The sequence below is a fragment of the Staurois parvus genome, unplaced genomic scaffold, assembly GCF_062004578.1.
Source record: "Staurois parvus isolate SC_StPar_1 unplaced genomic scaffold, SC_StPar_1.0 ptg000518l, whole genome shotgun sequence".
Classification (NCBI taxonomy): domain Eukaryota; kingdom Metazoa; phylum Chordata; class Amphibia; order Anura; family Ranidae; genus Staurois; species Staurois parvus.
Genome location: NW_028318314.1, coordinates 307,308 through 1,303,129, shown reverse-complemented (window position 1 = coordinate 1,303,129; position 995,822 = coordinate 307,308). Strand labels below are relative to the sequence as shown.

The window sequence follows — 995,822 nt, the reverse complement described above, 5'->3', positions numbered from 1 at the left end:
AGAGATCAGGATCAAGCCGGGTCAGCAACGAAGCAGGAACACAGGATACAGGTACAGAGGCTCATGGGAAAACATACACCAAGGCCCAGAGCACAGGCCTGGTCATGCCTTATATACACCTTTCTACAATCAGCCCCAGGTTTGGCTGATTGTGAGCTTCTGGCTGGTTAAGAGCACCCGCTGGTCAGCTCTGGTACTGCAGCCCACACGGCAGGCGAGTCCCACCACCAGTGCTGAGTCCATTCCTGACACTCTCGCTCTCTTCTTCTTCCTCTCCCCCCCTCTCTCTCTCTCTCTTCTTTTTCCTCCTCTTCCCTCCCCCCCCCTCTCTCTCTCTCTCGCTCTCTTCTTTTTCCTCCTCTTCCCCCCTCTCTCTCTCGCTCTCTTCTTCCTCTCCCCCCTCTCTCCCTTCCCCCCTCTATTCTCTCTCTCCCTCATTGGTGTCAGTGGGAGGAATAGTGCCCCATCGTTGTCAGTGGGTGGAGCCTAAATAGGAAGGGGGTGGGGTTTACAGATGAAGGGGTGGGACAAATTTAGATGCAGGGGGGTGCCCGATTTTAGTCTTGCCTAGGGCAGCACAAAACCAAAATACACCACTGCTCGCACCCATAACACTTTTTTTTTTGCTACCTATATAAGATGCACAAATCTTCCTAGTTAGAGTGCACCTATGCAAGTATGTCCCAAATAACAAACCAAGAGCACCCTATTGCACCACAAGACAATGTTATGTAACAACAAAGAGGTAGTGTTCAATATGCAGCTAGCTATTATCTTTATACAATCTTCTTAACTGTAATCATTTGGGCCTTCAATTTGTGTTGACTGGCCCTTTAACCGAAAAACGACATATATTTGCCAATGCAAGATATTCATTAGTGCTGCAAAGGAAAACCGCTATGGTGCACAATATGGCGCCAGAGCGGCTGTCATACAGGAAATAAATCATCACGTTTGCAGAAGGACGTTTGCGCACACGTGGTAGTGGGGGGTGTTAGGAGAGTGGATAGTGACAAAATTGGCTGATTTCTGTGAGAATACCTGAGCACATCTTGATATGGCAAGATCACTATGCCCTACAAAGGAACTGCTGCTCATCTGCAAAGTGTGGTCATTGCAACAATGTTCTAAGCATGTGGGGGGGGGGGGGGTGATGTGATAGTTTGATTCTTTTTTTTGGTTTAACCACTTCAAGTCTGGATACTTTTACCCCCTTCCTGTCCAGGCCAATTTTCAGCTTTCAGTGCTATCACACTACGAATGACAATTGCGCGGACATGCAACACTGTACCAATATAAATTATTTAGCATTTTTTTGAAACAGATAAAGCTTTATTTTGGTGGTATTTATTCACCACTGGGATTTTTACTTTTTTTTGCTATGTAAATGAAAGTCCAAAACGTTTGAAAAAAAGTTTTTTTCTTGAATCTAGCAAATAAATATTCCATCATAAATCTTGGCCAAAATTTATTCCGTTATCTTTTTAGTAAAAAAAATAACCCAGATTAGTTTATAACCAAAAATAATTTGTAAACTTTTTTTACATTTTTTTTTTTTTTTTACATACTGTCACCCTAGCAGTACAGTGCCACCATGGTGACACTGCACAACTTGTGGGGGTGATGAAGACTTTTTTTTTTTTTTTTTTTTTTACACTGATTGCTTTTACACACTTAAAGGCTGTAAAAGCAATCATTTCTCCTTCTCTCTGGCTGCATTCTTGCAGCCATTGAGAACTACTGTGTGAGCTGTGATTGTCACATGGTACAAGGCTGTTGTGAATAGTCCGGAGGACACAGCGGGCACCGGATCGTGGTGCTGCATGCTCCCAGGGAGTGCGCACAAGCAGGGGGCGGGGAGGCTGTTTATAAACGGCCACCTGACCCTGCACTGCCATTGTCCGGCCGTTTATATACAACAGCTGGACGGGAGGTGGTTAACAGGTAATGTGCAGCTTTTGGGTTGCTAGCAGCATGTCACTTAGCGCACATGTGCATACACACACTACTTCCAGTTTATCTGCACATTAGCTCACAGGTATTGATGGGTCACAGATATTAACCATCCCAGCAGCTAGGCCTTCATGTTTAAACTTTGCATATATGTACATATATACAGAGTACAGTGTGTTAATGTACAGTGCGTTAATGTACAATGTGTTAGAGTGTACAGTGCACTAGAGTACAATGTGTGTGTATAGTGCATTAGTGTTAGTGTAAAATGTGTTTAGGCCATAAGAAATGCACTCACATTTAGTAGGTGCATAACCACATCAGGTATGATGAACATCCAGTAATGTACTTCTTTAGGCACAGGATGGCAGTATCATCCCCAGCAGCATACACAGTGTGGTGATGTTTTGGAGCCTGGACTGGTCTATGTTGCTGGAATGATACTGCCATTTTGTGCATTACTGGATGTTCATCATACCCGGTGCGGTTATGCACCTACTAAATGAGTGCATTTCTTATGGTTTATTGTGCAATAAAAGTTTTTAAAAGATATACATCACTATGTTGAGCTTTTGTTTGAGTTACGGCTGACCCTTAGGCAGTTATGTGGAGGAGGCATCCTGCGAGATATTATTCAGCAAGTTGATTTTCACAGTACATACGTTTGGGACCAAAAGTGCAGTTAGACCAAAACATTGTAAATTGTAAGGTCACACTGCTGGAGGTAAGCAGATTTATGGTGGAGGATAGTTTGCACTGGAATCCTGTGACAGTTGCACACAGTAGTCGTTATCTCAAGGAGGGCCCAGAGAAGAACACTGAATTGACTGGACTTTGGTTTATATAATTATTTTTTGGGGGTCACTATCTCTGTTCTTTTGAGTTCACTGTCCTGTGTTCTTGTGTTTTTTTGGCCAAAAATCACAGGGGGGGACGACCTATGCGAGAACATCCTTTGGGAGATGACTTCCCATTGGCGACCCTTGTAGCAAACACCCTGCTGTGTCAACTGATTTGCTTGTTGCCTTGCAACAGTATTAGATGGCAACTTTGAGGGATCTCCCTCACGTGGACACAGATGTTAAGCACATACCCTCCTGAGGATTTCTCCCCCTTCCTGACCAGGCCATTTATTGCGTTAAAGCTCTGCATTACTTTAACTGACAATTGCGCAGTCATGCAATGCTGCACCCAAATGAAATTTACATCCCCTTTATCCAACAAATTGAGCTTTCTTTTGGAGTTATTTGCTCACCTGTAGCTTTTTTAACTTCTTGCTCCAGATAAAAAACCTCTGTCACCTTTGGGGAAAAAGCTGTATTTTTTGCTATTAAACATGTCAATTTCTGTAGTGCAAAATGTATTCTGCTCAATGTCTTTGCTCCCAAAAATCCCAATACGTGTAAATTAATTGGTTGACATGAAAGTTATAGCCAGTGTCATTCAAAGTCCAAAATTTAAATGAATAAAACAATGTCCAAACTCCAAATTGGTATTTCTTTAAAGATGTTTGAGCTGGCTCCCGAAAGTTGGAAAATACCAAAAAAAAAAAACAACAAAACTCACAATAGTGCATTATCTTAATGACAATATTCCATATCACTCTAAGTTTAGTGCAAAAAAAATTGTGCAAAACCAAAATAAACCAACACTGTGCAAAATCAGTGATGTGCTCCACTCTGTGCTAAACACAACTCCAGTGATGTGTCACCTCTACTGAAATCAGCAAGTATACCCTTACCAGAAATCATAGGAAAAAACGCCTTGTGTATCAATAGAAGGTATCATCTTCTCTGCGTCCGACGTCACTTCCTTTGACGCGTTTCGTCACATCCGGGACTCGGTCATAAAGGATAGTCAAAGGAAGTGACGTCGGACGCAGAGCAGGAACCGGAAGTGGTACGGCGGCCATCTTAGATCTTGGAAACCGCAGAGTAATCCACCTGGAAGCTGTCTGGTAATCCCTGGAACAGAGAACATATCTACCACGCTCGTTTTTATGGCTTTTGATGTAAGCAGATTGATTAAAAGGTATTGTTCAAGTTACCATACGGTGTCACACTATTGCTTTTTACCTATATATGGTTTGGAGGAATCTGTATGAGGTCTGGGCAAGGCTCATGTGGGACCATGAGGGGAAGGTAATCCAAGTGGAAAGCTTCAGGAGTAGAGGAGAGGAGAAGAAGCGTTTCTGATACCTTCTATTGATACACAAGGCGTTTTTTTTCCTATGATTTCTGGTAAGGGTATACTTGCTGATTTTAGTAGAGGTGACACATCACTGGAGTTGTGTTTAGCACAGAGTGGAGCACATCACTGATTTTGCACAGTGTTGGTTTGTTTTGGTTTTGCACAATTTTTTTTTGCACTAAACTTAGAGTGATATAGAATATTGTCATTAAGATGCACTATTGTGAGTTTTTTTTGGGTTTTTTTTAGGTATTTTCCAACTTTCGGGAGCCAGCTCAAACATCTTTAACCACTTGCCTACCAGGCACTTATACCCCCTTATTTACCAGGCCAATTTTCATCTTTCAGCGCTGCCGCACTTTGACAATTGCGCGGTCATGCAACATTGTACCCATATGAAATTTTGATCATTTTTTTTTCTCACAAATAGAGCTTTCTTTTGGTGGTATTTAATCGCCACTGGGCGCTTTACTTTTTGCGCTATAAATAAAAAAAGTGCAAAAAATTTGAAAAAAAAAAAGTTTCTTTGTTTCTATTATAAAATTTTTCAAACAGGTAATTTTTCTCCTTCACTGATGTGCGTTGATGAGGCAGCACTGATAGGCAGCACTAAAGGGCACTGATAGGCAGTACTAATGAGGTGGCACGGATAGGCGGCATTGATAGGCAGCACTAATGAGGTGGCACGGATAGGCGGCACTAATATGCAGCACTGATAGGCGGCACTGATAGGTGACACTGATGCTGGGCACTGACTGGTGGCACTGACTGGCACAACCGCTGGGCACTGACTGGCACAACCGCTGGGCGGCACTGGTGGGCACAGATTATCAGGGCACTGATCATCAGTGCCCTGATGATCGGTGCCGATCCTCGCTCTGACAACTGCCGGTTCTCGGCAGTACTTTCCTCACGATCTGACAGCGTGAGGAAAGTGCAGCCGAGAACCGGCACTTGCATTTCCCTGTGATCAGCGTGTCATTGGACACCGCTGATCACGTGGTAAAAGGCCGCTGTGATTGGCCTTTTACCACATCACGTGATCAGCTGTGTCCGTAGGACACAGCGATCACGGAGATCGCCGGGTGCGCACCCCTGGGGCGCGCAGGAGAGCGCGTTCTGGGAGGACGTCATATGACATCCACTCAGAACTGGCCGGCCGCAGTGCAGCCGTCATTCGGCTATCTGCGGTCGGCAACTAGTTAAAGAAATACCAAGTTGGAGTTTGGACATTGTTTTATTCATTTAAATTTTGGACTTTGAATGACACTGGATATTAATTTTATTATATTTGTGGAAATGACTTTATTTATTCTTTTCTTATTTTTATAATTTAACACATTTTGCGTGTATATTTGTATTTTTTGGAGATTTATTTTTTAAAGATTTGATTGCCACTAAGTATAGGGTGGGGAGTTTAGAGGGTGGGGACCCATTCATATTGTTGAATTATTTATCACTTTCAAGGGTGAAAGTTTCTTTGTGAATATTGGGATAGTTTGATAGATTTATTTGGCACCGTATTTAATGCGTATATATGAAAGTTCTAGCGTCTACAAATGGCATAATATATACTGTTTTTATTGTTTTTTATTTTTACTAGTAATGGCAGTGAACATTGACTTACAGTGGGTCTGCGGCGGGCATTCTGCCACTGGGGGGAACTAACTTGGTGTCCCCGACATCCCTAGTGATACCAATACAGTTATCAGTGCTAAAAAAAAAAGCACTATCACTGTGCTAATGGCACTGGGCAGGAAGGGTGATCAAAGGGTTAACTGTGTGCTGTTTTATTCTGTGCTGTGTCTGTGTGCTTCACTGTAAGCACACTGCTTTGGATGGCTGAGCTGGGCACATCCATCCAAAGCAATGTGCACGAGCTGACAGGAGAACTGTTTTGTTTACATGCAGTTCTCCTCCCCATCGGAGATGCTCATGAATCAGCAGGTGCTGGCGAGTAATCACCGGTCGGGACCTGGGGATTGACAGCTGAGGCCACAAAAGGCAGCTCGGCCAAGGTGGGCTCACCCCTTTGCATAACCGTGCCTGTAGCAAGATATCTGCTATAGGGCGGGCACAAAGCGGTGCTTGCCATTTTAGCCAGTGTGTAGTCAACATGACGACAAGTTGTCCTGGCCACTCAAACATTACATGAATAAATGTGATGGCTTTGGGCAAGAGAGTGGAGAGGGAGTAGAACAGCTGGACAGTTTTGGCTAATGTCTGTGCCACCTGTAAGTTTATTGAGAAAAAAGAACCTCTGCTATGTATCTAACTGTTTTTTTATTTTTCTTTCAGCCGATTAACAACTGGAATACAAGGCAGATGGAGACCCTGGGAGGCCTGTTGTGATTAGCTGTCTGGCGTCACAGGTGGGTTTTGAAAAGTGATCTTAACAATTGTTCCAAAATAAAAAAATAAACATGTAAGACTTACCTGCTTTGCATAGTAGTTTGCCACAGAGCAGCTCAGATCCTTTATTTTTTTGCTCCTCTGCCAGCATTTCTTTGCCCCTATCTCCTGTCCAGTACTCCCAGAAAAAGCACCTTGTTCTGGTGTGAGTCCAAGAAGACTGGCTCATGAGCTACGGAGCCCAGAGAGTGAAGCCCATCATGGAATCAGGATGGGGCTCAACTTGAAGTAAGCATTAGTGTGCCTGGGGGAGGGAGGACCTTGTGCCTTTCCAAACACAGTAATTGCTCCAAGAATGTTTACTTCAACTCCTGAAATGGTAAAAAAAAAAGATACTCCAGCTAGCCTGCACTGAGAAGTGATTGCCATGATGACATGTCAATGATTCTTTGCTCTCATTTTACGGGAGTGGTACTGCTTGCAGTTCAAGCTGGGAGAAAGCCACCTTCATGTCCTCCACTAGCCTTCATTGGTTGCCAGTGGATATTTTGTGGCACCAGGCAGGAACTGGCACCAAAGACCTGCATAAACACCCTGCCATGCCAGAGGTGGTTTGGAGGCAGCACAGCAACTTGACCATCCCTTTCCTCTATGCTGCTTTTGAGGGTGCATAATTGCTTCTCATTCTTGAACAAACTTGCAACGGATATCGTAGTCCCCATATTTTCTAGATATGTTTGAGCCATGTGCTAACAAACAGCAGAGCCTGTTTTTGTTTTGCCAAACAATTGGCAGCTGGCAGGCATATGTTTACATCAGGCCATGTATTTGCCTTTTTGTTTTGTCAAATAAAGACTATTTTTTGGTTACTTAAGACAGTGTCATATCCTCTTGATTCTATTTCCTAGACTTAAGATGGCCATATAATATGCAATCTGATGAAAAGTCAGTGCAATTTCCTCAACATGTAGCTAAAGTCTGTAATAGGAGGACCTACCAGAACAATGCATTCTTTTAGAGTAGGCCAGGCCCATATAGTACATAATGGAGGTTTGCTATGAAGGAACGTTCACGTTTGGATACCTGAGCACATGTGGTTTTGGTCTAAAGATTTCTGACCATTGCAACGTATTGACTAATGCAGCTCAACATAGATCAGGCATAAATAAAAGTGTACCTTGACCATAGAATAGCCACTGGGAGGTCCTATCTGGGCACACAGATCTGGCCTACGCATAATTGAGTACATTTTGGAAAATGAGAATTCAGGATTATTTATAATACTAAGGGGTTAGTTCATGCTTGCTTCAGGGGAGACATTACATTAGTAATGTTTCTGTTGAAAAAATGTGTCCGATTCCTAGTTACATTGAGGTACATAGCAGAGGTTCAAGGTATTCCATAGAAGTTATTGTTTTTCCTAACTACACAGGTGGCACAGACACAAACATACACCCAGGGCCATTGTTGGGTATCACGGGGCCCCGTACAGCCTACCTGACAGGCCCCCCACCACCAGATAAAATATCAAAATTATATTTATGGTAAAAATTACACTAATGTGAGTTAACCGCTTGCCGCCCTGCCACTGTGTATATACGTGTGCAGGGCGGCAGTGGAGCGCAAAACCACGTTTAAAAACGGGTTCCGCGCTCCCGACACTTTCGCCGGTAGGGGGCGCGCGCGCTCCCGCCGACCCGTGGGTGATCCGATTCGATCCAGGAGGGATCAATCATTAGATTTCAGCCAGTGATTTCTGGCTGAAATCGGATGATCGGTCCCTGTCCTATCCTGTCCTGTGTTGATATTTACACAGGGCAGGATATGATGTCATTCTTCTCTGCCTGGACACATTCCGTTCCAGACAGAGAAGAAGAGACATTTAAACGTGAGTAAAACAGCACACTGACAGTTAGAACACAGTCTAGGACACATTTAACCCCCTGATTGCCCCCCCCCCAGTTAACCCTTCACTGCCCTGTCACCAGTGTCACTGATCAGTGAAGCGATTTTTATTGATCACTGTATCAGTGTCGCTGGCGACTTCCAATAGTGCTAGCGCCCCTCCCAGATAGCGCCAGTTTGCCCCCCAGTACACCAATAAAGCCATTTAACCCCTTAATTCCCCCCCACCCCCACAGTTAACCCCTTAACTGCCCTGTCACCAGTGTCACTGATCAGTGAAGCGATTTTTACTGATCACTGTATCAGTGTCGCTGGCGACTTCCGATAGTGTTAGCGCCCCTCCCATATAGCGCCAGATTGCCCACTAATACACCAGTAGTCCCGTCTAACCCCTTGATTGCCCCCCCCCCCCCCCCTGAGTTGACCCCTTCACTGCCCTCTCACCAGTGTCACTGATCAGTGAACCAATTTTTACTGATCACTGTATCAGTGTCGCAGGCGACTTCCGTTAGTGTTAGCGCCCCTCCCAGATAGCGCCAGATTGCCCGCTAATACACCAGTAGTCCCGTCTAACCCCTTGATCGCGCCCCCCCCCCTGAGTTGACCCCTTCACTGCCCTGTCACCAGTGTCACTGATCAGTGAACCAATTTTTACTGATCACTGTATCAGTGTCGCTGGCGACTTCCAATAGTGTTAGCGCCCCTCCCAGATAGCGCCAGTTTACCCGCCAGTACATCAGTAATCCCATTTAACCCCTTGATCGCCCCCCCCCCCCAGTTAACCCCTTCACTGCCCTGTCACCAGTGTCATTGATTACAGTGAACAGATTTTTACTGATCACTGTATTGGTACTGGTGACTTCCGATAGTTTTAGCGCCCCTCCCAGATAGCACCAGTTTGCCCGCTAGTACACAAATAATCACATTTGACCCCTTGATTGCCAGGAACACGCTTACTTGCACGCTAAACCTTCATTGCTAGTATAGTGTCTGATTGGATCAATATCTTTGATCAGATCAGCGCTATACCAGCATTCACATTACTTTAGTATCCCCAAAAACGCAGTGTTAGCGGGATCAGCCCCAACACCTGCCAGCACCTGCGTTTAGCCCCTACGCCCCCCCCTTCTCCCCCGGCAAGTGCAGTGTCAGTAGATAACTGTCAATTGATACATATTACACACAAAACCGCAGTGTTCACAGAATCAGGCCTGATATCTGTTAGCACTTGTCGGTAAATTTTTTGTAGCGGTTCAAGCAGTCCCTGACAGCCAGGCGCTCTTTTTCCCGTGAGTCGCACTAGGTACCTGTAAATTTAGTGGCCAAAATGTCTAAGCAAAGGTACACTAGTGAAGAGGCCTATAGGATTCTGAGCATGTCAAGTGAGAGCGAAGGGGAAAACTCACTGGCAGAACCAGGCTCAGAATACGAACCTATAGACAGCAGCGGCACCCTGACAGCTAGCTCAGACGACGAGGAAGTGGTCCCTGCTAAGGTCAGGCGTACCCGATCCCATTCACAGGCTGCTGAGGTGGTACAAATGCATGATGACTCTCATATGCAGCAGAGTGCCAGTACTAGTGCCGCAGTATCTTTTGGTGAACTGGCGAGCACCAGCGGCCTAGTACGTCCTGGTCGTAGGCATACCAGCACTGCAGTATCACTTGGTGACGTGGCGAGTCCCATAAGTGCAGTACAAGCTGGTGCGGTGGCGAGCACAAGTAGTGTCCCGCGGCCACCAAGAATTCGCAGACAGGCCCGTAGAGCCCCTAGTGTCCTTCCGGATGTGCTTGCAAATCCCGATTGGCAGCCCACAAATTCTGCAGCACCCGTACTTCCCCCATTCACTGCCCAACCCGGAATTCAGGTGGAAACAGCAAATTTAAATACTCCCCTTAATTTTTTTGAGCTGTTTTTCACAGAAGATCTTTATGCATTGATTGTGGATCAAAGCAATTTATATGCACGCCAATTTATCGCCGCCAACCCAAATTCAAACCTTGCCAGACCATTCGCATGGAAACCCATTACGGTTTCCGAATTTAAAGTTTTTTTGGGCCTAACCCTCAACATGGGCATTAATGATAAAAATCAATTGCGGTTGTATTGGTCCACCGACCCTCTTGTTCACATGTCCGTGTTCTCTGCTGCCATGGCCAGGCATAGATATGAGACGATAAGGCGTTTTATGCACTTCTACGACAACTCACTCAGTCGTCCTCGGTGACCCTGAATTTGACCGGCTCCACAAAATTCGGCCCCTCGTAAATCACTTTAACCAAAAATTTGCAGATGTGTATACTCCCCAGAAAAACATCTGCATCGATGAGTCCCTCATTCAATATTCTGGCCGCCTTGTAATCAAACCATATCTCCCCAGCAAGCGTGCCAGATATGGGATCAAGATGTATAAGACCTGTGAGAGGGCAACAGGCTATACATGTAAGTTTCGGATTTACGAGGGAAAAGATAGTTACTTGGAGCCCCCCGGATGCCCAGACTACATGGGGAGCAGTGGCAAGATAGTTTGGGACTTGACGTCATCCTATTTCCATATGGGGTACCACTTATACGTGGACAATTTTTATTCAAGCGTGCCACTATTTAGACATTTGTTCAATTTGGGAATTTGCACATGTGGCACTGTGCGATCTAATCGCCGAGGCTTCCCCCAACGGCTTGTAAATACCCGTCTTAAAAAGGGGGAAAAAGCCTGCTTGAGAAATGAAGAATTGCTCGCAGTGAAGTGGAAGGACAAACGGGATGTTTACCTCCTGTCTTCCATTCACGCAGATACGACCGTCCAAATTACCACGGCAGCTGGTGTTGTTGAGAAGCCCCTCTGTGTCCACGATTATAACCTTAACATGGGAGGGGTGGACTTCAATGACCAGATGATGCAGCCGTATTTAGTTTCCCGAAAATCCAAACGCTGGTACATAAAAGTGTCAGTTTATTTATTTCAATTGGCTCTATATAATGCTTTTGTTCTCTATAAAGCAACTGGACATAGTGGATCATACCTAAATTTCCAGTTAGAGAACATCAGGGCCCTTTTGTATCCAGAAGGTGCTGCGCCCCAAATCCCTCTCCCAGATGCAGTTAGCCGTCTGCATGAGAGACATTTTCTCGATACCATTCCTGGTACCCCAACCCAAAGAAGACCCCAAAAAAGATGTAGTGTCTGCAGCAAACGTGGAATTAGGCGTGACAGCCGCTATTGTCCCTCCTGTCCTGGCCAACCTGGCCTCTGCATCAAGCCCTGCTTCCGCCTCTACCATACACTAGTGAACTATTAGTATAGGGTACAGCACGGCACAGATCAGGGCACATTTACACAGGGTCTCAAAAGATGTTAGGTAGTCAGGAAACTGGCTATCGCATTTGGAGAGACCCTACCAGCTGTTTAAATGTTTGAAGTTTGGAAAAAAAAAGTTAAAAAAATAAAAAAAATAAATAAAAGTACAAATACCCCCCAAAAAAATAAAAAAATATAAAAACCAAAAATAGTTATAGTTTTTTTTGTTGTTGTCATTTTTGTGATTGTTCGACTTTCACTGGTTTATTGTTTTATTGTTAACCATTTCTGTTTGCAGGAATGCTTTCAGCTGCAGCGTTGACCTGTTTATTCTGACAGCAACAGGAACTTGCTCTCAGAATAGACATAAGTCAGCGTGGGCAGCGCTGTTGGATGAGATTTTTCATCCGCAGTTATAAAAAACAGAATATATGCCAAAGCATGGGGGCCTGGGGTGGCCAGTGGGTGGATGGCCCCTATGCTTCGGCATATATATTTTATATTTGTTGGCACATTTCATATGTGCCCACCATTAGAAGTGGGTGGATTGAGGGAGGTTTCTAATGGTGGGCATACCACCACACACTTTTCCTTATAAAGTTGTTTTATTGAGTTTATGTTTTATTGTTAACCATTGTTGATTTCTTTGCAGGAACGTCAAACTGCAGCACTGACCTGTTTATTATGACAGCAACAGGGTCTTGCTTTCAGAATAGACATAAGTAGGTGTGTGCAGTGCTGTCGGATGAGATTTTTCATCCGCAGTTAAAAAAAAAAGAATGTATGCCAAAGCATGGGGGCCTGGGGTGGCCAGTGGGTGGATGGCCCCCATGCTTCGGCATATATATTTTATATTTGTTGGCACATTTCATATGTGCCCACCATTAGAAGTGGGTGGATTGAGGGAGGTTTCTAATGGTGGGCATACCACACACTTTTTCTGGCAGAGATTTCTTCTCTTTTTTTTTCATTCAGCCCACAGGCTGCATAAAGAAAAAAAGAACATAGCATATACACCCAACAAGGACCAGTGACGTATTGGTACATCACTGGACTTTGAATGGTTATACCAGGGTGATGCCTGCAGCTGCAGGCATCATCCTGGTTTTATTTTTTTCAGCCGGCAATGGGCTTTCATGTAAAAGCATTCCTAGTGGTTAATTAGCTGCAGAATTGCCTTTACAAGCAGCGGGAGAAAATGGCCCCCCCTCCCTGAGATGGCATTAAAAGTGATTAAAAAATAAATAAATTAAAGGGACAGTGTAAAAATAATTAAATAAATCAGAAAAAAAGAAAAAAAAAAAAAGAAAAAAAAAAAGGACCCTCGCCCATCCGCGCACGCGCACACTTGCGGTCGTGAGCGTTGACCCTTTCCCAGTATGGAAACAGCGATTGCACCATGCATGTGAGGTATCGCCACGACCGTCAGAACAAGGGCAGTAATTATAGCTCTAGACCTCCTCTGTAAATCTAAAATGGTAGCTTGTAAAGGCTTTTAAAGCGTTGCCTATAGATATTAAAAATGTATGCAGTTTGTCGCCATTGCACAGGGCATGCGTAATTTTAAAGCATGTCATGTTTGGTATCTATTTACTCAGCATAGCATCATCTTTTATATCATACCAAATAATTGGCCAATATATTGTAATTTTGTGCATTAAAATTAAAAAAGTGTATATTTTTCAAAAAAATTGCGTTTGAAAAATCACTGTGTAAGTAATATGTGAGATAAAAAATTGCACCACCCACCATTTTATTTACTAGGGTGTCTGCTCTAAGAAAATATATAATGTTTGGGGGTTCACTTTAATTTCCTAGCAAAAATACAGATTTTTTTAATGTGAACAAAAAGTGTCAGAAAAGGCTTGGTCTTCAGGTGGTTAGAAGAGTGAGTGATGTGTGGCATAAACCTCTAATGCTGGGCATAAAATGCCCCCACCCCTCAAAATGACCCCTTTTTGGAAAGTAGACACCCCAAACTATTTGCTGAGAGGCATGTTGAATCAATAGAAGAATTTATTTTTTTACCACAAGTTTTTGGAAAATGAAGAAAGAAAATAAAAATATATTTTTTCTTTTCTTTTTTATATTTCAAAACCTTGTGAGAAAAAATTAGATCTGCAAAATACTTACCATGCCTCTTTTTAAATTCCTTGGAGTGTCTACTTTCCAAAAAGGGGTCATTTGGGGGGGTTTGGTGCTATCCTGGCATGTCAGGGCCTCCAAAACTGTGATAGGTAGTGGGGAAGTAAAATGAAGAAGTTACTCACTTTCAGGCTTTCAAAGTGCTCATTGGATTTCAGGCTCCTGTATGTGGCTAGGCTCCCAAAAAGTGTCACATGTGTGGTATCCTCATACTCGGTAGAAGTAGCAGAATGTATTTTGGGGTATAATTCCACATATACCCATGGCTTGTGCAAGAAATAAATCATTTAAATGACAATTTTGTGTAAAAAAAAAAAAAACAAAAAAAAAGTTTGTCATTTTCCAGAAACTTGTGGAAAAAAAATAAATCTTCCATGGACACAATATGTCTCTCAGCAGATAGCTTAGGGTGTCTGCTTTCCAAAAAGGGGTCATTTGGGGGTGTTTGTTCTATCCTGGTATTTTAGCACCTCAAGAGATGTGATGGGCGGTCAGAAAGTAAAAGCTGTGTAAATTTCAAATTATCTATACCATAGTTTGTAGACGCTATAACGTTCACACAAAGCAATCCATATACACTTATTGGGATTTTTTTTACCAAAAACATGTAGCAGAATACATTTTGGCTGAAATTTATGACTAACTTTGAGTTTACGATATATTTTTTATAGCTGAAAGTAGAAAAAATTGTTTTTTTTCAAAATTTTCGTGTTTTTTTTTGTTTATAGCGCAGAAAATAAAAAGCGCACAGGTGATCAAATACCACCAAAAGAAAGCTCCATTTGTGTGAAGAAAAGGACATAAATTTTGTTTGGGTACAGCATCGCATGACCGCGCAATTATCATTTGAATTAGTGCAGCGCCAAACAGCAAAAAAAGGCCTGGTCATTAAGGGGGGTAAATCCTCTGGGGCTCAAGTGGTTAATAAATCAAACTATTTGTAATTGAGGTCTTGGGGCTCATTTATGTGGGTGCTGTAGAATGTGAATCAGTGGTTTGTTTTTGTGTCTGTCACTGCTTGGAGCAGTCTGCAGGCAACCAATGTTACACTATGGAAATGCTGCAGGTACTAATTTGACAGGTATATAGGTGCAGGTGTACAGCCCAGAACTCAGACAGTGAGCATTCAGGGCCACTTCCCCACACCTGTCCCATGAAAACCTGTGTTCATACAGCTGATGTGTCCCCATAGTGTAACAGGTGGCTCCAGCCACATGAACAACCCACTCATTCCTGCTGTACAGGCCAGAGGACCTGTGTGAATGTGTGGCATTTTTTACTTTTTTTTGTTCTGCAGCCCATTAATTTCAATGGGCTGCCTAATGTGTGGGTACGTGCAAAAATACTGCAGGCATACTCTTCTTCAATTACCGTATTTTTTGCTCCATAAGATGCACCTGACTATAAAATGCACCTAGGTTTTAGAGGAGAAAAACAAGAAAAAAAATATTCTGAACCAATCGACTGCAGACAGTACAGGAGATGACCAGAGACTGCAGACAGTACAGGAGATGACCAGAGACTGCAGACAGTACAGGAGATGACCAGAGACTGCAGACAGTACAGGAGATGACCAGAGACTGCAGACAGTACAGGAGATGACCAGAGACTGCAGACAGTACAGGAGATGACCAGAGACTGCAGACAGTACAGGAGATGACCCAGAGACTGCAGACAGTACAGGAGATGACCCAGAGACTGCAGACACAGTACAGGGGATGACCCAGAGACTGCGGACCTTTAGCGCGGGAGGGGGAGGGGGCACCTGAATTTGACAGGTACCTGCACCCACTTCCGTGGAGTTGTCCTCCCTTTACTGTGGGCACCCCTCTGTGACAGCTGGGTGCCCACTGTGCATGCGCAAGAAGCTCTGCACTTTGTGAATGGCCCGGCGTCTTCTGGGACCTGTCATGTGTCCCACAAGACGCCTGACCATTCACAAAGAGCAGTGCTTCTCGCGCATGTGCAGTGGGCACCCGGCTGTCACAGATGCCGGCGCGGGAAGACTGTGCAGCGCTGGACCAAGGAACAGGTAAGGTTCTGCATCCGAGAACAGCTGAGCGGCCGGCCTGGTATTCTGACATGGTGGATGCGGAAATACCGGACCGGCCGCTTTATATTCGCTCCATAAGACACACTGACATTTTCCCCCCTTTTTTGGGGGGAAAAAAGTGCATCTTATGGAGCAAAAAATACGGTATCTAGGGATATGTGCATTCCAGTGCGTTTTACCGCGTTCCAGTACAGTTCTGTGCAGAAACAATGCAGCCTGTTCTACTTTTTTTTTTCTGCACCCAGAATGCACTGGAAATGCAAGCACTGATGTGGACTTTGACATTGGCAACCATATAACCTTCTGTGCATTTTGGATGCAGAAAAAAAAAGCCAATGAAATGCATGTAGTGTGAACTGACCCTAAAGGTTATTATAGGTAAGGGAATGGGACTGACCAGGAATTGTGAATTCAATCAGACTAGTGATGAGATACAATTAGGAACCTTATAATAATGCTAGATTTGAGCTGTAGCTGTTAGGAAATGAGACACATTAACAAGATCAGTAAATAAATAGTTAAATAAAAAGAGTTGGACAGTGATACATAGATTTGCAGATGGAACAGGTGATGAAAGTGGGGAGGGGGTCAAGTTGTATAAGGAGAGAGGTTTGTAGCAGTGAACAGAAAGGGATCAACAGGCTGGGGGAGAGGAAAGAAGCAAAGTTGCAATCAAATATAAACAGACGGAAAATCGAACATTTCAGACTTGTCGAAGAACAGGATGCAGGTAACATCCACAACACTGAGCCGCTGTGTGATAGAACGACAGGAGGCTAAGAATGGAATTTAGCCGATGTCGATGGGCTTATCTGCATACACCAGTCTGCTCCTCTACTCCCTCTCCACTTTCTAGTCAGTAGCCAAAACCTTAACTGATTGATCAATATTCCTGGCACTGACAGAACACTGGAAATGGACCTCCATATTTTGGGCCTTCACAATAGTCTGTAATGACAAGGAGCTTACAATCTAAAGCCAGAAATGCAGACATATACTAGGCCTAATTAACCTAACAGCATGTCTTTGAAGTGTTGGTAGAAACACACCCAAACAGAGAAAGCATGCAAACTCCAGACAGGTGCAGCCATGACTGGGATTAGAACCCATGACCCAAGTGCTGCAAGCCCTGAGTGCTAACCACTAAGCCACTGTAACAGACAGAGTTTGAGCTGGAATGTAGAATAGTAACATGATTTAAAAGAATGATATATAATTAGATTGGGAAATTAGAACTAGAAATTCAAATTATTTGAGATATAAGTTTGAAAATGTTTGATGTTCGAAAATCGGATGTATGACTTTATAACATTCATTAGGAAGTGCATTAGTTGGCTAATCATTTTTTGAAGAAAAAAAAAAAGAAAATTAATAGAGGCAACAATAATAGCAGCAACCCCCCCTCCCCCCCCCAAAAAATAAAAAGCCATTCAAACAAGCATGCCTACAAGTATTCTCATCTGGCACACAAATGCAAAGGGGACAAAGCCTGTGCTTGTGCGCCACCTAGTGACCATATCCAGCATTGCTCCTATAAATGTGTCTGCTGTTTCCGTATTTACGAAGAGATAGGTGTTTTTAAATCTGTTAGATATTTTTCTGACCACTGAAAGGTCTTAATTGATTGAATTGAGTCTGGCTGAATGTTCAGCGTCTGCTGTCAGACACTATTCATAGTAAATCAGGGCCTAGGTGTCTTTGACAGACTTCACAAGAGACCGTACAGAGTTACATCTTTTCTCATTGACGGCCAACATATGTCAATGGAGATTATAGCCTTGGATACACCAGGCTTTCCTGCGGTTCAGTAACAATGATCCCGAAGGAGAACGTTGGGTCTCAAGCAAGGAGGTGCAGACAACCTCCCAGATGGGACTTCCTTCAAGAGTCTGCTTCTATGCCCTGGCAATGGAAGAAGAGAGGACAACAAACTACTTCCAGGACCTGTGTGAGTAGAAGCATATTTCCTAGTCTCCATATCATAATCAAAAAAATGCAGGAAGCTATGAGACCGTTTCAGCCCTAATAATTTTGGAAACCGGTCTGTAAGTGATCTTAGTTTTGGATAGAGTAGAGAGTTATAAGAACACCAGTTGTTATTGCTGCATGTGCCCCCATTCACCCTCTCTAATTCTTTTCATCATTATCATCAAAAGTGAAAGCAAGAAAAAAATCCAAATTTTGGGTTGACACCAGAATAATATGGAAAATATACAATTCAGGACAATAGTTCTGGTAATCCTGGTGATTCCCCTAGATTCCCTCACTTTGGAGGGATTTCCTCACTCCCTGTTTTGGCCTTGGAAAAAGTGATGGGATATCTCCCCTATGGGACACAGATGGCAAAAAAACTTGACAGGGGTTATAACCCTCCCTTACTCTATCCAAAATAAAAAAAAAAAAGTTTTGCCTTTTAATTGTACTTTAAAGTCAAAGCTAATGGTAAGCAGGGACCAACATGCCTGCGTGACATATAAACGTTTTTGTCATTCTAATATATTTGAGGTTCTTATAGTCAGTATACACAATAAAGGAGTGCTGGGCACCTTCAAATCAATGGCGTGTGAAAGTGACGACATGTTTCACGTTGAAAGCAGAAGTGATGTAACGTTCTTTTGCTTCTGCTGTGTGATGAGACACCTAGATGACAAGTGGGAAGCCTCACTTTCATCATTCACTGTGTCTGCTGCTATTAATACGGAGTGATTGCAGAGCTCAGTCTAACTTTTCACGGGATTCAGCCTTCACGGGACTGGGATTGAGCTCTGCAGTCACTCTTACAGCAGTTGTTTTCTTCTGGGTTACAATCTTGCGCAATGTCTTTTTGTCTTTCGGTCAGTTGACCATGTTGGTCACGTTTATGCTTATCAGATGACTTTTTCCCATCAACTGTATATGCTGTCATAACTATTGATACTGTACCTCGCAACACTGCAAATAACACGGCACCTTCAGTCACACAGGCATCAGCTAAGTGGGCACCAACAATTTGCCCTGTTTGAAGCTCAGTAAGCGCTGACATGATTCTGTATTACTAGCAACACACACAGTAAATGACAAAAGTGAGCCTTCCCACCTGTTGGCTAGGTGTCGCATCACACAGCGAAAGCAAAAGAATGTTACATTACTTCTGCAGTCAACGTGAAACATGTTATCACTTTTATATCTGCATTATGTAATGTTTCCATTTTTTTGTCTAACCCTGTATATACTGATGCTTTCAAATCTTGGTGGTAGAGCCCAACTGAGGATCACATGGACTTGGTCAGGATCCATGGAGATTCCAGTGTCTGAAATGATGCATCAAATGAAGGAGACTTGAGTTTGGTGGAAAATGCATGTAGAGAGTTTAGCACAGACAGAATTCCCCTGAAGCTTGGATAGGGCAATGTGAATGCGTCTGAGGATGAGATGAGGATATTGTCCAAGTAAATTACTATGAACCTGCCAAAATATTGCTGGAAAGCATCCTTGACAAATTTATGTCCATTCTATTATGTCCAGTTTGAAGAAGACTCAAACACTTTGGATACAGCTAAACAGTTCTGTGATCAATGGCAAATGATACTTATTGGGAATAAATATCTTGTTGAAGCCTCTGTAATCTATCCAGGGACATAAAGTACCATCTTCTATCTAGGCCAAGAATAATCCTGTGCCTGCAGGGGAAGAATATGGGCAAACTAAACCATTGCTAAGATTCACTTCAATGTAATCCCTTATAACTTGATTTTTAGGCTTGGTTGGGGCTAGATTCAGCCTTAGGGTGGAGAAATATCAGGTTTGAGAATGAAGGCAAGTCCTGTGATTAGGAACAATAGTGGCTTCCTCACAGGGTCATCTTTATAGTCAGAATAATAGGCTGAATGAGAAAAAGGACTTCAAGAGGTGAAGAGGGAATGTTGCTGCAGACAAGTCTGAAGCAGAGCTCAGACCATGATTAGAGAAGGAGTGCCCAGGCAATTTGAGGTTTGTGATGTAGCCATGGGTAGCCCAGAATTGGAAATAAGATAAGGTAAAAGGAAACCTTTTCTTAATGCAAGACCCCAACTCTTTGTGAGAGATCTGGGGTTCAAAGAGTAATTAGCTGAACAAAGGATGCAAACCACCCCTGAGAACTTGCAGCATGCAACTACACTTTGCAAAGTGAACAGTCTATTTGGCTTTAGTAAATCGACCCCTTTGCACACTTGTTTTGATGCACCTGGAATGTATTTAGAGTACTTAAACTGGAAGGTCAGTTTGGGTTTTAATATATCTGCTAGCCACATTAAATCACCACCCTAATATGCCAAAGCATATCTATTGCCAATTCTCACTTGCTAAAAAAAATTAAAACCATTACCATGGGACACCAGCATCGCTCTAGTCATTGTAAGGAAGACATATTATGAATGAAGGAGAAGTGGTAGCATGGTATTATTGTTAAAGTGCATCTGTTGCCTTTAGGAGAGTACCGTATATACTCGAGTATAAGCCGACCCGAATATAAGCCGAGGTACCTAATTTTACCACAAAAAACTGGGAAAAACTATTGACTCGAGTATAAGCCGAGAGTGGGAAGAATAGTGCCCCATCATTGGTGTCAGTGGGAGGAATAGTGCCCCATCATTGGTGTCAGTGGGAGGAATAGTGCCCCATCATTGGTGTCAGTGGGAGGAATAGTGCCCCATCATTGGTGTCAGTGGGAGGAATAGTGCCCCATCATTGGTGTCAGTGGGAGGAATAATGCCCCATCATTGGTATCAGTGACACCAATGATGGGGCATTATTCCTCCCACTGACACTTGCTGACCCCTGTTCCAGTATGGTGCTGCTGCAGCCAGCATATGTGGTTGCAGCAGCACCTAAGCACGGCACACTTACCTGCATCTCCTTCACTCGATTTTCGCGGGGCCGCTCAGCTCCGCCTCCTCGCCGGTGATTGGCCGCCTGTGTGCCTTTCCTGAGCTACAGTTCTGGCGGCCAATCACCGGTGAGAAGGCGGAGCCGCGCGAACATCCAGTGGACGAACCGAATGAAGGAGCAGCCGCGCTTCCTGGACCGGATCGTCGTGGGACCGGAGCCAGGTAAGAGACAGCAGCCCCCTGCAGACATTGACTCGAGTATAAGCCGAGGGGGCCATTTTTCAGCACAAAAAATGTGCTGAAAAACTCGGCTTATACTCGAGTATATACGGTATATTGCCTTTTGGAATATTCACAGGATTTTCCATACATATTTCCAATAACATTTTATCATTTTTTTCCCTATCATTTGGATTCATTTTTTTTTCACATCAATTGGAGACTTTTTTTAATAACATTTTTTGTTTTCCACAGTATTTTCTCTATTTATTTTGACTTATATTTATTGGACATTTTATATATTTTTGGGGGATTTTTATTTCACAGTATTTATAATTAAATGATAATTCACTGGTTACAACGTTTTGATATTTTATGCACATGTCTAATGATCAAGAAGAATTTAATCACCAGGTTTATTAATCTTATTATTTATATATAATAATCAGGTTAATACAATATTAGAGTGCGGCACCCTAATACTATAATCTTTGTCCCTTAACTGCACATATATATGAGGATGTGAAAGGGAGCCTACGATCTATTAATATTTTAATATAGAATACAAACTCCAGTGGCTCACAAGTGACTCTATATCCATATATTCTAGAAGCCTATAATTCAGCTTTAATGTTTTAATAATTCTGTGTTCCCAAACCTGGTATAGAGTTTAGGTTTAATTTCTGGAATATAAAAAATATGATAAAAATGACTAAATTAACTACCCTAGAAAAATAAAAATAATAGTAGCCACAATCCTACTTACACATGGCCAGTTTCATGAGCTACTACAAAGGCTGAGGAGAACCCATCTTCATGATTAAGTGTACAGCTTCGTACTGGATGACACATTCCTGTCACTGGAGCATAGCCTAAAGAAAAAAATAAATATACATTCAATTTCAATTAAGAAAATTTAGACCATGTCAATTTTTTTTCCTCTAAAGAATCAGTATTATTTTTAACAATATAATATCCACAAAATGAAAACAAAGTTACTATCCAGCTCACGATATAGGAAGTAGTAGTTAGCTATATTCAACAGGATATGTTCTTGTTATGTTAACCACTTAAGTCACTGAAGTGAATGCAGTGTCATTCAAACCTTTAGCCATGCTAAACTTGTGAAAAAGTCATTGTCATGTTAACTTGTGCCCTCATCAACCCTGCTTAATCTAATTTTAATATTATGCTACCAATTTATGTGAACCTTTTTCTCTCTGTATGCATCGCAATGTTATCATCTAACGGTGAACAAAGCTTTTCTAAAGAAACACATAGGTTAACTTTGACCTTTTTCTATTCTGCTGAAGTATATACAAGTCACACTAACAAGAATAATTATATCAGACATGTTGATTATATTTTGTGGTAAATATATGGAGGTGAGCAAAATATATGGAGGTGAGCAACATGTTGTAAAATTTGCATTACAAACTACAGGAAAAAAGCTTTATTTTCTCATTTTTGTTACAATTTATTTCCTATAAAAACCAAGGAAAATATAAATTATCTGAACTGGCTACCAAATTAAATATTTACACAGTTGTTCTGAGATCATGAGTGGTCCATAAGAGGTACCAGGGACCTCTGCTTTCAATCTCTGTATTGTGAAAAGAATGAAGAAGAAAAATAGAAAAAAGAAAAGGGTAAAAAAAAAAAAGTGTAAACAAGGAGGGTATACTCAAAAGGTGCCTAAGGAACTGTGATATAGCGGCTCCACGGACCCCAGGTTCTGTCATATTTCCCAGTATTGTTATGAAACATGCAGGTGAGTCTACCATTGACCATAATCCAGTTTAGTTTAACCTTGACATAATCAAGCGAAACCACCGATTGTTTCCACCATTGTTTCTATAGTGATTCTTTCCACCAAAAGAATAAAGGAGATCAGCTTCACTGCTTTTTTAGGGACCGCTTCAGGGAATTTCTGAAAAAGCACCACTTCCAGAGATCTGCGGATATTCACATCCATCACCGAATAAATGAAATTAAACATCTGTATCCATAATCTAGTGACCACAGGACATTCCCAATTGTTTACAACACTGAAAACAGTGGGGTGACTTAGACGGATGCATTTTCATGACTCGTGTGGGAACCAAATACCAACGTAAAGCCGTTTTTCTAATTCGCTTCTATCAACGTCATTAATAGATATTTTGGATAAAGCATAGGCTTTATCCTGCCATTCAGATAAATCAAATGTTACACTGAATTATCATTCCCATTGGGTCATAAAAGGTAGTTTAGATATCGGTTCAGTAATCGGTAAGAGACGCGTACACCGCAGACACCCTGGCCTTTGGAGCATTGCGTGATTGGCAAGATAATTCAAAGGGAGTCAACGTGAAAAAGTAAGTTAGTAATTTAAGTTTTGATCTAATGAATTGGAGAAATTTGAAGGTATAATCAAATTACCTAAGTAGCATCTGTAAATTATCCGAAAAATATGTTAAGGAATATAATTGGTCCCCATTCAAATAATAACTAATTTGCAGTAATCCCTTATTAATCTACCAGTTGAATTGAATGGGTGTTAACCCTGGGGGAAACTCAAGATTGCAAAAGATAGGAGCCAGTGGTGTGTGTGGTGAAGATAGGGGAACCCGATGACATACTCTATCCCAGACAGCTAATGAATGTGACAGTGTAGGGCATAAAATAGGAAGGTGTAGCCTATTAGGAAGCCCTGGTAATGACATAATGGCCATAGGACAGCAAGAGAGAGGTTCAATACAAACCCAGAGATGGGTAGACCCCTTGGCCGTAATATGTGCAAGTTGAGCAATTTTGGCCACTTGGTAATAAGCCTGTAGGTTGGGAAGGCCAATCCCACCTTGAAGGTTCGAGGCATACGGTGTCAATTTATTCATGTGGGCTCTTCTATTTCCCCAAATAAAGCGAAGAATGTCAGCTTGCAGACACTGTAGATCACCTTTTGGGACTGCTATTGGAAGGGTCCTAAAATAATAAAGAATCCTGGGTAGGCAGGTCATTTCAATAGAATTAACCCTGCCAAACCATGACAAAAAGTAATCAGCCCAACAGCGGAGGTCCTCCTTAAGTCAACTAAATAGAGGGGGATAATTGGCCTTATAGAGAGTATGAACAGAAGACATTAAATTAACCCCTAAATACAGAAGAGAATGTTGAGCCCATTGAAAATTATAGGTATCCACAAGGAATGTGTCACTGTCGGGGATAAAGAAACATTAAGTGCAGTCGTTTTTTGGGAGTTCAGTGAGAGCCCAGAAAGCTGAGAGAATTGTTGTAGTAAAGACATTAGATTATAAATTATATATTATAGATTAGATTATATACAGAACATCATCAGCAAAAAGGGCATATTTGAGCTCCTGTTGGCCACATTAAATACCATAAATGTAAGGATGTGAACGGATTGCACTGCTAGAGGTTCAATTGCTAGAGAAAACAGTAGGGGGGAAAGGGGGAAACCCTGTCTAGTGCCTCTTCGAATAGGGAAATAAGAAGACGTATAGCCCCTACTACTGACTTGAGCAGAGGAAGAACTATATAAGACTTTTACCAGAAAAAGAAACTGGGCCAAACCCCATGGTTTCTAAAGTGGTAAATAAGTAGTCCCAATTTAGGCTATCGAAGGCCTCTAAATCGAAGGCCTGTAAATCAAGAGAAAGAAGTAAAAGATCCCTAGACAGAGGGGCATCCCAATTAGATTTAGCTGCTGAGATGAGAGCTATAGAGCGGCTGATCTGGTCTAAGGTTTGGTGCCCAGCGATGAAACCAGATTTATCATTATGGATTTACTGACCCAAAAAAGTGTTAAGACGCAAGGCTAAAAGTTTAGTGAGAATTTTAAGATAACAGCTCATCAACGATATAGGACGATAATTCAAGACATCAGTCGATAACAGTAATATACGCTCTATTTTCACCTAAAGGGAGTACCCCTCCGACTCGTAGGGCATTAAAATAGAGAGTCATGTGGGACCAGAAGATCTGAAAATGTTTTCCAATAATTGTTTGGAAGTCTATCGGGGCCCGGCGAATTATTGGAAGATAGAGTCTGAATGACCTTCTGTACTTTTGTACATGAAAAGGGTTGCTCCATATGGTCCCTATGGGATTCTTCAATCAAGGCAAAGTGCCCAGAAAGTCTTGAATGGAATAGGAAGAAGTACCCTGGGGGGGGGAGGGGGTACTATATAAATTAGTATAAAAGAAATGAAAATTCCTCAAGGACCTTTAGGGGGTCCTGAGAAAGATGACTGCCCAACAGCATGATTTTGGGAAGGGCAGAATGGGAATGTCTAGGGTTTAGTTTATGCACCAATAGGGAACCAGGTATGTCCCACAGCTAAAGAATTTATGGTTAGTCCAGCGTAATTGTTTCTCAGCTTGAGTGATAAGACAAAGATTGAGCTCCAGACGAGCTTGTTCTAATTCTTGTAACAAATCAGGATTTGGGGAATTTTTGTGTCTGAGCCAGTGTCTCATATGCCTCAGTTTTAGTGGAGATTGTTTCATTTTGGGCTTTTTTTAATCTAGAGGACAATTGGATCAAAAAAACCCTGATGGAGGCTTTGTGTGCAGCCCACGTAATTGTCGAGTAAGTGTCCCCTGCTTTAATATCAAAATATGTTTTCAGGCGAGTAGTAATATCTAGGTAATAACATTCAATACTAAGAAGAGTCATTTAAATCGCCAGTGTAGTTTAGTCAATCTGGCCATTAGATTGAGAAATGTCAGCATCATAGGGTCATGATCCGACCAGGGCGTAGGAAACGTAATTTAGGTAAGAGTCTTGAGAGGAGAAACACATGGTTAATACAGGAGTATTGATAGGCACTAGAAAAATGGGAATAATCTCAAGAAGTAGGATTGGCCTCCCACCAGGCATCAACCAGATCGTGATCATAAAGTATCCATGCAAATTTAAGGCTTTGTTTAGGAGGAGTACAGCATGGGACTTGTCCAAAACATGATCTAAGGCCAAATTAGAGTCCCCAGCCAGGATAACATCCCCCTCCAGTTCATGAGCTAGAGAGTGGAGTAAGTAGCAAAAGAATTATAAACACTCCACAGCGCAAATAAATGATAAATTAAATTTCTCTAAATAAAAGTCCCAAAAAAATTTTTAAAGTCCACACAAAAAATGTGTTTGTTTTTTTTCCCAAAATTATGAATTGTGCTCAATCCCAAAAAAAAAACATGCTCCACAATTCTTTAAACAAATGTGCTCACCTCATCTGTGATTAATGCTCTTATCCCCACTCACCAGATGGAATGGACTCTTTGCTGATATGGCAAAAAGTGTCAAACAAGCTTAAAGTGACTGGGCATGTCCTCACAGATGCCTCTATACTCAATAACCTCCAGCTAGGACTCCCACAATTGCATGACAATGGAAAACAAAAACAACAAATAGTGCAATTTTGTAAAAAATCTTTAATTTAAAAAAAGGCTGCCTTATATGCACTCACATGTTTAAAATATACTCGGGCTTTCATAATAGGCACAAAGGCTCATATTATAAGGCTTATTCCGTTTGTAGAAGTGGACTGGCAAGGATAGATCAAAAATCCCCTCCAAACAGGAAAACACTCTGGAATGCCGCAACCAGCGTGCGTTCCACTCACCGGAAGTAACGTAACCATGCACCCACCAGAACCGGAAATACGTCAACGTGTTTCACCCTCCTCCAGGTCTTTATCCAAGACATCATTTTCCAGCTCCCAGTGAGGAAGAACTGAGGGTACTCAATTTGGGACTTAAATTTGCACCAAACAACTGGATAAGATAGAAACTTACGTGGATGTACAGAAATTTATCAGAAAACTTAATGTGAAGAAGTTTTGGGAAAAAAATGGGCCTTATGATAATCAGGAAGCAGGGATATATATATATACATACAGATTTGAGGAATCATTCAGTATTCAATCCTAAAAATAATTTTTGTGTGGACACGTTTAAAAAAAAAATGGTGGAAAGTGATTTAGAGGTTTTCACCATCCCTCGTAGTAGAAAAGATATTTTGAATGGTCTGGATATATTGGAAAAGAACAAAACTATTGTAATTAGGCCAGTGGATAAGGGAGGGGGGTTGTTATTTTAAATAAAAAGGATTATGATGAGGAATTGGAAAGATTGGTGAGTGATCAAAGTACCTATGAGATTTTAAAGGGGAATCCCACTGTTAAATATAAGGTAAAATTGAGAACTTATTAATAGGGGGGAAAAGGAGAGTATTTTGAATAAGAGAGAGTAGATACCTTATTCCTAAAGCTCCTATTACCCCAGTGATGTATCAGTTACCTAAGATACATAAAAGTCTTGTAAAACCACCGGGGAGACCGATAGTAAGCAGGGTTGATTCCCTGTTTGCGAGAATAAGAGAATACTTGGATAAGTTCTTGCAACCATTGGTTTAGAAGTCACCAGCCTATTTAAAAGATAGTGGCAATCTGATTAATATATTGAGGGGGATAAGGGTGGGGGGTACCTGCATTATGGCAAGTATAGATATCAACTCGCTGTACACAAATATTAGGCAGGAAGATGCATTAGAAGACGTAAGGTGGTCCCTACAGAACACCACAGGAATGAAAGTTAAGCAGAAAGAGAATTTTTGCTGGAAAGTTTAGACTTGGCAATGAGTCAAAATTAATATTTTTTTTGGCATAAGGGGCACTATTATAGGCAAAAGACAGGAGTAGCCATGGGAGCTAAGTACGCACCCACAGTGGCTAATCTCTTCATGAATAAATGGGAGCATGAATCTATTTATATGAATAAAAAGCCTGAGCTTATATTGTATAAAAGATTCATTGATGATATCTGCATTATCTGGGATGGTACAAGGGAATTTCTGACCAGTTTTATTAAAAATATGGGAATGAATTATTATTATACAGGATTTATATAGCGCCAACAGTTTGCTCAGCACTTTACAATATAAAGGGAGACAGTACAGCAACAATACAGTTCAATACAAGAGGGATAGGAGGGTCCTGCTCCTTGGAGCTTACAATCTAGGAGATTAAATTGAATAAATACAATATAACTTTTTCAGAGAGTGTGAGTACAGACTCAATCAATTTTCTTAGTCTCACCATTTTTAGGAAAGATGATAGGCTGTATACGCATCATATTTCAAGGAAGTGGATAAGAATGGATACATTCCGATGCATAGCTGTCACTATTATGGTTGGCTCAAGGCTATACCTAAGTGCCAGTTTATACGGATTAAATGCAACTGTGATTTGGAGAAAGACTTTTTGGAACAAACTGATATTTTGATAAAAAGGTTTGAGGAAAAAGGATATAAAAGCAAGGAGTTGTTGAATACTAGGGATATAGTGATGGATATGGATAGGGAAGATCTTTTGAGGGAAAAAGTTAGAGAAAGAGGGAAATTTGATTTGGCATTTGTGACGGACGGTAGGCAGGACAGAACACACAAGGCGGATGGCAAACACACAAAGCTTTATTGAGACAAATGAGTCACTCAGTGAGGGGATTGCAGGGAGTGGGACAGTGCCCAGTATGGAAATAGCAAGGAGAGGGCCCAAAATACTTGTAATCCAGCCCCGGTGGGCAAAGTTAAAGTCTCTACAGCAGTTTGTAATCCAAGAGGCAGTTCATAAGCAGTCAGAAAACACAAGGGAAGCATACACTCACGCAGTGCTGATGTGGTAGTCTCAGGCAGAGCTGATGTGGCAGTCTCAGGCAGAGCTGGCAGCGTTAGCGGCAGGGCTGATGTAGCTTCTGGGGTCCCCCTGACTCCTGGCTTAGGCAGAGTCTGGCCACAGGCGTCCCGTCACAGCTGGGATTCCCCTCAGTGGCTGCACAGCAGAATGGCACACCAGGAGAGACCAGCACTGACCTCTTAAACCCCCTGAGCCGGAGGAGAGGTGGAGGGGGGTCATTAGCAGGATAACAATGGAGGGACTGTCTTAATTGAGTTTAGGGACATTTTGGATGACAATGGAGAGAATGGACAGAAATGGAAATACAGTAATTGAATTTGTAGCTCTAAACAGGGTAACAGTGGGTAGAATACATTAATACAAAAGTAAGGCACTAATTAGTGGGGAGGATATTATAATTGGGCAAAAGACTGGTTGGACAGGATGCACACAATTCACTTTGTAGCTGTAAACAGGGTAACAGTGAGGAGAATACATTAATACAAAGTAATGCACTAATTAGGGATGTAGGACATCTGGGCAAAACACAATAATTGGATTTGGGACCTTTTGTGGAGGGGGCGTGTTAATTACAGCTAGGGGCCTTTGGCACACAGGCATAGAATACTAATTGGAGGATGCTCTTCCTATGGCCAGGAGGGATTAATAAAGGAATTAATAACTGGGACTGGCAGAGACCCATATCGTGACAGCATTCATTTCAGGTTTTTCAAAACCGCATAAATTGGTTGAGAGTATTTTTAGAGACCACTGGCCAATATTACTACAAAATGAGGTTTTGGGGAGGCTTCTACCGAGGCACCCTACATTCATTTATAGGAGACCACCAAATTTTAGGAATAAACTTGTGAGAAATGTCCCATACCCACCATCCAAGAAAATTACTTTTTTTGGATCAGGTGGGATTTTTCAAATGTGGGAGGTGTATGGCTTGTAAAGTGATGAAGGGTGACAGGAATAGGAAAATCTTACAATTTCAGTCACTGGCTAAAGGGGAATTATATAACATTAAGAAATTTGTTTCATGTGATAGTCGTCATGTTACGTATTTGTTGGAATGTCCCTGTCCCCTTCAATACATGGGAAGAACAACTAGAAAATTATCTGTAAGACTGGGTGAGCATATTAGAAACATCAAAAAAGGTTTCAGGCATCATAGTTTGTCCTACCATTTTAGGAAGTGCCACAATAGGGATCCATCTTTGCTCAGGTTCTGTGGGATTGACAAAGTTGAGCCTCGTTGGCGTGGTGGCAATATGACTAGGTCGATTTCACAGAATGAGACAAGATGGATCCTAAAACTAAATACTTTAACCCCAAAGGGGTTGAATGCAGATGTTGATTTGAATTGTTTCTTGTCCAATTGGTAGTGTCTAGTAGATATGAATTCCTTGATTGTTGTTTATTGTAGATTTTTGGGTTTTTCCTTTTCAAATTATATATATATATATATATATATATATATATATATATATAATTTTTTTTTTTTTATTTATTTTATATATTTTTTTAGGTTTTTTTATTTGTTTTGTTTTTTATTATTTTTATTTCTATTTTTGTTATTTTTGTTATATTTGGTTTAAATTTATATTCTTTGTATTAGATGAAATAATATGGAGTTTTTATTTAAATAGAGAGGTAATTAAGTGTTTGTAATATCATTATGGATATGTATATATTGTATATTGTAATTGGGAAGTGGATTGGAGGGATGAGGTGTTAAAGGGTTAATGAGATGGATTTGGCTTAATGGAGAAAGGGGAGGAGTAGTGGAGAGGTATAAAAGATGCTGGGAACCAGAAAATTATGTCTTGGATAATGCCATGGAGGAGGGCGAAACACATCGACGCATTTCCGATTCTGGTGGGTGTGTGGTGACGTCACTTCCGGTGAGTGGAATGCACGCTGGCTTGCGGCGTTCCAGAGTGTTTTCCTGTTTGGAGGGGATTATCGATCTATCCTTGCCAGTCCACTTCTACAAATGGAATAAGTCTTATAATATGAGCCTTTGTGCCTATTCTGAAAGCCTGAGTATATTTTAAACATGTGAGTGCATATAAGGCAGTCTTTTTTAAATTAAAGATTTTTTACAGTATTGCACTATTTGTTGTTTTTTTGTTTTGTTTTACATTGTCATCCAATCGTGGGACTCGTCTCTGGAGGTTATTGAGTATAGAGGCATCTGGGAGGACATGCCCAGTCACTTTAAGCTTGTTTGACTCTATTTGCCATATCAGCAAAAAATCCATTCCATCTGGTGAGTGGGGATAAGAGCATTAAACACAGATGGTGTGAGCACATTTGTTTGAAGAATTGTGGAGCAGGTTTTTTTTTGGATTGAGCACAAATTCATAATTTTGGAAAAAAAAAATGTTTGTGTGGATTTTATTTAGAGAAATTTAAATTTATTTATAATTTATTTGCGCTGTGGAGTGTTTTGTTGGATTGATTTTTAGAACAGCAGCATTTAAATTTCTTAAGTTTACACAAAGCTTTTTTCGGTGGCGCAAGTTTATACTTATTAAGTAGCAAAAGAAAGCTGCTTGATTTGCATACGGGGCATAGTAAACTAGAAAAGTAACCAAATTTAGGAGACTAAATGTCCTTTCACTAATGGCTACTGCCCTTCACTATCTCCAATTACTTTTGCCTCGGTAAAAGATAGCCGTCTGGATATGCAGAGTGCTACCCCCTTTTTTAATTTGAGCATTAGCAAAAAAAAACTAAATCCTTGTAAAGAAAACGGAGGAGTAAAAGAGGAAGGAAAATGCATTTCTTGCAGGGCTACAATATCAGCCCCTAGGGTCTAAAGCTTTAATGCATTTTGAAGGTAATCCCAACCCTTGCACAGTGTGGGAAAGCAGTCAGATGGTGTTTTGTCATCCTGGACATGGAAAATGAGAGTTCATGATAGACACACAGAATCGCCCACCAACCAGACAAATCCGATGTCTTGGAAAGCCAACCAGAGCCCCGAGCAACCCTCAAAAGAAAGCAAAAAAGAAAGCATGAGTGAAAGAAAAAGACAGAAAAGAACAAAGGATATGCAGGCCTAGAACAGCCCAGCATCCAATAATACCACACAAAAATGTACACAAACAGTTTCATAGTCCAGAACCTGAGTTCTGGAGGTAAAGGAGTCTTAACCAAAACAAAGTGTTGAAAAGAGTCCTTTGATCAGGGAGAGCACATAGACCCCTCCCGGCACTAACATTTACCCATAGAAAATGGAGGGGAGGGGCCCCCAGGCAATCTTAAGAAAAAATATCAAACATAGCATATACTGTAAACCTTGTACCAAAACTCTAGAGACTGACATGAGTCAGGGTATCATCCCTGGGTCCATGCGGTACGGTGTGAAAAAAGAACTAAGTCCACCTTGGTTATAGAGCTCATGGTAAAACAGAGAAAAAAAGAAGCAAACAAGTGCAGTGGCTAATGTCCCAGGATGGAGACCACTGAGAAGCCACTAGCTAAGGAAAAAAAACCATTGGTTGCAAAAGGCAAGTTCTCATGTCACTCGGCGAGACTTTTCAGGTTTCTTCGCTGGAAAAGGTGACCAAAGAAGTGAAAGCAGAGGAGGACCGCTGGATCTGGCTCAATGCTGATATAAAGGACTGTGGGAGAGGAAGTCCAATTTCAACAGGACCTTTACATCCTCCAAAAATGTGGAGAAGGAGTAAGATTTGCCATTGAAGGTGAATTGCAGCTGAAAGGGATAGTTCCATCTGTAACAGATCTTTGGACCAGAGGAGCAAGCAGGGGTTTAAAATCTCTTCTTTTCTAGATGGTAGCTTGAGAGATATCTGCAAAAATCTTGATGTTATAGCCATCAATTTCGGGATACTCCCTGGCATATCGCATGATCGCCTCTTTCACCTTGAAGTGAGGTTTCACAATAACATCCCTAGTAGGTCCATCTGGTTTCAAAGGGACCAGGGCTGTATGAATGCGGTCTACTTCCAAATGGATTTAATCAATATCTGGTATCGCAGACTGCATTAAATAGTACGTAATAAATGAGACATCTTTCACCGTTTCAGGAAGGCCTCTGATACTGAAATTGCAGCACCTGGCCCTATTTTCCAGATCACAATTTTAGAATATGCTTCCTCTAAATCAGTGGTTCTAAACCTTCCTAATGCCGTGACCCTTTAATACAGTTCCTCATGTTGTGATGACCCCCAACCATAAAATTATTTTCGTTGCTACTTCATAACTGTAATTTTGCAGTGGGAGGAGTAGTGCCACATCATTGGTGTCAGTGAGAAGAGTAGTGCCACATCACTGATGTTAGTGGGAGGAATAGTGTCCCATCGTTGGTATCAGTGGGAGGAATAGTGTCCCATCATTGGTATCAGTGGGAGGAATAGTGCCCCATCATTGATGTCAGTGGGGGGGGGGGGAATAGTGCCCCATCATTGATACTAGTGTGGGGGGGAATTGTGCCCCATCATTGGTGTCAGTGGGGGGGATAGTGCCCCATCGTTGGTGTCAGTGGGGGGAGGAATAGTACCCCATTGTTGGTGTCAGTGGGGGGGGAGGAAATAGTGCCCCATCATTGGTGTCAGTGGGAGGAATAGTGCCCCATTATTGGTATTAGTGACACCAATGATGGGGCACTATTCCTCCCACTGACACTAATGATACCTTGCTGACTCCTGCTCCAGCCTGGGCTCGCTCCCTCCCTCTCCCATCTACAGCCAGCATACCTGGCTGCAGCAGCACCATCTGCACGCTACAGACACTTACCTGTCAGCTTTCTTCCTTCTCCAGCCGCTCCCTCGCTTGATCTTCTTTGATCTTCGCGCTGCTGCTTGGCTCCTCCTCCTCGCTGGTGATTGGCCGCCTGTGTGCCTCTCCTGAGCTACAGTTCCGGCTGCCAATCACTGGCGAGGAGGCGGAGCTGTTGAGTGATCCCAGGGATGTAGCCAGATGACAGGGGCGGCATGTCATCCTGCACACACATCGCAGTCCAGGGAAATGTAGACGTATCTGCATGTGGGCGGACCCGCCTGGAGACTGATAGAGGAGTGGTGTCTGGGTTCCTAAGAACAACGGAAATATGTGTTTTCCAATGGTCTTAGGAGACCCTGTGAAAGGGTTGTTCAACCCCCAAAGGGGTCGCGACCCACAGGTTGAGAACCGTTGCTCTAAATGATCTTGAAGCTCCGTAATCACATTGGCATTTTGGACTACACGATGGACAGTGTCATCCACCTTAGATTCAAGGCCGTGGCTTAGCTCTTTAAAATCTTGCTTCAGCTCAGAGGTCAATTTAGTTGTGGCGCTCCCACAGGAGCTCCCACAGTAGTAAATCAGCAAAACAGGCAATAAGGACGGAATCTGCCGAGTATTGTGGAGGAGCAGGTTGAGAGGCCGGAGAAGGGACAGGGCTGTCCAGGTCAGGATCCTGGCTGCTGGTTTGGCTGAGAAATATTTCTGTAATTTCCCTGTCTAAAGCAGAAGAGTCATGAGAGTCATGGCCTGGTGAGAAGGCCGATGCCTGGGATAGAGAATTTGTCGGGCTAGGAATTGGGCAGGAAGGGGTTTGTAGCTCACTCACAGCCAAAGAGGTGGCAGAATGAGGTCCAGGGCCTGTGGCTTTTGTCTTGTTCCTCTGCGGCGGGGGTTTCTCTCTGTCAGTACCCACAGAGGCCGGCACTAGGCATCATCTTGCTGCTTCCTCCCATGATTCAGGCTGCAGGAGCCACCTGGGGCATTCCCTGGGGGGCTTGAAGGCCAACAATCTGGTCACCTGGGTAGGGGCTATTGGTCCCAGGAGAGGGAGCAGCGAGTCGTGGCCTGGGGGCCTTTAAAGATAGTTAGTGTAAACTGTAACACAGAACCCCAGCGCACAAAGACTCTTTCAGTATAGAAAATTTGCTGCTATGCACCAGTTTAATACACCAACATACAAAAAATATAAATAAATAAACAGCGCAATCAATCGGCGTATATATTTTTTGTGGACTCTAACATAATATTTTTTGGCACTTTATTTCAATTTATTATTTTGACTACAATTTTATTTGTAACATGTACTGAATGAGTTGTTTGATTTGCGCTGTTTATTTATTTATATTTTTTTAAAGATAGTTAGTAGAGCTGGGGGTGTGGAGGCGGGCAGTGAGACATCCACTCCAGCCGCTCACGTATGCGCACTGGATAAGCATTTTTAATAGCAATGCGATTGAGACCCATATAATTAATACAGGGTCTCGGTTCTTAACAAGAAAAAAAAACAGCACCGGAGAAGAGGATTTACGGATGAACCCCCAAGATAGTGAATCCGTAATATACTCCTCAATAGCCTTATCCTCCAAGACAGGAGGAGGAATGGTACCAGGTTGAAGATCAATTGTGCAGTCATAAGGCTGATGTGGCTGCAACATACCAGCCTGATCTTTGTAAAAGACATCAGAGAATTCCTGGTACTCCTCTGGCAAAGAAGAGATTGAAGACGTGAACAAGACTCTACTCACTTTCTGAAAACAAGCATTCGTGCATTGTGGCGACCATGACAGTACCTCAGCTCTATGCCAATCAAATGAAGGATTGTGCTTCTGTAACCAAGGATAACCAATGACAACAGGGTAATGAGGGGAGGAAATTACTTTGAATTGGATTATCTCATTGTGAAGAGCCCCTACACAGCCATGGTTAACGGAGCGATTCATGGGTCACATGGGCAGGCTGTAGAGGTCTCCCATCAATATCCGCAATGGCAAGTGGGAGGCATGAGGATGCAGCGGTATCAAGTGCTTCAACACGAAGGCACTGTCACAATCGCGGTGTCAGACCCCAGACCTTCTTACCAAACTCGTGACCGAAGGACAAGCCAATCTAAAACCGCGATGTGACTTGCGTAATAATGCCACACCCAGCTGCACTCTGCACAATGATTTTCCAGCTAATGGACCACAGATCAATGTACCGGCAGCCTGAGCGATTGTTACTGTGTCAGGTTAATTACGCGATTAACCCTTCACACTGCCACCACCTCTTTTTTGTCAGAGAGAGGAAACTCGGCAATCTCAGCTCAAACACTATGATTGAAATAATCATCTGTATAAAACGGTCATAACACAGGCCAGTTATACAGAGGGTTAAACAAATACAGTAGCGTCTCTTTAGAGGCAGGAATTCGTAAATTGCAATAAAGCGCTATAGAAACAGTTCAACACTTTCAGAAGGAAAGATTTATTACTAAAAGGTCAAACGGGTGCAATAAAAATATTTACAGAAAAAGATAAGATAGATAGCTATATATATAACATACAGAGACCAACAGCACAGCAAAGAGATATCAGAGAGAGGTGAAAGGGTTAAGGTACTTGCCAAAGTCCTGGGTTAGCAGATCCAAGTTTCAGAGCAAAAGGCAGGGGTCTTCGCAGGTGGTATTGATGTTAAAATGGGAGACGTCTTCAACCTACACTCTTAGGCCTGACAGCCTATTTTGTGGTTCCCAGCAGGGGGTGTTTCTGAAATCTGTCCATCTGCACAAGGGACATTCCACCCGCGGGTAGATTATTATGCAGACAGGTCTGAGGATTAATTGGATATGAATTATGAAAGTGTGCACTGAACGGTTCACGAGTTCTATTTTTCTGCTTTCCTGTGTGTCCGAGACAAGGCGAGTGACCCATCAAAATGTTCACCTGCTCATCGTTCATCTGACGATATGTCCGGTTATTATATAAGCCTCTCATATTCCAAGATATGAGACATAGGGGAGAAATGGATTTTGAGAAATGTTATCTGATTCTGTCACCTACGCTGAGTTAGGTTTATTCGCTCAGAATCTTTTTCAGCTCTTGGGAAAGCTGGCCTTATCTCTTCCGAGGTGTGAAATGGCACAGGTTCTCAGACAGCTAGGCCCCGTCTCCCTGGGGGGCCTTTATAGCTCCTATGACCCTCCTGTGACATTTTTTAACACACACATACACTGCCACTGTGACACTCAGAGTGATGGGGAATGAGGGAATAACATGGCTACTCTTACAAAATGGTGGACTGCGTCAGTCTCTGGTGCGCACGTTTGCGACAGGCACTGCAGCCCCAAAATTGATTAGTGCTTGAACATCGATGGAAAACTCAGACCAGGAAAGGGGAACTAGAGGCTTATCTCTAAGGATAGCTGGGGACACAAAGATGCCACCCAAGGTCTGTCCCCTACAGGCATTTCCAGGATGGATTGGACAAGACTTCAATATGTTACCTGCTTGGCCACAGTAAATGCACAATCTCTCCCTAAAGGCTCCCTCTTCGGCAGAAAGAAAAAAGGAGAGGCCCCCTAGCACTGGGACTTTAAGGGCTTAGAAAGTACTGGAAATATTAAAGTACAAAGTATAAATTTTATTGTCAAAAAAGGTGATAACACAGACATACAATACATATTAGAGTCATAATAAAGCATCACAATCAGAAAATGAAATTACATGATAAGGATACCCAATATGACTGTGTTTGATTGGTCATAAAAGATACAAACTGGTATCATCATTGATGTAATAAAGCTGCAGAGATACTAATCTAATTGTTCCAATGCATTTCAGAGTGATTCCACTCCTCCCACAGGGAAAAGAGAAGAACTCTGCATATGGGTGACATCATCTACAAGATTAAACATATTTGTTTGCAACATGTCTCATATCCATAACAATATATAATACCTTGTAATCTGTAGATATACTTGAAACGCTTTGGAACAATTAGATTAGTATCTCTCCAGCTTTATCGCATCAATGATGATACCAATTTGTATCTTTTATGACCAGTCAAACACAGTCATATATTGGGTATCCTTATGTAATTTCATTTTCTGATTGTGATACTTTATGACTCTGTATGATGTATTGTATGTATTTGTGTTATCACCTTTTTTGACAATAAAATGTATATATTTTTTTAATACTTCCAGTATTTTCTAAGCCCTTAAAGTCCCAGTGTTAGGGGGTCTCTCCTTTTTTCAATTGTTGTCTTGGTGATGTTGGCTTATAGTCAGGAATTTTTCCCTTCTTTTCTCTTTGGCAGAGGGACATGTGAAGCCCAGCTGCATGGGCTCTACGTCACTGGAGGACTAGGGCCCAGGAGGCATAGGAGGTAAGAGAGGCATGGGTGGGAATGCAAAGCTTGGAGCCAAATGTACAGGAGGCTTCTGCAAGCACACCTTAAAGGAAGGTCTTTGTCGGAGTCTGGTATCAATGAGAATGGCAAACGAGATCAAACGATTCTTAGGTATATCTCGAGCTGCAATCTCATCATTAATATTATCAGAGAGGCCATGGGAAAAAGCAGCCACAAGAGCCTCATTGTCCCAACAAAACCTCAGCTGCCAGAGTATGCAATTCAACCATAGCATAGACCGCAACAGTTCTCATAATCTGTATAATGGACATAAGGCTCTTGGCAGCAGAGGTGGAGAAAGTGGGAATATCAAAATACCTTTTTAAAGGAGGCAACAAACTCTGGATAATTCTGGACAAGTTTTTGTGTCTCCCAAAGAGGGTTTCCCCAAGACAAGGCTTTGTCAGAAAGCAAAAAATAAATGAAGTCTACTTTGCTTCTGCCTGTAGGAAATGCCTGGGGCAGCATCTCAAAATATATTCCAACCTGGTTCAGAAACCCGCTGCAGTGAGCTGGATCCCCTCCAAACCGCTGGGGAAGCAGGGAAGAGCCAGTCGTATCACTTATAGTGATAGTATCAGAGGTGGCTGCCTGAACCAAGATAGGAGCAGCAGCAGGGATGGCTTGCAACAGTGGTTGTACTGGAGCAGTCAGGGTAGGAAGATCCAGATGAGCAGTTTGGATTAGGAGCATTTGTAATGCTATTGCATGATCCAAGCGGTGGTGCTGCTCGTCCAAGTTGGAAAAAAGTACTGCGACTAGGTGGATTGCCGGCATCTTCTCAATTCATAGCCCTTGCATAATGTCAGGAACCATGAACCAGGCGGAGACAGAAAGTACAGTTAAAATCACACCTTTAATGAAATAGCAAATATAACATAGATCAGAAACATAGTCAAAACAGAAACCAGGTTTTGGATGCCAGAGCAGTTATTAGATGAGCCAGAGTCTGGAAACCAGAAGTCAGCACAGTCAGGAGCCAAAAATCAGGAAAAGGAATTAGAAGAGAAGTCAGCCAGACCAAGTTGTACACAGGAACACAGGCAGGAACACACTGGAGATCATAGACCACACAAAGGCAAGGAGGAAATGAGCTAAGCTGCTAAAATAGCAAAAAGGGCTAGCTGTAGGCTGGACGAATAAGGAAGGTAATGATATCAGGTGAGTCCCTTATGGAGATGAGTAGCTCGTAATTAACCGACAGCTGAGCAGCTTCTGGGTACTGAAAGAAAAGAGCTGCTCATTAAGTAGCAGGAACCCAGCCCTGACAGTAACTTGCACTCAATTAGGTGTGTCACAGTGGCTGAGAGTTTTCTCAGAGTCTATGAGCAGAAAAGCATCACATTTTGGGCTAGCTCTACAACTACAAATGCTAAAAGGTATAACATATGGAACCAAAACATTGGCAAAGTTAAAAAAGCAAAAACAAAAAACATTCTGGAACATAAGGGGGTTTAGGAAAAAAGGCATGGGGACTGAAGTCGATAAAGACATGTTGCAGCTTTTCCATAACATTTCTTCTGTTCTAATGAGTCTTCTAACAATTCACACTTTAGATTTATATCCATATATGTAGCACATTCACCTTGATTCAATTATCATAGAATGTATCAAGGCAGATATTCATTGCCCAAGAAAAGGATGGAAGGTGTGAAATGTGTGGACCCCCTCTTGTTTTAAATACTTAATGCTATAACATGATGCCAGAAGTCTGCATTGGTGTTAGTCATTTGATTAAAGTGGTTGGGTGCATCTTGTCAAATTGCTTAGGTAGAGATGCAAAAAACAGTGTTATATGTGGAAGACACATGGGGGTTGCTTTACTTAAACTGGAGAGTGCAAAATCTGGTGCAGCTCTGCATAGAAAACAATCAGATACCAATTTGTTTGTTTTTTGTCAAAGCTTAACTGATCAAGTGAAATTAGTAGCTGATTGGCTACCATGCCCAGCTACACCAGATTTTGCACTCACCAGTTTTAGTAAATCAACCCCAAGTTGTCAAAGGCACCATCCCTGCTCGGGACTTTCCTTTTACTATGTCCATTTGGCCTGAGGTACGTAAAAAAATCTGAAAGCTACTTCGGTGGTTTTGAAGACCAACTCTATCAACTCCTCATTGTGGTGTGTCCTGACCCTATGGAAATCAACAACACTTCCCACAGTTCGGATGTGGTTCACCAGAGTTAACAAAATTTTTAAGGTAGAGGAACTGACAGCCATTCTGAAGAGAGGTTTTGTAACACCTGGCTGCCCTAGACAGCCTTCACTTGCTCCTCCACATACAGTACTAGGCTCTTTGATATCAACTGACAAACTACAATTTTGCTGACACATAAGGGATCTAGGCAGTACACCTGTGCCACTCTCAGATGATATTAGTGTGCTTTAATGATCCTTGTCCTCGGACTCAGTGGGGGCATTGTCTCTACCCTTCCCAGTTCTCCTTTTCAATTCTTCCTCCTACTCCATTCTGCTTTTTGTTTTCCTTTTTTACTTGAACTTTATCCCCCAGCCACTCCATTATGTGATAGTTCCCACGCCACTTTTATTCACAAAATATACACTTGAGTTATTTTTCCTTGTTGTTTGCAAAACGTCATGCATTTCTTGTTCTAGTAGGGTATTTCTTTCATCAACCAGGTTCATTTTCTTAGGCTGGCCTTGCTCCTACCAAGTTGGCATGCCTGATTTAAGTGAATATGTTTATGTCTATGTTTTTGTTATGTTACCAATTTAAATTTTTGAAAGTCTGTAAATTTTTCTGTGAATGAACATGACTTGTCAGGCTTAAATATATAATTTATGTATATATTTATTGTTTGAAACTGTCCTTATCTGTGGAATTTGCTCTACTATGCTGGGCCATTTGCTTGTTCAGAGGTTGCTTTGTCTACCTGATGTACAGATTTCTGCATTCCTCACTACACTACATTCTATACACCAACTTGGTATATGCAGTGCAGTGAGGAACACAAATACCTGTAAATTGGTGCAACAAAACAGATGTTCCTATCAGAAAGATACAGTATGTTATCAGTTCCTGTCCTTGCAACATAATTTTTACTGGGAAAGGAGCTGAAGGAGATTTACCCAATGGGAGCATGAAAAGTACTGAAAAATACTGGAAAGCATATACTGCACCAGTGATGGCAAACTAGCCTGAAACAGCTGTAGGCAGTTTGGAATAAATTACTCTATAGCACATGTGTCAAACACAAGGCCCAGGTGCCGAATAAGTCCTGCCAAGCCATTTCATGTGGCCCTTGCACCTCTTCTGCAGCTGCAGCACCACCCTTGTCTCAATACCCACCTTGTCTCAGCAGCTAGCAGCATAACAGAGGAGAACAGAACTCCTCCTCAAAATCCTGCCCTTCTCTGTGCAGCCACGGAGAGGCTGGTCTATGCCCCTCCTCCCATCTCAGCAGTCAGCAACAGAATGGAGGACAGACATTCTCCTATAGATCCCGTGCCTCTCTGTGCACACGCAGCACCACGTCATCTCCACCTCCCCTGGTCTCAGCTTGCAACAGACTCTGGAAGCTGACTCCAGCCTTCCTTTGGTCCTCCTCCAGACCCTGCACTTTCTGCTTCTCAGCTCCGCCCCTAGCTTCTTCCCGGCAGAAGCACAAGGTAAGGGGGGTGCACTGTGAAGTAAGGAAGGGTGGGAGACTCTTAAAATCTGTTTTAAGGAGGGGGGTGCTCTGGACATCTAGTCTTACAGATACAACTGGCCCATGATGTGGCCCATTATGAAATTGAGTTTGACACACCTACTCTAAAGCATTATATATTTATACTAAACACCAGTGGTTCTGGGTGTACATTTGACAAAAAAAATGAATTGCATGTTTCACCCACTTTTCTACAATAGGAAATAAATCCTCATTCTATGTTGAAGTGGTTGTAAACCTCAGACATGAAATATGAAAGCATATCCCTTTGTAGTGTGTCCTTGTCTCAATTCGGGCCTTAATTTACTAAAGGGCATAGACGGTGTCTAGGCGCACGCCCGTAGACAACAGTCTAATTTTCAATGAAATCCGTCTACTTTTAGATGGCAAAGACATTTACTAAAGAAAGCATCTAACAAATAGACACTAAAGCGAATTTACTAATTTACATAATAAAAGAATCTGTCTACAAAAGCAGACGTCCTAGAAGCACGTCTAATGAATCAAAATATCGCTGTAGAAACATGTCCAAATTGACATTTACTTTCCCAAATATCTGAACTTCACTTTAAAGAATATATTCCTTTTTTAGAAAAAAATTTCAGTGGGTAAAAAATAGTTTTTTTAGGAAATTCATGATAGTCAAGAACTAGACGCCTTTCCAATGTCTATGCACTGATAGAAATGCACATGTGCAAAACACAATTTGGTTTATTTGATATTGCTGGTTTGCATTTTGCCCCTTTTGGGAAGGGTTTGTCAAGCCAAGAGCTGAAGTTCCAAAGAAAAAGAGAGTAAGAGAGTGTGTGAGTGAGGGGTGGGGAGTGCCCTTTGGGCTAAGTCACACAATGGGCACAATTCACTAAGTATGCAGTAGGATCCCGCACAGCATTTTTAAGAAAAAAAAGGTTTGAATTCTCTAAAAAACGCTACTAAAATACCACATGAGTTTGATAAAATTCAAGTCACGTGGCCTTTTAGTATTGAAAAGCATGCTGTCATGTTGCAGCTGTCAGTGGAGTTCCCCGAAAGTACCACTGAAAGAAAGCTCAATTAGTGTGAAAAAAAGGACTCAAATTTCATTTGGGTGCAGCGTTGCATGACCGCGCAATTGTCACTTAAAGTAACGCAGCGCTGTAATGCATAAAATGGCCTGCTCAGGAATGGGGGTAAATCCTCAGGAGAGTAAGTGGTTAAATATTTATTTCCTTAGGTGAATTTACATTAAGGTCTTTTTTATTCGGGATTTACTGAGTGTTTTTGTTATTTTCGGTAAGTACTGCATACTAGCAATAGTGATTTGACATTTTCATTATCGCATGTGAGATGTGGTCATGTGACTGACTTAACTCATACGGTAAGCTTTAGTGAATTGTGCCTATAGTTCCAATAAATTTTGCCATGGGGTTCCCCTTCATATCCCTGTTCATTTTTCTGTTGTATGCTGCACGGGTATACTTGTTGTACTGTTGCTTTATTTCTGGGCATGCTAATTGACTCTGATTTGTGGGGCCTGTATACCAGAACTGATGCATATAGCCAAGGGTTAACACAGGTGGAAAGAGTATTTGTGCCTGCTAATCAGGTGCAATCACTTTCGCAAACCAAATTAATGATGACTGTGACCTTCAATGGGCATGGGGCCTTGTTTGGTGTGCTCCAAATCCAACCTATGTTATATAAAGGGCTGCAGTAGCCAGGGTGGCTTGACCTGATAATAGCCCAGGTTATTTTCAGCAGGTCCTGTGGTGGTTTTGGGGGGGGGAAGAGATATTGTGCCTAATTGCCCAAGACCCCACTAAGGCTGTGGTTTGATGTGGGCTGTAAATGGTTTGCATTTTGTCCCTCTAAAGTGTGTTTTGGTGTGTATTATTCTATTATGATTGTGTGTTTATGGTTTGGGAGCATCTGTTGATACTTGCCTTGTTTGTAATACTAACAAATGTAATTGCTCTGCTCTTACAACTCCTAACTTGGATAGAATTTGCTTGCTTATCTAGACTGAAATGCAGCTTTATGCCAAACAATCAGAAATGTATGTGTGTTAAATTTGGGGAGGTGGAAGGTGTTGGTTGGGATATTTGCACTTTATTATGCGGTTTTATTTATTTTGATCTCGGGACTGTTTTGTGGATAGATAATCCTGCATCTAACCAACTGATGGTGTGTGCTAAGTTTATGGCCCTGAAAATGTTGCCCGATTCATTTGACCCATTTGTTTGCTGCTGTACCCTGTTAGAGTACTGTTTATTATAAGGTGTGATCTTTTAGATTGTAAGCGCTTATGAGCAGGACCGTTCTATTTTAGCAACATAAATCCTGCTGGGTTTTTTCCCTCAGAAATTGAATGTACCTACTTGTTGCTGCTGTCAAAACAAATGTTGACTATGTATTGCATCAATAAATGTTTGGACTGTGTATTGTTTGAATTTTTTGTTGCATGTTCTAGTTGAATGTATTCACACCCACACCACTTTTGTTACCTATACAATAGTATGCACAAATATTCCTTGTTAGAGTGCACATAAACAAGTATTTGCAAAATACCTAACCAAAAGCACCCTATTGCACCACAAGTCTAAATGTTATGTACCAATGAATGCAGCTGATAGATAGGTAGTGTTCAATGTGCAGCTAGGCATTATTCTGAAACAATCCTCTTAACAGTAATAATGTGGAATTTAAATGTTTCGCCTTTGGCCCTGTACCACAAAAGAACATATATTCACCAATGCCATATCGGCAATCGCTCATACAGGGAAAAGCGCTATGGCGCACAACAATGCCCCAGAGCGACTGCCAGACCGGAAATACAACATCACGTTTGCGGAAGGACATTCACGGAACCCGGAAGTGGTAGTGGGAAGTGTGAATGGATATTTTTGCAGGGAAGATATGGCAAGATCTCTCTTCTCCACAGAAAAGCTGCTGCTCATTTACAAAGTAAGTGTGGCCATTGAAGTACTGTTCCTAGCATGTGGGGGTGATATGATAGGTAGATGCTATGTTTTTTTTTTTTTTTTTTTTTTTTTAACAGGCCAGTGTTCAGATTTGTGGGGGGCTAGCTGCACGTCAATAAGCGCACATCTGCATAATACATTATTTCCTGTTTATCTACACATTGGCTCTCTGTTTTTGATGGGTCACAGATCTTAAGCATCCCAGCCCCTTGGCCTTCATGTTTAGACTTGGCATATATGTGTGCATAATGTATGCATATGTGCCAAGAGCACTTTTTCTGTGTGCTCCTGGCACATTTCCCAGGGCCTCAGCCAAAGCTCCCAAGCATTTCTGGCAATTTGGTGTTTTCTGATCATGTGACTGCTGTGACAGGCAATCACAGTGGGCACATGACACAAAACCCTGCCTCCCAGCATCCGAAACCCCTTAAAGGGCCCAGATGTGCCAAAGGGTTGGAAACTTCTGGCAGTTGTACATGCTCATTTAAATACAATGTGGATGTTATGTGTGTATATATCTTCATTTGGTAAAGCGCAGCACACACTGATGGTGTTCCACAAATCATGGAGATTACTTAAGTCCCCAAAAAATATTTTTATAATATATATATATATATATATATATATATATATACACGCATGTTGTCCTGCCATAGGCCATGTACCGTGCCTGCCTAGCACATGTATGCACCAACATGTAAATATGTCATGGTGTAATACAGGGGTCCTCTAAATATGGTCTGCCTGTTGGATTCTGTCTGCAAAAGTTATTTCCCCAGGCCTTCCAAAAAAATATAATCAAAATGTGCTACGGGAAATAGCTAGGCTGCTTGCAGGCTCCTCGGCAGGGAGGAGCCAGTGAGCAGCAGCTTGGTGAGGAATCACCATGTTAACTGAATTCTATGGAGCCAGAGGAGCAACCGGAGATGAGGAGAGCACACCACAGTGTCCAGTGAGTTACAGAGTACAGTGTGTTACAAAGTACAGTGCGTTAGTGTCTAGTGCATGTTAGAGTACAGTGTGTTACAGAATACAATGCGCTACAGTGTACAGTGCATTAAAGTAACGTGCATTACAGAGTACAGTGTGTTACAGAATACAGTGCGTTAGTGTACAGTGTGTTAGAGTACAGGGTGTTACCCTGTACAGTGCATTACAGAGTACAGTGTTATATAGTACAGTATGTTAGAGTACAGTGTTACAGTGTACAGTGCATTGCAGAGTACAGTGCATTACACTGTACAGTGAGTTACAGTCTACAGTGCATTACAAAGTACAGTGTTACAGTGTCCAGTGTGTTAGAGTACAGTGCGTTACAGTGTATAGTGCATTACAGAGTACAGTGAGTTACAGGGTACAGTGCGTTAGAGTGTCCAGTGTGTTACCCAGTGCGTTAGAGTACAGTGCATTTGAAATATTGTTTGGCGTTTTCCAGTTTTCGGCCATTCAAAATAAGATATGTGTAGTGGCATAGGAATTTGTTCTTGTGTATTTAAAACTCTAGTCTGGCCCCCAACAGTGTGAAGGTCAGTGAATGGGTCCCTGTTGTATAAATTTGCGGACCACTGGTGTTATATGTCAAAACCACACTAATATTTACTACGAATGACTGTTGATGAAAATGGTACAATTTGAGACAACCGCTTGCCGATAAGCACTGTCATGTGTTGTCATGCTGAAAGAAGCCAACAATTAATGCAAGAAATGTTGTTTTTTTCATTGCTCATCTCTAACTTGACAATGGTGGAACCCTCTAATGTCCTTTTATTCTTAATAAAGGGAAATCTTACCACAATAATAGTCTCTACAATAAGTTCAAGAACAATAGAAGAGTTAAAATAATCAGTAACAGGGATGTTTGAAACCCCTCAGATAGATATTTGCAGTGAAAATTACCTGCAGGTGCAAAAAAGTCACATCAGAAGAATACCGAAAACATTAGAAATTCAGTGTAACAAGCAGAACCAAACAACAGCCAAAGTCCAATAGTGGTGGTAACCTCCAAATAATTTAGGAATTTGGAGGAAAGAGTGAGCCAAACATGACAAACTGTCAATAAAATGGAAAATATATTTAATTATAAAGAAATAAATCACTTAGTAATTTAAAAAATGACTCCACCTCAACGACTCAAGCTAAGTAGGAAGAGATGGCCATACACTATACAATTTTCTTTAGAAAATTGCTTTAGATTTACCAAAAACCATATAATATGAGGTCAAACCTAAACAACACTTTCAATTGTATCCAATTAGGCAAGCCCTTGCACTACACAGTTGAAGGTAAATCTAAAGAAAATTGGACAGAAAATTGTATGGTGTATGGCCAGCCATACCATGTTTTCTGGTGTTGCTGGAATTCGTTAAGGTGGCTAATTGATTGCCCCCAGGCATGCTGTATATCTATATGCACAGATGTTAGTACACACTAAAATGTGAGGGTTTGAAGTTTGTTCTATTAGCTCCCACAAGCAGGTCATACAGGGGCTAACAATCTGAGCGCTTTTTGAATAATGGTTTGAGCCATAATCCATAAATTGAGGAGCAGGGATCACAGAAGTGCATTGTTACCTGTGGATTAGAGCTGTAGGATTGGAGAAGCAGATAGCCACAGGATAAGACCCCTAGAAGGGGAAAGCGCACTGGGACCTCTGAACAGGTCAGAGTTTAAAGTGAGAGCATTCCCTGCTTGCTGGTGGATCCCAATGTGATTTTGCGAAGCTGGTGCTCGCTGTGGACACATATGAAGCTTTATACTTTTCTTTTTTTAAGGGGCTTTCCTGACATTTTCATATTTTTGCACCACTCTTTTTCACCACTAATGACTTTTTCTTTGGGAGGTTGATGCCACTCTTGCACTTAGTATGTTTTTGTTAGTTTAGACTGTTAGCCAGAATTTTGAATATTTCTGTTAATATTATTATTATACAGTATTTATAAAGCGCCAATAGTTCACTCAGCGCTGTACATTACAAAGGGGGACAGAACATGTGACAGAACAATACCAATACAATGCAAAACATGAGGGGATTGAGGGCCCTGCTCTTTCGAGCTTACAATCTAGGAATATTATGCTGTGCAGTATTGCATTAGGCATACATCGGGATTATAAATACCAACAGGAGAGGTTCCCACCATCCTTGTAATTTTTCATTTTTTATATTTTTTTTTTTTTTTGCTAATTTTTTGGAAAAGTATTAAATGTGAACTGACATATTGTAGAGAATGGTATTGTGAGTCTCTTAAACGTTATTCAGCCTATTATACATTAGATGGTTCCACCATTATTGTACAGTCATTCCTGAGTATAGTAGTGTGAATGTTTTGTTTACAAATTTGTCACAGTGTATGCTGGGGCTAAGGGGTTGCTGGATGTCTTCTGGGTTGCACAGCATGCCCCTAGAGACTGCTGTGTCACCAGTACACAGTGGATCGTAGCTGTTGGTAACGTTCCGCATTCTGTTCTCTCTCTCTCTCTCTCATTATGTAGATATATATATATAATGTTTTGGCTTGCCCTTTGTGACAAATATCCCCAGCTTGGCGTGGCATATTTTGAATGTTTGTATGTTTGGTTACACAAACATCTCAAAGTGTATTCCTTTCCCTATTTCTTTCCCTATTTTTTGCAATCCACAGATCCTCCTCCTCTGTAAGTATGATGGCAGCTGATCAAACTTCGCCAAGCAAACCATCCTACGGCACATCAGGGCTAAACTGTGGCAGCGATTTAGACATAGCACAACAGTGCTGAAGATTGCACTGTTGGAGCTATATCAAAAGGCGGAAAGCCAAGTTTTTTTAAAAAGTGACACGCTGAATCCCTAGTAAGTCAAGATGGCAAAAAAATCCTCTGAAAGTTTTTTGTACTGTGAAAAACGCTTTGCTACATGCATTCCTAATTTGTTATGCAATAATGTTGTCTTTGTTGACTTGTTCTAGCCAATGCTGATGGGCGCCAGGCTATGATTTGCTTGGTGAAGAATTCACGGAGAAGGACTGCTCTTCTTCATTATCCTCCACAGGGGGTGCATCTCCCACACCGGCTGCAACTTGTGGAAGGTAAGCACAAGCTCTGGATGCTTGGACCTCCTTCATGATCTTACCATTGTTGGCATCTCACCACTGATCTATAGTAACTGTCAATCGTACATTAATGCCACATTGTGTGCAAATTGCATAGTAACCATTTGCTAATCATTAATAGAGCTGTCTTTGGTGTCATTTGATTCCTAATGGCTGTTTTTTGGGATAATAGATTTAGGCATACAAACATTATGGCTTGGATGCTCAAAAACATCTCCCATCAAAATCTCAGTCATAATTAGAGATGAGCAAATCGAACATGACGAAGTGGAATTCGTTCCGAAGATTTGGAAAAATTTGATTCGCGACGAATCCGAAGATTAGCAAACTTCGGATGCACGAATCGAATTTTCCCAAAAATGGTGGCGACATGTGTGGCGACAGGAGAAAATGGACAGAGAAGATGGGGCGGGGATCTCTGGGAAGGCGCGCAGACAAGGCGCGCTGACCCATAATGCATTCATGAGTCATGAATCATGACATGTGATCGCATTAGCCAATCAGCAGCCAGCCAGCACTGTGTAATGGTGGAGCTATAAATCGCGGCCATCTTAGAATTCTCCATTAGCCTCCGGTCATTCAAGAGAGACAGACCTGTCTGTATTAAGGGACAGAGTTAGGGCCACAGAGACTTTAGGGCCACAGAATCGTTACTCAGGGACGCAGAATTGTTACTCAGGGCCACAGCTATCAAAGAATCAAATTTAAAGTGACATACACCCTTTTTTTTTTTTTTGGTGGCTGTCGTGCACAGTTGGTGCTGCAGTTTGCCGATTGTGCAAAATAAACTGACTTTCTGCTTCACAACCATTATTGTACGTTCAAAGAGTTAGATCCATTTACACGCCAGGTGGCGGTAATATTTTTTGGGTGATTAGTGCATTCCAGTGACATAAACGTACAGTTTCCAGCCAACGGCAAGCTGCAATTGACCGATTGTGCTAAATAAACTGACTTTCTGCTTCACAACCACTATTGTACGTTCAAAGAGTTAAATCCGGTTTTATTTTTGGGGTGCTTATTGAATTAAAGAGTATGTCAGACAACACACAGAGGAGTGGCAGAGGAGGCAATGTTTCTGGAGCGAGCAGACGTGGCAGCAGAGGAAGGGGTCGAGGCAGCACTAGTCGCAGCCAGAGGCCAGTGCTCCCAGTATCATCCAGCGGTCGTGTCTCCACCGACAACCCTGCCGTCATCGATTGGTTGACTCGGTCGTCTTCCTCTTCCCAGGTCACCTCTGACACCTACAGCCAACAGTCGGTGGGTACGTCAGACACAACCGTTAGTTGGCATGGCCCGGGAGCAAGCCCACTGAAATCACGTGTCCTCGACCTGCCCCTGTCCTTTGGTGTTCCCTCACCAAGCGAAGTATCGCATGCTGTGGGCTCAGCCCCACTGTACAGTGAGGAAGAGCTAACAGAGGGCGGTCAGGAACGGGGGGAGACATCCGCCTCTTCAGCAGCCAGGCGAAGAAGTACTGGCGAGGAGAGTGGCTCGGTAGCCGGTCTAGAGACAGGTCTGTCTCCTGACCCACACGCAGCCGAGGGGGCTAGTAGTGACGCGGAGACCCTAATTGATGATGATGAGGCTGATCGCACTTGGCAGCCTCGTCGTCATCAGGCTATTGCTTCCGCATCATCAGGAGAAGAGGGTGCCAGCTTGCCAGCGAGCAAAACAGTTGGTGGGTTGCCCAGGAGGCAGCAGGGTCGCAGCAGTGTCAGGAGGAAGTAGCAGTCAGCCAGTGAGGAGTAGTGGGGGCAAAGTTTCCTACTCGGCGGTGTGGCAATTTTTCGTCACGCCGCCCGAGGAAGTAAACGTAGCCGTATGTCGACTATGTGGCCAGAAAGTCAAGCGTGGCCAGGGGGCCAATGTTGGGACTACAGCGTTGCGTCAGCATATGCAGCGTCACCATTCGGTGGCCTGGGAAAACCGTGATAAAGATACGGCGGTTCTGCCTGCCCCAGCCCCCGCTCCATCACCCGCTCCGTTACTTGCTCCGTCACCCGACGTCAATCGCCCTCTATCAGCCAGTCAAGGCTCCAACACCTCTGCTGAGGGGAGTTGTCGCTCGTTGGCATCTTCCGCTCGTTCAGATGCTCCTTCTCCTGCTACTCCTCTTCACGGATTCAGTCAGCAGTCTTTCTTGGAATCCGTTTCCAAGAGACAACAGTTTGCGAGCACGCACCCGACGGTGCAGAAGCTGAACGTCCTCCTGTCCAAGTTGCTGGTGCTGCAGTCCCTCCCTTTCCAAGTGGTGGACTCGGCACCTTTCCGAGAAATGATGGCTTGTGCCGAGCCGCGGTGGAGAGTGCCAAGCCGGCATTTCTTTGCCAAAAAGGCAGTGCCAGCCCTGCATTCACATGTAGAAGAGATGGTGGGCCAGTCTTTGAGCATGTCGGTCTCTGCCAAAGTGCACGGCAGCGCCGACGTGTGGAGCTGTAACTACGGTCAGGGACAGTACATGTCATTTACGGCCCACTGGGTGAACGTGGTGCCGGCACAGCCGCACCAGCAACTTGGACAGGTCACGCCGCTTTTGCCTCCACGTTTGCACGTCCTTGGTCCAGCAAAGATGTCTGCCTCTACCACCTCTTCTTCCGCCGTGTCCTCAGCCGCCACCCCCGTGCCAAGTCCCATTACCCGACCGGCATATCACATGTGCAGGGCGCAACGGTGTCACGCTGTGCTGCACCTGGTATGCCTTGGCGAACGTAGTCACACAGGGGAGGAACTTCTGAGTGTAATGAACAGAGAAATCGACAGATGGCTGTCTCCGCGCAAACTGAAAATCGGAACCATGTTGACCGACAACGGAAAGAACATGGTGTCTGCTCTGCGTCAAGGAAGGTTGTGCCATGCGCCATGCATGGCTCACGTGTTCAATCTGGTTGTCAAGCGGTTCCTAAAATCCACCATCCCACTGCAAGACATCCTTAAAATGTCACGTAAACTTTGCATGCATTTCAGCCATTCCTACACCGCAAAGCACACCCTCCTTGAGCTGCAGCGGCAGAACGGAATTCCACAGCATCGCCTGATCTGCGACGTTGCAACAAGGTGGAATTCAACCCTACACATGTTAGACCGCCTTTACGAACAGCGAAAGGCCATCACCGATTTCCTGATGTTACAAGCGGATAAAGGTACTCCCCTGTGTAACTTAGATGTCAGCCATTGGCAGCTCATGCGTGACACCTGCGGCTTGCTCAGGCCCTTTGAGGAGGCCACGCTATTCGTGAGTCGGCAGGACTATGGGACGAACGACGTCATTCCTCTGTTGCACGTCCTGGAACAAATGCTGTTAACAATGGCTGGTCAGGGTGCGGTAGACGTGGCACACAGATCTCAACGCCACATGACCCCTGTGGGGGCAGGACAGGAAGAAGAGGAGGAGGTAGAGGAGGACATTGGTGCTCAGGAATTATTGAGTGAAATGGGTGGTTTTTCCACTCAGCGGACAGGAGTGGAGGAGCAGGAGCATCTGGTAGAGGAGGAGGAGGAGACAGAGGACCCAGACGCACCGTGGCAGTATGCTGTGGAGATGGAGGCAGGGAGTCCCTCGCATTCCTTGGCACAAATGGCCCATAGCATGCTCGGTTGCTTGCGTAGCGACAGCCGAATAATAACCATCAGACAGAGGGATGACTTTTGGCTGTCCACCTTGTTGGACCCTCGCTACCGTTCAAAAATGGTGGCCTTTTTCACACCTGCTGAGAGGGAGGCCAAAATAAAGTACTATAAAAACCACCTATGTAGTCATGCAGTATATAGCCCTATCGGCCACTTTCTGGCATCCAGTTGCTGTAGCCCCCATCACCACACTGTGCCACGGGCCCCTGTACTGCCTTCTCATACTGCTGCCAGATCCATCGTCTGCCATGTGCGTCTTTGTCGTCTGCTCACGCTGCTGGGTTCCAGTTTTAAACCTAGGCCTGTGTATGTCTTCCGAATACTGCTGCCTCCACCGCCACCCTGCGCCATGTGCCACTTTCAGGTCTCCTTACACTGTTGGTGGGTTCCATTTTGTGATAGGGTGCTGTATGGCCTTCCATTGCTGCTGCCTCCACCGCCACCCTGCGCCATGTGCCTCTGTCGTCTGCTCACGCTGCTGACGGCTTCCGCTTTTTAACCGTGGCCTGTGTTTGGCTTCCGAATACTGCTGCATCCACCGCCACCCTGCGCCATGTGTCTCTGTCGTCTGCTCACGCTGCTGACGGCTTCCGCTTTTTAACCTAGGCCTGTGTATGGCCTTCAATTGAACCTGCTTCTGCTCCGCCACTCTGCCATTGGACTCTTGATAGTCGTCTCCCCACGCTGCTGCTGGGGGGACTTTTTAACATAGGCCTCTGTATGGCCTTCAATTTTAGCTGCTTACGCTCCGCCACTCTGCCATGGGCCCCTGTACCGCCTCCTCATGCTGCTGCCAGGCCCGTAATCTGCCATGGGCCCCCGTACCGCCTCCTCATGCTGCTGCCAGGTCCAGAGTGTGTCATGGGTCCCTGTACGGCCTCCCATTGCTGCTGTCTCCATCGCCACACTCTGCCATGTGTCACTTTCAGGTCTCCTCACACTGCTGGTGGGTTCCATTTTGTCATAGGGTGCTGTATGGCCTCCCATTGCTGCTGCCTCCACCGCCACACTGTGGCTCCACACTCTGGTTTTGGCCCCGTGACTGCCCAAATGAGTGAAGTGTGCGATGATTCTAAGATCGACGGCACTCATCTGCATGTCATACTGACTGACAGTATTATTTCTCTTCCCCAGCAGACTCCAAGGGCATTTAAATTAAAGGTACAGTGTTCTGCACTAGTATAAAGGCTCTCTGAAGCCTAGAAACACCCTTTTTATAAGTTAAATTCGCAGCGAATATATTCGGCACGAAGCGAATTTAATCGGCGAATTCGGCGAATCAGCCGAACCGAATTTTTGAATAATTCGCTCATCTCTAGTCATAATATTTCTTTAGAAAAATTGTCATAATTGTACTTGTTTTGAAACATTAAATTACAATGTGCTTGCCTGTTTTCAGTGTTCCTTGTTGAACTTGGCTTTCTCAAATTGGTTGGTGTTGTTCTTTCTTGTCGTTTGTGTAATACCAGCCATGTCACCTGCGGGGGGAGGAGGAGGAGGAGCCCCAGATGCCTCCCCAACACCAGGAGGCCTCCTCACCTCAAGCCCACTCTAAGTGCCTTGAATGTACTTGCCTGTTCTGTGTTCCTAGTTGTACTTGGCTTTCTTAAAGGGGTTGGTGGTGTTCTTTCTTGCGATTTTTGTAGTACCAGCCATGTTGTCTGCGGGGGGGGAGGAGGAGGAGCCCCAGATGCTTCCCCAACACCAGAAGGCTCCCTCTGCTCCAACCCACTGTAAGTTTCTGGAATGTGATTGCCTGTTCTCTGTGTGTATTCTGGATCTGGGATTTCTTTAACGTGTTTGTTGTGTTCTTTCTTGTTTGTGTAGCTCCAGCCATGTTGGAAGAGGGTGAGCTGGAAACAGAGGAAAGGGAGAACATCTCTCCCCCTCAAACCCACTGTAAGTACCTTCAATGTGTTTGGGGATATTTCTCTCTGTAGGCGACATCAAGGTTGACGTGTAGGATTTGGGGGGAAGGCAGAGCTGCTCCCATCAGGACCAATGTTAGGCTTTCCATTGCTGCTATGCTTTTCTTTCCTTCCACCATGGGTGGAAGGAGCAAAGGTCACTTTCTTCACACAGTAATTGCTGTGATTGTCTGCCTTTACGTTTTTAGATTCTGGCAGTTAGAGGTGTGGGAAGCATTCGGGGCTGGTATAATACCCTGTTTTTAGTCCTCATCGCTATATCAGCTGCAAGTAACTGTATTAGTAAAAAGCAGACATGCTGGTTGTACCTAAGACACATCCTCATTTACCTTCTGTACAAGCATGCTGACCACAGCAGTAGTGTAATTTGGCTGATTACTATTGGTTGGCCCATACTTTCTTAGATAAGTCAGCCTTGTTTCGGTTGCCACTACTGAGACTTACCTAGGTGGATGAAGCATTGTTCCAATGCTTCATCTGTCCCCCTTAGGCTGTAAGGGTGCAAACTCTGCAATCACATGTCTGCTGTCAGCTCAACCCCCCCAAAACTCACTGCAGTCCTGGGCTGTGGAGGGGGAGGGAGCAGCAGGCTCAAACTCTTTGTTCTTCCCTGCAAGGCTGAGCTAGGTGCTGCTACAAAGTCTGGAGTGGATCCCAACTTTGAAATCGGGATCTTGACCCAGCCTGGCCATGCTGTGTGACGTCAAGCGTCAGTGGACTTTAGTCAGCTGTCCCCTGAAAATGGGTCACAGGAGTACCGAACGTTTGTACATTGCTAGACTTTTTTGGTGTTGGTCTTGGGAGGGTGCATGTTATCAGCACAGGGCCAATCAGCAGGGGCAGAATTTTCACATCCTGCTAGAGCAGAAAGAAAACTCCTCCAACAAACTTTAATCAGTGCTTTGCTGAAGTCACAAGACTGTTCTAACTGCTGATGAGAAAAGGTATTAAGCAGTTTTTATGGACTAAAATAATTGCATTGCCATGTTCTGTGTACTGTGGGAAACCAGATAGAGTGAATGCAGGGCCGGGGTTTAGTAACAATTTAAGCCTGATATTCATAGATTAAAGGAGAAGTCCAGGCAAAGATCTTTTGGCTGTACTTCTCCTGTGGATTACAGTAGATCCCGAAAGTGAGCTGGAAACAGTTTGTTCGGTACTCCTGTGACCCATTTTCAGGGGACAGCTGACTGAAGTCCACTGACGGCTGACGTCACACAGCATGGGCAGGCTGGGTCAAGATCCCAATTTCAAAGTCTGGATTCACTGTAATCCACAGGAGAGCACTGGTTAAAGTTTGTTGGAGGAGTTTTCTTTCTGCTCTAGGAGGATGTGAAACCTCTGCCCCGCTGTCTGGACAGTGCTGATTGGCCCTGTGCTGATCACATGTACCCTCCCAAGACCAACACCAAAAAAAGTCTAGCAATGCACACCAAACTAAGCATGTAAATGTGACTAGGGATTCAATCTGTATCAGGTGATTATTTCAACAAGAGGAGGAGCAGAGAAGACAGGATCAAACACCTTTTTACACAATGTAGAGGATTAACCCCTGAGGTTACACAGCGAGTATAACAAGGATGCTTTACTGCATATACAGACCGATTTGACTATTGTGGGTTTAGTAACAGTTTAAGTACCATTACTTGCTTCCTCATCACATGTGGTCAAGCAGTTTTGGGAATACAGCTTACAATGTGGATCCTAGTGTAGTGGCTAGGCAGTTATTAGCTCAAATGTGTGTAAGGCTGTACACATCCATCCAGAAAAATACACTCCCCATTGGAGGAGGAGTAACATGAAAAGACATATTTCTGGTAGAAAAACACGCTGGATTTTTGACCTTAAGGGTCTTGGAGTGAATGGGATATTAATTATTTTATTAATAATAATTAAGTTGTGAAAATTATTTTTATTTATTGTGTATATTGATTTGAATGCTGAGTTATTTCCCATATTGTATATAGTTATATTACCCAATATGTTTCATGAGTTAATTTTAGTTAAATTTTTATTTGTATCATTTATGTTTTGGTATATTTTTAATATTAATACTTTGCATCATTTAATTATTTTTAATGTTTTTAGTACATTTCTGATGTACACTGTATACATGTATTTGAGTTTTTGTGGTAACGCAGTTCACCTCTTTTAATTTATGTTCAGTGAATTTGTTTATTTTACACATTTGTAGAGTCCTGGTGTATCCACAAGATGGCGATATCAGTAATTGATTCACATCAGGTGTTTCGCTAGCATGCTAAATTGTTCCAGAGCTCCTCTTTCCTATAAATATGGCTGATGTCATATGACTGTTCTCCAATCCCAGAGGATGCCATTTTTGGAGAAACGTGGGTTGGGCGCAGCTTTCTGTGATGTCACCTTGTTCTGATCTGTGGTCTGATACCGCGGGAATTTTAAATGTTTACACTGCTTTTTATGGACCTTATCTATGTAAGTGCAATATTTTAATACATTTTTTGCTGGTTTATCGGGTCGCACTATGAAGTTTTCTTCTTCTGTTTTAAACCTTTCCTAGCTGTCTGATGTGATGGATTCGTTCAAGTGAACCTGCAGTTGTCCATCTCCTATTCATCTCCTTGATATGGCTAACTAGGGTGTCAGTGTGGGATATGAACACCATCTGCTGATTTGATCTCTTGATTGGAGATCAAAGTGTCTGGTAAGAGGCTGATTTTTTTCTTTTGTGTCAAGCATTTGTGGACACCTAGGCACTTTCCATTGGAGGATATCTTTAGCAGTCTTTAAAAGTCCCAAACTCCAATAACACAGTGCTGTGTTATTGGAGTTTGGGACTCTTAATTATTTAGTATATGAATGTGGACTTCTATCTTTTCAATTCATTTATGCACATTTCTTATGCAGCAGTGATTATTTGATTTATTGTTTATGAATTTTTAGTGTACAGCGCACTGATTTTTTTTATATGTACACATCCATACCTTTCGGAGACAAGGTGCTGATCTCTAACACACAGGTCAGTATTTGGTTGGCCTGAGGAGGATGCCAAGCAGTCTTTTTTTGGGCCTTACTGCTGCTAATGCATGAAGGCAAGAAACTTCTACCTTTGGGCCAAATCTACAATGTACTACCGATGCAGGATATGTGCCCCATAAATACACTAGCAGAAGCGAGGGAGAGCCTATCTCAGAGGAGCTTCCCAGTTATTAGTGTTTGGCAAGCGTTGTATGTCTTACTATACAATGGTTAAGGCCTTTCCCTTGTGTCAACCTTTGAAGAGGTTACAGCTGAGGGGATAGTGCCTGTTGACACCACAACCCCTTACAATATCCAACATAAAGATTGGACTTTGTTCATTTTCAGGAACGCACCCTCTTCTATTTGGATGGTCAGGAGCCAGAATTTCACATTTTTTTACTTTATTTGAACTCCTTGGCTCCCTAGGGTTACACACTATCCAAGCTTCTCTGGAGTTAGTCTGCTCTTTGTGCTTCAGGTATCAGAGAATTTCAGGCTTGGGTTCCACATTGTGTGTGTGTTGCTAGTAAACTCTTAAATTTACAAAGCCTGGAATTAGACTGACAACTGGAGCTTCTTTGCTTGTATTTTTGTCAAGATTTCTGGCATTCCAAAAGGGCCTGGATGTCCTCCAGAGACTCCAGCAGACAATGGATGTCAGAGGAGTCCTCGGAGGAGGGGGAAGTTTCCTCCGATTCCCCTGAGCCCCAGTTTTGCCAGGTATGTCACATTTGTGTGAATTTAAACCACTTTACAGTATTTGGTATTGGACAGTCTATGTGTCTGGGGGTCACATGGTGTGTGGTGGGGAAAGGCTGGGATGGCTCACCAAAGACTTGTTTGAGCAGATTTTGAATAAAAAAACAAAGGTCAAAATGCCACCTTGCAGTGTGCATATGTTTACACTCAAGGGGGCATTTGTGTTTTTGCGTAGGGGAGATGAATACTGTATGGACTGAGCCCTTCTGCAGCTAGACTGGCAGAGGCTTATACCTTATGACATCTTCTTGTGAAGCCTCATATCTGCTACAGACCTGTGGTCTTTGCTTTGGGGTGCTTTAAGTCACTATTCTGTAGGCCCGAGGAAGGAAAGTGGGAATGTGGCTGCAAGAGCTGGCCAATTAGTGTTTATACTCTTACTGCAGTGGAGGCGTAGCTAAGCGTGTGTGTGTGTGTGTGTGTGTGTGTGTGTGCCAATTCCTCTTGTCAAGAGCAAGGCTCTCAAACATTGTAATGCTGGCACCACACCACAGCAATGACAAGGAGCAGTCTTCCTTGGCAATCGGCTGTGACATTTGGGTTGGCCCTAAGGTGATGTGAAAACATTGTCAATGGACAGCCAGAGAGTATGTAAGCATTGTAGAATATGAGCTGCTTGCTGTAGTGTGGGTGCCAACAAGTGCCCAAATGAATTTGACCTTAAGCCCTTCTGGTTCCGGTCATCTAGTTTAGTAACCCAAACCAAAAGAGCACTTTGCTATGTTGGCTACGGCTAACTACTTTGGGCCTGTACTACATGACTGTTTAACGTCCATTTGTTTCTTGAATGTCCGGGCTCGCATCTTTACTTGTTTGTTTTTTTTTTTTTTACTCTTCACATAGTTTTACCTCAGGATGCCCAGGCTGCTCTGGGGGAGCTCCAACCCCTTCTGGATCCATAGGCCAGGATCCCTCAAGGTCAGTTTCTCAACTGTTTTCACATATGCACATGTAAGGTATGGAGAAGGCTTCACCTCCCCCTTGTCTAGATTGGTTGGTCTCATCCTGTGTTTAGGATGGCCCCCCCAAAGAACTAAAACATTCACACTAAACACCACATCAGTCAGATATGGGCTCAATCTTCTGCATAGGCATACATTAAAGTGTTTTTACAATTAAGAAAGGACAACAAAGAATATAACACAATAGTGAGCACTAACCTGACACTCTAGTGAGCAATAACATGCTTCCCAAGTAACAAGTGTTTGTTCCACTCTGATCTCTCCTCTCACAGCCATCCTAAAGACTCACTCCTAAAAGATGCAGCTGACACCTCGGCTTCCTGGGAGATGGTCCTCCTCCCTTCAAAGACACACCTAGTTCTTCACACTGTCAGCTCTATAGGAATTCTGTAACTGTGTGGAGGGAGTTGGGCCACTTGCCTCCTACTTGGGCCATAAAATCAGCCCAGGCAAGAAATGTAAGTTCTGGTTGCCAATTATAAGGTGACAACAGCACAAGAGTGCTTTCGGGACAAATGGACAAATGTAGACAAGTAATGCATGTTGTTGTTGGTTTTGGAAGCAAGTGTGTCTCCTTTTTTTACTACCTCTAATAAATTTTGTTTGGCTTTTTCTACCATGTTCAACGATCCAGGCATCCATGGCCTCATGGGCTGGATGTGCTGCTGCATTCAGGCCCTGGAGCAAGCCCTGGGGGGTAGACTCGGCAGAGGACCAGCTTGGGCTTGTAGCCTACTTTAGGCACCAGTTTTGTTTTTTTTCATCAGTTTTAAGGTGTTTTTATTTTATATTTTTGTAAAAAAATGTTATATTTAACTTTGACAGTGCATTGTGTTGTGGCCTTCTTAAGCTTTTGCAGATAGGCAATCTTCATTGCATTTGCAGCTGATCTGCATGTCCCTAAAGCACTGCAGTACTCTGCTAGCTCCAGCTGCAGTGGCCAATCTTGCTTACCTTGAATTTTTGGCAATGTCCAAACTAAGTCTTTTCTGGCAAGTACAGCTTTATCAAAAATATATATCCCAGCGCCAAAAAAAAGAAAAAACTATATGATTATGCAGCTGTGCACAAGTGAAAACACCAATAATAAACAACACAAAAACAGCGCAAAATCTAAAATTAAAATAACACAAATGAACCCTAAATTAATAAGTGTCCGTGAAAAAATATATAATATATAGAAGCCCTTATTCCCATCAAAACCAATAAAAAAAATCAAAAAAATCAAAAATATTCCAAATGTGCTTCCATCTATCCACCACGTGAGAAATAATGTTGACCGCACTCACCAGATGGAGGTGAGTAGTGAGCCTTTATAGGATATAAGGGATCCTATAACCCCTCCAAAGGAACTCAAATCTCCTTCTTCACCCTGCTATGGTATAGCAATCGTCTCCACTCTATTTCTCCATGGATTCCTCAATAGTGTGCAGAGAAAAAAACTACATAGTGTAATACTGCCACTCCATATAGAATATAAAGATAGAATAAGGCCACTCACATGTTTAAATAAAATTAAAAGCCTTGTTTAATAGCCTCAATGGCTTCAAGATAACCAATTTCCAGAATGTAGATATAGGGATCTCACGCTTGTATAGTCACTGCAGAGGATGAACAGCCTTCCCCCTCCAAGATGGCCGCTTGAACCGCATAAGCCGGCGTGCGTTCCAAACACCGGAAGTGACGTTAACCAGAATGCCGGCAGACCGGAAGTGCGTCAGCACATTTCACCCCACCCACAGGGCATTCTCAAGACACCGCCTTCAGTCTCCAGCCGACATTTATACAGCTCAGGGAGAGCTCACATCCATCTCCTATGCAAATATCTGTATGTACCTCCCACTGTCACCCCTGGTCAATAAACCATTCAAATCGCTGCTGCTAGTACCCGCCCACTACCCTTACCTCATCCTCTGTGAACTAAACGTGAGATTCCTTCACAGTTTATATACAAACAATGACCCACAATTTGGACAATATAACAAAAATCAAAACATATATATAAATCGCATTAGTTAAAAATAACATTTATCATATTAAAACTAATCAAAAAAAATCTTTAATACAATATGAAAATCTAAATAAAATTGCAAATAATAACAAATAAATAATTTTAATGAAAATACAAAATAAAATAAAAAAAATAAATATATAAAATAATAATGAAAAATAAAATAAAAAATAAAAATAAAATTAAAATTAAAATATTAATAAAATATATTAATGAAAATAATATAAATAATAAAATATAAATAATATAAAAGACACTTATTAATTTAGGGTTTATTTGTGTTATTTTAATTTTAGATTTTGCGCTGTTTTTGTGTTAAGTACAGCTTTATGACTGTAGCAGATGATTGCATGTTTTCGAGAGGTAAACAAGCTACTTCAATGCTAAGCTATGATACATAAATATTGAAGTTGTCTGCTTGCTTTCTGCAGCTACTCCCAACCTTTGTTGGCTTCCTCTTGGGAAATGCCACATCAGTTTACACAACACTCCATTCATGTTACATTGTTTACGTTTGTAGTAGCTCTTCATTCCATCCAGGGACTTCTACATAGCTTGGTGGAGTGTAGTTGTGCAAACTGCCAAAAGGGGGGTGCAACCAAGTAGACAATGTGTGGGTAGATCCTGTGGTTCAACTCTATCAAGATGTTTCCCATCACATCATCTCTAGTTTGGACTGGCATAACACAGAAGCCACATGACTTGAAAGCTTCTCTTGGAAGGACTACCAGTTATAGATGAGACCAGTTACATGCAATGTCCCGTAGAAAATAAGGAGCCCTAATGGGCAAATTGTCTATCTGCTCCTCACATACCACTTGTATCCAACGTGTTGCTCATTCACATGTCAGTGTTTTGGCAACAGGAGGTGGGGAAGGAGGGTGCAATGGAATGAAGTGAGGAACAAGTGTCCACTGGGGACATAAATTCCATAGGCACACATGTCTAGAATCATGCAGCTAAAGACCCTATGGTCCCCAACAAATCTAGGGGCAAGATGTTACCCGGTGTGTGAAGCAAACTTAGTCTTGGTCAAATTAGTCAAGCATAATGATATGCCAAACAGAAGACCTTTTTCTTATTCTTCCAAATTGTATGTGTATGTAGCATTCCTTTGCAGGCTTACCGTTTTTAAGTTCTGGCCTGGTTTAGCACCTGGTGCCCTGGCTATTTACACACTTCTTTTAGAGTGTGTTAATGAAGTAGCACAGAGAACATATTTGGACAGCAGTGTCAGTCTCTGGGGAGGCAAGTGTTCGATGTACTACTCTTTTAAAAAATAAGCATCCAAAAGTCAAAGCTAGCCAACACATAGAAAACAAGCTGCAATTTTGTGTTTTCCCATATTTGGGAAAGTTAGCTCACAAAGTCCACTGATAATTCTAAGCTCCCTTGGGACAGCCAAATGGTTGGCATATAATGGCCACCTTCTTCTACATGTGCAAGAGAACTTGCTTGATGGGGACCAGCTAAAACTATTTGCAGGACAGACCACCAGGGGAAAACAGCAGAAAGGCCAAAGAGTCTAACCACTAATGCCTTTGGAGGGGTCACCTTTTAGTTTGCTTTCTAAAGTGCTGTTTTTTAGTGTTCGTGATTTGGAGTTATTTTTAGCAACATTTTTGACAATTCAAAAGACATGTTTAGCCACTTTCCAAATAATGTTTATTAAAAAAAAATAACATAACAAAATCAAAAACAAAATTAATGGGGGGCAGGAGGAGGCTGCTGCTGCAGAGGGGGGGGGGGTGAGGGTTGGGGAGAGTGGGGAGGTACAGTGTGTGGAGGGGCTTGGAAAAAGTGGTGAGGATAGAGGGCTGGTGGAGGGGTTGAACAGGGGGTGAAGGAAAGGCAGGAACAGAAGACAGGGAGAATGTGGGGAGGGGCATGTGAGGGCTTAGGAGAGTGGGCAGAATGTGGAAGGTAAGGGTGGAAATAGGATTGAGAGGAGGGGCGTGTAGAAACAAGGGTAGGGGTTGGGAAAGTGGGGATGTGGTCAAGGGGTAAAGTGGAGTGTGATGAAGGTGCAGAAGAGGGATCCATGGGGAAGGAGGAATACTGGCCAGGCAGGAACTGAGTTAACGTCTAAATGGGTGACTCCTCATTTGGGATATCATCTTTAACATCTCTTACTGGACGTTCAGGCAACTCAGGTGGAGGCGAAGGCATCTCGTGAACATTTGGAGTGTATGAACTTCCCTGCACCACAAAAAATAATGAATGCATGACATTTCCAAAATACATATGCAACATGCGTTTTTTACATGCCCACGAAATTACATAAATTCACATACCCCATCATCAGATGCAGATTCTTCTCTAACTCCAGCTGGGGCATCCAGGGGGAAAAGATGATCTGCAAATATAGTTCAAGCTGATAATTGTATACTAGTTAGGCTGTATGTATGATCTGACATTTTTCACCAAGGTTTGAGGGATTGCTCATTGGTATGTTTTTCACTCCAGTTTGTCCAGACAAATAGGACACTGGCAGCCACAGCCCATGAGACTGTTAGGGAGTAGAAAGAGGCATGGTAAGGGGCAAGAGCAGGGGCCACAAGAATTAGTGGCCACCTTTCCTGCCAAACAGATGTTAGTATGGCTACATTATGCCCATAAGCTATTGAAGCCATTTTGACCATGGGTTTCAAACATCAAAGCAAAAGATATATCATTTTTTGTCATTAAGGCAACATTCCAAATAGGATTCAATAGGTTAAAAAAGGTTCGCCCGGGGCAAAAAATGTGTCGAATACAAAATTAATGTTCCCCAAAATATTTCCAAAGCTAGACAAATGCATGTAAATGCACCCTAAATTGGTGATATAACTGATGATATGAAGCAATAAAGAGCAATGCATCCAAAACTCTTTTACTCACTTTTAAACCGAAGGTCTCCTGCAAACTCAAAGTGAAAAAGAAAATAAGTAACTCATGGGGCATTCTCAAAAGTTACTTGATCTTGTGTCCGAAAGGATTAAACAGCCTTTCCAGACAATTTGAAGCTGTTCGAGCTATAAAGGGTGTGCCAACTCAATATTTAACCCTACAGACTAAGACTGGGATGCCATTTCAAGTTCATGTGTGTGGAAAAGCAATCAATAGTGTTGGCAATGTAGTGTATTTGTCAATGACCAATAGATTAGTCTTTATTATGCCTTTTTGGCTTTAGGCTGCTTAAATCCAGAGATTCTAGGTGGATAGGTCTGGCAAAGGAATAGATATTCCTGATAGTCATGTGATGTGCCAAACTCAAGCAGTATCATTATTGGCCCCGTGTTTTCATGAGATGCCAAAATCATTAGGCTAATTTTATTTTTTTTTGGGGGGGGTCACTTTAAAATGATTTGCCCCTGGGGATTTCTTTTTCTGGACTTTGAAACTTGACGTCTTTGTGTTATTTTATTTGGGATCTGGCTTGGTTTTTGGGTGCCGTCACTTTGAACTTGACAATTGGGTGAGTATCTACATCTCTTGATGTTTAGCCTCAAGTTTGACTATGATCAAGTCCCAGATCACAGGATGAAACAAGTCCGGACAGGGGGTTCACTAGACGTCATTACTGCCGGCAGTGTCAGTGCAGCTATTTTAAACACTACTCCATGCATCCTTAAGGGGGCAATAAACTCATTGAATGTAAACAAGAATGAGCTCTTTGGGGGTTTAATTTTAAAAAGGATTTGGCTGGAGACCTGCGGGCTTAAAATTATACTTACTGATTACAAGTGAATTGGAGGAATGTTGCCAGTTCTGACACCCGTAGTGTTTGACCTTCCCTTTGTGTGGCTCAAGCCTTGAGGTGAGCGGCACGATTGGGAGGTGATGGTTCACTGTAGTGGAGCACATCATTTCTTTTATATTGAGCACGCATGATATATGCATGTTACTAAACACCAAACACATTGGATATACTTGGACTTTCAGAGTTGAGCATTTTGATGTTTGTCATATTAGTTTCATGTGTACAGTATGTGTTTAAAAGTGTTGAATGTTTTTGTGTCTGGGAGCAGTTCTGAAGTTGTGAGTGCGATTCTGATTTGGACCGCTCGGAAGATGTCAGCTAGTTAGTGATGTTTGGAACGTTATTTATCTTATCAGTTAGTTCCCTAATTCGGTTTGGTGTAGTTACATGCTTTTTTTGGTCTTGGGAAACTTTGGGCCCAGAAAATTTGGCTTGGAATATATACATTTCTGTGTGGCGATAGTTTTTAACACTGATTTCTCTGGGGGTTTGATCACAATACAGTGAGGAGCCCCAAAGAAATAGAGTTTTTGAGATATATTTGTGTTCAGCCAGAATTTAGCATTGGTTTGTTCAGGATTCCTAAAAGGATGGCTCATTGATGGCTCAATGGCTCATCCTGAGTGATTATGAATGTTCTAGAAAAGCATATTAACAATACATACCAAGATCTTCCTCCAGGCCTGACTGCAGTGCAGGGAGCCGCCCCTCCCCCTGCTGATGTTGCGCTGTGAATAGGACATTGACATGTGAGATGATATTTGATGTTCTAGCAGCATATTCAACATTACGGGGTGCGTTTCTAATGAGTGCTTACCAGCAAGGAACATCTCTTGTTCATCAGCATACGCGTGACTGGCTGGCAGGGGCTGCTGCTCCCTTGGGATGGACTACAACTCAAGACAAAATGAATAACAAATGTAAAGCGACACTATTTCATGCACTTTCCTTTAAACAAATTTATAACACATCTTTGAAGAAACAATATGGAAATGTGTAGTGTACTTACTACTCAATCATCAGTAACTCCACGAGTTGTCACTCCCAATATGATGATTGGCAGAAATGCCCGTTGTTCCCGAGTCAGGATTGTCAAGGTTCTGGCGCATCCTGCTGCCCACTGCATTTATTTCCTCCTACAGCTGGTCCTTTTCGGCCTGACTGCTGCAGGAGGACCTGGGCCCCGAGATCCTGTCGGCTCTCTCAACATAAGCAACCACCAGGGCCCAGGTCTCATCACGGGAGAAGGGCGGAAACCTGGGCCGGGGCCGGGACCTTATGCCTCCCCTAGATGTCCCTTTTCCTGGCCTCAAAGGGGAGGCAGCAGCCCCAGGTGAGGTCCTCACCTTAGCTTCCACCTCTTCTCTGAAGGAAGCCTGGCCCCTTCTGCCACCAGCTGGTGACTCCCTCATCCCAGCCCACCATGCCCCCCTGACCCTAGTGGCCCTCTGGGCCCCAGTAGCCCCCCTGGAACACTGGCCCTCTTGGCCCGGGGGGGGGGGGCTGGTGTAGAGCAAATTCTGCCAAGGGAAAAAAGACAGAACAGCAAAGGTCAGTTGTCTGGGCTCCAAAGCCAGCCACACTTGCCAAAATAAAGAACTGGCCCTCTTGGCCCAAGGGGGTGGGGGCGGCAATGTCAAGTCTGCCAAGGGAAAGACAGAAGGGCAAAGGTCAGTTGTCTGGGCTCCAATGACAGCACATGCCCTGGTGCAGGGCCACACCTACCAAAATAAAGACCTGGTCCTCTTGGCCCGGGGTGGGGGGACAAAGTCTTCACAAATCTACCAAGGGGAAAAGGACATAAGGGCAAATGTCAGGTCTATGTCATCCATAGAAAGCCCAGGGCCTGCTGGAGGGGGACCCTGAAGCCAAGTAAAAAATGCTGAAACAACCAACATAGGAGGTGGAACATTAACAGGTCTAGAGGAAGAAATACTATGTTTGGCCAGACAAACAACACATTAGAACATACGTAAATGGTTTTTGGTCTACTGGCACATTACAGGTGCTGTAGGCAGCTGAAAATTAGCTAAATTAAAAACACACATACAAGAAATAGTATGGGCCAATTAAGTAGAGAAGGATACATTTGTCTACAGGTAATAGTGTTGTATAGCACATTATTTATTGTTTGTAGCTAAGAATGTGAGACATATATTCTCTAACAACATTGTAAGCTTACCTCTAGTTGGTCTGCATAGGTGCTCTGAGAGAACGATGGATTGCCATGTGCGTCCTATTTATAGTGAATTTGCCATTGGAGTACGTAAGTACGCAATTGCAGGGTGGGTATATATATGTGTGAGTGTACTCTCAGTGCCGTGGGTGAAGATGGTGGATGAGGAAGGTTTGTTTTGTGCATTGGCAGTGTTCTTACAAGCATTTTGTGAGGCGGCTGAAGAGGAAAATGCGGCAACTGCTGCTGCTCCTGCTCTTGTTGCTCGCTTTCGCCAGCCACGGCTCTTTGAGGAACGTGCATATCTGGAAAATATGCGGGACTCTGATATCTGTTGCAGGTTTCATTTAGGACGAGCTGCAATTGTGCACCTCTATGAGCTCATGGATGGTCAAGTTGCTGATGACCCTGGTTATTTTGGATTGCTATATTGTCCTGTTGCTAACCAAGGTGCACATACATTGCTTCACAAACTGTGGCTCCCAGCTGAGTCCAACAATTAAACCTCCCACATCTCTTTCCCCGTTAAGCCAGTCGCTGGGCAGATCATTGTAATACATTTTCTCTCTCCTTTTATGCAGTGGAGAACAGAGGGAATGTGATCACATACTGAAGTTCAAACCGTACATTATTTCTAAGGTTGGTTTCTACCTAGACACAATTGATTTCCTTTGCCTTTCTATATTTTACACTGACCAGCTTTTTTACAATGTGAATGTCAAAGCACTGTAGGGCATAAAGTCAGTGCTGTAATAAATGGACCTTATTTATCTTTTTCTCCATTATCGGCTGATGTGGTGCATATATGCGTCCTCTTGTATTTGTTTTAGGGCCTAGAGTCCACACCTATGTGGCCTTATGTCAACACTTAGCTGGGTTGAGAGGGTGATCCCAGCACAGTCCTCAGTGGGCCAGGGAAAGGGCTGGATGTACACGTGCAAAGGTTAGCTTTATGATCATGTGATTTCTGTGACAGCCAAGCACAGTGGGCAAGTAACCACAGGGCCTGGCCCTATGTCAAATTTGGTAACATGCATGCAACATTATAGTTCATGTGGAGCCAGAAACACAATACTGCACCAATAAGCCAGCCGGCTGGCATTTGGCCACCCTCAAACTTCTCGTATACGCCCAACTTCTGAATTATGAAGGCAACATGGCATGACCCTGGAAAACCCATCCGAACACTCATGATACACTGCCTGGCGTCACAGACAACTTGGATGTTTAGGGAGTGGTACAGGTTGCGGTTTTCGGTAGTCCACTTCATCTCTTCTGGGGGTTCTGATTGCCATGTGTGTGCAATCTATGGCCCCCAGGATTCACACCTTCATGTCATTCCACTCGTCTTCATTTTGTGGCCAATGAATAAATTGGGGCACCAGGTCAAGAATGGCATCTAGGACCTGCATAAACACCCTGGACACAGTTAGTTGACTAATCCCAACAATAAGCCCAGAGGTGGTTTGTAAGCTGCCCCGACCCAAAATAACCAGCGTGGGGTTCCCCCTAAAATCCATACCAGACCCTTGTCCGAGCATGCAGCCTGGTAGGTCAGGAAAGGGGGGGGGGACGAGCGAGCACCCCCCCCTCCTGAACCATACCAGGCCACATGCCTTCAACATGGGGGGGTGCTTTGGGGACAAGGGCCTCTTCCCCACAACTCTGGTCGGTGGTTGTGGGGGTCTGCGGGTGGGGGGCTTATCAGAATCTGGAAGCCCTCTTTAACAAGGGGGCCCCCAGATCCCGCCCCCCCCCACATGAATGAGTCTGCGGTACATGCATGGTACTGCTACTAATTCACAAAAAAAGCAAAAGTGTAGTGTAAAAAAAAAAAAAACAGTACAGGGTCTTTGACAAGTCCTTTAATAAAACAATGTCCCCCGAAGTAGATCCAACGTCAATCATGGCGACCCTACCCCAAAGCACCCCCCCATGTTGAGGGCATGTGGCCTGGTATGGTTCAGGAGGGGGGGGACGAGCGAGCGACCTGCCGGGCTGCATGCTCGGATAAGGGTCTGGTATGGATTTTAGGGGGAACTCCATGCCATTGTTTTTTAAATTTTGGCATGGAGCTACCCCTTAATATCCATACCAGACCCGAAGGGCTTAGTATGGATGGGAGGGGGGACCCCACACAGTTTTTTTTATTACTTATTTCATTGACGGAAATTATTTAAAATTCAGCTTTCAGCAGGCCAGAGACGGGTCAAAAACCGGCCGTTTAAATTAAAAAAAAAAAAAACAAACGAAAAATCGGTTGTTCAATCGGCCGACGTTACCACCAACGGTAAAAAAAATTTTCGGCCCGTCTCTGGCCGGCAAATATAATAGCGAATTAGTTACATCTGTCCCTGCAGAGAGCTGCGCAATTACATTTGACATTAAAAAGTATAGAGGTTACAACATTGTATCTATTTGTATCCGAATAAAAACATCTATATCCGAAATGGATACAAATAGATACATTTTTGTAACCTCTATACTTTTTAATGTCAAATATAATAGCGCAGCTCTGCAGGGACAGAATTAATTACTAATAAATAAAAAAAACTGCGTGGGGTCCCCCCTCCCATCCATACCAAGCCCTTCAGGGCTGGTATGGATATTAAGGGGTAGCTCCACGCCGAAATTAAAGAAAAAAACAGCCCCCCGCCTGCAGACCCCCACAACCACCGGCCAGGGTTGTGGGGAAGAGGCCCTTGTCCCCCCCCCCCCCATGTTGAGGGCATGTGGCCTGGTATGGTTCAGGAGGGGGGCGCTCGCTCGCCCCCTTTCCTGACCTGCCGGGCTGCATGCTCGGATAAGGGTCTGGTATGGATTTTAGGGGGAACCCCACGCTGTTTTTTTCTCTTCCCCCCCCCCCCCCCCTTTCCTGACCTGCTTTTGTGCTTTTTGTTGGCAATTTCACCATATTTTCTGTAGATTTACCAATGAGTTATTGAATTTTCAATTGTGTTTTGCACTGTGGTTTCTATTGTAGTCTATATATATGAAATCGCTACAAAATGCTGAAAAAGGTAGACAAGAACGACTTTTGAAATTGTGCTGCAGCAAATTGCTTACGTTAAGACACTCACATCCACATTCATTAGATCCGCTATCAGGTACAATTTCAATTCCCAAATCGCACCTGAAATCGTGCACCCTGGATGTGACTTGGCATGCGATTTGCATGACGTGACTTGCAAATCGTATGCCAAGTCGCACCCTATTGTCTGCATGGGTGCATTTCCGACAATGACTTCTAAAGTAGTACATGTACTACTTTTGTGGAGATTTGCATAGATATCTGTGTCAGATGTCTTGCAAATCACAAGGAAAACAGCATCTTCACTGTACGTTGCACAATTTCTAAATCGGCTTTGATGTGACCTGGGTGTAAGGCCTTTTTATGTTTGATTTCCTGAGTGTTTTTCCGATTTATGGGAAATGCCGCATACTAGCAAAAGTGAATTGACATTTTCAGTATTGCATGCGAGATGTGGTCATGTGACTGCCTTAACTCATGCGATAATCTGGAGTGAATTGTGCCCATAGGGCCAATAAATATTGCCAATAGGGTTCCCTTTTACATCCCTGTTCAATGTTCTGTTGTATGCTGCACAGGTACACTTCACTGTGGCTTTCTTTCTGACTCTGATTTGTGGGGCCTGTATACCAAGGGTTACCGCAAGTGGGAAGAGAATTAATCAGGTGCAAACACTTTCTCTGATCAAATGAATGACAGTGGTGGGTGTGGCCTACCTTATATAAAGAGATGCAGTAGTGGCTTATTTTTCCTTGTACAGGCCACATTATTTTCTGCAAGTCCTTGGCTGTGGTGGTTTGGGGGAGGATGAGATATTGTGGTGAATTGCCCCAGGCCACACTGTGTTTTGATGTGGGCTGTAAATGTTTTGCATGTTCTTCCTTCTAAGGTGTGTTTGTGTGTTATTGTACAATGATTGTGTGTTTATTATCTTTGCATTGCAATCCTAACACATGTCAATTGCTCTGCTCTTCCAAGTTTGCTTTATTTAGAATGAAATTCAGTTTTGAGAAATGTATGTGTGGGGGATTTGGGGAGGTGGGAGGTGTTATTTTGGCACGTATGCATTTTTATATTGATATTTTGATCTGCAGCTTGTTTTGTGGATAAGACGAAGTGATTCATATTAATAATTTGTTTCCTGCTGTAACCTGTGAAAGCGCAGTTCATTAGAAGTATAGTCTTTTAGATTGTAAGCTCTTATGAGCAGGACCGTTCTATTTTAGCAACATCAATCCTGCTTTTTTTTTTTTTATTTTCACCAAGATATCGAATGTACCTACTTGTTGTTGCTGTCCAAATAAATGTGGAATGTGTATTTGATCAATAAACATTTGGACTATGTATTTTTTGGGGGGATTATTTCATGTTTTAGTTGAATGTAGCACAGTGGCTAAATGGTTAGCACTTCCACCTGGCAGTACTAGGGTCGTTGGTTCGAATCCCAACCATGGCACCTCCTGCCTGGAGTTTGCATGTTCTCCCTGTGCCTGTTTCCTCCCACACTCTAAAGACATGCTGGTAGGTTAATTGGCTCCTGTCAAAATTGGCCCTGGTATATGTATGAATGTAAGTCAGGGACCTTAGATAGTATGCCCCTTGAGGGTTAGGGACTGATGTGAATTTACCACATATATATGTAAAGCGCTGCGTAGATTGACAGCGCTATATAAGTATCTGAAGTAAATAAGTGTACTAGCACCCCTAACACTTACTTTTTTGCTAGCTATATAATATGCCCAAATCTTCCTTGTTAGTGTCAGGGTCCGCCGCAGCATCGCGCACGACGCATGCGCGGTCTTGTCAGCTCGCGCCGGGATGCGGGCACTGCGCTGTAATGAATTGCCACAAGGTCTCTTCCTGTACCTGTGTTCCTGTGCCTGTACCATTAGTGACCCGGATTGCCCTGACTACGCTGCCTTCTCCTGATATTGACCCCCGGCTTGTTTTGACCTCTCTGCGGACTGACCTTCCCTTACTGACCCTGCGTGTGACCTGACTATCCTTTGCCTGCCGTTTCTGTACCTCGCTGCCCCCTCGGTGACAACTGGCTAGTTTGACCACGATCTGTCCATCCATCCATCCATCCATCCATCCTGCCGGCCTCCTCACATCTGGCTCTCCTCCTGTATCCATCCCCGGAGGTTCCCTCTGCCACGGGTGGGATTGCTCGGAGGTCGTGACCTGGTCCTGGTCTACTTCAAGTCCATCCCCACCATCAGGGGCCCTGGTGAACACGCAGACTGGGACTTAGACTCCACGCTCTGGGTAATCCTGCCTAGTGGGCTGCCAGAGGCACCACCAGGCAGATTCGTAACAGTACCTTGCGGCCACGAAAGAGCCAGGAAGAGGACCGGCTTCCCTAGAGGATATTTCCCAGCACCTAGCAGCGCTAACCCAGGCCGTCCAGACATTGCACGACCGCTACAACCATTTAGAGAATCGTATGGAGACGCTAGTCACACCTGCACCCCTACCCAGGGTCCTGTTGCTGCGGCACCTTCCGGGGAGTCGCCAGCAACCCCAGCTTCTGGAGCAGTAGCCGCACCCCCTACTCCTGAACCCCGTGTGCCCCTGCCGGAATGCTTCCGTGGGGACCGGAGTCGCTTCAGGGCCTTCCGGAATGCATGCACCCTATTTTTTGACCTACAGCCCCGCACTTTCACCACCGAGACCGTCAAGGTGGGATTTATAGTCTCTCTACTTCAGAATGAGCCCCAGGATTGGGCTCATCGTCTTATGGAGAATCTCGACTCCCGTCTTGAATCCGTGACAGGATTCTTTGACGCCATGGTTATATTATGACGATCCGCAGCGAGTTGCTTCCGCAGAGATGGCCCTGTACTCTCTGCGGCAAGGTCGATGGGCAGCCGAGGAGTATGCGTCCGAATTCAGACGTTGGATGGGGGATACAAGATGGAACGATGTCTGTCTGAGGCCCTAAAGGACGAGTTAGCACGGGTAGGCCTTCCTGACTCGTTAGAAAAATTGAGCGAGTTGGCCATCCAGATTGACCGCAGGCTAAGAGAGCGCCGGTTTGAGAGGAGCTGCCAGGGTCAAAGGGCAGCATGGACTCCACCAAGGGGAGCAGCTCCAGCCCCGTTGAGCGGTACTCGGAGCTCGGAACCTGGGGACACCTCGGAACCCATGCAACTAGTGACGGCCGGGCCAGTCCCATCGGCTGAACGCCAGAGGAGACAGGTACAGAATCTGTCTCTATTGTGGAGAAGCTGGTCATCTGGTACGCACCTGTCCGGCAAAAATGAGTAAGTCCGCTTCCAGTTTTTCTTCTTTATCAGCAGAGAGGGTTAATCAGTCTAGTTACCTGGCTATACCTGTGTCTTTACAGCTCCCCGGAAGAACTGTGTCGGTGACAGCAATCATTGATTCGGGAGCATGTAGTTGCTTTGTGGATCTCACTTTTGCCCATCGGCAAAAAATCCCTCTCCAAACCAAAGAAATGGGGCTTAACATTTTTCTAGCAGACGGGTCCAGCATTAAATCAGGGGTGGTAGATCAGGAGACACCCCCTATTTACACCATAGTAGATGACCATCACCGAGAATTTCTCCTTCTGGACGCCACTGCGTCCCCCCTTTTCCCAGTCATCCTGGGGCTCCCTTGGTTGAAGGCCCATAACCCCCAGATTGATTGGGAGAAGGGAACAGTTCAGTTTCAGTTCCCATACTGTCAAAAACATTGCCACGTTTCAGGGCCCGTGGCTCCCCAACTTCTCCTATGCATGGATGGAGACACAGACCTGACTCAGACTATTCCCCCGGCCTACCACGACTTCCTGGACGTGTTTAGCAAACGAGGGGCAGACGTTCTCCCACCACACCGATCGTATGACTGTCCTATAGACCTCCTGCCGGGGTCCGAGATTTCATTCGGCCGTATTTTCCCGTTGTCTGAGCTAGAGTCAGGGGTACTAAGGGAATATATTGATGAAAATCTCCGGAAGGGATTTATTCGCCCTTCCACATCCCCAGCCGGGGCCAGGTTGTTCTTTGTTGAAAAGAAAGACAAGTCGTTGCGGCCCTGCATTGATTACCGTGATTTGCATAGGATCACGATAAAGAATCGCTATCCGTTACCCTTGGTCCCCGAACTCCTCCAGAGATTAAAGACCGCGGTGATTTTTACTAAGTTGGACTTGCGGGGGGCCTACAATTTGGTTCGAATCAGGGAAGGTGACGAATGGAAGACGGCTTTTCGTACACGATTCGGTCACTTCGAATATTTAGTTGTGCCTTTTGGGCTCTGCAACGCCCCGGCCACCTTCCAGCACTTTATTAATGATGTCTTTCATGACTTCCTCAATGTTTTTGTGGTCGTCTATTTGGACGATATCTTACATTTTCTCCCCCTCACTCGAGGTTCATCGGGATCATGTGGTGAGGGTGTTGGAACGCTTACACCAACATGGGCTGTATGCTAAGGCTGACAAATGCTGTTTCGAACAGCATAGTATCACTTTCCTGGGTCTGGTCATCTCTCCCGCGGGGGTCACGATGGACCCTCAGAAGGTCACGGCAATTTTAGATTGGCTGATACCCGCAGATAAGAAGGGTGTACAGCGTTTTATTGGGTTTTCAAATTTCTACAGAAAGTTTATCAGAAACTTCTCTGGTCTGGTCTCCCCAATCACGCAATTGACTAAACAGGGGACCCGCTTTAAGTGGACTCCTGAAGCACAAACTGCCTTTGAAACTCTCAAGGGACTATTCACCTCTGCTCCTATTCTCAGCCACCCTGATTCATCTCTACCATATGTCTTGGAAGTGGATGCCTCCAAAAACGCGGTAGGATCAGTTCTGTCCCAAAGGAAAGGTACCAAGGAGCTCCTGCATCCTGTAGCGTTCTTTTCTAGGAAATTGACACCGGCAGAACGAAATTACGACATTGGTGATCGGGAGCTCCTGGCTATAAAGACCGCTCTAGAAGAATGGAGGTATCTGCTAGAAGGAGCCACACATCCAATCCTCATATTTACCGATCACAAAAACCTCGAGTACCTGAGAACAGCAAGACGACTGAGACTTCGCCAGGCGAGATGGGCACTCTTCTTTTCTCGATTTTCATTTCATATCACTTACCGACCCGGCTCTAAAAACACGAAACCAGACGCCCTATCTCGGATGTTTGAAGACCCCGAAGTCACTCCTAAACCAGACACTATCTTACCCTCGGGAAATGTTCTCATTCTTCAGACGGAGTTGCGCTCCAAGCTTCTTGACGCATCCGTGGGAATGCCAACTCCGCCTGGGACGGTCCTCCAGAGCCACGAGGGGTTGTTTTGGAAGGAAGGACGGATCGTAGTACCAGAAGGAATCCAGAAGGAATCTGGCCCTGGGCCACTGCCATGACCACCCAATGGCGGGCCATTTCGGAATCACGAAAACTCTGGAGCTGCTGCAGCGCTCGTTTTGGTGGCCCAACATGATCAAGGACTGCGAGCTCTACGTCCAGACTTGTGCTACCTGCCAAAGAAATAAACCCTCCAGAAACAAGGCTTGGGGATTGTTGCGCCCTTTGCCAATACCCAATCGAGCCTGGCAAAGGATCGCCATGGACTTTATTGTCGAACTCCCACCATCTCAAGGCTACACAGCAATATTCGTGATCGTGGATCGCTTTTCTAAGATGGCCCACTTCGTACCTCTGAAAAATACGCCATCAGCACCAGAAACAGCACAGATCTTTATCAAAGAAGTGGTAAGGTTACATGGAGTTCCCGAAGATATTGTGTCTGATCATGGAGTCCAGTTCACGTCAAAATTTTGGAAGGCCTTGTGTGAAGCATTGGGAATCAAACTATCTCTCTCGTCCGCTTACCATCCCCAGACAAATGGTCAGACGGAAAGAACCAACCAAACATTGGAGCAGTACCTGAGATGTTACACATCCTACCTACAGGACGACTGGCTGACGCTGTTACCAACGGCAGAATTTGCATATAACAACTCGAACCACTCAGCTACGGGGCAATCCCCGTTTTTTGCCAAGTACGGATTTCATCCTACTTTTCTTCCCGATCTGATGCCCGAAAGTTCTGTACCTGCATCGCAAGATACTTTTAATTTTTTTTTTCTGTCAATAATAAGGCACTTCAGGAGGCCATTGCAAAGGCCCAGGATGATAACAAAAGGGCTTTTGATAAGAAGAGAAGGGGGGAGCTTTTACTACAACCTGGAGATCAGGTTTGGCTGGCAACAACCAACCTGAAGATGCTGTGTCCATCAAGGAAGTTGGACCCAAAGTTTATTGGCCCGTTTCGGATCAAGCGAGTAGTCAACAAGGTGGCTTATGAACTCAAGCTTCCGGAGACCTTCAGGATCCACCCGGTGTTCCATGTGTCACTTCTGAAACCAGCCAGGCCAGATCCCTTCCCGGATAGAGAATCCAGACCTCCAGAGGCAGTCGCCATTGGCGAGCAAGAGGAGTTCGAAGTAGAAGCGATCCTAAATTGCCAAAAGAGGGGGGGGCCAGACGCAGTTTCTGATTAAATGGAAAGGTTATGGCCCTAAGGAGAACTCATGGGAACCCGCTCAAAATGTTCACGCTCCCAGGCTCATCCGGGAGTTTTGTCGTGCCCACCCGCGGTGGAGAAATCAGTGGGGCTCCTGGAGGGTGCCCATAAGGGGGGGGCAATGTCTGGGTCCGCAGCAGCATCGCGCCCGACGCATGCGCGGTCTTGTCAGCTCGCGCCTGGATACGGGCACTAGGTCCCGGCCGGCCGCGGCTGAGGGAGACTCGCGCATGCGCAGTAGGCGCCGTGAGTCCCTGCTGGGCGGCCAATGACAGTGCAAGGCGCGGTATTTAAAGATGCCCTGCGCTGTAATGAATTGCCGCAAGGTCTCTTCCTGTACCTGTGTGCCTGTACCATTAGTGACCCGGATTGCCCTGACTACGCTGCCTTCTCCTGATATTGACCCGGATTGCCCTGACTACGCTGCCTTCTCCTGATATGGACCCCCGGCTTGTTTTGACCTCTCTGCGGACTGACCTTCCCTTACTGACCCTGCGTGTGACCTGGCTATCCTTTGCCTGTCGTTTCTGTACCTCGCTGCCCCCTCGGTGACAACTGGCTAGTTTGACCACGATCCGTCCATCCATCCCTCCATCCATCCATCCATCCTGCCTGGGCCTGCCGGCCTCCTCACATCTGGCTCTCCTCCTGTATCCATCCCCGGAGGTTCCCTCTGCCACGGGTGGGATTGCTCGGAAGTCGTGACCTGGTCCTGGTCTGCTTCAAGTCCATCCCCACCATCAGGGGCCCTGGTGAACACGCAGACCGGGACTTAGACTCCACGCTCTGGGTAATCCTGCCTAGTGGGCTGCCAGAGGCACCACCAGGCGGATTCGTAACAGTTAGAGTGCACATATGCAAATATGTCCAAACTAACAAACCAAAAGCTCCCTATTGCACCAAGACCATGTTACGTACCCATGAATAGGTCGTGTTCAATGTCTAGCTAGCTATTCTTTTTCTACAATCCTCTTAACAGTAATAAATTAGGCCCCCAATTTATATTGACTTTGGGCCTTTACCGGCAAATATATATTTGCCAATGTCATATACACAGTAGCGCTGCAAGCATACATTCACCAATGCCAAATCCACAATAGAACTGCAAACACATATTTGCGAATGTTATATACACAATGGAGCCGCATGTAAAATTGCTATGGTGCACAAATAAACGCCAAGATGGCTGTTGGAGGAAGCGCTAGAGCAGCTGTCATACCGGAAATACGTCATGATGTTGGCGGAAGGACGTTTGCACACACCCGGAAGTGGTAGTGGGTAGTGTTAGTGGAGAGATCGCTGTTCTCCACCAAGGAGCTGATCCTCATTTGCAGGGGAAACATTACTAATAATTGTATTTTCAATTGAAAACATGTCCAATTCCTAGATTATTGAGGTACATAGCAGAGGTTCAAGGTTCTTCCTATACAGGTGGCACAGACACAAGCATACACCCAGGGCCACTGTTAGATATCACGGGGCCCCGTACAGCATACCTGACAGCCCCACAGAGAAAACATCCAAATTATAATAATGGTAAAAATACACTAAAAACATTATTAATTGACATAATCCCAACCATATTCCTGTGAAATCTAAATGATAAAACTGTATTGAGTTCATAAATAAAGCTGTGTGTAATTGAGGTCTTGGGGCTCATTCACGTGGATGCTGTGGCCTGTAGAGTGGGAATCAGTGGTTTGTTTTTGTGGCTATCGCCGTTTTCAGGCAACCTATGTTACACAATGGAAATGCTGCAGGTCATAATTTGACAAGCATATGGGTGCAGGTGTACAGCCCTGAACACAGACAGTGAGCATTCAGGGCCACTTCCCCACGCCTGCACACCTGTCAGATTAAAACCTGTGTTCATACAGCTGCTGTGTCCCCATAGTGTAACAGGTGGCTCCAGCCACATGAACAACCCCCTCATTCATGCTGTACAGGACAGAGGACCTGTGTGAATGTGGCATTTTTTACTTTTTTTTTCCTCAGCTCATTAATTTCAATGGGCTGCCTAACGTGTGGGAACATGCAAAAATACTGCAGGCATGTTATTGTAAAAGTGTGTTGCACCTAACCGCACAGTAGTGTGGTGCCATGCGTTTTGGTGACTGTGAATGCATCTGTATTTACTAGACATATGGAGGTGCAATTAGGTTTTCATCATGGTACCTGCGCACATCTGCAGAGGACATTGCATTTCTTTGCTGTGCTGGACAATGCATGCTCTTGCATGCGTTTCTGCACCACAAATGCTGTGAACAAGTCCTAAGGGCCAGTTCACACTATAGAAACAGTCTAGATGTGTTCCAGATGCGTTTTTGCATGCACTTTTTTGATGCATGTTTAGCGTGTTCCAGAGCATTTTGGATGCGTTTTTTTGTGTGTTCCAGTGCATTTTGGATGTGTTTTTGGTGTGTTCCAGTGCAGTTTGGATGTGTTTTTGACGTGTTCCAGTGCATTTTTTTATGAATTCCAGTTAATTTTTTTCCCCTTTCTTTTTCTAAAACCTAATCAGGGACATGTGCGTTCCAGGGCGTTTTACTGTGTTCCAGTACAGTTCTATGCATAAATAATGCAGCTTGTTTGACTGATGAGAACTATGACATTGACAACCATATAACCTTCTTTCTGTGCATTTTGGAAACTGAAACACATGTGAACTGGCCCTAAAGGTTATTATAGGTCAGGGAACAGGACTGACCAGGAATTGTGAATTCAGACTAGTGGTGAGATACAATCAGGAATCATATAATAATGCGAGATCTGAACTGTAGGTGATAGGAAATGAGACACATTAACAAGATCAATAAATAAATAGTTAAATAAAAAGAGTGGGGCGGGGATACATAGATTTGCAGATGGAACAGGTGATGACATGGGGGGGGGGGGTAGGGGGTCAAGTTGTATAAGGAGAGAGGTTTAAGAGCTCGTTCACACTTGACTTTATTTCAAACTCTTGCCAAACGCCCCTATAGTGTTTGACAGGCGTTTGGGAATCACATTTAACGCTCCTCAAATGCTCCCCAAACGCCCTATGTGTGGTTTGGAGGCATGTGATAAGCATTTACCAAGCGTTAAAACTGCACCACAAATACCTGTAATAAAGTTAAATGGTATTGACGCTCCAGAAATGCCTCACAACCACACCGCAAACGTCTGCCAGGCATTTGAGGAGCGGCACCATAGACTTGAATGGGAGGCTTCAACTCCTCCTGACTCGACATGAGGCGCCAGTTTTGCCGTGATGCAATGCTAACGCTTCAGTGTGAACAGCACTGTGTGCTGCCATGTGCAGAATTTTCATAGGGGTTTGAGAAGTGTAAAAACCGCTTCCCAAACGCCTGTCTGATGCCTGCTCACAAAGCTAGTGTGAACGCAGCCTTAGAGAAGATAAAGTAGTAATGAAATATAAACAGAAGGAAAATTGAAAATTTCAAACTTGTCAGAAGAACAGGACGCAGGTAAGATTCATTCCCTTTCCACTTTCTAGTCAGTAGCCAAAATCTTAATTAATTGATCTATATTCCTGGCACTGACAGAACCCTGGAAATTGATCTCCATGTTTTGGGCATTCACAAATGTCAAGGAGCTTACAATCTAATGCAGGCCATACATGGGTCAAAAATCGGCCGGAAAAAAAAAAACGTCCAATTTTTGCACCGTTAGTGGGTTAATTGTTTGGCCATTTTTTGGGGTTTTGGCACATTTTTTTTTTTCTATTGGTAAAGTTTAGGAGAAGGAGAAGGAGAATTATTCCAGTCTGCTATTATATTTTACATGAAAAGTCTTGCAGTTGCAACAATGTATCTATTTGTATCCAAATAAAAATATCTGTATCCAAAATGGATACAGTGTTGCAACCGCAATACTTTTCTTGTAAAAATATATGCCGGCCATAGATGGGACGAAAATCGACCGATTTTTTTTTTGCTATTGGTGGTAACGTCAGCCGATTGAACCACCGTTTTTTTTTTTTTTGTTTTTTTTTTTGTTTTTTTTTTAAATAGCTGTTTTTTCACATATACTAGGCCCAATTAACCTAACAGCATGTCTTTGGAGTGTTGGCAGAAACACACCCGTGCAGAGAAAGCGTGCAAACTGAGATGCAGCCATGACTGGGATGTAGACCTCATGACCCACGTGCTGTAAGTTCTGAGTTCTAACCACTAAGCCACTATAGGAGACAGCGTTTGAGCTACAATGTAGAATAGTTATATTGTTTAAAAATAATGATAAAGCGAGCACTGGTAAAATTATATAGACTACTAAAATGGTATTGCACAAGATAAATATAGGTATAGATATGAAGGTAGCAGCTAGCACTCAGGGTATTGGTAACAGTCCCAGAATAGAAATATGTTAAAGTAATAGTGCAGCGCTATAAATGCATAAATCATCAATGCATGTAAAATAAAAAAAGTGCAAATAATTGCAATAATGATGTAAACTGGTAAATGGTGCTAAAAAATGTTCATATAATAATTCCTGAATAATGGAATGTCATTTGTGTGAGTACCAACTCAGAGTGCCTATGAATGGCACGTGTGGTTTATCTGTGACGGACAGTAGTGCATGGACTCGTGACACCCTTGGGACAGGTGTACACTCACCAGAAGAAAAGTGTTAATGTGCATGGGTTATACACAACACACATCTGGGGGTGCAGCGGTATGCTGGCAGCTATGGGTTAGCCATCCAACTCCATCCATCCATCAGGGTGGGTGCCAAAATGGTCCTGGGGAGGAATTAGCTCAGCCACTGGAGCCAGAAAGGTGCTTAATAGTGTAGTACTTTATTATAATGGTCACGAATAACAATTTAAAATATCTACGTGGAGTAATAAAAATAACAGCAAAGTGAGTACCAAGATGGCAGACTCTCCACAATGGCGGCGGCGTGACTTCAACAATAGGGATCCACCCAATGCATTTTGTGTACCAACATGTCCTATTGGTGTGCCCCTGAGGGCGTGTTGTTACACGAAATGCATTGAGTGGAGCCCTATTGCTCACGCCACCGCCATTGAGGAGTGTCCGCCATACTGTCCATCACAGATAAACCATCTGCACTACTGTCTGTCACGGATAAAGCACACGTGCCATTCATAGGCACTCTCTGAGTTGGTACTCTCACGCGAATGACATTCCATTATTCAGGAATAATTATATGAACTTTTTTTAGCACCATTTACCAGTTTACATCATTATTGCAATTATTTGCACTTTTTTGATTTTACATGCGTTTATGATTGATAACATGCATTTATAGCGCTACACCATTACTTTAACATAGAATAGTTCCATGATTAAAGAGAAGGAAGATATATCATTATATTGGGAAATTAGAACTAGACATTCTCAATTATTTGAGATACAAGTGTGAAAATGTTTGACATTTGAAAATAGAATGTATGACATTCATTAGGAAATGCATTAGTTGTCCGATCATTTTGGAGAAACAACAACCCAAAAAAAAAAAATATAGGTGTACTTTTACTTTAAATTATAAGTATTCTCATATGCAAACACAAAAACACCAGCGGGACAAAGCCCGTGGTTGTGCGCCACCTAGTGAACATATCCGGTATTGCACCTAAGAATGTGCCAGACGCGATTCCACATTTACTAACAGGAAAGAGTCTACAAAGTAGATGCTTTTCAATGAGTTTGCTAGACGCCTTTCAGAAGACTGACAGGTCTTGATTGATTTAATTGAGTCTGTCTGAATGTTCAGTGTCTGCTGGTAGACTCAATTCTTAGTAAATCAGGGCCATGTGTCAGCTGCAGAATGTATCGATATGTGTGTGTGTGTCTGTGTGTCTCTCTATATGTCTAAGGCACTTCTTATATATTTTTTAAAAAAGCCAACCCACTAAACCGTTATTTCCTAATTCAGTGTGAGCTAAATATGTAAGAGCCTTATTTGTAAATATTTTATACTTGTAATTCTTAGTGTCCATATTTGTAAATATTATATACTTGTAATTCTTAGTGTGACGTTATCTACAGAACACTTAGTCGACAGAAATACATGATACTGTTACATGATCTTCACATACATTAGCTTCACATAACTTCAGAAAGGACAATGATCACATAAATGCATAAATACAACCAACAATAATTGATACTATACTTATCACACACTATTCCTAACTAATCAGATAACTATATGCAATATTTATCTAACTACATATTATGGATTAGACATGATTTTCTTTTAGAAAATACATTTTTTCTTTTTGCTCTTACTGCATACCAGTGATCTATTCTTGAGTTAGAAGCCTATGACCTACTGACCTCATAGTCAAGAATACCATGGTTCATCTTGAACACCTGTTTTTCAAAGCCTTTCAGACACGCAAGGTTAAAATTACACTAGATCAACGACTTTCCAAAGTTAAAGGTGGAGGAGGAGTTGGAGATTGCATATACCAGCATATCCACATGGGTAAAGGGAAAGGAGCACTTTTGACCTAACTGTTCGGGCACACTGCCAAGTGGTGCATTGTGGAGTTTTAAGGTGCAAGTGGAGTTGGAGATTGACATACCATTATACCGCCCGGGTTAAAGGGAAAGGCGATGTTTGACCTGACAGTTCGGGTCAAACCATAAGGTGAGCGCATAAGTGTGTCGGAGGTGGTTATAACACTGGGGGTCACACGAATGCACTGGATGGTTATATACAGAGAAGCGATTGCACATGAGCACGTGGAGCACAGAGCCTTAAAGGGACGGTTCACTAATTATTGCTTTGTCTTATTGGGACACTGATAATATTTAAACACACAGTAGACAAAATTTAGAAAACGCATGATCAATATGGGCATCAATATGAAATAGTGTGTTTATGGTTTATATAAGGTGATACGTTGGAAGCATAGAATATGCACTTTATGTTATTGTAGCATTGTCACATAGCAAGGTTTATGTACATAATATTAATATTTGTTTACACAATATTGCGCTGCATATTTTATATATAAAAGTAGCAAGGCCAACTCAAATGCAGCAGTGAGCAGTAGTAAATTTTAATCTACCGAGTGTTGGAACTATACTGCAAGAGTGCATTTATGGTGGTGCTAGATTTATGCTAGTCTTAGATTGACTGGGTATGCATTGTTCATAATAAAAGGCGGATGGCAGCAGAAGGGGCAGGAAACAAAGGGGGCTTGCAGAATAAATATTATGGGAGGCGCAGTCCTTTGAGATGTTCTTATGCTGGCTATCGTTTGGGGCCCTTTAGGGCATCAGTGCACTCAACGGCTTTTAAAATGAAATCCAGAGACACCCTACTGGCCACACCAATATATTAATGGGTTAGGATAGGGCAGAGTAAGAGTACAGATCTGCAGTTGGGCCAATCCTCAAAAACCCAATCAGCTTAATCAATAATTGGGAAAGGCTTTCTAGGAATAGCCTTTTCTTGTTGGGACGAGCAGCACTAGGTGTATCTATACAGAGACTAGTTTGCACTGCTTCAACCAGTCACTATGTGGCAGAAGTTGAAAAAGTAACTTCATGAAATTCTGGCAGTGAGAAATGTTAGTATCCCCCTTGCTTTCTGCACATAGATGTGCACATGGCAGATCAGGTTGTAATTTCTGAAGACAATTAGGGGGAAAAGAGGCAGAAAAATGTTTATGGGTATTAGCACTTGCCAATTCCAGAAATTGGGATAGACATAGTGACAGAAAATTCTTCTTTAGCCAGCCAGGTTGCATGTTGCGAGATTTAGGGGCTGGAGCATTGTCAGTGTTAAACCCTGCTCTAGAGCAAGAGAACAGGTATTAACCCTAGAGGAACTTTAGTATGATTGGGCCTGCAGCAGAATCCTCGCTGTTTGTCTCATATAGACCTGCAATCTGCCATTGCTAAGTGAGGATCTTAAACTGTGTGGTTCTCACAGATTGGATGATAACTGAGGGAGTTCAGTCTGTTCAATAAAATAAATTTCAATAACCCAAGCACTAACAGAGTTCCTGTAGCTGTGTCTCTGAGGTATTAGGCAAATGGAGAGATGGCAAGTTTGCATCATCAGCAGAAATGGTGGCTGGAAGTTCTCAGTTAGGAGACTTATGAACATTACATCACTAGCCAGAGAGAAACTTCCAGTATTGAGGTGGAAGAAAAGACCACCATTTTTTAATAGATAAACACTATAATAATGTTACCCGAAAGGTTAAGTAAGTCTAACCAAAGCCGGACAAAAACCACTCAAATCACCACATAGCCTGTGCCCTCAAAACTGCTTGTGTGCTTAGCACTGCAGTGAATCTTGTATGGTAAAAGAATATAGGGCACAATTCACTAGCGGTATCTTACCGCATCTGAGTATGTGGTAGGATACCGCACAGCATTTTTTAAAAAAAAGTTTGCATTCACTAAAAAAACACTACTAAAATACCGCATGAGTTATTATATCTAGTAGTGAAAAGCATGCTTTAATGTGTCAGCCATCAGCGGGGTTCCCCACTGACAGCTGAATGTAAAAGAGAGAATTGCTAGCAATTAAAACAATTATTTAAAAAGGTGTGGGGTCCCCCCCTCCATCCATACCAAGCCCTTCAGCTCTGGTATGGATTTTGAGGGGAAACACCCCCCCCCCCGCCAAAATGTATTTAAAAAAATGGCTGCTATATGCAATCTCCAACTCCTCCTCCAAATCCATACCAGACCCTTATCCAAGCATGCAGCCTGGCAGGTCAGGAAAGGGGGGGGAATGAGCCCCCCCCTCCTGAACCATGCTAGGCCACATGCTCTCAACATGGGGGGGGGGTGCTTTGGAGCAGGGGAGCCCCCCAAAGCACCTTGTCCCCACGTTGATGGGGACAAGGGTCTCTTCCCCACAACTGGTGGTTGTGGGGGTCTGCGGGTGGGGGGCTTATCAGAATCTGGAATCCCCCAGATCCCCCCCCATGTGAATGAGTATGGGTTACATTGTACCGCTACCCATTCACAAAAAAAAAACTGTAGTGTGAAAAATGATGATGAGACAGTCTTTGACAAGTCTTTTATTAAAAGAAGGAAAATAAAAGATTGTCCCCCGAAGTAGATCCAACGCCAATCACGATGCCCGGCGTAACCCGAAAAAAAAAAGGCTCCGCTCTCGACACTGGCTCCCACAGTCTGACTGCTCTGCTGGCTTGACAGTTCTTAAATATGTAAGGGGTCACATGCATGATGTCAATGCCCCCGCCCCTTGTGACATCATCACTGGAGCATGCTGGGTCTCATATGTCACTTTTTTTAATTTTGGCGTGGGGGTTCCCCTCAAAACCCATACCAGACCCGAAGGGCTTGTTATGGATGAAGGGGGGGACCCCACATCATTTTGTAATCTAATTTTTAATTGACGCCAATTTTTTTTTTTTGATGACTCAGATTGTTAAGGACTCCGCGACCTCCCATTCCTTAACAGACATCCTGACAGATACAGTATATACCGAATGCCTGGACCACTACTTAATTACCAAATGCATTTAATTATTTATTTCCTTTTGTGAGTTGATTTTAAGGTCTTTTTATGTGGTATTTACCGAGTGTTTTGCTATTTTCAGTAAATACTGCATACTAGCAATAGTGAATTGAAATTTTCAGGATTGCATGCGATACTGTATGTGGACATGTGACTGACTCACATAAGCTTTAGTGGATTGTGCCCACAGTGTAGTATCTACTACATATATGGAAAATAAACAAACAAGGCATGTGTGGCCAGGAACTGGTATACAGAGAAAACCTGCAGTACCTTATCCATGTAACTTTCTAGGTCTAGGCTTCGCCCATCATAGTGTGCATACCCCTGAAAGGGGTATCCAAGGTCTGGGTGCCATAAGGAGTATAGCACCCTGCAGCTAACTCATTCATTGCACCAGATACCAAAGTGAGCGCCTAACACGCTGTGTTACAACTGTGTACATCGAGGGTAATCGATGGGGAAACTAGTGAACCCTAAGGCAATATGCAGTCAGATCTTGATAGAGGTGTCAGTAAAAAAAGGAAAAACTGCTTGCATTACCCGGCCTGCTAAGTATCCACTGCAGCTTTAGTTACGTGATGCTTATAATGTGATCTCATGCTACTAGGGTTGGAACTTGTACGACTTTGTTGAATACTGATAATAACTCCTATTATTCTATGACATGCTGTAGCTATGCTGCTTAATGATTAATGTTTACACAGTACTTATTTGCACCTCTGAGGCTGTGACCCTGTTGCATCCTTTTCCCCCTCTTTTTTGCCACATTTATTCTGTGACCTTTTTCTTCGTACAAATTTTCTCTAAAATATTTGAACAAGAAGGAAAAACTGTGCAGGGTTATATGGGCACACTGATAGGCCGTTTCCAGCAAAGCTTTTGCCAATGTCAAATCACCTGCAGATAGTGGTATATAACCCATGGTCTTAGAATCAAGTTCATGTCCTGTACAGTACAATTAAGATAAAATAATTTTGATACCTTAGATTTAATTTGCAGTGACTGCTCATCCCGGTTTCATGTGTGTCTGTATTTCCTAAGGGCAGGTAACAAAATGTATGGAAATGGTTAAATATGTTCCTTGAATTTTTAACAGCAAGGCTCCTGTTAGGAATCATTGTTTCTCAAGCTGAGAAGAGTGGATGGGTCAGCAAGACTGACAACAGAACTACAGGTACGCTGCGCATCGGCACAGTGTCTTGTAACTCATGATTACAAGCTATGGGTTGCATACTGACCATAAAAGCATGGATCTACTTCCATGCTTAGCATGGGTATAACTATTCAGAAAGGAAAGGAAGGCAGCATGAGCAAGTAATTGCTGTTAAAATTACATTTTGATAAAAAAAATACAGTACTGGTAAAAGACTTACTATTGTAACAGGAACGCACTAATAAAATACGGGAAAGAAGTGTTAATACACTTTAATTACTCAGTACTTGTAAGTATAGGAGCATGTGACCCTTTCTCTCTCCTCCTTCAATGAAGCTTCCTCCAGCACTGCAGCCAATCACAGCAACCAGCACCTGAGAACTTCCAGCCTGTGTTTCGCCTCTACGCCTCTGTCTCTCAGTTCAGTCACCATTGCTGCAGCACCTGAACAGCCAAACCGCATCAACGTCATGTCCTGCCTAGCAGCCAGTATCATTGGTGGCGTCTTCTCTGCACCTACTACCACCTTTTCACTTTATTGGAGATCAAAAGGCCTGAGACTTTCCAAATCAATTTAACATGCAGTATTTACCTGGCTTATGTTGTGCCCCTGCTGTTTGAGGATGCTTTGGCAGGTGCAGCTGCTCCCTGGGAAGACTTGATTCCGTTAGTAACAGCATTCTTAGCTCTGTTCAGAAAAGTCTTCAACTAACCTGCTTGAGCCATCTCCACAGCAAGTGCCCTTCTTCAGCTCCATCAAGGTACCCTTACAGTGGGGCAATTTGCCATTCAATTTTGAATACTTAAAGTTGAGATCTCCTAGAACAACAAAGCTTTCACATCTACCTTCTAGCAGGCCTAGCAGAACGTATAAAAGATGAACTGGCAGGTTGTCATACCAACCTGGATCTAGTCTCTCTGGCTATCCAGATTGACATCCGCTTCCAAGAGCATACCCAATAGAGGCTTTATCAGCACAAACCCTACATGTCCTTATTTGGCATCAAATTTCCACGGACCTTTAAAACCTCCTAAGACCACCATCCTCCCTGATTGAGAGAAACCTATGCAATTGGGTCTCTCAGGGCTTCCCTTACAGGAAAAAAACAGAAGCCTATCTCATGGTCAGCCTACCTGAGAGCGATGTTGGAATACATTGTGGAAAACTTCCAAAAAGGTGCTTTTTCATAAATCCTCCCCACCTTCCAGGGCAAGGTTCTTCTTTGTTGAGAAAAAGGATAACTTTTTGTGCTCTACTGTGGCCTGAACGCCATTATGTAAAACTGCTACCCTTTACTATTCATTACAGAATTGTTCGACCAACTCCAGGGGGCCCAGATTTTAACAAAGCTAGATCTGCATGACCCCTAAAATCTCACTTGCATTTTCTTTAGTAGGTGCCTGATGGAAAACCGCATTTAACACCAGGGATGTCCACAATGAATATCTAGTGATGCTCTTTGGCCTCTGTAACACCTCAGCTGTTTCTTTGTGAATGCGACTTTCTTTGTCTGTGTTTATGACTGAATATCATACTCATTTTTTTTCAGATCCAGTTTGTATAATAATATAACATATACAGTACAATTGCTACACAAGCCATATTGTAATTGAAAGATAGTAAAAATGTAGCTTTCCTTTTCTGAATCTGAAGTGCTGTAATTTTCTGTAAAATGCAATGTGATATGGCAATCTGGAGGAGTTCTGTACACAGATATATGGAACACCCACCAAAAATGTAATTTCCTGCTTGGATCACTGATTTTCCCAGAAGTCTGCACTAAGCCATCAGTGAGATTTTAAGCATTCTTTGTAACAAAAATTTTGGTGAGATAGTCTCAAAGTGAAATCATGTCTAAAAGGGATTCAGACCCTGCCAGTTTCCTCATTAGAACCCTGCACGTGCAGCAGCTAATTGATAATTAAGTCACTCTCTGTTCATAGTCATTTTGCACATGGACACAGACAAACAGCGATTTCTCCAGAATAACAAACGGTAAGAATCTGCAACATTTTTTTTTAAATCCTTACAATATAAATATAGACTCAGAGTTTAATGTTTTTTTTTCTCAATGAAAGTGGAGTTACTCTTTCAGTGTCTTCAGGATAATGGACTTTACTCTAAGGCAGAAAAAGTGCCTTTTTGAACCCCTCCAAGTACCCTTTATGTTCTACATCGTTTCCAAGGATGGACTTTTCATGGATTCACAAAGTGTGACAGCCATCACTAACTGGCCTTTGATCAGTGGCCTTAGGGCTACGCAGTGCTTTACAAACTATTACCATCGGTTAATTATTCTGTCCTGCTCGACCCAGTTACAGATTTGACTCAAAAGAATGTAGACTCCAAGAATCTGACTCCTAAAACTGAGATCTGAGTTTCATCACTTATGCAAGCCTTCTTCAGCTCTGCTCTCTTGAGGATGAATTTAAGCTTTACCTTTTTCCATTGATGTGAATGCTTCCTCTGCAGGTGTTGGGGCCATTCCCTTCCAGTCTCCCAGAGAAGCCAGGCATCCCTGTGCCTTTTTCTCCATAAAATGCCCCCCTAATGGTATACTCACTTCTATCATGTCTGGTTTGTGAGGTCCAATTCACCTTGTGATTCTAAAGTTGCCTCTGCAGATCTCTGAAATTCCCCTTACAGTTCTCCTCTGCCTATCACCCACACTCCAGTGGGCAAAACAAAAGAGCCAATCAGTCTCTATAATACATTTGATGTTGTAAGCCCATCAAGACGACTCTGTTTGCTCATAACTATCACCAGAATGCCAGCACACTGGTGTCACCATTCTTCATCATTCACAGCAAACACCCACGCATACCTTTGCAACTCCTTTGACTCCAGAAGTTCCTGCTCTGGATTCCATGCAAAAGAATATGAAGAACTTCTGTAAGCAGCCGCTAAGCACAAAAAGATTTGCTGATCAGCATCGGTAAAAGGTTCCTTGAATGCAACCCAGTGGTAAAGTTGGGTTGGTGATTACTAATATCTGCCTTAAGGTACCATGTATGAAATTTGATCCTTGTTACATGGGCCTTATATTGTCATTGCAAGTAAATACTGTTTGCTACAAACTTTGCTTACCTCCACACCTGTAGATTTCACCCTGAACAAATTTTCTCTTTCTTCATCTTTTGGCTACCCCTCCTGCCAGCCCATCCCAAAAATAAGAGGTCCACCAGATCCTGGATTCCAGGACTTCTTCTGTGTGACCCTCTATAACTTAATAACACTGGAAGGGCTTCAGTCCCAAAGAAAGGTCTTGTGTTCCAGGTTATTTTGTCTCTGTTCCCTACCTAATAAGGAGGTCTAATTTCCATTTTCCATGGAAATCTTGACCTTGGCAAGTTGGGAGGACCGTAAAAAAAGGAGAAAAGATTCACCTGTTCCACACTCCAGAGCAGGGTCTTTCCTCTGTGTGCAGCTGCCGGCATTCTACTGCCCTCTGGTGCTACAGCAAGAGTGATTCCAGCCTTGTGTTCCCAGTGTATCCTAGCCTTTGTTCAGTCATGTGATCCCAGTAAACTCCAGTCTTTACCTTGTGCCTGTGACCCTGAACCTGTTCCTACAATCTTCATGTTTTGCAACCTTTATACTGCTCCCTGGGACTCCATGCACTCTTTCCAACATCCAATCTCCCTCTGCACTCCTGTCAGGCATCTGCTCCTCTGCAACAGTCAATTTCCCTGTGAGTTCCTGCCAGCATTTCATTACCAGCACCTGGGCACTCTCAGCCTGTGCTTTGTCTCTGTGCCTAAAAGAAAAAAATCACACTGCCTTTCAAAAAGCATGCCATTTATTTAATTAAACAAAAAAATTCGATTTAGAGTTAGCTAACAGTTGATGTCAAAGTTTTAAGATCACAAACACAAGCATAAAACAGAGATGTCCTCTAACTATAATGTGCAATAATTACTTCCAGAATGTGTTAGTAGACGTTTATTAATTGTTATGCATTGCAGGAGCACAATACCAAAATAGAATCAATTACATCCAGTGAGAGGTTGTTCGGGTAATATGCAATTGTTAAGTAAGGAATTCACTAAGTTTGCTTTTCAAGTAAATCAATTTTGAGGATCAAAAAAGATAGCAGTAGGTCACCATGGAAACTAAAAATGCTCCCTAGCAACCACATCAGGTCTCTTCACCCACCTTTATCCTGCACTATTGCCCAGCTGTCCAAGAAAACACTGGGAAATATTAGAAATGGTAATTAATACAGTATTGTATAAGCAATGTTCAGGAGGAAAACATTGTATAGACTATATATAAATCTATAAAGACCTTAATAAAACAAAGTATTGCTGGACAATCCTATAATTATATATATGCCTTTTTTACATATTTTACTGTGATACCTGTTCATGAAGCTTCATTTGAGTTTATGAAAACAAAATGCCAATGCTGTCAACAGCAAGTAAGCCACAAACTGCTTTTAGCTTAGGACAAGTCTCTGTAGTATTTTTTTCAGCTACTGAATTACTAGACTAGATGTTTTTTTACCTGCCTTGCTGGTGCTTGTGCAGATGAATACATAGGAAGTACAGAGACTGTAAATTAAATTGCAGTGCAAGAAGCCTCATGCTGCTGATTTCAGGTCTTGGCTTTTGCTTCTGAAGACAGGTTAAAATCATAATATATGTACATAATATTAGCGTTGGTTTTCAAAACCTTAGTATATCACTTCATTACAGGTACGTGCATAATAGAAATCCTGAGGGTTTATTATTTTGGGGCTTAGATAGAATCCACCTATCGTGGAGAGGTTACAATATTGTGAGGGAGCTCACTAAGTGAGAAACAAAGTGGATTTATCAGCTCCAAACTTTGAATCCACTAGGCCTTAATGTGGAAGCTGATATCAATTGCTTTATCAGTAATGTGTACTTGGATAAATATTTTAATTATTCTGTGAGGTATAGTGGCAAAGGATATCATTATGAAGTTTCAAGTAATAAGTCACAGCTGATCACCGGGTAAATAGGAAATGCTGGTTATCGGCAGTCCCCTCACGCTGAGGAGAGGAGAGCGGCATTTTGCAGGGGGACATCTACACTGATCATCAGGGCACTGATCATCATCAGTGTCCTGGTGATCAGTGTAGCCCCATCAGTATAGCCAATAGTGCCCATCTGCGCTGGCAATCAGTGCCCATCAGTTAATCAGTGCCGCCTATCAGTGCCCATCAGTGCTGCCCATCATCAGTGCCACCTATCAGTGCAGTCTCATCAGTGCCCATCAGTGGCTCCTCATCAGTGCAGCCTATCAGTGTCCATCAGTAAAGGAGAAAAAATACTTATTGACAAAACTGTATAACAGAAACTTTTTTTTTTTTTTTTTTTAGGTCTTTTTTAGTTTCTTTAGCAAAAAATAAAAACCCCAGTGGTGATCAAATACCACCAAAAAAAATCTCTTTGTCTAAAAAAAAATATAAACTTTTAGTTTGGGTACAGTGTTGCATGACCGTGCAATTGTCATTGTCGAGTATGACAGCACTGAAAGCTGAAACTTGGTCTGGGCAGGAAGGGGGTAAAAGAGCCCGACAGGCAAGTGGTTAAAAAAAGTCAGGTGATGAAACGTGTCAAACTACACAACGATTGTTATCACAGGCATCCACCTCACATCCCTCGCCGGAAGTGACGAGGAGGATCGGGTAAGACGCTGTCTATACGATATACCATTACCTTTTGAGGATATTGTGGATGTTGGACATACTTGTAATTTTACTACGTGAATTCATTACTGTTTTTATTACAAATGTTTTTTAGCGTTATCATGCTGTGGGCTCTCTTTATTTCCTTTCCTTGTGATGAAGGTATTAATTTAGAGGATGTGCTACGATTCCATCAGCCTCTAATGGCCAAGGAGCTAAGTGATTGAGGAGCCTTATTACTTTTGACACTCACCACAAGTACGATTGTCTATCAAGTTAAGATGGGCCACAACAACTGGAGAGTGCCAATTAATTGGGGGAGGTTTTTCTCTGGAGCACGTGGTGACACTTTAGTGAAGTTATTTTTTGGTACATGTGGAAGTAATTTTATTTAATCATGTGGTGATTCAGTGGCTCAGAAGGACTTTTTATCTAACTATATATTTTAGATTGTAAGCTCGAAAGAGCAGGGCCCTCAATCCCCTCATGTTTTGCATTGTATTGGTATTGTTCTGTCACATGTTCTGTCCCCCTTTGTAATGTACAGCGCTGAGCGAACTATTGGCGCTTTATAAATACTGTATAATAATAATAGATATAATTTTTTTGGTGGACTTATATGAAGCATTTTGTTTGATGAATTGGACTTTCACTGATGAAATGTATTGATTTTTTATTTATTTATATGTTATAGCACATGTATTTTATTGCATATTATTTTATGCCACTTTAGTATTTTTTTTCTGCAGCACTGCTTTCACTAGTTAAGTTAAAGATTAAAATCATTATATTGACCTATACAGTGAGGGACAGAAGTATTTGAATACCCTGCGGTTTTGCAAGTTCTCCCACTTAGAAATCATGGAGTGGTCTGAAATTCACATTGTAGGTGCATTCCCACTCAGAGACAGAATTTAAAAAACAAATTCAGGAAATCACATTGTATGATTTTTAAAGAATGTATTTGTCTTGCACTGCTGAACATAAGTATTTGAACACCTGAGAAAATGAGTGTTAATATTTGGTACGGAAGCCTTTGTTTGCAATTACAGAGGTCAAACGTTTTCTGTAGTTATTGACCAGGTTTGTACACACTGCAACAGGGATTTTGACCCACTCCTCCACACAGATCTCCTCTAGATCTGTCAGGTTTCGGGGCTGTTGCTGAGCAACATGGAGTTTCAGCTCCCTCCAAAGATGTTCTATTGGATTTAGGTCTGGAGACTGGCTAGGCCACTCCAGAACCTTGATATGCTTCTTACGGAGCCACTCCTTGGTTATCCTGGCTGTGTGCTTTGGGTCGTTGTCATGTTGGAAGACCCAGCCACGACCCATCTTCAATGCTCTGACTGAGGGAAGGAGGTTGTTGCTCAAAACCTCACAATAAATGGCCCCATTCATCCTCTCCTTAATACAGTGCAGTCGTCCTGTCCCCTTCGCAGAAAAGCACCCCCAAAGCATGATGTTACCACCCCCATGCTTCACAGTAGGGATGGTGTTCTTGGGATGCAACTCATCCTTTTTCCTCCAAACACGACGCGTGAAGTTTAGACCAAAAAGTTCTACTTTGGTCTCATCTGACCACATGACTTTCTCCCATGCCTCCTCTGGATCATCCAGATGGTCATTGGCAAACTTCAGATGGGCCTGGACATGTGATGACTTGAGAAGGGGAACCTTCCGTGTAATGCATGATTTGAAATCATGACGGCATAGTGTTATACCGACAATGACCTTTGAAACTGTGGTCCCAGCTCTCTTCATGTCATTGACCAGCTCCTCCCTTGTAGTTCTGTACTGATTTCTCACCTTTCTTATCAGTGATACCCCATGAGGTGAGATCTTGCATGGAGCCCCAGTCCGAGGGAGACTGACAGTCATCTTTAGCATCTTCCATTTTCTAACAATTGCTCCAACAGTTGATCTATTTTCACCAAGCTGCTTGGCAATTGCCCCGTAGCCCTTTCCAGCCTTGTGGAGGTCCACAATTTTGTCTCTGGTGTCTTTTGACAGCTCTTTGGTCTTGCCCATGGTAGTAGTTGATGTCTGACTGACTGTGGGGTGGACAGGTGTCTTTAAAGAGTTTCTTAGGTGTTCAAATACTTACAGTCAGAATTGTGTTGATGTCCCAATATTTATGCACCTAACATTCTTGGCTCTATACACCACCACAATGGATTTGAAATGAAACAAACAAGATGTGCTTTAACTGTAGACTGTCTGCTTTAATTTGAGGGTATTTACATCCAAATCAGGTGAACGGTGTAGGAATTACAACAGTTTGCATATGTGCCTCCCACTTTTTAAGGGACCAAAAGTAATGGGACAATTGGCTTCTCAGCTATTCCATGGCCAGGTGTGTGTTATTCCCTCATTATCCCAATTACAATGAGCAGATAAAAGGTCCAGAGTTCATTTCAAGTGTGCTGTTTGCATTTGGAATCTGTTGCTGTCAACTCTCAAGATGAGATCCAAAGAGTTGTCACTATCAGTGAAGCAAGCCATCATTAGGCTGAAAAAACAAAACAAACCCATCCGAGAGATAGCAAAAACATTAGCCGTGGCCAAAAGAACTGTTTGGAACATTCTTAAAAAGAAGGAACGCACCGGTGAGCTCAGCAACACCAAAAGACCCAGAAGACCACGGAAAACAACTGTGGTGGATGATCAAAGAATTCTTTCCTTGGTGAAGAAAACACCCTTCACAACAGTTGGCCAGATCAAGAACACTCTCCAGGAGGTAGGTGTATGTGTGTCAAAGTCAGCAATCAAGAGAAGACTTCACCAGAGTGAATACAGAGGGTTCACCACAAGATGGAAACCATTGGTGAGCCTCAAAAACAGGAAGGCCAGATTAGAGTTTTCCAAACGACATCTAAAAAAGCCTTCACAGTTCTGGAACAACATCCTATAGACAGATGAGACCAAGATCAACTTGTACCAGAGTGATGGGAAGAGAAGAGTATGGAGAAGGAAAGGAACTGCTCATGATCCTAAGCATACCACCTCATTAGTGAAGCATGGTGGTGGTAGTGTCATGGCGTGGGCATGTATGGCTGCCAATGGAACTGGTTCTCTTGTATTTATTGATGATGTGACTGCTGACAAAAGCAGCAGGATGAGATCTGAAGTGTTTCAGGCAATATTATCTGCTCATATTCAGCCAAATGCTTCACAACTCATTGGACTCCGCTTCACAGTGCAGATGGACAATGACCCAAAACATACTGCAAAAGCAACCAAAGAGTTTTTTAAGGGAAAGAAGTGTAATGTTATGCAACGGCCAAGTCAATCACCTGACCTGAATCCGATTGAGCATGCATTTCACTTGCTGAAGACAAAACTGAAGGGAAAATGCCCCAAGAACAAGCAGGAACTGAAGACCGTTGCAGTAGAGGCCTGGCAGAGCATCACCAGGGATGAAACCCAGCGTCTGGTGATGTCTATGCGTTCCAGACTTCAGGCTGTAATTGACTGCAAAGAATTTGCAACCAAGTATTAAAAAGTGAAAGTTTGATTTATGATTATTATTCTGTCCCATTACTTTTGGTCCCTTAAAAAGTGGGAGGCACATATGCAAACTGTTGTAATTCCTACACCGTTCACCTGATTTGGATGTAAATACCCTCAAATTAAAGCTGACAGTCTTCAGTTAAAGCACATCTTGTTTGTTTCATTTCAAATCCATTGTGGTGGTGTAAAGAGCCAAAAATGTTAGAATTGTGTCGATGTCCCAATATTTATGGACCTGACTGTATGTTCAGCAGTGCAAGACAAATAAATTATTTCAAAATCATACAATGTGACTTCCTGAATTTTTTTTTTAATTCTGTCTCTGAGTGGGAATGCACCTAGAATGTGAATTTCAGACCCCTCCATGATTTCTAAGTGTTCAAATACTTCTGTTCCTCACTGTATGTCTCTAAGGTAAGAACTGTTCTTATATAGGGGATGATTTACTAAAGCTGGTGGAGAGTGCAAAATCTGGTGCAGCTCTGCATAGAAACCAATCAGCTGATTGGCTACCATACACACCTGCACCAGATTTTACACTCTCCAGTTTTAGTAAATCAACCCCATTGTGTGTAAAACACATGTGGTATTAATGCAGTATTACCCCCCCCCCCCCCCCAAAAAAAAAAAAAATTGCAGCTCAACATTTCTTGAAAGTGGTGGGTGCATTCGTTTTCTTTTTTATAAGGATTTTTTTCTTTATCTGTGTAGTGCCACCCCATAAGGAGCTGCTTGGTAATTTTGGGTCTTCTGTTCTATGTCTCAACTCCAAGAGCAACCTAAGCCCCTCTGACACACCTGCTTAAATAAAATCACTGCAAGAACAAGTGTAAAATACCTTTTACCTGGCGGTGGGGTATTACCGGTAAACACACTTAATCTATTTAAATTGAGTAGCATAAATGGCAGTTGGAACAGGATTGGACACACAGCAGGTAAGTTACTGCACAGTCTGGTAAAAAAATTGAAAACTATACCCAAGTAATAGAAGGAAAGTATACAGTATACACTATATTGCCAAAAGTATTAGGACACCCCTCCAAATCATTGAACTCAGGTGTCCAATCACCTCCAAAAATTATTAACTAAGGGACAATACCAAAAACAGTGTACTAACGTAGCCTTATTTTCTCCACATTTTGGACACCTATGGTTGAGTCATAACCTTGAATTGGTAAATATGCTCGATGCATTATTTTATATTGAGTCTCTCGCCATACTTCATTTACTATGATTGTGCAAACCCTTTGGTATCCCTGAAGTGTTTTAAATGTTATGTTGTCCACCTGAAAGTACTGAGACCATTTTCGGATATTAGATCTACCTAGATCAAAAGTTCTATGCCTAGTCAAGTATGGATAAATGACAGATATAGATAAATCTGCGGTTTCTACTAGAGGAGGTAAACATGTCCCGTACAGAATGTGATATAATACTCTTCCAGAATGAAGACATTTGCATAAAATACCTCAATTTAATATCAGTCCCTGTGCTCCCAAAAACCACCTTCCCTTTTTCATGTGCACTCTGCAATGCCCGCTCTGTCTGTAATGAGCTCACCTCTGTCCATGACCTTTTTGTCTCACGCTCCCTTAACCTACTAGCAATTACAGCAGCACTTTCCTATGGAGGCCTTCTCTGGACCCACTCACCCAGACCCAGTGGTCAGAAAGGAGGTAGGGTTGGTTTGCTTCTATCCCCACTGAGCACCTTTCAAGTCCTCCCTAAGCCTCCCTCTCTATCCTTCTCTTCTTTTGAGACTCACTGCATTCGGCTGTTTTCTCCCATTTCTCTTATGCAAACATAAAATTGTAGAGGACATAGAAACTTTTTGCTTACTTGCTTCCCATGCCAGTCTGTCTGCTAGCCTGCAATCTTGATAGACTGAAGCGAATAAAGTAGCATGCTGACTGTGCTTGCTTGACTGTCCGTCTATCTGCTGTTATCTGCTTGCAATTTGTTATCTGCTTGAAACTGTAAATTGCACACCGGCAGCTTTGCACAGCTACAATATGCTTGCTAATAGAACCTGTCAGCCTGCATGTGATTGTATATCCACCTATGTCTGTCTGTATCTTTGCATGTGTCAGATTGAAATTTTATACCACCTGCTGATGGCTTCTGTAGCTCTAAAATGTTATATCTTGCTTGTCGCCCACTTTCACCTAAGTTTGTCAGCTTGCTAAATTAAAGTAATTAAACCAGTTTGAAGTTAAATATAGCTTGTCTCAATGGTAATGCTGCGATTTAAAAAATTATCAGCCATCTAAATTTGTCAGTTTGAAGCCATCAAAAAACTATTTAAAAAATTAGTCAAAAGCAGTCTGTTAATTGAAGTCAACAACATAAATAGCAGCGGGATATTATAGGTGTAATGGATAAATACATGAAAAATCACATACGAACATCTGCTCTAACTCCAGACAGACACGGGCACAAAAAGCTGTGTCACATGCCACAGCCAGATATCAATCTTCAATCCATGGATGAGGAAACTGAGCCCTCTTTGAGCTACACAAGAATAGTAACAACTGTGGCAAAATTCCTTAAACCTACAACCAGGAGGCAGTAAGTAAAGCGGTGGCTAAGGGTATACAGGTCCTGAAGCAAGACTTGGTAGACCAGGCACAGTGACTGACAGAGGTGGAGGACCGTATAGATACCTTGGAATCTGAAGCAGCAAAATAACTAAAAGATATGGAAGATGCCACTATTCAAATGAAGGCAATGAAGGATAAAATCGAGGATTTAGAAAATCGATCCAGAAGAAACAACTTGCGAATAATAGGACTGCCAAAATCATATAAAGATAGTATAATAGTAGGGGGTTCAGTGAGCGCTAACTAATACAGCAGCTGATACACTAAAAAGGAAAACCATAAAACCTTAAAAATGACAAAACATAACAGTGCAGCGCTAAAAAATGATATAAACGTATGGCTGCACCAGTATTTATGGTGCAAAGTTCCTTAGATCTTGGCAAACGGTATAGGCCACATACGATGTGTATGACCTTCCCAATAGAGATGCAGTAAAGGCGTGTACCACACACGCCTTCACTTCACTATATAAACGCACAATATAAATGCACAATAAAATGATAGTCCAATGAAAGTTTAGTGATCAAAAAAGCCACAGATGAGTTGAGAAAGGCTTGATAAGATCCCCGTGATAAATATAGTCCGGCGTTATGCAGAAAAATTAGTAAATTGCGCACTCACCGGAAGCACAATTTAATTGCGCATTTGTGTCATATACACCAAAGGTCACTCCAGTTGTGGATGGAAAGAAGCTCGGATCGAATGACTCCGTGATGGGGGGTGCCACATCTGGGGGTCCCATGTAGTAGACCTGGCTCCAAGCAGGATCAGCTGAATGTTACTCTGGGCCCTGGGATAATCACCTTGTGGTCCTGGGCCCTGGGATAATCACCTTGTGGTCCTGAGGAGTTAAGTGCTCGATATAGAGCAGAAAGGAGTACCCATAGTGTAGTATTTAGGTCAAATATTAGATGAATTTATTGAAAATTAGAACAGGAAACACTTAATATGAGTATCGTAGTAAAATCAACCCTTGTGCACAAAGGATGTGATAAATTACACAATGACCAGCTGGTATAGATGGGTGGCCGCCAGACCTCCTTGATCCGGCGGCTTGACGTCACGGCTAGCAGGGGCTCCTCCTTGACGCACGTTTCGTATCACACGTACATCATCAGAAGGGATAAGAGCCATAGCTGCCGGACGTCACAGAAGCTATATATATATAGTGTTATATGTGCCTGAATTAAAAGCAATTGGGCGCCATTTTGCCGGGGTCCGGCGCATACTGCACATGCGCGGGCGTCCGGGCGCCATTTTCTTGTGGCCAAAGTCATGTATATGTCCACCGTGCATGCGCAACCGCGGTGGAACATAATAAACAGGGGTGTATGGTGAACGGATGTAGGGGAGCTTACCTCCTCCTCCTACATGCTATGTTTGCAAGTTATACCTCCTGGATGATGGGGAGAAGCGCCGATCACTACGGACCGGCGCCATATTGCCGTAGGTCGGTGCGTGAGTGCGCATGCGTGAACAGAAACATCGGACCAGCGCCATATTGCCGTGGGTCGGTGCACGAGTGCGCATGCGCGAACAGAATCGCCATATTTGTGTGGTCTGATTTAGATGGTACACATTCACTGTGCATGCATGGGCGCAGGAACAGAAAAAATATAAGGACCCGTTGGAAATGTACTCTAGGTCTGTAAGACATCTCACTCACCTAGGGAAAAGCCATGGTTCGTATATTATGAAAATTATACATCATTCTTAGTTAAGAGTCCTATATGGTTCCTCAATATGCCCATTTATGGTGTATGCCCTTATGTGCAAAAAAATGATCACCCTTAAATGAATGAGTGGGCCACTGTTTATGTGGATAAATTTAAAATTAAAATTATATACATTATCTAAAAACATTATGATTAAACAATATTTTTACATATATAAAAAAATATATATATATTACAGATAACCACGAAGAACCACATAAATCCAAAGGAATTCTCTGATAGTGAATACATACATGTGTGTATGTATGTGTGTGTGTGTGTGTGTGTGTGTGTGTGTGTATATATATGTGTATATATATGTGTATATATATATATATATGTGTGTGTGTGTGTGTGTGTGTGTGTGTATATACACATAAGGGGAAATTCGTCATAAGCTATCAACATGTAAGACACATAATAAAATTGGTTGCTAGTTCACTGTTGGGGCAGTTACATAGGCTCTAAATTGCCAATCTGTGTTATTTAGATACAATAAAAATTATTGGCTAAATATTCCGAAAAACGCATCAGTTACAATGCTATTCAGAAAAACGCATCAGTCACAGTGCTATTCAAAAAACGCACCAGTCACAATGTTTTTAAGGACTATCGGAGACTGGATGCTGATTGCTCAATGCTATCAGAGATCAAATACACTGACTGGATAACAATACAGTACAATGCATGTCCCCATTGAATTCGATTCAATACAATAACATACCCCAAATATATAAAAGGTGTAATAAACCATACAATAATCGTTGGTAAAAATAATAATAAATAATAATAAATATAAAATAAAAAGTTGCTGCTTAGACCATATTAGAAAATTGCTACATGAACCATGTTGAAAATAAATTAATAAACTATCATGATCACTGAGGTAGTCTTGATTTGATTATAATCTATAATGTTATAGTAAATCTTTAATGTAAACTGAAAAACAGACTTAGGCAATAAGGCCAAATGAAGAAGTTAAACCACAGGTGCTAGCTGTTGTCTATGTAGCAATTTATATCCACTTCTGCATCATGGCCAAGAGGGGATAGAGTTCTCATCTCATATATCCACCTCGTCTCCATTTGGGAGACTTGTCTAAGTTTGTTTGTACCCCGCCAGTGACTATGCACTACATCGATCCCTGAAAACTTCAGAGAGGTGGGGTCTCGGTTATGGTGGTATCTAAAATGTCTGGACAGTGGATGTTCTTTCCGGCCCTTTTTAATACTGTTAACATGCTCCCTGAATCTGTCTCTTAGCCTCCTGGTAGTACGACCAATATATTGCCGCTTACATGGGCACTCCAAAAGGTATACCGCATAGCGACTATGACAGGTGATGAACGTAGAGATGTCATATGTTTTACGAGTTGTAGTAGAGGTAAAAGATTCGATCTTCTTTTTGCGTATGCCATTTAATTTGCATATAACGCACTTGTTACATGGATAAAAACCCGTCATATTACCAAAGAATGTAGTTCTGGATGGAGGATCTATGACATTTGGTGAAATTTTATCTCTTAATGTTGGAGCCTTCCTAAAGACTATTTCAGGCTTGTCTGGTAATGCTTTGGCTAAGATTGGATCAGCCTTCAGAATGTCCCAATTTTTCTTAATGATCTTACTAACCTGTTTATATTGAATAGAAAAGGATGTCACAAAGGGACAGAATTTATCGTTCTTACGCGGGGCGGAGGTGGTTAACCTCGTATCCCTATTCATATCTGCCACACGAGCTATCTCGGTATCCAATACTGCAGTGTCATATCCTTTTTCTATAAATCTTTCCTTTTAGGATAGTGGCTTTCTGATGGTAAGTATCAATGTCTGTGCATATTCTCCTTACCCTCATGAACTGGCCCTTAGGAATATTGGCCAGCCATGAGGGATGATGGCAGCTGTCCACCGGGATGTAACTGTTTCTATCCGTACTCTTCAAAAAGGCTTCTGATATTACAGAACCTCCATTGTTGATCAGTGTTACATCTAAAAAGTCAATTTTAGTGGTGCTGTAATTAAAGGTGAGTTGGATGTTGAGGTTATTATTATTTAGAGACCCAAAAAAATTAATTAGTGTCTGTTCTTCTCCTTGCCAAAGGAGGAGGATATCATCGATGTATCTTTTATAAAATAGAAGTTCTGGCCAATCACGGGAGTATATGATATCTTCCTCCCACCTGGCCATAAATAAGTTGGCCAGGCTGGGAGCAAACTTCGCTCCCATTGCTACGCCTCTTTTTTGCAGATAGAACCTATTATTAAACCAAAAATAATTGGTATGCATGGCAAAATCAAGTAATTCTAGGATATATGACTTCAGTTTCCTAGAGATGTTAGTAGTGGTGTTAATATTCAACTGCGGACCTGCCACCTCCGTGGTTAATGTTACTGTACAAAGAGGCTACGTCCGCAGTTACCAAAAAGGTCGTACGCCTGGAATCCCATGCAAGTTACTTAATTTCATTTAAAACCTGCTTTGTATCCTTCAGATAGGAAGGAGTGGTTGTAACTAAAGGCTGTAGATGATGATCTATGAATTGACCAATCCTGGAACACAAAGATCCTATTCCACTTATAATCGGTCTCCCCGGTGGATGCACGGGGTTCTTGTGTACCTTAGGAAGACAATATATAACCGGGAGTCTCAGGGCCTTTGGAGATAAAAAATCTCTTTCCTTTGTAATAATAATATTATTCTCAAAACCTTTATTTATCAGTTGTTTCAGAGACCGCTTGTATGTGGCAAGTGGGTCTTTAGGTAGTAGCTGATAAGTTTCTTTATCGTCCAGTATTCTTTGGACTTCTTTTATGTAGTCTGTCTTTTTGAGTAAAACTACCCCTCCACCCTTATCAGCGGGTCTTATGACTAGATCTTTCTTTTCAAGTAGAGATTTTAGTCCCATATCTACGCCCATTTGATTATACGGGCGCTTTATTTTAATGGATTCTATATCTCTGAGTACCATTTCTTTAAAGGTATTAATATGTGACTGGGTTTGAGGAGGAGGGTTGAAGAGGGAAGCATTCCTTAAGTGGAATGCTGGTGGTTGGGTACTTCTTTGATCAGTAGCTAATGGTTTATTGAGAAATTGTTTAATTGCCAATCTCCTAGTAAACTTATGTACTGTATATCTATATTCATCTGAAACTTGTTTAGCATGTCCTTAGGAGCATATTTCAAACCTTTATTTAGAATCTTAAGTTCTTGTTGGGATAAGGTAGTGCCACTTAAATTGAAGATCCCCTTATCTGTTATAATTTCCTTTTTTTGGGATCTATTGATCCTCTTCCCTCCTCTGCTTCCTCTGTGTGGATGCTTCTTTTCCGTGTGGTTCCTTCCCCTAAAAAACGAGACTGTTGGAGTGATTCAGACTGAGTGTTATGCGCTGAATAGTCATCATAACTATCATGTCTGTTTCTTCCTTGATAATACGGGGGGTTATATGGAGGCCTATCATAATTGACATTATGGGGGGTTCCCCAGTCTCTCCTAGGTGTGTGATAATATGGTTTATACACATCATGATTGTAATTATAGTTAGGGATACGGCCACTTGACTGATAGTTATTCAAATTTTGAGATCCTTTGTTGGATTTCTTGTTGGGACCTCTTTTTTTGTTCTTATTTTTTTTTGTAGTGGATGCCACCTCATATCCCTCTGTCCTATATTATTCATATCGCTGTCGAGAGCCTGATATGATGTTCAAAACGATTATACACTGGGATAGGTACTCTTTCATATTGCTCTGGTTTTCTTGGAGATCCGTAATCATACTGTCTCTCTGATGGATCATTAGGTACATGTCTATTACGTGCACCACTAGGTTGCTTTCTAGGGGCCGTATTAGCACTAGGGATGGTATTATTAAGGTCATTTTTAGAGGTTTGCCATTTAAAAATACACTTCTCTTGATAATCCTTAGTCTCTAAAGTATTTTTTCTTTTTTTTTGATTTTTTGATCCCTTTCTATCCCGTCTAAATCATTTTTAAGTTTGTTAGATTCATTAATGTATTCCTCTGTGTTTTTATATGGTATCAGTTTCTCTCTGATCTTATTAATTTCTTTGTCTAAATGTATAAGTTTTTTCTTCTTTCTGACAATAAGAAATTTTAAAAGATCTAATCCCATATTGTTAAAGAACTGGAGCCATTCAGACTCGCTATTAATATCATCAATTTCCGGGGATACATCCCATCTCAGAAATCTAGGGACCATATTTTCTTTGATGTACTTCTCCAAAAAGGAGATATCCCATAATGTTCTTATCTCGGATGAAGTGATGTTTTGAAGGTGTAAAAAGAGACCTTTCAGGTCATCTATACTATCATCAATTGAGAATACAATCAATTGAGATGTTTGCTGAGTACTCGGTGGAAGTAATGAGAAAGGGAAAAGCCTTTCAACAGATTTATGCAATGCTCTTCCAGAAGAGGATTTGTTTTACATTGGCGTATCCAGCTATACTTGGATTACAGGCCAAGTATATCAGCAAACAACATGTGTTTATTAACCCAGAGGAAGCTCATCAATTTTTGGATAATACCAAAACTCTAGACTCTAGAAGCCAACTGTACATAAATGCAGAGGTGCTAAAGTCTGTGGGATTCAAGAGAATCATCAAAATATCGATATATTGCCTGGGTTGAAGCCTAACTCTTCTGAAGAAAGATTTAATATGAGTAGTAATTTTTTTATCTCATTTGAGGACTGCTTAAAGATGTAATTTGGTGTTCTAACTCATTTTGTGATATTATGCGTGAAACTAGGTATATAGCAAAATACAATATATCGATACATATACCCTGTATGGAAAAATATAAGATAAGTAAAGTAGTTACAATTTCATTATTTCATTTTTTTTCTTTAATTTTTCTTTCAAAGCCCCTAAGCTGTTTGGAGCAATAGGCAAAATTTGTGGTCCACAACACAGGATCCTTTTTGGATCTACTTTTATATAGTAGAAGATTGTAAAATGTTTAAAGGCAGCAGTGGCCTTGTTACAAGAGACACATCTGCCAATTACAAATTTTCATACAATGCAGAAATTTTGGGTTGGTGAGGTCACAGGTACCCCTTCAGTGGGTAGAAGAGCAGGCTCCTCCTAAATAAATCATTAAATTACTGTTCTTTCAAAAAGACATGATGATGAAGGAAGAAGGCTCCATATTAATTTACATATTTCTGGTAAAAAAAACCTATCTGTTTATAACTTACATTTTCCAAACTCTGCTTCCCAAACCTTTTTTCAGGAAATTGCTTCATGAATTATGCAAGATGAATTTAAAGATAAAATCATAGCAGGAGACTTCAACTCGATTGTGGATAAGAGGGAAGATAGGAAACCTCTTAATGAAGTATGGGGCAAATTTAGAAATGAGATCTTAAAGCCTACTCTATTACAAGATATGACAGAGAGACTAGATATTATAGATATATGGAGAATTAGGAATCCAAAAAGAGAATATATACACATTTTTCTCATCATCTTACTTTTACAAGGATAGATTATATAATTGTAACTCTGCCTATGTAATCATATATGTATATCATGGATGCGGAAATACAACCTATAGCTATATCCGATCATTCCCCAAAAGTGGTAAACGTACAACATTATATACCAAAAGGAGATGTCATGCTTTGGAGGTTCCCATCCCATTTGTCTCAGGATAAACATTTTCAACAGATGTTGAGAGAGACTTGGGAGGAATATGAAGCAAATAATGCTGAACATAGAACCAATTTGAAGTTATTTTGGAAAACAGGTAAAGCATACATGAAAGGCAAGATTATATCCTATGTTACAGCTTTAAAGAAAAAAGTTAGAGCCCACTATAATGAGACGAGCAATTTACTATGCAGAGCTCAAATTAAATCATCTTGCTCTCCATCAAAACAATCTAGTGAGGAATAATTAAAGGCGAAACAACAATTTGATTATTGGGCATCACAAGTGGAGTTAAATTGTGAAGCCTATATGAGATTAAAATTCCATAAACATGGTAATAAAGCAGGAAGGTTATTGGCATATCTAACTAGGGGAAAACAATCTTCTACACATATCAATGCTTTAACCACTAGGGGACCGCCCGCAGTACATATACTGCTACAAGACGGCCCATGTACGCAGGATCACGTATATAAACGTGATCCTGCATTTTGGGGTAGGGGGCACGCACGAAGCAAGCGACTGCCCTACCCGCAGCACTGATCATGGCCGCGGGTGTCAATCACCGGGTCCCAGCCGGTGATTGCCGGCAAACATCGACAGGGAGGAAGGCAGCATTGTTTTCAATGGAGCTCTCCTCCCTGTCAGCTTTCAGCACACTGTTCCGGGATCACTGATCACAGCCTTCCGAAACAGTGTGTAACAGAGAGGTAAACACCCCCGCCCCCTAGTAAAACACTCCCCTCACACAGTTAACCCTTTGATTGTCTCCAAAGGTTAAACCCTTCCTTCCCAATGCCATTAGTACAGTGTCAGTGTTTTTTTTTTTTTTTTTTGCACTGATCACTGTATTGGTGTCACTAGGGATGTCAGTTCCCCCCCATGTCAGAATGCCTGCCACAGTCCCGCCATAAGTCGCTGATCGCCGCCATAAGTCGCTGATTGCCACCATAAGTCGCTGATCACCACTATTATTGGTATAAAAAAAATGCAGTATCTATACCGCCATTTGTAAACGCTATAACATTCACGTAAACCAATTAATTTACACGTATTGGGATTTTTTTTTTAGCAAAGACATGTTGCAGAATACATTTTGGCTGAAATTTATGATGAAATTAGATTTTTACATTCTTTTACTGGACATGTTTTATAGCAAAAAATCCAAAATATTGTTTTTTTCTCAAAATTGTCGATCTTTTTTTTATAGCACAAAAAAAAAAAAACCGCACAGGCGATCAAATACCACCAAAAGAAAGCTCAATTCGTGGTGAAAAGAGAATATAAATTTCATTTTGGTGCAGCGCTGCATGACCGCGCAATTGTCAGTTAAAGTAAAGCAGCGGCGTCACACAAACTGCTTCTGTAACTGCTTCCTGACCGCCCTATAGCAGAAATACTGCTACAGGGCGGCACAGGTGCGCAAAATCAAATATATATACGTGATTCGCGCTCCCATGGTTTTCACGCCCCTCCCAGATGGCATCAGATTGCCCGTCAGTACACCAGTCATCACATTTAACCCCTTGATTGCCAGGAACAGGCTCATACACAATAAACCTCCATTGTTAGTATAGTGTATAAACGGATCAATATCTTTGATCAGATCAGCACTATACCAGCGTTCACATTAGTATAGCGTCCCCAAAAATGCAGTGTTAGCGGGATCAGCCCCGGCATCTGCCAGCACCTGCGTTTAGCCCCTACGCTTACCCCCCCTTCTTCCCCAGCAAGTGCAGTGTCAGTAGGTCACTGTCACTTGTTACATTGCACACAAAAGCGCAGTGTTCGCAGAATCAGACCTGATCTCTGTTAGCACTTGTCGGTAAATTTTGATGACTCTCATATGCAGCAGAGTGCCAGTACTAGTGCCGTGCTACCTTTTGGTGAACTGGCGAGCACCAGTGGTCTAGTACATCCTGGTATTTCACATACCTCTTAGATTGTAAGCTACAGCCTTCCTAGCCCTCTTGTATTGAACTGTATTGTTGCTGAATTGTCTCCCGTTATATTGTAAAGTGCCGAACAAACTGTTGGCGCTGTATAAATCCTGTATAATAATAATACCTTCACTGCAGTATGACTTGGCGATGTGGCGAGTACCATAAGTGCAGTACAAGCTGGTGCGGTGGTGAGCATAAGTATTGTCCCGCAACCACCAAGAATTCGCACACAGGCCCGTAGAAATGGTGATGAGGATACAAGAGGAGTCGCCACGCTGCCCGGAGGACAGTGTCTGACTGCCCTGCAACCTATAGAGCAATGGAGGAGGTCAGTGACAGCTCTAGCCTCTAGCCAGGCCACACAAATTCTGGGGGGGGTGGGGTCACTGATGTAATGGGTGGGGGAGTGAATACACTATTCTACTAAATTTCACCCTAATATCAGTAACATCATCACCAGAGTCCCCCCCCCCCACATCAGAGTTGCCGGTGTTCCCCCTTAAACAAGTGTCCCCAGAGTTCCCCTTTATATCAGAGTCTGCAGAATTACCCCTTACTGTGCGAGGGGGAACTCTGCAGACCCTGATGTAAAGCGGAACTCTGCAGACCCTGATGTAAGTGGGAAGCTCTAGTGATCAGAGACCACTTTATATCAGAGTTCCCCTTTACACCAAAGTGCAGCATTCCCCCTTACATTATGATCCACAGTGTTGCCTTTTACATCAGGGTCCACAGAGTTCCCCTTTGCACTATAAGGGGGAATCCTGCAGACTCTGATATACGAGGGAACTTTATGCTGGGTTATATTGACCTGACCTTCATGAAAATGGATAATTTAGTTTTTTTACTTTTCTTATAGCTTAAACACAATGTTATTATCACTAGCTACATGTTTATAGCTTAAATACTGATATTGCACTGTTTTGCACTTAAAAGTGGCCATTTTATATACTTTTTGAAAGTGGCAGTAAAATATGTGGCTCTGTCAGTAGATTTCATTTTTCTCTGTAAAAAAGAAATAAATAATTGGTGCGGTTTGTAAATTTTGGGTCCCTGCCAGTAGATTTTACTTTGGGGGGGTTGGCAACACTGGTTATGTCTATCCAATCAAATATTGGCAAGTGCAGGTGCCAATATGGCTTGTCATCAAACAGAATTCATCACTTTTCAGATTATATCAACTACTGCAACTTCAACTGTTGAAGACATTTTTTCACTTCCTGAAATTTGGACCTGTGCTTTTGAACGCCTTGTGAAAAGTCCAGAAAGAACAAAACTTTATTCCCATTATAAGAAATATCCTTAATTTCTCCGGTCTTACAAAGGATGGCCTTTTTATCTTGGTAGTTGAAGATTTTGATGTGAAAAGAGTGAGGCGGATTGCCAGGTGAGAATCCTATGTGATTTCTACCAAAAAGTTGGGACAGGTGTTCCCGGTCAATTATATTTAAGAGCCAAGTCTCTGTAAAAATTATTGGAGCCTTCCCCTCCACTTTTTCCAGTAGGCCTACAACTCTTGTTATGCCTCAGTCTATTCTCCAGGTCTTCAAAAAGCTGATGCTAATTTACTCAAAAATGGAGTACAGAACTATTGTCAGCTTTTAGTGGTTGAACTACACTATATTGCCAAAAGTATTGGGACGCCTGCCTTTAAATGCACATGAACTTTAATGGAATCCCAGTCTTAGTCCATATGGTGTTCTATTGGGTTGAGGTAAGGACATGTCTTTATGTACCTTGCTTTGTACACTGGTGAGCAGTCATGTTGGAACAGGATGGGAGCATGAAATTGACCAAAATGTATTAGTATGCTGATGCCTTAAGCGTTCCCTTCACTGGAACTAAGGGGCCAAGCCCAACTCCTGAAAAACAGCCCCACACCATAATCCCCCCTCCACCAAACTATACAATTGGCACAATACAGTCAAGCAAATACCATTCTCCTGGTAACTGCCAAACCCAGACACGTCGGATTGCCAGACAGAGAAGCATGATTAGTCACTACAGAGAACAGGTCTCCACTGCTCTAGACTGCAGTGGCGGAGTGCTTTACACCACTGCACCGCTTTCAATTGCACTTTGTGATGTAACGCTTGGATGCAGCTGCTTGGCCATGGAAACCCATTCCATGAAGCTCTCTATGCACTGTTGTGCTAATCTGAAGATCACATGAAGTTTGGAGGTCTTTAGCTATTGACTCGGCAGACAGTTGGCGACTTCTGTGCACTTTACGCTTCAGTATGCTATGGCCCCGCTCTGTCATTTTACGTGGCCTACCATTTCGTTGCTGAGTTGCTGTTGTTCCCAGTTGCTTCCACTTTGTTACAATACCACTAACAGTTGACCGTGAAATATTTAGTAGCAAGGAAATTTCATGGATGGACTTATTGCACAGGTGGCATCCTATTATGGTACCACGCTTGAATTCACTGAGCTCCTGAGAGCGACCCATTCTTTCACAAATGTTTGTAGAAGCAGTCTGCATGCCCAGACGTTTGATTTTCAGAGGTTTGATTTGGAGAGGTGTCCCAGTACTTTTGGCAATATAGTGTATATCTTCCAGGTCACTGACACGGTTTTCTAATACTGTAGTACGCTCATGGACCTTCTGAACACCGTGGCGTGATAAAGAAATATCTTCTCCAATACCCTGTGCCTTCGTTCTTAACTCATATAAGGAAGAAATACATTGTTGCACTAAATGAAAGACATCTATGAGGGTAGGTTCAGGTTGATATTTCTGAATAGTGCAATCGTCAAGAAGTAAAGTGGAGGAACAACCACTGGCCCTGCTTGAAGGCAACTGGTCAATCCTTTGCCTCCTTGCTGTATGCCAAGGATCCCCCTGGTTGTGATGAATGCTGTTCCAGGGTAACAACCTCATTTGCCTGCGCATCCAGGTGCACAGGGAGAATTTCAGAATGACACTCTATGGGTTATCTGCTGAATCTTTGTAATATTCTTCCCCACTTTCTCCCCTATCTTCTCTTTACCTTTATGCTTATTAGTGGAACTCAACACAGGTGAAGCACTATTAATGGAATCATATGGATCTTGCTCCATACCTGCACCCTCCTTGTGCTGGGTCATAGTCCCAGGGCCTGATGAAGTCACGTGACTCGTGACGTAACACATAGGACGGAAGCGTGGTGACATAATTTCCGGCAGAGACAGCAGCCACCATCTTGGTACACCTCAGTGTAATTCACTTGTCTGTGATTACAGTTTTTATGCTTGATGATGTCTGTGGACCCTTGTTCTTATGTGAGTAGGCATTTTGTCGTTTTTCATCTTAATAAATGTTCTTGCCTTACTACACTATGGGAAGTTTTCTGGTTTGATTTTTCCATGTGGGGGTCATCCGAGTAGTGTTTGTTTACTACTGCGTTATACTTATGAGTGGTCACTACTCCTCCCAAAAGGATTGCCCTGATCATCGCTGAAGGGACATACAGGGATTACATCAGCCGAGTGTTTTTAAGCCTTATGACCACTTGCAGGTCGCGGCCTGGAGGTGAGCGTGCATGCTAGCTGGTGGAGGAGTGATCGTCGCAGTGGTCACTGGATGTGTCACAATGTTTTGAAGATACACAGATTTTGTTGGGACTGTGCACTTTATTGGATTGTTTTTTTCACATCATTATTAATTATTTGTGATTTATATATGGTTCACTTTTATATCACTATATATTTTCACCTATGGTATTAGTCATCTGAATCACTTATTGGGTCACGTTTATGTTATGCAATTCAGATAATTTATTTTCATTCACTTTTTTATGTTTATTTATTAATTTATCATCCTTTGAATGATTCCATTTCTATTTATGTGTTTGTTTTTTTGGGTAGCAGAGCACCATTGTTTTTTTTTTACTTGTTTGTTGTTGTTATTATAGTTAGGTGTTTGCAGTCAGTCAGTTTCTTTGGTGAGTTATTGGAAGCGCAGGAGGATTATACTTATCATTTATAAACAATATAATATAGTATGAGCAAATAAGGCAGGTTATGTAGGTTTATTATAAACTGCTACCCATAACCGATTACAAGCAGCAATCAGCAAGCTTATGCTTGTGTATCAAATGTCTCCCGGTCACCGAGCAGTCAAAGGTCAACTTGACCATTAAGTATCCATCATATGGAAAGTTCTGGGTTCCAAGGGCCAGGTGCTTGAGATGTCTATCATAAAAGTCTCGGTAAAGCAGAGGTACCTGTGTCCCTGTGTTTAAAAGGGCCTTCCTCTTGGATTGGCACGATGGGAGAAGGTCTCACTATTTGCAATTTTGAGGAGAATGGATTGGTTGCTCAGAAACCCTCTGCGAGGGTTTGGGTTCCCACTGTAGTTTCTTCACGTCTTTGACTTTGGTGCTAACTGCTGTAAGTGGGCACCTGGCTGGCTCCCTCACCGGGCCCTCTGAAGTTTCCCGCTGATTTCTAGCACTGGCTTTTGGACTTGGGTGGACTCATGCGGTTGCGTCAGTAGTGACCCTGTTAGAAGCTTTCCTTAACCTAATATCTAATATCTTCTTATTAACAGTACTAACATATATATGAATGAGTTGGATCTTAATAGAATAATTGAGTTATTATATTTCTATTTGTTCTAGATTGGGAAAAGTACATTAAATAGACTTTACATAGTCTGTGTATACATATATGAACATATATCTTGGTTTTCTCTACATTCAAGCAACATGGAAGTAATTAGCCATCGCTCACCCCATCCTCCCCCATCTATGTAAGAGATTATGTTTCACTAACTAGAGAATTGTAAAAATCTATTTCATACATGTTGGGTTTACAAGATTTATACTGTAATATTTCTTGATTACGATATTTATATATGAGAACTCTTATTAAGATTACTTTTAGGAGAATATATATGTGTGTGTGTGTGTGTGTGTGTGTGTGTGTGTGTGTTATACATCTAATTTACTCTGATTGATGGAATGTCTAGACCTTCTAAAGTTATATTCAGACTCCAAGGGGAGGAGAAGTAGACTGGAGGTTTTGTTCTAATACATCTGTTGGTGTCAATTATCTTTGTAGAACTACAAGTATACAAGCCCATTTTTAGGAAAAGGCGGGGGCTGAAGCTGCTAAAAAGAGCAGAACAAAGACAGAGAAACACACTTTGTTAGAAGCCTTGACACACATACACGCGCCGCTTTACACAACACACTATTACATAATTACATACAATATCTTAAGAATTTTACTATAATTTTTTGGACATTATCTAAACCTTTTGTATTCTAATATTTTATTTCTAATGTTATGCAACATTATTATTAAATCATCTTTTTGAGTTTATTCCAGAGTTAGAAGGACTTTCTATTTTAAACAATTCTCATCAATACAAGTTAAACAAAATATCGAGACAATACGATATTTTACAGTGGCGAGCCACCAGTTCGATTCATTTCCAAACATCGATAATTTTTTACTTTTTTCCTCTTCTACCTTGATGAGAGGGAAGATGTTTGCAAGTCAGCAAAATATGAAGTCAAGCTTTCAGGAGAAGTAAAAGTCTTCAGCAGATGAATCGTCGGCATAATCGAGAATCTAAATGCAGAATTGGTGAGAATTGTCGCAATTGCAAGAAAACGCTGTTCCTTGGTGATGTAATTTTCCGCCAAGAGAGAAAAGACGCGTTACGTGAAGAAAGACCTTCTTAATCGGTAAGTAATGGATTTTCTTGTTCAAACATTTTATTAGTTTTGAAACAAAGGGGTGAAGACATTGACATTTGACAATAGAAATTATGTTGGCTGCAAAGCATAGGAGAAAATATATACAATACAAATGTCTATAAAGGAAGGGGGAGAGAGAGTCAAACTAACAATGCAACAAAACTTATCTTATGCTAAAATATTTTCTGTATACCATGAGACATAACAATGTCAAAGAGAGACTTGTTCAATGAGAAAAGAGACTCCCCCGTACTATGTGGGAAGTTAGGGAGGAACCTGGGGAGGTCAGGAGAGGGGGGGGTGGGGGAATGGGGGGGGGTAGGGATGGCTCCATGACTAGTTAGGAGGGATATAAATAATTTGTGGGACCGGTTAGAAGTGGTACCAGTACTGCGCAAGATTTTTTAATTTGAATATCATGGAAGAAGGAGGGATTCGTCAAAGTTTTGCGGAAGGAAACTCTCAACCCAGGGAGTCCAGATATTCAAAAACTTAGGAATTGTATTGAGAACTGTGGCTTCAACCTTAGCGTGTATCATAGCCTGCGTTACTCTAGTTCTAACAGCGGCAATGCTTAAGACGGGGGTTTTCCAAGATTTTGCTATGACCTGCTTGGCTGCCGTGGTAACCTGCATGATGAGTTTGAATTGTGACATAGTCACATTGGGAGGGCGTAGATTGAGAAGAGCCGTTATCGGGGTGGGTTGGAGCGCATTTGCACTAAGTCTGGATATCATAGTGAAGACATCCTTCCAGAAGGTTTTGACTACCGGACAATCCCACCAGATGTGATAGTATGTTCCGGGGTCTACACAGCCTCTGAAGCAGTTGGAGTAGTGAGGGGTAAATTTTGCAATTCTTGATGGAGTCATGTACCAGCGAGTCAGAACTTTTATAGTTAGTTTCCAAAGCTACAACATTCTGTGAGGATAATTTTGTCTTGGCCCATATGTGTTCCCAGTCGGATTGATCAAGCTGCCTGTTCAGGTCTGTTTCACACTTATGGGTATATGAAGGGGAAGATGTGGAGGCCGGGGCTGTGAGGAGGGAGTATAGGCTAGAAATGAGGCCGCGCCTATGAGGATCTTTATAGCAAGCTCGCTCAAAGGAAGTCATTAGTTTGGTGTTAGTTTGGTTGGGTATTTTAGTGTAGGGGGCCGTAGAAGTGTTGTAGTTGTAAGTATCTGAATATTTCGGAGGCTGGGAGGCTATGTGCCTCCTCCAGTGAGGCAAAGGATTTGAATTTGTTCCTCAGTAGAAAGTGGTGGGTACTGAGTAGGTTAGCAGAGGTCCATGGTTTGAAAGAGAGAAAGGTGACGACCATGCCAGGGGAAAGGCTGGATTATTGAGATGTGAGAGTAGGGGATTATGTAAAGACTGGAGAAGGTAGCGAGTCTTAAATCTGTCCCATAGTGATAAAAAGTGAGACGTGATGGGGGTTATCGAGCGGCGATCACTTGGTCTAAGCCAGAGTAAGTTTGTCATAGAGAGGGGATCACAATCTATAGATTCAAGCACAACCCATTGGGGTATTTCATAGGTCGCATGGTATTTTGGCAGTTGAGCCAAGTACGCCGCCTGATAATATTTAACAATATCGGGAAGGCCAAGACCTCCGTTGAGTTTGGAGCAGAAGAGGGTGGAACGAGGTATGCGGGGGCGGACAGTGCCCCATATATAGGAAGAAATGCGACGCTGTAAAACACAAAGATAGTGAGCAGGTACAGGGATTGGGAGAACTCTGAATAGATACAAAATTTTTGGGAGTATATGGCCTGTCGAGTTGGGATAAATCCCACCTAATCATTATGAATTAAGGAACCTATACACAGGTTAAGATGCGTGGAAAGGATTTTGGCAAGTAGTTTAATATCAATATTGAGGAGGGAGATCGGCCTATAATTGGACAATTGCGTATCGTCCGAATTGGGTTTTGGGATCATGGAGATGGTAGCGTGTACTGATTCCGGGTCGAAGGTATGGCCCGATAATATGGCATTGAAAGCATTGGTGAGGGTGGGCGTTAGAAGATGGGCAAATTTTTTGTAATATGTGGCGGAGAAACCATCCGGTCCCGGGCGTTTTCTAAGTTTTAGGTTTTTAATTGCGTTTAGGGTTTCGGTTGGGGCAATGGGTTGTTCTAAGGCCGCTAATTGGTGCTCAGAAAGAGCCGGGAAAGAAATAGGGGCCAGGAGAGCATCCGCCTGGGTGGGGTCAAAGGGAGTGGAGGGAGAGTAGAGTTGTGAAAGGTGCCTGTGGAAAGTTTGTAGGATGCGTTCCGGATTACTAGTAAGGTTGCCAGAAGAGGTGCGTATTCGAATGGGCCTAATTGTCTGATCGAGCCTACGAAGCGAAAGAGCTAGAAAGGTACAGGGTTTATTTGCTTTTGTGTAATATTTGTGTTGGGATCTACGAAGTGAGAGCTCTGCTTGGTCCGTGAGAAATAGATCAAGAGCCAATCGGGCTCGCTCAAGAGCTTCACGGTTGGCTGATAAAGGGGTTGTTTGGAAGGCTTGATGGAATTGGTTATATGTGCGCTCGAGAGAGAGACGTCTTTGTTGTTTTGCTTTATTTAAATAGGATGCTTTACTAATGCAGAATCCCCGCAAGACCGGTCTATGTGCTTCCCAGAGGAGGAGAGGAGAAATATCGGGTGTTTGGTTTAGTGAAAGATAATCTTTGAGAGCAACCTCAATTTCTAGACAATGAATCGGATTTGTTAGCAGATTGTCATTAATGATCCAGGAGGGGTCAGAAGGGGATGGGGCTAGGGAGATCATGGAAGTAAATACGGCGCTATGATCAGACCAGGGAATCTGAAGTATTTCAGAGCCCAGGAGCCGGGAAGAGGAGCCAATAGTTATGAAAATGTGATCTATCCTGGAGAAGGACTTATGAGGGTGTGAATAAAAAGTGTATTGACGCTTAGTTGGGTTAAGTTCCCTCCAGGTATCTATCATGGAGTGAAGTTGTAGTACGGCTTGGAAAGATTGCTTGGAGGTAGGGAGAGGGGGGGATTGGGGAGATTTGTCAAGAAAGGGGTATAAAGTGCAGTTAGAGTCTCCCCAGACAAACAAAGTACCTCGCGCATGGTGTTCTATTACCGATAGTAGATGGAATAGGAATGGTAAAGGGCCTTGATTCGGGGCGTAATATGTCGCTATGGTAACATCCACGTCTAGGAGTTGCCCTGTTAACAGGAGGTAATGACCCTCAGGATCCTTGACTTCATGATATACTGTAAAGGGTGTTGTACGGTGGAAGGCGATGAGTACTCCTCTGTGCTTTGTTACAGCTGAGGCTGTGTAAACCTGCGGGTAACGGGGGCCAAAAAACTTGGGGGTGGAGTTAGAAGTGTAATGTGTTTCCTGTAGGCAAACAACATGGGCTCTAAGTGACGCAAAAGAGCGAAAAGCTTTGTTGTGCTTCTGTGGGGCGTTGAGGCCCTGAACGTTCAGGGTCAGGATATTAAATGGGCCCATAAGGAAAGTGTATGTTGTATCAGAGGATAAAGTGTTGTTAGCCATGAGTGAGACTGGTAGCCACTATGTAAGGTTGTCCTAATGCGAAAGAAACTGGGTAAGGTCATGGAGCCATTTAAAGGGAAAAGTAGGGGGAAATGAATAGGGAAAAATATCAGGGGGAGGTGGGGTGGGCCATACTAGGCCCGAGAAGCGGTCCCCGAGGCAACCTAAAGTCAGGTTGGCTCGGGGAGCTGTGGTAGTCCAAGCGCTATTAAATAAGCAATAGCGCAGGGCCTAAAGGGGAGTGCACAGATACGCGGACCGTGCGGATGTCAGAGGTTTTGTTAAGAAAAAGAAAGGGAATACATAGTAAGAAGATCCCGGAAAAGAGTGGGCAAATCAGTACTCAAACAACTGAAGAGGTCCTGAGCTCTGGCGACTATGAGCTTGAAACTGACCAACGGGGATGAGGAGCTGTAGCATCCAATGCCGCCAAAGCTGAGGCCCCTGCAAACAATCTAAGACCCGACTGAGGGGTAACGGTATCAACATTAGCACACATTGAGCAACATGCTCTAAAGAATACATGAGAAACAAAGAAATATATTGGCCTGCCCTTATGGGGAAAGCCCAAATAAGGGTGTTTTCCAAAAGCAGAAGTGAACATTATGAAGAAAAGGAACTAGGGGGCTAATCAAGCCCCTATGATCAACGGGAGGTTACACAATGCCTGCCGCTAAGCGTGAGGCAGGGAAGGTGGATATCATAGGCGGTAACCTTGCCGCTGATCAAATGAAGGCCAGTCCACTTGATCACTTGTGTGGTAAGAAGAGAAGTGAAGGACGCGGTTCAGTCCATGGTGTCTTGTGGAGGTGTGCCCGGTGAGGTGAAGCGCCCACGTTTGTGGACACTGAGTTGACCGCCAGCTGAGCGTGGAGGATAGGGTTTCTGTGGTGAGCAGGATGTAGATCTGCGTTTGGTACCCTCCGGCTGGTTCGAGGGGGAGTGTAGCTGAAGGTTCCGCAGGACGTCCAGTAGATCGTCAGGGGTTTTGCAAGAGTAGTCCCGGGATTGGTATCTGAAGCGTACTGCGAAGGGGAAGCTCCATTTATACGGTATCGCATGATGCTGAAGCGCTTGCAGATGTGGTTTCATAGCTCTACGTTTAGCGATGGTTGTTGGGCAAAGATCTTGGAATAATTGGTATATGTGGCCTTGGAACCGTAGGGAGTCTGTGTTGCGGGCTGCCTGCAGGAGTTGCTCCTTAGTACAGAAAAAGTGTAGCTTGGCTATGATATCGCGTGGCGGGCCCTCAGAGCGTCGTGGGGCTAATGCCCTATGGACCCTGTCCATTTCTAATCTGTCAATTGGAATGGCTGGGGCGAGCTCCTGGAACAGCGCCGTTATAGTAGACCGGACATCGACGATCGACTCTGGAAGGCCACGGATGCGCAGGTTTGAGTGCCTTGCTCGATTCTCGAAGTCTTCTAAGCGCGCTAACAATGTAGCGTTTTCATCACGCAAGAGATCAAGATCGTCAGCATGTGTCTGAAGTGAGGCGTCAAGATCGTCTACTTTTTTTTTCCAGGTCCGCCGTGCGTTGTCCCAGTTCGCGAATTTCTCTGGACAGCGTAGCGGTGATACTGTCTGAGGTTTGTTTCAGGGCTTTATGCAGCATCTTCTCAAAACGCACCAGAAGATCAGGGGTTGTAAGGTCAGGATTCATGGTGTGTGTGTGGGGGCGTCTACATCTACATCGGACTCACCCCCAGATGCGTTGGGATGGCTTGGCTGTTCGTCCCTCAGCACTGCGTAGGATCCTGTAGCCTGCTTGCTACTGTGTGATGCAATTGCGGCCATTTTGGATGAGGCTTTTGCCAGTGCCTCCTTTATGGGCTTCTGCTGTGGTGGCGGGGTGCCCCCTTCACCACGTTGCTGTCAGGTGAGAGTGCCGTTCAGAACGGAGCCCCCCTCAATCTGGTAATGACAGTGGGTGAGCTAAGATGCAGACCTGCGGGAAGTGGGCGTGTACCAGTGCGGCCTGCGAGGGAGACGGAGCTGCGGCTCCTTATAGCTGTATCCCCGACCGCTGGCCTGCAATCGAGCCGGATTGGATCTGGGGGGTGTCACAGTGGAGGTATGTACCTCTCCAGGTGCCGTGCCGGCCGGGATCTGTGGGCGGATTACCTCTGCAACCCGACGGGGGGGGGCGGAGCTCTATCTCTCAATGTCCGTCCCGCCGGCCGCGCATGCGCACTCTCAAGTAATGGATTTTATTGATGAATTATCTAGAGAGAGTAAATTAGAATTCAAGAATCTGTCTAAATTTGTTAGATGATGAACTTTGGCGGTACATGTATAATGAGTGCTTACAGGCTAATATTAAGATAGAAAAAGTTTACCTTTAAGAAATTGAGCAAACAAGTTAGAAATGTAATGAAGTTAATGTTTTTAACGCTGTTATTTTTGATGTTCCTAAGAATGCTGCTTGTCTAATGCAAGATAAGTGTATGTTCTAATTGCCAGATTTTGAGTGAGGAAATAGATGATCTGCAAAGTGCAATTCAAACAAGACATTCAGCTTTCTGAACTACAGAATGATGTGAAAAGAATTTGTGTTGTAAATAAGGAAGAGAGCGAGCATGTCTTACAGTGTACAGACATGCATGATACTATTGAATCCAATTGTACAAACTGTGAAACTTTTTGTAACTATATTGAACATCTTGAGCAAGAAATTGAATCTCAAAATGTTGCAATATCAAGAAACACGCAAATAGCTGTGGTGTCTAAACTAAACAATCAGAAGAAGGAAAGTTTAATTGTTCAAAATGGAGAACAGAGAGAGACCATGTGCTTAGCCACACCCAATTATGGTGATGGCCACTTCCATTGTCGAAATTAGGATCAGGACCAAATCGAGATTCTTCTTCCTTACCGTTGGAATATGTTGCTCCAATTTTATTGGATGAAAGTGGAAGGCCCAAATCACCGTTAATTGATTCTTCCATGTACAGTAATGTTGGAAGCATTTGTACAGCAACTGCTGACATGTCTTCAGATCATAAATGGCCACATACAGGAAACAATCTTGAATTGGAACAATTGGTTAGATCACATAAAGATCTTTGGAGTCAAAGCAAAAATGATGCAGGTTTGCTTAAAGATTTTGAAGTTGACATTGAAGGTAGAGACCCTAAGCCTCAACCTCAATACAAATTGCCATTAGAATCAATTAATCCAATTTCTTCCATTATACAGCAGTTTTTACAGCAAGGAATTTTAAAGAAAGTACAATCAGTGGTGAATAATTGTATTTGGCCTATCAAAGCTGATAATTCATATTCTTTATCGGTTGATTTCAGGACATTGAACAAATGTATCACAAACAACAAATTTATTGTTCCTGATTGTAACAATTTCACATCTGGATGCCAAGGCCAAAATATTCTCTGTACTTGAAATTGCCAATAGCCATTTGTCAGTACCATTAGCTAAGAGTTGTCAATATAAACTTGCTTTTAGTTTCAACAAAGAAACGTATATATTCACGAGGCTAGTCCCAGGCTTGGATGTGAGTGATGGAATTGTTCATGAGTATTTGGGAAAAATATTATCTAAATTCTCTAGGCCAGAATGTATTGTCCAGCAAGTAGGCACACTTCTCTTGTCTACACAAAATATAACTGAACATATCACTCTTTTGTCTGAAATATTTACATTGTTACAAACAGCAGGATTGAAATTGAATACAGAGAAAGTTCAGTTGATGAAAAGACAGGTGGAATTCCTTCATATGCAAATTAGTCATGGACAGAGACAGTTATTGCAAGAAAAAGTTAGAACTATTTCTGCTTATCCAATTCCAACAAATCACAAGGCTTTGCATCAGTTTTTGAGTGAAGTAAATCATTGTAAAGATTTTATACCCAATTTTGCAGGAAAGTCTAGATCATTATTTGATCATTTGAGACAAAAAGATGGTGTATTTAATCAATTGGATCAAACAGAGAAAAAAGCCTTTAAACTGTTGAAAAGAGATCTGCAGAATGCTACTACATTAAATACTGTGAGTTTTGTAGTAAAATTCCTTTTGTATTAGAAACCAATGTTTCCAATAATGCAATCTCAGCAACTTTGTCACAATTAAAAGAAGGTAATCAGAAAATAATAGGTTTCTTCTCAAGAACTTTGACAAATAAGGAGAAAAACTTTGATGCACATATGAAAAAATTCTTAAGTGTTTTCTTTGCAGTCAAGGTAACTGAAAACATTGTGAGATCTAGTAAGATCATATTACAGATACCTGATTCATCACTGAAACTCCTAGAGGAAGATGGTTCAACAGAAAATGATCATGAAAATTATCCTATATGGTACAAAACACTGTCATCCAAACACATTCAGATAGATGTAACAAAAAGACATTTTCAGGAAAACATACCAACACATATTTGTACAGCTGTAGGTGAGAAGTTTGTACCTCATGTTTTCAACATAAGAAGTGAGAAGTTTTGAACCAGTATGTATTACTAAAGATCACTCTTACACTGCACGAAGTCGACACAAAGAACAGTTACGCATATTTCCAATTTTATAGAGATAAGAACAAAGGCATAGTTCTTTGTCATCTCTGAGTTTATACAAAACCTTTATTTGTTTTTTAAAACAAGGTTTCTGAATCATGACCAATAATGGAGATGTAGCGTCCTGTTATATTTATTTTGGTTGTAGTGACTTTTGGTGGACTATTTATTAAGAAATGATATTATCCCAAAATTGGGAATCCCTGGCTGACTGTTATGGGTTAGCATTCTTGGTTGAAATTCAAATGACCTTCTAGGAAGTTACAAAAACCAGTGAGTGGAAGAAACTTGTTTAAAAGACAATGAGATAAACACTACTATTTGAATTTCTACAGGTGGGCCAACACACCTAAACCAAAAGGACAATGGTGGGATCTGATTTTGGGTTAGTCTAAGACTTTGCAGATGAATGTCTTCTAAACAAGTACCATTGTCTATGGGAAGCTAGGAAACTTCATCTGCAGGAAACTTAATTATAGAGTCAAACACCACTATTTGGACTTCTGCAGGTGAACATATACAAGGTCTGGAAGTGACAATAGGGGAACCAAACCTGATTGTCTGAAAGCTCACAAAAAACCTTGGAAAGTGTGATGAACAAACCATCTCCTTGAAATGTGACAATATGCTATTGAACTAAGGTTTTAACTCCAGGCCAGTCTATTTACCTTAATTACTCAACAATGGATAAGGTTCTCCATCACATTTCCATGAACTGTATCTTAACTGACCCAGATTTTACCTTGGGCTGAATGTACAAAGAAAAATGTGGTTTATATCAATAAGATCTTATAAAGGGTATGTTTCCACACACCAAAATATATTCAACAAAGTTGGGTATTGCATACCACTCAATTAAGTGTGAAATGATGAAGAATAAGATGATTTGTGAATTGGTGTCAATTGTACATTTCCAAAGAAATCAGCTATCTCAAAACAGTTTAAATATCAGAAAAATGAGAAACCAAATTTATGTATATCTTTCTAGGGTCCTTATCCAAGAATTAGTAGTGAAATTAACTATACTTGAATAAGACATATATATTTAATACCTAAAGACATTTTGGTTTCAATCAAAGCATGAGTCATTAAAACACAAATTTCTTTGGATGCCTGACTGTCCCCAGTGGACAGGTGAGAAATATCTCTAAGTACGCACACTTCTCGACTGGCCAATCAACAAGCCTGTTGGGAGGGTCCCTTGAAACAAAGGATTGTATGGTATAAAAATGCCATACACCTCACACTTAGACATTTAAAAATCTGAAAACAATCTTCTAAACTTCAAGACTTCTTCACTTCTAAACTTCTTCTATGATACTTCTGATCTAGACTTTTATCAACACGTCTATGACTATACTGAACTACTTCTTCTGATCTACTTTCCTTATATAATATCTGAACTCTACTCTAAATACTACAATCAAGACTGCACTATCTCTCACTTGCTACCTGCGGCCATTTTGCTGAAGGAGTCCAGCTGCCATTTTGTCTTGAGGACCATTTGAAGGACCAACTGCATCCCACTGGGGAGGCCTCAAAATCAAGGTTCTAGGAGTGGTGATACTGCTAGGATATTGTATTTTATTTGATATTTCCAATTTTCCAAAGACTTATAGCATTTGTATTGTGTGTTTAGGAATATTAAGATTATATACATAATTATCGCTAAAAATTGCTTGATTTGATATTGAAATTATATATTGCATATTAACTGATTTGTAGTTTTGTTGTAGTGCAATTTATCAGAGATACTTTTCTTTTTTCTCTATGGCCACGAGAAATTAGAAATAATTTCTGAAGCACTATAAGGTTACAACTTATACCTAAATTTGATTTTTCCTCTATTTACTATTATCTATAATCATATATTGTTGGATCATATAGAGATTAGCCTGTCATATTTTTGATTGTATGTACAAGTATACATAAATAAATGTATTTATTTATTTATCAAAAAGGCAATTTTTGTGTATATGGTACGAAATCATACTGGCTAAAAGGACTCAAGGTATATTATTAAGTGGTGATCAAATTATTAAGGTGTCCAAATTACTGGTTCATTAAATATTTGCTGTATTTTAACGGCTGGAGGCACTGCGATATTTTGTTTAAGGGAGAGGACACCGCCCTACATATTTAGAATAAATTATTACATAAACCACCATATGGTTTATTTCAGGTACTTATATAGCGCCGTCAATTTACACAGAGCTTTTTACATATATATATATATATATATATATATATATATATATATATATATATATATATATATATATATATATATATATATATATATATATATATATATATATATATGACTGCATTGTGCCAAGAGTAAAGCTTGGTGGAGGGGGGGGGGTTATGGTGTGGGGTTGTTTTTTAGGGTTTGAGCTTGGCCCCATAGTTCCAGTGAAGGGAACTCTTAAAGTGTCGGCATACCAAGACATTTTGGACAATTTCATGCTCCCAACTTTGTGCGAACAGTTTGGGGATGGCCCCTTCCTGTTCCAACATGACTGCACACCAGTGCACAAAGCAAAGTCCATAAAGACATGGATGAGCAAGTTTAGGGTGGAGGAACATGATTGGCCTGCACAGAGTCCTGCCCTCAACACGATAGAACACCTTTGGAAATAATTGAAGCAGAGACTGTGAGCCAGGCCTTCTCATTCAACATTAGTACCTTATCTCACAAATGCGATTCTGGAAGAATGGTCAAACACTCAGTAGGTGTGTGTGGTAGATGTCAAACCCGATCAAGAGAATTCCTGTTCTTATGCCCAAGTAGAGTGTAGGAGAGGAATCCCTACCTGTTTCTAAGAGGCCAATTTACAGTTGACCAACAATGTCAAAGCTTGCTTAATTTATTAATGTATTATTTATTTCAGGTACTTATATAGCGCCGTCAATTTACGCAGCTCTTTACATATATATATTGTACATTCACATCAGTCCCTAACCCTCAAGGGGTGTACAATCTAAGGTCCCTAACTCACAGTCATACATACACATACTAGGGCCAATTTAGACAGTAGCCAATTCTCCTACCAACATGACTTTGGAGTGTGAGAGGAAACCAGAGGACCTAGAGGAAACCCGCACAGGGAGAACATGCAAACTCCAGGCAGGTGGTGCCGTGGTTGGGATTTGAATCAGCGACCCTAGTACTGCCAGGCAGAAGTGCCCACATTCTAAAATAGAACACTACCAGTCAATAAGAAATGTTTTAATCAAAATATGTCTTCCATGTCATGACTAGAAAAGTTTGTGATATGTAATATTAACAGATAAATGTAAGAGGATTAATCAATGTAAAATTAGTAATGCCAAAATAATGATACTGCATTTCTGTTACAGGAAATGACCTAAGAGTAACTGTTAAAAGAAGAAAACTCAAATATTTCTAAACCTTTCAGATGATAATACATTTTCCAAGAAGGAAATTTATTCTGGAAGAAGCTTTGCAACAAGAATTTCACTCATCATAGTTTTTGTTGTCCTTTTATGTTCAATAAAGCTAGAAGAATACAAGACATCTCAAGGCATCTCATAGAGGAAGAACTTATAAAACAATTGAAGTTTGACTACTGATGAAATAATTCATTCAGATATATTGTTTTTTTTGTGTGTACATTTTATTTTGACATGATATGTTTACTATATCAAGATGAGATCAGTTTTTCACATGAACATTTGCAATCACACACTATGTACTTTCAGAAGTGAAAGGGTTAAACCTTTGTTACAACAGAGTCACTCTATTTAGTCAGAACATCTGTTGTTAATTAAGCTAGAGATACGTTTTTCTAAGGTACATATAAAAAAACAGACAGCTTTACATTGTTATATGTATGTTTTTAAAAAATAATTAGATATACATGTATGGATTGAAGTTAGAGAACATATGTTATGTTTAAATGTTGATGATTATAGAACTATGTGCTACGCACATTTTGAAGGGAAAATATGAAACATCTATTTTTTAAGTGACATACATACTTTAAAGTATTGTACTATAATGTTACAGTTATACATTTATTAAGGGGATGAATTGTTTGGGGAAAGGAAAATAATAAGGGTAAAAATATTTTTATGTGATACATAACAAAAGGTTTATCAAATAATTTGTTTTCCCACTATAGAATCAAATTAAAGATATGTACAGATCAATTATCTTAAGATCCAAAAACGCATGAATGGATACGAAAGTGACGAGAGTGTGTATAAATGAATTAAGATAAGGAAAATTATTTAGATTTGATAAAATTGATCATTTTGAGAGGGAAATGTTAGAAGCTTTCCTTAACCTAATATCTAATATCTTCTTATTAACAGTACTAACATATATATAAATGAGTTGGATCTTAATAGAATAATTGAGTTATTATATTTCTATTTGTTCTAGATTGGGAAAAGTACATTAAATAGACTTTACATAGTCTGTGTATACATATATGAACATATATCTTGGTTTTCTCTACATTCAAGCAACATGGTAGTAATTAGCCATCCCTCCCCCCATCCTCCCCCATCTATGTAAGAGATTATGTTTCACTAACTAGAGAATTGTAAAATCTATTTCATACATGTTAGGTTTACAAGATTTATACTGTAATATTTCTTGATTACGATATTTATATATGAGATAACTCTTATTAAGATTACTTTTAGGAGAATATATATATATATATGTATGTGTTATACATCTAATTTACTCTGATTGATGGAATGTCTAGACCTTCTAAAGTTACATTCAGACTCCAAGGGGAGGAGAAGTAGACTGGAGGTTTTGTTCTAATACATCTGTTTGTGTCAATTATCTTTGTAGAACTACAAGTATACCAGCCCATTTTTAGGAAAAGGTCGGGGCTGAAGCTGCTAAAAAGAGCAGAACAAAGACAGAGAAACACACTTTGTTTAGAAGCCTTGACACACATACACATGCAGCTTTACACAACACACGATTACATAATTACATACAATATCTTGAGAATTTACTATAACTTTTTGGACATTATCTAAACCTTTTGTATTCTAATATTTTATTTCTAATTTTATGCAAAATTATTAATGTTAAATCATCTTTTTGAGTTTATTCAAGCGTTAGAAGGACTTTCTATTTTAAACAATTCAGATCAATACAAGTTAAACAAAATATCGAGACAATACGATATTTTACAGACCCACTCCTCCGTAATTGCAGCAAACCCCTTGATTCACTAGCTTCTCGACCTGAACATCCTAAGGATTTGGGGACTGTTTGGACTCTTGAGACTTTCTCGCCAGGCAAGACAGTGATCACCTCAGTCAGTAGAGTCATCATATCCATCAATTGTTACACCTGGGCCTTCAAAAGCTCTATCTCTGGGTTGCCATCATCCACACTTGCCAAACTAACCCCAAAATCAGGCTCTGATTTTTTACTCTTCTTTTTTGCTTTCCAGCATGACCTCCTTCTGGCATACTCTATATAAATTAAGGATACTTTAAGATTCTGCTGTCTCCCTGAGTTTTCAGCTGGATCGTAATATGGTCTAGGGCAGTGTTTTTCAACCTTCTTTGTGCAAAGGCACACTTTTTTCATGAAAAAAATCACGAGGCACACCACCATTAGAAAATGTTAAAAAAATTTACCTCTGTGCCTATATTGACTATATATAAAGTAATTCTCTTGAATAGGAATCAAACACAAAGAAATTATTTTATAATTACTTTATTATGAAATAATAAAGTATTTTATAATTGTTCATATCTCTGTTTACTTACTCAGTGCGAAACCTGGGCCTGTTTGGCTGAACACAAAGCTGATATTCTGGCAGGAATCGAAGAAAGACACACACGTAGCTCTTCGTCAACAGCTCTCAGTCTCTCTCTGTCTTTAGTTTTTATAGCAATCAGGCTTGAAAAGCTCATCTCACACAGATATGTAGTGGAAAATGGGAGCAATGTCAAAATAGCTTTGTTTGCCAGAACGGGGAACTCCTTGGCAGTATCCAACCAAAAACTGTCCAAAGGTAGATCAGCAAATCTTAGCTTGAAACCACGATTTTGTCTCAGTTCAGTTAGTTCCTCCTGCTCCTGTAAAGTCATGTCCTTTCCACCAACTGATGCTGAGCTATAAGGGTCCCTAACCCAGTCAAGGCATTCAGTGGCGACTGAAGAGAAATAAAATGACAACTTCTCCTCGAGAGTTTTTAAATGTTTAACGATGATCTCACCCAGTGCAGCAGTGTGAACACCTTGCCATTGCTTGGTGAGTGTGAACATTTCAAGATTGCCACTTTCCACGTGTTGATGCCAGAGTTGCACCTTTGAACGGAATCCATTTATTTTATCTGTACTTGTAAGCAGATTTTCATTTCGGCCTTGCATTCGTGTGTTCAGCTCATTCAGATGATGAAAAATATCTGCCAGGTATGCCAGCCTTGCACACCACTCATCACTTGCAAGCAGCTTTGCATAATCTGACCTCTCATTTGTCAGAAACACTTTAAGTACCTCCCGCAGCTCATACACACAAACCAAGACCTTGCCACGCGACAACCACCGGACCTCCGTATGAAACAGCAAGGTTTTATGCTTCGCTCCCATCTCCTCACACAAAGCTGCAAACATGCGACTTTTCACGGGTCGTGACTTTACAAAGTGTACCATGCGCACAACATCATCCAACACAGGAACTAGGTCTGCTGGTAAAGTCTTCGCTTATCGGCCTTTTGGCTAAGATCAAGTGTAGTATCGACCTTGCCTTTAGGGGTGTCCCGGCTTCCAGCTAGGACGTTGAGAAACACTTGTATCTATCCAAGCCATTTGGTCTGTGTGGGGTACCCTCTTCTCGGCCTTGTAGGATCGTCGATTAAATTCGGCTTCACCTACTTGCTGCTATTGGGTTTGAGGCTTAGCCCCCACACAGAACGAGTTTGTGATCTTCCCCCCCCTTGTTCACTCTGCGTTACTACCTCCGGGCAGTAGACGCTCAATAGCCTTTTCAAAAGCTAAGCAAGCGAGAGTGAAGCCGCCGAGGAAGAAGAAGGAGAAGGAACCCGACCAAGATCTCTGGGAAGCCCTCCTGAGAACTCCTCTGCGCCAAGATGGGGAAGAAACAGACCGTGAAGAAGCCACAGAACGCCGCTCCCGCCAAGACCCCGGGAGAAGCCCCCTCCGCCTCCACCTCCACCCCAGACCGCTCCGGCCCTGCAGACGGTCTCCCTCCCTTGGAGCCCTGGATGAAGCAGACAGTCGTGCTGCGGCTGAAAGAGGTGGAAGGCAGAATCCCGGACATGACCCCGGAAGTCTTTGGCAAGAAAATGATCCTTGAACACGGATTCAGCAAGGCAGAGACCCTGTCGGTGCAGTCCTTTGTGAAAGGTTTGTTCCTTGTCACATTTGTCTCCCTACAGGTGTGCAGAAGGTACTGGGAGGCAGTGACCCAACTCCCTCTTCCGAAAGTTCGCTGCGAACTCTCCCATTCAAAGGGACGAAAGAAGGATCACGGTGTCCATGAGGAACCCTCACGTCCCTGGCAGAGACATCGCCACCTACCTCCAAAGGTTTTGTGTCGTGTTGAAGGACCCAGTCCGGATACTAGACACCAACGGCTTCTGGACTGGTAAGTGGGCTGTGTTTTGCAGGCTACTAAGAGATCGTCCCGCTGGAGATCTCCAACACCTGCAACAATGCTTCTCCCTGGGATCGTCACCAGGACTCCTACACTACCCAGACCTACCCCAGTCATGCCGCAGGTGCGGCCAGCCGGGGCACGAGGGTAAGGAATGCAGTGTGCTTTCTTGTAGGTTCTGTAGGTCTGCAGGTCACGAGACCAAGGATTGCCCAAGGTCCAGAACCTGCAACCTCTGTGGACAGTCAGAGCACGTCTACAGAGACTGCCCAGAAAGAAGCAGGACGTACGCCGGGGCCCTGAGCAAGGGCCCGGCCACCAAACCAGCGCCACAGAAGCCCCCAAAGGACCCGGGTAAGAGGAAACCCCCCCAGGCCCCAGGTGCCCCTGCCCCTGGTCCCCCTGCCCCAGGTCCCCCTGCCCCTGGTCCCCCTGCCCCTGGTCCCCCTGCCCCAGGTCCCCCTGCCCCTGGTCCCCCTGCCCCAGGTCCCCCTGCCCCTGCCCCTGACCCCCCCGCCCCTGCCCCAGGTCCCCCTGGTCCCCTCACCCCTGGGCCCCCTGCCCCTGGTCCCCCTGCCCCGGGCCCAGTTCCACCTCCCCCTGACCTGTCCTCACAGGAGGACTTCCCGCCCCTTCCCCCTGTCACCCCTGTCAGCAACTCTGCGACGGGATACAGGAAGCGGAAGAAGGAGCAGGCTAGCCCGGCGGCAGAGGACCCCTCCTCTGCCACCAAGCGGCCTGCCGTCCTCCAGAATGTCGCAGGTCCCGACCCCGTGGGGGAAGACCTCGACACGCTGGAGGAAGAAGAGGTGGAAGAAGAGATGGCTCTGACCCAGTTGGACCCAGATCTCTCCACCGACTTCGATGAGGTCCTCAACGAGGTCCTCAATCAGATTGGTCTGGGCCAGGACACTTGTCAGGCTGCAGAAGTCACAGAGGTCGCCCCCCCTCTCCAGGGGAGGTAAGCACAGCCCCTGCCGACTAACCCCTTCATCTCTTTCCCATGATGGCTGAGATCTCTATCTTTTCCATTAATGTGAGGAGCATCAAGGATGCGTCTAGGAGGCAGACTGTGCTGACCTTTCTCTCCACTCAGCAGAGTGATGTGTACATGCTTCAGGAGTGCGCACTTCCCCCTCTGAGGAGGTACACTCATTTGTCCTCCCAGTGGACCCACGGTCCCTCCTACTGGTCTGGGTTGGCGATTGCAAGTCCGCAGGGGTTGCGGTTCTTATCAGGGGAGGACGTTTCACTGTTGACTCCGTCCATGAGCTCGTCTGTGGCCGCCTTCTGGTCATAGACGGTTCGTGGGCGGGGGAGCCCGTTAGGCTCATCAACGTGTACGCCCCCCCGGATAAGAACGCGCGGCTGGAACTTTTCCAAACCCTGCGGACGCAACTCGCCACAACGAGAACAGTAGTAATCGGCGGTGATTTCAACTGTCCGATAGAGGAGGATGGACGCAGCTCCAGCATGTACGCAAAACTCGACACCACCTCGAAGCTGCTCCGGGAGATGATTGCAGAGGCTTCCCTGCGAGACGCAGTGGGATCCGTGGGGCGCGGTTCCGTGAACTACTCATGGAGCCGCCCCGATGGATCCGTGCGCTCTAGGATTGACTTTGTGCTCACCTCCAGGGCAGTCAGGCACCGCGGGTCCTCCATGATTCCCTGATTTTTCTCTGACCACAGGGCCATTCACTTTCAAGGCGATCTGGGAGAGGGCTTTGCCCCGGGCCCAGGCTCCTGGAAACTGAATTGCACCCTGCTGGACGATGAGGAACTGCTAGAGGAGCTCAGGGAAACCTACGGTGCCTGGCGAGAGGAGAAGTCTTTCTTTCCCAAGGTTAGCGACTGGTGGGAGTTCGTGAAAGTCAAGCTGCGCAGCTTCTTTCAGGCCAGGGGACGCCAGCAAGTGTGTGCCAGGAGGAAGGAACTCAGGAGGCTGCAGCGTCAGCTGCAGTCCCTGCAGGACCTTCATCACTGTGGCTGGGACGTGAGGCAAGACCTGGAGGACACCAAGAAGTGCTTGAAAAAGCACTTTGAGGAAGAATCCAGGCACATTGTCTTCCGTTCCAAGGTGGAGCATCTCGAGAAAGGTGAGAAGTGTAACTCTTTCTTTTTCAGGAAACTCCACTCAGGACACACACCCCTGTCTGAGCTGCGTGACAAGACCGGAACACTCCAGAAGGGGAAGGAGGCCGTGATGGAAGTGGTCAGCGACTACTACTCCGACCTCTACTCCCCCAAAGAAACAAACTCGGAAGCGGCCGACAGGTTCTTGTCGGGTATCTCTAACGCTATTGATCCTGCAGGTTTGTCGGCCACCAACGCCCCCTTGACGTTGGAGGAACTGCACTCTGCCGCTAAATCCTTTAGGCAAGGCAGGACCCCGGGCTGCGACGGTCTCCCAGCGGAGCTCTATGTAGCGCTGTGGGACCTCGTGGGCCCGGACCTGCTCGAGCTGTACGAGGAGATGGTGGTGGAGGGCAAGATGCCTCCTTCGTTGAGGGAGGGGATGATCACGATCCTGTACAAGCGTAAGGGGGAGAGATGTGATTTGAAAAATTGGCGTCCCATCTCTCTCCTGAACGTGGACTACAAGATCCTCGCCAAAGTCATGGCGAACAGGCTGAAGGCTGTCATCGGACAGATCATCAACCCGGATCAGACTTGTGGCATTCCTGGCCGCAGGATTGCGGACAGCCTAGCGCTTGTCCGGGACACGGTCCAATACATCAAGGACCGCCGTGTGCACGCGGCCCTGGTCAGTCTTGATCAGGAAAAGGCCTTTGACCGTGTCTCCCATGGGTTTATGTGCAGAGCCCTGCGCAGGTTTGGTCTCGGGGAAATGTTTTGTTCATATGTTGACATCATGTATAACGACATTTGTAGTTCCGTGCAGGTGAACGGCTGGAAGACTGACCCCTTCCCGGGTCCTCTCCGGGGTCAGACAAGGCTGTCCTCTCTCACCTCTGCTTTTTGTTTGCTGTATAGAGCTCTTCGCCGAATGCATCAGACGGAATCCAGAGATCGGGGGAATCACCGCACCGGGACCAGACAGACGGGAAGTGAAGTGCTCGCTCTACATGGACGACGTGACGGTGTTCTGTGCCAACCAGCGCTCCATCGACCTGCTCGTCCAGACCTGCGAGGACTTCGGCCAAGCTTCGGGGGCAAAGGTCAACTGCGGGAAGTCGGAAGTCATGCTCTTCGGAAAGTGGTTCCTGCCTTCTTCTGCATCCATGCCCTTTGGCATCAAGACAGACTTCATGAAGGTTTTGGGAGTTTGGTTTGGTGCCGAGGGCGCAGCCCTGAAGTCTTGGGAGGAGAGACTGGCCAAGATGCGCCAAAAGTTTGGACTCTGGAGCCTCAGAGACCTCACCATCGAAGGGAAGACACTGGTACTCCGCAGCGAGATTCTCCCTGTGTTGCAGTACCTCGCCCAGGCCTGGCCCCCTCGGGTCAACACCTGCAAGGCCATCACCAGGGCGGTGTTTCACTTCATCTGGGGCTCCAAGATGGACAGAGTGAAGTGGGCAGTCATGTTCAAGGAACCCCTCAAGGGCGGTAAGGGCGTGCCCGACATCGCCACCCAGCTGAGGGTGTTCTTTGCTTGCAACTGCATCCGCAGAACTTTGCCAAGACGGATTATGGACTCTGGCGGGAACGCAATGTCTCGCTTCTTCCTGTTGCCTCTCTGGAGGTCCCTGGGGTGGGACACTTGGGATAGTTCCATCCCCTACAACTGGGACACTCCTTGGTACTACTTGGATACTTTCAAGTTCATCAGGGAGCAAGGGCTACAGGGAGTCAAGCCTGACTTGTGGAAGCCAAAGACTATCTACAAGCTCATCCGAGCCAGCGACATTTTGGAGTCGGTTCCAGGCCTGCCTTCGGACACCTGCAAGGTGGTCTGGAGGAATGTTTCTTCAAACATCCTCACCAACAGGCACAAAGACCTGGCATGGATGGCTATCCAGGGGGGACTGCCTCTCAGGACATTTATGCATGCCAGGAACCTGAGCAGATACAGACACTGCCCCTTCTGCATCATCCATGAGGAAACGTCTTACCACGTTTTCTGGGAGTGCTCATTTGCTCAGGCCCTGTTGGGGGCCCTGGAACCTGAACTCAAGGACTTTGTGCCACAGACAGCCATCACTCACTTTGGGGTGCTGAATGGACTGTTCTGTGGAACCTTTTCTCTGGAGGACATTGACAGCGCCTGGCGGGTGCTGTGCTGTTTTAAGGACGCTTTATGGTGCGCCAGAAAGCGCCTCACCCTCCAGCGGGAGAGGATGTCCATTGAGGACTGCCGCAGACTGACCCTCAGTCTGCTCAGAGACTATTCCTTGATGGACTTTAAGGAGGAAGAGGACGTCTGAAGATTTCCCCCTTCCCCCTACTCCCCCTTGCGTGTCTTTGTCCCTTCAATAAAGCTTCGGGCCTGTGTTTCCCCCTTCCCCCCCCTCCCCCCCCCCCTTCCCCCCCCCCCTTCCCCCCCCCCTTCCCCCCCCCCCCTTCCCCCCCCCACACACCCGATGCCTATTGTTGATCGTGTTTTTCAGTTATCGTTATAGTGCATGACATAGTGACTAGGAAATGTATATTGTATTAGGATGCTACAGTTTTTGGGGTAAGCGGCGTCATGCATGATGTGGTGGTCCGGGGGATTCATCCTCCGTGCACCTCACGTCAGGCATCATACCGCTGAGCGAATGTATTTATTTGCCTGACTGTATTTATCGTATGCTTGGAACTGTATTGCTATGTGGTGCGCTGCGTCGCAGTACAGGGTGAGATGTACCCCGATTACACGTAACATGTTGTTTTTGATGCTTCTGCAATAAAAAGTCTTGGCTACGAGGGCCTCACGGTGTAAAAAACAATGCGTAACAATCACATCTGGATTTCTTTCCTTCACTCTGCTTACAAAGCCTTTGGTGCGCCCGACCATGGCTGCAGCTCCATCGGTGCAGACACTTGTGCAGTTTTCCCACTTAAGTCTTCCTTGTTCAAGGTATTCTGATGTGACCCGAAAAATTTCTTCTCCTGTTGTTTTTTCTGGCAATGCCTTGCAAAAAAAGAAGTTTTCTCTAATTGCATCACCATCCACAAAACGCACATTGGCCAAGAGTTGAGCATGTCCACTGATATCAGTAGACTCGTCAAGTTGCAATGCAAATTTCTCACTGATACGGATCTTTTCCAAAACCACACTTTCTATGTCTGCAGACATGTCATTAATACGTCTGGAAATTGTGTTGTCTGAGAGAGGGACTTTGTCTATTTCCTTAGCTGCTTCAGGTCCGAGCATCTCCTCTACAATAGCTTTTCAGGCGGGAAGTATTAATGTCTCTGCCACAGTGTGCGACTTTTTTGACTTGGCTATAAGTTCAGCAACTTGATAGCTAGCTTTAAGAGCTCTTTCATTTACCTTTGTGGTTTTTCTCATGAAAGTTGCCTGTTTCTCTGTGTTTTCACGTAGGTGAACAAAAAAGTCTGCATTCTTGTTTTGAAGCGAAGGGTGTTTCGTTTGGAGATGGCGTTTAAGTTTACTTGGGACCATAGCACTGTTAGATAGCTTTTCACCACACACCACACACAGTGGAGTTGGTTTCTTTGCATCTCCGGTGAAAGTAAATCCAAATGAAATATAGCTTTCGCTATATTGCCTTGTGCCAGAGAATTTCCTTGAGCTAACCATCTTTGCTTTCTTTTGATCCCCACTCATACTTGGGCTCTTATCTGGCTCCGAATTTTGTTCAGAGTCCAGTTCTTTCCTTTTCAAAAATTTGTCCATCACTGCAGTATCTGTTCCTGTCTCACTGTCACTCAGTACTTACTGCGCTTGTCTCCTCCAGATAGCCGCTGTCCGTCACACTCAGCACTCCATCCAGATCCATCAGTCAGCGCTCTTCTGCTCCTGTCTCCTCCAGATCCATCACTCAGCGCTCTTCTGTGCTGCGTCCGCGATAATCCTCCAGAGTCCAGATCCTTCGGTGCTCTTCTGCGCATCGGCGATCTACTGCGATGTCTTCTCCTGTCAGTGTAACAGTGACACCGGAGCTATTTATAGTCCGTAACATGTGCTTCGGCTCACAAATAGACCAATCATTAGATTCTAATGATTGGTCTATTTGTGAGCCGAGGCCACATGTTACGGATGAAATTGGAATTTTTCCCACGGCACACCAGACAATATCTCACGGCACACTAGTTGAAAAACGCTGGTCTAGGGATTGAACTACCCTCAAAATCTATTGTGTCCAGACCTCATCCACTGACCCAGGATTTAGGCCCTTTTTCAGTAATATCTGATGAATTATCTTGTGTAGACACCTCATATAGTCAGTTAGCTTCTCTCCTTTGTTTTGATATGTACAGTATGCTCAAACTAGTACACAAAATCAGAGGCCTTCTCTGTTTGCCCGAACACGTCTTGTAGAATACTCAAGTAGTCATAAACTGTACAGTCCTGTTTGTGAAGTTTCAAGCTGCGAATTACTTCAGAGACAGGCCCCGTTAAGCTCTCAGTGATATTCTGCTTTTTTCTGGGCCTGGGGAATGTCCCATTTATCTAAAGCTTGCATGGTTTGCTCCAGGCACTCCTCCAAACTGTCTTCCCCAGCAGACACTGGCTGCTTTACAGAAAAGACTTCCAGTTTTTGATATCTGGACCCAGTGTATGTGGGCTTACTCTTTTGGCACCTTTCCATGAAATCTCCCAAAGCACAAAGGAATTCTGGCCCAATCATGGCTGTAGGAGCCAGTAGGGTGGCTTCGTCTGCTGGGGCGGGTTGTTTTGAACTTTCTGGACTTTCATGTCCAGTACGTTAGTATGGGCAGCACTGTGGCTAAATGGTTAGCACTTCCACCTGGCAGCACTAGGGTTGTTGGTTCGAATCCCAACCACCTGCCGGGAGTTTGCATGTTCTCCCTGTGTCTGTGTGGGTTTCCTCCGGGTACTCCGGTTTTCTCCCACACTCCAAAGACATGCGGTTAGGTTAATTGGATCCTGTCTAAATTGTCCCTGGTGTGTGTATGTATGAATGTGAGTTAGGGACCTTAGATTGTACACCCCTTAAGGGTTAGGGACTGATGTGAATGTACAATATATATATGTAAAGAGCTGCGTAAATTGACCGCACTATATAAGTACCTGAAATAAATAATACATTAATAAATTAAGCAAGCTTTGACATTGTTGGTCAACTGTAAATTGGCCTCTTAGAAACAGGTAGGGATTCCTCTCCTACACTCTACTTGGGCATAAGAACAGGAATTCTCTTGATCGGGTTTGACATCTACCACACACACCTACTGAGTGTTTGACCATTCTTCCAGAATCGCATTTGTGAGATAAGGTACTAATGTTGAATGAGAAGGCCTGGCTCACAGTCTCTGCTTCAATTATTTCCAAAGGTGTTCTATCGTGTTGAGGGCAGGACTCTGTGCAGGCCAATCATGTTCCTCCACCCTAAACTTGCTCATCCATGTCTTTATGGACTTTGCTTTGTGCACTGGTGTGCAGTCATGTTGGAACAGGAAGGGGCCATCCCCAAACTGTTCGCACAAAGTTGGGAGCATGAAAGTGTCCAAAATGTCTTGGTATGCCGACACTTTAAGAGTTCCCTTCACTGGAACTATAAGGCCAAGCTCAAACCCTAAAAAACAAGCCCACACCATAACCCCCCCCCCTCTACCAAGCTTTACTCTTGGCACAATGCAGTCAGGCAAGTACCATTCTCCTGGCAACCCGCCAAACCCAGACATCGGATTGCCAGACAGAGAAGTATGATTCATCACTCCAGAGAATGCGTGTCCACTGCTCTAGAGAATACAGTGGCGGTATTCTCTATCTTAAAAATAGAATAGAATAAGAAAAATTGCAAAAATGTACATATATGGGGGCACGTACATGGTCTAGAAGGGGGCTCAACTGTTAGCAATAAAGCAGTTGACATCAACTTCTATGTTGTGTTCGGACACAACATAGAAGTTGGGGGTGCAAAGTATTAAGTTCAAACACCCATTTGGTCTCTGCTTGTGAGACAGCCCTTGTTTTATTTATGCCCCTTCAATGAGGGGTGACGATATCGATTCCCACAAATTTAAGGGAAGATGGATCCTTATTGTGGTATAATCGATAGTGGTTCGATTAGGAATTATCTCTAAAACCTTTTTTAATATTAGACACGTGTTCACGTAGACGGTCGCATAACCTTCTTGTTGTACGGCCCACATATTGTAGCAGATATACAACATATCTGCTGTGACAGGAAATTAAATATTTTATATTATCGGATCGGACAGTGATAAATGAGTTAAATGTGTCAATCTTGCATTTTCTGGTATTATTGCACTTACATATGATGCACCTGTTGCATGGGTGGAATCCCTTAAGGTCAGTAAAAAGAGAAATATTTTTGGGAGGGTCCACTACATTAGATGCAAGTCGGTGTCTAACAGCCATGGCTATACGGAAAATGATTTCCGGTTTTTCAGGTAGGATTTTGGATAACACAGGGTCTGCTTTCAAGATGTCCCAGTTCTTATTAATAATTCTACTGATACATTTATGTTGTATTGAATAAGTTGTAATAAAGGGGCAGATTTTGGCCTGTCTCAGTTTTGGTTTGTTCAACAACATTTCATTCCTGTCCAGACTGGCAACAGTATGAATCGTGTTTTCTAAAATAGTTTCATTATACCCCTTTTCCATAAACCTGTTCTTTAAAATCTTAGCTTGTAAATGATAGGTGTTCACATCCGAACAATTGCATCTGATCCTCATAAATTGGCCTTTTGGTATATTCGCCACCAGGTGGGATGGTGGCAGCTGTCAATAGGGATGTAACTGTTGTGGTCAGTGGTTTTAAAAAATGACTTTGTAACAATCTTTCCATTAAAATTTATAAGGGTTAGGTCCAAAAAGTTAATTTCGAGCTTACTGTAGGAATATGTGAGGCTGATATTATGTTTATTGTTGTTCAGGGTACTGAAGAAGTTGATGAGTGATTCCTCTTCCTCATTCCATAAGAGGAAGATGTCATCTATGTACTTCTTATATATCAACAATTCAGGCCAATCTCTTGCGTAAATGAGATCTTCTTCCCAACGAGACATAAATAAATTCGCTAGACTGGGGGCAAACTTAGCCCCCATTGCAACTCCCTTGATTTGTAAATAGTAGGCCTTATTAAACCAGAAGTAGTTGTTGTGCATTGCAAATTCCAACAGGTTCAAAATAAAGTTTTTCTGTGCTACAGGTAAAGTACTGTTGTGTGTTAAATAAAAGTCAGCTGCTTCCATGCCGTCTAGGTGGTCGAAATTGGTATATAGGGAGGCAACATCTGCCGTCACCAGAAATGTATTAGAAGATATGGTGACTTTGCTGACTTCATTTAATACCTGTTTAGTGTCACGCAGGTAGGAAGGCGTTTGTAAAACTAGTGGTTGAAGTAAAAAATCGATGTATTCACCAATTTTGGAGCATAAGGACCCAATTCCACTTATGATGGGTCTTCCTGGGGGTTTTATGGGGTCTTTATGTATCTTCAGGAGAATATATAGGACTGGGAGTTTAGGTGCAGTTGGACATAAAAATGCCTTCTCTTTTTTATTTAGAATTTTATTGTCATAGCCCTGATTGATGATACTTTTAAGTGAACGTTTAAAACCTAACAGAGGATCTTTAGGTAATAAAGCATAAGTAGTTCTGTCACTTAAAATATTGTTCTGCTATATACTCGGTTTTGTCAAGGACAACCACTCCTCCACCTTTGTTGGCTGGTCTAATGACGAGGTCTTTCCTTTCCACTAATAATTTCATAGCCTTAAGGTTTCCTGATCCGTCATACGGTCGTTTTATTGGTATGTTCCCCAATTCCTTAAGGACCTTATCCTTAAATAAATTCACGTAGGAGTGAGTTTGTGGAGGGGGATTGTAGGTGGACGCATTGCGCAGATTGGAGTGTATAAACCTGTCAGAGGTAGTATTATTGGTGATGGGGCAAAGTATCTCTTGAGTGATAACGGTCTTGCAAATTTATGCACATCTATATATGCTTCAAACCTATTCAGTCTATTAGCAGGGGCATATTTTAATCCTTTATCAAGTAGACATAGTTCGTCCTTAGTCACATCCGCTATACTAAGATTGAAGATCCCTTAACCAACTATATTTTTCTTGTTTTGGTTGTGTCTATTGCCTATATTGTCATCATGAAGATCACGGAGGGGTTCATACATATTACAGGTAGGTACATCGTATTGTCGATTATAGTTATTAAATGACTTAGTATTCGGTTTATCCCCATAAACATTATAGTTAACAAAGGATGATCTAGGTCTAGGTCTTGATGTTGGAGGTTTTGGATTGGGGATGGGTGGAGCAGAAGATGTTTCCTTGCATTTCTGCCAGTTAAATACCACTTGGTCCGAGTAATCTTTATGATCCCTGTGGTATTTTTTCTTTTTCTTCATTCTTTGTTCTTTTTCTACCCCCTCCATGTGTAATTTCAATTTATCGGATTCAGTCTTGTAAATATCATTACCCTTAAATGGTGTTAATTTGTCTTGTACTAGGTTAATTTCCTTATCAAGGTACGCAAGTTTTTTCTTTTTGCGTATAATTAAAAACTTAAGTAGATCAATTCCAGCGTTATTAAAGAATTGATACCACTCAAGGTGGCTGATGGTGTCCTCTGAGTCAGAAGTCCCAGCGAAGTGACCTGGGAACCATCTGTTCCTTGATGTAATTGTCTAGGAATGAGATGTCCAATAATGTTTTAATCTCTACTGTGGTCAAATTCTTCAGGTGTAAAAAAAGACCTTTAAGGTCGTCCGTGTCATTGTCAAGTGTAAAAAAAATACTCGGAAATGATGGTCCTGGATAGTCTGAGGTCAAATACAGTGGGGCAAAAAAGTATTTAGTCAGCCACCAATTGTGCAAGTTCTCCCACTTAAAAAGATGAGAGAGGCCTGTAATTGGCATCATAGGTAGACCTCAACTATGAGAGACAAAATGAGAAAAAAAATCCAGACAATCACATTGGCTGATTTGGAAAGAATTTATTTGCAAATTATGGTGGAAAATAAGTTGTTGGTCAATATCAAAAGTTCATCTCAATACTTTGTTATATATCCTTTGTTGGCAATGACAGAGGTCAAACATTTCCTGTAAGTTTTCACAAGGTTGGCACACACTGTTGCTCGTATGTTGGCCCATTCCTCCATGCAGATCTCCTCTAGAGCAGTGATGTTTTGGGGCTGTTGTTGGGCAACACGGACTTTCAACTTCCTCCAAAGGTTTTCTATGGGGTTGAGATCTGGAGACTGGCTTGGCCACTCCAGGACCTTGAAATGCTTCTTACGAAGCCACTCCTTCGTTGCCCGGGCGGTATGTTTGGGATCATTGTCATGTTGGAAGACCCAGCCACGTTTCATCTTCAATGCCCTTGCTGATGGAAGGAGGTTTGCACTCAAAATCTCACGATACATGGCCCCATTCATTCTGTCCTGTACATGGATCAGTCGTCCTGGTCCCTTTGCGGAGAAACAGCCCCAAAGCATGATGTTGCCACCCCCATGCATCACAGTAGGTATGGCGTTCTTTGGATGCAACTCAGCATTCTCTCTCCTCCAAACACGACGAGTTGTGTTTCTACCAAACAGTTCTATTTTGGTTTCATCTGACCTTATGACATTCTCCCAATTCTTTTCTGGATCATCCAACTGCTCTCTAGCAAACTTCAGACGGGCCCGGACATGTAGTGGCTTAAGCAGGGGGACACGTCTGGCACTGCAGGATCTGAGTCCCTGGCGGCGTAGTGTGTTACTGATGGTAGCCCTTGTTACGTTAGTCCCAGCTCTCTGCAGGTCATTAACTAGGTCCCCCCGTGTGGTCCTGGGATTTTTGCTCACCGTCTTGTGATCATTTTGACCCCACGGGGTGAGATCTTGTGTGGAGCCCCAGATTGAGGGAGATTATCAGTGGTCTTGTATGTCTTCCATTTTCTAATTATTGCTCCCACAGTTGATTTGTTCACACCAAGCTGCTTGCCTATTGCAGATTCAGTCTTCCCAGCCTGGTGCATATCTCCCATAATAACCATAAATAAAGGATAGTAAAATGAATAATATAAGACAATAAAAGAGCAGCTACCAACTGAACGTAACAGTAATTACCAATTCAGCAACAACTACTCTAGACAGCCTTTTTTAGGGGAAGGCAGAGAACGCAAACTAAGAGACACTGCAGGGGAAAGAGAGGGGGAAGGAGAGCGAATAGACACAACCAAAAAAAGAAAGATATAGTTGGTCAAGGGATCTTCAATCTAAGTAAAGCGGATCTGACTAAGGACGAACTACGTCTACTTGATAAAGGATTCAAATATGCCACTGCTATAAGACTAAATAAGTTTGAAGCATATATAGATGTGCATAAAGTTGCAAGACAGTTATCGCTCAAGAGATACTTTGTAAAAATACGGTATATTTTTAGACAGCATGGAAGCAGCTGACTTTTATTTAACACACAACAGTACTTCACCTGTAGCACAGAAAAACTTTATTTCGAACCTGTTGGAATTTGCAATGCACAACAACTACTTCTGGTTTAATAAGGCCTACTATTTACAAATCAAGGGAGATGCAATGGGGGCTAAGTTTGCCCCCAGTCTAGCGAATTTATTTATGTCTTGTTGGGAAGAAGATCTCATTTACGCAAGAGATTGGCCTGAATTGTTGATGTATAAGAGGTACATAGATGACATCTTCCTCTTATGAAATGGGGAAGAGGAATCACTCATCAACTGCTTCAGTACCCTGAACAACAATAAACATAATATCAGCCTCACATATTCCTACAGTAAGTTCGAAATTAACTGTTTGGACCTAACCCTTATAAATTTTAATGGAAAAATTGTTACAAAGTCATTTTTTAAAGCCACTGACCACAACAGTTACATCCCTATTGACAGCTGCCACCATCCCACCTGGTGGCGAATATACCAAAAGGCCAATTTATGAGGATCAGATGCAATTGTTCGGATGTGAACACCTATCATTTACAAGCTAAGATTTTAAAGAACAGGTTTATGGAAAAGGGGTATAATGAAGCTATTTTAGAAAACACGATCCATACTGTTGCCAGTCTGGACAGGAATGAAATGTTGTTGAACAAACCAAACTAAGAAAGGCCAAAATCTGCCCCTTTATTGCAACTTATTCGATACAACATAAATGTAGCAGTAGAATTATTAATAAGAACTGGGACATCTTGAAAGCAGACCCTGTGTTATCCACAATCCTACCTGAAAAACCAGAAATCATTTTCCGTAAAGCCATGGCTGTTAGACACCGACTTGCACCTAATGTAGTGGACCCTCCCAAAAATATTTCTCTTTTTACTGACCTTAGGGGATTCCACCCATGCAATAAGTGCATTATATGTAAGTGCAATAATACCAGAAAATGCAAGATTGACACATTTAACTCATTTGTCACTGGCAGATCCTATATTATATAAAACATTTAATTTCCTGTCACAGCAGATATGTTGTATACCTGCTACAATGCCCCTGCCAGAAACAATATGTGGGCCGTACAACAAGAAAATTACACGACCATCTACGTGAACACGTGTCTAATATTAAAAAAGGTTTTAGAGAACATTCCTTATCGAACCACTATCGACTATACCATAATAAGGATCCATCTTCCCTTAAATTTGTGGGAATCGATATCGTCACCCCTCATTGAAGGGACATAAATAAAACAAGGGCTGTCTCACAAGCAGAGACCAAATGGGTGTTTGAACTTAATACTTTGCACCCCCAACTTCTATGTTGTGTCCGAACACAACATAGAAGTTGATGTCAACTGCTTTATTGCTAACAGTTGAGCCCCCTTCTAGACCATGTACGTACCCCCATATATACACATTATTTTCTGAGCTTTTATTTGTTTATTTCTATTTTTATGTGATTCATTCCTATCCTAGTCTATTTTTTATTTATATATATTTTTATATATTTTATGTATTATTTATTACTCTTGCAGTCTCTACGGGTGTAACCAAGATTTAATCATATAAGAATATAAAAATGAATCTTAAATTAAAAATTCATAAATAATTCTATTCTATTTTTAAGATATACAATTTTATATTTTTCACAATTCTTTGATTTTTTTATATATTTATCTTCCACATCCTACGTTTCTACCCTTCTTAAATTGCTGACATTTGCCTAAAAGCATCTTTTTGACTTTTTATATACAGTGAGGAACAGAAGTATTTGAACACCCTGCGATTTTGCAAGTTCTCCCACTTAGAAATCATGGAGGGGTCTGAAATTCACATTGTAGGTGCATTCCCACTCTGAGAGACAGAATTAAAAAAAACATTCAGGAAATCACATTGTATGATTTTTAAAGAATTTATTTGTCTTGCACTGCTGAACATAAGTATTTGAACACCTAAGAAACAGCAAGAATTAATTGGGTTACTTGTGAGCCACTAGGATAATATGCTAAATATTAATATAAAAGCTAGCAGGCTCCTAATCACATCCTCATTTGTGTGAACTAGAATATAATATGGTAAATAGTGCCGCGCTTTTACAAAGAATAATTGGTTGATCTATGACAATTGTGATATAACTCTGAAAAGAAAACTGAATGAAAGAAAAAAATGTTTTTTAAAAATAATATAAAGAATACAATGGTATTTAACTAAAATAATAAAATGTCCAAACTTAGAGTGTCCCAAACTTAAATAATGAATAATCAAATATATCTGTGAAACATATAAATGTGAAAAGTCCAAATGAATGTCCCAAATAAAACTTGTCTTGGATGTTGTTATTATTTTGCGCTCACCTCCTTGTTAGCCTATTACTAGGCTAACACAGCTGTATAGTAAAAAGGTGTTGGTGGGATCTTTGATATGAATGTAGTAATGCTGGGATCCTTTTATGGCTCCTCTATAAGTGGCTGGATGGCTCCTGATGGAAACTGGCAGTCTCTGTCTCCTTGCACTGTTGGTGGATATATTTCCTTCTCCCTTAATTCCTCGTTAGCATAGTGGAAATATTTTCTTCTCCCTTAATTCCTCGTTCGTATAGTGGAAAACAGAAAAATATATAGCGCTTTATCATTTTAAAAAAACATAAATTTATGGTTTCATATCCCCCGGAAGAAGCCACGTGACCCTGTGGCACGTGACCCTCCCCAACGCGTTGGGGAGGGGCATTGACGTCACCACAGCAACCAGACTTCTGACACGGCGATTGCAGGCAGTGAGCGCAGACACTCGGAGGGAGCAGGTCATACCCGGACTGAGCGGTTATACTCAGTAATGCTTGTTGATTTTAACTGAATGTGAGTGCATAAAGGAGAGCAATAAATTTATGGTTTTATAAAACGATAAAGCACTATATATTTTTCTGTTTTCCACTATACTAACGAGGAATTAAGGGAGAAGGAAATATATCCACCAACAGTGCAAGGAGGCAGAGACTGCCAGTTTCCATCAGGAGCCATCCAGCCACTTATAGAGGAGCCTTAAAAGGATCCCAGCATTACTACATTCATATCAAAGATCCCGCCAACACCTTATTACTATACAGCTGTGTTAGCCTAGTAATAGGCTAACAAGGAGGTGAGCGCATAATGATAACAACATCCAAGACAAGTTTTATTTGGGACATTCGTTTGGACTTTTCATATTTATATGTTTCACAGATATATTTGATTATTCATTATTTAAGTTTGGGACACTCTAAGTTTGGGACACTCTAAGTTTGGACATTTTATTATTTTAGTTAAATACCATTGTATTCTTTATATTATTTAAAAAAATGTTTTTTTTTTTCTTTCATTCAATTTTCTTTTCAGAGTTATATCACAATTGTCATAGATCAACCAATTATTCTTTGTAAAAGCGTGGCACCATTTACCATATTATAAGAAACAGCAAGAATTCTGGCTCTCAAAGACCTGTTACTGTGCTTTTAAAAATTCCACCTTTCTCCACTCAATAATCTAACTTAGTAGCACCTGTCTGAGCTCTTTAAAGCTCTGAACCTGAACCCCATAGAGAATCTATGGGGCATTACCAAGAGAAAGATGAGAGACATGAGACCGAACAATGCAGAAGAGCTGAAGGCCGCTATTGAAGCATCCTGGTCTTCCATAACATCTCAGCAGTGCCACAGGCTGATAGTTTCCATGCCACGCCGCATTGAGGCAGTAATTGCTGCAAAAGGTGCCCAAACCAAGTACTAAGTACATATGCATGCTTATACTTTTCAGAGATCCGATATTGTTCTATGTACAATCCTTGTTTTATTGATTGCATGTAATATTCTAATTTTCTGAGATTGTGGATTTGGGGTTTTCATGAGTTGTAAGCCATAATCATCACAATTATAACAAATCACGGCTTGAACTATCTTGCTTTGCATGTAATGAATCTATCGCATATATTAGTTTCACCTTTTAGGTTGCATTACTGAAATAAATTAACTTTTGCACGATATTCTAATTTTTCGAGTCTCACCTGTACATCTATAAAATCCATCTTTCTCCAAAAAAGTAACCTTTTTCCTAGGAGTGTCCGGTACATTAAGAACAATCACGTTCCTTAGGCACAGAGTTCTTTTATATAAATCTGGGCCTTGATGGAAACACCTCTTTTAATGTTTGGTCCCTTGTGAGAATAGGCCAAAATTTTTAATGTCTTTCCCCACTTTCCTTTACTGTAAATTGAACCCATAGCTACCTCTTTGACTTGGCTATAGAAACCCCATTTATAGCAGAAATAATTACTTGACATGGTCATATCTAATGTTTCTAATATAAATTGGACTTGGGGTTTTTATAAATCAAATAGGCTTTACAAAGCCCACTTGGTCGCTGATAAAGCATCAGTTTGTTTGATGTTGGTGTAACGTCACTCAATGTCCATTGTCACCAAATAACTTTAGTGACCAAGAGGAACATTTTTTATGATATTAATCCAATCCTTACTATCTTTTAAAAAGGCCTTCTCTTTACTAGCTAATGATTGCAGATACAGATCAACATATTGACCCAGTCTAGAGTATATGGAATCAATGACGCTAATAATAGGTCAGCCCGGAGGGTTCAGTTGGTTTTATGGATTTTAGGTATTTGATATATAACTGGTAACCTGGGTGTATTAATTTTTTTTAAACTTGGCTTCCTTTTTATCCAATATCCTTCTCTTAGCTCCTTTCTTATCCAGACCTTCTAACTGTTTTTTTTTAAGATTGCTAGTGGGATCTACTAATAACGTTTTGGATGGAGTTGTGTCATTCGCTATTTCTCTGTAATTCATTATCATACATTTCTTTAGTAAGAATGACTAGCCCTCCACCTTTATCAGCCGGTCTGACCACGCCTTTCCTGCTTTCCAAAGCTTTTATACCTTTTTTAATAGCTTTAACTTTCATTTTCCTAAAAATGGGAATCTTTTTGATCTCTCCTTGCACCATACCTGATCTCTGTTAGCACTTGTCGGTAAATTTTGAGGACTCTCATATGCAGCAGAGTGCCAGTACTAGTGCTGCGCTACCTTTTGGTGAACTGGCGACACCAGCGGTCTAGTACATCCTGGTCTTTCACATACCTCTTAGATTGTAAGCTCCCAGGATCAAGCCCTCCTAACCCTCTTGTATTGAACTGTATTGTTGCTGTATTTTCTCCCGTTATATTATAAAGGACTGCGCAAACTGTTGGCGCTATATAAATCCTGTATAATAATAATAATACCAGCACTGCAGTATGACTTGGCGACGTGGCGAGTCCCATAAGTGTAGTACAAGCTGGTGCAGTGGCGAGCACAAGTATTGTTCGGATTTAAGAGGGAAAAGATAGTCATGTGGAGCCCCCCAGATGCCCAGACTACATGGGGAGCAGTGGCAAGATAGTTTGGGACTTGGTGTCATCCTTCTCCATATGTGGTACCACTTATACGTGGACAATTTTTATTCAAGCGTGCCACTATTTAGACATTTGTACAATGGTGGGCATACCATACACTTTTTCTGGCAGAGATTTCTTCTCTTTTTTTCTTTTTTTCATAAGGTTTATTAATAAACTCAGAGCATACAATAAGTACAGGTAATACAAGGTATCAGTCGAAAATACAATAGGAGGTAATGCACATACAGCGAACAAAAGGATACATAGCAATACATAGGCAAAGAATCAGACGTAAGTCATCCCAGGGGAAAGAAAACAGGGGAAAAATGAGAACTTGCGAGCGTAGGAACATTAAAGGCATATCTGGTCTCAAGCCCTTATTCAGCATATTGGAATCACAGCACTGGCAGGGTCAATAATATATAACCTCAGTTACCGAGCAACAGCAAAGAGCAGGGCCAGTGAGTCAAAGGTATGCGTTGGAAATGTATACAGTAGGTGTGGAGGGGGGGGGGGGGTACAAGGGCTTGTAGGATACGGCCTTGTACTTTTGGTGAAACTGAGGTAACCCACTACAGGTTGCCAGCACGTGGGCAAAGGGTTCTGGAAAGGAGATATGTAAAAGTAAAACATATGCGCAGCTGGATTGCAGGTAGGGTATAGGGCTCCTATGAGTAGAGAAGTGTACCAAAATAGAAAGGGGAGAATGAAAGCTAAACTCTGAGTAAGGAAGCAGGGAAATGGGGATTAAGAATTCAAGAATAAGCATGAAAAAGAAGGGAAGAGAGGAAAAATAAAAAAAAGGGGGGGTAGGTAGATGGGGGATTGGGGAAGGGTTGGACGGGGAGGAGGTGTAGAGGAGTAGGAGGATAGGTAAGTCACCTTTACTCTAGACTCCCAGGAGATGAGAGATACGCACAATCCTGGCAGAGAAGCGAGCTGGGGACAGTTGCAGGCGTATCAGGGTGCCAAGCGTAGCTTGCTTCAAGACAAAGGACCTCAATCACAACCTTGAAAAAAAGAGAGCCAATATATCACCAGAAACACTACGGGTATCAGAGAGATTCAGAATCAATCAGCAAGGCCCATGAAAGAACGATATTCAGGGGTCATTCGGAAGTGAAACCAACAGGACCACGTATGAGAAAATTTAGTAGGGTTATCCAGAGAAGAAGCAATCAGCTCTTCCATTTCAGCAATTCTGTTCAAGCGTATGAACCAATCTCGCACTGTGGGGGGGTGAACAGACCCCCAGAGAACCAGTAAGCAGAGTTTAGCCACGTTAAGCATATGCATAGCCAGAGATTTGAAATATAGACGTTTGGGAAGCGGAGTGTGGTGGAGGAGGAGTTGGGCCGGAGAGAACTCAATATCAAGAGTAGACACCAAAGAAGTAATCCGATGTACCTCCTGCCAAAAGGGCTGAACCATAGGGCAGTCCCACCAGATATGAAGAAAAGATCCAACAGGAGCCCCACATCTCCAACAAATATGGGGCCGGATGGATTAAAATGATGGATTCTAGAAGGTGTATTGTACCAACGTGTCGCCAACTTGTAACCGTTTTCTTGTGCCAAAACATTCAAGGAGCACTTATGAGAAAAGGTAAAGATTTGGTCCCAATCAGAGGAAGAAAAGTCAATGTTCAAGTATCTTTTCCAAGCTTTACAGGTGGGAAGTGAATCAGAGGTTCTGTCACCAAGAAGAAGCAGATAGGTAAATTATACTAAATGCCTCCGTGGTTCAGCCTTTGAACAGAGTGACTCAAAGGAGGTGAGAGGGCGGACGCATTTTTGGCGATATGCAGGAGAGAGAAGAAAATGTCTGATTTGAAGATAGGCCCAAAAGGGAAAGGTGAGATCACCCATAGTACTTGCCAGGGAAGAACGATGTCAGCTGACCTTTGTGCAAAAAATGGTTCGCTAAAACTTGACTGTGTGGCCAATGTGCTGATGGAAAGGACTTATGAATATTGGGAGGGAAGTCCGGATTGAGGCGAAGAGAAGTTAGTGGGTTGGGGGCATCCGAAATGGAGGCCGATTTACAGGCTAAGCGAAAGGTTTTAAGGGAAGGACCGATTATTGGATGTAGGAGGAGGTCTTGAGGAATGTGTTTGGTCAGAAGCCATGGGATCGATGCCAAGGGGGATGTGGAACAAGAGTGTTCCAGCTGGACCCATGCTTTGGTGGTAAGGTGAATATTCCAATCGATTATCCTAGTAAGATGGCAGGCCCGATGGTAGAGTTGCAGGTCAGGTAGTCCAATCCCCCCTTTGGATTTGGGGAGCACAAGTTGGGAGAAGGAAATACGTGGCCGTTTATGATTGCAGAGAAAAAGAGAGCACATTCTTCTGCATGAAACGAAAAAGGCGGGTGGTAAATGGATAGGTAAGGTTTGAAATAGATAGAAGAGGCGTGGGAGGATATTCATTTTTAGTATAGCAGCCCTACCAAACCAGGAGAAGCATGGGCAATGCCACCTAGTTAGGTCTGCTCGGATGGCACCAAGGGTTGGAAGAAAGTTTTTGACATAAAGATCAGAGAGGTTACTCGTAAGCTGTATTCACAGATAGGTAAGGGAGTCCCTTTCCCATTGAAACGGGAACTCTGACTGACAAAAGGAAACCAGGTCTGGAAGAAGAGTAATGTTTAAGGCATAGGACTTGGAATGATTAATTTTGAGGTTCGAGATATATTGAAAAAAGGAAAAATCCTTAAGTAGGTTGGGCAAGGTGATCCAGGGCTCCGTCAAAAACAAAAGAATGTCGTCTGCGTAGGCAGCAAGTTTGTATTCCTTGTTCACCACGGAAATACCCCTGATATCTGGGTTTAAGCGGAGTTTGCGTAACAATGGTTCTAGTGATATCACAAAAAGAAGCGGGGATAGGGGGCAACCTTAGCGCGTACCATTCCCAAGAGGAAATGGATGAGATAAATGCCCATTCACACAGACCTGAGCCGTTGTACCAGAATACAGTGCCATAATGAAATTGAGCATGGTGTCCCCTAAACCAATCACCTGTAGGGATGCCTTTAAGTAATCCCAGGACACCGTATCAAAAGCCTTCTCGGCCTCTAGGGAAGAAATAAATCCTGGACTGCTAGAATCGTGAAGCCGGTGGAGAAGGTTAAGAGCCTTGATGGTGTTATCTCTTGCTTCCCTTCCCGGGATGAAGCCCACTTGGTCAAGGTCAATCAGGGAGGGTAACAAGGGAAGGAGATGATTGGCTAGGATCTTTGCGTAGATTTTGTTGTCTACGTTCAAAAGAGAGATGGGCCTATAATTGGTAACCAAAGTGACATCTTTACCTTCTTTGGGGATGACAGTGATATGAGCTTCCAGGAGGCGATGATGTTGCGTGGGGGGTGAAGAGAAAGTGTTGAAGGCAGAGAGGAAGGGTCCACTCAAAATATCTAGAAACTCCTTGTAATATGCCACAGAAAGAGCATCAGGGCCTGGGCTTTTACCAGGTTTCATTTGCTGGGCGGCTCGGGAGAGTTCTTCCGCCATGATATGATGTTCCAAATCCTGAACAGTATCATCAGGTACAGTGGAAGGACTATAGAGGCGAAGAAAGTCAGAGATTTGGGTGTCTCTAGGCTTATTGGCCTCAGAAGGGTGACGTTCTGGAGGAAGATTGTATAATGTTTTGTAGTATTTCCGCATTTGAGGTGGCCAAAGAGCCATCTGAGCCCCTAATCTTGTGAACCGTTAAACTCAACTTTTTTGTCTGGAGGGATCTGGCTAAGAATCTCCCGCTTTTGTTAGCAAATTCATAAAAAAGTTTGTGCGACAAAATGAATCTGCGCTTAGCTGCCTTGCCTAGTTCATTTAAGAGCTGTGTGTGGGTGTCCATAAGATCAGATAAAGTTGAGGTGGCCTGATTATGTTTGTGCACTTTTCCAGGAATTTAATGCGATCTAAGAGTTGTTGTAAGCAAGTCTGTCTCTCTTTTTTACGTTTTGTGGCCATAGCTATTAGGACTCCTCGAATGACGCATTAATGTGCCTCCCATTGAGTTAACAAAGAGGTATCTGGAGTTTGATTGTTCGAAAAGTAGTCCGTTAATTAGGAGCGAACTTCTGCTTCATTGGCCGAGTCAGAAAGAAGAGAGGCATCCAAACGCCATATCTTAGAACAGGAATGTTTCTCCGGAAATCGTAATGTCATAGTTATAGGGTGATCGCCAAGAGTCGTCAAGTTGCAGATCTTGAAGTTGAGTGTGAATCTGTCTAATGGATTTATATGGCAAGAAAAAGCTTCCCGAGGAAGAGTCCAATATAGGGCATAGGGGAACGTTAAGATCACCTCCCAAGATTAGGATACCCGTCTGGAAGGAGGAGAGTGAAGAGGTAATGGAGCGGAAAAAGGATACCTGTCTAGTGTTGGGTGCGTAAAGATTTCCTAAAGTGATGGGCCTATTGGCAAAATTACCTTTTAGAAACAGGAATCCACCATCCGGAAGTGAGATAACCAGAGGGAGGTGCTTTGCAATCAAAATGGAAACGCCTTTAGATTTAGCATGAGGGTTAGGAGCATGATAAACTGTTGGGAAACGGGAGTTAGTGAGCTTGGGTATGGCATCGCGATGGAAGTGCATTTCCTGAAGAAAAACAATATCCGCTCTCTGTTTAAAAAGGCGCAAAAGCAGGAGAGAGCGCTTTTCAGGAGTATTCAGACCCTTCACATTAATAGACAGAACTTTCAGCGAACGATGTCCTGACAGGGAGTTGAGAGAAGGCATGACCGGGAGAGTAAAGGGAACCTAAAGGGATGGGAAAGGGGGTATGGGGAAGAGAGAGAAGAGAGGAAAGAAAGAAAAAAAAAAGAGGGGAAGGGGGGGAGAGGGGAAGGAAATGACATGAAAAGGAAAAGGGAAATGAGGGGAGAAGAGAGAGAGAGAGAGAGAGAGATAACTGGCAGTGGGGGTAGACCAGCTGACCCACCAAGATACGGGAAGGAGGAAAGAAGAACAAGAAAAAAAGGGATAGGAGGGAAATAGCAGAAAGAGGAACAAGGAATGAAAGGAGATGAGAGGCAGAGGACAAGGGAGTAAAGACGGCCGGAAAAAGTTCAGCGAGAGCTCTCAAAGCTCACTGTGTGGGAAACGCGGAGGACTTAGATCCAAAAAGAAAGAGTCCGTCGGGCCATGGACCTTAAAGAATGCAAGAATCGGGGAGGGAGGGTGAGCACAATTCGTGTGAATGAAGATATAGATGGGGGCACAACCGCCATCATCCGACATAATGGGTGAGGTAAGACGCAGCAACAAGCTTAGGGATGTCAGAAGGAAAATGTAATAAATGTCATGAGGGCAAGGAAACCGAATATATATCATTAGGGCGTATAGTGGTGGAAGCATTGTATGTAGGGAAATGAGAAAATGCACATCTAAGTGGAATGCAGTCGTGGCATGATCCTAAAGTTATGGGCAGAGTTGTGGTATCGTAGGTGTGCCGTGGTAGGGCTAGTCCATGCTGAAAATAAAACATCAGTGAAAGCCAGATGGAAAACCTGCATATCATTAAGATGAAAAGCAAATCGTATCATAATCTGTTTATGGCAAAAACAATGCAACATCACAGAAACAGCAGGGCAACCATTCAAAAAAAAAAAAAAAAAGCAACCATCAAAGGAAACCTTTGGGAAAAATGAGACATAGTGCACCATTTCTTTTTGGAACCCTAAGGTATCTCTTATTTGTCCTAACTCTTTTCTTACCGACTCCCTCTCAAAAACTCAAACCATACATCTCCCACCCCGCTCCCGCAGGACTCCACAACATTCTATAAATCAAGTAGCACCTCGTGTCTAAAAAGAAAAAAATAGCGGTAGCTAGGCAAGGGAAGAGGGGGGAGGACGGGACTGGGGGGGAGCTCAGCAGAAACTCCGAATGATGGTTTCAAAACCTGTAAGCAGTAAATGTGGTTTAGATGGGTGTTATGACATGAGGTGAAGGAGGGGGCCGGACCCCGCAGGGAACAACACCTGGAGAGTGTAACGAGGTGATACTTGATTTCCAACAGATATGTAAAATAATAAAAGTATGGAAATGACACCCCTCCTCCCCCCAACCCAGTCTCCCCCCACCATCCCACACCACCCCTGGAAAAGGTATAAAGGCAAGCTGGAGTATGAAACCTCTCACAGTAAACTCTAATGAAGAACAGTAGGGATCATGGTCAGGGAAATACAGACAATATGTAATGGAGGGCATGGAATTCACCTCTGACCACTGCAAGATCATCAAAAGACCCCTGGGAGGCCATACAACCAAACAGGGGCCAGGCATAGAGTGTCTGGAGATCCATACTCTCCAGAGACTCTATGCAGTGGACAAATCAGCATATACATTACAAACAGGGCTAGAGAAAGACTGTAGGATCATCCCCCAGGCTTCCATCAGAGGCAGTGAAAATGCAGCAATAAAAAGGCCATTGACATGGAGGGTGCCTGCGAAGGTACATCAGAACTGGCGGTCCATTGAAGAAGCTGAGACGGAGAGGGAAAAGGTCTTCATGATCGATGAGGCGAATTTGGTAACATCTGCAGGGGCATCAAAAGACCTGGACCAGGGCGGATGGGTTAGAGAGCAGAAAATGAAAGGGTGAAGGTGTCCAGTTAAGGGGCCAAATAGGACCTGAGGTGCTACCGGCATGGTCCTGGAGTCGGATGGGAGGGATCCGGTAAGATCATAATCTGGATAAGTATTGCTGATGAGAGAAAGTCAGGGAAAAGATCGAAGATAGGCCTTTAGGCATCATGGCAGGGTCTGAGATGTGCAGGAGAGGCCGTTGGGCTGTTGTTGGTGGTGGAGCCTCTGGCAGGAAGTCTCGGAGGAGTGGAAGGGACCGATCGGTGGCGGCGGAGATGGGGGCCTTGCCAATCTATGTCACTTGGTACTCGACCAGATTCAGTAGCATTTGGAAGATGCAAAGATCTGTACCAATCTGGAAGCTCAACTAGAGGAATGTCCAGTGCGGAACAGAAGTTGGGGAGATCCTCTGGAACTCGCAGGTAGGCTGTGCACCCCTGAGCTTGAGCGGAGAGACACAATGGAAATCGCCACCTGTATGGTATGTTATGAGAGCGAAGTGTGTCCAGCAGGGGGCAAAGTTCTCGCCTTTGTTGCATGGTTATGGAAGAGAGGTCCTGGAACAGGTGTATCTCATTACCCTGAAATAAAAGGCGTCTTCTTTCTCTGGCCCTTCTGAGAATGTCTTCTTTGATTGGAAAGCTGACCAAGCAACACACCACATCTCTTGGGGGGTCAGAATTTCTGCCTCTGGAGCGAAGCGCTCTGTGTGCACGTTCCAGATCAATGGGTTCAGTAGGTGGACGGCCCAGCAGATCATTGAAGATCGCAATTACTGTTTTGGGGATGTCGCTCGGCTCCACAGATTCAGGCAAGCCACGCAATCTGATATTATGTCTGCGACCTCTATTATCCAGATCTTCAATCTGTCTATAAAAATCACGGATATGAGATGTGTGCGATACTGACAACTGCTGTATCTCCACTATGGCATCAGCATTAGATCTGCGTGTGAATTCCACCTCCTCTATTCTTGTACTTAACAAATGGAGGTCTTCCCTTAGGTCACTGAGGGCTGTGGTAAAAGTAGCTTTAATATCAGCTGCAACTGCCTGCAGATCTCTTAAAGAAAGTGTATGAGTGTCTGAAGAGAGATCATGCTGTGGGACAGATTCTATGCCAGCCCCAGTGTCTGTGCTATGAGCACATGTTGTTGTAGTGGAGGGAGGAGGGGGGGGGAGGGGGATGCTGCATGTGGTCTGTCCCTCTGCTGACAGCTGAACAGCTCCTGAATATATCTGGATTGCAGGGGGTTATGTGCCCGCGGGAACAGGAGCTGGTGACCTTCCGGTCCGCCTTCCCCGTCATGCAGCCATCTTGGATCTCGGCAGACCACGCCCCCCTTCTCTTTTTTTCATTCAGTCCACGGGCTGCATACAAAAAAAAAAAACATAGCATATACAGTAATACCTCGGTTTACGAATGCCTCTGTTAACGTAATTTTCGGTTTATTAATGAAATTCCATTGAAAATAATGCCTCGGTTTACAAATGTTTTACTAATTTTTTTCACAATACTAAGTGTATGCCAGTGCTGATTTTTAAATGCAACTGCCATCTTTTTTTTTCTTCAGTATAGCTCACAACATTAGCTGTCAGTTTCCCACAGCTAAAGGATACTTTGTATCTTTTAAGAAACTGAAAAGATACATTGTATCTTTTAAGAAACTAAAAGTAAACATTGTATCTTTTAACTTGTGGAAATAAACTAAAAGAAACTTTCTCTCTTTCAGCTGGAGGGGGAAAGAACTGCTGAATTTCTGAACTACTGTATAGTGAAAAGAAAAAAAAAAAGGGTAATTACATTTAAAAACTGGCACCTGACAGCTGAGTGAATTACCTGCAATTAAAATTTTTTTTTACATTGCAATATTAACACATGGTTGTCACTAATAAAATACTCCATGAGTTAATAAAATAACTCATGCGGTATTTTAATAGCTTTTATTGTTTTTTTGACCTTCTGAACGGATTAATTGGTTTTCAATGCATTCCTATGGGAAAAAGTGTTTCAGCTTATAAATTTTTTGCTATATGAAATGTCCTGCAGAACGAATTAAATTCGTAAACCGAGGTACTGGTACATCACTGGATTTTGAATGGTTATACCAGGATGATGCCTACAGCTGCAGGCATCATCTTGGTATCGTTTTTTTCAGCCGGCGATCGGCTTTCATGTACAAGCAATCCTAGTGGCTAATTAGCTGCAGGATTGCTTTTACAAGCAGCAGAAGAAAATGCCCCCCCTCCCCCACTGCCTTCCACGGCCTTCTCGGGCAGTCCTGTGCCATTGGGGCAACCTGAGAATGCAGCCAGTGTTTCTGCTAGCTGACCATAGAGCTGATTGGAGAACAGAACGGTGCCAATCATCTCTATAGCCTAAGAAATCGGAAGCTATGAGCATTTCATCACTTCAATTTCACAGGATATAAACAGCACCATTTGTAAATTGGGAAAGCATCTGATCACACTGATCTTGGTTTGATTAGATAATTTAAGGGCAGATGAGATATCTAGGGTCTGATAGAACCCAGATTTCTGAAAAAAAGAATATATGACAATGCCCATTGAAGATATTTGCATTCCCTGTGACAGCATTAAAAGTGATCAAAAAAATAATAATGAAGGGACAGTGTAAAAATAATAAAAAAATCAAAATAACTTAAAAAAAAAAGTACCCTGCCCCCCTGCACATGTGCATCTGCGTTCATGAACATTGACCCTGTGCCAGTATGGAAACAATGGTTGCCCCCTGCATGTGGGGTATCGCCACGAACGTCAGATCAAGGGCAGTAATTCTAACACTAGACCTCCTCTGTAAATCTAAAATGGTAGCTTGTAAAGGCTTTTAAAACATTGCCTATGGATATTAAAAACGTATGCAGTTTGTCGCCATTGAACGGGGCATGCGCAGTTTTAAAGCATGTCATGTTTGGTATCTATTTACTTGGCATACCATCATCTTTTAAATTTTATCAAATAATTGGCCAATATTTTGTGTTTTTGTGCATTAAAAGTAAAAAAAGTGTATTTTTAAAAAAAAATTGCGTTTGAAAAATTGCTGCGCGAGTACTATGTGACATAAAAAATTGCAGCACCCACTATTTTATTCACTAGGGTGCTTGCTTTAAAAAAATATAATGTTTGGAGTTTAAATTAATTCCTAGCAAAAAATACAGATTTTTTTTCATGCAAAGAAAAAGTGTCAGAAAAGGCTTAGTCTTCAGGTGGTTAGAAGAGTGAGTGATGTGTGACATACACTTCTAATGCTGGGCATAAAATGCACCCACCCACCAAAACGACCGCTTTTTGGAAAGTAGACACCCCAAACTATTTGCTGAGAGGCATGTTGAATCAATAGAAGAATTTACAGTATTTTTTTACCACAAATTTTTGAAAAATGATAAAAATGTTTTCTTTTTTTACACAAAATTGTCACTTAAATGATTTATTGGTCACACATGCCATGGGTATATGTGGGATTACTCCCCAAAATACATTCTGCTACTTCTCCCAAGTATGGGGGTACCACATGTGAGAGAAGTTTTGGCAGTCTAGCCAAGTACAGGACCCCAAAATCCAATAAACACCATCAGGCTTTTAAAGGGCTTTATTTCCTCATTACGCTTCTTGACTACCTATCACAGTTTCGGAGGCCCTGAAATGCCAGGATAGCACCAACCCCCCCCCCCAAATTACCACTTTTTTGGAAAGTAGACACCCCAAGGAATTTGATCAGAAGCTTAGTGAGTATTTTGCAGATCTCATTTGTTGCCAAGTTTTTGAAAATTGAAGAAAAAAACATTTTTTTCTATTCTTTTTTATATTTCAAAACCTTGTGAGAAAAAATGAGATATGCAAAATACTCAACATGCCTCTTTTTAAATTCCTTGGGGTGTCTACTTTCCAAAAAGGAGTAATGGGGGGTTGGTGCTATTCTGGCATTTCTGGGCCTCCGAAACTGTGATAGATAGTGAGGAAGTGAAATGAGGGAGTGGCACACCTTCAGGCTTTCAAAGTCATCATTGGATTTCAGGCTCCTGTATGTGGCTAGGCTCATATTAAGCACAGCAGATGTATCATCACTCTACACGAATATAGACCATGAAGGAGCAATTAAAGCGGCAAACTGGGCTCTAACAAAATATTCTACTTTACATAAAAAACAACAAAAATTCCTTCTGAAATGCTTAATATTTAGTTTGAACCATAACTATTTCTGGTACCAGAATAAATATTATTTGCAAATAAAGGGAGTAGCTATGGGCGCTCATTTTGCCCCTAGCATAGCCAACTTATATATGGCGCAACGGGAGGAGGAAGCAATATTCCATAATCAAAGGAAAGAGCTGGTATTATATCATAGATTTATAGATGGCCTAGTCATAATCTGGAATGGAGATGAAATATCATTATCCAATTTCTATGAAGATTTAACCACTTGCCTACCAGGCACTTATACCCCCTTCCTTACCAGGCCAATTTTCAGCTTTCAGCGCTGCCGCACTTTGATTGACAATTGCGCGGTCATGCAACATTGTACCCATATGAAATTTTGATCATTTTTTTCTCACAAATAGAGCTTTCTTTTGGTGGTATTTAATCGCCACTGGGCGCTTTACTTTTTGCGCTATAAATTAAAAAATGTGCAAAAAATTTTAAAAAAAAAAAAAAGTTTATTTGTTTCTTTTATAAAATTTTTCAAACAGGTATTTTTTCTCCTTCACTGATTTGCGTTGATGAGGCGGCACTGATGGGCACTGATAGGCGGCACTGATGGGCACTGATAGGCAGCACTAAAGGGCACTGATAGGCAGTACTAATGAGGTGGCACGGATAGGCGGCACTGATAGACAGCACTAATTAGGGGTCACGGATAGGCGGCACTGATATGCAGCACTGATAGGCGGCACTGATAGGTGACACTGATGATGGGTACTGATAGACGGCACTGACTGGCATCACTTCTGGGCACTGACTGGTGGCACTGACTGGCACAACCCCTGGGCACTGACTGGTGGCACTGACTGGCAGCACTGCTGGGCTGCATTGGTGGGTGGCACTGGTGGGCACAGGTGGGTGGCACTGGTGGGCACAGGTGGGTGGGCACAGGTGGGTGGCACTGCTGGGCACATGTAGGTGGCACTTCTGGGCACAGGTAGGTGGCACTGCAGAGTGGCACAGGTGGGGGCACTGCTGGGCACAGGTGGGGGCACTGCTGGGAACGGGTGGGCGGGGCTAGTGGGCGCACTGCTGGGCGGAACTTGCGGGTGTCACTGCTGGGCACCGATCATCAGGGCACTGATCATCAGTGCCCTGATGATCGGTGCCGATCCCCGCTCTGACAACTGCCGGTTCTCGGCAGTACTTTCCTCACGATCTGACAGCGTGAGGAAAGTGCAGCCGAGAACCGGCACTTGCATTTCCCTGTGATCAGCGTGTCATTGGACACCGCTGATCACGTGGTAAAAGGCCGGTGGGATCGGTCTTTCACCACATCACGTGATCAGCTGTGTCCGTAGGACACAGCGATCACGGAGATCGCCGGGTGCGCGCCCCCTGGGGCGCGCAGGAGAGCGCGTTCTGGGAGGACGTCATATGACGTCCACTCAGAACTGGCCGGCCGCGGTGAAGCCGTCATTCGGCTATGCGCGGTCGGCAAGAGGTTAAATACCAACAATCAGAACATAACATTAAGTTGGAATATTAACCACTTGAGCCCCAGAGGATTTACCCCCCTTAATGACCAGGCCTTTTTTTGCTGTTTGGCGCTGCCCTAATTCAAATGATAATGTGCGCTTTTTATTTTGTGCGCTATAAACAAAAAAACCACGAAAATTTTGAAAAAAACCAATATTTTCTACTTTCAGCTATAAAAAATATATCGTAAACTCAAAGTTAGTCATAAATTTAAGCCAAAATGTATTCTGCTACATGTTTTTGGTAAAAAAAATCCCGTGCATTAGCGGGCAAACTGGCGCTATCTAGGAGGGGCGCTAACAGTGAAACTAATACAGTGATCAGTAAAAATCTGTTCACTGTAATCAATGACACTGGTGACAGGGCAGTGAAGGGGTTAACTGGGGGGGGGGAGGGGGGCGATCAAGGGGTTAAATGGGATTTCTGGTGCACTTGCGGGCAAATGGCGCTATCTGGGAGGGGCGCTAACACTATCGGAAGTCGCCAGCGACACTGATACAGTGATCAGTAAAAATCTGTTCACTGTTTCATGCTACACCGGTCTTCAGGACGGACTGTGAGAGGAGCCTAGTGGGAGCCTAGCTCCGCGGGCCGGATTAAAAGGTCCGCTGGGCCGTATACGGCCCGCGGGCCGTAGTTTGCCCATTGCTGGTATAGATACTGTAATTTATGCCTTTTTTTGCTATACAGCGCTGCACTAATTCAAATGATAATTGCGCGGTCATGCAATGCTGTACCCAAACAAAATTTACGTCCTTTTTTTCACACAAATAGAGCTTTCTTTTGGTGGTATTTGATCACCTGTGCGCTTTTTATTTTTTGCGCTATAAACAAAAAAACCACAAAATGTTTGAAAAAAACCCAATATTTTCTACTTTCAGCTATAAAAAATATATCGTAAACTCAAAGTTAGTCATAAATTTAGGCCAAAATGTATTCTGCTACATATTTTTGGTAAAAAAAATCCCAATAAGTGTATATTGATTGCTTTGTGTGAAAGTTATAGCGTCTACAAACTATGGTATAGATACTGTAATTTATGCCTTTTTTTTGCTATACAGCGCTGCACTAACTCAAATGATAATTGCGCGGTCATGCAATGCTTTACCCAAATGGAAATTACGTCCTTTTTTTCACACAAATAGAGCTTTCTTTTGGTGGTATTTGATCACCTGTGCGCTTTTTATTTTTTGCGCTATAAACAAAAAAAACACGAAAATTTTGAAAAAAAATAATATTTTCTACTTTCAGCTATAAAAAATATATCGTAAACTCAAAGTTAGTCATAAATTTAAGCCAAAATGTATTCTGCTACATGTTTTTGGTAAAAAAAATCCCATGCATTAGCGGGCAAACTGGCGCTATCTAGGAGGGGCGCTAACAGTGAAACTAATACAGTGATCAGTAAAAATCTGTTCACTGTAATCAATGACACTGGTGACAGGGCAGTGAAGGGGTTAACTGGGGGGGGGGAGGGGGCGATCAAGGGGTTAAATGGGATTTCTGGTGCACTAGCGGGCAAATGGCGCTATCTGGGAGGGGCGCTAACACTATCGGAAGTCGCCAGCGACACTGATACAGTGATCAGTAAAAATCTGTTCACTGATCAATGACACTGGTGACAGGGCAGTGAAGGGGTCAACTCAGGGGGGGACGATCAAGGGGTTAGACAGGATTATTGGTGTATTAGCGGGCAATCTGGCGCTATCTGGGAGGGGCGCTAACACTATCGGAAGTCGCCGGCGACACTGATACAGTGATCAGTACAAATCGGTTCACTGATCAGTGACATTGGTGACAGGGCAGTGAAGGGGTTAACTGGGGGGGGCGATCAAGGGGTTAAACAGGATTACTGGTGTACTGGCGGGCAAACTGGCGCTATCTGGGAGGGGAGCTAACTCTATCGGAAGTCGCCAGCGACACTGATACAGTGATCAGTAAAAATTGGTTCACTGATCAGTGACACTGGTGACAGGGCAGTGAAGGGGTTAACTGGGGGGGGGATCAAGGGGTTAAACGGGATTACTGGTGTACTGGCGGGCAAACTGGCGCTATCTGGAAGGGGCGCTAACTCTATCGGAAGTCGCCAGCGACACTGATACAGTGATCAGTAAAAATTGGTTCAATGATCAGTGACACTGGTGACAGGGCAGTGAAGGGGTTAACTGGGGGGGGGGGGGCGATCAGGGGGTTAAATGTGTCCTAGAGTGTTCTAACTTTAGTGTAGTGCTTGTGTACTCACTTTTTGGATGTCTTCTTCCCTGTCTGGAACGGAATGTGTCCAGGCAGAGAAGAATGACATCATATCCTGCCCTGTGTATATGTCAACACAGGACAGGATAGGACAGGGACCGATCATGTGATTTCAGCCAGAAATTACTGGCTGAAATCTAATGATTGATCCCTCCTGGATCAAATCGTGTCGCCCGCGGGTCGGGGGGAGCGCGCGCGTGCGCCCCCTGCCGGCGAAAGTGTCGGGAGCGCGGAACCTGTTTTAAAACGTGGTTTTGCGCTCCACTGCCGCCCTGCACACGTATATACACAGTGGCAGGGCGGCAAGCGGTTAATACCAAGGAGGTACATTTTTTGAACATTTGGCTAATTAAGAACGGATCAAACATATATACAAAAAATTATTTTAAAAAGACAGACAGAAATGCATACATACCAACTAATAGCTGTCACCACAAGCCATGGATAAAAAACATACCAAGAGGGCAATTTATGCGCCTTAAACGGAATTGCACCAACTTAGTAGATTACCAAGAACAAAGTGATATCTTGGTTAAAAGATTTGTAGATAAAGGGTACAAGAGAGAGGTAATAGAATTAGAAAGGAAGCAAATAGAGGTATTAGATAGAAAACATCTTTTGAAAAATGAAGACTAACATTGAACACAATAGTTTAGCTATGGTTATGCCATACAATAAACAACATAGAGACATACAGAAAATAATCAGGAAACATTGGGATATATTAAAAATGGATAAGGATTTGAAAAATATAATTGCAGACAAACCCAGATTCATATATCAGAAAGCCCCCAATATTCGTGATAAAGTAGTAAAAAATATATTAAATCCACCCAATACTAATAACCATTTGATCTTTTTTCAAGGAATAGGATTTTATAAATGTGGCAGATGTTATAGCTGTGTTAGAACTGCAAAGAACCCAAAACATAGACAGGAATTTACCAATCCCATTAACAGTAAAATGTATAAGATCAAACAATTTATATCATGCGATACGAAAGGAGTGATCTATGCTTTAAAATGCCCTTGTAATAAAATTTATATTGGTAGAACAAAAAGAACATTAAAAAAACATATAAAAGAACATGTATATAACATCAATAAAGGATATAAATATCACAACGTACCATTACATTTTCGTAAATATCATAAACAACAAGCGGATGGATTGGAGTTTTGGGGGATTGAAAGGCATAACAGGTAGAGATGAGCGAAGTATTCAAAAATTCGATTCGGCGAATTCGAGGAATAAATTTGATTCGATGCGAATATATTCGCTGCTAATTTAACCTATAAAAAGGGTGTTTCTAGGCTTCAGAGAGCCTTTATATTAGTGCAGAACACTGTACCTTTAATTTAAATGCCCTTGGAGTCTGCTGGGGAAGAGAAATAATACTGTCAGTCAGTATGACATGCAGATGAGTGCCGTCGATCTTAGAATCACCGCACACTTCACTCATTTGGGCAGTCACGGGGCCAAAACCAGAGTGTGGAGCCACAGTGTGGCGGTGGAGGCAGCAGCAATGGGAGGCCATACAGCACCCTATGACAAAATGGAACCCACCAGCAGTGTGAGGAGACCTGAAAGTGGCACATGGCAGAGTGTGGCGATGGAGACAGCAGCAATGGGAGGCCGTACAGGGACCCATGAGACACTCTGGACCTGGCAGCAGCATGAGGAGGCGGTACGGGGGCCCATGGCAGATTACGGGCCTGGCAGCAGCAATGGGAGGCCCGTAATCTGCCAGCACCCTTTGACAAAATGGAACACACCAGCAGTGTGAGGAGACCTGAAAGTGGCACATGGCAGAGTGTGGCGATGGAGACAGCAGCAATGGGAGGCCGTACAGGGACCCATGAGACACTCTGGACCTGGCAGCAGCATGAGGAGGCGGTACGGGGGCCCATGGCAGATTACGGGCCTGGCAGCAGCAATGGGAGGCCCGTAATCTGCCAGCACCCTATGACAAAATGGAACCCACCAGCAGTGTGAGGAGACCTGAAAGTGGCACATGGCAGAGTGTGGCGATGGAGACAGCAGCAATGGGAGGCCGTACAGGGACCCATGAGAGACTCTGGACCTGGCAGCAGCATGAGGAGGCGGTATGGGGGCCCATGGCAGATTACGGGCCTGGCAGCAGCAATGGGAGGCCCGTAATCTGCCAGCACCCTATGACAAAATGGAACACACCAGCAGTGTGAGGAGACCTGAAAGTGGCACATGGCAGAGTGTGGCGATGGAGACAGCAGCAATGGAAGGCCGTACAGGGACCCATGACAGATTACGGGCCTGGCAGCAGCATGAGGAGGCGGTACAGGGGCCCATGACAGATTACGGGCCTGGCAGCAGCAATGGGAGGCCCGTAATCTGCCAGCACCCTATGACAAAAAATGGAACCCACCAGCAGTGTGAGGAGACCTGAAAGTGGCACATGGCAGAGTGTGTGGCGATGGAGACAGCAGCAATGGGAGGCCGTACAGGGACCCATGAGAGACTCTGGACCTGGCAGCAGCATGAGGAGGCGGTATGGGGGCCCATGGCAGATTACGGGCCTGGCAGCAGCAATGGGAGGCCCGTAATCTGCCAGCACCCTATGACAAAATGGAACCCACCAGCAGTGTGAGGAGACCTGAAAGTGGCACATGGCAGAGTTAACATGTTTGGGGCATGATTCATGGCGGATTTAGTCAGTTGTGTCAGGAACTGGTGGTTTGAAATCCAGACTAATCCACGCCTGATTCATTTTCACAAACGTGAGTCTCTCCACACTTTGGGTGGACAGTCGTGTCCTCCGCGGAGTTACAATACCTCCTGCCGCACTAAACACGCGCTCCGATGCCACGCTACTGGCCGGGCATGACAGCCTTTCAAGGGCAAATTCAGCTAGTTGGGGCCAAAGGTCAAGTTTCGTTGCCCAGTAGTCAAGGGGATTGTCTACCTCGGTTGGCAGGGTGCTGTCCAAGTAGGCCCAAGCCTGTTGTTTGAGGTCCTGCTCCAGGTCCACCTGATGCTGCTGCTGCTGCTGCGGCTGGTTAGTAGTTTCCTCACTGCGCTGGTGAAGAAAGCTACTCATCATCGACTGCAGACTGAGGCAGCCGCTGCTGGTGGAGCTGCCACTGCTCCTACCACCCCACCCCTCCCCTGCTGCCATGGCAGCGGAACGCGAGCGCACAGGGCCCACAGTGTCTGAGGATGGACGTTGGCGCAGAAAGGCAGAGACCAACTGACTACATAGGTGGTTTTTATAGTACGTTATTTTGGCCTCCCTCTCAGCAGGTGTGAAAAAGGCCACCATTTTTGAACGGTAGCGAGGGTCCAACAAGGTGGACAGCCAAAAGTCACCCCTCTGTCTGATGGTTATTATTCGGCTGTCGCTACGCAAGCAACCGAGCATGCTATGGGCCATTTGTGCCAAGGAATGCGAGGGACTCCCTGCCTCCATCTCCACAGCATACTGCCACGGTGCGTCTGGGTCCTCTGTCTCCTCCTCCTCCTCCTCTACCAGATGCTCCTGCTCCTCCACTCCTGTCCGCTGAGTGGAAAAACCACCCATTTCACTCAATAATTCCTGAGCACCAATGTCCTCCTCTACCTCCTCCTCTTCTTCCTGTCCTGCCCCCACAGGGGTCATGTGGCGTTGAGATCTGTGCGCCACGTCTACCGCACCCTGACCAGCCATTGTTAACAGCATTTGTTCCAGGACGTGCAACAGAGGAATGACGTCGTTCATCCCATAGTCCTGCCAACTCACGAATAGCGTGGCCTCCTCAAAGGGCCTGAGCAAGCGGCAGGTGTCACGCATGAGCTGCCAATGGCTGACATCGAAGTTACACAGGGGAGTACCTTTATCCGCTTGTAACATCAGGAAATCGGTGATGGCCTTTCGCTGTTCGTAAAGGCGGTCTAACATGTGTAGGGTTGAATTCCACCTTGTTGCAACGTCGCAGATCAGGCGATGCTGTGGAATTCCGTTCTGCCGCTGCAGCTCAAGGAGGGTGTGCTTTGCGGTGTAGGAATGGCTGAAATGCATGCAAAGTTTACGTGACATTTTAAGGATGTCTTGCAGTGGGATGGTGGATTTTAGGAACCGCTTGACAACCAGATTGAACACGTGAGCCATGCATGGCGCATGGCACAACCTTCCTTGACGCAGAGCAGACACCATGTTCTTTCCGTTGTTGGTCAACATGGTTCCGATTTTCAGTTTGCGCGGAGACAGCCATCTGTCGATTTCTCTGTTCATTACACTCAGAAGTTCCTCCCCTGTGTGACTACGTTCGCCAAGGCATACCAGGTGCAGCACAGCGTGACACCGTTGCGCCCTGCACATGTGATATGCCGGTCGGGTAATGGGACTTGGCACGGGGGTGGCGGCTGAGGACACGGCGGAAGAAGAGGTGGTAGAGGCGGACATCTTTGCCGGACCAAGGACGTGCAAACGTGGAGGCAAAAGCGGCGTGACCTGTCCAAGTTGCTGGTGCGGCTGTGACGGCACCACGTTCACCCAGTGGGCCGTAAATGACATGTACTGTCCCTGACCGTAGTTACAGCTCCACACGTCGGCGCTGCCGTGCACTTTGGCAGAGACCGACATGCTCAAAGACTGGCCCACCATCTCTTCTACATGTGAATGCAGGGCTGGCACTGCCTTTTTGGCGAAGAAATGCCGTCTTGGCACTCTCCACCGCGGCGCGGCACAAGCCATCATTTCTCGGAAAGGTGCTGAGTCCACCACTTGGAAAGGGAGGGACTGCAGCACCAGCAACTTGGACAGGAGGACGTTCAGCTTCTGCACCGTCGGGTGCATGCTCGCAAACTGTTGTCTCTTGGAAACGGATTCCAAGAAAGACTGCTGACGGAATCCGTGAAGAGGAGTAGCAGGAGAAGGAGCATCTGAACGAGCGGAAGATGCCAACGAGCGACAACTCCCCTCAGCAGAGGTGTTGGAGCCTTGACTGGCTGATAGAGGGCGACTGACGTCGGGTGACGGAGCAAGTAACGGAGCGGGTGATGGAGCGGGGGCTGGGGCAGGCAGAACCGCCGTATCTTTATCACGGTTTTCCCAGGCCACCGAATGGCGACGCTGCATATGCTGACGCAACGCTGTAGTCCCAACATGGGCCCCCTGGCCACGCTTGACTTTCTGGCCACATGATCGACATACGGCTACGTTTACTTCCTCGGGCGGCTTGACGAAAAATTGCCACACCGCCGAGTAGGAAACTTTGCCCCCGCTACTGGCTGACTGCTACTTCCTCCGTGCACACCAGCACCACTACTGGCCGTGGTGGTAGGCTGCAGTGGAGCTGGTGCTCTACTTCGTGGCCGTTTGCCTCCACTGACACTGCTGCGACCCTGCTGCCTCCTGGGCAACCCACCGACTGTTTTGCTCGCTGCCAAGCTGCCACCCTCTTCTCCTGATGATGCGGAAGCAATAGCCTGATGACGACGAGGCTGCCAAGTGCGATCAGCCTCATCATCATCAATTAGGGTCTCCGCCTCACTACTAGCCCCCTCGGCTGCGTGTGGGTCAGGAGACAGACCTGTCTCTAGACCGGCTACCGAGCCACTCTCCTCGCCAGTACTTCTTCGCCTGGCTGCTGAAGAGGCGGATGTCTCCCCCCGTTCCTGACCGCCCTCTGTTAGCTCTTCCTCACTGTACAGTGGGGCTGAGCCCACAGCATGCGATACTTCGCTTGGTGAGGGAACACCAAAGGACAGGGGCAGGTAGAGGACACGTGATTTCAGTGGGCTTGCTCCCGGGCCATGCCAACTGTTGTGTCTGACGTACCCACCGACCATTGGCTGTAGGTGTCAGAGGTGACCTGGGAAGAGGAAGACGACCGAGCCAACCAATCGATGACGGCAGGGTTGTCGGTGGAGACACGACCGCTGGATGACACCGGGAGCACTGGCCTCTGGCTGCGACTAGTGCTGCCTCGACCCCTTCCTCTGCTGCCACGTCTGCTCGCTCCTAAAACATGGCCTCCTCTGACACTCCTCTGCGTGTTGTCTGACATACTCTTTAATTCAACGATTCTGTGTCCCTGAGTAACAATTCTGTGTCCCTCAGTAACAATTCTGTGTCTGTCCCTGAGTAACAATTCTGTGTCCCCGAGTAACAATTCTGTGTCCCCGAGTAACAATTCTGTGTCCCCGAGTAACAATTCTGTGTCCCTCAGTAACAATTCTGTGTCCCTCAGTAACAATTCTGTGTCCCTCAGTAACAATTCTGTGTCCCTCAGTAACAATTCTGTGTCCCTGAGTAACAAATCTGTGTCCCTCAGTAACAATTCTGTGTCCCTCAGTAACAATTCTGTGTCCCTCAGTAACAATTCTGTGTCCCTGAGTAACAATTCTGTGTCCCTGAGAAACAATTCTGTGTCCCTGAGTAACAATTCGGTGTCCCTGAGTAACAATTCGGTGTCCCTGAGTAACAATTCGGTGTCCCTGAGTAACAATTCGGTGTCCCTCAGTAACAATTCGGTGTCCCTCAGTAACAATTCGGTGTCCCTCAGTAACAATTCGGTGTCTGTCCCTCAGTAACAATTCTGTGTCCCTCAGTAACAATTCTGTGTCCCTCAGTAACAATTCTGTGTCCCTCAGTAACAATTCTGTGTCCCTCAGTAACAATTCTGTGTCCCTCAGTAACAATTCTGTGTCTGTCCCTCAGTAACAATTCTGTGTCCCTGAGTAACAATTCTGTGTCCCTCAGTAACAATTCTGTGTCCCTCAGTAACAATTCTGTGTCCCTGAGAAACAATTCTGTGTCCCTCAGTAACAATTCTGTGTCCCTCAGTAACAATTCTGTGTCTGTCCCTGAGTAACAATTCTGTGTCCCCGAGTAACAATTCTGTGTCCCCGAGTAACAATTCTGTGTCCCCGAGTAACAATTCTGTGTCTGTCCCTCAGTAACAATTCTGTGTCTGTCCCTCAGTAACAATTCTGTGTCCCTCAGTAACAATTCTGTGTCCCTCAGTAACAATTATGTGTCCCTCAGTAACAATTCTGTGTCCCTCAGTAACAATTCTGTGTCCCTGAGAAACAATTCTGTGTCCCTCAGTAACAATTCTGTGTCCCTCAGTAACAATTCTGTGTCCCTCAGTAACAATTCTGTGTCTGTCCCTGAGTAACAATTCTGTGTCCCTGAGTAACAATTCTGTGTCCCTCAGTAACAATTCTGTGTCTCTCAGTAACAATTCTGTGTCCCTCAGTAACAATTCTGTGTCCCTGAGTAACAATTCTGTGTCCCTGAGTAACAATTCTGTGTCCCTCAGTAACAATTCTGTGTCCCTCAGTAACAATTCTGTGTCCCTCAGTAACAATTCTGTGTCCCTCAGTAACAATTCTGTGTCCCTCAGTAACAATTCTGTGTCCCTCAGTAACAATTCTGTGTCCCTCAGTAACAATTCTGTGTCTGTCCCTGAGTAACAATTCTGTGTCCCTGAGTAACAATTCTGTGTCCCTGAGTAACAATTCTGTGTCTGTCCCTGAGTAACAATTCGGTGTCCCTGAGTAACAATTCGGTGTCCCTGAGTAACAATTCGGTGTCCCTGAGTAACAATTCGGTGTCCCTGAGTAACAATTCGGTGTCCCTGAGTAACAATTCGGTGTCCCTCAGTAACAATTCGGTGTCCCTCAGTAACAATTCTGTGTCTGTCCCTCAGTAACAATTCTGTGTCCCTGAGTAACAATTCTGTGTCCCTCAGTAACAATTCTGTGTCCCTCAGTAACAATTCTGTGTCCCTCAGTAACAATTCGGTGTCCCTCAGTAACAATTCTGTGTCCCTCAGTAACAATTCTGTGTCCCTCAGTAACAATTCTTTGTCCCTGAGTAACAATTCTTTGTCCCTGAGTAACAATTCTGTGTCTGTCCCTGAGTAACAATTCTGTGTCCCTGAGTAACAATTCTGTGTCCCTCAGTAACAATTCTGTGTCCCTCAGTAACAATTCTGTGTCCCTCAGTAACAATTCTGTGTCTGTCCCTGAGTAACAATTCTGTGTCTGTCCCTGAGTAACAATTCTGTGTCCCTCAGTAACAATTATGTGTCCCTCAGTAACAATTATGTGTCCCTCAGTAACAATTCTGTGTCCCTCAGTAACAATTCTGTGTCCCTCAGTAACAATTCTGTGTCCCTCAGTAACAATTCTGTGTCTGTCCCTGAGTAACAATTCTGTGTCTGTCCCTGAGTAACAATTCTGTGTCTGTCCCTGAGTAACAATTCTGTGTCTGTCCCTAAGTAACAATTCTGTGTCTGTCCCTGAGTAACAATTCTGTGTCTGTCCCTCAGTAACAATTCTGTGTCTGTCCCTCAGTAACAATTCTGTGTCCCTCAGTAACAATTCTGTGTCCCTCAGTAACAATTCTGTGTCCCTAAGTAACAATTCTGTGTCTGTCCCTCAGTAACAATTCTGTGTCTGTCCCTGAGTAACAATTCTGTGTCTGTCCCTGAGTAACAATTCTGTGTCCCTAACTAACGGTTCTGTGTCCCTAAGTAACGATTGTGTGTCCCTAAGTAACGGTTCTGTGTCCCTAAGTAACGGTTCTGTGTCCCTAAGTAACGATTCTGTGGCCCTAAAGTCTCTGTGGCCCTAACTCTGTCCCTCAATACAGACAGGTCTGTCTCTCTTGAAAGACTGGAGGCTAATGGAGAATTCTAAAATGGCCGCAATTTATAGCTCGACCATTACACAGTGCTGGCTGGCTGGCTGCTGATTGGCTAATGCGATCACATGTCATGAATGAATGCATTATGGGTCAGCGTGCCTTGTCTGCGCGTCTTCCCAGAGATCCCCCGCTCCGTCGCCGCACATGTCGCCGCCATTTTTGGAAAAATTTCGATTCGCGCATCTTAAGTCTGCTAATTTTCGGATTCGGCGCGAATCGAAATTTTCCTAATATTCGAAACTTATTCCACTTCGGCAAGTTCGATTCGCTCATCTCTAATAACAGGCATTGGAGAGGAGATAACCTTATTAGAGAAATTAGTAAAAAGGAATCACGTTGGATTTATGAGATGGATTGTTTAGTACCAAAAGGTCTAAACAAAGAATTTGATCTGTCGTGCTTCATCAGTGATCACTAATTTGTTATATCTATTCTATATTCTTATTCTTATTGAATATATGCATCACAAAAATTGTAGAAGTTGGGCATATTTCTTTATATAAACGCATGTTGTGCACAAAATAATAGGGTTATACATGCGTTTATAGATGAATGCACATTTCAGAATTTATGCATCACAAAAATTGTAGCAGTTGGGTACATCTCTTTAAATTGACGCATGTTAAGTACAAAATAATAGGGTTACACATGCGGTTATAGATGAATGCATGTTATATATTAATATTAAAATTAAAAATAATTAGGGGTTTAGATTCTACAACTACAATTGATATATATACATTTACATTTTATAGGAGCAGTCTAATATAGGGGGATGTAATAGCAATATTTTATAAAAACATTTTTAAAATATACATTTTTTTCCTTTTGATTTAATGGCATTTGTGTTAAATTGCATGGTGTAATGAAATATGACATTTGTTAATTAACAGGAGAATTACGTAATAATTATGATAAGAGTTTAATTTTTAATTTATAATGTTATATTTTACAATTTATATTTCATATTTTTAAAAAAACTTTTTTAACCACTGGCAGGCAAAACCACGTTTTAAAATGTGTGTTTTGTAAACAAATAGGGGGCGCGCACGAGGCGCGCCACCGCCCTATCTGTCCCGCCGATCACCACCGCAGATGTGAGTCGCCTGGTCACAGCCGGTCCTTAATGGCTATCTCCCGGCGATCGGCGGCAAACAGTGACAGACAGCACAGCTGCAGTAGCTGTGCTGTCTGTCACTTCCCTGTCAGCTCGAGGATGAGCTGATCGAGAAAGAACAGTTTCTCTTTCTCGATCAGCCTTGTCCCGTCCAGTACACACCCCCGCCCCCTAGTAAAACACTCCCCGCACTCCTATAACCCTTCCCTGCAAAAACCATTCCTCCCCATTGCCATTAGTACAGTGTCAGTGTTTTTTTTTTTTTGCACTGATCACTGTATTAGTGTTTTTGGGGATGTCAGTGACCCCAAGTCAGTACCCCCAATGTCAGAATGTCTGCCGCAGTCCCGCCATAAGTCGCTGGTCGCTGCCATAAGTCCCTGATCGCCGCCATAATTCGCTGATTGCCGCCATTATTAGTAAAAAAAAAACCCTAAAAATCCCAGTATCTTTCCCGCCATTTGTAAACGCTATAACTTTCACGTAAACCAATTAATTTACACGTATTGGGTTTTTTTTTTTAGAAAAGACATGTCGCAGAATGCATTTTGTCAGAAATTTATGACTAAATTAGATTTTTGCATTTTTTTTTACTGGACATGTTTTATAGCAAAAAGTCCAAAATATTGTTTTTTTTTTCCTCAAAATTGTCAGCTTTTTTTTTTATAGCGCAAAAAATAAAAACCGCACAGGCAATCAAATACCACCAAAAGAAAGCTCAATTTGTATGGAAAAAAAAGGATGTAAATTTCATTTACGTATCGTATTGCATGACCGTGCAATTGTCTGTTAAACTAGCGCAGCGCTGTATAGCAGAAAAATGGCGTAAATTGCAGTATTTATACCATAGTTTGTAGACGCTATAACTTCCACACAAAGCAATCAATATACACTTATTGGGATTTTGTTTACCAAAAACATGTAGCAGAGTACATTTTGGCCTAAATTTATAACCAACTTTGAGTTTACTATATATTTTTTATAGCTGAAAGTAAAAAATATTGTTTTTCTTCAAAATTTTTGGCCTTTTTTAGTTTATAGCTAGAGATGAGCGAATTATTAAAAAATTCGATTCGACTGATTCGGCGAATTCGTGAAAAAATTTCGATTCGAGTCGCATATATTCGCTGCGAATTTAACTTATAAAAGGGTGTTTCTAGGCTTCAGAGAGCCTTTATATTAGTGCAGAACACTGTACCTTTAATTTAAATGCCCTTGGAGTCTGTTGGAGAAGAGAAATAATACTGACAGTCAGTATGACATGCAGATGAGTGCCGTCGATCTTAGAATCACCGCACACTTCACTCATTTGGGCAGTCACGGGGCCAAAACCAGAGTGTGGAGCCACAGTGTGGCGGTGGAGGCAGCAGCAATGGGAGGCCATACAGCACCCTATGACAAAAATGGAAACCACCAGCAGTGTGAGGAGACCTGAAAGTGGCACATGGCAGAGTGTGGCGATGGAGACAGCAGCAATGGGAGGCCGTACAGGGACCCATGAGAGACTCTGGACCTGGCAGCAGCATGAGGAGGCGGTATGGGGCCCATGGCAGATTAGGGGCCTGGCAGCAGCTATGGGAGGCCCGTAATCTGCCAGCACCCTATGACAAAAAATGGAACACACCAGCAGTGTGAGGAGACCTGAAAGTGGCACATGGCAGAGTGTGGCGATGGAGACAGCAGCAATGGGAGGCCGTACAGGGACCCATGAGAGACTCTGGACCTGGCAGCAGCATGAGGAGGCGGTATAGGGGGCCCATGGCAGATTAGGGGCCTGGCAGCAGCTATAGGAGGCCCGTAATCTGCCAGCACCCTATGACAAAAAATGGAACACACCAGCAGTGTGAGGAGACCTGAAAGTGGCACATGTTTGGGGCATGATTCATGGCGGATTTAGTCAGTTGTGTCAGGAACTGGTGGTTTGAAATCCAGACTAATCCACGCCTGATTCATTTTCACAAACGTGAGTCTCTCCACACTTTGGGTGGACAGTCGTGTCCTCCGCGGAGTTACAATACCTCCTGCCGCACTAAACACGCGCTCCGATGCCACGCTACTGGCCGGGCATGACAGCCTTTCAAGGGCAAATTCAGCTAGTTGGGGCCAAAGGTCAAGTTTCGTTGCCCAGTAGTCAAGGGGATTGTCTACCTCGGTTGGCAGGGTGGTGTCCAAGTAGGCCCAAGCCTGTTGTTTGAGGTCCTGCTCCAGGTCCACCTGATGCTGCTGCTGCTGCGGCTGGTTAGTAGTTTCCTCACTGCGCTGGTGAAGAAAGCTACTCATCATCGACTGCAGACTGAGGCAGCCGCTGCTGGTGGAGCTGCCACTGCTCCTACCACCCCACCCCTCCCCTGCTGCCATGGCAGCGGAACGCGAGCGCACAGGGCCCACAGTGTCTGAGGATGGACGTTGGCGCAGAAAGGCAGAGACCAACTGACTACATAGGTGGTTTTTATAGTACGTTATTTTGGCCTCCCTCTCAGCAGGTGTGAAAAAGGCCACCATTTTTGAACGGTAGCAAGGGTCCAACAAGGTGGACAGCCAAAAGTCATCCCTCTGTCTGATGGTTATTATTCGGCTGTCGCTACGCAAGCAACCGAGCATGCTATGGGCCATTTGTGCCAAGGAATGCGAGGGACTCCCTGCCTCCATCTCCACAGCATACTGCCACGGTGCGTCTGGGTCCTCTGTCTCCTCCTCCTCCTCCTCTACCAGATGCTCCTGCTCCTTCACTCCTGTCCGCTGAGTGGAAAAACCACCCATTTCACTCAATAATTCCTGAGCACCAATGTCCTCCTTTGCCCCCGATACTCCTCACTGGCTGACTGCTGCTTCCTCCGTGCACACCGGCACCACTACTGGCCGTGGTGGTAGGCTGCAGTGGAGCTGGTGCTCTACTCCGTGGCCGTTTGCCTCCACTGACACTGCTGCGACCCTGCTGCCTCCTGGGCAACCCACCGACTGTTTTGCTCGCTGCCAAGCTGCCACCCTCTTCTCCTGATGATGCGGAAGCAATAGCCTGATGACGACGAGGCTGCCAAGTGCGATCAGCCTCATCATCATCAGTTAGGGTCTCCGCCTCACTACTAGCCCCCTCGGCTGCGTGTGGGTCAGGAGACAGACCTGTCTCTAGACCGGCTACTGAGCCACTCTCCTCGCCACTACTTCTTCGCCTGGCTGCTGAAGAGGCGGATGTCTCCCCCCGTTCCTGACCGCCCTCTGTTAGCTCTTCCTCACTGTACAGTGGGGCTGAGCCCACAGCATACGATACTTCGCTTGGTGAGGGAACACCAAAGGACAGGGGCAGGTCGAGGACACGTGATTTCAGTGGGCTTGCTCCCGGGCCATGCCAACTAACGGTTGTGTCTGACGTACCCACCGACCGTTGGCTGTAGGTGTCAGAGGTGACCTGGGAAGAGGAAGACGACCGAGCCAACCAATCGATGACGGCAGGGTTGTCGGTGGAGACACGACCGCTGGATGACACCGGGAGCACTGGCCTCTGGCTGCGACTAGTGCTGCCTCGACCCCTTCCTCTGCTGCCACGTCTGCTCGCTCCTAAAACATTGCCTCCTCTGCCACTCCTATGCATGTTGTCTGACATACTCTTTAATTAAACGATTCTGTGTCCCTGAGTAACAATTCTGTATCTGTCCCTGAGTAACAATTCTGTGTCCCTGAGTAACAATTATGTGTCCCTCAGTAACAATTCTGTGTCCCTCAGTAACAATTCTGTGTCCCTCAGTAACAATTCTATGTCCCTGAGTAACAATTCTGTGTCCCTCAGTAACAATTCTGTGTCCCTCAGTAACAATTCTGTGTCCCTCAGTAACAATTCTGTGTCTGTCCCTGAGTAACAATTCTGTGTCTGTCCCTGAGTAACAATTCTGTGTCTGTCCCTGAGTAACAATTCTGTGTCTGTCCCTGAGTAACAATTCTGTGTCCCTCAGTAACAATTCTGTGTCCCTCAGTAACAATTCTGTGTCCCTCAGTAACAATTCTGTGTCTGTCCCTGAGTAACAATTCTGTGTCCCTCAGTAACAATTCTGTGTCCCTCAGTAACAATTCTGTGTCCCTCAGTAACAATTCTGTGTCTGTCGCTGAGTAACAATTCTGTGTCCCTCAGTAACAATTCTGTGTCCCTCAGTAACAATTCTGTGTCTGTCCCTGAGTAACAATTCTGTGTCCCTCAGTAACAATTCTGTGTCCCTCAGTAACAATTCTGTGTCTGTCCCTCAGTAACAGTTCTGTGTCTGTCCCTGAGTAACAATTCTGTGTCTGTCCCTGAGTAACAATTCTGTGTCCCTCAGTAACAATTCTGTGTCCCTCAGTAACAATTCTGTGTCTGTCCCTCAGTAACAATTCTGTGTCCCTGAGTAACAATTCTGTGTCCCTCAGTAACAATTCTGTGTCCCTGAGTAACAATTCTGTGTCCCTGAGTAACAATTCTGTGTCCCTGAGAAACAATTCTGTGTCCCTGAGAAACAATTCTGTGTCCCTCAGTAACAATTCTGTGTCCCTCAGTAACAATTCTGTGTCTCTCAGTAACAATTCTGTGTCTGTCCCTGAGTAACAATTCTGTGTCCCTCAGTAACAATTCTGTGTCCCTCAGTAACAATTCTGTGTCCCTCAGTAACAATTCTGTGTCTGTCCCTGAGTAACAATTCTGTGTCTGTCCCTGAGTAACAATTCTGTGTCTGTCCCTGAGTAACAATTCTGTGTCTGTCCCTGAGTAACAATTGTGTTTCCCTCAGTAACAATTGTGTTTCCCTCAGTAACAATTCTGTGTCCCTGAGTAACAATTCTGTGTCCCTGAGTAACAATTCTGTGTCCCTGAGTAACAATTCTGTGTCCTTCAGTAACAATTCTGTGTCCCTCAGTAACAATTCTGTGTCCCTCAGTAACAATTCTGTGTCTGTCCCTGAGTAACAATTCTGTGTCCCTAAGTAACGTTTCTGTGGCCCTAAGTAACGGTTCTGTGGCCCTCAGTAACAGATCTGTGGCCCTCAGTAACAGATCTGTGTCCCTCAGTAACAATTCTGTGTCTGTCCCTAAGTAACAATTCTGTGGCACTAAGTAATGTTTCTGTGTCCCTAAGTAAAGTTTCTGTGGCCCTAAGTAACGATTCTGTGGCCCTAAGTAACGTTTCTGTAGCCCTAAGTAACGTTTCTGTGGCCCTAAGTAACGTTTCTGTGGCCCTAAGTAACGGTTCTGTGTCCCTCAGTAACAATTCTGTATCCCTCAGTAACAATTCTGTGTCTGTCCCTGAGTAACAATTCTGTGTCCCTAAGTAACAATTCTGTGTCTGTCCCTAAGTAACAATTCTGTTGCACTAAGTAACGTTTCTGTGGCCCTAAGTAAAGTTTCTGTGGCCCTAAGTAACGATTCTGTGGCCCTAAGTAACGTTTCTGTAGCCCTAAGTAACGTTTCTGTGGCCCTAAGTAACAGTTCTGTGGCCCTCAGTAACAATTCTGTGTCCCTCAGTAACAATTCTGTGTCTGTCCCTAAGTAACGTTTCTGTGGCCCTAAGTAACGTTTCTGTGGCCCTAAGTAACGTTTCTGTGGCCCTAAGTAACGATTCTGTGTCCCTCAGTAACAATTCTGTGTCTGTCCCTAAGTAACAATTCTGTGTCTGTCCCTGAGTAACAATTCTGTGTCTTTAAGTAACGTTTCTGTGGCCCTAAGTAACAGTTCTGTGGCCCTAAGTAACAGTTCTGTGTCCCTAAGTAACAATTCTGTGTCTGTCCCTAAGTAACAATTCTGTGTCCCTAAGTAACGTTTCTGTGGCCCTAAGTAACATTTCTGTGGCCCTAAGTAACGATTCTGTGGCCCTAAGTGACAGTTCTGTGGCCCTCAGTAACAATTCTGTGTCCCTCAGTAATAATTCTGTGTCTGTCCCTAAGTAACAATTCTGTGGCCCTAAGTAACGTTTCTGTGGCCCTAAGTAACAGTTCTGTGGCCCTCAGTAACAATTCTGTGTCCCTCAGTAACAATTCTGTGTCTGTCCCTAAGTAACAATTCTGTGGCCCTAAGTAACGTTTCTGTGGCCCTAAGTAACGATTCTGTGTCCCTCAGTAACAATTCTGTGTCTGTCCCTAAGTAACAATTCTGTGTCTGTCCCTAAGTAACAATTCTGTGTCTGTCCCTAAGTAACAATTCTGTGTCTGTCCCTGAGTAACAATTCTGTGTCCCTAAGTAACGTTTCTGTGGCCCTAAGTAACAGTTCTGTGGCCCTCAGTAACAATTCTGTGTCCCTCAGTAACAATTCTGTGTCCCTCAGTAACAATTCTGTGTCTGTCCCTAAGTAACAATTCTGTGGCCCTAAGTAACGTTTCTGTGGCCCTAAGTAACAGTTCTGTGGCCCTCAGTAACAATTCTGTGGCCCTCAGTAACAATTCTGTGTCTGTCACTAAGTAACAATTCTGTGGCCCTAAGTAATGTTTCTGTGGCCCTAAGTAACAATTCTGTGGCCCTAAGTAACGTTTCTGTGGCCCTAAGTAACATTTCTGTGGCCCTAAGTAACGATTCTGTGGCCCTAAGTAACGTTTCTGTGGCCCTAAGTAATGTTTCTGTGGCCCTAAGTAACGTTTCTGTGGCCCTAAGTAACATTTCTGTGTCCCTAAGTAACGTTTCTGTGTCCCTAAGTAAAGTTTCTGTGGCCCTAAGTAACGTTTCTGTGTCCCTAAGTAACGTTTCTGTGGCCTTAAGTAACGTTTCTGTGTCCCTAACTAACGTTTCTATGTCCCTAACTCTCTCCCTGAATACAGCCAGGTCTGCCTCTGTTGAATGACTGGAGGCAAATGGAGAATTCTAAAATGGCCCCCATTTATAGCTCGACCATTACACAGTGCTGGCTGGCTGTCTGGCTGCTGATTGGCTAATGCGATCACATGTCATGAATGAATGCATTATGGGTCAGCGCGCCTTGTCTGCGCGCCTTCCCAGACATCCCCGCACCATCGCCGCACATGTCGCCGCCATTTTAGGAAAAATTTCGATTCGCGCATCCGAAGTCTGCTTATTTTCGGATTCGGCGCAAAATTTTTCTAATATTCGAAGCGAATTCCACTTCGCCTACTTCGATTCGCTCATCTCTATTTATAGCGTGAAAAATAAAAAGCGCACAGGTGATCAAATACCACCGAAAGAAAGCTCTATTTGTGTGAAAAAAAGGACGTAAATTTTGTTTGGGTGCAGCATTGCATGACCGCGCAATTATCAGTTGAATTAGTGCAGCGCCGAGTAGCAAAAAGAGGCCTGGTCATTATGGGGGGTAAATCCTCTGGAGGTCAAGTGGTTAATGTTATAAATTCATAGATTTCCTCATGGGTGAGCATTGCACAACCTGCCGTACAAACCGCAGGATACTGTGACACTGTTTATATGTACAATGTAACAATAAGAAGTGAAATAGCAACATATAACGTTATAACAACAGCTGAAAGTTCAGTGACAAGTTCATTATAACTTCAAAAAGATAGTGGAATTAATTAAGACCACTAGAAAATGGTGCTGTATCAGTATATAAAGGAGCCTAAGAAGGGTGTTCGTCTTACTATATCCCCCAGACGAAGCTACGAGTCCCTGTAGCGATACGCATTGGGGAGGGGCAGTGATATCTCCAAGTATCCGGCTTCCAGACATGGCGAGTACTGACAGTGTGTGCAAGCACACTGAAGAGTCTGATTATACAGTGGTATTTACACAAAAGCGCTAACTGTTTTTAATCATGTGAATGCATTATGGGCACATAATAAATTACAATTTTTTATCAAAGATAAGACACTATGTACTTTCTCTTTTCTCTCTGGCTACTATGAGGATTTATAGAAAACTGGATAGAGGAGACTGAGAAGAGAGTGATCTGCACGGCTATACGATCAACATTACATCGCATTACAGAGGATCAGATTGCAGCATATATCCAGCTTTAGGCTGATTAGAAGGAGAGTGTATTGCCTTTTGGAATACTCACAGGACTTTTCATATATAATTCCAATAACATTTTATTATTTTTTCACTATCATTTGGATATACTTTTTCATATTAATAATAATTTTTTTTTCTTTCACATTATTTGGAGACTTTTCTAACACATTTTGTTTTTCACAGTATTTCCTTTATTCATTTTGATTTAAATTTATTGGACACATTGTAAAAAATTATTTTTGGATTTTTTTCATAGTATTTATAATTAAATGATTACCGTATATACTCGAGTATAAGCCGACCCGAATATAAGCCGAGGTACCTAATTTTACCACAAAAAACTGGGAAAAACTATTCACTCGAGTATAAGCCGAGGGTGGGAAATGAGGCACCTACTAGTCAATGTAAAAAATAAAGATAGAGAATAGTTGGTGTCATTGGTGTCCGTGGGAGGAATAGTGCCCCATCATTGGTGTCAGTGGGAGGAATAGTGCCCCATCATTGGTGTCAGAGCAACGAATCGTGCCCCATCATTGGTGTCAGTGGCAGGAATAGCACCCCATCATTGGTGTCCGTGGGAGGAATAGCGCCCCATCATTGGTGTCAGTGGGAGGAATCGTGCCCCATCATTGGTGTCAGTGGGAGGAATAGGGCCCCATCATTGGTGTCAGTGGGAGGAATAGCGCCCCATCATTGGTGTCAGTGGGAGGAATAGCGCCCCATCATTGGTGTCAGTGGGAGGAATAGTGTCCCAACATTGGTGTCAGTGGGAGGAATAGTACTCCGTCAGTGGGGAGAGGAATAGTGCCCCATCGTTGGTGTCAGTGGGAGGAATAGTGCCCCATCATTGGTGTCAGTGGGAGGAATAATGCCCCATCATTAGTATCAGTGACACCAATGATGGGGCACTATTCCTCCCACTGACACCAATGACACTTGCTGACTCCTGTTCTAGTATGGTACTGCTGCAGCCAGCATATGTGGTTGTAGCAGCACCTCTGCACTGCACACTTACCCTCACTCGATTTTCGCGGGACCGCTCGGCTCCGCCTCCTCGCCCGTGATTGGCCGCCTATGTGCCTTTCCTGAGCTACAGTTCTGGCAGACAATCACCGGTGAGGAGGTGGAGCCGAGCGGCAGGAGTGAAGGAGTGGCCGGAGTGACTGAAGGAGCAGCGCTTCCTAGATGGATCGTCTTGGGAGCCAGGTAAGAGACTGCAGCCCTCTGCCAACCCCTGTACTTGGTGACTCGAGTATAAGCCGAGGGGGCCGTTTTTCAGCACAAAAAATGTGCTGAAAAACTCGGCTTATACTCGAGTATATACGGTATTCACTGGTTATCACATTTTGATATTTTATGCACTTGTCTAATAATGACCATGAAGAATTCAATCACCAGGTTTATTAATTTTATTATTTATATATAATAATCAGGTTTATACAATATTAGAGCGCGGCACCCTAATACTATAAGAAAAAAGGAGAAAAGAACCAAACAAAGAGGGTGCCAGGATGTAAGGGAGAAGAAAAAAAAAGTATGAAACAAGGCAGGCCTAAAGGGAAAAGTAAACAGAGAACACATATTATTATTTGTGACCACCTCACATTCAAGTCTATACAGTAGTATTGTTTGACAGGGATATCTCAGTCCATCGGGACCATTTTGTTTCAAATTTCCCTATTGACTGATGAGTAACTGCTAAAGCCCTCTCACATACATAATGGGGTTTATTTACTAAAGCTGGAGAGTCCAAAATCAGACTCCCTTCTGCATAGAAACCAATCAGCTTCTAACCTCAGCTTGTTCAATGAAGCTTTGGCAATGAAACCTGGAAGCTGATTGGTTTCTATGCAGAAGGGAGTCTGATTTTGGACTCTCCAGCTTTAGTAAATAAACCCCAATGTGTCTGTACTCTATGGCCCTGATTTACTAAGAATTGAGTCTACCAGCAGACTCTGAACATTCAGGCAGACTCAATTAAATCAATTAAGACCTGTCAGTCTTCTGAGAGGCGTTTAGCAATCTCATTGAAAAGGGTCTACTTTTCTGTTAGTAAATGTGGAATCCTGTCTGGCACATTTTTAGGTGCAATACCGGATATGTTCACTAGGTGGAGCACAAGTGCGGGCTTTGGCGTTTTTATGTTTGCATAGGAGAATACTTAGAATGTAAAATAAAAAGCACATCTATATTATAATTTTTTTTTTTGCTGTTTCTCCAAAATGATCAGACAACTAATGCATTTACTAATGAATGTCATACATTCTATTTTCAAATATTAAACATTTTCACACTTATATCTCAAATAATTTGGAATGTCTAGTTCTAAGTTCCCAATATAATGATATAGCTTCCTTCTCTTTAATCATGTAACTATTCTATGTTAAAGTCATAATACAGTGCTATAAATGCATGTGTGACAATAATGAACGCATGTAAAATCCAAAAAGTGCAAATAATTGCAATAATGATGTAAAATGGTAAATGGTGCTAAAATATGTTCAGATAATCATTCCTGAATAATGGAATGTCCTCCTGCATGGAGTTTGCATGTTCTCCCTGTGCTTGCTTGGGTTTCCTCCGAGTACTCCAGTTTCCTCCCACTCTCCAAAGACATGCTGGTAGGTGAATTGATTCCTGTCCAAATTGGCCCTAGTATGTGTATGTATGAATGTGAGTTAGGGACCTTAGATTGTACGCCCTTTGAGGGTTAGGGACCGATGTGAATGTACAATATATGTGTAAAGCACTGCGTAAATTGACAGCGCTATATGAGTACCTGAAATAAATAAATTATTGCACTTTTTGGATTTTACATGCGTTTATGATTGATAACATGCATTTATAGCGCTGCACTATTACTTAATATATTTCTATTCTGGGACTGTTGCCAATACCCTGAGTGCTAGCTGCTACCTTCATATCTATACCTAGATTTATATTTATCTTGTGTAATACCATTTTAGTAGTCTATATAATTTGACCAGCGCTCGCTTTATCATTTTTAAACAATGTAACTATTCTACATTGGAGCTCAAACTCTGTCTCCCACGGTGGCTTAGTGGTTAGAACTTGGAACTTACAGCACTAGGGTCATGGGTTCTAATCCCAGCCATGGCTGCATCCCAGTTTGCATGCTTTCCCTTTATGGATGTGTTTCTGCCAACACTCCAAAGACATGCTGCTAGGTTAATTGGGCCTAGTACATGGCTGAGTTTCCACCCTTAGATTATAAGCTCCTTGACATTTATGAATGTTAAAAAAATGGGTTGTTTCAGTGTCAGGAATATTGATCAATCAATTAAGATTTTGCCTAATGACTAGAAAGTGGAAAGAGGGTATGCGTCCTGTTCTTCTGAGAAGTTGGAAATGTGCAAGTTTCATGCTGTGTATATTTCATTGTAACTTTTTTTATCTTCTTTTAAACCTGTCTCCTTATACAACTTGACCCCCTCCCCCACCCCATCATCACCTGTCCCATATGCAAAGCTATGGATCACGTCCCACTCTTTTTAACTATTTATTTACTGATCAAGTGAATATGTCTCATTTTCTATGAGCTACAGCTCAGATCTCACATTATTATACGATTGCTGATTGTATATTACCACTAGTCTGATTGAATTCACACTTCCTGGTCCGTCCCGTTCCCTTACCTCTAATAACCTTTAGGGCCAGTTCACACTACAAGTGTTTCAGTTGCTTTTTCGGCATCACAAACACACAGAAAAAAGGTTATATGGTTGTCAATGTCATAATTCACATCAGCACTTGCATTTTCAGCATTGCAGGTGCTGTAAACAAAGTTGACCACGCTGCATTGTTTCTGCACAGAACTGTACTGGAACGCGTTGAAATGCCCTTGAATGTACTAAAACGCACATGTCCCTAATTAAATTGAATAAAAAGAAAGTAGAAAAAACTAACTGGAAGGGATACAAAAATGCAATGCAACATGTCCAAAACGCATCCAAAATGTACTGGAACACACTAAACATGCATGCCAAAAGGGCATGCAAAAATGAATCAGGAACACATCTAGACTGTTTCTATAGTGTGAACTTGCCCTTAGGACTTGTTCACACCATTGGTGGTGCAGAAACGCATGCAAGAACACACATTTTCCAGCACAGCAAAGAAATGCAATGCCCTTTGCAGATGTGCATGGTTAGGTGCAACACACTTTTAAAATAATATGCCTGCAGTATTTTTGCAAGTTCCCACATGTTAGGCAGCCCATTGAAATTAATGAGCTGAGGAAAAAAAAAAGTAAAAAATTCCCCATTCACACAGGTCCTCTGGCCTGTACAGCATGAATGAGGGGGTTGTTCATGTGGCTGGAGCCACCTGTTACACTATGGGACACAGCAGCTGTATGAACACAGGTTTTAATCTGACAGGTGTGAAGGCATGGGGAAGTGGCCCTGAATGCTTACTGTCTGTGTTCAGGGCTGTACACCTGCACCCATATGCTTGTCAAATTATGACCTGCAGCATTTCCATAGTGTAACATAGCTTGCCTGCAAACGGCGATAGCCACAAAAGCAAACCACTGAATCCCACTCTACAGGCCACAGCACCCATGAGCCCCAAAACCTCAATTACACCTCAATTACACACACAGCTTTATTTATGAACGCAGTACAGTTTTATCATTTAGATTTCACAGGAATATGGTTGGGATTATGTCCATTAATAATGTTTTTAGTGTATTTTTACCATAAATATAATTTGGATATTTTCTCTGGTGGTGGGGGGCTGTCAGGTATGCTGTACGGGGCTCCATGATATCTAACAGTGGCCCTGGTTGTATGCTTGTGTCTGTGCCACCTGTATAGTTAGGAAGAACCTTGAACCTCTGCTATGTACCTCAATGGATCTAGGAATTGGACATGTTTTCAACTGAAAATACAATTATTAGTAATGTTTCCCTGGCAAATGAGGATCAGCTCCTCGGTGGAGAACAGCGATCACGCCATGTCCAGATGTGGTTTGGAATTCGACAAAAGAACAATTCACAAAACTAAAAAATAGACTTGCAAATTACCACTAAACTCTCCTAACTACACTCCCATCCACTCACACTCCCCACTTCCGGGTGTGTGCAAACGTCCTTCCGCAAACATCATGGCGTATTTCCGGTACGACAGATGCTCTAGTGCCTCCTCCAACAGCCGTCTTGGCGTTTATTTGTGCACCATAGCAATTTTACATATGACATTCGCAAAAATATATGTTTGCAGTTCTATTATGGATTTGGCATTGGTGAATGTATGCTTGCAGCTCTACGGTGTATATGACATTGGCAACTATATATTTGCCAGTAAAGGCCCAAAGTCAACATAAATTGGGGGCCCAATTTATTACTGGTAAGAGGATTGTAGAAAAAGATTAGCTAGCTGCAAATTGAACACGACTTATTCATTGGTACATAACATGGTCTTGTGGTGCAATAGAGGGCTTTTGGTTTGTTATTTTGGACATACTTGCATATGTGCGCTCTAACAATGAAGATTTGGGCATATTATATAGCTAGCAAAAATACGTGTTAGGGGTGCTAGTACTTTTCAGATACTTACAGTGGGGATCGAAAGTTTGGGCACCCCAGCTAAAAATTTGTATTAATGTGCATAAAGAAGCCAAGGAAAGATGGAAAAATCTCCAAAAGGCATCAAATTACAGATTAGACATTCTTATAATATGTCAACAAAAGATAGATTTTATTTCCATCATTTACACTTTCAAAATAACAGAAAAGAAAAAATGGCGTCTGCAAAAGTTTGGGCACCCTGCAGAATTAATATCTTGTACTGCCCCCTTTGGCAAGTATCACAGCTTGTAACGCTTTTTGTAGCCAGCCAAGAGTCTTTCAATTCTTGTTTGAGGTATCTTTGCCCATTCTTCCTTACAAAAGTCTTCCAGTTCTTTGAGATTTCTGGGCTGTCTGTCACGCACTGCTCTTTTTTTCTATCCATAGATTTTCAATTATGTTGAGGTCAGGAGATTGTGAAGGCCATGGCAAAACCTTCAGTTTACGCCTCTTGATGTAATCCCCCGTGGATTTCGAGGTGTGTTTAGGATCATTATCCATTTGTAGAAGCCATCCTCTCATTAACTTCAGCTTTTTCACAGATGGCATCAAGTTACCATCCAAAATTTGCTGAAATTTTATTGAATCAATTTTTACTTCTACTCGTGAGATGTTCCCTGTGCCACTGGCTGAAACACAACCCCAAAGCATGATTGATCCAACCCCATGCTTAACAGTTGGACAGAGGTTCTTTTCATTAAATTCTGTGCCCCTTCTTCTAAAAACGTACCTTTGCTCATTCCGGCCAAAAAGTTCAATTTTAACCTCATTGGTCCACAGAACTTGTTTCCAAAATGCATCAGATTTGTCTGTGTGTTCATTTGCAAAGTTCAAACGATGATTCATGTGGTGAGGACATAGAAGAGGTTTTCTTCTGATGACTCTTCCATGAAGACCATATTTGTACAAGTATCTCTTTATAGTGGAATAGTGTACCACAACTCCAGTGTCTGCCAGATCTTTCTGGAGGGATCATGCAGTCAAACGTGGGTTTTGAATTGTTTTTCTCACAATCCTGCGAGCTGTTCTGTCTGATATTTTTCTTGGTCTTCCAGATCTTGTTTTAACTTTCCTGATGACTGCCATTTCTTAATTACATTCCGAACAGAGGATATTGACATCTGAAAATGCTTTGCTATCTTCTTATAGCCTTCTCCAGCTTTGTGAGCATCAACTATTTTCAGTTTCAGTTTTCTAGACAACTGCTTAGAAGAACCCATGGTGCTGATTGTTGGGGCAAGGTCAGATGAGTCTGGGCATTTAAAACCTTTGAGATTGACATCACCTGGTCTTCCCAGACGATGATTGAGAACAATCCATGACACTGGCAGGTCTCAGCTTGGCAAAGGGGGCAGTGCATGCTATAAATTCTGCAGGGTGCCCAAACTTTTGCAGACGCCATTTTTTTGTTTTCTGTTATTTTGAAAGTGTAAATGATGGAAATGAAATCTAACTTTTGTTGACATATTATAAGAATGTCTAATCTGTAATTTGATGCCTTTTGGAGATTTTTCCATCTTGCCTTGGCTTCTTTATGCACATTAATACAAATTTTTAGCTGGGGTGCCCAAACTTTCGATCCCCACTGTATATAGCGATGTCAATTTATGCAGCGCTTTACATATAGATGTGGTAAATTCACATCAGTCCCTAACCCTCAAGGGGCATACTAAGGACCCTAACTTACATTCATACATATACTAGGGCCAATTTTGACAGGATCCAATTAACCTACCAGCATGACTTTAGAGTGTGGGAGGAAACCGGAGTACCTGGAGGAAACAGCAACAGGGAGAACATGCAAACTCCAGGCAGGAGGTGCCATGGCTGGGATTCAAACCAACGACCCTAGTACTTCCAGGTGGAAGTGCTAACCATTTAGCCACTGTGCTACATTCAACTAGAACATGAAATAATCCCCCAAAAAGTCCAAATGTTTATTGATCAAATACACATTCCACAATTATTTGGACAGCAACAAAAAAGTAACTACATTCAATATCTTGGTGAAAACAAAAAAGCAGTATTGATGTTGCTAAAATAGAACGGTCCTGCTCATAAGAGCTTACAATCTAAAAGATTATACTTCTAATGAACTGTGCTTTCACAGGTTACAGCAGGAAACAAATGGTTAATATGAATCAAAAAATACATACGTGCCAAAATAAAAACACCTCCCACCTCCCCAAATCCCCCACACATACATTTCTCACCATGTTTGTCTGAAAACTGCATTTCATTCTAAATAAAGCAAACTTGGAAGAGCAGAGCAGTTGACGTGTTAGGATTACAATGCAAAGATAATAAACACACAATCATTGTACAATAACACACAAACACACCTTAGAAGGAAGACCATGCAAAACATTTACAGCCCACATCAAAACACAGCATGAGTGTGGCCTGGGGCAATTCACCACAATATGTCTTCCTCCCCCCAAACCACCACAGAGAAGGACTTGCAGAAAATAATGTGCCTGTACAAGGCAAAAAATCAGCCACTACTGCATCTCTTTATATAAGGTAGGCCACACCCACCACTGTCATTCATTTGGTCAGAGAAAGTGTTTGCACCTGATTAATTCTGTTCCCACCTGCATTAACCCTTGGTATGCAGGCCCCACAAATCAGAGTCAGAAAGAGAGCCACAGTGAAGTGTACCTGTGCAGCATACAACAGAACATTGAACAGGGATGTAAAAGAGAACCCTATTGGCAATATTTCTTGGCCCTATGGGCACAATTCACTCCAGATTATCGCATGAGTTAAGGCAGTCACATGACCACATCTCGCATGCAATACTGAAAATGTCAATTCACTTTTGCTAGTATGCGGCATTTCCCATAAATCGGAAAAACACTCAGGAAATCAAACATAAAAATGCCTTACACCCAGGTCACATCAAAGCCGATTTAGAAATTAGAAATACAGTGAAGATGCTGATTTCCTTACGATTTGCAAGAAATCTGACACATATATCTATGCAAATCGTCACAAAAGTAGTACATGTACTACTTTAGAAATCAGTGTCGGAAACGCACCCATGTGACTGCTCTAATAGCAGACAATAGGGTGCGACTTGGCATACGATTTGAAAGTCGCATGCCATGCAAATCGCATGCCAAGTCGCATCCAGGGTGCACGATTTCAGGTGCGATTTGGGAATTGAAATTGTACCTGATATCTGATCTAATGAATGTGGATGTGAGTGTCTTAACGTAAGCGATTTGCTGCAGCACAATTTCAAAAGTAGTTCTTGTCTAACTTTTTCAGCATTTTGGAGCGATTTCACATATAGACTACAATAGAAATCGCAATGCAAAACACAATTGAAAACGCAATAACTGATTGGTAAATCTACAGAAAACACGGTGAAATTGCCAACAAAAAGCACAATTTTAAATCACATCTAGTGTGAACCAAGCAGGCAATTCAACAAAGGAAATAAATCTTTGAAGGCATGCAGCATCTGCATGCTCGGATAGGGGTCTGTTATGGATTTGGGGGGGAACTCCATGCCATTATTTTATTTTATTTTTTTTTTAATCCTTTTCTCTCTCTCGCTTACCCTTCTCATGGTTTGACAAACTTTCCCAAAGTAGTCCAGGCCCTTATCTCATCCCATCCTTTGACATTCACATAAGGTACAACTTTAAAGGTGTTTGAACAGACAAGGTCTCATTCTAATTCACATTCTAGGGATCATTTAGACAGAAAGCAAAGATGCTGCCACCAGTACATGTATGCTAGGGTACAAATCGTCTGATTTTCGGGCCGTTAGTGGGTTAATTGGTTGGACGTTTTTTGAGATTTTGGCACTTTTTTTTTTTTTAACGGTAAATCTGGATACTAATCGGCCGATTTTAGGGCCGTTAGTGGGTTAATTGGTCAGCCATTTTTTGGGATTTTGCCACTTTTTGGCACGATTTTGCAGTTCGGCCGATTTTAGCGGCAATGAACGGCAAATCGGCCGATATTTTTACCCACAGAAAATCTGCACATGAGCCAAGACCTGCAAGAAAAAGAAGAAAAAGAAGAAGAAAATGAAAAAGAAGAATAAAAAGAGAATAAAAACGAAAAATCGGTTGTTCAATCGGCCGACGTTACCACCAACGGTAAAAAAAATCATCCGATTTTTGGCCCGTCTACGGCCGGCAAATATAATAGCGAAATATAATAGCAGAGAGCTGCGCTGTTATATTTGACATTAAAAAGTATAGAGGTTGCAACATTGTATTCATTTGTATCCGAATAAAAACATCTATATCCGAAATGGATAAAAATAGATACAATGTTGCATCCTCTATACTTTTTAATGTCAAATATAATAGCCGAGCTCTCTGCAGGGACAGAAGTAATGTTTCAGCTGTCATCGGGGTTCCCCACTGACAGCTGGATTTTAAATCATTTCCGTGAATTAAATAAACAATTAAAAAAACAGCGTGGGGTCCCCCCTCCCATCCATACCAAGCCCTTCAGGTCTGGTATGGATATTAAGGGGTAACTCCACGCCGAAATAAAAAAAAAAGCATGGAGTCCCCCCCCAAAATCCATACCAGACCCTTATCTGAACATGCAGCCCTGCAGGTCAGGAAAGGGGGGGAGACGAGCGAGCGCCCCACCCCCTCCTGAACCATACCAGGCCACATGCCCTCAACATGGGGGGGTGCTTCGGGGCAGGGGGGCTCCCCCCCAAAGCACCTTGTCCCCATGTTGATGGGGACAAGGGCCTCTTCCCCACAACCATGGCCGGTGGTTGTGGGGGTCTGCGGGTGGGGGGCTTATCAGAATCTGGAAGCCCCCTTTAACAAGGGGGCCCCCAGATCCCGCCCCCCCTACGTGAATAAGTCTGCGGTACCGCTACTAATTCACAAAAAAAGCAAAAGTGTAGTGTAAAAAACCACAGTACAGGGTCATTGACAAGTCCTTTAATAAAACAATGTCCCCCAAAGTAGATCCAATGTCAATCACGATGTCACGGCGCCACAAAAAAAAAAAAGGAAAACCGTTCCACACTCGACGAGGTTCAACAGCCTTATGCAGCCAGTCTCCCTGACATTTCTTATATAGGTAAGGGGCGGGGCCAGCCGTGGACATCATCTGTGTGTTCCCGCTCCATGTAACATCATTGATGTCACATGGGGCGGGATCACATGCTTGATGTCCAACGCTGGTACCGCAGACACATTCACGTGGGGGGTGCGGGATCTGGGGGCCCCCTTGTTAAAGGGTGCTTCCAGATTCTGATAACCCCCCTGCTCGCAGACCCCCACAACCACCGGCCAGGGTTGTGGGAAAGAGGCTCTTGTCTTGTCTTCGCAGGGAGCCCCCCTGCCCCAAAGCACCCCCCATGTTGAGGGCATGTGGCCTGGTATGATTCAGGAGGGGGGGTGCTCGCTCTTCCCCCTCCCCTTTCCTGACCTGCCGGGCTGCATGCACGGATAAGGGTCTGGTATGGATTTTGGGGGGGACTCAGCGCTGTTTATTTAATTTCGGCGTGGAGTTACCCTTTAACATCCATACCAGACCCAAAGGGCTTGGTATGGATATGAGGGTGGACCCCAAGCCATTTTTTTAAAAAAAAATTTATAATTCCCAGCATTACTTTTACATTCAGCTGTCAGTGGGGAACTCCGCCCACAGCTGAAACATGAACGCTGCATTGGTTTTCACGACTAAAATGCCGCATGAGTTGATAAAATAACTCATGCGGGATTTTAGGAGCGACAACCATGTGTTAATGTTTCAGCTGTCAGCGGGGTTCCCCACTGACAGCTGAATGTAAAATAATTTCCTTTATTAAATAAATAATAAAAAAAACAGTGTGGGGTCCCCCCTCCCATCCATACCAAGCCCTTCGGGTCTGATATGGATATTAAGGGGTAACTCCACGTCGAACCATACAAGGCCACATGCACCCCCCCCCAAAGCACCTTGTCCCCATGTTGATGAGGACAAGGGTCTGCGAGCGGGGGGCTTATCAGAATCTGGAAGCCCTCTTTAACAAGGGGGCCCCCCAGATCCCGTCCCCCTCTACGTGAATGAGTCTGCGGTACTCCAACCCCCTCCTGAACCATACCAGGCCACATGCCCTCAACATGGGGGGGTGCTTTGGGGCAGGGGGGCTCCCCCCCAAAGCACCTTGTCCCCATGTTGATGGGGACAAGGGCCTCTTCCCCACAACCATGGCCGGTGGTTGTGGGGGTCTGCGGGTGGGGGGCTTATCAGAATCTGGAAGCCCCCTTTAACAAGGGGGCCCCCAGATCCCGCCCCCCCTACGTGAATAAGTCTGCGGTACCGCTACTAATTCACAAAAAAAAGCAAAAGTGTAGTGTAAAAAAAAAACACAGTACAGGGTCTTTGGGTCTTTGACAAGTCCTTTAAAAAAAACAATGTCCCCCGAAGTAGATCCAACATCAATCACGGCGACCCGAAAAAAGAAAAGAAAAGCCGGGGACATCATCCAAGTGACCCTGCCCGAGTGACCCAGCCCCATGTGACATGGGGTGGGGTCACTCAGGTGATGTCCCCAGCTGGCTCCGCCCCTTACCTATATAAGAACTGTCAGAGAGAGATTCACTGCATAAGGCAGCTAGCCTCTGTCTAGAGCGGAGCTTTTTTTTTTTCTTTTTTCGGGTCGCCGTGATTGATGTTGGATCTACTTCGGGGGACATTGCTTTATTAAAGGACTTGTCACAGACCCTGTACTGTGTTTTTTTTTTGTGAATTAGTAGTGGTACCATGTACCGCAGACTCATTCACATGGGGGGCGGGATCTAGGATCTGGGGGCCCCTTGTTAAAGGGGGCTTCCAAATTCCATCAACATGGGGACAAGGTGCTTTGGGGGGGGAGCCCCCCTGCCCCAAAGCACCCCCCCATGTTGAGGGCATGTGGCCTGGTATGGTTCAGGAGGGGGGGCGCTCACTCGCCCCCCCCCCTTTCCTGACCTGCCGGGCTGCATGCTCGGATAAGGGTCTGGTATGGATATTGTGGGGGACTCCATGCTGTTTTTTTTTTAAACTTTGGCATGGAGTTACCCCTTAATATCCATACCAGACCTGAAGGGCTTGGTATGGATGAGAGGGGGGACCCCACGCTGTTTTTTTTGTTTTTTTTATTGCAGACGTTTATTTTTACATTCAGCTGTCAAAATAAATATTATCTATACCTTCGAAATAAGTAAAATTATTACAGAAATAATTATAAAGGATAAGAAACAAAAATAGAATCAGTAGAACTAAGGAAATCAAATTAGAATACATAAAGATATGCCTAGTGCTGTTTGTTAAACATAGTAGATGTGACCGAGTGCCGGCTGTCAGTGGACTCCACACAGAGATTTACTATTTAACAGCGGCTAAAAAGCAAGCGCCCAGAGAGGACGTCTAAAATGTGTTCTGCACATGCGCATTTATATTGGCCAAATAAGCTGCATGAGCGTCTAGTTTTTTACTGTGTCGACTTGCTTAAACAAAAACTTTTTAACACATTTAAATTTTTTTTTAAATGGCAGATATTGTTTAAAGTGAAGTCCTGATATTTGGCAAAGCAAATTTCAAAGTGAACATGTTTCTGCAGTGATTTTTCATGGTGTTAGACGTGCCTCTTAGCAAGTCTGCTTTTTGAGTCCGATTCCTAATCTGTGTCTCGTTAGTAAATTCGATTTGGCGTCTACTTGTTGACGCTTCTCTTTAGTAAATCTCTTAGCAGGGTAAAAGTAGACGGTCGCTAGTAAAAATTAGATGTTCGCCCACGGAAATGCGCCTAGGCACAATAGTAAATCAGGGTCTATGTGTCACTTCTGGAATAGAAGGAATAATTGTTGATTTCCATTTAGTGGTATTAGCCAGTCCAGCGGCAATAAGGATATGACCTATTATGGTTCTATGCTTGCTTGGGAAAAGGTTCAAAGTGATGTTAAGTAAGGCTAAACCCGGTGTTGGAGTAGATATTGTGCCTGACACCCCTGAAATAAGAGCAAAGATTTCTTGCCAAAACGTCTGTAGGCAAGGACACTTCCACATGATATGAAGAATGTTCCCTTTGCTGCCACAATTCTTCCAACACAGTGGAGATACATTGGGATACATTTTAGATAATTTGTATGGGGTAAGGTAGCCTCGATGCAATAGCTTCAGGGAACAATCCCAGTGGTTGGTACAATTAGTGATACTCAAATTGCTGCTCATGTCATTCTCCCACTCATCTTGTGTGAAGGAACTTTGTAGATGCCTTTCCTACTTTCCCGCACAACTTAGCATGGCTAGGTCATTGTCATAATGTAGAAATTTATAGAACCAGGAGATTCCATTTTTCAGTCTAATGGGATTAGTAATAGTATGCCATAGCTTAGAGTCTATGTCCAGCCAAGTCTTTGGGCCGGTCCCGAGAAATCCTTTAATCTGCAGGAAAGGGTATAATCCTTTACTTGGGACAGAATTTCCTATATCGGTAAAAGTGTTGTAACCAAGGTCCCTTAAAGGTTTAGTATTGAGATTTGGAATGAGGTGTTCGTATGTAGAGAGTGGGATATTAATTTGAAGTTTGGGGGATGAATTAGATAATGTATTTAGACCTGTTATCCAGGCTTCCAATGTTGCAGTGATGGATAGAAGGAAGGTAGTTAACCGAGGTAACCGATCTAGCCAGAAGAAGTGCCCGTAGATCTTTATTAGGGACTACATTCTGTTCTATTTGTACCCATAATTTGTCTAAAGGGGCAAACCATGCCGGAAGTTGGTCTAGGATTGTTGCATAATAATACATAGAGATTACTGGAAGACCTATTCCTCCTTTGAACTTATGTTTGGTAAGGGACATAAACGGAATACGTGGTTTCTTCCCTTTCCAAATGAATCTTTTTATAGCCACCTCTAATTTATGGAAATAGGTCCGAGGGATGAGAATCAGGATTGTTCTAAAGTAATACAATATTTTGGGGAATATCAACATCTTGAATGCCGCTATTCTACCTATCCACGAAATTTCAAATTTGTCAATTCTTTGCATCTCCAAGATAGTGGACTGATACAATTTTTTAAAATTATTTTTAAAGGTATGCGATGATGGAGCTGAAATGCAGATACCAAGATAGTCCAATTTCTTATTGGTCCAATGATAGGGAAATGTGTCCTTAAGGAAGCTCAGAGGACCTTTCCCTATGGCAATTGGGAGGACGCAAGATTTTGTGATATTAAGTTTGTGGTAAGATACTTCACTAAAGGACTGCAGGGAGGTTGAAATTTGTGTGAGGGAGTTCACTGGGTCAGTGACAGTTAAGATTACATCGTCCGCGAACAGACCAATTTTGTGAGAAGTGGACGCTACCTGGATGCCCGAGATCCATGGGTTGTTTCTAATCTCGGTCGCTAAGGGTTCCATCACCAACGAGAAGATGATGGGGGATAGAGGGCAACCCTGTCTTGTACCATCAGTGATATTAAAGGGAGCGGACAGGGCATTGGATGAGAATACCTGAGCCGAGGGAACCGTATATAATGCCATGATGGCGGATTTTATGAAGCCATTAATACCAAATTTAGTTAGAGTAGCATCTAGGTATTGCCAATGGACTCTGTCAAATGCCTTCTCAGCGTCTAGTGCCAAGAACACCGCCTGAAGCACCCTTGACTCAACCAAACGCATCAGGTTAAGAATCCTATGAGTCCCATCTGCAGCCTGTTGGCCTTTTACAAAACCCACTTGGTCAGCTTCGATGAGGAGAGGAGTAATATTTAATAATCGAGTCGCTAAGATTTTGGCATATATTTAAATTTTTGTATTTAGCAGGGAAATTGGGCTGAAATTTTGAGGGCAGTCGGGAGTTTTCCCTGGTTTGGGTAGAGTGACGATAATAGCCCTTAACATTTCAGGTGGAAATGTGGATGTAGACACTGCTTCATCGTAAGTTCTTTTAAGATGAGGTACTAAAATAGATTGGAATTCCTTGTAATATTCTGCAGTAAAGCCATCAGCCCCGGGGGACTTCCCTTTAGGCAAGGCTTTGATAGCCGCACTTATCTCGTTTTCCATGGGTTGATTGAGCCCTTCAAATTTTTGCTGTGTTAATTTAGGCAGTGGTAGATTATTTAAGAATTTATGGATCAGCTCAGTGGTAGGCTGAGGAGTATTTTTCGCTCCATAAGACGCACTTTTTTCCCCCCAAAAAAGGGGGGAAAATGTCAGTGCGTCTTATGGAGCGAATATAAAGTGGCCGGTCCGGTATTTCTGCCGCCACCATGTCAGAATACCGGGCCGGCCGCTCAGCTGTTCTCTCCTGCAGGGCCTTACCTGTTCCTCGCTCCAGCGCTGCACAGTCTTCCCGCGCTGGCTTCTGTGACAGCCGGGTGCCCACTGCGCATGTGCTGCGCTTTGTGAATGATCTGGTGTCTTCTGGGACACATGACAGGTCCCAGAAGGCGCCGGGCCATTCACAAAGTGCAGCGCTTCTCGAGCATGCGCAGGGGGCACCCAGCTGTCACAGAAGCCGGCCCGGGAAGAAGGAAGGAAGGACAACTCAGCGGAAGTGGGAGCGGGTACCTGTCAAATTCAGGTACCCGCTCCCCCTCCCTCCCCAAAGGTCAGCAGTCTCTGGTCATTCCCTGCACTGTCTGCAGTCTCTTGTTATTCCCTGCACTGTCTGCAGTCTCTGGTCATTCCCTGCACTGTCTGCAGTCTCTGGTCATTCCCTGCACTGTCTGCAGTCTCTGGTCATTCCCTGCACTGTCCGCAGTCTCTGGTCATTCCCTGCACTGTCCGCAGTCTCTGGTCATCTCCTGTACTGTGTCCGCAGTCTCTGGTCATCTCCTGTACTGTGTCCGCAGTCTCTGGTCATCTCCTGCACTGTGTCCGCAGTCTCTGGTCATCCCCTGCACTGTGTCCGCAGTCTCTGGTCATCCCCTGCACTGTGTCCGCAGTCTCTGGTCATCCCTTGCACTGTGTCCGCAGTCTCTGGTCATCCCCTGCACTGTGTCCGCAGTCACTGGCCATCTCCTGCACTGTGTCCGCAGTCTCTGGTCACCCCCTGCACTGTGTCCGCAGTCTCAGGTCACCCCCTGCACTGTGTCCGCAGTCTCTGGTCACCTCCTGCACTGTGTCCGCAGTCTCTGGTCATCTCCTGCACTGTGTCCGCAGTCTCTGGTCATCTCCTGTACTGTGTCCGCAGTCTCTGGTCATCTCCTGTACTGTGTCTGCAGTCTCTGGTCATTCCCTGCACTGTCTGCAGTCTCTGGTCATTCCCTGCACTGTGTCTGCAGTCTCTCGCTTGTGAGGCCAGTTTCAAAAGCAAACCTCTACAAAATGCTTTATGAGCACACCAAGTACTAAACACATTTATAGTAGGAGAGGAATTTGTGACGATCATGGCATCAGACCCCAGCCCTTCTCACCAAACTCGTGACCGAAGGACTAGCCAATCTAAAACCGCGATGTCACGTACGTAACAATGACATGCCCAGCTGCACCCTGCAAGATTTTCCAGCTAATTGGACCACAATCAATGTACCGGCAGATTGTTGACCCAGATTGTTACTGGGTCAGGTTAATTACGCAATTAACCCTTCACACTGCCACCACCTCCTTTTTGTACAGAGAAAGAGGAAACTCAGCAATAACACCAGGATGGTTGAAATAATCGTCTGTATACCACTGTCACCGCAGACAGGTTATACAGAGGGTTAAACACACATAGTAGCGCTCTTCAGCGGCAGGAATTCGTAAGTTGCATTAAAGAGCTTTAGAAACAGTTCAACACTTTCAGAAAGTAAGATTTATTACTAAAAGGTCAAAAGGGTGCAATAAAAATATTTACAGAAAAAAAATGTAGCCAATAAATATATAAATATACAGAGAGCAATAACACAGCAAAGAGATAACAGAAAGGAATTTAGAGGGTTAAAGTACTTGCCAGTCCGCCTTGGGTTAAGCAGCTTCAAGTGTCATAAGTTAAAAGGATTTCTTGTCTCTACTGCTAGTTTCGATGTTAAACGCAGGAGACTCTTCTCTTCTCTCACACACACACTCCAAGCATAACAGCCTTTTTCTAGCAAATCCCAGCAGGGTGTCTCCTTGGAGTAGTAACCAATGGTCTCCTTTTGGGGAGGGGTGTTGGGTGGAGACCTAAGTTACAACCAGAATCTCTAGCTTATATTTTGGCTCATAACTTTTTCTAGGTACATTTGCCGGTCTGGGCACTAGTATATTAATACTCAGCCGCATCTGCGAAATGGTTAGAGATGAAACATGAAATATGCACTTGAATGGTTCAGGAGATATGCTTTCCTGCTTTTCTATGTATGCCAGTTAAGGAGTGTGACATATCAAACGGTTTGTCTTATCGTGACCAACCTGAAGATATGCCTGGTTTTTATGTAAGTCTCTCATATTCCAAGATATGAGACATGGGGGAAAATGGATTTTGAATGTGGTATCTAGTTTATTACTCCTTTGGAATGTCTTTGAACTCAGGGAAAGGCTTGGGTTATACTTTTACGATATGCCAGATTGCACAGTTTCTTAGACAGCCAGGCACCCAGCTCCCTTGGGGGTTTTATAGCTCGGAGCTTCCTGCTGTGCTTTGGCTGCCTGTGACCTCTGCCAACACACACTGACCACATGTCACTGTGGATGAAAAGAGAGGGAGGGGAGATGATGGGACAACATGGAGAATTCTTAACAAACTGGAGGGCCGCTTCCGACTCTGTGTGCACGATTGCATGGGAGGGGACTGCAATTCCCCTCCTGACGTAACCGCCTCCTGCCGCGGGTCTGCCTGACCAGGGCACAGAGCCACTGTGCCCAGAGGTTCACCTTGGGGTGATATGGGGTGAAAAGGAAGCTGTTCTCCCTAGCAACACTGCTGTGCCAACCAAGTGAGTTGTCATGGGTGAGCACCAGTCGGCTGTGACTATCCGGATATCGTGGCAACTGCCGGGGTGCCCACCTGTTCACAAAACACTTCTGTCCAGGGGTGTCATCTGCTAACATATGGAGATGTAGCTTCTTGTCGATGTAGAGAGTGAGATTTGTATAGTAATAATAGAGAGCGCTCTAGAAAAAGTAGCAGCTAGAACACTAAAAGGAAATCACAATAACCTTAAAGAAACAATCGGTAAATTAAGGGCAGCGCTGAGAAAGGATAAATGAATGAATAAATAATGTGAATAAATCAAAGTTCGTTCAGAATGATTTGTTTACTCGATGGCCTCTAGTAAATGACACCACTGGAAATTTCCACAACAGCACGTATGTCTAAGAGCTTGTGACAGGAAACAAATGGCAGAAGTGCGCACTCACCGACTGCGCATAGGAAATGTGCATAAATGTAACCGCCAGATGGAGTGTAAACAGCAGACAGATGATGAGTTTCCCTCAGAAGAATGGTCATCAAGCTTGGGTGAAGTGTAACTCTGCTGGATCCAGAGGTCTCCCAATAAAAACTTCAGGTATTTATTGAATAAACATGATAAAAACACAGGGTGCAGGTACAGAGGCTAGGGGAGGTTAGCCTCCCCTCTGACAATGTGCTTTAGCACGAAAGGCCTCAGGAGGAGCTAACAGCGTGTGACGTCAACGCCGCCGGGACCACGAGGAGGCCCGGCGGCCTTCTTGCTTAAGGGTCAGTACTGCAGTACTCTGCTTTAATATTTGGCACTTTGTATCTGTACCTGCACCCTGTGTTTTTATCATGTTTATTCAATAAATACCTGAAGTTACTACACTATTGGTACCCCCTTTTTTTGGCTCCTATTGGAGGAGCTATTAAACCCACAGTACATCCAGTATCCAGAGGAGGGAGCCCTGTATCCAGGCTGAATATCCACACATCCCTAAAGGAGACCTCTGGATCCAGCAGAGTTACACTTCACTCAAGCTTGATGACCATTCATCTGAGGGAAACCCACCATCTGCCTGCTGTTTACACTCCATGGTGTTACATTTATGCGCATTTCCTATGTGCAGTCGGTGAGTGTGCACTTCTGCCATTTCTTTCCTGTCACAAGCTCTTAGACATACGTGCTGTTGTGGAAATTTCCAGTTGTGTCATTTACTAGAGGCCATCGAGTGAACGAATTATTCTGAACGAACTTTGATTTATTCACATTATTTATTTATTCATTTATCCTTTCTCAGCGCTGCACTTTATTTACCGATAGAGAGTGAGATTTCCCTCTCCTATCTCCTTTCTCTGGCCCAGGACTACATCTGACCAGAAGGAAGTGGCGCCTGTGGATACCGAAACCGGGCAGGCGAATTGTGGAACTCGCCTCCCAGATGTGTCCACAGGTACCTTCATCCAAGAACAGTCCTCTTTACCTGCTAGAATCCAGTACACCAGTTTCGCCAGTTTCCAGTCTGCTAGGTCAGTCACAGGTCCAGCTGAGCCATGATAGCTGCACCCAGGCGTCTTACCGTAGCCAGCTGCACCCAAAACTGACGTAACCTGCTTTTTGGCCTGGGGAGTAGGCCAGGCCATAACTGCCTCAGTGTCCCCATTCCCAGACCTCTGGGGGTCTCTTCCTACCGGTGGTTCCCAAAGCTGAACCACTGACATGCCCCTCTGACAGTTACCATTCTCGACTGTCAGATTAGGCACTGACAGTTTGTTCCTGCTTAGTGACAGGGGCCCAAGTTGCTCTTCCCAGACAGGGCCAAACACCGCAAGGCCACTAAAGTGTGCAACTGCACACAGTTCCACTCCACATTGTAGGTCATTTCCATTCTCAATCCAAACTAGCTTCCCCGTGAATTCAGGCAAGCCACATGGGGTGGTGAAGGCTGACTCGTCCTGAGCCTCCTGGGTTAGAGATGGTGGCCCATACCCTCTGCTCAGGTCCATGATGGATAGACAGCGGGCATCTTCCAGATGCTTCATTACCTCATGGCTCCTGGGCAGGGGGTGGACCACACCCACAGGGCTGGCGCTCGGTTTTGTTTGGGGATCAAGACTACAGGGGTTGCCCAGACTCTAGCTGACCCCTGGATTCCCGATGGGGCTATTCCCTCTGTCTCTTTGGCCCATTCAGTCTGCACCTCCTGTGAGATGAGGTGGGCCGAAGACATGAGGGAAGGATACACCCTGCCGTCCAACTCATGAACAGCACAGTGAGCTCTCCCTGGGTTTCCCTGAACCCAGACACCATCCCTCATAGGCATTGCCAGCAGCTCCTGTACCTGAATGGAAAGGAAAGGTGATTGGAGCTGAAGGCCGCAGCCCCCTCTCTGAGATCCAATGATTGGGGTAGGGGATCTACAGTCAGGTCCATAAATATTGGGACATCCACACAATTCTAATATTTTTGGCTCTATACACCACCGCAATGGATTTGAAATGAAACCCCTTTTAGTTACACTTATGATAGAATTACTGTCACAAAATTATAGCCATTTTAATTTGGATATATATATATTTATTATTATACAGGATTTATATAGCGCCGACAGTTTGCTCAGCGTTTTACAATATAATGGGAGACTATATACAGTCAGGTCCATAAATATTGGGACGTTGACACAATTCTAATATTTTTGGCTTTATACACCACCACAATGGATTTGAAATGAAACAAACAAGATGTGCTTTAACGGCAGACTGTCAGCTTTAATTTGAGGGTATTTACATCCAAATCAGGTGAACAGTGTGTGAATTACAACAGTTTGCATATGTGCCTCCCACTTGTTAAGGGACCAAAAATAATGGGACAGAATAATGATCATAAATCAAACTTTCACTTTTTAATACTTGGTTGCAAATCCTTTGCAGTCAATTACAGCCTGAAGTCTGGAACGCATAGACATCACCAGACGCTGGGTTTCATCCCTGGTGATGCTCTGCCAGGCCTCTACTGCAACTATCTTCAGTTCCTGCTTTGTTCTTGGAGCATTTTCCCTTCAGTTTTGTCTTCAGCAAGTGAAATGCATGCTCAATCAGATTCAGGTCAGGTGATTGACTTGGCCATTGCATAACATTCCACTTCTTTCCCTTATAAAAACTCTTTGGTTGCTTTTGCAGTATGCTTTGGGTCATTGTCCATCTGCACTGCGAAGCAGCGTCCAATGAGTTCTGAAGCATTTGGCTGAATATGAGCAGATAATATTGCCCGAAACACTTCAGAATTCATCCTGCTGCTTTTGTCAGCAGTCACATCATCAATAAATACAAGAGAACCAGTTCCATTGGCAGCCATACATGCCCACGCCATGACACTACCACCACCATGCTTCACTGATGAGGTGGTATGCTTAGGATCATGAGCAGTTCCTTTCCTTCTCCATACTCTTCTCTTCCCATCACTCTGGTACAAGTTGATCTTGGTCTCATCTGTCCATAGGATGTTGTTCCAGAACTGTAAAGGCTATTTTAGATGTTGTTTGGCAAACTCTAATCTGGCCTTCCTGTTTTTGAGCTCACCAATGGTTTACATCTTGTGGTGAACCCTCTGTATTCACTCTGGTGAAGTCTTCTCTTGATTGTTGACTTTGACACACATGCACCTACCTCCTGGAGAGTGTTCTTGATCTGGCCAACTGTTGTGAAGGGTGTTTTCTTCACCAGGGAAAGAATTCTTTGGTCATCCACCACAGTTGTTTTCCGTGGTCTTCCGGGTCTTTTGGTGTGGCTGAGCTCACCAGTGCGTTCCTTCTTTTTAAGAATGTTCCAAACAGTTGTTTTGGCCACGCCTAATGTTTTTGCTATCTCTCTGATGGGTTTGTTTTGTTTTTTTCAGCCTAATGATGGCTTGCTTCACTGATAGTGACAGCTCTTTGGATCTCATCTTGAGAGTTGACAGCAACAGATTCCTAATGCAAATAGCACACTTGAAATGAACTCTGGACCTTTTATCTGCTCATTGTAATTGGGATAATGAGGGAATAACACACACCTGGCCATGGAACAGCTGAGAAGCCAATTGTCCCATTACTTTTTGTCCCTTAACAAGTGGGAGGCACATATGCAAACTGTTGTAATTCCTACACCGTTCACCTGATTTGGATGTAAATACCCTCAAATTAAAGCTGACAGTCTGCAGTTAAAGCACATCTTGTTTGTTTCATTTCAAATCCATTGTGGTGGTGTATAAAGCCAAAAATATTAGAATTGTGTCAACGTCCCAATATTTATGGACCTGACTGTAAGCCAGCAATAGTTGAAGGTGGTTTCCTTCCTGGCTTCAGATTCTCTCCACCCACCGGGACAGGTCAGTTCAGATGACATGCTTTCAGTCTCCAAGCCACCTGCTGGTAGACCATTCATTCCATCATCCCAAGCCAGTGTTTACCTTTCTCAGCAGGGAAGCTCACAGCTAGCTGGCTGCTGAAGCCCATGTGGTGATTGCTTTTCAGTGCTGCCTTACAAGTGGAACTACAAGTCCCAGGTGGCTGTCCAGTACCATGCAAGGACAATGGCTGGGCGCTTATCAAGGTAGAATCCTCTGTGCCTGGGCAAGGAACAGGCCTATCCAGACCATCTCTTTGCTCAGCCCCCAGAGATTGTACCTCTGCCCCCTTTACAGTACTGTGGTTGACCCCCAACAATGAAAATGCATCATGTTTATCATCATGACCATCATCATCATCATTAGCATTACCACCATTATCATCAATGTTATTGACATTATCAATATCAGCGTCATCATTATCATCATTATCAACAGTTACGTTTGTACCATCAATGACACATGAGTTCGTTACCTCCCCAGGCAAAGGTATTTCTTCTCGTTCTCCAGCTAATGGAGAATCTTGCAACCCCACTCCCTTCCCAGCCCCCTCCCTCTGTCCATCCACAGGTTGCCCAGACATTACCCCAACAACTGCACACAGTACCTTGGCATGTCCAGAGAGTTCCAGGGGGGCCTCCCGGGTATTCTCGGCAGGGGCATAATAGGACACAAGAGTACCCAAATCGGCACTCAACAAAACAGGTGTGGGAATTTCATCCGAGACACCCACCTCCCTCATCCCCCTTCCTGCACCCCAATCGATGAATACCTTTGCACAGGGTATGCGTGATTGGGTCCCCCCAACTCCTGTGAGGGTAAAGAACTTTCCTGGGATGAGGTTCCTTTACTCAATCACCTATGGGCGGATCAAGGTGACTTCTGCCCCGGTGTCGCGGAAACCAGTTACAGACCAGTTGCCCACAGTGACTTGCTGCAAGTTGGCGGGGTTACCCGCATCTTCCTACTGACAAACAGCATGGAAGAAGATTTACTGGCCGGCTGGCCAAGTGATGTCATCTGCTTCTGCTCAGGACACTGCGTCCTGAGATGTCCGTTTTTCCCACAGGTGAAACATCGGCGGTTGTCAGGCAGGGATGGCTTGGCTCCAAGTACTGCAGGTGTTGGGTGCGGGGGAGCTTGACTCACCAGCGTAGGGGGGGTTGCTATGGGCGATTTCCCTCCTTTCCAGCCATTTGGAGGAGCCTTGCGAGGGTCAGACACCCGTGTATGAATGTAGGTGTCTGCCAAATCAGCTGCAGCTTTAGTAGATGCTGGCTCTCTCTCTGTCTGACGTCTGCTGGGCAGATATGCAGGAGCTGATCTCGTATCATGAGATCCTCTAAAGACTCATAGGAGTCAGCTTTCAGTCCTTTAGTCCACTGCTGGAATGTGGTGCGTAAGCAACTCGCCACATCCGTGTAAGAGTCCCCAGGTCCGTTTGCAAGGACCTAAACCGCTTGCGGTACACTTCCGGGGTCATCTGTTACTTTCGGACAATGGCATCTTTTAACGCTTCATAATCGTCGTCCTGCCCCTCTGGCAATTCAACAAATGCATCCAGGGCCTTGCCTCATAGCCTTGGTATCAGGTACCGAGCCCATTGAGCTTGGGGCAGATGGTACTGATGGCACGTTTTTTCAAATGACAGTAAATACATGTCAATGTCACTATCTTTTTTCATCACTGGAAACTTGGCTGCTGTGCCCATGGCCAGAGAGGTGTCCCTATGCTCAAAGAACCTGAGGTTCTGACTCTGTCACTGCTGCTGAAGTCTCGCCATCTCCAGTTCGTGCCAGCGATCAGCTTCCCTCTGCACTGCCTCTCGGTCAGCCTGGCGTTCCGCTCTGTCCGCCGCTGCTTGGCGTTCCGCAGCCTCTCTGTCAGATGCTGCTTGGCGTTTCGAGGCTGCTCTGTCAGCCGCTCTCTCAGCCTGGCGGTCAAGGAACTGCAAGTATGCCATAGGATCTGTCTCCATGATGCGTTTCAGGGCTTCCTGCATCTGAGGAGAGTCTCTGCTGGTTACAGGCATTCTGGTGCTGGCCTGCTCAGGCGGTGGTGTGATGATAACATTCGGTGATCCTCCAGTGTCAGTCTCTGTATGCCCATCTTGCGAGGCCATCTCTGAGCCACTGGGATCGGAGATAGCGGGAACCCCTGCATGGTCAAGTTCCCCCGAGTTCTGATCTGCTCAGATATCATTGCGACCGATGTCCATTCCTCGTGAGGTACATTCCACACTCAAATCACTTTTGCTCATTTTCTTGTATTCTGCGTCACCAGGCATAATTGCAAGCAAAGATAGAATAGAAAGTAGAAAAAGGAAGGAGCTGTTGCTATATGTCTCTATATATATATATATATATATATATATATATATATATATATATATATATATATACACACACACAGTATATAAAAAATATGCACCGCTTGTTTCTAAGGACTGTTTCCACAAAGGTTACAATCCTTCAGTGCAGAGCTAATTCCTAACAATGCACTGAAGCTCTAATGCAACTGTCCCACCACGTACGCTGCCAGTCAGTATGTGACGATCGCGGCGTCAGATCCCAGCCCTTCTCACTAAACTTGTGACCGCAGGACTAGCCAATCTAAAACCGTGTTGTCACGTGCGTAACAATGCCACGCCCAGCTGCACCCTGCAAACAGATTTTCCAGCTAATTGGACCACAATCCATGTACCGACAGCCTGGGAGCGATTGTTACTGGGTCAGGTTAATTATGCAATTAACCCTTCACACTGCCAACCTCCTTTTTGCACAGAGAAAGAGGAAACTCGGCAATATCAGCAATAACACTAGGATGGTTGAAATAATCGTCTGTATACCACTGTCACCGCAGACAGGTTAAACAGAGGGTTAAACACACATAGTAGCGCTCTTCAGCGGCAGGAATTCGTAAGTTGCATTAAAGAGCTTTAGAAACAGTTCAACACTTTCAGAAAGTAAGATTTATTACTAAAAGGTCAAAAGGGTGCAATAAAAATATTTACAGAAAAAAAATGTAGCCAATAAATATATAAATATACAGAGAGCAATAACACAGCAAAGAGATAACAGAAAGGAATTTAGAGGGTTAAAGTACTTGCCAGTCCGCCTTGGGTTAAGCAGCTTCAAGTGTCATAAGTTAAAAGGATTTCTTGTCTCTGCTGCTAGTTTCGATGTTAAACGCAGGAGACTCTTCTCTTCTCTCACACACATACTCCAAGCATAACAGCCTTTTTCTAGCAAATCCCAGCAGGGTGTCTCCTTGGAGTAGTAACCAATGGTCTCCTTTTGGGGAGGGGTGTTGGGTGGAGACCTAAGTTACAACCAGAATCTCTAGCTTATATTTTGGCTCATAACTTTTTCTAGGTACATTTGCCGGTCTGGGCACTAGTATATTAATACTCAGCCGCATCTGCAAAATGGTTAGAGATGAAACATGAAATATGCACTTGAATGGTTCAGGAGATATGCTTTCCTGCTTTTCTATGTATGCCAGTTAAGGAGTGTGACATATCAAATGGTTTGTCTTATCGTGACCAATGTGAAGATATGCCTGGTTTTATGTAAGTCTCTCATATTCCAAGATATGAGACATAGGGGGAAAATGGATTTTGAATGTGGTATCTAGTTTATTACTCCTCTGGAATGTCTTTGAACTCAGGGAAAGGCTTGGGTTATACTTTTACGATATGCCAGATTGCACAGTTTCTTAGACAGCCAGGCACCCAGCTCCCTTGGGGGTTTTATAGCTCGGAGCTTCCTGCTGTGCTTTGGCTGCCTGTGACCTCTGCCAACACACACTGACCACATGTCACTGTGGATGAACAGAGAGGGAGGAGAGATGATGGGACAACATGGAGAATTCTTAACAAAATGGAGGGCCTCGTCTGGCTCTGTGTGCATGATTGCTACAGAATTAATATCAAAATATTCTTGTAAGGCTGCAGTAAGAGTGGAACGATAAGCAAGATTATAATACATATATATGTCATTACGCCATAAAAACACCGGGGAAAATTTTAATGACTCCTCAATGCATAGTGAAATAGGTGCATGATCTGACCGCGTCATAGGGTGGATTTCGGCCTTGGAGACATTTTGTAGTAGTTGAATATCCGTCAAGAAAAGGTATATTCTTGAGTAATATTTGTGTGGTGCAGAGTAATGCGTATAGTCTCTTTCAGATGCATGTAGACATCTCCAGGGATCATACAGATTGGCTTCAGAAAGCACAGTAGCTAAAGAGTGTCTCAAGCTGCGAGAGGGATGTGAAACATCTAAGGAGTTATTTATAATAGTATTGAAGTCTCCACAGAATAAAAGGAAGCCCTTCTAGATTTTAGCCACTTTTTTCCGTAGACAGTTGAGAAAGTGGATCTGGTGCACATTGGGAGCATAGAGGTTGACTATTGTGTAGGTGATATTATTCATTTCGCACACAATGATCAGGTATCTACCTTTGATATCAGACACTTGGGCTAACAGCGGGAATGCGACAGAATTGCTAACTGCTATAAGAACACCACATTTTTATCAGGGCCGTTGGACATAAAAATATGTGGAAACAAATGGTGTGAGCAGAGTGGCGCTTTAGTGAATGCAAAAAAGTTTCCTGGACACAAACCACATCTCCAGCCAACCGTTGTGCTTCTTTCCACATAGAGTGGTGTTTAAACGGGCTATTAAGGCCATGGGCGTTCATGGAAATTATTTTCAAGACCATGGACATTTTAGAGAAAATGATGAAAGGTTGCCCTCATGTGGTGTAAATAGGAAATGCATAGAAGCGTAGAAAAACCAAATGGGTAAGCTTACACGGACCAAAGTATTCCAGCGAAATGAAAAAGTTGTCTTCCACTCAGAGTGAAGGGAAGTCAATGTATGGTTATCCCATAACTTGCTGGTCAGGGTACTCTGTGAAAACAGGGATAGGAAAAGGGAGAGAAAGACTAGTAAAAAGGCAAAAATAACATTTAGCGTGAAACTTTGTGTGAAATTAATCACTATGATGGGTAGGGGGTTCAGAGCCGAGAAACTCAGCTCATTAAATTTCAGTCCAAGTGCACAGCGGGTATGCAACAAATAATTAGGAGGCATGGAGAAGTAGCGTGTCATCCTGCTACTTGTTCCCAGTCAGGGATTATTTTCCTGGGTGAAGCCTTAGATGGCGCCGGTGTTTCATCTGTTGGTAGGAGGCCCCATTTTTTGGCAAACTGGAATCCCTCTTCTTCAGAGTTGACCGTGATCACACGGTTATCTTTATTGATAAGCAATTTGGTAGGGAAACCCCACTGATACTTGATGTCGTTGTTGTGTAGCAGTTTCGTGAAGGAGAGCAATTTTTTGCGGGCTAATAAGGTATGTTGTGAAAGATCGGCGAATAAAGATATTCCAGTGCAGGGGGCAGGAAGTGGAGTATTTTTCCGAGCAAATAGCATTAATTCCTCCTTGACGTGATAAAAGTGAATTCTTGCTATTGTATCTCTAGGAATGTGATCAGGGAGAAATTAGGGTTTTGGCAGTCTATGGGCCCTATCTAACACTACTTCCCTATTCGGAGTGTGTGGTAGCAGTGCAGAGATCATTTGTTGGATATATTTGCGGAGTTCCGCAGCAGGTATATTTTCGCCAATGCACCTGAATTTCACATTGTTCCTGCGGGAGTGGTCCTTCAGATCCGCTAATTTACCTTTAACTGCTAGCCTACAGGGCACTTATACCCCTTTCCTGCCCAGGCCAATTTCCAGGTTTCAGCGCAGTCGCACTTTGAATGACAATTGCGCAGTCATGCAACACTGTACCCATATAAAATTCTTATACAGTTGCAAGAAAAAGTATGTGAACCCCTTGGGATTACGTGGAGTTTTGCATGAATTGGGCATAAAATGTGCTCTGAACGTCATCTAAGTCACAACAATATAAGAACACAGTCTGCTGAACATAATACTACACAAACATTAGATGTTGCCATGGTTTAATTGCACATAACATGTAAACATTCACAGTGCAGGGAGGAAAAAGTATGTGAGTCCCTAGCTTAATGACTTCTCCCAGAGCTAATTGGAGCCAGGAGTGAGCCAACCTTGACTCCAATCAGTGTGATGATAATGGATGTGTTGCTGACAGTTGTCCTGCCCATAAAAAACACACACCTGTTTTGGGTTTACTGGTTTCAAGAAGCACTGTCTGATGTGAACAATGCCTCGCAGAAAAGAGCTCTCAGAAAACCTACGATCAGGAATTGTTGACTTGCATGAAGCTGGAAAGGGTTACAAAAGTATCTCTAAAAGCCTTGATGTTCATGTGTCCACGGTAAGACAGACTGTCTACAAATGGAGAAAGGTTAGCACTGTTGCTACTCTCCCTAGGCGTGGTCGTCCTGTAAAAATGACTGCAAGAGCACAGCGCAGAATGCTGCATGAGGTAAAGAAGAATCCCAGAGTGTCAGCTAAAGACCTACAGAAATCTCTGGCACATGCTAACATTTTTGTTGACACATCTACAATAAGGAAAACATTAAACAAGAATGGAGTACATGGGAGGACACCAGGGAGGAAGCCATTGCTGTCTAAAAAGAATATTGCAGCACGTTTGAAGTTTGCAAAAGAGCACCTGGATATTCCACAGCACTACTGGCAAAATATACTGTGGACAGATGAAACCAAGATTGAGTTGTTTGGGAAGAACACACAACACCATGTGTGGAGAAAAAAAGGCACAGCACAACAACATCAAACCTCATCCCCACTGTAAAACATGGCAGAGGGAGCATCATGGTTTGGGGCTGCTTTGCTGCCTCAGGGCCTGGACGGATTGTTGTCATTGATGGGAAAATTAATTCCAGAGTTTATCAAGACATTTTGCAGGAAAACGTACGACCATCTGTCCGCCAACTGAAGCTCCGCAGAGGATGGGTGATGCAACAGGACAATGACCCAAAGCATACAAGTAATTCAACAAAACAATGGCTGCAACAGCACAGAATACGCCTTCTAGAGTGGCCCAGTCAGAGTCCTGACCTCAACCCGATTGAAATGCTGTGGCATGACCTTAAGAGAGCGATTCACACCAGACATCCCAAGAATATTGCTACACTGAAACAGTTTTGTGAAGAGGAGTGGTCCAAAATTACTCCAGGTCATTGTGCAGGTCTGATCTGCAACTACAGGAAACGTTTGGTTGAGGTTATTGCTGCCAAAGGAGGGTCAACCAGTTATTAAGTCCAAAGGTTCACATACTTTTTCCTCCCTGCACTGTGAATGTTTACATGTTATGTGCAATTAAACCACGGCAACGTCTAATGTTTGTGTAGTATTATGTTCAGCAGACTGTGTTCTTCTATTGTTGTGACTTAGATGACATTCAGAGCACATTTTATGCCCAATTCATGCAAAACTCCACGTAATCCCAAGGGGTTCACATACTTTTTCTTGCAACTGTAATTTTTTTGTGACAAATAGAGCTTTATTTTGGTGGTATTTAATCACCTCTGGGTTTTTTATTTTTTCTTAAACAAACCAAAAATCACTGAAAATGTTGAAATAAAAATGTTATTTCTTAGTTTTTGTTATAAAATTTTGTAAATAAGTGATTTTTCTCCTTCTCTGATGTGCGCTAATGAGGCTGCACTGATGGGCGCTGATAGGCTGCACTGATAGACACTGATAGGTGGCACTGATGGGCACTGATGAGGAGGCACTGGTAGGTGGCACTGATGGGCATTGACAGGCATCACTGATGGGCACTGAAAGGCAGCACTGATACATGACACTGATAGGCAGCACTGACTGGCACTAATAGGCAGCACTGACTGGCACTGATAGGCAGCACTGACTGGCAGTGTTAGGCAGCACTGATTGGCACTGATAGGCGGCACTGACAGGCACTGATAGGTGGCACTGCTGCACACTGATAGGCAGCACTGACTGGCACTAATAGGTGGCACTGATTGGCAGCAGTGATAGGTGGCACTGATTGGCATTGATAGGCGGCACTGACTGGCACTGATGGGTGACACTGAAAGGCAGCTCAGATGGGCACTGATATGTGGCATTGATGTGCACTGGTAGGCACTGATATGTGGCACTGATGGGCACTGGCACGAGGCACTGATGAGCACTGACATAAGGCACTGATGGACACTGTCAGGTGGCACTGCTGGGGCTACACTGATCATCAGTGCCCTGATGATCAGTGTACATGTCCCCTCTGCGGAAAGCCGATTACCGGCTCTCCTCTCCTCTCGAGCTGTCAGCGTGACAACTCAAGTGGAGAGAAATGCCGATAACTGGCATTTCCCTGTTTACATGTGATCAGCTGTGATTGGACACAGCTGATCACATGACCGAGCCAACATTTTTGGCTGTTTCCGTGATCGGTGATCCGCTGTGTCCGCGGGACACAGCGCACCACCGATCGCCGCGCTGCGCGCTCCCTGAGCCGCGCATGCGCAGTGAGAATGGGAGGACGTCATATGATGTCCTCCCAGAACAAGAGAACCACCTTGCGCCCATCATATTACTATATGATGGGCGGGAGGTGGTTAAAACTCTCACATCTTCTTCTGCCTCATTATGTGCTTCAACTAATTCATTGTGAGCTTTAGCAAATTACCCCATTTTAGTTTCCACATGTGAGACTCGCTCCCCTAAACACTCAACATCCTTATTAACTTGCGCCACAAAGCCCATCATATCTTTATGCAGGGAGCCTTTGAGGATAATCAACATATCTTTCATCACTGCTGCAGTAAGGGGTAAGGACTCTGCGGGGTAATCCTCCAGATGTTCAATAAAGTCACTGGTAGTATGTGACAATGAATCTGTGTGTAGCTGCTCGCTCAGGGAATGCACATCTGCAGAGCAGTGTTGTCTGTGCTTCTGTGGGCTGTTTGAAGGAGATGACAGTGTAGAGCCTGCAGCCATTGCTGGGCTGGATGTGTGCAGGGGAGAGCTGTGACCATCTCCCCTCACATGTCCCTGTAGCTCGGGAGAGGGACAGCGATCAGCACCATGTAGGGGGGAGGGGCCACCCGCCGGAGTGAAAAACTCTGTTAATTTGTGGGACCCCTCCTTATTCTTTTGTTTCCCCATGCAGCCTTCTATGTGCCCCCCTCACTCAGAGGGCTTACTGTTACATTGGCAGGTTTACCAGCTGCTCCCTGTCGCTTCTGTGCCCCGCGGATTTCGGTGGCTCCCGGAGCTCTCTCACAGAGCAGCCGTCTCCATCCGCTGCCGGCCACGCCCCCCAATTTTTTTAATATCATGTCAAAGTAGCAATATACGTAGGTTTAATAAGTTTACCATACTGCATGCTCTTTGCTCTTAATGAAAATAGAGAAAAATGGTTGAAAGGATTTGGCTAATGAACCTTTGAGAAGTTTTTGTCTTTCAGATGTTGGAGACATGTGACTGGAAATGCTCATTTGCAAGTGAAGAACAGGAAAGCTATGTTGTGTTGATACCAACTTACATTAATTACAAAGACTTTAAACTAATGGACTTATGAAGCAATGGACTTTACATTGGGTTTTTTTTCTCTACCATAATTTTTTTTTCTCCTTAATTTAATTCCGGATCTTTGTCTTAAAATCAGAGAGAGGCATTTAAACCTGATAATCATTTTAAAACCTGTATATCCTGTACCATCTGTATACATGTAACTCCTGAGGTGAGATGCTACAAAATAGCTTTGCATAACTTGTCTGAGTATTTGCACACTGATGCTCAGACAGGGCAGAATAAATTGAGAATATATTACTTTGGGAGGCCTTCCTTAAAATTATAAGAGGGGTGAGTAAAAGTTATCACTCCAGTCAGATTATTGAATAACAGGGATATTTTAGAGGCTGGAGAAGAGAGATGTAACCGGTTTCAATTTTCCATTTTGAAGCATTCAATACCTCAAATCACAATGCGACCCTCCAAGTTGATTATATGTCCACTATTTATGAATCAGTTCTGCATCAAGAAATGATTCAAGTGGTGGAATATGTAGTATATTGTGTGTATATATATATATATATATATATATATATATATATATATAATGTGGTGTATTCTCAATTTATTGACCAAGCCAGAATATGACCGAGCTAGATGTATTTTACACAACAAAAGCAGCCAAGTTTCAAAGTAGGTAATTTGAAAATTTGCAAGGGTGATAAAATGCAGATAGCTCAATCAGACTTGAAAGGAGTTGGCCAACAGAGGTATTAAGTATGGTAAATAGCATTCTTCAAAGGGTAACTTGTTTATCTAATTAATAGTAAAAGAATTCAGTTTAGGAAATATCTAGATAACTTTACTTCAGCTGTCCAAGCACAAAAGGCATTACCTGTCACCCAGAAGATCAAAGGGGCTCCTAAAAGTGGCCAATCAGAGTGCTTGCCATTGTACTGAATGGGAAAAATGTGTATATTAAGGAAGCTTATTTTTGGTTAAGTGTGACAGGACACAGGAAGGTTCTCTGAAGGGTTCCAATGATTGCATGAATATTCCAAGTATCCTGTCATCTGCCTTGTCTGTACCTCCATTGGGAGAGGAGCTTTTTCCTGTCATTAATATGGGAGCACAGGTATAGATAATAACTCACATTATTGCATGCATATTCTAGATCGGACATATGCTGGATGGTGTAGTATCTCTATGCTTGATGGGACTTTGAGGGATGTTGTGCATTGTAATATCTACACGTATTCAGCTGGATTTCTGTCATCTGTAACAAATATCTTTATCTGAATAAATGCATCTCTCTGGAAAAGAACTGTTAGTTGCTGCAGGAAAAGTACATATATACAGTAAATACACCCTGGTCAATCGGAGAAGGGCTGGAGGAGCTCCATGTTTGATATGAAGTATCTTTTCACACACAAACAAATGATAAGTCAACACTTTTAGGCAAGGTGCTTTGTTGATGAGGACAAGGACCTCTTCACCACAACCCTGGGCTGTGGTTGTGGGGGTCTGCGGGAGGGTGACTTATCAAAATTTGGAAGCCCCCAAATCCCACCCCCCCCATTTAAATGAGTATGGGGTACATACAGTAATACCTCTACTCATTCACAACAAAAGTGAGTAAAAACAGTGTTATTGACAAGTCCTTTATTAAAAACAAAACAAAATGAAAAAAAAAACAGCAGGTGAACTCACCCCCTTGTGACCAGGGCATGCTGTGTCGATGACAATGATGAGGGGACAGGGTCACATTGTGAAGTCAATGGGTGGCTCCACCCCTTAGTCTATCTAACCACTTGCCTACCGGGAACTTTTACCCCCTTCCTGCCTAGGCCAATTTCAGCTTTCTAAAATTTTGCAAACAGCTAATTTTTCTCCTTCACTGATGTGCATTGATGAGGCTGTACTGATAGGTGGCACTGATAGGCTGCACTGAAGAAGTGGCACTGATTGGCATTGATGAGGAGGCACTGATGATGCTGGCAATCAGTGCTGCATATCAGTGCAAAATTAGTTCAATTAGTGAGGTCATTCAGTCTGTGAAAAAACAGGTGTCAAACAGGTGGCTCTTATTTAAGGACGAAGGCAGCAAATGTTGTACATGCTGGGTATAGTGCATTTCTCTCTAAAATGGTTCGTTCCAGACATTGTTCAGAAGAACAGCGTACTTTGATTAAAAAGTTGTTTGGAGATGGGAAAACATATAAAGAAGTAAAGAAACTGAGAGACTGCTCAGCTAAAATGATCTCAAATGCTTTAAAATGGCAACCAAAACCAGAAAGACGTGGAAAACGGAAAACTACCATTTGAATGGATTGAAGAATAGCCAAAATGGCAAAGACCCAGCCAGTGATTAACTTCAAGGTTGATCAAAGAAGGTCTAAAGTTACCTGTGAGTACTGTAACAATTAGAAGACACCTATGTGAAGCCAAGCTATCGACAAGAAGCCCCCACTAAATCGCACTGTTGAAAAACGACATATGCTGAAGAAGTTACAATTTTCCAAAGAACACATTGACTGGCCTAAAGAGAAATGGCGCAACATTTTGTGGACTGATGAAAGCAAGATTGTTCTTTCTGAGTCTAGGGGTCACAGGCAGTTGTCAGGCGAGCCCCAAACACTGAATTCAAGCCACAGTACACTGTGAAGACAGTGAAGCATGGTGACACAGGCATCATGACATGGCAATGTTTCTCATACTATGGTGTTGGGCCTTTTTATCACATACCATGGAACATGGATCAGATTGAATACATCAAAATACTTGAAGAGTACATGTTGTCTTATTCTGAAGAGAAAATGCCCTTGAAATGGGTGTTTCAACAAGATAAACAATCCCAAACACACCAGTAAACAAGCAGCATCTTGGTTCCAGACCAACAAGTTTAATGTTGTGGAGTGGCCAGCCCAATCCTCAGACCTTATTCCAATAGAAATCTTGTGGGTTGACATAAAAAATGCTGTTTCTGAGGTAAAACGAAGAAATACAGAGGAATTGTGGAATGCAGTGCCATTGTTCTAGGCTGGAATACTTGTTCACAGGTTCCAGGGTTCCAGGTCAACTCCATGCAACACAGATGTGAAGCAGTCCTCAGTGGTTATGCAACTAAATATTAGTTCAGTGATTCATAGGAAAGCTACATTTTCAAACATTTTTCAGTTTATACAGTAAATGTTTGAGTTTGTAAAGAAAAATGCAGACACTACTTTTTTGAACAGCCTAAAATTCCCTTTTCTTCACATCCTGTAAAGTAATAACACATTTTAAACATTTTTCGTCATGTTTTGATTTGGAATAGACTGTGCAGTGTTCCCAATACATTTGTGTGTATGGAAATAAAAGCTATTAGAGGATTTTGAGCTTTACTTTTTTTATACACACTGTTATTATTTTGAACACAACTGTATTCCTCATCAACAGGCTCTGGAGAAAAGGTAGGGAAGGAGTATGTTTCACCCATGTCAGATGCAGAGCGTTCTGTCTCCTCCTGGCCCATCTGTAAAGAGCAGCTGTGTGCAGGCAGGCTGAGCGGGGATGTAGCTGCCATGTTTTCTGGTATGGGAGTCGGCTCCTCCACCACTGGGGAGGTGGTAGGCAGTTGTTTCTGCTCGCTTTTCACCATGCAGAATGTTCCCCAGGGTATAGAGAGCCTTAGGGAATCGGATGGAAGCAATGTGGTCGCCTGTATCACTTGGAACCGGCTGCCCCACTGCAGAGCTTTGGATTCAAGCATTCTCCATTCCCAGCTCCACGCATGAGCCCAATAAAACCCCTTTTAGTTACACTTATGATAGAATTACTGGCACAAAATTATAGCCATTTTAATTTGGATATATATATATTTATTATTATACAGGATTTATATAGCGCCGACAGTTTGCTCAGCGTTTTACAATATAATGGGAGACTATATACAGTCAGGTCCATAAATATTGGGACGTTGACACAATTCTAATATTTTTGGCTTTATACACCACCACAATGGATTTGAAATGAAACAAACAAGATGTGCTTTAACTGCAGACTGTCAGCTTTAATTTGAGGGTATTTACATCCAAATCAGGTGAACGGTGTAGGAATTACAACAGTTTGCATATGTGCCTCCCACTTGTTAAGGGACAAAAAGTAATGGGACAATTGGCTTCTCAGCTGTTCCATGGCCAGGTGTGTGTTATTCCCTCATTATCCCAATTATAATGAGCAGATAAAAGGTCCAGAGTTCATTTCAAGTGTGCTATTTGCATTAGGAATCTGTTGCTGTCAACTCTCAAGATGAGATCCAAAGAGCTGTCACTATCAGTGAAGCAAGCCATCATTAGGCTGAAAAAAACAAAACAAACCCATCAGAGAGATAGCAAAAACATTAGGCGTGGCCAAAACAACTGTTTGGAACATTCTTAAAAAGAAGGAACGCACTGGTGAGCTTAGCCACACCAAAAGACCCGGAAGACCACGGAAAACAACTGTGGTGGATGACCGAAGAATTCTTTCCCTGGTGAAGAAAACACCCTTCACAACAGTTGGCCAGATCAAGAACACTCTCCAGGAGGTAGGTGCATGTGTGTCAAAGTCAACAATCAAGAGAAGACTTCACCAGAGTGAATACAGAGGGTTCACCACAAGATGTAAACCATTGGTGAGCTCAAAAACAGGAAGGCCAGATTAGAGTTTGCCAAACAACATCTAAAATAGCCTTTACAGTTCTGGAACAACATCCTATGGACAGATGAGACCAAGATCAACTTGTACCAGAGTGATGGGAAGAGAAGAGTATGGAGAAGGAAAGGAACTGCTCATGATCCTAAGCATACCACCTCATCAGTGAAGCATGGTGGTGGTAGTGTCATGGCGTGGGCATGTATGGCTGCCAGTGGAACTGGTTCTCTTGTATTTATTGATGATGTGACTGCTGACAAAAGCAGCAGGATGAATTCTGAAGTGTTTCGGGCAATATTATCTGCTCATATTCAGCCAAATGCTTCAGAACTCATTGGACGCTGCTTCGCAGTGCAGATGGACAATGACCCAAAGCATACTGCAAAAGCAACCAAAGAGTTTTTATAAGGGAAAGAAGTGGAATGTTATGCAATGGCCAAGTCAATCACCTGACCTGAATCTGATTGAGCATGCATTTCACTTGCTGAAGACAAAACTGAAGGGAAAATGCTCCAAGAACAAAGCAGGAACTGAAGATAGTTGCAGTAGAGGCCTGGCAGAGCATCACCAGGGATGAAACCCAGCGTCTGGTGATGTCTATGCGTTCCAGACTTCAGGCTGTAATTGACTGCAAAGGATTTGCAACCAAGTATTAAAAAGTGAAAGTTTGATTTATGATCATTATTCTGTCCCATTATTTTTGGTCCCTTAACAAGTGGGAGGCACATATGCAAACTGTTGTAATTCACACACCGTTCACCTGATTTAGATGTAAATACCCTCAAATTAAAGCTGACAGTCTGCAGTTAAAGCACATCTTGTTCCTTTCATTTCAAATCCATTGCGGTGGTGTATAGAGCCAAAAATATTAGAATTGTGTGGATGTCCCAATATTTATGGACCTGACTGTGTATATATATATATATATATATATATATATATATATATATATATCTCCTAGATTGTAAGCTCGAAAGAGCAGGGCCCTCAATCCCCTCATGTTTTGCATTGTATTGGTATTGTTCTGTCACATGTTCTGTCCCCCTTTGTAATGTACAGCGCTGAGCGAACTATTGGCGCTTTATAAATACTGTATAATAATAATATATACACATACACACACACACACTATATTGCCAAAAGTATTGAGACACCCCTCCAAATCATTGGATTCAGGTGTTCCAATCACCTCAATGGTCACAGGTATAAAAAATCAAGCACTTAGGCAAGCAGACTGCTTCTACAAAGATTTGTGAAACAATGGGTCGCTCTCAGAAGCTCAGTGAATTCGAGCATGGCACCATGATAGGTTGAAACCTGTGCAATAAGTCCATCCATGAAATTTCCTTGCTGCTAAATATTCCACTGACAGCTGTTAGTGGTATTATAACAACGTGGAAGCAACTGGGAACAACAGCAACTCAGCCACCAAGTGGTAGGCCACGTAAAGTGAAAGAGCAGGGTCGGTGTATGCTGAAGCGCACAGTGCGCAGAAATCGGCAACTGTCTGCCGAGTCAATAGCTAAAGACCTCCAAACTTCGTGTGGCCTTCAAATTAGCACAACAATGTGTAGAGAGCTTCATGCAATGGGTTTCCATGGCCGGGCAGCTGCATCCAAGCCTTACATCACCAAGTGCAATGCAAAGCATCGGATGAAGTGGCATAAAGCATGCTGTCACTGGACAGGGCCGGTGATAGACTATTTTTTGCCCTAGGCAAGACCAGCTATTTGCACCCCCCCAAAAAAAGATAAATAAAAAAAATTTCAAACGGTAGAAAATATGAAATCAACAAAACATGAAATTGCTAAATTTCTTTTCATTTGCAAAAACAACTGCCATAATATGCCACCAGCACCAATGTTAAAGACAAAATCAGTGTCACGGAAGGACTGTACCTGTGGATGGCAGGGTGACAGTTGCAGTGAGTGGAGGATGATGGCTCCACACTCTGACAGATCCCAGGTTTTAATTCCCCAGGCAATGGGGGGAGATAAAATGCAGTGATAGCAGGCAGCCCAGCCCAGCCCACACACACACACACACACACACACACACACACACACACACACAGAACACCTGAATTGAGTGATCCCACACAGTGGGATCAAATCCAACACAACAAACCACCAACACAACACAGATCAGCAGGCCCATCAGGCAGTAGAAGAGCAGGCTTTGGGATTGTGATGTGATGTCATCACTCACTGACATATTGTACATGTGATGGATGGCCGCGTCACACTCACATAGACACGAGACATCAGACATTACTTTCCTCTGCAGGCACAGCTTTGCCTCCGCTGTTGAATGGGAAGAGAAAGGCTAAACCTCCACAGTGATCAGCAGCCACCAGCTGGCTTGTAGTAAAGGATTGAGTCTGAGAGGAACACTGGAAGGAGCGGCAGCTCAGCTGCTACACTGGCCCCAGGCCAGGGGCGGACTGACCATTCAAACACTCGGGCACTGCCCGAGGGCCCAGGGTCAGTAGGGGGCCCCATGAAATGCCCCTGGTACCTTTTTATAGGCTTTTTTTGAGTGCGGGCAAGGACATAGGGGCCCCATGATACCCTATTGCCCGGGGGCCCCATGAGTTGTCAGTCCGCCCCAGACACTGGGCATCTTCCACTTCTTCCTCCCCTCTGCCACCCCTCCTCTCAGCTGCAGGATCATTCATGATGTCTCAGCATCACATACAGAAAGAGTGCTGGCCTGTGCTGTGCCCAGGCGCTAATAGGTGGCAGTGCGCCCTAGGCGGCTGCCTAGTTTGCCTAGTGGAAGCACCGGCCCTGCCACTGCACTCTAGAGCAATGGATACTTGTTCTCTAGAGTGACAAATCACACTTCTCAGTATGGCAATCAGATGGACGGGCCTGGGTTTGGCGGTTGCCAGGAGAACGGTACTTGCCTGACTGCATTGTGTCAAGTGTGAAGATTGGTGTACGGGGGATTATGGTGTAGGGTTGTTTTTCAGGGGTTTGGCTTGTTCCAGTGAAGGGAACTCTTGAGGCGTCAGCATACCAGGTTATTTTGTAGTATAGTGTTCCATAGAAAATGTTGATTCTGAAAGGAAAGTTTCTCTAACAAATCAGTTGGGGTGTACTCATTTATGATGAGTACTGTATATATAATTCAGAGATGAGAAAGAAGGTATCTTTTTACAGGCAATATTTTTAAAGCTGATCTCCACGTTTCTTGCCACTTTAAATAGTTTGTTTGGACCAAACTGGTAACTATTTCTTTCACTAACTGCTGTAATTGGCCTTAAGCACTGTATGAACTGTATGTAGCTTTAGCTGTGATACAGACTTCCTGTCTCACACCCAGGACAAAATAGAGTCAGTCTGAGCATTGCTCAGCCATTCATTGCAAGCTTTGTATTCCGTGGGTGAATGCAGGGCTTCTTTTGATTGGGTGGGTTGGAGATCATGATGCCATCAGCCTGCCTCTCCGGGAAAGCTCTGTATTCATGCATGCTTGAATTACATTGGCTTGAAACCTGGCTCCATTTGCAGCAAAGTAAAGCAATTATCTTAATCATAAGGTACAGGACACGGGCAATTTGTTTGTGCGCCATGGGTTGTGGGCTGGTGCCTGCAGGTGCTTAGGCAGTGGCAGGCTTTTGAGGATGCACCCCCCCCCCATAATCCTATCCCACTCTGAGTCCTCTATTTGTTGCTAGTATATGTAGGTGATGGACCTCTTCTTCTCCCAAAGAAACAAGTTTCACTAGTTTATGCATTTTCTTAATTTAATCTTCTGATTCTTCAATCAACCCTCACAGTCTTCTACTGTCTACTAAGAAGTGTATCAAGATAAAATTGGGGGTACATTGTTGGCCAGCACATCAGAGGAAAAGGACTCGGGGGTACTTATTTCAGTTGATTGCAACATGAGCAAACAGTGTGGCCAGGAAGTGGGGAAAGCAAATAAAATTCTAGGATGCATTACTAGAGGGTCGCCAGCAGGAGGAAGGAGGTCCTGATTCCCCTGGATGTTTAGTTAGACCTCATTTAGAATATTGTGTCCAGTTCTGGAGACCTCACTTACAAAAAGATATTGATGAGATAGAACGAGTCCAGAGACAGGTAACAAAAATGGTGAAAGGTCTGAGGAATAAAACATATCAAGAGCGACTTTAGGAACTTAATATGTTCAGTCTAGAGGAAAGAAGGGAAAAGGGAGACATGATTGAAACCTTTAAATACATCAAAGGGGTGAATAAGATTCAGGAGGACAGTATTTTCAACATGAAACCAAAATCAAGAAAACTGGAACATGACCTTAAACTAACTAGAGGAAAGTTCAAAACTAATCTCAGAAAGTAATATTTTACTGAAAGAGCAGTTGATGCTTCAAATAAACTTCTAGCAGAGGTAGTGAGCCAGTCAACAGTAAACAGCTTCAAACATGCTTGGGACAAGCATAGAACTATACTCAAAGAAATTAACCCCCCCCCCCACCAAAAAAAACAAAAAAACAGGCAGACTCCATAGGCCACTCAGCCTTTTTCTGCTGTCACTTTTCTATACACACACACACTCTATATACTATGTATTATGTATACAAAAATATTAAAATATATAATTATACACCATGAGGAATATTTTACCTGCCTTGTGATTTGTAATTTTTCTCTTTGATTAGTGTTGCAGACAGCACAGCCGGAAGGATGACACAATGGCCCTGATTTCCTAAGAATCTAGTCTACCAGCAGACGCTGAACATTCAGGCAGACTCAATTCAATCACTTAAGGGACCTGTCATTCTTCAGAAAAGAGTCTAGCAAGCTGATTGGAAAAGAGTCTACTTTCTAGGCACAATCCCCTTAGTAAATACACAATCCGGTTAGACACATTTCTAGGAGCAATGCTGGATCAACGCTGGTCACTAGGTGGCGCACAAGCATGGGCTTTGTCCCGTTAGTGTTTTTATGTGCTAATATAATGATCTATCTTCATTCTCTTTATTCATGTAACTATTCTACATTCCAGCTCAAACTCTGCTACAGTGGCTTAGTGGTTAGTACTCAGAATTTATAGCACTTGGGTCATGGGTTCCAATCCCAGTCATGGCTACACCTGTCTGGAATTTGCATGCTTTCTCTGTACAGGTGTGTTTCTGCCAACACTACAAAGACATGCTGTTAGGTTAATTGGGCCTAGTATATGTCTGAGTTTCTGGCCTTAGATTGTAAGCTCCTTGACATTACAGACTATTGTGAATGGACAAAATATGGAGGTCAGTGTCCAGGGTTCTGTCAGTGCCAGGAATATTGATCAATCAATTAAGATTTTGGTTACTGACTAGAAAGTGGAAAGGGAGTGAATCTTATCTGCATCCTGTTCTTGTGACAAGTTTGAAACTTTCAATTTTCCTTCTGTTTATATTTCATTACAACTCTGTTTCTCTTCTCTTAGGCTACGTTTACACTAGCTTTGTCAGTAGGCATCAGACAGGCATCTGGGAAGCGTTTTTAACGCTTCTCAAATGCCTATGAAAATTCTGCACATGGCAGCACACTGTGCTGTTCACACTGAAGTGTTAGCTTTGCATCGCGGCAAAACTGGCACCTCATGTCAAGTCAGGAGGAGCTGAAGCCTCCCATTCAAGTCTACGGTGCCGCTCCTCAAATGCCTGGCGGTGCGGTTGAGAAGCGGTTGAGTGGCGGTTGCGAGGCGGTTGCGAGGCGGTTGCAGAGCGTTAATACCATTTAACTTCATTGTAGGCGTTTGTGTTGCGGTTTTAACGCTTGGCAAATGCCTATCAAACGCCTCAAAACCACACATAGGGCGTTTGGGGAGTGTTAAAAACGCTTCCTAAAGACCTGTGAGATGCTATAGGGGCGTTTGGCAAGAGTTAGAAATAAAGTCAAGTGTGAACGAGCCCTTAAACCTCTCTCCTTATACAACTTGATCCCCACCCCCCTTATATCACCTGTTCCATCTGCAAATCTATATATTACCGCCCCACACTTTTATTTTTACTATTTATTTACTGATCAAGTTAATGTGTTTCATTTCCTATCACCTACAGCTCAGATAGCATTATTATAAGATTCCTAATCACCACTAGTCTGATTGAATTCACAATTCCTGGTTAGTCCCGTTCCCTTACCTATAATAACCTTTAGGGCCAGTTCACACTACATGTGTTTCAGTTGTTTTTTCTGCATCCAAAACGCACAAAAAGGTTATATGGTTGTCAATGTCATAGTTCACATCAGCCCTTGCAGTTCCAGTGCGTTGCAGGTGCTGCCAAAAAAGTCGAACAGGCTGCATTGTTTATGCATAGAACTGTACTGGAGCGCGGTAAAATGCCCTGCAATGCACTAAAACGCACACGTTCCTAATTAAATTGAAGAAAAAGAGGAGAAAAAATTTACTGGAATGCATAAAAAATGCACTGGAACAAGTCAAAAACGCATCCAAAATGCACTGGAACGCGCTAAACATCAAAAAAGTGCATGCAAAAACGTATCTGGAACACATCTAGACTGTATTTCTATAGTGTGAACTGGCCTTTAAGGACTTGTTCACACCATTTCTGCTGCAGAAACGCATGCAAGAGCAAGCATTTTCCTGCACAGCAAAGAAATGCAATGCCCTTTGCAGATGTGCGCAGGTACCATGATGCAAACTTAATTGCACCTCCACGTTTCTAGTAAACACAGACGAATTCACAGCCACCAAAACGCATGGCACCACACTACTGCGTGGTTACATGCAACACATTAAAATAATATGCCTGCAGTATTTTTTGCATGTTCCCACATGTTAGGCAGCCAACTGAAATTAATGAGCTGAGGAAAAAAAAGTAAAAAATGCCACATTCACACAGGTCCTCTGTCCTGTAAAGCATGAATGAGTGGGTTGTTCATGGGGATGGAGCCACCTGCTACACTATGGGGACACAGCAGCTGTATGAACACAGGTTTTAATCTGACAGGTGTGAAGGCGTGGGGAAGTGGCCCTGAATGCTCACTGTCTGTGTTCAGGGCTGTACACCTGCACCCATATGCTTGTCAATTTATGACAGCATTTCCATAGTGTAACATAGGTTGCCTGCAAATGGCGACAGCCACAAAAACAAACCACTGATTTGCACTCTACGGGCCACAGCACCCATATGAATGAGCCCCAAGACCTCAGTTACGCACACAGCTTTATTTATTAACTCAGTACAGTTTTATAATTTAGATTTAACAGAAATTTGGTTGGAATTGTGTCCATTAATAATGTTTTTAGTGTATTTTTACCATAAATATAATTTGGATATTTTCTCTGGTGGTGGGGTCCTGTCAGGTAGGCTGTACGGGGCTCCGTGATATCTAACAGTGGCCCTGGGTGTATGCTTGTGTCTGTGCCACCTGTATAGTTAGGAAGAACAATAACTTCTTCTATGGAATACCTTGAACCTCTGCTATGTACCTCAATGTATCTAGGAATCGGACATGTTTTCAACTGAAAATACAACAAATATTAGTAATGTTTCCCCTGCAAATGAGGATCAGCTCCTCGGTCAAGAACAGCGATCTCGCCATGTCCAGATGTGGTCTGGAATTCCACAAAAGAACGATTCACAAAGACAAAAAATAGATTTGCAAATTACCACTAAACTCTCCTAACTACATTCCATCCACTAACACTTCCCACTACCACTTTCGGGTGCGCACGAACATCCTTACGCAAACGTGATGACGTATTTCCGGTATGACAGCTGCTCTAGCGCCTTCTCCAACAGCCGTCTTGGCGTTTATTTGTGCACCATAGCAATTTTCCACATGGCTCCATTGTGTATATGACATTCGTGAATATATGTTTGCAGCTCTATTGTGTATTTGGCATTGGCCAGTAAAGGCCCAAAGTCAACATAAATTGGGGGCCTAATTTATTACTGTTAAGAGGATTGTAGAAAAAGAATAGCTAGCTACACATTGAACACGACCTATTCATTGCTTCATAACATCGTCTTGTGGTACAATAGGGGGCTTTTGGTTTGTTAGTTTGGACATAGTTGCACATATGCACTCTAACAAGCTAGATTTGGGCATTATAGAGCTCGCAAAATATAAGTGTTAGCGGTGCTACTATGTTGAAATTGAACATGAAATAACCCTCCCAAAAAATTCATAGTCCAAACATTTATTGATCAAATACATATTCCACATTTATTTTCAGTAAATAAATTCAAACCTGGGATGGCATCATATAATAAAAGAATAAAATACCAATTTAAAGAGTCCACCAGTGCTTTCCAGAATCCCACGCAGCTGAACAGACCACAAACACACCCTGGTTTACTGGGTTAAAAAATTCAAAAGGATGTCCAGAACTTCAGGAACAATTATAAAAGGTGAGTGTTATCCTGCAGATGACTTTCCAAGTCTCTTATCAGATTTAAAATCCACTTATGCCAAATGGGTCAAACCTTTGCTTCACAAATATCTGTGAATATACCAACATCAATTCACCTCCAGTGATAAAGTGCTCCACCCACCACTTGCGCATCCTCTTACCAAATATTCAAATTAAAACCTAATATCATTCCATAGGTCAACAGATCAACATCTGTTGATGGATTGTAAATCTGGTAAGAGGCCTGTAAAGTCATCTGCAGGATAACACTTACCTTTTATAATTGTTCCTGAAGTGCTGAATATTCTCTTTAATTTGTTTTATAAAATACCAATTGCAGATATTTGAACTTACATAGTTTAGTGTTGCACCTCCAGCTTTTTCAGTGCTCACCCAGTTCTGCATTACACCTCACTCCACAATGTCGAGCCAGGCTTTTGCCATGGCTCGACTGTTAACCACCAGTCAGTTAACCACCAGTCATTTAATCATGCACTTCATTTAGCAACAGGGCCTGCAATTAGCTGTTTACACCCGCCGTTCCGTAAAGCAGAATAGAGATTCTGATCAGGTCCGCCTGCCCTTTTATTAGATCAGAACGTTGGTGTGAAAGGGGCCTTAATATCACTTAGTATGCAGTTTTCCCCCTCTCATTATGACTTCTACACATGCAGGACATCTGCTTACCACAATGTCTCTTTGTACTGTGTTTATTTGCAAATATTTCACTGGACAGAGAAAATCTTTCTCTGTATTTAGGCAGTTACCCAGATAAGAGTGTTATTTACAGAAAAAACGATCTTAAAAATACATGCAACATACATAATTGCTACAACCTGCTATGAGTATCTAAACCTGTATAGCCTCCTGGTCCTAAACTGGGGCTACCATGTAAATCTAGTTTTTGGCTGGGCTGTAGTTGGCTCAGACTAATTATACATTTTCTTATCTGGCATTCCCCTAATCTTGGTTTGGGTTGTGCACTTCTTACTCTCACCAGTAGGTGTCACTGGTACCACAGTCTATAGTGTGAGATTGCGCAACTAAACTGAGTTATGAATATTGGTATTTCTTCCAGACAGCCCAGTAGGAGGTTCTATGGCCACTGTTGCATTCTGGAAGAGGGTATATATATTTGGGGTGGGCCAGGTGCGCGCTCTCTTGCCTCAGGCTGAGGCCTGAGGAACTGCTGCTGGCGAGAACTCGGTGTTATGCCCAGAAGCCTGTCTGGGGCCTACCTGCTTTAACCCCTTCATGCCGGCCGCACGCAAGAGGTTCTGACACTGAAGCTGGGCTATATTCTGAAATCCAAGGAGTCTGCAAGTGATCTGTGTGGCATTTGAAACCCCTAACCTTCCACTCCCACTCCTTTTCAAGTTCAATAAAGCTTTGAAAAAAAATCTAAAGTGACTGGCGCCCAATTTATGTTCAAATCTCCCCTCTCTAGCCATGGACTCAGCCCAGGGGTAAATGCTAGCTCACTCCCTGCCCTTTGGAGGTGCTATCCAGAAGGACCAGGGGGGTGCTACACCTGCTTAAACATTGAAAGATCTAACCTTGACAACAAATCAGGACTTCTTGCAATTCGTGTTCTCATTGTCCTTAGGTTTAATGTCTTATATTTAGTGAGACACTTACTGAAAGTTCGTTCACATGGGTGGATGAGGGGTGGTAAAAATAGGCAGTTGAGCTGCTGCTTTACTACACCTCAACCTCCCCTCTTAGGCTGCAACAGGAGCTGGATGTGGTTGTGCACATGCCTTACTCGATGCTTTGCCACAGCAAAGAGTATACCACAGGTATCATTCAACATGCAATATTTCTGCCAAACGTGACCTATTCAAGTTTATAGGGACAGGCAGGCCTGGACTGAGACAAAAAATAGGCCTGGGCATGTTAGACTGAGCAGCCAATTTTTCCAGGAACTGGGAGTGGGGATGGACGTTCGCGGGGGGTGGTTGGTGATGATATTCACAAAGTCGGTGCTCGGCACTGTAATGTAAAGGGGCACTGTAATGATTACAGTTCATTCCTCCTAATATCACTGTGCCCCTTTATTACACTGCCATCACAGCCCCCCATCAAAGTGTCCCTTGCAGTCATCCCCCCTCCCTTTTCTCTATAATCACAGTGCCCCCTTTTACTCTCTGTCTCCCCTGCACAGTCCTTCCTTTGGCAGCCTGTGTGTCCTCTCCAGGGTCTCCTTCCCCATCGACGATGTCATCCTATCAGCAGGGTAGGGGGCAGGATGAGCTGCAGATCCAGGTCATATTAACAAGCGGGTGATTACTTGCTTGTTAATATGAAAAGACTCCGGCTCTTTGTGCAGATCTCGGACTCCTCCAACCCCCTGCTCTGCTAATAGGATGACATTGTTGGCGGGGCAGGAGAGCTGTGAGAGGAGACACAGGCATGGCCACATAGCAACCCCCTCTCTCAAGCACTCTGTATATTAGATCTTTTTAAGTTAGTCACTCTCTTTTTATATATGGGATTCCTCTCTTTATATCAGAACTCTCTTTCTATTTCTCTCTGTCCTATTTCTCTTCTTTTTTTTTATTCCATAAAGTTTTTTAGGGAAATACAAAAACATAACATACCATTGGTACAAGAAAGTAGAAGAGAAGGGGAAGGGGAGGGCAGGCCAAAAAAAAAAAGGCAGATACCATGAGTTATACACAAAGAAAGGTGACTATAAGTAATTTGCATAGACAATCATTTCAGGTCATACAGAATATTAATAGGATTGGTTGTGGGCGGTTAAGAAGTAACAAACAACCACAACAAACAGGTAAACGTATAATACTTGAGCAACATAATAAGGCTTCTGAGAGTTTCAAAACCAATAAATTCATATTTCTCTTCTATTTCTCTCTCATCAATTTTTCTCTCCTATCTCTCTCTCCCATCTCTCTCTGCTTCTATCTCTCCCTCTCTCTCTAGTATTTCTGTTTCTCTCTGTAGTAGATCTCTCTCTCTTCTATCTCTCTCTGATCTCAATTTCTCTCTGTATAGTAGTTCTCTCTCTCACACACTCTCCAGGCTCTCTCTGTCCTCTACCTCTTCTGGCTCTCCACCGTTCACATGTAGTCACTCTGCAGCCAATGGCCGGGCATGGTGTGGCCCCTGAATGCTCCTCCCTGAGTGTCAGTCCAGGTCTCGCCTCTTCCTCGCTTCTTCCACTCTGTGTGCAATCTGTGGTTGGATTGGCTGGGGGGCTCTGTGCAGATCTCCAGCTCCTCTTGCAGCGGAATGGAGACACAGGCACAGACGAATAGCTGGAGGTGAGCAGCAATCGTTGTCTGTGTTAGCCCTGTCCAGACCGCGGTTGCCACTTACCTCCCGCTGTGCGGCCTTGGTCACCAACATGCCAGAGACTGGTACTGGTCCATGGGCCCGGGGGTTAGGCACGGCGGCCCCGGCCTTCCGGGCAAATGCCCAGTGTGCCTCATGGCCAGTCAGGGCCTGGGGACAGGCCACAACCATCACATATATCATAGGCTCGTGAGTGCATTCCCATTCAAAATCCTTGCTTGGCTACCCAAAAAACCCCCAAAAAACAGGTATTTTGGAGGTGGCAGTATCGACTCCTGAAGACGTCTAGGCTTCTTGTTGCACCTTTGCAGATGTTTCTGTACTGCTCTCTGAAAAAATACCCTTAAATGGCATGTGTTTGTATCTTCAAAACAGAAACAGGTAGAAATATGTAATTCAGTTTGCAAAAATCATTGCAAAGCATGCAGTTGCAAGAAAAAGTATGTGAACCCCTTGGGAGTACGTGGAGTTTTGCATGAATTGGGCATAAAATGTGCTCTGAACGTCATCTAAGTCACAACAATAGAAGAACACAGTCTGCTGAACATAATACTACACAAACATTAGATGTTGCCATGGTTTTCTTGCACATAACAGTGCAGGGAGGAAAAAGTATGTGAGGCCCTAGCTTAATGACTTCTCCCAGAGCTAATTGGAGCCAGGAGTGAGCCAACCTTGACTCCAATCAGTGTGATGATATTGGATGTGTTGCTGACAGCTGTCCTGCCCTTAAAAAACACACACCTGTTTTGGGTTTACTGGTTTCAAGAAGCACTGTCTGATGTGAACCATGGCTCGCAGAAAAGAGCTCTCAGAAGACCTACGATCAAGAATTGTTGACTTGCATGAAGCTGGAAAGGGTTACAAAAGTATCTCCAAAAGCCTTGATGTTCATGTGTCCACGGTAAGACAGACTGTCTACAAATGGAGAAAGTTTAGCACTGTTGCTACTCTCCCTAGGCGTTGTCGTCCTGTAAAAATGACTGCAAGAGCACAGTGCAGAATGCTGCATGAGGTAAAGAAGAATCCCAGAGTGTCAGCTAAAGACCTACAGAAATCTCTGGCACATGCTAACATTTTTGTTGACACATCTACAATAAGGAAAACATTAAACAAGAATGGAGTACATGGGAGAACACCACGGAGGAAGCCATTGCTGTCCAAAAAGAATATTGCAGCACATTTGAAGTTTGCAAAAGAGCACCTGGATGTTCCACAGCACTACTGGCAAAATATACTGTGGACAGATGAAACCAAGATTGAGTTGTTTGGGAAGAACACACAACACTATGTGTGGAGAAAAAAATGCACAGCACACCAAAATCAAAACCTCATCCCCACTGTAAAACATGGCAGAGGGAGCATCATGGTTTGGGGCTGCTTTGCTGCCTCAGGGCCTGGACGGATTGTTGTCATTGATGGGAAAATGAATTCCAGAGCTTATCAAGACATTTTGCAGGAAAACGTATGACCATCTGTCCGCCAACTGAAGCGCCGCAGAGGATGGGTGATGCAACAGGACAATGACCCAAAGCATACAAGTAATTCAACAAAACAATGGCTGCAACAGCACAGAATACGCCTTCTGGAGTGGCCCAGTCAGAGTCCTGACCTCAACCCGATTGAAATGCTGTGGCATGACCTTAAGAGAGTGATTCACACCAGACATCCCAAGAATATTGCTACACTGAAACAGTTTTGTGAAGAGGAGTGGTCCAAAATTACTCCAGATCGTTGTGCAGGTCTAATCTGCAACTACAGGAAACGTTTGAGGTTATTGCTGCCAAAGGAGGGTCAACCAGTTATTAAGTCCAAAGGTTCACATACTTTTTCCTCCCTGCACTGTGAATGTTTACATGTTATGTGCAATTAAACCATGGCAACATCTAATGTTTGTGTAGTATTATGTTCAGCAGACTGTGTTCTTCCATTGTTGTGACTTAGATGACGTTCAGAGCACATTTTATGCCCAATTCATGCAAAACTCCACATAATCCCAAGGGGTTCACATACTTTTTCTTGCAACTGTATAATTGAACTACAGAGGGTTTTTTTTAACAATATTGGAGTCTGACTTAAAAAAAAAAAAGAAGAAGCATTAAGTAGTTAGTAACATACTGGACTACAGTGTTGAAGGCCTTTTGTAGTTTATCCAAGCCACTTATTTTTCTCTCATGAGTGTCAGGAAAACATACACCTGTGTACTTTACATATTCTCAATAAATAATATAGAACCATGCGATTGTCAGTAATAACTAGTTTTGGTGTAGTTTAATAGAGCACACTGACCTTGCATTCCAGAAGGTCCAAAATCCTGTCTTGTGAGAAATATTGCATGATCGTGATATTCAGCATGGTCAGAATCAGGTTTCTGTTGCAGATATGCCCATCGACACACATTTTCCAAGCTTTGCGAAGGGTTCCCAATTTCAATTAAACTAGAAGACTATGGAAAGAAAAAAACGACAGTTAGACTTACCGGTAACGGTGTTTCTAGGAACCTTCCGGGATAGCACATCTGAGAGAGATGCGGAGCTCCTTCCTGCCAGAAACACAATCAATTCACAGCTGTTATAAGTCCCAACCCTTCCCCTTGCCCCTTATTTTGTAATAAACTCCCGAAACCGGTCCACAAGGGGAATAATTCCACATAGGTACTTACCACCTACTACTTTCTATAATTTTTCCTCCCCCTTTAACAGGGTGGAAAGTAGGCCTGCCACCCTGGAAGGTTCCTAGAAACACCGTTACCGATAACTCTAACCATTCTTTTTCTCCTATCACCCTCCAAGACGGCACACCTGAGAGCATAATCAAGTAACCACAGGTCTACCTTAAGGTGGAACCACAGCATGTAGCATCTTCCGGCCTTGTTGTGACAGCACTTCAATCTGGTAATGCTTCAAGAAGCTGTCTTGACTGGACCAAGTAGCTGCACTGCAAATGGCCCTGGTTGAATAAGCCTTTGCTGGTGCAGGAATGCCTGAACGCTCATAAACTAGGACAATAGTTTGCCTAATCCACCTGGAGACCTAAGCTTTTGAAGTTTGGAGTCCCTTCCTTGGTCTAGAATATAGGATCAATAGATGGTTGGATCTCCTAAACTCTTTGGCCCTTTTCAAATTCTTTAAGTGAGTCCAAACAGTGAAATTTGTTTTCTTTTGTGTTATTAGGATTATCACAGAAGGATGGCAAGGTTAATTCCTGTGTCCTATTAAACAGGGAAGCTACCTTTGGTAGATACATTGGGTCTGGCCTGAGGGTGACCTGTTGGCAGGATCAACAAAAAGGGTTCATTAATTAGCAAACTTTGTAGGTCTTCTACTCTTCTGGCCATGGTGATAGTCATCAAAAAGGACAATTTTAAAGTCAGAGACTTGAAGAGAACCTCCTCTATAGGTTCAATTTGGTGCTTAGATAAGGCCTCCAGCACCCTGGTCAGATCTCACGGCAGAAACTTTCTTTTGTGAACGGGGCAATGCTCTCCCTGGCCATCAAAAACTTCTTAACCAAAGGTTATTTTGCTAATTTAGCATTAAGAAAAAAACTGAAAGCGCTGCAATTTTCACTCAAAGGGTGCTGACCACCACCCATTTTTCTACACTATCCTGGAGAAATTCTAGGATTATTTGAACAGAGGAAGAAGTTACCTGTTTCTGTTTACACAATGTACAAAATGTTTTCCGTACTTTTGAGTAAATCTTCCTAGTCACGGGTTTTCTGCTTAGGAGGAGAATGTCTACTACTCTATCAGAACAGCTCTTTCCCTTGAGGATCTGGCGCTCACTATTATTATTATTATACAGGATTTATATAGCGCCAACAGTTTGCTCAGCGCTTTACAATATAAAAGGAGACAATACAGTTCAATAGAAGAGGGATAAGAGGGCCCTGCTCCTTGGAGCTTACAATCTGAAAGATCTCCGGCCTGGGGTGCACCACCAGACCCTGTAAGAGAAGATCCAGCAAGATCAGAAGTTTACAAGGAGGTGTCACCGACAGGGTTTTCAGGGTCGCAAACCACACCCTCCTCCTTGGTGGTATTTGGAGGAGGTGGCCGGGTGGCTCACTGAGTTTCTGTAGGACTCGTGGGATTAGTGCCAGAGGGGGAAAAGTATATGCCAGCTTGAACTGCCAGATCTGGGTCAAGGCATCCAGGCCTTCTGACTCTCTCGATATCGAGAATTACCTCCTTACCTTCCTGTTCTTGCCATTGGCAAATAGGTCTATTTCTGGGCTGCCAAATTGTTGAACCAGAGCCTGGATTACCTTTGGGTTCAACTCCCTCTCCCTCTGCCTGATTGGCTAGCGACTGAGGAAGTCCACCTTCTGCTTGTTTGTCCCTTTTATGTGAACTACCGCTATTGGGAAAACCTTCCCTTCGGCCCAGTGCAGGATCTCCTTGGAAAAGGAGAATAAAGATGTCTGGATCTGGTTCCTCCTTGATGATTCAGATATGCCACAGTGGTGGCATTGTTGCAGCTGACCTGAACCACCGTGCTGAGATACTGGTCTCAAAGGCCTTCAGTGCTTTGCCTACCACCAATATTACTATGTCCCAGGGAACTTGTGCTTTGGCTTTCCTAGGCGAGCTATCCAACCCCAGTTGCTTGCATCTGTGATGACTTTCAGGGGGTCCCACTGGGCCCAGGGCTTGCCATCTTGTAGATTGCTGGAGATAATCCACCACTCTAGGGAGGATTTTACCTGTGGAGAGAGGACTATCTTTTAGTCCAGGGATTTTTTCTTGTCCCAGCAGGAAAGAAACAAGAACTGAAGGTCTCTTGAATGGAGCTGCGCCCACACAGTGGTCGGAATGCTTTCATTAATTGACAAATTTTGTAGGTCTCCTACTCTTCTGGCCGTGGTGATAGCCAACAAAAAGGACAATTTTAAATTCAGAAACTTGAAGAGAACCTCCTCTATAGGTTCAAATGGGTGCTTCGATAAGGCCTCTAGCACCCTGGTCAGATCCCACAGCGGAAACCTCTCTTTTGTGACTGGGGCAATGCTCTCCCTGGCCATCAAAAACTTCTTATCTAAAGGTTCTTTTGCTAATCTGGCATCAAAAAAAACTGAAAGCGCTGCAATTTTCACTCAAAGGGTGCTGACCGCCACCCATTTTTCTACACTATCTTAGAGAAACTCCAGGATTATTTGAACAGAGGAAGAAGTTACCCGATTCTGTTTACACAATGTACAAAAGGTTTTCCATACTTTTGAATAAATTTTCCTAGTCACAGGTTTTCTTCTTAGGAGGAGGATGTCTATTACTTTATCAGAACAGCTCTTTCTCTTGAGGATTTGGCACTCACTAACTAGGCCATCAACTAAAAGATCTCCAGCCTAGGGTGCACCACCAGACCCTGTAAGAGAAGATCCAGCAATATCGGAAGTTTCCAAGGAGGTGTCACCGACAGTGTTTTCAGAGTCGCAAACCATGCCCTCCTCCATGGTGGTATCTGGAGGAGGTGGCCGGGCGACTCAATGAGTTTTTGTAGGACTCGTGGGATTAGTGCCAGAGGGGGAAAAGCATATGCCAGCTTGAACTGCCAGATCTGGGTCAAGGCATCCAGGCCATCTGACTCTCTCCCCCTCTCTCGAAATATCGAGAAGTACCTCCTCACTTTCCTGTTCTTGCCATTGGCAAATATGTCTACCAAATTCTGGGCTGCCAAATTGTTGAACCAGAGCCTGGATTACCTTTGGGAACAACTCCCTCTCCCCCTGCTTGATTGGCTAGTGACTGAGGAAGTCAGGTTGTTTGTCCCTTTTATGTGGACTGCCGCTATTGAGAGAACCTTCCCTTCGGCCCAGCGCAGGATCTCCTTGGAGAAGGAGAATCAAGTAGAAGTCTGGATCTGGTTCTTTCTTGATGATTCAGGTATGCCACAGTGGTGGAGTTGTTGCAGCTGACCTGAACCACCCTGCTGAGATACTGGTTTCAAAGGCTTTCAATGCTTTGCCTACCACCAATATGACCATGTCCTAGGGACCTTGTGCTTTGGCTTTCCCTAGGTGGTCCCACTGGGTCTAGGGCCTGCCATCTTGTAGATTGTTGGGAATTATCCACCGCTCTAGGGAGGATTTTACCTGTGGAGAGAGGACTATCTTTTTGCCCAGGGATTCTCTTTTCCCAGCAGGAAAGAAACAAGAACCGAAGGTCTCTTGAATGGAGCTGTGCCCACTAAATGGTCGGAATGCTTGCTGACAACAGTTCCAGTACCCTTAGAGCTTCCCTTCCGAAGCATGAGGGTGCTTTTATCAGACTTTTCACCAACATATTAATTTTCTCCACTTTGTCCCTTGGTAGGAAGAGTTTTTGTACTCTTGTGTCTACCTAGAAAGGTTTTAACCTGCTCTGGCTCCAGCGAGAAATTTTCTGTACTCACTATCCAGCGCAGCAACTCCAGGGCGGTATTTACCTTCCCCATATCTGCCTTCACCTGAGTAGCAGAGGGACCAAAAATTAGTAAATCGTTTAAATAGGGAATCAGAGTTATGCCCTGGAGGGGCAGGAAGGCCAGCTAGATATTTTGTAAATATTCTTGGACTGGCCACTAGCCCAAAGGGAAGGGCCCTGAATTGCCACTGGAAATTTTCTTTCCATTACTTTCGCAAACCTTAGGTATGCCTGATGTTCTGGGTGGACTGGAGCATGCTTGAGGTCCAGTGTTATCATAATTTTTACTTGCAGAAGGTTCTTGCGCACTGAGTGTATCTCATACTATCTGCATAGAAAACCTCTTGTACTCCAGGAACTTGTTCAGATTCCTGAGATTTATAATTAGGCGGTATTTCCCTGGGGGTTTTCCTGAGGGTTTGCGAACAACAAATATGTGGGAGAACGAGTTAAGGTGATCATCTTTGGGAGCCTTGATGTGAACTCCAGGTGGTAGCCTTCTTGTACTAAATGACAGATGTATGTGCTGTCTGATATTCTCTCCCATTGGGAGAGAAAGTGTGACAGGCAGCCCCCTACCCTGATCCTGGTGTCATTTTGTTTCTCTGGCACTGGCGCCTGGTGAGGAAAACCAAAGCAAATTCCTCCTTTGTTTTCCTCTACCCCATTTGCCTGCCCCACTTCTTACTGGGTCCCTTTTTGTCTCTCTGTTAGTTCTTCCCTGAGAAGCCATGAAAAAAACTCTTGGTTTACTTTTTGATGTAAGGTCACCCTCCCACGCTTTAACCCAAATAGCTCTTCTAGCTAAGTTTTAGCGGAGGCTTTAACAGACTCAACTGCGGAATCTGCTAGGTATGAAACTGCCTTCCCTACGATAGAAAGGGAGTCTAGTACCTTTTCTGACTTTGTTCCCTGAGACAGGTTTTTGGTAAGCCTTTAACCCAGAAATCTGAATTTCTGGCAACACAGCTGCTGCCAAAGAGGGGCCTGTAGCAGAGGTGTTAGCCATGCTTTTTGTTTTTTAAGGAGGGACCTATGATCCATCAAATCCCTTATACTCCCTGAATCCTCAAAGGAGAGGTAAGACCTTTCAGTAACTTGAGACATCCTTATTAGGAAGCTTGAAGAATTTTTCCTTATCCTCATCCTTAAAGAGGAACCTTCTTTTTCACGTTTTTGGTATGACTAGTCTTTTTTCAGGCTCTTTCCATTCCTGTAGGATTAGGTCCTTTAAAGATTGGTGAAAAGGGAACACCCTAGAGTGTGCCTTGACCAGACCCCTGTACATTTTGTCCTGTGCTGAAGCTTCTTTGGAAGTCTCCGAGACCTCTTCTGTGGTGTAAAATGCCTGCAGGAGCCCTTACAGATCTTCCAGGACAAAAAGATGCCTGCCTGGCTTAACCTCCTCACTTCCCTCGCTGCCCAGGTCCACATCTATCTCTTCTCCAAAGCTGTGGTCTAACTTAACCTGGCTTCCTATCTTTCCTCTTTCCTCCTCCCCCCTAGCCTTGGAGGCAGTGTCTGAGGATGGGAGAAATACACTCGGCCCTTCTCTAGAATTAAGACTGTGAGGACTGGCCTTCTTTAAGGGAAAGCTCTGGTCTCTGCGGTCGTGCCATAGAAGTACGGAATGACTGGATTGAAGTCACTATCTCCACTTGCAAAAAAAAATCTTTCATCAAGCCTGAGACCTCTTTTCCTGCCAGCTTGTTGATACATCTATAACAAAAAGATTTATAGTAGGACCTAGGTCATTTCTCCCCACAATAACCACACTTTTTAGAGGAGCTAGACCCAGTAGAGGCAGGAGGTGGTTTATCAGGGGCCTCCTGGGTTTGGCTTGGGGGATCTGTAAGAGACAAGAGGGAAACCAAACAGTCACTCTTCCTGTCCCCCTAACTGCTGGCTGAACACATAGTTGGGGGGGCGTTGGGGTACCTACCCGGTCCCTTTAAGCTGACTACCTGGGCAATCTGGGTCCCTTGCATCCCCCTGGCCCTTCCCCACCAAGAAAGGCACTCACCCAGTCCTGGCGTGGACTTCCTCCTTCTCCATGAGGTGGCTGGCATGGTCTCCTGCTGCAGTCACCAAAGTTGCTGGTCTGGGCAGCCAACCGATCACACTGCCTGCTTTCTCCCACACTGAGCCTTCGGTCCTGCCCACTTCCAGTCAAGCGGCCAGGAAATCCTGCTTCTGCCAAAGCGAAGCTTGGAGCGCTCCAGCGAGGAACCTGAGCAGTCACCCAACAGGAGAAAGGAAAAGAAAGCGCAGCAGTCTATGGCATACTGCAGCAGTGGTTCACAATCCCCTGTGACTAGAATGCTGGTGCCAAATCAGAGGTGGCCTGTGAGAAGGACAGAGCCTTCAAGTTAGTTCAGCCCTCCCTGGCCTCCCTATGCCTGCTTCACAGGGGTACCATTCGACCTTTCCCAGTCTTCTGGACACAAGGAAATGACAAACGTTCCATTGCAGGGAGAAACATAATCAATACTGTGGGCAAGTTGAAGGGTGGGAACTTATAACAGCTGTGAATTGATTGTGTTGCTGGCAGGGAGGAGCTTCTCATCTGTCTCAGGTGTGCCATACTGGAATCTGATAGGAGAAAAAGAACTTCTGATGTGAAAAAATAATAGTTATTAGAGTTTATAACCTAATTTCGACATTAACTTAAAGGGTAACTCCACATTCATGGGAAAAAATTAGCAAATAAAAGAAAATATACCGTATACAATTGCAACACATGTCATATTGTAATTGAATGCAGCACTGTAATTTTCTGTAAAATGCAGTGCAATATGGGTACTGGCTAATGTCTCCCATACAGATTCACTCTGCACATGAACACAGGCAAACTGCTTTTCCTTCAAAATAACAAAAGGTAGGAATCTGCAGCAAAGTTTTTTTAAAACCCTTGTAATGTACATTGATCACCTAGAGGGGAATATTTTTTTTCTCAACAAAAATGGATTTAATCTTTAAAGCTGATCTCCTGGCAGATATGAAACACAAATCTGTTATGTATTCATAAATCATGGTACAATATATTTTTAATCGGTTAAGGACCGCCCACAGTACATTTACTGCTACAGGGCGGCCCCTGTGCACAGGATCACGTATACATACGTGATTTTGCATTTCTGGGTAGGGGGCGCGCCCCCGATCGCGAACCTGGGTGTCAATTACCAGGTCCCGGCCAGTGATTACCCGCAGGCGCCCGGTGATTACTGACGATCACCAATAGGGAGGAGGGCTGCATTGTTTACCAACAGCCCTCCTCCCTGTCAGCTTGGGCACACTGCTCTGGATGGCGGAGCAGAACCATCCAGAGCAGTGTGCTTACGGTGAAACACTCCCATCACAGTTAACCCTTTGATTGCCTCTTATGTTAACCCATTCCTGCCCATTAGTACAGTGTCAGTGCTTTTTTTTAGCACTGATCACTGAATTGGTGTCACTGGGGATGTCAGTGACACCAAGTCTATTCTCCCCAGTGTCAGAATGCCCGCCGCAGTTCCGCTATAAGTCGCTGATCGCCGCCATTATTAGTATAAAAAAAAAAATCCAGTATCTATACCGCCATTTGTAAATGCTATAACTTTCACATAAACCAATTAATTTACATGTATTGGGATTTTTTTTTTAGCAAAGACATGTTGCAGAAAACATTTTGGCCTAAATTTATGATGACATTTGACTTTTAAATTTTTTTACTGGACATATGTTATAGCAAAAAGTCCAAAATATTGTATTTTATCTCATAATTGTCTGTCTTTTTTTTTATAGCGCAAAAAATAAAAACTGGAAAGGCAATCAAATACCACCGAAAGAAAGCTCAATTTGTGGGATAAAGAGGACGTAAATTTCATTTGGGTGCAGTGCTGCATGAGCGCGCAATTGTCAGTTAAAGTAACGCACCCCCATAACGCAAACCACTTCTTTAACTGCTTCCTGACTGCCCTATAGCGGAAATACTGCTACAGGGCGGCACGGGTGCACAAAATCACACACACATATATATATATATATATATATATATATATATATATATATACGTGATTGGCGCTCCCGTGGTTTTTACTCCCCTCCCAGATAGTGTCAGATTGCCAGTCAGTACACCAGTCATCACATTTAACCCCTTGATTGCCAGGAACACGCACATACACAATAAACCTCCATTGCTAGTATAGTGTCTGAACGAATCATTAATGTTGGGCATAAAATGCCCCCACTCCCCAAAATGACCTCTTTTTGGAAAATAGACAACCCAAACTATTTGCTGAGAGGCATGTTGAGTCAATAGAAGAATTTATTTTTTTACCACAAGTTTTTGAAAAATGACAACAAAATATATATATATACAGTCATGGCCGAAATTGTTGGCACCCTTGATATTTTTCCTGAAAATCAAGTATTTCACACAAAAAAGGTATTGCATTAACACATGTTTTGCTATACACATGTTTATTCCCTTTGTATGTATTGGAACAAATATAAAACAGAGGCAGAAAAGCAAATATGACATAATGTCACACAAAACCCCAAAAATGGGCTGGACAAAAGTATTGGCACCCTTAACTTAATATTTGGTTGCACACCCTTTGGAAAACATAACTGAAATCAGTCGCTTCCTATAACCATCAATAAGCTTCTGACACCTCTCACCCGGAATTTTGGACCACTCTTCCTTTGCAAACAGCTCCAGGTCTCTCTTATTGGAAGGACACCTTTTCCCAACAGCAATTTTAAGATCTCTCCACAGGTGTTCAATGGGATTTAGATCTGGGCTCATTGCTGGCCACTTCAGAACTCTCCAGCGCTTCTTTGCCATCCATTTCTGAGTGCTTTTTGACGTATGTTTGGGGTCATTGTCCTGCTGGAAGACCCAGGATCTTGGACGCAAACCCAGCTTTCTGACACTGGGCCCTACAGTGCGACCCAAAATCCTTTGGTAATCCTCAGATTTCATGATGCCTTGCACACAGTCAAGGCACCCAGTGCCAGAGGCAGCAAAACAACCCCAAAACATCATTGAACCTCCACCATATTTTACCGTAGGTACTGTGTTTTGTTCTTTGTAGGCCTCATTCCGTTTTCGGTAAACAGTAGAATGATGTGCTTTACCGAAAAGCTCTATCTTGGTCTCATCTGTCCACAAGACGTTTTCCCAGAAGGCTTTTGGCTTACTCAAGTACATTTTGGCAAACTGTAGTCTTGCTTTTTTATGTCTCTGTGTCAGCAGTGGGGTCCTCCTGGGTCTCCTGCCATAGCGTTTCATTTCATTTAAATGTCGACGGATAGTTCGCGCTGACACTGATGCTCCCTGAGCCTGCAGGACAGCTTGAATGTCTTTGGAACATGTTTGGGGCTGCTTATCCACCATCCGGACTATTCTGCGTTGCAATCTTTCATCAATTTTCCTCATCCGTCCACGACCAGGGAGATTAGCTACAGTGCCATGGGTTGCAAACTTCTTGATAATGTTGCGCACTGTGGACAAAGGCAAATCTAGTTCTCTGGAGATGGACTTGTAACCTTGAGATTGTTGATATTTTGCCACAATTTTGGTTCTCAGGTCCTCAGACAGTTCTCGTCTCCTCTTTCTGTTGTCCATGCTTAGTGTGGCACAGACAGACACACAATGCAAAGGTTAAGTGAACGTCTCTCCTTTTTATCTGCTTTCAGGTGTGATTTCTATATTGCCCACACCTGTTACTTGCCCCAGGTGAGTTTACAGGAGCATCACATGCTTGTAACATTCTTATTTATCCGCAGTTGTGAAAGGGTGCCAATACTTTTGTCCAGCCCATTTTTGGAGGTTTGTGTGACATTATGTCGAATTTGCTTTCTTTCCTCCCTTTTTTTGTTTTGTCCCAATACACACAAAGGGAATAAACATGTGTATAGCAAAACATGTGTTAATGCAATACGTTTCGTGAGAAATACATGATTTCCTGGAGAAATATCAAGGGTGCCAACAATTTCGGCCATGACTGTATATATTTTTTTTTTATTTTTTTTTACACAAAATTGTCACTTAAATGATTTATTGCTTACACATGCCATGGGTATATGTGGCGTTACTCTCCAAAATACATTCTGCTACTTCTCCCAAGTATGGGGGTACCACATTACCACATGTGAGAGACTATTTGGCAGTCTAGCCAAGTACAGGTCCCCAAAATCCAGTAAGCACCTTCAGGCTTTTAAAAGGCTTTAGTTCCTCATTACACTTCCTGACTACCTATCACTGTTTCGGAGGCCCTGTAATGCCAGGATAGCACCAAACCCCCCAAAATGACCCCTTTTTTTGGAAAGTAGACACCCCAAGGAATTTGATAAGAAGCATGGTATTTTGCAAATCTCGTTTGTTGGCACAAGTTTTTGGAAAATGAAAAAAGAAAACAAAAACATTTTTTCTTTTCTTTTTTTATATTTTAAAACCTTGTGAGAAAAAATAAGATCTGCAAAATAGTCACCATGCCTCTTTTTAAATTCCTTGGAGTATCTACGTTCCAAAAAGGGGTCATTTGGGGGGGTTTGGTGCTATCCTGGCATTTTAGGGCCTCCAAAACTGTGATAGGTAGTGTGGAAGTGAAATGAGGAAGTTATGCACCTTCAGGATTTCAAAGTGGTCATTGGATTTCAGGCTCCTGTATGTGGCTAGGCTCCCAAAAAGTCTCACACATGTGGTATCCCCATACTCGGTAGAAGTAGCAGAATGTATTTTGGGTGTAATTCCACATATACCCATGGCTTGTGTGAGAAATATATAATTTACATGACATATATTTTACATGACAACTTTTTCCAAAAAAAATAAATCTTCCATGGACTAATATCTCAATAAAGATAGATGAGGGTGTTGCTTTCCAAAAAGGGGTCATTTGGGGGTGTTTGTACTGTCCTGGTATTTTAGCACCTCAAGAAATGTGATAGGCAGTCAGAAAGTAAAAGCTGTGTAAATTCCATTATCTATACCATAGTTTGTAGATGCTATAACTTTCACACAAAGCAATCAATATACACTTATTGGGATTTTTTTTAACCAAAAACATGTAGCAGAATACACTTTGGCCTAAATTTATGACAAAATGTGAGTTTTTTGGATATTTTTTTATGACAGAAATGAGAAAATATCGTTTTTATTCAACATTTTTTTTTCCAAAAATGTTTTTTATAGCGCCAAAAATAAAAAGTGCACAGGTGATCAAATGCCACCGTGTGTAAAAAAGGACGTAAATTTAATTTATGTACTGTTTTGCATGACCGCGCAATTGTCAGTTAAACTAGTGCAACGCTGTATAGCAAAAAATGGCATACATTTCAGTATCTATACCATAGTTTGTAGACGCTTTAACTTTCACACAAAGCAATCAATATATACTTATTGGGATTTTTTATTTGTAATTAACATTTTTATTGTAAATTGTGGTGCTGCACTAGTAAACTATATGTGAACCCCAATACTTAATATACAATAAATAGGTGAACAATATCCCCTTAAAATCAATAATAGATAACTAAGTCAATTAACACATAAACCTTACAACCTCTCTACCCCCTAATCCACAAATATACACAATATTAATAAACATATATTAAATGCAGTGAAACTGAGTAAACTCCTGAACGACAACACCAGTGGAAAAATATAGTGACATAAACGCATGTAAACTTTACATGCACTGGATAAACTGGTGTGAAAGAAATAATAGTGATCCCACTGGGGGATAAAGACAAAGTGAATCAGTGAAACCACTCCTTGTGGTAAACCTACGAAAAAAGAAAGAGAAATCAAATGAATAAATGCATGTATAAGCTCAAAATAACTTGTGAAAGAAAACAATACCAGTGATCTCAATATGGGATAAATAAAGTGAATCCATGAAACCACAAATGTGGTAATTAAGAAAGAAAGAAAAAATCAGTCTCAACGCCTGTAAATCACTAACAATCACTATATACACAATAGTGACCCCCTACTGGGGATGGGTGAACACCACAAAAAAAAAAAAAAATAGGCTAAATGCCTATAGATGTGATACTAACCCCAAATGGGGGTTCTAAATAAGTGTGAAAATAAGTGACTTCAAACATCCCGTTGGAGTAGGTGATCTGGTAACATTGAGGGAGATTGTGCTTTGAGCCGAGTTACGAGCATGCGGTGTGGTTTATTAGAGAATTCGTAAAATTTCTGTTTGACCCACAGAAGGGACTGTGAACATCCTTACTGAGTTTTCACACGTATAAATATACATGAAGTTTTGAAAAAACACAGAAAGAGAGAAAAAAAAGAAAAAGAGGTTCATCGGTGATAAGAACATTTACATGTTCACGTTACATGTTACAGGTAAAAAAAAGAAGAAAAAAAAAAACATACATACAATGTCAATAAAGCAACAGTGGAAAAATAATCAAATCAGTACATTTTGCACAAGTTGAGCAGAGATTTAGGCATCCCATGGGTTCCATACAGTTTCAAATATGGTTACAGAGCTGGCATGGAGAGCGTTTAAGTATTCCATTTTTCTAATGTCTGTAATAATCTTAAATAGTGTCGGTAGTGAGGGGGGTGTGGAAGAGAGCCAGCACATCGGAATGCTTCTCCTGGCCGCCATCAGAACATGCAAGGAGAGTTTCCTGGACAGTTTGGGGAGGCTTGGGAAGGGTAGGCCCAATAGAAAGTAAAGGGGTTCAAAAGGAAGGTCGGTATGTAGCAGCGAATGTAGCAGGGACCGTACATCCCCCCAAAAGGGAATGATGGACCTACATTCCCAAAAAATATGATAAAGGAATCCAGATTCCCTCCCACATCGCCAGCAGGCAGGAGAAGCACTCAGGTTACAGGCATGGAGTACATCAGGTGTTCTGTACCAAAACATCATGATTTTATACAAATTTTCCTTATAGACTACGCATATGTAAGATCTGGATGCGTTTTCCCATATCTTTCTCCACTGCACCAAATCAATGTCACAGCTGAGAGATTGGGACCATTTGCGCATATAGTGTTGGGTGTCATTGGATAAGGGATAAGTGTCCATAAGGAGCTTTTATGTAGTGGAGATTATGCACCTTTGATGTGGGCCCTGTATACATAGACACTCAAAGGGAGTAGGCTTCTCACGGGTCAAAGAGGGTGACAAGGTAGAAAGGAAATGGCGTATATAAAAATAGACATAAAAATGCTGGGGAGGTAGATGGGCTTTTTTCTGGATAACAGAGAAGGGTTTAAGTACCGGAGTCACCGGGTGGACCAGATGGCGCAGTTGGAAGAGATCGGCTGAAGCCCAAGGGAGCATGCGGGACATGTCCAGACTGTCCGGAAGGATGGGATTAAAAAGAACATTGGTCAAGGGAGAGCAATCAGAGGCCAGTGCAAATTTAACCTTGCATCTCTTCCAAATAGACAAGGAGAATTGCATAGGTCCAAGCAAGAGGTGTCGATAAGAAGTGATATCCACCACTGATGTAGACCAGAGAAGGGAGCATAGGTGAATCGGAGTTAGTTGTAGGGATTCAAACTTGGACCATATGTTGGGAGGGCATCAAGTGGACCAGGAGATTAGAAATCTGAGGTGGGTAGCATAATAATAGGTCACAATATCCAGAGCACCTATGCCTCCCCTAGAACGCAAGGAGAGAAGTACGGTGCTTGCGATTCTATGTTGTTTATCATGCCAGATGAAGCCTAAAAGGGATTTCTGAATGGAGTGTAGCTTGGACATAGGGATGGGAACGGGAAGAGTCACGAATAGATATAAGAGTTTTGGCAGTATGTTAATTTTTATCACATTGATACGGCCAAGGAAGGAAATAGGTAGGGTGTCCCAAAATTTTAGAGATCAGGAAATGGCAATGAATAAGGGAGGGAAGTTAGCCTCGTATATGGAGTGGTATGAAGAAGTGAGGTTGGTACCCAAATACTTTAAAGAGTGAGTACACCAATGATATGGGTAAAATGATTGGAGAAAGGACAGTGCATCGGGTGGGATGTGTAAAGGGAGTGCTTCAGTTTTGGATGCATTGACTTTATAACCCGACAAGGCCCCAAATAATTGTAAAGTTTTATGGAGAACTGGTAGGGAGGTGAGAGGGTTTGTTAACGTAAGGAGGATATCGTCTGCAAATAGGGACAATTTGTATTCATGCTCATGAGAATGTATCCCATGTATATCAGGATTGGACCGAATGGCGATAGCCAGCGGTTCCAGGCAGAGGATAAACAGTAGGGAGGAAAGAGGGCAACCATGCCCTGTACCATTTGACATTTGAAAGGAGGGTAAGAGGAACGAGGCTAATCTGACCTGTGAAGAAGGTGAAGAATAAAAAAACCTTCAAGGCAGCCACAAATGGACCCCGGAAGCCAAACTTCTCCAAGACCATAAACATGTAGGGCCAGCTAAGGTGATCAAAAGCTTTCTGAGCATCCAAGCTCAGTAATATAGCAGGAGTCGAAGATCGGTTAACCAAATCAATCAAGTCAACGGACCTCCTGGTGTTGTCCGTGGCACAAAGCCCACCTGATCCCTATGTATGAGCTTGGAGATGAATCTGGACAACCTGTTGGCCAAGATCTTAGTAAATATTTTATAATCGGAAATTAATAGAGCAATGGGGCGATAGTTAGCTGGGATAGAATGGTCTTTATCAGGCTTGGGAATTACAGAAATATATGCACGTGACGCCCTTTAAGAGATCCTGGAATTGGGAGATAAGATGAGGAGCCAAAGTGCCTATAAAGGTTTTAAAGTAGGAATAGGGTAGTCCGTCGGGTCCCAGAGATTTGTGGGACGGGAGTTTTTTGATTGTCTCGAATAATTCCTCGGATGAAATGTCTGCATTAAGGGTCAAGAGGTCAGGGGGTGATAACATCGGGAGAGATAGGGAGCCAAAAAACGTCAAAAGACGTCTTTTGCAGGGGGGGGGGGGGGTGAAGGTCTGGGGTCAAGCAGTTGTAAAGGTTATCATAGTATGTTCCAAAGATTGAGGCCATTATGTGAGGGCCGTAGGTAGGGTCACCATCCGGTTGGAGTAGGTGATCTGGTAACGTTGAGGGAGATTGTTCTTTGAGACAATTTACGAGCATGCGGTGAGGTTTATTAGAGAATTTGTAAAATTTCTGTTTGACCCACAGAAGGGACTGTGAAGATCTACGCAAATCAAGGGCTTGTTACACTAGGAAGCCCAGTAATAGGGATTTTTTTTTGTTTTACCAAAAACATGCAGCAGAATACATTTTGGCCTACATTTATGACTAACTGTGAGTTTACCATATTTTTTTTTTTTATATTCGAAAGTAAAAAATATGTCTTTTTTTGTTTATAGCGTGAAAAATAAAAAGCACACAGGTGATCAAATACCACTGAAAGAAAGCTCTATTTAGTTTTGGTACAGCATTGCATGACCGTGCAATTATCAGTTGAAATAGTGCAGTGCCGAATAGCAAAAAGAGGTCTGGTCATTAAGGGGGGTAAATCCTCAGGATGGCAAGTGGTTAAGTGCAACTGGCATAAGTACCTGAATTTGGCTTGGTTTTAGCCTCGTACACTATGCCCAATAGTACACACACTAGGAAAAGTTGAGACTGCACTAAAAACCATCCAAGAATGCTGAGATACACATAAGGTCATGAATAATCAGACAATAAGACATAGGTAAAGAAGGCCAGTGAACACATAGTAATAATATCTTGCAATAGCAAAATACTTAGGATCCATTGACATCTTCAAGATGCATTAACACACACATTGCTACAAAGCACAATATTAGCAGTATCAGTGCATCAATGAAAGTCTAAAAACAAGTCTATAAATAAAGGTACATTTTAAAAATGAATCAATGTATATGAAACAATACCAATTGCTGTGTTTACCACACCACATCCCAGTGTAATGCACCACTCAGAACTGAAATGATGAATTCTGACACCCAGTAATGTGAGAAGAACTTCTCAAAGATTGCTCCACTCATCAGAACATCATGACTTTGCATAAGAAAAGGTCATTAACCCGTAAGAAACATTTTCAAAAAAGCCACTCATAGCTGTTTTCCAGATGTAGCAGGTGGGTTCAGTTATAAATTATACAATATATGTCAATGCACTTTGCACAGTTGACGCATGTTTCCATCAATTTCTATGAAAAGCATGTGACCCTTAAACTGGAAAGTGTGAATGCAGCCTTAATGATCTTTACTCTGAATGATGGTTGCACTTTTTTTTTTAACGGAGTTTTACTGAAAAATAAATAGTAGCATTGTTACAATACAAAAAAAGGCCCCATAATTACCCAGAGAATAAGTAGGATGATCTCCACAGTAGTGTCTGAGATACATCGGTCATATGGCTGACCAAGCAAAAAATTTAACTATAAAAAACAAAACCAGAAAAAGGAAAAGAAAAAAAATTAGCAAAACAGCGCAGAAGTATCCTTTGTATAAGAAACTAGACTGGCATTACCTAAAGGAATTTGGTAATATACAAAGTCCATTCACCTGTATGGAAAACAAAACAAAGGTGATCGGTCAGGGCAGAGGTCTGAGAGAGAAAGGGAAGCAGATGTTCCCATAGACAAAATGTATTACAGCAACAAATAATGTATTAATATTATTACAGTGTTAAATGGGATCAGAAGTCAAAGATAGTAATGAGTCACTAGTAGCTTGAGTATCAAGCCATTGATTCCAAATCTTATAGACCTTTTTGGGACATTCCCTGGCTTCATAAGTCAATTTATAGAGGTAGATTCTGATTAATGAGTTCCATTAATGTAAGACTTCAGTATGTGTCCAGTGGAGCATGATTGTCTTCCTAGCATAGTAGAATGAAAGGAGAAGAAAATGTTTAGTAATCGCAGAGACCTTGAGATCTTCGAAGATCCCACAGAGGCACCACTTAGGACAACAGACATTAGGGAGGTCAAAAGTGTCACCAATGAATGCTGTCACCTGTGACCAGAAGGGATGGATCTTGCTACAGCCTCAAACCATGTGCAGAAAATCACCTATTTCACAATCACACTTATGACAGGTAGGAGTGAGTCTTTTGTGCATTTTAAACAACCAAGCAGGGATGTAGTACACCCTATGTAGGTAACATAGCTGAATTAGTTTATCCCTAGCAGAATTCACAGTGGCCAAGTGCGAATTAAACAGTTCCTGCAGTTTTCGGAGGTAAGATCTATGATATCCCTTAACCACTTGTTCTGCATAGTAGAGAGAGAGGCGTCATACCCATCCATGAGTAAAGAGTAATAAGTAGAAACTAGCCTGATATGATCAAGATTTAGATGGGCTCGGGAGGGGGGGGGGGGGGGTGGCCAGCTTTGCATGCAGTAGGATGCGTGCTCGGTGAGCTCCGCTCTGCATCCTGTCATTTATCCTGATTGGCACCTCGTTCTCCGGCGACAACAGCATCTTGGGTCGTGTGGTGTGGTGTGCTTCGACCCCCTGCTGTCACTTGGTGCCCCGATTATTCTGATCCGAGATGGCTAAAAGGGATAAAGAAATTCGGGCCTTGCCTGAGTCGGTTGAGCAAGATGGCGGTACCCCGATCCGTGCATCTGTAAGCCGTGTACCGGGGTGGGCTCCCCAGGATACGGTGAAGTCACGAACGAGGAAAGCAACCCCAACACCAGCTTTTGCCACAACAGAATTTTACTTAGATGTGGCAAATAAACACAACCACAAATGCTGGGAACATACAATAAATTTACATACACCCAGCCCAAAGGCTGAGATCCTTGTGCTGCACAGCACGGTGCCTTCTGATGGATGAAGGTAGAAAGTGAAGTAATTTACCTACTGGCGGGCACAAGAAAGCTGCCACACCTTACCTGTTATTACCCTAAAAGAGCAAGAATCAGTGTATGGGTGTATGGTATGGGCTAGCCTGCGGTGCAGCACAACAGCTTACAATCTTACACAAATCTACATTATTCCCTCTCCCATAACTGGTCCTGTAGCACGTGCCTGATTATTCCTTCTAAGCAAAACGCCAGTCTGGCTTGAGTTTGTAGGATTTTATCAGTTCTCCAATGTGAAATGTCACTTTAAGTTGTGGAGTCCTTCCAAAATCAGTAACAACACTTGCGGCCTGACACAAACAGAGACCCTAACTAATTATCGTCCTGAACTCAGTCTCTGGGCGCCAACACTGAAATGAGGTGCGTGCACGATATTACCGACCCGGGTCTGCTTTGCATCTGCTGGTGACTCTGAACAGACCAAATGTTGCTTAGTTCCTCTGCTCTCATCAGCCGTCCTGGCAGCAATCTCTGGTTAGTGAGGGACGCTTTCACACCTGGATGTCATTGGATTCTCAGCTCACACGGCCCCTGCATTCAGCATCGTCCAAAACATGGCTGCAGTCTCCTCTTCCTGTTCACTAAAAAACCCCAACTCTGTGTGAAAACCCCACCTCTTCATGAATATACAAATATCTATGCAGTATGAGCCTGTGTTAGAAAAACAGTGACATCTTGTGGCTAAACCGCAGAAAATCAGTCAAAACATCAATTTACTCCACACCATAATTTACTGCACACAAACAGTGTTCAAACAATGAGAGCTGTTTCCCCATCTCACACATCCAAGCAGAGGGAGGCTGCTCAAAAGTTATTTGCCAGGCCGCTCACCAGAGAAACTTCCCAGAAACAATTTTTGGACTTCGCTACTGATTTGGACTTGGACTGTGCAGGCTGTACTCAGATCCCTCTTGCACTGGCAGACCAAGAGATCCCATCCTGCAGTCCCGCAGTGAATATCCCACCACCCCAGCCTCATGGGACACAGCCTGCTGTTTCCATTGAAGATCATCCTGAACCCACCCTTAGACAGATTCTCTCCGCAGTCACCTCATCTGTAGTGATTGTTACCGGGGAGGTGAAGGGGATGAGGATAGAATTGACCCTGGTGCGTCAACATATGCAGAAACTGTGGGATCACACTGTGGCCTTGGAAGGGAGAGTGAGTACCCTGGAAGATGATTGGCAACCATTACATAGTGACGTGAGATATGTGCAATCGATCGCTTCTACTAATCCCTCTAGATTGGAAGATTTGGAAAATCGGTTATGCTGCAACAATGTGCGCACAGTGGGTATCCTGGAGCACGCTGAGGGTAAAAATCCTGTAGCCTTTATTGAAGCCTGGCTGACCTCTACTTTTGGTAGTGGTACATTCTCGCCCATGTCTGCAGTAGAACGTGCACACGTCCCAGCACATGCTCCTCCGGTCAGCGCCCCTCGTCAGCCCTTTTTGTTCAGACTCCTCAACTATTGGGACAGAGATACCATTCTCTCCAGGGCCAGAAGCAAGGGTAACCTGTCAGTTGATAATGTTCAAGTATCCTTATTTCCAGATTTTTACGTGGAAGTTCAAAAGCAATGCGCAAAATTCCTGGATGTCAAGAAACATCTTTGGCATTGGGCCTTCAATATACCATACTATATCCAGCTAAACTTTGCGTGCTTGCAGATGATGCTTCTCACTTCTTTGATAGTCCTAATGCAGCCTTGCAGTGGCTGAATGGAGTGGAACATTGCCTAGCAAACTCTCCTGGAACTTGACCTTGGGGACCTGGTTGATCCTTAGCGCCTTAAACTCAGCTTAGCAGAACTGCGGAGTATTGCTCTCACATTTCCTACCTTTTTGTATCTGAATTTTTTTTCCCGCTTAAGTTGGGGCTTCTCCCCTCTTATGCTTTCCTTACATTTACCGGTTGTGTGCTTGTCCACGAGACATTGTGTAATCCCCAACCTGTTTTAGGTCCTAAGGGGAACTTTTGGCCTCCTGCCAGTGTCTTCAGTTAATATTATTATGGCTCTGTTGACCTACATGTTGGTAATAATTTCAGTATTGTCCCTTGCTATGTTTATGATTCACCTGGGATGTTTGTATTTAGTGGAGTGCATGTTGCTGGGTCTGTCTTCCCTGCTTCCTGCGGCTCTCCTCCTGGTCACCCTGTCCCATGTGATGTGGGTGCCTCCTACTGCCTATCTGTTCATTGCTCCCCTCAGGGGGCGTTATATCTGTCCACAACTGAGTTGTTCTTCCTATTTTTTCCATATGTACTATGTCTGTCTCCCATAAAGAATTAATGTTTTTATCCTGGAATGTAAGGAGCCTGGGTGATAAAACCAAACAGGGTGCTGTCTTCCATGTACTCAAACAATTAAAACCATCTGTAGCATGTTTGCAGGAAACCCATTTCAAATCTGACACTGTCGGTACCCTCCGCTCTTGTTTATTTCCCATACAATATCATTCCTCACACTCCACATTTTCTAGAGGTGTGTGTATCCTCATCTCTAACTCTGTTCAATTTGTTCATGTGCAGGAGTGGCTTGATGCGGAGGCCAGGTATATTTTCCTACTGTGTACTTTTGAATGGGTTTTGCTGCATTGTGGCTGCGGTATACATCCCTCTGCCCTATGCTTCAGAGGTCATTAAATGCCTATCTCAATTTATGGCCAATCATCCTGATGTTCCCATATTGGTGTTGGGTGATTATAACAATTGCTTACTCCCTAGTTTGAATAGATTGCCCTTGGGAGGTAGAGGCAGACAATTATCCTCTCAGCCTACCCCATTTGCTAATTTATTGGTGGAATTGGGCCTCCAGGATGAGTGGCGGTTGAAGTATCTGACAGAAAAATGTTATTCATGTTTCTCTGTTACTCATGATGGGCTTTCACGCATAGATTTGGGCCCTGGGAACTCAATTATCCTGCCATATGTGTTTGATGCTGCGTATGAACCCAGGGCTCTGTCTGACCATGCCCATTTCTGGGTCAAACTACAGGTGCGTTATACCTCCTCGTCTGCTGTGGAAGGTGAACCCATTTTGGTTGAAGGTGTTTTCGAAGTCCGAGTTGATTCCAGGGGAATTATCAGACTTTCTGCAGTGGAATGGATGCCTGTCCCGCCATGAATGGCTTCCTGAGGGGCTTGATTATCCAGGCAATTTCAGCAGTTAAGCGTAGATCCAGGGAGTAGGAGGAGAAGGTATGGTTAGATAATCAACAGTGGGAGGTTCAGATCATCAAAGATCCAAGCCCCTGTAACTGCACCTCCTGAAAAGAGGCCCAGGCACTTTATGAATCAGTGCATACCCAAGTGGCTGATAAGAAGCAATATATTTTGCAACAAAAATATTTTGCGGAGGGGGAAAGTACAGGGCACCTTTTTGCTCTCTTGGCGAAGTCACAACAAGGGGTGTCCACTATAGACAAGATTGAGGATGCTGATGGAGTGACTTGCAGGAGTCATGCTGAAATCTTGAGAGTATTCCATAATTTTTATGATGATCTGTATGCTTCTAAATCTGTAGCCATCCATTCTGAGCTTTTGCAGTTTTTAGACACCTGCTCTTTTCCCGTTTTATCAGAGACTGATCAGAGAGAACTGGAGATGCCAATCACTGTCGAGGAGCTATCTGAAGCTTTGGCAGGCATCCCAGTAATAAATCTCCGGTTTCAGATGGATTGCCATTCGAAATTTATAATAGATATGGTGTGCAACTCCTCCCGCATTGCTCAATGCCCTGAATGCCGCCATGGATGGAAATGGTTTGCCCCCCTCCATGAATGCACTATAATAAATAGTACTATTGAAGCCTGGAAAAGATCGCTTAAAACCTGACTCCTACCAACCTATTTACCTTCTGAATATGGATGGTAAATTGTTGGCCTGGGTTCTAGCTACTAGACTGGCGCGGATTATTGGTAATATCGTACATAAAGATCAGTCGGGGTTTATTCCTTCTAGAGCAACGGCTACTAATATTCGCAGACTTTTTTTGAATTTGCTAATTCTGGGGGAGGGCAATTTTATCTTTGGATGCGGCCAAGGCATTTGATAGTGTGGAATGGCCTTATCTATGGGAAGTATTGTCTAGATTCGGCTTTGGTTCCAAGTTCATCAGTTGTGTGTGTCTTCTCTATGCGGCCCCTAGGGCCCGAATCTGGGTTAACGGGGATTTGTCTGATTCATTCAGGCTACAGAGGGGGATGAGGCAGGGCTGCCTTCTCTTGTCCCTTTTGTTCACTTTAGCGTTAGAACCTTTGGCAATTTTGGCGCGACAATATCAGGACATCGTTGGTTTTACATGGGGTGTTCTCTCAGAAAATATATCCCTTTATGTGGATGACACACTGTTATATTTGGGCGATACTCCCGCATCCTTAGATGCTGTTATGTTCCTTTTCGAACGTTTTGGTAGATTTTTCGGCTTTGAAATTAAATGGCATAAATCAGTGTTGATGCCCATGGATCCTGTAGATCTCCCCGCCATCTGTGCACAACACATCCAAGTAGTGTCTACATTTATGTATTTGGAGGCGGTAGTCTCTCCTGATCCTAAGCAGTATATTTCTCTTAATCTTTTGCCTCTACTCCCTTAGTAGAAATTGGGTATAACAGTTGTGGCAAACTCCGTCTGTTGGTGGTGGGTAGAGTCAATTTAATTAAAATGATTTGGGCCCCAGAACTTCTTTATATCTTTCATAATTCTCCCATATGGATTCCTAAGAAATGGTTTAATTGCATAGAGACACAGTTTAGGAGTCTTATTTGTAAAAAAAACGGGCAGCTAGGATAAAATGGTCCATGTTGCAATATGGCAAGGAGTCGGGGGTGCTGGCAGTTCCTGATCCTTGACTTTATTTTCTGTCAGCCCAGGTGCAGCAATTGGTTGGCTGGGATTCGCCTGATAATACTGATCCCATTATAAGTTTGATTTCCCTTTCTGATTCCACCATTTCGGCACTTTCTCATCTTGAGATGGCTCTACCGATCCTTCCATGCACGGTTCCAACCGCAGACCTCTTGAGGCGCATCTGGAGTACAGTAAAAGCATTCTTTCATATTACCGGCTTTCTTTCCTGTACTCCCTTGTGGAACAATCTGCAATATATATAACTGGCTAAACTGGAGGGTTTTCACGATTGGAGGAATCGAGGCCTGAAATTTGTATCATAGCTGTATTCAGGGGGAATCCTAAAGTCCTTTTCACAACTGCAAATGGAATTTAAATTTACACATACGCATTTTTATCAATATTTTCAGCTACACCATGCGGTAAAGGCTCAGTCTTCGCTTTCTAATCTCACTTTGACAGACTCAGTTTTTCTTAAGGATGTAGTTCAGGCAACCCATAAGAAGGGCATGTTTGCTCTTGTATACTCCCAGCTGTTGTCCACAGGACAGGATCAAGCTAGTCTCCAGGGTAGAGTGCAGTGGCCCTGGGATATTGGAGAATTTGATGGAGATGTCTGGGATGCTGCCCTGGAATCTGTTCGGGTGATTTCTCTTTCTCCATCTCATAAATTGTCTCAATTGTTAATACTCCATTGAGCGTATAGGACCCCTGTGCAACTGTACTGGTGGGGCAGGCGTGATTCACCCGATTGTCCGAGGTGTAGGGTCCAACAGGGCGATTTCATTCATGTGCTCTGGCTCTGCCCCAAGTTACATACAGTGGGGCAAAAAAGTATTTAGTCAGCCACCAATTGTGCAAGTTCTCTCACTTAAAAAGATGAGAGAGACCTGTAATTGGCATCATAGGTAGACCTCAACTATGAGAGACAAAATGAGAAAAAAAATCCAGACAATCACATTGGCTGATTTGGAAAGAATTTATTTGCAGATTATGGTGGAAAATAAGTATTTGGTCAATATCAAAAGTTCATCTCAATACTTTGTTATATATACTTTGTTGGCAATGACAGAGGTCAAATGTTTCCTGTAAGTCTTCACAAGGTTGGCACACACTGTTGCTGGTATGTTGGCCCATTCCTCCATGCAGATCTCCTCTAGAGCAGTGATGTTTTGGGGCAGTCGCTGGGCAACACGGACTTTCAACTCCCTCTAAAGGTTTTCTATGGGGTTGAGATCTGGAGACTGGCTAGGCCACTCCAGGACCTTGAATTGCTTCTTACGAAGCCACTCCTTCGTTGCCCAGGCAGTATGTTTGGGATCATTGTCATGTTGGAAGACCCAGCCACGTTTCATCTTCAATGTCCTTGCTGATGGAAGGAGGTTTGCACTCAAAATCTCACGATACATGGCCCCATTCATTCTGTCCTGTACATGGATCAGTCGTCCTTGTCCCTTTGCGGAGAAACAGCCCAAAAGCATGATGTTGCCTCCCCCATGCTTCACAGTAGGTATGGTGTTCTTTGGATGCAACTCAGCATTCTCTCTCCTCCAAACACGACGAGTTCTATTTTGGTTTCATCTGACCATATGACATTCTCCCAATCCTCTTCTGGATCATCCAAATGCTCTCTAGCAAACTTCAGACGGGCCCGGACATGTACTGGCTTAAGCAGGGGGACACGTCTGGCACTGCTGGATCTGAGTCCCTGGCGGCGTAGTGTGTTACTGATGGTAGCCTTTGTTACGTTGGTCCCAGCTCTCTGCAGGTCATTCACTAGGTCCCCCCGTGTAGTCCTGGGATTTTTTCTCACCGTTCTTGTGATCATTTTGACCCCACGGGGTGAGATCTTGCGTGGAGCCCCAGATCGAGGGAGATTATCAGTGGTCTTGTATGTCTTCCATTTTCTAATTATTGCTCCCACAGTTGATTTGTTCACACCAAGCTGCTTGCCTATTGCAGATTCAGTCTTCCCAGCCTGGTGCAGGTCTACAATTTTGTTTCTGGTGTCCTTCGACAGCTCTTTCGTCTTCACCATAGTGGAGTTTGGAGTGTGACTGTTTGAGGTTGTGGACAGGTGTCTTTTATACTGATAACAAGTTCAAACAGGTGCCATTGATACAGGTAATGAGTGCAGGACAGAGGAGCCTCTTAAAGAAGAAGGTACAGGTCTGTGAGAGCCAGAAATCTTGCTTGTTTGTAGGTGACCAAATACTTATTTTCCACCATAATTTGCAAATAAATTCTTTCCAAATCAGCCAATGTGATTGTCTGGATTTTTTTTCTCATTTTGTCTCTCATAGTTGAGGTCTACCTATGATGTCAATTAAAGGCCTCTCTCATCTTTTTAAGTGGGAGAACTTGCACAATTGGTGGCTGACTAAAAACTTTTTTGCCCCACTGTAGATATTGGTGTGAGGTTCTCCAATTTATTTCTTTAGTTTCGCAATATACTGTTCCCCAGGATCCCTTGCAATGTCTGCTGGGGGCACTGGACTAAGAACTGTTTCAACCAGGAGTGTATATTATGGTATTTAGACTTTTATATCTGGCTAGGAAATTGATAGCAAGGCACTCGTTATCGTCGGCTCCCCCGACTAGTAAGCAATGGATAGACTATGTTAATTTATTACTCCCGTGGGAAAAACTCACATACCAACATCGTAATGCTTATCGTAAATTCCAGCAGATATGACAGGGTTGGCTGGATACACCTGGGCTCGCCCCTCCACAACTGATAGCGGCCGACTTTTGCAGGTGTGACATTTTATATCAGGTGTGTGGCTCCACTCTTCCCCTTAGGGGAGATCATGTGCATCCCCCATTTTCTCTGATGAGATGTCTTGTTTGAACCAGATTTTGTTGCTGATGTGGTTTTTTTTTAGTATTTGAAGGCATGTTTTGGGCTTTGTTCCTTTCCCCCATTTATGTTTACATCTGGCCGGGAAAGAATAAAAGGTACAATGGAAAAAGAAGGTACTGTCAAGAAGGCTTTGGATCCTTGTGGTCTCAGTTTTGTTTGATTACTATTTCTGTTATTCTGTCCATTACGGGATCTGCGTATCCACATTGTTCTATTTATGTGTAATCCTGTTGATGTAGTAATATCATTGTGGATTCTGTAAGTACTGTTCCATTTTTTTAGATTTAGAAGGGCTCATTCAAGTTTTGAGGTACTAAGACAGATATTGTGAAGACCAAATTGGGCCTCCACTGCATGTTTAAGCTGTATGTAGCAGAATGACTATTGTGAAAGAATGTGCAACTCTGCATAATTGTGCAAAAGATTTGAGCAAGCCCCCTTCATACAGTTGATGTAAATAAAGCAATCCACGTCTTGCCCACAGTAGAATTATTCATAGTGTACAGCCCCTTAAATCTACCTACATTCCTGTGATATCTATAGTGTATGGCCCATTAAGAATCCTTGTTCTTTTGGGATCCGGGCCTCGAAATATGTACTGGGATTTACAGTATGTATGGTTACAGCTACCTATGGCATCTATGTTGCATGACTCCTGTGGGAACTCGCTTCAAAATGGTAGAGCTTTTCTTGTTAAAGCACACAGCAACTCGCTTCTTTAAGGGCTTTTTTGCCCACTTTTATTTAAAAGAAAAAAGTTCCATAAACAAAAATGCTTCCCACGCAGGGGTATCCACCATCAAGCAAATTAAACAGTATTCAGCCTCCTGGCTTCTACGCAGTTTTAAGTCTGTCTCCTGCAGACTCCTCCCAAAACATGGCTCTCGCACACAGCTGGCCACTAGCACACAGCTAGTCTGGCTTCCACCTGACTCCAAGGCAGAGACCTCCCGTCTGCCAGGGTGGAGCCCTCCTGACTCCTGTCTGCCGGGGTGGAGCCCAGAACCATGGTTAGGCCTCTACAAAAAGGCCTGCACACACCTGTGCAATCAGTGTCCTGGCCATTCCCAAAACCTGGTCCCAGGATTGGAGATTTCATCCCTCCCAGATCTCTTTGAAATCTCCAGGCTCCAGATCCCAAAACAGACTTAATGAATAAATGAGGAAACCGAAAAGTCAGTTTCCTCTGCAATACATCAACTCTCTGGAGCCCCTCAACCTGCCTGGTTGAGAATCCAGGGTTTTCAGCTTGATTTTGACCATGGCTGGACACCGCCCTGCCACACCCCTTATACCTACCCACATTCTTTTGGCATTTGGACCTTTAACTGCCTCCCGCCCACCGTATTAGGAAATGATAGATGGGTGGTAGCTCTCTTGTTCTGGGAGGATGTCCAATGATGTCCTTCCACTCTCACTGCACATGTGCGCCCCCAGAAGCACACGGCGATTGGTGGTGCGCTTTGTCCCTAAGACACAGTGGATTACCGATCACAGTAAAGAGCCGATGACATAGGCTCTTTACCATGTGATCATACCTGATCACATGTAAACAGGAAATGCCGGTTATCAGCAGTCCTCTCCTCACGTTGACAGCTGATAAACAGCAATCCACACAGGGGACATCTACACTGATAATCAGGGCACTGATCAATCATCAGTGCCCTGATTATCAGTGCTTCCCCATCAGTGCCTATCAGTGCTGCCCTTCAGTGCCCATCAGTGATGCCTCTCAGTGTCCATCAATTCCCCCTAGCAGTGCTTCCCTCATAAGTGCAGTCTATTAGTACACATCAGTCAGCCTCAATCAATGACGCCTATCAGTGCCACATATCCGTGCCCATCAGTGATGCCTGTCAGTGACCATCTGTGCCACCTGTCAGTGCAGCCTCATCAGCGCACATCAGTGAAGGAGAAAACTTACTTATTTACAAAATGTTATAACAGGAACTAAGAAAAAACTTTTTTCTCTCAAATTTTCAGTCTTTTTGCATTTGTTTAGCAAAAAATAAAAAACCGAGTGGTGATTAAATACCACCAAAAGAAAGTTCTATATGTCTCAAAAAAAATTACAAAAATTTTGTTTGGGTACAGTTTTGCATAACCATGCAATTGTTATTCAAAGTGTGACAGCATTGAAAGCTGAAAAGTGACCTGGGCAGAAAGGGGGTGCAAGTGCCCAGTAGGCAAGTGGTTAAATTATTACCAGAATTTATGTGTGGCTAATTGCCTAGTGTATGGCCCTTCTAATCTGCAGCTGGATTTAGGTATGATTATATAGCCCCCTTTTTTTAGTCAATCTTGTTTTATGTATTTTTATGTAAACCCAGTATGGACGTTTAGTACTGTATATAAGTAATAGGCATGTGGGAAGAATGGGGTTAATAAGTATATGTATGTGTTTTCCTAGTAGTAGTATTTTTATATAGCACTCATTTGTAATACTTGCCTTTGATTGCAATTTTTATATATACTTGTAATTTTGGGGATTTTATTTATTTATTTTTTTCATGGCACTCCATGAAAATGGCATCCGTGCAAAAGACTATCTATAATAACACCTGTTTGATCTTCTTTAAAATGGTGGTCCTATTTGTTGTTACTTGGTTTCTATGACGATAATCATAGTAGCTGGCATATAAAGCATCATGGACACACCAGCCCCTTATCCCCTGATAAAGCTTCATGATCAGATGATGCAACACTGTTTGAAGGAGCCGGTGACATCACACCATGAGCTGAAAATATACGTTTGGCCATTTTGTTGGAGGTTTACCTTGATGTAATGCCTGTAACCTGCTTCACACCAGGATATGTGCACAATTTAAGTTTAGTACCGTATCTGCAATTTGAATAAAAAAATACTATATTTTATACAGAGAGAATTATATATCCTTTTCTATTTCTGAATTTGATTGCGGTGAATGGAGGCGGATTGAGGAACATCTGGATGCTGGAGACAACAGTTATTGCATAGGAGACCCCACTTAAAGGGGAAAGCGCATGAGACCTAATATTCATTGGGCCAGAATATAAGGTGAAAGCATTATAGTGTTGGTGAAGGGATATTTATTTATTTATTTCAGGTACTTATATAGCGCTGTCAATTTACACAGCGCTTTACATATATATTGTACATTCACATCAGTCCCTAACCCTCAAGGGGCATACAATCTAAGGTCCCTAACTCACATTCATACATACACATACTAGGGACAGGAATCAATTCACCTACCAGCATGTCTTTGGAGTGTGGGAGGAAACCGGAGTACCCGGAGGAAACCCACGCAGGCACAGGGAGAACATGCAAACTCTATGCAGGAGGTGCCATGGTCAGGCATCGAACCCATGACCCATTTACTGCAAGGCAGACATGCAAACCATTAAGCCACTGTGCAGCCCATATATGCACAAATGATGAAAGAATGCTGAGAGAAATAATTATACAATAAAAACTCAATTTGGAAGCAACATCATGAACATTCACGTTTTGAAATTATGTTTAATAAGAATACAGTACACGGACACATTGGACTATTGTTTAATTTCTGTTTCAATCTTTTTATTAAGATTTTAAATAGTAATACAGTACAGAACAGGACAGTACAGAATAACTCATGTACCACATTGAACTTTCTACATAGTCAAAATGTATACAATGACGGCAATAACAAAAAACAACACAAGAAAGATTATAAAAAGCAGGGGTTCAGCCAGGAAAGAGAGTCCATGTGTAAGTATGAGGAACTGCATCAAAGTGACCAATTATAAAGAGTCCCATGTAACACTATATAAACCTTTATGTTCCAGAAGGGACTTTAACCAAAAAGGGACCTTGATTTTGATCAACATTGCATGCTCAGCAGGGAGGTTGAGCAGGACTACGCCCACCGACCCTACTAACTGGGCAAATGAAAACAGTTATGATATATAATTAACCATAGCCAATACATGAACCATTACTGTACTAAGCAGCAGACCTGCATGTCTGTCAGGAGGTTCTCAAAAAATAGGAAGATTCAAGTGTATCAACCTCAGTCTTTTGAAGGATGTATCACATATAAAATCTAAACTAGAATCTTTAACCTTAAGCAAAAGGTCCGACAAGGGGACCAAAATTGCGACTAAATAATTAAGGCAGACAAAACAAGGGAAAGGAGAGAAAAGAAGAATAGGAGCAGAAAAGAGAACAGTAGAAGACTGAGGACATGCCCGTCCAGGAAAACTGCCAGATCTCCAATACGATGTTGTCCGATATCTGCAGATAAGAAAGATAAGAAAGCCAGGGGTTCCATGTTTTTTCAAACAGGGGTTGTTTGTCCTGCAGGACAATGACAATTTTTTCATGTAACATGATCCAAGTTAGATTCCATTTCATTAAGGTTAAGTCAATCACAGGGCTTTTCCAAGCTGTAGAGATGGCTATTTTGGCCACCAGAAATATGTAGTCTATTGGATCTCGGGATATTGTCCATGGATTCATTGAGCAGTGCGATCTGAGGATCTTCAGTGATGTTAACCATAGTACCTGTATAGAATAAAGGATGAATCCATATCCAAAAATGCCGGACCTAGAGGCAGGTTCACCACGTATGAAGACTGGAGCCAACCTGGCCACAGCCCCTAAAGCAGCAGGGTGCGGAACCCGGGTATATTTTAGAGCACTAAATGACATCTTGCGAGCACCTGGTTCCCTTCTTCAATCAGGGAAACATTCATAATTCCCTTATGTATGCGCGTAGTTCAAGTCCGCCAGTCCTCTACATCAGGGTAATGCCCAAATCCCGCTCCCAAACAGTTTGATAGGGGAGTTTTGATGATGGGGAGACAAAATATTTATATAGCATTGAGATGCAACCCCTCTGGAGGGTCAATTGAATATCTGTTTTTGAACTGTGTTCGGACTGTAAGGTTGGAGCTTTTCTTTTGCAGAGAACATAGGAAATGGTGTATTTGTTGTAAGTGAAAGCTCTCAGAGGGGGGCATCTCAAAATCCTGTACATAATGAGGAGAGATATACTGACCTACGGTCAAGAAAATGTCCTATACGATAAAGACCCTTGTTCATTCACCAACAGAAGTGAACAGGTGACATAGCCGGAGGAAATTGAGCATTATTAAAAAGGGGTGGTATGGGAGTGTTGGGATAATCTGAGGGGCCACTGTCTGCAAGTCAACTCCCATAAGCCAATGGAATGGAAAAGAGTTATACACAAAATGGCCCTTTGATATTTGAGGGGAGCCAAAGCACCAAGTCTATTGGAATGGGGAGCAAGCTTGGGCCTCTATAGATAACCAATCTATAGTGTTTGTGATGGAATTGAGATAATTGTGTGAGTTAAGCTGCAATGTAGAATATCTGAAAAACTAGGACCTCTAGGCCACCCAGATATTTAGAAGTATACATTGTAGTCTGAGCCAGTCTACTGCCCTTGGCGCCCCAGATAAAATTAAAGATTTTTGTTTGGAACTGTCTTAAGGCCTCCATGGGAACTGAAATAGGTAGGGTTCTTAAAAATTATACTATCGTGGGCAATACCGTCAACTTCACAGATGCGATTCTGCCCATCCAAGACAAGGTTGCATCTGACCAGGTCCTCACATCCTCCAATAACTTATTGAAGAGCACTGAGTAATTTGCTTTATAGAGCGATGAAATCTGGGGAGTCAATTTAACCCCAAGGTAGAGAAGTGAAACAGTTTGCCACATGAATGGGTACTGAGCCTGAAGGCTTTTTTGCACTGCACTCGGTAGGTTGACATTCATGGCCTCCGATTTGGACCAATTGACCAGTAAGCCCAAAATCCGACCAAATTGGTCCAATAAGGAAAATAAGTATGGTAAGGTGGTATGTGGGGAGGTGACAAACAATAGCAGATCGTCTGCGAAAAGTGCACATTCATGGGTTAGATCGCCACTCGTGTTCCCTAATATGTTAGAGTCCTGACGGATAGAGAAAGCGGGCACCCCTGACAGGTGCTAGAGGAAATAGTGAATGGTATCGATTTATGGCCTCGCAGAGATATTTGCGTTGTAGGATTGCTATAGAGAAAGTGAAGCGAGGCAATAAATTTGGGACCAAAGTTCCATCGTTCCAGCGCTTGGAAGAGGTAGGACCACGAGAGGGAATCGAATGCCTTTCGTATGTCTAGGGTTAAAAGCATCTCACGTCTTGTACCTTCACCATCCCATAAGGAGTACAATATTGAAATGAGCTCTATTGCTCGGCGCAGGTGCCTTACCCACCGAGTCCTGTTTGAGAATGGACAGGACTTTGTCGATTGTAATAGCCTTTTCCTTGAGTTCCCTATGTTCTGTCAGCAATCCTGTGGGCTGGACGTGTTTGCATTCGTGTATAAATCCTGGAAGAAGCAGAAAATTCATGCAAGACAAGTTTGGGGTTTTGCGTGAAGGAGCCATCTTCTCTCCTGATCTTGGGGATATGAGGATCGGGGCGCCTAGGTGCCAATTCACCAGAAATTTACCAGGCTTGTCAGCTTTGGAATAAAATTTAGCCTGAAACCATCAAAGGTTCTTTTCAGCCCTTGTGGTGAGACAAACATTTAGTTCTAACCAGGCGGCTCCCATCTGGCCGAGTAGGTCAGCCTGAGGGTTCTTTTTATGATCCTCAATTAAGTCATGCAGGGTCTTTTCTTTTTCTTTAAGAGTTGATTCATAGAACTTTTTTATCTGGTGACTATTTGAATCAGGGTTGTTTAATATCTTTCACTGATTAAATATTGCATATGTCACGATAGAATTTTTTACATTTTTTAGTTTATATTCTTTGTTTTGTAAAATTATCCCAAAAATTTAAAATTGTGATTTAGTGTAAATTGAATGTAAACTGAAATGAATTTCACCTGTGTAGAATGCATATTGGGATCCTTACTCAAAGAAAAAAAAAACTGAACCCCTTGGACACCAAACTGATTCTGAATGAACGTATATAAGGAAGAAACATCCAAGGAGACTCATTTGTAGCCCAGCTGCCACAAATAGCTGAATAGGATCTGCAAAATGTGGCCAGAGTCCCTAACATAGGAGGGCAACCTCCATCTGGTGCAGAAAATAATCAATGTAGCAGCCCAAGTTGCTGGTAAGACTAACAATACCAACTGCAATGGGCCTACCTGGAGGACTGATGCTGTCTTTATGGATTTTGGGTATATGGTACAAAAAGGGGTCATGGAAAAAGCCCGATACAAAAACTGCCATTCTTGTTTAGTGATGATCCAGGGTAACTTTCAACAATATTTTATAGGATACAATAGGATCCCTAATAATTTTTCCTATTTCTTCTGGTCACTTAATAATATTCTGATGTATATGGTCCTCAAGTATGTATACTGTAACTAGACCCCCACCTTTATCCGCTTGCCTAATTATGACGCGAGACTTGAGACCTTGTGTCACCTCCTTCTCTATTTTTTGGCCCTGCTTACAAATCCTAGTGATTTCAGAATAAACCACTTTATAAAACATGAAATTACCTTTGGCCCAATGGCGGTAAAAAACATACTAAGGTCTGAAAGGATGTATGACTCGCTCATGTCTGTCTCTAATAATTCAATCAAATGGGAAAAAAGAGATTTAATAGGGAATCTCCTTCAAAGTCTGACCTCAAGCTTTCCAAAATATCACACGTGGGTGACCTTCCTCTACCTGCTTGGAGGAAAACCCACTCACTGATTTCATAGCATAATATTAATTCACTGTGTGACTTCTTATGAACCTATTCAAATCAACAAATGGTTCATATTGATTCAGGAGGGAAGGAGTGGCAAAGTTAAGACCCATATTGAGTTTGGCCTCTGTAATAGATTCACCCAACAGGTTGAAAATTTTAATAGTAAACGGTTCTACTGTCAGAGCTGACTTCTTACCTCTTCTTCTTCTTCTTCCTCTTCTGATCTTTCTTCTCTTTCTTTCTTGTTGTGGCTCCTATTCTATCCCTCTAAAGCAAAGGTCCTCAAACTACAGCCCGCGGGCCACATACGGCCTACCAAAGACATTTGCCCGGCCCGCCAAAGAAAAAAAAACAAAAAACAGTGGTGACCGGTACATCAAGGATTCAATCAGTACAAGTAATGCCCATGCACATGGAATGAGGCTCATGCGTTTCCAGGGCAGAACCCTCTTCCTCAGAGAAGCTCCAGTACTCGCTTGCGCTCGAGCAAGTAGAGTTGCCTGGCAGACAGCTCCATCTGCTTCCTGTTAGGCTGTAGTTGTTTTATTTGTGCTGTAGCTACTGGTGTGTGTGCCAGCAGGAACATTCAGATTGGGGTGGTTTGTGCCTCAGGTGGCTTACTGGTGTGCAGTCAGCATAAGAATTGATAGAGGGCTCCTTGGCAGTCCATGTGGATTTAATATACCATCTCCATGTTGTCATGTCTTTCATTGAAAGTAAAGCCGATTATCTTTTCCAAGACTCAGGTTTATCGCTACTGACACTATTCATTTATTCATAATATCAATATAAGTACAAGTGAGTGCTAAAGAGCCAATAAAAATCAGCTAGCACAAGAAATGAACCCCTTCATCCACAAAAAATGAACATAAAAAAGTGCAGCGTTGAGTGATCAATTAGGAATAAAGCAAAATATAAACATAATGTGTGCTCATGGGTAATATACAGTCAGGTCCATAAATATTGGGACATCGACACAATTCTAAAATATTTGGCTCTATACACCACCACAATTGATTTGAAATAAATTAACAAGGTGTGCTTTAACTGCAGACAGTCAGCTTTAATTTGAGGGTATTTACATCCAAATCAGGTGAATGGTGTAGAAATTACAACAGTTTGCATATGTGCCTCCCACTTAAGGAACCAAAAGTAATGGGACAGAATAATAATCAGAAATCAAACTTTCACTTTTTAATACTTGGTTGCAAATCCTTTGCAGTCAATTACAGCCTGAAGTCTGGAACGCATAGACATCACCAGACGCTGGGTTTCATCCCTGGTGATGCTCTGACAAGCCTCTACTGCAAATATCTTCAGTTCCTGCTTGTTCTTGGGGCATTTTCCCCTTCAGTTTTGTCTTCAGCAAGTGAAATGCATGCTTAATCGGATTCAGATCAAGTGATTGGCTTGGCCATTGCATAACATTCCACTTCTTTCTTATAAAAAACTCTTTGGTTGCTTTTCCAGTATGCTTTGGGTCATTGTCCATCTGCACTGTGAAGTGGCGTCCAATGAGTTCTGAAGCATTTGGCTGAATATGAGCAGATAATATTGCCCGAAACACTTCAGAATTCATCCTGCTGCTTTTGTCAGCAGTCACATCATCAATAAATACAAGAGAACCAGTTCCATTGGCAGCCATACATGCCCACGCCATGACACTACCACCACCATGCTTCACTGATGAGGTGGTATGTTTAAGATCATGAGCAGTTCCTTTCCTTCTCCATACTCTTCTCTTCCCATCACTCTGGTACAAGTTGATCTTGGTCTCATCTGTCCATAGGCTGTTGTTCCAGAACTGTGAAGGCTTTTTTAGATGTCGTTTGGCAAACTGTAATCTGGCCTTCCTGTTTTTGAGGCTCACCAATGGTTTATATCTTGTGGTGAACCCTCTGTATTCACTCTGGTGAAGTCTTCTCTTGATTGTTGACTTTGACACACATACACCTACCTCCTGGAGAGTGTTCTTGATCTGGCCAACTGTTGTGAAGGGTGTTTTCTTCACCAGGGAAAGAATTCTTTGGTCATCCACCACAGTTGGTTTCCGTGGTCTTCCGGGTCTTTTGGTGTTGCTGAGCTCACCGGTGCGTTCCTTCTTTTTAAGAATGTTCCAAACAGTTGTTTTGGCCACACCTAATGTTTTTGCTATCTCTCTGATGGGTTTGTTTTGTTTTTTCAGCCTAATGATGGCTTGCTTCACTGATAGTGACAGCTCTTTGGATCTCATCTTAAGAGTTGACAGCAACAGATTCCAAATGCAAATAGCACACTTGAAATGAACTCTGGACCTTTTATCTGCTCATTGAAATTGGGATAATAAGGGAATAACACACACCTGGCCATGGAACAGCTGAGAAGCTATTGTCCCATTACTTTTGGTCTATGCGTTCCAGACTTCAGGCTGTAATTGACTGCAAAGGATTTGCAACCAAGTATTAAAAAGTGAAAGTTTGATTTCTGATTATTATTCTGTCCCATTACTTTTGGTTCCTTAACTGGGAGGCACATATGCAAACTGTTGTAATTCCTACACCGTTCACCTGATTTGGATGTAAATACCCTCAAATTAAAGCTGACAGTCTGCAATTAAAGCACATCTTGTTTGTTTCATTTCAAATCCATTGTGGTGGTTTATAGAGCCAAAAATGTTAGAATTGTGACGATGTCCCAATATTTATGGACCTGACTGTATATAACATCTATATATGTGAAAGTCCCAAGTGAAACAGAAAAATCTTCAGTGATACAGTGTGATGACCAGTAATCCAAACAAATGTGCCATACATGAGGGCAAAAAAAAAAAGACATCCGTGACAGTCCTCCACCACTATGCACTCACCAGAAATAAAATAAGATCAGACTAAGCAGAGAAATTCCTCCAGGCAATGTCTTTAGCCTCAGCTGTAGGAATTTCTTATGGTGTATCAGAAGTGGAACGTAACAATCTCTGAACAGAGAGATCTTTCCAAGCAAAAAACAGCTCCTCCACTCTAGAAATCTCATTTAATGTACCAGTAGTGGATCCCAGAAAGAAGAGAAGTAAAACGGTGAGAAGAATAACCAGAAGGAGGCTCTTCTCTCTCCTCCAGAGGATGGACTTCAGTGTCTTGTATGGAGATGTCTCTGGACTCCTTTATTCATGTTTCAGTGAAAATTGTTGGACTCCCCCACACATCTTCACTCTCAGGGTGACCAGGAATGTGAATCTCTCCAGCAGCCACACACACACACCGCAGTTTCATCCCAAACTCATTCCTCCTCCTCCTGGCTCGGTATAGATTAATTTATTCATGTATGCATATTTATCATTATTATTTATATTTATTATTTATCATTTATCTTTAATATTTTATCTTTCTACAATGATTTGTTGGCATATGTGTGCTGTTATCGGCTGCACCTCGTCTCTTCCCCCAGCTATGACCAGTGGGAGGCTTCATTAAGCTTGTTCTCCATTTGATATGTGCTATATATTCACTTAGCTCAGTGTGCCTGTGTTATTTCTGTTGAAGAGGGTTCTGCCCTGGAAACACTTAAATCTCACTCCAGGTGCATGGGCATCACTTGTACTGGTTGGACCATCGATGTGCTTGTCTACACTGGAGTGAATTCAATTAATTTTATTTCAATTAAAAGGGCTTTAAGTTAATGCACGAGGCTGGTGTACCCTCTTTTTGTGTGCTTTGTTTCAGTTCCTAAGGATCTCCCCAATCTGAAGAGGGCAGCAAAGAGTTCATCACCAGACTACTGATGGATTATCTGATCTGAAAAAGACAGTGGAAGATTTGCCCTTCATTTCTGTGACTGTCTCTATGTATGCAAGACTAGAGGGCAGGTTCTCCTGTAGCACTGATGGTTATTTCTGTCCTTTTCATGAATAGTTACTAATTTCAGGACTGTAGAAACATGAGAGTCTGACAATGAAGAAATGTACTTTTCAAACAAACAACCAGTTTATAACTGGGAAAAATAAAGTCTATAACTTCAGCACAGCAAAAAGACAACACTCATATAGTTGTTCGTATTGTCTCTGTTTATAAACAGGAAGGGATATTTGACAAGAGCAAACTTTCTGGCAGATTTTCTAAAAGAAACTCACAAACTGAGAGGTCAAGTGGAAGTTAACTTAATATTTTTTTTTTTAATATTCCATAAGACAAAACAGTTTTACCTTCAGGACAAGATTGGAATTAAGAACATTAAAATATTAAAACACTTTTCAACTTATGCATATATAGGACATCCTATATATATAAAGGAATTAATGATGATGATAAGAAATATAGTATCATGTATATGTATTATTGTCGTACTTAAAATAGGAAATTGTAATGTTTTATTGATTCAGAAGTAAGATAGAAAATTATGAAATGTAATATTATGCAGATATCCTTAAATGATTGATAGTAATTCATTAAAAAAAATATTTCTAGATAAACTCACACATCTTTAGCAAATGCCACATGATTAAAATGAAAACACATTAAAGAATATTATCATATATAATATTACACACACACCGAGGACTGTACTTATACATCCTACTGTAAGGATAACATATTTATCCCGGGGAATAAAATTATTATATCCCATATAAGATTGAATTGAATAGATCCAAATATTATTTCCAGAAGACCTAACATAGGAATTCCTATTCTTAGAGTGTCATCTGGTGGGCAGGTACAGTCAATGCTTAAACAAACATTCAATAATCTATAGGAGTACAGTCGTGCTCAAAAGTTAGCTTACCCTAGCAGAGATCATAACATTTTGGCATTGATATTGAAAATATGACTGATCATGCCAAAAAGCTGTGTCAATTTTTTCATTTGAATCCATCTATTATCACATAGTTGTGTGGCTGCTTTTTGAATCATAACAATAGCAGCAATCACCCAAATGTCTGATCAAAAGTTTACATACCCTGGAATGTTTGGCCTTGGTACAGACACACAAGCTAACACACACAGGTTAAAATGGCAATTAAGGTTAGGTTCCAACATCTGTGGATTTGAAATTGCAATTAGAGTCTGTGTATAAATAACCAATAAGTTTGTTAGCTCTCATGTGGATGCTCTAAGCAGTCTAGATATTGAATCATGGGGATCAGTAAATAACTGTCAAAAGACCTGCATAACAAGGTAAATTAACTTTATAAAGATGGAAAAGTATATAAAAAGATATCCAACGTGTTAAATATGCCAATCAGTGCTGTTCAATCACTTATTAAGAAGTGGAACATTTGGGGATCTCTTGATACCAAACCAAGGTCAGGTAGACCAAGAAAGACTGCAGCCACAACTGACAGAAGAATTGTTTGGGATACAAAAAAAAAACCCCACAGGTAACCTCAGGAGAAATGCATGCTGATCTGGAAAAAGACTGTATTTTGTTTCATGGAGCACAATATGATGTACTTGAACAAAAATGAGCTACATGGTCGAGATACCAGAAAGAAGCCTTTACTGTGCCAATGCTACAAAAAAGCACGGTTACAATATGCCTGACAACACCTTGACATGCCTCACACCATGGTGGTGGCTCACTGATGTTTTGGGGTTGTGTAAGCTCTAAAAGCATGGTGAATCTTGTGAAAATTGATGGCAAGATGAATGAAGCATGTTAACAGAAAATACTGGCAGACAATTTGCATTCTGCACAAAAGCTGCTCATGGGACACTCTTGGACATTCCAGCATGACAATGACCTTAGGCACAAGGCCAAGTTGACCCTCCAGTAGTTACAGTAGAAAGAGTTGAAGGTTCTGGACTGGGCATCACAGTCTCCTGATCTTATTTTCATCGAGCCACTTTGGGGAGATCTCAAACATGCAAATTATGCAAGACGACCAAAGACTTTGAACTGGAGGCATTTTGCCAAGATGATTGGGGGCAGCAATACCACTTTCAAGAATTTGAGGCCTCATTGACAACTATTACAAAAGACTGCACACTGTCATTGGTGCTAACAGGGGCAATACACAGTATTAATTATATTACATATTAAGGTATGTCGATTTTTGAACAGGGGTCATTTCATTTGTTTACATTTTGTTTTATGATTGTGCCATTCTGTTATGACCTACAGCTGAATATGAATCCCATAAGAAATAAAAGAAATGTATTTTGCCTGCTCACTCATGTTTTCTTTAACCAGTTGCCCTCCGCCTTATAGCAGCTGGTCAAAATCATGTAAATACTGTATACGTGATTTTGCAGTTCTGCTGCTATTGGCTCCTGAGGATGTCAATCACTGGGTCCCGGACAGCGATTTTCGGCCAGGACTTGGTGATCATCAGCAAAGCTGAGAGGGGAGAGACCTGCGTGTAAACAAAACAGATCTCTCTCCTGTCAGCATGGACGTGCTGTTTTCTATCTCTCTGCACAGCAAAGATATAGAAATTAGCAGGTCTGCTTAGTAAAACACAACACAGTACACAATAAAATCACTCCCTAACACACAGTTAACCCTTTGATCGCCCCATCCCTTCCTGCCCAGTGTCATTAGTACAGTGTCATTGCTTTTGTTAGCACTGATCACTGTATTAGTGTCACTGGAGAGGTCAGTGGCAGTTAGTCAGTTCCCCCCAGTGACAGATTGCCCGCCGAAGTCCCACAGTCCAACTATAAGTTGCTGATCGCCGCCATTACTAGTATAGAATTTTTTTTTTAAATTCCAGTATATATACCGCCATTTGTAGAGGCTATAACTTTCACATAAACCAATTAATATACACTTATTGGGATTTTTTTTAGCAAAGACATGTAGCAGACTACATTTTGGCCTAAATGTATGACAACATCTATTTTTTTTGGATATGTTTTATAGCAAAAAGTAAAAAAAATAGTTTTTTTTTCAAAATTGGCAGTCTTCTTTTGTTTATAAAGCAAACAATTAAAAACACAGAAGTGATCAAATACCACCAAAAGAAATCTCTATTTGTGGGAAACAAATTACATAAATTTAATTGCATGGCCGCACAATTTTCAGTCAAAGTAACGCAGTGTCGTATCACACAAAATGGTAAAATTTCTGGAGGGCAGGTGGTTAAAAATAGTACTGCATATTACTATTTCTCCAAGGGTATAACTTTTGAGCACAACTGTACCTTCCAATAAGATAATATTTTGAACTATGCCCTTTAGGCTAGTTTTAAGATAAGGGAATTTTGGAAATAAAAAATGTAAATTTTAGAGAGGATAGGAATCACACTCCAACCTATTTTCTTCTCTTTAATTTTTTTCTGTGTCTGTGCTCACCTCTGACCACCCTCCCCCCACCCAAAAAAAAAAAATCCCCCCCCGAACACCTCCGGGGGCATTGAAAGTGACCTTTAGCCCTGGTTCACACTGATGAGGTGTGGAATTCATGGTGCTTTCTGTGTGAATTCCACATCAGAATCGTACCCCCGGTGTGTATGTTAAGCTAACAACACCCCGAAAGCAGTCTGCAAAATGCACTGAAATGTGCAGAATTGGATCACATAGGTGTGAATACCCATGCGATCTGATTCTGGTGCGGACAAAAAAAGGGTCCTGCACATTTTTGGTTTGGGTGCGGTGCAATTAGAGCCATACATTTTGTATGGCTCCAATCGCACTGCACACAAATCGCATGTGATTTTTACAGGAATACGGTGCGGTTCCTGTGCGAATCATATGTGATACACCAAACTGCATATATGTGAACACAGGCTTAATTTCTACCTGTGTAAATAAAAACATTTTTTTATCTCTACAAACCATATGTCAATATCACACTACTTGTAACTCTCTAACAATTACACTTTTAATCCCTTAGCTCCATTCTGTTGCTCCTAAAAAAAGAAAAAAGAAAACCAAACCCCTGTGTCTGTCCAATCATACTCATGTACTCTTTAATTTATTCTACCAGTGACTATCTAGCTCTTTACTGGGCCTTTAAAGACTGCTAATTATTTTCCAACAAAGAGGCGGCTGTGTTTGATGTCTCAAAAAAGTGAGCTACCCCTTGTGCCACAACTCTCAGTCGTGCAGGGTACAACATAGCATATTGAACATTTAACTGCCACAGGTGCCTCTTGATATCGACAAATTTCACTCTCTTTCTCTAACTGCACCAAGAAATCTGGAAAAAATTTGATTTTTACAGCATTATACATTATGTCCTTCATCTCTCTTACTTTCCTCAATATTATATCTCTGTCCTTAAAACAGAAAAGTATCATGAGCACTGATTTTGAAGTCTCTCCTACTAATAAAGCTCTCGAGGGGACCCTATGTGCTTTCAATTGCAAACCAGGGGGAGAGTCCTTTTCCAAAAATATCCTGTATCCATTTTTCCAGAAATTCTCTCATGTTGTTCCCTTCACTGCATTCTGGCAAGCCTACTATCCGGATGTTGTTTCTCCACCAGAGGTTCTCCAGGTCCTCCGATTTGCCACTTTGCCTATCTACTTGACCATTCAACAGTTCCATCTGTTGTTTCATAGGTATTGACACATCCTCCACCTCGCTAACTCTACTCTCTAACTCCGTAGTGCGCTTCTGTACTTTTTGCAGGTTATGTTTAAACAATAACTCCTCTTTAATGCATTTCAGCTGGTCAGTCATTTCAGACAAAGTAGCTTTGCACCCATTCACTGCCTCCAATACTTCTCTTAATGATGGTTCCTCCATCACTGAGACTTCCAAAATAAACTGATCCAGTATTCCTATTGTAGTTAGAATGCAGGGCACTGATGCCAATTTAGGGGAGCCACCAGACAACTTAGGTCCTCTAGATCAGTGGTGGGCAACCTTTTTTTTCAACTGAGCCAAATCTCGCCAAAACCACGATTGAAATTTATTTTGAGAGCCACATTTTAAAACTGAAAATACATCTCCCATATAGTAATTCATCCCCCATATAGTAATTCATCCCCCATAGAGTAATTCATCCCCCATATAGTAATTCATCCCCCATAGTAATTCATCCCCCATATAGCAATTCATCCCCCATATAGCAATTCATCCCCCATAGCAATTCATCCCCCATATAGTAATTCATCCCCATAGTAATTCATCCCCCATATAGTAATTCATCCCCCATAGTAATTCATCCCCCATATAGTAATTCATCCCCCATAGTAATTCATCCCCCCATAGTAATTCATCCCCCATAGTAATTCATCCCCCATAGTAATTCATCCCCCATATAGTAATTCATCCCCCCCATAGTAATTCATCCCCCATATAGTAATTCATCCCCCATAGTAATTCATCCCCCATATAGTAATTCATCCCCCATACAGTAATTCATCCCCCATAGTAATTCATCCCCCCCATAGTAATTCATCTCCCAAATAGTAATTCATCCCCCATATACTAAGTCCCCCCCCATATAGTAAGTCCCCCATATAGTAAGTCCCCCCCATATAGTAATTCATCCCCCATATAGTAAGTCCCCCCTGTGTCAATTCACTTACCTTTGCTCCGCGCGTTCCTCTCGCCTTGCTTCCCGCGCCGTTCTGGTCTTCAGGGCGGACTGTGAGAGGAGAGGAGTTTGTCACGCTGCCCCGCCTACATCCTGGCTGCCCCGCCTACATCCTGACAGCTGCAGAGTCCTGACTTTTGGGGCGGCCGCCCGAGAGGAGGGAGGGGAGGGGAGGTGAGGGGGCGGCCGCCCGGCACACGCCTGTCCGAGAGGAGGGAGGGGAGGGAGAGGAGGGAGGGGAGGGAGGGGAGCGGGCGCCCGGCACACAGAAGAGCCGCATTTAAGCTTGTAAAGAGCCGCATGTGGCTCGCGAGCCGCGGCTTGCCGACCACTGCTCTAGATAATGTTAATGGTGAAGCTAGACTTAGCTTGTTGCACATTTCCAGTTTTGTGCGCAAATGATTCTAATTTCATTGCCACTTCTTTACCTTTATCTTTTACTGTGCATTGTGCTTGTGTACCACAAGCCTCCTGAGCCACTGACAATTCTCCCTTTTTCCTTGTCATTTTTCCTGCTTATGCACAGTTTAAGACGGTATACTGCTTCTCTTTTAACACTGCATAGTCCACCCTTCTGTCAGGGATCGAGGAGCCAGACACACAAGGAGGTGCAATTAAAGGTAGGTTTATTATACAAAACCAAGACAGAGTCTATGCAAGTCCAACAGCAACAGCGGATGACTTGGTAGAACAGTAGCCAGGAAGGATGGTCGCCAGAGCCGGGGTCAGAAGCCAGGAAGGATGATCGCCAGAGCCGGGGTCAGAAGCCAGGAAGGATGATCGCCACAGCCGGGGTCAGAAGCCAGGAAGGATGGTCGCCAGAGCTGGGGTCAGCAGCCAGGAAGGAGTCTTGTCAAAGCCGAGTCGGTATCCAGGAGAGCAATGAGAAACTAAACAGGAGCTTGCTGCTGTGCAACAGACAGGACACGAATGCAATGGACAGCTACAAACAGCAGACTTATATGTGATAAGCCGCCACCTCCTGGGGGAGGAGCCGCAGGGGGCTGAAAGCATAAAGGATCCCACAATGCTTTGCAGACACCTAAGATGGATGCCAGCACATGGAGCAGCACAAGCCCTGAGGAAAGGTAGGACCTTGACAGTACCTCCTCTTCAGGGGCCCCTCCCCCTCCGCGGCTCAACATAAGGTTTCTGGGGAAAGCGGGCGTGAAAAGCACGGAGGAGGGCAGGAGCATGAACATCCGCAGAAGGAACCCAGGAACGCTCCTCGGGACCATAACCACGCCAATGGACCAGAAACTGCACCCGACCACAGACCAACCGAGAGTCCATGATGCGGCTCACCTCATACTCCTCATGACCGTCAACCAGGATAGGACGAGGCCGAGGCAGAGAGGCAGTAAAGCGATTACAGACCAGAGGCTTCAACAGGGATACGTGGAAGACATTGGAGATACGCATCCCAGGAGGAAGAGCAAGGGCATAGGCAACCGGGTTCACCCTGCAGAGGATGCGGAAAGGACCAACAAAACGGGGAGCCAGTTTTGGTGCGGGCACCCGAAGATTGAGGTTACAAGTGCACAACCACACCCGATCTCTGACCTGGTATGAAGGAGCGGGCAACCGTCTACGATCAGCCTGGAGCTTCTTGCGCTGAGCTGAGTCCTTCAAGGACCTCTGGATCTGCCCCCACGAGGAACGCAGGGCAGCAAGATGGTTATCCACAGCTGGAATGTCCTGTGGCGAAAACAACTCAGGCAATACAGCGGGTTGGAACCCATAGTTGGCCATGAAGGGAGACATCCCGGAGGAGGAGTTGACAGCCGAGTTCCTCGCAATCTCTGCCCATGGCAGAAGATCGATCCAATTGTCTTGATGGGCTGAGATATAGCAGCAAAGGAATTGTTCCAGGGCCTGGTTGGAACGCTCCGCAGCTCCATTGGACTGCGGGTGGTAGGCCGAAGAGAAGGAGAGCTTGATACCCAACTGGGAGCAGAAGGCGCGCCAGAACCTGGACACAAACTGTCTCCCACGGTCTGAGACAATCACCTTAGGTAACCCATGTAAGCAAAAGATCTCCCTTGCGAAAACCGTAGCCAGTTCTTGCGCAGTTGGCAATTTCTTGAATTCAACACAATGGCACATCTTGGAGAAACGATCAATGACCATAAGAATGACCGTATGGCCTCGAGACGCAGGGAGGCCAATAAAATCCATGCCCAGGTGTGACCAGGGATGCTCCCCATTGGGAATGGGTTGCAGAAGGCCCAATGGAAGATGCCGAGGAGATTTATTCTGGGCACAGACGGAACATGCAGCTACATATCAGGCGATGTCGGAACGGAGAGATGGCCACCAGAATAAATGAGAAATGACCCAGGACAACTGGTTCCTCCCTGGATGACCAGCGGTCTTGGAATTATGGTAGGTACGCAGCAAGCGGGTGCGCAATCCCTCAGGTACTAGCCGGTCTCTCAGAGGGAGCATCAGTTTGAACCGCCAAAATCTGCTCTCCAAGGGGAGAAGTCAGGCTGGTACGAATGGCAGCCAGGATCTGATCCGAAGGTATGACCGAGGTCGGCTCAGAGTCCTCCCTAGACAGCTCAGAGTATTGCCGCGACTAGGCATCATCCCTGACATTCTTGGAGCCAGGCAAATAGGAGACCACATAGTTAAAACGCGACAAGAACAGAGCCCATCTGGCCTGACGGGGCGTCAACCTCTTAGCTTCCGAGAGATACGTCAGGTTCCTGTGGTCAGTGAGAATGAGGACCGGAACCGCAGAACCCTCGAGTAGGTGCCTCCATTCCTTGAGAGCCTGAATAATGGCCAACAACTCCCTGTCTCCAATCTGGTAGTTGCATTCTGCGGAGGAAAGCTTCCTGGAGTAGAACCCACAGGAAAGTAGGGCTCCATTGGGCGACCGACGCTGAGACAGGAGGACGCCTACTCCCGTCTCAGATGCATCAACTTCGAGGACAAAAGGCAACCCAAGATTGGAATGAGACAGTATCGGAGCCGAAGCAAAGGCGGATTTCAGAGCTTCAAAAGCTAAGATGGCCTCGGATGACCACTCGTGGGGATTACTGCCCTTCTTGGTCAGATCTGAGAGAGGCTTGGCCAGCGTGGAGAAGTTCCTGATAAACTTCCGATAATAATTGGCGAATCCCAAAAAGTGCTGAATGGACCGAAGACCACTGGGACGAGGCCACTGCAGAACTGCCGAAACCTTCTGAGGTCCATGGAAAATCCCACAGCGGAAATGATGTAGCCCAAAAAGGCAACCTGGGATCGGTGAAATTCACACTTCTTGAGCTTACAGAAAAGCTCGTTCTCACGTAACCGTTGCAGCACCCGCTTAACATCCTGGATATGAGACTCCATAGACGCAGAGTAAACCAGGATGTTGTCCAAGTAAACCACCACGCACTGCTGCAACAAGTCACGAAAGACATCATTAATGAACTCCTGAAAGACCACGGGCGCGTTACACAACCCGAAGGGCATAACCAGGGATTCATAGTGGCCGGTTCTGGTGTTGAACGCGGTCTTCCACTCTTCGCCCTCCTTGATCCGTACGAGGTTGTACGCAGCCCTAAGGTCGAGTTTAGTAAAGATCGTTGCTCCCTTGAGGCGGTCGAACAACTCGGTAATCAACGGAATTGGGTAAGCATTCTTAATCGTGATTCGATTGAGACCCCTAAAATCAATGCAAGGCCTCAATTCACCGCCCTTCTTTTTCACGAAGAAAAAGCCAGCTCCTGCTGGAGAAGTAGACTTGCGAATGTGCCCCTGGGAAAGCAAATCCGCAACGTACTCCTCCATGGCCTGATTCTTCGCAACCGAAAGAGGATACACCCTGCCACGCGGAGGAGTGGCACCGGGTTATAAGGTTATGGCACAATCGTATGGATGATGAGGAGGCAGAGCACCGGCGCGCACCTTGTCAAACACGTCCAGGTGCTCCCCATAGTCAGTAGGCAACACAGAGTCCGAGGAGGCACACAACACCTTAACAGGTCCACTTATGCAACCGGCCCCACACTGTGGAGACCATGAGAGAATCTCGGCCGACCGCCAATCAAAGGTCAGATTGTGCTTCTGAAGCCAGGGATATCCCAAAACCACAGAGTAGTAAGGGGAAGAACTTACCTGGAAACAGGCCAACTCCCTGTGAACAGCCCCAATAGCTACTTCAACCGGCAGGGTCTCGTGGATAACCTGCGGCGGTTGCAGGGGCCTGCCATCTATCACCTCAAGGACCAATGGAGTAACTCGAGCCTGCAGAGGAATGGAGTACTGGGCAGCAAACGAACTGTCCATAAACAACCCGCCAGCACCAGAGTCTACCAATGCCTGGGCCGTCACCGAGCTCAAGAGAGGATAACGGTGATTAGCGGTTTATCTTTGCAGGAAACCGGGGACGAGGAAACTCCACCCAAGATCTGCCCCCAACAGGATCTCAGGTGCGATGGTTTCCCGGACGGACCGGACAGGACTGCCAAAAATGCCCACCGAGACCACAGTACAGGCAGCGACCCTCCCAACGCTGAGAGGCCCGCTCCCCCTCAGAAAGGCAAGCAAACCCCAGCTGCATGGTCTCACTGCCAGACAAGCCATCCCCAGGAGGCATGGGAGGAGAGGGAGGAACGGGTAGGACAGAAAACGTAGGCGCCAATCGGTTAGGAGGCCTTTGCAGACGCTCCTTGAGTGAAGGCCTCTCCCTGAGCCTGGTGTCAATCAGGATTAGGAAGGAAATGAGTGCTTCGAGCTCCACAGGCAGTTCTTTGGCTGCAATCTCGTCCTTCAACGCATCTGAGAGACCATGAGAGAAAGCAGCCACCAGAGCCTCATTGTTCCAACCCACCTCTGCCGCCAGGGTACAAAATTCTATGGCGTACTCGGCAACGGTTTGTGAACCCTGATGCATGGACATGAGCAGCTTAGCAGCAGAGGCGGAGCGAGCAGGCACATCAAATACCGTACGGAAGGAGGCAACAAAACCGGCAAACTCGTGAATCACAGGATTATCGTTCTCCCATAAGGGATTTGCCCAGGCCAAGGCCTTGTCCGAGAGCAGCGAGATTAGGAAGCCCACCTTTGACCTCTCCATAGGAAAAGCGTGAGGTATCAATTGAAAATATATGCCCACTTGGTTTTAAGGAAACCCCGACACTGACTCGGCTCACCCCCAAAGCGCTGTGGAAGGGGGGCTGAACCAGTCATACCTCTGGGCACCACAGGTGCGGCAGCAGATGCGGAGGTAGGCGCAACAACCGGAGCAACAGCGGGAGCGACCACAGGAGTGACAACCAGCCTAATAGCACCAGGAGTAAGGTGCTCTGTGCGTGCAAGCAGCGTCTGCAACACCTGAGCGAACTGAACCAACAAGAGATCCTGCTGATCAAGTCTGGCAACCAACATAGGCAGTGAGGGCGTACCTGCACCGTCAGGATTCATGGCATTCGTGTAGTGTCAGGGAGCGAGGAGCCAGACACACAAGGAGGTGCAATTAAAGGTAGGTTTATTATACAGAACCAAGACAGAGTCTATGCAAGTCCAATGGCAACAGCGGATGACTTGGTAGAACAGTAGCTAGGAAGGATGGTCGCCAGAGCCGGGGTCAGAAGCCAGGAAGGATGATCGCCAGAGCCGGGGTCAGAAGCCAGGAAGGATGATCGCCAGAGCCGGGGTCAGAAGCCAGGAAGGATGATCGCCACAGCCGGGGTCAGAAGCCAGGAAGGATGGTCGCCACAGCCGGGGTCAGAAGCCAGGAAGGATGGTCGCCAGAGTCGGGGTCAGAAGCCAGGAAGGAGTCTTGCCAAAGCCAAGTCGGTATCCAGGAGAGCAATGAGAAACTAAACAGGAGCTTGCTGCTGTGCAACAGACAGGACACGAATGCAATGGACAGCTACAAACAGCAGACTTATATGTGATAAGCCGCCACCTCCTGGGGGAGGAGCCACAGGGGCTGAAAGCATAAAGGATCCCACAATGCTTTGCAGACACCTAAGATGGATGCAAGCACATGGAGCAGCACAAGCCCTGAGGAAAGGTAGGACCTTGATACCTTCCAAATAAATCAACATCACCTCTCCACTGATCTTCAGTCTATCCACTAGTCTATCTCCTCTCCACTTCCTCCACCTCTACCGGCGCACCGATCTCTCACCTCCTCCCAGCTGAAGTGGTAGGGTCCCAGGAAAGCCGAGGTAAGTCCATTCGTGGGATCCACAGGGTTGGTCTGGGGCCGACCTCGCCACCAGACTGTCAGGGAATGGGAAGATCGCTGCGGCGATTGAATCCGCACATGCGTAGAGTCCTGACAAAACATACAGGCAGGCGGGCACTAGGACCCAGGCGCGCCTGTCACCAATGACGGCGCTGGGCAAGCATTAGGACCCAGGAGCGCCTGTCAGGAGTCGGGCGGGCTATTTAAACCCAGCTCTTGCAATGCTCAAGTGCCGTATGGTCTTTCCTGAGAGTTTAATTTGCTGCTGATCCTGCCATATCCTGATCTGCTGACTTCTCCTGCTCTGACCCCTGGCTTGCCTGACCATTCTCCTGCCTTCTCCTGCACTTTTGATCTCCTGTTGCCAAACCTGGACCGTGATCCGTTTATTCTTCTGCCTGCTGTTTTGTACCGACCTGCTCTGCTGTTACCGACCCGGCCTGTCTGACCTCGCTTACTCTACCTCCTCACATCAGACTCTCACCTGCTGCGTACCACCGACAGGTGCCTCTACCACAGCTGGTTGCACCCAGGGGTCGCGACCTGGTCTCGGCTTGCTCCAAGTCCATCCCCACCATCAGGGGCTCTGGTGAACAAGCAGGTCGGAACTTAGATTCCGCGCCCTGGGGAATTCTGGTCTGTGGAACGCTAGAGGCTACCACCGGCTTGTCCCTAACAGAACCATACGGCCATGACGGAGTCTGGAGGAGGACCCTCTCCCTGGGAAGAGATGTGCCACCATCTGTCTGCCCTTACCCAAGCTGTCAAGACGCTGGAAGAGGGTTATAAACACTTGGAGGGACGCGTCCAGGCCCTAGCCGCTCCTACTGTTACGGCGTCAGACCCGGTCGGTTCAGAGCCTATGCAACTTGGGTTAATGCGGCCATCTCTCACGGCTGAGGAACGCCACAGACGAAGAGTGAATAATCTATGCTTATACTTCGAAGCAGCGGGTCACATGGTGCGTTCCTGTCCTGAGAAGCTCTGTAAGTACTCTACCATTTTTTCTATGTCTCCAACCTGTGTAGATGATCCTACTCATGTAGTCGTGCCCATCTCGTTCCAGCTCCCAGGAAGAAGTTGCTTTGTGGACCTTAACTTTGCAGCTCAGCAACGAATTCCGTTATTGTCCAAAGAACGAGGGTTGAATATTTTTCTGGCTGATGGTTCACAAATTAAATCAGGGTTGGTAGATCGAGAGACCCCTCCTTTGTGCACCACAGTAGCAGGCCACCACCAGGAACTCCTCCGCTTGGACGCTATTGCGTCCCCTCTATTTCCAGTGATTTTGGGGCTCCCATGGTTACGGGCTCATGATCCCCAAATTAACTGGAAGACTGGATCTGTTCAATTTCACTCACTATACTGCCAGGAGCATTGTCTCCTAAAGTCATCACCAGGGCCCCCAAGCTTGTTGTGTGTGAATACAGATATAGATCTAGCACAGACTGTGCCCTCCGCATACCATCATTTCTTTGACGTGTTCAGCCCGCGAGGTGCAGAGATTCTCCCTCCGCACCGGGCCTATGACTGCCCTATTGACCTGCTCCTGGGATCCGAGATTCCCTTCGGCTGAATCTTCCCGCTGTCTGAATGAGAGTTGGGCGCCCTAAAAGAATACATTGATGACAGTCTGCAGAAGGGATTTATTCGCCCCTCCACTTCACAAGCCGGGGCGGGAATCTTTTCCTGACCCAGTAACAATCGATTCAGGCTGCTGGCATTTCGATCGGTACCCATTAGTGGGAAAATCGTTGTGCAGGGTGCAGCTGGGTGTGGCATTGTTGTGGCATCGCGGTTTGGAGCGGCCAGTCCTTTGGTCACGAGTTTGGTGAGAAGGTCTGAGGTCTGATGCCGCGATCGTGACATATTGGTGGCAGCGATCGTGGGATCGTCACATATTAGTGACAGCGATCCTGCGCCCGTGACATATTGTTGGCAGCGTACGTGGGATAATTGAATTAAGAGCTTCAGTGCAGTGTTAAAAATTCGCTCTGCACTGAAGGATTGTAACCTCTGTGGAAATGGTCCTTAGAAACAAGCGGTGCATATTTTATATATATATATATATATATATATATATACACACAGTGGGGCAAAAAAGTATTTAGTCAGCCACTAATTGTGCAAGTTCTCCCACTTAAAAAGATGAGAGAGGCCTTTAATTGACATCATAGGTAGACCTCAACTATGAGAGACAAAATGAGAAAAAAATCCAGACAATCACATTGGCTGATTTGGAAAGAATTTATTTGCAAATTATGGTGGAAAATAAGTATTTGGTCACCTACAAACAAGCAAGTTTTCTGGCTCTCACAGACCTGTACCTTCTTCTTTAAGAGGCTCCTCTGTCCTGCACTCATTACCTGTATCAATGGCACCTGTTTGAACTTGTTATCAGTATAAAAGACACCTGTCCACAAAGAGCTGTCGAAGGACACCAGAAACAAAATTGTAGACCTGCACCAGGCTGGGAAGACTGAATCTGCAATAGGCAAGTAGCTTGGTGTGAACAAATCAACTGTGGGAGCAATAATTAGAAAATGGAAGACATACAAGACCACTGATAATCTCCCTCGATCTGGGGCTCCACGCAAGATCTCACCCCGTGGGGTCAAAATGATCACAAGAACGGTGAGAAAAAATCCCAGGACTACACGGGGGACCTAGTGAATGACCTGCAGAGAGCTGGGACCAACGTAACAAAGGCTACCATCAGTAATACACTACGCCGCCAGGGACTCAGATCCTGCAGTGCCAGACGTGTCCCCCTGCTTAAGCCAGTACATGTCCGGGCCCGTCTGAAGTTTGCTAGAGAGCATTTGGATGATCCAGAAGAGGATTGGGAGAATGTCATATGGTCAGATGAAACCAAAAGAGAACTCGTCGTGTTTGGAGGAGAGAGAATGCTGAGTTGCATCCAAAGAACACCATACCTACTGTGAAGCATGGGGGTGGCAACATCATGCTTTTGGGCTGTTTCTCCGCAAAGGGACAAGGACGACTGATCCATGTACAGGACAGAATGAATGGGGCCATGTATCGTGAGATTTTGAGTGCAAACCTCCTTCCATCAGCAAGGACATTGAAGATGAAACGTGGCTGGGTCTTCCAACATGACAATGATCCCAAACATACTGCCTGGGCAACGAAGGAGTGGCTTCGTAAGAAGCAATTCAAGGTCCTGGAGTGGCCTAGCCAGTCTCCAGATCTCAACCCCATAGAAAACCTTTAGAGGGAGTTGAAAGTCCGTGTTGCCCAGCGACTGCCCCAAAACATCACTGCTCTAGAGGAGATCTGCATGGAGGAATGGGCCAACATACCAGCAACAGTGTGTGCCAACCTTGTGAAGACTTACAGGAAACATTTGACCTCTGTCATTGCCAACAAAGTATACAGTTGCAAGAAAAAGTATGTGAACCCCTTGGGATTACGTGGAGTTTTGCATGAATTGGGTACAAAATGTGCTCTGAACATCATCTAAGTAACAACAATAGAAGAACACAGTCTGCTGAACATAATACTACACAAACATTAGATGTTGCCATGGTTTAATTGCACATAACATGTAAACATTCACAGTGCAGGGAGGAAAAAGTATGTGAACCTTTGGACTTAATAACTGGTTGACCCTCCTTTGGCAGCAATAACCTCAACCAAACGTTTCCTGTAGTTGCAGATCAGACCTGCACAACGATCTGGAGTAATTTTGGACCACTCCTCTTCACAAAACTGTTTCAGTGTAGCAATATTCTTGGGATGTCTGGTGTGAATCGCTCTCTTAAGGTCATGCCACAGCATTTCAATCGGGTTGAGGTCAGGACTCTGACTGGGCCACTCCAGAAGGCGTATTCTGTGCTGTTGCAGCCATTGTTTTGTTGAATTACTTGTATGCTTTGGGTCATTGTCCTGTTGCATCACCCATGCTCTGCGGAGCTTCAGTTGGCGGACAGATGGTCGTACGTTTTCCTGCAAAATGTCTTGATAAACTCTGGAATTCATTTTCCCATCAATGACAACAATCCGTCCAGGCCCAAGATGCTCCCTCCGCTATGTTTTACAGTGGGGATGAGGTTTTGATGTTGGTGTGCTGTGCCTTTTTTTCTCCACACATAGTGTTGTGTGTTCTTCCCAAACAACTCAATCTTGGTTTCATCTGTCCACAGTATATTTTGCCAGTAGTGCTGTGGAACATCCAGGTGCTCTTTTGCAAACTTCAAACGTGCTGCAAAATTCTTTTTGGACAGCAATGGCTTCCTCCGTGGTGTCCTCCCATGTACTCCATTCTTGTTTAATGTTTTCCTTATTGTAGATGTGTCAACAAAAATGTTAGCATGTGCCAGAGATTTCTGTAGGTCTTTAGCTGACACTCTGGGATTCTTCTTTACCTCATGCAGCATTCTGCGCTGTGCTCTTGCAGTCATTTTTACAGGACAACCACGCCTAGGGAGAGTAGCAACAGTGCTAAACTTTCTCCATTTGTAGACAGTCTGTCTTACCGTGGACACATGAACATCAAGGCTTTTGGAGATACTTTTGTAACCCTTTCCAGCTTCATGCAAGTCAACAATTCTTGATCGTAGGTCTTCTGAGAGCTCTTTTCTGCGAGCCATGGTTCACATCAGACAGTGCTTCTTGAAACCAGTAAACCCAAAACAGGTGTGTGTTTTTTAAGGGCAGGACAGCTGTCAGCAACACATCCAATATCATCACACTGATTGGAGTCAAGGTTGGCTCACTCCTGGCTCCAATTAGCTCTGGGAGAAGTCATTAAGCTAGGGCCTCACATACTTTTTCCTCCCTGCACTGTGAATGTTTACATGTTATGTGCAATTAAACTATGGCAACATCTAATGTTTGTGTAGTATTATGTTCAGCAGACTGTGTTCTTCTATTGTTGTGACTTAGATGACGTTCAGAGCACATTTTATGCCCAATTCATGCAAAACTCCACATAATCCCAAGGGGTTCACATACTTTTTCTTGCAACTGTATATAACAAAGTATTGAGATGAACTTTTGATATTGACCAAATACTTATTTTCCACCATAATCTGCAAATAAATTCTTTCCAAATCAGCCAATGTGATTGTCTGGATTTTTTTTTCTCATTTTGTCTCTCATAGTTGAGGTCTACATATGATGCCAATTACAGGTCTCTCTCATCTTTTTAAGTGAGAGAACTTGCACAATTGGTGGCTGACTAAATACCTTTTTGCCCCACTGTATATATATATATATATATATATATATATATATATATATATATATATATATATATAGAGAGAGAGAGAGAGAGAGAGAGAGAGAGAGAGAGAGAGAGAGAGAGAGAGAGAGACATATAGCAACAGCTCCTTCCTTTTTCTATTTTCTATTCTATCTTTGCTTGCAATTATGCCTGGTGTAGCAGAATATGAGAACATGAGCAAAAGGTGATTTGAAGGCAGAATGTACCTCACGAGGATTGGACGTCGGTCGCAAAAATCGTGAAGATTTGATTTGGGACCTATTGGAGGATGATATCCGAGCAGAGCAGAACTCGGGAGAACTTGACCCTGATGAGGTTCCCGCTACATCCAATCCCAGTGGCTCAGAGACGGCCTCGCAGGATAGGCATACAGAGACTGACACTGGAGGATCACCAAATGTTGTCATCACACCACCGCCTGAGCGGGCCAGCACTGGAGCGCCTATAACCAGCAGAGTCTCTCCTCAGATGCAGGAAGCCCTGAAACGCATCAAGGAGACAGATCTTGAGGCATACCTGCGATTCATGGAACGCCTGGCTGACAGAGAAGCAGCGGAACGCCAAGCAGCAGCTGACAGAGAGGTGGAGGAATGCCAAACAGTGGCGGAGAGAGAGGAATGGCAAGCAGCGGCGGAGAGAGAGGAACGCTGAGCTGAAAGAGCGGCTGAGAGAGAGGCGGTGCAGAGGGAAGCTGATCGTCGTCATGAGCTGGAGATGGCGAGGCTCCAGCCACAGCGACCGGGTCATGACCTCTGTCCCTAGATCTCAGGGACGCCACTCTGGCCATGGGCACAGCCAAGTTCCCAGTGATGGAAAAAGATAGTGACATTGACACGTACTTACTGTCATTTGAAAAAACGTGCCATCAGTACCATGTGCCCCAAACACAATGTGCTCGGTACCTGGCACCAGGGCTACGAGACAAGGCCCTGGATGCGTTTGTTGAAATTCCAGAGGGGCAGGACGACAATTATGAAGTTTTAAAAGAAGCCAACATCCGGAAGTACCAGATGACCCCGGAAGTATACCGCAAGCGGTTCAGGTCCATGCAAAAGGGACCTGGGGACTCTTACACGGATGTGGTGAGTCGCTTATGCACCACATTCCGACAATGGACTAAAGGACTGAAAGCTGACTCCTACAAGTCTTTGGAAGATCTCATGATCAGCTCCTAGATATCTGCCCGGCAGACGTCAGACAGTTTGTCTTAGAAAGAGAACCAGCCTCTGCTAAAGCTGCTGCCGATTTGGCAGATACCTTTGTTCACACGCGGGTGTCTGACCCTCGCAAAGCTCCTTCAAATGGCTGAAAAGGAGGGAAATTGCCCATAGCAACCCCTCCTACGCCGGTGAGTCAAGATCCCCCTCAACCAACACCTGCAGCACCTGGGGCCAAGCCATTCCTGCCTAACAACCGCAGATGTTTTACTTGTGGGAAAGCCGGACATCTCAGGATGCAATGTCCTGAGCAGAAGCAGATGACATCATCTGGCCAGCCGGCCAGCAACTCTTCTTCAGTGTTGTTTGTCCACAGGAAGATGCGGGTAACCCCCGCCAACTTGCAGCTAGTCACTGTGGGCAACCGGTCTGTAACTGGTTTCCGGGACACCGGAGCAGAAGTCACCTTGATCTGGCCAGAGGTGATTAAGCCAAGGAACCTCATCCCAGGAAAGTTCCTTACCCTCACAGGAGTTGGGGGGACCCGTTCACACATACCCTGTGCAAAGGTATTCATCGATCGGGGTGCGGGAAGGAGGATGAGGGAGGTGGGGGTCTCGGAGGAAATTCCCACACCTGTTTTGTTGGGTGCTGATTTGGGTACTGTTGTTTCTTATTATGCCCCTGCCGAGAATACCCGGAAGGTTCCCCTGGAACTATCTGGACATGCCAAGGGACTGTGTGCAGATGTTGGGGTAATGTCTGGGCCACCTGCGGATGGACAGAGGGAGGGGGCTGGGAATGGAGTGGGGTGCAAGATTCTTCATTAGCTGGAGAAGGAGAAGAAATCCCCTTGTCTGGGGAGGTATCGAACTCATGTGTCATGGACATTAGAAACGTACCTGTTGATGACGATGAAGCTGATATTGATGTCAATCACGCAAATGATGATGTTGGTAATGCGAATGATGATGATGGTCATGAAGATAAAAATGATGTATTTTCATTGTTGGGGGTCACCCACAGTGCTGTGAAGGGGGCAAAGGTACAATCTCCGGGGGCTGAGCAAAGGGATGGTCTGAGTAGGCCTGTTCCTTGCCCAGGCCCAGAGGATTCTACCTTGATAAGTGTCCAGGCGTTGTCCTTGCAGGGTACTGGACAGCCGGCTGGGACTTGTAGTTCCACATGTAAGGCAGCACTGGAAAGCAATTCACACACGGACCTCAGAAGCCAGATAGCTGTGAGCTTCCCTGCTGAGAAAGGTAAACAAATGCCTGACAGGGAGACTGAAAGCATGTCATATGATATGACCTGTCCTGGTGTGTCACCAGGCAGACAAACACGTGTCCTAGGCAGTGACAGCACACCTGGATTGGAAGTGCGAGGGGCCTTATTGGAATTGATCAGCGGGTCTCCGAGAGGGGGCTGCGGCATTCAGCTCCAATCACCTCTCCTTTCCAGTGATGTACAGGAGTTGCTGGCAGGGCCTATGAGAGATTGTGTCAGAGTTCAGGAAAACCCGGCGAGAGCTCACCGTGCTGTTCATGAGTGGGACGGCAGGGTGTATCTTTCCCCCATGCCTTCAGCCAACCTCATCTCACAGGAGGTGCAGACTGAATGGCCAAAGAGACAGAGGGAATGGTGCTGTCAGGAATCCAGGGGGCAGCTAGAGTCTGGACATCCCCGGTAGTCTCGGTCCCCAAACAGGATCAGATGACCAGACTTTATGAGGACCTTTGGAAACTGAGCGCCAGCCCTGTGGTTGTGGCCTACCCCATGCCCAGGAGCCATGAGGTAATAAAGCATCCGGAAGGGGTCCGCTGTCTAACCATCATGGACCTGAGCAGAGGGTCTGGGTCACCATTTCTAACCCAGGAGGCTCAGGACGAGTCAGCCTTCACCACCCCTTGTGGCTTGCCTGAATTTTCGGGAAAGCTACTTGGGGTTGAGAGCGCACCAACCACCTCCCCAGGGGTCAGGAATGGCCTACAATGTGGAATGGAACGGGGTGCAGTTGCCCACTTTAGGGGCCTAGTGGTGCTCGGCCCTGTCTGGGAAGAGCAACTTGGGCCCCTGTCACTAGTCAGGAGCGAACTGCCCGTGCCTAGTCTGACAGTTGAAAATGGTAACTGTCAGAGGGGCATGTCAGTGGTTCAGCTTTGGGAACCACCGGTAGGAAGAGACCCCCAGAGGTCTGGGAATGGGGAGACTGAGGCAGTTATGGCCTGGCCGACTCCCCAGGTCAAGAAGCAGGTTTCGTCAGTCTTGGATGCAGCTGGCTACGGTAAGACGCCTGGGTGCAACTACCATGGCTCAGCTGGACCCGTGACTGACCTAGCAGACAGGAAACTGACGGAACTGGTGTCTTGGATGTTAGCAGGTAAAGAGGACTGGTCATCTTGGACGAAGGTACCTGTGGACCCATTTGGGCAGCAATTTTCAGAACTCGCCTGTCCGGTTCCGGGGCACACAGGCGTCACTACCTTCGGGAACAGATGTAGTCCTGGTTCAGAGGATGGAGATGAGAGAGAGAAAGCTCATTCTCTACCTCGACAAAAAGCTTCATCTCAATATGTTAGCAGCTAACAGCCCTGAGCCGAAGTGCTTTGTGAATGGGTGGGCACCCCAGCAGTTGCCACAATGTCCGGATAGTCACAGCCGAGTGGTGCTTCCCCGTGACCACTCACTTGATCGGCACAACGGAAGGAACCTGGTTCTCCCGCAGTGCAATGGCACCCTGTCAACCCAAGGTGAACCTCTGGGCAGAGGTCGGTTGCGTCAGGAGGGAAATTGTAGTCCCCTCCCATGCAACCACCTGAGGGGGGAGGTGTCACAATCATGCACACATAGAGGGGTGCGGTCCTTCATTTTGCTCCTAAACCTTTGCATTTTGATATTTTTCTCAAACTCCAAATCAGGCTCCCTATTCCGATTTCTATGGCATCCTTTTCCCAAATAAGGCAATAAGCTTGCTGTTGTAAGAAGATACCAATTGATTTTTGGGTAGAAAAGAAATTGTTAGCTCTTGTGTGAGCAGTTAGACAAGTGAGGACGTTGGCTGTGTACCATTGAGCTGACCGAGAGTCTTGTTGATCCTGAGTCTAAAGCTGGGATCCACCCCAGAGTCTGGAGTGGCACCTGGCTCAGCCCCTCAGCGAGCCACTGAGAGCTACTGTTGGTTTAAATCTCCGTATAACCGGCCTGTGTCAATGACTGGGTTATGCGGATGATTATTTCAATTATTATAGTGTTATAGCGATATTGCGAGTTTCCTCTTTCTCTGAACCAAAAGGAGGTGGTGGCCTCAGCCTGGCGTTCCATGAACCTTAGGTATGCCTTGAAATCTGTCTCCTTGATGCGTTCCAGGGCTTCCTGCATCTGAGGAGAGACTCTGCTGGTTACAGGCGCTCCAGTGCTGGCCCACTCAGGCGGTGGTGTGATGACAACATTCGGTGATCCTCCAGTGTCAGTCTATGTATGCCTATCCTGCGAGGCCGTCTTTGAGCCACTGGGATCGGATGTAGTGGGAACCCCGTCATGGTCAAGTTCTCCCGAGTTCTGCTCTGCTCGGATATCATCCTCCAATAGGTCCTGAATAAAATCTTCACGATTTTTGCGATCGACGTCCAATCCTCGTGAGGTACCTTTTTTTTTGATCTCTGGAACTCACATCATACAGACGACTATAATATTTTTGGAACTTATTAGTGATATCGGTGGTAAAATATACCATTTCTCCTTTATCATCCTTAATTTTTTCTATAACATTTTCTGAGTTCTTTTCCTTTAATTTCCTCATCAGTTATTTTCCAGGTCTGTTCTCCCACCGATATCTTTCTTTTGAGACCCTTTTAACTACCCTTCTCGACTCCTGTTCTATAAGATCTTTTAGTTCTTCCCTTTTAATGATTAACTTCTGATACACGTCTGTACCTGTCTTCTTTTTATGCAACCATTCTAATTTATAGAGCTCTTCAGTCACTACCTTTATTTTTTTCTCTTCTTCTTTCTTTTTTTCTGCTCCCATCGAGATCAGTATTTCTCTATTATAAGCTTTATGTGCCTCCTAGACTGTGGCTGCTGATACTTCCTCCATCTCATTAAGCTCAAAAAATTGCCCTATCTCCCATCTTAATCTTTTTTTCTAGTTCGGGGTCTTGAATAAGCATCTCATTTAATCTCCAGCATGGTATTTTATCTTGGTCCTCACCCACCCGAAACCTCATTGTGATGGGAGCATGATCTGAGATGGACATAACCTCTATATTGGCGCTAACCGACGACTCCAATGGTCTATGTTCGATCATTATGTAGTCCAGTCTTGAATATGATCCATGTACGGGAGAGAAAAAGGTATAGTCTTTTTCTCTTGGAAGTTTAACTCTCCAAGTATCAATATTACATATTGCTTCGAATATATCTTCACATTTGTATCGTGAGTTAAATGTGTCTCTTGAAAAAACACTATATCTATGGAGTGTTGATTAATTTCCCTAAGTATCTTATGTCTTTTAGTGAGGGAGTTCAACCCTTTCACATTATACAGTTGCAAGAAAAAGTATGTGAACCCCTTGGGATTACGTGGAGTTTTGCATGAATTGGGCATAAAATTGCTCTGAACGTCATCTAAGTCACAACAATAGAAGAACACAGTCTGCTGAACATAATACTACACAAACATTAGATGTTGCCATGGTTTAATTGCACATAACATGTAAACATTCACAGTGCAGGGAGGAAAAAGTATGTGAGGCCCTAGCTTAATGACTTCTCCCAGAGCTAATTGGAGCCAGGAGTGAGCCAACCTTGACTCCAATCAGTGTGATGATATTGGATGTGTTGCTGACAGCTGTCCTGCCCTTAAAAAACACACACCTGTTTTGGGTTTACTGGTTTCAAGAAGCACTGTCTGATGTGAACCATGCCTCGCAGAAAAGAGCTCTCAGAAGATCTACGATCAAGAATTGTTGACTTGCATGAAGCTGGAAAGGGTTACAAAAGTATCTCCAAAAGCCTTGATGTTCATGTGTCCACGGTAAGACAGACTGTCTACAAATGGAGAAAGTTTAGCACTGTTGCTACTCTCCCTAGGCGTGGTCGTCCTGTAAAAATGACTGCAAGAGCACAGCGCAGAATGCTGTATGAGGTAAAGAAGAATCCTAGAGTGTCAGCTAAAGACCTACAGAAATCTCTGGCACATGCTAACATTTTTGTTGACACATCTACAATAAGGAAAACATTAAACAAGAATGGAGTACATGGGAGGACACCACGGAGGAAGCCATTGCTGTCCAAAAAGAATATTGCAGCATGTTTGAAGTTTGCAAAAGAGCACCTGGATGTTCCACAGCACTACTGGGAAAATATACTGTGGACAGATGAAACCAAGACTGAGTTGTTTGGGAAGAACACACAACACTATGTGTGGAGAAAAAAAGGCACAGCACACCAACATCACAACCTCGTCCCCACTGTAAAACATGGCGGAGGGAGCATCATGGTTTGGGGCTGCTTTGCTGCCTCAGGGCTTGGACGGATTGTTGTCATTGATGGGAAAATGAATTCCAGAGTTTATCAAGACATTTTGCAGGAAAACGTATGACCATCTGTCCGCCAACTGAAGCTCCGCAGAGGATGGGTGATGCAACAGGACAATGACTCAAAGCATACAAGTAATTCAACAAAACAATGGCTGCAACAGCACAGAATACGCCTTCTGGAGTGGCCCAGTCAGAGTCCTGACCTCAACCCAATTGAAATGCTGTGACCTTAAGAGAGCAATTCACACCAGACATCCCAAGAATATTGCTACACTGAAACAGTTTTGTGAAGAGGAGTGGTCCAAATTTACTCCAGATCGTTGTGCAGGTCTGATCTGCAACTACAGGAAACGTTTGGTTGAGGTTATTGCTGCCAAAGGAGGGTCAACCAGTTATTAAGTCCAAAGGTTCACATACTTTTTCCTCCCTGCACTGTGAATGTTTACATGTTATGTGCAATTAAACCATGGCAACATCTAATGTTTGTGTAGTATTATGTTCAGCAGACTGTGTTCTTCTATTGTTGTGACTTAGATGACGTTCAGAGCACATTTTATGCCCAATTCATGCAAAACTCCACGTAATCCCAAGGGGTTCACATACTTTTTCTTGCAACTGTAAGTCATAAACTTCATGACATTCATTTTAGCGATTATTTTCCTGCCCTACTAGAATTACTTTCACCAAGAAAAAAAACAGATACAGACAATTTGGAGTGTGGCCTTTCTCACTTCTTCCTCTTCTACTATTCCCCCTTTCTCTCCCTCTTCCCCTCTATTTACCTACCCACCCCTCCAATTCTCCTGGCCTATATTGTGCCTTGGAATCTGACATGGGGACTCCCCACTGGCGATTCCTATTTTGGGGTGAAACTCAAAACACATATGCCAGCCCCTCTCCTGGAGGGATGTCATTCCTAGGTTGGAGCTGGCAGCATGCTTGACCTTCGGACCCCACACCCACTCCACAATCTCCACATCCCCTCCATCTCCTCCCCCGTTGACTCAATCTCAGTGGAAAGAGAGGTGGGGAATATGGGAATCATGACCCGGCCGAGGAGAACCGGGGGGAAAAAAGACAGAAAAAAAAAGTATTTCCACTCTTCTCCTGGGCCCTCCCATGCCATGTCCCCCTACTTCTTCTTCCTAGATACCTGTTGCCAATCCTCCTGAGCCCTGCCCTCCCCTCTCTCTAGACCTCTCTGACCATCCTTCAAGGTCCATTTTTTGTAAGTCTAATTTCTCACAAAAGTCAATAAATTCTTCTGGAAATCTCAGCCACGCCGATCTTCTATCTTTCCACACAATTAGACATGCAGGAAAGCCCCAGTTGTATCAAACTTTTTTCTCTTTCATAGCAGTGGTTTCAAGGATCTCTTTCTATCCAGTGTCTCTGGGGAGATGTCCGCAAAGATATGCAGGGTTGTTTCACCACATTTTATTTCAGTGCAGTCCTGCAACCCTTTCCATATTCGTTCCCTATCTCCAAAATGGTGGAACTGGACAATCACATCTCTGGGGCTTTCTGCCGATATTCCTTTTGGCCGTGTAATCCTATGCCCTCTCTCAATTTTCAATTTCTCTGTCACTGGTTTTCCCATAATTGCATTACAGATTCTCTTCATTTTCTCCTGTAGATCTTCTTTCTATTCCGTTTCTTCTGGTAGACCTCTAATCCTTAAGTTGTTTCTTCTATTGCGGTTCTTCTGATCTTCTACCATGAATTATAACTTTCGCTGTTCTTTCCACATCTCCTCCACCTGCAATTCAAATTTGTTAATTTGTTGTGCGTATCCCTACATTTTCCCCTCAGCTTCTTCAATTCGGGTTAATATCTGACCCAAATCAGTGCAATGTGTCCCGATCTCATTTTTCATGGACATCTCTAATTTCGTGAACATTTCCGCCAACTAATTTTTTAGAAGTGATTGTGACATAAGTCCTTGCTGTTCCATATTTCCTTGTTCTCCTGCACTTTCTCTATTTATAGGTTCTTTACACTGGTTCTCTTCCAATATCCCAATTGAAAGTCTGGATTGGTCTCCGTCATATTTTTTTGATCTTCCATAATGATTTTCCCGAGTTTGAGTCTCAGGGCTTTTTTCCTGTGGGGGCATGTACTTTCTTAGGGTGCTAGTATTTACGCTTGGTTGGGGGTTTTTGGATCCCCCCTTTAGTCCATCTACTCTTCATTTCTGGAACGTTACAATTCCTTTTCCTCTATTCCTGTATATCAGAAATGCTGACCCCAGGACAGCCCTCTTTTCCTTCTGCTAATAGTCCCAGAATGTCCCTTTATGCTTTATAAAGAGAGATGGACCCTCTGACCCCCAAGACCACCGGGGCCCTCCAATAGTTTTCTTCTCTTTCTACACAGTGGTCATTACATGTACCAATTTACTGCAAAGATGACAGTTCTTAAAAGAGTTTTAACCGAAACCTGCAGCGATTCACCCTCCACTTGCGTACCATGTCTGCGCTGCTGTTCCGTCCCTGCTTGCTCCTTCTTCCAATCTGCTCTCCTAGCCAGGGTTCCTCAACCTGAGAATCCACCATGGAGGGTCCCCCCTGAGTCAGAGGTCTTGGGGATTCTGGGGATAGCTCGCAAGATAGAAAAACTATGTTGTATTGTGGTACTGGCGAGCTGTATAGTTCTCCCTCTATATGACCCGCCAGCTCTTTTCCCTCCAGTTACTCCCCCATTGCTTCCGGGTTCTTTGACCCCCAGCGCACAGGCACTGCCGGGCCACAGGACCGCTCCAGTATCTGGCCCTCAGTCCCCACGCGGGCTCCCACTGGCTCAGTCCTCAGTCCCACGAAACAGGCCACGGACATCATCTGGGGACCTCCACTGCACTGGCCGCCAGCGAAGTGACCAGCCACCAGACCTCCAGACCACTCAGCTTCCCAGCCACTCCACGCAAGGGCCCAGGTAGGCTCTGGCTCCAGGGCATATGGAACTCAGGCGGGCATCCGGAGCTCAGCCGCTATGCTGCCTCACAGCGCCATAGTTCAGCTCCTCCCCCCAGAAATAAAGGCTTTTAAACAGTTGATTGTATGTTCTAGTTGAATGTATTCACACCCACACCATTTTTTTTTACCTACATAATAGTATGCACAAATATTTAAAGTGCACATATGCAAGTATTTGCAAAATACCCAACCAAAAGCACTCTATTGCACCACAAGATTGAATGTTATGTAACAATGAATGCAGCCGATGGATAAGTAGTGTTCAATGTGCCGCTAGCCATTATTTTGAAACAATCCTCCTAACAGTAATAATTTGGGACTTGAATGTGTTTTGCTTTTGGCCTTGTGCCACAAAAGAACATATTTTCGCCAATGTTATATCGGAAATCACGCATACAGGGAAAACCGCTATGGTGTACAACAAAGCGACAGAGCGACTGCCAGACCGGAAATACATCATCACGTCTGCGGAAGGATGTTCGCATGTACCCAGAAATGGTAGTGGGAGCTAGGACGACAGATTTCCTAGAAAGAGGAGCTGCTGCTCATTTGCAAAGTAAGTGTGGCCATTGCTCTAAAGTTCATAGCATGTGGGGGTGATGTGATAGGTAGATGCTATGTTGTTTTATTTTTTACAGGCCAATGTGTAGATTTGCGGGGGCTAGCTGTACTTCACTTAGCGCACATGTGCATACAAACGTTACGTCCTGTTTATCTTCACATTAGCTCTCTGGTATTTATCGATCACAGATCTTAAACATCCCAGCACCTCGGCCTTCATGTTTAGACTTGGCATATATGTGTGTATAATGTACACATATGTGCCAAGAACACTTTTTCTGTGTGCTCCAGGCGCATTTCCCAGCAAATTGGCATTTTCTGATCATGTGACTGCTGTGACAGCCAATCACTGTGGGCATGTGATAGATGTGATAGATGTTTTACTCCAGTGTGTTAGAGTACAGTGCATTACAGAGTACAGTGTGTTACAGAGTACAATGTGTTAGAGAGTACAGTGCGTTACAGTGTCCAGTGTGTTACAGAGTACAGTTCATTACACTGTACAGTGTGTTAGAGTACATTGTGTTACAGTACAGTGTTACAGAGTACAGTGCGTTACACTGTACAATGTGTTACAGTAGTGTTACAGAGTACAGTGTGTTACAGAGTACAGTGTGTTACAGTGTTCAGTGAGTTACAGAGTACAGTGCGTTACAGTGTAGTGTGTTATACTGCATTCACACCTGAGTGTTTTGTAGCTCGAAGCTCAGGGAAAAAAAATCAATATTATTCTATGGAGATGGTTCACATTTCCACTCCAAGTCGCCTGAAGCAGAACACCTGAAGCTCCAAAAAGTTTTGGAGCTACCTTTGTAGCTCAGATTGGGCAGATTTGCACATTTTTGGCAAGTTATTATTCCCACAACCTAGCAACAAATTATGTAATATTGCGTTAATGTTTCCCCACTGACAGCTGAATGTAAAAGAAATAATTGCCAACAATTAAAAAAAAAAAAAAAAAACGGTTTGGGGTCCCTCCTCCCATCCATACCAAGCCCTTCGGGCCTGGTTTGGATTTTGAGGGGTACCCCCACGCAAAAAAAAAATGGTGTGCCCTCCCTCCCCCCCCCCCAAAATGCATACCAGACCCTTGTCCGAGCATGCAGGCTGGCAGGTCAGGAACAGAAGACGAGACGAGCGAGCACCCCCCCCCCACCTCCTGAACCATACCAGGCCACATGCCCTCAACATGGGGGGATGCTTTGGAGTGGGGGGCTCACTTCCCCAAAGCACCTTATCTTCATGTTGACGGGGACAAGGGCCTCTTCCCCACAACCCTGGGCGGCAGTGGGTATCGTGATTGACATTGGATCTACTTCGGGGGACACTTACTTTCCTTCTTTTAATAAAGGACTACAGTTTTTTTTGTGAATGGGTAGTGGTACCATGTACCCCATACTCATTCACATGGGGGGGGATCTGAGGGTCCCCTTGCTAAAGGGGGACTTTCAGATTCCAATAAGCCCCACGCCCACAGATCCCCACAACCACAGCCCAGGGTTGTGGGGAAGAGGCCCTTATCCCCATCAACATGGGTACAAGGTGCATTGGGGGGAGAAGCCCCCCCCTGCCCCACAGCACCCCCCATGTTGAGGGCATGTGGCCTGGTATGGTTCAGGAGGGGGACACTGCATTACAGAGTACAGTGCATTACAGTGTTCAGTGCGTTACAGAGTGCAGTGCATTACAGTGCCCAGTGCGTTACAGTGTACAGTGCGTTACAGTGTACAGTGCGTTACAGTGTACAGTGTTACACTGTACAGTGCATTTGAAATATTGTATGGTGTTTTTCAGTTTTGGGCCATTCAAAATAAGATATGTGTGATGTGCATAGGAATTTGTTCTTATGTATTTCAAACTCTAGTCTGGTCCCCAACAGTGTGAAGGTCAGTGAACTGGCCCCTGTTGTATAAATTTGCAGATCCCTGGTGTAATATGTCAGCTATGAATGACTGTGGAACATTAACCACTAGAGGATTTACCCACCTTAATGACCAGGCCTCTTTTCGCTACTCGGCGCTGCAATAATTTACGTACTTATTTAGTTTACGTCCTTTTTTTCACACAAATAGAGCTTTCTTTTGGTGGTATGTGATCACCTGTGCGCTTTTTATTTTTCGCGCTATAAACAAAAAAAGACCGAACATTTTGAAGAAAAACAATACTTTTTACTTTCAGCTATAAAAAATATAAATTTAGGCCAAAATGTATTCTGGTACGTGCTTTTGGTAAAAAAAATCCCAATAAGTGTATATTGATTGCTTTGTGTGAAAGTTATAGCGTCTACAAAATATGGTATACATACTGCAATTTACGCCATTTTTTTGCTATACAGCACTGCAGTAGTTTAACTGACAAGTGCGCGTTAATGCAATACGGTACATAAATGAAATTTATGTCCTTTTTTCACACAAATAGAGCTTTCTTTTGGTGGTATTTGATCACCTGTGCACTTTTTATTTGGTGCTATAAACAAAAAAATTGTGAGAAAAAAATTTGTTTTTGAAAAAAAAACATTTTCTCATTTCTGTCATAAAAAATATCCAAAAAAACTAAAATTTTGTCATAAATTTAGGCCAAAATGTATTTTGCTACATGTTTTTGGTTAAAAAAATCCCAATAAGTGTATATTGATTGCTTTGTGTGAAAGTTATAGAGTCTACAAACTATGGGATAGATAATGGAATTTACACAGCTTTTACTTTCTGACTGCCCATCACATTTCTTGAGGTGCTAAAATACCAGGATAGTACAAACATCCCCAAATGACCCCTTTTTGGAAAGTAGACACCCTAAGCTATCTGCTGAGAGGCATATTGAGTCCATAGAAGATTTATTTTTTTTCCACACGTTTCTGGAAAATTACAAAAACTTTTTTTTTTTTTTTTTTTACACAAAGTTGTCATTTAAATGATATATTTCTCACACAAGCCATGGGTATATGTGGAATTACACCCCAAAATACATTCTGCTACTTCTACCGAGTATAAGGATACCACATGTGTGCGATTTTTTGGGAGCCTAGCCACATACAGGAGCCTGAAATCCAATGACCACTTTGAAAGCTTGAAGGTGCATAACTTCCTCATTTCACTTCCTCACTACCTATCACAGTTTCAAAAGCCCCGAAATGCCAGTATAGCACCAAACCCCCCCAAATTAACTCTTTTTGGAAAGTAGACACCCCAAGGAATTTAAAAAGAGGCATGGTGAGTATTTTGCAAATCTCATTTTTTTCTCACAAAGTTTTGAAATATAAAAAAAGAAAAGATCTTCGATTTTTAAAAACTTGTGGCAACAAACGAGATCTGCAAAATACTCACCATCCTTCTTATCAAATTCCTTGGGGTGTCTACTTTCCAAAAAGGGTCATTTGGGGGGATTTGGTGCTATCCTGGCATTTCAGGGCTTCCGAAACTGTGATAGGTAGTCAGGAAGTGTAATGAGGAAATAAAGCCCTTTAAAAGCCTGAAGGTGCTTACTGGATTTTGGGGTCACTTAATAAATTCTTCTATTCATTCAACATGCCTCTCAGCAAATAGTTTGGGGGTGTCTACTTTCCAAAAAGGGGTCTTTTTGGGGGTGGGGGCATTTTATGCCCAGCATTAGAAGTTTATGCCACACATCACTCACTCTACTAACCACCTGAAGACCACGCCTTTTCTGACACTTTTTGTTCACATGAAAATAATCAGTATTTTTTGCTAGGAAATCAATTTAAACCCCAAACATTATATTTTTTTTAAAGCAAACACCCTAGTGAATAAAATGGTGGGTGGTGCAATTTTTTATGTCACATAGTACTCGTGCAGTGATTTTTCAAACGCAATTTTAAAAAAAAACATAAAATATTGGCCAATTATTTGGTAAAATATAAAAGATGACGGTATGCCGAGTAAATAGATACCAAACATGACATGCTTTAAAACTGTGCATGCCCCGTGCAATGGTGACAAACTGCATACATTTTTAATATTGATAGGCAACGCTTTAAAAGCCTTTACAAGCTACCATTTTAGATTTACAGAGGAGGTCCAGTGTTAGAATTACTGCCCTTGCTCTGACGTTCGTGGCGATACCTCACATGTATGGTGCAACCACTCTTTCCATACTGGCACAGGGTCAACACTGAGAAACACAGATGCGCGAGGATACTTTTTTTATTTTTTTAAGTTATTTTGATTTTATTTTTTATTTTTATACTGTCCCCTTCATTTTTTTTTTTATCACTTTTAATGCTATCACAGGGAATGCAAATATCCCCTATAACTTCAATGGGCATTGTCATATATTCTTTTTTCAGAAATCTGGGTTCTATTAGACTCTAGATATCTCCTCTGGGCTTTCATTATCTAATCAAACCAAGATCGGTGTGATCAGATGCTTTCCCAATTTACAAATGGCGTTGTTTATATCCTGTGAACCTGAAGTGGTGAAATGCTAGTAGCTTCCGATTTCTTAGGATATAAAGATGATTGGCACCATTCTGGTCTCCAACCAGCTCTAAGGTCAGCTGGCAGAAACACCGGCTGCATTCTCAGGTTGCCCCGATGGCACGGAACTGCCCGAGAAGGCTGTGGAAGGCAGTGGGGGAGGGGACAAGGGACTCTTCCCCACAACCCTGGGCGGCAGTGGGTATCGTCTCCCGCTGCTTGTAAAAGCAATCCTGCAGCTAATTAGCCACTAGAATTGCTTTTACATGAAAGCAGATCGCCGGCTAAAAAAAACAATACCAGGATGATGCCTGCAGCTGTAGGCATCATCCTGGTATAACCATTCACAGTCCAGTGATGTACCAGTAACTCGGTTTACGAATTTAATTCGTTCTGCACGACATTTCGAATAGCAAAAAATTCGGAAACCGAAATACTGTTTCCCATAGAAATGCATTGAAAACCAATTAATCCATTAAAGGTCAGAAAAACAGTAAACGCTACTAAAATACCACATGAGTTATTTTTTTAACTCATGCGGTATTTTAGAAGTGACAACCATGTGTTAATGTTTCAGCTGTCAGCAGGGTTCCCCACTGACAGCACAATGTAAAAGAAATGCTGGTAATTAAAAAAAAAAATTTGGTATTATTATTATTATACAGAATTTATACAGCGCCAACAGTTTGCTCAGCGCTTTACAATATAACGGGAGACAATACAGCAACAATACAGTTCAATACAAGAGGGTTAGGAGGGCCTGATCCTGGGAGCTTACAATCTAAGAGGTATGTCATAGACCAGGATGTACTAGACCGCTGGTGCTCGCCAGTTCACCAAAAGGTAGCATGGCACTAGTACTGGCACTCTGTTGCATATGAGAGTCATCAAAATTTATCGGCAAGTGCTAACAGAGATCAGGCCTGATTCTGCCAACACTGCGGTTTTTTGTACAATGTATCAAGTGACAGTGACGTACTGACTGCACTTGCCGGGTGGAGAAGGGGGGGGTAAGCGTAGGGGCTAAAACGCAGGTGCTGGCAGGTGCGCTGGCTGATCCCGCTAACGCTGCATTTTTGGGGACGCTATACTAATGTGAACGCTGGTATAGTGCTGATCTGATCAAAGATATTGATCTGTTCAGACACTATACTAGCAATGGAGGTTTGTGTATGAGCGTGTTCCTGGCAATCGAGGGGTTAAATGTGATGACTGGTGTACTGATGAGCAATCTGACGCTATCTGGGAGGGGCGTGAAAACCACAGGAGCGTGAATCACGTATATATATGTGATTCTGCGCACCTGTGCCGCCCTGTAGCAGAATTTCTGCTATAGGGCGGTCAGGAAGCGGTTACATAAGCGGTTTGTGTTATGGCGCTGTGTCATTTAACTGAGAATTGCGCAGTCATGCAACGCTGCACAAACATGAAATTTACATTCTTTTTTCCCCATGAATTGGGCTTTCTTTTGGTGGTATTTGTTCACCTGTGCGTTTTTGTTTTGCGCTATAAAAAAAAAAACCTACAATTTTGAGGAAAAAAACAATATTTTGGACTTTTTGCTATAAAACATGTCCAGTAAAAAAATTTAAAAATCAAATTTTGTCAAATTTCAGCCAAAATGTCTGCTAAAAAAAATCCCAATACGTGTAAATTAATACTAATAGTGGCGATCAGCGATTTATGGTGGCAATCAGTGACTTATGGCGGCGATCAGCGACTTATGGCGGGACTGCGGCAGACATTCTGACACTGGGGGGAAACTTACTTGGGTTCATCGACATCCCCAGTGACACCAATATAGTGATCAGTGCAAAAAAAAAACACTGACACTGTAATAATTGCACTGGGGAGGAAGGGGTTAACTTTTTTTAGGCTATCAAAGGGTTAACTGTGTGAGGGGAGTGTTTTACTAGTGGGCTGGGGATGTGTACTTCACTGTTGCATGCTGTCCCGGAAAGCTAAGCTCTGGTCTCCGGAACAGTGAGCTGGGAACTGACAGGTCAGCAGAGCTGCATTGAAAACAATGCAGCTGTGCTCTGTGTCAGTGATTGCCGGCAATCGCCGGGACCAGACGGGTAATCATCGGCCAGGATCCGGTGATTGACACCCGTGGCCGCGATCTGTGCTGCAGGCAGGGCCTTGCATGTGTCCCCTAGCATGTAAACAAGGATCACATTTATATACGTGATCCTGCCTACAGGGGCCGCTTTGCCGCAGTATATATATTGTGGGCGGTCCCCTAGTGGTTAACAGGTCTAGAGGAAGAAATAGAATGTTTGGCCAGACAAACAACACATTAGAACTTAAGTAAATGGTTTTTGTCTACTGGCACACTACAGGTGCTGTAGGCATCTGAAAATTAGCTAAATTAAAAACACACATACAAGAAACAGGATGGGCCAATTAAGTACAGTAGAGAAGGATACATTTGTCTACAAGTAATAGTGTTGTATAGCACATTATTTACTGTTTGTAGCTAAGAATGTGAGACATGTATTCTCTAACAACATTGTAAGCTTACCTCTAGTGAAGTTTGTCCACATAGTTGCTCTGAGAGAACGTTAGATTGCCATGTGCGTCCTATTTATAGTAAATTCACCATTGGCATCCGTACATGAGCAATTCCTGGGTGGGTATATATATGCGCGAGTACACTCGCAGTCCTCGTGGGTGAAGATGTGAATGAGGATGAAGTATTGTACATGGCGCTTACGGTGTTTATTCAAGCATTTTGTGAGGCAGCTGAACAGGAAGATGCGGCATATCACCAAGCTGCTGCTACTCCTGCTCCTTTTGCCCACTTACGCCAGCCACAACTTTTTGGAGAATGTGCATATCTAGAAAATATGCAGGACTGTGATATCCGTTACAGGTTTAGTTTAGAAAAACCTGCAATTGTGCACCTCTATGAGCTCACAGTGGAAAATATTGCTCCCACCACAGGGCACAGTCATGCTATACCTGGGATGGTCAAGTTGCTGACAACCCTGTATATCTTGGGTCAGGGCAGCTTCCAAACCACCTCTGGACTTATTGTTGGGATAAGTTAACCAACTGTGTCCAAGGTGTTTATGCATGTCCTAGATGCCATTCTTGACCTGGTGCCCCAATTTAATCACTGGCTACAAAATGAAGACTAGTGGAATGACATGAAGGTGGCTTTTTACCAGCGTGGACAAATACCACAATGTTCCATGCATGCTACCAAAGTTGACATAGGGCCAGGCCCTGCAGTTACGTGCCCACTGTTCTTGGCTGTCACAGTAACAACATGATCATAAAGCTAACCTTTGCACATGTACATCCAGCCCTTTCCCTATCCCACTGAGGACTGTGCTGGGAGCACCCTCTTAGCCCAGCAAAACGTTGACATAAGGCCACATAAATGTGGACTCTAGGCCCTAAAATAAATACGCATATATGCACTGTATCAGCAGATAATGGATAAAAGAGATAAGTAAGCTCCGTTTATTACAACACTGACTTAATGCCCTAAAGTGCTTTGACATTCACATTGTACAAAAGCTGGTCAGTGTAAAATATAGAAGGGTAAAGGAAATCAATTGTGTCTAGGTAGAAACCAACCTTAGAAATAATGTATGGTTTGAACTTCGATACGTGATCACATTCTCTCTGTTCTCCGCTGCATAGGCAGAGAAAATGGATTACAATAATCTTCCCAGTGACTGGCTTAGTGTGGAAAGAGATGTGGGAGGTTTAATTGTTGGCCTCAGCTGCAAGCCACAGTTTATAAAGCAATGTATGTGCACCCTGGTTAGCAACAAGCCCACATAGCAATCCTCTTCTGTGCCCCCAGCCTGTCTGATTTTTCCACCCTAACTGTAGAGGCTGACTATAGCCAGCTATAAGCATGGTGAACAGCAAGCTGTCAAGGCTTGGAACCCTCCATACCAGAAGTGCATAATAGTAATTAAGATGTTATTCCCCTGTCACCACTGAGTTAGGGGATGCATGAATGAGCCAATTTCCGTGTCTGGCAACCCTGGTGTCAGAGATGAAAATTGTGTAACATCTGGCCTGGTTTAGCACCACAAATAGACACACATATAACCATACTAGTGCAATAACATGACCACATTTTTTATTTTTTTCACAGGGGATGCTGGATATCCACAGCCTGATGGCTCCAATCAGGTACCCACAGAGTCTGGCTGAACAGAATTATAATCGAGCTCTGGCACACAGCCGATCCGTAGTGGAGACCATTATTGGGCTCCTAAAATCCAGTTTTTTGTGTTTGGCAAGGCCTGGGGGTGAGTTACTATACTCTCCTCAGAAGTCTTCCAGGATCATCCTCGCCTGTTGCCTCCTACACAACATCTGCCTGGTGATCCCCAGAAGGCGGAATACAGAGGAAGGGGTGGCCACTCCAACTGACCTGATCACCCGCTATTTTTCTAACATAGGTAGAAATGAATTTTGTTGTACTTGAAATCAATCGGGGCCTTGTTTTGGTCTTGGCCAATAGTTATCTTTAAATAAGTACTGTCTTGTCAGTCCCTAGAATTAGCTAGTATATCTGAGCTTGGACAATATTAATGTTAGTAACAGACTACAATATTACCAAGAATAATCAACACAAGGATCCACAAATCCAGGTCTTATTTATTGACAGAGAAAGTAACAGACTTTATGACAGGACAAACTCGCATAACATCTAATCTTTGAGCTCTGATTTCTATATGCTGTAAATTAAAGTGGATTTCCAGTTGATTTTTAAAAAAAAAATCCCAGCGGGGTCCTCACCACGGCTGGATTGACCAGCCATCTTCTCTCCCTGGCGCCGGCATCTTCAGTGTGGGCACCCGACTGGGACAGCTTGTGGCTTCCCAGCCAGGTGCCCACTGCACATGCACAAGTAGCCCTGCGCTCTGTGAATGGGACCTGTTTTGTGTCCCAGAAGACTACGGGGAGGGAGGGAGGACAACTTCCTCTTCCGATCACCTTAGGCGATCACAGCAGAAGAGGGAGTGGGTACCTGTCAAATTCGGGGACCCACTCCCCAAAGGTACCAATCCTTAATGAGGAGTGGGGGACATGCGCTAAAGCGGAACTTCCCCTTTTGGGTGGAGCTCCGCTTTAAGTATCTATGGATAAAAAAGGGTAAGAGGGGCCGTGGCTGCCAATGACATTTATACCATACAAAAGCACCACCCATTCAATGCTCGGGAACCGGCCCATGTTGTTCCCTGACCAGGAGTTAGCATTTGTAAATTAGAAGGGGGCATCATTTCAAAACCCCAGGAAGTACTGTGCTACCCTGAACCCTCCAGGAATTAGGTCATTGGCTCCACCAGGGGGCCTGCTATGTTGCCATGAATCCTCTTGCCCCTGGGCAGCATCACAGCCGACATCTGCCCCCCTTTTGATGTCAGGAAATCAGCCACTTTACAAATCACACCACTAGGAGGTCTGGGCTCTGCAGAAATTGTATGTACAGATAGTGACGCGGACATCCATCTTGCTAAAGATCCTCCATCTTGTGTCATTCTCACTCCAAATCAGCTCCCCCCTCCCTTTCTGTTCAATGACACGTGGTCTGGTGTGTGCTGAGTTCAGGAGTGCACAGGGCACAGCTGGATACCCTTGATGGTTGTAAACCCAATTAGCTGATGCCAGGGTGTCTGTCCCACTCTTGCTCTGAAGCTGATCGTAAGGCTATAAACCTGTTAGTCACTGGACTTCAAAAGCATTTCGGGATAGCAGTAAAACATATATCTCATTTGGAGACCACTTTTTTTATACACTTTCATAACTTCTCGTAAGAAATACATACAAGAATACAAAGCATATATTCAGAGAGGTCATTTTAATACAAGTCACCCAATACCTTACACCCCTAGATTACATCTACTCGAGAGCAGAAAGCGATATCTCCCAAGCAGATATGTCATATCTGGTATCTGGACGTTCAGAATATCTTTCTGCATATTATCCTACCAGCGGATAGGATGCTACATGTACCTATGGAAGGTTATTGACTATGATATAAACTGCGAGGGATTTGGTCATAGCCTGAGTTCCCTGCCTAAACACCCTTCCCCAAATGAGGCGATTGGTTCTCTGCTTTAAGGAGACACCCTGCTGGGGAACTACAAAATAGGCTGTCATGCCTGGAGAGAAAGATGAAGAGATCTCCCTTTTAACATCAGGAACCAACTTTGGGAGAAAAGGCACCCTTTTGTTCGGACACTTGAACGCTGCTTAAACCAGGATTTCTGTAAGTATTCTACCTCTCCAAACGTCTTTATCTCTCTGTTGTGTTATTGCTCTCTGTATTTATATATATATATTGACTACATCTTTTTCTGTAAATATTTTTATTGCACCATTTTGACCTTTTTAGTAATAAATCCTGTTTTCTGAAAAGTGTTGAACTGTTTCTAAAGCTCTTTAATGCAAACTAAAAATCCCTGTCTCTGAAGAGTGCTACTGTGTGTTTTAAACTTCTGCATACATCTGCCTGAGGTGACAGTGTGTATACAGATGCTTATTCAAACATCATAGTGTTACTGCTAAGATTGGCGAGTTTCCTCCTCTGTACACAAAGGTGGTGGTGGCAGTGTGAAGGGTTAATTGCGTAATTAACCTGACCCAGTAACAATCGCTCTCAGGCTGCGGCACATAGATTGTGGTCCAGTGAGCTGAAAAATCTTTGTGCAGGATGCAGCTGAGTGTGGCATTGTTACACACGTGACAGCGTGGTTTTAGATTGGCTAGTCCTTCGGTCACGAGTTGGAGAGAAGGGCTGGGGGTCTGACGCTGCGCCCGTCACAGGCTCCTGCTCTTCTACCTCCATAAATCACAGGGGGGGACCTATGTGATAACATCCTTTGGAAAATTTACTTTCCATTGGCGAGCCCTTGTAGCAAACACCCTGCTGTGTCAATGGATTTCCTTGTTGTCTTGCAACAGTACTAGATGGCAACTTTGAGGGCTCTCCCTCACATGGACACAGATGTTAACCGTTTGCCCTCCTAAGGACCCCCCCCCCCCTTCTTGACCAGGTCATTTATTGTGTAAAGCGCTGCGTTACTTTAACTCACAATTTCACGGTCATGCAATGCTGCACCCAAATTAAATTGACATCTTTTATCCAACAAATTGAGCTTTCTTTCGGTGTTATTTGATTGCCAGTGAGTTTTTGTTATTTGTTGTGCTAGATGAAAAAAAAGACCAACAATTTAGAGAAAAAAGCTATATTTTTACTTTTTGCTATTAACCACTTCAGTACCGGGCACTTTTACCCCCTTCCTGTCCAGGCCAATTTTAAGGTTTCAGTGCTTTCACACTTTGAATGACAATTGTGTGGTCATGCAACACTGTACCCAAACTAAAATTTTATAATTCTGTTCACACAACTACAGCTTTCTTTTGGTGGTATTTAATCACCACTGGGGTTTTTATTTTTTGCTAAACAAAAAAAGACCGAAAAATTTGAAAAAAAAACGTTTTCTTTGTTTCTGTTATAAACGTTTGCAAATAAATAATTGTTTTTCATAAATTTAGGCCAAGATGTATTCTGCTACATTTCTTTGGTGAAAATAACCAAAATCAGTATTTATTATTTAGTCTGTAGGAAAGTTATAGAGTTCAAAAAGTATAGGATATATCTGAAAATTGATCAATCCTGAAGTACTGACAGCCAATCTAATTTCTTGAGGACCAAAAATGTCAGAACAGTACAGATATCCACCAAATGACCCCTTTTGGCAAAGCAGACAGTCCATAAGATGCATGGCAAGTTTTTGAAGTTTTTTTGTCATAATTTTTCAGAAAATGAAGAAATTGAAAAAATTATTTTACAAACTGTCACCAGTGCAGTACAGCATCAGCATATAACTGGTGTGGCGGTGATCAGGGACACTGGTGACTGTACAAAAAAAAAAAATTATAATTAAAATTTAAATGTAATTTATTGTAAATTTTTATTAACCGCCTCCCCCATGCCATATAGTACTATGACAAGCGCAAGGCGGTTCTCTCGTCTCGTTCTGGGAGGACATCATATGATGTCGTCCCATTCTAACCAAGCATGCGCGGCTCCGGGAGCGCGCAGCGCGGCGATCAGTGGCGCGCTGTGTCCCTCGGACACAGCGGATCACCGATCAACGGAAAGAGCCGAAGATATCGGCTCGGTCATGTGATCAGCTGTGTCCAATCACAGCTGATCGCATGTAAATAGGGAAATGCCGGTTATCTGCATTTCTCTCCTCACGAGCTGTCACGCTGACAGCTCAAGAGGAGAGCCGGTAATCGGCATTCCTCGGAGGGGACATATACACTGATCATCAGGGCACTGATGATCGGTGTGCCCTGATGATCTGTGTAGCCCCTGTCAGTGTCCATCAGTGCCAGCTGTCAGTGCTCATCCATGCCACCTGCCAGTGCCCTCTCAGGCTGCGGCACATAGATTGTGGTCCAGTGAGCTGGAAAATCTTTGTGCAGGGTGCAATTGAGCGTGGCATTGTTACGCACGTGACAGCGCGGGTTTTAGATTGGCTAGTCCTTCGGTCACAAGTTGGTGAGAAGGCCTGGGGTCTGACGCCGCTCCCGTCACATATTGGCTGGCAGCGTACGTGGGATAATTTTCAGTAGAGCATTCAGTGCAGTGTTAGGAATTAGCTCTGCACTGAAGGATTGTAACCTTTGTGGAAACAGTCCTTAGAGACCAGCGGTGCATATTTTATATATATTGTGACAGTAGGCAGGTGAGATCACCTGGTTGCGTCCTGGATGGACGATACATTTGTCCAAGGTTCAGACTTTATGGGGATTTGTTCCACTAGAGGGAAGTGCTGAGTCCTTCAGCACTGAGGTAATGAGCCCAGCTGAAGGTAGTGAGCTCATTAAGGCTGGTATAAAACTTCCCAGCTTGCTTAGGGAGTTGCTCCAACCTGGAACCAGATCTATGACTGAACTGACTGGGGAGCAAACATCTTATCTGTGTGCAGGGAGACAAAAGCCTGTGTGGCTAGCCTCCAACTAATAGCAACTAGGTATAGCATCAGGCTGTACCTAGTGGGTGAGAGAGAGAGACTTCCTTTTTCATGGAATGCCAGGCTGAGAGAGACTGCGGAACGCCAGGCAGCGGCTGAGAGAGAAGCTGCGGAACGCCAGAGGGAAGCTGATCGTTGGCACGATCTGGAGATGGCTAGGCTCCAGGAGCAGCAACAGGCTCAGAACCTCGCTAGAGCACAGGGATGCCTCTCTGGCCGTAGGCACAGCAGCCAAGTTTTCAGTTATAGAAAAAGATAGTGACATTGACATGTATTTACTGTCATTTGAAAAAACTTGCCATCCGTACCATCTGCCCCAAGCACAATGGGCTCAGTACCTGACACTAGGGCTACGAGGCAAGGCCCTGGATGCGTTTGTCGAATTGCCAGAGGAGCAGGATGACAATTATGAATATTTAAAAGAAGCCATCATCCGGAAGTACCAGCTGACCCCGGAAGTGTACCGCAAGCAGTTTAGGTCCTTGCAAAAGGGACCTGGGGACTCTTGCACAGATGTGGTAAGTCGCTTATGCACCACATTCCGGCAGTGGGCCAGAGGACTGAAAGCTGACTCCTACGAGTCCCTGGAGGATCTCATGATACGAGATCAATTACTTCATCTCTGCCCTGCAGACGTCAGACAGTTTGTATTGGAGAGAGAACCCGCATCTGCCAAAGCTGCAGCAGACCTGGCCGACACCTATGTCCACACGCCGGTGTCTGATCATAGCAAGGCTCCTCCGAATGGCTGGAAAGGAGGGAAATCCCCCATAGCAACCCCTCCTATGCCGGTGAGTCAAGCTTCCTATCACTCAACACCTGCAGTACTTGGGGCCAAGCCATTCCTGCCTGACAACCGCAGCTGGTATACCTGTGGGAAACCCAGACATCTCAGGACGCAGTGTCCTGAGCAGAAGAAGATGGCATCACCTGGCCAGCCGGCCAGCAACTCTTCTTCAGTGCTGTTTGTCCGCAGGAAGACTCGGGTAACCCCCGCCAACTTGCAGCCAGTCACTGTGGGCAACCGGTCTGTAACTGGTTTCCGTGACACCGGGGCAGAAGTCACCTTGATCTGACCAGAGGTGATTGAGCGAAGGAATCTCATCCCAGGAAAGTTTCTTACCCTCACTGGTGTTGGGAGAACCCGTTCACGCATACCCTGTGCTAAGGTATTCATTGATTGTGGTGCGGGAAGGGGGATGAGGGAGGTGGGGGTCTTGGATGAAATTCCCACACCTGTTCTGTTGGGTGCCGATTTGGGTACTCTTATTTCCTATTATGCCCCTGCCAAGAACACCCTGGAGGCCCCCCTGGAACTCTCTGGACATGCCGAGGTACTGTGTGCATATGTTGGGTTAATATCTGGGCAACCTTTGGATGGACAGAGGGAGGGGGCTGGGAATAGAGTGGGATTACAGGATTCTCCATCGCCTGGAGAAGGAGAGGAAATCCCCTTGCATCGGGAGGTAAGGAACTCCTGTGTCACTGATGGTACAAACGTAAATGTTGATGATGATGATAATGATGACGATACTGATAATAAAGTGCAGCGCTAAAGTAATAGAAGACTAATGAATACAGTCTTAGGTAGACAAGCTCCTTAATAGATAAAAGGAGTGCTGGTGTGACAGTTCTGTTATGAAATCCAATGCGGTATCCAGTGAAAGAATGGTAAGATTGCCTACTAACCAGAAGCGCAATCAATATGCGCATATAGGAATCCAAGACCAGCTGGAAGTCTGATGTGGGAACAGCCAGGTGGAATGTTGATGTCCTCCAGGGGGTCCCTCAATCAAATAATGGGTACTGGTCTGGTCTATCACCTCTCTCCTCTGGTACGAATGGGACGTCTAGGGTCCTGTACTGGGGTTAGATGCTCAGAGCCAAGCGACAAATGTATGGATACCCATAGTATAGTATGTTAAGTATTTATTTAGTGTTAAAACTAGAGATGAGCGAATCGAAGTAGCCGAAGTGGAATTCGAGTCGAATATCGGAAAAATTTCGATTTTCGAAATTTCGCGCCGAATCCGAAAAATAGCCTACTTCGGACGCGCGAATCGAAATTTTTCCGAAAATGGCGGCGTACATGTGCGGCGACGGAGCGGGGATGTCTGGGAAGGCGCGCAGACAAGGTGCGCTGACCCATAATGCATTCCTCAATGACATGTGATCGCATCAGCCAATCAGCAGCCAGCCAGCCAGCACTGTGTAATGGTCGAGCTATAAATAGCGGCCATTTTGGAATTCTTCATTTGCCTGCAGTCATTGAACAGAGGCAGACCGCTCTGTATTAGGGACAGAGTTAGGGCCACAGAAACGATACTTGGGGACAGAGAAACGTTACTTAGGGACAGAGAACCATTACTCAGGGACACAGAATTGTTAGTGAGGGCCACAGAATCGTTACTTAGGGACAAAGAAACGCTAGTTAGGGCCACAGAATTCTTACTCAGGGACAGACAGAATTGTTACTGAGTGCCAGAGAATTGTTACTTAGGGCCACAGAAACGTTATTAGGGCCACAGAATTGTTACTCAGGGACAGACAGAATTGTTACTGAGTGCCAGAGAATTGTTACTTAGGGCCACAGAAACTTTAGTTAGGGCCACAGAATTGTTACTCAGGGACAGACACAGAATTGTTACTGAGGGCCACAGAACTGTTACTTAGGGCCACAGAAACTTTAGTTAGGGCCACAGAATTGTTACTCAGGGACAGACACAGAATTGTTACTGAGGGCCACAGAACTGTTACTTAGGGCCACAGAATTGTTACTCGCACAGACACAGAATTGTTACTCAGGGACACAGAATTGTTACTGAGGGCCACAGAACTGTTACTTAGGGCCACAGAATTGTTACTCGCACAGACACAGAATTGTTACACAGGGACACAGAATTGTTACTGAGGGCCACAGAACCGTTACTTAGGGCCACAGAATTGTTACTGAGGGCCACAGAATTGTTACTGAGGGCCACAGAACTGTTACTTAGGGCCACAGAATTGTTACTCGCACAGACACAGAATTGTTACTCAGGGACACAGAACTGTTACTGAGGGCCACAGAACTGTTACTTAGGGCCACAGAATTGTTACTCGCACAGACACAGAATTGTTACACAGGGACACAGAATTGTTACTGAGGGCCACAGAACCATTACTTAGGGCCACAGAATTGTTACTGAGGGCCACAGAACTGTTACTTAGGGCCACAGAATTGTTACTCGCACAGACACAGAATTGTTACTCAGGGCCACAGAACTGTTACTGAGGGCCACAGAACTGTTACTTAGGGCCACAGAATTGTTACTCGCACAGACACAGAATTGTTACTCAGGGACACAGAACTGTTACTGAGGGCCACAGAACCGTTACTTAGGGCCACAGAATTGTTACTCGCACATACACAGAATTGTTACACAGGGACACAGAATTGTTACTGAGGGCCACAGAACCGTTACTTAGGGCCACAGAATTGTTACTCAGGGACACAGAATTGTTACTGAGGGCCACAGAACTGTTACTTAGGGCCACAGAATTGTTACTCGCACAGACACAGAATTGTTACTCAGGGACACAGAACTGTTACTTAGGGCCACAGAATTGTTACTCGCACAGACACAGAATTGGTACACAGGGACACAGAATTGTTACTGAGGGCCACAGAACCGTTACTTAGGGCCACAGAATTGTTACTGAGGGCCACAGAACTGTTACTTAGGGCCACAGAATTGTTACTCGCACAGACACAGAATTGTTACTCAGGGACACAGAACTGTTACTGAGGGCCACAGAACTGTTACTTAGGGCCACAGAATTGTTACTCGCACAGACACAGAATTGTTACTCAGGGACACAGAACTGTTACTGAGGGCCACAGAACTGTTACTTAGGGCCACAGAATTGTTACTCGCACAGACACAGAATTGTTACACAGGGACACAGAATTGTTACTGAGGGCCACAGAACCGTTACTTAGGGCCACAGAATTGTTACTCAGGGACACAGAATTGTTACTGAGGGCCACAGAACTGTTACTTAGGGTCACAGAATTGTTACTCGCACAGACACAGAATTGTTACTCAGGGACACAGAACTGTTACTCAGGGCCACAGAACTGTTACTGAGGGCCACAGAATTGTTACTCGCACAGACACAGAATTGTTACACAGGGACACAGAATTGTTACTGAGGGCCACAGAACCGTTACTTAGGGCCACAGAATTGTTACTGAGGGCCACAGAACTGTTACTTAGGGCCACAGAATTGTTACTCACACAGACACAGAATTGTTACTCAGGGACACAGAACTGTTACTGAGGGCCACAGAACTGTTACTTAGGGCCACAGAATTGTTACTGAGGGCCACAGAATTGTTACTGAGGGCCACAGAACTGTTACTGAGGGCCACAGAACCGTTACTTAGGGCCACAGAATTGTTACTCAGGGACACAGAATCGTTTAATTAAAGAGTATGTCAGACAACATGCAGAGGAGTGGCAGAGGAGGCAATGTTTTAGGAGCGAGCAGACGTGGCAGCAGAGGAAGGGGTCGAGGCAGCACTATTCGCAGCCAGAGGCTAGTGCTCCCGGTGTCATCCAGTACAGTGAGGAAGAGCTAACAGAGGGCGGTCAGGAACGGGGGGAGACATCCGCCTCTTCAGCAGCCAGGCGAAGAAGTAGTGGCGAGGAGAGTGGCTCGGTAGCCGGTGTAGAGACAGGTCTGTCTCCTGACCCACACGCAGCCGAGGGGGCTAGTAGTGAGGCGGAGACCCTAATTGATGATGATGAGGCTGATCGCACTTGGCAGCCTCGTCGTCATCAGGCTATTACTTCCGCATCATCAGGAGAAGAGGGTGGCAGCTTGGCAGCGAGCAAAACAGTCGGTGGGTTGTCTCCATCGCCACACTCTGCCATGTGCCACTTTCAGGTCTCCTCACACACTGCTGGTGTGTTGAATTTTTTGACATAGGGTGCTGGCAGATTACGGGCCTCCCATAGCTGCTGCCAGGCCCCTAATCTGCCATGGGCCCCTATACCGCCTCCTCATGCTGCTGCCAGGTCCACAGTCTCTCATGCCATGTGCCACTTTCAGGTCTCCTCACACTGCTGGTGTGTTGAATTTTTTGACATAGGGTGCTGGCAGATTACGGGCCTCCCATAGCTGCTGCCAGGCCCCTAATCTGCCATGGGCCCCTATATACCGCCTCCTCATGCTGCTGCCAGGTCCAGAGTCTGTCATGGGTCCCTGTACGGCCTCCCATTGCTGCTGTCTCCATCGCCACACTCTGCCATGTGCCACTTTCAGGTCTCCTCACACACTGCTGGTGTGTTGAATTTTTTGACATAGGGTGCTGGCAGATTACGGGCCTCCCATAGCTGCTGCCAGGCCCCTAATCTGCCATGGGCCCCTATACCTCCTCCTCATGCTGCTGCCAGTTCCACAGTCTCTCATGCCATGTGCCACTTTCAGGTCTCCTCACACTGCTGGTGTGTTGAATTTTTTGACATAGGGTGCTGGCAGATTACGGGCCTCCCATAGCTGCTGCCAGGCCCCTAATCTGCCATGGGCCCCTATATACCGCCTCCTCATGCTGCTGCCAGGTCCAGAATCTCTCATGGGTCCCTGTACGGCCTCCCATTGCTGCTGTCTCCATCGCCACACTCTGCCATGTGCCACTTTCAGGTCTCCTCACACACTGCTGGTGTGTTGAATTTTTTGACATAGGGTGCTGGCAGATTACGGGCCTCCTATAGCTGCTGCCAGGCCCCTAATCTGCCATAGGCCCCTATATACCGCCTCCTCATGCTGCTGCCAGGTCCAGAGTCTCTCATGGGTCCCTGTACGGCCTCCCATTGCTGCTGTCTCCATCGCCACACTCTGCCATGGGCCACTTTCAGGTCTCCTCACACTGCTGGTGTGTAGAATTTTTTGACATAGGGTGCTGGCAGATTACGGGCCTCCTATAGCTGCTGCCAGGCCCCTAATCTGCCATAGGCCCCTATATACCGCCTCCTCATGCTGCTGCCAGGTCCAGAGTCTCTCATGGGTTCCTGTACGGCCTCCCATTGCTGCTGTCTCCATCGCCACACTCTGCCATGTGCCACTTTCAGGTCTCCTCACACTGCTGGTGTGTAGAATTTTTTGACATAGGGTGCTGGCAGATTACGGGCCTCCTATAGCTGCTGCCAGGCCCCTAATCTGCCATGGGCCCCTATATACCGCCTCCTCATGCTGCTGCCAGGTCCAGAGTCTCTCATGGGTCCCTGTACGGCCTCCCATTGCTGCTGTCTCCATCGCCACACTCTGCCATGTGCCACTTTCAGGTCTCCTCACACTGCTGGTGTGTAGAATTTTTTGACATAGGGTGCTGGCAGATTACGGGCCTCCTATAGCTGCTGCCAGGCCCCTAATCTGCCATGGGCCCCTATATACCGCCTCCTCATGCTGCTGCCAAGTCCAGAGTCTCTCATGGGTCCCTGTACGGCCTCCCATTGCTGCTGCCAGGAGGCAGCAGGGTCGCAGCAGTGTCAGTGGAGGCAAACGGCCACGGAGTAGAGCACCAGCTCCACTGCAGCCTACCACCACGGCCAGTAGTGGTGCCGGTGTGCACGGAGGAAGTAGCAGTCAGCCAGTGAGGAGTAGCGGAGGCAAAGTTTCCTACTCTGCGGTGTGGCAATTTTTCGTCAAGCCGCCCGAGGAAGTAAACGTAGCCGTATGTCGACTATGTGGCCAGAAAGTCAAGCGTGGCCAGGGGGCCCATGTTGGGACTACAGCGTTGCGTCAGCATATGCAGCGTCGCCATTTGGTGGCCTGGGAAAACCGTGATAAAGATACGGCGGTTCTGCCTGCCCCAGCCCAGGGTTCCATTTTGTCATAGGGTGCTGGCAGATTACAGGCCTCCCATAGGTGCCGCCAGGCCCCAAATCGGCCATGGGCCCCCGTACCGCTTGGTCACGCTGCTGCTGAGCCCACAGTGTGACCTGGGTCCCTGTACGGCCTCCCATTGCTTCCACTCTGCCATGTGCCACTTTGAAATCTCCTCACACTCCTGCGGTTGTCCATTTTGTCATAGGTTGCTGGCAGATTACAGGCCTTCCATAGGTGCCACCAGGCCCCAAATCGGCCATGGGCCCCCGTACCGCCTGGTCACGCTGCTGCTGAGCCCGCAGTGTGACCTGGGTCCCTGTACCGCCTCCCATTGCTCCCACTCTGCCATGTGCCACTTTGAGGTCTCCTCACACTGCTGGTGTGTTCAATTTTTTGACATAGGGTGCTGGCAGATTACGGGCCTCCCATTGCTGCTGCCAGGCACGTAATCTGCCATGGGCCCCCGTACCGACTCCTCATGCTGTGACGTTGCAACAAGGTGGAATTCAACACTACATATGTTAGACCGCCTTTACGAACAGCGAAAGGCCATCACAGATTTCCTGATGTTAAAAGCGGATAAAGGTACTCCCTGTGTAACTTAGATGTCAGCCATTGGCAGCTCATGCGTGACACCTGCGCTTGCTCAGGCCCTTTGAGGAGGCCACGCTATTCGTGAGTCGGCAGGACTATGGGATGAACGAGGTCAAATCGGCCATGGGCCCCCGTACCGCCTGTTCACGCTGATGCTGGTCCCACAGTGTGACCTGGGTCCCTGTACCGCCTCCCATTGCTCCCACTCTGCCATGTGCCACTTTGAGGTCTCCTCACACTCCTGCGGTTTTCCATTTTGTCATAGGTTGCTGGCAGGTTACAGGCCTCCCATAGGTGCTGCCAGGCCCCAAATCTGCCATGGGCCCCCGTACCGCCTGGTCACGCTGCTGCTGGGCCCACAGTGTGACCTGGGTCCCTGTACCGCCTCCCATTGCTCCCACTCTGCCATGTGCCACTTTCAGGTCTCCTCACACTCCTGCTGGTTTCCATTTTGTCATAGGTTGCTGTATGGCCTCCCATTGCTGCTGCCTCCACCGCCACACTGTGGCTCCAAACACTGGTTTTGGCCCCGTGACTGGCCAAATGAGTGAAGTGTGCGGTGATTCTAAGATCGACGGCACTCATCTGCATGTCATACTGAGTGACAGTATTATTTCTCTTCCCCAGCAGACTCCAAGGGCATTTAAATTAAAGGTACAGTGTTCTGCACTAATATTAAGTCTCTCTGAAGCCTAGAAACACCCTTTTTTAAGTTAAATTCACAGCGAATTTATTCGACTCGAATCGAATATTGTCCACGAATTCGCCGAATCAGTTGAATCGAATTTTTCATTTCTTCGCTCATCTCTAGTTAAAACATGTGGTATACATACATAAATATATCAAGGCACAGGGTGACTGTGGGTATAGGTAGAAGCGCAGTATAAACCGCTGAATACACTGATCAATATATAAGAGAATGGGTGCCGCCGGACCGCCTTGATCCGGCGGCATGACGTCAAGGCGTGCAAAGGCTCCTCCTAGGAGCTCCCACTACAGGATTGAGGGACCCCTTGGTGTTCCATTCGTATCAGTCAAGAATCCAGAAGTCCACAGGGTCTGGGCATCACCAGTAGTCTCAGTCCCCAAACAGGATCAGATGACCAAGCTTTGTGAGGACCTTGGAAAACTGAGCTTTAGGGGCCTTGCAGTGTTCGGCCCTGTCTGGGAAGAGCAACTTGGACCCCTGTCACCAGTCAGGAACAAACTGCCCGTGCCTAGTCTGACAGTCAAAAATGTTAACTGTCAGAGGGGCATATCAGTGGTTCAGCACTGTGAACCACCAGTAGGAAGAGACCCCCAGAGGTCTGGAAATGGGGAGACTGAGGCAATTATGGCCTGGCCTACTCCCCTGGCCAAAAAGCAGGTTACATCAGTCTTGGGTACAGTTGGCTATGGTAAGACGCCTGGGTGCAACTATCATGGCTCAGCTGAACCTGTGACTGACCTAGCAGACAAGAAACTAATGGAAATGGTGTCCTTGATGCTAGCATGTAAAGAGGACTGTTCAACCTGGACGAAGGTACCTGTAGGCACACCTGGGAGGCGAGTTCCCGAATTCGCCTGTCCGGTTCCGATGTCCACAGGCGCCCCTACCAGGTCAGAGGTAGTCCTGGGCCAGAGGAATGAGACTGGAGAGAGAAATCTCATTCTCTACATCTTAAGCTACATCTTAGTATGTTAGCATATGACCCCCCCGAACAGAAGTGTTTTGTGATCAGGTGGGCCCCACGGCAGTTGCCGCGAGATCCGGGTAGTCACAGCAGACTGGTGCTCACCACTCACAACGCACTTTGTTTGCACAACAGTGTCGCTAGGGAGAACAGCACCCTTCTCAGAAGGAACCGGGTTCTCCAGCAGTGCAGTTGTACCAGATCACCCCAAGGTGATCGTCTGGGCCTAACGGATCTGTGTCCTGAGCAGCCAAACCAGCAGCAGGTGTCGGTCGCTTCAGGAGGAAAATTGCAGTTCCCTCCCATGCAACCACCTGAGGGGGGAGGTGTAGCAATTGTATGTACAGATATGGACGTGGACATCCATTTTGCTCAAGATCCACCATCTTGTGTCATTCTCACTCCAAATCAGTCCCCCTCCCTTTTTGTTGAATGGCATGTGGTCTGTGTGTGTGCTGAGTTTAGTAGTGCACAGGGCACAGCTGGATACACTTCATCTTCATGGTTGTAAACCCAATTAGCTGGTTCCAGGGTGTCTGTCAGCCTCTTGCTCTAGCCAGATCGTAAAGCTATAAACTCGTCAGTCACTGAACTTCAAAAGCATTCCGAAATACCAGTAAAACATACATCCCACTTGGAACCACTTTTTCATACAATCTCATAACTCCCGGCAGGAAAAAGGAACAATAGAACAAAGCATATATTCAGATAGGTCAGTTTAATGCGAGTCATCTTATACCTTACATCCCTAGATTACGTCTAACCAAGAGCAGAAAGCGATATCTCTTTAACCGTCACAGGCAGATATGTCATATCTGGTGTCTGGACATTCAGCAGATGATTCTGCATATTATTCTACCAGTGGATAGGATGCTACATGTACCTATGGAAGCTTATTGACCATGATATAAACTGGGAGGGATTTGGGTCACAGCCTGGGTCTCCGCCTAAACCTCCTCCCCAAATGAGGCGATTGGCCCTTGGCTTCAGTAGACATCCCCTGCTGGGGGACTAGAAAATAGTCTGTCAGGCCTGGAGACGTAAGATGAAGAGATTCTCCCTTTTTAACATCAGGAACTAACTTTGGGAGAAATGGTACCCTTTTGTTCAGGACACTTGAATCTGCTTAAACCAAGGACTCTGGCAAGTATTCTACCTCTCTAAACTTTTTTCTGTTATCCCTGTTGTGTTATTGCTCTCTGTATTTCTATATATATATTGGCTACATCTTTTTCTGTAAATATTTTTATTGCACCATTTTGACCTTTTTAGCAATAAATCCTATTTTCTGAAAAGTGTTGAACTGTTTCTAAAGCTCTTTAATGCAAACTAAGAATCCCTGTCTTTGAAGAGCGATACTGTGTGTTTTAAACTTCTGCATACATCTGCCTGCGGTGACAGTGTGTATACAGACGCTTATTCAAACATCATAGTGTTACTATTAAGATTTGAGTTTCCTCCTTCTCTGTACAAAAAGGTGGTGGTGAAAGTTTGAAGGGTTAATTGCGTAATTAACCTGACCCAGTAACAATCGCTCTCAGGCTGCGGCACATAGATTGTGGTCCAGTGAGCTGGAAAATCTTTGTGCAGGGTGCAGCTGAGCATGGCATTGTTACGCAAGTGGCAGCGCTGTTTTAGATTGGCTAGTCCTTCGGTCACAAGTTGGTGAGAAGGCCTGGGCTCTAACGCCGTGCCTGTCACACAGGGGTCTTGTACCAATACATCTTTTCTCTTTTTTTTTTTATTTTCTATTTCATATTGCACTATGACCAAAGTAGTATAATGTTACCATAGTGACATTGTACTACTTTGGGGAAGTGATCAGTATTTTTTTTTTTTACACAATTTTCTTTGCTTATAGAAAATTATTTCTTAGCTATAAGCAAGCATTTAACTGAATGAAATCGATTCATTCAGGTTTTTTTGTTGTGATTAGCTGTGACTGGCCATAGCTAATCACATGACACCGATGGGCTGTGATTGGACCATCCATTGAAGCCATCCATTGTATACAACTGTCTTGTGACCTGCTGTGATTGTTCACAGCAGGTCACATGGTACTGGCAACGGGGCCGGTACACAGATCTGTCATCGGCCATGTCCGAGGTACACAGCCGGTGACAGATCTCGTCACAGCATGTGATCAAAGTATGATCCGGGAAGGACATCATATAGTGCCCTCCCGGAGGGGCGAAGTGTTCTCCCGGAGGGGCGAAGTGTTCGCCCGGCCGTCATTTGACTATAGGCTGTGCGGCAAGTGGTTAAACATGTCCATGCCCAAAGTTTAAAAAATCTAATTTCATCATAAATGTAGAGCAAAATGTATTCTGCTACATGTCTTGGCTCCAACAAATCGCAATACGTGTAAATTAAATGGTTGACGTAAACGTTTTAGCATCTACAAATGGCGGAATAGATACTGTAGTTTTATTTTTACTAGTAAAGGCAGTGATCAGCCACTTCTAGCGGGACTGGGGTCCTGCGGTGGGCATTCTGCCACTGGGCATAACTGACTTTGTGTCCCTGCCTTCCCCAGTGACACCAATACAGTAATCCGTGCTAAAAAAAGCACTGATGCTGTACTAAAGGCTGGGCAGGAAGGGGTTAACATGTGGGGCGATCAAAGGGTTAACTGTGTGCTGTTTTACGCTGTGCTGTGTCTGTGTGCTTCACTGTAAGCACACTGCTTTGGATGGCTGTGCTGGGCACAGCCATCCAAAGCAGTGTGCACAAGCTGAGTAGGAGGAGAACTGTATTGTTTACATACAGTTCTCCTCCCTGTCGGAGATGCTGGTGAATCAGCGGGCACCGGTGAGTAATCACCAGCCAGGAACCAGTGATTGACAGCCGAGGCCACGAATGGTGGCACGGGTAGGGCGTGCGCACCCATGCCGCCCTGTAGCAGGATATCTGCTAAAGTGCTGGTCGAAAGCGGTGGTTGCCATTTTAGCCAGTGTGTAGTCAACATGACAACAAGTTGTCCAGCCATTCAAACATTACATGACTAACTGCAGTGGCTTTGTGCAAGAGAGTGGAGAGGGAGTAGAACAGCTGGCCAGTTTTAGCTGTTGTCTGTGCCACCCGTAGATTTATGCAGAAAAAAGAACCTCTGCTATGTATCTGTGTTCATTTTTCTTTCAGCCGATTAACATCTGGGGTGGAAGACATGGCATGGACCCTGGGAAGCCTGTTGTGATTAGCTGTCTGACGTCACAGGTGGGTTTTGAAAAGTGATCTTAACAATTGTTTCAAAATAAAATAATAAACATACAAAACGTACCTGCTCTGCGCAGTAGTTTGCCACAGAGCAGCCCAGATCCTTCATTTCATTGCTCCCCCACCAGCATTCCTTGGCAACCTCTCTCCTGTCCAGTGCCCCCAGAACAAGTACCTTTTTCTGGTGTGAGCCCAAGAACACTCACTCATGAGCCACTGTACCCAGAGAGCAGAGCTTTTCAAGCCCATAAGGGAATCAGGATGGGGCTCAAGCAGGGGCGGACTGACAACTCATGGGGCCCCAGGGCAATAAGAGATAATGGGGCCCCCTGTGTCTCCACCTACACTCAAGCCCCACCCACACAACGCCACACCTACATATTGCAGCTCAGCTGCATAGAAAGGGCATTAAAAACGAATTTAAAAAATAAAACAATGATGTGGGGTCCCCCCTCCATTCATACCAAGTCCTTTGGGTCTGGTATGGGTTTTGATTGCAACCCCCACTCCAAAATTAAAAAAAAAAAATGGTGTGGTGTTCCCACCCAAAATCCTTACCATACCCTTATCCAAGCATGCTGCCCGGCAGGGCCTCGCTTGTCCCCCCCCCTCCTGAACCATACCAGGCCATGTGCCCTCAACATGGGGAGGTGCTTTGGGGCGGGGGGCTCTCCCCCAATGCACCTTGTCCCCATGTTGATGAGGTCAAGGGCCTCTTCCCCACAACCCTGGCCTGTGGTTGTGGGGGTCTTTGGGCAGGGGGGCTTATTGGATTCTGGAAGCCCCCTTTAGCAAGGTGGCCCCCAGATCCCAGCCCCCACCATATGAGTATGGGGTACATGGTACCGCTACTCATTCACAAAAAAAAAGTGTAGTGTGAAAAAAGACAGGAGACAGTCTTTGACAAGTCCTTTATTAAAAGAAGAAAAATAAAAGAGTGTCCCCTGAATTAGATCCAACATCAATCACTTTGCGTGCTGCTACCTGAAAAAAAAAAAAAAAAAAAAAACAAAGACTCCGCTCCCGATGCTGGCTAACAGTCATCTGACTGTTCCACTTGCTTGACAGATCTTAAATATGTAAGGGACAGGGCCACCCGGGGAGATCACGTGTGACCCCGTCTCTTGTGGCATCATCAACCGGGGCATGCTGGGTCATTGATGTCACAAGGAGGTAGGGCCACACACGTGATGTCACTGGGTGGACCCACCCCTTACAGATTTAAGAACTGTCAAGCCACCTCAGAAGCAGACGGCTGGGAAGCCATCGTTGGGAGTGGAGTGTATTTTTATTTTTAATCCTTTTTTCGAGGCAGCAGCGGACATCATGATTGACATTGGATCTACTGCGGGGGACGTTCTTTTAGTTTTTCTTTTAAAAAGGCTCACTGGGAACAATTCACTTACAATACCACATAGCATTTAAAAAAAAAACATTTGAATTCACCAAATAACGCTACTAAAATACTGCATGAGTTATTATATCAAGCCATGAGGTATTTTAGTAGTTAAAACCATGAGGTAATGTTTCAGCTGTCAGTGGGGTTCCCCACTGACAGCTGAATGTAAAAGACAGAATTGCCGGCAATTCAAAAACTAATTGAAAAAACAGCGTTGGGGCCCCCCCCCTCCATCCATACCAAGCCCTTCTGGTCTGGTGTGGATTTTGAGGGGAATCCCCACGCCAAAATTAAAAAGAAAATGGCATGGGGGTCCCCCCCAAAATCCATACCAGACCCTTATCCAAGCATTCAGCCCGGCAGGTCACGAAAGTGGGGGGACGAGTCAGCACCCCCCCTCCTGAACCATACCAGGCCACATGCCCTCAACATGGGGGGTGGTGCTTTGGAGCAGGCTAGTTGGAATTTCAAGGCCTGCACTAAGCCACTGTAACAGACAGAGTTTGAGCTGGAATGTAGAATAGTAACACGATTAAAGAGAATGAAGATATATAATTAGATTGGGAAATTAGAACTAGACATTAAAATTATTTGGGATATAAGTTTGAAAATGTTTGACATTTGAAAATAGTATGTATGACTTTGCAACATTCATTAGGAAATGCATTAGTTGGGCAATCATTTTTGGAGAAAAAAAAAGGCAAGAAAGTTAATAGAGGCAACAACAATAGCAGCAAACACACAAAAAATATAAACAGCTATTAAAACAAGCATACCTGTGAGTTTTCTCATATGGCATACAACTAAACGTGAACGGGACAAAGCTCGTGCTTGTGCGCCACCTAGGCATCATATCTGGCAGTGCTCCTACAATTGCGTCTACTCTGGTCAGAAATTTATAAAAAGAATTCAGTCTACCCGAAAGACGTTTTTCCTTTGACCACTGAAAGGTCTTGATTGATTTAATTGGGTCTGGCTGAATGTTCAGCGTCTGCTGTTGGACATTATTCTTAGTAAATCAGGGCCAAAGTGTTCTCCAAAAATGAGTTTGACATGGGATGCTCAAAAAGCTCTCAGCATCGCATTTATCTGCAAAAGAACAAACCATTCTGAGAAATGCCTCTGCAAATCCCATTAGCAGACCTAGATAACTTTAGAGCACAGATTGCGAAGTTGAAGAGGATGGGAGTTATACTGGAATCCAGAATTCCCAATGCTTCTCCCACTTTAGTGGTGAAGAAGAAAAATGGATCAGTGACAATGTACATTGACTACTGCACCCTTAGAAAAAGAAAAGTCCCAGACAGTACATCACTCCTCAAGATCTGCAATGTCTATAGGGCCCAAATGGTTCAGAGTGTTGGACCTGAGAAGCAGATACCATCAGATCCCCATGCACCCTGACAAACGGAAGAAAATCTTTTTCATCTGCCCAGTGGGGTTCTTGAGTTTAATTGGATGCCACAAAAGCTTACAGGAGCCTCTGCAACATTCAAGCATTTTATGGAGTGTACTGTTGGCGACATGAAGTACTGCTGTACCTGGATGACTTAATCATCTTTGGACAAATTTTAAAAGAGCACAAGGAGCATTTGGAGAAGGTTTTGAAGTGACTCTGAGAAAAAAGTTGAAATTGTCTCTTGGGAGATGCCAGATCTATCAGCCATTGGTAACTTACCTTGGGCATGTTGTTTCCACTGAGGGAGTGGCAACTAACCCCAAGAAGTTGGAAACCATCACCACCTGGCCCAGACCCTGAAATGTGAATGAGCTGAGATTATTTTTGTGGTTATTTCCCACCCCTCACTGAGCTCCTGTGGGCTGAAGAAGATGAAGAAAAGCAAGAGTCCTCAGAAATAGATAATCAAGTAAATGGGCCAAGAAAGTCTTGAATGTTCATAGAGGGAGAATGGTCTGATCAATATGACTAGGCTTTTCTTCAGTTGAAATAGAGTTTGATCAATTGCCTATGCAGACTCAGCCAAACCTTATGAACTACACGTTGATGCCAGCAGAGGAGGACTGGGTGGTGTGTTGTATCAAGAAAATGACAGACATCTGAGACCTGTCACTTACAAGAGCCAAATCCTTACCCCTTCTAAGAGAAGCTATCCTACCCACAAATTGAAATTTTTAGCTTTGAAGTGGCCTGTCATGGACAAGTTGAGAGAATACAGGGCAGAATTTGACAACAACAGATAACAACCTGCTTACATATGTTGTTACCACTGCAAAACTGGACACCATGGAACATCTATGGTTGGCGTCAATATCTTGGTTCTGTTTCAGTTTGAAATAATGCCCTGGATTCGTGAATAGAGATGCTGATGCTCAGTTGAGAAGACCGTATGACTCAGAGACTCCAAAGGAAGGGTGGACTCCATGTTTGTGAAAGTGAACAGAGTACAGAGCCAGAGGGGCAACACTGGTGAAAGCCATTGGAGACACCTATGCTGGCATACTAAAGCTCCACTTTCAAGTAAGGGATGAGGGTCTGCCTTTGGCAATTCAGCTACAACTCACAGAGGCTATGTGGACATGTTCCAGAAGAACCTAAAGACAGCCTATTAGAAAGCTTGAGAAGCTTCTGATACCAGAGGCCAGTGGAACAAGAGGGGTTATAATTTGAGACTTTGAGTACATGACTTACAGCTAGATGACAAGGCATTGCTAATCTGGGTCCTCCTAGAAAGCGTAAGTTACTTGATTGGTGGAATTCTTATCAATATATCACCTGCAAGTGACTGCCTGGCCTTTCTGTATACCAAATCCACCCTGAAGGGAGGACCAGGCCTCTAAAGACTTGACATCAAAACCATTTACTTCCCCTAAGTGAAGCTGTCCGGGTACCAGCAAAAACACCCAGATTGTCTTCTTCCAGGCAAGTTCCAATCATTAGGTCTCAACTACGACCACCTGCTGAAGCAGATCAAGTAAATGACAGTGATGATGACTTAGACAAGAACTGGTTGTGACCTTCTGATTCTGCTGATGCCACTCCATCCATTTCTGCTACAGGGGGCAGTTCCAGGCCAGAAGACCCAGAGTTTGTGCCATAGATTCAAGCAGTAGAGGAACTGGTGGACTCAGAAGAAGGAACCTCTGCAGAATTCCTTGAATAGGTAACAAGAGCTGTCTTCAACATCTTCTTCAGTATCCCACGGGCAGGAAAAAAACACTTATTTTAGAGCTGCCAGAGCCTGAAGATTCTACCCAGAACTCTCTGAAACCAGGGAACAGTGGGTCAAGAGAATGGTACAACCCTCAGGGAGACTTACATATGACTCACAGGGCAACAGTTCAGAAGAGACAATGCTAACTGTACACCGGTCCTCTGTGACTTCAGTGCTACTCATAATGGTACCAGAGGAGAGGGCCACTTGATTCACTCCTGACAAACCTTGGTGGCAGCCTTCATTACCTGCTGTGTTTGTTAAGAAATGTGATAAAAATCAGTTTAATTTCTAGGTAACTTGTTTATTAACTTGCACTTAGTTCCTTGTTGCCCTTCACTCCTTAGGGGACCTTTCATTGGTGGGGGGAGCAAGCGGGGGAGGAGGGAATATAAGTAACCTGGACTGTAGCTGATAACTTCAATGGAACTTCTTTTTTTGATACTGCTCTATTCTTCTGAAGTGAGGACAGTGTTATCCATCTACAGTGTAGTCAGGGGTAAAACTGAATATTCATTAATGCATCAGCCATCTTTAAAGAGACCAATTTGCAATGCTCGTGAATTGTCTCCAATGCAAAGGGTAGCCAATTTGACTAGGTCTAATTTAATCCTAGAAAACAGTGATTGGCTGATGCAACAAAGCAAGGGGAGGGGACAGGCAGCTGAGAGAGAACACCACAAGGTTGGAGTACAGGGGGACACAGGCTGATGTGGAAAGGATACAGACAGCTGCTCCTTAAGATGTGAACTTGCACGGTAGAAGGACAGGGAATATAAGGACCTGTGCTGCTCCCAAATACAATAAGTACTGGGATCTGTGCTGCACCTGTTTGCTGCAGGGGCTGCCTTTGCTGATCTGGACTGAGCTGCTGTGAGCCAGGAGCCAGTGTGCAGGGTTGCTGAGAGACAGGCTGCTGCTGAGAGCAAGGACAGAGACACTAGCTGCTTGGACACATGCTGTAATCTATTGCTGCCAACAGGGACTGAGCTGTGCTGTTGTGGGACTACAAAACCCAGCAGTCCTATTGTGCCTGGAACTGTGTGCAGATAGCTGAGATCTATTATTATTATTATTATTATACAGTGTTTATATAGCGCCAAAGGGTTTGCTCAGCGCTGTACATTAGCGAGGGGGATAGAACATGAGACAGTACAGTACAATACAATACACGAGGGGTTCGAGGGCCCTGCTCTTTCGAGCTTAGAATCTAGGAGGGAGGGGATAGTGGTACAGGAGGAAGTGGCTATGGGGGATGGAGTGGTAGGAGGAGTGGAGGAGATCGGTTGTTAGGTGAGGGTGGGGTAGGCTTCCCTGAAGAGATGGGTTTTCAGGGTGTGCCTGAAGGTGAGGAGGGTAGGTGACAGTCTGATGGATTGGGGTAGGGAGTTCCAGAGGATGGGGGAAGTCCTAGAGAAGTCCTGCAGTCGGGCGTGGGAGGAGGAGACCAGGGAGCTAGAGAGTAGGTGGTTTTGTGAGGTGCGTAAGGCACGGTAGGGTGGTATTTGGGTATCAGGTCAGTGAGGTAGTTTGGGGCAGCATTGTGAATGGCTTTGTATGTCAGAGTTAGTAATTTGAATTTAATGCGTTGGGCAAACGGGAGCCAGTGAAGGGATTGGCAGATGTGGAGCGGTTGGTGAGGTGAATGAGTCTAGCCGCTGAGTTCAGGATAGACTGGAGTGGGGATAGCATTTGTTTGGGTAGGCCAATGAGAAGGGAGTTGCAGTAGTCCAGGCGTGAGATAATGAGGGAGTGTACGAGTTGTTTAGTAGTATCTGGGGTGAGGAACGTACGTATCTTGGAGATGTTGCGGAGGTGGAGCCTGCATGACTTTGATAGTGATTGGACATGAGGTTTGAAGGAAAGGTTTGAGTCCAGGGTGACACCCAGGACTTTGGTGTGTGGGGTGGGATTGATGGTGGCGTTGCTAGTCGTGATGGAGAGGATGGGGGGGGCGCAGGCTGGGGGGAAAACTAGGAGCTCGGTTTTGGACAGGTTTAACTTGAGGAAATGAAGCGACATCCAGTCTGATATGTCATTCAGGAGGTGGGCGATGCAGGCGGAGAGAGAGGGGGTGAGGTGAGGGGTGGAGAGGTAAATTTGTCTGTCGTCGGCATAGAGGTGATAGTTAAAGCTGTGGAAGTGTATCAGTTTGCCAAGGGAGGAGGTTCAGATGGAGAAGAGGAGGGGTCCGAGGACAGAGCCTTGGGGGACTCCAACAGAGAGGGGGAGAGAGGGGGAGGTGGCAGCGTTTTAGGTAACGCTGAAGGAGCGTTGGGATAGGTAGGAGGAGAGCCAGGAGAAAGCAGCGTCCCTGATGCCAAAGGAGTGCAGTTTAGTAGGGAGGAGGGGGTGGTCGACGGTGTTGAAAGCCGCGGAGAGGTCGAGGAGCAGGAGGACTGAGTAGTGGCCATTAGCTTTGGCGGTTAGCAGGTCGTTAGTGATTTTAAGTAGGGCAGTTTCGGTGGAGTGTAGGGTCGGAAGCCAGACTGTAGTGGATCAAGGAGGTTATCAGTGAGGTGGGCGCTTAGGCGATTGAAGGCTATGCGCTCAAGCAGCTTGGAAGTGAATGGCAGCAGGGAGATGGGTCTAAGGTAGTTTAGGTCAGTGGGGTCAAGGGAGGGTTTTTTGAGTATGGGGGTGATGTGTGTGTGCTTTAGGGGGAGGGGAATGCGCCAGTAGAGAGGGAAAGATTGAAGATGTGGGTGAGGGAGCAAATGATGGAGGAGGGGGGTGACCGGAGGAGTTGTGAGGGGATAGGGTCCAGGGGGCAAGTGGTGACGCGGGCTTCAGTGAAGACCTTAGTGACCTCCTCAGTGGTAGCAGGGCTGAAGGAGCAGAGTGTTGGGGAGGTTATAGTGTGCGGGGCGTTAGGTATAATGGGGGGCAGTGCGGTTGCGAGGTCAGAGGAGGGGAGAGTTGAGGGGGTGATGGAGGGAGGGAGGCTAGTTGGAGAGGTAGATTGCGAATTGACAATGTCCTTACGGATTGCGTCAATCTTGTTTTGGAAATGGTTTGCAATCTCGTGGGCGGTGAGTGAGGTACTGAGTGGAGGTGGGGGGGAGATAGCAGGGATTTGAAAGTGGAGAAGAGCAGGCGAGGACAGGTGGAGAGGGTGTTGATGAGGGTTACAAAATATGCTTGCTTGGCGGCGTGGAGGAAGGTGGTGTAGGTGAGGAAGGTGGATTTGTAGAGAGAGAACGCTCGAGGGGATCTGGTTTTGCGCCATAATCTATGCACAAAGGCCCTCACCAGAGACTTGCTGTTGGAGACTCCTGAGCTGCTGTTCTAAATGTGAGATATAGAAACAAACTGCAGCTGAAATGCAGTGAATGACTGTGGCTGCAATCTAATGGGAGGCTCATGGTTCCAGACCTGCTGACTTCAGGGAAGAGCTTCAATACACTGTGTTGCAGGATGTACAAACAAACCAGGCAGGCTGCTGAGGAGAAAAGGGAGATGGGCTTTGGGCAAGCAGGTGTGTGAGACTTCTAGTAACTTAAAAAAGTATTCATACCCCTTGAAATTTTCCACATTTTGTCATGTTACAACCAAAAATATATATGTGTTTTATTGAGATTTTATGTATAGACCAACACAAAGTGGCACATAATTGTGAAGTGCATGGAAAATTATAAATGGCTTTAAACATTTTTTACAAATAAATATCTGAAAAGTGTGGCATTCATTTGTATTCAGCCCCCTTTATTCTGATACTCCTAACTAAAATCTAGTGGAACCAATTGCCTTCAGAAGTTACCTAATTCGTAAATAGAGTACACCTGTGTGTATTGTAATTTCATCTCAGTATAATACAGCTGTTTTGTGAAGCCCTCAGAGGTTAGAGAACATTAGTGAACAAACAGCATCATGAAGGCCAAGGAACACACCAGATAGGTCATGGTAGAATTGTGGAGAAGTTTAAGACAGGGTTAGGTTATAAAAAAATATCCCAAGCTTTGAACATCTCAAGTATGGCACAACTGCAAACCTTCCAAGACATGGTCGTCCACCTGAACTGACAGGCCTGATGACAAGGAGAGCATTAAATAGAGAAGCAGCCAAGAAGCTCATGGTAACTCTGGAGGAGCTGCAGAGATCCATAGCTGAAGTGGACAACTATTAGTCGTGCACTCCACAGATCTGGCCTTTATGGAAGAGTGGAAGCCATTGTTGAAAGAAAGCCATAATAGGTTGCTCCATATCTTTCCCTTTCTCGGAGGTATGCAAAGAGGAGTATTGTTAAAGCTTGCCTTAGTTATTCTCATTTCTTTTGTATACAAGCCTGTCCTTTATTGTTGTATATATTGTTATTTCTGTCTGTCCCCCTGTTTTTCTATTGCTGCTTTCACTTTCACCTGTTTGGCGACCCTACCTTTCTAGGCAGAGTCCGGTCTACTTGAGGAAGATGCCTTCGGCCTCACCTCTCTCTTATTTTTTACCTCTCCCTATAGAGAAAGAAAAGAGAGTTTTCTTTTACTCTGTTTCTTTTCTTCCCGACCTGCTCCCCATTTTGCTTCTTCTCCCTCCATCCTTAGTCTCTCTGATCCCACCTAATCTCAGTATACTTTGGCTTTAGCTATCTCGAAGTGTAGGGCAGATTTTTCAATAATGCCCTCACAAACGACTCTACCTTACAAAAGGTAACTAAACCCCCCTTCAAACTACTCTCATGGAATGTGGCCCTACCATTTCTGAGAAAAGATCAAGAATGTTGAGGCATCTTTGGAGAAGAGTATATGTGGCACTCCTTTAAGAAATTCATTTTCAAACAGGTAGGGCCCAAAAACATACTGATTTTTATTACATTTATGTCTATTATGGCACATCCCCGTACTCTAAATCCAGGGAGTTGAGCAATGTGATTTCCCATGGTGCCAATTGGGTTTTCAAAGATTCATTCTCAGATACTCAGGGTCGCTACCTGTTTGCAAAAAAGAGATGTTGGAGGGCTCTCTTGTCACCTGGGCTAATATTTATGCTCCTAATTCTAATCAAATTACCTTTATGTAAACATGCCTATACAATCTCTATTCCTTTACGGAAGGGTTACTTATTTTGGGGGGGAACTAAATGTGGCTTTGGGCCCCCTATTAAATTTCTCTGGTACGGCATCACATCTTTCCTATTCCTTCTTATGCCAATCCTCCAGGCCGTCCAGTTGTTGGACATCTGGTGGATCCTACATAATAATGACAGGGACTAGACATTTTACTCTGCTGCCCATCAATCCTATTCTGGGATTGACTACTTTCTGATCAAACAATTGGACCTATTATGGAATCATTTGGCCTCCATCGATTCCTGTACCCTTTCAGTAAGTGCCCCTGTGATTATTGAAATCACCTGACATGCAAAGAATTTGGCAGGCTGAATGAGTCTTTCTTTCATGATGATGGAAATGAAATCAGTTGTATCGTCAGAACTGTCCTCATATCTCCTTCTCAACCAACAATCAGTACAATCACTGTTGACACTCTGGGAGGCTCACACTTGCTTTATCAGAGGTGTCCTCATTGCCCAAGGCTGTAGAATTAAGAGACTTAAATGAAAAAAAAAGATTTCAAAACTTCTTTCCAAGATCCATGATCTAGAACAGGCACAAGAAAAAAAAAATATGGCTTCTACAACTTTTTCAGATCTCCAGATCCTTAGGCCCTGATTTACTAAGCGTGGGCCTTGTACCGTTGGCGTTTTCCTGTTTGCATAAGAGAATACTTAGAATGTAACATAAAAAGTACAACTATACTATATATTTTTTTATTTTTTTTTTTTGCTTTTTCTCCAAAATGATCAGACAACTAATGCATTTACTAATAAATGTCATACATTCTATTTTCAAATGTTAAACATTTTCACACTTATATCTCAAATAATTTGGAATGTCTAGTTCTAAGTTCCCAATATAATGATATAGCTTCCTGCTCTTTAATCATGTAACTATTCTATGTTAAGGTATTAATGCGCATGGATTATACACATCACACATCTGGGGGTGCAGCAGTATGCTGGCAGCTATGGGTTAGTCATCCAGCTCCATCCATCCATCCATCAGGGTGGGTGCCAAAATGGTAAGGGGAGGAATTAGCTCAACCACAGGAGCCAGAAAGGTGCTTAATAGTGTAATACACACGTCCCAAGGGTGGTTTACCTTTCACGAGTTCATGCACTACTGTTCGTCACGGATAAACCACACGTGCCATTCATAGGCACTCTGAGTTGGTACTCTGACACGAAGGACATTCCATTATTCAGGAATGATTATATGAACTTTTTTTAGCACCATTTACCAGTTTACATCATCATTAATGGGCAGCACAGTGGCTTAATGGTTAGCACATCTGCCTTGCAGTAAATGGGTCATGGGTTCGATTTCTGACCATGGTATCTCCTGCATGGAGTTTGCATGTTCTCCCTGTGCTTGCATTGGTTTCCTCCGAGTACTCCAGTTTCCTCCCACACTCCAAAGACATGCTGGTAGGTGTATTGATTCCTGTCCAAATTGGCCGTAGTGTATGAATGTGAGTTAGGGACCTTAGATTGTACACCCCTTGAGGGTTAGGGACTGATTTGAATGTGCAATATATGTGCAAAGCACTGCATAAATTGACTGCACTATAAAAGTACCTAAAATAAATAAATTATTGCACTGTTTGGATCTTACATGCGTTGATGATTGATAACATGCATTTATAGCACTGCACTATTATTTTAACATATTTCTATTCTGGGACTGTCGCCAATACCCTGACTGCTAGCTGCTACCTTCATATCTATACCTATATTGATCTTGTGTAATACCATTTTAGTAGTCTATATAATTTGACCAGCACTCGCTTTATCATTATTTTTAAACAATATAACTATTCTACATTGCAGCTCAAACTCTGTCTCCTACAGTGGCTTAGTGGTTAGAACTCAGAATTTACAGCACATGGGTCATGAGTTATAATCCCAGTCATGGCTGCATCTCAGTTTGCATGCTTTCTCTGCACGGGTGTGTTTCTGCCAACACTCCAAAGACATGCTGTTAGGTTAATTGGGCATAGTAAAAAACATCCATTTTTAAAAAACAAACAAAAAAAACAGTCGTTCAATCGGCCGACGTTACCTATGGCCGGCATTTTTACTTTTGTCCATTGCAGAGAGCTCCGCTATTATATTTTACATGAAAAGTATTGCGGTTGCAACATTGTATCCATTTCGGATAAAGATGTTTTTATTCGGATACAAATAGATACATTGTTGCAACCGCAAGACTTTTCATGTAAAATATAATAGCGGACTGGAATTCTTTTTCTTCTTCCCAACTTTACAAATAGAAAAAAAAATGTGCCCAAACCCCGATTAAACGGCCAACCAATTAACCCACTAACGGTGCAAAAATTGGCCATTTTTTTTCGGACGATTTTCTACCCATCTATGGCCTGCATTAGATTGTATTGACATTTGTGAATGCCGTAAATATGGAGATCAATTTCCAGGGTTCTGTCAGTGCCAGGAATATAGATCAATTAATTAAGATTTTGGCTACTGACTAGAAAGTGGAAAGGGAGTGAATCTTACCTGTGTCCTTTTCTTCTGAGAAGTTTAAAATTTTCAATTTTCCTTCTGTTTATATTTCATCACAACTTTATTTTCTCTAAGGCTGCATTCACACTAGCTTTGTCAGCAGGCATCAGACAGGCATTTGAGAAGCGTTTTTTTACGCTTCTCAAACGCCTATGAAAATTCTGCACATGACAGCACACAGCGCTGTTCACACTGAAGCGTTAGCATTGCATCACGGCAAAACTGGCGCCTCCTGTCGAGTCAGCCTCCCATTCAAATCTATGGTGCCGCTCCTCAAATGCCTGGCAGACGTTTGCGGTGTGGTTGCGAGGCGTTTTCGGAGCGTCAATACCATTTAACTTTATTACAGGCATTTGTGGGCAATTTTAACGCTTGGTAAATGCTTATCACATGCCTCAAAACCGCACATAGGGCGTTTGGTGAGCATTTGAGGAGTGTAAAAAACACTTCCCAAACACCTGTCAAACGCTATAGGGGCGTTTGGCAAGAGTTAGAAATAAAGTCAAGTGTGAACGAGCTCTTAAACCTCTCTCCTTATACAACTTGACCCCCTACCCCACCCCCCATGTCATCACCTGTTCCATCTGCAAATCTATGTATCCCCGCCCCACTCTTTTTATTTAACTATTTATTTATTGATCTTGTTAATGTGTCTCATTTCCTATCACCTACAGCTCAGAACTAGCATTATTATATGATTCCTGATTGTATCTCAGCACTAGTCTGATTGAATTCACAATTCCTGGTCAGTCCCGTTCCCTGACCTATAATAACCTTTAGGGCCAATTCACACTACATGTGTTTCAGTTGCTTTTTTTGCATCCAAAACGCACAGAAAGAAGGTTATATGGTTGTCAATGTCATAGTTCACATCAGCGCTTGCAGTTCCAGTGTGTTGCAGGAGCTGCCAAAAAAGTCAAACAGGCTGCATTGTTTATGCATAGAACTGTACTGGAACGTGGTAAAACACAATGGAACGCACTAAAATGCACATGTCCCTACTTAAATTTTAGAAAAAGAGAGGGGAAAAAAATTAACTGCAATGCATAAAAAAATGCACTGGAACACGTCAAAAACGCATCCAAACTGCACTGTAATACACCAAAAATACATCCAAAATGCACTGGAACACGCTAAACATGCATCTTTTTTGCAAAAACGCATCTGGAACACATCTAGACTGTTTCTATAGTGTGAACTGGCCCTTAGGACTTGTTCACACCATTTGTGGTGCAGAAACGCATGCAAGAGCATGCATTGTCCAGCACAGCAAAGAAATGCAATGCCCTCTGCAGATGTGCGCAGGTACCATGATGAAAACATAATTGCACCTCCACATGTCTAGTAAACACAGATGCATTCACAGCCACCAAAACGCATGGCACCACACTGCTGTGCGGTTAGGTGCAACACACTTTTACAATAACATGCCTGCAGTATTTTTGCATGTTCCCACATGTTAGGCAGCCCATTGAAATTAATGAGCTGAGGAAAAAAAAAGTAAAAAATGCCCATTCACACAGGTCCTCTGGCCTGCACAGCATGAATGAGGGGGTTGTTCATGTGGCTGGAGCCACCTGTTACACTATGGGGACACAGCAGCTATATGAACACAGGTTGTCATCTGACAGGTGTGAAGGCGTGGGGAAGTGACCCTGAATGCTCACTGTCTGTGTTCAGGGCTGTACACCTGCACCCATATGCTTGTCAAATTATAACCTGCAGCATTTCCATTGTGTAACATAGGTTGCTTGCAAACGGCGAAAGCCACAAAAACAAACCACTGATTCCCACGCTACAGGCCACAGCACCCATGTGAATGAGCCCCAAGACCCCAATTACACACAGCTTTATGTACTCCGTACAGTTTTATAACTTAGATTTCACAGGAATATGGTTGAGATTATGTCAATTAATAATGTGTTTAGTGTATTTTTACCATAAATATAATTTGGATATTTTCTCTGGCGGTGGGGGGCTGTCAGGTATGCTGTACGGGGCCCCGTGATATCTAACACTGGCCCAGGGTGTATGCTTGTGTCTGTGCCACCTGTATAGTTAGGAAGAACCTTGAACCTCTGCTATGTACCTCAATGGATCTAGGAATTGGACATGTTTTCTACTGAAAATACAATTATTAGTAATGTTTCCCCGGCAAATGAGGATCAGCTCCTTGGTGGAGAACAGCGATCTCGCCATGTCCAGATGTGGTCTGGAATTCCACAAAAGAACAATTCACAAAACTAAAAAATAGACTTGCAAATTACCACTAAACTCTCTCAACTATACTCCCATCCACTAACACTGCCCACTACCACTTCCGGGTGTGTGCAAACGTCCTTCCGCCAACGTCATGACGTATTTCCGGTATGACAGCTGCTCTAGCGCCTCCAACAGCCGTCTTGGCGTTTATTTGTGCACCATAGCAATTTTACATGCGGCTCCATTGTGTATATAACATTCGCAAATATGTTTGCAGTTCTATTGTGGATTTGGCATTGGTGAATGTATGCTTGCAGCTCTACTGTGTATATGACATTGGCAAATATATACTTGCCAGTAAAGGCCCAAAGTCAACAAATTGGGGGCCCAATTTATTACTGTTAATAGGATTGTAGAAAAAGAATAGCTAGCTGGACATTGAACACGACCTATTCATTGGTATATAACATGGTCTTGGTGCAATAGGGGCTTTTGGTTTGTTAGTCTGGACATAATTGCATATGTGCGCTCTAACAAGGAAGATTTGGGCATATTATATAGCTAGCAAAAATAAGTGTTAGGGGTGCTAGTACATTTATTTCAGATACTTACATAGCGCTGTCAATCAACACAGTGCTTTACATATATATGTGATAAATTAACCTCAGTCCCTAACCCTCAAGGGGCGTACTAAGGGCCCTAACTTACATTCATACATATACTAGGGCCAATTTTGACAGGATCCAATTAACCTACCAGCATGTCTTTAGAGTGTGGGAGGAAACCAGAGTTCCTGGAGGAAACACAGGCACAGGGAGAACATGCAAATTCCAGGAGGTGCCATGGTTGGGATTGGAGCCAACAACCCTAGTACTGCCAGGTGGAAGTGCTAACCATTTAGCCACTGTGCTACATTCAACTAGAACATGAAATAATCCCCCAAAAATACATAGTCCAAATGTTTATTGATCAAATACACATTCCACATTTGGACAGCAACAACAAGTAAGTAGATTCAATATCTTGGTGAAAAAAAAAAAAAGCAGGATTGATGTTGCTAAAATAGAACGGTCCTGCTCATAAGAGCTTACAATCTAAAAGACTATACTTCTAATGAACTGTGCTTTGACAGGTTGCAGCAGGAAACAAACGGTTAATATAAATCACTTAGGCTTAGCCACAAAACAAGCTGAAGATCAAAATATCAATATAAAAATGCATACATGCCAAAATAACACCTCCCACCTCCCCAAATCCCCCACACATACATTTCTCATCATGTTTGTCTGAAAACTGCATTTCATTCTAAATAAAGCAAACTTGGAAGAGCAGAGCAATGGACATGTGTTAGGATTACAATGCAAAGATAATAAACACTATCATTGTACAATAACACACAAACACACCTTAGAAGGAAGAACATGCAAAACATTTATAGCCCACATCAAAACACAGCGCGAGTGTGACCTGGGGCAATTCACCACAATATCTCTTCCTCCCCAAACCACCACAGACAAGGACTTGCAGAAATAATGTGGCCTGTACAAGACAAAAAATCAGCAACTACTGCATCTCTTTATATAAGGTAGGCCACACCCACCACTGTCATTCATTTGGTCAGAGAAAGTGTTTGCACCTGATTAATTCTCTTCCCACCTGTGTTAACCCTTGGTATACAAATCAGAGTCAGAAAGAGAGCCACAGTGAAGTGTACCTGTGCAGCATACAACAGAACATTGAACAGGGATGTAAAAGCCCTATTGGCAATATTTCTTGGCCCTATGGGCACAATTCACTCCAGATTATCGCATGAGTTAAGGCAGTCACATGACTACATCTCGCATGCAATACTGAAAATGATTTCCTTACGATTTGCAAGACATCTGACACAGATATCTATGCAAATCACCACAAAAGTAGTACATGTACTACTTTAGAAATCAGTGTTGGAAACACACCCATGTGACTGCTCTAACAGCAGACAATAGGGTGTGACTTGGCATACGATTTGCAAGTCGCATGTCATGCAAATCGTATGCCAAGTCGCATCCAGGGTGCACGATTTCAGGTGTGATTGGGAATTGAAATTGTACCTGATAGCACAGGCTTGTCCAAAGTCCGGCCCGCGGGCCATTTACGGCCCGGGGGTCGGTTTAATACGACCCTCCAACAGCCCTCCCTGCTCTGTGTAATGTGGCCCTCCCACGGCCCTCCCTTCTATGGCAGACAGTCTTCTGCTTGAGAGCAGAGGGCAGTGCGAATGCCTGACTGCGGCGCATTCTCCCTGGTCTGTGTAAATGCGGCTGTCGCACGGCCCTCCCTTCTGTGGCAGACAGTCTTCTGCTTGAGAGCAGTGCGCATGCGTGACTGCGCCGCGCTGGGAGCGACAGAGGGCGGTGACATCAGGGCCGGGCTTCCAGCGTGAAGTATGATTCTCTTCCCCTCCTGGCTGCCGAGCAGAGACTTCAGCTCCAGCTACCTTTTTCACCCTTCACATTAGTGCAGGTAAGTTTTTTTTTAATTTATTTTCAATACATTGTGAAAACTCAGCTGTCAGTTGATCCTAATGTTATGAAATGAAAAGTATGTCGTTTGCAATTAACTTGGCATAAAATAATTTATTTGCATTTAATTGTAATGGTTCAAAGAATGTTCGGAAAAATGTTCGGCCCTCCACCATGTTCACTTCATCCAATCTGGCCCTCTTTGAAAAAAGTTTGGACACCCCTGTGATAGCGGATCTAATGAATGTGGATGTGAGTGTCTTAATGTAAGCGATTTGCTGCAGCACAATTTCAAACGTCGTTCTTGTATTTTGTAGCGATGTCATATATAGACTACAATAGAAACCGCAGTGCAAAACACAATTGAAAATTCAATAACTCATTGGTAAATCTACAGAAAATATGGTGAAATTGCCAACAAAAAGCACAATTTTAAATCGCATCTAGTGTGAACCAAGCAGGAAATTCAACAAAGGAAATAAATCTTTGAAGGCATGCGGTATCTGCATGCTTGGATAAGGGTCTGTTATGAATTTGGGGGGTGACTCCATGCCATTATTTTATTAATTTTTTTTTAATCCTTTTCTCTCTCGCTCACTCTTCTCATGGTTTGACAAACTTTCCCAAAAGGGGGTGGAGTGCAAACCAGCATTATCAAATCAATCATTAGTCCAGGCCCTTATCTCATCCCATCGTTTGACATTCACATAAGGTACCACTTTAAAGGTGTTTGAACAGACAAGGCCTCATTCTAATTCATTTAGACAGAAAGCAAAGATGCTGCCACCAGCACATGTATGTTAGGGTAAACACACGGAGATCATCCAAATTCATTGCCATGGTTGGGATTCAAACCAACAACCCTAGCGTTGTGAGGCAGCAGTGCTAACCACTAATCCACAGAGCTGTTGAACACTAACCATGCCTGTATTTCTGTGGTGTGAATCAATCCTAGGACCCTGGGCAAGGTCAGTGTAACTAGCCAGATATCTCCAATGTGATACAAATGTTGTGCTATGTTGCCAATTCTGATGTATGTTGGTTCTATGTATCCCAATACAAAGGATTGCAATACTAATACAGGCGTACCTCGGTTTACCAACGCCTCGGTTAACGGAATTTTTGGTTTACGAATGAAAATCCATGGAAAATAATGCCTCGGTTTCCACAATTGTTAATAATTTTTTTCGCAATACAAAGTGTATGTGAGCGCTGATTTTCAAATGCAAATGCCAGCCTTTTTTTTTTCTTTACTATAGTTTACAAGCTTAGAAGTCACTTTCCCCGAAGTTACAGAAAACTTTGTATCTTTTAATAAACTCAAAGTAAAAACATTGTTTCCTTTAGAGATATAAATTCCAAGAAAACTTTCTCTTTTAGCTGGGGGAAGTGACAGGTGAATTTCTGAGCTATAGTGAAGAAAAAAAAGGGAGAAATACATTTAAAAACCAGCACCATAATAAATAAAAAACAGCGTGGGGTCCCCCCTGCCATCCACACCAAGCCCTTTGGGTCTGGTATGTATCTTAAGGGGTAACTCCACACCAAAATGTAAACAAAAACCTGCGTGGGGTCCCCCCTCCCATCCACACCAAGCCCTTCGGGTATGGTATGTATCTTAAGGGGTAACTCCACACCAAAATGTAAACAAAAAACGGCATGGGGTCCCCCCTCCCATCCACACCAAGCCTTTCGGGTCTGGTATGGATATTAAGGGGTAACTCCTCGCCGAAATTAAATAAAAAACAGCGTGGGGTTCCCCCCAAAATCCATACCAGACCCTTATCCGAGCATGCAGCTCGGCAGGTCAGGAAAAGGGGGACGAGAGAGCGTCCCCCCCTCCTGAACCATACTAGGCCACATGCCCTCAACATGGGTGCTTTGGTACAGGGGGGGCTCCCCCCCAAAGCACTTTGTCCCCATGTTGATGGGGACAAGGGCCTTTTCCGTTAGTGGGATAATTGGTCGGCCGTTTTTCAGGATTTCGGCACATTTTGTTTATCGGTAAATTTGGAAAAAAATCGTCTGATTTTGCCAATCGGCCAATTTCGCGGCAATGATCGGCAAAATCGGACGATTTTTTTCCAAATTTACCGATAAAAAAATGTGCCAAAATCCCAAAAACCAGCCGACCAATTAACCCAATAACAGCTCGAAAATCAGCCAATTTTTTTTTCGGCTTAAAAATCAGCCGAATTTAGATCCATCTATGGCCTGCTTTAGATGGGTCTAAAATAGGCCGATTTTTGGCCTGAAAAAAAAAATCGGCCGATTTTTGGGCTGTTAGTGGGTTAATTGGTCAGCCGTTTTTTGGGAGTTTGGCACATTTTTTTTTATCGGTGAATGTGGATAAAAATCGGTCAATTTTGCAGATCGCCTGATTTTCACGGCTATGATCGGCAAATCGGCCGATCTTTTACTGATAAAAAAATCTGCGCATAAGCCGTGACCTTCAAAAAAAGAAGAAAAAGAAGAGAAAAAGAAGAAAAATGCAGGCCATAGACGGGGCAAAAAACGGCCATTTTTATTTAAAAAAATGAAAAATCAGTTGTTCAATCGGCTGACGTTAACACCAACGGGAAAAAAAATTGGCCGATTTTCTCCTGTCTATGGCTGGCAAATATAATAGCGAAGTAATTACTTCTGTCCCTGCAGAGAGCTGCACTATTATATTTGACATTAAAAAGTATAGAGGTTGCAACATTGTATCTATTTGTATCCGAATAAAATATCTATATCCGAAATGGATACAGATAGATACAATGTTGTAACCTCTATACTTTTTAATGTCAAATGTAATAGAGCAGCTCCCTGCAGGGACAGAAGTAATTACTATTAATAATATAGGTCCCCATCAACATGGGGACAAGGTGATTTTGGGGGGAGCCCCCCTGCCCCAAAGCAACCCCCCATGTTGAGGGCATCTGGCCTGGTATGGTTCAGGAGGGGGAAGGGGCTTGCTCGTCCCCCCCTTTCCTGACCTGCCGGGCTGCATGCTCGGATAAGGGTCTGGTATGGATTTTGGGGGGGACTCCACGCTGTTTTTTATTTAATTTCGGCGTGGAGTTCCCCCTTAACATCCATACCAGACCCAAAGGGCTTGGTATGGATGCGAGGGGGGACCCCAAGCTGTTTTTTCTTTTTTTTTTATAATTCTCAGCAATACTTTTACATTCAGCTGTCAGTGGGGAACTCCGCCGACAGCTGAAACATGAACGCTGCATTGGTTTTCACTACTAAAACAACGCATGAGTTGATAAAATAACTCAAGCGGGATTTTAGAAGCGACAACCATGTGTTAATGTTTAAGCTGTCAGCGGGATTCCCCACTGACAGCTGAATGTAAAATAATTTCCTTTATTAAATAAATAATAAAAAGAACAGCGTGGGGTCCCCCCTCCCATCCATACCAAGCCCTTCGGGTCTGGTATGGATATTAAGGGGTAACCCCACACCGAAATTTTAAAAAAAACAGCGTGGAGTCCCCCCCAAAATCCATACCAGACCCTTATCCGAGCATGCAGCCCGGCAGGTCAGGAAAGGGGGGGGGGACGAGCGAGCGCACAACCCCACCACCACTGGCCAGGGTTGTGGGGAAGAGGCCCTTGTCCCCATCAACATGGGGACAAGGTGCTTTGGAGGGGGAGTGCCCCCTGCCCCAAAGCATCCCCCCCATGTTGAAGGCATTTGGCCTGGTATGGTTTGGGGGGCGGCGCTCGCTCGTCTCCCCCCCTTTCCTGACCTGCCGGGCTGCATGCTCGGATAAGGGTCTGGTATGGATATTGGGGGGGGACTCCACGCTGTTTTTTTTTTAAATTTCGGCGTGGAGTTCCCCCTTAATATCCATGCCAGACCTGAAGAGCTTGGTATGGATGAGAGGCGGGACCCCACACTGTTTTTTTTTTTTTTTTTATTGCGGACCTTTATTTTTACATTCAGCTGTCAAAATAAATATTATCTAGACCTTCGAAATAAGTAAAATCATTACAGAAATAATTATAAAGGATAAGAAAAAAAAAATAGAATCACTAGAACTAAGGAAATCAAAGTAGAATACATAAAGATATGCCTAGTGCTGTTTGTTAAACACAGTAGACACGACCGAGTGCCGGCTGTCAGAGGAATCCAGCCAGAGATTTACCGTATTTTTCGCTCCATAAGACGCACCTGACCATAAGACACACCTAGGTTTTAGAGGCAGAAAACAGGAAAAAAAAATTCTGAACTAATGGACTGCAGACATAGTACAGGGATGACCAGAGACTGCGGACATAGTACAGGAGATGACCAGTGACTGCGGACAGTACAGGGATGACCAGTGACTGCGGACATAGTACATGGATGACCAGAGACTGCGGACATAGTACATGGATGACCAGAGACTGCAGACAGTACAGGAGATGACTGATGACCTTTGGGGAGGGAGGGGGAGCGGGTACCTGAATTTGACAGGTACCCGCTCTTACTTCTGCAGAGTTGTTCTTTCATCTTACCTGTTCCTCTATCCAGCCGTGCTCTGTCTACCCTGCTTCTGTAGTGTGGGCGCTCGGTGGATAGCCGGATGCCCAGTGCGCATGCGCGAGAAGCGCTGCGCTTTGTGATTGGTCCGGCGGCTTCTGGGATCTGTCATGTGTCCCAGGTACCGCATTGCCATTCACAAAGAGTACGGCTTCTTGCGCATGCGCACTTGGGACCCGGCTGTCACGCACACTACAGCAGCCGGGAAGACAGCGCGCCGCTGGATAGAGGAACAGGTAAGGTCCCACTGAAGAGCTGAGCGGCTGACCGACCCGGTATTCTGACATGGCGGCGGTGAAAATACCGTACCGGTCGCTCTATATTCGCTCCATAAGACGCACTGACATTTTCCCCCCTTTTTTGGGGGGAAAAAAGTGCTTCTTATGGAGCGAAAAATACGGTACTATTGAACAGTGGCTAAAAAGCAAGCGCCCACAGAGGACGTCTAAAATGTGTTCTGCACATGCGCATTTATATCAGCCAAATAAGCTGCACGAGCATCTAGTTTTTCACTGAGTTGACTTGCTTAAAAAAAACAACACGTTTTAATTTTTTTTTGAAATGGCAGATATTGTTTAAAGTGAAGTCCTGATATTTGGCAAAACAAATTTCAAAGTGAACATGTTTCTGCAGTGATTTTTCATGGTGTTAGACATACCTCTTACCAAGTCTGCTTTTTGAGTCTGATTCCTGATCTGTGTCTCATTAGTAAATTCGACTGGGCGTCTACTTGTTGACACTGCTCAATAGTAAATCTCTTAGCGGGGTAAAAGTAGACGGTCGCTAGTAAAAATTAGACGTTCGCCCACGGAAATGCGCCTAGGCTCAATAGTAAATCAGGGCCTTAGGGACAGACTTGAAGAATTACTCTCCTACAAAATAAAAGCCCACCACACCAGACTCCAGTGGCGTTTTTCCGAATAGCAGAAAAAGTCATGCAACATTCTGGTGAGAGTCCTTAGGGAATCTGCAATCTTTTATTTCAGGCATAGATTCAGGTGAAGAGAAGATTTGTACTCATCACAAGAAATAGCCAGGAGCTTTAATGTCATTCTTTGAAGTTCTTTAAAACTCTTCCCCTTCTACTTTTTTGACAGGTAATACAGATAGGCTGGAAAAAATCCATTACTATCTCCTGAAAGTTGGCCTTCCTCACCTGACTTTAGGGGAGGACCACACTCTATGTTAGAAGCTTTCCTTAACCTAATACCTAATATCTTCTTATTAACAGTACTAACATAAGTATGAATGAGTTGGATCTTAATAGAATAATTGAGTTATTATATTTATATTTGTTCTAGATTGGGAAAAGTAAGGAATTAGACTTCATAGTCTGTGAACATATATCTTGGGTTTTTCCTTTACATTCAAGCCACATATGAGAGTAATTAGCTATACCTTCCCCCATCCTCCCCCATCTATGTAAGAGATAAAGTTACACTCAGACTTTGAGAGAAGCAATTATCTTAGTAGAACTACAAGAGAATACCAACCCACTTTTAGGTTGGTGGGGGCTGGATTGCTCTTAAGAGCAGAACAAAGTTTTGAGTCTCTCTCACTTTATAGCAGCCTTGATGCGACAGACATACACACACGCATACACACACATATACAATCTTATCATCAAGAACTTAACTATATTTTTTGGACATTATTTAAACATTCTGTATGCCAATATTTTATTTCTAATTTTATGCAACGTTATTATTAAATCATCTTTTTGAGTTTTTACAAGAAGTGGAAGGACTTTCTATTTGAACATTTCTCATCAATACAAGTTAAGAAAATATCGAGACAATACGATATTTTACACTCTAGATAAACCAATTTCAACTAAAGAGCTAGAGAGGGTACTGAAAGATTCCAAGCTACATAAGGTCCCTGGCCCTGATAGCCTTACTCTATTATACTATAAAACTTTCCCCCATATGCTTAATGGACCTTTGTCACTGCTTTTAACTCAATCTAAAATGACCACCACCTGCACCCAGACTCTCTAAAAGCTACTATTACAGTTCTTCCTAAGGAAGGAAAAGACCCGATGCAATATGCAAGTTATTACCCAATCTTGCTCATGAATGTAAACCTTAAACTGCTGACAAAAATACTAGCAAATAGGTTACTTCCAATGGTCCACAGAATAATACACAATGACCAGGTAGGCATTATACCCAACAGAGATGCCAAGGATAATACGACTAGAACTCTTAACATTATCCATATGGCCCATACATCTGCTACCTCCACCATTCTCAGCCAACACTGAGAAAGCATTTAACCGTATTTACTGGATTTTTATGAAAGCAGTGATGCGACATCTTAATATGGATGGTGGATGGAGAGGCTGGTTAGAGGAATTATACTCACATCCCTTGGCATAGATAAAAAATAACAATGTCTATTCCAACTATATTAAACTCCAAAATGGGACAAGACAAAGATGTTCTTTATTCCTACTCATCTACAAAATTACACTGGAGCCCCTACTGTGCTATATCAGGGCCAACCCCAATATAGCTAGTATGCCCCAGGTTCTGAGGAACACAAGGTTGCTGGTTATGCTAATAATCTTTTATTCTTCATTACGAGACTGGTGACCACACTCCCAAATCAGGATCTATGGGGAACTTTTGAATTTCAAAATAAATCTCAATGTACGTCAACGTCATATTCTACAGGGTATCAAATCACACTTTCCCTTGCGTTGGACCCCACATTACATATCTGAGAATTCACCTGACTAGTTACATCAATGACATTTATCACTATCTGTTTCTGCTAGTCCACCACTTCCTATTTTGTTTTTGTGTGATATTTCAACTTAAATAAAGAATTTACAAAAATAAATACCAGGAAGTGCACTGTATTTTTCAAAAAGAATTTAGAACAAAAGGTACATTATGACTTAAATACAATTAACATTTCAAGTGGTTGCCTATAATAACATAGCACATTTTCACATTCTGACTTCAGATTACTTTCAGTGATCAAGCTCAAATGTTTGTGTTAACCTGCATTACAGGAGTTACTATATACAGTACTTCACAGCAATTTGCTCTTTTGGATCTCCTTTATGTAAATCAGTGTTGCCAAGTAAACCAAATTATAATGTTGAGTGGTAGACATTTTGCATATATACTGAAATAAATGTAAAATAATTTAGTTGCAAATGTATACATTTAATCATATGAAATCCTTGCTTTTTTCCAGTTTACTTACTTTGCTGTGGCTCAGCATTATTATTCTCACAAGCACAACATTAATATGGGCCCCCAGTGACTCATCATGGTAGATTTCATTCACCTATGAAACAACGTAAATTGAGATTAAAGAAAAGGTTCTGATGAAAACATATTTAGGCAAACGTTCTGATTGTTTCTTCATTTTTTTTATATTGTGTAATATTTGTCCAATTCCGTTCCGTATTTGTTTACACTGAAACACATGTTGAAAGGCATCAGTCACTCTATCACCAGTTTTAGCAACCTATTGCACTACACTGCACCAAGCATTATACTTAACCTTATATGTACTTGGGAGTGTCATTAAGAATAAAATGCAATGTACATACAGTATATACTGTAGTGCTGTATTCAGAATTATCACTGTTATCAATCCTCTTGTAAACAACAGCCATCACTATATTGTTGCATCAATATCACTTAAAAAATATATATGAACATGCAAAGTCCAAAGTCTGAAAAAGTAATTTGCTCCTTTTGCTTAGTGCCCTTCACTCTTTCCAACATGCAAAAATAATTCTTGCATTACCACTTGTCCTCTGGAAGGTTTATTTGCCTTAATGACCAGGCCATTTTTTGAGCACTGTGCTATTTTAATTGGAAATTGCACGGTCATGCAGCACAGTACCCAAACAAAATGTATGTCCTTTTTCCACACAAATAGAGCTTTCCTTTGGTGGTATTTGATCAACACTGTTTTTTTTATTTTTTGTGATATAAATGAAAAAAAAAAATAGAAATACAATATTTTTTACTTTCAGTTATAAAAAATATCCAATAAACTCAAAGTTAGTCATACATTTAGGCCAAAATGTTTTCTGTTACATGTCTTTGGTAAAAAAAAAAAAAATCATAATACCTGTATATTAATTGGTTTGTGTGAAAGTTATAGCGCCTACAAACTATGGTATATATGTATATTGGAACTTATGCAGCTTTTACCTTTCAACTGCCTATCACATTTCTTGAGGTGCTAAAATGCCAGGGCAGTATAAAAAAAACCCCCAAATGACACTTTTTTGGAAAGCAGACACCCCAAGGAATTTGCTAAGAGGCATGTTGAGTTCATGGAAGATTTTATTTTTTGCCACAAATTTTTGGAAAATTACAATTTTTTTTAAAGTTATCAATTAAATGATATATTGCTCACGCATAACACCCCAAAACACATTCTGCTACCTCTGAGTATGGGGATACCACATGTGATAGACACTTTGGCAGTCTAGCTACATACAAGCCCCACAAATCCATTGACCACCTTCAGGCTTTCAAAGGGCATATTTCCTCATGTCAATTCCTCACTACCTATCACTGTTTCAGAGGCCCTAAAATGCCAGGATAGTACAAACATCCCCCCAAATGACCCCTTTTTTGGAAAGTAGATACCCCAAGGAATCTGATAAGTGGCATGGTGAATATTTTGCAGATATAATTGCAGATATCTTGTCACAGGGTTTTCCAAAAATGTACGGCAACAAATGAGGTCTGCAAAATACTCACCATGCCCCTTAGCAAATACCTTGGAGTGTCTACTTTACAAAAAGGGGTCATTTGGGAGGGTGCTTCTACTATCCTGGAATTTCAGGGCCAGCATTAGAAGCTTCTGCCACACATCACTCACTCTTCTAACCACTTGAAGACCAAGCCTTTTCTGATACTTTTTGTTTACACAGCAATTCACATAGCAATAACATGATCACCAGGTCCCGATTACTGAGATTCCACTGGACATACCGGTAGTGGGGGGGAGAGGGTTGTGTACCCCCCGTGTTGGAACAGCATCAGCAACATATCGGGTACAACACTAGTGCTGAAGCTGCCACCCATTTGTAGTACTGTGAGGGACCGCCGAGCGGCACCACTAGCACTCCACTGGTCAGGCGTGCCCAGAGCGCGGAGTCTAAGCCCCAGGGTACTTGTTCACCAGGGCCCCTGATGGTGGGGATGGACTTGTAGTACCCCGAGACCAGGTCGCCTCTACTGAGCACACCTGTCAGTGGTAGTGGTGTTCGCCAGGGGCTCCAACCAGGGAGAGCCAGATGTGAGGAGGTCGGGTGACCCCGATGGGATGGATGGATGGATGGCTGAGCAAGTGCGTAGTCAGACAGGCCGAGTCGGTATTGTAGAGGACGGTAAGGTACAAGGGAGCAGGCAGAGAATCGTCGGGTCACACGCCAGGTCAGCAGCAGGAGGTCAGATCTAATAAGGGGCATCCAGGGAGAGAGGTCAGGCAAGCAAGGGTCTGGGCAGGAGAAATCAGCAAGGTCAAAGGCAATCCGGGTCAAAAACTTACTAGGCACAGGTACAGGAACACAGGAAGCAGGTAAGACCAGAAGGCAACGAAATGACAGCTCAGGGACCTTTAAATATCCCGCCCTGCGCTGCCATTGGTGCCCAGCGGGCGGCCGCGGCTTCTACTGCGCATGCGCGAGCTCGAACGCCGCGGCCGGCCCGGACCTAGTGCCCGTGTACTAGGTGGAGCAGTGCGCCTGCGCCGGGACCATCGCGGCAGGGATCGAGGAGATCCCTGACAAGTACATTGCAGGCGGTCGGATAGAAGGAAAGTGGTTAATGTGACCCCTTTTTTACTCTTCCACCTCCTGTGCATCACCTACACCAGTTGTGCTCTCACCTGGTATATTTAACCCCATATAATGCAAGGTCAATATTGCAGGTATTCAGCTCCAGCTCACTATATCAGCTCTGCATGATGGCGTCTTCCAATAGGCTCCGCCCCTATATATTTCGTTGCTGGGACATGTATCCTGACTGGATGACATTTTATTGAAGCTATTTCAGTTATTTTCAGTGCTATTTTGTTGAAGCACAACTACTACCTCAATTCTAATCAGTGCCAGATATACCAGTGAATTTAGATGTCATTTTTATTGAAGCACAATTACTATCTCCATAAACCCCTAAATTATGCTCCACTATTTTCTCATGACTATTGTTCTATATGCAAACTCCATTATGCCACAAAACAATTAGGCTGAAAACCATACAACTACTAAAATAAATATAATTTAAACCATGATAATCAAATTTATATGTTTTAAAGTATCACCTGTAAAATATTTTTTATTGACAAATAAATACTAATCATTCATGGAAACTAAACTCGTACTTGTGCGCAAAGGAAAATGTGCATGTACAGTGAAGGAAATAAATATTTGATCACCTGCTGATTTTGAATGTTTGCCCACTCACAAAGAAATGGTCTAAAAATCGAATGGTAGGTATATTGTAACACGGAGAGTCAGAATAGGAACAAAAAATTCAAAAGAAATGCATGTCTAACAAATTATGCACTGATTTGCATGTTCATGAGGGAAATAAGTATTTGATCCTCTATCATTCAGCAGGATTCCTGGCTACCAAGTGTCTTTCATACAGGTAACAAGCTTAGATTAGAAGCAGTCTCTTAAAGTGAATGCTGCTAATCTCATTTTTTACCTGTATAAAAGACACCTGTCCACAGGAGCAATCAAACCATCAGATTCCAAATTTTCCACAATGGCAAAGACCAAAGAGCTGTCCAAGGATGTCAGGGACAAGATTGTAGACCTACACAAGGCTGGATTGGGCTACAAAACTATCTCCAAGCAGCTTGGTGAGAAAGAGACAATAGTTGGTGCAATCATTCGCAAATGGAAGAAAAACAAAACAACTGTCAGTCTCCCTAGCTCTGGTGCATGCAAGATCTCACCTCATGGAGTGTCAGTGATCATGAGAACAGTGAGGAATCATCCCAGAACTACACATGAGGATCTTGTCAATGATCTCCAGGCAGCTGGGACCACAAGAAAACAATTGGTAGCACACTATGCCGACAAGGATTGAAATCCTGCAGTGCCCGCAAGGTCCCTCTGCTCAAGAAAGCACATTTCCAGGCCCGTCTGAAGTTTGCCACTGAACATCTGAATGATGCAGGGGAGGACTGGTTGAAAGTGTTGTTGTCAGATGAGACCAAAATCAAGCTCTTTGGCATCAACTCAACTCGCCGTGTTTGGAGGAGGAGGAATGCTGCCTATGACTCCAAGAACACCATCCCAACTGTCAAACATGGTGGGGGAAACATTCTGCTTTGGGGGTGTTTTTCTGCTAAGGGGACAGAACAACTGCACCGCATCAAAGGTACGATGGACGGGCAATATACCTTCAAATCTTGGGTGAGAACCTTCTTCCCTCAGCCAGGGCATTGAAAATGGAGGGTCGTGGATGGGTGTTCCAGCATGACAATGACCCAAAATACACGGTCAAGGCAACAAAGGAGTGGCACTAGAAGAAGCACATTAAGGTCCTGGAGTGGCCTAGCCAGTCTCCAGACCTTAATCCGATTGAAAATCTGTGGAGGGAGCTAAAAGTTTGAGTTGCCAAATGTCAGCCACCAAACCTTAATGACTTGGAGAAGATCGGCCAAGAGGAGTGGGCCAAAATCCCTCCTGAGATGTGTGCAAACCTGGTGGCCAACTGCAAGAAATGTCTGATCTCTGTGATTGCCAACAAGGGATTTGCCACCAAGTACTAAGCCATGTTTTGTGAAGGGGACCAAATACTTATTTCCCTTATTTCTGGGTGAGTGAGTCTGAATGTGTATTTTTTCCAAAACATTTGCGTATGAAAAAAGTGATGCGCAAATAACGTGTGTCATGAACAATTGCAATACCCACCATTTTATTCTCCAGGGTCTCTGCTTAAAAAATATATAATGTTTGGGGCCTATAAGTAATTTCCTAGCAAAACAGTTGATATTTACATGTAGGAGAGAAGTTTCAGAATTGGCTTGGACAGCTAGGGGTTAAATATCTGTTTTATCATACATATGAAACTAAAACCCAATCACTCGCCCTACTGTTACCATGTATACATTTAATCATTTATAACATTAAATGAAATTGATGCTTTGTCTCTTTGATTGTTACTGGGGGGCTTGCACTCTTGGCTCGGGAATATTTGAGAGGTCAGCTGCTGATACAGCAATCAAGCCCCAAACCAGCAGCAGTCCATAGATCAATCTTCACCTTCACCAAAGTTTCAGTGACACTGTGTATCCCAGTGCCAAATATCCAGCTACACAGCTGTCCTCAGTGGCCAGAGGCATAGAGACATCTGCACTGATTGTAATCCACAACTTCCCGCCAACGCTACCACAGTCTTCTGTGTATTAGCCACTCTAACTTACTGCTAATCCAAAGCCTGCTTATTCCACCTTCTTGCACTGGAGTCCTATCTTCAATAGGGATTGGTGGGATCGATAGAACAGTGTGCCCAGCCTTTACTCTGTTCTTTTTCATACATGGACACTTCTAACAGACATGGGTGTCTATATCTATAACATCTATAACATCTATATTCCAAGTGTTAAAGAGCCCCAAACAATTGCCAGCAGAAGATACAGTCTCAAACAAAAACTGAATTTTCCCTATAGATATCTATAACCCACCCAGAAGTGCCTCTCCTCTACATGCAGAGAACTACTACCTTCCTTCCGAATACTGCACCAGTGGCTGGGTGGTGCCTGACTGTATTGGTGACAGGTCTTCCTTCCACAGCCAGTGCTGCATCTCTAGAAAGCACCGATTTAATCCATACTGCTTCACCCAGTGATTTATTATCTGTTTTAACCTGCCTATTGTCAATTGGTATTTACTCTGCTTATTTTCTAATATCTTACAGTGTATTGCAACAAGTTGATTGTTTGTATAATTAACCTGAACTACTCTGAAGTACTCAATACAACAGCGTTTATCGAAATTCATATTATGTGCCGGGTACTGTTGGTGACAAGGTTACTGAACAGTGTTTGCCAAATTATTATTATTATACAGGACTGATATAGCGCCAACAGTTTGCACAGTGCTTTACAAGCTAAAGTGACACATTACAGATAAAATACAATAAAACACAAGAGGGTTAGGAGGACCCTGCTCTTAAGAGCTTACGTACACTCTGTGTACCTCTTGCTCCTAAGAGCAAGAGGTACACAAGTTTATAACTGTGGGGGATGAGATGATAAAACGTTAAAGGTTCAGTTAGTTTGATGGGAACAAAGGAATTCCGATCAGCTGCGCTCTAAACAATCCACTTTATTGAAACAAGATAAAACCAATGCAGACAGTGGAAATACAGTGGGGGACTGGCAGGTTAAAACCGGTAATGAATAAGCACTGTCTTTAACGTGAAACACACTTGCCTGCCAGTCCCCCACTGTATTTCCACTGTCTGTATTGGTTTTATCTTGATTCAATAAAGTGTTTGGAGTGCAGCCAATCGGATGGCCCTTGTTCTCATCTATGCAGCACACGAGCTGGGCTAGCACCTACAGGAGGAGTTGTGCTTGGAGATTGGGAGTCTCTCTACCTTGAGCAGCGGTAAACATATATGTTCAGTTAGTTGGAGTTGTGATAGACTTTCCTGAAGAGATGAGTTTTCAGGAATCACCTACAAGATGGCTTGAGTAGGAGACAACCGGACTGTTTGAGTTAGAGAGTTCCAGAGGATGGGAGAGGCATTGGATAATGCCTGGAGACAATCATGGGAGGGGGAGACAAGAGAGCTTGAGAGTAGGAGGTGTTAAGAGGATCAGAGAGGACAGTTTGGGTGATATTTGGAGACAAGATTGGTGATGTAGCTCAGGGTAGAGTTGTAGATGGCTTTGTATGTTGTTAGTATTTTTAGAATTTAATTTCCTGGGAAATGGGAGGACAGTGGAGAGATTAGCAGAGAGGGGTGTCAGACAATGAGCAGTTGGTAAGGCAGATGAGTCTGGCAGCAGCATTCATGATAGATTGACGAGGGGATAACCCATGGAGATGTAGACCTATGAGAAGGGAGTTGCACTAGCCAAGGCAAGAGATAACCAGTGAGTAAATGAATAGCTTGGTGGTTTCATTAGTTAAAAAGGGGCACATTTTAGAAATGTTGTGTACTTGAAGTCTACAAGCTTTTGACAGTGATTGGATTTGGGGCTGAAAAGACAGGTCAGTGTATAGCATTATACCTGGAAACCCTGACAACCTAGCATCATACCTAGTAACCCTAGTATGAAAGGAGGTACTGATAGTTGTATTATTGATCTTGATGGAAAAGCCATGAAGAAGGGCATTGGCAAGGGGGGGGGGGGGGGGGATTTTACCAGCTCAGTTTTTGAAAGATTTAGTTTGAGTAAGTGGTGCAATATCCATGTTGATAAGTCAGTTAGTAAGTTAGTAATATGAGAGGAGACTGAATGAGTAGAGAGATAGATTTGGTTGTCATTGGTGTAGAGATGGTATTGGAAGCTGTGGGAGGCTTTCAAGTGACCATGGGAGGATGTGTAGCTAGAGAAGAGGTCCAAGAACAAAAACTTAGGGGACCCCTACAGAAAGAGGAAGTGTAGAATAGGAGACAGAATTATAGGTGACAGTGAAAGAGAGCCATGATAGGAAGAGAACCAGTAAAGAGCAGAATCTTATAAGCCAAGGGAATGGAGTTTATTGTGAAGGATCGGGTGGTCAACAGCTTCAAAAGTCAAAGAGAGAGCATATTAGTTGTGAGGGAACTGGACACAGGGGACAAATTCGTATGGAGAGCAACTGAGAAAAGTTTGGTAACCTCTTCAGTATCCAGTTCAAAACGGTAAAGTGTTCAATGTATTGTTAGACAGGGTATGTAAAGTGGGAAAGATATCTGTACAGTGGAGATATCCTCATGAACTCATCAATCAATCTTGTTTTTGAAGTGATTGGCAATCTTATCACAGTGAGTAAGTTAGTGGGTAGAGGGAGTGGGGGACAAAGCAGAGACTTAAAATTAGAGAAAAGCCAAGGAGGACTGGGTGACAGGGTATGCTTGTTTAGCAGCATAGAGGCAGGAGCTGTAATTTAGGAGGGCAAATTTGTATAAGGTGAAGTCATGCAAGGATTTTATTTTACACCAGTTGTACGGCTATGTCTCTTGAGATTTCTGGTGTCATCAGTTTGCCAAGGTTGTAATGGTAGGGGTCTTATTCTGCGTGTAGTTAGAGGAGAAAGTGCACCCAGTGAGGATGAGAGTGAACTGTAGTAGATAGAATGACCAGGTTAGGATAGGACAGGAGTGGGATTTTGTCATAGAGATGGTCCGTAACTGAATAGAGAAGAGATGGGTTAAAGTAGTAAAGGTTTAGACAAGTAATTGCTGCTTAGAAGGATAGGTGGTTGAAGACAAGGATACTGTGAAACCGACAAGGTTGTGATCAGACAGCAAGAAAGGGAGTATTGGTGAGGTTGTCAGAAGTGCAGAGGTCAAGAGTATTATCATTGGAGTGAGTGTAAGTGTGTGTCCATAGTGTTAGGTCAAAAGATGAGGTAAAGTTGAGAAGTTGAGATGTAGCTGGGATATTAACATTAACAGGAATGTTAAATTCACCAAGAATGACAGTGGGTATTTCAGAGAAGAGAAAGTAGGGTAACCAGGCATCAAAAAAGTATGATACTGATCTAGGAGGCCATGAAATCACTGCAATCCTCAGAGAAATTGAAGAAAACAGATGAATGCAGTGGGTCTTTAAAGAGGACAGGGATAGAGAGTGAGGGGTGGGAAGGACTTAAAAGGTGCTTAGAAGGAATCCAATGCCACCTCCTTTCCATTCACTGAATCTGGGTGAGTGAGTCAAATTTATGTCTGAACCTAGAGTGTCAGAAAGGTTGAGGTGTTTGCAAGGTCAGGGCAGTTTCAAAGGACCTTTTTGTGATATACCAAAAATTATGATAATAGAACACATTAAAAACATAAAAATTCAAAAAATTCATAAAGATTCAAATCAGATCATAAAGTGTCCAATAAAAGTCCCAAAAGTGTCCAAAAAAAGGTCCAAAATTTCAAACTTTCATCCAATAAGAAGGATTGACTCCTATTTGATCCGGTGAAAAACCTCAAAATAAAGAAATAAATCCTCTAGTGTATTACCTTTTATACAAAAAGAATAATTATTTAGTGCAAATCACAAACCACTCCAAAAAAAAGTGCCAAAAAAATAAAATAAATAAATAAATATAAAAGTAATTCCTTATATGTGCACATATAACACAAACTATAAAACTGTGAACACTGTGAACACTGCAACACTATCTCTGTATTTTAATGTAAGTTGCTATTAAATTTTCCCATGCTTTGAAGATCAGTCTTTTTTTTGTTCAAACAATTTTATTAACAATACATCAGAATGGAACAAACAGAGAGACATTGCTAATGTACGCTGGACATTGAAGTGGCAATAAGACATAAAAAGAAAAAATGAATGAGGGTCACAGTACAAATGTCTATACATTACTAGTGGAAACAGGTAGGTAAAAGTTGACAACAAAAGACATTATTGTTCCAGCCAATCAAAGTAATGTCTCCCAAATGCATTAAAGAAATAGGGGGAAGTTTGAAGGGGGGTCAGACAGGGGTGGAAGGGGGGGAAGGGGAAGAGGAACAGCAACAATGACTCAATGAGCGTTCAACAAGTTTACAACAGCCCCTACGTGCTACGTACAAAGGGCTATTAACAATATCCTTAGCGCATAGTACACAAATCAGGGGAGAAGGAGTGATTCGTCAAAGTTAGGCGGGAGGAAGCGCTCTACCCAGGGGCTCCATATGCGCAAGAATTTAGGAATCGTGTCAAGAATTGTGGCTTCCACCTTTGCATGTATCATGGCTTGTGTTATTCTGGTTTTGACGGCCGCGACACTTAGGGTGGGGGATTTCCAAGATTTTGCTATAACCTGCTTCGCCATCGTCGTAACTTACATGATGAGCTTAAATTGCGAATTGGAGATGCCAGGGGGGCAGTGATTGAGTAGGGCTGTTCTTGGGTCGGGTTGTAGGGTGATAGTGCTAAGTGTAGATATCATGGTGAAATTTTCATCCCAAAAGATTCGGGCTATTGGGCATTCCCACCACATATGGTAATGTGTTCCTGGGTCTGTACAGCCTCTAAAACAGTTGGGCGAGTAATTAGGGGTAAATTTTGCGATTCTCGCCGGGACCAAGTACCAGCGGGTTAAGACTTTATAATTCGTTTCCAATGCTACAATGTTCTGTGAGGATGATTTCGTGTTGGCCCAAATGTGGTCCCATTCAGACAGGTTGAATTCCTTACTCAAATCCACTTCCCACTTATGGGTATATAGAGGGGGGGACGTGGTAATCGAAGTAGTGAAAAGTGAATATAAGCAGGAGATAAGCCCACGTCTATGAGGGTCTTTGCAGCACGCTCGTTCAAAGAGAGACATGGCATCTGGCTGATTGGTTATTGTAGCGTAGGGGGCGTAAAAGTGTTGTAGCTGCAAGTATCGGAATATCTCGGAGGCTGGGAGGCTATGCGTTTCTCGCAGCGAGGCAAAGGATTTAAACTTATTCCTCTGTAGGAAATGATGTGTACGGAGTAAATTAGCAGAGGACCAGGCTTTGAATAAAAGGGGTGTCTGCCAGGCCGGGGGAAAAGCTGGGTTTTGCAGGAACGAGAGCATAGGATTATGTAGTGATTGGAGGAGATAACAGATTTTCAGTTTGTCCCATAAGGATAGAAAGTGAGAAGTGATGGGGTTGGTTATAGAGCGGCGGTCTATTGGCCTCAACCAGATTAAGTTAGCTGTAGATAAGGGGTCACATTCTATCGATTCAAGAGCAACCCATTGAGGGATTTCAAAAGTTGCATGATATTTAGGTAACTGGGCTAAATGCACTGCTTGATAATATTTGCTGATATCGGGTAGGCCTAGACCTCCACTGAGCTTAGGGCAATAGAGGGTGGAGAGAGGTATACGAGGACGAGTATTGCCCCAAACATAGGAAAAGATGCGACGCTGCAGTGTGCGGAGGTAATGAGAGGGGACTGGGACTGGGAGGACTCTAAACAAATATAGAATTTTTGGGAGGATTGACATCTTGATAACTGCTATTCTGCCTAGCCATGCGAGGGGAAGGGAAGACCATTTGGTCAGAAGGGCAGAAAGGTGGTTTAGCATCGGAAGATAGTTGGCTGCATAAAGGTCTGATAGCTTAGGAGTCAGTTTGATTCCCAAGAAAGGGATATGACATTGTGACCATGGGAATGGTAAAATCTGCTTCAAGTGTGTCAACTCTATATGGGGGAGAGAAATGTTGAGTGCTGTTGATTTATTGGGGTTTATTATTAGACCCGAGAGCGCGCCAAACCTCTCAAGAAGCCGGAGTAAGGAAGGAGAGGAAGTCAATGGAGATGTGAGAAAGAGCAAGACGTCATCCGCAAAGAGACATAATTTATGATGCGTGCCCCCTATTTTGAGTCCCCTAATATCGGGGTTAGCTCTGATTAAGAGGGCCAGGGGCTCTATAGCCAGGGCAAAGAGCAGGGGGGACAGGGGACAGCCCTGTCTCGTGCCTCTGGAAATCGGGAACTGAGCTGACCTGTGCCCCAGATAGCCAATTCTGGCCGAAGGTTCTCGATACAACGAGAAGATCCAGGTTAAGAAATGCCAAAACCCCAACAATGCAAAATATAGTTGAGGTATGGCCATGTATCGAATGCTTTCCGGATATCTAGGGAGAGGAAACAGGTAGGAATATTAAGAGACCTTGCTAAGTTTGCTAAGAGAGATGCACGCCTGATGTTATCTCCCGCTTGTCTAGTTGGGATAAAGCCCACTTGGTCGTTAAGAATTAGAGAGCCAATACACAAGTTAAGACGTGAAGAGAGGATTTTTGCTAACAGTTTGATATCAATGTTAAGGAGAGAGATTGGCCTATAATTGGACCACTGCGTGACATCAGAATTCGGCTTTGGGATCATTGAAATGTTCGCTTGCACTGTTTCATGGTTGAAGGTTTGGCCAGATAGTAAAGTGTTAAAAACATTAGTAAGGATGGGTGTGAGGAGATGAGCAAATTTCCTATAATAAGTGGCTGAGAAGCCATCCGGTCCTGGGCGTTTCCATAACTTTAAATTTTTAATAGCGTCTAAGGTTTCAGCAGGGGAGATGGGTTGCTCAAGCGCTGCTAACTGGCACTCTGAGAGTTTCGGGAAGGAAATGGAAGTTAGAAGGGTATCAGCTTGTGCGGGGTCAAAAGGTGTGGAAGAAGAGTAAAGCTGTGATAAGTGTTTATGGAAAGTCTGTAGAATGTGTTCTGGGTTACTAGTGAGGCTGCCAGAGGAGGTGCGAATCCGAATAGGTTTAGTGAGCTGGTCGAGCCTACGAAGTGAGAGGGCCAGGAATGTATTGGGTTTATTCGCCCTAGTATAATATTTATGTCTAGATCTACGAAGTGAGAGTTCCGCTTGATCTGTGAGAAAGATCTAGAGCCAATCTAGATCGCTCTAAGGCTTCACGATTGGCAGGCGTAGGAGCCGCCTGAAAGGTTTGATGGGAACGATCATAGGTTTGCTTCAGTAGAAGACGTTGTTGCCTTTTGGTTTTATTTAAGAAGGATGCTTTGCTAATGCACAACCCTCGCAATACTGGTTTATGCTCTTCCCATAACAGGAGAGGGGATATATCAGGCGACTGGTTAAGAGTGAAATAGTCTTTTAGGGCTGCTTCGATTTCTAAACAGTGAGCTGGGTTTGCAAGCAGGTTATCATTAATGATCCAAGAGGATTCAGTGGGGGATGGGGCTAACAAGGCCATAGCCGTGAATACGGCGCAATGGTCAGACCAAGGGATTGGAATTATTTCAGAGGTCAGAAGCCGAGGGGAAGAGGCGGTAGTAATGAAAATATGGTCTATCCTGGAGAATGACTGGTGGGGATGAGAATAGAAAGTGCATTGGCGTTTAGTCGGGTTGAGTTCCCGCCATGTGTCTATCAAAGGATGACGTTGTAGTATGTCTTGGAAGGTTTGTTTAGAGGCAGGGACAGGGGATGGTTGAGGAGATTTGTTGAGAAAGGGATATATTACACTGTTAGAGTCTCCGCTAACAATTAAAGTTCCGCGCTTATGGTGGTCTATAACCAAGAGTATATGGGAGAGGAATGGTAAGGGGTCTTGGTTTGGGGCATAGTATGCAACAATGGTAACATCTAAATCTAGGAGTTGCCCTATTAACAGGAGGTAACGACCCTCCGGGTCTTTGATCTCGGTGCATAGCGTGAAAGGTGTTGTGCGGTGGAAGGCAATCAGTACCCCCCAGCGTTTGGTGGCGGCAGAGGCTGTATAGACCTGAGGATATCGAGGACCAAAAAACTTAGGAGTGGAGTTGGGAGTGAAGTGCGTTTCCTGTAGACAGACCACGTGAGCTTTAAGTGTAGCAAAGGTTCGGAAAGCCTTATTCCATTTCTGTGGAATATTGAGACCCTGTACATTCAGGGTGAGGATATTTAACGAGCCCATGGATAAAGTGCATAGTGGTTTGAATAGCATGGCACTCCCATTCGGGATGTAGCCTGACGATTACTGCAGGGGATGAGAGTAATATGGAGTGTGTTGGAAGGAAGGAGGAGGGGTACGGTATGAGTAAGGTAACAGGGGAGAAGGGGTGTAGAAGGCCATTAGTGGCCTAAAAGGTGGGTTCCCAAGGACACCCTGAATCAGGGTGGGCCAGGGAGCAATAGTAGCCCAAGTGTTATTAAATAACCAATAACACAGGGGCTAGGGTGGAGTGTGCAGGTACACGGACCGCGAGGATGACAGCAATGTGATTGATAAATGGTGGCGAGGTCCCGGAAGAAAAAAAACAAAAAAAACAGGTACATAAAAAGAACATTCGAGAGAATCATGGATCCTAGACTCAGACGGCACTAGTAGTGCTGGTGAGACAACATCGGAGTAAGGGTGTGGCATCCCATGTCGCCACAGCCCAGGCTCCTAAATATTACCAAAATGTAGCCCAGGAGGGGGGGTGTACAACAATCCCCAGGTAGTGGGTCAACCAAAATTTAACAGGTAGAGGGAGAAAGGATAACAATGGTATTAACCGCCATGATCATCAAACGAGTACACCGTACGGTGTGTGTGGTAAAAAAAGGGGAAAAAGGAAGAATAAACGTGGAACTTTGTTCAGTCCATGGTGTCTTGTGAAGATAGGCCTGGAGACGAAAAACACCCCCGCTTGTGGAAATTGAGTTGACTATCAGTTGCACGTGCGGGGAAGGACTTGTGGACCTCCGCTTGGCGCTTTCCGAAGGCATCGCTGGGGGATGTAGTTGCAGGATCCGTAGGGTGTCTAAAAGGTCCTCTGGAGTCTTGCAGGTGTAATCTCGGGACTGGTGTCGGAATCGCACTGCAAAAGGGAAGCTCCACCTATATTGTATAGCGTGTTGTTCAAGTACTTGTAGGTGGGGTTTCATAGCCCTGCGCTTGGAGATAGTTGTGGGGCATAGATCTTGGAATAATTGGTATGTATGACCTTGGAACTGTAGAGATTCTGCGTTACGGGCAGCTTGTTGGGAGTTGCTCCTTGGTACGGAAAAAGTGGAGCTTGGCTATAATATCGAGTGGCGGACCATCTGCGCGTCGTGGTGCTAATGCCCTGTGAACTCTATCCAATTCTAATCTGTCGATTGGGATAGCTGGGGCAAGCTCTTGGAACAGAGCTGTTATCGTTGATTGGACATCATCGATCGTTTCTGGAAGGCCACGGATACGTAGGTTTGAGCGCCGTGCTCGGTTTTCCAAGCCCTCCAGTCGTGTTAATAATGTTGCGTTTTCATCACGCAGGAGATCAAGGTCATCCGTATGCGTCTGAAGCGAGGCATCAAGACCGTCTACCCTCTGTTCTAGGTCTGCAGTGCGTTGTCCTAGTTCACGGATTTCCCTAGATAGCGTGGCAGTGATGCAGTCTGAGGTTTGCTTCAAAGCTTTGTGTAGCATTTTTTCAAAGCGTGATAATAGGTCAGGGGGCATAAGGTCGGGCGTCAGGGCTTGTGCAGGGACATCTGTTTCATTGTCAGACTTACCCTCAGACGTGCAGGGATGGCTGGGCTGCGGATCCTGCAGGGCTGCATATGCCCCTGCTGCTTGCTTGCTTCCACGTGTTGGGGCGGTGGCCATCTTTGTGGAGGCCTTTGCCAGGGCCTCTTTAATAGTTTTGGTTGATGGGGGGACCTGGTGCCGGGGTGTCCCTTTGACCATTGTGCTGCTTGTCAGGGAGGGGGGGACTGTTATACTGATCTCAGCCCCCCCTGCTCTCTTTCTCCTCAGCCTCAGTGAGCTGTATGCGGGCCTGTGCACAGCTCACAGCAGGGACCGAGTCCCCTGTCGGATTTCTCCGACCTGATGCAGAGGATCCGCCGTAGACCAGGGCGGATCAGACCCCGGGATGGTTGCCTTGGGGATCGGATCCCCTTAGAGTATATTGCGGGCCGGGACCCGCTGCTTCATGGTGCCGTCACCCGACGGGGGAACGGAGCCTCAACGGGACATGTCCGTCCCGCCGGCCGCGCATGCGCACTCTCTCGCTTTGAAGATCAGTTTTAAGACCCTTCTTGTCTTTCTGAGGACCTTGGAAAATTATCTTGCAAGAGAGAATGGAGGATTATAATCCATAGTATTGATAAGCTGACTAATACTTACAGAGGGTAATAGTATTTAGTACTATTGGGTGCTGGTCCACAGTGTGCACATAGTGTTGATTTTTAGATATATTTTTTATCTTTATTTATTGCACACTGATCACCTTATTTCCCTGAGGAATTTAATATACTTTATATGTAATATCTGATTATCTACAGTCAGGTCCATAAATTTTTGGCTCTATACACCACCACAATGGATTTGAAATGAAACGAACAAGATGTGCTTTAATTGCAGACTGTCAGCTTTAATTTGAGGGTATTTACATCCAAATCAGGTGAACGGTGTAGGAATTACAACAGTTTGCATATGTGCCTCCCACTTGTTAAGGGACAAAAAGTAATGGGACAATTGGTTTCTCAGGTGTTCCATGGCCAGGTGTGTGTTATTCCCTCATTATCCCTCATTGCTGTCAACTCTCAAGATGAGATCCAAAGAGCTGTCGCTATCAGTGAAGCAAGCCATCATTAGGCTGAAAAAACTAAACAAACCCATCAGAGAGATAGCAAAAACATTAGGAGTGGCCAAAACAACTGTTTGGAACATTCTTAAAAAGAAGGAACGCACCGGTGAGCTCAGCAACACCAAAAGACCCGGAAGACCACGGAAAACAACTGTGGTGGATGACCGAAGAATTCTTTCACTGGAGAAGAAAACACCCTTCACAACAGTTGGCCAGATCAAGAACACTCTCCAGGAGGTAGGTGTATGTTTGTCAAAGTCAACAATCAAGAGAAGACTTCACCAGAGTGAATACAGAGGTTTCACCACAAGATGTAAACCATTGGTGAGCCTCAAAAAAAGGAAGGCCAGATTTGAGTTTGCCAAATGACATCTAAAAAAGCCTTCACAGTTCTGGAACAACAACCTATGGACAGAGACCAAGATCAACTTGTACCAGAGTGATGGGAATAGAAGAGTATGGAGAAGGAAAGGAACTGCTCATGATCCTAAGCATACCACCTCATCAGTGAAGCATGGTGGTGGTAGTGTCATGACGTGGGCATGTATGGCTGCCAATGGAACTGGTTCTCTTGTATTTATTGATGATGTGACTGCTTACAAAAGCAGCAAGATGAATTCTGAAGTGTTTCGGGCAATATCTGCTCATATTCAGCCAAATGCTTCAGAACTCATTGGACGCCGCTTCACAGTGCAGATGGACAATGACCCAAAGCATACTGGAAAAGCAACCAAATAGTTTTTTAAGGGAAAGAAGTGGAATGTTATGCAATGGCCAAGTCAATCACCTGACCTGAATCCGATTGAGCATACATTTCACTTTCTAAAGACAAAACTGAAGGGAAAATGCCCAAGAACAAGCAGGAACTGAAGATATTTGCAGTAGAGGCCTGGCAGAGCACCACCAGGGATGAAACCCAGCGTCTGGTGATGTCTATGCGTTCCAGACTTCAGGCTGTAATTGACTGCAAAGGATTTGCAACCAAGTATTAAAAAGTGAAAGTTTGATTTCTGATTATTATTCTGTCCCATTACTTTTGGTCCCTTAACAAGTGGGAGGCACATATGCAAACTGTTGTAATTCCTACTTCACTTGATTTGGATGTAAATACCCTCAAATTAAAGCTGACAGTCTGCAGTTAAAGCACATCTTGTTCGTTTCATTTCAAATCCATTGTGGTGGTGTATAGAGCCAAAAATGTTAGAATTGTGTCAATGTCCCAATATTTATGGACCTGACTGTATATCAATTGGATATACAAGCCATAATATTAGTTCCAAGTAAAGGACATTCTATGGTGGTTATTTCCACCGCAGATGCGCATACGCGATCATTTGCGCATATTTATTTGAATAAGAATTGGATTTTTTTCTGCCCCTTGGGTGAAATAACAGCATACTGCTGTTTTTAAATCATCGGGTTAACAGTTTTGTCATTATTCTGTTTTCCCTTACACTGGTGATCATTGTCTGCTCTCATTGTCTGATGTGATGGTGACGCGGTGATGCGTGCGCATCGTTACCTACTCCAGAGCTGAATATCCACAACAAAATGGCACTTGGAATTCATGCACTCGCAGAGACATGTACGAGTGCAGACGTCGTCCGTTCTGCGCATGCACACAATAGCCGCGAAATTGGCGGGCGCGATTATCCACGCGCCATTTCCACACTATAAAAAAGGAACAATAGACATCAGGCATTGATAGCATACCCCCTATGAATATGTGCGCTTAGCACGAAACACGTCAGGGAGGAGCTACAACGATGTGACGTCACGCTGCCGGGACCCTGCGGTGGTCCGGCAGCCACCTTGCTTAATCACTGGTCAGTGTTTTTTCTTCATTTATTTTGCCTCTTATCTGTACCTGTGATTGGATTAAAGTTTTTGAAGCAGTATCATGCTATCCTCCTCACCTCCTTTCTTGGACTCCTCATGAGTCCAAACATCCACAGTATTCTTCAGTAAGGAGAGAGTGTAGCTGCTGTTACCCAGGAGCCATCCAGGGAGGAATCCATATCAGATGGCAGAGGCCCGGTTAAGACACCCCAGCTGATCTTCTGAGAGATTATCTTCTCAAAATGCGCTTTAACTTTGCGCATCTGGTGAGTGCGCAATTTATTATTTAATATCACCAGAAGATTTGGGAAATATATCACCCTTGCATTAGATACCTCATCACCAGACTTCACGTCTGACCATTTTTTTGGACTTTTATTGTTGCATTTTGAACCCTCATGTATGGTATTTTTACTAGACTATTTGAATATTGATATTACACTATTTGAATATATTAGAACTGCACCTTTCATTATATTTAGTTTCAAAGGACAAGTATCATTCAACAGCCCTTATGGGGGTAGTGCTACATTTGGGGGTTCATCTGGGATGTCCTCAACTTCCAACCCTATTAAGCCAGATCACGAGCAAAGAAGTGAAGATACCATGTACTGTTAGAATAGAGAAGAAAGCACCTGCTTGCTTCTAGGGAGAGAGTGTCTGAGGACTTGGTAAAGAATGGCTCAGCTTCTGCCAGTCATGAATATCAAAAACTCAGTCTCTTCTCCAGGCAGATTCCAATGCCAACCAGGGAAGAATAGTTTGAAGCTTGGATGGATCAGGTGACACAAGCTGTGGAAGAATGTAACGTCCCAGAGTCAGTAAAGAGACAGACTCAGTGAGAGCCTTAGAGGCTCAGCAGCTGAAGTGACCCTTTGAGTCTGAGAAGGAGAAAGCGGGATTGTGTGGCTACAGTATGGACTATATCAAAGCCTTGTATGAGGTATTCAGGCGGGCAAAGAAGCTTTTGGATTTGCTAAGCAATGTCACCAATGTAGAGGTGGAAGACTGAGTATATTACCCGAGTAGACAGGATCCTGCAGCAGATTATCCTAAAGGAAGGGATAGATCCTAAGGACGTTGATAAAACCCGACTGGAGTGAGTCTTGCAGGGTGCCTGCCTGAATAATCCCACTGTACTGAAACTACTACTTAGTGTGCCTTGAACCGGACTGACTTACCCTGAGTTAGCAAAGGAAGCACGAGAGTAAGAAAAATCAAGAGCAAGCAGAGTTGGCAAAGCCTGTATTAAAGAAAGAGAAAGCCTCTATCCATTCGGCACAGCTGCGTAAATACTTCTCTGATGAAGACAGTGTGATGGAGACAGAAGACGACAAATATCCAAGCCCTAATATCACAGACTGTCAGTGGCCAACGCAGACAGAGTTGTCGTTCGTAGGTTTTGCAAACCCAAAGTCAAATATACCAAACTTTGCTAACAGTAGTGGGAACACAAGTAGATCTGCAGAAGTCAAAATCCATGCCCAGGGTGGTCCAAGTCCTCAGCACATAGGGAAAGATGTTTCAACTGTAGAGAAATCAGCCACTTCATGGCTAGATGTCCCAACAAGAGATTGAATTGGAACTAATGACTGAAATATTTGGAGCCCTACAGAAACTCTTCTTCGGGAAGAAGGGGGGAAACTTCAAGGAGCCTCAGTGAGTGATCTAGGTGGGAGCAGAAGACAAAGCCTCCCGCAACTCTTTAAACTACCAAGCCATTGCCCAGCTCAAAAGAATTAGAGTCAGGAAGAAGGCCATAGAGAGTCAATGTACCACCTCTTTCCCAAGCAGTCGCCAAGTCCTCAAAACAACTCTGAAGACAAATCAAAGTTCCAGCAGCCAAATCCAAGTCAAAGAGTTACCTGACAAACTTGTAGGCCAATCACCAATAGTTTCAATTTACGTAGAATGCATCTATGCCATACTTATTGGACACTGGGGTACTAGTGATACTGCTGTACAGAGACTTTTATGATAAGCATCTGAAACACATACCTTTACACAAGCTGGAAAATCCTAAAACGTTGGAGCATTGGCACCCAAATGTTCCAATATGATATATCCCAATCAGGATGACTTTTATCCCTTCTGTAGCTGGGAGGACAGAAACATTTGACAATTTAGCAGTTGTGTGTTCCCACCTACCAGGAGCAAAACAAAAGACCCTATTATTTGGGACCAATGCTGATCTAGTGAGAAGATTGCTTACCGTTAAGGGGATACACTTAATTTACACCAAGTCTTTCAATGAGTAGTCCAGGAAATGAGAGCTCCGACAGAAACAGTGTGACAGCTGTGGAGACTGGATGTCAGAGAGAGAATATGACAGCCTGGAGAAATAGCCTGCATGAGAACTACCATTAAGGTGCCTTGGGACCAGCCAGGACCCTTTGGTGTCCTCAGAAAAGATTCTCCGGGAGAGGAAATGGGTGGGGTTGATCCCAGAAGTAGTGTCGACCAAGGCCTTGTCACCAAACAGCAGGTAAGTTCCAGTCAGCATTTGAAACAATACAGACTCCCTGGTCAGATTGAAGCCTTATATGTTTTTTGGGAGAATGAGTGCGGCTACCCTAGTGGCATCAACTGATCTAGTGGGGAAAGCAGCAAAGACTCAGAAGAGAAGACCTCTCCACAGTACATCTCATTACCACCCAAATGAGAGAGCAGAGTCAAAGAACAGTTGTTGACAGGGCGCATGCGCATGGCTGAGCATGGGGGCAGTGTAAGAGTTCAGCTTCACCACAATCCAGCTAAAACTTGCTGATCCCAGTGCAGCAGGGGACCCATCGGCTCACAACCTGCCCACCCTGCCTCCCCACCTGGTCAACACCCCACAGATGGCGAAGGGGAAGCTTTAAGGAGCCACGGCACTGCCGCCAAAGGATGACACACAGGCGGCTGGCCAAAGCAATATGTCAGCCACAATCCTGCTCTCTGCATCTCCACCAAAAGCAATCCAGAAGCATCTCTAGCAATCTGAGGCACATGAGGATCTGGGTGAGTCCTGTCATACCCTGACATGCTGCCAACCCCCTGTAAGGGAGAAACCGATCCAACCAGGGCAGCCCACAGGCCTCACCAGAGATCCTTTCAGCCCAACCACCAGTGGTACAACAGATATATTCTGAAGACCCTATCATTCTAGCCAGATTTTCGGCATTGCTTGAGCAGGGCCTAGAGAAAGCAACCAAGAAAATAATAACTGAGCTGAAGCAAGAATTTAGGGATTTTGGAGATTAGATCCATGCCATTGAGACCAAGTTGGACATTACAGTTAGTAGGACCAACCAAAACACTGATCACATTTGTGACCTTCAGAACCAGCTAGCAGCAAAAATTAACGACCTAGAAAATAGGTCTCGCAGGTATAATTTCAGGATCCGAGGTCTCCCTGAATCTGTGACGGATGCCGCTACTGACCTACTTACTATGCTGTTACCTGATATACCTGAGCACAAATTGGAAATTCACCAAGCTTCTAGAGCTTTAGCAGCCCCCGCCCTAATGGCCCGCCAAGGGACATATTTGTAAAGCTGCACTTTTACAAAGTAAAGTAGAGCTTTCTGCAAACGGAAAGGGAGGCCTTTTCTATTCAACTGTTGGGCCATGACGTTCAAATCTTTGCAGACATCTCTTCAGGTACTGCCCAGAAGAGACATTCCTTTACTGTAAACCTCTGCTACTGCCTTTACAGAATAAAGGAATCAAATACCACTGGTTCTTTCCCTTTCACCTGAATTTCTCTTATCAAGGCACATCCTACTACTCCACGTTTTCTGAGGAACAGTCTATACTCAAACATCTGGGCTTCATCTCCACTTCATCTACAGCAGCTCCAAGATCCCACACTTTATCTTAATCTTGCAGGCAGAGAGGAGGCAGAGAGTGTTCCCCCCGTGGGAGATCTGACTCCCCGTCGGACACAAGGGTAGCTGTTGCACTGTTGTACGTACGTTTTGCATACTGCTACATTATCTGATTTTCATGGAAAGTATTTTAGAGGCCTACAGGATGAATCTGTGTTTTGTTTATTAGCACATTCAGCTCAGGCCATTCCGGCAAGTCCTGTGCCCTATTCTGACTCCATCTCTACTGAATAATAGATTTTCGGTGGATATGGACTCTGGCCATATTTTTGGCCCTGCTGAGGGTCTTTGTGTCTAAACTTAAGTGGCAAAATTTTTGCCAATATCTGATGTACTTTCTTTTCAGTGAAACATTTTCTACTAATTTTGTTAGGTTCTTTTTCTCTTCTTTCAGGTGCTCTACTGTCTTCTTATTTTTGGTCTTTCACTTCTTGTTTCCTTCACCTTTCTTCTTTTTCTTATCTCTCCTCACAGCCCATCCACAGGTGTCCTGGTGTTGTTCAGGAGTGCTCCAACTGAGGGATTAGCTTTCACACATCCTTGATCATGGCTACTGCATCTACATTAAGGCCAATCACTATCCTAACTTACAACACCCAGGGTTAAAAATCGCCAGTCAAATGGCAATAGGGTTTTACAGTACTTTTACAGACAGCCATACTGTAGTTTTCCTACAGGAGACTCACTTTTCCACTTCATACAATCCCAATTTCCTACATAAACATTACCCCTTATTTTTCTTGGCCAACGCCACGGACAAGACAAGGGGAGCGGCTTTGTAGATTTCGAAATGTTTTTTTTACCCCAACAAAAATCCTTTTTTTTGTGTTTTTTTTGGACCCAGAAGGTAGATATCTGTTAGCGAAGGGGGACTTGGAGGGAACCCTGGTGACATTCTTAACTTATCACACACAAAATAAGGACCAAGTATGCTTTTTCAAACTGTATCCCCACATTTTGAAGGTATATTATTGAGAGGAGGCTCGAAGACTGGAAACTCTGTGGTCTGATCATTCACCAGTCTTGGTGAGCATCTCTATCTTCCACAGCTCTACTGCTTCTTATGCTTGGCACTTTAATGAATCTCATCTTAGCAACCCTGCAACTTGTTTAGATATAGAGCTGAAGGAGTACTTTACAATGAATGATCTGACCTAGACATCTATGTGTAACTGGGCAGCTTATAAAGCCATGGTACATGTTAAACTGATTCAGACTGTGGATAGATATAAGAAGCACCATGAATCAGTAATTAAACAGAATGAGGTGGACTTATATAATTTAGTTATAGAGCATAAATACAACCCTCTGCTGGACCTAAGAGAACAGATTTAGGCAGCTCAGTTGGTAATAAACATATGCCTTACTACCAAGGCTGAGAAACATGTGCAATGGACTCGGGCTAAGTTTTATTCATAAGTGGATAAGCCTGGTAAATTGCTAACTACCAAATTAGCTCCTAGGCAACCTTCTCCTCACCTTCTTAAGATCAGGAAACCTGATGGCTCCTTTCCGCAAAATCCTCAATTGGTTCTGCAAGAATTCTCAAGCTTTTCCAAAATTTATATCAAAACACAAGGTACAAACCAACACGGCTTTGACTGATTTACTGCCTCCCTCCCCATACCTATCCTCGCAATGGCTCATAGGGACTTTATGGAAAAAGATATCATGGTCAAAGAGGTAATGTAAGCTATTAAACAAGCCCCGGTGGGCTAGGCGCCTGGTCCGGAAGGGTTTATGGCCCTCTATTATAAAAAAAAATTGACAACCTTTTTGCCCCCCACTTTGACATTATATTTTAATGTGATTCAGCAATGAGGACACATAGACTCGGATTCCAATAGACCATACATTACTTTACTTCCAAAACCCCAATAGGATCCTAGCGAGGTAACCAATTACAGATCAATATCACTCATCAATATTGATTAGAGATGAGCAAATCGAAGTAGGCGAAGTGGAATTCGTTTCGAATATTAGGAAAATTTCGATTCGCGTCGAATCCGAAAATAAGCAGACTTCGGATGCGCATCGAAAACGAATCGAAATTTTTCCTAAAATGGCGGCGACATGTGCGGCGACGGGGCGGGGATGTCTGGGAAGGCGCGCAGACAAGGCGCGCTGAAGCATAATGCATTCATTCATGACATGTGATCGCATTAGCCAATCAGCAGCCAGCCAGCCAGCACAGTGTAATGGTCGAGCTATAAATGGCGGCCATTTTAGAATTCTCCATTTGCCTCCAGTCATTCAACAGAGGTAGACCTGGCTGTATGCAGGGAGAGAGTTAAGGACAGAGAAACGTTACTTAGGGACACAGAAACGTTACTTAGGGCCACAGAATCGTTAGTTAGGGCCACAGAAACGTTACTTAGGGACACAGAATTGTTACTCAGGGACAGACAGAATTGTTACTGAGGGATACAGAATTGTTACTGAGGGCCACAGAATCGTTACTTAGGGCCACAGAAACGTTACTTAGGGCCACAGAATTGTTAGTGAGGGACACAGATTTGTTACTGAGGGCCACAGAATCGTTACTTAGGGCCACAGAATTGTTACTTAGGGACAGACACAGAATTGTTACTGAGGGACACAGATTTGTTACTGAGGGCCACAGAAACGTTACTTAGGGCCACAGAAACGTTACTTAGGGCCACAGAAACGTTACTTAGGGCCACAGAAACGTTACTTAGGGCCACAGAAACGTTACTCAGGGACAGACAGAATTGTTACTGAGGGACACAGAATTGTTACTCAGGGACACAGAATTGTTACTCAGGGACAGACACAGAATTGTTACTGAGGGACACAGAATTGTTACTGAGGGCCACAGTACTGTTACTTAGGGCCACAGAAACGTTACTCAGGGACACAGAATTGTTACTCAGGGACAGACACAGAATTGTTACTGAGGGACACAGAATTGTTACTGAGGGCCACAGAAACGTTACTCAGGGACACAGAATTGTTAATCAGGGACAGACACAGAATTGTTACTCAGGGACAAACACAGAATTGTTACTCAGGGACACAGAATTGTTACTGAGGGACACAGAATTGTTACTGAGGGACACAGAATTGTTACTGAGGGATACAGAATTGTTACTGAGGGACACAGAAACGTTACTTAGGGCCACAGAAACGTTACTTAGGGCCACAGAAACGTTACTTAGGGCCACAGAATTGTTACTCAGGGACAGACACAGAATTCTTACTCAGGGACAGACACAGAATTGTTACTGAGGGACACAGATTTGTTACTGAGGGCCACAGAAACGTTACTTAGGGCCACAGAAACGTTACTTAGGGCCACAGAAACGTTACTTAGGGCCACAGAAACGTTACTTAGGGCCACAGAAACGTTACTCAGGGACAGACAGAATTGTTACTGAGGGACACAGAATTGTTACTCAGGGACACAGAATTGTTACTCAGGGACAGACACAGAATTGTTACTGAGGGACACAGAATTGTTACTGAGGGCCACAGTACTGTTACTTAGGGCCACAGAAACGTTACTCAGGGACACAGAATTGTTACTCAGGGACAGACACAGAATTGTTACTGAGGGACACAGAATTGTTACTGAGGGCCACAGAAACGTTACTCAGGGACACAGAATTGTTAATCAGGGACAGACACAGAATTGTTACTCAGGGACAAACACAGAATTGTTACTCAGGGACACAGAATTGTTACTGAGGGACACAGAATTGTTACTGAGGGACACAGAATTGTTACTGAGGGATACAGAATTGTTACTGAGGGACACAGAAACGTTACTTAGGGCCACAGAAACGTTACTTAGGGCCACAGAAACGTTACTTAGGGCCACAGAATTGTTACTCAGGGACAGACACAGAATTCTTACTCAGGGACAGACACAGAATTGTTACTGAGGGACACAGAATTGTTACTGAGGGACACAGAATTGTTACTGAGGGCCACAGAACTGTTACTGAGGGCCACAGAAACGTTACTCAGGGACACAGAATTGTTACTCAGGGACAGACACAGAATTGTTACTCAGGGACACAGAATCGTTGAATTAAAGAGTATGTCAGACAACATGCAGAGGAGTGGCAGAGGAGGCAATGTTTTAGGAGCGAGCAGACGTGGCAGCAGAGGAAGGGGTCGAGGCAGCACTATTCGCAGCCAGAGGCCAGTGCTCCCGGTGTCATCCAGTACAGTGAGGAAGAGCTAACAGAGGGCGGTCAGGGGGAGACATCCGCCTCTTCAGCAGCCAGGCGAAGAAGTAGTGGCGAGGAGAGTGGCTCGGTAGCCGGTCTAGAGACAGGTCTGTCTCCTGACCCACACGCAGCCGAGGGGGCTAGTAGTGAGGCGGAGACCCTAATTGATGATGATGAGGCTGATCGCACTTGGCAGCCTCGTCGTCATCAGGCTATTGCTTCCGCATCATCATGAGAAGAGGGTGGCAGCTTGGCAGCGAGCAAAACAGTCGGTGGGTTGTCTCCATCGCCACACTCTGCCATGTGCCACTTTCAGGTCTCCTCACACACTGCTGGTGTGTACCATTTTTTGTCATAGGGTGCTGGCAGATTACGGGCCTCCCATAGCTGCTGCCAGGCCCCTAATCTGCCATGGGCCCCTATACCGCCTCCTCATGCTGCTGCCAGGTCCAGAGTCTCTCATGGGTCCCTGTACGGCCTCCCATTGCTGCTGTCTCCATCGCCACACTCTGCCATGTGCCACTTTCAGGTCTCCTCACACACTGCTGGTGTGTTCCATTTTTTGACATAGGGTGCTGGCAGATTACGGGCCTCCCATAGCTGCTGCCAGGCCCCTAATCTGCCATGGGCCCCTGTACCGCCTCCTCATGCTGCTGCCAGGTCCACAGTGTCTCATGCCATGTGCCACTTTCAGGTCTCCTCACACTGCTGGTGTGTTCCATTTTTTGTCATAGGGTGCTGGCAGATTACGGGCCTCCCATAGCTGCTGCCAGGCCCCTAATCAGCCATGGGCCCCTATACCGCCTCCTCATGCTGCTGCGAAGTCCAGAGTCTCTCATGGGTCCCTGTACGGCCTCCCATTGCTGCTGTCTCCATCGCCACACTCTGCCATGTGCCACTTTCAGGTCTCCTCACACACTGCTGGTGTGTTCCATTTTTTGACATAGGGTGCTGGCAGATTACGGGCCTCCCATAGCTGCTGCCAGGCCCCTAATCTGCCATGGGCCCCTATACCGCCTCCTCATGCTGCTGCCAGGTCCAGAGTCTCTCATGGGTCCCTGTACGGCCTCCCATTGCTGCTGTCTCCATCGCCACACTCTGCCATGTGCCACTTTCAGGTCTCCTCACACACTGCTGGTGTGTTCCATTTTTTGACATAGGGTGCTGGCAGATTATGGGCCTCCCATAGCTGCTGCCAGGCCCCTAATCTGCCATGGGCCCCTATAGCGCCTCCTCATGCTGCTGCCAGGTCCAGAGTGTCTCATGGGTCCCTGTACGGCCTCCCATTGCTGCTGTCTCCATCGCCACACTCTGCCATGTGCCACTTTCAGGTCTCCTCACACACTGCTGGTGTGTTCAATTTTTTTGACATAGGGTGCTGGCAGATTACGGGCCTCCCATAGCTGCTGCCAGGCCCCTAATCTGCCATGGGCCCCTATACCACCTCCTCATGCTGCTGCCAGGTCCAGGCGAACGTAGTCACACAGGGGAGGAACTTCTCAGTGTAATGAACAGAGAAATCGACAGATGGCTGTCTCCGCGCAAACTGAAAATCGGAACCATATTGACCGACAACGGAAAGAACATGGTGTCTGCTCTGCGTCAAGGAAGGTTGTGCCATGCGCCATGCATGGCTCACGTGTTCAATCTGGTTGTCAAGCGGTTCCTAAAATCCACCATCCCACTGCAGGACATCCTTAAAATGTCACGTAAACCTTGCATGCATTTCAGCCATTCCTACACCGCAAAGCACACCCTCCTTGAGCTGCAGCGGCAGAACGGAATTCCACAGCATCGCCTGATCTGCGACGTTGCAACAAGGTGGAATTCAACCCTACACATGGTAGACCGCCTTTACGAACAGCGAAAGGCCATCACCGATTTCATGATGTTACAAGCGGATAAAAGGTACTCCCCTGTGTAACTTCGATGTCAGCCATTGGCAGCTCATGCGTGACACCTGCCGCTTGCTCAGGCCCTTTGAGGAGGCCACGCTATTCGTGAGTCGGCAGGACTATGGGATGAACGACGTCATTCCTCTGTTGCACGTCCTGGAACAAATGCTGTTAACAATGGCTGGTCAGGGTGCGGTAGACGTGGCGCACAGATCTCAACGCCACATGACCCCTGTGGGGGCAGGACAGGAAGAAGAGGAGGAGGTAGAGGAGGACATTTGTGCTCAGGAATTATTGAGTGAAATGGGTGGTTTTTCCACTCAGCGGACAGGAGTGGAGGAGCAGGAGCATCTGGTAGAGGAGGAGGAGACAGAGGACCCAGACGCACCGTGGCAGTATGCTGTGGAGATGGAGGCAGGGAGTCCCTCGCATTCCTTGGCACAAATGGCCCATAGCATGCTCGGTTGCTTGCGTAGCGACAGCCGAATAATAACCATCAGACAGAGGGATGACTTTTGGCTGTCCACCTTGATGGACCCTCGCTACCGTTCAAAAATGGTGGCCTTTTTCACACCTGCTGAGAGGGAGGCCAAAATAACGTACTATAAAAACCACCTATGTAGTCTGCTGGTCTCTGCCTTTCTGCGCCAATGTCCATCCTCAGACACTGTGGGCCCTGTACGCTCGCGTTCCGCTGCCATGGCAGCAGGGGAGGGGTGGGGTGGTAGGAGCAGTGGCAGCTCCACCAGCAGCGGCTGCCTCAGTCTGCAGTCGATGATGAGTAGCTTTCTTCACCAGCGCAGTGAGGAAACTACTAACCAGCCGCAGCAGCAGCAGCATCAGGTGGACCTGGAGCAGGACCTCAAACAACAGGCTTAGGCCTACTTGGACAGCACCCTGCCAACCGAGGTAGACAATCCCCTTGACTACTGGGCAACGAAACTTGACCTTTGGCCCCAACTAGCTGAATTTGCCCTTGAAAGGCTGTCATGCCCGGCCAGTAGCGTGGCATCGGAGCGCGTGTTTAGTGCGGCAGGAGGTATTGCAACTCCGCGGAGGACACGACTGTCCACCCAAAGTGTGGAGAGACTCACGTTTGTGAAAATGAATCAGGCGTGGATTAGTCTGGATTTCAAACCACCAGTTCCTGACACAACTGAATAAATCCGCCATGAATCATGCCCCAAACATGTGCCACTTTAAGGTCTCCTCACCCTGCTGGTGTGTTCCATTTTTTGTCATAGGGTGCTGGCAGATTACGGGCCTCCCATAGCTGCTGCCAGGCCCCTAATCTGCCATGGGCCCCTGTACCGCCTCCTCATGCTGCTGCCAGGTCCACAGTGTCTCATGCCATGTGCCACTTTCAGGTCTCCTCACACTGCTGGTGTGTTCCATTTTTTGTCATAGGGTGCTGGCAGATTATGGGCCTCCCATTGCTGCTGCCAGGCCCGTAATCTGCCATGGGCCCCTGTACCACCTCCTCATGCTGCTGCCAGGTCCAGAGTCTCTCATGGGTCCCTGTACGGCCTCCCATTGCTGCTGTCTCCATCGCCACACTCTGCCATGTGCCACTTTCAGGTCTCCTCACACACTGCTGGTGTGTTCCATTTTTTGTCATAGGGTGCTGGCAGATTACAGGCCTCCCATAGCTGCTGCCAGGCCCCTAATCTGCCATGGGCCCCTGTACCGCCTCCTCATGCTGCTGCCAGGTCCACAGTGTCTCATGCCATGTGCCACTTTCAGGTCTCCTCACACTGCTGGTGTGTTCCATTTTTTGTCATAGGGTGCTGGCAGATTACGGGCCTCACATTGCTGCTGCCAGGCCCCTAATCTGCCATGGGCCCCTGTACCGCCTCCTCATGCTGCTGCCAGGTCCACAGTGTCTCATGCCATGTGCCACTTTCAGGTCTCCTCACACTGCTGGTGTGTTCCATTTTTTGTCATAGGGTGCTGGCAGATTATGGGCCTCCCATTGCTGCTGCCAGGCCCGTAATCTGCCATGGGCCCCTGTACCACCTCCTCATGCTGCTGCCAGGTCCAGAGTCTCTCATGGGTCCCTGTACGGCCTCCCATTGCTGTTGTCTCCATCGCCACACTCTGCCATGTGCCACTTTCATGTCTCCTTACACTGCTGGTGTGTTCCATTTTTTGTCATAGGGTGCTGGCAGATTACGGGCCTCCCATTGCTGCTGCCAGGCCCGTAATCTGCCATGGGCCCCTGTACCGCCTCTTCATGCTGCTGCCAGGTCCAGAGTGTGTCATGGGTCCCTGTACGACCTCCCATTGCTGCTGCCAGGAGGCAGCAGGGTCGCAGCAGTGTCAGTGGAGGCAAACGGCCACGGAGTAGAGCACCAGCTCCACTGCAGCCTACCACCACGGCCAGTAGTGGTGCCGGTGTGCACGGAGGAAGTAGCAGTCAGCCAGTGAGGAGTAGCGGGGGCAAAGTTTCCTACTCGGCGGTGTGGCAATTTTTCGTCAAGCCGCCCGAGGAAGTAAACGTAGCCGTATGTCGACTATGTGGCCAGAAAGTCAAGCGTGGCCAGGGGGCCCATGTTGGGACTACAGCGTTGCGTCAGCATATGCAGCGTCGCCATTCGGTGGCCTGGGAAAACCGTGATAAAGATACGGCGGTTCTGCCTGCCCCAGCCCAGGGTTCCATTTTGTCATAGGGTGCTGGCAGATTACGGGTCTCCCACTGCTGCTGCCAGGCCTTAATCTGCCATGGGCCCCTGTACCACCTCCTCATGCTGCTGCCAGGTCCACAGTGTCTCATGGGTCCCTGAACCGCCTCCCATTGCTGCTGTCTCCATCGCCACACTCTGCCATGTGCCACTTTCAGGTCTCCTCACACACTGCTGGTGTGTTCCATTTTTTGTCATAGGGTGCTGGCAGATTACGGGCCTCCCATTGCTGCTGCCAGGCCCGTAATCTGCCATGGGCCCCAGTACCGCCTCCTCATGCTGCTGCCAGGTCCACAGTCTCTCATGGGTCCCTGTACGGCCTCCCATTGCTGCTGTCTCCATCGCCACACTCTGCCATGTGCCACTTTCAGGTCTCCTCACACTGCTGGTGTGTTCCATTTTTTGTCATAGGGTGCTGGCAGATTACGGGCCTCCCATAGCTGCTGCCAGGCCCCTAATCTGCCATGGGCCCCTGTACCGCCTCCTCATGCTGCTGCCAGGTCCACAGTGTCTCATGGGTCCCTGTACGGCCTCCCATTGCTGCTGTCTCCATCGCCACACTCTGCCATGTGCCACTTTCAGGTCTCCTCACACACTGCTGGTGTGTTCCATTTTTTGTCATAGGGTGCTGGCAGATTACGGGCCTCCCATTGCTGCTGCCAGGCCCGTAATCTGCCATGGGCCCCTGTACCGCCTCCTCATGCTGCTGCCAGGTCCAGATTCTCTCATGGGTCCCTGTACTGCCTCCCATTGCTGCTGTCTCCATCGCCACACTCTGCCATTTGCCACTTTCAGGTCTCCTCACACACTGCTGGTGTGTTCCATTTTTTGTCATAGGGTGCTGGCAGATTACGGGCCTCCCATAGCTGCTGCCAGGCCCCTAATCTGCCATGGGCCCCTGTACCGCCTCCTCATGCTGCTGCCAGGTCCACAGTGTCTCATGCCATGTGCCACTTTCAGGTCTCCTCACACTGCTGGTGTGTTCTATTTTTTGTCATAGGGTGCTGGCAGATTACGGGCCTCCCATTGCTGCTGCCAGGCCCGTAATCTGCCATGGGCCCCAGTACCGCCTCCTCATGCTGCTGCCAGGTCCACAGTCTCTCATGGGTCCCTGTACGGCCTCCCATTGCTGCTGTCTCCATCGCCACACTCTGCCATGTGCCACTTTCAGGTCTCCTCACACACTGCTGGTGTGTTCCATTTTTTGTCATAGGGTGCTGGCAGATTACGGGCCTCCCATAGCTGCTGCCAGGCCCCTAATCTGCCATGGGCCCCAGTACCGCCTCCTCATGCTGCTGCCAGGTCCACAGTCTCTCATGGGTCCCTGTACGGCCTCCCATTGCTGCTGTCTCCATCGCCACACTCTGCCATGTGCCACTTTCAGGTCTCCTCACACTGCTGGTGTGTTCCATTTTTTGTCATAGGGTGCTGGCAGATTACGGGCCTCCCATAGCTGCTGCCAGGCCCCTTATCTGCCATGGGCCCCTGTACCGCCTCCTCATGCTGCTGCCAGGTCCAGAGTCTCTCATGGGTCCCTGTACGGCCTCCCATTGCTGCTGCCAGGCCCGTAATCTGCCATGGGCCCCTGTACCGCCTCCTCATGCTGCTGCCAGGTCCAGATTCTCTCATGGGTCCCTGTACTGCCTCCCATTGCTGCTGTCTCCATCGCCACACTCTGCCATTTGCCACTTTCAGGTCTCCTCACACACTGCTGGTGTGTTCCATTTTTTGTCATAGGGTGCTGGCAGATTACGGGCCTCCCATAGCTGCTGCCAGGCCCCTAATCTGCCATGGGCCCCTGTACCGCCTCCTCATGCTGCTGCCAGGTCCACAGTGTCTCATGCCATGTGCCACTTTCAGGTCTCCTCACACTGCTGGTGTGTTCTATTTTTTGTCATAGGGTGCTGGCAGATTACGGGCCTCCCATTGCTGCTGCCAGGCCCGTAATCTGCCATGGGCCCCTGTACCGCCTCCTCATGCTGCTGCCAGGTCCAGAGTCTCTCATGGGTCCCTGTACGGCCTCCCATTGCTGCTGTCTCCATCGCCACACTCTGCCATGTGCCACTTTCAGGTCTCCTCACACACTGCTGGTGTGTTCCATTTTTTGTCATAGGGTGCTGGCAGATTACGGGCCTCCCATAGCTGCTGCCAGGCCCCTAATCTGCCATGGGCCCCAGTACCGCCTCCTCATGCTGCTGCCAGGTCCAGAGTCTCTCATGGGTCCCTGTACGGCCTCCCATTGCTGCTGTCTCCATCGCCACACTCTGCCATTTGCCACTTTCAGGTCTCCTCACACACTGCTGGTGTGTTCCATTTTTTGTCATAGGGTGCTGGCAGATTACGGGCCTCCCATTGCTGCTGCCAGGCCCGTAATCTGCCATGGGCCCCCGTACCGACTCCTCATGCTGCTGCCAGGCCCTTAATCTGTCATGGGCCCCTGTTGTCGCTTGTTGGCATATTCCGCTCGTTCAGATGCTCCTTCTCCTGCTACTCCTCTTCACGGATTCCGTCAGCAGTCTTTCTTGGAATCCGTTTCCAAGAGACAACAGTTTGCGAGCACGCACCCGACGGTGCAGAAGCTGAACGTCCTCCTGTCCAAGTTGCTGCTGCCAGGCTCGTAATCTGTCATGCGCCCCTGTACCGCCTCCTCATGCTGCTGCCAGGTCCAGAGTGTGTCATGGGCCCCCGTACCGACTCCTCATGCTGCTGCCAGGCCCGTAATCTGTCATGGGCCCCTGTACCGCCTCCTCATGCTGCTGCCAGGTCCAGAGTGTGTCATGGGTCCCTCTACGGCCTCCCATTGCTGCTGCCAGGCCCGTAATCTGCCATGGGCCCCCGTACCAACTCCTCATGCTGCTGCCAGGCCCGTAATCTGTCATGGGCCCCTGTACCGCCTCCTCATGCTGCTGCCAGGTCCAGAGTGTGTCATGGGTCCCTGTACGGCCTCCCATTGCTGCTGTCTCCATCGCCACACTCTGCCATGTGCCACTTTCAGGTCTCCTCACACTGCTGGTGGTTTCCATTTTTGTCAGAGGGTGCTGTATGGCCTCCCATTGCTGCTGCCTCCACCGCCACACTGTGGCTCCACACTCTGGTTTTGGCCCCGTGACTGCCCAAATGAGTGAAGTGTGCGGTGATTCTAAGATCGACGGCACTCATCTGCATGTCATACTGACTGTCAGTATTATTTCTCTTCCCCAGCAGAGTCCAAGGGCATTTAAATTAAAGGTACAGTGTTCTGCACTAATATAAAGGCTCTCTGAAGCCTAGAAACACCCTTTTATAAGTTAAATTCGCAGCGAATATATTCGACTCGAATCAAAATTTTTCCACGAATTCGCCGAATCAGTCGAATCGAATTTTTGAATACTTCGCTCATCTCTAATATTGATCAATTATTCACAAAAATGTATGCTAATCTCTTATTATCCTTCATAGGTTGCTACATTCATTCAGATCAGGTGGGCTTTCCCCAGCATAGACAGGCGGCCGGTCAAGTGCCCCGTGCAATCAATTTGATCACTCTTCACTCATCTAGGGACAGGAAGGGGAATAGACAGGGGATGTTTCTATCAGACATACAGAAAGCGTTCAAAAAATTTTTATTTTTGTTCCAAAATTTTTGGCTTCTCTTCACTCTTTAAATAGCACACCTTCTGCTCAAATTATGTTGAGAGGCCTTAGATCTAACTCATTCACAACTGTGTCAGGTACCAGACAGGTCTCTCCGATTTCCCCTCTCTTATTTGTAATAGCTGTTGGGATCGTCCCCATAAATGTGTACTTTTCACAGAGAATTTAATGCTCTTCGTTGCCCTCACTCGACATTACCAAATCTGCTTCGACTATTGATGCGTTTCAGGAAGAGTTCAGGGTTGGCGGTTAACTGGGAGAAGTCAGAAGCCATGAACGTTAGTTTCACAGACTCTGCAGTCTCAGTACTCCTTTTCCTAGCAACAGTGTTGTTATATTATTTAGGTGCTAGGCTTATCCCTTACATATATATGCTTTACAAGACTAATTACCTGGAGCTTTTTAATCAACTACTTGCGGATGCACAGATATGGACTGATGCGTCTTTATTCTGGATGGGGAGAATTGTGTCGGTGAAAATGACAGTTCTACCCAAATTGCTGTATTATTTTTTAACTCTTCCAATTTCTGTGCCCTTAGAGAAAATTGTAAAAATTTCAAGCAAAAATTTTCAAATTCATCTGGGGAGCCAAGGTTAGTCAAGTAGCTTGAGCTTTGTTGTATGCTCCCAAGGAATAGGGAGGCCTGGGAGTTCCAGATTTCCACAAATATTATAGACTGGTGCAATTAACCCAGCTGTCAATTGCACTCTTCATATTATCAGCCAGTCTGGGTGTCTTTAGAGGCCCAAGTCTGCACCCCTCTACTCAGACAACTGGTACTTTGGATTCCTTCCAAACATAGCAAAGCCCTTAAACCCAACACTTTCTCATTTCCTAACCCTATGGGATTCTTCCTCTAGGAGTTGACCCGTTTACTCCCTCTACATCCCGGTCACCCCTCTCTGTCCCCCGAGCTTACAATCTCACCAGTTTCGATGATGGATGACAAGGGATTATACCGGACAGGACAGTTTTTTTGTTCATAAGGGAATATGTCCTTCCTCATACGTTGTACAATATCAAGATATGACACTTTCTGAAAGTTTTCATCTACAACAAATTCTACATTACATACACCCTCTTCAAAAACTGAGCGCTGACCTTGCAACACAAAAGGTGTTTTAGAACAGATGTTTGCAGGCTACACTGCAACAAGGATGAATTTCGAAGCTGTACAAAATAGTTGTTGCCCCATCCTCCAAACTGTCATACCGATTGGCATGGAATAAAAACCTTAACATAGAACCGATGATGTGAACTGGCGATCCTGGAACACCTATATCGATAAGGGTATTATGAATGTAACACTGGTTGAGGCAGGCTTTAAAGTGCTGCTAAACCCACAACAGTAAAATCAGTCTGTATATGCAGTAAAGCATGCTTGTTATACTTATTGTGGAACCTAAGGCGTTAACTCACCAAATTTTTTAAATTAAAAAAATAAATGAAATACTCAAAACCCTCTGGGTCTGCCTTCCAACCAGAGAGGGATCTGGTGAAATATGCAGACCCCCAGGACAGACTGAAGATTATTATCATTTGTTGATTGACGAGATAATCCAAATGGCAATGAAGGGGGAGGTTTTGATTATGGGTGACTTAAACATGCCTGACATTAACTGGAATTCTCAAACTGCTATTACAAGCTCCTGCAGGGATGTAATGGAAGCCCTGAATGGGCTTTTTCTAAAACAGTTAGTAAAAAGTCCAACCCAAGGTGATCATACTGTCTATTGTTGAGGTGGGAGAAAATTTGGGTTCTAGTGATCATCAATGTCTTTGGTTTGATAGTAGTATGTATTTATTTATTTCAGGTGCTTATATAGCACCGTCCATTTACGCAGCGATTTTCATATATATTGTACATTCACATCAGTCCCTAACCCTCAAGGGGTGTACAATCTAAGGTCCCTAACTCACATTCATACATACATATACTAGGGCCAATTTAGACAGGATACAATTAACCTACCAGCATGTCTTTGGAGTGTGGGAGGAAACCAGAGTACCTGCAGAAAACCCACGCAAGCATAGGGAGAACATGCAAACTCCAGGCAGGAGGTGCCGTGGCTGGGATTTGAACCAACGACCCTAGTACTGCCAGATGGAAGTGCTAACCATTTAGCCACTGTGCAAAATAAGAACTGAAAAATCATATACAGAAACAAAAGTTTTAGATTTTAACCAATTCAATACCGGGCAATTTTACACCTTCCTGCCCAGGCCAGTTTTCAGGTATCAGCGCTCTCACACTTGGAATGACAATTGCGCGGTCATGCAACATTGTACCCAAACTAAAATGTTATCATTTTCTTCACACAACTAGAGATTTCTTTTGGTGGTATTTAATCACTGCTGGGGTTTTTATTTTTTGCTAAATTAACAAAAAAAGTCCAAAAATTTTGAAAAAAACAAATTTTTTCTTTGTTTCTGTTATAAAAGTTTGCAAATAAATAATTGTTCTTCATAAATTTAGGCCAAGATGTATTCTACTACATGTCTTTGGTGAAAATAACCCAAATTAGGATGTATTTTTTAGTTTGTAGGAAAGTTATAGAGTTCACAAACTATGGTTTGTGAATATTGATCAATCCTGAAGTACTGACGGCCAATCTAATTTCTTGAGATCCAAGAATGTCAGAACAGTACAGATATCCCCCAAATGACCCCTTTTTGCAGAGTAGACAGCCCGACGTACTTCATAAGAGGCGTGGCGAGTTTTTTGAAGTTGCATTTTTTTGTCATAATTTTTCGGAAAATGAAAAAATGCAAAAAATTATTTTCACTATATTTTTTTTTTTTTACACACTGTCACCAGTGCAGTACAGCATCTTCATATAACTGGCATGGCGGTGATCAGGGACACTGACTGGTGACAGTATGAAAAAAAAATATATATATTTTTTAATTTTTTTAATTATTTTAAATTTTTTATCACATTTGTTTTCTTTTTTTAAGATTTTTTTTTCATATTTCACTATGTCCAAAGTAGTACAATGTTACCATAGTAACATTGTACTACTTTGGGGAAGTGATCAGTATTTTTTTATTTTTTTTTTTTTACACAATTTGCTTATAGCAAAGAATTACTTTGCAAGCATTTACCTGAATGACATCGATTAATTCAGGGTTTTGTTTTTTTTTGTGCTTAGCTGTGATTTGGCCACAGCTAATCACATGACATGTGCATGTGATTAGCTGTGACCATTCACAGCTAGACACTAGTATACAATGGATGGCATGAATGAAGCCATCCATTGTATACAAATGTCATGTGACCTGCTGTGATTGGTCACAGCAGGTCACATGGTACTGGCAACGGGACCGATACTCAGATCTGTCATCGGCCATGTCCGAGGTACACGGCCGGTGACAGATTGCGCCGCTGCGCGGCTCTGCAAGCGCGAAAAGTATGCATGTGCGGGAGGACGCCATATGGCGTCCACCCGGAACGCTGATGACATTTGCCGGCCGCCATTCGGCCATAGGGTGGGCGGCAAATGGTTAAAAAGACAAACTTTGCTGAAATGGGTGACTTTCTAAAAAAGTTTAAAGGTTGGAGTACAAAGACAGGAGTAAGTAATCAGTGGGCAAGGATACCACCTGGAAGCAACTAGATTGTATGTCAGGCAGGTTAGTAAGAATAAATGGAAGAAAAAAACAATATGGTTCACTAAAGAGAAGTAGGATAGTAAAGGAAAAAAAATCAGCATATAGGAGATCCAAGGAAACAGGAGGTATAGCTGACAGAGTATGAGAATAGACAAAAGGAGGCCAAACACATTATCAGTGCCTCCCCCTTCTCAAGTTAACTCCGCAGTAGGTCTTTTTAGAGAACAAGTATTAAGGGATTTAAACAATCTTCCTGTTAGAAAATACTATGCTGACCACTCTACCAAAATTGCTATGAGTTCTCTTCTTGAGAAGAATGACTTGGTAATTCGCCCGGCGGATAAAGGTGGAGGTGTAGTGATTTTAGATAAGCAATATTATGTTGACGAGGTTTATAAAATTTTGAATGATTCTACTACCTATCTGCCTTTGAAAAATAATCCCTTTTTGAAATATAAAAAGTCTCTTAAAAATATTATCAGTTTAGGATTTGATAAAAAACTAATTAACCTGAAAGAAAAAGATTTTTTGTGTCCCAAAGCGCCTAGATTACCTATCTTGTACATTCTGCCAAAGGTGCATAAGGATGCTCTAAACCCTCCGGGTAGGCCAATTGTAAGTGGGATTAATTCCCTTTGCTCCAAGATAGGAGCTTACATAGACCATTACCTTCAGCCCTTGGTTGCCCTTACACCATCCTATTTAAAGGACACCAAGCAAGTATGAAATGCTATACAAGATATTACTGTTAATCCCACTACCTACTTGGTCACTGCGGATGTAGAAGCCCTATATAGTAGTATAAGCCATCAAGAAGGTTTACAGGCAGCCAATTACTATTTAAAACATCATAGCTCTTTATCTGCATTCCACGTGGGTTTTATTCTTGAATTACTGGATTTTGCGATGAAAAAGAATTACATGTGGTTTGAAGGTAACTTTTACCTGCAGATTAAGGGCGTGGCTATGGGGGCTAAGTTCGCCCCCAGCCTTGCCAACCTCTTCATGTCATACTGGGAGGAGGAGGTTATATATGCTAGAGAGTGGCCTGAATTATCCTTCTATAAGAGGTACATTGATGATGTGCTATTGTTATGGAATGGGAGCGAGCAATCTCTCATTAACTTTTTTGGAACACTTAAATACAACAGTAATATTAATTTCACGTATACTTATAGTATGGTGGAAATTAATTTTCTTGATTTAGTTCTTATGAATATTGGTGGTAAGATTGTTACCAAATCTTACTTTAAACCTTCCGATCGTAACAGTTACATACCTCTGGACAGCTGCCACCATCCCAACTGGCTTTCTAACATTCCTAAAAGTCAGTTTCAGAGGATTAGAAGGAACTGTACCGATCTAGGTGATTATCATATACAAGCCTCTATCCTAAAAGAGAGGTTTATTGAAAAAGGCTACAACATATTATATCTCCCAATGTGATTAACCCCCCTGCTAAGCTCCTGTCTTTATTTAACTACAAAGGTTTCTACCCGTGCAATAAGTGCATAGCTTGTACAGTAGATGGCATTAGGAAAAAGAAAATTACTACTTTTTGTTCCAGTTTCAATAACAGCACATATAATATAGACAAGTTTATATGCTGTAATAGCAAGCACGTAGTCTATCTTCTCGTAGTCTATGTCCCTGCTCCAAGCAATATGTGGGCCGTACTACGAGAAGGTTACGCGATCGGCTCAGGGAGCATATAAACAATATCACTGTTCAACAGGTAAAAAGTTTTGGGCATAAAATTAGCTAATCTTACATAATTTTGGGGTGCTGAAAACGAAAATGACCCTAAAAAATGTTGATTGGCTCTAGTTTCCATGATATATTCACTCATCTAATGACGTAAGCCATTCAAAATTATGATGCAACTTCAGCTGCATATTGCGCAATTGATACTGGTGACCAATAGAAAATTGCATGTATACTGAGATGATGCAATATTAGCCTTTTAATTGCATCACTTCACTGCATAAAAGCTGCAGTATCTGTAGCTGATTGTAGTTCGACAGCGTCTTTACATTTCGTTTTATGCTTATATAGGCTACTCAGTAATGCCTCGAACTTGTGTGAATAAAGCAGATAATTTCTGCTATATCTGCGGTGAAATAACTTTTATCTCACAAAAAAGGAGGATAACAGGAATGATTAAGAAAGCCTACAATTTGTATTTTGGCTGCAAGATAGGAGACCAGGACAAGAGCTGGGCACCACATATATGCTGCAATTCTTGTGGGACGGCACTGGAGCAATGGTTGAATGGAAAAAAGGCATCTATGCCTTTCGCTGTGCCAATGATTTGGAGAGAGCCAACAGATCATGTTAGTAATTGTTACTTTTGTATGGTGCCTCCAATTGTAAAAGGGCTAAATAAGAAGAAAAAGTTATCTGTGCACTATCCAAATATTCCATCGGCAATACGTCCAGTTCCTCATGGAGAGGGGCTACCAATTCCTAAAGCACCAGAATCCTTCGTGGTTGAGTCAAGTGAGGAAGAACCTGAAGCGTGTAGTCACGTGCAGTTGTAAGAGATAGCCCTTTCCTCGAATACAAGAGAAAAGCCAAGAGAAGCAAAACCGACACAAACTGAAGACAAAACTAGTGAGAATCCTAAGTATTAAAATGATTCAACTTAGCTTATGGCTATAATTTTTCTTGGTAATCCTATGCAATATATTATGCCATTTAGGCTTTGTTATGTAGTCAATATCACTTGCTTTATATTTGTGGAAAGACATCTATCTATATAATTATTGTGCATTATGTAGTCATTACGCCTATAGTAGAAAACTTTCCATTTACAGAAAAACTAGAGCCAATTGACAAATTTCATTGTTATATTTGAACTCAGAATGTGAAATTCATTAAGAAATGGATCCTTTTGTTTCCAAAACTGGCAAAAAATAAAAATTTGTTGAACAGTGTATTAGGAAGGGCTTTAAAGACCATTCTCTCTCATTACATTTTAGACGCCATCATGGGAGAGATCCCTCTCTTTTGAGGTTTATTGGAATTGATACTATTGTTCCACATTAGAGAGGTACATATAAAATCTGGGCTGTTTCACAGTTAGAAACTAGATACATTTGTCAATTAGAAACCTTATATCCACGGGGCCTTAACGTCGATCTCGACGTAAATTGCTTTACAGATAACAGCTGAAATTAACAGTTTCCCGCACCTTTTTTTGTTTATTTTTTTTGTATTTTGAGTCATCTTTGAGCTAATTTGAAATTTTTGGTGTCTTTATTATTTTTTCATTATTATTATTTGTTTATTATCCAATTCTTTTATATATATATATATATATATATATATATATATATATATGTATTCATTTTACTTATTTTTAATTTGACAGTTATGTTGTTTTTAAATAAGTACTATATGGACTATGTTTGTAGTTATACATATTCTTAAGATCATGTTTTAGTATTTTTCCTCTTCATGATTTCTTGTATGACCCTTTTGATATAGAGGGATCTGCTCAATTTTAATTATGTATTGCCTGCCGTTTTTCTGAGAATAATTATGATGGACGTGCAGATCCCTTTGAGCCACGACAAAATGGCGCTTGGCTATCGCACATGCGCCCTTTTGTCTAATTAGCTCCGACTTACACGTCATGGCGCCCACCGGTTCTTTCTCTGAAGATGTGCTTGGCACGTAACGCGTAAGGAGGAGCCTACGCATGCCTTGACGTCACGCCGTCGGAGCATCGTGGAGCTCCGGCGGCTACTACATCTGACAGGACGGTTAGTCCTGTCTGTTTTTTCGTATGCTACTTTTTGCCATTATACTGGATGCATCCTGCCTACCTTATTCAATACTTTTTAATAAATACTTTTTAACTATACTTCACTATGGGCATTTTTTCTTGATCCCTTGTGGGGAGCATCTTTTCTCTCAGATATCGTTGGTGTACAGTGGAGGAGCAGTGGTTTCTTTGGTGGAGCCGTGATCACTTTCTGCCATCTAGTGGATTTCTTCTGCCTAGCTTTGTATCATCGTGTGGACCTTCATTGATCAAGGGAATATATCTACCCTCCCCATGCTGATGACTACTTTATGAACTCCATCCTTACTACACTGCACTATTTATGTGCACTTCTGGTCAGTGTGCATTGTTACCCTAGGTCACCATAATTGGGACTTTTTATGATTGCTTTTTATTGTGTCACATTTAATTTTTAGCGCTGTACTTTTATTTTATTTACATTATCAGTGCTGCCAAAGCACAAAAAGAGGAGGAAATTGCTAAATCTATTAGGAAAGGAGATAAAACCTTTTTTTAGGTACGCTAGTGATAGAAAGAAAAAATACAATAAGATCACTAAAATGAAAACTTTTTGAAGAAAAACGATATTTTTTACTTTCAGCTATAAAAAATATATAGGAAACTCAAAGTTAGTTATAAATTTAGGACAAAATGTATTCTGCTACATGTTTTTGGTAAAAAAAATCCCATAAAGTGTATATTGATTGCTTTGTGTGAAAGTTATAGTGTCCACAAACTATGGTATAGATACTGCAATTTACGCCATTTGTTTGCTATACAGCGCTGAGCTAGTTTAATTGACAATTGCGCGGTCATGCAATACGGTACATAAATGAAATTTATGTCCTTTTTTTCACACAAATAGAGCTTCCTTTCGGTGGTATTTGATCGCCTGTGCATTTTTTATTTTTTGCGCTATAAAAAAAAAGGCTGACAATTTTGAGAAACAAAAACAATATTTTGGACTTTTTGCTATAAAACATATCCAGTAAAAAAAAATTAAAAAATCAAATTTCGTCATAAATTTCGGCCAAAATGCATTCTACGACATGTCTTTCCTAAAAAAAAACCCAATACGTGTAAATTAATTGGTTTATGTGAAAGTTATAGCGTTTACAAATGGCAGGAAAGATACTGGGATTTTTAATTTTTTTTTTATACTAATAATGGCGGCAATCAGCAACTTATGGCGATCAGTAACTTATGGCAGCGATCAGCGACTTATGGCGGGACTGCGGCTGACATTCTGACACTGGGGGGGGGTGACTTGGGGTCACTGACATTCCCAGTGGCACCAATACAGTGATCAGTGCAAAAAAAAACACTGACACTGTACTAATGGCACTGGGGAGGAAGGGGTTAATTTTTTATTTACTGAAAGGGTTAACTGTGTGAGGGGAGTGTTTTACTAGGGGGCGGAGGGTGTACTGCACGGGGGACACGCTGATCGGGAGAGATAAACTCTTCTCTCCGGCTCAGCTACTGCAGCCCTGCCCTCTGTCAGTGATTGCCGCTAATCGGCGGCACACAGCCGGGAACGAACGGCTGTGACCCGGCGACTGACTTCTGCGGCCGTGACAGGTAGTGCGGTGGCGCGCCTCGCTCGCGACCCCTACCTGTTTTGCAAACACACGTTTTAAAACGTGGTTTTGCCCAGCCGTGCCGCCCTGCCGCCGTATTTCTACAGTGGCTGGGCGGCATGTGGTTAAGGGAGACCTGGATGTAGCAAACCACTTAAACAATTACTTTTGTTCAGTGTTCTCAGAAATAAATTATACTAACAATAATACATTGGGAAATCATATTGGTTCTAGCAATGATGGTTCATTTTTTAGGATTTCCGGAGACAGAGATAGCAGAGGAACTGGCTCGGTTAAAGCTTAATAAAGCAATGGGCACTGACGGCATTCATCCCAGAGTTCTAGGAGAACTTTGAGGTATAATTGTTGGACCATTAACTGATATTTTTTAATCAATCTCTTCTAAGAAGAGAAGATCCCTATGACTGGCGGACAGCTAATATTGTACCTATCCACAAGAAAGGCAGCAAGGTAGAAGCTGGCAATTTTCAGGCCAGTGAGTTTAACATTGGTTGTAGTCAAAGTAATAATATCACTCCTGAAAAGAAGGATCATTGATCACTTAAAAACACAAAACTTGTTGGATCCAAAGCAGCATGGCTTTACTGAGGGCAGATCATGTCAGACTAATCTGATTGGATTTTTTTTACTATATTACCAATGTTTTAGACCAGGGTGGAGCTGTGGACATAGCATATCTTGATTTCAGCAAGGCATTTGATAAAGTTCCACATAATGATCTAATACAAAAGTTGTACAAGCTAAGTCTTAGCCCTTGGTTGGTTCAGTGGATATGCAGCTGGCTAATTCAGTGGATATGCTGCTGGCTAAAGGATAGATACCAGAGTGTGGTGGTAAATGGAGTTCACTCAGAAAAGAGACCAGTCACTAGTGGTGTACCACAAGGCTCTGTAATAGGTCCTGTTCTATTTAATGTATATGTAAGTGATATACCTAAAGGTTTCTTGGGTAAGGTATGTCTTTTTGCTAATCACACAAAGGTGTGCAATAGGGGTGATATCCCTGGAGGTGTATGTAGCATGGAACATGATTTGGCATTGCTGGAAGGTTGTTAAAAAAATGTGGAAATTGCAGTTCAATGTTTATAAATGTAAAATAATGCACCTAGGGAAAATGAATCCCTTGAGGGACTACAACATTGGGGGTGAGGAAAAGGACTTGGGGCACTTATTTCAGATGATTGAAAAATGAGCAAACAGTGTGGCCAGGCAGCTGGGAAAGTAAAAAGAGTTCTAGGATGCATCAACAGAGGGGTCACCAGCAGGAGGAAGGATATCCTAATTCCCTTATATAGATCTTTAGTTAGACCTCCAGTCCTGGAGACCTCACCTACAAAAAGATATTTATAAGATAGAACGAGTCCAGAGACCGGTAACAAAAATGGTGAAAGGCCTGGGGGATAAAACATATCAAGAGCGACTTTAGGAACTTAACATGCACAGTCTGGAGGAAAGAAGGGAAAGGGGAGACATGATTGAAACCTTAAAATACACCAAGGGGGTGAATAAGGTTCAGGAGGGTAGTATTTTCAACAGAAAACCAAAATCAAGAACACAGGGACATGGCCTTATACTAACTGGAGGAAAGATCAAAATTAATCTCAGAAAGTATTATTTTACTTAAAGAGTAGTTAATGCTTGGAATAAACTTCCAGCAGATGTAGTGAGCCAGTCAACAGTAAGTAGCGTCAAACATGCTTGGGACAAGCATAGATCTATACTCAGACAAAAAAAGTTAACAAGAAAAACCAAGAAAAATAAACCCCCCCCCTAAACCCCCCTCCCCCCCAAAAAAAACAGACTTAATGGACCCTTCGCTCTTTTTCTGCTGTCACTTTTCTATTGTGTAAAAAGGCTGTTTGATCCTGTCTTCTCTGATCCTGTCTTTTCTCCGCCTTCAAGCTTAACCAGTGCTCAGCTGATCACTGATAGAAGTCAAAAGATTGCTCTAACTGCTGATGTGAAACAGTATTTACTAAAATAATTGAACTTCCGTGTTCTGAATACTGTGGGAGACCAGATATAGTGAATACAGGGTCGTGGGTTTAGTAACACTTTAAAGTTTACTATAGATGGTATCTAGAGCTAGAAAGCCTCTCAAGAATGTTTCCGGGCATCTCATCCTCTTGCTTTCAGGGTTGCTGGAAGGTGGGACAGTCTCAAATATCTGATAGACATGCCATAAGGTTAGAGAATTCTGGGTGCGTGTCCATTCCTTGATATATTCGGTTACACTGGTCAACATTATTAAAGATGGTCTGATTGCATTACTGAAAATGCCAGTGGATAACATCCTGAGACATACACAGACTCTAATTTACTTCATGTTTTAGCAGCCAAGTTAGCCATTGCAATGGCTTGGAAAAGACCAGTGGTGGACTAGGCTCTGCTGAAGCACAAGTTGACCTGGATCATGCTCAATGAAAAGATTGTGAGCATTTTAAGGGATAAACAAGCACTTCTTGACAAGGTCTGGAAGCCCTGGCTTTCTTATTTTTAGGTAAAGGGTGTTCAATGGCGTTTGGCTACGTGGTCGGTAGAGGGCTTGTGAGCGAACAAGACTCTTTCCTTTTCTTCTTTACTTTAACTCATCTTGGGCTTGATTTCATGATTAGTTCTTATGTGAAATTTACTTGTGAGCCACTGAAGGATGCAAAAATCTGTGTATATATAAACAATATGTCGCAGGCGTCCTTGCTTACCCTCACGTGGTGTGCGTCAGTAAGATAGCAATAAAAGTATTGGGTGCCGCGCTCTATTTATTGTTTTAAAATTATTATTTAAACCAATGTGTGTTAATCTCTCTTAATTATCACCGTGAATAAACATTTGTGCACCTTGTGCCAATAAAATAAATAATAAAACAAAATAATTGTAAATAAAAATAATAATGGTGATTACAAAATAAAAAATAATAAATAAAAAACCAAACTATAACTTTAAATTGAAGATAAATAGTTCCATATGCACTGAGATTATATCAAATTCCTTATAAGTTCAGCAGAAGAATGAATGCAGTATACTCTCCTTTATAATGGCATATACTGTATAGCTGCAATGGTTAACAATAGAAGCTGCACTGTGAATCACTGTGGTAAACGAGGTCTCTCCTTCCCCAGCACTCTCCTTAATCCAGTTCTCCTCCCATGGATCATAAGGAAATAAAAAGAGGCACATAGAGTCTTATCCGGGATAAAAGACTTTAATGTGCGCTAGTAATACACTCACATGAAATTAGAATGAAATGCGCTTTTCATATATATAACCGCGAGTAGCGGTGAAACCAGCCTTGTTGGTGTGCCTGCGCACACTGTCAATACTCGCCGTGTCTGAATGCGGATGCAATGATTGCAAGTATCAATGAAATACATTGGTATTAGCAATCATAATGAGTTAAAAAGAAAAAAAAATTCGGATCACTTGCCCAGAGTAGTTCAATGTTACTATGGTAACATTGTATTGCTTTGGTCACAGTGTGTTGAAAAAAAAATAGTAAAAAAAGAAAAAAAGCATGTAATAAAAAAAAAAAATAATAATTATTATTATTATTACTATACAGGATTTATATAGCGCCAACAGTTTGCTCAGCACTTTACATTATAGTGGGAGACAATACAGTAACAATACAGTTCAATACAAGAGGGATTTAAGGGCCCTGGTCCTTGGAGCCTACAATCTAGGAGGGAGGGGTGAATGGTACAGTAGGTAGTCACTGCGGGGGATGGAGTGGTTGGAAGAGTGGAGGATTCCAGAAATTAGCAGAGGGCGGGATAGACTTCCCTGAAGAGAAAGGTTTTCAGTGATCGGCGAAAGGCAAGTAGAGTAGGTGATAGTCTGATAGATTGGGGTCTGATAGATTGGGGTAGGGAGTTCCAGAGGATGGGTGACGCCCTGGAGAAGTCTTGGAGACGGGCATGGGAGGAGATAAGGGAGCTAGAGAGTAAGAGGTCTTGCGAGGAGCGGAGTGCACGGTTTGGGTGATATTTAGAGATAAGTTAGGTTATGTAAATTGGGGCAGTGTTGTGGATGGCTTTATATGTCATTGTTAGAGTAATAGAGTAAATAGAGTAAAACTCTGTTAGAGTAACAGAGTTAGAGTAAATAATAGAAACATTTAAAAAAAAAATACAAATGGAATTATTTTAATTTTTTTTACATACTGTCATCAGTCAGTGGCTCTGATCACTGCCACACCAGTTATATAATAACATTGTACTGGACCGGTGACAATATGTAAAAAAAAAAAAAAGTTTAACATTTCTACATTTTCCAAAAAATTATAACAAAAAATTACAACCTCCAAAAAACTCACCATGCCTCTTACTAAATACCTTGACCTGTCTATTTTCCAAAAATGGGTGATTTGGGGAGTATTTGTACTGTCCTGGTGTTTTTGGGCCTTAAGAAATGAGATGAGCTGTCAGTACATCAGGATTGATCAATTGTCAAATATATATACCTGGTTTGTGGACTCTATAACTTTCCTACAGACTAAATAATATACACTAATTTGGGGTATTTTCACCAAAGAAATGTAGCAGAATACATTTTTACCTAAATTTATGAAGAAATGTTATTTATATGCAAAATTTTATAACAAAAACAAAGAAAAATGTGGGTTTTTTTTTTCAAAAGTTTCAGGGTTTTTTTGTTTTATTTAGCAAAAAATAAAAAACTCTGTGGTGATTAAATACCCACAAAAGAAAGCTTTATTTGTGTGAAAAAAATGATAAAAATTTCATATGGGTACAGTGTTGCATGACTGCGCAATTGTTATTCAAAGTGCGACAACGCTGAAAGCTGAAAATTGGCCTGGGCAGGAAGGGGGTAAAAGTGCCCAGTATTGAAGTGGTTAAAATCAAATGTTACTAGCAAAAGACAATTTTCGAACAACATTCGTCCATTGACAGAGGGAGCAGGAAGCCTTTGGAAACTGGATGCTAGGAAAAAAGATATTACAATCTGGAGAAATAGCCTGAATGTGAGCCACCGTTTAAATGTCTTGGGATCAGCCAGGGCCCTTTGTAGTCCTCCAAGCTGATTCTTGGGGAGAGGAGGCCGGGGTGGAGTTGTCCCAGTAGTGTCAACTAAGGCTCTGTCACTCCAGGAGAGTTCCAGTAAGCCTCTAAAATAACACTGACTCCATAGTCAGATTTAAGCCTTGAATGGTAATTGGGCAAATGACCCTAGTGACACCAGCTGATTTAGTGGGGGGAGCAGCTGGTGAAGTCTCAGAAGAGAAGTCCTGTCCTCAACACCCTCCATTGTTGCTTAGTGGAAAAAAGGGGTCGAAGAGCATCTGGCGAGATAGAGGGAAATATTCTCAAAAAATTACGTTGATGTTGGATGTGCTAAGAGTGCGCAGCATTGGATCTTGCTGCAGGAACACAAACCCCTTGGAGAAAGAGTTAGATATACAGTATACCCCTGAGTGACTTAGAAGATCTCTGTTGACAGCTAGCTGAGTTGGAGAAGTCTGGAAACATCCATGAATATAGGTGCCCTTATGCTTCCCCTATAGTGGTTGTGAGAAAGAAGAAAGGGTCCCTTTGAATGTACATTGATTACAGAACACTGAACCAAAGGACAATACCTGATCAATACACCATTTCTCACTTAAAGGACGGTCTCCATTGCCTATTTGGGGCAAAATTGTTCAAGTGTCTTAGATTTCAAAACTGGATACTATCAGATCCCAATGCACCATGATGAAAGAGAAAAGAGCATTCATCTGTCCCCTGGGTTTTTTTGAGTTTAAAAGAATGCCTCAAGGGCTGTCAGGCAGCACCTGCCACTTTCCAGAGACTAATGGGGTGTACAGTGGGAGACATGAACTTGATACAAATGTTGGTGTATCTAGCTGGCTGCTTTGTCTAGGTTTCATTTCAGCCTGAAGTACCTGCAAGAAGGAAATTGAGACGCAGATGCCCTATCAAGTAGACCTCATATTTCAAATGCTCCCCCAAGACACTGGACTCAATTAACACCAGAGGGGTACAGGCAATATGTTATGGGATTAAGCATTACCATAGAGGGGCAGCCGGGGCAGAAGCTGTCAATGGTTCCATAATCTGCTGGGACCTGTCACGTGGGAGGGAGGACAACTTCCACTTCCGTTCGTCTAGGTGAGGGCAGTGGAAGTGGAATTGGGAGCGGGTACATGTCAAAATTGGATACCAGCTCCCCTCCCCCCCATTCCCCAAAGGTACCAATCTTTAATGGGGAGCGGGGGATGAGGCCTTAAAGTGAAACTTCCCCTTTTGGGTGGAGCTCTGGAGAGATCAAAGTGAAATCCCACTCAGTAACCTGATCTTGAAGGTCCTAACTAAACAGGACCCTAACCTAAATACAGAACAGAATAAAGAATGGAAACGGTTGCAGCTATGGGACAAAATAATTTATCAAAATGGCCAAGAGACAACACTGATAGCTCTGCATGATGACCACAGACATCTAGGACCAGAGAGAACTTTTAAATTAGTCAAAGATCGGTTCTACTGGCCTTCTATAAGGGCTGAAGTGCAGTGTTACTACCATTCTTGTTTCTGGTGCATCCAGAGAAAGACCTTACCAAGCAGAGCAGCCCCAATGGGCCATCTTCAGAGTCAAAGGCCAATGGAGTTTGTGTGCATTGACTTTCTGTGTCTGGAACCACAATCAAGTGGGCAAGAAAATGTTCTGGTCATGATCGACCACTTCACTCTGTAAGCCCACACTTTCCCAACCAAAGACCAGTAAGCTATCATAGTGGCCTAGTGGCCAAGTGTTTTTGAACTATGGTTTGCTGCAGTGAATACATGTGGACCTAGGAACAGACTTTGAAAGTAAACTCATCCAGAGACTATGTTAGCTACTAGGCATTCAGAAGTCCAGGACCACCCCACTCACAGGGAGACCCCCAGCCAGAACAGTTCAACTGCACTCTACTAAATACACTATATTGGGACACCCCTCCAAATCATTGCATTCATGTGCCCCAATCACCTCCATAGCCACAGGTGTATAAAATCAAGCACCTAGGCATGCAGACTGCTTCTAAAAACATTTGTGAAAGAATGGGTCGCTCTCAGGAGAATTTAAGCGTGGTACCGTGATAGGCCTCAAATATATTAAAGGAATAAAGCGAGCGCTAAATTGTGATAGCAGCAAATGCACTGAGGTAAAAATCCCAAATCCTTCAAATAAAATATACAAAATAAAAAGTGCAGCGCTAAAAAATTTAAATTCATGAATATCTATAAAGTTTTATATCTTTTATATCTATAAAGTTTTTTAAACTGATAATGATAATGCCCAATAAATGATAATTTAGTTAAGAGTTCATAAAAACCTCTGGGCAAAACGCACCGTAATTATACCTGCGTTTATGTCATAAAATAAGCTTTGATAAGCATATAAACAAACACAGTTCATCAAACAGGTCTCCTGATGACACTAATACTCCCAATGGACTTGATATTCTCAGGTGGTGCAGGAAATTAATAAAATGCACACTCACTGGATGTGCTTAGAATAAGCACGTTGTATCATATATTTTTTTTATAGTAAATGGCATTTTCCAGCTGCCTCTGGCCTTCTTGTATGTATTTGTTTGTATCCATCACAACAACTGCTCCCCCTTTATGCTCCCCCTTTATCCGCTGGTTTGATGGTGATGGCCTGATTATTACGCAAATCATGTATAGCCCTTCGCTCTAGTGGTGAAAGATTGTACAGCATTTTCTTTTGCTGGGTGGATATCAGGGATGTAGCTCGCAATCTGAAGCTATCAATATAGGTGTCCAGTTTGGGGTTGCGTCCTTGTGGAGGTGTGAAGCAGCTGTTCTTTTTCTTTGTGTAGCACTCCATTGTCCTAGGATTCCTTTCATTATTGTGGAAATATTCTTTGAGCCTTAGTGTCAGGAATGGACTCAGCACTGGTGGTGGGACTCACCTGCCGTGTGGGCTGCAGTACCAGGGCTGGCCAGTGGGTGCTCTCAGCAACCAGAAGCTCACTCCTGCAATCAGCCATCACCTGAAGCTGATTGCAGGAAGTGTATTTAAGGAATGGCCAGACCTGCAGTCAGGGCCTTGGTGTATGTTTCCCATGAGCCCCCTGCACCTTGTATCCTGTGTTCCTGTTCTTCTGACTATCTGATTTGTTGATGACGCTGCCTGATCCTGACCTCTGCTGACTTCTCCTGCTTGATCCCTGGCTTGCCTGACCATCCTTCTGCCTGATCCTCTGTACCGCGCTGCCCGTGAGTTACTGAACCCGGCTTGTGACCCTGACTATTCTCTGCCTGCTCCTTCGGTACCTCGCTGCCGGCACATTGCTGACCTGGCCTGCCTGACTATGCCTTACGCTACCCAGACGATCCATCCATCCTGCACGGATCCAGCCATCCCTACTCACACCTTCTGCCTCTTCACATCAGGCTTCCTACCTGCATATACCTCTGGCGGATCCCTGACATTACACCAAGGCCAGTCCTGACCAGAAGTGGCTGCACAGGGAAGCCATCTTGGCTTATTGTTGTGAAGGATGCATCCTGAGGAGGTTATATACTTTTGTCTGCTAGTCTTTTATGACAGAGATTATGCCTATCAGACTCTGAAGGAGTATACCAGGGATCAACTGCTAGAATGCATACGGATTGCTCATTTTCTAGTGGATCAGGGCACAGAGTTCTCTGAGGTGCAGCCATTGATTCAGGTTTGTGCAGAGTGGGCTTCATCTGGTGCCCCTGAGGGAAGGGATGACTTTTTGCCGCCATTTAGTGCAGACCAGGTAGAGTCCCTGGTATGGTTATCAGAGGATGATGTGGATTGCTTCTTGGAGCATTATTCTGCATGTTCACAACAGGTGCTTATGGATTGTATAAACGCAGTGCAGTCTTTGACCAGACGGGCTTTGTGTAAGCTGAGCTTTGTTAAGCCGGTACTGCAGACATGGTCGGATTTGTTACATCTAGCCTCAGTCAGCTTGCAACAACCCAGTCCTGCTTCTAACCATTACTCTGCTCAAAGCTCTCTTCCTCCAGTTCCCACAGCACCCCCAGTGACAGCCCAGTATACCCTACTAGCTACCACATGTCAGTCCCCTGCTCCCACTCGCTGAACCTATCCTGCCTTTTACCCTGTAGAGAAGCCCTGTGTAGCAACTGCTCCCTCCTTTGTTCCATCCTCCGTCTCTTCCCTGTCTTCAGCTGCTCCATCCGTTTACAGACCTGCATTTACTTACAGTGATCCAGTAACTAAACCCAAGAAGAAGCGAAAATTCTTTCCAACCAGTACCATCCTACCAGTATCCAAACCGGTCAGCCTGCTGTCTGAGGACCTGCCTTCTGTTGTCCAGCCTGATGCCCTGATGCCTGATGACCCGATCCGGCCTGATGACCCGATCCGGCCTGATGACCCGATCCAGCCTGATGACCCGATCCAGCCTGATGACCCGATCCAGCCTGATGACCCGATCCAGCCTGATGACCCGATCCAGCCTGATGACCCGATCCAGCCTGATGACCCGATCCAGCCTGATGACCCGATCCAGCCTGATGACCCGATCCAGCCTGATGACCCGGTGTTTGTGATCGGTGCCCGCTGTCAAGCTTGGTGACCCGGTGCCCGCGGTTCTGCCAGATGACTCGGTGTTCGCTGTCGTGCCAGATGACTCGGTGCCCGCTGTCGAGCTTGGTGACCCGGTGCCTGCGCTTCTGCTAGATGGCTCGGTGCCCACTGACGTGCTCAATGACTCCGTGCACGCTGACGTGCCCGGTGGCTCCGTGCCCACTGTCGTGCCAGATGACTTGGTGCCCGCTGTCGTGCCAGATGACTCGGTGCCCGCTGTCGAGCTTGGTGACCCAGTGCCCGCGGTTCTGCTAGATGGCTTGGTGCCCGCTGATGTGCCCGATGACTTGATGCCCGCTGACTTACCCGGTGGCTCGGTGCCCGCTGACTTTCCCGATGACTCGGTGCCCGCTGTCGTGCCAGATGACTCGGTGCCCGCTGTCGTGCCAGATGACTCGGTGCCCGCTGTCGTGCCAGATGACTCGGTGCCCGCTGTCGTGCCAGATGACTCGGTGCCCGCTGTCGTGCCTCTGCCCGCTGCCCAGCCTGACGTGCCTCTGCCCGCTGCCCAGCCTGACGTGCCTCTGCCCGCTGCCCAGCCTGACGTGCCTCTGCCCGCTGTACAGCCCGATGTGCCTCTGTCCGCTGCGCAGCCTGATGTGCCAGCCCCTGATGTCCAGCTAAACTGCCCAATAACTGATTCCCAGCCTGCTCCTGGAAATCCTGTGTCCAGCGACCTGCCTTCCTGGGTTCCCCTACATAAAGAGAAGTCTGCCAGCAGGAAACCCAGCCAGCCGGTTGACCCCGGCAGTAAGATATCCAGCCAGCTACCTGACCCGGGCGGTGGAACATTTTGCCCACTAAGGACTGTTTGGAGCGCCTGAGGCCGCTCCTTGAAGGGAGGGTACTGTCAGGAATGGACTTGGCACTGGTGGTGGGACTCACCTGCCGTGTGGGCTGCAGTACCAGGGCTGGCCAGCGGGTGCTCTCAGCAACCAGAAGCTCACTCCTGCAATCAGCCATCACCTGAAGCTGATTGCAGGAAGTGTATTTAAGGAATGGCCAGACCTGCAGTCAGGGCCTTGGTGTATGTTTCCCATGAGCCCCCTGTACCGTGTATCCTGTTCTTCTGACCATCTGATTTGTTGCCGACCCTGCCTGATCCTGACCTCTGCTGACTTCTCCTGCTTGATCCCTGGTTTGCCTGACCATCCTTCGGCCTGATCCTCTGTACCGCGCTGCCCGTGAGTTACTGAACCCGGCTTGTGACCCTGACTATTCTCTGCCTGCTCCTTCGCTACCTCGCTGCCCGCACGTTGCTGACCTGGCCTGCCTGACTACGCCTTACGCTACCCAGACGATCCATCCATCCTGCACGGATCCAGCCATCCCTGCTCACACCTTCTGCCTCTTCACATCAGGCTTCCTACCTGCATATACCTCTGGCGGATCCCTCTACCACGAGCAGGTGTACTCAGGGGCCGCAACCTGGTTCCTGTCTGCTCCAAGTCCATCCCCACCATCAGGGGCCCTGGTGAATAAGCAGACTGGGACTTAGACTCCGCGCCCTGGGGAATCCTGTCCTGAGGACTGCTAGGGGTATCACCAGATGGTCGTTAACAGAACCATATGGCCGGCCTGACCCTTCTGCCTCTCCAGCCCTGACTGCGCCTGTGTTCCTGCACATACTAAGATTAGTGGAAGGTTGGTTTATTTACTGAGCGTTGTATATTTGGGTAGCTAATAATAAATTATATTATTATATCATTCCTGAAGCCTGTTACTTCCCTGTGTCAGTCCACACATTTCTGGTCATACCCGGATCCCTGACACTTAGTCTCCTGAAGAAATCCTCCATATCTGACAATAATTGTAAATGATCCAATTTGGTGGTTGGGCAGAATGTAAGGCCTTTGGAGAGGATGGTTAATTCTGGTTCAGAAACTTTATGATTTGACAAATTGATGATTCCAAGTTCCTCTGTTATATCCACATTTTCAGTCAGGTCAGCATTTACACAAGGGATCCCTTGGGATTCCAGATTAGATTCCAGGTCACTGATGGTAAGAGGTATAGATGTTGGGTTGCTTTTATGTTTAGGTTGTTTTCAAAAGGTCTGCTCTTGGTGCAGCTTCTGAAATTTTTTTTGTTCGTCTTTGTAAAGTTTCCAATTCATTCTTGATTTGGTTAATGTTGGTAGGGTCCAATGATGTTAGGGTTTCAAACAAAGACTGCTCTTGTATCCTGATAGTTACCCTTTTTCCATACAGCTTGTGAATGAGATGATTCCTTAATCTCTCGCTGGTGCGTCTGCAAAGTCCTTCTGCTTAAGGAGAGTTGATTGTATTTATGCAAGGATTTTTAATCCGGATGCCTTGTGGTATGAGATTCCTCTTTTTGCATCTTGAGAGAAAGAAAATATCACTGTTGATCTGTGTTTCCTTTGTGATTAGGTTGGTTAACTGCTTCTTTATGTGGCTATATGCAGTATCTTCCATTTTGCTTGAGGTGATTGTAGCCATATTAGTGCATTTGCGACAGAAACAATTGAGTACTGTCCGTGATACTTTTTTTATTTGCACTAACATACAATTTTGAGGACAAGCTTTCGGGGTATGTCCCCTTCTTCAAAGTCCAAGCAGTACTACTACAAATCACAAAGTTTAAGCAGAATGCTAGAAGGGATGAAAAAAAAAGGCTACAGATAAGATACAGCAAAAGGAAAGGGGGAGGGGGGGATACTACACTCACACAGAGGGAGTCAAGCTAGCTAATAGTCATAAAGCTGTAGGATAAGCTTTTTTTTTTTTTTTTTTTTTTTCATCCCTTCTAACATTCTGCTTAAACTTTGTGATTTGTAATAGTACTGCTTGGACTTTGAAGAAGGGGACATACCCCGAAAGCTTGTCCTCGAAATTGTAGGTTAGTGCAAATAAAAAAAGTATCACTGACAGTACTCAATTGTTTCTAGAAGAATTTAAAACCTATATATAAAAACCTTAAAGAGGAAAATCCAGTGCCAACAACGAGACTTGAAGACTATGAGAACAGAGCTAGACACTCCAATCTGCACAACAGGGGGATCCCTGAATCCGTCACAGATCTGCAAGCCATCATGTTGGCCCTATTTCAAGAACTACAACCCACCATTCCAATTGAATGCTTGGAACTGGAGAGGGTCCATAGAGCCTTAACACCCAAAAAACAGACAGCCCTCCCCAAGACATAATAGTCAAATTTCATTATTACCGCATTAAAGAACAGCTTCTGAATGTGGCTTGGGGGAAAGATACACTAAACTTCCAGGGTCACAACTAACAACTCTTTGCGGACCTGTCCCAACTAACTATCACCAAAAGAAGAGCTATGAAACCTCAGCTTCAGGTCCTTCAATGCCATCAAATTATCTACCAATGGGGATTTCCCTTTTCTGTGCGGTTCACACATTGTGGCTCTAAATACGTCTTTTGCTCTGTTGAGGAGCTGCAAAGCACTCTACAGGCTCTCCAACTAGCGGATCAATTTCCATGCTCTGAGGGCATGCAGCGCAGTTCTGTCTCCAGCTCACCACACAAGCCTACAGTTTCCCCAGGGAGTGCAGTCGACAAGGTCTCTACAAGCGGGGGCAATTCAACTCCCCTGCTGTCAGGAATGGACTTGCCAGTAATGGTGGGACCCACCTGCCTTGTGGGCTGCAGTACCAGGGCTGGCCAGCGGGTGCTCCCGGCAATCAGAGACTCAACCCTGCAGCCAGCCAAACACCTGAAGTTGATCATGCAGGTGTATTTAAGGGATGGCCAGACCTGCAGTCTCTGCCTTGGTGTGTGTTTTTCCTGGGCCCTGTATCTTGTTCCTGCATCCCTGTTCCTGTATCTGTCTGATTTGTTGCTGACCCTGCCTGATCCGGACCTCTGCTGACTTCTCCTGTTTTATCCCTGGCTTGTGACCCCGACCATTCTCTGCCTGACCCCCTGTACCTACCTGCCCGATTGTTATTGACCCGGCCTGCCTGACGACGCTTGCATTTTATGTACTGTTATCTGTGGGTGGTTTGGTTTGGTTCGTTTGCACTGTGTTATGTTTTAGTATTGCACTGCGTTTGTTTGTATTGTTAGTCTTTAATAAATTATATTGTTTATAACTTATCTGAAGCCTGCGTTTCCCTCCGTAGGTCACATACCTCTGGTCACACCCCGGAGCCCTGACATTACACCAAGGCCAATCCTGACCAGAAGTGGCTGCACAGGGAAGCCATCTTGGCTTGTTGCTGGGAAGGATGGATCTGGATGAGGTTGTGTATTTATCTCTGCTAGTGTTTGATGACAGAGAATATGCTTATCAGACTCTGAGGGAGTATACCGGGGATGAACTGCTAGAATGTATACGGATCGCTCATCGCCTAGTAGATCAGGGCACAGAGTTCTCTGAGGTGCAGCCATTGATTCAGGTTTGTGCTGAGTTGGTTTCATCTGGTACCCCCGAATGCAGGGATGAATTTTTGCCCCCATTTAGTGCCGACCAGGTATGGTCCCTGGTATGGTTATTAGAGGATGATGTGGATTACTTTCTGGAGTGTTATTCTGCATGTTCACCACAGGTACTAAGAGATTGTATAAACGCAGTGCAGTCATTGACCAGACAGGCTTTGTGTAAACTGAGCTTTGTTCAACCCATACTGCAGACATGGTCAGACTTGTTGCACCCAGCCTCAGTCAGCTTACAACATCATTCCTCCGCTCAAGGCACTCTTCCTGCATCCCCGACAGCACCCCCAGTGACTGCCCAGTATACTCTAACTACCACATACCAGTCCTCTGCTCCCACTTGCTGCACCTATCCTTTCTTTAACCCTGTAAAGAAGTCCTCTGTAGCAACTGCTCCCTCCTCTGTTCCATCTTCCAGCTCTTCTCTGTCCTCAGCTGCTCCATTTGTTTGCAGACCTGCGTTTACTTGCAGTGCTCCAGTAGTTAAAACCAGAAAAAAGCGAAAATTCTTTCCAACCAGTACCATCCTGCCAGTATCCAAACCGGTGAGCCTGCCGTCTGAGAACCTGCCTTCCGTGGTTCAGCCTGGTGCCCCGGCACCCGCACTTCAGCCTGATGTCTCTACCCAGCCTGATGTCTGTACCCAGCCTGATGAACTGATCCAGCCTGATGATCCTATCACGCCTGATGACCTAGTGCCCGCTGTCGAGCCAGACGATCCGGTACCTGATGACCTGGTGCCCACTGTCATGCCTGGTGACCCGAGGCCCGCTGTCATGCCAGACGATCCAATGCCTGATGACCCAGTGCCCGCGGTCATACCTGGTGACCCGATGCCCGCTGTCGAGCCAGACGATCCAATGCCTGGTGACCCGATGCCCGCTGTCATGCCTGGTGACCCGATGCCCGCTGTCGAGCCAGACGATCCAGCGCCAGATGACCCGGTGCCCGCTGTCATGCCTGGTGACCCGATGCCCGCTGTCGAGCCAGACGATCCAGCGCCAGATGACCCGGTGCCCGCTGTCGATCCAGACGATCCGGTACCTGATGACCCAGTGCCTGCTGTCATGCCTGGTGACCCGATGCCCGCTGTCGAGCCAGACGATCCAGCGCCAGATGGCCTGGTGCCCGCCGCCCCACCTGGGGGCCCGATGCCTGTCGCTCCGCCTGGGGGCCCGGCGCCCGCTGCTCCACCTGGTGGCCCGGTGCCTGCTGCTCCGCCTGGTGATCCGGTGTCCAGCTCGATGTGCCTCTGCCCGGAGTCCTGCCCGGAGTCCAGCTCGATGTGCCTCTGCCCGGAGTCCTGCCTTGAGTCCTGCCCGATGTGCCGCTGCCCGGAGTCCAGCCCGGTGTGCCGCTGCCCGGAGTCCTGCCCGGTGTGCCGCTGCCCGGAGTCCTGCCCGGTGTGCCGCTGCCCGGAGTCCTGCCCGGTGTGCCAGTCTTTGATATCCCGCCAGTTACCAGACCCGGGCGGTGGAACATTTTGCCCAGTTAGGACTGTTTGGAGCGTCCTGAGGCCGCTCCTTGAGGGGGGGGTACTGTCAGGAATGGACTTGACAGTAATGGTGGGACCCACCTGCCTTGTGGGCTGGAGTACCAGGGCTGGCCAGCGGGTGCTCCTGGCAATCAGAGACTCAACCCTGCAGCCAGCCAAACACCTGAAGTTGATCATGCAGGTGTATTTAAGGGATGGCCAGACCTGCAGTCTCTGCCTCGGTGTGTGTTTTTCCTGGGCCCTGTATCTTGTTCCTGCATCCCTGTTCCTGTTCCTGTCCCGGTCTCTGTCTGATTCGTTGCTGACCCTGCCTGATCCAGACCTCTGCTGACTTCTCCTGTTTTATCCCTGGCTTGTGACCCCGACCATTCTCTGCCTGACCCCCTGTACCTACCTGCCCGATTGTTATTGACCCGGCCTGGCTGACGACGCTTGCATTATATGTACTGTTATCTGTGGGTGGTTTGGTTTGGTTCGTTTGCACTGTGTTATGTTTTAGTATTGCACTGCGTTTGTTTGTATTGTTAGTCTTTAATAAATTATATTGTTTATAACTTATCTGAAGCCTGCGTTTCCCTGCGTCAGTCACATACCTCTGGTCACACCCCGGAGCCCTGACACCTGCCCAGCACCAGAAGACTCAATGGATTGACGCCCAGACCACAAACCCACAGGGACTCTGTTTTCTCGCTAATGGGAGACAACACAACACCTGCTGATCTAATACACCACGTCCTGTCAATGGACTCCTTGCTCCCGCAAGTATACCATATATGACTTACGTAATAGTTAGTGATGCTTGCTTGATGACCTGTAATCTACAAAATGCATTGCCCACCTTTGTGGGCTGATAACCATGATGTTGATGGGTTTCAAGTAATATTTTCCACAGACTACAAAGTTTTGTCTGAAAATTGTATGTCTTTTTTCTGTTTTATTTGCCCATCAGTTCCTGCTCTTTCAGGTATTATATCAAAATGCATATCTGATTGGGTTTTGTTTATCGATGTTTACAACTGACTGTTGGTGGTTCTCACCTTGAGTTTAGAGGGTTTACCAGACTCTGCTGCCCCAATCCCCTTAAATTTCTATCCATGTCCCCTCCCTTACTCTAACCTACCTCCCTTTCTGGGATCCTTCCCTATATTTTCCTCAGAAGCAGCAGAGTCAGGAACCCATTCTTGGGCTCTCGAAGCTTGGTTTTATAGGAAACATAACAGATGATCCTTGTGTCCTCAATCTGCTGCTCTTGGCTGTCCACGTCAACAAGTGTATTCCTGATAGTAGCCTCTCTGCCTTTGGTGGGATACTAGGTCTCCCCCCAATTGGTCCCCATAGGTGGTTATACATTACATTTTTCATATTGTATTATTGTTATTTCTCTGCACTTTTCCTCTTTCTAGTCTACTACCTCTCTCTGTCCCTTAAGCTTGACAATTTTTCTCCCTCGGGATGCTGAGACTCAATTGTCAACCCTACTATTGTTCATATTTATGCCCTTGCAACCTACACCATGGCCCCCCTAAACATTCTTTCCCTGAATGTACAGGGACTTAATATTCTGAACAAATGAACTAAGGCCTTCTGTTCCTTTGCTGCCACGAAAGGACATGTGCTCTGCCTACAGGAAACACATTTCTCCACAAAAGCCACTGCCAAATTTTTTAGCTCGCAATACGCCCAGGTCTTTATGGCCTCCGCCTCCATCAGGAAATAAGGCATTCTTATCGCTTTCCACCAAACCACAGTTTTCATTCTCTTAACTGAACTTAAGGACCCGGAGGAATGATACATTATCCTTACGGGCCAGCTCATGGATTCTGCAGTAATGATAGTCTCATACTATGCACCCAACAAGCAGCCTACATCTTTTCTCTCTCACCTCCTACAAGTGGTCACTTCCCACAAGTTTGGCACTCTTATATTATGTGGGGACTCAAACTAAGTCCCCTTTCCATTCCTAGACAAATCCCCTCCCTCCCCATCTACCAGTCCTACAAAACTGTCTTTCAACCAACTCCTAGCTAAACATAATTTAGTCAACTTTTGGCATGAAATGAAACCAGCCAAAAAACGCTACACCTATTACTCTCACCCACACAACATTTCCGTGGATCGATCACATCTTTCTAATGACAGGTATAGTCCCAGAAATGTCCCCTATCCCCAAGGTACAAGATTGCACTCGGTGCCTCAACGAATCTATGTTGAAGATCCCATCTCACCGTTTGGATATTGAACTTGCGCTCAAAGACTACATAGCACATAATACCTCTCCTGACATCTCCCCACTTACCCTGAGGGAAGCATATAAACCCGTCATTCGTGGGGTATTTATTTGCCAAACAGCATACTTTAAACACGACCAAAAAGTCCTATGCCACAAACTGTAATCCAACTTTAATATCTGCTATGCTGCATTCCAAGCCACCCCCACTCCAACCACAAAACTACAACTGGAGAAAGCTAGGCTGGAATTTGACCTATTCTTTACTGAATTGGATGATAAAACCATTCAGCGGAGTTGGCATGCCTATTATATGAAAGCTAATAAACGGACACCCCATTAGCCCGTACACTTAACTCACTTAATAAACCTAGCAAGCCAATACGACTTATAGCTTCCAGGGACACCTATACCAGTAACCCAGTCAAAATACTCCACCAGTTCTTTTCCCACTTAACCGGTCTATATAAGCCAGACTGCAAATTAAATACTACTCTGGCTGAGGAATTTTAATCACATATCACTCTGCCGACACTGACCCGAGACTAACATAATCAATTAGATGGCCCAGTCAATGTAGAGGAGGTTGTAGCGGTTATTAAAATCTTAAAGCTGAATAAACATCCAGGGCCTGATGGATATTCAGAAATTTACGGTATTACAAGTCTTTTTCAGAAATCCTAGCTCCCATCCTGACTAAAGCCTTCAATACTTTGTTAGAAGACACTCCTTCAGATCAGAGCTCTTGACCGCTATCATTTGCATGTTACCGAAACCCCACTCCAACGACTCTTCTTGGAAAAATTATCGATCAACTCTCTACTGAATTGGAACATTAAACGTCTGGCCAGAATCCTTGCCGCTAGATTAAATGTGGTAATCAGCAGGCTCATCCACTGTGATCAGGTAGGGTTCATCCCCATTTGTCAGGCCAAAGACAACATTCGCCGAGCAGTGTTGCTTGCCCATGCAGATAAGTCACGCTGGATTCCTTTTTGTTTTCTCTCCCTAGACATAAGGAAAGCATTTGATACCGTATCCTGGTCCTATTTACATTTCACCGTACAGAAATGGGGATTTGGTCCCCACTTTATGCGGTGCCTCTCTGCTCTCTATGACACCCCTAAGGCATATGTGAAATATGACAGCTATAAGTCAGATATATTTGACATTAAGAGTGGCACACGACAGAGCTGCCCTCTCTCCCCCCTACTGGTCACACTACTAATATTTGCCCAGCGAGTGAGAACGGACTCTGCCATTACAGGTATCGAAATAGGTGTCAAAATATGTCTCTTTGCGGATGATATCCTTCTATTCCTCTCGTCCCCACATGCGTCCACTTATAACCTCTTGGCCACACTAAACCAGTTCGCATCTATCTTTGGTCTGTCCACCCTCAAAAATCTACCACATTAAACATCTTCTTATCAGAGATGGAACTCCCTCACTACTGAAGCAAGTATCTGATCTATTAGTGAAATGGTCCTCCCTCCCTCCCTCTCTTGTGGCTAGGTAAAATAAATGTCATTAAGATTACTATACTGCCTAAATTCCTGTACCTGTTTAGGGTATTACCAATACCAGTTCCTGCATACTTGTGAATAATATGGAGGACAGTTGCAACATTTGTCTGGGGAAACATTAAACCTAGGATTCCCAAGGCTACATTATACCTTTCCAAATTGCGTGGAGGTTTTAGCCTTCCTAATTTCTCCTCGTACTACCACACGGCCCATCTGGCCTAATTACCTAAATACCATGCGGTCCGTGAAACACCTCTATAGGTAGCTCTTGAACCAGTCGACTGTGACCCCCTATCTGTCGCCATCCTTTTGTGATTACACCTGGTGGATCACGCTAATATTTATAACCCTGTCACAAAACACTATCTGTCAATATGGGACAAACTAAAGACCACATATGGCCTACAGTCCCTACACAACCACCTCCTTTTGTTCCTTAAAAATCCGACCTTCCACCCAGCGTGGGAAAGTTCGGCATAGTTTTGCATGTAAAATGAAAGTGGCCTCATCCGTTTTTATAAACTCTGTACTGTGACGAGGCTTCACTTTTTCCCCGACCTTATGCGAGACATTTGGACTCCCTCAGTCAGAACTATTCTGATACTTGCAGATTAAACATTTTTACACACCTAACTCACTCAATCACCTCTTCAAAGGTGTCTGCAATCGAGACCCCATGACAGAGGTCTCATTTCTGTACTCTACAATCATACTAGCCACATCTGACGAGGGCACCCCTTCATATGTTCCTAAGTGGGAGAAAGGCTTAGGCCCCACCTTTGACACCGCAGAATGGTCTGAAATTTGTTCTGCGACCAAAGCCTCTTCACCCAACCTGGTTGCGGTTGAAACCAATTATAAGGTTCTTACCAGATGGTATCTAGTACAGGATAGGATTGCGAAATTCACGCCTGATCACTCTGCTCTTTGTTTTCGTGGCTGTTCAGGACTATGTATGCATTTACATATCTGGTGGGACTGTCTAGTGGTCAGACTCTATGGGAAGAATATTTTTGCACTTGCAAAACTGAGCTGAGCTGTTTAAGCTACCTCTTCAGCCAGACCCATCACTTGCTCTCCTTAACCTGAAACCTATGTTAATGACGCGCAAACAATTTAAACTCATGATCACGCTACTGACAGCTGCGAAACAAACGATAGCTAAGGCATGGAAATCTCCCTCAAATGTGACAAAAAACAGAATGAACCGCTTTTTAATACATGGGAGGATCAGATTGTCAAATTTGAAAGTACCTGCAAACCTTGGATTAAACTCGGCTTACCTCTTGGGTTTAACGAAGCAGTACTACAGCCATGGTAACTATTCACCCCTTACATACTTGACATTTCACAAGGTAATGGTGGCAGCATCCTTGGGACACCCTCCCTTTTCTTTATTCTCCTCCTCTCATTCTGAGAACCTCTTAACTCACCCTACAAGGGTAAGCCTACACGTCTTTGAGGAATTATCACGGTGCTCTTTACCTTTTGACCCATTCCCTCATAGTCTCCTTTTGGGTTACATCCTGTAAAGTTTGGCTAGCGGAACAAAATGAGCATGATGTGTTAGCTGGTTAACCTTGCTTGATACTTACAGTCTGTAACTCTTCCTCATCCACATAATCAGTAATTCACACACATTGTCCCTATGCCTTTATCACCTGTTGTACGATCATAATATCCTTGAGTTACAGAATATTCTCTTTTGTATCTAACCTTGGTTATGAACACTCCTGTTAAGTGGAGGACGCGTGTATTTGTCTTCCTACTCTAATTTTTTTTTTATCTCTCTTTAATGTTTTTTTTTTCTTTTTCTTCCTTCCTTGACCTGATTTGTACCTTGTCTTCTTTTTTTGGCCTGATTTGTACTTTATTCTTTGTTAATTGTTATTTGTTAACGGAATAAACAATTTAAACAAGAATTAGAGTGGAGACTGCAAGCCAGGCCTTCTCGTCCAACATCATTGCCTGACCCCACAAATGCGCTTCTGGAAGAATGGTCAAACATCCCCATAGATCCACTCCTAAACCTTGTGGAATGCCATCCCATGCCATCCCAGAAGAGCTGAGCTGTTGTAGTAATAAAAGGGGGGGGGACTCAATATTGAACCCTACGGACTAAGACTGGGATGCCATTAAAGTACATGTGCGTGTAAAGGCAGGTGTCCCAATAATTTTGGCAATATAGTGTATGTTGGGGAAATTACCCTTTGAAAAGAAGCAGCAATGGAGACGCCATATCACTGCTGTAGTCCACACTCTGAACAGTATGATTCCACTGGGTATTCACGCTTACAAGCTGATGTATGGGAGAGAAGCTCGTCTGCCCATTGACCTAGAGTTCACAATTTCTACTGACAAAATATCATTAACCTCCCATAAAGGGTTAATCAACAGATTGTGGAAGAATCTAAAGTCTGAATATGAAAAGGTTAGAGAATTTTTTTTGTTCAGAGCAACAAAAAGAACTTTGATCTTAAAATGAAACTGCGAGACCTCCAGCCAGGGATTCGAGGGCTGCTAATAAACTTGGAGGGGCTAAGGAAACAAGTTAGATAAACTGTTGTTCCATACATTGTCTGCAAACAGTGATACCAGTGATAACCGTACATTATCTGCAAACAGTTTCTTGGGTTGCCATTTTACCAGATTCGCCCTGAAGGAGAGACTGGTCCATTAAAGATGTGGCATAAGAATCACTTACTGCCCATCTCTGAGGCTACCCGAGTGCCATTACCCAAGCCAACCGGCCAGCATGGCCCCAGACTACACTAATCCTGGCCACATCAGGGTGATACTCAAGTCATGGAAGAAGACAAGAGTGATGAAGAAGAGAGTAGCATTTGCCTGATTGTGGCCCCATCCTCAAGAGGGTGACAGTGTTCCTTTGGTAAGTAAACAAACAGGATGGGAGATGTCAGTACTGAGAGACTCGACATCATCAACAACAAAAGCAAAAGGGGGGGTAGCCAGGTGTAGAGGCTACTAAATAATGGAGAGGAAGGTACATCTTTAGAATGCACAACAGACTGATCATTCCTTCCCTAATGCTCAAACATGCACATTACATTACTCTAGAAGCAGCTCGCCTTTCCGGAGTCCAGCCCCAGCAGCAGTCCACAGATCAATCTGCACCATCACCAGAGGTTCAATGACACTGCATATTCCAGTGCCGGATACCCAGCTACACAGCTGTCCTCAGCAGCCAGAGGCATAGAGAAATCCGCACTGATCGCAATACGCGGCTTCCCGCCTATGCAGTCCACTGTGCATTTGCCATTCCAACCTGATTATCCAAAGGCTACTCATTCCACTTTCTTGGACTGGATTTCTATCTTCAGTCAATATTTACCATAATTGCAGATTACTCGGCAATACCTGATAAGTCTCCTGGTCATTCAACAAATTACTAATTTCCTGTTTATATTGATCTATAGACAAAACCACAATCCCATCCCTGCCTTTAAAGACAATATTTCTCTCTTTCATTTGTTTAATACCATTTCTAATATATTCCAGATCTTTTATGTTTTTATCTGCTTCCCACCTGGCCTATGACGGCCAGGTGGAACCCTGTTATCTTTGGTGGGCATCATATGATGCAGTCCCAGTATCGCACCACAGGCTGCACTGCGGCATGATCTGTCACCCGCTTTGTCCACCTGACACAGCAAATGACAGATTAGTTTACTGGGCCACTCCCCATACCATGTGATTGCTGTGACCAGTCACAAGAGATCACATGTAAATTGTACACAATGAATGGCTTCCATTCATAGCCATTCATTATGTACCATTGTGTTGATCTTGGCGATTGATCAGAGTGAACACCATACAGACAGGGCCAATTGCATCCCATTTGTAGTCCAAATGAATGAAAAGTAATCACTGTTCAAGGCAAGTCTCCACCTGTAAACCCCCCCCCCCCCCACTGCACACTAGCAGGTGATGGCCCTGTTCGTTGCAGACATTACAGCAGAGAAGAGAAATACGGTTGCCTGCACATCCGATAAAATCACATTTCTTTGGACATATTCAAAATAGACACTCCACAGTGTACAAGAGAGGGAACATAGCATTCCAGCTAACCATGTGCTTAACTGTGGCCAATCACAGCTAATCACAACAGTACACACAGAAGCATTCATAAAAATTGGTTGCTTATAACATTGAGTATCAAGCAATCAGTGTGTAAAAAAAAAAATCTTGATCACCTCTTCAGATTAGTACAGTGTTACTGTGGTGACACTGACTTACTCTGCTGACAGGATGTAAAAAAAAAAATTGTAATTTATTTTCTTTTTCTTACATACTGTCACCAGTCACTGTCCCTGATCACCGCACTTTACTGAACTGGTGACAGGATATAAAAAAAAATGTGGGGAAGAAAAAAAACTGTTCTCAATTTCTTCATTTTACAAAACATTGTGACAGCAGCAGGGGCTGCAGCATCAGTAACCCTGAATATGGGTGTAACATGTTAGGAAAGGTGAATTTACCCTTTAACCTGTACTTGTATGACTAAGATGAACAGGAATGAGTAAAATATAAAAGTAATGTGGGAGAAGAGTTGAGAAAAATTTAATTTTTAGAACCTTGAAATCACTAAGTATAATACAGAGATTTTAACTAAAACATATTTTAAGAGCATGGACTGTAATGCTTATATACCCTAGGATAGCGGTCACTACAAACCATGCTTGGCCAGCATCCCAAAGGGACAACTTATGCCAAGGCTTGAAAAAGCTGCTTGCCCGCTCGCCAAATGCGAGGAGAAATTTCTCTGTGGCGAGCGCCGAGTGGCTGCGAGCGGCGAGCACAGATGAAAAAGCATGGAGCAACTGCACATGCACTCCAAGCTTCATTGTGAAGCCGAGTTCCGGTTTACAACTTCGGGTTTCCGCGGCATCGCCATTACAGTGGCAGCGCCGCTGAGGGGAAACATGCAGGAGAGGTCAGCTCTCCTGCGCTGAGAGGAGACACCCTCTCCACCACTGCGGGGGACTCGAGGCCCGCTCTCCACCACAGTGGGGAACACGAGGCCTGCTCTCAACTACCTTGGGGGACACGAGGCCCGCACTACACCTCCTTGGGGGACACGAGGCCAACTCTCCACCACCTTGGGGGAAACGAGGTCCGCTCTACACCACCTTGAAGGACACAAGGCCCGCTCTACAGTGCCATGGGGGACACGAGGAGAGGCCCACTCTACACCGGCGTGGGAGACACGTGAAGGAGATACCCACCAACAGTGCACATAACTACACCCGCCAGCTTAAGGTAAATTACATTTTTTTGTGCTGCGCTCTGGGATCGCCATTGGTCCTTCACAATTGTAATGCGTGGACAGACCCACCAAGCAAGCAGCTGTGCTCCACCCTGCTCCTGAAAGGCAGCCCAGCCAGCAGACACACCGATCCAGCAGAGGAGCCTTCAATCAGGCCAGCCTTTAATCTGAACTCACTTTAATCTGAACTCACTTTAATCTGAACTGCCTTTAAACTGAAGTGACTGCCGTTGAGTTTAACTGCCTTTCATCTAAACTCCCTTTGATCTGAACTGCTGTTGAGCTGAACTGCCTTGTTTAATCTGAACTGCCGTTGAGCTGAACTGCCTTGTTTAATCTGAACTGCCGTTGAGCTGAACTGCCGTTGAGCTGAAATGCCATTGAGCTGAACTGCGTTAATCTGAACTGCCTTTGATCTGAACTGCCTTTGATCTGAACTGCCTTGTTAATCTGAACTACTGTTGAGCTGAACTGCCGTTAATCTGAACTACTGTTGAGCTGAACTGCCGTTAATCTGAACTGCCTTGTTTAATCTGGACTGCCTTGTTTAATCTGAACTGCCTTGATTAATCTGAACTGCCATTGAGCTGAACTGCCATTGAGCTGAACTGCCATTGAGCTGAACTGCCATTGAGCTGAACTGCCATTGAGCTGAACTGCCTTTGAGCTGAACTGCCTTTGAGCTGAACTGCCTTTGAGCTGAACTGCCTTTGAGCTGAACTGCCGTTGAGCTGAACTGCCGTTGAGCTGAACTGCCGTTGAGCTGAACTGCCGTTGAGCTGAACTGCCGTTGAGCTGAACTGCCTTGTTTAATCTGAACTGCCGTTAAACTGAACTGCCTTGTTTGATCTGAACTGCCTTTGATCTGAACTGCCTTTGATCTGAACTGCCTTTGATCTGAACTGCCTTTGATCTGAACTGCCTTTGATCTGAACTGCCTTTGATCTGAACTGCCGTTGAGCTGAACTGCCGTTAATGTGAACTGCCTTTGATCTGAACTGCCGTTGAGCTGAACTGCCTTGTTTAAGCTGAACTGCCGTTGAGCTGAACTGCCGTTAATTTGACCTGCCACTCAGATGAACTGCCGTTAATCTTCCTTCAAGCAGACCAGCCTTTTAAGCAGGTCATCAATCAGACCAGCCAGCAGACCAAACTTTAATCAGGCCATCAATCAGATCAGCCATCAATCAGAACAGCCATCAATCAGAACAGCCATCAATCAAGCCAGGCAGCAGACCAGCGTTTAATAGGCTCAGCCAGCAGAAAGGCCTATAGGCAGCCAAGACCGGCCTTGACAGTGCAACTAGCATGATCACATGTCATGGAGGATCTTCCTCAGCCTGAGTCATCTGTGGCAGCCCAGACGTAATACAAAAAAGTGGCCCTAATTTCCAGTATTCAACCCATATCTCATGCCTGTGAGTTTTTCCAAATTTTTTTTTTGGTCTCCTTGTTTACACTGCAACATGAAACAGAGCAAATTATCATTTTTTTTACAGCAAAAGATTATCCTACTATTGTGGAGTCCCACTCAAACCCTATCAAAAAAGAGAATGAATCAATAGCTAATTCAGTTGCTAGTTGTAGTTTGCCACAAACTTCCAGTGCCATAACAACTCAAAAGACAAATGATGATGATGATGCTGGAAAGACCGTGAAAAAATGAAGTTTTAGTACACATTGGCTGGATCAGTTTTCATGGCTTGCTTACAGTTACATGTAAAGTTTGCAGTCAGTTCCCCCAAATTTCAGATGAAAAATGGGCAAATGGCAGAAAAGCTCCATTTAAAAGGGAAACTTTTGTATGGCATGACAAATGTAATAAACACAAAGAGAATGTCAGAGCCTGCGTTTGAACCTGGGCCTTCTGCGGTGAGAGGCAATGTTTCTTCTTGCTGAGCCACCTGGAATGATGGACAGCTTCCTTGACAATTCTTTGGATGCTCCTGCCTTGGCCCTGTTTGTCTTGAACCTTGAACCCCTTGCTCCTTGTCAGGGAGCGAGGAGCCACACACACAAGGAGGTGCAATTAAAGGAAGGTTTATTATACAAAAACAAGACAGTCTGTGCAAGTTCAACAGCAACAGGGGATGACTTGGTAGAACAGTAGGCAGGAAGGATGGTCGCCAGAGCTGGGGTCAGAAGCCAGGAAGGATGATCGCCAGAGCTGGATTCAGAAGCCAGGAAGGATGGTCGCCAGAGCCGGGGTCAGAAGCCAGGAAGGATGGTCGCCAGAGCTGGATTCAGAAGCCAGGAAGGATGATCGCCAGAGCCGGGGTCAGAAGCCAGGAAGGATGGTCGCCAGAGCCGGGGTCAGAAGCCAGGAAGGATGGTCGCCAGAGCCGGGGTCAGAAGCCAGGAAGGAGTCTTGCCAAAGCCGAGTCGGTATCCAGGAGAGCAATGAGAAACTAAACAGGAGCTTGCTGCTCTGCGACAGGATACGAATGCAATGGACAGCTACAAACAGCAGACTTATATGTGATAAGCCGCCGCCTCCTGGGGGAGGAGCCGCAGGGGACTGAAAGCATAAAGGATCCCACAATGCTTTGCAGACACCTAAGATGGATGCCAGCACATGGAGCAGCACAAGCCCTGAGGAAAGGTAGGACCTTGAAAGTACCTCCTCCTCAAGGGCCCCTCCCCCTCCGCGGCTCAACATAAGGCTTCTGGGGAAAGCGGGCGTGAAAAGCGCAGAGGTGGGCAGGAGCATGAACATCCATGGAAGGAACCCAGGAACGCTCCTCGGGACGATAACCACGCCAATGGACCAGGAACTGCACCCGACCGCGGACCAACCGAGAGTCCAGGATGCGGCTCACTTCATACTCCTCATGACCGTCAACCCGGATAGGACGAGGCCGAGGCCGAGAGGCAGTAAAGCGATTACAGACCAGAGGCTTCAACAGGGATACGTGGAAGACATTGGAGATACGCATCCCAGGAGGAAGAGCAAGGGCATAGGCAACCGGGTTCACCCTGCGGAGGATGCGGAAAGGGCCAACAAAATGGGGAGCCAGTTTCAGTGCGGGCACCCAAAGATTGAGGTTACAAGTGGACAACCACACCCGATCTCTGACCTGGTATGAAGGAGTGGGCAACCGTCTACGATCAACCTGGAGCTTCTGGCGCTGAGCTGAGTCCTTCAAGGACCTCTGAATCTGCCCCCACGAGGAACGCAGGGCAGCAAGATGGTTATCCACAGCCGAAGTGTCCTGTGGCAAGAACAACTCAGGCAATACAGCGGGTTGGAACCCATAGTTGGCCATGAAGGGAGACATCCCAGAGGAGCAGTTGACAACCGAGTTCCTCGCAAACTCTGACCATGGCAGGAGATCGACCCAATTGTCTTGATGGTCTGAGATATAGCAGCAAAGGAATTGTTCCAGGGCCTGGTTGGAACGCTCCGCAGCCCCATTGGACTGCGGGTGGTAGGCCGAAGAGAAGGAGAGCTTGATACCCAACTGGGAGCAGAAGGTGAGCCAGAACCTGGACACAAACTGGCTCCCACGGTCCGAGACAATCACCTTAGGTAACCCATGCAAGCGAAAGATCTCCCTGGCGAAAACCGTAGCCAGTTCTTGTGCAGTCAGCAATTTCTTGAACGCAACACAATGGCACATCTTGGAGAAACGATCAATGGCCATAAGAATGACCGTATGGGATGCAGGGAGGTCTACAATAAAATCCATGCCCAGGTGTGACCAGGGACGCTCCCCATTGGGAATGGGTTGCAGAAGGCCCAATGGAAGATGCCGAGGAGATTTATTCTGGGCACAGACAGAACATGCCGCTACATATGAGGCGATGTCGGAACGGAGAGATGGCCACCAGAATAAACAAGAAACGACCCAGGACAACTGGTTCCTCCCTGGATGACCGACGGTCTTGGAATTATGGTAGGTACGCAGCAAACAGGTGCGCAATCCCTCAGGTATGAAACATCTACCAGCCGGTCTCTCAGAGGGAGCATCAGTTTGAGCCGCCAAAATCTGCTCCCCAAGGGGAGAAGTCAGGCTGGTACGAATGGCAGCCAGGATCTGATCCGGAGGTATGACCGAGATCGGCTCAGAGTCCTCCCTACACAGCTCAGAGTGTTGCCGTGACAAGGCATCATCCCTGACATTCTTGGAGCCAGGCAAATAGGAGACCACATAGTTAAAACGCGACAAGAACAGAGCCTATCTGGCCTGACGGGGCGTCAACCTCTTAGCTTCCGAGAGATACGTCAGGTTCTTGTGGTCAGTGAGAATGAGGACCGGAACCGCAGAACCCTCGAGCAGGTGCCTCCATTCCTTGAGAGCCTGAATAATGGCCAACAACTCCCTGTCTCCAATCTGGTAGTTGCATTCTGCGGAGGAAAGCTTCCTGGAGTAGAACTGACAGGGAAGTAGGGGTCCATCGGGCGACCGACACCAATACAGGAGGGCGCCTACTCCCGTCTCAGATGCATCAACCTCGAGGACAAAGGCAACCCAGGATTGGAATGAGACAGTATCGGAGCCGAAGCGAAGGCGGATTTCAGAGCTTCAAAAGCTAAGATGGCCTCGGATGACCACTCGTGGGGATTACTGCCCTTCTTGGTCAGATCTGAGAGAGGCTTGGCCAGCGTGGAGAAGTTCCTGATAAACTTCCGATAATAGTTGGCGAATCCCAAAAAGCGCTGAATGGACCGAAGACCACTGGGACGAGGCCACTACAGAACCGCCGAAACCTTCTGAGGGTCCATGGAAAATCCGACAGCGGAAATGATGTAGCCCAAAAAGGCAACCTGGGATCGGTGAAATTCACACTTCGAGCTTACAGAAAAGCTCGTTCTCACGTAACCGTTGCAGCACCCACTTAACATCCTGGATATGAGACTCCATACACGCAGAGTAAACCAGGATGTCGTCCAAGTAAATCACCATGCACTGCTGCAACAAGTCACAAAAGACATCATTAATGAACTCCTGAAAGACCACAGGCGCGTTACACAACCCGAGGGGCATAACCAGGAAATCATAATGGCCGGTTCTGGTGTTGAACGCGGTCTTCCACTCGTCGCCCTCCTTGATCTGTATGAGGTTGTACGCAGCCCTAAGGTCGAGTTTAGTAAAGACCGTTGCTCCCTTGAGGCGGTCAAACAACTCGGTAATCAACTGAATTGGGTAAGCATTCTTAATCGTGATTCGATTGAGACCCCTAAAATCAATGCAAGGCCTCAATTCACCGCCCTTCTTTTTCACGAAGAAAAAGCCAGCTCCTGCTGGAGAAGTAGACTTGCGAATGTGCCCCCGGGAAAGCTCTTCCGCAACGTACTCCTCCATGGCCTGATTCTACACAACCGAAAGAGGATACACCCTGCCACGCGGAGGAGTGGCACCGGGTTGTAAGGTTATGGCACAATCGTATGGGCGATGAGGAGGCAGAGCACCGGCACGCAGCTTGTCAAACACGTCCAGGTACTCCCCATAGTCAATAGGCAACACAGAGTCCGAGGAGGCACACAACACCTTAACAGGTCCACGGATGCAACCGGCCCCACACTGTGGAGACCACGAGAGAATCTCGGCCGACCGCCAATCAAAGGTCGGATTGTGCTTCTAAAGCCAGGGATATCCCAAAACCACGGAGTAGTGCGGGGAAGAAATTACCTGGAAACAGGCCAACTCCCTGTGAAGAGCGCTAATAGCTACTTCAACCGGCAGGGTCTCGTGGGTAACCTGCGGCGGTTGCAGGGGCCTGCCATCTATCGCCTTGAGGACCAATGGAGTAACTCAAGCCTGCAGAGGAATGGAGTACTGGGCAGCAAACGAACTGTCCATAAACAACCCGCCAGCACCAGAGTCTACCAATGCCTGGGCCGTCACCGAGCCTTCCGCCCAAGAGAGGACAACAGTGATTAGCGGTTTATCTTTGCGGGAAACCGGGGACGAGGAAACACCACCCAAGATCTGCCCCCGACAGGATCTCAGGTATGAGCGTTTCCTGGACAGACTGGACAGGACTGCCGAAAATGCCCACCGAGACCACAGTACAGGCAGCAACCCTCCCGACGCCGAGACCCTCCCTCGGAAAGGCAAGCAAACCCCAGCTGCATGGGCTCACCGCCAGACAAGCCATCCCCCAGGAGGCGTCGGAGGAGAGGGAGGAACGGGTGGGACAGAAAACGTAGGCGCCAATCGGTTAGGAGGCCTCTGCAGATGCTCCTTAAGGGAAGGCCTCTCCGAGCCTGCTGTCAATCAGGATTAGGAAGGAAATGAGCGCTTCGAGCTCCACAGGCAGTTCTGTGGCTGCAATCTCGTCCTTCAACGCATCTGAGAGACCATGAGAGAAAGCAGCCACCAGAGCCCCATTGTTCCAACCCACCTCTGCCGCCAGGGTACGAAATTCTATGGCGTACGTGAACCCTGATGCATGGACATGAGCAGCTTAGCAGCAGAGGCGGAGCGAGCAGGCACATCAAATACCATACGGAAGGAGGCAACAAAACCGGCAAACTCGTGAATCATAAGGGATTTGCCCAGGCCAATGCCTTGTCCGAGAGCAGCGAGATTAGGAAGCCCACCTTTGACCTCTCCGTAGGAAAAGCATGGGGTATCAATTCAAAATATATGCCCACTTGGTTAAGGAAACCCTGACACTGACTCGGCTCACCCCCAAAGCGCTGTGGAAGGGGGGCTGAACCAGTCATACCTCTGGGCACCGCAGGTGCGGCAGCAGATGCGGAAGTAGGCGCAACAACCGGAGCAACAGCGGGAGTGACCACAGGAGTGACAACCGGCCTAATAGCACCAGGAGTAAGGTGCGCTGTGAGTGCAAGCAGCGTTTGCAATGCCTGAGCAAACTGATCCAACAAGAGATCCTGCTGATCAAGTCTGGCAACCAACATTGGGAGCGAGGGCGTACCTGCACCGTCAGGATTCATGGCATTCGTGTAGTGTCAGGGAGCGAGGAGCCAGACACACAAGGAGGTGCAATTAAAGGTAGGTTTATTATACAAAAACAAGACAGAGTCTATGCAAGTCCAACAGCAACAGCGGATGACTTGGTAGAACAGTAGCCAGGAAGGATGGTCGCCAGAGCCGGGGTCAGAAGCCAGGAAGGATGGTTGCCAGAGCCGGGGTCAGAAGCCAGGAAGGATGGTCGCCATAGCCGGGGTCAGAAGCAAGGAAGGAGTCTTGCCAAAGCTGAGTCGGTATCCAGGAGAGCAATAAGAAACTAAACAGGAGCTTGCTGCTGTGCAACAGACAGGACACGAATGCAATGGACAGCTACAAACAGCAGACTTATATGTGATAAGCTGCCAGCTCCTGGGGGAGGAGCCGCAGGGGGCTGAAAGCATAAAGGATCCCACAATGCTTTGCAGACACCTAAGATGGATGCCAGCACATGGAGCAGCACAAGCCCTGAGGAAAGGTAGGACCTTGACACTCCTCCCATGAACTTTCTGATAAAAGCCATGCCTCTGCATTTCCTCTTTGCCAGATTATTGTGCCTTCACCAGCCAATATCCCACTTGCCGCTCCTGCTGCCGGCTATACTTTCGTTACCGACCTTTGGCTTGTTCCTGGACTACGATTCTGCCTCATCCTCATCTACTAACGTTTGTGACCGACCCTTGGCTTGTTGACTGACTCCACTTCTGCTTGATCCTTTACTTGTTCGATCTGCTACTGGTTTCCGGCTTGCTTATTCCCTGGTGAGGTGATCCTGAGATCTGCGACCTGGTATCAACAAGCAGCCAAATCCATCTCCACCATTAGGAGCTCTGGTGAAAGCCGGTTGGTGCTTAGACCCCACACCTCAGGTGAGCCTGCGTCCTTTCCCAGGGTGACCTGCCTGTGTACCTATCCTGCTAGCTTCAGGTAAGCCTTAACACTGCTATAGCAACTGGTCTCTGAACCTGACCCAGACCGTGACAGAGAATATTGATAAGGCAAAGGCTAGAGACAACCCTGAAGAAAGACCTTTAGCTATATGTATCAGAAAAATGGACGCAGAAATGTTTAAGCACATGACACACACGTTTAACTTTGCTTATTATGTAACTAAATGTGAAAAGCCATTTCTAGATTTCCCTGATTTATTAACCACTTCCAGTCTGGACACTTTTACCCCCTTCCTGACCAGGGCAATGTTCAGCTTTCAGCGCTATCACACTTTGAATGACAATTGCGCGGTCATGCATATGAATTTTGTACCATTTTTTTGAGACAGATAAAACTTTATTTTGGTGGTATTTATTCACCGCTGGGATTTAAATTTTTTTTGCTATGTAAATGAAAATGTCCAAAAATGTTGGAAATAAATAATATTTCATCATAAATCTTGGCCAAAATGTATTCCGTTATCTTTTTAGTAAAAAAAAAATAAAAAAATAAAAGATAAAGCTTTATTTTGGTGGTATTTATTCACCACTGGGATTTTTATTTTTTTTTGCTATGTAATGAAAAAGTCCAAATATTTTGAACAAAAGTGTTTTTTTTTTATAAAATTTTGCAAATAAATAATATTTCATCATACATCTTTGCCAAAATGTATTCCGTTATCTTTTTAGCAAAAAAACAAAAAAAAAACAAATTAGTTTATAACCAAAAATTATAATTTTTAAACATTTTTTTATACATTTTTATTTTTTTTTTTATATTATTATTTTTTATTTATTTATTTTTTACATACTGTCACCCTAGCAGTACAGTGTCACCATGGTGACACTGTACTACTTGTGGGGGATGATGAAGATTTTTTTTTTTTTTTTTTACTGATTGCTTTTATACCCATATAGGATGTAAAAGCAATCATTTCTCTTTCTCTCTGTGTGCATTCCTGCACTCATTGAGAAATACTGAGTGAGCTGTGATTGGTCACAGCTTGTCACATAATACAAGGCTGTTGTGAATAGCCTTGTACCATGTGACCTCTGTGATCATTCACAGATTTCACACATAGTAAGCAATGATGTCACAAGTGACATCTTGCTTACTACTTTGCATGTGATCACTGATTGGCCAATCAGTGATCACATGATCGGGACCTCGTACAGAGGTCCCGTCCGACGATCGGTGTTTCACTGTGTCCGGAGGACACAGCGGGCACCGGATCGCGGTGCTGCGCGCTCCCAGGGAGCGCGCACAAGCAGGGTGCGGGGAGGCCGTTCATAAACGGCCACCTGACCCTGTACTGCCACGTCCGGCCGTTTATATACGTTTATAAACGGCCGGTCGGGAAGTGGTTAATGCCACACTTCTTTAAGGTCTCTGCTGGAGATAAAAAATACATGTTTACAGTAACTATTATTCTATGTTTTTTTGGCATCAAAATAAGCACTTTTTCTTATGCTATACTTCTGTAAACTAAACTTCCATCTTTTAAAAGAGACTTTAGTTACCAAAGTCTCTTTTTAAAGATGCAGGAGATATACAAAATGTTTACTACAGGTTTAAAGCTGTAAAACTTGATATTTTGATTGCACCCTATTGCTATTAAGCTATTGCTGTTATGTTCAACCGCTTGCCTACAGGGCACTTATACCCCCTTCCTGCCCAGGCCAATTTCCATCTCTCAGCGCTGTCACACTTTGAATGACAATTGCGCAGTCATGCAACACTGTACCCAAATGAAATTTTTATCATTTTTTTGTGACAGAGCTTTCTTTTGATGGTATTTAATCACCTCTGAGTTTTTTATTTTTTCTTAAACAAACCAAAAACCACAAAAAATTTTGAAAAATTTTTTTTTCTCAGTTTTTGTTATAAAATTTTGTAAATAAGTGATTTTTCTCCTTCACTGATGTGCGCGAATGAGGATGTAGTGATGGGCACTGATGAGGAGCCACTGATGGGCATTGACAGGCATCACTGATGGGCACTGATAGATGGCACTGACTGGCACTGATAGGCGGCACTGACTGGCACTACTGATAGGTGGCAGTGATTGGCATTGATAGGTGGCACTGATGGGTGACACTGAAGGGCAGCTCAGATGGGCACTGATATGTGGCACTGATGGGCACTGGCACGTGGCACTGTTCAGCACTGACAGCTGGCACTGATGGACACTGACAGGTGGCACTTCTGGGGCCACACTGATCATCAGGGCACACTGATCATCAGTGCCCTGATGATCAGTGTACATGTCCCCTCCGCAGAATGCCGATTACCGGCTCTCCTCTCCTCTCGAGCTGTTAGCGTGACAGCTCGAGAGGAGAGAAATGCCGATAACTGGCATTTCCGTGTTTACATGTGATCAGCTGTGATTGGACACAGCTGATCACATGACCGAGCCGACATCTTCGGCTCTTTCCGTGGATCGGTGATCCGCTGTGTCCAAGGGACACAGAGCACCGCCGATCGCCATGCTGCGCGCTCCCTGAACCGCACATGCACGATGAAAATGGAAGGACATCAAAAGACGGCTTCTCAGAACGAGAGAACCACCTTGCGCCTGTCATTGGACTATATGGCGGGCGGGAGGTGGTTAAATTGACAAAATAAAGCTATGTTATAATTGCAGTTTTTTATATTTTAGACTCTTTGTTCTAAAGAAAAATGTCATTTCATAAGCTTTAAGGGGGCGTGGTTGTAAGCAGGGCTGAGGTGGGGTTGGGGGATGGGTCGGGGGTGGGGTTGGAGGCAGACCTGGGTAAGGTTGGGTGGGGCAACTGGTGGAGAGTAAGGTTTGTGTCTGGCTTACTATACTCAAAATTTTAAACCCTGCTCTATAGGATATCCAGAGGGACGTTACACAAGTCTTGGTCCTGCTTTAAAAAGAAAATCATAGCAAATCTTGAAGTGAACCTGGTTTACTACTGCTTTTTGTCATCGAAAAAATGATTTTTTTGGTGTTCTTTTTTTCTTTCTTCATGGAATAGATTGCAATCCACACAAAGCCATTGACGGGTATTTTGCATCAGAAAAAGGGTATTACACAAGTCTTGGTCCTGCTGTACAACACAGATCATGGCTGCTCTATGTTGAAATGTTATGCCATGTTTTTGGCATCTAAATAAGCACTTTTTTTTTTTTCCTTAATGCACTACTTCTCTAAGCTCTCTCTTAATAAGATGCTGGAGATAAAAAATGCAAAATGTTTACTATTGTTTTATGCAATGTTTTTTGGCCATCAAGAGGCACTTTTTTCTTTTTTTCTTAATGCCACACTCTAAGGTCTCTGCTGGAGATAAAAAATACATGTTTACAGTAACTATTATTCCATGTTGTTTGGCATCAAAATAAGCACTTTTTCTAATGCTATACTTCTGTAAACTAAACTTACATCTTTTAAAAGCGACTTTAGTTCCTAAAATCTCTTTTTAAAGATGCAGGAGATAAACCCAAAAAAATGCAAAATGTTCACTACAGGTTTAAAGCTGTAAAACTTGATATTTTGATTGCACCCTATTGCTATTAAGCTATTGCTGTTATGTTTAAATTGACACAATAAAGCTATGTAATATTTGCAGTTTTTTATATTGTGGACTCTTTATTCTAAAGAAAAATGTAATTTCATAAGCTTTAAGGGGTTGGGTTGGGGTTGGGGGCAGACCTGGGCAAGGTTGGGTGGGGCAACTGGTGGAGAGTAAGGTTTGTGCCTGGCTAGTAGGTTTGGACTTGAAATTTTAACCCCTGACTTATGCTCACTAAGAGAAATTGCACAAAGTAAGGGATTTTTGATCAACAGGAAGAACAATTGAGCAACATATTTACCAAAAAAGAGGTATGATGCAGATTTTCTTGAGCAGGAAATAGCAAAAGTATGAGGAATAGAAGGCAAGATTTGATTCAAAGACAAGCTCACCCCTGGGAATATGTTATAAGTTCTACCCATCTTTAGGGGAAGCATGTTACATGTTCCCGCTCCTGCAGCCATTCCCCGATCCCCACACTCCTCCATGTACCTACTGTCACTATTTGAAAGGAGTTCTAAGAATGAATGTACTACAAGTACTGACAGGCTTTGCAGCTGTCGGTTTGTTTTTCTCAATGAACTATCAGTGCGCTGTTGGGCGCTCTAGGTATTTCATTGATGCTTTCTGTCAGTGTGTAACTACCTGCTCATATGAGATATGAGCAGACAGCTTATACTGACAGTTTGAAAGAGACCTAGTAAAAAAAGATAATAATAAATACACTTTTTTTTACCTGCAAAAAGATTTTAATTTATTTATTTTTTTGTAACAGTTGAACTTGTACTTTAAGGATAGAAATAGGGCTGTTGATGTGAAGGATTTTGACAGTAGCGTTACATTATAATGCTCAGTATAAAAACATTGAAGGCATAATAAAGAAACACCGATATACAGTAAAGATCTATTATTCCAGAAAAACAGAAGTTTGTGTATAAAACAGCCTCCACCCTAAGAGACAGGTTAGTCAGAAATGTATTAGATCCTCCAGTCCAGAGGCTGATGATGTTGTTTTGACATAAAAGGATTCCATGTATGCGGTTGTTATTATAGTTGCCTTAGAGTTAAAGTGGAAGGAAAGGCTTAGATTCAATTTACTCCCCACAATCAGTTAAACCAGGGGTGTCCAACCTGCGGTCCAAGACCGCTATGAATGCATCCCAACACAAAATCAGAAATTTACATAAAAATTGTGGGGTTTTTTTTGTAAAAATATGTTTACACTTAGTGAACACATGCGGCCAAAGAAAAATTGGTCTCTTTACTGGACTTTTATAAGTTGTATCAGTTGGGGTTGATGTAGGGGGTGGAAGGGTAAGTCAGGATTATCAAGTAGGAAGATGGGTTACTGTAGTCAGAGTGGTACAAGCTAACAAAAGTAAGGCCAGCCCTGGGTTTCAGCACCCAAACAGATTTGCCAAGTTAGGTGAAGATGGCAAACTCAGAGGTGGCAGCCCTGGTTGTCATTGCTATCCCTAAGAGCTGGAAGAGCAGCCCATATAGTAAGGGTGGTGATGGTAGTACAGATAGGCCTACACAGTTGGTGGTATTAGGGGATTCTATAATCAGAAGGACTGATGGAACAATTTTGTCACCAGGATCACCTCAAGAGAAGTGCTTTTAAAAAAATATAAAAATTAAGAAACCCTATCATTTGTTACAAGGAATATAAAAGAATAGGTAAAGAAATCAAGTCCGAAAAAATGCAAAACAAACGATTGATTGCAAAAGAGAGACAAATCCAAATAAATTCTTCAGATATATAATAGTAAACTGGTCAGGCTGGAGCATATAGGTCCTTTGTAAAATAATCTGGAGTGGGTGACTGGAGAAAAAGAGAAGGCAAATTTATTGCATACCCTCTTCAGCTCTGTGTATATAAAGGAGCATGGGGAGCTCATGTCCATAATGGAGATGATATTGACAAGGCCCAAGTTATCAACAATGGCTCAAAATTAATATGATCCAGAAATATTTAGACAGAATAAAGGTGAATTAGGCATGTGGACCAGCTGGCTTACACCCACATTTCCTAAAAAATGGAGCTCTGTCATTTCAAAGACATTGTTTGTAATTTTTAAGGACTTTTTAATGACTGGCATAGTACCAGTGGATTGGTATAAGGCAGGTGTGGGCAACTGTGGCCCTCCAACTGTTGTAGAACTACAAGTCCCATGAGGCATTGCAAAACTGACAGTTACAAGCATGACTCCCGAAGGCAGAGGCATGATGGGACTTGTAGTTCACCAACAGCTGGAGGGCCACAGCTGCCCACCCCTGGTGTAAGGCCTATATTTAAAAAGGGGTAAAAATATTTACAAAGTAATTACAGACCTGTTTAACTTCTATAGTCAGGAAGATACTGCAGAATTTAATAAAAGACCACATAGATGTTTTTTTCTTCCTAGCAAAAACTCATTTTAAGCAAAAGTCAGCATGGATTCATGAAAGTGAAGTTGTGTGACAAATCTGATTGTAGCAATCGTGCACACGGAGATGGACGCAGTCATCCATCTTGTTAAGAATCTTCCATTTTGTATCATTTCTACTCCCAATCAGCTTTCCTCATCCCCTCTCCCTCTCTGTTGAGTGACATGTGGTCTGTTTGATGCAGATCACAGGCAGCAAACTCATTGGGAGGGCGTCATGGTTATAAATCCCACAACTAGCTGGTGCCCCTCTGTCTGCGAGACTCTTGCTGGAGAAGGGGTTGTAAGGCCCTCACTGAGCTTTAAAAGACATTCCAGGGAGTCATAAAACAGACTTACATTTTAAAACCCAGTTTACCATATAATTTTATATCTCCAAATAGGAAATAATTACACAAACATGGAGCACATATTCGGATGGCTCACTTTAAGATTAGTCACCTGATATATTACACCCCTAGCTGGCATATACAGGAAAGCAGAAAATTATCTCGTTAACCATTCAAGCAGGAATGTCATATTTCATATCTAACCGTTCAGCAGATGATTCTGGGTATTAATTTACTCGTGGATAGAATGTTATATGTACCTAGGAAAAGTCATTGGCCATAGTATAATTTGGGAAGGCTTTGGTCATAGCCTGAGCTGCCCCCCTACACAACCCCCTCCCCAAATGAGGCGATTGGTTCTCTGCTTCAGGGAGACACCCTGCTGAGTTCCTAGATGAAGGCTGTGATGCTTGAAGGTAAGCTGGGCTGAGCTGAGAAAAGTTGAAGAATCTCCATTTTTAACATCAGAACTAACTTTGGGAGATAAGACCCTTTTGGCTCTGAAACCTGATCTGCTTAACCCAAGGCTGACGGCAAGTACTTTATCCCTCTAAACTTCTTTCTGTTATCTCTTTGCTGTGCTGTTTTCTGTATATTTTTATATAAATATATATATATATATATATATATATATATATATATATATATATAGGCTACATCTTTTCTGTAAATATTTTTATTGCACTCTTACTTTTTTGAAGTGTTGAACTGTTTCTAAATGCAAACTAAGCACCCCTGCCTCTGAAGAGCGCTAGTGTGTGTGTGTGCGTTTTAAACTTCGGTATATCGCTGCCTGAGGTGACAGTGGTATACCGACGCTTATGCAAACATCATAGTGTTATTGCTGATATTGCCGCGTTTCCTCTTTCTCTGTACAAAAAAGGAAGTGGTGGCAGTGTGAAGGGTGTGACAGTGTGGCGATCTGTCACCCTGGATTCTCAACAAGGCAGGTTGAGGGGCTCCAGGATAAAGGTTTGATACGGAGGAAAGCGGCTTTTCACTTTCCTCCTTTGTTTGTAAGGTCTGTTTTGGGATCTGGAGCCTGGAGATTTCAAAGAGATCTGGGAGGGATGAAATCTCCAATCCTGGGACCAGGTTTTGGGATAGGCCAGGAGACGGATTGCACAGGTGTGTGCAGGCCTTTAGAGAGAGTCAGGACCAGGGTTCTGGGCTCCACCCCGGCAGCTAGGAGTCAGCAGGGCTCCACCCCGGCAGATAGGAGTCAGGAGGGCTCCACTTGGAAGACAGGGGGTCACTGCCTGGAAGTCAGGTGGGCTTCACCTAGGAGAGGTGGAAGCCAAAAGCAGCAAGGGGCTGCTAGAGACTAGCTGTGTGCTAGAGGCCAGCGGTGTGCTAGTGGCCATAATTCTTGAAGAAGTCTGCAGGAGACAGACATCAAGCTGAGTGTAAGCCAGGAGGCTGAATCATTGTTTTGTTTGGTGGATACCCCTGTGTGGGAAAACTTCTGTTTTGAACTTTCGTTTAAATAAAAGTGGGCAAAAAGGCCCTTTAAAGAAAGCAAGTAGCTGTGTGCATTTAAAAGCTCTACCACTTTGAAGCGAGTTCCCACAAGGGTTACTTACGTAATTAACCTGACCCAGTAACAATCGCTCCCAAGCTGCCGGCACACAGGTTGTGGTCCATTAGCTGGAAAATCTTTGTGCAGGGTGCAGTTGGGCGTGGCATTGTTACGCACGTGACGGCGCGGTTTTAGATTGGCTAGTCCTTTGGTCATGAGTTTGGTGAGAAGGGCTGGGGTGACGCCGCGATCGTCACGCTGATTCCTTTTTTATGAGGAGGTGAGCAAAACCTTGTGCAGAGCCACCTGGACATAGTGTACTTGGATTTTGCAAAAGTGTTTGACACAGTTCTCCACACACGGCTAATATGTAAAGTCTTCAGGCTTGGAATATTCCATTTGTAAATGGATAAAAGACCATGTTCAGAGAGTAGCTCTGAATGATCTAGGGTTGTTAGTGGTGTCCCCAAAGTTCAGTGTTGGAACCCTTACTTATATTTATGCATGATATAGATTAAAAGTACAATTTCACTCTTTGCAGATGACACCAAGCTATGCAGTAGAATAATGTCCTTACAGGAGGTCTATAATATACAAGCCGGCCTCAATACACTAATTAATTGGGGATTGATGTGACAATAGAGGTTTACTGTTGATAAATGTAAAGTAATGCAGTTGGGGGCTACAAAATATGCAGTCATACATACTCGGGCGGGAATACAAATCGGGTAATCAATGGTGGAGAAGGAACTGGGTGTTCTGGTAGATCATAAGCCTAATAATGGCATACAATGCCACGTTGTGGATTCCAAAGCGAGCAAAATCTTTTCTTGTATTAAGAGAGGGAAAGAGATCATTTTCACCATGTACAAATCATTAGTATTACCTTATCTGGAATATGTAATTTTAGTTTTAGGTACCAGTTAACAAAAATGGTTTTGGGAAACTGGAGAAAGTGCAGAGAAGAGCAACCAAACTGATAACAAGCATGGAGGAGCTCCATATGAATAACAATTAGCTGAACTGACTTTTTTTCTCTCTTGAGAAGAGATTAAGGGGGGGGGATATGATCAACATACAGTAAGTGGTCCATATAGTGAACTCAGTGTTGAGTTGTTCACTTTAAGGCCTTCACAGAGGACAAAGGGGAACTCTTTATGGCTGGAGGAAGGGAGATTTAATCTCCAAATACAGAAAGGCTTCTTCACAGTAAGAGCTGTGAAAATATGGAATAGGCTCCTTCAAGAGCTTGTTTTGTCCAGCTCAGTAGATTACTTTAAAAAAGGCTTGGATTAATTCCTAAATGCACATAATGTAACTGGATACCAATATTTATATGTAAAGTTAATCTAGGGAATATCCAATTGTCTCTTGGGGGAAGGACGTTTTTCCCCCACTGGAGCAAACTGAATCATGCTTTATTGGGTTTTTTGCCTTCCTCAGGATCAACTGTAGGAATAATTTAGTGTATATGAATGTTTTCTATTTGTATGTGTGGTTGTTTTTATTTTTTGTTGGTTGAACTGTAGCTGTCTTTTTTAAACCAGATGTAACTAAGTATCTTCCCAAAGAAAAATATCCCACTCTTCACAATCAAGCCTTATTCATGTCATCAGTTTTCGGCAGCACCTATATTTCTGGGCATTTAACTTTAAAATATCCGACAAGCACCTTGAGAATTAATTGAGAAGTTCAATAACTACATCTATTGAACCAGATATTGATGTGTTTGTTTATCAAAAACAGTGTCAAATATATCACTAGTTTGTTGATGACATCGTTAACGTGTGATCTGCCTGAACTTTTCCGCTCATCAGCTATCCTTGTTAGTGTATTTTATGTGTGGCCCAAGATAATTCTTCCAGTGTGGCCCAGGAAAGTCAAAAGGTTGGACACTCCTGCGTTAAACAATATAAGTCCACTGTTATGTGTAAAATTTTTAAATGTGTGTTTGTACCTTTTTTTTTTTTTATTATTATAATTCATTGCCGTCACGACTGCAATGCCTCTTGGTTCACACAGCAAGGGCATCTGGTGGGCATGTCTTCTTCTTCCTGTTCTTCCACTTTGAGCACATCATAGATGGGGTAGAATGGTGGTGGCGCTGGATGAGACCTGGGTGTAGCGAGGCAGGGCAACGGCGGGGCCAGCTGTGATGTGTTGAGGACTGAGCAGGGCTGTGTTACTTGCACAGAAACCGACAACAGTACAGGAAGTACATGTGAGTACCCACCTTGGCCTGCACAAGCACACTGTTGTCAGTGAAGCACAGGGAAATTGCTGAATGTCCAGAGTATTAGAGTATTCTTTTTAATCAGAAATTCAGCAATTACAATAATGCATAATATAAAAGTATTATATATTTTACATAGAAATAAGGGTAATTCTTAATTTTTAACTGGAATTCCACTAACACTAGAAGACAACCATTCAGGTCATATAATACTGGTAAATAATATGAGATAAGGGATTTTATATCATGGTCCACTGAAGGGGTTGTGCATTGAAGTGCCCTTGTAGGCTGCAATATGTTGGGCAGACCAAGAGGACCATTCAGTACCATATAAAGGAGTATGTATGCAATATTATTGATTTAAAAAATCATCATGTTTCTAAGCACTTAAGATCAAAGTGATCTTCAGTTTGGGGGCACAGAGAGGTATTAGAAAAATTGGAGGGGGAGTAACAAAATTAGGGAACTTAGCAAAAAAGAATCATGGTGTATACTGTATATATAAATTAAAACTCTAGCCCCAAATGGATTAAACAAATATTTTGACTCAGAGGCCCTGATTTACTAAGAATTGAGTCTACCAGCAGATGCTGAACATTCATGCAGACTCCATTCAATCAATCAAGACCTGTCAGTCTTCTGAAAGGCGTCTAGCAAACTCTATGAAAAGCGTCTACTTGTAGACTCTTTCCTGTTAGTAAATGTGGAATCGTGTCTGGCACATTTTTAGGTGCAAATATGTTCGTTTGTTGGCGTTTTTCTGTTTGCATATGAGAATACCTATAATTTAAAGTAAAAGTACACCTATATATATATATATTTTTTTTTTTTTGGTTGCTGTTTCTCCAAAATGATCAGACAACTAATGCATTTCCTAATGAATGTCATACATTCTATTTTCAAATGTCAAACATTTTCACACTTATATCTCAAATAATTGGGAATGTCTAGTTCTATTTTCCCAATATAATGATATATCTTCCTTCTCTTTAATCATGTAACTATTCTATGTTAAAGTAATGGTGCAGTGCTATAAATGCATGTTATCAATCATAAACACATGTAAAATCAAAAACGTGCAAATAAGTACCACACGTGCCATTCATATGCATTCTCTGAGTTGGTACTCTCACACGAAGGACATTCCATTATTCGGGAATGATTATATGAACTTTTTTAGCACCATTTACCAGTTTACATAATTATTGCACTTATTTGCACTTTTTTTATTTTACATGTGTTTATGATTGATAACATGCATTTATAGCGCTACACTATTACTGTAACATATTTCTATTCTGGGACTGTTGCCAATACCCTGAGTGCTAGCTGCTACCTTCATATCTATACCTAGATTTATATTTATCTTGTGTAATACCATTTTAGTAGTCTATATAATTTTACCAGCACACGCTTTATCATTATTTTTTAAACAATGTAACTATTCTACATTGCAGCTCAAACTCTGTTTCCCTCAGTGGCTTAGTGGTTAGAACTCAGAACTTATAGCACTTGGGTCATGGGTTCTAATCCCAGTCATGACTGCACCTGTCTGCATCCCAGTTTGCATGCTTTCTCTGCACGGGTGTGTTTCTGCCAACACTCCAAAGACATGCTGTTAGGTTAATTGGGCCTAGTATATGTCTGAGCTTCTGGTCTTATGCAGGCCATAGATGGGTCAAACGAACGAAAAATCAATCGTTCAATAAAAAAATTGGCAGATTTTCGTCCCTTCTATGGCCGGCATTTTTACTTCTGTCCCTTGCAGAGAGCTCAGCTATTATATTTTACATGAAAAGTCTTGTGGTTGCAACAATGTATCCATTTGTATCCATTTCGGATATGGATGGTTTTATTCGGATTCAAATAGATACATTGTTGCAACCGCAAGACTTTTCATGTAAAATATAATAGCGGACTGGAATTATTCTTCTTCTTTTTCTTCTTCTTGCAGGACTCGGCTCATGCGCATATTTTTATCGGTAAAATGATCGGCCGATTTGCCCATGATTGCCGGGAAAATCAGACGATAGTCAAAATCGTCCACGTCCTGTTCTTCTGACAAGTTTGAAACTTTCAATTTTCCTTCTGTTTATATTTCATTACAACTTTATCTTCTCTAAGGCTACGTTCACACTAGCTTTGTCAGCAGGCGTCAGACAGGCGTTTGGGAAGTGTTTTTTACGCTTCTCAAATGCCTATGAAAATTCTGCACATGGCAGCACACAGCGCTGTTCACACTGAAGCGTTGGCATTGAGTCATGGCAAAACTGGCACCTCGTGTGGAGTCAGGAAGAGTTGAAGCCTCCTATTCAAGTCTATAGCGCCGCTCCTCAAATGCCTGGCAGACATTTGCGGGTGTGGTTGCAAGGCATTTTCGGAGCGTAATACCATTTAACTTCATTACAGGCATTTGTGGTGCAGTTTTAACGCTTGGTAAATGCTTATCACATGCCTCAAAACCGCACATAGGGCGTTTCGGGAGCATTTGAGGAGCATTAAAAACGCTTCCCAAACACCTGTCAAACACTATAGGGGCATTTGGCAAGAGTTTGAAATAAAGCCAAGTGTGAACGAGCGCTTAAACCTCTCTCCTTATACAACTTGACCCCCTCCCCCACCATCACCTGTTCCATCTGCCAATCTATGTATCCCCACCGCACTCTTTTTATTTAACTATTGATTTACTGATCAAGTTAATGTGTCTCATTTCCTATCACCTCCAGCTCAGATCTCGCATTATTATACGATTCCTGATTGTATCTCACCACTAATCTGATTGATTCACAATTCCTGGTCAGTCCCGTTCCCTGACCTATAATAACCTTTAGGGCCAGTTCACACTACATGTGTTTCAGTTGCTTTTTTTGCATCCAAAACGCACAGAAAGAAGGTTATATGGTTGTCAATGTCATAGTTCACATCAGCGCTTGCAGTTCCAGTGCGTTGCAGGTGCTGCCAAAAAAGTCAAACAGGCTGCATTGTTTATGCATAGAACTGTAATGGAACGCACTAAAACGCACATTTCCCTAATTAAATTTAAGAAAAAGAGAGGGGAAAAAAATTAAACTGGAATGCATAAAAAAATGCACTGGAACACGCCAAAAACGCATCCAAAATGCACTGGAACACGCTAAACATGCATCAAAAAAGTGCATGCAAAAACATCTGGAACAGATCTAGACTGTTTCTATAGTGTGAACTGGCCCTTAGGACTTGTTCACACCATTTGTGGTGCAGAAACGCATGTTTTTTCCAGCACAGCAAAGAAATGCAATGCCCTAATTGCACCTCCACATGTCTAGTAAACACAGAGGCATTCACAGCCACCAAAACGCATGGCACCACACTACTGTGCAGTTAGGTGTAACACACTTTTAAAATAATATGCCTGCAGTATTTTTGCATGTTCCCACACATTAGGCAGCCCATTGAAATTAATGAGCTGAGGAAAAAAAAAAGTAAAAAATTCCCCATTCACACAAGTCCTCTGGCCTGTACAGCATGAATGAGGGGTTGTTCATGTGGCTGGAGACACTGTTACACTATGGGGACACAGCAGCTATATGAACACAGGTTTTAATATGTGACACAATAGAAATGCTGCAGGTCATAATTTGACAAGCAAATGGGTGCAGGTGTAGGCGTGGGGAAGTGGCCCTGAATGCTCACTGTCTGTGTTCAGGGCTGTACACCTGCACCCATATGCTTGTCAAATTATGACCTGCAGCATTTCTATTGTGTAACACAGGTTACCTGCAAACGGCGATAGCCACAAAAACAAACCACTGTTTCCCCACTCTACAGGCCACAGCACCCATGTGAATGAGCCCCAAGACCTCAATTACACCTCCAATTACACACACAGCTTTATTTATGAACTCAGTACAGTTTTAGTATTTAGATTTCACAGAATTTGGTTGGGATTATGTCCATTAATAATGTTTTTAGTGTATTTTTACCATAAATATAATTTGGATATTTTATCTGGTGGTGGGGGGCTGTCAGGTATGCTGTACGGGGCCCCATGATATCTAACAGTGGCCCTGGGTGTATGCTTGTGTCTGTGCCACCTGTATAGTGAGGAAGAACCTTGAACCTCTGCTATGTACCGCAATGGATCTAGGAATTGGACATGTTTTCAACTGAAAATACAATTATTAGTAATGTTTCCCCAGCAAATAAGGATCAGCTCCTCGGTGGAGAACAGCGATCTCGCCATGTCCAGATGTGGTCTGGAATTCCACAAAAAAAAATTCACAAAACTAAAAAAATAGACCACTAAACCCTCCTAACTACACTCCCATCCACTAATACTCCCCACTATCACTTCCGGGTGTGTGCAAACGTCCTTCCCCAAATGTTGACAGGATCCAAGTAACCTACCAGCATGTCTTTAGAGTGTAGGAAGAAACCGGAGTACCCGGAGGAAAACCACACAGGCACAGGGAGAACATGCAAACTCCAGGCAGGAGGTGCCGTGGCTGGGATTTGAACCAACAACCCTAGTACTGCCAGGCGGAAGTACTAACCATTTAGCCACTGTGCTACATTCAACTAGAACATGAAAATCCCCCCCCCCAAAATAAATAGTCGAAATGTTTATTGATCAAATACACATTCCACATTTATTTGGACAGCAACAAGTAGGTACATTCAATTTCTTGGGGGGAAAAAAAAAAAAAGCAAGATTGATGTTGCCAAAATAGAATGGTCCTGCTCATAAGAGCTTACAATCTAAGAGATTATACTTCTAATGAACTGTGCTTTCACAGGTTATAGCAGGAAACAAACAGTTAATATAAATCACATATTAGGCTTATCTATCCACAAAGCAGGCTGCAGATCGAAATATCAATATAAAAATACATACATGCCAAAATAAAAACACCTCCCACCTCCCCAAATCCCCCACACATACATTTCTCACCATGTTTGTCTGAAAACTGCATTTCAGTCTAAATAAAGCAAACTTGGAAGAGCAGAGCAATGGACATGTGTAAGGATTACAATGCAAAGGTAATAAACACAATCATTGTACAATAACACACAAACACCTTAGATGGAAGAACATGCAAAACATTTACAGCCCACATCAAAACACAGCGCGAGTGTGGCCTGGGGCAATTCACCGCAATATCTCTTCCTCCCCAAGCCACCACAGACAAGTACTTGCAGAAATAATGTGCCTATACCAGGCAAAAATCAGCCCCAACTGCATCTCTATATATAAGGTAGGCCACACCCACCACTGTCATTCATTTGGTCAGAGAAAGTGTTTGCACCTGATGAATCCTCTTCCCACCTGCGTTAACCCTTGGTATACAGGCCCCACAAATCAGGGTCAGAAAGAAAGCCACAGTGAGCTGTACCTGTACAGCATACAACAGAACATTGAACAGGGATGTGAAAAGGAACCCTATTGGTAATATTTCTTGGCCCTATGGGCACAATTCACTCCAGATTATCGCATGAGTTAAGGCAGTCACATGACCACATCTCGCATGCAATACTGAAAATGTCAATTCACTTTTGCTAGTATGCGGCATTTCCCATAAATCGGAAAAACACTCAGGAAATCAAACATAAAAAGGCCTTACACCCCGGTCATATCAAAGCCGATTTAGAAATTGTGCGACGTACAGTGAAGATGCAGATTTCCTTGTGATTTGCAAGACATCTGACACAGATATCTATGCAAATTGCCACAAAAGTAGTACATGTACTACTTTAGAAATCAGTGTCGGAAACGTACCCATGTGACTGCTCTAATAGCAGACAATAGGGTGCGACTTGGCATACGATTTGCAAGTCGCCTGTCATGCAAATCACATGCCAAGTCGCACTGAATGTGACCGCTATTAGAGCGTTCATATTTGTGTGGTTCAAACTTGGTTGGAGCCGCAACAATTTCTAAAGTAATGAATACACTACTTTTCATGCGTTTTGCAGAGAGATCTGTGTCAGATGTCTTGCAAATCGCACTTTAAATCAGAATGTCCCTCGAATTTGAAATCATGTGACTTCACTGTAAGTCACATGATGTGACTGTAGTGTAAATAACACCACTTAGAAATCTGCTTTAATGTGACCGGGGTAGCCCCCAGTAACATTGTTTGCGATTTGGTATGCAATCGGCATGACAGGCGACTTGCAAATCGTAGACCAAGTTGCACCCTATTGTCCACTGTAGGCTCTGTTCACATCCAATTGGATTGTGAATTCGTGCAACTTCACTGTAAGTTGGGCAATTGCCACATCGGATTAGATGTGACAGTGGTGTTAGCCCCCAGTAACATTGTGTGCAATTTGCCATGCAAATGGCAAGTTGCTGGCCATGCCAATCGCATGACAAGTCGCATCCAGGGTGTGCAATTTCAGGTGCGATTTGTGAATTGGCATCGTACTTGATATAGGATATAATGAATGTGAATGCGAGTGTATTAACATACGCGATTTGTTTGTTGAACTTACGATTTCAAAGGTAGTTCTTGTCGAACTTTTGGGCCATTTAGTAGCAATTTCACATCTAGACTCCAATACAAATTACAATGCTAAACACAATTGAAATCACAACTAGTTTGAAAATCTCTAGAAAACACGGTGAAATTGGCAACTTAAAGCGCAATTTTTAATTGCATATAGTGTGAACGAAGCAGGTAAATCAACAAAGGAAATAAATCTTTGAAGGCCTGCGGTACCTGCCTGCTCGGATAACCGTCTGCTGTGCATTTGGGGGAAAAATCCACGCCAGTATTTGTAACAATTTTGATGTGTGGATTCCCCACCCAAGCCTTTTCTCTCTCTCTCACTCTTCTATATGTCTCTCTTTATCACTCTTCAGTATGTATCTCTCGCTCTTCTCTCTCTCACTCTTCTGTATGTCTCTCTTTATCACTCTTCAGTATGTATCTCTTGCTCACTCTTCTCTCTCTCAGCTCTTTGCTTGACAAATCCTTCACAAAAGGGGGTGGAGTGTAAACCAGCATTATCAAATCTATTAGTAGTCCAGGCCCTTATCTCATCCCATTGTATGACATTCACATTAGGTGCAGCTTTGAAGGTGTTTCAACAGACAAGGCCTCATTCTAGGGATCATTTAGACAGAAAGCAAAGATGTTGCCAGAACATCTATTTGAAGACAGCCACACACAGAGATCATGCTACTTTCTTGCCGTGGTTGGGATTCAAACCGACAACCCTAGAGCTGTGAGGCAGCTCTAATTCACAGAGCTGCAATGCTAATCTGCCTGTATTTCTGTGCTGTGAATCAACCCTAAGTCCCTGGGCAAGGTCAGTGTAACTGGCCAGATATCTCCAATGTGACACAAATGTTGTGGTATGTTGCCAATTCCGATGTATGTTGGTTCTATGTATCCCAATACAAAGGATTGCAATACTAATACATGCGTACCTCGGTTTACCAACGCCTCGGGGAACGCCATATTTGGTGTACAAATGCCAAACCATTAAAATTAATTGGTCGGTTTACAAATGTTCGAATAATTTGGTTCACAATACGAAGTGTATGTCGGTGCTGATTTTTCATTGCTAATGGCGTGCCTTTTTTTGTCCTTCACTATAGTTCACAAGCTTAGCTGTCACTTTCCCCGAAGTTACAGAACAATTTCTTCATTTTAACTAAAAGTCAACCTTGTTACCTTTAAGGAAATAAACTCAAACAAAACTTACTCTTTGAGCCAGGGAAAGTGACAGCTGGATTTCTGAGCCATAGTGAAGACCAAAAAAGCCAGAATTACATTTAAAAACCAGCACCATTATAAAAAAAAAAACAGCGTGAGGTCCTCCCTCCCATTCATACCAAGCCATTCGGGTCTGGTATGGATATTAAGAGGTAACTCCACGCCAAAATAAAAAAAAAAAAACAGCATGGGTTTCCCCCCAAATTTCATACCAGACCCTTATCCAAGCATGCAGCCCGGCAGGTCAGGAAAGGGGGGGGACGAGCGAGCACCCCCCGATCCATACCAGACCACATGCCCTGAACATGGGGGGGTGCTTTGGGGCAGGGGGGCTCCCCCCCAAGCACCTTGTCCCCATGTTGATGGGGACAAGGGCCTCTTTCCCACAACCCTGGCCGGTGGTTGTGGGGGTCTGCGGGTGGGGGGCTTATCAGAATCTGGATGCCCCCTTTAACAAGGGGGCCCCCAGATAAAGGGGGCAGCTGGTGAGCCTCCGTCAGGAGCTTAACTTTTTTTTTTTTTTTCCGGCTCACTGGCGCCTGACACCGTGATTGACGTTGGATCTACTTCAGGGGACATTGTTTTATTAAAGGACTTGTCAAAGACCGTGTCCTGTGGTTTTTTACACTACACTTTGTTTTTTTGTGAATTAGTAGCGGGACCATGTACCGCATACTCATTCACGTAGGGGGGGCTGGGATCTGGGGGCCTTCCAGATTCTGATAAGCCCCCTGCCCAACATGGGGACAAGGTGCTTTGGGGGGAGCCCCCCTGCCCCAAAGCACCCCCCCATGTTGAGGGCATGTGGCCTGGTATGGTTCAGGAAGGGGGGGCGCTCGCTCCTCCCCCCCCCCCCCCCCGTTTCCTGACCTGCTGGGCTGCATGCTCAGATAAGGGTCTGGTATGGATTTTTGGGGGAACCCCACACTGTGTTTTTTTTATTTCGGCGTGGAGTTACCCCTTAATATATATACCAGACCCGAAGGGTTTGGTATGGATGGGAGGAGGGACCCCATGCAGTTTTGTTTTTTTTTTTTTTTGCAGACCTTTATTTTTACATTCAGCTGTCAAAATAAATATTATCTAGACCTTCAAATTAAGTAAAATCATTACAGAAATAATTATAAAGGATAAGAAAAGAAAATAGAATCAATAGAACTAAGGAAATCAACTTAAAATACATAAAGATATGCCTACTGCTGTTTGTTAAACGCAGTAGACTCGATCGAGTGCCATCTGTCAGTGGATTCCACACAGAGATTTACTATTGAACAGAATCTAAAAAGAAAGCGCCCACAGAAGACATCTAAAATGTGTTCTGCACATGCTCAGTTATATCCGGCCATAGACACTGGAAAAGAGTCTAGTTCTTCACTATGACAACTTGCATTAAAAAAACAATTTTTTACACATTTTAAAAATTTTTAGAAATGTCAGATATTGTTTAAAGTGAAGTCCTGATATTTGGCAAAGCAAATTTCAATGTGAACATGTCTCTGCAGTGATTTTTCATGATGTTAGACATGCTTCTTAGCAAGTCTGCTTTTTGAATCTGATTCCTTGGCTGTGTCTCGTTAGTAAATTCAATTTGGAGTCTACTTGTTGACGCTTCTCTTTAGTAAATGTCTTTGCAGTCTAAAAGTAGACGGTCGCTATTAAAAAGTAGATGTAAGCCCACAGAAATGTGTCTAGGCACAATAGTAAATTCGGGCCAAAGTGTTTTATCAGATATGATTAGTGTATTAAATGGGTGCTATGTTGATTGAGCATTAGGGGTATTTCGGTTTTAGTTTGGTACATACTGTATGATAATTACAACATAAACAATAAATAAAAAAAGGAGAATGAGAGAAATCAAGTTTAAATTACACCAAATAGGAGGCTCATCTGGTGGCATGGCTGCACTCTGTCCAGCAAGATGTGAGCAGTGTCAGTCATGCAGCCGGATGGACCACTAATATATATATATATATATATATATATATATATACACACACATATATATATATATATATATATATATATATATATACACAAAACAATAAGGATAAGAAGCATATTCACCAGATAAACAGGCCAGCCCAGGGGACAGAACCAGCTAAAGACTGCAGTTCAAATGTATACAGAGCGATGCCTTCCGCTCTGCTGGATCTCCCATCACGCATGCACGAGGCGCTCAGATATGGCAAAATGACTCTGGTGCTATCACACGAATGCACATCGGTGGCCTTCTTGGAGAACAAAAGTGTCTTCAGAGGCTGAAAAGAGGAAGGCACAACCCAGGGGACAGCAGAGATCACATCACAAAAATGGTAATTACAAGTGGCGCCACCACAGAACCCCCTCAGTGCCATAACCGCATTTAAAAAGATAGATGACTCCTTTAGTGCGGCAGTTAAAAGAAAGTTGCTGTTTACATTTCTCATCATTAGCAAGCTCAAACTTACTATCAATGTTAATGTATTCACAGAAATTACAACTGCCACATCTGAAGGTGCCAGTGATTCTAACAGATCCTGTTTATTGGCACCCTGATAATGACTGTGCACCAATCTGTCCTGCAAAGAGGAAGCCCGGCATACTGGGAACTAATTTCCACATGATGCATCACCCCTACTGATGACGTATGTGGATACGAAACGCATCTAGGAGGAGCCCTTGTACGCCGTGACGTCACGCCGCCGGATCGTGGAGATCCGGCGGCCATCATAACAAACCAGCTGGTTAGTACTATTGATCATCCGAAAAAGTTTGAGCAGCCCCACTTGCTGCTAATGTCTACATAAGAGCAGATCTCCATGCCATATTAGCCCACTTAATGTATACATCCTTACTGGGACAGTTTTCATGCTCTGGTGTTTGGTTTCTATATTTTTACCAATAAATGACCATTTAACCTGCTACACTATGGGTGTTTTTGTCTTTTGCTCTATACTGAGCAATTGAACCTCATCCCAGGACCCCAGGTGACCTGTCCAGTACTAGGAAGGGACGCCTTTGACCAGACCCCTCTGAGTGACATCCCTAAACCCATACACAGTGGAGATTCTACACCAGGCTGTACCCAGAAGGACACCTCTACATCTGACCAATGCGCATTAAGATTGCGCTTCCGGTGAGTGCGCATTCTTACCATTTTTGTCGCCCTTCACCGGATTACGATTTGCTCAGACTGGAATATTATAGCTGCTACATCTGCTACCAGTATTGTTTTGGACTTGTCATCGCTGGACAGTTTGCCATTTTATTGCTACCTGTTACACCCATAATGTGGATACACCGTTTATTTAAATACTGGCAGTTCCAGTTATCATAGGACTTTAATTGCCATTCAGGTTGTTTACTTTAGCTCTGCACTGTGTTTCTTCTATCGTTTCTGGAAAGGTCTGTGGTTCCTTTTTGGTGCTATAGCTGCTAACCGTAAGCGCTCGCTAAGTCTTTTCCTTTACACCTGTGATAATTAGATTGGCAGGTGAGACCAATTTAAGGAAAAACTACTAAATGAGGGTGTTCCACATTATTAAGCAGAGCACCATTTTCAAGCAATATGGGGAAGAAAAAGGATCTCTCTGCTGCCGAAAAGATTGAAATAGTTCAATGCCTTGGACGAGGTATGAAAACATTAGACATTTCACGAAAACGTAAGCGTGATCATCGCACTATTAAGAGATTTGTGGCTGATTCAGAGCACAGAAGGGTTTGTGCAGATAAAGGCACATTGAGGAAGATTTCTGCCAGATCCATGCATCGGAACAAGAGAGCAGCTGCTAAAATACCATGACATAGCAGCAAACCGATATCTGAAGCTGCTGGTGCCTCTGGTGTCCCACGGACATCAAGGTGTAGAGTCTTCCAGAGTCTTGCAACTGTGCATAAACCTTCTATTCAGCCACCACTAACCAATGCTCACAAGCAGAAACAGCTGCATTGGGCAGAAAAATACATGAAGACTAATTTTCAAACAGTCCTGTTCACTGATGAGTGCCATGCAACCCTGGATGGTCCAGATGGATGGAGTAATGGATGGTTGGTGGATGGCCACCCTGTTCCAACAAGGCTGCGACGTCAGCAAGGCGGTGGTGGAGTCATGTTTTGGGCCGGAATCATGGGAACAGAGCTGGTCGGCCCCTTTAGGGTCCCTGAAGGTGTAAAGATGACCTCTGCAAAGTATGTGGAGTTTATGACTGACCACTTTCTTCCCTGGTACAGAAGGAAGAACTATGCTTTCCGTAATAAAATCATCTTCATGTATGACAATGCACCATCTCATGCTGCAAAGAATACCTCTGCATCAATGGCTGCTATGGGGATAAAAGGAGAGAAAGTCATGGTGTGGCCTCAATCCTATTGAGAACCTTTGGAGCATCCTCAAGCAAAAGGTCTATGAGGGTGGGAGGCAGTACACATCCAAACAGCAGCTCTGGGAGGCTATTCTGACATCTTGCAAACAAATTCAAGCAGAAACTGTCCAAAAACTCACAAGTTCAAAGGATGCAAGACTTGTGAAGCTGCTAACAAATAAGGGGTCCTATGTTAAAATGTAATGTGACCTGTTAAAATGTTTAAAAAGTTTGATTGAAATAGCTTTTGATTTCAGTAAATATGCTGAGGTGATTGTAGCCGTATTAGTGCATTTGCGACAGAAACAATTGAGTACTGTCCGTGATACTTCTTTTATTTGCACTAACATACAATTTTGAGGACAAGCTTTCGGGGTATGTCCCCTTCTTCAAGGTCCAAGCAGTACTATACAAATCACAAAGTTTTAGCAGAATGTTAGAAGAGATAAAAAAAAAAAAAAGAGGCTAGAGATAAGACACAGCAAAAGTAAAGGGGGGGGGGGGGGAGACAACACTCGCACAGAGGGAGTCAAGCTTGAGCTGATAGTCATAAAACTGTTGGATAATGATTGAGGAATCCCATGTCCAAATTAAGGCCGTTATCTCTTGTGTCAAATAGAATTATCATTCTTAGTTCAAAAGTTTTTCTTTCCTGAATGGATTTGAAATTTCTTTTTAAGAACTAAAATATTGAGGTCTCCCATTGTGTGGTCTGGTTGTGCGAAATGGTGTCCCACAGGTGTGCAGAAGTCATCTTCTTTATGTTCCTTGATGGTATGTCTGTGCAAATTCATCCTTGTTTACAACTTCTGTCCTGTTTCGCCAACATAAGATCCTTTGCTGCATTTTCTGCACTGGATAAGGTACACAACATTACTGGAGGTGCAGCTGTATGATCCGGAAATATTGAAGATCCCTTTTGAGTGTCTGACACTTTTTGATGGATTGATTTGGTTGCACAGTTTGCAGCGTTTTTTTATTGCAGGGTTTGCTTCCATTATTTGTGACATCTTGATTAGAAGGAAGTTTCCTACTGATTACCGTATTTTTCGCTCCATAAGACGCACTTTTTTCCCCCCAAAAAAGGGGGGAAAATGTCAGTGCGTCTTATGGAGCGAATATAAAGCGGCCGGTCCGGTATTTCTGCCACCACCATGTCAGAATACCGGGCCGGCCGCTCAGCTGTTCTCTCCTGCAGGGCCTTACCTGTTCCTCGCTCCAGCGCTGCACAGTCTTCCCGCACTGGCTTCTGTGACAGCCGGGTGCCCACTGCGCATGTGCTGTGCTTTGTGAATGATCCGCTGTCTTCTGGGACACATGACAGGTCCCAGAAGGCGCCGGGCCATTCACAAAGCGCCGGGCCATTCACAAAGCGCAGCGCTTCTCGTGCATGCGCAGTGGGCACCCGGCTGTCACAGAAGCCGGCCCGGGAAGAAGGAAGGAAGGACAACTCTGCGGAAGTGGGAGCGGGTACCTGTCAAATTCAGGTACCCGCTCCCCCTCCCTCCCCAAAGGTCAGCAGTCTCTGGTCATTCCCTGCACTGTCTGCAGTCTCTGGTCATCCCCTGCACTGTCTGCAGTCTCTGGTCATTCCCTGCACTGACTGCAGTCTCTGGTCATTCCCTGCACTGTCTGCAGTCTCTGGTCATTCCCTGCACTGTGTCCGCAGTCTCTGGTCATCCCCTGCACTGTGTCCGCAGTCTCTGGTCATCCCCTGCACTGTGTCCGCAGTCTCTGGTCATCCCCTGCACTGTGTCCGCAGTCTCTGGTCATCCCCTGCACTGTGTCCGCAGTCTCTGGTCATCCCCTGCACTGTGTCCGCAGTCTCTGGTCATCCCCTGCACTGTGTCCGCAGTCTCTGGTCATCCCCTGCACTGTGTCCGCAGTCTCTGGTCATCCCCTGCACTGTGTCCGCAGTCTCTGGTCATCCCCTGCACTGTGTCCGCAGTCTCTGGTCATCCCCTGCACTGTGTCCGCAGTCTCTGGTCATCCCCTGCACTGTGTCCGCAGTTTCTGGTCATCCCCTGCACTGTGTCCGCAGTCTCTGGTCATCTCCTGCACTGTGTCCACAGTCTCTGGTCATCTCCTGCACTGTGTCCGCAGTCTCTGGTCATCTCCTGCACTGTGTCCGCAGTCTCTGGTCATCTCCTGCACTGTGTCCGCAGTCTCTGGTCATCTCCTGCACTGTGTCCGCAGTCTCTGGTCATCTCCTGCACTGTGTCCGCAGTCTCTGGTCATCTCCTGCACTGTGTCCGCAGTCTCTGGTCATCTCCTGCACTGTGTCCGCAGTCTCTGGTCATCTCCTGCACTGTGTCCGCAGTCTTTGGTCATCCCCTGTACTGTGTCTGTAGTCCATTGGTTCAGAATATTTTTTTTTCTTGTTTTTCCCCTCTAAAACCTAGGTGCGTCTTATGGTCAGGTGCGTCTTATGGAGCGAAAAATACGGTAGTTTATTTCTGAGGTTGTGGGGTTGTCTGAAGGCCAGTATTGGGGGTTGCTGGAATATTTCTTTCAGAGTTCCATCCTCTGTTTTTTTTTTTTTTTCTCTTATCCCTTCTAGTGCTGGGTTGTATGTGGTTACTAGAGGTACATGGTTGTTTGTGTTTTTTTCTTTGTACTGAAGTAGATTTTATAGTAGAAAATGCCATCTACTATAAAAAACTGGATTACGATCTGACCCAGGACTTTACAAAGCAATTAAAAGGTCTCATTAAAACCCTTCCAGCCCACCTACATTCAGAACTTATAAATGTGATTCCGGATCATCCAGAAATCGGGGACTTCTACATGCTGCCCAAAATCCACAAGCCAGGATATCCAGGCAGACCCATCATAACAGGTATGAATACACTCACCGAACAAATCTCAGGCTTTGTAGAAAAAGTTTTAAAACCGTTAGTCAAGAATACTGCTAGTTTCCTGCAAGACACAACTGACTTTCTGAACAAGATCAACAACATACAGCAATTACCATCTAATACACTTCTAGTGACTATGGATGTAGTATCCCTGTAGAGTAATATCCCTCACAAGGATGGATTAGCTGCATGTCACACATCCTTATCATCCTCACCAAACAAGAAATACACTGCTGAGGATGTTACACAGCTCATTGAATTCATACTTACACACAACTACTTTGCCTTCAATAAAGACATCTATCTTCAATGTATGGGTACTGCGATGGGAAGTAAAATTGCACCCCAATATGCCAATTTATTTATGGCTGACCTGGAGGAAAAATTCCTGAACAGCATGGAACAAAAACCATACAGATACTATCACTATATTGATGATATTTTCATCATATGGACAGAAGGTGAAGAAAACCTAAAACAATTTTACTCATTGATCAACACTTTTTATCCATCCATCAAACTAAAAATGGAATACTCAGACACACACATCAACGTCCTAGACACCACAGTATACATCAGGGATGATACGCTTCACACCTCAATATACAGGAAACCCACTGACAGATGCAACTACCACCACAGTTCTAGCTTCCACCCCCAACACACAAAACGTGCAGTCATACACAGTCAGGCCATTAGATACCACCGAATATGTTCTGACCCAAGAGACAGAGATAAACATCTCGGGACACAAGCACACGCCTTCCATAAGAAAGGTTACAAGGACAAAACTATCAACACCAGCATAAACATAGCCTTGAGAACCTGAAGAGAAAATCTACTTCAGTACAAAGAGGAAAAAACAAACAACCGCGTACCTTTAGTAACCACATACAACCCAGCACTAGAAGGAATAAGAAAAATAATCAAAGATTTACAACCCATCATAACAGAGGATGGAACTCTGAAAGAAATATTCCAGCAACCCCCAATACTGGCCTTCAGACAACCCCCCAACCTCAGAAATAAACTAATCAGTAGGAAACTTCCTTCTGATCAAGATGTCACAAATAATGGAAGCAAACCCTGCAATAAAAAACGCTGCAAACTGTGCAACCAAATCAATCCATCAAAAAGTGTCAGACACTCAAAAGGGATCTTTAGTATTTCCAGATCATACAGCTGCACCTCCAATAATGTTGTGTACCTTATCCAGTGCAGAAAATGCAGCAAAGGATCTTATGTTGGCGAAACAGGACAGAAGTTGCAAACAAGGATGAATTTGCACAGACATACCATCAAGGAACATAAAGAAGATGACTTCTGCACACCTGTGGGACACCATTTCGCACAACCAGACCACACAATGGGAGACCTCAATATTTTAGTTCTTAAAGGAAATTTCAAATCCATTCAGGAAAAACTTTTGAACTAAGAATGATAATTCTATTTGACACAAGAGATAACGGCCTTAATTTGGACATGGGATTCCTCAATCATTATCCAACAGTTTTTTATGACTATCAGCTCAAGCTTGACTCCCTCTGTGTGAGTGTTTTCTCCCTCCCCCCCCTTTGCTTTTGCTGTGTCTTATCTCTAGCCTCTTTTTTTTTTTTCATCTCTTCTAACATTCTGCTAAAAGTTTGTGATTTGTATAGTACTGCTTGGAGCTTGAAGAAGGAGACACACCCCGAAAGTTTGTCCTCAAAATTGTATGTTAGTGCAAATAAAGTATCACGGACAGTAGTAAATATGCTGCAAACACAACAAATGGCAATTTTCAGTTCTTTACAACCTATAAAGTGTTTTAAAACTTACTGTGCGTAATAATTTGGAACAGTGCATTGTAAGTTTTTTATGTTTAAAAAAAAAATACTGTTATCATTAGGAGGTTTGTTCAATAAAATTTGAATTGTACTCTTAATAGTTGATAACATGAGAATTATGCTGACTGTTATTTACATTATTTAGGTAAATGAGAAAAATATATGTATAATGTATAATAATTTGGAACAGGGTGTAAATCCTGTATAATAATACCAACACTGCATTAGGACTTGGTGATGTGGCGAGTCCCATAAGTCCAGTACAAGCCAGTGTGGTGGTGAGCACAAGTATTGTCCCGTAGCCACCAAGAATTTGCACACAGGCCCATAGAGCTAGTATCTTGCAAATCCCGATTGACAGCCCACAAATTCTGCAGCACCTGTACTTCCAACATTCACTGCCCAACCCGGACTTCAGGTGGAAATAGCAAATTTAACTACTCCCCTTGATTTGTGGAGCTGTTTTTCACGGAATATCTGTATGCGTTGATTGTGGATCAAAGCAATTTATATAATATTTATATAATTGCGAGACCATTTGCATGGAAACTCATTACGGTTTCCGAATTTACATTTTTTTTTTTTTTTGGGCCTATCCCTCAACATGGGCATTACTAAAAAAAATGAATTGCGGTTGTATTGGTCCACAGACCCGATTCATCATATGCCGTATTCTTTGCAGCCATGGCAAGGCATTGATATGAGAGTATAATGTGTTTTTATGCATTTCAACGACAATACACTCTGTCGTCCTCGGGGTAACCCTGAATTTGACCGGCTCCACAAAATTCAGCCCCTCGAAAATCACCTTAACCAAAAATTTTCAGATGTCTATACTCCCCAGCAAAAAATCTGCGTTGATGAGTCCCTCATTAATTTTTCTGGCTGCCTTGCATTCAAACAATTTCTCCCCTGCAAGCGTGCCAGATATGGGGTCAAGATGTAGAAGACCTGTGAGAGGGCAACAGGCTATACTTATTACTTATTACTTAAGTTTCGGATTTACGAGGGAAAAGATAGTCACGTGGAGCCGACCGGATGCCCAGACTACATGGGGAGTAGTGACAAGATAGTTTAGGACTTGGTGTCATCCTTTTTCCATATGGGGTACCACTTATACGTGGACAATTTTTATTCAAAGCGTTGCACTATGTAGACATTTGTTCAATCTTGGAACTGGTACATGTGGCAAAGCGTGACCTAATGTGTGCCCACCATTAAAAGTGGGTGGATGCAGGGCGGTATATTCTAATGGTGGGCATACCACACACTTTTTCTGGCAGAGATTTCTTCTCTTTTTTTCATTCAGCCCACAGGCTACATACAAAAAAAAAAAAGAACATAGTGTATATATACCCAACAAGGATAAGCGATGTACTGGTACATCACTGGACTATGAATGGTTATACCAGGATGATGCCTACAGCTGCAGGCATCATCCTGGTATTTTTTTCAGCCGGCAATCGGCTTTCATATAAAAGCAATCCTAGTGGCTAATTAGCTGCAGGATTGCTTTTACAAGCAGCGGGAGATGGTGCCCCCCCTCCCCCACTGCCTTCCACAGCCTTCTCGGGCAGTCCCGTGCCATCGGGGGAACCTGAGAATGCAGCCGGTGTTTCAGCCAGCTGACCATAGAGCTGATTGGAGACCAGAATGTTGCCAATCATCTCTATAGCCTAAGAAATCAGAAGCTACGAGCATTTCATCACTTCAGTTTCGCAGCATATAAACAGCACTAATTGTAGATTGGGAAAGCATCTGATCACACCCATTTTGGTTTGATTAGATAATGTAAGGGAAGAGGAGATATATAAAGTCTGATAGACCCCAGATTTCTGAAAAAAAAATATATGACAATGCCGATTGAAGTTATAGAGGATATTTGCATTCCCTGTTATAGCATTAAAAGTGATCAAAAAAAAAAAAGAAAAAAGAAAGGCACAGTGAAAAAAATAATAAAAAAAATCTAAATAAATTAAAAAAAACTCGCCCCTCCCATGCACACACCTGTGTGCACAAGCATTGACCCTGTGCTGGTATGTAAACAGCGGTTGTGCCATACATGTGAGGTATCATCGTGAACTTCAGATCAAGGGCAGTAATTCTAACACTAGACCTCCTCTGCAAATCTAAAATGGTAGCTTTTAAAGCGTTGCCTGTGGATATTAAAAATGTATGCAGTTTGTCACCATTGCACGGAACGGAGCATGCACAGTTTTAAAGCATGTCATGTTTGGTATCTATTTACTCGGCATACCATCTTTTATATTTTAACAAATAATTGGCCAATATATTGTGCTTTTGTGCATTAAAAGAAAAGTGTATTTTTTAAAGAAAATTTTCTTTTGAAAAATCGCTGCGTGAGTACTATGTGCCATAAAAAATTGTAGTACCCACTTTTTTATTCACTAGGGTGTCTGCTTTAAAAAAATATATAATGTTTGGGGGTTTAAATTAATTTCCTAGCAAAAAATACTGATTTTTTTTTTCATGTGAAGAAAAAGGCCCTGATACTTGAGAAGGACTTGAGTCTACCAGCAGACTCTGACCATTCAGGCAGACTCAATTAAATCAATCAAGACCTGTCAGTCTTCTGAAAGGCGTCTAGCAATCTCATTGACGAACTTCTACTTTACTATTAGTAAATGTGAAATCGCGTCTGGCACATTTTTAGGTGCAATTCCGGATATGTTCGCTAGATGACGAACAAGCGCGGGCTTTTTACCATTGGTGTTTTTCTCTTAGCAAAATACTTAGAATGTAACATAATTAGTACACCTATATTATTATTTTTTTTTTTTTTTTTGCTGCTTGTCCAAAATGATCAGACAACTAATGCATTTACTAATCATTATATTTGGGAAATATCATTATATTTCCCAAATATAATGATATATCTTTATTCTCTTTAATCACGTAACTATTCTATGTTAAAGTCAAGTGCAGCGCTATAAATGCATGTGATCAATAATGAACGCATGTAAAAACCAAAAAGAGCAAATAATTGCAATAATGATGTAAAATGGTAAATGGTGCTAAAATAAGTTCATATAATCATTCCTGAATAATGGAATGTCCTTCGTGTGAGAGTACCAGCTCACAGAGTGCCTATTATTGGCACGTGTGGTTTCTCCTTGACGGACAGTAGTGCATGAACTCGTGAAAGATAAGCCACCCTTGGGACTGGTCTACACTCACCAGAACAAAAGTATTAATGCGCATGGGTTATACACATCACACATCTGGGGGTGCAGCAGTATGCTGGCAGCTATGGGTTAGTCATCCAGCTCCAGCCATCCAGTCATCCATCAGGGTGGGTGCCCAAATGGTCCTGGGGAGGAATTAGTTCAGCCACAGGAGCCAGAAAGGTGCTTAATAGAGTAGTACACTGTCACAAGGGTGGATGACCTTTGACGAGTTCATGCACTACTGTTCGTGGTTATATTTAACTTGTGTAATACCATTTTAGTAGTCTATATAATTTGACCAGCGCTCGCTTTATCATTTTTAAACAATGTAACTATTCTACATTGTAGCTCGAACTGTGTCTCCCACAGTGGTTTAGTGGTTAGAGCTCAGAATTTACAGCACTTGGATCATGGGTTCTAATCCCAGTCATAGCAGCATCCCAGTTTGCATGCTTTCCCTGTATGGATGTGTTTCTGCCAACACTCAAAAGACATGCTGTTAGGTTCATTGGACCTAGTTACATGGCTGAGTTTCTGCCCTTAGATTATAAGCTCCTTGACATTTATGAACGTTAAAAAAATGGAGATCAATTTTCTGGGTTGTGTCAGTGCCAGGAATATTGATCAATCAATTATGATTTTACCTAATGACTAGAAAGTGGATGAATGTTACCTGCGTCCTGTTCTTCTGCCAATTAGGAAATGTGCACGTTTCATGCTGTGCATATTTCATTGTGACTTTTTTCTCTTCTTTTAAATCTGTCTCCTTATACAACTTGACCCCCTCCTCCACCCCATCATCACCTGTCCCATATGCAAATCTATGGATCACCGCCCCACTCTTTTTAACTATTTACTGATCAAGAGAATGTGTCTCATTTTCTATCAGCTGCAGCTCAGATCTCACATTATTATACGATTGCTGATTGTATATCACCACTAGTCTGATTGAATTCACAATCCCTGGTCAGTCCCGTTCCCTTACCTCTAATAATCTTTAGGACCAGTTCACACTACATGTGTTTCAGTTGCTTTTTCAGCATCACAAACGCACAGAAAGAAGGTTATATGGTTGTCAATATCATAGTTCACATCAGTGCATTGCAGGCGCTGTAAACAAAGTTGACCACGCTGCATTGTTTCTGCACAGAACTGTACTGGAACACATTGAAATGTCCTTGAATGTACTAAAACACACATGTCCCTAATTAAATTGAATAAAAAGAAAGTAGAAAAAACTAACTGGAAGGGATACAAAAATGCAATGCAATGTGTCTAAAACGCATCCAAAATGTACTGGAACACACTAAACATGCATGCCAAAAGGGCATGCAAAAACGCATCAGGAACACATCTAGACTGTTTCTATAGTGTGAACTGGCCCTTAGGACTTGTTCACACCATTGGTGGTGCAGAAACGCATGCAAGAACACACATTTTCCAGCACAGCAAAGATTTGCAGATGTGCGCGGTTAGGTGCAACACACTTTTAACATATTATGCCTGCAGTATTTTTGCATGTTCCCACACGTTAGGCAGCCCATTGAAATTAATGAGCTGAGAAAAAAAAAAGTAAAAAATGCCCATTCACACAGGTCCTCTGGCCTGCACAGCATGAATGAGGGGGTTGTTCATGTGGCTGGAGCCACCTGTTACACTATGGGGACACAGCAGCTATATGAACACAGGTTTTAATCTGACAGGTGTGAAGGCGTGGGGAAGTGGCCCTGAATGCTCACTGTCTGTGTTCAGGGCTGTACACCTGCACCCATATGCTTGTCAAATTATGACCTGCAGCAATTCCATAGTGTAACATAGGTTGCCTGCAAACGGCGATAGCCACAAAAACAAACCACTGATTTCCACTCTACAGGCCACAGCACCCATGAGCCCCAAAACCTCAATTACACACACAGCTTTATTTATGAACGCAGTACAGTTTTATCATTTAGATTTCACAGGAATATGGTTGGGATTATGTCCATTCATAATGGTTTAGTTAGGAAGAACCTTGAACCTCTACTATGTACCTCAATGGATCTAGGAATTGGACATGTTTTCAGCTGAAAATACAACAATTATTAGTAATGTTTCCCCGGCAAATGAGGATCAGCTCCTCGGTGGAGAACAGCGATCTCACCATGTCCAGATGTGGTTTGGAATTCCACAAAAGAACAATTCACAAAACTAAAAAATAGACTTGCAAATTACCACTAAACTCTCCTAACTACACTCCCATCCACTCACACTCTCCACTTCCACTTTCGGGTGTGTGCAAACATCCTTCCGCCAACATCATGACGCATTTCCGGTATGACAGCTGCTCTTGCGCCTCCTCCAACAGCCATCTTGGCATTTATTTGTGCACCATAGCAATTTTACATGCGGCTTCATTGTGTATATGACATTCGCAATGATATGTTTGCAGTTCTATTGTAGATTTGGCATTGGTGAATGAATGCTTGCAGCTATACTGTGTATATGACATTGGCGAATACATATTTGCCAGTAAAGGCTCAAAGTCAACATAAATTGGGGGCCCAATTTATTACTGTTAAGAGGATTGTAGAAAAAGAATAGCTAGCTGCCCATTGAACACGACCTATTCATTGGTACATAACATGGTCTTGTGGTGCAATAGGGGGCTTTTGGTTTGTTATTTTGGGCATACTTGCACATGTGCACTCTAACAAGGAAGATTTGGGCATATTATATAGCTAGCAAAAATAAGTGTTAGGGGTGCCAGTACATTTCAGATACTTATATAGCGCTGTCAATTTACGCAGCGCTTTACATATAGATGTGGTAAATTCACATCAGTCCCTTACCCTCAAGGGGCGTACTAAGAGCCCTAACTTACATTCATACATATACTAGAGCCAATTTTGACAGGATCCAATTAACCTACTAGCATGTCTTTAGAGTGTGGGAGGAAACCAGAGTACCCAGAGGAAACACAGGCACAGGGAGAACATGCAAACTCCAGGCAGGAGGTGCCGTGGCTGGAATTCGAACCAACGACCCTAGTACTGCCAGGTGGAAGTGCTAACCATTTAGCCACTGTGCAACATTCAACTAGAACATGAAATAATCCCCCCAAAAAATACATAGTACAAATGTTTATTGATCAAATACACATTCCACATTTATTTGGACAGCAACAAAAAGCTACATTCAATATCTTGGTGTGAAAAAAAAAAAAAAAGCAGGATTGATGTTGCTAAAATAGAACGATCCTGCTCATAAGAGCTTACAATCTAAAAGATTATACTTATAATTAACTGTGCTTTCACAGGTTACAGCAGGAAACAAACGGTTAATATGAAACACTTGGGCTTATTCACAAAAGCTGCAGATCGAAATATCAATATAAAAATACATACGTGCCAAAATAAAAACACCTCCCCAAATCCCCCACACATACATTTCTCACCATGTTTGTCTGAAAACTGCATTTCATTCTAAATAAAGCAAACTTGGAAGAGCAGAGCAATGGGCATGTGTTAGGATTACAATGCAAAGATAATAAACACAATCATTGTACAACACACAAACACACCTTAGAAGGAAGAACATGCAAAACATTGACAGCCCACATCAAAACACAGCGTGAGTGTGGCCTGGGGCAATTCACCACAGTATCTCTTCCTCCCCAAACTACCACAGACAAGGACTTGCAGAAATAATGTGCCTGTACAAGGCAAAAAATCAGCCACTACTGCATCTCTTTAAATAATGTAGGCCACACCCACCACTGTCATTCATTTGGTCAGAGAAAGCGTTAGCACCTGATTAATTCTCTTCCCACCTGCGCTAACCCTTGGTATACAGGCCCCACAAATCAGAGTCAGAAAGAAAGCCACAGTGACGTGTACCTGTGCAGCATACAACAGAACATTGAACAGGGATGTGAAAGGGAACCCTATTGGCAATATTTATTGGCCCTATGGGCACAATTCACTCCAGATTATCGCATGAGTTAAGGCAGTCACATGACCACATCTCGCATGCAATACTGAAAACGTCAATTCACTTTTGCTAGTATGCAGCATTTTCCATAAGTCGTAAAAACACTCAGGAAATCAAACATAAAAAGGCCTTACACCACGGTCACATCAAAGCCGATTTATAAATTGTGCGACGTACAGTGAAGATGCTGATTTCCTTACGATTTGCAAGACATCTAAAACAGATATCTATACAAATCGTCACAAAAGTAGTACATGTCGGAAACGCACCCATGTGACTGCTCTAATAGCAGACAATAGGGTGCGACTTGGCATACGATTTGCAAGTCGCATGTCATGCAAATCGCATGCCAAGTCGCATCCAGGGTGCACAATTTCAGGTGCGATTTGGGAATTGAAATTGTACCTGATATCCGATCTAATGAATGTGGATGTGGATGTCTTAACGTAAGCGATTTGCTGCAGCACAATTTCAAAAGTAGTTCCCGTCTAACTTTTTCAGCATTTTGTAGCGATTTCACATATAGACTACAATAGAAATCGCAATGCAAAACACAATTGAAAATGCAATAACTCATTGGTAAATCTACAGAAAACACGGTGAAATTGCCAACAAAAAGCACAATTTTAAATCACATCTTGTGTGAACCAAGCAGGCAATTCAACAAAGTAAATAAATCTTTGAAGGCATGCGGTATCTGCATGCTCAGATAAGGGTCTTTTATGGATTTGGGGGGGGACTCCATGCCATTATTTATTTATTTTTTTTAATCCTTTTCTTTCTCTCGTTAACTCTTCTCATGGTTTAACAAACTTTCCCAAAAGGAGGTGGAATGCAAACCAGCATTATCCAATCAATCATTAGTCCAGGCCCTTATCTCATCCCATCCTTTGACATTCACATAAGGTGCTACTTTAAAGGTGTTTGAACAGACAAGGCCTCATTCTAATTCACATTCTAGGGATCATTTAAACAGAAAGCAAAGATGCTGCCACCAGCACATGTATGTTAGGGTAGTCACACGGAGATCATGCAAATTCATTGCTGTGGTTGGGATTCAAACCAACAACCCTAGCGTTGTGAGGCAGTAGTGCTAACCACTAATCCACAGAGCTGTTGAACACTAATCCTTCCTGTATTTCTGTGGTGTGAATCAATCCTAAATCCCTGGGCAAGGTCAGTGTAACTAGCCAGATATCTCAAATGTGACACAAATGTTGTGCTATGTTGCCAATTCTGATGTATGTTGGTTCTATGTATCTCAATACAAAGGATTGCAATACTAATACAGGCGTACCTCAGTTTACCAATGTCTCGGTTAACGTAATTTTCGGTTTATGAATGAAAATCCATTGAAAATAATGCCTCAGTTTACACAATTGTTAATAATTTTTTTCACAATACAAAGTGTATGTCAGCACTGATTTTCAAATGCAAATGCCAGCCTTTTTTTTTCTTCACTATAGTTCACAAGCTTAGAAGTCACTTTCCCCGAAGTTACAGAAAACTTTGTATCTTTTAATAAACTCAAAGTAAACATTGTTTCCTTTAGGGATATAAATTCCAAGAAAACTTTCTCTTTGAGCTGGGGGAAGTGACAGGTGAATTTCTGAGCTACAGTGAAGAAAAAAAAAGGGAAAATTACATTTAAAAACCAGCACCATAATAAATAAAAAATGGCGTGGGGTCCCCCCTCCCATCCACACCAAGCCCTTCGGGTCTGGTATAGATATTAAGGGGTAACCCCACGCCGAAATTAAATAAAAAACAGCTTGGGGTTCCCCCCAAAATCCATACCAGACCCTTATCCGAGCTTGCAGCCCGGCAGTTCAGGAAAGGGGGGGGATGAGCGAGCGCCCCCCCTCCTGAACCATATCAGGCCAGATGCCCTCAACATGGGGGGGTGCTTTGGGGCAGGACGGGCTCCCCCCCAAAGCACCTTGTCCCCATGTTAATGGGGACAAGGGCCTCTTCTGTTAGTGGGATAATTGGTCGGACGTTTTATGGGATTTTGGCACATTTTGTTTATCAGTAAAGTTGGAAAAAATTTTTTCCAACTTTACTGATAAAAAAAATGTGCCAAAATCCCGAAAAATGTGCCAAAATCCCGAAAAATGGCCGACCACTTTAACCCACTAACGGCCCGAAAATTGTTTGATTTTTTTTTCGCCAGAAAAATCGGCCAATTTTAAAACCATCTATGGCCTGTTTTAGGTGGGTCTAAAATCGCCCGAAAAAAAAAAATCGGCTGATTTTTGGGCCGTTAGTGGGTCAGCCATTTTTTGGGATTTTGCCACTTTTTTTAATCGGTAAATTTGGATAAAAATCGGCTGATTTTGCAGATCGGCCGATTTTAGCGGCAATGATCGGCAAATTGGCTGATCTTTTTACAGATAAAAAATCTGCGCATGAGTCATGACCTGCAAGAAGAAAAAGAAGAAAATGAAACAGAATAAAAAAAAGAATAAGAAAAAGAAGAAAAAGAAAAATGCAGGCCATAGATGGGGCGAAAACTGGCAGTTTTTAAAAAAAAAAAAAAAGAAAGAAAAATCGGTTGTTCAATGGGCCGACCTTGCCACCAACGGTAAAGAAAATTGTCCGATTTTCGCCCTGTCTACGGCCGGCAAATATAATAGCGAAGTAAATACTTCTGTCCCTGCAGAGAGCTGCGCTATTATATTTGACATTAAAAAGTATAAAGGTTGCAACATTGTATCTATATGTATCTGAATAAAAACATCTATATCCGAAATGAATACAAATAGATACAAAGTTGCAGTCTCTATACTTTTTAATGTCAAATATAATAGCGGAGCTCTCTGCAGGGACAGAAGGAATGTTTCAGCTGTCATCGGAGTTTCCCACCGACAGCTGAATTTTAAATTTCTTTCCGTGAATTAAATAAATAATAAAAAAAACAGCGTGGGGTCCCCCCTCCCATCCATACCAAGCCCTTCAGGTCTGGTTTGGATGTTAAGGGGTAACTCCACACCGAAAATTAAAAAAAAAACAACGTGGAGTACCCCCTAATATCCATACCAGACCCTTATCCGAGCATGCAGCCCGGCAGGTCAGGAAAGGGGGGGGGGATGAGCGAGCGCCCCCCCTCCTGAACCATACCAGGCCACATGCCCTCAACATGGGGGGGTGCTTTGGGGCAAAGGGGGGCTCCCCCCCAAAGCACCTTGTCCTAATGTCGATGGGGACAAGGGCCTCTTCCCCACAACCCTGGCCGGTGGTTGTGGGGGTCTGCGGGCGGGGGGCTTATCAGAATCTGGAAGCCCCCTTTACCAAAGGGGCCCCCAGATCCCGCCCCCCCCAACGTGAATGAGTCTGCGGTACATGGTCCCGCTTCTCATTCACAAAAAAACAAAGTGTTGTGTAAAAAAAAAACACAGTACAGGGTCTTTGACAAGTCCTTTAATAAAACAATGTCCCCCGAAGTAGATCCAACGTCAATCACGGCGGCGGCGGCGATCCAAAAAAAGAAAAAAAAAGTTCCTGTCCCCTCGGAGGCTTGCAGCCTTATGAAGAAAATCTCGCTGACAGCTCTTAAATAGGTTAGGGGCGGGGCCAGCCGGGGACATCATCTGAGTGACCCCGCCCCATGTCACATGCTTGCTGTCCCTGGCTGGCCCCGCCCCTTACCTATATAAGAACTGTCAGACTGTCTCCTGCATAAAGCTGGTTAGCCTCAGTGGAGAGACAGGGTGACAGTTCTTAAATAGGTAAGGGGCAGGGCCAGCCAGGGACATCATCAATGATGTCACATGGGGCGGGGTCACTCAGATGATGTACTCCACGCTGTTTTTTTTTTTAATTTCGGAGTGGAGTTCTCCCTTAATATCCATACCAGACCTTAAGGGCTTGGTATGGATGAGAGGGGGGACCCACGCTGTTTTTTTGGTTTTTTTTTTATTGCGGACCTTTATTTTTACATTCAGCTGTCAAAATAAATATTATCTAGACCTTCGAAATAAGTAAAATCATTACATAAACAATTATAAAGGATAAGAAACAAAAATAGAATCATTAAAACTAAGGAAATCAAATTAGAATACATAAAGATATGCTTAGTGCTGTTTGTTAAACACAGTAGACGTGACCGAGTGCCGGCTGTCAGAGGACTCCACACTGAGATTTACTATTGAGCAGTGGCTAAAAAGCAAGCGCCCACAGAGGACATCTAAAATGTGTTCTGCACATGCGCATTTGTATCAGCCAAATAAACTGAAATAAAAGTTTTTCACTGTGTCGTTTTGCTTAAAAAAAATAATTTTTTAACACATTTAAATTTTTTTTTTGAAATGGTAGATATTGTTTAAAGTGAAGTCCTGATATTTGGCAAAGCAAATTTCAAAGTGAACATGTTTCTGCAGTGATTTTTCATGGTGTTAGACATACCTCTTACCAAGTCTGCTTTGTGAGTCTGATTCCTGGTGTGTGTCTGGTTAGTAAATTCGATTGGGCGTCACTTGTTGACGCTGCTCAATAGTAAATCTCTTAGTAGATGGTCACTCATAAAAATTAGACGTTCGCCCACGGAAACGCACCTAGGCACAATAGTAAATCAGGGTCAAAGTGTCAGAAAAGGCTTGATCTTCAGGTAGTTAGAAGAGTGAGTGATGTGTGGCATAAACTTCTAATGCTGGGCATAAAACTCCCCCAATCCCCAAAATGACCCCTTTTTGGAAAGTAGACACCCCAAGCTATTTGCTGAGAGGCATGTTGAATCAATAGAATAATTTATTGTTTTACCACAAGTTTTTGGAAAATTACAAAAATTTTTTTTTTTGTTACACAAAATTGTCACTTAAATTATTTATTGCTCACACGTGCCATGGGCATATGTGGAATTACTCCCCAAAATACATTCTGCTACTTCTCCCGAGTATGGGGGTACCACATATGAGAGATGTTTTGGCAGTCTAGACATGTACAGGACCCCAAAATCCAATAAGCACCTTCAGGCTTTTAAAGGGCTTTATTTCCTTATTACACTTCCTGACTACCTATCACAGTTTCGGAGGCCCTGAAATGCTAGGATAGCACCTAACCCCCCCCCCCCCCAAATTACCCCTTTTTGGAAAGCAGACACCCTAAGGAATTTTATAAGAAGCATGGTAAGTATTTTGCAGATCTCATTTGTTGCCACAAGTTGGAATTTGGAAAATGAAGAAAAAAAACAAAAACATTTTTTTTATATTTCAAAACCTTGTGAGAAAAAATGAGACCTGCTAAATACCATGCCTCTTTTTAAATTCCTTGGGGTGTCTACTTTCCAGAAAGGGGTCAATTGGGGGGGGGGTTGGTGCTATCCTGGAATGTGTGGGCCTTTGAAACTGTGATAGGTATTGAGGAAGTGAAATGAGGAGTTACGCACCTTATGGCTTTCAAAGTGGTCATTGGATTTCAGGCTCCTGTATGTGGCTACGCTCCCAAAAAGTCTCACACATGTGGTATCCCCATACTCGGTAGAAGTAGCAGAATGTAATTCGGGATGTAATTCCACATATACCCATAGCTTGTGTGAGAAATAAATCATTTCAAAGACAAGTTTGTGTAAGAAAAAAAAAAGTTTTTGTCATTTTCCAGAAACTTGTGGAAAAAATAAAAAATCTTCCATGGACTCAATATACCTCTCAGCAGATATCTTAGGATGTCTACTTTACAAAAAGGGGTCATTTGAGGGGGTTTGTACTATCCTGGTATTTTAGCACCTCAAGAAATGTGATGAGCAGTCAGAAAGTAAAAGCTGTGTAAATTCCTTTATCTATACCATAGTTTGTAGATGCTATAACTTTCACACAAAGCAATAAATAAACACTTACTTTTTTAACCAAAAACATGTAGGAGAATACATTTTGGCCTAAATTTATGACGAAATTTTATTTTTTTTGGATATTTTTTATGACCAAAATAAGAAAATATTGTTTTTTTCAAAAATGTTTTTTTGTTTATAGCGCCAAAAATAAAAAGTGCACAGGTGATCAAATACCACCAAAAGAAAGCTCTCTTTGTGTAAAAAAAAAAAAGGACATAAATTTCATTTATGTACCGTATTGCATGACCACGCAATTATCCGTTAAACTAGCGCAGCAAAGTATAGCAAAAACACCATAGTTTGTAGACGCTATAACTTTCACACAAAGCAATCAATATACACTTATTGGGATTTTTTTTACCAAAATCATGTAGCAGAATACATTTTGGCCTAAATTTATAACTAACTTTGAGTTTACTATATATTTTTTATAGCTGAAAGTAAAATATATTGTTTTTCTTCAAAATGTTTGGTCTTTTTTTGTTTATAGCGTGAAAAATAAAAAGCACACAGGTGATCAAATACCACCAAAAGAAAGCTCTATTTGTGTGAAAAAAGGATGTAAATTTTGTTTGGGTACAGCATTGCATGACTGTGCAATTATCAGTTGAATTAGTGCAGCGCCGAGTAGCAAAAAGAGGCCTGGTCATTGAGAGGGGGGTAAAACCTCAGGAGTGCAAGTGGTTAAAATAAGAAGACCTATGTATTCCCTACTCAATGCTTAGTCCTTCTGTTCATATACCTGTAAGCATATACCCTGTTTCCCCTAAAATAAGACATACCCTGATAATAAGACCTAGTTCTATTTTTGGGAATTGCTAAAGTATAAGACCTACCCCGAAAATAAGACCTAGTTGTGATCAGGGCTTTTTTTCTGCCACCTCCGGCACTGGCCTTGTGCACACCCATATCTACTGTCTCTTTATAAACACAGAAGCGTGGCTGAAGAGACAGCGCCATCTGCTCCCACAGAACCTCCATACCTCTGTACTCACTGTGGAACAGGGAAGGAACAGATATCTGCGGGTGCAGTATGCAGTGTGTTTAGGGGCGGGGCATCTCCTCCTGCAGCCTAATGCATGGAAGCCGATGCCCCAGGGCTGATCCCCGGCCAGTGGGGAAGAGGCAGAGATGTAAGTAAGTGCGCTTGGTACACTGTGTGGGAAGATAGGACCTGAAACAGGAGTTACTATAGAGAGGGGCCGGCTGCTGACAGCTGTGTTTTGCAAAGCTAGCTAACCATATGAGGGCAGTGGAGGGGGATGTGCAAAGGTGAGCTGCAGTCAGGTGTTGCAGAGGTAAATTGAGTAAGGTGAGTTGCCGACAGGGTGCATAGGTGAGCTGCAGCTGGGGGGTGCAGAGGTGAGCCGAGTTGCAACCCACCTTTGCACCCCCCAATCACAGTTCAGCTCTGCACCCCCTGGCTACAGCTCACCTCTGCATTCCCCATCTGCAACTCACCCCTGTACCCTGTCTGTGGCTCATATCTGCACCCTGTCTGAAAATCACCTGCAACACCTGACTGCAGCTCACAACTGTCATCAACCGGCCCTCTCCATAGTAACCCTCCTCCACAACTGCCTGCAGCTCACCTCTGCGCTCACCTCTATCAGTGCTCAGCGTTCTAAAGAGTAACAGTGCCTAAATGTGACATATGTGGGTGGGATGCCACAGAACCCACTAAAAGCCAAGAAGGTGACTGAAAAGATAGTACTAGCTGTGGCAGCATAAGAAACAATGTTCAGTCTCTGCATAAGTAACAACTAAAAATTCCATAGAACAATAACAAGGACGGTCTCACTATCTGATACAGCAAGAAGAACATGTCCCAGTGTAGTAAAGATGAGCAAAGCTAGACCAGGTCAGGTGGAGCACTTTAATGATGCCTTACCTGGAGAAAAACTCTAAATCCTCTAAATACTGGCCTTACATGTAGCAGATTCCTGTGAAACCGAAACACAGATGGGGTTAAATATACTCACAGTATGACAAGGCTTTGTTTCCACCAATCAGCAAGGAATCCCCAGACAATACTACCTAACCTTACATGTGATGGTTCTGTGATAGCTATGTCCATTTTTCCTATAGGCAGGGCATTATAACTCAATGGTTTAGAAATTCTAATAATTTCTGCGTCCCTCAATAGATGAAGAAAATATGGTTTTGCCTTCAGTGTTGTTCAGTGCATAATTACTAGCATTATATATTACAGGTAACATTGATTTCTATGTTATACACTGAAATAGAAGCAGTAGGCCAAGTTCTTCCATATTTATGGATCACACCTAAATTTTAATTATTTTGATGCTGGAAAACCATATTTTTATAAAAAATAGACATCTACGTCCAAAAATGCCTAATATATGTTTTAAGAAAGGACTACATGCTCAGAAAACCGAGCAAATAAAGCATGATTTTAAAAATGGATTTCCATTGCTTAGACATGCATCCAAATATTGCAGTATCCTTGGTAAATCAAATATAGAGATAACCCAAATAAACAGACCAAAAATTATTTGTATTTAAAATGGTCACATAACAAATCCACACAGTAATGCTAGAAAAATATTATAAATTGCAATGTAATGTAAAACATAATCCTGTTACTACATTTACGTTTTCCATTCAAGATATATGTGTAAAAGAATCCAAATTAAAAGGTATGCGCTAATAACAAACTTATACAAAAGTGTATATCATCATCCAAAAAACATTAGTGTTTTAAATAAATTATAGTGTCCAAACATAAATTAGTGTCCAAAAAAATATATATATCTTCAGTGACTTGAACCAATTGTGAGAAATCCACCACCAAAGGAGATTAAATGAACTCACCAGAGCTAATGGCTGGTCAGATTATAAACCAGCAACAACGCTTGTGCTCTGGGAGCAATGAACCCGATGTCCAAATAGATATGGTGATGTTTCAGATACTTCCAGATAATAATAATCACAGCCAAACAACTTTGCAGCCCAAGCTCTTATGATGAACTTCTCCACTCTTTCTCATACCTCCATGAGAGCATGCAGTACACTCAGGGACAAAAAAGAGAACATAATGGTGCAATACGTTTTTTTCATTTATCTCTTTAATAAAAAAGGTATAAGGAAACTCACAAACAAGGTGTCCAACAGACACCAGCTTCAATCGCAAAAAAGGGTTGAGATACAGTTAATGCTCACCGCAGATCTCTCCCATACAGCACAGACCAGCAAGGCTCTCTAACGTCCACATCAAGTAAGCTACGCCCAACCGGTTTCGTCACACCGACGTCATCAAGGGGCGGTACAGATGGGAACGTCAGACAGCTCTTATAAATACCACCCTTCATCTACATAGTTTTAACACCCAGCCAATCACTGCGTTCCTAGTCTCCTTAATCACGCCGGCTAGAACAGGTGTTTCCCAATTTAATTATACATATACACTCTATTATATAAACAAAAAAGCTAAATATATATACCCTGCAGGTTTGAATCAGCACAATACCGTTCTCCTTCAAAATCACCCACAAAAAAATATATAAATATAAAAACAAATATATGCAGAAAAGTAATATATACCATCCTGTTCATGGCTCTTCAAACCACAGAAAAACCCTTAAAGGGCCATGCACAGAACTTAAAGCACAACTCTTCTCATACACAAAAAAATTTAAAAAAAAAATAAAAAATTTTATAAAAATATAAACCAAATTAAAATAAACTATATATAACGATCACTACATGTGATCAATATTTTAAAATATTTATCTTAAAAATTAGTCAAAAAACAATTTAAATCAATATCTATGTTTAAACCTCTTGGTACTAAAGACTCCAATTCATATATCCAAAAAGTCTCCTTTTTTGATATTTCTTTAATCAGATCTGAACCCCTCCAATGACTTTTTACTCTCTCAATTCCATAAAATGTCGCTAAACTCGGATCACTATTGTGTCTTAATTTAAAATGTCTTGAAACACTATGTTTGTCAAACCCTCTCTTTATATTGTTCAAATGTTCATTTATCCTAGTCTTCAACTGTCTCCCTGTTCTTCCAACGTACTGAAAATGACACGGGCATTCCAAAACCTTGCTGGTCTGTGCTGTATGGGAGAGATCTGCGGTGAGCGTTAACTGTATCTCAACCCTTTTTTTGCGATTGAAGCTGGTGTCTGTTGGACACCTTGTTTGTGAGTTTCCTTACACCTTTTTTATTAAAGAGATAAATGAAAAAAAACGTATTGCACCATTATGTTCTCTTTTTTGTCCCTGAGTGTACTGCATGCTCTCATGGAGGTATGAGAAAGAGTGGAGAAGTTCATCATAAGAGCTTGGGCTGCAAAGTTGTTTGGCTGTGATTATTATTATCTGGAAGTATCTGAAACATCACCATATCTATTTGGACATCGGGTTCATTGCTCCCAGAGCACAAGCGCTGTTGCTGGTTTATAATCTGACCAGCCATTAGCTCTGGTGAGTTCATTTAATCTCCTTTGGTGGTGGATTTCTCACAATTGGTTCAAGTCACTGAAGATATATATATTTTTTTGGACACTAATTTATGTTTGGACACTATAATTTATTTAAAACACTAATGTTTTTTGGATGATGATATACACTTTTGTATAAGTTTGTTATTAGCGCATACCTTTTAATTTGGATTATTGTTGCCAAAATTTATTTTGGGTGGGATATGCTGCTGACACTTTGGTGTTTTTTGTAAGTGGCGCTTTTTTCTTTTTTAATTTGGTATATGTGTAAAAGAAGACTGAATACTTTGCTTTTGACCACTTTACTAATTGGCATCTCTTTCATGAGAAATTTTCATGTGAAGTCTGCAGGGAAACTGACACTTTTGGCATACGGGCAGAACAGTGGCTGAGTGGTTAGCACTTCTGCCTAGCAACAAAAGGGTCAACAGTTCGAATTCCAACCACAGCACTACCTGTCTTGAGTTTGCATGTTCTCACTGTGTCTGCGTGGGTTTCCTCTGAGTTTCCTTCTATAGACATGCTAAAAGGTAAATTGGCCCTAGTATGTGTATGAAGTGCTGAGTAAATTGATGGAGGAAAGCAGAAGGAACCACAGAAAGCTTAGGGAGACAAAGGGGATCTACACTCTTTCACTTCAGACCTTACATGAAGTTTTTTTAGAATGGGATCGGCGGCATGGGCAACAGTTAAGGTAAGAATTCACAGTTGTCTTTTACAAGTGTGCCTTGTCTAGAAATCTTTAGTATAGTGAAAGGATTACTGTAAACAAAAACTCAGTTACGCAAACACTTATGGATTTCTATGATCACCAAAAATAGCGAGGGAAAATCTCTGCAACAGGGACATGGATTTTAATAAAAGCTTGACAGTGTTTTTGACAACTTCTACATGCAATATTCATTACTTTTTATAAGATATTTTTTCCCTTTTCAGCTCCTAGATTGTAAGCTCTAACGAGCAGGATGCTCTGTTTCCTCTTGTACCAAATTGTATTGTAACTGTAATGTCTACCTTCATTTTGTAAAGCACTGTGCAAACTGTTGGTGCATTATAATAATAATAATAATTAAAAAAAAGTCTAGAAAGTAAATTAAAAGTAAAGTAAATAAATAAACCACTCACAATATTTAAAAGAGTCAAAAGATATTTCTGTACATATTCTTTTCCATGAAACTGTACAACTGAGTCATCTACTCCAAGCAGAACTTCAATGTTGTAATCATTATCACTTGCATATCTACGACTTCGCTTCCGTGTGCTGATGTGACTTTCAAGACTGTGAAGCATGTTTTCAAGGACGTTTGAGTTAAACGGACTAGTTTCTGAAAAATAAAATGTTACGTTCACAAAGCTGGGCTACAATAAATGCATAGTACTTAAAATTACACACATTTTAAAAATGTATTTCAACAGCAGTTGCCCATGAACAAAAGATGACCGTCACCCAAGACAGCTGTCTTTAGCTGGAGTCTGAACCCAGTGATGATCAAATACTTACAGTTGAGGCGGCTGCCCACAACCAATCTAAGCTGTAACAACAGTTGGACAAGCTAGAAAGCTATTGTTTATTGTAAAATAGATAGTACTAGCAGAATCTGCCTATGCTGCTCTCCAAAACCCCTCTACATAGAAATCAGTTTAATGAGGCTTAAAGGAATTTTAAAATGGCTAGATTACAGAACACACCAATTTCAGTGTAGATGAACACCATCAGATCGGCAGACTGCTTTGATTAGAAACAGACATTAGTGCTTTTGAAGTGTTTTTGATGCTTTTGTGATGGTTTTTTCAAGCTTTAATGAAGCTTGGCAAATGCCATGTGTGTGTTGGTTTTCTATTTGTTTTAAAAGGGGAAGTGATGTAAAATGGGAAGTAATGATAAGGAAGTTGCCAGATTTGAGGCGTGGTTAGGTGTTTTGGTATCTCGTGCTTTAGTTATTGTTTAGTTTGGTGTTATTGGTGGCTGAGGAGTACTCCCTCTCATCAGTTTCCTGGCTTATTAGTACCCCTGCTCTGCAGATATCCAGCTCATCAGTTTCATGGCTCAGTAGATCTCCTGCTCAGTGGTTCCCCGGCTCAGCAGTACCCCTGGTTTAGTATATGCCCCACTCTGCAGTTACCTGGCTCAGTAGCAGCCCCACCCAGTACTACATTGTCCCCCACACCAGTCAGTTTAACCCTCATTGCTTTGTAGCATCCAACCCACTCATAAGTACATTCCATCCTCCTACTAAATAATAACACCCCCTGGCCACTCCCCCACTCAGCAGTAACCTCCCCTGCCCAGACTACCTTCCCCCCTCTCTGCTGATCCTCTATTCTGCTGAAACTCCGCTCTTCTAATAACCTTCTGATCCTCCTTTCTGTTGATCTCCTGTTCTGCTGATCTGATCTCCCACTCTGCTGATTCTCAGACACTTAGTTCCCTTCTCGGTCCTCACTCTGGTCCCCGCTTGCTTTCCTGCTATATCATTCCCACACTGTACATTATGTGTGATACCTGCTGACCTCCTGCTTCAGTTCTCACTCACCTTTTTCCTACTCTACACTAAACACCACAGCCTGGATAGGAACACAAACCACAGCAAACACTGAATAAGTGACCCTCAATAGCCTATTTTATTGCAGTTGCCGCTGATGGGCAGTAAACCCCGTGGTTGAGCCACATTTTTACCGGCCCTCAACCACTTCCCCTATTGCTGCTGAAGCAGCGTCCAGGGGTGGACACATGCCAGGCACACATTGCTTTGCTTCGCAGCCGTGGAAGGAATTATACCCCTTGTGCATTCAAGTGAATGGGCTGCATTGCAACTGCCCCAAGACTGAGCATTTGTGGCATGGTTGTCTGGTAATTAGGGTGTTAAAACAGGTATTGAGGAGGCAATACTGTACAACACCTCCTCATCATCTGTTTATTACTTTCAGAAAAGTAATCCAAAAGTGTATCATGCTTCAGACAGCAAAGCAAGTCTAAACAAGACCTCTATGGGGACTTTGAAATGCTGCAAAGTAACAAGGGGTATAATTTCAAAAGCAAACTCAACAGTGTGTACAGGACTCTAGGGTAACCATTTTACTTAGTGAGAGGCACTTTGGCATTCAGAGTGCTTTATAAAGCATGTCAAATGTCACATTTTAGGGGCATAATTTACCAATGGCAGCATGAAGCAGCATTCTCAGTGTACTCTGCACCCTGTGAGCAATCTATTGCTGAATTGGCCCTTCCTAATTGCTTCACTCACTTCTGAAAAATAGCAAGAGGTAGCCTGGATCCTCAATATTACTGGCCTACACAACTTTATCCAAATATCTAACTAAAAACTGGGCACACAGACCACATGGCTCTTCCAGTATGGGGCTGACCCGTCTTCCCACAACAGAACACTGCATGTGAGAACCTTAGAGTAGCTGGGTGTCCCCCACACCATGCACCACATACACCCAGTGTATGTTGGGATTTTTTTGGGCATTTCGCCACAAAATCTTCTAAGGCTGCTATGAATTTTGGCCCAATCATGGCTACGGGCAATGATAAGATGAATGTATCAGATATGAGCCCAGAGAACTGGCGTGCTGGAGGGGGCGGAGCCTGACTATGGCGGCTGAGGAGAGCTCGATGTAGGAGCTCTTGAATGAGTCTCCTCTGTCCGACCCCCCCCCCCCCAGGCCCCCAACCCCCTTTTGATGTGCGGAGGCCCAGCAGGCTGAGACCTACCTATGCCTAAACGGGCACCCTTGGACGAGTGGTGGCCCGCAGGAGGGGGGATCCGGGAGTCGGAGACCAGCGGGTGTGCAGCCCTACGGTGACAGCGTGCCTGGTTGCCGGGAGATGAGGAGGCGCGACTGGAACACATGGCCGGCCGCTGTGCATCTCTGGGAGGCGAGGAAGCCGGCCGGCGTCTGACAGGGAGAGGGAGAGACGCTGATCTGCTTGCCGGCCAGCTACCCCGGAGTCCTGCTGGAGTGCTGCAGAGAGAGAGGAGAGAGACAGTGTGGCCCGAAGAGAGAGAGCAGAGGAAAACCCTGGGGAGTCCCCATGAGAGGAGAAGAAGAAAAGCTGACCTGTTGGATGGACTGAAGGAGGGAGCCTGGAGCCGTCTCACAAGAAGAAAAGTGCAAGGAGGGTGAGTGAGCCTGGCTGTGGCTTTACATATAAATCCTGTATTAAGTTGGTGGGGAAAGCAGAGTGCGAGAGAAAAGGGGGGACCCCCAGACAAATAAGGAGAAGAAGATCGGTGAAGGAAAAAGCTAAAGGAAAAGTGAATAGACAGGGCTGGGACTTGTATATCAATAGCTGTCTCTTTCTAACCACGAGTCTATAGAGGAAAATAAAAGCCACAGAATAAATGAAAAATAAAAGTGTAAAAGGAAGTGGGCTTAATGGGACCCAAACTGGCACAATTAAAAAGTACACGTCCCAGGGAAACGTGACCCCAGAAAGGCCCAAGAGTAGGAATGAAAAAGGAGAAATAGACCTTTGTCTGCAAAGTAGCCCTACACAGTCATTGGGCCTGGATATCAGTAGTCAACAAATATCAGAAAAAATAGAGTTGGAAAAAGATCTACAAATACCAAACAAAAAAGAGATGGCAGAAATGTTTAAAGAATTGGAGAGAACAATAAAGCAAGAAATGGTAAATATTCGGAATGATTTGGGGCAGCTGCTGATAAGAGTGGAAGCAACAGAGCAGAAAGTTAAAAATCAGACCCAAGTTATTTCAGAATTAGAAAAGAAGATAATCAATATGGGGAAAGTTCAGGAAAAATTTCTGTATAAGGCGGAGATACAAGAGAACAGAGAAAGGAGGAGAAATATCAGGATACGAGGGGTCCCAGAAAGCCCAAAAGGAGAAATATTGTATGAGGTGGTTTGCAAAATACTAAACTCTATAATGGAAAATTCTGATATGGAAAGGACTAAAATAGAAGGAATTTCTAGAAAAGGGAAACTCCATGGGAATCTTGGGAAGGAAAGGCCAAGAGATATACTGGTTAAATCATTGGTTGGGAAGAAGAACTTTGGGAAATCAGATTTAAAAGAAAAGGGGACTGGCAGTTTGTGGGGGGGGGAGGTGGGGGGGGGGTGGAGAGAAAGGGAGAGAGCCCTTTTTTTTTTTTTCTCTCCTCTTCCTCTTCTTCCCTCACCCTTCTGGCCTACCTCCTTTTTTGAGATGTCTTTGTAGAAAGTGGGGGTCAGTGGGGGGCCTGGATAGAGGGGAAGTCGTCCATGGGAGGAGTATAGCCCTAAGGATTAAATCAAAGGTGGATTTTATCTCCACAAATGATTATTAGGCAAATTGAAGGCCTAAAAAGAGGGGGAGGAAGAGAGGGGCTGAGCGGATCACTGGGAGAGGGGGGGAGGGATAAGGTTAGAAAAAAAGAGTAGTGGGATAATAACACTCTACGGGATAAGAGAAACAAGAAAGAGGAAGAGAAGGAGGAAGAAGGAGTTAAGAGGAGTAGGGTAAGATGGAAGAAATCCAATTTATAACTTATAACGTAGAGGGGATATGTTGCCCTGGGAAGAGATTCAGGTTATTTAAAGAACTACAATACAGAACATCTTCGGTGGTATTTTTGCAAGAAACACACTTAGAAATGGAGTCAAAGGTTAGGTTGAAGACCTATAGATATTTCCCGACATGGTATTATGCGGACTCACCAATCAAAAGAGCAAAAGGAGTTGCTATAGGTTTTGCAAAGAATATAAGGTTCGAGGTGGAGAAGAGAATAACAGATCCGGAGGGAAGGTTTTTATTTTTGAGAGGTAAACTACAGGGAATTGAGTGTACAATAGCCAACATATATTGTCCAAATAAGAAGCCGGAGACATTTTTGAGAGAAGTATTGAAGAGATTAATGGACTTCAAAAAGGAGGTGTATGATAGTAGCTGGAGACTTTAATATCTTTATGGACCCGCGGATGGATACTACTTCCTGTGTGAGGAGGGAGGAGAGCAGGTCCTTAAGATTATTAAAGAAACTGATGCATGAGTGTCAATTAGTGGATATATGGAGAATTAGGAATATGAAGGATAGAGATTATACTTTTTTTCACATGTACATGAGACTTATTCCAGATTGGATTACATATTGGTAGAACATCGATTTATAGAGTTTGTAGTAGAAGTAAAAATTGGAGGAAGTACTCTGTCAGATCATGCCCCTGTTGCAATGAAGTCAAGATGGGGCAGAGAGGAGAGGTTATGTCTGGCGGAAGAATGAATCACTCCTCATGGATGAAGAGATCGGTCAAAAAATCGAGAGGGAAATTAACTGGTTTTTTGAAGAGAATGAAACAGAGGATGTGTCGGTTGTAACAGTATGGGAAGCCCATAAAGCCTACATTAGAGGTCTACTCATTGCAATAGGGGCAAAAAAGAAAGGAGAGAAAAGATTAATAGATTGTTAAATGAAATATATGAGCTTGAACAGGCTCATAAAAAGGGAAAGATCTAAGGAGATAATGCAGAAAATAATAAAGAAGAAAGAAGAACTAGAGAAAGTAATGGAGGAGGAAAAAATAAGAGTCTTTAACAAAGTAATAAGTGAAAGGTATAAATGGGGAGATAGGCCAAGAAAGTATTTAATGAGAACTCTAAGAAAAAAGAAAAATAGGAATTATATAGAGAAAATAAGAAATCCCAAGGGGGGATTTGCACACTCAACCAAGGACATTGCTAGAGTATTTAAAGATTACTATAATGAGTTATACAATATCATACCTCAGGATATGTTAAATAAAATGGAAACAGTAAATAGAGAAAAAAGGACATACCTAAAGGAGGCAGGCCTACTGAAATTAAGTGAAATACAACTGATTTCTCTAGAAGCAGAAATTACTTTAGAGGAAATAAAAATAGCGCTAAAAGGCATGGCGGTGGGGAAAAGCCCAGATCCAAACGGGTATACGGTAAAATATTATAAAAAATATAAAGAGCTACTAATACCCAAGCTGAAGACATATATGAACACTCTGGGAAATGGGATGGAGATAAGGGGAGAATCCTTACAGGCTAATATAGTTGTAATTCAGAAGGAAGATAAAGACCCCTCGCAATGTGCGAGTTATAGACCAATAGCGCTGTTGAATGTAGATACTAAACTATACGCAAAGGTTTTGGCAAATACACTGAAAGATCTGATGCCAGAGTGGATACATGGAGATCAGGTGGGGTTTGTCCCAGGGAAAGAGGGTAGAGATAACGGTTTGAGATTACTGTTGCTTATACAGGAAGGTAAAAAAAGGAAAACCCCAATGATACTGATGTCGATTGATGCTGAGAAAGCATTTGATAGAGGGAGTTGGGGTTTTATGATGGACACCTTGGAAGTGTTGGGGATGGGAGATAGAATGAGAAAGTGGATTGGAGGGCTATACAGAGGGCCTACCACCACCATAATGGTAAATGAAGGAAGATTGGAGCACTTCAAGATGTCAAATGGTACAAGACAGGGATGTCCATTATCCCCACTGCTATATGTTTTATCATTGGAGCCTTTATTGTCCACGATTAGGAAGAACATAGATATAAAAGGAATAAGGATAGGTGATAGAGAACATAACGTAGCGGCTTATGCGGTTCTATGTTGGAAATCCCAGAACGTCACTTCCCAATTTAATGAAAATATTGAAAGAATATGGGGAACTATCAAATCTAAAAATTAACCCGACAAAGACCGAAATCTTAAATATAAACCTTAAAAATAGTGAAAAAGAAAAAATACAAGATGAATTTCCTTTTGTTTGGAGAGATAAAGAATTAAAATACCTGGGAATAAAACTATCAGCCTCAATTAAGAACCTCTATAAAGCTAATTATATTTCATTACTAAATGAGATTAAGGAGGAGTTAAAGAGAGTGGGAACTGGAAACCTATCGTGGATGGGTCGCATAAACCTGATAAATATGGTAATTGTGCCCAAAGTATTATATAAATTTCAAATGATCCCAATCAAACTTCCAGAGGCATATTTTAAAGAACTTAAAAAAATGATAATAAAATACATATGGAGAAACAAAAAGCCTAGAATGCGCTATGAAACGCTGATTAGAAGTAAAGAAAGAGGGGGATTGGATGTACCAGACTTTAAGAGATACTATAAAGCGGTGATAATTTTCGATTGGACTCATAATCCTGAGAAAAGCTGGGTCAAAATTGAAAATACACTGAGTGGAACAAATTTAAGTAAGATTATATGGGTACCTGCACAATATAGGGGATTAGAGGATAGCACAAGCACGTACAGTTGTGACCAAAATTATTCAACCCCCACTGAAATTGAGTGTTTTGGCCAGTTTGACATTGCTTTTGATCATTCAGTCATCTTGCTTACATTTACATTAAAGAGGCACTTGTAGGTCAGACAAATATAACATAACAGTTATAATGAAATAACCACAAATGTCTTTTCTGTGCTCACAGCATTATCAGTTTTATTCAACCCCCAAGTGACATTCAATCTTAGTACTTAGTACAGCATCCTTTTACAGTTATAACAGCTTTTAAACGTGAAGCATAGCTTGACACAAGTGTCTTGCAGCGATCTACGGGTATCTTCGCCCATTCTTCATGGGCAAAGGCCTCCAGTTCAGTCACATTCTTAGGCTTGCGCACTGCAACTGCTTTCTTTAAGTCCCACCAGAGGTTCTCAATCGGATTTAAGTCTGGTGACTGCGATGGCCACTCCAAAATGTTCCAGCCTTTCCTCTGCAACCATGCTCTAGTGGACTTGGAGGTATGCTTGGGATCATTGTCCTGTTGAAAGGTCCAACGTCTCCCAAGCCTCAGGTGTGTGACGGACTGCATCACGTTTCCATCCAATATCTCCTGGTACTGAAGAGAATTCATGGTACCTTGCACACGCTGAAGCTTCCCTGTACCTGCAGAAGCAAAACAGCCCCAAAGCATGATTGACCCTCCACCATGCTTCACAGTAGGCAAGGTGTTCTTTTCATCATAGGCCTTGTTCTTCCTCCTCCAAACATAGCGTTGATCCATGGGCCCAAACAGTTCTAATTTTGTTTCATCAGTCCACAGAACACTATCCCACAACTTTTGTGGTTTGTCCACATGGCTTTTGGCATACTGCAGTCGACTCTTCTTATTCTTTGGAGACAGCAAGGGGGTACGCCTGGGAGTTCTGGCACGGAGGCCTTCATTACGCAGTGTGCGTCTTATTGTCTGGGCTGAAACTTCTGTACCCACATCTGACAAATCTTTTCTCAGTTCCTCAGCAGTCACACGGGGACTTCTCTCCACTCTACGCTTCAGGTAGCGCACAGCAGTCGAAGTCAGCATCTTCTTTCTGCCACGACCAGGTAGCGTTTCAACAGTGCCCTTTGCCTTGAATTTGCGAATGATGCTTCCTAAGGTGTCTCTTGGTATGTTTAACATCTTTGCAATCTTCTTATAGCCATTGCCCTTCCTGTGAAGAGAAATCACCTCTTCTCTTGTCTTCCTGGACCATTCTCTTGCCTTCACCATGTTTGTAACCACACCAGTAAATGTCTAGAAGGAGCTGAGTATCACAGTCATTTTAAAGCTGCCTAATTGGTGCTTATTATGCTTGATTGCTGCTCGGTGACATCCACAGGTGTTTTCAATACCTGATGGAAAGCACCTGTATGAACCTCTGTTCTTCAGAGTGGTAGTCTTTAAGGGGTTGAATAATTGTGGCAATGAAGAAACCACATAAGAACCATTTACTACTGTATTACATAAACAATTGATGTCATTTTAGTTGCATTTGGGTAGTTACAACGTCCTTGTAGGATTTGATTCTGAATACAATTCCAAATGTACACTATAGTCCCTAAACCCCTTTACAGCATTGGGGGTTGAATAATTTTGGTCACAACTGTATACTTTTAACGTTTTAAGAGTGTGGGAATTGTTACATAGACAAAAGGGATGGGTTTTTAATTCACAATTAATCCCACTAAGGAACATAAAATATTTTATCCCTGGAAAGGAAAGTATCGCAGGGAAATGGATTATAAAACAAGAGGCGCAAGTGAGAGATATAATGGTAGGGGAAGAATTTGGATCATATAAATAGATGGAAGAAAAAAAGGGAGAAGTTGTCAATAAGATGGATAGATTACGATATTACCGATTGAAACACTTTTTCGAGAGCATCCCAAAGCCTATAAGAACTAGAAAAGAGTGGAATCCATTTGAGAGAATATTGGAGACACGGGGAAACGGAAGACACGGAATTGCAAAAATACACAAGATATTAATGGAATTAGACACCGACACAAAACTAATATACATACAGAAATGGGCAAGAGACATGGGAAGAGAAATAGATGAGGAGGAGCAAAGGAAAATGCTTAGATTAATTCACGAAAACATTAGTATGAGGGAAGTAGAAATAAATTATAAGTGTTTGATCAGATGGCACATCACACCTAATGTAGAGCATAAATTGAATGGGGAAATCTCACGGTTATGTTGGAGAGGATGTGGAGAGGTGGGCATGTAGTATCATATATGGTGGGAGTGTTCAAGAATACAGGTGTTTTGGGGGAAAATAGTTTATTTAATAAGGAACATCACTAAAATTAACATAGGATAAGACCCAGAGTTATGTCTTCTCCATATCACAGAATTCCCAGTGAAATCGGGGATATGGCATTATTTGACCGCGAAGAGCTTGATACCTAGGTTTTGGAAAAAAAAAAAAAGGAGGTGCCAACTGAGGAGGATTGGATGAGATGAACAAATCAGATCTATGGGACAGAAAAATTGTATTACATGCATATAGATAAGATGGAGGTGTACAATACAAAATGGAAAAAATGGGAAGAGTATAGAGAAAAAGTGAAATATATGAAGATATAATACCCCTAGAAATGGATTTAGAAATAATAGAAATGTATGGTGTAAAGGAGAAGAGAGAAAACGTAGAGTGGAAAAGGAAGGGGAGGCGGGAGGGGAGTGGGAGATTGAGGTGTGGGGGGAGGGGAAGGAGGGAGGGTGGAGGGGAGTGATTTAAATAAATTATGCAAATTGGAAGATAGTGTTTGAATATTATTTTAATAGAAATGTCAATGTGATTTGTATTTGAACTGATAAATTAATAAATATTTATAATAACAAAAAAAAAAAAAAAAAGATATGAGCCCAAGTCAAGTAGCCCCACCAGAAGAAGCTACCTTATCATTGCCTGTAGCCATGATTGGGCCAAAATTCATAGCAGCCTTATGAGATTTTGTGGCAAAATGCCCAAAAAATCCCAACATACACTGGGGTCACGTATCAAAAACTAAGAGCCTTCTTGGAAAACCAAGAGCATGAAACCTGGTTGGACATGCCATGCAGGCCCTGGAAGAGTGGGATGTGCCAGAAGCCCATCAGATTATCACCTACTCTCCTCCCTTTTAGGCGCACCCTGAAAACCCACCTCTTCAGGGAAACCTACCCCACCCCCTGCTAACTTGCCAACCTCCTTCACTCTTCCTACCACCCCATCCCCCACAGCTATCTCCTCCTGTGCCACCATCCCCTCCCTCCTAGATTGTAAGCTCGAAAGAGCAGGGCCCTTGATCCCCTCATGTTTTGCATTGTATTGTTGTTGTTCTGTCACATGTTCTGTCCCCTTTGTAATGTACAGCGCTGAGCGAACTATTGGCGCTTTATAAATACTGTATAATAATAATAATAATAATAATAAATGAAACAGCATACCAATGAGAATTTGAGAGGAGCTACTGTGGAAGCTATCATAAACCTCAAGTTCAGTCACCTGCACCGCCTAGGATTACCTTGCTATGTTGGGGTATAGCGTTTGCCCATCTGCAGAGGAGTGGGACATTACCAACGTGATTGCCCAAGCCCGCCAAAGTCTGAACGCCATCAGCAGGAAACTTCACAGGGCGCCGGTGAAGGAGCCACAGAGGTACCCATCTACAGCAGTTAGCTCCAAAGTCAAAGATTCAAGGAAAACACAGTGAAAGCACAAACCCTCGCAGAGAGGTCTTAATGTTGTTTCTGAGCAACCAGTCCAGGCCTGCTCTCCTCGACCTTAGGTAACCAGCCTTAGAAAATCAGTTCACACCAACCCTCTGGGGCCCAATCAAGACACAAACAAAACCAGAAGCCTCTCAAGAAGGGGGTATGAATACAGACAACAGGACAGACTACCCCCACTATTCCTTGTAAATTCCCTGACAAACTAGCGGGACCTTCTCCCATCATGCCAATCCAGGTGGAGGGCTTTTCTGGATGCTGGGGCACAAGTGACTTGCTATACCAAGACTTTTATGACAGACACCTTAAAGATGGCTTATTGGTCAGGTTTACCTTTGACCACTCTGTGGCTCGGAAATCAGATATATTTGATACACTAGCTGTTGTATGCCCTCACTGTGATGGCTATTTTGGGCCTATAATAATTTTCACCTTCTTGGGCCTACAATAATTTTTAATATTATTGTGAACTTCTGATAGGGGTCTCAATTCCTGTAACTTATTTACCATCTGTTGTATCACCTCAACACCCCCCCCCCCCCCGTGAAGGTTTCCTGTAGAAGTTTATGACAGTAGGGAAATCCTGGCTGCATAAGTCCTGAAGTTGTCATTTCTAACACCTCCTAGGGAGTTTCCTGTGTTTCAAAGGAGGTATGCTTCACTGGACAATGGCCTATCCTAAATTCCATCTGATGAACTACAGTTGGCCAATGTTTTTCACAAATCACAGAGCCCCCTTTGAACAGAAATACTGGAACCTATTGAAGGGTGGGACTACCTGGAAGGGAGGGGGGAGGGGGTATAAAGGTCTGCCTCTGTGTCCCTTCTGCCCTTTTTCCCCGGAGCTTAGTCCTCAAAACATCAGGATGTTTGTAATGCATCACCCGTGCTCTGTCTTTTTCCTGTAACTATTTCTTTCTTTTAGTCTTTCTTTGTATTGGTAACATTCTGTATTCACATTGTAATATTAATACTTTTAAAGTTATACAGGCTACTATTTATTTTGTCATAATTGATTAGTAGTCAGCTTCTTTGCTGTGTAAATAAATTAGATCTTTATTTTTGCACAGTTGTTTTTCCTTTGCTATTGACATTATTGGTAATAGCCACATGAGGACTGGCTAAATTCATGTATAGACAAAAGGTTGTAGTCACTTATTACATTTATAATCTTCGATCGAACCAAGTAAATATGTGTGGTGGCAAAACAGCCAAAACAAATGGTGCCCCTTGGTGAGGAAGTCTGAATGTTTAGGTAAATGTTACTTCTTGTGTGGAATAGATAACTATTTACATCTTTCTTTGTTTTCATGTCTATCTTCCATTTCTGTCTGAAATACCTAGACTAGTAGGCTTTATCGAATGTCATTTTTACCTTTTGTCTTTACTAATATTTTGATGAGACTGGTTATGAACAGTATAATTGAAATAAAATTGTACTGAGAGTGTATGAGAAAACATCCTACCTGCTGGGTTGCGCCTATTGCAGCAGGGTGTGAGTGTGAATGAAAGGGATCTGACTGAACCCTTAAGGGGCAGTGAAAAAAACGTAGGATCCGTGCTTGGAGCATATGGCTGTTAAGAGTCAATGAGTAGGGAGGCAGGGAATGTTTTTAATATGGAATCTAAAGAGAAATCATTCCAAACAACACCTGAAAGTATGAAGGAACAGTCACAAAAGTCTAAACCCCAGATTTGTGGTAATGATGAACAGGGGGACAATGAGCAATCGTCAGCACTGGGGCCTTATGCAGTTACCCAGTCCTTGCCAGTGGAATTCTCAAGCACTGATATGGACTGTTATCAGCAGTTGATGAAAAGGGAGAGCCACAAGATAAGGCCAAAAGACTATGAGGAACAGGAAAAGAATGAGGAAAACAGAGAAGTTAGTCAGGGAAAGGCCAGACTGGAGTTAGAAGAAGATACAAAATCAAAGCCTAGTGGGAAAAGTTATAGTAAGCGTGTGGGAAAGACTCCACTGATCTTTGCTGCCTGTTGGATGGCTAAGGAATATGAACATCTGAAGTTGCAAAACAAATCACTAAAGGAAGCTCCTGAAATATCAAAAAGTGACCCGAGTAGTTAAAAAATTTCAATTCTGATGCTAGCCACCAACAGCTAACAAGAGATAAAGGATTACAGGAGGAAATTGATCAGTTATTAGAAAGATTGAAGAACGCAGAAAGTGAATTGAATCAATTTTCTGTCGACTGTCAGAAGCGGCTTGCTCATTTTCCTGTTAGAGTAGATGATAAAAAGACTGGTTTAAGTATTTGTGAACTCAGTGGGAAATCATCCGCCCCTCCTGTATGTGACAATATCTGTAAATCTCTGGGTGGTAAGAGCGATTGTATAGCTGCCCCTTCATCTTGTAGGCAGCCAGAAAAAGTTTCTAATCAGGTGTCAGTCACCAAATATTCTCAGTCTAAAACAAAGCCTCTAGATAATAGATGCCCTACCACCTTAGATAAGATCAAATGTTATGCATGTGGAATATTTGGCCACATTGCACGATTTTGTCGATCCGCTTTTGCTGGAGAGGTAGTGAAACAAAATCCATATAGGACAATGAACATGGCCGAGGTGTAATAAGTATGAACGGCCTAGATTCCAGCATATGAAGGGAGAGAATGCATCTATACAGGCTGAGAATAAACAACTGAAACAGGAGGAATCATTAAAGGAATCTCAAACTTCCAAAATAGTCCAGGTTATTGGAGAAGACATGCTGGTATTAATGGTATCTAGAGTTTGTCTTTAAGATAACAAATTGTAAGAGTGTGTTTATGGAATCTATGTTGTGTTGTCTGAAGGTAACTGTAATGTTTGTCTAGAGCAGTGGTTCTCAACCTTTCTAACGCCGCGACCCCTTAATACAGTTCCTCATGTTGTGGTGACCCCCAACCATAAAATTATTTTCGTTGCTACTTCATAACTGTAATTTTGCAGTAGGAGGAATAGTGCCACGTCATTGGTGTCAGTGGGAGGAATAGTGCCCCATCATTGGTATCAGTGGGAGGAATAGTGCCCCGTCATTGGTGTCAGTGGGAGGAATAGTGCCCCGTCATTGGTGTCAGTGGGAGGAATAGTGCCCCGTCATTGGTGTCAGTGGGAGGAATAGCGCCCCCTTCATTGGTGTCAGTGGGAGGAATAGCGCCCCCTTCATTGGTGTCAGTGGGAGGAATAGCGCCCCGTCATTGGTGTCAGTGGGAGGAATAGCGCCCCGTCATTGGTGTCAGTGGGAGGAATAGTGCCCCGTCATTGGTGTCAGTGGGAGGAATAGTGCCCCGTCATTGGTGTCAGTGGGAGGAATAGTGCCCCGTCATTGGTGTCAGTGGGAGGAATAGTGCCCCCTTCATTGGTGTCAGTGGGAGGACTAGTGCCCCGTCATTGGTATCAGTGGGAGGAATAGTGCCCCGTCATTGGTATCAGTGGGAGGAATAGTGCCCCGTCATTGGTGTCAGTGGGAGGAATAGTGCCCCCTTCATTGGTGTCAGTGGGAGGAATAGTGCCCCCTTCATTGGTGTCAGTGGGAGGAATAGTGCCCCGTCATTGGTGTCAGTGGGAGGAATAGTGCCCCGTCATTGGTGTCAGTGGGAGGAATAGTGCCCCGTCATTGGTGTCAGTGGGAGGAATAGTGCCCCGTCATTAGTGTCAGTGGGAGGAATAGTGCCGCGTCATTGGTGTCAGTGGGAGGAATAGTGCCCCGTCATTGGTATCAGTGGTAGGAATAGTGCCCCGTCATTGGTATCAGTGGTAGGAATAGTGCCCCGTCATTGGTGTCAGTGGGAGGAATAGTGCCCCGTCATTGGTATCAGTGGGAGGAATAGTGCCCCATCATTGATGTCAGTGGGAGGAGGAATAGTGCCCCATCATTGATGTCAGTGGGAGGAGGAATAGTGCCCCATCATTGGTATCAGTGGGAGGAGGAATAGTGCCCCATCATTGGTATCAGTGGCAGGAGGAATGGTGCCCCATCATTGGTATCAATGGGAGGAATAGTGCCCCATCATTGGTGTCAGTGTGAGGAATAGTGTCCCATCATTGGTGTCAGTGGGAGGAATAGTGCCCGATCATTGGTATCAGTGGGAGGAATAGTGCCTCATCATTGGTATCAGTGGGAGGAATAGTGCCCCATCATAGGTGTCAGTGGGAGGAGGAATAGTGCCCCGTCATAGGTGTCAGTGGGAGGAGGAATAGTGCCCCGTCATTGGTGTCAGTGGGGGGGGGAATAGTGCCCCGTCATAGGTGTCAGTGGGGGGAATAGTGCCCCGTCATTGGTATCAGTGGTAGGAATAGTGCCCCGTCATTGGTGTCAGTGGGAGGAATAGTGCCCCGTCATTGGTGTCAGTGGGAGGAATAGTGCCCCGTCATTGGTGTCAGTGGGAGAAATAGTGCCCCGTCATTGGTGTCAGTGGGAGGAATAGTGCCTCGTCATTGGTATCAGTGGGAGGAATAGTGCCTCATCATTGGTATCAGTGGGAGGAATAGTGCCTCATCATTGGTATCAGTGGGAGGAATAGTGCCTCATCATCGGTATCAGTGGGAGGAATAGTGCCTCATCATCGGTATCAGTGGGAGGAATAGTGCCCCATCATAGGTGTCAGTGGGAGGAAGAATAGTGCCCCATCATAGGTGTCAGTGGGGGGAATAGTGCCCCATCATTGGTGTCAGTGGGGGGAAGAGTGCCCCATCATTGGTATCAGTGGGTGGAGGAATAGTGCCCCATCCTTGGTGTCAGTGGGGGAGGAATAGTGCCCCATCCTTGGTGTCAGTGGGGGGAGGAATAGTGCCCCATCATAGGTGTCAGTGGGGGGAGGAATAGTGCCCCATCATTGGTGTCAGTGGGGGGAGGAATAGTGCCCCATCATTGGTGTCAGTGGGGGGAGGAATAGTGCCCCATCCTTGGTGTCAGTGGGGGGAGGAATAGTGCCCCATCCTTAGTGTCAGTGGGGGGAGGAATAGTGCCCCATCCTTGGTGTCAGTGGGGGGAGGAATAGTGCCCCATCCTTGGTGTCAGTGGGGGGAGGAATAGTGCCCCATCCTTGGTGTCAGTGGGGGGAGGAATTGTGCCCCATCCTTGGTGTCAGTGGGGGGAGGAATTGTGCCCCATCGTTGGTGTCAGTGGGGGGAGGAATCGTGCCCCATCCTTGGTGTCAGTGGGGGGAGGAATCGTGCCCCATCCTTGGTGTCAGTGGGGGGAGGAATCGTGCCCCATCCTTGGCGTCAGTGGGGGAGGAATAGTGCATCATTGTTGGTGTCAGTGGGGGGAGGAATAGTGCCCCATCGTTGGTGTCAGTGGGAGGAATAGTGCCCCATCATTGGTGTCAGTGGGAGGAATAGTGCCCCATCATTGGTGTCAGTGGGAGGAATAGTGCCCCATCATTGGTATTAGTGACACCAATGATGGGCCACTATTCCCACTGACACCAGTGATACTTACCTTGCAGACCCCTGCTCCAGCCTGGGCTCGCTCGCTCCCTCCCTCTCCCATGGTACCGACACTTACCTGTCAGCTGTCTTCCTTCTCCGGCCGCTCTCCTCCTCTTTACTCGCTCGATCTTCTCGGTGCCGCTCGGCCCCTCCTCTCCAAGCTCCACCTCCTTGCCGGTGACGAAGTCTGCGGTGATTGGCGGACGAAATGCGGCAACGTAATGACGTCACTACGCTCGGCATCTTCATAGGGTGCGGCGCCCACGAGGTGGGAAGGAACGGCGGTGTCACAGCTCCTTGCTAGGAAGGCACGAGGCCCTCTGAAAACCAGCATAAGGCTACTATTACAGCGGTTCGCAAACGGCAATCCCCTATGGGAATATACCTTCCACCGGTGGCAAGTTATTTTAGCTCACTGCTGTTTAGATTCATAGAGCATATATGGAGTTAAGAGGGTATGTCATATGGGCCTAATTTACCCTGCATTTTTGGGGAATTTTTTGGAAATCCTCTTCAGAGGATAATGTATATACATATATACGCTATCCTACTTAGGCATTGTATGCTGTGACAAAGCTATATCCTATTTAAACCGCTTCATCTTTCTCAGATTGAGTAATTTTTGGAAACCCTTTATTGGGTATATAGACTCAGGTACTCACGGCCTGCTACATACATAATATATGTGTTTGGAATTCACGCATTGTGACTACCTGGCTTCCCACCCCCATATGCACCTTTGAACAAGCATCAAGGACCTGATCCTATTTCAAGTCGACGGGAGTCTTCTTGATCTTTATTGATGGTAATATACCTATATTTTGTCTCTGTTTTCAGGGTTTTACTTGATGCCTGTGATCTATACAATAATCTTTATATATATCCCCAGAATCATTTGGTACTGTGGACTTTGTTTCACTTGGGGTGGTTACCCAGGAAGTCCCCACATTTGAGAAGCGGGTATGACAGCCTTACAACTGAGAAGGTAATGAAAGTGTCCACTGACTACTGTATAGGGAGGTTTGGTGTGGCTTAGGTGCGATTCAGCTCCCATATCTTCATATATATCTATTTTTATTTTTATGTTCCAGTTTCTACACACCAGGAGGCTACTCTACACATCCTGGCTCATATTGAGAACATATCTGCAGAATATATGGTTCATTCTAATACAAGTTGGAGATTTATGGAAACCTAGGATCAAGCCACACCATTACCCTATATTGCCTTATATGGTACTCTACTTGCCAAAATGACCCTGAAATGAAGACGCTAAGTGTTTTTAAAAATGATTTTATCTGTTTGACATGTTCACCGTGCTCATGTTTAACCTCCTTATGATCTATGTGATCAAATAAAATATTGTTTGTAATTTTTGTACCCATATTACTCCGCGTGGATCATTCAGTAACCTCCTTTTTCTAGGTAGGGGTGCTCTGGTCACACTACTATATTGTTTAGTACGAAAAGTAATAGCTGCGGGAGAATGGTCTGATGGAGCTGGCTGAGGTATAGTTTTTAGGTGGAGGCAGATGAGGTTCCCCTAAATAAATTAATTTTCTAGGATTACCTAGTGGTGAACAGGGTAGGACATACTGGGGAGGGGAGTTCCAGAGGTTCTGGAGCAGTCCTGATGATGAGCATGGGAGGAGGTAACAAGGGAGCTGGAGATCAGGATGTCTTAGGAGGAGTGGAGTGGTCGACTTAGGTGTTATCTTTGGATCAAAGTCGATTAATCCAAGTAACACACACATTAGAGAAATGCTAAGATATGCTGGTGAGTTTTTTCGGGTACAGCTTTCCTAAACATCTTACTCCACCCTCTTCATCTGATTTGTGTAACCCTGTTGCTCTTCCTGATGCAATTAATAATGTGCATCACCATCAGGAAAATGAACACAAAAACTTATTAGAAGGTGTACCTCAATGAGGTATCTCCTATTGAGAAACAGAGAGGCCATTAATTCAGAAACTGCTCTCTGAAGAACCTGATCCGACCCAGACAAACCCAAAAGAAATTTGCACATTCAAGAGAGGACTCTAAAACAACATAAAGTTAAAGAAAAAGGAAACGCGTGATGTTCTGTTTCTTTTTTCCCCCTTTTAATTTTTTTTTTGGTTTGGTTTGTTTTAGGGAAAAGCCTCTAAATTGGAGTAATAAAATGCAGTCAGGTTTATCTAAAGTCTAAAAGTTTTTTTCAATTTCTTTTTACTCTCCATTTTTGTGTACCTGACCTGCAAATATACTGTTGATTACTAGTATGGTGGAGGACTTGTGTATTGTCAAGTAACTGCTGCAATTTTTGCAATATTTTTGTGTTTTAATGCAGTTACCAACAGTTTTCCAAGGCAACTATATATATATATATATATATATATATATATATATATATATATACACACACACACACACATGCTTCGCTGGACATTGGCCTATCCTAAATTCCATCTGATGAACTACAGTTGGCCAAAGTTTTTCACAAATCACAGAGCCCCCTTTGATCAGAAATACTGGAACCTATTGAAGGGTGGGACTACCTGGAAAGGAGGGGGTATAAAGGTCTGCCTCTGTGTCCCTTCTGCCCTTTTTCCCCGGAGCCCAGACCTCAAAACATCAGGATGTCTGTAATGTATCACCCGTGCTCTGTCTTTTTCCTGTAACTATTTCTTTCTTTTAGTCTTTCTTTGTATTGGTAACATTCTGTATTCACATTGTAATATTAATACTTTTAAAGTTATACAGGCTACTATTTATTTTGTCATAACTGATTAGTAGTCAGCTTCTTTGCTGTGCAAATAAATTAGATCTTTATTTTTGCACAGTTGTTTTTCCTTTGCTATTGACATTATTGGTAATAGCCACATGAGGATTGGCTAAATTCATGTATAGACAAAAGGTTGTAATCACTTATTAAGTGTTCTTGCATAGCAAGGAACACTTATTGTTATCTCACAAGTATATTCTTATTCTTATTAAGTGTTCTTGCATAGCAAGGAACACTTATTGTTATCTCACATATATATTCTTATTAAGTGTTCTTGCATAGCAAGGAACACTTATTGTTATCTCACATATATATTCTTATTCTTATTCTTATTATAGCCATATTTGCCACGCTAACTCCTCCCACAGTTTTTACACTACAAATACAAGTAATATATCAAAACGTGCGGATTGTTCCCGATCGGATTGCTATTACTTTGTGGAACGTTTCGCCAAATCGTTCAAGAAATATCGCGGTTTTTGCGGCGAAATTTTCCCATAGGAATGCATTGAGCAGCACAGCACAGCTAGAGTGTGTAAAGGAAAAATCAGAAAAATCAGAACATGATTTGTAAACTGCCATCACTCTTTCATTTTCAAGCCCACCTACACATATCTTATATCAAAACGTTCAGCTAACCCTGCTGTCACTAAAAATGTTCACAGCTAAGCCATATTCCTGATAGTTTTCAGAATATGACCATTTGTTTGGACCTCATCCCTCCCATTGACTTTCATTGAAACTCCACTTTAGACCCAAGAAATTTTAAGGGACGTTTTTAAACTGCGACTGTGCCTTCATTTTTTATCTTTCAGAGACATACTATACATCAAAATTTAGGTCTGTTTCTTGTGATTGTCACAATATAAACCTTTTCACGGTAGCATTTATACTTTTAAAACTACAAGCGTTTGAAAATGGCAATCGCCAGTGAACTTGGCAAGTTTAAATAGCCTGTTTAGAGCAGAGCACCTCACACACCTGTGACTGACTGAGGTAACAGGTGCAACCAAAGGTCACTCAGGGGGCAGCTGAGTCACATTAGAGTGAGAAAGCTACAGTGTGAAAGGAAAAATCAGAAGATGATTTGTAAACTGCCATAACTATGTCATTTTCAAGCCCACTTACACATATCTTATATCAAAACGTTCAGCTAACCCTGCTGTCACTAAAAATGTTCACGGCTAGGACATACTCCTGATAGTTTTCAGAATATGACCATTTGTTTGCACCTCACCCCTCCCATTGACTTTCATTGAAACTTCACTCACAGCCACCTGAAATGTTAAGGGACGTTTTTAAACTGCGACTGTGCCTTCATTTTTAATATTGCAGAGACATACTATACATCAAAATTTAGGTCTGTTTCTTGTGATTGTCACAGTATAAACCTTTTCACGGTAGCATTTATACTTTTAAAACTACAAGCGTTTGAAGATGGCAATCGCCAGTGAATTTGGCAAGTTTGAGCAGTGTGTTTAGAGCAGAGCTTCTCACACACCTGTGACTGACTGAGTCACAGGTGCACCAAAGGTCACTCAGGGGGCAGCTGAGTCACATTAGAGTGAGAAGTGAGAAAGCTGCAGTGTGGAAGGAAAAATCAGAACATGATTTGTAAACTGCCATCACTCTTTCATTTTCAAGCCCACCTACACATATCTTATATCAAAACGTTCAGCTAACCCTGCTGTCACTAAAAATGTTCACGAATGCCAGTAGTGTACCGCGCTCCAATATATTCTACCTTATGTGATATAATGAATTCATAAGTGTACCACCGATAATCAAATAATTACATCAATTAATTATACTTAAATATATGATTTGTGTAAATATATAAAATAAATTAATTTATCAATGTGAAAAAACAAAAACTATGAATGAAAAATATAAATAAAAAATAAAAAATATTTGCAGTGGGAATGACAGTTCCTTCTGTATAAATGAGATGGTGTTATTATTCAGTCTGGATAAAAATAAAATAAAATTAAAATTAAAATAAAAATATAAAATAAAATTAAAATAAAAATAAAATTAAAAATTAAAATTAAAATAAAAATAAAATGAAAAATAAAATAAAAATTAAATTAAAATTAAAATAAATAAAAAATATTTGCAGTGGGAATGACAGTTCCTTCTGTATAAATGAGATGGTATTATTATTCAGTCTGGATAAAAATAAAAATAAAAATAAAATTAAAAATAAAAATTAAAATAAAAATAAAATTAAAATTAAAAAAAATAAATAAATAAAAATAAAATTAACATAAAATTAAAATAAAAATAAAATTAAAATAACATAAAATAAAAATAAAAATAAAATTAAAATAAAAATAAAAATAAAATTAAAAATAAAATAAAATTAAAATAAAAATTAAAATAAAATTAAAATAAAAATAAAAATAAAATTAAAATAAAAATTAAAATAAAATTAAAATAAAAATAAAAATAAAATAACATAAAATTAAAATAAAAATAAAATTAAAATAACATAAAATAAAAATAAAATTAAAATAAAATAAAAATAAAATAAAAATAATATTAAAATTAACATAAAATTAAAATTAAAATTAAAATTAAATTAAAAATAAAATAAAATTAAAAAAAAAAAATTAAAATAAAAATAAAATTAAAATTAAAATAAAAATAAAATTAAACATAGACATAAACATAAACATAAAATTAAAATAAATAATTGATATCCCGGATAAGACACTATGTTTCTTTTCCCTTCTCTGTATGTTCCATATATGGAGGACTAAGCCAAGCAGCCAGTGGAGAAAGTCTCACTGAGAAGGCTGTGCTGAGGAGAGAGGAGAGAGGAGAGAGAGGTTCACACAGTGGACACAGACTCATCACACTATCCAGACTGAATAATAACACCATCTCATTTATACAGAAGGAACTGTCATTCCCACTGCAAATATTTTTTATTTATAGTTTTCATTCATAGTTTTTGTTTTTTCATATTGATAAATTAATTTATTTTATATATTTACACAAATCATATATTTAAGTATAATTAATTGATGTAATTATTTGATTATCGGTGGTACACTTATGAATTCATTATATCACATAAGGTAGAATATATTGGAGCGCGGTACACTACTGGCATTTATGATTAATATTTATACACCTAGAGAGGGTGCGATTAGTACCTGGCGATCTAATATTTAATTAATACTAATTTTAGCACGCAATTAATTAATTAATTCGTAATATTTTATTATTTATATATTTTTCACATATATTTTTTTATAATTTTTTATGTATGATATCAATTAACAATAGAGTTTATATATAGAAAGAAAACTCCTAGTGGCTCACAAGTAACTATCCAACTTTTTATAAAAATGTTCACGGCTAGGACATACCCCTGATAGTTTTCACAATATGACCATTTGTTTGCACCTCACCCCTCCCACTGACTTTCATTGAAACTCCACTCTAGATACCTGACATTTTAAGGGATGTTTTTAAACTGCGACTGTGCCTTCATTTTTAATATTGCAGAGACATACTATATATCAAAATTTAGGTCTGTTTCTTGTGATTGTCACAATATAAACCTTTTCATGGTAGCATTTATACTTTTAAAACTACAAGCGTTTGAAGATGGCAATCGCCAGTGAAGATGGCAAGTTTAAAAAGCCTGTTTAGAACAGGCATGCTGACATTCCTCTCAGAGTGAGTTGTCATAGCAACCCAGCTGTCTCAGCACAGTGAGCCTACTCCGCCCACTCCAGGTGCAGCAACCAAAGGTCACTCAAGAGGCAGATGACTCACCAGGCTGGACTGTGAGCTTCAAAATACAAGCTGAAATGCATTTCTCACTATCAGGCTTGCAATGTGCCCTGCTTACATTTCATCAATCATTTGGTAAAGGTTGCGGCAAGAACACTTTACACAATTTCCCCAGAAATTGTAGATTGTCTAGTTCTTATTAAGTGTTCTTGCATAGCAAGGAACACTTATTGTTATCTCACATATATATTCTTATTCTTATTCCGTTTCTTATTATAGCCATATTTGCCACGCTAACTCCTCCCACAGTTTTTACACTACAAATACAAGTAATATATCAAAACGTGCGGATTGTTCCCGATCGGATTGCTATTACTTTGTGGAACGTTTCGCCGAATCGTTCAAGAAATATCGCGGTTTTTGCGGCAAAATTTTCCCATAGGAATGCATTGAGCAGCAGAGCACAGCTAGAGTGTGTAAAGGAAAAATCAGAAAAATCAGAACATGATTTGTAAACTGCCATCACTCTTTCATTTTCAAGCCCACCTACACATATCTTATATCAAAACGTTCAGCTAACCCTGCTGTCACTAAACATGTTCACAGCTAAGCCATATTCCTGATAGTTTTCAGAACATGACCATTTGTTTGGACCTCATCCCTCCCATTGACTTTCATTGAAACTCCACTTTAGACACAAGACATTTTAAGGGACGTTTTTAAACTGCGACTGTGCCTTCATTTTTTATCTTTCAGAGACATACTATACATCAAAATTTAGGTCTGTTTCTTGTGATTGTCACAGTATAAACCTTTTCACGGTAGCATTTATACTTTTAAAACTACAAGCGTTTGAAAATGGCAATCGCCAGTGAACTTGGCAAGTTTAAATAGCCTGTTTAGAGCAGAGCTGTCACACACCTGTGACTGACTGAGGTAACAGGTGCAAGCAAAGGTCACTCAGGGGGCAGCTGAGTCACATTAGAGTGAGAAAGCTACAGTGTGAAAGGAAAAATCAGAACATGATTTGTAAACTGCCATAACTATGTCATTTTCAAGCCCACCTACACATATCTTATATCAAAACGTTCAGCTAACCCTGCTGTCACTAAAAATGTTCACGGCTAGGACATACTCCTGATAGTTTTCAGAATATGACCATTTGTTTGCAAATAACCCCTCCCATTGACTTTCATTGAAACTCCACTCTAGACACCAGAAATTTTAAGGAACGTTTTTAAACTGCGACTGTCCCTACCTTTTCGCAGTAGCATTTATACTTTTAAAACTACAAGCGTTTGAAGATGGCAATCGCTAGTGAAGATGGCAAGTTTAAAAAGCCTGTTTAGAACAGGCATGCTGACATTCCTCTCAGAGTGAGTTGTCATAGCAACCCAGCTGTCTCAGCACAGTGAACCTACTTCGCCCACTCCAGGTGCAGCAACCAAAGGTCACTCAAGAGGCAGATGAGTCACCAGGCTGGACTGTGAGCTTCAAAATACAAGCTGAAATGCATTTCTCACTATCAGGCTTGCAATGTGCACTGCTTACATTTCATCAATCATTTGGTAAAGGTTGCGGCAAGAACACTTTACACAATTTCACCAGAAATTGTAGATTTTCTAGTTAAGTGTTCTTGCATAGCAAGGAACACTTATTGTTATCTCACATATATATTCTTATTAAGTGTTCTTGCATAGCAAGGAACACTTATTGTTATCTCACATATATATTCTTATTAAGTGTTCTTGCATAGCAAGGAACACTTATTGTTATCTCACAAGTATATTCTTATTCTTATTCTTATTCTTATAGCCAAATTTGCCACGCTAACTCCTCCCACAGTTTTTACACTACAAAGACAAGTAATATATCAAAACGTGCGGATTGTTCCCGATCGGATTGCTATTACTTTGTGGAACGTTTCGCCGAATCATTCAAGAAATATCGCGGTTTTTGTGGCGAAATTTTCCCATAGGAATGAATGGTGCATCTAGAGTGGCAGCAGAGCACAGCTAGAGTGTGCAAAGGAAAAATCAGAACATGATTTGTAAACTGCCATCACTCTGCCATTTTCAAGCCCACCTACACATATCTTATATCAAAACGTTCAGCTAACCCTGCTGTCACTAAAAATGTTCACGGCTAGGACATACTCCTGATAGTTTTCAGAATATGACCATTTGTTTGGACCTCACACCTCCCATTGACTTTCATTGAAATTCCACTTTAGACACAAGAAATTTTAAGGGACGTTTTTAAACTGCGACTGTGCCTTCATTTTTTATCTTTCAGAGACATACTATACATCAAAATTTAGGTCTGTTTCTTGTGATTGTCACAATATAAGCCTTTTCATGGTAGCATTTATACTTTTAAAACTACAAGCGTTTGAAAATGGCAATCGCCAGTGAACTTGGCAAGTTTAAACAGCCTGTTTAGAGCAGACCTTCTCACACACCTGTGACTGACTGAGGTAACAGGTGCAAGCAAAGGTCACTCAGGGGGCAGCTGAGTCACATTAGAGTGATAAAGCTGCAGTGTGAAAGGAAAAATCAGAACATGATTTGTAAACTGCCATAACTATGTCATTTTCAAGCCCACCTACACATATCTTATATCAAAACGTTCAGCTAACCCTGCTGTCACTAAAAATGTTCACAGCTAAGACATACTACTGATAGTTTTCAGAATATGACCATGTGTTTTCACCTCACCCCTCCCATTGACTTTCATTGAAACTCCACTCTAGATACCTGACATTTTAAGGGACGTTTTTAAACTGCGACTGTGCCTTCATTTTTAATATTGCAGAGATATACTATATATCAAAATTTAGGTCTTTTTCTTGTGATTGTCACAATATAAACCTTTTCACGGTAGCATTTATACTTTTAAAACTACAAGCGTTTGAAAATGGCAATCGCCAGTGAACTTGGCAAGTTTAAACAGCCTGTTTAGAGCAGAGCTTCTCACACACCTGTGACTGACTGAGGTAACAGGTGCAAGCAAAGGTCACTCAGGGGGCAGCTGAGTCACATTAGAGTGAGAAGTGAGAAAGCTGCAGTGTGAAAGGAAAAATCAGAACATGATTTGTAAACTGCCATCACTGTGTCATTTTCAAGCCCACCTACACATATCTTATATCAAAACGTTCAGCTAACCCTGCTGTCACTAAAAATGTTCACGAATGCCAGTAGTGTACCGCGCTCCAATATATTCTACCTTATGTGATATAATGAATTCATAAGTGTACCACCGATAATCAAATAATTACATCAATTAATTATACTTAAATATATGATTTGTGTAAATATATAAAATAAATTAATTTATCAATGTAAAAAAACAAAAACTATGAATGAAAAATATAAATAAAAAATAAAAAATATTTGCAGTGGGAATGACAGTTCCTTCTGTATAAATGAGATGGTAATATTATTCAGTCTGGATAAAAATAAAAATAAAATAAAAATTAAAATAAAAATAAAATAAAATTAAAATTAAAATAAAATTAAAAATAAAAATAAAATTAAAAAAAAAATTAAATAAAAATAAAATTAACATAAAATTAAAATAAAAATAAAATTAAAATAACATAAAATAAAAATAAAAATAAAATTAAAAATAAAATTAAAATAAAATAAAATAAAAATAAAAATAAAAATAAAATTAAAAATAAAATAAAATTAAAATAAAAATAAAAATAAAATTAAAATAAAATAAAATTAAAATAAAATAAAAATAAAATTAAAATTAAAAATAAAATAAAATAAAAATTGAAATTAAAATTAAAATAAAAAAAAAATTAAAATAAAAATAAAAATAAATAATTGATATCCCGGATAAGACACTATGTTTCTTTTCTTTAATATTTAATTAATACTAATTTTAGCACGCAATTGAACTTGGCAAGTTTAAAAAGCCTGTTTAGAACAGGCATGCTGACATTCCTCTCAGAGTGAGTTGTCATAGCAACCCAGCTGTCTCAGCACAGTGAGCCTACTCCGCCCTCTCCAGGTGCAGCAACCAAAGGTCACTCAAGAGGCAGATGACTCACCAGGCTGGACTGTGAGCTTCAAAATACAAGCTGAAATGCATTTCTCACTATCAGGCTTGCAATGTGCACTGCTTACATTTCATCAATCATTTGGTAAAGGTTGCGGCAAGAACACTTTACACAATTTCCCCAGAAATTGTAGATTGTCTAGTTCTTATTTTTATTCCGTTTCTTATTATAGCCATATTTGCCACGCTAACTCCTCCCACAGTTTTTACACTACAAAGACAAGTAATATATCAAAACGTGCGGATTGTTCCCGATCGGATTGCTATTACTTTGTGGAACGTTTCGCCGAATCGTTCACGAAATATCGCGGTTTTTGTGGCGACATTTTCCCATAGGAATGCATTGAGCAACTAGAGTGAGAAGTGACAAATCTAGAGTGTAGAAGGAAAAATCAGAACATGATTTGTAAACTGCCATCACTCTGCCATTTTCAAGCCCACCTACACATATCTTATATCGAAACGTTCAGCTAACCCTGCTGTCACTAAAAATGTTCACGGCTAGGACATATTCCTGATAGTTTTCAGAATATGACCATTTGTTTGGACCTCATCCCTCCCATTGACTTTCATTGAAACTCCACTTTAGACACAAGAAATTTTAAGGGACGTTTTTAAACTGCGACTGTGCCTTCATTTTTTATCTTTCAGAGACATACTATACATCAAAATTTAGGTCTGTTTCTTGTGATTGTCACAATATAAACCTTTTCACGGTAGCATTTATACTTTTAAAACTACAAGCGTTTGAAAATGGCAATCGCCAGTGAACTTGGCAAGTTTAAATAGCCTGTTTAGAGCAGAGCACCTCACACACCTGTGACTGACTGAGGTAACAGGTGCAACCAAAGGTCACTCAGGGGGCAGCTGAGTCACATTAGAGTGAGAAAGCTGCAGTGTGAAAGGAAAAATCAGAACATGATTTGTAAACTGCCATAACTATGTCATTTTCAAGCCCACCTACACATATCTTATATCAAAACGTTCAGCTAACCCTGCTGTCACTAAAAATGTTCACGGCTAGGACATACTCCTGATAGTTTTCAGAATATGACCATTTGTTTGCACATCATCCCTCCCATTGACTTTCATTGAAACTTCACTCACAGCCACCTGAAATGTTAAGGGACGTTTTTAAACTGCGACTGTGCCTTCATTTTTAATATTGCAGAGACATACTATACATCAAAATTTAGGTCTGTTTCTTGTGATTGTCACAGTATAAACCTTTTCACGGTAGCATTTATACTTTTAAAACTACAAGCGTTTGAAGATGGCAATCGCCAGTGAATTTGGCAAGTTTGAGCACTGTGTTTAGAGCAGAGCTTGTCACACACCTGTGACTGACTGAGGTAACAGGTGCAACCAAAGGTCACTCAGGGGGCAGCTGAGTCACATTAGAGTGAGAAGTGAGAAAGCTGCAGTGTGGAAGGAAAAATCAGAACATGATTTGTAAACTGCCATCACTCTTTCATTTTCAAGCCCACCTACACATATCTTATATCAAAACGTTCAGCTAACCCTGCTGTCACTAAAAATGTTCACGAATGCCAGTAGTGTACCGCGCTCCAATATATTCTACCTTATGTGATATAATGAATTCATAAGTGTACCACCGATAATCAAATAATTACATCAATTAATTATACTTAAATATATGATTTGTGTAAATATATAAAATAAATTAATTTATCAATGTGAAAAAACAAAAACTATGAATGAAAAATATAAATAAAAAATAAAAAATATTTGCAGTGGGAATGACAGTTCCTTCTGTATAAATGAGATGGTGTTATTATTCAGTCTGGATAAAAATAAAATAAAATTAAAATTAAAATAAAAAAATAAAATTAAATTAAAAAAAAAATAAAATTAAAAATTAAAATTAAAATAAAAATAAAATATAAAATAAAAATTAAATTAAAATTAAAATTAAAATAAATAAAAAATATTTGCAGTGGGAATGACAGTTCCTTCTGTATAAATGAGATGGTATTGTTATTCAGTCTGGATAAAAATAAAAATAAAATAAAAATTAAATTAAAATAAAATAAAAATTAAATTAAAATAAAAATAAAATTAAAATAAAAAAAAAAATAAAATAAAAATAAAATTAACATAAAATTAAAAAAAAATAAAATTAAAATAACATAAAATAAAAATAAAAATAAAATTAAAATAAAAATAAAAATAAAATTAAAAATAAAATAAAATTAAAATAAAATAAAAATAAAATTAAAATTAACATAAAATTAAAATAAAAATAAAAATAAAATAAAAATAAATAATTGATATCCCGGATAAGACACTATGTTTCTTTTCTTTAATATTTAATTAATACTAATTTTAGCACGCAATTGAACTTGGCAAGTTTAAAAAGCCTGTTTAGAACAGGCATGCTGACATTCCTCTCAGAGTGAGTTGTCATAGCAACCCAGCTGTCTCAGCACAGTGAGCCTACTCCGCCCTCTCCAGGTGCAGCAACCAAAGGTCACTCAAGAGGCAGATGACTCAGGAGGCTGGACTGTGAGCTTCAAAATACAAGCTGAAATGCATTTCTCACTATCAGGCTTGCAATGTGCACTGCTTACATTTCATCAATCATTTGGTAAAGGTTGCGGCAAGAACACTTTACACAATTTCCCCAGAAATTATAGATTGTCTAGTTAAGTGTTCTTGCATAGCAAGGAACACTTATTGTTATCTCACAAATATATTCTTATTAAGTGTTCTTGCATAGCAAGGAACACTTATTGTTATCTCACATATATATTCTTATTCTTATTCCGTTTCTTATTATAGCCATATTTGCCACGCTAACTCCTCCCACAGTTTTTACACTACAAATACAAGTAATATATCAAAACGTGCGGATTGTTCCCGATCGGATTGCTATTACTTTGTGGAACGTTTCGCCAAATCGTTCAAGAAATATCGCGGTTTTTGCGGCGAAATTTTCCCATAGGAATGCATTGAGCAGCAGAGCACAGCTAGAGTGTGTAAAGGAAAAATCAGAAAAATCAGAACATGATTTGTAAACTGCCATCACTCTTTCATTTTCAAGCCCACCTACACATATCTTATATCAAAACGTTCAGCTAACCCTGCTGTCACTAAACATGTTCACAGCTAAGCCATATTCCTGATAGTTTTCAGAATATGACCATTTGTTTGGACCTCATCCCTCCCATTGACTTTCATTGAAACTCCACTTTAGACACAAGACATTTTAAGGGACGTTTTTAAACTGCGACTGTGCCTTCATTTTTTATCTTTCAGAGACATACTATACATCAAAATTTAGGTCTGTTTCTTGTGATTGTCACAGTATAAACCTTTTCACGGTAGCATTTATACTTTTAAAACTACAAGCGTTTGAAAATGGCAATCGCCAGTGAACTTGGCAAGTTTAAATAGCCTGTTTAGAGCAGAGCTGTCACACACCTGTGACTGACTGAGGTAACAGGTGCAAGCAAAGGTCACTCAGGGGGCAGCTGAGTCACATTAGAGTGAGAAAGCTGCAGTGTGAAAGGAAAAATCAGAACATGATTTGTAAACTGCCATAACTATGTCATTTTCAAGCCCACCTACACATATCTTATATCAAAACGTTCAGCTAACCCTGCTGTCACTAAAAATGTTCACAGCTAGGACATACTCCTGATAGTTTTCAGAATATGACCATTTGTTTGCAAATAACCCCTCCCATTGACTTTCATTGAAACTTCACTCACAGCCACCTGAAATGTTAAGGGACGTTTTTAAACTGCGACTGTGCCTTCATTTTTAATATTGCAGAGACATACTATACATCAAAATTTAGGTCTGTTTCTTGTGATTGTCACAGTATAAACCTTTTCACGGTAGCATTTATACTTTTAAAACTACAAGCGTTTGAAGATGGCAATCGCCAGTGAATTTGGCAAGTTTGAGCACTGTGTTTAGAGCAGAGCTTGTCACACACCTGTGACTGACTGAGTCACAGGTGCACCAAAGGTCACTCAGGGGGCAGCTGAGTCACATTAGAGTGAGAAGTGAGAAAGCTGCAGTGTGGAAGGAAAAATCAGAACATGATTTGTAAACTGCCATCAATCTGTCATTTTCAAGCCCACCTACACATACAGTCATGGCCGAAATTGTTGGCACCCTTGATATTTCTCCAGGAAATCATGTATTTCTCACGAAACGTATTGCATTAACACATGTTTTGCTATACACATGTTTATTCCCTTTGTGTGTATTGGGACAAAACAAAAAAAGGGAGGAAAGAAAGCAAATTCGACATAATGTCACACAAACCTCCAAAAATGGGCTGGACAAAAGTATTGGCACCCTTTCACAACTGCGGATAAATAAGAATGTTACAAGCATGTGATGCTCCTGTAAACTCACCTGGGGCAAGTAACAGGTGTGGGCAATATAGAAATCACACCTGAAAGCAGATAAAAAGGAGAGACGTTCACTTAACCTTTGCATTGTGTGTCTGTCTGTGCCACACTAAGCATGGACAACAGAAAGAGGAGACGAGAACTGTCTGAGGACCTGAGAACCAAAATTGTGGCAAAATATCAACAATCTCAAGGTTACAAGTCCATCTCCAGAGAACTAGATTTGCCTTTGTCCACAGTGCGCAACATTATCAAGAAGTTTGCAACCCATGGCACTGTAGCTAATCTCCCTGGTCGTGGACGGATGAGGAAAATTGATGAAAGATTGCAACGCAGAATAGTCCGGATGGTGGATAAGCAGCCCCAAACATGTTCCAAAGACATTCAAGCTGTCCTGCAGGCTCAGGGAGCATCAGTGTCAGCGCGAACTATCCGTCGACATTTAAATGAAATGAAACGCTATGGCAGGAGACCCAGGAGGACCCCACTGCTGACACAGAGACATAAAAAAGCAAGACTACAGTTTGCCAAAATGTACTTGAGTAAGCCAAAAGCCTTCTGGGAAAACGTCTTGTGGACAGATGAGACCAAGATAGAGCTTTTCGGTAAAGCACATCATTCTACTGTTTACCGAAAACGGAATGAGGCCTACAAAGAACAAAACACAGTACCTACGGTAAAATATGGTGGAGGTTCAATGATGTTTTGGGGTTGTTTTGCTGCCTCTGGCACTGGGTGCCTTGACTGTGTGCAAGGCATCATGAAATCTGAGGATTACCAAAGGATTTTGGGTCGCACTGTAGGGCCCAGTGTCAGAAAGCTGGGTTTGCGTCCAAGATCCTGGGTCTTCCAGCAGGACAATGACCCCAAACATACGTCAAAAAGCACTCAGAAATGGATGGCAAAGAAGCGCTGGAGAGTTCTGAAGTGGCCAGCAATGAGCCCAGATCTAAATCCCATTGAACACCTGTGGAGAGATCTTAAAATTGCTGTTGGGAAAAGGTGTCCTTCCAATAAGAGAGACCTGGAGCTGTTTGCAAAGGAAGAGTGGTCCAAAATTCCGGGTGAGAGGTGTCAGAAGCTTATTGATGGTTATAGGAAGCGACTGATTTCAGTTATGTTTTCCAAAGGGTGTGCAACCAAATATTAAGTTAAGGGTGCCAATACTTTTGTCCAGCCCATTTTTGGGGTTTTGTGTGACATTATGTCATATTTGCTTTTCTGCCTCTGTTTTATATTTGTTCCAATACATACAAAGGGAATAAACATGTGTATAGCAAAACATGTGTTAATGCAATACCTTTTTTGTGTGAAATACTTGATTTTCAGGAAAAATATCAAGGGTGCCAACAATTTCGGCCATGACTGTATCTTATATAAAAACGTTCAGCTAACCCTGCTGTCACTAAAAATGTTCACGGCTAGGACATACTCCTGATAGTTTTCAGAATATGACCATGTGTTTGCACCTCACCCCTCCCATTGACTTTCATTGAAACTCCACTCTAGATACCTGACATTTTAAGGGACGTTTTTAAACTGCGACTGTGCCTTCATTTTTAATATTGTAGAGACATACTATATATCAAAATTTAGGTCTTTTTCTTGTGATTGTCACAATATAAACCTTTTCACGGTAGCATTTATACTTTTAAAACTACAAGCGTTTGAAGATGGCAATCGCCAGTGAACTTGGCAAGTTTAAACAGCCTGTTTAGAGCAGAGCTGTCACACACCTGTGACTGACTGAGGTAACAGGTGCAAGCAAAGGTCACTCAGGGGGCAGCTGAGTCACATTAGAGTGAGAAAGCTATACAGTGTGAAAGGAAAAATCAGAACATGATTTGTAAACTGCCATCACTATGTCATTTTCAAGCCCACCTACACATATCTTATATCAAAACGTTCAGCTAACCCTGCTGTCACTAAAAATGTTCACGGATGCCAGTAGTGTACCGCGCTCCAATATATTCTACCTTATGTGATATAATGAATTCATAAGTGTACCACCGATAATCAAATAATTACATCAATTAATTATACTTAAATATATGCTTTGTGTAAATATATAAAATAAATTAATTTATCAATGTGAAAAAACAAAAACTATGAATGAAAAATATAGATAAAAAATAAAAAATATTTGCAGTGGGAATGACAGTTCCTTCTGTATAAATGAGATGGTGTTATTATTCAGTCTGGATAAAAAAAAATAAATAAAATGAAAATAAAATTAAAATAAAAATAAAATAAAAATAAATAAAAATAAAAGTAAAAATAAAAATAAAAAAAATGAAAATGAAAATAAAAAAGAATATAAAAATAAAATAAAAATAAAAATTAAAATTAAAATAAAATAAAAATAAAAAAAATAAAAATAAAAGTAAAAATAAAAATAAAAAAAAAATAAAATGAAAATGAAAATAAAAAAGAAAAGAAAAATAAAATAAAAATAAAAATTAAAAATAAAATAAAATAAAAAAAATAAAAATAAAATTACAATAAAAAAAAATAAACATAAACATAAAAATTAAAATTAAAATTAAAATAAACATAAAAATAAAATTAAAATTAAAATAAACATAAACAAAAAATAAACATAAAATAAAAATAAAATTAAAATTAAAATAAAATGAAAATGAAAAAGAAAATAAATATAAAAATAAAAATAATAAAAATAAAAATAAAAATGAAAATAAAAATAAAATTAAAAATAAATAATTGATATCCCAGATAAGACACTATGTTTCTTTTCTTTAATATTTAATTAATACTAATTTTAGCACGCAATTAATTAATTAATTCGTAATTAATTTGTAATATTTTATTATTTATATATTTTTCACATATTTTTTTATAATTTTTTATGTATGAAATCAATTAACAATAGAGTTTATATATAGAAAGAAAACTCCTAGTGGCTCACAAGTAACTATCCAACTTTTTATAAAAATGTTCACGGCTAGGACATACTCCTGATAGTTTTCACAATATGACCATTTGTTTGCACCTCACCCCTCCCATTGACTTTCATTGAAACTCCACTCTAGACACCAGAAATTTTAAGGAACGTTTTTAAACTGCGACTGTGCCTTCATTTTTTATCTTTCAGAGGCATACTATACATCAAATATTTAGGTCTGTTTCTTGTGATTGTCACAATATAAACCTTTTCACGGTAGCATTTATACTTTTAAAACTACAAGCGTTTGAAGATGGCAATCGCCAGTGAAGATGGCAAGTTTAAAAAGCCTGTTTAGAACAGCCATGCTGACATTCCTCTCAGAGTGAGTTGTCATAGCAACCCAGCTGTCTCAGCACAGTGAGCCTACTCCGCCCACTCCAGGTGCAGCAACCAAAGGTCACTCAAGAGGCAGATGACTCACCAGGCTGGACTGTGAGCTTCAAAATACAAGCTGAAATGCATTTCTCACTATCAGGCTTGCAATGTGCACTGCTTACATTTCATCAATCATTTGGTAAAGGTTGCGGCAAGAACACTTTACACAATTTCCCCAGAAATTGTAGATTGTCTAGTTCTTATTTTTATTCCGTTTCTTATTATAGCCATATTTGCCACGCTAACTCCTCCCACAGTTTTTACACTACAAAGACAAGTAATATATCAAAACGTGCGGATTGTTCCCGATCGGATTGCTATTACTTTGTGGAACGTTTCGCCAAATCGTTCACGAAATATCGCGGTTTTTGTGGTGACATTTTCCCATAGGAATGCATTGAGCAACTAGAGTGAGAAGTGACAAATCTAGAGTGTAGAAGGAAAAATCAGAACATGATTTGTAAACTGCCATCACTCGTTCATTTTCAAGCCCACCTACACATATCTTATATCAAAACGTTCAGCTAACCCTGCTGTCACTAAAAATATTCACGGCTAGGACATACTCCTGATAGTTTTCACAATATGACCATTTGTTTGGACCTCACCCCTCCCATTGACTTTCATTGAAACTCCACTTTAGACACAAGAAATTTTAAGGGACGTTTTTAAACTGCGACTGTGCCTTCATTTTTAATATTGCAGAGACATACTATATACCAAAATTTAGGTCTGTTTCTTGTGATTGTCACAGTATAAACCTTTTCACGGTAGCATTTATACTTTTAAAACTACAAGCGTTTGAAAATGGCAATCGCCAGTGAACTTGGCAAGTTTAAATAGCCTGTTTAGAGCAGAGCTTGTCACACACCTGTGACTGACTGAGGTAACAGGTGCAAGCAAAGGTCACTCAGGGGGCAGCTGAGTCACATTAGAGTGAGAAAGCTACAGTGTGAAAGGAAAAATCAGAACATGATTTGTAAACTGCCATAACTATGTCATTTTCAAGCCCACCTACACATATCTTATATCAAAACGTTCAGCTAACCCTGCTGTCACTAAAAATGTTCACGGCTAGGACATACTCTTGATAGTTTTCAGAATATGACCATTTGTTTGCACCTCAACCCTCCCATTGACTTTCATTGAAATTCCACTCTAGATACCTGACATTTTAAGGGACGTTTTTAAACTGCGACTGTGCCTTCATTTTTAATATTGCAGAGACATACTATATATCAAAATTTAGGTCTGTTTCTTGTGATTGTCACAATATAAACCTTTTCACGGTAGCATTTATACTTTTAAAACTACAAGCGTTTGAAGATGGCAATCGCCAGTGATGTCAGCAACTTGGAGCAGTTTGTTTATAACCATGACTCTGCCCTTGGTGTGGAGGGAGTTGCCATAGGAACCCAGCTGTGTGAGCAGGAAGCAGAGAGACAAAAGCTAACCTGCCCACTCCAGTGTGTGGAGGCCAGAACACCACACAATTTCCACAGAAATTGTGAAGACGCCAGTGAAGTGAGCAATTTTAAGCAGTTTGTTTTTACCGCTCTTCTCTGCCATATTTGAAATCTAATTTTGAATTCGGGACAGTTTTCCCGGCTTCTGGTTAAAGGTTGGGAAATAAGTTTTCTATAGTAGAGAGTATTTGAGGTGTTTCAACTAGCTACATTTCTGAAAAGAAATTAGAGCTGTGTGAATATCATCATGCCATCTAAAGGAAAGAGATCTAAAGCTGCAAAGATACGCTGGGCTAAACTTAACCTTTCAGACCCATGCTTTCGGGATCTGGAGCCCCACAGCAGCATAGTGGAAATGGAGGTTTGTGACATTCTGGATCCAGAACCCCACAGCAGCATAGTGGAAATGGAGGTTTGTGACATTCTGGATCCAGAGCCCCACAGCAGCATAGTGGAAATGGAGGTTTGTGACAGTGAATGTGCCCTCGAGGTATATAGTGAACCTGTGGTGTCATTCCCATGTTCAACTCAGTGTCAAGTTCAAGAGCACAGTGACAGTGTGATGGGCACTTCTGAAAACCATGGCATGCAAGAACCATGTGTACCAAGTGAGATATCTGTGCAGGCATCATTTCATCAGGGTCATCATGGCTATGGAAGGTTAAGGAACAAACAGTGTACATGCATGGCTCTGACATTTTTGGCATACCACAGTGAGCTTAATGATGTGAGGAAGGATGATCTTGATCAAATACTGAAGAAGGGCAATAGCTTGTATGGCACAACAATAAAACAGCTAAAAAGAAGAAATGTCTATCAGCACCAACACTTGACAATGGAAGAAGTGCCCCTCAGAGTCAACACTGACAAATATGAGTATAATGTTGTTAAATCTACAGTGTTATCGGGATGTGTGAGAGCCACGGTCGACAGTGACAACCAAGGTTGGTTTGTTGACCTCTCAACAAGACTTCAGTGCCTCAATGCAGATGTTACACATGCACTTTTTATAGTAACGCCATTTTGTATTGCATTGTTCAGAGACAAGTCTGGGAGATATGGACTGTTTGATTCTCATAGTCGAAATAAAGATGGACTTCCTGCCACTGGAAAAGGAAAAGCTGTTATGATCACTTTTACACATTTGAGTGATATGGGAGCAAGGATTTATAAGTTGTATGAATTGCTCCTTACAGACACCAGAGGCCCTATTGATGGACTGCAGTATGACTTCATGCCAGTCTCATTTCATTGTGCAAGACGTCTGGCAGATGGTTTGCTGTCCCCACCGGTGCAATCTGACAAACCACATAATGGAAAGCATGTGGAGAACAAAGTTACACAGATGACCAAAGATGCAACACACACTGGATTCCCAGCCAACAAGCATTCTACATGGTCACTTGATGCAAAATCCTCACAGGGCATATGGAAGGACAGTAAGGCATTTTCCAAATTAAATGTACAGCAGCGACAAAAACTGAACACAAGACACAGAAATGAAAGAAGGCGTGATTTCAAGGCTACAAAGATGTCTGTCACCAATAAGAAGAGGACTTACATCATCAGCCGATACAGAGCAGATGCTGATTTCAAGTTGAAACAGAAGGAATACATCACCAGAAAATATGCAACAGATGCATGTTTCAAGTTAAAGAAGAAGCAATACACAACCAGCAAATATGCGACAGATGCCAATTTTAACTTGAAGAAGAAGCAATACATCACCAGAAAATATGCAACAGATGCATGTTTCAAGCTAAAGCAGAAGCAATACACAACCAGCAAATATGCGACAGATGCCAATTTTAACTTGAAGAAGAAGCAATACATCACCAGAAAATATGCAACAGATGCATGTTTCAAGTTAAAGCAGAAGCAATACACAACCAGCAAATATGCGACAGATGCCAATTTTAACTTGAAGAAGAAGCAATACATCACCAGAAAATATGCAACAGATGCATGTTTCAAGTTAAAGCAGAAGCAATACACAACCAGCAAATATGCGACAGATGCCAATTTTACCTTGAAGAAGAAGCAATACATCACCAGAAAATATCATAATGATCCTGCTTTCAGAAAACATCACTTGCAACAGTGCATTAGTTACATGAAAATGAAGCGTCACACTCAAGCAGATTTTCACATAATCCATAAGATGCAATGTGCCTTCAAAATAAGAATGAAATACAGACGATGGACTCGTGTCATGCAGGAATGCTGTCAACCAGTGGACAACAGCCTAATGCAGACAGTTATATCCACTTTCCATAAATGCATTAAAGCTGGGCCAACTTTTGTGTGCACGATGTGTCATCGTACCCTTTTCCCTAACCAAGTGAAACATTGCATTCACAGCAATTACAAGAAGAATCTACATATTGTTGCTGCCTGTTTGACAGGGAAATATGTCCATGTGTGCAACAATCACTGTCAAGGCCCTGAACAATGCACCATACCAGATGAAAGGACCAAAGAATGGATTTGTCACAACTGTGATTCACATTTAAAAGCAGGACACAAATCATCCATCGCTGTGGCTAACAACATGGAGCTGGCGCCCATTCCCCCAGAACTCTGCGATTTGAATGTGCTGGAAAGACAACTTTTGGCCAAAATACTGCCATTTGCCAAGATCATCACACTTCCCAAAGGTCGACAGGCAGCTATACACGGCGCTGTAGTGTGTGTGCCATCCGAGGTGGAAACCACGGTCAATACTCTACCAAGATCACACAGCACATCCCAGTTACACAGAGTGAAGCTGAAAAGACGTCTGACTTACAAAGGCCACCAGCTGTTTCACAATGTCAACATGAGAAATGTAGTAGTAGGTCTGTCAAAACTCATTGACACACACCCCGACTAAAGGGACATTTCAATCAGAGTGGATGAGCCAATCGCTGATGATGATGCTGATAATGATGATGGGATGCAACTCGACAGTTGTGATGAAACTGAAATGATGGAGATACTTGAATGCATCGAAAATTGTGATCCATCAGAGGTACAGTCTGCAGGTTTACCGGCTGCTTCTGAGCAACAGGAAGGCCATAACCAACAACCTCCCAATGCAGAGGATGAGAAGGGTGCACTAAGACCTGGAATTGGACTAGACAGTTGTTTACAGCCATCTGACCTTGGAGAGGAAGCACTGACACATGGTGATGGAATATTCAGCATTGCACCTGCACAAGGAAACACACCTGTCAGCTTCTTTAAAGTTCCAAGGCTTGAGGCAATGGCTTTCCCTGTTCAGTTCCCTACTGGACAGAATACATTGGACCAGGCAAGACAAGTCAAACTGTCCCCGAGCATGTATTTCAATGCAAGGCTTTTTTGTGTTGATACTCGTTTTGCAAGAGACACAAGCTACCTCTTCTTTGCGCAGTTTGTCACAGAGACACACATGGCCAAAAGCAGCATGTCCATCCAGTTAAGAAAAGGAAAACCAAATACCAGGGATGGACGGAAAATATCCAACAAGTTGCTACAGGACAAGCGTGAGGTTGAGAGGTTGGTGCGAAACCGAGATGCCACTAGGTTCATGCAACCACTGAGAGGGAGTCCAGCTTACTGGGATAAAAATCTGAAGAATTTGCTAGCCATGGTCAGACAATTGGGTAAGCCAACTTTTTTTCTTACCTTCTCTGCTGCAGAATTCAGATGGCCAGAGGTAATAACGGCAATAAAGGCGCAACAGGGTCAAAAGGTGGATTTTGCAGAGCTAGACTGGGCTGAAAAGTGTGACATTCTTCGAGGAAACCCAGTGACCACCATGCGCATGTTTGACAAACGGGTTGATGCTCTGATGCGAGAGCTGCTGTTGGGTCCTGCACAGCCAATCGGTAAAGTTATCGACTACTTTTACCGGGTTGAATTTCAGGCGAGAGGGAGCCCTCATATACATTGTCTCTGTTGGGTAGCAGGAGCTCCTATATTTGGACAACACAGTGATGACAAGGTGTGTGCCTTTATAGATCATAACATCTCATGCCAGCTGCCTGATGAAGGCAAACAGGCCTTACTTCACAGATTTGTAACAGAACTTCAAATGCACAGCAGATCTCATTCAAAATCGTGCAAGAAAGGTAACAGAGTATGCAGATTTGGATTTCCAAAGCCACCGGTTAGAAAAACCAGGATAACTTATCCGATGCCAGAAGAACAAGGAGATTGTGCAATGAAACCACAAGCAGCCAAAAACAAACTGAAACCAGTCTGGGATTTGCTTAATAACCCGAAAGTGCAGCTTGAAGACATGTCACAGCTACTGGCACAGTGTGATATGACTTTCAATCAGTACAACTCCTACATTGAGGCATTGACCTCCTCAAGCGTTATTCTAATGAAGCGTGATGTCAAGGACTGCTGGGTGAACAACTACAATCCACATTTGCTGATGGCCTGGAATGCCAACATGGACATCCAGTACATTCTTGATGAGTATGGTTGCATCATGTACATGTTGTCCTACATATCCAAACCAGAACGCGAGCTTAGTGACTATCTCAAAACAATAGTCAAAGAAATGAGCCCAGAAACAGAGACAGAAAGAGAAGAAATGAAAGAAGTTCTTCAGGCTTATTCAAAACACAGAGAGGTCAGCGCCCAGGAGTCTGTGGCCCGTACGTGCAGCCTGAAAATGAAGTCTTGCTCACGTGAGGTTGTTTTTCTGCCAACTGCTGACAACACACTGAAAATGAGTCTCCCGCTCAGTGCGTTGCAGAACAAACCAGCCGATTCTCTTAATGTGTGGATGACGAGTTTTGTCGACAAATACAGAGCCAGACCCGAAACACCAGAGTTTGAGTCCATGTGTCTGGCAGACTTTGCATCCCATTACAGGGTTGTCTATGGCAAGCAAAAGGAAGATGGCAAGCAAAAGGAAGACGGCAAGCGTGTCAGCCTATTGAATGAAATGGGAATGATTCAAAAACGCACGAGAGGGAATCCTGCAATCATCAGGTACGCACGCTTCTCAGAGAAGAAGGACCCCGAGAACTACTACGGCAGACTGCTTAAACTCTACCTCCCCCACCGATCAGAGTCATCACTGAAAACTGTAAGGTTCCCAACATACCAGGAGTTTTACCAAGGCGCCTGTGTAAGCTTACCAGGAGAAGAAGCAATCCGAGCAGTGTCTGCAATTGTTACCAGCAACCAAAAGAAGTTCGAACAACACAACAAAATTGTGGAACAAGTCTTGGATGACTTTGTAAAAAACGGCCCTGTTGAAGATGCTTGGAACACCTTTGCCCCAGAAGCCGAGTTGGATAGGTTGGAATGTATAGAGGAACACAAAGAAGGGGAGCCACTTCATGAGAATGAACAAGATGATGTTCCGGAGTATACACGTCACAAACAAACAGGTGGAATTTCGCTTACTGTGAAGGCCCCACAAATGTGCCCTGATTTCCTTAGGAAAATGTACAGAAACCTTAACCGGACGCAAGCTCAGACATTCTACTCAGTTTGTGACTGGTGCACTAACCGTGTGCGTGGCCTAAATCCTGACCCATTCTATTACTTTGTCACTGGTGGCGCAGGGACAGGCAAATCACACCTGATAAAATGCATCTATGCTGAGGCAACAAAGATACTCAGTAAACTTCCCAGACTACGTGAGGAAGCAGACATATCCATGCCCAGCGTTTTACTAACTGCATTTACAGGAACAGCAGCTTTCAACATTTCAGGCAACACTTTACATTCTCTGCTGAAGTTGCCAAGAAGCTTGAAGCCACCCTACCAAGGACTTGGAAATCTCATAGATGAAGTGAGGGCACAGCTGTCAAATGCGGAGATCATTGTTATTGATGAGGTGTCAATGATTTCAAAGCCCCTGTTTGCCTACATCAACTGGAGATTGCAGCAAATCAAAGGCAGTAAGAAACCTTTTGGTGGTATGTCAGTACTAGCAGTAGGAGACTTTTACCAGGTCCCCCCACTGGGAAAAAGTAAGCCACTCTGCGTGTTTGAGGAAAATAACTATGACGTCTGGAAAGACTACTTTCAGATGATCACGCTGACAGAAATCATGCGACAGAAGGATGACATTTCATTTGCTGAGCTTTTGAATAGAATCAGAGTGAAGCAGACGACTGGCACCTTAAGCAATGATGACAAAGCTCTGCTTGCTCAGGCTTTGACAGATCCCACCCACTGCCCTAATGATGTGCTGCACATCTTTGCCACCAACAAAGAGGTTCACAAACATAATGCCGCAACTGTGTCTGTTCTCCATTCAAACGTCACCAACATATATGCCGATGATTACAAAAAAGACCCTAAAACAGGTGTGATGCAGAGGCAAGATCAACCCTTCAAAGGACACAAAGACAATCTGATTGACACACTGCAAGCAGCTGAAGGTGCCCGTATCATGATCACAAGAAACATTGATGTTGAAGATGGGCTTGTTAACGGGACATTTGGCAAGATTGCAAGAATAGTCATCCAGACTGAGAATGGTGCTACTACGGTAAACAAGCTTGGCCTTGTGCTGGACAATCCAAATGCAGGACAGAGATACCGTAACAAGTTGTCTGGTGATGCTGACAACTTGGTGTACTTGGAAAGGGTAGAGGAAAACCTGAGACAGAAAGGAGTTGTTCGCAGGCAGTTCCCCCTGAAGTTGGCTTTTGCATGTACGATTCATAAGTGTCAGGGGATGTCGATACAGTCGGCAGTGGTCTCATTGAAACGGGTCTTCCAACCGGGAATGGCCTATGTTGCTCTGAGTAGAACGACTACACTGCAAGGACTGCACATAACCGACTTTGATGAGAAGAAGATCTTTGCTGATCCTGAAATCACAGCCTCCCTGGACTCAATGAAGAATGCATCACTGGAAAGTGTTATGCCCCTCTTAAATTTTCTACAGACAACAGACAAACAGCAAACATTAACAATTATCCATCACAACACGGAAGGATTACCAGCTCACATTGAAGATATCAAATCTCACCACGAGTTGATACTTGGAGATGTTTTATGTTTTACTGAAACTCATCTCTCAGGCTCTTCTGTTGCTAAAAGTCTCCAGCTGGAGGGCTACAACCTGTTCAAACGCAACAGACACCTCTCGTACACAAACGTTCCTGACATTGCAAGTAAAAGTGGTGGAGGTGTCGCCATGTATGTCAGAAACCATTTCAAGGCCTTTGAAAAGCAGTATCATCACAATGTGACTGACTTGGAGTTCTTGGTTGTCAAACTGGAGTCCCCTGTACAAGCTTTGATCGCCACTGTTTACAGGCCACCGGATTACAGTATTGGTCAATTCCTTACTAACCTGCTGGGACTCTTGGAATCTTTGGAAAGAATGGATTGCCAACTTATAGTACTCTGTGGAGATTTCAATGAAGATTTTCTGTCCAGAGCAAAGAAGCCAATATCTGACCTTCTTCACTCAAGAGGATATACCCAACTGGTCTGGGCAGCCACCACAGAAAAAAACACACTGTTGGATCACATTTAAATCTCCAGGGTGCAGCACTGTCTCCAGTCAGGAGTACTGCACAGTTATTACAGCTATCATGATCCTGTGTATTGTGTTTTGAGCAGTGGTTGTGAACATGCTTAGAGCCTGCATAAACGGGGCATGAGCGTTGCATGGAAACAGTGGTTGTGAATACTGATTATTAGAGATGAGCGAATCGAACCAGGCGAACCGGAATTCGAGTCGAATTTCAGGAAATATTCGATTCGCGTCGAATCCGAAATTTTGCCTACTTCGGGTGCGCGAATCGAATATTTCCCGATCAGCCGGCAAAAGTGTCCCTGCAGTGAGCTCCGCTATTTCTGACAGTTCTCTGACAGAAGGAACACATGTTTAGCGGTTGAAACATTGTATCTATTAGTTTCCATTTAGGATACAGATGTTTCAACCGCTGTACATGTGAAGAAGCTGTCAGAGAACTGTCAGAAATAGAGGAACTCTGCACATACACTTTTTGCCGGCTTGGAATTATTCTTATTTTCATCCTACTTCTTCTTCTTCTTCATCCTCATCCTCATCCTCTTCTTCTTCTGAGGATGAGGATGAAGAAGAAGAAGTAGGATGAAAATAAGAATAATTCCAAGCCGGCAAAAAGTGTATGTGCAGAGTTCCTCTATTCTGCAGATACACTTAGAGGAGCTCTGCACATACACTTTTTGCCGGCTTGGAATTAATCTTATTTTCATCCTACTTCTTCTTCTTCTTCTTCATCCTCATCCTCAGAAGAAGAAGAGGATGAGGATGAAGAAGAAGAAGAAGAAGTAGGATGAAAATAAGAATAATTCCAAGCCAGCAAAAAGTGTATGTGCAGAGTTCCTCTATTCTGCAGATACACTTAGAGGAGCTCTGCACATACACTTTTTGCCGGCTTGGAATTAATCTTATTTTCATCCTACTTCTTCTTCTTCATCCTCATCCTCATCCTCAGAAGAAGAAGAAGAGGATGAGGATGAAGAAGAAGAAGAAGAAGAAGAAGAAGAAGTAGGATGAAAATAAGAATAATTCCAAGCCGGCAAAAAGTGTATGTGCAGAGTTCCTCTATTCTGCAGATACACTTAGAGGAGCTCTGCACATACACTTTTTGCCGGCTTGGAATTAATCTTATTTTCATCCTACTTCTTCTTCTTCTTCATCCTCATCCTCATCCTCAGAAGAAGAAGAGGATGAGGATGAGGATGAAGAAGAAGAAGTAGGATGAAAATAAGAATAATTCCAAGCCGGCAAAAAGTGTATGTGCAGAGCTCCTCTAAGTGTATCTGCAGAGCTCCTCTAAGTGTATCTGCAGAATAGAGGAACTCTGCACATACACTTTTTGCCGGAAACCGCTGTATGGAGTGAATGTCTCAGAACTGTCAGAAATAGACTATTTCTGACAGTTCTGGGACATTCCTTCCATACAGCGGTTGAAACATTGTATCTATTTGTTTCCATAAATGGATCCATTTATGGAAACAAATAGATACAATGTTTCAACCGCTGTATGGAGTGAGTGTCCCAGAACTGTTAGAAATAGTCTATTTCTGACAGTTCTATGACATTCCCTCCATACAGCGGTTGAAACCGCTGTATGGAGTGAATGTCCCAGAACTGTCAGAAATAATCTATTTCTGACAGTTCTGGGACATTCACTCCATACAGCGGTTTCAAGCGCTGTATGGAGGGAATGTCATAGAACTGTCAGAAATAGACTATTTATGACAATTCTGGGACATTCCTTCCATACAGCGGTTGAAACATTGTATCTATTTGTTTCCATAAATGGATCCATTTATGGAAACAAATAGATACAATGTTTCAACCGCTGTATAGAGTGAGTGTCCCAGAACTGTTAGAAATAGTCTATTTCAGACAGTTCTATGACATTCCCTCCATACAGCAGTTGAAACCGCTGTATGGAGTGAATGTCCCATAACTGTCAGAAATAGACTATTTCTGACAGTTCTGGGACATTCACTCCATACAGCGGTTTCAAACGCTGTATGGAGGGAATGTCATAGAACTGTCAGAAATAGACTATTTATGACAGTTCTGGGACATTCCTTCCATACAGCGGTTGAAACATTGTATCTATTTGTTTCCATAAATGACATTCTGCAAATACACTTAGAGGAGCGCTGCAGATACACTTTTTGCCGGCTTGGAATTAATCTTATTTTCATCCTACTTCTTCTTCTTCTTCTTCATCCTCATCCTCATAAGAAGAAGAGGATGAGGATGAAGAAGAAGTAGGATGAAAAGAAGAATAATTCCAAGCCGGCAAAAAGTGTATCTGCAGCGCTCCTCTAAGTGTATCTGCAGAATGTCATTTATGGAAAAAAATAGATACAATGTTTCAACCGCTGTATGGAGTGAGTGTCCCAGAACTGTTAGAAATAGTCTATTTCTGACAGTTCTATGACATTCCCTCCATACAGCGGTTGAAACCGCTGTATGGAGTGAATGTCCCAGAACTGTCAGAAATAGACAGAAACTGTCACAGAACTGTCCTTCTCATCCTTCTCCTTCTTCTCATCCTTCTTCTCATCCTTCTCCTTCTTCTCATCCTTCTCCTTCTCATCCTTCTTCTCATCCTTCTCCTTCTCCTTCTTCTCATCCTTCTCCTTCTCATCCTTCTTCTCATCCATCTTCTCATCCATCTCCTTCTTCTCATCCTTCTCCTTCTTCTCATCCTTCTCCTTCTCCTTCTTCTCATCCTTCTCCTTCTCCATCTTCTCATCCTTCTCCTTCTTCTCATCCTTCTTCTTCTGCTTCTCCTTCTTCTCATCCTTCTCCTTCTTCTCATCCTTCTCCTTCTTCTCATCCTTCTCCTTCTTCTCATCCTTCTCCTTCTTCTCATCCTTCTCCTTCTTCTCATCCTTCTCCTTCTCCTTCTTCTCATCCTTCTCCTTCTCCATCTTCTCATCCTTCTCCTTCTTCTCATCCTTCTCCTTCTCCTTCTTCTCATCCTTCTCCTTCTCCTTCTTCTCATCCTTCTCCTTCTTCTTATCCTTCTCCTTCTTCTCATCCTTCTCCTTCTCTTTCTTCTCATCCTTCTCCCTCTTCTCATCCTTCTCCCTCTTCTCATCCTTCTCCCTCTTCTCATCCTTCTCCTTCTCATCCTTCTCCTTCTTCTCATCCTTCTCCTTCTTCTCATCCTTCTTCTCATCCTTCTCCTTCTCATCCTTCTCCTTCTTCTCATCCTTCTCCTTCTTCTCATCCTTCTCCTTCTCCTTCTTCTCATCCTTCTCCTTCTTCTCATCCTTCTCCTTCTCCATCTTCTCATCCTTCTCCTTCTTCTCATCCTTCTGCTTCTCCTTCTCCTTCTTCTCATCCTTCTCCTTCTTCTCATCCTTCTTCTTCTCATCCTTCTCCTTCTCCTTCTTCTCATCCTTCTCCTTCTCCTTCTCCTTCTTCTCATCCTTCTCCTTCTCCTTCTTCTCATCCTTCTCCTTCTCCTTCTTCTCATCCTACTCCTTCTCCTTCTTCTCATCCTTCTCCTTCTTATCCTTCTCCTTCTTCTCATCCTTCTCCTTCTCTTTCTTCTCATCCTTCTCCCTCTTCTCATCCTTCTCCTTCTCATCCTTCTCCTTCTTCTCATCCTTCTCCTTCTTCTCATCCTTCTTCTCATCCTTCTCCTTCTCATCCTTCTCCTTCTCCTTCTTCTCATCCTTCTCCTTCTTCTCATCCTTCTCCTTCTCCTTCTTCTCATCCTTCTCCTTCTCCTTCTTCTCATCCTTCTCCTTCTTCTCATCCTTCTCCTTCTTCTCATCCTTCTCCTTCTTCTCATCCTTCTCCTTCTTCTCATCCTTCTCCTTCAACTTCCTCATCTCCAAGGGCATTTAAATTAAAGGTACAGTGTTCTGCACTAATTTAAAGGCTCTCTGAAGCCTAGAAACCCTTTTTATAAGTCATCTTCGTAGCGGATAAATTCGCATCGAATCGAATTTCATACTGGAATTCGCCGAATCAGCCGAATCGAATTTTTCAATACTTCGCTCATCTCTACTGATTATCATCAAACTGTCATGGAAATTTTGTATTTACAGGTTGAACTTTAAATGTGTCATATATGAGTGTTATTCATAAGTCTCTCGTGTGGCTTAATTAAAGCTCTGAAGGCTGCAATTGGGCCATGCGCATGTACAATGTATGTATTACAGTACTCAGCTCGGTAATGGATGAGATGGCAGATCTGCGCTTATAGACCGGCGTGTATACCACCACGGCATTCGATGCGAATGCCGCCGGCGGTAGGCCGCGGGCCTGTATCCACATATCAGCAGCATAGTACCACATGGACTTCATAACGCAAGGCGCCAAGCGGTGTGAACTCTGTGTGTAGGCTCATGTATATCTTACAACCCATTACCGACCTGAAACTGTATCTGGATGGATGTGTTTTAATAAAGATCGTATCGGGCCCATCCAGGTACAGACTGGTGTTTCTAGGGAATGCTTGTACAGAGAATTTACATACCAATATGTCAGAGCCTGGGATCAAACCTGGTCCTTCTGCAGTGAGAGGCAATGTCTCTTCTCACTGAGCTATCTGGAATGCTGGACAGCTCCCTTGACAATTCTTGGATAATCCTGCCTTGTGCCTTGAAAACTCTTGAACCTTGAACTCCTTGCTCCTCCCATGAACTTCCTTATAAAAGCCATGTCCATGCACTTCCTCCTTGCCAGATTATTGTGCCTTTCCAGCCAATATCCCGCTACTGTTCCTGCTGCTGTCTACGCCTCCGCTACTGATCTTTGGCTTGTTCCTGACCACGATTTCGTCTCATCCTAACGTACTACGATTGATCTGCTACCATTTGTGACCGACCCTTGGCTTGTGACCGACTCTGCTTTCGTCTGATCCCTAACCTGTTGTTCCGCTATTGGTTCCCAGTCTGCTCATTCCCTGGTGGGGTGATCCTGAGATCTGCGACCTGGTATTAACACGCAGCCCAATCCATCTCCACCATTAGGAGCTCTGGTGAATACCGGTTAATACTTAGACCCCGCACCTCAGGTGAGCCTGCGTCATTCCCAGGGGGATCCGCTGGTGTACCTATCCTGCTGGTTCCAGGTAAGCCTTTTACTGCTATAGCAACTGGTCTCTGAACCTGACCTTACACCGTGACACAATAGGAGCTAGTAGGACAGGAAGTATGCTCTCCATAGAGGGCTCATGGGGGGAAGGGGAGGAAGTCTGCTGACCTCAGAGGGCTCATGAGGGTGGACCAGTGATAGATAATAGGAAAGGCTATGCTCCAATCGGAATGTACATCCTGTCTATAGGCACTCCCCATTGCATTGTTCTGTGGGAGGGGATTGACCTTATTCATGTGGGGGGGCGTGTGTCTGCTTGTAAATAAAAATCCGAGGCTGGAGTTGGACCCGGCTCTTGGTGCATTCGAACAGCAACCTGAGAGTGTCACCTGATCATTCTTGGGTAACGGAGCTCCATTCCCCACATTTCAACAGAGCTAACCCAGTTGGATGGACAGGAATCGTGAAGTTTAGCTGCAGCCGTGGTAAGCGAGATTCGCACAGCTTTATGGGGGATTTCTGCGCATCCAACTGCGAGTACTCACGGTAAGGAGAAATTTGTTAAAAGCGAATTTCAAAGACAGTTTGGCGAGCCAGTGGATACTAACGCGAATTCTGCGATAGCTAACCGAGCACGAGGGGGGAATGAGCCATCATGAACTAGCAAAAAGTATGCCGGCACATTTCAGGTCTCTCTGCCATTAAGAGGATCGCTTTTTGCACGTTCGTGTGGCTGATTTTGCTCTCTGTTAGCTAACGTGATTTCCACTTAGCAAGGACCTAGTTGTCCTAAAATCTTGATTTGTGGGTGAAAGACAAGGGTTTTTCTCTGCTGAGAGCAGCAGAGGGGTGAGTTTGGTTGGCTGGATTTGGTCAAGTTTAAAAATCTTTCAACCAAAAATTAAACGGGTATATGTTTTAGTGGGTAAAAGTTGTTGCATAGTTTAGGTAAGTATTTGCGGGTTGTAGGTACTGGGGTGATTGCTCTACCCCCTCCACGTGAGGTAATTATTACAGTGCTGAAAGGTTTAGGTTAATTGTTAACTGTTGTAAGATCTTTGTGTGTGTATATAGTCTGTGCAATGTTTTGTCAGTACTACTGCTCCCAGCAAGCATGCAGCAGGGGGTCCTTTCTGTTACATGTGCATGTTAGTGTGATATGTTGGTGTTTTATGTCTGTTCTGTGATTGTGCCAAATTGTGTTGTATGTGTACTGTATATTGTTGTGTAATTGTCCAGTGTATGTTCTGTCCAAAAGTCTGTTTTATGTAAGAGGTTAGAGGCAATTTTGAGGCTAGTGTCTGCTGCCATGTGCTTCTCTGTGGGGGGGCCACTTTAGTTTCTGCCATGTGCTTCTCTGTGGGGGGCCATTTTCTTGACTAACCACATGTGCTACTTTGTTTGGTAACCAGTTGTGACTGCCATGCGGCTTCTCCACCATTCCTTTTTCCAAGTTTCGCTTTGAGTTTCAATGATCTCTATGCAATGTGTATGCAGCTTTCTATATGCATTTGACCCATATTGTGTTTTTAATCCACATTTTTTACAGTTTCATTTGTTTGCTTTTAGCTTTAAATTTGCGTATTGCCGGCCAATTTAAAGTGTGTTAAGCGAGTTTTTCCCTCACGTGTTCCACATTTAGTGAGCGCGTTGAAGTCTGGGTTTTTGCACATAGATTTCTTGTATAGTGATTATGTTTTTCTTGTGTTTTTCTTGTTAAAAGTAGTTCCTTATTGTAAAGCGGGTTTGTTTTAAAGCTGCTGCGTTGCGTGTTTCGCGTCCAGCAGACTTTTTGTGTAAACGCTTTTAGGCGGTTGCAGCGAAGATCGCAGGTGTAGTGCAGATCATTTAGCAGCGCTGGTAGGAGCGATTTTCGCGTCTGCAATGGGTTATTTTTGGTGCAGTTTTACGGTTTACCTCTGTGTAATTGTTTTACTGCGAAACGTACCGTGTTTTCCATAAGGTTCCACTTTGTCCTTTTTTTACGGTTTTTCTAGTTGAAAAGGGGTTTTTCTGTGTGTATTAGAGAAGTTTTTTCTTTACACGATCTTTCCTAAAGGTCAGTTAGCAGGTTTCCGGGCAACCAGTGACCCCTAAGTAACATCCAAGAACCCCTCCTTTTGGTTTGACTTGTGTTAGCTACTGTGTGCAGGGAGAGAAAAGCCACTTTCATCATTGTGCGGTGTGGCCTGCCAAACACAGTGGGTGATGAGAACCACATAAATTGCGCTGTGCGAGTGGGCGGTCCAGGGAAGTGTAACGCTTAGCCTGGTTACCACAAACACTTCGGGTGGTCAGGATCACATAAATTGCACTGTGGGAGTGGGAGGTGTGCTCTCAGTCTGACCGCCACTTGATGCGCTTCGGGTGATCGATAAGATTCACATAAATTACGCTGTGCTGGGAAAGTGGTGGAATCAGGCCTCTCGGTAGGATCCCACCGAGTGCTTCAGGGGGTAAACAGGTACCCGGACGCGGGATATATACCAGTGACTAGTCACAATGGGCAGTAGTCAGTCCATGAAGAGAGAGGGGGAACCAGCCTTCTTCAGGGTAAGGACAGCTGCACAACTGATGAAGGTGAGTTTGGGGGGGAAGTCTACAGAACCCCTCAAAAGGTGGAATAAATGGTCGAAGGGTACCAGATGGGAAATTCCCCGGGAAGGTACATTTGACGCATGGAGGTGGGAAACATTCATCTCTGAATTTGGACCACGGATGCAGGCGTCAGAACTAGAGATCGCACAGCTATGGCTTCACAGGTCAATCCGATTAGGGAAGCAGGGCATACATAAACTGGTGTCTGTCCGGAAGAACCAGGTGATGTATACCTGGCCTCCAGAGGGAATAAAACAGGAGGATCCAGTGTCAGAGGTGGAGGAAGCTCTTTCAGGGCTGACTCTACTAAGGCAGGCAGGATCAGGGTCTGCTGGGGTTCCCAAACAACCAACAGTGGCTGAGATAAGTATAACTGCACCTGTCTCTTCTGCTAGTGACATCACTCTTGGCGTTCCTTTCGTGTCTTCTATATCTATGCCTCAGCCTCTGCCTCTACCTCTCCCTTCTCCCTGCTTCACCCCAGCTCCTTCTGTTTCCAACTACGAAGTCTTCTCAACAACCGATTTGCAGACTATCTGCGAATTAAGGGGAATAGACACCCGGTTATTGCAGGGTGCTCTATAACCACTCATGAGGAGATGACTTCAGGGGGCAAAGAGTTTTGTGCACAGCTAAAGGCAAAGCTTCCAGAAATGTATGGTGCTACCTCTACTACGGACATGATGAAACTCACCCAGGGTCCTAATAAGGAAAGCGCCTGCTTCTGGCGCCGTCTCAAGCAGACAGCACTGGATGCGGATCTGGAAGGTGGACCTGATGCTCCAACTGAAGGGGTAAAGGTGACCGCGACGCACATTCTGTTGTGGGCCAAATTTTTGGAAGGCATCGATACCAAAATTCGGGAAAGGCTGGTTCTAGCCCGACCCGAATATAATGAGATGTCTATCCCTGCTATCCTTTCCACTCTTGCGGCAATAGAGAAGGAAATGGATAGGAGAAAACAGGACAAGGCCAAAGTTCTTATGTCCCAGACCCCACATGAAAAACCAAGGGATCTGGGTCACAGGAAGGATAGGCCCCCACCTAGGTGCTTCCAGTGCCACCAAACGGGGCACATAAGGAGGAGCTGTCCCTAATTACCTAAAGGTCGGTGGCAGTTCATTCCTGATGAGTCCTCCGCCCCTGTGACCACCATGGTAAGTAACTCCTATGAATCCTCATAGGAAGTTGACAAATCGGTGTCGGCCCCGGTCCATCTTTTTCTAGAGGAATTAAAACATCCCCTCCCTTGCCTCACCGACACCAGTGCAGCAAGAATGGTCTTGTAAAAACAGGACATCCAAGGCAAGGTACCCCTCTCAGGGGAAAGCCCTCCTAACCCCTACTAACCTCAATATCAAACGATGCACTATTCTTAACCCAGCTTCTCTTCTTCCTGTATTGGAAGATGAGAAGGGGGGGGAGGACAGCAATGACAGTGTTGTTAGTTGGGTTGCAAAATTCAGCACTAACACCTCTTCTGCTAACATGTCTTCTTTGTCCACTACTAACCTCTCTTCCAAAGGACACAACTGCATTTCTTTGGTGGAACTGGAGTCAGCGGCGATCAGCCCGGTGAAGGAAATGCCACTACCGGAAGCGAAAAATCTTTTTGTCGATGGGTCCAGGTACTACACCCAAGACGGTAAGCCACACACTGGTTGCTCTTTGAAAGCACATATGTCAGCTCAGGAAGCTGAGCTGTGGGCACTGGCCAGGGCATGTGAGTTGCGTGGCCCGTTACATGTACCATGGCGAAGAAAATCCTGTCTGAGGTTGTGTGCCGCTGTGGTCTACCTGAAACCATCGAGTCCGATAGGGGGGTCACACTTCACTGAGCAGATCTTTACAGAGGTATGTAAAGCCCTTCACATCAACCATGGGCTACACACCCCGTATCACCCCGAGAGTAGCGGTAAGGTTGAACGTCTCAACGGAATCCTTAAAAACAGGATCTCCAAATCATAGCCAATACCCAAAAACCTTGGCCTGAGTGTCTCCCCATTGCCCTCTATTCCATCTATAATGCCCCTTGGCTGTCACCCTGCGAGGTGTTGTTTGGGGGACCTCCCAAAACAGGGTTGTACTTTCCTCAACAGTTGTCATCTTCGCATTCACAGCTTACAGGTTACGTGCAATCTCTGCAATGGGAGCTGCAGAAGATACACCACCGGGTTCGTAAATCGCTCCCGGATCCAAATGCATTAACAGGTGTTCTTTCTATTGAGCTAGGTGATTGGGTCGTCCTAAAGAAACATCAAAGAACCGGACTCGAGCCACGGATCACCGGACCATACCAAGTCCAGCTGACGACACCTACCTCACTCAAGCTCGAGGGACGAGACAACTGGGTGCACGCAAGCCACTGCAAGAAGCTTTACAGCTACACCAGAGAATGAGGGGTGTCATTTTCCTTTTTCTTTTTGTTTGTATGTCTTACATGTGTGTGAACGGAGGAAAAGACGGCAGATACCCCAACCTTTTATTTAAAATGCATCTGCGTTTAGCCAGAACCGCCAACAAAACCAACTGTTGGGTATGCTCTAAGCCCCCACCCAGTCATCACATGTCCGCAATGGCCGCTGTTCATGCCCTATATGACATCCGTGTTGGCATGAAAAAGCAAGGGACCCCTGGTCAGCCCCCACGTAGACATTTGTCGGTAGAACTTAATGACACATTTTTAGCAGGTAACACCAGTTTCAGTACCAACATTAGCTCTAGCTCCTGTAGGGCCCTTGTCAGTCCATTATGGGTAACTGGACAGCTAGGCAGCACTCAGGTGTGGTTTAACATCAGCTTTGGCACAGGTAACAAGTTTGTTGGGACTATCACCTGTGAGGGAGGACAAGGTCCAGGCCCATATGGACAAAGTTAGTGAACTACAGGGAAAAGCTAGAGCTATAGCTAGTGAGGGTTGGAATCCATTCAAGGGTTTGGGAGGATTGGGAGATTTCCTGTTCTCCATCGGATTTTGGTTGAAGGAAGTGGGAGTGTATGTCCTGATGCTTCTCTTTTTCCTCTGCCTTTTATATGCCGCGGTGAGATGTTCCTGTTGCCTCATCGACCGTGTAAACCAAGCTCGGGCAGACGACCACATCTCCATGCCTGCTCCTGGGATCCCACTCCAACCACTGATCGGAGGAAGGCCTCACCAACCAACCACCTTCTCTGCAGATTACGTCCTGGCTTCCCTCTAATTTATCTCCCTGAAGACCACATTCTCCAAGACCTCCAAGCAAGCTTCAAGCCTCATCATGGTTTGTGTCTGCGATTTGGAAAACTGTCTGGGTCGAGACCAGCCTTGTGTGGCCCCGTCTGCAGGGGCAATTTGAGAATCTGCTGCTGGATCTCCCCAGACCACCGTGGGATCACAAGCCTTATTCATACCACAAGTCTGTTTGTGGTTTTTGCAAGAGCCTTCCTGTAGTGAAGGTTCCAACGCTCTTGAGGATCATCGCTTCAATCAAGACTGTTTGCGTCGAGTCTGCGTCGGGTCTTGTTGTTTCAGGTACCCCGTGGAGCTTTATTCTCAGGGACAACTACAGGAACTCTGGTCTAAGACCAACTCTTTGAGGTTTTGAGACTACACCCATCAAGCTGAAGAAGATCAAGAAGGAACACGAGGAGAATATGATAAAACAGGAGGGAATGTCATGGAAATTTTGTATTTACAGGTTGAACTTTAAATGTGTCATATATGAGTGTTATTCATATGTGTCTCGTGTGGCTTAATTAAAGCTCTGAAGGCTGCAATTGGGCCGTGCGCATGTACAATGTATGTATTACAGTACTCAGCTCGGTAATGGATGAGATGGCAGATCTGCGCTTATAGACCGGCGTGTATACCACCACGGCATTCGATGCGAATGCCGCCGGCGGTAGGCCGCGGGCCTGTATCCACATATCAGCAGCATAGTACCACATGGACTTCATAACGCAAGGCGCCAAGCGGTGTGAACTCCGCGTGTAGGCTCATGTATATCTTACAACCCATTACCGACCTGAAACTGTATCTGGATGGATGTGTTTTAATAAAGATCGTATCGGGCCCATCCAGGTACAGACTGGTGTTTCTAGGGAATGCTTGTACAGAGAATGTACATACCAATAGGAGCTAGTAGGACAGGAAGTATGCTCTCCATAGAGGGCTCATGGGGGGAAGGGGAGGAAGTCTGCTGACCTCAGAGGGCTCATAAGGGAGGACCAGTGATAGATAATAGGAAAGGCTATGCTCCAATCGAAATGTACATCCTGTGTATAGGCACTCCCCATTGCATTGTTCTGTGGGAGGGGATTGACCTTATTCATGTGGGGGGGCGTGTGTCTGCTTGTAAATAAAAATCTGAGGCTGGAGTTGGACCCTTCTCTTGGTGCATTCGAACAGCAACCTGAGAGTGTCGCCTGATCATTCTTGGGTAACGGAGCTCCATTCCCCACATCTCAACAGAGCTAACCCAGTTGGATGGGCAGGAATCGTGTAGTTTAGCTGCAGCCGTGGTAAGCGAGATTCGCACAGCTTTATGGGGGATTTTTGTGCATCCAACTGCGAGTACTCACGGTAAGGAGAAATTTGTTAAAAGCAAATTTCCAAGACAAAACAGATAGCACACCTTCACCTCCATTCTACGTCAAGATGCTGAGACCCCCCAAATGCATGTGGTCATACCTTCATCTGCTAGACTTGATAATGCTGTTAATGTTTTTATAAACGTATGTTTTAATGTAACTGTGAAGCACTTTGGGCAACAAAATTGCAATTGAATTTGCTATATAAATAATTAAAAGTTGAAATGCATTACTCACTCTATCAAGCTTGTCATGTGCACTTTTTAAATTTGATCAATCAATGGGTAATGTAATGTTTACTATCTTTACTCACTCCAAACACTCCATAAAGTTACTCTACCCAGTCCAACCTTTTTACACTTACTCCAGACACTCCAACAACACAACAGTTACTCCGCCCACTCCACCCAGTTATTCCGCCCACTCCACCCAGTTACTCCGCCCACTCCACCCAGTTACTCCGCCCACTCCAATTGTAGACTACTGGTGGAGGCAAGAACACTTTACACAATTTCACCAGAAATTGTAGATTTTCTAGTTCTTATTAAGTGTTCTTGCATAGCAAGGAACACTTATTGTTATCTCACATATATATTCTTATTCTTATTAAGTGTTCTTGCATAGCAAGGAACACTTATTGTTATCTCACATATATATTCTTATTCTTATTCCGTTTCTTATTATAGCCATATTTGCCACGCTAACTCCTCCCACATATTCCTGATAGTTTTCAGAATATGACCATTTGTTTGGACCTCATCCCTCCCATTGACTTTCATTGAAACTCCACTTTAGACACAAGACATTTTAAGGGACGTTTTTAAACTGCGACTGTGCCTTCATTTTTTATCTTTCAGAGACATACTATACATCAAAATTTAGGTCTGTTTCTTGTGATTGTCACAGTATAAACCTTTTCACGGTAGCATTTATACTTTTAAAACTACAAGCGTTTGAAAATGGCAATCGCCAGTGAACTTGGCAAGTTTAAATAGCCTGTTTAGAGCAGAGCTGTCACACACCTGTGACTGACTGAGGTAACAGGTGCAAGCAAAGGTCACTCAGGGGGCAGCTGAGTCACATTAGAGTGAGAAAGCTACAGTGTGAAAGGAAAAATCAGAACATGATTTGTAAACTGCCATAACTATGTCATTTTCAAGCCCACCTACACATATCTTATATCAAAACGTTCAGCTAACCCTGCTGTCACTAAAAATGTTCACGGCTAGGACATACTCCTGATAGTTTTCAGAATATGACCATTTGTTTGCAAATAACCCCTCCCATTGACTTTCATTGAAACTTCACTCACAGCCACCTGAAATGTTAAGGGACGTTTTTAAACTGCGACTGTGCCTTCATTTTTAATATTGCAGAGACATACTATACATCAAAATTTAGGTCTGTTTCTTGTGATTGTCACAGTATAAACCTTTTCACGGTAGCATTTATACTTTTAAAACTACAAGCGTTTGAAGATGGCAATCGCCAGTGAATTTGGCAAGTTTGAGCACTGTGTTTAGAGCAGAGCTTGTCACACACCTGTGACTGACTGAGGCAACAGGTGCACCAAAGGTCACTCAGGGGGCAGCTGAGTCACATTAGAGTGAGAAGTGAGAAAGCTGCAGTGTGGAAGGAAAAATCAGAACATAATTTGTAAACTGCCATCACTCTTTCATTTTCAAGCCCACCTACACATATCTTATATCAAAACGTTCAGCTAACCCTGCTGTCACTAAAAATGTTCACGAATGCCAGTAGTGTACCGCGCTCCAATATATTCTACCTTATGTGATATAATGAATTCATAAGTGTACCACCGATAATCAAATAATTACATCAATTAATTATACTTAAATATATGATTTGTGTAAATATATAAAATAAATTAATTTATCAATGTGAAAAAACAAAAACTATGAATGAAAAATATAAATAAAAAATAAAAAATATTTGCAGTGGGAATGACAGTTCCTTCTGTATAAATGAGATGGTGTTATTATTCAGTCTGGATAAAAATAAAATAAAATTAAAATTAAAAAAATAAAATAAAATAAAATTAAAATAAAAATAAAATTAAAATTAAAATTAAAATAAATAAAAAATATTTGCAGTGGGAATGACAGTTCCTTCTGTATAAATGAGATGGTATTATTATTCAGTCTGGATAAAAATAAAAATTAAATTAAAATTAAATTAAAATTAAAATAAAATTAAAAATAAAATAAAAATAAAAATTAAAATAAAAATAAAATTAAATTAAAAAAAAAATTAAAATAAAAATAAAATTAACATAAAAATAAAATTTAAAAAAAAATAAAAATAAAATTAAAATTAACATAAAATTAAAATAAAAATAAAAATTAAATTAAAAATAAAATTAAATTAAAATTAAAATAAAATTAAAATTAACATAAAATTAAAATAAAAATAAAATTAAAATAAAATAAAAATAAAATTAAAATTAACATAAAATAAAAATAAAAATAAAATTAAAAATAAAATAAAATAAAAATTAAAATTAAAATAAAAAAAAAAATTAAAATAAAAATAAAAATAAATAATTGATATCCCGGATAAGACACTATGTTTCTTTTCTTTAATATTTAATTAATACTAATTTTAGCACGCAATTGAACTTGGCAAGTTTAAAAAGCCTGTTTAGAACAGGCATGCTGACATTCCTCTCAGAGTGAGTTGTCATAGCAACCCAGCTGTCTCAGCACAGTTAGCCTACTCCGCCCTCTCCAGGTGCAGCAACCAAAGGTCACTCAAGAGGCAGATGACTCACGAGGCTGGACTGTGAGCTTCAAAATACAAGCTGAAATGCATTTCTCACTATAAGGCTTGCAATGTGCACTGCTTACATTTCATCAATCATTTGGTAAAGGTTGCGGCAAGAACACTTTACACAATTTCCCCAGAAATTGTAGATTGTCTAGTTAAGTGTTCTTGCATAGCAAGGAACACTTATTGTTATCTCACAAATATATTCTTATTAAGTGTTCTTGCATAGCAAGGAACACTTATTGTTATCTCACAAATATATTCTTATTCTTATTCTTATTTTTATTCTTATTATTATAGCCAAATTTGCCACGCTAACTCCTCCCACAGTTTTTACACTACAAAGACAAGTAATATATCAAAACGTGCGGATTGTTCCCGATCGGATTGCTATTACTTTGTGGAACGTTTCGCCAAATCGTTCAAGAAATATCGCGGTTTTTGTGGCGAAATTTTCCCATAGGAATGAATGGTGCATGTAGAGTGGCAGCAGTGCACAGCTAGAGTGTGCAAAGGAAAAATCAGAACATGATTTGTAAACTGCCATCACTCTGCCATTTTCAAGCCCACCTACACATATCTTATATCAAAACGTTCAGCTAACCCTGCTGTCACTAAAAATGTTCACGGCTAGGACATACTCCTGATAGTTTTCAGAATATGACCATTTGTTTGCACATCACCCCTCCCATTGACTTTCATTGAAACTCCACTCTAGACACCAGACATTTTAAGGGACATTTTTAAACTGCGACTGTGCCTTCATTTGTTATCTTTCAGAGACATACTATACATCAAACTGTAGGTCTTTTTCTTGTGATTGTCACAATATAAACCTTTTCACGGTAGCATTTATACTTTTAAAACTACAAGCGTTTGAAGATGGCAATCGCCAGTGAATTTGGCAAGTTTAAACAGCCTGTTTAGAGCACAGCTCCTCACACACCTGTGACTGACTGAGGTAACAGGTGCAAGCAAAGGTCACTCAGAGGGCAGCTGAGTCACATTAGAGTGAGAAAGCTGCAGTGTGAAAGGAAAAATCAGAACATGATTTGTAAACTGCCATAACTATGTCATTTTCAAGCCCACCTACACATATCTTATATCAAAACGTTCAGCTAACCCTGCTGTCACTAAAAATGTTCACGGCTAGGACATACTCCTGATAGTTTTCAGAATATGACCATGTGTTTGCACCTCACTCCTCCCATTGACTTTCATTGAAACTCCACTTTAGACACAAGAAATTTTAAGGGACGTTTTTAAACTGCGACTGTGCCTTCATTTTTAATATTGCAGAGACATACTATATATCAAAATTTAGGTCTGTTTCTTGTGATTGTCACAATATAAGCCTTTTCACGGTAGCATTTATACTTTTAAAACTACAACCGTTTGAAGATGGCAATCGCCAGTGATGTCAGCAACTTGGAGCAGTTTGTTTATAACCATGACTCTGCCCTTGGTGTGGAGGGAGTTGCCATAGGAACCCAGCTGTGTGAGCAGGAAGCAGAGAGACAAAAGCTAACCTGCCCACTCCAGTGTGTGGAGGCCAGAACACCACACAATTTCCACAGAAATTGTGAAGACACCAGTGAAGTAAGCAATTTGAAGCAGTTTGTTTTTAACCGCTCTTCTCTGCCATATTTGAAATCTAATTCTTATTCTTATTATAGCCATATTTGCCACGCTAACTCCTCCCACAGTTTTTACACTACAAAGACAAGTAATATATCAAAACGTGCGCATTGATCCCGATCGGATTGCTATTACTTTGTAGAACGTTTCGCCGAATCGTTCAAGAAATATCGCGGTTTTTGCGGCGAAATTTTCCCATAGGAATGCATTGAGCAGCACAGCACAGCTAGAGTGTGCAAAGGAAAAATCAGAAAAATCAGAACATGATTTGTAAACTGCCATCACTCTGCCATTTTCAAGCCCACCTACACATATCTTATATCAAAACGTTCAGCTAACCCTGCTGTCACTAAAAATGTTCACGAATGCCAGTAGTGTACCGCGCTCCAATATATTCTACCTTATGTGATATAATGAATTCATAAGTGTACCACCGATAATCAAATAATTACATCAATTAATTATACTTAAATATATGATTTGTGTAAATATATAAAATAAATTAATTTATCAATGTGAAAAAACAAAAACTATGAATGAAAAATATAAATAAAAAATAAAAAATATTTGCAGTGGGAATGACAGTTCCTTCTGTATAAATGAGATGGTGTTATTATTCAGTCTGGATAAAAATAAAAATAAAATAAAATTAAAATAAAAATAAAATTAAAAATTAAAATAAAATTAAAAATAAAAATAAAATTAAAAATAAAAATAAAATTAAAATTAACATAAAATTAAAATAAAAATAAAATTAAAATAAAATTAAAATTAAATAAAAATTAAAATAAATAAAAAATATTTGCAGTGGGAATGACAGTTCCTTCTGTATAAATGAGATGGTATTATTATTCAGTCTGGATAAAAAAAAAAAATAAAATAAAAATTTAATTAAAATAAAAAAAAAATAAAATTAAAATTAAAATAAAATTAAAAATAAAATAAAAATAAAAATTAAAATAAAAATAAAATAAAAATTAAAAAAAAATTAAAATCAAAATAAAATTAACATAAAATTAAAATAAAAATAAAATTAAAATAAAAATTAAAATAAAATTAAATTAACATAAAATTAAAATAAAAATAAAAATAAAAATAAAATTAAAATTAACATAAAATTAAAATAAAAATAAAATTAAAATAAAATTAAAATTAAAATAAAAATAAATATAAAATTAAAATAAAAATAAATATAAAATTAAAATAAAATAAAAATAAAATTAAAAATAAAATAAAATAATAAAAATTAAAATTAAAATAAAATTAAAATAAAAAAAAATAAAAATAAAAAAAAAAATAAATAATTGATATCCTGGATAAGACACTATGTTTCTTTTCTTTAATATTTAATTAATACTAATTTTAGCACGCAATTGAACTTGGCAAGTTTAAAAAGCCTGTTTAGAACAGGCATGCTGACATTCCTCTCAGAGTGAGTTGTCATAGCAACCCAGCTGTCTCAGCACAGTGAGCCTACTCCGCCCTCTCCAGGTGCAGCAACCAAAGGTCACTCAAGAGGCAGATGACTCACCAGGCTGGACTGTGAGCTTCAAAATACAAGCTGAAATGCATTTCTCACTATCAGGCTTGCAATGTGCACTGCTTACATTTCATCAATCATTTGGTAAAGGTTGCGGCAAGAACACTTTACACAATTTCCCCAGAAATTGTAGATTGTCTAGTTAAGTGTTCTTGCATAGCAAGGAACACTTATTGTTATCTCACAAATATATTCTTATTCTTATTTAAGTGTTCTTGCATAGCAAGGAACACTTATTGTTATCTCACATATATATTCTTATTCTTATTCTTATTCTTATTATAGCCATATTTGCCACGCTAACTCCTCCCACAGTTTTTACACTACAAAGACAAGTAATATATCAAAACGTGCGCATTGATCCCGATCGGATTGCTATTACTTTGTGGAACGTTTCGCCAAATCGTTCAAGAAATATCGCGGTTTTTGCGGCGAAATTTTCCCATAGGAATGCATTGAGCAACACAGCACAGCTAGAGTGTGCAAAGGAAAAATCAGAAAAATCAGAACATGATTTGTAAACTGCCATCACTCTGCCATTTTCAAGCCCACCTACACATATCTTATATCAAAACGTTCAGCTAACCCTGCTGTCACTAAAAATGTTCACGGCTAGGACATACTCCTGATAGTTTTCAGAATATGACCATTTGTTTGCACATCACCCCTCCCATTGACTTTCATTGAAACTCCACTCTAGACACCAGACATTTTAAGGGACGTTTTTAAACTGCGACTGTGCCTTCATTTTTAATATTGCAGAGACATACTATACATCAAAATTTAGGTCTTTTTCTTGTGATTGTCGCAATATAAACCTTTTCACGGTAGCATTTATACTTTTAAAACTACAAGCGTTTGAAAATGGCAATCGCCAGTGAACTTGGCAAGTTTAAACAGCCTGTTTAGAGCAGAATTTGTCACACACCTGTGACTGACTGAGGTAACAGGTGCAAGCAAAGGTCACTCAGGGGGCAGCTGAGTCACATTAGAGTGAGAAAGCTGCAATGTGAAAGGAAAAATCAGAACATGATTTGTAAACTGCCATAACTATGTCATTATCAAGCCCACCTACACATATCTTATATCAAAACGTTCAGCTAACCCTGCTGTCACTAAAAATGTTCACGAATGCCAGTAGTGTACCGCGCTCCAATATATTCTACCTTATGTGATATAATGAATTCATAAGTGTACCACCGATAATCAAATAATTACATCAATTAATTATACTTAAATATATGATTTGTGTAAATATATAAAATAAATTAATTTATCAATGTGAAAAAACAAAAACTATGAATGAAAAATATAAATAAAAAATAAAAAATATTTGCAGTGGGAATGACAGTTCCTTCTGTATAAATGAGATGGTATTATTATTCAGTCTGGATAAAAATAAAATAAAAATTAAATTAAAATAAAAAAAAAATAAAATTAAAAATAAAATAAAATTAAAATTAAAATAAAAATAAAATTAAAATTAACATAAAATTAAAATAAAATTAAAATAAAAATAAAAATAAAATAAAAATAAAAATAAAAATAAAATTAAAAAAAAAATAAATAAAAATAAAATAAAAATAAAATTAAAATAAATTTAAAATAAAATTAAAAATAAAATATAAAATAAAATATAAAATAAAATAAAAATTAAAATTAAAATTAAAATAAAAATAAAATTAAAATAAAATAAAATAAAATAAAAATTAAAATTAAAATAAAAATAAAAATAAATAATTGATATCCCGGAGAAGACACTATGTTTCTTTTCTTTAATATTTAATTAATACTAATTTTAGCACGCAATTGAACTTGGCAAGTTTAAAAAGCCTGTTTAGAACAGACATGCTGACATTCCTCTCAGAGTGAGTTGTCATAGCAACCCAGCTGTCTCAGCACAGTGAGCCTACTCCGCCCTCTCCAGGTGCAGCAACCAAAGGTCACTCAAGAGGCAGATGACTCACGAGGCTGGACTGTGAGCTTCAAAATACAAGCTGAAATGCATTTCTCACTATCAGGCTTGCAATGTGCACTGCTTACATTTCATCAATCATTTGGTAAAGGTTGCGGCAAGAACACTTTACACAATTTCCCCAGAAATTGTAGATTGTCTAGTTTTATTCTTATTCTTATTATTATAGCCAAATTTGCCACGCTAACTCCTCCCACAGTTTTTACACTACAAAGACAAGTAATATATCAAAACGTGCGGATTGTTCCCGATCGGATTGCTATTACTTTGTGGAACGTTTCGCCGAATCGTTCAAGAAATATCGCGGTTTTTGCGGCAAAATTTTCCCATAGGAATGAATGGTGCATCTAGAGTGGCAGCAGAGCACAGCTAGAGTGTGCAAAGGAAAAATCAGAACATGATTTGTAAACTGCCATCACTATGTCATTTTCAAGCCCACCTACACATATCTTATATCAAAACGTTCAGCTAACCCTGCTGTCACTAAAAATGTTCACGGCTAGGACATACTCCTGATAGTTTTCACAATATGACCATTTGTTTGGACCTCACCCCTCCCATTGACTTTCATTGAAACTCCACTTTAGACACAAGAAATTTTAAGGGACGTTTTTAAACTGCGACTGTGCCTTCATTTTTAATATTGCAGAGACATACTATATATCAAAATTTAGGTCTTTTTCTTGTGATTGTCACAATATAAACCTTTTCACGGTAGCATGTATACTTTTAAAACTACAAGCGTTTGAAGATGGCAATCGCCAGTGAACTTGGCAAGTTTAAACAGCCTGTTTTCAGCAGAGCTTCTCACACACCTGTGACTGACTGAGGTAACAGGTGCAAGCAAAGGTCACTCAGGGGGCAGCTGAGTCACATTAGAGTGAGAAATCTACAGTGTGAAAGGAAAAATCAGAACATGATTTGTAAACTGCCATAACTATGTCATTTTCAAGCCCACCTACACATATCTTATATCAAAACGTTCAGCTAACCCTGCTGTCACTAAAAATGTTCACGGCTAGGACATACTCCTGATAGTTTTCAGAATATGACCATTTGTTTGCACCTCACTCCTCCCATTGACTTTCATTGAAACTCCACTTTAGACACAAGAAATTTTAAGGGACGTTTTTAAACTGCGACTGTGCCTTCATTTTTAATATTGCAGAGACATACTATACATCAAAATTTAGGTCTGTTTCTTGTGATTGTCACAATATAAGCCTTTTCACGGTAGCATTTATACTTTTAAATCTACAAGCGTTTGAAGATGGCAATCGCCAGTGATGTCAGCAACTTGGAGCAGTTTGTTTATAACCATGACTCTGCCCTTGGTGTGGAGGGAGTTGCCATAGGAACCCAGCTGTGTGAGCAGGAAGCAGAGAGACAAAAGCTAACCTGCCCACTCCAGTTGTGTGGAGGCCAGAACACCACACAATTTCCACAGAAATTGTGAAGACGCCAGTGAAGTAAGCAATTTGAAGCAGTTTGTTTTTAACCGCTCTTCTCTGCCATATTTGAAATCTAATTCTTATTCTTATTATAGCCATATTTGCCACGCTAACTCCTCCCACAGTTTTTACACTACAAAGACAAGTAATATATCAAAACGTGCGCATTGATCCCGATCGGATTGCTATTACTTTGTAGAACGTTTCGCCGAATCGTTCAAGAAATATCGCGGTTTTTGCGGCGAAATTTTCCCATAGGAATGCATTGAGCAGCACAGCACAGCTAGAGTGTGCAAAGGAAAAATCAGAAAAATCAGAACATGATTTGTAAACTGCCATCACTCTGCCATTTTCAAGCCCACCTACACATATCTTATATCAAAACGTTCAGCTAACCCTGCTGTCACTAAAAATGTTCACGAATACCAGTAGTGTACCGCGCTCCAATATATTCTACCTTATGTGATATAATGAATTCATAGGTGTACCACCGATAATCAAATAATTACATCAATTAATTATACTTAAATATATGATTTGTGTAAATATATAAAATAAATTAATTTATCAATGTGAAAAAACAAAAACTATGAATGAAAAATATAAATAAAAAATAAAAAATATTTGCAGTGGGAATGACAGTTCCTTCTGTATAAATGAGATGGTGTTATTATTCAGTCTGGATAAAAATAAAAATAAAATAAAATTAAAATAAAAATAAAATTAAAAATTAAAATTAAAACAAAATAAAAATTAAAAATAAAATTAATATTAAATAAAAATTAAAATAAATAAAAAATATTTGCAGTGGGAATGACAGTTCCTTCTGTATAAATGAGATGGTATTATTATTCAGTCTGGATAAAAATAAAAATAAAATAAAAATTTAATTAAACTAAAAAAAAAATAAAATTTAAATTAAAATAAAATTAAAAATAAAATAAAAATAAAAATTAAAATAAAAATAAAATTAAAATTAAAAAAAAATTAAAATAAATAAAAAATATTTGCAGTGGGAATGACAGTTCCTTCTGTATAAATGAGATGGTATTATTATTCAGTCTGGATAAAAATAAAAATAAAATAAAAATTTAATTAAAATAAAAAAAAATAAAATTAAAATAAAATTAAAAATAAAATAAAAATAAAAATTAAAATAAAAATAAAATTAAAATAAAAATTAACATAAAATTAAAATTAACATAAAATTAAAATAAAAATAAAATTAAAATTAAAATAAAAATAAAATTAAAATTAAAATAAAAATAAAAATAAAATTAAAAATAAAAATAAAAATTAAAATAAAATTAAAAATAAAATAAAATTAAAATTAAAATTAAAATAAAAATAAAATTAACATAAAATTAAAATAAAAATAAAATTAAAATAAAATTAAAATTAAAATAAAATTAAAATTAAAATAAACATAAAATTAAAATTAAAATAAAATAAAAATTAAAATAAAATTAAAAATAAAATAAAATAAAATAATAAAAATTAAAATAAAATTAAAATAAAAAAAAAATTAAAATAAAAATAAAAATAAATAATTGATATCCCGGATAAGACACTATGTTTCTTTTCTTTAATATTTAATTAATACTAATTTTAGCACGCAATTGAACTTGGCAAGTTTAAAAAGCCTGTTTAGAACACACATGCTGACATTCCTCTCAGAGTGAGTTGTCATAGCAACCCAGCTGTCTCAGCACAGTGAGCCTACTCCGCCCTCTCCAGGTGCAGCAACCAAAGGTCACTCAAGAGGCAGATGACTCACCAGGCTGGACTGTGAGCTTCAAAATACAAGCTGAAATGCATTTCTCACTATCAGGCTTGCAATGTGCACTGCTTACATTTCATCAATCATTTGGTAAAGGTTGCGGCAAGAACACTTTACACAATTTCCCCAGAAATTGTAGATTGTCTAGTTAAGTGTTCTTGCATAGCAAGGAACACTTATTGTTATCTCACAAGTATATTCTTATTCTTATTCTTATTCTTATTATTATAGCCAAATTTGCCACGCTAACTCCTCCCACAGTTTTTACACTACAAAGACAAGTAATATATCAAAACGTGCGCATTGTTCCCGATCGGATTGCTATTACTTTGTGGAACGTTTCGCCGAATCGTTCAAGAAATATCGCGGTTATTGTGGCGAAATTTTCCCATAGGAATGAATGGTGCATCTAGAGTGGGAGCAGAGCACAGCTAGAGTGTGCAAAGGAAAAATCAGAACATGATTTGTAAACTGCCATCACTCTGCCATTTTCAAGCCCACCTACACATATCTTATATCAAAACGTTCAGCTAACCCTGCTGTCACTAAAAATGTTCACGGCTAGGACATACTCCTGATAGTTTTCAGAATATGACCATTTGTTTGCACATCACCCCTCCCATTGACTTTCATTGAAACTCCACTCTAGACACCAGACATTTTAAGGGACGTATTTAAACTGCGACTGTGCCTTCATTTGTTATCTTTCAGAGACATACTATACATCAAACTGTAGGTCTTTTTCTTGTGATTGTCACAATATAAACCTTTTCACGGTAGCATTTATACTTTTAAAACTACAAGCGTTTGAAGATGGCAATCGCCAGTGAATTTGGCAAGTTTAAATAGCCTGTTTAGAGCACAGCTCCTCACACACCTGTGACTGACTGAGGTAACAGGTGCAACCAAAGGTCACTCAGGGGGCAGCTGAGTCACATTAGAGTGAGAAAGCTGCAATGTGAAAGGAAAATCAGAACATGATTTGTAAACTGCCATCACTCTGTCATTTTCAAGCCCACCTACACATATCTTATATCAAAACGTTCAGCTAACCCTGCTGTCACTAAAAATGTTCACGGCTAGGACATACTCCTGATAGTTTTCAGAATATGACCATTTGTTTGCACCTCACTCCTCCCATTGACTTTCATTGAAACTCCACTTTAGACACAAGAAATTTTAAGGGACGTTTTTAAACTGCGACTGTGCCTTCATTTTTAATATTGCAGAGACATACTATATATCAAAATTTAGGTCTGTTTCTTGTGATTGTCACAATATAAGCCTTTTCACGGTAGCATTTATACTTTTAAAACTACAACCGTTTGAAGATGGCAATCGCCAGTGATGTCAGCAACTTGGAGCAGTTTGTTTATAACCATGACTCTGCCCTTGGTGTGGAGGGAGTTGCCATAGGAACCCAGCTGTGTGAGCAGGAAGCAGAGAGACAAAAGCTAACCTGCCCACTCCAGTTGTGTGGAGGCCAGAACACCACACAATTTCCACAGAAATTGTGAAGACGCCAGTGAAGTGAGCAATTTGAAGCAGTTTGTTTTTAACCGCTCTTCTCTGCCATATTTGAAATCTAATTCTTATTCTTATTATAGCCATATTTGCAGTGGGAATGACAGTTCCTTCTGTATAAATGAGATGGTATTATTATTCAGACTGGATAAAAATAAAAATAAAATAAAAATTTAATTAAAATAAAAAAAAAATAAAATTAAAATTAAAATAAAATTAAAAATAAAATAAAAATTAAAATTAAAATAAAAATAAAATTAAAATTAAAAAAAAATTAAAATAAAAATAAAATTAACATAAAATTAAAATAAAAATAAAATTAAAATAAAAATAAAAAAAAACATAAAATTAAAATAAAATAAAAATAAAATTAAAAATAAAATAAAATAATAAAAATTAAAATAAAATTAAAATAAAAAAAAAATTAAAATAAAAATAAATAATTGATATCCCGGATAAGACACTATGTTTCTTTTCTTTAATATTTAATTAATACTAATTTTAGCACGCAATTGAACTTGGCAAGTTTAAAAAGCCTGTTTAGAACACACATGCTGACATTCCTCTCAGAGTGAGTTGTCATAGCAACCCAGCTGTCTCAGCACAGTGAGCCTACTCCGCCCTCTCCAGGTGCAGCAACCAAAGGTCACTCAAGAGGCAGATGACTCACCAGGCTGGACTGTGAGCTTCAAAATACAAGCTGAAATGCATTTCTCACTATCAGGCTTGCAATGTGCACTGCTTACATTTCATCAATCATTTGGTAAAGGTTGCAGCAAGAACACTTTACACAATTTCCCCAGAAATTGTAGATTGTCTAGTTAAGTGTTCTTGCATAGCAAGGAACACTTATTGTTATCTCACAAATATATTCTTATTCTTATTTTTATTCTTATTCTTATTATTATAGCCAAATTTGCCACGCTAACTCCTCCCACAGTTTTTACACTACAAAGACAAGTAATATATCAAAACGTGCGGATTGTTCCCGTTCGGATTGCTATTACTTTGTGGAACGTTTCGCCGAATCGTTCAAGAAATATCGCGGTTTTTGCGGCAAAATTTTCCCATAGGAATGAATGGTGCATCTAGAGTGGCAGCAGAGCACAGCTAGAGTGTGCAAAGGAAAAATCAGAACATGATTTGTAAACTGCCATCACTATGTCATTTTCAAGCCCACCTACACATATCTTATATCAAAACGTTCAGCTAACCCTGCTGTCACTAAAAATGTTCACGGCTAGGACATACTCCTGATAGTTTTCACAATATGACCATTTGTTTGGACCTCACCCCTCCCATTGACTTTCATTGAAACTCCACTTTAGACACAAGAAATTTTAAGGGACGTTTTTAAACTGCGACTGTGCCTTCATTTTTAATATTGCAGAGACATACTATATATCAAAATTTAAGTCTTTTTCTTGTGATTGTCACAATATAAACCTTTTCACGGTAGCATGTATACTTTTAAAACTACAAGTGTTTGAAAATGGCAATCGCCAGTGAACTTGGCAAGTTTAAACAGCCTGTTTTCAGCAGAGCTTCTCACACACCTGTGACTGACTGAGGTAACAGGTGCAAGCAAAGGTCACTCAGGGGGCAGCTGAGTCACATTAGAGTGAGAAATCTACAGTGTGAAAGGAAAAATCAGAACATGATTTGTAAACTGCCATAACTATGTCATTTTCAAGCCCACCTACACATATCTTATATCAAAACGTTCAGCTAACCCTGCTGTCACTAAAAATGTTCACGGCTAGGACATACTCCTGATAGTTTTCAGAATATGACCATTTGTTTGCACCTCACTCCTCCCATTGACTTTCATTGAAACTCCACTTTAGACACAAGAAATTTTAAGGGACGTTTTTAAACTGCGACTGTGCCTTCATTTTTAATATTGCAGAGACATACTATACATCAAAATTTAGGTCTGTTTCTTGTGATTGTCACAATATAAGCCTTTTCACGGTAGCATTTATACTTTTAAATCTACAAGCGTTTGAAGATGGCAATCGCCAGTGATGTCAGCAACTTGGAGCAGTTTGTTTATAACCATGACTCTGCCCTTGGTGTGGAGGGAGTTGCCATAGGAACCCAGCTGTGTGAGCAGGAAGCAGAGAGACAAAAGCTAACCTGCCCACTCCAGTTGTGTGGAGGCCAGAACACCACACAATTTCCACAGAAATTGTGAAGACGCCAGTGAAGTGAGCAATTTGAAGCAGTTTGTTTTTAACCGCTCTTCTCTGCCATATTTGAAATCTAATTCTTATTCTTATTATAGCCATATTTGCCACGCTAACTCCTCCCACAGTTTTTACACTACAAAGACAAGTAATATATCAAAACGTGCGCATTGATCCCGATCGGATTGCTATTACTTTGTAGAACGTTTCGCCGAATCGTTCAAGAAATATCGCGGTTTTTGCGGCGAAATTTTCCCATAGGAATGCATTGAGCAGCACAGCACAGCTAGAGTGTGCAAAGGAAAAATCAGAAAAATCAGAACATGATTTGTAAACTGCCATCACTCTGCCATTTTCAAGCCCACCTACACATATCTTATATCAAAACGTTCAGCTAACCCTGCTGTCACTAAAAATGTTCACGAATACCAGTAGTGTACCGCGCTCCAATATATTCTACCTTATGTGATATAATGAATTCATAAGTGTACCACCGATAATCAAATAATTACATCAATTAATTATACTTAAATATATGATTTGTGTAAATATATAAAATAAATTAATTTATCAATGTGAAAAAACAAAAACTATGAATGAAAAATATAAATAAAAAATAAAAAATATTTGCAGTGGGAATGACAGTTCCTTCTGTATAAATGAGATGGTGTTATTATTCAGTCTGGATAAAAATAAAAATAAAATAAAATTAAAATAAAAATAAAATTAAAAATTAAAATTAAAACAAAATAAAAATTAAAAATAAAATAAATATTAAATAAAAATTAAAATAAATAAAAAATATTTGCAGTGGGAATGACAGTTCCTTCTGTATAAATGAGATGGTATTATTATTCAGTCTGGATAAAAATAAAAATAAAATAAAAATTTAATTAAAATAAAAAAAAAATAAAATTTAAATTAAAATAAAATTAAAAATAAAATAAAAATAAAAATTAAAATAAAAATAAAATTAAAAAAAAATTAAAATAAATAAAAAATATTTGCAGTGGGAATGACAGTTCCTTCTGTATAAATGAGATGGTATTATTATTCAGTCTGGATAAAAATAAAAATAAAATAAAAATTTAATTAAAATAAAAAAAAATAAAATTAAAATTAAAATAAAATTAAAAATAAAATAAAAATAAAAATTAAAATAAAAATAAAATTAAAATAAAAATTAACATAAAATTAAAATTAACATAAAATTAAAATAAAAATAAAATTAAAATTAAAATAAAAATAAAATTAAAAATAAAAATTAAAATAAAATTAAAAATAAAATAAAATTAAAATTAAAATAAAAATAAAATTAAAATTAACATAAAATTAAAATAAAAATAAAATTAAAATAAAATTAAAATTAAAATAAAATTAAAATTAAAATAAAATTAAAATTAAAATTAAAATAAACATAAAATTAAAATTAAAATAAAATAAAAATAAAAATAAAATTAAAAATAAAATAAAATAAAATAAAATAATAAAAATTAAAATTAAAATAAAATTAAAATAAAAAAAAAATTAAAATAAAAATAAAAATAAATAATTGATATCCCGGATAAGACACTATGTTTCTTTTCTTTAATATTTAATTAATACTAATTTTAGCACACAATTGAACTTGGCAAGTTTAAAAAGCCTGTTTAGAACACACATGCTGACATTCCTCTCAGAGTGAGTTGTCATAGCAACCCAGCTGTCTCAGCACAGTGAGCCTACTCCGCCCTCTCCAGGTGCAGCAACCAAAGGTCACTCAAGAGGCAGATGACTCACCAGGCTGGACTGTGAGCTTCAAAATACAAGCTGAAATGCATTTCTCACTATCAGGCTTGCAATGTGCACTGCTTACATTTCATCAATCATTTGGTAAAGGTTGCGGCAAGAACACTTTACACAATTTCCCCAGAAATTGTAGATTGTCTAGTTTTTATTCTTATTATTATAGACAAATTTGCCACGCTAACTCCTCCCACAGTTTTTACACTACAAAGACAAGTAATATATCAAAACGTGCGGATTGTTCCCGATCGGATTGCTATTACTTTGTGGAACGTTTCGCCGAATCGTTCAAGAAATATCGCGGTTTTTGCGGCGAAATTTTCCCATAGGAATGAATGGTGCATCTAGAGTGGCAGCAGAGCACAGCTAGAGTGTGCAAAGGAAAAATCAGAACATGATTTGTAAACTGCCATCACTCTGCCATTTTCAAGCCCACCTACACATATCTTATATCAAAACGTTCAGCTAACCCTGCTGTCACTAAAAATGTTCACGGCTAGGACATACTCCTGATAGTTTTCAGAATATGACCATTTGTTTGCACATCACCCCTCCCATTGACTTTCATTGAAACTCCACTCTAGACACCAGACATTTTAAGGGACGTTTTTAAACTGCGACTGTGCCTTCATTTGTTATCTTTCAGAGACATACTATACATCAAACTGTAGGTCTTTTTCTTGTGATTGTCACAATATAAACCTTTTCACGGTAGCATTTATACTTTTAAAACTACAAGCGTTTGAAGATGGCAATCGCCAGTGAATTTGGCAAGTTTAAATAGCCTGTTTAGAGCACAGCTCCTCACACACCTGTGACTGACTGAGGTAACAGGTGCAAGCAAAGGTCACTCAGGGGGCAGCTGAGTCACATTAGAGTGAGAAAGCTGCAATGTGGAAGGAAAAATCAGAACATGATTTGTAAACTGCCATAACTATGTCATTTTCAAGCCCACCTACACATATCTTATATCAAAACGTTCAGCTAACCCTGCTGTCACTAAAAATGTTCACGGCTAGGACATACTCCTGATAGTTTTCAGAATATGACCATTTGTTTGCACCTCACTCCTCCCATTGACTTTCATTGAAACTCCACTTTAGACACAAGAAATTTTAAGGGACGTTTTTAAACTGCGACTGTGCCTTCATTTTTAATATTGCAGAGACATACTATATATCAAAATTTAGGTCTGTTTCTTGTGATTGTCACAATATAAGCCTTTTCACGGTAGCATTTATACTTTTAAAACTACAACCGTTTGAAGATGGCAATCGCCAGTGATGTCAGCAACTTGGAGCAGTTTGTTTATAACCATGACTCTGCCCTTGGTGTGGAGGGAGTTGCCATAGGAACCCAGCTGTGTGAGCAGGAAGCAGAGAGACAAAAGCTAACCTGCCCACTCCAGTTGTGTGGAGGCCAGAACACCACACAATTTCCACAGAAATTGTGAAGACGCCAGTGAAGTGAGCAATTTGAAGCAGTTTGTTTTTAACCGCTCTTCTCTGCCATATTTGAAATCTAATTCTTTTTCTTATTATAGCCATATTTGCCACGCTAACTCCTCCCACAGTTTTTACACTACAAAGACAAGTAATATATCAAAACGTGCGCATTGATCCCGATCGGATTGCTATTACTTTGTAGAACGTTTCGCCGAATCGTTCAAGAAATATCGCGGTTTTTGCGGCGAAATTTTCCCATAGGAATGCATTGAGCAGCACAGCACAGCTAGAGTGTGCAAAGGAAAAATCAGAAAAATCAGAACATGATTTGTAAACTGCCATCACTCTTTCATTTTCAAGCCCACCTACACATATCTTATATCAAAACGTTCAGCTAACCCTGCTGTCACTAAAAATGTTCACGAATGCCAGTAGTGTACCGCGCTCCAATATATTCTACCTTATGTGATATAATGAATTCATAAGTGTACAAATAATTACATCAATTAATTATACTTAAATATATGATTTGTGTAAATATATAAAATAAATTAATTTATCAATGTGAAAAAACAAAAACTATGAATGAAAAATATAAATAAAAAATAAAAAATATTTGCAGTGGGAATGACAGTTCCTTCTGTATAAATGAGATGGTGTTATTATTCAGTCTGGATAAAAATAAAAATAAAATAAAATTAAAATAAAAATAAAATTAAAAATTAAAATTAAAACAAAATAAAAATTAAAAATAAAATAAAAATTAAATAAAAATTAAAATAAATAAAAAATATTTGCAGTGGGAATGACAGTTCCTTCTGTATAAATGAGATGGTATTCTTATTCAGTCTGGATAAAAATAAAATAAAAATTTAATTAAAATAAAAAAAAAAAAATTAAAATTAAAATAAAATTAAAAATAAAATAAAAATAAAAATTAAAATAAAATTAAATTTAAAAAAAAATTAAAATTATATTAAATTAACATAAAATTAAAATAAAAATAAAATTAAAATTAAAATAAAAATAAAATTAAAAATAAAAATAAAATTAAAAATAAAATAAAATTAAAATAAAAATAAAATTAAAATTAACATAAAATTAAAATAAAAATAAAATTAAAATTAAAATAAAAATATAATTAAAAATAAAAATATAATTAAAAATAAAAATAAAATTAAAAATAAAATAAAAAAAAATAAAATTAAAATTAACATAAAATTAAAATAAAAATAAAATTAAAATAAAATTAAAATTAAAATTAAAATAAACATAAAATTAAAATAAAATAAAAATAAAAATAAAATTAAAAATAAAATAATAAAAATTAAAATTAAAATAAAATTAAAATAAAAAAAAAATTAAAATAAAAATAAATAATTGATTTCCCGGATAAGACACTATGTTTCTTTTCTTTAATATTTAATTAATACTAATTTTAGCACGCAATTGAACTTGGCAAGTTTAAAAAGCCTGTTTAGAACACACATGCTGACATTCCTCTCAGAGTGAGTTGTCATAGCAACCCAGCTGTCTCAGCACAGTGAGCCTACTCCGCCCTCTCCAGGTGCAGCAACCAAAGGTCACTCAAGAGGCAGATGACTCACGAGGCTGGACTGTGAGCTTCAAAATACAAGCTGAAATGCATTTCTCACTATCAGGCTTGCAATGTGCCCTGCTTACATTTCATCAATCATTTGGTAAAGGTTGCGGCAAGAACACTTTACACAATTTCCCCAGAAATTGTAGATTGTCTAGTTCTTATTCTTATTTTTATTCTTATTATTATAGCCAAATTTGCCACGCTAACTCCTCCCACAGTTTTTACACTACAAAGACAAGTAATATATCAAAACGTGCGGATTGTTCCCGATCGGATTGCTATTACTTTGTGGAACGTTTCACCGAATCGTTCAAGAAATATCGCGGTTTTTGCGGCGAAATTTTCCCATAGGAATGAATGGTGCATCTAGAGTGGCAGCAGAGCACAGCTAGAGTGTGCAAAGGAAAAATCAGAACATGATTTGTAAACTGCCATCACTCTGCCATTTTCAAGCCCACCTACACATATCTTATATCAAAACGTTCAGCTAACCCTGCTGTCACTAAAAATGTTCACGGCTAGGACATACTCCTGATAGTTTTCAGAATATGACCATTTGTTTGCACATCACCCCTCCCATTGACTTTCATTGAAACTCCACTCTAGACACCAGACATTTTAAGGGACGTTTTTAAACTGCGACTGTGCCTTCATTTGTTATCTTTCAGAGACATACTATACATCAAACTGTAGGTCTTTTTCTTGTGATTGTCACAATATAAACCTTTTCACGGTAGCATTTATACTTTTAAAACTACAAGCGTTTGAAGATGGCAATCGCCAGTGAATTTGGCAAGTTTAAATAGCCTGTTTAGAGCACAGCTCCTCACACACCTGTGACTGACTGAGGTAACAGGTGCAAGCAAAGGTCACTCAGGGGGCAGCTGAGTCACATTAGAGTGAGAAAGCTGCAATGTGGAAGGAAAAATCAGAACATGATTTGTAAACTGCCATCACTCTGCCATTTTCAAGCCCACCTACACATATCTTATATCAAAACGTTCAGCTAACCCTGCTGTCACTAAAAATGTTCACGGCTAGGACATACTCCTGATAGTTTTCAGAATATGACCATTTGTTTGCACCTCACTCCTCCCATTGACTTTCATTGAAACTCCACTTTAGACACAAGAAATTTTAAGGGACGTTTTTAAACTGCGACTGTGCCTTCATTTTTAATATTGCAGAGACATACTATATATCAAAATTTAGGTCTGTTTCTTGTGATTGTCACAATATAAGCCTTTTCACGGTAGCATTTATACTTTTAAAACTACAACCGTTTGAAGATGGCAATCGCCAGTGATGTCAGCAACTTGGAGCAGTTTGTTTATAACCATGACTCTGCCCTTGGTGTGGAGGGAGTTGCCATAGGAACCCAGCTGTGTGAGCAGGAAGCAGAGAGACAAAAGCTAACCTGCCCACTCCAGTTGTGTGGAGGCCAGAACACCACACAATTTCCACAGAAATTGTGAAGACGCCAGTGAAGTGAGCAATTTGAAGCAGTTTGTTTTTAACCGCTCTTCTCTGCCATATTTGAAATCTAATTCTTATTCTTATTATAGCCATATTTGCAGTGGGAATGACAGTTCCTTCTGTATAAATGAGATGGTATTATTATTCAGTCTGGATAAAAATAAAAATAAAATAAAAATTTAATTAAAATAAAAAAAAATAAAATTAAAATTAAAATAAAATTAAAAATAAAATAAAAATAAAAATTAAAATAAAAATAAAATTAAAATTAAAAAAAAATTAAAATAAAAATAAAATTAACATAAAATTAAAATAAAAATAAAATTAAAATAAAAATAAAAAAAAACATAAAATTAAAATTAAAATAAAATAAAAATAAAATTAAAAATAAAATAAAATAAAATAAAATAATAAAAATTAAAATTAAAATAAAATTAAAATAAAAAAAAAATTAAAATAAAAATAAATAATTGATATCCCGGATAAGACACTATGTTTCTTTTCTTTAATATTTAATTAATACTAATTTTAGCACGCAATTGAACTTGGCAAGTTTAAAAAGCCTGTTTAGAACACACATGCTGACATTCCTCTCAGAGTGAGTTGTCATAGCAACCCAGCTGTCTCAGCACAGTGAGCCTACTCCGCCCTCTCCAGGTGCAGCAACCAAAGGTCACTCAAGAGGCAGATGACTCACCAGGCTGGACTGTGAGCTTCAAAATACAAGCTGAAATGCATTTCTCACTATCAGGCTTGCAATGTGCACTGCTTACATTTCATCAATCATTTGGTAAAGGTTGCGGCAAGAACACTTTACACAATTTCCCCAGAAATTGTAGATTGTCTAGTTCTTATTCTTATTATTATAGCCACATTTGCCACGCTAACTCCTCCCACAGTTTTTACACTACAAAGACAAGTAATATATCAAAACGTGCGGATTGTTCCCGATCGGATTGCTATTACTTTGTGGAACGTTTCGCCGAATCGTTCAAGAAATATCGCGGTTTTTGTGGCGAAATTTTCCCATAGGAATGAATGGTGCATCTAGAGTGGCAGCAGAGCACAGCTAGAGTGTGCAAAGGAAAAATCAGAACATGATTTGTAAACTGCCATCACTCTGCCATTTTCAAGCCCACCTACACATATCTTATATCAAAACGTTCAGCTAACCCTGCTGTCACTAAAAATGTTCACGGCTAGGACATACTCCTGATAGTTTTCACAATATGACCATTTGTTTGGACCTCATCCTTCCCATTGACTTTCATTGAAACTCCACTTTAGACACAAGAAATTTTAAGGGACGTTTTTAAACCTTTTCACTGTAGCATTTATACTTTTGAAACTACAAGCATTTGAACATGGCAATCGCCAGTGAACTTGGCAAGTTTAAATAGCCTGTTTAGAGCAGAGCTTCTCACACACCTGTGACTGACTGAGGTAACAGGTGCACCAAAGGTCACTCAGGGGGCAGCTGAGTCACATTAGAGTGAGAAAGCTGCAGTGTGGAAGGAAAAATCAGAACATGATTTGTAAACTGCCATAACTATGTCATTTTCAAGCCCACCTACACATATCTTATATCAAAACGTTCAGCTAACCCTGTTGTCACTAAAAATGTTCACGGCTAGGACATACTCCTGATAGTTTTCAGAATATGACCATGTGTTTGCACCTCACCCCTCCCATTGACTTTCATTGAAACTCCACTCTAGATACCTGACATTTTAAGGGACGTTTTTAAACTGCGACTGTGCCTTCATTTTTAATATTGCAGAGACATACTATATATCAAAATTTAGGTCTTTTTCTTGTGATTGTCACAATATAAACCTTTTCACGGTAGCATTTATACTTTTAAAACTACAAGCGTTTGAAAATGGCAATCGCCAGTGAACTTGGCAAGTTTAAACAGCCTGTTTAGAACAGAGCTTCTCACACACCTGTGACTGACTGAGGTAACAGGTGCAACCAAAGGTCACTCAGGGGGCAGCTGAGTCACATTAGAGTGAGAAGTGAGAAAGCTGCAGTGTGGAAGGAAAAATCAGAACATGATTTGTAAACTGCCATCACTCTTTCATTTTCAAGCCCACCTACACATATCTTATATCAAAATGTTCAGCTAACCCTGCTGTCACTAAAAATGTTCACGAATGCCAGTAGTGTACCGCGCTCCAATATATTCTACCTTATGTGATATAATGAATTCATAAGTGTACCACCGATAATCAAATAATTACATCAATTAATTATACTTAAATATATGATTTGAGTAAATATATAAAATAAATTAATTTATCAATGTGAAAAAACAAAAACTATGAATGAAAAATATAAATAAAAAATAAAAAATATTTGCAGTGGGAATGACAGTTCCTTCTGTATAAATGAGATGGTGTTATTATTCAGTCTGGATAAAAATAAAATAAATTTAAAATTAAAATAAAAAAATAAAATAAAATTAAAAATTAAAATTAAAATAAAAATAAAATGAAAAATAAAATAAAAATTAAATTAAAATTAAAATTAAAATAAATAAAAAATATTTGCAGTGGGAATGACAGTTCCTTCTGTATAAATGAGATGGTATTATTATTCAGTCTGGATAAAAATAAAAATAAAATAAAAATTAAATTAAAATAAAAAAAAATAAAATTAAAATTAAAATAAAATAAAAAATAAAAATTAAAATTAAAATAAAAATAAAATTAAAAATAAAAAAAAAAATTAAATAAAAATAAAATTAACATAAAATTAAAATAAAAATAAAATTAAAATAACATAAAATAAAAATAAAAATAAAATTAAAATTAAAATAAAAATAAAATTAAAATAAAATAAAAATAAAATTAAAATTAACATAAAATTAACATAAAAATAAAATTAAAATAAAATTAAAATAAAAATAAAATAAAAATAAAATTAAAATTAACATAAAATTAAAATTAACATAAAATTAAAATTAACATAAAATTAAAATTAAATAAAAATAAAAATAAAATTAAAAATAAAAATAAAATAAAAATTAAAATTAAAATAAAAAAAAAATTAAAATAAAAATAAATAATTCTTATCCCGGATAAGACACTATGTTTCTTTTCTTTAATATTTAATTAATACTAATTTTAGCACGCAATTGAACTTGGCAAGTTTAAAAAGCCTGTTTAGAACAGGCATGCTGACATTCCTCTCAGAGTGAGTTGTCATAGCAACAAGCTGTCTCAGCACAGTGAGCCTACTCCGCCCTCTCCAGGTGCAGCAACCAAAGGTCACTCAAGAGGCAGATGACTCACGAGGCTGGACTGTGAGCTTCAAAATACAAGCTGAAATGCATTTCTCACTATCAGGCTTGCAATGTGCCCTGCTTACATTTCATCAATCATTTGGTAAAGGTTGCGGCAAGAACACTTTACACAATTTCCCCAGAAATTGTAGATTGTCTAGTTCTTATTCCGTTTCTTATTATAGCCATATTTGCCACGCTAACTCCTCCCACAGTTTTTACACTACAAATACAAGTAATATATCAAAACGTGCGGATTGTTCCCGATCGGATTGCTATTACTTTGTGGAACGTTTCGCCGAATCGTTCAAGAAATATCGCGGTTTTTGCGGCAAAATTTTCCCATAGGAATGCATTGAGCAGCACAGCACAGCTAGAGTGTGCAAAGGAAAAATCAGAAAAATCAGAACATGATTTGTAAACTGCCATCACTCTTCCATTTTCAAGCCCACCTACACATATCTTATATCAAAACATTCAGCTAACCCTGCTGTCACTAAAAATGTTCACGGCTAGGACACATTCCTGATAGTTTTCAGAATATGACCATTTGTTTGGACCTCATCCCTCCCATTGACTTTCATTGAAACTCCACTTTAGACACAAGAAATTTTAAGGGACGTTTTTAAACTGCGACTGTGCCTTCATTTGTTATCTTTCAGAGACATACTATACATCAAACTGTAGGTCTTTTTCTTGTGATTATCACAATATAAAGCTTTTCACGGTAGCATTTATACTTTTAAAACTACAAGCGTTTGAAGATGGCAATCGCCAGTGAATTTGGCAAGTTTAAATAGCCTGTTTAGAGCAGAGCCTGTCACACACCTGTGACTGACTGAGGTAACAGGTGCAAGCAAAGGTCACTCAGGGGGCAGCTGAGTCACATTAGATTGAGAAAGCTACAGTGTGAAAGGAAAAATCAGAACATGATTTGTAAACTGCCATCACTCTGCCATTTTCAAGCCCACCTACACATATCTTATATCAAAACGTTCAGCTAACCCTGCTGTCACTAAAAATGTTCACGGCTAGGACATACTCCTGATAGTTTTCACAATATGACCATTTGTTTGCAAATAACCCCTCCCATTGACTTTCATTGAAAATCCACTCAGAGCCACCTGAAATGTTAAGGGACGTTTTTAAACTGCGACTGTGCCTTCATTTTTAATATTGCAGAGACATACTATACATCAAAATTTAGGTCTGTTTCTTGTGATTGTCACATTATAAACCTTTTCACGGTAGCATTTATACTTTTAAAACTACAAGCGTTTGAAGATGGCAATCGCCAGTGATGTCGGCAAGTTTGAGCACTGTGTTTATAACCATGACTCTGCCCTTGGTGTGGAGGGAGTTGCCATAGGAACCCAGCTGTGTGAGCAGGAAGCAGAGAGACAAAAGCTACTCCACCCACTCCAGTGCGTGGAGGCCAGAACACCACACAATTTCCACAGAAATTGTGAAGACGCCAGTGAAGTGAGCAATTTTAAGCAGTTTGTTTTTACCACTCTTCTCTGCCATATTTGAAATCTAATTCTTATTCCGTTTCTTATTATAGCCATATTTGCCACGCTAACTCCTCCCACAGTTTTTACACTACAAATACAAGTAATATATCAAAACGTGCGGATTGTTCCCGATCGGATTGCTATTACTTTGTGGAACGTTTCGCCAAATCGTTCAAGAAATATCGCGGTTTTTGCGGCGAAATTTTCCCATAGGAATGCATTGAGCAGCAGAGCACAGCTAGAGTGTGCAAAGGAAAAATCAGAAAAATCAGAACATGATTTGTAAACTGCCATCACTCTTCCATTTTCAAGCCCACCTACACATATCTTATATCAAAACGTTCAGCTAACCCTGCTGTCACTAAAAATGTCCACGAATGCCAGTAGTGTACCGCGCTCCAATATATTCTACCTTATGTGATATAATGAATTCATAAGTGTACCACCGATAATCAAATAATTACATCAATTAAATATACTTAAATATATGATTTGTGTAAATATATAAAATAAATTAATTTATCAATGTGAAAAAACAAAAACTATGAATGAAAAATATAAATAAAAAATAAAAAATATTTGCAGTGGGAATGAGTTCCTTCTGTATAAATGAGATGGTGTTATTATTCAGTCTGGATAAAAATAAAAAAAAATTAAAATTAAAATAAAAAAATAAAATAAAATTAAAATAAAAATAAAAATAAAATTAAAATTAAAATAAAAATAAAATTAAAAATAAAATAAAAATTAAATTAAAATTAAAATAAATAAAAAATATTTGCAGTGGGAATGACAGTTCCTTCTGTATAAATGAGATGGTATTATTATTCAGTCTGGATAAAAATAAAAATAAAATAAAAATTAAATTAAAATAAAAAAAAAATTAAATTAAAATAAAAATAAAATTAAAAATAAAAAAAATAAAAATTAAAATAAAATTAAATTTAAAAAAAAATAAAATAAATATAAAATTAACATAAAATTAAAATAAAAATAAAATTAAAATAAAAATAAAATTAAAATTAACATAAAATTAAAATAAAAATAAAAATAAAATTAAAATAAAATAAAAATAAAATTAAAATTAACATAAAATTAAAATAAAATTAAAATTAAAATTAAATTAAAAATTAAATAAAAATAAAAATTAAAATAAAAATAAAATTAAATTTAAAAAAAAATAAAATAAAAATAAAATAAAAAAGTAAAATAAAAATAAAATTAAAAATAAAAAAAAATAATATTTAAAATTAAAATAAAAAAAAAAATTAAAATAAAAATAAATAATTGATATCCCGGATAAGACACTATGTTTCTTTTCTTTAATATTTAATTAATACTAATTTTAGAACGCAATTGAACTTGGCAAGTTTAAAAAGCCTGTTTAGAACAGGCATGCTGACATTCCTCTCAGAGTGAGTTGTCATAGCAACCCAGCTGTCTCAGCACAGTGAGCCTACTCCGCCCTCTCCAGGTGCAGCAACCAAAGGTCACTCAAGAGGCAGATGACTCACGAGGCTGGACTGTGAGCTTCAAAATACAAGCTGAAATGCATTTCTCACTATCAGGCTTGCAATGTGCACTGCTTACATTTCATCAATCATTTGGTAAAGGTTGCGGCAAGAACACTTTACACAATTTCCCCAGAAATTGTAGATTGTCTAGTTCTTATTTTTATTCCGTTTCTTATTATAGCCATATTTGCCACGCTAACTCCTCCCACAGTTTTTACACTACAAAGACAAGTAATATATCAAAACGTGCGGATTGTTCCCGATCGGATTGCTATTACTTTGTGGAACGTTTCGCCGAATCGTTCACGAAATATCGCGGTTTTTGTGGCGACATTTTCCCATAGGAATGCATTGAGCAACTAGAGTGACAAGTGACAAATCTAGAGTGTAGAAGGAAAAATCAGAACATGATTTGTAAACTGCCATCACTCTGCCATTTTCAAGCCCACCTACACATATCTTATATCAAAACGTTCAGCTAACCCTGCTGTCACTAAAAATGTTCACGGCTAGGACATATTCCTGATAGTTTTCAGAATATGACCATTTGTTTGGACCTCATCCCTCCCATTGACTTTCATTGAAACTCCACTTTAGACACAAGAAATTTTAAGGGACGTTTTTAAACTGCGACTGTGCCTTCATTTTTTATCTTTCAGAGACATACTATACACCAAAATTTAGGTCTGTTTCTTGTGATTGTCACAATATAAACCTTTTCACGGTAGCATTTATACTTTTAAAACTACAAGCGTTTGAAAATGGCAATCGCCAGTGAACTTGGCAAGTTTAAATAGCCTGTTTAGAGCAGAGCACCTCACACACCTGTGACTGACTGAGGTAACAGGTGCAACCAAAGGTCACTCAGGGGGCAGCTGAGTCACATTAGAGTGAGAAAGCTGCAGTGTGAAAGGAAAAATCAGAACATGATTTGTAAACTGCCATAACTATGTCATTTTCAAGCCCACCTACACATATCTTATATCAAAACGTTCAGCTAACCCTGCTGTCACTAAAAATGTTCACGGCTAGGACATACTCCTGTGCACACATGTTTAAGCAGGAAGCAGAGAGACAAAAGCTAACCTGCCCACTCCAGTGTGTGGAGGCCAGAACACCACACAATTTCCACAGAAATTGTGAAGACGCCAGTGAAGTGAGCAATTTTAAGCAGTTTGTTTTTACCGCTCTTCTCTGCCATATTTGAAATCTAATTTTGAATTCGGGACAGTTTTCCCGGCTTCTGGTTAAAGGTTGGGAAATAAGTTTTCTATAGTAGAGAGTATTTGAGGTGTTTCAACTAGCTACATTTCTGAAAAGAAATTAGAGCTGTGTGAATATCATCATGCCATCTAAAGGAAAGAGATCTAAAGCTGCAAAGATACGCTGGGCTAAACTTAACCTTTCAGACCCATGCTTTCGGGATCTGGAGCCCCACAGCAGCATAGTGGAAATGGAGGTTTGTGACATTCTGGATCCAGAACCCCACAGCAGCATAGTGGAAATGGAGGTTTGTGACATTCTGGATCCAGAGCCCCACAGCAGCATAGTGGAAATGGAGGTTTGTGACAGTGAATGTGCCCTCGAGGTATATAGTGAACCTGTGGTGTCATTCCCATGTTCAACTCAGTGTCAAGTTCAAGAGCACAGTGACAGTGTGATGGGCACTTCTGAAAACCATGGCATGCAAGAACCATGTGTACCAAGTGAGATATCTGTGCAGGCATCATTTCATCAGGGTCATCATGGCTATGGAAGGTTAAGGAACAAACAGTGTACATGCATGGCTCTGACATTTTTGGCATACCACAGTGAGCTTAATGATGTGAGGAAGGATGATCTTGATCAAATACTGAAGAAGGGCAATAGCTTGTATGGCACAACAATAAAACAGCTAAAAAGAAGAAATGTCTATCAGCACCAACACTTGACAATGGAAGAAGTGCCCCTCAGAGTCAACACTGACAAATATGAGTATAATGTTGTTAAATCTACAGTGTTATCGGGATGTGTGAGAGCCACGGTCGACAGTGACAACCAAGGTTGGTTTGTTGACCTCTCAAAAAGACTTCAGTGCCTCAATGCAGATGTTACACATGCACTTTTTATAGTAACGCCATTTTGTATTGCATTGTTCAGAGACAAGTCTGGGAGATATGGACTGTTTGAGTCTCATAGTCGAAATAAAGATGGACTTCCTGCCACTGGAAAAGGAAAAGCTGTTATGATCACTTTTACACATTTGAGTGATATGGGAGCAAGGATTTATAAGTTGTATGAATTGCTCCTTATAGACACCAGAGGCCCTATTGATGGACTGCAGTATGACTTCATGCCAGTCTCATTTCATTGTGCAAGACGTCTGTCAGATGGTTTGCTGTCCCCACCGGTGCAATCTGACAAACCACATAATGGAAAGCATGTGGAGAACAAAGTTACACAGATGACCAAAGATGCAACACACACTGGATTCCCAGCCAACAAGTATTCTACACGGTCACTTGATGCAAAATCCTCACAGGGCATATGGAAGGACAGTAAGGCATTTTCCAAATTAAATGTACAGCAGCGACAAAAACTGAACACAAGACACAGAAATGAAAGAAGGCGTGATTTCAAGGGTACAAAGATGTCTGTCACCAATAAGAAGAGGACTTACATCATCAGCCGATACAGAGAAGATGCTGATTTTAAGTTGAAACAGAAGGAATACATCACCAGAAAATATGCGACAGATGCATGTTTCAAGTTAAAGCAGAAGCAATACACAACCAGCAAATATGCGACAGATGCCAATTTTAACTTGAAGAAGAAGCAATACATCACCAGAAAATATGCAACAGATGCATGTTTCAAGTTAAAGCAGAAGCAATACACAACCAGCAAATATGCGACAGATGCCAATTTTAACTTGAAGAAGAAGCAATACATCACCAGAAAATATCATAATTAGAGATGAGCGAAGAAATGAAAAATTCGATTCGACTGATTCGGCGAATTCGTGGACAATATTCGATTCGAGTCGAATAAATTCGCTGTGAATTTAACTTAAAAAAGGGTGTTTCTAGGCTTCAGAGAGACTTAATATTAGTGCAGAACACTGTACCTTTAATTTAAATGCCCTTGGAGTCTGCTGGGGAAGAGAAATAATACTGTCAGTCAGTATGACATGCAGATGAGTGCCGTCGATCTTAGAATCACCGCACACTTCACTCATTTGGGCAGTCACGGGGCCAAAACCAGAGTGTGGAGCCACAGTGTGGCGGTGGAGGCAGCAGCAATGGGAGGCCATACAGCACCCTATGACAAAAATGGAAACCACCAGCAGTGTGAGGAGACCTGAAAGTGGCACATGGCAGAGTGTGGCGATAGAGACAGCAGCAATGGGAGGCCGTACAGGGACCCATGACACACTCTGGACCTGGCAGCAGCATGAGGAGGCGGTACAGGGGCCCATGACAGATTACGGGCCTGGCAGCAGCATGAGGAGTCGGTACAGGGGCCCATGGCAGATTACGGGCCTGGCAGCAGCAATGGGAGGCCGTACAGGGACCCATGACACACTCTGGACCTGGCAGCAGCATGGGGAGGCGGTACAGGGGCCCATGACAGATTACGGGCCTGGCAGCAGCATGAGGAGTCGGTACGGGGGCCCATGACACACTCTGGACCTGGCAGCAGCATGAGGAGGCGGTACAGGGGCGCATGACAGATTACGAGCCTGGCAGCAGCAACTTGGACAGGAGGACGTTCAGCTTCTGCACCGTCGGGTGCGTGCTCGCAAACTGTTGTCTCTTGGAAACGGATTCCAAGAAAGACTGCTGACGGAATCCGTGAAGAGGAGTAGCAGGAGAAGGAGCATCTGAACGAGCGGAATATGCCAACAAGCGACAACAGTGGCCCATGACAGATTACGGGCCTGGCAGCAGCATGAGGAGTCGGTACGGGGGCCCATGGCAGATTACGGGCCTGGCAGCAGCTATGGGAGGCCCGTAATCTGCCAGCACCCTATGACAAAAAATGGAACCCACCAGCAGTGTGAGGAGACCTGAAAGTGGCACATGGCAGAGTGTGGCGATGGAGACAGCAGCAATGGGAGGCCGTACAGGGACCCATGAGAGACTCTGGACCTGGCAGCAGCATGAGGAGGCGGTATAGGGGCCCATGGCAGATTAGGGGCCTGGCAGCAGCTATGGGAGGCCCGTAATCTGCCAGCACCCTATGACAAAAAATGGAACACACCAGCAGTGTGAGGAGACCTGAAAGTGGCACATGGCAGAGTGTGGCGATGGAGGCAGCAGCAATGGGAGGCCGTACAGGGACCCATGAGAGACTCTGGACTTGGCAGCAGCATGAGGAGGCGGTATAGGGGCCCATGGCAGATTAGGGGCCTGGCAGCAGCTATGGGAGGCCCGTAATCTGCCAGCACCCTATGACAAAAAATGGAACACACCAGCAGTGTGAGGAGACCTGAAAGTGGCACATGTTTGGGGCATGATTCATGGCGGATTTAGTCAGTTGTGTCAGGAACTGGTGGTTTGAAATCCAGACTAATCCACGCCTGATTCATTTTCACAAACGTGAGTCTCTCCACACTTTGGGTGGACAGTCGTGTCCTCCGCGGAGTTGCAATACCTCCTGCCGCACTAAACACGCGCTCCGATGCCACGCTACTGGCCGGGCATGACAGCCTTTCAAGGGCAAATTCAGCTAGTTGGGGCCAAAGGTCAAGTTTCGTTGCCCAGTAGTCAAGGGGATTGTCTACCTCGGTTGGCAGGGTGCTGTCCAAGTAGGCCTAAGCCTGTTGTTTGAGGTCCTGCTCCAGGTCCACCTGATGCTGCTGCTGCTGCTGCGGCTGGTTAGTAGTTTCCTCACTGCGCTGGTGAAGAAAGCTACTCATCATCGACTGCAGACTGAGGCAGCCGCTGCTGGTGGAGCTGCCACTGCTCCTACCACCCCACCCCTCCCCTGCTGCCATGGCAGCGGAACACGAGCGCACAGGGCCCACAGTGTCTGAGGATGGACGTTGGCGCAGACAGGCAGAGACCAGCTGACTACATAGGTGTTTTTTATAGTACGTTATTTTGGCCTCCCTCTCAGCAGGTGTGAAAAAGGCCACCATTTTTGAACGGTAGCGAGGGTCCAACAAGGTGGACAGCCAAAAGTCATCCCTCTGTCTGATGGTTATTATTCGGCTGTCGCTACGCAAGCAACCGAGCATGCTATGGGCCATTTGTGCCAAGGAATGCGAGGGACTCCCTGCCTCCATCTCCACAGCATACTGCCACGGTGCGTCTAGGTCCTCTGTCTCCTCTTCCTCCTCCTCTACCAGATGCTCCTGCTCCTCCACTCCTGTCCGCTGAGTGGAAAAACCACCCATTTCACTCAATAATTCCTGAGCACCAATGTCCTCCTCTACCTCCTCCTCTTCTTCCAGTCCTGCCCCCACAGGGGCCATGTGGCGTTGAGATCTGTGCGCCACGTCTACCGCACCCTGACCAGCCATTGTTAACAGCATTTGTTCCAGGACGTGCAACAGAGGAATGACGTCGTTCATCCCATAGTCCTGCCGACTCACGAATAGCGTGGCCTCCTCAAAGGGCCTGAGCAAGCGCAGGTGTCACGCATGAGCTGCCAATGGCTGACATCTAAGTTACACAGGGAGTACCTTTATCTGCTTTTAACATCAGGAAATCTGTGATGGCCTTTTGCTGTTCGTAAAGGCGGTCTAACATATGTAGGGTTGAATTCCACCTTGTTGCAACGTCACAGCATGAGGAGTCGGTATAGGGGCCCATGGCAGATTAGGGGCCTGGCAGCAGTTATGGGAGGCCCATAATCTGCCAGCACCCTATGACAAAAAATGGAACACACCAGCAGTGTGAGGAGACCTGAAAGTGGCACATGGCAGAGTGTGGCGATGGAGACAGCAGCAATGGGAGGCCGTACAGGGACCCATGAGAGACTCTGGACCTGGCAGCAGCATGAGGAGGCGGTATATAGGGGCCTACGGCAGATTAGGGGCCTGGCAGCAGCTATAGGAGGCCCGTAATCTGCCAGCACCCTATGTCAAAAAATTCAACACACCAGCAGTGTGTGAGGAGACCTGAAAGTGGCACATGGCAGAGTGTGGCGATGGAGACAGCAGCAATGGGAGGCCGTACAGGGACCCATGACAGACTCTGGACTTGGCAGCAGCATGAGGAGGCGGTATATAGGGGCTTATGGCAGATTAGGGGCCTGGCAGCAGCTATAGGAGGCCCGTAATCTGCCAGCACCCTATGTCAAAAAATTCAACACACCAGCAGTGTGAGGAGACCTGAAAGTGGCACATGGCAGAGTGTGGCGATGGAGACAGCAGCAATGGGAGGCCGTACAGGGACCCATGACAGACTCTGAACTTGGCAGCAGCATGAGGAGGCGGTATATAGGGGCCCATGGCAGATTAGGGGCCTGGCAGCAGCTATAGGAGGCCCGTAATCTGCCAGCACCCTATGTCAAAAAATTCAACACACCAGCAGTGTGAGGAGACCTGAAAGTGGCACATGGCAGAGTGTGGCGATGGAGACAGCAGCAATGGGAGGCCGTACAGGGACCCATGACAGACTCTGGACTTGGCAGCAGCATGAGGAGGCGGTATATAGGGGCCCATGGCAGATTAGGGGCCTGGCAGCAGCTATGGGAGGCCCGTAATCTGCCAGCACCCTATGTCAAAAAATTCTACACACCAGCAGTGTGTGAGGAGACCTGAAAGTGGCACATGGCAGAGTGTGGCGATGGAGACAGCAGCAATGGGAGGCCGTACAGGGACCCATGACAGACTCTGGACTTGGCAGCAGCATGAGGAGGCGGTATATAGGGGCCCATGGCAGATTAGGGGCCTGGCAGCAGCTATGGGAGGCCCGTAATCTGCCAGCACCCTATGTCAAAAAATTCAACACACCAGCAGTGTGTGAGGAGACCTGAAAGTGGCACATGGCAGAGTGTGGCGATGGAGAAAGCAGCAATGGGAGGCCGTACAGGGACCCATGAGAGACTCTGGACCTGGCAGCAGCATGAGGAGGCGGTATATAGGGGCCTATGGCAGATTAGGGGCCTGGCAGCAGCTATGTGAGGCCCGTAATCTGCCTGCACCCTATGTCAAAAAATTTAACACACCAGCAGTGTGAAGAGACCTGAAAGTGGCACATGGCAGCAGAGTGTGGCGATGGAGACAGCAGCAATGGGAGGCCGTACAGGGACCATGACAGACTCTGGACTTGGCAGCAGCATGAGGAGGCGGTATATAGGGGCCCATGGCAGATTAGGGGCCTGGCAGCAGCTATGTGAGGCCCGTAATCTGCCTGCACCCTATGTCAAAAAATTTAACACACCAGCAGTGTGAAGAGACCTGAAAGTGGCACATGGCAGCAGAGTGTGGCGATGGAGACAGCAGCAATGGGAGGCCGTACAGGGACCATGACAGACTCTGGACTTGGCAGCAGCATGAGGAGGCGGTATATAGGGGCCCATGGCAGATTAGGGGCCTGGCAGCAGCTATGTGAGGCCCGTAATCTGCCTGCACCCTATGTCAAAAAATTAAACACACCAGCAGTGTGAAGAGACCTGAAAGTGGCACATGGCATGAGAGACTCTGGACCTGGCAGCAGCAGGAGGAGGCGGTATAGGGGCCCATGGCTGATTAGGGGCCTGGCAGCAGCTATGTGAGGCCCGTTATCTTGCAGCACCCTATGTCAAAAAATTTAACACACCAGCAGTGTGAAGAGACCTGAAAGTGGCACATGGCAGCAGAGTGTGGCGATGGAGACAGCAGCAATGGGAGGCCGTACAGGGACCCATGAGAGACTCTGGACCTGGCAGCAGCAGGAGGAGGTGGTATATAGGGGCCCATGGCAGATTAGGGGCCTGGCAGCAGCTATGTGAGGCCCGTAATCTGCCTGCACCCTATGTCAAAAAATTTAACACACCAGCAGTGTGAAGAGACCTGAAAGTGGCACATGGCAGCAGAGTGTGGCGATGGAGACAGCAGCAATGGGAGGCCGTACAGGGACCATGACAGACTCTGGACTTGGCAGCAGCATGAGGAGGCGGTATATAGGGGCCCATGGCAGATTAGGGGCCTGGCAGCAGCTATGTGAGGCCCGTAATCTGCCTGCACCCTATGTCAAAAAATTAAACACACCAGCAGTGTGAAGAGACCTGAAAGTGGCACATGGCAGAGTGTGGCGATGGAGACAGCAGCAATGGGAGGCCGTACAGGGACCATGACAGACTCTGGACTTGGCAGCAGCATGAGGAGGCGGTATATAGGGGCCCATGGCAGATTAGGGGCCTGGCAGCAGCTATGTGAGGCCCGTAATCTGCCTGCACCCTATGTCAAAAAATTTAACACACCAGCAGTGTGAAGAGACCTGAAAGTGGCACATGGCAGCAGAGTGTGGCGATGGAGACAGCAGCAATGGGAGGCCGTACAGGGACCATGACAGACTCTGGACTTGGCAGCAGCATGAGGAGGCGGTATATAGGGGCCCATGGCAGATTAGGGGCCTGGCAGCAGCTATGTGAGGCCCGTAATCTGCCTGCACCCTATGTCAAAAAATTTAACACACCAGCAGTGTGAAGAGACCTGAAAGTGGCACATGGCAGCAGAGTGTGGCGATGGAGACAGCAGCAATGGGAGGCCGTACAGGGACCATGACAGACTCTGGACTTGGCAGCAGCATGAGGAGGCGGTATATAGGGGCCCATGGCAGATTAGGGGCCTGGCAGCAGCTATGTGAGGCCCGTAATCTGCCTGCACCCTATGTCAAAAAATTAAACACACCAGCAGTGTGAAGAGACCTGAAAGTGGCACATGGCAGCAGAGTGTGGCGATGGAGACAGCAGCAATGGGAGGCCGTACAGGGACCATGACAGACTCTGGACTTGGCAGCAGCATGAGGAGGCGGTATATAGGGGCCCATGGCAGATTAGGGGCCTGGCAGCAGCTATGTGAGGCCCGTAATCTGCCTGCACCCTATGTCAAAAAATTTAACACACCAGCAGTGTGAAGAGACCTGAAAGTGGCACATGGCAGCAGAGTGTGGCGATGGAGACAGCAGCAATGGGAGGCCGTACAGGGACCATGACAGACTCTGGACTTGGCAGCAGCATGAGGAGGCGGTATATAGGGGCCCATGGCAGATTAGGGGCCTGGCAGCAGCTATGTGAGGCCCGTAATCTGCCTGCACCCTATGTCAAAAAATTTAACACACCAGCAGTGTGAAGAGACCTGAAAGTGGCACATGGCAGCAGAGTGTGGCGATGGAGAAAGCAGCAATGGGAGGCCGTACAGGGACCCATGAGAGACTCTGGACCTGGCAGCAGCATGAGGAGGCGGTATATAGGGGCCTATGGCAGATTAGGGGCCTGGCAGCAGCTATGTGAGGCCCGTAATCTGCCTGCACCCTATGTCAAAAAATTTAACACACCAGCAGTGTGAAGAGACCTGAAAGTGGCACATGGCATGAGAGACTCTGGACCTGGCAGCAGCAGGAGGAGGCGGTATAGGGGCCCATGGCTGATTAGGGGCCTGGCAGCAGCTATGTGAGGCCCGTTATCTTGCAGCACCCTATGTCAAAAAATTTAACACACCAGCAGTGTGAAGAGACCTGAAAGTGGCACATGGCAGCAGAGTGTGGCGATGGAGACAGCAGCAATGGGAGGCCGTACAGGGACCCATGAGAGACTCTGGACCTGGCAGCAGCAGGAGGAGGTGGTATATAGGGGCCCATGGCAGATTAGGGGCCTGGCAGCAGCTATGTGAGGCCCGTAATCTGCCTGCACCCTATGTCAAAAAATTTAACACACCAGCAGTGTGAAGAGACCTGAAAGTGGCACATGGCAGCAGAGTGTGGCGATGGAGACAGCAGCAATGGGAGGCCGTACAGGGACCCATGAGAGACTCTGGACCTGGCAGCAGCAGGAGGAGGTGGTATATAGGGGCCTATGGCAGATTAGGGGCCTGGCAGCAGCTATAGGAGGCCCGTAATCTGCCAGCACCCTATGTCAAAAAATTCAACACACCAGCAGTGTGAGGAGACCTGAAAGTGGCACATGTTTGAGGCATGATTCATGGCGGATTTAGTCAGTTGTGTCAGGAACTGGTGGTTTGAAATCCAGACTAATCCACGCCTGATTCATTTTCACAAACGTGAGTCTCTCCACACTTTGGGTGGACAGTCGTGTCCTCCGCGGAGTTACAATACCTCCTGCCGCACTAAACACGCGCTCCGATGCCACGCTACTGGCCGGGCATGACAGCCTTTCAAGGGCAAATTCAGCTAGTTGGGGCCAAAGGTCAAGTTTCGTTGCCCAGTAGTCAAGGGGATTGTCTACCTCGGTTGGCAGGGTGCTGTCCAAGTAGGCCCAAGCCTGTTGTTTGAGCTCCTGCTCCAGGTCCACCTGATGCTGCTGCTGCTGCTGCGGCTGGTTAGTAGTTTCCTCACTGCGCTGGTGAAGAAAGCTACTCATCATCGACTGCAGACTGAGGCAGCCGCTGCTGGTGGAGCTGCCACTGCTCCTACCACCCCACCCCTCCCCTGCTGCCATGCCAGCGGAACGCGAGCGCACAGGGCCCACAGTGTCTGAGGATGGACGATGGCGCACAAAGGCAGAGACCAACTGACTACATAGGTGGTTTTTATAGTACGTAATTTTGGCCTCCCTCTCAGCAGGTGTGAAAAAGGCCACCATTTTGGACCGGTAGCGAGGGTCCAACAAGGTGGACAGCCAAAAGTCATCCCTCTGTCTGATGGTTATTATTCGGCTGTCGCTACGCAAGCAACCGAGCATGCTATGGGCCATTTGTGCCAAGGAATGCGAGGGACTCCCTGCCTCCATCTCCACAGCATACTGCCACGGTGCGTCTGGGTCCTCTGTCTCCTCCTCCTCCTCCTCTACCAGATGCTCCTGCTCCTCCACTCCTGTCCGCTGAGTGGAAAAACCACCCATTTCACTCAATAATTCCTGAGCACAAATGTCCTCCTCTACCTCCTCCTCTTCTTCCTGTCCTGCCCCCACAGGGGTCATGTGGCGTTGAGATCTGTGCGCCACGTCTACCGCACCCTGACCAGCCATTGTTAACAGCATTTGTTCCAGGACGTGCAACAGAGGAATGACGTCGTTCATCCCATAGTCCTGCCGACTCACGAATAGCGTGGCCTCCTCAAAGGGCCTGAGCAAGCGGCAGGTGTCACGCATGAGCTGCCAATGGCTGACATCTAAGTTACACAGGGGAGTACCTTTATCCGCTTGTAACATCAGGAAATCGGTGATGGCCTTTCGCTGCTCGTAAAGGCGGTCTAACATGTGTAGGGTTGAATTCCACCTTGTTGCAACGTCGCAGATCAGGCGATGCTGTGGAATTCCGTTCTGCCGCTGCAGCTCAATGAGGGTGTTCTTTGCGGTGTAGGAATGGCTGAAATGCATGCACAGTTTACGTGACATTTTAAGGATGTCTTGCAGTGGGATGGTGGATTTTAGGAACCGCTTGACAACCAGATTGAACACGTGAGCCATGCATGGCGCATGGCACAACCTTCCTTGACGCAGAGCAGACACCATGTTCTTTCCGTTGTCAGTCAACATGGTTCCGATTTTTAGTTTGCGCGGAGACAGCCATCTGTCGATTTCTCTGTTCATTACACTCAGCAGTTCCTCCCCTGTGTGACTACGTTCGCCAAGGCATACCAGGTGCAGCACAGCGTGACACCGTTGCGCCCTGCACATGTGATATGCCGGTCGGGTAATGGGACTTGGCACGGGGGTGGCGGCTGAGGACACGGCGGAAAAAGAGGTGGTAGAGGCGGACATGCTTGCTGGACCAAGGACGTGCAAACGTGGAGGCAAAAGCGTCGTGACCTGTCCAAGTTGCTGGTGCGGCTGTGCCGGCACCACGTTCACCCAGTGGGCCGTAAATGACATGTACTGTCCCTGACCGTAGTTACAGCTCCACACGTCGGCGCTGCCGTGCACTTTGGCAGAGACCGACATGCTCAAAGACTGGCCCACCATCTCTTCTACATGTGAATGCAGGGCTGGCACTGCCTTTTGGGCAAAGAAATGACGGCTTGGCACTCTCCACCGCGGCGCGGCACAAGCCATCATTTCTCGGAAAGGTGCTGAGTCCACCAGTTGGAAAGGGAGGGACTGCAGCACCAGCAACTTGGACAGGAGGACGTTCAGCTTTTGCACCGTCGGGTGCGTGCTCGCAAACTGTTGTCTCTTGGATACGGATTCCAAGAAAGACTGTTGACGGAATCCGAGAAGAGGAGTAGCAGGAGAAGGAGCATCTGAACGAGCGGAAGATGCCAATGAGCGACAACTCCCCTCAGCAGAGGTGTTGGAGCCTTGACTGGCTGATAGAGGGCGATTGACGACGTCGGGTGACGGAGCAAGTAACGGAGCGGGTGATGGAGCGGGGGCTGGGGCAGGCAGAACCGCCGTATGTTTATCACGGTTTTCCCAGGCCACCGAATGGTGACGCTGCATATGCTGACGCAACGCTGTAGTCCCAACATGGGCCCCCTGGCCACGCTTGCATTTCTGGCCACATAGTCGACATACGGCTACATTTACTTCCTCGGGCGGCTTGAGGAAAAATTGCCACACCACCGAGTAGGAAACTTTGCCCCCGCTACTCTTCACTGGCTGACTGCTACTTCCTCCGTGCGCACCGGCACCACTACTGGCCGTGGTGGTAGGCTGCAGTGGAGCTGGTGCTCTACTCCGTGGACGTTTGGCTCCACTGACACTGATGCGACCCTGCTGCTGTCTCCTGGGCAACCCACCGACTGTTTTGCTCGCTGCCAAGCTGCCACCCTCTTCTCCTGATGATGCGGAAGAAATTGCCTGATGACGACGAGGCTGCCAAGTGCGATCAACCTCCTCATCATCAAGTAGGGTCTCCGCCTCACTACTAGCCCCCTCGGCTGCGTCTGGGTCAGGAGACAGACCTGTCTCTAGACCGGCTACCGAGCCACTCTCCTCGCCAGTACTTGTTCGCTTGGCTGCTGAAAAGGCCGATGTCTCCCCCCGTTCCTGACCGCCCTCTGTTAGCTCTTCCTCACTGTACAGTGGGGCTGAGCCCACAGCATGCGATACTTCGCTTGGTGAGGGAACAGCAAAGGACAGGGGCAGGTAGAGGACACGTGATTTCAGTGGGCTTGGTCCCGGGCCATGCCAACTAACGGTTGTGTCTGACGTACCCACCGACCGTTGGCTGTAGGTGTCAGAGGTGACCTGGGAAGAGGAAGACGACCGAGCCAACCAATCAATGACGGCAGGGTTGTCGGTGGAGACACGACCGCTGGATGACACCGGGAGCACTGGCCTCTGGCTGCGAATACTGCTGCCTCGACCCCTTCCTCTGCTGCCACGTCTGCTCGCTCCTAAAACATTGCCTCCTCTGCCACTCCTCTGCATGTTGTCTGACATACTATTTAATTCAACGATTAGGTGTCCCTGAGTAACAATTCTCTGGCACTCAGTAACAATTCTGTCTGTCCCTGAGTATGAATTCTGTGGCCCTGAGTAACAATTCTGTGTCTGTGCGAGTAACAATTCTGTGTCTGTGCGAGTAACAATTCTGTGTCTGTGCAAGTAACAATTTTGTGTCTGTGCGAGTAACAATTCTCTGGCACTCAGTAACAATTCTGTCTGTCCCTGAGTAACAATTCTCTGGCACTCAGTAACAATTCTGTCTGTCCCTGAGTAACAATTCTCTGGCACTCAGTAACAATTCTGTCTGTCCCTGAGTAACAATTCTCTGGCACTCAGTAACAATTCTGTCTGTCCCTGAGTATGAATTCTGTGGCCCTGAGTAACAATTCTGTGTCTGCGCGAGTAACAATTCTGTGTCTGTGCAAGTAACAATTTTGTGTCTGTGCAAGTAACAATTTTGTGTCTGTGCGAGTAACAATTCTCTGGCACTCAGTAACAATTCTGTCTGTCCCTGAGTAACAATTCTCTGGCACTCAGTAACAATTCTGTCTGTCCCTGAGTAACAATTCTCTGGCACTCAGTAACAATTCTGTCTGTCCCTGAGTAACAATTCTCTGGCACTCAGTAACAATTGTGTGTCTGTGCAAGTAACAATTCTGTGTCTGTGCAAGTAACAATTTTGTGTCTGTGAGAGTAACAATTCTCTGGCACTCAGTAACAATTCTGTCTGTCCCTGAGTAACAATTCTCTGGCACTCAGTAACAATTCTGTCTGTCCCTGAGTATGAATTCTGTGGCCCTGAGTAACAATTCTGTCTCTGTGCGAGTAACAATTCTGTGTCTGTGCAAGTAACAATTTTGTGTCTGTGAGAGTAACAATTCTCTGGCACTCAGTAACAATTCTGTCTGTCCCTGAGTAACAATTCTCTGGCACTCAGTAACAATTCTGTCTTCCCTGAGTAACAATTCTCTGGCACTCAGTAACAATTCTGTCTGTCCCTGAGTATGAATTCTGTGGCCCTGAGTAACAATTCTGTCTCTGTGCGAGTAACAATTCTGTGTCTGTGCAAGTAACAATTTTGTGTCTGTGAGAGTAACAATTCTCTGGCACTCAGTAACAATTCTGTCTGTCCCTGAGTAACAATTCTCTGGCACTCAGTAACAATTCTGTCTGTCCCTGAGTAACAATTCTGTCTGTCCCTGAGTATGAATTCTGTGGCCCTGAGTAAGAATTCTCTGGCACTCAGTAACAATTCTGTCTGTCCCTGAGTATGAATTCTGTGGCCCTGAGTAACAATTGTGTGTCTGTGCAAGTAACAATTCTGTGTCTGTGCAAGTAACAATTTTGTGTCTGTGAGAGTAACAATTCTCTGGCACTCAGTAACAATTCTGTCTGTCCCTGAGTAACAATTCTCTGGCACTCAGTAACAATTCTGTCTGTCCCTGAGTATGAATTCTGTGGCCCTGAGTAACAATTCTGTCTCTGTGCGAGTAACAATTCTGTGTCTGTGCAAGTAACAATTTTGTGTCTGTGAGAGTAACAATTCTCTGGCACTCAGTAACAATTCTGTCTGTCCCTGAGTAAGAATTCTCTGGCACTCAGTAACAATTCTGTCTGTCCCTGAGTAACAATTCTCTGGCACTCAGTAACAATTCTGTCTGTCCCTGAGTAACAATTCTGTCTGTCCCTGAGTATGAATTCTGTGGCCCTGAGTAAGAATTCTCTGGCACTCAGTAACAATTCTGTCTGTCCCTGAGTATGAATTCTGTGGCCCTGAGTAACAATTGTGTGTCTGTGCAAGTAACAATTCTGTGTCTGTGCAAGTAACAATTTTGTGTCTGTGAGAGTAACAATTCTCTGGCACTCAGTAACAATTCTGTCTGTCCCTGAGTAACAATTCTCTGGCACTCAGTAACAATTCTGTCTGTCCCTGAGTAACAATTCTCTGGCACTCAGTAACAATTCTGTCTGTCCCTGAGTAACAATTCTCTGGCACTCAGTAACAATTCTGTCTGTCCCTGAGTAACAATTCTGTCTGTCCCTGAGAATGAATTCTGTGGCCCTGAGTAAGAATTCTCTGGCACTCAGTAACAATTCTGTCTGTCCCTGAGTAACAATTCTCTGGCACTCAGTAACAATTCTGTCTGTCCCTGAGTATGAATTCTGTGGCCCTGAGTAACAATTGTGTGTCTGTGCAAGTAACAATTCTGTGTCTGTGCAAGTAACAATTTTGTGTCTGTGAGAGTAACAATTCTCTGGCACTCAGTAACAATTCTGTCTGTCCCTGAGTAACAATTCTCTGGCACTCAGTAACAATTCTGTCTGTCCCTGAGTAACAATTCTGTCTGTCCCTGAGTATGAATTCTGTGGCCCTGAGTAAGAATTCTCTGGCACTCAGTAACAATTCTGTCTGTCCCTGAGTATGAATTCTGTGGCCCTGAGTAACAATTGTGTGTCTGTGCAAGTAACAATTCTGTGTCTGTGCAAGTAACAATTTTGTGTCTGTGAGAGTAACAATTCTCTGGCACTCAGTAACAATTCTGTCTGTCCCTGAGTAACAATTCTCTGGCACTCAGTAACAATTCTGTCTGTCCCTGAGTATGAATTCTGTGGCCCTGAGTAACAATTCTGTCTCTGTGCGAGTAACAATTCTGTGTCTGTGCAAGTAACAATTTTGTGTCTGTGAGAGTAACAATTCTCTGGCACTCAGTAACAATTCTGTCTGTCCCTGAGTAAGAATTCTCTGGCACTCAGTAACAATTCTGTCTGTCCCTGAGTAACAATTCTCTGGCACTCAGTAACAATTCTGTCTGTCCCTGAGTAACAATTCTGTCTGTCCCTGAGTATGAATTCTGTGGCCCTGAGTAAGAATTCTCTGGCACTCAGTAACAATTCTGTCTGTCCCTGAGTATGAATTCTGTGGCCCTGAGTAACAATTGTGTGTCTGTGCAAGTAACAATTCTGTGTCTGTGCAAGTAACAATTTTGTGTCTGTGAGAGTAACAATTCTCTGGCACTCAGTAACAATTCTGTCTGTCCCTGAGTAACAATTCTCTGGCACTCAGTAACAATTCTGTCTGTCCCTGAGTAACAATTCTCTGGCACTCAGTAACAATTCTGTCTGTCCCTGAGTAACAATTCTCTGGCACTCAGTAACAATTCTGTCTGTCCCTGAGTAACAATTCTGTCTGTCCCTGAGAATGAATTCTGTGGCCCTGAGTAAGAATTCTCTGGCACTCAGTAACAATTCTGTCTGTCCCTGAGTAACAATTCTCTGGCACTCAGTAACAATTCTGTCTGTCCCTGAGTAAAAATTCTGTGGCCCTAATAACGTTTCTGTGGCCCTAAGTAACAATTCTCTGGCACTGAGTAACAATTCTGTCTGTCCCTGAGTATGAATTCTGTGGCCCTAACTAGCGTTTCTTTGTCCCTAAATAACGATTCTGTGGCCCTCATTAACAAGTCTGTGTCCCTGAGTAATGGTTCTCTGTCCCTAAGTAACTTCTCTCTGTCCCCAATTCTCGTTTCTGTGGCCCTAACTCTGTCCCTGTCCCTAGTACAGAGCGGTCTGCCTCTGTTCAATGACTGCAGGCAAATGAAGATTTCCAAAATGGCCGCTATATATACCTCGACCATTACACAGTGCTGGCTGGCTGGCTGCTGATTGGCTGATGCGATCACATGTCGTTGAGGAATGCATTATGGGGCAGCGCGCCTTGTCTGCGCGCCTTCCCCGACATCCCCGCTCCGTCGCCGCACATGTCAGCCGCCATTTTCGGAAAAATTTCGATTCGCGCGTCCGAATTAGGCTGTTTTTCGGATTCGGCACGAATCGAAATTTTTCCGATATTCGACTCGAATTCCACTTCGGATACTTCGATTCGCTCATCTCTAATCATAATGATCCTGCTTTCAGAAAACATCACTTGCAACAGTGCATGAGTTACATGAAAATGAAGCGTCACACTCAAGCAGATTTTCACATAATCTATAAGATGCAATGTGCCTTCAAAATAAGAATGAAATACAGACGATGGACTCATGTCATGCAGGAATGCTGTCAACCAGTGGACAACAGCCTAATGCAGACAGCTATATCCACTTTCCATAAATGCATTAAAGCTGGGCCAACTTTTGTGTGCACGATGTGTCATCGTACCCTTTTCCCTAACCAAGTGAAACATTGCATTCACAGCAATTACAAGAAGAATCTACATATTGTTGCTGCCTGTTTGACAGGGAAATATGTCCATGTGTGCAACAATCACTGTCAAGGCCCTGAACAATGCACCATACCAGATGAAAGGACCAAAGAATGGATTTGTCACAACTGTGATTCACATTTAAAAGCAGGACACAAATCATCCATCGCTGTGGCTAACAACATGGAGCTGGCGCCCATTCCCCCAGAACTCTGCGATTTGAATGTGCTGGAAAGACAACTTTTGGCCAAAATACTGCCATTTGCCAAGATCATCACACTTCCCAAAGGTCGACAGGCAGCTATACACGGCGCTGTAGTGTGTGTGCCATCCGAGGTGGAAACCACGGTCAATACTCTACCAAGATCACACAGCACATCCCAGTTACACAGAGTGAAGCTGAAAAGACGTCTGACTTACAAAGGCCACCAGCTGTTTCACAATGTCAACATGAGAAATGTAGTAGTAGGTCTGTCAAAACTCATTGACACACACCCCGACTACAGTGACATTTCAATCAGAGTGGATGAGCCAATCGCTGATGATGATGCTGATAATGATGATGGCATGCAACTCGACAGTTGTGATGAAACTGAAATGATGGAGATACTTGAATGCATCGAAAATTGTGATCCATCAGAGGTACAGTCTGCATGTTTACCAGCTGCTTCTGAGCAACAGGAAGGCCATAACCAACAACCTCCCAATGCAGAGGATGAGAAGGATGCACTAAGACCTGGAATTGGACTAGACAGTTGTTTACAGCCATCTGACCTTGGAGAGGAAGCACTGACACATGGTGATGGAATATTCAGCATTGCACCTGCACAAGGAAACACACCTGTCAGCTTCTTTAAAGTTCCAAGGCTTGAGGCAATGGCTTTCCCTGTTCAGTTCCCTACTGGACAGAATACATTGGACCAGGCAAGACAAGTCAAACTGTCCCCGAGCATGTATTTCAATGCAAGGCTTTTTTGTGTTGATACTCGTTTTGCAAGAGACACAAGCTACCTCTTCTTTGCGCAGTTTGTCACAGAGACACACATGGCCAAAAGCAGCATGTCCATCCAGTTAAGAAAAGGAAAACCAAATACCAGGGATGGACGGAAAATATCCAACAAGTTGCTACAGGACAAGCGTGAGGTTGAGAGGTTGGTGCGAAACCGAGATGCCACTAGGTTCATGCAACCACTGAGAGGGAGTCCAGCTTACTGGGATAAAAATCTAAAGAATTTGCTAGCCATGGTCAGACAATTGGGTAAGCCAACTTTTTTTCTTACCTTCTCTGCTGCAGAATTCAGATGGCCAGAGGTAATAACGGCAATAAAGGCACAACAAGCTCAAAAGGTGGATTTTGCAGAGCTAGACTGGGCTGAAAAGTGTGACATTCTTCGAGGAAACCCAGTGACCACCATGCGCATGTTTGACAAACGGGTTGATGCTCTGATGCGAGAGCTGCTGTTGGGTCCTGCACAGCCAATCGGTGAAGTTATCGACTACTTTTACCGGGTTGAATTTCAGGCGAGAGGGAGCCCTCATATACATTGTCTCTGTTGGGTAGCAGGAGCTCCTATATTTGGACAACACAGTGATGACAAGGTGTGTGCCTTTATAGATCATAACATCTCATGCCAGCTGCCTGATGAAGGCAAACAGGCCTTACTTCACAGATTTGTAACAGAACTTCAAATGCACAGCAGATCTCATTCAAAATCGTGCAAGAAAGGTAACAGAGTATGCAGATTTGGATTTCCAAAGCCACCGGTTAGAAAAACCAGGATAACTTCTCCGATGCCAGAAGAACAAGGAGATTGTGCAATGAAACCACAAGCAGCCAAAAACAAACTGAAACCAGTCTGGGATTTGCTTAATAACCCGAAAGTGCAGCTTGAAGACATGTCACAGCTACTGGCACAGTGTGATATGACTTTAAATCAGTACAACTCATACATTGAGGCATTGACCTCCTCTAGCGTTATTCTAATGAAGTGTGATGTCAAGGACTGCTGGGTGAACAACTACAATCCACATTTGCTGATGGCCTGGAATGCCAACATGGACATCCAGTACATTCTTGATGAGTATGGTTGCATCATGTACATGTTGTCCTACATATCCAAACCAGAACGCGAGCTTAGTGACGATCTCAAAACAATAGTCAAAGAAATGAGCCCAGAAACAGAGACAGAACGAGAAGAAATGAAAGAAGTTCTTCAGGCTTATTCAAAACACAGAGAGGTCAGCGCCCAGGAGTCTGTGGCCCGTACGTGCAGCCTGAAAATGAAGTCTTGCTCACGTGAGGTTGTTTTTCTGCCAACTGCTGACAACACACTGAAAATGAGTCTCCCGCTCAGTGCGTTGCAGAACAAACCAGCCGATTCTCTTAATGTGTGGATGACGAGTTTTGTCGACAAATACAGAGCCAGACCCGAAACACCAGAGTTTGAGTCCATGTGTCTGGCAGACTTTGCATCCCATTACAGGGTTGTCTATGGCAAGCAAAAGGAAGATGGCAAGCAAAAGGAAGACGGCAAGCGTGTCAGCCTATTGAATGAAATGGGAATGATTCAAAAACGCACGAGAGGGAATCCTGCAATCATCAGGTACGCACGCTTCTCAGAGAAGAAGGACCCCGAGAACTACTACGGCAGACTGCTTAAACTCTACCTCCCCCACCGTTCAGAGTCATCACTGAAAACTGTAAGGTTGCCAACATACCAGGCGTTTTACCAAGGCGCCTGTGTAAGCTTACCAGGAGAAGAAGCAATCCGAGCAGTGTCTGCAATTGTTACCAGCAACCAAAAAAAGTTCGAACAACACAACAAAATTGTGGAACAAGTCTTGGATGACTTTGTAAAAAACGGCCCTGTTGAAGATGCTTGGAACACCTTTGCCCCAGAAGCCGAGTTGGATAGGTTGGAATGTATAGAGGAACGCAAAGAAGGGGAGCCACTTCATGAGAATGAACAAGATGATGTTCCGGAGTATACACGTCACAAACAAACAGGTGGAATTTCGCTTACTGTGAAGGCCCCACAAATGTGCCCTGATTTCCTTAGGAAAATGTACAGAAACCTTAACCGGACGCAAGCTCAGACATTCTACTCAGTTTGTGACTGGTGCACTAACCGCGTGAGTGGCCTAAATCGTGACCCATTCTATTACTTTGTCACTGGTGGCGCAGGGACAGGCAAATCACACCTGATAAAGTGCATCTATGCTGAGGCAACAAAGATACTCAGTAAACGTCCCAGACTACGTGAGGAAGCAGACATATCCATGCCCAGCGTTTTACTAACTGCATTTACAGGAACAGCAGCTTTCAACATTTCAGGCAACACTTTGCATTCTCTGCTGAAGTTGCCAAGAAGCTTGAAGCCACCCTACCAAGGACTTGGAAATCTCATAGATGAAGTGAGGGCACAGCTGTCAAATGCGGAGATCATTGTTATTGATGAGGTGTCAATGATTTCAAAGCCCCTGTTTGCCTACATCAACTGGAGATTACAGCAAATCAAAGGCAGTAAGAAACCTTTTGGTGGTATGTCAGTACTAGCAGTAGGAGACTTTTACCAGGTCCCACCACTGGGAAAAAGTAAGCCACTCTGCGTGTTTGAGGAAAATAGCTATGACGTCTGGAAAGACTACTTTCAGATGATCACGCTGACAGAAATCATGCGACAGAAGGATGACATTTCATTTGCTGAGCTTTTGAATAGAATCAGAGTGAAGCAGACGACTGGCACCTTAAGCAATGATGACAAAGCTCTGCTTGCTCAGGCTTTGACAGATCCCACCCACTACCCTAATGATGTGCTGCACATCTTTGCCACCAACAAAGAGGTTCACAAACATAATGCCGCAACTGTGTCTGTTCTCCATTCAAACGTCACCAACATATATGCCGACGATTACAAAAAAGACCCTAAAACAGGAGTGATGCAAAGGCAAGACCAACCCTTCAAAGGACACAAAGACAATCTGATTGACACACTGCAAGCAGCTGAAGGTGCCCGTATCATGATCACAAGAAACATTGATGTTGAAGACGGGCTTGTTAACGGGACATTTGGCAAGATTGCAAGAATAATCATCCAGACTGAGAATGGTGCTACTACGGTAAACAAGCTTGGCCTTGTGCTGGACAATCCAAATGCAGGACAGAGATACCGTAACAAGTCGTCTGGTGATGCTGACAACTTGGTGTACTTGGAAAGGGTAGAGGAAAACCTGAGACAGAAAGGAGTTGTTCGCAGGCAGTTCCCCCTGAAGTTGGCTTTTGCATGTACGATTCATAAGTGTCAGGGGATGTCGATACAGTCAGCAGTGGTCTCATTGAAACGGGTCTTCCAACCGGGAATGGCCTATGTTGCTCTGAGTAGAACGACTACATTGCAAGGACTGCACATAACCGACTTTGATGAGAAGAAGATCTTTGCTGATCCTGAAATCACAGCCTCCCTGGACTCAATGAAGAATGCATCACTGGAAAGTGTTATGCCCCTCTTAAAGTTTCTACAGACAACAGACAAACAGCAAACATTAACAATTATCCATCACAACACAGAAGGATTACCAGCTCACATTGAAGATATCAAATCTCACCACGAGTTGATACTTGGAGATGTTTTATGTTTCACTGAAACTCATCTCTCAGGCTCTTCTGTTGCTAAAAGTCTCAAGCTGGAGGGCTACAACCTGTTCAAACGCAACAGACACCTCTCGTACACAAACGTTCCTGACATTGCAAGTAAAAGTGGCGGAGGTGTCGCCATGTATGTCAGAAATCATTTCAAGGCCTTTGAAAAGCAGTATCATCACAATGTGACTGACTTGGAGTTCTTGGTTGTCAAACTGGAGTCCCCTGTACAAGCTTTGATCGCCACTGTTTACAGGCCACCGGATTACAGTATTGGCCAATTCCTTACTAACCTGCTGGGACTCTTGGAATCTTTGGAAAGAATGGATTGCCAACCTATAGTACTCTGTGGAGATTTCAATGAAGATTTTCTGTCCAGAGCAAAGAAGCCAATATCTGACCTTCTTCACTCAAGAGGATATACCCAACTGGTCTGGGCAGCCACCACAGAAAAAAACACACTGTTGGATCACATTTACATCTCCAGGGTGCAGCACTGTCTCCAGTCAGGAGTACTGCACAGTTATTACAGCTATCATGATCCTGTGTATTGTGTTATGTTTTAATGTAACTGTGAAGCCCTTTGGGCAACAAAATTGCAATTAAATTTGCTATATAAATAAATAAAAGTTGAAATGCATTACTCACTCTATCAAGCTTGCCATGTGTACTTTTTAAATTTGATCAATCAATTGGGTAATGTAATGTTTACTATCTTTACTCACTCCAAACACTCCATAAAGTTACTCTGCCCAGTCCAACCTTTTTACACTTACTCCAGCCACTCCAACCACACAACAGTTACTCCGCCCACTCCACCCAGTTACTCCACCCACTCCACCCAGTTACTCCGCCCACTCCAATTGTAGACTACTGGTGGAGGCAAGAACACTTTACACAATTTCCCCAGAAATTGTAGATTTTCTAGTTCTTATTCTTATTATAGCCATATTTGCCACGCTAACTCCTCCCACAGTTTTTACACTACAAAGACAAGTAATATATCAAAACGTGCGGATTGTTCCCGATCGGATTGCTATTACTTTGTAGAACGTTTCGCCGAATCGTTCAAGAAATATCGCGGTTTTTGTGGCGAAATTTTCCCATAGGAATGCATTGAGCAGCAGAGCACAGCTAGAGTGTGTAAAGGAAAAATCAGAAAAATCAGAACATGATTTGTAAACTGCCATCACTCTTTCATTTTCAAGCCCACCTACACATATCTTATATCAAAACGTTCAGCTAACCCTGCTGTCACTAAAAATGTTCACGGCTAGGACATACTCCTGATAGTTTTCACAATATGACCATTTGTTTGCACATCACCCCTCCCATTGACTTTCATTGAAACTCCACTCTAGACACCAGACATTTTAAGGGACGTTTTTAAACTGCGACTGTGCCTTCATTTGTTATCTTTCAGAGACATACTATACATCAAACTGTAGGTCTTTTTCTTGTGATTGTCACAATATAAACCTTTTCACGGTAGCATTTATACTTTTAAAACTACAAGCGTTTGAAAATGGCAATCGCCAGTGAACTTGGCAAGTTTAAACAGCCTGTTTAGAGCAGAGCTTCTCACACACCTGTGACTGACTGAGGTAACAGGTGCAAGCAAAGGTCACTCAGGGGGCAGCTGAGTCACATTAGAGTGAGAAGTGAGAAAGCTGCAGTGTGGAAGGAAAAATCAGAACATGATTTGTAAACTGCCATCACTGTGTCATTTTCAAGCCCACCTACACATATCTTATATCAAAACGTTCAGCTAACCCTGCTGTCACTAAAAATGTTCACGAATGCCAGTAGTGTACCGCGCTCCAATATATTCTACCTTATGTGATATAATGAATTCATAAGTGTACCACCGATAATCAAATAATTACATCAATTAATTATACTTAAATATATGATTTGTGTAAATATATAAAATAAATTAATTTATCAACGTGAAAAAACAAAAACTATGAATGAAAAATATAAATAAAAAATAAAAAATATTTGCAGTGGGAATGACAGTTCCTTCTGTATAAATGAGATGGTGTTATTATTCAGTCTGGATAAAAATAAAATAAAATTAAAATAAAAAAATAAAATAAAATTAAAATAAAAATAAAATTAAAAATTAAAATTAAATTAAAATTAAAATAAAAATAAAATTAAAAATAAAATAAAAATTAAATTAAAATTAAAATAAATAAAAAATATTTGCAGTGGGAATGACAGTTCCTTCTGTATAAATGAGATGGTATTATTATTCAGTCTGGATAAAAATAAAATAAAAATTAAAATAAAATTAAAATTAAAATAAAATTAAAATTAAAAAAAAAATTAAAATAAAAATAAAATTAACATAAAATTAACATAAAATTAAAACATAAAATAAAATTAAAATAAAAATAAAATTAAAATTAACATAAAATTAAAATTAAAATAAAAATAAAATAAAAATAAAATAAAAATAAAATTAAAATAAAAATAAAATTAAAAATAAAATAAAATAAAATAAAAATAAAAATTAAAATAAAATTAAAATAAAAATAAAATTAAAAATAAAATAAAATAAAAATTAAAATTAAAATAAAATTAAAAATAAAATAAAATTAAAATTAAAATTAAAATAAAATTAAAATAAAAATAAATAATTGATATCCCGGAGAAGACACTATGTTTCTTTTCTTTAATATTTAAGTAATACTAATTTTAGCACGCAATTGAACTTGGCAAGTTTAAAAAGCCTGTTTAGAACAGGCATGCTGACATTCCTCTCAGAGTGAGTTGTCATAGCAACCCAGCTGTCTCAGCACAGTGAGCCTACTCCGCCCTCTCCAGGTGCAGCAACCAAAGGTCACTCAAGAGGCAGATGACTCACGAGGCTGGACTGTGAGCTTCAAAATACAAGCTGAAATGCATTTCTCACTATCAGGCTTGCAATGTGCACTGCTTACATTTCATCAATCATTTGGTAAAGGTTGCGGCAAGAACACTTTACACAATTTCCCCAGAAATTGTAGATTGTCTAGTTCTTATTATTATAGCAAATTTGCCACGCTAACTCCTCCCACAGTTTTTACACTACAAAGACAAGTAATATATCAAAACGTGCGGATTGTTCCCGATCGGATTGCTATTACTTTGTGGAACGTTTCGCCAAATCGTTCACGAAATATCGCCGTTTTTGTGGCGAAATTTTCCCATAGGAATGCATTGAGCAACTAGAGTGAGAAATGACAAAGCTACAGGGTGTAAGGAAAAATCAGAACATGATTTGTAAACTGCCATCACTCTTTCATTTTCAAGCCCACCTACACATATCTTATATCAAAACGTTCAGCTAACCCTGCTGTCACTAAAAATGTTCACGGCTAGGACATACTCTTGATAGTTTTCAGAATATGACCATTTGTTTGCACATCACCCCTCCCATTGACTTTCATTGAAACTCCACTGTAGACACCAGACATTTTAAGGGACGTTTTTAAACTGCGACTGTGCCTTCATTTTTTATCTTTCAGAGACATACTATACATCAAACTGTAGGTATTTTTCTTGTGATTGTCACACTATCAACCTTTTCACGGTAGCTTTTATACTTTTAAAACTACAAGCGTTTGAAGATGGCAATCGCCAGTGAACTTGCCAAGTTTAAAAAGCCTGTTCAGAGCACAGCTAATGACATTCCTGACAGAGTGAGTTTCTCTAGCAACCAAACATGACTCACACGCAGCTGAGTCACACAGGCTGGACTGTGAGATGGTAAATACAAGCTGAAATGCATTTCTCCCTCTGTCAGGCTTGCAATGTGCACTGCTTACATGTCATCATTACTTGGTAAAGGATGCGGCAAGAACACTTTACACAATTTCCCCAGAAATTGTAGATTTTCTAGTTACATTTATAATCTTCGATAGAACCAAGTAAATACGTGTGGTGGCAAAACAGCCAAAACATCACCCACCTGGAGCCAACAAGAGTTTCCTGATAGAAGGAATAAACACTGATCTTGTCAGGAGACTACTCACTCCTTTTATCTCAAAGACTGGCAATCCAACCAAGAATATACACCCCTTGCTATGGCAAGTGCATCAGTGCCTGGTTCAAGAACAGAATGCCCTAGTGGAAGGAGTGGGGAAGTTATGGTGAAGCGAGAAGATATTACAGCCAGGAGAAGTGGCATATCAGTCAAGCTCATCTGGAATCAACCAGGACCCTTTGTTGTCCTTGAAGTCAACACTTGGGTTGAGGACATAGGAGTGGAAGTAATCCCAGAAGTAGCGTTAACTTAGGCCTTAAAACAAAGTCATGAAGATTCCAGTCAGTGTCCACAACATCACTGACTCATCAGTGAAATTATGGACCTGAATGTTGCAAGAACAAGTGACTACAGCCATTTCAGTCTCGCCTTCAGTTTTGGTGAGGGGAACAAAAGATGGGATCCCAATAGAGAAGTTCTGTCCACAGAACAAAAGAGTGAATTCGATGTGGGGTGTGCAAAAAGTGCCCAACACCGAATTCACCTCCAAAAAAACAAGCCATTCAAGGAAAAGGTTTTGATGGATCCCACTGCATGATCTAGAAGATCTCCATGAGCAACTGGCAGAGCTAAGAAAAGCGGGCATCATCTAAGAGTCACAGAGCCCTTATGCCTTCCCCATAGTGGTGGTATGGAAGAAGAATGGTCCCCTGAGGTTGTGCATTGACTACTGGATATTACACACACTGAACAGGAGAACTATCCCTGACCAGTACCACACCACTTCAAAGATAGAAGATGCCTTGCAGAGCCTTTGGTTCAGTGTACTGGACTTAAAAAGTGGGTACTATCAAATCCCCATGCACCCAAAAGATAGAGAGAAGACAGCTTTCATCATCCCATTAGGGTTCTTTGAATTTGACAGAATTCCCCAAGGTCTGTCTGGTGCTCCAGAAAACTTACCTGAGATTGACAGAGAAGACAGTAGAGGACATGAACCTAATCGAAGATTTGGTGTACCTGGATGATATCTCTGTCTTCGGCAGAACCCTTGAAGAGCATGCAGAGGTCTTGGAGAAGATCCTGAAGAGACTTCATGATGAAGGGTTAAAGATTACCTCAGGCACATTGTCTCAGCTGAAGGTGTAGCTACTGACCCCCAGAAGCTGGAAGCTGTCACCTCCTGGCCAAGACCTACCAACGTGACAGCTTAGGTCGTTTCTTGGATTTTGCTCAAACTACAGGAGATTTGTTGAGAGATTTGCTAAAATAGCTCGATCCCTCAATGAGTTGCTGAGGAATGAGAATGACGACGATGACCCAGACTCAACAAAACAAGTCAAACAAACCCAGAGGACCCAGGAAACCTCAGGGATCAATAACCCAATCACATACATTCTTACCACAGCCAAGCTGGATGCCACTGGACACAGGTGGTTAGCTGCCACATCGGGATTTCGTTAAAGTGTTACTAAACCCTCAACAGTAAAATCAGTCTGTATATGCAGCAAAGCATGCTTGTTATACTCACTGTGGGACCTAAGGGGTTAATCCTCCGCATTATGTAAAAAGACTGTTTGATCCTTTCTTCTCTGCCCCTCCTCTTGTTGAAATGACCACCTGATACAGACTGAACCCATGGTCACATGCACATGCTCAGTTTGGTGTGTATTGCTATAGAGGTTTTTTTTTTTCTTGGGAGAGTGCATGCAATCAGCACTGTCCAGACAGAAGATCAGAGGTTTCACATCGTACTAGAACAAAGAAAGAGAAAGAAAACTCTTCCTACAAGCTTTAACCAGTGCTCTGCTGAAGTCACAAGACTGCTCTAATTGCTGATGAGAAAACGTATTTAAAACAGTTTATACTTACTAAAATAATTGCATTTCCATGTTGTGTGTACTGTGGGAGAGCAGGTACAGTGAATACAGGGTCCTGGGTTTAGTATCACTTTAAGCCTGAAGTACCATCTGGAGGTCGGGAACAGGAGTTGCTGATGCCTTGTCGAGGAGGCCATATAACTCTGGAGAATGGACTCAGCTAACACCAGAAGGCATACATGTCAAGGATAGGAGTATAGTGCCAGAAGTGCAACAAGGGCTGAAGCCATCGGAGTCTCAGTGGAAGGTGTTCCCAAATACTACTGTGACATTTCCCAGGTCAGGGACGAAGGCCTAACTAAGATTTCAATCAAAGACTTAAGCAAGGACCAGATGGAGGACCCCCTCTGCAGTTTAACATTGAAGGCCCTAGGAGGTCAATGTCCAGACCTACTACTCACAAACTCTCCAAAAGAAGTACAGCTAGTACACAAAGAATGGGATCGGATGCAGCTACGCAATGGGGTGATCTACTGAAGGGGCCCCTGGATGATCCTTAAGATAAGTGGCAGCTATTCTTGCCATGAAATCATAGAGAGACTGTGCTGACTGCCTTACATGACAATCACGGTCACTTAGGGCCTCAAAGAACGTTAAAATTAGTGACAGACAGCTTCTATTGGCCCAGCTTGCAGGCTGAAGTCAAGGTATACTGTTACTCTTGCATATGATGTATACAGATGAAGACTTTACCCAGCAGAGCTGCCCCAATGGGCCATCTTCAAAGTCAGGGACCAATGTAATTGGTGTGCATTGAACTTTTGTGTCTACAGTCGGACTCGAGTGGCAGAATAATATCTTGGTGGTAACTGATCACTTCACCCGGTATGCCCAAGCATTCCCAACCAAAGACCAGTAAGCATCTATGGTGGCCAAAGTTCTTATAGAAAAGTTCTTTGTCTACTACGGCCTACCTAAACTAATTCACTCTGACCAAGGAAGAGACTTTGACAGTGGACTCATTAAGAGACTGTTAGACCTCTTAGGTATTCAGAAGTCAATAACAGACCCCTATCATCCTCAAGGGGATCCCCAGCCAGAACAATTTATTCACACTCTCCTAGATATGCTTGGGACTCTTTCTGCTGAGAAGAACAGCATTGGAGCAGACACATTGCAGCTATCGTGTATGCCTACAACAGCACTGAAAATTACACCAACCATAGATGAGGACAATGAGGAAGAAAAGATGGGCATGGACTGGTTATGGCTGTCTACAATGTCAGAGACTGCCAATCCTCCTCCTTCTGGAGACAGATACTGGACCCTCAAGCCTGAGGCTTCAGAATTTATGCCACAGAGCTCCTCCTTGGCAAGCCAGGAAGTTCTTCCAGGTTCTGACTGTATGGTGGTGCAGGAGCTTCTCAGCTACAGTAAATATAATGCTAGAGGAAGAGCCAAGTGAACCAGAACCATAAAAGCCCAAATAGCAGAGACATAAATGAATAATCTGCCCTCTAAAAGAAGGACTTAGGTAAAAGTTCTGAGGAAGCTATTTTCACCTCTCAAAAGAACTCACGACATGTTGACCCTTCCTATTACATATTCAGTGGAGGGCAACGCCAACTCACCCCCTGGCACATCTAGTGGCTAGTGGGCAAGACACCCTCACTTCTTATGACAAATGGTAGGAGGCTCTCTTGCCAGATTTATATATGTATGTCAATTGCTTGTTCTCCTATGTATGTAATGCTTAGTCCAATAATCCACACTAAGTGCTTAGGAAAGCTTATATAGGTGTAAATTCACAGCACACTAGAAGGTATGCATCATATAAGCAATTATTAACACACTGTGAATCCAGTCAATAGAAAGTTCCTATGGTAAATAATCCACATAATGTAAACATACCAAGCCACGGGAATAAAATGTCTGGATTCTCTGCCACAAGCTGATGATGATGTGGATGACTCCACACAAACTCAGTACATTATCCCATATACTGGATGGTGACAAGTTAATGGTAGGATATGATCATGGGTCAGAACAATAAGTCATCTCCGTCAAACGAGGATGGCAGACCCAGGCCACTAAAAGTGTACTGGCAGCGGAGTCATGAGAGGATGGATGACTGGATGGCTGACCAAATTTAGCTGGTGTGGATGAACGTGCCAAGGCAGACAGTCCGATCCTCGGAGCCAACACTCCAGAAGTGATGTCATCAACCAGGGTGGAAGCCGCAGACCGGAGGTGGTACACCTACAGTTAGTTCCATTTATATTGGACACAGGCACAATTTTCATACTTTTGGTTCTGTATGCCATCAGAATAAATTAAAACAAAACAATCCAAATTAATTTAAAGTGCAGACTTTCATCTTTAATTCAAGGGGTTAAACATTGAAATATTGAACATTGAAATATTAAGTACAAATGTTAGGAACCATTTATATACACAGTACCTCCACTTTCAGGGGCTCAAATGTAATTGGACAAATGAATATAATCATAAATAAAATGTTCAGTTTTAATATTTTGTTGAGAATCCTTTACTGGCAATGACTGCCTTAAGTCTGGAACCCATGGACATTACCAAAGACTGGCTTTCCTCCTTTCTGATGCTTTGCCAGGCTTTAACTGCAGCTATCTTCAGTTGTTCTTTGTGGGTCTTTCTGCCTTTAGTTTTGCCTTCAGCAAGTGAAATGCATGCTCAATTGAGTTGAGAACAGGTGATTGACTCAGCCATTGCAGAATCTTCCACTTATTTTCCTTCGAAAGCTCCTGGGTTACTTTTGCAGTGTGTTTTGGATCATTGCCCATCTGTACTGTGAAGCGCCGTCCAATCAACTTTTAAATACAAAGTGTAGCGCTAAAGAAATATTAAACAAATAGTGACACACTCAATCCCCCTAAATGCACAAAAGGGATACACAAACAATTGTGCAACACGTGAATTCCATCTGTGGGAATATAACAAGTGCAAGTGATATATAATGCAATAGTGATTAACACACCAAAAAACAAATTAATACAGGTATATCATAAAACGTATCATCATAAGCAAGACCACAAACGGGGTATATATATAATATATATATCCAATGATGGTGTTCCAACTCAACTCTCATGCAATTGTCTGTGTAAGTGACCAATACGTGATAATGCTTTAGTGGCCAAAATGCCCCCTCACCTCCTTACATCGACCCCACAGGGTCAGCTCGCTCAGAGGATTAAACCAATCCTATTAAGGGCAGATTCCTCACAGGCTCCCCTCAGGGTAGTATGCACTCCTCAGGCCTCCGTATAATGCACAGCAAACCTCTCCCAGGATCAAAGATATGGCCCCCACGCCGGAAGTGACGTCACCGCGCACCCGGAAATACCTCCTCGCGTACCGACGCTTTGCGTCACGCTTGACACGTGACTTCCTCAGGGTATACGCCCATGGAGGCAGAGACTCCATATATAGGTGCATGGTAACCAAACAACCACCGGAGGCGGAACTCCGGCGGCCATTTTATTGGAGTCCGCTCCCTCGGTTGTCAAATACACCGTTACGGTGACACATAAACAGAAAATAATATGATAAAAAATGGGTCAATACTGATGGCAAAGATGGAATACCCAAAGACCACCCAGACCCCTATTCTCCATAATAACAATACTATAAAAAGGTACCAATTAAATATAATCAGGGGCCACATAACAAAAATCCTATGGCTCAATACCCCATACCAAAAATGTATAGTGTATCAGCCAACCCTCCTATAAATAGTATGGATATATAAAAAAAACACACAAATCCCCCACATGAATATGAGCCATTAATAAAAACATAGATTACACAAAACCCACAAAAACCTAAACACCCCCCACTACATATTAAACATAAAATCTCATAAAAACAGAAACACGGGACATCACAATCTGAAAAAAATGTATAATGAATACCCATGTAGACACCCTTAACTTGGGTTTACAAAAAAGTACTAAAAACATAAATATATATAAATAAAAAATAGTATAAAAATTAGTATAAAACAGTAGTACATTAAATCTCTAAAATAATATACATATTCATAACAGATCACTACATATACACATATATAGATATATAAATACAGCAATGCCAGATGGTACTTTAAATAAAACTAGAAAAGCTACAATTTCTGGGGAAATTGTGTGAAGTGTGCTTGCCTCCACCAGTGGGCGGAGTAACTGGGTGGAGTGGCTTGTCACTCTGCTGCCTGCTCACACACCTGGGTTCCTATGGCAACTCACTCTACAGCAAGGGCAGAGAAGAGCGGTTAAAAACAAACTACTCCAACTTTCTCACTTCACTGGCGGTTGCCATCTTCAAACGGTTGTAGTTTAAAAATTATAAATCCTACACCGAAGAGCTTTATATTGTGAGAATCACAAGACCCAGACCTACATTTTGATGCATGTCTTGGAAATATTAAAAATGAAGGCACAGTCGCAGTTTAGAAATTGCCCTTCAAATTTGAGGTGGCTAGAGTGGAGTTTCAATGAATGTCAATGGGTGGCATGAGTTGCAAACAAATGGTCATATTATGAAAACTATCAGAACTATGGCCTAGCTGTGGACATTTTTAGTGGCAGCAGGGATAGCTGAACGTTTTGTTATAAGATTTGTGTAGGTGGGCTTGAAAATGAGGGAGTGATGGCAGTTTAGAAATCATGTCCTGATTTTTCAGCTCCCACTCTAGTTTTGAACATTCCGCCATTCATTCCTATGGGACCAATTCACCACAAAAATGCAGATATTTGGTGAACCATTCGGCGAAACGTTCCACAAAGTAATACCACACCAATCGGGGACAATCCGCACGTTTCAGTATATTACTGTATATGTAGTGTAAAAACTGTGGGAGGAGTTAGGGTGGTAAATTTGGCTAATAATAATAAGAATATATATGTGAGATAACAGTAAGTGGTCTTGCCATGCAAGAACACTTAATCAGCGCTCTACACCTAAAAATCACTAATAAAACAAATTAAATCAAAGTCCACGTTCAGGCCTCTAGGAACCTGCGTTCTCATATCATTTATCCACATGGACTCTGTTCTGCTAAGGGAAACGTATCTTGTTACTCCCTCTCCAATGGCCTTTATATTTCTCTATGCCCCAAAAATGAGGAGGGGTCTTTATTATGGTAAGCCAAAAAATGTCTGGGCACACGGTGCTTAGGAAACCCCTTTTTTATATTCTGCACATGCTCACGTAATCGCTTCCATAGTGGTCTCTTCGTCCTCCTCACATACTGAAGACCACATGAGCATTCCAAGCAATATACCACCCCCTCAGTCCTACATGAAATGAAATCCTGAATAATGAACTCCCTTCCTGTGGTATTTGCCCGAAATGATTTCATCTTCTTATTACTCCCTTTCGTTTCTTTACAAGCATAGCAATTCCTGCAAGGGAAAAAAACCTTTTTGGTCTAAAAACAATCACCCCCTTACTGATACCAGGTGGATCTATCACATTCCTAACCACCCTAGTTCTAATAGTAGGTGCCGTTCTATATGTGAATTTGGGGCAATCTGATAAAATTTTATTCAAAACAGGATCCGCTTTTAAAATCGGCCAATGCTTTCTAAAAAATTTTTCCACCATTTTATAATGTACATTAAAATCTAAAATTATGGCTAACTGGTCGTTATCACTATTCTCCTTAACCTTATCTTTCAGAAATATGGATCTATCCATTTCACCTACATCCTTCATTCCTTTTTCAATGTATTCTTGTGAATAACCTTTTTTCTCAAACCTCTCCCCAATAATTTTAACCTGTTCTATATAATCATCTTGCAATGTGCAATTCCTACGTAAACGGATAAACTGTCCCTTCAGAATATTTAACAGCCATGGGGGGTAGTTGCAGCTATCTAGGGGAATGTACCCATTCCGGTCCACCCCTTTAAAATAAGTTTTCGTGATGAGCAATTCCTACGGCCGATTTTTGTTATTTAAAGTACCATCTGGCATTGTTGTATTTATATATCTATATATGTGTATATGTAGTGATCTGTTATGAATATGTATATTATTTTAGAGATTTAATGTACTATTGTTTTATATATATTTATGTTTTTAGTAATTTTTTGTAAACCCAAGTTAAGGGTGTCTACATGAGTATTCATTATATATTTTTTTTCGGATTGTGATGTCCCGTGTCTCTGTTTTTATGAGATTTTATGTTTAATATGTAGTGGGGGGTGTTTAGGTTTTTGTGGGTTTTGTGTAATCTATGTTTTTATTAATGGCTCATATTCATGTGGGGGATTTGTGTGTTTTTTTATATATCCATACTATTTATAGGAGGGTTGGCTGATACACTATACATTTTTGGTATGGGATATTGAGCCATAGGATTTTTGTTATATGGCCCCTGATTATATTGATTGGTACCTTTTTATAGTATTGTTATTATGGAGAATAGGGGTCTGGGTGGTCTTTGGGTATTCCGTCTTTGCCGTCAGTGTTGACCCGTTTTTTATCATATTATTTTCTGTTTATGTGTCACCGTAACAGTGTATTTGGCAACCGAGGGAGCGGACTCCAATAAAATGGCCACCGGAGTTCCGCCCCCAGTTGTTGATTGGTTACCATGCACCTATATATGGAGTCTCTGCCTCCATGGGTGTATACCCTGAGGAAGTAACACGTCAAGCGCGACGCAACGCGTCGGTACGCAAGGAGGTATTTCCGGGTGCGCGGTGACGTCACTTCTGGCGTGGGGGCCATATCTATGATCTTGGGAGAGGTTTGCTGTGTATTATAAGAGGCCTGAGCAGCGCATACTACCCTGAGGGTATTGTATTTATGAGTCACTTCACTTATTGGGTATAAGGTTAGTGTCAGCAGCTTTAGGGTTAAGGCTCCATTTTTAGCGCAGGAGGATCATTGTTTATTTTGTCCAATCAACTTTGCTGCATTTGGCTGAATCTGGGCTGACAGCTGCTTCTGTCTTCTGTCACATCATCAATAAACACCAATGACCCAGTGCCACTGGAAGCCATGCATGCCCATGCCATCACATTGCCTCCACCATGTTTTACAGATGACATTGTGTGCGTTGGATCATGAGCTGTTCCAAGCTTTCTCCACACTTTTTTCTTCCCCGTCATTCTGGTACAGATTAATCTTAGTTTATCCATCCAAAGAATGCTTTTCCAGAACTGGTCTGGCTTTTTTAGATGTTTTTTGGCAAAGTCTAATCAGGCTTTTTATTCTTCAGGCTTATGAATGGTTTGCACCCTCTATATTTGCTCTCGTGAAGTCTTCTCTTGATTGTAGACTTTGACAATGATATGATCACTTCCTGGAGAGATTCCTTCACTTGTCTGAATGTTGTGAATGGGTTTTACTTTACCATATTTACCATATTGCGATCCTGCGATCGTCCACCACTGTTGTCTTCCATGGACGTCCGTGCCTTTTTATGTTGCTGAGCTCACCAGTACATTCTTCTTTCCTCAGAATGTACCACACTGTTTATTTGGCCACTCCTAATGTTGCTGCTATCTCTCTGATGGATTTGTTTCATTTTTGAAGCCTTACAATGGGCCTGTTTCACTTGCATGGACAGCTCCTTTAAACGCATGCTGTAGGTTCCCAGCAATAGATTCCACACACTTGGCCATGAAACAGCCTTTGATTCAATTGTCCAATTACTTTTGGTCCCTTGAAAAAGGGGGGATGACTACTCTTAAGAGCCGTAATTCCTAAACCCTTCCTCGAATTTGGATGTATTCAAATTAAAACCTGAGAGTGTGCAATTTCAGTCCATATCCATTATATAACTATAGCTTGAATATGTTTTGGTAAATACCTGAAAAAAACTAAAATTGTGTCTGTGTCCAAATGTATATGGACCTAACTGTAAATGAGCTTTCCTAAGCGCTTAAAGTGGATTATTGGACTAAGTATTGCATTGCACCACTCCTAGTGACTAATTGTCCATTGTCTGATCCCTTCTAGCACTACTGCCTGATGGACTATATAAAGAAAATTTAGCATATCGCCACAATTTAGTGCGTGCATTTTTTAGTTTAAGATGAGTGTATGTACTGACCTGCTTTGCCTCCCAATGTACCAGGTTATGGACATACACAAATGGACTCTTTCTTTCCTTTGGTGGAGGGAGTGTGTATCAAGAGAAGCCGACCTCCTCCCTGCTTTCTCTTCCCGCCAGGCTGAATTTAGCAGTGACCCTGTGACAGTAGATAGGCACAGCAGCGGGTTGCATGTTGATCTCCTGCTCGCTCCTTTCTCCCTCTGTCAGTAGTGGTGGGACATGTGAGAAACAGAGTGGCTTACGGGGGCAGGTTGTATAATCCTGGCTTGCCATCTGATCTGTCCTCCCCCCGGTATCAGCAAGAGACCAGTTAACAAGGAGGATTCATGGGCCATGATCACCAATAGGCAGACAGCGCTGCCTATTGGTGATCATGGCGTTTGGACTACAGCTCCCAAAAAGCTTGGCAGCAGCAAGGATTAGGTGAGATAGGAGAGAACCAGTTTTGCCTGGGAAGAGTTTGGGTGTTGGGTGATACGAGTATCAAAGCTGGTGGAGGCAAAACTGATGAGAAGGGGGTGAGCGAGACTGAGCCGCAGGAGCACCCTCTACTATACCAAGGACCAGAGTACAGAGCTGTGACCTGTGTGCAGAGAGAGACTGAACCACTGCCAGGATACAGGCTTGCTGCACTTCAGAACAGAGTCGCCCAGGCAACCCAGGTGGACATTCAGCCAGAGGGATCATTGCTGTGGTAACACTGGGTCTGGTGAAGGTGAGAGGGCCTGTCAGACATTGCCTTCTACCATCCCTAGAGACTGAGCCATTAGGAACCACCTAATCAGCTACTCCATAATTTTAATACTGCCTGCAGACCTTATTGACTGCTATAACGTGTGCCAAAGGTACCTCTTAGGAGGTGCTCCGTCGTACCCTGGCCAATCCCTTAGAGTGCACTCAAAACCAGTGTAGTGTTATCATTCTAACTGCATTTAAAGTTTATTTACATTGTTTATTGCTGAATTGCTAATTTACATATCGATTCTAGTTAGTGGTATTGAACCTGATTCTTTTTACCACTACACATAGCAATTACTCTGTCAAGCAGTGTCCTAATTTGCTCATTCATGTTCTAACAGCCATTTATTATAATTTGCATTAATAGATTAAGTGTGTTTACCACCAAATGGGTGTGTGGAAATATACTGGTAATAGCCCACAGCCAGGTTAAAGGTATTCTACACTTCTGCCTTTATTCATACCTGAAGTGATTTTTATTCAACCAGGTGTGTCAGAGTGGTGGAGGTTGTTCTTGGAGTAGATAGATGCACAGAACAAAAAAAACAAAATTACCAAGCAGCTCCTTAATGAGTGATGCTACACTTAGATTTTTACTAATTTTTTATTACTATTTTATATATCATAATCATGTCCCCAATTGCATACTGTACACTATTGATTATTTAATTTTCCATTGATGATGTAGTTTCACTATCAGCACTGCTAAGCTGTCAAATGCAGTGCACACTCCTTCCCGAGCTGTGCTATAAATCCAGCTCTGTTTCCCCTTCAGGCTGCCTTTACAAAGGGGACTGGGCTTCTGAAACATATTGCCACCTACTCTCCATTGTGTGCTGTGACTGCCTTGTGTGTGGAAGAGCAGAGGGAAGCAGTCATGAACACGATTATCCTCCTTGGTGGGTTTAGAACCTTGCTTTGTGGCTTATCGATTGTGTAGGTTTCTGTGATCATGCAGGCCATGCTGTCATCTTCCTCCCTACACCGTGAGCTGCACACCGTTTTTATCCATGTATGTAAGTGATGCTATTGTTTGGTACATAAACGTGCTACTATCTTTCTTATCCCTGCACCTTTGTTACTCTGTTTCCTTTCCATATACTGATTGGATCTCCCCCTGATCCTATACATATCTGGAGTATTACATGTGCCTAATATCTTTTGGGCAATACCGTGCTTCTTCAAGGCAACCTTAAATCTCCAACTATGTGTCATAAACTAATTGCCTGAGATTTAGGTACCCTGAATTTTAATATCACTACATCAATGACATCATGATCTCTGGGACAAAAGAAGATGTAAGGGACCACTAAATTTTCTGATACAGCACTTGGAGTGTGTGGGCTGTAAACATAGACAAAATTCATGGACTTGCCACAGAGGTTAAAGTCATGGGAATTGTGGACTGGGCTACCGAAGAAAAATTATAAGACAGTTGTGTAAAATAACCAGGGATATTTGTCCTTTACTACAAAAAAAGTGGGACATAAATTCATTTGAGTTGTAGGATTCTGAAGATCAATCATCCCACATCTTGGACTGATTGGTGAGACCTACAATATACACAATGTAACCATGAAAAATACTGAGTTCTCATGGGGTTTAGAGCGGCAGACTGCATTTCTTACTGCTAAACAAGCCATCTTGCAGCATCAAGGACTAGGACCAGGGTACCATTTAAAGTGGAACTTTAGTCAGAAAATTATGCCCTGCTAGATCATTTCAGGTTGGCCCATTTTGCAGGTATAGCTATGTAAAACATTAAAATAAGTGCCCATACTATTTAAATACACTAATACACTATTTCACCCTGCTCTGCACATGCCCAGTTGCTCTCTATTTTTTGGCACTGTGCTTTAAATGTAGAGGCTGATCTGCTGACAGCCAAAAGCTTTACTGCTGCTCAGGGGTGTTGGGCTTCAGCAAAATGGCAGTCTCAGCAAGAAGAAGCAGGAGCAATGCTGGAGGAAAGCTACAACACACACCAATTTTGGTAGCATAATGTGGAATTAATGTGGAATGTATTTCTCTTGCTAAAGTGCATTATTTTTCATCATGTTGAGGGTAAAGTTCCACCTTAAGCTGGACATATTGGAACAAGATGGAACCATATCACTGGGTTATGTCGCAGCCAAATGAAAAGGACAAAGTGCAATACCAATTTGCTTTTGGTAAAGCAACTGACAGAGGGATAGAAAAATATACATGCCCCTAAATAAGTACCTGTTTGCAGCCTACACAACACTTCAACATGTAGAGACCATTACACCATTTATATTGCATTGCCAGGATGGGTGAGAGACGATGGACTGACCACTATGGTAACTGCAGCCCAAAACCAGACACTGATTAAATAGAAGTGGTACCTTCAGGAAAGAGACGGTACTATAGCTGGGGATGTTAGAGACATTCCAACGTGACCCAATAAGAAAAAGAAATTCCTGTGCTTCAGCTATCCCCTATTCAAGAGCCTCCAAGTTTTGAGTCTCTGTCAGAAAAAGTGCAGGGGTCAGGACTATTCTCTGATGACTTAGCCATAGTCACCTTTTCTGGGCATCAATGGCCAGCAGCATACTTCTACCCAAGTACAGACACAGTCTTGAGACTGGAATTGGAGGATCCAATCAGTAAGCAAAGTTGAAAGTTGTACTAAGGACTCTTCAGGGGAATTTTTAGTTCCATGTCACCATATACACCCACAGCTGGGCAGTCTTTGAAGGACTGACAACTTGGATGCCCACGTGGAGGTTCAATAACTGGATTATTCATTGAAAAGTGGTGTGAGAGACAAGGAAATCTGGGACTACACATTGAAAGAAGCTCACTCCTGCACCATAAAGGTGATGCATGTTTACACGCAGTGCTCTTAGTACCAGTCATCAAGATCTACAATAGAGTAGCAGACAAAAAAAAAAATCACAAAAGATGGCTGAAGTTGTGTCAATTGATCCTGTGTTGATGAACTTGGTCAATTGGGCCCACAAGCATTGTAGGCCAATAGCCAAAGTACTCCATATGAGAGGGTGACAGGCTCAGGCGCAGATTCTACAGCTGGATTGCAAAATTTAGTATTTACATATTGTTCCTAAGGCGTAACAGGTAACAAGTCACTTCTTCCTATGACATACTGTAGATACATAGATAGATAGATAGATAGATAGATAGATAGATAGATAGATAGATAGATAGATAGATAGATAGAGCTTCAATGATTTTTCAGACTTACAGTTGTGACCAAAATTATTCAACCCCCACTGAAATTGAGTGTTTTGGCCAGTTTGACATTGCTTTTGATCATTCAGTCATCTTGCTTACATTTACATTAAAGAGGCACTTGTAGGTCAGACAAATATAACATAACAGTTATAATGAAATAACCACAAATGTCTTTTCTGTGCTCACAGCATTATCAGTTTTATTCAACCCCCAAGTGACATTCAATCTTAGTACTTAGTACAGCATCCTTTTACAGTTATAACAGCTTTTAAACGTGAAGCATAGCTTGACACAAGTGTCTTGCAGCGATCTACGGGTATCTTCGCCCATTCTTCATGGGCAAAGGCCTCCAGTTCAGTCACATTCTTAGGCTTGCGCACTGCAACTGCTTTCTTTAAGTCCCACCAGAGGTTCTCAATCGGATTTAAGTCTGGTGACTGCGATGGCCACTCCAAAATGTTCCAGCCTTTCCTCTGCAACCATGCTCTAGTGGACTTGGAGGTATGCTTGGGATCATTGTCCTGTTGAAAGGTCCAACGTCTCCCAAGCCTCAGGTGTGTGACGGACTGCATCACGTTTCCATCCAATATCTCCTGGTACTGAAGAGAATTCATGGTACCTTGCACACGCTGAAGCTTCCCTGTACCTGCAGAAGCAAAACAGCCCCAAAGCATGATTGACCCTCCACCATGCTTCACAGTAGGCAAGGTGTTCTTTTCATCATAGGCCTTGTTCTTCCTCCTCCAAACATAGCGTTGATCCATGGGCCCAAACAGTTCTAATTTTGTTTCATCAGTCCACAGAACACTATCCCACAACTTTTGTGGTTTGTCCACATGGCTTTTGGCATACTGCAGTCGACTCTTCTTATTCTTTGGAGACAGCAAGGGGGTACGCCTGGGAGTTCTGGCACGGAGGCCTTCATTACGCAGTGTGCGTCTTATTGTCTGGGCTGAAACTTCTGTACCCACATCTGACAAATCTTTTCTCAGTTCCTCAGCAGTCACACGGGGACTTCTCTCCACTCTACGCTTCAGGTAGCGCACAGCAGTCGAAGTCAGCATCTTCTTTCTGCCACGACCAGGTAGCGTTTCAACAGTGCCCTTTGCCTTGAATTTGCGAATGATGCTTCCTAAGGTGTCTCTTGGTATGTTTAACATCTTTGCAATCTTCTTATAGCCATTGCCCTTCCTGTGAAGAGAAATCACCTCTTCTCTTGTCTTCCTGGACCATTCTCTTGCCTTCACCATGTTTGTAACCACACCAGTAAATGTCTAGAAGGAGCTGAGTATCACAGTCATTTTAAAGCTGCCTAATTGGTGCTTATTATGCTTGATTGCTGCTCGGTGACATCCACAGGTGTTTTCAATACCTGATGGAAAGCACCTGTATGAACCTCTGTTCTTCAGAGTGGTAGTCTTTAAGGGGTTGAATAATTGTGGCAATGAAGAAACCACATAAGAACCATTTACTACTGTATTACATAAACAATTGATGTCATTTTAGTTGCATTTGGGTAGTTACAACGTCCTTGTAGGATTTGATTCTGAATACAATTCCAAATGTACACTATAGTCCCTAAACCCCTTTACAGCATTGGGGGTTGAATAATTTTGGTCACAACTGTACCTAAAAAAATCTGTTGATCATGCTGTCCTCTAATACAATGGGAAAATGTTATACATTGGGAAATGTAAACTATTCAGTGGGCATGTACACATTTTTAGATGCTCCAATAGTTTTAGAGGCATTCACTACACCAAAACTAAAGTCTGCCATACATAGATCAAAATTCGCCCAGTTTAGCAGGAACTATCCAAATTTCAAACCGTGTATGGCTGATCTCGTTCATGAGATGTTAACTATGTTCTCATGAACTGTCTTATTAGTAAATAATTCCTCGATCTGCACATGCAGCCAATAGGTTGCAGTGCTGATCAGTGTATTCTGTTTGTTAATAAAAGTAAACAAGAGCTTGACTTTTTGACATATGGTATTACAGTACCATCTAGAGTTTGAAGTTAGAAAATTCTTCTCTCATAGAAACCAATGTAAAAAAGAAGAGGTAAAGGGATTAGCCCATGTGGGAATGGCTACCAGGGGTGGACTGACCATTCGGGCACTGCTCGAGGGCCTGGGATCAGTAGGGAGCCCCATGAGATGCCCCTGGTACAGTTCATAGGCTTTTTTGGGTGTAGTTTGAGTGTGAGCGAGGACATAGGGGCCCCATTATCCCCTATTGCCCGGGGGGCCCCATGAGTTGTCAGTTCGCCCCTGATGGCTACCCAAACTTTCTAAATAAAAGGATAGCACCACAAGCTGGAAGGGGGACTCCATAAGACCAAAGAAAACTGTGCCAGTGGGAAGTTCCATAGGACCTAAAAAGATTATGCCAGAGGGGAATTCACCAGGGGAGGACAGTAAATCTACACTACAAGAGGACCTGGTTTCCTGTAATTACTTGACTAGTCTGGAGTCCTGGTTGCTACAGATACTATGAAGTCATTATAATGCAGGTTAAGTGACTTTTTATTGTATCCCTATAACATAGAGATCATTGTAAATTCCTATTTGCTAGGAAGATTAAATAGCTTGTGCATGCGTGTTGTAGGCATATTTGTAGTACTCTATATGTATTGTATTGTTTTCCAGCAATTGTGAGTAGTTTGTATATGAAGCATTCTTCTGTAGTAAAAATATATTAATATTGTAGTATTTTTCATTTCCTTGCTTTACTGCAAAGCAGCCAAAAAGATACAAAACAATGAAATGCTTACTACCTTATTTTTTACGTATTTAAGCTGTGCCTTTAGGCACGGTTAGATGACTGTTGTCTATGGCCAGTTTTAGCTGTGATGAAAACATAGGATTATATTTCTTAAATTTTAAACATTATGCCACCAAAATGAAGCATAACAGTGTAAACTGGGCAAAATTTACTACATAAGTACTGTATATGTTTTCTATCCAGTAATGCACAGTAACTTAAATTATTTGTATCCTGCAATTGAAAATACAGGATAATGGAAATGAAAGTTGACTGTATTTTACTGACTGAATATATGATTGAATTATTGAAATGCACAATGTATTAAAAACTGCAAATCTGGGCTTCAGTTCTATCTTAGAAACCATCCATATTGATTATTTCTATTATGACAAGCTGCCTATACCCACCCAGTCCAGCAAATGACATGTCTTAAATCTCATACTCAAAAACCCTACCTTTTTCCTTTTATGAAGCAGACAATAAGTGACAGAAAATAGTTTATTATGAATGTCATTAATGATTAGTATCAGAGACTTACCATTATGGTGAATGTCAACATTCTGACTTGGAAAGGATTTTATGATAGCTGATCGGCGATACACAATATGTGATCTTCCGCTCTCCTCTTCTTTTTTATCTTTCTCTAGTGGCTCTATGAAAAATTCATCCTTGTCTGTGCGAATCATACCAGCCTAAAACGAGAGGTTGAGAAGTAAATTAATCTATATTTTACATATTGTACATACTGTAAACTGTGCATTTAATGTCATTTTAGGTCTTGTGACTTAAAAGAGAAGTATGGGAATTTGTTATAATTTTTTAACAAATACTTACCTAGGTAGATGCATCATCGGTCTGATGCTGCATATATCCACTGCTGGCTCTAAGGGTGAGAACTCAGTATTAACCAAACCACATAGTTGGGTGTCACAGGGGGCAAGTGTCTGGAAGGAGGCAACCAATTGTCTGAAGACATTTGTTAGTACAGGCAGTTGTGAGAGATCCTACAGACTGTGTGCTGTTGCCACCCTTCTGGTATTAGAGAGTTAGCCGTGAGCTTAAAAGACACAAAGCATCCAGTGTCTTGGAGAGCTTAGTGTATTTAATTCTTAGTAAAAGGACTTTGCTTGGACTGTCCAGAGAGGAAGAGTAATCTCCTCAAGTTGCTCTTACAACACTAAGCCCCAGTTTACACCAGGTGCAGCTCTGAAGTCATGCTACTTCAGCGTGATTTCAAAGCCCACGATCAGTGAGACTTCATGTGCATCTTTTTGACATCTGTGCAACTTGATACTCAAATGTCAATGCAAGTCACACATGAAATCGCACAAAAATAGTGCAGGAACCTTTTTCAAAGTTGCTGGGACTCGAGTCGCACCAATTTGAATGGTTCCATAATGGCAAGTAGGGTGCAACTTGTCATGTGACTTTGATCTGTCAAGTCATCACATGACAAATAAAATAAAATATAAAACCGCACTTTCCTAAGCTAAGATACTACAAATATCCCAAAAAGAAAAGTAAAACTTTCACCCTAGAAAGTAAGTAACAATGATATCAGTGACTTTTCTAGATTCCCTATAATGAACAATAAACAAAACCCAATAAACATTCATAAATAAAGCAAAATGTCCCAAAAACTGGTCACTGTCCTACAAGGAAAACCAAATCCAGAAAGGCTTGTAGGTGATCCAGATGTCGATTTTCAAACTCCTTGTAAACCTCCAAAAAAACAAAAAGCTCCAAATAGTGTAGTACCCTTCAATTAGATAATAACTAGTGACTATAGGTGTAACATGCAAACTGCAAGGTGTGCACACGCCACACGTGCAAATAGCAACAAAACACACACGAAAAAAATAAATAAATATATATATATATAAAAATATAAATTATAGTGAACAAAATATCACATCAATACATATCGATGATCACCTCCACAAAGTGGGAACTAGTAAACACTTCAAAGCAAACCAGTGAAATGCTCAGAGATCACCTCCAACTGGTAAGAGATTGCATAATTACCCTAATGAATGAATGACATGCTTTGTACATAAAATAATGGCACTCTTCAAAAGTTTCCTATTCCTCCTTTTCACTCCTTCATATTTTCCTCGAGTAAAGGGGAGGTAGTCAGTGGTAAATAGTAAATACACAAACTTCTAATAAAGATTTCTTTCATAAAAATAGGCAGAGTTCAATATCCAGTCCTCAGGGCTCCATTGTGGTAATCCTTGATTAAAAAAACCAGCATGTGCCCACTCTCAAAATGGCCGCGATCGCACTTCCGGTTGGCGTAGGTGTGTCAGACGTCATGTGACCCAACACGTTTCGTCATTTCCTAGACTTTTTCAAGGGATCAAGACATCTGGGAGGCGGTTCCTTACATTCTGTCCTGAATTAAGGGTAGAACGCCCGGACCGCCATCTTATTATATGGAAAAATTGGCCGCATTTTTATGTTCATATTCCAATACTTTAAACCTCTATACTGTAATCATATTGCAATCATAAGTCAATAATCACAGCCCTACACAATAATGATATTTAGCTCTCACTAAATCTTTCCAATCACACCATCTCTCATCTGGAAAACACTGCTATACATATCTTATAGTTCAGTATACCAATCTAAAATATTATTAAACATACATATAATAGATGAATCCGTAAAACCCATAAAATCTATAAAATCTCTTAAAAACCTATTTATATATTTATTGTATAGATATAAGTGAACTTCATTAAAAACTCCCTCTGCTGGTAGACATTATAATTACTATTCCATATGCCTAAACTCCCTTACAGAGATTAACATCCTAATGGATAAAATAAAATAGAATGAACAATGTTGAATTTATGATCCAAAAATACTCCAAACATTAACCTCCTTGGCGGTATGATTCTTTCCAATTTTTTGTGCTGAAAGCGATACCATTTTTTTGCATGGAAATATGTAGTTTTTTATTGTAGGCTGTAATTTTTAGGAATAACTCACTGAAATCTGTACGAACAAGAGTCTAGTAAACATTCCGGATATGATAAAACTTGAAACACGAAATCATAAATTATAATTTTATAAATAATCATAAAAAATAATAATATAATAATAAATTTAATTCAATAATATAATCAAACCAAAAACACTGAAATTTGAAATACAGAGGCAAATTTGCACATCGCTGAGCAAAGTCGCAAAATCGTTTTCAGTGTCTGATGACGAATTTCCCCACGAATCATTATCACTCAATTCTGCAAGTGGTTCTGATTTACTATCGCTGTTCTCTAGCTGTTCTAAAACTGCTTTTGACATAAAGGAACGCTTTTTGGACGCCATGGACTTATCTAAGTTTCCAGGCAGAAAGAACAGTCAAAATGCAGGCAGGGCACAGGACAAAGCAGTAGGGACAAAATATATGTGAAATGCATTGAAACAGCAATGACAGCAAAAATGATATTTTTAAAAAATTTCTAATTTCCCGCCGGTTCCGGCGCCCGTACGTCCCGACGTCACAGGGACCAGAACACGGAAGCTGGATGCCGGCATTGGCTGGAGGAGATGGCCAGGGACGCTGCAGGGGACACATCGCGGGAGCGAAGGACAAGGTAAGTGCTGCAGGGACCCCCTGAGCAACGCCGCATGGTAAGCCCGAGTGTAGCTCGGGGTTACCGCTCTTGGTACTGAGATTTTACCCCGAGCTACACTCGGGAAAACCGCTAAGGAGGTTAATAAACTACCTAAAAATGGCCTAATGGTGGCTCTATCCCCAAATACATATAAATTCATTCCCTGGGAAATCAGTGGTAGGAAGTAGCCCAATGCAAAACCATGGCTACCCAATGCCATAGTATTCTAATAACATATTCAATAGACTAACAATATACTAAAATAATTTAAAAATTGTTTTAAAATAATTTTTAATATGTATAAAATCCAGAAAATAAATAAATATTCTAATCCCCTATACAGATACTATCACTATATTGATGATATTTTCATCATATGGACAGAAGGTGAAGAACACCTAAAACAATTTTTCAACACTTTTCATCCATCAATCAAACTAAAAATGGAATACTCAAATACACATGTCAACTTCCTAGACACCACAGTATACATCAGGGATGATACGCTTCACACCTCAATATACAGGAAACCCACTGACAGATGCAACTACCTACACATCTTGGGACACTAGCAGACTCCTTCCATAAGAAAGGTTACAAGGACAAAACTATCAGCACCAGCATAAACACAGCCTTGAGAACCCGAAGAGAAAATCTGCTTCAGTACAAAGCGAAAAAAACAAACAACCGTGTACCTTTAGTAACCACATATAATCCAGCACTAGAAAGAATAAGAAAAATAATCAAAGATTTACAACCCATCATAACAGAGGATGGAACTCTGAAAAAAATATTCCAGCAACCTCCAATACTGGCCTTCAGACAACCCCCCAACCTCAGAAATAAACTAATCAGTAGGAAACTTCCTTCTGATCAAGATGTCACAAATAATGGAAGCAAACCCTGCAATAAAAAATGCTGCAAACTGTGCAACCAAATCAATCCATCAAAAAGTGTCAAACACTCAAAAGGGTTCTTCAATATCTCCAGATCATACAGCTGCACCTCCAGTAATGTTGTGTACCTTATCCAGTGCAGAAAGTGTAGCAAAGGATGTTATGTTGGCGAAACAGGACAGAAGTTGCAAACAAGGATGAATCTGCACAGGCATACCATCAAGGAACATAAAGAAGATGACTCCTGCACACCTGTGGGACACCGTTTCGCACAACCAGACCACACAATGGAAGACCTCAATGTTTTAGTTCTTAAAGGAAATTTCAAATCCATCCAGGAAAGAAAAACTTTTGAACTAAGAATGATAATTCTATTTGACACAAGAGATAACGGCCTTAATTTGGACATGGGATTCCTCAGTCATTATCCAACATATTTATGACTCCCTCTGTGAGTGCTGTTCCCCCCCCCCCCCCCCCACAGTCTTTGCTTTTTGCTTTGCTGTTCTTATCTCTAGGCTAACCTTAGGCTTGTGTTTCTTTCTGCTTTTTTTTTCTCAATCCGCACATATCTTCTAACATTCTGCTAAAACTTTGTAACAGTACTGCTTGGACCTTGAAGAAGGGGACATACCCCGAAAGCTTGTCCTCAAAATTGTATGTTAGTGCAAATAAAAAAAGTATCACGGACAGTACTGAATTGTTTCTGTCGCAAGTGCACTAATACGGCTACAATCACCTCAAGCTAATCCCCTCTAAAAATCCAAAATGAAACAGTTTAAATCCAGTTCTATATTGAGACCTTTTGGTTTAAGGGTATTTAATCTAAAAATCCAAAACGTCTCATTTTGTGAAATGCTTTGTATTCTATTACTACCCCTCCAATGGGCATCAACTGTATCTATTCCAGAAAATTAAATTTTACTCGGATCCAAGTTATGGAATTCCTTAAAATGTCGAGAAACACTATGCTCTTTTTTACCATTTTTAATATTTGCTACATGTTCTTTCAATCTTTCACTTAAATTTCTTTTCGTTCTTCCTACATATTGGAATTGTCAAGGGCACTCCAATATGTATGTAACATACTTCGTATTACATGAAATTAATTTTTTTAATCGTAAATTCTTCACCAGTTACTACTGATTTAAAATTTACAATTATTCTTTCCTTCATCCCTGTCGTTCTGCACATTTTACATTTTTTACAAGGATAAAAGCCATTTAAATCAAACATCCTTAGACTTTTTTTGGGGGGAGAGATAACTCCCTTTACCAGTACACTCCTCAGATTTGAACTCTTCCTATAGATGAATGGTGATTTTTTTGGTAAAACCGATCCTAAAATTGTATCCTTCTTTAAAATTGGCCAATATCTACTAAAAATATTTTCCACTTCTTTGTACTGACAATTATATTTTGAAATAAGTGCATATTCGGCTTTTTTGTTACCTTCTTCCTTTATAGTCTTATTATTCTTAATTTTTCCTTCCCCCAAGTAATTTCGACTCACTTTAAATCTCGTTTTCTCTAGCTCCTTTTCATCACATCCCTTTGATATAAATATTTCTTTAATTATTTCTGATTGGGAAATATAATCCTCCAATCTCGAGCAGTTTCTCATTATCCTTGTAAACTGTCCTTTAGGAATTCCCCGAATCCATTGGGGATGGTGGCAACTGTTAACCGGAATGTATCCATTTCTGTCAGTTTCTTTAAAAAAAATTTTTTAATTTAATTTATTGTTGAGCTTAAAAATATTTAAATCTAGAAAGTTGACTGACTCTGTAATTATATTCCACGTAAAACCCAAATCATACTCATTATTTACAATAAAGTCCAGAAATATATTTAAATTATTTTCTGTACCTTCCCAAATCAGCAAAATATCGTCTATGAATCTCTTCCAGACGCGTAGACCTTCCCATTCTTTTCCAAAGATCACATTTTCTTCCCATTTAGCTAGAAAAATATTTGCCAGGCTCGGGGCAAATTTGGCGCCCATCGCCACGCCCTTTCTCTGTTCATAAAACTCATCCTTATACCAGAAATAATTTTTTTTTTCATACTAAATTCCAGTAATTGCAAGATTACCTTCCTTTGTTTAATGTGCAGACTAGTAAATTTCTTTAAGCCCCATCTGATGGCATTAATTCCATCATGATGTCTGATGCTTGTATAAAGGGAGTTCACATCTATGGTCACAAGAAAAGTCTCTTGTGACACTTCCATCCCTTTCACTAGTTCTATAACGTCTTGACTATCTTTTATATACGAAGGCATCTTTTTTTACAATAGGCTGAAGGTATAAATCCACATATTCTCCAATCCTTGACTGTATGGATCCAATTCCATTAATGATTGGTCTTCCTGGGGGCTTGGTCAGGCTTTTATGGATTTTTAGGTAAAATATAGATAAAAGGAATCCTACAATGTGAGGGGATTAGGTAAGCTGCCTCCTTTTCATTTAAAATTTTATATTCTCTTGCTTTATTAATCAATTTTTAAGCTGCTTTTTATAAAGTAAAATTGGATTCTTAAAAATCTTAGTATATGTGTCTGAGTCACCTAAAATCAAATTCATTTCCTCTTTATATTTGCTTCTGTCCATAACCACTACCCATCCTCCATTGTCCGCCAGTCTTATGACTATATTTTTCTTATTTTTAAGTGTCATAAGGCCTTGGTGGAGGGATTCTTCTTCCCTAATTTTCTTAACCTCCAATTTATATAGATCATCTATCACCATTTGTTTGAACACATCCATGTTTTGATTCCTTGAATTTGCTGGATTAAACGTGGATTTGTTCCTCAGATTACTATGGACAAAAATCGATCTTGAATTTCCATTGGCCAGTGTAGTAGGACCTGGTAGTGAAGTGAAATATTTTTTAATATTTAATTTTCTAATGTATTTATTAATATCAATAAAAGCTTCAAATTTGTTCAAATTTCAACCCATTGTCCAGAACTTTTATCTTATTTTCCGTAAGGGGAGTGGCACTTAGATTGTATATTCCCTCTCCTACCTTTCTTTTCTCTTCCGTTTGTTCACTTTCTACCTTCTGATTTTGAGGTCTCTCTCCTGATTCTTCCCTTTGTATCGGACCGTTTTCCCATTCCCTCTTGTGATAAAATGGTTGTTTCCTCTGACCTCCATTTCCCCACCATGGGGAATAATAAGGTATTCTTTCTACTGGACCCGGGGGCGACCTCTGTAGTCCCTCTGGAAAAAATTCCTCTGGAATCCCCCCCTGCCCTATTCCCTCGAGAACTATTGTGATAGTTATTCTTCCAGCCTCCTAAAGGTTGAAACTTATTATAAACCGGAACATTGTAGGCTTGGTATGGTGGACTATAAGACTTGAAATTCTTTCTTCCATTATTCCTATAGGGCGATTTAAGCGGAACCCCGTTTTGGAAAGGAGGAAACCTTCCCCTCATCCCATTAGGTGAAGGATGTCTTTTTGAAGTATGATTCACTTCACTTTCATCTCCTACTGACTTTACTATTTACCACTGACTATCTCCCCTTTATTCGAGGAAAATATGATGGAGTGAAAAGGAGGAATAGGAAGCTTTTGAAGACTGCCATTATTTTATGTACAAAGCATGTCATTCGTTCATTAGGGTAATTATGCAATCTCTCACCGGTTAGAGGTGATCACTGAGCATTTCACTGGTTTGCTTTGAAGTGTTTACTAGTTCCCACTTTGCGGAGGTGATCACGGATATGTATTGATGTGATATTATGTTCACTATAATTTATATTTTTTTTATATATATATATATATATATATATATATATATATATATATATCTTTTTTTTTTTTTTTTGTGTGTTTTGTTGCTATTTGTACGTGTGGCGTGTGCACACCTTGCAGTTTGCATGTTACACCTATAGTCACTAGTGATTATCTAATTGAAGGGTAATACACTATTTGGAGCTTTTTGTTGTTTTTTTGGAGGTTTACAAGGAGTTTGAAAATCGACATCTGGATCACCTACAAGCCTTTCTGGATTTGGTTTTCCTTGTAGGACGGTGACCAGTTTTTGGGACATTTTGCTTTATTTATTTATGAATGTTTATTGGGTTTTGTTTATTGTTCATTATAGGGAATCTAGAAAAGTCACCGATATCATCATTACATGACAAGTCACACCCAGTGTGAATGGGGTATAAGTCCATTTCTTTACTTGAGCAAGGACTTGACTCAGTTTGTTGGTATTTTATCACCTGTGTGCTTTTTATTTTTCATGCTATAAACAAAAAAATTTTGAAAAAAAACTATATTTTTACTTTCGCCTGTAAAAAATGTATAGTAAACTCAAAGTTAGTCATAAATTTAGGCCAAAATGTATTCAGCTACATGTCTTTGGTAAACAAAATCCAAATAAGTGTATATTGATTGCTTTGTGTGAAAGTTATAGCGTCTACAAGCTATGGTATAGATACTACAATTTATGCCATTTTTTGCTATACAGCTCTGCACTAGTTTAACTGACAATTGTGCAGTCATGCAATACTGTACATAAATTACATTTATGTATTTTTTTTCATACAAATAGAGCTTTCTTTTGGTAGTATTTGATCAGCTGTGTGCTTAATTGTGGCGATATATTGTTGAGCATATAAACTGCTTTGGTCCACAATCAAATTATACAAATCTGTGAAAAACAGCTTCATAAAATCAAGGGGAGTTAAATGTGCTGTTTCCACCTGAATTCCGGGTTGGGCAGTGAATGGGGCAAGTATGGGTGCTGCAGAATCTGTGGGCTGCCAATCAGGATTTGCAAGCGTGTCCGGAAAGGAGACTAGAGGCTCTACGGGCCTGTGTGCAAATTCTTAGTGGCTGCGGCACACTGCTTGTGCTCGCTACCACACCAGTTTGTACTGCACTTATGGGACTCACCACATCACCAACTTCAGTGCTGGTATAAAAAAGACCAGGATATACTAGGCCACTGGTGCTCGCCAGTTCACCAAAAGGTAGTGCGGCACTAGCACTGTCACTCAGCTTCATGGGGTCGGGTATGCCTGAACTTAACAGGGACCTCTTCTCCATTGTTCGAGCTATCTGTGAGGGTGCCACTGCTGTCTACAGGTCCGTATTCTGAGGCAAATTGTGTCAGGGAGTCTTCCCCTTTGCTCTCACCCGACATTCTCAGAATCTGGTAGGTCTTTTCTGCTTAAACCACTACAAAAGAGTTACCGGCAAGTGCTAACAGAGATCAGGCCTGATTCTGTGAACACTGTGGTTTTGTGTGCAATGTATTATAGGTGACAGAAATTATACTGACACTGCACTTCTTGTTAGGGGTTGGAGGGCGCGTTGGGGCTAAACGCTAGTGCTGGCACCGAACAGAGATGATCCTGCTACCACTGCGTTTTTGGGGACACTAACAGTAAGGGGGCAATGGTATAGTTTTGTTCATGATTACTATATTGATCCGTACAAACACTATACTAGTAATGACGGTGATCAGCGACCTATAGCGTGAGTACGATAGTATGCAGGCAATCTAACGCTAGCTGACCCTAGCTGGGAGGGATGCTATCTGACGTCGCTAGTGGCACTAATACAGTGATCAGTGAAAAATACTGTACACTGACACTACTAATGGCACTGGCAGGATGACAGGGGGCAATCAAAGGGTTGAATTTGGCAATCAAGGGTTTAAAATGTCTATCTAAAGTGTGTGTGTGCAGTGTGCTGCTTTTACTCACGTGTGACGTCTTTCTTCTCTCTCTGGAACAAAATGGTTCCAGGGAGAGAAGAACCAGCTAGATACTGTGCCTGTATTTACACATCTACAGCTCTGCATCTCCATTCACTGTAGGAGATCGGCGGAGACCTGCCGAGACCTGCTGACATACACCTCCTACAATGAATGACAGCGGGGGTCAGTGCGTATGTGCTCTCTAAACCCGGAAGAGAACAGCAATGTACGGGTACGTCACTTTGCCTGCAGCTACTGCTCGTCCGCAGTACACTGCAGACGGGAAATGGTTACTGGGAATAAGGGAGACGGGCTGAGTGACCTTTGATTTAAATGTAATGATTCTCACCCTTCCCACATATAAAACTACACAAAATTCCTTCAGATGGTAAATATACTTACTGACATTTGCAGCATGAACTACTGAGAACAGATATGCTGACAGGGAAGCAGACATTTTTCATCAAAAAATGTGCGCAAAAGAAAAAGAAAAACACTAGATTTTTTCTCAACAATTAAAAGTGACACTAAACAATATTTCTAAAAAAAAAAAGCCAACCATAAACATATACTACTTTGTGGCCCAGAAATAATTTATTACTGTTGTAGGAATCTGCTGCCCTCTACTGTCTATATTTCTTAATAGTTGCGCTGCTTATCACAGAAATAATTATAACTCCAGAAGGAAGAAGTAAATAGAGGGAGAGAGTCTGAGGCCACATGTTCTGCCCATGGTAGAGTTAATGCTAGGCCAGAAGCAAGGGTTATTAGGCAAGTTTTTCTGTGTTTAATGGTTTACTATTGTTGTCCATAGCGATAAATACTGTACTGTGTGTGTGTGTATATATATATATATATATATATATATATATATATATATATATATATATACTGTATACATACATACACACAGTATATACAGCGTATATACAGAGATTGGTGACATGTATACACTAACTAGCCACTTCATTAGGTACACCTTGCTAGTGCTAAGAAACAACCTGAACTATTGATACAAGGCAGGATGGATCAATGCTTTCATGCAGTTTACACCAAATTCCTATCCAACCATCTGAATGTTGCAGCAACCAGTCTGCCCATTATCCTCTGACATCAACAAGGCATTTTCTTCCACACAACTGCCATTCACTGGATATTTTCTCTTTTTCAGACCATTCTCTGTAAACCCTAGAGATGGTTGTGTGCGAAAATCCCAGTAGATCAGTTTTTTTTAATACTCAGACCAGCCTATCTGGCACCAACAACCATGCCTTGTTCAAAGTCACATAAATCCCCTTTCTTCCCCAATCTGATGCTCAGTTTAAAAGTTAGCAAGTCGTCTTCACCATTTCTACATGCCTAAATGCATTGAGTTGCTGCCATGTAATTGGCTGATTAGCAAATTGTGTTACCAAGCAATTGAATAGGTGTACCTAATAAAGTGGCCAGGGCATGCATCTATCCCCTTGTTGTTATTGTATGTGCACTATACTAGTGTGTGGTGTGTAGTGGTCGCCTTACTGCATGTTAGTGGGTGATGTATATTATATAGAGCGCGCTTGTTAGAGCCCAACCTCTGTAGCTGTAGGATAAAGGTACCAGATGGATATCAGGGATGGATGGATGGGAGCAGTAACACTGAGGCTCTTCTTCGAGTGGAAGCAAGGCTCTAATGCAGTAACAAGAAAAAGAGAGGAAGGCGCCTCTAAGTGCAGTATTGACAATCTATTTAGTAAACAATAGATAAATTGCACTTACAAGATAAACAGTTAAAAAGACTCATCATGTGGTGTAATAAGATCCAGGTGGGACATCCAGCCATCCAGCAGCAAACTCTGTCTATAGGATCAGGAAATAGAGTCCAGGATGTGCCTGTGGATCAAAATGAAGCTTGGAGAGCAGAGACGGATGCAGGAGGTGAAGGGGGCGGTAATGCATTTCGGAGCATGCTCAATAGGCTCCTTCTTCAGACCTGAGCCCCAATAGTACCCTGACATTTTTATAGTGTGAATCAATGGGAGGGAGGCAAGTAGTTCCTGGGTCCTAAGGACCTACACGTTTTCCTGCATCGTAAAGGAATTAATACAGATATAAAAAATTATATAAAAACACACGAGAGAATAGCTCTAATGCTTTTGGGTTAAATAGTATACGAGTGTGTATGTATACATATAATAACATATATCTAAAAAAATGGCATATTCGATAGAAGGGAAATAGAAAATGACAATTAAATTAATTCTAAAAATTTGTTTGCTATACAGCGCTGCACTAGTTTAACTGACAATTGCGTGGTCATGCAATACGGTACATAAATGAAATTTATGTCCTTTTTTCACACAAATAGAGCTTTCTTTTGGTGGAATTTGATCACCTGTGCACTTTTTATTTTTGGCGCTATAAACAGAAACATTTTAAAAGAAAAAAAAATGTTTGAAAAAAACAATATTTTCTCATTTTGGTCATAAACTAAAATTATATCATAAATTTAGGCCAAAATGTATTCTGCTACATGTTTTTGGTTAAAAAAATCCCAATAAGTGTATATTGATTGCTTGGTGTGAAAGTTATAGCATCTACAAACTATGGTATAGCTAATGGAATTTACACAGCTTTTACTTTCTGACTGCCCATCACATTTCTTGAGGTGCTAAAATACCAGGATAGTACAAACACCCCCAAATGACCCCTTTTCGGAAAGTAGACACCCTAAGCTAGAAGATTTATTTTTTTCCACAAGTTTCTGGAAAATGACAAAAACATTTTTTTTTACACAAAGTTCTCATTTAAATGACATATTTCTCGCACAAGTCATGGGTATATGTGGAATTACACCCTAAAATACATTCTGCTACTTCTACCAAGTATGGGGGTACCACATGTGTGAGACTTTTTGAGAGCCTAGTTACATACAGGAGCCTGAAATCCAATGACCACTTTGAAAGCCTGAAGGTGCGTAACTTCCTCATTTCACTTCTTCACTACACTTCTTTCTCTTCACAGTTTCGAAGGCCCTGAAATGCCAGGATAGCACCAAACCACCCAAATGACCCCTTTTTGGAAAGTAGACACCCCAAGGAATTTAAAAAGAGGCATGGTGAGTATTTTGCAGATCTAATTTTTTCTCACAAGGTTTTGAAATATAAAAAAAAGAAAAGAAAAAAATACATTTGTTTTTTTTCTTCATTTTCCAAAAACTTGTGGCAACAAATGAGATCTGCAAAATACTCACCATGCTTTTTATCAAATTCCTTGGGGTGTCTACTTTCCAAAAAGTGGTAATTTGGGGGGTTTGGTGCTATCCTGGCATTTCAGGGCATCCGAAACTGTGATAGGTAGTCAAAAAGTGTAATGAGGAAATAAAGGCCTTAAAAAGCCTGAAGGTGCTTATTGGATTTTGGGGTCCTGTACTTGGCTAGACTGCCAAAACGTCTCTCACATGTGGTACCCCCATACTCTGAAGAAGTAGCAGAATGTATTTTGGGGAGAGTTTTCCACATATACCCATGGCATGTGTGAGCAATAAATCATTTAAGTGACAATTTTGTGTAAAAAAAAACAAAAATTTGTCATTTTCCAAAAACTTGTGGTAAAAAAATTAATTCTTCTATTGATTCAACATGCCTCTCAGCAAATAGTTTGGGGTGTCTACTTTCCAAAAAGGGGTCGTTTTGGGGGTGGGGGCATTTTATGCCCAGCATTAGAAGTTTATGCCATACATCATTCACTATTCTAACCACCTGAAGACCAAGCCTTTTCTGACACTTTTTGTTCACATGAAAAAAATTTGTATATTTTGCTAGGAAATTAATTTAAACCCGAAACAAAATGGTGGGTGCTGCAATTTTTTATGTCACATAGTACTCGTGCAGCGATTTTTCAAACCAATTTTTTTTTAAAAAATAATTTTTTTTTACTTTTAATGCACAAAAACACAATATATTAGCCAATTATTTTGTAATATATAAAAGATGATGGTATGCCGAGTAAATAGATACCAAACATGACATGCTTTAAAACTGCGCATGCCCCATGCAATGGTGACAAACTGCATACGTTTTTAATATCCATAGGCAACGTTTTAAAAGCCTTTACAAGCTACCATTTTAGATTTACAGAGGAGGTCTAGTGTTAGAATTACTGCCCTTGATCTGACGTTCCTAGTGATACCTCACATGCATGGTGCAACTGCTGTTTCCATACTGGCATAAGGTCAACGCTCACGAATGCAGGTGCGCGTGTGTGGGGGGGCGAGGGTACTTTTTTTTTTTAAGTTATTTTGATTTTTTAAATATTTTTACATTGTCCCTTTAATTTTTTTTTATCACTTTTAATGCTATCACAGGGAATGCAAATATCCCCTATAACTTCAATGGGCATTGTCATATATTCTTTTTTCAGAAATCTGGGGTCTATCAGACTCTAGATATCTCCCCTGCCATTACATTATCTAATCAAACCAAGATCGGTGTGATCAGATGCTTTCCCAATTTACAAATAGAGCTGTTTATATCATGCGAAACTGAAGTGATGAAATGCTCGTAGCTTCTGATTTCTTAGGCTATAGAGATGATTGGCACCATTCTGGTCTCCAATCAGCTCTATGGTCAGCTGGCAGAAACACCGGTTGCATTCTCAGGTTCCCCCGATGGCTCGGGACTGCCCGAAAAGGCCGTGGAAGGCAGCGGGGGCGGGGGGGGGGGGGTATTGTCTCCCGCTGCTTTTAAAAGCAATCCTGCAGCTAATTAACCTAGTGGCATGAAAGCCAATTGCCAGCTGAAATAAAATGATACCAGGATGATGCCTGCAGCTGTAGGCATCATCGTGGTATAACCATTCACAGTCCAGTGATGTACCAGTATGTCGCTGGTCCTTGTTGGGTATATATGCTATGTTCTTTCTTTTTTTTTTTTTGTATGCAGCATGTGGACTGAATGGAAAAAAGAGAAGAAATCTCTGCTGAAAAAAAAAAGTGTGGTATGCCCACCATTAAAATATACCGCCCTGCATCCACTCACTTCTAATGGTGGGCACACATTAGGTCACACGGTGCCACATGCGAAAATAAAAATTGTCCACGTATAAATGGTACCCCATATGGAAAAAGGATGACACCAAAAAGGATGACACCAAGTCACATACTATCTTGCCACTACTCCTCATATAGTCTGGGCATCCGAGGGGCTCCACGTGACTATCTTTTCCCTCGTAAATCCGAAACATATAAGTATAGCCTGTTGTCCTCTCACACGTCTTTTACATCTTGACCCCATATCTGGCACACTTGCTGGGGAGAAATTGTTTGAATGCAGGGTGGCCAGAAAAATTAATGAGGGACTCATGAACGCAGATTTTTTGCTGGGGAGTATAGACATCTGCAAATTTTTGGTTAAGGTGATTTGCAAGGGGCTGAATTTTGTGGAGCCGATCAAATTTAGGGTCACCTCGAGGACGACAGAGTGTATTGTCGTTGAAATGCATAAAACACATTATACTCTCTTATCTATGCCTGGCCATGGCAGCAGAGAACACGGACATATGATGAATCGGGTCTGTGGGCCAATACAACCACAATTAATTTTTTTAGTAAAGCCCATGTTGAGGGTTAGGCCCAAAAAAATCTAAATTCGGAAACTGTAATGAGTTTCCATGCAAATGGTCTGGCAAGGTTTGAATTTGGGATCTTCCATGAAAAGCAGCTCCAAAAAATCAAGGGGAGGAGTTAAATTTGCTATTTCCACCTGAATTCCGGGTTGGGCAGTGAATGGGGGAAGTAGGGGTGCTGCAAAATTTGTGGGCTGCCAATCAGGATTTGCAAGCACATCCGGAAGGATACTTAGGGATCTACAGGCATGTGTACAAATTCTTGGTGGTTGCAGGACAATACTTGTGTTCGCCATCACACCAGCTTGTACTGCACTTATGGGACTCGCCACATCACCAAGTGATACTGCAGTGCTGGTATTATTATTATACAGGATTTATATAGCGACAACAGTTTGCTCAGCGCTTTACAATTTAACGGGAGACAATACAGCAACAATACAGTTCAATACAAGAGGGTTAGGAGGACCTGATCCTGGGAGCTTACAATCTAAGCGGTATGTGAAAGACCAGGATGTACTAGACTGCTGGTGCTCGCCAGTTCACCAAAAGTGACCACTAGTACTGGCATTCTGCTGCATATGAGAGTCATCAAAATTTACCGACAAGTGCTAACAGAGATCAGGCCTGATTCTGCCAACACTGAGGTTTTGTGTGCAATGTATCAAGTGACAGTGACTTACTGACACTGCACTTGCTAGGGGAGAAGGGGGGTAAGCGTAGGGGCTAAACGCAGGTGCTGGCAGGTGCCGAGGCTGATCCCGCTAACGCTGCGTTTTTTGGGACGCTATACTAATGTGGTATAGTGCTGATCTGATCAAAGATATTGATCCGTTCTGACACTATACTACCAATGGAGTTTTATTGTGTATGAGCGTGTTCCTGGCAATCAAGGGGTTAAATGTGATTACTGGTGTACTGACGGGCAATCTGATGCCATCTTGGAGGGGCGTAAAAAACGAGGGAGTGCGAATCATATATATATATATATATATATATATATATATATATATATATATATATATATATATATATATATATATATATATATACACATATACATATATATACACACACACACAGTGGGGATCGAAAGTTTGGGCACCCCAGCTAAAAATTTGTATTAATGTGCATAAAGAAGCCAAGGAAAGATGGAAAAATCTCCAAAAGGCATCAAATTACAGATTAGACATTCTTATAATATGTCAACAAAAGTTAGATTTTATTTCCATCATTTACACTTTCAAAATAACAGAAAACAAAAAAATGGCGTCTGCAAAAGTTTGGGCACCCTGCAGAGTTAATATCTTGTACTGCCCCCTTTGGCAAGTATCACAGCTTGTAAACGCTTTTTGTAGCCAGCCAAGAGTCTTTCAATTCTTGTTTGAGGTATCTTTGCCCATTCTTCCTTACAAAAGTCTTCCAGTTCTTTGAGATTTCTGGGTTGTCTGTCACGCACTGCTCTTTTAAGGTCTATCCATAGATTTTAAATTATGTTGAGGTCAGGAGATTGTGAAGGCCATGGCAAAACCTTCAGTTTACGCCTCTTGATGTAATCCCCCGTGGATTTCGAGGTGTGTTTAGGATCATTATCCATTTGTAGAAGCCACCCTCTCTTTAACTTCAGCTTTTTCACAGATGGCATCAAGTTACCATCCAAAATTTGCTGAAATTTTATTGAATCCATTTTTCCTTCTACTCGTGAGATGTTCCCTGTGCCACTGGCTGCAACACAACCCCAAAGCATGATTGATCCAACCCCATGCTTAACAGTTGGACAGAGGTTCTTTTCATTAAATTCTGTGCCCCTTCTTCTCCAAACGTACCTTTGCTCATTCCGGCCAAAAAGTTAAATTTTAACCTCATCGGTCCACAGAACTTGTTTCCAAAATGCATCAGGCTTGTCTATATGTTCATTTGCAAAGTTCAAACGATGATTTTTGTGGTGAGGATGTAGAAGAGGTTTTCTTCTGATGACTCTTCCATGAAGACCATATTTATACAAGTATCTTTTTATGGTGGAATAGTGTACCACAACTCCAGTGTCTGCCAGATCTTTGTGGAGGGATCGTGCAGTCAAACGTGGGTTTTGAATTGTTTTTCTCACAATCCTGCGAGCTGTTCTGTCTGATATTTTTCTTGGTCTTCCAGATCTTGCTTTAACTTCCACTGTTCCTGATGACTGCCATTTCTTAATTACATTCCGAACAGAGGATATTGACATCTGAAAACGCTTTGCTATCTTCTTATAGCCTTCTCCAGCTTTGTGAGCGTCAACTATTTTCAGTTTCAGTTTTCTAGACAACTGCTTAGAAGAACCCATGGTGCTGATTGTTGGGGCAAGGTCAGATGAGTATGGGCATTTAAAACCTTTGAGATTGACATCGCCTGGTCTTCCCAGACAATGATTGAGAACAATCCATGACACTGGCAGGTCTCAGCATTGCAAAGGGGGCAGTCCATGCTATAAATTCTGCAGGGTGCCCAAACTTTTGCAGACGCCATTTTTTTGTTTTCTGTTATTTTGAAAGTGTAAATGATGGAAATAAAATCTAACTTTTGTTGACATATTATAAGAATGTCCAATCTGTAATGTGATGCCTTTTGGAGATTTTTCCATCTTTCCTTGGCTTCTTTATGAACATTAATACAAATTTTTAGCTGGGGTGCCCAAATTTTCGATCCCCACTGTATATATATACAGTCAGGTCCATAAATATTGGGACATCGACACAATTCTAACATTTTTGGCTCTATACACCACCACAATGGATTTGAAATGAAACGAACAAGATGTGCTTTAACTGCAGACTGTCAGCTTTAATTTGAGGGTATTTACATCCAAATCAGGTGAACGGTGTAGGAATTACAACAGTTTGCATATGTGCCTCCCACTTATTATGGGACCAAAAGTAATGGGACAATTGGCTTCTCAGCCGTTCCATGGCCAGGTGTGTTATTTCCTCATTATCCCAATTACAATGAGCAGATAAAAGGTCCAGAGTTCATTTCAAGTGTGCTATTTGCATTTGTAATCTGTTGCTGTCAACTCTCAAGATGAGATCCAAAGAGCTGTCACTATCAGTGAAGCAAGCCATCATTAGGCTGAAAAACAAAACAAACCCATCAGAGAGATAGCAAAAACATTAGGCGTGGCCAAAACAACTGTTTGGAACATTCTTAAAAAGAAGGAACGCACCGGTGAGCTCAGCAACACCAAAAGACCCGGAAGACCACGGAAAACAACTGTGGTGGATGACCGAAGAATTCTTTCCCTGGTGAAGAAAACACCCTTCACAACAGTTGGCCAGGTCAAGAACACTCTCCAGGAGGTAGGTGTATGTGTGTCAAAGTCAATAATCAAGAGAAGACTTCACCAGAGTGAATACAGAAGGTTCACCACAAGATGTAAACCATTGGTGAGCCTCAAAAACAGGAAGGCCAGATTAGAGTTTGCCAAACGACATCTAAAAAAGCCTTCACAGTTCTGGAACAACATCCTATGGACAGATGAGACCAAGATCAACTTGTACCAGAGTGATGGGAAGAGAAGAGTATGGAGAAGGAAAGGAATTGCTCATGATCCTAAGCATACCACCTCATCAGTGAAGCATGGTGGTGGTAGTGTCATGGCGTGGGCATGTATGGCTGCCAATGGAACTGGTTCTCTTGTATTTATTGATGATGTGACTGCTGACAAAAGCAGCAGGATGAATTCTGAAGTGTTTCGGGCAATATTATCTGCTCATATTCAGCCAAATGCTTCACAACTCATTGGACGCCTCTTCACAGTGCAGATGGACAATGACCCAAAGCATACTGCAAAAGCAACCAAAGAGTTTTTTAAGGGAAAGAAGTGGAATGTTATGCAATGGCCAAGTCAATCACCTGACCTGAATCCGATTGAGCATGCATTTCACTTGCTGAAGACAAAACTGAAGGGAAAATGCCCCAAGAACAAGCAGGAACTGAAGACAGTTGCAGTAGAGGCCTGACAGAGCATCACCAGGGATAAAACCCAGCGTCTGGTGATGTCTATGCGTTCCAGACTTCAGGCTCTAATTGACTGCAAAGGATTTGCAACCAAGTATTAAAAAGTAAAAGTTTGATTTATGATTATTATTCTGTCCCATTACTTTTGGTTCCTTAATAAGTGGGAGGCACATATGCAAACTGTTGTAATTCCTACACCGTTCACCTGATTTGGATGTAAATACCCTCAAATTAAAGCAGACAGTCTGCAGTTAAAGCACATCTTGTTCGTTTCATTTCAAATCCATTGTGGTGGTGTATAGAGCCAAAAATGTTAGAATTGTGTCGATGTCCCAATATTTATGGACCTGACTGTATATATATATATATTTTGGGGTGATAAATGAGCCCATCAGTGTAATTAGCTGTAAAGCCATCATCCATGTCCTGCGGGGTAGGTGGTAGAGGGCATCCAGAACGCTGTGAATAGTCAGGAGTCCTGGAAACTATCGCCCAACTGGAACCGAAAGTGACTGTAACCAGCGTGAACAGCAAGCTGGGCGGACGTGACGTCACACAGGAGGAAGTTCAGCAATGGAGAGAGGCTACGTGCTCGGAGCTCTAGAAGGAGCAGTTAAGAGCAATGGTTAAAAGCATGACATAACAAAGTGATATAAAACCCTTAGAGGTCTCAGAATCCCTAATAAGATTAAAAATGGGGGTAAAGTGACAGGACCCATTCAGAAGAATTACTCTGAGCCTTAATGGCATGCCTTAATTGCATATAATATAGAACCATGGAGGATGGTAAGTTAAAGATGGTTGGTAAGTTAAATTGTGATTGGAGGTCGGCAAATGACAAATACGTTATCAGGAGCTGGAGCACCTCGTTAGTGTAAGGAGGAGGGATATACACAGCAGCCAGTATACATTGCAAGGTACTTATACGACAATGCAAAAAGACAAAGCGCCCTTCCAAGGCCACCTTAACATCATATACCTGGAAGTCTAAAGAACAGTATGAGGTATGTGTGGAATGGTAGGCACACCCACCCAGGAATATCGGAGGCAGCTTTGAGTATCAGCATTTAAGTTGGTCTCCTGGAAACATAGAATGGCAGGTTGCAATTTTTTCAGGCATGAGAAAATCATAGTATGCTTAAGAGGGCTATGTAAACCCCTGACATTCCATGACACCACTGAGACTTCTGTCATGTTATAATGCAGAACAATATGGTAATCCATAATGGATCAAACAGAGAAGTTTGGCAGTATTAGGTCCTTGAGGTAACAGCACAAGTGAACCTGAATGGCTGGTAAAGGTGTACAACATGTTGGATCCCCAACAGTTCTCACAAGGCAATTCCATCAGTCTTGCAGCTGTAGGAGTAAGGTTGGGCAATGCAAAGACACCGTAGTTCCAACTCACATCAATACACACATGGCAAAATGATCCCAGAATTTGGGAGGCCAAGCTCAAACAGACAAAAGACAGGAGATTGGGAAGAGCAGAAGAACAAGCACATTCGGGCAGACCCACCATACGAATGTTATTCCTGTGGAGACAGTTCTCATTGTCTTCCACCCTGTTATTTGTATCCTTCGCCAGTTGGTATGCTGCGTGTCTCAGGTCAGAGGAGGAAGCTGATCCTCTATGTTGCTAATGCAACCTTTTGCAGCTGTTGTTCTCTCCCTTATCTTTTGAAAATCGTGCCGCAACAGTGACACCTCTTCCTGCAATTTCCCAAACTGATCCTTGAGAGTATTCACATTTATGAACCACCCTCAGGATTTCAGCAAGAGACGGTTGTTCAAGGTCATCATCCTCCTAGTCACGAGATAAATCCACATCAGCAGCAGAGGGGTCAGCGGGCAAGATGGCCGCGCGCTTCCACTTCACTGGGTGCAATAAGAGCTCAGAGTCCTCCTGTGTGTCTGCTGCTTACTTGGGCATAGTACAGCATATCACAGTGGGGTCCCTTGCCCTGGAGTCATGTGTACTTAGCCGACTTGTTGCCTTTATTTTTAGATTTCTCCAATGCCCATGGCGTTTGCTGTGATAGGGCCACGGCAGCACTATCTTGGATGTCTTGGGCCGCCGAATCTTCCTTGCTTTTGCGAGGGCCGGTGGCGATTCCCGCGAGGGCACTGAGATGTTAGCCAGCTGTATGAAGCAGAACCAGGGATACAAACAGGCTGGGGGAGGATAACTAGTCAGATCAACTGTGGGAGCTGTGGGAGATGCTTCCTCTCACATGCCGGTCCTGGCCAAGCCCCCAACAGCACAGTATTAGCAATAAATCAGCAACAGTTTCAAGCATCCCTGCTCTTACTAAATCTTCAGATGTGCGCATAACATGTCATTAATAGGTATTAGTTATTACTAGTTATTATTACTAATGTTAAAAGTTCAAAAAAATGTAGTCACACAAAGGCACAGTGTCTTTTATTTTCATCATCTGTCAGGACAACATTGTATCCCTGTGTGCAGAGGCCTATGTGGGTGGATTGGCTAGCCCCAGGCAACAAGACCCATATCCTGAGTATGAACAACTACCCACTTTCTCCTTGCAGTGATGGCTTGCTTTGCTCTTTCACTTGCTCTAGTGTGGTCAGATTCTGCATGCTCCAGTCCACAGCATACTCAAAAATAGGCTGACTCTCTTGCCTGTGTGTGACTTGCTCAGGAAAATCCCCTCCATCCATAACAGGCTCTTTCATTTCAACATACATTGCTTCCTTTTTGTGTTTTGACTGCCCCATCCCTGCAGTCAGGCACACAATGGATTTTTAACAGAGTTCCTTGCATGGATAATAAAAAAAAAAATGGAGTACTGTCTCTTTAAGGGTTGCAACGCAATACACATTTCCTTGCAGGTACACCACCTGCTTCACACACTGCAGAGCAAAACAGTCTCTGGCAATCCACTGTTTTGGCATGTGAGATCAGGCAAACTGTGACAACTTGGGGGTTCATCAACTCATAGACATGTGCAGGCTGGAAATTTTCGTTTTGCTTCAGATGCATGCACTGATTGAAGAATTTCATTTAGCCATATTCCTTATGTTGAACAGATGCATTTTCTGAATCTGTTTCTTATCTTCTGTGCTTGTTTTCTACATTGGTCTGGGTACATTAAAAAACTATATCTACACTAATTGAATGTGTTTGATAACATAAAGGATGATCCAAATTCATTATGAATAGCTGGATGTTATCCGGTTGCCGACCAGCCAAAGTACATTTACTGTGGCAGGGCGGCACCGCTGCGCAAAATCACATATATTTATATACACGATTTGCGCTCCTGATGTTTTTGCGGGCAGGGGGAATGCGCCGACTTAGGGGTGTCATGATTCAATCGCCGAGGGATCAATCATTCGACTTCGGCCAGTGATGTCTGGCTGAAGTCGGATTATTGGTCCCTGTCCTATCCTGTCCTGTGTTGAAAGTTACACAGGACAGGATATGATGTCAATCTTCTCTGCCTGGGCACATTCCATCCCAAAGAGAGAAGACACAGAAAAATTGAGTACAAAGCACTATACTTTCAGTTAGACCACACCTAGGTCACATTTAACCCATTGATCCCCGCCCTCTCCAGTTACCCCCTTCACTACCCTGTCACCAGTGTCATTATTTACAGTGTACAGATTTTTTACTGATCACTGTATTAGTGTCGCTGGTGACTTCGGATAGCATTAGTGTCAGTTAGTGCCCCTCCCAGATAGCTTCAGATTGCCTGCTAGTACCCCAGTAATCACATTTAACCCCTTGATTGCTAGGAACACCCTCACTTGCACACTAAAACTCCATTGCTAGTATAGTGTCTGAACGGATCAATATCTTTGATCAGATCAGCACTATACCAACGTTCACATTAGTATAACATCCCCAAAAATGCAGCGTTAGCGGGATCAGCCCCGACACCTGCCAGCACCTGCGTTTAGCCCCTATGCCCCCCTTCTCCCCCAGCATGTGCGCAGTAGTGTCCCACAGCCACCAAGAATTTGCACACAGGCCCATAGAGCCCCTAGTATCCTTCTGGATGTGCTTGCAAATCCCGATTGGCAGCCCACAAATTCGGCAGCACCTGTACTTCCCCCATTCACTGCCCAACCCGGAACTAAGGTGGAAATAGCAAATTTAACTACTCCCCTTGATTTTGTGGAGCTATTTTTCAGATTTGTATGCATTGATTGTGGATCAAAGCAATTTATATGCACAACAATTTATCACCGCCAACCCAAATTCAAACCTTGCCAGAACATTCACATGGAAACTCATTATGGTTTCTGAATTTACATTTTTTTTGGGCCTAACCCTCAACATGGGCATTACTAAAAAAATGAATTGCGGTTGTATTGGTCCACAGACTTGATTCATCATATGCCCGTGTTCTCTGTTGCCATGGCCAGGCATAGATATGAGAGTATAATGTGTTTTATGCATTTAACGACAATACACTCTGTTGTCGTCCTTGAGGTGACCCTGAATTTAACCGGCTCCACAAAATTCGGCCCCTCGTAAATCACTTTAACCAAAAATTTGCAGATGTGCATACTCCCCATCAAAACATCTGCATTGATGAGTCCCTCATTAATTTTTCTGGCCGCCTTGCATTCAAACAATTTATCCCCAGCAAGCATGCCAGAGATGGGGTCAAGATGTATAAGACCTGTGAGAGGGCAACAGGCTATACATATAAGTTTCAGTTTTTTATGAGGGAAAAGATAGTCATGTGGAGCCCCCCCGGATGCCCAGACTACTTGGGGAGCAGTGGCAAGATAGTTTGGGACTTGGCGTCATCCTTTTTCCAATTTTTAATCAAGCATGCCACTATTTAGACATTTGTACAATCTTGGAATTGGCGCATGTCGCACTGTGCGACCTAATCGCCAGGGCTTCCCCCAACGGCTTGTAAATACCCGTCTTCGAAAGGGGAAAAAAGCCTGCTTGAGAAACAAAGATTTGCTCGCAGTGAAGTGGAAGGACAAACGGGATGTTTTGTTCCTGTCTTCCATTCATGCAGCTACGACCATCCAAATTACCACGGCAGCTGGTGTTGTTGAGAAGCCCCTCTGTGTCCACGATTATAACCTTAACATGGGAGTGGTGGACTTCAACGACCAGATGATGAAGCCGTAGTTAGTTTCCTGAAAAGCCAGACGCTGGTACAAAAAAGTGTTGTTTATTTATTTCAATTGGCTTTATAGAACGCTTTTGTTCTTTACAAAGTAACTGGACATAGTGGATCCTTCCTAAAATTCCAGGAAGAGATCATCATGGCCCTTTTGTATCCAGAAGGTGCTGTGGAACCCAACCCCCAACCTAGATGCAGTTAGCCAGCTGCATGAGAGGCATTTTCCCGATGCCATTCCTGGTACCCAACCCAAAGGAACCCCCAAAAAAGATGTGTCTGTAGCAGACGTGGAATTAGGCGTGACAGACGCTTTTTTTGTCCCTCCTGTCCTGGCCAACCTGGCCTCTGCATCAAGGACTGCTTCCGTCGCTACCATACACTAGTGGAGTATTAGTATAGAGTACAGCACTGTACAGTTCAGGGCATATTTACACAGGGTCTCGAAAGATGTTAGTCAGGAAACTGGCTATCGCATTTGGAGAGACCCTACCATCTGTTTTTAAAACATTAAGTTTGAAAAAAAAAAAAGAAGTAAAAAAAATAAATAAATAAAAAGTACAAATCTTGCCAATGATCTCCAGGCAGCTGGGATCACAGTCACCAAGAAAACAATTGGTAACACACTACGCCGACAAAGATTGAAATTCTGCAGTGCCCGTAAGGTCCCTCTACTCAAGAAAGCACATGTCCAGGCCCGTCTGAAGTTTTCCACTGAACATCTGAATGATGCAGAGGAGGACTGGTTGAAAGTGTTGTGGTCAGATGAGACCAAAATCGAGCTCTTTGGCATCAACTCAACTCGCCATGTTTGGAGGAGGAGGAATGCTGCCTATGACCCCAAGAACACCATCCCAACTGTCAAACATGGTGGTGGAAACATTCTGATTTGGGGGTGTTTTTCTGCTAAGGGGACAAGACAACTGCACCGCATCAAAGGGACAATGGATGGGGCAATGTACCATCAAATCTTGAGTGAGAACCTTCTTCCCTCAGCCAGGGCACTGAAAATGGGTCGTGGATGGGTGTTCCAGCATGACAATGACCCAAAACACACAGCCCAGGCAACAAAGGAGTGGCTAAAGAAGAAGCATATTAAGGTACTGGAGTGGCCTAGACAGTCTCCAGACCTTAATTCGATTGAAAATCTGTGGAGGGAGCTGAAAGTTGAGAGTTGCCAAATGTCAGCCACCAGATGAGAGGATCTGCCAAGAGGAGTGGGCCAAAATCCCTCCTGAAATGTGTGCAAACCTGGTGGCCAACTACAGGAAATGTCTGACCTCTGTGATTGCCAACAAGGGATTTGCCACAGAGTACTAAGTAATGTTTTGTGAAGGAGATCAAATACTTATTTCCCTCATGAACATGCAAATCAGTGCATAATTTGTTAAACATGCATTTCTTTTGAATGTATTGTTGCTATTCTGTCTCTCAGTGTTACAATACACCTACCATTCTATTTTTAGACTGATCATTTCTTTGTGAGTGGGCAAACATTCAAAATCAGCAGGGGATCAAATACTTATTTCCTTTACTGTATATTTTATAATATTTGTTGGCACATTTCATGTGTGCCCACCATTAGAAGTGGGTGGCTGCAGGGAGGTATTCTAATGGTGGGCATACCACACACTTTTTCTGGCAGAGAACTCTCTTTTTTTCCCATTCAGCCCACAGGCTTCATAAAAAAAAAAAAAATGTACTGGTACATCACTGGACTTTGAATGGTTATACCAGGGTGATACCTGCAGCTGCAGGCATCAGCCTGGTATAGCTTTTTTCAGTCGGCGATGGGATTTCATGTAAAAGCAATCCTAGTGGCTAATTAGCTGAGGATTGCTTTTACAAGCAGTGGGAGAAGATGCCCCCCTCCCCCGCTGCCTTCCATGGCCTTCTCTGGCAGTCCCGTGCCATCGGGGAAACCTGAGAATGCAGCCGGTGTTTCTGCAAGCTGACCATAGAGCTGATTGGAGACCGGAAAGGTGCCAATCATCTCTAATAGTCTATGAAAGCAGAAGCTACGAGCATTTCATCACTTCAGTTGCGCAGGACATAAACAGCGCCATTTGTAAATTGGGAAAGCATCTGATCACAACGATCTTGGTGAGATTAGATAAGATAGACCCCAGATTTCTCAAAAAAGAATATATGACAATGCACATTGAAGTTATAGGGGATATTTGAGTTCCCTGTGATAGCATTAAAAGTGATAAAAAAAAAAAAGAAAGGACAGTGTAAAAATATTTAAAAAAATCAAAATAACTGAAAAAAAAGCACCCTTTGCACCCCCCCTACCCCCGCGTGTGAGCATTGACCCTGTTTCGGTATGTAAACAGTGGTTACACCATGCGTGTGAGGTGTTGCCGCGAACCTCAGATCAAGGGCAGTAATTCTAGCCATTCTAGTAATTCTAGATTTACAGACTTACTCTGTAAATCTAAAATGGTAGCTTGTAATAGCTTTGAAAGCATTGCCTATGGATATTGAAAATGTATGCAGTTTGTCGCCATTGCATGGGGCATGCGCAGTTTTAAAGCATGTCATGTTTGGTATCTATTTACTGCTCTTGGTCTTGTTATTTTTTTCCTTTTGTACTCCACTTTTCTTGTTCAAACATTTTATTAACAATAAACCATAATGTTACAAACATTACAAACAGGGAGACTTTGTTAATGTACATTGGACATTGAGGTGGCAGTAGGACATAGAAAAAATGAATGAGGATCACATTACAAATGTCTATATAATTCTAGCGGAAACAGGTATATAAGAGTCGACTACAGATGACATTGTTGTCCCAGCCAATCAGAGTATTGTCTCCCAGGTGCAAGAAAGAAATAGGGGGAAGTTTGGAGGGGGGTCAGACGGGGGTGGAAGATAGGGGAGGGAAAGAGGAACAGCAACGATGACTCCATGAGCATTCATCAAGTTTGCAGCAGACCTCAGGTGCTGCCTACGAAGGGCTACTGACAGTGTCCTTGGCGCGCAGTATACAAATCAACGAAGAACGAGTGATTCATCAAAGTTAGGCGGGAGGAAGCGCTCTACCCAGGGGCTCCATATGTGTAAAAATTTAGGAATCTTGTCTAGAATTGTGGCTTCCACCTTTGCATGTATCATGGCTTGTGTTATTCTGGTTTTGACGGCCGCAACACTTAGGGTGGGGGATTTCCAGGATTTCGCTATAACTTGTTTAGCTGCCGTCGTAACTTGCATAAGGAGCTTGAATTGTGAGTTGGAAACTCCAGGGGGGCACTGATTGAGTAGGGCTGTTGTTGGGTCGGGTCGTAGAGTGATAGTGCCAAGTTTAGATATCATGGTGAAAATTTCATCCCAAAAGACTCGGGCCACTGGGCAGTCCCACCACATATGGTAGTGTGTTCCTAGGTCCGCACAGCCTCTAAAACAGTTGGGCGAGTAATTAGGGGTAAATTTTGCGATTCTCGCTGGGACCAAGTACCAGCGGGTTAAAACTTTATTATTTGTTTCCAATGCTACAATGTTCTGTGATGAAGATTTTGTGTTGGCCCAAATGTGATCCCAATCAGATAGGTCAAGTTTCTTACCTAAATAATGCGACGCTGCAGTGTGTGGAGGTAGTGAGGGGGGACTGGGACTGGGAGGACTTTAAATAGATATAGGATTTTTGGTAGGATTGACATCTTGATAACTGCTATTCTGCCTAGCCATGCGAGGGGTAGGGAAGACCATTTGGTCAAAAGGGCAGAAAGATGGTTTAGCATCGGAAGATAGTTAGCTGCGTAAAGGTCTGATAACTTAGGGGTCAGTTTGATTCCCAAGAAAGGGATATGACACTGTGACCAAGGAAATGGTAAAATCTGCTTTAGATGCGTCAACTCTACCGGGGGGAGAGAGATGTTGAGTGCTGTTGATTTATGGGGGTTTATTACTAGACCAGACAGTGAACCAAACGCCTCGAGAAGCCGGAGTAGGGATGGAGAGGAAGTCAATAGAGATGTAAGAAAGAGCAAGACGTCATCCGCGAAAAGACATAATTTATGATGCATGCCTCCTATCTCCAGTCCCCTGACATCCGGATTAGCTCTGATTAAGAGGGCCAGGGCAAAGAGCAAAGGGGACAGAGGGCAGCCCTGTCTCGTGCCCCTGGAGATTGGGAACTGAGCTGACCTATGCCCCAGATACCGAATTCTGGCCAAAGGTTCTCGATACAGCGAGAAGACCCAGGTTAAAAAATGTGGGCCGAAACCCCAACGATGCAATATATATCTGAGGTAAGGCCATGAGACTGTATCGAATGCTTTCCGGATATCCAGGGACAGGAAGCAGGGTGGGATATTGCGAGACCTGGCTAAATTAGCCAGTAGAGATGCACGCCTAATATTATCCCCCACTTGCCTAGTTGGGATAAAGCCCACTTGGTCGTTATGAATTAGAGAGCCAATACACAGATTAAGACGGGAAGAGAGGATTTTGGCTAACAGTTTGATGTCAATGTTGAGGAGAGAGATTGGCCTATAATTGGACCACTGCGTGTCGTCAGAATTCGGCTTTGGGATCATTGATATGTTCACTTGTACTGTTTCATGGTTGAAGGTTTGGCTAGACAGTAAGGCATTAAAAGCATTAGTGAGGATAGGTGTAAGGAGATGAGCAAATTTTTTATAATAAGTGGCTGAGAAGCCATCTGGTCCTGGGCGTTTACGTAGTTTTAGATTTTTAATGGCGTCTAAGGTTTCGGCTGGGGAGATGGGTCGCTCAAGTGCCACTAACTGGCACTCTGAAAGTTTCGGGAAGGAAATGGAAGTTAAAAGGGCATCTGCTTGTGCGGGGTCAAAAAGGTATGGAAGAGGAGTAAAGCTGTGACAGGTGTTTATGGAAAGTCTGTAGAATGAGTTCTGGGTTGCTAGTGAGGTTGCCAGAAGAGGTGCGTATCCGGATAGGTTTAGTTTTTTTTAGGTTTAGATAGGTTTGAGCTGGTCAAGCCTGCGGAGTGAGAGGGCCAGGAATGTATTGGGTTTATTTGCCCTAGTGTAATATTTGTGCCTAGATCTACGGAGTGAGAGTTCTGCTTGATCTGTGAGAATGAGATCTAGAGCCAATCTAGATTGCTCCAGGGCCTCACGGTTGGGAGGCGTGGGAGCCGCCTGGAAAGCTTGATGGGAGCAATCGTAGGCCTGCTCCAGGGAGAGACATTGTTGTCTTTTGGTTTTATTTAAGAAGGATGCTTTGCTAATGCAAACCCCTCGCAATACCGGTTTATGTGCTTCCCATAACAGGAGAGGAGAAATATCAGGCGATTGGTTAAGAGAGAAATAGTCTTTAAGGGCTGCTTCGATTTCTAGACAGTGAACTGGGTTTGCAAGCAAGTTATCATTAATAATCCAAGAGGGTTCAGCAGGGGATGGGGCTAGTGAGGTCATAGCCGTGATTACGGTGCAATGGTCAGACCAGGGGATTGGAATTATTTCAGAAGTCAGGAGCCGGGAGGTAGAGGCGGTGGTAATGAAAATATGATCTATCCTGGAGAATGACCGGTGGGGATTAGAATAGAAAGTGTATTGGCATTTAGCCGGGTTGAGTTCTCGCCATGTATCTATCAAAGAATAACGGTGTAGTATGGCTTGGAAAGCTTGTTTAGAGGCAGGGACAGAGGATGGTTGAGGGGATTTGTCGAGAAAGGGATATATTGTACTGTTAGAGTCTCCGCTAACAATTAAAGTTCCGTGCTTATGGTGGTCTATAACCGAGAGTATGTGGGAGAGGAATGGTAAGGGGTCTTGGTTTGGGGCATAGTATGCAACAATGGTGACATCTACGTCCAGGAGTTGCCCTACTAACAGGAGGAAATGACCCTCCGGATCTTTGATTTCGGTGCATAGCGTGAAAGGTGTTGTGCGATGAAAGGCAATCAATACCTCCCTGCGTTTGGTGGCGGCAGAGGCTGTATAGACCTGAGGAAATCGGGGGCCAAAAAACTTAGGAGTGGAGTTGGGAGTGAAGTGTGTTTCCTGTAGACAGACCACGTGGGCTTTAAGTGTAGCAAAGGTTTGAAAAGCGTTATTACGCTTCTGTGGAATATTGAGGCCCTGTACATTCAGGGTAAGGATATTTAACGAGCCCATGGGGAAAGTGCATTGTGGTTAGAATAGCATGTCACTACCTCCCGGGGTGGAGCCTGACGGTTACTGTGGGGGATGAGAACGCTGCGGAGTGTGTTGTGCAGAGTCATGGAGTCATGTTGGAGGAGGGGAGGAGGGGTACGGTACTTGAGAGGCAACAGGAAAGAAAGGGTGTAAGAGGCCATTTAAGGCCTAGAAGGTGGGTTCCCAAGGACACCCCGAATCAGGGCGGGCTAGGGAACAATAGTAGCCCAAGTGTTATTAAATAATCAATAACACAGGGGCTAGGTTGGAGTGTGCAGGTACATGGACCGTAAGGATGACAGCAACGGGATTGATAGATGATGTCGAGGTCCCGGTAGAAAAAACAGATGCATAGAAAAAAAAACACATTCAAGAAAATCATGGTATCCTAGGTTCAGACGGCAGTAGCTGTACTAGTGAGATATCATGGGGGAAGGTCTGTGGCATCGCATGCCGTCGAAGCCTAGGCTCCCAAATATAAACTAAACTAGAATGAAGCCTGGGGGGGGGGGATGCAGAACAAACAAAATTTAACAGGTAGAGGGAGAAAGAATATCAACGGTGTTAACCGCAATGACAGTCAAGAGGGTACACCGTTTGGTGTATGTGGCCAAAAAAATGAGGGAAAAAGAAGGATAAACGTGAGACATAGCTCAGTCCATGGTATCTTGTGAGGATAGACCCGGAGACGAAAAACATCCTCGTTTGTGGAGGTTGAGTGGGCCTTCAGTAGCACGCACGGGGAAAGACTTCCGCGGTGAGCAGGATGCAGACCTCCGCTTGGCGCTCTCCGAAGACATCGCTGGGGAATGTAGTTGCAGGATCCGCAAGGTGTCTAGTAGATCTTCTGGAGTCTTGCAGGTGTAATCTCGGGACTGGTATCGGAATCGCACTGCGAAGGAGAAGCTCCACCTATACTGAATAGCGTGTTGTTGGAGCACTAGTAGGTGAGGTTTCATAGCCCTGTGCTTGGAGATAGTTGTGGGGCATAGATCTTGGTATAATTGGTAGGTATGTCCCTGGAACTGTAGAGATTCTGCGTTACAGGCAGCTTGTAGGAGTTGCTCTTTGGTGCGGAAAAAGTGGAGCTTGGCTATAATGTCGCGTGGAGGACAATCTGTGCGTCATGACGCTAATGCCCTGTGGACTCTATCCAATTCTAATCTCTCGATTGGGATAGCTGGGGCAAGCTCTTGGAACAGAGCTGTTACCGTTGATTGGACATCGACAATCGTTTCCGGAAGGCCACGGATACGCAGGTTTGAGCGCCGTGCCCGGTTTTCAAAGTCCTCCAGTCGTGTCAATGTAGCGTTTTCGTCACGCAGCAGATCAAGGTCATCCGTATGTGTCTGAAGCGAGGCGTCCAGACCATCTACCCTCTGTTCTAGGTCCGCAATGCGCTGTCCTAGTTCACAGATTTCCCTAGATAGCGTGGCCGTGATGCGGTCCGAGGTTTGCTTCAAGGCTTTTTGTAGCATTTTTTCAAAGCGTGACAACAGGTCAGGGGGTGTAAGGTCAGACATCAGGGCTTGTGTAGGGACATCGGTTTCAGTGTCTGACTCACCCTCAGACGTGCAGGGATGGCTGGGCTGCGGATCCTGCAGGGCTGCATATGCCCCTGCTGCTTGCTTGCTTCCACATGTTGGGGCGGTGGCCATCTTTGTGGAGGCCTTTGCCAGGGCCTCCTTGATTGTCTTGGTGGAAGGGGGGACCTGGTGCCGGGGTGCCCCTTAAGCATTGTGTTGTTCGTCGGGGGGGCTGTTATAGTGATCTCAGCCCCCTGTTCTCCGTCTCCTCTGCCTGGGCGCAGTGTAGGGTGCGGTGGGCGGGCCTGTGTGCGGCTCACCACGGGGACAGGAGTCCCCTGCCAGAAATCCCCGTTCTGCAGCAGGGGATCCGCCGCAAACCAGGGCGGATCAGACCCGGGGAGGGTTGCCTCGGGAATCGGGTCCCCCCAGGATACACTGCGGGCCGGGACCCGCTGTTTAATTGGCACTGTCACCCGAAGGGGAGACGGAGCCTTATCGGGACATGTCCGTCCCGCCGGCCGCGCATGCGCACTCCCTTGTACTCCTCTTTTCTTTTTCTTTTTCTTTTTGGTGTGGCAGTGGATAGCTGCCTTTAGTTTGAGTTACTGTTGGTGTTATAGTAATGTTTTTGTCATTTATGTGCCATTGATAGCCCCTATGTGGGCGCACCTTTTGCTCTGTTGGTGTTAAAGCACTGTTTTTTTATTTATTTTTTTTTATGTGCAATTGATAGCCCCTGCATGGGTGTGTCTTGTTGTTCCTGTCTTAAACTGTTTATAAATTAATAAAAACATTGAAATACAAAAAGTGTATTTTTTTTTAAATTTCTGTTTGAAAAATCACTGCGCGAGTACTATGTGACATAAAAAATTGCAGCATCCACCATTTTATTCACTAGGGTGTCTGCTTTAAAAAATATGTAATGTTTGCGGGTTCAAAGTAATTTCCTAGAAAAAAATACAGATTTTTTTCCTGGAAACAAAAAGTGTTAGAAAAGGCTTGGTCTTCAGGTGGTTAGAAGAGTGAGTGATGTGTGGCATAAACTTCTAATGTTGGGCATAAAATGCCCCCACCCCCCAAAACGACCACTTTTTGGAAAGAAGACACCAAATACTATTTGATGAGAAGCGTGTTGTGGTAAAAAAATTAATTCTTATATTGACTCAAGTTTTTGCAAAATGACTCATATATATATATATATATAATTTTTTTTTTTTTTTTTACACAAAATTGATTAAATGATTAATTTCTCACACATGCCATGGGTGTATGTGGAATTACTCCCCAAAATGCATTCTGCTATTTCTCCTGAGTATGGGGATACTACATGTGAGAGACTTTTTGGCAGTCTAGCCAAGTACAGGACCCCAAAATCCAATAAGAACCTTCAGCCTTTTAAAGGGCTTTATTTTCTCATTACACTTCCTGACTACCTATCACAGTTTCGGAGGCCCTGAAATGCCAGGATAGCAATGACCCCTTTTTGGAAAGTAGACACCCCAAGGAATTTGAATAAAATATTCCTCAGTGTCCAATCAAATCAATGTCCTCAATATGTATCCTCAAGTGACTTCATAATTCTTCAAAACACTTTATATTTTCCATAAAGTGATACTCTCTTCTTCTTCTTCAACCCTCAAAAAAAATGTATATAGAAACCGCACATAGTGCATTACCTATGTCATATACTATAAACTAAACTAAAGTAAACTCACATAAAGGTGCTGAAAACATGCAAAAACTCCACCTAGTGCCATTCCACATGTGATATTTGTAATTCCTACTCTTACCCTCTGGGTATGAATAACTTGCTCAAATGTATTTCCAACGTGTGCATTCTTGCTTCAAAATTCCTCCTCCTGGGTGATCGCTTCCTCCAAAAATTTTAATTGTATATAGTGAAGCATATTCAACAAATATATCAATCCACACAGTGCTCCCGTGGTATCAAACCAATAACCACCAATTAAGTGGGACAATAGAGAAATCCACCATCTTCCAATCCATGCACCTTACCAAACTGTAGAGAAAAACAGCTTTCCACAGATAAACTACTCTCCAACCAATATCACTCTTGTTGTCACAATGCCAATATATGGCTCGAAGACAGAATAGACACCATTACATTATATATGAGAATCATCTGATCTATTAGATGACAAAACGCTTACACAGTTATGATGTACATCAGCGTTGGTTCAAAAAACTGGAGACCGGACCTCATCTAAAATGGCCACTGCGCAACTTCCGGTTGGCATCTGACGTCACTCTCTGACACGTTTTGTCACTACAACTTTGTTACAGGATGCATCCATCAGATGTGCGGCAAGCTTTATACTGGCATCCTGCCTTTTCATAGGCCAAATCACTATCTTAAAAATGTGCATTTTCACCACTAGATGTCAGTAGGCATATTTAATATATTTTATATTCTATATATTTTGTAAGTTTATGCCTATTTTTGCCTTATTGTATTTTAGTTTTATATTTTATTGATTTGATTTATTTAGGTCTTAGATATATTTGACATGTAATAAAGCATTGGGAGATGTGTAGGAATTTAAGTCCATTCAGCGCTGTAGCCCATTTTTAAGATGGCGGTTTAGGTCTATGTAAGGGTGGGATGTTGTCTATTCTGTCTTTGATTCATGCATTGGCATTGTGATGGAACAACAAGAGCGATATTGGTTGGAGAGCAGTTTATCTGTGGAAAGCTGTTTTTTCTCTACAGTTCGGTAAGGTGCATGGATTGGAGGGTGGTGGATTTTTCTATTGTCCCACTTAATTGATGGTTATTGGTTTGATACCACGGGAGCATGGCTTGATATGATATTTGTTGAATATACTACACTATATACAATTAAAATTTTTGGAGGGAGCGATCACCCAGGAGGAGGAAATACATTTGAGCAAGTTATTTATACCCAGATGGTAAGAATAGGAATTACCGATATCACATGTGGAATTACACTTTTTTTGCAGTTTTTGCATGTTTTGAGCACTTTTATGTGAGTGTATTTTAGTTTGGTTGATAGTGTATGACAGGTAATGCACATGTGCAGTTTCTATATACATTTTTATGAGGGTTAAAGAAGAAGAGGAGGGTATCACTTTATGGGGAATATATAGAGTTTTGAAGAATTATGAAGTCACTTGAGGATACCTATTGAGGACATTGATTTGATTGGATGCTGAGGAATATTTTATTTACTTTGGACTTCCTGGTGAGGAAGGGACTTCTTGGCGATCAAGGGTTGGGTAGTACACATTGTATTTTGCAGTCAAAGTTGGTTTGTTATTGTACACCCCAAGGAATGTGATTAGAAGCATGGTGAGTATTTTGCAGATCTTGTTTGTTGCCACAAGTTTTTGCAAAATGAAGAAAACAAAAACATTTTTTTCTTTTCTTTTTTTATATTTCAAAACCTTTTGAGAAAAAAATGAGATCTGCAAAATACTCACCATGCCTCTTTTTAAATTCCTTGGGGTATCTACTTTCCAAAAAGGGGTCATTTGGGGGAAGGGTGCTATCCTGGCATTTCTGGGCCTCCGAAACTGTGATAGGTAGTGAGGAAGTGAAATGAGGAAGTTACGCACCTTCAGGCTTTCCAAGTGGTCATTGGATTTCAGGCTCCTGTGTGTGGCTAGGCTCCCAAAAAGTCTCACACATATGGTATCTCTATACTCGGTAGAAGTAGCAGAATGTATTTTCACATATACCCATGGCTTGTGTGAGCAATATATCATTTAAGTGACAACTTTGTGTATAAAAAACAAATTGTCATTTTGCAGAAACTTGTGGGGAAAAAATAAATCTTCCATGGACTCAACATGCCTCTCAGCAGATATCTTAGGGTGTCTGCTTTCCAAAAAGGGGTCATTTGGGTGTGTTTGCTCTGTCCTGGTATTTTAGCACCTCAAGAAATGTGATAGAAACAATAATAATAAATCCTCCTGCGCTTAAAATGGATACTCCCTAGCCCTAAGCTGCTCACACTCAAAGCTTTACCCAATAGGTGTACATGACATGCATAAAAATTTCTATATAGTGTGGCGCTAATAACACAAATGAAATCCAACATACAAATGTAAATAATTTAAAAATTAGTGATATGATCCTTCCAGGATCTATTGGTGAAATAATATATAGTGACAATGTGAAAAAAAGGAATAAATCCTGTAAATTGGTGAAAAATAACCACAGTCCCCCTTATGCACAATTGAGGGATCAGACACTCTCAAATACAATGGTGCAAGTAAGTAAAAGTGAATCCCCTGCTGTGGGGATATAAACCTATACAAAAGTGATAAGTGCCACAAAACCACACTTAACCACATCCAAATAAAAGTGTAAATTGTTGCTCATAAACACAATGAAAAAACACAAAAATGTCCAAAAAAGCTGAAAACATATATTCGTGCTCCAACAACAAAATTGTGCAAGTGATGACGTGTATGCGTGGTCACAGCAATAGCATAAATCCTCAAGTAGCCAAAATGCCCCTTCTTACAGTGACCACAAGGGCCAGATCGCTTTTAGGATCACACCACAATCCTTACAGGTATTGATTCGTCACAGGACAATATCCTCACTGGATCCCATCAATGGTGGCACTTACTCCTCTCCTGTAAGATCTCCTCCATACACAGGTAACAGCAATACCGCTCACTCTCCCATAAAGGATCATATCAATAAAGCAAAAAGATCCTCCATAGTGTAATCATGTTTAATATAAATAAAACTTTTGCAGAATAAAAATTGCCCACTTACATTTTCTCCATATAATAACAGCTTTTCACCTCATGCTATGGGTGTACTGCATGGGTAGTAAAAGGCTACCAAAATGGTGCCCATGCCGGAAATGATGTCACCGCGTACCGGAAGTTCCTCACTGTGTACCAACGCGTTACGTCACGCTAGTCACGTGACTTCATCAGGGTTTCATACCCCCTCTAAATTGAGAGCGAAATATAGATAAAGAGGGAGAGAAAGATACAGAGAGAGAGAGAAAAAGGGAGGGAGAAAAAGAGAGAGAGGGGGAGAAAGAAAGAAAGAGGGAGAGAAAGTGAGAGAAAAAAAAGAGCGAGTGATAAAGAAGGAGGGAGAGAAAGAGATCAAGAGAGAGAAATAGAAAGATAGAGGGAAAGAGATAAAGAGGGAGGGAGAGAAAGAGATATAAAGAGAGAGAGAGATGAAGAGAGAGATGAAGAGAGAGATGAAGAGAGAGATGAAGAGGGAGAGAGGAAGATATAGAGAGAGAATAATAAAGAGGGGGAGAAAGAGAGAAAGAGAGAGAGAGAGAGAGAGAGAGAAAGGGAGGGAGAAAAAGAGAGAGAGAGGGGAGAAAGAAAGATAAAGAGGGAGAGAAAGTGAGAGAAAAAAAGAGCGAGTGATAAAGGAGGGAGAGAAAGAGATCAAGAGAGAGATAGGAAGAAAGAAAGGGAGAGAGAAAGAAAGAGAGTGAAAGAGAAAGCGGGAGGGAGAGAAAGAGATATAAAGAGAGAGATGAAGAGGGAGAGAGAGAGAGGGAGGGAGAGAGAGGCGGGAGAGAAAGAGAAAGAGGGAGAGAAAGCTAAAGAGAGAGAGAAAGAAGGAACAAAAGAGAGGTAGAAATAGAGAGAGAAAGATAAAGAGGGAGGGAGGGAGAGAGAAAAAGAGAGAAAGATAAAGAGGGAGGGAGAAAAAAAGAGAGAGGGAGAGAGAAAGAGATATAGAGAGAGATAAAGAGAGAGAGATAAAAAGGGAGAGAAGGAGATCAAGAGAAAGAGATAGAGATAAAGAGGGAAAGAAAGATAGAGTGATAAAGAGAGAGGGAGGGAAAGAGAGAAATTGAAATAGAGAGAGAAAGATAAAGAGGGAGGGAGTAAGTTAAAGAGAGAGAGACTAGGCTTATCAGATAGGATCCCCAGTACAGCCGGTATAGAGCTGTATAGAGCAAACCTCTGACACCAAGCGCGCGCTGACCTGGAGTGTAGCAGCCAGTAAGTGAGCTCATGCAGTGCCGGCCCTCACCTGGTCCCCATTGTCAGTCACCTGCCAGCTGCCTCGTGTGTTCCTTCTGCCGTCCTAGGCCTTGTTTGTCTCGCGGTGGATACGCCCCTGGCTAAGTGTATCTAGTGGAGCTGGGTGTTAGGACCAAGTTCTGCTGCTGCTGGCACTGGGGTTCTCTGGGCTGACAGCTGCAGTTCCAGTGTCCACCAGCAGGTGTCTCCCAAAAACCAGAAGGTTCCAGTAATTAGTTCTACCTGGTCCCAGACACAGTAAGGATATTTAATGCCTATCCCATGAGTACATGGTGTGTCAGTGTTTTGGCTACTCCTGCTCTGCACCAAGTTCCCTTTGCTGCCAGATCATGTTGCCATTTTTCCTCCTGTTCGTGCCCTGTATACTCTACCCTGGATCCTGCTGCCTTATGTCACTTACCCTTGTTCCTGATACCAGCTTTTTGTTCCCCCTTTACCATCTGCTTCCTGCCCCTCCAGTTTCCCAACTATGGCATACTGTATATTCTATATAGTTAGTTGTTAGTTTTTTGTCTGAGGTTTATTAGGTATTTTGTCACAGGGGTTTGTTCATTTATACTCTTTGCTGGTGTGTGATTGTCTTTTGTCTCACTGTAAATACATCTCACTTAAAGCATACAGGGCTCCATTCACCAAGCAGTATCTACGACTTTAAGGAATGCGGTAAACTACAGCTTAGCCTTTTTCCAAATTTTTTTTTCGAAATTCACAAAAAAAAACGCTATGAAAATACAGCATGCACTATTTTATGAAGTGGTGCAGTATTTGAGTAATTAAAGATTGCGGTAGTTTAATGCCGGCGGTAGCCGGTGTCTTTAACCACTAGGGGACCGCCCACAGTATATATACTGTGGCAAAGCGGCCCCTGTAGGCAGGATCACGTATATAAACGTGATCCTTGTTTATGCTATGGGGCACGCACAAGGCGCGGGATCGCCCTGCCCGCAGCACCAATCGCATCCGTGGGTGTCAATCACCAGATCCCAGCCGGTGATTACCCGCCGGATCCGGCGATTGCCAGCAAACACTGACACAGAGCACAGGTGCATTGTTTTCAGTGAAGCTCTGCTACCTGTCAGTTCCCAGCTCACTGTTCCGGACAGCATGCAATAGTGAAGTACACACCCCTGCCCACTAGTAAAACATTCCCCTCATACAGTTAACCCTTTGATTGCCTAAAAAAGTTAACACCTTCCTCCCCAGTGCCATTATTACAGTGCCAGTGTTTTTTTTTTTGCACTGATCACTGTATTGGTGTCACTGGGGATGTCAGTGACCCCAAGGCAGTGCCCCCCAGTGTCAGAATGTCCGCCGCAGTCCTGCAGTCCCGCCATAAGTCGCTGATCACCGCCATAAGTCACTGATTGCCGCTATTAGTATACAGAAAAAAAATCCAGTATCTATACCGTCATTTGTAAACGCTATAACTTTCACGTAACCCAATTAATTTACACGTATTGGGATTTTTTTTAGCAAAGACATGTCGCAAAATACATTTTGGCTGAAATTTATGCCAAATTTTTTACTGGACATGTTTTATAGCAAAAAGTCCAAAATATTGTTTTCTTTCTCAAACTTGTTGGCTTTTTTTTTTTATAGCGCAAAAATTAAAAAAACACACGGGCGATCAAATAACACCAAAAGAAAGCCCAATTCATGTTTAAAAAAGGATGTAAATTTCATGTTTGTTCAGCGTTGAATGACCACGCAATTGTCAGTTAAAATGACGCAGCGCCATAACACAAACCGTTTATGTAACCGCTTCCTGACTGCCCTATAGCAGGAATACTGCTACAGGGCGGCACAGGTGTGCAAAATCACACATATATATACATGATTCACGCTCCCGTGGTTTTCTCGCCCCTCCCAGATAGCATCATATTGCCAGTCAGTACACCAATCATCACATTTAACCCCTCAATTGCCAGGAAGACACTCATGCACAATAAACCTCCATTGCTAGTGTAGTGTCTGAACGTATCAATATCTTTGATCAGATCAGCACTATACCAGCGTTCACATTAGTATAGTGTCCCCCAAAATGCAGCGTTAGAGGGATCAGCCCCGGCACCTGCGTTTAGCCCCTACACTTACCCCCCCCCCTCTCCCCCAGCAAGTGCAGTGTCAGTAGGTCACTGTCACTTGATACATTGCACACAAAACCACAGTGTTGGCAGAATCAGGCCTGATCTCTGTTAGCACTTGCCGATAAATTTCGATGACTCTCATATGCAGCAGTGCCAGTACTAGTGCCACGCTACCTTTTGGTGAACTGTCGAGTACTAGTGGCCTAGTACTTCTTGGTGCCAGTACTAGTGCCATGCTACCTGTTGGTGAACGGTAGGTTTTTTAGTATAGCGTCCCAAAAAACGCAGCGTTAGCGGGATCAGCCTCGGCACCTGCCAGCACCTGCGTTTAGCCCCTACGCTTACCCCCCTTCTCCCCTAGCAAGTGCAGTGTCAGTAAGTCACTGTCACTTGATACATTGCACACAAAACCTCAGTGTTGGCAGAATCAGGCCTGATCTCTGTTAGCACTTGTCGGTAAATTTTGATGACTCTCATATGCAGCAGAATGCCAGTACTAGTGGTCACTTTTGGTGAACTGGCGAGCACCAGCAGTCTAGTACTTCCTGGTCTTTCACATACCTCTTAGATTGTAAGCTCCAAGGGGCAGGGCCCTCCTAACCCTCTTGTATTGAACTGCATTGTTGCTGTATTGTTTCCTGTTATATTGTACAGCACTGAGCAAACTGTTGACGCTATATAAATCCTGTATTATAATAATAATAATACCAGCACTGCAGTATCACTTGGTGATGTGGTGAGTCCCATAAGTGCAGTACAAGCTGGTGCGGTGGCGAGCACAAGTATTGTCCAGCAACCACCAAGAATTCGTACACAGGCCCGTACAGCCCCTAGTATCCTTCCGGTTGTGCTTGCAAATCCCGATTCGCAGCCCACAAATTCTGCAGTACCCGTACTTCCCCCATTCACTGCCCAACCCGGAATTCAGGTGGAAATAGCAAATTTAACTACTCCCCTTTATTTTTTGGAGCTATTTTTTAGATATGTATGCATTGATTGTGGATCCAAGCAATTTATATGCACAACAGTTTATCGCCACCAACCCAGATTCAAACCTTGCCAGACCAGTCGCATGGAAACTCATTACGGTTTCCGAATTTACATTTTTTTTGGACCTAACCCGCAACATGGGCATTACTAAAAAAAATAAATTGCGGTTGTATTGGTCCACAGACCCAATTCATCATATGCCGTGTTCTCCGCTTCCATGGCAAGGCATAGCTGTGAGAGTATAATGTGTTTTATGCATTTCAACAACAATACACTCTGTCATCCTTGGGGTGACCCTGAATTTGACCGGCTACACAAAATTCATCCCCTCGTAAATCACCTTAACCAAAAATGTGCAGATGTGCATACTCCCCAGCAAAACATCTGCGCTGATGAGTGCCTCATTAGTTTTCCTGGCCAGCTTGCAGTCAAACAATTTCTCCCCAGCAAGTGTGCCAGATATAGGGTCAAGATGTAGAAGACCTGTAAGAGGGCAACAGGCTATACTTATAAGTTTCGGATTTACGAGGGAAAAGATAGTCACGTGGAGCCCCCCAGATGCCGAGACTACATGGGGAGTAGTGGCAAAATAGTTTGGGACTGGGTGTCATCCTTTTTCCATATGGGGTACCACTTATACATGGAAAAATCTTAAGTGTGCCACTATTTAGACATTTGTACAATCTTGGAACTGGCGCATGTGGCACCGTGTGCCTACCATTAGTAGTGAGTGGATGCAGGGCGGTATATTCTAATGGTGGGCATACCACACACTTTTTCTGGCAGAGATTTCTTATCTTTTTTTTCATTCAGTCCACAGACTGCATACAAAAAAAAAAAAAGAACATAACATATACCTTGGTTTACGAATGCCTCTGTTAACGTAATTTTCGGTTTACGAATGAACATCCATTGAAAATAATGCCTCGGTTTATGAATTTGTTACTAATTTTTTTTCGCAATACGAAGTGTGTCGGTGCTGATTTTTAAATGCAACTGCCGTCTTTTTTTTTTCTTCACTATAGCTCATAACATTAGCTGTCAGTTTCCTGGAAGCTAAAGGATACTTTGTATCTTTTAAGAAACTGAAAGGAAACATTGTTTCTTTTGGGGAAATAAACTAAAAGAAACTTTCTCTCTTTTAACTGGAGAGGGAAAGTAACAGATTAATTTCTGAACTACTGTATAGTGAAGAAAAAAAAACGGTAACTACATTTAAAAACTGGCACCTGATACCTGAGTGTAAAATAATTTTTTTAATTGCCAGAAATTTTTTTACATGGTTGTCACTACTTAAATACCGCGTGAGTTAATAAAATAACTAATGCGATATTTTAGTAGCATTTACTGTTTTTCTGACCTTCGGAATGGATTAATTGGTTTTCAAAGCATTCCTATGGGAAACAGTGTTTCGGTTTATGAATTCTTTGCTATACGAAATGTCCTGCAGAGCGAATTAAATTCGTAATCTGAGGTATTACTGTATACCCAACAAGGACCAGCGACATACTGGTACATCACTGGACTTTGAATGGTTATACAAGTTATATGGTTATACAAGCTGCAGGGATCATCCTGGTATCGTTTTTTTTCAGCCGGCAATCAGCTTTCATGTAAAAGCAATCCTAGTGGCCAATTAGCTGCAGGATTGCTTTTACAAGTAGCAGATGATGCCCCCCTCCCCCACTGCCTTCCACGGCCTTCTCGGGCAGTCCCGTGCCATCGGGGCAACCTGAGAATGCAGCCGATGCTTCTGCCAGCTGACCATAGAGCTGATTGGAGACTGGAATGGTGACAATCATCTCTATAGTCTAAGAAATCGGAAGCTACGAGCATTTCATCACTTCAGTTCCAGAGGATATAAACAGCACCAATTGTAAATTGGTAAAGCATCTGATCACACCGATCTTGGTTTGATTAGATAATGTAAGGGCAGAGGAGATATCTAGAGTCTGATAGACCTCAGATTTCTCAAAAAAGTATATATGACAATGCCCATTGAAGTTATAGGGGATATTTGCATTCTCTGTGATAGCATTAAAAGTGATTAAAAAAAATGAAGGGAACAGTATTAAAATAATTTAAAAAATCAAAATAACTTTAAAAAAAAAGTACCCTCGCTCCCCCCCCCACCCCCGCGCACAGGAACGTCAGATCAAGGACACTAGACCTCCTCCGTAAATCTAAAATGGTAGCTTGTAAAGGCTTTTAAAACGTTGCCTATGGATATTAAAAACATATGCAGTTTGTCACCATTGCACGGAGCATGCACAGTTTTAAAGCATGTCATGCTTGGTATCTATTTACTCGGCATACCATCATCTTTTATAGTTTACCAAATAATTGGCCAATATTTTGTGTTTTTTTGCATTAAAAGTAAAAAAAGTGTATTTTTTTTTAAATTGCATTTGCAAAATTGCTGCGTGAGTACTATGTGACATAAAAAATTGCAGCACCCAGCATTTTATTCACTAGGGTGTTTGCTTTAAAAAAATATATAATGTTTGGGGTTTAAATTAATTTACTAGCAAAAAATACTGATTTTTTTCATGTGAACAAAAAGTGTCAGAAAAGGCTTTATCTTCAGGTGGTTAGAAGAGTGAGTGATGTGTGGCATAAACTTCTAATGCTGGGCATAAAATGCCCCCACCCTCCAAAACAACCCATTTTTGGAAAGTAGACAGCCCAAACTATTTGCTGAGAGGCATGTTGAATCAATAGAAGAATTTATTTTTTTACCACAAGTTTTTGGAAAATGACAAACAAATTTTTTTTTTTTTACACAAAATTGTCACTGAAATGATTTATTGCTCACACATGCCATGGGTATATGTGGAGTTACTCCCCAAAATACATTCTGCTAATTCTCCCAAGTATGGGGGTACCATATGTGAGAGACTTTTCGGCAGTCTAGTCAAGTACAGGACCCCAAAATCCAATAAGCACCTTCAGGCTTTTAAAGGGCTTTATTTCCTCATTACACTTCCTGACTTCCTATCACAGTTTCGGAGGCCCTGAGATGCCAGGATAGCACCAACCCCTCCAAATGACCACTCTTTGGAAAGTAGACACCCCAAGGAATTTGATAAGAAGTATAGTAAGTATTTTGCAGATCTCATTTTGTTCTTGAAAATTGAAGAAAAAGACCAAAAACATATTTTTTCTTTTCTTTTTTTTATATTTCAAAACCTTGTGAGAAAAAATGAGATCTGCAAAATACTCACCATGCCTCTTTTTAAATTCCTTGGGGTGTCTATTTTCCAAAAAAGGGTAATTGGGGGGGGGGGGGGGTTGGCACTATCCTGGCATTTCAGGGCCTTTGAAACTGTGATAGGTAGTGAGGAAGTGAAATGAGGAAGTTACGCACCTTCAGGCTTTCAAAGTGGTCATTGAATTTCAGGCTATTGTATGTGGCTAGGCTCTCAAAAAGTCTCACACATGTGGTACCCCCATACTCGGTAGAAGTAGCATAATGTATTTTGGGGTGTAATTCCACATATACCCATGGCTTGTGCGAGAAATATATAATTTAAATGACAACTTTGTGTAAAAAAAAAAAGTTGTCATTTTCCAGAAACTTGTGGAAAAAAAATAAATCTTCCATGGACTCAATATGCCTCTCAGCAGATAGCTTAGTGTGTCTACTTTGGGGTGTTTGTACTATCCTGGTATTTTAGCACCTCAAAAAATGTGATGGGCAGTCAGAAAGTAAAAGCTGTGTAAATTCCATTAGCTATACCATAGTTTGTAGATGCTATAACTTTCACACAAAGCAATCAATATACACTTATTGGGATTTTTTTAACCAAAAACATGGAGTAGAATACATTTTGGCCTAAATTTATGACATTAGTTTTTTTTGGATATTTTTTATCACAGAAATGAGAAAATAGTTTTTTTCAAATAAAATGTTTTTTCTCAAAACTTTTTTGTTTATAGCGCCAAAAATAAAAAGCGCACAGGTGATCAAATACCACAAAAGAAAGCTTTATTTGTGTGAAAAAAATAACACTATATTGCATGCAAGGTATTGCATGACCGCACAATCAGTTAAAATAGTACAGCGCTGTATAGCAAAAAAATGGCATAAATTACAGTATCTATATCATAGTCTGTACATGCTATAACTTTCACACAAAGCAATCAATATACACTTATTAGGATTTTTTACCAAAAACATGTAGCAGAATACATTTTGGGCTAAATTTATAACTAACTTTGAGTTTACTATATATTTTTTATAAAGTAAAAAATGTCATTTTTCTTCAAAATTTTTGGTCTTTTTTTGTTTATAGCGCGAAAAATAAAACGCACACAGGTGATCAAATACCACCAAAAGAAAGCTCTATTTCTGTGAAAAAAAGGACATAAATTTCGTTTGGGTAAAGCATCGCATGACCGCGCAATTATCAGTTGAATTAGTGCAGTGCCGAGTAACAAAAAGAGGCCTGGTCATTAAGGGGCGTAAATCCTCTAGAGGGCAAGTGGTTAACAAATAGTACATAGCTGGTTGTTAAGTAGTGGGAGGCCACTGGAATCCTTAAACTGTAACTGTCATGGTTGTTATGGAGTGGGTGACTGCCATGTTCTTACCAACCAATGACTCATCAGCTGTCAACAGGGTTCTGCGCTGACATCTGAATGTAAACAAAGGGATTGCAATTAAAAATTGAGAAAAAAAAAGCGTGGGCCCCCCCCCCCAATCCTTACCAGGCCTCACTTTTTAATTGCCAGCAATTATATTGTTTACATTCAGCTGTCAGTGGGAAACACCTCTGAAACCTGATGAGTCATCAGTTGTTAAGGGCACTCCTTTACAATCCATGACAGTTAATGGTTCTTAAGGATGCCGGGGGTTGCCGGCTCCTTAACAACCAGTTAAAATTCAACACATTTCTTAACCAGCACATGCCTGGACCACTACTTAATTATCAAATGGATTTATTTTTTTTCTTTTGTGAAATGAATTTAACGCTGTTTTATGTGGTATTTATGAGTGTTTTTGCTTTTTGCGGTAAATACCACATAAATAGTGAATTGACAGTATCAGGACTGCATGCGACATTTGGGGAAAAATGTGTCAGATTACCAAAATATCACATTGGGATCTGCTGTAGAGAATGGAGCCCACAGTCTGGTCCCAGTTTTCATGTGTAGCTACATATATCTGGCCATCTCATCTGCTGATTCCTGACATAACACTGGGCACTGGGAGTCATTTGCTCTGAGTATTTGATTTCCTTATTTCAAGATGCTTCTGGTGGAAGTTATTTGTCATATGAAATTGGCATTGGAGAGTAAAGATCCTTGCCACCTGATTTTGAAAGATTACATCAGTGAAAGACTGTTGAAATGCATACATGTAGCTCATACCTTAGTTGATCAGGGCAGCCCATTGAAGGCTCCCTCTGCAGTATTGTTACCCATAGCAACCTCTCAGACCTCTTTCTCTACTTCTGTTACTATTTCCTCTGTGCTTCCCAGTACTGTTACTACTTTTCCATCACCAGTACATTCTGGCCAGCACCAGAAAAAAGAAACAGAAGTTTTCTCCTGCTCATACAATACTGCAACTATCAACTGCCGCCTCAACCATTATTCAGTTAGTTCCAGATTCCATGTTGCCTGCTGATGGGGTCCAGTCCTCCTCCATGCTACCTACTGACGGGATCCCGTCCTCCTCTATGCTATGTGATTAGCTTGGTGTGGAGCTCAGTGCAAGTTAAACTATAAAGCAAATCATATAATAACGTACAAAATACTACAAGCCACCTAATACTCCTATACCCTACACTGTTTACGAGGTGTTCAATTATTACTTATAAATGTGCATGTGTACCTGCATCCCATATAAAGGTGCCAATAGATACAAACAAAAGGCCATGTGCTCACTCCATATCACCACCTATAAAAGGCTCTATACCGGGATTAAAGTAGAACTCCAGCTGCCATAATAAAAAGTATACAATTCTCGCAAGTTAGGATGCCACATATACGCATTATACCGCTACTCTTAAAGGGCCCTCTACCAGAGTTAAAGTGGGGATCCAAATGGCATGCATTATTATTAAATTTACAGGATATAAACCTTGCAATACTCAATCTATATGTAGGAGGATACAGTGGGGCAAAAAAGTATTTAGTCAGCCACCAATTGTGCAAGTTCTCCCACTTAAAAAGATGAGAGAGGCCTGTAATTGGCTTTATAGGTAGACCTCAACTATGAGAGACAAACTGAGAAAAAAAATCTAGACAATCACATTGGCTGATTTGGAAAGAATTTATTTGCAAATTATGGTGGAAAATAAGTATTTGGTCACCTACAAACAAGCAAGATTTATGGCTCTCACAGACCTGTACCGTCTTCTTTAAGAGGGTCCTCTGTCCTGCACTCATTACCTGTATCAATGGCACCTGTTTGAACTTGTGATCAGTATAAAAGACACCTGTCCACAACCTCAAACAGTCACACTCCGACTTTGGTGAAGACCAAAGAGCTGTCGAAGGACACCAGAAACAAAATTGTAGACCTGCACCAGGCTGGGAAGACTGAATCTGCAATAGGCAAGCAGCTTGGTGTGAACAAATCAACTGTGGGAGCAATAATTAGAAAATGGAAGACATACAAGACCACTGATAATCTCCCTCGATCTGGGGCTCCACGCAAGATCTCACCCCGTGAGGTCAAAATGATCACAAGAACGGTGAGCAAAAGTCCCAGGACCACACGGGGGGACCTAGTGAATGACCTGCAGAGAGCCGGGACCAACGTAACAAAGGTTACCATCAATAACACACTACGCCACCAGGGACTCAGATCCTGCAGTGCCAGATGTGTCCCCCTGTTTAAGCCAGTACATGTCCGGGCCCGTCTGAAGTTTGCTAGAGAGCATTTGGATGATCCAGAAGAGGATTGGGAGAATGTCATATGGTCAGATGAAACCAAAATAGAACTGTTTGGTAGAAACACAACTCGTCGTGTTTGAAGGAGAGAGAATGCTGAGTTGCATCCAAAGAACACCATACCTACTGTGAAGCATAGGGGGTGGCAACATCATGCTTTGGGGCTGTTTCTCCGCAAAGGGACCAGGACGACTGATCCATGTACAGGACAGAATGAATGGGGCCATGTATCGTGAGATTTTGAGTGCAAACCTCCTTCCATCAGCAAGGGCATTGAAGATGAAACGTGGCTGGGTCTTCCAACATGACAATGATCCCAAACATACCGCCCGGGCAACGAAGGAGTGGCTTCGTAAGAAGCATTTCAAGGTCCTGGAGTGGCCTAGCCAGTCTCCAGATCTCAACCCCATAGAAAACCTTTGGAGGGAGTTTAAAGTCCGTGTTGCCCAGCGACAGCCCCAAAAGATCACTGCTCTAGAGGAGATCTGCATGGAGGAATGGGCCAACATACCAGCAACAGTGTGTGCCAACCTTGTGAAGACTTACAGGAAACGTTTGACCTCTGTCATTGCCAACAAAGGATATATAACAAAGTATTGAGATGAACTTTTGATATTGACCAAATACTTATTTTCCACCATAATTTGCAATTAAATTCTTTCCAAATCAGCCAATGTGATTGTCTGGATTTTTTTTCTCATTTTGTCTTTCATAGTTGAGGTCTACCTATGATGCCAATTACAGGCCTCTCTCATCTTTTTAAGTGGGAGAACTTGCACAATTGGTGGCTGACTAAATCATTTTTTGCCCCACTGTATATAGCGGAACTCCTGTCTGAGTGAAGAATATAGTCCGCGCTAAAATAAAAAATATATATAAATATAAAAAGGGGGAAAAATACATGTATAAAAAAAATATATGCTGCCCGCTGATGGGGTCCAGTCTTCCTCAACGCCGCCTGCTGATGGGGTCCGGTCTTCCTCCACACCGCCTGCTGAACGGGTCCAGTCTTCCTCCACACTGCCTGCTAAACAGGTCCTGTCTTCCTCCACACCGCCTGCTGCTGGTGCCTTGCTGTCTGCTACCATGCCTGCTGCTGGTGCCCTGCTGTCCACCTCCAAGCCTGACGCTGGTGACTTGCTGTCTTCTGGCAAGCCTGCCTCTGGTGATCTGCTGCTTGTTGCCCAGCCAAACTATGCTGATTCCCTACTTGTGGCCCAGCCAGACTATGATGATCCCGGGCTGCTGCCCAGCCAGACTATGCTAATTCCCTACCTTTGCCCATCCAGACTATGCTGATTCCCTACCTGCTGCCAAGCTGGACTCTGTTGACTGGGTTAAACTCCAGCCTGCTGATGGGTGTGGGGCTTCTGAGTTTCCATTGTCATGTGGCTTGCATGGGTTACATAGTTACATAAATTAGTCTGGTTGAAAAAAAGACACAAGTCCATCTAGTTCAACCAACCTGGTTTAGGTTGCCTGTCCTGAGTGCTTTTTTCAGCCGGTTGATCCTGTTGTGCCAAGGCTGGGAGGACGAGATACCCACTCTGAACATGATAGCTGCATCTGCAGTTATAGATGCAGTGGCAGGGGTCATCTGGGGAAGGACAGAGTTCCAAATGAGCCTTTCCTGACCCAGGTGTTATCTCTGCGATCCTAGGTGCATTTGTGGACTCGGGTTGGGTAACCTATGCCATGGGTAGACCTGAGTGGCAAGTAAAATGTGGAGCAGTCTCTAGTTACCTAGATGGGGAAGGTCCTGCATGGACCAAGGACTCCGGTGTTCAGGTTGCCTTCGGAGTCCCAGCATTGGGACACATGCTGCATTAAAGAATTGTAAGCTTTCTGTGTTGCGCCTCCTCAGGAATCTAACCAGCAGAGAACCCAGCCTGATTTTGGACCCCAGCGGCGGGATACTCATTCAGCCTCCAGACCCTGGCGGTGGGGCACAGTGGAGCTTCTGAAGGTCGCTCCTTAAGGGGGGGGGGGGGGGAGAAACTGTTAAGACCGAGTTCTTTTTTGGTGACACTGTGGTTCTCTGGGCTGATAGCTGTAGGACCAGTGTCCACCAACGGGTGTCTCTCAGAAGCCAGTAAGTTACAGTAATTACTCCTGCTCTGCACCCAGTTTACTGCCAGATCCTGTTGCCATTTTTCCTATCCCTTCCCTATATGCTGTACCCTGGATTCTGCTGTTTTGTACCTGCTCACTCTTGTTCCTGGTCCCAACTTTTTCTTCCCCCTTCCCATCTGCTTCCTGCTCTTCCAGTTTTCACCTGACTTTGCGCATACCTTATTTTGGCATACTGTATATAGTTTGTTAGGTTTTTGTCTGAGAGGTTTATTAGGTATTTTGTCACTGGGGTTTGTTTATGTTTCCGGTTTGCTGGTGTGTGATTGTCTTTTGTTTCACTGTAAATAAATCTCACTTAAAGCATACAGTCTGGTCAAGGTTTTCTTTTGCAGCTACATATATCTAGTAATCTCAGCTGCTGATTCCGGACACTGGGTGTAATTCGATCTGGGCTATGTTCCAGGAGGCTGTCTGACCGTTTGCTTCTCTCTGTTCATCTGGAGGAGCTCTGGGTAATAGAGGTGGGAGCATATTATTCAGCAGCTTAATATTTACGTACCACCAGCCAGTCTCTAGGAGGCTCAGTCTAGAGATTTGGGACTGATCTGAGGTGTGATGTTGCAGGAATTGGGACTGGTCTTAGGTGGGAGCGTGAAGGAAATTGGCTGATCTGGGGTCTGAAGATGCAGCAATTGGGGTGATCTGAGGGGTGAAGATGCAGGATTTGGGGTGATCTGAGGTGAGAATGTGCAGTGTTTGGCTGATCTGAGGTCCGATGGTGCAGGATTTGAAAAAGTGTAAGAATTAGGGTGATCTGAAGCATGAAGGTGCAGGAACTGGGCTTATTTGAAGGTGCAGAAATCGGGTTTCATCTGAGGTTTTATGGTGCAGGAATCTGCTGGCTGATCTGAGGTATGCAGATGCAAGATTTGGGGTGATCTGAGGAGTGTGAAGGTGTAGGAAATGGGGACAACTTGCACCTTGTTGCAATTACAGCGATGTGGGTCAGGGATTCAAATGATTGTGAAATAACTATACCAGGCTTTACACTATACAGGAAAGAAATCAGCAGCACAGTGGCTAAATGGTTAGCACTTCTGCCTGGCAGCACTAGGGTCGTTGGTTCGAATCCCAGCCACGGCACCTCCTGCCTGGAGTTTGCATGTTCTCCTTGTGCCTGCATGGGTTTCCTCCGGGTACTCCGGTTTCCTCCCACACTCCAAAGACATGCTGATAGGTTAATTGGTTCCTGTCTAAATTGACCCTAGTATGTGTATGTATGAATGTGTGTTAGGGACCTTAGATTGTACGCCCCTTGAGGGTTAGGGACTGATGTGAATGTACAATGTATATTGAAAGCGCTGCGTAAATTGACAGCGCTATATAAGTACCTGAAATAAATAAATAATAATAAATAAATAGTAGGAAAAACAAAATACTCAAAATTCTCTGGGTCTGCCTTCCAACCAGAGAGATCTTCCCTTAGAATTGGTGTAATATACAGATCCCCAGGACAGACTGAAGATTATGATAACTTCTTGATTGATGAGATAACTCAAATGGCAATAAGGGGGAGGTTTTGAGTATGGGTGACTTCAACATGCCTGACATTAACTTGAATTCTCAAACTACTATTACAAGCTGGAGCAGGGATGTAATGGAAGCACTGCATGGGCTTTCTCTAAAACAGTTAAAAATCCAACCCGAGGTGATCATAATCTAGACCTAGTACTGATAAATGGAGATCGACTGTCTAATGCTGAGGTGGGAGAAAATTTGGGTTTTAGTAATCACCAATGTCTTTGGTCTGATATCTGAAAAATCAAATACAAAAACAAGTTGTAGATTTCAAGAGACGAATTTTGCTGAAATGAGTGAATTTCCAAAAAATAAATTGAAAGGTTGGAGTAAAACAACAGGAGTAATCATGGATTATTGATCTCAGTAGTCCCAGATTATCAATCTCAAAACTCACAGATTATCAATTTTAGTGTTTCCAGATTATTGATCTCAGCACCCACAGATTATGGATCTCAGTACTCACATATTATCCATCTCAGCACTCCCAGATTATCGATCTCAGCTCTCTCAGATTATCGATCTCAGCACTACAAGATTATGGACCTCAGCGCTCCCAGATTATTAATCGCAGCACTCACAGATTATCGATCTCAGCGCTCCCAGATTATCAATCTCAGTTTTTATAGATTATCGATCGCAGAGCTCATAGATTATCGATTGCAGCGCTCACAGATTATCGATCTCAGTGCTCTCAGATTATCGATCTCTGTGCTTGTAGATTATCGATCTCAGGGCTCACATATTATCGATCTCAGTGTTCACATATTATCGATCTCAGTGTTCACATATTATCAGTCTCAGCACCCACATATTATCGATCTCAGCTCTCATAGATTATCAGTGTCAGCACCCACATATTATCAATCTCAGTGCTCATGGATTATCGATCTCAGTAGTCCCAGATTATTGATCTCAGCACTCTCAGATTATCGATTTTAGTGTTCCCAGATTATCGATCTCAGCACCCACAGATTATCGATCTCAGCACTCACAGATTATCGATCTCAGTGCTCACAGGTTGTTGATCTCAGCACTCACAGATTATCAATCTCAGCGCTCACAGATTATCAATCTCAGCACCCACAGATTATTGGTTTTAGCACTACCAGATTATCGATCTCAGCACTGACAAATTACTTTTGTTCAGTGTTCTCAGAAATAAATTATACGAACAATAATAAATTGGGAAATAATATTGGTTCTAGTAATGATGGATAATTTTTAGGATTTCTGGAGACAGAAGTAGCAGAGGAACTGGCTCAGTTAAAGCTTAATAAAGCTTAATAAAGCAATGGGCCCTAATGGTATTCATTCCAGAGTTCTAAGAGAACTTCAATGTATAGTTGTTGGACCAGTAACTGATCTTTTTAATCAATCTCTGCTAACAGAAGTTCCGCATGACTGGCGGACTGCAAATATTGTACCTATACACAACAAGGGCAGCAAGATAGAAGCTGGAAATTACAGGCAAGTGAGTTTAACATCGGTTGTAGAAAAGTTAATGGAATAACTCCTGAAAAGAAGGATCATTGATCACTTAAAAACACACATCTTGCTGGATCCAAAGCAGCATGACTAATCTGATTGGATTTTTTTTATTATATTACCAATGTTTTGGACCAGGGTGGTGCTGTGGACATAGTATATCTTGATTTCAGCAAGGCATTTGCTACAGTTCCACATAATGATCTAATACAAAAGTTGTACAAGCTAGGTCTTAGCCCTTGGGCGGTTCCGTGGATGTGAAGCTGGCTAAAGGATAGATGTGGTTGTGAATGGGGTTCACTTGGAAAAGAAACCAGTCACTAGTGGTGTACTACAAGGCTCTGTACTAGGTCCTGTTTTATTTAATCTATATGTAAGTGATATAACAAAAGGTGTGTTGGGTAAGGTATGTCTTTTTGCTGATGACACAAATTTGTGCAATAGGGTTGATATCCCTGGAGGTGTTTGTAACATGGAACGTGATTTGGCATTGCTGGATGGTTGGTCAAAAAAGTGGAAATTGCAGTTCAATATTTCTAAATGTAAAATAATGCACCTAGGGAAAAATAATCCCTTGAGAGAGTACAACATTGGGGGGTAAATTGTTGGGCAGCACGTAAGAGGAAAAGGACTTGAGGGTACTTATTTCAGATGATTGCAAAATGAGCAAACAGTGTGGCCAGGCAAGTGGGGAAAGCAAATAGAATTCTAGGATGCATCACTAGAGGGGTCACCAGCAGGAGGAAGGAGGTCCCGATTCCCCTATATAGATCTTTAGTTAGACCTCATTTAGAATACTGTGTCCACTTGTGGAGACCTCACTTACAAAAAGATATTGGTAAGATAGATCTACACCTCCTACCTTGGTCAACTGATGCACTCCCACGGCTTCAACTACCATCTCTATGCCGATGACACTCAAATCTATCTCTCCACCCCTCGCCTCACCCCTTAAGTCTCTGCCCGAATCACTAGCCTTCTGAACGACATATCATACTGGATGGTACTCCACTTCCTCAAACTAAACCTTGCTAAAATTGAGCTCCTAGTTTTCCTCCCAGCCCGCGCCCCCCCCCCCCCCCCCCCGACCTCTCCATCACGACCAACACCACCATCAGCCCCACCCCGAAAGCCAAAGTACTAGGTGTCATTCTAGACTCCAATCTGTCTTTCCAGCCACAGATCCAATCGCTGACAAATTCATGCAGACTCCACCTCCACAACATCTCTAAAATATGCACGTTCCTAACTCCAGAAACCACAAAGCAACTCATCCACTCCCTTATCATATTACGACTTGACTACTGCAACTCCCTCCTCACCGGCCTACCCCGCTTCAGTCTACCCTGAATTCTGCGGCCAGACTCATCCACCTCACCAACCACTCCGTATCCGCCTCCCCCCTCTGCCAATCCCTCCACTGGCTTCCGATTGCCCAACGGATAAAATTCAAAAAATAACATTGACGTACAAAGCTGTTCATAACACTGCCCAAACTACATCACCGACCTGATATCCATCTACCACCCAAAAGGCACTCTCCGCTCCTCACAAGACCTCCTACTCTCCAGTTCCCTGGTCTCCTCCTCCCATGCCCATCTCCATGGGTAGGTGACAGTCTGATGGATTGGGGTAGCGAGTTCCAGAGGATGGGGGAAGTCCTGGAGAAGTCCTGCAATCGGGCATGGGAGGAGCTAGAGAGCAGGAGGTCCTGTGAGGAGCGGAGGACACGGGTAGGGTGGTATCTGGGTATCAGGTCAGTTATGTAGTTCGGGGCGGCATTGTGAATGGCCTTGTAGGTCAGGGTTAGCAGCTTAAACTTGATGCGTTGGGCAATCGGGAGCCAATGAAGGGATTGGCAGATGTGGAGCGCTTGGTGAGGTGGAGGAGTCTGGCCGCTGAGTTTAGGATCGACTGAAGTGGGGATAGCGTTCGTTTGGGTAGGCCAGTGAGCAGGGAGTTGCAGTAGTCCAGGCGTGAGATGATGAGGGAGTGTACGAGTTGTTTGGTGGTGTCTGGGGTGAGGAGTGTGCGTATCTTGGAGATGTTGCGGAGGTGGAGCCTGCAAGATCTAGATAGCAATTGGATGTGGGGTAGGAAGGAGAGGTGGGAGTCCAGGGTGACACCCAGGACTTTGGCGTGTGGGGTGGGAGAGATGGTGGCGTTGTTAGTAGTGATGGAGAGGATGGGGGGGGGCACGGGGTGGTGGGGAAGACCAGGAGCTCGGTTTTAGATAGGTTAAGTTTGAGGAAATGGAGCGACATCCAGTCTGATATGTCATTTAGGAGGTGGGCGATGCGGGCAGAGAGTGAAGGGGTGAGGTGGGGGGTGGAGTGGTAAATTTGGGTGTCGTCGGCATAGAGGTGGTAATTGAATCCGTGGGAGTGAATAAGTTTGCCAAGGGAGGAGGTATAGATGGAGAAGAGGAGGGGCCCGAGGACAGAGCCTTGGGGGACCCCGAGAGAGAGGGGGAGGGAGGGGGAGGTGGCAGTGTTGTAGGTGACGCTGAAGGAGCGTTGGGAAAGGTAGGAGGCGAACCAGGAGAGAGCAGCATCCTTGATGCCAAGGGAGTGCAGTTTGGCAAGGAGGAGAGGGTGGTCAACAGTGTCGAAGGCCGTGGAGAGGTCGAGGAGCAGGAGGATAGAATAGTGGCCATTGGCTTTGGCAGTTAGCAGGTCATTGATTTTAAGTAGGGCGGTTTCGGTGGAGTGCAAGGGGCGGAAGCCAGACTGTAGGGGTCAAGGAGGTTGTTATCAGTGAGGTGGGCGCTTAGGCGATTGTAGACCAGGCACTCAAGGAACTTGGAAGTGAAGGGCAACAAGGAGATGGGTCTAAGGTTGTTAAGGTTAGTGGGGTCAAGGGAGGGTTTTTTGAGTATGGGAGTGATGTGTGCGTGCTTTAGAGGGGAGGGGAGGGGAAGGTGCCGATGGAGAGGGACAGATTAAAGATGTGGGTGAGGGAGCGAATGATGGAGGGGGGGGGTGACTGGAGGAGCTGTGAGGGGATAGGGTCCAGTGGGCAGGTGGTGAGGCGGGCTTCAGCGAAGACCTTAGAGACCTCCTCGGGGGTAGTTGGGCTGAAAGAGCGGAGTGGTGGGGGGGTGGTGATGTGCGGGGCGTTAGGTATAGTGGGGGGTAGTGCGACTGTGAGATCAGGGGAGGGGAGGGTTGAGGGGTTGAAGGAGGGCGGGAGGCTGGGTGGAGAGGTGTATTGTGAGTTGTAGTGGCCAGGTCAGGGCATGACAGAGGGAGGATGCTGTCATACAGACGGTCAGCTGCTGGGTGGAGATGGGTCGGGTTCAGATTGCGGAGGTTGCAGGTGATGGTTAGACGCTGCGGGGGGGGGGATGGAGGGAGGGGAAGATGGAGAATGTGAGGAGGTGGTGGTCAGAGAGAGGGAAGGGGGTGTTAGTGAAGTCGTGGGGGGTGCAGAGGTGGGAGGTGGGGTCCAGGGTGTTTCCGTTGGAGTGGGTGGAGGACTGAGTGTGCTGTGTGAGCGCGAAGGAGGAGGTTAGAAGGAAGAGTTGGGAAGTAGCCGGGCTGTTGTCGTTGATCGGGATATTGAAGTCGCCTAGGATGATGGTCGGTAGCTCGGAGGAGAGGAAGAAGGGAAGCCAGGCGGCAAAGTCGTCAAGGAAGGGGGATGCGGAACCAGGAGGCCGATAGATTACCGCAATCCGTAGGGGGGTGGGAGAGAAGAGCCAGATGCAGTGGGCCTCGAAGGAGGAGAAGGATAGGGAGGGGGGGGTTAGGGAGGACCTGGAAGGTGCTCAGCGGTGGTAGGAGCATACCGACCCCTCCACCTCTGCGTCCGCTCGGTCTGGTTGAATGGGTCCAGACGAGGCCTCCATAGGAGAGGGCAGCAGGGGAGGTGGAGTCAGTGGCTTGGATCCAGGTTTCGGTAATCGCTAGGAGGTTGAGGGAGTGGGAGAAAAAGAGGTCATGGATGGCGGTGAGCTTGTTGCAAGCCGAACAGGCGTTCAGGAGTGCAACCGAGAGGGGAGGGGTGAATGTGGGGAGGAGGGGGACAGATATGAGATTGAGGGGGTTGCGGTGGTTGGAGTGAGTAGGGGGGTGCCGGGTGGGGGAGTGGGGAGATGGAGGGCCAGGGTTCGGGGAGATGTCACCGGCGGTTAGGAGAAAGAGGAGGGTGGCATGGGAACGGGAGGTGCAGGAGCGCGTGGGTCGGTTGGTGGTGGCTTGTGGGTCGGCGGGGGAGTGGAGTAATAGGAGGAGGTGGTGAGAGCCTTAGAGGGGGGAGGGAAGAAGTGAGGGTGCTATGTAGAGGTGTTTTGGGGGAGTAGGGGGGTAGAGGGAGGCAAGTTTGGGGATGGAGGAGAGGAGAACGAGGATGAGGAGTGCAGGTGGCATGCTAGGGTGGGCAGAATTCTGATCGGGTCGGAGAGGAGGGAGGTTTTGGTCAGGGCATGAGGATGGGGAGAGTCCGTTATGCCATGTCGGAGTTCATCAGTGACCGATCGTAGGAGGGGAGAAGGAGTAGTGGGCGGCTGGGGCAGTCTGTGGGTGCTGTAAGCCGGCATCCACGGGTGTTGTGGCACGGCGTCGGTGGGCACAGTGGTGCGGTGGCTGGACGAGCTGTGGGACGCGGTGATAGGAGGCGATGTGGGCCCGGCGTCAGGGGTACTGGAGGCCCGGCCTCGGGAGGCGTTGAGTGCACAGCTTCGGGAGCTGTTGAGGGACTGGCGTCAGGAGTAACAGAGGGCCTGTGGCAGGAGGTGCAGAGGACTCGGTGGCAGGGGGTGCTGAGGGCCCGGCATCAGGGGTGCTGAAGGCCCGGCGTCAGGGGTGCTGAAGGCCCGGCGTCAGGAGGTGGTGTAGGCCGTGTGGATCGACGTCTGGAGGTGGAGTGGGCTAGGCGTTGGTATTTGTAGTAGGGCTCTGCGTCCGTGGGCGAAGTGAGCCAGCGCAGGCGGATGTTGTGGGCCAGGTGCTGAGGGCTCGGCGTCAGGAGGCGCTGAAGGTGCTGAAGGGCCCGGTGTCAGGAGGTGGTATGGACCCAAGTCTGGAGGTGGAGAACCCTTAGATACGATTCCAGCTCCCCTACCGCAGGTTGCGTCTCAAATTCCGGTGGTTGATTCCTTCTATTATTTGGGAATTCATGTGCATCCTACCCTGTCTAAATATACCCAGCTTAATCTTTCTCCTCTCCTCCTTCGGTTTAGACAGAAAACAGTTAGTAGGAACAAATTACCGCTTTCGGTGGTTGGTAGGTATAACCTTATAAAAATGATTTGGGCCCCTCAGTTATTATATGTTTAACACAATGCCCCAACTTGGATTCCTATGTATGTCTTCAAGCAGTTTGATACCGGAAAAAGCGCTCTCCTCGCATAAAATTGGAAACTTTGCAGGAATCTAGAGAGGCTGGGGGTTTGGCGGTGCCTAATCCATTTTATAATTATATAGCTGCCCAACTTCAACATCTTACTGCCTGGCAGGACGGTGATCACATTGACACTGTTAACCACTTGCCGTCCGCCTGCTGTTTATAAACGGCAGGGCGGTGGCAGTCCAGGGGCGGGTTGCCGTTCATAAACGGCACCCACCTTTTCTAGCTGTGCGCGCTCCCTTTTTTACTAAAAAAATAACGGAATAAATTTTGGCCAAGATTTATGATGAAATATTATTTATTTGCAAAATTTTATAAAAAAAACACTTTTTTTCAAAATTTTGGGACATTTTCATTTACATAGTAAAAAAAATAAAAATCCCAGCGGTGAATAAATACCACCAAAATAAAGCTTTATCGGTCTCAAAAAAATGGTAAAAAATTCATATGGGTACAGTATTGCATGACCGCGCAATTGTCATTCAAAGTGTGATAGCGCTGAAAGCTGAAAATTGCCCTGGACAGGAAGGGGGTAAAAGTGGCCGGACAGGAAGTGGTTAAGCCACTTCTAGCGGGTGTTTTATATAATAATAATTTGGTGGAATGTCTGGAGTTTGGAATTATGTCCCAATATCCTACCTTAGTATTGAGTGAATTTGGTCTAAAGCTAAATGTCTTTTCCATTATTCGGGTTATACGTCATTCACATATCTTCCATAATACTAACTATCCTGAGCCTCTAGAGGACGTCTTTTGATGACAAAACATGTCGAGCAGAGCCTGCCTCTGATGTTATCGTGCTGTTGGCCATCTTTGATATGGTTCATGTGAATGCTTTTAATTGTTCTACAGCTTATAAGTAGGCTCCTATTTGCGCAAATAAAGAAGTTCGTGATGCGTATTGCACTATGAGAGGCATGTTTTTTCTGTCATGACCTTGTCTGGCACTACACTTGGAGGTTACATTTGAGTTGGAGTAAAGGGAAGTTCCATGCTTTGGGATATGGGAAGCGTGCCAGTGCTCTACATTATAAAACTGGTTGGGACCCCCTGTAATTAAGAGATCTCCATTTCTAGTAAGCCTCCATTCGTTACTTTGGTGGTGGCATGCACTCTGGTGACTAGTTGAAGCAAGTTTATTTGCATTTACGGCATTGTCTACAATAATACCATCGATTTGTGGAATTTTCTTCTCATACTTATGGACTATGGTTTATGTCTATATGGACTTTTTGTCATTGTTTTTTAGTTTTTGAATGTTTTCTACTAACCTTTATGTATATTTGAGGTGAATTTTTTGCACATTGAGATTTAACCTATCCTCAACCTCACTCACTCTTCAGAGGTGTGAGGGTCTTCATAGGGCCCATAGATAATGTATTACATTTTAGGTTAATTTGACCACATATTACGGTTTCTTACACGTATTTATGATTACTGTACTCAATTATTCAATTAATTGCCTTCAAATTTTGATTGCCCTTCAGAGGGGTGAGGGTCTTCATAGGGCATATGTTTGCACTTATTTAGTTTACCTGTTACAGTGTTTTATTTTCAATTTGTGATTGCTTTTCAGAGGTGTGCAGGTCTTCATAGTGCTCACAAAGTTTTAAGGGTTCACCTAGCGCAGTATCCATTTGAACTATCCTGAGTTGCAGAAGTTGCAGGGTTTTGCTGGTTGGATGATGTTGGGAATTAGATATACTGTATACCACAACCGTATCATGGTCAGTTGCAGAAAGATTTTCGTACCTTGCAGCTTAAATATGATTTGCCTAAACAGTTTTTCTTTCAGTACCTACAGCTTAGACATGCTATCTCTGCACAATCTAGAACCTCTTCATGGACATTTACTGAACCGGTACTACTTAAACTATATCCTCGACCACAAGAAAGGGTCAAATATCTTTGATGTACCAGTCCATTATGCACAGAGTTTCTGGGGCAATGTCCCTCAGTTGCAGGGCACAATGGTAAATTGATTTAGATATTATTTCAGACGAGGAATGGTCCACTATATTAGAAAATGTAATTAAAGTCTTTGTCTTCAACTACGAAGCTTACCCAACTTTTTATTATCCACCTGGTTGTAATGATATGTACAGTTTTACTAACATATGCCAAATTTGCAAAACTGAGTTTGTTCATTAACACGTTCCCACTCGGCCTATAGCAGATTGATGGCCGGGCGGGACACTTGCCATTGTGACTGGGTGTCATATGACATCTGGCCAAAGGAGCCGCTCACAAGGCCACGCAGAGGCGTGATCTGTCACAGCCGATGACATATCGCTACACTGGCCCGTTGCCAGTGTCATGTGACCACTGTGAGCAATCATAGCAGATCACATGTCGATTGTATACAATGGATGGTTTCCTGTCATGCCATCCATTGTATACAATTATGTTGTAAGCTGTGACTGGTCAAGGCAGTCACATGATACAGACAGGGACAATCACATCCCATCTGTATCATGTCATCAGCTTTGTCCAATCACAGCTAACCACAACAAAAGACTGAATGAATCAGTTTCATTCAGAAACAATTAATGCAAATATCAATGAAATACATTGGTATTAGCAATCATAATGTGTTAAAAAAAAATCCTGATCACTTGCCCAGAGTAGTTCAATGTTACTATGGTAACATTTTATTGCTTTGGTCATAGTGTGCTGAAAAATACAATAGTAAAAAAAAGAAAAAAATGTAATAAAAAATAAAAAAAATAATAGAAACATTTGAAATTTGATCTAAATTTATGAAGAAAAATTATTTATGTGCAAAATTTTATAACTGAAACAAAGAAAAGCTGTTTTTTTGTCAAAATGTTTTTAGCAAAAAATAAAAAATTCCACGGTGATTAAATACCACCAAAAGAAAGCTGTATTTGTGTGAAAAAATGATAAAAATGTCATATGGGTAGTGTTGCATGACTGAGCAATTGTCATTCAAAGTGCAACAGCACTGAAAGCTGAAAATTGGCCTGGGCAAGAAGTGGGTATACGTGCCCGGTATTGAAGTGGTTAAAGAGGAGCTCCAGCCACTTTGGTGTTTATTAAATGTCAGCTGCTGACTTTTAATAAACAGATAGTTACCTGTCTCAGGATCCAGCAATGTGCCCACCCAAGCCAGCCAGGTACCAACTGCGCATGAACGAGCTGCACTGTGCATTGTGAATGGTCCTGCAGTACATGGGACCAGTCACGTGTCCCAGATGATGGTGGGGAGGGAGAGGAGGACTTCCAGTCTGATCGTCTAGGTGATTCGAGCAGTAGTGTGAGCGGGCACCTGTCAAAACCAAATACCCCCCACCCAAAAAAAAGTGCCATTTAGAGTAAAGAAGGGGTAATGAGCCTTAAAGTGGAATTTCCCCTTTTGGGTGGAGCTCAGTTTTAAGATTTGTGATGACCTTGCTCGTGAAGTGGTTAATAGCATTTCAAATTTTCTGACCATGGAATCTTTAAAAATTGCTATAGTGAGATTTGTTTAGGACAGAAACAGGAGGGTCAACCAGGAATAGCCTACTTTTTGTAAACCCTTTTTCAACTGAATAAAGCTGAGCAAAGATCTTTAGGGCAGTGAAAAATCTTTTCAGGAGTGACCCAGTCATCACAGACTGTACAATATATCTGTCTGTGAACAGGGAATGTTTTGGAAGGCTTAGTGAGGTTTCTTTGTGACCAAAGGGGAATGGTGAGATGGAGTAGAGTCCACATGCACAATGTATGACTTTTGCATACAAAGGCAAAGAGCTTTTCAACTTTAGCAAGCATATTGCTGGAAGCTCCCGTTTCAATGTAGTGACAGTGTGGGGGAGAGAAATCTTCTGCCACTTCCTGCGACACTGCTTCTACTGCCTCTACTCTTCATCCCCCTGTGATTCAGCATCATCTAGGATCAGTAATCCATCTGAATATAAGGCAGGGCATTTTTTGTACAAGGATGGCTGAAATAATTTTTTTAAAATAATAAACATGTTATACTTACCTGCTCTGTGCAATGGTATTGCACAGAGTGGCCCAAACACCCTCTTCTCAGTTCCCCAGTCAGTGCTCCTGGCTCCTCCTCTTCTCCTTGCGTCATCATAGGAAACTTCTTCCTATTGTGGCATCCCACACAGCCATGCTGTGTGTTCAAAGAAACACACAGCATGGCTCGGCCCTGCCCCCCATTCCCTCGCCACAGGATTTGACTGACAGAAGCAGGAGTCAATGGCACCCACTGCCTCACCAACCCCTGTGAGAGCAGGAAGAGGTGCTACAAATGAGCACAGAGCTGAATCAAGTTTGGACTCAGATAAGTATAAGGTGTGGGGGAGTGGGAGGGGGCGATACTGATACCTAAACATTTTTTTACGTTAATGCAAGGGAATGCATTAAGGTAAAAATGGTTAAGTTTTTGAACCACTTTAAGGCTGTAAGCTCTATGAGATATTGTGAAATAGATGCAAAAAAATGCTGCTTTCGTAAAATAGGTAGCCTATGTGTGCCTGAAAGAGCAAGAGTCTGATTGTGACACCCGTGTTAAGACTGATTCCTGTTTCGAAGCATGGGACGCATTGTCACTGTGTTGCTGAATGTTATGCAGGCCTTTGGCACAGCAAATGTTCACCTGATGTTTAGACCTAACTCCCTCCCACCTGGTCTCCGCTACAAGTGAGGAAAGTGAAGGAATTGAGGGAATTCTTATGTAGGGTACTCAAGCAGTAGAGCGGGAGATAGGGCAAGTGTGCCCGGTAGAGTAAAGCAGTAAGCCAGGTGTAGTCCATCCTGCAACAAATCCTCACGACAAAAGGGCAGGAGGAAGTGTCTGAGTGCCTCATAATGGATCTAGGTAGAAGCTACGCTAAAGTGTGTGACCAGTGCTGTTATGTAACACATGGTCATCCACCTTGAATTGAGCTCTGACTCGATACGTTTTAATGCCAAGTTTTAAAAGTTTACACTGCAAAGTGAATACATTTCAAACATAGCCCAAAGAGTAACAGTTAAATTAACAGGTTTCCCCTGTCTTACCTGTTCATTTAGATACATGGTTTCTGCGGACAGTGAGTTTAAAGACACTTTAAAGAAAATAATAAAGTAGTGATGTTGGTTTCTTTGTGAAGGAGAAGAGGTCCATCATCAACACTAGCAAAAAACTAAGGACTCGCAGAGTGGGGAAGGATTATAGGGGAAGGCGCCCTATTGTGGGCATGATTTCAAAAGCTTGCCAGTGTCCATTAACCTTAAGATACAGACCAATAGCCCATGGTGAATGAATAAGTTGCTTGTGTCCAGTGGTGTACAACTAAGCTATAAAAATGCAGCATCATCTATTGTATTCACCATGTCCTCTAGCGCTGTCCACTACAGTCCCAGTCCCCAAATTCAGCAGTCCTTTGAGGCTACTCCCACCCCCTGGCCTGGTTTCATAGGATAATGCTGCAAACAAGGGCATTATGATGTGTCGCTCACTGTATTATTTAGGATCTGCCAACTCACAGGAGCATGAAGAGGCTAAAAAGGTCTGACATCTGTTTCCTTCTACTAAAATCAATGCAGCTGGTACCTACATTAAAAAGAATGTACCTTGCCCTGAGTTATTTCTTTAGATACACATATAAAATGTAAAAATAATAATACAAATAGGTGCTTTATATAAATGTAGAAAAAAAATACATGTTAAGTTTAGTTTGTAATTATATATAAAAATTATAACAGCCATATTTGTTTGTTAGCTATTCAGGCTTTGTAGTTTGCAGTACAATGCAATGGTTGAGTTTACTGCTCCATCTCACAATTCCTACCTATGAGTCTGCAAAACTTATTGAAAACAATGCACTACCTATGTGGCAAATATTTGATCTCAAAAGAGGGAATTAGTAAAGATCTGTATGTTTTATAACACACAGAGCCCCAAACAGATGAAACATTTTATTTTATTCTTACTACTTTTTCATACTAGAAGAGAAATACAGTAAGTGTACAAAACCACTCAGGACCTCTCAACTTTACAGATCTGTACTTAAATACAAACATGCCACACAAACATATCTATATTTGAACACAATACTAAAAGCATGAACTAGGGCTGTGAGATTATCAAACCAATTATTACCACGTTAAGATAACAATAAAAATATTGAATAGCAAAGCTTTTTTTTTTTTCCAAGTTGCAAATTTTTAACTTGCAAAGATAAAATGGAGAATTCCATTCCCAAGTTTACACATCTGTGTCCAATCTATTCAGTAACTTTGATCCAAAATAATAAAAAAAAAAAGATCTGGGATGAGATCCAAACTGCATAACATTATAAACAAGGAGGCAGTCATCTAAAATCAGAACCACTCACCACCAGATTGTAAATTCAGATTATCTTGCCTAAAAATAAAGGCAGATTAACAGTGGATATAAAAGGTCTACACCATCCTGTTAAAATGTCAGGTTTCTGTGATGTAAAAAAAGAGACAAAGATAAATCATTTCAGAACATTTTCCACCTTTAATGTAACCTTTAAACTGTACAACTCAGTTGAACAACAAACTGAAATCTTTCAGGTGGAGGGAAGTAAAAATAAAAAACTAAAATAATATGGTTGCATAAGTGTGCACACCCTTAAACTAATACTTTGTTGAAGCACCTTTTGATTTTTTTACAGCACTCAGTCTTTTTGGGTATGAGTCTATCAGCATGGCACATCTTGACTTGGCAATATTGGCCCACTAGTCCTTGCAAAAACACTCCAAATCTGTCAGATAACAAGAGCATCTCCTGTGCACAGCCCTCTTCAAATAACCCCACAGATTTTTGATCGGATTCAGGTCTGGGCTCTGGCTGGGCCATTCAAAAACTTTAATCTTCTTCTGGTGAAGCCATTCCTTTGTTGATTTGATTGTATGCTTTGGATCATTGTCATGCTGAAAGATGAAGTTCCTCTTCATGTTCATCTTTCTAGCAGAAGCCTGAAGGTTTTGTGCCAATATTGACTGGTATTTGGACCTGTTCATAATTCCCTCTACCTTGACTAAGACCCCAGTTCCAGCTGAAGAAAAACAGCCCCAAAGCATGATGCTGCTACCACCATGCTTCACTGTGTGTATGGTGTTCTTTTGGTGATGTGCAGTGTTGTTTTTGCATCAAACCTCTTTTGGAATTATGGCCAAAAAGTTCAACCTTGGTTTCATCAGACCATAACACGTTTTCCCACATGCTTTAGCCGGGTTTGGATGTTTTTCTTCGTAAGAAAAGGCTTCCACCTTGCCATTCTATCCCATAGCCCAGACATATGAAAAACACGGGAGATTGTTGTTACATGTACCACACAGCCACTACTTGCCAGATATTCCTGCAGCTCCTTTAATGTTGCTGTAGGCCTCTTGGCAGCCTCCCAGACCAATTTTCTTTTCATCTTTTCATCAATTTTGGAGGGACGTCCAGTTCTTGTCACTGTTGCGCCATATTTTCTTCGCTTGATGATGACTGTCTTTAATGTGTTCCATGGTATATCTAATGCCTTGGAAATTCTTTTGTACCCTCCTCCTGACTGATACCTTTTAACAATGAGTTCCCTCTGCTGCACTGGAAGCGCTCTGCAGACCATGGCTTTTGCTGTAGGATGCAACTAAGAAAATGTCAGGAAAGACCTGCTAGAACAGCTGAACTTTATTTCGGGTTAATCAGAGGTACTTTAACCTCTTCACGCCGGCCGCACACAAATGTGCGGCCTCCCGACATTTGGGCCTAGACGCAGAGCGGACGCACATTTCTATGCAATTAAGAAAAACATATGTGTTGAGAGCGCACACCCTGCGCGCTCCCAGCACACATGTCCAGTACTCACGGAAAGGTCCCGATCTCCTCTTTCGATCGGGACCTTTCTTGATCATGTGACCGCCGTGATGGCGAATCATGGCGGTCACATGACCCTAAAACCCCGCCTCCCGCCTTCTGAGACCCTTAAAGGGCCGGGAGGCGCTGGATCCAAGGAGTTAAATGATGGCACGTGTGTACTGACTGCTATTTAGCATGATTTTGAATGTGATTGCTTAATTCTGAACACAGCTACATCTCAGTTATAAGAGGGTGTACACACTTATGCAACCACATTATTTTAGTTTTTTATGTTTACTCCCCCCCAAAAAAAGATTTCAGTTTGTTTTTCAATTGAGTTGTACAGTTTATAGATCACATTTAAAGGTGGAAAAAGTTCTGAAATTATAAGCCTTTGTCTAATTTTTTTACATCACAGAAACCTGACATTTTAACAGGGGTGTGTAGACTTTTTTATCCACTGTAAGTCTGAACTACCAGATGGTGATCAGGTTGACCCATACAGCCCTGACCAAATTAAAGTAATAAAGATAACACAAAAACAAAAATGTAATATTACAGCTTACCAATCCTTAAATGTGGTGGCTACATTTCTTTTCCTGTTTTTGCATTATTTTTACCTGGTGATCCAGCCAGTAACACACTTCCTGTCTTGGTTCACATCTGTGCGGGTGGTGCCTCTACGGGACCTGCACAAATACTGGCAGACACAACCACCCACACAGAGAAATGCGGGGCCAGCAGACAGGTACTCTTAATCCTAACAGCACGCCGCCCGCACTGAAAATTGCACCTGTACTGGGAACCTCGATTTTCGTGTGAGCTGCAATTTTAAAAATAGTGAATGGGCTCTCCTGCCCACGCAAATCATGGCCTGCACAGCTGTACAGGTGTGAACCTAGCCTTAGGGTGTCACCACTTTGGAAGAGCAGAAACCAACTCACCTTTGGACAGCAGCACTGTCAATTTGGGGACAGGGCACTAGCACTTTTCGCAGATTAAAGCAAATCTCCAGCTAACACTTTTTAAGCAGTTATAGCAGCAATTTAATGTTTTCCTTTTGGGATTTGGGTTTTACATAAATTAATAAAAGCTGATGATTGTAAACACCACTGTCAGTGTTAAATGCTTTGTCTTGACCCTTTACCTCTCTTTGTCTCGACCTCCACCGTAAAGCCAAGCTAATGACCTATAGAGGCTTTTGAAGCGTCGCCTATAGTAAATATAGGGTACTCAATGTCATGGATCCACGGTCGCCGCCACCAACAGGCGACAATCGCACGACCGCGACTAACAGTAATACGTCATGCCCACGGCGTCAGACCCCAGACCTTCTCACCAAACTCGTGACCGAAGGACCGGCCAATCTAAAACAGCGGTGTGACGCACGTAACAAGGCCACACTCAGCTGCACCCAGCACAGCGATTGCCCAGCTAATGGACTACAATTGGTGCCTGCAGCCTAAATGCGCTTGTTACTGGGTCGGATTAATTACGCAGCTAACCCTCTACTGCCACCACCACTTTTGTCGGAGACTGGGAAACTCCCGTTATCAAATATACACTATAATGATTGAAATTGCAAGTAAGCGCTTAGAAACAGTTTAACACTTTCAGAAAGAAAGACGGTTGACCTGAGGAATGTGCAATTACTCTGGTCAGTTTGATAATGTGTGGGCTTACGTCATTTGGGTCAATGCTTCCCAGCCCTCTGAGAAATGCTTTTCTCTGATGCCTTATCAGACGTAGGTGAGAAAGGTGACAGTTTCCCCAGACTGCTGGCCCCACCAGGAATGTTTCTCCTGGGCTGACCCCCACCATCTGTCAGGAGATAACGTTGGTCTCTCAGGACTGGAAAGGGGGAATGTGAGGAATGATCCAGGAATACCTCAAATAACAGAAGGAACAAGAAAAAGAAGAACTCCGCTTCCAGCTCTGATGAGCTAGTTTGTTACACTTAAGTTTGTTGCCATTTCATAGGGCACACAAATTTAAGGTTTGGCATTTTGGGTATCGATTTATTCGGCACAACCTTGTCTTTTATATTTTGCCAAAATGTGGGTAATTTAGTGTGTTTATATAAAAAAGGTGCAGCGCTAAAATTCCAACCAATAATATGAAAGCTCAGTATATAAAGTGTGCAAATAATCATGAAATCATCATAAAATTAAAGTGACTTTTGACAAGGTGCAAAAATTCATACAAATGAAGTGACTTCTGTGATGATATGAAGTCCGTCACTATTGAGTGACCTGTAGTGCTATTATAGTGATAGAATATTGTCCCAATGTGAATGTGGAATATCAGAATATCTCCAATAGTAGATGTTCCATCCAATACTGTGGTGAAATAACCGATATCATAAAGACTGCACACTCACCAGATGCGCAATCAATCTGCGCATTTAGAGACAATACTCTCTGTGGATGAACTGGAGGCTCCTATGTGTATGGATCTGGTCTGGTCACAAGTTCCCCTCACTGCTCTCTCCTGCTGTCAATATGGCTCTCTCTCTCCTTTCATGTAGAGTGTTGTACCAAAACCTGCGAGCATTCCTGCTGTTGCAACAGTGCCAAGAAAAATTCCTCCTTTCATGAGAAGCAGCTTGTCCTCCGGGGTCACCTGTGCTCCATATTCCCCCTCCGTGTCCTGTACAGGTGCCTGTTCCTTATTTTTATTTTTATATTTATGTCTTAGAGGTTATTTGGTATCCTTTGGTCCTATAGCAGCTTCTTGACTTTTAGCGCTCGCTTGTTCTATTTATAATTTATTGCGTTTGTTTGCCCTAAAATTCACTTTAGTGTGTTTTTTTTACCTTTGGGTAATATCGGATGACATGAAAAAAATTGGAACTACCACTATTTTTTCTCTAGGGTGTTTGCTTTCAGAAAATCTATAATATTAAGGGGTTTGTGTGATTCAGGCCTAAAATGATTTTTAAAACGTGTTCAAAAAAATTCAAAAACTGCCCTGGCAGAGCCACTTTTGCTGGAAAGCGTGGTCAGTTGAAAAAATAAAACTTAGTGACACCAACGGGTGAAAATAAAGGGGAAAAAAGCCTTTAAAGAGCAAACCAATGTAGCAACCAGAAGAATCAAAAGCCAGTAAGCTGCAATACAATACAGTTTTTTATGTTTAATACCAATTTAAGGGAATGCAGAGCAATTGTATTTGGATGAACTGGAGCTGGACAACTGGACATAAAAAGGCAGCATACCATACAGGGTTTTCTGTCTGTTGCTCTAATCCAGTGATGCTCAAACAGTGATCCATGGATATTTGCCGTATAGTCTACTGCCATCTTCTTATGCTACGACTGTATTTTTGATGTGCTGTTATCTGTGGCAGTGGCCAATATGCAGGTGGACCAATTATTGATGGAAGGTTTCTTTGTGACCCTATCAGGAAAGTATGGTACTCTATTCCACTATCCTGCTATAATTCATTATTTTACTAAAGCCATACTCTATGTTATAGGGTTAAAATTAACTAAAAACGGTATGTAAGCACCACAAAGTGAAAATGCCATTCTATTCATTTTTAATATTCAAAGCAAATTCACCCATCCATGTCTCCAAAATTAGGAGGTTAAACACAAGAAAATATATGGAACACTGGCAGTTACTGAGATGCAGAACTCTATTTGTCCACAAGATGGCAGTGTCTATTACTTTGCCTAACCATATTTTGAAGTGTCCAGAGCATTTTGGGAGTTGTAGTCTAGAATGAGGACTTTTTACACAGTTGAACTGGGGTCACAACTACATGGCCCACAAGCACCATGAAGAGGAAGGGATGTTACATTTACAAAAGTCCAGGAAGGATCCAGGCAATTGGAGAGAGATGTGCCAACCAGGAAGTTGTATGTGAGCCATGCTGTGCTTTGCTTAAGTTGGCCAGGCTGGACTGCATCCGATGGACCTGTAGCAGAGTCAAGGTGTGGACTGCTGAGCTGAGTGATTAGCAGTGAAGGTAATCCAAGGTGGAGCATTCATCACCCAAAGTTGATGTTAGAGCCACATCCTGACCACCATCAATGCATCGTTGTCTAAGTGGGGCCCCTATCAAAAAAACAACTCACTGTCACACGTCAAGGCAGATCTGCCCTTCACTGCTTCATTTCGAATCAGAATTTTTTTTTATTGCATCATAGTTCCAGCTGCAAGGATCCTCTTCTATGACTATCACTTTAAAAAAATCTCTTTGTTTTCATTTTTGTGAAATCAAGTTTAAAATGGCCATATTCACAGATGATATTACTTTCCCAGATACTAATTTTGCCCTCCAGGCAAAGTTTTAAGGTCATCCAAACATTCAACCTCTCACTGAAGTTGAGGTTGAAATATACAAAGGCAACTTCAAAAACTTGCCATGGATAAGAAGTAAAAGAACTCCATACCAAATACTAAATCATACAACCCAAACACAAAACCAACACAAACATCTATACCTCCTTCTACCAGTGAACTGGAATCCAATCCAGAATCCCAAGGAAACCCTTTGTGAACATGCCAACCTGATTGAAAATGTGGATATAACAGAGGAACTCTGTAGAGTTTGATCTTTGGAAGTCCAGCAGTAGCTTGAAAACAGCAGGAGTTTGGGGACAGCCAACTATCTTTGGTTAGTACCTGTGTTTGAATTTAAGTAAATCTTTTAAAAATGTCTGGTTTAGTTCTAGTGGTGCACCAAAATAAAAATTGTGGTGTCAAAAACGAAATTCAAAATCTACTTGGCCGTAAAACGAAACCGAAATGCGCAGTTTTTAAAAATTAATGCATATTTTTTGGAAAAAAATACAATTTGATTAAAAAAAAAAACAATATATACCCCAATTTATTTGTAAAATATGAAAGAGGATGTTACGGCGAGTAAACAGATACCCAACATGTCATGCTTTAAAATTGTGCAAGCTCGTGGAATGGAGTCAAACTGTGGTACTTAAAAATCTCTATGGGTGATGCTTTCAAAAAATTTCTACAGGTTAGCAGTGTAAAGTTACAGAAGATGTCTAGTACTAGAATTATTGCTCTTGCTCTGACGTTCGTGGCGATACCTCACATGTGTGGTTTGAACACCATTTACATATGTGAGCATATGCGTTCACCACTATGTGTGAGCATGGGGGGACGGGGGCACTTTAAACTTTTTTTTTTTTTAATTAATGCATCCATCCCTTGTGATATAAATAATTAGTGACAGGTCCTCTTTATGGAGAGATTGGGGTTAATAAGACCCCACATCTCTCCTCTACAAAGTAAAGCATTAGATAAAAAAAAAAGCATTGATCTAGTGCTTTAAAAAAAATGTCCAGAACCGGAAATGACATCACTCTGGTCTTCCAAGGGCATAGAGATGAGTGGAGGCCATCTTTCCTTCACTAATCTCTATGCCCAGCACTGGGATCGTTTGATGGTTTCTCAGGTAAGTCTGAGAACTACCGAGCGGCGGCCTGTGGCGGCAGCTGCGGGCGGGCGGGCAGGTGGTTTCTATGATCACCAATGTCTAACACAAGAACTGAAAAACCATATCCAAAACAAAAGTTTCAGATTTTAAAAGGACACATTTTGCTGAAATGGGGGAATTTCTAAAAAACGAATTGAAAGGTTACAGTAAAATGACAGGAATAAGTAATTGTTAAAGTCTACCATCCTGGAGGCAACTAGATTATATGTAAGGCAAATTAGTAAGAATAAATGGAAGAAAAAAACAATATGGTTCACTAAAGAGGTATATAGGATAGTATAGGAAAAAAAACAATCAGCATATAGGAGATTCAAGGAAACAAGAAGTGTATAAAAATAGACAAAAGAAGGCCAAACACATTATCAGTGCTGCCAAAGCCAGAAAGAGGAGGAAATTGCTAAATATATTAACCTCTTGCCGCCCAGCCACTGTATATAAATGGTTGCAGGGCGGCACGGCCACGCAAAAGCATATTTCAAAACGTGCGCCCGAGGTTTTTGCGGGCAGCCGACCCGCGGGTGTCACGATTTGATCCCGGAGGGATCAATCATTCGATTTCAGCCTGTGATGTCCGGCTGAAATCGGATGATCGGTCCCTGTCCTATCCTGTCCTGTGTTGACATTTACACAGGACAGGATATGATGTCATTCTTCTCTGCCTGGGCACATTCTGTTCCAGACAGAGAAGAAGACAGAAGAAATGTGAGTAAAACAGCACACATTTACAGTTAGAACACAACTAGGACACATTTAACCCCCTGATCGCCCCCCCCCCCCCGTTAAACCCTTCACTGCCCTGTCACCAGTGTCATTGATCAGTGAACAGATTTTTACTGATCACTGTATCAGTGTCGCTGGCGACATCAAATAGTGTTAGCGCCCCTCCCAGATAGCGCCAGTTTGCCCACTAGTACACCAGTAATCCCGTTTAACCCCTTGATCGCCCCCCCCCCAATTAACCCCTTCACTGCCCTGTCACCAGTGTCATTGATCAGTGAACAGATTTTTACTGATCACTGTATCTGTCAGGAATGGACTCGGCACTGGTGGTGGGACTCACCTGCCGTGTGGGCTGCAGTAACAGGGCTGACCAGCGGGTGCTCTCAGCAGCCAGAAGCCCACTCCTGCAGTCAGCCAACACCTGAAGCTGATTGCAGGAAGTGTATTTAAGGAAGGACCAGGCCTGTGATCAGGGCCTTGGTGTATGTTTCCCATGAGCCCCTGTACCTGGCATCCTGTGTTCCTGCCTCGTTGCTGACCCTGTTTTGATCCTGACCTCTGCTGACCGTCTCCTGTTGAACCCCTGGCTTGCCTGACCATCCTTCTGCCTGATCCTCGGTACCGCGCTGCCCGCTACCTGCTGAACCTGGCTTGTCACCCCGACCATTCTCTGCTTGCTCCTCCTGTACCACTCTGCCCGCACGATACCGACCCGGCCTGTCTGACTACGCTTACTTCACCCGACGGTCCATCCATCCTGCACAGATCACCTTTAGTAAGTCTGCCTGCCTCTTCCCATCAGACTCCACTCCTGCACTCCCCTGCCAGTACTCTCTACCACAGTCGGACGCACTCAGGAGTCGCAACCTGGTTCCAGTCTGCACCAAGTCCATCCCCACCATCAGGGGCCCTGGTGAATAGCAGTCTGGGACTTAGACCCCGCGCCCTGAGGAAATCCGTGCTGTGGGCTGCTAGAGACACTGCCAGGCAGCACCTGACACTACCTTACGGCCTACCTGACCATTCCACCTCTCCAGCCTGACTATGCCTGTGTTCCTGAAGCCTGCTACTTCCCTGTGTCAGTCCACACATTTCTGGTCATACCCGGATCCCTAACAGTATCAGTGTCGCTGGCGACTTCAAATAGTGTTAGCGCCCCTCCCAGATAGCGCCAGTTTGCCCGCTAGTACACCAGTTATCCCGTTTAACCCCTTGATCGCCCCCCCCCCCCAGTTAACCCCTTCACTGCCCTGTCACCAGTGTCATTGATCAGCGAACAGATTTTTACTGATCACTGTATCAGTGTCCCTGGCGACTTCCAATAGTGTTAGCGCCCCTCCCAGATAGCGCCAGTTTGCCCGCTAGTACACCAGTAATCCCGTTTAGCCCTTGATCGCCCCCCCCAGATAACCCCTTCACTGCCCTGTCACCAATGTCATTGATCAGTGAACAGATTTTTACTGATCACTGTATCAGTGTCCATGGCGACTTCCAATAGTGTTAGCGCCCCTCCCAGATAGCTCCAGTTTGCCCGCTAGTACACCAGTAATCCCGTTTAGCCCCTTGATCGCCCCCCCCAGATAACCCCTTCACTGCCCTGTTACCAGTGTCATTGATCAGTGAACAGATTTTTACTGATCACTGTATTAGTGTCACTGGTGACTTCCGATAGTGTTAGTGTCAGTTAGTGCCCCTCCCAGATAGCGTCAGATTGCCCGCTAGTACACAAGTAATCACATTTGACCCCTTGATTGCCAGGAACACGCTCACTTGCACGCTAAACCTCCATTGCTAGTATAGTGTCTGATTGGATCAATATCTTTGATCAGATCAGCGCTATACCAGCGTTCACATTACTATAGTATCCCCAAAAACGCAGTGTTAGCAGGATCAGCCCCGACACCTGCCAGCACCTGCATTTAGCCCCTACACCCCCCCCCCTTCTCCCCCAGCAAGTGCAGTGTCAGTAGATAACTGTCACTTGATACATTACACACAAAGCCGCAGTGTTCACAGAATTAGGCCTGATCTCTGTTAGCACTTGTCGGTAAATTTTTTGTAGCGGTTCAAGCAGTCCCTGACAGCCAGGCGCTCTTTTTCCCGTGAGTCTCACTAGGTACCTGTAAATTTAGTGGCCAAAATGTCCAACCAAAAGGTACTCTAGTGAAGAGGCCTATAGGATTCTGAGCATGTCAAGTGAGAGCGAAGGGGAAGACTCACTGGCAGAATCGGGCTCAGAATACGAACCTATAGACAGCAGCGGCACCCTGACAGATAGCTCGGATGACAAGGAAGAGGTTCCTGCTAAGATCAGGTGTACCCGACCCCATTCCCAGGTTGCTGAGGTGGTACAAATGCATGATGACTTCTATGCAGCAGAGTGTCAGTACTAGTGCCGCAGTACCTTTTGGTGAACTGGCGAGCACCAGCGACCTAGTACAACCTAGTCTTATACATACCAGAACTGCAGTATCACTAGGTGACGTGGCGAGTTCCTTAAGTGCAGTACATGCTGCTGCGGTGGCAAGCACAAGTAGTGTCCCACGGCCACCAAGAATTTGCAGACAGGCCCGTGAGCCCCTAGTATCCTTCCGGATGTGCTTGCAAATCCCGATTGGCAGCCCACAAATTCTGCAGCACCCGTACTTCCCCCCTTCACTGCCCAACCCGGAATTCAGGTGGAAACAGCAAATTTAAATACTCCCCTTGATTTTTTTGAGCTATTTTTCACAGATGATCTTTATGCATTGATTGTGGATCAAAGCAATTTATATACACGACAATTTATCGCCGCCAACCCAAATTCAAACCTTGCCAGACCATTTGCATGGAAACCCATTACGGTTTCCGAATTTAAAGTATTTTTGGGCCTAACCCTCAACATGGGCATTAATAAAAAAAATCAATTGCGGTTGTATTGGTCCACAGACTCGTTTGTTCATACTGCCATGGCCAGGCATAGATATGAGACGATAATGCGTTTTATGCACTTCTACGACAACACACTCAGTCGTCCTCGGGGTGACCCTGAATTTGACTGGCTCCACAAAATTCGGCCCCTCGTAAATCACTTTAACCAAAAATTTGCAGATATGTATACTCCCCATAAAAACATCTGCATGGATGAGTCCCTCATTCAATTTTCTGGCCGCCTTGTAATCAAACAATTTCTCCCCAGCAAGCGTGCTAGATATGGGGTCAAGATGTATAAGACCTGTGAGAGGGCAACAGGCTATACATGTAAGTTTTGGATTTACGAGGGAAAAGATAGTCACGTGGAGCCCCCTGGATGCCCAGACTACATGGGGAGCAGTAGCAAGATAGTTTGGGACTTGGTGTCATCCTTTTTCCATATGGGGTACCACTTATACGTGGACAATTTTTATTCAAGCGTGCCACTATTTAGACATTTGTTCAATCTGGGAATTTGCACATGTGGCACTGTGCGACCTAATCGCCGGGGCTTCCCCCAACTGCTTGTAAATACCCATCTTAGAAAGGGGGACAAAGCCTGCTTGAAAAACGAAGAATTGCTCGCAGTGAAGTGGAAGGACAAACGGGATGTTTACCGTATTTTTCGCTCCATAAGACGCACTTTTTTCCCCCCAAAAAAGGGGGGGAAATGTCAATGCGTCTTATGGAGCGAATATAAAGCGGCCGGTCCGGTATTTCTGCCGCCACTATGTCAGAATACCGGGCCGGCCGCTCAGCTGTTCTCTCCTGCAGGACCTTACCTGTTCCTCGCAGTCTCTGGTCATCTCCTGTATTGTGTCTGCAGTCTCTGGTCTTCCCCTGTACTGTGTCTGCAGTCCATTGGTTCAGAATATTTTTTTTTCTTGTTTTTCGCCTCTAAAACCTAGGTGCGTCTTATGGTCAGGTGCGTCTTATGGAGCGAAAAATACGGTACCTCCTGTCTTCCATTCACGCAGATACGACCGTCCAAATTGCCACAGCAGCTGGTGTTGTTGAGGAGCCCCTCTGTGTCCACGATTATAACCTTAACATGGGAGGGGTGGACTTCAACGACCAGATGATGAAGCCGTAGTTAGTTTCCTGAAAAGCTAGACGCTGGTACAAAAAAGTGTCTGTTTATTTATTTCAATTGCCTGTATATAACGCTTTTGTTCTCTACAAAGCAGCTGGACATAGTGAATCCTACCTATAATTCCAGTTAGAGATCATCAGGGCCCTTTTGTATCCAGAAGGTGCTGCGCCCCAAACCCCCATCCCAGACGCAGTTAGCCGTCTGCATGAGAGACATTTTCCCGATACCATTCCTGGTACCCCAACCCAAAGAAGACCCCAAAAAAGATGTCGTGTCTGCAGCAAACATGGAATTAGGCGTGACAGCCGCTATTGTTGTCCCTCCTGTCCTGGCCAACCTGGCCTCTGCGTCAAGCCCTGCTTCCGCCTCTACCATACACTAGTGAACTATTAGTATAGGGTACAGCACGGCACAGTTCAGGGCACATTTACATAGGGTCTCGAAAGATGTTAGGTAGTCAGGAAACTGGCTATCGCATTTGGAGAGACCCGGCCACCTGTTTTAAAAATGTTTAAAGTTTGAAAAAAAAAAAGTAAAAAAAAAAAAAAAAATTAAAAGTACAAATCCCCCAAAAATTTAAAAATTTAAAAACCAAAAATAGTTATAGTTTTTTTTGTTGTTGTCATTTTTTGTGATTGTTCTGCTTTTACTGTTTTATTGTTACTGTTTTATTGGTAATCATTTCTGTTTGTAGGAATGCTTTCAGCTGCAACACTGACCTGTTTATTCTGACAGCAACAGGAACTTGCTCTCAGAATAGACATAAATCAATGTGGGCAGTGCTGTTGGATGAGATTTTTCATCCACAGTTAAAAAAAGAGAATATATGCCAAAGCATGGGGGCCTGGGGTGGCCAGTGGGTGGATGGCCCCTATGCTTCGGCATATATATTTTATATTTGTTTGCACATTTCATGTGTGCCCACCATTAGAAGTGGGTGGATGCATGGAGGTTCTCTAATGGTGGGCATACCACCACACACTTTTCCTTATAAAGTTGTTTTATTGAGTTTGTTTTATTGTTAACCATTGTTGATTTCTTTGCAGGAATGTCAAACTGCAGCACTGACCTGTTTATTCTGACAGCAACAGGGTCTTGCTTTCAGAATAGACATAAGTAGGTGTGTGCAGTGCTGTTGGATGAGATTTTTCATCCACAGTTAAAAAAAAGAGAATATATACCAAAGCATGGGGGCCTGGGGTGGCCAGTGGGTGGATGGCCCCTATGCTTCGGCATATATATTTTATATTTGTTGGCACATTTCATGTGTGCCCACCATTAGAAGTGGGTGGATGCAGGGAGGTTTTCTAATGGTGGGCATACCACACACTTTTTCTGGCAGAGATTTCTTCTCTTTTTTTTCATTCAGCCCACAGGCTGCATAAAGAAAAAAAGAACATAGCATATACACCCAACAAGGACCAGCGACGTACTGGTACATCACTGGACTTTGAATGGTTATACCAGGGTGATGCCTGCAGCTGCAGGCATCATCCTGGTATCATTTTTTTCACCCGGCAATGGGCTTTCATGTGAAAGCATTCCTAGTGGCTAATTAGCTGCAGGATTGCTTTTACAAGCAGCGGGAGAAAATGCCCCCCCTCCCTGAGATAGCATTAAAAGTGATAAAAAAAAAAATTAAAGGGACAGTGTAAAAATAACTAAATAAATCAGAAATAAAAAAAAAAAAAAAAAAAAAAAGTACCCTCGCCCATCCGCGCACGTGCACATCTGCGGTTGTGAGCGTTGACCCTGTGCCAGTATGGAAACAGCGATTGCACCATGCATGTGAGATATCACCATGAACGTCAGATCAAGGGCAGTAATTATAGCTCTAGACCTCCTCTGTAAATCTAAAATGGAAGCTTGTAAAGGCTTTTAAAGCGTTGCCTATAGATATTAAAAATGTATGCAGTTTGTCGCCATTGCACAGGGCATGCGCAATTTTAAAGCATGTCATGTTTGGTATCTATTTACTCAGCATAGCATCATCTTTTATATCATACCAAATAATTGGCCAATATATTCTGTTTTTGTGCATTAAAATAAAAAAAAAATGTATATTTTTTAAAAAAATTGCGTTTGAAAAATCGCTGTGTAAGTAATATGTGAGATAAAAAATTGCAGCACCCACCATTTTATTTACTAGGGTGTCTGCTCTAAAAAAAAAATATGTTTGGGGGTTCACTTTAATTTCCTAGCAAAAATACAGATTTTTTTAATGTGAACAAAAAGTGTCAGAAAAGGCTTGGTCTTCAGGTGGTTAGAAGAGTGAATGATGTGTGGCATAAACTTCTAATGCTGGGCATAAAATGCCCCCACCCCCCAAAATGACCCCTTTTTGGAAAGTAGAAACCCCAAACTATTTGCCGAGAGGCATGTTGAATCAATAGAATAATTTATTTTTTTACCACAAGTTTTTGGAAAATGACAAAAAAAAAATTACACAAAATTGTCATTTAAATATTTTATTGCTCACACAAGCCATATGTATATGTGGAATTACTCCCCAAAATACATTCTGCTACTTCTCCCAAGTATGGGGGTACCACAGGTAAGAGACACTTTGGCAGTCTAGCCAAGTACAGGACCCCAAAATCCAATAAGCACCTTCAGGCTTTTAAAGGGCTTTATTTCCTCATTATACTTCCTGACTACCTATCACAGTTTTGGAGGCCCTGGAATGCCAGAATAGCACCAAACCCCCCCCCCCCCCCAAATGACCTATTTTTGGAAAGTAGACACCCCAAGGAATCTGATAAGAAGCATGGTAGGTATTTTGCAAATCTCATTGGAAAATGAAGAAAGAAAACAAAAACATATTTTTTCTTTTCTTTTTTATATTTCAAAACCTTGTGAGGAAAAAATTAGATCTGCAAAATACTTACATTGCCTCTTTTTAAATTCCTTGTGGTGTCTATTTTCCAGAAAGGGGTCATTTGGGGGGGTTGGTGCTATCATGGCATGTCAGGGCCTTCAAAACTGTGATAGGTAGTGAGGAAGTGAAATGAAGAAGTTACGCACCTTCAGGCTTTCAAAGTGGTCATTGGATTTCAGGCTCCTGTATGTGGCTAGGCTCCCAAAAAGTCTCACACGTGTGGTATTCTCATACTCGGTAAAAGAATGTATTTTGGGGTGTAATTCCACATATACCCATGGCTTGTGCAAGAAATAAATCATTTAAATGACAATTTTGTGTAAAAAAAGAAAAAAAAATGTTTTTGTCATTTTCCAGAAACTTGTGGAAAAAAAATAAATCTTCCATGGACACAATGGGGTTTATTTACTAAACCCGGAGAGTCCAAAATCAGACTCACTTCTGCATAGAAACCAATCAACTTCCAGGTTTTATTGCCAAAGCTTCATTGAACAAGCTGAGGTTAGAAGCTGATTGGTTTCTATGCAGAAGGGAGTCTGATTTTGGACTCTCCAGCTTTAGTAAATAAACCCCAATATGTCTCTCAGCAGATAGCTTAGGGAGTCTACTTTCTGAAAAGGGGTCATTTGGGGGTGTTTGTTCTATCCTGGTATTTTAGTACCTCAAGAGATGTGATGGGCGGTCAGAAAGTAAAAGCTGTGTAAATTTCAAATTATCTATACCATAGTTTGTAGACGCTATAACTTTCACACAAAGCAATCAATATACACTTACTGGGATTTTTTTTACCAAAAACATGTAGCAGAATACATTTTGGCCTAAATTTATGATGAAATTTGAGTTTACGATATATTTTTTATAGCTGAAAGTAGAAAATATTGGTTTTTTTCAAAATTTTTGTGTTTTTTTTGTTTATAGCGCAAAAAATAAAAAGCACACAGGTGATAAAATACCACCAAAAGAAAGCTCTATTTGTGTGAAAAAAAGGATGTAAATTTCGTTTGGGTACAGCATTGCATGATCGCGCAATTATCATTTGAATTAGTGCAGCGCCGAGTAGCAAAAAAAGGCCTGGTCATTAAGGGGGGTAAATCTTCAGGAGCTCAAGTGGTTAAGAAAGGAGATAAAACCTTTTTTTAGTATCACTAAAATGAAAACTGGGTAGAAAACTTATGTTGAGGGAGACCTGCATGTAGCAAACCATTTAAAGGATACGTCCACCTTTAACGATTGTGTGCAATAGAGACATAAACGCTGTACATGACAGCCATCTTGTTAAGGTCTCCGCCATGTTGTTTATCAGTTACAATCACCTCTCCTTTCCTCCCTGCTTCCTCTTGAAATGGAATTTGTGGCTATAAGTTGTAACAACTTGAAAAAAAGTCTCTTAAATGAAACACAGATAGATGAAGCTCCAAGAGATGTAAACCGCTAATTAGGCTTGGCAGGATGTCTACATGGCAGAGACACTTTCCTCTGCCCAATCGTAAAACAATAACTCAGTCAGCCATCTCACACATGACCTGTTAGGCATTAGGACTCTAGGAATGCAGAGAGTGCAAATGTAACCATTTCACATATATTTCATAAAAATCAACAGGAACTGGGCACATTAATATTAGGTATATATTTGTCTAGATCATTTTAATGCGAACCAAACAAGGCCATACATGACGATGTTAGCACATAGGAAAGGGGAAAAAGCAGTCTCTTCCCTTCTGTATGACAAGGGTATGTTGTGTTTGGTATCCCTGGGTTTGAAATATAATTCTGAATATTAATCTGCCAGTTGCTAGAATCCCACCTGCATGTACTGCAAGTTATTAACATTAGTATGAAATTGTAAGGCAACTTGGTCAAAACTTGGTGGCCTCCTAGAACTCATCCCCAAACTGGATGATGGGTCATTTGTTCTCAGACGACACCCCTTTAATACCATAGAAAAGGACAGACAGACCTGGAGAAAAGGGAGCTCTCGTTTAACATCAATCAAGAAACATCTAACAGTCTGTCTGTGGTGACAGTGTGTATTATAGACACGTATGTTAATAACATAGTGTTATTGCTAGGATTTGTGAGTTTCCTCTGTAAGAAAAAAAAACAAAAAAAAAAAAGGTGGTGGTGGCGGCAGTGTGAAGGGTTAATTACATAATTAACCTAACCCAGTAACAATTGTTCTCAGGCTGCTGGCACATACAATAGATTGTGGTCCTGCAAGCTGGAAAATCTTTGTGCACGGCAATGCTGAGAGAGGCATTGTTACGCAAGTGACAGCGTGGTGCGAGATTGGCTGGTCCTTTGGTCATGAGTTGGTGAGAAGGGCAGGGGTTGGGCGCCGCGTTCCACCACACCACCTTTTAATAAAAAATAATAAATGCACATTTTTTTGCAGGTTATTATTTTTTGTTTCTGGAGCCTGTAAAGTATTGCACCAGAGATGTCAGGGACCCGGGTGTGACCAGAAATGTGTGGACTGACACAGGGAAGTAGCAGGCTTCAGGAGCACAGGTGTAGTCAGGGCTGGAGAGGTGGAATGGTCAGGCGAGCCGTAAGGTACTGTCAGGCACCGCCCGGCGGGATCTCTAGTGACCCACAGAACAGGATTCCCTAGGGAGCGGAGTCTAAGCCCCAGCCTGCCTTTTCACCAGAGCCCCTGATGGTGGGGATGGACTTGGCGCAGGACTGAGACCAGGTCACGGCCCCTGAGTGCACCCAACTGCGGTAGAGGGGTCCGCCGAGGGTATGTACCGGGGGAAAGCTTGATGTGAAGGGGCTGGCAGGTTTGCACAGTAGTGACTGGATCCGTGCGGGATGGATGGATCGTCTGGGTAGCGTCAGGCGTAGTCAGGCAGGCCAGGTCAGCAACGTGCGGGCAGTGAGGTACCGGAGGAGCAGGCAGAGAATAGTCAGGGTCACAAGCCGGATTCAGTAACTCACGGGCAGCGCGGTACAGAGGTCAGGCAGAAGGATGGTCAGGCAAGCCAGGGGTTCAACAGGAGACGGTCAGCAGAGGTCAGGATCAAAGCAGGGTCAGCAACTAGGCAGATAGGCAGGACCACAGGATACCAGGTACAGGGGCTCATGGGAAACATACACCAAGGCACTGATCACAGGCCTGGTCATTCCTTAAATACACCTCCTGCAATCAGCCCCAGGTGTTGGCTGACTGCAGGAGTGAGCTTCTGGCTGCTGAGAGCACCCGCTGGTAAGCCCTGGTACTGCAGCCCACACGGCAGGTGAGTCCCACCACCAGTGCGGAGTCCATTCCTGACAAGAGAGCAGCATATCACTGGTCCCATGAAGATCTCCTGCAGACCTGTCAGTATATCTGTGTGCTAGTACATCTCCTATGAGCAGGTAGAAACTTACTGACAGGAAGACTGAATGAACCACGGCACTCTACTGTATCACTTTATTGAGAACTACAAGTGGACAACCACTAAGGCAAGTATTCACAGAATACTGTGAATGAGTGGTACGGCAGCATAGCCCTGCAGGACCATTTTTTTAAAAAATTGTGACAATTAGCAGGGGGGAGAAGATGCTCCGCTAGCTGTCACAATGGGGTTCGGGGAAGCCGTCCATTCGTAACATGTTACACCCTGAATATGGGTGTAACATGTTACAAAAGGTGAACTTATCCTTTAAGCAATTACTTCTGTTCAGTCTTCTCTGCAATACATTGTATTAGCAATACCAAGTTCGGGAATCATATTGGTTCTAGTAAAGAAGGTTCATTTTTAGGATTCTGGAGACAGGTAGCAGTTGAACTGGCTCGGTTAAAGCTTAATAAAGCAATGGGCCCTGATGTTATTCATCCCAAGAGAACTTTGAGGTATAGATGTGGGATCATTAATTGGATTGGAATGGATTAATTGGATTGGATTGGATCATTAATTGATCTTTTTAATCAATCTCTTATAACAGAAGAAGATCTGTATGACTGGCGAACAGCTAGTATTGTACCGATCCACAAGGGTAGCAAGCTAGAAGCTGGCAATTACATGCCAGTGAGTTTAACATCAGTTGTAGTCAAGTTAATGGAATCACTCCTGAAAAGAAGGATCACCGATCACTGATCAGTTATAAACACACAGCTAGCTTGGCTAAAGGATAGATACTAGAGTGTGGTTGTAAATGTAAATGGGGTTCATTCGGGAACAGAGACCAGTCACTAGTGGTGTACCACAAGGCTCTGTACTAGGTCCTGTTCTATTTAATCTATATGTAAGTGATATAACTAAAGGTTTGTTGGGCAAGGTATGTCTTTTTGCTAATGATACAATGGTGTTTAATAGGGTTGATATCCCTGGAGGTATCCATAACATGGAACATGATTTGGCATTGCTGTAAGATTGGTCAAAAGAAGTGTAAACTGAAGTTCAATATGTCTAATTGTAAAATAATGCACCTAGGGAAAAATAATCAATGAGCCCTAATTTTTACTTGGGAACTACATGTGATATATTACTGTTTCATGTGTAACTGGGACTACTTTTTAGTCCTTCTGTAATGCCATTGTTCACCTAAACCTTATCCACTACTACTTTACTTTGCGTGCCATGTCAATGCTCTCTACATGCACTTTATTATTTTGTATCGAATAATTTTTCAATAAAACAATCGTACTTTGTAAAAAAAACAAAATATCTCAGAATAGTAGCAGGTTCCTTCCATAAGAAGGTTTACAAGGACAAAACAACCAATACAAGCATAAACATGGCCCTGAAAACTAAGAGAAAATCTCCTCCAATACAAAGAGAAAAAAAACCCCTACCAAATATAATCCAGCACTAGAAGTGATAAGAAAGATAATCTAAGATTAACAACCAATCATAACAGAGGATGAAACTCTGAAAGAAATACTCCAACAACCACCGATACTGGCTTTCAAGCAACCTCCTAACCTAAGGCAAGCTAATCAAAAGGAAATCAATCTGATTATGAAGTCACAAATAAAGGACCCGAGCTCTGCAACAATAAAGGTTGAAAACTATGTGTCACACACAGAAAAGAAACCTTCAGTATCACAGGATCATACAGCTGTGCCTCCAGTAATGTTGTGTACCTCATCAATAGTCAAACATTCCCTTAGACACACTCCTAAACCTTGTGGACAGCCTTCCCAGAAGAGTTGAAGTTGTTAGAGCTGCAAAGGGTGGGCCAACTCAATATTGAACCTTATGGATTAAGACTGGGATTCCAATAAAGTTCATGCGAGTGTAAAGGCAGGCAGACTAATACTTTTGGCAATATAGTGTACATATCTAACAAATGTGCAAATCAATAAATACATATCATGAAAGTTAATATGTGTAATAATAATAAAAGTTATTTCTGTGTTGTGCAAAACACACTATGTGCACCAAAAAAAAAAAAAAACTCTCCAGTGAGCTGACAAATCTTTTGTGATGTGATTCCTCCACCACATAAATAGCAGCCTGTTACCTAAATCATAGACCCCCAAGTCATAGAAAGTCTAATGGCGCTCATTCAAACAGGCTCAAATGCTGTATGATTCTGTCCACACCCAGCGGGAGACCATAGGACTCCGGTAAGAGATGGATCATAGACATCACAGTGTGAAACCGCTTACCAGTGCTTTATTAAGATTATAAAGGTATTCACAATAAACAAAGCAATCTTACAGATGGACAGACTGTTGGTCCTGGAGTGTGATGACGTCAGACTAGGTCTGATGCATTTCATCATAGGGAGACGTTCTCAAGGGATCCCTATTCCTGTTTCTACAGTCTGCCACTGGGTATGGACGGTTGTCCCAAGATGATCTTGAACCCGATATATCTCTCCTGCGATTCCTTTAATCTAATAAGTTATTAGCACAAGATTTAATTTGCTGCACATACTGAAGTCATGAAAAATGTGTTTGTGATTCTGTGTTTATTTTCCCTTGGGGGATCACTGCTTGCCTTTGTATGGTCCCTCATCAGACACTGTTCTAACAAACACTGGGAAGAGAGGTCCTGAGGGCTTGACATTAGAGATGTGCAAAACATTGTGGAATATTGCCGTTGATGATAAACAGGAATTATGTATTGAACATGTATCGAAGACACAGTTTGTTTTTTTTCCTATTTTTTGCTTTGTTTTCAGTCTGCTGTTCATTATTGTTTTGTTTTCTTGGTCCTTTGGTAATTGTGGCTGTCCTCTGCCTCCCCTCACATCAGCAAACTATGCAAAAAGACAAAGTGTTGGTCTATGGCAGGATGGGGATGCCTCTTTGCAGCCTCTTGTTCTTTGCTTGAGTATGTGCAGGCTGCTGTACTCAGAAGTCACTTCCGGTTGCAGGCCTCTCTGCTCAGGAAGATTGGCCGTGCTAGTCTGTCCCCATCATGCCCATAGGAATACCCACCTGCTTCCCACTGATGCAAAAACTTGGCATGACAGGCGCGGGGAGGAGTCCCAAAGTGGTGGCCATCTCTGTTTTGGATGCATATATAAAAGGGTTTACACAAGCAATACTTTGCAGCCAAAACATGTGTCCAAAGATGCCAAGACATTCACCTTGTAGAACTTCGTAAAGGTGTGCACAGCCAGCCAGGTAGCCACCTAGAAATTTGGGCGATGGACGTCTTATGACAGAACATCCAGGAAGCACTTAGTGCCCTAGTGGAGTGCACCATTACTGGAAAGGGAGGAACCTGATCCTTAATAGCATAAGCCTGCACCACCGTTTGCCTAATCCATCTATAAATGGTAGCAGAGAATGCCGCCAGACCATTCCTCGGCCCGTCTGTGATCAATAAAAGGGAATCCAACTTGTGTAAGGACGCCTACGTAGCGGACAGTTACACCGAGCTACCCAAACCACATCCAAGGCATGCAAGGTGAACTCCTTAGGATGTGACAGGCGAGGACATAAAGAAGGTAGGACAATTTCCTTGTTCAAATGAAAGGCGGAGACCACCTTCGGGAGAAAGGTAGGGTATGGAGAACCACTTTATCCTCATGTACCACCAAATATGGAGACCGACAGGACAAGGCCGCCAAAACTGGAAGTTATAGCCACTAAAAAGGCCACCTTCTGGGACAATTTGCAAGGGAATAGCCAGAATATTCTCAAAAAGCAGGTTTTTTGAGGACAGAAAGAACCAGATTCAGAAATGAGAAACGCACCGGAAACACCACATACCTAACCCCTTGAATGAAGGTACGGATCATGGAGTGCGTAGCTAGAGAATGTTGAAAGAACAACACCCCACTGAAGGGCCACGGATGAACACATGCAACCTCGCATCAGGAAATATATGCCTTCCAGGTGCGATGGTATATCTTCCTAGAAGTAGACTTCCAAGCTTTCGGCATTGGTAGAAATCACTGATTCTAACAGTCCCCTGTCTCTTAGAACCTGGATTTCAATAGCCAAGCCGTTAAAGCCAGAGGCAGTAAAGCAAGGTGGAAGACTGGCTCTTGAGACTGAAGATATGCCCTGAGCTGTGGCCACCAAAGGACGTCCGTGACCAGCTGCACCATGTTGGCATACCAAGAGTGGCAGGGCCAATCTGGAGCCACCAGAATGATAGAAATGCCTTCGGCCTCTATCCTTCGTGGCATGTGGGGTAGAAGTTTGAGAGGATGGAATGCATAGAGGAGACGATACTGACCCCAAGGCGCCACCAAGGCATCCGTTGCATCTGCCAGTAGATCCCTCACCCTGGCCCTGAAACTCGGCACCTTCCTGTTGAGGGGCCACACCTATAATTTGGGTCCTTCTCCTGTCAGGATTATGGAAGAAAGGTACTCTCCCCCCTGTAAGATCCTTGATAAGATCATCCAGGGTAGCCCCGAAAGGGCAATGACCCTGGAAAGGCAAATCTGTGAGAGCCTTCTTAGAAGTCTGGCCGCAAGACCAACCTTTGAGCCACAGCACACGCCAAATCGCCACCGGGGGGGGCAGAGAGCTTGGAAAGTAAAAGTGCTGCATACAAGGAAGTGTCACACAAACTTAAGGTCCTGGACCAGCTGGTCTGCTAATTCCACATGATCTGGGAGAACTTGCTCCCCACCTAGGCCATGGCGAAGGAGCATGGCCCTTTCTGTGAGAGACTGCGATACCAGAGTAGTGGCCAAAACCGGTTGAAGAGCCGAGTCGGCAATCATGCAGGCTACCAATTCTGCCTTCCTGTCAGTCAGATCCTTATAGGAGAGAGACTACTCCACCAATATCATGGTCATCTTATTCAAATTGGAGATAGTTGAGTCCATGACATGCAGCGCGGTCCACTTCTTCAGAAGAGATTCTTCAAAGGGATAACATACAGCAAACCATTTTGAAACCACAAAGGGTTCAAGGATTCAAATGACTGGGAAATAACTATACCAAAATATACACTATACAGGAAAGACAGAGTAGAGAAGAGGGGAGATGGATATGTCAAAAACAGCATAAGGCTACCATTAATTCAAAAAACAAATGAAATACTCAAACCCCCTGGATCTGCCATCCAACCAGAGAGGGATCTTCCCTTAGAATTGGTGTATTATACAGACCCCAGGACAGACTGAAGATTATGATAACTTCTTGCTTCACGAAATAACTCAAATGGCAATGAAGGAGGAGGTTTATATTATGGGTGACTTCAACATGTCTGAAAATGAATTGGAATTCTCAAACTGCTATCACAAGCAGGGCTGTATGTACAGGTATGTAATGGAAGCACTGAATGGGCTTTCTCTAAAACATTTAGTGAAAAGTCCAACCCGTGGTGATCATATTCTAGACCTATTACTGACAAATGGAGATGGACTGTCTAATGTTGAGGTGGGAGAAAATTTGGGTTCTAGTGATCGCCAATGTCTTTGGTTTGATATTAAAATAAGAACTGAAAAATCATCTAAAAAAATCAAAAGTTTTAGCTTTCAAAAAGACAAATTTTGCTGAAATGGGTGAATTTCTAAAAAACGAATTGAAAGGTTGGAGAAAATGACAGGAGTAAGTAATCAGTGGGCACTGTTAAAGTCTACCATCCTGGAGGCAACTAGATTATATGTCAGGCAAGTTAGGAAGAATAAACAGAAGAAAAAAACCAATGTGGTTCACTAGAGATATAAGTAGGATAGTAAAGGAAAAAAAAATCAGTATATAGGAGATGCAAGGAAGCAGGAGGTGTAGCTGAAAGAGAAGAGTATAAGAATAGTCAAAAGTAGGCCAAACACATTATCAGCACTGCCAAAGCACAGAAAGAGGAGAAATTGCTAAATCTATTAAGAAAGGAGATAAAACATTTTTTTTAGGTACATTAGTGATAGGAAGAAAAACACGATGGGGTCACTAAAATGGAAACTGGGCACAATACGTATTTTGAGGGAGACCTGGATGTAGCAAACCACTTAAACAATTACTTTTGTTCAGTCTTCTCAGAAATAAATTATATTAATATTAATTTGAGAAATCATATTGGTTCTAGTAATGATAGATCATTTTTAGGAAATCCAGAGACAGAGGTAGCAGATGAATGGCTCAGTTAAAGATTAATAAAGCAATGGGCCCTGATGGTATTCATCCCAGAATTCTAAGAGAACTTCGAAGTATAGTTGTTGGACTATTAACTGATCTTTTTAATCAATCTCTTCTAAAAGGAGAAGTTCCCCATGACTGGGGGCAGCTAATATTGTGTCTATCCACAAGAAGGGTAGCAAGGTACAAGCTGGCAATTACAGGCAAGTGAGATTAACATCTGTTGTAGTCAAGTTAGTGGAATCACTCCTGAAAAGAAGGATCATTATTTACTTAAAAACAGACAACTTGCTGGATACAAAGCAGCATGGCTTTAATCAGAGCAGATCATGTCAGACTAATCTGATTGGATTTTTTTACTATATTACCAATGTTTTGGACCGGGGGGGGGGGGGGGTGCTGCGGACAAAGCATATCTTGATTTCAGCAAGGCATTTGATACAGTTCCACATAATGATATAATACAAAAGTTGTACATGCTAGACCTTGAGTGGTTCAGTGGATATGCAGCTGGCTAAAAGATAGATACTAGAGTGTGGCTGAAAATGGGGTTCACTCAGAAAAGAGAACAATCACTAGTGGTGTACCACAAGGCTCTGTACTAGGTCCTGTTCTATTTAATCTATATGTAAGTTAGGTCCATATATATTTGGACACAAGCACAATTTTCATACTTTTGGCTCTGTATGTCACCAGAATAAATTAAAATGAAACCATCCAAATTAATTTGAAGTGCAGACTTTCAGCTTTAATTCAGGGAGTTGAATTTATCAAGTAAGAATTTTAGGAACTGCATCCAATCTTATACACAGTCCCTACATTATCAGGGGCTCAAATGTAATTGGACAAATTAATATAATCATAAATAAAATGTTCATTTTTAATACTTTGTTGAGAATCCTTTACTGGCAATGGCTGCCTGAAGTTTGGAACCCATAGACATTATCAAAGACTAGGTTTCCACCTTTCTGATGCTTTGCCAGTCTCTAACTGTAGCTGTCTTCAGTTGTTCTTTGTTTGTGAGTCTTTCTGCCTTCAGCAAGTTAAATGCATGCTCAATTGGGTTGAGATCAGGTGATTGACTTGGCCATTGTAGAATATTCCACTTCTTTTCCTTCAAAAAGCTCCTGGGTTGCTTTTGCTGTGTGTTTTGGATCATTGTCTATCTGTACTGTGAAGTGCCGTCCAATCAACTTTGCTGCATTTGGCTGAATCTGGCTGACAGGATGTTCTGAATGGGTTTTTCTTTACCATAGAGAGGATCCTGTGATCATCCACCACTGTTGTCTTCCATGGACGTCCATGCCTTTTTATATTGCTGAGCTCACCAGTGCGTTCTTCTTTCCTCAGAGTGTATTAACTGTTTATTTGGCCACTCCTAATGTGGCTGCTATCTCTCTGATGGATTTGTTTAGTTTTTGAAGCCTTACAATGGCCTGTTTCACTTGCATGGGCAGCTCTTTTGAACGCATGATGTAGGTTCACAGCAATAGAATCCAAATGCAAATACCACACTTAGAATCAACTCCAGACCTTTTGCCTGCTTAAATGATTTAGAAATAACAAAGGCGTAGCCCACACCTGGCCATGAAACAGCTTTTGATTCAATTGTCCAATTACTTTTGGTCCCTTGAAAAAGAGGGATGGCTACTCTTAAGAGCTGTAATTCCTAAACCCTTCCTCCAATTTAGATGTACATACAGTACCCTCAAATTAAACCTGAGAGTGTGCACTTTCAGCCCATATGCATTATAGAACTATAGCTTGAATATGTTTTGGTAAATACCTGAATAAAACTAAAATTGTGACTATGTCCAAATATATATGAACCGAACTGTAACTAAAGTTGTGGTTGTGAATTTGGTTCACTTGAAAAAGAGACCAGTCACTAGTGGTGGCTCACTAGATGGTCACAAGGCTCTGTACTATGTCCTGTTTTATTTAATCTATATGTAAGTGATATAACTAAAGGTGTGTTGGGTAAGGTATGTCCTTTTGCTGATGACACAAAGGTGTGCAATAGGGTTGAGTATCCGTGGAGTTTGTAACATGGAACATGATTTCGCATTGCTGGAAGATTGGTCAAAAAAGTGGAAATTGCAGTTCAATGTTTCTATATGTAAAATAATGCACTTAGTAAAATATAATCCCTTGAGAGAATACAACATTGGGGGTACATTGTGGGGCAGCACTTCAGAGGAAAAAGACTTTGGGGTACTTATTTCAGATGATTGCAAAATGAGCAAATAGTGTGGCCAGGCAGTGGGGGAAAGCAAATAGAATTCTAGGATGCATCACTAGAGGGGTCACCAGCAGGAGGAAGGAGGTCCTGATTCCCCTATATAGATCTTTAGTTAGACGTCATTTTGAATACTATCTCTAGTTCTGGAGACCTCACTTACAAAAATATATTAATAAGATAGAATGAGTCCAGAGAGGGGTAACAAAAATTGTGAAAGGTCTGGAGAATAAAACATAATCAAGAGTGACTTCCGGAACTTAACATGTACAGTCTGGAGGAAAGACGGGAAAGGGGAGACATGACTGAAACCTTTAAATACCTCAAGGGGGTGAATAAGGTTCAGGAGGGCAGTTTTTTCAACATTAAACTAAAATCAAGAAACCGGGGGGACATGACCGTAAACTAATTGGAGGAAAGTTCAAAACTAATCTCAGGAAGTACTCTTTTAGTGGAGGAGAGCCAGGGGATAATCTGACATAACGAGAGGTCTTGGAGGAAGAGCAAGAAATCTGGAAACCCAAAGCAAGGAGGCAGAAGAGTGGTTAGAAAGATCAGGGGGGTCCCGCCAAAGTTTCAAAAGAAATGCTTGTGGATGCACACCTGAAAAGAGAAGTTGTAAGGTTTCATTAAAGCCCATATCGGAGTGTCAGTGGGGCATAGAGAGGGAAAGACCCCAGAGCGGAAAGCGATTAATCCCTCCCCATGTGGCTAACAGCAGATAAACTACTGTATCTGCTGGTTTAGCCATATGGGGAGGGATTGACCGCTGTTCATTCTGGGGTCTTTCCTGGGGTATTGTTTCTTACTATGCCTTTTTTGGTTATATCCCTCATACCCAGATTGTATGAAAGGGCAAGCGACAGGCATTTCAGGAACTGATCCCCCATAAAACAAGATTTTTTTTTTAGCATTTATATCAGACTGAACTGGCCCCCTGAAAGTGATAGCTGGCACAGAGGTGCCAAAAGGAGGAACTCCAAGTCAAACAAGGCAGTCTGGAAAAGATTTTGCAGACAACTAGCACACTGATGGTGCAGGTGTGCAGAACTAGGCTTCTGGGCTAAACCTTTCTGAGGAGTCCATGTTTTTGCAAGGGAGCAACCAGAGCTGTGTGTGTCTGCATGGTGTAGTCTGGGACAGGACAAACAGAGGTCCAAGCCGGAGGGCCGAGCAGCAGGGAGATTCAAGTAAAAGAGCTCAAGGAGATACAGCATTTGTGCACGAGTACAGGGATGTTGTGTTAGATGGTCAGGGGTACTAGGTACGAGGCTTGAGCAGCAGTGTTACTAAGAAGAGCCAGGAGGATGATTATTAGTGTATTTTGTGTTGATGGTGGAAACCCCTGCAAGGGAGTTTCAAAAAAGTAGACCAACGAGCCCTTAAAAGACATATCTGGACTCACTAGCGAGCGCTATATTGCAGTTAAACTACCCCTAAACATCAAACTGTAAAGATGGTTTGATGGACAAATATTGCAAAAAATACTTTTTTTGAACACTGCACATGGTTAATAAATGTAATGATAGTACGGAGTATATGAATTCCTATTATTTCCATTTGTCATGTTTATAGTAAAAACTTTTCTATATTTACATACTGTACAAACTGCACAGAAAAGCTGATATTGACAGGGTTGTAGAAAAGAAACTTTTGCTGCAAATGTTGTCACGTTTACTTTTAGAGGGACATCTTGGATTGCATGAAATGTGATAGGCATGGTTTGGTGTGTGATACAGATGACACAGTGGGGATTTCTCATCAGCTAGCTGCCTTTTTGTCTGACATAGGAAAAATTGGTCACCCTATACTTTTAGCTTCTAGCTAGAACTACTTGTAGCTAGAACTCCCAATCTCATCTGGGGAGCAATCTCCCACAATTATTTTGGTCTCAGCTGTCGGACTCGCCAAATAAAACACAGGGACCAGCATCTTCAACAGCAACCTCTATCCGCAGGTTTCAGAATTCAGCTGCAAGGGAGAAAAGTCACATACATACACATCAGGGGGCTTATGCAACAGATGCATAAAATGATGAACCTACAGTCTGTATTCTACTACATAAAAACACACAGTCCACATCAGTTTCTGACAAAAGAGGAGATGAGGAGTGTAGATGACCAACATACAGAGGTAGAACGGATGAGCACCTGCCATGACACTGCTATCCAGGGTCTGCACAAAATAATACTCACCTCATTAGGAAACATAATACTCACCTCACCTAGACAACAGTCAATAATCCAGGAATCCGAGGGTTATACTTATATTGGAAATGGTAGAACCTGATAAGATACCTATAGTTCTCCAGTTCTGCTTTAACAGCTTGCAGGATTATCCCTCAGAGTCATCGATAGTGTTTGAGTGAACATATGGGTCTCTCAAACCTTGAGGCCTAGATGCAGACCCTGCTAGGGATATAACCTGCTGTTTGTGTGCGCGATTGTGCAGAGCCCTCCTCCTTTTTATAACAGCACAGGGGAGAAGGCAGAACCCAGAAAGAGAGGGAACTGCAGAGCTAGAATTAACCCTTCCCCAACCTGTGCAGACAAGCTAGCTCAGCTAACACAGAATCCACATCTGCAGGGAACCTGCCTACACACTGAAGCAGACAATGACATCTCTTATTTAGCATTGTCCAACATATTGAGACTTCCCCTTGCACAATGACAACCTCTCCCCTGTAATGCCAGTAACCAAAACTTTACACTGAAAACCTCTCCTCTCAGAGTTAAAGGACTGAATGCACTGGAGATGTAATAGGTACTTAAAGTGATACTAAAACACACGCTTTTTTTTCACACAATCCCTTCTCTTGTGTATGGATGATGGCACTGTATTTATTTTAATAAAACAAACATCTAAGTACCTTTTTTCATAAATTTATATATACAGCTGTCATGTGACCCAGCCCTTCCCCAGCTTGTCTGCAGAGAAACGTGTGGGAGGAGCTTCTAGTCCTCTGCTGCCAGTCACATAAAAAAATCCCTTAGAATATAGAGGAAAAATAAATACAGACATTGCCAAAAATATTGGCACCCTCTGCATTTCTATCAGATATTGAACCACTTTGCCCAGAAAATTGTTGCAACTATAAATGTTTAGGCATGCTCATATTTATTTATTTTGTTTTTATTGACACAAAAAAGTTAGGAAACAAAAAGCCAAATCTGACACATTCTACGCAAAACTCCAAAAACGTACTGGACAAAATTATTGGAACTTTCTCAAACTTGTAAGAAATAATTGCATTCCAAGTTTGTGATGCTCCTGTAATTTGTAATTAACCTCTTCACGCCGAGCGCACGCAAATGTGCGGCATCTCAGCGTCTGGGCCTTGACGCCGAGCGGCCGCACATATGCGCGCAATAAAAAAACATAGGTACTGAGAAAGCGAGCTCTGCGCGCTCCCAGCACACATGTCCGGTACTCACGGAGAGGTCCCGATCTCCTCTTGTGATCAGGACCTTTCCCGATCATGTGACTGCCGTGACAGCGAATCACGGTGGTCACATGACCCTAAAACCCCGCCTGCCTCCCGGCTTCTGAAACCCTTAAAGGGCTGGGAGGCGCCGGCGCCAAGGGGTTAAACTCACCTGTATCAATTAACAGGTGCTGACAATTTAGAAATAACACCGACAACCAGTTAAAATGGTGAAAAACTGACTCAACCTTTCTGCTGTGTCTCTTGGTGTGCCACATGGGACACGGAGAAGAGAAAGAGCAGCAAAGAATTGTTTGAGGAATTGAGGTTACAAGTCCATCTCCAGAGATCTTAACCACTTCAGGCCCAGGAGGCTTTTCCCCCTTCCTGACCAGGCCATTTTTTGCTATTTGACACTGTGCTATTTCAACTGGTAATTGCGTGGTCATGCCACACTGTAACCAAACAAAATTGATGCCCCTTTTTCACACAAATAGAGCTTTCTTTTGGTGGTCACCACAGGGTTTTTTTATTTTTTGTGATATAAACAAAAAAAAAAGACAGAAAATGTGGGAAATAAATACAATATTTTGTAAACTCAAAGTAAACTCAAATTTTGTCAACATTTAGGCCAAAATGCGGGGGCGTGTCCAAGATGGCGACCGGAGTGGCCGCATAATCCGGAGCTCCGGCGCCTTCATCTGTAATCCGCTGCCATCCACGCCGCCTCCAACGGGGCACCGGAGGCTCTCAGCGGTGTCCCTTGCATCTACATAAGGGATCCCGGACCGTATTGCCTCTCCCCGGCCTGGCACGACCGCGCGGTCCGGAGCTCCGGCGCCCCAGACCCTAATCCATTGCCATCCGGGTGGTGGTGGCTCGTACGGAGGACATCGGAGGCTCCCTCTGCATCCCCTGCCTCTGGGTGAGACGTACCGCTGTATATTGCCCCTTCCTGTTGCAACGGACGTTTGTGGCCTAGAGTGGCCTGCTCCACCCGACCCGGATTTCCTCCCATCCGGGCCACGGTGAGTGCGGGTGGCAGGGGGGCGGGCGGGTACTGGCCATCGGGTCCCCCTCCAATGATCCAGGGACTGGGGCTCCCGTTCTTTACCCCGGACACCACTTTCCTCTGTGGCCGCGGCCCTTGCCAGGTTTTGGAGGCCTGCTGTGGCCATTACACCACTGTCAGAGAGTTGCTGGGGCTCCCTATATCTGTCCTGGAGGACCCTGGGATCATCATAAGGTCCCCTCTGCTACACAGGGGTCCCTCTCAGGCCCTGAGGTGGGAGGTTGGAGCCAGCATCTGGATCTTATGCCTTATCAATGGTGCCTACCACAGCCTATGTCCATTCTACATCCCCGCGGTTACTAGTCATCTTTACAATATAAAGTTTTTACGGATAAGTCTGATAACCTCTATGTAACTATAACACCAAACTGGTTTTGGCCGATATAGCTCTCCTGGGGTCATTATCTCCCTTGGCTATCCACTTTTCAGTTGATCACCCCCAGGAGACTCCCTGTATGCCATCCACAAAGAAAAAAAGGGGACAGGCTCAAAAGTCCCTTATGACATACCTACTTAAAATGCACGAGATCTGCAGCATGTCTCAAGATAATACAGAACAAGCATCCCCATCCGATCCCATGCAGGATACCGCAGCTCACCCATTAGCTCTGGACAGTGATTGTGCACAGCAACTTACAAAGGGGGACTTGGAATCCTGTTTGGAAACTATGTACACCAAGCTGGCCGCTAAATTTCAATCAGAACTTCATAAGAGCACTAATGTTCTCTCTCAAGAAATAGCCGCATTGGGCTCCAGAACCGATCACTTAGAAACCAAACATGATGAACTCAGCCAGGCTTATGGTGAATTTTCCAGAGATCACGATCACTTACTAACGGCCTTTGCACAATTGCAGGCACAGGTTGAGGATCTTGATAATCGCAATCGCAGAAATAATTTGCAAGTTGGGGGAATCCCGGAGTCTGTATCTGACTTTTCACAAGCTATAACCAAGCTATTCAAGTCACTCCTTCCAGACCGTAACCCTGGGTCCTTTGCTTGTGACCGCATCCATAGAGCCCTGCGTCCAAAACCCCCTAATGATAAACCGCCTAGAGACATTGTTCTATGTATGACGGATTTTCTGACCAAAGAAGACATACTTAGAGTTGCTTGCAATACCCCAACGATCACCTTTGAGGGTTCAGTTTTACATATCTTTCCAGATATCTCTCCAGCTACGTTGGAAAAACGTAGAAAGATGAAGGAAATTACAACTGCTCTTTTCTCAGCAGGTATCCGCTATAAATGGGGCTTTCCTTTTAACCTGAAAGTTCCACATAACAGGAGCACATACATAGCCACATCCCTTCCTGAAGGTAGAGAAATTTTGACCAAATTGGTCCTGGCGGTCGCCCCATCACCTCAACATCCACCTTCTACCCCTTGAGTCTCTCCCATTTGGCATACTCCATCCCCACGAAGGGATAGGAGAGTCCAACAAGAACCGGGGTGAAAAGACCTTACCCACCTGCATATTACCCATTGTTTTGATAATCCTTTGTGGGATGCTGCAAATTGTTACATGTTCATATATTATTTCTGACCTAATATTTATCTATTTGGATGTGCAAAAATCCAGCATGGGTCTTCGGACCCTCTTTTTGCTGCCCATATGTTTATAGAGATCTCCGACAGGTGACCCCACCCTGCCATCTGGCATGGTCGGAGATGTCACCGCCTTGATGAGGGGTGGCATCTCCGTTTCCCGTGTTTTAAGGTGGCGGAGTTTGGGCCCATTTGGCCCTTTGACCATATTTTTCAAAGAAGGCATTTAGTCCACCTGATCTACAGTTTTTTTATAACTGAGACAGGAACCGAGATACAGAGATTCTGTCCATATGTATCTCATACATCCTTAAGACGTATTTTGTGCATTTTGTGGTCACTGCTGAGATAATTCTATATCTCTGAAAATTATGTCTGCTTTCTCATAGATATCTGGATGTGTTAAAGTTTGACAAGGGTCTTTGGACCCTCTTAATACCGCCCATTAGTTCATGGTTTCAAAACTCTTGAACACGTCACTGCCCAATTGTGGGGTGACAACTCTGTTTCCCGGAGACATGGTTTGGGCCCATTTGGCCCTTTGATGTTTGAATTTGCTGTATTTTTAGGTATGGCAAATTGCCCACCTGACCCATGTTTTTCAGATATCCTCTTAATTGTAGGAGCTATTAAAGCTTCACCTCTATTACTTTTTGTCTTTTCTCTTCTCAAAGCTTTAGTACATGATATTGGTTTAGTGCCAGTTTGTGGATGTCACGACACCCATACTGGGGTCTGGATGTCCCCTAGATGGGTACTACTGACTATAACTATGTCTGATGTGCATTTACAGGTTCTGATGTCTAGCCAAATAATACTAGGAGATCCCTTTTCAATGTGTATTTTTATGCTGATAGCTACAATTTTTGTATACAATGGTAATTCAATGTATTTCACATAATGTCCAGGGTTTCAATTCACCAAATAAGTGCAAAACAGCCTTTCTTCAATATAAACGACTAGGGGCTAAAATTATTATTATTATTACAGGAAACACATTTTGCAGCCGCAAAACATCCCACATATTTTCATAAATTATATAAGCAGTGGTATTATACTTTACATTCCTCTAAAAGTAGAGGAGTAGCCATTTTTCTACACAATTCATTCCCTTTTGAAGTTCAACATGTGTATCGTGATCCGGACAGTAGGTTTATCATTCTTAAAGGCACCCTTTTGGGTCGTGAACTTACGATTGCTAATATCTATGCACCGAACTCGGCACAAGCTTCCTTTTCTTCTACATTTTTTGATGTCCTGGATAGGTTTTTGTCCCCCCATCTATTGGTGGGTGGAGATTTTAACCTGGTAGCAAACCCTCTTGTGGATCGAAGCTCCTCCTCGCAATCTTCCCAAGCTTTTCCAAAATCCCTTACTAAGAAACTAGATACCCTCCAGCTGGTGGACACCTGGAGAGCGCATAATGCGGGAGCCAGGGATTATTCATTTTATTCTCACTCACATGATTCTTATGCTAGATTAGACTATATCTATTGTACCCCTATTTTACTACCTAATTCTAGGAAAGCTTGCATTCATTTGAGCTCCTGGTCAGATCACAATATTATAGCATTATCTATCACATTTATAGGATTGGCACCTACCCCCTACTCCTGGAGACTTAATGACTCTATGCTTACCGATATTGACTCTCGTCAAGAGGTGGTTACATCCATTCAGGAATATTTTCAGTCTAACTCTACTCCTGATATATCTCCAGCGACACTATGGGTAGCTCATAAGGCGGTCCTACGTGGCCGCCTTATCTCTATGGCTTCATCTAGAAATAGAAAACGATGGCAGCAAATCCTTCAACTCACCCGAGAATTAGAAGCACATTATAGAAGTCCTGTTGCTAATCCATCTCTTCTTAATAAACAGTTAATATCTCAAAAGCGTTTAGAATTGAATACTCTTTCCCAAAAGACTGAAAAAGCTCTCCGCTGGTCGAAGGCCTCTTTCTTGTTGCATAGTAATTCAGCATCCACTATGTTTGCAAGGAAATTGAATAATTCTCTACGCCCCCCACATATTTATAAGTTACGCACTAACTCGGGCACTATTTCATCTTTACCTCAAGAAGTTTTGGGTATTTTTGAAAATTTTTACTCTAACCTATTAGCTCCTCCACAGTCGAATTCTGTTTCACCATCCAACTCATGGTTGGATTCTATACCTATCCCTACTCTCACACCCTCTCAGATAGCCTCTCTTAATGCCCCCTGTACGTTAGAGGAAATAACTCGTGTGATTAGCGCACTAAAAAGTTCTACTGCACCGGGTCCAGACGGATTCACCGCTAGTTATTATAAACATTTTGGCTCCCTATTTGATAACTATATTTAATGATGTTTTGCAGGGAGGAAAGTTCCCTGAGGAGATGCTATTGGCCAATATGTCTTTAATACCCAAACCACAGAAAGACCATCTTTTACCACAAAACTATAGACCAATCTCAGTAATGAATAACGATTTGAAAATATTTAGCCATATTTTGGCAGATTGGCCCCTATAATCTCCTCTTTGGTCTCTCCAGACCAATCGGGTTTTATTCCAGACAGATTCATTACTGATAACATTCGCCTCACACTAAATGTCATTCAAGATGCTAATTTACATTCTAAAGAGTTTCTGTTGATGAACCAGGACATAAACAAGGCCTTTGACAGTGTTCTTTGGCCTTATTTGTTTTCCTTGCTGCAGAAGATGGGCTTCAGTGACGAGTTTTTGGCTGGTATACATGCCCTATATGACTCTCCTAAAACAAGAATAAGACTTCCTGGCTGTAATTCAGATTTTTTTACATGGGGTAGAGGTACCCGTCAGGGCTGTCCTCTTTCACCCCTTTTATTTGCGCTGGTCTTGGAACCTTTGGCAATAGCAATCAGATCACATTCGGATATTTCTGGCTACCCATTATTAGTCTCCAGTTTCAAAATATGCATGTATGCTGATGATGTTATGCTTTTCCTTACCAATCCATTAACTTCTTTGCCTAATTTATGTGCTGTATTGAACTAATTCGCTATAGCATCGGACCTTACTGTTAATTTTACCAAATCGGTGATTATGCCTGTAGGTGTTCCTGATTCCCTAAGTGCATCTCTCCGCAGTTCTTTTCCATTTCATTGGGTCACGGATCGGATTTCCTATTTGGGTATTAATCTCACTCCTAGATACTCGGATATGTTTGCTGCTAATTATCCACCATGTGCATCACGTCTCTCTACTCTATTGAAGATTTGGCATGGTTACCCTATTTCTTTTCTAGGTAGAGTCACGCAATCAAAATGAATATTCTGCCTAAACTACTCTATCTTTTTAGAGCACTTCCAGTTCCGGTCTCGAAAATGGTTTTGGATTACTTTCAGCGGAATATTAATACTTTATCTGGGGTAATAAACGCCCACGTTTTACCTCATCTGTTTTGTATCGCTCACAATGGACGGGAGGCCTCGGTCTTCCCAATTTTTGGTTATATTATCTCTCAGCCCATTTTGCACAACTATCACAATGGGCAACTGTTAACTCTCAGATCCCGTGGATCAAGTTTGAATCTCAGTCTATACGCCCGTTTTACCTACCAGGTATTTTGTGGTCCAAAATCTCCCCTCGATCACTTACTTTTCATAACTCCATAGTGACCCATTCACTGACACTTTGGTCCAAATACAAATTTAAATTAAATCTGGTCTCTTCTGTCCCTCCAGGTGTTTCATTTTTCGGTGATCCCATTTTTGTTGCAGCTTTTTCTTCCCCTCAAACATTTCATTGGTGGTATGATCAATCTTTTATTAAATTATCTGATTTTCAAAGAGGAGGATCTTATATTACTTTTGACATGCTGCGCATGCTTTTTGATGTTCCTCTTCGTGAGTACCATCGTTACCGACAGTTTAGACATTTTTTTAATTCACATTTTGGTCTTATGCCCTCCTCTCCGATCTCATTTTTTGAACGTATCAGCCGTGACTCTCCTAGGGGTAGGAGTCTTATTTCTGACCTTTATCATCAATTCTTGATTTGTGTTTCTTGTACTCCCCCTTTGTATAGACGGAGATGGGTAGAGGATAGTGGCATCATTTTTTCAAATGAGGACTGGGATTCCATGGTGGATAACATATGCAAGTGCTCTAGGTCTCTTTCTGTTCGCAAGGTATTAACCAGATGGTATTATACCCCATCAAGACTACATGTATTGTTCCCACAAACGTCCCCTTTATGTTTCCGGGGCTGTGGCCTCACAGGTACTTTGGTTCATATATTCTGGGATTGCCCAACCATATCTTTGATTTGGCGTAAGATATCTGAGGTCGCTACCTCACTGGCGGGTACCCCGGTACGATTGTCTATACAGTTGTTGTTTATTGGGGGCTCATATCTCGGGGATCTCTGACGCCACTATGAGATTGATACATACTATTTGTATTGCCACTTTGTGGGCTGTTGCCTTACAATGGAAGTCCGATACTGTTCCCTTGGCCTCTGTTTTACACAGAGTTGATGCTGTAATGCTCATGGAACGTATTCAGTATACTTTACTGGATAAGATGCACTTATTTGACAAAAAATGGGAGTCATGGAGGGATTATAGACATTTATTGCATGATTAACAACATTCCAAGTGAAGGTTGACTGGTATATACTGTTGACAAATGTATCATTCAGCCTACTTTATAGTCTATGTATTTCATGTACTTGCAATCTACTTTCTTCTATTTCTTCTCTTTCCTATATTAATATGCCTTTCTGTATTGTACTTTTCAAAAGTGCCTTGTTTTTGCTGTAAATATCACTTGAAACTGTACTGTTGTTTTACAGTCTACTTCTGCAAAATAAAATAGTTTGTAAACCAAAAAATGTAGACCAAAATGTGTTCTGCTACCTGTGTTTGGTAAAAGAAATATCCCAATACGTGTATATTATTTGGTTTGTGTGAAAGTTATAGCATCTAGAAAACTATGATATATACAGCACATAAAATAAGTATTGAACACGTCACCATTTTTCGAAGTAAATATAATTCTAAAGGTGCTATTGACATGACATTTTAACCACGTCAGTAACAACCCATGCAATCCATACATACAAAAGATACCAAACAAATAAGTTCAGAAAATAAGTTATGTGTAAAAAAATGGAATGACACAGGGAAAAAGTATTGAACACCTGAAGCAAGGCAGTGTCAGGGCACTGATAGCGGCGGCTCACGCCGGGACACAGGCACCAGATCCCGGCGGGCCGCGGCTGACAGGAGGCCGCGCATGCGCAGTAGGAGCTGCGGGCGCGCCTCGGGCGACCAATGACAGCCCGGGGGCGCGTCCTGGGCGGCCAATGGCAGTGCAGGGCGCGATATTTAAAGATGCCCTGCACTGTCATAAATCGCCGCAAGGTTTGATCTGATACCTGTGTTTCCTGTGATTGTGACCCGGATTGTTTGACGTTCTGCCTGCTCCTGCCCTGACCCGGATTATCTGACTACGCTGCCTTCCCCTGTGATTGACCCGGATTGTCCCTGACTACGCTGCCTTCTCCTGTCCCGACCCCCGGCTTGTTTGACCATTCTGCGGACTGACCCCGGTAACTGACCCAGCGTGCGACCTGACCACTCTCTGCCTACTGTCTCGGTACCACGCCATTTCCCACGGTGACAACCGCCGGTTTATCCTGCCAGCCTCCTCACATCTGACTCTACTCTGTCCTACTTCTATCCACGGAGGCTCCCTCTGCCACGGGTGGTATTGCTCGGAGGTCGTGACCTGGTCCCGGTTCTGCTCCAAGTCCATCCCCACCATCAGGGGCCCTGGTGAAAACGCAGACCGGGACTTAGACCCCACGCTCCGGGTGATTCCGCCTAGTGGGCTGCCAGAGGTGCCACCTGGCGGATCCGTAACAGTACCTTGCGGCCATGACAGAGTCAGGAAGAGGCCCGGCCTCCCTGGAGGATATCTGCCAGCATATGGCGACCCTAACCCAAGCGGTCCAGACTTTTCATACCCGATGCTCCCACCTTGAGGTCCGCATGGAGACGTTGGTCCCCCTTACATCCCCGGCACAGAGCTCGAGTCCCGCAGCTTCTCCTGGGGAATCACCTGCTACCCCAGCTCCCGGAGCAGGGGCCGCACCCCCTACTCCTGAACCCCGCGTTCCCTTACCAGAACGCTTCCGTGGAGACCGAAGCCGCTACAGGGCTTTCCGGAATGCGTGCATCCTGTTCTTCGACCTGCAGCCCCGCACGTTCACCACCGAGACCGTCAAGGTGGGGTTTATAGTCTCTCTCCTTCAGGATGAGCCCCAGGATTGGGCTCATCGCCTGATGGAGAATCACGACCCCCATCTTGATTCCGTGACTGAATTTTTTAGAGCCATGGCCATACTATATGACGACCCTCAGCGAGCTGCTTCCGCAGAGTCCACCTTGTACTCTCTGCGGCAGGGTCGCCGGGCAGCCGAGGAGTACGCGTCTGAATTCAGATGCTGGATGGGGGACACCCGATGGAACAATGCGGCATTATGTCACCAATTTCGCATCGGGCTATCTGAGTCACTCAAAGACGAGTTAGCACGGGTAGGCCTACCTGACTCCCTAGAGAAGCTAATCGAGCTGGCCATACAAATTGACCGCAGACTGAGAGAACGCCGGCTTGAACGAAGCAACCAGGGTCATAGGGCGGCTTGGGTACCATCAAGGGGATTATTCCCGCCCACAGGAAGCACTACCCGGAGTTCGGAACCTGAGGACACCTCCGAACCCATGCAACTGGGACTGGCTCGGTCCACATTATCGGCCGAAGAACGTCAGAGGAGACTATCACAGAACCTCTGTCTGTACTGCGGAGAAGCTGGCCACCGGGTGCGCTCCTGTCCTACGAAAAAATGTAAGTCCACTTCTAGTTTTTTTCCGTTATCTGCGGAAAAGGGTGATCAGTCAAGTTATCTGGCCATACCGGTGTCTTTACAGCTCCCAGGAAGAACCTTGACGGTGACAGCTATCATAGATTCGGGGGCATGTAGCTGCTTTATTGATCTCACGTTTGCTCACCAGCAAGGTATCCCACTCCAGACCAAGGAAAGGGGGCTGAACATCTTCCTGGCGGATGGGTCTAGCTTAAAATCGGGAGTGGTGAATCAGGAGACACCCCCTATTTTCGCCTCAATGGCTGATCATCACCAGGAATTCCTCCGTCTGGACGCCATCGCGTCCCCCCTTTTCCCGGTCATTCTGGGACTTCCTTGGCTGCGAGCCCATAACCCCCATATTGACTGGGAGAAGGGAACCGTGCAGTTTTGGTCCACATACTGTCTGAAAAGTTGCCACGTCTCAGGGCCCGTGGTCCCCCAATTACTCCTATGCATGGATGGGGATACAGATCTGTCCCAGGTTATTCCCCCGACCTACCACGACTTTCTGGACGTGTTTAGTAAGCAAGGGGCAGACACACTTCCTCCACACCGATCTTACGACTGTCCCATAGACCGCCTGCCCGGATCTGAAATTTCGTTCGGCCGTATTTTCCCTTTATCAGAGCTCGAGTCAGGAGTTTTGAGGGAATACATAGACGAAAACCTTCAGAAGGGGTTTATTCGCCCTTCCACGTCCCCAGCCGGGGCCGGGCTATTCTTTGTAGAGAAGAAGGACAAGACACTGCGGCCCTGTATAGACTACCGCGACCTGAATAGGATCACGGTGAAAAACCGCTACCCGTTACCCCTGGTTCCCGAGCTCCTCCAGAGGTTAAGGTCCGCAATGGTTTTTACTAAGCTAGACTTACGGGGGGCCTACAATCTAGTTCGTATCAGGGAAGGTGATGAATGGAAGACGGCCTTCCGTACGCGATACGGACACTTTGAATACCTGGTCATGCCGTTCGGGCTCTGTAACGCTCCGGCCACCTTCCAACATTTTATAAACGACGTGTTTCGTGATTTCCTTGATATCTTCATGGTTGTCTATTTGGACAACATCTTAATCTTCTCGCCCTCTCTGGAGGCTCATCGAAATCACGTGATGCGGGTGTTGGAACGTTTGCGCCAACACAGGCTATACGCCAAAGCAGACAAATGCTGTTTTGAACAGCATAAGATCACATTCCTGGGATTGGTTCTCTCCCCCGCGGGGGTCGCGATGGACCCCCGGAAAGTCTCGGCAATCCTGGATTGGCCGATACCCACCGATAAGAAGGGCATGCAGCGTTTTATCGGTTTTGCAAACTTTTATCGAAAATTTATCAAGAACTTCTCCGGACTGGTCTCCCCAATCACGCAACTGACTAAACAGGGGATCCGCTTTAAGTGGTCTACTGAAGCACAAACTGCTTTTGAAGTTCTCAAGAAACTTTTTACCTCTGCTCCGATACTCAGTCATCCCGATTCTTCTCTCCCATACGTGTTGGAAGTGGACGCCTCAGAAAACGCGGTAGGAGTGGTCCTGTCTCAAAGGAACGGCACCAAGGAGCTGCTACATCCTGTAGCGTTCTTCTCCAGGAAATTGACACCTGCCGAGCGAAACTACGACATCGGAGATCGGGAGCTCCTGGCCATAAAGACCGCCCTGGAAGAATGGCGGTACTTGCTGGAAGGAGCTACACACCCCATCCTGATATATACCGATCACAAAAACCTGGAGTATTTGAGGACAGCCAGACGACTGAAGCCACGCGAGGCGAGATGGGCTCTTTTCTTTTCCCGGTTTACCTTCCACATAACTTATCGACCTGGCTCTAAGAACACTAAGCCGGATGCGCTGTCCCGCATGTTTGAGGACCCCGACGATACACCAAGACCTGACACGATCCTACCATCCGGAAATTTCCTCGTCCTACAGACGGAACTCCGCTCCAAACTTCTTGACGCTTCCGTGGGACTACCAGCGCCGCCTGGGACACCTCTCCTGAACCGTGAAGGGTTATTGTGGAAGGAGGGTCGGATCGTAGTACCCGAAGGAGTCCGAACCATGGTCCTGGGCCACTGCCACGACCATCCAATGGCGGGCCATTTCGGAGTTACGAAGACCCTGGAACTTCTGCAGCGCTCATTCTGGTGGCCGAACATGGTCAAGGACTGCGAGCGCTACGTTCAGACTTGTCCTACCTGCCAGAGGAATAAACCCTCCAGAAGCAAGGCCTGGGGATTGTTGCGCCCGTTGCCAATTCCAAAGAGGGCCTGGCAAATGATAGCCATGGACTTTATTGTCGAACTCCCACCGTCTCAAGGCCACACTGCCATATTTGTGATTGTCGATCGCTTCTCTAAGATGGCCCATTTCGTACCCCTGGAAAAGACACCATCCGCGCCGGAAACTGCACGAATATTTATCAAGGAAATAGTTAGACTACATGGAGTTCCCGAGGATATAGTATCAGATCGGGGAGCCCAGTTCACTTCAAGGTTCTGGAAGGCCTTGTGCGAAGCATTGGGAATCAAGTTGTCACTCTCGTCCGCTTACCATCCCCAGACCAATGGGCAAACAGAGAGGACCAACCAAGTATTAGAGCAATACCTCCGATGCTACACGTCCTACCTACAGGATGACTGGTTGACGCTGTTACCGTCAGCGGAGTTTGCCTACAACAACTCGAACCACTCCGCTACGGGGCAATCCCCGTTCTTCACCAATTACGGTTACCATCCAACATTTCTTCCTGATCTCATGCCAGAGAGCTCAGTACCAGCATCTCAAGACATCCTAAATTTCCTTTCGACCAATAACAAAACAGTTCAGGAGGCCATCACGAAAGCCCAGGAGGACAGCAAGAAGGCATTTGACAGGAGGAGAAGGGGGGAACTGGCGCTTCAACCTGGAGACTGGGTTTGGCTGGCCACTGCCAACTTGAAGATGCAGTGTCCATCAAGGAAATTGGGTCCGAAATTTGTTGGCCCGTTCCAAGTCAAGCGAGTCATCAACGAGGTAGCTTACGAACTCGAACTGCCAGAGTCTTTCAGGATTCACCCGGTGTTTCATGTGTCTCTTCTGAAACCGGCCGCATCGGACCCTTTCCCGGATCGGGAATCCAGGCCTCCTGAGGCAGTCACCATAGGTGAACAAGAAGAGTACGAGGTAGAAACGATTCTCGGTTGCCGTAGGAGGGGAGGCCAGACGCAGTTTTTGATAAAATGGAAGGGTTATGGTCCTGAGGAAAACTCTTGGGAACCCATCCAGAATGTTCACGCTCCCAGGCTCATCCGGGAGTTCTTTCGTGGCCACCCGCATTGGAGAAATCAGTGGGGCTCCCGGAGGGTGCCCGTAGGGGGGGGGCAATGTCAGGGTCCGCCGCGGCTCCGTCCCCGGCGCATGCGCGATAGCGGCGGCTCACGCCGGGACACAGGCACCAGATCCTGGCGGGCCGCGGCTGACAGGAGGTCGCGCGTGCGCAGTAGGAGCCGCGGGCGCGCCTCGGGCGACCAATGACAGCCTGGGGGCGCGTCCTGGGCGGCCAATGGCAGTGCAGGGCGCGATATTTAAAGATGCCCTGCACTGTCATAAATCGCCGCAAGGTCTGATCTGATACCTGTGTTTCCTGTGATTGTGACCAGGATTGTTTGACGTTCTGCCTGCTCCTGCCCTGACCCGGATTATCTGACTACGCTGCCTTCCCCTGTGATTGACCCGGATTGTCCCTGACTACGCTGCCTTCTCCTGTCCCGACCCCCGGCTTGTTTGACCATTCTGCGGACTGACCCCGGTAACTGACCCAGCGTGCGACCTGACCACTCTCTGCCTACTGTCTCGGTACCACGCCATTTCCCACGGTGACAACCGCCGGTTTATCCTGCCAGCCTCCTCACATCTGACTCTACTCTGTCCTACTTCTATCCACGGAGGCTCCCTCTGCCACGGGTGGTATTGCTCGGAGGTCGTGACCTGGTCCCGGTTCTGCTCCAAGTCCATCCCCACCATCAGGGGCCCTGGTGAAAACGCAGACCGGGACTTAGACCCCACGCTCCGGGTGATTCCGCCTAGTGGGCTGCCAGAGGTGCCACCTGGCGGATCCGTAACAGTCAGATGTAAACAAAAGGCATAGAAATCCAAGACACCAGCTGAAATTTATCAGTAATTAGAAAGCAATCCTGCCCCTTGACCATGCAAATTAATATCAGCTGGTTCAGTCTCAACTGATGGCCTATAAAAAGGCGTCTAATTACCAAGGTGTCGCACAAGAAACATCTCATGGGTAAAAGCAAAGAGCTCTCTCACCTTTCCAATCTTATTGTTGCAAAACATACCAATGGCACTGGTTACAGAAGGATTTCTAAACTTCTAAATGCCCAGTGAGCTGCATATTGGAACTTATGCAGCTTTTACTTTCTATCACATTTCTTGAGGTGCTAAAATGCCAGGGCAGTACAACCCCCCCCCCCAAATGACCTCTTTTTGGAAAGTAGACACCCAAAGGAATTTGCTGAGAGGCATGTTGAGTCCACAGAAGATTTTATTTTTTGCCACAAATTTTTGGAAAATTACACAACTTTTTCTTTTTTTTTTTTTACACAAAGTTGTTACTTAAATGATATATTGCTCACACGTGCCATTGATATATGTGGAATAACACCCCAAAACACATTTTGCTACTTCTCCCGAGTAAGGAAATACCACATGTGAGAGACTATTTGACAGACTAGCCGCATACAGACCCCCAAAATCCAATGACCACCTTCAAGCTTTCAAAGGGCATATTTCCTTATGTCACATTCCTCACTACCGATCACAGTTTCAGAGACCCTGAAATGCCGGGAATGCCAGGAATTTGATAAGAGACATGGTATTTCTCAGGTATTTTTTGTCACATGCTTTTGAAAAAGAAAAGACAAAAATAAATTTTCCTTTTCTTTTTCATTTTCCAAAAACCTGTGCCAAAAAATGAGATCTGCAAAATACCCACCATGCCCCTTAGCAAATACCTTGGAGTGTCTAGTTTTCAAAAAGGGGTCATATGGGAGGTGCTTCTACTATGCCTGGTATTTCAGGACCAACATTAAAAGCTTATGCCACACATCACCCACTCTTCTAACCACTTGAAGAGCAAGCCTTTTCTGACACTCTCTGTTTACATGAAAAAAAATGTTTTTTTTTGTTAGAAAATTACTTTTAATCCACAAATATTATATATTTTTTAAAAGCAGAGACCCTAGAAAAAAAATTATGGGTGTTGAAATGTTTTATGTCATACAGTATTTGCACAGCAATTTTTAAAACACAAATTTTTGGGAAAAAGTACACTTTTTAAAGTTTTAATAAACAAAAACACAATATTTTGCCTATTTGTTTGATAGAATATAAAAAATGATGTTACACTGAGTAAATAGATACCAAACATGACATGCTTTAACCACTTCAAGTCTGGACACTTTCACCCCCTTCCTGTCCAGGCCAATTTTCAGCTTTCAGTGCCATCATACTTTGAATGACAATTGCGCGGTCATGCAACACTGTACCCATATGAATTTTTTAGCATTTTTTTGAGACAGATAAAAATTTATTTTGGTGGTATTTATTCACCACTGGGATTTTTATTGTATTGCTATATAAATGGAAAAGTCCAAACGTTTTGAAAAAAAAGTGTTTTTCTTATAAAATTTTGCAAGTAAATAATCTTTCTTCATAAACCTTGGCCAAAATTTATTCAGCTATCTTTTTAGTAAAAAAAAATAACCCATATTAGTTTATAACCAAAAATTATACATTTAAAAAAAAAATGTTTTTACATTTTTTTTTATATTAATATTTGTTTTTGTTTTGTTTTGTTTTTTAACATACTGTCACTCTAACAGTACAGTTTCACCATAGTGACACTGTACTATTTGTGGGGGGTGAAGATTTTTTTTTTTTTTAAACTGACTGCTTTTACACCCATAAAGGCTGTAAAAGCAATCATTTCTCCTTCTCCTTGGCTGCATTCTTGCAGCCATTGAGAAATACTGTGAGAGCTGTGATTGGTCACAACTTGGCACATGGTACAAGGCTGTTGTGAATAGCCTTGTACCATGTGACCTCTGTGATCATTCACAGATTTCACTAATAGTAAGTAATGATGTCAGAAGTGACATCTTGCTTACTACTATTCATGTGATCACTCATTGGCTAATCAGTGATCACATGATCGGGACCTCACACAGAGGTCCCATACAGCAATCGGTGTTCCACTGTGTCAGGAGGAAACAGCGGGCACTGGATCGCGGTGCCGCGCACTTCCAGCTAGCACGTACAGGCAGGGAAGCAGGAGGAAATTTATAAATGGCCACCCCCTTTGGCATTGCTTCCTTCCGGCTGTTTATATACATGGGCCAGACAGAAAGTGGTTAAAATTGTGCACGCCCATGCAACGACGTCAAATGACGTAAATTTGTAATATCTATAGGCGATGCTTCAAAAGCCTTTACACGTTACCACTTTAGATCTACACAGGAGGTCTAGTGCTAGAATTACTGCCCTCGAACTCAGGTTTGCGGCGATACCTTAAATGCATGGTGCAATTTCTTTACATACCAACATGGGACAGACGCTGACGTTTGACTTTACGTGTGAGCACGAGGGGGGGGGGGGGTTGGGAGGTCGGAGGTGATTTTTTTTATTACTCCTTTTCTTTTTTTTCCACACTGTCACTTTCATTTTTTTAATCACTTTCATTTTTATCATAGGGAATGTAAATATTCCCTGCGATAGCCACAGGCAGCCATTCCAGTCTCCAATCAGTTCTATGGTCAACCAGCAGAAACGATGGCTGCATTCTTGGGTTCCCTGGTGGGACGAGAGAGCTCAAGAAAGCTGTGAAAGGTGGCAGGGGGCATCTCTTCCCACTGCTTGTAAAAGCAATCTAGCAGTTAATTAGCAACTAGGACTGCTTTTACATGAATGCTGACCGCCAGCTGAAAAAAATTATCCCAGGATGATGTCTGTAGCTGCAGGCATCATCCTGGTATAACCTTTCAAATGTCAGCAACATACCAGTACGTTGCTGGTCCTTGTTGGGCAAATGTAAACTGTAAATGTAAGAGCAGAGAACAAGGGTATATTATGAATCAGGTCTGTGAACCAATATGAACCACAATTCATTCTTTTTTGTAATGCCCATGTTGAGGGTTAGGCCCAAAAAAGTTTTACATTCAGAAACCGTGATAGGTTTCCTTGTGAATTGTCTGGTAAGAGCTGAATTTGTGTGGGCGGCGAAATATTGTTGTACATATAAATTGCTTTGGCCCGCAATCAATTTATAGAAATCTTCAGTGAAAAACCATGGAGAAACTAAATGCTACTGCTGGCAGCAAACGGGGCTGATCCTGCTAACACTGCCTTTTTGGGGACACTATACTAAGGAGGCACTAGTATAGTTCTGTTCGCAATCGATATATTGATTCGTACAAACACAATACTAGTAAAGGGGGTGATCAGTGACCTATTGGCTGAGTGCGATAGTGTGTGGGCAATTGCTAGCCAGCTGTCCCTGGCCACTGTGCCCTAGACACTGTATTAATGGCACTGGCTGGGTGACGGGGTGATCAAAGGGTTAATGGGGCGATCAAAGGGTTACATGTGCAAACCTAATGTGTGTGTAAAATGTAGTGCTTTTACTCACAGTATGGTGTTCTCTCTCCCTGGACCGACGGACAGAAACTCACACCCAGAAATAATATTTTCAAAGTGAAATACCCTTACGTCGCTTTCTATCATTATTATTTCTTATTATTTAAAAAAAAAATACTTTCATCAGAGTAGTTCAGTGTTACTTAGGGGGGAGGGGGGTCAGGGATTGTTTTTTACACTTTGCTTTGCAGGAGCAATAAAGATTATTGCTCCTGCAATGCAATGCTTGCTTTGAACTGTCATGAATGGGTTAAGTTCATGACAGTTCAAAATACTAGTGATCTGTGATTGGCTACAGCTAATCACATGAAACAGGCTGCTGTGATTGGCCCATTTACCATGTGAGAGCTGTGGGCCAATCGCAGCTCACTAGGAAGGGAAACAAAGCTGTTAGGAATCAGATTGCTCAACAACAGCTTTGGTGACATTGTGATCATGACCACCCAGTCTTGTTTACTGGGATCCACAATCTACTGTGTCCATTGCACCTACTAGGGCGCACAGCCACCCCCACCCCGTGTTAGTACAACCAGTGCAACATCGCTCTGCCTGTAGCTGCTGCCCGTACGCAGTACACTGTGGATGGGCGGTCTTTAAGTGATTAATGTTCCTGTGTCCCCAGTGCACAACATTGTCAAGAAATTTATAGCCCATAGCACTGTAGCTAATCTCCCTGGATATGGATTAAAGAGAAAAATGGATCAAAAATTGCAAGGAAGGATTGTTCGAAGCCTGAAGGTTCAACCTCATAGAAAGCAGCTTCCTATGGTGGCACATAGAAACAAAAGGCCAAGAGTGCCATGGGGGACCCCGGAGAAGGAGACTTGGGGCCACTCTATGCAATACCATTGAACAGAGCAGGTAAGCAGAACATATTAAAAAAAATATATGTATCCTTTGCAACTGCTTTAATTAACATCATAGCACCCAATTATGTTGGTGAGTTCCAACACCCTCAACAACAATCTCAAGCCATCTCCACCGTTCCTAAACGCACATACAGTTATGTTCAAAATAACAGCAGTGTGTTGAAAAAGGTGAATAAAGCTCAAAATCCTTGTAACAGCTTTTATTTCCATACACACAAATGCATTGGGAACACTACACATTCTATTCCAAATCAATTTCAACTCAAACATTCACTTTATAAACTGAAAAATGTTTGAAGATTTTGCTTTCCTTTGAATCACCTAATTAATATTTAGTTGTATAACCACTGATTCTGAGAACTGCTGTACATCTGTGTTGCATGGAGTCAACCAACTTCTGGCACCTGTGAACAGGTATTCCAGCCCAGGATGATTGGACTACATTCCACAGTTCTTCTCGATTTCTTGGTTTTGCCTCAGAAACTGCATTTTTGATGTCACCCCACAAGTTTTTTATTGGATTAAGATCCGGGGATTGGGCTGGCCACTCCATAACGTCAATCTTGTTGGTCTGGAACCAAGATGTTGCACATTTACTGGTGTGTTTGGGGTCGTTGTCTTGTTGGAACACTCATTTCAAGGGCATTTCCTCTTCAGCATAAGGCAGCATGACCTCTTCAAGTATTCTGATGTATTCAAACTGATCCATGATCCCTGGTATGCGATAAATCGGCCCAACACCGTAGTATGAGAAACATCCCCATATCATGATGCTTGCGCAACCATGCTTCACTGTCTTCACAGTGTACTGTGGCTTGAATTCAGTGTTTGGGGGTCGTCTGACAAACTGACTCTGGCCACTAGACCCAAAAAGAACAATCTTACTTTCATCAGTCCACAAAATGTTGCGCCATTTCTCTTTAGGCCAGTCAATGTGCTCTTTGGCAAATTGTAACCTCTTCAGCACGTCTTTTTTTCAACAGTGGGACTTTGCGGGGGCTTCTTGCAGATAGCTTGGCTTCACATTGGCGTAATTGTAACAGTACTCACAGGTAACTTTAGACTTTCTTTCATCTTCCTGGAGCTGATTCTTGGCTGAGTCCTTGCCATTTTGGCTATTCTTCTATCCATTCGAATGGTAGTTTTTTGCTTTCTTCCACGTCTTTCAGGTTTTGGTTGCCATTTTAAAGCATTTGCGATCATTTTAGCTGAGTAGCCTATCATTTTCTGTACTTCTTTATATTTTTTCCCCTCTCCAATCAACTTTTTAATCAAGGTACGCTGTTCTTCTGAACAATGTCTGGAATGACCCATTTTCCTCAGAATTTCAGAGAGAAATGCACTGTAACCAGCATGTACAACATTTGCGGCCTTTCTTCCTTAAATAAGGGCAATAATTGCCACCTGTTTTTCAAAGAATGAATGACCTCACTAATAGAACTCCACACTGCTATTATTTTGAACATGCCCCTTTCAATTAGTGATTCAATTACACAGAATCAGCAGCATGCATGTCATGATTGTTGGGTCTGTTGGATTTCTATTACTCTACTACCCCTGCTAGTAAATTATTTGCCATGTAGAAATATGATTTCTACCAAAAACAGTGATTGATCAGGTTATTGATGTCTGATTGCTATTATTTTGAACACAACTGTATGTTGTTACACTAAAAAGGCAAAAAATCCAACACAAGTAACACATTTTAGGACAATGCACTGCATACTAGCACATTAAGACAGGCTCTCCTGTCAAAGGAAGCCCCCCAGTGCTGCCCTGTCAGTGCGAGGGCACTTCAATTGTCACCCTTGATAGCCGGACCGTGAGGATGTCACTCCCACTCATGGGCGAGGGAGTCACATCACCATGGCACAGAGTGGGTGCCATAATGTACATAATGCTGAGCATGCGCACCTCAGTGTGCATTACCATTGACAAGCAGGAGGTAGCATTTATGGTAGAAGAGGCCAATAGGGTCTTCTGCAATTGAAAAACCTTGCCTTTCAGTGGTTTTTTTTGTGGATTTTTAAGTTTATTAACCTATGAATGTTGATGTAAAATGCTAGATTTTAATTAACCGTCACCCCCCTTTATTTCTTGAGACCAAGTGGTGTTCTTTCCTGGAAGAAAAGTTTGAAATTATACCTGAAAAGCACTGAACTTACACCACTGGTTTACTAAGTATGAAAGAAAGAGATTTTTTTTTTACTCTCCATTAGACCCAATGCACTGGATGCATGGATGCTGGGCTTGCTTATTAGTTTTGGAGAAATAATTTCTGCTAGAATACAAACATATTCTAACTCACTGGCCAGAGTGAAAGAGAATGGCCACCTGTTGGATGCATTCAAAATTAGCAACTAATTTGTCCCTTGAACCTTTGCTCTGCTGCATTCAGTCCAATCCAACTGTGAAGGGCTTTTTAATTAAAGATAAAAAAAATATAAAATGGTGGCATTTGTCCATGACTTGCTCTTTATGCTTACCACCTACTCTCAAATTTAAAAATGAAATACAAAAAAATCTAAACCCTGAATATTACCCTTCCATCTGCAACTGTGCCAACATGGGCTCCTATTCACTTGGCAGGGGGGGGCAATCACCTGCATATATAACTTTAATATCTGAGCTTGTGCAGTCTCCTATGTGCGGATGAACCCAAATAATCACGCCACAACAAGCTGTTCAAATAAACTAAAACTAATATGTATATAATAAATACTCAAAAAGCATGTGTTCATGTGTATACAGGTAAAACTCGAAAAATTAGAATATCGTGCAAAAGTTCATTTATTTCAGTAATGTAACTTAAAAGGTGAAACTAATATATGAGATAGACTCATTGCATGCAAAGCAAGATAGTTCAAGCCGTGATTTGTCATAATTGTGATGATTATGGCTTACAGCCCATGAAAATCCCAAATCCACAATCTCAGAAAATTAGAATATTACATGCAATCAATAAAACAAGGATTGTACATAGAACAATATCAGACCTCTGAAAAGTATAAGCATGCATATGTACTCAGTACTTGGTTTGGGCCCCTTTAGCAGCAACTACTGCCTCCATGCAGCATGGCATGGAAGCTATCAGCCTGTGGCACTGCTGAGGTGTTATGGAAGACCAGGATGCTTCAATAGCGGCCTTCAGCTCTTCTGCATTGTTCGGTCTCATGTCTCTCATCTTTCTTTTGGCAATGCCCCATAGATTCTCTATGGGGTTCAGGTCAGGCGAGTTTGCTGGCCAATCAAGCACAGTAATCCCACGGTCATTGAACCAGGTTTTGGTGCTTTTGGCAGTGTGGGCAGGTGCCAAGTCCTGCTGGAAAATGAAGTCAGCATCCCCATAAAACTTGTCTGCGGAAGGAAGCATGAAGTGCTCCAAAATCTCCTGGTAGACGGCTGCGTTGACCCTGGACTTAATGAAGCACAGTGGACCAACACCAGCAGATGACATGGCTCCCCAAATCAACACAGACTGTGGAAACTTCACACTGGACATCTTGCAGTGTGTGCCTCTCCATTCTTCCTCCATACTCTGGGTCCTTGGTTTCCAAATGAGATGCAAAAGTTGCTCCCATCAGAAAAGAGGACTTTGGACCACTGAGCAATAGACCAGGTTTGTCTTTCTTTAGCCCAGGTAAGACGCCTCTGACATTGTTTGTTGGTCAGGAGCGGCTTGACAAGAGGAATACGACATGTGAAGCCCATGTTCAGGATCCGTCTGTGTGTGGTGGCTCTTGATGCACTGACTCCAGCCTCAGTCCACTCCTTGTGAAAGTCCCCAACACTTTTGAATGGCCTTTTCCTGACAATCCTCTCCAGGCTGCGGTCATCCCTGCTGCTTGTGCACCTTTTTCTTCCACACTTTTCCCTTCCACATAACTTTCTATTAATGTGCTTTGATACAGCACTTTGGGAACATCCAACTTCTTTTGCAATTACCTTTTGAGGCTTTCCCTCCTAATGGAGGGTGTCAATGATGGTTTTCTGCACAACTGTCAGGTCAGCAGTCTTTCCCATGATTGTGATTCCTACTGAACCAGACTGAGAGACCATTTAAAGGCTCAGGAACCCTTTGCTTAATTATCCGATTAGAGTGGGACACTTTGAGCCTAGAATATTGCACCTTTTGACAATATTATAATTTTCTGAGATTGTGGATTTGGGGTTTTCATGAGCTGTAAGCCATAATCATCACAATTATGACAAATCACGGCTTGAACTATCTTGCTTTGCATGTAATGAGTCTATCTCATATATTAGTTTCACCTTTTAAGTTGCATTACTGAAATAAATGAACTTTTGCACGATATTCAAATTTTTTGAGTTTCACCTGTAACAGCTAAAATAAATGAATCAAATAAATAATAATCATGACACAATGTAAATGCTATAGTGCAACTAACCAAGTGAAAATAATGGCATTGATCCTCACTGCTGCTCTCTTAATAGTAAACAAAACTTCAAAAAAATCACATCTATATCTTAATCTAACATAGATCATAGCTATCAGGTAGTGGTGTGGCCATAAATCTAATAAAGTGCACTTTCACAATGAACGTGTGCATCCAACAATAAAATACATAACTAAAGAGTCCGTTGTAATCAAAGCAAAGTCCAAATAACACCCGTGACATGTGCGAGTAGCAAAAATCCACAAAATAAACTTTTCTTCACTCCACCAAGTGAAAAAGTTCTCAAGCCCTTTCCCCCCCCCCCAAGTGTAGTCTCACTCACCAAAACACAATGACTCATACTTATATGACAGGAATTAAGAGCTCACTCAATGTCATCTTTATCCTGTGATATGATGTATCAAACGTGGTTCACTTTAGGCAATCCCCATGGACCCTGCGGCAGAAGGAAAAAAAAAAAAAGACTCCGATAGTGTGATACCTTCTAACATTTTCATTTATTGATCCAATTAAAACTACTTACAAGTTACAAGATAAATTACAACTTACAAGATAAATTAAAACATCACCGCTTGTAAAATGTACCAAATAATCGATGCATCAGCTTCTCACACCCACCAACATGCTAATAAGTCAGCGTCTCACCCAGATTCCGCCTCAGAGAGATCCAGCTCATAGCTTCCGGGCTGAGGTCATCCAGCCCTTTAACAAAGTCGTAAGAACGAAATGTTAGGGTCACTTCACACGGCAACTAGATGTGATGTCAACCCACAGCCTGGAAGTAACGAGCTGAATCTCTCGCTAGTGGAAGCTGGGTGAGACGCCGATGCGTTCATTATTTGGTACATTGTACAGGCGGGATTGTTTTAATTTATCTTATAAATAGTTTTATTTGGGTCAATAAATGTGAATGTTAGAAGGTATCACACTATCAGTCTTTTTTTTTCTTTTGCTGCAGGGTCCATGGGGATTGCCTAAAGTGAACCACATTTGATACATCATATCACAGGATAAAGATGACATCGTGTGAGCGCTTATTGACGGTCATTTAAGTATGAGAGGCATTGTGTTTTGGTGACAGACTAAGCTTGGGGGAAAGGTCTTCATCACTTTTTCATGTGGTGGAGAAAAGAAAAAGTTTATTATGTGGATTTTTGCTACACACACAAGTCACGGTTGTTATTTGGCCTTTGATTTGATTAGAGCAGACACTTTTTATTGTTGGACACACACGTACATTATGAAATTGCACATTATTAGATCTATGATCATAGCGTTACCTCATGTTTATGTTCTAAATTGGATTAAGATGTGATTTTTTTAAAGTCATCTACATATATAGTTATATCTGGTTGACAAAAAAAAAAAAAAACATCCAGTCCAAACAGTGAAAAACGCATACACAAACACACACACACACACACACACACACACACACACAAATAGCAATCCTCCACATACACTAGCCATTACCAAGAGTTGATCCAAGGGAAGGAAAAAAAAAAAAAAACAAAGCATGTTCCAATTTGCTCCAGTGGGGACAAAAAATTCATACCAGATCCCGCATGAGTCGTATATTCTCTCGATCTACTTTACCTATAAATAAACAGCATCCAGTTATATTAGATACATTTAGAAAATAATCCAGGCCTTTCTTAAACAATCTACTTAACTGGCCAGAACTGTTAAGGGAATCTGTTCCACATTTTCACAGCTCTTACTGTGAGGAAGCCTATTTGTATTTAGAGATTAAATCTCTTCCTCCAGCTGTAAGAGTGCCCCCTTGTCCTCCAGCTGTAAAGAGTAGAGTGTCCCCTTGTTCTCTGTGATGACTTAAAGTAAATAATTCTAAACCCAGTTCAATATATAGACCACTTATGTCATGGCTCGTCACGGCAGGTCACCATGGTGACTGGAAATTGCATTCTGACGCCTGAGCTGCAGTGCAGCAGTGGTCTGGATTCAGCAGCACCATGTAGCCCCCCCATATGGCTTCCCCCCGCAGGTGCACGGACCAAGAAGTTGGACTGGTTGGTAACTGAGGCTGCAGATTTGCAGCTTGCTGGAGCAGGATACAGCGCTCATTTGTGGGAAACAGCGCCCTCCTCTGGTGGGCTGGGCTGTAATGAGCACGTCACGCCTGCCATTCTGACTGAGGTCTTCCCTTGCTTGCTCTCTCTGTCTTCCCAGTTTGATAGCTGAGTGCTGGGGATAAGGCCTTGATATGGCACTCTTTCCTTACCTGGTGAGTGGACAGAGTGTGGGACTATGGCTTCAGTTCCTTTTGCCCACCTCCCTCCCCCACAAAGAGGGAACACAGGTTTGAGTTAGGTAACAAAACAGATTCAACTTAGACCTCAAGGGATTGGCCACATTGTTAGGGACCAACCGGCGGTAGCCTCTAGCGCTCCACAGACCGGGATTCCCCAGGGCGTGGAATCTGAGCTCCGACCCGCTTGTTCACCAGAGCCCCTGATGGTGGGGATGGACTTGGAGCAGGCTGAAACCAGGTCCCGGCCCCTGGGTGCAAGCAGCTGTGGTAGAGGCACTTGTTGGTGGTATGTAGCAGGTGAGAGCCTGATGTGAAAAGGTGGAGTGAGCGAAGTCAGACAGGCCAGGTCGGTAACGGTGGAGGCAGAACGGTACAAGCGGCTGGCAGAAGGATAAACGGGTCACAGGCCAGGTTCAGCAACAGGAGGTCAAACGTACAGGATAAGACAGGACAATGGTCAGACAAGCCAGGGATCAGAGCAGGAGACAGTCAACGGATCAGGGTCAGGCAGGGTCGGCAACAAGGCAATCTCTCAGGAACACAGGATAACAGGAAAAGACCGTACGGCAACGTGAGCCCTACATGAGCTGGTTTAAATAGCACGCCCCGCTCCGTCATTGGTGCCAGGCGCACGCCCGTGTGCACGAATGCGAGACCGCAATTGCCGTCGCGGACGCCCCGGTCCTAAAGCCTGCATGTTCGTGTGCCGGGGTACTCCGCGCATGCGCAGACCCGCGCGCCGCGGTGCATTCCGTGATTCCTGACACACATCTTCCACCAATCACAAAGTGGCAGGGTTCACAGATGACCTGCTACTTTATTTACTCACCCTGATACTTCAGTACCGAAATTGATGAAAGCCCTAGATAATTAAAGAACCTTATCAAATTTTAAAATAAATCTCTTGGACTGGCCGGTTATCGTCAGTACTTTCCTGATGAGCTATCACAGCGTGAGGAGAGGAGAGCTGGTAATCGACACATGTAACAGGGAACATGTACACAAAAAAATCAGGGAGTTAATCATCAGTGCCCTAATTATCCGTGCTACCCCATCAGTGCCGATCAGTTCTGCCTATAAGTGCCACCTATTAGTGCCCATCAGTGCCACATATTAGTGCAGTCTCATCAGTGCCTCCTCATTATTGCCCATCAGTGATGCATTCTCATCAGTGCCAGCTCATAAGTGCCGCCTCATCAGTGCAGCCTATCAGTGTTCATCAGTACAGCCCATCAATGCCACATATCAGTGCAGTCCCATCAGTGCCTCCTCATTAGTGTCCATCAGTGCTGCCTCATCAGTGACCATCAGTTCAGCCCATCAGTGTAGCCTCATAAGCACATATCAATAAAGGAGAAAAATTGTTTATTTGCCAAATTTTTAGCAGAAACTAAGAAAAACTTTTTTTTTTCAATTTTTTTTCTCGTTTGGCACTAGGTGTGAGCAATTCCTATTGGCCAATGCCCCAGACATGTAGTTCTGGGTGCCAAGAAGAAACTGGTTCCTAACCTTTTTGGCTGCCTCCTAGATTCAAAGCAGATTTGTCAAACTTGTGCATTTAGAGGCAAATATATTTATTTTTTAGTGCAAGACAAAGACACATTGGAAAGAATAAACTGTGAAACAGCATAAACTGTAAACAAGGGTCCCAGCCATAGTATGGGTTACAGTAATACAAATGAAGGGTCACAATAAGTGGAAAAAAATGTATGGGAACATTACATGGGTAAAAGTAGTCTACAACATTAGTCGGAGCCCATAAAGCATCTTGAATTTAGGATTGTATAAAAAAGTAATGGACCAATATACATTCCAGAGAATTATTCCTAGAGATGTCAGGATCTTTTATAGGAAAGTGAAGTAGTAAGCGTGAAATCAAGTACAGTCAAGAAAAAGGAAAAGAGGAAGGAAATAGAACAGAAGGGGAAATGAGTGAGTCCTAAGGGATCCAAAGAGAAAAATAAGCGACCTACCCAGAATGGATCTGGTATGGGATTCAAAAGCCAGCCAAAAAAAATGTAAGAGAATCCAAAGTAGGCATCCCTAAATGAGACCGGAACTGGGTGGTGCTGAAATGTCCTCAGCAGCACTGTTGGGGGTAGGAAAGGCTTTCATGTGGTCAAATGTGGATAAATGGATCCAAATGTACCAAAAGGTGGTAAACTACTTAAAAAGTATAACTGTCAATCACCAGCATCTCCTCCATACACATCATATCATTCGCCATGGAAACGCAGAGGGCCATTGAGGGAGTCATGGCGGTCTTCCAATATAACGGTATGATTTGTCAGGCCACAGAAAGGCAGAATAGCAGTAAACTTCATTTTTGAGATGTGAACCGAGCCCGGAAACATGGAGAGTAGTACTATTTCCAGAGTTAGGGTCAAAGACTCATCACAGACTCCATTCATTGTACATGGCAAAAACTTGTGTCCAGAAAGGTTTACTCTTAGAGGAGTCCCATCAAATATGTAAATAGGAACCCCTCTCATGGCCACATCTCCAACTTTCGCAGGCATAGAGAGGAACATTTAATGCAGAGATAAAGGGTCCTTGTACCACCAGGAGATGAAGTTCTTTTCCTGGGCGCAACAAGAAATAGTGGAATTATATGTTAAAAGAAAAGAGGTTTGCCAATCAACTGCAGAAAGGTCCCTTCCTAAGTCTGCAGACAATGTCCTGGTATATGTTGGGAGATCTCCGTGAAGTGAGGAAAGGAGGGGTTTATAAAGTTTGGAGAGTAGGTGTCCAGGTATCTCATGGAGAGGGCATAACTGTTCAAACTCTAACAATGGACGATGCATGGATAAAGGGGCAAAAGGGTGCTTACAGAAAGATGACAGATGGAAGGTCTTTAACCAATCACTACGACCCAAGCAATAGACTGGGTTACCAGTATGGGAGTAAATAAATGTATGCGCCACAGGCCAATCTGAGCGATGAATCGACCCCACCAAGTGAGTACCCATACACTGGAGAAAGCCAGGGTTATCAAATCAAAGAGAGGGGTCAGACGGGGTGAATCCAAAAACAAAAGGTGGAGGAGCCCCTGCTGTTACCATTTACGGAAAACAGCTAGTGTCAATGAGGAAGAAGAGTGCAGTAGGAGGAGGATGTGTTTATAGCCCCATAGGAGGGCTTCTAGGTCATATGGTGGCAGGTCTTGTTCTACCATGGTTGGAGCTTTAGGGAAGGGGCAAGGGAACCACTCCAGCATTCGAGAAAACAATGCAGCAGAATGGTCATAGTTCATAGTCAGGGAGTCTGAAGCCACCTTGAAGTTTAGGGTAGGTGAGTGACTTATCCCATAGTCTCAAGAAGCCTTGGTTCCATATAAACTGTAAAGAGAGAGAATGTAAGGAACAAAAAAAAGCCTTGGGTGCCAATATGGGAACCGTTTGAAAAATATATAGCAATTTTGGTAGGGTGTCAATCTTTAATGTATTTATTCCGTCAAACCAAGGAATAGAGGAAGCACCACAGACATTCAAATATTTACAGATTTTCATTAATAAGAGGGCATAATTAAGGGCATAAAGATCAGCTAAATTGGAAGCAACCACAATGCCCGAGAAATGCCTTTGGGCTTCCATTGAATCGAAATGTTAGAACAGAGTAGAGCCACAACAGGAGGTGGTAAAGAGACATTTAAAGCCCAAAAGAGGAAGTTCCACTTTAAGTACTGGTCCCCCACTCCCCGTGAGGAATTGGCACTTTTGGTGTAGCGTGAGGGGAGGAGGGGGTACCCAATTTTGACAGGTACCCACTCCCACTGCAATCACCTAGGTGATCAGAAGCGAAAGTTTCCCCCCCCCCCCTCCCGGCGTAGTCTTCTGGGACACGCAACAGGTCCCAGAAGACTGCGAAACCATTAACAAGGCACAGCTCTACTGTTGGGAAGCAACATGTTTGTATATCAGAAATTTAAGGATTCTTACTGCCTGGTTGTCAAAGAACTATTTGACCTGGTGAATGTTATCTTGGAGTGTCCAGAAAATAAAATATTTACGACAGGATATGTGTAGCAAAAGGCTGCATACCAAAATCCTTGTTCTGAGAGTTCACACATACCCCCTAGCGGTGGGGCATGAAGATAAGAGAGCCTCAGCCCAGACCCCCGGTGACATGCATAATAAAAGGACAGATTATATGGCTTCTAGTCAGAAGGAAGAAGCCAGATGTGATTGACCTGGGTTGAAGCGTTGTTGGCAATACAGCAATGCCCCCTGGTGGAGACAACCTACTTCTGGGAGGAGGGCTGGGGTAATTCTACACTTCCTAATGAATAGGGAGGACAGCCCCTTATGAGTTATGGACATTTGCTCATTGGATGGAGGACTACACCAGGCGGGTCAAGAGTGTGTGTATGGTGGTGCTTGAGAGGGTTTTTAAATGCAGTTTTGGCCACGCTTCTCTCTCTTTTGACCATTTTTCATACATGGTAACCAGCTAAAAGATACTCAGTTTTAAGGATGAACTTACATAATGATCACCTTTACTATTATTCGTATATACTCTGTAATATTGGTTTAGATTTCTCTGCTAGTGCTTTACTTTCTTTGTAAATAAATAAGACCTTGCTTCTTTAAGCATTGTGTTTATTATTATAGCTAATATTGCAGTATATTACGTCCTTCAATATTGTAAAAGCTTAGATATGTATTAATTAATTAAAGGAACCAACAAATAGTACATAATTGTATAATAAATAGGGGTATTCCAGACAACCACCCCCTTATTATTTATTTCAGCTACTCACTGGGACAGGTGAGTGGCTGTTTTTTAAAAGTCAGCAGCTACAGTTTTTATAGCTGCTGACTTATTTTTTTTTTAGTTTTGACTGGAGCTAAGGCCTCCATTTTAGACGGATTCAATTTAAAGTTACTAAAGGAATTGAATCACTGGAATTCCTTGTGGAGAGAGGGAATGGAGTTGTGGGATTGCTGTAAATAGAGCAACAAATTTTCCGCATATAAAGAAAATTTGTGGTGTAATGAAGGGGTTTGGATACCCATTATGGCATTATTTTGTCTAATTACTTTGACCAAATGCTCAATGATGATCACAAAAAGAAGGGGGGATAAATGGTATCCCTGTCTAGTGCCATTTACCATCACGGATGCAGTGGGGCATGAATATCAAGACATGACTTTAGAAGTAAAATTATGTCCTAACCTGAAGTGTAAAAACTGCCAATTGACTCATCAAAGGCCTTCTCCGCATTGAATGATAAAAGGCACACCTTCAGGCCATATTGTCGGCCATAAGAGATAAGAAATATAGTCTTAGTAGTGTTATCCCAAGCTTCCCGTCCAGGGATGAACCCTGCCTGATCTTTATGAATAATAGCTGGCCAAAGCAGAGAGAGGCGGTTAGCCAACACCTTTGCAAAAAGTTTTAAGTCTAAATTAAGAAGCAAGATGGGGTTAATAACTGCTGCACTGGGACGGGTCCCTGCCTGGCTTAGGAAGAACAGAAATATTAGCGGCCAGTAAATGTGTGGCGGGTAGGTGAGACTCATCAATAGAATTTAATGCTTTTGTCATGACTGGGCCAAAAGCTTTGTAGAAGTGGGGTGAGAATCCATCCAGCCCAAGGCATTTGCCTGGTTTTCAACCCTTGATTTTGCAAAGAAATCAGAGGCGTCCTGAGTGTCAATAGTAAGCAATGCAGTATCCCGAATATACTCCAGCATCTCAGTCAAGATGCGTGGAGACGGAGGCTCAAGATTATAAAGCTTAGAGTAATAATTAGAAAAGGCAGAAGATATACCTATATTATTATAAACCTTTCCATTAGCGCAGGTAGTGAGAAACAGAATGGAATGCTGTGGGGGGAAGCAGGTGCAGTACCCGGGCTAGATGCCGTCCACAATTATTGGCCATTAGTATTGCAGACTTTATCTCGAGGAATAAGAGAATGAAAATCTAATAACCTCAGCAAATCCCGAAGGGCATCAAATACAGTGAAGGAAATAAGTATTTGATCCCTTGCTGATTTTGAATGTTTGCCCACTCACAAAGAAATGATCAGTCTAAAAATAGAATGGTAGTGTATTGTAACACTGAGACAGAATAGCAACAAAAAATTCAAAAGAAATGCATGTCTAACAAATTATGCACTGATTTGCATGTTCATGAGGGAAATAAATATTTGATCCCCTATCATTCAGCAGGATTTCTGGCTATCAGGTGTTTTTTTTTCAGGTAACAAGCTGAGATTAGAAGCAGTCTCTTAAAGGGAGTGCTGCTAATCTCATTTTGTTACCTGTATAAAAGACACCTGTCCACAGGAGCAATCAAACAATCAGATTCCTAACTATCCACTATGGCAAAGACCAAAGAGCTGTCCAAGGATGTCAGGGACAAGATTTCAGACCTACACAAGGCTGGACTGGGCTACCAAACTATCGCCAAGTAGCTTGGTGAGAAGGTGACAAGAGTAAGTGCAATCATTCGCAAGTGAAAGAAAAACAAAACAACTGTCAGTCTCCCTAAGTTTGGTGCACCATGCAAGATCTCACCTTGTGGAGTGTCAATGATCATGAGAACAGTGAGGAATCATCCCAGAACTACACGTGAGAATCTTGTCAATGATCTTCAGGCAGCTGGGACCACAGTCATCAAGAAAACAATTTGTAACACACTACGCCGACTAGGACTGAAATCCTGCAGTGCCCGCAAGGTCCCTCTGCTCAAGAAAGCACATGTCCAGGCCCATCTGAAGTTTGCCACTGAACATCTGAATGTTGCAGAGGACTTGTTGAAATTGTTATGGTCAGATGAGACCAAATTCGAGCTCTTAGGCATCAACGCAACTAGCCATGTTTGGAGGAGGAGGAATGCTGCCTATGACCCCAAGAACACCATCCCAACTGTCAAACATGGTGGTGGAAACATTCTGATTTGGGGGTGTTTTTCTGCTAAGGTTACAGGACAACTGCACCACATCAAAGGGACGATGGATGGAGCAATGTACCATCAAATCTTGGGTGAGAACCTTCTTCCCTCAGCCAGGGCATTGAAAATGGGTCATGGATTGGTGTTCCAGCATGACAATGACCCAAAACACACGGGCAAGGCAACAAAGGATTGACTCAAGAAGAAGCACAATAAAGTTCTGGAGTGGCCTAGCCAGTCAATCCGATTGCAAATCTGTGGAGGGAGCTGAAAGTTCGAGTTGCCAAACGTCAGCCAACAAACCTTAATGACTTGGACAGGATCTGCCCAGTGGGCCAAAATCCCTCCTGAGATGTGTGCAAACCTGGTTGCCAACTACAAGAAACATCTGACCTCTGTGATTGCCAACAAGGGATTTGCCACCAAGTACTAAGTCATGTTTTGTGAAGGGGATCAAATACTTATTTCCCTCATGAACATGCATTTCTTTTGAATTTTTTGTTTCTATTCTGTCTCTCTTCTATTCTGTCTCTCAGTGTTACAATACACCTACCATTCAATTTTTAGACTGATCATTACTTTGTGAGTGGGCAAACCTTCAAAATCAGCAGGGGATCAAATACTTATTTTCTTCACTGTAAGTCAACAGACAGTAGGATCAAGATTCTGTTTGTTTGTGGATTCTAACATTGAAATTAGAGACAGAAGGCATCAGATCTCTCCAGCCCAAGCTTTCTTTAATTAAGCCCCATGTTTAATAAAGACACCCCTAATGACACATTTAGAGACTTCCCACTGAGTAAGGGGATTTGTAGTATCGGAGGCGTGATCCACTATAAAATGCTGAACGGTGCTAGAAACTTCCACCACACACAGGGGGTATCTTTGAGGAGACTGTTATTCAGGCACCAGGAAGAACCATGTTGAGATTTAGGTGGGTGGCCTAAGAATAAATGAACTGGGGCATGGTTGGACCATAAAAAGTGACCTATGGGAGAACAAAGAGGCATATTGAGAAGTAATTGGGAAACAAAAAAAAATAGACTAATAGACTAAGAGTTACGGGCAAATAATAGCTATAATCTCTCTCCATGGGATGCTGGACACGCCAAATGTTAACCAATTGAGCTTCACTCAGGAGGGATTTAATGTGAGAGGAGTTGGAAAATGAGGGCTGACATGTATTTATACAAGTTCATCATATACCCCCGTAGTCTTAGTCCTCTTCTCAAGAGAGAATAAATTCAGTTCAGCTAATCTTTCCTTATAGCTGAGCCCCTCCATACCTCTTATCAGTTCGGTTGCACTTTCTCCAGTTCCCCAATATCTGTTTTGTAAACTGGTGCCCAAAACTGAACTGCATATTCCACATGAGGGAATGTTAATGATTTGTACAGGGACAATATGATATCTCTCTTTCTGGAGTCCATACCCCTTTTAACCTTCCTAGCCGTAATCCCGAGTGTGTCTTGGGGTTAATTTACAGTACCAAAAGCGGTAACCCCGAGCCACACTCGGGATTACACTGTAGTGCTTGTCCTACAATCCCCCGATCCTTACCTTGTCCTGCGATACCCCTATGTCCTCCGGCCGATGCCAGCATCAGTCTTCCAGGTTGCTTTTCCTGCGAGCGTCAGTACACAGGGGGGCAGAACCAGCGGGAAATTCAAAAAAGTGAAAATATGACACACACACAAAATACATTGTAATCTATTAGTATTACATTACTGTACCAAACCATTTCACCTAAATTTTGTCCCTAGAGCTTTGTCCAGTGCCCTGCCTGCACTTTTACCGTTCTTTCTGCCTGGAAACTTGATAACGTCCATGGCATCCAAAAAGCATCCCTTCAGGTCAAAAGGGGTTTTAGACCAGCTAGAAAACAGCAATAGTGATTTAGGAATCACTTACAGAATTGAGTGATAGTAATTCATGGGGAAATTCGTCATCAGACACTGAAAACGATTCTGTGACTGAGCTCAGTGATGTGCGAACTTGGTGCTCTATTTCAAATTACAGTGTTTTTGGTTTGATTACATTATTGAATTAAATGTATTATTATTTTTAGAATTATTTATTATAATTTATGATTTTGTGTTTCAAACTTTATCATACCCGAGATGTTTACTATTCTCTTGTTTGTACAGATTTAAGTAAGTTATTCCTAAGAATTACAGGCCTACAATATAAAACAACAAATTTCCATGCAAAACAATGCACCGCTTTGACATTCAAAAATATCAATTAGTTAGACCACCAGGGAGGTTAAAGTATAACTAAAGGCAAAACTTTTTTTTTGGATAGAGTTGAGAGGGATTAGAACACCTGTCAGTTTTTAGCACTGTCTGTTCCCCTATAAAAGAGATTCATCTTCTCTATTTGCACTGTTTACTGTTATAATTGAAAGTGAAAGTAAAAGCAAATCCCACATTTTGGGTCATCGTCAAAAAATCGTCCAATAGGGACACTAATTTTGGTGATTTTGGGGTCCCCAAGAATTTCCTTTAATTTGCAGAGATTTCCTCTCACATCCTTTAAAGGAAGTCCAAGATGTCAATATATAGTGATAAGGTGACTAATGTGATCACAAACATTATGTCACAAGCAGAGTAACATGCAGTGCAAAATAAACAGTCTTAGTGACAATCCCTCTCCTTCAAAGTGCTTCTTCCATGCGGTGATAGTGAGAAGGGTAAGGCTGTGCACTCACCAGATGCACAGTGTAACTGCGCATTTAAAGATGAACTTTCTCTACTGGATCCACTGGTAGCTCCTAAAGGTCAGGTCAGGCCAGATATTCCTCCCCCCGCTGGATATTGCTGACAATCCACGGTCTCCCTTTTGGGTGGCTCTATAGGTGATAAGTGACTCACAAAGGGCCACAAAGAAAGGAGACCAATAGCGTGATACCGTTTTTAAAAAATGGATTTTATTTCCATACAGTATAGCATAGGTAAAAGAATCAAAAAACACTGACCATGAGGTGAATTAAAAGGTGGCCCGCCGGGACCTCCATGGTGCCGGCGGCAGAGAGATAATGATGCTGTAGCTCCACTGACGCGTTTCGTGCTAATCGCACATCATCAAAGGGGATAAGCTTCAGCATCTGTTTCTGACAGCGTCCATTAAATATTGTAAATGGCGCATGCACATTACGAATGCGCCATTTTTTCTGAGAGATATGTCTCCATATCAGGCGCCATTTTGTCAAAGACCAATCTAATCTCACATGCGCGGGCGCCATTTTTTCAGTCATAAGTGAGTGTCACTGAATCACCAGGGAAACTAAGTATAAATATGCAAGAAAACGCACCAAAAAATGCAAAAAATTTAGATAAGCAATGCCAGGACCAAATAAGTAATAAAACCCACAAGTTTAGATTGGGTTTAATAAATACCGTCACAGACCAACCACTGCCATGTGCGGGATCGTATTATAAGAATGTGAAGATTTATATAACTGATAACTCCACATCAAAGAGTGGAGATATGATAAAAACGCATTTATGGTAAGTCTGGTGATAGCAGTGGCACACACATTGTTACAAGATAAAAATAAATACAATAAAAATAAATTTATTTATAAATATAAATAAATTCAATACTGTCCATAAAAACGCATGTCAAAATAAAGATCCATTCATAATACATATGATATTATACATAATAAATGATAAATCTTTAATGCAAGATACAACCAAAATATATTAAATGCCATAAAACATTATATTTTTAAAATATCGCAATGACCAAAATGCATCCAAATAATGTTAAAAAATGATTGTATATATGTACTTAAAAAATGTATATAACTAGAAATGGGGACGAGTTATAAAAGGCACACAAATAAAACCCAAAAACCTGTAAAACCTGTAAAATCCATGGAAGTTACATATGAATAAGGAGATAAAACCGGAGATAAAAAGCAGGATTCAAAATTTCAACTGTTATCTATAAAGCAGTTGATATCTATATCAACATTCAATCCTCTGGGATGCATAGATCCCATCTCAAATATCAATCTTTGTCTCCAGTTGAGAAACCGCCTTTTTCTTATTAATACCTCTCCAGTGATGGTGTACAACATCTATAGCCGTAAATTTATGGGATGACGGGTCTCTATTATGACAGAGCCTATAATGTTTTGAAAGAGAATGCTCTTTAAATCCACGTTTTATATTATACACCTGTTCCCGTAGGCGGTCTCTCAATCTCCTTGTAGTGCGGCCTACATACTGTTTTGAACATGGGCATTGGAGTAAATATACCACGTATCTAGTATTACATGATATAAAACTCCTAATATCATATTGCTTATTGGTAGAAGTAGAGGCAAATTGATCAATTCTCCTTTTTCTATAATCACTACAAGTACAGATAACACATTTGTTACATGGAAAAAAACCCACTAAACTATTAAAAAACTGAATCTTAGGGGGAGGGTTAATCACATTTGGAGCTATTCTATTTCTCAAAGGGATAGCTCTTCTAAATGTGATTTCCGGTCTGTTTGGTAAGATTTTAGTGAACTGCCATAAGAATTTTCCAATTATTCCTAATAATCTTTGTAACACTTTTATATTGGGACGAAAAAGTTGTGACAAAAGGACAAATCTTAGAGGATTTTTGTTCCGTGTTATTATTAGTAAGCATCTTATCCCTGTCCATATTGGCAGTTGATGTTAAAGTGCACAAAAGTGAGGATTCATCATGACCTTTTTCAATGAATCTCTCCTTTAATATATCTGCTTGGGCAAAATATGTATCCAGATCTGTACAATTGCGACGGATCCTTAAAAACTGGCCTTTTGGGATATTCGAAAGCCATGCCGGATGGTGGCAGCTGTTAACCGGAATATAGCCATTACGATCCGTTTCCTTAAAAAAAAATGGTCCCCTCGTAGTTCATTAGTGTTAGATCTAAAAAATTAATGCTCACTGTACTGTATTCATATGTCAGTTTAATATTTTGGGTGTTATTATTCAAAGTAATAAAAAAGTTAATAAGTGCCTGCTTGTCCCCTTTCCAAATCAATAAAATATCATCGATATACCTTTTATAAAAATACAATTCAGGCCAGTCACGAGAATAAATGAAGTCCTCCTCCCACCTGGCCATAAACAAATTGGCCAAGCTGGGAACGAACTTCGCTCCCATCGTGACACCCGTGGTTTGCAGATAAAATTTACCGTCAAACCAAAAGTAATTTCTGGTCATTGGGTTGTGATTAACCCTCCCCCTAAGATTCAGTTTTTTAATAGTTTAGTGTTTTTTTTTTCCATGTAACAAATGTGTTATCTGTACTTGTAGTGATTATAGAAAAAGGAGAATTGATCAATTTGCCTCTACTTCTACCAATAAGCATTATGATATTAAGAGTTTCATATCATGTAATACTAGATACGTGGTATATTTACTCCAATGCCCGTGTTCAAAACAGTATATAACACAAAAAACAGCGCAAAAATTAAAAAAACAAAAATAATCACAAATAAATGTCCGTGCAAAAAAAAAAAATATATATAAATATATATATATATACACACACACACATATATATATATATATATATATATATAAAATTTCAAACATAAGTCCTTATTTTCCCAAAAGGATTTTCAAGACAATGTTCCAAAATGTGCTTCCACCTAATCACCACGTGAAAAATAATATTGACCGCACTCACCAGATGGAGGTGAGTAATAAGCCTCATAGGATATAAGGGATCCTATAGCCCCTCAGGAGGAACTCAGATTGCCTTCTTCACCCTGCTTAGATACAGCAATCGACTCCACTCTACTTCTCCATGGAATTCTCAATAATGTGCAAGGAAAGAAAGGCTACATAGTGTAATACTGCCACTCAATACCATATAAATCGATAGAATAAGGACACTCACATGTTTCAATAAAATAACAGGCCTTGCTTAATAGCCTCAAAGGCTTCAAAGGAACAAGTTTCCAAATTGTAAATATAGGGATCTCACGCTTTAAGAATCACTGTAGAAGATGACCAGCTTTCCACCTCTAAAATGGCAGCTTGAACCGCAAAAGTCGGCGTGTAGAGATGAGCGAAGTATTCAAAAATTCGATTCGGCTGATTCGGCGAATTCGAGGAATAAATTCGATTCGCTGCGAATATATTCGCTGCGAATTTAACTTATAAAAGGGTGTTTCTAGGCTTCAGAGAGCCTTCATATTAGTGCAGAACACTGTACCTTTAATTTAAATGCCCTTGGAGTCTGCTGGGGAAGAGAAATAATACTGTCAGTCAGTATGACATGCAGATGAGTGCCGTCGATCTTAGAATCACCGCACACTTCACTCATTTGGGCAGTCACGGGGCCAAAACCAGAGTGTGGAGCCACAGTGTGGCGGTGAAGGCAGCAGCAATGGGAGGCCATACAGCACCCTATGACAAAAATGGAACCCACCAGCAGTGTGAGGAGACCTGAAAGTGGCACATGGCAGAGTGTGGCGATGGAGACAGCAGCAATGGGAGGCCGTACAGGGACCCATGACACACTCTGGACCTGGCAGCAGCATGAGGAGGCGGTACGGGGGCCCATGGCAGATTACGGGCCTGGCAGCAGCAATGGGAGGCCCATAATCTGCCAGCACCCTATGACAAAAAATGGAACACACCAGCAGTGTGAGGAGACCTCAAAGTGGCACATGTTTGGGGCATGATTCATGGCGTATTTAGTCAGTTGTGTCAGGAACTGGTGGTTTGAAATCCAGACTAATCCACGCCTGATTCATTTTCACAAACGTGAGTCTCTCCACACTTTGGGTGGACAGTCGTGTCCTCCGCGGAGTTACAATACCTCCTGCCGCACTAAACATGCGCTCCGATGCCACGCTACTGGCCGGGCATGACAGCCTTTCAAGGGCAAATTCAGCTAGTTGGGGCCAAAGGTCAAGTTTCGTTGCCCAGTAGTCAAGGGGATTGTCTACCTCGGTTGGCAGGGTGCTGTCCAAGTAGGCCCAAGCCTGTTTGAGGTCCTGCTCCAGGTCCACCTGATGCTGCTGCTGCTGCGGCTGGTTAGTAGTTTCCTCACTGCGCTGGTGAAGAAAGCTACTCATCATCGACTGCAGACTGAGGCAGCCACTGCTGGTGGAGCTGCCACTGCTCCTACCACCCCACCCCTCCCCTGCTGCCATGGCAGCGGAACACGAGCGCACAGGGCCCACAGTGTCTGAGGATGGACGTTGGCGCAGAAAGGCAGAGACCAACTGACTACATAGGTGGTTTTTATAGTACGTTATTTTGGCCTCCCTCTCAGCAGGTGTGAAAAAGGCCACCATTTTTGAACGGTAGCGAGGGTCCAACAAGGTGGACAGCCAAAAGTCATCCCTCTGTCTGATGGTTATTATTCGGCTGTCGCTACGCAAGCAACCGAGCATGCTATGGGCCATTTGTGCCAAGGAATGCGAGGGACTCCCTGCCTCCATCTCCACAGCATACTGCCACGGTGCGTCTGGGTCCTCTGTCTCCTCCTCCTCCTCCTCTACCAGATGCTCCTGCTCCTCCACTCCTGTCCGCCGAGTGGAAAAACCACCCATTTCACTCAATAATTCCTGAGCACAAATGTCCTCCTCTACCTCCTCCTCTTCTTCCTGTCCTGCCCCCACAGGGGTCATGTGGCGTTGAGATCTGTGCGCCACGTCTACCGCACCCTGACCAGCCATTGTTAACAGCATTTGTTCCAGGACGTGCAACAGAGGAATGACGTCGTTCATCCCATAGTCCTGCAGACTCACGAATAGCGTGGCCTCCTCAAAGGGCCTGAGCAAGCGGCAGGTGTCACGCATGAGCTGCCAATGGCTGACATCTAAGTTACACAGGGGAGTACCTTTATCCGCTTGTAACATCAGGAAATCGGTGATGGCCTTTCGCTGTTCGTAAAGGCGGTCTAACATGTGTAGGGTTGAATTCCACCTTGTTGCAACGTCGCAGATCAGGCGATGCTGTGCAATTCCGTTCTGCCGCTGCAGCTCAAGGAGGGTGTGCTTTGCGGTGTAGGAATGGCTGAAATGCATGCAAAGTTTACGTGACATTTTAAGGATGTCTTGCAGTGGGATGGTGGATTTTAGGAACCGCTTGACAACCAGATTGAACACGTGAGCCATGCATGGCGCATGGCACATGGCACAACCTTCCTTGACGCAGAGCAGACACCATGTTCTTTCCGTTGTCGGTCAACATGGTTCCGATTTTCAGTTTGCGCGGAGACAGCCATCTGTCGATTTCTCTGTTCATTACACTGAGAAGTTCCTCCCCTGTGTGACTACGTTCGCCAAGGCATACCATGTGCAGCACAGCGTGACACCGTTGCGCCCTGCACATGTGATATGCCGGTCGGGTAATGGGACTTGGCACGGGGGTGGCGGCTGAGGACACGGCGGAAGAAGGTGGTAGAGGCGGACATCTTTGCCGGACCAAGGACGTGCAAACGTGGAGGCAAAAGCGGCGTGACCTGTCCAAGTTGCTGGTGCGGCTGTGACGGCACCACGTTCACCCAGTGGGCCGTAAATGACATGTACTGTCCCTGACCGTAGTTACAGCTCCACACGTCGGCGCTGCCGTGCACTTTGGCAGAGACCGACATGCTCAAAGACTGGCCCACCATCTCTTCTACATGTGAATGCAGGGCTGGCACTGCCTTTTTGGCGAAGAAATGACGGCTTGGCACTCTCCACCGCGGCGCGGCACAAGCCATCATTTCTCGGAAAGGTGCTGAGTCCACCACTTGGAAAGGGAGGGACTGCAGCACCAGCAACTTGGACAGGAGGACGTTCAGCTTTTGCACCGTCGGGTGCGTGCTCGCAAACTGTTGTCTCTTGGAAACGGATTCCAAGAAAGACTGCTGACGGAATCCGTGAAGAGGAGTAGCAGGAGAAGGAGCATCTGAACGAGCGGAAGATGCCAACGAGCGACAACTCCCCTCAGCAGAGGTGTTGGAGCCTTGACTGGCTGATGGAGGGCGATTGACGTCGGGTGACGGAGCACGTAACGGAGCGGGTGATGGAGCGGGGGCTGGGGCGGGCAGAACCGCCGTATCTTTATCACGGTTTTCCCAGGCCACCAAATGGCGACGCTGCATATGCTGCCGCAACGCTGTAGTCCCAACATGGGCCCCCTGGCCACGCTTGACTTTCTGGCCACATAGTCGACATACGGCTACGTTTACTTCCTCGGGCGGCTTGACGAAAAATTGCCACACCGCCGAGTAGGAAACTTTGCCCCCGATACTCCTCACTGGCTGACTGCTGCTTCTTCCGTGCACACCGGCACCACTACTGGCCGTGGTGGTAGGCTGCAGTGGAGCTGGTGCTCTACTCCGTGGCCGTTTGCCTCCACTGACACTGCTGCGACCCTGCTGCCTCCTGGGCAACCCACCGACTGTTTCGCTCGCTGCCAAGCTGCCACCCTCTTCTCCTGATGATGCGGAAGAAATTGCCTGATGACGACGAGGCTGCCAAGTGCGATCAACCTCCTCATCATCAAGTAGGGTCTCCGCCTCACTACTAGCCCCCTCGGCTGCGTCTGGGTCAGGAGACAGACCTGTCTCTAGACCGGCTACCGAGCCACTCTCCTCGCCACTACTTCTTCGCCTGGCTGCTGAAAAGGCGGATGTCTCCCCCCGTTCCTGACCGCCCTCTGTTAGCTCTTCCTCACTGTACAGTGGGGCTGAGCCCACAGCATGCGATACTTCGCTTGGTGAGGGAACACCAAAGGACAGGGGCAGGTAGAGGACACGTGATTTCAGTGGGCTTGCTCCCGGGCCATGCCAACTAACGGTTGTGTCTGACGTACCCACCGACCGTTGGCTGTAGGTGTCAGAGGTGACCTGGGAAGAGGAAGACGACCAAGCCAACCAATCGATGACGGCAGGGTTGTCGGTGGAGACACGACCGCTGGATGACACCGGGAGCACTGGCCTCTGGCTGCGAATACTGCTGCCTCGACCCCTTCCTCTGCTGCCACGTCTGCTCGCTCCTAAAACATTGCCTCCTCTGCCACTCCTCTGCATGTTGTCTGACATACTCTTTAATTCAACGATTCTGTGTCCCTGAGTAACAATTCTGTGTCCCTGAGTAACAATTCTGTGTCTGTCCCTGAGTAACAATTCTGTTGCCCTAAGTAACGGTTCTGTGGCCCTCAGTAACAATTCTGTGTCCCTCAGTAACAATTCTGTGTCTGTCCCTGAGTAACAATTCTGTGGCCCTAAGTAACGGTTCTGTGGCCCTCAGTAACAATTCTGTGTCCCTGATTAACAATTCTGTGTCTGTCCGAGTAACAATTCTGTGTCCCTCAGTAACAATTCTGTGTCCCTCAGTAACAATTCTGTGTCTGTCCCTGAATAACGTTTAAGTGGCCCTAAGTAACAATTCTGTGTCCCTCAGTAACAATTCTGTGTCCCTCAAGAAACAATTCTGTGTCTGTCCCTGAGTAACAATTCTGTGGCCCTAAGTAACGGTTCTGTGGCCCTCAGTAACAATTCTGTGTCCCTGATTAACTTTTATGTGGCCCTAAGTAACGGTTCTGTGGCCCTAAGTAACGGTTCTGTGGCCCTGAGTAACAATTCTGTGTCCCTCAGTAACAATTCTGTGTCTGTCCCTGAGTAACAATTCTGTGGCCCTAAGTAACGGTTCTGTGGCCCTCAGTAACAATTCTGTGTCCCTGAGTAACAATTCTGTGGCCCTAAGTAACGGTTCTGTGGCCCTCAGTAACAATTCTGTGTCCCTGAGTAACAATTCTGTGGCCCTAAGTAACGGTTGTGGCCCTCAGTAACAATTCTGTGTCCCTCAGTAACAATTCTGTGTCTGTCCCTGAGTAACAATTATGTGGCCCTAAGTAACGGTTATGTGTCCCTGAGTAACGTTTCTGTGGCCCTAAGTAACGGTTCTGTGGCCCTCAGTAACAATTCTGTGTCCCTGAGTAACAATTCTGTGTCCCTGAGTAACAATTCTGTGTCCCTGAGTAACAATTCTGTGTCCCTGAGTAACAATTCTGTGTCCCTGAGTAACAATTCTGTGTCCCTGAGTAACAATTCTGTGTCCCTGAGTAACAATTCTGTGTCTGTCCCTGAGTAACAATTCTATGGCCCTAAGTAACGGTTCTGTGGCCCTCAGTAACAATTCTGTGTCCCTGAGTAACGTTTCTGTGGCCCTAAGTAACAATTCTGTGGCCCTCAGTAACAATTCTGTGTCTGTCCCTGAGTAACAATTCTGTGGCCCTAACTAACGTTTCTGTGGCCCTAACTAACGTTTCTGTGGCCCTAAGTAACGTTTCTGTGGCCCTAAGTAACGTTTCTGTGGCCCTAAGTAACAGTTCTGTGGCCCTAAGTAACAGTTCTGTGGCCCTCAGTAACAATTCTGTGGCCCTCAGTAACAATTCTGTGGCTGTCCCTGAGTAACAATTCTGTGGCCCTAACTAACGTTTCTGTAGCCCTAAGTAACAGTTCTGTGGCCCTCAGTAACAATTCTGTGTCTGTCCCTGAGTAACAATTCTGTGGCCCTAACTAACGTTTCTGTGGCCCTAAGTAACAATTCTCTGGCACTCAGTAACAATTCTGTCTGTCCCTGAGTAACAATTCTGTGGCCCTAACTAACGTTTCTGTGGCCCTAAGTAACAATTCTGTGTCCCTGAGTAACGTTTCTGTGGCCCTAAGTAACAATTCTGTGGCCCTCAGTAACAATTCTGTGTCTGTCCCTGATTAACAATTCTGTGGCCCTAACTAACGTTTCTGTGGCCCTAAGTAACAGTTCTGTGGCCCTCAGTAACAATTCTGTGTCTGTCCCTGAGTAACAATTCTGTGGCCCTAACGTTTCTGTGGCCCTAAGTAACAGTTCTGTGGCCCTCAGTAACAGTTCTGTGTCTGTCCCTGAGTAACAATTCTGTGGCCCTAACTAGCGTTTCTTTGGCCCTAAGTAACGATTCTGTGGCCCTCATTAACAATTCTGTGTCCCTAAGTAATGCTTCTCTGTCCCTAAGTAACGTTTCTCTGTCCCCAAGTAACGTTTCTGTGGCCCTAACTCTGTCCCTAATACAGAGCGGTCTGCCTCTCTTGAATGACTGGAGGCAAATGAAGAATTCTAAAATGGCCGCTATTTATAGCTCGACCATTACACAGTGCTGGCTGGCTGGCTGCTGATTGGCTAATGCGATCACATGTCATTAAGGAATGCATTATGGGTCAGCGCGCCTTGTCTGCGCGCCTTCCCAGACATCCCCGCTCCGTCGCCGCACATGTCCGCCGCCATTTTAGGAAAAATTTCGATTCGAGCGTCCGAAGTAGGCTATTTTTCGGATTCGGGGCGAATGGAAAATTTTCCAATATTCGACTCAAATTCCACTTCGCCTACTTCGATTCGCTCATCTCTAGTGGTTAACATAACACATCACCATTTTTCGAGCTAAATATACACTCAAAGCATTTGGGCATGTGGAGATGACAACTTGTTGAAATTCAAAACTAGAATCAGAATGGGGGAGAAAGTGGATTTAAGTGACTTTAAACGTGGCATGGCTGTTGGTGCCAGACTGGCTGGACTGAGTATTTTAAAAACACCTGATGTACTAGGATTTTCACACTCAACCATCTTAATTTTTTTGAGAAAATGGTCCAAAAAAGAGAAAATATCCAGTGAGTAGCAGTTGTGTGGAGGATATTGCATTGTTGATGTCAAAGGTCAGAGGAGAATGAGCATTCAAATTCAGCTGCGACATTCAGATGGTAGGGTCAGAATTTGGCATACACAGTATGAAAGCATGGATCCATCCTGCCTTGTATCAACAACTCAGACTGGTGGTGGGGGAGAAGATTTTCTTGGCACTAGCAAAGTGTACCTAATAAAGAGGCTTGTGAATGTATTGCTAAAGGAGCTATTAACATTCTTTATCACATGTCGATAACAACCCATGCAATCCATGCATACAAAGAATCCAAAACATATAAGTTCAGACATTGAAGGTGTAATATAATGGAATAATATGTCAATAGCACCTTTAGAAATGTATTTCCCTCAAAAAATGGGGAAATGTTCAATAATTTACCCACTGTATATATGAATAAACAGTACAATTTTTTAAACATAAAAACTTATTTATACTATGATCTATATCTTAAACCCCAAAAAAATGAGAATATAATTTTAAGATATACACAACAATTAACAGCAATGAGTATAATATAGTTTATTACATTATCTATATACATAAATTGTGATACATAAAAATATAATATGCATAAAATTCTGGTTTCATTATCTCATTAGGCCAATCTACTTTTAACATTTGGATTTTTCGTTCGTGTTTACGAAGATTCCTTAGACATAAACATCTGGGTCATCTTCTGTTTCCGGTCATGCGTGATAGCGCTTGATAGATTTTTTTCATACAACTGTCATACTACCACATAGAAAATCGGTCGTTCATATGCGAAAACGACAAAATGTTTCACTGTTGTTCAACCGGATTTTTTTGTTCACAATATCATTATCGGTTAACTACTTGCCGACCGCAGATAGCCAAATGACAGCTGCACTGCGGCCGGCCAGTTCTGGGTGGACGTTATAGGACGTCCTCCCAGAACGCGCTCTCCTGCGCGCCCCCGGGGGTGCACACCTGGCAACCTCCCTGATCGCTGTGTCCTACGGACACAGCTGATCACGTGACGTGGTAAAAGGCCAATCACAGCGGCCTTTTACCACGTGATCAGCCGTGTCCAATGACACGCTGATCACCGGGAAATGCAAATGCCGGTTCTCGGCTGCACTTTCCTCACGCTGTCAGATCGTGAGGAAAGTACTGCCGAAAACCGGCAGTTGTCAGAGCGGGGATCAGCGCCAATCATCAAGGTCACTGATAATCAGTGCCCTGATGATCGGTGCCCAGCAGTGCCACACACAAGTTCCGCCCACCTGTGTGCAGCAGTGCGCCCACCTGTGCCCAGCAATGCACCCACCTGTGCCACCCAGCAGTGTCACCACCTGTGCCCAGTAGTGCCACCCACCTGTGCCCACCAGTGCCACCCACCTGTGCCCATCAGTGCAGCCCAGCAGTGCTGCCAGTCAGTGCCCAGCAGTTGTGCCAGTCAGTGCCCAGCAGTGATGTCAGTCAGTGCCACCTATTAGTGCTGTCTATCAGTACCCATTATCAGTGTCGCCTATCAGTGCCACCAATCAGTGCCGCATATCAGTGCCACCTATCCGTGACACCTCATTAGTGCTGCCTATCAGTGCCGCCTATCTGTGCCAGCTCATTAGTGCCGCCTATCAGTGCCCATCAGTGCTGCCTCATCAACGCACATCAGTAAAGGAGAAAAATTACCTGTTTGAAAAAAAAATTAATAGAAACAAAAAATTTTTTTTTTTCAAATTTTTTTGCACTTTTTTTGCTTATAGCACAAAAAGTAAAGTGCCCAGCAGTGATTAAATACCACCAAAAGAAAGCTATTTGTGAGAAAAAAATGATAAAAATTTTATATGGGTACAATCTTGCATGACCGCGCAATTGTCAAAGTGCGACAGCGCTGAAAGCTGAAAATTGGCCTGGTAAATAAGGGGTTATAAGTGCCCGGTAGGCAAGTGGTTAAAACATCCTGCTCATCAACAAAGAGAAAATCGTTCGATTAGTGATTCCACAAAATTTTTCGTACAATTTTCTTATCGTGTGTTTGGTGGAGCAGAAAACGTGAACATGAATTTTCTCCCATGCTTCTTATATGTCATGCAGCCAATCCCAGTAAAATTACTTTAATCATTTGTCTTCCACAACAACCCCCCTCCCCCTTCCTTTTTTTTGTCCCTTTACAACCTTGCCCTCATTTGGGGTTAACAGGATATGGTATTTCCTGGAAGATGTCAATATATTCGTACCAACTAAAAAGCAATGCATTGAGCTGAGTAATTAACTGTGCTGTACCCCTTCAGAGCATAACAGGCAGTCCTGAGTTTTCAAGCTCTTTGACTGCAGCATGCTGGACCAACTATTGCAGCATGCATAATGTGTGTATATTTTCTAGAACCTTTTAAAGGGGATGCATGTTATCATTTCTGCTGTAAACAGAAATCTTTGTAATTCATCTCCATTCTAATTGAAACTGCTTTGTACACATACCACATCTGTTAAGGCTAGTGTCACTGAATGTGATTTTGTACTTGCTCATCACAATTTCTAAATAAACAATTACCTCCTGTCTTTTTTGCCCATGTGAGAAGATACTTTAATGCTTTTATTTGGAGGAGTGCCACTTTTAATCTCACACCTGACCTAAATGTAGGGAAGGCATCATTCTTCCAGATGTAAAGAAGTACTACTGAGCCTACCACTTGACAAATCTCCACTCAGCTATTAAAGGGTGGGTTGCCTTGGAAAAAGCATTTGCCTCAGGTTCCCTAGCTGAAATTCTGTGTCATTTTTCCCCAAACAGGCCATAGAAAACTTGACTCGCATCTGCTTGTCAGAGCTTCTTTGCACTTTCTTTCACACCGTAAGTAAGGTGTTATCCACTCTCCACAGTTCCCAGTATTCCCTGACTAAGCTGAAAAATACCTCAAGAAAAGAACTCAAGTAACACAAGAAATAAACTCAATAAATAAAAAGAAAGGAAAAAAATACGTCATGCACAACACAAAAATAAGGCATCGAAAGGGAATGTGACAATTTAATGCCGTGTAAGAAACTGGTTACTTTTATGGGGGCATTTTTAGATTGTGCATTAATGACAGCAAACAATTTTTTCAATGGAAGGTCAGGAATTGTGAAAAAGACCCCCCAAAATATTGTAACAATAAATTATATTTAAAAAGTTGATTTAAAGTAGAGGTTCCCAACATGGGGTATGCATACCCCTTGAGGTACCCTGACATGGCAGGGATTACTTCCAATATGGTGGATCATTATTCAGTTTTCAAGTTGTGGTATCAGTGCACTGGTATAATAGTCACAATGATTGGTAGACAGCATTCTCCACAGTACATCATATCATGCACAAAATATATATATTTAACCATTTCCATACCGGGCACTTTTACCCCTTTCCTGCCCAGGCCATTTTTCAGGTTTCAGCGCTGTCACACTTTGAATGACAATTGGGCGGTCATACAACATTGTACCCAAACTAAAATTTTATCATTTTCTTCACACAACTAGAGCTTTCTTTTGGTGGTATTTAATCACCACTGGGGTTTTTATTTTTTGCTAAATTAACAAAAAAATACCCAAAATTTTGAAAAAAAAAAAAACACGTTTTTCTTTGTTTCTGTTATATGAGTTTGCAAATAAATAATTGTTCTTCATAAATTTAGGCCAAGATGTGTACATGTCTTTGGTGACAACAACCCATATAGAGTTCACAAACTATGGTATAGATCTGAAAATTGATCATGAAGTACTGACAGCCAATCTAATTTCTTGAGGTCCAAGAATGTCAGAACAGTACAGATATCCCCCAAATGACCCATTTTTGCAAAGTAGACAGTCCGACGTACTTCATAAGAGGAATAGCAAGTTTTTTAAGTTGTATTTTTTTTGCCAGAATTTTGCGGAAAATGAAAAAATAAAAACAATTATTTTCACAATTTTTTTTTTAGATACTGTCAGTGTCACCAGTGCAGTACAGCGTCATCATATAACTGGCATGGCGGTGATCAGGGACACTTACTGGTGACAGTATGAAAAAATTTTTTTTTTTATTATTTTAAGATTTTTATTAAATTTTTCTTCTTTTTAAGATTTTTTTTTCATATTTCACTATGACCAAAGTAGTACAATGTTACCATAGTAACATTGTACTACTTTGGGGAAGTGATTAAGATTTATTTATTTTTACACAATTTGCTTATAGCAAAGAATTACTTTGCTATAAGCAAGCATTTACCTGAATGACATCGATTCATTCAGGGCTTTTTTTTTTTGCTTAGCTGTGATTTGGCCACGGGTAATCACATGACACAGCTGGGCTGTGATTGGTCCAGCTTATGCATGTGATCGCTTTGACCATTCACAGCTAGGCACACTAGTATACAATGGATGGCATGAATGAAGCCATACATTGTATACAACTGTCATGTGACCTGCTGTGATTGGTCACAGCAGGTCACATGGTACCGGCAATGGGGCCGGTACTCAGATCTGTCCGAGGTACATGGTCGGTGACAGATCGTGCTGCTTTGTGGCTCTACAGGCGCGCAAACTGCGAATGCCCGGGAGGACGCCATATGGTGTCCACCTGGAACGCTAAAGGATTTTGCCGGCCGCCATCTGGCTATAGGCCGGGAGGGAAATGGTTAAGGCCTCATGCACACAGGCATCTGGGGCCGTACGGCATAAAATTATGGTGTATTGTCCCACTAAGGAGCCAGAGATGCAGTGTATACCTGCTCACAGAAATCAATGACTGAACAGCAGTACTTGCATAAATGTGCACATGTGAAAAGAATTAAAAACCCTTTGATGTAGACAATCTGCTTCTAGGGTCATATGTCCGTAGGCATGAACGCTTACACAAGGACTATGTATACGCGTACAGACATTGATATCTTTAGGTAGCATTTTACATTGTACTATCGCTCATGTGCCTGAGGCCCAATACAAAATTTACTTTAGCCATGAGGTGGCCAGCTGGCCTGGTTTAGAATAAAGCCATATACTGTATATGTGGTTTTATTTTGTGCTTGAAAGAACATAAGAAGATGATTAAATACTGTATAAATGCCCTTAGACCCTTAAGTGTGAAAATCTGTGCTTTTTGTTGTAAGTGAAGTGGTGTTAATTGTATTGTAGCCAGTAACCACAATCCTAACAAATAAACAAGGCTCACTGAGTACTGTAATGATGACTTGGGGGATGGGAGTTCACCCCCTAGAGAGCTGGTTAGAAACCATAAGCCATTCTTAACATTTCGGCTCCATGCCAGGTCCATACGTTGACCCGAATCACAGCAGGTTCTGATATGGGTGCCAAGCCACAAGGTGAGGGATATAATGTACAGCGCTGAGCAAACTGTTGGCGCTGTATAAATCCTGTATAATAATAATATAAAAGTGCACCTGTCCTCCGAACAGGACCACTGTCACCTGTCACAGACTTCTGCTTTCACTCACTCTGGACAATATTTCTTGACAACGCGTACCAACTCCAAAAGTTAAAATTTGTATGCCTAATGTACAAAACTAATGTCCTGCAGTAGCACAATGCTCCTCAGCCCTGAAACGAAAAGGGGAAAAACAAGGAGGAAAAAAAAGGAGGGGTGCTATATAAGAAGTGCATATACCTAAACCAAATTACAAGTTCATGATGCCAACAAATAAAAGTGCAAACAAATCACATAAAAGTATATAAAACAATAAGTGCAAAAAAGTCCAGAAGTGTGCAAAAAGTGTGAAGTGGAAGGAAAATGATAAATGGTTTTCAAAATGTTTTTACAAATAAATATCAGTATAAAGTGTGGCGTGCCTTTGTATTCAGCCCCCTTTTACTCTGATACCCCTAATTAAAATCTAGTGGAACCAATTGCCTTCAGAAGTCACCTAATTAGTAAATAGAGTCCACCTGTGTGTAATTTAATCTCAGTATAAATACAGCCAAGGAACACACCAGACAGGTCAGGGATAAAATTGTGGAGAAGTTTAAAGCAGGGTTAGGTCATAAAAAAGTATCCCAAGCTTTGCACATCTAATAGAGCACTGTTCAATCCATCATCTGAAAATAGAAAGAGTATAGCACAACTGCAAACTTACCAAGACATGGCCATCCACCTAAACTGACAGGCCGAGCAAGGAGAGCATTAATAAGAGATGCAGCCAAGAGGTCCATGGTAACTCTGGAGGAGCTGCAAAAATCCACAGCTCAGGTGGGAGAATCTGTCCAGAGGACAGCTATTAATGGTGCACTCCACAAATCTGGCCTTTATGGAAGAGTGGCAAGAAGAAAGCTATTGTTGAAAAAAAAAAGCCATAAGAAGCCAAAAAAAAAAAAAAAAAACAATTCACAGTCGGGAATGCATATTTGCATACGAAGAGTCACCATCATCCCAGATGGATTAAGAATGTCCCTTTTAGAAGACTACGACACTCAGAGTATGCTTTTGAGGAAAAATTCCTAGAAAAGCGGTATGCAGCCACTAATATTGAGGAGGCATATCATAAATATAGATCATTTTATTCTGAGACAAACATTCCACCTTTTGATTCTCATGTTGCACCGAAGGCCAATACTCCCAACACCAATAGGGACATACACAATGACGCTTTTTGTACGAGATATAATCAGAAGGCTTTCAATCTTCAGAGGATATTGAATAAATATTGGGGCATTTTGACCCAAGACCCTCACCTTTCTGCACACCTGCCGCCTCGGCCAGAAGTCATCTTCCGACGCCCACAGGATCTGAGAAGCATGATTGCTCCCAGTAGGGTCAAATCCACAAAAACACAGTCCATTTCTGTATGGAATACCATTTTTGACCAGAAAGGTAGTTACAAGTGCGGGGTGCCCAATTGTGGAGCTTGCCCTTTCATGTGGCATAGAAAAAGGGATTTCATGGGCATAGATGGAAGGGTCCATCCTATCAGTCAGTTCATCAACTGCGGCACGCAGTTTGCTGTTTACGGTCTGGTTTGCCCATGTGGAATTCTGTATGTGGGTCGCACCACACGTTCACTGAGGACCCGCTTCGGGGAACATAAACGCAACATACTACACGGGTTTGACAAACATACAGTGCCTTGTCACTTTAGTGAAAGACATGATGAAAACCCCGTGGGTCTCAAGGTATTTGGCATTGAGAACATACAAGGAGACATTGACACAGGTAGAACATTTTGAAAACTCTGCCAACGGGAGTCCTATTGGATCAATAAATTAGATACGTTGTCGCCTAATGGTGACGATGCCCTTGATGTACAATCCCTTGTTTAGTCTCCTCTAGATTGAGATTTTAGGTTCGCTGCAACACTTGGTCACTGTTTTGTCTTGTTTCATCCTTCTTGTCTTTTTTACACATTATCCCAATTTATATTGATGGATAACGGATGAGTTGTTATTATTTGGTGTTAGGAGGCAAACAGTATGATAATAAATGTATGTAGATCACCTAATCGTGTCTATTTTTATGATTCATAACGCTACACACATTAATATATACATTTTTTGTATTAATGTGGCAACAAGTGTGCTATTGGCTGCTCTCTGTTTTGTTCTATTTTATGATTTCTTAGTTTGCTTCCATTGCATATTGCTGCCTTTCTTTTTCCCTCCCTTACTCATCTATATACATTTTTTACACCATTTATATTTATTTTACATATATATTTTTGTCATTTTAGAATATATATTATTTATGCTTGTGTCCCTGCTGGCCCGGTTTATATCCCATCAGTAGGTGTCTCTCATGCACAAATCCTATTTATCTATAATTCATCATCTGTCAGTAGTAGTGTCTTTTCAGTCACACTTCCCTTTCCTTCCTCCTCCAGGATGACACGTATCTTCGGCTAGTGTCGGGCGGTTTGGCTCCCTGGCACATGCGCAGTCCACGTGTGGTGCGGCCCGCATGCGCGGTCCATGTGTGGTGCGGCACACATGTGCGAACGGGTCACTGTGCAGGGCGCATCGTACCCGCAACATGATGCCTGTCACGTCCACACTAACCAGCGTGGCGGAGTGTTTGGATGCCACGCTGGTTCTATTCCATTTCTTTTTCCATGTTATTCCAGTGTGTTACACACTTGTTCATTGCGCTAGTTATGCCTACACACTGCCCTTCATTCATTACAGCATCCTGGCTGTCTTTCACTAGGGGCAGTTTCATTTAGGATAGTGAACGTCCATCAAGTGTCAGGATAACTCTCCTTGAGGGTATATGTAAGTACACCTCCAGCACATTTTATGAACAATAATCTGCATGTACTATACGCATTTTATCAGTTGCTGTTCACTAGATGTATTTCTGGTTGCTTTGTGCGTTTATTCATGCATATATTCCATTTACATATTTGTTTCTTTTGGGGGTTTTTTGGCAGTGCTCCGGGATTGGGCTGCTGCGAGTGGGTGGGAGGGCCGTATCGCCCTCCTTTTGACATTCGTTGGTATATAGGCTTGGGGCCAGTAGGTATATTTTTAGCTCTGAGAAAGGGGGTTTATCTCCCGAAACGCGTTAGCTTATCCTTATTAAGGACACAGCATTTGTGTGACTGTTATTGCGGACCACATATACTGCTTTTATCTTTGTTGGTTTGTGAGTATACGTCCATTTGTCTATTTAATAAACACGTGGTATACCACGGTAATTCACGATGAGCGTGCGCCCTTGTCTGCTCTTTTTCGCTACTGGAACTTCGCTTGCTCACCTCCTGATAGGGTGATCCTGAGGACTGCGACCTGGTGCCAACACGCAGCCAAATCCATCTCCACCATTAGGAGCTCTGGTGAACACTGGTTGATACTTAGACTCCGCACCTCAGGTGATCCCACTTCTCCGCCACGGTGACCTGCCTGTGTACCTATCCTGCTGGTTTCAGGTAAGCCTTTCCACTGCTATAGCAAATGGTATTTGAACCTGACCCCTGCTCGTGACACCCCTGCTAAAGGCTGGGCTGTGGAGGGGGAGGCTCAGGCTCTTAGGGGATCACTGACAGACTGAATCATGTGCCGCTCCAGACTCTGGGGTGGATCCCAACTTTAACGTTGGGATCTTTCCCGAGCCTGGACCGAATAAATGACTTCAATTCAGCTCTTCCTAGTGTCGGTACTCTGCAGATATTTATACCCCAAGACACAGGATATAATACATCTGAAGAAGAAGTCACTCATGACCTGACCCCTGCAGCAATCAGCCAGAATATTTAAAATTACATTACACCGTAATAATTAACACAGGCAAAACACCACAGAATAGTGGTATGCAGTGGGCACTGGTCTACAGACTAATCAATAAGGTATCCACTTTCTCCACAGAATATTCCAGTCTAGGGCATATTCGAAAATGCGTGATATTATAAACAAGGATATTTTAAATATTAAAGAACAGAAAATAGTTTCTACTTTTTTTGGTGGGGTGGCATAGTAAAATCCAGTCTGCTTAACATAAGAGAAAATGCATATTAATAAAAATATTATAGTAACAACTCAGTGTAACCACTTTAACAGACATTTTGAAAAAAAACTCTAGGGATGTGAAATAAACTATTTTATTTTCTTCTATTTCTCTGCTTCTGATCTGGACTGAAGCGCTAAAATTATATCTGTGCTGATGGTAACAAGGCATTGCTGGGTGCAGGCCATGCAGTTATTGCAGGAATTACAGCTGCTGTACACCTTTCTTTTAAAAGAAGTCCACAGAGAAAGTTCGGCTGTGATAACCCCACTTGCTGAACATATTTCATTCATTGCTTCAAAATTGAAATTTTGTGAAACCTAGTATATTAAATATATTTTTTTTTACACAACTTTGCAAGACAGGCAGTGGTCCCTTTTTATTTTATACAGAAGTTTGTTAGCAAATTCATTGAAAGTTGCTTGAATTTTCAGTTATCTTCGTAAATGAGGTAAAGTTAAGCAATACTTTACTTGGCAGGAATAACCTATTATGTGCACAGAGAATAAAAAAAAGAAAAAAAGGATTTTGCTTGGAAGTAATTGAAACAATGAAATTAGTACAACTTCTCTTTAAGTGAATTTTCTCTTTGTTAATTAAATTTTCTCTTAGCTTAGTAAATGTGGTTGCACAGACTTCAATCATCCAATCATGCAATCATATTTGTTTTACCTCTTCGTGTACTTAATAATTGGCTTTAACAATGGGATCCTGCAAGGCTGTGGTTCTGGATTACTTTATTTAAATACAGTATGTTAGGTCACAAGTCCAATAGCAGATCTGAACTTTGGATGCAGACATCAAAGTCGTCATTGGCTTAGGCTGAAAACTGTTACTGTAGTACTGTTACCAAAGTTAAAAACCCAGAACCAAAGAATCATTTGATCGGTTTATTACATCTAAGAGATAAACATATGAAGAGTTTCATATTCCTTCATTCTCCCACCCTATTCCTCATCTAATCATCTAAAAGAAAATATGAATTTATACTCCAGAGACATGCTGATGTTAATTGGATCCTGTCTAAATTGGCCCGAATATATGAATGTAAGTTAGGGACCTTAGATTGTGCACCACTTGAGGGTTAGGGACGGAGGTAAATGCACAATATATATCTAAAGTGCTGCATAAATTGACGGCGCTATACAAGTACCTGTAATAAATAAACAAAATACTTAAGTTCTACTTTAAAACAGAAAATGTAAGGTTTGTTAAAGTTTCCAGTGTGTGATACTTGCCTAAAATCACTGGATATGTGAGCAAAACCATTTCCACACTAATGGTATCATACTGCATCTGTACGAATATAATAGTATTGGCATGGCTGGATTGTTTGACTGCTTCAGAAAGGTAAAATTTGAGTTGGAAGAAACACTGTTCCAGGTCAATCTGCACTGTACCAAATTAGCACAAACAGGCACTTGTCCAGCTCACATCTGATATGTAATGAGAAAAAGTAACTCCGTAGGATAACAGGTACATTAGACTCATAAGCTACAGCAAAGTATAGGAACCAAGCATCCACTGTTCATAGGAAATTATATTTAAAAATGTATATATACATGAACCACATCAAAACAATATTGCGCCAATTATCATTAAAACAATATAAACATATACGGTATTAAAACTTATATGTAATAAATCATTATTAAATGCGTTTCGTGTTTCTGCACTTCATAGCATCTTCAGTAATTCATTTATTTCTGAATTAAAGTTATTTTTATTACAATATGTAACTTACCAGTCCATCACAATTGCTAATGGCAACAGACGTATTGTCAATATATGGTATATCTCCAACGTACAGGCAGTTTTTATGATGAAGATCTATTGCAAGCACATTGGAATCTTCCTCCCACTCTACTGTAGCTCCAGGTGCAATTAGTTTACAGTTCAGCTTTAACCTTAGATGAAACTCTTTGCCAAAAATAGTAACGTTATAATAAATCAAATGATCACTGGATTTATTACTGGCGTCTTGAACATCCCTTTGAAAACGAGCCCTGTGCCTTTTTGACACTTCATGAGAGAGAAAATTACCCTCTGAATCTGTACTAATTGGTGTTATAATGCTGTACTCTTCTATCTTCTGCAAAAGTGAATCTGAAAAATGAAACAAATGATTGAAATTATGAAATTATTTTTTGCATTTACACAAAAAAAAATCCAATAAAAAGACCATAAAAAAGGAATAACTTTCCATTATTCCAGTTTTAGTGCCGGTTCACATATCGGATTGACTGCGGTTTGAACCACATCCAATCCACATGCCATGTGAAAAAAAACATTGCTTCCTATGCTGCCTGTTCACATATGTCCGGTGTACTGGCGGTGTAGATTCAGTGCAGTTTGAAAAAGCCTCATGTATGTTTTCTGAACAGTGCCTGAAGTTCAGGTCCAGATTTACAGGCTATTGACTTCTATGGGAATCGTTTCTAAACTGCACGTGTGAACAGTATAAACTTGATGTAAACCTGACATGAACCGGTGAACAACTACTCTGCGGGTCAGCTGTGGAACCTGAGCTTCAATCCGCACAGCATATGTGCATCTCCTCTCATTGTTTATTCATACTTGACATGCAAGTGTACTAATTACCAACAGTTATTTTTTTTCTTGTTTACAAAGCTGAACTATTATAACTTTTTATGCCCATAATATAATTCATTTAGTGGCTCATTTAGGGGTTAAACACACAATTAAAGCCAAGGACACCAGTTGAAACAGATAATACATTCCCGCCCCCCCCCCCCCCCCCCGGAAACTTCATGCCTGTCCAATAGCTGATCATTCGACCATTGTGTCAATCATTTTGAAAACAGCAGCTGGTCATAAGATTTGGGCAACCCAAACTAAGACATAATAGGGCATGCACTAATTTTCAGCAATCTATACAAACACTTTAATTGGTTCAAGACAAAGCACAGCAATTTTTATCAGTGAAAAGTAAACTGAGTGCACACTGCTCCAAGGCAGGCTTTTGTATATCCTGTCTGCTGTATCCCTGGGTGCCAGCAGGGTCCACAGTTGTAATTGTCGCAAAGATATGGAAAGATAGCGGCACACAACTTATGACTAAGCCCTATTGTGTGAAACGCGTTAACTGTCTCCCTGTGGAGCTGTGTTTTGTTTCTTCATGTTTGAACATTAAAATAAAGTATTCAGGATTTTTACTGCTACAGGGGAGTGCTGCTATCTCTCCTCATCTTTGCACCATTTTTTATCACTTGTAGGAGTAAGTAGGCTCCCCCATACTGTCTTGTAAGATCTCCTGCCTATTCCTGTTTGTCATTTCAGCAACTAGTCACCAATAGCACCACATACAGTGAGGAACAGAAGTATTTGAACACCCTGCGACTTTGCAAGTTCTCCCACTTAGAAATCAGGGAGGGGTCTGAAATTCACATTGTAGGTGCATTCTCACTCAGACAGAATTTAAAAAAAAAAATCAGGAAATCACATTGTATGATTTTTAAAGAATTTATTTGTCTTGCACTGCTGAACATAAGTATTTGAACACCTAAGAAACAGCAAGAATTCTGGCTCTCAAAGACTTGTTACTGTGCCTTTAAAAAGTTCACCTCTACTCCACTCATTAATCTAACTTAGTAGCACCGGTCTAAGTTCTTTAAAGACACCTGTCCACCCCACAGTCAGTCAGACACCAACTACTACCATGGGCAAGACCAAAGAGCTGCCAAAAGACACCTGAGACAAAATTGTGGACCTCCACAAGGCTGGAAAGGGCTACGGGCAATTGCCAAGCAGATTGGTGAAAAAAGATCAACTGTTGGAGCAATTGTTAGAAAATGGAAGAGGCTAAAGACGACTGTCAGTCTCCCTCGGACTGGGGCTCAATGCAAGATCTCACCTCGTGGGATATCACTGATAAGAAAGGTGAGGAATCAGCCCAGAACTACAAGGGAGGAGCTGGTCAATGACATGAAGAGAGTTGGGACCACAGTTTCAAAGGTCACTGACGATAGAACACTACGCCGTCATGGTTTCAAATCATGCATTGCACGGAAGGTTCCCCTGCTCAAGTCATCACATGTCCAGGCCCGTCTGAAGTTTGCCAATGACCATCTGGATGATCCAGAGGAGGCATGGGAGAAAGTCATGTGGTCAGATGAGACCAAAGTAGAACTTTTTGGTCTAAAATTCACTCGTCGTATTTGGAGGAAAAATAAGGATGAGTTGCATGCCAAGAACACCATCCCTAATGTGAAGCATGGGGGTGGTAACATCATGGTTTGGGGTTACTTTTCTGCGAAGGGGACAGGACGACTGCACTGTATTAAGGAGAGGATGAATGGGGCCGTTTATTGTGCAATTTTGAGCAACAACCTCCTTCCCTCAGTCAGAGCATTGAAGATGGGTCGTGGCTGGGTCTTCCAACATGACAACGACCCGAAGCACATAGCCAGGATAACCAAGGAGTGGCTCCGTAAGAAGCATATCAAGGTTCTGGAGTGGCCTAGCCAGTCTCCAGACCTAAATCCAATAGAACATCTTTGGAGGGAGCTGAAACTCCGTGTTGCTCAGCGACAGCCCCGAATCCTGACAGATCTAGAGGAGATCTGTGTGGAGGAGTGGGCCAAAATCCCTGTTGCAGTGTGTGCAAACCAGGTCAAGAACTACAGGAAATGTTTGACCTCTGTAATTGCAAACAAAGGCTTCTGTACCAAATATTAACACTGATTTTCTCAGGTGTTCAAATACTTAGAGTGGGGAAAAAAAGTATTTAGTCAGCCACCAATTGTGCAAGTTCTCCCACTTAAAAAAAATGAGAGAGGCCTGTAATTGGCATCATAGGTAGACCTCAACTATGAGAGACAAAATGAGAAAAAAAATCCAGACAATCACATTGGCTGATTTGGAAAGAATTTATTTGCAAATTATGGTGGAAAATAAGTATTTGGTCACCTACAAACAAGCAAGATTTATGGCTCTCACAGACCTGTACCTTCTTCTTTAAGAGGCTCCTCTGTCCTGCACTCATTACCTGTATCAATGGCACCTGTTTGAACTTGTTATCAGTATAAAAGACACCTGTCCACAACCTCAAACAGTCACACTCCAAACTCCACTATGGTGAAGACCAAAGAGCTGTCGAAGGACACCAGAAACAAAATTGTAGATCTGCACCAGGCTGGGAAGACTGAATCTGCAATAGGCAAGCAGCTTGGTGTGAGCCAATCAACTGTGGGAGCAATAATTAGAAAATGGAAGACACACAAGACCACTGATAATCTCCCTCGGTCTGGGGCTCCACGCAAGATCTCACCCCGTGGGGTCAAAATGATCACAAGAACGATGAGCAAAAATCCCAGGACCACACGGGGGTACCTAGTGAATGACCTGCAGAGTGCCGGGACCAACGTAACAAAGGCTACCATCAGTAACACTACGCCGCCAGGGACTCAGATCCTGCAGTGCCAGACGTGTCCCCCTGCTTAAGCCAGTACATGTCTGGGCCCATCTGAAGTTTGCTAGAGAGCATTTGGATGATCCAGAAGAGGATTGGGAGAATGTCATATGGTCAGATGAAAGCAAAATAGAACTGTTTGGTAGAAACACAACTCGTCGTGTTTGGAGGAGAGAGAATGCCGAGTTGCATCCAAAGAACACCATACCTACCGTGAAGCATGGGGGTGGCAACATCATGCTTTGGGGCTGTTTCTCTGCAAAGGGACCAGGACGACTGATCCATGTACAGGACAGAATGAATGGGGCCATGTATCGTGAGATTTTGAGTGCAAACCTCCTTCCATCAGCAAGGGCATTGAAGAAGAAACGTGGCTGGGTCTTCCAACATTACAAGGATCCCAAACATACCGCCCGGGCAACGAATGAGTGGCTTCATAAGAAGCATTTCAAGGTCCTGGAGTGGCCTAGCCAGTCTCCAGATCTCAACCCCATAGAAAACTTTTGGAGGGAGATGAAAGTCCGTGTTGCCCAGCGACAGCCCCAAAACATCACTGCTCTAGAGGAGATCTGCATGGAGGAATGGGCCAACATACCAGCCACGGTGTGTGCCAACCTTGTGAAGACTTACAGGAAACGTTTGACCTCTGTCATTGCCAACAAAGGATATATAACAAAGTATTGAGATGAACTTTGGATATTGACCAAATACTTATTTTTCATCATAATTTGCAAATAAATTCTTTCCAAATCAGCCAATGTGATTGTCTTGATTTTTTCTCTCATTTTGTCTCTCATAGTTGAGGTCTACCTATGATGCCAATTACAGGCCTCTCTCATCTTTTTAAGTGGGAGAACTTGCACAATTGGTGGCTGACTAAATACGTTTTTGCCCCACTGTATGTTCAGCAGTGTAAGACAAATAAATTCTTTAAAAATCATACAATTTGATTTCCTGAATTTTTTTTTTAATTCTGTCTCTCAGAGTGGGAATGCATCTACAATGTGAATTTCAGAACCCTCCATGATTTCTAAGTGGGAGGACTTGCAAAATCGCAGGGTGTTCAAATACTTCTGTTCCTCACTGTAAGTGAAAATAATGCAGAGTTGAATACAAATATAAACAGTCAATATACAAATGTATATGCTACAGTGTACAGTACTTTCTCCCACTGTGTGTTAGCAACTTCAGAACCTACATGTTACACACCCTTCAAGGCTATTTTTCAGTTTTCAGTGCTGTAATTGTTTGATAATTTCTCTTTTATGAAAATACACACATACATTTTCTGTAATTTCTTTGAGACAGATAGTCTTCTTTTGGTGGTACTTAAATAGCCACTTTTTTTTTCTTAACATCTAAAACATCTGCTCCTTGACCTCTCCACGGCCTTCGACACTGTTGACCACCCTTTCCTCCTTTCCAAACTGCACTCCCTTGGCATCAAGGACGCTGCTCTCTCCTGGTTCTCCTCCTACCTTTCCCAACGCTCCTTCAGCGTCACCTACAACACTGCCACCTCCCTCTCCCTCCCTCTCTCTGTCGGGGTCCCCCAAGGCTCTGTCCTCGGGCCCCTCCTCTTCTCCATCTATACCTCCTCCCTTGGCAAACTTATTCACTCCCACGGCTTCAATTACCACCTCTATGCCGACGACACCCAAATTTACCTCTCCACCCCCAACCTCACCCCCTCACTCTCTGCCCGCATCGCCCACCTCCTAAACAACATATCAGACTGGATGTTGCTCCATTTCCTCAAACCTAACCTATCCAAAACCGAGCTCCTGGTCTTCCCCCCACCCCGTGCCCCCCCCCCCATCCTCTCCATCACTACTAACACCACCACCATCTCTCCCACCCCACACGCCAAAGTCCTGGGTGTCACCCTGGACTCCCACCTCTCCTTCCTACCCCACATCCAACTGCTATCTAGATCTTGCAGGCTCAACCTCCGCAACATCTCCAAGATACGCACATTCCTCACCCCAGACACCACCAAACAACTCGTACACTCCCTCATCATCTCACGCCTGGACTATTGCAATTCCCTTCTCACTGGCCTACCCAAACGAATGCTATCCCCACTCCAGTCGATCCTACACTCAGCGGCTAGACTCATCCACCTCACCAACCGCTCCACATCTGCCTCCCCCCTCTGCCAATCCCTTCATTGGCTCCCGATTGCCCAACGCATCAAATTCAAACTGCTAACTCTGACCTTCAAAGCCATTCACAATGCCGCCCTGAACTACATAACTGACCTGATACCCAAATACTACCCTACCCGTGCCCTCCGCTCCTCACAGGACCTCCTACTCTCCAGCTCCCTGGTCTCCTTCTCCCACGCCCGATTGCAGGACTTCTCCAGGACTTCCCCCCCATCCTCTGGAACTCCCTACCCCAATCCATCAGACTGTCACCTACCCTCCTCACCTTCAGGTGCACCCTGAAAACCCTCCTCTTCAGGGAAGCCTACCCCAACCTCACCTAACACCCGACCTCACCTAACCTCCTCCACTCCTCCCACCACAGCCATCTCCTCCTGTACCACCTTCCCCTCCCTCCTAGATTGTAAGCTCGAAAGAGCAGGGCCCTCGAACCCCTCGTGTAGTGTATTGTTACTGTCTTGTCATGTTCTGTCCCCCTTGTTACTGTACAGCGCTGAGCATACCCTTTGGCACTATATACTGTATAATAATAAAAAGGTAAAAGATGAATAATTTTGTTTAAAACAACTGTTTTGCTTATTTTCTAGCATGAAGTATATTAAATAAAATGGCAGGATTGTATGAGTGCATTCAAAATTAGGGCTGCAACTAATGATTATTTTGATAATCGATTAGTTGGCCGAGATGTTGAATCTGGTACATATCATTCAGAATCAGAGATCAAAATTTTTATTTAAAAAAAACACAACGGTAAAAAAGTAAAAAGACCTGAAATGCTGTTTTGCAGATTTCCAGATTGTGATATAATATTATGCATGACGACTCCCTTGTCATAGGCAGGTAGATTTATACAAAATACCCGCATTTGCTGTCACTTATTCTGACCATACACAAAGTTTTCCATAGAATATTTTTTGTTTAAAGAGCATTCGTTCCATTTTCTTATTGTTAGTGGGTTCAAATTGATGTTCGTTTTTTACCACAGTCATGGGGAAATTGAAAATTTGTTTGACTGACAAGTCTAACAGTATATGTGGGTTTTCATTCAGAAATTACATTCATTTTAAAACTGAATGCTAAAAAGCAAGTGCCATTTTTGAATAACATTCATCCATTTATAGAAAGTACAAAGAATTTTTGTATGAATATTCTCCGAAAATTAACACGTGTATGACCAGCATAAGACATTTAGTAGCAGCAGCATGTTTTTTTATCAGCTGTCATGATGGGGTCAACAAAACAAAAAATAGCCCTTTATAGTACATAAACAGCAGATGATCACTACTCTACCCCCCTTAATGACCAGGCCTCTTTTTGCTATTCAGTACTGTACTAATTCAACTGATAATTGCGCAGTCATGAAATGCTGTACCCAAACGAAATTTACGTCATTTTTAGATAAATAAAGCTTTTTCGGTGGTATTTGATCACCTGTGCGCTTTTTATTTTTTGCACCAAAAATTTTGAAGAAAAATTATAAAATTTTTACTTTCGGCTATAAAAAATATATAGTAAACTCAAAGTTAGTTAGAAATTTAGGCCAAAATGTATTCTACTACATGTTTTTGGTAAAAAAAAATCCCAATAAGTGTATATTGATTGCTTTGTGTGAAAGTTATAGCGTCTACAAACTATGGTATAGATACTGCAATTTTCGCCTTTTGTAGCTATACAGCACTGCACTAGTTTAACTGACAATTGCACAGTCATGCAATATGGTACATAAATTAAATTTACATCCTTTTTGTCACACAAATAGAGCTTTCTTTTGGTGGTATTTGATCACCTATGCGCTTTTTATTTTTGGTGCTATAAACAAAAAAATTTTTAATTTATTTTTTTTTTTAAACAATATTTTCCAATTTCGGTCATAAAAAATATCCAAAAAACTCAAATTTCGTCATAAATTTAGGCCAAAATGTATTCTGCTATATGTTTTTGGTTAAAAAAAATCCCAATAAGTGTATATTGATTGCTTTGTGTGAAAGTTATAGCATCTACAAACTATTGTATAGATAATGGAATTTACACAGCTTTTACTTTCTGACTGCCCATCACATATCTTGAGGTGCTAAAATACAAGGACAGTACAAATATTCCCAAAATTACCCCTTTTTGGAAAGTAGACACCCTAAGCTATCTACTAGGAGGCATATTGAGTCCATGAAAGATTTATTTTCTTTCCACAAGTTCTTGAAAAATTACAAACTTTTTTTTTTTCACACAGAGTTGTCATTTAAATTATATATTTATTTCACACAAGCCATGGGTATATGTGGAATTACACCCCAAAATACATGCTGCTACTTCTACCGAGTATGGGGATACCACATGTGTGAGACATTTTGGGAGCCTAGCCACATACAGGAGCCTGAAATCCAATGACCACTTTCAAAGCCTGAAGGTGTGTAACTTCCTCAATTTACTTCACTACCTATCACAGTTTCGGAGGCACTGAAATGCCAGGATAGCACCAAAGCCCCCCCCGCCCCCAAATGACCTCTTTTTGGAAAGTAGACACCCCAAGGAATTTAATATGGGATGTCGGATACATGTGGTCCCTGCACTGACAGGCATTCTACTCTCCACTGCTTCCCTCTGAGCGGACGAGCCGTCCATCTTGGAACCTGGCTTCTTAAAGCCACAGGCTGGTTATCTATTTTTTACAATATGAATTATTAAAAGGCACACTTCCATATAAGGTGTATTACTTTTATCACAAAACTACACAGCGCCTGGCTCCTGTTCATATTTTTTTTTCTATTTTTTTTCACTGTCCCTTTAATTTTTTTTTCTTATCAGTTTTAATGCTATCACAGGGAATGCAAATATCCCCTAGAACTTCAATGGCCATTGTCATATATTCTTTTTTGAGAAATCTGGGGTCTATCAGACTCTAGGTATCTCCTCTGCCCTTACATTATTTAATCTCACCAAGATCGGTGTGATCAGATGCTTTTCCAATTTACAAATGGCGCTGTTTATATCCTGCAAAACTGAAGTGATGAAATGCTCGTAGCTTCCGATTTCTTAGACTATAGAGATGATTAACACCATTCTGGTCTCCAATCAGCTCTATGGTCAGCTGACAAACAACGGTTGCATTCTCAGGTTCCCCCGATGGCACGGGACTGCCCGAAAAGGCAGCGGGAAGGGGGGGGCATCGTCTCCCGCTGCTTGTAAAAGCAATCCTGCAGCTAATTAGCCACTAGGATTGCTTTTACATGAAAGCCGATCGCCGCCTGAAAAAACCCGATACCAGGATGATACCTGCAGCTGTAGGCATCATCCTGGTATAACCATTCAAAGTCCAGTGATGTACCAGTACATCACTGGTCCTTGATGGGTATATATCCTATGTTCCTTTTTGTATGTAGCCTGTGGGCTGAACGAAAAAAAAAGAGAAGAAATCTCTGACAGAAAAAGTGTGTGTTATGCCCACCATTAGGATACTGCCCTGCATCCACCCACTTCTAATGGTGGGGACACATTAGGTCACACGGTGCCACATGCGCCAATTCCAAGATTGTACAAATGTCTAAATAGTGGCACGCTTGAATAAACATTGTCCATGTATAAGTGGTACCCCATATGGAAAAAGGATGATACCAAGTCCCAAACTATCTTGCCACTACACCCCATGTAGTCTGGGCATCCGGGGGGCTCCATGTGACTTTTCCCTCATAAATCTGAAACTTCTATGTATAGCCTGTTGCCCTCTCACAGGTCTTCTACATCTTGACCCCATATCTGGCACACTTGCTGGGGAGAAATTGTTTGAATGCAAAGCGGCCAGAAGAATTAATGAACGACTCATCAACACAGATTTTTTGCTGGGGAGTATAGACATCTGCAAATTACTGGTTAAGGTGATTTACGAGGGGCTGAATTTTGTGGAGCTGGTAAAATTTAGGATCACCCCGAGGATGACAGAGTGTATTGTGATTGAAATGCATAAAACACATTATACTCTCATATCTATGCCTGGCCATGGCAGCAGAGAACACGGGCATATGATGAGTCAGATCTGTGGGCCAATACAGCTGCAATTAATTTTTTCTAGTAATGCCCATGTTGAGGGTTAGACACAAAAATAAAAATTTTAATTCGGAAACCGTAATGGGTTTTCATGCGAATGGTCTGACAAGATTTGAATTTGGGTTGGCAGCGATAAATTGTGCATATAAATTTTTTTGATCCACAATCAATGCATACAGATCTGTGAAAAACCGCTCCAAAAAATCAAGGGAAGTAGTTAAATTTGCTGTTTCCCCCTGAATTCCGGGTTGGGCGGTGAATGGGGGAAGTATGGGTGCTGCAGAATTTGTGAGCTGCCAATCAGGATTTGGAAGCACATCCGGAAGGATACTAGGGGCTCTATGGGCTTGCGTGCGAATTGTTGGTGGCTGTGGGACAATACTTGTGCTTGCCACCGCACCAGCTTGTACTGCACTTATGGGACGTTCCCAAGTGATACTGCACTGCTGGTATGTGAAAGACCAGGATTTATTGGGCCGCTGGTGCTCACCAATTCACCAAAAGGTAGAGCGGCACTAGTACTGGCACTCTTATAAGAGTCATCGAAATTTACCGGCAAGTGCTAAAAGAGATCAGGCCTAATTCTGCAAACACTGCGGTTTTGTGTGCAATGTATCAAGTGACAGTGACCTACTGACACTGCACTTGCTGGGGGGTAAGTGTAGATGCTAAACGCAGGTGCTGGCAGGTGCCGGAGCGGATTCTGCTAATGCTGTGTTTTTGGAGACACTATACTAATGTGAATGCTGGTATAGTGCTGATCTCATCAAAGATATTGATCCGTTCAGACACTACACTAGCAATGGAGGTTTATTGTGTATGAGCGTGTTCCTGGCAATCAAGGGGTTAAATGTGATTACTGGTGTACTGACGGGCAATCTGACGCTATCTGGGAGGGGCATGAAACCACAGGAGCGCGAATCACGCATATATACATGATTTTGCGTACCCATGCCGCCCTGTAGCAGTATTTCTGCTATAGGGCGGTCAGGGGCAGTTAAAGAAGCGAATTGCGCTACGGCGCTGCATTACTTTAACTGACAATTGCGTGGTCATGCAACGCTGTACCCAAATTACATTTACATCCTTTTTTTCCCACGAATTGAGCTTTCTTTTGGTGGTATTTGACTGCCTGTGCATTTTTTATTTTTTTGTGCTTAAAAAAAAAACAAAAAAAAACCATCAATTTTGAGAAAAAAAACAATATTTTGGACTTTTTGCTATTAAACATGTCCATTAAAAAAAAATTTAAAATAACATTTCGTGATAAATTTAGGCCAAAATGTATTATGCGCCATGTCTTTGCTAAAAAAAAATCCCAATGCGTGTAAATTAATTGGTTTACGTGAAAGTCATAGCGTTTACAAATGGCGGTATAGATACTGGAATTTTTTTTGTATACTAATAATGGCAGTGATCAAAGACTTATAGCGGGACTGCGGAAGACATTCTGACACTGGGGGGGAACTGACATCCCCAATGACACCAATACAATGATCAGTGTTAAAAAAAAAAAAAAAAAAAAAAAAAAAAAAGCACTGACACTGTACTAATGGTACTGGGCAGGAAGTCGTTAACATTTGGGGGTGATCAAAGGGTTAACTGTGTGATGGGAGTGTTTTACTAGGGGGCGGGGGGGTGTGCTTCACTGTAAACACACTGTTCGGGATGGCTGTGCTCAGCCATTCTGAGCAGATTGCCCAAACTGACAGGGAGGAGGGATGCATTGTAAACAATGCAGCCCTCCTCCCTGTCAGAGATGCTTGGTAATCACTGGGTGCCGGCGGGTAATCCCTGGCCGGGACCCGATAACAGACACCCGGGGCCACGATCAGTGGTGCAGGTAGGGCGGGCGCGCCCCCTACCCAGAAATGCAAAATCAAGTATATATACGTGATTTTGTGCAGAGGGCCCGCCCTGCAGCAGTAAATGTACTGTGGGCAGACCTTAAGCAGGTAATAAATATACCCTCAGGTAGGATGTACAGGGTATTTTAACTGGGAGTCAGACATGAAGCTACATGAAGGGGGGAATATAAATCTTTTATATTAAAGTAGTACTTAAGGCTGAGACTTTTTTTTTGATGGGTATAATAATTTTAAATATAACGTACACTACTGGTAAATTTTATTTTATATTTATTGTAATGACTTATATTACCTCCAGTCTATCAGCCTCCAAATTCTCTGGGTTCAGATGATGATCTTCCCTGCAGAGAGCCCATAAAGTGATGGTAAACCTTGGATTTTCTTTTAAACTATAAACTTGTCATACTTAGCTGTGTAATGGTTTTGAACAGAGCAGCCCTGATTCTCCTCTTCTGGGGTCCCTTACCAGCACTTCTGGCTGCTCCTGCCTTCAGAGTGCCCCTATAGCAGTGTTTCTCAACTCCAGTCCTCATGGACCCCCAACAGGTCATGTTTTCAGGATTTCCCTCAGATGAAACAGCTGTGGTAATTACTAAGGCAGTGAAACTGATCAAATCACCTGTGCAAAATAATGGAAATCCTGAAAACATAACCTGTTGGGGGTCCATGAGGACTGGAGTTGAGAAACACTGCCCTATAGCAAGTTCCAGAATATAGTATAGAGCGCCCCTACAACAAGGTAAAAAAAAACTTCTGCCTTTAGAATCACTCACTTCCTTCTCCTGCCCAGAACTACATGTCCCATGAGGCATTGACTCTCACAGGTTCACAAATTCTCAGGCACTTACTGACATGTATGGAGGGTGTACTGAGCTGTATGCGTGCTGCTCTGAGTATACTGACATGCAATAATGGTGTACGGAGCTGTATGTGTGCTGCACTGTATTTTCTGATATGTAAAAAAATAATGCATTCTGTATGTAGGCCAACTAATCAAATGAACAACTCTCGATTATGACAATAGTTGACAACTATTTTACAATAGTTTATAACTGATTATGTAGATTGTTTCAGCCCTATTCAAAATTACTCCTTTTTGGGCTGTGGACTGTTCAGGGTGATCTCATTTTTGCCACTTTTTTTTTTTTTTTTTTTTTTATGAAGAAAACATGTTGAGGTGGTTTAAAAATAAAAAGTTGAATATTGACATACCTGTAAATTCCATATCTTGTAGTACAGGATACAAGTAGAATATTCATACACCATGAGTTATAGGCATTAGCCTTCAGGTGACGGACAACTGGCAAAGCTTTAGACCACACACTCCCTGGGCACCTCACCAATAACTATGCCCAACTCTGGTTGTCTTCAGTTTTGTAGCAAGTAATGAAGAGTAGCCAAGAAATAGAAGGGAGGCTGGCATGTACTGTACTCCAAGATGTACAATTAAGAGGAATTTTGATTCACTTGTAAATTCTATATTACAAGATACAGTCAGGAAATTCATACACCATGGGGCGTCCCCAAGCAATGAATAGGAAGGGTAGGAACCAATGAGGTAAACAGAACTGTGCCAACAGGTCCAAAAACAAGGGTCAGAAGAAAACCTTTGCGGCCAAAAGCTGCATCAGCTGCATCATGTGCTCTTAGACAAAAAACTTTATTTCTGGTAGACGGATCTTTGCTTGGGATGCATTGATTAGAAAAGGCTGGAGAGCAGATTTGTGGAAATTTATCACCCAGCTGAAAGCCTATAGCATCTGGACTATCTTGATGACATTTTTTGATAGCTACAAAGATGTGAAACCACCTATTAAACCCACAGGTCTGGGACACCTGTGTCCAGAGAGAGCCAAACTGTAACAGGTGTCTCCCACTTTTTGTAGTGAGGGCACCCCTTCATTGTGAAGAGGGTTTTGGAGAAGGCTTGTTGGCCTTGTTAAGCCAAGTCTTGCATTGGAAAGAAGGGCTGAACTTATATTTTAAAGCTGAAGTCCAGTTAGAGTGGACAGGTGGTTTGCGGACCTTCTGATGTTGAAATAAAACCATCCCACCTCTGGCCTCTTTGATAAATTGGTCAGATGCCTCACAGAACAGATGTCTTCCTTGGAAATTCTGGAAATATGTCTCCTGACATGTCTAGAGCAGCAGTTCTCAACCTGTGGGTCGCAACCCCTTTGGGGGTCGAACGACCCTTTCACAGGGGTCACCTAAGACCATCAGAAAACACATATTTCCGATGGTCTTAGGAACCGAGACACCGCTCCTCTATCAGTCTCCAGGTGGGTCTGCCCACATGCAGATACGCCCACATACAAGTACCTGCCGTGATGACATCATTGCGCCAACCCCATCACATACACCCCGTACAAATACAGGTATATGTGACAGGGTTGACGCCATAATGTACTTATGTGGACCAGTCACACATGTGTAAAGAGCAGCTACTGTGTAGAAAGCAGCTGCTGTGTTGAAAGCAGCAGTACTGGAGGTAAAATGACACTTCATGAATTATAATTACTGGGTAAATGGTTTACTGTTGTTATATTAAGACGGTTACCCATGCTACACCATGCTTCAAGACAAAATTAAATTTATTTGTACTTAGAAATAAATATTTCACAATATATAATTACACATTGTTTTTGTGATTAATCACAATGCTTTAATGATGTTCAATTTGTAACAATGAAAATACATCCTGCATATCAGATATTTACATTACGATTCATAATAGTAGCATTACAGTCATGAAGTAGCAACGAAAATAATTCTGTGGTTGCGGGTCACAACATGAAGAACTGTATTAAAGGGTCGCGGCATTAGGAAGGTTGAGAACCACTGTTCTAGAGCATCTACATAGAAAATTAGAGCTGAATGCAATTACTGTGAAATAGCATGATCCTAGAATACAAGGTCAGATTGGTTGTTCATTGTCCTAGTCCAGTTAGTTGCAGTTTAACTTACTGAAATTGCAGCAAGTGCTGCTTACAGGACTGGGCCTGCAAGATTAGAGATCTTTTAGGCACGTCCCAAAATTTTCTGTCTGCAGAATCTTTGAATGGAAGAACATCTTTTAATAAGAAAATTTAGTTTTTTTATTTAGGACAGAGATGGCAGAACAGTTTGCAAGGTTTTGCTAGTCTATTTGCACTCAAAGGGGCATGAAGAGATACAGGAGAGTCAGCCTGCACGATGCCAAAGTTTTTGCGGACAGAGGCAATGAGCTTTTCAATATTAGCAGCTTGCTGTGTGAAGCTCCCTCTTCAATATATTGACAATCTGAGGTAGAAATATCTTCCACAGCTTCTTTCAATACTGCATTACTATCCTCTTCCTTTTCTTAAGTGTTTGTGTCCTCTAGGACTGACATCAGGATCTGATTCCGGTTGCAAAATGGAAGTAGGAAAAGAGGTATTGCATTTTTGGACCCTGGATGAAGATGGCTGTATTAAGGCCTAGTCTGTTTGAGGAAATGAGAGATGCAGAGAATTCTGCATTTGTCAAATAGGTCACTTGTCGCACTTGTTAAAATAGAGATAGAATTGGATACCAGAGTGTTACATGGGCCTCCAGCAAAGCTAATGTTCTCCTGAGATATTGCACTGACTCCCTCTCAGCTGGTCTCTGCAATAGCTACAAGTGTGGGTATGGAATAGGGTGTGGAGTATAGGTTAAGTATTTGTGTAAGGAGTATGCAGTAACCCAGGTGCAAACCATCCTGTAACAAATACTCAGGTCAAAAGGGTAGAAGGAAGTACCTGAGTTTAAGTATAAGGACTCATGGTGGATGTGGCCCTAAAGTGTGCGACCAGTGGTGTTATGTAATACTTCTTCTATGCTGGCACTTGTTCTGAGCAGTTGAATTTTAGCATCAAATTTGAAAACTGCACTGTGAAGTGAAAACATTTCAAATGTCCAGCCCTGTTTTTTCAGTAACCATCAGAGATACAGGGTGACCCTGTCTTACCGGTCTACAACACTCGACTGTTTTTAAAGTCAGGCTTTGACCATCATGGTAGGCATACCCCCAAAGAGATTTTAAGGGATTGAGTTTTATAACCCTGGACCTGTATAGCACAGGATCTAGTGCCCAAAAGTAGCATTACAGGCCATCCCATCAAGGTATGGTTTCCAAGGTTTTACAGAGTTTGCCCCGATCCAGGTACACTGCTTCTATGCTGGCATTAGATGACAGTGTTTCTTCTGTTATTAGTGGCAGTTCACTGAAGGCTAAAACTAAATTGCTCTGAAATTGAATTATTTGCAAAGGCTAGATGTCATGAATAAACACAAAAAAAAGAAACCCCACAACAAAACAATTGAAAAAATTATTAGTAGTCAGTGGCATTTAAAAAACACCCAAAAAATCAGTGGTTGTTGGCCCTTTACAAGTCACCCCTCCACCCTCATGTGGGGAGAGGAAGGGGGGGGGGTCAAAAATGTAAAGCATAATAAACTGTTACACTGGTGATCCCAGTGATTGGTCATCACAAGGATCACATGGCTGCTCCTAAAGGCTGATATTCTGTACAAAGTGAAGCTGAAATGACATACAGATACATTCACTTGCCCTAGTAAGGGCGCCATCTTCCCATCTAGTTACAGCTGGATGTAAAATTGATAAAGATGAATAGCACATTGGAAACTGTGCCCAAAAAAAGGCAGGCAGAGAGCAAAGTGCTATATGATAGATATATAGCTGCAGATACACAACTATGAGGATGTAGACATAGGAATGCCTAGACCAGTGTTTCTCAACATTTTTTCTAGTCAAGGCATTCTTTAACAGATTTTCCTTCAAGCTTGAAAATCTTTGTGCAGGGTGCAGCTGACAGTGGCATTGTTACGTGACAGCACAGTGTGAGATTGGCCAGTCCTTTGTCACGAGTTGGTGAGAAAGGTCAGTCAACGTTTTCATTTCTCTTTCAGGAGAAATTCTTGACAAAAGGTATATGCTACTGCAGATGGTTTCAGTACTGGTATTACATTCAGAGTAAAAGAATAGTATGTAGTAAATGTCTGCTTCTTGTCCAAATATCCCATAAAACAAGAGAGGAAATGGATTACAGAAGGAGAATTATGCTGTTAAAGAGGAGCTTGTTAGGTTCACCCTACACCATCTATATAATGCAAGGGCCTGCCTGACTGGATACAAATTGATTGGGTAGGTTCATAATTCAATAAATATAAAAAATGCAGCGCTTTAAAAAAATTACAACCTCATTTAACAGTATAAGATATTAATTAAAAAAACTCATTTGAATCAATAAAACTGCGTCTAAGTAAACGCATCTAAGTAAACGCACTTCTCTTTCTGGCTCATTTATTTTGAGCTATTAAGGTGGATTCCTTAAGTGCTTTATATTGGATACATATACTTGAAGTGGCGTTTTTACTGGAACCCGGAGACTAGAAGTGGATGATCAGCTATTGTGCAGACGTACGGCAGATGATCCCCGTGGTTACCCCAGGATGATGATGACCAGGAGTGGTCTATGTTACTTAAAGGTGCTTTCAATTGCGCTGTCTGGTTAGTGCAATATATTCTCATTCCCACATTCACTGGAAGCACGGATTTTTTTCACCTATCTGTATTTGGACAATAGCTGTCACCTACGCACTACTTGCTCCATATTCAGACGCAATCTGCACTTTTACTGTTGCGCCCCATAATGCATTTATATTGATATTTGTTTGGACTGTGCACAATAATATTGTTATATATGCATTTACTTAGACGCAGTTTTATTGATTCACATGAGTTTTTTAATTAATATCTTATACTGTTATATGAGGTTGTCATTTTTTTAAAGCGCTGCATTTTTTATATTGTCTTATGAGGGTTGGAGGTTTAACCTTTTATGCCAGCTGCTTTTTACGTTTGGTTCTTTTCTAGCGCTCGTTTACCCATTTTTACCAATCAGGTTCTCATAATTACATAATTTTGGTAAAGTTAATTGTATGGGCAGGATGCTACATGAACCTAAAGTTTACCATAGACTCTACAATCTTTATGTACAATTTCCTTTAGATCTACCCCCAACTTGGTAATTATTTGTCCACATACTACATAGTTTTGGTAAGTTAAAGGAAGAGTGTACAGAGAATGTACAATCAGATTTACCATACATGATCTCCTAAAAGTTCTCTACAAAGGGATACTGCTTGTGTCATACTGTGTTTAGGACTTCCCTTACAAAAATCTGGTGAACAAGCACTTCTAGCAGCGCTGCCGCTATCAGCCAGTGCAATTACAAATAAATTGCATCAATACCATATATTATATCGATTCATTCATTGCAATGAATGAAGTGTACATTTTGTTCACTTCAAATTAAAGTTTGTACAAAAAAAGGGGGGGGGTGTTTAATGTGCTGAATTGAACACCGCACTGCAGCCGGGAATGGAGAGCTGCAGTATAGCACTTTCAGATGTGTCTACCTCCAACACATAAGCCAAAGCAGGATCTGAAGGTTTCAGGATGGGAGCAGAAGTAGATAGAGTCTTCAGTTGTTCGAATGCTGCTTGAGCCTCTGGAGTCCATCTGAAGGGGACATGCTGCTTAAATCAAGTGTATAATTTTTTCCACTGGAACAGGCCACTCCAAAATGGCAGCGACTTTCTAGAAATAAATCCTAGAAACTGAATGTCTATTTTTCGAATTTGCACTTTTCAGCTTTAGCATACAAATGTTGTTCATGGAGTTTACTTCTTTAACCTTAGCATCTCCTGCTGCAACACCTGCCAGCACTCGTGTTCCTCCTATCCCTCAGAGCCATCAGTTCCACCTTCAGTGGGGCCTGGGCTGGAGATTCAAGAGAGGCTAACCTCATCAATTCAGTCTGCTATCAGGTAAGTGACAGTACCAGTCAGCCAAGGATGAATTCTAAAAGGGGGGGCCTCTCAGCTGGAGGAGCTTTATGGTTTGATCTCTGCCTTATTCTATGACATGCAGAGTTTGCAGGAGGGCCTTGGTCACATGGAGAGATGATTACCGGACTTGACAGATACATCATCTTCTTCCGTTCCTCCTGCAGTCACAAACTTATCCAGACAGAATCCAGTATATTCTGCGGGGCTATTCCACCACCAGAACCCAGGGTGCCTGTACCTGAATGTTTCTCTGGAGACTAGTGGTGCACCGAAATTAAAGTTCTGGTGCTGAAACCAAAAATTCAGGATGCACTTGACCGAAACGGATAGCTTTAAATTTTTTTATTTTAAATTTAATAATTGTGGCTGGCAATTTTGCACTGAAGTCACTAGGGAATGTTTTTTAATTAAAGTCAATAGGGACACAACTTTGCATAAAAGTCTATGAGATGCAATTTTGCATTCAAGTCACTAGGGGGAATGTTTGCACAAAAGTCTATGAGACGTGATTTTGCATGTATCAGCACCATTATCGGCAGCATTTTTCCTATTGGCAAAATGCAAATAACTCTACTTTCGGTATATCAATATATCGGTGCATCCCTACTGGAGACTGGAAGAAATTTTGGACTTTTTAGAATGTCTGCAAATTGTATTTCTCCCTTCTGCCCCAAACGTTTTCATCATAAGACACCAAGCTGGGGGTCACTATTTTGCTTCTTCAGGATGAACCCCAATCCTGGGCTCATCATCTCTGGGAACAACATGATCCTGCCTTGGTTACTATGGACTCTTTTTCTCTGCCATGTCTTAACTATATGCTGATCCTTTCTATTGGACTGCAGAAACTATGTTCAGCATGTTACAGCAAGGCCAAAGGCCTGTAGAGGACTGTGTAGCCAATTTTCAGGTATGGAGTGCCGATTCTCAATGGAACAATTCAGCACTCCATTTGCTTTGAATTATCGAACGCAATAAAAGATTAACTTGCTAGAGTGGGGGGTGCCAATGTCCCTGAAAGATCTGATGAATCTAGCCATCCAAATCAATCGGCATCCAAGGGAAAGGCAATCTTAAAAAAAAAAAATCAATAGAGCCCCTCTTGCACACTCAAAATCTGAAATTCCTGTTTCCTCATCCGCTGCCATAATGCCAAGTATGTTCTCCACAAAGAATGGGTTTTGTGAATCCCACTGTAGGAGCTTTTGGAGGCCACCTCTATCTCCAGCCAAATGCGTTCCATGACAAAGTTCCAACCTTTGCCTGTACTCTGGAGATGTTGTTCATTTCATACAGACCCATTTAGCTTTATACTGTTTAACAAGGTCACCTTTCCTTTGAAATGTAAAGCAAACGTGTTTGAGAGAATCAGGAGAAGTGGCATTAGGTGTAGAGATCTCAAAAGATTTTTTGATAAGGCTAATAACACCTCTAGAGAATCCTTATTAGGTCACAAAATGACAAGAGAGGACATATGAGGTGGCATGTGTATAATTGGCACCATTTTAAGACAATCTGACCAAATATTTATTCATTTCAAGAAGTGCTTGCAGGTACTACTTGATAATAAAGACTTGTCGGAAATTCTCCCCAAGAATCCAATGATCACATATAAAAGAGGTAAGACTCTAAAAGATCTATCATTCTTAGTTCAAAAGCTTTTCTTTCCTGAATGGATTTGAAATTTCCTTTAAGAACTAAAACATTGAGGTCTTCAAAAGTGTGGTCTGGTTGTGTGAAATGGTGTCCCACAGGTGTGTAAAAGTCAACTTCTTTATGTTCCTTGATGGTATGTCTGTGCAAATTCATCCTTGTTTGCAACTTCTGTCCTGTTTCGCCAACATAAGATCCTTTGCTACATTTTCTGCACTGGATAAAGTACACAATATTACTAGAGGTGCAGCTGTATGATCCGGAGATATTGAATATCCTTTTTAGTGTCTGACACTTTTTGATGGATGGATTGATTTGGTTGCACAGTTTGCAGTGTTTTTTATTGCAGGGTTTGCTTCCATTATTTGTGACATCTTGATCAGAAGGAAGTTTCCTACCGATTAGTTTATTTCTGGGGTTGGGGGGTTGTCTGAAGGCCAGTATTGGGGGTTGCTGGAATATTTCTTTCAGAGTTCCATCCTCTGTTATGATGGGTTGTATATCTTTGATTATTTTTCTTATTCCTTCTAGTGCTGGGTTGTATGTGGTTACTAGAGGTACACGGTTGTTTGTTTTTTTCTCTTTGTACTGAAGTAGATTTTCTCTTCGGGTTCTCAAGGCTGTGTTTATGCTGGTGTTGATAGTTTTGTCCTTGTAACCTTTCTTATGGCAGGAGTCTGCATCCCCATCGGGGGACACGTACACGCATCAGGGGAGGGTGATCTCCCTGTGCCGTGCCACCGGAATATTTACCTTGGCAATTGGGCTGCTACACCCTAGTGTATTATTCCAATAGATTGGAGGCGATTTGGAACCTTCTGGACTTCTCTTAACAATGCATCGCACTCCACGTACCAAACCTAAACATCGAGCCTAACAGCAATCCCCTCTGCAGGGCAATGTCGCTAAGCGAACACCTAGCCCTCCTGAGCCTGATAACAACACTCAGCTTCCGGGAGACCCTGAGTCGGATGGCAATAGTCAGCGGCAATTCCCATCGGGGATGGCTGACCCTCTTGAACAATATCCTGAAGCCTTATTACACAAATTCCGTGCTATAGTGCGAGAGGAGATTACAGTCGCCTCCCGTAAATTATCTTCTGATCTGGTACAGGGCTTAAAAGAACTGGGCCTTCGTGCTCATCAATTGGAACGTATGGATCTAGCGACTACGGTCTTGGAGCGTCATGAACAGGAGGTGGAGGATCTACATGCTGAGCTGGACACTTTAAAAGATAAAATTGGAAGATGCTGAGAATAGAGCCCGCAGAGATAATCTCCGCCTCCGCGGAGTCCCCGAGGTAATCACCGACATACAGGGTACTGCTACTGCTCTTTTCCAGGAGTTGGCTCCTGAGATCCCCCTGGAGCATTTGGAGTTTGACCGTATACACAGAACTTTAGCTCCTAAGCCCACGGAGGGTCCTCCCAGGGACATCATTATTAAATTCCACTTTTACTGTTGCAGGCGGCTCGGAGCCGTCCGGCATTGGAGTTTCAGGGACACTCTATTCATCTGTTTGCGGATTTGTCCCCAGTTACGATTGCCAAACGTCGCACTCTGAGACCCTATCTTCAAATTCTTCAATCAGCTGATATCAAATACAGATGGGGCTTCCCTTTCAAGCTCTCATTCTCCTTCCAAGGTTGTCAATTCCAGGCTTCTTCACCAACAGATGTTCGCCGTCACTTTCGGGAGCTTAATTTGGAGTTGCCACACTCCCAGAGTGAGGAGGCTACAATTTCTACACGCCCTCGGAATTCCCAGTCTTTGCGTAAATCTTCTTCTCCAAGTCAGAGTGGCTCTCAGGCCCTTCGATCTCTACAGGCCCAGCGTTTCCAGGACGTCTCCGGGACTTGATATTTAGTGACTGGCCATCAGTATACAGCTTCATTACATGTGGATATTTTCCGCCACTTTTGGAATTGAATCTGGGTTTGTTTTATCATCGTTTTACGAGTTTCTTATTGACCACTCACTCACAGGTGTATTAGCCTAAGTTGTTTGCATATAAATTCTCTATTCTTTTTTTATTAATGTCAAGTTGTTCCGGTGGATTATTGTGTACCCCTCTGAGCTGGCTAGCGGTCTGGTTTTTGGTCCCACCTGCTACCCAGCCTCTATGTGGGTATTTTACTCACAGTTGATTATTATGATGTTTGTATTAATCTTGCTGTTTCACAGATATATTGCTTGTATATCAGATGTCTCCTTGTTTCTTTCTTTCTCCATCTCCTTTTCTTTGTCCCTTGGCATGTGCGTTTGTATTTTTGTAAATTTTTTTTCAGGGCTCCCGGAGAACACAGCGAATCTGACCTTTTTTCCTTCCGATCACTATGTCGTTGAACTGGTTATCTCTGAATGTTCAAGGGATGAACTCTCCGCAGAAACGGGTAAAGATATTTAAGTTTCTTTGGGCCCGTCGAGTTGATATAGCTGGTCTGCAGGAAACTCATTTCTCAACTACTTCTGCCCCAAAATATTTTGATGCACGCTACACTCAGATATTTCAGGCTACTGGCCCCACTAAACAGAGAGGGGTGCTAGTTGCCTTCCATAGAAAAACTCCGTTTGTCTGCGTGAAGCGTATTGCTGATCCAAATGGTAGATACCTTCTGCTACAGGGCACGATACAAGGTATAGAGGTTACCATAATGTCCTATTATGCGCCCAATGTTAATCCTGGACCTTTTTTGTCACACCTCTGTTCCCTCTTGGCTATACATCAACGGGGTACTCTCTTGATGGCAGGGGACTCCAATTTAGTGTTAAATCCCGCACTAGATAAATATCCGGCAGAGCATCCTGTCCCTTCCGCATCAGCTAAGTCCTTTGTATGTACGTTAAGTACCCATGATCTATGGAGTGAATTTCATCCCCGGGGGAAAGACTATACCTATTATTCTCACCCTCATCATTCTCATTCCAGAATAGATCATGCTTTTGTATCATGTAAACATCTCCCTTTGGTTCGCTCTGTCTCTATCCTTACGGTTCCATGGTCTGACCATGATCCCATTTTGGTTGTCTGTCGATCTCTTCTCTGTAAGCCGGCCTATTCTTCATGGATAATGAATGACTCCCTGCTTTCGCTGAAGTAGATTCAGGCAGAACTACAGAGCAAATCTCAGGAATATTTCCAGCTAAACTCGGGTTCGGTCTCTTCTTCGGTGACGTTATGAGAAGCTTACAAGGCTGTTCTTAGGGGACATATTATCCAAATAGCTTCAAGACCAAAGAAGGATAGGCAGCTTAAACAGTGTCAGCTGGAATCAAAGTTAGCTTCCGCATCGGCTCAATTTAAACAGTTATCTACCTCTTCAAACCGTAGATTGTTAGATCAGGCTCGCCTAGAACTGGACCTTTGTTTGACGGATGAGACTGAGCGCTCCTTGCGCTGGACACACCAGAAGTGGTATAGTAAAGTAAATAAACCAGACTCCATGTTGGCTCATAGATTACAATCTTTTACACATCACCCCAAACCGATTTCTTTACGCACTCGTCACAATACTCTCACACGTAATCCTGTAGCGGTTTTGGAGGAATTCCGGTATCGACTTGCCAAACTTTATACTGATCCCACATGGGCTGATCCTAAGTCAATTTCTGACTTTTTATCTAGTTTGTCCCTGCCTACTTTGACTCCTGCTCATAAGGACTAGAAGGACCGTGATATCCAAATATCAGAGGTTTTGCAATGCATAGCAGACCTGAAGACGGGCAAATGCCCAGGTCCACATGGATACACGGCGCTATATTACAAGAAATCAGCTGATGTGCTTGCCCCTCACCTTGCCGCCATGTTCAACGCAGTGAAGGGAGGTTCGAACTTTTCTCCGGACTCTTTGACCGCAAATGTGGTTATGATCCCTAAACCGGATCGAGATCTTTCTTCCTGGGCAAATTATAGGCCTATTTCTCTTAACATTGATATGAAAATCCTTACCAAACGTTTGGCCACTCGACTGAATTCTTTCCTTTCTCATCTGATAAAAGGGGACCAGGTGGGATTTGTCCCTCACAGACAAGCTGCAGATGCCATCAGACACATTTTACAATTACAACATTTAGCTCATACTCGCAAAATTGATATGATGCTCCTATCTTTAGATATCAACAAGGCCTTCGACACTCTATCCTGGCCTTATCTTTTATCGGTCCTTAACCGCTTTGGCCCCTCGTTCCTATGATGGATCTCTTCGCTATATACATCCCCTCAAGCAAAACTTAAATACTATGGATTCAAGTCTTCCACGTTCTCGATTGCCAAGGGTACTAGACAAGGTTGTCCGCTTTCCCCCATACTTTTTATTTTAGCCTTGGAACCGTTGGCAGAAGCCATTCGTATGTATCCTGATATTAAGGGGATTGATGTGGCCAGCTCCCAACATAAGTTGTCTCTGTTCGCAAATGATATATTGTTGTCAATTACGAATCCAGGGGTTACTTTGCCAAATTTACTTTCGGTTCTGGATTCCTTTGCAATTTTTTCAGGTCTTCATGTCAATCCTGCCAAATCAAAAGTCAATTACTCTCTCATCATCACTTTTGGCTACTTTGAAACATTCGTTCCCTTTTCAATGGCTCTCAGCCCTACCATATCTAGGAATTAAGCTCACCCCAACATATGACGGACTATACCAGGCTAATTTCCCCACTGTCTTCCAAGAGCTGACTGAGATGTTCTCCTCCTGGTCTCATTACCCGCTTTCATGGTTCGGCAGAATCAATGCGATCCGTATGACCTATCTCCCTAAATTATTGTATTTATTTTGCGTTTTACCAGTTCTTGTTCCATCGCATATATTAGGTATCCATCAGCGAAAACTTTTGTCCTTCATTTGGAGTTCTTCTCGACCCAGAATTAGTAAATATATCTTATTTGCTCGAAGGAGTGAGGGTGGGTTATCTGTCCCAAATATCCAGTCTTATTACCTGGCAGCTAATATTGCCCCCCTAGCTCATATTGATGCATCTCACCATTTCCCCTTGTGGGCTACTGTAGATTTGTTTGACTCCCATCCGATACAACCCTCTTCCTTACCATGGCTTCCTTTTTCTCATCGTCCATCAACCCTTAGCCCTACGCTGACGCTTTTGCTTCGTCTTTGGGATTCCATGAAATATTCCGCTGGCCTTATTTCTGCCCATCTACTGTTGTTACGTCTGTTACATAACCCGTTATTCCCTCCAGGCCAGGACAATCCTAGGCAATTTGCCTGGTGGCAAAACACATGGTTTTTATGATGTACATTCGTTGCTATCTCCTACTCGAATACTTACCTTTGAAACGTTGCGCTCTTCCTATAACATCCCTTTGCGGGAACACTTTGGTTACCTTCAACTCCGTAACTTTATTAATACACTAATACGGACGCACTCGGGACTTTACCGTCTGTCCCCCTTTGAAAGACAGTGCAGACATAGACCCCATACTCTGGGTCTGATCTCTTTGGTTTACTCTTCCATTGTTTCTTATAGAACTCCTCCGGTCCGTTCCTATCATCAACATTGGCAGTCGGAACTTGGGGGGACTTTGGATCAACAGGATTGGCGGACCATGACCCAAGCATTATCTAAATTCTCTAGGAATGTCATCATTCTCGAAAATGCTTACAAAATTTTTTATCGATGGTATTATACACCTGCTCGTCTAGCTAATTTTATTCCTACATATTCTCCGGCTTGTTTTCGGGGGTGCCAACAATTGGGTACTATGGTTCACATCTGGTGGACTTGCCCTAAGGTTAGCAGATTGTGAATTAGGGTTTATGCCCTTCTCCACACTATGTTTCACGCAGACATTAAGCGTAACCCGTACGAAGCGCTCCTATTTAAACCACTGGAGGGCCTTCTCCACCCTGAAGGGCAGCTGGCATCACATTTATTTATGGCTACTAAATTGACAATCGCGAGGGCTTGGAAGACTCCTCTCCTCAGCTTCGAGGCTGTCAAAAACCGGATGAACTTCATAATGGTTAATGAAAAACTGACGGCTATACTGTTGGATACCCATACAAAATTCCTGCAGATATGGCGTCCCTGGCTGGATACAGCCCAACCTTTGAGATTTGACCGTTCCCTTCTGTCGATATGAGGATCGATTCTGTTGCGGTTACCCTGGAGCCCTTTTGTGATTGTTTTTGTCTTTGTCTTTTTTTTCTTATGTTTTGTTTTTGTCCTCGTCTTCTCATCGATCGTCTTTCTCTATTCTTCTGTCCAATCTGTTCTTATGCCAATTGTAATGATTGTGTTCTTTGCTCTGATGGCTACATCTGCAATACTACCTAGGCAACCTGGACTCCTTTGTGAGCCCAATGTCTGGAATATATATATTAACCTCTGGAGAAGCTTCACTTCATGCTTCTCCTGTTTTCTGTGCGCGGATATAAAATTTCTCTTGGAGTTTGCATTGTCATTGACCTCCAAATGTTTGCTCACTGTTTCCCCCTTACTCCCCCTTTTTTTTTTTTTTTCTTTTCCGTCTTCTCTTCCATGGCACCTATTCAGTTTATGCTTATGCTTCTACTAATACATGCTCTGAAATATTTCTCAAATGCCCTGTGTGTCTCATATTTGTTGGTCAATGTATATGTTTCTCGAATGTTTGTTCATCTCTGCTTATTCTATAATAAAACCCCTTGTAAAAGAAAAGTGTTGATCAATGAGTAAAATTGTTTTAGGTTTTCTTCACCTTCTGTCCATATGATGAAAATATCATCAATATAGCGATAGTATCTGTATGGTTTTTGTTCCATGCTGTTCAGGATTTTTTCCTCCAGGTCAGCCATAATTAAATTGGCATATTGAGGTGCCATTTTACTTCTCATCGCAGTACCCATACATTGAAGATAGATGTCTTTATTGAAAGCAAAGTAGTTGTGTGTAAGTATGAATTCAATGAGCTGTGTAACATCCTCAGCAGTGTATTTATGGTTGGTGAGGATGATAAGTATCTGTGACATGCATATATTGATGATATTTTCATCATATGGACAGAAGGTGAAGAAAACCTAAAACAATTTTACTCATTGATCAACACTTTTCATCCATCAATCAAACTAAAAATGGAATATTCAAACACATGTCAACTTCCTAAACACCACAGTATACATCAGGGATGATACGCTTCACACCTCAATATACAGGAAACCCACTGACAGATACAACTACCTCCACAGTTCTAGCATCCACCCCCAACACACAAAACGTGCCATCATACACAGTCAGGCCATTAGATACCACCGAATATGTTCTGACCCAAGAGACAGAGATAAACATCTCGGGACACTAGCAGACTCCTGCCATAAGAAAGGTTACAAGGACAAAACTATCAACACCAGCATAAACACAGCCTTGAGAACCCGAAGAGAAAATCTACTTCAGTACAAAGAGAAAAAAAACAAACAACCGTGTACCTCTAGTAACCACATACAACCCAGCACTAGAAGGAATAAGAAAAATAATCAAAGATATACAACCCATCATAACAGAGGATGGGACTCTGAAATAAATATTCCAGCAACCCCCAATACTGGCCTTCAGACAACCCCCCAATCTCAGAAATAAACTAATAGGTAGGAAACTTCCTTCTGATCAAGATGTCACAAATAATGGAAGCAAACCCTGCAATAAAAAATGCTGCAAACTGTGCAACCAAATCAATCCATCAAAAAGTGTCAGACACTAAAAAGGATCTTCAATATCTCCGGATCATACAGCTGCACCTCTAGTAATATTGTGTATTTTATCCAGTGCAGAAAATGTAGCAAAGGATCTTATGTTGGCAAAACAGGACAGAAGTTGCAAACAAGGATGAATTTGCAGAGACATACCATCAAGGAACATAAAGAAGATGACTTTTGCACACCTGTGGGACACACCATTTCGCACAACCAGACCACACTATGGAACACCTCAATATTTTAGTTCTTAAAGGAAATTTCAAATCCACTCAGGAAAGAAAGACTTTTGAACTAAGAATGATAATTCTATTTGACACAAGAGATAAAGGCCTTAATTTGGACATGGGATTCCTCAATCATTATCCAACAATTTTATGACTACCTCTGTGAGTGTTGTCCCCCCCCCCCCCCAGTCTTTGCTTTTGCTGTGTCTTATCTCTAAGTCTAATCCTAGTCTTTTAACCATTGATGTGTACATCTGTGTGTGTTTTTGTTTTTTGTTCTTTCTTCTTTCACCACATCACTTCTAACACTCTGCTAGAACTTTGTAATAGTACTGCTTGGACCTTGAAGAAGGGGACATACCCCAAAAGCTGGTCCTTTAAAATTGTATGTTAGTGCAAATAAAAAAAGTATCACATCAGTACTGCATGTCACATGTCAGTACTGATTCTGTGGCAAGTGCACTAAGAGGGCTACAATCACCTCAAGCATTACTCAAACAACAATTTTTACGGCCCCTTCCATGACTCTCTTCCACCCCCCCCCCCCCCCAGTTTATAGCTCTCCCTCTGTCTTATCTCATTAACTATCCGAGTTTTAATTACTATTGCTGTGTCCATTTATTTGTGTGTGTGTTTTTTTCCCTCAGGGATTGTCTTTTTTTTTTTTTAAACATTCTGCTACAACTTCATGTATTACTACTGCTTCCAAGACTGCTTCACCATGGGCATATCCTGAAAGCTTGTCCTGAAAAATTGTATCTTAGTGCAGATAAAAAAAAAAAAAAGTATCACAAAACAGGCTCATTTCACATACTGTAGGTGCTGTGGCCTGCACTGAGGGAACCAGATTTTTCTTTTTTTTTTATGTAGCTTGAGCGGTGTTCAGGCAGCCTATGTTACACTATGGGAATACAGCAACTGTACAAATACAGCTGCAGGTCCCCTAATTTGACAGGTAAATTAAAACTCCCTGCAGCTTTAATTTTATTTAATTGAAGCTGAAAGCAAATAAAGAGCGCCGAAGTTCTGCCAGTGGCACACGGGGTGATTAGGGTGTGCATGCCTATGCATGGATTGAAACCCGGCCAGTTCAGCAGGAACCAGATGAATTTTGATGCACGTATGGCTATTTCTGTTTATGAGAAGTCGATCTATTGATCGGCTTTTCATGAACAGACTTTTTGGTAATCTTCACTTGATCAGCACATGCAGCCAGTCGGCTGCAATGCTAACTAGTGTATTCTGAGAGTGCGGGAGTCCTGCTGTTAGAATACAATGACATACAAATACAAAACAGTACAAATAAAAGGAGGAGGATTGGATGATGTGTCCATCAATGACGTTACCATGAGTAACAAAACAATCCCCTTTTCCCTTTTCTTTCATTGAAGGAGCACAGTCTTCACAATCTTGACCTTTGGGACATCCCAAAAGCAGTGCCACAACAAGGGGTGGGAACTCAGACAACCGCCTGCAAAACATTGCAGCCAAAACATGCAACCAAAGATGCCAGAACATAATCTCTGAACACTTTTACCAAGTTTTACAAAGTTGACCAGGTAGCCGCCATAAAAACTTGAGACATGGGCACTTGATATTGGAACGCCCAGGAAGCACTAGTCAACCTGGTAGAGTGTGCTTTGACAGGGAAAGGATGCACCCAACCCTAATGGCATACAGTGGGGTTCGAAAGTTTGGGCACCCCAGCTAAAAATTTGTATTAATGTGCATAAAGAAGCCAAGGAAAGATGGAAAAATCTCCAAAAAGGCATCAAATTACAGATTAGACATTCTTATAATATGTCAACAAAAGTTAGATTTTATTTCCATCATTTACACTTTCAAAATAACAGAAAACAAAAAAATGGCGTCTGCAAAAGTTTGGGCACCCTGCAGAATTTATAGCATGCACTGCCCCCTTTGCAAAGCTGAGACCTGCCAGTGTCATGGATTGTTCTCAATCATCCTCTGGGAAGACCAGGTGATGTCAATCTCAAAGGTTTTAAATGCCCAGACTCATCTGACCTTGCCCCAACAATCAGCACCATGGGCTCTTCTAAGCAGTTGTCTAGAAAACTGAAACTGAAAATAGTTGACACTCACAAAGCTGGAGAAGGCTATAAGAAGATAGCAAAGCTTTTTCAGATGTCAATATCCTCTGTTCGGAATGTAATTAAGAAATGGCAGTCATCAGGAACAGTGGAAGTTAAAGCAAGATCTGGAAGACCAAGAAAAATATCAGACAGAACAGCTCGCAGGATTGTGAGAAAAACAATTCAAAACCCAGGTTTGACTGCACGATCCCTCCAGAAAGATCTGGCAGACACTGGAGTTGTGGTACACTATTCCACTATAAAGAGATACTTGTACAAATATGGTCTTCATGGAAGAGTCATCAGAAGAAAACCTCTTCTACATCCTCACCACAAAAATCATTGTTTGAACTTTGCAAATGAACATATAGACAAGCCTGATGCATTTTGGAAACAAGTTCTGTGGACCGATGAGGTTAAAATTGAACTTATAGGCCGGAATGAGCAAAAGGTACGTTTGGAGAAGGGGCACAGAATTTAATGAAAAGAACCTCTGTCCAACTGTTAAGCATGGGGTTGGATCAATCATGCTTTGGGGTTGTGTTGCAGCCAGTGGCACAGGGAACATCTCACGAGAAGAAGGCAAAATGGATTCAATAAAATTTCAGCAAATTTTGGATGGTAACTTGATGCCATCTGTGAAAAAGCTGAAGTTAAAGAGGATGGCTTCTACAAATGGATAATGATCCTAAACACACCTCGAAATCAACGGGGGATTACATCAAGAGGCATAAACTGAAGGTTTTGCCATGGCCTTCACAATCTCCTGACCTCAACATAATTGAAAATCTATGGATAGACCTTAAAAGAGCAGTGCGTGACAGACAGCCCAGAAATCTCAAAGAACTGGAAGACTTTTGTAAGGAAGAATGGGCAAAGATACCTCAAACAAGAATTGAAAGACTCTTGGCTGGCTACAAAAAGCGTTTACAAGCTGTGATACTTGCCAAAGGGGGCAGTACAAGATATTAACTCTGCAGGGTGCCCAAACTTTTGCTGACACCATTTTTTTGTTCTCTGTTATTTTGAAAGTGTAAATGATGGAAATAAAAACTAACTTTTCTTGACATATTATAAGAATGTCTAATCTGTAATTTGATGGCTTTTGGAGATTTTTCCATCTTTCCTTTGCTTCTTTATGCACATTAATACAAATTTTTAGCTGGGGTGCCCAAACTTTCGAACCCCACTGTAAGTCTGGATAACAGTCTGCCTGTTCCAACAAGAAATATTGGCCGAAGAAGCCGCCAGATTGTTTTGCAGACCATCCAAAATCACAAAGAGCGAATCTCCTTGGAATGAGATGGCAGTAGACACAAGGAAGGGAGGACAATGTCCTCATTTAAGTGAAAGGCAGACACCACCTTCGGAAGAAAAAAAAAAAAAAAAAAAAAAAAAAGGGGGAGGTGGACAGAGAACCACCTTATCCTTGTGCAGAACCAGATAGGGAGACTTGCAAGACAAGGCCACCAGCTCAGACAACCAACAAGCGGAGGAGATAGCGACCAGAAAGACAACCTTCTGAGAGAGTCTGAGCAACAGAGATCCATAATGTCCTCAAAAGGTGGATTTTGAAGGACCGAGAGAACTAGGTTTAGGACCCATGACGTCAATGGTGAATGCACAGGGGGAGCAACATGCCAAACCCCCTGAATAAGGGTAAAGACTAAAGAGTGCGTAGCCAAGGGGCATTGAAAAAAGACTGCAAGAGCAGATACCTAACCCTTAATAGTACTCAAGGCTAGTTTCTGATTAACACCCAGTTGTAAATAATTCAGGATTTGGCTTTCAATAGCCTGGCTTTCAAAAGCCACACCGTCAAAGCCAGAGATGGTAAAGCAAGGTAGAATATTGGCCTTGAGACAGGAGATCATCACGTAGTGGAGGTTGCCAGGAAACATCCATGACCAGCTTCACCACATCAGCATACCAGGGTTCCCGAGGCCAATCCGGAGCTATTAGAATAACCGGTATCCTCTCAGCCTCTATCCTGCATAGATGAGGGAGAAGCTTGAGAGGAGGAAAGGCATAAATGAGGTGATAACGAGTTCACGGCGCCACCAGAGTATCTGATGTACCCGCCAAAGGATCTGTCTGCACTGGGGCATGCCATGTCTGGCATGCCCCAGTGCAGACAGATGTGATGAAACACCTCCGGGTATAGGGACCACTCTCCCTGATCTAGCATCTGGCGGCTGAGGTAGTCCGCTTGCCAGTTTTCTATACCTGGAATGGAGACAGCGGAGAGAGCCAGCACATGAAGTTCCCGCCACGGAAGAATGTGAGACATCTCCTGCACCACTGCCGAACTCCTTGTCCCTCCCTGGTGATTGACACAGGCCACCACCGAGGCGTTGTCTGACTGGATCCTGACCGGAAGCCCATGTAGCAGCTCTGTCCAATGCAAGAGACAGTCTGATTGCACATAGCTCCAGAATGTTGATCGGTAGGACAGACTCCTCCAAGGTCCCTGGGCTGACTGAAAACCAAGAACACCTCTCCAGCCATGTCTACCGTGATCACCATCCAATAAAGAGGGAGAAATAACTTCCCGACCCGAAAAACTGGAGACCGTAGCCCCCAGAAAAGAGAGGCCTTGGTCAAGCGTCCCACATGGATCTGGCTGTCCAAGGATGTTGGAGATCTGTCCCACCTGGATAAGATCCCTTTCTGCAGGGCCTAGGTGTGAAACTCGGCATATAGAACCATTTTAGTGGTGGACACCATGAGGCCCAGAACCGGTATGCAACGATGACCACTTGCTCCCGCAAACACACCGCAGTCCAAAGCTGGTCTGGTGGGAGGAACACCTTCACCTGTGCCAGTCGAGGATCAGCCCCAAGTATTCGAATCGCTGGGTAGGGAGCAACACGGACTATTGGAGGTTCAACATTCAGCCAATCTCCTGCAGGGTGCCCATAGTGATCGCCACATTGTCCATCAGTGTAGAGTCCGACTCTGCTTGAGGGGAGAAGATTGTCTAGTTAACCCAGGACCAAGATCCCCCACTGTCTCAGCGTCAGAACCGGAGCCAGCACCTTGGTGAACACCTGTGGGGCCAAAGCATGGCCAAAGTGTAGTACCATAAACTGATAGTGAATGTCCCCAAATGCAAGTCGCAGGAAGCGCTGGTGTTCAGGGTAAATGGGAATATGTAGGTACATGTCCTTGATGTGTGTGGAGGTCAGGAAACCCCCAATTTAGGGTGGCCACCACAGAATAAACTGATTCCATTTGAACCTCTGACGGCCTTGAGATCCAGGATCGGCCGAACACCTTCCTTTTTCAGGACCGTGAAAAGGATGGAGTAGAACCCCCGAAACCTTTCCAAAGATGGCACCAGAGCTATCACAACCTGAAAAAGCAATTCCTGCACCACCCCAGTGTTTTAAGACAAGATGGGAAGAGATGAAGATTGGAAGGAAAGAGCTTGTCTGGTGGACAGGACAGAAACACTATTTTGTAGACGGAAAAAATCAATCAGTTTGTGGACCCAGTTGTCAGAAAATAAGGAGGTCCACTGGTCCGCGAACCAACAAAGGTGATCCCCACACCCAGAAAATGGGTGGGGGCAGACCTTCATGCTGAAGAGAGCTAGTCCACAGGCTTGGTAGGCTTGCAAAGCCAGGATCGCTTTGCCCCACCTGCGGGAGCCTTGGTGGGCTGGGAACCTTTCTCCGCCAAACCTGGTGAACGAAAAAAAATGCTTGAACCAAGAAGGAGGGTCCTTGTTTGCAGTATGGCTCCTTGCCCTTTCTGGGTTGCGGAAGAAAGGTACTCTTCCCTCCCATGAGATCTGTAATAATGTTGTCCAGAGTGGCTCCAAATAGTCACTCGCCCTGGAAGGGTAAATCAGCCAAGGCTCTTTTGGATGTTTGGTCCACCAACCAGCAAAAGCCAAAGTGCCCACCGTAGAACTACATCCAAAACTGACAATTTGGAAAGCAGAGGGGCCGCTTCCAAGGCAGCATTACAAACATATTTGAGGCCCTGTACCAGCTGGTCCACCAGTTCCACATAGACCAGGGGTACCTACTCATTACCCATATTGCAGTGTAAGAGTTTACAGAAGAAATGCAGCGCTCTAAAATTAATATTGGAAATAGTAGACACAGTCCAGTAAAACAACAGTGCTCCTTGTTTCCCAGTGTAAATGGTAGAATTTTGCACTAACCAGAACGCGCATGGGTAATGCGCATATATGTGTAAATCCTGAAGATCCTTTTCTCCACTTAAGGCTGGTCAGATATATGGCTTGGAAGAATGGAGATCCTACGCCCTCATGTGGTGGGAAATAATCCAGCAGGTCAAAGCTATGACGATCCAGATGAGCCTCCACAGGAACTGGCACAGGAATCCCAAGGGCTACAAGGATGGAAAAGCTCCTCACAGGAGACACAGGGGAGCACTCATAGTGTAGTAATTTAAAACTTTATTTGAAAGCAGCACAGGTGCAGAATACAGGAGAATAGCCAAGTATGGGCAAACACACTGACCCTATTAGATGTCAAAATGGCCGCCGGGCCTCCTCGTGGCACCGGCGGCTTAATGTCAACGGCGTCCTAGGGTCCCACCTGACGCGTTTCGTGCGCACGCACTTCCTCAGAGGTGGAACATAGGGCTGCCGTGACCGTTCGATCGTACTTAAATACCGTAATGCCGTATTCCGCGCATGCGCACTGATGCGGCGCCATCTTGCCGAAGTCCGTGCGTCCGCGATACTCAAGTGCGCATGCGCGGGTGCCATTTCACCGTGGGCCAGGAGAGAACGGGAATCACTGAAGAGCGGCTCCATATAAGCGGAGCTCGGTTGTCCGAGATAGGCTCACAGCGCATGCGCGAATGCCAACATCCCGTGTATACACAGTGCAGTCCCCCTGGCGCAGAGAAATGAGTCTCTGATGGTAAATGGCAGCAGAACACAGAGCAATAATAAATGTGTTCTTCCACTGACAGTTACATGAAACCAATGTCAGTTTGAGAAGGCCCTTTATCAGGGGCATCCCATACAGAATGATGCATATAAAAGAAGAATAATATAAAAACCAGATCAAAATAAACAGAGAGCTGGTAACGGTGCTGCTATAATAAAAGGCCATTAACTCCATATGCCCCAAACAAATGAAGCGGGGTTAATGGTAAATATAAAACCGATTGTAAATCAATCATAATGTCATGCCCCCACCGTAGGGAGAATTACCTATGGATAAAATTAGGGACACCACGGTGGAATGGCAAAATAGTAGTAGAATAACGCATGGGAATTGGTCAACAGAGATTCGATCAAGACCCATACATGGCATCATAACATATATAAAACGTGCAAGGTAAAATTCCAAAATTATGGAATAAAGATAAATAAAAAGTAGAAAAAATTAAATAAAAAACAAAATGCAGTTGGCACCAGCACAAAAGAAAGAACTGGTAAGGGTCAGAATGCAAAATGTACAAGCGCATGTAAAAGATGACAGAATTAATGAATGATCCTATATCAATACGCAATAAGGGCCTAAAACATGGTATAAACTGGTCCACTTAATTGACCTGAATATGTGAGTTGGTAATGGAAAATGGATAGTAATATGTCTAATACCAAAGGTGATGGACAAATCCACAAGCTGTTGGTCAAGCACCGTAAAATTAACTGTTGTCAATGAAACAATTGACATCCAGTTCGATATTCAAACCTGCAGGATACAAAGTATCTAATTCAAAGATGTGTTTAGTCTCTAATTGTGAGACGGCCCTAGTTTTACAAGTGCCTCTCCAATGTGGAGTCACAATGTCAATGCCCACAAATCTCAAGCTGGTAGGGTCTCTGTGGTGATGTTTCCTATAGTGGAGGGACAATGAGTGTTCCTTAAATCCCTTCTTGATGTTGTTAACATGTTCTCGGAGGCGGTCCCTAAGGCGCCTAGTAGTCCTGCCAATGTATTGCTTGAGACAGGGGCATTCCAGTAAATACACAACAAATCTGCTATTACAGCAGATAAATTTATCGATGTTATACGATCTCTTGGTTTGGTTGGAGGTATAGGTGTTTATCTTTCTTTTCCTCATACCATTACATTTACAGGCGATGCAATTGTTGCATGGGTGGAAACCCGTATAGTTAAACAGAATGGGAGGTGATTTAGGCATGGTAACAACATTAGGGGCTATTTTATCCCGCAAAGTGGACGATTTACGAAAGATAACCTCGGGTTTCTCCGGAAGTATCTTAGCAAGGGTGGTATCAGCCCTCAAAATCCCCCAGTTCTTAGTAACTATATGTTTAATGGATCTATATTGGGCAGAGAATGTTGTAATGAACGGACATACCAAATTTTTCGGTGGTTTCGTCTGGGTATTTAGTAAATCATGCCTATCCATGTTGGTTATTGATTCCATAGTATCATTCAAAACCTTCCCGTCATATCCTTTCTCGAGGAATCGTTCTTTAAGGATATTGGCTTGCATATGGTAAGTGTCGATGTTAGTGCAGTTTCTTCTCAACCTGAGGAATTGTCCCTTTGGTATACCTGCCAACCAACTGGGGTGATGACAACTCCCTAGTGGGATGAAACTAGTGGGATGCTGTATTATAAGCGGTATATTGATGACGTGCTCCTGTTTTGGAATGGCACGGAACAATCACTTAAAAAAAAAAAAAAAAAAATTTTTTCACTACCCTCAATAATAATTCTGTGAATATTAAATTATCATACAAGTTTAGCAACACTGAAATTGATTTCCTAGATCTCACTCTAATCAACACAGGTGGACACATCACTACCCAATCCTTTTTCAAAACCACCGATCGAAATAGTTTCATCCCACTAGGGAGTTGTCATCACCCCAGTTGGTTGGCAGGTATACCAAAGGGACAATTCCTCAGGTTGAGAAGAAACTGCACTAACATCGACACTTACCATATGCAAGCCAATATCCTTAAAGAACGATTCCTCGAGAAAGGATATGACGGGAAGGTTTTGAATGATACTATGGAATCAATAACCAACATGGATAGGCATGATTTACTAAATACCCAGACGAAACCACCGAAAAATTTGGTATGTCCGTTCATTACAACATTCTCTGCCCAATATAGATCCATTAAACATATAGTTACTAAGAACTGGGGGATTTTGAGGGCTGATACCACCCTTGCTAAGATACTTCCGGAGAAACCCGAGGTTATCTTTCGTAAATCGTCCACTTTGCGGGATAAAATAGCCCCTAATGTTGTTACCATGCCTAAATCACCTCCCATTCTGTTTAACTATACGGGTTTCCACCCATGCAACAATTGCATCGCCTGTAAATGTAATGGTATGAGGAAAAGAAAGATAAACACCTATACCTCCAACCAAACCAAGAGATCGTATAACATCGATAAATTTATCTGCTGTAATAGCAGATTTGTTGTGTATTTACTGGAATGCCCCTGTCTCAAGCAATACATTGGCAGGACTACTAGGCGCCTTAGGGACCGCCTCCGAGAACATGTTAACAACATCAAGAAGGGATTTAAGGAACACTCATTGTCCCTCCACTATAGGAAACATCACCACAGAGACCCTACCAGCTTGAGATTTGTGGGCATTGACATTGTGACTCCACATTGGAGAGGCACTTGTAAAACTAGGGCCGTCTCACAATTAGAGACTAAACACATCTTTGAATTAGATACTTTGTATCCTGCAGGTTTGAATATCGAACTGGATGTCAATTGTTTCATTGACAACAGTTAATTTTACGGTGCTTGACCAACAGCTTGTGGATTTGTCCATCACCTTTGGTATTAGACATATTACTATCCATTTTCCATTACCAACTCACATATTCAGGTCAATTAAGTGGACCAGTTTATACCATGTTTTAGGCCCTTATTGCGTATTGATATAGGATCATTCATTAATTCTGTCATCTTTTACATGCGCTTGTACATTTTGCATTCTGACCCTTACCAGTTCTTTCTTTTGTGCTGGTGCCAACTGCATTTTGTTTTTTATTTAATTTTTTCTACTTTTTATTTATCTTTATTCCATAATTTTGGAATTTTACCTTGCACGTTTTATATATGTTATGATGCCATGTATGGGTCTTGATCGAATCTCTGTTGACCAATTCCCATGCGTTATTCTACTACTATTTTGCCATTCCACCGTGGTGTCCCTAATTTTATCCATAGGTAATTCTCCCTACGGTGGGGGCATGACATTATGATTGATTTACAATCGGTTTTATATTTACCATTAACCCCGCTTCATTTGTTTGGGGCATATGGAGTTAATGGCCTTTTATTATAGCAGCACCGTTACCAGCTCTCTGTTTATTTTGATCTGGTTTTTATATTATTCTTCTTTTATATGCATCATTCTGTATGGGATGCCCCTGATAAAGGGCCTTCTCAAACTGACATTGGTTTCATGTAACTGTCAGTGGAAGAACACATTTATTATTGCTCTGTGTTCTGCTGCCATTTACCATCAGAGACTCATTTCTCTGCGCCAGGGGGACTGCACTGTGTATACACGGGATGTTGGCATTCGCGCATGCGCTGTGAGCCTATCTCGGACAACCGAGCTCCGCTTATATGGAGCCGCTCTTCAGTGATTCCCGTTCTCTCCTGGCCCACGGTGAAATGGCACCCGCGCATGCGCACTTGAGTATCGCGGACGCACGGACTTCGGCAAGATGGCGCCGCATCAGTGCGCATGCGCGGAATACGGCATTACGGTATTTAAGTACGATCGAACGGTCACGGCAGCCCTATGTTCCACCTCTGAGGAAGTGCGTGCGCACGAAACGCGTCAGGTGGGACCCTAGGACGCCGTTGACATTAAGCCGCCGGTGCCACGAGGAGGCCCGGCGGCCATTTTGACATCTAATAGGGTCAGTGTGTTTGCCCATACTTGGCTATTCTCCTGTATTCTGCACCTGTGCTGCTTTCAAATAAAGTTTTAAATTACTACACTATGAGTGCTCCCCTGTGTCTCCTGTGAGGAGCTTTTCCATCCTTGTAGCCCTTGGGATTCCTGTGCCAGTTCCTGTGGAGGCTCATCTGGATCGTCATAGCTTTGACCTGCTGGATTATTTCCCACCACATGAGGGCGTAGGATCTCCATTCTTCCAAGCCATATATCTGACCAGCCTTAAGTGGAGAAAAGGATCTTCAGGATTTACACATATATGCGCATTACCCATGCGCGTTCTGGTTAGTGCAAAATTCTACCATTTACACTGGGAAACAAGGAGCACTGTTGTTTTACTGGACTGTGTCTACTATTTCCAATATTAATTTTAGAGCGCTGCATTTCTTCTGTATATGTATTTTGGGATTTTTTATGTGTTTTCCTATATGTTCAGCTGCTTGCACTATTTATGAGCGCTTACTATTTATTACTATCATTCCCAGTGTAAGAGTTTAGCTCACACAGTAAGCGTCTGACACACAAGCGCTGTGGCCAATACTGGGTGAAGGGCCAAGCCCCCGATCGTAAACTTAGAGTGGGCAGTCAAATCCGCCCTCTTGTCTGCGGGGTCCTTGAAGGAAAGAGACCCCTTTACCGGAATCATGTGTCACCTTGTTCAACCTAGAGATGGGGGGAATCCATGACAGGAGGGACCACTTCTTCACAAAAGGACTCCTCAAAGGGGTAATGCACAGAAAAACAGCTTAGGACTGAAAAGGACAACTGTGGGAGTTCCCAATACTTGTAAATAAATCAAAATAGGTTGGGTAAGGAAAACCTTATTGGTACGGGCCAGCTTGTGAGACCCAAAGGAGGCAGATACCTCCTTGGTAGCCAAGAACGATCCGTGGTTATGGAGCACAGCCACAAGTGCCTTTTCAACCGTGGCAATGGCTGCCAAGGACTCTTCTTCACTGTCAGATGAACCAGGGGCCGTATCATCTGAGCACTCAGAAAATGGCGGAGCCTGACTCGGAATGCTCCTCTGAGAAGGGAGAAGGTAGGGGGTGTTTTTCACTCACCTTGTGCCTAAATGCTGCCTCAACCAGGGAAACGAAGGATTCCAGGACCCCCAGCAGAGCATCCAAGCGAATAGAGGATCCAGAGGAACTAGCAGCCACTACGGGGGGGGGGGAATGGGGTCTGAAGGTGGGGCACATTCTTCAGATGCCATGAGAGGATCTCGGGCTCGTCTGGGCACAGCCAGGAACAGAACACCTGCGAGGAAGGAGAGCAAATGCCCTAAGTGATGCCGCAGACCGGGGGGGACCCCAGTAGGGCTAACCACCACCAACTCAAAGAGCCGAGGAGTAGTGCTGTGTGCTGTCCATCCGCCAGGTGAAGGGAGACTCCTCATGTAGAAAGGCAGTTCCAGACCGACAGGAGACGCCGCTCCAACCACCAGGAGGACCTGCACACGGGGACTGCAAGAGGCCACTGGCAGGCTACAAGAAAATTACCACCGCCTGACCCTCATTACAGTCTGAAAAGTCATCCAGAGCCAGGAACGATGGCAGGACCAAGGCAAAATGGCCACCTTGCAGTCTACAAGAACTTGGCCGTTGCATGCAGTTCGACCCCACCAACTAAATGGGAGCCATGATCATGGCGGTAAAGGAATCCAGATGCTCACCCAGCACATAGCGGGCACAGTGAGCACCCCACACCTTACAGGACCTCCCCTACTAGGGAACAGCAGCCCTGGCTCTCCCAGGTAATTGAAGAGCAGGAGACCCGGCGGGGAGGGAAGGTCTGACAGTAAATCCTGGCATGGGATAGGGCAAATGGACAGCTGGCTAGGAGGGCAAGGAGCTGCTAAATGATCCCAGTGCCAGAGGGGAAGAGGAGATCCCACAGAAGCAATAGCCCCAGGGGGTACCTGCAGGCCGTACCACACCCTGGAAGGGAGACAGAGGCATATACTTACCAATCCAGCAAAAATTGCGGGTAACACACCCAAGACAGATCCGCCTCCCATGGACATGGGGGTGGGGCCTTTCGGCCATGATGACACTGTGATGCAGTGCCTGGTCATATGTGTCCCTGTGAGACATTTAACTCGCCAGCCATCCCAGTCCAAAATGGGGCTCATCACAGCTGACCCAGCACTGAGCTAAGGTCTGCACATGCTCATTGGCAGGCTGGGGGGACTACAAGGATCTATATTATCCAGCCTGTTGCCCAGCCCAGCAGATGATTGAAAATCTCCGCAGAAATGAGAGAAGAAAAGAGAAGAAAAAAAAATCCACAGAACCACAGGTCTCAGCAGGGATCCTTACTCCTACACTAGGCAAAAAAAAAAAAGCTGAGCTGCCTATCACAGAGTGGGGGTTTACTACAAGTTAGGACTGCCCATAGGCGGTGCTGTGCATGTTCTTTTTTTCTGCCTAGTTCTACTCCTGAAGGTAGCGATATAACCCTATGGTCAAGATTGTGAAGGCTGTATCTGTCAATGAACAAAAGAGAAATATTAATTTGTTTCATTTGGCCAGCTAGTTAAGCAAAACTGAGTCATGTATGGCCTGCTTCAGCCTACAACCGTATTCCTGATCACTAGCCACAGCAGTTCCAGTGTCACCAGACAGTAATGATCTCTTGAAACAAAGATCAACACAGCATAATCAAACAAACAGGAAACTGGATTACAGGGGTGCATCCAGGGGGTGATGATAAATAGTGTATGTTCTGAATGGTCTGGATTTGTAATTGGGATACCCAAGGAGCTCCTCTGCTACCGATTCTGTTTAATTTGTTCATAAACAATAGAGAGGTTGGTATAAATCGTTCAATCCCAGTGTTTGCTGATGATATAAAACTAGGCAGGGCAATACCTTCACATCAGGATATAGAAACTTTACAAGAAGTCCTCAATTAAAAAAAAAGGAGTGTAAGGTAATGCATTTGGGGGCTAAAAATCTGAATGCAAGTTACTCACTAGGGGAAGAACCTCTGGGGGAATCAGGGAAGAAAAATGATCTGCGGGTCCTAGTAGATCACAGGCTTGGAAACAGCATACAGTGCCAAAGTTTAGCAAACAAAGTTAGCAGACTATTAGCATGCATTACAAAGGGTATTTACCAAACCTCCCAACTGTCCCGGATTTCGAGGGACTCTCCCGGATTTGGAACAGAGTCCCTCTGCCCCTCTTTTCTCCTCATTTGTCCCTCATTTTGGTCTGATTTATACAGTAGTATATAAAATGCATTATTTATCTTTCAAAAAGTGTTTTACAGTGCTAAAACCATTCATCCAGTTTCTTAATTGTTGTATTTGAAAACTTCAAAAGCCAGTATAAAGGAATAGTAAGGGTAAAAAAAAAAAAAAAAACTATTTTTTTTTGTAATTCTCCTTTAATGGGGCATGGCAGGGGGTGTATCCTATAACTACATACATTTGCTAATAGGTGTCCCTCATTCCCATCTCAAAAGACAAGACTATAATTCTACCACAAAACTCTGGTTCAGCCACATCTTGAGTATGCCATCCAGTTCTGGTTACCAATCCTCAAGAAGGATGTGCTGGAGCTGGAGAGTTCAGAAAAAGACAACAATGCTAATAAGAGGACTACAACCGTTAAACTTATATTCCCTTTGGGAATGCTTAAATGATAACTTCACCGTTGGGAACATGTTACATGTTCCACCCATTTCTAGGGCGGAACATGTAACATGTTCCCAATGCTGCAGCCGCTGCCCAATCCCCCCCTCCCTCCCCATGACAGCAGTACAATGAGAAGTGCCCCATTCTAGCTGTCAGTTTTTTAAAATCAGGGGCTCTTCCCACACGGCCGCATCATTCACAGAGTTTTGAGAATGAATGAACTACAAGTACCAACATCCTTTGCGGATGTCAGCTTGTAGTTCTCATTGAACTACCATGGTGTTGTGGAGCACTGTGGTAGTTCATTCAGCCTTCCTGTTAGTGTAAAACTGTCTGCTTGTATAAGGTATAGGCACACAGATTAAACTGAAAGTCTGCTGGAGACCTGCAGGGCATGCAATGCTTTACAAGCTCCAAAGAAAATAAATTAAATGCACATTTTTCCCCCCATTCTTTTTCTCTTTTTAAATAACTTTACCTGACTATGGCTCTGCATCCCACTTTATACAGCCAAACCAACTTCAGTTTGTGCCACAGGCCTAGCATACCAACACCCATGATAAAATTGAAATAGGTGACTAGACTTAAAACTGATCTTGCTAAATGCACAGGGTCTAAAATGTCCCAGAAATGCATATGAGGAAGCTGAAAGTCGAAGATGTGTTCATTCACAAGGCGCATTTCTGTACCTCCTCCATCCCTAAACTGACAAACCAGTACTTCCCTATATCATGCTACTATGGATTTAGCTAAAAACAAAAGGAGTTTCCACCCTCATCTCCAAACATCTCCCCTTTATATTACCTACATCCTGGCTGACAGTGATGGATGGCTCCTTTTCTTGAATAATGGCCTTTACGACTGACTGATTATTCTGGCAAATCTCTACTGCCCTAACACAAAAAAATAAAAAAAAGACTTTTGTTAACACAGTGGTGAACCAACACAGTGCTTTTCAATCAGGCATCCTAGTACTGGGGGGGGGTTGACTTTAACATCCCACTACAACCCATACTAGACACATCTACGGGCAATTCATACTTACCTTAACGTGCACCGCGGAGCATAAACCTTGATAGGATCCGTCAAAACTACATCTTTTCATGGCCTAACTCCTTGCCACACAAACACACACGTTGTTGTCATATCATCTGGCTTCCTGGTTGTCCTATCAAATCTCCTGGTTTGGTAGAATTCATGCCTTTCACATGACTTATTTGCCGAAACTCCTATAGTACATTAGAGTCCTCCCAATTCCTATCACCGGTCACATACTGCAGATTAAGCAAGATAAACAGTTCAATTTCATTTGGCACCGCTGTACACCCAGACTCCCCACTCCAGTCCTGTATCATCATAGGCTGGTGGGTGGCCTGGCAGTATCCAACCTTAAGTTTTACTACACTGCAGAGCAAAAATCACCCATCTTGTCTCTCTCCACACTACTGCCAAAATGCCCATTTGGGTACACGTAACCATCACTTAATTCTCTCCTCTCCCTTTCTGTTAATCTATTATGGATTTCCCCCCTTGCCATAGACCTAAACTTTCATACACCTCTTTGGTACATTCCTTACGCCAATGGGATTCAGTTAAATACAGCGTCAACTTTTTGCTTCCATTGTCCCAGATGTACCAACATTGATGTCATCCATACCCTGCTCCATACAGTGTTATACTGTGCTGGATTTGTCAAATGCCTTTTTTTCCGTACCTATGGATGAAGAGACAACAACTACGGGCCTTCTCCTAGGATGATATGATAGGAAATTGCCGCCAGCTTACCTGGCGGAGAATGCCCCAAGGCTACACAGATTCACCTGCAGTGTACTCTATGGCTCTCCGTGCATCCTTGCAGAGCTGGACCCCACCCCATAGTTCTGTGTTGAACATATTGATGTGGATGACCTTCTATCGTGCCACTATGCTTCAGCTACATAAGAATGTAGCGGAAGCATAGTGGCATGTAGGCAGGATAGTAGGTCTCTGTTAGAATATTTGGATAATGAAGGACACAAGGTGGCAAAACATAGAATGCAATATTGCCAGCAGTCTGTTAAGTATCTGGGATTCACACTGTCAAAAGGCACACGTACTGTGAGTTAAACAAGGATCCAAGCCATTGTGGGTTTTCCCCGCCCCAACACTAAGGAGGATATGCTGTCCTTTCTTGGTATGATAAACTACTGTAGACAATGGATAACTGATTGCTCATACAATCACAAATTTAGAGCAGCTACCAACATTGAGGCATCCAACCAAACTGTTTGGAGCCGAGAGCTGACATATGCCTACAAAATCTTGAAGTCCTCTTTAGTTTCCACTCCTGCTTTGGGCCTTCCTTATTATAGTTTGCCATTCCATGTGTATGCTAGAGACAATTGTACAACCATGGCAGTGGTGGTCGCTCAGCAGCATGGGGGAGCCCTGAGACCAGTAGCCTATTTTTCCTAAATAGTCTCTTTACGGTACAGGGCATGCTGGCGTGTCTACGCAACCTCTATACTTGCAGAATTATACACTATGTTCCAGAGGGTCTGGGACCCCTGGATATCTAACAATGCTCACCTAAACATAGATAGATCTCTGCTCTTGGTGTGACGGTTTTCATGACTACTATTTAACCTTTTGACCAACGGCCTACCTGGGGTTATTTCCCATTCCTCCCTCCCTTCCTATTTTATTCTCCTCCCTCTCTTTCCCATGCAAACATCTTCTCTCCATCTGTGATTCCTCTTGTCCCTCTTAGCTTCACCCTTGGCTTCTTTTTCCTCTCTCCGCTTTTCCTCTTCTGCGTTTGTACCTTAGCCATGAACCAGTGACATCCCTCCCTGCTTACCTTTGAAGTTACATAATTGGTACAATGGGGCAGAATTCTGATATTGTCATAGCCCAGGCTGCGTAAACTGAACATATACCTTTTCACATTGGGCTCCAATGTCCTTCAGCCGTGGTTACACCTTTTGTATACACTGTTAACTCATGTACCATTGTTATGCATCTTTTAATGTTATCTAAAATTCTCATAAAACAAAATCAACTTATTGTGAAACAAATTCTGATTATGCCTTATGAGAGTGGTGAGGTAGTGGGAGGAGACCTCACAGTCAGATTCTGTTTAATAAATGATTTATTGAGGTTTTTTTAGTATATAGCACAGTAACACAGTACGATAATGTAGTTATATGGACCAGGTGTAAGCAAAGAGGCCCATTATAATAATTAGGAGATAACAGAACAATGGGGTAAAAGTCAGCACAACATTAAACTACAACAAATACATAACCCAATAAGTCTGCCCTTTATTGATTGACAAGGCAGTGACACCAACCTGTGGGGCCTCCCCAGCTGAAAAATGAATGCTTCCAAGTGGGGAAGAAAAATGAGGCTAGCCCATGCTCTTCATGCCAAGACTGAGAAACAAGTAAAAAAAAAGGGGTGGGGGGGAATGAGGGGATTTGTGAAAAAAAGAATGAGAGAAAAGAAAGTGGAAGAGAGGAAAGAGGAGGAGAGACCAGTTCAGGAAGATAAGGAAAGGGAAGGGGGGGATTTCCACAGGGACTTTGACTGACTGGGTTGAGTAGGGAGCCATCTATTGGGTATTCACTCTAATTGCACCCTTTCTGTATTTTTATCAATAAAAGAACAGGAAGTGTCTCATGTTTGTTAAAAATAAAGATTTCTCATCTACCACAGAACTTTGACTTTAGCTTCCAGAATACACCAGTGAAGGCCTCTTTTCTCCCTCTGATACACATATGCCTGTAAGTTCATTTGTTGTGTTTGTTAAAGTCACGTATATACATGTAAATTCAGTTTTGGAATAAAACACAATGCTGCTTCTGTTAGTTTTGTTAGCTAGCTGTGGGCTAACCATTAGTAGGATAGCATAGTAAAAATGTATCTGTATAGGGGCAAAGCTAATAGGATGTTCACAGTGAAAAGGCATCTGCATACAGGTGATGATTAAGGAGCTTCACAGTAAAAAAAAAAGCATACATATACAGGCGAAGATAAAAGGAGCTTCATTTGATAGTAAAGAATCCACACAAAAATGTACTTCGAACTGTATTCCACTTTGATTCATACATCATGGATCCAGATAGGAGTGTGGACATTCTTCATCAAACTTCAGAGACCAGGTCTCACATGTCTGGCTCCTGATATTCAGTGCATTCCAGGAGATCATCAGTCAGTTCTGCAGGCCTCAGAGCGAGAGCAAAGGTGGAAGCAGCATGTGCAGATGCCTTATACGCTCAAAAAAGAAGCGGACTTGAGGCAGAAAGCAGATTTAGAAGCAAACTCCTTGAGACAGGAAACCAACTCCATGAAGCACAAAGTAGAGAGTTAGAAGCCAACTCCTTGAGGAAGAAAGCAGAGCTAGAAGCTAGTAGTCATGTGCTGTGGACTCAAAGGGTGGCAGCATCAGAAATAGCCACAGTATGCAAAACTTTGGTTGGTTCGGAAAGGGATCCGTTCAAGGATCTGGAGAAAATAGCAACTCACGATTCAGGACTCCAGAATATGTATAGAACCATGCTCCAGATCAAATTATGACAGAGTATGTGTCTATCAAACATATCTCCACTACATTCCCACAGTTTCCTGACTTGACATACCAACAGCCCTCTTCAGATATTTCTGTACTGTCCCCCCCTTTCTACATCAACTCCAAAGCTGTCCCAGCACCAAGGGTACACATTCAAGAAAGCAAGGATGATGCTCACCCTCAGCATCCATCACGTAACATGAATTATGTATCTGACCTTAGGAATTGGTCCGTTAAGATCCTCAGGCACAAATGATCTAGCAAAGCACCTATTTCGGCGAGCAATAGTGAGCACCAGGCTATTAACATTTGATGATCACCCAGAGAACTATTGGGCATGGAAGACATCTTTCCAAGGCATCATCAGAGATCTCAGTATTATGGCTAGATCTGCTAACAAAGTGGCTCGGACCAGAGTCATTTCGACAGGCCAAGAGAATCAGGTCTGTACAAATTCATGATGGCATGGCAGAGATTAAAGGACTGTTACCACAGCCCTGAAGCCATTGAGATTTCTCTGTAGAAGAAACTGGAAGACTTCCCTAAAATCTCTAACAAAGATAATCTACAGTTAAGAGAAAAAAAAAAATCTATATAAAAAAAAGGTGAAGCGCAACAAAAACTACCCCTTTATATTTTCAAAATACCATTATGTATGTGAATGCATAACATCAAAAGAACAGCTTTCACATGTAACAAATTGTGAAGTACAATAAGTGTATACATTTACCATAAGTAACACACTGCTCAAGTATAATGCAATCTAAAATATATACATACACACATATATTATATATATATATATATATATATATATATATATATATATATATATATATATATATATATATATATATATATATATATATATATATATATATATTGTGGCAGTGCGGTATCCTGCCACGGTGGAAATCACGATGGAGACCCAGGATTCTCAACCATACAGGTTGAGGGGCTCCAGGCAGATCTCATAATGCAGAGGAAACTGGTTTATCAGTTTCCTCTTTGGTTTGTAAAGCCTGTTTTGGGACCTGTAGCCTGGAGATTTCTTAGAGATTTGGGAGGGATGAAATCTCCAATCCTGGGCCCATATTTTGGGAGCAGCCAGCGTGCTGATTGCACAGGTGTGTGCAGGCCTTTTAGGGGAGGCCAGGCCATGATTCTGGGCTCCACCCCGGCAGACAGGAGTCAGGAGGGCTCCACCCCGGCAGACAGGAGTCAGGAGGGCTCCACCCCGGCAGACAGGAGTCAGGAGGGCTCCACCCCGGCAGACAGGAGTCAGGAGGGCTCCACCCCGGCAGACAGGAGTCAGGAGGGCTCCACCCCGGCAGACAGGTCGTCTCTGCCTTGGAGTCAGGTGGAAGCCAGAATAGCTGTGTGCTAGTGACATATTTTGGGAAGAGTCTGCAGGAGGCAGACTTAAAACTGCGTACAAGCCAGGAGGCTGAATACTGTGAATTTGTTTGATGGTGGATACCCCTGTGTGGGAAGCATTTTTGTTACTTGAACTTTCTTAAATAAAAGAGGGCAAAAAAGCCCTTAAAGAAGCGAGTTGCTGTGTGCTTTAACAAGAAGAGCTCTACCATTTGAAGCGAGTTACCACATATGGTGGAGGATGCAGTGGGCAGAACTAGAGATCCCAGCAAGGAAGTAAGTTCATGTGTTGAACTGTGTTTGGTGCATGACTCTGCACTATCGGTGTGTGCAGGTGAGGAGATCCTGCAGAGAAAAGAGGATTTTTGTATGGAACAACTGAAAGATTCCACACTTAATAGAGCCCGTGAAAACATTAAAATAATTCATGGGGAACCAGTTGAAAATGATGTAGCGGTGTCTTTTCCCTACATGGCTCTTAACAATAACTTGCTGTATCAAGTGGTAAAGCAAGGGGAGGAGGTGGTAGAACAGTTAGTGGTCCCCAAACCCTTTTGCCGGATGGTACTAGATTTAGCCCATGGGCATATAATGGGTGGACACCTGGGTGTAGAGAAAACAAAGCAGAGAATAACCCAGAGATTCTTTTGGCCAGGCTTACATGGAGACATCAAAGCGCATTGCGAGTCATGCCCGGAATGTCAATATTCTGCGCCCTCACCCCATTTTCGCAGTCCGCTAGTACCTCTACCCATAATTGAAGTACCGTTTGAAAGAGTGGGCATGGACCTAGTGGGTCCAGTAGTAAAGTCTGACCGGGGCCATCAGCACATACTGGTTATACTTGACTATGCCACCCGGTATCCTGAAGCCATCCCCTTGCGTAATACCTCCGCTAAAAATATCGCCAAAGAGCTTGTCCGGGTGTTTAGTCGTGTAGGTATTCCAAAGGAGTTATTAACGGATCAGGGCACGCCATTTATGTCTAGAGTTATGAAAGAGTTATGCAAATTGTTCAAAATCTCCCATCTCCGTACCTCGGTCTACCACCCCCAAACCGATGGGCTTGTGGAAAGGTTTAACAAGACCCTTAAGAATATGTTAAAAAAGGTGGTGGACAAAGATGGGAGAAATTGGGATTTTTTGCTACCATATCTCATGTTTGCTATACGAGAAGTACCTCAGGCATCTACAGGATATTCACCTTTTGAATTACTGTATGGTAGACATCCCCGGGGATTGCTAGATGTTGCAAAAGAAACCTGGGAGACAGAGTCCACGCCCTATAGAAGTGTCATCGAGCATATCTCACAGATGCAGGATAGAATCGCTGCTGTCGTGCCACTTGTTCGGGAACACATGGAGCAAGCCCAGGAGGTCCAGAGAAGGGTTTATAACCGGGGTGCCAGGATCCGTATCTTCAACCCTGGGGATAGAGTGCTGGTGCTAGTCCCCACCGTGGAAAGTAAATTCCTCGCAAAGTGGCAAGGTCCCTTTGAAATTAGGGAGAAAGTGGGGGAAGTAAATTATAAAGTTTACCAGCCAGGAAAAAGGAAACCCGAACAAATCTATCATGTTAATCTCTTAAAACCTTGGAAAGACAGGGAAAGTTTGTTGGCAGTACCAAGCCCCCAAAAGGACGTGGTTCCTGTGGCCCCTCAGGTACCTATAACGGAAACCTTGTCAATAGCCCAACAAAATGATGTTAAGGAGTTTGTGAGGAAAAATGGAGATTTATTCTCTCACCTACCTGGACTGACGACGGTCATACAGCATGACATAGTTACCCAGCCCGGGGTCCGCGTAAATGTCAAGCCCTATAGAATACCCGAGGCCATGCGGGAAGCGGTGGCAAAAGAAATAAAGGACATGTTAGAGTTGGGAGTGATTGAGGAATCTCACAGTGAGTGGTCGAGTCTCATAGTGTTGGTCCCAAAACCAGATGGAACAATTCGTTTCTGTAATGATTTCAGGAAACTGAACAGTGTGTCTAAGTTTGATGCGTACCCGATGCCTCAGGTGGATGAGCTCATTGACAGGTTGGGAACGGCTCGGTACATAACCACCTTAGATTTAACCAAAGGCTATTGGCAGATTCCTTTAACGGAAGCTGCAAAAGAAAAGACGGCATTCTCTACCCCCGAGGGGTCCTTTCAGTATAAGCGGATGCCGTTTGGTTTACATGGTGCTCCGGCATCATTCCAACAAATGATGGACAAAACGCTAAGACCACATCGCCAATTTGCAGCTGCCTATTTGGACGATGTCGTCATCCACAGTCCAGACTGGGAGTCTCATTTGTCCCGCTTGCAAGCGGTAGTAGATTCGCTGAGGGAAGCAGGTCTTACCGCCAACCCCAGAAAGTGTGCCATAGGCTTAGAGGAGGCCAAATATCTTGGCTACATCATTGGTCGAGGTCTCATTAGGCCTCAGATCAATAAAATTTAGGCGATTCAAAAGTGGCCCCAACCTGTAAATAAAAAGCAAGTCCAGGCATTTCTTGGGATCACAGGATACTACAGGCGGTTTATCCCCAATTTTGCCACCATTGCAGCCCCACTGACAGATCTGACAAAAGGTAGGGGTCGGTCATGATTAAGTGGAATCCCGAGGCGAAGACCGCATTTCAAAGGCTGAAACAAGCTCTTTGTGCCCAACCTGTGTTTGTGACTCCAGATTTCACAACAGAGTTTGTGGTACAGACTGATGCCTCCGACGTGGGACTAGGTGCGGTACTGTCCCAAATCAGAGATGGGGAGGAGCACCCCGTGGTCTTCCTAAGTAGAAAGCTCAACAAACATGAGAGAAACTATGCCATTGTAGAGAAGGAAGGTTTGGCCATCAAATGGGCCTTGGAGGCCCTGAAATATTACCTGTTAGGAAGACAGTTTAAGTTGGTTACTGATCATGCCCCGCTCAAATGGATGTGCGATAACCAGGAGAAAAATAGCCGAGTGACAAGGTGGTTTCTTGCGCTACAAGCGTTCAAATTTACGGTGGAACACAGAGCGGGGAAACTGCAAAGGGGCTTGAGCAGAGGGGGGGATATGTGACAGTATGAACGGCAAAGTGATGGATGGACGATATGTGTCACCTCGCATGAGGTCATATGGTGAGGTGTAAGGTGGAGTCCACTCCGGGTTTTTGGGGCCACAATGGCAGAGGTGGTTCCGGACCAGAGTTTGGACTCCACTGATGTCCACCAACAGGTGATATAAAAAGGGCAGGGCTGGAGCAAGGAGTCGCTCATGGCCTGGGACTCAGAGAGGTATTCTGAGAGAGCTGTGTGTGTACTATACCTACAAGAAAAGGTTTGCTTTTGTTTTGTTTTGGTGACAGGGAGAAGCCCTTCACCTCTGAGAGAGGAAACGTCTTCTGTTTAGTTAGTGCCTGGATGGCAAGGGTTTATTTTGATGTTTTCTGCAAACCTTTTAAATAAAACTGACAACCAGTCAGATTTTGACGAAAGCCTGCTGTGCGGTCTACCTTTGCCCCAGGGAAGGAGATCCCCCACCTGAGCTAACCCCACTATATATATATATATATATATTTATTTATATCAGTGCTACTACTCCTCGACCTCTCCGCAACTTTCGACGTGGTCAACCACCCCCTCCTCCTCCAAAAACTATACTCTTTTGGCCTCAGAGACACCGCTCTCTCCTGGCTCTCTTCCTATCTATCCCAACGCTCCTTCAGTGTTACCTATAATGCTAAAACATAAAACAATATGTTGCGCTCCTTCTTTGAATATTAAATCAATACATATTTCCAATAAATATATAAAAAAATCAATATTAATAAACTTGTGAAAAACAGAAAGTCACGTGAAATCAGAATGTCATCCCATGCTCATTATACAAAAAATATATAATATAAAAAATATATAAAAATTAATCTGTCTTCAATGAAAAAAAAAATATATGTGACTTTTCCCAGTGAATCAAATCAATAATTCCAGGTGACTTCCCTAGTGAGTATAAGATGTGCGCTCACCTCCAGATTAGCCTGTAACAGGCTAATAATGTTTTTGTCCACTTAATGGGACTGATGTTTGTTGCACCATATAAAGAGTGGTGGGTCCCTCTCAGGCTGATTCCCATCTCCTATTCCTGCTGGGATCTCCCTCTTATGCTGCTTATCTCCTGTTTTCCTTTCCTTGGCAAGTGCCCTCAGTGGAAAGAATATTGCCAAAAATAGTGCTTTATCTTTTTTAAAAAACAGTGCTTTATTAAAGTACCAGTTGCACTCACATTTAAATAGTGTAAAAATTGCTTTTATATCACCAACAATACATCAACAGCATGCCAAACACTGCCTGCCTTGTGTAGACCTGTCATCCTCGAATGGCCAGCGACGTCGTAGCCCCTCCCCTACGCTGCTGGTCACACGGATTCATCAGGGGGTTGTGATTGGGCAATCACAACCCCCTGATGAAGCCGCATGAAGCAATCACAACCCCGTGATGAAGCCGCGTGACCAGCGGCGTAACGCATAGGGGAGGGGCTACGACGTCACTAGCCATTCGAGGACAACAGGTCTACACAAGGCAGGCAGTGTTTGGCATGCTGTTGATGTATTGTTGGTGATATAAAAGTGGTTTTTACACTAAAAAGATAAAGCACTATTTTTGGCAATATTCTTTCCACTGAGGGCACTTGCTAAGGAAAGGAAAACAGGAGATAAGCAGCATAAGAGGGAGATCCCAGCAGGAATAGGAGATGGGAATCAGCCTGAGAGGGACCCACCACTCTTTATATGGTGCAACAAACATCAGTCCCATTAAGTGGACTGTTACAGGCTAATCTGGAGGTGAGAGCACATCTTATACTCATTAAGGAAGTCACCTGGAATTACTGATTAGATTTGAATCACTGGGAAAAGGCACAAAATTGTTGGTGATATAAAAGTGGTTTTTACACTATTTAAATGTGAGTGCAACTGATACTTAAATAAAGCACTGTTTTTTCCGGGATACCCCTTAACCGCAAATTGCCACGGCAGGAACGATTTTCAAAATCCTCAAGCCTTAGCAGCGCGTCCGCCAATTCTTTCTTGAGGTCGCATAAATCCTGCTCGTGATTTTCAAGGACCGTAGCCGCAGCATCCATTTTATCTTCGAGGTTGTTCGTCCGGCTGCCCAACTCCCGAATTTCCCGTGAGAGACGGTCGGCCAGCTTGGAGGTAGCGGAGGACAATTCTGATTGCAACATAAACTGGAAGCGGCGCAGGAGCTCAGCATCCCGCAGAGATGGCATGGGAGACTGCTGGGACGGGTCCTCCACACTGCCATGGTCCGACCCACCTGCAGATGGTGATGGCATGGGACCCAAAATTGCGGCTGGGGCTCCATTTAAGGTCTCCGGTGGGAGCCACGAATCCGCGGCCGGGGTCCTGGAAGTGTTCGGCGGCCGGCCCAAAATCGAGGCCGCGGCTTCAGCCGCGACCTCCGGCAGGTAGGCCGCAAACTCCGGCGCCGCCCGCCGGGAGCTGGAGGCACGGGCGGTCAGCGTTTTTTTGCCCATCAGGGCACCAGGGTGACAAGGGGCCAGAGAAGAAGCAGGGGGACCCCCCCCTGAGGAGCAGAAATCGGCCGATGTGTCCGGTGGCCGAGGAGCAAAGTTAGATAGCAGCCATCTTGGTTGCTGCTCACGAGCGCCCCCCCAAAGCACTGTTTTTTAAAACGATAAAGCACTATTTTTGGTAATTTTCTTTCCACTGAGGGCTCCTGCCAAGGAAAGGAAAGGAGATAAGCAGTATAAGAGTAAGATCCCAGCAGGAGTAGGAGACGGGAAGCAGCCTGAGAGGGACCCACCACTCAGGCTAATCTGGAGGTGAGCGCACATCTTATACTCACTAGGGAAGTCACCTGGAATTATTGATTTGAGTCACTGGGAAAGTCACATTTTTTTCATTGAAGACTGATTAATTTTTATATATTTTTTATATTATATATTTTTTGTATAATGAGCACGGGATGACATTTGGATTTCACATGATTTTCTGTTTTTCACAAGTTTATTAATATTGATTTTTTTAATATATTTTTTGGAAATATGTATTGATTTAATATTCAAAGAAGGAGCGCAACATATTGTTTTTATGTTTTTGAGTTATTTGCACATTTAAAGAGGATGTGTTGTATGTTTGCGATCCTGTAATAGCAGTAAGTGGCTCGCAAGTTACATCTTTGTTTTTATTTACCTATAACGCTGCCACCTCCCCCTCACTCCTCTTCTCTGTTGGGGTCCCCCAAGGCTCTGTCCTCGGGCCCCTTCCCTTCTCCATCTATACCTCCTCCCTTGGCCAACTGATACACTCCCACAGCTTCAACTACCATCTCTATGCCGATGATACTCAGATCTATCTCTCTACCCCTCGCCTCACTCCTTCAGTCTCTGCCCGAATCACTAGCCTTCTGAACGACATATCAGACTGGATGTCACTCCACTTCCTCAAATTAAACCTTGCCAAAACCGAGCTCCTAGTTTTCCCACCTGCCCGCGCCCCCCCTGACCTCTCCATCATGACCAACGCCACCATCAGCCCCACCACACAAGCCAAGGTACTAGCTGTCATTCTAGACTCCAATCTGTCTTTCCAGCCCCAGATCCAATCGCTGACAAATTCATGCAGACTCTACCTCCGCAACATCTCCAAAATACGCACGTTCCTAACTCCAGAAACTACAAAGCAACGCATTCACTCCCTTATCTCCCAACTTGACTATTGCAACTCCCTCCTCACCGGCCTACCCCAACACAGGCTATCCCCGCTTCAGTTTATCCTGAATTCTGCTGCCAGACTCATCCACCTTACCAACCGCTCCGTATCCACCACCCGCCTCTGCCAATCCCTCCACTGGCTTCCGATTGCCCAACGCATAAAATGCAAAATATTAACATTAACGTACAAAGCTGTTCATAACACTGCCCCAAACTACACCACCGACCTGATATCCATCTACCACCCAAAACACACTCTCCGCTCCTCACAAGACCTTCTTCTCTCCAGTTCCCTGGTCTCCTCCTCCCATGCCCGTCTCCAGGACTTCCCCCATCCTTTGGAACTCACTACCCCAATCCATTAGACTGTCACCTTCCCTCCTTACATTCAGGTGCACCCTGAAAACCCATCTCTTCAGAGAACCCTACCCCACCCTCACCTAATTTGCTGATCTCCTCCACTCTTCCCACCACTCCATCCCCCACAGCTATTTCCTCCTGTACCACTCTCCCCTCCCTCCTAGATTGTAAGCTCCAAGGAGCAGGGCCCTCGAACCCCTCGTGTATTGTATTGTTACTGTACTGTCTTGTGTACTGTCTCCCATTATGATGTACAGCGCTGAGCAAACCGTTGGCACTATAGAAATACTGTATATATATATATATATATATATATATATATATATATATATATATATATATATATATTGCAATCCCGTGTCCAGTTAGCAAAAGAGTGCTTAGTCCTTATAATTCAAATGAAATCCACAAAGCTCTCTTCTGAATATTCCTGTGGCTCCACCATTAATCAATGTGAAATACGTGTCTATGCACACAGGGTGCAAACTGGTCCACCATTGTGTCCCACCACCTGTCTCTACTGACTCTTACCTCCAAACCACGATCCACCATGAGGTGAAAGTCAAATGTGCCTTCCAGATCACTGGGTTAGAGAAATACTGCAATCCTCCCAGCATTCACTGCTCTTAATTTTATACAGACTCCTCCACTCACCAGGACGTAATAAGAATAGGAGTGTAGTGTAGTGTAGTGTAGTATGAATCTATTCAAGCCTTTGTAGCACTACCCCCTTAGGAGTCGCTTAAGTTTGGATCCCCCTACAGTCCTGCACAGTCAGGAAACACACACTCTCTTCACCCAGACTTGCATTAGGAGACAGTAACTAGTCCTTGAGCTTTACTTTGAACTTATTAGGGGAATTGAACTTTAATGGGGTAAGGAGGAGTGTATGGTTTCCCCAATGGTAATGTCAGAAAACAGAGGATAAACTCCTTAGCAACTAGGTAAAAGTCTTTACAGTAAAGAGTCTCTTTTGGAGAGCTAGCCATCATCTCCTGTAGTACCACCCCAGACCCCAGATGAATCTCCTCATCCAGCTGTCCTGGGTGTATCCCTGAGCAGGGGATCCAGTGACTGCAATGTCAACAGTCCTGGGTAAAAAGCTAATCCAGTTTCCCACCTGAGTGCCTCTTTCCTTTTACTGGCCCAGAGGGTGCAGGTCCACTTACACAGTCCTTCTCCTATGCTGCTGGTGGGTCAGTGGCAGCTAACAGGCCTTCTAGCTAGGCCGCTCCTTCCCTGCTGCATAGGTGGTCGACGTTCTGGGGGCAGGTGAAGTCCTGAGCGTTCCTCCTTCTAAGCTTTCCTGCCTGTAGGTGCTCACCTCATGCCAAGCCTCCTGGTGGGGTTTGGCCAAGGATCCTTCAAACATGCAGCTCAGCCACTCCTTACCTTAGCCTACTGCTTCTAGAGCTCTCTCCAAAGTTCTAGTGCAGAGGGAAGTCTCAGGGAACTGATCTGCAGAGCCTCTCAGCTCTCACCACAATTTGATCCTGCTCTGACTGTTTCACCAGGGCTGATGCTTAGTCTCTAACAATTTGTGATCTAGCTCCCCCTAGCTGCCTAGGAGAGTGCTACACCTTTATTCATTATTAAAATATTACTCACAAAAAAAGTGAACTCTATAATCCAGTGCACTGAATCCCAGTCACTATGTCACGTACCTGATAGGAGACGGATAAGCGAGGTCTGCCTCACTTTTGTCACTAGCCCTGACCCGCTGGAAGTGGAACAGAGGGTGTTTAGGGACCAGGGGGACAAGAGTGCCAGCAGATGTTGCCTGAAGAACTTGCAGCTGGAGTCCTTAAAGAACTGGTGAACCACCGATTCAGGAACAGTACAGTAGTGATATTATTATTATTATAATACAGGATTTATATAGCGCCAACAGTTTGCGCAGCGCTTTACAATATAAGGGAGACAGTACAATTACAATACATTTCAGTACAGAAGGAATAGGAGGGCCTTGTCAGGGAGCTTACAATCTAAAGGAAGGGGGAGGTGATACAAAAGGTGATAGCTGCGGGGGATGATCTGGTGGAGGTGATTCAAGTACAGTTCTTAGGTGGAGGTGGGGTAGGCTTCCCTGAAGAAGTGAGTTTTCAAAGATCGCCTAAAGGCAGACAGGGTGGGGGCTGACCGGACGTGCTGTGGTAGGAAGTTCCAGAGGATGGGAGAGGCTCTGGAGAAGTCCTGGAGGTGAGCGTGGGAGGAGGTGATGAGGGCGCTACAGAGGAGGATATCATGGGAGGAGCACAGTGGGCGATTTGGGTGGTATCTGTGGGTGAGGTTGGTGATGTAGCTAGGGGCAGTGTTGTGGGTGGCTTTGTAAGCTGTGGTTAGTATTTTGAATTTTATACTTTGGGTTAGTGGAAGCCAGTGGAGGGATTGGCAGAAAGGGGCAGCAGTCGCTGATCGGTTGGTAAGGTGTATGAGTCTAGCAGCAGCAGCATTCATAATAGAATGAAGGGGGGATAGCCTGTGTAACGGTAGACCAGTGAGGAGGGAGTTGCAGTAATCGAGGCGGGATATAACCAAGGCGTGGATAAGTTGTTTTGTGGTGTCATTGGTCAGGAAGGGGCAGATTTTGGAAATGTTCCGGAGGTTGAGGTGGCAGGATTTAGCCAGTGAGTGGATGTGGGGCCCAAAGGAGAGGTCAGAGTCTAGGATTATGACTAGCACCCTGGTATGAGGGGAAGGACCAATGGTAGTGCTGTTGATCTTAATGGTAAAGTCATGAGTAGGGGGTTGGGGAGGAGGAGATATTACAAGCTCAGTTTTTGAAAGATTGAGTTTAAGGTAGTGATGTGATATCCATGCTGATATGTTGCTTAGTAGATTTGTGATACGAGAGGAGATTGAGGGGGTGAGCTGGGGAATGGAGAGATAGATCTGGGTGTCATCAGCATAGAGGTGGTATTGGAAGCCATGGGAGGTTATCAGTTGGCCCAGGGAGGAGGTATAGAGAGAGAAAAGGAGGGCCCAAGAACAGAACCTTGGGGTACCCCAACAGAAAGAGGAAGCAGAGCGGAGGAGTTGGAGTTGTATGTGACACAAAGTGCACTGAGAAAGGTAACAGGAAAACCAGGAGAGAGCAGAGTCACGGAGACCGATGGAGTGGAGTTTACGGAGAAGGAGCGGGTGGTCAACTGTGTCAAAGGCAGCGGAAAGGTCAAGGAGTATGAGTATGAAGTAATGGCCGTTGGTTTTAGCAGTTAGTAGGTCATTAGTGAGTTTTAGTAGGGCAGTTTCTGTGGAATGTTGTGCGCGGAAGCCAGACTGTCGGGGATCAAGAAGGTTGTTGTCGGTGAGGTAGCAGTTCAGTGATAGTGATATGCAGAGCTGGTATGGTAGACCGCCAGGCGTGCACCAGAGCAAGACAGGAAGCTGGGATGGGAGACAGGAGCAACGTCATAGGAATAGCTAAAGTCATCAACAGGCAGACAGCGAGGTACCAAATCATAAGCAAGCCAAAGTCAGGAACAGAGCCGAGGTCAGGAAGGAGTATCAAGCAGGAGAGGAATCAAGAGTCAGGTCAGGAACAAGCCGGGTCAGCAACAAGGGAATCACACAGGAACACAGCAGGACATGGGAACAGCTCTAGACCAGTCAGCACTGAGCAGAGGTAGAGGCACCCTTTAAATAGTCCATCTGGTGCCAAGGTTCGCCGTGCTTGTGAGGGTGCGCGCATTTCTGTGCATATGCGCACATCTGGTCACTATTCAACCAGATATTTCCATGCACATTTCTATTTGCCAGCCGTCTCACAGGAATTCCCCTACATTGCGCCCCCCCTTCCTTAGGGGCAGCCTCCGGATGCCCACTAAAGCTTGTTTTTCAGGATGAAGATGAAGGTAAGCTTGAACTAACCGTGGAGCATGGACATTAGCGGATGGTTCCCAGGAATTATCCTCTGGACCGTAGCCTTTCCATTTGATGAGGATCTGGGTCTGACCACCCCTCTTTCTACAGTCCAGGATGGCTTCTACTTCATATTCCTCATTACCTTTGACAAGCAGTGGAGCAGGAGATTCTGGACCTCGATCCTGGAAATAGACTTGGGACTGTTGGTTTCAATTAAGGGGCATGGAATACCGATATTCTTTGGTAACATTAATTCAAAAGCTACAGGAATAATCTCTTTTTTAATTGTAAAGGGTTCCAGGTACCTCGGACCAAGCTTCTTTGAAGGGCAGCTCAATTTCAAGTTTGTTGTAGATAGCCACACCTTATCTCCTGGTTTCAGATTCCCCCTTCTTTTTCTGTTAAAAAATCCCTTATTATTTGCCTGAGTTTTTAAAATAGTTTCTCATAACAGCTGGCCGTTCCTTTTGAGGAAATGTAGCCTTTTTTATACCGCCGGGACAGCGGGTTCCCCTGGCATCTCTGGGATGAAGGAGGGATGATATCCACAGTTGGCATAAAAAAGGAGACTGTTTGGTAGCAGAGTGGATGGAATTATTATATACAAATTCCGCCAATGGAAGGAGAGACACCCAGTCATCCTGTGAGTAAGATGAGAAACATCGTAAATATTGTAAAGGGTCTAGTTTGTCCTTTCAGTTTGCCCATTCGTTTGTGGATGATAAGCAGAAGAAAAGCGAAGTTCGATCTCTAGTGCCTTACAGAGAGCCTTCCAGAACTTAGAAGTGAACTGCACTCCCCGATCGGACACAATATTGCTTGGAATAACATGTAACCTCACAATCTCTTTAATGAAAGAAGAGGCAGTCTCAGCAGCAGAAGGAGTCCCTCTCAAGGGTATGAAATGAGCAATCTTTGACAGACGATCAATCACGACAAAGCTGGTGGTGAACCCTTCATATGGGGGAAGCTCTACAATAAAATCCAAAGAACTAATACTCCATGGTTTTTCAGGTACTGGACGGGATTCCAATAGGCCCCAGGTTCTGGCTTTATCAGACTTGTTTCGGAGGCATACAGAGCAATATCTAACGTAGTCTTTACAATCATTAAGTTTGGCCACCAGAAGGAACAGGAGACCAAATTTGAGGTTTTGGGGATACCAGAGTGACCCGCTAAAGGATGATCATGGCACCTTTTAAAAATGAGAGTCCCAAGTTCTTTTGGTATATACCGTATTTTTCGCTCCATAAGACGCACTTTTTTCCCCCAAAAAAGGGGGGGAAATGTCTTGTATTGAACTGTATTGTTGCTGTATTGTCTCCCTTTATATTGTAAAGCGCTGAGCAAACTGTTGGCGCTCTATAAATCCTGTATAATAATAATAATAAATTTCTGAATGAAAGTCACTATGATAAAAAAAAAATTAACGTTGGTTTGACCCCAAAGAATTATAGCAGGTGACAGCAGGTGCAGGTAGCTTGTACCAAGTTACTTGCCTATGACAAGGGAGTCTGTCATCCATATTAATATATTACAGTCCTGTCTGAAAATCTGCAAAACATCGCTTTGGGTCTTTTCATTTTTTTTTCTTTAACCACTTGCCCTTCGGAAGATTTTAATGACCAGGTAATTTTTGCTATTCGGCACTGCTTTATTTCAACTGGTAATTGCGCGGTCATGCAATGCTGTACCCAAACAAAATTTATGTCTCTTTTTTTTTTTTTTTTTACACAAATAGAGATTTCTTTTGGTGGTATTTTGATCACCAATGGGTTTTTATTTTTTGGGATATAAAAAGAAAAAAAAAAAAAAAAAAAAAAAAAAAAAAAAACACGATATTTTTTAATTTTTGGTTACAAAAAATATATAGTGAACTCAAAGTTAGTCATACGTTTGGGCCAAAATGTATTCTGCTACATGTCTGTGGTAAAAAAATAAACCTAAAAAATAAACCTAATAAGTGTATATTAAATTTGTTTGTGTGAAAGTTATAGTATCTACAAACTATGATATATATATTGGAATTTACGCAGCTTTTACTTTCTGACCCTCACATTTCTTGAGGTGCTAAAATGCCAGGGTAGTACAAAAAAACCCAAATGGCCCTTTTTTGGAAAATAAACACTTCAAAGAATTTGCTGAGAGGCATGTTGAGTCCATGGAAAATTTTATTTTTTGCCACATATTTTTGGAAAATGACTTTTGTTTTTGTTAGTTAAATGATATATTGCTCACACATGCCATGTGTATATGTGGAATAACACCCCAAAACACATTCTGCTACTCTCTTCTCCTGAGTATGGGGATACCACATGTGAGAGACTTTTTGGCATCCTAGCCACATACAGGCCCCTAAAATCCAATGACCAGCTGCAGGTTTTCAAAGGGCACATTTCATCATATCACTTCCTATCACAGTTTCGGAGGCCCTAAAATGCCAGGCTATAACAACGCCCCCCCAAATGACCCCTTTTTGAAAAGTAGACACCCCAAGGAATTTGATAAAAGGCATGGTGAGTGTTTTGTAGATAACATCTTGTTCACAGGGATTTGAAAAAAAATAAAAGTAAAGAAAAAATACATTTTCGTTTTCTTTCCTCATTTTCCAAAAACTTGTGGCAGCTAATGAGATCTGCAAAACACTCTCCATGCCTCTTCGCAAATACCTTAAAGTGTCTACTTTACAAAAAGGAATCATTTAGGGGGGGGGGGGGTGCTTCCTGGTATTTCAGGGCCAACATTAGAAACTTATAGTGCCTTGAAAAAGTGATCATACCCCTTGAAATTTTTCCATATTTTGTCATGTTGCAAGCAAAAACGTAACATCTAGTGGAACCAATTGCCTTCAGAAGTCACCTAATTAGTAAATAGAGTCCACCTGTGTGTAATTTAATCTCAGTATAAATACAGCTGTTCTGTGAAGCCCTTGGAGATTTGTCAGAGAACATTAGTGAACAAAGAGCATCATGAAGGCCAAGGAACACACCGGACAGGTCAGGAACAAAGTTTTGGAGAAGTTTAAAGCAGGGTTAGGTTATAAAAAAATATCCCAAGCTTTGAACATCTCACGGATCACTGTTCAATCCATCATCTGAAAATGGAAAGAGTATGGCACAACTGCAAACCTACCAATACATGGCCGTTCACCTGAACTCACAGGCCTAGCAAGGAGAGCATTAATCAGAAGCAACCAAGAGGCCCATGGTAATTCTGGAGGAATTGCAGAAATCCAAAGCTCAGGTGGGAGAATCTGTTCATAAGAAATATTAGTCGTGCACTCCACAAATCTGGCCTTTAAAAGGAACAGTGGCAAGAAGAAAGCCATAAGAAGTTCAGTTTGCAGTTTGCGAGAAGCCAGGTGGAGGACACCGCAAACATGTGTAAGAAGGTGCTATGGTCAGATGAGACCAAAATTTAACGCCTAAAAGCAAAACGTTATGTGTGGAAGAAAACTAACACTGCATATCTCCCTGAACATACCATCCCTACTGTGAAACATGGTGGTGGCAGCATCATGTTGTTGGGATGCTTTCCTTCAGCAGGGACAGAGAAACTGGTCAGAGTTGATGGGAAGATGGATGGAGCCAAATACAGGGAAATCTTAAAGGGAAAACTTGTTAAGAGTCTGCAAAAGACTTGAGACTGGAGCAGAGGTTCACCTTCTAGCAGGACAACAATCCTAAACATACAGCCAAAGGTACAATGGAATGGTTTAGATCAAAGCATATTCATGTGTTAGAATGGCCCAGTCAAAGTCCAGACCTAAATCCAATTGAGAATCTGTGGCAAGACTTGAAAATTGCTGCTCACAGACTCTCTCCATCCAATCTGATAGAGCTTGAGCTATTCTGCAAAGAAGAATGGGTAAAAATTTCCCTCATTAAATGTGCAAAGTTTTAGAGAATATACCCCAAAAAGACTTGCAGCTGTAATTCCTTCCACTTCACAATTATGTGCCACTTTGTGTTGGTCTACCACATAAAATTCCAATAAAATACATTTAGGGTTTTGGTTGTGACATTTCCTTTATTATTAATTTATTTCAGGTACTTATATAGCGCTGACAATTTACGCAGTGTTTTACACACACACACACACACACACACACACACACACACACATTAAATATATATATATATAAAAAAATAACATTCACATCAGTCCCTAATCCTCAAGGAGTGTACAATCTAAGGTCCCTAACTCACAATCATACATACACATACTAGGGCCAAATTAGACAGGATCCAATTAACCACACAGAATGTCGAAAATTTCAAGGGGTATGAATACTTTTTCAAGTCACTGTATGCCAGACATCACCCAATTTTCTAACCACTTGAAGACCAAGCCTTTTCTGACACTTTTTGTTTACTTTAAAATAATTTTTTTGCCAGAAAATTACTTTGAACCCCCAAATATTAAATATTTTTTAATACAGAGGCTTTAGAGAATAAAATGGTGAGTGTTGAAATTTGCTGTCACACAGTATTTGTGTAGCAATTTTTCAAATGCAAATTGTTTTAAAAAAATACACTTTTTAGAATTTTAATGCACAAAAACACAATATATTGCCCAATTGTTTGATAACATATAAAAGATTATGTTACGTCGAGTCAATGGATATCAAACATGACATGCTTTACAATTGTGCACGCCCGTGCAACGACATCAAATTACATAAATTTGTAATATCCATAGGCGACAATTTAAAAGCCTTTACAGGTCACCACTTTAGGTTTACACAAGAGGTCTAGTACTAGAATTACTGCCCTCAATCTGACGTTCGTTGTGATGCCTCACATGCATGGTGCAATCTGTTTACATGCTGCCATGGGACCGATGCTTGCATTTGCCTTTGCGTGCGAGCACAGGGATAGGGATGGGGGTGAATTTATTTTTAATTATTTTTTATTTTGCTTTTTTTTGCTTTTCTTCACAAGGAATGTAAATATCCCCTGTGATAGCAATAGAGAGTGACAGGTACTCTTTGCTGAGAAATCCCTCCTAGATTGTAAGCTTCAAGGAGCAGGGCCCTCCTATCCCTCGTATTGAACTGTATTGTTGCTGTATTGTCTCCCTTTATATTGTAAAGCGCTGAGCAAACTGTTGGTGCTATATAAATGCTGTATAATAATAATAATCTGGAGTATTAGACTCTGGATCTCTCCTCTGCCCTTAAAGCATCTGATCACACAAAGATCGGTGTGATCAGATGCTTTCCCAATTTTAAAATGGAGCTGTTTATATTTGGCGAAACGGAAATGATGAAATGCTCATAGCTTCCAGTCTCTTAGACCATAGAGATAATTGGAGGCATTCCAGTCTCCAATCAGCTCTATTGTTAGCCAGCGGAACTGCCAGCTGCATTTTTGGGTTCTCCGGTGGGACAGGAGAGCCCAAGAAACCTTGGAAGGCAGCGGGAGGGATGGGGGGAGTCTCTTCCGTCTGTTTGTAAAAGCGATCCAGCAACTAATAAGCGGCTAAGATTGTTAGCCAACAGAAATGATGATGCCTGTAGCTGCACCAGTACATTGCTGGTCCATGTTTGGCATATATGTAACAGCAGAAAACATGGGCATAATATGAATCGGTTTTGTGGACCAATATGACCGAAATTCATTCTTTTTTATAATGCCTATGTTGAGTGTTTAGCCCCAAAAAAGTTTTAAATTATGAAACTGATAGGTTTCCATGCTAAATGTCTGGCAAGAACTGAATTTGGGTGGGCGGCGATATATTGTTGTGTATATTCTTCTGTGAAAAACAACGGAGGGGCTAAACACTAGAGCTGATAGCGAACAGGGCTGATCCTGCTAACACTGCATTTTTGGGGACACTATACAAAGGAGGTACTAGTATAGTTCTGTTCGTGATCAATATATTGACCTGTACAAACACTATACTAGTAATGGCGGTGATCAGCAACCTACAGTGCCTTGAAAAAGTATTCATACCCCTTGAAAATTTCCATATGTTGTCATGTTACAACCAAAATTGTAAAATGTATTTTACTGAGAGTTTATGTGATAGACCAACATGAAGTGGCACATAATTGTGAAGTGCATTTATATTCAGCCCCCCCTGGGAGTCAATACTTTGTAGAACCACCTTTGGCTGCAATTACATCTGCAAGTCTATTTGGTGATGTCTCTACCAGCTTTGAACAAATCTTCTTTGCAAAATAGCTCAAGCACTGTCAGATTGGATGGCGTGTGTCTGTGAACAGCATTTTCCAAGTCTTGCCATAGATTCTCAATTGGATTTAGGACTGGACTTTGACTGGGCCATTCCAACACATGAATACGCTTTGACCTAAACCATTCCATTGTAGCTCTAGCTGTATGTTTAGGATCATTGTCCTGCTGGAAGGTGAATCACTGCCCAGTCTCAAATCTTTTTCAGACTCTAAGTTTGCCCTGTATATGGCTCTATCCATCTTCCCATCAACTCTGACCAGCTTCCTGATCCCTGCTGAAGAAAAGCATACCCACAACATGTTTCACAGTGGGGATGGTGTGTTCAGGGTGATGTGCAGTGTTAGCGTTTTGCTTTTAGGCCACAAAGTTCAGTTTTGGTCTCATCTAACCAGAGCACCTTCCCCCACATGGATTCTTGCAAACTGCAAAGGGAACGTCGTAGGACTATCTTTCAACAGTGGCTTTCTCCTTGCCACTCCATAAAGGCCAGACTTGTGGAGTGCACAACTAATAGTTGTCCTGTGGACAGATTCTCCCACCTGAGCTGTGGATTCCTGCAGCTTCTCCAGAGTTACCATGGGCATCTTGGCTGCTTCTCTGATTAATGCTCTTCTTGCCCTGCTTGTCAGTTTAGGTGGACGGCCATGTCTTGGGAGGTTTGTAGTTGTGCCATACTCTCTCCATTTTCAGATGCTGGATTCAACAGTGCTCCGTGAGATATTCAAAGCTTGGTATATTTTTTTTTTATAACCTAACCCTGCTTTAAACTTCTTCACAACTTTATCCCTGACCTGTCTGGTGATTTCAATGGCCTTCATAGTGCTTTTTGTTCACGAATGTTCTGTAACAAACATCTTAGGGCTGCACAGGACAGCTGCATTTATACTGAGATTAAATTACACACAGGTGGACTCTATTTACTAATCAGGTGACTTCTGAAGGCAAGTGGTTCCACTAGATTTTACTTAGGAGTATCCAAGTAAAGGGGGCTGAATACAAATGCACACCACACTATTCAGATATTTTTAAATAATTTTGAAAACCATTTATCATTTTCCATCCACTTCACAATTATGTGCCACTTTTTGTTGTTTTTTTACATAAAATCCCAATAAAATACTTTTACGTTTTTGGTTGTAGCATGACAAAAATGTGGAAAATTTTGAGGGGAATGAATACTTTTGCAAGGCACTGTGTAATGCGATAGTTAGCAATCTAACACTAGCTGACCCTGGCTGGGAGGGGTACTGACTGACCCTGAAGCCATCTGATGTCGCTATTGACAGTAATGGAGTAATCAGTGAAAAATTCTATATACTGGCTCTGCACTAATGGCACTGGCTGGGTGATGGGGTGATCAAAGTGTTAATAGGCGCGATAAAAGTGTTAAATGTGCTAATTTAACGTGTGCATGTACAGCTGAAACTCGAAAAAATTAGAATATCATGCAAAAGTTCATTTATTTCAGTAATGCAACTTAAAAGTTGAAATATATGAGATAGACTCATTAAATGCAAAGCAAGATAGTTCAAGCCGTGATTTGTCAGAATTGTGATGATTATGGCTTACAGCTCATGAAAACCCCAAATCCACAATCTCAGAAAATTAGAATATTGTGAAAAGGTGCAATATTCTAGGCAAAGTGTCCCATTCTAATCAGCTAATTAAGCCATAACACCTGCAAAGGGTTCCTGAGTCTTTAAACGGTCTCTCAGTCTGGTTCAGTAGCAATCACAATCATGGGAAAGACTGCTAAGCTAACAGTTGTGCAGAAAACCATCATTGACACCCTCCATAAGGAGGGAAAGCCTCAAAAGGTAATTGCAAAAGAAGTTGGATGTTCCCAAAGTGCTGTATCAAAGCACATTAATAGAAAGTTATGTGGAAGGGAAAAGTGTGGAAGAAAAAAAGGTGCACAAGCAGTAGGGATGACCGCAGCCTGGAGAGGATTGTCAGGAAAAGGCCATTCAAAGGTGTTGGGGACTTTCACAAGGAGTGGACTGAGGCTGGAGTCAGTGCATCAAGAGCCACCACACAAACTGATCCTGGACATGGGCTTCAAATGTCATATTCCTCTTGTCAAGCCGCTCCTGAACAAACAACGTCAGAAGCGTCTTACCTGGGCTAAAGAAAAACAGACCTGGTCTGTTGCTCAGTGGTCCAAAGTCCAAAGCATCTCATTTGGAAACCAAGGACCCAGAGTATGGAGGAAGAATGGAGAGGCACACACTGCAAGATGCTTGAAGTTCAGTGTGAAGTTTCCACAGTCTGTGTTGATTTGGGGAGCCATGTCATCTGCTGGTGTTGGTCCACTGTGCTTCATTAAGTCCAGGGTCAACGCAGCCGTCTACCAGGAGATTTTGGAGCACTTCATGCTTCCTTCCGCAGACGAACAATGTAGAAGAGCTGAAGGCCGCTATTGAAGCATCCTGGTCTTCCATAACAGCTCAGCAGTGCCACAGGCCGATAGCTTCCATGCCACGCCGTATTGAGGCAGTAATTGCTGCAAAAGGGGCCCAAACCAAGTACTGAGTACATATGCATGCTTATACTTTTCAGAGGTCCGATATTGTTCTATGTACAATCCTTGTTTTATTGATCGCATGTAATATTCTAATTTTCTGAGATTGTGGATTTGGGGTTGTCATGAGCTGTAAGCCATAATCATCACAATTATGACAAATCATGGCTTGAACTATCTTGCTTTGCATGTAATGAGTCTATCTCACATATTAGTTTCACCTTTTAAGTTGCATTACTGAAATAAATGAACTTTTGCACGATATTCAAATTTTTCGATTTTCACCTGTAAAATGCAGTGCTTTTACTCAGTGCTGTGTTTGTTCTCCTCTCCCTGGACGGCATAGGGGGCAGTGGGGGACACATGCATGTGCGCGCACATGCACCCATAAATAGAAATTGATGTAAGATTACGTCGCTTTGCCCAGAGCCGCTGCTCGCCCACACATTCTTGGTGGGCGGGCAAGTAGTTAAACAAAAAAACCGACCTGGTCCTCCACTTCAGGCATCCTCTGTCCCTCACGGGCTACCGAATCCACCCCACATGGGGAAAAACCATCTCCGGACCCCCCGGGGAGCAGAGGGGAGCCGGCCCGGTAGCAGTATAAGCTGGTTTGTCACATGATCCAGAGCTGAGGCCTCGGGCACCCCGGCCGTCAAGATGGCGCCGGCACCTTTTCCCTCCTCGTCCCCCTGACACCTGAGAGATTAAGGGCAGGTAAGCCCTCGGGGCTCTCGCTCTCTCTCCTCCTGGGGATCCTGTTCAAGGGACACAGCAAACACAGGGCACACAGAGATCCCGCAGCCCCTGAGGATGGTTGGGATCTGCAGTCCCACATGAAGTCCCTGCACTCCTACATTAAATCCTTTCCTACAAAGGCAGATTTTGAGCAATGTGTGAAATGTATTGAAAGCACATGCAAGCAGAAAATTTCTGATCTTAAACAAGATATTTGTGTGCGTATGGAAGAGATTGAAAATACTGCTGACGGCCTGTGTAACGCTTCACAAACCCACGGAGACCCTTAACTTCCATACGGTTCTTATACAAAACATCTCCTGTACCAACAGGATGACATTGAGAACAGGAACCGCCGTAACAATATCCGTATCGGGTATACCCGAATCCGTTGAACCTAAAGAATTGGCCGTGGCAGCTACCGCCATCTTCAATCAACTACTCCAGCAACCTAAAGATACCTACATTAAGTTGGACCTCATACATCGCACAATGGGTCCAAGACATCCTGATCCGTCTTTTGTCCGTGACACTCCATGCAGGGTCCATTACTTTAAAAGGTCAAGGATGCCATTATGCATGCAACCAGCACGCAGGACACCACCCTATTTAACGAAATACCGGTGATGCTCCTCCCTGATCTTTCCCGCCAGACTCTAGCTATGCGCAGGGCTCTGCACCCTCTCACTCAGATGCTGTAAGAAAGGCATATCCAATACCGGTTCCCGTTCCAGCTTCACGCCTCGCAGAACGGTAAATCTTGCCAATTCCGCACCCTTGGAGACCTGCCTACATTTCTCGGTGTGTTCGAGCTGCCCCAGGTGTCCCTCCCAGACTGGCCCCTTCAACTTCCGTCACCAGGCCTCCCTCTCCACTATTCCTGACAGCGGTCCAATCGCAAGAAGAAGCGTTCCAGATCCTCCTCTCAACAGATCCCGGAGGGATGACCCCTTATCTACGTGAATTGGGAGGCCTCTTCCTTTACTCCTTTTTCTATAGTTTTTGCACATTCTGATGGTTACCTCTGCTGGTTCAGAACCGTGCATTTGTGCCTTTTATTTGTGCCTGTTAGTTTGCTGTGGTTTTTTTTTTAGGTTCTGAGGCTATGGCCTGTGGCCTTTGGCCCTAGCCTTAGGGGCTTTGGGCCCTTTGTTTGTCTTACCCACACCCCGTCTTTGCCATACTTCGTTCATTTTCATTTGTTGGGGACAGGGGCTTATATTCTCATGCCTGTTTGAGGGATTATTGCATATGTTTTGTAGAGGCGGTCGCCCTTATTAATGGGTGACCTTCCTCAAGTTACCATTTGCCTGTGGGAGGCCTGGGTCAGGATCAGAAACATGAGCCTTTGACGTTCCCCACCTAGGCCTTCAGTGTACTGCGTAGTATTACACTGTATGTTATTTTGACAGCTCGCCTGTCTAGTAGTTTTTCCTTCTCTTATTAGCTGTTCTTTTCTCGACTTCTTTCCCCCCCCCTTTTTTTTTCTTCTTTCTGGGGTTGGGGGGGATTCGGCAGAGCTCTTTTCGTGTCACACGTTACCAATTTGTTCCCCCACAACCAAAATATGACCCCTATAAAATTTTCTTTAATTATAGGGGCTTTAACACTCTGGAGAAGTGGAGCCAGATGCTCTACCATTTCCATAAATATGGCACACAGATCTTACTACTCCAGGAGACTAATTTTCACTCTGATGGTTTCCCAGTCCTCCACAATTGTTAGTACTATGATACCACTGATTATAGTAACTAATTAGCAGACTAGGTCTAGAGGGGTGTCGGTAGCCTTTCATCATACCTTTGGTCCAGAGGTCTTGGACTCCTTAATTGACCCAACTGGTCATTAACTTTTCCTTAAATTGAAATACCAATTCGTTTTTACAGTTGCAAACATCTACGCTCAAAACCTAGATCAGGCTCAGTTTCTTACAGAGGTTCTTTCCCAGCTGTCCGCTTTTGGGGGTTCCGGTCTCATTGTCGGAGGGGACTTCAGTGTCGCTCCCTCTCCAGATTTGGACACTTCAGCAGGTAAATCTTCTCTCTCCTTCTCAACCTTATCTCAACTTAAGTCGCACTTGCATGACTTACACCTAGTGGATGTTTGGCGTATTCAACATCCTTCAGGGTGAGACTATAGCTATTACTCTGCAGCTCATGCATCATACAGTCATAAAGACTATTTCTTTGTTTCGCAGTCCTTGCTAGATTGCCCGACTTCATCTTCTCTTGGTCACTTCTTATGGTCGGACCACGCTCCAATCCATCTTACAATTCAAGACAGGCCATCGTCTGTACATCGTTTTTCGTGGCGCCTAAATGACACCCTACTCAAAGATTCTCGCTGTATCGCGGAGATAGAGAAGACTATCCAGGACTTTATTTTGGATCACACAATGGACACTACCAGCCCTCTTACTCAGTGGGAGACCCTCAAATGTATTCTTAGAGGGGTTCTCATTAAACATGGCTCTCGCCTAAAAAAGGCTCGTACGATGGAGATGCAGTGATTATTTTCGCTTATTGCACGTTTGGAACCGTCCCACAAACGTACGCTAGACCTGGTGCTTGCAATGGACCTAACACGCGCAGAGATTTACTCCAACTTTTAGATTCTTCCTCCCTTATTGCGCGAGATAAAGCACGCAACACCCATTACTCTTTAGCTAACAAATGTGGCCAACACTTGGCGCACGTACTACATCCCCGTCCATCCCGTTGTCCGATTCAATACATCAAGGCGCCTGATAATTCTAAGCTCTACCACAATAAGGACATCTGTTCTGCATTTGAGCGCTATTATTCTCAACTGTATAATCTCTCTTCGGCTAATCCTGATATCCCCCCCATTTCCTCCCTGCCGGCTATGTCCCAATATATTGAGGAGACGGCATTACCTGCCCTTGATGCCCAAGACGCTTTGGATCTAGAGGAGCCCTTCTCGGTTATAGAAGTTCTTGGGGCAATTAGGGCCCTGAAAAATGGTAAGTGTACAGGGCCAGACTGATTCACCCCTCACTTTTTTCCTACTGAGGGGTCAAAGGTGGGCTTCCTAATCTCGCTGCTCTCGGACAAGGCCTTGGCAAATCCCTTATGGGAGAACGATAACCCTGTGATTCACGAGTTTGCCGGTTTTGTTGCCTCCTTCCGTACGGTATTTGATGTGCCTGCTCACTCCGCCTCTGCTGCTAAGCTGCTCATGTCCATGCATCAGGGTTCACGAACCGTTGCCGAGTACGCCATAGAATTTTGTACCCTGGCGGCAGAGGTGGGTTGGAACAATGCGGCTCTAGTGGCTGCTTTCTCTCATGGTCTCTCAGATGCGTTGAAGGACGAGATTGCAGCCAAAGAACTGCCTGTGGAGCTCAAAGCACTCATTTCCTTCCTAATCCTGATTGACACCAGGCTCAGGGAGAGGCCTTCACTTAAGGAGCGTCGGCGGAGGCCTCCTAACCGATTGGCACCTACATTTTCTGTCCCACCCATTCCTCCCACTCCTCCTGGGGATGGCTCTTAGCTCTGGTGAGTTTATTTAATCTCCTTTGGTGGTGGATTTTTCACAATTGGTTTAAGTCACTGAAGATATATATATATATATATATATATATATATATATATATATATATATATATATATATATATATTTATTTTTTATTTTATTTTTTGGACACTAATTTATGTTTGGACACTAATTATTTATTTAAAACACTAATGTTTTTTGGATGATGATATACACCTTTGTATAAGTTTGTTATTAGCGCATACCTTTTAATTAGAAAAATATATTTTTTTATTTTTTTTTTTTTAACACACAAAATTGACACTTGATTTACTGCTTACACATGCCATGGTCATATGTGGAATTACTCCCCAAAATACATTTTGCTACTTCTCCCGAGTATGGGGGTACCACATGTGAGAGACTTTTTGGCAGTCTAGCCAAGTACAGGACCCCAAAATCCAATAAGCACCTTCAGGCTTTTAAAGGGCTTTATTTCCTCATTACACTTCCAGACTACCTATCACAGTTTCGGAGGCCATGAAATGCCAGGATAGCACCTAACCCCCCCAAATTACCCCTTTTTGGAAAGTAGACGCGGCAAGGAATTTGATAAAAAGCACGGTATTTTGCAGATCTCATTTGTTGCCACAAGTTTTTGGAAAATGAATAAAAAAAACTAACATTTTTTCTATTTTTTTTTTAAATTTCAAAACCTTGTGAGAAAAAAATGAGGTCTGCAAAATACTCACCATGCCTCTTTTTAAATTCCTTGGGGTGTCTACTTTCCAGAAAGGGGTCATTTGGGGCTATCCTGGCATGTTTGGGCCTTCGAAACTGTGATAGGTAGTGAGGCAGTTACGTACCTTCAGGCTTTCAAAGTGGTCATTGGATTTCAGGCTCCTGTATGTGGCTAGGCTCCCAAAAAGTCTCACATGTGGTATCCCCAAACTCAGTAGAAGTAGCAGAGTGTATTTTGGGGTGTAATTCCACAAATACCCATGGCTTGTGCGAGAAATAATTTAAATAACAAATTTGTGTAAAAAAAAAAATAAAAAAAGTTGTCATATTCCAGAAACTTGTGGACAAAAAATAAATCTTCCATGGACTCAATATGCCTCTCAGCAGATAGCTTAGGGTGTCTAATTTCCGAAAAGGGATCATTTGAGGGTGTTTGTACTATCCTGGTATTTTAGCACCTTAAGAAATACGATGGGCAGTCAGAAAGTAAAAGCTATGTAAATTCCATTATCTATACCATAGATTGTAGACGCTATAACTTTCACAAAAAGCAATCAATATACACTTATTGGGATTTTTTTAACCAAAAACATGTAGCAGAATACATTTTGGCCCAAATTTATGATGAAATTTTAGTTTTTTTAGATATTTTTTATGACCAAAATGAGAAAATATTGTTTTCTTCAAAAAAATGTTTTTTTTTCCTTCAAAATTTTTCTGGTTATAGCGCCAAAAATAAAAAGTGCACAGGTGATAAAATACCACCAAAAGAATGCTCTATTTGTGTTAAAAAAAGGACATAAATTTCATTTATGTACCGTATTGCATGACCGCGCAATTGTCCGGTAAACTAGCGCAGCGCTGCATAGCAAAAAAATGTCGTCAATTGCAGTATCAATACCATAGTTTGTAGACGCTATAACTTTCACACAAAGCAATCAATATACGTTTATTGGGATTTTTTTTTACCAAAAACATGTATCAGAATACATTTTGGCTTAAATTTATAACTAACTTTGAGTTTACTATATTTTTTTTTATAGCTGAATGTGAAAAAATATTGTTTTTCTTCAAAATATTTGGTCTTTTTTTGTTTATAGCGTGAAAAATAAAAAGTGCACAGGTGATCAAATACCACCAAAAGAAAGCTCTATTAGTGTGAAAAAAAGGACGTAAATTTAGTTTAGGTGCAGCATTGCATGACCGCACAATTATCAGTTGAATTAGTGCAGCACCGAGTAGCAAAAAGAGGCCTGGTCATTAAGGGGGGTAAATCCTCAGGAGCTCAAGTGGTTAAAGATGTGCGCTCACCTCCTTGCAAGCCTAACAGATAGGCTTATTACACCTTTTGTTCACATAAATGGAACCCGTTAGAATTTGCTGCAGCATGGAATGGATGTTGGGTGTCTCCTATGTACTCCACAGTGCTTCTCTCGTTAAATACTTGTTATCCCTACGGAGAGAAGCACTGTGGAGTACATAGGAGACACCCAACATCCATTCCATGCTGCAGCAAATTCTAATGGGTTCCATTTATGTGAACAAAAAGTGTATTAAGCCTGTTAGGCTTGCAAGGAGATGAGCGCACATCTTTAATGTTATAAGAATTCACAAAAAGTCACTATTGGTATTTTTTGGATCACGTCATCACATCAATTTTTGGACTATTATTTGAATAATGGGACATTTTTTGTTTGATTTATGTCACATTAATTTGGGATTTATTAGTTGTATATTTTATATTTTTTGTTTGTGGATATTTAATTTGGAGCCAAAATTATATATATTGTTGGAGATTGGGAGCGCAACATTTTGGTGATATGGATTTATATATACACAGTTAGAGAGTGTGATTTATGTTAGCAATCCAGAGGAGCATTATTTTAGTGGCTCTCAAGTTACACACATATTCATTACAACTTTCACGTAAACCAATTAATTTAGACGTATTGAGATTGGGACAGGTCGCAGAAAACATTTTGGCCTAAATTTATGAAGAAATACGATTTACATTTTTTTACTGGACATGTTTTATTTTGTTTAAGTCCAAAATTTATTTTTTTTTTGAGAGAAAAAAACTAACACACAAAACACACCACAGGCGATCAAATGCCACCGAAAAAAAAGCTCAATTTGTGTGTGTGGGGGGAGGATGTAAATTTCATCTGGGTGCAGCGTTGCATGACTACGCAATTGTCAGTTAAAGTAATGCAGCACCGTAACACAAACCGCTTCTTTAACCGATTCCTGGCCACCCTATAGCAGAAATACTGCTACAGGGCAGCACGGGTGCGCAAAATCACGAAAATATATATATATATATATACACACACACACACACACACATACATACATACACATATACATATACATACATACATATATACACACACACACACTCATATACATACACACACACACCCTGTTCCAAATTATTATGCAAATTCTATTTGTCACAAAGATTAAATATTTTGTTTTTCAGTTTAACTCATGGATGGCATTGTGTCTCAGGGCTCTTTTGATCACTGAAAACAATCAGACACCTGTGATAATTAGATTGGCAGGTGAGCCCAATTTAAGGAAAAACTACTAAAGGAGGGTGTTCTACATTATTAAGCAGAGCACCATTTTCAAGCAATATGGGGAAGAAAAAGGATCTCTCTGCTGCCGAAAAGAGTGAAATAGTTCAATGCCAATGACGAGGTATGAAAACGATATTTCACTTAAGCGTGATCATCGCACTATTAAGAGATTTGTGGCTGATTCAGAGCACAGACGGGTTCGTGCAGATAAAAGGCACATTGAGGAAGATTTCTGCCAGATCCATGCATCGGATCTAGAGAGCAGCTGCTAAAACACCATTACATAGCAGGAAACAGATATTTTAAGCTGCTGGTGCCTCTGGAGTCACACGGACATCAAGGGTAGAGCCCTCCAGAGTCTTGCAACTGTGCATAAACCTTCTATTCGGCCACCACTAACCAATGCTCACAAGCAGAAATGGCTGCATTGAGCAGAAAAATACATGAAGACTAATTTTCAAACAGTCCTGTTCACTGATGAGTGCCGTGCAACCCTGGATGGTCCAGATGGATGGAGTAGTGGATGGCCACTCTGTTCCAACAAGGCTGCGATGTCAGCAAGGCTGTGGTGGAGTCATGTTTTGGGCCAGAATCATGGAACAGAGCTGGTCGGTCCCTTTAAAGTCCCCGTAGGTGTAAAGATGACCTCTGCAAAGTATGTGGAGTTTATGACTGACCACTTTCTTCCCTGGTACAGAAGGAAGAACTATGCTTTCCGTAATAAAATCATCTTCATGCATGACAATGCACCATCTCATGCTGCAAAGAATATCTCTGCATCAATGGCTGCTATGGGGATAAAAGGAGAGAAAGTCATGGTGTGCCCTCCATCCTCCCCTGACCTAAATCCTATTGTGAACCTTTGGAGCATCCTCAAGCAAAATATCTGAGGGTGGGAGGCAGTTTACATCCAAACAGCAGCTCTGGGAGGCTATTCTGACATCTTGCAAACAAATTCAAGCAGAAACCGTCCAAAAACTCACAGGTTTAATGGATGCAAGAATTGTGAATCTGCTTTCAAATAAGGGGTCCTATGTTAAAATGTAATGTGACCTGTTAAAATGTTTAAAAGTTAAAATGTTGTTAAAAGTTTGACTGATATAGTTTTTGATTTCAGTAAATATGCTGCAAACAACAAATGACAATTTTCAATTCTTTACAACCTATAAAGTGTTTTGAAACTTACTGTGCGTAATAATTTGGAACAGTGCATTGTAAGTTTTTTATGTTTAAAAAAAATACTGTTATCATTAGGAGATTTGTTCAATAAAATTTGAATTGTACTCTTAATAGTTGATAACATGAGAATTATGCTGACTGTTATTTAAATCAATTATTTAGGTAAACGAGAAAAATATCATTTGCATAATAATTTGAAGTGTGTGTGTGTGTGTGTGTGTGTGTGTGTGTGTGTGCGTGCGTCATGGGGCCCCTGGGCAATAGGGGATCATGGGGCCCCTGTGTCCTTGCCCAAACTCAAAAAAGCCAATGGGGAAAAGGAAAAAAAAAAAAAAAAATATATATATATATATATATATAAAAAGAAGGTACCAGAGGCATCTCATAGGACCCCCTACTGACCCTGGGCCCTCGGCCGAGTTTCCAAATGGTCAGTCCGCCCCTGTATATACACGAGTCGCGCTCCCATGGTTTTCACGCCCCTCCCAGATAGCGTCAGATTGTCCGTCAGTAAATCACATTTAACCCCTTGATTGCCAGGAACACACTCATACAAAATAAATCTCCATTGCTAGTATAGTGTCTGAACGGATCAATATCTTTGATCAGATCAGCACTATACCAGCATTCACATTAGTATAGCGTCCCCAAAAATGCAGCGTTAGCGGGATCCCCCCCGGCACCTGTGTTTAGCTCCTAATGCTTACCCCCCCCCCCCCTTCTCCCCCATCAAGTGCAGTGTCAGTAGGTCACTGTCACTTGATACATTGCACACAAACCCGCAGTGTTCGCAGAACCAGCACCCATACTTCCCCTATTCACTGCCCAACCCGGAATGCAGGTAAAAATAGCAAATTTAACTACTCCGCTTAATTTTTTGGAGCTGTTTTTCACGGAAGATCATTTGTAGACATTTGTACAAACTTGAAATTTGCTCATGCGGCACTGTGCGACCTAATGTGTGCCCACCATTAGAAGTGGGTGGATGCATCGAGGTATATTCTAATGGTGGGCATACCACACACGTTTTCTAGCAGAGATTTTGTCTTTTTTCCCCCATTCAGTCCACAGGCCAGGATGATGCCTACAGCTATCATTTTTTTCAGCCGGCGATCGGCTTTCATGTAAAAGCAATCCTAGTGGCTAATTAGCTGCAGGATTTGTTTCACAAGAAGTGGGAGATGATGCCACCCCTCCCCCGTTGCCTTCCATGGCCTTTTCAGGCAGTCCAGTGCCATCTGGGGAACCCAAGAATTCATCCGGTGTTTCTGCCAGATGACCATAGAGCTGATTGGGAGACCGGAATGGTGCCAATCATCTCTATAGTCTAAGAAATTGGAAGCTACAAGTGTCACGACCCGCGGTCGCCGCCACCAACAGGCGACAATCGCACAGCCGCGACTAACAGTAATACGTCACGCCCACGGCGTCAGACCCCAGACCTTCTCACCAAACTCGTGACCGAAGGGCCGGCCGATCCAAAACCGCGGTGTGACGTGCGTAACAAGGCCCCACCCAGCTGCACCCTACACAGCGATTGCCCAGCTAATGGACTACAATCGGTGCCTGCAGCCTGAATGCGCTTGTTACTGGGTCGGGTTAGTTACGCAACTAACCCTCTACTGCCACCACCACTTTTGTCGGAGACTGGGAAACTCCCGTTATCAAATATACACTATAATGATTGAAATATTGATCTATACAGCATGGCTCGCAGACCTACTATACAGAGATAAAACCAACCGTAGCGTCTCTTCAAAGGCAGGGATTCGTGAATTGCAAGTAAGCGCTTAGAAACAGTTTAACACTTTCAGAAAGAAAGATTTATTACTAAAAGCGTCAGACAGATGCAAATAAATATTTACAAAGATGTCACAATATATATATATATATATATATATATATATATATAGACACAAAGAGATAATTAGGAAGAAGATTACAGGGTTGAGTTACTTGCCCTTAGCCTGGGTTTGCAGATCCAAGTTGTGAGCAGGGTGATTTCTTTGATCTCCCCTTGTTACGATGTTGCTGGGAGATCTCTCTGTGTGAGTCTTATGTGTCACAGACTGACTCACTTGACTCTCTTAAAGGTCCCTCTCAAAGGGGAGGGGGGGGGGGCTCTGACTACACGTTTTGGGAGTGGTCATAGGGAAACTCTAAACTAAATTACCAGCTTCATATCCCGTGATATGACCCATACAGTTGACCTGAGGACTGTGCAATTACTCTGGTCAGTTTGATAATGAGTGGGCTTACATAGTTTTGGGTGACAAAAGTTACACTTCAGCAGACAGTCTGTCTCCACTTCTCATGTCTTAGGTTGTTCCACGCCATCTGACAGGAGATAACGTTTGCCTCTCAGGAAGGGAGGAGGGTAGGAATGAGGCTGAGGAATGCCTCATATAAACAGACAGAACACGAAAAAGGGAGTTGAAGGGGGGACTCCGCTCCAACAAGGATGAGCAAGTTTGCCACAACAAGCATTTCATCACTTCAGTTTTGCACGATATAAACAGCGCCATTTGTAAATTGGGAGAGCAACTGATCACACCAATCTTGGTGTGACTAGATAATATAAGGGCAGAGGAGATATCTAGAGTCTGATAGACCCCAGACTTCTCAAAAAAATAATATATGACAATGCCCATTGAAATTATAGGGGATATTTGCATTCACTGTGATAGCATTAAAGGTGATCAAAAGGAAAAAAAAAAAAAAAAAAAAAAAAGACCCTCGCCCCCCGCGAGCGTTGACCCTGTGCCGGTATGTAAATAGCGGTTGCGCCACACATGTGAGGTATTGCCGTGAACGTCAGATCAAGAGCAGTAATTCTAGCACTAGACATACTCTGTAAATCTAAAAAGGTAACTTGTAAAGGCTTTTGAAGCGTTGCCTATGGATATTAAAAATGTATTCAGTTTGTCGCCATTGCACGGGGCATGCACAATTTTAAAGCATGTCATGTTTGGTATCCATTTACTCGGGATACCATCATCTTTTATATTTTACCAAATAGTTGGCCAATATATTGTGTTTTTGTGTAGTAAAAGTATAAAAAAAAAATAAAAATAAAAAAAAAATAAAAAAAAAGTGTATTTTTTGCAAAAAAAAAAAAAATCGCTGTGCGAGTTCTGTGACATAAATTTCAGCACCCACCATTGTATTTTGTATTCACTAGGGTGTCTGCTTTAAAAAAAATATAATGTTTGGGGGTTCAAAATAATTTCCTAGCAAAAAAAAAAAAATACAGTTTTTTTCTAATGCCGGGCATAAAATGTCCCTGGCCCCCAAAACTACCCCTTTTTAGAAAGTAGACACCCCAAACTATTTGCTGAGAGGCATGTTGAGTCAATAGAATAATTTGTTATTTTACCACGTTTTTGAATTTTTTTTTTTTTTTTTCCCCCCCCACACAAAATTGTCTCTTAAATGATTTATTGATAACACATGCCATGGGTATATGTAGAATTACTCCCCAAAATACATTCTGCTACTTCTCCTGAGTATGTGAGAGATGCGAGAGACTTTTTGGCAGTCTAGCCAAAAAAAAAAAAAAAAAAAAGTATTTGTCATTTTCCAAAAACTTGTAGAAAAGAAAAAAAAAAAAAAAAAAAAAAATCTTCCATGGATTCAATATGCCTCTTAGCAGATAGCCTAGGGTGTCTACTTTCTGAAAAGGGGTCATTTGAACTATCCTGGTATTTTAACGCCTCAAAAAAATGTGATGGGCAGTCAGAAAGTAAAAGCTGTGTAAATTCCATTATCTATACCAGTGGTGGGCAACCTTTTTTTTCAACTGAGCCAAATCTCGCCAAAACCATGATTGAAATTTATTTTGAGAGCCACATTTTTAAAACTGAAAATACATCTCCCATATAGTAATTCATCCCCCATAGTAATTCATCCCCCATATAGTAATTCATCCCCCGTAGTGTAATTCATCCCCCATAGTGTAATTCATCCCCCATAGTAATTCATCCCCCATAGTAATTCATCCCCCATATAGTAATTCATCCCCCATAGTAATTCATCCCCCATATAGTAATTCATCCCCCATAGCAATTCATCCCCCGTATAGTATTTCATCCCTCGTATAGTATTTCATCCCCCGTATAGTATTTCATCCCCCATATAGTATTTCATCCCCCATATAGTATTTCATCCCCCATATAGTAATTCATCCCTCATATAGTATTTCATCCCCCATATAGTAATTCATCCCTCATATAGTATTTCATCCCTCATATAGTATTTCATCCCCCCATATAGTATTTCATCCCTCATATAGTATTTCATCCCCCCATATAGTATTTCATCCCTCATATAGTATTTCATCCCCCCATATAGTATTTCATCCCTCATATAGTAATTCATCCCTCATATAGTATTTCATCCCCCCATATAGTATTTCATCCCTCATATAGTATTTCATCCCTCATATAGTATTTCATCCCCCCATATAGTATTTCATCCCTCATAAAGTAATTCATCCCTCATATAGTAATTCATCCCCCATATAGTATTTCATCCCTCATATAGTATTTCATCCCCCCATATAGTATTTCATCCCTCATATAGTAATTCATCCCTCATATAGTATTTCATCCCCCCATATAGTATTTCATCCCCCCATATAGTATTTCATCCCTCATATAGTAATTCATCCCTCATATAGTAATTCATCCCTCATATAGTAATTCATCCCTCATATAGTATTTCATCCCTCATATAGTATTTCATCCCCCCATATAGTATTTCATCCCTCATATAGTATTTCATCCCCCACAGTACTATTCCCCCCCCCCCCCCCCTTCTAGTAAGCCAAGTCCCCCGTGTCAATTCACTTACCTTTTGCGTTCCTCTCGCTGTCTTCCCGCGCCGTTCGGGTCTTCAGGGCGGACTGTGAGAGGAGCCTAGCTCCCCTCCCCTCACGTTCGGCACGCTGCCCCGCCTACACACATCCTGACAGCCACATGCGCAGGCCGGATTAAAAGGTCCGCGCGGACTTTTGGGGCTGCCAACCGAGAGGAGGCAGGGGAGCGGCCGACCGAGAGGAGGGAGGGGAGCAGGCGCCCGGCACACAGAAGAGCCGCATTAGACTGGGTAAAGAGCCGCATGTGGCTCGCGAGCCGCGGCTTGCCGACCACTGATCTATACCATAGTTTGTAGATGCTATAACTTTCACACAAAGTAATTAATATACACTTATTAGGATTTTTGTTACCAAAAACATGTAGCAGAATATATTTATGATGAAATTTGAGTTTTTTGGATTTTTTTTATGACAGAAGTGAGAAAATATTGTTTTTTTTCCAAAACTTTTTGTTTATAGCACCAAAAATAAAAGCGCACAGGTGATCAAATACCACTGAAAGAAAACTTCTTTTGTGTGAAAAAAAGGACGTAAATGTAATTTATGTACCGTATTGCATGACCACGCAATTGTCAGTTAAACTAGTGCAGCGCTGTATACAGCAAAAGAATGTTGATAATTGCAGTATCTATACCATTGTTTGTAGACGCTATAACTTTCACACAAAGCAATCAATATACTCTTATTGGGATTTTTGTTACCAAAAATGTAGCAGAATACATTCCGCGCAATTGTCAGTTGAAATAGTGCAATGCCGAATAGCAAAAAGAGGCCTGGTCATTAAGGGGGGGTTAAATCCTCTGGAGGGCAAGTGGTTAAAATTGCACCTTTTTGTGAAATGGTGAAAGCAGAAAACTGAAAGCGCAAAACTAAATATAAACAAATTTACTTAACCCCTTGCCGCCCGCCGTAATTATACTGCGGGTGGGCAGCCCGAGCAGGCTGGATCACGTACATGTACATCATCCAGCCTGCTCTGGTTTGGGAGCCCCTCCTGTGACTGATGTGTCCACCGGACACAGAGGATCACTGTTACCAGTAACTGGTAATTAGGTATCATGTGATCGCTATGACTATTTATAGCAATCACATGATAATGTAAAAAACTTGTCATGAATGGTTTTCCATCCATGAACAGCTTGCCTTCTGTTGTGATCTGTGATTAGCCCACAGCAATCACGTTGTACCTTGCTACCTGTTTCATATGATTAGCTGGAGCCAAATCACAGTTCACTGTTAAAAGCAAGCTGTTCATGAATGGGAAACCCATTCATGACAGCTAAAACTATTGCCTATACTGTGATCTTCACTGTATAAGCAATAACAGTGGAGAAAAAAAAATCCCTGATCAACCCTATTGTGACAGTGAGCTACTCTATTTTTAAAACTCTCTTAAAACTATTCTATTTTTAGAATAAAAATTATTATTATTATATTTAACACACTGTTATCAGGCAGTATCCCTGATTACCACAACCGTATGTAAGAAGTAAAAAAAAAAAAAAAAAAGTTACTTTATTTTGAGGTTATAATTTTTCTTTTGAAAAAAATAAATTCTCACCATGCCTACTAAATAACTCAAGACTATCTACAGGTGAAAGTCGAAAAATTAAAATATTGTGCAAAAGTTCATTTTAGTATTGCAAAGGTGAAACTAATATGAGATAGACTCATTTACATGCAAAGCAAGATAGTTCAAGCTATGATTTGTCATAATTATGATTATGGCTTACAGATCATGAAAACCCCAAATCCACAATCTCAGAAAGTTAGAATATGGTGAAAAAGTGCAATATTCTAGGCTCAAGGTGTCTCACTCTAATCAGCTATTAAGCCATAACACCTGCAAAGGGTTCCTGAACCTTTAAATGGTCTCTCAGTCTGGTTCAGTAGGACTCACAATCATGGGAAAGACTGCTGACCTGACAGTTGTGCAGAAAACCATCATTGACACCCTCCATAAGGAAGGAAAGCCTCAAAAGGTAATTGCATAAGAAGTTGGATGTTCCCAAAGTGCTGTATCAAAGCACATTAATAGAAAGTAGTGTGGAAGAAAAAGGTGCACAAGCAGCAGGGATGACCTCAGCCTGGAGAGGATTATCAGGAAAAGGCCATTCAAAAGTGTTGGGGAGTGGACTGAGGATGAAGTCAGTGCATCAAGAGCCACCACACACAGACGGATCCTGGACAAGGGCTTCAAATGTCATATTCCTCTTGTCAAGCCGCTCTTGAACAAACAATGTCAGAAGCGTCTTACCTGGGCTAAAGAAAAACAGACCTAGTCTGTTGCTCAGTGGTCCAAAGTGCTCTTTTCTGATGAGAGCAACTTTTGCATCGCATTTGGAAACCAAGGACCCAGAGTATGGAGGAAGAATGGAGAGGCATACACTGCAAGATGCTTGAAGTCCAGTGTGAAGTTTCCACAGTCTGTCTTGATTTGGGGAGCCATGTCATCTGCTGGTGTTAGTCCACTGTGCTTCATTAAGTCCAGGGTCAACGCAGCCGTCTACCAGGAGATTTTGGAGCACTTCATGCTTCCTTCCACAGACGAGCTTTATGGGGATGCTGACTTCATTTTCCAGCAGGACTTGGCACCTGCCCACACTGCCAAAAGCACCAAAACCTGGTTCAATGACCGTGGGATTACTGTGCTTGATTGGTCAGCAAACTCGCCTCCAACAGAGAGATGCCACATGGTTATACTCCTCTCTAACCCCCAATCTCCATGCTCCAAACCGATGCCAACCATATATGAAACAGATGATCGTGTAAACCCGTATAACTCTTAATATACTTAGTAAATATACTTTATTAACCGCTTGCCGCCCTGCCACTGTGTATATACGTGTGCAGGGCAGCAGTGGAGCGCAAAAGCACGTTTTAAAACGTGCTCCACGCTCCCGACACATTCGCGGGTAGGGGGCGCGCGCTCCCGCCGACCCGCGGGTGATACGATTCGATCCAGGAGGAATCAATCATTAGATTTCAGCCAGTGATTTCTGGCTGAAATCACATGATCGGTCCCTGTCCTATCCTGTCCTGTGTTGATATTTACACAGGGCAGGATATGATGTCATTCTTCTCTGCCTGGACACATTCCGTTCCAGACAGAGAAGAAGACATCCAAAAAGTGAGTACACAAGCACTACACTACAGTTAGAGCACTCTAGGACACATTTAACCCCCTGATCGCCCCCCCAGTTAACCCCTTCACTGCCCTGTCACCAGTGTCACTGATCAGTGAAGCGATTTTTACTGATCAGTGTCGCTGACGACTTCCGATAGAGTTAGCGCCCCTCCCAGATAGCGCCAGTTTGCCCGCTAATACAACAGTAGTCCCGTCTAACCCCTTGATCGCCCCCCCCCCCCCCCAGTTAACCCCTTCACTGCCCTGTCACCAGTGTCACTGATCAGTGAACCAATTTTTACTGATCACTGTATCAGTGTCGCTGGCGACTTCTGATAGTGTTAGCGCCCCTCCCAGATAGCGCCAGATTACCCGCTAGTACACCAGTAATCCCATTTAACCCCTTAATCCCCCCCCCAGTTAACCCCTTCACTGCCCTGTCACCAGTGTCACTGATCAGCGAACCAATTTTTACCGATCACTCTATCAGTGTCGCTGGCGACTTCCGATAGTGTTAGCGCCCCTCCCAGATAGCACCAGATTGCCCGCGAATACACCAATAATCCCGTCTAACCCCTTGATCGCCCCCCTCCCCCCCCCCCCCAGTTAACCCCTTCACTGCCCTGTCACCAGTGTCATTGATTACAGTGAACAGAGATTTTTACTGATCACTGTATTAGTGTCACTGGTGACTTCCGATAGTGTTAGCGCCCCTCCTAGATAGCGCCAGTTTGCCCGCTAATGCACGGGATTTTTTTTACCAAAAACATGTAGCAGAATACATTTTGGCTTAAATTTATGACTAGCTTTGAGTTTACAATATATTTTTTATAGCTGAAAGTAGAAAATATTGTTTTTTTTTCAAAATTTTCGTGGTTTTTTTGTTTATAGCGCAAAAAATAAAAAGCGCACAGGTGATCAAATACCACCAAAAGAAAGCTCTATTTGTGTGAAAAAAAGGACGTAAATTTCGTTTGGGTACAGCATTGCATGACCGCGCAATTATCATTTGAATTAGTGCAGCGCTGTATAGCAAAAAAAAGGCATAAATTACAGTATCTATACCATAGTTTGTAGACGCTATAACTTGCACACAAAGCAATCAATATACACTTATTGGGATTTTATTTACCAAAAAAATGTAGCAGAATACATTTTGGCTTAAATTTATGACTAACGTTGAGTTTACGATATATTTTTTATAGCTGAAAGTAGAAAATATTGTTTTTTTTTCAAAAGTTTTGTGTTTTTTTTGTTTATAGCGCAAAAAATAAAAAGCGCACAGGTGATAAAATACCACCAAAAGAAAGTTCTATTTGTGTGAAAAAAAGGACGTAAATTTCGTTTGGGTACAGCATTGCATGACCGCGCAATTATCATTTGAATTAGTGCAGCGCCAAACAGCAAAAAAAGGCCTGGTCATTAAGGGGGGTAAATCCTCTGGGGCTCAAGTGGTTAATATGCTTACATGGTTTTACAAAGTATATTAAGAGTTATACGGGTTTACACGATCATCTGTTTCATATATGGTTGGCATAGTTTTGGAGCATGGAGATTGGGGGTTAGAGAGGAGTATATCCATGTGGCAGTGAGGATCTCTCTGTTGGAGCATATTGACTACATCATCCTATCTAATGATTACAAGCTCTATGATTTATGATAACTGGTAAGGGTATTTAATCTGCACACTATAGAAGCGTACACAATCTTTCACAATTTTACTGAATGTTTTTTTCACAGTATTGTTTTCACTGGCACGTTTTACACAGTTGTTCACTCAGTGATCACGTTTGTTTTTGTGAGTATATCACAGTTGTTTATTCAGTTTTGCTAAGGATAATGCACTATATGTTTTTTGTTTTTTTGAGGTTTCTGGTCCAATCACTTGGGAAGCGGTTTGCAACAAGGAGATTTTTTTGGACTGTATGAAGGACCTCAATCTCTGTATGATTATATTGATTTTGGTGGACATTATATATTTATTGATTTATTTGCAAATGGTATCATTTTGGATTGTTTGAGCACTGGTTTATTCTGAGCATTTTTTGGAAGCATAATATTTCTAATAATCTGTACACTTTTTGGAGTAAAAGTGTTTACATGCGTTTGTGGGGATTTTTGCAATAGGGATACCGTTATTAATCTAATTTAACCTTTCTTATCCAGTCTTATTTTCGGTGCCTCATGTTCCCTCCAAAACCTAGGTATCAAGCTTTTTGCTGCGTTAATATAATACAATAACCTAGAATTTTTATATTTTTCGACTGTTAGCTCAGTTCCGTGTAAAAGCAGACCCCTGGGTCTTTTAGTATTTTTATCCCAGTTACTTCTTGTATCTGGTGGATTATTTCCTCCCAATATTCCTGGATTTTATAACACTCCCACCAAATGTGAACCATTGTATCTCTTTCTCCACATCCACGCCAACACAAAAGGTCAATTATCCCTGTTTTGTCTATGCGCTATATTTGGTGTCATATACCACCTTGCCAAACATTTATAATTCATCTCCACATCTTTCATATTTACATTTCCAGGTGTTAATTTATAAATCTTTTTTTGTTATTCCTCATCTATCATTCCTAATTCCCTTTCCCATTTCTCAATATATACAGGGATCGGGTTTGTTGTCAATCTAGTGACTATTTTATATATTTTAGAGGTTCCGTGTTTCCCATCACCCCGTGTACTAACTAAGTGTTCAAATGGGTTCCACTCATTTTTTTTCCTTAAGGGCCTAGGGAGTTTTCCTATGAAATGTTTCAATTGAAGATAGCCACTCATCCACTCTGGTAAACAACTCGATCCTATTTTTCATTTCCACTAAGGGACAGATTTCCTCGCCTTTCATTATGTCTCTTAATTGTGCATCTCTTTTTTTATCCACTTCCCTGCAATACTTTCATTCCCCGGAGGGAAAAAAAATTGTGTTTCCTATAGGCATCAACATAGAATTAAATTCCCATCCCATTTGTTTGTGGGTTGTATCCCAAAATTTTAATACATTTTGTGTATATATACTTGTGTTATCTGTCAATCCATGATAATGAGGTGGTAACCATATTATCCTACTCAAGTGTGTTATACTTAGTGTATTTTCTATATTTATCCAACTTTTCCCCTGTACATTGTGTCCAATCAAAAATTCATGTTAACATTACTGAATTATAGTATCTTTTAAAATCAGGAACACCCAATCCCCCATTCTCTTTATCTCTACTTATAACTTTGTAACTTATTCTAGGTTTTTTATTCCCCGAAACATACTTTGTTATTTTTTTAAATGTTCTAAAATACATTCCTGGAAGCTTTATTGGAATCATATGGAATTTATATAAAATTTTTGGAACAATTACCATTTTTATCAGATTTATTAGTCCTATCCAAGATGTACCGCCTGTCCCTAATTTCCTTAATTTATCCTTGATCTCATTTAATAATGGGATGTAGTTTGCTTTGTATACATTCTTTGAGGATACGGTTAAATTTATTCCCAGATATTTTAGTTTTTTCCCCTCCAAGAGAAAGAACATTTTTGTAAAAAAATTTTCTCACTTATTGGAAGGTTTATATTCAAGATCTCTGTTTTAGTTGGATTGATTTTTACGTTTGACAACTCCCCATATTCCTTCAGTGTTTTGCATATCATCAGCATAAGCTGCTACTTTATGCTCTGTCTCTCCTATCCAGATTTCGTTTATATCTATGTTTTTCCTTATTGTTGCTAGGAGGGATTCCAAGGACAGGACAAACAGCAAGGGTGGCAATGGGCATCCCTGCCGAGTCCCGTTATACATCTTAAAGCTCTCTGATATTTCTCCATTGACCTTTATTGCAGCAGATGGTTGACTATGTAGTTTCTTTATCCATTCTCTCATTCTGGGTCCTATCTCCAAAGCTTTCAATGTATCGAACATATACCCCCAGTCTAATCGATCAAAAGCCTTTTCAGAGTCTACAGACAATAACAAAATGGGGAATTTTTGCTCTCTTACTTTTTTATATAAGAAATAGAGATCTTAATCCATTATCCCTACCCTCTCTCCCTGGGATAAACCCCACTTGATCCATGTGAATCATTCCGGCATTGGATCCTTTTAACCTATTTGCTAGTACTTTTGCATATAATTTAGTATCTATATTTAATAAGGATAATCGGTCTATAGCTGGAACAATGAGTACTACTATCTTTTCCTTCTTTCGGTATTATTGTAATATGAGCTTGCAGAGTTTTATTATTTTTTTAAACCAGAGACATACTGTAGAATACACTATGGCCTAAATTTACGATATAGATTTATAAATTTAGATACATATAACAAAGCAGAAAATATTGAGTTTTTTTCAAAACGTTTTGTCTTTTTTTGTATAGGTAATAAAAAAAAAAAAAAAAATTAAAAACCCAGTGGTGATCAAATATAACCAAAAGAAAACGCTTTGTGTGAAAGAAATTACATAAATTTAATTTGTGTATAGCTTTGCATAACTACGCAATTGCTAGTTAAAATAGTGCAGTGCAGAACAGCAAAAAAAACGACCTAGTCATGAAGGGGGTAAAACCTTCCAGAGGTCAAGTTGTAAAAGAAAAAGTTCACCTTTGGTATCATGTTACATGGTCCACCCATTTTTAGGGTGGATCATGTAACATGTTTCCACTGCTGCAGCTGCTGCCCTCTCTCCCTGTAACAGCATTACGGAAAGAAGTTCCCCGTACTAGCGATCACATTTTGAAAACAGTGTGGCCATGTGGGGTTCTGCCCACACAGACACATCATTAATTCACAGAGTTCTGTGAATTAATGAACTACAGGTTCCCAACAGCATTTATGGTAGTCAGCTTGTAGTTCTCAATTAATTACCATGGCGGTTTTGAGCGCTGAAGTACTTCATTGATTTTATTTGTGACAGTGCATCTGCTTGCCCATACGAAATACAAGCACACAGATACACTTACAGGTTTGCAGGAGTCCTTCATGGCACCAGCGATCCTTTCCAAGCTCCAAAAGGAAAAAAAAAAAAAAAAAAAAAAAAGGAGGAGGAGGAGAAGGAGGAGAGAGGAGGAAGAAGAAAAAGAAATGCAAAATGCTTTTTTTTTACCTGCAAAAAAATGGGCATGTACTTTTTTCTAATAACTGAATTTATCCTTTGAAAGTTGTAAGCGAAAAATAACCTCCAAATTTTAGAGTTTGCAAAAGCCCCCCAATACATTTTCTGAAAGTACCTGACCTGTAGAAGAAAATGTGCTGCTGATTTTTTTTTGTTGTTTAACCGCCTCCCACCTGCTATATAGTCTAATGACAGATGCAAGGCGGTTCTCTCATTCTGGGAGGACGTCATATGACATCCTCCCATTCTCACCGCACATGCGCGGCTCCAGGAGCGTGCAGCGCATGCGCGGCGATGCGCTGTGTCCCTAGGACACAGCGGGTCACCGATCCACGGAAAGAGCCGAAGATGTCTGCTTGGTCATGTGATCAGCTGTGTTCAATCACAGCTGATCGCATGTAAACAGGGAAATGCTGGTTATTGGCATTTCTCTCCTCCCGAGCAGTCACGCTGACAGCTCGAGAGGAGAGCAGAGCCGGTAATCGGCATTCCTCGGAGGGGACATGTGCACTGATCATCAGGGCACTGATTATTAGTGTGCCCTGATGATCAGTGTAGCCCCAGCAGTGCCACCTGTCAGTGTCCATCAGTGTCAGCTCTCAGTGCTCATCCATGCCACCTGCTAGTGCCCATCAGTGCCACATCAATGCCACATCAGTGCCTACCAGTGCACATCAATGCCACATATCAGTGCCCATCTGAGCTACCTTTCAGCGTCACCTATCAGTGCCAGTCAGTGCCACCTATCAGTGCTGCCAATCAGTGCCGCCTTTCAGTGCCCAGTGATGCCTGTCAATGCCAATCAGTGCCACCTACCAATGCCTCCTCATCAGTGCCACCTATCAGTGTCCATCAGTGCAGCCTCATTAGCGCACATCAGTGAAGGAGAAAAATCACTTATTTACAAAATTTTATAACAAAAACCAAGAACATTTTTTTTTTTTTTTTAAATTTTCAGTGGTTTTTGGTTTAAGAAAAAAAAACCCAGGAGGCGATTAAATACCACCAAAAGAAAGCTCTGTCACAAAAAAAAGATAAAAATTTCATATGGGTACAGTGTTGCATGACCGCGCAATTGTCAAAGTGTGACAGCGCTGAAAGCTGGAAATTGACCTGGGCAGGAAGGGGGTATAAGTGCCCCGTAGGCTAGTGGTTAATGTTTATCAAATCGTTATTTTCACTAAAAATACACTAATATTATTAGTGAACACAAACACAACATAACTTACAACATTCCCACTATATTCCTACTAAGGCCTCATTCACATGGGGTGTACTAAGGTGTAAGCCCATGGAGGGCTGTGTTTAGGTAAACACAGCCCTCCATGGGCTTACACCTTAGTGTACAGGTGCACAGGGGTGCCCAAGTGTTCAGTGCATTCCCAGGTTGGCAGTCCCATTCAATTGGGAGCAAACCCGCTGCTCGCAATCTGATATCCGTGTGGGTGCATGGGCCCCAAACCCAATCAGTGTGAGCTCAGAGGCACCCATACAGCTGTCAGATTGGGAGCAGCATCTGTGTTTCGACAGTTGCAACATCCCGACTTGCATCAATAGGTGATGGGGAAATTTCATATTTCCTTATTAATACTGGCTCACAATATCAAAGAATGAATTCTAAACCTGGTTACTTTAGTGGACTTCATACCACAGGAATGTCACCATTAACTGACCAAATGACCAATTATTAATTAGAGCTATTGGTTTGTGCAGCAGTGTCTGTTGAACAGTTTTGCTGTAAGTTCATGGTCGTTTAAGTAGCAGAAGGAGGAATGCCAGGTTCGTACAGCCTATGGACATTGCCACCTGGAAAGCAGTGCTGCAAGTCCATATTTTGCACTGATGCAAAAGCGTTAAACTATAAAGAAGCAGCATAATTATAAAGTTATTACATCTGCTGCTGAAAGTACCTAAAAACTGGGGGTTGAACATCTAATGTCTAAGGGCCCATTTACACTATGTGCAGTTACCTGCATGTAAAAAACATAGGTAAGTGCTATGACCAAAAAAAAAAAAAAAAAAATTGTGTCATGCAGATCAGAATTCAGTGTTATACTGCACTCCAAAGCAGTGGGATATTATGCCACATATTTGCATAATATCACAGTGCTCTGCATGTTACTGCTTAGAAATGCAATGCACTACGCTGCTGTGCAGAGGGAAGAATGCAGTGTCACATATTGTACCATTCACATTATTAATAGAATAATACAGGATTTATATAGTACCAACAGTTTGCGCAGCGCTTTACAAAATGAAGGTACATAGAGTTTTTCCTAACAAAAAAAAAAAAAAAAAAGGAAGGAGCAATGTGGTGCGATAAGGTGCGATGCCCAGTCACATGGCTCTGCAGCCCAAAACACTGCAGGCAACAGCAGTTTGGGCTGCAGATCAGTCTGAACAAGACCTAATAAAAAGGGTGAATAGTACAGCAAGCACCTTTTCCATTTGAAGACTAGAGGTTGGCAAACATTAGGTTAATATGTAATTCTAACCTGGCAAATGCATAGTCTGTTTTATGTTAGAACTGTGAATGTGTTATACAATAAAAACCTCTGTATTCAAATATAGGATTCTCAAACCCCCCTCCCACCCCCTTCTGAATTTGCTAGTATAATTTACATTTATAACATGGTTTTGTTACAGTACTGTAACAAACATTTTGTAACAAAGATTTCAACGTTTACAGTATCAGTACACTAACTTGTCATACAGCTTGTTAAAACTTGCAGTTAACTTGTAAGCAAATCAAATTGTACAGTGTACAAAGATGGAAAAAAAAGAAAAAACAGTACAGTGCTTGCTACCATTACAGCAATTGTGTCGCTAGAAACCAAGGCAGTGTATTTTTAATAAACCTTTCTCAGAGCTGAACACCATTACAGTTGTCAGTGTGTAAAACCTGGAAATAATCAGTCTTTGTGTTTTTCTAGAATAGGAAAACAAGCACATCTGCCAGCATTTACTCTGCCCTACTCCTCCCCTCATGAAAAAAAAATAAATTATATTATATATATATATATATATATATATATATATATATAAATAAGTTAACCGAGTTCTAGAAGAAGTCTGCATATATGAAAGTTATACTATAAAATGTACTGAAAGTGCACAAATCCTGAATATGAAATAGTCCACACCCTACATGACATAACATCATACTACAAAAATGAAAGGCACGCATGTTTACCCAGAACATTCCAACAACAAGCACTGCTAAAACATCTAACCGAAAAGAGTCTCTTAGCTCACCTACCTTTGTCTTTAGTGATGTAAAGAGGGTTTGTTGGCAATATGAGAGTAAAGCAAAAGACAATGCAAGTAATCCCAATGACAGGCTCCATTGCAGTTCAACTGCAGCTTTGCTGGCTGAGCACAGGAATCCAGCGTTGCTAGCCAGCGAGCTCTAGGCTACAGCCGTGTCACTCACAGGAAAGAAGCACGAATAATTCTAACTGAATAACTCCAGCTGTACACCACCAGTTCATCCGAAGTTGAAATGTAATCCAACATGTGATTGGTTTGCATGCAAAGTGCTTGATTGGTCATTATAAAACATCCCTGGATAGGCGTTTGTAATTTCCTTTTCGAGTGTATGTGGCAGCCTATTATTTTCATCATCTTCCGCAGCACTAAAGTTCTCAGCTGCCAGACATACGAAAGCACACTTTATCTGACTTTTCTAGCAAATTTCTTGGAGCAGAGATTGTGTTTGCTGATGGTTGCCAGCGTTTTAAACATTTTGTTTTCTAGAACTGAAATACTTTGTGTGTTCAAATTAAGCAAATTTTATACCGCAAATGGATAAAAGAAAAAGACATAATAAAAAGGAATGCTTATAGACTATCAGGGTGGTGGAATGCCCATAAACAACAATGGAACAGAAGGGAATACCAACAGTGAATAATTGCAACAAAATATAAACTCACCCACAGCAAATCCGAGAAACAGCAATTTCACCTTTCCCACAGGCATTCCCCAAGTATCAGAGTAAGATTGTGAGAATAAAATTATTTGGCATTATAGTGGTTTTCTATGGAATGACAGATGAGAGACACAAAGTAATGCCCCTAGAAAATAATGGAAAGCAAGATGTGACCTGGAGTAAGAAGCATTATATCAAATAAATTCTTAGCAGACATTATTATTATTAGACAGTATTTATATAGCGCTAAAAAGGTTTGCTCAGCGTTGTACAATATAGTGGGGGACAGAACATGAGACAATACAGTAACAAAACAAAACGCAAGGAATTCAAGGGCCCTGCTCTTTCGAGCTTACAATCTAGGAGGGAGGGGATAGTAGTACAGGAGGAAGTGGCTGTGGGGGATGGAGTGGTAGGAGGAGTGGAGGAGATTGGCTGTTAGGTGAGGGCAGGGTAGGCTTCCCTGAAGAGATAGGTTTTCAGGGTGCGCCTAAAAGGTGAGGAGGGTAGGTGACTGTCAGGGTCCGCCACAATCCGCGGCTCGGCGCAGGCGCAATGTGCCCGTTTACGCTAGTGTACGGGCACTAGGTCCTGGCCGGCCGCGGCTGAGACGAAGTCTGTGCATGCGCACTCGGAGCCGCGAGTGCGCGCCTGGCACCAATGACAGCGCAGGGCGCGATATTTAAATCCGCCCTGCGCTAACAGGAATTGCCGAATGGCCTTTCCTGTACCTGTGTTTTCTGATTACTGCTGCTGACCCGGATTGACTGACTTTCTGTATTCTCCTGCCCTGACCCGTGGCTTGCCTGACCTCTCTCCTGGATGCCCTTTATGGATCTGACCTTCTGTTGCTGACCTGGCGTGTGACCCGACCATTCTTTGCCCGCTGCTTTGTACCGCACCGCTCCCACGGCTACCGACTCGGCTTGTCTGACCTTGCTCTCGCTCATCCATCCATCCACCTGGCCCGGGCATATCCACCTCTTCACATCAGACTCTATTCCTGCAGGAGCCCCTGGCGGACTCCTCTACCACGGGTAGGTGTACTCCGGAGCCGCGACCTGGTCTCGGTTTACTCCAAGTCCATCCCCACCATCAGGGGCCCTGGTGAACAAGTGAACCGGGACTTAGACTCCACGCTCTGGGGGAACCTGTGCCGTGGGTCACTAGAGGGGCAGCTAGACGGTTCATTACAGTGACAGTCTGATGGATTGGGGTAGTGAGTTTCAGAGGATGGGGGAAGTCCTGCAGCCGGGTGTGGGAGGTGGAGACCAGGGAGCTAGAAAGTAGGAGGTCTTGTGAGGAGTGAAGATTACGGGTAGGGTGGTATTTGGGTATCAGGTCGGTGAGGTAGTTTGGGGCAGCGTTGTGAATGACTTTGTATGTCTGTGTTAGTAGTTTGAATTTAATGCGTTGGGCAATCGGGAGCCAGTGGAGGGAATGACAGAGGGGGGTGGCAGAAGCGGAGCGGTTGGTAAGGTGGATGAGTCTGGCCGCTGAGTTCAGGATAGACTGCAGCGGAGATAGTCTGCGATGAGTTAGGCAGGTGAGAAGGGAGTTGCAGTAGTCCAGACGTGAGATAATAAGGGAGTGAACGAGTTGTTTAGTAGTGTCTGGGGTTAGGAACGAACGTATTTTGGAGATATTGCGGAGGTGGAGCCTGCATGAGATTGCCAAAGATTGGACATGGGGCTGGAAGGACAGGTTTGAGTCTAGAGTGACACCTAGGACTTTGGCTTGCGGGGTGGGACTGATGGTGGCGTTGTTGGTCGTGATGGAGTGGGTGGGGCGGGAGGGGGGAAAATCAGGAGCTCGGTTTTGGAAAGGTTGGAGAGGTAAATTTGCGTGTCATCGGCGTAGAGGTGATAGTTGAGTATCAGTTTGCCGAGGGAGGAGGTGTAGATGGAAAAGAGAAGGGGCCCGAGGACCGAGCCTTGGGGGACCCCAACAGAGGGGGAGAGAGGGGGAGGTGGTAGCATTTTAGCTAATGCTGAAGGAGCATTGGGATAGATAGGAGAGAGCGGAGTCTGATGCCGAGGGAGTGTAGTTTGTTAAGGAAGAGGGGGTGGTCAACTGTGTCGAAGGCCACGGAATGGTCGAGGAGTAAGAGGACTGAGTAGTGGCCATTAGCAAGTCATTAGTGATTTTGAGTAGGGCAGTTTTGGTGGAGTGTAGTGGATGGAAGCCAGACATTAGTGGATCGAGGAGGTTGTTGTCAGTGAGGTGGGAGCTTAGGCGATTGTAGACTAAGCTCTCAAGGAGCTTGGAAGTAAATTGCAGCAGGGAGATGGGTCTAAGGTTGTTTAGGTCGGTAGGGTCCAGGGAGGGTTTTTTGAGTATGGGGGTGATGTGCACGTGCTTTGGGGGGGAGGGGAATGCTCCAGTAGAGAGGGAGAGATGGAAGATGAGGGTGAGGGAGCGTAGGATGGAGGAGGAGGGTGCCCGGAGGGGTTGTGCGGGGACAGGGTCAAGGGGGCAAGTGGTGAGGTGGGCTTCTGAGAAGACCTTAGTGACCTCCTCAGTGGTAGCAAGGCTGAAGGAGCAGAGTGTTGGGGAGGTTATAGTGTGCGGGACGTTAGGTGTGGTGGGGGGTAGGGCGGTTGCGAGGTCAGAGGAGGGAAGAGTTGGTGGGGTTATGGTGGGAGGGAGGCTAGGTGGGGAGGTAGGTTGAGCATTGGCGATGTCCTTACGGATTGCGTCGATCTTATTTTGGAAGTGATTGGCAATCTCATGGGCGGTGAGTGAGGTACTGGGTGGGGGGGGGAGAGAGTAGGGAGCTGAAAGTGGAGAAGAGCCGGCGAGGACAGGTGGGGAAGGTATTGATGAAGGTTACAAAGTAGGCTTGTTTGGCGGCATGGAGGGAGGAGGAGTAGGTGAGGAAGGGAGAACGCTCAAGGGAATCTGGTTTTGCGCCATAATCGCACGACTGTGTCATTTAAGATTTTTAGTGTGGTCGTTCTGCCAGGGTTGAAGCGGTCAGGGTCTAATGCTACGTGTGGTTAGGGGTGCGAAGGAGTCTAAGGCAGCTGACAGTGAGTCGTTATACACTGTAGTGGCCAGGTCAGGGCATGACAGTGGAAGGATACTGTTGTACAGACGGTCAGCTGCAGAGTGGAGAGGGGCCGGGTTCAGGTTGCAGAGGTTACGGCTGGTGATGGTTTGACGTTTGGGGGGGTAGGCATTATAGGATGGGGAGATGGAGAACGTAATGAGGTTGTGGTCAGAGAGAGGGAAAGGGGTGTTTGTGAGGTTGTGGAGAGTGCAGAGATAGGAGGAAACAAGGTCCAGGGTATTCCCATTGGTGTGGGTGGAGAAGAGGTTAAGTGGAGGAGCTGGGATGTGGCCGGGTTGTTGATATTGATAGGGATATTGAAGTCTCCAAGGATGATGGTGGGTAGCTCAGAGGAGAGGAAGAAGGGCAGCCAGGCGGAAAAGTCGTCAAGGAAGTGGGATACGGGTCCAGGAGGCCGATAGATTACTGCAATCCTCAGAAGGGTGGGAGAGAAGAGTCGGATGCAGTGGGCCTCGAAGGAGGAGAAGGATAGAGAGGGGGGTTTGGGAGGACCTGGAAGGTGGTCAGAGGTGACAAGAGCATGCTGACCCCACCACCTCTACGGCCGCTTGGTCTGGGTGAATGGGACCAGACGAGACCTCCATATGAGAGTGCCGCAGGGGAGGCGGAGTCAGTGGCTTGGATCCAGGTTTCGGTGACCGCTAGGAGGTTGAGGGAGTGGGAGATAAAGAGGTCATGGATGGCGGTGAGCTTGTTGCAAACTGATTAGGCGTTCAGGAGTGCAACCGAGAGTGGAGGGATGGATGCGGGGAGAAGAGGGACAGGTATAAGGTTGAGGGGATTGCGGCAGTTCGTGGGGGTAGGAGGGTGCCTAGTGGGTAAGTGAGGTGGAGAAGGACCAGGGTTTAGGGAAATATCCCCAGAGGTTAGGAGAATAAGAAGTGTGAGGAAAGTAACATGGGAGCGGGATGTACACGAGCGCACATGCCTTCCAGGCCTGGTGTTTGGGTCAGCAGGAGAGTGAAGTATCAGCAGGAGGTGATGAGAACAGTAGTAAGGAGATGGTAGCAGTGAGGGTGAGATGTACAAGTTTTGGGGTGGAGCAGAGGGGTAAAGAAATTAGATTTTGGGAACACAAGAAAGTGATATGAAAAGGAGGAGTAGAGGGGACATATTAAAAAGGTACACGAAGTGGGACTTGCAAGAGATGTTTCCCAGGGTGTTTGCTTGCAGTCTGTCCAGCATGCAGTAGAGTTTCTTGCTGTTGTTGGATCTTCCTGCTGCTTGAGTTCAACTGCTGTGTTTAACTGCTTCTTCTTAGCACTCACACAATGCAGCACCCCCATCAGAGACTGTGCCCCCCCATCAGTGATCTCCCCCCATGAGCTGATCTAAATTTATAGGGAGATGCTCAAATGAACATTCAACTCCACCCCAATTAGAAAAGGATCACATGAATAGTGGGGGATGTTTCTCAGGAAACAGACTACAGTCATAAAACGGGTGCAGCTAGAGGTGAGAACTAGAGATGAGCGAATCGAACATGACGAAGTGGAATTCGTTTCGAAGATTAGGAAATATTCGATTCGCGCCGAATCCGAAAATTAGCAAACTTCGGATGCACGAATCGAATTTTCCCAAAAATGGCGGCGACATGTGTGGCGACGGAGCGGGGATCTCTGGGAAGGCGCGCAGACAAGGCGCGCTGACCCATAATGCATTCATTCATGACATGTGATCGCATTAGCCAATCAGCAGCCAGCCAGCCAGCACTGTGTAATGGTGGAGCTATAAATCGCGGCCATCTTAGAATTCTCCATTAGCCTCCGGTCATTCAAGAGAGACAGACCTCTGTGTATTAGGGACAGAGTTAGGGCCACAGAGACTTTAGGGCCACAGAATCGTTACTTAGGGACACAGAATCGTTGCTCAGGGACACAGAATCGTTGCTCAGGGACACAGAATTGTTACTCAGGGACACAGAATCGTTACTCAGGGACAGACACAGAATTGTTACTCAGGGACACAGAATCGTTACTGAGGGACACAGAATTGTTACTGAGGGACACAGTATCGTTACTCAGGGACACAGAATTGTTACTCAGGGACACAGAATTGTTACTCAGGGACACAGAATTGTTACTCAGGGACACAGAATTGTTACTCAGGGACAGACACAGAATTGTTACTCAGGGACACAGAATCGTTACTCAGGGACACAGAATCGTTACTCAGGGACACAGAATTGTTACTCAGGGACACAGAATTGTTACTCAGGGACAGACACAGAATTGTTACTCAGGGACACAGAATTGTTACTCAGGGACACAGAATTGTTACTGAGCGACACAGAATCGTTACTCAGGGACACAGAATTGTTACTGAGGGACACAGAATTGTTACTCAGGGAAACAGAATTGTTACTGAGGGACACAGAATTGTTACTGAGGGACACAGAATTGTTACTGAGGGACACAGAATCGTTACTCAGGGACACAGAATCGTTACTCAGGGACACAGAATTGTTACTCAGGGACACAGAATCGTTACTGAGGGACACAGAATCGTTACTGAGGGACACAGAATTGTTACTCAGGGACACAGAATCGTTACTGAGGGACACAGAATTGTTACTCAGGGACACAGAATTGTTACTCAGGGACACAGAATTGTTACTCAGGGACAGACACAGAATTGTTACTCAGGGACACAGAATCGTTACTCAGGGACACAGAATCGTTACTCAGGGACACAGAATCGTTACTCAGGGACACCGAATCGTTACTCAGGGACACAGAATTGTTACTCAGGGACACAGAATTGTTACTGAGGGACACAGAATTGTTACTGAGGGACACAGAATTGTTACTCAGGGACACAGAATTGTTACTCAGGGACACAGAATTGTTACTGAGGGACACAGAATCGTTACTGAGGGACACAGAATCGTTACTCAGGGACACAGAATTGTTACTCAGGGACACAGAATCGTTACTCAGGGACACAGAATTGTTACTCAGGGACACAGAATCGTTGAATTAAAGAGTATGTCAGACAACGCGCAGAGGAGTGGCAGAGGAAGCAATGTTTCAGGAGCGAGCAGACGTGGCAGCAGAGGAAGGGGTCGAGGCAGCACTAGTCGCAGCCAGAGGCCAGTGCTCCCGGTGTCATCCAGCGGTCATGTCTCCACCGACAACCCTGCCGTCATCGATTGGTTGGCTCGGTCGTCTTCCTCTTCCCAGGTCACCTCTGACACCTACAGCCAACGGTCGGTGGGTACGTCAGACACAACCGTTAGTTGGCATGGCCCGGGAGCAAGCCCACTGAAATCACGTGTCCTCTACCTGCCCCTGTCCTTTGGTGTTCCCTCACCAAGCGAAGTATCGTATGCTGTGGGCTCAGCCCCACTGTACAGTGAGGAAGAGCTAACAGAGGGCGGTCAGGAACGGGGGGGAGACATCCGCCTCTTCAGCAGCCAGGCGAAGAAGTACTGGCGAGGAGAGTGGCTCGGTAGCCGGTCTAGAGACAGGTCTGTCTCCTGACCCACACGCAGCCGAGGGGGCTAGTAGTGAGGCGGAGACCCTAATTGATGATGATGAGGCTGATCGCACTTGGCAGCCTCGTCGTCATCAGGCTATTGCTTCTGCATCATCAGGAGAAGAGGGTGGCAGCTTGGCAGCGATCAAAACAGTCGGTGGGTTGCCCAGGAGGCAGCAGGGTCGCAGCAGTGTCAGTGGAGGCAAACGGCCACGGAGTAGAGCACCAGCTCCACTGCAGCCTACCACCACGGCCAGTAGTGGTGCCGGTGTGCACGGAGGAAGTAGCAGTCAGCCAGTGAGGAGTAGCGGGGGCAAAGTTTCCTACTCGGCGGTGTGGCAATTTTTCGTCAAGCCGCCCGAGGAAGTAAACGTAGCCGTATGTCGACTATGTGGCCAGAAAGTCAAGCGTGGCCAGGGGGCCCATGTTGGGACTACAGCGTTGCGTCAGCATATGCAGCGTCGCCATTCGGTGGCCTGGGAAAACCGTGATAAAGATACGGCGGTTCTGCCTGCCCCAGCCCCCGCTCCATCACCCGCTCCGTTACTTGCTCCGTCACCCGACGTCAATCGCCCTCTATCAGCCAGTCAAGGCTCCAACACCTCTGCTGAGGGGAGTTGTCACTCGTTGGCATCTTCCGCTCGTTCAGATGCTCCTTCTCCTGCTACTCCTCTTCACGGATTCCGTCAGCAGTCTTTCTTGGAATCCGTTTCCAAGAGACAACAGTTTGCGAGCACGCACCCGACGGTGCAGAAGCTGAACGTCCTCCTGTCCAAGTTGCTGGTGCTGCAGTCCCTCCCTTTCCAAGTGGTGGACTCAGCACCTTTCCGAGAAATGATGGCTTGTGCCGAGCCGCGGTGGAGAGTGCCAAGCCGGCATTTCTTCACCAAAAAGGCAGTGCCAGCCCTGCATTCACATGTAGAAGAGATGGTGGGCCAGTCTTTGAGCATGTCGGTCTCTGCCAAAGTGCACGGCAGCGCCGACGTGTGGAGCTGTAACTACGGTCAGGGACAGTACATGTCATTTACGGCCCACTGGGTGAACGTGGTGCCGGCACAGCCGCACCAGCAACGTGGACAGGTCACGCCGCTTTTGCCTCCATGTTTCCACGTCCTTGGTCCAGCAAAGATGTCCGCCTCTACCACCTCTTCTTCCGCCGTGTCCTCAGCCGCCACCCCCGTGCCAAGTCCCATTACCCGACCGGCATATCACATGTGCAGGGCGCAACGGTGTCACGCTGTGCTGCACCTGGTATGCCTTGGCGAATGTAGTCACACAGGGGAGGAACTTCTGAGTGTAATGAACAGAGAAATCGACAGATGGCTGTCTCCGCGCAAACTGAAAATCGGAACCATGTTGACCGACAACGGAAAGAACATGGTGTCTGCTCTGCGTCAAGGAAGGTTGTGCCATGCGCCATGCATGGCTCACGTGTTCAATCTGGTTGTCAAGCGGTTCCTAAAATCCACCATCCCACTGCAAGACATCCTTAAAATGTCACGTAAACTTTGCATGCATTTCAGCCATTCCTACACCGCAAAGCACACCCTCCTTGAGCTGCAGCGGCAGAACGGAATTCCACAGCATCGCCTGATCTGCGACGTTGCAACAAGGTGGAATTCAACCCTACATATGTTAGACCGCCTTTACGAACAGCGAAAGGCCATCACAGATTTCCTGATGTTACAAGCGGATAAAGGTACTCCCCTGTGTAACTTAGATGTCAGCCATTGGCAGCTCATGCGTGACACCTGCCGCTTGCTCAGGCCCTTTGAGGAGGCCACGCTATTCGTGAGTCGGCAGGACTATGGGATGAACGACGTCATTCCTCTGTTGCACGTCCTGGAACAAATGCTGTTAACAATGGCTGGTCAGGGTGCGGTAGACGTGGCGCACAGATCTCAACGCCACATGACCCCTGTGGGGGCAGGACAGGAAGAAGAGGAGGAGGTAGAGGAGGACATTGGTGCTCAGGAATTATTGAGTGAAATGGGTGGTTTTTCCACTCAGCGGACAGGAGTGGAGGAGCAGGAGCATCTGGTAGAGGAGGAGGAGGAGACAGAGGACCCAGACGCACCGTGGCAGTATGCTGTGGAGATGGAGGCAGGGAGTCCCTCGCATTCCTTGGCACAAATGGCCCATAGCATGCTCGGTTGCTTGCGTAGCGACAGCCGAATAATAACCATCAGACAGAGGGATGACTTTTGGCTGTCCACCTTGTTGGACCCTCGCTACCGTTCAAAAATGGTGGCCTTTTTCACACCTGCTGAGAGGGAGGCCAAAATAACGTACTATAAAAACCACCTATGTAGTCAGTTGGTCTCTGCCTTTGTGCGCCAACATCCATCCTCAGACACTGTGGGCCCTGTGCGCTCGCGTTCCGCTGCCATGGCAGCAGGGGAGGGGTGGGGTGGTAGGAGCAGTGGCAGCTCCACCAGCAGTGGCTGCCTCAGTCTGCAGTCGATGATGAGTAGCTTTCTTCACCAGCGCAGTGAGGAAACTACTAACCAGCCGCAGCAGCAGCAGCAGCAGCAGCAGCATCAGGTGGACCTGGAGCAGGACCTCAAACAACAGGCTTGGGCCTACTTGGACAGCACCCTGCCAACCGAGGTAGACAATCCCCTTGACTACTGGGCAACGAAACTTGACCTTTGGCCCCAACTAGCTGAATTTGCCCTTGAAAGGCTGTCATGCCCGGCCAGTAGCGTGGCATCGGAGCGCGTGTTTAGTGCGGCAGGAGGTATTGTAACTCCGCGGAGGACACGACTGTCCACCCAAAGTGTGGAGAGACTCACGTTTGTGAAAATGAATCAGGCGTGGATTAGTCTGGATTTCAAACCACCAGTTCCTGACACAACTGACTAAATCCGCCATGAATCATGCCCCAAACATGTTATTATTTTTAACATAGGCCTCTGTATGGCCTTCAATTTAAGCTGCTTACGCTTCGCCACTCTGCCATGGGCCCCTGTACCGCCTCCTCTTGCTGCTGCCAGGTCCAGAGTGTGTCATGGGTCCCTGTACGGCCTCCCATTGCTGCTGTCTCCATCGCCACACTCTGCCATGTGCCACTTTCAGGTCTCCTCACACTGCTGGTGGGTTCCATTTTGTCATAGGGTGCTGGCAGATTACGGGCCTCCCATTGCTGCTGCCAGGCCCGTAATCTGCCATGGGCCCCCGTACCGACTCCTCATGCTGCTGCCAGGCCCGTAATCTGTCATGGGCCCCGTACCGCCTCCTCATGCTGCTGCCAGGTCCAGAGTGTGTCATGGGTCCCTGTACGGCCTCCCATTGCTGCTGCCAGGCCCGTAATCTGCCATGGGCCCCCGTACCGACTCCTCATGCTGCTGCCAGGCCCGTAATCTGTCATGGGCCCCTGTACCGCCTCCTCATGCTGCTGCCAGGTCCAGAGTGTGTCATGGGTCCCTGTACGGCCTCCCATTGCTGCTGTCTCCATCGCCACACTCTGCCATGTGCCACTTTCAGGTCTCCTCACACTGCTGGTGGGTTCCATTTTGTCATAGGGTGCTGGCAGATTACGGGCCTCCCATTGCTGCTGCCAGGCCCGTAATCTGCCATGGGCCCCCGTACCAACTCCTCATGCTGCTGCCAGGCCCGTAATCTGTCATGGGCCCCTGTACCGCCTCCTCATGCTGCTGCCAGGTCCAGAGTGTGTCATGGGTCCCTGTACGGCCTCCCATTGCTGCTGTCTCCATCGCCACACTCTGCCATGTGCCACTTTCAGGTCTCCTCACACTGCTGGTGGGTTCCATTTTGTCATAGGGTGCTGGCAGATTACGGGCCTCCCATTGCTGCTGCCAGGCCCGTAATCTGCCATGGGCCCCCGTACCGACTCCTCATGCTGCTGCCAGGCCCGTAATCTGCCATGGGCCCCCGTACCGACTCCTCATGCTGCTGCCAGGTCCAGAGTGTGTCATGGGTCCCTGTACGGCCTCCCATTGCTGCTGCCAGGCCCGTAATCTGCCATGGGCCCCCGTACCGACTCCTCATGCTGCTGCCAGGCCCGTAATCTGTCATGGGCCCCTGTACCGCCTCCTCATGCTGCTGCCAGGTCCAGAGTTTGTCATGGGTCCCTGTACGGCCTCCCATTGCTGCTGTCTCCATCGCCACACTCTGCCATGTGCCACTTTCAGGTCTCCTCACACTGCTGGTGGGTTCCATTTTGTCATAGGGTGCTGTATGGCCTCCCATTGCTGCTGCCAGGCCCGTAATCTGCCATGGGCCCCCGTACCGACTCCTCATGCTGCTGCCAGGCCCGTAATCTGTCATGGGCCCCTGTACCGCCTCCTCATGCTGCTGCCAGGTCCAGAGTGTGTCATGGGTCCCTGTACGGCCTCCCATTGCTGCTGTCTCCATCGCCACACTCTGCCATGTGCCACTTTCAGGTCTCCTCACACTGCTGGTGGGTTCCATTTTGTCATAGGGTGCTGGCAGATTACGGGCCTCCCATTGCTGCTGCCAGGCCCGTAATCTGCCATGGGCCCCCGTACCAACTCCTCATGCTGCTGCCAGGCCCGTAATCTGTCATGGGCCCCTGTACCGTCTCCTCATGCTGCTGCCAGGTCCAGAGTGTGTCATGGGTCCCTGTACGGCCTCCCATTGCTGCTGTCTCCATCGCCACACTCTGCCATGTGCCACTTTCAGGTCTCCTCACACTGCTGGTGGGTTCCATTTTGTCATAGGGTGCTGGCAGATTACGGGCCTCCCATTGCTGCTGCCAGGCCCGTAATCTGCCATGGGCCCCCGTACCGACTCCTCATGCTGCTGCCAGGCCCGTAATCTGTCATGGGCCCCTGTACCGCCTCCTCATGCTGCTGCCAGGTCCAGAGTGTGTCATAGGTCCCTGTACGGCCTCCCATTGCTGCTGTCCCCATCGCCACACTCTGCCATGTGCCACTTTCAGGTCTCCTCACACTGCTGGTGGGTTCCATTTTTTCATAGGGTGCTGTATAGCCTCCCATTGCTGCTGCCTCCACCGCCACACTGTGGCTCCACACTCTGGTTTTGGCCCCGTGACTGCCCAAATGAGTGAAGTGTGCGGTGATTCTAAGATCGACGGCACTCATCTGCATGTCATACTGACTGACAGTATTATTTCTCTTCCCCAGCAGACTCCAAGGGCATTTAAATTAAAGGTACAATGTTCTGCACTAATATAAAGGCTCTCTGAAGCCTAGAAACACCCTTTTTATAAGTTAAATTCGCAGCGAATATATTCGACTCGAATCGAATTTATTCCGCGAATTCGCCGAATCAGCCAAATCGAATTTTTGAATAATTCGCTCATCTCTAGTGAGAACTGGTCAACCTATACACAAATATAAATACACTACTTGTTCTGAATTTAGCAGGAGTCAATGCGTTTTTTAGTTAAGAGTGGAGATAAGTGCATTTACCCAGAGAAAAGCAGCAGGAGTCAATGCGTTTCCTAGTTAAGAGTGGAGATAGGAGATAGGTGCATTTACTCTCCAAATTCAGCAATGATGTTTAAAATTGAGATTAAGTGGGATTATCATTGTTTTCTAAAGGATAGATAAGGGTGAATGACAGAAGGGAATGCCCATAGCATATAATGGGAAGCAAAATATGAATTTATTTGCAGGAAAATCTGAGAAACATAGCAATAGACGTGCAGAAAAAAAACATTTGTTTTGTCTCATTTTGGATTGATTTGTTAAATTACTAATTTTGTTTAGTTGCATTTGGATGGTTCATTTTTGGAATTAGTTTCAATTATTCAATTTTGAACAGATTTGAAATGTTCAGAAGTATTAGGGCTCATGTACACGGGACACTTGTAAATGATGGAAACTGACTGCTGGAAAACGTACGTAAAAAAAAAACGCCTGTTTAGCTGCATTTGTGTTTAGAAGCGTTTTTTAAAGATAAGCACAGGAGAACCTCCCAAAATGCACTGAAAAGTGGTAAATTATTAACTATTTCAGACTGTTTCAGAGAAATACAGAGAGTAGAACAGAGAGAGCAGTATGTGTTGAAATTAGCTTAGGTGTGAGTTGCTCATTAACATTTCTTTTGTTTCCAAGGTTGGGAAAGGTGTCTGGTGGAGTGAGTCAGTAAGGCCACCTGGCAGGGGGTCTTCATGAGGACTTTGAGGTGTGAATGCTCATTAACATATTATTATTATTATTACACAGCATTTATATAGCACCAACAGTTTGCTCAGAGCTGTACATTACAATGGGAGACAATACATGAGACAGTACAGTAACAATCCATTAAAATACGCGAGGGTTTCGGGGGCCCTGCTCCTTGGAGCTTACATTCGAGGAGGGAGGGGAGAGTGGTACAGGAGGAAATAGCTGTGGGGCATGGAGTGGTGGGGAGAGCGGAGGAGATCAGAAGTTAGGTGAGGGCGGGGTAGGCTTCTCTGAAGAGATGGGTTTTCAGGGTGCGCCTAAAGGTGAGGAGGGTAGGTGATAGTCTGATGGATTGGGGTAGTGAGTTCCAGAGGATGGGGGAAGCCCTGGAGAAGTCCTGGAGACGGGCATGGGAGGAGGAGACCAGGGAGCTGGAGAGTAGGAGGTCTTGTGAGGAGCGGAGAGTGCGTTTTGGGTGGTAGATGGATATCAGGTCGGTGATGTAGTTTGGGGCAGTGTTATGAACAGCTTTATACGCCAATGTTAATAATCTGAATTTTATCCGTTGGGCAATCGGAAGCCAGTGGAGGGATTGGCAGAGCGAGGTGGAAGATACGGAGCGGTTAGTAAGGTGGATGAGTCCCCTTCAACCCCCTCATCACCCCTCTCCCACGGCCCCACCACTGCTCTGACCCTCACTTCCACCCCACCCTACATTCCTCATACTGAAGCCCCCCCAACACTCCGCACCTTTGACCTTACTACCATCGAGGAAGTCTCCAAGATCCTCTCTGATGCCCGCCTCACCACCTGCCCCCTCGACCCTATCCCCTCACAACTCCTACGACCTCCCTCCCCCTCCATCCTACACTCCCTCACCCACATCTTTAATCTCTCCCTCTCCTCCGGCACTTTCCCCTCCCCTCTGAAACATGCACACATCACCCCCATACTTAAAAAGCCCTCCCTGGACCCCAATGACCCGAACAACCTCAGACCCATCTCCCTGCTCCCATTTACATCTAAACACCTTGAGCGCCTAGTCTACACCCGCTTAAGCTCTCACCTCAACTACAACAACCTCCTCAATCCCCTACAGTCCGGCTTCCGTCCCCTACACTCCACCGAAACTGCCTTACTCAAACTCTCCAACGACCTGCTAACCGCCAAAGCTAATGGCCATTATTCAGTGCTCCTACTCCTTGACCTCTCTGCGGCCTTCGACACAGTCGACCACCCCCTCCTCCTCAAACAACTACACTCCCTCAGCCTCAGAGATTCTGCTCTCTCCTGGCTCTCCTCCTACCTGTCACAACGCTCTTTCAGCGTTACCTATAATGCTACCATCTCCCCCTCACTCCCCCTCTCTGTTGGGGTCCCTCAAGGCTCCTTCTCTTCTCCATCTACACCTCCTCCCTTGGCCAACTCATACACTCTCACGGCTTCAACTACCACTTCTATGCCGACGACACACAAATCTATCTCTCAACCCTGCAGGCCAGAGTACTTGGTGTCATTCTGGACTCCAACCTATCCTTCCAGCCCCAAGTCCAATCTTTAACAAACTCATGCAGACTCCACCTCCGCAACATTGCCAAAATACGCACGTTCATAACCCCAGAAACCACTAAAAAGCTCATCCACTCCCTCATCATATCACGACTCGACTACTACAACTCCCTCCTCACTGGCCTGCCTCGCCGATGAGTATCCCCGCTTCAGTCGATCCTGAATACGGCAGCCAGACTCATTCACCTTTCCAACCGCTCCATCTCCGCCACCCCCCTCTGCCAATCCCTCCACTGGCATCCGATTGCACAACGGATCAAATTCAAAATCCTAACACTGACGTACAAAGCTGTCCACCATACTGCCCCGTACTACATCACTGACCTAATATCCAAGTACCGCCCAGCACGCACACTCCGCTCCTCACAAGACCTCCTTCTCTCTAGTTCCCTGGTCTCCTCCTCCCATACCCACCTCCAGGACTTCTCCAGGGTGTCACCCATCCTCTGGAACTCCCTGCCCCAACCCATCAGATTATCACCTACTCTCCTCTCCTTTAGGCGCACCCTGAAAACCCATCTCTTCAGGGAAGCAACCCCACCCCCTGCTAATAGGATAGACTAAAGCGGCGATAGCTTGTGTTGGGGGTAGGCTGGCAAGGAGGGAGTTACAGTAGTCAAGTCGTGATATGATAAGGGAGTGAATGAGTTACTTTGTAGTTTCTGGAGAGGAAGGTGCATATTTTGGAGATGTTGCAGAGGTGGAGTCTGCATGAATTTGTCAGTGATTGGATCTGGGGCTGGAAAGACAGATTGGAGTCTAGAATGACACCTAGTACTCTGGCTTGCGGGGTGGGGCTGATGGTGATGGAGATGGAGAGGTCGGGGGGGCGCGGGCTGGGGGGAAAACTAGGATCTCGGTTTTGGCAAGGTTTAATTTGAGGAAGTGGAGTGACATCCAGTCTGATATGTTGTTCAGAAGGCTAGTGATTCGGGCAGAGATTGAAAGGGTGAGGCGAGGGGTAGAGAGATAGATTTGAGTGTCATCGGCATAGAGATGGTAGTTGAAGCCGTGGGAGTGTATCAGTTGACCAAGGGAGGAGGTGTAGATGGAGAAGAGAAGGGGCCCGAGGACAGAACCTTGCGGGACCCCAACAGAGAGGGGGAGGTGGCAGCGTTATAGGTAACGCTGAAGGAGCATTGTGATAGATAGGAAGAGAGCAGAGTCCCTGAGGCCGAAGGAGTATAGTCTTTTGAGGAGGAGGGGGTGGTCGACTGTGTCAAAAGCTGCAGAGAGGTCGAGGAGTAGTAGCACTGAGTAGTGGCCATTGGCTCTGGCGGTTAGCAGGTCGTTGGTGAGTTTGAGTAGGACGGTTTTGGTGGAGTGTAGGGGACGGAAGCCAGATTGTAGGGGATCAAGGAGGTTGTTGTCGGTGAAGTGGGAGCTTAGGCGATTATAGGCTAAGCACTGAAGGAGTTTGGATGAAAATGGCAGCAGGGAGATGGGTCTAAGGTTGTTTGGGTCGGCAGGATCTAGGGAGGGTTTTTTTAAGTATGGGAGTGATGTGCACATGCTTCAGAGGGGAGGAGAATGTGCCAGTAGAGAGGGAGAGATTAAAGATGTGAGTGAGGGAGCGTAGGATAGAGGAGGAGGGTGATCGTAGAAGTTGTGTAGGGACAGGGTCAAGGGGGCAGGTGGTAAGGCGAGCTTCAGAGAAGACCTTAGTGACCTCTTCGGTGGTAACGGGGTCGAAGGAGTGAAGTGTTGAGGGGGTTTTACCATGAGGAATGTTGGGCGGGGTGGAGGTCTGGATAGTGGCGAGGTCGAGGGAGAGGAGTGTTGAGGGAGTTTTCGTGTGAGGGATGCTAGGTGGGGCGGAAGTCCGAGCAGTGGTGATGTCCCTGCGAATTGCGTCGATCTTACTTTGGAAGTGGCTAGCAATCTCGTGGGCGGTGAGTGAGGTACTGGGTGGAGGTGGGGACGGAGAGAGCAGGGAGTTAAAGGTGGAAAAGAGCCGGCGAGGGCAGGAGGAGAGGGTATTGATGAGGGTTACAAAGTAGGCTTGCAGCTTGGCAGCATGGAGAGAGGAAGTGTAGGTGAGGAAGGCAGATTTATATCAGGTGATCGCTTGCTGGGAACTGGTTTTGCGCCATAATCACTCTAGCGCACGACTGCGTCTCTTGAGGTTTTTGGTATGGTCATTCTGCCAGGGTTGAAGCGGTAGGGGTCTAATGTTTTGTGTGGTTAACCCCTAACCAACCCCTAACTAGCGGCTGTCAGCCGCTCTTGACTCCCTAGCACCCCGCTAGGGAGTCAAGAACGGCTGACAGCGAGTTGTTATAAACAGTAGTGGCCAGGTCAGGGCAGGACAGAGGAAGGATATTGTCGTAAAGTTGGTCAGCTGCAGAGTGGAAGGGGGCAGGGCTCAGGTTGCGGAGGTTTTGGCTGGTGATGGTTTGACATTTAGGGGGGTAGGTGTAAGAGAGTGAGGATACGGAGAAGGTGATGAGGTTGTGGTCAGAGAGGGGGAAAGGGGTGTTTGTGAGGTTGTGGGGGGTGCAGAGATGAGAGAAAACAAGGCCCAGGGTGTTCCCGGAGTGGGTGGAGGACTGTATGCACTGTGCGAGTGCAAAAGAGGAGGTTAGGTGGAGGAGTTGGGATGTGGCCGAGCTATTGATGTTGGTAGGGATGTTGAAGTCTCCAAGGATGATGGTGGGCAGCTCAGAGGAGAGAAAGGAGGGTAACGAGGCAGAGAAGTCGTCGAGGAAGCGGGATACAGGTCCAGGGGGACAATAGATTACTGCGATCCTCAGGGGGATTGGAGAGAATAGTCGGATGCAGTGGGCCTCAAAGAAGGAGAAGGATAGAGAGGGAGGGTTTGGGAGGACTTGGAAGGTGCTCTGCGGTGACAGGAGCATACCAACCCCACCACCTTTCCGACCGCTGGGTCTGGGTGAGTGGGTCCAGGTGAGACCTCCATAGGAGAGTGCTGCAGGGGAGGTAGAGTTGGTGGTTTGGATTTAGGTTTTGTGATCGCCAGGAGGTTGAGGGAGCGGGAGACAAAGAGGTCGTGGATGGCGGTAAGTTTGTTGCAAACAGAACGGGCGTTCAGGAATGCACATGAAAACGGAGGGGTGGTTTTGGGGAGCAGGGGAACCGGTATTAGGTTGAGGGGGTTGTGGCAGTTTGTGGAAGTAGGTGGGTGCCTTGTGGGTGAGTGAGGTGGAGGAGGGGTTTGGGGAGATGTCCCCCGCTGTTAGGAGGAGGAGAAGGGTAAGAAAGGTGGCATGGGAGCGGGATGTGCAAGACGTGTGATTTCTACCATTGGTGGCTTTCGGGTTAGTGGGAGAGTGGAGTAACAGGAGGAGGTGGTGAGAGCCGTAGAGGGGAGATGGAAGTGAGAGCGCGATGTATATTTGTTTGGGAGGAGCGGGGGGAATAAAGAGAAGATATTTTGGGGACGGAGGAGAAGAGTATGCGGAGGAGGAGTACAGGTGGCATTTTAGGGAGGTAAACGAAGTGACGGACAGGTGAGGTGGGAGTCTCTCAGGGCGCTTGGTTGTAGATAGTCAGCGTGCAGTGGCGTTGTACCTTTCTGTGACAAGAGTTCTCGTGGTTAGGATCAGGATGGGTAGAGTTCAGTTCGGCCAGTTGTGGTCAAGGCTAGTCAAATTGCAAGTTCCAATTTGTGTCAGACCCAGGTGGAGGGGTGAGGTTTGGCTTGAGGAGGAGTGGGGTGGACGTCCGCAGTGGAAGTATTTTCAGGGGTCATCGGATGAGCTTCGGGTCAGGGCAGGGTTGCGCCGGGGTAGGCGATGGTAGGCCTCGCCAGGTCGAGATCATCCATTGGGCTAGAGGAGATGCGGGGTGGACGTCAGCAGTGGTGGTGGTGTTTCCGGGGGTCATCGGATGGGCTTGGGGTCAGGGCAGGGTTGGGCCGGGGTAGGCGATGGTAGGCCTCACCAGGTCGAGTTTATCTGTTGGGCTCAGCAGGTCCGGGCAGGGTTGCACGTGGAGGGCGATGGTAGGCCTCACCAGGCTGGGGTCGTCTGCTGGGTTCAGCGGCGTGAAAGTAGGCTCACTTCAGGTCGAGATCATCCGTTGGGCTTGAGGAGGTGCGGGGTGGACGTTCGCAGTGGAGGTATTTCCGGGGGTCATTGGATGGACTTCGGGTCAAGGCATAACATATCTTTTGTTTCCAAGGGTGGGAGAGGTCTGATGTGTGAATTGATCATTACAATGTATGACAAGCTTGGTAGGAACATTCTGTGTTCAGTGTTTTGTCCATTTGAGTACCTTGAAAACGCTTTGCATGCATTTTTCATGATGACAAAAGGCTCTGGACAGCATCGGGAACTGGAAGAGTTAAAAAAAAGAAAAAAATTTAAAAACGCAAACGATTATAAACTTGATTTGCAGCGTTTACAAGCATTTTGCGTTTGAAACGCTGATAAAATCGACTGCTGAGCGCAAGTTATCTGCATTCAAAAAAACTACTGTAAACGCAAATGCCTGTAAATGAAGATGTGTACATGGACACATAGGAAAACATTAGGGTGAGTTCAGGGGCTGCTGGAAAAAAAAAAACAAAAAAAAAACCGCTGAACAGCTCCTAAACATGAGTTTATCAGCTGCAGTGTACATGAGCCCTTAGAATTTGATTCAAATCAAAAATATTGAATCATTGCAAAGAATAGGTAAATACCCAGAAAGCCAGTCTCTCAGAGTTTGTATGCAGTTACCCAGAAGTCTTCAGGGCCCTACTCCATAGGATTGGTCAGGGTTGCATAAATATCCATATTGCCATCTGCATGGGTCCTCACCTATGTTCCAGAGAATTCTACCACTCTGTGGAAGCAGAAGGAGCTACAGTATCAGACTAACAGTAGCTGAAAACACTGAACACACCTAATTTATCGGCTGCACTGGATATAGTAAGCACAGCTAGATTTGCCTAATACACTAGGTATAGGCACACTGGTTACAGTGAAGCAAACTAAATTTCCTAACCAAAAAAACACACACAGCTTCACTGAACACAATGAGCCAGAACAAAATCTAACTAATCCTATCCACATACCTGAACACTTTCATTGTTAGCAGCCTGCACCAACACACTCCTATTATAAGGTGTAGGTTCCCCTTTATAAAAAAAAACACTCATGCACTTGTCCTGGGAAACCTCAAGCTCGGACACTGCGGGCTCCTGGAAGGTTTCCAGGGACACCTCTGCCGTACCTGAGGTGGTTGCTAGGGGCAATGGCACATATACCTCCGTGGTCACCGTCAGCACAGGTACAGCAGGTACAGAAAATCATGCCTAGAACCAGGGGCGGACTGACCATTTGGAAACTCGGGCACTGCCCGAGGGCCCGGGACAGTAGGGGGCCCCATGAGATGCCCCTGGTACCTTTTTCATAGGATTTTTTGAGTTTGGGCAAGGACACAGGGGCCCCATGATCCCCTATTGCCCGGGGGGGCCCATGAGTTGTCAGTCCACCCCTGCCTAGAACGCATTTCACTTTTTAGACATCAACACAGGTAAGGTTTGACTTTAAACAGGAGCACCACCCAAAAGGGGAAGTTCCACTTTAATGCTTTGTCCTCTGCTCCACATTAAGGATTGGCACCTTTGGGGAGTGGGTACCCAAATTTGATAGGTACCCACTCCCATTTCTGCTGTGATCACCTAGGCCAGTGATGGCGAACCTTTTTGAGCCCGAGTGCCCAAACTGCAACCCAAAACCAACTTATTTCTTTCAAAGTGCCAACACTGCAATGAAACCTGAATATCGAGCTTTTGGTTTAGAAAAAACAACTCGTACAGTAGTGCAAACTAATTAACAGTACAGGGATGACCAGAGACTGCGGACACAGTACAGGGATGACCAGAGACTGCGGACACAGTACAGGGATGACCAGAGACTGCGGACAGTACAGGGATGACCAGAGACTGCGGACACAGTACAGGGATGACCAGAGACTGCGGACACAGTACAGGGATGACCAGAGACTGCGGACACAGTACAGGGATGACCAGAGACTGCGGACACAGTACAGGGATGACCAGAGACTGCGGACAGTACAGGGATGACCAGAGACTGCGGACAGTACAGGGATGACCAGAGACTGCGGACACAGTACAGGGATGACCAGAGACTGCGGACACAGTACAGGGATGACCAGAGACTGCGGACACAGTACAGGGATGACCAGAGACTGCGGACACAGTACAGGGATGACCAGAGACTGCGGACACAGTACAGGGATGACCAGAGACTGCGGACACAGTACAGGGATGCCCAGAGACTGCGGACACAGTACAGGGATGCCCAGAGACTGCGGACACAGTACAGGGATGACCAGAGACTGCGGACACACTACAGGAGATGACCAGAGACTGCGGACACAGTACAGGGATGACCAGAGACTGCGGACAGTACAGGAGATGACCAGAGACTGCGGACAGTACAGGAGATGACCAGAGACTGCGGACACAGTACAGGAGATGACCAGAGACTGCGAACAGTACAGAAGATGACCAGAGACTGCGGACAGTACAGGAGATGACCAGAGACTGCGGACAGTACAGGGATGACCAGAGACTGCGGACACAGTACAGGGATGCCCAGAGACTGCGGACACAGTACAGGGATGACCAGAGACTGCGGACACAGTACAGGAGATGACCAGAGACTGCGGACACAGTACAGGGATGACCAGAGACTGCGGACAGTACAGGAGATGACCAGAGACTGCGGACAGTACAGGAGATGACCAGAGACTGCGGACAGTACAGGAGATGACCAGAGACTGCGGACACAGTACAGGAGATGACCAGAGACTGCGAACAGTACAGAAGATGACCAGAGACTGCGGACAGTACAGGAGATGACCAGAGACTGCGGACAGTACAGGGATGACCAGAGACTGCGGACAGTACAGGGATGACCAGAGACTGCAGACACAGTACAGGGATGACCAGAGACTGCGGACAGTACAGGGATGACCAGAGACTGCGGACACAGTACAGGGATGACCAGTGACTGCGGACAGTACAGGGATGACCAGAGACTGCGGAAAGTACAGGAGATGACCAGAGACTGCAGACACAGTACAGGGATGACCAGAGACTGCAGACACAGTACAGGGATGACCAGAGACTGCAGACACAGTACAGGGATGACCAGAGACTGCGGACACAGTACAGGAGATGACCAGAGACTGCGGACACAGTACAGGAGATGACCAGAGACTGCGGACACAGTACAGGAGATGACCAGAGACTGCGAACAGTACAGAAGATGACCAGAGACTGCGGACAGTACAGGAGATGACCAGAGACTGCGGACAGTACAGGGATGACCAGAGACTGCGGACACAGTATAGGGATGACCAGAGACTGCGGACAGTACAGTGATGACCAGAGACTGCGGACACAGTACAGGAGATGACCAGAGACTGCGGACACAGTACAGGGATGACCAGTGACTGCGGACAGTACAGGGATGACCAGAGACTGTGGAAAGTACAGGAGATGACCAGAGACTGCGGACAGTACAGAAGATAACCAGAGACTGCGGACACAGTACAGGAGATGACCAGAGACTGCGGACACAGTACAGGAGATGACCAGAGACTGCGAACAGTACAGAAGATGACCAGAGACTGCGGACAGTACAGGAGATGACCAGAGACTGCGGACAGTACAGGGATGACCAGAGACTGCGGACACAGTACAGGGATGACCAGAGCCTGCAGACAGTACAGGGATGACCAGAGACTGCGGACACAGTACAGGAGATGACCAGAGACTGCGGACACAGTACAGGGATGACCAGTGACTGCGGACAGTACAGGGATGACCAGAGACTGCGGAAAGTACAGGAGATGACCAGAGACTGCAGACAGTACAGGGATGACCAGAGACTGCGGACATAGTACAGGAGATGACCAGAGACTGCGGACACAGTACAGGGATGACCAGTGACTGCGGACAGTACAGGGATGACCAGAGACTGCGGAAAGTACAGGAGATGACCAGAGACTGCGGACAGTACAGGAGATGACCAGAGACTGCGGACAGTACAGGAGATGACCAGAGACTGCGGACACAGTACAGGAGATGACCAGAGACTGCGGACACAGTACAGGAGATGACCAGAGACTGCGAACAGTACAGAAGATGACCAGAGACTGCGGACAGTACAGGAGATGACCAGAGACTGCGGACAGTACAGGGATGACCAGAGACTGCGGACACAGTACAGGGATGACCAGAGACTGCGGAAAGTACAGGAGATGACCAGAGACTGCGGACAGTACAGGAGATGACCAGAGACTGCGGACAGTACAGGAGATGACCAGAGACTGCGGACACAGTACAGGAGATGACCAGAGACTGCGGACACAGTACAGGAGATGACCAGAGACTGCGAACAGTACAGAAGATGACCAGAGACTGCGGACAGTACAGGAGATGACCAGAGACTGCGGACAGTACAGGGATGACCAGAGACTGCGGACACAGTACAGGGATGACCAGAGACTGCGGACAGTACAGGGATGACCAGAGACTGCGGACACAGTACAGGAGATGACCAGAGACTGCGGACACAGTACAGGGATGACCAGAGACTGCAGACAGTACAGGGATGACCAGAGACTGCGGACATAGTACAGGGATGACCAGAGACTGCGGAAAGTACAGGAGATGACCAGAGACTGCAGACAGTACAGGGATGACCAGAGACTGCGGACATAGTACAGGGATGACCAGTGACTGCGGACAGTACAGGGATGACCAGAGACTGCGGACAGTACAGGGATGACCAGAGACTGCGGACACAGTACAGGGATGACCAGAGACTGCGGACAGTACAGGGATGACCAGAGACTGCGGACACAGTACAGGGATGACCAGAGACTGCGGACACAGTACAGGGATGACCAGAGACTGCGGACACAGTACAGGAGATGACCAGAGACTGCGGACAGCACAGGGATGACCAGAGACTGCGGACACAGTACAGGGATGACCAGAGACTGCGGACAGTACAGGAGATGACCAGAGACTGCGGACAGTACAGGAGATGACCAGAGACTGCGGACAGTACAGGGGATGACCAGAGACTGCGGACAGCACAGGGATGACCAGAGACTGCGGACAGCACAGGGATGACCAGAGACTGCGGACAGCACAGGGATGACCAGAGACTGCGGACAGCACAGGGATGACCAGAGACTGCGGACAGCACAGGGATGACCAGAGACTGCGGACAGCACAGGGATGACTGCTGACCTTTGGGGAGGGAGGGGGAGCGGGTACCTGAATTTGACAGGTACCCGCTCTTACTTCCGCAGAGTTTTTTTTTTTTATCTTACCTGTTCCTTTATCCAGCCGCACGTTGTCTTCCCGGCTTCTGTAGTGTGGGCGGACAGCCGGATGCCCAGTGCGCATGCGCGAGAAGCGCTGCGCTTTGTGATTGGTCCGGCGGCTTCTGGGATCTGTCATGTGTCCCAGGTACCGCCTTACCATTCACAAAGAGCACTGCTTCTTGTGCATGCGCACTTGGGACCCGGCTGTCACGCACACTACAGCCGGGAAGACAGCGCGCCGCTGGATTCTCCTGGCGTGCCCACAGATAAGGCTCGGCGTGCTGGCTGTGGCACGCGTGCCACGGGTTCGCCATCGCTGACCTAGGCGATTGGAAGCGGAAGTTGTCCTCCCCCTCTCCCTCCCTGTAGTCTTCTGGGACACGTGACAGGTCCCAGAAGACTACAGGGCCATTCACAAAGTGCAGCGCTTCTTGCCCATGTGCAGTGGGTACCCGGCTGTGAAGCCGCCAGATGTCACAGCCGGGTGCCCACACTAAATATGCCCGCGCCATGGATAGAAGACAGCCGATAAAACCAGCGGTGTTGATGATACCGCTGGACCGAGGGACAGGTAAGTGGCTGTATTTTAAAAGTCAGCAGTTACAGTTTTTGTAGATCCGCTTTAACCTTTGCCTTTCCATTGTCCAGGGCACTACACATGGTCAAGTCTCTGTCTGTCCCAACTGGGGTCACTCCCGCCACATAGTGGACAGCCTCACAGTCAGTGTTACCATTTACTGTAGCATTTGAGTATTAAAGTAGAACTTCAGTGCATCTGAGCACCAGAAAACAAAACTCTGTTTAATTTATTTTTTTATATTCAAAGAAAAAACAAAAAACAAAAAAAAACAACTTACCCATCTATGTCTCCATGCTTTAGCTTACAAAAACAACCTCTAGCATTTCTGGTTGTAGCTATCTTGAGTAAGGACAGATGATTCATGTAGCATTCTCCAGGATGGCACATCAATATGTGTCATTGCCAGAAGGTTTACTGTGTCTCCCAGCAGAGTTTCAAGAGCACGGAGGAGATTCCAGTAGACAAGCAGTTGCTCTAGGAGAGCTGGATAGGGCCGCAGAAGGTCCTTAACCCATCAGCAGGACCGGTATCTGCTCCTTTGTGGAAGAAGGAACAGGATGAGCCCTGCCAGAAAATGACCTCTAGAAGGCCGCTGGTGGGAATGTCTCTGACCAAACAATCAGAAACAGACTTCAAGAGGGTGGCCTGAGGGCCCGACATCCTCTAGTGGGCCCTGTGCTCACTGCCCAGCACTATAGAGCTTGATTGGATTTTTCCATTGAACACTAGAATTGGCAGGTCCGCCACTGACACCCTGTGCTTTTCACAGATGAGAGCAGGTTCATCCTGAGCACATGTGACAGACCTGAAACGGTCTGGAGAAGCCGTGGAGAACGTTATGCTGCTTGTAACATCGTTCAGCATGATGGTTTTGGTGGTGGGCCAGTGATGGTCTGAGGAGCCATATCTATGGAGGGACACATATACCTCTACAGGCTAGGCAATGGCACCCTGACTGCCATTAGGTATCGGGATGAAATCCTTGGACCCATTGTCAGACTCTACGCTGGTGCAGGGGGTCCTGGGTTCCTCCTGGTGCATGACAATGCCTCGCCTCATGTGGCAAGAATATGCAGGCAGTTCCTGGTGGATGAAGGAATTGATACCATTGAATGACCCCCACACTTGCTTAACCTAAATCCAATATAACGCCTCTGAGATATCATGTTTCAGTCCATCAGACGCTGCCAGGTTGCACCTCAGACTGTCCAGGAACTCAGTGATGCCCTGGTCTAGATCTGGGAGGAAATACATACAAGCACGTGTGGACTATACAAACTTGTGAGTACCATTTTGAGTTGTTGCAATGAAATTTCAGCAAAATGGACTAGCCTTCTGGATCATTTTTTCATTTTGATTTTCAGGATGTCTTTTAATTCAGTTCTCTGTAGGTTGGTCATTTTCATTTCCAAACGAAGGGGCATCCTTACGTTTCTAACACATTACTCAGTCCAAATCAATATACTGTATATATATATCCAGTATGATATTTTTCCCCATTGAGATCTGATGTGTTTTCAAAGTGTTCCCCTAATTTATTTGAGCAGTGTATTTACCAATGGTAGCAGCATAAGGATTAAAAGTAGTCAGGGCTGACTGAGAGGGTAAAGTTCCGCTTTAAAATCAGCAAAGAAGGTCTTACCACTGGCATGGCAGGCCTCACCAGTCAGCCTTTGAAGCACTCCTCTGCAGGGCCTTCCTCAGCCAATTCTCCTAGTGGCCAACTTACAACAGGCATCTCGGACGCTTTAGCACTCCCTGAAGGCACAACAGGAATTTCCTCACTGTTGCCAGGGGTGATTGCTAAAATAAGCAACTGGACTTGCAAGTAGTCTCTTGCCAAATAACATTATCTCCAGCTGCATTCCAAAACCTGGGAAAAGTAAAGATAACATGCCCCAACTGACCATATCTCATGCAGGGTGATGGACGTTGAACCATACGTCCTTGGCAGCTCCTCTGAGTATGCAACATTCTTTTTCCTCATGGCTGGAGGAGACTGCATTCTCTTAGCAGAAGCTTGCTGGTGTTAACCTACTGGCTGGATCAATTCCTCCCAATGCCATCTTCTACCACTCTTGCTAGGCCATACCCCAATGGTCCACAGACAGCCCGACTGGCCTCATTTGTGTTGCGATGGGCCATACTGGGCCATTGCCTCTGGTCAGCCTCTCTCTCCAATCATTTAAGTTGGCTTCAAACTTGATTTAATCAGGGGCACAGTCCTCTCCCTGAATGGGTTACCTTGCACGGGGAGGGGGATTCACTAACATACTCCGGTTTCCTCCCACACTCCAAATACATGCTGGTAGGTGAATTAGCTCCTGTCTAAAGTGGCCCTAGTATGTGTATGTATGAATGTGAGTTAGGGACCTTAGATTGTATGCCCCTTGAGGGATAGGGACTGATGTGAATGTACAATATATATGTAAAGCGCTGCGTAAATTGACGGCGCTATACAAGCACCTGAAATAAATAAATAATAAATATTGGTACATGCACAGGCACAACTTTGATTATTGCGCTGGCACTAATCTTTAAAATAGATGCAGTACAGGTGGTGCTTGCAGAGCATTTTTGCATCTGAGTTCATTCCCTGGTTTTGTTTATTTGTTGTTTTTAATCAGGCTAAAAAGCCAAGCCTAATATTTAGCATAATTTAGCCACACCCACTTTTTGCCATGCCACAGGTTGCCATCTTCCTAGTACATTGCTTGGCCCAGGGGCCCATAATGCTATTAAGATGGGCCTGCCTTCCTAGGAGAAAGTGGTGGGCAAGGCTATGTCCCATCCATCCTCCTGAGACATGTGCACTGGCTCATTGATCCATCCTTTTCTTTGCTTGGTTTATCCAGCTGTTGGGAGATGTGGTCCAGCATGTATGTCATGGCACCGGCACTGGAAGTGATATCATTGGTGCCATTGTATGATGCTGTTGGGTGTGCTCTGGCACACAGGGGAATACATAGAGCCTCCTCTGGCTATGTTGGTGGTATTTGAACATTTCTCCAATAAGTTAAGGTTTTAACAGCCTGTTCCATCTCCTATTTCCGTACGGTCTGGAGTTTCTCATGTATACTTGTTATCATGTGTACCTGTACACCATGTATAGAGTTTACAACTGTAGGTAATTATAATGTGACCCTTAAATGGATAAGATAAACTGTTTGCAATTCTGTTTGCAATAATAAACCAGTAAAACTGTAATAACATAGGAGTCAGCAACCTTTTCCACATCAAATGCCATTTTTACAAGCACTAGACAATTGGAGTACTGTTGAGCAATAGTGCACCATAGTGTGTTTCCAATTTTTGCATTGATAATGGAAAATTAAACTCATTCGTTATTACAAACACACCTAATGTCACGATCAGGGGTCAGGCTCAAAGACCAGTTGCTATAGCAGTGTAAAGGCTTACCTGAAACCAGCAGGATAGGTACACAGGCAGGTCACCATGGCGGAGGAGTGGGATCACCCGAGGTGCGGAGTCTAAGATCAAGCAGAAGCGTAGTCGAGAAAAAGCCAAGGGTCAATAAAGAGTGTAGCAAAATACAGATAACAGCAGAGATGATAAGGAGCACAATATTGGCTGGAGAGCACAATAATCTGACAAACAGGAAGTGCAGAGACATGGTTTATATCAGGAAGTTCATGTGAGGAGCAAGGGGTTCAAGGTTCATGATAAACAAGGTGAAGGTAGGATCATCCAAATAATTGTCAAGGGAGCTATCCAGCATTCCAGGTGGCTCAGCAAGAAGAAACCTTGCCACTCACCGCAGAAGGCCCAGGTTCGGACCCAGGCTCTGAACCTAATTCATATTTGTTTTTGGGAACTCACAAAAAAATGTTTATATTTAAATCCCAGATCGACCTTAATTCCAGCACCCTCGTACCTCAGATCAGCCCTAATTTCTACATCTCACAGATCAGAACAGACACAGTATGATTTGGCCAAAACTTTGCATCTTCATAAACAAGGTAGTTTTACGTAACTGCTGCTGCATTTAAGCTAGAACAGAAAGAGTGTATGTGTGCGGGTGGTTATTTTTCAAAAACTAATAGCTGCTGGTTGCAGATTGCATTCACTAACATCAAAAATATGGGTGGGCCATGGGTCAGACCTAGAATGGGGTGTTGCGTGGACAGTCTAGAGTGGGGTGTTGCCCATGGCAATCAGATATTCCCTCTCATTTTCACCCCCTTTGCCCAATCCTGTTAACCTCTGAGCTTCCCTAAGCTTTCTTCCAACACTGCTCTCCCAAAACTTCTGTACCACTACTGTAGCCCCCTCAGACCTGTTCCACCACTCTCTCCTCTGCATATCTTTACCACCACACACTTGTTTCACCATAATTGCATGTTTTATACATAATTTTACCATAATTGCATGTTTTATACACCTGTTCTACCATAAATGCACTTGCACACCTGTTTCACCTCTACCCCTGTTCCAACCTTTGTACCCCGGTGCACTTCTGTCCTCCATTTTTCCACCACTTGAACATCTGTGCCCCTCCAGTCGAACCCTCTTGCACATCTGTCCTCATCTGTAACCCCCTGCACATATCTCCTCCACTGTACCCTTGCTTCAACTCATGTCCTGGCAGGATTTTGTGGCTGCCTGGGGGGTGAAGATGGCTGATATGCAGGATGATCAGCTCCAGTCAATCCCTAGCCTGCAGAACCACCATTGCTTAGGTACAGCTACCAGTGGGAAATGTAGAAAAGCTAAGGTTCATACTTTTTGTGTATAAAACAGGCTGTGATAAAAATATAAATGAACTTATGAATGTGTCAAATTTCTCTTTTTAGAAAAATCTTTATTTTTTTATTTTAAAATACAGAAAAGAAATGATATATACATTCGAAAGGAGAAGACTGAAACGTCACCAAAGAAATACAACAACGTTACAGAATGTTACACAACATGTTGCAGAAGTCAAATATAATGCCCAGCTAGTAACAAACATTGTGGGATGATCCACTTGAAATCTTACAGAAACCAAACAGGAACGCGAAGAAAAAAAAAGTAGAAAAAAGAAAAGGAGAGGGAAGGGGAAAAAAAGTGCACCAAGAGAGGGCTAAACAGATGAAAAGATAGCCATAGAAAACACATAAATTATATAATCTGTCCTGGTCAGAAAGTCCCTAAAGGAGATTGATAACAGAAACATGTCTTTTAGAATGAAATACAATTACAACATTAATTGTCTATACCTGTCAGAGGTAAGAAAATCAAGCCATGGGGCCCAACACTTATAGAACTTAACCTAAGTATGTGCACATTGATGTCTCCACTCCTCTGCCTCCATAATATCCTGTACCTTCTGCAGACACTCTTTGACTGAGGGTATTACAGGAGATTTCCAGTGAATTGGGATAAGACATTTAGTAGAATTGAGGAGATGGAGCATCAAGCAGCATTTGTATGACCCAACCAATTGTTTTGTGTCATGAGATAGAACAGGTAAGGGATCATCTGCCAGTTGGAATTGTGTAACCTCATAAATTATTAAGTGTTCTTGCATAGCAAGGAACACTTATTGTTATCTCACAAGTATATTCTTATTAAGTGTTCTTGCATAGCAAGGAACACTTATTGTTATCTCACATATATATTCTTATTCTTATTAAGTGTTCTTGCATAGCAAGGAACACTTATTGTTATCTCACAAGTATATTCTTATTAAGTGTTCTTGCATAGCAAGGAACACTTATTGTTATCTCACAAGTATTTAAGTGTTCTTGCATAGCAAGGAACACTTATTGTTATCTCACAAGTATATTCTTATTAAGTGTTCTTGCATAGCAAGGAACACTTATTGTTATCTCACAAGTATATTTAAGTGTTCTTGCATAGCAAGGAACACTTATTGTTATCTCACAAGTATATTCTTATTAAGTGTTCTTGCATAGCAAGGAACACTTATTGTTATCTCACATATATATTCTTATTAAGTGTTCTTGCATAGCAAGGAACACTTATTGTTATCTCACATATATATTCTTATTCTTATTTAAGTGTTCTTGCATAGCAAGGAACACTTATTGTTATCTCACAAGTATATTCTTATTAAGTGTTCTTGCATAGCAAGGAACACTTATTGTTATCTCACAAGTATATTCTTATTCTTATTCTTATTAAGTGTTCTTGCATAGCAGGGAACACTTATTGTTATCTCACAAGTATATTCTTATTCTTATTAAGTGTTCTTGCATAGCAAGGAACACTTATTGTTATCTCACAAGTATATTCTTATTAAGTGTTCTTGCATAGCAAGGAACACTTATTGTTATCTCACAAGTATATTCTTATTAAGTGTTCTTGCATAGCAAGGAACACTTATTGTTATCTCACAAGTATATTCTTATTCTTATTAAGTGTTCTTGCATAGCAAGGAACACTTATTGTTATCTCACAAGTATATTCTTATTCTTATTAAGTGTTCTTGCATAGCAAGGAACACTTATTGTTATCTCACAAGTATATTCTTATTAAGTGTTCTTGCATAGCAAGGAACACTTATTGTTATCTCACAAGTATATTCTTATTAAGTGTTCTTGCATAGCAAGGAACACTTATTGTTATCTCACAAGTATATTCTTATTCTTATTAAGTGTTCTTGCATAGCAAGGAACACTTATTGTTATCTCACAAGTATATTCTTATTAAGTGTTCTTGCATAGCAAGGAACACTTATTGTTATCTCACAAGTATATTCTTATTCTTATTCTTATTAAGTGTTCTTGCATAGCAAGGAACACTTATTGTTATCTCACATATATATTCTTATTCTTATTAAGTGTTCTTGCATAGCAAGGAACACTTATTGTTATCTCACATATATATTCTTATTAAGTGTTCTTGCATAGCAAGGAACACTTATTGTTATCTCACAAATATATTCTTATTCTTATTTTTATTAAGTGTTCTTGCATAGCAAGGAACACTTATTGTTATCTCACAAATATATTCTTATTAAGTGTTCTTGCATAGCAAGGAACACTTATTGTTATCTCACAAATATATTCTTATTCTTATTTTTATTAAGTGTTCTTGCATAGCAAGGAACACTTATTGTTATCTCACAAATATATTCTTATTAAGTGTTCTTGCATAGCAAGGAACACTTATTGTTATCTCACAAATATATTCTTATTCTTATTCTTATTAAGTGTTCTTGCATAGCAAGGAACACTTATTGTTATCTCACATATATATTCTTATTAAGTGTTCTTGCATAGCAAGGATCACTTATTGTTATCTCACAAGTATATTCTTATTCTTATTCTTATTCTTATTATTATAGCCAAATTTGCCACGCTAACTCCTCCCACAGTTTTTACACTACAAAGACAAGTAATATATCAAAACGTGCGGATTGTTCCCGATCGGATTGCTATTACTTTGTGGAACGTTTCGCCGAATCGTTCAAGAAATATCGCGGTTTTTGTGGCGAAATTTTCCCATAGGAATGAATGGTGCATCTAGAGTGGCAGCAGAGCACAGCTAGAGTGTGCAAAGGAAAAATCAGAACATGATTTGTAAACTGCCATCACTCTGCCATTTTCAAGCCCACCTACACATATCTTATATCAAAACGTTCAGCTAACCCTGCTGTCACTAAAAATGTTCACGGCTAGGACATACTCCTGATAGTTTTCAGAATATGACCATTTGTTTGCACATCACCCCTCCCATTGACTTTCATTGAAACTCCACTCTAGACACCAGACATTTTAAGGGACGTTTTTAAACTGCGACTGTGCCTTCATTTGTTATCTTTCAGAGACATACTATACATCAAACTGTAGGTCTTTTTCTTGTGATTGTCACAATATAAACCTTTTCACGGTAGCATTTATACTTTTAAAACTACAAGCGTTTGAAAATGGCAATCGCCAGTGAACTTGGCAAGTTTAAACAGCCTGTTTAGAGCACAGCTCCTCACACACCTGTGACTGACTGAGGTAACAGGTGCAAGCAAAGGTCACTCAGGGGGCAGCTGAGTCACATTAGAGTGAGAAAGCTGCAGTGTGAAAGGAAAAATCAGAACATGATTTGTAAACTGCCATAACTATGTCATTTTCAAGCCCACCTACACATATCTTATATCAAAACGTTCAGCTAACCCTGCTGTCACTAAAAATGTTCACGGCTAGGACATACTCCTGATAGTTTTCAGAATATGACCATGTGTTTGCACCTCACTCCTCCCATTGACTTTCATTGAAACTCCACTTTAGACACAAGAAATTTTAAGGGACGTTTTTAAACTGCGACTGTGCCTTCATTTTTAATATTGCAGAGACATACTATATATCAAAATTTAGGTCTGTTTCTTGTGATTGTCACAATATAAGCCTTTTTACGGTAGCATTTATACTTTTAAAACTACAACCGTTTGAAGATGGCAATTGCCAGTGATGTCATCAACTTGGAGCAGTTTGTTTATAACCATGACTCTGCCCTTGGTGTGGAGGGAGTTGCTATAGGAACCCAGCTGTGTGAGCAGGAAGCAGAGAGACAAAAGCTAACCTGCCCACTCCAGTTGTGTGGAGGCCAGAACACCACACAATTTCCACAGAAATTGTGAAGACGCCAGTGAAGTGAGCAATTTGAAGCAGTTTGTTTTTAACCGCTCTTCTCTGCCATATTTGAAATCTAATTCTTATTCTTATTATAGCCATATTTGCCACGCTAACTCCTCCCACAGTTTTTACACTACAAAGACAAGTAATATATCAAAACGTGCGCATTGATCCCGATCGGATTGCTATTACTTTGTAGAACGTTTCGCCGAATCGTTCAAGAAATATCGCGGTTTTTGCGGTGAAATTTTCCCATAGGAATGCATTGAGCAGCACAGCACAGATAGAGTGTGCAAAGGAAAAATCAGAAAAATCAGAACATGATTTGTAAACTGCCATCACTCTTTCATTTTCAAGCCCACCTACACATATCTTATATCAAAACGTTCAGCTAACCCTGCTGTCACTAAAAATGTTCACGAATACCAGTAGTGTACCGCGCTCCAATATATTCTACCTTATGTGATATAATGAATTCATAAGTGTACCACCGATAATCAAATAATTACATCAATTAATTATACTTAAATATATGATTTGTGTAAATATATAAAATAAATTAATTTATCAATGTGAAAAAACAAAAACTATGAATGAAAAATATAAATAAAAAATAAAAAATATTTGCAGTGGGAATGACAGTTCCTTCTGTATAAATGAGATGGTGTTATTATTCAGTCTGGATAAAAATAAAATTAAAATAAAATTAAAAATAAAATAAAAATAAAAATTAAAATAAAAATAAAATTAAAATTAAAAAAAAATTAAAATCAAAATAAAATTAACATAAAATTAAAATAAAAATAAAATTAAAATAAAAATTAAAATAAAATTAAAATTAACATAAAATTAAAATAAAAATAAAATTAAAATTAAAATAAAAATAAAAATAAAATTAAAAATAAAAATAAAATTAAAAATAAAATAAAATTAAAATAAAATTAAAATTAACATAAAATTAAAATAAAAATAAAATTAAAATAAAAATAAAATAAAAAATTAAAATTAAAATAAAATTAAAATAAAAATAAAAATAAAAATAAAATTAAAAATAAAATTAAAAATAAAAATAAAAATAAAAATAAAATTAAAAATAAAATAAAATTAAAATTAAAATAAAATTAAAATTAACATAAAATTAAAATAAAAATAAAATTAAAATAAAATTAAAATTAAAATAAAAATAAAAATAAAATAAAAAATAAAAATAAAAATAAAATTAAAAATAAAATAAAATTAAAAATAAAATAAAATTAAAATTAACATAAAATTAAAATTAACATAAAATTAAAATTAACATAAAATTAAAATTAACATAAAATTAAAATAAAAATAAACATAAAATTAAAAATAAAATTAAAAATAAAATTAAAAATAAAATAAAATTAAAAATAAAATAAAATTAAAATTAACATAAAATTAAAATTAACATAAAATTAAAATTAACATAAAATTAAAATTAACATAAAATTAAAATTAAAATAAAAATAAATAATTGATATCCCGGATAAGACACTATGTTTCTTTTCTTTAATATTTAATTAATACTAATTTTAGCACGCAATTGAACTTGGCAAGTTTAAAAAGCCTGTTTAGAACACACATGCTGACATTCCTCTCAGAGTGAGTTGTCATAGCAACCCAGCTGTCTCAGCACAGTGAGCCTGCTCCGCCCTCTCCAGGTGCAGCAACCAAAGGTCACTCAAGAGGCAGATGACTCACCAGGCTGGACTGTGAGCTTCAAAATACAAGCTGAAATGCATTTCTCACTATCAGGCTTGCAATGTGCACTGCTTACATTTCATCAATCATTTGGTAAAGGTTGCGGCAAGAACACTTTACACAATTTCCCCAGAAATTGTAGATTGTCTAGTTCTTATTCTTATTCTTATTATAGCCATATTTGCCACGCTAACTCCTCCCACAGTTTTTACACTACAAAGACAAGTAATATATCAAAATGTGCGCATTGATCCCGATCGGATTGCTATTACTTTGTAGAACGTTTCGCCGAATCGTTCAAGAAATATCGCGGTTTTTGCGGCGAAATTTTCCCATAGGAATGCATTGAGCAGCACAGCACAGCTAGAGTGTGCAAAGGAAAAATCAGAAAAATCAGAACATGATTTGTAAACTGCCATCACTCTTTCATTTTCAAGCCCACCTACACATATCTTATATCAAAACGTTCAGCTAACCCTGCTGTCACTAAAAATGTTCACGGCTAGGACATACTCCTGATAGTTTTCACAATATGACCATTTGTTTGGACCTCACACCTCCCATTGACTTTCATTGAAACTCCACTCTAGACACCAGACATTTTAAGGGACGTTTTTAAACTGCGACTGTGCCTCCATTTGTTATCTTTCAGAGACACACTATACATCAAACTGTAGGTCTTTTTCTTGTGATTGTCACAATATAAACCTTTTCACGGTAGCATTTATACTTTTAAAACTACAAGCGTTTGAAGATGGCAATGGCCAGTGAATTTGGCAAGTTTAAATAGCCTGTTTAGAGCACAGCTTCTCAAACACCTGTGACTGACTGAGGTAACAGGTGCAAGCAAAGGTCACTCAGGGGGCAGCTGAGTCACATTAGAGTGAGAATGCTACAATGTGAAAGGAAAAATCAGAACATGATTTGTAAACTGCCATAACTATGTCATTATCAAGCCCACCTACACATATCTTATATCAAAACGTTCAGCTAACCCTGCTGTCACTAAAAATGTTCACGGCTAGGACATACTCCTGATAGTTTTCAGAATATGACCATTTGTTTGCACCTCACTCCTCCCATTGACTTTCATTGAAACTCCACTTTAGACACAAGAAATTTTAAGGGACGTTTTTAAACTGCGACTGTGCCTTCATTTTTAATATTGCAGAGACATACTATATATCAAAATTTAGGTCTGTTTCTTGTGATTGTCACAATATAAGCCTTTTCACGGTAGCATTTATACTTTTAAAACTACAACCGTTTGAAGATGGCAATCGCCAGTGATGTCAGCAACTTGGAGCAGTTTGTTTATAACCATGACTCTGCCCTTGGTGTGGAGGGAGTTGCCATAGGAACCCAGCTGTGTGAGCAGGAAGCAGAGAGACAAAAGCTAACCTGCCCACTCCAGTTGTGTGGAGGCCAGAACACCACACAATTTCCACAGAAATTGTGAAGACGCCAGTGAAGTGAGCAATTTGAAGCAGTTTGTTTTTAACCGCTCTTCTCTGCCATATTTGAAATCTAATTCTTTTCCTTATTATAGCCATATTTGCCACGCTAACTCCTCCCACAGTTTTTACACTACAAAGACAAGTAATATATCAAAACGTGCGCATTGATCCCGATCGGATTGCTATTACTTTGTAGAACGTTTCGCCGAATCGTTCAAGAAATATCGCGGTTTTTGCGGCGAAATTTTCCCATAGGAATGCATTGAGCAGCACAGCTAGAGTGTGCAAAGGAAAAATCAGAAAAATCAGAACATGATTTGTAAACTGCCATCACTCTGCCATTTTCAAGCCCACCTACACATATCTTATATCAAAACGTTCCGCTAACCCTGCTGTCACTAAAAATGTTCACGAATACCAGTAGTGTACCGCGCTCCAATATATTCTACCTTATGTGATATAATGAATTCATAAGTGTACCACCGATAATCAAATAATTACATCAATTAATTATACTTAAATATATGATTTGTGTAAATATATAAAATAAATTAATTTATCAATGTGAAAAAACAAAAACTATGAATGAAAAATATAAATAAAAATAAAAAATATTTGCAGTGGGAATGACAGTTCCTTCTGTATAAATGAGATGGTGTTATTATTCAGTCTGGATAAAAATAAAATAAAATTAAAATTAAAATAAAAAAATAAAATAAAATTAAAATAAAAATAAAATTAACAATTAAAATTAAAACAAAAATAAAATGAAAAATAAAATAAAAATTAAATTAAAATTAAAATTAAAATAAATAAAAAATATTTGCAGTGGGAATGACAGTTCCTTCTGTATAAATGAGATGGTATTATTATTCAGTCTGGATAAAAATAAAAATAAAATAAAAATTAAATTAAAATAAAAAAAAATAAAATTAAAATTAAAATAAAATTAAAAATAAAAATTAAAATTAAAATAAAAATAAAATTAAAATAAAAAAAAAATTAAATAAAAATAAAATTAACATAAAATTAAAATAAAAATAAAATTAAAATAACATAAAATAAAAATAAAATTAAAATTAAAATTAAAATAAAAATAAAATTAAAATAAAATAAAAATAAAATTAAAATTAACATAAAATTAAAATTAACATAAAATTAAAATTAAATTAAAATAAAAATAAAATTAAAAATAAAATAAAAATTAAAATTAAAATAAAAAAAAAATTAAAATAAAAATAAAAATAAATAATTGATATCCCGGATAAGACACTATGTTTCTTTTCTTTAATATTTAATTAATACTAATTTTAGCACGCAATTGAACTTGGCAAGTTTAAAAAGCCTGTTTAGAACAGGCATGCTGACATTCCTCTCAGAGTGAGTTGTCATAGCAACCCAGCTGTCTCAGCACAGTGAGCCTACTCCGCCCTCTCCAGGTGCAGCAACCAAAGGTCACTCAAGAGGCAGATGACTCACGAGGCTGGACTGTGAGCTTCAAAATACAAGCTGAAATGCATTTCTCACTATCAGGCTTGCAATGTGCCCTGCTTACATTTCATCAATCATTTGGTAAAGGTTGCGGCAAGAACACTTTACACAATTTGCCCAGAAATTGTAGATTGTCTAGTTCTTATTAAGTGTTCTTGCATAGCAAGGAACACTTATTGTTATCTCACATATATATTCTTATTCTTATTCTTATTATAGCCATATTTGCCACGCTAACTCCTCCCACAGTTTTTACACTACAAAGACAAGTAATATATCAAAATGTGCGCATTGATCCCGATCGGATTGCTATTACTTTGTAGAACGTTTCGCCGAATCGTTCAAGAAATATCGCGGTTTTTGCGGCGAAATTTTCCCATAGGAATGCATTGAGCAGCACAGCACAGCTAGAGTGTGCAAAGGAAAAATCAGAAAAATCAGAACATGATTTGTAAACTGCCATCACTCTTTCATTTTCAAGCCCACCTACACATATCTTATATCAAAACGTTCAGCTAACCCTGCTGTCACTAAAAATGTTCACGGCTAGGACATACTCCTGATAGTTTTCACAATATGACCATTTGTTTGGACCTCACACCTCCCATTGACTTTCATTGAAACTCCACTCTAGACACCAGACATTTTAAGGGACGTTTTTAAACTGCGACTGTGCCTTCATTTGTTATCTTTCAGAGACACACTATACATCAAACTGTAGGTCTTTTTCTTGTGATTGTCACAATATAAACCTTTTCACGGTAGCATTTATACTTTTAAAACTACAAGCGTTTGAAGATGGCAATCGCCAGAGAATTTGGCAAGTTTAAATAGCCTGTTTAGAGCACAGCTTCTCAAACACCTGTGACTGACTGAGGTAACAGGTGCAAGCAAAGGTCACTCAGGGGGCAGCTGAGTCACATTAGAGTGAGAAAGCTACAATGTGAAAGGAAAAATCAGAACATGATTTGTAAACTGCCATAACTATGTCATTATCAAGCCCACCTACACATATCTTATATCAAAACGTTCAGCTAACCCTGCTGTCACTAAAAATGTTCACGGCTAGGACATACTCCTGATAGTTTTCAGAATATGACCATTTGTTTGCACCTCACTCCTCCCATTGACTTTCATTGAAACTCCACTTTAGACACAAGAAATTTTAAGGGACGTTTTTAAACTGCGACTGTGCCTTCATTTTTAATATTGCAGAGACATACTATATATCAAAATTTAGGTCTGTTTCTTGTGATTGTCACAATATAAGCCTTTTCACGGTACCATTTATACTTTTAAAACTACAACCGTTTGAAGATGGCAATCGCCAGTGATGTCAGCAACTTGGAGCAGTTTGTTTATAACCATGACTCTGCCCTTGGTGTGGAGGGAGTTGCCATAGGAACCCAGCTGTGTGAGCAGGAAGCAGAGAGACAAAAGCTAACCTGCCCACTCCAGTTGTGTGGAGGCCAGAACACCACACAATTTCCACAGAAATTGTGAAGACACCAGTGAAGTAAGCAATTTGAAGCAGTTTGTTTTTAACCGCTCTTCTCTGCCATATTTGAAATCTAATTCTTTTTCTTATTATAGCCATATTTGCCACGCTAACTCCTCCCACAGTTTTTACACTACAAAGACAAGTAATATATCAAAACGTGCGCATTGATCCCGATCGGATTGCTATTACTTTGTAGAACGTTTCGCCGAATCGTTCAAGAAATATCGCGGTTTTTGCGGCGAAATTTTCCCATAGGAATGCATTGAGCAGCACAGCACAGCTAGAGTGTGCAAAGGAAAAATCAGAAAAATCAGAACATGATTTGTAAACTGCCATCACTCTTTCATTTTCAAGCCCACCTACACATATCTTATATCAAAACGTTCCGCTAACCCTGCTGTCACTAAAAATGTTCACGAATACCAGTAGTGTACCGCGCTCCAATATATTCTACCTTATGTGATATAATGAATTCATAAGTGTACCACCGATAATCAAATAATTACATCAATTAATTATACTTAAATATATGATTTGTTTAAATATATAAAATAAATTAATTTATCAATGTGAAAAAACAAAAACTATGAATGAAAAATATAAATAAAAATAAAAAATATTTGCAGTGGGAATGACAGTTCCTTCTGTATAAATGAGATGGTGTTATTATTCAGTCTGGATAAAAATAAAATAAAATTAAAATTAAAATAAAAAAATAAAATAAAATTAAAATAAAAATAAAATTAAAAATTAAAATTAAAACAAAAATAAAATGAAAAATAAAATAAAAATTAAATTAAAATTAAAATTAAAATAAATAAAAAATATTTGCAGTGGGAATGACAGTTCCTTCTGTATAAATGAGATGGTATTATTATTCAGTCTGGATAAAAATAAAAATAAAATAAAAATTAAATTAAAATAAAATTAAAATAAAATAAAAATAAAAATTAAAAAATAAAATAAAATTAAAATTAAAAAAAAAATTAAATAAAAATAAAATTAACATAAAATTAAAATAACATAAAATAAAAATAACATAAAATAAAAATAAAATTAAAAATAAAATAAAATTAAAATAAAATAAAAATAAAATTAAAATAAAAATAAAATTAAAATTAACATAAAATTAAAATAAAAATAAAATTAAAATAAAAATAAAATTAAAATTAACATAAAATTTAAATTAAATTAAAATAAAAATAAAATTAAAAATAAAATAAAAATTAACATAAAATTAAAATAAAAATAAAATTAAAATAAAAATAAAATTAAAATTAACATAAAATTAAAATAAATTAAAATAAAAATAAAATTAAAAATAAAATAAAATAAAAATTAAAATTAAAATAAAAAAAAATAAAAATAAAAATAAATAATTGATATCCCGGATAAGACACTATGTTTCTTTTCTTTAATATTTAATTAATACTAATTTTAGCACGCAATTGAACTTGGCAAGTTTAAAAAGCCTGTTTAGAACAGTCATGCTGACATTCCTCTCAGAGTGAGTTGTCATAGCAACCCAGCTGTCTCAGCACAGTGAGCCTACTCCGCCCTCTCCAGGTGCAGCAACCAAAGGTCACTCAAGAGGCAGATGACTCACGAGGCTGGACTGTGAGCTTCAAAATACAAGCTGAAATGCATTTCTCACTATCAGGCTTGCAATGTGCCCTGCTTACATTTCATCAATCATTTGGTAAAGGTTGCGGCAAGAACACTTTACACAATTTCCCCAGAAATTGTAGATTGTCTAGTTCTTATTTTTATTCTTATTCTTATTATTATAGCCAAATTTGCCACGCTAACTCCTCCCACAGTTTTTACACTACAAAGACAAGTAATATATCAAAACGTGCGGATTGTTCCCGATCGGATTGCTATTACTTTGTGGAACGTTTCGCCGAATCGTTCAAGAAATATCGCGGTTTTTGTGGCGAAATTTTCCCATAGGAATGAATGGTGCATGTAGAGTGGCAGCAGTGCACAGCTAGAGTGTGCAAAGGAAAAATCAGAACATGATTTGTAAACTGCCATCACTCTGCCATTTTCAAGCCCACCTACACATATCTTATATCAAAACGTTCAGCTAACCCTGCTGTCACTAAAAATGTTCACGGCTAGGACATACTCCTGATAGTTTTCAGAATATGACCATTTGTTTGCACATCACCCCTCCCATTGACTTTCATTGAAACTCCACTCTAGACACCAGACATTTTAAGGGACGTTTTTAAACTGCGACTGTGCCTTCATTTGTTATCTTTCAGAGACATACTATACATCAAACTGTAGGTCTTTTTCTTGTGATTGTCACAGTATAAACCTTTTCACGGTAGCATTTATACTTTTAAAACTACAAGCGTTTGAAGATGGCAATCGCCAGTGAATTTGGCAAGTTTAAACAGCCTGTTTAGAGCACAGCTCCTCACACACCTGTGACTGACTGAGGTAACAGGTGCAAGCAAAGGTCACTCAGGGGGCAGCTGAGTCACATTAGAGTGAGAAAGCTGCAGTGTGAAAGGAAAAATCAGAACATGATTTGTAAACTGCCATCACTATGTCATTTTCAAGCCCACCTACACATATCTTATATCAAAACGTTCAGCTAACCCTGCTGTCACTAAAAATGTTCACGGCTAGGACATACTCCTGATAGTTTTCAGAATATGACCATTTGTTTGCACCTCACTCCTCCCATTGACTTTCATTGAAACTCCACTTTAGACACAAGAAATTTTAAGGGACGTTTTTAAACTGCGACTGTGCCTTCATTTTTAATATTGCAGAGACATACTATATATCAAAATTTAGGTCTGTTTCTTGTGATTGTCACAATATAAGCCTTTTCACGGTAGCATTTATACTTTTAAAACTACAACCGTTTGAAGATGGCAATCGCCAGTGATGTCAGCAACTTGGAGCAGTTTGTTTTTAACCATGACTCTGCCCTCGGTGTGGAGGGAGTTGCCATAGGAACCCAGCTGTGTGAGCAGGAAGCAGAGAGACAAAAGCTAACCTGCCCACTCCAGTGTGTGGAGGCCAGAACACCACACAATTTCCACAGAAATTGTGAAGACGCCAGTGAAGTGAGCAGTTTGAAGCAGTTTGTTTTTAACCGCTCTTCTCTGCCATATTTGAAATCTAATTCTTATTCTTATTATAGCCATATTTGCCACGCTAACTCCTCCCACAGTTTTTACACTACAAAGACAAGTAATATATCAAAACGTGCGCATTGATCCCGATCGGATTGCTATTACTTTGTAGAACGTTTCGCCGAATCGTTCAAGAAATATCGCGGTTTTTGCGGCGAAATTTTCCCATAGGAATGCATTGAGCAGCACAGCACAGCTAGAGTGTGCAAAGGAAAATCAGAAAAATCAGAACATGATTTGTAAACTGCCATCACTCTGCCATTTTCAAGCCCACCTACGCATATCTTATATCAAAACGTTCAGCTAACCCTGCTGTCACTAAAAATGTTCACGAATGCCAGTAGTGTACCACGCTCCAATATATTCTAACTTATGTGATATAATGAATTCATAAGTGTACCACCGATAATCAAATAATTACATCAATTAATTATACTTAAATATATGATTTGTGTAAATATATAAAATAAATTAATTTATCAATGTGAAAAAACAAAAACTATGAATGAAAAATATAAATAAAAAATAAAAAATATTTGCAGTGGGAATGACAGTTCCTTCTGTATAAATGAGATGGTGTTATTATTCAGTCTGGATAAAAATAAAAATAAAATAAAATTAAAATAAAAATAAAATTAAAAATTAAAATTAAAATAAAATTAAAAATAAAATAAAATTAAAATTAAAATAAAAATAAAATTAAAATTAACATAAAATTAAAATAAAAATAAAATTAAAATAAAATTAAAATTAAATAAAAATTAAAATAAATAAAAAATATTTGCAGTGGGAATGACAGTTCCTTCTGTATAAATGAGATGGTATTATTATTCAGTCTGGATAAAAAAAAAAATAAAATAAAAATTGAATTAAAATAAAAAAAAAATAAAATTAAAATTAAAATAAAATTAAAAATAAAATAAAAATAAAAATTAAAATAAAAATAAAATTAAAATTAAAAAAAATTAAAATAAAAAAAAAAATAAATAATTGATATCCCGGATAAGACACTATGTTTCTTTTCTTTAATATTTAATTAATACTAATTTTAGCACGCAATTGAACTTGGCAAGTTTAAAAAGCCTGTTTAGAACACACATGCTGACATTCCTCTCAGAGTGAGTTGTCATAGCAACCCAGCTGTCTCAGCACAGTGAGCCTACTCCGCCCTCTCCAGGTGCAGCAACCAAAGGTCACTCAAGAGGCAGATGACTCACCAGGCTGGACTGTGAGCTTCAAAATACAAGCTGAAATGCATTTCTCACTATCAGGCTTGCAATGTGCACTGCTTACATTTCATCAATCATTTGGTAAAGGTGGCGGCAAGAACACTTTACACAATTTCCCCAGAAATTGTAGATTGTCTAGTTAAGTGTTCTTGCATAGCAAGGAACACTTATTGTTATCTCACAAATATATTCTTATTAAGTGTTCTTGCATAGCAAGGAACACTTATTGTTATCTCACAAATATATTCTTATTCTTATTCTTATTAAGTGTTCTTGCATAGCAAGGAACACTTATTGTTATCTCACAAATATATTCTTATTCTTATTCTTATTTTTATTCTTATTATTATAGCCAAATTTGCCACGCTAACTCCTCCCACAGTTTTTACACTACAAAGACAAGTAATATATCAAAACGTGCGGATTGTTCCCGATCGGATTGCTATTACTTTGTGGAACGTTTCACCGAATCGTTCAAGAAATATCGCGGTTTTTGCGGCGAAATTTTCCCATAGGAATGAATGGTGCATCTAGAGTGGCAGCAGAGCACAGCTAGAGTGTGCAAAGGAAAAATCAGAACATGATTTGTAAACTGCCATCACTCTGCCATTTTCAAGCCCACCTACACATATCTTATATCAAAACGTTCAGCTAACCCTGCTGTCACTAAAAATGTTCACGGCTAGGACATACTCCTGATAGTTTTCAGAATATGACCATTTGTTTGCACATCACCCCTCCCATTGACTTTCATTGAAACTCCACTCTAGACACCAGACATTTTAAGGGACGTTTTTAAACTGCGACTGTGCCTTCATTTGTTATCTTTCAGAGACATACTATACATCAAACTGTAGGTCTTTTTCTTGTGATTGTCACAATATAAACCTTTTCACGGTAGCATTTATACTTTTAAAACTACAAGCGTTTGAAGATGGCAATCGCCAGTGAATTTGGCAAGTTTAAATAGCCTGTTTAGAGCACAGCTCCTCACACACCTGTGACTGACTGAGGTAACAGGTGCAAGCAAAGGTCACTCAGGGGGCAGCTGAGTCACATTAGAGTGAGAAAGCTGCAATGTGGAAGGAAAAATCAGAACATGATTTGTAAACTGCCATCACTATGTCATTTTCAAGCCCACCTACACATATCTTATATCAAAACGTTCAGCTAACCCTGCTGTCACTAAAAATGTTCACGGCTAGGACATACTCCTGATAGTTTTCAGAATATGACCATTTGTTTGCACCTCACTCCTCCCATTGACTTTCATTGAAACTCCACTTTAGACACAAGAAATTTTAAGGGACGTTTTTAAACTGCGACTGTGCCTTCATTTTTAATATTGCAGAGACATACTATATATCAAAATTTAGGTCTGTTTCTTGTGATTGTCACAATATAAGCCTTTTCACGGTAGCATTTATACTTTTAAAACTACAACCGTTTGAAGATGGCAATCGCCAGTGATGTCAGCAACTTGGAGCAGTTTGTTTATAACCATGACTCTGCCCTTGGTGTGGAGGGAGTTGCCATAGGAACCCAGCTGTGTGAGCAGGAAGCAGAGAGACAAAAGCTAACCTGCCCACTCCAGTTGTGTGGAGGCCAGAACACCACACAATTTCCACAGAAATTGTGAAGACGCCAGTGAAGTGAGCAATTTGAAGCAGTTTGTTTTTAACCGCTCTTCTCTGCCATATTTGAAATCTAATTCTTATTCTTATTATAGCCATATTTGCAGTGGGAATGACAGTTCCTTCTGTATAAATGAGATGGTATTATTATTCAGTCTGGATAAAAATAAAAATAAAATAAAAATTTAATTAAAATAAAAAAAAATAAAATTAAAATTAAAATAAAATTAAAAATAAAATAAAAATAAAAATTAAAATAAAAATAAAATTAAAATTAAAAAAAAATTAAAATAAAAATAAAATTAACATAAAATTAAAATAAAAATAAAATTAAAATAAAAATAAAAAAAAACATAAAATTAAAATTAAAATAAAATAAAAATAAAATTAAAAATAAAATAAAATAAAATAAAATAATAAAAATTAAAATTAAAATAAAATTAAAATAAAAAAAAAATTAAAATAAAAATAAATAATTGATATCCCGGATAAGACACTATGTTTCTTTTCTTTAATATTTAATTAATACTAATTTTAGCACGCAATTGAACTTGGCAAGTTTAAAAAGCCTGTTTAGAACACACATGCTGACATTCCTCTCAGAGTGAGTTGTCATAGCAACCCAGCTGTCTCAGCACAGTGAGCCTACTCCGCCCTCTCCAGGTGCAGCAACCAAAGGTCACTCAAGAGGCAGATGACTCACCAGGCTGGACTGTGAGCTTCAAAATACAAGCTGAAATGCATTTCTCACTATCAGGCTTGCAATGTGCACTGCTTACATTTCATCAATCATTTGGTAAAGGTTGCGGCAAGAACACTTTACACAATTTCCCCAGAAATTGTAGATTGTCTAGTTCTTATTCTTATTTTTATTCTTATTATTATAGACAAATTTGCCACGCTAACTCCTCCCACAGTTTTTACACTACAAAGACAAGTAATATATCAAAACGTGCGGATTGTTCCCGATCGGATTGCTATTACTTTGTGGAACGTTTCACCGAATCGTTCAAGAAATATCGCGGTTTTTGCGGCGAAATTTTCCCATAGGAATGAATGGTGCATCTAGAGTGGCAGCAGAGCACAGCTAGAGTGTGCAAAGGAAAAATCAGAACATGATTTGTAAACTGCCATCACTCTGCCATTTTCAAGCCCACCTACACATATCTTATATCAAAACGTTCAGCTAACCCTGCTGTCACTAAAAATGTTCACGGCTAGGACATACTCCTGATAGTTTTCAGAATATGACCATTTGTTTGCACATCACCCCTCCCATTGACTTTCATTGAAACTCCACTCTAGACACCAGACATTTTAAGGGACGTTTTTAAACTGCGACTGTGCCTTCATTTGTTATCTTTCAGAGACATACTATACATCAAACTGTAGGTCTTTTTCTTGTGATTGTCACAATATAAACCTTTTCACGGTAGCATTTATACTTTTAAAACTACAAGCGTTTGAAGATGGCAATCGCCAGTGAATTTGGCAAGTTTAAATAGCCTGTTTAGAGCACAGCTCCTCACACACCTGTGACTGACTGAGGTAACAGGTGCAAGCAAAGGTCACTCAGGGGGCAGCTGAGTCACATTAGAGTGAGAAAGCTGCAATGTGGAAGGAAAAATCAGAACATGATTTGTAAACTGCCATCACTATGTCATTTTCAAGCCCACCTACACATATCTTATATCAAAACGTTCAGCTAACCCTGCTGTCACTAAAAATGTTCACGGCTAGGACATACTCCTGATAGTTTTCAGAATATGACCATTTGTTTGCACCTCACTCCTCCCATTGACTTTCATTGAAACTCCACTTTAGACACAAGAAATTTTAAGGGACGTTTTTAAACTGCGACTGTGCCTTCATTTTTAATATTGCAGAGACATACTATATATCAAAATTTAGGTCTGTTTCTTGTGATTGTCACAATATAAGCCTTTTCACGGTAGCATTTATACTTTTAAAACTACAACCGTTTGAAGATGGCAATCGCCAGTGATGTCAGCAACTTGGAGCAGTTTGTTTATAACCATGACTCTGCCCTTGGTGTGGAGGGAGTTGCCATAGGAACCCAGCTGTGTGAGCAGGAAGCAGAGAGACAAAAGCTAACCTGCCCACTCCAGTTGTGTGGAGGCCAGAACACCACACAATTTCCACAGAAATTGTGAAGACGCCAGTGAAGTGAGCAATTTGAAGCAGTTTGTTTTTAACCGCTCTTCTCTGCCATATTTGAAATCTAATTCTTATTCTTATTATAGCCATATTTGCAGTGGGAATGACAGTTCCTTCTGTATAAATGAGATGGTATTATTATTCAGTCTGGATAAAAATAAAAATAAAATAAAAATTTAATTAAAATAAAAAAAAATAAAATTAAAATTAAAATAAAATTAAAAATAAAATAAAAATAAAAATTAAAATAAAAATAAAATTAAAATTAAAAAAAAATTAAAATAAAAATAAAATTAACATAAAATTAAAATAAAAATAAAATTAAAATAAAAATAAAAAAAAACATAAAATTAAAATTAAAATAAAATAAAAATAAAATTAAAAATAAAATAAAATAAAATAAAATAATAAAAATTAAAATTAAAATAAAATTAAAATAAAAAAAAAATTAAAATAAAAATAAATAATTGATATCCCGGATAAGACACTATGTTTCTTTTCTTTAATATTTAATTAATACTAATTTTAGCACGCAATTGAACTTGGCAAGTTTAAAAAGCCTGTTTAGAACACACATGCTGACATTCCTCTCAGAGTGAGTTGTCATAGCAACCCAGCTGTCTCAGCACAGTGAGCCTACTCCGCCCTCTCCAGGTGCAGCAACCAAAGGTCACTCAAGAGGCAGATGACTCACCAGGCTGGACTGTGAGCTTCAAAATACAAGCTGAAATGCATTTCTCACTATCAGGCTTGCAATGTGCACTGCTTACATTTCATCAATCATTTGGTAAAGGTTGCGGCAAGAACACTTTACACAATTTCCCCAGAAATTGTAGATTGTCTAGTTCTTATTCTTATTTTTATTCTTATTATTATAGACAAATTTGCCACGCTAACTCCTCCCACAGTTTTTACACTACAAAGACAAGTAATATATCAAAACGTGCGGATTGTTCCCGATCGGATTGCTATTACTTTGTGGAACGTTTCGCCGAATCGTTCAAGAAATATCGCGGTTTTTGCGGCGAAATTTTCCCATAGGAATGAATGGTGCATCTAGAGTGGCAGCAGAGCACAGCTAGAGTGTGCAAAGGAAAAATCAGAACATGATTTGTAAACTGCCATCACTCTGCCATTTTCAAGCCCACCTACACATATCTTATATCAAAACGTTCAGCTAACCCTGCTGTCACTAAAAATGTTCACGGCTAGGACATACTCCTGATAGTTTTCAGAATATGACCATTTGTTTGCACATCACCCCTCCCATTGACTTTCATTGAAACTCCACTCTAGACACCAGACATTTTAAGGGACGTTTTTAAACTGCGACTGTGCCTTCATTTGTTATCTTTCAGAGACATACTATACATCAAACTGTAGGTCTTTTTCTTGTGATTGTCACAATATAAACCTTTTCACGGTAGCATTTATACTTTTAAAACTACAAGCGTTTGAAGATGGCAATCGCCAGTGAATTTGGCAAGTTTAAATAGCCTGTTTAGAGCACAGCTCCTCACACACCTGTGACTGACTGAGGTAACAGGTGCAAGCAAAGGTCACTCAGGGGGCAGCTGAGTCACATTAGAGTGAGAAAGCTGCAATGTGGAAGGAAAAATCAGAACATGATTTGTAAACTGCCATAACTATGTCATTTTCAAGCCCACCTACACATATCTTATATCAAAACGTTCAGCTAACCCTGCTGTCACTAAAAATGTTCACGGCTAGGACATATTCCTGATAGTTTTCAGAATATGACCATTTGTTTGCACCTCACTCCTCCCATTGACTTTCATTGAAACTCCACTTTAGACACAAGAAATTTTAAGGGACGTTTTTAAACTGCGACTGTGCCTTCATTTTTAATATTGCAGAGACATACTATATATCAAAATTTAGGTCTGTTTCTTGTGATTGTCACAATATAAGCCTTTTCACGGTAGCATTTATACTTTTAAAACTACAACCGTTTGAAGATGGCAATCGCCAGTGATGTCAGCAACTTGGAGCAGTTTGTTTATAACCATGACTCTGCCCTTGGTGTGGAGGGAGTTGCCATAGGAACCCAGCTGTGTGAGCAGGAAGCAGAGAGACAAAAGCTAACCTGCCCACTCCAGTTGTGTGGAGGCCAGAACACCACACAATTTCCACAGAAATTGTGAAGACGCCAGTGAAGTGAGCAATTTGAAGCAGTTTGTTTTTAACCGCTCTTCTCTGCCATATTTGAAATCTAATTCTTTTTCTTATTATAGCCATATTTGCCACGCTAACTCCTCCCACAGTTTTTACACTACAAAGACAAGTAATATATCAAAACGTGCGCATTGATCCCGATCGGATTGCTATTACTTTGTAGAACGTTTCGCCGAATCGTTCAAGAAATATCGCGGTTTTTGCGGCGAAATTTTCCCATAGGAATGCATTGAGCAGCACAGCACAGCTAGAGTGTGCAAAGGAAAAATCAGAAAAATCAGAACATGATTTGTAAACTGCCATCACTCTTTCATTTTCAAGCCCACCTACACATATCTTATATCAAAACGTTCAGCTAACCCTGCTGTCACTAAAAATGTTCACGAATGCCAGTAGTGTACCGCGCTCCAATATATTCTACCTTATGTGATATAATGAATTCATAAGTGTACAAATAATTACATCAATTAATTATACTTAAATATATGATTTGTGTAAATATATAAAATAAATTAATTTATCAATGTGAAAAAACAAAAACTATGAATGAAAAATATAAATAAAAAATAAAAAATATTTGCAGTGGGAATGACAGTTCCTTCTGTATAAATGAGATGGTGTTATTATTCAGTCTGGATAAAAATAAAAATAAAATAAAATTAAAATAAAAATAAAATTAAAAATTAAAATTAAAACAAAATAAAAATTAAAAATAAAATAAAAATTAAATAAAAATTAAAATAAATAAAAAATATTTGCAGTGGGAATGACAGTTCCTTCTGTATAAATGAGATGGTATTCTTATTCAGTCTGGATAAAAATAAAATAAAAATTTAATTAAAATAAAAAAAAAAAAATTAAAATTAAAATAAAATTAAAAATAAAATAAAAATAAAAATTAAAATAAAATTAAATTTAAAAAAAAATTAAAATTATATTAAATTAACATAAAATTAAAATAAAAATAAAATTAAAATTAAAATAAAAATAAAATTAAAAATAAAAATAAAATTAAAAATAAAATTAAATTAAAATAAAAATAAAATTAAAATTAACATAAAATTAAAATAAAAATAAAATTAAAATTAAAATAAAAATATAATTAAAAATAAAAATATAATTAAAAATAAAAATAAAATTAAAAATAAAATAAAAAAAAATAAAATTAAAATTAACATAAAATTAAAATAAAAATAAAATTAAAATAAAATTAAAATTAAAATTAAAATAAACATAAAATTAAAATAAAATAAAAATAAAAATAAAATTAAAAATAAAATAATAAAAATTAAAATTAAAATAAAATTAAAATAAAAAAAAAATTAAAATAAAAATAAATAATTGATTTCCCGGATAAGACACTATGTTTCTTTTCTTTAATATTTAATTAATACTAATTTTAGCACGCAATTGAACTTGGCAAGTTTAAAAAGCCTGTTTAGAACACACATGCTGACATTCCTCTCAGAGTGAGTTGTCATAGCAACCCAGCTGTCTCAGCACAGTGAGCCTACTCCGCCCTCTCCAGGTGCAGCAACCAAAGGTCACTCAAGAGGCAGATGACTCACGAGGCTGGACTGTGAGCTTCAAAATACAAGCTGAAATGCATTTCTCACTATCAGGCTTGCAATGTGCCCTGCTTACATTTCATCAATCATTTGGTAAAGGTTGCGGCAAGAACACTTTACACAATTTCCCCAGAAATTGTAGATTGTCTAGTTCTTATTCTTATTTTTATTCTTATTATTATAGCCAAATTTGCCACGCTAACTCCTCCCACAGTTTTTACACTACAAAGACAAGTAATATATCAAAACGTGCGGATTGTTCCCGATCGGATTGCTATTACTTTGTGGAACGTTTCGCCGAATCGTTCAAGAAATATCGCGGTTTTTGCGGCGAAATTTTCCCATAGGAATGAATGGTGCATCTAGAGTGGCAGCAGAGCACAGCTAGAGTGTGCAAAGGAAAAATCAGAACATGATTTGTAAACTGCCATCACTCTGCCATTTTCAAGCCCACCTACACATATCTTATATCAAAACGTTCAGCTAACCCTGCTGTCACTAAAAATGTTCACGGCTAGGACATACTCCTGATAGTTTTCAGAATATGACCATTTGTTTGCACATCACCCCTCCCATTGACTTTCATTGAAACTCCACTCTAGACACCAGACATTTTAAGGGACGTTTTTAAACTGCGACTGTGCCTTCATTTGTTATCTTTCAGAGACATACTATACATCAAACTGTAGGTCTTTTTCTTGTGATTGTCACAATATAAACCTTTTCACGGTAGCATTTATACTTTTAAAACTACAAGCGTTTGAAGATGGCAATCGCCAGTGAATTTGGCAAGTTTAAATAGCCTGTTTAGAGCACAGCTCCTCACACACCTGTGACTGACTGAGGTAACAGGTGCAAGCAAAGGTCACTCAGGGGGCAGCTGAGTCACATTAGAGTGAGAAAGCTGCAATGTGGAAGGAAAAATCAGAACATGATTTGTAAACTGCCATCACTATGTCATTTTCAAGCCCACCTACACATATCTTATATCAAAACGTTCAGCTAACCCTGCTGTCACTAAAAATGTTCACGGCTAGGACATACTCCTGATAGTTTTCAGAATATGACCATTTGTTTGCACCTCACTCCTCCCATTGACTTTCATTGAAACTCCACTTTAGACACAAGAAATTTTAAGGGACGTTTTTAAACTGCGACTGTGCCTTCATTTTTAATATTGCAGAGACATACTATATATCAAAATTTAGGTCTGTTTCTTGTGATTGTCACAATATAAGCCTTTTCACGGTAGCATTTATACTTTTAAAACTACAACCGTTTGAAGATGGCAATCGCCAGTGATGTCAGCAACTTGGAGCAGTTTGTTTATAACCATGACTCTGCCCTTGGTGTGGAGGGAGTTGCCATAGGAACCCAGCTGTGTGAGCAGGAAGCAGAGAGACAAAAGCTAACCTGCCCACTCCAGTTGTGTGGAGGCCAGAACACCACACAATTTCCACAGAAATTGTGAAGACGCCAGTGAAGTGAGCAATTTGAAGCAGTTTGTTTTTAACCGCTCTTCTCTGCCATATTTGAAATCTAATTCTTATTCTTATTATAGCCATATTTGCAGTGGGAATGACAGTTCCTTCTGTATAAATGAGATGGTATTATTATTCAGTCTGGATAAAAATAAAAATAAAATAAAAATTTAATTAAAATAAAAAAAAATAAAATTAAAATTAAAATAAAATTAAAAATAAAATAAAAATAAAAATTAAAATAAAAATAAAATTAAAATTAAAAAAAAATTAAAATAAAAATAAAATTAACATAAAATTAAAATAAAAATAAAATTAAAATAAAAATAAAAAAAAACATAAAATTAAAATTAAAATAAAATAAAAATAAAATTAAAAATAAAATAAAATAAAATAAAATAATAAAAATTAAAATTAAAATAAAATTAAAATAAAAAAAAAATTAAAATAAAAATAAATAATTGATATCCCGGATAAGACACTATGTTTCTTTTCTTTAATATTTAATTAATACTAATTTTAGCACGCAATTGAACTTGGCAAGTTTAAAAAGCCTGTTTAGAACACACATGCTGACATTCCTCTCAGAGTGAGTTGTCATAGCAACCCAGCTGTCTCAGCACAGTGAGCCTACTCCGCCCTCTCCAGGTGCAGCAACCAAAGGTCACTCAAGAGGCAGATGACTCACCAGGCTGGACTGTGAGCTTCAAAATACAAGCTGAAATGCATTTCTCACTATCAGGCTTGCAATGTGCACTGCTTACATTTCATCAATCATTTGGTAAAGGTTGCGGCAAGAACACTTTACACAATTTCCCCAGAAATTGTAGATTGTCTAGTTCTTATTCTTATTTTTATTCTTATTATTATAGACAAATTTGCCACGCTAACTCCTCCCACAGTTTTTACACTACAAAGACAAGTAATATATCAAAACGTGCGGATTGTTCCCGATCGGATTGCTATTACTTTGTGGAACGTTTCGCCGAATCGTTCAAGAAATATCGCGGTTTTTGCGGCGAAATTTTCCCATAGGAATGAATGGTGCATCTAGAGTGGCAGCAGAGCACAGCTAGAGTGTGCAAAGGAAAAATCAGAACATGATTTGTAAACTGCCATCACTCTGCCATTTTCAAGCCCACCTACACATATCTTATATCAAAACGTTCAGCTAACCCTGCTGTCACTAAAAATGTTCACGGCTAGGACATACTCCTGATAGTTTTCAGAATATGACCATTTGTTTGCACCTCACTCCTCCCATTGACTTTCATTGAAACTCCACTTTAGACACAAGAAATTTTAAGGGACGTTTTTAAACTGCGACTGTGCCTTCATTTTTAATATTGCAGAGACATACTATATATCAAAATTTAGGTCTGTTTCTTGTGATTGTCACAATATAAGCCTTTTCACGGTAGCATTTATACTTTTAAAACTACAACCGTTTGAAGATGGCAATCGCCAGTGATGTCAGCAACTTGGAGCAGTTTGTTTATAACCATGACTCTGCCCTTGGTGTGGAGGGAGTTGCCATAGGAACCCAGCTGTGTGAGCAGGAAGCAGAGAGACAAAAGCTAACCTGCCCACTCCAGTTGTGTGGAGGCCAGAACACCACACAATTTCCACAGAAATTGTGAAGACGCCAGTGAAGTGAGCAATTTGAAGCAGTTTGTTTTTAACCGCTCTTCTCTGCCATATTTGAAATCTAATTCTTATTCTTATTATAGCCATATTTGCAGTGGGAATGACAGTTCCTTCTGTATAAATGAGATGGTATTATTATTCAGTCTGGATAAAAATAAAAATAAAATAAAAATTTAATTAAAATAAAAAAAAATAAAATTAAAATTAAAATAAAATTAAAAATAAAATAAAAATAAAAATTAAAATAAAAATAAAATTAAAATTAAAAAAAAATTAAAATAAAAATAAAATTAACATAAAATTAAAATAAAAATAAAATTAAAATAAAAATAAAAAAAAACATAAAATTAAAATTAAAATAAAATAAAAATAAAATTAAAAATAAAATAAAATAAAATAAAATAATAAAAATTAAAATTAAAATAAAATTAAAATAAAAAAAAAATTAAAATAAAAATAAATAATTGATATCCCGGATAAGACACTATGTTTCTTTTCTTTAATATTTAATTAATACTAATTTTAGCACGCAATTGAACTTGGCAAGTTTAAAAAGCCTGTTTAGAACACACATGCTGACATTCCTCTCAGAGTGAGTTGTCATAGCAACCCAGCTGTCTCAGCACAGTGAGCCTACTCCGCCCTCTCCAGGTGCAGCAACCAAAGGTCACTCAAGAGGCAGATGACTCACCAGGCTGGACTGTGAGCTTCAAAATACAAGCTGAAATGCATTTCTCACTATCAGGCTTGCAATGTGCACTGCTTACATTTCATCAATCATTTGGTAAAGGTTGCGGCAAGAACACTTTACACAATTTCCCCAGAAATTGTAGATTGTCTAGTTCTTATTCTTATTCTTATTATAGCCATATTTGCCACGCTAACTCCTCCCACAGTTTTTACACTACAAATACAAGTAATATATCAAAACGTGCGGATTGTTCCCGATCGGATTGCTATTACTTTGTGGAACGTTTCGCCGAATCGTTCAAGAAATATCGCGGTTTTTGCGGCGAAATTTTCCCATAGGAATGCATTGAGCAGCAGAGCAAAGCTAGAGTGTGCAAAGGAAAAATCAGAAAATCAGAACATGATTTGTAAACTGCCATCACTCTGCCATTTTCAAGCCCACCTACGCATATCTTATATCAAAACGTTCAGCTAACCCTGCTGTCACTAAAAATGTTCACGGCTAGGACATACTCCTGATAGTTTTCACAATATGACCATTTGTTTGGACCTCACCCCTCCCATTGACTTTCATTGAAACTCCACTTTAGACACAAGAAATTTTAAGGGACGTTTTTAAACTGCGACTGTGCCTTCATTTTTTATCTTTCAGAGACATACTATACATCAAAATTTAGGTCTGTTTCTTGTGATTGTCACACTATCAACCTTTTCACGGTAGCTTTTATACTTTTAAAACTACAAGCGTTTGAAAATGGCAATCGCCAGTGAACTTGGCAAGTTTAAACAGCCTTTTTAGTGCAGAGCTTCTCACACACCTGTGACTGACTGAGGTAACAGGTGCAAGCAAAGGTCACTCAGGGGGCAGCTGAGTCACATTAGAGTGAGAAAGCTGCATTGTGAAAGGAAAAATCAGAACATGATTTGTAAACTGCCATAACTTTGTCATTTTCAAGCCCACCTACACATATCTTATATCAAAACGTTCAGCTAACCCTGCTGTCACTAAAAATGTTCACGGCTAGGACATACTCCTGATAGTTTTCAGAATATGAGCATGTGTTTGCAACTCACCCCTCCCATTGACTTTCATTGAAACTTCACTCACAGCCACCTAAAATGTTAAGGGACGTTTTTAAACTGCGACTGTGCCTTCATTTTTAATATTGCAGAGACATACTATACATCAAAATTTAGGTCTGTTTCTTGTGCTTGTCACAATATAAAAATTTTCACGGTAGCATTTATACTTTTAAAACTACAAGCGTTTGAAGATGGCAATCGCCAGTGATGTCAGCAACTTGGAGCAGTTTGTTTATAACCATGACTCTGCCCTTGGTGTGGAGGGAGTTGCCATAGGAACCCAGCTGTGTGAGCAGGAAGCAGAGAGACAAAAGCTACTCCGCCCACTCCAGTGTGTGGAGGCCAGAACACCACACAATTTCCACAGAAATTGTGAAGACGCCAGTGAAGTGAGCAATTTTAAGCAGTTTGTTTTTACCGCTCTTCTCTGCCATATTTGAAATCTAATTTTGAATTCGGGACAGTTTTCCCGGCTTCTGGTTAAAGGTTGGGAAATAAGTTTTCTATAGTAGAGAGTATTTGAGGTGTTTCAACTAGCTACATTTCTGAAAAGAAATTAGAGCTGTGTGAATATCATCATGCCATCTAAAGGAAAGAGATCTAAAGCTGCAAAGATACGCTGGGCTAAACTTAACCTTTCAGACCCATGCTTTCGGGATCTGGAGCCCCACAGCAGCATAGTGGAAATGGAGGTTTGTGACATTCTGGATCCAGAACCCCACAGCAGCATAGTGGAAATGGAGGTTTGTGACATTCTGGATCCAGAGCCCCACAGCAGCTTAGTGGAAATGGAGGTTTGTGACAGTGAATGTGCCCTCGAGGTATATAGTGAACCTGTGGTGTCATTCCCACGTTCAACTCAGTGTCAAGTTCAAGAGCACAGTGACAGTGTGATGGGCACTTCTGAAAACCATGGCATGCAAGAACCATGTGTACCAAGTGAGATATCTGTGCAGGCATCATTTCATCAGGGTCATCATAGCTATGGAAGGTTAAGGAACAAACAGTGTACATGCATGGCTCTGACATTTTTGGCATACCACAGTGAGCTTAATGATGTGAGGAAGGATGATCTTGATCAAATACTGAAGAAGGGCAATAGCTTGTATGGCACAACAATAAAACAGCTAAAAAGAAGAAATGTCTATCAGCACCAACACTTGACAATGGAAGAAGTGCCCCTCAGAGTCAACACTGACAAATATGAGTATAATGTTGTTAAATCTACAGTGTTATCGGGATGTGTGAGAGCCACGGTCGACAGTGACAACCAAGGTTGGTTTGTTGACCTCTCAACAAGACTTCAGTGCCTCAATGCAGATGTTACACATGCACTTTTTATAGTAACGCCATTTTGTATTGCATTGTTCAGAGACAAGTCTGGGAGATATGGACTGTTTGATTCTCATAGTCGAAATAAAGATGGACTTCCTGCCACTGGCAAAGGAAAAGCTGTTATGATCACTTTTACACATTTGAGTGATATGGGAGCAAGGATTTATAAGTTGTATGAATTGCTCCTTACAGACACCAGAGGCCCTATTGATGGACTGCAGTATGACTTCATGCCAGTCTCATTTCATTGTGCAAGACGTCTGTCAGATGGTTTGCTGTCCCCACCGGTGCAATCTGACAAACCACATAATGGAAAGCATGTGGAGAACAAAGTTACACAGATGACCAAAGATGCAACACACACTGGATTCCCAGCCAACAAGCATTCTACATGGTCACTTGATGCAAAATCCTCACAGGGCATATGGAAGGACAGTAAGGCATTTTCCAAATTAAATGTACAGCAGCGACAAAAACTGAACACAAGACACAGAAATGAAAGAAGGCGTGATTTCAAGGCTACAAAGATGTCTGTCACCAATAAGAAGAGGACTTACATCATCAGCCGATACAGAGCAGATGCTGATTTCAAGTTGAAACAGAAGGAATACATCACCAGAAAATATGCAACAGATGCATGTTTCAAGTTAAAGAAGAAGCAATACACAACCAGCAAATATGCGACAGATGCCAATTTTAACTTGAAGAAGAAGCAATACATCACCAGAAAATATGCAACAGATGCATGTTTCAAGTTAAAGCAGAAGCAATACACAACCAGCAAATATGCGACAGATGCCAATTTTAACTTGAAGAAGAAGCAATACATCACCAGAAAATATGCAACAGATGCATGTTTCAAGTTAAAGCAGAAGCAATACACAACCAGCAAATATGCGACAGATGCCAATTTTAACTTGAAGAAGAAGCAATACATCACCAGAAAATATGCAACAGATGCATGTTTCAAGTTAAAGCAGAAGCAATACACAACCAGCAAATATGCGACAGATGCCAATTTTACCTTGAAGAAGAAGCAATACATCACCAGAAAATATCATAATGATCCTGCTTTCAGAAAACATCACTTGCAACAGTGCATTAGTTACATGAAAATGAAGCGTCACACTCAAGCAGATTTTCACATAATCCATAAGATGCAATGTGCCTTCAAAATAAGAATGAAATACAGACGATGGACTCGTGTCATGCAGGAATGCTGTCAACCAGTGGACAACAGCCTAATGCAGACAGCTATATCCACTTTCCATAAATGCATTAAAGCTGGGCCAACTTTTGTGTGCACGATGTGTCATCGTACCCTTTTCCCTAACCAAGTGAAACATTGCATTCACAGCAATTACAAGAAGAATCTACATATTGTTGCTGCCTGTTTGACAGGGAAATATGTCCATGTGTGCAACAATCACTGTCAAGGCCCTGAACAATGCACCATACCAGATGAAAGGACCAAAGAATGGATTTGTCACAACTGTGATTCACATTTAAAAGCAGGACACAAATCATCCATCGCTGTGGCTAACAACATGGAGCTGGCGCCCATTCCCCCAGAACTCTGCGATTTGAATGTGCTGGAAAGACAACTTTTGGCCAAAATACTGCCATTTGCCAAGATCATCACACTTCCCAAAGGTCGACAGGCAGCTATACACGGCGCTGTAGTGTGTGTGCCATCCGAGGTGGAAACCACGGTCAATACTCTACCAAGATCACACAGCACATCCCAGTTACACAGAGTGAAGCTGAAAAGACGTCTGACTTACAAAGGCCACCAGCTGTTTCACAATGTCAACATGAGAAATGTAGTAGTAGGTCTGTCAAAACTCATTGACACACACCCCGACTACAGTGACATTTCAATCAGAGTGGATGAGCCAATCGCTGATGATGATGCTGATAATGATGATGGCATGCAACTCGACAGTTGTGATGAAACTGAAATGATGGAGATACTTGAATGCATCGAAAATTGTGATCCATCAGAGGTACAGTCTGCATGTTTACCAGCTGCTTCTGAGCAACAGGAAGGCCATAACCAACAACCTCCCAATGCAGAGGATGAGAAGGATGCACTAAGACCTGGAATTGGACTAGACAGTTGTTTACAGCCATCTGACCTTGGAGAGGAAGCACTGACACATGGTGATGGAATATTCAGCATTGCACCTGCACAAGGAAACACACCTGTCAGCTTCTTTAAAGTTCCAAGGCTTGAGGCAATGGCTTTCCCTGTTCAGTTCCCTACTGGACAGAATACATTGGACCAGGCAAGACAAGTCAAACTGTCCCCGAGCATGTATTTCAATGCAAGGCTTTTTTGTGTTGATACTCGTTTTGCAAGAGACACAAGCTACCTCTTCTTTGCGCAGTTTGTCACAGAGACACACATGGCCAAAAGCAGCATGTCCATCCAGTTAAGAAAAGGAAAACCAAATACCAGGGATGGACGGAAAATATCCAACAAGTTGCTACAGGACAAGCGTGAGGTTGAGAGGTTGGTGCGAAACCGAGATGCCACTAGGTTCATGCAACCACTGAGAGGGAGTCCAGCTTACTGGGATAAAAATCTGAAGAATTTGCTAGCCATGGTCAGACAATTGGGTAAGCCAACTTTTTTTCTTACCTTCTCTGCTGCAGAATTCAGATGGCCAGAGGTAATAACGGCAATAAAGGCGCAACAAGGTCAAAAGGTGGATTTTGCAGAGCTAGACTGGGCTGAAAAGTGTGACATTCTTCGAGGAAACCCAGTGACCACCATGCGCATGTTTGACAAACGGGTTGATGCTCTGATGCGAGAGCTGCTGTTGGGTCCTGCACAGCCAATCGGTGAAGTTATCGACTACTTTTACCGGGTTGAATTTCAGGCGAGAGGGAGCCCTCATATACATTGTCTCTGTTGGGTAGCAGGAGCTCCTATATTTGGACAACACAGTGATGACAAGGTGTGTGCCTTTATAGATCATAACATCTCATGCCAGCTGCCTGATGAAGGCAAACAGGCCTTACTTCACAGATTTGTAACAGAACTTCAAATGCACAGCAGATCTCATTCAAAATCGTGCAAGAAAGGTAACAGAGTATGCAGATTTGGATTTCCAAAGCCACCGGTTAGAAAAACGAGGATAACTTATCCGATGCCAGAAGAACAAGGAGATTGTGCAATGAAACCACAAGCAGCCAAAAACAAACTGAAACCAGTCTGGGATTTGCTTAATAACCCGAAAGTGCAGCTTGAAGACATGTCACAGCTACTGGCACAGTGTGATATGACTTTCAATCAGTACAACTCATACATTGAGGCATTGACCTCCTCAAGCGTTATTCTAATGAAGCGTGATGTCAAGGACTGCTGGGTGAACAACTACAATCCACATTTGCTGATGGCCTGGAATGCCAACATGGACATCCAGTACATTCTTGATGAGTATGGTTGCATCATGTACATGTTGTCCTACATATCCAAACCAGAACGCGAGCTTAGTGACTATCTCAAAACAATAGTCAAAGAAATGAGCCCAGAAACAGAGACAGAACGAGAAGAAATGAAAGAAGTTCTTCAGGCTTATTCAAAACACAGAGAGGTCAGCGCCCAGGAGTCTGTGGCCCGTACGTGCAGCCTGAAAATGAAGTCTTGCTCACGTGAGGTTGTTTTTCTGCCAACTGCTGACAACACACTGAAAATGAGTCTCCCGCTCAGTGCATTGCAGAACAAACCAGCCGATTCTCTTAATGTGTGGATGACGAGTTTTGTCGACAAATACAGAGCCAGACCCGAAACACCAGAGTTTGAGTCCATGTGTCTGGCAGACTTTGCATCCCATTACAGGGTTGTCTATGGCAAGCAAAAGGAAGATGGCAAGCAAAAGGAAGACGGCAAGCGTGTCAGCCTATTGAATGAAATGGGAATGATTCAAAAACGCACGAGAGGGAATCCTGCAATCATCAGGTACGCACGCTTCTCAGAGAAGAAGGACCCCGAGAACTACTACGGCAGACTGCTTAAACTCTACCTCCCCCACCGATCAGAGTCATCACTGAAAACTGTAAGGTTCCCAACATACCAGGAGTTTTACCAAGGCGCCTGTGTAAGCTTACCAGGAGAAGAAGCAATCCGAGCAGTGTCTGCAATTGTTACCAGCAACCAAAAGAAGTTCGAACAACACAACAAAATTGTGGAACAAGTCTTGGATGACTTTGTAAAAAACGGCCCTGTTGAAGATGCTTGGAACACCTTTGCCCCAGAAGCCGAGTTGGATAGGTTGGAATGTATAGAGGAACGCAAAGAAGGGGAGCCACTTCATGAGAATGAACAAGATGATGTTCCGGAGTATACACGTCACAAACAAACAGGTGGAATTTCGCTTACTGTGAAGGCCCCACAAATGTGCCCTGATTTCCTTAGGAAAATGTACAGAAACCTTAACCGGACGCAAGCTCAGACATTCTACTCAGTTTGTGACTGGTGCACTAACCGTGTGCGTGGCCTAAATCCTGACCCATTCTATTACTTTGTCACTGGTGGCGCAGGGACAGGCAAATCACACCTGATAAAATGCATCTATGCTGAGGCAACAAAGATACTCAGTAAACTTCCCAGACTACGTGAGGAAGTAGACATATCCATGCCCAGCGTTTTACTAACTGCATTTACAGGAACAGCAGCTTTCAACATTTCAGGCAACACTTTACATTCTCTGCTGAAGTTGCCAAGAAGCTTGAAGCCACCCTACCAAGGACTTGGAAATCTCATAGATGAAGTGAGGGCACAGCTGTCAAATGCGGAGATCATTGTTATTGATGAGGTTTCAATGATTTCAAAGCCCCTGTTTGCCTACATCAACTGGAGATTACAGCAAATCAAAGGCAGTAAGAAACCTTTTGGTGGTATGTCAGTACTAGCAGTAGGAGACTTTTACCAGGTCCCCCCACTGGGAAAAAGTAAGCCACTCTGCGTGTTTGAGGAAAATAACTATGACGTCTGGAAAGACTACTTTCAGATGATCACGCTGACAGAGATCATGCGACAGAAGGATGACATTTCATTTGCTGAGCTTTTGAATAGAATCAGAGTGAAGCAGACGACTGGCACCTTAAGCAATGATGACAAAGCTCTGCTTGCTCAGGCTTTGACAGATCCCACCCACTGCCCTAATGATGTGCTGCACATCTTTGCCACCAACAAAGAGGTTCACAAACATAATGCCGCAACTGTGTCTGTTCTCCATTCAAACGTCACCAACATATATGCCGATGATTACAAAAAAGACCCTAAAACAGGTGTGATGCAGAGGCAAGATCAACCCTTCAAAGGACACAAAGACAATCTGATTGACACACTGCAAGCAGCTGAAGGTGCCCGTATCATGATCACAAGAAACATTGATGTTGAAGATGGGCTTGTTAACGGGACATTTGGCAAGATTGCAAGAATAATCATCCAGACTGAGAATGGTGCTACTACGGTAAACAAGCTTGGCCTTGTGCTGGACAATCCAAATGCAGGACAGAGATACCGTAACAAGTTGTCTGGTGATGCTGACAACTTGGTGTACTTGGAAAGGGTAGAGGAAAACCTGAGACAGAAAGGAGTTGTTCGCAGGCAGTTCCCCCTGAAGTTGGCTTTTGCATGTACGATTCATAAGTGTCAGGGGATGTCGATACAGTCGGCAGTGGTCTCATTGAAACGGGTCTTCCAACCGGGAATGGCCTATGTTGCTCTGAGTAGAACGACTACACTGCAAGGACTGCACATAACCGACTTTGATGAGAAGAAGATCTTTGCTGATCCTGAAATCACAGCCTCCCTGGACTCAATGAAGAATGCATCACTGGAAAGTGTTATGCCCCTCTTAAAGTTTCTACAGACAACAGACAAACAGCAAACATTAACAATTATCCATCACAACACGGAAGGATTACCAGCTCACATTGAAGATATCAAATCTCACCACGAGTTGATACTTGGAGATGTTTTATGTTTCACTGAAACTCATCTCTCAGGCTCTTCTGTTGCTAAAAGTCTCCAGCTGGAGGGCTACAACCTGTTCAAACGCAACAGACACCTCTCGTACACAAACGTTCCTGACATTGCAAGTAAAAGTGGTGGAGGTGTCGCCATGTATGTCAGAAACCATTTCAAGGCCTTTGAAAAGCAGTATCATCACAATGTGACTGACTTGGAGTTCTTGGTTGTCAAACTGGAGTCCCCTGTACAAGCTTTGATCGCCACTGTTTACAGGCCACCGGATTACAGTATTGGTCAATTCCTTACTAACCTGCTGGGACTCTTGGAATCTTTGGAAAGAATGGATTGCCAACCTATAGTACTCTGTGGAGATTTCAATGAAGATTTTCTGTCCAGAGCAAAGAAACCAATATCTGACCTTCTTCACTCAAGAGGATATACCCAACTGGTCTGGGCAGCCACCACAGAAAAAAACACACTGTTGGATCACATTTACATCTCCAGGGTGCAGCACTGTCTCCAGTCAGGAGTACTGCACAGTTATTACAGCTATCATGATCCTGTGTATTGTGTTTTGAGCAGTGGTTGTGAACATGCTTAGAGCCTGCATAAATGGGGCATGAGCGTTGCATGGAAACAGTGGTTGTGAATACTGATTATTAGAGATGAGCGAATCGAACCAGGCGAACCGGAATTCGAGTCGAATTTCAGGAAATATTCGATTCGCGTCGAATCCGAAATTTTGCCTACTTCGGGTGCGCGAATCGAATATTTCCCGATCAGCCGGCAAAAGTGTCCCTGCAGTGAGCTCCGCTATTTCTGACAGTTCTCTGACAGAAGGAACACATGTTTAGCGGTTGAAACATTGTATCTATTAGTTTCCATTTAGGATACAGATGTTTCAACCGCTGTACATGTGAAGAAGCTGTCAGAGAACTGTCAGAAATAGAGGAACTCTGCACATACACTTTTTGCCGGCTTGGAATTATTCTTATTTTCATCCTACTTCTTCTTCTTCTTCTTCTTCTTCATCCTCATCCTCTTCTTAGGATGAGGATGAAGAAGAAGAAGAAGTAGGATGAAAATAAGAATAATTCCAAGCCGGCAAAAAGTGTATGTGCAGAGTTCCTCTATTCTGCAGATACACTTAGAGGAGCTCTGCAGATACACTTAGAGGAGCTCTGCACATACACTTTTTGCCGGCTTGGAATTAATCTTATTTTCATCCTACTTCTTCTTCTTCTTCATCCTCATCCTCATCCTCAGAAGAAGAAGAAGAAGAGGATGAGGATGAAGAAGAAGTAGGATGAAAATAAGAATAATTCCAAGCCGGCAAAAAGTGTATGTGCAGAGTTCCTCTATTCTGCAGATACACTTAGAGGAGCTCTGCAGATACACTTAGAGGAGCTCTGCACATACACTTTTTGCCGGCTTGGAATTAATCTTATTTTCATCCTACTTCTTCTTCTTCTTCTTCGTCCTCATCCTCATCCTCAGAAGAAGAAGAAGAGGATGAGGATGATGAAGAAGAAGAAGAAGTAGGATGAAAATAAGAATAATTCCAAGCCGGCAAAAAGTGTATGTGCAGAGTTCCTCTATTCTGCAGATACACTTAGAGGAGCTCTGCAGATACACTTAGAGGAGCTCTGCACATACACTTTTTGCCGGCTTGGAATTAATCTTATTTTCATCCTACTTCTTCTTCTTCTTCTTCTTCTTCATCCTCATCCTCAGAAGAAGAAGAAGAAGAGGATGAAGAAGAAGAAGAAGTAGGATGAAAATAAGAATAATTCCAAGCCGGCAAAAAGTGTATGTGCAGAGCTCCTCTAAGTGTATCTGCAGAGCTCCTCTAAGTGTATCTGAAGGAAAGAGGAACTCTGCACATACACTTTTTGCCGGAAACCGCTGTATGGAGTGAATGTCCCAGAACTGTCAGAAATAGACTATTTCTGACAGTTCTGGGACATTCCTTCCATACAGCGGTTGAAACATTGTATCTATTTGTTTCCATAAATGGATCCATTTATGGAAACAAATAGATACAATGTTTCAACCGCTGTATGGAGTGAGTGTCCCAGAACTGTTAGAAATAGTCTATTTCTGACAGTTCTATGACATTCCCTCCATACAGCGGTTGAAACCGCTGTATGGAGTGAATGTCCCAGAACTGTCAGAAATAGTCTATTTCTGACAGTTCTGGGACATTCACTCCATACAGCGGTTTCAACTGCTGTATGGAGGGAATGTCATAGAACTGTCAGAAATAGACTATTTATGACAGTTCTGGGACATTCCTTCCATACAGCGGTTGAAACATTGTATCTATTTGTTTCCATAAATGGATCCATTTATGGAAACAAATAGATACAATGTTTCAACCGCTGTATGGAGTGAGTGTCCCAGAACTGTTAGAAATAGTCTATTTCTGACAGTTCTATGACATTCCCTCCATACAGCGGTTGAAACCGCTGTATGGAGTGAATGTCCCAGAACTGTCAGAAATAGTCTATTTCTGACAGTTATGGGACATTCACTCCATACAGCGGTTGAAACATTGTATCTATTTTTTTCCATAAATGACATTCTGCAAATACACTTAGAGGAGCGCTGCAGATACACATTTTGCCGGCTTGGAATTAATCTTATTTTCATCCTACTTCTTCTTCTTCTTCTTCTTCATCCTCATCCTTATAAGAAGAAGAAGAGGATGAGGATGAAGAAGAAGAAGAAGTAGGATGAAAATAAGAATAATTCCAAGCCGGCAAAAAGTGTATCTGCAGCGCTCCTCTAAGTGTATCTGCAGAATGTCATTTATGGAAAAAAATAGATACAATGTTTCAACCGCTGTATGGAGTGAATGTCCCATAACTGTCAGAAATACACTATTTCTGACAGTTCTGGGACATTCACTCCATACAGCAGTTGAAACCGCTGTATGGAGGGAATGTCCCAGAACTGTCAGAAATAGACTATTTATGACAGTTCTGGGACATTCCTTCCATACAGCGGTTGAAACATTGTATCTATTTGTTTCCATAAATGGATCCATTTATGGAAACAAATAGATACAATGTTTCAACCGCTGTATGGAGTGAGTGTCCCAGAACTGTTAGAAATAGTCTATTTCAGACAGTTCTATGACATTCCCTCCATACAGCGGTTGAAACCGCTGTATGGAGTGAATGTCCCAGAACTGTCAGAAATAGACAGAAACTGTCACAGAACTGTCCTTCTTCTCATCCTTCTCCTTCTTCTCATCCTTCTCCTTCTTCTCATCCTTCTTCTCATCCTTCTTCTCATCCTTCTCCTTCTTCTCATCCTTCTCCTTCTCCTTCTTCTCATCCTTCTTCTCATCCTTCTTCTCATCCTTCTCCTTCTTCTCATCCTTCTCCTTCTCCTTCTTCTCATCCTTCTCCTTCTCCTTCTTCTCATCCTTCTCCTTCTCCATCTTCTCATCCTTCTCCTTCTCCTCATCCTTCTCCTTCTGCTTCTCCTTCTCCTTCTTCTCATCCTTCTCCTTCTTCTCATCCTTCTCCTTCTTCTCATCCTTCTCCTTCTCATCCTTCTCCTTCTCCTTCTTCTCATCCTTCTCCTTCTTCTCATCCTTCTCCTTCTTCTCATCCTTCTCCTTCTTCTCATCCTTCTCCTTCTTCTCATCCTTCTCCTTCTCCTCATCCTTCTCCTTCTTCTCATCCTTCTCCTTCTCCTTCTTCTCATCCTTCTCCTTCTTCTCATCCTTCTCCTTCTCCATCTTCTCATCCTTCTCCTTCTCCTTCTTCTCATCCTTCTCCTTCTCCTTCTCCTTCTTCTCATCCTTCTCCTTCTCCTTATCCTTCTCCTTTTTCTCATCCTTCTCCTTCTCCTTCTTCTCATCCTTCTCCTTCTCCTTCTTCTCATCCTTCTCCTTCTTCTCATCCTTCTCCTTCTCCTTCTTCTCATCCTTCTCCTTCTTCTCATCCTTCTCCTTCTTCTCATCCTTCTTCTCCTTCTTCTCATCCTTCTCCTTCTCCATCTTCTCATCCTTCTCCTTCTTCTCATCCTTCTCCTTCTTCTCATCCTTCTCCTTCTCCTTATCCTTCTCCTTCTTCTCATCCTTCTCCTTCTCCTTCTCCTTCTTCTCATCCTTCTCCTTCTTCTCATCCTTCTTCTCCTTCTTCTCATCCTTCTTCTCCTTCTTCTCATCCTTCTCCTTCTCCTTCTTCTCATCCTTCTCATCCTTCTCCTTCTCCTTCTTCTCATCCTTCTCCTTCTCTTTCTTCTTATCCTTCTCCTTCTTCTCATCCTTCTCCTTCTCCTTCTTCTCATCCTTTTCCTTCTTCTCATCCTTCTCCTTCTTCTCATCCTTCTCCTTCTCCTTCTTCTCATCCTTCTCCTTCTTCTCATCCTTCTCCTTCTTCTCATCCTTCTCCTTCTTCTCATCCTTCTCCTTCTTCTCATCCTTCTCCTCATCCTTCTCCTTCTTGTCATCCTTCTCCTTCTCCTTCTTCTCATCCTTCTCCTTCTTCTCATCCTTCTCCTTCTCCATCTTCTCATCCTTCTCCTTCTCCTTCTCATCCTTCTCCTTCTCCTTCTCCTTCTTCTCATCCTTCTCCTTCTTCTTATCCTTCTCCTTTTTCTCATCCTTCTCCTTCTCCTTCTCCTTCTTCTCATCCTTCTCCTTCTTCTCATCCTTCTCCTTCTCCTTCTTCTCATCCTTCTCCTTCTCCTTCTTCTCATCCTTCTTCTCCTTCTTCTCATCCTTCTCCTTCTCCATCTTCTCATCCTTCTCCTTCTCCTTCTTCTCATCCTTCTCCTTCTTCTCATCCTTCTCCTTATCCTTCTCCTTCTTCTCATCCTTCTCCTTCTCCTTCTTCTCATCCTTCTCCTTCTTCTCATCCTTCTCCTTCTCCTTCTTCTCATCCTTCTTCTCCTTCTTCTCATCCTTCTCCTTCTCCATCTTCTCATCCTTCTCCTTCTTCTCATCCTTCTCCTTCTTCTCATCCTTCTCCTTCTCCTTCTTCTTATCCTTCTCCTTCTCATCCTTCTCCTTCTCCTTCTCATCCTTTTCCTTCTTCTTATCCTTCTCCTTCTTCTCATCCTTCTCCTTCTTCTCATCCTTCTCCTTCTTCTCATCCTTCTCCTCATCCTTCTCCTTCTTCTCATCCTTCTCCTTCTCCATCTTCTCATCCTTCTCCTTCTCCTTCTTCTCATCCTTCTCCTTCTCCTTCTTCTTATCCTTCTCCTTCTTCTCATCCTTCTCCTTCTTCTCATCCTTTTCCTTCTTCTCATTCTTCTCCTTCTTCTCATCCTTCTCCTTCTTCTCATCCTTCTCCTTCTTCTTCTCATCCTTCTCCTTCTTCTCATCCTTCTCCTCATCCTTCTCCTTCTCCTTCTCCTCATCCTTCTCCTTCTTCTCATCCTTCTCCTTCTCATCCTTCTCCTTCTCCTTCTTCTCATCCTTCTCCTTCTTCTCATCCTTCTCCTTCTCCTTCTTCTCATCCTTCTCCTTCTTCTCATCCTTCTCCTTCTTCTCATCCTTCTCCTTCCTCATCTCCAAGGGCATTTAAATTAAAGGTACAGTGTTCTGCACTAATTTAAAGGCTCTCTGAAGCCTAGAAACCCTTTTTATAAGTCATCTTCGTAGCGGATAAATTCGCATCAAATCGAATTTCATACTGGAATTCGCCGAATCAGCCGAATCGAATTTTTCAATACTTCGCTCATCTCTACTGATTATCATCAAACTGTCATGGAAATTTTGTATTTACAGGTTGAACTTTAAATGTGTCATATATGAGTGTTATTCATAAGTCTCTCGTGTGGCTTAATTAAAGCTCTGAAGGCTGCAATTGGGCCATGCGCATGTACAATGTATGTATTACAGTACTCAGCTCGGTAATGGATGAGATGGCAGATCTGCGCTTATAGACCGGCGTGTATACCACCACGGCATTCGATGTGAATGCCGCCGGCGGTAGGCCGCGGGCCTGTATCCACATATCAGCAGCATAGTACCACATGGACTTCATAACGCAAGGCGCCAAGCGGTGTGAACTCTGTGTGTAGGCTCATGTATATCTTACAACCCATTACCGACCTGAAACTGTATCTGGATGTATGTGTTTTAATAAAGATCGTATCGGGCCCATCCAGGTACAGACTGGTGTTTCTAGGGAATGCTTGTACAGAGAATTTACATACCAATATGTCAGAGCCTGGGATCAAACCTGGTCCTTCTGCAGTGAGAGGCAATGTCTCTTCTCACTGAGCTATCTGGAATGCTGGACAGCTCCCTTGACAATTCTTGGATAATCCTGCCTTGTGCCTTGAAAACTCTTGAACCTTGAACTCCTTGCTCCTCCCATGAACTTCCTTATAAAAGCCATGTCCATGCACTTCCTCCTTGCCAGATTATTGTGCCTTTCCAGCCAATATCCCGCTACCGTTCCTGCTGCTGTCTACGCCTCCGCTACTGATCTTTGGCTTGTTCCTGACCACGATTTCGTCTCATCCTAACGTACTACGATTGATCTGCTACCATTTGTGACCGACCCTTGGCTTGTGACCGACTCTGCTTTCGTCTGATCCCTAACCTGTTGATCCGCTATTGGTTCCCAGTCTGCTCATTCCCTGGTGGGGTGATCCTGAGATCTGCGACCTGGTATTAACACGCAGCCCAATCCATCTCCACCATTAGGAGCTCTGGTGAATACCGGTTAATACTTAGACCCCGCACCTCAGGTGAGCCTGCGTCATTCCCAGGGGGATCCGCTGGTGTACCTATCCTGCTGGTTCCAGGTAAGCCTTTTACTGCTATAGCAACTGGTCTCTGAACCTGACCTTACACCGTGACACAATAGGAGCTAGTAGGACAGGAAGTATGCTCTCCATAGAGGGCTCATGGGGGGAAGGGGAGGAAGTCTGCTGACCTCAGAGGGCTCATGAGGGTGGACCAGTGATAGATAATAGGAAAGGCTATGCTCCAATCGGAATGTACATCCTGTGTATAGGCACTCCCCATTGCATTGTTCTGTGGGAGGGGATTGACCTTATTCATGTGGGGGGGCGTGTGTCTGCTTGTAAATAAAAATCCGAGGCTGGAGTTGGACCCGGCTCTTGGTGCATTCGAACAGCAACCTGAGAGTGTCACCTGATCATTCTTGGGTAACGGAGCTCCATTCCCCACATTTAAACAGAGCTAACCCAGTTGGATGGGCAGGAATCGTGAAGTTTAGCTGCAGCCGTGGTAAGCGAGATTCGCACAGCTTTATGGGGGATTTCTGCGCATCCAACTGCGAGTACTCACGGTAAGGAGAAATTCGTTAAAAGCGAATTTCAAAGACAGTTTGGCGAGCCAGTGGATACTAACGCGAATTCTGCGATAGCTAACCGAGCACGAGGGGGGAATGAGCCATCATGAACTAGCAAAAAGTATGCCGGCACATTTCAGGTCTCTCTGCCATTAAGAGGATCGCTTTTTGCACGTTCGTGTGGCTGATTTTGCTCTCTGTTAGCTAACGTGATTTCCACTTAGCAAGGACCTAGTTGTCCTAAAATCTTGATTTGTGGGTGAAAGACAAGGGTTTTTCTCTGCTGAGAGCAGCAGAGGGGTGAGTTTGGTTGGCTGGATTTGGTCAAGTTTAAAAATCTTTCAACCAAAAATTAAACGGGTATATGTTTTAGTGGGTAAAAGTTGTTGCATAGTTTAGGTAAGTATTTGCGGGTTGTAGGTACTGGGGTGATTGCTCTACCCCCTCCACGTGAGGTAATTATTACAGTGCTGAAAGGTTTAAGTTAATTGTTAACTGTTGTAAGATCTTTGTGTGTATATAGTCTGTGCAATGTTTTGTCAGTACTACTGCTCCCAGCAAGCATGCAGCAGGGGGTCCTTTCTGTTACATGTGCATGTTAGTGTGATATGTTGGTGTTTTATGTCTGTTCTGTGATTGTGCCAAATTGTGTTGTATGTGTACTGTATATTGTTGTGTAATTGTCCAGTGTATGTTCTGTCCAAAAGTCTGTTTTATGTAAGAGGTTAGAGGCAATTTTGAGGCTAGTGTCTGCTGCCATGTGCTTCTCTGTGGGGGGGCCACTTTAGTTTCTGCCATGTGCTTCTCTGTGGGGGGCCATTTTCTTGACTAACCACATGTGCTACTTTGTTTGGTAACCAGTTGTGACTGCCATGCGGCTTCTCCACCATTCCTTTTTCCAAGTTTCGCTTTGAGTTTCAATGATCTCTATGCAATGTGTATGCAGCTTTCTATATGCATTTGACCCATATTGTGTTTTTAATCCACATTGTTTACAGTTTCATTTGTTTGCTTTTAGCTTTAAATTTGCGTATTGCCGGCCAATTTAAAGTGTGTTAAGCGAGTTTTTCCCTCACGTGTTCCACATTTAGTGAGCGCGTTGAAGTCTGGGTTTTTGCACATAGATTTCTTGTATAGTGATTATGTTTTTCTTGTGTTTTTCTTGTTAAAAGTAGTTCCTTATTGTAAAGCGGGTTTGTTTTAAAGCTGCTGCGTTGCGTGTTTCGCGTCCAGCAGACTTTTTGTGTAAACGCTTTTAGGCGGTTGCAGCGAAGATCGCAGGTGTAGTGCAGATCATTTAGCAGCGCTGGTAGGAGCGATTTTCGCGTCTGCAACGGGTTATTTTTGGTGCAGTTTTACGGTTTACCTCTGTGTAATTGTTTTACTGCGAAACGTACCGTGTTTTCCATAAGGTTCCACTTTGTCCTTTTTTTACGGTTTTTCTAGTTGAAAAGGGGTTTTTCTGTGTGTATTAGAGAAGTTTTTTCTTTACACGATCTTTCCTAAAGGTCAGTTAGCAGGTTTCCGGGCAACCAGTGACCCCTAAGTAACATCCAAGAACCCCTCCTTTTGGTTTGACTTGTGTTAGCTACTGTGTGCAGGGAGAGAAAAGCCACTTTCATCATTGTGCGGTGTGGCCTGCCAAACACAGTGGGTGATGAGAACCACATAAATTGCGCTGTGCGAGTGGGCGGTCCAGGGAAGTGTAACGCTTAGCCTGGTTACCACAAACACTTCGGGTGGTCAGGATCACATAAATTGCACTGTGGGAGTGGGAGGTGTGCTCTCAGTCTGACCGCCACTTGATGCGCTTCGGGTGATCGATAAGATTCACATAAATTACGCTGTGCTGGGAAAGTGGTGGAATCAGGCCTCTCGGTAGGATCCCACCGAGTGCTCCAGGGGGTAAACAGATACCCGGACGCGGGATATATACCAGTGACTAGTCACGATGGGCAGTAGTCAGTCCATGAAGAGAGAGGGGGAACCAGCCTTCTTCAGGGTAAGGACAGCTGCACAACTGATGAAGGTGAGTTTGGGGGGGAAGTCTACAGAACCCCTCAAAAGGTGGAATAAATGGTCGAAGGGTACCAGATGGGAAATTCCCCGGGAAGGTACATTTGACGCATGGAGGTGGGAAACATTCATCTCTGAATTTGGACCACGGATGCAAGCGTCAGAACTAGAGATCGCACAGCTATGGCTTCACAGGTCAATCCGATTAGGGAAGCAGGGCATACATAAACTGGTGTCTGTCCGGAAGAACCAGGTGATGTATACCTGGCCTCCAGAGGGAATAAAACAGGAGGATCCAGTGTCAGAGGTGGAGGAAGCTCTTTCAGGGCTGACTCTACTAAGGCAGGCAGGATCAGGGTCTGCTGGGGTTCCCAAACAACCAACAGTGGCTGAGATAAGTATAACTGCACCTGTCTCTTCTGCTAGTGACATCACTCTTGGCGTTCCTTTCGTGTCTTCTATATCTATGCCTCAGCCTCTGCCTCTACCTCTCCCTTCTCCCTGCTTCACCCCAGCTCCTTCTGTTTCCAACTATGAAGTCTTCTCAACAACCGATTTGCAGACTATCTGCGAATTAAGGGGAATAGACACCCGGTTATTGCAGGGTGCTCTATAACCACTCATGAGGAGATGACTTCAGGGGGCAGAGTTTTGTGCACAGCTAAAGGCAAAGCTTCCAGAAATGTATGGTGCTACCTCTACTACGGACATGATGAAACTCACCCAGGGTCCTAATGAGGAAAGCGCCTGCTTCTGGCGCCGTCTCAAGCAGACAGCACTGGATGCGGATCTGGAAGGTGGACCTGATGCTCCAACTGAAGGGGTAAAGGTGACCGCGACGCACATTCTGTTGCGGGCCAAATTTTTGGAAGGCATCGATACCAAAATTCGGGAAAGGCTGGTTCTAGCCCGACCCGAATATAATGAGATGTCTATCCCTGCTATCCTTTCCACTCTTGCGGCAATAGAGAAGGAAATGGATAGGAGAAAACAGGACAAGGCCAAAGTTCTTATGTCCCAGACCCCACATGAAAAACCAAGGGATCTGGGTCACAGGAAGGATAGGCCCCCACCCAGGTGCTTCCAGTGCCACCAAATGGGGCACATAAGGAGGAGCTGTCCCTAATTACCTAAAGGTCGGTGGCAGTTCATTCCTGATGAGTCCTCCGCCCCTGTGACCACCATGGTAAGTAACTCCTATGAATCCTCATAGGAAGTTGACAAATCGGTGTCGGCCCCGGTCCATCTTTTTCTAGAGGAATTAAAACATCCCCTCCCTTGCCTCACCGACACCAGTGCAGCAAGAATGGTCTTGTAAAAACAGGACATCCAAGGCAAGGTACCCCTCTCAGGGGAAAGCCCTCCTAACCCCTACTAACCTCACTATCAAACGATGCACTATTCTTAACTCAGCTTCTCTTCTTCCTGTATTGGAAGATGAGAAGGGGGGGAGGACAGCAATGACAGTGCTGAATTTTGCAACCCAACTAACAACACTAACACCTCTTCTGCTAACATGTCTTCTTTGTCCACTACTAACCTCTCTTCCAAAGGACACAACTGCATTTCTTTGGTGGAACTGGAGTCAGCGGCGATCAGCCCGGTGAAGGAAACGCCACTACCGGAAGCGAAAAATCTTTTTGTCGATGGATCCAGGTACTACACCCAAGACGGTAAGCCACACACTGGTTGCTCTTTGAAAGCACATATGTCAGCTCAGGAAGCTGAGCTGTGGGCACTGGCCAGGGCATGTGAGTTGCGTGGCCCGTTACGTGTGCCAACGCTAGTACCATGGCGAAGAAAATCCTGTCTGAGGTTGTGTGCCGCTGGGGTCTACCTGAAACCATCGAGTCCGATAGGGGGGTCACACTTCACTGAGCAGATCTTTACAGAGGTATGTAAAGCCCTTCACATCAACCATGGGCTACACACCCCGTATCACCCCGAGAGTAGCGGTAAGGTTGAACGTCTCAACGGAATCCTTAAAAACAGGATCTCCAAATCATAGCCAATACCCAAAAACCTTGGCCTGAGTGTCTCCCCATTGCCCTCTATTCCATCTGGAATGCCCCTTGGCTGTCACCCTGCGAGGTGTTGTTTGGGGGACCTCCCAAAACAGGGTTGTACTTTCCTCAACAGTTGTCATCTTCGCATTCACAGCTTACAGGTTACGTGCAATCTCTGCAACGGGAGCTGCAGAAGATACACCACCGGGTTCGTAAATCGCTCCCGGATCCAAATGCATTAACAGGTGTTCTTTCTATTGAGCTAGGTGATTGGGTCGTCCTAAAGAAACATCAAAGAACCGGACTCGAGCCACGGTTCACCGGACCATACCAAGTCCAGCTGACGACACCTACCTCACTCAAGCTCGAGGGACGAGACAACTGGGTGCACGCAAGCCACTGCAAGAAGCTTTACAGCTACACCAGAGAATGAGGGGTGTCATTTTCCTTTTTCTTTTTGTTTGTATGTCTTACATGTGTGTGAACGGAGGAAAAGACGGCAGATACCCCAACCTTTTATTTAAAATGCATCTGCGTTTAGCCAGAACCGCCAACAAAACCAACTGTTGGGTATGCTCTAAGCCCCCACCCAGTCATCACATGTCCGCAATGGCCGCTGTTCATGCCCTATATGACATCCGTGTTGGCATGAAAAAGCAAGGGACCCCTGGTCAGCCCCCACGTAGACATTTGTCGGTAGAACTTAATGACACATTTTTAGCAGGTAACACCAGTTTCAGTACCAACATTAGCTCTAGCTCCTGTAGGGCCCTTGTCAGTCCATTATGGGTAACTGGACAGCTAGGCAGCACTCAGGTGTGGTTTAACATCAGCTTTGGCACAGGTAACAAGTTTGTTGGGACTAACACCTGTGAGGGATGACAAGGTCCAGGCCCATATGGACAAAGTTAGTGAACTACAGGGAAAAGCTAGAGCTATAGCTAGTGAGGGTTGGAATCCATTCAAGGGTTTGGGAGGATTGGGAGATTTCCTGTTCTCCATCGGATTTTGGTTGAAGGAAGTGGGAGTGTATGTCCTGATGCTTCTCTTTTTCCTCTGCCTTTTATATGCCGCGGTGAGATGTTCCTGTTGCCTCATCGACCGTGTAAACCAAGCTCGGGCAGACGACCACATCTCCATGCCTGCTCCTGGGATCCCACTCCAACCACTGATCGGAGGAAGGCCTCACCAACCAACCACCTTCTCTGCAGATTACGTCCTGGTTTCCCTCTAATTTATCTCCCTGAAGACCACATTCTCCAAGACCTCCAAGCAAGCTTCAAGCCTCATCATGGTTTGTGTCTGCGATTTGGAAAACTGTCTCGGTCGAGACCAGCCTTGTGTGGCCCCGTCTGCAGGGGCAATTTGAGAATCTGCTGCTGGATCTCCCCAGACCACCGTGGGATCACAAGCCTTATTCATACCACAAGTCTGTTTGTGGTTTTTGCAAGAGCCTTTCTGTAGTGAAGGTTCCAACGCTCTTGAGGATCATCGCTTCAATCAAGACTGTTTGCGTCGAGTCTGCGTCGGGTCTTGTTGTTTCAGGTACCCCGTGGAGCTTTATTCTCAGGGACAACTACAGGAACTCTGGTCTAAGACCAACTCTTTGAGGTTTTGAGACTACACCCATCAAGCTGAAGAAGATCAAGAAGGAACACGAGGAGAATATGATAAAACAGGAGGGAATGTCATGGAAATTTTGTATTTACAGGTTGAACTTTAAATGTGTCATATATGAGTGTTATTCATATGTCTCTCGTGTGGCTTATTTAAAGCTCTGAAGGCTGCAATTGGGCCATGCGCATGTACAATGTATGTATTACAGTACTCAGCTCGGTAATGGATGAGATGGCAGATCTGCGCTTATAGACCGGCGTGTATACCACCACGGCATTCGATGCGAATGCCGCCGGCGGTAGGCCGCGGGCCTGTATCCACATATCAGCAGCATAGTACCACATGGACTTCATAACGCAAGGCGCCAAGCGGTGTGAACTCCGCGTGTAGGCTCATGTATATCTTACAACCCATTACCGACCTGAAACTGTATCTGGATGGATGTGTTTTAATAAAGATCGTATCGGGCCCATCCAGGTACAGACTGGTGTTTCTAGGGAATGCTTGTACAGAGAATTTACATACCAATAGGAGCTAGTAGGACAGGAAGTATGCTCTCCATAGAGGGCTCATGGGGGGAAGGGGAGGAAGTCTGCTGACCTCAGAGGGCTCATAAGGGAGGACCAGTGATAGATAATAGGAAAGGCTATGCTCCAATTGAAATGTACATCCTGTGTATAGGCACTCCCCATTGCATTGTTCTGTGGGAGGGGATTGACCTTATTCATGTGGGGGGGCGTGTGTCTGCTTGTAAATAAAAATCCGAGGCTGGAGTTGGACCCTGCTCTTGGTGCATTCGAACAGCAACCTGAGAGTGTCGCCTGATCATTCTTGGGTAACGGAGCTCCATTCCCCACATCTCAACAGAGCTAACCCAGTTGGATGGGCAGGAATCATGTAGTTTAGCTGCAGCCGTGGTAAGCGAGATTCGCACAGCTTTATGGGGGATTTCTGTGCATCCAACTGCGAGTACTCGCGGTAAGGAGAAATTTGTTAAAAGCGAATTTCCAAGACAAAACAGATAGCACACCTTCACCTCCATTCTACGTCAAGATGCTGAGACCCCCCAAATGCATGTGGTCATACCTTCATCTGCTAGACTTAATAATGCTGTTAATGTTTTTATAAATGTATGTTTTAATGTAACTGTGAAGCACTTTGGGCAACAAAATTGCAATTGAATTTGCTATATAAATAATTAAAAGTTGAAATGCATTACTCACTCTATCAAGCTTGTCATGTGCACTTTTTAAATTTGATCAATCAATGGGTAATGTAATGTTTACTATCTTTACTCACTCCAAACACTCCATAAAGTTACTCTGCCCAGTCCAACCTTTTTACACTTACTCCAGACACTCCAACAACACAACAGTTACTCCGCCCACTCCACCCAGTTACTCCGCCCACTCCACCCAGTTACTCCGCCCACTCCAATTGTAGACTACTGGTGGAGGCAAGAACACTTTACACAATTTCCCCAGAAATTGTAGATTTTCTAGTTAAGTGTTCTTGCATAGCAAGGAACACTTATTGTTATCTCACATATATATTCTTATTCTTATTCCGTTTCTTATTATAGCCATATTTGCCACGCTAACTCCTCCCACAGTTTTTACACTACAAATACAAGTAATATATCAAAACGTGCGGATTGTTCCCGATCGGATTGCTATTACTTTGTGGAACGTTTCGCCGAATCGTTCAAGAAATATCGCGGTTTTTGCGGCAAATTTTTCCCATAGGAATGCATTGAGCAGCAGAGCACAGCTAGAGTGTGTAAAGGAAAAATCAGAAAAATCAGAACATGATTTGTAAACTGCCATCACTCTTTCATTTTCAAGCCCATCTACACATATCTTATATCAAAACGTTCAGCTAACCCTGCTGTCACTAAAAATGTTCACAGCTAAGCCATATGCCTGATAGTTTTCACAATATGACCATTTGTTTGGACCTCATCCCTCCCATTGACTTTCATTGAAACTCCACTTTAGACACAAGAAATTTTAAAGGACGTTTTTAAACTGCGACTGTGCCTTCATTTTTTATCTTTCAGAGACATACTATACATCAAAATTTAGGTCTGTTTCTTGTGATTGTCACAATATAAACCTTTTCACGGTAGCATTTATACTTTTAAAACTACAAGCGTTTGAAAATGGCAATCGCCAGTGAACTTGGCAAGTTTAAACAGCCTGTTTAGAGCAGAGCTGTCACACACCTGTGACTGACTGAGGTAACAGGTGCAACCAAAGGTCACTCAGGGGGCAGCTGAGTCACATTAGAGTGAGAAAGCTACAGTGTGAAAGGAAAAATCAGAACATGATTTGTAAACTGCCATCAATCTGTCATTTTCAAGCCCACCTACACATATCTTATATCAAAACGTTCAGCTAACCCTGCTGTCACTAAAAATGTTCACGGCTAGGACATACTCCTGATAGTTTTCACAATATGACCATGTGTTTGCACCTCACCCCTCCCATTGACTTTCATTGAAACTCCACTCTAGATACCTGACATTTTAAGGGACGTTTTTAAACTGCGACTGTGCCTTCATTTTTAATATTGCAGAGACATACTATATATCAAAATATAGGTCTTTTTCTTGTGATTGTCACAATATAAACCTTTTCACGGTAGCATTTATACTTTTAAAACTACAAGCGTTTGAAAATGGCAATCGCCAGTGAACTTGGCAAGTTTAAACAGCCTGTTTAGAGCAGAGCTTGTCACACACCTGTGACTGACTGAGGTAACAGGTGCAACCAAAGGTCACTCAGGGGGCAGCTGAGTCACATTAGAGTGAGAAAGCTACAGTGTGGAAGGAAAAATCAGAACATGATTTGTAAACTGCCATAACTATGTCATTTTCAAGCCCACCTACACATATCTTATATCAAAACGTTCAGCTAACCCTGCTGTCACTAAAAATGTTCACGGATGCCAGTAGTGTACCGCGCTCCAGTATATTCTACCTTATGTGATATAATGAATTCATAAGTGTACCACCGATAATCAAATAATTACATCAATTAATTATACTTAAATATATGATTTGTGTAAATATATAAAATAAATTAATTTATCAATGTGAAAAAACAAAAACTATGAATGAAAAATATAAATAAAAAATATTTGCAGTGGGAATGACAGTTCCTTCTGTATCAATGAGATGGTGTTATTATTCAGTCTGGATAAAAATAAAATAAAATTAAAATTAAAATAAAAAAATAAAATAAAAAAAAAATTAAAATAAAAATAAAATTAAAAATTAAAATTAAAATAAAAATAAAATGAAAAATAAAATAAAAATTAAATTAAAATTAAAATATATAACAAATATTTGCAGTGGGAATGACAGTTCCTTCTGTATAAATGAGATGGTATTATTATTCAGTCTGGATAAAAATAAAAATAAAATAAAAATTAAATTAAAATAAAAAAAAAAATAAAACTAAAATTAAAATTAAAAATAAAAATAAAAATTAAAATAAAAAAATTAAAATTAAAATAAAAAATTAAATAAAAATAAAATTAAAAATAAAATTAAATTAAAATAAAATAAAAATAAAAATAAAATTAAAATAAAAAAAAAATAAAAATAAAATTAAAATAACATAAAATTAAAATTAACATAAAATTAAAATAAAATTAAAATAAAAATAAAATAAAAATAAAAATAAAATTAAAATTAAAATAAAAAAAAAAATAAAAATAAAAATAAATAATTGATATCCCGGATAAGACACTATGTTTCTTTTCTTTAATATTTAATTAATACTAATTTTAGCACGCAATTGAACTTGGCAAGTTTAAAAAGCCTGTTTAGAACAGGCATGCTGACATTCCTCTCAGAGTGAGTTGTCATAGCAACCCAGCTGTCTCAGCACAGTGAGCCTACTCCGCCCTCTCCAGGTGCAGCAACCAAAGGTCACTCAAGAGGCAGATGACTCACGAGGCTGGACTGTGAGCTTCAAAATACAAGCTGAAATGCATTTCTCACTATCAGGCTTGCAATGTGCACTGTTTACATTTCATCAATCATTTGGTAAAGGTTGCGGCAAGAACACTTTACACAATTTCCCCAGAAATTGTAGATTGTCTAGTTTTTATTCTTATTATTATAGCCAAATTTGCCACGCTAACTCCTCCCACAGTTTTTACACTACAAAGACAAGTAATATATCAAAACGTGCGGATTGTTCCCGATCGGATTGCTATTACTTTGTGGAACGTTTCGCCGAATCGTTCAAGAAATATCGCGGTTTTTGCGGCGAAATTTTCCCATAGGAATGAATGGTGCATCTAGAGTGGCAGCAGAGCACAGCTAGAGTGTGCAAAGGAAAAATCAGAACATGATTTGTAAACTGCCATCACTCTGCCATTTTCAAGCCCACCTACACATATCTTATATCAAAACGTTCAGCTAACCCTGCTGTCACTAAAAATGTTCACGGCTAGGACATACTCCTGATAGTTTTCAGAATATGACCATTTGTTTGCACATCACCCCTCCCATTGACTTTCATTGAAACTCCACTCTAGACACCAGACATTTTAAGGGACGTTTTTAAACTGCGACTGTGCCTTCATTTGTTATCTTTCAGAGACATACTATACATCAAACTGTAGGTCTTTTTCTTGTGATTGTCACAATATAAACCTTTTCACGGTAGCATTTATACTTTTAAAACTACAAGCGTTTGAAGATGGCAATCGCCAGTGAATTTGGCAAGTTTAAATAGCCTGTTTAGAGCACAGCTCCTCACACACCTGTGACTGACTGAGGTAACAGGTGCAACCAAAGGTCACTCAGGGGGCAGCTGAGTCACATTAGAGTGAGAAAGCTGCAATGTGGAAGGAAAAATCAGAACATGATTTGTAAACTGCCATAACTATGTCATTTTCAAGCCCACCTACACATATCTTATATCAAAACGTTCAGCTAACCCTGCTGTCACTAAAAATGTTCACGGCTAGGACATACTCCTGATAGTTTTCAGAATATGACCATTTGTTTGCACCTCACTCCTCCCATTGACTTTCATTGAAACTCCACTTTAGACACAAGAAATTTTAAGGGACGTTTTTAAACTGCGACTGTGCCTTCATTTTTAATATTGCAGAGACATACTATATATCAAAATTTAGGTCTGTTTCTTGTGATTGTCACAATATAAGCCTTTTCACGGTAGCATTTATACTTTTAAAACTACAACCGTTTGAAGATGGCAATCGCCACTGATGTCAGCAACTTGGAGCAGTTTGTTTATAACCATGACTCTGCCCTTGGTGTGGAGGGAGTTGCCATAGGAACCCAGCTGTGTGAGCAGGAAGCAGAGAGACAAAAGCTAACCTGCCCACTCCAGTTGTGTGGAGGCCAGAACACCACACAATTTCCACAGAAATTGTGAAGACGCCAGTGAAGTAAGCAATTTGAAGCAGTTTGTTTTTAACCGCTCTTCTCTGCCATATTTGAAATCTAATTCTTTTTCTTATTATAGCCATATTTGCCACGCTAACTCCTCCCACAGTTTTTACACTACAAAGACAAGTAATATATCAAAACGTGCGCATTGATCCCGATCGGATTGCTATTACTTTGTAGAACGTTTCACCGAATCGTTCAAGAAATATCGCGGTTTTTGCGGCGAAATTTTCCCATAGGAATGCATTGAGCAGTACAGCACAGCTAGAGTGTGCAAAGGAAAAATCAGAAAAATCAGAACATGATTTGTAAACTGCCATCACTCTTTCATTTTCAAGCCCACCTACACATATCTTATATCAAAACGTTCAGCTAACCCTGCTGTCACTAAAAATGTTCACGAATACCAGTAGTGTACCGCGCTCCAATATATTCTACCTTATGTGATATAATGAATTCATAAGTGTACCACCGATAATCAAATAATTACATCAATTAATTATACTTAAATATATGATTTGTGTAAATATATAAAATAAATTAATTTATCAATGTGAAAAAACAAAAACTATGAATGAAAAATATAAATAAAAAATAAAAAATATTTGCAGTGGGAATGACAGTTCCTTCTGTATAAATGAGATGGTGTTATTATTCAGTCTGGATAAAAATAAAAATAAAATAAAATTAAAATAAAAATAAAATTAAAAATTAAAATTAAAACAAAATAAAAATTAAAAATAAAATAAAAATTAAATAAAAATTAAAATAAATAAAAAATATTTGCAGTGGGAATGACAGTTCCTTCTGTATAAATGAGATGGTATTCTTATTCAGTCTGGATAAAAATAAAAATAAAATAAAAATTTAATTAAAATAAAAAAAAAAAAAATTAAAATTAAAATAAAATTAAAAATAAAATAAAAATTAAAATAAAAATAAAATTAAATTTAAAAAAAAATTAAAATCAAAATAAAATTAACATAAAATTAAAATAAAAATAAAATTAAAATAAAAATTAAAATAAAATTAAATTAACATAAAATTAAAATAAAAATAAAATTAAAATTAAAATAAAAATAAAATTAAAAATAAAAATAAAATTAAAAATAAAATAAAATTAAAATTAAAATAAAAATAAAATTAAAATTAACATAAAATTAAAATAAAAATAAAATTAAAATAAAATTTAAATTAAAATAAAAATAAACATAAAATTAAAATAAAATAAAAATAAAAATAAAATTAAAAATAAAATAAAATAATAAAAATTAAAATAAAATTAAAATAAAAAAAAAATAAAAATAAATAATTGATATCCCGGATAAGACACTATGTTTCTTTTCTTTAATATTTAATTAATACTAATTTTAGCACGCAATTGAACTTGGCAAGTTTAAAAAGCCTGTTTAGAACACACATGCTGACATTCCTCTCAGAGTGAGTTGTCATAGCAACCCAGCTGTCTCAGCACAGTGAGCCTACTCCGCCCTCTCCAGGTGCAGCAACCAAAGGTCACTCAAGAGGCAGATGACTCACCAGGCTGGACTGTGAGCTTCAAAATACAAGCTGAAATGCATTTCTCACTATCAGGCTTGCAATGTGCACTGCTTACATTTCATCAATCATTTGGTAAAGGTTGCGGCAAGAACACTTTACACAATTTCCCCAGAAATTGTAGATTGTCTAGTTCTTATTCTTATTATTATAGCCACATTTGCCACGCTAACTCCTCCCACAGTTTTTACACTACAAAGACAAGTAATATATCAAAACGTGCGGATTGTTCCCGATCGGATTGCTATTACTTTGTGGAACGTTTCGCCGAATCGTTCAAGAAATATCGCGGTTTTTGTGGCGAAATTTTCCCATAGGAATGAATGGTGCATCTAGAGTGGCAGCAGAGCACAGCTAGAGTGTGCAAAGGAAAAATCAGAACATGATTTGTAAACTGCCATCACTCTGCCATTTTCAAGCCCACCTACACATATCTTATATCAAAACGTTCAGCTAACCCTGCTGTCACTAAAAATGTTCACGGCTAGGACATACTCCTGATAGTTTTCACAATATGACCATTTGTTTGGACCTCATCCCTCCCATTGACTTTCATTGAAACTCCACTTTAGACACAAGAAATTTTAAGGGACGTTTTTAAACCTTTTCACTGTAGCATTTATACTTTTGAAACTACAAGCATTTGAACATGGCAATCGCCAGTGAACTTGGCAAGTTTAAATAGCCTGTTTAGAGCAGAGCTTCTCACACACCTGTGACTGACTGAGGTAACAGGTGCACCAAAGGTCACTCAGGGGGCAGCTGAGTCACATTAGAGTGAGAAAGCTGCAGTGTGGAAGGAAAAATCAGAACATGATTTGTAAACTGCCATAACTATGTCATTTTCAAGCCCACCTACACATATCTTATATCAAAACGTTCAGCTAACCCTGCTGTCACTAAAAATGTTCACGGCTAGGACATACTCCTGATAGTTTTCAGAATATGACCATGTGTTTGCACCTCACCCCTCCCATTGACTTTCATTGAAACTCCACTCTAGATACCTGACATTTTAAGGGACGTTTTTAAACTGCGACTGTGCCTTCATTTTTAATATTGCAGAGACATACTATATATCAAAATTTAGGTCTTTTTCTTGTGATTGTCACAATATAAACCTTTTCACGGTAGCATTTATACTTTTAAAACTACAAGCGTTTGAAAATGGCAATCGCCAGTGAACTTGGCAAGTTTAAACAGCCTGTTTAGAACAGAGCTTCTCACACACCTGTGACTGACTGAGGTAACAGGTGCAACCAAAGGTCACTCAGGGGGCAGCTGAGTCACATTAGAGTGAGAAGTGAGAAAGCTGCAGTGTGGAAGGAAAAATCAGAACATGATTTGTAAACTGCCATCACTCTTTCATTTTCAAGCCCACCTACACATATCTTATATCAAAATGTTCAGCTAACCCTGCTGTCACTAAAAATGTTCACGAATGCCAGTAGTGTACCGCGCTCCAATATATTCTACCTTATGTGATATAATGAATTCATAAGTGTACCACCGATAATCAAATAATTACATCAATTAATTATACTTAAATATATGATTTGAGTAAATATATAAAATAAATTAATTTATCAATGTGAAAAAACAAAAACTATGAATGAAAAATATAAATAAAAAATAAAAAATATTTGCAGTGGGAATGACAGTTCCTTCTGTATAAATGAGATGGTGTTATTATTCAGTCTGGATAAAAATAAAATAAATTTAAAATTAAAATAAAAAAATAAAATAAAATTAAAAATTAAAATTAAAATAAAAATAAAATGAAAAATAAAATAAAAATTAAATTAAAATTAAAATTAAAATAAATAAAAAATATTTGCAGTGGGAATGACAGTTCCTTCTGTATAAATGAGATGGTATTATTATTCAGTCTGGATAAAAATAAAAATAAAATAAAAATTAAATTAAAATAAAAAAAAATAAAATTAAAATTAAAATAAAATTAAAAATAAAAATTAAAATTAAAATAAAAATAAAATTAAAATTAAAAAAAAAAATTAAATAAAAATAAAATTAACATAAAATTAAAATAAAAATAAAATTAAAATAACATAAAATAAAAATAAAAATAAAATTAAAATTAAAATAAAAATAAAATTAAAATAAAATAAAAATAAAATTAAAATTAACATAAAATTAACATAAAAATAAAATTAAAATAAAATTAAAATAAAAATAAAATAAAAATAAAATTAAAATTAACATAAAATTAAAATTAACATAAAATTAAAATTAACATAAAATTAAAATTAAATAAAAATAAAAATTAAATTAAAAATAAAAATAAAATAAAAATTAAAATTAAAATAAAAAAAAAATTAAAATAAAAATAAATAATTCTTATCCCGGATAAGACACTATGTTTCTTTTCTTTAATATTTAATTAATACTAATTTTAGCACGCAATTGAACTTGGCAAGTTTAAAAAGCCTGTTTAGAACAGGCATGCTGACATTCCTCTCAGAGTGAGTTGTCATAGCAACAAGCTGTCTCAGCACAGTGAGCCTACTCCGCCCTCTCCAGGTGCAGCAACCAAAGGTCACTCAAGAGGCAGATGACTCACGAGGCTGGACTGTGAGCTTCAAAATACAAGCTGAAATGCATTTCTCACTATCAGGCTTGCAATGTGCCCTGCTTACATTTCATCAATCATTTGGTAAAGGTTGCGGCAAGAACACTTTACACAATTTCCCCAGAAATTGTAGATTGTCTAGTTCTTATTCCGTTTCTTATTATAGCCATATTTGCCACGCTAACTCCTCCCACAGTTTTTACACTACAAATACAAGTAATATATCAAAACGTGCGGATTGTTCCCGATCGGATTGCTATTACTTTGTGGAACGTTTCGCCGAATCGTTCAAGAAATATCGCGGTTTTTGCGGCAAAATTTTCCCATAGGAATGCATTGAGCAGCACAGCACAGCTAGAGTGTGCAAAGGAAAAATCAGAAAAATCAGAACATGATTTGTAAACTGCCATCACTCTTCCATTTTCAAGCCCACCTACACATATCTTATATCAAAACATTCAGCTAACCCTGCTGTCACTAAAAATGTTCACGGCTAGGACACATTCCTGATAGTTTTCAGAATATGACCATTTGTTTGGACCTCATCCCTCCCATTGACTTTCATTGAAACTCCACTTTAGACACAAGAAATTTTAAGGGACGTTTTTAAACTGCGACTGTGCCTTCATTTGTTATCTTTCAGAGACATAGAGACATACTATACATCAAACTGTAGGTCTTTTTCTTGTGATTATCACAATATAAAGCTTTTCACGGTAGCATTTATACTTTTAAAACTACAAGCGTTTGAAGATGGCAATCGCCAGTGAATTTGGCAAGTTTAAATAGCCTGTTTAGAGCAGAGCCTGTCACACACCTGTGACTGACTGAGGTAACAGGTGCAAGCAAAGGTCACTCAGGGGGCAGCTGAGTCACATTAGATTGAGAAAGCTACAGTGTGAAAGGAAAAATCAGAACATGATTTGTAAACTGCCATCACTCTGCCATTTTCAAGCCCACCTACACATATCTTATATCAAAACGTTCAGCTAACCCTGCTGTCACTAAAAATGTTCACGGCTAGGACATACTCCTGATAGTTTTCACAATATGACCATTTGTTTGCAAATAACCCCTCCCATTGACTTTCATTGAAAATCCACTCAGAGCCACCTGAAATGTTAAGGGACGTTTTTAAACTGCGACTGTGCCTTCATTTTTAATATTGCAGAGACATACTATACATCAAAATTTAGGTCTGTTTCTTGTGATTGTCACATTATAAACCTTTTCACGGTAGCATTTATACTTTTAAAACTACAAGCATTTGAAGATGGCAATCGCCAGTGATGTCGGCAAGTTTGAGCACTGTGTTTATAACCATGACTCTGCCCTTGGTGTGGAGGGAGTTGCCATAGGAACCCAGCTGTGTGAGCAGGAAGCAGAGAGACAAAAGCTACTCCACCCACTCCAGTGCGTGGAGGCCAGAACACCACACAATTTCCACAGAAATTGTGAAGACGCCAGTGAAGTGAGCAATTTTAAGCAGTTTGTTTTTACCACTCTTCTCTGCCATATTTGAAATCTAATTCTTATTCCGTTTCTTATTATAGCCATATTTGCCACGCTAACTCCTCCCACAGTTTTTACACTACAAATACAAGTAATATATCAAAACGTGCGGATTGTTCCCGATCGGATTGCTATTACTTTGTGGAACGTTTCGCCAAATCGTTCAAGAAATATCGCGGTTTTTGCGGCGAAATTTTCCCATAGGAATGCATTGAGCAGCAGAGCACAGCTAGAGTGTGCAAAGGAAAAATCAGAAAAATCAGAACATGATTTGTAAACTGCCATCACTCTTCCATTTTCAAGCCCACCTACACATATCTTATATCAAAACGTTCAGCTAACCCTGCTGTCACTAAAAATGTCCACGAATGCCAGTAGTGTACCGCGCTCCAATATATTCTACCTTATGTGATATAATGAATTCATAAGTGTACCACCGATAATCAAATAATTACATCAATTAAATATACTTAAATATATGATTTGTGTAAATATATAAAATAAATTAATTTATCAATGTGAAAAAACAAAAACTATGAATGAAAAATATAAATAAAAAATAAAAAATATTTGCAGTGGGAATGAGTTCCTTCTGTATAAATGAGATGGTGTTATTATTCAGTCTGGATAAAAATAAAAAAAAATTAAAATTAAAATAAAAAAATAAAATAAAATTAAAATAAAAATAAAAATAAAATTAAAATTAAAATAAAAATAAAATTAAAAATAAAATAAAAATTAAATTAAAATTAAAATAAATAAAAAATATTTGCAGTGGGAATGACAGTTCCTTCTGTATAAATGAGATGGTATTATTATTCAGTCTGGATAAAAATAAAAATAAAATAAAAATTAAATTAAAATAAAAAAAAAATTAAATTAAAATAAAAATAAAATTAAAAATAAAATAAAAATAAAAATTAAAATAAAATTAAATTTAAAAAAAAATAAAATAAATATAAAATTAACATAAAATTAAAATAAAAATAAAAATAAAATTAAAATAAAATAAAAATAAAATTAAAATTAACATAAAATTAAAATAAAATTAAAATTAAAATTAAATTAAAAATTAAATAAAAATAAAAATTAAAATAAAAATAAAATTAAATTTAAAAAAAAAATAAAATAAAAATAAAATAAAAAAGTAAAATAAAAATAAAATTAAAAATAAAAAAAAATAATATTTAAAATTAAAATAAAAAAAAAAATTAAAATAAAAATAAATAATTGATATCCCGGATAAGACACTATGTTTCTTTTCTTTAATATTTAATTAATACTAATTTTAGAACGCAATTGAACTTGGCAAGTTTAAAAAGCCTGTTTAGAACAGGCATGCTGACATTCCTCTCAGAGTGAGTTAAATAAAAATAAAATTAAAAATAAAATAAAAATTAAATTAAAATTAAAATAAATAAAAAATATTTGCAGTGGGAATGACAGTTCCTTCTGTATAAATGAGATGGTATTATTATTCAGTCTGGATAAAAATAAAAATAAAATAAAAATTAAATTAAAATAAAAAAAAAATTAAATTAAAATAAAAATAAAATTAAAAATAAAATAAAAATAAAAATTAAAATAAAATTAAATTTAAAAAAAAATAAAATAAATATAAAATTAACATAAAATTAAAATAAAAATAAAATTAAAATAAAAATAAAATTAAAATTAACATAAAATTAAAATAAAAATAAAATTAAAATAAAATAAAAATAAAATTAAAATTAACATAAAATTAAAATAAAATTAAAATTAAAATTAAATTAAAAATTAAATAAAAATAAAAATTAAAATAAAAATAAAATTAAATTTAAAAAAAAAATAAAATAAAAATAAAATAAAAAAGTAAAATAAAAATAAAATTAAAAATAAAAAAAAATAATATTTAAAATTAAAATAAAAAAAAAAATTAAAATAAAAATAAATAATTGATATCCCGGATAAGACACTATGTTTCTTTTCTTTAATATTTAATTAATACTAATTTTAGAACGCAATTGAACTTGGCAAGTTTAAAAAGCCTGTTTAGAACAGGCATGCTGACATTCCTCTCAGAGTGAGTTGTCATAGCAACCCAGCTGTCTCAGCACAGTGAGCCTACTCCGCCCTCTCCAGGTGCAGCAACCAAAGGTCACTCAAGAGGCAGATGACTCACGAGGCTGGACTGTGAGCTTCAAAATACAAGCTGAAATGCATTTCTCACTATCAGGCTTGCAATGTGCACTGCTTACATTTCATCAATCATTTGGTAAAGGTTGCGGCAAGAACACTTTACACAATTTCCCCAGAAATTGTAGATTGTCTAGTTAAGTGTTCTTGCATAGCAGGAACACTTATTGTTATCTCACAAATATATTCTTATTCTTATTCTTATTTTTATTCTTATTATTATAGCCAAATTTGCCACGCTAACTCCTCCCACAGTTTTTACACTACAAAGACAAGTAATATATCAAAACGTGCGGATTGTTCCCGATCGGATTGCTATTACTTTGTGGAACGTTTCGCCGAATCGTTCAAGAAATATCGCGGTTTTTGTGGCGAAATTTTCCCATAGGAATGAATGGTGCATGTAGAGTGGCAGCAGTGCACAGCTAGAGTGTGCAAAGGAAAAATCAGAACATGATTTGTAAACTGCCATCACTCTGCCATTTTCAAGCCCACCTACACATATCTTATATCAAAACGTTCAGCTAACCCTGCTGTCACTAAAAATGTTCACGGCTAGGACATACTCCTGATAGTTTTCAGAATATGACCATTTGTTTGCACATCACCCCTCCCATTGACTTTCATTGAAACTCCACTCTAGACACCAGACATTTTAAGGGACATTTTTAAACTGCGACTGTGCCTTCATTTGTTATCTTTCAGAGACATACTATACATCAAACTGTAGGTCTTTTTCTTGTGATTGTCACAATATAAACCTTTTCACGGTAGCATTTATACTTTTAAAACTACAAGCGTTTGAAGATGGCAATCGCCAGTGAATTTGGCAAGTTTAAACAGCCTGTTTAGAGCACAGCTCCTCACACACCTGTGACTGACTGAGGTAACAGGTGCAAGCAAAGGTCACTCAGAGGGCAGCTGAGTCACATTAGAGTGAGAAAGCTGCAGTGTGAAAGGAAAAATCAGAACATGATTTGTAAACTGCCATCACTATGTCATTTTCAAGCCCACCTACACATATCTTATATCAAAACGTTCAGCTAACCCTGCTGTCACTAAAAATGTTCACGGCTAGGACATACTCCTGATAGTTTTCAGAATATGACCATGTGTTTGCACCTCACTCCTCCCATTGACTTTCATTGAAACTCCACTTTAGACACAAGAAATTTTAAGGGACGTTTTTAAACTGCGACTGTGCCTTCATTTTTAATATTGCAGAGACATACTATATATCAAAATTTAGGTCTGTTTCTTGTGATTGTCACAATATAAGCCTTTTCACGGTAGCATTTATACTTTTAAAACTACAACCGTTTGAAGATGGCAATCGCCAGTGATGTCAGCAACTTGGAGCAGTTTGTTTATAACCATGACTCTGCCCTTGGTGTGGAGGGAGTTGCCATAGGAACCCAGCTGTGTGAGCAGGAAGCAGAGAGACAAAAGCTACTCCACCCACTCCAGTGTGTGGAGGCCAGAACACCACACAATTTCCACAGAAATTGTGAAGACACCAGTGAAGTGAGCAATTTGAAGCAGTTTGTTTTTAACCGCTCTTCTCTGCCATATTTGAAATCTAATTCTTATTCTTATTATAGCCATATTTGCCACGCTAACTCCTCCCACAGTTTTTACACTACAAAGACAAGTAATATATCAAAACGTGCGCATTGATCCCGATCGGATTGCTATTACTTTGTAGAACGTTTCGCCGAATCGTTCAAGAAATATCGCGGTTTTTGCGGCGAAATTTTCCCATAGGAATGCATTGAGCAGCACAGCACAGCTAGAGTGTGCAAAGGAAAAATCAGAAAAATCAGAACATGATTTGTAAACTGCCATCACTATGTCATTTTCAAGCCCACCTACACATATCTTATATCAAAACGTTCAGCTAACCCTGCTGTCACTAAAAATGTTCACGAATGCCAGTAGTGTACCGCGCTCCAATATATTCTACCTTATGTGATATAATGAATTCATAAGTGTACCACCGATAATCAAATAATTACATCAATTAATTATACTTAAATATATGATTTGTGTAAATATATAAAATAAATTAATTTATCAATGTGAAAAAACAAAAACTATGAATGAAAAATATAAATAAAAAATAAAAAATATTTGCAGTGGGAATGACAGTTCCTTCTGTATAAATGAGATGGTGTTATTATTCAGTCTGGATAAAAATAAAAATAAAATAAAATTAAAATAAAAATAAAATTAAAAATTAAAATTAAAATAAAATTAAAAATAAAAATAAAATTAAAAATAAAATAAAAATAAAATTAAAATAAAAATAAAATTAAAATTAAAATAAAATTAAAATAAAAATAAAATTAAAATTAAATAAAAATTAAAATAAATAAAAAATATTTGCAGTGGGAATGACAGTTCCTTCTGTATAAATGAGATGGTATTATTATTCAGTCTGGATAAAAAAAAAAAAAAAAATAAAAATTTAATTAAAATAAAAAAAAAATAAAATTAAAATTAAAATTAAATTAAAAATAAAATAAAAATAAAAATTAAAATAAAAATAAAATTAAAATTAAAAAAAAATTAAAATCAAAATAAAATGAACATAAAATTAAAATAAAAATAAAATTAAAATAAAAATTAAAATAAAATTAAATTAACATAAAATTAAAATAAAAATAAAAATAAAAATAAAAATAAAATTAAAAATAAAAATAAAATTAAAAATAAAATAAAATTAAAATAAAAATAAAAATAAAATTAAAATTAACATAAAATTAAAATAAAAATAAAATTAACATAAAATTAAAATAAAAATAAAATTAAAATAAAATTAAAATTAAAATAAAAATAAATATAAAATGAAAATAAAAATAAATATAAAATTAAAATAAAATAAAAATAAAATTAAAAATAAAATAAAATAATAAAAATTAAAATTAAAATAAAATTAAAATAAAAAAAAATTAAAATAAAAAAATAAATAAATAATTGATATCCCGGATAAGACACTATGTTTCTTTTCTTTAATATTTAATTAATACTAATTTTAGCACGCAATTGAACTTGGCAAGTTTAAAAAGCCTGTTTAGAACACACATGCTGACATTCCTCTCAGAGTGAGTTGTCATAGCAACCCAGCTGTCTCAGCACAGTGAGCCTACTCCGCCCTCTCCAGGTGCAGCAACCAAAGGTCACTCAAGAGGCAGATGACTCACGAGGCTGGACTGTGAGCTTCAAAATACAAGCTGAAATGCATTTCTCACTATCAGGCTTGCAATGTGCACTGCTTACATTTCATCAATCATTTGGTAAAGGTTGCGGCAAGAACACTTTACACAATTTCCCCAGAAATTGTAGATTGTCTAGTTCTTATTCTTATTATTATAGCCAAATTTGCCACGCTAACTCCTCCCACAGTTTTTACACTACAAAGACAAGTAATATATAAAAACGTGCGGATTGTTCCCGATCGGATTGCTATTACTTTGTGGAACGTTTCGCCGAATCGTTCAAGAAATATCGCGGTTTTTGCGGCGAAATTTTCCCATAGGAATGAATGGTGCATCTAGAGTGGCAGCAGAGCACAGCTAGAGTGTGCAAAGGAAAAATCAGAACATGATTTGTAAACTGCCATCACTCTGCCATTTTCAAGCCCACCTACACATATCTTATATCAAAACGTTCAGCTAACCCTGCTGTCACTAAAAATGTTCACGGCTAGGACATACTCCTGATAGTTTTCAGAATATGACCATTTGTTTGCACATCACCCCTCCCATTGACTTTCATTGAAACTCCACTCTAGACACCAGACATTTTAAGGGACGTTTTTAAACTGCGACTGTGCCTTCATTTGTTATCTTTCAGAGACATACTATACATCAAACTGTAGGTCTTTTTCTTGTGATTGTCACAATATAAACCTTTTCACGGTAGCATTTATACTTTTAAAACTACAAGCGTTTGAAGATGGCAATCGCCAGTGAATTTGGCAAGTTTAAATAGCCTGTTTAGAGCACAGCTCCTCACACACCTGTGACTGACTGAGGTAACAGGTGCAACCAAAGGTCACTCAGGGGGCAGCTGAGTCACATTAGAGTGAGAAAGCTGCAATGTGGAAGGAAAAATCAGAACATGATTTGTAAACTGCCATAACTATGTCATTTTCAAGCCCACCTACACATATCTTATATCAAAACGTTCAGCTAACCCTGCTGTCACTAAAAATGTTCACGGCTAGGACATACTCCTGATAGTTTTCAGAATATGACCATTTGTTTGCACCTCACTCCTCCCATTGACTTTCATTGAAACTCCACTTTAGACACAAGAAATTTTAAGGGACGTTTTTAAACTGCGACTGTGCCTTCATTTTTAATATTGCAGAGACATACTATATATCAAAATTTAGGTCTGTTTCTTGTGATTGTCACAATATAAGCCTTTTCACGGTAGCATTTATACTTTTAAAACTACAACCGTTTGAAGATGGCAATCGCCACTGATGTCAGCAACTTGGAGCAGTTTGTTTATAACCATGACTCTGCCCTTGGTGTGGAGGGAGTTGCCATAGGAACCCAGCTGTGTGAGCAGGAAGCAGAGAGACAAAAGCTAACCTGCCCACTCCAGTTGTGTGGAGGCCAGAACACCACACAATTTCCACAGAAATTGTGAAGACGCCAGTGAAGTAAGCAATTTGAAGCAGTTTGTTTTTAACCGCTCTTCTCTGCCATATTTGAAATCTAATTCTTTTTCTTATTATAGCCATATTTGCCACGCTAACTCCTCCCACAGTTTTTACACTACAAAGACAAGTAATATATCAAAACGTGCGCATTGATCCCGATCGGATTGCTATTACTTTGTAGAACGTTTCGCCGAATCGTTCAAGAAATATCGCGGTTTTTGCGGCGAAATTTTCCCATAGGAATGCATTGAGCAGTACAGCACAGCTAGAGTGTGCAAAGGAAAAATCAGAAAAATCAGAACATGATTTGTAAACTGCCATCACTCTTTCATTTTCAAGCCCACCTACACATATCTTATATCAAAACGTTCAGCTAACCCTGCTGTCACTAAAAATGTTCACGAATACCAGTAGTGTACCGCGCTCCAATATATTCTACCTTATGTGATATAATGAATTCATAAGTGTACCACCGATAATCAAATAATTACATCAATTAATTATACTTAAATATATGATTTGTGTAAATATATAAAATAAATTAATTTATCAATGTGAAAAAACAAAAACTATGAATGAAAAATATAAATAAAAAATAAAAAATATTTGCAGTGGGAATGACAGTTCCTTCTGTATAAATGAGATGGTGTTATTATTCAGTCTGGATAAAAATAAAAATAAAATAAAATTAAAATAAAAATAAAATTAAAAATTAAAATTAAAACAAAATAAAAATTAAAAATAAAATAAAAATTAAATAAAAATTAAAATAAATAAAAAATATTTGCAGTGGGAATGACAGTTCCTTCTGTATAAATGAGATGGTATTCTTATTCAGTCTGGATAAAAATAAAAATAAAATAAAAATTTAATTAAAATAAAAAAAAAAAAATTAAAATTAAAATAAAATTAAAAATAAAATAAAAATTAAAATAAAAATAAAATTAAATTTAAAAAAAAATTAAAATCAAAATAAAATTAACATAAAATTAAAATAAAAATAAAATTAAAATAAAAATTAAAATAAAATTAAATTAACATAAAATTAAAATAAAAATAAAATTAAAATTAAAATAAAAATAAAATTAAAAATAAAAATAAAATTAAAAATAAAATAAAATTAAAATTAAAATAAAAATAAAATTAAAATTAACATAAAATTAAAATAAAAATAAAATTAAAATAAAATTTAAATTAAAATAAAAATAAACATAAAATTAAAATAAAATAAAAATAAAAATAAAATTAAAAATAAAATAAAATAATAAAAATTAAAATAAAATTAAAATAAAAAAAAAATTAAAATAAAAATAAAAATAAATAATTGATATCCCGGATAAGACACTATGTTTCTTTTCTTTAATATTTAATTAATACTAATTTTAGCACGCAATTGAACTTGGCAAGTTTAAAAAGCCTGTTTAGAACACACATGCTGACATTCCTCTCAGAGTGAGTTGTCATAGCAACCCAGCTGTCTCAGCACAGTGAGCCTACTCCGCCCTCTCCAGGTGCAGCAACCAAAGGTCACTCAAGAGGCAGATGACTCACCAGGCTGGACTGTGAGCTTCAAAATACAAGCTGAAATGCATTTCTCACTATCAGGCTTGCAATGTGCACTGCTTACATTTCATCAATCATTTGGTAAAGGTTGCGGCAAGAACACTTTACACAATTTCCCCAGAAATTGTAGATTGTCTAGTTCTTATTCTTATTATTATAGCCACATTTGCCACGCTAACTCCTCCCACAGTTTTTACACTACAAAGACAAGTAATATATCAAAACGTGCGGATTGTTCCCGATCGGATTGCTATTACTTTGTGGAACGTTTCGCCGAATCGTTCAAGAAATATCGCGGTTTTTGTGGCGAAATTTTCCCATAGGAATGAATGGTGCATCTAGAGTGGCAGCAGAGCACAGCTAGAGTGTGCAAAGGAAAAATCAGAACATGATTTGTAAACTGCCATCACTCTGCCATTTTCAAGCCCACCTACACATATCTTATATCAAAACGTTCAGCTAACCCTGCTGTCACTAAAAATGTTCACGGCTAGGACATACTCCTGATAGTTTTCACAATATGACCATTTGTTTGGACCTCATCCCTCCCATTGACTTTCATTGAAACTCCACTTTAGACACAAGAAATTTTAAGGGACGTTTTTAAACCTTTTCACTGTAGCATTTATACTTTTGAAACTACAAGCATTTGAACATGGCAATCGCCAGTGAACTTGGCAAGTTTAAATAGCCTGTTTAGAGCAGAGCTTCTCACACACCTGTGACTGACTGAGGTAACAGGTGCACCAAAGGTCACTCAGGGGGCAGCTGAGTCACATTAGAGTGAGAAAGCTGCAGTGTGGAAGGAAAAATCAGAACATGATTTGTAAACTGCCATAACTATGTCATTTTCAAGCCCACCTACACATATCTTATATCAAAACGTTCAGCTAACCCTGCTGTCACTAAAAATGTTCACGGCTAGGACATACTCCTGATAGTTTTCAGAATATGACCATGTGTTTGCACCTCACCCCTCCCATTGACTTTCATTGAAACTCCACTCTAGATACCTGACATTTTAAGGGACGTTTTTAAACTGCGACTGTGCCTTCATTTTTAATATTGCAGAGACATACTATATATCAAAATTTAGGTCTTTTTCTTGTGATTGTCACAATATAAACCTTTTCACGGTAGCATTTATACTTTTAAAACTACAAGCGTTTGAAAATGGCAATCGCCAGTGAACTTGGCAAGTTTAAACAGCCTGTTTAGAACAGAGCTTCTCACACACCTGTGACTGACTGAGGTAACAGGTGCAACCAAAGGTCACTCAGGGGGCAGCTGAGTCACATTAGAGTGAGAAGTGAGAAAGCTGCAGTGTGGAAGGAAAAATCAGAACATGATTTGTAAACTGCCATCACTCTTTCATTTTCAAGCCCACCTACACATATCTTATATCAAAATGTTCAGCTAACCCTGCTGTCACTAAAAATGTTCACGAATGCCAGTAGTGTACCGCGCTCCAATATATTCTACCTTATGTGATATAATGAATTCATAAGTGTACCACCGATAATCAAATAATTACATCAATTAATTATACTTAAATATATGATTTGAGTAAATATATAAAATAAATTAATTTATCAATGTGAAAAAACAAAAACTATGAATGAAAAATATAAATAAAAAATAAAAAATATTTGCAGTGGGAATGACAGTTCCTTCTGTATAAATGAGATGGTGTTATTATTCAGTCTGGATAAAAATAAAATAAATTTAAAATTAAAATAAAAAAATAAAATAAAATTAAAAATTAAAATTAAAATAAAAATAAAATGAAAAATAAAATAAAAATTAAATTAAAATTAAAATTAAAATAAATAAAAAATATTTGCAGTGGGAATGACAGTTCCTTCTGTATAAATGAGATGGTATTATTATTCAGTCTGGATAAAAATAAAAATAAAATAAAAATTAAATTAAAATAAAAAAAAATAAAATTAAAATTAAAATAAAATTAAAAATAAAAATTAAAATTAAAATAAAAATAAAATTAAAATTAAAAAAAAAATTAAATAAAAATAAAATTAACATAAAATTAAAATAAAAATAAAATTAAAATAACATAAAATAAAAATAAAAATAAAATTAAAATTAAAATAAAAATAAAATTAAAATAAAATAAAAATAAAATTAAAATTAACATAAAATTAACATAAAAATAAAATTAAAATAAAATTAAAATAAAAATAAAATAAAAATAAAATTAAAATTAACATAAAATTAAAATTAACATAAAATTAAAATTAACATAAAATTAAAATTAAATAAAAATAAAAATTAAATTAAAAATAAAAATAAAATAAAAATTAAAATTAAAATAAAAAAAAAATTAAAATAAAAATAAATAATTCTTATCCCGGATAAGACACTATGTTTCTTTTCTTTAATATTTAATTAATACTAATTTTAGCACGCAATTGAACTTGGCAAGTTTAAAAAGCCTGTTTAGAACAGGCATGCTGACATTCCTCTCAGAGTGAGTTGTCATAGCAACAAGCTGTCTCAGCACAGTGAGCCTACTCCGCCCTCTCCAGGTGCAGCAACCAAAGGTCACTCAAGAGGCAGATGACTCACGAGGCTGGACTGTGAGCTTCAAAATACAAGCTGAAATGCATTTCTCACTATCAGGCTTGCAATGTGCCCTGCTTACATTTCATCAATCATTTGGTAAAGGTTGCGGCAAGAACACTTTACACAATTTCCCCAGAAATTGTAGATTGTCTAGTTCTTATTCCGTTTCTTATTATAGCCATATTTGCCACGCTAACTCCTCCCACAGTTTTTACACTACAAATACAAGTAATATATCAAAACGTGCGGATTGTTCCCGATCGGATTGCTATTACTTTGTGGAACGTTTCGCCGAATCGTTCAAGAAATATCGCGGTTTTTGCGGCAAAATTTTCCCATAGGAATGCATTGAGCAGCACAGCACAGCTAGAGTGTGCAAAGGAAAAATCAGAAAAATCAGAACATGATTTGTAAACTGCCATCACTCTTCCATTTTCAAGCCCACCTACACATATCTTATATCAAAACATTCAGCTAACCCTGCTGTCACTAAAAATGTTCACGGCTAGGACACATTCCTGATAGTTTTCAGAATATGACCATTTGTTTGGACCTCATCCCTCCCATTGACTTTCATTGAAACTCCACTTTAGACACAAGAAATTTTAAGGGACGTTTTTAAACTGCGACTGTGCCTTCATTTGTTATCTTTCAGAGACATAGAGACATACTATACATCAAACTGTAGGTCTTTTTCTTGTGATTATCACAATATAAAGCTTTTCACGGTAGCATTTATACTTTTAAAACTACAAGCGTTTGAAGATGGCAATCGCCAGTGAATTTGGCAAGTTTAAATAGCCTGTTTAGAGCAGAGCCTGTCACACACCTGTGACTGACTGAGGTAACAGGTGCAAGCAAAGGTCACTCAGGGGGCAGCTGAGTCACATTAGATTGAGAAAGCTACAGTGTGAAAGGAAAAATCAGAACATGATTTGTAAACTGCCATCACTCTGCCATTTTCAAGCCCACCTACACATATCTTATATCAAAACGTTCAGCTAACCCTGCTGTCACTAAAAATGTTCACGGCTAGGACATACTCCTGATAGTTTTCACAATATGACCATTTGTTTGCAAATAACCCCTCCCATTGACTTTCATTGAAAATCCACTCAGAGCCACCTGAAATGTTAAGGGACGTTTTTAAACTGCGACTGTGCCTTCATTTTTAATATTGCAGAGACATACTATACATCAAAATTTAGGTCTGTTTCTTGTGATTGTCACATTATAAACCTTTTCACGGTAGCATTTATACTTTTAAAACTACAAGCGTTTGAAGATGGCAATCGCCAGTGATGTCGGCAAGTTTGAGCACTGTGTTTATAACCATGACTCTGCCCTTGGTGTGGAGGGAGTTGCCATAGGAACCCAGCTGTGTGAGCAGGAAGCAGAGAGACAAAAGCTACTCCACCCACTCCAGTGCGTGGAGGCCAGAACACCACACAATTTCCACAGAAATTGTGAAGACGCCAGTGAAGTGAGCAATTTTAAGCAGTTTGTTTTTACCACTCTTCTCTGCCATATTTGAAATCTAATTCTTATTCCGTTTCTTATTATAGCCATATTTGCCACGCTAACTCCTCCCACAGTTTTTACACTACAAATACAAGTAATATATCAAAACGTGCGGATTGTTCCCGATCGGATTGCTATTACTTTGTGGAACGTTTCGCCAAATCGTTCAAGAAATATCGCGGTTTTTGCGGCGAAATTTTCCCATAGGAATGCATTGAGCAGCAGAGCACAGCTAGAGTGTGCAAAGGAAAAATCAGAAAAATCAGAACATGATTTGTAAACTGCCATCACTCTTCCATTTTCAAGCCCACCTACACATATCTTATATCAAAACGTTCAGCTAACCCTGCTGTCACTAAAAATGTCCACGAATGCCAGTAGTGTACCGCGCTCCAATATATTCTACCTTATGTGATATAATGAATTCATAAGTGTACCACCGATAATCAAATAATTACATCAATTAAATATACTTAAATATATGATTTGTGTAAATATATAAAATAAATTAATTTATCAATGTGAAAAAACAAAAACTATGAATGAAAAATATAAATAAAAAATAAAAAATATTTGCAGTGGGAATGAGTTCCTTCTGTATAAATGAGATGGTGTTATTATTCAGTCTGGATAAAAATAAAAAAAAATTAAAATTAAAATAAAAAAATAAAATAAAATTAAAATAAAAATAAAAATAAAATTAAAATTAAAATAAAAATAAAATTAAAAATAAAATAAAAATTAAATTAAAATTAAAATAAATAAAAAATATTTGCAGTGGGAATGACAGTTCCTTCTGTATAAATGAGATGGTATTATTATTCAGTCTGGATAAAAATAAAAATAAAATAAAAATTAAATTAAAATAAAAAAAAAATTAAATTAAAATAAAAATAAAATTAAAAATAAAATAAAAATAAAAATTAAAATAAAATTAAATTTAAAAAAAAATAAAATAAATATAAAATTAACATAAAATTAAAATAAAAATAAAATTAAAATAAAAATAAAATTAAAATTAACATAAAATTAAAATAAAAATAAAAATAAAATTAAAATAAAATAAAAATAAAATTAAAATTAACATAAAATTAAAATAAAATTAAAATTAAAATTAAATTAAAAATTAAATAAAAATAAAAATTAAAATAAAAATAAAATTAAATTTAAAAAAAAAATAAAATAAAAATAAAATAAAAAAGTAAAATAAAAATAAAATTAAAAATAAAAAAAAATAATATTTAAAATTAAAATAAAAAAAAAAATTAAAATAAAAATAAATAATTGATATCCCGGATAAGACACTATGTTTCTTTTCTTTAATATTTAATTAATACTAATTTTAGAACGCAATTGAACTTGGCAAGTTTAAAAAGCCTGTTTAGAACAGGCATGCTGACATTCCTCTCAGAGTGAGTTGTCATAGCAACCCAGCTGTCTCAGCACAGTGAGCCTACTCCGCCCTCTCCAGGTGCAGCAACCAAAGGTCACTCAAGAGGCAGATGACTCACGAGGCTGGACTGTGAGCTTCAAAATACAAGCTGAAATGCATTTCTCACTATCAGGCTTGCAATGTGCACTGCTTACATTTCATCAATCATTTGGTAAAGGTTGCGGCAAGAACACTTTACACAATTTCCCCAGAAATTGTAGATTGTCTAGTTAAGTGTTCTTGCATAGCAGGAACACTTATTGTTATCTCACAAATATATTCTTATTAAGTGTTCTTGCATAGCAAGGAACACTTATTGTTATCTCACAAATATATTCTTATTCTTATTTTTATTCTTATTCTTATTATTATAGCCAAATTTGCCACGCTAACTCCTCCCACAGTTTTTACACTACAAAGACAAGTAATATATCAAAACGTGCGGATTGTTCCCGATCGGATTGCTATTACTTTGTGGAACGTTTCGCCGAATCGTTCAAGAAATATCGCGGTTTTTGCGGCGAAATTTTCCCATAGGAATGAATGGTGCATCTAGAGTGGCAGCAGAGCACAGCTAGAGTGTGCAAAGGAAAAATCAGAACATGATTTGTAAACTGCCATCACTCTGCCATTTTCAAGCCCACCTACACATATCTTATATCAAAACGTTCAGCTAACCCTGCTGTCACTAAAAATGTTCACGGCTAGGACATACTCCTGATAGTTTTCAGAATATGACCATTTGTTTGCACATCACCCCTCCCATTGACTTTCATTGAAACTCCACTCTAGACACCAGACATTTTAAGGGACGTTTTTAAACTGCGACTGTGCCTTCATTTGTTATCTTTCAGAGACATACTATACATCAAACTGTAGGTCTTTTTCTTGTGATTGTCACAATATAAACCTTTTCACGGTAGCATTTATACTTTTAAAACTACAAGCGTTTGAAGATGGCAATCGCCAGTGAATTTGGCAAGTTTAAATAGCCTGTTTAGAGCACAGCTCCTCACACACCTGTGACTGACTGAGGTAACAGGTGCAACCAAAGGTCACTCAGGGGGCAGCTGAGTCACATTAGAGTGAGAAAGCTGCAATGTGGAAGGAAAAATCAGAACATGATTTGTAAACTGCCATCACTATGTCATTTTCAAGCCCACCTACACATATCTTATATCAAAACGTTCAGCTAACCCTGCTGTCACTAAAAATGTTCACGGCTAGGACATACTCCTGATAGTTTTCAGAATATGACCATTTGTTTGCACCTCACTCCTCCCATTGACTTTCATTGAAACTCCACTTTAGACACAAGAAATTTTAAGGGACGTTTTTAAACTGCGACTGTGCCTTCATTTTCAATATTGCAGAGACATACTATATATCAAAATTTAGGTCTGTTTCTTGTGATTGTCACAATATAAGCCTTTTCACGGTAGCATTTATACTTTTAAAACTACAACCGTTTGAAGATGGCAATCGCCACTGATGTCAGCAACTTGGAGCAGTTTGTTTATAACCATGACTCTGCCCTTGGTGTGGAGGGAGTTGCCATAGGAACCCAGCTGTGTGAGCAGGAAGCAGAGAGACAAAAGCTAACCTGCCCACTCCAGTTGTGTGGAGGCCAGAACACCACACAATTTCCACAGAAATTGTGAAGACACCAGTGAAGTGAGCAATTTGAAGCAGTTTGTTTTTAACCGCTCTTCTCTGCCATATTTGAAATCTAATTCTTTTTCTTATTATAGCCATATTTGCCACGCTAACTCCTCCCACAGTTTTTACACTACAAAGACAAGTAATATATCAAAACGTGCGCATTGATCCCGATCGGATTGCTATTACTTTGTAGAACGTTTCGCCGAATCGTTCAAGAAATATCGCGGTTTTTGCGGCGAAATTTTCCCATAGGAATGCATTGAGCAGCACAGCACAGCTAGAGTGTGCAAAGGAAAAATCAGAAAAATCAGAACATGATTTGTAAACTGCCATCACTCTTTCATTTTCAAGCCCACCTACACATATCTTATATCAAAATGTTCAGCTAACCCTGCTGTCACTAAAAATGTTCACGAATACCAGTAGTGTACCGCGCTCCAATATATTCTACCTTATGTGATATAATGAATTCATAAGTGTACCACCGATAATCAAATAATTACATCAATTAATTATACTTAAATATATGATTTGTGTAAATATATAAAATAAATTAATTTATCAATGTGAAAAAACAAAAACTATGAATGAAAAATATAAATAAAAAATAAAAAATATTTGCAGTGGGAATGACAGTTCCTTCTGTATAAATGAGATGGTGTTATTATTCAGTCTGGATAAAAATAAAAATAAAATAAAATTAAAATAAAAATAAAATTAAAAATAAAAATTAAAACAAAATAAAAATTAAAAATAAAATAAAAATTAAATAAAAATTAAAATAAATAAAAAATATTTGCAGTGGGAATGACAGTTCCTTCTGTATAAATGAGATGGTATTCTTATTCAGTCTGGATAAAAATAAAAATAAAATAAAAATTTAATTAAAATAAAAATAAAAAAAATTAAAATTAAAATAAAATTAAAAATAAAATAAAAATTAAAATAAAAATAAAATTAAATTTAAAAAAAAATTAAAATCAAAATAAAATTAACATAAAATTAAAATAAAAATAAAATTAAAATAAAAATTAAAATAAAATTAAATTAACATAAAATTAAAATAAAAATAAAATTAAAAATAAAAATAAAATTAAAAATAAAATAAAATTAAAATTAAAATAAAAATAAAATTAAAATTAACATAAAATTAAAATAAAAATAAAATTAAAATTAAAATTAAAATAAAAATAAACATAAAATTAAAATAAAATAAAAATAAAAATAAAATTAAAAATAAAATAAAATAATAAAAATTAAAATTAAAATAAAATTAAAATAAAAAAAAAATTAAAATAAAAATAAAAATAAATAATTGATATCCCGGATAAGACACTATGTTTCTTTTCTTTAATATTTAATTAATACTAATTTTAGCACGCAATTGAACTTGGCAAGTTTAAAAAGCCTGTTTAGAACACACATGCTGACATTCCTCTCAGAGTGAGTTGTCATAGCAACCCAGCTGTCTCAGCACAGTGAGCCTACTCCGCCCTCTCCAGGTGCAGCAACCAAAGGTCACTCAAGAGGCAGATGACTCACCAGGCTGGACTGTGAGCTTCAAAATACAAGCTGAAATGCATTTCTCACTATCAGGCTTGCAATGTGCACTGCTTACATTTCATCAATCATTTGGTAAAGGTTGCGGCAAGAACACTTTACACAATTTCCCCAGAAATTGTAGATTGTCTAGTTCTTATTCTTATTTTTATTCTTATTATTATAGCCAAATTTGCCACGCTAACTCCTCCCACAGTTTTTACACTACAAAGACAAGTAATATATCAAAACGTGCGGATTGTTCCCGATCGGATTGCTATTACTTTGTGGAACGTTTCGCCGAATCGTTCAAGAAATATCGCGGTTTTTGCGGCGAAATTTTCCCATAGGAATGAATGGTGCATCTAGAGTGGCAGCAGAGCACAGCTAGAGTGTGCAAAGGAAAAATCAGAACATGATTTGTAAACTGCCATCACTCTGCCATTTTCAAGCCCACCTACACATATCTTATATCAAAACGTTCAGCTAACCCTGCTGTCACTAAAAATGTTCACGGCTAGGACATACTCCTGATAGTTTTCAGAATATGACCATTTGTTTGCACATCACCCCTCCCATTGACTTTCATTGAAACTCCACTCTAGACACCAGACATTTTAAGGGACGTTTTTAAACTGCGACTGTGCCTTCATTTGTTATCTTTCAGAGACATACTATACATCAAACTGTAGGTCTTTTTCTTGTGATTGTCACAATATAAACCTTTTCACGGTAGCATTTATACTTTTAAAACTACAAGCGTTTGAAGATGGCAATCGCCAGTGAATTTGGCAAGTTTAAATAGCCTGTTTAGAGCACAGCTCCTCACACACCTGTGACTGACTGAGGTAACAGGTGCAACCAAAGGTCACTCAGGGGGCAGCTGAGTCACATTAGAGTGAGAAAGCTGCAATGTGGAAGGAAAAATCAGAACATGATTTGTAAACTGCCATAACTATGTCATTTTCAAGCCCACCTACACATATCTTATATCAAAACGTTCAGCTAACCCTGCTGTCACTAAAAATGTTCACGGCTAGGACATACTCCTGATAGTTTTCAGAATATGACCATTTGTTTGCACCTCACTCCTCCCATTGACTTTCATTGAAACTCCACTTTAGACACAAGAAATTTTAAGGGACGTTTTTAAACTGCGACTGTGCCTTCATTTTTAATATTGCAGAGACATACTATATATCAAAATTTAGGTCTGTTTCTTGTGATTGTCACAATATAAGCCTTTTCACGGTACCATTTATACTTTTAAAACTACAACCGTTTGAAGATGGCAATCGCCAGTGATGTCAGCAACTTGGAGCAGTTTGTTTATAACCATGACTCTGCCCTTGGTGTGGAGGGAGTTGCCATAGGAACCCAGCTGTGTGAGCAGGAAGCAGAGAGACAAAAGCTAACCTGCCCACTCCAGTTGTGTGGAGGCCAGAACACCACACAATTTCCACAGAAATTGTGAAGACGCCAGTGAAGTGAGCAATTTGAAGCAGTTTGTTTTTAACCGCTCTTCTCTGCCATATTTGAAATCTAATTCTTTTTCTTATTATAGCCATATTTGCCACGCTAACTCCTCCCACAGTTTTTACACTACAAAGACAAGTAATATATCAAAACGTGCGCATTGATCCCGATCGGATTGCTATTACTTTGTAGAACGTTTCGCCGAATCGTTCAAGAAATATCGCGGTTTTTGCGGCGAAATTTTCCCATAGGAATGCATTGAGCAGCACAGCACAGCTAGAGTGTGCAAAGGAAAAATCAGAAAAATCAGAACATGATTTGTAAACTGCCATCACTCTTTCATTTTCAAGCCCACCTACACATATCTTATATCAAAACGTTCAGCTAACCCTGCTGTCACTAAAAATGTTCACGAATGCCAGTAGTGTACCGCGCTCCAATATATTCTACCTTATGTGATATAATGAATTCATAAGTGTACCACCGATAATCAAATAATTACATCAATTAATTATACTTAAATATATGATTTGTGTAAATATATAAAATAAATTAATTTATCAATGTGAAAAAACAAAAACTATGAATGAAAAATATAAATAAAAAATAAAAAATATTTGCAGTGGGAATGACAGTTCCTTCTGTATAAATGAGATGGTGTTATTATTCAGTCTGGATAAAAATAAAAATAAAATAAAATTAAAATAAAAATAAAATTAAAAATTAAATAAAAATTAAAATAAATAAAAAATATTTGCAGTGGGAATGACAGTTCCTTCTGTATAAATGAGATGGTATTATTATTCAGTCTGGATAAAAATAAAAATAAAATAAAAATTTAATTAAAATTAAAAAAAAATAAAATTAAAATTAAAATAAAATTAAAAATAAAATAAAAATAAAAATTAAAATAAAAATAAAATTAAAATAAAAAAAAAATTAAAATAAAAATAAAATTAACATAAAATTAAAATAAAAATAAAATTAAAATTAAAATAAAAATAAAAATACAATTAAAAATAAAATTAAAAATAAAATAAAATTAAAATTAAAATAAAAATAAAATTAAAATTAACATAAAATTAAAATAAAAATAAAATTAAAATAAAATAAAAATAAACATAAAATTAAAATTAAAATAAAATAAAAATAAAAATGAAATTAAAAATAAAATAAAATAAAATAATAAAAATTACAATTAAAATAAAATTAAAATAAAATAAAAATTAAAATAAAAATAAAAATAAATAATTGATATCCCGGATAAGACACTATGTTTCTTTTCTTTAATATTTAATTAATACTAATTTTAGCACGCAATTGAACTTGGCAAGTTTAAAAAGCCTGTTTAGAACACACATGCTGACATTCCTCTCAGAGTGAGTTGTCATAGCAACCCAGCTGTCTCAGCACAGTGAGCCTACTCCGCCCTCTCCAGGTGCAGCAACCAAAGGTCACTCAAGAGGCAGATGACTCACCAGGCTGGACTGTGAGCTTCAAAATACAAGCTGAAATGCATTTCTCACTATCAGGCTTGCAATGTGCACTGCTTACATTTCATCAATCATTTGGTAAAGGTTGCGGCAAGAACACTTTACACAATTTCCCCAGAAATTGTAGATTGTCTAGTTCTTATTCTTATTTTTATTCTTATTATTATAGCCAAATTTGCCACGCTAACTCCTCCCACAGTTTTTACACTACAAAGACAAGTAATATATCAAAACGTGCGGATTGTTCCCGATCGGATTGCTATTACTTTGTGGAACGTTTCGCCGAATCGTTCAAGAAATATCGCGGTTTTTGTGGCGAAATTTTCCCATAGGAATGAATGGTGCATGTAGAGTGGCAGCAGTGCACAGCTAGAGTGTGCAAAGGAAAAATCAGAACATGATTTGTAAACTGCCATCACTCTGCCATTTTCAAGCCCACCTACACATATCTTATATCAAAACGTTCAGCTAACCCTGCTGTCACTAAAAATGTTCACGGCTAGGACATACTCCTGATAGTTTTCAGAATATGACCATTTGTTTGCACATCACCCCTCCCATTGACTTTCATTGAAACTCCACTCTAGACACCAGACATTTTAAGGGACATTTTTAAACTGCGACTGTGCCTTCATTTGTTATCTTTCAGAGACATACTATACATCAAACTGTAGGTCTTTTTCTTGTGATTGTCACAATATAAACCTTTTCACGGTAGCATTTATACTTTTAAAACTACAAGCGTTTGAAGATGGCAATCGCCAGTGAATTTGGCAAGTTTAAACAGCCTGTTTAGAGCACAGCTCCTCACACACCTGTGACTGACTGAGGTAACAGGTGCAAGCAAAGGTCACTCAGAGGGCAGCTGAGTCACATTAGAGTGAGAAAGCTGCAGTGTGAAAGGAAAAATCAGAACATGATTTGTAAACTGCCATCACTATGTCATTTTCAAGCCCACCTACACATATCTTATATCAAAACGTTCAGCTAACCCTGCTGTCACTAAAAATGTTCACGGCTAGGACATACTCCTGATAGTTTTCAGAATATGACCATGTGTTTGCACCTCACTCCTCCCATTGACTTTCATTGAAACTCCACTTTAGACACAAGAAATTTTAAGGGACGTTTTTAAACTGCGACTGTGCCTTCATTTTTAATATTGCAGAGACATACTATATATCAAAATTTAGGTCTGTTTCTTGTGATTGTCACAATATAAGCCTTTTCACGGTAGCATTTATACTTTTAAAACTACAACCGTTTGAAGATGGCAATCGCCAGTGATGTCAGCAACTTGGAGCAGTTTGTTTATAACCATGACTCTGCCCTTGGTGTGGAGGGAGTTGCCATAGGAACCCAGCTGTGTGAGCAGGAAGCAGAGAGACAAAAGCTACTCCACCCACTCCAGTGTGTGGAGGCCAGAACACCACACAATTTCCACAGAAATTGTGAAGACACCAGTGAAGTGAGCAATTTGAAGCAGTTTGTTTTTAACCGCTCTTCTCTGCCATATTTGAAATCTAATTCTTATTCTTATTATAGCCATATTTGCCACGCTAACTCCTCCCACAGTTTTTACACTACAAAGACAAGTAATATATCAAAACGTGCGCATTGATCCCGATCGGATTGCTATTACTTTGTAGAATGTTTCGCCGAATCGTTCAAGAAATATCGCGGTTTTTGCGGCGAAATTTTCCCATAGGAATGCATTGAGCAGCACAGCACAGCTAGAGTGTGCAAAGGAAAAATCAGAAAAATCAGAACATGATTTGTAAACTGCCATCACTATGTCATTTTCAAGCCCACCTACACATATCTTATATCAAAACGTTCAGCTAACCCTGCTGTCACTAAAAATGTTCACGAATGCCAGTAGTGTACCGCGCTCCAATATATTCTACCTTATGTGATATAATGAATTCATAAGTGTACCACCGATAATCAAATAATTACATCAATTAATTATACTTAAATATATGATTTGTGTAAATATATAAAATAAATTAATTTATCAATGTGAAAAAACAAAAACTATGAATGAAAAATATAAATAAAAAATAAAAAATATTTGCAGTGGGAATGACAGTTCCTTCTGTATAAATGAGATGGTGTTATTATTCAGTCTGGATAAAAATAAAAATAAAATAAAATTAAAATAAAAATAAAATTAAAAATTAAAATTAAAATAAAATTAAAAATAAAAATAAAATTAAAAATAAAATAAAAATAAAATTAAAATAAAAATAAAATTAAAATTAAAATAAAATTAAAATAAAAATAAAATTAAAATTAAATAAAAATTAAAATAAATAAAAAATATTTGCAGTGGGAATGACAGTTCCTTCTGTATAAATGAGATGGTATTATTATTCAGTCTGGATAAAAAAAAAAAATAAAATAAAAATTTAATTAAAATAAAAAAAAAATAAAATTAAAATTAAAATAAAATTAAAAATAAAATTAAAATAAAAATTAAAATAAAAATAAAATTAAAATTAAAAAAAAATTAAAATCAAAATAAAATGAACATAAAATTAAAATAAAAATAAAATTAAAATAAAAATTAAAATAAAATTAAATTAACATAAAATAAAAATAAAAATAAAAATAAAAATAAAATTAAAAATAAAAATAAAATTAAAAATAAAATAAAATTAAAATAAAAATAAAAATAAAATTAAAATTAACATAAAATTAAAATAAAAATAAAATTAACATAAAATTAAAATAAAAATAAAATTAAAATAAAATTAAAATTAAAATAAAAATAAATATAAAATGAAAATAAAAATAAATATAAAATTAAAATAAAATTAAAATAAAATTAAAAATAAAATAAAATAATAAAAATTAAAATTAAAATAAAATTAAAATAAAAAAAAATTAAAATAAAAAAATAAATAAATAATTGATATCCCGGATAAGACACTATGTTTCTTTTCTTTAATATTTAATTAATACTAATTTTAGCACGCAATTGAACTTGGCAAGTTTAAAAAGCCTGTTTAGAACACACATGCTGACATTCCTCTCAGAGTGAGTTGTCATAGCAACCCAGCTGTCTCAGCACAGTGAGCCTACTCCGCCCTCTCCAGGTGCAGCAACCAAAGGTCACTCAAGAGGCAGATGACTCACGAGGCTGGACTGTGAGCTTCAAAATACAAGCTGAAATGCATTTCTCACTATCAGGCTTGCAATGTGCACTGCTTACATTTCATCAATCATTTGGTAAAGGTTGCGGCAAGAACACTTTACACAATTTCCCCAGAAATTGTAGATTGTCTAGTTCTTATTCTTATTATTATAGCCAAATTTGCCACGCTAACTCCTCCCACAGTTTTTACACTACAAAGACAAGTAATATATAAAAACGTGCGGATTGTTCCCGATCGGATTGCTATTACTTTGTGGAACGTTTCGCCGAATCGTTCAAGAAATATCGCGGTTTTTGCGGCGAAATTTTCCCATAGGAATGAATGGTGCATCTAGAGTGGCAGCAGAGCACAGCTAGAGTGTGCAAAGGAAAAATCAGAACATGATTTGTAAACTGCCATCACTCTGCCATTTTCAAGCCCACCTACACATATCTTATATCAAAACGTTCAGCTAACCCTGCTGTCACTAAAAATGTTCACGGCTAGGACATACTCCTGATAGTTTTCAGAATATGACCATTTGTTTGCACATCACCCCTCCCATTGACTTTCATTGAAACTCCACTCTAGACACCAGACATTTTAAGGGACGTTTTTAAACTGCGACTGTGCCTTCATTTGTTATCTTTCAGAGACATACTATACATCAAACTGTAGGTCTTTTTCTTGTGATTGTCACAATATAAACCTTTTCACGGTAGCATTTATACTTTTAAAACTACAAGCGTTTGAAGATGGCAATCGCCAGTGAATTTGGCAAGTTTAAATAGCCTGTTTAGAGCACAGCTCCTCACACACCTGTGACTGACTGAGGTAACAGGTGCAACCAAAGGTCACTCAGGGGGCAGCTGAGTCACATTAGAGTGAGAAAGCTGCAATGTGGAAGGAAAAATCAGAACATGATTTGTAAACTGCCATAACTATGTCATTTTCAAGCCCACCTACACATATCTTATATCAAAACGTTCAGCTAACCCTGCTGTCACTAAAAATGTTCACGGCTAGGACATACTCCTGATAGTTTTCAGAATATGACCATTTGTTTGCACCTCACTCCTCCCATTGACTTTCATTGAAACTCCACTTTAGACACAAGAAATTTTAAGGGACGTTTTTAAACTGCGACTGTGCCTTCATTTTTAATATTGCAGAGACATACTATATATCAAAATTTAGGTCTGTTTCTTGTGATTGTCACAATATAAGCCTTTTCACGGTAGCATTTATACTTTTAAAACTACAACCGTTTGAAGATGGCAATCGCCACTGATGTCAGCAACTTGGAGCAGTTTGTTTATAACCATGACTCTGCCCTTGGTGTGGAGGGAGTTGCCATAGGAACCCAGCTGTGTGAGCAGGAAGCAGAGAGACAAAAGCTAACCTGCCCACTCCAGTTGTGTGGAGGCCAGAACACCACACAATTTCCACAGAAATTGTGAAGACGCCAGTGAAGTAAGCAATTTGAAGCAGTTTGTTTTTAACCGCTCTTCTCTGCCATATTTGAAATCTAATTCTTTTTCTTATTATAGCCATATTTGCCACGCTAACTCCTCCCACAGTTTTTACACTACAAAGACAAGTAATATATCAAAACGTGCGCATTGATCCCGATCGGATTGCTATTACTTTGTAGAACGTTTCGCCGAATCGTTCAAGAAATATCGCGGTTTTTGCGGCGAAATTTTCCCATAGGAATGCATTGAGCAGTACAGCACAGCTAGAGTGTGCAAAGGAAAAATCAGAAAAATCAGAACATGATTTGTAAACTGCCATCACTCTTTCATTTTCAAGCCCACCTACACATATCTTATATCAAAACGTTCAGCTAACCCTGCTGTCACTAAAAATGTTCACGAATACCAGTAGTGTACCGCGCTCCAATATATTCTACCTTATGTGATATAATGAATTCATAAGTGTACCACCGATAATCAAATAATTACATCAATTAATTATACTTAAATATATGATTTGTGTAAATATATAAAATAAATTAATTTATCAATGTGAAAAAACAAAAACTATGAATGAAAAATATAAATAAAAAATAAAAAATATTTGCAGTGGGAATGACAGTTCCTTCTGTATAAATGAGATGGTGTTATTATTCAGTCTGGATAAAAATAAAAATAAAATAAAATTAAAATAAAAATAAAATTAAAAATTAAAATTAAAACAAAATAAAAATAAAAATAAAATAAAAATTAAATAAAAATTAAAATAAATAAAAAATATTTGCAGTGGGAATGACAGTTCCTTCTGTATAAATGAGATGGTATTCTTATTCAGTCTGGATAAAAATAAAAATAAAATAAAAATTTAATTAAAATAAAAAAAAAAAAAATTAAAATTAAAATAAAATTAAAAATAAAATAAAAATTAAAATAAAAATAAAATTAAATTTTAAAAAAAATTAAAATCAAAATAAAATTAACATAAAATTAAAATAAAAATAAAATTAAAATAAAAATTAAAATAAAATTAAATTAACATAAAATTAAAATAAAAATAAAATTAAAATTAAAATAAAAATAAAATTAAAAATAAAAATAAAATTAAAAATAAAATAAAATTAAAATTAAAATAAAAATAAAATTAAAATTAACATAAAATTAAAATAAAAATAAAATTAAAATAAAATTTAAATTAAAATAAAAAAAAACATAAAATTAAAATAAAATAAAAATAAAAATAAAATTAAAAATAAAATAAAATAATAAAAATTAAAATTAAAATAAAATTAAAATAAAAAAAAAATTAAAATAAAAATAAAAATAAATAATTGATATCCCGGATAAGACACTATGTTTCTTTTCTTTAATATTTAATTAATACTAATTTTAGCACGCAATTGAACTTGGCAAGTTTAAAAAGCCTGTTTAGAACACACATGCTGACATTCCTCTCAGAGTGAGTTGTCATAGCAACCCAGCTGTCTCAGCACAGTGAGCCTACTCCGCCCTCTCCAGGTGCAGCAACCAAAGGTCACTCAAGAGGCAGATGACTCACCAGGCTGGACTGTGAGCTTCAAAATACAAGCTGAAATGCATTTCTCACTATCAGGCTTGCAATGTGCACTGCTTACATTTCATCAATCATTTGGTAAAGGTTGCGGCAAGAACACTTTACACAATTTCCCCAGAAATTGTAGATTGTCTAGTTCTTATTCTTATTATTATAGCCACATTTGCCACGCTAACTCCTCCCACAGTTTTTACACTACAAAGACAAGTAATATATCAAAACGTGCGGATTGTTCCCGATCGGATTGCTATTACTTTGTGGAACGTTTCGCCGAATCGTTCAAGAAATATCGCGGTTTTTGTGGCGAAATTTTCCCATAGGAATGAATGGTGCATCTAGAGTGGCAGCAGAGCACAGCTAGAGTGTGCAAAGGAAAAATCAGAACATGATTTGTAAACTGCCATCACTCTGCCATTTTCAAGCCCACCTACACATATCTTATATCAAAACGTTCAGCTAACCCTGCTGTCACTAAAAATGTTCACGGCTAGGACATACTCCTGATAGTTTTCACAATATGACCATTTGTTTGGACCTCATCCCTCCCATTGACTTTCATTGAAACTCCACTTTAGACACAAGAAATTTTAAGGGACGTTTTTAAACTGCGACTGTGCCTTCATTTTTTATCTTTCAGAGACATACTATATATCAAAATTTAGGTCTGTTTCTTGTGATTGTCACAATATAAGCCTTTTCACGGTAGCATTTATACTTTTAAAACTACAACCGTTTGAAGATGGCAATCGCCACTGATGTCAGCAACTTGGAGCAGTTTGTTTATAACCATGACTCTGCCCTTGGTGTGGAGGGAGTTGCCATAGGAACCCAGCTGTGTGAGCAGGAAGCAGAGAGACAAAAGCTAACCTGCCCACTCCAGTTGTGTGGAGGCCAGAACACCACACAATTTCCACAGAAATTGTGAAGACGCCAGTGAAGTAAGCAATTTGAAGCAGTTTGTTTTTAACCGCTCTTCTCTGCCATATTTGAAATCTAATTCTTTTTCTTATTATAGCCATATTTGCCACGCTAACTCCTCCCACAGTTTTTACACTACAAAGACAAGTAATATATCAAAACGTGCGCATTGATCCCGATCGGATTGCTATTACTTTGTAGAACGTTTCGCCGAATCGTTCAAGAAATATCGCGGTTTTTGCGGCGAAATTTTCCCATAGGAATGCATTGAGCAGTACAGCACAGCTAGAGTGTGCAAAGGAAAAATCAGAAAAATCAGAACATGATTTGTAAACTGCCATCACTCTTTCATTTTCAAGCCCACCTACACATATCTTATATCAAAACGTTCAGCTAACCCTGCTGTCACTAAAAATGTTCACGAATACCAGTAGTGTACCGCGCTCCAATATATTCTACCTTATGTGATATAATGAATTCATAAGTGTACCACCGATAATCAAATAATTACATCAATTAATTATACTTAAATATATGATTTGTGTAAATATATAAAATAAATTAATTTATCAATGTGAAAAAACAAAAACTATGAATGAAAAATATAAATAAAAAATAAAAAATATTTGCAGTGGGAATGACAGTTCCTTCTGTATAAATGAGATGGTGTTATTATTCAGTCTGGATAAAAATAAAATAAATTTAAAATTAAAATAAAAAAATAAAATAAAATTAAAAATTAAAATTAAAATAAAAATAAAATGAAAAATAAAATAAAAATTAAATTAAAATTAAAATTAAAATAAATAAAAAATATTTGCAGTGGGAATGACAGTTCCTTCTGTATAAATGAGATGGTATTATTATTCAGTCTGGATAAAAATAAAAATAAAATAAAAATTAAATTAAAATAAAAAAAAATAAAATTAAAATTAAAATAAAATTAAAAATAAAAATTAAAATTAAAATAAAAATAAAATTAAAATTAAAAAAAAAATTAAATAAAAATAAAATTAACATAAAATTAAAATAAAAATAAAATTAAAATAACATAAAATAAAAATAAAAATAAAATTAAAATTAAAATAAAAATAAAATTAAAATAAAATAAAAATAAAATTAAAATTAACATAAAATTAACATAAAATTAACATAAAAATAAAATTAAAATAAAATTAAAATAAAAATAAAATAAAAATAAAATTAAAATTAACATAAAATTAAAATTAACATAAAATTAAAATTAAATTAAAATAAAAATAAAAATAAAATAAAAATAAAAATAAAATTAAAAATAAAATAAAATAAAAATTAAAATTAAAATAAAAATAAAATTAAAATAAAATAAAAATTAAATTAAAATTAACATAAAATTAACATAAAAATAAAATTAAAATAAAATTAAAATAAAAATAAAATAAAAATAAAATTAAAATTAACATAAAATTAAAATTAACATAAAATTAAAATTAAATTAAAATAAAAATAAAAATAAAATAAAAATAAAAATAAAATTAAAAATAAAATAAAATAAAAATTAAAATTAAAATAAAAAAAAAATTAAAATAAAAATAAATAATTCTTATCCCGGATAAGACACTATGTTTCTTTTCTTTAATATTTAATTAATACTAATTTTAGCACGCAATTGAACTTGGCAAGTTTAAAAAGCCTGTTTAGAACAGGCATGCTGACATTCCTCTCAGAGTGAGTTGTCATAGCAACAAGCTGTCTCAGCACAGTGAGCCTACTCCGCCCTCTCCAGGTGCAGCAACCAAAGGTCACTCAAGAGGCAGATGACTCACGAGGCTGGACTGTGAGCTTCAAAATACAAGCTGAAATGCATTTCTCACTATCAGGCTTGCAATGTGCCCTGCTTACATTTCATCAATCATTTGGTAAAGGTTGCGGCAAGAACACTTTACACAATTTCCCCAGAAATTGTAGATTGTCTAGTTCTTATTCCGTTTCTTATTATAGCCATATTTGCCACGCTAACTCCTCCCACAGTTTTTACACTACAAATACAAGTAATATATCAAAACGTGCGGATTGTTCCCGATCGGATTGCTATTACTTTGTGGAACGTTTCGCCGAATCGTTCAAGAAATATCGCGGTTTTTGCGGCAAAATTTTCCCATAGGAATGCATTGAGCAGCACAGCACAGCTAGAGTGTGCAAAGGAAAAATCAGAAAAATCAGAACATGATTTGTAAACTGCCATCACTCTTCCATTTTCAAGCCCACCTACACATATCTTATATCAAAACATTCAGCTAACCCTGCTGTCACTAAAAATGTTCACGGCTAGGACACATTCCTGATAGTTTTCAGAATATGACCATTTGTTTGGACCTCATCCCTCCCATTGACTTTCATTGAAACTCCACTTTAGACACAAGAAATTTTAAGGGACGTTTTTAAACTGCGACTGTGCCTTCATTTGTTATCTTTCAGAGACATACTATACATCAAACTGTAGGTCTTTTTCTTGTGATTATCACAATATAAAGCTTTTCACGGTAGCATTTATACTTTTAAAACTACAAGCGTTTGAAGATGGCAATCGCCAGTGAATTTGGCAAGTTTAAATAGCCTGTTTAGAGCAGAGCCTGTCACACACCTGTGACTGACTGAGGTAACAGGTGCAAGCAAAGGTCACTCAGGGGGCAGCTGAGTCACATTAGATTGAGAAAGCTACAGTGTGAAAGGAAAAATCAGAACATGATTTGTAAACTGCCATCACTCTGCCATTTTCAAGCCCACCTACACATATCTTATATCAAAACGTTCAGCTAACCCTGCTGTCACTAAAAATGTTCACGGCTAGGACATACTCCTGATAGTTTTCACAATATGACCATTTGTTTGCAAATAACCCCTCCCATTGACTTTCATTGAAAATCCACTCAGAGCCACCTGAAATGTTAAGGGACGTTTTTAAACTGCGACTGTGCCTTCATTTTTAATATTGCAGAGACATACTATACATCAAAATTTAGGTCTGTTTCTTGTGATTGTCACATTATAAACCTTTTCACGGTAGCATTTATACTTTTAAAACTACAAGCGTTTGAAGATGGCAATCGCCAGTGATGTCGGCAAGTTTGAGCACTGTGTTTATAACCATGACTCTGCCCTTGGTGTGGAGGGAGTTGCCATAGGAACCCAGCTGTGTGAGCAGGAAGCAGAGAGACAAAAGCTACTCCACCCACTCCAGTGCGTGGAGGCCAGAACACCACACAATTTCCACAGAAATTGTGAAGACGCCAGTGAAGTGAGCAATTTTAAGCAGTTTGTTTTTACCACTCTTCTCTGCCATATTTGAAATCTAATTCTTATTCCGTTTCTTATTATAGCCATATTTGCCACGCTAACTCCTCCCACAGTTTTTACACTACAAATACAAGTAATATATCAAAACGTGCGGATTGTTCCCGATCGGATTGCTATTACTTTGTGGAACGTTTCGCCAAATCGTTCAAGAAATATCGCGGTTTTTGCGGCGAAATTTTCCCATAGGAATGCATTGAGCAGCAGAGCACAGCTAGAGTGTGCAAAGGAAAAATCAGAAAAATCAGAACATGATTTGTAAACTGCCATCACTCTTCCATTTTCAAGCCCACCTACACATATCTTATATCAAAACGTTCAGCTAACCCTGCTGTCACTAAAAATGTCCACGAATGCCAGTAGTGTACCGCGCTCCAATATATTCTACCTTATGTGATATAATGAATTCATAAGTGTACCACCGATAATCAAATAATTACATCAATTAAATATACTTAAATATATGATTTGTGTAAATATATAAAATAAATTAATTTATCAATGTGAAAAAACAAAAACTATGAATGAAAAATATAAATAAAAAATAAAAAATATTTGCAGTGGGAATGAGTTCCTTCTGTATAAATGAGATGGTGTTATTATTCAGTCTGGATAAAAATAAAAAAAAATTAAAATTAAAATAAAAAAATAAAATAAAATTAAAATAAAAATAAAAATAAAATTAAAATTAAAATAAAAATAAAATTAAAAATAAAATAAAAATTAAATTAAAATTAAAATAAATAAAAAATATTTGCAGTGGGAATGACAGTTCCTTCTGTATAAATGAGATGGTATTATTATTCAGTCTGGATAAAAATAAAAATAAAATAAAAAAGTAAAATAAAAATAAAATTAAAAATAAAAAAAAATAATATTTAAAATTAAAATAAAAAAAAAAATTAAAATAAAAATAAATAATTGATATCCCGGATAAGACACTATGTTTCTTTTCTTTAATATTTAATTAATACTAATTTTAGAACGCAATTGAACTTGGCAAGTTTAAAAAGCCTGTTTAGAACAGGCATGCTGACATTCCTCTCAGAGTGAGTTGTCATAGCAACCCAGCTGTCTCAGCACAGTGAGCCTACTCCGCCCTCTCCAGGTGCAGCAACCAAAGGTCACTCAAGAGGCAGATGACTCACGAGGCTAGACTGTGAGCTTCAAAATACAAGCTGAAATGCATTTCTCACTATCAGGCTTGCAATGTGCACTGCTTACATTTCATCAATCATTTGGTAAAGGTTGCGGCAAGAACACTTTACACAATTTCCCCAGAAATTGTAGATTGTCTAGTTCTTATTCTTATTATTATAGCCAAATTTGCCACGCTAACTCCTCCCACAGTTTTTACACTACAAAGACAAGTAATATATCAAAACGTGCGGATTGTTCCCGATCGGATTGCTATTACTTTGTGGAACGTTTCGCCGAATCGTTCAAGAAATATCGCGGTTTTTGTGGCGAAATTTTCCCATAGGAATGAATGGTGCATCTAGAGTGGCAGCAGAGCACAGCTAGAGTGTGCAAAGGAAAAATCAGAACATGATTTGTAAACTGCCATCACTCTGCCATTTTCAAGCCCACCTACACATATCTTATATCAAAACGTTCAGCTAACCCTGCTGTCACTAAAAATGTTCACGGCTAGGACATACTCCTGATAGTTTTCACAATATGACCATTTGTTTGGACCTCATCCCTCCCATTGACTTTCATTGAAACTCCACTTTAGACACAAGAAATTTTAAGGGACGTTTTTAAACTGCGACTGTGCCTTCATTTTTTATCTTTCAGAGACATACTATATATCAAAATTTAGGTCTGTTTCTTGTGATTGTCACAATATAAACCTTTTCACTGTAGCATTTATACTTTTGAAACTACAAGCATTTGAACATGGCAATCGCCAGTGAACTTGGCAAGTTTAAATAGCCTGTTTAGAGCAGAGCTTCTCACACACCTGTGACTGACTGAGGTAACAGGTGCACCAAAGGTCACTCAGGGGGCAGCTGAGTCACATTAGAGTGAGAAAGCTGCAGTGTGGAAGGAAAAATCAGAACATGATTTGTAAACTGCCATAACTATGTCATTTTCAAGCCCACCTACACATATCTTATATCAAAACGTTCAGCTAACCCTGCTGTCACTAAAAATGTTCACGGCTAGGACATACTCCTGATAGTTTTCAGAATATGACCATGTGTTTGCACCTCACCCCTCCCATTGACTTTCATTGAAACTCCACTCTAGATACCTGACATTTTAAGGGACGTTTTTAAACTGCGACTGTGCCTTCATTTTTAATATTGCAGAGACATACTATATATCAAAATTTAGGTCTTTTTCTTGTGATTGTCACAATATAAACCTTTTCACGGTAGCATTTATACTTTTAAAACTACAAGCGTTTGAAAATGGCAATCGCCAGTGAACTTGGCAAGTTTAAACAGCCTGTTTAGAACAGAGCTTCTCACACACCTGTGACTGACTGAGGTAACAGGTGCAACCAAAGGTCACTCAGGGGGCAGCTGAGTCACATTAGAGTGAGAAGTGAGAAAGCTGCAGTGTGGAAGGAAAAATCAGAACATGATTTGTAAACTGCCATCACTCTTTCATTTTCAAGCCCACCTACACATATCTTATATCAAAATGTTCAGCTAACCCTGCTGTCACTAAAAATGTTCACGAATGCCAGTAGTGTACCGCGCTCCAATATATTCTACCTTATGTGATATAATGAATTCATAAGTGTACCACCGATAATCAAATAATTACATCAATTAATTATACTTAAATATATGATTTGAGTAAATATATAAAATAAATTAATTTATCAATGTGAAAAAACAAAAACTATGAATGAAAAATATAAATAAAAAATAAAAAATATTTGCAGTGGGAATGACAGTTCCTTCTGTATAAATGAGATGGTGTTATTATTCAGTCTGGATAAAAATAAAATAAATTTAAAATTAAAATAAAAAAATAAAATAAAATTAAAAATTAAAATTAAAATAAAAATAAAATGAAAAATAAAATAAAAATTAAATTAAAATTAAAATTAAAATAAATAAAAAATATTTGCAGTGGGAATGACAGTTCCTTCTGTATAAATGAGATGGTATTATTATTCAGTCTGGATAAAAATAAAAATAAAATAAAAATTAAATTAAAATAAAAAAAAATAAAATTAAAATTAAAATAAAATTAAAAATAAAAATTAAAATTAAAATAAAAATAAAATTAAAATTAAAAAAAAAAATTAAATAAAAATAAAATTAACATAAAATTAAAATAAAAATAAAATTAAAATAACATAAAATAAAAATAAAAATAAAATTAAAATTAAAATAAAAATAAAATTAAAATAAAATAAAAATAAAATTAAAATTAACATAAAATTAACATAAAAATAAAATTAAAATAAAATTAAAATAAAAATAAAATAAAAATAAAATTAAAATTAACATAAAATTAAAATTAACATAAAATTAAAATTAAATTAAAATAAAAATAAAAATAAAATAAAAATAAAAATAAAATTAAAAATAAAATAAAATAAAAATTAAAATTAAAATAAAAAAAAAATTAAAATAAAAATAAATAATTCTTATCCCGGATAAGACACTATGTTTCTTTTCTTTAATATTTAATTAATACTAATTTTAGCACGCAATTGAACTTGGCAAGTTTAAAAAGCCTGTTTAGAACAGGCATGCTGACATTCCTCTCAGAGTGAGTTGTCATAGCAACAAGCTGTCTCAGCACAGTGAGCCTACTCCGCCCTCTCCAGGTGCAGCAACCAAAGGTCACTCAAGAGGCAGATGACTCACGAGGCTGGACTGTGAGCTTCAAAATACAAGCTGAAATGCATTTCTCACTATCAGGCTTGCAATGTGCCCTGCTTACATTTCATCAATCATTTGGTAAAGGTTGCGGCAAGAACACTTTACACAATTTCCCCAGAAATTGTAGATTGTCTAGTTAAGTGTTCTTGCATAGCAAGGAACACTTATTGTTATCTCACATATATATTCTTATTCTTATTCTTATTCTTATTATAGCCATATTTGCCACGCTAACTCCTCCCACAGTTTTTAAACTACAAAGACAAGTAATATATCAAAACGTGCGCATTGATCCCGATCGGATTGCTATTACTTTGTGGAACGTTTCGCCAAATCGTTCAAGAAATATCGCGGTTTTTGCGGCGAAATTTTCCCATAGGAATGCATTGAGCAGCACAGCACAGCTAGAGTGTGCAAAGGAAAAATCAGAAAAATCAGAACATGATTTGTAAACTGCCATCACTCTGCCATTTTCAAGCCCACCTACACATATCTTATATCAAAACGTTCAGCTAACCCTGCTGTCACTAAAAATGTTCACGGCTAGGACATACTCCTGATAGTTTTCAGAATATGACCATTTGTTTGCACATCACCCCTCCCATTGACTTTCATTGAAACTCCACTCTAGACACCAGACATTTTAAGGGACGTTTTTAAACTGCGACTGTGCCTTCATTTTTAATATTGCAGAGACATACTATACATCAAAATTTAGGTCTTTTTCTTGTGATTGTCGCAATATAAACCTTTTCACGGTAGCATTTATACTTTTAAAACTACAAGCGTTTGAAAATGGCAATCGCCAGTGAACTTGGCAAGTTTAAACAGCCTGTTTAGAGCAGAATTTGTCACACACCTGTGACTGACTGAGGTAACAGGTGCAACCAAAGGTCACTCAGGGGGCAGCTGAGTCACATTAGAGTAAGATAGCTGCAGTGTGAAAGGAAAAATCAGAACATGATTTGTAAACTGCCATAACTATGTCATTTTCAAGCCCACCTACACATATCTTATATCAAAACGTTCAGCTAACCCTGCTGTCACTAAAAATGTCCACGGCTAGGACATACTCCTGATAGTTTTCACAATATGACCATTTGTTTGGACCTCACCCCTCCCATTGACTTTCATTGAAACTCCACTTTAGACACAAGAAATTTTAAGGGACGTTTTTAAACTGCGACTGTGCCTTCATTTTTTATCTTTCAGAGACATACTATACATCAAAATTTAGGTCTGTTTCTTGTGATTGTCACAGTATAAACCTTTTCACTGTAGCATTTATACTTTTAAAACTACAAGCGTTTGAAAATGGCAATCGCCAGTGAACTTGGCAAGTTTAAATAGCCTGTTTAGAGCAGAGCGCCTCACACACCTGTGACTGACTGAGGTAACAGGTGCAAGCAAAGGTCACTCAGGGGGCAGCTGAGTCACATTAGAGTGAGAAAGCTGCAGAGTGAAAGGAAAAATCAGAACATGATTTGTAAACTGCCATCACTATGTCATTTTCAAGCCCACCTACACATATCTTATATCAAAACGTTCAGCTAACCCTGCTGTCACTAAAAATGTTCACGAATGCCAGTAGTGTACCGCGCTCCAATATATTCTACCTTATGTGATATAATGAATTCATAAGTGTGCCACCGATAGTCAAATAATTACATCAATTAATTATACTTAAATATATGATTTGTGTAAATATATAAAATAAATTAATTTATCAATGTGAAAAAACAAAAACTATGAATGAAAAATATAAATAAAAAATAAAAAATATTTGCAGTGGGAATGACAGTTCCTTCTGTATAAATGAGATGGTGTTATTATTCAGTCTGGATAAAAATAAAATAAAATTAAAATTAAAATAAAAAAATAAAATAAAATTAAAATAAAAATAAAATTAAAAATTAAAATTAAAATAAAAATAAAATGAAAAATAAAATAAAAATTAAATTAAAATTAAAATAAATAAAAAATATTTGCAGTGGGAATGACAGTTCCTTCTGTATAAATGAGATGGTATTATTATTCAGTCTGGATAAAAATAAAAATAAAATAAAAATTAAATTAAAATAAAAAAAAAATAAAATTAAAATTAAAATAAAATTAAAAATAAAAATAAAAATTAAAATAAAAATAAAATTAAAATTAAAATTAAAAAAAAAATTAAATAAAAATAAAATTAACATAAAATTAAAATAAAAATAAAATTAAAATAACATAAAATAAAAATAAAAATAAAATTAAAATTAAAATAAAAATAAAAATAAAATAAAATAAAATTAAAATAAAATAAAAATAAAATTAAAATTAACATAAAATTAAAATTAAAATAAAAATAAAATTAACATAAAATTAAAATTAAATTAAAATAAAAATAAAATTAAAAATAAAATAAAATAAAAATTAAAATTAAAATAAAAAAAAAATAAAAATAAATAATTGATATCCCGGATAAGACACTATGTTTCTTTTCTTTAATATTTAATTAATACTAATTTTAGCACGCAATTGAACTTGGCAAGTTTAAAAAGCCTGTTTAGAACAGGCATGCTGACATTCCTCTCAGAGTGAGTTGTCATAGCAACCCAGCTGTCTCAGCACAGTGAGCCTACTCCGCCCTCTCCAGGTGCAGCAACCAAAGGTCACTCAAGAGGCAGATGACTCACGAGGCTGGACTGTGAGCTTCAAAATACAAGCTGAAATGCATTTCTCACTATCAGGCTTGCAATGTGCACTGCTTACATTTCATCAATCATTTGGTAAAGGTTGCGGCAAGAACACTTTACACAATTTCCCCAGAAATTGTAGATTGTCTAGTTCTTATTCTTATTATTATAGCCAAATTTGCCACGCTAACTCCTCCCACAGTTTTTACACTACAAAGACAAGTAATATATCAAAACGTGCGGATTGTTCCCGATCGGATTGCTATTACTTTGTGGAACGTTTCGCCAAATCGTTCAAGAAATATCGCGGTTTTTGTGGCGAAATTTTCCCATAGGAATGAATGGTGCATCTAGAGTGGCAGCAGAGCACAGCTAGAGTGTGCAAAGGAAAAATCAGAACATGATTTGTAAACTGCCATTACTCTGCCATTTTCAAGCCCACCTACACATATCTTATATCAAAACGTTCAGCTAACCCTGCTGTCACTAAAAATGTTCACGGCTAGGACATACTCCTGATAGTTTTCACAATATGACCATTTGTTTGGACCTCACCCCTCCCATTGACTTTCATTGAAACTCCACTTTAGACACAAGAAATTTTAAGGGACGTTTTTAAACTGCGACTGTGCCTTCATTTTTAATATTGCAGAGACATACTATATATCAAAATTTAGGTCTGTTTCTTGTGATTGTCACAATATAAGCCTTTTCACGGTAGCATTTATACTTTTAAAACTACAAGCGTTTGAAGATGGCAATCGCCAGTGAACTTGGCAAGTTTAAATAGCCTGTTTAGAGCAGAGCTCCTCACACACCTGTGACTGACTGAGGTAACAGGTGCAAGCAAAGGTCACTCAGGGGGCAGCTGAGTCACATTAGAGTGAGAAAGCTACAGTGTGAAAGGAAAAATCAGAACATGATTTGTAAACTGCCATCACTATGTCATTTTCAAGCCCACCTACACATATCTTATATCAAAACGTTCAGCTAACCCTGCTCTCACTAAAAATGTTCACGGCTAGGACATACTCCTGATAGTTTTCACAATATGACCATTTGTTTGCACCTCACACCTCCCATTGACTTTCATTGAAACTTCACTCACAGCCACCTGAAATGTTAAGGGGCGTATTTAAACTGCGACTGTGCCTTCATTTTTAATATTGCAGAGACATACTATATATCAAAATTTAGGTCTGTTTCTTGTGATTGTCACAGTATAAACCTTTTCACGGTAGCATTTATACTTTTAAAACTACAAGCGTTTGAAGATGGCAATCGCCAGTGAATTTGGCAAGTTTGAGCACTGTGTTTAGAGCAGAGCTTGTCACACACCTGTGACTGACTGAGTCACAGGTGCACCAAAGGTCACTCAGGGGGCAGCTGAGTCACATTAGAGTGAGAAGTGAGAAAGCTACAATGTGGAAGGAAAAATCAGAACATGATTTGTAAACTGCCATCACTCTTTCATTTTCAAGCCCACCTACACATATCTTATATCAAAACGTTCAGCTAACCCTGCTGTCACTAAAAATGTTCACGAATGCCAGTAGTGTACCGCGCTCCAATATATTCTACCTTATGTGATATAATGAATTCATAAGTGTACCACCGATAATCAAATAATTACATCAATTAATTATACTTAAATATATGATTTGTGTAAATATATAAAATAAATTAATTTATCAATGTGAAAAAACAAAAACTATGAATGAAAAATATAAATAAAAAATAAAAAATATTTGCAGTGGGAATGACAGTTCCTTCTGTATAAATGAGATGGTGTTATTATTCAGTCTGGATAAAAATAAAATAAAATTAATATTAAAATAAAAAAATAAAATAAAATTAAAATAAAAATAAAATTAAAAATTAAAATTAAAATAAAAATAAAATGAAAAATAAAATAAAAATTAAATTAAAATTAAAATAAATAAAAAATATTTGCAGTGGGAATGACAGTTCCTTCTGTATAAATGAGATGGTATTATTATTCAGTCTGGATAAAAATAAAATAAAAATTAAATTAAAATAAAAAAAAAAAAAATTAAAATTAAAATAAAATAAAAATTAAAATAAAAATAAAATTAAAATAAAAATAAAATTAAAAATAAAATTAAAAATAAAATAAAATTAAAATTAAAATAAAAATAAAATTAAAATTAACATAAAATTAAAATTAACATAAAATTAAAATAAAAATAAAATAAAAATAAAAATAAAATTAAAATTAACATAAAATTAAAATTAAATTAAAATAAAAGTAAAAATAAAATAAAAATAAAATAAAATAAAAATTAAAATTAAAATAAAAAAAAATTAAAATAAAAATAAAATTAAAATAACATAAAATAAAAATAAAATTAAAATTAAAATAAAAATAAAAATAAAATTAAAATAAAATAAAAATAAAATTAAAATTAACATAAAATTAAAATAAAAATAAAATTAAAAATAAAATAAAAATTAAAATTAAAATAAAAAAAATAAATAAATAAAAATAAAAATAAATAATTGATATCCCGGATAAGACACTATGTTTCTTTTCTTTAATATTTAATTAATACTAATTTAAGCACGCAATTGAACTTAGCAAGTTTAAAAAGCCTGTTTAGTACAGCCATGCTGACATTCCTCTCAGAGGGAGTTGTCATAGCAACCCAGCTGTCTCAGCACAGTGAGCCTACTCCGCCCTCTCCAGGTGCAGCAACCAAAGGTCACTCAAGAGGCAGATGACTCACCAGGCTGGACTGTGAGCTTCAAAATACAAGCTGAAATGCATTTCTCACTATCAGGCTTGCAATGTGCCCTGCTTACATTTCATCAATCATTTGGTAAAGGTTGCGGCAAGAACACTTTACACAATTTCCCCAGAAATTGTAGATTGTCTAGTTCTTATTTTTATTCCGTTTCTTATTATAGCCATATTTGCCACGCTAACTCCTCCCACAGTTTTTACACTACAAAGACAAGTAATATATCAAAACGTGCGGATTGTTCCCGATCGGATTGCTATTACTTTGTGGAACGTTTCGCCGAATCGTTCAAGAAATATCGCGGTTTTTGCAGCGAAATTTTCCCATAGGAATGCATTGAGCAGCAGAGAACAGCTAGAGTGTGTAAAGGAAAAATCAGAAAAATCAGAACATGATTTGTAAACTGCCATCACTCTGCCATTTTCAAGCCCACCTACACATATCTTATATCAAAACGTTTAGCTAACCCTGCTGTCACTAAAAATGTTCACAGCTAAGCCATATTCCTGATAGTTTTCAGAATATGACCATTTGTTTGGACCTCATCCCTCCCATTGACTTTCATTGAAACTCCACTTTAGACACAAGAAATTTTAAGGGACGTTTTTAAACTGCGACTGTGCCTTCATTTTTAATATTGCAGAGACATACTATATATCAAAATTTAGGTCTGTTTCTTGTGATTGTCACAGTATAAACCTTTTCACGGTAGCATTTATACTTTTAAAACTACAAGCGTTTGAAAATGGCAATCGCCAGTGAACTTGGCAAGTTTAAATAGCCTGTTTAGAGCAGAGCTCTAAACACACACCTGTGACTGACTGAGGTAACAGGTGCAAGCAAAGGTCACTCAAGGGGCAGCTGAGTCACATTAGAGTGAGAAAGCTACAGTGTGAAAGGAAAAATCAGAACATGATTTGTAAACTGCCATAACTATGTCATTTTCAAGCCCACCTACACATATCTTATATCAAAACGTTCAGCTAACCCTGCTGTCACTAAAAATGTTCACGGCTAGGACATACTCCTGATAGTTTTCAGAATATGACCATTTGTTTGCACCTCAACCCTCCCATTGACTTTCATTGAAATTCCACTCTAGATACCTGACATTTTAAGGGACGTTTTTAAACTGCGACTGTGCCTTCATTTTTAATATTGCAGAGACATACTATATATCAAAATTTAGGTCTGTTTCTTGTGATTGTCACAATATAAACCTTTTCATGGTAGCATTTATACTTTAAAACTACAAGCGTTTGAAGATGGCAATCGCCAGTGATGTCAGCAACTTGGAGCAGTTTGTTTATAACCATGACTCTGCCCTTGGTGTGGAGGGAGTTGCCATAGGAACCCAGCTGTGTGAGCAGGAAGCAGAGAGACAAAAGCTAACCTGCCCACTCCAGTGTGTGGAGGCCAGAACACCACACAATTTCCACAGAAATTGTGAAGACGCCAGTGAAGTGAGCAATTTTAAGCAGTTTGTTTTTACCGCTCTTCTCTGCCATATTTGAAATCTAATTTTGAATTCGGGACAGTTTTCCCGGCTTCTGGTTCTCACACACCTGTGACTGACTGAGGTAACAGGTGCAAGCAAAGGTCACTCAGGGGGCAGCTGAGTCACATTAGAGTGAGAAAGCTGCAGTGTAAAAGGAAAAATCAGAACATGATTTGTAAACTGCCATAACTATGTCATTTTCAGGCCCACCTACACATATCTTATATCAAAACGTTCAGCTAACCCTGCTGTCACTAAAAATGTTCACGAATGCCAGTAGTGTACCGCGCTCCAATATATTCTACCTTATGTGATATAATGAATTCATAAGTGTACCACCGATAATCAAATAATTACATCAATTAATTATACTTAAATATATGATTTGTGTAAATATATAAAATAAATTAATTTATCAATGTGAAAAAACAAAAACTATGAATGAAAAATATAAATAAAAAATAAAAAATATTTGCAGTGGGAATGACAGTTCCTTCTGTATAAATGAGATGGTGTTATTATTCAGTCTGGATAAAAATAAAATAAAATTAAAATTAAAATAAAAAAATAAAATAAAATTAAAATAAAAATAAAATTAAAAATTAAAATTAAAATAAAAATAAAATGAAAAATAAAATAAAAATTAAATTAAAATTAAAATAAATAAAAAATATTTGCAGTGGGAATGACAGTTCCTTCTGTATAAATGAGATGGTATTATTATTCAGTCTGGATAAAAATAAAAATAAAATAAAAATAAAATTAAAAAAAAAAAAAAAAATTAAAATAAAATTAAAAATAAAAATTAAAATTAAAATAAAAATAAAATTAAAATTAAAAAAAAAATTAAATAAAAATAAAATTAACATAAAATTAAAATAAAAATAAAATTAAAATAAAAATAAAAATAAAAATAAATAATTGATATCCCGGATAAGACACTATGTTTCTTTTCTTTAATATTTAATTTATACTAATTTTAGCACGCAATTGAACTTGGCAAGTTTAAAAAGCCTGTTTAGAACAGTCATGCTGACATTCCTCTCAGAGTGAGTTGTCATAGCAACCCAGCTGTCTCAGCACAGTGAGCCTACTCCGCCCTCTCCAGGTGCAGCAACCAAAGGTCACTCAAGAGGCAGATGACTCACGAGGCTGGACTGTGAGCTTCAAAATACAAGCTGAAATGCATTTCTCACTATCAGGCTTGCAATGTGCACTGCTTACATTTCATCAATCATTTGGTAAAGGTTGCGGCAAGAACACTTTACACAATTTCCCCAGAAATTGTAGATTGTCTAGTTCTTATTTTTATTCCGTTTCTTATTATAGCCATATTTGCCACGCTAACTCCTCCCACAGTTTTTACACTACAAAGACAAGTAATATATCAAAACGTGCGGATTGTTCCCGATCGGATTGCTATTACTTTGTGGAACGTTTCGCCAAATCGTTCAAGAAATATCGCGGTTTTTGCGGCGAAATTTTCCCATAGGAAGGCATTGAGCAGCAGAGCACAGCTAGAGTGTGTAAAGGAAAAATCAGAAAAATCAGAACATGATTTGTAAACTGCCATCACTCTGCCATTTTCAAGCCCACCTACACATATCTTATATCAAAACGTTCAGCTAACCCTGCTGTCACTAAAAATGTTCACAGCTAAGCCATATTCCTGATAGTTTTCAGAATATGACCATTTGTTTGGACCTCATCCCTCCCATTGACTTTCATTGAAACTCCACTTTAGACACAAGAAATTTTAAGGGACGTTTTTAAACTGCGACTGTGCCTTCATTTTTTATTTTTCAGAGACATACTATACATCAAAATTTAGGTCTGTTTCTTGTGATTGTCACACTATCAACCTTTTCACGGTAGCATTTATACTTTTAAAACTACAAGCGTTTGAAAATGGCAATTGCCAGTGAACTTGGCAAGTTTAAACAGCCTGTTTAGAGCAGAGATTGTCACACACCTGTGACTGACTGAGGTAACAGGTGCAAGCAAAGGTCACTCAGGGGGCAGCTGAGTCACATTAGAGTGAGAAAGCTACAGTGTGGAAGGAAAAATCAGAACATGATTTGTAAACTGCCATAACTATGTCATTTTCAAGCCCACCTACACATATCTTATATCAAAACGTTCAGCTAACCCTGCTGTCACTAAAAATGTTCACGGCTAGGACATACTCCTGATAGTTTTCAGAATATGACCATTTGTTTGCACCTCATCCCTCCCATTGACTTTCATTGAAACTCCACTTTAGACACAAGAAATGTTAAGGGACGTTTTTAAACTGCGACTGTGCCTTCATTTTATATCTTTCAGAGACATACTATACATCAAAATTTAGGTCTGTTTCTTGTGATTGTCACAATATAAACCTTTTCACGGTAGCATTTATACTTTTAAAACTACAAGCGTTTGAAAATGGCAATCGCCAGTGAACTTGGCAAGTTTAAACAGCCTGTTTAGAGCAGAGCTTGTCACACACCTGTGACTGACTGAGGTAACAGGTGCAACCAAAGGTCACTCAGGGGGCAGCTGAGTCACATTAGAGTGAGAAAGCTGCAGTGTGGAAGGAAAAATCAGAACATGATTTGTAAACTGCCATCACTGTGTCATTTTCAAGCCCACCTACACATATCTTATATCAAAACGTTCAGCTAACCCTGCTGTCACTAAAAATGTTCACGAATGCCAGTAGTGTACCGCGCTCCAATATATTCTACCTTATGTGATATAATGAATTCATAAGTGTACCACCGATAATCAAATAATTACATCAATTAATTATACTTAAATATATGATTTGTGTAAATATATAAAATAAATTAATTTATCAATGTGAAAAAACAAAAACTATGAATGAAAAATATAAATAAAAAATAAAAAATATTTGCAGTGGGAATGACAGTTCCTTCTGTATAAATGAGATGGTGTTATTATTCAGTCTGGATAAAAATAAAATAAAATTAAAATTAAAATAAAAAAATAAAAAAAAATTAAAATAAAAATAAAATTAAAAATTAAAATTAAAATAAAAATAAAATGAAAAATAAAATAAAAATTAAATTAAAATTAAAATAAATAAAAAATATTTGCAGTGGGAATGACAGTTCCTTCTGTATAAATGAGATGGTATTATTATTCAGTCTGGATAAAAATAAAATAAAAATTAAATTAAAATAAAAAAAAAATAAAATTAAAATTAAAATAAAATTAAAAATAAAAATAAAAATTAAAATAAAAATAAAATTAAAATTAAAAAAAAAAATTAAATAAAAATAAAATTAACATAAAATTAAAATAAAAATAAAATAAAAATAAAAATAAAATAAAAATAAAAATAAAATTAAAATAAAAATAAAAATAAAATTAAAATTAACATAAAATTAAAATTAAATTAAAATAAAAATAAAATTAAAAATAAAAAAAAAAAAAATTAAAATTAAAAAAAAAAAAAAATTAAAATAAAAATAAATAATTGATATCCCGGATAAGACACTATGTTTCTTTTCTTTAATATTTAATTAATACTAATTTTAGCACGCAATTGAACTTGGCAAGTTTAAAAAGCCTGTTTAGAACAGGCATGCTGACATTCCTCTCAGAGTGAGTTGTCATAGCAACCCAGCTGTCTCAGCACAGTTAGCCTACTCCGCCCTCTCCAGGTGCAGCAACCAAAGGTCACTCAAGAGGCAGATGACTCACGAGGCTGGACTGTGAGCTTCAAAATACAAGCTGAAATGCATTTCTTACTATAAGGCTTGCAATGTGCACTGCTTACATTTCATCAATCATTTGGTAAAGGTTGCGGCAAGAACACTTTACACAATTTCCCCAGAAATTGTAGATTGTCTAGTTCTTATTTTTATTCCGTTTCTTATTATAGCCATATTTGCCACGCTAACTCCTCCCACAGTTTTTACACTACAAAGACAAGTAATATATCAAAACGTGCGGATTGTTCCCGATCGGATTGCTATTACTTTGTGGCACGTTTCGCCGAATCGTTCACGAAATATCGCGGTTTTTGTGGCGACATTTTCCCATAGGAATGCATTGAGCAACTAGAGTGAGAAGTGACAAATCTAGAGTGTAGAAGGAAAAATCAGAACATGATTTGTAAACTGCCATCACTCTGCCATTTTCAAGCCCACCTACACATATCTTATATCAAAACGTTCAGCTAACCCTGCTGTCACTAAAAATGTTCACGGCTAGGACATATTCCTGATAGTTTTCAGAATATGACCATTTGTTTGGACCTCATCCCTCCCATTGACTTTCATTGAAACTCCACTTTAGACACAAGAAATTTTAAGGGACGTTTTTAAACTGCGACTGTGCCTCCATTTTTTATCTTTCAGAGACATACTATACATCAAAATTTAGGTCTGTTTCTTGTGATTGTCACAATATAAACCTTTTCACGGTAGCATTTATACTTTTAAAACTACAAGCGTTTGAAAATGGCAATCGCCAGTGAACTTGGCAAGTTTAAATAGCCTGTTTAGAGCAGAGCACCTCACACACCTGTGACTGACTGAGGTAACAGGTGCAAGCAAAGGTCACTCAGGGGGCAGCTGAGTCACATTAGAGTGAGAAAGCTGCAGTGTGAAAGGAAAAATCAGAACATGATTTGTAAACTGCCATAACTATGTCATTTTCAAGCCCACCTACACATATCTTATATCAAAACGTTCAGCTAACCCTGCTGTCACTAAAAATGTTCACGGCTAGGACATACTCCTGATAGTTTTCAGAATATGACCATTTGTTTGCACCTCATCCCTCCCATTGACTTTCATTGAAACTTCACTCACAGCCACCTGAAATGTTAAGGGACGTTTTTAAACTGCGACTGTGCCTTCATTTTTAATATTGCAGAGACATACTATACATCAAAATTTAGGTCTTGTGATTGTCACAGTATAAACCTTTTCACGGTAGCATTTATACTTTTAAAACTACAAGCGTTTGAAGATGGCAATCGCCAGTGAATTTGGCAAGTTTGAGCACTGTGTTTAGAGCAGAGCTGTCACACACCTGTGACTGACTGAGGTAACAGGTGCAACCAAAGGTCACTCAGGGGGCAGCTGAGTCACATTAGAGTGAGAAGTGAGAAAGCTGCAGTGTGGAAGGAAAAATCAGAACATGATTTGTAAACTGCCATCACTCTTTCATTTTCAAGCCCACCTACACATATCTTATATCAAAACGTTCAGCTAACCCTGCTGTCACTAAAAATGTTCACGAATGCCAGTAGTGTACCGCGCTCCAATATATTCTACCTTATGTGATATAATGAATTCATAAGTGTACCACCGATAATCAAATAATTACATCAATTAATTATACTTAAATATATGATTTGTGTAAATATATAAAATAAATTAATTTATCAATGTGAAAAAACAAAAACTATGAATGAAAAATATAAATAAAAAATAAAAAATATTTGCAGTGGGAATGACAGTTCCTTCTGTATAAATGAGATGGTGTTATTATTCAGTCTGGATAAAAATAAAATAAAATTAAAATAAAAAAATAAAATAAAATTAAAATAAAAATAAAATTAAAAATTAAAATTAAAATTAAAATAAAATGAAAAATAAAATAAAAATTAAATTAAAATTAAAATTAAAATAAATAAAAAATATTTGCAGTGGGAATGACAGTTCCTTCTGTATAAATGAGATGGTATTGTTATTCAGTCTGGAAAAAATAAAAATAAAATAAAAATTAAATTAAAATAAAAAAAAAATAAAATTAAAATTAAAATAAAATTAAAAATAAAAATTAAAATTAAAATAAAAATAAAATTAAAATAAAAAAAAAATTAATTAAAAATAAAATTAACATAAAATTAAAAAAAAAATAAAATTAAAATAACATAAAATAAAAATAAAAATAAAATTAAAATAAAAATAAAAATAAAATTAAAAATAAAATAAAATTAAAATAAAATAAAATTAACATAAAATAAAATAAAAATAAAAATAAAATTAAAATTAAAATAAAAATAAAAATAAAAATAAAATTAAAATAAAAATAAAAATAAAATTAAAAATAAAATAAAATTAAAATAAAAATAAAATTAAAATTAACATAAAATTAAAATTAAATTAAAATAAAAATAAAAATAAAATTAAAATTAAAATAAAAAAAAAATTAAAATAAAAATAAATAATTGATATCCCGGATAAGACACTATGTTTCTTTTCTTTAATATTTAATTAATACTAATTTTAGCACACAATTGAACTTGGCAAGTTTAAAAAGCCTGTTTAGAACAGGCATGCTGACATTCCTCTCAGAGTGAGTTGTCATAGCAACCCAGCTGTCTCAGCACAGTGAGCCTACTCCGCCCTCTCCAGGTGCAGCAACCAAAGGTCACTCAAGAGGCAGATGACTCACGAGGCTGGACTGTGAGCTTCAAAATACAAGCTGAAATGCATTTCTCACTATCAGGCTTGCAATGTGCCCTGCTTACATTTCATCAATCATTTGGTAAAGGTTGCGGCAAGAACACTTTACACAATTTCCCCAGAAATTGTAGATTGTCTAGTTCTTATTCTTATTATTATAGCAAATTTGCCACGCTAACTCCTCCCACAGTTTTTACACTACAAAGACAAGTAATATATCAAAACGTGCGGATTGTTCCCGATCGGATTGCTATTACTTTGTGGAACATTTCGCCAAATCGTTCACGAAATATCGCGGTTTTTGTGGCGAAATTTTCCCATAGGAATGCATTGAGCAACTAGAGTGAGAAATGACAAAGCTACAGGGTGTAAGGAAAAATCAGAACATGATTTGTAAACTGCCATCACTCTTTCATTTTCAAGCCCACGTACACATATCTTATATCAAAACGTTCAGCTAACCCTGCTGTCACTAAAAATGTTCACGGCTAGGACATACTCTTGATAGTATTCAGAATATGACCATTTGTTTGCACATCACCCCTCCCATTGACTTTCATTGAAACTCCACTGTAGACACCAGACATTTTAAGGGACGTTTTTAAACTGCGACTGTGCCTTCATTGTTTATCTTTCAGAGACATACTATACATCAAACTGTAGATATTTTTCTTGTGATTGTCACAATATCAACCTTTTCACGGTAGCTTTTATACTTTTAAAACTACAAGCATTTGAAGATGGCAATCGTCAGTGAACTTGCCAAGTTTAAAAAGCCTGTTTACAGCACAGCTAATGACATTCCTGACAGAGTGAGTTGCTATAGCAACCAAACATGACTCACACGCAGCTGAGTCACACAGGCTGGACTGTGAGATGGTAAATACAAGCTGAAATGCATTTCTCCCTCTGTCAGGCTTGCAATGTGCACTGCTTACATGTCATCATTACTTGGTAAAGGTGGCGGCAAGAACACTTTACACAATTTCCCCAGAAATTGTAGATTTTCTTGTTCTTATTCTTATTATTATAGCAAATTTGCCACGCTAACTCCTCCCACAGTTTTTACACTACAAAGACAAGTAATATATCAAAACGTGCGGATTGTTCCCGATCGGATTGCTATTACTTTGTGGAACGTTTCGCTGAATCGTTCAAGAAATATCGCGGTTTTTGTGGCGAAATTTTCCCATAGGAATGCATTGAGTAGCACAGCACAGCTAGAGTGTGCAAAGGAAAAATCTGAAAAATCAGAACATGATTTGTAAACTGCCATCACTCTTTCATTTTCAAGCCCACCTACACATATCTTATATCAAAACGTTCAGCTAACCCTGCTGTCACTAAAAATGTTCACGGCTAGGACATACTCCTGATAGTTTTCACAATATGACCATTTGTTTGGACCTCACCCCTCCCATTGACTTTCATTGAAACTTCACTCACAGCCACCTGACATTTTAAGGGACTTTTTTAAACTGCGACTGTGCCTTCATTTTTAATATTTCAGAGACATACTATACATCAAAATTTAGATCTGCATCTTATGATTCTTACAATATCAAGCTCTTTGCTGTAGCATTTATACTTTTAAAACTACAACCGTTTGAAGATGGCAATCGCCAGTGATGTCAGCAACTTGGAGCAGTTTGTTTATAACCGTGACTCTGCCCTTGCTGTAGAGGGAGTTGCCGTAGGAACCCAGCTGTGTGAGCAGGAAGCAGAGAGACAAAAGCTACTCCGCCCACTCCAGTTGTGTGGAGGCAAGAACACCACACAATTTCCACAGAAATTGTAAAGACACCAGTGAAGTGAGCAATTTTAAGCAGTTTGTTTTTAACCGCTCTTTTCTGCCATATTTGAAATCTAATTTTGAATTCGGGACAGTTTTCTCGGCTTTTGGTTAAAGGTTGGGAAATAATTTTTCTATAGTAGAGAATATTTGAGGTGTTTCAACTAGCTACATTTCTGAAAATAAATTAGAGCTGTGTGAATATCATCATGCCATCTAAAGGAAAGAGATCTAAAGCTGCAAAGATACGCTGGGCTAAACTTGACCTTTCAGACCCAAGCTTTTGTGATCTGGAGCCCCACAGCAGCATAGTGGAAATGGAGGTTTGTGACATTCTTGATCCAGAGCCCCACAGCAGCATAGTGGAAATGGAGGTTTGTGACAGTGAATGTGCCCTCGAGGTATATAGTGAACCTGTGGTGTCATTCCCATGTTCAACTCAGTGTCAAGTTCAAGAGCACAGTGACAGTGTGATGGGCACTTCTGAAAACCATGGCATGCAAGAACCATGTGTACCAAGTGAGATATCTGTGCAGGCATCATTTCATCAGGGTCATCATGGCTATGGAAGGTTAAGGAACAAACAGTGTACATGCATGGCTCTGACATTTTTGGCATACCACAGTGAGCTTAATGATGTGAGGAAGGATGATCTTGATCAAATACTCAAGAAGGGCAACAGCTTGTATGGCACAACAATAAAACAGCTAAAAAGAAGAAATGTCTATCAGCACCAACACTTGACAATGGAAGAAGTGCCCCTCAGAGTCAACACTGACAAATATGAGTATAATGTTGTTAAATCTACAGTGTTATCGGGATGTGTGAGAGCCACGGTCGACAGTGACAACCAAGGTTGGTTTGTTGACCTCTCAAAAAGACTTCAGTGCCTCAATGCAGATGTTACACATGCACTTTTTATAGTAACGCCATTTTGTATTGCATTGTTCAGAGACAAGTCTGGGAGATATGGACTGTTTGATTCTCATAGTCGAAATAAAGATGGACTTCCTGCCACTGGAAAAGGAAAAGCTGTTATGATCACTTTTACACATTTGAGTGATATGGGAGCAAGGATTTATAAGTTGTATGAATTGCTCCTTATAGACACCAGAGGCCCTATTGATGGACTGCAGTATGACTTCATGCCAGTCTCATTTCATTGTGCAAGACGTCTGTCAGATGGTTTGCTGTCCCCACCGGTGCAATCTGACAAACCACATAATGGAAAGCATGTGGAGAACAAAGTTACACAGATGACCAAAGATGCAACACACACTGGATTCCCAGCCAACAAGTATTCTACACGGTCACTTGATGCAAAATCCTCACAGGGCATATGGAAGGACAGTAAGGCATTTTCCAAATTAAATGTACAGCAGCGACAAAAACTGAACACAAGACACAGAAATGAAAGAAGGCGTGATTTCAAGGGTACAAAGATGTCTGTCACCAATAAGAAGAGGACTTACATCATCAGCCGATACAGAGAAGATGCTGATTTTAAGTTGAAACAGAAGGAATACATCACCAGAAAATATGCGACAAATGCTGATTTCAAGTTGAAGAAAAAGAATTACATCACCAGAAAATATGCAACAGATGTATGTTTCAAGTTAAAGCAGAAGCAATACACAACCAGCAAATATGCGACAGATGCCAATTTTAACTTGAAGAAGAAGCAATACATCACCAGAAAATATGCGACAGATGCATGTTTCAAGTTAAAGCAGAAGCAATACACAACCAGCAAATATGCGACAGATGCCAATTTTAACTTGAAGAAGAAGCAATACATCACCAGAAAATATGCAACAGATGCATGTTTCAAGTTAAAGCAGAAGCAATACACAACCAGCAAATATGCGACAGATGCCAATTTTAACTTGAAGAAGAAGCAATACATCACCAGAAAATATCATAATGATCCTGCTTTCAGAAAACATCACTTGCAACAGTGCATGAGTTACATGAAAATGAAGCGTCACACTCAAGCAGATTTTCACATAATCTATAAGATGCAATGTGCCTTCAAAATAAGAATGAAATACAGACGATGGACTCGTGTCATGCAGGAATGCTGTCAACCAGTGGACAACAGCCTAATGCAGACAGCTATATCCACTTTCCATAAATGCATTAAAGCTGGGCCAACTTTTGTGTGCACGATGTGTCATCGTACCCTTTTCCCTAACCAAGTGAAACATTGCATTCACAGCAATTACAAGAAGAATCTACATATTGTTGCTGCCTGTTTGACAGGGAAATATGTCCATGTGTGCAACAATCACTGTCAAGGCCCTGAACAATGCACCATACCAGATGAAAGGACCAAAGAATGGATTTGTCACAACTGTGATTCACATTTAAAAGCAGGACACAAATCATCCATCGCTGTGGCTAACAACATGGAGCTGGCGCCCATTCCCCCAGAACTCTGCGATTTGAATGTGCTGGAAAGACAACTTTTGGCCAAAATACTGCCATTTGCCAAGATCATCACACTTCCCAAAGGTCGACAGGCAGCTATACACGGCGCTGTAGTGTGTGTGCCATCCGAGGTGGAAACCACGGTCAATACTCTACCAAGATCACACAGCACATCCCAGTTACACAGAGTGAAGCTGAAAAGACGTCTGACTTACAAAGGCCACCAGCTGTTTCACAATGTCAACATGAGAAATGTAGTAGTAGGTCTGTCAAAACTCATTGACACACACCCCGACTACAGTGACATTTCAATCAGAGTGGATGAGCCAATCGCTGATGATGATGCTGATAATGATGATGGCATGCAACTCGACAGTTGTGATGAAACTGAAATGATGGAGATACTTGAATGCATCGAAAATTGTGATCCATCAGAGGTACAGTCTGCATGTTTACCAGCTGCTTCTGAGCAACAGGAAGGCCATAACCAACAACCTCCCAATGCAGAGGATGAGAAGGATGCACTAAGACCTGGAATTGGACTAGACAGTTGTTTACAGCCATCTGACCTTGGAGAGGAAGCACTGACACATGGTGATGGAATATTCAGCATTGCACCTGCACAAGGAAACACACCTGTCAGCTTCTTTAAAGTTCCAAGGCTTGAGGCAATGGCTTTCCCTGTTCAGTTCCCTACTGGACAGAATACATTGGACCAGGCAAGACAAGTCAAACTGTCCCCGAGCATGTATTTCAATGCAAGGCTTTTTTGTGTTGATACTCGTTTTGCAAGAGACACAAGCTACCTCTTCTTTGCGCAGTTTGTCACAGAGACACACATGGCCAAAAGCAGCATGTCCATCCAGTTAAGAAAAGGAAAACCAAATACCAGGGATGGACGGAAAATATCCAACAAGTTGCTACAGGACAAGCGTGAGGTTGAGAGGTTGGTGCGAAACCGAGATGCCACTAGGTTCATGCAACCACTGAGAGGGAGTCCAGCTTACTGGGATAAAAATCTAAAGAATTTGCTAGCCATGGTCAGACAATTGGGTAAGCCAACTTTTTTTCTTACCTTCTCTGCTGCAGAATTCAGAAGGCCAGAGGTAATAACGGCAATAAAGGCACAACAAGCTCAAAAGGTGGATTTTGCAGAGCTAGACTGGGCTGAAAAGTGTGACATTCTTCGAGGAAACCCAGTGACCACCATGCGCATGTTTGACAAATGGGTTGATGCTCTGATGCGAGAGCTGCTGTTGGGTCCTGCACAGCCAATCGGTGAAGTTATCGACTACTTTTACCGGGTTGAATTTCAGGCGAGAGGGAGCCCTCATATACATTGTCTCTGTTGGGTAGCAGGAGCTCCTATATTTGGACAACACAGTGATGACAAGGTGTGTGCCTTTATAGATCATAACATCTCATGCCAGCTGCCTGATGAAGGCAAACAGGCCTTACTTCACAGATTTGTAACAGAACTTCAAATGCACAGCAGATCTCATTCAAAATCGTGCAAGAAAGGTAACGGAGTATGCAGATTTGGATTTCCAAAGCCACCGGTTACAAAAACCAGGATAACTTATCCGATGCCAGAAGAACAAGGAGATTGTGCAATGAAACCACAAGCAGCCAAAAACAAACTGAAACCAGTCTGGGATTTGCTTAATAACCCGAAAGTGCAGCTTGAAGACATGTCACAGCTACTGGCACAGTGTGATATGACTTTAAATCAGTACAACTCATACATTGAGGCATTGACCTCCTCTAGCGTTATTCTAATGAAGCGTGATGTCAAGGACTGCTGGGTGAACAACTACAATCCACATTTGCTGATGGCCTGGAATGCCAACATGGACATCCAGTACATTCTTGATGAGTATGGTTGCATCATGTACATGTTGTCCTACATATCCAAACCAGAACGCGAGCTTAGTGACTATCTCAAAACAATAGTCAAAGAAATGAGCCCAGAAACAGAGACAGAACGAGAAGAAATAAAAGAAGTTCTTCAGGCTTATTCAAAACACAGAGAGGTCAGCGCCCAGGAGTCTGTGGCCCGTACGTGCAGCCTGAAAATGAAGTCTTGCTCACGTGAGGTTGTTTTTCTGCCAACTGCTGACAACACACTGAAAATGAGTCTCCCGCTCAGTGCGTTGCAGAACAAACCAGCCGATTCTCTTAATGTGTGGATGACGAGTATTGTCGACAAATACAGAGCCAGACCCGAAACACCAGAGTTTGAGTCCATGTGTCTGGCAGACTTTGCATCCCATTACAGGGTTGTCTATGGCAAGCAAAAGGAAGATGGCAAGCAAAAGGAAGACGGCAAGCGTGTCAGCCTATTGAATGAAATGGGAATGATTCAAAAACGCACGAGAGGGAATCCTGCAATCATCAGGTACGCACGCTTCTCAGAGAAGAAGGACCCCGAGAACTACTACGGCAGACTGCTTAAACTCTACCTCCCCCACCGTTCAGAGTCATCACTGAAAACTGTAAGGTTGCCAACATACCAGGCGTTTTACCAAGGCGCCTGTGTAAGCTTACCAGGAGAAGAAGCAATCCGAGCAGTGTCTGCAATTGTTACCAGCAACCAAAAAAAGTTCGAACAACACAACAAAATTGTGGAACAAGTCTTGGATGACTTTGTAAAAAACGGCCCTGTTGAAGATGCTTGGAACACCTTTGCCCCAGAAGCCGAGTTGGATAGGTTGGAATGTATAGAGGAACGCAAAGAAGGGGAGCCACTTCATGAGAATGAACAAGATGATGTTCCGGAGTATACACGTCACAAACAAACAGGTGGAATTTCGCTTACTGTGAAGGCCCCACAAATGTGCCCTGATTTCCTTAGGAAAATGTACAGAAACCTTAACCGGACGCAAGCTCAGACATTCTACTCAGTTTGTGACTGGTGCACTAACCGCGTGAGTGGCCTAAATCCTGACCCATTCTATTACTTTGTCACTGGTAGCGCAGGGACAGGCAAATCACACCTGATAAAGTGCATCTATGCTGAGGCAACAAAGATACTCAGTAAACGTCCCAGACTACGTGAGGAAGCAGACATATCCATGCCCAGCGTTTTACTAACTGCATTTACAGGAACAGCAGCTTTCAACATTTCAGGCAACACTTTGCATTCTCTGCTGAAGTTGCCAAGAAGCTTGAAGCCACCCTACCAAGGACTTGGAAATCTCATAGATGAAGTGAGGGCACAGCTGTCAAATGCGGAGATCATTGTTATTGATGAGGTGTCAATGATTTCAAAGCCCCTGTTTGCCTACATCAACTGGAGATTACAGCAAATCAAAGGCAGTAAGAAACCTTTTGGTGGTATGTCAGTACTAGCAGTAGGAGACTTTTACCAGGTCCCACCACTGGGAAAAAGTAAGCCACTCTGCGTGTTTGAGGAAAATAGCTATGACGTCTGGAAAGACTACTTTCAGATGATCACGCTGACAGAAATCATGCGACAGAAGGATGACATTTCATTTGCTGAGCTTTTGAATAGAATCAGAGTGAAGCAGACGACTGGCACCTTAAGCAATGATGACAAAGCTCTGCTTGCTCAGGCTTTGACAGATCCCACCCACTACCCTAATGATGTGCTGCACATCTTTGCCACCAACAAAGAGGTTCACAAACATAATGCCGCAACTGTGTCTGTTCTCCATTCAAACGTCACCAACATATATGCCGAAGATTACAAAAAAGACCCTAAAACAGGAGTGATGCAAAGGCAAGACCAACCCTTCAAAGGACACAAAGACAATCTGATTGACACACGGCAAGCAGCTGAAGGTGCCCGTATCATGATCACAAGAAACATTGATGTTGAAGACGGGCTTGTTAACGGGACATTTGGCAAGATTGCAAGAATAATCATCCAGACTGAGAATGGTGCTACTACGGTAAACAAGCTTGGCCTTGTGCTGGACAATCCAAATGCAGGACAGAGATACCGTAACAAGTCGTCTGGTGATGCTGACAACTTGGTGTACTTGGAAAGGGTAGAGGAAAACCTGAGACAGAAAGGAGTTGTTCGCAGGCAGTTCCCCCTGAAGTTGGCTTTTGCATGTACGATTCATAAGTGTCAGGGGATGTCGATACAGTCAGCAGTGGTCTCATTGAAACGGGTCTTCCAACCGGGAATGGCCTATGTTGCTCTGAGTAGAACGACTACACTGCAAGGACTGCACATAACCGACTTTGATGAGAAGAAGATCTTTGCTGATCCTGAAATCACAGCCTCCCTGGACTCAATGAAGAATGCATCACTGGAAAGTGTTATGCCCCTCTTAAAGTTTCTACAGACAACAGACAAACAGCAAACATTAACAATTATCCATCACAACACGGAAGGATTACCAGCTCACATTGAAGATATCAAATCTCACCACGAGTTGATACTTGGAGATGTTTTATGTTTCACTGAAACTCATCTCTCAGGCTCTTCTGTTGCTAAAAGTCTCAAGCTGGAGGGCTACAACCTGTTCAAACGCAACAGACACCTCTCGTACACAAACGTTCCTGACATTGCAAGTAAAAGTGGCGGAGGTGTCGCCATGTATGTCAGAAATCATTTCAAGGCCTTTGAAAAGCAGTATCATCACAATGTGACTGACTTGGAGTTCTTGGTTGTCAAACTGGAGTCCCCTGTACAAGCTTTGATCGCCACTGTTTACAGGCCACCGGATTACAGTATTGGCCAATTCCTTACTAACCTGCTGGGACTCTTGGAATCTTTGGAAAGAATGGATTGCCAACCTATAGTACTCTGTGGAGATTTCAATGAAGATTTTCTGTCCAGAGCAAAGAAGCCAATATCTGACCTTCTTCACTCAAGAGGATATACCCAACTGGTCTGGGCAGCCACCACAGAAAAAAACACACTGTTGGATCACATTTACATCTCCAGGGTGCAGCACTGTCTCCAGTCAGGAGTACTGCACAGTTATTACAGCTATCATGATCCTGTGTATTGTGTTTTGAGCAGTGGTTGTGAACATGCTTAGAGCCTGTTAATGTTTTTATAAATCTATGTTTTAATGTAACTGTGAAGCCCTTTGGGCAACAAAATTGCAATTAAATTTGCTATATAAATAAATAAAAGTTGAAATGCATTACTCACTCTATCAAGCTTGCCATGTGTACTTTTTAAATTTGATCAATCAATTGGGTAATGTAATGTTTACTATCTTTACTCACTCCAAACACTCCATAAAGTTACTCTGCCCAGTCCAACCTTTTTACACTTACTCCAGCCACTCCAACCACACAACAGTTACTCCGCCCACTCCACCCAGTTACTCCACCCACTCCACCCAGTTACTCCGCCCACTCCAATTGTAGACTACTGGTGGAGGCAAGAACACTTTACACAATTTCCCCAGAAATTGTAGATTTTCTAGTTATTATTATTATTACTTCGAGTTTATATAGCGCCAAAGGGTTTGCTCAGCGCTGTACAATAGAGGGGGGGACAATACATGGCACAGTACAACAAACAACGTACGAGGGGTAAGAGGGCCCTTCTCTTTCGAGCTTACAATCTAGGTGGGAGGGGGTAAAGGTACAGTAGGAAGTGGCTGAGGGGAATGAGGGGTGGGAGGAAAGAGGGAGAATGGCCGTTAGGTGAGGGTGGGGTAGGCTTCCCTGAAGAGATGGGTTTTGAGGGAGCGCCTGAATGTGAAGAGGGAAGGCGACAGTCTGATGGATTGGGGCAGTGAGTTCCAGAGGATGGGGGAGGACCTGGAGAAGTCCTGCAGTTGTGCATGGGAGGAGGAGACCAGGGAGCAGAATAGAAGGAGGTCCTGTGAGGAGCGAAGGGTACGGGTAGGGCGGTACTTGGGGATCAGGTTGGTGAGGAAGTCAGGGGCAGTGTTGTGAACGGCTTTGTAGGTCAGGGTTAGGAGTTTAAATTTGATGCGTTGGGCAATCGGGAGCCAGTGGAGGGAGAGGCAGAGGGGGGTGGCAGAGGTGGAGCGGGTGGTGAGGTGGATGAGTCTAGCCGCTGAGTTCAGGATGGTCTGGAGCGGGGAGAGCCTGCACTTGGGTAGGCCGGTGAGAAGAGAATTACATAAATGATATTTCGAATGGTGGACCAAAAAGGGCAGATGGCTGGACAATCCAACCACAGGTGTAGGAAAGTGCCCCTCTGCCCACACCCTCTCCACCAAAGTACAGATACTTTCAGGAAAATGCAGGATAGCCTGTCAGGTACCCTATACCATCTGGATAGAAATTTGAAACAAGATTCCTGGGCTTTTAAATTAACCGATGAAGTATGAGCTAAGGATATTATTTTATATTTACTACAGTCCAGCAGGTCTTTACCCAGCTCCTTCTCCCACTCCCAGTTGTAGTAAGAATTTGTGGTAGTCGATTTCTCCAATAGTAGTTTATATAATTTGAAGAGAAGATCAGTAGAACCTGCCCTATCTAAGCACATAGACTCGAACTTAGATAAGGAGTCACAGGATCTCACATCCATGCGTATAGTGTCAAAGAATGTGCAAAGCTGTCTGTTTCCAACTATCCCAGGGTGATGTCCCCCATTCTGTGTGGAGAGCTATTAATGACCTTAAATGCGTGTCAGACATAAAACGAAAACTCCGGGTTTTGTGAGGTCCCCCCCAGTGTTTAAAGAAAGCTAGATGCTCTCCTGAAACTAACCACGGGTAACCTCCAAGAGGGGAGAGAGGTGACAGGAATTGTTGCAAGGTGAATTGCTTGTTTAAACCATCCCAAATAGTCAAAGTTGCAGAGGAGAGTGGGGAGACCCAGTCTGAGAGACCTCTAAACGTATGAGGAAGCCAAGGGGCATGAGCCAGGTAACGTCCTGCCATTGTCTTTTCCAGAGGAACCCATAATTTGTCTCCTGTAGGTAAGTTCTAGTTCACAATACGAAGCAAGGCAGTTACTTGATAGTACAGTGAAAGATCCCCAGGTAAGCGGATAGGAACCATCTGGATAAAAAAATAGAAATTTGGGGAGGATCATCATCTTCAATATACTTATCCTACTGAACCAGGTGGTTTGTACTTCCTCCCAGGACTTCAATTCTTCCTGGACAGAGTGATACAGTGGAACAAAATTAGCCCTGTAGACATACTTCGGATCAGCAGACAGTTTGATACCTAGATAAGTGAGGGGGGGGAGTCCTGCCATCTGAAAGGAAATGAATGATCAAGAGCTCGTTGATCAACCTCCAAAATATTCAAAGGCATAGTGACGACTTCCCAAGATTAATCTTAAAATTAGATAGATAATGGAATCTATTTCTTTCAGAAGATTAGGCAGGGTTGTTCTTGGAAAGCTAAGAAAAAAAAGAATGTTGTCTGCAAACGCGGCCAGTTTATGTTTGGTGGATCCCACTTGAACCCCGATAATATCAGAGTTCAATTGAATCCGGCGTAAAAAGGCCTCCATAATCAAGGCAAATAGTAGTAGTGATAGAGGACATCACTTCCTTGTCCCATTGGAAACTGGAAAGGGTTGGGATAAGCTTTGATTGACTTTCACTTGGGCCGTAGGACTGGCATAAAGAGTTCCAGTTCAAGATTGAATTTTAATCCCAAATCTGAGCCTATGCAATATACATGATATAAATACCCAATCTACTGTATACGATTGAAAGACAGGGGGTTTTTGAGGTGGATATCCAGTGGAGAAGGGAAATAGCTCTCTGGTAGTTGTCCCTACCTTCCCTGCCAGGGATAAACCCCACTTGGTCAGCATGGACTAAGTCGCCCAGGAATTCTTTCAGACAGTTAGCCATAATTTTTGTCAATTTTTTTATATCCATGTTTAATAAAGAAATTGAGCGATAATTCTGGAAGTATGCTGGTTCCTTTCCCTCCTTAGGGATGACTGTTAAATGAGCATACAGTGCTTCCAGAAGTGTATGGCCCATCTTTGCAAATGGATTAAAATACAACGTCATATGAGGCAAGAGGACGTCCGAGTAGTGAAGGAAATATCCAGGCCAGAGCTATTTCCTAAGGGCATAGCTTTGATCGTAGAATGAATTTCCGCCGGGTTGATACCTCTTTCCAAATCAGAGATAGGCTCTGTTGGAAGTCGTGGATAATCAATTTAGTCCAAGTAAGAATCTATCGTTGCACTGCATCTAGACTTGGCCTCCTCACTCTCTGAGACCTTGAGAATGTATAGGGAATGATAAAAATCTCGAAAGCAATTGGCAATCTGTAATGGAAAATGCAGTTTAGCACCTGAAGCAGAGCACACATGAGGAACGTAGGAACCTGAGAGTTGTTTCTCAACCACCTCCCGTCCGGCCGTTGTATATAAACGGCCGGAGGGTGGCAGTGCAGGGGCGGGTGACCGTTTATAAATGGCTTCAACGCCCCCTGCTTGTACACGCTCCCTGGGAGCGCGCAGCATCGTGATCCGGTGCCCGCTGTGTCCTCCGGACACAGTGGGACACCGATTGTTGTACAGGACCTGTGCGAGGTCCCAATCATGTGATCACTGCTTGGCCAATCAGTGATCACATGCAGAGTAGTAAGCAAGATGTCACTTCTGACATCATTGCTTACTTTGTGTGAAATCTGTGAATGATCACAGAGGTCACATGGTACAAGGCTATTCACAACAGCCCTGTACCATGTGACAAGTTGTGACCAATCACAGCTCACACAGTATTTCTCAATGGCTGCAAGAATACAGCCAGAGAGAAGGAGAAATGATTGCTTTTACAGCCTTTGTGGGTGTAAAAGCAATCAGTGTAAAAAAAAAATAAATCTTCATCACCCCCCACAAGTAGTACAGTGTCACCATGGTGACACTGTACTGCTAGGGTGACAGTTTTATAAAAAAAACAACATAAATAATAATATAAAAAAAAATAAAAATGTAAAAAATCTTTTAAAAAAATTATAATTTTTCGTTATAAACTAATTTTGGTTATTTTTTTTTTTACTAAAAAGATAACTGAATACATTTTGGCCAAGATTTATGATGAAATATTATTTATTTGCAAAGTTTTAAAAGAAAAACACTTTTTTTCAAAATTTTTGGACTTTTTCATTTATATAGCAAAAAAAAATAAAAATCCCAGTGTTAAATAAATATATCAAAATAAAGCTTTATCTGCCTCCAAAAAAATGCAAAAAAATTCATGTGGGTACAGTGTTGCATGACCGCGCAATTGTCATTCAAAGAGTGATAGCACTGAAAGCTGAAAATTGGCCTGGACAGGAAGGTGGTAAAAGTGTCTGGACTTGAAGTGGTTAAGCGCCCTTGCCAACAGTCCCCTACATTCATGGCCTTGGTCATAAAATTTATGGGTCAAGTGTCTCAATTTACGTTTGGACTGGGCGTCTAAAAGCTGTTTCAGTTGCATCTGCAAGTCAGTAAGTTGGGTCCCTATGTGGGGGTCATTCCTCCTTCTGTGTCGATAGGAGAGATCTGACATAGCAAACTGGTTAAGTCCGAATTCAACTGTTTCTTTAAATGAGTAGCCTGTGCAATGAAGGCACCCCTGATGACAGCCTTAAGCCTTATGGGCCTTCCAAATCACACTTTCTGAAACCTTTCCAGCTGTGTTGTCAACAAAATATTGTTGTAAGACCTGACATGTCTCTTCACCCACCGCAACACCAGCTAAAAGATTTTCAATAAGACACCATGACTAGGTCTGGCGTGAGGGAAGGATACCCCCTGCCACCAACCTCATGAACACCATGGTGTGCCCTCCCATGTTTTCCCTTGACCACAACAAGGCATACTGTCAGGGCTCCCAGGTGAGACCAGAGGTGTGTGGCTGACGCAGGGAAACGCAGACCTCAGATATGTTATAAACAATATAATTTATTAACACTAACAATACAAACATAAACGCAGTGCAATACTAAAACATAATACAGTGCAACCAAACCAAACCAAACCAACCACCCACAGATAACAGTACATACAAGCAAGCGTCGTCAGGCAGGCCGGGTCAATATCAATAGGGCAGGTAGGTACAAGGGGAGCAAGCGGAGATTGGTCGGGGTCACAGGCCAGGTTCAGCAGGTAGCAAGCAGCGTAGTACAGAGGGTCAGGCAGAGGGATGGTCAGGGTCACAAGCCAGGGATCAGAACAGGTAGCAAGCAGCGTGGTGCAGAGGGATGGTCAGGAGCGAGCCGGGATCAGAGCAGGAAAAGTCAGCAGCGGTTCAGAAACAGGATGCAGGACAGAAACAGGATACAGGGCCCAGGACAAACACAACACCAAGGCAGAGTCTGTGGGTCTGGCCATCCCTTAAATACCCCAGAATAATCAGTTCCAGGTGTTAGCTGGCTGCAAAGTTGAGTCTCTGATTGCTGGGAGCATCCGCTGGCCAGCCCTGGTACTGCAGATCAAAAGGCAGGTGAGTCCCACCATTGCTGGCCAGTCCATTCCTGACACATACCATAAGCACTGACAGCAGCTTATATACCTGCATAGAAAAGCAGGATGATTTGAGCTGAGTGTCAGCCAACAAACCTAGCAGGTTACCTAACTTTTCCAATTCAAGTGGCCTTGGCATGCACTGTGCTGGGATGTTGTGGGTGAATCAAGCTAGACCACAAACCATTGTGTGCCACTTCAGCCCTGGCCTTAGTGATTTTCCATTGATCTGCAAGAACAGTATCAGGTGACACCTTCAATACATGTTTCTTAGGTTGGCTAAACACAATGAGCAGCTGGTTGACCCTTTCAGCCTCCAGGCCTCCTGACTGTAGACCTCAAGGCTAGCTTCTCATTGTCCCCATCAAGCTTTTGTTTACTTTTCTCAGCAGGGGAGGTAACAGCTTGCCTGCTGAATGCTGCAAAGCTTTTATCTCAGTGTGTAGTGCTGGCTGAGACATGGGGCCACAAATACCAGCCAGCTGTCCTATGACACACAAAGTCAACTGCTGGGGTATAGTAATTAAGGCCTCTGGGCAAGAGCAAAAAAGTACCATCTAGCCCATCCTTATGCTCTGCACCCAGAGACTGTGTCTAGTCCACCCTCACGGCACTGTGAGTGACCTTCAACAATGACAAAACATAATCATTACACTCAATTATGACATTATTAAGATCAAAAAACACATACGTTTGATACCTGCACATGCAAGGGGGGTTCCTCTCCTTCCTTAGGAGAGCCCTGTATTTTCACTCCACCCTTCAGTCATAGTGTCCATCCACAGGTTGCCTAGATATAAACCCAACATCTGTACACCGTACCTTGGTAGTGTGATGGCTATTTTGGGCTTATAATAATTTTCACCTTCTTGGGCCTATAATAATGTTCACCTTCATGAACATTATTGTGAACTTTTGAACTGTGAAGAAGGCCATTTAAAAAGACTCAATTGAGGTGAGGGGGATGGAAGGCAGCTGGGAATTCCTGTTAAACTGACCAGTGTTCTGAGCCCACCCATGGGAGGTTAAGATATGTGAAAAAGTGTAAATGTACTTGGGTGGGTGACTCTAGGGGTGGTTCTTTGCAGAGTGAATATAACACCTTAGCAAAACCCCCAACGCTCTTTTTGTCCCTTTGTCTCTTCCGGAGCCCAGACCTCAGAACATCAGGATGTCTGTGTAATGTATCAGCATTGCTCTATTTCTTTTCTATAAAACTTTCTTTCCTGTAGTCATCTCTCTATACTGATAGTATACTGTATGTTATACTGTAACCTCAATTATTTTTTGGTAATATCATATCTTTTGTTTGATTCGATTAGTAACTACTTTTCTTTTGCTGTGTAAATAAATTAGATCTTTATTTTTTGCACAGTTGTTATCCTTTGCTATTAACATTATAGGTATTAGCCACATGAGGATTGGCTAAATTCATGTATAGACAAAAGGTTGTAATCACTTATTACATTTATAATATTAGATAGAACCAAGTAAATAAGTGCGGTAAGAAAACCGCCAAAACAAATGGTGCCCCTTGCTGAGGAAGTCTGAATGTTTAGGTAAATATTACTTCTTGTGTGGAATACAGAGCATTATTTACATCTTTCTGTTTTCATGTCTATCTTCCATGTCTGTCTGAAATACCTAGACTAGTAAGTTTTGTCGAATGTAATTTTTACCTTTTGTCTTTACTAATATTTTGATGAGACTGATTATGAACAGTATAATTGAAAAAAAAATTGTACTGAGAGTGTATGAGAAAACATCCTAACTGCTGGGTTGCGCCTATTGCAGCAGGGTGTGTATGTGAATAAAAGGGCTCTGACTGAACTCTTAAGAGGCAGTGAAATAAAATGTAGGATCTGTGCCATTCTGCCTAAAGGTTTTCAGTTGACCCTCGAATGAGATTTGGTCAAAACGCTTCCCAATCTTTGCGATTGAAATGTACCTGTGGGACTAAATCACATGGAATGATCTTGTTGTGTATGAATCTGTCCTCTTTGTAATTTACTAACTGTGGATTGTAAACATGTATTTAGACATGTGAACAACAGCTATATTGTAACTACTACAAACCATACTGCAAGTAGCTGTGCCTCAATCAACTCCAAGCACTCAAATTTTGATTATTCAAATTTGCTCTAATCCTTCTTGGGATAATAGGAGCAATTTAGGAAAAAATCTTTGACACAGTTGACCAACCCCTTCTCCTTAAAAAACTATACTCCCTTGGCATCAGAGACTCCGCTCTCTCCTGGCTCTCCTCCTATCTATCCCAGCGCTCCTTCAGTGTTACCTATAACGCTGCCACCTCCCCCTCTCTCCCCCTCTCTGTTGGGGTCCCCCAAGGCTCTGTCCTCGGGCCCCTTCTCTTCTCCATCTACACCTCCTCCCTTGGCCAACTGATACACTCCCACGGCTTCAACTACCACCTCTATGCCGATGACACGCAAATCTACCTCTCTACCCCTCGCCTCACCCCTTCAGTCTCTGCCTGAATCACCTGCCTACTGAACGACATATCAGACTGGATGTCACTCCACTTTCTCAAATTAAACCTTTCCAAAACCGAGCTCCTAGTTTTCCCTCCAGCCCGCGCCCCCCCCCCCCTATCCTCTCCATCACAACCAATAACGCCACCATCAGTCCCACCCCGCAAGCCAAAGTCCTAGGTGTCACTCTAGACTCCAATCTGTCCTTCCAACCCCATGTCCAATTGCTGGCAAATTCATGCAGGTTCCACCTCCGCAACATCTCCAGAATACATTTGTTCCTAACCCCAGACACTACTAAACAACTCATTCACTCCCTTATTATCTCACGACTCGACTACTGCAACTCCCTCCTCGTCATCTTACCTCATCACAGACTATCCCTGCTTCAGTCTATCCTGAACTCAGCGGCTAGACTCATCCACCTTACCAACCGCTCCGTATCTGCCACCCCCCTCTGTCATTCTCTCCACTGGCTTCCGATTGCCCAATGCATAAAATTCAAACTACTAACATTGACGTACAAAGCTATTCAAAATATTGCCCCAAACTACCTCACCGACCTGATTTCCAAATACCACCCAACACTTGCTCCTCACAAGACCTCCTACTCTCTAGCTCCCTAGTCTCCTCCTCCCATGCCTGACTCCAGGACTTCTCCAGGACTTCCCCCACCCTCTGGAACTCACTACCCCAATCCATCAGACTGTCACCTACCCTCCTCACCTTTAGGTGCACCCTGAAAACCCATCTCTTCAGGGAAGCCTACCCCGCCCTCACCTAACAGCCGATCTCCTCCACTCCTCCTACCACTCCATCCCCCACAGCCACTTCCTACTGTACCACTACCCCCTCCCTCCTAGATTGTAAGCTCCAAAGAGCAGGGCCCTCGAACCCCTCGTGTATTGTATTGTTACTGTATTGTCTCATGTCCCCCACTACAATGTACAGCGCTGAGCAAACTTTTTGGCGCTATATAAATACTGTATAATAATAATAATACTTCAGAAAGGTCCATGGGGGGGGATTGAACTATTGGCAAGTTCGGGTGATTCCCAGGCTGTTTGAAGGATTATAGTCAGAAAAGGGAAAATTTAAAAGTTTGTTCTGACAAGTAGTGAAAAGCAGCAACGGTGACAGGGGCAGAACCTGTCAACACAATCACTGGCCAGAGATTAGCTACCTCTGGGGGCAACCGCTTAAGGTTGGGAAATTATTCCAGGGTCCGGTATCCGTAAGGATGGGTAACAGTATCAACTCAAGGAGGGCGTCTAAGTGTGGCAAACCCTGCCAACTGACCCCAAGGGAAGAGATGATAGGTAAATATGGACCCTGGGTGGTAAAATATATATATGATTGGGAGCGCTGGACTGGAATGAAGTTTTCTAAAAGAGGTACATTTAAACCTAAGACTTGGGAAGACCTCTGGTATGATCATTGTAAAAAGATGACACGCCCAAATGAAAGAGATGCTTGGAGTATATGTCTGTTAGAGTCAACAAGTAGGGAGGTAGGGAATGCTTTTTATATGGAATCTAAAGAGAAATCATTTCAAACACTTGAAAGTAGATATATGAAGGAACAGGCACAAAAGTCTAAACCCCAGAATTGTAACAGTGATGAACAAGGGGACAATGAGCAATCGTCAGGACTGGTGCCTTATGCAGTTACCCAGTCCTTGCCAGTGGAATTCACAAGCACTGATATGGACTGTTGTCAGCAGTTGATGAAAAGGGAGAGCCACAAGGTAAGGCCAAAAGACTTTGAGGAACAGGAACAGAACAAGGAAAACAGAGAAGTTAGTCAGGGAAAGGCTAGACTGGAGTTAGAAGAAGATACAAAATCAAAGCCTAGCGGGAAAAGTTGTAAGCGTGCGGGAAAGACTCCACTGATCTTTGCTGCCTGTTGGATGGCTAAGCAATATGAACATCTAAAGTTGCAAAACGAATCACTAAAGGAAGTTTTTGAAATATCCAAAAGTGACCTGAGTAAGTTTAAAAATTTCTTTAACTAATTCTGATGCTAGCCACTAACAAAAGATAACAAAATATTACAGGAGGAAATTGATCAGTTAGTTGAGAGATTGAAGAATGCAGAAAGTGAATTGAATCAATTCTCTGTCGACAGCCAGAAGCAGCTTGCTCATTTTCCTGTTAGAGTAGATGATAAAAAGACTGATTTAAGTATTTGTGACTTCAGTGGGAAATCATCCTCCCGTAGTGTATGTGACAATATCTGTAAATCTCTCACCTCCACTCTAAACTGTAACTTCAATAACGCATAGACTTCTGATATCTCTGAACAAAAAGTGTATATATTTTGGTCTGTTTGTTGATAGATTCTCACCTCTTGCTGCACTTCTTTTATTACTCTGGCCTGTGTCTGGTCTGTGTTTGAGAAACATCCCCCCAATTCATGTGATCCTTATCAGTTTTTTTTTTTTTTAAATATTTATTGATTTTTCAGATTATTACAAATTTCCATCACACTTAAATATCCAAAACCATTCTTCATTACCCTTTCTAAAACTATTCCCACTCCCGGCCATCCCTCCTCCCTACCATCCCCCCCTCTCCCCCCTCCCCCCCATCAACCCACTCTGCATTCTCCCCCCATCTTTTCTACTAAACCAAGAGGACCTTACCTATCATCCTAAATTATAACTTCCTATATTTCACATTCAATCCAGATTTTTCCCATTTTTCCCATTTCGCATAGTATAGCCCCATCTTGTCTTCCTGCATGTGATAGTTTTTCCATCCTACTAATCCGATTCACTCTATCTACCCAGTCTTCCTCCTTCGGCACCTCTGTTTTTCGCCAGAACTTGGGTATCAAACCTTTTGCAGCATCTAGATAGTACCATATACCTGATTCTTTATATTTATTTACTGATAGCTCCATACTATGTAAAAGACAGATCGTTGGATCCAACCCTATATCAATCTCAGTTATCATCCCAATCAAATAAACTATTAACTTCCAGAATACTTGAATTTTTGGACATTCCCATCATACGTGAAACACCGTGCCCATCCCTCCACACCCCCGCCAACACCACGGTGAATTCTCCCCACTCATCTTGTGCTCAACATTCAGTGTAATGTGCCATCTTGTCAAACACATTTATTTCCACCTCTCTCATACATTCTCATGAATTAATTTATATATCTTTTTTTGTTTATCCTCATCTATAACCACCCCCATATCTCTTTCCCATTTTGTTATATAAATTGGCTTTGTGTTTGTGTCTAATTCAGTGAGTATTTTATATACTTTGGCAATACCGTGCTTCCCATCCCCTCGTGATTCCAACAACCTTTCGAACAGATTCCAATCCTTTTTAGATCTCAAGGGTTTTGGGAGATTCCCAATAAACCATTTTAATTGATGATAGCGCCACTCATCTATCCTAGTGAAAATCTCTCCCTTTTTCTCTTCCAAGTCCTTAAGTGGTCTCAATTCCCCCTCCACCATTATATCTCTCAATTGGACATCCTCCTTTTTAAACCATTTCCCTATTATCTCTTCTCTATCTGGAGGCAAAAACTCTGTGTTTCCAAGTGGCATTAATATAGAATTGAAATCCCACTTCATATTTTTGTGCAGATTATCCCAGACCCTTAAAACATTTAAAGTGTATAAACCTGTGCTACCTTTTATTCCTCTATACTGTGCTGGCACCCATATAAATTTTACTCAAATTAGTTCCACTGAGTTCATTTTCAATTTTAACCCAACTTTTCCCTTTTAAATTATATGTCCAATCATAAATTCTTGCTAAAATTGCTGCTTTGTAATATCTTTTAAAATCTGGCACTCCCAATCTACCTTTATCTTTATTCCTACTTAACAATTCATAGGATATTCTTGGTTTTTTTTATTCCTCCATATATATCTTGTTATCATTCTTTTTATTGTCCTAAAGAAAGCTTCTGGGAGTTTAATTGGAATCATTTGAAATCTATATAGTATTTTGGGTAGAATTACCATTTTACCAGGTTTATGCATCTTATCCATGACGGGTTTCCTCCTTCTAATGTTTTTAATTCCTCCTTAATCTCGTTTAACAGTGAAATATAGTATAGTTTATATAAATACTTATATGAAGCAGTGAGTTTTACTCCTAAGTATTTTATATCTCTTTCTCTCCATATAAAGGGGAATTCCTTTTGTATTTTTTCTTTTTCACTTTTTGGAATATTAATGTTTAGAATCTCAGTTTTTGTTGGATTAACTTTTAAGTTTGATAGTTCTCCATATTCCTTCATTATCTTCATTAAATTTGGGAGTGTTATCCTGGGGTTCCCCACATACAACAACAAGTCATCCGCAAAGGCAGGCACTTTGTGTTCTGTAGTTTCTATCTGAATTCCCTTTACATCCCTATTTTTCCTTATTGTTGACAACAAGGGTACCAATGACAGAACATACAACAATGGGGACAGTGGACAGCCCTGTCTTGTCCCATTTGACATTCCAATGGGTTCTGACCTCTCCTCATTTACCATAATAATTGCGGAGGGCTCCCTGTATAATTTTCCTATCCACTCTCTCATTCTAACTCCAGTCCCCAGGGCTTCCAGAGTATCCATCATGAAGCCCAGTCAACTCTATCGAATGCCTTTTCGGCATCGATTGATAGCACTACCACCAGAGCTTTTCCTTTTCTACTTTTCTAAATGAACATCAGGGTTCTCAACCTGTTGTCTCTACCCTCCCTCCCTGGGACAAAGCCCACCTGATCCCCCTGTATCCATTCAGGCATTAGTTCTTTCAACCTATTTGCTAAAACCTTTGCGTATAACTTAGTATCTGTGTTCAATAATGAAATTGGTCTATAACTAGAGCACTGAGAAGCATCTTTTCCTTCCTTATGAATAAGTACCACATGGGCCTGTAGAGATTCTCTCCTCACATCCATCCCACCTTCCAAGGCATTCATATATCTCTTCAACTTAGGTATTAATATTTCACTGTATTTTTTATAGTACCTCACGGTGTAACCATCTGGTCCTGGACTTTTCCCCGTCACTGTACTTTTTAGTGCTACTTTTATTTCTTCCTGTGTAATTTCTGCATCTAAGGAATTCAATTGTGCTTCGCTTAACTTAGGTAGGTCCGCATTTTTTAGATATGTCTTCCTTTTTTCAATATTCACAGTTTCAGTATCATTTAAAGAATCCTGGGGACTGATATTATACAACGTTCTATAGTAATCCTTAAACACTTTAACGATCTCTTTAGTTGAATGGACCAATTCCCCCTTGGAGCTTTTTATTTTTTCTATCTAGTTCCTGTTTTTCTTTTTCCTCAGGGCTCTCATTAAATATTTTCCTGGTCTATCTCCCCATCTATATCTCTCACTTAACACTTTGTTATAGACTCTTCCCCTCTCCTCTTCCATCAAAGTCTCTAGTTCTTCTTTCTTATTACCTTCTGCCTTGTTTCTTTTGTTATTTTATTCTTGTGTATCTGTTCCAGGTAAAATATTTATTTTAGGAGCCCGCTAATTTTCTCTCTTCTTTCTTTTTTTTTTTTGCCCCAATCGCAATCAAGATTCCTCTTATATATACCTTATGGGACTGCCACACTGTAGCTATCGACACATCGTCTGTCTCATTCTCCTTAAAATATTGCTTAATCTCTTCCCCAATCTTCTGAGCAGTATCTTTATCCAGGAGAAGTGCCTCATTCAACTTCCATCCTAAGCCTCCTGTCCACCGCCTTCCCCATCCCATTTTCATTATAACAGGGGCGTGGTCCTAAAGAGACATTGCTTCTATTTCTACTTTAACCAGAAACTCAATAAGTTGGTGATCTATTAATATATAATCCAGTCTCGAGTATATCTCATGTGCATTTGAGAAGAAGGTATAGTCTCTATCATTCATATGCATAATTCTCCAGATGTCCACTAATTGGCACACGTGGATCACCATTTTCAGTAATCTCAGAGACCTACCCCCCTCCCCCTGCACAGAAGAGGTTGCATCCTTTTGTGGGTCCATACAAAAATTGAAATCTCCCGCTAATATCAAACGGCCTTTTTTAAAGTCCATCAATCTTTTCAGCACACCCTTCAAAAATATCTCCGGCTTCTTACTTGGTCAATAAATATTGGCTATTGTACACTCAATTTCTTGTAGTTTACCTTTTAAAAACAAGAATCTCCCATCCGGATCTATCTTTCTATCCTCCAGCTCGAACCTTATATTCTTTGCAAACCCTATTGCTACTCCTTTTGCTCTTTTAATTGGGGAATCTGCATAATACCATGTTGGATAATATTTAGATTTTAACTTAACATTTGACTCTATCTCAAAATGTGTCTCCTGCAAAAATACTACTGAAGATGCTCTATGTTGTAACTCTTTAAATAATCTAAATCTTTTCCCAGGACAATTCAACCCATTCACATTATAAGTTACAAACTGTATTTCTTCCATCTTCCTTCTTAAATCTCTCTTCTACTCCTCCATCTCTCCTCATTCTCTTTCCTTGCTTTTATAC

At 42.2% G+C, this 995,822-nt stretch overlaps 1 protein-coding gene and 1 long non-coding RNA gene across 3 annotated transcripts; both read right to left on the bottom strand.

Annotated features, from left to right (window-relative positions):
• Positions 1-21,605: 21,605 nt before the first annotated feature.
• On the bottom strand, positions 21,606-836,888 carry LOC149451827 (A disintegrin and metalloproteinase with thrombospondin motifs 3-like). Of its 2 annotated transcripts, none has more exons than XM_089690125.1 (7): positions 836,647-836,885; positions 743,092-743,453; positions 592,955-593,108; positions 466,213-466,412; positions 345,337-345,420; positions 230,481-230,637; positions 21,606-21,834 (listed from the first exon to the last, which is right to left on the bottom strand). In XM_089690125.1, the coding sequence occupies exons 1-7, from the start codon at positions 836,732-836,734 to the stop codon at positions 21,725-21,727; spliced, it is 1,155 nt and encodes a 384-aa protein (XP_089546251.1). In that variant the 5' UTR covers positions 836,735-836,885; the 3' UTR covers positions 21,606-21,724. The 2 variants fall into 2 exon arrangements, with proteins under 2 accessions (XP_089546251.1, XP_089546250.1); XM_089690124.1 differs by lacking the exon at positions 21,606-21,834 and adding an exon at positions 153,457-155,296 and having other exon boundaries at positions 836,647-836,888.
• Positions 62,438-68,220, bottom strand: LOC149451828 (uncharacterized). Its single transcript, XR_016314979.1, has 4 exons — positions 65,349-68,220; positions 65,197-65,259; positions 63,084-63,145; positions 62,438-62,988 (listed from the first exon to the last, which is right to left on the bottom strand). It is a non-coding gene; the product is annotated as an uncharacterized LOC149451828 (long non-coding RNA).
• Positions 836,889-995,822: the final 158,934 nt, after the last annotated feature.

Bases quoted from the DNA above. Each gene is read 5' to 3' on its own strand.
- LOC149451827 (XM_089690124.1), bottom strand. From the start codon at position 836,734: ATGGAGCCTGTCATTGGGATTACTTGCATTGTCTTTTGCTTTACTCTC. The intron at 593,109-743,091 runs GTAAGTTACATA...CTCTCGTTTTAG, and splicing joins TTAGCAATTGTGATGGACTG to GCTGGTATGATTCGCACAGA. The intron at 345,421-466,212 runs GTGAGTGGTTTA...GTTGTTTCATAG, and splicing joins TTTTGACTCTTTTAAATATT to GTGAATGAAATCTACCATGA.